At 43.9% G+C, this 1,055,510-nt stretch overlaps 11 protein-coding genes, 1 long non-coding RNA gene and 3 pseudogenes across 44 annotated transcripts in view; 9 read left to right on the plus strand and 6 right to left on the minus strand.

Moving 5' to 3' along the window:
* LOC130361504 (glypican-5-like) overlaps window positions 1-38,112 on the plus strand; it is a 352,385-nt gene extending 314,273 nt beyond the window's left edge. For all 3 annotated transcript variants that reach the window (XM_056564557.1, XM_056564555.1, XM_056564556.1), the window contains one exon: window positions 37,511-38,112. In XM_056564557.1, coding sequence (XP_056420532.1) covers window positions 37,511-37,719 — 209 coding nt within the window. In that variant the 3' untranslated portion in view covers window positions 37,720-38,112. The remainder of the gene's footprint in view (window positions 1-37,510) is intronic.
* A 175,672-nt stretch (window positions 38,113-213,784) lies between these two features.
* Window positions 213,785-317,437, plus strand: GPC1 (glypican 1). Of its 2 annotated transcripts, none has more exons than XM_056564562.1 (9): window positions 213,785-214,702; window positions 285,802-285,960; window positions 288,060-288,454; window positions 292,873-293,041; window positions 298,116-298,246; window positions 298,572-298,691; window positions 311,163-311,296; window positions 311,402-311,577; window positions 316,764-317,437. In XM_056564562.1, the coding sequence occupies exons 1-9, from the start codon at window positions 214,537-214,539 to the stop codon at window positions 316,967-316,969; spliced, it is 1,656 nt and encodes a 551-aa protein (XP_056420537.1). In that variant the 5' UTR covers window positions 213,785-214,536; the 3' UTR covers window positions 316,970-317,437. The 2 variants fall into 2 exon arrangements, with proteins under 2 accessions (XP_056420537.1, XP_056420538.1); XM_056564563.1 differs by having other exon boundaries at window positions 292,876-293,041.
* On the plus strand, window positions 240,325-240,500 carry LOC130363265 (U2 spliceosomal RNA; annotated as a pseudogene).
* On the minus strand, window positions 311,600-391,198 carry ANKMY1 (ankyrin repeat and MYND domain containing 1). Of its 3 annotated transcripts, XM_056564560.1 has the most exons (19): window positions 391,055-391,198; window positions 386,607-386,956; window positions 382,371-382,517; window positions 378,214-378,677; window positions 374,715-374,931; window positions 368,246-368,410; window positions 364,149-364,318; window positions 362,683-362,854; window positions 360,063-360,203; window positions 352,930-353,085; window positions 352,693-352,800; window positions 352,429-352,560; window positions 336,657-336,770; window positions 334,250-334,403; window positions 331,123-331,186; window positions 330,884-331,035; window positions 328,014-328,183; window positions 316,744-316,972; window positions 311,600-311,786 (listed from the first exon to the last, which is right to left on the minus strand). In XM_056564560.1, exons 2-17 carry the CDS (start codon window positions 386,937-386,939, stop codon window positions 328,014-328,016), a joined length of 2,859 nt encoding a protein of 952 aa, XP_056420535.1. In that variant the 5' UTR covers window positions 386,940-386,956; window positions 391,055-391,198; the 3' UTR covers window positions 311,600-311,786; window positions 316,744-316,972. The 3 variants fall into 3 exon arrangements, with proteins under 3 accessions (XP_056420535.1, XP_056420534.1, XP_056420536.1); XM_056564559.1 differs by lacking the exons at window positions 311,600-311,786; window positions 316,744-316,972 and adding an exon at window positions 317,440-317,576; XM_056564561.1 differs by lacking the exons at window positions 311,600-311,786; window positions 316,744-316,972; window positions 382,371-382,517; window positions 386,607-386,956 and adding an exon at window positions 317,440-317,576 and having other exon boundaries at window positions 391,055-391,149.
* A 33-nt stretch (window positions 391,199-391,231) lies between these two features.
* Window positions 391,232-413,598, plus strand: DUSP28 (dual specificity phosphatase 28). The gene is made up of 3 exons (XM_056564567.1): window positions 391,232-391,309; window positions 410,960-411,318; window positions 412,777-413,598. The coding sequence occupies exons 2-3, from the start codon at window positions 410,974-410,976 to the stop codon at window positions 412,867-412,869; spliced, it is 438 nt and encodes a 145-aa protein (XP_056420542.1). The 5' UTR covers window positions 391,232-391,309; window positions 410,960-410,973; the 3' UTR covers window positions 412,870-413,598.
* A 3,133-nt stretch (window positions 413,599-416,731) lies between these two features.
* LOC130361508 (claudin-19-like) lies at window positions 416,732-474,604 on the minus strand. 3 transcript variants are annotated; one of them, XM_056564565.1, is made up of 6 exons: window positions 474,327-474,604; window positions 473,603-473,851; window positions 425,175-425,339; window positions 422,730-422,811; window positions 419,580-419,693; window positions 416,732-417,079 (listed from the first exon to the last, which is right to left on the minus strand). In XM_056564565.1, the coding sequence occupies exons 2-6, from the start codon at window positions 473,823-473,825 to the stop codon at window positions 416,983-416,985; spliced, it is 681 nt and encodes a 226-aa protein (XP_056420540.1). In that variant the 5' UTR covers window positions 473,826-473,851; window positions 474,327-474,604; the 3' UTR covers window positions 416,732-416,982. The 3 variants fall into 3 exon arrangements, with proteins under 3 accessions (XP_056420540.1, XP_056420539.1, XP_056420541.1); XM_056564564.1 differs by lacking the exon at window positions 474,327-474,604 and adding an exon at window positions 474,152-474,203; XM_056564566.1 differs by lacking the exon at window positions 474,327-474,604 and adding an exon at window positions 473,997-474,060.
* On the plus strand, window positions 466,791-466,858 carry LOC130363401 (U6 spliceosomal RNA; annotated as a pseudogene).
* Window positions 474,605-495,894: 21,290 nt separating the features above from the next.
* Window positions 495,895-564,753, minus strand: PLEKHB2 (pleckstrin homology domain containing B2). Of its 2 annotated transcripts, none has more exons than XM_056564570.1 (8): window positions 564,556-564,753; window positions 532,125-532,172; window positions 528,461-528,613; window positions 522,412-522,514; window positions 520,510-520,549; window positions 517,919-517,999; window positions 516,404-516,509; window positions 495,895-496,486 (listed from the first exon to the last, which is right to left on the minus strand). In XM_056564570.1, the coding sequence occupies exons 2-8, from the start codon at window positions 532,159-532,161 to the stop codon at window positions 496,359-496,361; spliced, it is 648 nt and encodes a 215-aa protein (XP_056420545.1). In that variant the 5' UTR covers window positions 532,162-532,172; window positions 564,556-564,753; the 3' UTR covers window positions 495,895-496,358. The 2 variants fall into 2 exon arrangements, with proteins under 2 accessions (XP_056420545.1, XP_056420544.1); XM_056564569.1 differs by lacking the exon at window positions 564,556-564,753 and adding an exon at window positions 546,493-546,566.
* Window positions 564,754-569,360: 4,607 nt separating this feature from the next.
* Window positions 569,361-617,614, plus strand: FAM168B (family with sequence similarity 168 member B). 13 transcript variants are annotated; one of them, XM_056564576.1, is made up of 10 exons: window positions 576,246-576,403; window positions 578,899-578,985; window positions 579,102-579,163; window positions 582,708-582,787; window positions 588,511-588,591; window positions 591,689-591,781; window positions 604,439-604,587; window positions 607,874-608,051; window positions 608,264-608,389; window positions 610,895-617,614. In XM_056564576.1, the coding sequence occupies exons 4-9, from the start codon at window positions 582,718-582,720 to the stop codon at window positions 608,374-608,376; spliced, it is 684 nt and encodes a 227-aa protein (XP_056420551.1). In that variant the 5' UTR covers window positions 576,246-576,403; window positions 578,899-578,985; window positions 579,102-579,163; window positions 582,708-582,717; the 3' UTR covers window positions 608,377-608,389; window positions 610,895-617,614. The 13 variants fall into 13 exon arrangements, with proteins under 13 accessions (XP_056420554.1, XP_056420550.1, XP_056420551.1 ...); XM_056564571.1 differs by having other exon boundaries at window positions 576,247-576,403; window positions 588,508-588,591; XM_056564580.1 differs by having other exon boundaries at window positions 576,247-576,403; window positions 588,508-588,591; window positions 604,439-604,581.
* On the minus strand, window positions 608,876-608,946 carry LOC130363314 (U2 spliceosomal RNA; annotated as a pseudogene).
* Window positions 617,615-627,519: 9,905 nt separating the features above from the next.
* On the minus strand, window positions 627,520-840,295 carry ARHGEF4 (Rho guanine nucleotide exchange factor 4). 10 transcript variants are annotated; one of them, XR_008891034.1, is made up of 15 exons: window positions 840,085-840,295; window positions 746,939-750,250; window positions 742,710-743,012; window positions 738,036-738,171; window positions 684,717-684,847; window positions 660,338-660,517; window positions 656,500-656,691; window positions 655,625-655,804; window positions 652,660-652,892; window positions 649,161-649,290; window positions 647,775-647,906; window positions 644,787-645,030; window positions 636,478-636,555; window positions 631,673-632,910; window positions 627,520-631,606 (listed from the first exon to the last, which is right to left on the minus strand). XR_008891034.1 is itself a non-coding variant. In XM_056564585.1 (14 exons), exons 1-14 carry the CDS (start codon window positions 840,121-840,123, stop codon window positions 632,753-632,755), a joined length of 5,427 nt encoding a protein of 1,808 aa, XP_056420560.1. In that variant the 5' UTR covers window positions 840,124-840,295; the 3' UTR covers window positions 627,520-632,752. The 10 variants fall into 10 exon arrangements, 9 of the variants coding, with proteins under 9 accessions (XP_056420560.1, XP_056420559.1, XP_056420561.1 ...); XM_056564585.1 differs by having other exon boundaries at window positions 627,520-632,910; window positions 742,710-742,991; XM_056564584.1 differs by having other exon boundaries at window positions 627,520-632,910.
* Window positions 689,203-813,934, plus strand: LOC130361515 (uncharacterized). Of its 4 annotated transcripts, none has more exons than XR_008891036.1 (4): window positions 689,203-689,259; window positions 721,071-721,206; window positions 736,992-737,119; window positions 738,039-738,175. It is a non-coding gene; the product is annotated as an uncharacterized LOC130361515 (long non-coding RNA). The 4 variants fall into 4 exon arrangements; XR_008891038.1 differs by lacking the exons at window positions 689,203-689,259; window positions 738,039-738,175 and adding exons at window positions 697,268-697,461; window positions 813,653-813,934; XR_008891035.1 differs by lacking the exon at window positions 689,203-689,259 and adding an exon at window positions 697,273-697,461.
* A 57,924-nt stretch (window positions 840,296-898,219) lies between the features above and the next one.
* Window positions 898,220-899,516, minus strand: LOC130360978 (probable G-protein coupled receptor 148). Its single transcript, XM_056563538.1, has one exon. The coding sequence runs from the start codon at window positions 899,294-899,296 to the stop codon at window positions 898,220-898,222; it is 1,077 nt and encodes a 358-aa protein (XP_056419513.1). The 5' UTR covers window positions 899,297-899,516.
* A 34,950-nt stretch (window positions 899,517-934,466) lies between these two features.
* AMER3 (APC membrane recruitment protein 3) lies at window positions 934,467-979,981 on the plus strand. The gene is made up of 3 exons (XM_056564594.1): window positions 934,467-934,480; window positions 964,459-967,166; window positions 979,346-979,981. The coding sequence occupies exons 2-3, from the start codon at window positions 964,475-964,477 to the stop codon at window positions 979,381-979,383; spliced, it is 2,730 nt and encodes a 909-aa protein (XP_056420569.1). The 5' UTR covers window positions 934,467-934,480; window positions 964,459-964,474; the 3' UTR covers window positions 979,384-979,981.
* A 16,473-nt stretch (window positions 979,982-996,454) lies between these two features.
* Window positions 996,455-998,283, plus strand: LOC130360979 (probable G-protein coupled receptor 148). Its single transcript, XM_056563539.1, has one exon. The coding sequence runs from the start codon at window positions 997,234-997,236 to the stop codon at window positions 998,281-998,283; it is 1,050 nt and encodes a 349-aa protein (XP_056419514.1). The 5' UTR covers window positions 996,455-997,233.
* Window positions 998,284-1,055,510: the final 57,227 nt, after the last annotated feature.

The raw sequence follows: 1,055,510 nt of genomic DNA on the forward strand, positions 1-1,055,510 counted from the left end.
ACAGAAAAAGGTCCAATTGTAAATCAGCGCCTTGGCATACCTGGCGCTGATAGACTTTTTTTTATTATAGATGCCCCTGCCAGTAATAAACCATTCTCACCCCATTCTGTTATAGTAAATCTTTTATGTTACACAATGCATTTTTGAAATATTAGACTTGAAATGCTCAGGTCTCATGCTCAGATATATAAATACAGTTAAATAATGCAATATAGAATTAGTGTGGTCCTAGGGAAAATTGTGGACCTCCTTTATCCCCAACCAGCATGTTGCTTAGATGTTCAGGCCTCTGTGGCGTTACTCAGGCTGATAAAAAGTATATAATGTTTTCCCCCATCCCAAATAATCTAGATTCATCTAGATATCTCTATGTCACAGGCAACATAGCTACAGTGGGGGAAAAAAGTATTTAGTCAGCCACCAATTGTGCAAGTTCTCCCACTTAAAAAGATGAGAGGCCTGTAATTTTTATCATAGGTATAACTCAACTATGAGAGACTTAATGAGAAAAAAATCCATGAAATCACATTGTATGATTTTTAAAGAATTTATTTACAAATTTCGGTGGAAAATAAGTATTTGGTCACCTACAAACAAGCAAGATTTCTGGCTCTCACAGAATTGTAACTTCTTCTTTAAGCGTTTCCTCTGTCCTCTTCTTGTACCAAGTTTGAACTTGTTATCAGTATAAAATACACCTGTCTACAACCTCAAACAGTCACACTCCAAACTCCACTATGGCCAAGACCAAAGAGCTGTCGAAGGACACCAGAAACAAAATTGTAGACCTGCATCAGGCTGGGAAGACTGAATCTGCAATAGGCAAGCAGCTTGGTGTGAAGAAATCCACTGTGGGAGCAATTATTAGAAAATGGAAGACCTACAATACCACTAATAATCTCCCTCCCACTTAAAATAAAAGTTTTTAAGCATCTGACTACACAGAGGTCTTCCTGATGGGGAAAAGCTAGATAAAATATTTTTGGAAGTCCTGTTTTGGTACATCTGTTTATATAAAAAATTACACCTTGGGGAGAAAATTGTCTTTCTGATATGTCTAAGGCTTTAACGTCTGAGACTCTTAAAAGAAATTAGACATAACAAAACCGTTAGTTTAAAAGATAATAAACGTAAGGGAAGAGATGCATTATTGCCCCAAGATTCAATCAACCTTAAAGGGGTAGTCCAGTGGTGAAAAACTTATCCCCTATCCTAAGGATAGGGGATAAGTTTGAGATCGCGGGGGGTCCGACTGCTGGGGCCCCCTGCGATCTCTCTGTACGGGGCCCCGGCTCTCCGCCGAGATAGCGGGTGTCGACCCCCGCACGAGGCGGCGGCCGACACGCCCCCTCAATACATCTCAATGGCAGAGCCGGAGATTGCCGAAGGCAGCACTTCGGCTCTGCCATAGAGTTGTATTGAGGGGGCGTGTCGGCCGCCGCTTCGTGCGGAGGTCGACACGCCCCCTTCCCGCGGGCTGTCGGGGCTCCGTACATGAGATCGCGGGGAGCCCCAGGGGTCTGACCCCCCGTGATCTGCAACTTATCCCCTATCCTTAAGATAGGTGATAAGTTGTAAACCACTGAGTCACCACTGGACTACTCCTTTAAGACAATACTTATATCACAGGAAGATTGATATTTAGGTAGAGGGGGTCTCCTAAATTTGATACCTTTTAATAATTTACAAATTAAAAGGTGTTTGACAACTGACATAGCTTGAATGGGAGCATGGTAGAAAGATATTGCTGATCTGTATACATTGATGGTTCGGTATGCTTTACCCGAATCGTATGAAGCTGAAAGGAAGTTTACAATTTTGGTCACAGATGCATGTACGGGATCCAAATTCCGTTGAGTGCACCAATGACCAAATTTTCCAGGCTGATATGTAAGCTGTTTTGGTGCCTGGAGCCAATGCATCTGAAAGTAATTCTCTAGCTGATTGTAAAATGTCTGATTCAGGGATTGTATGCCGGAAATGGACCAAGCTACTAGAGATAGATTCCCTGACAAAACTAAGGGGTGAGGATTGCCCCGAGGGTCGGTCAGGATGGTTTGAGAAATTGGAATTACCCATGGATAATCTATCGTCATTTCCAAAATTTGTGGAAACCACGATTGAGTCGGCCACCAGGGAGTTATCAGGACTAAAGTGGATATCTGTATTTTGGCATGGAGTAGCATGAATTAGTGTAATATGAAGGCATATTGACCGATTGAGGGCCAAGTCTGTAACAGGGCGTCTGACCCCAAAGCTTCTGGATCCAGACTCCAGCTGAAAAATTGTGGAACCTGGCGGTTCAACCGGACTGCAAAAAGGTCTAGGTGAAAGGGACCCCATAAACTGTTGAAATGTTGGAAAATAGTTGGATTCAGTCTCCAATCGCTGAAGTCAAGAAGATATCGGGAACTCCAATGAATCTAGGATAACGGGGGTAGATTTATCTGAAGTCAGAAAATCATCATCTCCTTCTTCCTGTATATCAGAGGAGACCATTAGAGGATTGGTTAGGGGAAAAATTTCAGGAGTCAGGTTTCATTCTATTGAATGCCTTGATTGCCCGTTTTTTATGTGCCTCCTCTCGAGCTGAGGGTCCGGGATGTTGTAATAAAACGTCAGTAAAGTCGCTTTCTGGGAAAGCAGCAGTAATATCCTGGTCCTTTCTTATTTTAGTTGGTTTTCTAGGGTCAGTGGCAGAAGGACTGGTAGATACAAAATGTTTGTTTTTTAGACTTTTCCCCCTTTTTTGAGGCCTGCGGCCATACTTGTGGTAGAGTCATCCACGGACCGGAAATGATCTGAAGGTGAATGGGGAACAATGTGTGGAGATCCCTGAGGTACTGACTGCATCACTGCACGTGCTACAGATTTTGCTATGGCATCTTGCATGGACGACATAGTGGATTTAACTGCGGTCTGTACTGACCTAGACTCTGACTGGTCCACCATATTTTGAATGACCTCCTAATCAACAATTTCATAAGTTTTAGGGTCATAAATATCTGGTTAAAATGATTTCCTTGACTCCTCATTTGCCATGATAATGGACTATAATAGAAAAGATAATAGAAGTTATTATGTATGAGAATACAGAACATTAAATGTATGTGGGGGAAAGGAAAAAAAATTATATATTATTTGTTTATTACTTGTGGTATACAATGGAGTGGGGAGTATATATGAACTAATGTATACTGACAAAAGGAATGAATACCAGGACAGGTATGTGAGGAACTAAGTGAGGTGATGGCTGACAGGAGCTGTGTCTCTGACAGGAATGAGATGCGCTCCCGCCCGCCGGAGAGTATGCTGACATTACAGCTGAGGACCAGCTGCCTTGGTGATCCCGCGAGAAGACGCTAGTCAGCATCTCCCGCTGCGGGATTGGAGTCTGAGCGGCAGAGAAATGCCGCTGAATACAGAGGTATAACGAGTAAGCAGAGATAGGCAATATAAAGATAATAACAGCATAGAATAAGGGGGGAAACCGAGTTATATTGGAGATATATAAAAGGCACGGAATAGCGGTAATAGGAAATATAATGAAGACACAATAATATATGAATGACAATGCAGAAATAAAACGCTATATATGCTCTTATAAATCTATCAGGTAGTAGCAAAATCGATACTTATCTTCAGTGAAGCAGTAAAGAAAGAGGACTTTGTATGCCTTTTCTCACCTTTTGTATACTGTGCTGCATACTGATTGGCTGTATTTGGACACTTCATTTACATATTCAACTTTTTTGAATCCTGCTCTTGTAATAAAATCTACCTTCTCTTTTTTTCTCCATCTGACCACCATGAATACCACCATGATTAATATGACATCCTGATGCCCTTTAAGACCAGCATATTATGAAGATGATTCCATGTTAATATTAGACCAAACAGCACAAATCTATTGTGTCAGTCTAAAAAATAGCCATATTTTTGAGTTTGCTGTCATCAGTTAAGTGCCCCCTGCCTCTCCTTGACCCCTCCCCACCAATGAGTGACAGCTGGTGACCTGTATACATGATGGCCATGATAGCCTGTGGTGTGTGTTTGGAGGCATTTCTTTATGAGTAAAGTGGGCACATAGCTATGTCTGCATTATTATTTGTTTGGCGCGATTAGCCATAGGGCAGCATATTTTTTGTGCCATTATTGGCTAGTAGTACATCAGACCTTTCCCTATAATATACACAGTATGGCAACATATCCACTTTAAGCAGCCTAGATCTTGGTAAACATACGTTGTTGATAATAATATCTAGTATTTGTTACTCTGGAGGGCACACAAGAAAACTAGGCTACCTTGTTCTCTGGCCAACACAGGAAACAAATATTCACAATTTTTGGTCTTCACTTTTCAGGGATTAGATGTTTCTTCATCATGTCCTCAGCATTGTTCTAGTTACATATTAAATAGGAACTAAATAATAAACCATGAGTTTTGGGTCAGGTTAAAAACATTCTGTTCTTGTTGTAATTTCCTGTCTCAGAGTTTTGAGGAGCTTTACTAGATTATGATATAAAAAGTCCCCATGAGCTATTTACAGTATAATCGGCAGGGGTGCCACCCGCAAAAAAAAAAAAAATGGACTAAACATTATGGGGGAGATTTACTATCTGATATATTTTGGTTCAACATAGTGCATATTTTGTGCAATTTTCAGTGACTATCAGCAGCCAGAACTTACTGTATTTTTCGCCATATAAGACGCACTTTTTCTTCCCCAAAACTGGGGGGGAAAAGTTGGTGCTTCTTAAAAGGCAAATACACACCTATCGCGGCGGTCCCTGCGGCCATTACCGGCCTGGACCCGCGGCCCATACAGGACATCACTGATCACGGTGTATTAACCCTTCAGACGTGGCTATCAAAGCTGACCGCCGCGTCTGAAGCGAAAATAACACTAACCCTGCTGTTCAGTTGGGCTGTTCGGGACCGCCACGGTGAAATCGCGGCGTCCCGAACAGCTTACAGGACACCGGGAGTGACCTTACCTGCCTCCTCGGTGTCTGCTCCGTGCCAGGATCCCCTGCATGGCCGGCGCTCTCCTTCGTAGTCATCAGGTCGTCGCGCACGCCGTCCGATCATCCAATAGGAGCGGCGTGCGGAGCGGCGTGCGGAGCGGCGTGCGGAGCGGCGTGCGGAGCGATGTCATGGCGGCGACGGAGAGCGAGGATACCAGGCAGCAGAGACATTCCGGAGCGACGGGGAAACCCCGGGGACGCGGTGACAGCGATGGAGGGCGACACCCAGGGCAGCGGTGACGAGCAGTGACGGGTCCGGAGCGGCGGGGACACGTGAGTATAACCTCCTATACCAGTGGTCTTCAACCTGCGGACCTCCAGATGTTGCAAAACTACAACTCCCAGCATGCCCGGACAGCCAACGGCTGTTTGGGCATGCTGGGAGTTGTAGTTTTGCAACATCTGAAGGTCCGCAGGTTGAAGATCACTATCCTATACTTTACATTGTATTTGGTTCAGAATCTTTATTTTCTAGATTTTTATCCTATAACATTAGGTGCGTCTTATATGACGAAAAATACGGTACTTTAAGTGATACATTTGTATAAATTCCAGCTATTTGTAGTGCAACATTACTGCGAGCCTGGCATGTATGCTACACTTTCCAATACGATAACTTTGGACCAAAACCAATTAAAATTGGTAAAATGATTTGCCCCTTATGGAAATTGACTACGGGAAGGAGGCCTGGGATGATGTTAAACCCTATAGCTCAAGTTTGGAAGCCACTACACCATCTATGATCTAACCAGTAAAAACATAAAACTTACAGAATCAAGTTGCTGATAAATCCTTCTTTTACCCTCCATTTAGGCTGTGTTCACATGGAGCATTTCGAGCATACCCCGTAATTACACCACTAGTTTCCAAAATTGCACAAGTTTTGCTGCAATGTCAGAAAATAGTGGTAAAATTGTGCCAGTAATTAGTGTAAATACAGCCTCTAGAACTTATCCCCTTTTCTGTGAATGGAGGATAACCCTTTAAAGTAAAGTCTAAAATTAAACCTAAAGTTGCAGATATATTTAATAGTCAATGATAGATAAAGTGGCAGATTATCTTTGTTAACAGAGCATTGCACAGTTAAGTACAGGGGTCAGAGGTGGCATGGGATTTGCACAATTTTTTGCTACTTTTCAAAAGTCGCAGATGATATGTCTGGCGCCAAAACATTTGACATGCAAACCACACCTACTTTGCCCAAAAAACACACCCTCTGGCACAGATGGTGTAAATGACATGTACACCTGCTAAAGGTCACAATATCAATGCAGCAAATGCATATTTTCTGTCTACATTGGCCATATATTTTACAGGCTTAAATCCTTAAGTAAATGTCCCCCTATGTGCAGAGGAAAATAGAAAAGCAGCCACAGTGTCCCGATGGTAATATCTGCAATACCCTTCATTATAAAAGCTTCAATGCTCACATAATAGCAAATACATAATACTACATTGACTTGTAGGAAATGCAGTACTTCCATAATACTACCTGTAGTGCCCCAAAGCTGCCATAGTGCTCTCATAATAGTCACTCAAATGTACTTGGGGATGCAAGGGTAGCATTTAGGGTCTCTTTACTGATTCTCTTGGACCTCTCTGCGGCTTTTGACACTGTGGATCAAAAACTCCTCCTCAGTAGTCTCCGCTCCATCGGTCTCAAGGACTCTGCTCTCGCCTGGTTTTCCTCCTATCTCTCTGGCCGCTTCTTTAGCGTCTCATTTTCTGGCTCTACTTCTTCTCCTCTTCCCCTTGCAGTCGGGGGTTCCCCAGGAATCGGTCCTGGGTCCTCTACTCTTTTCACTCTACACATCCCCCATTGGAAAAAACAATCAGTAGATTTGGTTTCCAGTACCACCTCTATGCTGATGACACCCAACTCTATACCTCTTCCTCCAACATCACCCCTGCACTCCTACAGAATACCAGTGACTGTCTCTCTGCTGTCTCAGACATCATGTCCTCTTTATATCTGAAACTAAATCTTTCGAAAACAAAACTTCTTGTTTTTTCTCCATCAACTGATACTGTACCTAACCCTGACATTTCCATCTCGGTATGTGGTACTACCATAACTCCTGGGAAGCAGGCTCGCTGTCTTGGAGTTATACTTGACTCTGATCTGTCTTTCACTCCCCATATTCAGTCCCTTTCACGTTCTTGTCACCTGCATCTCAAAAACATTTCAAGAATCCGCCCGTTTCTCACTACTGAAACTGCTAAAACTCTCATTATTGCTTTGATTCACTCCCGCCTCGACTATTGTAACTCTTTACTAATAGGCCTTCCTATCTCCAAACTCTCTCCTCTCCAGTCCATCCTTAATGCTGCAGCCAGACTCATCTTCCTCTCCAGCTGCTACACCAACGCCTCCTCCCTGTGCCAGTCACTACACTGGTTACCAATTCAGTCCAGAATACAGTACAAAATCTTCAGTCTCACACACAAAGCCCTCCACAATGCTGCACCTCCCTACATCTCCTCTCTCATCTCCGTCTACCATCCTACACGTTCTCTCCGATCTGCTAATGATCTCACACTAATATCTTCTATAATCTGAACTTCTCACTCCCATCTCCAAGATTTCACTTGTGCTGCACCAATTCTCTGGAATGCTATCCCTCAATCCCTCAGACTCAACAACAACATCCATAGTTTCAAACGTGGCCTGAAAACACATCTTTTCAGACAGGCCTATAACATTCTTTAATTGGCCTCAACATATCCTCAACATATCCCCACACCTCTTGTTTGAATAGTTATTGTGTAATATTATGTCTGATACTTGTCTTTGTTTGTACCCCATAATTGTAAGCGCTGCGGAATCTGTAGGCTCTATATAAATAAATTATTATTATAGCATCTACAGTGACCCCCCGACCTACGATGGCCCTGACATACGATCATTTTAACATACGATGGCCTCTCAGAGGCCATCGCATGTTGAAGGCAGCATCAACATACGATGCTTTTGTTTGTCAGGGCCATCGTATAAACGGCTATCCGGCAGCGCAGACTGCTTCAGCTGCCACTGGATAGCCGTTTACGGTGCCCCATGTGGTCCGCTGAAGATCATTTACCTGTCCTCGGAGCTCCGGCGCGTCCTCTTTGGGATCCCCTGCATCGTCAGTGCTCTCCATCGTCGTCGTCATGTCGCTGCGCACGCCGTCCCATCATCCAATAGGAGCGGCGTATGTAGCGACGTGATGCCGGCGATGTGAGAGCGAGGATGCCGGGGAAGCAATGGCCTTGCCGGACTGTTGGGGACACCCCGGGGACGCGGCGACAGCGATGGAAGGCGACATCCAGGGTAGCGGTGACAAGCGGTGACGGTCCAGAGCGGCGGGGACATGTGAGTACAACCTGCAATACCAGTGGTCTTCAACCTGGTCCACAGGTTGTAGACCACTTTCCTATACTTTACATTTCACGGATCCTTCAACATACGATGGTTTCAACAAACGATGGTCCATTTAAAACGGATTACCATCGTATGTTTAGCGACCACTGTACATTCTAGTCCTGGTGCCTTTAGGGTTTCATGTATCCAAAGCCACATAAGAAGACATTATTATTATTATAAATGACACATGGTAGGTGGGGGCCTGTTACAGATTTTGCATTGGGCCCAGGAACCACGTAACCACAGCATCAGTTACAATGTAACAAAAATAATGCCCAGTTAAATACTTCTCAATAGCGACAATAATGCCACAGTATATTCACGTTCCACGTATCCACGTGAATTAATGGAGTAAAAAGCAATTCATCTAAACCACTTTTCATGAAGACCCCTCAATGTCTATATAATAATGAAGTCCCTGTAATAACCCGCTTAGTAACAACAAAATAGCAAGTATAGTGCATATGAATATAGTGAACCCTGAATAAAGAGCACAGTGTCCCCATCATAACCACAATTTCTAACATAATAGAATAAATTTAAGTATAATAACCAACACTAAAATAGATTTCCCTGAACGTAGTCGGTGCATGTCTAATAGCAGATATAAAAAAAGGAATCTCCAGTCTGGGGAATTCCACATATTCATAACGGAGTAACCTGGGGACTAAAACAGTCGCTCCTTTGAAATTCACAGTTCTTACTTAACTCTTTTGTTATAGCAAACTAAATGTGCCAACAATAAATACACTATGCCTTACTTTGCATGCACCTATCATATAAACCTTTTATGATCTTGTTCTAAAATTATTTTACTTATAAGTCATATCTATCTCATATCTATCTATCTATCTATCTATCTATCTCATATCGATCTATGTCTCATATCTATCTCATATCTATTTCATATCTATCTATTTATCTATCTATTTATCCATCTCATATCTACAGTCATGGCCGTAAATGTTGGCACCCCTGAAATTTTTCAAGAAAATTAAGTATTTCTCACAGAAAAGGATTACAGTAACACATGTTTTGCTATACACATGTTTATTCCTTTGTGTGTATTGGAACTAAAACAAAAAAGGGAGGAAAAAAACCAAATTGGACATAATGTCACACCAAATGATCTGGACAAAATTATTGCCACCCTTAACTTAATATTTGGTTGCACACCCTTTGGAAAACATAACTGAAATCAATCGCTTCCTATAACCATCAATAAGCTTCTTACACCTCTCAGCTGGAATGTTGGACCTCTGTTCCTCTGCAAACTGCTCCAGGTCTCTCTTATTGGAAGGCGCCTTTTCCCTACAGCAATTTTAAGATCTCTCCACAGGTGTTCAATGGGATTTAGATCTGGACTCATGGCGGCCACTTCAGAACTCTCCAGCGCTTTGTTGCCATCCATTTCTTGGTGTTTTTTGATGTATGTTTGGAGTCATTGTCCTGCTGGAAGACCCAAGATCTCAGACGCAAACCCAGCTTTCTGACACTGGGCTCTACAGTGCGACCCAAAATCCATTGGTAATCCTCAGATTTACTGATGCCTTGCACACATTTAAGGCACCCAGTGCCAGAGACAGCAAAACAACCCCAAAACATGATTGAACCTCCTCCATATTTCACTGTAGGTACTGTGTTCTTTTCTTTGTAGGCCTCATTCCATTTTCTATAAACAGTACAATGATGTGCTTTATCAAAAAGCTCTATCTTGGTCTTATCTGTTTGCAAGACTTTTCCCAGAAGCATTTTGGCTTACTCAAGTTCAAGCAATGTAGTCTTGCTTTTTTTTATGTCTCTGTGTCAGCAGTGGGGTCCTCCTGGGTCTCCTGCCATAGCATTTCATTTCATTTAAATGTCGATGGATAGTTCGCACTGACACTGATGCTCCCTGAGCTTGCAGGACAGCTTGAATATCTTTGGAACTTGTTTGGGGCTGCTTATCCACCATCCAGACTAACCTGCGTTCATACCTTTCATCAATTTTTCTCTTCCATCCACGCCCAGGGAGATTAGCTACAGTGCCATGCGTTGCACACTTCTTGATAATGTTGCGCACTGGAGATGGACTTGTTACCTTGAGATTGTTGACATTTGTCCACAATTTTGGTTCTCAAGTCCTCAGACAGTTCTCTTTTCCTCTTTCTGTTGTCCATGCTTAGTGTGGCACACAGACACACAATGCAAAGACTTAGTGAACTTCTCTCCTTTTTATCTGCTTTCAGGTGTGATTTTTATTTTGCCCACACCTGTTACTTGCCCCAAGTGAGATTAAAGGAGCATCACATGCTTGAAACAATCTTATTTTTCCACAATTTTGAAAGGTTGCCAATAATTTTGTCCATTCCCTTTTTGGAGTTTGGTTTGACATTATGTCCAATTTGCTTTTTTTTTCCTCCCTTTTTTTGGTTTAGTTTCAATATACACAAAGGGAATAAGCATGTGTATAGCAAAACATGTGTTACTGCGATCCTTTTCTGTGAGAAATACTTCATTTTCTTGAAAAATTCAGGGGTGTCAACATTTATGGCCATAACTCTATCTATCTATCTATCTATCTCATATCTATCTATCTAGCTATCTATTTATCTATATAGCTATCTATTTATCTATGTCATATCTCTCTATTCATATATCTATCTATCTATCTGACGGATAACTTAATAATTCACTTTCCATATTGTATATCTAATATACATCAATTTGTTTTTGCTGTAAAAGTTTTTTTTTTTTTTTTTTTTTATAATAGAGCACTTTAAGAAATTGAACCCCTTGAATTATTGCAGCATACAGTATAATTTAATAAAGTTATATTAGAAACCCTCTATCTGTGAGAATTACAGCAAAAGAGCTGAGGCCACACATGAGCGCAGTCACGTGTCTGGTCCGCAGTGAGGCATGTGGATGCGCTGGGAAGTGTTTGTTAACGCTCCTAATTTTATTTCACGTCTTCAGTTCCCCAAGAGACATAGAAGGAGCCCTGAGAAGTGAGGCTTCCTGGTGACCTGGAATCAATATCCATCTCTTCTGATCAGCGTACAGAGCTCTCACATACACTCTGGGTTTTGTGGCCTAGACTATATCTTTGATTTACTCATATACTGTAAATAACAGGGAGATGTCTTATTTTTCAGACTACTTGCTTACAATCCATCAGATTGAAGTAATTCCAGTAGCTAAAAATGACAGACTAGATCAACAAAAAAATACAGAACCCAGACCAATGTACAAGAAAATCTACACTTTAGACCAGACCCCTAAAAGTAATAAATAAGTTATACCCCTGATCCCTTGCAGCTGCCGTTCCAACGCCTCCCAATTCCGGCTTGTCACCACTAGTTCCTGGCTCTTGTGACAAGTCGTCTCAGCCAATCACTGGCTGTAAAGGTATTTTATCTTAACTAATCATTGGCTGAGTTACTGCTGAGACAACTCAACACCGGAAACAGGAAGAGGTGATGACGAGCTGGGGCCAGGAGTTGTTTGGATGTCAACTGCGAGGGTTCCGATAGGTGAGTATGACTTTTTTTATTTTTTACCCAGCCATTCAATGAAATAAAATAAAAAATCCTTTTAAGCTATTAAAATAAACACATTTGACTTTTCTATCATTCTCTGTATCCATTGTGGCATGAAGCAATATTGGGGAAGATTTATCAAAACCTGTGCAGAGGAAGATTGGTGCAGTTGCCCATAGCAACCAATCAGATTGCTTCTTTGTTTTTTAAAGAGGCCTGGGAAAAATGAAAGAAGCGATCTGAATGGTTGCTATGGGCAACTGCACCACTCTTCCTCTAGACAGGTTTTGATAAATCTCCCCCATTGTGTTTGCCATTGCCAGGTAAGAAAAATACAGGTACTATTACACAGGGCTAGCAAGGCTGTAATATAAAAAGCAAATTTGTGAATTACTGCAATATATTCTATAAGGGTAAAGTCACATATTCTTCTGCAGAGTTTATGTATTACAGTTAGGTTAAAGTGACTACATTTTGGAGATTCTAATAGCTGAATATGATCTTCTGATGTCTCTATGCTGATGTATAAGTAGATAAATGATTATACATCTGCCAGATCTAACAAAGTCAGCTTCAGAAACCCCTACTCATCCACTGTGATCACCAGGGGAAACTGCTGGCTATATCATGCAATACTAAAGAAATCTATCTCTACAAAGTGGCCATTCAATTAAATGATTGGCCATGAAATACATGGATACATGGCTCGTTTTGGGAGTCCAGGGGCTGATTTGGCTCAAATGTGGGCTCCCTCTGTAAAGTCCTAAAGTCCTAGTATATGTGGAAAAGTTCCCCTTTAGGTCTTTTTTTACACATTCTACAGTAAGTTCCGAGACTAGGAAAAATTAACCCTTTTATCTTTCTAATCTCTATGTATCACACCTACATTTACATATCTTTTTAGCTACAAGGAACGATTAAAGGAGTTACAATTGTTTAGTCTTGAGAAGAGACGTTTAAGGGGGGGATATGATAAATGTATATAAGTATATTGATGGCCTATACAAAAAATATGGAGAAAAACTGTTCCAGGTTAAACCCCCCCCCCAAAGGACGAGGGGGCACACCCTCCGTCTGGAGGAGAAAAAGGTTTAGTCTAAAGGGGCGACACGCCTTCTTTACCGTGAGGATTGTGAATTTATGGAACAGTCTACCTCAGGAACTGGTCACAGCAAGAACAATTAATAGCTTTAAAACAGGGTTAGATACATTCCTGGAACAAAATAACATTAATGCTTATGAAGAAATATAAAACAACTTCCCTTCCCCTTATCCCCTTACATCCCTACCCTTCAATTCCCTGGTTGAACTTGATGGATGTATGTCTTTTTTCAACCATACTAACTATGTAACTATGTAACTGTTATCCATTATGCATTAATTAATTTTTACCATTGCTTTACAACACTTTTTGAATGAAGTCCAACAATTTAACACATTCTAGATAGAAGCAGTAGACAGCAAGTGATGGGGTTCTGTCCCATGTAGGCAGAATGCAAATTGCCTTGGGCACAACATTGGCATGACATACAAAATTGTGACTCATCCCTCCACTGTGGTCACTAAGTGGACTAGAAATGCATAGTCACATTATCAACTTGGCAACAAAGTGCCTTGCGCCAAAGTATGCCAACAATAGAATGTACACAAGGTCACAATTTATAGACTTAGAATCAATCACACAGCTTTAGAGGAGAGTCTGCACCCTTAAAGTTGACCAGTCTCTATATTGCCTAACTAGACTTTTCACCTGGGACCCCCACCAATTCCTAGAGTAAAGGGACATCTCTGACTTCAAAGGAACTATAATTTGCACAACGCAAACCTTGTCTATATATGCTAAATCATCATTGGCTTTGGAAATGGTGGAGATCTCCAAGCCAAAAGCTAAAAGGAAGAATCAGGGACCTCTTAATTCTGAAGAGCTTCCAGTTCATAGAGACCAACCAATGAAAATGTATTCAATGTCATGTATCAAAAACTAAAATAATAACATTTCATAACATACGTTTCCATGTTTACTTCACAATAATGTGCAAAGGTATGATCTTTCCAATTCAGATAAAGATTGTGTAGGAGGCATTGTAGGGAAATTCGTGCACGGGCAAACTACTAAACCCTTTAGTTTTGCTACACATTTACCTAGTGTACTTAGGGGGGATTTATCGTTGTCTGCGCTAGTTTAAAATTTTTGCCCAAGCCTCTGTTTTGGGCAAAAAATTTGCACCTTACGCCTTGCTCACTAAGTGGTCAGAGTTTGGCATAAAGTGGATGTGAAATGAGGTGTGGTGAGAGAGTGGTGGTAACATTGATGGTTGGCAGGGCCGGACTGGGTGTTAAAACCAGCCCTGGAAAAAAATTACATACCAGCCCCATAGTGTTGCGTCATTATACCATCACGTTGTCATTTTCTTGTTCATAAAAGGTAAAATCATGCATTTTAAAGCATACTTGAAGAGTGCCTTATTTATAGATAAGACAAATATAAAGAGCAAAAAAAGTAGTTTACCCACATTAGGTGCAGTATAGTTCCCCCACATTAGGTGCAGTATAGTTTCCACACATTAGGTGCAGTATAGTTCCCCAACATTAGGTGCAGTATAGTCCCCCACATTAGGTGCAGTATAGTTCCCCACATTAGGTGCAGTATAGTTCCCCCACATTAGGTGCAGTATAGTCCCCCACATTAGGTGCAGTATAGCTCTCCACATTAGGTGCAGTATAATTCCCCCACATTATGTGCAGTACGGTGTATGGCTGGAGGCTGTATGCCTGTTTACTGCCCCACTTCAGTGTTCCGATCACTGCTCCGGGGTTACGATCTACTGCTATGGCCTATGGGCCATAGCAGTAGATAGTGACCCGGAGCGGTGGTCAGAACACTGAAGATGACATGCCGCTGGTCACATACCTACCATGCGCGCGTCCTCCTCACCGCTCTGCTCTGCTACTATGGGGGCACGCACGGGACGTCAGTGACGTCCCTGCATGCGCTACATCCTGGCGGCCCCTGCGTTTTTAAAGTTAATGCTTGGCCGGCGGCCGCAGAGAGGTAACCGGGGCATCCTTGTGTCCGGAAAAGATTTTTCGGGACACAGGGATGTTCCTAATGTGACGGGGCCCCCTGCGGGCATGGGGCCCGGATCAGGCGCTCCATGAGCGCCAATGATCCGGCCCTGGCGGCCCCTGGAGGGGAAAAAATGCACGCAGCCACGCTGCCGGTATCCCGGTAGGCCAGTCCGGGCCTGATGGTTGGTAACAGTGTGGTGGACGGCTGTCATGCCTCCTCCCATAGACATGAATGGAGGGAGGTGGTGTGATGTCACATTTTTTCTGGCCGCCCAAACCCAGCATTCTATACTGTGCTACATGGAGATTGCGGGGGGTTCTTTGGATATGGGATAAGATGTCTGTGGGCGGAGTACCCCTTTCAGGGAGATATGCCAGTCTTCATAAATGTCCCCGTTCGTCTCTCTCTACTTTTGTCCTCCACTTTCTATGTTGTCAATATTGCCATGGAGAGGGCTAATTGTAGTCAGGTTCCTTTGGGGGAGGAGGATGGCCCAAGCTGAAGTGAGGACCCCTCTCTGTGGACCCTGTAGCAGCCACAATGATGCATATATGCAATATACTGTAGACTGCCACACAGGCACAGACCTGCAAATGTATGCACAAGGCAGCTCTTATGTGTCGTGACTAGTACAAGTAGGGAAAGAAATAAGGAATAAATCATTCTCACTCTTCTATATTCCTTGGATCCGGTCCGGGCTCCCACACTGTGCCAATTATGCAGAATTAGCAGTATAGAGAAGTAAAATTAAAATTCAGACTCGTGAAGCTTTTGTCCCAGGGAACGGCGTTAACAGCTAGTAGTAAATGACAGGTTCATGTGAATTACATGCCCTTAGCCATCTGGCTGAAAAACTTCACTATTATAGGAACTTTTTTTTTAAATCCCAACGAAATAAGGTAAAAGATCTTAGGCTAAGTTTCCACTTGGATTTTTTTTCTGGCAGTTTTTGGAAAACTGCCACTGCAGTTTTTGAGCCAAAGTCAGAAGTGGATCCATAAGGGAGGAGAAGTGTAAGTCCTTCCTTTATATGTCCTATTCCTTTTGAATACATTTCTGGCTTTGGCTCAAAAACTGCAGTATCAGTTTTCCAAAAACTGCCAGAAAAAAACCAAGTGGAAACTTAGCCTAAGATCTTTTACCTTATTTTATTGGGATTTAAAAAAAAAGTTCCTATAAGGCTAGGATTCCACTTGGTTTTTTTCTTGCAGTTTTTGGAAAACTGCCTCTGCAGTTTTTGAGCCAAAGTCAGAAGTGGATCCATAAGGGAGGAGAAGTATAAGTCCTTCCTTTATATGTCCTATTCCTTATGGATCCACTTCTGACTTTGGCTCAAAAACTGCAGTGGCAGTTTTCCAAAAACTGTCAGAAAAAAAAACAAGTGGAATCCTAGCCTAATAGTGAAGTTTTTCAGCCAGATGGCTAAGGGCATGTAATTCACATGAACCTGTCATTTACTACTAGCTGTGGAAACTTAGCCTTAGGAAGGGAGACAGAAACCATACATATCCTACAGACCCATACACCCTACAGACCCATTAACCTGTTGGGGACGGAACGTACAGGTACGCCCTCACTTCCTGGTACTTAAGTATGGAGAGCGTACCTGTACACCCTCCGTATTTCTGATCACTACTGCTCGCCGGGCAATGATTTGACCGGAATGACTGCTGATATCTATCAGCAGGCATCCCGTGGCAATGCCCAGGGGGTTCCTGAGACCCCCCCATGTCAATTCAGACCGGCAATTTGCGGCGATTCCGGGCCAATCGAGTCACTATCAGAGACAGCTCCGACCATTCTAAAGGATAAGAGTGAGGTGGCAGGGGTGCCACCTCCTCCTATCCTCTGACATTTGTCGATCAGGACTGACCAACCAATGGCAGTTGGGGGCAGGGGGTGTAAAAGTTAATTTCCCCCGCTCTGCCCACCGATTGAAGTCCAGGCAGAGTGGGGGGGTCATGGCTCGCTTACAGCGACGGCATAAGAGCGGCGGAATAGGGGCGTCAGTATTGGCAGAGACATTGGGCGGCAGCAGGAGGAGGCAGGCCGGAAAGTGCGTGGGTGGAGGAGGCTGCAGTGAAGATCGCGATAAGTGATCTTCACTCTGGCCTTCTAAAAGTTGCAAAACTACAACTCCCAACATGCCCAGACAGCCGAAGGCTGTCTGGGCATGCTGAGAGTTGTAGTTTTGCAAAATCTGGAGGGCCACAGTTTGCAGACCACTGTGTAGTGGAGTTGTAGTTTTGCAACATCTGAAGTGGCACAGTTTGGAGACCACTATATTTGGTCTCCAAACTGTAGCCCTCCATATGCTGCAAAACTACAATTCCCAGCATGCCCAGACAGTCAGTGCATGCTGAAAGTTGTAGTTTTGCAACATCTGGAGGACCACAGTTGGAAGACCACTACAGATTGGTCTCCAAACTGTGGCCCTCCAGATGTTGCAAAACTACCACTCCCAGCATGCCCAGACAGTCAGAGCATGCTGAAAGTTGCAGTTTTGCAACATCTGGAGGGCTACAGTTTGGAGACCACTACTTAGTGGTCTCCAAACTGTTCTTCCCCAGTTGTTGCATAACTTCAACTCCTAGCATGCCTTTCGGCTGTCAGTGCATGCTGGGAGTTGTAGTTTTGCAACTGCATGAGGCACACTGGTTGGGAAACACTGAGCTAGAGTCTGTTTCCTAACTCAGTGATTCCAACCTGTGTGCATCCTGCTGTTGCAAAACTATAACTCCAAGAATGCACTGACAGACTGTACATGCTGGGAGTTGCAGTTTTGCAACAGCTGGAGGCCCGCAGGTTGGATTCACTGTGCTAGAGTATGTTTCCTAACTTAGTGGTTCTCCACCAGTGTGCCTACAACTGTGGCAAAACTACATCCACTTTATATCCACATATGAGGTATTTCCATACGCAGATAAAATGGGGTTACAAATTTTTGGGGGCTTTTTTTCCTATTGCCCATTGTGAAAATGAAAAATTTGGGGTAACACCAACATTTTATTGAGAAAAAAAATATTTTTAATTTTTACGTCCCAATTTAAAGAAAGTTTGCAATCACTTATGGGGTGTTAAGGCTCACTTTCCCCATTGTTAAGTTCCTTGAGGGGTGTAGTTTCCAAAATAGTATGCCATGTGTTTTTTTTTTTTTTTTTACTGTTCTTGCTTCATGGGGGCTTCCTAAATGTGACATGCCCCCTAAAAACCATTTCAGCAAAACTTGCTCTCCAAAAGCCCAATGTCACTCCTTCCATTCTAAGCCCTCTAGTGCACCCACAGAGCACTTTACATCCACATATGAGCTATTTCCTTACTCGAGAGAAATGGGGTTACACATTTTGGGGGGCATTTTCTCCTATTACTCCTTGTGAAAATGAAAAGTTTGGGGTAACACCAGCATTTTAGTGTTAAAAATAAAATATTTAATTTTCACGTCCCACTTTAACAAAAGTTCGTCAATCACCTGTGGGGTGTTAAGGCTCACTGTACCCCTTGTTACATTCCTTGAGGGGTCTAGTTTCCAAAATAGTGTGCCATGCGTTTTTTTGCTGTTCTGGCACCATAGGGGCTTCCTAAATGCGACGTGCCCCCCAAAAACCATTTCAGAAAAATTCACTCTCCAAAATCCTATTGTCGCTCCTTCCCTTCTGAGCCCTCAAGTGCACCCACAGAGCACTTTACATCCACTTATGAGGTATTTCCTTACTCAATAGAATATGAATTATACGTTTTGGAGGGACTTTTTACCTTTTACCCCTTGAACAAATGAAATAAAAAATGGGGCTACAATAACATGTTACAGTAAAAAAAAAATTCTCAATTTTTCTGCTATTTCTGTGAAACGCCTAAAGAGTTAACAAACTTTCTGAATGTCATTTTGAATACTTTGAGGGGTTCAGTTTTCATAATGGGGTCCATTATAGGGGATTTCCCACATAAAGACCCTCAAAACTTAACTGGTCCCTGAAAAATTCTGTGAAAAATTGGAAAAATTTTTGCTATCCTTTGAAGCCCTCTGATGTCTTCAAAAAGTAGAAACATGTCAACTTTATGATGCCAATATAAGGAAGACATATTGTATATGTGAATCAATATGTAATTTATTTGGAATATCCCTTTTCCTTACAAGCAGAGAGCTTCAAAGTTAGAAAGATGCTAAATTTTCCATTTTTTTCTGAAATGTTGGAATTTTTCACCAAGAAAGCAAGCAAGTATCGATGAAAATTTACCTCTAACATGAAGTAAAATGTCAAAAAACAATCTCGGAATCAAATTTATAAGTAAAAGCATTGCAGAGTTATTAATGCATAAAGTGATAGAGGTCAGATTTGAAAAAAATGCTCCCGTCCTTAGGGTCATAATGGGCTCGTCCCCAAGGGGTTAAAGTTAATAGAGTTCATCGGGCACTTTTGGTATCCAACATGTACGGGATCTGGTTCCACCACTATTTTCATCATTCTGCTACTATGACGGAGCAGAGCAGTGGAAGTCTATAATGCAGGAGGAGAGACCATATTCTTGCCTTTGGTTGTCTCATTAGCTTTTATGTATAAAGGGGTTCAGCAAAAAAGTCACCATGTTTTTGTGGCTTTTACTGCAGTAAAAAAAATCTGTGGCCAAATGTTAGTTAAAAAACAGGAAAATGCACTAGAAATGATGCTGTTTTCTTTGTGCTGTTTTATGTATGGCTCCTTTCACACTATGAGCATTCATCTGTTATTAAACGTGCGTTTTCTGTGTAAAAACGGATGTATAATAACGGATGAAATAACGGGTGCTAACGACTGAATAAATATTAATCTGTTAAGACCCGTTATAACATCCCTCATGTATGGCCATTTTAACACCACTACCTACAGACTCCCAAATCCGGGACTACTACTACTCCCATCATGGAACAGACTCCGTTCCATGATGGGAGTAGTAGTTCCCTTGCTGCGGGAGTCTGCAGACAGCTGGGGAGGCTACATTAGTGTTTGTACTACTACCCCATCATGGAACAGAGTCTGTTCCATGTTGGGGGTAGTAGTACAGGGGCTGAGGGATTGATTGCACCAGGTCTCACTTCTGATGCGATCCAAAGTTATTAAGCAGGGGAGCGGGCGGCATGGTCCGCAACCCTGCGATGTATCAGTGTGTTTGAACTTTCATTTTTAAATTCCCCGCGGGGAGCCCTGAATGGCCGGTGCTCGGCGGGGGGTATATATATAAATGCGCTGGCTGGGTCATATGTTTATTAATGCGCTGCGGGGTGTATATATATATATATATATATATATATATAAATGCGGTGGCGGGGGTCATATCTTAATTAATGCGCTGCGGGGCTATATATATAAATGCGGTGGCGGGGGTCATATCTTAATTAATGCGCTGCAGGGCTATATATATAAATGCGCTGGCAGGGGTCATATCTTTATTAATGCACTGCGGGGGGTATATATATAAATGCGCTGGCGGGGTCATATCTTTATTAATGCGCTGCGGGGGGTATATATATAAATGCGCTGGCGGGGTCATATCTTTATTAATGCGCTGCGGGGGGTATATATAAATGCACTGGCGGGGGTCATATGTTTATTAATGTACTGTGGGGTGTATATATATATATATATATATATATATATATATATAAATGCGCTGGTGGGGTCATATCTTTATTAATGTCCTGCAGGGGGGGGGGGGTATATATATAAATGCACTAGCGGGGGTCATATCTTTATTAATGCGCCTGCTGGGGGTATATATATAAATGCGCCGGCAGGGTCATATCTTAATTAATGCGCTGCAGGCCTATATATATAAATGCGCTGGCAGGGGTCATATCTTTATTAATGCACTGCGGGGGGTATATATATAAATGCGCTGGCGGGGTCATATCTTTATTAATGCGCTGCGGGGGGTATATATATAAATGCGCTGGCGGGGTCATATCTTTATTAATGCGCTGCGGGGGGTATATATATAAATGCACTGGCGGGGGTCATATGTTTATTAATGTACTGTGGGGTGTATATATATATATATATATATATATATATATATAAATGCGCTGGTGGGGTCATATCTTTATTAATGTCCTGCAGGGGGGGGGGGTATATATATAAATGCACTAGCGGGGGTCATATCTTTATTAATGCGCCTGCTGGGGGTATATATATATAAATGCGCCGGCAGGGTCATATCTTTATTAATGCGCCTGCGGGGGGCATATTATAAATGCGCTGGGGGGGTCATATGTTTATTAATGCGCTCCGGGGGGTATGTATATATATATATATATATATATATATATATATATATATAAATATAAATGCGCTGGCTGGGGTGTATATATAAATGCTCTGGGGGGCTTGATATATAGGCTATATGTCTTCCCCCCCATGCAGTGCTATATATCTTGCCCCCACAGCGCTTTTAATATACATATGGCCCCCTGCTACTCCCAATGTTCCTTTTAAAAACCCTGCAGAGAGCCTTGATTGGCTCCTCAGTACCGACCATTCAGGGCTCCCTGCAGGGGATTTAAAAATGAAAGTTAAATCATGCAATACATCGCAGGGTTGCAGACCATGACGCCCGCTCCCCTGCCTGTTCCATGATGGGAGTAGTAGTAGTAGTCCCTCAGCACTGCAGGAGTCTGCTGATGTCACCTCTTCTGAGCATGCTCAGAAGTAATAACGGATGTTAGAAACCAGGTGCAAACGGATGACATAAAGGCTCATCCGTTTGCCATAGACTTCAACCTTAAAAATAATGGCCGTTAATTTACCCGTTTCTTGTGATGGAAGAAAAATTTGTGCATGTGCCGTTTTTTCTTCCGTCACAAATAACGTCTATAACGGGTCATAAAGGATAATCAAAAAATCCCTTAGACTTGAATTGGATTTAGTAACAGACGTTTAACATCCATTTTTAAGACTCTTCTAACGGATGTTTATAATGGATCTTTTAACGGAACAACTTTATAGTGTGAAAGCAGCCTTACATTGTGTGCAGGTTATTTGAGGGGGAAATGTATCAGTCCTTGCACAAAGGAACAGTGGAGCAGTGAACCTTTAGTTACTATTTTAACCTGTGTGTGTCACCTTGTGTGTTCAACATTGAAGGGTATGTAAACTTTTGATCATAGCCATTTGGGTGATGTCTACATTGTATGATGTCACAAACCAGGGTTAAAGGGGTATTCCGGGTTTATACATCTTATCCCCTATCCAAAGGATAGGGGATAAGATGGATGATCGCAGGGGTCCCGCCATTGGGGACCCCCGTGATCTCGGTGCAGTCCCTGGCATTCTGTGCCGAGCGCTGCTTCGGAGACGGTGATGTGATATCACGGTCGCGGCCCCTCGTGACGTCACGCCACGCCCCCGCTATTCATGACGTCATGAGGGGCCGTGACCGTGATGTCATGTCCCCGTCTCAGAAGCAGTGCCGGACCCCTGCAGCACCCCTGCGATCATACATCTTATACCCTATCCCAAGTATAAGATGTATAAACCCGAAATACCCCTTTAATTAATATTAGTATAAAATATACTGATAAATACAAGGCATGAACGTAAGGGATGATGCACACTGTGATGTCACTGCACAGGGGGGATGGGTATGCTAACCTATGGCAGAGGCAACTATTGTGCCCCTTCATATCAATGCAATTACCCCATCACACTGTTGGAATTCCGGCTATTTATGAGTGTGTACATTCCATCTTTCTATCTTTCTATTGGTAGTTCCCTTCTTTTTAAATTGCTTTATAAGTGTAATTTTAATTTCCACTTAGTTGTATTTTCCAATATTCCATGATAAATAAAGGTGGACATTTTGTGCTTCTAGGTTGGATTTGGTCACGAAAATTTTAGATTTCTGGAAATTGTTCCCTAGCTCCAGTGTTCATGGGAATCTCGAAGTCATTATGTAGATGTAGACCCAAGTGTCCTGGGCCGACCAGCTCAGTGTCAGCTTGGTTGCAGCCCGTTTGGAGCATGTTTGGGTGGAAAACACATGTGTAGGATCCTTTCTCCTGCCAAATGAAGAAATGTTCATGATGTCAGAGCAGAGGGAGTTGTGTGGGGTTTTATTATGAGATGGGTGTTGGATGATCAGTATTTTCTTTCTAAACATGCAGAGTGCAAAGTCCCATCAAAGCCCCTGTCAATAACTGTCGGCTGTGATAGAGCTGCTGTTCTGCCTGACTGAGTGGAGACACTGGTCTGGAAAGCTGGCGATGTGTGCTGAATATTTGCTAAACTAAAGGCAATTACAGGTTGGCAGTGACAGACACACTATGTAATAAAGAGATGTTGGCCCTTGCACGATCAAGCTCTGAGATTCCAGAAAACACCCTCTTATTAACCCCTTAGCTTATGTGTCTTCTGGGAAGCTTTGGTTTCACTAACTTCCACACACACAAGAATACACCTTGGCACTGCCAGCACGTAATACACGGGCAGTCTCTGCAGCTCCTAAAGCTAATCCACACGACCTTCTCGGTGCTCACATTGAAGACATCAGACAAAACTTCAAGTAAGGTGAGAAGAATGGAGCACTCACCCAGTCTGTAGCTTCTAAAAAACTTTCTTTATTGCATCAGAAGGACAAACATGCAGGGGAGCGGATGGGAGCAGGGAAGAGGGTGAGCATTTGGGCGACGGTCCGTATCGCGCACGTAGCGCTTCGTCAGGTCCCTGAGGGGCCTGACGAAGCGCTACGTGCGCGATACGGACTGTCGCCCAGACACTCCCCCTCTTCACCGCTCCCATCTGCTCGCCTGCTTTTTTGTCCTTCTAGGGCCTGACGATGCGCTACGTGTGCAATACGGACCATCGCCCAGACACTCCCCCTCTTCACCGCTCCCATCTTCTCCCCTGTATGTTTGTACTTCTAGGGCCTGACGAAAGCGCTACGTGTGCCATATGGGCCGTCGCCCAGACACTCCCCCTCTTCACCACTCCTATCTGCTCCCCTGCATGTTTGTACTTCTGGGGCATGACAAAGTGCTACGTGTGTGATACGGACCGCCACCCAGACACTCACCCTCTTCACCACTCCTGTCCACTCCCCTGCATGTTTGTCCTTCTGATGCAATAAATAAAGGTTTTTAGAAGCTACAGACCGGGTGAGTGCTCCATTCTTCTCACCTTACTTGAAGTTTTGGTGTTACTAAAATAATAAAATTTGTTGCCTGAGACCTAAGCTTTTATTGAACACCAAGGACCATGGTTCTAGAAAGAGTTCCTTCTATATATGTCAACGTTAAACAAAAAAGGGTTTTTAAAAAGACTCCTGACTCCTTAAAAAAAAAAAAACATTGCTGTAATGATCCATGTGGAGCTGCCACTCTTCTGATATCTGATATTATTTTACCCCATTCCCTAGCTATTGGTGCCTGTAGTTTTGATACCCAGTATCCTAACTTGGACCAAGACTATTAAATGGGTCATCACAGCTCAGTTCTCAACAGGTAAAGTACTAAGGTTCACACCCCATTGACAATTAAATAGTGGTGACCACCCTTCTTGACAGTCTATGGACACTATTGCAGTGCAGGGGCCCTAAAGGTCACCACTGCTCTCAATGGGGCATGAACCTGAGTGCTGACCACCAATAGTGACCACCCTTTTGACAGCCTAGGCTATAATTACCATATTGGGGGCTAATAGCACCAGTAGGTAGGGATCAATAAAACATGAAGAGTGGAATCTACCAATCAATTTAGGACAAGTCCTAGGTGTAAATATTTCCAACATTCTGGCACTAAAGGTTTAATACATATATGGTATTTTATGCCAGAAAGAAGGTCTTCTTGCGACGCTGTTTACAGTTTTCAATTTCCATCAAGAAAGGGGACATGTCGTTGTAGTGTATAGGTTACAGATACATTAATCATCAAATGAAAGCTGGATTCTGTCTTGAATTTTTGTCGCAAAGTAGACCATAATGAAAATGGTCTATAAAGTTTGTACAATTGGACAGATTTCTGACGCAATGAGAATAGCACAGATTTATTATGCTAATGATAAATATGTCTTGTACTAGGAAAGCCTTAAAGGGGTACTCAGCCCCTAGACATGTTATTTGGGAAGGGGATAACATGTCTGATCACGGGGGTCCCGCTGCAGCACCCCAGTCGCCCAGTATACGGAGCGAACTCCGCTCCCTGCCGGATGACTGGCGACCACAGCCGCCTTGCCCCCCTCCATTCATGTCTATGGGAGGAGGTGTGACAGCTGTCACGGCTGTCAGACATGAATGGAGGGGGGGTGGAGTGACGTCATGAACACAGAAGCCCCCAGGCTTTCATGTGTCTGCTCCAGTGTTCCAGTGTTCAATCCAGTGTTATCTCTCTACTGGAGACACCTTTTACTGTACTGTCTGTGCTGATACGGAAGGGATTACATTACTAGGGAAATGATCTGTACAAAACAGGAAGTCTCAGCTTAGTTTTAGACCTAGGTGTCAGAATGGGAACTGTAAGATTTTAGGATCATTTGAAAATATAGATAGTAAAATGCAAAATTAGAAAAAAACATCATGATAAATTCTTTATAAATAGGGTTAACATAAAAACATGATTCAAATAATAGGTCATTTTTTGATAACACATTCCCTTTAAAGAAGAAACAAAAATGTGCAGTAGTATGGAGTCGCTTCTCTCACTCACTGTAACTGCCATCACTTTCCACAGGATATATCATAAATAACTAATAGGCCAGAGTGCATTCAATGAAATCCGATACAGTATTCAATTTTAATGATCAAAACCATAGGTGTAGCTCGATAGGCTCGTGGGGCATGTCCCTTGGGAGCTAGATGCTAATAGGCCACTTTTTCCTGGCCAATGTATTAAAATACAGGTCTAAGGCCACAAAGTAGATGCACAAATTGGAGAGATTTCTTTTGACCCATACATAAAATATGTGGGTGCCACAGTCATCTGATATCTGAGAGGAAAAAGGCATAAGACCATAAGGCCAAAAAGACCAAAAAAACAGGAATCAGAAAATTGTGATTGCGAATTCTGGATTACACTTCTGCCAGTCTTGCCTGGTCTTCCTACCTAAACCTTGTGAGAAAGGAAAAAACAACATGAGAATGCTTTAATTCTCATATCCCAAATTTAAATCCCATCCTCATATCTCGTTCTCATATCCCAACCTCATATCCAATCCTCATATCTCGTTCTCATATCCCAACCTCATATCCCGTCCTCGTATCTCGACCTCATATCCTGACCTCATATCTCAACCTCATATCCTGACCTCTTATCTTGACCTCATATCCCAACCTCAAATCCCATTCCTCATATCTCGGCCTCATATCCTATTCTCATATCTCAACCTCATATCCCAACCTCATATCCCATCCTCATATCTCAACCTCATATCCCAACCTCATATCTCATCCTCATATCTCAACCTCATATCCCAACCTCATATTCCATCCTCATATCTCAACCTCATATCCAACCTCATATCCCATCCTCATATCCCAACCTCACATCCCATCCTCATATCTCGACCTCATATCCCATCCTCATATCCCATCCTCATATCTCAACCTCATATCCTGACCACATATCTCGACCTCATATCCCAACCTCATATCCCATTCCTCATATCTCGGCCTCATATTCTGACCTCATATCTTGACCTCATATCCAAACCTCATATCCTATCCTCATATCTCAACCTCATATCCCAACCTCATATCCCATCCTCATATCTCAACCTCATATCCCAACCTCATATCCCATCCTCATATCTCAACCTCATATCCAAACCTCATATCCCATCCTCATATCTCAACCTCATATCCATCCTCATATCCAACCTCATATCCCATCCTCATATCCCAACCTCACATCCCATCCTCATATCTCGACCTCATATGCCAACCTCATATCCCATCCTCATATCTCGACCTCATATTCAAACCTCATATCCCATCCTCATATCTCGACCTCATATCCCATCCTCATATCTCAACCTCATATCCCATCCTCATATCTCAACCTCATATCCCATGCTCATATCTCGACCTCCTATCCCGATATCATATTCCGATCTCATATCCGACCTCATATCCTGTTCTCATATCCCATCCTCATATTCTGTCTTCATACCCTGTCCTCATACCCCATCCGGCTTGCAAACTGGACTGACACATTCACCTGGAGATGCAAAGCTTGTAGAGTTAGGTGGGGCAGAGCTGTGATGAAGAGATTGTGGTTGAGTGACCTGCGATGTGAGTGTATCAGGCAAAAAAAAGTGTTTTCAGTCTTGAGTTAGCGAGAGGGACGTGGCTTGCAAGCTAGACTGACACACTTACCCCGAGATGCAGAAAGGAACTTGTGAAGTAAGGTACTGAAAGTTCCATAGACTGGAAAGTGCTTCAGACAAAAAAAAAACACCTTCAATAACTGGGGGAGGGTAAAGGTTCATTTAACTCTGCTACATTTGCAATTGACCCACTTGTAAATAACATGGGTACTAAATGTAATTGAAATATCTCCAGATGTATGGAAATGATGCTGGAACACACACACACACATATATATATATGATAGAAAATCGAAGGAATACTGTGTGATGCTTTAGCATGATGGTAATAATCTCTTCTGACAGCGTTTGACACGGTTAGCGTATCTGTCATCACATGTCACCTTGATAAAATCTTAGTGAACTTAAGACTTCTGTAAACCTTTTCCTCATCTACATAAGCAATTCTCCCTGTCCCAGATAACTTTGTCTTCATTGAAGTCAGTGTAATCCCTTCCATTCACTGTCCGGTTACAGTGCTTGCTTCAGTAGACCGGGGACTTTCACGCGCCGTGATGCGTTTTTGGCTCTGAGACATGAGATTTGGCTGGCAGAAGAGTAGCAGAAAGTATTCTTGGAACAGATTATGTCACTCCAGGGCAGATGTGAGCTACATTGTAGCAGGCTCCGTGTGTGGCATGTGGGCAGCGCAGCATACAATATGTTCTGTTATTTCTACTAAGCCTCTTGCTTTAGGATACGTGGGTGGACTTTCACTTTAAAAGACTAAAATACTGAAAATCTGTCCCCCCCCTCCTTTTCCCTTCCACGACATGCCCAGTCCATCTGCCGCCATCATTTAAGTTGTTAAGAACTGAATAATGTAGTTCTGGTGTTTTCTCTTCCTTCTGCCATTATATTGTGTTAATAATCACTGGGCTGTGGTTAAAACACGTACAGCAGTGTTTCCCAACCAGGGTGCCTCCAGCTGTTGCGAAACTACAACTCCCAGCATTCCCGGACAGCCGAAGGCTGTCCGGGAATGCTGGGAGTTGTAGTTTCGCAACAGCTGGTGGCACCCTGGTTGGGAAACACCGCCGTACAGTGTGGGATTTCCCAGTGTCAATACCAAATATTCTGAAGTGTCACAGTAATATAAAAAAAAGTCAATGGAAGTCTCATTCACTTCTTCTGTACTGCTATACCACCATTACAGTACCCAGCTTTACCATACTACCACATTGCAGATGCAACTAGTTAGAACCACTACTTTTATGTTGTCCACCAGCTTTCCCAGGCTCCAAACAGTTCAATCTACAGACAGTATTTAAAGAATTTTGTTGATATAGTGTAGCATAGACTATTTTTAAAGAATAATGTGGAGGTTCTTGTGTATGCCTTTAGCTTACCTGTTTCAGCTGACGTGGCAGGTATGAGTTTGCAGCCATATTGATTGCAATTCCACACTGAAATGATTTTCTAATGTGGGTGTTGTGTCTCATCACTGCAGTTCCCCTAATAATATTGACTGGTGATATATCTATCTAAAGCTAGACTCCAGCAGCCAATACTGCTGAGACTCATAAGTGTGTTGAGGGTCAGGGGCTTTATGTGCATTTATAATGCATTTTCTTATTCAAAGTGAATTTTTGCCATGAGAAGTGTTGAGCGGCATAGGCCATATTAGAATTTCCGATATTTCGCGAATATATGGACGAATATTCCTCATATATTCGCTAAATTCGCATATTCTTAATATTCACGTTTTATATTCGCATATGCGAAAATTCGCATGTGTGAAAATTAGCATATGCGAAAATCCGTATATGCAAAAATTAGCATGTGTGAAAATTCACATATGCAAAAATTAGCATAAGCGACAATTCGCATATGCAAATTTTCGCATATGCGAAAATTCGTACGCCAGTCTCACACAGTAGTATTAGAGCCTTCTTTACACCACACAAGCTGGAAGCAGAGAGGGATGATCACTGTGATGTGTACTGTGAAAAAAAAAAAAAAAAAAACGAATATTCCTAATTGCGAATATATAGTGCTATATTCGCAAATTCACAAATATGCGATACTCGCGAATAAAATTCGCATTGTGAATATTCGCGAGCAACACTAACCATGAGGCCAAAGTAATTTCCCCTACATTTACAACTGAGATGTTTTATGAAGATTTGACATTGATTTGTGCAATTGCAGTAAAATGGCACCATTTCAGTTAAATCACAGCAAAAACATAACATGTGAACACAGCCTCAGAGGAGGTGTAGAACTACTACCGTATTTATCGGGGTATACCACGCACCGGCCTATAACACGCTCCCTCATTTTACCAAGGATATTTGGGTAAAAAAAGGTTTTTATCCAAATATCCTTGGTAAAATGAGGGTGCGTGGGTGTGCGTGTGTATACCCCGATACACTGTTTCTGACCCCGCAGAAGCCCCCAGGAAAGGCAGGGGGATAGAGGCGGTCGTTGCCCACTTCTCTCCCCCCTGCCTTTCCTGGGGTCTAGAGCCCTGCTGCCACCGCTTCTCTTCCCCTGGCTATTGGCGCTGCTGCCCCATTGCCTCCCCCATCCCTGGTTTTATAATTACCTGTTGCCGGGGTCGGGTCCGCGCTGCTTCTGGCTCAGGTGAGGCGTCTATGCGATGTTGCTATGCGCTGCGCTACGCAATGACGAGTGACGTCGCGTCACTCATCATTGCGCCTCGCAGCACATAGCAATGATGCATAGATGCCACAACGGAGCCAGAAGCAGCGCGGACCCGAGCCAGAAGCAGCGCGGACCCGAGCCAGAAGCAGCGCGGACCCGACCCCGGCAACAGGTAATCATAAAACCGGGGATGGGGGAGGCAATGGGGCAGTGGTGCCGGCAATGGGGCAGCGGCGCCGACAGCCAGGGAGAGAGAAGCGGCGGCAGCAGGGCTCTAGACCCCAGGAAAGGCAGGGGGAGAGAAGCGGGCAGCGACGGCCTCTCTCCCCCTGCCTTTCCTGGGGGCTTCTGCGGGGTCAGAAAAACCGGGTGGGATGGGGGAGGTAATGGGGCAGTGGCGCCGGCAGTCTCTGGACCCCAGGATAGGCAGGGGCAGAGAAGCGCGCTGCGACGGCAGGTCTCTGGACCTGCAAAAGCTGCTGCAGTTCATTGATTTAAAGCGCCCGCTTTAAAAAATTGAACTGCAGCGGCTTATCGGCGTATAACACACAGATAGACTTTAGGCTAAAAATTTTAGCCTAAAAAATGCGTGTTATACGTCGATAAATACGGTATATATCCTGATCCCATGTAAATAGCAACAGCGACTTTCCCTTCTTCTTTAACAGACCCAGCCCATTTATACCTTAAGGACCTGGCAATTTTTTGAACATCTAACCACTGTCACTTTAAGCATTAATAACTCTGGGATGCTTTTACTTTTCATTCTGATTCCGAGAATGTTTTTTCTTGACATATTCTACTTTATGTTAGTGGTAAAATTTTGTCGATACTTGTATCATTTCGTGGTGAAAAATTCCAAAATTTGATGAAGAAATTGAAAATTTTTCTTTTTTTTTTCTTTGAAGCTCTCTGCTTATAAGGAAAATGGATATTCCAAATAAATTATGTATTGATTCACATACACAATGGGGGAGATTTATTAAAGGATTTAGACTGTTTTTTCCTGTCTAAATTTGTCGCACAGAAAGTCGCAGTCTAAATATGTGTGACTTTTCTGCGACTTTTGCTGTAGAGGATTTTTAGAACATGATGCATGCAAGTCTATTTTAGACGGAAATGCATTGGAAAATGCATTGGTGCTGAATTTATCAAGTGCGACTTTTGTGCGACAAGTCGCATCTGCCCAAAATACGCTGAAATGTCAGACCAGGTTGGAGCAGGTCTAAATGCAGTTAAAGCTGTAGACCCTGAAGTCTGAGCACAGAATTTATCAAGGGCTGTGAGACCTTTGATAAATTAGGAGCACAATAGACAGGAGACTACCACATACGCTGGTCTATAAGCATACCCAGAATAGACTAGATTAGTAAATGTCCCCCAATATGTCTACTTTATATTTGCATCATAAAGTTGACATGTTCTTACTTTTGGAAGACATCAGAGGGCTTCAAAGTTCAGCAGCAATTTTCCAATTTTTCACAACATTTTCAAAATCTGAATTTTTCAGGGACCAGTTCAGTTTTGAAGTGGATTTGAAGGGCCTTCATATTAGAAATACCCCGCAAATGACCCAATTATAAACACTGCACCCCTCAAAGTATCCAAAATGACATTCAGTAAGTTTGTTAATCCTTTAGGTGTTTCACAGAAATAGCAGGAAAGTGAAGGAGAAAATTCAAAATCTAAATTTTTTACACTGGCATGTTCTTGTAGACCCAGTTTTTGAATTCTTACAAGTGGTAATAGGAGAAAAAGCCAAAGTAACCCAATTTCTCTCGAGTAAGGAAATACTTCATATGTGTATGTCAAGTGTTCGTCGGGCGCACTATAGGGCTCAGAAGGGAAGGAGCAACAACGGGATTTTGGAGAGTGAATTTTGCTGAAATGGTTTTTGGGGGGCATGTCACATTTAGAAAGCCCCTATGGTGCCAGAACAGCAGAAAACCCCACATGGCATACCATTTTGGAAACTACACCCCTCAAGGCATGTAACAAGGGGTCCTGTTAGCCTTAAACCCCACAGGTGTTTGACGACTTTTCGTTAAAATTGGATGTGTAAATGAAAAAAAAATTTTCACTAAAGTGCAGTTTTTCCCCCAAATTTACAATTTTTACAAAGGGTAATGGGAGAAAATGCCCCCCAAAATTTGTAACCCCATCTCTTCTGAGTAAAGAAATACCCCATGTTAGGACGTAAAATGCTCTGCGGGCAAATTACAATACTCAGAAGAGGAGTCACATTTGGCTTTTTGAAAGCAAATTTCGCTGAAATTGCATTTGGGGGGCATGTCACATTTTGAAAGCCCCTGTGGTGCCAGAACAGCAAAAAACACCCACATGGCATACTATTTTGGAAACTACACCCCTCAAGGAACTTAACAAGGGGTACAGTGAGCCTTAACTACCCACAGTGTGTTTCACAAGTTTTTGTTAAAGTTGGATGTGTAAATGAAAAAACATTTTTTTTTTACTAAAATGCAGTTTCTTCCCTGAATTTTACATTTTTACAAGGGGTAATAGGAGAAAATGACCCACAAAATTTGGAACCCCATTTCTTCTGAGTATGGAAATGTGGACGTCAAGTGCTCTGCTGGCGAACTACAATGCTCAGAAGAGAAGGAGCGCCATTGAGCTTTTGGAAAGAGAATTCGTTTGGAATGGTAGTCAGGGGTCATGTGCGTTTACAAAGCCCTCCTTGGTGCCAGAACAGTGGACCCCCCCGACATGTGACCCCATTTTGGAAACTACACCCCTCACAGAATTTAATAAGGGATTCAGTGCGTATTTACACCCCACTAGAGTTTGAAAGATCTTTGGAACAGTGGGCTGTGCAAATGAAAATTTTAATTTTTCATTTTCATGGACCACTGTTCCAAAAATCTGCCAGACACCTGTGGAGTGTAAAGGCTCACTGTACCCCTTATTAAATTCTGTGAGGGGTGTAGTTTCCAAAATGGGGTCACATGTGGGGGGGGGTCCACAGTTCTGGCACTATTGGGGCTTTGTAAACACACATGGCCTTCAATTTTGGACACATTCTCTCTCCAAAATCCCAATGGCACACCTTCTCTTTTGAGCATTGTAGTGCGCCCGCAGAGCACTTTACATCCACATATGGATAAAAAAATTTATGGTGACACCAGCATTTGTGACACATCCAACTTTAACAAATCTTTTTCAAACACCTGTGGGGTGTTAAGGATCACTATACCCCTTGTTACATTCTGTGAAGGGTGTAGTTTCCAAAATGGGGTCACATGTGAGTATTTATTGTTTTGCGTTTATGTCTGAACCACTGTAAATTCAGCCACCCCTGTGCAAATTCCCAATTTAGACCTCAAATGTACTTAGTGCACTCTCACTCCTGAGCCTTGTTGTGCGCCTGCAGATCCCCTTACACCCACCTATGGGGTATTTCCGTACTCAGAAGAAATTGTGTTACAAATTTTGGGGGGCTTTTTTTCCTTTTACCGCTTGTGAAAATAAAAATATCATAAGAGGTAAAAGGAGAAAAATCCCCCCAAAATTTGTAATGCAATTTCTTCCGAGTACGGAAATACCCCATATGTGGCCCTAAACTATTTCCTTTAAATATAACAGGGCTCCAAAGCGAAAGAGCGCCATGCGCATTTGAGGCCTATCTTGGGAATTTGCATCCGCCACCAAAATTCCCTACGGTAGTGTTTCCCAAACAGGGTGTCCCCAGCTGTTTCGAAACTCTCAGCATGCCTTGACAGTCAGTAGCTGTCTGGCAATACTGGGAGGTGTTTTTTTTCAACAACTGGAGGCTCCGTTTTGGAAACAGTGCCTGACAAGACGTTTTTCTTTTATTGGGGGGGGGGGGGGGTCTGCATATGGGATATATATGTATATGTAGTGTTTTACTTTTTATTTTGTGTAGTGTAGTGTATTGTTTTTATGGTACATTTACATTGTCGGGTTCACAGTGAGTTTCTCACTGGGAGTTTGAGCTATGGCGGAAAAATGTGCCGAATCTCAAACTTGTAGCAGAAAACTCGCTGTAAACCCGCCCGTGTGAATGTACCCTCAACATCCACATGGGGGAGCCTCCAGCTGTTGCAAAACTACAACTCCCAGTTTACACTGACAAACCATACATGCTGGGAATTGTAGTTATGCAACAGCTGGAGGCACATTGGTTGCGCAACACTGAGAGTTTGTTACTTAACTCAATGTTTTGCAGCCAGTGTGCCTCCAGCTGTTTCAAAACTAGAACTCCTAGCATGTACAGTCTATCAGTGCATGCTGGGAGTTGTATTTTTGACACAGCTGGAGGCACACTGGTTGCGAAACACTGAGTTAGGATACAAACTCTGTTTCACAACCAATGTGTCTCCAGCTGTTGAAAAACTGCAACACTCAGCATGCATTGACAGTCGAAGGGCATGCTGAGAGTTGTAGTTTTGCAACAGCTAGAGGCACACTGCTACTACTCCCAGTATGCCCTTTGGTAGTCTGTGCATGCTGGGAGTTGTAGTTTTGTAGCAGCTGGATGCACACTTTTTCATAGAAAAAATGTGCCTCCAGCTGTTGCATAACTACAACCCCCAGCATGCACAGACTACCAAATGGCATACTGAGAGTTTTAGTTGGAACTCCAGCTGTTGCAAAACTACAACTCCCAGCATGCCCTTTGGCTGTGCATGCTGAGAGTTGTTGCTAAGCAACAGCAGGAGATGAACAGGCCTCACCTTCTGCTGTATCCTTCTGCCGGGACCACCTCCGCTACTGCCACCGGTACCGCCGCCGCCACTCCTGAGGGGACCCCCGCCGAACCAGGGAAAGTTAGGAGACCCCCACCGGCCCCGATCGCCGTCCTGATCACCGCCCGCAGGACAGTGATTGATCTGTCATTCCAACTGATCAATCACGTGATCATGAGGTGGCACCCGTGCCACCTCACTCCTGCTGGGTAAGGGTGAATGGGGCTGTCTCTGTCACCAGAGACCCAATTACCCCGGAATCGCCGCAAATCTGAATTGACCGGCGATCGCCGACATGGGGGTCTCAGGACCCCCTGGGCATTTGCACGGAATGCCTGCTGATAGATATCGGCGTGCGGCGGGGACCGAAATTCCCACGGGTGTACAAGTACGCCCTTGGTCCTTAAGTACCAGGACGCAAGGGCGTATCCATATGTCCGTGGTCCCCAACAGGTTAAGTACCAGGAAGCCAGGGCGTACCCATACGCCCTGGGTCCTTAAGGGGTTAAGAGTTATGTCATGTGATTGTTACCCAGGAGATATCAGTGACCAGGTGATCCCAAGAGTGACCTATGGGCTCCCTGCTAGTCTCCCCCATATAAGCCCTGGGTGGAGCTAGCTTCTGTCTCTTTGAGATCTGCTCTTCTGCTAAGCTGAGGTCCAGTGCAGTCGTGCCTAGTGTGTGTGTCCAGAGGGTTGGTAACCTCAAAGTCAAGTCCTGCAGCCACCATCAAGTCAAGTAAGCTAAAGTCACAGCTTTATGAGTCAAGTCATGTCAGTCCCTGTCAAGTCAGCATGTTCTGCATTCAATTGTCCAGTCCTACTACAAGTCCTAGCAAGCCCTTAAGGTCTCTGTGTCACTGGTCACCTCCTTGGGCCCTGGCTAAAGTGTATAGACTTTACCAACTGTAAAGCTACCGTTGTCCGTAACTTGGCGTTGAAGTCTTTATTGCCCCCAGTGCCTAGCTCAGGATCCAGCAGTATACCTTCGGGTGGTTATAGGCTAAAGCATGCCCTGGCATCACAAATACAAGGGGTTAATGTCATCTGCCCCTAGGGTAACAATATCTGCCCTGCACCACACAACCCGTCACCACAATTTATAAGTGACTTTCTTGGGAAATGAGGGTTTGGAATAAGGTTGCCATTGTTGCTCCACCCTGCCTTTTACGTGAAAAATAGTAGTAGTCATTTTTGGTCCATATAAGAGATTGTGATAATTCTTAGCAAAAGGAGGTGAACTGATGATTACTGGCGAGATCACAACAGATGAGACTATAAAGGTGTCTACTGTAGAGGGTGACAGTGATGAAGCAGCACATGCAGGTGTCTGTCACCGCTCTGACGCTTTCTCTGGAATTTATTCCTAATTATCCTTAATGGCCGTCTGAAAGGTTTCCATTCCTCTTCCCGGATTTCAGAATGCAAATATTATCCCCAAGATGCGATGTGCATTCTAATTACAGCCAGGCTCTGCAGCTATTACTACAATAAATACATACTTATTTCACTAATATGCCATTTCATTATGTTTTTACCTTTAAGCGAGATGCATTAGCAGACCATTCAACATTCTCACAATCTACATGGGCTAAAGAGGTAGGAGGTAATGTTTCATTATCATTCCCAGTGGGGGCTTTACATAAATGTTCAAAGGGAATTGTGCTACAGCAAGTTATTTTAAGTTAATTCTCCAATCACACTTATTATAAAGGTGTCAGGTGACCACATGCTGAATGCTAGGACAGGGTTCCTCACCATCCTGGTCGGAGATACGGAGGGCAAGGTAAAATTTCATTTAGGCTCCTGTATACAGTATATTCTAGGGTTATTTTACAGGACATACTTAACAAACAGGAATTACATCATTGCCAGAGGCCAGGGGGGTGCCCACAGGGAGGCCTCTGTTCTCAGAGGAGAGCTAGCCCTGCATGTTTGGTTATTTTCCATATTAAAATGAAGGATAATATGCATCTACATCACTGCATATTTTTGTTGTGGAGTTGTGGTGTTATACTTTCCACATTCTTATTTGAATGTTAAATGGGGTTGTCAAAGATTTCAAAACAGGGGTCTACTTCCCCCCCCCCCCCCCAAAAAAAAAAAAAAACACCCTTGTACATGGGCTTTGACTGGTATCTCTATTTTAAAGGGTACTCTGGTTCTACCCACATTACCCCCTATCCAAAGGATAAGATGTCTGATCACTGGGGGTGTGACCGATGGGACCCCCGCAATTTCCAGCCCAGCACCCTGGCGTTCTGGACATTTCTGTTTAGAACACCGGCAGTGCTAGGCTTCAGAGCGGCCTTGGTCATCACGCCCCCCACCATTAATGTCTATGGAAGAGACAGAGCTACAGCATTTGTGTATCTCCATATCTCCCTTAGAGATATATGGAGAAGCTTCAGGCTGTGGTTACCAGTGACCGGAAATCGTTCCGTGCATGGGGATTACCGGGGCTTCAGGCAGTAGATCACGGAGGTCCTAACTGCAATGCACAAAAAAAAATGCATCAAAAAACATTCTTACATGACTTGCGGAAAAAAGGGTATGGAATCTGTAGAACGGTTGAGACTTTGGCAAAAGGGGATTGACCTAAATTCATTAAAAGTGCACTTAAATTTTAGCAGGATTCTGAAGTAAGCCTTAAGTCTAAACTTAAACTTGACAGCCTTCTGATAAATATAGTGCATTTGAAGAATGTCCATCTTACAAGGCTTGATAAGTTCTTCGGTGGGGTAACACAACTGATCTTGCCAAATAATATTTTTATTACTATTATTGTTAAATAATTCAACCATTTCATTTTATTATTTTTTTTTTAGATACAAAGAGACGGATAGAAGACATCGGCATGGACAATGTAACAGCAAATGACCCTGTCCGCCGAAACCCCAGTGCCACCAAGATTCCACCTAAACAAAGGAATTCCTCAAATGCCACCAGCAGGTTACACGGCTCCTTGGCTTTACTTGTGGCTGCCTTATTCATAATATGTCCGTTTCTATCACAGTTTTGCAGTGCTACATTTTAAGAATCTACTCGAAAATCCTTTGAAGCCTTATCCAAGTGAAGTAAAATTGTAGCTTTGTTTAGGACAAACAAGAAGAGAACCAAGTACCGAATGACCTTGGATGAGTCACCCCACTGTTGAAATGGGATGACAAGCTGGCAAGCTAGACGTATGTCTCGGGAACTGTAAGGATCGAGGTGACAGATAATAAACAACTCTCACACCTCAAGCAACATGAAAACAAACTCTCAGTTATTAAGCGGATTGGTTTCCCAAATGTGATTTACGACGTGGAAGTGAAACTTGGACAAAGTCACAGTGGATGAACTCTCGCAGTCCAATACCTAATCTAATAATGTAGAGAAACCTGCCTTTGTTAATAAACGGACAGGATAGAACTGGAATGATACATTTCGATGCTGTGTGTGTCAGATATATGAGTTTCTATGCACTTTAGAAGCCATTAAGCTTCATATATTACAGATACCTCTAGATTTCTCCTCTTTGATATTTATCACTTTTCCTTCACTTTTAAAACCAGCAAATGCCTGTGTACGTCATTCTTTGTTTTATTGTAAATCAGCTGCCTTCTTTTTATTTCCATATGGAACTCACATGTGTGTCCAGATTTCTTTTTTTACGTATGATATCAGCCAACACAGGTCAAAATGCATTCACCAGATCACAAGCAGTATTGTAAGGTCTTAATCTTAAACACTCATTGGATTAGGTGGACTCAGAATTGAAGTAGATCCATTATTGGGTGGGTTAGGACAAGATTTAAAGAGATTATATATATATATATATATATATATATATATATATATAGCAAAGAAAGTCCTGACAGCACTCCTGTAAGTTGCAAAAAGTGGTCAATTTATTAACCCAAGTGGAGGATGCAACATTTCAGCAGCATCACGCCGCCATTGGCGGCGTGATGCTGCTGAAACGTTGCATCCTCCACTTGGGTTAATAAATTGACCACTTTTTGCACCTTACGGGAGTGCTGTCAGGACTTCCTTTGCTTTGGATTTGACTTCATGGTCTGCGATTGAAACTGTGTTTCCTGGCTCACCTGCACCCCACTACATTGTGGACTACCTTGGCTGAGCTGCTTCTGCTTTTCTGTTCAGCGGGGACCTGGTAAGTTCTGAAATGTTAGAGGTAGGAGATGAAAGATGTAAGTAGTCTTTATTTTCCTTTTTTTTTTTTTCTTTAAAAAAAAATGATGTCCTGCCAGAAAACCATTTTAAAGCGGACCTGCCATATCACAGAAAAGAATAATGCTTATACATGTTACTCACTAGGTCATGCAGATGCTTTTCATGTCTTTTTTAATGTGTCTAGCTTCTGTATTTGGCTCACAAATCTCTCTGTTCTGCTGCTTATTAATTTTGACATCCCCTGCTCAGGAAGGGGTGTGTATGAGACAAGCATTGAGGCCGCCCTCACTCACCATGCATTCACTTCCTCCCTAAGTCTGCTGTCTGTGCTGGCTCTCTTCATCCAGTCACTGCAGACTTCTCTGTAATCCCCTCCTCTGTTTTCATGCAGTCTGATAGGACAGGAGTGAGCACAGAGGAGTGCTAGGCCCACCCTCACTTACTGGAATTTGTCCCAGCCTGTGCTTCAATTGGGTCAAAGATGATGCTGCAGCTGGACAGGATTATGCTCTTGATGGAATGGTGACCCCCTAGTGGTATTTGATAAATAGGAAAAGTATATTAGAAAGGTTAATGTTTTGCCAAGATGTACAACACATAAAAAGTTTTTGCTTCTGATAGTGCCCATTTTATTAATATACTACAGGTATGTTTGAAAAAATCAGAATGAAGTTGGGTTTGGATTCATGTATGGTGTTGTATAAATTGTCTTAATATGTGATAGCTGTTTGTTTATAATGTAAAAAGACCACTATTGTTTGTATTGGTTATTAACATTTTAGTGTAACATTCCTTCATCCAACCTCTCGGTGCCACAAAAAGGTTGTGCAAATATGATGGAACCATTTTTCAAAAACTGTGGTGAAACCAGTGGTATATTTTCCACGAGGCCAACAAGGCCCAGGCCTAGGGCTGCACTTTATCAGGGCACTGCGGCTGGTCCACTCTACCCTGCTCCCTCGCTCCCCTGTTCACTCTAGGGCCACTGTCTGAGGAAGGGGGTGATGGCAGCCCCAGACCTGAAGCAGCAGAAAACTGAAATACACCACTGGATGGAACCTTCAAACGGACGCCCAAGTAGAAATTATGACATCAGCTATTGTTCTTCTGGTCTCCAGTGAATTCACATGATCTGTAAGTTATCCAGTAATGATGTAATATTCCCTATGCCGGCAGACAAATTTTCTAAATACTCCCCAAAATATGATACATAATGTTGGTAATTTCCTGTTTATTCTACTAAACAGTATCACAGGTTTGGACATCCACAGTTATGTATTAGTCTCCTGTCTTAAAAAAAAAAAAAAGTATGACTAAGCATAGCAATATCAGCATTTCTGCAACATTTTTGTGTTTATGGCAATCTCCATGTTATGTCCTCTAACTTACAAGCACATCTCCTTTTCCACCATTTCATATTAATACTAGGGCCACATGCTGCACCATTGGGCTAAATTCAGGTAAAAATCTTATTGTCAATCATTCATCTCAATAATATAATGTGCCAGTCTTTACACTTGATTAAAAAAATATGTTCACAATTTCAAAAATGATTCAACTGGATCAGTGCAATTCGGAGGCTAAAGACGCATTTCTGTGACCTGTCATTTCCTATGTGTTTCCCCTTATTTTGCAATGGAGCTGAGCACATGATATTATATAAAGAATTTCAGAGACAGGAAGAAGGTAACCCCAATGAAAAGTTACCAACTAGGCAAGACAAGGTGAATCCGGCACTGCAAATCACAATAGATCCCGTCCTGGATTAGCCAGTCCAGCAAACAAAACCAGTCGGGTTGATCTGAGGGTGAACTCCAAGCCAAGCAAAGGATAGCAAACAGTTCAAAGAATAAATCGGATGCACTCACCCAGGAATTCTTGCCAGATGAAATCTTTATTCAGAGATCCATAAAACGGTGTAGCGGGTAGACGCAGAGGAGCAGCCTAGCAGCAACAGACTGTTTCCTGCGCCCCAAGCGCACTTCCTCAGGCTGCCGATCTAGATCGGCAGCCTGAGGAAGTGCGCTTGGGGCGCAGGAAACAGTCTGTCGCTGCGATTCTGCTCCTCTGCGTCTACCCGCTACACCGTTTTATGGATCACTGGATAAAGATTTCATCTGGCAAGAATTCCTGGATGAGTGCATCCGATTTATTCTTTGAACTGTTTGCTACCCAATGAAAAGTTTCATCCCAGGCAGCTCATGCTGGAAGAAGGCGATACTCACATTTATTGTACACAGGGAACACTGCACTCTAGATCTTTTGTTTGTCCAAATGCTGGTGTGTGCTGCATGGACTTTGTTGGCTAGGGTGTAGTATAGCCTGAATCTGTCACATGACTTAGCATTTCAATAAAGTTAATCCAGCTGTAATGCAACACAACCTCATACCATACAAAATATCTACTGGTTAAGGAAGCCCATTGCATTGAACAATCAAATGTGCAATCATCATGTTACACAGCGGGATAAGATGAGTGGATTGACTGACATACATATTTTTGGGAATAGATTCAGGAGGGCATGTCATTTATTCATAAAAACGTCTATTCACTCTGGACGTAGGAGTCCAATGGGTGGTCCCACTGATTGGCAGCCTTTCCTTTATTAGTCTTTGTACTGAGATAGCTGTCAATCATTGACTAGATGTATATAGAGCATAGTGTTCTTGTGTATACCCAGAAAAAAACTGCCAAAATATGGGGTATTGTCAGCCCGTCAGTCTTTGCACAATTCTATTAAATCCAGAAAACTGTAGATTACTGCAGCATCATGTGGGGGGATAAGATGTCTTATCATGGGGGTCCTGCCGCTGGGGACCTACGCGATCTCCCTGCTGCACCCAGCCTTTGTTTAGAGCGTCGGGTGCAGCGTCAGAGGCTCATGACGGCACGAGCGGAGCGTGACCGTGATGTCACAAGCCTCTGCCCCACATCGCCAGTCATGCGGCACAGAGCAAAGTTCGCTCAGTGTGCCGGACGTCTGGGGTGCTGTAACCGAGATCGTGGGGATCCCCCGCGGTGGAACCCCTGCGATCACACATCTAATCCCCTATCCTTTGGATAGGGGGTAAGATGTCTAGGGACGGAGTACAACTTTAAGCAGCAGATGAGCGAGAGTTTAAATAAATCAACAATTAGTTTTACTGAATCTTTTCTTAAAAAAACATATATATATATATATATATATATATATATATATATATATATCAACTACTCCGCTCTACCTGCTCTATACCATGATGCTTGCAGATTAGACTGCATTTTTAACATGGGTTCACTTTAAATTATCGCTGCCTTTCACATTAAGCTGCTATATTTCAGTTATTCAAGAAAGCTATAGACAATATGGCAAATCTGAGCACAGACATATACAGTACTGGATTCTAATAGTGATGGCCATCTGATACCATGATAATAAAGAAATATATTAAGAATGTGATATAATAAAACAGCTGTCCTTGATTGTCCCAGACTCTTTGCCTATAGCCATACCTGGGCGACCTGCTAGAAATTTCTGCAGGGAGATAGAAACTCCTTCAAGGATTAGGCCCTCGTGCTATATAAATGGACGTGTCTCCGCAATACATTATTTACCAATGAATCCATCAACATCTGAGAACAGTTCATACTGTATCTCTCTTCTATTACATGTTCTATGACAACAAGGCTCCACTTTATTGGCCTTGGTTTGTGTTTTATCATCTAAGTTAAAGTAGTATTCTGGCTTTTTACATCTGATCCCCTATCCAAAGGATAGGGGATTAGATATATGATCCCAGGGGTCCCACCGCTGGGGACCCCCCGCGATCTCGGTGCAGCCCCTGGCATTCTGTGTCGGGCGCTGCCTCCGAGACGGTGACGTAATGTCACGCCACATCCCTAAGTGACACCACACCCCTCCATGCATGTCTATGGTAGGGGGTGTGACGGCCATCACGCCCCCTCCCGTAGCCATAAATGGAGGGGCGTAGAGTGACATCACTAGGTGGCATGGCCGTAATGTCACGTCACCGTCTCGGAGGCAGCACCCTGCACAGAATGCCGGGGCTGCACCGAGATCACAGGGGACCCCTGCAATCATACATCTTACCCCTATCTTTTGGATAGGGGATAAGATGTTTAAAGCCGGAATACACCTTTAATATTTTCATTGTTTTAGCTCAATGTATAGTGTCCCTAAAGCCAATCTCCATAAATATACCCCAATGTACTGCGTGTAAGTAGCAACAGAACATCTTGTCTCTCAATGACACATGGCGACTGATGCAGATGGGAACACTGAGAGACAGTTCTTTTTACTTTACATTATTAGGCCATGCTCCCTCAGGAGCTATTCAGACAGTACACTAAAGTCACTGAAGCCAGACTAAGCACTCATGCCTCTGACTTCATGCCGTTCTAAGACATGGCAGTGAATTTGGAGGAGGAAGCTGGAGTTAAACCAGTATGAAGAACGCTTCTCATTACTACATGCCTCCTCCGGGGGTCTTCTGGAGTTTGACAAGGCATTTGCAGACTATGACATGGAAGCCCCATTGTTTAAAGAAAGTATTTTCTTATTCCATTAAAGTTTTATAGGAGTCATTTCTAATTCGTGACACGCATTATTGAACCTTTCTCACAATATATGTGGTTAAGGTTTTTATGGGTCCATTTTAAAGCTTAAAAAATGGGGTTTATGATGCACAGTATAAGTTGTAGCACTTGTAGATAAGCGGCCTGTGATTCACACTCACTAGGCTGTCAGAACTAAATACATTGTATAATAATGTGCAATAAATCTATATATCATTTTAATGTCTAATGGTATGTCCAGTCCATACTGCCCAGTTATATGTTAATGATAAAACATACCTGTTTTTCAAAAGATTTAAAAGAAAAACGGCATGGTTTAGTTAGATTAACCCTTCATAGTGGTGACAAGTTGATTTTAGTGCTGTTGCTTTTTATAGAGCCCCTGTGAGTTCCTTCCATGGTGCACAGCTATTTTCTATTCTCTTCATTTCAGGGGGGTGGGACCAGAGATGAGCTGTCTTCCAACAGTACACACACAGTTAGGTCCTCCCTTAAAGGGAAGCCTTGATTTACCTTTATGGAACAGAGCAGATCATCTCAAAACAGACACAGCTTTCAGGCACACAGGGGAAGATTTATGAAAACCTGTCCAGAGGAAATGTTGCCCAGTTGCCCATAGCAACCAATCGGATCGCTTCTTCCCTTTTGCAGAGGACTTGTTAAAAATGAAAGAAGCAATCTGATTGGTTGCTATTGGCAACTTTTCCTCTACATGGGTTTTGATGAATCTCCCCCTCAATCTTTCCCTCTCCCCTGCTTATAGCAGTGGCTAAGCCTTTCCCCACTTCCTAAGTTTATCCTGGTCTCTCTGTTACTAGGACAGAATATACCTGACAACAGTCAGTAAACAGCAGATTGCAAGGACGGGAAACACCAAGTGTAGAGCTATTTTTCTGGGGGTAGGGAGTCATTTGTGGTCATTAAAGTCATTTACAGAAATTTTTTAAATCATATAGACTAGAGAGGAAAGTTTTTGAAATGACAGTGCCCATTTAAACAAAGAGGCTCAATCAAGAGTAAGATAATGTAGTAGACCTCTTAATACAATCTATTAATTTCTTGGTAAAAAAATGTACTTAAATGGGGTACAATTGTAAATGCAGGATTAAATAACACATAAGAAGTGCACCTGGACTGTCAAATTTATTTATTGTAGATTTTAGGTGTCCTTAAGTTTTTAAGACACATTATAGCTCTGGATCAATTCCCCCGCTAACTTTGACAATCACCAACAAGGAAAAGGTAATAAAATGCATACTACATATCATAACATCTCCACGTGTCAGGCAGCTGCTTGCAAAAGCATTCTGAATTTAGGTGTTTGTTGGTTAATCCGTTTTCTTTTTTGCCCGGAGGTAGGACTAAGAAAAGACTGCAACTAGAGATGAGAGAGTTTTTGAAAAATTTGATTCGGCCGATTTGCCGAATTTTCCAAAAAACTGTGGTTCGGTCAGAATTTATTTGCGGCAAAACTGTATTAAAAACAGCTATTTCTGGCCTAGAGAGAGCAACACTAGGGGTGCAGAACACTTTGCCTTGCTGTAACATGCACGTGCTGTGTTAGTAAAATAATGATGTTATTCAGTATGACATGCAGATTAGAGGCATCGCTATTAGAATCACTGTCAAAGAGCGGCACAATGACAGAGCCTGGAGGTGGCATCAGTATGAGGACACCATATAGTGGCTGAATGACACAACGGGGAGGTGGCGGCAGCATGAGGATACCATATAGTGGCTGAATGACCCAGTCTGGAGGTGGCAACAGCCTGACGAGACTATAGGGCCTCACAATTGAAAAGATTAAAGATATTTTTTAACATTTAAATTAAAGATTTAAAATAGATGAACCTAAAAAGTTTTATTTAATGTGCAGGCAGCATGAGGAGACCACATGGCGGTACAGTAACACAGCCTGGAGGTGTCGGAAGCATGAGGAGACCATATAGTGGCTGAATGACACAGCCTGTAGTTGGCGGCAGCATAAGGAGACCATATAGTGGCTGAATGACACAGCATGGAGTTGGTGGCAACATGAGGAGACCATATAGTGACTGAATGACACAGCCTGGAGGAGGCGGAAGCATGAGGAGACCATATAGTTGCAAAATGAGACAGCCTGGAGGTTGCAGCAGCATGAGGAGAACATATGGTGGCAGAATGAGACAGCCCGGAGCTGGCATCAGCAAGAGGAGAACATATGGTGGCAGTAAGAGACAGCCTGGAGGTCGTATCAGCAGCATCAGGAGTCCTGAAAGTGACCCGGTGACATAGTGGGATGGTGGGTGGCAATACCAGTACCCGGTGACGAAGGTGGGTGAAAAAAGGAGAACTTGGCATCAGATGTGTGGCATCAGGCAGGTGGCAGGATCAGAATAGTAGCTAAGGCAGGAAGGCAGAAGAAAACGGTAAAAGTGTTGTTGTGCACAAGTAAGTATTGAGGATATGCATTACATAAAACTTAACTTTTAATAATATTATTAGAATAAAATATATGTACCCAGAATTTTTTTTGAAATCAAACAAAAAGGAAATGTGTGCAGAAAACACCATGTGCCACCTACACCACCAAGTATTGATGTGATGCAAAGACCTCTAAAAGGTGGAAGGGAACAATGTATGGTCCAGTGTAACAGGTGGGGGTAAAAACTTCCCCTGTAAGGCCCTACTCATGCATTATTAATTCCCTTCTTGGCAAGTGTTAATCGCCCTAAAAAGGGTGGCCCACACAGGAACTTCTCCCTATTTCCACCTAAAAACACTGCCATTTCCCAGGGTTTTTAGGGGGGGAAAGGGAGAGGTTCCTGTGTGGGGCCACCCTTTTTAAGACAAGTAACACTTTCCTCGAAAAGGTGGAAGGGAACAACGTATTGTCCATTGTAACAGGTGGGGGTAAAAATTCCCCTGTAAGGCCCTACTCTCGCCCTATTAATTCCCTTCTTGGCAAGTGTTACTTGCCCTAAAAAGGGCGACCCCACACAGGAACCTCTCCCTATTTCCACCTAAAAACCCTGGGAAATGGCAGTGTTTGTAGGTGGAAATAGGGAAAGGTTCCTGTGTGGGGCCTATTTTGTGTGAGTAACACTTGCGAGAGTAGGGAATTAATAATGTGAGAGTAGGGCCTTGCAGGGGAAATTTTCACCCTCACCGGTTACAATGGACCAAACGTTGTTCCCTTCCACCTTTTAGAGGTCTTTGCATCACATCAATACTTGGTGGTGTAGTTGGCACATGGTGTTTTTGCACACCTTTCCTTTTGTTTGATTTAAAAAAAAATTTGGGTACATATATTTTATCCTAAAAAAAGTTAAAGTGTACCTGGCATCAACAAAAACTTTTTATATAATGTAGATAATACCATTATAAGTATATTTGTAAAATATGTTGGTTAAATAATATGTATATTCTTGTCCCTGCAGCTATTTATTGCCTGTGTGTCTCTATAAGGGGTCCAAATACAGGAAGTGAGGGTAGACAAGCAGGGCTCTGTGCAGTGAGGCTCTGTGACATGCTATGGGCTCACACATGATGATGATTGACAAGCCAGGAGCCTGCACAGAGCCCTGCTTGTCCTGTTCTCACTTCCTGTGTTTAGACTCCTCACAGAGACACACATGCAAAAGTTGCAGAGACAGCATTTTTTCACCCAAAAATATACACATTGTTTAACCAATGTATAATACAAATATACATAACATTTTATTATCTACAAGTTTTACCTAATGCATATCCTCAATACTTACTAGAGGTCTAATGCCAAAGAATTTCTGTAATTGGGGAGCGGCACCTTAAATATGTTTGGCACTTTTCATATTTGTGAAGTGTTGGTGTGGCACCATGGTCAATCTACTCTGAGGCATCTGGCATTGGTGGGTGGAAATCCTCGCTGATCCATGCCTGATTCATCTTCACAACGGTCAGTCTCTCCACATTTTTTGTGGATAGACGAGTTCTCCTTGAGGTTACTATGGCCCCGGCCACACTAAACACCCGCTCTGATGGCACACTTCTGGCCGGGCAGGACAGCTTTTCCAGGGCAAACTCTGCTAGTTGCAGCCACAAATCAAATTTGGCTGCCCAGAAGTCCAGCGGATCTTCTAGGTGTGTTGGCATGATCATGGCAAGGTATAACACCACCTGCTGCTGATGAGTTGCTTCACTATGTGAGTGAAGAAAGCTACTCATCAGCAACTGTAGACTCAGGCTGATGGAGCTGGTACTGCTCCTTCCACCCCTCCCCAGCAGCCATGGCAGTGGAAGGTGAGCGCAGAGGGCCCCCCGAGTCAGAACTGTGAGAGGATGGACGACGGCGCAGATAGGCATCAGCCAACTGATTACGTAGGATGTCTCTGTAGTAGGTCAGTTTGTATTCCCTCTCAGTGGGTACAAAAAAGGCCCCTATTTTGTGCCGGTAGCGAGGGTCCAATAAGGTGGAGATCCAGAGGTCACCCTGCTTCCGAATGGTGACAATTCGACGGTCACTATGCAAGCAATTGAGCATGCATCGTGCCATTTGTGCAAGTGACTCAGAGGGACTTCCTGCCTCCATCTCCACTGCTTACTGCCACGGTGTGTCTGGATCCTCTGCCTCGCCTCCCTCATAACCCTCTAGCTCCTCTGGCTGATACTGCTCCTCCTATCCGATGACTAGAAAAACCACCCATCTCGTGTAACCTAAACTGTGCTCCACTGTGCCCTCCCCCCTCCTCCTCCTCCTCCTCCTCCAGTTCAGCCCCCACAGGGCTCATGTGGCCATGAGATGTAGGCGCAACGTCTCCATTGCCCTGACCAGCCATCGTTTGCAACACGTGTTGTAGTAAATGAAGCAGTGGAATGACGTTGTTTATCCCATAATCCTGGCGACTTACTAATAATGTGGCTTCCTCAAAGGGACAGAGCAAACGGCAGGTGTCATGTATGAGCTGCCACTGGTTGACATTGCAGATACACAGGGAAGTCCCCCTATAAGCTTGGATCATCAAGAAATCGGTGATGGCTTTTCTTTGTACGTATATTCAGTCCAACATATGGAGGGTGCAATTCCATTGTGGAAACGTTGCAAATCAGACTATGTTGGGGGATACCGTTGTGACACTGCAGCTCAAGGAGAGTGTGCTTTGCGGTGTACGAGTGGCTGAAGTGCATGCAAAGTTTCCTTCCCATTGTTAGGATGTCTTGCAGATGGGGGGGGAAACACTTCAGGAACCACTTGACAACCAGATTAAACACGTGTGCCATGCAGGGCGCATGTCTCAGGCTTCCTTGTCGCAGTGCAGACAAGATGTTCTTCCTGTTGTTGGTCACCATGGTTCCCATTACCAGTTTCATTGGAGTAAGCCATTGTGGTATCAGGGTGTGATGAGGGCAGTTGTTGTTACCCTAAGGGCAGATGGCATTAACCCCTTGCATTCATGATGCCAGGCCATGGTTTATCTTCGATACCACCCGAAGGTATACCGCCAGATCCTGAGCTAGGCACGGGGGAAATAAGGACTCCTACTACCGTTACGGATAATGGTAGCTTTACTGAGGGTAGACAGTTGGTGAAGTCTATACATTTCAGCCAGGGCCCACGGAGGTGACCAGTGACTCAGAGGCCTTAAGGACTTGCTGGGACTTGTAGTAGGACTGGACAATGTAATGCAGGCCACGCTGAGTTGACAGATGACAGGGACTGACTTGACTTGACTGAAGTCTGACAAAGCTATGACTGTAGCTTACTTGAATTGATGGTGGCTGCAGGACTTGACTTTGAGGCCTCCAACACTCTGGACACAGACCAGGCACAACTGACCTAAGCAATGACTTATCTCCAAAGAGAGTGACCTAGCTCCACCCAGGGCTTATATGGTGGAGACTAGCAGGGAGCCCATAGGTCACTCTTGGGGTCACCTGGTCACTGATACCTCTTTGGTAACAATCACATGACATTTCACATGGTACAACTCTTAAAGCAACAAGACATTTTATAATACATTACAATGCAGAACATATGTACAGGGGGGAAACAAGTACAAGGGAGCCCAGGTGACACTGAAGGGAAGCTGCTGAACAGGGCAGCAAGGGTACAGAGTAACACCTCCTGTACTGGGCCACCACAAACTCCCCCTCTTAAATACAGTCATCCTCGATGCCCAGTCCTGGAGGGCGGATGACTGAAGTGGCCACTGGGGCCCTATCACGCCCCCTCCCGTCGGCTTGCATTGAGGGGCGGAGCGTGATGTCACACGGGGGCGGAGGCGTGACATCACATGCCGCCGGCCCTGTAGCCGCCCCTAATCAGACCCGGAGCGAACACGCGCCGGGGACTGATTACAAACGGGGTGCCACGTGCATGATCAGGCATCTTATCACCTATCCTTTGGATAGGGGATAAGATGTGTAAGCACCGGAGAACCCCTTTAACAGGAACAAAATGGTACACCACTTAGATGTACGTACAATACAGACCAAAAGTTTGGACACACCTTCTCATTCAAAGAATTTTCTTTATTTTCATGACTATGATTTGTATTTGAATTGTAGATTCACAATGAAGGCATCAAACCTTAAATTAACACATGTGGAATTATAGACATAACAAAAAAGTGTGAAACTGAAAATATGTCATATTCTAAGTTCTTCAAAGTAGCCACATTTTGCTTTGATTACTGCTTTGCACACTCTTGTCATCCTCTTGATGAGCTTCAAGAGGTAGTCACCTGAAATGGTCTTCCAACAGTCTTGAAGGAGTTCCCAGAGATGCTTAGCACTTGTTGGCCCTTTTGCCTTCATTGGGTTCAGGTCTGGTGACTGTGGAGACCAGGTCATCTGGCGCAGCACCCCATCACTCTCCTTCTTGGTCAAATAGCCCTTACACAGCCTAGAGGTGTGTTTGGGGTCATTGTCCTGTTGAAAAATAAATGATGGTCCAACTAAACGCAAACCGGATGGAATAGCATGCCGCTGCAAGATGCTGTGGTAGCCATGCTGGTTCAGTATGCCTTCAATTTTGAATAAATCCCCAACAGTGTCACCAGCAAAGCACCCCCACACCATCACACCTCCTCCTCCATGCTTCATGGTGGGAATCAGGCATGTAGAGTCCATCCTCTCACTTTTTCTGTGTCGCACAAAGACACGGTGGTTGGAACCAAAGATCTCAAATTTGGACCAAAGCACAGATTTCCACTGGTCTAATGTCCATTCCTTGTGTTCTTTAGCCCAAACAAGTCTTTTCTGCTTGTTGCCTGTCCTTAGCAGTAGTTTCCTAGCAGATATTCTACCATGAAGGCCTGATTCACACAGTCTCCTCTTAACAGTTGTTCTAGAGATGTGTCTGCTGCTAGAACTCTGTGTGGCAATGAACTGGTCTCCACATGTGTTAATTCATAGTTTTGATGCCTTCAGTGTGAAACTACAATTTTCATAGTCATGAAAATAAAGAAAACTCTTTGAATGAAAAGGTGTGTCCAAACTTTTGGTCTGTACTGTATGTGGTATGCACTTATGAGGGGAGGACAATGCGCTCCAGAACACTTAAAACAGTATTTGTCTACAACACCAGCAGGTGTGTACTTTTGGCTGGCCTTTCACAATATCTAGACCATTAAGACTTTAACAGGAACAAAATGGTACACCACTTAGATGTATGTATGTGGTATGCACTTATGAGGGGAGAACAATGCGCTCCAGTACTCTTAAAACAGTATTTGTCTACAACACCAGCAGGTGTGTACTTTTGGCTGGCCTTTCACAATATCTAGACCTTTAAGACTTTAACAGGAACAAAATGGTACACCACTTAGATATATGCACAGGATACACTTAATGGAGGACAATATCCTGTTAGAGTTCTGCTCACCCTTACTGGCTGGCTACTATTAGCTTTTCAGTTGTACACACCAGTGCTGCAGCACACAGTCGCTGTGTACTGCAACCAAAATTGCACTTTCTCTCTCAACCTCACCCTTATCCCTGTCAGTTCCTCTAGGCTGGATTAAGGCTTAAGGTGAATTGCTGCTGTAAAAAAGCTTTTCTGTGCAGCACACACTGCTCTTTGTTCCTCTCTGTAATAGAACGCTGATGTGACTGGAAGGTGAATCGCTCCTGTAAAAATGCTTTTCTGTGCAACACACACTGCTCTCTGTTCCTCTCTGTAATAGAACGCCGATGTGACTGGGAGGTAAATCGCTCCTGTAAAAATGCTTTTCTGTGCAACACACTGCTGTCTGTTCCTCTCTCTCTCTCTCTCTCTCTCTCTCTCTCTCTCTGCAATAAAAGGCTGAAATGACTGGCCACAAGATGGCTGCCGATTATATAGGGCTGTGACATGGGGAGGCTGGCTGCTGATAGGCTTCATGCTGCATGCCCTTGTTCCTGCCTTCCCAGGATTCCTTGCCCCATGTCCTCCCATATGGATCCACCATTTTAGATGCCCGGCCCCTGGAGCCTGACCGCACTACATGGAGTTTAATGAAGCCATTTGCGCGATCGGATCGTGTCGATATTCGCATTCATTACGAATCAAATTTTTCCTGAAATTCGTAACGAATTCTGATTTGTCAGATTCGATTTGCTCATCCCTAACTACATCCATAATTAAATGTTCTTTCAACTCTAATACAGTGAAACCTTTTTGAAACGACCACCAAAAATCACACAGAAAAGGGTCTTCAAGTGTGGTAGTCTTCTCAAAAAGAAAGCTAGTAGGCATATTAAATAGAGGAACTAAAATAATTTGCCTGGTCTGGACAGGGGGGTAGTCTTCTCAAAGAGGTGGTCTTTTGGAGAGGTTTCACTGTATCTGTGATTATAACATAAACCAGAAAGTCATGTGGTGAGAGCCTTCAATGAGTATTGAGCTGCATAGCTTGCATTTTCTTCATCCACTCTGTTTCAGTCCACCTTTCTTTAAAGGGGCATTCCACTGGTTGGTATCGCTACATCACTATATTTATTAACATGATTGACAGCGGCCTTGCAATTTGCTGGCTAAAAAAACATTAATATATCCATATGCTTTAATAGAAGAGCCCCCCCCCCCCCCCCCCCCTTTGTGGTCAGAACATCATAAAAAATCAGTTGTTTAGTTTTATTATGTAATAATGTTTAAATTAAACCTGTTTACAAAAAAAACTTTACATTTGTTATTTCCTGCAAATCCTTATATATCGATAGTTAAATGGAAAAAAAAAAGTCAGAGAAGATTCTAATCTTCCTACGTATGTGCATTGTGCATCGTGATAATTGAAAGTGACAACTGGGTAGCAGAATCTCGAATCCCACACACTTTTTAATATTCAGATTATTTTGTCACTTATCCTTCCGATGCCAATGTACCATCATATTAGTAAGAGAAGTTTCATTAAATAAAACATATCTTTAGTATGTTAAGAAACTTAGCAGGGGCGGCAGAAGAACCATATATCTTATAGGGGTATTCCAGTGTTTGCATAAAAATTACTTCTGTGTTGGGGCCAATAAAAAAAAAAATGATAATAATAATAGAAGATACCTATGCATCGCAAACAAAAATGATATAAAACATATATATGAGTATACGAGTAGACGCATTATAGCTTTAAATGTATCTGGGCATGAGGGGGGGTGGGGGAGGGGTTGCTCTGTTTAGCAGTGGTTATCATCACTGGTAGTTTTGAATGCTAGTATTTCTATACTGAGTCAACTGGCCTGCTCCAGCTTCAGAAAAGAACTGGGTATTCGAGTACTTGTATAGCATTTATTATAGTGCTGAAGGCATAGCTACCTAGCCTTGGTTCTCCACTGATCCCTCACACTCCTATTAGGTTCCATCTGGACTTATTCCTGTTTCTGAGAGGAACACTCAACTTGGCCTATCACAAGCCAAGATGGGACACCGCTGTGGCCAGTGATTGGCCGAGGGGTCAGGTCCTTCATTGAGCGCTCGTCTCGAAAGTAGGATGAAGATAGAAGAGACCAGATAGAGCCTAATGGAAGCTGCCAGGGTCCAGAGGGCTTCTGGGGCTAGGTAAGTATGCTTTTTTTTTTTTTTTCTTACAGGCCCCAGCACCATAGTAACTTTTATGCAAGCACTGGAATACCCCTTTCAGTTCAGAAGCTGGTCCATTGCTGTTGATTTAGTATGGGAATATAGAAAAAAAATTCCTGTGATGCATATGCCTTTATTTTTGTGTAAAACCATAAGAGCAAAGCAATGCTGCACTCACTATAAGCTGTCTTCAAAAGATTTTTATTCAATAATACTCACATATTATTTGCCTTGCATTCACTTCCAGGCAGTGGAAGAGAGGTGGTATCTGGTAACTATAAAAGCAAGTACACTAAGTGAAGGTTTGAGCTAGTGATTGTGTGTTTGTGTACAAGAGTGTGAAGTATTCAAGCGAGTGTAAGTATAAAAGGGAGAGGGACTTAAAATTAAGGGAATACTGTAAGAAGTATTGTGAGCATTGTTGAGTGGATTTCTGTGAGTTTTATTTTTTTCTCTTTTTCTGTCTGGGAGGAATACAAGTGGAGAGTGGGTGAAGTGGTTAAATAATTAGCAGCTGATAAATTGCAGCTGTTGCAGCCAGCTACCCTTTGCATTCACTTCCAGGCAGTGCAAGAGAGGTACATTCTGGTAATTATAAAAGCAAGTACACTAAGCGATTGTTTGAGCTAGTGATTGTATGTCTGTATACAAGAGGGTGAAGTATACAAGTGAGTGTAAGTATAAAAGTGAGAGGGACTTAAAATTAATGGAATGCTGTAAGAAGTATTGTGAGCATTGAGTGCATTTCTGTGTTTTCTTTCTTTCTCTTTCTCTGTCTGGGAGGTATACAGGTGGAGAGGGGGTGGAGTAGTTAAATAATTAGCATCTGATAAATTGCATCTGTTTGCAGCCAGCTAGCCTTGTATTCACTTCCAGGCAGTGGAAGAGATGTGGTATCTGGTAACTATAAAAGCAAGTACACTAAGCGATTATTTGAGCTTGTGTTTGTGTACAAGAGTGTGAAGTATACAAGTGAGTGTAAGTATAAAAGTGATAGGGACTTAAAAGTAAGGGACTTTAAATTCAAGAAGTTTAATTGAAATATTTGATTGTTTTTTGTTTTTTTTACTGTTAATTTTTGCAATCATCAAATCTAGGATGGCCTCTATGTTGGAAAAGGCAGTCTAGTGTGCATCTTGCACCATGTATGCAATCCTTGAACAGCAGTTTGAGGGTGCATATTGTTGTGCGAGATGTGTGCGAGTTGTTCATTTGGAAGCCCACATCCTGGATCTAGAGGAACAGCTGACAACTCTGAGACACATTGACAACTTGGAGAGGAGTCTCCTGCTCACTGAGCAAGTACTCTCGAGGATAGAGGTGGGGGAGGATAGTGGATCGGAGGTGCAGGACAGTCAGGCAGTTATCCGGGTTACAGTTAGAAAATGGGGTAGAGGGAAAAGTGTGGAGGAGGCTAGTCCTGAACTGGCAAACCTTAACAAGTTTGCCCAGTTGGCAGATGAGGGGGATGCCATTTCAGAGCTAGCAGTACTGCAGCAGGACTTTGCCTCTGCAGGGGGGTGTCTGCTCCAGTAAGGAGGGAGGAGTGCAGGGCAGGCCAGACAGTTACTGGTAGTGGGGGACTCAATTATTAGGGGGACAGATAGGGCGATCTGTCAGAAAGACCGGGATTGCCGAACAGTGTGTTGTCCTCCTGGCGCTCGGGTTCGGCACATCGCGGATTGGGTTGACAGGTTGCTGGGTAAGGCTGGAGAGGACTCAGCAGTCATGGTACATATTGGCACCAATGACAAAGTAAGAGGTAGGGGGAGTGTCCTTAAAAACGATTTCAGGGACTTAGGCTGCAAGCTTAAGGCAATGACCTCCAAGGTAATATTTTATTAAATATTACCTGTACCACGAGCCACACCAGAGAGGCAGCGGGAGGTTAGGGAGGTAAACAAGTGGCTCAGAAGTTGGTGTAGGAAGGAGGGGTTTGGGTTCATGGAGAACTGGGCCGACTTTGCTGTCAGCTACCGGCTCTACCATAGGGACGGGCTGCACCTCAATGCATGCACAGACTACCAAAGGGCATGCTGGGAGTTGTAGTTGGAACTCCAGCTGTTGCAAAACTACAACTCCCAGCATGCCCTTTGGCTTTGCATGCCGAGAGTTGTTGCTAAGCAACAGCAAGAGGTGAACAGGCCTCACCTCCTGCTGTATCCTGCCGCTGGGACCGCCGCCGCTGCCGCAAGCGATCCTGCTGCTCCTGTCACCGCCACCATGCAACCTTGTATTTCTTCAATTATCATCCACCTTAGTTCACTAATTCTGTGGTTTTGTTCAATGAAATGTCTGGAAACCCCCGTTTCACCATTTTTATTACTCTCCTCCATTGTTTTTTTTTTTTCGCAAGTGCATTCAAGATTACAGAACAATGTTCGGTAATCCAGTACTTTATACTTTGCATTGTTTGACCAACGTGAATCCTGCCACAAGGGCATTTAAGTAAATATATGACTTGTTTAGTTTCACAACTGTACCATCCCTTAATATAGAACTTAGTTCCATATAATGGATGGACAATGTGATCTCTTCTGATAATGCTAGAACGGGGAAAGGGACAGCATACTAGCATCTGCGGAACTAGCTGGTTTTTCACTTAGCAATCCGAAAGAAAATGTTAAAGTGGATTATGCCAAAAGATTGCTATAATTGAAAAAGAAAGAAGCCAGTTTACTTCTCCATGCTTCAACACTCACAGAGTATTTATTCCCCGGGGCCTGAGAAGTTCATTAACACCTGTACTACTCACAGATGACCATGATTACCAGCAGAAATGGTTTGCACTTTCTAACCGCCACTCCCTAGATTTGATGTACCTGACAGTTCAACATCTTCAAACAGCGATACAAGGAATTCAAAATGAAATGAAAGTCTTAGAGTCTGAGTTTAAGAATTCGGCTACATTGGAAATGATAGAGAAAAAAAACAAAAGATCTGGAAGAAATTGATAGAAGCCAAATGATCCAGACACAGAAGATTTTTTTAGGGAAGCATCAAAAAGGAAAAATGGAAAGAGAATCTCCCCGCTAGAATTAACAGAAAGTCAAAATATATTGATTAATAAAGGATTAGGGTTTGTACGCACTTTTGAACTTGAGAAGTTTGACTTTAAGATAGAATTCTTCACATTTTTTCGAAGTTTAAGACTAAAAATGTTTTTCTATGATGTAAATAGAGCGGGAGGGAATAGAAATGTGGATATGTTTAATGAAATCCCATCTTCATTGAAAAATCTCAGGCAATTCGATCCTAGTGTGAACTGTCAGTTGCTAGATAGCTTTTAAAAAAGCGGTTGTTACTGAAGTATGTGAAAAATGGGGTTATGTGGTCTCAGATCTCCTTCCAATTTAACAATACCAGAAAAAAGTGCCCTTACAGACTTGTTGAAAAAAGATAGGGTTATAATAAAGAAAGCCGATAAAGGCGGGGCAACGGTTCTATGGGATTAACAACTGTATCTTTGTGAAGCAGAGAAACAACTAAATTATGAGAAGGTATTTAGAAAATTGGGAGGAGATCCGACCATTACATTTCAGAAAGAGATACAGGTTCTGTTGGATGAAACATTAGAGTCAGGCATTATAGATGCTAACGTACATCGAGCACTGATTAATAATTTTCCACATACACCCATATTGTACCTATTGCCCAAGGTCCATAAGAGTATGAAGTCACCCCCGGGACGTCCTATTATCTCCGGGGTGGACTCCATACTCTATCCTCTAGCCGTATATGTGGATAGTTTTTTTTACAAAAAAAACGAACGGACACTTGAGAATTGTCTATGTGATACAAACGATTTTTTGGATCGTTAGAGATCAATGAAAATACCTGGCTATGTACGCTTGGTATCAAAAGCTTGTATACTAATATCCCGCACAACAAGGCACTAATAGCTGTCAAGGAGGAATTGTGCAAGGATGCTTCTTTGGACAATTCTGAAATCCAATTTTTTATGGATCTTCTGGAGATTGTATTAACAAAAAATGATTTTCATTTTGGGGAAGATTTTTTTTCTACAATTACAAGGCGTTTGGACGGGATCCCCAGTGGCCCCATCCTTCGCCAATATTTTTATGTCTAAATTTGAAAAGCTGTTTGTTCATTCCCTCCCATGTAGTAGACTCATCTCCACATGGGTCAGGTATGTGGATGACGTGTTTATGCTATGGGACGGATCACATAACAAACTGGATAGTTATGTTGAAGCATTTAATCAGTGTCATGATTTCATACAATTTATGTTAGAGACAAATCTCCAGAGGATCCATTATTTGGATGTGGAAATTTACAAGGAGGGGACAAAACTTCAGTCCACTCTCTATAAAAAAGAAGCTGACAGAAATAATTTACTATCTAGGGATAGCTTTCATGCCCCCCAGACATTCAAGGGAATTCCTAAAAGTCAGTTCGTTAGGGCAAAACGAATATGTAGCACTGAAGAAGAGTATGTGAAAAATAAAGAGATGTTAATTAGAAAATTCGTTGAGAGAGGCTATAGAGAGGAGGAAGTAAGAAAAGTGGGAGAAGAGGTACAAGAGATTCCAAGGCATCAGTTAAGGCAGAGAAAAAGAAAGACAAGAAGAAACAGATTGATGAGTTTGTATATTATTTGGGCACATACAATAAACATGCCCAATTGATTAAAATACTATAAAGAAATATTGGGGTCTCCTTAAAGCGGATAAGAAATTTGGCAAAATGTTTGGCAAAATGCCCCTTTTCACATACAAGAAAGGGAAATCACTAGCAAATAGTCTTGTGAGGGCTGATGTTAAGAAGAAGACAATGTCTAAACAGATGTTTTTACAATCTAAAAATAAAGGTACATTCGCTTGCCTTTCATGCTCCAATTGTTCTTGCATTATCAGATGTGATCACATTGTCCATCCATTATATGGAACTAAGTTCTATATTAAGGGATAGTACAGTTGTGAAACTAAACAAGTCATATATTTACTTAAATGCTCTTGTGGCAGGATTTACATTGGTCAAACATTGCAAAGTATAAAGTACCGGATTACCGAACATCGTTCTGTAATCCGGAATGCACTTGCGAAAAAAACAATGGAGGAGAGTAATAAATAATGTGAAACGGGGGTTGCCAGACATTTCGTTGAACAAAACCACAGATTAGTGAACTAAGGTGGATGATAATTGAAGAAATACAAGGTAGTACGGAAAATGATGTTAAGAAAAGATTGTTGTAACATGAAGTGTTTTGGATTGAGACGTTAAATTCATTGAGCCCTAACAGGCTAAATGAATCATGTAATTTTGCAGTGTACCTGTGAGAAATCATCTTTTATGCTGTTCCTAGTTCCATTTTTAAGTATGTTGTTTTAATTCTATTATTCTCGTTTTTAGAGATATGTTCTCGCGAGAGTAACATGCCTATTTAATGTGGTGATGGTGAGCACGTTAGGGATACTTGAAAAAGGAGGCGTGGTCTCCGAAACGTCGTAAGGTATCGACGCAAGCTCCAGTCTGCTCCCCTTCCTGAGAGGAAGGTCATCTAGCTAAAGGAAGCCCTGATATGGGGCGAAAATCTCCTGCAGTTTGAAGAGTGTCTAGCACGTCCGTAGAAGGTGCACTTTGGGTGAATCATATTTTTTGATATTTTTGTATGGTCAACTTTTTGCAATATTTTGCTAAAGACATTGTGAATTTTTACAAAATATTCACTAAAGCAATTCAAAAGTAAAAAAGTTGTTGGTGGCGTTTATTACTATTGATGCATAGCTTTCTCTAGGGCACAAAGGCAACAAAGATCTGGCAGGGAACAAAGGGAGGAGCTGATACTTAAAGGGGTACTCCCATGGAAATTTTTTTTTTTTTTAAATCAACTGGTGCCAGAAAGTTAAACAGATTTGGAAATCACTTCCATTAAACAATCGTAACCCCTTAAGGACGCAGCCCTTTTTCACCTTAAGGACTGAGCCCTTTTTTTGCAATTCTGACCACCGTCACTTTACAAATTAATAACGCAAAAACACTTTTACCGAATATTCTGATTCTGAGATTGTTTTTTCGTGACATATTCTACTTTATTTTGGTGGTAAATTTTCGGCGTTAATTGCATCCTTTTTTGGTGAAAAATCCCAAAATTTCATGAAAATTTTAAAAATTTAGCATTTTTCTAACTTTGAAGCTCTCTAATTGTAAGGAAAATGAATATTCCAAATACATTTTATTTTTCTTCACAAACACAATATGTCCACTTTATGTTGGCATCATAAAATGGACATACTTTTGCTTTTTGTAAAAATTACAGGGCTTCAAAGTAGAGCAGCAATTTTCAAAAATGTCATGAAAATTGCTAAATCTGAAGGGACAGATGTTACAGAACTACAACTCCCAGCATGCCTGGGCAGTCGAGGCATGCTGAGAGTTGTAGTTTGGCAACATTTGGACGGCTACTGTTTGGGCACCACTGTAACAGTGGTCTCCAAACTGTGATCCTCCAGATGTTGCAAAACTACAACTCCTAGCATGCCCAGACAGACTTTGGCTCTCTGGGCATGCTGGGAGTTGCAGTTTGGCCCCCCTAGTGGTTGCCACAGTAAAGATCGATTTACTTTCACTTTCAATTCCCCCCCCCCCACTGTCAATTCCCTACCTGATCAGGATCCTGCAGGCTCCAGCGAAGATCCCAGGTCCCCAGGCATCTTCTCCTGCAGGTACGGCCTCCATCTTCTTTCCAGAGCCCCTCGACATCCAGGGGCGGGCAGAACGGGGGGTTGCCATGGCAACCCCCTGTCCTGCGCTGCCATTGGTCAGAACTCCGTTCTGAGTAATGGCAGGGGATAGGAGTAGATCGCAGCTTTGCGACCTCACTCCTATCCTTTAGGCTGATCGGGGCTGTTGCTGACAACTCCGAACAGCCCTATTTTCCGGGTGATCGGGTCACCAGAGACCCGATCAGCCCGGAATTGGAGAAAATCGCATGTCCGAATTGACATGCGATTTTCTCCGATCGCCGACATGGGGGGGTCTCAGGACCCCCCTGGGCGATGTGCCAGGGTGCCTGCTGAATGATTTCAGCAGGCATCCGGCTCCGGTCCCCAACGGGCTAGCGGTGGGGACCGGATTTCCCACGGGCGTATGGATACGCCCTCGGTCCTTAAGGACTCGGAATGCAGGGCGTATCCATACGCCCTGTGTTCTGAAGAGGTTAATCCTTCCAGTACTTTCTCGGGGCTGTATACTAACGAGAAATCCAAAAAGAAATGTATTTCCTGTGATGGCCTGGCCATAGTGCTCTCTGCTGACCTCTGCTTTCCATTTTAGTAACTGTCCAGAGAAGCATATGTTTACTATGGGGATTTTCTTCTTCTCTGGACAGTTCCTAAAATGGACAGCAGAGGTCAGCAGAGAGCACTGTGGTCAGGACATCACAGGAAATGCATTTCTTTTTTGGATTTCTCTTTAGTATATAGTCCCTAAAAAGTACTGGAAGGATTAAGATTTTTTTAATAGAAGTGATTTACAAATCTGTTTAACTTTCTGGCACCAGTTGATTTAAAAAAAAAAAAGTTTTCGACGGGAGTACCCCATTAACCCCTTAAGGACACATGACGTTCTCATACGTCTCCATTTCCGAGTCCTTAAGGACACATGACGTATGAGAACGTCATGTGTTTTACCGGCCCCCCGCAACCATCTGGAGCGGAGCCGGTCCCCGATGCCTGCTGAAATCGTTCAGCAGGCATCGGGGCATATCGCCCAGGGGGGTCATTATGACCCCCCATGTCGGCGATGGCCGCAGATCGCTGGACAATTCAGTCCAGCGATCTGCGGCGGATTCCGGGTCAATCGGGTCTCCAGTGACCCGGTGACCCGGAATTATTGGCTGATCAGAGACGGCCCCGATCAGCCAGAGCCAGCAGGGGTGAGGTGGCACTGGTGCCACCTCACGATCGCCCTGATTCGTCGGCCGGATTACCGGCCGACCAATCAGGGCGCCTGCTCCGGGTGTCACTCCCGCAACCCGCTCCGCCCCTCTTCCGGAGGACGTGAGCGGGTGCGGGAAGACGACCCCGGGTGCTGGGGACCCCGATCCCCGGCACCCCTGTTGGGATCGGGGCCCCAGGAGCAGCGGCGGCGGAGACGACGAGGGACTGACCTGTGCTGCTGGATCGTTGGAGGTGAGTGACAGCCTCCTGCCGTTGCTTAGCAACAGCTCCCAGCATGCAAAAAGGGCATGCTGGGAGCTGTAGTTATGCAACAGCAGGAGGCAGACCACCACAACTCCCAGCATGCCCTTATGGGCATGCTGGGACTTGTAGTTTTGCAACAGCTGGAGGCACATTCTTTCTATGGAAAAGTGTACCTTCAGCTGTTGTGTAACTACAACTCCCAGCTTGCACAATCAGCTAAAGTGCATGCTGGGAGTTGTAGTGGTGCATCTGGTGGTTGCATAACTACAACTCCCAGCATGCCCGTTGGCTGTCGGTGACTGCTGAGAGTTGTAGTTTTGCAACAGCTGAAGGCACACTGAGTTAAGTAGCAAACCAGTGTGTCTCCAGCTGTTGCATAACTACAATCCCCAGCATCCCCAGCCAATGTAGTATGCCTCCAGCTGTTGCATAACTACAACACCCAGCATGCCCTTCCGCTGTCCGTACATGCTGGGGGTTGTAGCTTTTGCAACAGCTGAAGGCACACTGGTTGCAAAACACTGAGTTTGTTACCAAACTCGGTGTTTCACAACCAGTGTGCCTCCAGCTGTTGCAAAACTACAACTCCCAGCATGCACTGATAGACCGTACATGCTGGGAGTTGTAGTTTTGCAACAGCTGGATGCTCCCCCCCCCCCCCCAATGTGAATGTACAGGGTACACTCACATGGGCGGAGGATTACAGTAAGTATCCGGCTGCAAGTTTGAGGTGCGGCAAAATTCCTCCCGCAGCTCAAACTGCCAGCGAGAAACTACTGTGAACCCCCCCGCCCGTGTGACTGTACCCTAAAAACACTACACTAACACACAATAAAATAAAAAGTAAAAAACACTACATATCCACATACCCCTACACAGCCCCCTCCCCTCCCCAATAAAAATGAAAAACGCTTGGTACGCCACTGTTTCCAAAATGGAGCCTCCAGCGGTTGCAAAACTACAACTCCCAGCATGCACTGATAGACCATACATGCTGGGAGTTGTAGTTTTGCAGCAGCTGGATTTCCCCCCCCCCCCCCAATGTGAATGTACAGGGTACACTCACATGGGCGGAGGATTACAGTAAGTATCTGGCTGCAAATTTGAGCTGCCGCAAACTTTCTGCTGCAGCTCAAATTGCCAGCGAGAAACTACTGTGAACCCCCGCCTGTGCGACTGTACCCTAAAAACACTACACTACACTAACACAAAATAAAATAAAAAGTAAAAAAACACTACATATACACATACCCCTATACAACCCCCCTCCCCAATAAAAATGAAAAACGTCTGGTACGCCACTGTTTCCAAAACGGAGCCTCCAGCTGTTGCAAAACAACTACTCCCAGTATTGCCAGATAGCCGTTGACTGTCCAGGCATGCTGGGAGTTTTACAACAGCTGGAGGCACCCTGTTTGGGAATCACTGGCGTAGAATACCCCTATGTCCACCCCTATGCAAGTCCCTAATTTAGGCCTCAAATGCGCATGGCGCTCTCACTTTGGAGCCCTGTCGTATTTCAAGGCAACAGTTTAGGGTCACATATGGGGTATCGCCGTACTCGGGAGAAATTGGGCTTCAAATTTTGGGGGGTATTTTCTGCTATTACCCTTTTAAAAAATGTAAAATTTTTGGGAAAACAAGCATTTTAGGTAAAAAAAATATATTTTTTTTTACATATGCAAAAGTCGTGAAACACCTGTAGGGCATTAAGGTTCACGTTACCCCTTGTTACGTTCCCCGAGGGGTCTAGTTTCCAAAATGGTATGCCATGTGTTTTTTTTTTGCTGTTCTGGCACCATAGGGGCTTCCTAAATGCGGCATGCCCCCAGAGCAAAATTTGCTTTCAAAAAGCCAAATGTGACTCCTTCTCTTCTGAGACCTGTAGTGCACCAGCAGAGCACTTTTCACCCCCATGCGAGGTGTTTTCTGTATCGGGAGAAATTGGGCTTCAAATTTTGTGGGGTATTTTCTGCTATTACCCTTTTAAAAAATGTAAAATTTTTGGGAAACCAAGCATTTTAGGTAAAAAAAATATATATTTTTTTTACATATGCAAAAGTCGTGAATCACCTGTAGGGTATTAAGGTTCACTTTACCCCTTGTTACGTTCCCTGAGGGGTCTAGTTTCCAAAATGGTATGCCATGTGTTTTTTTTTTTGCTGTCCTGGCACCGTAGGGGCTTCCTAAATGCGGCATGCCCCCCAAAAACCATTTGTCGCTCGTTCCCTTCTGAGCCCTCTACTGCGCCCGCCGAACAATTAACATAGACATATGAGGTATGTGCTTACTCGAGAGAAATTGGGTTTCAAATACAAGTAAAAATTTTCTCCTTTTTACCACTTGCAAAAATTCAAAAATTGGGTCTACAAGAACATGCGAGTGTAAAAAATGAAGATTTTGAATTTTCTCCTTCACTTTGCTGCTATTCCTGTGAAACACCTAAAGGGTTAATACACTTACTGAATGTTTTTTTGAATACTTTAGGGGGTGTAGTTTTTATAATGGGGTCTTTTATGGGGTATTTCTAATATGAAGACCCTTCAAATCCACTTCAAAACTGAACTGGTCCCTGAAAAATAGTGAGTTTGAAAATTTTGTGAAAAATTTCAAAATTGCTACTGAACTTTGAAGCCCTCTGGTGTCTTCCAAACGTAAAAACTCATAAATTTTATGATGCAAACATAAAGTAGACATATTGTATATGTGAACCCAAAAAATATATATTTTGAATATCCATTTTCCTTACAAGCAGAGAGCTTCAAAGTTAGAAAAATGCAAAATTTTCATTTTTTTCATCAAATTTTGGGATTTTTCACCAAGAAAGGATGCAAGTTACCATAAAATTTTACCACTAAGTTAAAGTAGAATATGTCACGAAAAAACAATCTCGGAATCAGAATGATAACTAAAAGCATTCCAGAGTTATTAATGTTTAAAGTGACAGTGGTCAGAATTGCAAAAAACGCTCCGGTCCTTAAGGTATAAAATGGCCTGGTCCTTAAGGGGTTAAAGACAGGGTGCAGGTGTGAACACTTAATTAAATGAGTATTGGTCCTTTAAATGTAAGAGCTCCAGCGCGCGCACCCTAGGAGGCGGGGGCTGCAAGGACAGGAAGACCATGGAGGTGAGTGACCGGCTGGGATTCGCATATGGGCACGTCCATTGATGCGAATCCCAGCCCCGCCGGCAGCGGGGACAAGACAAGAGAGAGCTCAAGGCCAGCGTGTCTGGCTGGAGTGAAGATGTTACAGCAGTGAAAAACAGAAAATACATTTGCAATGCAGATAATCACATTTACAATACATTTGCATCCAACTAACTTTATTATCTCAGCCACCCGACAATGCTAATGGGTAGCAGCTGGTGCTGATGTGCTGGGACACCACAAGCATCTGACTGCTTTTGTCTCCAAGCCTGTCCATGTTTAACCAAATAACTCGACTATGGGGAGACTGCTAAATATTTTGTCCCCTGCAGCAATGCTTATAGACTAAAGTTAAATGCCTACGTACACCTCCTGATCTGAGGAAATGTGTACAATGCTGAATAAGAAAAGTCTGAAAGTGGAAAAAATGATGCAAGGCTATGTGGTTCTGTTCTATTTTAGTACCCAGTACAGACGTTAGGATTTTTTCTTCTTGTATGGATCAATTCCAATACTTGTAAGAATACATAAATAACACCTAAGTATACATAAAATGGAAAAAGAAATTGTTAAGTCCCTTTTTACAGTGCAGGCTTAGGCTGGGTTCACATTGACGCTGTCTTCCGTCCCGCAGGTTCGAACACAACGGACACTGCCAGGTGACGAAGGACCCTATTAACTTGAATGGGGTCCATCAGGGATCCGTTACTTTAGCAGAGAAAGAAAATAGTGAATGTTCCGGGCGCTGCCTCCGAGACAGGGATGTGACATAATGACCACACCCCCTAGTGACATCATGCCATGCCCCCTCCATTCATATCTATGGGAGGGGGCATGACGGCCGTCATGCCCCCTCCCATAGACATGAATGGAGGTGCGTGGTGTGACGTCACTAGGGGGCATGGCCGTGACATCACATCCCCGTCTCGGAGGCAGCATCTGGCACAGAATGCCAGGGGCTACACCAAGATCGCGGGGGTCCTCAGCAGCGGGACCCCTGTGATAATACATCTTAACCCCCTATTCTTTGGATAGGGGATAAGATGTATAAAGCCGGATTATCCCTTTAACTGATTGTCCCACCTAGACGATCCCTTCATAAGTGGAAGTCAGCTCTGGGTCTGTGCAGCTTCTTGTTCCCCCTGCAGTGGTTGGAATCTATTACATGGTAGGTGGTTAGTTATCTGATAAATGATCATTACTAATCTGCCAGAGCCAGAGCTGCTTTTCACAGTGGTTTTACACTCTTGACTCTGACAAGAGGTTGCTGGAAGAAAGGCTCTTTTTGCGTCAAGGTTGACAACTTTCGACCAGTTCTACCAAATGGCTGACAATGCTAGAATTCGTGTTTGTATATGTGGTAAACGTTCTTTTATCAATGAATTTTTTGCAAGAAAATTCTGTAGGGGCTTATTTCCCTTCAATATCAGTATTATTGTGGAACCTCATTCATGTCCTAGATGTACTGTAACAGTTTCCTATTAAAGGGAGCCTATCAAGAGGATTTAGGTCCACAGACTGCCACCAACCTGTTATCCAGGCAAGTATCAGGCTGACAATGAGCCAGTGCCATATTCAGATTACCTGTAAGGAGCCTCGGGGGTAGTGTGGTAGTGGAACTGGTAAAGAACATGTCATCATAAGTCAAGTCCAGCATCCAAAATATGTGCAGTTTATAGAGGGAGCCGATGTCACCAGAGCTGGCCTGTGATGAGGTATCTTGCCTAAGGGATGTCAATTATGCCAATAAGGGGTTCGACCAGTGTAACATTTGAGTACCACCACCTCGATTGCCACCTCTGCCAATTTTTGTCTAAACTCTTTTCCATATTATGCAACATTAAACAGAATACACAATTATTATTATTATATATTTTTTTCTTTATTGTGTACAAAGGGATGGGAGGAGATAACTGATGGATGAACATTTCTTCCGCCAATAGCCATCCCATGTGTATGGGTACTTAAAATCTTCCTGACAGTTTCTGAAAACTACATTGGAGAACTATGGGGGAGATTTATCATTGCTTTTAGAGCATGTTTAGGCGCAGTTCAGGCGCAAGCAGAATATTTAGTGATTTTTAATGCATCTTTTGATATAGACAGTTTCACTCTTTTTGCCTAACCGTAGAGCTTTTTCTTTTTGACCATGCAGTGGTCACGTATTTATCATTTGCGACTTTTGTCAAAAGTCGCTTTTTTGTGCGCAAAGGTACTTTTATAGGCGCAAAGCTACACCACCTACCAGTAGGCATGAGAATCGCTTCTACCTTGCGCAAGTCAACCTTTAACTTTTAACTACTTGTGGACAACAGCGTCCCTCTCCCCTTCTATGACATGCGCTCAGGAGCTGAGCGCGGGTCATAGCTGGGTGGTCCCGGTGGCTATCTGCCACCAGGACCCATCTCTAATGCCATACATCACCGATCACGGTGATGCCCGGCTTTAACCCCTTAGACACCACAATCAAATTTGATTGTAGCGTCTAAAATGAAAGTAAAAATGTCCCCGCAGCTCTGTGAAAGTAAGTAAAAACATCTAACCTGCTAAATTCAGGACCCGGGAAAGTGTTTACTTCCCTCCCTCACAAGTGTCTAGAAAAAGTGGTAGAGCTTTTCCCACCACAGCAGAGCTGCACAAAATTCATCATCCATAAGAAAAAAGCTCACACACACTGTTTAAACTGCAATAGCTTCATCTTCCTTTATATGAATAATTCTTCTCAAAATATAGCAAGGTAAGAAAAGCAGTAAATAATCACCCAGGTGGATATAGATAGTCCGCAGAATGTATACTGGAGAAATAGCCGGCTTCTTTAAGGCTTCAACATGCAGCACCACTGCTGAGCTTTTCTGGCCGTCTACATGCACACGAAGGACAGGTGAACAAGATTGCTTCTTGTTCACCTGTCCTTCCTGTGAATGGAGACGGCCAGAAAAGCTCAGCAGTGGAGCTGCATGTTAAAGCCTTAAAGAAGTCGGCTATTTCTCCAGTATACATTCTGCGGACTATCTATATCCACCTGGGTGATTATTTACTGCTTTTCTTACCTTGAAGTATTTTGTGAAAAATTAATCATATAAATGAAGACAAAGCTATTGCAGTTTAAACAGTGTGTGTGAGCTTTTTTCTTATGACTGGGAATATACTGGGAATAGAGCACCCAGTCACCACACTGATACACCCTGAGACATATGTCCATTCCCTTTAATACTTGTTTGCAAAATTCATCATCCTGCTGCACCTTCTTGATAAATAAGATGCACGCTAGTCAAACCCACCACCCAAATAAACGTGGGAAAATAGCTCTACCGTAGACATTCTTTGATAAATATTGGCCAATGAGTTTACTCACCAAACTGTATTTGCTTACTGTTGTATCAAATGAATAATGCCTTGGTAATGTGATGCTCCCTAGCACAGAAACTTCTAGAAGGGCGGTGGGAAGAGTCCTTGGTCCAGCCTCCTCTCTGGGCCCAAAACCAGTCTATGTCTGGCTTTTGCGAGAGCAACATCTTCTAGCTCTGCTCCTGCTATGTATACATACACCCAGGCCAGAGTATTACTTCTAGGTGAAATCCTCTTCAGTATAGAAGCTGGTACAAGCAAGTCACCGTCCTGTTCCAGTCCACGCTGTGAGACTTTTTGTACGACATTTAGTGGTGCGCCGGCCTGCACTATTTCTCACTGAACCGATGTTTTACACGAGATCTACACAAAAAACCTACACCAGAACAGACCTGGCTTACAAAACGGCTTTCAAAATGTCACACAAAAGTCTCACAGGTAGAAAAAGTTACACAAAAGCCGCAGAGAAGAGGGTCAAACAAAGTTGCCAAAGGTGTTCTGAAGTGAAATTTCACAAAAATGTGTACTAGCGCCATATTTATCACAGGCCCTGCACTATTTAATACATTTGGTGCATGTACACCCCAACTACACCATCAAAATCTGTGAATAAAATCGGTGCACATACATTGACTCCTTCAGGGCCCCCTGCATTAGTTTCCCCATTTGAAATATTGTACTGTATAAAAGCTGTGTATCACTTTAAGCGTTATACCATGTGATATACCATGTGATTGTTACCCAGGAGGTACCAGTGACCAGATGATCCCAGGGTGACCTATGGGCTCCCTGCTAGTCTCCCCCATATAAGCCCTGGGTAGAGCTAGCACTCTCTTTTTTGCACCAAGTATTTGCTGAGGTCATTTGTGCCTAGTGTGTGTGTCCAGAGGATTGGAGGCCTCAAGTCAAGTCCTGCAGCCACAGTCAAGTGCAAATTGTCGAGCAACATGGCCTGCACCAAATTGCCTAGTCCTACTACGAGTCCCAGCAAGCCCTCAAGGTCTCTGAGTCACTGGTCACCTCCTTGGGCCCTGGCTGAACTGTATAGACTTTACCAACTGTCTACCCTCAGTAAAGCTACAGTTATCTGTAACTTGTCGTCAGAGTCATTATTGCCCCCGTGCCTAACCCAGGATCCAGTGGTATACCTTCGGGTGGTTATAGGCTAAACCATGCCCTGACGTCAAGAATACAAGGGGTGAATGCCAGCTGCCCCTAGGGTAACAACATCTGCCCTGCACCTCACACGCCGCCACCACAACTAGGTTCATGCTTCATATACTTGTTATAGAACCCTATGTCCAGAATACACTTTTTGTGTCAGTGAATGTTTCAGTGAACATGCCATGTGTTTTGCTGCTCTGCACCCTGCACCAGTCCAGAATGTACACTGCTCCTCTCTTACTGTGGTGCCTAAGCAGTTGAGTAGTTCCTGTATCCTGTCCTGCTGATCCATGTTCCTGACCCTATTATCCTTACCTGCTTCTTCCTTCTCTCTTTTACCTACTTGATTCTCCTATGTATGACCTGGACTGACTGACCACGCCTCTGTCTGCTGATCAAGCCTACTCTACCTGGCTGCATCTGAGCTCTGCTGTTCTAACAGCTCCAGCCCAGCTATACACCAAGTCAGCTCTGCTTCATCAGGCTCTGTTTGTAGTGCTAATACCATCTATAACATCAGTTTGCCCAACCCCCCGTCGCCTGTATTCCTAGTGCTTGGCATCGGGGTGTTCTGGCCTGCCTGGCCAGCTGCTGATTGACGGGGATCACTCTTGCGGTAGAGACCATGTATTTCCCCGTCAGCTGAAGTCCAGCTTCAGCATCCCATAGTGGGATAAATGTGAAAAAGCAGGGGAACACTTACACTTTGCTGGAGCTTCTCCGAGTTTCTCCATCTTCCTCCCACCACCACCTTCCCTCTCTTCTCATTCTTTGGATAGCTATAACCGGATATTTCAGGGATGTGAACTCTGGAGACAAACCTGAGCTGTTTTTCCAAATTAAGAGATTAGGACAGAAGTGGGAGTAGGAAAGGAGCCTGAAAAGAAGCATATTTCTCTGATAAAATATATTACAAAGTTTCTTATATTCACATGTACTATTGATTTATGTAGAGGTTGTTAAAGGGTAGTGCCTATTTAAGTGGGGTCAGTGTAAATGGAGAATTGCTGCTATAGAGGTAAGGACATAATCACACACAGTCAAATTAGGTACATAACAGACAATAGAAATCCCAGTACTTATCACTTTCCTGGAGTTTAGCTTTAAGCAATGTTCGATTGCCTTGTTATGTAGTTTTTCTTTTTCCGTAGATTTGTTTATTTATATTTTGCCTGAGGAAAAGTTCTTGCATTTGCATGTTCTAGATCCCTTGATCTCAGCAGAAACATAACTGGTGCCCTATTTCCAGTCCATTTGTGTTCCTTATCAGCAGCTGGCATGTGGGTGTCTCTGGTGAAAACAGTCCTATTAATTAGCCTTTCTGCCCAACTCAACAATGCCAATCATTATGAGCACAGAGTACCAATATCACAGAAGATGCAGACCTACAGACCTACACAGAAGAGGCAGACCCTCCAAGCAACACATGGCTGGGTTGTATTGCCATCATCCGCCTCTCCTAAACCTCATCTTGCCAACCAAAGCAAGGGAAAAGCAGGGCATGCAAATCACACAGCGGTTAAATCATAAATCCACATAAAAATGTAATAGTAGTCGCAGATCAGGTGTGACCAGGATCCCTGGGCATTAAAGGCCAAGAGCCCCTTACCAAACATTATAGCTATGATGCACTGGATTCAGGTTAATACATTGCATGTGTTTTAGTATTTTTTAAAAAGCCTCAAACTCTTAAAATTTTATCCCAGGCTTATTCCGTGTTCAGGTGCCCGTCACCAACAACGTCACGTTACTGCCACAGCCAATCAGTGGCCTTGCCAGTCATGTACCACAGAGATCACTGATTGGCTGCATCAGTCACATGACGTCCACAAGGAATACCGGTGTGCAGACAGGAGCCTGAATGGAGGATGAGTGTGTAAATAACTGCTGTTTTATTTATTTTGCATGTGACATTTTATATCAGGGTCTGTACATTGAGGAGTGCTCTAACAGATCAAGGGGTGGGGGGTTCTTCTGAGCTACAAGCCCTCCAGTGCTGCCCTAATACCTGACTGGTCAGTCATTCCCTCATAGGAGTAAACATAGGAACAGGTTAGTCATAGTAATTATATACATAATATTATCTCAAATCTCTGTTTTCTGCTGCTTTTTATGAGCCTGCTAAGATTTAAAATATGTAAAGGTCACATGAGTCAGTGGCTAAGAGAAGGTATGAAATTACATTATATATCTGAATAGCTTGACATTCAGTGGCTCCTGTAATGATTTGTAGAGGGAACAAATACTTTATCTCTTGCATGTTCAGCAGCCCTTTTGTCTGGCTTCTGTATTTGTCTCATAAAACCCTCTGTTCTGCTGCTCACTTATTCTGACATCCACTGCTCAGGAAGGGGGTTGAACTTGATGGACTCTTGTCTTTTTTCAACCATACTATGTAACTATGTGTACGAGGCAAGCACTGAGCATGCCCTCACTCACTCCGCCTGGCCTGGTTAATATGATATAAAACAAACTGGTTTATCTGGCGATGCTCTTTTGGTGTCTCTGCATCACCACTCCAGTCTTCCGTTGCTGTTTTCTTCCTGGTTGCCCATGATCAATGCATCAAACTGCAGCTCAGCTAACTGCTGGCCTTGGCCAGCGATAGGCTGAGCAGCAGTGTGATGTATTGAGCCCTTGCCCTGGTCTTCATCTTGGTGGTGAAGGAAATGTGTACATACATTACATTACTTATCCTGTACTGATCCTGAGTTATATCCTGTAAATCTTTTATTAAAATTTTAAACATAACAATAAATAATTACAAAACATAAACATTCCATATATGACAGAACATCAACCGCCGCTGGGGCCCCCCCCCCCGTGACAGCTGTCACGCACCCTCCCATAGGCTTGCATTGAGGGGCGGAGGCATGACATCACACTCCGCCTGCCCCGTCGCCGGTAATCAGACCCGGAGCGAACATGCTCCGGGGACTGATTTTAACTGGGGTGCTGCATGCAAGATCACGGTGGTCCCCAGCGGCGTGACCCCCGCGATCAGGCAACTTATCCCCTATCCTTTGGATAGGGGATAAGATGTCTAAGCGTTGGAGTACCCCTTTAATAAGGTAAAGTTCTTGTCCCCTGATGAGGACATCTAAGATCAGGCACCTCCCCATTTCTAACTCGATAACCCGTCGGCATTCTACCACTGCGGTAAAAAAGGACCGCCACTCTATACAGCTCTGCCGCAAGTGACCAGTAGGAGGGCCCATTCCTCCACTCTATTTTAGCCTTATATATAGATGACATGTCTGTAAGCCTGGTCTCCTGCAAAAATAAAATATCAGCAGTAATATGGGCAAAACAATCATAGGCCGCAAATCGAGCCATATCTGACTTAATGCAGGCAACATTAATGGATGACAGAGTCAACAGAGAGGGTGCAGGCATCGAGGGTGATTGAGTTTGACAGCTTTCTTTTTCCCACCATCCTTCCCATTCACCCCACCGCCCTCCTCATCAGATGATGGTTTACCCCTTTTTAGTGAGATGGATGTGACCCTTTTTACCTTTATGTTGGAGAGACCAATCAGAGGGAGGTCAGTTGTACCTTCCTTTGGTATCTGGCGGGTGGGAGATGATCTTAAATCTCCCTTTTTCTTATTCCTCCGAGTACCCCGCTTTGTTTCTGCCCATCTCCCACTGTCCTCGTCCGTTCTCTCACCATGAGAGGACAGCGAGGAGACAGCATCCTCCTCTTTGTGGATCCTCCCAATCGCCTCATCCAGTTCACTATCCCCCAGGGCCTCAGCAGTAAGACTGGCCGCAGGGACAGGATCAGAAGACACCTCAGTTACATAGTTATATAGTTAGTATGGTTTAAAAAAGACATACGTCCATCAAGTTCAACCAGGGAATTGAAGGGAAGGGTGTAAGGGGATAAGGGGAAGGGATGTTGTTTTATAATTCTGCATAAGCATTAATGTTACTTTGTTCCAGGAATGTATCTAACCCTGTTTTAAAGCTATTAATTGTTCCTGCTGTGACCAGTTCCTGAGGTAGACTGTTCCATAGATTCACAGTTCTTATGGTAAAGAAGGCGTGTCGCCCCTTTAGACTAAACCTTTTCTTCTCCAGATGGAGGGAGTGCCCCCTCGTCCTTTGGGGGGGTTTTACCTGGAACAGTTTTTCTCCATATTTTTTATATGGGCCATTTATATACTTATATACGTTTATCATATCCCCCCTTAAACGTCTCTTCTCAAGACTAAACAATTGTAACTCCTTTAATCGTTCCTCGTAGCTAAAATGTTCCATGCCCCATATTAGTTTAGTTGCACGTCTCTGCACCCTTTCCAGCTCCGCAGTGTTCCTTTTATGGACAGGCGACCAAAACTGAACAGCATATTCCAGGTAAGGCCGTACCAATGCTTTATAAAGGGGGAGTATTATGTCCCTGTCCCTTTAGTCCATGCCTCTTTTGATACATGACAATATCCTGCTGACTTTGGAAGCAGCAGCCTGACATTGCATGCTATTCTGTAGTCTGTGATCTACAAGTACACCCAGATCCTTCTCTACCAGTGACTCTGCCAGTTTAATCCCCCCTAAGACATATGACGCATGCATGTTATTTGTACCCAGATGCATAACTTTACATTTATCCACATTGAACCTCATTTGCCAAGTGGATGCCCAGACACTTAGTCTATCCAAGTCATCTTGTAACTTATACACATCCTCTATAGACTGTACCGTGCTACAAAGCTTGGTGTCATCTGCAAAGATAGAAACAGAGCTGTTAATACCATCCTCTATATCATTGATAAATAAATTAAACAACAGCGGGCCCAGTACAGAACCTTGGGGTACACCACTAATAACCGTGGACCAATCAGAGTACGAATTATTGACCACCACTCTCTGGGTACAATCCATGAGCCAGTGTTCAATCCAGTTACAAACTAAAGTTTCCAAGCTCAAAGACCCTAACTTACCTGTCAGACGACTATGAGGGACAGTATCAAACGCTTTAGCAAAATCCAGAAACACTATATCCACAGCCATTCCTCTGTCAAGGCTTCTACTCACCTCTTCATAAAAGCAAATTAGATTGGTTTGCCAACTTCTATCCTTAGTAAACCCATGCTGGTTATCACTTATAATACAATTATCCCCTATGTATTCCTGTATGTAATCCCTTATAAGTCCTTCAAACAATTTACCTACAATGCACGTTAAACTTACCGGTCTATAATTGCCTGGCGAAGACCTAGAGCACTTCTTGAAGATTGGTTCCACATTCGCCTTGCGCCAGTCCCTTGGCACAATACCAGACACCAGAGAATCTCTAAATATCATGAACAGGGGTACAGATATTACTGAACTTACCTCTCTAAGAACTCTTGGGTGTAGTCCATCCGGCCCTGGAGATTTGCTTACATTTACTTTACTTAACTTACCTTGTACCATCTCTACATTAAGCCAGTTCAGTACATTACATGATGTGCTACCAGCACTGACCTGTCCAATGTCAGCTCCTCCTTCTTGCATAGTATATACAGAACTAAAGAACCCATTCAGTAGCTCCGCCTTCTATTGATCGCCCGTGACAACCTCCCCATTAGCATTATTAAGGGGTCCTACATGCTCTGTCCTTGGTTTTTTTGTATTTATATATCTAAAAAAAATATTTAGGATTAGTTTTGTTTCTTTGGCCACCTGTCTCTCAGTTTGAATTTTTGCTGTTTTTATTACATTTTTACAGATTTTATTAAGCTCCTTGTACAGTTGACTGACGCTCCAGTGATTCCGGAATCTCCCTATCCCTTTGATGCTTCTTGAAACGTCTCAGTTAGGCAGGCGTCTTCTGCTCACTTTTGTTCCCTGGCCCCTGCACCCCTTCATCCCACCAACCATCCCCCAGCAGAATCCACCTCATGGCTTACTCCCTTCGGGGCAACAACCGTGTTGACAAAGGAACAAGGGCAGCAACTGAATGGGGGACCTAAGTCACCACACAGGTGACACCTAATCTCCGCACACGATGCAGTGAGACGGCCTATTTCCCCACACAGAGTGTACTTCTGCACAGTGCAACTGGCACTAAAATGTGTGGGGTCGCCACATCTGTGACAGAGCTTCGACTGACCCTGTTACAAGATCTGGAAACGATCTCTTCCGAGGAAGGTTGCAGATGGTTTATGGGTAACGGTGTTTACTGAATGCCTAAGCTTGCCCATAAACGTCCAGGCCCCTGACCAGATGCCATATTCATGTCTGTTGTTTTTTGGGACCTCCACCACCTCTCCATACCGACCTAGCCACGTCATGATGTCAATACAAGAGAGTGATTCGTTACAGGTTAAAATGGTCACTTTCTTGAGATTGTTTTGGCAAGACACAGCCTGAATGGCAAACTCTCGCCAGCCGGACTCTTTTTTTCCCAGTTCATAATTTGACCAGAAGAGCTCAAGCCCCTCCAGACGAACAAAGCTGATATCAAACTCAGGGGTACCATAAGGATGTATCAAGGCGTAGATTTCAGCTGCCTTAAAGACCAATTTCAGCAGAAGCTCAACAACTTTAGATCTGGAAGGACATGTATCACTGCCTCTTCACTTAAGCTGGACCACATTCCTTCGGAGACCATCTGGCCAAGCTGTTGGGAGGGACCACATAGTATCCCCCCTCTTTCCTCTCGGAAGGCTGAAACACTATGTCTCTCTATTCAAAAGGATAGATCAACCACCTTACCCTCTACATTGATTGATCTCTCCCCTCTCCTTACGGCCCCAACGAGATGCTGCTGCATATTGCTCTCCCCAGAGCGCGATGACGAGAAAGGCGACATTTGCGTATCGGCGTACCGGTGCTACCGATGCTGGGGGTGCAACTGGACAAGGCCCTACATCCCCACCACTAATCTGTGCCCCTTCACCACCCTCCTCCACATAATCCATACTCATACCATTTATACCTGTTTTAGCTGATGTGCCCACCATACCTCCACCCGTGCTACAGCCCATACCACCATTCACTCCAACATTCACCTTCTCATTCATACTGGCTGGACCGGTGTGTTCTGGTGCAGATATTGTACCATCAGCATAACTGGGTACCAGAGCTGGAGCCATTGCCACAGGACAGGCGACCGATCCCTTATACAAGGACCGGGAAGCCTGCCTAGCCTGTTTATTAGCAGCCCCAGCCCTGTTTTTACTGGTACCCTCCGCCTCATCAGTACTGGAGTTTCCTGCTCCTGGGCGCCGCTGATCCGAATAAGCGGCGTCAATACAAAATAGGGGTTTAAGTCCAGTCTTTCTTGGAGGTGTAGACATCTTAGCCCCAGAAGCTCCTCCATGATGACACCACTGCTCCAAAGGAACAGCAGTGCCAATGATCAGAGCCACTGGAGCTCCCACACTCGACTCTGGCACAAAGTTGCCCCCCCCCCCCCTCTGCCCAACCCAATGTGCCAGAGTCTTTACTGCCCATTGCTGGGCCAATATCACTGTCCGACCTCACAACCGATACATTGTATGCTCCACCATTGTTAGTGCAAACAGCGACGGAGCTCACCACACTAGACTCCATACTCTCCCCACTCTCCTGCACTGAGTCCACAGCAGAACTCAGGCTGGGCTGAGAAATGGGGTTCACACAGTGAGCTGACCCTGCGGCCAGTCTGGGGGGCTCAGGGAGGGGGGTATATACAAATGTTACCTGCTCCTGGAGCTTGGTCTTCTTTGACTTCTTCTTTTCCTTCCCCCAGGTGCCTCCTCTGGTAACTCATTCCCAAACGTGAAATCCTGGAGGCGACCTGGGGACTCCAGGAGCTGGATCTGGGCCATCAGCGCCCCTCCCTGGTGACTGGTGCTGCTCTCATCCCCCGAACCGCTAGAGCCATGGCCAGATGACATTGCCACTTGCCCTGCAGGGAGCCCGCTGTATGGTGTCAGATGTTGCAGACCCCCGGGGGGATTTGGCTCAACATTATCAGCTTCCGCAACGTCTCCTTCCTCCTCCACCTGTGGCTGAAGCACCCTCAGCTTTCTTTGCTTCTCCCTCTCCTTTTCTGCGAAGCGATCTTCATTCTGAAGCTTTTCTTTAAATGGCCCGCTGTTCTCCAAAATAAACATTTTTCTTTTCTTTAGATTGTTGATGCTGGTTTTTAACTGTTTAATCCGGGCTGACAGCTCAGCCTTCTGGCATTTGGACGCAGTGTCAATTAAGGTTTTTGCCTCCTGTACCTCCTCCTGGAGCCTATACAAGGTGTTTCTTGCTTCTTCATATCCCTGAAGAATGTCTGCCACCGGGGACCCATAGGTGGTTCCAGGCTCCAGGGCCCTTGGCATTGCCCAATCCTCTTCCACACCTCCATGGGCATTTGGCTTTGCTCCAGGAGTAGTATCACAGTTCATAGTACCTGCAGTACCTTTTATAGCTTTGCTGCTTGTTGGAGCAGCCTTGCAGCTACTCTTTGTCTCCATGGGCTCAGGAGGTGCTGGAGATACATCGCTGCATCTCCTGGCAGAGCGCCTTAACCCGGAGACCTCTGGTGCAGTTCCTGACGCTGGTCCCTCTGCAACTGGTCACTGGCTCCCCCTGCCCCCCGTGGACCTACTTCGGGGGGCAGGTGTTGGGGTTCTCTGCTCCTCACTCATACCAGGAAATGAACCCTCCTTCTGGGGAAAGGAAGGTCATTCCTGGAAGACAGATGGATCTCTCTCCAGCCGAGCACACCAAACGCTCACAGCAGACTCAGAGAAAGATGCTCCCTCTAGTGGCCAGACTCCAGAGCTGGACTTACTATTCTGCTGGTGGAGTCACTGTGTACATACATTACATTACTTATGTTGTACTGATCCTGAGTTATATCCTGTATTATACTCCAGGGCTGTACTCACTATTCTGTTGATGAGGTCACTGTGTACATACATTACATTACGGTACTTATTCTGCACTGATCCTGAGTTATATCCTGTATTATACTCCAAAAGCACTTTTTAAAGTTTGTTTATTTATTTTTTATTTTTTTGGGGGGTGCAATTTTCTGGGCTTGCCTTGGGTGCGAAAGGAGCTAGCTACAGCTCTTAGACTTCCTTTCCACCAATTGCTAGAAGGGCATGGTTGCAAAATACACTCTCTGGCTTCCTGCTGTATTTGTCTCATTGCAGGAGTCAGGCTCCAAACACGTACATTGGAGCCAATCTTATCAACCCCTCATTACTGTGCCAGCCAAGGGAATGTGCCAGCCAGAGTTCTGATGGAGGACTCCAGCCACTGTGACCACTGTGAACCAACCCATGACCAGTCTGTGACCTCTAGGGGACTACAATCCTCGTAATTTCAGCAACCTCACTGGGACCGTGGTTCACACACTTACACATCAGTCCAAGGGAAGCAGCATTTAGGAGGAGCCTTATTTAAATGTTTGTTCCAGCAGAACATAGAATTTTGAAATATCCCTAAATCATATACTCCAAAGAGACCGCTCAAAAATAATCTCTAACGGTGGTTTACTCAGAACAGAAATTAACATAGTCCCTCAAACATATTGCAACATTCCAGTCAAGAATGTCCCAGTGAGAGGATTCAAATGTTACAATATGTTTTTGAAACATATTTTTATTAAACATTGTACTACAAACAAAAACAAAATAGCCCAATGTGCAAAATTTGGAAAGATACAGGTAGAAAGCACGACATCACAGAGAATGCAAAAAACATCTCTACCTGTAACAAGAATGCCACCCAATCCTGGTGCCGGAATCAGCGTGCTGCTCGGCATCTAAGCGATCCCCTTTCAGAAAGGACTTCAGTTTGGTTATCAGCAGTGGCAACTCTGGAGTAGTAGCATCTAACCATTTAGCAAAAAGACAACGCAAAGCAGCCAAGAGGACAACATGAACAAACCGTGGAAACATCCCCCCTCCTCCCTCCGGTGGGAGTAATTGGTGAAAGAACAGCGAATGTGGTGTGAAAGGGACCTGCACCCTCCAATGGTCCCATATGTACGACTGTATGAGAAATTAGCAGAGTGGGAGCACTCCCAGATCCCATGATGGATGTTTATGAGTGGGTCTTTAAACTTAGGACAATGAGTGATCCTGCCGGAAAATAAGGATGTTAAAACCCTATAAAGCTGTGTGAGCTACCTTGAAATAAGTCTCCCTCCACTTCTCATTGATAAAAATTTTCCATACAGCATCCCACCCTCTTAAAAATACATCAGTAATGTCAGTGTCCCCGGTCCACCTCTCCCACGTACGGAACACATTTTGAGAAGACGGTTACGGAAGGCTGCATATTAATCAGAGATTGACTATCTCTGGGGTTCACTACCAATAATGTCATCCAAGATGTGGGTCAGGGCTTTCTTTGACAGATCCCACAGTCTAGAGGAGCAAAAGGCATGGACCTGATTGGCATAGAGAGTGTGAGACAGGGGAAGGTCAAACGTACGAAGCATCTCCCCCGGTGTGAGCCACCTACAGTATGAATCACTATGAATCAGTTGCCCCACCATCTGAACACCTTTAGAATGCCACAAGCTCAACTATGGGGAAGACCTACCCTGTGGGAATTCTGGATGATCATGCAAGGGCATCCTTTTGGACAGAAGAAATGGGATGCCAAAGAACTTCTGCACTTCCTTCCAGGCCACTATGGTATGTCGCAGTAGCGCTAGATGTGAAAGGTAATTGGAGGCATGCAGCCAATCAAGCACGTGGCAAAACAAGCAAGCTAAATTATAGCCCCTGACATTTGGGAAGTTAACCCTCCACCCCCACCTTGTAAACCATGAGTTTCTGTAGGGCTATGAGCAGGTGCTTGCCCTGTCATAGGAAGCGTTGAAAGGCAGTGTTGATGCATATATTATCGGTATGCCTAAGTAGGTGCGGGAGCATTTGTAGGGGATACAATAAGCAAGGGAAGCTAATAATTTTAACGAGATGGCATCTACCCAAGAAGGACAGAGGCAAGGTCTCCCAGCGTTTTAATTCAGCAAATATACGCTGGAAGAGTGGCGTATAGTTCAGGGAATAAAGCGTATCAGGGGTCTTCACAATGTGAATGCCCAAATAAGTTATGAAAGAAGGGGCCACAGTTACGCCCAACGCATTTGCATCAATAAGCCACCTGGGAGGAGTCATACCTAAAGGCAATAGCATACCCTTGGCAGCATTAACTCTGTAGCCGGTAAAACTCCCCACATAGGAAAGAAAATTGAGAATTTTAGGGACTGCCTTTGGGATCGTTAAGGTAAAGAAGTACTTTGTCGGCAAACATGGACAATTTGATCTCCTGGGTGCCCACTCCTACACCCCTGTAGATGTCAGAGGATATCAAATAGCAGGCCAGAGGTTCAATCGCCAGATCAAACAAAGGCGACAAGGGGCACCCCTGGCGTGTGCCTTTCGCTAACGTTAGGGGGTGGACAAGATACCCGGCGTATGCACCCTAGCCGTAAGAACATCATGGAGGCTGTCTATAAAGGAGCTAGAGCACCCTACAATCCCAAACTTGGACAGGACCAGTCCCAACGTACATTATCAAAAACTTTTGCAGCATCTAAGGTGAGTAACGCAGGTTGGGTTGCTGCCTGGGACTGGCCCTGAACACTATCCATTACCGCCAGTACCTTCCTAATGTTTGTAACCGCCGAGCGGGTCTTTACAAATCCCACCTGGTGGTCTCCAACAAGGGAGGGCAGAAACCTGGCCAAACGATCATTCAGGATCTTAGATAGCAATTTCACATCCTGGTTGATCAGGGAGATGGGGCGGTAGGAACCAGGCTCTAAGGGGTCCTTGCCAGGCTTGGGTAGCACCTTAATGTAAGCTAGTTTTGCAGCCGGAGAGAGAACGCCCGTGCATAATATGTCGTTAAAATATGCCTGATCCATTAGGGGCTTGAAAAACTCGCCAGGATAGCCATCTGGCCCCGGCGCTTTCCCATTTGCCAGGGCACGGATATCAGCAGCTGATGCTGCTCATCAGATAGGGTTGGTAGGGTCAGTCCCTCCAGAAATCGCGCTCCTTCATCAGTTGCAGCGGGTGGAGAAGACTATAAAGCAGCGTAGTAGGAGCCCAAGACATCATTAATAGAGCGTGGTTCGTGCGTTATGTGCCCCATCGAGTCACAAAGCGCAAGAACATGTGCAGGTGTGTAGGATCCTTTTGATATACGCGCAAGTAACCACCCTCCCTTATTGCCCTGCCTAAACAAATCTGCCTCAAAATGAGATCTGTAGATCCTCTCTTTCCTATCCAACCAAAGTTCATACTTGGATTTTGCTTCCTGACATTGGAGCTTATGGTCGGCGGTGGGGGACTCTAGGAAGTGGGCGTAGGCCTCCGCCAAGGCTACACTTGCCATTGCATGACCCTCCAGGGTTTTCCGTTTAATCACATTGATATAAGACATAATCTTACCCCGAAGCACTACTTTTGCAGTTTCTCAATAAAGGGGGGGATTGTCTACATGAGATGCGTTGTCTGTCTGGAATTCCAGCCAACATCCTTTTGAGAAGACTCAGAAAGGATTCACCTTTTGTTAGATTAGATGGAAACTGCCACAAGAAATCATAACCCTTGGGGCATGATGGCAGGAGCTCCAGAACCACTGGTGCATGGTCCGAAATGACCAGGTCCCGAATGTCCACAGCTCCAAAGCGGGAGCACAGTAAGGAACTAACAAGGAAATGGTCAATGCAAGACCAGGAACCGTGTACATGAGAGAAGTGTGTGTACTCATGACCGTCCGGGTGTAGATGTCGCTAAGAATCTACCAGTCCCATTTGCGTTAAGAAGTGGAGGAGAACTCTGTCACTCTGACGTGGGGCAGCAGATGTAAGGACTGAACATCTAGAGTCCTTTAGCGGGTCGACCACTGTATTCAAGTGTCCTTTTGAGGGGAGGAAAGTCCCTTAATATTCCACGTCATCATCTTACATATAGCAGATGAACAACCCCCTGGGGGTAAGGAGAAGGGGCGGAAAACTAGACCCGACAATGGACAGAGAGAAAATGCAAGAGAGGGTGGACACGAGGATAACATTCTGTACTGCGAGAAAACCACAAGAGGGGGGGGGGGGGGTGAGGAGAACCCAGAAATGGAAACAAACAAAGTCAACCAGAAGGAGTGCAATAACATGGACTCAAAAACCCCTAGACAGACCGATCCCCAGGATAGAATAAGGGAGGCTGTGAAATGGGTAAGGGACTTCACTTTTTTCAGGCATGTGGGCAGCCAGGACACCCACCCTGGACCCCATACATGTTCAACTCAACTAGGCTAGGACTCAGTGTAGGAGCATACAGATAAAGAGAGACCTTTAGGGGAAACATACTATAGAAATAACCAGACAGGTGAAGGCAGAGACAGGAGGGAGAGCCCTTAGAAAACCCTGAGGTAACTGATTGCAGGGGAAGAGCACCCAACCTCTATCGCGAATAGTAAGCTGGTAAAAACTGGGCCAACCATATGGAGGGACAAAAAGGGTGCGGTGGAATACAGTAAAAATTGGTATTAATGTGCATAAAGAAGCCAAGGAAAGATGGAAAAATCTCCAAAAGGCATGAAATTACAGATTAGACATTCTTATAATATGTCAACAAAAGTTAGATTTTATTTCCAACATTTACACTTTCAAAATAACAGAAAACAAAAAAATGGTGTCTGCAAAAGTTTGGGCACCCTGCAGAATGTATAGCATGCACTGCCCTCTTTGCAAAGCTGAGACCTGCCAGTGTCATGGATTGTTCTCAATCATCATCTGGGAAGACCAGGTGATGTAAATCAAAAAGGTTTTAAATGCCCAGACTCATCTGACCTTGCCCCAACAATCTGCAGCATGGGTTCTTCTAAGCAGTTGTCTAGAAATCTAAAACTGAAAATAGTTGATGCTCACAAAGCTGGAGAAGGCTATAAGAAGATAGCAAAACGTTTTCAGATGTCAATATCCTTTGTTCGGAATGTAATTAAGAAATGGCAGTCATCAGAAACAGTGGAAGTTAAAGCAAGATCTGGAAGACCAAGAAAAATATCAGACAGAACAGCTCGCAGGATTGTGAAAAAAACTATTCAAAACCCACGTTTGACTGCACAATCCCTCCAGAAAGATCTGGCAGACACTGGAGTTGTGGTACACTATTCCACTATAAAGAGATACTTGTACAAATATGGTCTTCATGGAAGAGTCATTAGTGTTGAGCGGCATAGGCCATATTCGAATTCGCGATATTTCGCGAATATATGTACGAAAATTTGTCATATAGTCGCTAAATTTGCATATTCGTAATATTCACGTTTTATTTTTGCATATGCGAAAATGCGCATATGCGAAAATTAGCATATGCAAAAATTTAGTATAGGCGAAAATTTGCATATGCGAAAATTAGCATATGCTAATTTTCGCATATGCGTCACTTCGCACGCCAGTCTCATACAGTAGTATTAGAGCCTTCTTTACACCACACCAGCTGGAAGCAGAGAGGGATGATCACTGTGATGTGTACTGTGAAAAAAAAAAACGAATATTCGTAATTGCGAATATATAGTGCTATTCGGGAACATGCGATATTCGCGAATAAAATTCGCATTGCGAATATTCGTGAGCAATACTAAGAGTCATCAGAAGAAAACTGAACTTTGCAAATGAACATATAGACAAGCCTGATGCATTTTGGAAACAAGTTCTGTGGACCGAAGAGGTTAAAAGTGAACTTTTTGGCCGGAATGAGCAAAGGTACGTTTAGAGAAGAAGGGGAACATAATTTGATGAAAGAACCTCTGTCCAACTGTTGGGTGTGGATCAATCATGCTTTGGGGTTGTATTGCAGCCAGTGGCACAGGGAACATCTCACGAGTAGAAGGAAAAATGGATTCAATAAAATTTCTGCAAATTTTGGATGCTAATTTGATGCCATCTGTGAAAAAGCTGAAGTTAAAGAGAGGATGGCTTCTACAAATGGATAATGATCCTAAACACACCTCGAAATCCACAGGGGATTATATCAAGAGGCGCAAACTGAAGGTTTGGCCATGGCCTTCACAATCTCCTGACCTCAACATAATTGAAAATCTATGGATAGACCTTAAAAGAGCAGTGCGTGACAGACAGCCCAGAAATCTCAAAGAACTGGAAGACTTTTGTAAGGAAGAATGGGCAAAGATTCCTCAAACAAGAATTGAAAGACTCTTGGCTGACTACAAAAAGTGTTTACAAGCTGTGATACTTGCCAAAGGGGGCAGTACAAGGTATTAACTTTGCAGGGTGCCCAAACTTTTGCAGACGCCATATTTTTGTTTTCTGTTATTTTGAAAGTGGAAATAATGGAAATAAAATCTAACTTTTATTGACATATTATAAGAATGTCTAATCTGTAATTTGATGCCTTTTGGAGATTTTTCCATCTTTCCTTGGCTTCTTTATGCAAATGAATAATTTTTTTTACCTAGGGTGCCCAAATGTTTGTGCTCCCCACTATACCAGAAAGACAGCCCCTTTTCAGTCCTGGGGCTGCCTGAGATATGGCTTGTTTCAGCTGGCCACTGTCACAATCCCCGTTTTTTACCTGGGGAAGCGGGTGGACGAGCTGAAGCAGCCTCAGCTGCGCTCTTCAGACCGGGAGAAGATGGCGGCCTCTTCAGGAGGGCAGCGCTGAATATATAAAATAAACAATATATGTGTCGTGTCCCGGTACAGAACATGGTTCTGTACAGTCCTAAAGTCCCCTCAGGTAGAATCCGTCAAGTCCACAGGGCTCTCCTGCAGGGTACTCCTAGGTCATTATTATGGCTTCTATTGTACATTAATTATGTTCATTTATTATAAGTATTGTACAGTGAATATAAGATATGTAAAAAGGTTGTTAGGATGTTTAAACTGTATAGGACCTTCCTAAGGTCATGTGATCTGTCATGTGATATGCGATCGCCTGATACCCAGAGTTCCAGAGGCACAGGTAACCAGAGGCAACCAGCTACCAATGGGCTTTTGTCCAGTCCCCTGATATATAAAGGGCTGTAGTCTCCACACTAACTCTCTTGGTTCCTGGACACTAAAGCAAGCACAAGTCCTGTACAAGTCAAGTCCAGAACAGCTAGGCCAAAGCCTATAAACCTACAGCCACATCTAATCAGTAAGTATTCTATGTCTACAAGTCAAGTCTCTACTGTCCCTACCAAAGTAATAACAGTAGCACAGTGGTCATTATTACTACTACAAGTCCAAGCAAGCCTGAGAGGTTCCCTGTGTCCTGGTTACCTCTGTGGAAGTTGAAATCTGTAAAGACTGTTATTCTGCCTTCTTCAGTAACATTCCAATTGCATCAAAACCTGCTTTGGACACTCATTTACTATATAAGCCGTTTTGGGCTGGATGTCGGGGGTACCTTACTATATAAGCCGTTTTGGGCTGGATGTCGGCGGTACCCTACAACAAACAACCACATCCTGGCGTCACGAACACTAGGGGTTAACAACATCTTGCCCCCCAGGATTAATACCATCTGATCCCACCACTTACACAGCTACACCTGTGGTCCCGCCATACCCGGTGGCTCACCACATATGTGGTGGCTGTACCAGCTGTTACAGAACCTAGTTTGTTAAGCTGGGGTTTTGTGAGGTGCTGGACAGAAAAATCTTTGTTTACAGGTTCTAAGGTCTATATGTCTATCTTTCCTTACATTGCAAAAGTATAATATGTGTTTCTGTGGTACTACATGCACACAATCATTTTTTTCTAGCATGCTAGGGGTTAACATTTTCTAAAATGTGCATAATTTCCCTATGCATATCCTGTTATGAGATGCAGTATCTGGTCTAATGTCTACCTTCTAGCCCATTAATGCTGAGGCCATGTCCACACAATGGAATTTCTCTTCAGAATTTTGCATGGACATTCTGCTGCAGCAGAGTCCCATTAATTTCAGTGGGATTCCGCTGCACTGTGCACATGTCGGAATATTCATGGCAGATGAAATCCCGATTCCACAGAAAGAATAGACATTCATTGCCTTTTATGAGATGGAGCATTTCCGAGCAGGCCTATCGCCGGCATGTTCCGCTCCACTGTTGGCGGAATTTCTGCATGGAAATTTTCCATGCGGACATTTCACCATTTTAACATAGTGTACAAATGGTCCTGCTCCACCCCTATTCCCGGGATAGGAGGTGGAAAACTTAGTTTCTAGTCAGTCTAGTATGAGCCCTGGTACAGACAGAAGATCAGCTTCTCATCAGTTTCTCACCTGTAGGTGTAGCTAGAGTCAGGCACACTGAAGTAGGCCACCATATTCTTATTCCTTTAGCTAGTGGGGAAGCATTTTGGAGAAGTTTTGGAGAATTTCTTGGCCCCAGTGCACAAGAAAACTGGAAATCGTTTTGCCTTCAGACCTGGTCCAGTTAGCAACCAGCTAGCAAGTTAGAGAGTTCCTCCTGGATATGCCACGAGAGTTGTTTTACAGCGACTAGTAAAAAAAATACTTCTTGCTCCTGAAGCCACAGCGTATTCCAAAGGACTACAAAATTCTGTCAACATTCCAAAGTTGAAAAAGGCTTTTGTTGGGATCTACAGATAAACACAAGGGTTTCACCAGTCAAGCTACATGACATATATCCATGACTACTATCCTCATCATCAATGCTCAGTATCACATCCAATGCCTCTGAGTAACCACTGCACATTTTTTCTAACGCCATGAACCCAACCATTTGATCCCACATATGTTCTAGATTTCATTTAACTTAAAAAATAAAAAAATCCTGTATTGTACATAGCATGTACAACCTTTTATACAAGTAATATAAGATCTTCAGAAATCAGAAACATCTATACATGGATCATGCAATGAGACACTATAAATGACTCTTCTCTCCTCTATTTTAGAATTCCCTGGTGTTGTGTCACTGGGATTTCCTGCCACTATGACAGTGTAGGTGAAACAAGAGCCAAGCACCTGATCATTGGTTAAATTTAAGTGTGGTCCTTTGTGGTAATAGCAAACAAATAGCTGGCATGATGTAGATGTCATGGAGGTGTAAGAGTTAAACACTGCTTCCTAATTATATGGGCCCCATACAGACAATTGTTTAGGGCTCCTTTCCCACATTGCCCATCATTATTTACTTTTAAAGTATATTTGGGGATCATGATCCTTTTCCAGAGTAAAGATCATTTTATCCCCTTTCTTTCCACCTGTGACTCGTGTACTTAGGGGGAGTCTATATTAAAGGGGTTGTCCGGTGAAAATTAGTCTTATCCTCTATCCACAGGATAGGCCATAAGTATCTGATAGTGGGAGGTCTGACTGCTGGGACCCCTGTGATCTGCAGAACAGGAGAGCGCGCTCCATTCACTTCTATGGGAGTTCCAAAAAATACAGTGACCCCCCCAACCTACGATGGCCCCGACATTTGATCAAATCGACATACGATGGCCTCTTAGAGGCCATCGCATGTCAATGTCAGCATCGACATACGATGCTTTTTTATGTCGGGGCCATCGCATTAAGTGCTATCCGGCAGCGCAAAATGCTTAAGCTGCTGCCAGATAGCAGCTTAATGTTCCCCGTGTGGTGCGGTAAGTATTACTTACCCCTCCACGATGTTCCGGGGTGCCCTCCGGGTCCAGCGCTGGTCTTCCGGTGTCTTCTCGGCCCTCTCCGATGACGTCAATAGGAATGGCGTACGCAGCGGCGTAATGATGTCGCTACTCAGGCCCAGTAAGTCCTTGCGGAAGACAGCGGAGGACCGGAGAAGACAGCAGAGGACCGGAGAAGACAGCGCAGGACCGGAGAAGACAGCGGAGAGCCCAGCGGAGGCCCGGGGTCACCATCGGGAGCGGCGGGGACACCATCGCGAGCGACGGGGACAGGTGAGTACATACTTTACATTGCACGAATCCCTCAACATACGATGGATTCGACAAACGATGGCTGGTTTGAAACGAATTACCATCGTATGTTGAGGGACCACTGTAACCAAGTACAGCACTCAGGCATATCCGCTGCTTTAATACATATGAGATTCTGGAGATCATGGGGGTCCCAACGGTTGGACCTTCTGCGATCAGATACTTATTCCCTATCTACAGAATCATCATTTTCACCGGAAACCCCTTTGTGTATCTGTTGGGATTTTGTACAACAAGGAAACAGAAAACTATTTTGAACTTCTTCGGATTTAGGGTATGTTCACATGGAGGAATTTCCAAGCAGAATTCCGTGGAAGAATTTCCCCAGAAATTCTGCCGGAACTTACTGCCAATTACTTTGAATGAGATTCTGCTGTCCTATTTAGACAGAAATTCCACATTCTGCAGAAATATAAAATCAGTCTTATATTTTGTAGAATTCCGTGGCAGAATCCCATTAAAGTCAATGAGGCTTGACTTTTGGCAAAATTCTGTGTTCTGAAAACATAGAAACTCCTCCACAATTCCGTTCAGCAAGCTTTCCTGAATGGATTTTTTTGCAGAATTGACAGAGCCTTACATAAAATAACTTAGCCCAATATTTTCATATTGAGTTAAAGTTCACATGTACCCTGAGCCATAAAGCCAATTGCTTGAAGCCAAATTTGTTAAGTGCACTGAAGGCAGATTGCTTGCGGTTCCATCGTGGCTGCATCACAGCCTCAGATCAGTCACATTGTAGCCGCTATTGCAACCACTACATTTGATTCCAGGCTAATAATAATAATCAATAATAATGTCATCATGCTGGTAGGATAGAATCAAGTACAGACCATAGAAGCACATCATGCAGCCGCCAAATGGCTCTTGTGGAGAGGGGGCACAACCTTTCTTCCAAAGCCTGTGCTACTGGGTGCTGAAAGCCTATGCAAGATTTGCTGGATAGTAAATTGTTTGTCTAAAGTGCTGAAGGCCTACATAACTGTATGTTCCTCATTGCATATGTATTTTCCTGTATGTCTTTGTTTATGTGTGGTTTCCCAGTATCAGAGTGCGCCCTGTCAGGTAAACATTGCTTCAGGTGCCTACGATAGGCCCTGCTGCTCTGGTGATGCTGTAATATTTGTTATGATCTTTGTCTGTTAATTTGTATTGTGATGCACTGTATCTGTGGTGTCCCAGCACTAAAGGCTGTCCTGTGGGCTGCGGATCTCCCCGTCAGACCTGCAGCACAGGTGTTGGGCCCATTAAGAGACTGTCCGTTCTAGCTAATATGTTTGAGCACGTTGCCAAATGTTATTTATATTTCTAATGTACACTGTCAAATTTGTTATTTGTCTGTGTTGTGACTTTAAGAGAGAGGAGCAATGCAAACCCATGGGATCCTGCCTGGTCAATGGGAACCCCTGAATTTTTAACTATATAGAAGAGATAAACGAATCGAAGCTGAGGAACCAAAATTTGTTACGAATTTCATGAAAAATTCAATTCGCAACAAATGCGAATATCGCCGCGATTCTATTGCGCAAATCGCTTCATTAAACTCCATTTACTGTGTTCCAGGCTCCAGGGCATCTAAAATGGTGGATCCACATGTCAGTACATGGGGCAAGGAATGCTGGGAAGGCAAGGCGGGAAGGCAGGTAGGCGGGATGACCCTGAATCACATGCAGTATGCAGCCTATCAACAGCCAGTCACACCTGTGATGTCAAAGCACTATATATTCGGCAGCCATTTTGCGGCTGCTCATTTCATTCATTACACTGCAGAGAGATAGGACAGACATCGCTGTGTGTGAGTTACACAGAAAATCTTGTTGCAGCAGCGTTTCACTTCCTAGTCACCTCAGTCTTCTGTAGGACACAGAGCACAGCATTTTTGCACAGAAATTAATTCTTATTGCAGTGATTAACCCCTCAGTCACTGTGAACAGCATTGTATTACCGAGAGGGGCAGAGAGCTGTGTGTTGCCTCAGCTGCAGAAACATTTTCACAGGAGGGAGAAATAATTTTTTAGGGCAAATCTGTGTCTTTGTTCCACAACACTTGGTCTGCTGGTTATACTAGTCTGTAGACGGTATAATCAATACCCAGCAGTCCATTCCTAATAGTATTTGAGAGAGAGAGAGTCTTTTTGCAATTTTGGATTTAGTACACAGTGACTGTATGCTCCAGCATACTGTAGCGCATTTTTCTGCCCTAATAAGTGCAAACCACATACCTACATCTAAGTGGTGTACTATTTTGTACCTGTTAATCTGTTAAGGGCTGTGAAACGACAGCCAAAAGTAATCAACAGCTGGTGTTTTACTCAAATAATTTTTTAAGCGTACAGTAGCGCATTTTTCTGCCCTCATAAGTGCATACCACATACCTTCATCTAAGTGGTGTTCTATTTTGGACCTGTTAAACTGTCAAGGGCCTAGATACTGTGAAAGGACAGCCAAAAGTAATCACCAGCTTGTGTTTTACTCAAATAGTTTTTTTAAGCGTACTGTAGCGCATTTTTCTGCCCTGTTTGATCCTAAACAAATAGTCTGCTGGTTACACTAGTCTGTAGACGGTATAATACATACCCAGCAGTCCATTCCTAATATTCTGTGAAAGACTGCAATTTTGTCTTTAGTACACAGCGACTGTGTGCTGCAGCACTGTTGTGTACTGCTGGTGTTGTGCAAAAATTAGTTTTTTAAGCGTACTGTAGCACATTTTCTGCCCTCATAATTGCATACCACATACGTACATCTAAGTAGTGTACTATTTTAAACCTGTTACTCTGTCAAGGGATTCTACATTTTCTGCCCTGTTTATTCCACCACAAATGGTCTGCTGGTTATACTAGTCTTTTAATCTGTCAAGGACCTAGATACTGTGAAAGTCCAGGCTAAAGTACTCACCGGCTGGTATTTTTACTCAGATATTTTTTTAGAGCATTTTTCTGCCCTCATGAGTGCATACCACATACGTACATCTAAGTAGTGCACTATTTTGTACCTGTTAATCTGTCAAGGGCATAGATACTGTGAAAGGACATGCAAAAGTACTCACTGGCTGGTGTTGTACTCAGATACTTTTTTAAGTGTACTGTAGCGCATTTTTCTGCACGATACCACATATGTTTATTTTTATTTACACTGGTTTTTTTAAATGGGAAAAGGGGGGTGATTCAAACTAGTATTAGGGAAGGGGTTAAATGATCTTTATTCTCTTTTTTTCTGCACTTTTTTTTGCAGTGTTGTAGCTCCCATAGGGGGCTATAACACTGCACACACTGATCTTTTACATTGATCAGTGGTTTCTCATAGGATTCTGCCACTTGACTGCTCATGCCTGGATCTCAGGCACTGAGCAGTCATTCGGCGATCGGACAGCATGGAGGCAGGTAGGGACCCTCCAGCTGTCCTGTAAGCCGTTCGGGATGCCGAATCTTTCGAGGGCCTATATACTGTGAAAGGACAGTCAAAAGTATACACCTGCTGCTGTTCTAGACAAATACTGTTTTAAGCATAGTGAAGCGTATTGTACTCCCCTCATATACGCACTAAGTATGTCAGGTAGAGAAGGGCCATGACGTGCATAGAGGAGTGGCAGAGGCCTAAATTCATCAGGTAGAGGTCACAGCAGACTAGGCAGCAGGAGTCGCAGCGAGAGGTCTGAGCTCCAGATATCAGCTAACGGTCGTGTCTCAACCAGCAACCCATCTGCCGTCATCGATTGGTTAACACGGTCATCCACTTCATCACAAGTGACATCTCATACCCCCAGTCAACAGTCGGTGGGTTCCTCAGACACAACCCTAAGTTGGCATGGCCCGAGAGCAGTCCCTGTCCTCCCATTGCCTCTGTCCTATGCAGTTCCCTCACCTAAAGAAGTATCTTATGCTGTGGGTTCAACTCCACTATTCAGTGAGGACGATCTAATAGAGGACAGTCAGCAGCTACTGCCCAGCAAAGAAGTGGAGGAGACATCCGCTTCCCCACTAGGCGGGCAAGTAGTGATGAGGAGAGTGACTTGGGAGGCGTTGTTGCCAGCGTTCAGGGTCCTGAAGCAAAAACTGTTGAGGAACCTGAGGAGGACGTGCAGTGATCAGTGACGTGCAGACACTTGTTGATGATGTTGATGATGATGATGATGATGAAGCCGATCGCAATTGGGAGCTGGGTGCAGAATGGGCTTCATCATCATCAGGAGAAGAGAGTTGCAGGTTGCCCATGAGGCAGCAGTAGAGCCAACAAGGCAGTAGCAAGGTTGGCAGTCAGCGTGGTGACAGAAGTAGAAATTCTGGAGCTAAACATCCATACCCGGGGGAGACCACCTGCTTCGCGGCAGCCTACCTTCCCGGGAGGTAGTGGAACAGGAGTACCTGGAGACAGCGGCAGTAGCAGTGAATTAGTGCGGACTGTTGGTGGGAAAAATCAGCTACTTGGCAATGTGGCAGTTTTTCATCAACAGGAGGTTCACATAGCCACATGCAAGATATATCAGCAGAAGGTGAAGCAAGGCCAGGGTCCCAATGTTGGCACCATGGCCCTGCATCAACATATGCTTCGCCACCATAAAGCGTCCTTCGAGAACCGTGGTTCAGATCTAGTGGTCCAGCCTGCTGCATCACCCAGTGGCACACCGCTCCCTCTTTCAGCCAGCCAAGGCTCCACCACCTCAGCCAAAGGGAGCTGTGTGTCATACCCTCCTTCTGTACCAGCCCTGCACAATTTTCTGGAACAGAAGGTCAGTCCTTGGGCCAGTCCTTGAGCCTGTCGGTGTGTACCAAAGTGCATGGCAGCGCCGACATCTGGAGCTGTAACTATGGTCAAGGACAATACATGTCCTTTATGGCTCACCTGGTGAATGTGGTTCCTGCACAGCCACACCAACTTGGACAAGACACGCCGCTTCCTCCTCCACGCTCTCAGGCCATTGGTCCTGTGACAGTGTGCGACTCTGCCTACTCATCCTCCACTGTGTCCTCAGCCTCCAATGCCCAGACAAGTCTCAGTTGTGTGCAGGGCACGGCGGTGCCATGCTGTTCTTCACATGGTTTGCCTTGCCTTGGAGTCACACAGGGGAGGAACTGCTAAAAGTCATTCATACAGAAGTCGGAGCATGGCTTACTCCACAAAAAATGGAAATGGGAACCATGGTGACTGACAACGGGAAGAACATCTTGCATGCACTGCTACTGGGAAGGCTGAGCCATGTGCCCTGCATGGTACACGTGTTCAACCTGGTTGTGAGGCAGTTCCTGAAGCGTTCCCCCCATTTGCAAGACATCCTTACAATGGAAAGGAAACTTTGCATACACTTCAGCCACTCGTACACCGCAAAGCACACCCTCCTTGAGCTGCAGCGTCAGAACGGTATCCCCCAACATAGTCTGATTTGTGATGTTGCCACACGTTGGAATTCCACCCTCCATGTGTTGGACCAACTGTACGAACAGAGAAAAGCCATCACCGATTTCTTGATGATCCAAGAGGATAAGGGTACTCCCCTGTGTAACTTCCATGTGAACTAGTGGCAGCTCATACATGACACCTGCCGTTTGCTCAGGCCCTTTTGAGGAAGCCACATTATTAGTCAGTCGCCAGGATTATGGGATGAACTACCTCATTCCACTGCTTCATTTCCTACAACACGTGTTGGAAACGATGGCTGGTCAGGGTACTGGAGACGTGGCGCCTACATTTCACGGCCACATGAGCCCTGTGGGGGCTGAACTGGAGGAGAAGGGGGAGGGGCACAGTAGAGCACAGTTTAGGTTTCGCAAGATGGGTGGTTTTTCTAGTAATCTGACAGGAGAGGAGGAGCAGCCAGAGGAGCTAAAGTGTTATGAGGAAGGCAAGACAGAGAACCCAGACACACCATGACCGTATGCAGTGGAGAGGGAGGCAGGGAGTCCCTCCGAGTCACTTGCACAAATGGCACGATGCATATTCATTTGCTTGTGTAGTGACAGCCGAATTGTCACCATTCCGCAGCGGGATGACTTCTGGATCTCCACCTTATTGGACCCTAGCTACCGCCACAGGTCTTTTTTACACCCACTGAGAGGAAGGACAAAGTGACCTACCACAGAGGCATCCCATGTAGTCAGTTGGCCGATGCCTATCGGTGCCATCATCCATTCTCTCACAGGTCTGAATCGGGGGGCCTCCTATGCTCACCTTCCACTGCCATGGCTGCTGGGGCAGGGTGGAGTGGCAGGAGCAGTTTCAGCTTCATCAGCAGCAGCCTGAGTCTACAGTCACTGATCAGTAGCTTTCTTCACCCACATAGTGAAGCAACTCATCATCAGATAGACCTGGAGCAGGACCTGAACCCCCAGGTGATGGCATACCTTGACATGCCCATGCCAGCACACCTTGAAGATCCGCTGGACTTCTGGGCAGCCAAACTTGATTTGTGGCCTAAACTAGCAGAGTTTGCCCTGGAAAAGCTGTTCTGCCTGGCCAGTAGTGTGCCATCATAGTGGGGGTTTAGTGTGGCGAGGGCCATAGTCACCCCCAAGGAGAACTTATCTTTCCACAAAAAATATGGAGAGACTGACCTTTGTGAAGATGAATCAGGCATGGATCAGCCAGGATTTCCAGCCACCAATGCCAGATACCTTAGAGTAGATTGACCATGGTGCCACACCAACACTTCACAAATATGGATAGTGCCAAACAGATTTAAGGCGCTGCTCCCCAGTTACAAACACTCCTCCGCATTAGACTTCTTTTCACCCACCTTCATCACCGGGTACTGGTATTGCCACCCACCACACCACTCTATCACCGGGTCACTTTCAGGACTCTTGATGCTGCTGCTGCCACCTCCAGGCTGTGCCATGCAGCCACTATATGGTCTCTTCATGCTTCACCACCTCCAGTCTGTGCCATTCATACACTATATGGTCTCCTCATGCTTCAGCCAACTCCAGGCTGTGCCATTCAGCCACTATATGGTCTCTTCATGCTGCCACAAACTCCAGGCTGTGCCATTCAGCCACTATATCGTCTCTTCATGCTGCCACAAACTCCAGGCTGTGCCATTTAGCCACTATATGGTCTCTTCATGCTTCAGCCACGTCCAGGCTGTGCCATTCAGCCACTATATGGTCTTTTCTCGGGCTTCAGCCAACTCCAGGCTGTGCCATTCAGCCACTATATGGTCTCCTCATGCTTCAGCCACCTCTAGGCTGTGTCATTCAGCCACTATACTGGTATTGCCACCCACCACACCACTCTATCACCGGGTCACTTTCAGGACTCTTGATGCTGCTGCTGCCACCTCCAGGCTGTGCCATGCAGCCACTATATGGTTTCTTCATGCTTCACCACCTCCAGTCTGTGCCATTCATACACTATATGGTCTCCTCATGCTTCAGCCAACTCCAGGCTGTGCCATTCAGCCACTATATGGTCTCCTCATGCTGCCACAAACTCCAGGCTGGGCCATTCAGCCACTATATGGTCTCTTCTCATGCTTCAGCCAACTCCAGGCTGTGCCATTCAGCCACTACATGGTCTCCTCATGCTTCAGCCACCTCCAGGCTGTGCCATTCAGCCACTATATGGTCTCCTCATGATTCAGCCACCTCCAGGCTGTGTCATTCAGCCACTATATGGTCTCCTCATGATTCAGCCACCTCCAGGCTGTGTCATTCAGCCACTACTATATGGTCTCCTCATACTTATGCCACCTCTAGGCTATGTCATTGTGCCGCCATGTGACATGTGACTCCTTGTTACATTTGGTCCTCAGGGCCGCCATCAGGAGGGTACAGCCAGTACACCAGCAAGGGGCCTGGGCTCCCAGATTTACTCCCCAGAAGCACAGAAGCAGGGGACTGCTGTGTAAACAGTGGTCTTCAGTTTCTGGAAGTACAGTACGCAAATTGCGTACATAATGTACGTACAGGCTATCACATTTAAAGGCTCCTGTATGTACATTCTGGCTGCAAGGGCCTGAGGAGGGCACTTCATCAGGACAAGGTGCTGATGCACCTTGTCCTGATGAAGGGCCCTCTTTGGGCCTGAAACGCGTTGATTTGTGCTTGGAATAAACGCTATTTTTTATACATTTGGTCTACATTGTTGGATTGACCACTCTTAGGGGTCTTGCACTCTGAAAAGTTCAATTTTTGTGCTTTTTCTGCTGCCTATAAATGTGCATGTGTCCACACGGTCAGAAACAGACTCCATGAGGGTGGTATGAGGGCCTGACGTCCACAGGTGGGGGCTGTGCTTAGAGCCCAACACCGTGCAGGACATTTGGCATTTGCCAGAGAACACCAAGATTGGCAAATTCGCCACTGGCGCCCTGTGTCCTTCACAGACAAAAGCAGGTTCACACTTAGCACATGTGACCGATGTGACAGAGTCTGACGACACTGTGGAGAACGTTCTGCTGCCTGCCACATCCTCCAGCATGACCGGTTTGGTGGTGGGTCAGTAATGGTGTGGGGTGGCATTTCTTTGGGGGCCACTCAGCCCTCCATGTGCTTGCCAGAGGTAGCCTGACTGCCATTAGGTACCGAGATGAGATTCTCAGACCCCTTGTGGAACCATATGCTGGTGCGGTTGGCCCTGGGTTCCTCCTAATGCAAGACAATGCTAGACCTCATGTTGCTGGAGTGTGTCAGCAGTTATTGCAAGAGGAAAGCATTGATGCTATTGACTGGCCCGCCCATTCCCCAGACCTTAATCCGATTGAGCACATCTGGGACATCATGTCTCGCTCCATCCAACAACCACAGACTGTTGCACCACAGACTGTCCACGATTTGGCGGATGCTTTTGTCCTGGTCTGGGAGGACATCCCTCAGGAGACCATCCGCCACCTCATCAGGAGCATTCCCAGGCATTGTAGGGAGGTCATATGGGCACGTGGAGGCCACACACACTACTGAGCCTGTTTTTGACTTGTTTTAAGGACATTATATCAAAGTTGGATCAGCCTGTAGTGTGGTTTTCCACTTTGATTTTCAATGTGACTCCATATCCAGACCTCCATGGGTTGAAAAATTTGATTTCCATTGATAATTTTTTGTTTGATTTTGTTAGCACTTTCAACTATGTAAAGACAAAAGTATTTCATACGATTAGTTCATTCATTCAGATCTAGGATGTGTTATGTTAGTGTTCCCTTTATTTTTTTTAAGCAGTGTATTAAATGGGAGAATAGCTCTTTGTTCCCCACACAGCTGAATTTTATAACTGTAATTGTAACGGCCATAAAATTAAGTTCAAGGGCACTTCTTTACATGTCAAAATTTTCCTATAGACTATGTTGACAGTCTGTGTGACAGGTAGGCTGCCGCAATTTCCCCTCTATTAAAGCAACCAGGGCTGCATGGCTGATGCCGCACCCAGCGGCTGAGCTATCAAAAGTCCAGATTGAGAGTCCTGACTGAGTTCAGCACACAGAAATAGCGGTGATCCTGAAGGTTCTCTGGAGGGTAGGCTACCTTAATCTAATAGGACCTATTATGCAATCTCTACATCACTGAGTACACTTTTGGGAGTAGGTTTTCTATTAATGTGGAAGCCACGGTCGGTGAAGGGAAATAGCTTATCACTTCATGACGCCAGGGCACCATTAGCCTATACAGGGTCCGGGGTTTGAGACAGCTTCTCCTGGGCCAGACACGGGGAGTAAATGAACACACCGACATCAGGTTATGGATAACGGTCTTTACTGAGCAGGGTGCAGATGGTATTACACAGACAGTATGGTGCAGAGTGAGAGGATGCAGCGTAACCCTTTGGGAGCCCTGTTGCCTTGCTGACTTGAGAGAATTGAAGAGTGATCCTGGTAGCTATGGTTCTATCAAGGTCCTGTAGCTTCCTCCGCCAGGGCATAAACTTCCACCGTGTGGGCAATCCTTGCAAAATAACCGGATAAAGCAGATTTGTGTTCGGGGCTCCATACGTGTACTACTGACAGGAAAGATTGCCTACATACCTATACAAGATCTTACCCTAGCATAGTGGTCTGAGTTGTGCCATAACCGCGCAATGAGGGCACGCCTATAGAGGGCTTGCACTATAGTGAAGGAATAAGATAACGGAGGGTTGGGAGGGTTCCACAAACGACACGTGCTCCGCCCCTGTAGGAGAGGGGGAAGTTATATACACACGCCTCCACCTGTTCCCAATAAGCCCCACCTGGAAGTGCAGGGAGCGATAATTACTTCCGCCCCTCGCACAAATACAGCCCATCAGGCTTTATACTTAATCTGGGCCTTTCCTTAGAGCACAGAACACGCCTTACACCTTCACCACACTTGTTCAGACTTAGCACTAGGCTCAACTTAACTGGGGCAACTCCTCTACCCACTACACTATATGGGGACGAATTTAGGGGTTCCCATTGACAGGCAGGGTCACATGGGGTACACTGCTCTCTGCTTAAAGGTACAGTAACACATTTAAATAACACATAAGGATAACAACAAAAAATTACTATAAAAATATATTAGTCCTTACTAAAGTGCAAACATGATTAATGTGGTAAGAAGTCTTTCAGTGGGCACAACACCGAGGCTGCAGGTCTGTCCGAAGCAGTCCGAAGCCACAGGACAGCCTTTGGTGCTGGTAAACAATTGAAGAGAGTAAAGAGATTTTTTAAATGTCAATTGAAGATTTTTGATTAACAAATTCAATGTGCCAGCAACAGGAGGAGATCACATGGCGGCACAATGACAGAGCCTGGTAATTGGAATGAGCAAACTTTAAATCCTTTTTTGAGGACCCATTGAAGGGCAAGTCTGGTGCCAGCAGCCACGGTAATTCCAGCTCCAAGTACTGGAAGTGTTAAGATTTTTAAGTAGAAGAATATACCAAATCTGAAAAAAATAAATTTGAAAACAACTGGTGGCAAAACATTATAATCTCAGAGTTCCCCTTGTAAGCCTGCATTCACACCACCATTGCAGCCTACGGTTGCCGGATGTGGCTGCAGGAGGGAAAAACCAGGCTCTCCCGTACCCCAGCTGGAACGGCGCTGAAATCCATTTACTTCAATGAGCCGATCATAGTCAAACAGTAACTCCGGTTGGCTCATTTCTGCCCTGTATCCGGTTTTGTGACCGGATCTAAAACTAAAAGTCCAGGTTAAGAGTCCTGACTGGTTCTTTCCCTAATACAGAATTTTATAAATACTTACAATTGAGACATTTCACTTCATCTCTTCAGTTGGTTACCTTTAGAACAAGATCTATATACAACATTTTTTTTTGTAACCCCCACTTACCAACTGGGGGCCTTTCTAAGGCCTATCATTCCCTTTTGTTGGATGAGACACTTCCTGATTGCTGTAAGAGATGGGAACAGGATTTGGGTAGAAGTTTTTCTAAGGATGAATGGATCTACACTTTTACAATAACTCCTAAAGTATCACATAATGCCTCTCACTTAGAAATCACTAGGAAATGTATTTATCAATGGTACTTAACTCAATATAGACTCTCGAAAATCTCCCCATCAAACTCTGACAGATACTGGCGTTGTAATAAACAGGTAGGCAATATGCTTCTCGTGTGGTGGAAGTGTGAAGGGATATTGCCCCATGGCGAAAAATGTATCTTACTATGTGTGTAGTAGTGGGCTACTCTCTTCCGTGGGGGCCAGAAGTGGCACTGTTACCCATAGGCTTGGACACCATTCCAATTATGGACATTGGAGTGGTATTGCAATTTTTAACGGCATCTTAATCGGCAATAGCATCAAAGTGGAAAAGTGCGGAAGTTCCCGAGATACAGCAAATAATCAATGTAACCCACCATAATTATATAATGGAGCATTCCATTGCATGTGCCTCCAATCAATTATTTCAGTTTAATAGGTCTTGGGCAAAATGGCTTGAATTCATGGCTTTGTAGCTATTTGAATGATTTTATTTTTATTTTTGTGCAATCACTGCCTTGTTCTTGTTTTCTTTTCGTCTTGTTTTGAATTTCCTGTATATATGTACTAAAGATGTATGCAAGATGGAAAAATTGGAAAAAGGACACACCTCATATGTCTATGTAAAGTGTTCGGCGGGCGCAGTAGAGGGCTTAGAAGTGAAGGAGCGACAAGGGGATTTTAGAGAGTACGTTTTTCTGAAATTGTTTTTGGGGGGCATGTCGCATTTAGGAAGCCCCTATGGTGCCAGAACAGCAAAAAAAAAAACACATGGCATACCATTTTGGAAACTAGACCCCTTGAGGAACATAACAAGGAATAAAGTGAGCCTTAATAGCCCACAGGTGTTTCACGACTTTTGCATATGTAAAAAAAAATATATTTTTTTCGCTAAAATGTTGGTTTTCCCCCAAATGTCACATTTTTTAAAGGGTTAATAGCAGAAAAGACCCCCCAAAATTTGTAACCCCATCTCTTCTGAGTATGGAGGTACCCCATAAGTGGACCTGAAGTGCACTGCGGGCGAACTACAATGCTCAGAAGAGAAGGCGTCATATTTGGCTTTTTGAGAGCAAATTTTGCTCAGGGGGCATGTCGCATTTAGGAAGCCCCTATGGTGCCAGAGCAGCAAAATAACCCCCACATGGCATACCATTTTGGAAACTAGACCCCTCACAGAATATAATGAGGGGTACAGTGAGCATTTAGCCCCCCCCCCCCCCCCCCCCCACTGGTGTCTGACAGATCTTTGGAACAGTGGGCTGTGCAAAATTTTTCATTTTCACGGACCACTGTTCCAAAGATCTGTCAGACACCTGTGGGGTGTAAATTCTCGCTGCACCCCTTATTACATTCTGTGAGGGGTGTAGTTTCCAAAATGCGGTCACATGTGGGTGTTTTTTTTTTTTGCGTTTGTCAGAACCGCTGTAACAATCAACCACGCCTGTACAAATCACCTCAAATGTACATGGCGCACTCTCCCTTCTGGGCCTTGTTGTGCGCCCCCAGAGCACTTTGCGCCCAAATATGGGGTATCTTCGTACTCGGGAGAAATTGCATTACAAATTTTGGGGGGCGTTTTTCCCTTTTACCTCTTGTGAAAATGAAAAGTATAGGGCAACACCAGCATGTTAGTGTAAAAATAATTTTTTTACACTAACATGCTGGTGTAGACCCCAACTGTTCCTTTTCATAAGGGGTAAAAGGAGAAAAAGCCCCCCAAAATTTGTTAGGCAATTTCTCCCGAGTACGGCGATACCCCATATGTGACCCTATTATGTTGCCCTGAAATACGACAGGGTTCCAAAGTGAGAGCGCCATGCGCATTTGAGGCCTGAATTAGGGACTTGCATAGGGGTGGACATAGGGGTATTCTATGCCAGTGATTCCCAAACAGGGTGCCTCCAGCTGTTGCTAAACTCCCAGCATGCCTGGACAGTCAATTGCTGTCCAGAAATGCTGGCAGTTTTTGTTTTGCAACAGCTGGAGGCTCCATCTTAGAAACACTGTCATACAATACGTTTTTCATTTTTATTGGGGAAGGGGGGTGGTGGGGGGGGCAGTGTACGTGTGTATATGTAGTGTTTTACTCTTTATTCTACGTTCGTGTAGTGTAGTGTTTTTAGGTTACATTTACACTGGCGGCGGATTACACTGAGTCTCCCGCTAGGAGTTTCGAGCTGCGGCGAAAAATTTCCCGCAGCTCAAATTTGTAGCGGGGAACTCACTGTAATCTGCCACCAGTGTGAATGTAGCCTGTACGGGAGGGGGGTCAAAACTACTACTCCCAGCATGCACTGACAGACCATGCATGCTGGGAGTTGTAGTTTTGCAACAGCTGGAGGCACACTGGCTGGAAAACCTTGAGTTAGGTTCTATGACCTAACTCAGTATTTTCCAACCAGTGTGCCTCCAGCTGTTGCAAAACTACAACTCCCAGCATGTACTGATTGCGGAAGGGCATGCTGGGAGATGTAGTTATGCAATGGCTGGAGGCACGCAAGTAAAACTCCCAGCATGCCAAGACAGCCTTATGCTGTTCCTGAATGCTAGGAGTTGTAGTTTTGCAAGATTTAGAGGGGTTCAAGTTGTAAATCACTGTCCAGTGGTCTCAAAACTGTGGCCCTCCAGATGTTGCAAAACTACAACTCGCAGCATGCCCAGACAGCAAACTGCTGTCTGGACATGCTGAGAGTTGTAGTTTTGCAACATCTGAAGGGCTACAGTTTGAGACCACTTAGTGATCTACAACCTGAACCCCTCTAAATATTGCAAAACTACAAGTCCCAGCATGCCCACACAGCAAACAGCTGTCTGGGCATGCTGGGAGTTGTAGTTTTGCAACATCTGGAGGACCACGGTTTAGAGACCACTGTAAACTGTGGCCCTCCGGATGTTGCTAGGCAACAACTCACCTAGCAGGACCCGGAAGCCGCCGCCGCCGCCGCCGCCGCACGTGGGGGATCCCCGCATGGAGGATCGCGCTCCGGGATCCGGGATCCAGGTAGGGACCTTCGGCGCCGACCATCCCTGGACGGTTCCCCCGTTTTGCCCGGACACCGATAGGTGGGCAAAGCGGGGGAACCGAACTTTAACCCCCCCTCCCCCGGTCTGCTATCGGTCGGTCGCTCGGCCGACCAATAGCAGGGATAGGAGGGGTGGCACCCCTGCCACCAAACTCCTATCCCTTTAGGGGGATCGAGGGTGTCTCGGACACCCCCGATCCCTCTTATTTTCTGGGTCACCGGGTCACCAGTGACCCGTATGACCCGGAATCGCGCAGATCGCAGGTCTGAATTGACCTGCTATTTGCGCGCATCGTGGTTATGGGGGGTCTCAGGATCCCCCTCGGCGATGTGCCGGGATGCCTGCTGTTAGATAACAGCAGTCATCCCGGTCCGATCACCGCTACCGGTGACGCGGCGCTCCCGGAACCCCGCGACGTACATGTATGTCGCCGCGCGACATGTGACACTTTGTGGCGCCGTACATGTACGTCACTCGTCGTGAAGGGGTTAAAGATATTTTATAATTTATGAAAAGTGACTTGTAAATTTAATAATTAGAAAAAATTTTTTGCGGTGAATTGCTATTAAAAACTACTCTTTCTGAGTTACAGAGAGCGTCAATAGGGATGTAAAACAATTTGCCTTGCTGTAACAAGCATATGTTGTGTGCTGGATTAGTGAAATAATACCGTTATTCAGTATGACATGCAGATCAGAGCGGCACAATGACAGAGCCGTGAAGTGGCATAAGTATGAGGATACCATATAGGGGCTGAATGACAAAGCCTGAAGGTGACGGAAGCATGAGGAGACCACATAGTGGCTGAATGACACAGCCTGGAGTTGGCAGCAGCATGTTGTGGCTTAATGACACAGCCTGGAGTTTGTGGCAGCATGAGGAGAACATATAGTGGCTGAATGACACAGCATGGAGGTGGCGGCAGCATGAAGAGAACATATAGTGGCTGAATGACACAGCGTGGAGGTGGCAGAAGCATGAGGAGACCATATAGCCTCAATAGGGGTGTAGAACACTTTTCCTTGTTCTAACACGCATAGAGAGTGTGCTGTGTTAGTAAAATAATACTGTTATTCAGTATGACATGCAGATTAAAGGCATCACTATTCGAATCACAGCCGCAAGGCATCTGGATGTGGCAGCAGGGAGACCATATGGCGTTGAAATTTAAGAGAATAAAGAGATTTTTTATGTAATTTTTATTTTATTTAATTTAAATTTATTAAAAACAATTTACAACCTGTTCCAGCCCCTGCCTCTCTGCGCCCCCTGACTGTGAAAGTGAGAATGTTTAATTTAATCAGTTATGGTTCATTGTTATCGCTCCAAGCTGCTTCATTGGATTCTTGTGATAATTCCACAGGTAATGTATGATGTCGACGACCATAGGGCCTCAGTGTTGAAAAGATTACATAGATTTTTTTAAATTTAAGATTTATGTTAAATTCCCAAGTTTAATGTGACGGCGTTTACTTTGAACTAATACTGTATGGCCACAAAACCCAATCTAACAAGTCGTCACATGGTGGCACAATGACAGAGCCTAGAGGCGGTAGCAGCCCGACGGGACCATAGGGCCTACAATAGAAAAGATTAAAGATATTTTGTCAAATTGAAATTGAAGATTTTAGATACATGAAATTTTTTAAAATTTAATCTAAGGTGCCAACAGCATAAGGAGACCATATGGTGGCACAATGACACAGCCTGGAGGTGGCAGCAGCATGAGGCAACCATAGGGCCTCACAATTCCAAAGATTAAAAGATACGTTTTCAAATTTTAATAGAAGATTTTTGGTAGCTATTGCTACCATAAATTTTTGATGAGACCATGTAGTGGCTGAATGACACAGCGTGGAGATGGCAGCAACATGAGGAGACCATATAGTGCCTGAATGAAACAGCGTGGGGTTGGCGGCAGCATATAGTGGCTGAATGACACAGCCTGGAGTTGGCGGCAGCATGAGGAGACCACATAGCGGCTGAATGACACAGTCTGGAGTTGGCAGAAGCATATAGTGGCTGAATGACACAGCATGGAGGTGGCAGCAGCATAAAGTGGCTGAATGACACAGCCTGGAGTTTGCGGCAGCATGAGGAGATCATATAGTGACTGAATGACACATCCTGGAGGTGGCGGCAGCATGAGGAGACCATATAGTAGCTGAGTGACACAACATGGAGGATGCGGCAGCATGATGAGAACATATAGTAGCTGACTGAAACAGCCTGGAGGTGGTGGAAGCATGTGGAGACCATACAGGGGCTGAATGACCGAGCGTGGAGGTGGCGGCAGCATGAGGAGACCACATAGTGGCGGAATGACACAGCCTGCAGTTGGCGGCAGCATAAAGTGGCTGAATGACACAGCCTGGAGTTTGCGGCAGCATGAGGAGGCCATATAGTGGCTCAATGATACAGCATGGAGGTGGTGGCAGCATGAGGAGAACATATAGTGGCTGAATGACACAGCCTGGCGGTGGCGGAAGCATGAAGAGACCATATGTTGTCTGAATGGCACAGCTTGGAGTTTGCGGCAGCATGAGGAGAACATATAATGGCTGAATGACACAGCCTGGAGTTGGCAGCAGCATATAGTGGCTGAATGACACAGCACGGAGGTGGCAGCAGCATAAAGTGGCTGAATGACACAGCCTGGAGTTTGCGGCAGCATGAGGAGATCATATAGTGACTGAATGACACATCCTGGAGGTGGCAGCAGCATAAGGAGAACATATTGTGGCTGAATGACACAGCCTGGAGTTGGCAGCAGCATATACGGGTTGAATGACACAGCCTGGAGGTGGCGGCAGCATATAGCGGCTGAATGACACAGCCTGGAGTTTGCGGCAGCAAGAGGAGACCATATAGTGGCTGAATGACACAGCCTGGAGGTGGCGGCAGCATGAGGAGAACATATAGTGGCTGAATGACACAGCCTGAAGGTGGCGGAAGCATTTGGAGACCATATAGTGGCTGAATGACACAGCATGGAGGTGGCAGCAGCATGAGGAGAACATACAGTGGCTGAATGACACAACGTGGAGTAGACAGCAGCATGAAGAGAACATATAGTGACTGAATGACACAGCCTGGAGTTTGCTGCAGCATGAGGAGACCATATGGTTGCTAAATGACACAGCGTGGAGGTGGCGGCAGCTAGTGTTTGGCACAAATATTTGCATTTGGAATTTTTATTGCGAATATCGCGAATATTGCAAATTCGTAAATATTGCAAATATATTCGCTATATATTCGAAATTACGAATATTCACTTTTTTCTGCATATTTGCATATGTGAATATTCGCATATTCCTTCTTTTCACTTGTGGGCCAATTAAAATGATGCAAATACACATGTCAGAGGTTATCAACAACATCCCTAGCAACCAATAGTAAAGTTGCCCACCCCCTCACTGTTTTCTTCCTCGAATATGCGAATATTCACATATAAGCATATCAAAATATCAGCATATGCGCAGATAACGAATACGCGAAATTCGGGAATATAGGACAAATAGTCATCTATATATTCGCAAAATACCGCAAATTCGAATATGGGCAATGCCGCTTATCACTAGCGGCAGCATGAGGAGAACATATAGTGGCTGAATGACACAGCCTGGAGTTGGCGACAGCATATAGTGGCTGAATGACACAGCGAGGAGGTGGCAGCAGCATGAGGAGAACTTATGGTGGCACTATGAGACAGCTTGGAGCTGGCATCAGTATGAGGAGAACATTTGGTGGCAGAATGAGACAGCCTGGAGGTGGCAGCAGCATCAGGAGTCCTGAAAGTGACAGAGTGGTGTGGTGGTTGGCAATACCAGTACCCGGTGACGGAGGTGGGTGAAAAAAGAACTTGACATCAGATGTGTGGCATCAGGCGAGTGGCAGGATCAGAATAGTAGCTGAGGCAGGTAGGCAGAAGAAAATGTTCTCTTTTGTAAAAGTGTTAGTGTGCACAAGAAAGTATTGAGGATATGAATTACGTAAAACTTAACTTTTAACAATATGCTTAGGATAAAATATATGACAGCCCCACACAGGAAACTTTATTTCCACCTAAAAACTGGCAATGTTTGTTGAGGGAAATAGTGAGAGGTTCCTGTGTGGGGCGGCCCTTTTTAGGGCGAGTAACACTTGCAAAGAATTTATTATGTGAGTTATTAATGTGAGAGTAGGGCTTTACAGGGGAAGTTTTTACCCCCACCAATTACAATGGACCATACGTTGTTCCCTTCCACCATTTAAAGGTCTTTGCATCACATCAATACTTAGTGGTGTAGGTGGCACATTGTGTTTTTTGCACACCTTTCCTTTTGTTTGATATATAAAAAAAAATTGAGTACATACAGTATATTTTAGCCAAAGAAAAGTTACGTTTTAGCTAATGCATATCCTTAATACTTACTTGATGTCTGATGGCGAGGAATTTCTGTAACTGGGGAGCAGCACCTTAAACATGTTTTGCACTATACATATTTGTGAAGTGTTGGTGTGGCGCCATGGGCAATCTACTCTGATGCATCAGGCATTGGTGGGTGGAAATCCAGGCTGATCCATTCCTGATTTTTCTTCACAAAGGTCACTCTCTCCACATTTCACGTTCTCCTTGGGGTTACTATGGCCCCCGCCGCACTAAACACCCGCTCTGATGGCACACTACTGGCTGGGCAGTACAGCTTTTCCAGGGCAAACTCTGCTAGTTGTGGCCATAAATCACGTTTGGCTGCCCAGAAGTCCAGTGGATCTTCAAGGTGTGTTGGCATGGTCATGTCAAGAAATGCCATCACCTTACCTCTCAGTGGGTGGGAAAAAGGCCCCCATTTTTTGCCAGTACCAAGGGTCCAATAAGCTGGAGAGGCAGAAGTCATCCCGCTGCAGAATGGTGACAATTCTGCAGACACTACACAAGCAAGTGAGCATGCATCGTGCCATTTGTTCAAGTGACTTGGTGAGACTCCCTGCCTAAATCTCCACTGCATACCGCCACGGTGTGTCTGGGTCCTCTGTCTCGCCTTCCTCATAACCCTCTAGCTCCTCTAGCAACTCTTGCTCCTCCTCTCCTGTCAGATGACTATAAAACCGCCCATCTTGCAAAACCTAAACTGCGCTCCACTGTGCCTCTCCCCCTCCTTCTCCTCCAGTTCAGCCCCCACAGGGCTCATGTGGCCGTGAGATACAGGCGCCACGTCTCCAGTGCCCTGACCAGCCATCGTTTCCAACACGTGTTGTAGTAGATGAAGCAGTGGAATGACGTTGTTCATCCCGTAATCCTGGCTACTGACTAATAATGTGGCTTCCTCAAAGGGCCTGAGCAAATGGCAGGTGTCACGTTTGAGCTGCCACTGCTTGACATTGAAGTTACACAGGGGAGTCCCCCTATCCGCTTGGATCATCAAGAAATCTCTGTTCATATAGTTGGTCCAACATATGCAGGGTGGAATTCCAACATGTGGCAATGTCGCAAATCAGACTATGTTGGGGGATACTGTTTTTACACTGCATCTCAAGAAGGGTGTGCTTTGCAGTATACGAGTGGCTGAAGTGAATGAAAAGTTTCCTTCCCATTGTTAGGATCTCTTGCAGATGGGGGGGGGGAACACTTCAGGAACCACTTGACAACCAGATTGAACATGTGTGCCATTCAGGGCGCCTGTCTCACGCTTCCTTGTCGCAGCGCAGACAAGATGTTCTTCCCGTTGTCGGTCCCCATGGTTCCCATTTCCAGTTTTCATGGAGTAAGCCATGCTCCAATTTCTTGAGAAATGACTTTTAGCAGTTCCTCCCCTGTGTGATTCAATTCACCAAGGCAAACCATGCGAAGAACAGCGTGACACCATCGTGCCCTGCACACATGGTATGCTGTAGGGGCACTGAGACTTGTCCGTGCAGTGGAGGCTGAGGACATGGTGGAGGATGAGTAGGCGGAGTCGTACACTGTCACAGGACCACTGCCTGAGAGTGTAGAGGCAGAAGCGGCGTGACCTGTCCAAGTTGCTGTTGTTTTGGCTGTGCAGGAACCACATTCACTCAGTGAGCTGTAAAAGACATGTATTGTCCCTGACCGTAATTACAGCTCCACATATTGGCGCTGCTGTGCACTTTGGTACATACCGACAGGCTCAAGGACTGGCCCACCTTCTGTTCCACAAAATTGTGTAGGGCTGGTACTGCCTTCTTCGCAAAGAAATGACGGCTTGGGACTCTTGACCTCGACTAGGCACCATCAGTTCTCTGAAAGGTGCAGAGTCCACCACTTGAAAAGGGAGGGACTGCAGCCCCAGCAACTTGGACAGGAGCACATTCAGCTTCTGCGCCGTTGTATGAGTGGGCGCATACTGTTGTCTCTTGGACATGGTTTCGCCGATGAATTGCTGGCGGAATGACTGACCCAAAGTAGGAGGAACAGGAGCATCACATAAGATGGGTATGACACACAGCTCCCTTTAGTTGATGTGGTGGAGCCTTGGCTGGCTGGCGTGCCACTGGGTGATGTAGCAGGCTGGACCACCACATCGGAGCCACGTTTCTCCCAGGCCGCTTTATAGTGATGCTGCATATGTTGACGCGGGGCCATGGTGCCAACATTGGGACCCTGGCCACGCTTCACCTTCTGCTGACACATCTTGCATGTGGCCAGGTTAACCTCCTCCAGATGCTTGATGAAAAACTGCCACACCGCCGAGTAGATGATTTTCCCACAGTCCGCACTGATTGACTGCTACTGCCGCCGACTTCAGGAACCCCGGTTCCACTACCTCCCGGGAAGGTAGCCTGCCGCGAAGCAGGTGGTGCACGTTTGGCTCCAGACTTTCCACTTCTGCCACCATGCTGACTGCCAACCATGCTACCACCTTGCTGGCTCAGCTGCTGCCTCACGGGCAACCTGCAACTCTCTTTTCCTGATGATGATGAAGCCCCTTCTGCACCCGGCTCCCAAGTGCGATCAGTTTCATCATCATCATTGAGTTGTGTCTGCACGTCACTGATGTCCTCCTCAGGTTCCTCAACAGTGTCTGCTTCAGGAGCCTGAATGGTCGCAACACCACCTCCCACGCCACTCTCCTCATCACTACTTGTCCGCCTAGCGTAGGAAGCGGCGGATGTCTCCTCCACTTCTTGGCTGGGCAGTAGCTGCTGACAGTCCACTAGATCGCCCTCACTAAATAGTGGAGCTGAACCCACAGCATAAGATATTTCTGTGGGGGAGGGAACAGCATAGGACAGAGGCAATGGGAGGACAGGGATTGCTCACGGGCCATGCCAACTGAGGGTTGTGTCTGAGGAACCCACTGACTGTTGACTGAGGGTGTCAGATGTCACTTGGGATGAAGTGTATGACCGTGTTAACCAATCAATGGCGGCAGATGGGTTGCTGGTCGAGACATGACCGCTAGCTGATAGCAGGAGCTCAGGCCTCTCATTGTGACTCCTGCTGCCACTCACCCCTAGTCTGCTGCGACTTCTGCCTGATGGATTTAGGCCTCTGCCACTCCTCCACTTCTCTGCCTGACATACTTAGTGTGTATATGAGAGGAGTACAATACACAACAGTACGCTTAAAAAAGTATTTGTGTGCAACACCAGCAGTGAGTACTTTTGCCTGGCCTTTCACAGTATCTAGGCCCTTGAGACTTTAACAGGAACAAAATAGTACACCACTTAGATGTGCGTATGTGGTATGCACTTATGAGGGCAGAAAAATGTGCTACAGTACGTTAAAAAAAAGTATTTGTGCACAACACCAAAGGATAGGGGATAAGATGTCAGATCGCGGGGGTCCAGCTACTGGGGACCACCGGGATCTCCGCAGTAGCACCCCCAAAATTTGTAACCCCAAGTGTGGATGTAAAGTGCTCTGCGGGAAAACTACAATGCTCAGAAGAGAAGGAGCGACATTGGGCTTTTGAAGAGAAAATTTGTCCGGAATTGAAGGCCACGTGTGTTTACAAAGCCCTCATAGTGCCAGAACAATGGACCCCCCCCCCCCCCCACATGTGACCCCATTTTGGAAAATACACCCCTCATGTAATGTAATAAGGGGTACAGTGAGCATTTACACACCACAGGTGTCTGACAGATTTTTGGAACAGTGGTCCGTGAAAATGTAAAATTTACCTTGTAAAAAGGTAAAATTTGGGGAAAAAACTGCATTTCAGTGACATTTTTTTTTTTCATTTACACATCCAACTTTAACAAAAAGTCGTAAAACACCTGTGAGGTGTTAAGGCTCACTGTACTCCTTGTTACGTTCCTTGAGGGGTATAGTTTCCAAAATAGTTGGCCATGTGGGTTATTTTTTGCTCTGCTGGCACCATAGGGGCTTCCTAAATGTGACATGCCCACCAAAAACCATTTCAGCAAAATTTGCTTTCCAAAGGCCAAATGTGACTCCTTCTCTTCTGAGCATTGTTGTTCGCCCGAAGAGCATTTTACATCCTAACATGGGGTATTTCCATACTCAGAAGAGATGGGGTTACACATTTTGGGGGGCATTTTCTCCCATTACCTTTTGTAAAAATGGTAAATTTGGGGAAAAATCAGCACTTTAGCGAAAACATTTTCTTTTCATTTACACATCCAAATTTAACGAAAAGTCGTCAAGCACCTGTGGGGTGTTATGGCTCACTGGACCACTTGTAACATGCCTTGAGGGGTCTAGTTTTCAAAATGGTATGTCATGTGGGGGGTTTTCTGCTGTTCTGGCACCATAGGGGCTTCCTAAATGTGACATGCCCCCAAAAACCATTTCATCAAAATTCACTCTCCAAAATCCCATTGTTGCTCCTTCCCTTCTGAGCCCTCTACTGCCCCCGCCGAACACTTTACATACACATATGAGGTATTTCCTTACTCGAGAGAAATTGGGTTATACATTTTTGGGGACTTTTTCTCCTATTACCCCTTGCAAAAATTCAAAAACTTGGTCTACAAGAACATGCGAAAAAAGGAAGATTTTGAATTTTCTCCTTCACTTTGCGGCTATTCCTGTGAAACACCTAAAGGGTTAACACACTTACTGAATGTCATTTTTAATACTTTGAGGAGTGCAGTTTTTATAATGGGGTAATTTTTGGGATATTTCCTATATGAAGGCCCTTCAAATCCACTTCAAAATTGAACTGGTCTCTGAAAAATTTCGATTTTAAAAATGTTGTGAAAAATTGAAAATTTGCTATTGAACTTGGAAGCCCTCTGATGTCTTCCAAAAGTAAAAGTATGTCAACTTTATGATGCAAACATAAAGTAGACATATTGTATATGTGAATAAATATATAATTTATTTGGTATGTCTATTTTCCTTACAAGCAGAGAGCTTCAAAGTAAAAAAAAAATGCTAAATTTTCAATTTTTTTCATAAAATTTTGGAATTTTCACCAAGAAATGATGCAAGTATCGACGGAAATTAACCACTAACATAAAGTAGAATATGTCACGAAAAAACAATCTTGGAATCAGAATGAAAGGTAAAAGCATCCCAGAGTTATTAATGCTTAACCCCTTAAGGTTTTTCAGTTTTTGCACTTTCATTTTTTCCTCCGTACCTTTAATAAATCATAACTCTTTGAATTTTGCTCCTAAAAATTCATATGATGGCTTATTTTTTGCACCACCAATTCTACTTTGTAATGACATCTGTCATTTTAACCACTAAAATCTATGGCAAAATGGAAAAAAAATCATTGTGAGGCAAAATTGAAAAAAAAAACCCGCCATTTTGTAACTTTTGGGGGCTTCTGTTTCTACGCCGTACATTTTTGGTAAAAATGACAAATTCTCTTTATTCTGTAGGTCCATACAATTAAAATGATACCCTACTTATATAGGTTTGATTTTGTCGTACTTCTGAAAAAAATCTAAACTACATGCAGGAAACTTTATGTGTTTAAAATTGTCATCTTCTGACCCATATAACTTTTTTATTTTTCCGCATATGGGGCGGTATGAGGGCTAATTTTTTGCACTGTGATCTGAAGTTTTTATTGGTAACATTGTATTGATCGGACTTATTGATCGTGTTTTATTCATTTTTTCATGAAAGAAAAATGACCAAAAATACGCTATTTTGGACTTTGGAATTTTTTTGACCACACGCCATTGACCGCGTGGTTTAATTAATGATATATTTTTATAAATCGGACATTTCCACACATGGCGATACCACATATGTTTATTTTTATTTACACTGTTTTCTTTTTTTATGGGAAAAGGGGTGTGATTCAAACTTTTTTTAGGGGAGGTGTTAAATGATCTTTATAAAAACAAAAATGTCCCATAGGTGGCTATAACACTGCACACACTGATCTTTTACATTGATCACTGGTTTCTCATAGGAAACCATTGATCAATGGTTCTGCCGCATGACTGCTCATGCCTGGATCTCAGGCACTGAGCAGTCATTCGGCTATCGGACAGCATGGAGGCAGGTAGGGACCCTCCGGCTGTCATGTAAGCTGTTCGAGATGCCACGATTTTGCCGAGGCGATTGTGAATAGCTCCCTGAGCTAATCGGCATTGTTTTACTTTCACTTTAGGGTTAATAGCGCACGGCACCGCGATCAGTGCTGCGTGCTATTAGCCACAGGTCCCGGTCGTGGCCCCACGTTATAGAAAGGGAAAGGGCTCAGGATGTACCGGTACGTCCTTGGTCCTTAACAAGTTAAAGTGACAGTGGTCAGATGTGCAAAAAATGTCCGGCTCCTACACTGAAAATTGTCTGGGTCCTTAAGGGGTTAAGGACTGATCAAATTTTCGTTTTTGCATTTTCATCTTTTCCTCCTTCCCTTCTAAAAATCATAACTTTCACTTTTGCACCTACAGACCCATATAAGGGCTTGTTTTTTGCATCACTAATTGTACTTTGTAATGACATCTCTTATTTTATAATATAACCTGCGGCAAAACAAAAAAAAATATTTGTGGGGTGAAATAAAAAAAAATAAATGCCATTTTGTAACTTATGGGGGCTCTGTTTCTACGCAGTGCACTTTTCGGTAAAAATTTATTCTGCAGGTCCATACAGTTACAAGGATACCCAATTTATGTAGGTTTTATTTTATTTCAAAACTTTAAAAAAATTATAAACTACATGCACCAAAATTAGTATGTAAAAAATTGTCATCTTCTGACCCCTACAACTTTTTATTTTTATAGATTTTATCGGTACCAATTTTGTTTTGATGGGACTTTGGGATCGCTTTTTATTAATATTTTTATGGCATGTGAAGTGAACAAAAATGCACAATTTTGGACTTTGGTATTTTTTTTTTACATGTACACCATTGACTGTGTGGTTTAGCTAACCTTATATTTTAATAGTTCGGACATTTACGCCTGCAACGGTACCACATATGATTATTTTTATTCTTTATTACATTATTTTATTTAAAAAAATGGGAAAAGGGGGTGATTTTATACACAGTTTAATGCTATGCAATTGCATGGCACTGATCAGGCATGGAGCAGTAGATTGCCGATCGGATGACAGAGATACAGGTGAGGACCCTCCTGTCATCTGGTAGGCTGATCGGGACATTGCGATTTTGTCGCGATAGTCCCGATAAGCCCCACTGAGCTGCCAGGATTCTTTTACTTTCGCTTTTGACGCCGCAATAAACTTTGATCGTGGCATCTAAAGGGTTCATGTCGGGCAACAGCCCAATCGGCCGTGCCTGGCATTAGCCATGGGTCCTGGCTGCCCGTAGCAACAGGGACCCCCTAGGTTTAACCTGTTCTCTGCCGGTGAGAATGGTTTAAACCTGTTAAACTTGACCAGGGCGTACAGGTACGCCCTGAGTCCTTAAGGATCGAGGATTTAGGGCATACGCCCTGCATCCCCAAGAGGTTAACATTCTAATAGGCTATAGATAATTAAACACTTATTTACATGAATTTGTGAATGTGGAAGATTCGTAGGATAGCTTGGATATGAAGAGTGCTGTAGAAGTGACACTAATGAAAAGAAATTCTTACAAAAACATCATAGGTGTCCATAGCCATTAAATAATTTAATTAAAGTGCTGATTTGGTAAGGTTTGTGTTTATAATGTGAAAGTGTCCAAAACATTTTCAGACTTCAGTTTTCATGAACTTTGGTTAGAGCCTTTTGTACTTGAAGAGGTGACATTCACAACGTGGGCAAAAATGATCCACATCGTTCGTACTGTTCATACAGAAGGGAATTAAGCAGCATCCAGCCACGAACCCCAAGAACATAATTGCTATACATAATAGCCAGGTAAGAAGTCCAGAATGGAAGGTAACTCATGGCATGGCATAAAGGACATCTTGTGGGTCTTGGAGAATCAACCAGGCACCTACAAATCGGATGTATTCTGGTCTCCACAATGCAAACAGGAGCCATTGGTGATAGATCACTTTAGGCTCACAGAGAGACAATGTGAGGCCTGAGCTCCCGTTATTAGCTAGCGGTTGTGTCTCGACCAGCAACCCATCTGCCATCATTGATTGGTTAACTTGTTCATCCACTTCATCCCAAGTGACTTCTCACACCCCCAGTCAACAGTCTGTGGGTTCCTCAGACTCAATTCTCAGTTGGCATGGCCTCTGTCCTATGGTGTTCCCTCCAAAAAGCCTTGCAATTTACAAGGGTTCCATTTGAGGAACTGAATGTACATGTAAAGTTGATAATGTTAAAAGATGTTTGACCAGAAGATCCCAAGCACAGTTAATATGGATGAGGAGCCTCCAGCCATTGCTCCATACTTGTCTACTCCACAATACTGCCTGCAGCCAGTGCCCACTATGACACATCCACAAGCTATTTCTCACACTGTGACTCCTACTCGCCCCTACTCTGCTGTAACCTCTGCCTGATGAATTTAGGCCTCTGCCACTCCTCTCTGCTCCTGACATATTTGTAGAACTGCAGAGTGCATATATATTTCACTTATTTGCGGATAATACACCCCAAAAAAGGTTGCACCAGAAATAAGCGTAACTATCTAGTGCGTAAGTGTTTTAGTGCTTTCACACTAACTGCCCCCTATGAGCTTTAACCAGAAAACATTTTGAACTGATAAGTTCGTAAAAATTTCACTTATTTGTGGATAATATGCCCCAAAAAAGGTTTCACCAGCAGTTAGTGTACTCTCTTCCACTCAGGATTGTCCCTGCCTGTCTGCTGTGATGCAGGCTTGAGAATAATGGATTCGCTGCTGGGAAGAATAAGATCTGTATTGAGATTGTCAGTAACACACAGTCTGCCGAATATATAGGGCTGTGACATCACAGGGCTTACTGGCTGCTGATAGGCTGCATGCCACCATGTGCTTCAGGGTGTAGCTGCCATTTAAGGTCCCCTGGCCCGCACAAAATTGAGTTGTTGTTTGGGATCAACATGTTTGTAGAAAAAATTTCAAAAATGGGCCAAATGCATAAAAAGGCTAAGAATAAGTCTGAAATTTCAGACTTCATTTGCCTGTAAAACAGACTATGTTCACACACTGTTTTCTAAAGGCTTATTGCCTTTTGAGTTCTTATTGCCACGGACCCCGTCCTCCCAGCCTCTGAGGCACATGCCCATTAGTTCTCCTAAATTTAACCTTGCCGAGCCCTTATGTTAGCAATAGGGTTAAACGATGCATTAACACACATTAGAGCAGCAGAGGTTGTAATCATTGTTATGGCAGACAAAGGGTTACATATGAACCATTTTGGCTTATTTTGCTGTAGTGATTCTACACATCTTGTCAGGGTCCCTGGAGACACCGGAGCTATATATGGTATCAGGTGAGGAGAGGGGAGCTGATGAAATACTTAATGAGGGTGTTTGTCACCTTGGCAAGGACTCCAGCCAGAAATGCCGGGTGATGAGCAGAAGTCGGCTATGACAGGTACAGTGCCATATGTTACCTCTAATCTGTATGATTTATCTGTGACCGCTCTAACAGATCCTGCTTTGATACATACTTGATAGGTTTGTACCATTGACACGTGCAATCCGTCATTTCTCAGCCAAGACACTTCTGCGATGCCATTGTCACAAATACTTATAGCAACAAATTACACCTACTGACAATTCTCCGCTGCCTTGAAGAACTACATGAAGCCTTTACAAAGCCTTGAAAAAAAAAAAATGAATGGCCTTGATCATCTGCTCTACATCGCAACCGATAAACCCCCGCCATAATGGGGAAAGACTTCTACAGAAGCACTATTCTATGGATGTTTCATTTCTTTAAAGATGTTATTTACCTAAAATTCCGAGAAAGCAACACCTGAAAGACGCCATTGTTCAAGTCAATATTAGAAGTAGAGCAGGAAAAAACCCTCAGGTATGGCGCTGCAGACTCTTGTAGACAGATGAGGCGGATGCCAAAGGTAATAGGAAAGTCCTCAGCAGGACATTTTATTTAAAAAAAACAATAAATTGGACAAGATTACGCGTTTCGGGAGGATCCCTCCCTTCCTCAGATCCTGATCGCAGCGAGGGTCGTGAGGTCATGGCCACGCCATTTGTGATGTCACGGCCACGCACCCTCCCATAGACTTGCATTGAGGGGGCGTGGCATGACGTCACTACCCCCTGCTGCCAGCTCCAAGCGTTCGGAACAAAATGTTCCGAACGCTGGGGCAGCGAAGTACCCCTTTAAGAAGTCACAAAATAACAAATCCGGGGCATCTTTTCTTAGGACCTTGCAATGTTCCATTGTTCTATCCTTATTATTCTTTATTACTCCTGTATATAGAAATAAATATTTAGGAAAAGCAAAATACAAAAAAGATGCCTCAAAATTATTTTATGGGTGATACAAGTATTTTCGAAACAGACATGTGAGAAGCGTTGATAGATCTTTTTGCCTCACTACAGTTTTGAAATCTTTTTCATTTTTTTCTTCAAGGCTTCAGGTTTGGGGCAGGCCCAGTAGTTGAAAAATCTAAATTAAAGGCATTGCACCTATGAACATTGCACATATACAGAGTGAAGAGAGTCCCTTAGGGAGTCTGTCACCTTGTTAAGAGAGTTCTCACATGAAAATCTTCATCCCCATAGGGCTTCTGTTCCTGAATGTACTCAGACATCCCTTCGGGCCGAGATTTGTTAAAAGCAGGCGCAGACCTGAATAGTGAGGCTGGACGTGTTTTGCTCACCATTACATTACAGTATTTTTGTTGAAAGTAAGACCAAAAAGCAAAGAGAAGCTGACCGAGATATCCCAATGGAATTGAAATAACGTTGTAATTTACATTAAAAAATAACTTTGCTTCAGTTATACCTTAAAAGTCAGACCATAAGAAATACTAGAAACACCAGGGGAAAAGGGGGGTTCATTTTTTAGGACACAGCCCGTAGATTTCTAGCCCCTAATTCCTGGTTTTCGTATATGCTTAGGTATTCCTCCTACGATTAATCAACAGGGCCCATACTTCCATTAAAGTCTCCAGAGTATATTCATCCAAAACAGCAACAAAAAATATTTGTATAGAGTAAATTCACAGGCCGCAGAGTTTTTACACATCTAGGGGGAGATTTATCAAAACCTGTCCAGAGGAAAAGTTGACCAGTTGCCCATAGCAACCAATCAGATCGCTTCTTTGATTTTTAACAAGGCCTCTGCAAAATGAAAGAAGCGATCTGATTGGTTGCTATGGGCATTACAGCAACTTTTCCTCTGGACAGGTTTTGATAAATCTCCCCCCTACAGTGTATATATTCTGGGGAATTTCTATAACAAATCTGCCATGTGTGAATAATTCCACATAAATATTCAGGGTTGTTAATGGCTTTATAGTAACTTTCCTGGGGCCTTGGGTTAAGAAGCATTTAATGTCTACTATCCTTTTGATCTAGGGCAGTGTAAGGGTTAATCCTTCTTAATTGATGTTCAGGAGGTTACTCACCCCTCCAGGCTCCAGCATTGTCCAGGTCATAATGATCATAGAAATAAGTGCAGAGAAAGGATAGAGAGAACTGTGCAGCTGTAACAGTATGACCAGACAGTTTTCGGTATGATTAGTTTCACGAACATTCTGCCTGAGGGGAGTATTTGTGTAGTCAGCCTGGGAAAAGATTAGCAGGGGGACATTTTTTAAAGGAATTGTCTGGGAATAATAGCAAGCTAATACTCACCTCTACTGAGCCTCTGCAGCTGCCATGCTTCCCCAAGTCTGGTTAGACAGGGTGGAGCCTAGTTAGTGTGAGGGAGTCTAGTGTTGGAGAGTGAGTGGAGGTGAACTCCAGACCTCTTCTGTGGACCTGTACCTCACCACATGATGACAGGCCTAAGGTACCCAAGCACTGCATCAATCTGTTTCTGAGCGACAACACCCTTCACAGTATCCCACCAACTAGGTCGTCCAGCAAGTCCGCAGTGGGGAGAAGAGCCAAGTGAGCCAACGGACCCCATTTGCAAAAGAAGAGGATACTAAAAGAAAGCCTCCGGCAACTCCAATCCAAACCAGTCTACCCTGGTGGTAAGCCCTAACACATAATTCCATAAGTGAAGAGTAGAGTCAGTGTTTGTTAGCTCCAAAGTCTTATTCAAGTTACCAAATCAAGTCACAGTCAGTTACCAAGTCAAGTCACAGTCAGTTCAGTCTGTCCAGTCAAGTTCAGACTAAAGTGTATCTCAGTCAAGCAAGAAGTTAGTCAAGGAGGACTATAAGTCCCATACTGCCTAGAAGCAACTGAATTCCTAAAGCATCCTTCAAGGAACATTGCATTAAATATTTAACTGTTCCTATTTGGAGGTGAGCCCACCGGCTGGATTTGAATATTCATGGGTGCTGGTCACATGAGCACTTGTGCCTACTGAGCGCTCATGTGACCAGTGCCCATGAATATTCAAATCCAGCCGGCGGGTCCAGACTGCAGGTACATATATCAGTCCAAAACCCCACATTGATCTCCTGTTCACTCACACTATAACCCCGTGTATCAGGTTTACTGTAGGTTTCCAAGAGCTTGTTGGCCCCTGTGCACGTCTACACTACCCATAAAGAATAAAATTAGAATAACTTATTTCAGGACCCTTTTCTTTGAGGGGACCTGAGCAGCTGTACCGACCTCCCCTATGATATGTACACTTGGAGCCCACAGTTATTTTTGTGAGGGAGAGCACCCCTTTTGTTATGCATCACTTCCTCTCCTACGCAGATTCTACATTATTCAGAAGATGCAATATATGACACCACTATGCACCATGTAAAGTATGCTGCCTTTTACATTACCGGCAACAAGATATGTGGACCAACATTGAATGCCAAGGTAACAGTCCAACATGATGCATAATGGCCAAATAAAATAGTGGGTTAAACGTTATCTCCCAGTCATTTTCTGGATGCTGATACGCTATGTTGATGAGCAGTGAGAAGACAATGGGACGCTTTCATCACTGAAGACCCAGTAATGCCCTAATGTCCTGCCATTTGCACATGATTAACTGCACAGAGTACACATTATTATTACAGACAGAGAACAAGCGCCCCGGGCCTGGGGTGAGTACATGACACAGGGCACGGAGTGCATCATCAGATATGATGTTTTTGTGGTATGAGTTGTGCTTACCACAGGACCTTGTAGAACGTCTACATTAGACATGGCGACCACAGACAGCTGTGACACATCTGAACTCCACAAGCCTGAAATAGTCTGATAAATAATTACTCAGGGGAAGTATAGCCAGAGAGCGGATGGGATTCAGGACAGCTGTGCACACACATCCCGTATACAGGCTCTGCTTTCATACGTATTCTAATAATACTCTTACTCTGCAAAGTTTACAGGACATATAAAAGAACCTGGCACAGACGGTGAATGACTGTGGGTAACCTATAAGTATAGGGTACAGGGCTAGTCACGTTGTAATTGTTAGTAAAGAAGATCACATAACTGCACAGGCTTCTCTGCACGGTTTAACCCTTTATATTGCATTCAATTAAAGTAGTGTGGATTTTAAATGCATTTTTTAACATATAGGGATACTACAAACTGTGTAAGTCTTGGGTTTCATATATTTACCATGAGAAATGATTTGAGGGCCCATCTTTTATCTATGCACAACATGATTATGTCCAGAGTAGGAGAAAATTCCCATAGCAAACATATGCTGCTCTGGACAGTTCCTAAAATGGACAGAGATGTTAGCAGAGAGCTCTGTGCTTGTGATGTCAGCAGAGAGCACTGTGTTCCAAAAAGAAAATAATTTCCTCTGTAGTTTTTGGCAGCTAATAAGTACTGGAAGGATTAAGATTTTTAATAGAAGTAATTTACAAATCTGTTTAACTTTCTGGCACCAGTTGATTTTAAAAAAAAGTTTTCCACCAGAGTACCCATTTAATGTATCTTTTAATCCTGTTGTTAAGCCCAATGTAACCAAGGAAGGTGTAAGTGACCAGGTGACTTGTTGGTGACCTATGGGATCCCTCCAAACTGCTCCCTTATATAGCAGTAAGGAGCTAGCCTAGCCAGATCTAGCTGAGGTACAGTCAAGGGAAGACCTGAGAGTGTCTGGTGTTCCTGAGGGAGACGAATGCCTAGTCACGCAGCCACCATCCGTGGAACCCCCTACAGGTGAAAGTCAAAGCCTGGTAAGCACGAATACAGGCTTTGACTTTCTGGCACCAGTTGATTTAAAAAAAAAGTTTGCCACATAATGCAATACATTTACTCTGTATGGGCAATGAGTGTTCTGAGAAGTGTGGGGGTCAGGGGACGGAGACTGAGTCAACCTGATAGGACCAATAGTGTACAATAAGGCCACTTCTGTACTGGGCCACCACACACATTAAAGGGGATGGGTTCTTAAATGCTGAATAAACCCTTGAGGCTGTGTTCACACCAATTATTGCTGCAATTTTACAGCTATTTTTAGAAATCTTTGTAAAAATTGTGCAAATTTTACCACAATTACAGAAAATAGCAGTACAATTAACGGAAATTGGTTGCAGTACCGCTGAATTAAATGCCCCATGTGAACACAGCCTTAGGGTATATTCACGCACCGGATCCGTAATTGTGGATCCACACTTGTAAAATCCGCAGTTGAGAATTTTACAAAACAGACAAAAACATATAAGAATTGCCATATAAAATCCACAGTTGTGGATCTGCAATTAAAGATTTAAAGGAAAACTGTCAGCCTGATCACCCACTCCAAATCCAAAACAATGGGTGGCCAGGAGTCCACAGAGGGTCACTTACTAAATTCCGTCCACTGGTGGCCGAGATAGAGGCTACAGAAGTTCCTCATTTGAACTGCACACATGAAGCGGGGCTCAACGGCTGGCCACCCTTGCTTTTGTTCATTATACTGACCCCGCAACTAGCAAATTCATCTTCTTTAACTCCATGTTCTAGTGACGCGGAGTCACGGGTCAAGGGTCTGTCGGCAGAGCGCATGCGCCAGAATATTACATTCAGCTCTCACGTCTTGATGACATGACAGCGCTGCCTGCTCCGAGCGCTCTGCACAGAATCAGTGAGAGCTGTATGTAATCTTCCGGTGCATCAGTATATACTAGACACAAACAATTTCCCAAAATATTTGCACAATGTCACCAAAACACCGCAGACAGTAAATGTCGCCCATTATGTCCTAATTTTTCTGCAGTCACTTGGGAGAAGCCACTCTTAGGGACAATGGTATCTGGTCCTACTTATATTTCCTTGGGTTGTTGTATACCACCAACTCTAGACTACAATTAGTGTGACTTGCGTATACAGTTCACTATTAAAAGCATTTGATTTGCTGTGTCTGCACCAGTTGTATGCCTTTCTCTCCATTCATATACAGCCTTCAAAATTCTAGTGATTGTCCTTGGAAACTTGATATTCATCGATGATTCACTATTCTGCAGTGGACAAGGAGATAATGCATCAAAGCTTTTCTTTAGGGAAGGCATATCAAGACAATGACAATGACGACAAACAGTTCAGATCTCAATCCAATTGAATATTTGTGGTGTAAAGAAAAAAAACATCAATAACTAGGCTCCATGCTGTAATAAAAAAAAAAAAAAAAAGCTGAAAGCAATTTGAAGTAAAACATTTTTATCATTAGCCACATCCGGGTCTGAAAGAAAACATTATAAAATCCGGAGAAAGAGCAACAAAGTAACAATTGTAATAGTGCAATAACATAGGGAAATTAAAGGGGTACTCCGCCCCTAGACATCTTATCCCCTATCCAAAGCTGCACCCACCTGTAACTGCTTCCGGAAACGCTAGAGGCTCTCAGGCTAATTCCTCCCGACCACGGGGACGGAAGATTGTGATGTCACAACGCCACCCCTGTGTGACGTCATGCCCGCCCCCTCAATGCAAGTCTATGGGAGGGGGTGTGACGGCTGTCACTCCCCCTCCCATAGACTTGCATTGAGGGGGCGGGGCGTGACATCACACGGGGGCGGAGTCGTGATGTCACGATCTTCCGTCCCCATGGTCGGGAGGAATTAGCCTGAGAGCCTCCAGCTTTTCCGGAAGTAGTTACAGGGGGGTGCAGCTTGCTATATTGCGGTGGTCCCCAGCGGTGGGACCCCAGCGATCTGACATCTTATCCCCTATCCTTTGGATAGGGGATAAGATGTCTAGGGGCGGAGTACCCCTTTAAAGTTAAACCAAACAAATACTCCTAAGTGTCTCAGGGCAAAACAATGAAAATTACAATTTTAGGGACACGTCCCCAAGGACTGCCCTAAACTAGAGACTACTTAACTAAATTATTAAAACTTAACTTTTATTACAACCACTTAATTATAAATTGTGCTTTTGGTACCATAGTGAAAAAATTTTTAAAAAGTCCGGTCATCCACTGTGTGACTACAAAATAGGTCAAAATTGCCCATATGTCTTGTGATCAGTGTCACAGTGGGAAGGTCTAGTTGATCCAGACAGTGTCGCCACCGCTGACTAGAGAAACTCCCAACCTATTCAAATATTGCTATTGTGTCACTAGGATGCCGTTTTATAAAAACATTATAGCCCCTCCTGCTAACGTTTCGCCAGTGTACCCTGGCTTTTTCAAAGAAGTGAGGACAGGTATACCATGCATCAATCGTCCTTTTATATGGTAGGTAATTAACTTCTGTGCGCATCATTTCCTGTGCGCTCACCATTCGGTTCCACATCATAACTTTGCGTCAATATCACCCAATCATATTGATTGTTTACATAAACCTGCTACTGTTTAGCCAATCCAACTTCGAACTTGCCTGTGATGTCATCCGCCAACGCTCCACTGGCCCTATCAGCGCCCGCTATGTTATCCTTCACGACTTTCATCGTAACCACCCGCAGCCGATCATGTGCCTGATCAGCTAACGGTCAGACATACCCGCTGTCACGGCCGCTATTAGTCTCGCGCGTGCGCGTTGTTAATCCCACAGCGCTTCTTAGTACTGCGCATGTGATGGGACTTAGTCTATGCCGCAGCTTAGTTATACACTGCGCATGTCTAAGGGCACAATCTGATATACTCATAAGTACTGATGATCAGAATGCATCAAGATAAGTATAAAGGACAAACTATTGGCTGCAGCTTGCTATATTGCGGGGGTCCCCAGCGGTGGGACCCCAGCGATCTGACATCTTATCCCCTATCCTTTGGATAGGGGATAAGATGTCTAGGGGCGGAGTACCCCTTTAAAGTTAATCACTCACCCCTGCACTTTGCAAGAAAAGACCCTTAAATTTATAACCCAACGGTGATGTACATAGTGGGGAAGGGAAGATAGGAACAAGAGGTCCGCGGAGCTCGTGGGTACGACGGTCCCGTTTCACAGATGATCCGCCCCATGGAACCAAAATGGGACCCATGAGCTCCGCAGACCACTTGTTCCTTCTTCTCTTCCCTGCTATGTACATCACAGTTGGATTATAAATTAAAGCATCCTTTATTCCACCAGTACAAGGGTGAGTGCTTCACTTCGATTTTCCAATGCTATTGTATTACCACATTGTCTGTTCCAACTAAGAGCACCCCCAGATGCCACCTTATCATCTCTTTCTAATGTGCATCACCAAATAACTCTCTCTTCCTCAAAGTAACAATTGTGATATTTTTGTTGATGCTACAATAATTTTCTCAACCATGGCTCAAATGTACTAAGATTATCAGGTTTCCAAAATATTAGGATTTTCTTTCAGTTTCCATCACATTTACGAACAGCCTGCTTGTTGGTTAGTGTATAGGGTTGGTTTTTGATGTTGGCTTCTCTTTGTTCAGTTATGCCATTTTGGGATAATTTCAATTACTAGGAGGTTTTCTGAGATGCTTTGTCGGTATCGGCTGCAAAATCAAGAAAAACCTGACATCAACAAATATACTACAAAAAGTGTCGGCTTCCTGTTTAGTAAATCTGGGCCAATGAGTGACAAAATTTTCCTCTGCTTCATCTAAGAAAACATATTATTAGTTAGAATAATTTCCTTTCATGTGTTTGAGGGATATTTTATGAGGCCAGAATGTTCTATTAAATACTGTGCTGTGTACTCGTTGTAAAGTAAAAAAAAAAAAAAAACTTACATCCTCTAAATGTGGGGATTCCATCATTTTTTTTCCAGAAATAATACAAGAAGTACAAGTTGCAAAACGACCGCTGCCTGTTCTATGGGACAAATGTGTTGTTTATAGCCCAATGTTGGTGGAATAAAGGTAAGAAATTGAAGTTCAGTGGGTGAGTGCCGCTTCTTTCAACTTTGAGACAATTACCTGTGGTAACACCGTGCTTTTCTAGTAAAGTGTTATTTCAGAAACATAAGGTATGTATTTTTACAATGTTGAGTAGATGATGTTTTCAAATATGGTTGATGTGATGCGTTGTGTGCAAGGTGCATGGTCACACAATTGTGATAGTTTTATTATTCTGGGCACTACATGCATGTGTGCTTGTCCATGGTCTTTTTTCGTGTGGACCTCTTACTTCCAGTATTGGATAGATACAGTATTTCTTATTATGTGCAATTAGCATTGCAGGACACAGGGGAAATTACTAATTATAATACATATATTGTGGTATCCCACAATTGAGTCACCTTTGTCTATTCTGAACACTGTTCTGGTGGCTGTTGCCTCTTAAAGGGGTACTCCACTCCCCAGCATTTGGAAAATTTAGTTCTGAACGCTGGACGCTGCACGCCTTGCCCCTCGTGACATCATTCCCCACCCCCTCAATGCAATTCAATGGGAGGGGGTATGACAGCCGTCACAATTAGGGGCTAAGGGCTGCCCTGTGTCCACCCAAATCCCCAGGGAATAGGGGAAGAGCCAAAAGCATGTTAGGAGTCTAGTCATGGCCTCTCGTCAGTAAACATTGTGGGTTTTCCCATCAAATAACATTATCAGTGCAAAGCAACAATTCTTAAACCTGTCTGGTGTGTCCTGCTACAGGGGTAATGCCCTCACAAGTGAATGCTTTAGGGACAAGAGAAAAGCTGACAGGCCCTCTAGCAAAGAAAGGGTTCGGTTTAGGTATTCTCAGGGCTGGCCTGTCCAAGCGACATCTAATGTCTTAAGACCCCTTCTGGAACTCTCAGAGCAACCCAAGAAAGCATAAGCGAGGGAGAGAATCTTTGCAAGTTTACAGTGGCATACTTCCCAGTGAAAATCCCTAAAATAAGCCTGTTTAAATTGGACTGCAGCTAGTTCAGAGTACATAAAGTTTGTCACAACTCAAGTCCTAGTATTCAGTCCTTGGTCTTCATTTCTTTAGTCTGAAGTTTTGTCCAAAAATAGTGCAGCGGAGAACAAGCCAGGCCAGAAAACTCTTAACGCCTCTGAGTCTCAAACATACCACTAGGGAGAGTTAGTATAAGTTTAAGGAGGAGCACAATATCACAGTCACAAAATAACCACATTTCTCAAGGTCTGTGACAATGACATACTACCAGCCATCTCTACCCATTGTATTTCAAGTATTGTGTCTCAAGTCTGTATGATCTCAAGTGTCTTCTGCTGAATCGGATCTGCATCACCAAGTTAAAAATAAGTTTTTATTTATAAATCCTGCCTTTTGACATGTACAATTTCCGCTCAATGGCCAATGACTGTCGATGCACTTCAATGTGAAGAGGCGTGACAGCTCCGTCATTACTGTCACCCCTCCTCCCATTGACATAAATGGAGGGGACGTGATGTGACATTTCAAATGTCCTAATGCCGCTGCCGGCACGGATGTGGCGGGGGTCCCCTATCCTTTGGATGTCATTACAAAGTAGAATTGGTGGCACAAAAAATAAGCCATGATATGGATTTTTAGGTGCAAAATTTAAAGGGTTATGATTTTTAAAAGGTGAGGAGGAAAAAACTGAAGTGCAAAAACTGAAAAACGCTCGGTCCTTAAGACGTTAAAAAAAGGCTGGCAGTGGCTCACAATAGGAAAATGTCAACAATATATTTACAAATAATGCTTTTTCAAAAATGTTTGCATGCAAGGAAACTGGCAGTGTACTGGTTTACTCCCTCCCCACCCCAGAATGTTTAGTATTATTTATGGAAGTTTCCATAGTATACAAATTTTACTACTAATTTTACAAGACTCTATGCATTAATCTACATCAATCAAGGAGGGGCTGGAGATGAAGTTAGGCAAGGAGATTTACCAGGCGGTGGCACTTGGCTCCACCTCCTTGACAACCTCCTTGAAAAATAAAAAGGCAATGTTTTATGTTTGGCTAATACCATCAGCTGTGGGGAAGGTACAGTTTTCATTTATACCCTTAACCCTATCCAATGGTGTCTGCAGCTCTTACCAGTAAATAGAAATTAAACTATTAAGCAAATACTTTTTGCATGGTGCAGTCCCTTTAAATATCTTGGGCCTCAGCCCCGCTGCAAGCAAGATGACATCTGATTTGCTTTTATTTTTCATCAACATCTTATATAAAATTTATTAACCAAAGAAAAAGCTTCCACAAGTTTCCACATGGATGTAGTTTAAATATACAAATGGAAAGATGGAAAATACACGAAGGGTAAAACCACTTCTCCGGGCTGACTCCTGAAATGAAAGCGCACAGCCCGTGTTTTCCACGCCGGGAACCAATGAAATATTTAAGGTATGAGAGAGCACCACTTACTTAATTCATTTTTTTCTCCAGAACCCTGTAATTTTCTGGTAATTATTGTTTTTACAGGGTGGCATACAGAAATAGATGGGCATGATGAATACAAATTGTCTTTTTTAAAGATTGAGGGTTTCATAAATTCCATAGATTTCAGCAACAATGTCTGCCAAGGAAAAGGGTTGACTTGGTAAAATTAGAAATAGCTGTTGAAGCTTTAAATTACAGAGAGGATCGGCAGATGAGTTGTTTTATGCGAGAAGAGTAGACCAGCCTTTGGGAGAACATGCACTATGTAATTCATATGTTCACAAAAGATGATATGTTATTTTCGATGTGGACACATGGATGGCATCTTAGACAGGATGTGGCTTCGCGTTGTCTGAACCTGCAGCACAGTCTGGACAGCCGCCGAGTGTTGGCATTGTGTCTTATCTGTTCAAATCACAGCTTCAGTAAGAAATGACGCAGTCATTTTCTAAGCTGCTTATTAAGGAGATCGGTAACTATTCACATCCCACAATGAAGGTGAGAATATGTCTATCCTCTACAATAGCATAAGAATGAGTCCTTGACAACTGTAAATAATGTAACCATCTATTTAATGCATCACAACAACAAAAGCTATCAATGTAACTAGTATTTAAAAGATTTATTGCTTTACCTTAAAGGAGAACTCTAGCCAAAATTAACTTATTACCTATCCACAGGCCAGGGTATAGATAGCTGATCGCATGGATGCGACCAAAGGGACCTCCGGCAATCTCCAGAAGGGACCCAGCTCTCAGTAAGGAGCACTTGCAGTAAACAGCACACGCTCCATTCATTTCTAGTGCCAAAGAGACTTGAGTGCAGCGCTTGGTCATTATCGGTGCTCCCATAGAAAAGAATGGAGCACATGCCGTCTACCGGTAGACGACACCGCTCCTCTGGGGTACCGTTCCGGAGATATCGAGGGTTCCCAGTGGTCAGACACACAATCATCTCCTGTGAATAGGAAGATAAGTTAATTTTGGTTGAAGTTCTCCTTTAAATAGGCAATGTAATTTGAAAAAACTTTGCATAAATCAATAGTACAAGTGAATTCAAGAAACTCTGAAATATATCTTACAAGACAAAATGCTTCTTTCTGCCGTTATCAAGCTTCTTTCCTCTACTATGAGACTGTATTCCATTTTAAAAATCTGTGAGGTTGTGTTAGCCTTTATTTATATCCCGCCACCATTTAGGTTAGAGATGTTGCAAAAACTGGCTATCTTAATTAAGGATAAGAACTTTCAGGACCTGTATATTACTGGGGACTTCAATTGCGTGATGGATTATTTAAGAGATAGAAAAGGTTCACAGAAGTAGTAGGTCAAAGGGGCTGGCTAACTATTGTGAGGAGTTCAGACTGAATGATGTGTGGAGATATCCAGAAAGGGAAACTTTTTCATGTTGTAGTAGGACCCATAATACAGCATCCAGAATAGATATGCTGCTTACAAATGATAGTGCACTTACCAAAATTAAGAAAATTCAGTACGTGTCAGGGATGGTTTCAGATCATTCAATCGTGTTCTTCAGGGTTCAGCATAGTGGGAGCAAAAAGACTCAAGGTAGGAAAATTTAATATTAACCCTCATTGGTTGGATATAGAAGAAGTGACAAAGGGAATAAAAGAGGAATTAGTGGAACTTTGGCAAAACAATAAAAACTCGGCTAGTTTATTTACTGTTTGGGATACTCTGAAAGCCTTCTTAAGGGGTTGCCTGTACAGGGATATAAGTAGAGTTAGGAAAAAAGGAAAAGAGAGGGATCTTATTAAGTTAGTGGAAGAGGGTGAGATAGCACACAGTAAGACAAGAGACCCCAATGGAAGAACAAAGCTAGAGGATGCCCAGAAAAAGTATGAAGAATTTTTAAATGAAAAAGGGCAAAACAATTTCACGGAAAGAGGTAAATCAAGTAAATGGCTTGCCGGGATTGTGAGAAATCAACGGGAGAGTAGGAGAATCAAAGGAATATTAGATGATCAGGGCAGGATGGTATCTGGGAAACAGGAGGTGGAGGAAGTAGCAACAACATTTTACAGAAAACTTTATCAGAGTGAGGAAATAGAGGAGGATGCTAAAATTGAGGAATATTTGGGAAAATTAAACATACCCAAAGTGGGGAGGGAGGAGTTGAAAGGACTGAATGAGGAAATCACAATAACAGAAATTCAGGAAGCACTGAGGAAGATGTCAGGGAACTCTGCTCCTGGATAAGATGGGCTGGTACTTGAAGTGTATAGGAGATTGGGTGATCCACTGTTGAGTTTTCTCTTGGAGGTATTTCATGAATCCTTCAAAAGGGGGAAGCTACCCCCATCGATGCTTGATGCAGTAATTATTCTAATACCAAAAAGAGGAAGGGATAGCAGGGACATGGATGCATTCTGGCCAATTTTGTTACTTAATACGGACAGTAAGATTTTCTCAAAAATTTGGGCGATGAGACTTGCTAAGGTAATTAATCGGGTTGTGGGGGAAGAGCAGAAGGGATTTGTTCTGGGTAGGTGTATGTTTGGGAATATTAAGAGACTGTTGGCCTTAAAGATACATAGCACTGCTAGTTTTGAAGGATTTGGTATAAAGAGGCGTGAGGAAAAAATCCTCTTATACCCAGATGATGTGGTGTTGTTTGTGCGTAACCCAAAAGTGTAAGCCTGTTAAGGCTGAGTTTGTGGGAGGGGTGGGAGAGTATATTATGCCCCCCTGCATACAGGTTAGGGCATGTCCGGCGTTCGGCGGCACCAGTTGGTTGTGCAGTAGAGGACGTTTTGATTTTCCCGCCAGTCACATGCACTGGTGCCCACTCTCCATTGGAGCCGCTGTCCATAGCACTGTACGGGTATTACGGTGGGGGGCAGCCCACTGGCTGCCTCAGGGCAGAAGGCTGATGGCCGCGGTAATTTACGTGGGGCTGGCGGTTCCATCTGTGGGTTCCCACTGGCTTTCCTGATTTTGCGGGTGCCGGCCAACTCTCAAGGTATTGGCCTGACGTTGATTTGGGGTATAAGGGCTGGGCCGCAGCGGTGGTCTGTTATAGGTGTCCCCTGAATTTGTATTCCGGCCAGATCTGCTCCGGGTCACATAACCATCAGCGGGAGTACCCGGGCCGGTTCAATACGCTGGGGGGGCTCTCCTGCAGCTAAAGCTGGCGCGCTCAGGCCTGTGTTATGTTTTCCTTTACATGGGTGATTTGCATATTTGTGTCCAGTCTTCTTCAGCATTACATCAAATGAGGGTTTAACGGAAGATGCCACACATTTGGAAATATGTTTTTTAAAATGTATAATTGTTTCCTCTTCCTCAGGGATTACTGAATGTTACACTCAAAGGGGACACTTAGCATTGTAATCACTCGCCACCCATATTGCACCTATTTGATTAGGAGTTCTGAACCACTTATAAGTCACATGGGGGGGGGGTAATAAGCTTTATTTCACACTCTTACCATTGCCCTACTTCTGTTTAGTAGGTGTATTGCAATGGGGACATACGCTCATACTGCACGTACACTCACTGCATTTATACTGCTCATACGCTCATAGAATTCTGCGGCTCTTACGCTCAGTGTTTATACTACATGCACGTTCATAGCATCTATACTGCACCCACGATCATAGCATTTATACGGCACGCACGCGCATAACATTCATACGGTACCCACGCTCATGGCATTTATACAGCACGCATGCTCATAGCATTTATACAGCATATATGCTATGGTATTTATATGGCACGCACTCTAATAGCATTCATGCGGCAAGCACGTTCATAGCATTTATACTGCATACACGATCATAGCATTCATACGGCACACACGCTCATAGCATTCATTCAGCACGCACGCTCATAGCATTCATTCGGCACACACGCTCATAGCATTCATACAGTACGCACGCTTATAGCATTCATTTGGCACACACGCTCCTAGCATTCATTCAGCACGCACGCTCATAGCATTAATACGGTACGTACGCTCATAGCATTCATACGGTATGCACACTCATAGCATTCATATGGCACACACGCTCATAGCATTCATACGGCACACATGCTCATAACATTCATACGGCACGCACGCTCACAGCATTTATATTGCACGCACGCTCAGACTGCATGCACGCTGTTAGCATTTTCTGCTCGTACACTCGTACACTGGTATGCTCATAGTATTTACACTGCACATACGCTCACAGCAGTCACTGTATGTAAGGTCATAGCATTTATACTGCTTGTACACTCACAGCATTTATATGGTACGCACGCTCATGGCATTTATACTGCATTTCGGCTCATAGTATTTATATTGCACTTACGCTTATAGCATTTATACTGCACATACGCTCACTACATTCATACTGCTGGTATATTCATAGTTTTATACTGCACATATGCTCATAGCTGTTATTTTGTTCATACGCACATTGTGTTTATTCTGCATGTACACTCACAGCATTTATTCTGCATATAAGTTATTAACAGTTAGACTGCACTTGGCTCATAGTATTCATAATGCATTTACGCCCATAGTATTATACTACACACATGCTAATAACAGTGATAATACTCTTACGCTCAATGTTCATACTGCACTTACGCACATAGCAGCTTTACTATTCATATACCTATCACGTTCATACTGCATGCACACTAACAGCACTTACACAGCTCGTACACTCTCAGCATTCATCCTGCATGTACACAAATAGCATTTATACTACACATTGCTCATAGTTTTCATACTGCTTTTTCGCCCACAGCATTATACTGCACATACATGCATAGAATTTATACTGCTGTTACACTCATAGCATTTATACTGCACTTACGCTCACAGCATCGGTACTGTACTTACGCTCATAGCATTTATACTGCACTTATGCTCATAGCACTTATACTACATTCACGTTCTTAGCATTTATACGGCACATACTCTCATAGAATTTATATTGCACTTATGCTCTCAGCATAGATACTACACATAGGTTCACAGCTTTTATACTGCACTCACGCTCATAGCATTTATACTGCACACAAGTCTACAGGGGAAGAGGAGGAGCACCCCCAGCTCTGAATGATGAAGCCTGCAAAGCAGAAATCTGCTCAAAATTGCATATACAAGTTATATAATGACCATAAATAGTGCTGCTACACACACACATGGAAGCTTATCCTGAAAAGTCACTTTACCATGACCGGTATGCTTTAAGGAAAGAAGGGCCTATAGCGAAACAGATTTTCTTCCTGGTGCTCATTCCCAACCTCCCCCTCCCACCCACCCCCACCATCTAAATTCAAGAGGATTAATAACAATTCCTCCTTCCTTTTTCCATTTGTTACCTGAATGCTTGTGGTTATTGTACACATGCATATATGGAAACACATTACGGTTGAAGGTGGACAGTGGGTAGAGCAAAACTTCATCCACTTTTGCACAGGTTCTAGTAAAGTTTGTATAATTTGTTCTTGACAGTAGCAGTACTTTTTCTAAAATTGTTCTAATAAATAAATTGACGCTTGCCTTTCGGTTGCACTGAACCTCCAAATATCCTGTTACATAATTGCGGAGTTAAATGACATCATTCTGACTGCAATCAGCCATCAATTGGTAAAGCTTAGGATACAGCTCCCTTTAAAGTCAATAATAAATAAATTAATATTATTTAAAGGGTACCTCCAGAGTTGCTCTCCCGCCTGTTCTGCAAAGTTTGGTGTGGAGACGTAGCCCACACTGGATGGTCAGGTTGCAGAGGCAACTGTACAATGCCCAGCAAGTTTTGTGCACAAGTCCTATTGTGGTGACCACGGGGTGTTGCAGTGAGTGGTGGGGTCGGATGGTATTAACCCCTAGTGTTCGTGATACCAGGATGTGGTTGTTTTGGTATAGGGCACCGTCGACAACCAGTCCAGAAACGGCATGCAGTAAATGAGAGTCCACAGCAAGGATTCGAAACAACTTGAACTTTTACTTGGAAAAGGCAGATAACAGTCTTTACAACTAGCCAACTTCCACAGAGGTGACCGGGACACAGTAAACCTCTCAGGCTTGCTTGGACTTGTAGTTATTGTAGTAATGATGCCGGCCACTGTACTACTGTTGTAACTTTAGCGGGACAATAGTGAACTTGAATTGTAGAGGTAGATTTCACTTAAAGTTTAGTTGTGGCTGCAGGTTCTTAGGCTTTGGCCAAGATAAGCTGAACTTGAATGGTACTGGATTTTGTGCATTCTTTAATGCCAGGTACTAAGAGAGTGCAGGAACAAGAGCAAATATACAGACTACAGCCCCTTATATACTAGGGGCTGGACTATAGCCCATTGGCAGCTGGTTGCCTAGGGTACCTGTGCCCTTGGAACTCTTGGTATATCATGTGATTACAAGACACATGACCAACATTTTATACAATCTGTACAACTTTATACATACTGACACAGACAATAAATGAACATATTGAATACACAAGGCACTTATACCATATAACCTGGGGGGAACCCTGCAGGAGGGTCCTGTGGTCATGAGGGACACTTCCTGAGGGGACTTAAGGACTGTACAGAATCATGTTCTGTACTGGGACCCCACAAACCCCCTTACTCCTTAGGGAGAGGAACGAAACGGCCACTGGGCCGTATGCAGTCCTGAAGCAACGTTGAAATCCAGGCTAATAAAATAAACAAGAAAAATGATAATCTGATGAACTGTTGATAAGTATCTCTGTATACAGTATAATGTCCATACATGCTCTGCAAATTTGATTAATGGTTAAACAGGATAACTTTAGGACTTGCTTGAGATGAGGATTCATATAAGGTTGAGATAAGATAATGCATCCTAGTGAATATGACCATGACTGTAGTGACATGACGTATGTTTTATAACAATATCCTTTTTATTTAAGTAGGTATAACGATATATTATGCACATCTAATGACTATGCAGATATTAGACATAGTTGACTACACATTTCTGACTGACTAGAACATTTTATTACGATTATGACATCACACTTTATGAGTACTATGACATTTGATTAGTACTAGGATATATCTGACTATGACTGACATTTGACTGACTAGTAGAATATTAGACTTGGTATGCATGGTGACGGCAATGCTTATACATACACTTTGACATTACATCTCTGTTTATTATTTGTTTCTGTTAGACATATTACACCACTATTTATTTTTGCTGTTAGACACTGGTTGCGGATTGGGTTGCCTGAGGCTTTCTGGCCAGTGCCTTGGCTGCTAGGGGTCTATCGGCATTACACACTTGCCCCTAGAACACTTTGCTCTAGATATCGTTTGACATTCTGTTACCTTACTTTTGTACGTGCATTTGGTTAGCTACAGGAATACCTTCTGGCCACAAAAGTACCCTGGGCACGCAAAGACAAGAATAAATGACATAAGTTATATGACATTTTAGTTACTAACAGTGCTGTGGACTGGTATAGGAAGGTTACAGTCCCTGATGTACTGAAGTTTGTGACTGATGTACATGACGTGTAATTTATGTGTACTGAATTTATGTGTGTACACTATTTAAGTCAGTCTTGATATCTTGAGGTGTGAGGTGTTTGTGTGAAGGTGGTTTTCTTGTCTCTCCCAGAGGAGCTGGGACAATACCTATGTGGTATCACTAAAACACCTTTATACAATTCTGTACCTGTGTACAGTAAACCATTTACACTTTATTACATTTTATTAAACATCTTTTATTGCCTAGAGACACAAGGTTAAGTACTACCAGCAAGATAACTGAGATGATCAGGTTAGGTCCACCTGGTATTCTGGAGTGCAAAAAGGTGCACAAAATATAGTACTTTTACCACATATACAATAAAGTTCACGTATGGCTCAGTAGTCCCAATACATTATGGAGTCTCTGGTTAGAATCACGGCCGTAGCCGGGCACAAGACTTAATAGAATCTCCTAAGGCAAGGAGTCAAAGTTGAACGCCGCGTCTAAACCGAAAGTGAAAGCTGCCCGGCTGCTCAGCGGGGCAGATCGGGACTACCGCAGTGAAAATGCGGTGTCCCGATCAGCTGGGACACGAGCGGAGGTCCTCTTACCTGCCTCCGGCGTGTCCCCTCGGCGATTGATTGCTCCAAGCCTGAGATTCAGGCTTGAGCAATTGACTGCTGATGACGCTGATCATTACAAAGCTATGGCTGTGCAGTGAACAGTGCTGGCAATCAGTGTGTGCAGTGTTATAGGTCCCTATGGGAGCTATAACACTGCAAAAAAAAAAGTGAATAACTGGGATTTAACCCTTTCCTTAATAAAAGTTCAAATCACCCCCCTTTTCCCATACACCATGTAAATAAAAATAAAAATAAACATATATGGTATCGCCGCGTGCGTAAATGTCCAAATTATAAAAATATATCATTAATTAAAGGGCATGGTCAATGGCGTGCGCGCAAAAAAAAAATTCCAAAGTCCAAAATAACGTATTTTTGGTTGCTTTTTATATAATGAAAAAATGAATAAAAAGCGATTAAAAAGTCTGATCAATCCAAAAATGGTACCGCTAAAAACTTCAGATCACGGCGCAAAAAATGAGTCCTCATACCGCCCCATATGTGGAAAAATAAAAAGTTATAGGGGTCAGAAGATGACAATTTTATACGTATACATTTTTCTGAATGTAGTTATGATTTTTCACAGAAGTACGACAAAATCAAACTTATACAAGTAGGGTATCATTTTAATCGTATTGACCTACAGAATAAAGATAAGGTATCATGTTTACCAAAAAATGTACTGCGTAGAAACGGAAGCCCCCAAAAGTTACAAAATGGCATTTTTTCTTCAATTTCGTCGCACATCGTAGATTTTTGGCTAAAATGACTGATGTCACTGCAAAATAGAATTGGGGGCGCAAACAAAAAATAAGCCATCATATGGATTTTTAGGTGCAAAATTGAAAGGGTTATGATTTTTAAAAGGTGAGGAGGAAAAATCGAAAGTGCAAAAACGGAAAAACCCGTGGTCCTTAAGGGGTTAATTAAGGTAAGTCTTGTGCATGGGACTTCAGCTAAGCTCAATCAATAACCTGCTTTACAGAGCTGCCCACATACATAGAAAACAGAGCCAGAAGAAGGAAGGGTCTTATATGTGTAATAGCTATGCTGAGTTACTATACAATATATGTGCGGTGATCCAGTACAGAATCACGTGTTCTTCTATACTCCTGCCCATCCTGTGTGGCAAATGCTGTTCAATGTCCATCATGGGCCCCCTCTCTAAAATGCACTATATAATGTACGGTATAATGTACGGTTACATAAGAGTTAATGTATTTGTATCATCTTTGCATCTGTTGCCTTAAATCTATTGTTGCTAAGGATCTTGTTGTTAAGGGGAGTATGCAGTGGTGAACAGGTGACTTGGAAAGGCTTTAAATTGTCCCCTCATATTGTGAGGTCAGAGTTCAATTATCTCTTGAGATGAATGAAGTCTTTGCTGAGATACAGTTTGGTGAAGTGTGAAGTTGTCTGTGAGGTGGATCTGAAAGGGGGCCTGAGGCCTAGTCCAGCAACCACGCATCTACTACAAGTTAACCCCACTACCGAGGTGAAAGTCAAAGCCTTGTGGTACGCCTACAGTCTTGGGGATATTATACAAGTCAAGTCCAACAAGTTAGTCAAGTCCAATAGTATATCGTGGGCTGATCATTCATATACAGCACAATCAACTATAAGTCCCAGCAAGCCGATAAGCTTCCCTAAGTTCACCCTGCAACTCCTTCACGCTGATCTGAGCTGTAACGGATTATACCATCTTTCCAACCTCAGTAAAGCAAGCCAGTTAACCGTAACCTTGCGTCGGAGTGATTATTTGCCTCATGCCTTGCACAGGTGAAGCAGGCCTACCTCAGGTAGTGTATAGGTCAACCACACCCTGGCATCACGATAAGGTTAATTACACATTACCCCATCTGACACCACATATGGATCTGTTATGGTTCTCTTCTCTGCATATTCTGGCATCACAGCTCTAACAAACAGCTGATTGGCAGGGAGAAACAGGTGTCGAACACCCACTTATCAGTTATTGATGGCCTATACCTATACTGTGGATAGACTTTAAACAAAAGTCCAGAAAAACCCCTTTAAAGGTCTTTAGGATATAAAGTAGGGACATACCTCTGTTAGTTAATTGACACCTTCAGCACCAAGATATCAGAGTTTAAAAATATATGCAAATTAGGCTTTGGAGCCCACTGGGTGTTCCCCTTACACTCAAGAGTCCAGCTCAGTTTAGCCCTTTAGTTATAACCAGTTATTCACACTACTCTGAACTCTGGTCACCTCCTCAACCCCCCCAACCCAAGGGGAGTGCCTAACTGCTGAAGGGTCAAACTGTGCTGGACTCTAGAGAAGCCGAGGGGAACACCCAGTGGGCCTCATTTGCATAACTTTTAAAACCCTTATTAATACCCTTACCCTAAAAACCTGCTGACAAGTCTGTTTAAAGTTAAGGTTTTCATAACTGTAAGGTCCAGTGAGTCAATTTCATGCCATTGTTGTAAACCAATGGTTCTGTCAAAAAAGTATGCTTTGAAATTAAAGGGGTACTCTGCCCCTAGACATTTTATCCAATATCCAAAGGAAAGGGGATAAGATGTCTGATTGCGGGGATCCTGCAGCCGGGACCCCCGCATCTCTGTGCAGCACCTGGAATTCATTTAAAACGCTGGGTGTGGGCGGCAGGGGGTCGTGACATCATGGCCACCCCCTCTCATGACATCACACCTTGCCCCCTCAATGCAAGTCTATAGGAGGGTAGATTTGCATTGAGGGGGCGTTGTGTGAAGTCACAAGGGTGCGTGGCCGTGACGTCACGACCCCGCCGCCCGCTCCAAGTGTTCGAAACAAAGTGTTCCGAATGCTGGGGCAGCGGAGTACCCCTTTAATCATGGAACATTACATCCATACAAGAGTTTTCCAGTATGAATCCCTTCACGTGGTCTTTAAAAGCAATAAAATTCAACACTAGTCAATGAATTAGAATCCCATAAGGGGCAATGGCCAACAATGACTGGCATTAACCACATGAAGTTGGCATAAAAATCCTTATTTGATACAGTTGTAGGGAATATATATATATTTTTTTTATTTCTCGATGTTCAAGAGTTTTTATTAACTGATCTGTATCATGTATTTTATAGGAGCCTATATAATAGAGGTATTCTTCATCACCAAATACCTGAAATGCTTCATTCCCAAGAAGAATTGCTGACTTTTACTTCTTGCCATCTGGAAACACATGAATTGGCCACATCCACCTCAACAGACAGCCAATTATACAGTAACTTAGATCTACCCACAAGACCAGCTGCCTCAGCTATTTCCAGGCCGCTCATGGGATTCTTACTGTGCTGTTCTCCAATGGGCCAAACACAGACAGTAAATGACAGCCGAGCGGTGTAATGTGTGCGGCTCTGCACAGGAACTGCACATGCTGATGCTGTTAGACAGACTGTGACCTCAACAGTTGGACAGAGAGCAGCAAATAATCAGGAAAGATTAACATTTAGTCATGGTATTATCTCTAAATATATGTGTTAATCTCAGCAACGCTGACAATCTAAAGTGGTCGAATCTTAGCACAGCATGAATAAGCACACAGAAGTGGCTGCAGAGGATGCATTGGCAAATATGGTAGGAATTTACTGTCTAATCCAGCGTTCATCCTAATGGCCGGCATATTGTTATACAGGGTGCACAGACTCTGTTGATTTTCTGTGTTACTGAAATTTTGTTAAAAGATAAATATCTTTGCACTGTGTTAGCCAGTATATAGAAATGAAAAGAAAAAGTCATCAGTATAAAAATTATTGCTTTCTGAGGACTCTTAAAGAGGTTATCCGGGGGGAAAAATATTTTCAGAAAGGGCCTCAGATGCTGCAAAATGAATCATACTACCCTGCCCCACTCCCCCCATCACTGCAGTCCCAGTCCTCAGTCCTCTCGACTTCTTCCTACTTCCTTTGACATGGCAACCATGCTCATTCAGCCTTATAAATTTAGGTGGGTTACAGATGCAGCCAGTTCTTGTGTGGTTGAGATGTCACAGGAAGCAGGAAGAAGCAGAGAGGACCAGGAACCGTGAGCCAGCAGGACTGCAACAAGAGGGAAGCCTTCAGGGTTGGTGAGTATTGCTTTATTTCTTTTTTTTTTTTTTTTGCAGGACCTGGGACCCTTTCTGAAAATATGTTTGGCCCTGGACAACCCCTTTACCTATTTATATCTTTTATGTTACCAGACATACTTGCTTTTCTCTACTAGTATAAGTAGACGTTCACATATGACAGAATTCTTATGTTTCTGCTGCAGAAATACATCTTGTACATCAAAAATACATCTTGTACATCAAACATACATGGGGTTAGTAAACTAAAAATCACATGTAGATTGCAGATGCTGCAGAAAGGGACTCACTTTAATCCCAGAAATTTCTGCAACAAATCTTATGACAGACGTGTATATGTAGAGGTGTGTTTGATAGATGTGTGAATGTATGTTAGATGTGTGTATGTGTGATAGATGTATGTATGAAAGGTGCATGTGTACAATAAATGTGTTTATGTAGGACAGATGTGTGTATTTATGATAGATGTGTATGTATGATAGATATGTGTGTAGACGATAGATGTGTATATGATGCATGTGTGAATGTATGATAGAGGTGTGTGTGACAACTATCATACATACACACATCTATCATACATGCATCTATCATTCACACACACACATCAATTATACATACACACACTTATACATACTAACATCTATCATAGACGCATCTATCATACATACACACAACTATCATGCACGCATCTATCATTTATACACTCACCTATTATACATACACACACCTAACATACACACACACATACTTATCATACATACACACATCTGTCATACACACAACCATCTATCATACACACACTTATCATACATACACACTTGCCATTGGGTATGGGTCAGCCTAGGGCAGCACAAAACTAAAATAAGACTTAGGGGTCTAGGGGAGGGGGACGAAGAACCCTGGAGAGAACTTAGGGGTCTGGGGGAGCCAAGGAGCCTGGAGGAGGAGTACAGTGGAGCCAGTAGGCAGGCTTAAGGGGTACAGTGCAGGGGTGGGATTTAGCCTAACTGAGAAGAACTGTGTAGCAGTATTATTATTACAGATACAGTGTATATTAGGGTTATATTCAGAGGGAACAGTATCTGGCAGTGTTATATTAATTATTTTCTTCATATAGAGGATGAGGATCTGCTGACAAAGTGAAGAACCAATTATGTCAGGGCAACAGACTCTGCAGAGAAGATGTAGCTGAAAGAAGTCCTGGTGCCTAGACCAACAGAGAAGACATCACTCTGACATAATCTGATATCATTGTGTATTCTCCTGACTGTCCCATCAGAGCTGTAGTTTCTTGTAAGTTCTGCAGTGATTATAGGTGAAACTGTACCCCAATCTGCGGCCCTCCAGCTATCACATAACTACAACTCCCATAATGCCTCAGGCCCTCCAGGCATGATGGGAGTTGTAGCTATACAACAACTGGAGAACCACTTGAGCTGAGGTGATCAGTGGGGGTCCCAGCAGTCGGACCCCCACCAAAAAATGAGCTGCTTATGCTAAGATGCTCATGCCTATTTTGGTCCCAGGCCCTGCTAGGGAGTCAGCTTTTTTCGGTTAGGAAAAGAGTTAAATTTAATTACTTTTTTTTTTTTTTTTTTTTTACACAGGAAGCATTGCTTGACCTTTAGTGAGGGGGCAATTCGCACCTAGAATAGTCTTGTGAAGCTGCACACATAGTAGGGCTTTACAATCCTATTCTATCCATACCTGTGCTAAAAAAAAATATGCTGCGGTATACTCAAAAATAATGCCAACAGGTAAAAAAAGACTTTTATATATGCAGAGAATAGTGTTTCTAATAAAGTGCCAGCTGTGTACACATACAGTTGTAGCAGACCATCATGTGTCACCTTCCTCTACAAGTTTGTACCCATGTCTCCCATTGTAAGTATTCATTAAAGGGCTTATCCAGTAAAAACTTTCTTATCCCCTATCCACATGACCCCCACAATCACTTAAACGGGACCCCGGCTTTCAGTGAGGTACATATGCGGTAGACGACAAGCTCTTCATTCATTTCTATAGGAGAGGAGTGCTGTACTCGGGTCTCTTCTGTAAATTTCTACCAGTCCATTACTGACTGCTGTCCTGTCCGATACAACTCCCACCATTTTACCACTACTTGTTGTATGCTGGCTACTACAACCCCCAACAGTCCACCACTGCCTTCTGTCCGTTGGCTATTATACTCCCATCATTTTACCACTGCTTGCTGTATGCTGGATACTACAACTCCCATCAGTCCACTACTGCGTGCTGTCCACTGGTATTACAACACCCACCAGTCCACCACATCCTTCAGTCCGCTGGCTACTACAACTCTCATCAGTTCACCACTGACTGCTGTATACTGGCTATGATAACTCCCACCAATTCACCACTACCTGCTTTCTGCTACAACTCCCACCAGTCCACCACTGCTTGCTGTCTCCTGGCTACAACTACCATCAGTCCACCATCACCATTGCCAATACTGCCAGGCTGGCCTGCACATACACAACTCATGATGTCCAAAAAAGGGATAATTTTTTTTGTTTTTCATACAAAAGCTATTTCTTGTTTAATATTTTGGAAAACCAATCCAAACTCCCAAAAAAGAGAATTTTTGAAACGCTTGAAATCCATTGCATCTTCACTTGCCATATGCAAACCCTATTGCAACTCCCCCAAAAAAATTTAATAATTTTTTTAACATTTAAATATCTACAAAAGCTAGTTCTTCTTCATAATCTACAAGTTCTTTACTGTTTTTCACCAATCCTGTTGCAATTTCCAAAAAAAAAATCCTTTACGCAGCTTTATTTTAATGTTAACAAGCATACAAAATCAGCTAGTGGAGTGTTTAGCATAGATTATGGCATGTCGCCGTTACTTTGACATTGATTTAGCATTAGAAAACACTTTTAGGGTATGTTCACATAGCAGAATGTTCGTGCGGAATTCCACATGAATATTCTGCACAAAGATTGCACAGCAGCAGTGTCCCATTGATTTCAATGGGATTCTGCTGCTCTGTTCACACCACAGAAATTGAACGCAGATGTTGTTGCGGAAATCCTGCATTTTTGTAGCGGTTGAATGTTTTTTGCAGCTTCTGCTCAGCCGTCACGCCCCCTCCCATAGACTTGCATTGTGGGGGCGGGGCGTGACGTCCCACGGGGGCGGAGTTGGATGTCACAATACTCCTGCCCCATAGTCATGACCCGGCAGATTCCGAGGCTGCAGCGCTGCGTGCAGCTCCAAGAGGTGGGTTCTGCATGTGAGATAGCGGGGGTCCCCAGCGACGGGACCCCTGTGATCAGACATCTTATCCAATATGCTTTGGATAGGGGAAAAGATGTCTTAGGGTGGGGTACCCCTTTAAAAGAAGGAGGCAGGCAAGTTCAAACTACAGGGATATTGCATTATATATTCAATTCTTTTCAGCATACCTTTGTAGGCTCTGCTCAGGTTTCACAATCCAAATGAGCTACAATAAATAGCAGAACCTATTGCTGTTTTGTTACATAATTTTATTTCCAACTAGCTGAGTACCCGGCATTGCCTGTTTTTTCCTTCCTAATCCTTGTTGGGGAGGAAAATCAACAAAGAAGGAAGCCCATCCTCATATCCCGTCCTCACATACCGTCTTCCTATCCCGACCTCATATACCGTCCTTATATCCCAACCTCATATTCCGTCCTCATATCCCAACCTTAAATCCCGACCTCATATCCCGTCCTTATGTCCCATCCTCATATCCTGTCCTCAGGTGGGACTGATTTGTGATGAAGATATTGTAAACTGAAAATAGAAGGGGATGTGGCTTTGTGGGACTGGGCATGATTTGCAAGCCAGACTAATGCACAAAAAGGGTAGATAATAAAAGGGGTGGGGCATAAAATGTGGGCATGTCTTTGTGAGATGGGGTGTGGCTTGCAAGCCGGATTGACACATTCCCCAGGAGATGCAGAGCAGAGCTTATCGAGTAAGGTACTGGAAGTCCTTGAAACAAAAACAAAAAACATCTTTTATATAAGGATGTAGGTAAGGGTTAATTTAACTATCATATATATTTATTTGACATATAAGTAATATGTGTACCAGGTATTACTGAAATATCTCCAGCCGTACCAAGTTATGTGGGAACATTAATTTCCCATTGATTTGAATGGGACTTTAAACAAAAACCCCAACCATCATAAATCGGGGTAGTTAAGGGTTGAATTTACTATCCTATATTTTAAATGGACATATAAGTAACATGTGACCAAGTATTATCAAAATATCTCCAGCGGTTTGGAAGTTAAGCAGTAAATAAACAAAGGAAGAAGCTTTTGACTTCATATCCCATCCTCATATATTGTTGCCATATCCTGACCTCCTATCCCGACCTCCTATCCCATCCTCTTATCCCGACCTCCTATCCCGACCTCCTATCCCGTCTTCCTATCCCGTCTTCCTATCCCGTCCTCCTATCCTGACCTCCTACCCGTCCTCCTATCCCTTCCTCATATCCCATCCTCCTATCCCGACCTTATATCCTGACCTCCTATCCCGACCTCCTATCCCAACCTCCTATCCCAACCTCCTATCCCGACCTCCTATCCCATCCTCTTATCCCGACCTCCTATCCCGACCTCCTATCCCGTCTTCCTATCCCGTCCTCCTATCCCGACCCCCTATCCCTTCCTCATATCCCATCCTCCTATCCCGACCTTATATCCTGACCTCCTATCCCGACCTCCTATCCCTTTCTCATATCCCGTCCTCCTATCCCGACCTCCTATCCCGACTTTCTATCCCGACCTCCTATCCCGTCCTCCTATCCCGTCCTCCTATCCCGACCTCCTATCCCGTCCTCCTAACCCATCCTCCTATCTCGACCTCCTATCTCGACCTCCTATCCCGACCTCCTATCCTTTCCTCATATCCCCTCCTCAGATCCCATCCTCCTATCTCGACTTCCCATCCCGACCTCCTGTCCCTTCCTCATATCCCATCCTCCTATCTCGACCTCCTATCCCGACCTCCTATCCCGACCTCCTATCCCTTCCTCATATCCCGTCATCATATCTCGATCTACTATCTCGACCTACTATCTCGACCTCCTATCCCGACCTCCTATCCTGTCCTCCTATCCCATCCTCATATCCCGTTTTCCTTTCTCAACCTCCTATCCCGACCTCCCATCCTGCCCTCGTATCCTGACCTTTAATATGTGTACCAGGTATTGAAATATCTCCAGCCGTACGGAAGTTATGTGGGAACATACATTTCCCATTGATTTGCATGGGACTTTAAACAAAAACCCCGACCCTCACAAATGGGGGTTGTTAAGGGTTATATTAACTATCCTATATTTTAAGTGGACATATAAGTAACATGTGACCAAGTATTATCAAAATATCTCCAGCCGTTTGGAAGTTATGCAGTAACATATATTTCCCATAGACTTGTATGGGACTTTAAACAAAAACCCCGCCCCTGCCAAATGGGGTGAGTAAGGGTTAAATCACCTATCCTATGTTTGTTGTTGAAATATAAGTAACATGTGTGTCAAGTTTCATGTTAATATCTTTAGCTGTTTGGACGTGATGCTGGAACATACACACACACATACACACACACATACACACACACTCACATACACACACACACATACACACACACAGGGCCGGATTAAGAGCATCATGGGTCTGGTGCTGAAGATTGTGATGGGCCTTTAAATCAAAGTATATATATGTTCCCCTCACATACAATGCCCCATGTCCTGCCCCCTCAGGGGGCATTATATGTGAGGGGCACAGGACATGGGGCATTATATGTGAGGGGCACAGGACAGGGGGGCATTATAAGTAAGGGGCAAATGTCAGGGGGGCATTATAGGTGCATAATATGGGCACATGACAGGGGGGGCCTCTGTCCTGTGCCCCACACACATAATGCCCCCCTGTCCTGTGCCCCTCACATATAATGCCCCCTGTCCTGTGCCCCTCACATATAATGCCCCCCTGTTATGTGCCCCTCACATATAATGCCCCCCTGTTATGTGCCCCACACATATAATTTGCCCTTTTCTGTGCATGCACACCCCCCCCCCCCCAAGTTTTAATAATTCCCCTGTGCCATGCAGCGCCCGAGCACCTCTCTCCAGCTGTCACATTTCTCACACGCTGCTCCGTTCTTGCAGTGTGAGAGCTGCGGGGAGGTGATCTCCGGGTGCCAGCGCGATGATGTGACGTCATCGCCCCACCTGCCGTGGATGGCGTCCCCACAGCTCACACTGCAAGAATGCAGCAGCGTGTGGGAAATGTGAGGGAATGGTGGAGCAGGACAGCTGACAGCTCCCGCTCCACCATGCTATAGTACAGGAGGGGCAACAATCTCAGGGGGCAATTTCCCCATTGCCCCCCCTGGATCTGCCACTGGCAGCACGGAGGTGATAGAGCAGGGGTCTCAAACTAAAATTATCTGGGGGCCACTGGAGGTAGCAGCTGGGTGAGGCTGGGTCGCATGCGCCCCTTACATATAATGCCCCCATCATGCGCCCCTTACATATAATGCCCCAATCATGCGCCCCTCATCAGAAGTAGCACCAACATCATCTACCAGCAACACACCCCTCCCCCCCCCCCCATTCCCCCTACCCCTGTTTGGTGATAGCACGAGCTTATGGATGATGGGGGTGCTACTTCTGGAGGGGAGCATTAGGCAGGCAGCAGTTTCCCCACATTAGGAAGGTAGCGGTTTCCCCACATTAGGGAGGTAGCATGTTTCCCACATTAGGTAGGTAGCAGTTTCCCCACATTAGGTAGTAGCAGTTTCCCCACATAAGGTAGTAGCAGGTTCCACACATTAGGTAGTAGCAGGCTCCCCACATTAGGTAGTAGCAGGTTCTCCACATTAGGTAGTAGCAGGCTCCCCACATTAGGTAGTAGCAGGCTCCCCACATTAGGTAGTAGCAGGCTCCCCACATTAGGTAGTAGCAGGCTCCCCACATTAGGTAGTAGCAGGCTCCCCACATTAGGTAGCAGCAGGTTCCCCACATTAGGTAGTAGCAGGCTCCCCACATTAGGTAGTAGCAGGCTCCCCACATTAGGTAGTAGCAGGCTCCCCACATTAGGTAGTAGCAGGCTCCCCACATTAGGTAGCAGCAGGTTCCCCACATTAGGTAGTAGCAGGCTCCCCACATTAGGTAGTAGCAGGCTCCCCACATTAGGTAGTAGCAGGCTCCCCACATTAGGTAGTAGCAGGCTCCCCACATTAGGTAGTAGCAGGCTCCCCACATTAGGTAGCAGCAGGTTCCCCACATTAGGTAGCAGCAGGCTCCCCACATTAGGTAGTAGCAGGCTCCCCACATTAGGTAGCAGCAGGTTCCCCACATTAGGTAGCAGCAGGCTCCCCACATTAGGTAGTAGCAGGCTCCCCACATTAGGTAGTAGCAGGCTCCCCACATTAGGTAGTAGCAGGTTCCCCACATTAGGTAGTGGCAGGTTCCCCACATTAGGTAGTAGCAGGCGCCCCACATTAGGTAGTAGCAGGCTCCCCACATGCACGACATCCCTCATCAGACTCGGGCTGGCCAACCAGAGACCGGGAGGAGGAGGGTGGGGTAAATGAAGTCTTCCAGGCATTTAGCGCTGCTCGCTTGAAGCAGGGTTAAATGCTTGAAGAAGTTACCTGCCCGATGCCCGGAACTGCATGTCCCGGGCGTCGGGCAATACAATTTTCAGATACCGCAAACTTTCGTTCCGCGGTCCGCAAATGGCCCGTGGGCCGGGAGTTTGAGGCTTGATTGTCACGGGCGTCTGTCGGTCTGTGCGGGACGTTTGTGCGAGCCACCAGGCCTATTTTAACGTAGGGGCCTGGAGCTGCCGCTCCATCCGCCCCTACGTTAATCCGGCCCTGCATACACACATTGAGTTTTATATATATATATATATATATATGTATATATATATATATATGTATATATATATATATATATATATATATATATATATATATATATATATAGATTCAGACAGTACAGGAGAAATTGCAGAGATTTTCAGGTGTGACTCATATCCATGGTGAGAACTGATAGAACTAATATGCCAACCATGAAATGATTTCCACTTACAGTATAAGATAGATGAAGTAAGTAAGTGTCAAAATCATTTTAGCCAACATTGCCCTGTCATACTCTCTCTTAATGTCATTCACAGCAGAAGTGGAAAGTGGTTCAGATGGTATTTCCAGCAATTATTGTTACCTGTAATGTAAGTGTACCGTGGCCTTTACTTGACATGACATCGCAAAACCATTCCCATCCTTGCATTCCCAGTACTATTGTATGAATCTGCTAGCCTCTCATATTGTCACCAGGACTTGACATCTACAGAATAGACACTATTGTTCATCACAAATCTAGAATGGGAGCAGTGTTGTAACAAAGGAGATGTTTAAAGGGAACTTGAACCACAGGCAACATGATACAGGGACAGGCTTCTGTGGTAGAGGGTGTGATGAGGGCAGATGGAATTAACCAAGGGGCAGATGGCATTAACCCCTTGTAATCGTGATGCCAGGGCGTGGTTTTTCCTCAATACCATCCAAAGGTACACCGCTGGATCCTGGGCTAGGCACAGGGACAATAATGACTCCAAGTTATGGAACAACAGTATCTTTACTGAGTTAAACAGGTGGAATAGTGTATACAGCTTAGCCAGGCCAACGGAGGTGACCAGTGGCTTCAGAGACCTTAGACCTTACAGTGGACTGGGACAGTTTTGATGCAGGCCACGCTAACTGAAGACAGGTTGACTTTGACTGACTTGACTGAGACTGACTATACCCCGTTTGTTGCTTACCAGGCTCTGACTTGGACCTGGGGGTTGTGGACTTGTAGACTTGTGGCTGCGTGGTTGACTTGAGGCCTCCTCTGGACTCCAGACACACACTTAGGACTTGACTGCAGTGGACCTCAGCAAAGACTTAACTGGAAATCAAGAGAGCAAGCTAGCTCCTCCCAGGGCTTATATGGAGGAGACTATGGAGAGGTCCCATAGGTCACCCTAAGGTCACATATTCACTCATACCTGACTGGTTTACAATCACATGACACTGTCAACGGTTCTTAAAGACATAACACTTTTTTATACAATACACAGCATAAAGATAACTATAAAAGGGGAACAGGTGCCGGGGGTCCAGGTGACACTGCAGGGAGGCTGCCTGACAGGGCAGCTAGGGTACAGGGGTACAACTCCTGTACCGGGCCACCACAAATTCCCCCTTTTAAACACAGCCATCTTTGGTACCCAGTCCTGGATGGCGGACGACTGAAGTGGCCACTGGGGCCTGGTGATGACAACAGTTCATGTGGCATTAATTCCGAATGTTCTTCACAGGTCTGAGTAAGGAATAACAAATAACTGGGGATGAGTCCATGTGGCATTTGTTGACAATGTCCTTACATGCTCCTTGGGTTATGGGATCTTGAACATGTGGGATTTGTAAACCTTGTAACTGCATATGTAAAACATTTTACACACCTGATCGGGATCGGGCTGCCAGAGGCTTTCTACCCAATGCCTTAACTGCTGGGGCCCATTGGCATAAGCTACTTCTCTCCAGAACACTATACATACTTTAGACAATATAACAATATTACCTTTACATGACACCCTATCACTACAAATGTGTTACTTAAGTTGCAGGGGAACCCTCTGGCCAGTAGAGCATCCTGTACATGAAGACAGGAAAAATGGTTAGACGTGAACATTTGACTATTTGTGGACTGGAAATATACAGTTTAGCTAAAGTCCTAACTAGATATTACATTTGACTAGTTTATACACAAAACTCTCTGTACATCACTGAATTAGTTATATATTATTACTAGCACTATTCTCTGTACCTGGCTGGTAACTGTCCCTGTGTTGACCTTTGGGATCTGCGCAGTACCACCTCTGAAGGATCTGGAGCTCTTGGGACTTCTGGAGCTGTAGCCGGCTCTTCAGTGAACTCAGGAGCTGGGATCCATTCAGCACTTGCTGGACTCAGCTGGGATCAATTCAGGACTTGCTGGACTCAGAATAGCTGGCATTTGTGCCAGAGATGTGGGAGACATGGTCAGCACTGGTGTGGGGACAAACATGGGTTGAACTAGTCCTGAAGATGGAGACACACAGAAGATTGCCGGTTGGTTTGGAGAAAACATCGGGAAATCTATAGAAGTGTGGATCCCCTGACCAGGAACGTATTCCCTCGCAGGTCTGACATCTGGAGGAAGCGATGCTGGGAGCACAGGTAGATCATCTTTGAGACAAAGCTTGATAAGATTCCGATGGACGACCTGTGGCTCATACCCAGGTTTCTGTACTTCATATCAGACTCCAGGTAAGGCTGGGTCCACACTACGTTTTGTCCCATACGGGAGCGCATACGGCAGGGGGGAGCTAAAACCTCGCGCTCCCGTATGTGACCGTATGCGCTCCCATATGCCATTCACTTCAATGAGCCGACCGGAGTGAAACGTTCGGTCCGGTCGGCTCATTTTTGCGCCGTATGCGCTTTTACAACCGGACCTAAAACCGTGGTTGACCACAGTTTTAGGTCCGGTTGTAAAAGCGCATACGGCGCAAAAATGAGCCGACCGGACCGAACGTTTCACTCCGGTCGGCTCATTGAAGTGAATGGCATACGGGAGCGCATACGGTCACATACGGGAGCGCGAGGTTTTAGCTCCCCCCTGCCGTATGCGCTCCCGTATGGGACAAAACGTAGTGTGGACCCAGCCTAAGGTATGGCCGTCACTGTATAGGGTTCTGTCTCCCAGATGGAGTCAATTTGTGAGTTCTTGGGAACTTTCGTAGCCAGACTTTATCATCCAATTGAAGGGGTTTGGTGGAGGCATGACGGTTATAATCCTATAGTTGTCTCTGTTTAGCCTTGCCCATTTTCTCTTTGGCTTTTTGGATCCTTCTCTGATGGTCAGAGACCCACTCAAGAGAGGTTTGTGGAGAGTTATTGATCGGGGCCTGTAGTCGAAACGTCTTTAGTCAACTGCCCATGTCGCCCCATCATCAAGTAAAAGGGAGTATACCCCGTAGAACAATGGAATGTGTTATTATAGATCTTCAGCAACTCGGGCAGTAGTCGGGACCACTCTTCCTGTCTTGACACAGAGGCTGCTCGCAGCATGTGAATAAAGACTTGATTGATGCGTTCACAGAGCCCATGGTAGGCGCTGGTCTGGAGTTTCTTGCAGGCATGGAATTGGCATAGCTCTTGGAAGAGTTGAGCCTCAAAGGCCGTTCAACGTTCAGTTGGGACAGACTCCGAACACCCAAGGATTTGCACCCATTTGGAGTAGAACATCTAGGCCGCTGTCTTGGCTGTGAGATCTTTGATGGGTACTACGACAACCCATTTGGAGTAATGATCCACCATGGTGAGAGCATAAGTATACCCGGACCAGGTAGGGGCAGTTTGACATGGTCTAGCGCGACCAACTGGTTGGGCCTTTCACTCAAGATGGAATGGAGGGGTGTGCTCGCGAATATTCGCAATTCGAATATTATTCGCGAATATCGCATATTCGCGAAATCGCGAATTTCGCGAATATAGCACTATATATTCGTAATTACGAATATTCTTTTTTTTTTTTTCTTCACAGTACACATCACAGTGATCACCCCTCTCTGCTTCCAGCTTGTGTGGTATAAAGAAGGCTGTAATACTACTGTGTGAGACTGGCGTGCGAAATTCGCATATGCGAAAATTAGCATATGCAAATCTTCGCATATGCGAATTTTCGCGTGTGTTAATTTTGTATATTCCAATATTCACTTATGTTAATTTTCGCATACGCGAATTTTCGCATATGCGAAAATAAAATGAGAATATAACGAATATGCGAATATTCGCGAATATATGACGAATATTCGTCCATATATTCGCGAATATTCGCGAATTCGAATATGGCCTATGCCGCTCAACACTAATCCTTACGCACATTCTTGGTGACGTTGCAGACTGCACACTCACTGCACCATTTGTCAATGTCTCTCCACATTCCGATCCAATAGTATCTTCGCCTGAAAGTAGCTTCGGTCTCGTGGACTCCAAGGTGTCCCCACTGGTCATGGTATGTATGAGTAAAAAGAAAATGTATAAAAGTTGTGTAGCTCACTCAGGGATAGATTGTACCTGAGGTTAAAGGTGTTACCTTTACCCAAAAAGGCCTATAGTAAAATATGTGAAATTTATATAAAACCAGTCCTCAAGGTACAATTAAGATGGATGAAAAGGATAAAGAGGATAAAAGGAGTAAAAATGAGAAAAGAAAAAAGGGAGAATAGGTCTAGTATAAATTAATTAGTATTTATTGGATTAGATGATAGATACAGTAATTTATTTAAAAAATATATAATAAAGGACAGCCTAAAAGCCCCAGCAGGGCCCTTGCATGGGGATATAGCGGTCCAAAAAATGAGTAAAAGATAATGGTAAAAAATGATGAATAAAATATAATAAAGGGATGAATAAAAAAGGGGATGTGCTGTATATCGGGGCAGTTAATAGTCTCTGATGTAGGTGATGTTATCACCAGATTAGTGGTTCATACAGTAGATTGTGGGTGCATATGATTCATGAATAGCACAGTGGGGTATAGTGCTTGAAAATAGAGTTTATCACAGTTCAGTTGTAATGTTCAGCGGCAATGATTTATCGCAATTTATTCATAAGTGGAAGTAAAGGTTCATTCATAGATAGAGGATACACAGTTGCTGTAGCGATGTTGCACAGTTGCTGTAGAATTAATGTAGCGATGTTGTTACAGTTCATTCATGGGTGGGAGACACAATGGTTGTAGAGATACAATGTAGCAGTTAACCAGGATATCATGCTGTGCCTGGTCGGCTCCTTGTAATAGGGTTTGGTGCACAGCACCACTCACCGGCTCCTGGAGGGGACAGATCAGGCTGGCACAGCTGGGCAGTCGGCACAAGGAGATACCTGTCTGACGGCTGGCTGATTGGGTCCTGGGCTGGCGTCCGGCCTTTTGGGGTAGATGTCCAGGATCCTAGTTTGCAGTGAATCGCTCTGGAGCTGGTTGCGGGAGTGATGAGCTGTGTTGGCATCCACGTGTCTGCGTGTCTGAACAGAGCGCTTGACTGCGCGCGTGATGCGGTGGTCACTAAACGAGGGGCATCCAGCAGTTGCAAGTGTAGGTATGACAAATCAGTTCAAAATGCCAGTATACAGCAGATGGGGGGCCTTTCACTCTAGATGGAATGGAGGGGTGCTCTTGCATCCTTACGCACATTCTTGGTGACGTTGCAGACTGCACACTCACTGCACCATTTCTCAATGTCTCTCCGCATTCCGATCCAATAGAATCTTTGCCTGAAAGTAGCTTCGGTCTCGGTGTCCAAGGTGTCCCCACTGGTCATGGTATGTGTTGAGGACCATCGCCACATCTCTTTGGGGAACCAGAATCTGATGAAGTCGATCACCAGAGACCGGATCCAAAGAATTTCGATACAACAGTCGCTTCCTCTGTCACCACAGACGTTTCAGCTCATAATCACACTGGGCCCGCCATAGACGGGTTGGTGCCTTTTTCTCCAGAAGGTAGTCCAACAGATGCCCCATGACCCGACTTTCGTTCTGAAGAGTCTTCCAAGTGTATAGGTCTTCTTTAACTTTTTTGGACCTGGGTTCACATCCATGAGGGCAGTCACAACATTCTGGTTCACTCGAACAACCATGGGTGTCACGAAGGCGGTCTTCTCCCGATCCTCCACAGCCATGGGCACTTGCCAATATCCACTGGTTAAGTCCACGGTGGAGAAGTAAGCGGCTGTCCTGAGGGCCATGAGTGACTCCTTGATCCTTGGCAAAAGGTAAGTTCCTTCATATGTGACATTGTTCAGTTTCCTGTAATCAATAAAGAAGTTCAATCTTTCTTCTTGACCAGGACAAGTGGCACCGCCCAGGGACTCTGACTTTCTAGGATCATATCTGCTTCTTTCATGTCGGCCAGCATCTTCCTGACAGTCTGGTACATGCCTGGTGCGACCGGGCGGTGTCTTTCCTTGATAAGCGGACTGTCGTCTGTGAGGATTTGGTGCTGGATCGTAGAAGTATGCCCGAAGTCTGTGGGGTGTTTGCTGAAAGCCTCATGGTACTGTGGAGTTGGGAGGATAATGGTGACTGGGGTGTTGCAGTGGTAGTGTAGGGTCTGGAGGTATTAACCCTTAGATGTCGTGACGCCAGGGTACTGTTTCCTCAATAGTAATGTTCCTACTGCCAACCGTCCCACAAACGGCAGGGAGAAATAACGGAATGTCCACAGCAGATTTTATAAAGTAAACTGAACAAACTTTACTTGCAGGATTTATGCAAGGGTATAGAACATAACAGTCTTTTCAAGAGTGAACCGGGATACAGGTTCCTCACAGGTTTGCTGGGACTTGGAAGCAATGAGCTTTTGATGCTAGCCACTGTGCTACTATTTTATAGTATTGGAGCTGATAGTATTCACACAGGATTCAGTAATTTGAGCTTTGGTAACTCACATTTTGTGGCTGCGGAATGTTAGGCTTCAGGCCTAGCTTGAATTGATGCTGATGCTGAGATGTTGTGCTTGCTTGATAGTCCGGAACTAAGAGAGATAATTTAGTGGCTGCAGCCCCCTACACACTAAGAGGGCTGGACCACTAAGGTCCTATACATATATTTTCTACACATCAAATATATATATTAAACAATAGATTTATATGAGGCGACTAGGGGTGAGTCCTACAGGAGAGCCCTATGACATGGAGGGACTCCAGCTGAGGGAACCTCAGACAAGGGACAGGACCAGATCCTGTACTGGGACACCACAGTACCTTTTGGTGACATTGATGACTCCCTTGACTTGGTCCCTTGGGGTAGTGACATCTCCAACTTGGAGTTGCGCCAACCAGGGCTCCTGAGAGCTCGCACTAGATCCTTCGGCCACTTGGGATGCAAGCTGTTGGGCCACCAGACGTTCTGTCACAATGTGCTCCGATTGTAGGAGGTGCAACTGAGCTACAGGAGTATATTTGGGTAAGAGTAGCAGAATCAGACAGGTTCGCTAACCACACCAGGACTCTCCCATTGATGACAGTGACAAGGCTTCTTGCAGCTTGGACAAGAAGATGATCTTCTAATTGCATAGGTTCCAACAGGGCCTGATAGTCCCTATTCTGGACTCCGGGACGTGCACGACACTAGATCATAGTCTCCGTATTGGGTTGTAAAGTCTGACCTGATGTCTTGAACTCGTACTCTGCAGATTTCACCTTGCTTGTTGGCAAACTTCTGCTTTGCCTGCAGAAGTGGTGCTGCACAGCCCGCTGGCCTGAAGGGGACATATGGGGAAGAGAGGCATGCAAGGCATCCAATACTTCAGCGAAACAATTTTTATTAATGTTCATCCCCAATATAAACTCAGCAGACCCCTTATATGTCACATTAGTTGAAATCACTCCCTGCCCAGTAAGTACATGCTCTCACAACTGAATGGTTGGCTCCCGGTATCCATGTCTGCGGACTTGCTGCCCATTACCCGCAACTACTCTGAAATTAACATCTTCAAGCTCACACAATAAACTAGCATCCCAATGCTGATAAAAAAAAACACTTTTAGGTATAGTAGACACTTGTGACCCTGTATCTATAAACCCCTCTAAAGGTACACCTTCTACAATAACTTTTACTAGGGGCAGGAGGAGACATAAAGTGAGAGTCCTGATTTAGGTCGTTGTGGGGTTGGACCTGATGACTGTTTTCATGAGGGCCTGTCCTCGACCTCAGGGGAAATCCGTTTAAATCCCAACACTGCATTTTCCAATGTCCTTACTTGTTACAGTAGGTGCAAAAAGGTCTTTGAGTCCCTGAGTATTTATTGGGTGGAGGATTAGAGTAATTGATATTACGGGGAAAAGGAGCAGAGGTAGGTTTTCTCGGCAGAGGCGGTTCATGGTCAGGTGGAGCAGCCCCGGTGGCAAGCTCCTTCACTCTGTAGATCTGAGGCTGCGGTGACTGGCAAAGTAGATTATACCGGGGTGGGGGCTGGTGACGGTGGTGGTATAGGTCTAGTTACCGCCCCTAATGGCTCTTGAACGGGTTAAGGGGTGTACAAACTTCCTCTAACTCAGTTCCTGACTCAATCACTTGTATAGCCAGTCTTTTGAAAGCGGGGAATGACATGTTGGGTTTTTGGACCGGTAACATTCTCAGCTGGGCTTTGTCCTACTTATTATGAGCCCAATCAATAAATCTGTCCATTAACATCTTGTTGCCCTGCTCGAGGGTTATACCATCTAATTTCTGAACAGTCTCTAGGGCATTCTGTAGAGCTTAAGTGTGGTATGGGGTTTGATGGAAAGGGCAGTTGGAATTACCCAAGGGGCAGATGGCATTAACCCCTTGTATTTGTGATGCCGGGGTGACACTGGCGATGATCAGCGGGAAGAGGCCGGCGTGCCCTCCGCCGGGGTTCCAGGCTAGTCTTCATCATCCTTGGGCAGCGAGACTTGGTAGCAGGCCTCTTCGGCCCCAATGGAGATCTTCTGGAGACGGTCAGCTAATTCTTGCAACATGTGCACCGCTGCTGAGGCAACTTTCCGGGCCTCCGTTGCCATCTTGGGACTCTCTGTACGCTTGCTTGCCTGTTCCGCCATGTTGCTCCACTTGCTGGCTTCCGGCAAACTGGGAGGACCTTGCAGAGCTGCTCCTTTTATGTAGGGCTTCGGGAAAATGGTCGCTAGCCGGAAGTGCATCATCGGTGCAGCGCTGACTTTCGCTCCCCCGACAACAAGGGGCGGATCATTACAATTCCATTTCGGCATCGATACAGCAACACTATTTCCACGCCCAAGGGCGGGACGCTGGCCAGCGCAGGACATGTTCGCACGCTTCTCCGGCACATCTTTAACCCTTGCAGGTACAGGCAATACTTGACACCCCCCTCTATTTCACAAGCGCCTCGGGTAAAACACTTTTCACTTACAAAGTCCTGTACACTTTCTGGTGCATCTTTTATTTGCATCGGCATGCGATTTTCACTGACAATACTGGGCACAGTTCAAACTGGGGGAGGTCTTGTTGCATAAGGTACACACCCACATCCTGTCCGTGATGCCAAAATTTGTAGTATGAGGTGTGATGCAAAGGGCAGATGGAATAACCATAGGGGCAGAGGGCATTAACACCTTGTATTTGTGGTTCCAGGGCGTGGTTTATCCTCAATACCACCCAAAAGGTATACCTCTGGATCCTGGGCTAGGCATGGGGGCAATAATGACTCCGACGCCAAGTTACGGATAACGTTAGCTTTACTGAGGGTAGACAGGTGGAAAAGTCTATACAGTTCAGCCAGGCCCACCGAGGTGACCAGTGACTCAGAGACCTAAAGGGCTTGCTGGGACTTGTCAATTTAATGCAGGCCATGCAGACTGGACTTGAGGCTTCCTATGATTCTGGACACACACTTAGGCCCGTCTTGACTGGACTTCAGCAGGAAGAAAGAGTGTGAGCAGAGGCTCCACCCGGGGCTTTTATGGGGGAGGCTCTGGGGGGATCCCATTGGCCACCCTTAAGTTACCTGGTCACTGATACCTCCTGGGTAAAATCACATGACAACTCACATGGTAAACAGTCTTAAAGTGACAACGCTTTCTTCACACATTACACAGTATAATACATAATAAGCATATTTACATGGCGGGGCAGATGCAAGTGGGGCCCAGGGGACACTGAAGGGAGGCTGCCTGACAAGGAAGCAAGGGTACAGGGTAACACCACCCGTACTGGGCCACCCCAACAGCATACGCTCTCAAGGTCTCACCTGGCTTTTGTAACCTTTCAAATAACCGGAGACATACCTCTGATGGAGAATGACTCTACAGTCGCCTTCTCGGAGGCTGCCAGGTGCGGACTTCCTCTAGCGCCGGTTCCTGGAGTTGTCCTGTGAGCAATTGCACCTGCTGATTAGGAGGGAAAGAGTAAAAAACAAACAAACTCTGGATCCTCTCTTTGAAATCCCTCAAGGTGCAGGGGTTTCCATTGTAGGTAGGGAGGACGTGGTTCCCCATGAATACCGGTGCAGAGGCTGGAACACCTGGACTGTTGATGTTGACTGCAGGCAGGGGGGACAGGGCCCTGGCTACTGGAGCAGGTGACGACCCTGCTGCTGGAGATGAAGGGGCACTGGCGCCCGGTTGATCTGTGGTGCTGGGTTCAGACATTCTATTGATTTTTGAGTGCGCTGTCGCTTTAAGAGAAATAAGGTGCATTCCCCTTCAAGATGTTTGCTGAAGCGCTGCAGAGGCTTTGCCTTGACTAATGGGGGTACTGTAATGGATACTCCCCCTCTATTTTGCAGGAACCCGGTTATGGATAGTCTTGCAACCAGACTTGCAGGCAGTATTGTGGTAATACTGATGGCTACAGGCACCGGTGACTTGATACTGACAATCGTTGGTGTTTGCAGAGTTTGCGTTTTGACAGATGACAGCGGAGACAAGCACAGCAGCTGGAGCCTCCAATATGGCTGCGCCCATATTGGAGCCTCCAATATGGCTGTGTGCAACACAGGGCGGCTCTTCGGTTCCTCCTCGCTGTACTGAAGAGGCGTCACTGCTGGGGACTGACTCGACAGAGCTGCGACCACTCGCTCGCGCGCGCGGGAAAAGCCGGGCGAAGTTAACCCTTTCAGGTACAGGCTCTCTACAGTTCACAATGGCAAACAACAGTCTTTTCTTCACCTCCCCCTCTATTTCACAAGCACCTCTTGACATAAACATTTCACAGACAAAGTCCTGTACACTTTCTGGCACAATATTTGTCGCACTCTGTAACAATGGACACGGTTCATATTGAGGGAGTTCTTTGGACATAAGGAGCACACCCGTATCCTGTTTGTGATGCCAAAAGTTGTGGTAGAGGGTGTTATGAGGGCAGATGGAATTACCCTAGGGGCAGATGGCATTAATCCCTTGTGTTTGTGATGCCAGAGCATGGTTTATCCTCAATACCACCCGAAGGTATTGCACTGGATGGGCTAGGCACAGGGGAAATAATGACTCAGACGCCAAGTTATGGAACAACGGTAGCTTTACTGAATTAGACAGGTAGAATAGTCTATACAGCTTAGCCAGGCACACAGAGGGGACCAGTGACTTCAGAGACCTTAGGGCTTGCCAGGACTTGCAGTGGATAAGGGCAATGTTGATGCAGGCCACGCTGACTGAAGACAGGTTGACTTTGACTGACTTGACTGAGACTGACTATACCCCGTTTGTTCCTTACCAGGCTCTGACTGGGACCTGGGGGTTGTGGACTTGTAGACTTGTGGCTGCGTGGTTGACTTGAGACCTCCTCTGGACTCCAGACACACTCTTAGGACTTGACTGCACTGGACCTCAACAAAGACTTAACTGTAAATCAAGAGAGCAAGCTTGTTCCTTTCAGGGCTTATATGGGGAGACTAGGTGGGATCCCATAGGTCACCCTAAGGTCACATGGTCACTGATACCTCACTGGGTTACAATCACATGACACTGGTTAATCACATGTCAACGGTTCTTAACGACATAACACTTGCATATACAATACACATCATAAAGATAACTATACAAGGGGAACAGGTGCAGGGGGCCCAGGGGACACTGCAGGAAGGCTGCCTGATAGGGCAGCTAGGGTACAGGGGTACAACTCCTGTACCGGGCCACCACACTTCCTTACTACAATGTATAGAATTTACTCTGAAATAGGTTTTACAGAATATATTGTTTAAAAATAAGTCAGGAATAGGTGAAGACTCCTCTAGGAAGTCCGAGCTGCTTCTCCCCACCCTGCCAGGCTTGTTAATAGATCTTGTCCTTTCTGTGTACAGTGCAACTCCTATCAGTAGAGTCTAGCAGGGCAAGGAGAAATTGTCTGGGGCCACCTTAATGACTTTCCACCCTAATTCATTATGTAAGCCATAACTTCTCTTGAAAGGTTGCAGCGTTAACAATCATACATGTGGGGTGTCCCGTTACCGCATCCTATACGGTACCTATGTATGTGTGGGTCCCCATAGCCAGAGTCCCTAGGACGTAGGGATCCCTGTCATTTAGTTTAACCCCTTGTCGCCTCTATTTCTACTAATAGACTAGTGGTCTATATAAGGTTAATGTAAATATAAGGATATATCTGTAAATAAATGGTTGGTTACCTGGACCATAGCATTGCAGGACCTGCGGGTCATGTGACTAGGTGAACTCTATGGTATTAAGCTTAAGGACCTTTGGAGGCCCTGTGACGTAAGCAATCCCATTACTCTCTGTAATGGTGAATGGCAGATGTTCGGACCAATCAGATTCGCCCCACCCCCTGCCCACATAAGGGAGCGGCGGCCATCTTCTCTCGCTCTTGTTCCTGGGTTGCTTAGCAAGCAACAGCTCTCTTACTTCGTGGGCTGTCATGAGAGAAGGATCTGCGCAGCAACTAACGCAGTGAGTTAGGCCCGAGCCTTGCGGCAACGGCTGAACAATTATAAATCTAGAGTGTATCAATTCCCAGACACTCTGCAGCATCCCCGGACCTAATAATACCCCTAAATCCGGACGGATCTGCAAATATCTACCCTAAATTCAGAGACTGCTTAAATATCAAGGTCCGCAACAACTGTCAGTCACTAAGCAAGCTAAAGACTGTTTATATGAGACTGTTACTGTGCCTTGGATACTGCAAGCACTTAAGTAAAGTTGTTCAAGTTCAAGTTACATCTTCTTGTGGACCTTCAGTCATTTCATGCACCTATCGTTACTGGGAAGGGCGTCGATAGGCCGGAACATTGATTCAGCATACCAGCCCTCAGCCTGGCGTCACGAACTATAGGGTTAACATTAACCCCTCATATACCGATACCATACCACCACTACCACACCCCCCAAGGGCTACCACAAAGCCTTTTTGGCGTTGCACGAACAGGATTCGGGTGTGTGCCTACTATTGCCACTAGTGAAAGTGTACTCCCCCCAAGAGGCGAACTTTATTCATGTGTTGCTGTGTACAAGAACGGTGCTTGTGGTGCCCCATACAGGGGGGCCAAGAGAAAATTTAGGGGGGAGGCGAAGATTTGTCTACAGTTGAAATGTGTAAACTGCGTAATGAGCTCATGCTGCAATCCTCTGGTCCAGTCGGCACAGGCGGAGCCGAACTGCTGCCGGAAAAGCGCGCGAAGAAAGCCCGCGCTGCGCCACGCCAAGTTGCTGTATCCCAGCCGAAAGGGAACTCAGAGATGCAGGAGTCGTTTCTGGAGGGACCGGAAGTCGGGGCTGCACCGATAGTGTCCTTCCTGCCCAGTGCCATTTTAGAGATGCCTACTATAAAAGACTCCACACAGAGCAACCTCTCCAGTCTGCAGAGAGAGTCGGAGAGTACAGACATGGCGGAGAGCAGCGTTCCACGTGGTCAAGTTGGAAAAATGGCACTGGAAACACGGAAAGTTGTGGCAGTCGCAGCCCAACTTTTTCAAGAGCTTGCTGACCATCTGCAGTGGTTGTCATTAGACGAAGAGGGGGCCTGCAATCTTCCCCCACTGCCTGATGATGATGACGATTGGCCAGACGCCTCCAGCGAACAGTGCAGGGACACCTGGAGGTGCGTCACCGGTGAGATTGTCCCCTCACCACAGGACCTGGGGCTCGTGGGCCGAGATCCCATTGGAAGAGTCTGCGGTGAGTACCCCACCAGAGGCGGCCTATTCTTCCTCCTCCAGTCCTGAGGTCATTCCTCGATCAAGCTTGCCAAGTGCATGACCGTGCTCACTAAAATTGCCGCAATGGGTGTTCAGAGATGAGCCAGAGCTGATCGAGTACATTCGCAGAGTACTTCAACCGTTACCTGGGAAGACACTCCCACCAATCCCAACTGTAGAAAAGGAGAGGGCCCGTCAAGAAGCCGAGCTGGCCGAATTGATGGAAAAGTTAAAGGCCGGACACAAGGAACTCTAAGCCCCAAAGCATGTACACTTGCCTTATGAAGAAAGAGTGCGGTATCAAGAAAATACCAAAGAAATGGAGGCATTGTACATCCGTAAATGGGATCACCCCCGAGAAGGGGAGGAGCCATTAGAAAGGAGAAGAGCAACTGTGGCCAAGTTCAACAAGGTCAGAGGTTATGGGACACTCCTTGACTGCCACACTGGGCAGACCATCCTCGTAAACCGGCGAGCAGTGCAAAGGCCATATCTCCATAAGAGGTTCAACACCTTGGAGGTGGGTGAAATTGTGGAGTACACCCCCGTCCAGAGCCTTTGTGGAGAATGGGCTGCAGCGGTCACCAGACCAACAGCCCCAACACAGCTTCCTTTCAAATATTTCTCGTCAACGGATTCGGAGTCCGATCCCTTCAACTTAAGGCCGAAAAGGTCTGCTCCTAAAGCCTCCACCAGCGTACCCAAGGAGGAGGAGCTTAAAGAGTCAAGTTCATCATCTTCTATGTACAGCAAAGAGTCAAGTGCATCATCTTCTACGTACAGCAAGGAACCACGTTCTTCATCTTCTTCATACCGTCGAGAGTCAAGTTCTGCACAGGGTGAAGAAAACAGGCCAAAGTTGCCACCCAAGTCGGTACCTAGACCCTCTCGGAGCAGTGAGAGTTTGTCTAACCTTGGGGTACCCACAGATGTACCAAGGCCCTCTCGGAGCAGTGAAAGTTTGCCAATTCCTAAGGTACCAACGAAAGGGTCATGGGTTGCTCCTAATTTGGAGATGTGCTCAAGCCCTATTGCCCCACTGTGATCCCGGCGAGTAAGCCTATAACCCCTTCTCAAGCTAGTTTCCACCACTCTATCCTCACCAATGTGGTGTGGCAAAGCTATGTCAAGTCTGATCCTGCCCCTGATGTTGGCAGATATAGAGGAACTAAGAGAGGCACTACAAGAGTAAAGAAGAACATCTTCTAAAGAGACTCTAAAGTAATGTCATATTGTTTTTCTGTCTAACCATTTTGTCTTACAGTAACCAAGTTCAAGAAAAGTGCCTAGCAGGACTGTGCTAAGTTTGTTTCAGTTTAAAGTTCAGCAACATAACCACTAAGCTTGTGCCTATTAAGTCAAGAGACTCCTAGCCTGTAGGAGATTCATCAAGGACTGTACCCGGCTGAGTTGTGGTTAAGGCCGTGTTTACTTTTCAATTGAACTCCTAGTGTAGGTGGACTGCTGATCCTTACACGCCTGCTTCATGTATATACCACCAGCTTCATAAGAACTCTTATGATAAATGTCACACTTAACGGGTGAATGCACCTGAAATATGTTGGAGTGTTGATAAATGTATAGCGAATTTGTATATGGTTCCGTACACAGAAAAATGTCCTTGTGTCTGTGTACATAAATAGTAGGTACGGTTTGTACATAGAAAATATAGTCAAATATCTATGTACATTAAAATAACTCAGAGTTGTACATGGAAAATATCGACGTACAGCACGTGTACACTCAACACTAAAAACCTAACTAATTCTTGTACATACAAATGCTAATAAACTAAAGGTGTTTAGTAGGTAACTCAGCAGGGGACACCTCGGCTCCTCCGAGGGTAGTATTATTATTGTCGCCCATCGCTAGCACCTGTCTCAACCAAAAATGATAGGGAGGATTCCCTTTCAACTAGTACTTGAACATAGTACCCTAGATTACTCACTTAAATGGTATTACCTCAAAATTTCTCTAGTACAAAAAGTCAAAATAAATATCTCACTTAAGAAAACACTTAAGGAATTGTAGCATATTGATACCCAATTCCTGCCACTGTTAGGTACACTTCTCTTCTTTATTCATTGCATGTGTGAGATGCTCTGCCTGGCCAGTAGGTGCTCTTGCTAATACAGAAATAAACACGTAATTCTAAGAATAACCCAGTAGGTTGTTTTGAAAGCGCTCTAGGGGTAAGTAGCGTGTAGTCGATAGACCCTAGCAGCCACCCTTACTGTGACCTAGCTTCCGGCTAGCCAGTATACCTTTCGTGTACTAACTAACAGGTAACTTATTGTTGGCGCATAGAATGTGTGAGATAATACAAATGTCTAGTCAGCTTGAAGCTAACTGTATAGAGGGCTGTACTAATGTCTAGTTAGCCTTATGTATAGAAGTATGTGCTAATGTTCAGTTTAGCCTCATAAAAATGTGTAGAGAGCTAATAAAAATGTCTTAGGCAGCTATCTAATTGTCTAGGAAGACCTAATTGTCTAGTAAGCTTCAATTGTATAACAAGTTTTATAAAGTTGTATAGGAAGCTAAAAAACTAAAGTATAGATAGCTTCTTTAAATGTCTAGATAGCACTAAATGTCTAGATAGCATTATATGTCTAGATAGATTTCTAATTGCCTAATCCAGATACTAGGAAAAGTATCAAAAGAATGTAAATGTGTTTAGTCTACTTAGGATGTATAGCAAAAGTACATCATCCTGTTCTATAGCATCCTGTTCTAGTCCTAGTCCCTCTGTCTCAGGAAACAGACGTTGAGGCCGACTTATCTTTAGTAAGGGGGTTTGTGGTGTCCCGGTACCGCATCCTATACGGTACCCATGTATGTGTGGGTCCCCATAGCCAGAGTCCCTAGGACGTAGGGATCCCTGTCATTTAGTTTAACCCCTTGTCGCCTCTATTTCTACTAATAGACTAGTGGTCTATATAAGGTTAATGTAAATATAATGATATATCTGTAAATAAATGGTTGGTTACCTGGACCATGGCGTTGCAGGACCTGCGGGTCATGTGACTAGGTGAACTCTATGGTATTAAGCTTAAGGACCTTTGGAGGCCCTGTGACATAAGCAATCCCATTACTCTCTGTAATGGTGAATGGCAGATGTTCGGACCAATCAGATTCGCCCCGCCCACTGCCCATATAAGGAAGCGGCGGCCATCTTCTCTCTCTCTTGTTCCTGGGTTGCTTAGCAAGGAACAGCTCTCTTACTTCGTGGGCTGTCATGAGAGAAGGATCTGCGGAGCAACTAACACAGTGAGTTAGGCCCGAGCCTTGCGGCAATGGCTGAACAATTATAAATCTAGAGTGTGTCAATTCCCAGACACTCTGCAGCATCCCCGGACCTAATAATACCCCTAAATCCCGGACGGATCTGCAAATATCTACCCTAAATTCAGAGACTGCTTAAATATCAAGGTCCGCAACAACTGTCAGTCACTAAGCAAGCTAAAGACTGTTTATATGAGACTTTTACTGTGCCTTGGATACTGCAAGCACTTAAGTAAAGTTGTTCAAGTTCAAGTTACATCTTCTTGTGGACCTTCAGTCATTTCATGCACCTATCGTTACTGGGAAGGGCGGCGATAGGCCGGAACATTGATTCAGCATACCAGCCCTCAGCCTGGAGTCACGAACTATAGGGTTAACACTAACCCCTCATATACCGATACCATACCACCACTACCATACACCCCCCAAGGGCTACCACACATTTGTTTGTATTAATGAAGTCTGTTCTTGTTTTCTGCTGCCTGTGGTTCGGTAAGCTTGAAACTGATGACAGTTAGCAGTTACGAAACCCTTTGTGAGCATGCTTTTCTTGCATTTTGCATGCATCCTGCCCTTACTGTACATGACTAAACTTCCTCCCACACTGTGTGTCTCTGAGCCGTCTGCTGTCCTCCTCATGTAATCTCCTTAATACTGGGCTGGAACACTGTAACAAACACCCTCCCCATCTCCTTACTACTGGGGTACATGTTGCTGTATAAGGCTGAACATGCTGTCACACTTCTGTCCTTCTCCTCTATGCTATGGATAGAGCTGTGCACTGAATCCTTCTCCTCTCATTAGATGCTGCTGGGGAGGTGTGAGGGGGTGTGACCTCCTATCAGCCAATCACAGCAGCTCACACACTGCCAGCTCTTCCCAGCTCTCTGTGTTCGGAGATCCTCACGCAGGGAGCGCGCACAGGTTTGTAAAGCCTCCCCCTCACTTCCTGTATTCCGATGCTGATGTTGCTAACGTCGAAAAGACCATAGAAACAGGTGTGGGGCATTTTATGAGGACCTCTAGTGGCCACTTTTATAGGAGCAGTTTTCTATGGGAAACTGTGGAAAAAATTATGAAATAGTATTTGAAATTTACTTATTTTCTATGGCTACATTGTTTTTAAAAACATAGTTGATAGGTGATAGTGGCCATTTAAGTTTGCTCAATCATTGGATGATTTCTGGGCCTTTTACACAGGACAATAATTGACCCATTCAGCGACAATCCACCCATGTAAAGGTCCTTTAGCCATCTATCCTGTTGTCATATTTTGCTTCTTGTTTATTTTTAAGATATTATTCATGAAAGATGTATAGAAGCGGCGGCTGCTCTTCTATGGTCCCCTGCACTGACGTATATATATACATATTTCCTGCAGAGAGCTGTGATTGGCCAGATGGTTCCAGCCAATCACAACTCGCTGTGGGATATTTGAATATGTGTATATATACCTCAGTGCAGAGGACCATAGAAGAGCGGCCGGCCGCATCTATACATTATACAGGAGGATCACATTGGGTGTCAGGAGTGACATTCACTGTGATCTTTCCTTAACTTCAGGTAATACAGCTCCCAACATGGAGCACACTCTGCACACTCTGCTCAATGCTGGGAGATGTAGTACCTGCATTAATATACAGAACGCAGCGAGTGTCAGAAGTTACACTAGCTGCGATTTGTCTATTAATGCAGGTACTACAGCTCCCAGCAATGGAGAAGAGTGTGCTCCATGTTGGGAGTAGTAGTACCTGCAGGTAAGGACAGATCACAGTGGATGTCACTACTGACACCCAAAGTGATCGTCCTGTCTATTTCAGAGATGGAGAGGCTTTCTCCTGCTCTCACATCTCTGCACTATACTCCGGCCGGCCACTCCCTTATTCATATTTCCCTCAGAGCTGTGATTGGCTGCAATCATCCGGCAATCACCACTCTGGGCGGAAAATATGAATGAATGATGTTCTATTCACATCACTGGCCTGAGTCTAGTGCAGAGATGCGAGAGCTGTATAGAGCCGCATCTCTGCTATATTATGGATGATCGCATCGGGTGTCAGACTGACACCCGGGCGATATGTCTATTAGTACAGGTAATACTACTCCCAGCATGGAACAGTCTGTTCCATGCTGGTAGTAGTAGTACTACCTAAAAACTGTAAAAAAAAAAAAAATAGAGAAAAAAAAGTAAAACACACACTTTATTAATTGGTCCCTTGCTTCTAAATGAAAAGAATTTTAACAAAAAGAAAAAAATAATTCACAATTTCGAGGGCATGTACAATTTGTTTTATTACGAATTTGGATTCATTTGGATGTAAATATTTCGTACATTCGAAATATGAACAATTCAGCCAAAAACTAATTACGTCCAAAATGAATTGCACAAGCCTATTCTTCAGTAGTATAACATTATAGCTTTGTTGTAGCAGACACCAGGGGAAGCTTATATTAGGAATTGGTAAGGGGAAGTCGGTTCAGAAGCTGGCTGAAGCCACAGAGCCAAAGAAGCCTGTTTTATTAAACCTTAGGCTGTAGACCCAGGTAAGCAAGCATAACGTGGAAGCTATGCATGTGATCCCTAAGTATCTAAGGTATCTACTAAACAGAGACCTAGAATTCTAGGAGTGCCATAGAGTTACCATGTAGCAAAGTTGGAGTAGCAGGTGGTTAGCAGATTGGGAACATTTTTTTTCAAATGGGCTGTTCGAGACTTTAGCTATGGAAGGAGGCAGCTCTGAGAGACCGCATGGGATCTCAGTCTTGTAAAGAGCCATAATTGAGATGGAATGAACTACTTCCTGCTTCAAGTTTGAGCTGCGGCAAATTTTTCTACGCAGCGCAAACTCCTAGTGGGAAACTCACCGTAAACCCGCCAGTGCGAATGTACCCTAAAAACACTACACTACACTACACTAACACATAATAAAGGGTAAAACACTACATATACACCCCCTTACACTGTCCTCCCCCCCCCCCAATAAAAATGAAAAATGTATCGTACGGCAGTGTTTCCAAAACGGAGCCTCCAGCTGTTGCAAAACAACAACTCCCAGCATTTCCGGACAGCCACTGACTGTCCAGGCATGCTGGGAGTTTAGCAACAGCTGGAAGCACCCTGTTTGGAAATCACTGGCGTAGAATACCCCCCTATGCAATCCCTAATTTAGTCCTCAAATGCGCATGGCGCTCTCTCACTTTGGAGTCCTGTCGTGTTTCAAGGAAACAGTTTAGGGTCACATATGGGGTATTTCCGTACTCGGGAGAAATTGTGTTACAAATTTTGGGGGGCTTTTTCTCCTTTTACCCCTTATGAAAAGGAAAAGTTGGGGGCTGCACCAGCCTGTTAGTGGAAAAAAAAAGAATTTTTTACACTTACATGCTGGTGTTGCCCCATACTTTTTATTTTTACAAGAGGTAAAAGGAAAAAAGTAACACAATTTCTCCTGAATTCGGAAATACCCCATATGTGGGCGTAAAATACTCTGCGGGCGCACAACAAGGCTCAGGAGTGGGAGCGCACAATGTAAATTTGAGGACTAAATTGGTGATTTACTCAGGGGTGGCTGACATAAACGCAAAAAAATAAATACCCACATGTGACCCCATTTTGGAAACTACATCCCTCACAGAACGTAACAAGGGGCATAGTGAGCCTTAACACACCACAGGTGTTTGACGAATTTTTCATTAAAGTTTTTCCGGAATTGAAGGCCACGTGTGTTTACAAAGCCCCCATAGTGCCAGAACAATGGACCCCCCCACATGTGACCCCATTTTGAAAACAACACCCCTCACAGAATGTAATAAGGGGTGCAGTGAGCATTTACGCCTCACAGGTGTCTGACAGATTTTTGGAAAAGTGGTCTGTGAAAATGAAAAATTTTATTTTTCATTCGCTCAGCCCACTGTTTCAAAGACCTGTCGAATATCAGTGGGGTGTAAATGCTCACTGCACCCCTTATTAAATTCTGTGAGGGGTGTAGTTTCCAAAATGGGGTCACATGGTGGGGGTCCACTGTTTTGGCACCACGGGGGGGGGGGGGGGGGGGGGGGGGTTTGTAAAGGCACAAGGCCCCCGACTTCTATTCAAACCAAATTCACTCTCCAAAAGTTCAATGGCGCTCCTTCCCTTCTGAGCATTGTAGTGCACCAGCAGAGCACTTGATGTTCACACATGGATATTTCCATACTCAGAAGAAATGGGGTTACTAATTTTGGGGGGCATTTTCTCCTATTACCCCTTGTAAAAATGTAAAATGTGGGGAAAAACAGGATTTTAGTGAAAAAAAAAAATCATTTACACATCCAACTTTACCGAAAAGCTCACTGGACCCCTTGTTACGTTCCCTGAGGGGTGTAGTTTCCAAAACAGTATGCCTTTTTTTTTTTTTTTTTTTGCTGTTCTGGCACCATAGGGGCTTCCTAAATGTGACATGCCCCCCAAAAACCATTTCAGAAAAACTCACTCTCCAAAATCCCATTGTTACTTCCCTTCTGAGCCCTCTACTGCGCCCGCCGAACACTTCACATACACATATGAGGTATTTCCTTACTCGAGAGAAATTGGATTACAAATTTTAGGAAGATTTCTCTCCTTTTACCCCTTGTAAAAATTCGAAGACTTGGTCTACAAGAACATGCCAGTGTAAAAAAATGAATTTTGAATTTTCTCCTTCACATTACTGGTATTCCTGTGAAATACCTAAAGGGTTAACACACTTTCTGAATGTCATTTTGAATACTTTGAGGTGTGCAGTTTTTATAATGGGGTATTTCTAATATGAAGGCCCCTCAAATCCACTTCACAACTGAACTGGTCCCTATTAAAATTCAGATCTCGAAAATGTTGTGAAAAATTGGAAAATTGCTGCTGAACTTTGAAGCCCTCTCATGTTTACCAAAAGTAAAAACATGTCAACTTCATGATGCCAACATAAAGTAGATATATTGTATATGTGAATCAATATGTAATTTATTTGGAATGTCCATTTTCCTTATGAGCAGAGAGTTTCAAAGTAAAAAAAAAAATGCAAAATCTTCAAATTTTTTATCAAATTTTAGAATTTTTCACCAAGAAATGATGCAAGTATCGACAACATTTTACCACTATCATAAAGTAGAATATGTCACGAAAAAACTCTCGGAATCAGAATGAAAGGTAAAAGCATCCCATAGTTATTAATGCTTACATAGTTACATAGTTACATAGTTAGTACGGTCGAAAAAAGATATATGTCCATCAAGTTCAACCAGGGAATTAAGGGGTAGGGGTGTGGCGCGATATTGGGGAAGGGATGGGATTTTATATTTCTTCATAAGCATTAATGTTATTTTGTTCCAGGAATGTATCTAATCCTGTTTTAAAGCTGTTAATTGTTCCTGCTGTGACCAGTTCCTGAGGTAGACCGTTCCATAAATTCACAGTCCTCACGGTAAAGAAGGCGTGTCGCCCCTTGAGACTAAACTTTTTCTTCTCCAGACGGAGGGAGTGCCCCCTCGTCCTTTGGGGGGGTTTAACCTGGAACAGTTTTTCTCCATATTTTTTGTATGGGCCATTAATATACTTATATACGTTTATCATATCCCCCCTTAAACGTCTCTTCTCAAGACTAAACAATTGTAACTCCTTTAATCGCTCCTCGTAGCTAAGATGATCCATGCCCCATATTAGTTTAGTCGTGCCTCTCTGCACCCTTTCCAACTCCGCAGTGTCCCTTTTATGGACAGGTGCCCAAAACTGAACAGCATATTCCAGGTGAGGCCGTACCAATGCTTTATAAAGGGGGAGTATTATGTCCCTGTCCCTTGAGTCCATGCCTCTTTTGATACATTACAATATCCTGCCGGCTTTGGAAGCAGCAGCCTGACATTGCATGCTATTCTGTAGTCTGTGATCTACAAGTACACCCAGATCTTTCTCTACCAGTGACTCTGCCAGTTTAATCCCCCCTAAGACCTACGACGCATGCATGTTATTAGTACCCAGATGCATAACTTTACATTTATCCACATTGAACCTCATTTGCCAAGTGGATGCCCAGACACTTAGTCTATCCAAGTCATCTTGTAACTTATGCACATCCTCTATAGACTGTACCGTGCTACAAAGCTTGGTGTCATCTGCAAAGATAGAAACAGAGCTGTTAATACCATCCTCTATATTATTGATAAATAAATTAAACAACAGCGGGCCCAGTACTGAACCTTGGGGTACACCACTAATTACCGGGGACCAATCAGAGTACGAATCATTGACCACCACTCTCTGGGTACGATCCATGAGCCAGTGTTCAATCCAGTTACAAACTAAAATTTCCAAACCCAAAGACCTTAACTTACTTGTCAGACGTCTATGAGGGACAGTATCAAATGCTTTAGCAAAATCCAGAAACACTATATCCACAGCCATTCCTCTGTCAAGGCTTCTACTTACCTCTTCATAAAAGCAAATTAGATTGGTTTGACAACTTCTATCCTTAGTAAACCCATGCTGGCTATCACTTATAATACAATTATCCCCTATGTATTCCTGTATGTAATCCCTTATAAGTCCTTCAAACAATTTACCCACAATGCACGTTAAACTTACCGGTCTATAGTTTCCTGGGGAAGACCTAGAGCCCTTTTTGAAGATTGGCACCACATTCGCCTTGCGCCAGTCCCTTGGCACAATACCAGACACCAGAGAATCTCTAAATATCATGAACAGGGGTACAGCTATTACTGAACTTACCTCTCTAAGAACTCTTGGGTGCAATCCATCTGGCCCTGGAGATTTGCTTACATTTATATTACTTAACTTACCTTGTACCATCTCTACATTAAGCCAGTTCAGTACATTACATGATGTGTTACCAGCACTGACCTGGCCAATGTCAGCTCCTTTTTCCATAGTGTATACAGAACTAAAGAACCCATTCAGTAGCTCCGCCTTCTCTTTATCGCCTGTGACAACCTCCCCATTATCATTATTAAGGGGTCCTACATGCTCTGTCCTTGGTTTTTTTGCATTTATATATCTAAAAAAATATTTAGGATTAGTTTTGCTTTCTTTGGCCACCTGTCTCTCGTTTTTAATTTTTGCTGTTTTTATTACATTTTTACAGATTTTATTAAGCTCTTTGTACTGTTTAAATGTTATCGCTGACCCATCAGATTTGTATTTTTTGAAGGCTATTTTTTTGTTGTTTATTGCTCTTTTAACATCATTTGTCAGCCATGTAGGATTTAGTTTTAATCGTTTATATTTGTTCCCCTTTGGTATATATTTAGCTGTATAGTTATTTAGAGTTGATTTAAAGATGTCCCATTTACCTTCTGTATCAGTATTTGACAACACATCCCCCCAGTCTATGTCCTGTAGTGCAGCTCTCAGCCCAGGGAAGTTTGCCTTTTTAAAGTTATATGTTTTTGCCTTCCCCACCTGTCTTTGTTTACTGCATTTTAAGTCAAAAGTAACTATATTGTGGTCGCTATTACCAAGGTTTTCCCGCACAGTTACATTACCAACCAGCTCTGCGTTGTTGGAAATGATCAGATCCAACAAGGCATCACTTCTTGTTGGGTCCTCCACAAACTGGCCCATAAAATTATCCTGCAATAAATTTAGGAATTGACGCCCCTTTGTAGTTTTAGCCAGCCCCCGACCCCAATCTATATCTGGATAGTTAAAATCTCCCATTATTACCACTGTACCTGCCCGGGCGGCCCTCTCTATTTGTTTATGAAGCCGAACTTCTATCTCTTCAGTGATATTAGGGGGTCTGTAGATTACCTCAAATATTATTTTTTCAGTATTTCCCTCCTTTTGTAATTCTACCCACAGTGATTCCACATCCTCAGAATCATCACACACTATGGCATCGTTCACACTGACTTTCATACCACTTCTTACATACAGACAGACTCCACCACCTTTTCTGTTCATTCTATCCTTGCGAAACAATGTAAACCCCTGCAGATTGACAGCCCAGTCATGCGAGGAGTCCAGCCATGTCTCAGTGACCCCAACTATATCAATATGTTCCTCCAGTATCAAGGCCTCAAGCTCCCCCATTTTATTTGCTAGGCTTCTGGCATTTGTGAACATACACTTTACATTTCCATCCTTTATGTTATTGGGGTTAATGGGATTCAAGGGTGTAAGTTTTATTTTCCTATGAAGCCTATTCCTATTAACTATTCCAACCCCTCCCTCCGCTCCACCCCCAGGTACATTTATAATTCCCACCTCTCTATCTACACTATCTTGCCCCTCTTTGCTGTAGGTTCCCTCCCCCCAAGTCCCTAGTTTAAACACTCCTCCACCCTTCTAGCCATCTTCTCCCCAAGCAAAGCTGCACCCTCCCCATTGAGGTGCAGCCCGTCCCTACGGTAGAGCCGGTAACCGACAGCGAAGTCAGCCCAGTTCTCCATGAACCCAAACCCTTCCTTCCTACACCAGCTTCTGAGCCACTTGTTTACCTCCCTGATCTCCACCAGCTGCCTCTCTGGTGTGGCTCGTGGTACTGGTAGTATTTCAGAAAATACTACCTTGGAGGTCCTTGCCTTAAGCTTGCGGCCTAAGTCCCTGAAATCATTTTTAAGGACACTCCACCTACCTCTTACTTTGTCATTGGTGACAATATGTACCATGACTGCTGGGTCCTCTCCAGACCCGCCCAGCAACCTGTCAACCCGATCCGCGATGTGCCGAACTCGTGCGGCCGGCAGACAACACACTGTTCGGCGATCCCGGTCTTTGTGACAGATTGCCCTGTCTGTCCCCCTAATAATTGAGTCCCCCACCACTAGTACCTGTCTGGCCTGCCCTGTACTCCTCCCTCCCTCCTTACTGGAGCAGACACCCCCCTGGCGGTCAGAGGCGGTATCCTGCTGCAGTTCTGCTAGCTCTGTAATGGCATCCCCCTCATCTGCCAAGCGGGCAAACTTGTTGGGGTGTGCCAGTTCAGGACTAGCCTCCCTGACACTTTTTCCCCTACCCCTCTTTCTAACTGTAACCCAGCTAACTGCCTGACTGTCCTGCAACTCCGTCCCACTGTCCTCCCCCACCTCTATTCCCGAGAGTGCCTGCTCAGTGAGCACAAGACTCCTCTCCATGTTGTTAATGCTTCTCATTGTTGCCAGTCGCCCCTCTAGATGCAGGATCTGGGCTTCCAAATGGACAAATAGCACACATCTCGCACAACAATATGCACCCTCAAACTGTTGTTCAAGGATTGCATACATTGAACAGGATGTACATTGGACTGCATTTCACAAGTGTATAGGAAAAAACAGACAGTCAAAATTACACTTAAAATATTTTGTAGACCTTGTGGGTTCAGAAATTAACACTCACAGCGATCTCAACCTCCTGCTTTCAAACTGCTGTTTTTGTAACTCCTCTTTCACGCCCCCTCTCACACAGCAACACTCAGAAGAGCAGGCTCTCAATAAGAGCCCCAAGCTAAGATTTATACACCTGTGCCCAATCTACTCCTCCTCCCCCTAGAGGTGGAACAGAGAAAAAAAAAATGAAAAAGGGTGTTTAAACTCTAACAGTTATCCCACTATGTTCAAAAGAGAAAGATTTACCCAAAATATGAATGTGGACTATAGGCAGTCGCACCCACTCCACAGATTCACTCCGCACAACAGATAATCACAGTTTTTGTAACTCCTCTTTCACGCCCCCTCTTACACAGCTTAAACTGACAGTGGTCAGATGTGCAAAAAATGGCCGGGTCCTTAAGATGAAAATGGGTCCTTAAGATAAAAAAAGACCCAGAAATGTTGCAGTTTTACCACCGAGCCACACAGAATGCTGTCATTTCTGGTTCTGTGGTGCTTTCCAGCAGTACACCATTATGATTGTATGTTTTGCATAGTAACTTAGAGGGGTACTCCCCCCTAGACATCTTATCCCCTATGCTTTGGATAGGAGTTAAGATGTCTTATCGGGGGGGTCCAGCAGTGGGATCCCCGCAATCTTGGCTGCGAAGGTTGTAGTTTTGCAACAGCAGGAGCCACACTGGTTGGAATACACTGCCCTAACTACTAAATAAGTGTACATCTTTATATACCAGTGCTCTTCAACCTGCGGACCTCCAGATGTTGAAAAACTACAACTCCCAGCATGCCCGGACAGCCGAAGGTTGTAGTTTTACAACAGCTGGAGCCACACTGGTTTGAATACACTGCCCTAACTACTAAATAAGTGTACATCTTTATATACCAGTGGTCTTCAACCTGCGGACCTCCAGATGTTGCAAAACTACAACTCCCAGCATGCCCGGACAGCCGAAGGTTGTAGTTTTGCAACAGCTGGAGCCACACTTGTTGGAATACACTGCCCTAACTACTAAATAAGGGTACATCTTTATATACCAGTGGTCTTCAACCTGCGGACCTCCAGATGTTGCAAAACTACAACTCCCAGCATGCCCGGACAGCCGAAGGTTGTAGTTTTGCAACAGCTGGAGCCACACTGGTTGGAATACACTGCCCTAACCACTAAATAAGGGTACATCTTTATATACCAGTGGTCTTCAACCTGCGGACCTCCAGATGTTGCAAAACTACAACTCCCAGCATGCCCGGACAGCCAACGGCTGTCCGGGCATGCTGGGAGTTGTAGTTTTGCAACATCTGGAGGTCCGCAGGTTGAAGACCACTGATTCTAGGCCTTATCTATGAATCCTTATGGTAATTGTTGAAAGACTTACTTCAGCAGCAGTTTATGCCTCTTTTTATATTATATATAGATACAGGGGGAGATTTATCAAAACCTCTGCAGAGGAAAAGTTGCTGAGTTGCCCATAGCAACCAATCAGATCGCTTCTTTCATTTTTAAAGAGACCTGTGAAAAATGAAAGAAGCGATCTGATTGGTTGCTATGGGCAACTCAGCAACTTTACCTCTGCACAGGTTTTGATAAATCTCCCCCACAATGTATATGTCATTCTGGAAACATGTCCTGACCTTTCCTTTGTTGGGTGATGTAATTAAAACTACATTTATTACAAGTAATGCTCATTATGGCACTGCATTAGCTCCATGGGGGAGATTTATAAAAACCTGTGCAAAGTTGCTGAGTTGCCTATAGCAACCAATCAGATCGCTTCTTTCATTTTGCAGAGGCCTTGTTAAAAATGAAAGAAGTGATCTGATTGGTTGCTATGGGCAACTGGGCAACTTTTACTTTGCACAGGTTTTGATAAATCTCCCCCCATGTACGTAGCAATGTCTGCTGCCAGCCCTTACTGCACCTTCACATGTGGGAAGGTGGTGTCGGTTTTCCACAGATGGAGAGGTAGTGACCACGTCTGCGTCCTCCCCCAGCACACAGACAGCGCTCTCTATTTTTTGCTGATGGATAATCCCACAGAGGCAGCTGACTTCCAGGCACACTAGGACTAGCAGCTGACTAACAGAAGGACTGATGTGAGATAAAATGTAGACTGTAGCACAGCCAGTTCACATTAGGAGAAGGTTTTCAGCTGTCTGACCGATAACATAATCACATTCTGTCCTTTTAACTCATATTAACCCTTTGTGCTTTCATGTAAAGATGCTCCCAACATCCCGGAGAGGAGGGCTGAATAACTGGTGGATACGTAATGTGGCTGACCACCAGGGTCTAGGGTTGTCCCAGCTACACGTTAGATCAGTGGTCTCCAAACTGTGGAATTTAATGGGGTACTCCCGTGGAAATTTGTTTTTGTTTTTTAAATCAACTGGTGCCAGAAAGTTTTAAACAGATTTGTAAATTACTTCTATTAAAAAATCTTAATCCTTCCAGTACTTTTTAGGGGCTATATACTACAGAGGAAATGCTTTCCTTTTTAGATTTCTCTGATGTCACGACCACAGTGCTCTCTGCTGACCTCTGCTGTCCATTTTAGGAACTGTCCAGAGCAGCATATGTTTGCTATGGGGGTTTTCTCCTGCTCTGGACAGTTCCTAAAATGGACAGCAGAGGTCAGCAGAGAGCATTGTGGTCATGACATCAGAGAAATCTAAAAAGAAAAGCATTTCCTCTGTAGTATATAGCCCCTAAAAAGTACTGGAAGGATTAAGATTTTTTTTATAGAAGTAATTTACAATTCCGTTTAACTTTCTGGCACCAGTTGATTTAAAAAAAAAAAAAAGTTTTCCATGGGAGTACCCCTTTAAGGCTATGTTCAGACTGGCATGGAAATTCGTACAGACATTTTCCCCACAGTGGAGCACCGGCAGAACATGCCAGTGCTAGGACCACTTGGAAATGCTTCGTCTCATAGACGGCAATACATTTCTGTGCAGACTCTACAGAAATAACAGACAAGTCTACTCTTTCTGCGGACTCCGGAATGTGCCTCCGAAAAAAAAAAAAGATGAAATATTAAATCTGCAGATAGTACAGGTATGAATTCTGTGAAATTCGTTCTCTAAGTTGCGTAAAAAATTTGGGTATTTAGGAAAGTTGGATGTGTGGTAGGCCTCTGGGGTAGGGGTAGTGTAGTCAGGGTTTTGCTTCAGTATATCAGGGGTTAAGGTTAACCCTATTGTTCGTGACCCCAGGCTGAGGGCTAGTATGCTGAGGTAATTCTCCGGCCTATCACCGCCCTTCCCAGTAACGATAGGTGCATGCATAAAATGACTGAAGGTCCACAAGGTACTTGAACTTGGATAAACTTTACTTAAAGACTTGCGGTACATCCAATGAACAGTAACAGTTTCATCAATACAGTCTCCGTACACCTCAGTGACTGACAGTTGTTGCGGACCTTGACTTTTGATATGTCTCAGAATTTAGGGTTAATTTGCAAAGATCCGTCCGGATTTAGGGGTTAGATATGGTCCGGTGATCTTGCAGAGTGCTTAGGGATTGATTACACTCACAGTTTTGTAAAGATCAGCCGTCGCCGCAAGGCTCGGGCCTAACTCACTGATGACAGCAGCGCAGATCCTTCCCTGTCAACAGCCCACGAGGAAAGAGAGTGAGCAATGGCCGCCGCTCCCTTATATGGGCATGGCCGTTTTGGATTGGTCCAAGTCAGCTGTCACTCACCGTTACATAGCCTGATGGGTAAACACCTGACTTCCTCCAAAGGTCCTTGAACTACAAACCATAGAGTCTTTGGAACGCATCACGTGACCCGCAGGTCCTGCGACGCTAACTAGGTAAGTACACTTACTATATAAATATATAAATTACATTTAAATAATTTTAATTACAAAAGGGGTGACAAGGGGCTAACTAAGGATGAGGACCCCACCTACACCTATGGACTCTGACCTTGCGGACCTCACCACAAGGCAACGGAGGCAATATGTTGCCGGGACACCACAGATGATCTTGTGCTCAGTTCCTTACGGGAAAAATTCTCCTATTCCCATAACTCCCCAGTGTCTCTCTTTTGGTAGGACAGTCTCTACATTTGATTCAAATCCCCATCCCTCTCTGAGTATATTAGGTGTTGAAATTGTTCTGCAGGAATATCGGCCCATGTGCACAGAATAGCTTCTTGCAGAGGCTGCACATTTGATGGAGTTCCTGACATGTGCTTAAAGGGGGACTCCGGCCCTGAGACATCTTATCCCCTATCCAAAGGATAGGGGATAAGATGTCTCACCGTGGGGGTCCCGTCACTGGGGACCCCTGCAATCTTGTATTCGCCACCCACCTGTTTGAGCTGCACGCTGCGGTGCCAGCTCACAAACAGCCGGGTGGCGACCACAGGGCCGGAGTATCGTAACATCACAACTCCGCCCCCATGTGACGTCGCCCCCCGCTTTGCAAGTCTATGGGAGGGGGGGTGACGGCCGTCACGCCCCCTCCCATAGACTTGCATAGCGGGGGCGTGGGGTGACGTCACACAGGGGCGGAGTCCTGATGTCATGATACTCTGGCCCCGTGGTCGCCACCCGACTGTTTGTGAGCTGGCACCGCGGCGTGCAGCTCAAACAGGTGGGTGGCGAATACAAGATTGCGGGGGTCCCCAGCGGCAGGACCCCCACGGTGAGACATCTTATCCCCTATCCTTTGGATAGGGGATAAGATGTCTCAGGGCCAGAGTACCCCTTTAACAGCTAACAGCCATGTTCGGTACCTTGTCCCAGAAATTATCTATAGAATTAAGACCTGGGGACTGTGTAGCCCAGGAAAGCAGGGAAACCCTACTGTCTTGTTATTGGTGCCAATCCATGACTATATAACCATTGTGGCATGGTGCATTGTCCCGTTAAAAGTGTCCTTTGGCCATAGGGTGAACTGCTTCTGTTACGCCGAGCGCTCCGGGTCCCCGCTCCTCCCCGGAGCGCTCGCTTCACTCTCCCCGCGGCAGCGCTCCGGTCACGTCCTCTGACCCGGGGCGCTGCGATTCCGCTGCCAGCCGGGATGCGATTCGCGATGCGGGTAGCGCCCGCTCGCGATGCGCACCCCGGCTCCCCTACCTTACTCGCTCTCCGTCTGTTCTGTCCCGGCGCGCGCGGCCCCGCTCCCTAGGGCGCGCGCGCGCCGGGTCTCTGCGATTTAAAGGGCCACTGCGCCGCTGATTGGCGCAGTGGTTCCAATTAGTGTGTTCACCTGTGCACTTCCCTATATCACCTCACTTCCCCTGCACTCCCTTGCCGGATCTTGTTGCCTTAGTGCCAGTGAAAGCGTTCCTTGTGTGTTCCTTGCCTGTGTTTCCAGACCTTCTGCCGTTGCCCCTGACTACGATCCTTGCTGCCTGCCCCGACCTTCTGCTACGTCCGACCTTGCTTTTGCCTACTCCCTTGTACCGCGCCTATCTTCAGCAGCCAGAGAGGTGAGCCGTTGCTAGTGGATACGACCTGGTCACTACCGCCGCAACAAGACCATCCCGCTTTGCGGCGGGCTCTGGTGAAAACCAGTAGTGGCTTAGAACCGGTCCACTAGCACGGTCCACGCCAATCCCTCTCTGGCACAGAGGATCCACTACCTGCCAGCCGGCATCGTGACAGTAGATCCGGCACTGGATCCCGCTGAAGTTCCTCTGCCAGTTGTCGCTGACCTCACCACGGTGGTCGCCCAGCAGTCACAACAGATAGCGCAACAAGGCCAACAGCTGTCTCAACTGACCGTTATGCTACAACAGTTTCTACCACAGCTTCAGCAGTCATCTCCTCCGCCAGCTCCTGCACCTCCTCCGCAGCGAGTGGCCGCTCCTGGGATACGCTTATCCTTGCCGGATAAATTTGATGGGGACTCTAAGTTTTGCCGTGGCTTTCTTTCCCAATGTTCCCTGCATCTGGAGATGATGTCGGACCTGTTTCCCACTGAAAGGTCTAAGGTGGCTTTCGTAGTCAGCCTTCTGTCCGGAAAAGCCCTGTCATGGGCCACACCGCTCTGGGACCGCAATGACCCCGTCACTGCCTCTGTACACTCCTTCTTCTCGGAAATCCGAAGTGTCTTTGAGGAACCTGCCCGAGCCTCTTCTGCTGAGACTGCCCTGTTGAACCTGGTCCAGGGTAATTCTTCCGTTGGCGAGTATGCCGTACAATTCCGTACTCTTGCTTCAGAATTGTCCTGGAATAATGAGGCCCTCTGCGCGACCTTCAAAAAAGGCCTATCCAGCAACATTAAAGATGTTCTGGCCGCACGAGAAATTCCTGCTAATCTACATGAACTTATTCACCTAGCCACTCGCATTGACATGCGTTTTTCCGAAAGGCGTCAGGAACTCCGCCAAGATATGGACTCTGTTCGCACGAGGCGTTTCTTCTCCTCGGCTCCTCTCTCCTCTGGTCCCCTGCAATCTGTTCCTGTGCCTCCCGCCGTGGAGGCTATGCAGGTCGACCGGTCTCGCCTGACACCTCAAGAGAGGACACAACGCCGTATGGAGAACCTCTGCCTGTACTGTGCTAGTACCGAACACTTCCTGAGAGATTGTCCTATCCGTCCTCCCCGCCTGGAAAGACGTACGCTGACTCCGCACAAAGGTGAGACAGTCCTTGATGTCTACTCTGCTTCTCCACGTCTTACTGTGCCTGTGCGGATGTCTGCCTCTGCCTTCTCCTTCTCTACAGTGGCCTTCTTGGACTCTGGATCTGCAGGAAATTTTATTTTGGCCTCTCTCGTCAACAGGTTCAACATCCCGGTGACCAGTCTCGCCAGACCCCTCTACATCAATTGTGTAAATAATGAAAGATTGGACTGTTCCATACGTTTCCGCACGGAGCCCCTTCTTATGAGCATCGGATCTCATCATGAGAGGATTGAACTTTTGGTCCTCCCCAATTGCACCTCGGAAATTCTCCTTGGACTTCCCTGGCTTCAACTTCATTCCCCTACCCTGGATTGGTCCACTGGGGAGATCAAGAGTTGGGGGTCCTCTTGTTCCAAGAACTGTCTAAAACCGGTTCCCAGTAACCCTTGCCGTAACTCTGTGGTTCCTCCAGTAACCGGTCTCCCTAAGGCCTATATGGACTTCGCGGATGTTTTCTGCAAAAAACAAGCTGAGACTCTACCTCCTCACAGGCCTTATGATTGCCCTATCGACCTCCTCCCGGGCACTACTCCACCCCGGGGCAGAATTTATTCTCTCTCTGCCCCAGAGACTCTTGCCATGTCCGAATACGTCCAGGAGAATCTAAAAAAGGGCTTTATCCGTAAATCCTCCTCTCCTGCCGGAGCCGGATTTTTCTTTGTGTCCAAAAAAGATGGCTCCCTACGTCCTTGCATTGACTACCGCGGTCTTAATAAAATCACGGTTAAGAACCGCTACCCCTTACCCCTCATCTCTGAACTCTTTGATCGCCTCCAAGGTGCCCACATCTTCACTAAATTGGACTTAAGAGGCGCCTATAACCTCATCCGCATCAGAGAGGGGGACGAGTGGAAAACGGCATTTAACACCAGAGATGGACACTTTGAGTATCTGGTCATGCCCTTTGGACTGTGCAATGCCCCTGCCGTCTTCCAAGACTTTGTCAATGAAATTTTTCGTGATCTGTTATACTCCTGTGTTGTTGTATATCTGGACGATATCCTAATTTTTTCTGCCAATCTAGAAGAACACCGCCAGCATGTCCGTATGGTTCTTCAGAGACTTCGTGACAACCAACTCTATGCCAAAATTGAGAAATGTCTGTTTGAATGCCAATCTCTTCCTTTTCTAGGATATTTGGTCTCTGGCCAGGGACTACAGATGGATCCAGACAAACTCTCTGCCGTCTTAGATTGGCCACGCCCCTCCGGACTCCGTGCTATCCAACGCTTTTTGGGGTTCGCCAATTATTACAGGCAATTTATTCCACATTTTTCTACCATTGTGGCTCCTATCGTGGCTTTAACCAAAAAAAATGCTGATCCCAAGTCCTGGCCTCCTCAAGCAGAAGACGCCTTTAAACGACTCAAGTCTGCCTTTTCTTCGGCTCCCGTCCTCTCCAGACCTGACCCTTCCAAACCCTTCCTATTGGAGGTTGATGCCTCCTCAGTGGGAGCTGGAGCTGTTCTTCTACAAAAAAATTCTTCCGGGCATGCTGTCACTTGTGGTTTTTTCTCTAGGACCTTCTCTCCAGCGGAGAGGAACTACTCCATCGGGGATCGAGAGCTTCTAGCCATTAAATTAGCACTTGAGGAATGGAGGCATCTGCTGGAGGGATCAAGTTCTCCTGTTATTATCTACACCGACCACAAGAACCTCTCCTACCTCCAGTCTGCCCAACGGCTGAATCCTCGCCAGGCCCGGTGGTCTCTGTTCTTTGCCCGATTTAATTTTGAGATTCACTTTCGTCCTGCCGATAAGAACATTAGGGCCGATGCTCTCTCTCGTTCCTCGGATGCCTCAGAAGTTGAACTCTCTCCGCAACACATCATTCCACCTGACTGCCTGATCTCCACTTCTCCTGCCTCCATCAGGCAGACTCCTCCAGGAAAGACCTTTGTTTCTCCTCGCCAACGCCTCGGAATCCTCAAATGGGGTCACTCCTCCCATCTCGCAGGTCATGCGGGTATCAAGAAATCTGTGCAACTCATCTCCCGCTTCTATTGGTGGCCGACTCTGGAGACGGATGTTGTGGACTTTGTGCGAGCCTGCACTATCTGTGCCCGGGATAAGACTCCTCGCCAGAAGCCCGCTGGTTTTCTTCATCCTCTGCCTGTCCCCGAACAGCCTTGGTCTCTGATTGGTATGGATTTTATTACTGATTTACCCCCTTCCCGTGGCAACACTGTTATTTGGGTGGTCGTTGATCGATTCTCCAAAATGGCACATTTCATCCCTCTTCCTGGTCTTCCTTCTGCGCCTCAGTTGGCTAAACAATTTTTTGTACACATTTTTCGTCTTCACGGGTTGCCTACGCAGATTGTCTCGGATAGAGGCGTCCAATTCGTGTCTAAATTCTGGAGGGCTCTCTGTAAACAACTCAAGATTAAATTAAATTTTTCTTCTGCATATCATCCCCAGTCCAATGGACAAGTAGAAAGGATTAACCAGATCTTGGGTGATTATTTGCGACATTTTGTTTCCTCCCGCCAGGATGACTGGGCAGATCTCCTCCCATGGGCCGAATTCTCGTATAACTTCAGGGTCTCTGAGTCTTCCTCCAAATCCCCATTTTTCGTGGTGTACGGCCGTCACCCTCTTCCCCCCCTCCCTACTCCCTTGCCCTCTGGTCTGCCCGCTGTGGATGAAATTTCTCGTGACCTTTCCATCATATGGAGAGAGACCCAGGATTCTCTCTTACAGGCTTCATCACGCATGAAGAAGTTTGCGGATAAGAAAAGAAGAGCTCCCCCCGTTTTTTCCCCTGGAGACAAGGTATGGCTCTCCGCTAAATATGTCCGCTTCCGTGTCCCTAGCTACAAGTTGGGACCACGCTATCTTGGTCCTTTCAAAATTTTGTGTCAAATTAATCCTGTCTCTTATAAACTTCTTCTTCCTCCCTCTCTTCGTATCCCTAATGCCTTTCACGTCTCTCTTCTCAAACCACTCATCCTCAACCGTTTTTCTCCCAAATCTGTTCCTCCCTCTCCTGTTTCCGGCTCCTCGGACATCTTCTCGGTCAAAGAAATTTTAGCTGCCAAAAAGGTCAGAGGGAAAAAATTTTTTTTAGTGGACTGGGAGGGTTGTGGTCCTGAAGAGAGATCCTGGGAACCTGAGGACAACATCCTAGACAAAAGTCTGCTCCTCAGGTTCTCAGGCTCTAAGAAGAGGGGGAGACCCAAGGGGGGGGGTACTGTTACGCCGAGCGCTCCGGGTCCCCGCTCCTCCCCGGAGCGCTCGCTTCACTCTCCCCGCGGCAGCGCTCCGGTCACGTCCTCTGACCCGGGGCGCTGCGATTCCGCTGCCAGCCGGGATGCGATTCGCGATGCGGGTAGCGCCCGCTCGCGATGCGCACCCCGGCTCCCCTACCTTACTCGCTCTCCGTCTGTTCTGTCCCGGCGCGCGCGGCCCCGCTCCCTAGGGCGCGCGCGCGCCGGGTCTCTGCGATTTAAAGGGCCACTGCGCCGCTGATTGGCGCAGTGGTTCCAATTAGTGTGTTCACCTGTGCACTTCCCTATATCACCTCACTTCCCCTGCACTCCCTTGCCGGATCTTGTTGCCTTAGTGCCAGTGAAAGCGTTCCTTGTGTGTTCCTTGCCTGTGTTTCCAGACCTTCTGCCGTTGCCCCTGACTACGATCCTTGCTGCCTGCCCCGACCTTCTGCTACGTCCGACCTTGCTTTTGCCTACTCCCTTGTACCGCGCCTATCTTCAGCAGCCAGAGAGGTGAGCCGTTGCTAGTGGATACGACCTGGTCACTACCGCCGCAGCAAGACCATCCCGCTTTGCGGCGGGCTCTGGTGAAAACCAGTAGTGGCTTAGAACCGGTCCACTAGCACGGTCCACGCCAATCCCTCTCTGGCACAGAGGATCCACTACCTGCCAGCCGGCATCGTGACAGCTTCCTTAGCTAGCTAAGAGAGCTAAGTAAAAGCAGTCCAAAACGGAAGGAAACACTCCCATTCCAACCACCAAGTGTTCGAGTGTCTGCTTGATTTCCGCACGGAAATGCTTTTCGTCTCTGGAGATGGCACATTTGCAAGTGGTCCTAGCGCCAGCAGAACATGCAAAAAGTGTGTCACTGGCAGACATTTTGCACATTTTCCGACATAGCCTAACCGACAACTTTTAGGGACTGTTGGTAAAAAAGAGGCATGCCGTCAATATTTAGGGAGTGTCCAGGACAATTTTTCTCCTAGCTTGAACTATTTACTTTAGCCCTGGAAGCCACAGTGCTTTATACCAATGCTTTTCCATTACCATTAGCCTGAAGGGCACTTGAGTTCTGCAGATTAATTTTCACGGTCATAGCAATAAACAAACAGCATTAATCGGTGGATATTACCGCTAGAGACACAGGCTTAATGTTTTATGTCTATGCAAAAGCTCATTTTTCAGAAAATACAATTGCACTGTAAGGAATACATACAGTATTTATTTTCAAGTGATACAACAGTTACAAATGGCACGAGTCTGTAAGCAGCCTCAGCCTTAAAGGAGATTAGAAAAACATGCAAATGTCTTGCAGAAACAGTGCCATGCTAATATGTAACCTGTTTCTGATACTGTGGATCACACATTTTCTCCTGATGCAATCCAGTATAATACATATACTTAAATGTAGCTTTAAAAAAATCCAGTTTTGGTGATACAACCTAACACTCAGGAGAAACAGAATCTAGTCACTGTCCCTTTAAGTAGTACTTATTACACAGATTATGCTTTTGCAGAACTATGACTTTGTCTAAATGCAGATATAGACAAGTGTAATAGCTCTCTTGTGCGCTAGCTTAAAGGAAATCTGTCATCAGTGTCACCTGCAATAATCTGTTGGTAAAGGTGACAGTAGTAGAGGTGACACTGATGACAACGGTACTTACCTTGTCCCATTCCGTGCTGTCGTTCTCCGGCTATCCTCTTCGGGATTTTCAGCTCCGGGCCCTTCTTGGAGTAAGGGTGGAGCTTAGTGATATCACAACTGCTGTTTGCTAGCAGTGGGACTCAGGAGAGAACAGCAGCGGTGACATCACTAAGCTCCGCCTATACTCCAAGTCAGTCAGGCCCGTAGCTGAAGATACTGAAGAGGATAGCCAGAGAACGACAGCCTAGAAAGGGACAAGGTAAGTACCGTTGTCATCAGTGTCACCTGTCTGTATTGACAGGTTAGTGCAGGTGACACTGATGACAGATTTGATTAAAGGGGTAGTCCAGTGGTAAAAAACGTATCCCCTATCCTAAGGATAGGGGATAAGTTTGAGATCGCGGGGGTTCCGACCGCTGGGGCCCCCTGCGATCTCTCTGTACGGGGGCCAGGCTCTCTGGCTAGATAGCGGGTATCGACCCCCGCACGAAGCGGCGGCCAACACGCCCCCTCAATACATCTCAATGGCAGAGCCGGAGATTGCCGAAGGCAGCGCTTTGGCTCTGCCATAGAGTTGTATTGAGGGGGCGTGTCGGCGGAGGTCGACACGCACCCTTCCCGCGGGCTGTCGGGGCTCCGTACAGGAGATCGCAGGGGGCCCCAGCTGTCGGATCCCCCGCAATCTGCAACTTATCCCCTATCCTTAGGATAGGGGATAAGTTGTTCACCACTGGGTCACCACTGGACTACTCCTTTAATGCCCAAGGTAAAAAACTTAGTGAACAAGGATCTCAGAGGAGGCAGACCAAGGGGAAATGCAGATTTGCAGACTTGAATAAAGTCCTGAAGAGTAGAGTTATTCTTGTAGCTGGACTGTAGGCTAGGTTCAGGTACTACCTGCTTGAAAACAGGACTAGTGACAATGTTGCCCACTTGTAGAGGTGTGCCTGACATGAGCTATACCTAGACTTTTAGCCACCTCAGAAAGATGAAATATGACAGAAAATGAGGAACTTACATGTGTTCCTGACCTAAACCAAGGCTGGACTAAGCTAGAAAGATATAAAAAAAAAACACCTCTTTTCACAGTCTAGGGGTGTGGAGTTGGCACTGGCTCCTGCATTCATTGGCTAGGTGTTCTACATGTGACTAGATTCCACTGTACATGCAAAAGGTGACGCAATGTGAAAATGTTAACCCTCGGCACACTGTAGTTAGTGTATGCATTAACCCCTTAAGGACCAGGCCATTTTACACCTTAGGACCAGAGCGTTTTTTGCACATCTGACCACTGTCACTTTAAACATTAATAACTCTGGAATGCTTTTAGTTATCAATCTGATTCCGAGATTGTTTTTTCGTGACATATTATACTTTAATATAGTGGTAAAATTTTGTGGTAACTTGCATCCTTTCTTGGTGAAAAATCCCAAAATTTGATGGAAAATTTGAAAATTTTGCATTTTTCTAAATTTGAAGCTCTCTGCTTGTAAGGAAAATGGATATTCAAAATATTTTTTTATTTTATTCACATTTCCAATATGTCTACTTTATGTTTGCATCATAAAATTTACGTGTTTTTACTTTTGGAAGACACCAGAGGGCTTCAAAGTTCAGCAGCACTTTTCCAATTTTTCACAAAATTTTGAACCTCGCTTTTTTTCAGAGACCAGTTAAGGTTTGAAGTGGATTTGAAGGGTCTTCCCATTAGAAATACCCCACAAATGACCCCATTATAAAAACTACACCCCCCAAAGTATTCAAAATGACAATCAGTAAGTGTTTTAACCCTTTAGGTGTTTCACAGGAATAGCAGCAAAGTGAAGGAGAAAATTCACAATCTTAATTTTTTACACTCGCATGTTCTTGTAAACCCAATTTTAGAATTTTTACAAGGGGTAAAAGGAGAACATGTATACTTATATTTGTAGCCCGATTTCTCTCGAGTAAGCACATACCTCATATGTCTATGTAAAGTGTTCGGCGGGCGCAGTAGAGGGCTCAGAAGCGAAGGAGCGACAAGGGGATTTTGGAGAGTACGTTTTTCAGAAATGGTTTTTGGGGGGCATGTTGCATTTAGGAAGCCCCTATGGTGCCAGAACAGCAAAAATAACCCACATGGCATACCATTTTGGAAACTAGACCCCTTGGGGAACGTAACAAGGAATAAAGTGAGCCTTAATACCCCATAGGTGTTTCACGACTTTTGCATATGTAAAAAAAAAAATTTTTTTTTCACTAAAATGTGTGTTTCCCCCCAAATTTCACATTTTTGCAAGGGTTAATAGCAGAAAATACCCCCCAAAATTTGTAACCCCATCTCTTCTGAGTATGGAGGCACCCCATAAGTTGGCATGAAGTGCATTACGGGCGAACTACAATGCTCCGAAGAGAAGGAGTGATATTTGACTTTTTGAGAGCAAATTTTGCTCGGGGGGGCATGTCGCATTTAGGAAGCCCCTATGGTGCCAGAACAGCAAAAAAAAAACACATGGCATACCATTTTGGAAACTAGACCCCTTGAGGAACGTAACAAGGAATAAAGTGAGCCTTAATACCCCACACGGGTTTCACGACTTTTGCATATGTAAAAAAAAATATTTTTTTTTTCACTAAAATGTGTGTTGGGTTAATAGCAGAAAATACCCCCCAAAATTTGTAACCCCATCTCTTCTGAGTATGGAGGTACCCCATAAGTGGACCTGAAGTGCACTACGGGCAAACTACAATGCTCAGAAGAGGAGGAGCACCATTGAGCTTTTGGAAAGAGAATTCGTTTGGAATGGTAATCAGGGGCCATGTGCATTTACAAAGCCCCCCGTGGTGCCAGAACAGTGGACCCCCCCCCCCACATGTGACCCCATTTTGGAAACTACACCCCTCACAGAATTTAATAAGTGGTGCAGTGAGCATTTACACCCCACTGGTGTTTGACAGATCTTTGGGACAGTGGGCTGTGCAAATGGAAAATTAAATTTTTCATTTTCACGGATCACTGTTCCAAAAATCTGTCAGACACCTGTGGGGCGTAAATGCTCACTGCGCCCCTTATTACATTACATGAGGGGTGTAGTTTCCAAAATGGGGTCACATATGGGGGGGGTCCAGTGTTCTGGTACCATGGGGGCTTTGTAAACACAAGTGGCCTTCAATTCCGGACAAATTTTCTCTTCAAAATCCCAATGGCGCTCCTTCTCTTCTGAGCATTGTAGTGTACCCATAGAGCCCTTTACATCCACATATGCGGTATGCTCTTACTCAGAAGAAATTGGGTTACAAATTTTGGGGGGCTTTTTTTATTTTCCCTTGTGAAAATGAAAAATTTACGGTGACACCAGCATTTTAGGGAAAATTGTTTTTTTTTTTTTCATTTTCCCATCCAACTTTAATGAAAATTTGTCAAACACCTGTGGGGTGTTAAGGCTCACTATACCCCTTGTTACGTTCCGTGAGGGGTGTCGTTTCCAAAATGGGGTCACATGTCTGTATTTATTGTTTTGTGTTTATGTCAGAACCACTGTAAAATCAGCCACCCCTGTGCAAATCACCAATTTAGGCCTCAAATGTACATGGTGCGCTCTCACTCCTGAGCCTTGTTGTGCGTCCGCAGAGCATTTTACGCCCACATATGGGGTATCTCCGTACTCAGGAGAAATTGCGTTACAAATTTTGGGGGTCTTTTTTTCCTTTTACCTCCCGTGAAAATAAAAAGTAAAGGACAACACCAGCATGTTAGTGTAAAAAAAAATTTTTTTTTACACTAACAGGCTGGTGTAGACTCCAACTTTTCTTTTTCATAAGGGGTAAAAGGAAAAAAAGCCCCCAAAATACCCCATATGTGGCACTAAACTGTTTCCTTGAAATACGACAGGGCTCCGAAGTGAGAGAGCGCCATGCGCATTTGAGGACTAAATTAGGGATTGCACAGGGGTGGACATAGGGGTATTCTATGCCAGTGATTCCCAAACAGGGTGCCTCCAGCTGTTGCTCAACTCCCAGCATGCCTGGACAGTCAGTGGCTGTCCGGAAATGCTGGGAGTTGTTGTTTTGCAACAGCTGGAGGCTCTGTTTTGGAAACACTGCCGTACAATACGTTTTTTATTTTTTATTAGGGGGACAGTGTAAGGGGGTGTATATGTTGTGTTTTACTCTTTATTATGTGTAAGTGTAGTGTAGTGTAGTGTTTTTAGGGTACATTCACACTGGCGGGTTTACAGTGAATTTACCGCTAGGAGTTTGCGCTGCGGTGAAAAATTTGCCACAGCCCAAACTTGAAGCAGAAAACTTACTGTAAACCCGCCAGTGTGAATGTACCTTGTACGTTCACATGGGGGGGGGGGGGCAAACCTCCAGCTGTTTCAAAACGACAACTCCCAGCATGTACTGAAAGACCGTGCATGCTGGGAGTTGTACTTTTGCAACAGCTGGAGGCACACTGGTTGGAAAACCTTCAGTTAGGTTCTGTTACCTAACTCAGTATTTTCCAACCAGTGTGCCTCCAGCTGTTGCAAAACTTCAACTCCCAGCATGTACTGATCGCCGAAAGGCATGCTGGGAGATGTAGTTATGCAACAGCTGGAGGGATCGCAACTACAACTCCCAGCATGCAGAGACAGCTGTTTGCTGTTTAGGCTTGCTGGGAGTTGCAGTTTTGCAACATCTGTAGAGCTATAGTTTAGAGACCACTGCATAGTGGTCTCCAAACTGTGGACCTCCAGATGTTGCAAAACTACAACTCCAAGCATGCCCAGACAGCAAACTGCTGTCTGGGCATGCTGGGAGTTGTAGTTTTGCAAGATCTGGAGGTGCACAGTATAGAGATCACTTTGCAGTGGTCTCAAACTGTAGACCTCCAGCTGTTGCAAAACTGCAACTCCCAGCATGCCTAAACAGCTCTCTGGGCATGCTGGGAGTTGTAGTTTTGCAACATCTGGAGGGTTACAGTTTTGAGACCACTATAGTGGTCTCAGACTGTAGCCCTCCAGATGTTGCTAAGTAACTCACCGGCTTCCGTTGGATCCAGGGAGCTGCGTCGCGGTCCTCTTCTTCTGCCGATCGTCGCCCGCTGCCGCCGCTGATCGCCGCTGCCATCGCCGATGGGTAAGTGGATCTTCGGCGCCGGTCCCTGTCGGTTTCCCCGTCCTGCCCCGCCTATTGTGGGAGGGCAGGACGGGGAAACCGAAAGTAAACCCCTCCGCCCCCGATCTGCTATTGGTGGTCACGTCTAGACCACCAATAGCAGAGATAGGAGGGGTGGCAACCCTGCCACCTCACTCCTATCGCTACAGGGGGATCGTGGGTGTCTAGGACACCCGCGATCCCCCTTCTATTCCGGGTCACCGGGTCACCATAGACCCGTATGACCCGGAATCGGCGCAAATCGCAAGTGTGAATTCACTTGCGATTTGCGCCGATCACCGACATGGGGGGGTCTAATGACCCCCCTGGGCATTTGCGCAGGGTGCCTGCTGATAGATATCAGCAGTCACCCCAGCGCGATCCCCGCCCGGCGCGCGGCGGGGACCGAAATTCCCACTGGCGTACAGGTACGCCCTTGGTCCTTAAGTACCAGGGAGCAAAGGCGTACCTGTACGCCCTTGGTCCTTAAGGGGTTAAATAGGAGACATATACAGTGATCCCTCAACATACGATGGTAATTAGTTCCAAATGAACCATCGTTACTTATATCCATTTATGTTGAGGGATCCGTGCAATAGTAATATAGAATGTTATACTCACGTGTCCCCGCCACTCCGGACCGTCACCGCTGCCCTGGATCGTCACTCTCCATCGCCAGCATCATGTCGCTGCGCATGCCGCTCCTATTAGATCACGGGACGGCGTGCGTGGCGATGTGATGACGATGAAGGAGAGCGACGGCTATGCAGCGGAGCCTGAGGAGGATGGTCCAGAGCAGTGGGGACAGGTGAATGACACTCACCGGAGCACACGGGGCACTTTAAATGGCTATCCGGAAGCAGCTGAAGCAGTCTGCACTGCCAGATAGCCGTTTATGCGATGGCCCGACATACAAAAGCATCTTATGTTGATTCTGCCTTCAACATGTTATGGCCCCTGAGAGGCCATCATATGTTGAAATTATCGCATGTCGGGGCCATCGTAGGTCGGGGGGTCACTGTACAAGAAAGTACTGAAAATACAGTTATTTAGGCTTTCATCACCTGAAAAGCACTATCCAGCAAATCTTTTATACTACAGCCATCCCACTACTCTGGAACAGATTGTGCTGGGCCACATCATGACCACGTTTTGCACACAATCCCTTTAGATTTAAAGAACAGCTCCTCCTAATAACAAAAAATGTGTATCCTTGATGTGTCCCCTTGTCATAGTCTTAAAATATTTTTTTCAGTCATACTCAGCTCGGTCTACCAGATGCTGGATTTTAATGCCAGAATGATGTACCACTGAGAAGTAGATTTAATGTTGGGATGTCTGGGAAAACTGAGTGACAAACTCTGTGTGAGTCAGGACTAAGTGTACTTATTCAGTCCCTAACATTTTATAGATTTTTACTCCCTCTAAAGATCTGCTTTAAAGAGGTCGGTGAGGGTGCTTTCACACTACGATTGTAGTGTACGGTTGCTGGATCCGGTTGGGAGGGGCGAAAACCGTCCGCTCCCGTATCCCAGCCGGATCCAGCCTGAACCCCATTCATTTCAATGAGCCGACCGGAGTCAAACGCTGACTCCGGTTGTCTCATTTTTCCCCGAATACGGTTTTCTGACCGGACCTAGAACCGTAGTGTCTCCGGTCGGCTCATTGAAATGAATGGGGTTCAGGCTGGATCCGGCTGGGATACGGGAGCGGCCAGTTTTCGCCCCTCCCAACCTGATCCAGCAACCGTACACTACAATCGTAGTGTGAAAGCACCCTAAGAAAAGAGATCTACTTGTTATCGATGTTTTTAAAGCTATTCTGTTACAACCCCTGGTAAATAATATAGAATCTAATGAATGAATGAATTATCAGCCCAGCACCGCACTGTCACCACTTCGGAGAACTAATCATATGTGACCCGTGATCTCTGTTCTGCCCCCCCCCCCCCCCCCATTAATTTTCAGCCCAGTGCTGCGCTGTCCCCATCGGGGTAAATACTCACATGTCACCTGCAAGCACTGCCCTCCTCGTCCTCCTGTTTGTTGCGGGCCGCTGGGCGCTGACACTCAATACTGTTCGCTGTATCCCTATGCCCAGGCTGCAAAAGATAAACAAAATAAACTTTAACGCACCTCCCCCGTCAGTCCGGACCTGCTTCCTGGGGACGTGAATGTCGGAGAGCCGTCAGCCTATCACCGGCCGGAGCGATTCTCCGCCTCGGCCGGTGATAGGTTGAGTGCACTGTCATGTAAGAAGCCGGCTTCTTACATGACAGTGGGCTCAGCCTATCACCGGCCGAGGCGGAACATCGCTGTGGCCGGTCATAGGCTGACAGCTCTCCGACGTTCCCGTCCCCAGGAAGAGCGTGAGGCCGACGTAGGAAGGTTTATTTTGTTTATCTTTTGCAGCCCGGGCACAGGGATACAGCGTACAGTATAGATTTCCAGCGGTCTGCAACAAACAGGAGGACGAGGAGGGCAGCGCTTGCAGGTGACATGTGAGTATTTACCCCGATGGGGACAGAGCAGCGCTGGGCTGATAATTAATTTGGGGGGGGGGGGGGCAGAACAGCGCTCGCAGGTCACATGATTTTTTTTTTGGGGGGGGGGGGGGAGAAATTCCATTATATACAGTGTGGAACCGCCAAAGGTTACAAAAATACCACGATACCCACATTTGGTCATACTGCCCAGCTCTGAAGCAACCAACATCTTTTGACATTGGATTTCCAATGTTTCAGTTGACACCTGTTTGGGGACATGTTCTCTTCAGTAACATAAGTCGCAGCTCTGTAAGTCAGTAAGCAAATTGCCTTTAACCGCAGAATGATTTACATTTATAGAAATCCAAATTATAAGGTGATGTCATAATTTTATATCTATCTAATCTAGAAAAATCAGTTCACCCTGCTTGTTTAGCACGTTCCATGTGTTTTGTCCTCCTGCATGACTTTTCCTCTGCGTTGCTGGTACGCTGATTACCATGAAGAAGAAATCACCTTCTTCATAAGGTTAAAAACAGTCTTTACTCCATCCAAAAGATTAAAACAGCATGTCCAAAACATACAAACAAGTCAACGCATTTCAGGCCCTGCCCTTGGGATGTCTAAGGATTCATGTACTGATATAGCAAATACAGTACAGTCCATAGTTAGGCAATATACTGTTTTACAGGCTAGTTCCCACTGTTTTAGTAATGGAACCTTATTATATCATTAAAGGTGTATTCCTATCTGGATTATTTATGGCATATCCACATATCCCATATCACATAATGTGAGTCCATCTCTAGAGATTGAGGGCCCCTAGGAATAACCCTTTAAGTTATTTTCTGATTGTGCATCCTGCAAAACATTGTTATTGGTAGTAGATGAGATGCCCTACAATCCAGCCATTCCAACTATTATTTTGGAGCACAGCGATGTATCAGGATATATAAAAAGGAAGCAGAAACTCTTCATATCTAAATATAGAATGCCAAGCAGGGCCATAGGGCACATACAAGAAGATCTAAAAACAAGTTGCCTGCCAAAAAGTAAGCGTGCCCATCAAACAACATCTAATCATACGTGGCAGCTCTTGCCAACATGTATAAAGCACTTGGATAAATGGAAATATTCTGATCACTGCAATGCGCTATGAACTTTTACAGCACGTTTGTTGTCAGGTCTGTAAAAAGAGGTTTTCAGGATAATTTTAAAGGGGTACTCCGCTGCTCAGCATTTTGAACAAACTGTTTCACAACGCTGGAGCCGGCGCCGGGAGCTTGTGACGTCATAACCATGCCACCTCATTGTGCCACGCCCCGCCCCCTCAATGCAAGTCTATGTTAACGATCACTTAAAAATATATCATTACAATAGCTTATTCTCCCATCTTTCCCAGATTCCTAAATAGCATCTGCCTAGATAGTCATAAAATTACTTTACAATTACATTCATATTCTAGAGTCTTAAGGCTGGGTTCACACCAATTTGAAAACCGTACGGAACCGTATTGAAAACCGTATGCATTGACTCTCCATTGAAAACATATGCCAAAAGATGCATTTGGTTGTGTCCGTTTTGCATATTGTAAGGTTATGTCAGTTTTTTTCCCATACCCAAAACCGTAGCCTACCACGGTTTTTGGTCCTGGTGAAAAACCTTATTGAAACGTATACGTTTTTTTTTTTTTTTTACATGGGAGTCAATAGGAACTGTACAGAACTGTATGTGCGTACGGTTCCATACGATTTTCACCATACGGTTTTTGGCTTTTGCACAGTTTTTTTCATGGAATTTCAATCAAGCAAGTAAAACTTTATTCATAATGGCAGTGAAAAGTTAAAAACTTATATGTTTTTTTTCTTAAAAAATGGATGCAACCGGACATCATTTTTCAAACCGTATATGGATTAAAATTTGTACATACGTTTTCATACAGTTTAGTCCGGTTTTGAGGAATCCGTTTTTTATTAAAAACCTGATACGGGAACTGTACTGCAAAAACCTGGTGTGAACCCAGCCTAAGCAAACTGACTCGAAGGAATTGACCGTAATACAATTCTCAGAAACAAATAGAACAACACATGATTTAATATTTGCACTTGTGGTCGGAGGATTTAAACACTTTTCATTGAGTTTTTTTTTTTTTTTTTTTATAATTGAACGTAGCCAAATATTTAAAATATATACATTTATAATCCCAGGAGGAATACCAAGAAGCTCCTCATATCTATCAGTCAATTTCCTCAGTGACACAGTTCAGATACACAGAGCAAATGTGAGAAGCGTGCAGCTGTCAGGGAAAGACGTGTGCTGTCAGTGGATAAAATGCTAAGACAAAAGAACACGTTGTAGAAGTGCGGAGACATAACTTCCATATCTCGTACATTGCTGGCAGCATTACAGTAACTGCAAAGGATCATTTGTCTTTCATGCCAGGCTGTTTTACTGACGAGTCTCTGCATGCATGACTTTTATATTGCAACGGGTCATGTGATCTCTTTTCCAGAAATGTAATTTGTTAATTAAAAATAAATAAAATAAAAGTTTTATAACATCACAAAAGGTTCGGCCTCTTGTGAATGATTGACAGGGTGAGGAGCCAATGGCTATGCACCTTGTCAAGTTCTTACCGGAGGTATGCAGGAACAGGAGACTGCTGTTTAAACGGCGGGGGTCCCTTACTGGGGTACTGGCTGTACCCCCCTGATGGCGGCCCTGACTCCCAGCATGTCTTGATAGCCTTCGGCTTTTTGGGCATGCTGGAAGTTGTAGCTTTGCAACAGCCAGAAGCCCCAGGGTTGGAAAAAAAAACAGATCCAGCAGATAAATATAGCTCATACAAGCCGGTCTTAGTAGAAAAATGTACAATATGACATGAATTAGCGCCTGTAAGCTGTCATAAGCCGGACTTTGAAGTAATGTTTTTTTTTTTTTTTCTTCCCCTAAATCGATCTTGGCCTGGATTCACTTATGTGGCAAAATAGAGAACTGCGTCTTGTTACATGGGCCCAATGGGGGACATTTATCTAAGTCAGTGTAGGTTCACTGATTTTATACACAGGTTTTGATGGTGTAGTTGGGGTGAAATGGTGCAGGGCCTGTGATAAATATGGGGCTGGTACACATTTTTGTGAAACTTCACTGTAGAACAATACATTGTATGCAGGGTTCCAGTCCTGAGAAAAAAAGTAAGGGAACTCATCCAAGATTTCCACTCAAGAGCTGGTCCTGCAGGACTCCTGCTAATGAGAATGGTGATCCTGTGGTGGAAAAAGTGCAGGAACTCAGTTCCCACACATTCCTGCAGGACTTGAGCCCTGATTGTATGACCCCCCTTCTCTGTGACTTTTGTGTGTTTGGTAGCCCTTGGGGCATGTTGGCAGTGGGGGTATTGCTTCAGAAAATGAGGGGTTAATGTTAACCCTATAGTTCGTGATGCCAGGCTGAGGGCTAGTATGCTGAGGTAATTCTCCGGCCTATCGCTGCCCTTCCCAGTAACGACAGGTGCATGTAATAAAATGACTGAAGATCCACAAAGTAGTTGAACTTTAGCTTGAAGAACTTTACTTAGATGCTTGTGGTACATCCAATGAACAATAACAGTCTCAGGCAAACAGTCTCCATATATCTCAATGACTGACAATTGTTGCGGACCCTGAATGAAATTAAAGACTCTGAATTTAGGGTAATTATTGCAGATCTGTCCGGATTTAGGGGATAGATAAGGTCCGGTGATCCTGCAGAGTGCTTAGGGATTGATACACTCACGATCCTGAATATATCAGCCGTTGCCGCAAGGCTCAGGCCTAACTCACTGCGATAGACAGCTGATCCTGCTCGTTTGATCCTGCTCGTTTGACAGCCCGGGAACAAGAGAGAGAACAATGGCCGCCGCTCCCTTATATGGGCAGGGGGCGGGGTGAATCTGATTGGTCCGAACATCCGTCATTCACTGTTACACAGTGTGATGGGATTGACTACGTCACAGGGACCTCCAAAGGTCCTTAAGCAGAAATACCATAGAGTTCACCTGACCACGTGACCAGCAGGTCCCGCTTTGCTATAGACAGGTAATTAACTATTTATAGACATTGATATCATATTTACATGCTTCTTAAATAAACTATTAGCGCAATAACTATCTGGATGAGAGGTGACCAGGGGTGAACTAGACAATGGGGACCCCGACATCCTAGGGACTCTGGTTAAGGGGACCCACACGCAGGTACCGTATAGGATACGGTACCGGGACACCACATGTGTCTTATTGAAAGCCCGTTTTGTATGCCAGGTCTGTTTTGGTATAGGTTTTTTGTGTAATTGAAGTCTGAGTGACAAATATGCAACTTTTTTTCGAAAAGTTGCACGTCGTAAATCACTGACCACTAGGGTTGCCACCTGGCAATATTTTACCTGCATAGCCGGTATTTTGGCCACCCTGCCAGTATTTTTATATCAAAAATACCGGCCATGCAATGGCCGATATTTATCCAACCAATCCTCCAATTCCCGTAATGTTGCACCTTATACTATACCAGTATTTCCCAACCAGAGCACCTCCAGCTGTTGCAAAACTAAAACTCCAACGGCTGTCCGGGCATGCTGGGAGTTGTAGTTTTACAACAGCTGGGGGCACCCCTGGTTGGGAAACACCGATCTATACTTTATACTACTATATAGTCCAACATGCTGGGAGTTGTAGTTTTCATTTTGGACAGCTGCTGAGCCATAGGCTGTATCAGGGCATGCTGGGAGTTGTAGTTAGTAACTAACTGCAACTCCCAAATTTAATTTAGAAAAAGTCACATCAAAAACAGTACTGTTAAATACTACAGATCGGGGTGCAAAAAAAAAAAAAATGAGTCCTCATACAGGCCTTTACAAGGAGAAAAAAAAAAGTTATAGGGGTCAGAATAGGACATTTCCCCCCTGCATATGGGTATCCTATGATGTTATGCATATATAATCAATTATGCAAATTAGTATGGCCGGTATGTTTTTTGCAAGTAAGGTGGCACCCCAAGTAAAAAGCAGATCTTGTGTAAAATATCTCTTCAGTGAGAAATCGTGCAGGATGGCGTACCACTAAAAGTCGCACAAAAAGTCCCACATGCATCATTTTTGCGACAAATATACTAGGGATCGACCGATTATCGGATTGGCCGATATTATCGGCCGATATTCACGATTTTGTAAGTTATCGGTATCGGCATCTAAGCTGCCGATAAAGCCGATAATGCGGGCACTTCAAATCAATGAACTGCAACGGCTTTTGCGGGGCTAAAGACCGCCGCCGCCACCCGCTTCTCTCCCCCTGCCTGTCCTGGAGTCCAACCACCGACGCTGCCCGATTGCCTCCCCCTGCCTATCTTCTGGCCAGAGACCGCCGCCGTCGCTGCCCTATTGCCTTCCCCGTCCCCAGTTTTATAATTACCTGTTCCCAGGGTCCACGCTACTTCTGGCTCCGGCGGCGTCCTTAGCTGTCACTGTGCGCTGCGCAATGACGAGTGACGTCCTCAACGTGACGTCACCTTCAGCAGCCCGGCGCACAATGGCAGTTCAGGACGCTGCCGGAGCCAGAAGTAGCGCGGTTATAAAACCGGGGATGGGGAGGCAATAGGGTGGCATCGGTGGTTGGACTCAGGACCCCAGGATAGACAGGGGGAGAGAAGCGGGCGGCGATCTCTGGCCCCGCAAAAGCCGCTGCAGTTCATTGATGTAAAGCGCCCTCTTTAACCCGATAACGACCAAGGACGAGTATAGACGTCCAGGTTGGCGGGCGTTCCCGCACCTGGACGTCTATACTCGTCCATTCTTCTCGTGGGTGCTGCCCAGTGCACCCACGAGATCGCGGCAGGGACTCGGCTGTATCACACAGCCGGGACCCTGCTGCACTGCCAGGACCGAAGTAAACTTCGGTCCCGGCAGTTTTAACCCTTACAGCCGCGGTCGGAAGTGACCGCGGGCTGTAAGTGTTATGACAGAGGGAATATCGGTATAAGTTATCAGCTAATGGCCTGAAAGTTCACAGGTTATCGGTATCGGCTTTAAAAAATCAATATCGGGCGATCCCTAAAATATACACAAAAAACCTGTCTAAATCCCTTGCTAAATTCCCTCCAATTGGGGGTATTTGCATAAACTCAAACCTTATCCACATCATGTAATTTCAGTCTCCTTCTACTTTCTCTAATCTTTGAGAACTCCGCTTATGATGGACATATGGGAATCACAGCAAGCATGCGTAGCAGGGACAGCAAACCCCAGGACAGCCACCGGCACTGTGTTTCTTCTAGTGTGTCAGCTTATGAAACTTTGTGGCTTCAAAGTGAGGATCACAGACATGTGCACGGATCTTTCATATTGCTGTACAACACAACAGCTGCAAAATTTGCATTCTGTACTGGGGAAACAATACTATTTCCGAACGTCCCTTTTTTTTCTGGGTTAAGGTATTCTCCAGCTGCTGTGTTAGAAGACCCTGAGGGTATGAGCGCTGACTGTCAGGAAATTTACTGACAATCAGAAATGATTCTGTCATAGCGAAAGCAGAATGAAATAAAATCACGACAATATTCACAATTTAAGGAGTTTAGATGGGACTTATGTATTGAGGGCCCAGGGCTCAAGTCCTGCAGAAACGAATGGGAATGGAGTTCCTGCACTTTTTCCACAGCAGGAACACTGGGGCATAAGATATGTGTGATGTAGTTAATTTTTCAGTTTTTATTTTTTTCCTTTTTTTGCGTGTTTTTTTGCGTGACTGTGCCAAATTTATTAAATGGTCGCAGAGCATTTGATAAATGTTGTGCAGGTCACATTTTCAGAAATGTCACTCTTCATGTACATTAAAAAGCTAAGCTAAGTGTGGGCTGGTTTAGGTTTATGACTTTTTGGTGTTTTTTGAGACTTTTCGTGACATTTTTAAAAAGTCACAGTTGATAAATTAATTAACACTGCACAAGACTAACCTTAAAGGGATACTCCACTGCTCAGCATTTGGAACAAACTGTTCTGTGACGTCACAAAAGCTTGTGACAAAAGCTTGTGACGTCACAGCCCCCCCCCCCCTCATGATGTCACGCCCCCTCCCATAGACTTTCATTGAGGGTGCGGGGCGTGAAGTCATGAGGGGGCAGGGCTATGACGTCACGAGCTCCCGGCACCGCCTCTAGCGTTCGGAACAGTTTGTTCCAACCTCTGAGCAGCGGAGTTCCCCTTTAACAGTTGGTCTGTACACTATTTTTTTTTTTTTTAAGTGTAAATCAAAAAGTCACAAAAAATAGCCTGAGGTGCTATGCTGCGCCAAAATAGAGACAAATCTACACACAAAAACAGCTTTCATATGCAACGCATTTCAGCTCTTTGTTATCCTTAGGAAGGCTCTGATTATACACAGCCGAAACGCACTGCATATTAAAGCTAATATACTTAATGGCTGAGTTCACTTATTCTGTTGGCCCAAAGTTTACATTGGATAGTCCATTGTGCCCGGTTACATGGAAGCCTTCTGCTGTGGTTCCTACTGTGGTAGCCCTTGGGGGGTGTATGGTAGTTGGGGTGTTGTGGTAGATGAGGGGTTAATGTTAACCCTATAGTTCGTGATGCCAGGCTGACGGCTAGTATGTTGAGGTAATTCTCCAGCCTATCACCGCCCTTCCCAGTAACGATAGGTGCATGTAATAAAATGACTGAAGATCCACAAGGTAGTTGAACTTTAACTTGAAGAACTTTACTTCTTGCGGTACATCCAATGAACAATAACAGTCTCAGGCAAACAGTCTCTATATATCTCAATGACTGACAATTGTTGCGGACTATGAATAAAATTAAAGTCTCTGAATTTAGGGTAATTATTGCAGATCCGTCCGGATTTAGGGGATAGATAAGGTCCGGTGATCCTGCAGAGTGCTTAGGGATTGATACACTCGCGACCCTGAATATATCAGAGAGAGAACAATGGCCGCCACTCCCTTATATGGGCAGGGTGAATCTGATTGGTCCGAACATCCGTCATTCACTGTTACACAGTGTGATGGGATTGACTATGTCACAGGGACCTCCAAAGGTCCTTAAGCAGAAATACCATAGAGTTGACCTGACCACGTGACCCGCAGGTCCTGCTACGTTATAGACAGGTAATTAACTATTTATAGACATTGATATCATATTTACATGCTTCTTAAATAAACTATTAGTGCAATAACTATCTGAATGAGAGGTGACCAGGGGTGAATGGAAACCCCGACATCCTAGGGACTCTGGCTAAGGGGACTCACACACGCAGGTACCGGATAGGATACGGTACCGGGACACCACACTACCTTCTTTTGAATAATATTTTACATTCCATGAGTGATTCCTTATGGTGTACCAGTGACCTGGTATCTACACATGTTCGTTAGATTTGCACCTTACTCAAGAAGGTGCATTCTAAATCAACTTATTTGGTCTCCATAGCTCTTCACTTCACCTGGTCATAATACACTAGGAAGTGATCCTATTTTTTTCTTTTTGTTTTACAATAATTATTAATGAAGAGCATTTTATACTATACAATATGATACCAAATAAGTAAGTGCAATGTCCCAGTACAGGACATGGTCCTGAACTACCCTTAGGCCCTGTCAGGTTGAGACCCTCAGTGACTTGGGGGCTCCCCTGTACGGTCTCCCCCTGTTGTTTCCAGAATGTTGTGTATACTGCTTTAATGTATAGACAGGATCCTAATGTATATATAGAACAGAGGACCTGTGAGAGGTTGTCTCAAGGACCTGTAAGTCTGTCACATTTTATTATTTACATTTTAAGTTATGCAGTCACATGATTTGTTGTCACATGTTCTCCCAGAGAGCACCAGTTTAACCTATGACCCACAGCTTGACCAATGGGCTTTAGTCCAGCCCCCCCCCCCCCCACTATATATAGGGGCGGCCATTACAATTCACTCTCTTCTCTTAGAACCTGCTACTGAGCACAGCAAACACCAAAGATCTCAGTGCTAGTGATCAGCTACCTTGAAGGTCACAAAGCTACAGTCATTCCAGTAAATCAAAATTCTATGTCTGCTGTCACTACAAGTAGTCAAGTCCTGCACATAGTCCAGCCTCAAGAAAATTTGCTCAAGTATAGTACACGTATTATTGGTCCCAGCAAGCTGCAAGGTCTTCTAAGTTCCTGGCCACCTCTCTGGGAATCTGGCCTAACTGGGAAGATAATTCCATCTGTCTGAACTCAGTAAAGCCTCTGTTGAACCATAACTGGTTGTGGACTCTCCTTTCCTTAACTAGCCATTGGAATAGCTGAGATACCGTTCGTGTGGTTCCGGTATCAAAAACCACTCTGGCGTCACGAACACTAGGGGTTAATAACATCTTGCACCAGGGGTTGATACCATCTGGCCCCACCACCTACACCGCTACACCCGTGGTCCCGCCATACACCAGTGGTCCACCACATCAGCAAGTGCTCAGACTGATAACACTGCTTCCTATTTTCTATAGTTGTGTGGGAAAAACTATTTGTAAACTCATTTATATCTGTCCAATAATCTGGATTATGTTAAATTCCAGCACCTATAGCATTGCAGCACCAGACATATCTGTGGTGCGCAATGGGGGTGCGATGTAAGGTGTTTTGTAGCCCAGGGGCAGATGGTGTTAGCCCCTCAATGTTAGTGACACCAGGGAGTGGTTTTACCACTACCTAGTTAGGCAGAGCAAATAAGAGTCCAAGGCCAGGTCAGGGTTAACGTTAGCTTTACTGAGGTAGACAGATGGTACAGTGTTCACAGCTAGGCCAGGATCCCAGAGAGGTGACCAGCAACACAGGGAATCTCGCAACTTGTTGGGACTTGCAGGGACTTGGACAGACTTTAGCACAGCCACGCTGACTATAATAGACTTGACCTGACTGAAGATAGTGACATTAGACAGAGATGACTTGACTTACTGGCTTGTGTCTGTAATTTAGACTTGAAGCCTCCAGATGTGCTGGACACTGGCTCTGAGACATCTGGACTGGACTTGACCTCAGCAGAAAGTGTGGTGGAAGAGAGAGATTGTATTACCTCCCCCTCCCATAAAGGGGGGCTGAGCAAGGAGCCCATAGGCTAGCTGCGGGTCATCTGGTCACCTGGTGCTCTCTGGGTAACAAAACATGTGACTTTAACATGTGACAAACATTATCATGTGACCATATCAAAGGTCCTTTACACATAATATACAACTATACAGATTATAGGGGTACAGTGCTGGTGAGCCCTGGGGACGTGCAGGGACTCAAGCTGATAGGACTGTGAGATGCATATCCCGTACTGGGACATCACATAGACATGTTCGCCAGAGCTGCGCTGTGTCAGGTACTGCAATGAAGGGGTCACAGTGCAATGCCAAGCCATGTCAACTTAATTCTAGTGATCGGGGGGGTTCCTAGGTCTTGAGTTCTACAGTTACATTGCATTACAGATCCGGAGTACCGATGCTTACATTTAGTGCCACACTGAAATCTCTTTACACCAGGGACTGTTCTGTATGTGATACAGAACAAAGTAATCCTAATGCTGTGTTAATCCCCTAATAATGCAGCTCTTTTGGGCCCTAAAGGAGGCCCTTATGTCAAGCTTGTTTACTGTTTCCAATAGAAAAAGCAGACAAAGGATAAATAATGTTACATGGACTTTGACATGTTACTCAATTTATGACTTTTAAGGCTCTGTTCATATCTGCATTGTGGCTTTTGTTTATAGTGGAGGCCAGGGCCAGCCCTACAATGGGTCCCGCTATGTCAATTGGATCCAGGCAGCACCTTCACAGGACATTTTTGACTCCATTGCGACCTATGAAGGACCTGCTGTGGCAATGTACTTTTTTTTTTCTTTTATATGGTGGGGGGGGGGGGGGGGGGCGCATTTCACTCGTGGACCCAGGCAGCACAATGTCTTGGGCCGGTCCTGATGGAGGCTCTGCCAGATCTGTCCCTTGATGAAAACCACTGGTGCCTGATGGACAGCATTGACTCATAATCTACAACTATAGCCCTGCACGCGACTGTTTTCTTAATCCTGCTCCCGCTGGATTTCTGACCATTACTGTCTGCTCCTGCAAGGTGTGTGTCCAATCCTGCCTGCTCACGCAAACATTTTGTCACAGCTTTTAGAACTAGAACCCCTCCCTTGTGTCATTTTATCAGCCCCATGTGGCAGTCTTGAGGTTTGCAGGACTGTGCAGGATTTTGCGGGACCCACTGTATGTCCTGTGACTGCTTGCTCCAGGATACAACCTCACGACCGCCTGAAAGTTTTTCATTGGGTCCCCCAGGACCCGTGAAATCTCAATCCCTATACAGGGATTTAGCTCCAACCCCAGTCTCCAATGCAGATGTAAATGGTGACTTGATTTTGTCACTCCTATGGGATGCTGGGTGTTCCTATGAAGATGGCAGTCTTGCACGTGTTCTTACTAGTAAAAAAGGCAGTCAGGGCTGGGTTGCTTTTTTCCAATGGCCCCACAGTCTGCCTCTATGGGATGAACATTGTGTATGGAAGTAGTCTTAATTTTTAGGAATCATCTCTAACATGTTTAAATGCTAGCAGAAGACATGACCGTAAATTCTGAAGAACTCCACAAAAATTTGTGTTAACAATGTAGTGCTCACCAGCATACACAGTTATAATAAAATAACAAAACTGTTCATTTAGCACAACGTGCTTCCGGTGGTGCCCTCCTTTCCTCATCAGGTTCTGATGAAGAGAGAAGTGTACCTCTGGAAACATGTCCGAAATTAACAGTTATTTTACTATAATTATTATTGCAAACCCACATTTTTGGAGAGTTCTTCAGAATTTCACAGTCTTCTGCTGTTCCTAACCGCTCCTTTACAGATCTGTAATCAGACGCAAGCTGCTCTTAGCCCAAAAGACCGATATCCTATACATCTAGATGCTCTTAGCAGTGTTGTGCATGTAGTGAAACACAATGAGGTGAGCAGCTTATAACTTGCGTGTTCTCTTATTCCCTACCGGTCTTAGAAAACAGCACTAGATAGTGCCATCTCTCTTGTTCTTTTTGATATATTTATATATATATATATATATATATATATAATGGCTGTATGGTTTTTAATAGTTTTGACCGACAGTGATCCCTAAATTTACAATGGCCTCAACATACAATATTTTCAGCATACAATGGTCTTTTCTGGACCATTGTAACTTGAAACCAGACTCAACATACAATGTACAGACAACCCAGATCTGCGAAACGTGTCAATGGCTGGAAGAACCGACCAATCAGAATGGGCATTCACTGGTAAAACCCCTGTATTACTGAAATGTATGCACTAAATTCCTGTCTGGTAGCGCCCCCTACAGTACAGGTTGGTACTACATGTTCTGTTCTACTCTTTACCTGTGCCAGGTTTAGCTGCACCCTGAAGAAGCTCCTGTCCTCTACATAGACAGTGATTTACATCTTCCAGCAGATCTTTATTACTTTTATATGTAAGGACTTGCTATATCTACAGTATATTAGTTATCTACTTGTTTTTGTTTAATCCTCACTTTTTCCTATTTTTTGGATGACATATTGTTGGCTGCAGAACCAATTACCAGGTTTCCATAGAGTTCTGGTCTCAACATACAATGGTTTCAACATACAATGGTCGTCCTGGACCATTTATTACTATACTGTTTATGGCTGGATGGCCTGGAATCATGTGACTACAGCTAACCTAGCCATACTTTTATTCTCAAATCTCCATTATGGTTGACAGATAGCAGTAAATGCTGGGACTTATTGTTCTGCTTGTCCCCCAAAATTTGCAAACAATATAAATGTACAATCCAAAGCTGCAAATAACACCTCATAAAGCTGTAATAATATGGGAAATGTGATGATTTAGCAGTTTGTGGAATACATTTTAACGCTCCTGACACAGATCTTCATAGATGAATATTCATGGACCTTTAGCTGCTCTTCCACATCCCATAAGCTGTTAACTTACATAGTTATATGTCCAATAATTTGTAATATTTAACCCCCACACAGAAGAGGGGTCAAAGGGCACAGGTCACTGGAGAATTTCACTGGGTCACGGCCAGAGTGGTCAGAGGGCACACTTTTTTTTCTTTCTTACTCGGAGCCTAGTGTCTGCTGGAAATGTCTATGTCTTTATATATTTATATCTCCCCAATAATAGATATTGACTGAGGATGAAGGTCAACAAATTCTTGCTTGCCTGTGACAGCGGTGTTCTTTCATTCTTGCTGCCCTATCAGTTTTGGCGATGCATGTCTCTTAGAACATAGCTAGAAATATTGAGCTGGCATGAAGTGAATGGTTTAGAAAAACAATGATTCCAGTTAGAGATGAGCGAACTTACAGTAAATTCGATTCGTCACAAACTTCTCGGCTCGGCAGTTGATGGCTTATCCTGCATAAATTAGTTCATCTTTCAGGTGCTCCGGTGGGCTGGAAAAGGTGGATACATTCCTAGGAGACTCTTTCCTAGGACTGTATCCACCTTTTCCAGCCCACGGGAGAACCTGAAAGCTGAACTCATTTATGCAGGATAAGTAATCAACTGCTGAGCCGTGAAGTTCGTGACGAATCGAATTTACTGTAAGTTCACTCATCTCTAATTTCAGTCTACAATATCAGCTCTGCTACCTATTACAGCTCTATTAAGGTACTGCAAATGATTTAGGACAGTGGGTCTCAATCAGGGTTCCTCCAGCTGTTGCAAAATTACAACTTCCAGCATGCCCAGACAGCCGAAGGCTGTCCGGGCATGCTGGGAGATGTAGTTTTGCAACAGCTGGAGGCACCCTGTTGGGAAACGCTGAATTAGGTATTTCATAAAATGAATCAGGGAGAAATAATCAAGAGTCACACATAGATAATAGCCTTAAATCAAACATAAGGAGGAAGGGAAAACTTAAAATAAATTAAAAAAGTAATATTTAACCCCTTAAGGATGCAGCCTTTTTTCACCTTAAGGACTGAGCCCTTTTTCGCAATTCTGACCACCGTCGCTTTACGAATTAGTAACGTGAAAACGCTTTTACCGAATATTCTGATTCTGAGATTGTTTTTTGGTGACAAATTCTACTTTATTTTGGTGGTAAATTTTCGGCGTTACTATCATCCTTTTTTGGTGAAAAATCCCAAAATTTCATGAAAATTTATCATTTTTCTGACTTCTGAAGCTCTCTACTTGTAAGGAAAATGGATATTTCCAATACATTTTATTTTTATTCACAAATACAATATGTCCACTTTATGTTGGCATCATAAAATGGACATATTTTTGCTTTTTGAAAAAATAAGAGGGCTTCAAAGTAGAGCAGCAATTTTCAAAAATTTCATGAAAATTGCTAAATCTGAAGGGACAGGTGTTACAGAACTACAACTCCCAGCATGCCTGGGCAGTCCAGGCATGCTGAGAGTTGTAGTTTGGTAACATCTGGAGGGCTACCGTTTGGGCACCACTATAACAGTGGTCTCCAAACTGTGACCCTCCAGATGTTGCAAAACTACAACTCCCAGCATGCCCAGACAGCCTTTGGCTGTCTGGGCATGTTGGGAGTTGCAGTTTGGCCTTCCTAGTGGTTGCCACAGTAAAGATAACTTTACTTTCACTTTCAATTCCCCCCCCCCCCCCCGTAGTTTCCCTACCTGAGCCAGGATCCAGCAGTCTCCAACGAAGATCGGGGGGTCCCCAGGCATCTTCTCCTCCAGGTACCAGGCTCCATCTTCTGTCCATGTTCCCCTCGACATCCAGGGGTGGGCAGAACGGGGGTTGCCATGGCAACCCACTGTCCTGCTCTGCCATTGGTCAGAATCAGTTCTGACCAATGGCAGGGGATAGGAGGAGATCGCAGCACTGCGACCTCACTCCTAGCCCTCAGGATGATCGGGGCTGTCCCTGACAGCTCCGATCATCACTATTTTCCGATCAGCCTATTTTCACCCGATCAGCCCGAAGTAGCAGAAAATCGCATGTCTGAATTGACATGCGATTTTCTGCGATCACCGACATGGGGGGGTACAATTTGAAACTCGACATTCAGAGAGAATTCAGAGATTGTGGGACCTATTCAAAAGCCGAATTTATGTTACACTAATTTTACTCATGCCATATATATTTCAACACATTTTCTTAGCTCATTTGTGTTTCTTCGAAATTATGTGAGGATATGGTTTTGCGCACCTTTTTTTTCTATTAAAATCGGTGTGGCAAAAGCTCCCGTTTTCTCCCATCTGTCCACGGTACAAGCCACAAAGTTTCCATGAGAACGTTCTTTGGACAGATGAGACAGAACCAGAACTTTTTGTCAAGTCACATCAGCTTTATGGGGATCAAATAGTGGATCTGGGGATCTGTTTTTTTTTTTTTTTTTTTTGTGGTCAAATTGTATCGCACGCTTGATGTGCCAAAATTTGCGAGCAAAAAAATCCAAAAACCTGACCAACTCTCCATTTTACTCAGAACACCCGAAAAGGGGGCATGGCCACTGGGAAAAGGCATGTGGCTGCCGGAAAGGGGCATGTCCCTGCAGGGCTGGTGCAAGGATTTTTTCCATCCTAGGTCAAAGCTAATTTTGCCACCCCTTGAGCACGCCCATAGGCTCCACCCTTTCATACGCCTAACCTCCCTACTGGGTTGATACACTGTAACGAACCCCCTCCTCACGCGACGGTGGTTCTGGCAGGGCAGTGCTTCGGATGAGCGGCGGGTGCTCCAGATGCTGACTGGTTACTAGCTTTCTTGCAGCAGGCAGAGCGGTGCCTCAAAAGGGTGCTCTAGGCAACTGCCTATTTTGCCTATAGGCAAAACCGACTCTGTGTCCCTGACAGTTTTGAAAAACAAACAAACATATTTTTGATATAAAATGTGGTGAATTTGAGCTCTGAAACACCCGACAGCTCAGAGCAGGTGTAAAAAAAAAGGGAAAATTTGTAAATACCATGGAAAAATACCTGTCGGGGGGGGGGGGGGGGGGGGGGTCACAAAGAAGACTACACTCCACTCAAAGTAAATGAGAGCCTTTTTCCCAGACAAAAAAAATGAAGCCTACAAAGAAAAGAACACTGGGGAGTATTTATCAATTCTTGTTGTGAAAAGATATTTATGTAGATTGTTTTTTTTTTTTTTTTTGCTGTGTTTTTCTCTTTGTGCTCCAAATTTGCTTTTAGAAAAGTTGCATATAGTAAATAGGTTACCATTGCACTTTACTGACTAAATAATCAGCTATAGACTATAGAAGGCAAAAAGTGACTCTGTGAAATGGATTTTATTTTTAACTTGAGTGTTTTTTTTTCCTGAACCTGTGCGGCCATGTCCAATGCTGGCTCAACAGAGGGTGAAGGTCCCTCAGAGACAACCATGTCGCAGGATAGTATTGAGCAGCCCCGGAGGCGTCGCAGCTTTCACACAAAAAAATGTTCTATGTATTTTGACGCCTTTACATTTTCTGATATTGCTATGTGTGTTTTCCATGTACAACATTTATTGGCGGTGAATTGCGCTAAAAAAAAACTAAAGGCGCAAAATTGTGCCAAAGATCGATTAGAGCAAATGATGAATTACTGACCAAAGTAAAAATCAAACACAGGACTGTGTGATTTTGAGAAAGTATAAAAAATGACAGTGGAGAGAATGCGCCAAACTTTGGCGCAAAAAGACACTGTGCCAAAGAATTGTGCCAAAGTTATGGGGAAAAAAGCACATACATCCTTTGATAAATACCCCCCTATGTCCCTGTATGTTGACCGCCCAGTCATAACTATTGTCCAACCAAGTCTCTGTCATGCCCACTATGTCATAATTCTCCTCAGACATCAACCACTCCAGTTCGTCAGTTTTATTGGTCAGACTTCTGGCATTAGTCACCATGCAATTCAATGGTGTATGTTTTTTTTTCCCTTTGAAGCCTATCCCTATTAACTATTTTAACCCCTCTCTCCGCTCCACCTCCAGGTACATTATTAAGTCCCCCCTCTCTATCTACACTATCTTCCCCCTCTATGTTGTACGTTCCCTCCCCCCAGTCCCTAGTTTAAACACTCCTCCACCCTTCTAGCCAACTTCTCCCCAAGCACCGCTGCACCCTCCCCATTGAGGTGCAGCCCGTCCCTACGGTAGAGCCAGTAACTGACAGCAAAGTCGTCCCAGTTCTCCATGAACCCAAACCACTCCTTCCTACACCAGCTTCTGAGCCACTTGTTTACCTCCCTGATCTCCCGCTGCCTCTCTGAAATAATTTTTAAGGACACTTCACCTACCTCTTACTTTGTCATTGGTGCCAATATGTACCATGACTTCTGGGTCCTCTCCAGCCCCACCCAGCAACCTGTCAACCCGATCCGCGATGTGCTGAATTCAAGCGCCAGGAAGACAACACACTGTCCAGCGATCCCGGTCTTTGTGACAGATCGCCCTGTCTGTCCCCCTAATACTTGAGTACCCCTCTACCAGTACCTGTCTGGCCTGCCCTGCACTCCTCCCTCCCTCCTTACTGGAGCAGACACTCCCCTGGCGGTCAGAGGCAGAGTCCTGCTGCAGTACCGCTAGCTCTGAAATGGCATCCCCCCTCATCTGCCAACCGGGCAAACTTGTTGGGGTGTTCCAGATCAGCACTAGCCTCCCTGACACTTTTCCCTCTACCCCATTTTCTAACTGTAACCCAGCTAACTGTCTGACTGTCCTGCACCTCCGTCTCCTCTCCAAGTTGTCAAAACAGTATCTATAGCGAGACCCAGACGCATTATATTCCATAGCTCTGGGTCTCATGCTAGGTATGGTTTCCTAAATAACAGACATGACAACCAAATATATTAAATGTGATTTATAATAATTATTGTCACGCGCTGTGCCCCGGCCGCAATCTCCGCCCATGAGCGCAGTGTCCCAGGGTCCCCGTGTGTCGGCGGGGCAGGGATTTGCATCGCAGGACACGCCCGCATGCGAATCCCAGCTCATCACTTACCCCGCTCTGCTGCTTCTGTAGCTCAGCTCCGCCGCGATCGTCCCCGTCTCCTAGGGCGCGCGCACGGCAGAGCTCTGAAATTTAAAGGGCCAGTGCGCCCATAATTAGTCTGTGCACCTGACAACACATTATAAGTTCCTGCACCTTCCACACCCCCCTGCCGGATCTTCAGTGCCTATTGCCTGAGAGAAAGCATTCCCTATTGCCTGTTTGCCATACCCGTGTACCCAGACCTTCTTGCTATGTTTTTTGACTACGAACCTTTGCCGTCTGCCTTGACCTTCAGCTAGGTTGACTACGCTAGAGCCTCATCCTTCTGTACCTCGCCTTGCCCAGTTACCTGTGTGGTTGAGCCGTGTCGGGGGTAGCGACCTGGGTGTCGCCTGCCGCAGAAAGCCCATCCTGCCTTGCGGCGGGCTCTGGTGAAGACCAGCGGCACCTTAGACTCTGCTCCCCGATACAGTCCGAGTCATCAGCTACACAGGTAGAGGATCCATTACCTGCTCCGTGACTGCCTACATCCTGGTACGTGACAATTATTCCACTGGAAATAATGCATGTGAACTTAACTGTATGTAGTTCAAATTAATTGAATAATTGATCTATCAGTTGATAGATTTATAAATACTAGATACATAGATACACAAAGAGAAAAAGCCGAAGCACACAGAAATAGGTGCAAAAAAGTGGAGGTAGTTTATACCATCCTAAGCAGGACAATAAGGTGCAATGTTTCAGTGGTCTCACACCACCGTTTTCAAGCAGTGTGAGACCACTGAAATGTTGCCCCTTATTGTCCTGCTTAGGATGGCATTAACTACCTCCAGAGGGGGGGGGGGGGGGGGGGACACAACAGTTCTTATAAATATATCACATAAATAATAAACTCTATCATATACACAACAGTTCTTATAAATATATCACATAAATAATAATAAACTCTATCATATACACAACAGTTCTTATAAATATATCACATAAATAATAATAAACTCTATCATATACACAACAGTTCTTATAAATATATCACATAAATAATAATAAACTCTATCATATACACAACAGTTCTTATAAATATATCACATAAATAATAAACTCTATCATATACACAACAGTTCTTATAAATATATCACATTAATAATAATAAACTCTATCATATACACAACAGTTCTTATAAATATATCACATAAATAATAATAAACTCTATCATATAATACCAAACACTACGTAACAAATAAATAGCAATAAGTCCTCCCCAAGTAGCGTCAGCCATTCCTGTATGCACTATGCAGATAATAGATGTATAATGTGACGCTCCTCACACCCTTCCATTCCCCTCCTCTCACCCGGCGCCCCCGCCCAACCACACCGCCCGGTACATTCCCCGGGGCCGGATGAGCTGCCGCCTGTGATTGGTCGCTCCCCGTCAATGTGCTCGGTGCGGTGTCAGCTGCGGCTCAGTGTGTGGAGGGAGCGGACAGTCAGCAGCAGCATCAGCCGGAGCCAGCATCACCGAGTCCGGGAGAGGCGCCCAGCTCAGCCCTTCACTGAGAACAGACGCCGGGGACACCTTACAAGAGGGACCTACCTGCTGGGTGACACCATGGGGAACGCTCCTGCACCCTCACTGCTATAGGACCCATAGGCTTGGGAAGACTCCTGCATCCTCACTGCTATAGGACCCATAGGCTTGGGAAGACTCCTGCATCCTCACTGCTATAGGACCCATAGGCTGGGGAAGACTCCTGCACCCTCACTGCTGTAGGACCCATAACTGGGGAAGGTTCCTGCATCCTCACTGCTATAGGACCCATAGGCTGGGGAAGACTCCTGCATCCTCACTGCTATAGGACCCATAGGCTGGGGAAGACTCCTGCATCCTCACTGCTATAGGACCCATAGGCTGGGGAAGACTCCTGCATCCTCACTGCTATAGGACCCATAACTGGGAAGACTCCTGCACCATCACTGCTATAGGACCCATAACTGGGGAAGATTCCTGCATCCTCACTGCTATAGGACCCATAGGCTGGGGAAGGTTCCTGCATCCTCACTGCTATAGGACCCATAGGTGGGGAAGACTCCTGCACCCTCACTGCTATAGGACCCATAGGCTGGGGAAGACTCCTGCATCCTCACTGCTATAGGACCCATAGGCTGGGGAAGACTCCTGCATCCTCACTGCTATAGGACCCATAGGCTGGGGAAGACTCCTGCATCCTCACTGCTATAGGACCCATAGGCTGGGGAAGACTCCTGCATCCTCACTGCTATAGGACCCATAGGCTGGGAAGACTCCTGCACCCTCACTGCTGTAGTACCCATAGGCTGGGAAGACTCCTGCATCCTCACTGCTATAGGACCCATAGGCTGGGAAGACTCCTGCATCCTCACTGTGTAGGACCCATAGGCTGGGAAGGTTCCTGCACCCTCACTGCTGTAGGACTCATAGGCTGGGGAAGACTCCTGCATCCTCACTGCTATAGGACCCATAACTGGGGAAGACTCCTGCACCCTCACTGCTGTAGGACTCGTAGGCTGGGGAAGACTCCTGCACCCTCACTGCTGTAGGACTCGTAGGCTGGGGAAGACTCCTGCATCCTCACTGCTATAGGACCCATAACTGGGGAAGACTCCTGCACCCTCACTGCTGTAGTACCCATAGCTGGGGAAGACTCCTGCACCCTCACTGCTCTAGTACCCATAGCTGGGGAAGACTCCTGCACCCTCACTGCTATAGGACCCATAACTGGGGAAGACTCCTGCATCCTCACTGCTGTAGGACCCACAGGCTGCAGTGCCCCAGCCTCTCTATAGGTTATGTGATAGCACTGTGGTCCCTGGAGCTGGATGTCCCTACCCTGGTGCTGCTGTGAGCTCTAGGAATTCTTGACTGCTATATTCCTCCCCATAAAGGACTACACCCCATCATCTCAAGGCTGTAGTGATTGCAGCTGCCTGGCTCCAGTGCTCTGCCACACACAGCCTCACCATCTCCATGTAGAAGCCTCCACATCTTGGACATGCCCAGTATCATTTCTCCTGCCTCCTTCATATCCTGGGGCTCCCCTGTGCCCCTGCTGCCACATGAATGCCCAGCAGCCTCACACATCATGTGCTAGCTGGTGCTTCTTACTGTAAGGTGTCCTCGGCCATACAGAATAAGATCTCCTGGTGAACTGTGCATGGTGCTTCCTTTGCCTGTGGGCAACATTTTTTACTTGCACAAGTTGACATCTTGGCCTTCCTGCGCATCCTATCCTCTGGGGACATGGAGTGGCCATGTGGGTATTCCTGGTGGCATCTTGGAATTGTCTTCTTTGTGCATTGGGCGGCTGGAGAGATGGGGAACAAAGCCAAGAGCTGTGAAGCAGTGAGACAGGTGTATAGTGCCAAAGGCTTCAGCCTAAGCGGAGTCCCCCAGTCAGAGATATCAGGTAAGTACTGCACTGGGGTATATGGGGGCTTCATGGAAGTGTCCATACACCTAGGAAACAATAGAAATATTGTCAGCGCTGATCCCGGTCTTGTGCCAGTAAAATGCCAATGCATGACAGTTCTAGTAGTATGGGAACATAAAGTTGAGATAGGGTTGGCAATTAATATGGATGATATTGTATCTTTAGGGCAAGGTTCCCCAACCAGTGTGCCTCCAGCTGTTGCAAAACTACAACTCCCAGCATGCCCGGACAGCCGAAGGCTGTCCGGGCATGCTGGGAGTTGTAGTTTTAGAACAGCTGGAGGCACCCTGGTTGGGAAACCCTGCTTTAGGGATACTTTAAAGAATAGACCCCATTGTTCTTAGGTGATAATGGATGGAGTTTAGATGTACTTTGCTTTTCTAAAAGAATCTGATCAGTAGAATAAGTCTCCTTGTCTTTGAGGTCAGAATTAGGCTGCATTCACACCACGTTTTTGCAATACAGTCCCGTATCAGGTTTTTGAGGATGAAAAACAAATTCCTCAAAACCGGACTAAACTGTATCAAAACGTGTGTACAAATTTTAACCCTTATATGGTTAAAAACCCTATAGAGTTAGAAAAATGATGTCCGGTTGCATTGATTTTTTAAGAAAAAAACGTATGCGTTTTTAAATTTTCACTCCATTATGAATAAAGTTTCACTTGTTCGATTGAAATTCCATGAAAAAAAAAACCTGTGCAAAGTCAAAAACTGTATGGTGAAAACCTGATGGAACTGTACGCACATACAGTTCTGTACGGTTCCCATTGACTCCCATGTTTTAAAAAAAAAATATATATATATATATATATACGGTTTAATACGGTTTTTCACCCGGACCAAAAAACGTGGTAGACTACGGTTTTGGGTACGGGGAAAAAAAATGGACCAAACCGTACAAGACGCAAAACGGATGCATCGTTTGACATACGGTTTTCAATGGAGAGTCAATGCCTACGGTTTTCAATACGGTTCTGTTCGGTTTTCACATTGAAAACGTATACGGGGACTGTATTGCAAAAACATGGTGTGAATGCAGCCTTACTGATGTAAATATAGATTTGTAGGTTGTTGTAGGAGTAAGGGTTAAGTCAACCAGAGCTCTTAGTCCTTCAGCCTCTTCATAAGGCAGTGTTTCAAAACCAGGGTGCCTCCAGCTGTTGCAAAACTACAACTCTCAGCATGCTCGGACAGCCTTCGGCTGTCCGAGCATGCTGAGAGTTGTAGTTTTGCAACAGCAGGAGGCACCCTGGTTGGGAAACACTGTCATAAGGTCTATTGAAGATAGTGAAGGAATGTTCTTCTCAAGACCCTTCTTTGACTTGTACATTGTTATATATCATCCATCATATGTAACAGGCAATGCCTCTTAGGCTGCGTTCACACCACGTTTTTGCTATACAGTTCCCGTATCAGGTTTTTTGATAAAAAACTGATCCTCAAAACCAGACTAAGGGTGCATGCACACCGCGTTTATGCTATAGAGTTCCCGTATACGTTTTCAAGTTAGGAACCGTATAGAAAACCGTATGCATTGACTTAACATTGTAAACCGTATGTCAAACGCATCATCCGGTTTAGCCCATTTTGCGTCTTATACCTTTTTGTCCGTTTTTTTACCCATACCCAAAACCGTAGTCTACCATGTATTTTGGTCCGGGTGAAAAACCATATTAAACCTTATACGTTTTTTTTTTTTTTTTTTTAACATGGGAGTCAATAGGAATGTATGTGCGTACGGTTCCATACGGGTTTCACCATACGGTTTTTGACTTTGCACAGTTTTTTTCTTGGAATTTCAATCAAACAAGTGAAACTTTATTCAAAATGGAGTGAAATGTTTAAAACGCATACGTTTTTATTTCAAAAAACGGATGCAACCGGACATCATTTTTCAAACCGTTTATGGGTTGAAATTTTTTACACACATTTTGATACTGTTTTAGTCCGGTTTTGAGGAATCCGTTTTTCATCAAAAACCTGATATGGAAACTGTATTGCAACGATGTGGTATGCATGCACCCTACACTGTATCAAAACGTGTGTACAAATTTTGATCCGTATACGGTTTGAAAAGCGATGTCCGGTTGCATCCGTTTTTTAAGAAAAAAAGTATATGTTTTTAACTTTTCACTCCATTTTGAATAAAGTTTCACTTGTTTGATTGAAATTCCAAGAAGAAAAAAACTGTGCAAAGTCAAAAACCGTGATAGTCTACGTGGTAGTCTACGGTTCTGGGTACAGGTAAAAAAAACGGACAAAACTGTATAAGGCTGGGTTCACACCACGTTTTAGGCAATACAGGACTGCATACAGCTGGGGGAAGCTAAAACCGGGCGCTCCCGTATGCGGCCCGTATGTAATGTATTTTAATGATCCGACTGGAGTGAAACGCTGACTCTGGTCGGCTCATTTTTGCCCCGTGGTTTACCACAGTTTTAGGTCCGGTAGGAAGACCGCATACGGGGCAAAAATGAGCCGACCGGAGTCAGTGTTTCACTCCGGTCGGCTCATTGAATTACACTATATACAGGCCGCATATGGCAGGGATACTGTAGCGCCCGGTTTTAGCTCCCCCCAGCTGGATGCGGTCCCGTATTGCCTAAAACGTGGTGTGAACCCAGCCTAAGACGCAAAACGGACTAAACCAGATGATGCGTTTGACATACGGTTTACAATGTTAAGTCAGTGCATACGGTTTTCTATACGGTTCCGTACGGTTTTTAACTTGAAACCGTATATGGGAACTGTATAGCATAAACATGGTGTGCATGCAGCCTTAACGGAGTAATCCAGAATAGAAAAATTGTCCTCCATACTGCCAGCAGTAAAAAATTAAATAGAATACATACCTTCCTTCGTACCTCCGGTAACCCACTCCGGTCTCCGCCGCGATCCTCTTCCTGGTTGCCGGTGGTCGGTGAGTCATACTGCACTCAGCCAATCACCGGCCGCAGTGAAGTCCAGACTCGGCAGGCGATAGGCTGAGCGGCAGTGTGACATTTTCGGCCCCAGCAGCAGGTGTGTGTCTTGAAGCGTTCTCACACTGCCGCTCAGCCTATCGCCTGCCGAGTCGGGACTTCGCTGAGGCCGGTGATTGGCTGAGCGCAGTATGACCCGCCGGCCACTGGCAACCAGGAAGAGGATTGCGGCGGAGACCGTATCCAGTTACCAGAGGCACCGGGGGAGCGAAGGAAGGTATGTATCTATTTATTTTTTTACTGACGGCAGTACAATTTTTCTATTCTGGAGTTCTCCTTTAATAACTTAGATCCAGCCTTACTTTGTTATGGTCTTTGGTGGTTGAGATGTCGTACCAACATCTCAAGGTGGTCACATTCTTCAGTGACATTGCACGGATCCCCTCTGATATTTTGGGGAAGGATCTCACCTGCGTGCCCGGGCTGACATCTCAGGTGTGTTCTCACGGTGTATTTGAAGTCGGGGCCCCTGATTGACATTTTCTAGGTGTGTTCTCTAATAAGATTTCATCTATGTACCAAGCCTGACAGCTTTTTCTCTGCTGAGATTCCAGGTGTGTATAGAATTCTAGTCTTGTAGGGACATGTTGGTGAATGCCTTCCGTTGATCTCAGGCCGCTGTCACATGCCAGTGCTTCAGTAACTTTGGTATTGTACTGGGTATAGGAAAACCAGGCTTCTTTTCTAATGGGCGCTCAGTGAAGACAAATAGTTAAACGTGGGACACAAAGTGATGGCTGGTCACTGTTTAGCATATTACAAGGTTGTTACTGCAGATTATTGTGCCTTTGTGTGCCACGCTGAACTCTGTTAAATGGTTTCTAGACGTGTCAGAAGCTAGAGGTCGGCTCTATGTGGTCCTCGTTGGTTTAATGGGACTGGTTTATAGGGCTGATTTATGGGTCTGAGATGACAGAGGCTTGGTTAGGCTACTGGCTCTGCATCCTCCGCTCCCTAAGAAGCACTAGCACCAGTTTGTTTTGGACATGGGGCTCGGGCTCCACACTACGAGTCTCTTATCAATACTGAACATTTGGCAATGGATATTTTTTTGCACTATGCAGCTTACTTTCATTAGGTTACAATGAGACTGTTAGCCTATGTAGGAAGCAGTGTCCTCAGTGTATTCTCTGCTGCGTCATGTGGAGCAGTGGTCTCCAAACTGCGGCCCTCCAGATGTTGAAAAACCACAACTCCTCGCATGCCTGGACAGCCAATGGCTATTCTGGCATGCTGGGAGGAGTAGTTTAGCAACATCTGGAGGGCCGCAGTTTGGAGACCACTAAATTGTGGAGGGTTTATTCAATTTATAGATGATGGGGCATGAGTGCATCCCTTGTCATGTAGTTACAAAGGGAAATATATTTATATATCTATCATCTATCAATCATCTATGATCTAGATCTATCCATCTATCTATCTATCTATCAATATTCTATCTATCCATCTATCTATCATCTATATCTATCCATCTATCTATCTCATATCTATCTATCTATCTATCTATCTCATATCTATCTATTTATCTATCTATCTATATCTATCTAGAGTGAAAGACGACCATAGCACTCACAAGATGAGGTGAAGGAGTAGCTTTATTCCATCACAACACAGCTGGCGACGTTTCGGCTATGCAGTTGCAGCCATTGTCATGATATGATAATGATATTATGATAATGGCTGCAATTGCGTAGCCGAAACGTCTCCAGCTGTGTTGTGATGGAATAAAGCTACTCCTTCACCTCATCTTGTGAGTGCTATGGTCGTCTTTCACTCTATATCTTATCTGGCCCTCAAACCGCGACCGTGTACCTACAGCACCCGAATGCTGCTTATACCATCTAGAGTGTTACTGCTTCTCCTTCTACAGTGTGTATCTATCTATCTATCTATCTATCTCTATCTCTCATATCTATCAATCTATCTATATCATATCTATATCTATCTATCTATCTCTATCTCTCATATCTATCTACTATATCATATCTATATCTATCTATCTATCTCTCATATCTATCTATCTCTATCTATCATATCTATCTATCTATTTATATCATATCTATCTATCATATCTATCTATCTCTATCTATCATATCTATCTATCATATCATATCTATCTATCTATATCTTGGTAGCTATATACTTGGCAGCTCCTTTAAAGGAGGAATAATCAAGCAATAGATATAGATAGATGCCGTTTCATTGTGTCACTTTTCTCATTGTGGTTAACCATAAAATCTTAAGATCCATTAAACAAGTTTGTGCCACGTCAGACACCTACAGCTTATATAGTGCCAGCATATTCCACGGCGCTGTACAGAGAATGCACTCAATAACATCACTTTGTGCAAATGTTTCCCTTGGTTGGATTTGAAAGCAATACTGCAAGGCAACATCCCTAACCACTAAGCCGCCATACTGCCATACTGTGTAAATGCACCTTAAAGGGGTAATCCGGAGGAATTTTTTTTTTTATTTTTAAATCAACAGGTGCCAGAACGTTAAACAGATTTGTAAATTACTTCTATTAAAAAATCTTAATCCTTCCAGTACTTATTAGCTGCTGAATACTAAATAGCAAATTATTTTCTTTTTGGAACACAGAGCTCTCTGCTGACATCACGAACACAGTGCTCTCTGATGACATCTCTGTCCACTTTAAGAACTGTCCAGAGTAGGAGAAAATTCCCATAGTAAACATATGCTGCTCTGGACAGTTCCTAAAATGGACAGAGATGTCAGCAGAGAGCACTGTGGTCATGATGTCAGCAGAGAGCTCTGTGTTCCAAAAAGAAAATAATTTCCTATTTAGTATTCAGCAGCTAATAATTACTGGAAGGATTAAGATTTTTTAATAGAAGTAATTTACAAATCTGTTTAACTTTCTGGCACCTGTTGATTAAAAAAAAAAAGTTTTCCACCGGAGTACCCCTTTAAGAAGTGGTGTGGTGTCCATTCTTGCTCAGTAAATTTGAATTGCTGAGAAAATATAACTCCTGCATTTGTGATATCAGTAAGATCTGGTCCTTCTTAGGTCTTGTGGACTTGTTTAAGGCTTAGTCCAGTGGTCTGCAAACTGTGGACCTCCAGCTGCTGCAAAACTACCACTCCCAGCATACCCGGACAGCCGTTGGCTGTCCGGGTATGCTGGGAGTGGTAGTTTTGCAACAGCTGGAGGTCCACAGTTTGCAGACCACTGGTTTAGACTGAGATGATAGATTAGTGGCAAATTGTACATCCATTCCATTACTGGTTCTTGATCTTAAGTGTCCAGTTTGCAGTCCTCGAGTCCTTATCAAGGCTGGTTATCCCCATCAGGCAATGATCGAAGTGCCGGAGATCAAAGCTACTGCTGCTGGTAATCCTTTCCCACTTCATGTGTTGCTCCCCAGAGTAGCTTATATTTACAAGGGTGTGTTTTCTCAGTTCACTCCGTTTGCCCATTGCTTTATTATTCGGCATCTAGGAGGAATGGGAGTTCTTTTTCAGTTTTTTTTTTTTACCGTTTTTGGATGGTGCCTACCGTAGCGTTCTCGGAGGCACCTGCATGGTAGAGGACTTTGTCAGAAAGAAGACATAGCTTCAGATTGATTTCTGTGTCTTGAATAATGAAGAAGAATAGCTGTGGGGGGAATATGGAGATGAAACAAGCAAATAAATCTGTAATCGAGGAAGTCATCAAGGGTATGAGATTTCCCCCTGAGGTTATCAGAGGAGTGAGTACATGAGTGGGGAATGTGTGAATCATTGGGCTGTAGAGTGCCTGGGGAATGGAGACAAGAGGTGAAGCTTGTACTGTTTGGAATAAGGTATCAAACACCTAACAAATTCTCAAAGAACAAAGAGCGGTCATATATAAGACTAGATGAAGGTGTATGGAGGGAAGGGGGAGGGGGTCGCTCTTCTATCTTCCATTATCTCAACTCTGATTCAACAGTCATACATCTAAATTTTTAAAGGGGTACTTCGGTGAAAACCTTTTTTCTTTTAAATCAACTGGTGGCAGAAAGTTAAACATATTTGTAAATTACTTCTATTAAAAAATCTTAATCCTTCCAGTACTTACTAGCTGCTGAATGCTACCGAGGAAATTCCTTTCTTTTTGGAACACTGATGACATCACGAGCACAGTGCTCTCTGCTGACATCTCTGTCCATTTTAGCAACCATGCATAGCAGATGCATGCTAAGGGCATCATGGTGGCTCAGTGGTTAGCACTGCTGCCTTGCAATGCTGGAGACTAGGGTTCAAATCCCACTAAGGACAACAATAAATAAAGCATTATTATTATAAGGTCAGCAGAGAGAACTGTGCTTGTAATGTCATCAGAGAGCATTCCAAAAAGAAAAGAATTTCCTCTATAGTATTCAGCAGCTAATAAGTACAGGAAGGATTAAGATTTTTTAATAGAAGTAATTTACAAATATGTTTAACTTTCTGCCACCAGTTGATTTAAAAGAAAAAAGGTTTTCACCGGAGTACCCCTTTTAATGCCGCAAAAGTTGTTAAAAAGTATAACTTTGGAAGTCAGATGGTCCTATATAACAAGTAGAAGAGTCTAAAATTGAATCCTGGTATACAGTGGTTACATAACAGTAACATAAATATAAATACACAACAGTAGTTGTGAAACAAAGCCACGAGTAGAGCCAAAAAGTTCTCCAAAAATCACCATTGTCATCACAGGGGCAAACTGGATCTTGGCCATGTTGTGTTTTAATAGTCTAAATTCTCAAACTGTAGCTGTCTTTGAATGAATAACATGGTGACGTCCAGTGTATCTTATCAAAATGTTTAAAGGGTTTATTGGTTGGGAGCAGTTATCGCCCATTTGCCGGATAGGCGGTAACTGTTAGATCAGTTCGGTTGAGCCATGATGATGGTAAAATTATGGTCACTCCTGTCTCCTTATGTCTCCATGTTGTCTCCTGTTATTGTGAAATAAACTTCTAAGGTGTTTCACAGTGAGTGAATTCTTCTATATTTGAGGTTATCAACACTACGGACTTTGTCTACTTTGCTAATTGCTGACCACTGACCGCTAATTTAGGAATATTGGATGTGGTGTGAGTGCCGGTGCATTGACTTTTGCGGTAAAGTGTATAATTTTGAGAAAATTGCACAAAAAGTAATGACAAGATGGGAAGACTAAAGATGGCCATACATGTTAGATGTGTTTTGACTGAACCCATTGATTTCTTCAGGACAGACTGACCTTCTGAGAATCTAATGTGCATAATGACCTCTGAACTCTCACTCTACAGCTGTTTTGGGAGAGAAGGATCCAGTATGTTGGATTTCCACTTCCCAACCCTTTTGCTCTTAAAGATACAAACCATTGCTAGATGAGTCCCTCCCCCCAGGGCTCTTGTCCCGCAGGAACACATGGAAATGGAGTTCCTGAATTTTTTCCACAGCAGGAACACTGTTGCCATTTGCAGGAGTCCTGCAGGACCAGCCCTTGAGTGGAAATCTTGGCATCTTTTTTCCCTATACTTGACATCTGCCCCCCCTCACCCGTTGTTTAAAACAAATAAATGCATGGCTAAGCCGAATGTTGGGATGTATGGGGACCCAGGGATAGTTGTTGGCCAAATAAGGGTTTGGTGACGGCTGTTTTTATTCATGACTAGTATTTTTGTAGGTAGCAGCGCCTCACCCGTCCACTCTCCAGCCCCTCACCCGGCACAACTAATTTCCTGTGTGTATCATATTTTTCTTTCTTTGGATTCCAGATGGAAAATCCTTCAAAAACATAAACATTTGTAGGTCTATCTTTAGCTTGAAAAATGTATTTTGTCAGAACTGGCTAACTTGCATAGTGTCCTCCCGACTTGACAGATGATGTTGGAGGCAGAAGGATTGGGCATGTTGGATTTCAACTGCCTAATCCTTGTGTTCTGAAAAGTGAACCACTAGCAGGCACCACTGGCAGCAGTTTACCTCCCCGCTTCCTACCACTACCAGGCACCACTGGCAGCAGTTTACCTCCCCGCTTCCTATTCAGAATGCCTGGCTGAGTGTTACTGTGTATGGGGTAACGTGGAGAGAGAGGTGTCCACTGAACATTAAAGGGTACTTTACCCTTATGCTTCTTATCCCCTATCATCTGGGGACCCCGCGATCGCGGCTGCGGCACCCCAGACATTCGCTGCACAGAGCGAACTTCGCTCCATGCCGGATGACTGGCGATGCAGGGTGGAGGCACGTGATGTCACGGCCACGCCCCACTCGTGATGTCACGGCTATGCCCCTCAATGCAAGTCTGTGGGAGGGGGTATGACGGACGTGAGCAGGGAGATTGCGGGGGTCCCCAGCGGCGGGCCCACCGTGATCAGACATCTTATCCCCTTTCCTTTGGATAATGGATAAGATGTCTAGGGGCAGAGTACCCCTTTAAGCTTAGAGCTATTGAAGGCGTGTGGCTAGCTTTAGGGTATGTGCTACGGAATATCAGCCTGGAAAAATTCTGGGCAGAGATTTTGGTGCAGCAGTCTCCCACTGTCTTCAATGGGAATCTGCTGCACTATGCACACCGCTGAAATTCAAAAGTGGAATCTGCTGAAAGATGAACATGGCTATTCTTTCGAAAGAATACAGCGCAAATTATAATGCCGTCAATGGGGACGGCACAGGCCCAAGCAGTGCCTGCTGCACACAAAATGTCAGCCCTGAATTTCTTCGGGCGGATATTGCTCACCTTACACATACCCTTAGAATGGTGGGGCTCAGGCTCCCTCCATATGCTAACTGATGGGTATCCGGGATGGTGGTCCTTCACCAATATATGTTTTAGCCTGTCTTATTAGCAGTACATTTTAAGGATTTATATGGCTCGTCCCCTCAGACCAACCTCTGTCCAACTCCTTTATGAGCCAGATGGCAGAGTTACTAACTAGCCTTGGTGGCTGGCCATGGATTACATAATGGCTTGTAATTCTTCATTTCCCTTACAGCTGTCTGCCCATCCCCCAGCAAAATCAGCTGTTTGTTGTGGGTTTCGGGACCCAGGGCTGTTGTGGTAAGACGTCTCCATTAACCAATCTGATGTTTGCTTCTTATGGCTTATTGCTTCAATACTGATGAGTCCATTTCTGATTGGTTGTTATGGGTTAATGCATTACAGGATAAATCTGCCATACAGGAGTTATATACACACAGGCACGTTGGTTACCAGATCATTCCTGAATCATCAAACTGGAATTTCCGCAGATATATGTGAGCTCAGGATTTATTGAAATGAATGACAAATAGTTGTTGCTGTTTCTTTTCCATTAATGTCAACATTTTCCATTTTATCCCTGACACTCATAAAAAGGGCACGATACGGATTGTTGTAATCCCATACCGGAGTAAGTCAGAATGTAAACTCGCCCGGCCATGGTGTTCCTTATGGTGGCTGGGAACTAAGCCGTGTTAGTAAACAGGGGGCACAGATGCTGCGTATATGTTTAGGAGGCTCCATGTTGTATTCTATCCAACCACAATGTGAATAAACATCCCGACGCTTCAGTCCAAGCAAATTCCATTCAAATGAAATCTCAGCTAAATCCTAAGCGGTGACCTTGGTCTAAACATCTGTACATGGCTACCAGTGGCTGTGTGTCCCATATAACACAATGGGCTATAGACCCTGAGAGCAGTCCCTTCAGGGGGGTTTCACACATTGAGTTTTTAGTGGTGTTTTCTGCAGGATAAATGTATAACGTAGGTCAAAAGGATCTTATGAAATGCACTGCAGACACTGTATTGTTTGTGACTTTTTCCTCACTATTATGCTGATTTTTTGGGTGCATAGTGTTTTTTGCAAAATGCAGCATACTTTAGGGATATGCTGTATGACGAGTATGCGGCCCTTCCCATAGGCATGAATGGAGCAGCGTGTCATGAAGTCATGAACACGGAAGCCCCAAGCTTGTGGGGGATCCCAGCGGCCAGACCCCACGCGATCAGACATGTTATCCCCTATCACATGTCAGGGGCGGAGCACCCCTTTAAAGGCGAACTCTTGCAAAAAGTTACATTTTTCTATTATGCCCAGGTTGCTGCAGCTAAAATAATAAACCCTAACTTACCTCCCACGTCTCCCCTGATGCTGCTGGAGTCGATCTCCCATTCTCTGGCCTCTGTCTTCTTCCGGCTTTTGGTGCCCGACACATCTCGCTGCTCTCAGCTAATTGCCGACCGCAGTGATGTCCCACCTCGGGGAGCGATGTAATGGTGGCAGTGTGATGTAACGGGCCCAGACCCATTATATCACACTTCCACTCACCGACCAAGGCAGTACATTGCTGCGGCCATGGATTAGGTAAGAGCAGTGAGATGTGTTGGGCACCAAAAGCCGGAAGAAAACCGGGTCTGGAGGATGGGAGATCGACTCCAGCGGCATGGGGGCAGAGACAAGTTTATTTAGTGGCGGAAGCCCGGGCATATTGGAAAAAAAAAAATTTGGGCCTGGAGCTCTCCTAGAGTACCTCTGATGATCTTGTTAAATTTTATATTCCTCCCAGTTCACTATAAACCACCCTTCTGCCTTTATTTTTATTATTTTTTAGTTTTCTACCTTGAAATTACTCTGTATTTTCTGCTCAGTCTCAGTCAGGTTCACAGACTGGGAAGGGGCGTTCCCCAGCAGGCGTGACATCATCTGAAGCCATACAGGGGAGAACTTCCTCCCTCACTCTGCTACACACAGCCCAGAGCAGTTCAGCATGACATGAGCTATGATTGGCTAAGGCTGCAACCCCCCCCCCCCCCCCCCCCCTCAGCACTCCAGACTGCATTTCCTGATTTTGGACTTCTGCCGGGCCAGCAGGAGTCCAAAGTCTGTGCAAGAGATGGGGGAAATGTGCTCTGGACAAGTAGGAAATCACCTAGTGGCAGCTTTTTTTTTAACACAAATGAAAAATTTTAAACAAAGTACATTAGAAAGATTTTTTTTATGTACCATAAGGAGAGCAATAGCAAAAATGAGTTTTAATGAGAGTGCCCATTTAAAGAAAAAACATCTTTACATGAAAACATATTATCAGTAAGCATGCAGCAGCTGCAGGCGCTGTCCTGAGGCGATTGTTGGAATACCTCTTTAGGAATGAATCCATCAAGCAGTATCTATTAAGGATATATGGACTATCTCTTTCCTCTAACCTGCCTTACATTATCTAGAGCGGTATACATTATATAAATTGCTCTTGGGATACTTCCAGCATTGTCTGACATCCTGTGAACAGCATCTGGATAAAACATAACTTTGGGAGCAATCTCCATTAACATAAGGCTGATGACCAGGTAAATATGTTTCCGTCTGTTGGCTCTTCCATTGGCTGTCCAGTTGTCATATAACAAGCATTAGCATTATACAGCTGCACATGAATGAATAGGCGGCTTATTCCCCGTATCCTAACAGGTGCACGCGCTGGTTACATATGGCTGTCAGTATTCGTTGACCTATGTTCGTTTTCAATGACCATATTTAATTACATTGTCCATCAAAAACCATATGTCCGTATCATTTCACATTGGTTGTAGAAGAGCTCAGGTTGTGGATGTGGCTGAGGCCACGGCTACAGGTCACTTAACCCCTTAAGGACTCAGGGTTTTTCCGTTTTTGCACTTTCGTTTTTTCCTCCTTACCTTTAAAAAATCATAACCCTTTCAATTTTCCACCTAAAAATCCATATTATGGCTTATTTTTTGCGTCGCCAATTCTACTTTGCAGTGACATTAGCCATTTTACCCAAAAATGCACGGCGAAACGGAAAAAAAAATCATTGTGCGACAAAATCGAAAAAAAAACGCCATTTTGTAATTTTGGCGGCTTCCGTTTCTACGCAGTGCATATTTCGGTAAAAATTACACCTTATCATTATTCTGTAGGTCCATACGGTTAAAATGATCCCCTACTTATATAGGTTTGATTTTGTCGCACTTCTGGAAAAAATCATAACTACATGCAGGAAAATTTATACGTTTAAAAATGTCATCTTCTGACCCCTATAACTTTTTTATTTTTCCACGTACGGGGCGGTATGAGGACTCATTTTTTGCACCGTGATCTGAAGTTTTTATTGGTATGATTTTTGTTTTGATCTGACTTTTTTATCACTTTTTATTCATTTTTTAATGTTATAAAAAGTTACCAAAATACGCTTTTTTGGACTTTGGAATTTTTTTGCGCGTACGCCATTGACCGTACGGCTTAATTAATGATATATTTTTATAGTTCGGACATTTACGCACGCGGCGATACCACATATGTTTATTTTTATTTTTTTTTACACTGTTTTATTTTTCTTATGGGAAAAGGGGGGTGATTCAAACTTTTATTAGGGAAGGGGTTAAATGACCTTTATTAACACTTTTTTTTTACTTTTTTTTTGCAGTGTTATAACACTGCACACACTGATCTCTCATCCTGATCACAGGCGTGTATTAACACGCCTGTGATCAGCATTATCGACGCTTGACTGCTCCTGCCTGGATCTCAGGCACGGAGCAGTCATTCGTCGATCGGACACCGAGGAGGCAGGTAAGGGCCCTCCCGGTGTCCGATCAGCTGTTCGGGACGCCGCGATTTCACCGCGGCGGCCCCGAACAGCCCGACTGAGCAGCCGGGATACTTTCAGTTTCACTTTAGAAGCGGCGGTCAGCTTTGACCGCCGCTTCTAAAGGGTTAATACCGCACATCGCCGCGATCGGCGATGTGTGGTATTAGCCGCGGGTCCCGGCCGTTGATTAGCGCCGGGACCCACGCGATATGATGCGGGATCGCGGCGCGATCCCGCTTCATATCGCGGGAGCCGGCGCAGGACGTAAATATACGTCCTGCGTCGTTAAGGGGTTAAAGGAGTACTCTGGCAGAAAACTTTTTTTTTCCTATCAATTGGTGCCAGAAAGTTAATCAGATTTGTAAATTACTTCTATTAAAAAATCTTAATCCTTCCAGTACTTATGAGCTTCAGTATGCTCCAGAGGAAGTTGTGTAGTTCTTTCCAGTCTGACCACAGTGCCCTCTGCTGACACCTCTGTCCGTGTAAGGAACTGTCCAGAGCAGGAGAGGTTTGCTATGGGGATTTGCTTTTACTCTGGACAGTTCCTGACATGGACAGAGGTGTCAGCAGAGAGCTCTGTGGTCAGACTGGAAAGAACTACACAACTTCCGCTGGAGCATACTGAAGCTCATAAGTACTGGAAGGATTAAGATTTTTTAATAGAAGTAATTTACAAATCTGTTTAACTTTTTTTCCACTGGAGTACCCCTTTAATACAGCTTACAGTGGGGATCAAAAGTTTGGGCACCCCCAGGGAAAAATTTGTATTAATGTGCATAAAGAAGCCAAGGAAAGATGGAAAAATCTCCAAAAGGCATCAAATTACAGATTAGACATTCTTATAATATGTCAACAAAAGTTAGATTTTATTTTCACTTTACACTTTCAAAATAACAGAAAACAAAAAAAATGGCGTCTGCAAAAGTTTGGGCACCCTGCAGAATTTATAGCATGCACTGCCCCCTTTGCAAAGCTGAGACCTGCCAGTGTCATGGATTGTTCTCAATCATCATCTGGGAAGACCAGGTGATGTCAATCTCAAAGGTTTTAAATGCCCAGACTCATCTGACCTTGCCCCAACAATCAGCACCATGGGTTCTTCTAAGCAGTTGTCTAGAAATCTGAAATTGAAAATAGTTGACGCTCACAAAGCTGGAGAAGGCTATAAGAAGATAGCAAAATGTTTTCAGATGTCAATATCCTCTGTTCGGAATGTAATTAAGAAATGGCAGTCATCAGAAACAGTGGAAGTTAAAGCAAGATCTGGAAAACCAAGAAAAATATCAGACAGAACAGCTCGCAGGATTGTGAGAAAACAATTCAAAACCGACGTTTGACTGCACAATCCCTTCAGAAATATCTGGCAGACACTGACGTTGTGGTACACTATTCCACTATAAATATATACTTGTACAAATATGGTCTTCATGCAAGAGTCATCAGAAGAAAACCTCTTCTACGTCCTCACCACAAAAATCAGCATTTGAACTTTGCAAATGAACATATAGACAAGCCTGATGCATTTTGGAAACAAGTTCTGTGGACCGATGAGGTTAAAATTGAACTTTTTGACCGGAATGAGCAAAGGTACGTTTGGAGAAGAAGGGGAATAGAATTTAATGAAAGAACCTCTGTCCAACTGTTAAGCATGGGGGTGGATCAATCATGCTTTGGGGTTGTATTGCAGCCAGTGGCACAGGGAAAATCACACGAGCAGAAGTAAAAATTGATTCAATAAAATTTCAGCAAATTTTGGATGCTAACTTGATGACATCTGTGAAAAAGCTGAAGTTAAAGAGAGGATGACTTCTACAAATGGATAATGATCCTAAACACACCTCGAAATCCACAGGGGATTACATCAAGAGGCGTAAACTGAATGTTTTGCCATGGCCTTCACAATCTCCTGACCTCAACATAATTGAAAACCTATGGATAGACCTTAAAAGAGCAGTGCGTGACAGACAACCCAGAAATCTCAAAGAACTGGAAGACTTTTGTAAAGAAGAATGGGCAAAGATGCCTCAAACAAGAATTGAAAGACTCTTTGCTGGCTACAAAAAGCGTTTACAAGCTGTGATACTTGCCAAAGGGGGCAGTACAAGATATTAACTCTGCAGGGTGCCCAAACTTTTGCAAACTCCCAGCATGCCTGTGAAATTAACTGTAAAATGTAAAATCATGAAATGTGTAAACTGAGAAACAATAAAATGGTGTTAAATTTGGTGAAATATTCTGAATATGCTAAAAATAAAACTATAAAATCCTCAACCAAACACAACTGGTGATTTTACAGTAAGAATCGTATTTAGCTGTAGGATTTAGAGATTACAGTATAGTTTAAGGAAAAAAAATATATATATAATACGAAAAGGCAACACGATTCCATTTAACCCCTTAAGGACTAAGGGTTTTTCCGTTTTTGCACTTTCGTTTTTTCCTCCTTACCTTTTTTAAAATCATAACCCTTTCAATTTTCCACCTGGCTTATTTTTTGCGTCACCAATTCTACTTTGCAGTGACATTAGTCATTTTACCCAAAAATGCACGGTGAAACGGAAAAAAAAATCATTGTGCGACAAAATCGAAAAAAAAACGCCATTTTGTAACTTTTGGGGGCTTCCGTTTCTACGCAGTGCATATTTCGGCAAAAATTACACCTTATCATTATTCTGTAGGTCCATACGGTTAAAATGATACCCTACTTATACAGTTTGATTTTGTCGCACTTCTGGAAAAAATCATAACTACATGCAGGAAAATGGATATGTTTAAAAATTTCATCTTCTGACCCCTATAACTTTTTTATTTTTCCACGTACAGGGCGGTTTGAGGGCTCATTTTTTGCGCCGTGGTCTGAAGTTTTTATCGGTATGATTTTTGTTTTGATCGGACTTTTTGATCACTTTTTATTCATTTTTTTATGGTATAAAAAGTGACCAAAATATGCTTTTTTGGACTTTGGAATTTTTTTGCGCGTACGCCATTGACCGTGCGGTTTAATTAGCGATATATTTTTATAGTTTGGACATTTACACACGGGGCGATACCACATATGTTTATTTTTATTTACACTGTTTTATTTTTTTATGGGAAAAGGGGGGTGATTCAAACTTTTATTAGGGAAGGGGTTAAATTACCTTTATTAAGACTTTTAGGGACCTATAACACTGCACACACTGATCTCCTATGCTGATCACTGGCGTGTATTAACATGCCTGTGATCAGTGTTATCGGCGCTTGACTGCTCCTGCCTGGATCTCAGGCACGGAGCAGTCATTCGTCGATCGGGCACCGAGGAGGCAGGTAAGGGCCCTCCCGGTGTCCTGTAAGCGGTTCGGGACGCCGCCATTTCACCGCGGCAGTCCGGAACAGCACGACTGACTAGCCGGGATACTTTCACTTTCGCTTTAGAAGGGGCGGTCAGCTTGGACCACCGCTTCTAAAGGGTTAATACCGCACATTACCGCGAACGGCGATGTGTGGTATTAGCCGCGGGTCCCGGCCGTTGATGAGCGCCCTGGGACCGACGCGATGTGATCCCGCTTCATATCGCGGGAGCTGGCGCAGGACGTAAATATACGTCCTGCGTCGTTAAGGGGTTAACTAATGTTTTTGTCAGGCTGATACAGAATGAAATTTGATGTTCTTCTTTACAGATAGAGGAGTTTTGATTCTTTGGAATAGAGGGGGCCTCAGAATACATTAGTAAATTGAGAATGGAAAAATAAAACTTAACTTTTGAACTTTTTTTTTTTTTTATAGCTTCATTGAACTCAATGGCTTAGTAGTGAGCGTCAAATCCCACTTAGGACAACATCTCCAAAGGTGTTTGTATGTTCTGCACATGTCTTTGTGTGTTTAGATTGTGAGACCCAATGGGGACAAGGACCAATTTGTTGGATTTACCGGTTTAAAATGTACCGTTTAAGGGTGTATTCACACGTACAGTACCCTCTGCATATTTGATGCACGGGATTTAAAGCTGCATATTTAAAGCTGTGTTGTGACATTTAGCTTACATTGAAATCAGTGTAGTTTTGCAACAACTGGAGGCCCCAGGGTTGGGAAACACTGCTTTATACTGTCTGTCGGGATAGCTATCAGATCCTCATTTAAATTGGCCTTAAAAGTCAGATGCCATCAGGAATCCCATCTGATATAAAAATGCCTGCTGCAGCCAAGCAGAAGTGCCCATTTACCCTGTTACCTACCCCTTATTACTGCCTGTGGTCATTTTGCAGGTTGTATGAAATGGCCATTGACTGTTGTCACATTGCTGACTTCCGCACATTATGATATTGCTCTTTCCAGGAGAACTGAGAGCTTCAGTAATCGTATTCATGAGATAAGACAAGATATTATGGTATGTCAGCCTTACTGCATTATGGCACCTATGGATTGCCTGATGGGAGTGCTGCGCTGGGTGTTGACATTTAGCACCTTGTATTGAGAAGGAGACTCGGCAGCCGAGCCCTGGTGCTCTGCATGGATCCAGTGGCAAGACCCGAGGGACCCGATGTTACCTTAGACACGGGAGCTGTCAGAGGGCATCCGATTATTTCACATGAAACATACCATATGCTCATTCTATTCTTCCAGGGACATTTAGTACTGGTGTGCTCTAGATCAGGTATTTCATAGAAAGCCTTTAACTGGTCTATTCACCCCTGGAGCAGAATGTAAGATTAATGGCACTAAGCCACAAGGAAACAAAGGGAACTGTCAGCTATTGTACTGCGGGCAGACACAAAAAGTAACAATGCCGGGTGGAAACTCAATAGCAAGAGGTATTAGCAGTAGAAAGAGACGAGTGCTGAATGTCAGACAACACAAGCCTTTTAGGAATTGCTTAGAGCAGATACTGAATTTTTCAGCCCCTTGAAGAGAAAAAGGGACAGAGCGGTGACAGGGCAAAAGGAAGTGAGCGGGGAAACTGCAAAGCCCCTCATTGTTTCTTCAATATGGAAGATGAAAATATCGTCACCTTCATTGTATCTCTAAGAAATATCTAGAAACCGCGACTGTCTTGAGATGTGACTGAAGCGTTGGATGTTCCATTGAAAAGACAGCCATCGTTTCAAGGCTTCGTGGTTTGGAATAAATACAAAAGGGTTAAATATTAGCCCAAAACATCTGCCTCTAAATACGCTTCTAAATACGTGTGCCCCCACTTGTCTGACAAATGCCTTTCCAAGGGCGCGCGCTCTTCATGGTCTTTGGAAACACCCCCACAAAAGCATTTTGTGTCATGAGCCACAGAGAAACCTCCATAGAAATGGCAACAATAAAAGTGACACATCAAAAGCCGGCCTCCATTTTAAGCTCCTCACTAGAGTCACTGTATTATGCCCCTATCCTTTTTTTTTCTTCTAAAATACAGATCATTTGTGGCTCAAAGAGATTTACCACCTAAATGCATTCAGCAGAATCTGATTAATATGGCAGAAGGAAAGAATGGTTGTCCCTTATCTTCCCCCTGGATGATGTCTGGGCAGCTTTCAGCTAAAATCGGAATATTCTGAGACAGATTGGTTGCTAGGGAGGTGAGGCCTGGTAACCAATTGACAGCTGTAGCATTTAGGCAGGTATCCATAGCAACCAAACTGTCTTAGATGACCCAGATCTACCGTAAATTAGGTAAACGTGCTCTGTGCTGAGTAACGGAGAAAAAAGATAAGAAGCAATGTAACCGCGGTCAAGTTAGGCCGGACTTGGGCGCAGCTAGGGGGAGGCCATCATGACAGGGTTTGCCAGGGAGTAGAAGGGTTAAGTGGAGGAAAAAGGATACATGGGGGGAAATGGGGGTCAAGGAGGGGAGTAGGGGATGGAGGGGTCAGAGGTGATTGGTGGAGGAGGGGGTAAGGTCTAGGGGGAAAAGGGGGGGGGAAGGGATATATAGAAGAAGTAGGGGTTGGGGAAGATTCAGTGTGACTGAGGGACAGAAGCAGAAAGCTCCCACCCTCCCGCCCTTTGTGTGGGTTGTTTTGGTTGTTGTCTTGCGTGTCGGGGGGGTTGTTTGTTGTGTTTTTTTTTTGGTGGAATGGGATGGTTGGCGTTGAGGGTTGTTTTTACTTGTCACAGCAGTGGTGGCAGGGGGGTCCTCGAAGTCGGTGAGGAAAAAGGTGTGGAAAAACCAAAAGGGAGGGAATCGACTTGGTTCTGGATTCCTTTGTGGAGGTTTGATCTGGGTGGATGGGGGTTCCAGTGGAGGAAGTCAGTAATGGGAGGTTTAGGCCTCTGGGGGTGGGTCCCCGCGTGGGAGTGTCCTGTCTCTGAGCCAGTGGGATCGGCTGGAGGCAAAATAAAGGAGCCCGTGTGGGATCTAGGTGGGGGAACCGCCATGCCGATTTTTGGGCTTCGAGGACCGCCTTGGGATTTGATTGTATTATTTAATGTTATTTGCTGTGGCCAATTCATTCCATTCTGTGTCTGTGTTAATTATTGGTGGGAGGGGTGAGATTGTACGGACTTGGCAATACCTCTGTCATGCCATGTCTGTGACTAGAATGTATGGCCCCCTAGGAGAATCCACAGAAGTATGTGACCAGAAGCTGCCCCATCCCATGATTAGGGTTGCCACCTTTCTTTAAAAAAAAAATAAAAATACCGGCCATGCTAATTTGCATAATTAATTATATATGCGTAACATCACAGGATACATATATGCAGGGAACATTTTGTCCTATTCTGACCCCTATAACCTTTTTATTTCTCCTTATACGGGCCTGTACCATTTTTGTTTTGATGTGACTTTTTGATGGCTTTTTTTTTTTAATTAAATTCTGGAGTTGCAGTTAGTTATTAACTACAACTCCCAGCATGCCCTGAATCAACCTGTGGCTCAGCAGCTGCCCCAAATGAAAACTACAACTCCCAGCATGTTGGACTATATAGTAGTATACAGTATAGGTCAATGTTTCCCAACCAGGGGTGACTCCCGCTGTTGCAAAACTACAACTCCAAGCATGCCCTGAATCAACCTGTGGCTCAGCAGCTTCCCCAAACGAAAACTACAACTCCCAGCTTGTTGGACTATATAGTAGTATATAGTATAGGTCAATGTTTGCCAACCAGGGGTGCCTTCCGCTGTTGCAAAACTACAACTCCCAGCATGCCTGGACAGCCGTTGGCTGTCCAGGCATGCTGGGAGTTGTAGTTTTGCAACAGCTGGAGGCACCCCTGGTTGGCAAACACTGGTATAGTATATGGTGCAACATTCCGGGAGTTGGAGGATTGGTTGGATAAATACCGGCCTTTGCATTGCTGGTTTATTTAATATAAAAATACAGGCAGGGTGGCCAAAATACCGTCTGTGCCTGTAAAATACCGGCCAGTGGCAACCCTACCCATGATATCCTCAGGAGGACCATAACAACTCTCGCTCTAACACCTAGAAAACATATAGAACAGACAACACAGAACCCCTAAAAAAGTCCCATACCCTCATATCACTGTACTTTCCTCAACATTACTTTTCAGCAGCCGCTGTTTGAGCATCATGTGTCCTCCTTGTGTAACCTTGTAAAATTAGACCTCCCAGGAGCCCAATCCAGCCATTACCAAGCCATGAATCCAACGAACGCACCTCCACAGTAATGTCAGGATCAAGCAGGGTGCTGGGACTCTGGACAGGCTAAAAGATTTTATTACCCATAATGCAACGCGTTTCGCGGTAACTCCACTTCATCAGACTTGATGAAGCGGAGTTACCGCGAAACCCTTTGCATTATGGGTAGTAAAATCTTTTAGCCCGTCCAGAGTCCCAGCGCCCTGCTTGATCCTGACATTACTGTGGTGGTGTGTTCGTTGGATTCGTTGTTTGCTTGCCAGGAGCGGCTGCAGGGTCTCGCCTCACCCACCGTTCCATGCTTATACCATAGTTGTACGTGGATAGTACAACCACCGTTGGTGAGCACCAGTTTTATCTGGCTAATTATTGTTCCCTCTACATAAGGAGGGGGTTTGTTATAGTGTGTCAGGTAATTACATAAGGAGGGGGTTTGTTACAGTGTGTCATCCCAGTAGTAAGGAGATTTCATGAGGAGGAGGTTTTGTTACTGTGTGTCACCCCAGTAATAAGGAAATTACATGAGGAAGAGGTTTGCTACAGTGTGTCACCCCAGTAGTAAGCAAATTACATGAGGAGGGGGCTTGTTACAGTGTGTCACCCTAGTAGTAAGGAGATTACATGAGGAGGGGGCTTGTTACAGTGTGTCACCCTAGTAGTAAGGAGATTACATGAGGAGGGGGCTTGTTACAGTGTGTCACCCCAGTAGTAAGGAGATTACATGGGGAGGAGGTTTGTTACAGTGTGTCACCCCAGTAGTAAGGAGATTACATGAGGAGGGGGTTTGTTACAGTGTGTCACCCTAGTAGTAAGGAGATTACATGGGGAGGAGGTTTGTTACAGTGTGTCACCCTAGTAGTAAGGAGATTACATGGGGAGGAGGTTTGTTACAGTGTGTCACCCTAGTAGTAAAGAGATTACATGAGGAGAGGGCTTGTTACAGTGTGTCACCCCAGTAGTAAGGAGATTACATGGGGAGGAGGTTTGTTACAGTGTGTCACCCCAGTAGTAAGGAGATTACATGAGGAGGGGGTTTGTTACAGTGTGTCACCCTAGTAGTAAAGAGATTACATGATTAGGGGGCTTGTTACAGTGTGTCACCCTAGTAGTAAGGAGATTACATGAGGAGGAGGTTTGTTACAGTGTTACATACGCGGGCCAATGGACGGAGTCAAGAGGGCGGCAAAACTCCTAGAATGGCAAAAATCCTTGCACCAGCCCTGATATTAAGAACACTTCATGGGTATCATTTGTGTCACCGGACAGATGATTGACTAAAGGGTATAACTAGATTGGCACTACCATGACAATATGGGGTGCGGTTTAAAAATAAGGGGGTCTATTTGCCTATTTCATGACATCTAACCACAGGTCATACACCCTTATCAAATATCTAGATTTCGGTAAAAAAATCATGAACAAAAACAATTTCAGATACCCTATCCACTTTATTACCATCTGTGGCCTAAAGCAACATATTGCTTTATCTCCAGGAATAAAGAGGTTAATATACATATTTTTTTTTTTTTTGTGAGGTTCTTGTAACCCAAACTGGATCATGTGAGGTTGGTAGGTCCTTAAAAATATCTGCACATCGTGTAAGTTTTAGCCTTTTGGCCCGAAGATAAAAGCTTCATTGTATTCTCGGAGGGATTATTGCGTAATAGCCGACATTTTATGAATAATATATGAGATCACATGTGTTTTGTGCAATAAAGGTCACTAATGGTGCGGTAAAGTGGATGCGAATGGGGCGACGGGATTGGGACCTCGTGATACTTCAGCCTGGCGGGGTGCTATCAGGTACGCTTGCCTACCCTCCAGACGTATGTTTGGATAGACACTCAGATTTTATCTGCGGAATGACGACAGGTTTTCCCCGACACGCACGTAAAGGTAATGATAGAACGCACATGTCCGGAGCCCGGTCGCCAAGTCTGCTTTGATGATCAGAGTGCAAGATTTTTATTAGAACTTGTGCCCTTTTTTTTAATTTTATTTTTTTGCGCAATATTAATGTTTGCAAGCATAAAAAAGCAAAAAACGGATTTGCATTATTTATTTAGTCGCAGAATAAAGGAGTCGCCCTTGGGGACGTCTTCCTTACAGGCGGCTAACGCATCAATAATTCTTCAACAACAAGCATATATAGTAATAGTATACTCACTATGCAAAACATCACCTATACAATAGGGTAGGTTGTGATAATAGTATAATACAACACATAATACTCAATATATCTTGCGGCCTATGTGCAGAGTGGAAGATGTAGATCATAGAGCAGCAGTTTCCAAACTGTGTGCCTCCGGCTGTTGCAAAACTACAACTCCCAGCATGCCCGGACAGCCGTTGGCTGTCCGGGCATGCTGGGAGTTGTAGTTTTGCAACAGCTGGAGGTAGGGTGGGTTCACACCACGTTTTTGCAATACAGTTCCCGTATCAGGTTTTTGATGAAAAAAACGGATTCCTCAAAACCTGTCTAAACTGTATCAAAACGTGTGTACAAATTTTTATCTGTATACGGTTTGAAAAATGATGTTCGGTTGCATCCGTTTTTTAAGAAAAAAACGTATACGTTTTTAACTTTTCACTCCATTATGAATAAAGTTTTATTTTTGATTGAAATTCCAAGAAAAAAAAACTGAGCAAAGCCAAAAACTGTATGGTGAAAAACGGATGGAACCGTACGCACATACGGTCCTGTACGGTTCCCATTGACTCCCATGTAAAAAAAAAAAAAAAAAACGTATACGGTTTAATACAGTTTTTCACCCGGACCAAAAACCGTGGTGGACCATGGTTTTCTGTCCGGAAAAAGAAAAGTAAAAAACCGTATGGTTTGAAAACGGAGACAACCGTATACATTATGGTGCATACGGTTTTGAATGGGAAGTCTATGGGCACGGTTTTCTGTATGGTTGCATACGTTTTTTTTATGAAACCGTATGCTGAAACTGTATAGTAAAATCGTGGTGTGAACACACCCGTACACAGTTTGAAGATCACCGTCCTAGAGGGATTTTATGTTTTTCTATTATTTGCTATACCATGGAAGAGATTACTTTTCGAGCCTTTAAAACCTTATAGAAATAATTCAACATGCACAATGGAACATTAATATCTAGACTTAGGTTGAGTTCACATGTCGCAGGTTTTGTGGTGACACTGGGTGCAAAGAATTCCTATCACATCGTGACGCCAGTGCACCGTTAACCTATACACGGTCTGAGGTAGAGACAGCTTCTCCTGGGCCAGACTGAAAACACATCGACATCAGGTTACAGATAACTGTCTTTTACAGGTGAGATGCTATTACACACTGTATGGAGCAGAGGAGAAGGGATGCAGTGTAACCCTTTGGGAGCCCTGTTGCCTTGCTGGGACTTATGGTACTTTTCACCCACTTGAATAATACTGACCTGAGATTTGAGACTGTAGATTTCCCAGCCAGACTAGGGTTCTGACAAGGTCCCAGTACGATCACCACCAGGGCTTGACTTTCTACTGCATGGGGGAACACTTGCAGAGTGGCGTGGCTGACTTTAGAAGATAGGATGCCAGATGTAAGGCATCCAGCTGGTGGTATCTTGCATTCCCATTCAAGGTGTCTACAGATCACGGGATATATGAGAACCCAGCCTTAGCCTGGCTCCCAGTCACTTGGAATACACCACAAATCCACAATAAACATAAATAGGAATTCAACGCTGGACATTGTGTGTGGGAATGTATAAATATTTTACCATAGTAGTAGAATTACTATTGTAGTGACAAGTGTGGGAAAAGTGTTTGCGCCAATGGCTTTTATAACATAAAAAAGTATTTGATTGCCCAGTGAAATAAAATGCTATATTGTACATCGTTGGACTGTCTTAAAATGTAGCCGTTTGGTAAAAGTTTATATGTAAGAAGAGGCATGATGCTCTTAGTGGTTGCTGGCAGTGTAAAGCATAGCTGTTCAGGTGACTGTTCAGGATAGGCTGCCTGCTCTGTGTGTGTACATGAGAAGCAGCACTATTTCTGGCGATTATATGACTTGTGAATGGTATTTTTCAGCAGATTTCTCCTCTGCAGGCTCCAGCTATAATTTTTTGTTCTCCCAGAGCTGTTGGGTTGAGCCTAATGTCTATGGCGTCTATAGACTTGTATTACTTGTATTGCATACACAGGGCAAAGCTGAGTTGATTTTCAAAGAAGATTTCAGCAGCAGGAAAGGGGGGGTGGGGTGCGAGGGACAAAGTTTCTTATATGAGCTTGTACTATTGATTTATGCAAAGTTTATTCAAATGACATTGGCTATTTATCTGGAATGCAGATTGAGTATCTTGTTAGTTACTCTCACATTTATTGGGCACAGTCTCATGAACAGGAAAATTGGAATTGGCCTTAGGTCAGGTTGCAGCCCAAGATGGTGCATTGGTGCAAACCGTCTGGGCCGCTCTGGGTTCAAATAAGGCTACTGCAGCATTTATCACCTAGGTATTGTCCACTGTGTATTGCTTCTCGGCCTTTTGGCTAAGATCAAGTGTAGTATCTGTTCTTATCAGTGCTTTCGTCTTTTGCCATTGATGTAGGATGGATGCTGCATGGAGGGAGCAGGTGTACCAGGGCGTTCAGGGGCTGGTTCTGAGGAATCAGCTCGACGGCAGTCCTGATGTGACCGGTTTTCTCCAGGTCTCGCCATGAGGTAGAGGGGTGTAGAGCCGAGGTACTTCTGTGCCTCGGGGAGTGGTGACCCTGAGGTGCCGAAACTCACTGGGTGTTATAACTCACTGAGTGAAAGCACTGCACCATTACTCTTCACCTTTGACACTCACCCTTGGTATCCTGGCCTTCTGGCTAGGATCGGGGAAATTTTTATAGATCTGTCCGGATGACTGGGCAGTATATCTGCACTTCATTCACTTATTTATAATTTTTTTTGGTTGTCACTGTGCCACGTTTCGTGTTTTTCTTTGTACACAGGATTGGCAGGATGCGGTAGCCCTTCTGGGTGTCCCTCCTGGCGGTCTAGGAGGTGTGTATGGCCATTAGGTTCCTCACCTCCCTCCAACCCCTGGGCATCTTGGCTTCGGTCAAGATGCCATCAGTATACGGCCCCTTGGCTGATACCTTGGTGAACACCTAGGTTGAAGCCAAGAGCATTTTCGGCCCCTTAGTAGCTTCGACGAAAAGGGGCATCGAACCTGGATCCTTGCAGGTGCCTTTTGGCCCAGAGGTGAAGGGTAGGTTTGTTGGGGGGGCCTCTCTCTTGTTGAAGAAGGGCTTAGCGATAGGCCGCATCCTTTGTGCACGTTTAGTGTGACACGTTTGCACTTTTTCTTGCACTTTGCGTGATAGAGAGCACTTGCCTCGGCTCTTAAAAAATTTAAAATGGACACTGTGTTGCACTAGCTACTTGTATGTTATGTCTTTGTCTGCTAGATCTATTTCCAAAATCTCCCTGACCGGCCTAGTTACCTGCACACAGACACAAGCCCCTCCCTTAGTGCCACCCTCTCCTGCAGGATAGCATGCCTGGAGACAAGCCCCTCCCTTAGTGCCACCCTCTCCTGCAGGATAGCATGCCTGGAGCACTGTTCCTTGCATCATCAAGTACCACAGAAATGGTGACCTTATCGCACGGTGGCTCAGCGGATAGCACTTTTGCCTTGCAGCACTGGAGTCCTGGGTTCAAATCCCACCAAGAGCAACATCTGCAAAGAGTTTGTATGTTCTCTCCATGTTTGCGGGGGGTTTCCTCCCACTCTTCAAAACATACTAATAGGTTTAGATTGTGAGTAGAGATGAACAAAGTTACAGTACTTTGATTCTGCACGAACCTCGCGGCTCAACGGTTGCTGACTTTAGCCTGCATAAATGAGTTCAGATTTTAGGTGCTCCGGTGGGCTGGAGACTCTTTCCTAGGACTGTATGCACCTTTTCCAGCCCACCGGAGCACCTGAAAGCTGAACTGATTTATAGATTTATGGATAGAGGATGCATTATTTTTGACTGTGGTTCCATTATTTTTTATTGTGGCATATATTTTTTCTGGTATCCCAATGGGTAACCACGATGTAGAGGCAAAAATAAATGTGAACAGGGATTTATTCAGCCTCTGGGTATAAAGAAAATGTTTCTATTGACTGGCAGCAAACATACATCTTGAACATGAACTAGAAGAAACTTGCAAAGATTTTCAGTATACAGTCATCATATTTTATATCACACCAGAAGAAAACTTTAAAAGTTAAAAATACTAATACCTTGATAAAAAGTGCAAATGTCATACATAAAAAAAAATGGCAGAAATATTATGTTGGGCTGGCTTATCCTTTCATTTGCCTTAAAGAGTACCTGTCATATTTAACAATTTTTTAAAAAATTTTTTAGTCCCAAATCCTGTTCATGTACATATCATTTTTATGTGTCTTGCACCTATATTTCTCTTACAAATACCTTCCATCTATTGCTCACTTTCATCCTGTGCTTTGGAGGGGCATGTCCTCTCTCTTCATGACTTATCTTCCCCCCTGAGTCTGCTTTGCTGTTCTGGGTCTATTCATCCAATCACAGCAGGCTGCTCTGTAACCCCCTCCTTTCTGTTTTCATGTTCTAGTCTGATAGAACAGGAGTGAGCACAGAGGAGTGCTAGTCCCTGTCTGTGCTTCAGCTTAGACAAAGAAGATGCTGTAGTTGGGCAGGATTGTGTTCTGGATGGTTTGGGGACCCCTAGTGGTCTGATTTTTATACCACGATTTCTATAAAAAGGAGAGAACATTTTTTTATGCAGTACATTAGAAATGTTAAAGGGGTAGTCCAGTGGTGAAAAACTTATCCCCTATCCTAAGGATAGGGGATAAGTTTGAGATTGCGGGGGGTCCGACCTCTGGGGCCCCCTGCGATCTCTCTGTACGGGGCCCCGGCTCTCCGCCGAGATAGCGGGTGTCGACCCCCGCACGAGGCGGCGGCCGACACGCCCCCTCAATACATCTCAATGGCAGAGCCGGAGATTGCCGAAGGCAGCGCTTCGGCTCTGCCATAGAGTTGTTGGGGCTCCGTACAGGAGATCGCGGGGGGCCCCAGGGGTCGGACCCCCCGCGATCTGCAACTTATCCCCTATCCTTAAGATAGGGGATAAGTTGTAAACCACTGAATCACCACTGGACTACTCCTTTAATGTACAGCATATGAGAAGTTTTTGAATCTGACAGTGCCCATTTAAAGGGGTATTCCAGGAAAAAAAAACTTTTTTTTTTAGTATCAACTGGCTCCAGAAAGTTAAACAGATTTGTTAATTACCGAACTCCTATTAAAAAATCTTTCCTTTCAATAATTATCAGCTGCTGAAGTTGAGTTGTTCTTTTCTGTCTGGCTACAGTGCTCTCTGCTGACATCTCTGCTTGTGTCGGGAACTGAACAGAGTAGAAGAGGTTTGCTATGGGGATTTGCTTCTAAACTGGGCGGTTCCCGAGACACGTGTCATCAGAGAGCACTTAGACAGAAAAGAACAACTCAACTTCATCACCTCATAAGTACTGAAAGGATTAAGATTTTTTAATAGAAGTAATTTACAAATCTGTTTAACTTTCTGGAGCCAGTTCAGATATATATATATATATATATATATATATATATATATATATATATATAATGTTTTTTCCTGGAATACCCCTTTAATGAATTGGTATGGTAACTATGCTGGATAGAGATTATGTCAGACACTACAGCCCAGGTCTCCAATCTGTGGGCTTTTAGCTTTTGCAAAACTACAACTCCCAGCATACCCGGACAGCCGTTGGCTGTCCGGGCATGCTGGGAGTTGTAGTTTTGCAACAGCTGGAGGTCCACAGTTTAAAGAGCACTGCATTAGAGGAAATAGTAGTTGGTTGCATGCTAAGTAGACCTACCACTGGACCCCCAGGAACAAAAAGAATTGGTCTCACAATCCTTTTAATGCAGTATTGTGCCGCCAGTCGTGTCTAGTTTATAAGCCCTATAATAAGGCAGTAGTTGGATTGTCACCTAGTATGGTGGCCCTGGTGGGCTGCATTCTCTACATGCTGTTTATATGGGATCAGGACAAAGCACAGTCTACAGTTGCCTTATACACCTGGGCGTGTTCTCCTCGCTACTCTTCACACTTTCATGTCACTTGTTGTCCCTACATAACTTGCCTATGGGCTACAAAGCCGCCTTCCTTTCACTCCTATTTCAAACACTTTTATGACAATTATTCGGCATTTTGAGAACTGTCTGGGAGGGTTTCTTAAAGAATGAAGCGATGAAAGGCTGGCAGAATGGCTTTTGAAGTCCTCCAGTGTGAGCTAATGGTGTCTGCATGGCGGGGAGCTGTGGACCGGCGGATGAGGTCATGGAAATCAATTTCAAATGCAATTTGTGATATAATAGGAAAGCCGAGGGCTGAGTTATGGGCCTTATTTATGGATCTCGGCAGCAGCTAATTATTGGAGCTTCTAGAATTCCTCAGCGTTTTTTTTCTAATGAAATGAAGGTCTAAGTGTTCGATCTATAAGTATGAGGGACAAGCTAGCAGAAAGCTGGCACTCGGTGAAATGCACGACTGGGAATTCCCAGATGAAGTCTTTCAATTTAATGGCCTATAATTTGGTGTCAAACTGCGGAAAAGAGTTCAAGTCTTCACAATGGCTCTTGAGTTCTACAGAATAGTCCAATATAAAAGTGATCGACGAAGAGGTCACCTGACCCATTAGCAGTTAAGTCTGAAATCTGATAGGATGACTTCACCGAGGATTGTGTCTATGAAGAAGCCTTGCAATGTACTTGGCCCTTTTACACAATTTTGGTTCAATATTTTTTAAATTAACGCAGAGTGGCCTTGAAGAAGCAGCCACTTCTCATATGAATATTAATAATAATTCCTTTCTTTATGTAGCACCAGCATATTGTGTAGCACTGTACAGAGCTTGTAGTTTCTTACATTGGCTGCTGCTCACAATCCCAATTCCAAAGTCATTTGTTAGCATGTTTTGGAGTGTGGAAGAAAACAGGAATACCTCCATACAAATATAGGCGTAAAGTGGGTTACGGGTGTCCGTGCAAAGGGACAGACCCAAAATCCGACTTGTGTGCGGCGCTTCATCGGGAGTAAACAGGCAATTTTGGCAGAAATGCTGTGTAAACTTTTTATTTTTCCAATGTACAGTAGTAACACGGGCAATATTAGTTACACAGATTCGGGATGTGCAGGACAACGCTTTCCTAGAGGGGTTTCCTCTTCGTCGTCACCTGAGGAAGAGAGGAATCCCCTCTAGAAACGCGTTGTCCTGCACATCCCGAATCTGTGTAACTAATATTGCCCGTGTTACTACTGTACATTGGAAAAAAAAAAAGTTTACACTGCATTTCTGCTGAAATCACCTGTTTCATCCCGGAGAAGCGCCGCACACAAGTTGGATTTTGGGTCTGTCCCTATGCACGGACACCCGCAACCCACTTTATAGGGGTACTCCGGTGAAAACCTTTTTTCTTTTAAATCAATTGGTGGCAGAAAGTTAAACATATTTGTGAATTACTTCTATTAAAAAATCCTTCCAGTACTTATTAGCTGCTGAATGCTACAGAGGAAATTCCTTTCTTTTTGGAACACTGATGACATCACGAGCACAGTGCTCTCTGCTGACATCTCTGTCCATTTTAGCAACCGTGCATAGCAGATGTATGCTAAGGGCAGCATGGTGGCTCTGTGGATAGCACTGCTGCCTTGCAGTGCTGGGGACTTGGGTTCAAATCCCACTAAGGACAACAATAAATAAAGCGTTATTATTATTATTATAATAATGTCAGCAGAGAGAACTGTGCTCGTGATGTCATCAGAGAGCATTCCAAATAGAAAAGCATTTCCTCTGTAGTATTCAGCAGCTAATAAGTACAGGAAGGATTAAGATTTTTTAATAGAAGTAATTTACAAATATGTTTAACCTTCTGCCACCAGTTGATTTAAAAGAAAAAAGGTTTTCACCGGAGTACCCCTTTAAGCCTATGTTTGTATGGAGGTATTCCTGTTTTCTTCCAAACATGATCCAACCTACGCCTGTACAGTACTGACAAAACTAAAACGGTCCGGGCAGACCATGCAACAAAGACCATGGCTTTTTATCGGAGCGCCCCCTACTGCTCAGTACACACATATAATAATGGGAGTCTCCAACTTCTGCTGCTTGGCTCCAGCATTTTACATAACTTTTTTATTTTTGCACTTGATCTACTTTTGGCTCTTTTATACGCCCGTCCCTGCTGCTGTTTAGCTTTTGTGTGCTCTTCACATTGCCTTGTATCTAAGCGTTCTCTCTGCAAAGATGTAGATCTAAGAGTAGGGAGGACATTCCATCTGTGCAAAACACGTCGCTGCTCGTTCAAACACAAATAGCTCGGGAAAAAAAAAAAAGAGCATTACACAGATTTCTCAAGGCTGTCAGCGCAGATACCAGCCCCATTTGCATTCAAATCAATCTTCCAAATAAGATTCTTAACACTTCAGCTGCCAGGAAAAGAACAGCACGGTAAAGGAACTCCTGATATACTATATCTGTTAGCCTTCAGATCGGTGGTCCCCAAACTGTTGCCCTCCAGATGTTGTAAAACTACAACATTCAGCATGCCCGGACAGCCAATGGCTGTCCGGGCATGCTGAATGTTGTAGTTTTGCAACATCTGGAGGGCCACAGTTTGAAGACCACTGTTTTATATCACACATTCAATATGCGTTCCCCCTTTCGACCGTCACCGAAGGGACACATGGGTCTCTTCTACACTTTCAGTAGCAAAAAAAAGTTTTTAGAGATCTGGATGTGTCACTGATTTGGTGGCACTTACCAATGTTGGTATAGATTTTCAGTAAGTCCTTTTAAAGGGGTACTCCGGTGGAATTTTTTTAAAAAAATCAACTGGTGCCAGAAAGTTAAAGGGGTTCTCCGGCGCTTAGACATCATATTCCCTATGACCCCCGTGATCTTGCACACCGCACCCCGTTTAAAATCAGTCCATAGGCTCGCATCGAGGGGGGCGGATCGTGACGCCACACGGAGCAGAGCCTTGACGTCACAACGCTCTGGCCCCGTGAACGACAGTAATCAGAACCGGAGCGAACACGCTCCAGGGACTGATTTAAATGGGGTGCGGTGTGCAAGATCACGGGGGTCCCCAGCGGCTTTGGTTAGGGGATAAGATGTCTAAGCGCCGGAGTACCCCTTTAAACAGATTTGTAAATTACTTCTCTTTTTAAAATCTTACTCCTTCCAGTACTTATCAGCTGCTGTATACTACAGAGGAAGTTGAATAGTTCTTTTCTGTCTGACCACAGTGCTCTCTGCTGACACCTCTGTCCATGTCAGGAACTGTCCAGAGTAGGAACAAATCCCCATAGCAAACCTATCCTGCTCTGGACAGTTCCTGATATGGACAGAGGTGTCAGACAGAAGAAAAAAAAAAAGAAAATAACTTCCTGTGGATCATACAGCAGCTGATAAGTACTGGAAGGATTTCATATTTTTCAATAGAAATCATTTTCTGCCACTAGTTAATTTGAAAAAAATAATTGTTTTTCACCAGAGTACCCCTTTAAGGCTATGTTCACACGGCGGAACATTTGCGGAATGTCTGCCCAGAAAACACGCCAGTGCCAGGACCGCTCAGGAGTTCTACGTCTCCATAGACAGTAATGTATTTCGGAACGGATTCCGCCGAAAGATTATAAATGCCAGTTCCTTCAGCGGAAGCTGGAATGGAGAAATTCCATTGTGTGAACATGGCCTAGTGAAAAAAAATTGTAAAATGATCAACCCCTCCTCCACTTTTTTCGTTTGCCAGTTCTCTCTGGCCTACAGAAATGTTTTGGGAATTCTGAAAAGTAAAGCGCTATTGTGTGGACATCATCTATCCAAACTGCTAAAGTAGCAAATAATCTCAGGGTTAGACATGGTCTAGGAACAAGGTAGACCATACTCTGCAACATAACTCCTGAAGTGGTCTTCACATACAATCAGGGGTCAAGTTCGGGGAAAAAAGTGTGGGAACCCACCAAAGATTTCCACTGAAGGGCTGGTCCTGCTAATGGGAACGGTGTTCCTGTTGTGGAAAAAGTACAGGAACTCAGTTCCCACACTTTTCTGCTGGACTTGAGCCCTGCATACAATAGTTTGTCCCCTGCTTCCTAAACAATGTTAGAATTGGAAAGGCTCCCATTTATGGTATCTTGTGGTCTACTGGTGGACCAAAAACCAATAAAACATCCTTTGGCCGGTTTCACAAGAGAGTCTCACATGTGCATTTTTGTGTCTTTATTAAGGACTTACAGTATTTTTCGCCCTATAGGACGCACCGGCATATAAGACGCACCCAATTTTAAAGGTGCAAAATCTAGAAAAAAAAAGATTCTGAACCCAACAGTGATCTTCAACCTGCGGACCTCAAGATGTTGCAAAACTACAACTCCCAGCATGCCCGGACAGCCAACGGCTGTCCGGGCATGCTGGGAGTTGTAGTTTTGCAACATTTGGAGGGCCGCAGGTTGAAGACCACTGGATAGGAGGTAATACTCGCGTGTCCCCGCCGCTCCGGACCTGTCACCGCTGCCCTTGATGTCGCTCCATCGCTGTCACCGCGTCCCCGAAGCTCTGGACGTCTTCTTCCCCGGGAACCACGCTCTCCGTCGCCGTCATCACATCACATCGCTACGCACGCCGCTCCTATTGGATGACGGGACGGCGTGCGCGACGACGTGATGACGTAGAAGGGAATCCCGGCACGGAGCAGACACCGAGGAGGCAGGTAAGGTCCCTCCCGGTGTCCTGTAAGCTGTTCGGGACGCCGCGATTTCACCACAGCGGTCCCGAACAGCCCGACTGAGCAGCCGGGTTAGTGTCACTTTCCATTCAGACGCGGCGGTCAGCTTTGATCGCAGCGTCTGAAGGGTTAATACAGGGCATCACCGTGATCGGCGATGTCCTGTATTAGCCGCGGGTCCCGGCCGTTGATGGCCGCAGGGACCGCTGCGATAGGGGTGTGTATTCGCCGTATAAGACGCACCAACTTTCCCCCCCCACAGTTTTGGGGAAGAAAAAGTGCGTCTTATACGGCGAAAAATACGGTAACTCCCAGACAGCTGTTTGTTCAAGTCATGGTTGGGCTAGGACTTGTACCCATAATACAGGCATAAATTCCATTTAACTTGCCCCTGTGAATCCGGCCTTTGTCTACCCATGGGTATAGAGAGTGGATCCCAAGAGGATCTACCTACCACTGGAGCTTTTCCACTGTTGCCCAACCCCAGAATGAATAGTGCCCAATATTTCATATCTGTATGTTGTCCCTATCAGGCCTAGGATTCTGTTTCTATCCACTAATAATCGTAACTTGCATTTGCTAGCCATTATAAAGCTTAATATTCCTCCTTCGGCTTTGTTCACACAGCAGAAAATGTGGAGAATATCTGCCCATTCCGCACATTTGCATGTTCCGCTGGTGCTTGGACCGCTTGGAAATGCAGTCTTCATAGACGGCAATGCATTTCCCAACAGAATCTGCAGAAGCAGTGAACATGTTCATTGTTTCTGTGGATGCCGAAACTGGGATTTCCGAGACAGACGTTTCCTCCGCGGAAATTCTGCTCATGAACATGGCCTAAGTGTGTTGTAACTTACAGCCTTGTGGTAGACCAGTAAATCCACCATGTTAGCATACGTTGTCTACAGAAGTGACTCACCGAGAATGCAATATTGCACTTTTCAAGCCAGAAATGCATAGATTCCATCACGTTATTATGAAGACAATAGGTTGCTTTCCTGCCTTTTAATCCATTAAAGGGGTACTCCGGTGAAAACCTTTTTTCTTTTAAATCAACTGGTGCCAGAAAGTTAAACATATTTGTAAATTACGTCTATTAAAAAATCTTAATCCTTCCAGTACTTATTAGCTGCTGAATGTTATAGAGGAAATTCCTTTCTTTTTGGAACACTGATGACATCACGAACACAGTGCGCTCTGCTGACATCTCTGTCCATTTTAGCAACCGTGCATAGCAGATGTATGCTAAGGGCAGCATGGTGGCTCAGTGGTTAGCACTGCTGCCTTGCAGTGCTGGGGCCTTGGGTTCAAATCCCACCAAGGACAACAATAAATAAAGGCTTATTATTATTATTATAACGACGTCAGCAAAGAGCACTGTGCTCGTGGTGTCATCAGAGAGAATTCCAAAAAGAAAAGAATTTCCTCTAGTATTCAGCAGCTAATAAGTTCAGGAAGGATTAAGATTTTTTAATAGAAGTAATTTACAAATCTGTTTAACTTTCTGGCACCAGTTGATTTAAAAGAAAAAAGGTTTTCACCAGAGTACCCCTTTAAATACACTACTTAAAGGGGTACACCACTGGAAAACTATTTTTTTTTTAAATCAACCGGTGTCAGAGGCTTAAACAGATTTGTAAATGACTTCTGTATAAAAATCTTAACCCTTCCAGTACTTATCAGCTGCTGTATGCTCCAGAGGAAGTTGTATAGTTTTTTTCAGCCTGACCACAGTGCTCTGTGCTGACACCTCTGTCCATGTCAGTAACTGTCCAGAGTAGGAACAAATCCCCATAGCAAACCTCTCCTGCCCCGGACAGTTCCTGACATGGACAGAATGAAAAGAACAACTCAACTTCCTCTGTTTCATACAGCAGCTGATAAGTACTGGAAGGATTAAGATTTTTTTAATGGAAGTAATTTACACATCTGTTTATTTTTCCGGCACCAGTTCCAGGTAGTTCTCCAGCCATTGAAAAAAACGACATCTCCGTGTATGGTAGTCTTGACACTGGTTGAGTAAAACATTGTATTCAGACTTTACAGATGTAATGTTGTGCATCATGGGAAGAAATATCCACATCTTCACATTGACCACTCACCACAAAAGCTGTAAACATCCATGGAAAAAGCCTTATTTTTAGTTAGAAGCTTTTCGTTGCAGTCCCCCCCCCCCCCCCCTTTTCCCGACCATACAATTAGTTTGCTATGCAAGAATGAGGTTCTCTTTGCAAAACCTTATTTCTGTTTTGAATCATATGATAAGATGAACTGTCATAATATCAACTCGTATTCTTTCTCAGTCCGTCTTTGCCATTAGGCTACACAGATGGGAGGAGATGATAACATCAGGTTCCATGCTTGATTCCGAGACGTCACCCTACGCTCTCTATGTCAGCTGGAAGCTTTTTTATTTATTAGAAATTAAAGATACATAACACCGTAGTACAAGCTCAGTTGGGCTTCCTAAGCAGGTGCTTGGTTTAGTTTGTGCTGCCAAAAGCACTTCATAGAATGACTTTATACATCAATAACATCTGAAAAAAATGAGTTTGAATATGTCTAAGGATTTTACTTGGCTTGTGATATGATGTTCTATCTTCTTTATCGGGTAAACCTTGTAAGCTCTTTGACACCAAAGTGGATTTTTTATGTGGGATTATATATATATATATATATATATATATATATATATATATATATATTTTTTTTTTTTTTTTTTTTTTTCCAGAAACAGTTTCACCCTTGTTCAGTGGCTATGATGTGTATTGGAGCTTATTTAAAGCATAGCTCCAAGGATGGTCCCGGCGGTAGGATATCTGTTTAAAATTTGATGCAACTTTTGAACCCAAGACTTGCCTCCAGACTATCGTGGTATGTAGACAGATTTGCCAGGCAGAGTCCCCTAAACTTCCATGGAACTTTCAACAATTACGTTTCCAGATTGGGTTTGTCATGGACTTGCCAGGAATTTTAAACAGATATCCTGCCACCAGGACCATCATTGGAGGTACACTATAAAGGGGTTATCCACCATAAGGTGATTTTAGTAGTAGGTACCTGCCAGAACTGGGTATTTCCTGTTGAATTTTGTTCTCCAAACTATACGTTCCATAGTTTTTAAGTATGAGGTCACTTTCCTCCCTACTACACATCAGCTATTGAAACACCCCTGTGAATCCTTCAATGCAATACACCATTGTTTTCTAATCAGGGTGCCTACAGCTGTTGCAAAATGATCTCTCTCCCACCTAGCGGTCGCTCCACCCATTGAAGTAGGACAGACTCCCTCTGGTCTTGACACACGGCAACCTGGGAAATCCCAAGACATGAGTCATTTTTTATGCTGTTAAAAATAAATATTGGGGCGATAATCACAGAAGATTTGTGAGAAAACCATCACACACAGGTACAGACACTATATTATCAACTACACTAACTTTACAGCCCCTGTAGCATAGTCAAATAAAAAAAATCCTGGAATACCCCTTTAAGGTAATAAGTCTAAACTGTAATACCAGGTATAATCTATGGACAAGAGTGTTCTAGAAAAAAAAAAAAACATTTAGTCTAATCCTGAATCAGATACAAATATCACTTATGGTGACGAAAATGTTTTCCAAGCTGTAGGAAAGTGAAGAGTATCTGTCACATATTACATCAATAGCTGAGTACCCGTCGATGCCCGTTTTTTCCTTCCTAATCCTTGTTGGGGAGGAAAATCAACAAAGGAGGAAGCTTTTGACTTCATATCCCGTCCTCATATATTTTTGTCATTTCCCTTCCTCATATACCTCATATGCCAACCTCATATCCCGACCTCATATCTCAACCTCCTATCCCGACCTCCTATCCCGACCTCCTATCTCGACCTCATATCCCGTCCTCCTATCCCATCCTCATATCCCGTCCTCCTATCTCGACCTCCTATCCCGACCTCCAGATCCCATGAGAGAGCCTTCTATAACAGCTGAGGTTCTTTTTGACCAGGAAATTGAAAGACATTTACCTTTTTTCATACTGGGCACTCATCTATCCCGAAAAGTAAAATGCTTTAGGTTATCTATTGATTTAGATGAAGAGATTAGTTAAAACAAGAGGTCACCCGCCAAGTTCAGCGTGAACGGTAATGAAAAGATGAGAAAGTCAAACATAATTACCAGATAATGGAGATATCAAGGCAGGGTTTTATAAAAGACCCCATGTACAATGTACTTGCCCTGTAGCCATCGGAGTTGAAAAGACTGCAAAGATGAACCGAAGTTGCATAAGTCATCTTTGAGGTTTGGAAGATGGAAAGATGCAGTTTCTTTAGTGGTATCTAGAATGTGTATGAACGCAGAACAGATCAATGATATAATGGAAGTAACAAGGTCACTTGTTTTAGTAGATCTGCATTTGGTTGCATTGGTTTCCTGGACATGTTGGATATCATCTACAACAGAAGTGTTAACCATTTTTACTTTTTCAGGAGCCTGAATAAGCCAATCTACCTTGGATAAGTAAATGTTGTACACATAGGACACTGTAGCAAATTACGTTATATACTGTATAGAAAAACAATCTGGAACGCCTACAAATTTAATCGACAGGAGCTTCTAGGACATCCCATTGTAAACCTGGTCAGATAAGGATTTGGGATGAGAGGACCTGGCTCACAGTCTCGTTCTAGTTTATCCCAAAGATGTTGGATAGGATTGGCTTTGGAGCTTTGCACGGGCTAGCCACGGTATTCCACACCCAAATATTCATGGACCTGCTTGTTGTATCTGGGCACAGTTATCTTGGACAGAAACTGTCCCTACAAAGTTGGAACATATAATTGTCCAAAATGTCCTGGTCCACTGAAGCATTGGGATTTCCCTTCCCTGGATCTAAGGGGTCTAGGCCTATAGCGTTATTCCTCTTCCACCAAACTTTACAGTTGGCACAAAACAGTCAGGCAGGTAATGGTCTCCCAGATAGAAATGATGATAGTATTTCCTTACTCCACATAATCTAGCATTTAGAAAGAGTATTCAATAGTATTAGAACAGAAAGTCTCATTACTAAGAGCCTGTGAACTTTCCCCCTATTATAGTAGGGTATTCGTTTGGGGCAGTGACAAATATATGACCCATTTACTGGTTATTTGCAGTGTCATGTTATACTGGGAAGTTGTCATGTTAGTTAAAGTATTTTTAGGAATAATAACAATTGAATGGATCATTTTAGGGAACCAAGTTGCTGCCTGAAAGGAGCTCTATTGGTCTATGACCATCTCTAAGCTGGATATTGCTTGATTTGGCCACCTTCTGTATAATTCGGAAGGGTTGGGCTGTGCTACCAGTTAATAACAGAGATGGCATTCATTTCTAAGTAAATGTCAGGTTACAGTAGGATGTACTTGTTGACAATGGTTAATTTTAAGGAGTCGTCCATTTTACATTTGTCGACGGAAGCAAAAATAACGCTCTAAATAATAATGTAATGGTGTATGATGGCATGCTGGGATACAGAACAATTCAAAAGTAACTGTTTATAAGAGGAAAGTAAAAAAGAAATAACATTTTGTAGTGTTAGCTCAAAGACCTCATCATTAGGTTTATATTCAAGGTACTTATTATGTATCTCATAAAGTCCAAAATAAAATCTAGGAATATCACAGGGCAATTAACTATATCAAGGTGGACATTTCCCGGAATAGACAGCTTGATAGAGACCATGTTATGGTGAATACGTGATGGGTGGATCAGTGGCCAGAAAGAGTGTCATAGAGGTGGATTTTTACTTGTTGGTGGCTTCAGAAGACAGATGGGTCATAGATGCCCTACACCCGTGATTAAGACATATGTGTTTGTGACTTTGCTGAGAGCTCAATGATAAACGGCTACTGAAGCTAACTTATGGAGGATATCCTATTGGTTAATTTCATTTTCTATGACCATTAGTAAAGTCACTAAAATCACTGATTTTACCAGGCGTAACATGGAGGGGGTTACTTGTCTTTAATACAAATAAGGAATATTTCCACTGCCGGGTCAGAATAGCTCTGACTACTTTAGTCCTACAAATCTGTCCTTTTTCACCTTAACATGGTTATATCTGTATATTTTTAGGACATCTGGAGATAAAAGGTCTAGCTTTGTCTACATTCTCTAGGTGAGATGTGCTGTGGGGTGAGCTGAAGGCAACACAGCTTAAGGGTACATTCACACGGGCAGAGTTATTTGCGAGTTTCCCGCTGTGTATTTGAAAGGGGGCGGGCTCTTTTCGGCTGTCCTCAGCAGATTTTCCACGGTGGAATTTGCGCTGCGGAAAATCCGCCGCAAGCCCCATTGAAGTCAGTAGGGTCTGCGGCGGATTTTCCGCAGGGGAAATTCCACCGCAGAAAATCTGCTGCGGTCAGCCGAGAAGAGCCTGCCCCCTTTCAAATACGCAGCGGGAAACCTGCAAATAAATCCGCCCGTCTTATCTAGCGGATTATTTAATGGAAGCTCAAACAAGAAAAGTCATAAATGACTACAGTACATAAAAATATACATGACATTCTTAGAATGTAGCAATTCCTTATGGTAAAGGTGTAAGAGGAAGCATATAAACACTTGTTGGTCCCCTGACATTAAAGGTGGCCATACACTTTAGATAGAAGTAGCCATTGAATGAATGATCGATGTAATGAACGATTGTTTTACAGCCAAATACATGCACAATTTGGTTCATATTGGCTGTAATAGTTGTTCAACCATACGTACATGATCATTGACACTGAGCAAAGAAGAACAGTCTTTCTGGGACCATTCCGCTTGCCTCCCCAAGAACAAAAGGATCAGGAAGTTAAAATCCAAAATGCTCAATCCATTTCTCCTCCATCATTTGCCCCTGGGGTAGAAATGGAAATCCTATACACATTACGTGGTCGACTGGTCCTCCCCATGAAGGCAGGCTCTGCTGATACTTATCTAATGTGTATGGCCAACTAGGACAAGAACTAATTTCTGTTGATCATTCCAACTACCAGTCCATTTATTCCATTTATTTCATTCGTAAATAAAGTTTTGAGAACCGCGCCTGATCTTTTCAAACATTTGTTAGGGTGCATTCACGCCTCGTTTTTTACATACGGGTGCCGGATCCGGCTGGGGGAGGGAAAACCGGGCGCTCCCGTAACCCCAGCCGGGTCAGCCCGTTGCTACATTTACTTTAATGAGCCGACCGGAGTCAAACGGTGACTCCGTTGGGCTCAGTTTTGACCCGTATTTGGTTTCCTGACCGGATCTAAAACCGTAGTATACTACGGTTTTCGGTCCAGCCCAAAACCGCATATGGGTCAAAACTGAGCCGACCGGAGTCACCGTTTGACTCCGGTCGGCTCATTAAAGTAAATGGAGCATCGGGCTGATCCGGCTGGGGTACGGGAGCGCCCGGTTTTCCCCTCCCCCAGCCGGATCCGGCACCCGTATGTAAAAAACGAGGTGTGAATGCAGCCTTACAAAGCAATACTCTGTTTGCATGAATCTTTTATACCTTTATCTGTGGCTCTCTGCTTGATTTATACACTTAGGGGGAGATTTATTAAAACCAGTGCAGAGGAAAAGTATCCCATGGCAACCAATCAGATTTCTTTTTTCATATTTGACCAGGCCTCTACAAAATGAAAGAAGCGATCTGATTGGTTTCTATGGGCAACTGAGCAACTTTACCTCTGCAAAGGTATTGATAAATCTCCCCCCCCCCCCCCTATATATCATTACCAGCCATTTCAAAAGAGCCAGGTCTTGACCATGTAAGGTGCACATCTGCATCAGCGTCTCCATTCTGGGATTCTGTCACAGATTCCATTCATTAGGAGTAAACCGAGCCGGACATTCCCCTGTATCCATCATGAAATCAATGGGGTCTCTTGGGATCAGTTGGTGTCCACCACACCAACTAATCCCAAGAGACACCATTGATTTTTTTGGGATCCGTCAGGTTACCATTTAGCTGGATTCTGCAGCAGGCAGCATGTTTATGTCCCATTGTTTAAAAGGAATACACAACAGAGGCCCTGAAGAGAGTCTCCAACGAAGACTTATGAAGTTATTCCGAACCTTTAGTAGTTCGAAAACAGCTAATCCTGCACCCAATCCTCATATGTGACAACCAGGTTATCAGACTGTTCTGGAGCTTTAGGCATGTTTCTAACTTTTCAGCACTGAATTTTGTTGTTATTCTCTTTTTTAGCACTGGCCTGTGGGTGGATGTGTGTGATCCTCCTTCCTCTAGGATTTAGCTGCTGTGCATACGATTTTGGGCCATTGATTTGGGGAATGAATAATACTGAATGAAGTGATAGATCTCTACACCCAGGCTCTATACTGACTGCCGGCTAGAGCCTGCACTTCGGGGTCAATCGGCGAGACAGCTTTTCCCCCTTTCTAATTCACCATGGTTAACAATGATTACTTGATTAATTACAGTATACAATGCAAACAGACAACAAGCGTATTGTTCACTACTGCTTTTCATGTGCTCGCTCCTCTTCCCATGTCAATCTGCCTTGATCTGGATTGGCCTCGTTCATTTCTTCTGCCTCATATAAAGAGTCATAAACAGTCTAATTCAAGGATTTTGTGAGTCTCGAGCACACTCCCAGGAGCACATATTATATAAGGTATGGCAGGAAGCCCAGCTCTACTGTCCTTGTTGAGACTACTTAGCAAGTTTTTTTTTTGTTAAACTTTAAGCAGGTTTAATACGTTTTGTAGATCCTTCATTTTTAATTATACTAAAGCTCCTAGAATGCCGGCCAAACCACTAGGAGATATTTTATGAGCAGTGTCAATGGTATAGCCAAGTCCTGATGCCCGAGGGGCCCAGAGGCTCCACTACCACTTAAATGAACAGCAGTCATATAAATAGGCAGAGGTGTGGTGCGTAACATAGTAAAGTAATGTAATACCTCTAGAGAGAACACTCTTATTATACGATAAATACTGCATGCACTGCTGCCATCCATGTCAAGGACAAGAAGTGCAATTGCAGTCTGATCACTTGTTCACTTCTTACTATGTTGAAGCACTAGTGCAGAAATGGTGGTGTGCCCGATCGATGGTCCATGATTGATCTATGGTGAACTTTTCCTTGGCCAATTTAAAATGTATTTTTGTTTTTATGTGGGGGATAGCTTTCCTGGAGCTCTGAGATTTGTGTTTTTCTTAAAGAGTTACGGTCATGTCCTGCAAGAAATTGTTTTTTATATGTTACTCAGTACCGATTCCTGATCAAAAATATATAGTTTTTTTTTTTTTATTGTGTTTGGCACCTATATTTCTCTCACAAATACCTTTTGTTTGTTACTTACTTTGTTTTTCATCCTCTGGGGGGGGGGGGGGGGCATGGCTGTCTCTTGCTGTCACTCTGCATGACTCATCATCCTCCTTGAGTCTGCTGTGCAGTGCCCCATCTCTCCATCTAATCACTGCAGGCTGCTCTGTAACGCCTCTTCTCTGTTTTCATGCTGCGGTCTGATAGGAAAAGAGTGAGCACAGAGGAGTGCTAATCCCGCCGTTACTTACTGGACTTTGTTGCTGTGTGTGATTCAGCTGGGACAAAGATAATGCTGCAACTGGACAGGATTATGTTTTGGATGGTATGGGGACCCCCTAGTGGTCTCTTTTATAAGCCATGATTTCTATAAAAAGGAAATACAATTTTCTCATGGAGTATATTGGAAAGGTTAATGTTTTGCAAAGATGTACAACATATAAAAGGTTTTGAATCACCTGACAATGCCCATTGAATGCGGACCCCTTGCCAACAGCTCATATTACAGATAGCTATACATTTTCCCTGTAACTGCTACTACAAGGTAAATTTTGTATTACATATAGCTATTCAAATGAATGGCCTTCCTTGTAATGACCAGATGGCCCTGTCCACCATATTGAGAGGATATGCATTGTTTAATAGGACAAATGGAAGTAGTTGCAAAGAGGAGACCATAGGGCCCATAAACAATGATGAATCTGTTAGGGAGAAAAAATGGAGAGACCGATACCGGCGCCTCGTGTATTACCCTCAATAACAGGAACTAAGAGTGGTCCAGAGCTGGACAGGAACCATAAAGATGGCCGCTCACCTTACAAAAGAAAATACAGGCATATCACCCCAGCGATAATGGGGTACCAGAGGTGTGGAGTCGCTGCCAGGCCTTCTGGGTAGCAGGAAACAGTAGCACTGTCCTGGATAGACTGCAGAGGAACTTGGAAAAATACCTTTTGTAGATGGCGCTGCGGTTCCTTCAGAATGACGGAATAGGACCAATGCTTGGTTTAAGGTTCACAGTGGAACCATTTTTATTGATAAAATAAAAAACATGCGATGACGCATTTCGGGAGGATCCCTCCCTTCCTCAGATCAGGAATGATGCAATGTCAGACTGGATGACACCATAGAGCAGTGTTTCCCAACCAGGGTGCTTCTAGCTGTTGCAAAACTACAACTCCCAGCATGGGAGTTGTAGTTTTGCAACAGCTGGAGACATCCTGGTTGGGAAACAGTACCATAGAGCACCCATTTTAGCTGCCATTCTACTATCCAATAGTAAGTGGAGAACTCTGGGTAAAATTTGAATTGTTATACTACAAAACAGAGATTAACACAGCATGAGGGGTAGTATTTTTTAGCAGTGCCGCCTTTGTGTGTGAGATTTGTACCAAACCATGCACTAAAGTTCATACGGTCCATCCAGCCATGTCTTATGTCTTGGCCGTCGGTCACTTTATGCTAAGCTCATAATTATAGATGGCAGCCGTTCGGAGCCTGGTATAGACCCGTCTTCTTTTTAATGGCTCCAGTTCGAAGCTTTATGTGGTTGTGAGTTGGTGTTGTAATTGTTTATATATAGTTTAAAAATTCATCGTCTGTGCTCTTCTCAACCACAGATCACATTTCCAATTACATTTTCATCCCTTGGTGGCCAAACACAGAGCCAGTTGGGACTAAATAATACCATGAGCTTGTTCGCAGTTTTGAGACGTTTCCTCCAGACTGTGTTGTTCCAAAACTTCATTAGCCTTCTTGTTCACTGGCAATAGTTCACCTTCGCTGTGTCTGCAAAATGATTGAGCTACATGCAATACCAAGCACAGCCACTACAAAATGTATGGCGCTGTGTCTGGTAATGAAGGTACACTCGCCACTGATTGGTGGAGTGCCAGCAGTCACACCCCCACGGATTGGAAATTGGTTAAAGGCCATCTGCGGCCGAAAACAAGTGTTTGATCGCTTGGGTCAGAATGTTGGGACCCCCCCCCGCAATCTCCTGCACGGGGCCACACCTCTGCCGCAGCTCTCCCGTGCAGGAGGCCTGCCTGCCACAGCGTAACATCGCAGCCAACACGCCTTCTCCATGTTGTTCTATAGGAGAAGCGGGGAGGCAGCGTTTCTTGCCTCCCCGCATCTCCCATAGGGAAGGGGGCAGAGAGGGGGCATAACAGTTGACGCACTGTGTGCTAATACGGGGGCCCTGTTCAGGAGATTGCGGGGGTCCCAGCGTTCGGATCCCCCGTGATCAAACACTTATCTCCTATCCAGTGAATAGGGGATAAGTGTTTTAACGCTGAAGTTGTCCTTTAAACCCTTCAATATACAGTACATTGTCATCTGTAGATATGACTTCTTTGTTTTTTGCATACAGGAACCCCCATATTCTAAGTTGTTTTTTTTTTTTTTTTTAACTGGGGGTTTTCTGGGTATCCTGAAGATAGTCAAAAAAACACAGCAAAGAGGCCAAACTTACTGGTTATTGATACAAGGGCAGGTTAGACATCTATACCCACCATGATGTAGATCGGCTACAATGCTATATAAGGGGAGGTCACACAGGTGCAAAATATTGATGAACAACAACACTCCTTCTATTCATGAGGGGGTAGCTGCTTAGTATTATAGTTGCACGCAGATAAGACATACACATGGTGCCAATTACCTGATAACGTGTAGTGCTCCATGCTGGCTTACAACCTATTGTAACAGTGACGCCCATACTGTTTGATCAAGCTGGATGCCCAGCATCTTATATTATGTACACCCCACAAAGCACTGGTACCCCCGGCTCCCCCAACATAAGACCAGACCACATCATGACAAATTTATCCTGAAGATAGGCCATTAATATTTGATCAGTACGGGTCCGACACCCAGCACCCCCCCCCCCCCCCTCCCTCAGTTAGCTGATTGAAAGTACTACTGTGCTCGTGCTGTGGGCTCTTCGCATCCAACACATCTTCATAAACTGGGTAATGGCTGTACATGGTATTGCAGGCAGCTCATCCTGTTCAATTCAATGGGACAAGCTGCCATAAACAATACTAGGTACAGCCACTACCCAGTGTATAGAGTTGTACCTACTAGGACTGCTCATGAGCACTGTGGTCTCTTCAGTCCGCTGATTCTGGTGCTGGGTGTTGAACCTCCACCCATCAGACTTTAAAGGGCTACTCCACTGGCCAGCGATCGGAACTAAGTGTTCCGAATGCTGTTTTCGCGCTGCGGGGGTCAGCCACCTGAATGCAAGTCTATATGAGGGGCGTCACGCCCCCCCCCAATAGACTTGTATTGAGGGGGCGTAGCCGCAAAATCAGGATGGGTGTGGCCAACCCCACGCAGAGCGAAAACAGTGTACGGAATATATAGTTCCGAACGCTGGCCCCTTGCTTCTTGTGAAGCTATACCTTGAGCTTTGATCGGTCCAGGTTTTTGATTTTCTTGTTTTTTTTCCTCCATTTTACTATTTATTTATTTTTTATCAAATAAATGCATAGGGATTTTGAGTGTTTCTTTATCTTTACTAACAGCGACAGGTAACTGAGCATATCCTTGAAATTGCAGATGAGACTGCAATCATTTAAAGCGGTAAAAGTCTGCATGAAATAACCATGAACACACATGTGGGTTAAATCATTTATACCGTGAGGGGTCAACGTCTGACATTATCTGCGCAGCACTGATAGAAACCTGCTAAAGGGCATCGCAAGGAAACAGATCTCCTCTTTGTGTGCAGAGTGAGGGAACGGTAGGCCTGGGATGAGCGGGCGCTGGTAATGGATCAGGTTGTATGACGACGCACCTTGCTTAATTACAGATAGCACTTTCTTCTTAATTGATTGATGAGCTATTAAAAGCCGTTCTGTTTTCTGTTTATGTTGATAGACTCAAAACAATTGTCTCTGCTCTGTTCCTTGTCCCTTTGGGACTCTGCCTTATTAACAGCTTGTGAACCCTTGGAAATATGCCCAGCAGGTAACTGTGACTTGGTATTGCGTGTGCGTATTATTCATAGAATTAATTACACATAGGTGTCTCTTTATCGAGGTGTTGAGGTTAAGTACAAGGGTTCACATGTGTCGTTTTAGAGGCAACTGAGTCCCAGAGTGGAGAAAAAGCTTCCCAAAGGATAGGCCTCTCTCTTTCTTCTTCTATTCCAGTCTTTGGTAACAAAATAGAATAAAACAGTGCAGGTAAAAACAGCTTCTAAATTGTGACATGTTCGCCAGGTCGAATTTACGTTTCTTGAAATAAGGAAAGCATTTCCGGTTAATTTAGCCTGACAAGGAAAACAGCCTATGTAGACTTTCAAGAAGATATAGATGAGATGAGTCTTTTTATAGCCATCTGTGATAGGGCTGGGCGGTATGACCAAATGTGTGTATCACGGTATTTTTTTTTTTTACTTACGGCGGTTCCACGATACATAATGGTATTTTCATTCCCCCATCCCCCGACCCTAATCATGTGACCCGCGCGCGGTGTTCGGCTCCCCCCCCCCCCATATCATGTGACCTGCCAGCACTGTTCTGCTCCCCCCAATTAATGATCAGCCCAGCGGGGTACTACTCACAGATGTCACCAGCTAATGGCTGTCCGGGCATGCTGGGAGTTGTAGTTTTGCAACAGCTGGAGGTCCGCAGGTTGGAGACCACTGCTGTACGCTGTATCCCTATGCCCGGGCAGCAAAAGATACAGAAAATAAACTTTAACTTACCTATGTCGGCCACACGCTGTTCCTTGGGACTGGAACGTCGGACAGCTGTCAGCCTAACTGAGCGCACTGTCATGTAAGAAGCCGGCCAGAGCTCCTTACATGACAGTGGGCTCAGCCTATCACTGGCCGGGGCGGGACATCGCTGCAGCCGGTGATAGGCTGATGGCTGTCCGATGTTCACGTCCCCAGCGTGTGGCCGACGTAGGTGAGTTACAGTTTATTTTCTTTATAGGGATAGGGATACAGCGTTATAGGCATAGGGATACAGCGTACAGCAGTGGTCTCAAACCTGCGGACCTCCAGCTGTTGCAAAACTACAACTCCCAGCATGCCTGGACAGCCAACGGCTGTCCGGGCATGCTGGGAGTTGTAGTTTTGCAACATCTGGAGGTCTGCAGGTTGGAGACCACTGGCGTACAGTATAGATTTCCAGCGCCGGCGGCCCCCAACAAAGAGGAGGAGGGCAGTGCTTGCGGGTGACATATGTGAGTAGTACCCTGCTGGGCTGATCATTAATTTGGGGGGGGGGGGGGGCAAAACAGCGCTGGCGGGTAAAATAGGATTAGTTCCCCGATGTGGGGACAGCGCTGGGCTGATAATACATTCCCGAGGGGGAGGGGCTCAACCGGTATTGCGGTATAGGGGTAAATTCATATCGTGCAGCCCAAAAAATTTGGTATTCGGTATGAACCGGTATACCGCCCAGTCCTAATCTGTGATAATTGTCATCCAAATCAGCCACTATTGCCCCCAACCCTTCCATTGAATAAATGGGTTGGCATGTTTGCTCACAACAAGAGAAGAGGATAAGCCATCGCCCCTAGCTCCTGGAGAAACAGGATTTAGGCATGAAGAAATCCAGCATGCCCCTTTTTTGTTTGCCAACAGTTGAGTTTCCCGAGGTTCACGACGTGGAGGCCATCCAGATGGCCTGGCGCCTTATGAACTATTTTTTCCCCTGCGCATAAAGAGGATTCTGCTGTAATTTAGTTAATAGCAAAATACAGGAGAGAGAAATTAATACACAAAATACATCGGGGAGAGAAGCATCAGGTGAAAGCAAACGATCCAGCGACTAACAATTCCAGACAACCAAGAGAAATAGGAACAAAAGAAAAAGAATACAAAGCCTCATAACTACATTCAGATCATTTTATCTTTTGAACTGTTTTAAGGACGCTATGTGGCTGGCCAGGAACTGCTTCATCTACAACAGGGAGGACATGTCCATCCAGGACTGCCGCAGGCGGATCCACAGCCTGCTTAGAGACTATTCCATCTTGGATAGTCGGGACGTTGATGAAGAAGAGGACTAACGCCCCTCTGCTTCCCCTACCTCCCCATATGTTTGCCTAATAGTTTGGCCCTGTGATCTGCCCCTCCCTACCCCCATAGATCACACACCCCCAGACTGTAATGTGTTGTTGTTTTTCGACTTTATTTCTTCGATATTGAGTGATGGAGCGGAGTGTTAGTGTAGCATGTGGTATAGTGTAGCTTAGGGATCCTGTGCTGTATAATGTACTGTCATGATTTGTGTGATTGTAATTTATTGTATGACTTGTAATGACGACTGAATGATCAATGAAGCTCTTTCAACAGTTGAGTTACCCCAAAGAAAATTAGATGGTTGATGGGTCATACCAAAATCAGTGGGCTCTGCTGACCCTAAGGTGCAACATAGAAACATAGAATGTGTTGGCAGATAAGAACCATTTGGCCCATCTATTCTGCCCAATAATCTGAATCCTATCAATAGTCCCTGGTCCTAAAGTCATGGCCGTAAATGTTGGCACCCCTGACATTTTTCTAGAAAATGAAGTATTTATCACAGAAAAGGATTGCAGTAACACACATTTTGCTATAGACATGTTTATTCCCTTTGTGTGTATTGGAACTAAACAAAAAAAAAAAGGAAAAAATGCAAATTGGACATAATGTCACACCAAACTCCAAAAATGGTCTGGACAAAATTATTGGCACCCTTTCCAAATTGTTGTTTCAAGCAAGTGATGCTCCTTTAAACTCACCTGGGGCCAGTGACAGGTGTGGGCACTATAAAAATCACACCTGAAAGCAGATAAAAAAGGAGAGAAGTTCACTAAGTATTTGCATTATTTGTCTGTGTGCCAAACTAAGTATGGACAACAGAAAGAGAAGAAGAGAACTGTCTGAGGCTTGAGAACCAAAATTGTGGAAAAATATCAACAATCTTAAGGTTACAAGTCCATCTCCAGAGATCTAGATTTGCCTTTGTCCACAGTGCGCAACATTATCAACAAGTTTGCAACCCATGGCACTGTAGCTAATCTCCCTGGGCGTGGACGGAAGAGAAAAATTGATGAAAGGTGTCAATGCAGGATAGTCTGGATGATGGATAAGCAGCCCCAAACAAGTTCCAAAGATATTAAAGTCCTGTAGGCTCAGGGAGCATCAGTGTCAGTGCGAACTATCCGTCAAAATTTAAATGACATTAAACGCTATGGCAGGAGACCCAGGAGGACCCCACTGCTGACACAGAGACATAAAAAGACAAGACTACATTTTGCCAAAATTAACTTGAGTAAGCCAAAATCCTTCTGGGAAAACATCTTGTGGACAGATGAGACCGAGATAGAGCTTTTTGGTAAAGCACATCATTCTACTGTTTACCAAAAACGGAATGAGGCCTACAAAGAAAAGAACACAGTACCTACAGTGAAATATGGTGGAGGTTCAATGATCTTTTGGGGTTGTTTTGCTGCCTCTGGCACTGGGTGCCTTGAATGTGTACAAGGCATCATGAAATCTGATGTTTACCAATGGATTTTGGGTCGCACTGTACAATCCAGTGTCAGAAAGCTGGGTTTGCGTCTGAGATATTGGGTCTTCCAGCAGGACAATGACCCCAAACATACGTCATAAAGCACCCAGAAATGGATGGCAACAAAGCGCTGGAGAGTTCTGAAGTGGCAGCAATGAGTCCAGATCTAAATCCCATTGAACACCTGTGGAGAGATCGTAAAATTGCTGTAGGGAAAAGGCACCTTCCAATAAGAGACCTGGAGCAGTTTGCAAAGGAAGAGTGGTCCAACATTCCGGCTGAGAGGTGTAAGAAGCTTATTGATGGTTATAGGTAGTGATTGATTTCAGTAAATTTTTCCAAAGGTAGTGCAACCAAATATTAAGATAAGGGTGCCAATAATTTTGTCCAGTCCATTATTGGAGTTTGGTGTGACATTATGTCCAATTTGCTTTTTTTCCTCTCTTTTTTTGGTTTAGTTCCAATACACACAAAGGTAATAAACATGTGTATAGCAAAATGTGTTACTGCAATCCTTTTCTGTGAGAAAATTTCATGTGTGCCAACATTTACGGCCATGACTGTATGTGTATGCCAGCTTCAGTATTGTTCTCTGACTTAAACTCTGTAGGTAAATTCCTTATAAGCCTAATAATGCAGAGATAATAAATCATAGGCTTGTACACCCAACCGTATTAGAGCACCATTAAAGCTATTTGGTATAGAGGCATATACAGAATTTTGTTTCCGTGACATGCTTCTTTAGTTTGTATGCATAGAGGTTTCTTGTTGCTTCTAGAGAAGAATATCTCAGTACACATATTGCAGAACAGACCCTGTACAGCAACGCTTGGAGCCTTTACAGATTCTTACTAAGGAGCCATGTGGGTTTCCAACTCAGGGCTCTGACACATGCATGACTCCCTACAGAGATACTTAGGGTCTATTCACACAGCAGTATTTCTGCATGAGAAATTAAGCCTCAGATTAAAGCCCATAGAGTTAAATGGGATTCCGCACTCCCATTCAGACTCCAGAATTTCCGCTTGCGGAATTCTGTAAGCGGAAATTCAGAAATGTGAATAGACCCTAAGGGTACGTTCACACACGCGGATTTTTTAGCGGGTTTTCCGCTGGATATTTGAAAGTGGGTGGGCTCTTCTCGGCTGTCCGCAGCAGATTTCCGTGGCGGAATTTATGCTGCGGAATATCTGCCGCAAGTCCCATTGAAGTCAGTAGGGACTGCGGCGGAGATTCAGCATGTGTAAATTCCGCTGCGGAAAATCTGCTGCGGACAGCCGAGAAGAGCCCACCCACTTTCAAATACTCAGCGGAAAATCTGCTAAAAAATCTGCACGTTTGAACGTACCCTAAGGCTAGGTTAACACTGTGGAATTTCTGGGCAGAATTTCGGCTGGAGATCGAGCCGGCGGCACTAGGACCGTGCGGACTACATTGCAGTCGCCATAGATGGCAATGCATTTCTGAGCAGATCTCCCAAAAGATCCACCCAGAAATGCAATGCAGTCTATGGGGGCAGCAATGCAGTCTGCTTGGTCCTAGTGCCGCCGGCTCAATCTCCAGCAGAAATTCTGCCCAGAAATTCTGCAGTGTGAACCCAGCCTAACTCACACAGGCTGGGTTTAATAGACTATTATGGCCAATGAAAGGGCCTTCTACAGATGTATGTGACTCGCAAGCAGAAATTCAGAAGGGTGAATGGGAGTGCGGAATCCCATAGAAGTCGATGGGCTTTAATTTGAGGTGGAATTCCACAAGCGGAAATTCTGCTGTGTAAATAGACCCTTGGGCTGGGTTTACACAGTATTTTGGGCCTCAGTTTGGTCTTCAGTGGTCAATATTATTGTCAAAACCAGAAGGGGGTCCCAAACACAAAAATGGCCCATTCTTTTTAGAATAGAGTTTATGGAAACAGAAGATTTCAACTAAAACAATAACTTGCTGGGTGAAATCTAACAAAATTACTCCCAGCACGTAGTGCGGATATTTTGTCTTTGAGCTTGTCTTCTATGCACATTGATTTCTCTATATCCGGATTTTCCCAGCACCATCAAATCTGACGTCTTAAACAGACCCTCCTCCATTTGAGCTGTTTGACTGGACCTTAACCCTGTCATTACTGAATAATCGCAAGTAGTGCTATCCCTTTTTCTCTTATTCACTGGTATATATATATATATATATATATATATATATATAATGCAAATCAGCTCATTACATCACCTTTTCAGGCTGATACCAGGGAACATCGCCTGAAAAGGTGATGTAATGAGCTGATTTGCATATTCCCCTACCCAGAATGCCTAGTGGCTTAGTGGCCCTTGAAAGCTCCGTCACACCAGGAGTGGTGAACTCTCCCTGAGTTAAATACTCATCCTGTATGTGTATATATATATATATATATATATATATATATACACCAGACATCGCTGATGGTGGCGTTTCACCTTGGGTACAAAAGGATCGGGCATGTTGATATAAAACATGCCTGACCCTTCTCTTACCAAACATCTAAAATCAAGGAAAGTCACCAAATACAACAGACCATGTCAGCCAACATTAATGTCCAAGAACAAAGTAACTGTAGCCATACAGAAATAGGTAACTGAACCCCAGTCATTTCACAAACACTGTCATATTGGCCAAAACAGTCATTCAAACTGGCCATATCTGACCAAAGGTACAGGGAAAGGGCAAACAATGCTTTTGGGAATATTCTTCTAAAACTTCAAACACAGTGACCTTTTCCCAATTGTTTTTGTTAGATTTCAGCTTTTTTTATAACCTTCTAGAAAGACAATTTGATGTGCTGGGAGTAATTTTGTTAGATTTCACCCAGCAAGATATTGTTTTAGTTGAAATCTTCTGTTTCCTAAATGTGGACCATGCTGTACGGGCACTCAGGAGTGAGGCCTCACTGCTGAGCGCTCGTACAACATGGTCCCTGTTCCGCTGGTCTAACTACCACATATCTGGAGCCGGTTGCCGTTAACCTAATGGTGAGTGCGGATATTATGTCTTTGAGCTTGTCTTCTATGCATATATATATATATATATATATATATATATATATATATATATGTACAGTTGTCCCTCAAGTTACAATATGAATTGGTTCCAGGACGACCATTGTATGTTGAAACCATTGTATGTTGAGACCATATATGGAAACCTGGTAATTGCTTCTGAAGCCACAAAATGCCATCCAAAAAATAGGAAAAAGTGAGGATTAAACAAAATGAAGTAGATAACTAATATAGATAAAGCAAATCATTACATGTAAAAGTAAGAAAGATCTGCTGGGAGCTGTAAATCACTGTCTGTGTAGAGGACAGGAACTTCTTCGGGGTCCTGTACAGTACACAGTGTCCCAAAAAAGTAATGGAGCCGCCCCTACCTGGTGTCCAAAGGAGTAGCTAACCCTGGCACAGATAAAGAGTAGTACAGAACATGTAGTACCTCCCTGTACTGTAGGGGGCGCTACCAGGCAGCCAGTCAGTGCATACATTTCAGTAATACAGGTGTTTTACCAGTGAATGCCCATTCTGATTGGTCAGTTCTTTCAGCCATTGACAGGTTTTGCAGATCTGGACTGTCTGTACATTGTATGTTGAGTCTGGTTTCGAGTTACAATGGTCCAGAAAAGACCATTGTATGCTGAAAATATTGTATGTTGAGGCCATTGTGTGTATATATATATATATATATATATATATGTGTGTGTGTATATATATATATATATATATATATATATATATATATATACACAGTGGTCCCTCAAGTTACAATATTAATTGGTTCCAGGACGACCATTGTATGTTGAAACCATTGTATGTTGAGACCATAACTCTATGGAAACCTGGTAATTGGTTCTGAAGCCCAAAATGTCATCCAAAAAATAGGAAAAGGTGAAGATTAAAGAAAAATAAGTAGATAACTAATACAGATATAGCAAATCCTTACATATAAAAGTAAGAAAGATCTGCTGGGAGCTGTAAATCACTGTCTATGTCAGTGTTTCCCAACCAGGGTGCCTCCAGCTGTTGCAAAACTACAACTCCTAGCATGCCCGGACAGCCAAAGGCTGTTAAAGACTCCATTGAGAGGGTCGAAACGTAGCACTATGTGTGAATAAAAAGTACCTTTTCTTATCTTGAAACCACTGGAGTGCCGCTTCATGCTTCCTGTTGGACTACATATATATATATATATATATATATATATGTATATATATATACATATACATATATATATATATATATATACATATACATATAACTGCGTATATCTGACAATCTGATGAGTAGTGAGCAATAATTCATGGGGAGACCTCAGTATAGAGCTGATTGATTTTCAGTAGGTGATCAGACGTATGCGGAGTCATTAGCATCGGGATGATTTATCTCTTCATTTGTGGGACTCACTTATTTAGAAATGATCAAGAACATCTCCTTTATCGTTCTTACGAAAAATCATTATACCTATTACCAGCTTAATATCTGCGTTCATACAAAGGATGGATCAATACAGAGCATATTGAAGGGCATCTGTGATCACTTTAATTCAGGTTAAGTGCTGATCGGAAGGGCTAAAAGGTAGAAAACATTTTACTTAAAGGAAACCTACCATAGTGCACATACAGTCATGTATCAGGTTATAGAGCAGGTGGAACTGAGCAGATTGATATAGAAAAAAATCCCAAATTTTTTTAATTCCCTGCTCATTCTGCGCTAAGTAGTCAAGGGGGTGGTCCTAATCAGTCATTTCCAGCTATGGCCATGTTCACACGACGGAATTTCGCTGAAATATTCAGCTCGGAAATTGCGCTGCAGCAGAGTCCCGTTCATTTCAATGGGATTCGGCTGCACTGTGCACATGGCAGAATTTCTGCGGCAGAATTCCAGGGTCCGGAGACACGTTAATTCTTTCTGGGGTACTGCTGGGAAATGCTTTGCCGTCTATAAGACGGCACATTTTATTTAATTTTTTGTCTACCACCCACCTGAACATTTAAATGTGAGGAATGTCCACCCATATTTTTCAGGAGGACAGCCTATCTTTGTATTTGTGCATAAATAGAGCTGTCAATCACTGATTAGCACCTCCCACTTGACTATTTAGGCCAGAATGAGCAGAGGTTTACATACATAATTGACTAGTTATCCTGGAACTTTTCCAACTAAACTATATATTAGAGATGAGCGAACTTACAGTAAATTCGATTCGTCACGAACTTCTCAGCTCGGCAGTTGACCTGCATAAATTAGTTCAGCTTTCCGGTGCTCCGGTGGGCTGGAAAAGGTGGATACATTCCTAGGAAAGAGTCTCCTAGGACTGTATCCACCTTTTCCAGCCCAAGGGAGCACCGGAAAGCTGAACTAATTTATGCAGGAAAAGTCAGCAACCGCCGAGCCGAGAAGTTCGTGACAAATCGAATTTACTGTAAGTTCACTCATCTCTACTATATATCAGTGGTCTCCAACCTGCGGACCTCCAGATGTTGCACAACTACAATTCCCAGCATGCCTGGACAGCCAATGGCTGTCCGGGCATGCTGGGAGTTGTAGTTTTGCAACATCTGGAGGTCCGCAGGTTGAAGACCACTGCTATGTATCAATCTACTCGGCTTCACTTGCTCTATAACACAGTGCCTGCAGATTGCGCTTCATTTTAAACCTGACAAGTTCCCTTCGGCCATCAGGAAGTCTTCAGGTAGCGTGGCTTTTGTAATCCCTTTTAGGTTCATTAAAGGGGTACTCCGGTGGAAAACTTTTTTTTTTTTAAATGAACTGGTGCCAGAAAGTTAAACAGATTTGTACATTACTTCTATTAAAAAATCTTAATCCTTTCAGTACTTTTTAGAAGCTGTATGCTACAGCTTTATTTTTTGAATTTGTTTTTTGTGTTGTCCACAGTGCTCTCTGCTGACACCTGATACCCATATTAGGAACTGTCCAGAGCAGGAGAAAATCCCCTTCAGCAGAGAGCACTGAGGACAACACAAAAAAGAAATTCAAAAAGTAAAGAATTTCCTCTGTAGCATACAGCTACTAAAAAGTACTAAAAGGATTAAGATTAAAAAAAAAAAAAAAGTACTGGACGGTTCCCGAGACAGGTGTCATCAGAGAGGATTTAGACGGAAAAGAACAACCTTAACTTGAGAAGCTCATAAATACTGAAAGGATTAAGATTTTTTAATAGAAGTAATTTACAAATCTGTTTAACTTTCTGGCACCAGTTGATTTAAAAAAAAAAAAAAAGTTTTCCACCGGAGTACCCCTTTAAAGGGGTATTCCAGGAAAAAACTTATATATATATCCTGGAATACCCCTTTAAAGCTTACGTTGACCAAGTCCATGGGGCATTATTATTAAAGGGGTAGTCCAGTGGTGAAAAACCTATCCCCTATCCTAAGGATAGACGATAAGTTTGAGATCGCGGGGGGTCCGACCGCTGGGGCCCCCTGCAATCTCTCTGTACGGGGGGCCAGGCTCTCCGGCCAGATAGCGGGTGTCGACCCCCGCACGAAGCGGCGGCCGACACGCCCCCTCAATACATCTCAATGGCAGAGCCGGAGATTGCCGAAGGCAGCGCTTCGGCTCTGCCATAGTTGTATTGAGGGGGCGTGTCGGCCGCCGCCTCGTGCGGAGGTCGACACGCCCCCTTCCCGCGGGCTGTCGGGGCTCCGTACAGGAGATCGCAGGGGGCCCCAGCGGTCGGACCCCCCGCGATCTCAAACTTATCCCCTATCCTTAGGTTAGGGGATAAGTTGCTCACCACTGAGTCACCACTGGACTACTCCTTTAAGTCCATTATTTAGGGCGTAATTTGTTACAGAAGGAACAGATTATAAGGCTGCAGATAGTTTACACTGAAAACATATATTAAAGAGCCAAGCAACATCTATACCTACTAAATCAGTGGTCTACAAACTGTGGGCCTCCAGATGTTGCAACACTACAACTCCCAGCATACTGGGAGTTGTAGTTTTGCAACAGCTGGAGGTCCAGAATTTGAAGATTTAGTAGGTGTAGATGTTGCTTAGGCCTTTAAAAAATGTTTCTATATACCGTATATACTCGAGTATAAGCCGACCCGAATATAAGCCGAGGCCCCTAATTTCACCCCAAAAACCCAGGAAAAGTTATTGACTCGACTAAAAGCCTAGGGTGGGAAATACATCATCCCCCCATGTCATCATCCACAGACTAGTGACGTTGCCTTGACGACGACGCTCAGGGACGTTCATGCGCGTCCCTGTGCGTCGTCGTCAAGGCAACGTCACTAGTCCGCTGCAAGCCCGGAGTGCGGAGAAGAGGGCCCCCCCGGTGAAAATGGACAGCCCGGAACGACTAACCCTCCCACCGGATGGTCCCTGCAGCATAGATGGCCCGGACCAGCTCACCCTTCCTTCCCACCGAAGGGAGGTGAGTAGAAAACTAAAGGGGGGTCTGGATGATGACGAAGGCCGCAGTGGTCTTCAACCTGCGGACCTCCAGAGGTTTCATAACTACAACTCCCAGCATGCCCGGACAGCCGATGGCTGTCTGGGCATGCTGGGAGTTGTAGTTTTGCAACATCTGGAGGTCCGCAGGTGGAAGACCACTGATAAAGGGATTGCCAGGCAGAGAGTTCACTCGAGTATAAGCCGAGGGGGGCGTTTTCAGCACGAAAAATCATGCTGAAAAACATGGCTTATACTCGAGTATATACAGTAATCTGCAGCCTTATAATCTATTCCTTCTGTAACCGTAATAACTGAATTGCATTACATGGGAATATTAGATTCAAGGGTGAGATTGCAACCTCAGTGACTGAGATATCTTTATTTTCCATTGAACAGTAGAGTCGGGGATGCTGCGGCCTCTTTCCATGGACAGTATACAGTAAATGACCTCTATGGGTTTGTGCCCATTACCTATAAGGCTTTCATTCCTGTACATTACAGAAATAGCCCGGGCGTCCTTGCTCACCCGACTCCAGGATAATAATCTCTTTTAATTGCTCTCTCTCTCTCTCTCTCTCTCCGTTCCACTAGGGCTATGGATTTTCTATAGATGTGGAAAAATCTATATTGAAAGTAAAGTATCTATTGGGCCCTAATGGAGAAATACAGTTTCCTATATCAAAAACATATGCAAATTTTTTTTTTTTTGTTTTAAATGTAAAAAATAAACAAACAGTTACTACTTTTAAGGCGGCTGGACGGAGTGGGCTTCCTTAACAAAACTGGTGGGGGAAAAAAAAAAATCATCTGAAAAAAAAAAAAAAAAAAAAAAAATTCCCAAGTGCTTTGCGATGATATAACCTGGCGTAAATTATTGATTTCTTGGAAGAGCGCACGGTCTGGAGTAAATTGGTACCATTAATGGAGCAAGGACATGATATGTCCTTGTCTTTCTGCTTCCCTAAAGAAGCACAAATGTGTTTTCTAAGGACATTTTTCAGTATCATAGAAAGCTGTCAGTAGTGCGGCGGTGACGGCGTGTACGCTGGGTCGAGCAGCACGCTCAATTTTGTGGGGACGGACGCATGTGTATCTGTAGGTTTGCACTGGTACGTTAACCATTTAAACCTTTGCGATGGGCTATGTTATACAACTATCCCCACCTTGAGTGAGCATAGGCTATTTTGTAATGTTTTGGCCTTTTTAAAGGGGTACTCCGGTGAAAACTTTTTTTCTTTTAAATCAACTGGTGGCAGAAAGTTAAACATATTTGTAAATTACGTCTATTAAAAAATCTTAATCCTTCCAGTACTTATTAGCTGCTGAATGCTACAGAGGAAATTCCTTTCTTTTTGGAACACTGATGACATCACGAGCACAGTGCTCTCTGCTGACATCTCTGTCCCTTTCAGCAACCATGCATAGCAGATGTATGCTAAGGGCAGCATGGTGGCTCAGTGGTTAGCACTGCTGTCTTGCAGTGTTGGCAACTTGGGTTCAAATCCCACTAAGGACAACAATAAATAAAGCGTTATTATTATTATAATAACGTCAGCAGAGAGAACTGTGCTCGTGATGTCATCAGAGAGCATTCCAAAAAGAAAATTTCCTCTGTAGTATTCAGCAGCTAATAAGTACGGGAAGGATTAAGATTTTTTAATAGAAGTAATTTACAAATATGTTGAACTTTCTGCCACCAGTTGATTTAAAAGAAAAAAGGTTTTCACCGGAGTACCCCTTTAAGCTTATGTTGTATTACCGTCTCCTTTCTATGTAGATATAGGTTAGGTACAGTTACCTGAAATGCAACGTATCCTCACCCGGGACCTTTTTTTCAACCAAAGTGCCTCTAGCTGTTGCAAAACCACAACTCCCAGAATGCCCGGACAGCCGCTGGCTGTCCGGGCATGCTGGGAGTTGTAGTTTTGCAACAGCTGCAGGCACACTGGTTGGGAAACACTGGATTAGAAAGTAGCAAAGTTACCCATTTAGCAATCCCTAAATGGGTCACTGTGCTACTTAGGGATACTTATATGGGGAGATTGATCAAAACCTATGCAGTTGACCAGTTGCCCATAGCAACCAATCAGACCTTTTTAAAAATGAAAGAAGTGATTTGATTGGTTGCTATGGGTAACTGCGCCGCTTTCAGACAGGTCTAAGACATTTTTGAAGAAAAAGATGATACCCCCTAAAATGTATAGCTCAGGACTGTAGCCTTACATGAAGGTGAACGTAACCTTTCGCAGGGATTGTGTGCAGTTTTTGTAGAGTTGTTTTCTAGTTTGGCCACGTTCACATGGAGGAATTTCCTAGCGGAATCTGGTGAAAAAATTCAGCTCGGAAATTCCGTTGCAGCGGAGTCCTATTGTTTTTTAATGGGAATGGGATTTTGCTACACCGTGCACATGGCAGAATTTTCCGTAGCGGAAACAACTGCCGCGGAAATTCTGATCTAGGCCTTAGCAGAATTCGTATTTAAATGCATTACTGTCGATGGTGACGACACATTTCCCAGCCATTCTAACACTGCCGGAACATGCGCTGTGTTTTCTGCATATTTGTGCACATTTTACTCGGTATGAACATACAGTTAGGGATCGACCGATTATCGGTTTGGCCGATATTATCGTCCAATATTTATGATTTTGGACGTTATCGGTATCGGCAATTACCTTGACGATAATGCCCCGCTGCCCCGGCCAGAGACCGCCGCCGCCGCTGCCCCATTGCCTCCCCATCCCCGTTTTTATGATTACCTGTTCCCGGGGTCCGCGCTACTTCTGGCTCCTGTGGCGTACTGCGCTATTGCTGTGCGCTGCGCAATGACAAGTGACGTCCTCAGTGCGCACAGTGACAGCTCAGGACGCCGCCTGAGCCAGAAGTAGCGCAGACCCCGGGAACAGGTAATTATAAAACCAGGGATGGGGGAGGCAATGGGGCAGCGGTGGTGGTTGGACTCAGGACCGGCAGGGGGAGAGAAGCGGGCTGTGGCGGTCTCTGGCCAGAGGATAGGCGGGGGGAAGGGCAGTGGCAGAGGTGGTTGAACTCAGGACAGGCAGAAGGTGAGAGAAGCGGGTGGCAGCGGCGGTCTAAGGCCCCGCAAAAGCCGCTGCAGTTGATTGATTTAAAGTGCCTGCTTTCGGTATAAGTTATGGGCTATCGGCCTTAAAGTTCACAGATTATCAGTATCGGCCCTAAAAAATCAATATCTGTCGTTCCCTACATACAGCAGCTTTAAGATTTGCTCACTCCTGTGTTGAATGTTCTTTCCAGTACCAGAGCAGAACAATGAAAAAAGTTGCTATTGGATCCATTACATACTGCACACGAATGGCACCAGACGGACCCGTATGTTCACACATTGTGGATTTGCTGCAGATATCCTGCAGACTAGTTGCAGATCTACTACAGAAAATTTGCAGTGTTTTTGTACCAAAACAAAGTAATGATCTGCACCGTCTGAATGTACCCTAATGGTGTCCATTGGGTGCGAGCGAGCTCTCTGCTGAGGCTAGGTAGCTCTGTATGTTCTCTCGTAGCGGCGGTCACGAGCAGACACACATGTCTACCCAGCCGCAGCAGGGAGCTCGCTCTTGTGACTGCCGTGGGTGCATCTACAGCATAAAATACACTGTGGATGCGCTCTGTGTGACCCTACCCTTGTAAAGATTATCCAGTAAATAAAAATGTATCCTGTATCCACAAGATAGGGGATTAGCAGGGCCGGCTCTGCCTATAGGCAAAATAGGCAGCTGTCTAAAGTGCCCTCTTGATCTCTCTGCCTTCTGCAATAAAGTTAGCCAGCATCTGAAGCACCCGCCCACCCGAAGCACCTGCCCATCAAGCAAAACCCCACCACGCTACCCCCACTAAGGTCAGATCCGCCCAACATCCTGACATCGCATGTGCCTACAAACACCGGGAGGAGCCAATGGGCGGGGCAAGGGGCGGAAAACTTAACTTTTGCCTTGGGTGGCAAAAATGCTTGCACCAGACCCGGGGATTAGTGTTCCATCATGGGGGCTCCAACTGATAGGACCCCCTGCGATCTCCATAGAAGGGCCCAATCTTGCTGAGCACTCTGACGCCTACCTTCTGTGACGTACTGGTCTCAACCAATCACCGGCCACAGTGATGTCCCGCCTTAGCCGGTGATTGCCTGAGCGGGCTGTCACTGTCGACACTATTTCCACTTGCAAGGTGGGGGCCAGAGGTAAGAGATGGGCGCTGTTCTGAAGTTTGCGGGGGTCCCTAAGAGGACTTTGGATTCTTCTGCTTTTTCTGAAAATATAAACCTCAAATAATGTTTCGCAAAGACGTTTTTCATACTTCCTTTATGGTGCAAGTATTTTTTCTTCTTTAATCTTAGCGGCTCTAACATTATATGCGATATTTAAAGAAAGATGCGTCCCTGTGATATTGTCTCCCGGTAGCGATCGCGGATATTTATATAGAAGCGAGCGGACCATGTGAGCCACGCACATTTATCCTGCTGTAAAGTGAGGGTCACGGATCAAATGGAAGCCGAGAGAGAACGGCGAGAAGGAAAATGTCAGACAAGGTGCAGCTTTTGTCTGCAGGAAGATTCTTGGCTCCCAGAATTCATTGTTTCTTCAGCCCCTGACCTCACATTTCATTAGGATTTAATAAAGTTCCCGTGTAATGATATTGTGCTGAGTTCCCGCGCAGCGGCTGACGGAAGGCACAGTATTCCGCTGGATCAAAGGCCACAATGAACCGTCTCATAGATAATTGTCCTTGATAATTTGCTTCAGACAGCGGCCGCCGTGCATGGGATTCTATTAATTGACAAAGAAATATTGTAAAGTCAGAAAAAAAAGAAGCGAACGTCTGGTGATGACAAACTGTCTAAGGGGAAATTAAAATCAACACATCTCTGTGGGTGGATTTAATTAAACAGAGAGATGGAGCGCGGGCCGCCAATAATCTGCGCGTTAACGCTTACTTACCGGCGAAGCCTACTACGCCATCTTTTCACTTGCTCCACACTGCTGTATTCATTCTATTTTCAATCTAACTCAATTGTTTTTGTTTTTTTTCACTGCAGTATTCATTCCTTTTTCTAAATCAGTGTTTTCCAACCAGCGTGCCTCCTGCTGTTGCAAAACTTCTACTCCCAGCATGCCCGGACAGCCTTCGGCTGTCCGGGCATGCTGGGAGTAGAAGTTTTGCAACAGCAGGGGGTACACTACTTGGGAAACACTGACCAAAACAGTACACAAACAGCACATAAGTCCCAGGACCTTTCCCAATTGCTGGAAACGTTTTGTCATTTGAACAAAATTTTGCACATGTTAAAGGAGTACTCCGGTGAAAACCTTTTATCTTTTAAATCAACTGGTGGCAGAAAGTTAAACATATTTGTAAATTACTTCTATTAAAAAATCTTAATCCTTCCAGTACTTATTAGCTGCTGAATGCTACAGAGGAAATTCCTTTCTTTTTGGAACATTGATGACATCACGAGCACAGTGCTCTCTGCTGACATCTCTGTCCATTTTAGCAACTATGCATAGCAGATGTACACTAAGGGCAGCATGGTGGCTCAGTGGTTAGCACTGCTGCCTTGCAGTGCTGGGGACTTGGGTTCAAATCCCACTAAGGACAACAATAAATACAGCGTTATTATTATTATAATAATGTCAGCAGAGAGCACTGTGTTCGTGATGTCATCAGAGAGCATTCCAAAAAGAAAAGAATTTCCTCTGTAGTATTCAGCAGCTAATAAGTACAGGAAGGATTAAGATTTTTTAATAGAAGCAATTTACAAATATACTTTCTGCCACCACTTGATTTAAAAGAAGAAAGATTTTCACCGGAGTACCCCTTTAAAGGAGAACTCCAGCCAAAAGTAACGTGTAAGTAGCTGATCGCGGGGGTTCGACCACTGGGACCTCTGTGATCTCTGGTACGGGACCCCAGCTCTCTCAGTGACGTGTGAGTGTGGTCTACTGGTAGACGCCACACGCTCCATTCGTTTCTATGTGAGCGACGATGATGCCCGAGTGCTGTACTTGGGTCCCTTTGGCGCTCCCATAGAAATGAATGGAGCGCAGTGCAGTCTACCTCACTGAGAGCCGGGTCCCGTTACGGACCCCCCACGATCAGCTACTTTTCTACTATCCTGTAGATTGGGGATAAGTTAATTTTGTCTGGAGTTCTCCTTTAAAGTGTACCTGTCGTCAACAAAAACATTTTATATAATGTAGATAACATTATGTGTATATTTGTAATATACATTGGTTAAAAAATTGTGTATATTTTTGGCTGAAAAAATGCTGTCCCTGCAGCTATTGCCTGTGTGTCTCTGTAAGGAGTCCAAATACAGGAAGTGAGGGCGGGACAAGCAGGGCTCTGTGCAGGCTCCTGGCTTGTCAATCATCCTGCTGTGTGAGCCTAGAGAGTGTCATAGAGCCTCACCGCACAGAGCCCTGCTTTACCGTAGTGCACAGAGCCCTGCTTGTCCATCCTCACTTCCTGTATTTGGACTCCTCATAGAGACACATGGTCAATAGCTGCAGGGACAAAATATACAAATTTTTTAACCAATGTATATTAGAAAAATACATATAACGGTATTATCTACATTTGTATAAAAAGTTTTTGTTGATGACAGGTACACTTTAATAGTACAAACGAATATGAGAAACTGTAATATATCTTATTAGACAAAAATACTAAAACAAACCGATGTAACCTGTAAATTATTAGGATGACTACACTTCATTTAGTAACATGGATCCAGTGGTGGTCACCCAGGCAGGACGAATTTCCTTTGGTAGGCAACCAGTATAGTGTAGCCATACATTTTAGACAGGAGTTCATCAATGGTTTAAAGGGAACCCGTCATAACTTGCATTCTTTCCAAACCACAAGTCATGGGGGCGGTTCCCAGAAGCTTCTCTCCTCCCCCTCCCCCTCCCCCCCCCCCCACCACACCACCAGCCTTAAAGGGGTACTCCGATCCCTAGACATCTTATCCCCTATCCAAAGGATAGGGGATAAGATGTTAGAGCGCCGCGGTCCCGCTGCTGGGGACCCCGGGGATCGCCGCTGCGGCACCGCGCTCTGTGCGTAATGACGGGCGATACAGGGGACGGAGCAGTGTGACGTCATGGCTCCGCCCTTCGTGACATCACGGCCCGTCCCCTTAATGCAAGTCTATGGCAGGGTGCGTGACGACCACCACGCCCCCTCCCATAGACTTGTATTGAAAGGGGCGGGCCGTGACATCACGAGGGGCGGAGCCGTGACGTAACAATGCTCTCGCCCCTGTATTGCACGTCATTACGTGCAGAGCGAACTTGCTCTGTGCTGTAATGATAGCGCAGTGCCGCAGCGGGGATCCCCAGCAACGGAACCGCGGCAATCTGACATCTTATCTCCTATCCTTTGGATAGGGGATAAGATGTCTAGGGGCGGAGTACCCCTTTAAGTGACAGATCTCTCCCTGTTTGGGTATAGGGAGATATCTATCATAGATCCAGTGTTGGTCACCCAGACAGGAAGACTTATTGGCAGGCCACTAGAACATACACTCTTTATGACTTAAAATTACACATTTCCGAGCAGTTCTAGTACCTGCAGAACATGCTAATTTGCTGAATGTCAGCCCGTGTTTTCCGCTCGTGATGTCACAGCCACACACCCTCAATGCAAGTCTATGGGAGGGGGCATGGCTATGACGGCATGAGTGGGGCACATCACCCCGCATCACCAGTCATCCAGCACGGAGTTAAGTTCGCTCTGTGCACTGAATGTATGGGGTGCCACAGCTGAGATCGCGGGGGTGGTCAGCGGCAGGACCCCCGCGATCAGACATCTTATCCCCTATCCTTTGGATAAGGGATAAGATGTCTAGGGGCGGAGTACCCCTTTAAGGTAGCCATACACATTAGACAGACATACATAGGTATAACCACATACTGCATGTGTGTATAGTTGACAATTCTACTGAACAATACTATGCTGAAGTATGACTCCAGTGCTTCCCTATTAAATGGAAATCACTATACATGGATTGTATTTTTTCCAGTAAATTAGATTGGGGTCACGTATAATATTATCGCCCTCATTGCAGTATTCAGAATACTAGAGTGTAACAATATGTAAAGAAGAACTCTGGTCACATGAGCCTCCTCTATATGATGCCACTATTTTGTTAGGTGAACAAATCTCGTCTCCTTGCATCATAGGTAAGATAATGTACGCCATGTTAGCAGAACGCAGTCATGCATTGTGCTGCATTGTTTCCCATCAGATATTCCATGTATATAGCTTATACTGCAATATAGATATTAGGCCCAATGGTCTATGATACAATATTGTCATAACTAAAAGAATTTCTGGACCTCAATAACCCTTGTCTCATACTGACACTGTGACGGTGAACGCCCATTTCTCTTATGATACTAACATAGGCAATTCATCGCAGAATTTACACCTTCATCTCTCTCAATTTATCCACTAGCCACGAACATTACCATCCAAAAACATCCCCCCTCCCCCCCCACACTCCTCTTTCCATTCTTCTTATCTTCACCCGTTTGTCAGTATGTCCCCCAGTCGTTTTATGTCTACGTGTGCGTTCTCTTCATCTGGTTTCTTCGTCATATCTCTTTCCCTGAATCCTCTAGTTGATTTTTCTATACCTGTTAAAGGGGTACTCCTTCCCTAGACATCTTATCCCCTATCCAAAGACAGTACCCAACATTCGTTTAGAACCCTTGGAGTGGGCAGCGGGGGTCATGAAGTCACTGCCATGCCCCCTCAATGCAAGTCTATGGGAGGGGGCGTGGCGGCTGCCACGCCCCCTCCCATAGACTTGCATTGAGGGGGCGTGATGTGATGTCACCAGGGGCATATCTGTGACGTCATGACCCCCGCCACCTGCTCCAAGCGTTCGGAACAAAATGTTCTGAATGCTGGGGCAGCGGAGTACCTCTTTAAAGGGGTACTCCGGTGGATAACTTTTTATTTTTATTTTAAATCAACTGGTGCCAGAAAGTTTAACTGATTTGTAAATTACTTTTATTAAAAAAAATCGTAATCCTTCCAGTACTTATTAGCGTCTGTATACTACAAAGGAAATTATTTTCTTTTTGGGTTTCTTTTCTGTCACAAACACAGTGCTCTCTGCTGACACCTCTGTCCATGTCATGAACTGTCCAGAGCAGGAGAAAATCCCCATACCAAACATATGCTGCTCTGGACAGTTCCTCAAATGGACAGAGGTGTCAGCAGAGAGCACTGTGGTCGTGACAGAAAAGAAATCCAAAAAAGAAAAGAATTTCCTCTGTAGTATACAGCCGCTAATTAGTACTGGAAGGATTAAGATTTTTTAATAGAAGTAATTTACAAATCTGTTTAAATTTCTGGCACAAGTTGATTTAAAAAAACAAAAAACTTTTTCCACTGGAGTACCCCTTTAAGTCAACGGAGATTATCACGCTCATATCCTCTAAACACTTGGCAGTTGACTGATGTATTGATAATACGATAATCAGTTTTGGGGACTTTTCCTGTCTCTTAATGTTTTACTTTATTATGTATTTTTCTTGTTGCTTTGTGTTTGCTCTGAATTGATATTATCTCTGACCGGCAGTTAGTCCAATTCGGATATTACATTGAGCCCGGTCATGTGATGTTCCTGGAAACAGCGTCACACGCCGTATCACACATGCCGGCACTAATGATCAAACACAGTCTTAGAGGTATGTGTATATGTATATTTCACATTTTAAGTTTTCTCTTATGACATGACTAAGGACTCGTGTAGAGTCCGAAACGCGTCGGCGAGTTGCTTTTAACGCACTGTCACCCCCTTTGCACTTTTTGGTTTACATGTTTTAGTCCGGAACAGTAAAAGTTATGTTTTAATTATTTTCCATCGGTGAGCTGGTTCCATCCTATCTTCATTTCTATTTGTACATACGGAATACGGCCCGCTGCCTCCGTGCTCCCGATATCCACTGACCTGCTGATTTTCTGCACATCAATCTGAATGCTGTCATAAGGGTGGTGAGCTGAGAACACAATTTTTCATATTTTTCGTATGTTTGAATGTTTTTAAAAAAATGAAAAATAAAGATTTGAGAAAAAAATAAAATAACTAAAAGAATTGAACTCAATTGAAGATAGCTGTAGAGAAGAATACGTTTTGACACTGAGGAATACTGCGTTCCCTTTAAGACCCAGCTGGAATAAAATACAGGACTTTATATTAGAATAACTATGCAGAGATTTCCGGAATTTTCCGTGGTGACATGTCAGTGGCGTCAGCCTTTGTAAATGGAAGTGATGATTGGCTTCAGGGATCCAGTCTGATTATACACTAGCTGGGGGCAGGTTCTGGCGTTATGTACAAACTCATTCATCTGTCTACAGGAAACTTCTACACTATTGTATGATTAATGTAAGATCATTTTGCTAAAACGAGTTTCCTTTCACCAGGAAAATGACTTTTACACATTTGGAAAATATGCTGCAAAGAAGCCGTAACTACTAAGCATCCCCTTTGCTGCTGATTTGCATATCCTTAAGACTCTCTGGGCGAACTGGTGGTCTTCTTAAAGGGGTACTCCTAGGGGTCAAGTCCTGGGAAGAAAAGTGAGGGAACTCACCCAAGATTTCCACTCAAGGGCTGGTCCTGCAGGATTCCTACTAATGGGAACAGCGTTCCTGCTGTGGAAAAAGTACAGGAACTCAGTTCCTACGTGTTCCTGCAGGACTTGAGCCCTGTTGTACTCCGCTGAAAACATCTTATCCCCCTATCCAAAGGATAGGAGAGAGATAAGTTGTTAGATCGCAGGGGTCCGACCACTCCGGGCCGGCAGCGATGGCGCCTGGAACACGGAAGCTTGGAGCTTCAGTTTTCGTGATTTCACGTCACGCCCCCTCCATTCACGTCTATGGGTGTTGGCGTGACGGCTACTACCTAGATGCCAGTCATTGAGCACGGAGCGGAGTTCGCTCTGTGCAACAAATTACAGGGGTGCCACAGCGAAGGTTGTGGGAGTCACCAGCAGCGGGACCCCCGCAATCTAACATCTTATCCTCTATCCTTTGGATGTTTTCAGCAGAGTACCCCTTTAAGGAGAAACACTACCTCCTCAGATCCACTACTATCTTGTCATTGTGCTTGAAAAAAAAAAATGATACAGCACATCTCACCTGGGTAAAGTGGCTTTACAAAACCAAGGGATGCTCGTGTTTCTGCTACAGGGCAATGGAAAAGAGGGGGCATAGCCTAGGTTGGGTTGGTAAAAACCTGTGCAGGGATCCCCTCCATCTGCCCTGTAAAATCAACAAAAAATATTGGGAATGAGTATTGAATATCTTTATATCCTTATATAAATGGATGTGCAGCAATGTCCTCTAACACCACAATAAGAAGACCTATTGTTGCTATGGGACTCCTTTTCATTATGTACACCCCTAATCTCAGCTGTTTGATCAATATAAGACTACATTGGCAGTCCTCTAGAATGCGATTAAAGGGGAACTCCAGTGGGGGAAAAAAAATGTTTTCAAATCAATTGGTGCCAGAGAGTTAAAGGGGTACTCCAGTGGAAAAACACATTTCTTTAAATCAACTGGTGCCAAAAAGTTAAACAGATTTGTAAATTACTTCAATTTAATAAATCTTAACCATTCCAGTTATCCCTTATCAGCTGCTGTATGCTCCAGAGGAAGTTGTGTAGTTTTTTCCAGTCTGACAACAGTGCTCTCTGCTGACACCTCTGTCCATGTCAGGAACTGTCGAGAGCAGGGTAGGTCGGCTATAGGGGTTTGCTTCTAATCTGGACAGTTCCTGATACGGACAGAGGTGTCAGCAGAGAGCACTGTGGTCAGTCTGGAAAGAACTTCACAATTTTCTCTGTAGCATTCAGCAGCTGATAAGTACTGATAGGATTAAGATTTTTAAATAGAAGTAATTTACAAATCGGTTTAACTTTCTGGCACCAGTTGATTTGAAAACTTTAGTTTCCCACCGGAGTACCCCTTTAATAAGAATGGGTAGGTGACTTCTTCACATTCAAGGCCTGGGTTATTGGGAGCAAACAGAGCGGGAGGAACCCCTGGCATAGTGGCTCCTTGACGGGGGTTTTAGTGGCCCTTCCATATGGAATAGGGGATAATTTGGGTTACAGGATGGATGGCAAGGTAATGGGGTGGTATAAGGGGTTCATTTACTGCTGCCCCTTTAAGGGACGGCAGCAGGTGGCTTGAAAGTGGGGTGACAGGGAGGTCATTCTGGAGGGGAGGGGGGAGTGTATATAAGGGGTTGCTATGGGGGAGGGTACTCACCAGCCGGCGTGTGGAAGCAGGGAGAAGGTCCCGCCCCTTTTTATTGTTGTTTGGTTGGTTGGGTAGCGATAGGTGGTGTGACGTGTGAAAGGGTCTCGGGGGAGGTAGTAGTTTGAAAAATAAATGTTTGAGATTGTTCACTTGGGCCTCCTGGTGGTGGTTCTGGGCCTCAGGAGTTTGAAGGATGGTGCAGAAGGTTATCTGGGTGCCCCTGGGACAGGTGGTCGCGGCCAGGGGTAAGATCATGGTGCACAAGTCTGATTGGGGGAGGGGAGTGCCCTCCAGTGAACTTTGGTTATGTTTATATGTATAACATATTTAACTGTTATTTATTTGTTTGTTAAATAAATGGGCCACCCGGCCCAATTTTTCCACAATTTGTGTCAGTGTCCTTTTTGGGGAAAAATGGGTTATAATCGGTTGGGAGTGGGTTTAGAGGGGAAGGGATGTATCTAAAATCCCATCCAGTCAAGGACTAGTCAGTAACTTCGGCTGCACTTATCTTTATGGACCTACATGAAAAACATCTGCCATTATGGTTTAGTGACGCACGGTCATGTATCTTGTCTTCTAGGTGAACATCTGAGGATTTGTCCACAAGGCTACACCTGCTGCACCTCGGAGATGGAAGAAAACTTCTCCAACATCAGTAAAATGGAGTTTGACAACTCTCTGAGAGAATCCAGCCTGTCCGTCCAGGGCCTGCTCTTCACGCAGAACCGAAACTTTGACCGTAAGAGCCTCATATATGATATTACATCAGACATTAGGGATAATAACCAGTCCATGAGATGGGAACAATAAGGCTAGGTTCAGACTACGGAATTTCCGACTGTCTGCCTGCAAAATTTTCCGCGACTATTTTCCACTTCCAAAGGCGTTTTTCAGTTTCATACGTAATTTTGTCATTTCCGCGAGTAATCCGCCGCCAAATGACGCCACCAAATCCGCCTTGAATTTCTGCTTCAATTACAAGCAGAAAACAGTGGGAGTGCTAAGAGCCAAGTTGAGCCCCTTTTGGACCATGTGATCACATGACCCAAACCAGGTCAGTCAATTTTTTCAATGTGGGCTAGTCCAAGAACCAGTGGGTTGATCATATTTAAATTTAAATCAGTACGGATTTTCCGCATGTAATCCGCTTTCAATCTGCCTACATTCCGCTTTTGAACAAAAATCCGCCAGGAAATGAGAGTCCCATTGAAGTCAATGAGATTCTGCTGCGAAAATCCGTCTGAAGAAAGAGCACCTCCTTTCTTCACGCGGAAATTTTCTAGCGGAAATTAGACACGCAAATTCCGAAGTATGAACAGGTGCACGGAAATCCCATTGACTTACATGTACTTTTTAGCAAGCGGAATTTCGGACAGAAATTTTTAAACGGAATTTCTGTCGGAAATTCCGCAGTCTGAACCTAGCCTAAGACTAGAGCAGTGTTTCCCAACCAGGGTGCCTCCAGCTGTTGCAAAACTACAACTCCCAGCATGCCCGGGACTTGTTATTTCTCCTGAAATTTTCAGATTAAATTGACAACTGGGTGTTTTCCTCTTGGACACTTAAAGGGGTACTCCGCCCCTAGACATCTTATCCCCTATCCAAAGGATAGGGGATAAGATGTTAGATCGCAGCGGTCCCGCTGCTGGGGACCCCGGGGATCGCTGCTGCAGCACCCCGCTATCATTACTGCACAGAGCGAGTTCGCTCTGCACGTAATGACGGGCGATACAGGGGCCGGAGCAGCGTGACGTCATGGCTCCGCCCCTCATGACATCACGGCCCGTCCCCTTAATGCAAGTCTATGGCAGGGGGCGTGATGACCGCCACGCCCCCTCCCATAGACTTGTATTGACGGGGGCGGGTCGTGACATCACGAGGGGCGGAGCCGTGACGTCACGCTGCTCCGACCCCTGTATTGCCCATCATTACGTGCAGAGTGATCTCACTCTGCGCAGTAATGATAGCGGGGTGCTGCAGCAGCGATCCCGGGGGTCCCCAGCAGTGGGACCGCGGCGATCTGACATCTTATCCCCTATCCTTTGGATAGGGGATAAGATGTCTAGGGGCGGAGTACCCCTTTAAATCCATACTGACGGTATCAGGCAACTTGGGGGCACAAACTATTCACTGGATGTAAGGTAAAACCCAGTTGTCAATTTCTTCATATATTTTTGAATGAAAAGTAGTTTTTCCCAACCAGTGTGTCTCCAGCTGTTGCAAAACTACAACGCCCAGCATGCCCGGACAGCCTTCGGCTGTCCGGGCATGCTGGGTGTTGTAGTTTTGCAATATCTGGAGGCACACTGGTTGGGTAATACTGGGGTTGTTACAAAAACACACAACGGAAAACCTGGTGTGTCCTCTTTAGGGTACGTTCACTCTACGGAATTCCCGCAGAATTCCACGGGCAGAATTACGCAAGCGGAATTCCGCTGTGTGAACTTAACATTAGTGTGAACAGGTCTCCGTGAATTTCAGAAGCGGACAATTCCGCCGCTGTAACTGTTCCGCGCAAAGAAAGAACATGTTCATTCTTTGCGCGGATTCCGCGAGCATTGCATAGCCGTCAATGGTGACGGCTCAGTGCCCCGCGGCCCTAGTGCCAAAGTATTTTCGGCGGCCGCCGCCAGACGGAATCTCCGCTCGCTGAATTCCGCAGTGTGAACGCACCCTTATTGTAAAGGCTTAGGCCTGTACAGGTTTTTCAGGTTTTACGCCTTTTCATGTAAACAAAAAAACTTCCGCACACCGACGGCAAGTGGCAAGATATTGTCCCACATGTTGATTTATTACAGTTGTTCCATAGCATTCCTTCTATATCTCTTTCCTTCCCAGGATACTTCCAGGACTTGTTGAACAAATCAGAGCAGATCCTCGTGGACACATTTCCCAGCCAGTATGGGGAACTTTACACCCAAAATGACGGAAATATATTCAGAGACTTGTACGTAGAGCTACGGCGGTATTACCGCGGCAACGGAGTGAATCTGGAGGAGGCACTGACAGAGTTCTGGAGCCACCTACTGGAGAGAGTGTTCAAGACACAGAACTCACAGTTCACCTTTTCTTATGAATACTTAGACTGTCTGGTGAAGCAGTATGACCAGCTGAAGCCATTCGGGGATATTCCACGTGAAATTAAACTAAAAGCGACCAGGGCATTTATTGCTGCCCGATCCTTTGTCCAGGGACTTGGCGCCGCGGCTGATATTGTCAGGAAGGTCACGCAGGTAGGTGGGCACAATAAGTATCCTGCATACTGTGATCAATAGAACACATGACTGTGATCTCATTATACCATTGTTATAATATATATCCCTGATAAGGCTCGGTTCACACTACTATTTTACTCTACCGGACCCGGCCTGTATCTGATTAATTTCAAACGGCTCATTTTTGCCCCGTATCTGGTTTTGTGACGGACCTAAAACCGTGGTCTGCAAAAATGAGCCGACCGGAGTCACCGTTTGACTCCAGTCGGCTCATTGAAATGAATTAGATCCGGCTGGGATACGGGAGCGCCCGGTTTTCGCTACCCCTAGCCGGTTCCCGTCCAGTAAAATCGTAGTGTGAACCCACCCTATAATGTATCCTCTTCTCAGAAAATGGCATATGACGTCACTTTATAATCTGTGGGGGTCTCAGAGGTCATATAGGAGATAGAGGGGGGTTTTACCCTGGTTTTTGGTGAACATTTACCTCACAGTTTGTCTCAGATGCTGTTTCGAGACTTTTCATTGCGACTTTTGCTTTAGAAGGTTTTGCAAAAGGAACATATCAAGTCATAATTTCAGTTGATATCATGCAGTGGTAAGGAATTCATGATAGGCGACTTTTCAGTTTGTCGCATCTTTTCTCGCAACTGTGCTAACTTAGGTGCAAATCTACACCAGCCATTACTTGGCTTACAGAACTGACTGTGGACAGCCTTTTTAAAAAATTCGCAGATTTTGTTGCACGGAATAAAAAGTCTCACAAAAAGTCACAAAGGAATCACCATACAAAGCGGTGAACTGATGTAAGAAATGTGATCAGCACCAGATTTATCACTTGCCCTGCACCGTATTATAAATCTGGTGCAGGAAAATAGTTTCCACCACATGAATGAATGGGGTAAAAAGACGGGGTAAAAAGACATTCACCTACAACACTCTTGATGAATTCCCCCCTAAGTGTTTCTTACGTGTGACACATTTATTATACAGTGGTCCCTCAACATACCATGGTAATCGTTCCAAACGGACCATCGTTTGTTGAAACCATCGTATGTTGAGGGATCCGTGCAATGTAAAGTATAGGACAGTGGTCTACAACCTGCGGACCTCCAGATGTTGCAAAACTACAACATGTAGTTTTGCAACATCTGGAGGTCCGCAGGTTGTAGACCACTGTTAGAGTAAGATGTACTCACCTGTCCCCGTCGCTCCGGACCTTCACCGCTGCCCGGAATGTCGCCATCCATCACTGTTGCCGCGTCCCCCAGGTGTCCCCGACGCTCCGGCAAGGCCTCTTCTTCCCCGGCATCCGCGCTCTACGTCGCCGCCATCACGTCGCTCCGCACGCCGCTCCTATTGGATGATGGGACGGCGTGCACAGCGACGTGATGACGACGATGGAGAGCGCCGATGATGCAAAGGATACCGAAGAGGACGCTCCGGAGCCCCGAGGACAGGTAAGAGACATCACCGGAGCTCACGGGGCACCGTAAACGGCTATCTGATGGCAGCTGAAGTAGTCTGCGCTGCCCGATAGCCGTTTATGCGATGGCCCCGACATACAAAAGCATCGTATGTTGATGCTGCCTCTGAGAGGCCATCGCATGTTGAAATTATCGTATGTTGGGGCCATCGTAGGTCGAGGGGTCACTGTACTATCACAGGGGAGGTAAATAAATTTGGCTCACATAAGCAAAAACCAAGAAATGACTTCAGCACATCACTTTGTAACACCACCTCCTCTCCTCTGTGATTTTTCTGCTCTAAAGCCGCATTTGTGACAAAAATGTGCAATATATATGTATTTATTTCAGTTTTTACCACTTTTTTCCCCTAAATGCACTAACCCATTGTCACCTGCCCGCACCTCACAATTACAACTCCCAGCATGTCCTTACTGTAAGAACATGCTGGGATTTGTAGTAATGCAGCATTTGTAGTAATGCAGCACATGTGACAAGCGCTCTGCTCCCCGGCCGGCTACCATGAATATGAAACTACGGCACTGTAGTTTCATTTTTCCCTCGGCCAATCACAGCTCCGGGCGGGAAATATGAAATTACAATGTTGTAGTATTATAAACATTGTACCAGGCCGACCGGCTCCGCTCCCCACCGCCCACCTGCATATATCACCCGTTGCCCCTCGCATATACCACCTGCCGCCTGCAGTATGCCACCACATCGCCCCCCCATATACCACCCACCACCTGCATATACCACCCGCCGCCCACAGTATGCCACCACATCGCCCCCCCATATACCACCCACCACCTGCATATACCACCCGCCGCCCACAGTATGCCACCACATCGCCCCCCCATATACCACCCACCACCTGCATATACCACCCGCCGCCCACAGTATGCCACCACATCGCCCCCCCATATACCACCCACCACCTGCATATACCACCCGCCGCCCACAGTATGCCACCACATCGCCCCCCCCCCATATACCGCCGGCATATACCACCCACTGCCCGTCCGCATTTAACACCCACCAGCTAGCAAGACTACATCTCCCAGCATGTCCTCACTGTAAGGGGGTGGGTATATGCAGACAGCCACTTGCAACCTTTTAACCCACTTGCAACAGTTAGTAAATCCCTGCCTACAGCTAAGCAAAAAACAGAACTCTTGTAAAACAGCTGGATTGTGAGAAATCACGCAGGCCGGTATACCACTAAAAGTGTGCGACAAATATACATCAAAAATCCAGTGTAAATCCCTTCATGAATTCCCCCCATGTTGGGGTGATCCGGGGGACGGTTCTGGAGGGAAGGGGATTTGAATGATTATCGCAGACCCCGTGCAATCATAGATTGATCCCATATCGTAGTTATATCACATTATATTATTGATATATCCATTATATATTAGTGTGTATCATTTACCTCTCCCGTCATCTTTATTTCTGCCTGGTGCCATCTTACCTTTGCATGCTAATGTACTGTAGTATTAACTTTGCAAAGGCTCACCACAATGAGGATGCCACCCTAGGCTAGGGCCCCTTTGTACTTCATGGGCCACATGGACTACCTCAATGGCGGTCATTTTTTAAGAAAAAGATATCAGGTGATCCCAATGGGAAAGTGAATAAGAGTTTTGATCCATAGACAAACTGGGGCCGGTATCTATCCATTAAATAAAATGATTACATTATATTATGTATTAATGTTTAGTAGGTTACAGTAATGTCTTTCTCTTTGTCATGGAGAGGCGCAGGGACAGATTAAGCAGCTCTCTAGTGTAAGACTCGGTTACCATCACATTTGTGACTCGGAGGCATGGATACGTCAGAATTTTTTTTTTAAATAACGAGATTTATCAAAACCCGTGCAGAGGAAAGGCTGACTAGTTGCCCATAGCAACCAATCAGATTGCTTGTTTTATTTCCAAGAGGCCTTTTCAAAAATGAAAGAAGCGATCTGATTGGTTGCTATGGGCAACTAGTTAGCTTTTCTGTTCTCTCTACTATTGAATATAGTTAGCTTTTCTGTTGCACAGGTTTTGATTAATCTCCCCAAACTTGTTTGACGTATTCATGCTTGGACAGGCACAGGCCCCATTTCTTTTAATAGCTCGAGCATAGCCAGCTAGTGACTACGTTCGGGTTCAGGTTTTTCCAATGTAATACAACTCCATGGCAGAGCCGGAGCCCTGCCTTTGGCAATCTCCGGCTCTGCAATAGCGCTGTATTGAAGGGCGTGTCAGCCGCAGCTTCGTGCGGTGGTCGACACCCGCTATCTGGCCAGCGTACAGGGAGATCGTGGGGGGCCTGAGCAGTCGGACCCTCTGCAATCTGAAACTTATCACGTATCCTTAGGAGTTTTTCAGCACTGGACTAGCCCTTTAACACAGCTGTTTTTCAGTAGTTTTTTTGGGGCCTGTTTTTGGACCATAAAATTGCTGTTTTATGGCCCAGAAAACTGGCAAAAAAATGTGTGTGTGTGTGTGTGTGTGTTTATATATAGTGTAACTGCTCTTTGTTTTGCTTCCTATCCTCCTGTTTGTTTAACATGGGGTAGAAAATGTACACATTCTCAGCAAAACTGGCGTGTATTGTTAGGGCTTGTTCACCCCACGATTTGTGCCTCCGAGGCCCGAATATGTCAGGAAACTGTCAAAATGTCATTTTCACTGACCTGTAGTGACTACATTCAGGTAATTTTCCAAGCATTTCCAAGTTTTGTCTCAGATTGAAAAGTGCTGCGTATGATTTTTCTCAGTCCAGTCTCAGCGTCTCCCATTCAATGTAGAACACTCCGGCACTTGTTGCAGGGTTGTGCTTCAATGTACTTTACTACACGCGTTGTGTTAGGAATGGTGCAGGGCAGTGATATTGAGTTCCTATGTTATGTACCGCCCCCTTATGCCCACACTAGGCATTACACGGTGCAGAATTATGATATCGAACTGTATTTTATCCAAGCAGGTCCCTATGAGTCGAGAATGCACACGTGAAGTCATGAAGCTCATGTATTGTCCGCTCTGTCGTGGTCACGCCAACACAAAGCTGTGTGACAATTATTGCTGGAACGTCATGCGAGGATGTCTCGCCAATCAGGCAGATTTAGACCCTGAGTGGCGGAATCTTATTGGTAAGTGATTATTGGTACTGGTAATTGGTTATTTTATTTTGATGATGATGAAGTGTTACATGGATAAGAAACCTTTAAAAAAAATATCTGAGTATCAGAAAATGTTTGCATTTTGGGCTGCCTGAGACCTTAGATGTCTCACAAAACACCAATGTCAATTAGGCATAGCTCCATGTATTGCCGACTTTAAGGGGTTCCATGTATTTCCGACTTCAAGGGGTTCTCCCCCCCCTGAGCTTTTAGGGACACCCAAACCTAGGTACACACAAAACACACATACTGGGGAAGATTTATCAAAACTTGGGCAGAAGAAATGTTGCCCATAGCAACCAATCAGATCGCTTCTTTCATTTTTGAAAAGGCCTCTGAAAAATGAAAGAAGCAATCTGGTTGCTATGGGCAACTCAGCAACTTTTCCTCTGGACAGGTTTTGATAAATCCCCCCCTAAAAGCCTATGTACATTAGAGGAAACCAGTGGGATCAGGGGAAGTCTGACTTTTAGGACACCTACCATTCAGTACCATAGTTTACATCAGTGTTTCCCAACCAGGGCGCCCCCAGCTGTTGTAAAACTACAACTCCCAACATGCTCGGACAGCCTTTGGCTGTCCGGGCATGCTGGGAGTTGTAGTTTTACAACAGCTGGAGGCACCCTGGTTGGGAAACACTGGTTTACACAGCTACAGCATCTCCCCTGTAGCACCGACTGCACCTGCTACTACAGCTTAGCCTAGGGCTGGGCAGTATACCGGTTCATACCGAATACCAACATTTTTGTGCTGCACGATATGAATTTTTCCCCATACCGCAATACCGGATGGGCCCCTCCCCCTTGGGAATGAATGAATTATCAGCCCAGCGCTGCGCTATCCCCACATCGGGGAACTAATCATATGTGACCTGCGAGCGCTGTTCTGCCCCCCCCCCCCCCCCCCCAATTAATTATAAGCCCAGCGCGGGGTAAATACTCACACATCACCTGCAAACACTGCCCTCCTTGCCCTCCTGTTTGTTGTGGCCGCCGGCGCTGGAACTCTGTACTGTACGCTGTATCCCTATGCCCGGGCTGCAAAAGATAAACAAAATAAACTTTAACGCACCTTCCCCGTCGGTCCGGACCTGCTTTCTGGGGACGGGAACGTCAGAGAGCTGTCAGCCTATCACCGGCCGCAGCGATGTTCCGCCTCGGCAGGTGATAGGCTGAGCCCACTGTCATGTAAGAAGCCGGCTACTTACATGACAGTGGGCTCAACCTATCACCGGCCAAACATCGCTGCGCCCAGTGATAGGCTGACTGCTCTTAGACGTTCCCGTCCCCAGCGTAAGGCCGACGTACGAAGGTGCGTTAAAGTTTATTTTGTTTACCTTTTGCAGCCCGGACATAGGGATACAGCGTACAGTATAGATCTCCAGTGGCCTGCTATATACCGTGGAACCGCCATAAGTTACAAAAATACCGTGATACACATATTTGGTCATACCGCCCAGCCCCCTATAAGCGAATAGAGGCAATCAATGCAAAGAACCCCTTTAAATATTTCCATCTTACTGTACATCAGTTATGCCTTACGATGCCTTTAATGTGCTCACGGGAGCAGCTATTGTTCTGGAATGTTTGTCGATAATCTTATTTAACAACTAGACTAACAGGTTGTTGCTATTGGCCATTGTTGCAATTCTAGTTTGTATACAGTGTCACTCATGTAAGGCCAACAGCATACCGTTAGATATCAGGAATCTAATATTCCCCAATTTTTCAGCTGCTCCATTGTAGCCATGCCAGTCACATAAAACCTCATTATTCTATACTTAGTAGGATTCCCATTGTTAGCCCTGGGTCACGTAGTGTAGAACTGTATTTGCCCTCATTAGGGTTACAATTTCCCTCAATCCCTCTGAATGAAATTGACACATGGATCTTGACCCTCTATATACTGTATGTCAAATACATGGACGTCACTAGATGCGGAGTTGTGGACGGGTGGTCTTGTGAGAGCAGATAATGAATTGACTGTGCAGTCTTGTTCCTGGAGATGTATATATTAATATACATTGTGCTGAGACATTGGGAATTAGATCATTATATTTGGACCTGCAACAACAGAAAACTTCACGGTCAGAATTGATTATACATTACCGAGACCCTTTATCAGCACATTGACCTTTACACATTTGTATCCTTGTTTTTTTACCATTAAAAATCCTAATGATGACCTATGTATTGCAACCGTATGATTCATAAGAATATGTTCAGTACTGAAAACAAAATGTTCCAAAAGAGCAGCTCAAGCTGTGTTATATAAAAATGGAGCCATCGACCTGTTTTCCCTTGTAAAGTGTCTTTCCTATGACACTATTGATCATCGTGACCTTTATGTATATTATACTCAAGGAAGAACCACAGTGCTCAAAGTTATGTCAACATAAAGGGGGAGATCTGCTTTGTGACACGGTGGACATAGTCTGCACACATTTACTATAATCACTATAATGGATACGCATTGGAATCATTTCCAGCTAATTGTATTAATGATTAATGTTTAATTGTCACTGTAAGCGTTTAGCGCACCTCACATTAATGCTTAAAGGGGTAGTCCAGTGGTGAAAAACTTATCCCCTATCCTAAGGATAGGGGATAAGTTTGAGATCGCGGGGGGTCCGACCGCTGGGGCCCCCTGCGATCTCTCTGTACGGGGCCCCGGCTCTCCGCCGAGATAGCGGGTGTCGACCCCCGCACGAGGCGGCGGCCGACACGCCCCCTCAATACATCGCTATGGCAGAGCCGGAGATTGCCGAAGGCAGTGCTTCGGCTCTGCCATAGAGTTGTATTGAGGGGGCGTGTCGGCCGCCGCCTCGTGCGGAGGTCGACACGCCCCCTTCCAGCGGGCTGTCGGGGCTCCGTACAGGAGATCGCGGGGGGCCCCAGGGGTCGGACCCCCCGCGATCTGCAACTTATCCCCTATCCTTAGGATAGGGGATAAGTTGCTCACCACTGAATCACCACTGGACTACTCCTTTAACTTTCCAAAGAGTGGGTAAAAAACAAAATTGGGGAGATTATTTGCCTGTTTTATAGAAAGTGACTATAGATGGAGGGAGGCTTTGGAGACTGTAGATCAGGGGTCTCAAATTATCTGGGGGCCACTGGAGGTAGAGGCTGGGTGTGGTTGGGACGCAGGCGCTTCTCACATATAAAGGCCCCCATCATGCGCCCCTCACATATAATGCCGCCCCCATCATGCGCTTCTCACATATAATGCCCCCATCATGCGCCCCTCACATATAATGCCTCATCATGCGCCCTTCACATATAATGCCCCCATCGTGCGCCCCTCACATATAATGCCCCCATCATGCGCTTCTCACATATAATGCCCCCATCATGCGCCCCTCACATATAATGCCCCCATCATGCGCCCCTCACATATAATGCCCCCATCATGCGCCCCTCACATATAATTCCCCCATCATGCGCCCCTCACATATAATTCCCCCATCATGCGCCCCTCACATATAATGCCCCCATCATGTGCTTCTCACATATAATGCCCCCATCATGCGCCCCTCACATATAATTCCCCCATCATGCGCCCCTCACATATAATGCCCCCATCATGCGCTTCTCACATATAATGCCCCCATCATGTGCCCCTCACATATAATTCCCACATCATGCGCCCCTCACATATAATTCCCCCATCATGCGCCCCTCACATATAATGCCCCCATCATGTGCTTCTCACATATAATTCCCCCATCATGTGCCCCTCACATATAATTCCCCCATCATGCGCCCCTCACATATAATGCCCCCATCATGCGCCCCTCACATATAATGCCCCCATCATGCGCCCCTCACATATAATGCCCCCATCATGTGCCCCTCACATATAATGCCCCCATCATGCGCCCCTCACATATAATGCCCCCATCATGTGCCCCTCACATATAATGCCCCCATCATGTGCCCCTCACATATAATGCCCCCATCATGCGCCCCTCACATATAATGCCCCCATCATGTGCCCCTCACATATAATGCCCCCATCATGTGCCCCTTACATATAATTCCCCCATCATGTGCCCCTCACATATAAAGGCCCCCATCATGCACCCGTCACATATAATGCCCCCATCATGCGCCCCTCACATATAATGCCCCCATCATGCGCCCCTCTCATATAATGCCCCCATCATCCGCCCCTCACATTTAATGCCCCCATCATCCGCCCCTCACATATAATTCCCCCTTCATGCCCCAGACAGGCCCCCATATAGATATTACCCCATCTGGTAGGGCTTCCCAGTAGGTACACAGGTCCCCATATAGATATGACCCCCATCTGGTAGGGCTCCCCAGTAGGTACACAGGCCCCCAGATAGATATGACCCCCATCAGTTAGGACTCCAAAGTAGTTATAGAGGCCCCAGATAGATATGATCCCCATCACAGATGGAGGTAATATCTATCTGGGGGCCTGTCTACCTTCTGGGGAGCCCTACCTGATGATCAGTTAGGGGTTCCCAATAGGTGTACAGGCCCCCAGATAGATATTACCCCCAGCAGGTAGGCCTCCTATTTAAACAATTATGCCCCCGGCCGGAAGAAGCACATGGCTGTGTGAGATAACGGCTGTTAGCCTCTGAGCGCCCGCATCAGAATATCTCCCTGCCGCACAGAATGCTCGTGATGTGACAAGCTATGAGGACGGTGAGTGCAAGCTACTATTTCTACCTACATTATATATATATATATATATATATATATATATATATATATATATGTATATATATATATATATATATATATATATATATATAATACTGATATAATCAATGCTGTGATCAATAAGACTTTATGCTGATTTTGACACAACTTTGAGTGCCGTGATTATACCTTAAATATACAATACTACCCCGGAGCACATATTTCTCACCAGCGTGCAGTACCAGTTCTCTTTACCTTGTGTATTAGTCTGACCTGGTTATAGGTTTAGGACGCAACAAAAAGTAGAGGACGTAAAATGGGGTACGTAATGTTAATAATGGTGGCTGTCGCTGTGATTTCTTTAGAATCCTTATTGCTGGTGGCAGGAAAGTTTAATGGTGTTGCCGGAGTGGAGAACATTGTGGGAACTATCCACACCAAGATCTCAGAAGCCATTACCCATATGCAGGAGAACAAAGAGGTCATAACAAACAAGGTAAGTGCTGAACACTAATGGAGTGTGGATAGAGAGGAGAGTCCAGTTCCGATCGCTGGTCGACATTACTTAACTCCTTCTATCTTCCCCCATGCTAAAGGTTATGGTGGACTAGAGGGGGCATACTGTAGGTCCAGATATAGTTAATACAGGACACAACATTTTATTATCAGATACTGGCTACTACTGCACAGGGATAGGACAGGTCCTTGTTATTGCTTGTTCGCTCGGTTAGCTGGTTGATGGCAGGTGGTTGGTAAGGTTGACTTCTATTATTGTTCTGTACATGTTTCTTTACTATAACAGTCTCTATTATTTTCTACAGGTGTTTAAAACTTGTGGAAATCCCAAAAAGGCCAACAAGGGCTCCAAGACAGAGGAGAGGAAGAGAAAAGGAAAAGCTGTTCCAGAAGATAAATCCACAATCCCCAGTATGGACAACCTGGTAAGTCATTAGACTGAAGGTCCCAGCCTTTGCAGGTATCTGGGCCATGGACGGAAAGACAATTATATTCATACAGACAGATTGTAATGATGGAGATACGATGTAATATGTCCACTGACCATTAGGAACTCAACTTCTACCAGTTTGTAGCACAGGTAGAGTTGTGATTGTGTGTGTATATTATGTGGGAATGTGTATAGTGTGTGTATATGTACTGTGTGTGGATATATGCATAATGAGGGGTATTTATTAAGCATTTTACCCTGGTTTTCTTGGGTAAATTTCTGGCGACTTTTCATGTATCTTTGCTTTGGATTGTTGCTGTGGTAGACGTGTTTTTGGTAGATTTTTTGCAGTGTCCAGGGATCTATTAAATTGAAACTTAAAAAAAAAAGTCGCATACTTTGGTGCAACCCACCAAAAAGGGCGCTAATCACCACCAAATCAAAAAGAGCTTACATACTGTGGACAGCGTTATTAAAAAGTTGCATAATTGTTGCATGGATTAAAACGTTACACAAAAAGTCACAGAAAAACAACATACAAAGTGGAGTACTGATGTAAGAAATGTGATCACCAGATTTAGCACATGCCCTGAACCATGTAATACATTTGGTGTTCGTACATAATTTCCACCACATGAATTAATGGAATAAAAAAAAAAAAGCTCACCTACTCAACTTTTTATGAATACCCCTATTAGGTGTGTCTGCGTCTGCTATTGGGAATGTCCCCTATTCAGAGGGTTTAAATACATTAAGTCTTATGGGACTCTGCCGGGGAATTAAAAACTGTCCCCTATTGGGAGGTGTCCCCTAAGGGAGATTTTACTTTATATATATATATATATATATAAATATAAAATATATATTATGTATAAATCTTAACGTGTATATATGGCTGGAGATATTTCGATGAAACTTGGTACACACATTACTTACATGTCATCTAAAAATATAGTAGAGTTAAATCAACCCTGCACTATGGGGCTTCCTGTCATTTGTGCAAATTAATAAAATGAATTGCGCCAAATTATGAATTTTGCACAGCAACTGGGAAACACTGACTTGTACAGCAGGTTTTGCCTTCTGCATTCATGATAATTCCCCCCCAAAGTATTTTATTCATTAGTTAATGCTAATACGATATTAATATCTGTATTGGTTAATAGTGAGTCTATGTGGTTATTGGTACATCTCCTGATCCTGTTACACTCAGGCTGTTGAGATTGACCAGGAATTTTAACAATCCTGCCAACTGTCTGGCAGGTAGGTGCAGAGAATAAGGCGCAGGTATAAGGTCGGGAAGGTTTAGGTAGGAAGACGAGGCAATGCTGGGTACTCTGCTTGTATAGATAATACATAAATGTACATTTACTGTCTGTGTGTATGTACTTTGCATTGTGCTGTACAAGTCCGTGTTTCCCAGTTGCTGTGCAAAATTCATAATTTGGCGCACTTCATTTTATTAATTTGCATGTAAGCAAATGCATTGTGTATGTAAGACATATGTAAGTGCAACATATGTATTATACTGCCCTCGATGTAAGTTATGTGTGTGTATGCACAGTGGGGGAAGATTTATCAAAACCTGTGCAGAGGAAAAGTTGACTAGTTGCCCATAGCAACCAATCAGTTCATTTCTTTCATTTTTCAGCGGCCTTTTCAAAAATGAAAGAAAAGATCTGATTGGTTACTATGGGCAACATTTCCTCTGCACAAGTTATGATGAATCTCCCCCAGTATGTGTATTTTTGGGGGGGTATTTACGAATAATGGCTGTGGGATGTGTAGGTGAGAGAAAAAGGGGAAAGTGAAGAAAAAAGAGAATGACAAATAATAGAAAAATGAATAAAAATTAATTAAAAATAAAAATAAAAGATTAAAAATTATAAAAAATATTGAAAAAATGAAACAAAAATACAATAAATAAAAAATTATAAATAAAAAATAAATGAAAAAAAAAAAAAATACAAAAATATAATAAATAAATAAAAAATGTTGTATGAGAAATAATAAATAAAAAATAATAAATAAATAATAAAAAATATAAATGAAAAATAATTTAAAAAAGAAGAAACAAAAAAAAAAAAACCATGAGAAAAAGAAAGAAAAGGAGTAAAGAGGAAAAAGAAAAAAAGCAAAGAAAGGAAAATGAGAAGACTGAATACCATTTTTACATGAAAGGTTTCAAGCTGAAATCAACATTCAATCCTTTTGGGTGCATGTTCCCCAACCTATATATCCATTTTAACTCTTTCTGCCGTAGTAGTTTCTCCCTATCGCCTCCTCGACGTAGTGGAGGGACATGGTCGATTATACGAAATCTATCCTGGCTGATGTTATGCCCCATTTATAAATAATGCTTAGGGATAGGTAAATCCCTCCTCCCTGTACGAATGGACGATTTATGTCCATTTAAACGAATTCTACATTTGTTAGTTGTTTCTCCAACGTAGTATAACCCACATGGACATTGTATAAGGTATACCACAAAACTTGATCGGCACATGTAATGGTTTTTGATTTTAAAGTGTTGTCCCGTATAACGATGATGAAAGGTGTCACCTCTCACCATGCTGTTACAATGACTGCATGACCTACAGGGAAAATTTCCATTTTTTAGTTTACTTAACAAAGTTTGACCCGTTTTCAGTTTCAAGCTACCCACATCAGATGCTGTTAAACTGTCTTTAAGTGTCCTCCCTCTCCTATAGGCCATTACTGGAAATTCCTTGATGTTAAGTGTTTTGCTCACTTAAGTGCCCAATTCTTACGTATGATTTTTGCTGTGTGTGTACTGTTCCTGTTAAAAGTAGAAACAAAGGGGATTCTGTCTGATTGTGTTCTAGGTTGTTGTTTTTGTAGCAATACATCCCTATCTATAGAGGCTAATTTGTTTTTATGACTATCAAGGAGTCGTTGTGGGTAACCCCTGTTTCGAAATGTTTTACACATCTCGTTAACCCTAGTCTCAACCTTCACTGGGTCAGAAACAATACGTTTGACCCTAAGTAGCTGACTCCAGGGCAAGGACTTTACTGTAGGGCGTGGGTGAAAACTGTCATGAGTTAGTATACTGTTTCTATCTGTCTCCTTAACAAACAAATCAACAGTCAAAGTAGAATTGTCCAATTCAATCAATGTGTCTAAAAATTGTAAGTTATGGTCCGAAACCACCATTGTGAATTGAAGTTCTGGGTAAATCTCATTTAGTTCTTCAAAAAAATAGGGTCAATTGGGTATGTGTAACTTTCCATAGAACAAACGTATCGTCAATATATCAAAACCACGTCTCGACATATTGAAACCATTGGGAGGTGTAAATAAATCGTTCTTCAAAGTCTGTCATATATATATTTGCGTATGCTGGGGCCACATTGGACCCCATGGTCGTTCCTCTGTTCTGGACATAGAAGTCATCCCCAAGCAGAAAATAATTCCGCCTTAGGATGACTCCCAATAAGTCCAGAACAAAGGAACGGGCTGACCCACTCAGATCTGTGTTAAGAAGACAATTTTCGACAGCTTGCAATCCCTTAGAGTGTTCAATGGATGTGTAAAGATTTACTACATCAAATGATACTAGCAAACATCCACTGGGGCATACCAGTTGTCGGAGTTTGTTGGTGAAATCCTTTGTGTCCTGTATATATGACCTTGCTGATACCGCATGTATTCTCAAGATTTTATCCTAGTAAATGGCAAGTGGAGAGAAAACAGATTCCCTCCCGGGGAGAATAGGTCTACCGGGAGGGTTCCACAAGTCTTTGTGTATTTTAGGCAGACAATACAGTACCAGTGTTTTTGGAAATTTTTGTGTAAGATAAATTTGCAGGTCTTCATCAATAATCCCTTCTATGACTGCCCTCTCAGTGATCCCCTTAATTTCTTCCTGAATGTTACCCAAGGGATTACCACTACGTTTTTGATAAACCTGGGTGTCTGACAGCTGTCTCTTTATCTCACTTAAATAGAGTGAGGTATCCATCACTACCAAGGCTCCACCTTTGTCGGTGGCTTTGTAGTGATGTCCTTATTATCTTGTAATTGACGCAAAATTTGTGATTCTTGTCTACTTAAATTACACCACCTCACACCATCATGTTCAGATTGGTTACATAATTCCTCTATCTCTCGTGTGGCTACCTACACAAAGGCCTCAACCCCATTATGTTTACGTGGTGGCATAAATGTACTTTTATTGTAGAGACCTACAGTTTTAAGTGACAGTTCACACCCACTCTGTACGGGTCTCTCCAACCCAATGTCATCACAAAAATGGCCTTTCAGCCACAGTCTCCTAAAAAACATTTCTAGGTCAACAGTTAATTCAAACCAATTTGTATTCATTGTAGGGCAAAAAGATAGCCCTTTCTGCAAAACTTTATCCTCTAATTCAGATAATTGTATGGAAGAAATATTTACCACTAGTGAGGGTGAGTCCTGGTGTGTGGGCGACCCCGGGGTGGTCTGTTGTTGTTTTGGTGACCGGGTTGATGTTCCTCCTCCGGGACGGGACGGGAATGTCCCGACCTCCGGCTAAAAAAGGCCTTTGAGTAAATCCATCAGAGGAGTCTGTATCTAGTGCCGTAGAGAGGAAGCCCTCTGTATTGGGTTTATTCTGATTGCGTGGACGTTGTCGTCGTCATCGCCGACCCCTCTCAGGATCTGCATATGATTGCCACATGTAGATCTTGCCTTCATTGTAATCTTCTAGGTCACGGTGCCATTTGTTTCTTCAAGATATTGTTGGTGTTTCAATAAGCGGGAGGCTAGTTTCTCCTTTTCCTCCTGATATTGCTGAGGAGGCAATAGAGACTTTAAGCGATTCTTCCACTTCAAGACATTTCTGTTTAGTTTTATCGATTTCTGTCTGGAGAAACTCCATATTTAGCAGCATCACGTCAAATGCATATTTGTTGGATATCTGTATAAATTTCACATGGAATGAATCATTATGTGGGAATAGATTCCCACTCAAGTGAGACTGCATACCACGTGGTATCCGTTGCTCACGGTAATACTCACTCAGAGTCACAAGATGCAGTTCAAGGGTTATCAAGCGTCTTGATTCTGTATCCCACTTTTTACGTAGCAATTCCACGGATGGCGCATTCAGGAAACTTGCTTCTTTCTGTATGGTATTCAGTATTCTGTGACAATCCTATTCAGTATAGGAAAAAGTACTAGGGGTACCATCACCTGGCCCATCTGTTCCGGTCGGTGTCGTCTTCTTTCAAGTAAATCCACTATTCACACCGTGCTAGTCTCCAATGGCAAGTAGGTATGAAAAATGGTATGAGACAGCACCGGGGACCGAGTTCCGTGCATGTGAATACCCAAGCAGCCAGCCCAGGATAATACAAGTAAAGTCCACTAATCACAGCACCGGCAGGCCAAGGATCTTCATAAACTGGTCTCTTTATTCAGCCCCAATAAGATACGTTTCGGCAGTAGTAGCCTTTATCAAGCATAACATGATTATACAAAGTGCATATATATATATATATATATATATATATATATATATATATATATATATATATAACAAATACATTTATACATTTATTCATGTGTTATGGATGTGTAATTATCTAACACCACACCTTCTTTTAAATCCCATTGGGGTTGTGTCTTGTCAATCCTTTCCGCCAAATCAATACTTTCCCGCAACTATAAATTCGCTGGGTTATAAACCCTGAGACTTACTGCGCACGCGCAGCCGGCCGGCTTGATCGCGATACGTCTAGAGTGATGACACGATCGCCGGACCCACCAGCGCAGTCGCAGAAAGACGCTAGTGGTGAGTACGGGTAAGGGCAATCAAGCACCTGATCGGCTCGCATTGTTGTGAGCTGCCAGGAGCGGAAATGACGTACTAATATGTCGGGATGTCTTCCGACACATGCACAAAGGCTTTGTTTACAAACAGACATGTGTATGGATCCAGGCACTGATGGTTGCGATCGGCAGGCAGAGGAAGCGATCATGAGGGATATGTGGCTGAGAGTGAAGGTACCTCTCTAATATTATGTGTGAATATAGGTTGTATGGCACGGATCACTATTTATGTACACTGATTGAGTTGTATATGACAGGTTGCTATGGCAACCGGTCGTCACTATGATTGACAAGACACAACCCCAATGGGATTTAAAAGAAGGTGTGGTGTTAGATAATTACACATCCATAACACATGGATTGTAACCAATGAAATGTATTTGTTGTTTATATATATATATATATATATATATATATATATATATATATATATGCACTTTGTATAATCATGTTATGCTTGATAAAGGCTTCTACTGCCGAAACGTTTTATCTTATTGGGGCTGAATAGAGAAGATCCTTGGCCTGCCGGTGCTGTGATATATTTCAATAACAAGGTGGTCTGCTTATATTAATGAGTAATTTCAACAATTTTTTGTATTGTGTGTTTTCTATGCCACTCTTTTTATGGCGGGGATTTGCGCTTTTTAAAGAGTTTGCTCCAAATTTTGCACCTTTTTAAAAAGTCGCATTTTCATAAATTCCTGACCACTGCAAAAACCCGACTGAAAACAAGGAAAGGAATGTGCGTAAATGAAAAGGCGCAAAAAACGCACTGCAATAAATTTTTGTGCCAAATTAACCCCAGAAAACAAGGGTAAAGGGCTTCCTAAATGCCCCCCTTTGTGTGTACCTAGATTTGGGAGTCTCTAAAAGCCCAGCTCTACTTATATATACATCTTACCTACTTTAAAGGGGTATTCCAGGAAAAAAAACGTTTTTTTTTTTTTTTGTTTTTTTTTTATATCAACTGGCTCCAGATTTGTAAATTACTTCTATTAAAAAATCTTAATCCTTTCAATAATTATCAGCTGCTGAAGTTGAGTTGTTGTTTTCTGTCTGGCTACAGTGCTCTCTGCTGACATCTCTGCTTGTCTCGGGAACTGCACAGAGTAGAAGAGGTTTGCTATGGGGATTTGCTTCTAAACTGGGCGGTTCCTGAGACACGTGTCATCAGAGAGCGCTTAGAGAGAAAAGAACAACTCAAATTCAGAAGCTCATAAGTACTGAAAGGATTAAGATTTTTTAATAGAAGTAATTTACAAATCTAAAAAAGAATGTTGCAGCTCACAACAAAAGGAACGAGGCAATTAAAGCTATAGCCGGACCCCCCCCCCCCCCCCGGAAACAAAATAGCAATAATTTGAAATAATAGCTCATGCCTCTAGGACCTCACCACGTATGGTGCATAATGGTATGGGTGGAAATAATTTAAGATATAACAGCGCTACTAATATGAATTGTTTTAATTAAATATAAAATATACAATAGATTAACACATTTAGCTGGCACTAACTGGTGATATTCCCACTGGGCCCTAGTGGGGTATCATATAGAAATAGAATAAAATTAAATGGAAATAAAAAATGGAAAATAATAAATAATGTCCTGTATGACAGTGTTCAAATAAGTCCGTTTGTCCGCAAACTTAGTAGATCAATAGAAGTCCAATTTTTATGAATGAATGAACTTGTAAAAATAGTCAATAAATGGACTTGTAACAAAAAGATACAAATGATGTTAAAGTATCTCTCACCACGGCTTCTGGCGGCTCGGTGGTTCTTTGTTGTATATCACAGCCTTGTACTTCTCTTGTGCCCCGATGGTGGGGGGGCAGTTGATATTCCGTGCCGCTAGCTCCAATGGCAGGGGAGCGTGGAGCGGTGTTCAGGGCTGCAGACCGTGCTTGCTTCCCGGCTGTCTGTAGATGGAATAGTCCTGACACTCCGGCAAGAGTGTCAGTCAGCACAGGAGCGTTAGGTCTGGCGGCAGTGGAGCGCTTGGGAGCGGTGGACAGTCCGGGGATGGCGTCCCACGTGGAGACCCAAGCCGTGGGAAGTATGGGCTGTGAAGATGATCCAAGTTATGATTGCCGCCAGGCAGGGCGGAATGTGGCTGAATTGACACTTCTATTGCCAAAGTCTGTAGGTTAGCGGACAGGACACTGGTACAGGATGTGTGAACAGTGCCAGACACCTAGACGCGTTTTGGGGTGCTAGGAATTATAGTCCTCCGACCCCTTCCTCAGTAAAAAACACATTTTTACCGAGGAAGGGGTCGGAGGACTATAATTCCTAGCACCCCGAAACGCGTCTAGGTGTCTGGCACTGTTCACACATCCTGTTTGCGGACAAACGGACTTATTTGAACACTGTCATACAGGACATTATTTATTATTTTCCATTTTTTTATTTCCATTTCATTTTATTCTATTTCTATATGATACCCCACTAGGGCCCAGTGGGAATATCACCAGTTAGTGCCAGCTAAATGTGTTAATCTATTGTATATTTTATATTTAATTAAAACAATTGATATTAGTAGCGCTGTTATATCTTAAATTATTTCCACCCATACCATTATGCACCATACGTGGTGAGGTCCTAGAGGCATAAGCTATTATTTCAAATTCATTTACAAATCTGTTTAACTTTCTGGAGCCAGTTGATATATAAAAAAAAAGTTTTTTCCTGGATAACCCCTTTAAGGCTTAAGTACCGGTACTAATCGTAAAAAGGTAAGATTGCAAAGATTTCAGTTTAATTCCGTCTGACAGGCTTCATTTTCTCCAATACATCTAAACCTTAGTGCAGTGTTTCCCAACCAGGGTGCCTCCGGCTGTTGCAAAACCACAACTTCCAGCATGCCCGGACAGCCGAAGGCTGTCCGGGCATGCTGGGAGTTGTAGTTTTGCAACAGCTGGAGGCACCCTGGTTGGGAAACACTGCCCTAGTGTAACAATTTTAGAGCTCCTGTCCTGACCATTAGTATAACACGTAGATGACATCTACTGTAACTCCTGAGAGTCTATTTCTACACTTCCATCCAAGCCATAAGCTGTGCTGAGGACTGGCCAGACTACGCTGTACGCTGCAATGGCTGAACCCTGTTTTGCTTTGGTTCTGAGCCGCAGTCTGTTGTTCTGTTATTTTTGGCCTGTAAGTAGCCGATCTGTGCAGAATACAGCGTGTGGCTTACTGAGAACATATTAATAACCGACAGACTGTGCGTTATATAATAATAATTATTACAAGCTTATTCCCAAGTGTTCCCGGCCAGAGCCAAGATTTAAAGGGCAAATTACTAAGTGCTGAAAAATGGGCAGCAAATACAAAGAAGTGGGATGTATTTTGGGGGCACAATTATTACTGTTGATGGTTACATGGTTCATAGTGATTTGTAAACTGACGTTAAAAATGTCTTATTTCCGACACTTCTTAGAAGCGGTCAGCCAGGCTCTATTCCTGGAACTGTGCGACTCGTCGCTAGGAATGTGTATCTTGTATACAAAATCTGGTTTGTTTCATATTCGTGTTGTTGAACGGGGTTACATGCAGTGGAAATAAACAGCGGAACGTATCAAGGACAATGTGTCACCCCATGTAAGGGCAAGGAAGTAGCACTGTGGCCGCCTTCTCTGCTCACGTGGGGCAATTACAAAAATAATAGTACTTTCCTTTTAAAGGGAACCTCTCATCACATGCTATCTGAACCAATAGTCATTGGTGCGGTCCCAGCGGCTTCTCCGCCCCACCAGTTAAGCAATTAAAGTGTCTAATCACTGGGGGGGGGGGGGGTGTTGGTGACCAGGAGTCCAACGAGGGGTCACTTACTTAAAGGGGTACTCCACTGGAAAACTTTTTTTTTTTTTAAAATAAACTGGTGCCAGAAAGTTAAACAGATTTGTAAATTACTTCAATTAAAAAAAATCTTAATCCTTCCAGTACTTATCAGCTGCTATTATGATCCACAGGAAGTTCTTTACTTTTGAATTTCCTGTCTGCCTGACCACAGTGCTCTCTGCTGACACCTCTGTCCACTTTAGGAACTGTCCAGAGTAGGAGCTAATCCCCATAGCAAACCTATCCTGCTCTGGACAGTTCCTAAAATGGACAGAGGTGTCAGCAGAGAGCACTGTGGTCAGGCAGAAAGGAAATTCAAAAAGTAAAGAACTTCCTGTGGATAATACAGCAGCTGATAATTACAGGAAGGATTAAGATTTTTTAAAATAAGTGATTTACAAATCTGTTAAACTTTCTGGCACCAGCTGATTTAAAAAAATAAATAAAAAAAAAGTGTTCCACCGGATTTCCCCTTTAAATACATCCAGTAGGTCTTGAGGTATGGCCCCCAGAAGATCCTCTGCTAAATGCAGTGAATTGCGCACAGGGGGTGTGGCTTCACCTACCCAATTTACATATTAATTGTCTGTGACTCCACATCCTAGTGAAGTAGAGTTACAGACAATTAATATGTAAATTGAGTGGGCAGAGCTCCTCCCCCCTATATCCTAGTGAAGTGGAGTCACAGACAATGATTATGTAAATTGAGTGGGTGAAGCCCCGCCCCCTGTGTGCGATTCACTGAATTTAGTAGCGGCTCCTCTGGGGGACATATATGTAAGTAATTGACCCCTCGTTGGACTCCTGTTCACCCACAATATAACCCAGTGTATTGGGTTCAGTGTGGATGAACAGGATGACACTTTTCCTTCACATCGTTCTATATTTCTTGCTTTCATGCCATGCACCTAGGGGTCTAGAACAAAGTAAGAAATATCAAGTGCTAGAATAACCAGTAGATAAGGAAAACCAGTCATATAATGGGGCAATATATTCACATAACCAGAAGGACTTAATATAACAATAGTTTCTTGCTAAAAAGAGCAAAAATCGATTTTTGCTGTTCTAGTCTATAGAGCAGTGGTCTTCACCCTGCGGACCTCCAGATGTTGCAAAACTACAACTCCCAGCATGCCCGGACAGCCAACGGCTGTCCGGGCATGCTGGGAGTTGTAGTTTTGCAACATCTGGAGGTCCGCAGGTTGGAGACCACTGCTATAGAGGGTCCGAGAACAGAGGTCTGTATATGAATGTTCACCTTTCCCTTCAATCCTCAGCGGAGAATAAGGTAAAATCCTGCTTTTGTACAGACGGCCTTATAATATTAATATTATAGGGTTATTCCCTTCTAGACATATCAACAGGATAAATGCTGTTCCTACCTCTGAGATCCACACCGATCTCAAGATCTAGGGCCCCCTGGACCCCTTTAGCCTGCTTGCAGCTGCTGAAGGTGATCTGGAAGCTGAAAATCAGCCGAGGCAGCGGATTTAGACCGTCAGCATTACTCCCATCGGCGTTGATAATGTAGCGCTACAAGCTAAGCTGTTTCTATAACTCCCAAGTTACAAAAACAGCATAACTGGCGCGTTATACCGTCTAATTAACATTAACCATTTGGCAAACTGTAAGTGCCTCCTGTAACCACCTCTAGTGGCTGAATCCAGGCTGAAATGGGTCAAGAAGCCCTCAATCTTGAGATAGGTGTGGGTCCCAGAGGTGGAGCCTGCATCTATCAGACATTTATGGCATTTTCTGTGGATTTACTATAAATGTCCAGATGGCAATACCCGTTTAAAGGGGTACTCCGCTGCTCAGCGTTTCTAAAAACAAACTGTTTCGAACGTTGGAGTCGGCACCGGAAACTCGTGACATCATAGCCCTGCCCCCTCATGATATCATAGCCATGCCTCCTCATGCCATCACGCCCCACCCCCCTCAATGCAAGTCTATGGGAGGGGGCATGACGGACTTACTATAAATGTCCAGATGGCAATACCCATTTAAAGGGGGACTCCGCTGCTCAGCGTTTGGAACAAACTGTTCCGAACGCTGGAGTCGGCGCCGGAAACTGGTGACATCATAGCCACGCCTCCTCATGCCATCATGCCCCACCCCCTCAATGCAAGTCTATGGGAGGGGGCATGACAGCCGTCACGCCCCCTCCCATAGACTTGCATTGAGGGGGTGGGGCGTAACGGCATGAGGGGGCGAGGCTATGACTTCACAAGCTCCCGGCTCCAGCATTCGGAAGAGTTCCAAAGGGGCTGGAAAACATATTTTTTTTAATAAATCAACTAATGCCAGAAAGTTAAACAGATTTGTAAATTACTTCTATTTAAAAATCTTAATCCTTCCAGTATTTAGCAGCTGCTGTATGCTCCACAGGAAGTTCTTTTGTTTTTGAATTTCCTTTCTGTCTGACCACAGTGCTCTCTGCTGACACCTCTGTCCATTTTAGAAACTGTCCAGAGTAGGAGCAAATCCCCATAGCAAACCTCTCCCGCTCCGGACAGTTCCTAAAATGGACAGAGGGGTCATCAGAAAGCACTTGTGGTCAGACAGAAAAGAAATTTAAAAAAGAAAAGAACTTCCTTTGTAGTATATACAGCAGCTGATAAGTACTGGAAAGGTTAAGATTTTTTAATAGAAGTAATTTACAAATCTGTTTAACTTTCTGCCACCAGTTGATTTAAAAGAAAATGTTTTCCAGTGGAGTACCCCTTTAAGTCATGTTAATAAAACCTCCAACTCAATGCACAAAAAGTGACTTAAATATTTTTTTTAAGGTTTCAGATGTGAAAGTAATGCTCACCGAAATCCAAGATTATTGGGTATCTCTACCAAACTTATTCTGCAGTGAAAAGGTAATTGCTGGTCCAGGCAATGAAGACAAGTGCTGGAACGGAATGGCAAGAGCAAGGTCAGTCTGCCGGGGTAAAGCCAGGTTATATATAGCTGCTGGTAAAAAGTTTTTATTTTTTGACTTCCTCTAAATTCTTTAACATAGTGAGCTATTTGTCTTCAGGTACATGCCCGAGCGTATGGGCAGTGGACTCGCCAACCAGATAAATAATCCTGAGATTGATGTGGATATTACAAAGCCTGACATGACTATCCGTCAGCAGATCATGCAGCTGAAGATTATGACTAATCGCCTCCGCAATGCTTACAATGGAAACGACGTGGACTTCCAAGACACAAGTAAGTGAACAGTATAGAATGTCATTCTGCAGTTTTATGCTGATCCCTAAGGAACACAGAGGATCAACCTTCTCACGCAGATCGAATCTAAGGCTCCGTGTCTAGGGTGTTTGTGTCCCATGCATATTCTTCCTTCATTGATCTTGAAGTTTGCCGTTTTCTCCAGGGATTCCAGTAAAGTGAGCCTTCATTTATCTGGGCTGAGCCTACTAGAATATATTAGGGAATGGCATAAATACATTATCACTGACATATCTTTTCACAGTAGAATCACTTCCTTTTATGTGGCAAACTAAAAATATAAAAGAGAGCGCTCCATAGCGTAAAACCGACTGGGTAGGTATTGGTAGAAGGATTCTTTTTAAAGCCTCTTACCCCAAGTGGTTGTGTGAGCTCACACGCAACAATGGACAGCGTGTAAGGATTGTTAGAGCCCCGTCTGCAGCCTCCCAACCAAGTAGATAGCGACAAATGGACTTCAAAGGTGTGGTGGGTCTTTTGCGGCGCTGACTCAGAACAGGCACATCAGGTGAGTATAAAAGGTTTATTAAAATGCAACGCGTTTCACCGCACATGGGCGGCTTCATCAGGCATTGATGAAGCCGCCCATGTGCGGTGAAACGCGTTGCATTTTAATAAACCTTTTATACTCACCTGATGTTCCTGTTCCGAGTCAGCGCCGCAAAAGACCCACCACACCTTTGAAGTCCATTTTATGTGGCAAGGCAGTCAGAAAAAGTCTGGTTCTATGCTGCCCTAAACTAAATCTGATTCAAAGTATAGATTCTTGTTAAACAGTCTATAATCTTCTGATTGGGCCCATGCGGCCCAATCAGAAGATTATAGACTGTTTAACAAGAATCTTTACTTTGAATCGGATTTAGTTTATGGTTCACAATATCTTGTCATAGAACTACAATTTCTCAAGAAAATGGTTCATGCAAGTGGGCACTCTACAGAATATTTAGATTGTCTGTGAACCATAGTACAGTATATAACTATAGTATATAACCAACCATAGTTGGCCCCTTCTGAACCTCCATATGAGAATCAATGAGAAGAAAAAAACGCTTGTGGCATGTAACTATATTAGGCAATTATTTTTTTTTTTCCCCAATAACTTGCTGCAGAAAAAGCACCTGTCCTAAATGGTGGAAAATGGATCCTCACAAGCCATATGCCTGTAGTTCTTGACCGTTTTCCACAATTCGGTTCCCATAGAAGATGTTCTTACAAGAACTGTGAGGCTAGGTTTCCACTTTTTTTACAAAAACGCCAGCAAAAAATGCTGCGGTCAGATGTTAGCTGCAGGTCAATAGGGAACTGGAAAATGCCAGATCCACTTGGTGTTTTTCTGTTTGGCGTTTTTTTTTTTTTTTTTAATCCTTTTGAATTTTTCTACTATTTTGGGCTCCTTGGCAGTTTTTCAAAACAACCCCTAGTTGAGACTTTGCGTTTTTTCGTGAAAATCTTAGCGTTTGAAAAAACACCAAGAAAAACGCCATGTAGGTTTTAACTGGCGTTTTTGCCGGCGGTTTTTATTCTTTTTTGGGCATGGATTGATGGAGATACCTTTTTATTAAAATTTCATAGGGTACCATTACCATTAAAAAAATAATAATAAAAAAGATACAATAGTGATGGAAAAAATTGTATTTAATTAAATTTATATTTTTTATAACACTTTAATTAATTTTTAAACAGGGATCAATTTATGTGTGCTGGCAGGGAACTAAGAATGTAGCCAACAATAATAAAAATGTAGTGTGTGTGTGTTTCACTTATTTTAAACATTTTTTAGGTAGTACTACTACTCCCAGCATGGAACACACTGTTTCATGATGGGAGTAGTAGTACCTGTACTAATTGACAGATTGCCTGTGTCACTTCTGACACACAATGTGATCCTCCTGTATAATGTATAGATGCGGGTGGTCGCTCTTCTATGGTCCCCTGTACTGCCGTATATATACACATATTCATATTTCCCGCAGAGAGCTGTGATTGGCTGGAACCATCTGGCCAATCACAGCTCTGCGGGAAATATGAATAGATGTGTATATATACGGCAGTACAGGGGACCATAGAAGAGCGACCACCCGCATCTATACATTATACAGGAGGATCACAACGGGTGTCAGAAGTACAGGTACTACTACTCCCATCATGGAACAGTGTGTTCCATGCTGGGAATAGTAGTACTACCTAAAAAATTAAAAAAATTAAAATAAAAATAAAAAAATGGGAAAAACATACACACACTACATTTTTTATATTGTTTTATATTATATTTTTAGTGTTAGTGCCCTGCCCGCCCCAAATAAATTGATCCCTGCTTAAAAATTAATACAAATTTTGTTATAAAAAATATAAATTTAGTTAAATACAATTTATCACTACTGTATGTTTTTTAATATATATTTTTTAATGGTACCCTAAGAAATTTAATTTAAAAGGTATCTCTATCACTTTTTTGGATCGCTAAAGTCCAAAAAAGAATAAAAACCGCCTGCAAAAACGCCAAAGTTAAAACCCACATGTCGTTTTTCTTGCCATTTTTTTTACTTCCATAGACTTCTATGGGAGAAAAACACAACGATTTCAGGGGAGAAAAACGCCATAGGCTCAACATGCTGTGACTTTGCAAAACTGTTAAGGAGCCAAAAAATATTTAAAAAATTCCAAAAATATTTAAAAAATGCCAAACTGAAAAACGCAAAGTGGAAAAAGAATTTAGCGATTTCTCATTGATTTGCAGCTAACATCTGGCCGCAACGTTTTTTTCAATGAAAAAACGCCATGGGGGCCATTTTTGCGTTTTTGGAGGGAAAAACGCACACAAAAAACCAAGTGGAAACTTAGCCTAAGGGTAGGGGCCACCCATGGTGGATTCACTGAGGATTCACAGTCTTTTTGCACCAGCCTTGTGAGTTCGTCCATGCAGATTGAAAAGAAATGGGTGTATTTGCTGGGCCGTGTTTCTGTCACAATTTGTCAGCAAGTTCCACCTATACATCAGCATTCTGTCCAAATGGGATGCAGATGTATTGATGAACATGGCAAAGGCCCCTTTGACTTCAATGGAGAGAACGCAGTGAGCTTGTGACTACGTTGGGGTCATTTTATGAGAGTATATATGTTTGGGTTTGCACTGTACAGCGCAGAACACCACACATTAGGTATACAATCGAAAAATGACCAGAACATAGTCTCTAAGGCTATATTCACACGAATCTCTGCACAAGCCAGAAACCATCCAAATGAATGCGGACGCGCAATTGGCAGCAATTATGCCGTGTAAATATAGCCATATGTCAGAATGTCTAGACACTGTGGGGGCGCCGGCAAAATATGCCAGCGCTAGGACTGCACAAGAATGCGCCGTCTCATAGACAGCTATTCTTTCCGTGCAAACTCCGCACAAAGAATGAACAAGTTCACTATTGAATTTCCATGCCGGAAACATCTGGCACAGAAATTCCACCGTGTACACAGCGCAGCAGAATCCAGTTGAATTCAACGAATTCCAATGCGAAATCCGGCACGAAAATGGCGACGTGTGAACATGGCCTAATTGATCACATTCTGGTCATTAAAGTCAAAGGGGCCTGTGCTAGTACGTTTACACACAGGATGCCGCCATATAGGTAAAATGTGTCTACAAATCATGATGTGAATTCTTGTCCGCACACTAGGATTTTGCTGTGGATTTACATTGTTTTTAGCAGCAAAATCTGTGGATTTTGACTTCCCCCACTAGAGTTAGTGAAGAAAATCAGCAATATATTTGCCGCATAACTTTGGATTTCTTATCGGTTTCAAAAGTACATTTCTGGGCAAATTCCATGCATATCTAGTCCACGTGGCTGGTACTATAAATACTAATGGGGTAAATGTGTGGTTGTAACTTTAGCAAGGCAGAAAGCACCCTATCCTGTGGTCTCCTGGTGCTTTCCAGTCACAGTAACCCCATATGATACAGCACCATAGCATCATAACTGCGGTGACCTGAAGAGCTATGGAGAAGAGAAGGTTGCGCCAATAGAGAAGCTACCATAGGTTATCAATGATTCATTCCTACCAATGTTTGCAGTGAATTTTCCTTGTATTTTTATTTTTTACAAAAATTTGTTGCACCTTTTTTTTTTTTCTACCATGCATTGGGAACCACCAGGGCTATATTATTATAATTTATTTATACAGAGCCCTTGGTTCCAGGGCACTTTACATATGATAATGGTAACAGTACATAACACTAACGTAGGAACATTAAGCATTATACAGGTTAAAGGGGTACTCTGCCCCTAGACATCTTATGCTCTATCCAAAGGATAGGGCATAAGATGTCTGATTGTGGGGGTCCCGCAGATAGGGCCCCCGCAATCTCTGTGCAGCATTTGGCGTTTGTTTAGAACACTGGGTGCAGGCGGCGGGGGTTGTGACGTCACGGCCATGCTCCCTCGTGACGTCACGCCCCCTCAATGCAAGTCTATGGGAGGGGGCGTAGCCACGCCCCCTCCCATAGACTTGCATTGAGGGGGCGTGGTCATGATGCCACAACCCCCACCGCCGACATGATGCCACAACCCCCACCACCGACATTTTGTTCCAAACGCTGGGTGCAGGCGGTGGGGGTTGTGGCATCATGACCACGCCCCCTCAATGCAAGTCTATGGGAGGGGGCTTGGCGGAGCCATGCCCCCTCCCATAGACTTTCATTGAGGGGGCGTAGTCATGATGCCACAACCCCCACCGCCTGCACCCAGCGTTTGGAACAAAATGTCCCGAATGCTGGGGAACCAGAGTACCCCCTTTAACTTGCCGACCGACACAGAGGAGAAGAGAGCCCTGCCTGCCAGGCCTTACAATCTATAATCTATAAGAGAAGGGAAGGAAACAGTAGGTGATGGGGACCTACTGCTACAAGATGGCTTTATCTAAAAATCCAGACTTCTATTGTAGGATGGATTTGGCTTTGGTAAGGCCTATTAGGTAGTAGATCATATTGAACAGGCTCAATGCAGATCAATTGTTGGGCAGCCATCATTGGGCAGGTCTACCATCATATAGACTCTGCTCATAGCAGAGGATCAGATAAACTTTCCTCCGCAGGTCCGACCAACAGATAGCAGTGTTTAGCTAACCTAAGTGTCATCCAGCACTAACCTCTGTGTTTATCTTGGCAGGTGATGACATCAGCGGCTCGGGGAGCGGAGATGGCTGCACCGATACTGTGTGTGTCAAAACAGTTTCCGGAGACTCCACAGCGATCCACACGCAGACACACGTAATACATAAAGATAAGTCACCGAGGGGAAACGCCAGCTTAAACTCATGGAATCTACTGCTCCTTCTTGCCGCTTTGCTTGTGGCACACTTTGCCAGGTGGTAACCTCTGTGAATTGTCATATAAAGGGAAATGCGGTAACTTTTCTCCCTAAATAAACTTGACCTTCTTCTATATTTGGAAGTAGATGAAAATGGAAAGGAAGCAAGTGCTGGAGATTAGGCCACTATAACACTGTGCTCTTCTGCAGGCTCCGCCTGTCTCCATACCTGTACATTATTTGTAATTGCGTGTATTTTATTTTCCAATACAGATAAATCTTATCTGGCTGTTTTTTTTTTGTTTTGTTTTTTTCCTTTGGTTGATAGGAAAAAAAATTGTTAAAAGTGACATAAAGCTTCACTAATATTGTGTCTCTTTTCTAAAATTAAAAATAAAATGACGAAAAAAATGGTAAAATGTAAAATATTTATTAGTGCAAAGACATACTGTTCTATACATATACGACTGACAAGCACAAAGAAGCAATGTATGCAATTTTCCTCGTTTCTATATAAAGTACATTTTTCTTCATATCCGTCACTGGGAGTTTTATTTTGTTTATTCTCAGATTCAGCAGAATTCATCCATTTCTCAGCATTACCGCAGATTTCTGTTTAGTCAGATAACCACTATCCGCTTCAGTAAGCAGGGAGGTCTCATAGGGTGGGCCCTAGGGATTAGTAATACAATACTGACCATGGGGAAAACTGATGCAGATGCACCAGATTTTTTGGTGCTATTTTTGCACCAAAACAAAAGACATATATACTTACTGTACTTGTATCACATTTTTAGACACATTCACACCCCACTTGACAAGGATGCATGGTCTGGTGAAAAGGGGTAGGTGATCAGGAAAGGGGCATTTCTTGAGTGCGTAAATCTTTGCACAACTTTAAAGTACAAGAGTAAAGTAAGCCAACTCTTTGGTGGTCTAAACTTTCGCTAGACAGTCTAAAGATCTAAAGTCTAAAATTGATCAGCAAGCGTGAGCTATTAGACTGCTTAGTCACAATTTATACTTATATACACTAATACTCTCTTATTTTTAAATAGTACAGTGGGGATCAAAAGTTTGGACACCCCAGGTAAAAAATTGTATTAATGTGCATAAAGAAGCCAAGGAAAGATGGAAAAATCTCCAAAAGGCATCAAATTACAGATTAGACATTCTTATAATATGTCAACAAAAGTTTGATTTTCTTTCCATCATTTACACTTTCAAAATAACAGAAAACCAAAAAATGGCGTCTGCAAAAGTTTGGGCACCCTGCAGAATTTATAGCATGCACTGCCCCCTTTGCAAAGCTGAGACCTGCCAGTGTCATGGATTGTTCTCAATCATCATCTGGGAAGACCAGGTGATGTCAATCTCAAAGGTTTTAAATGCCCAGACTCATCTGACCTTGCCCCAACAATCAGCACCATGGGTTCTTCTAAGGGTGCGTTCCCACAGGGCGTATACGCAGCTGTTACGCCGAGCGCTCCGGGTCCCCGCTCCTCCCCGGAGCGCTCGCTACACTTCCCTCTCTGCAGCGCCCCGGTCGGTTCCACGGACCCGGGGCGCTGCGTTACTACCTCCGGCCGGGATGCGATTCGCGATGCGGGTAGCGCCCGCTCGCGATGCGCACCCCGGCTCCCGTACCTTACTCGCTCCCCGTCAGTTCTGTCCCGGCGCGCGCGGCCCCGCTCCCTAGGGCGCGCGCGCGCCGGGTCTTTGCGATTTAAAGGGCCACTGCACCGCTGATTGGTGCAGTGGTTCCAATTAGTGTTTACACCTGTGCACTTCCCTATATCACCTCACTTCCCCTTCACTCCCTCGCCGGATCTTGTTGCCCTAGTGCCAGTGAAAGCGTTCCTTGTGTGTTCCTTGCCTGTGATTCCAGACCTTCTGCCGTTGCCCCTGACTACGATCCTTGCTGCCTGCCCCGACCTTCTGCTACGTCCGACCTTGCTTCTGTCTACTCCCTTGTACCGCGCCTATCTTCAGCAGCCAGAGAGGTTGAGCCGTTGCTAGGGGATACGACCTGGTCACTACCGCCGCAGCAAGACCATCCCGCTTTGCGGCGGGCTCTGGTGAAAACCAGTAGTGACTTAGAACCGATCCTCTAGCACGGTCCACGCCAATCCCTCTCTGGCACAGAGGATCCACTACCTGCCAGCCGGCATCGTGACAGTAGATCCGGCCATGGATCCCGCTGAAGTTCCTCTGCCAGTTGTCGCTGACCTCACCACGGTGGTCGCCCAGCAGTCACAACAGATTGCGCAACAAGGCCAACAGCTGTCTCAACTGACTGTTATGCTACAACAGTTACTACCACAGCTCCAGCAATCATCTCCTCCGCCAGCTCCTGTACCTCCTCCGCAGCGAGTGGCCGCTTCTGGAATACGACTATCCTTGCCGGATAAATTTGATGGGGACTCTAAGTTTTGCCGTGGCTTTCTTTCCCAATGTTCATTACACTTGGAGATGATGTCGGACCAGTTCCCCACTGAAAGGTCTAAGGTGGCTTTCGTAGTCAGCCTGCTGTCTGGAAAAGCCCTGGCTTGGGCCACACCGCTCTGGGACCGCAATGACCCCGTCACTGCCTCTGTACACTCCTTCTTCTCGGAAATTCGAAGTGTCTTTGAGGAACCTGCCCGAGCCTCTTCTGCTGAGACTGCCCTGTTGAACCTGGTCCAGGGTAATTCTTCCGTTGGCGAGTATGCCGTACAGTTCCGTACCCTTGCTTCAGAATTATCCTGGAATAATGAGGCACTCTGCGCGACCTTTAAAAAAGGCCTATCCAGCAACATTAAAGATGTTCTGGCCGCACGAGAAATCCCTGCTAACCTACATGAACTCATCCATCTTGCCACTCGCATTGACATGCGTTTTTCCGAACGGCGTCAGGAGCTCCGCCAGGATATGGACTCTGTTCGCACGAGGCGTTTCTTCTCCCCGGCTCCTCTCTCCTCTGGTCCCCTGCAATCTGTTCCTGTGCCTTCCGCCGTGGAGGCTATGCAGGTCGACCGGTCTCGCCTGACACCCCAAGAGAGGACACGACGCCGCATGGAGAATCTCTGCCTGTACTGTGCTAGTACCGAACACTTCCTGAAGGATTGTCCTATCCGTCCTCCCCGCCTGGAAAGACGTCCGCTGACTCCGCACAAAGGTGAGACAGTCCTTGATGTCTACTCTGCTTCTCCACGTCTTACTGTGCCTGTGCGGATGTCTGCCTCTGCCTTCTCCTTCTCTGCTGTGGCCTTCCTGGACTCTGGATCTGCAGGAAATTTCATCTTAGCCTCTCTCGTCAACAGGTTCAACATCCCGGTGACCAGTCTCGCCAGACCCCTCTACATCAATTGTGTAAACAATGAAAGATTGGACTGTACTATACGTTTCCGCACGGAGCCCCTTCTAATGTGCATCGGATCTCATCACGAGAGGATTGAACTGTTGGTCCTCCCCAATTGCACTTCTGAAATCCTTCTTGGACTTCCCTGGCTTCAACTCCATTCCCCAATCCTGGATTGGTCCACTGGGGAGATCAAGAGTTGGGGGCCCTCTTGTTCCAAGGACTGCTTAAAACCGGTTCCCAGTAAACCTTGCCGTGTCCCTGTGCTTCCTCATGTAACCGGTCTCCCTAAGGCCTATATGGACTTTGCGGACGTTTTTTGCAAAAAACAAGCTGAGACTCTACCTCCTCACAGGCCTTATGATTGTCCCATTGACCTCCTCCCGGGCACTACTCCACCCCGGGGCAGAATCTATCCTCTGTCCGTCCCAGAGACTCTTGCCATGTCTGAATACGTCCAAGAAAATTTAAAAAAGGGCTTTATCCGTAAATCCTCCTCTCCTGCCGGAGCCGGATTTTTCTTTGTGTCCAAAAAAGATGGCTCTCTACGTCCTTGCATTGACTACCGCGGTCTTAATAAAATCACGGTTAAGAACCGCTACCCCCTACCCCTCATCTCTGAACTCTTTGATCGTCTCCAAGGTGCCCATATTTTTACCAAACTGGACTTAAGAGGTGCTTATAATCTCATCCGCATCAGAGAGGGGGATGAATGGAAAACGGCATTTAACACCAGAGATGGACACTTTGAGTATCTGGTCATGCCCTTTGGTCTATGCAACGCCCCTGCCGTCTTCCAAGACTTTGTTAATGAAATTTTTCGTGATCTACTATACTCCTGTGTTGTTGTATATCTGGACGATATCCTGATTTTTTCTGCCAATCTTGAAGAACACCGCCAGCATGTCCGTATGGTTCTTCAGAGACTTCGTGATAATCAACTCTATGCCAAAATAGAGAAATGTCTGTTTGAATGCCAATCTCTTCCTTTTCTAGGATACTTGGTCTCTGGCCAGGGACTACAAATGGACCCAGATAAACTCTCTGCCGTCTTAGATTGGCCACGCCCCTCCGGACTCCGTGCCATCCAACGTTTTTTGGGGTTCGCCAATTATTACAGGCAATTTATTCCACATTTTTCTACCATTGTGGCTCCTATTGTGGCTTTAACAAAAAAAAATGCCGATCCCAAGTCTTGGCCTCCTCAAGCGGAAGACGCCTTTAAACGACTCAAGTCTGCCTTTTCTTCGGCTCCCGTGCTCTCCAGACCTGACCCATCTAAACCCTTCCTATTGGAGGTTGATGCCTCCTCAGTGGGAGCTGGAGCTGTCCTTCTACAAAAAAACTCTTCCGGGCATGCTGTTACTTGTGGTTTTTTTTCCAGGACCTTCTCTCCGGCGGAGAGGAACTACTCCATCGGGGATCGAGAGCTTCTAGCCATTAAATTAGCACTTGAGGAATGGAGGCATCTGCTGGAGGGATCAAGATTTCCAGTTATTATTTACACCGATCACAAGAACCTCTCCTACCTCCAGTCTGCCCAACGGCTGAATCCTCGTCAGGCCAGGTGGTCTCTGTTCTTTGCCCGATTTAATTTTGAAATTCACTTTCGGCCTGCTGATAAAAACATTAGGGCCGATGCTCTCTCTCGTTCCTCAGATGCCTCTGAAATTGAACTCTCTCCTCAACACATCATTCCTCCTGACTGCCTGATTTCCACTTCTCCAGCCTCCATCAGGCAAACTCCTCCAGGAAAGACCTTTGTTTCTCCACGCCAACGCCTTGGGATCCTCAAATGGGGTCACTCCTCCCATCTCGCAGGTCATGCGGGCATCAAGAAATCTGTGCAACTCATCTCTCGCTTCTATTGGTGGCCGACTCTAGAGACTGATGTGGTGGACTTTGTGCGAGCCTGCACTATCTGTGCCCGGGATAAGACTCCTCGCCAGAAGCCCGCTGGTTTTCTTCATCCTCTACCTGTCCCCGAACAACCTTGGTCTCTGATTGGTATGGATTTTATTACTGACTTACCCCCATCCCATGGCAACACTGTTATTTGGGTGGTTGTTGATCGATTCTCCAAAATGGCACATTTCATCCCTCTTCCTGGTCTTCCTTCAGCGCCTCAGTTGGCTAAACAATTTTTTGTACACATTTTTCGTCTTCACGGGTTGCCTACACAGATCGTCTCGGATAGAGGCGTCCAATTTGTGTCTAAATTCTGGAGGGCTCTCTGTAAACAACTCAAGATTAAATTAAATTTTTCTTCTGCATACCATCCTCAATCCAATGGACAAGTAGAGAGAATTAACCAGATCTTGGGTGACTATTTACGACATTTTGTTTCCTCCCGCCAGGATGACTGGGCAGATCTTCTACCTTGGGCCGAATTCTCGTATAATTTCAGAATCTCTGAATCTTCCTCCAAATCTCCGTTTTTCGTGGTCTACGGCCGTCACCCTCTTCCCCCCCTCCCTACCCCCTTGCCCTCTGGTCTGCCCGCTGTGGATGAAATTTCTCGTGATCTTTCCACCATATGGAAAGAGACCCAAAATTCTCTCTTACAGGCTTCTTCTCGCATGAAGAGATTCGCAGATAAGAAAAGAAGAGCTCCTCCCATTTTTTCCCCTGGAGACAAGGTATGGCTCTCCGCTAAATATGTCCGTTTCCGTGTCCCGAGCTATAAGTTGGGACCACGCTATCTTGGTCCTTTTAAAGTTTTGTGTCAAATTAATCCTGTCTCTTACAAACTTCTTCTTCCTCCTTCTCTTCGTATCCCTAATGCCTTTCACGTCTCTCTTCTTAAACCTCTCATCCTCAACCGTTTTTCTCCTAAATCTGTTCCTCCCACTCCTGTTTCCGGCTCCTCGGACATCTTCTCTGTCAAAGAGATTTTGGCCTCTAAAAAGGTCAGGGGAAGAACTTTTTTTTTAGTGGATTGGGAGGGTTGTGGTCCAGAAGAGAGGTCCTGGGAACCTGAGGACAATATCCTGGACAAAAGTCTGATCCTCAGGTTCTCAGGCCCCAAGAAGAGGGGGAGACCCAAGGGGGGGGGTACTGTTACGCCGAGCGCTCCGGGTCCCCGCTCCTCCCCGGAGCGCTCGCTACACTTCCCTCTCTGCAGCGCCCCGGTCGGTTCCACGGACCCGGGGCGCTGCGTTACTACCTCCGGCCGGGATGCGATTCGCGATGCGGGTAGCGCCCGCTCGCGATGCGCACCCCGGCTCCCGTACCTTACTCGCTCCCCGTCAGTTCTGTCCCGGCGCGCGCGGCCCCGCTCCCTAGGGCGCGCGCGCGCCGGGTCTTTGCGATTTAAAGGGCCACTGCACCGCTGATTGGTGCAGTGGTTCCAATTAGTGTTTACACCTGTGCACTTCCCTATATCACCTCACTTCCCCTTCACTCCCTCGCCGGATCTTGTTGCCCTAGTGCCAGTGAAAGCGTTCCTTGTGTGTTCCTTGCCTGTGATTCCAGACCTTCTGCCGTTGCCCCTGACTACGATCCTTGCTGCCTGCCCCGACCTTCTGCTACGTCCGACCTTGCTTCTGTCTACTCCCTTGTACCGCGCCTATCTTCAGCAGCCAGAGAGGTTGAGCCGTTGCTAGGGGATACGACCTGGTCACTACCGCCGCAGCAAGACCATCCCGCTTTGCGGCGGGCTCTGGTGAAAACCAGTAGTGACTTAGAACCGATCCTCTAGCACGGTCCACGCCAATCCCTCTCTGGCACAGAGGATCCACTACCTGCCAGCCGGCATCGTGACAGCAGCGTATTTCAGGCTGTGCAAAATTTACGCCAGCAGTGGGAAATACGCTGCGTATTCCTTGCTCACTATACACACAGGGCTTTCCGGCGGCAGCCCTATGTGTGTAGTGAGTTTTTGAGGCGGAGCCGTGTGCCGGCATGACTGTGACGCGTGGCTCCGCCTCCAAAACTCACTACACGCATAGGGCTGCCGCCGGAAAGCCCTGTGTGTATAGTGAGCAAGGAATACGCAGCGTATTTCTCAAAGAACTGGAAGACTTTTGTAAGGAAGAATGGGCAAAGATACCTCAAACAAGAATTGAAAGATTCTTGGCTGGCTACAAAAAGCGTCTACAAGCTGTGATACTGGCCAAAGGGGGCAGTACAAGATATTAACTCTGCAGGGTGCCCAAACTTTTGCAGACGCCATTGTTTTGTTTTCTGTTATTTTGAAAGTGTAAATGATGGAAATAAAATCTAACTTTTGTTTACATATTATAAGAATGTCTAATCTGTAATTTTATGCCTTTTGGAGATTTTTCCATCTTTCCTTGACTTCTTTATGCACATTAATACAAATTTTTACCTGGGGTGCCCAAACTTTTGATCCCCACTGTACAAAGACCAGAGAGTTATTGCAGTGGCTCAGGCTATTTGATAAATCTGCTCCATCTTTAGACTATCTAGTCTAAGTTTACACCAATTATTAGTTGACTTACTTTACACTAAAATGTTATGCCACAATGTTGGTGCAAGCTGTTAGCACACTGGGTTGCACGCAGACCACGCCCACAGTCTAACATAGACACACCTATGTTCTGCCAAGCCACACCCCTTGTCAAGCAAGCCACAAAAGTTTCTAAACAGTGTTCATAACTACTAAGGTAAGCCAGTTTTGGCGCAAATTGTACCACAATTCTGGTGCATCCGCCTCAGTTCGTTTAAAGTTTTCTGTGTAGACTATGTATCCACAGAAAGGGTGTGGATTTTATGCAGCAGGTATCGACTGGGTGATGGACCCCCCTTCCTATTCTGTCTAACCACCTAGGTGCCACAGTCCCTTTTGACTGCAGCATCTAGGGGGTTAAACATCCAGGACCAGAGATCTTTCCAAACCAAGCCACTGCTGGCAGGTGTCAGCTGTAATACACAGCCGGCACTGACCACATATGTAGTGCGTACAGTTCCTGAGCCTGCACCATGTTTCCCAGCACATGTGGATTGCATTAAAGGGAATCTGACAGCAGCATCTCTGGCACTAACATGAATATACAGGGTAATAGTGGGGGTGATGCAGATTCAAATGCAGTTTACCTTCTAAAAATCTGCTATGCCGTTCCATTGCAAATCGGTCTTTCTGTGCAATGAGGTGTTCTTTATGCTGTCCTAGTAATGCTTCTGCGGCCTTATTCAATATTAATCCCTTCTTATGCTGCATGTCCATGAAAGGGGTGGGGTTATTGACTGAAGGGGTGGAGTTATAGGCCGGTGAGAGCTGGAGAAGCATTGCTAGGACTGCATAAAGATCAGCATCGCCGACACTATTACCCTATATATATATATATATATATATATATATATATATAAGCTAGTTCAGGTGATGCTGCCATCACATTCCCTTTAAAGGGGTTCTCCGGTGCTTACACATCTTATCCCCTATCCAAAGTATAGGGGATAAGATGCCTGATCGCGGGAGTCCCGCCGATGGGGACGCCCGTGATCAACTGTGGCCCTCCAGATGTTGTAAAACTACAATTCCCAGCATGCTGGGAGTTGTAGTTTTGCAACATCTGGAGGGTCACAGTTTGGAGACAATTGCTTTAAGGGGTAAATAAGGAACACATATGATAGGATCATATGATGTTATCTGAAGTCATCAGCTCATTACCTCATCTAGTCATCCAGCCCCAGATATCATTTTTCAATAGCTTCTTTATTTCTTATGGTGGCTTGCATCCCTGTTCCCCTTGCATCTCACTGCACTAGATGTATTCTTTCCTTATTAAGGTTATGTTCACACAGCGGAATGTCCGCATGGAAAATGCCGGCACTAGGACCACTCAGAATTGGGACCACCCATAGACGGTTAGGCATTCCCAAGCAGATTCTGCAGAAAGAATTGGCACATCAATTCTTTCTGCTGAGGAAGGAACTGGAGTTTCACGACAGAAACATGGCAGAAATTCAGGACACTCCTGGGGTAATACTGCAGGTTCTACAGCCGTAGCTGCATTCACACTATTTAAAGGAGAACTCCAACCAAATGAAATTGGCTACATATAGCTGCACATGATAAAGCTATATAACTTTCCAATGTAAAGTGTAATCTTTGCTGAGCAAATACCCTGTTTCTCTCAGCTTTTATTCCAGACAGGAAGTCCAGGAGATCTTATCACACTGATGACTAGCGTCTACCGTAGACAACACTTCACACTCCCTTCTCCCCAGCTCAGAGAGCTGACAGCTTTAGTGTGCCGTGTTTGAGTGTCCCTAATTGGCTGGAGGGTAACAACCCCCCCCCCCCCCTCCCTGCTCACTCTCACAGCAGCCCCTCCCTGCAGCTCACACAGGAAACAAGCCCAGTTGGGGAAATTTATCAAAACCTGTGCAGAGAAAAAGCTGACTAGTTGCCCATAGCAACCATTCAGCTCGCTTCTCTCATTTTTTAAAAGGCCTCTGAAAACTAAAACAAGCCATCTGATTGGTTGCTATGGGCAACCAGTCAGCTTTTCCTTTGCACAAGTTTTGATAAATCTCCCCAAGTATGTGTAGTTTTTTGCTGAATCAGGATTTTCAAAGGCTGTTTATAGGGGCTTTGGAGGTCTGATTTTGTAACAAATCAACTGAGATGCCTTGAGGAGTCATGTGAGTTTATAAATAACTTATTTAAGTTGTTTTTTTTTACCAATTTTGGCTGGATATCTCCTTTTATTGCTTTATTTATAACCTTATTTTTTTTTCTTTCTGTTTTTACAGTTTTCTCTCAGCCGTTTTCTGCTTTTGTACCATATTATTTTTCTGCCATTTACTGCTCAAAACAAGGTTAAAAAAAAACCAATTGTGAACATATAGCCTTGAAGGGGTTATCCAGGGATAGATAAACAGTTTGCTTCCAAAAATAGTGCCACACTTGTCTGTAGGTTATGTGTAGTACAACAACTTGGCTCCGCTCTGAGCTGCAATACCACGCACAACCTGAGGGCAGCTTTGTCTTCCATATTCTGGATAACTCCCTCAGGGTAGGGTCACACCTTTTCCCACAGTTGAAATTTTGCATGTGGAATTCCGCATGCAGAATAAATAGCTTTTACGGGTAGCAACATAATGCGCTGGCAGATTTTCTGCTGCTGAAATTAAGCAGCGTAAAATCTGCAAGCGGAATTTCAGATCTTGGAAACACTCTAAGAATGTGCTATGTGTGACCCTCTCCTTAAGGGCTCGTTCACACAGCGTATTTTACGCTGTGGATCCGCCGACGATGGATCCAGTGTGCTTCAGATACAGTGTGCTTCAGATGTGCATGCTCGGAGCAGCAATTTGCCGCTACGAGCAGACACACTGTGATGTGCGAGTCGCCGCGCGCATGCGCAGTATACTCGCACACACTGCGGCTGCTCTCGGCCTAGCTCAGGGAGCAGGGGGAGCGGCCCCGATGTGTGCAAGTACACCGTGCATGAGCGGCGACTCGCATTTCGTAGCGGTGTGTCTGCTCGTAGCGGCGGATTGCTACTCCAAGCAGGCACATCTGGAGGCACCCTTTAGGGGTCCATATTCGTGAGAACGAGCCCTAAAGCTATATTCTGGCTGCAGTTCTATGTGGAAAAGGGACGCAGTGCCATACCAACATTGCCACCCTTTCATTCTGAACTTCAATGGGATACCAGAGGTCAGACCCCCTCTGATCATAAAGGGATAGAACAGAATTACATGAATCCGGAAAATCTTACTGCACCAAATAAAAGAAACACAGATAAAACGTTGAATGCAGCAAATAATAGTGAAGTGCGGTCACATGGAATCTCTACCTAATTGTAACTGTAGTTCTCGCTGGTACTCGGCATGCGGTCACCATAAGCCTCGTGTCCCGATGACTCCTCAGCATGCAGATGCTTGGCTGGGCTGTTCTTTCTTCCTTTGGCTGAATGCATCTTAATACTTGCCCTTCCTATCGCTGACATCTTACCACTGAGTTTCCCTACAAAAAAAAAGGAATAACCGTGCTATAAACCATCATCCTGCAGTGCTTTTTCTTCCTGTCTCCAGCAGTAGTCCTACAGTGTACTCACTCCTAGAAGACATGTGTACTTGCCAGGGGCCACAATCACATACGGCACCCTCACACACTTTTTTACAGTGGTATTGTGGTACACTTTCTTACAAAAGGTAATGGCCTTTACTAAGGCCTTTACTAAGGCAGTGTTTCCCAAGCAGGGTGCCTCCAGCTGTTGCAAAACTACAACTCCCAGCATGCCCGGACAGCCATTGGCTGTCCGGGCATGCTGGGAGTTGTAGTTTTGCAACAGCTGGAGGCATCCTGCTTGAGAAACACTGTACTAAGGTTGTCCCCTGTTAAAATAAGCCCATTTAAAACCCGTTTGAGAATTTTTCAAACGGGTTGCAAACGGCTATAAAAAAAATCCAATTAATGTCAATGGGATTTTTTTTTTACAATCCTTTATCACCCGTTTGCTTCCTGTCCCGTTTTTTTTTTTACGGGAAAAGAAGGTGCATGCAGTATTTTTTTATCCCGTCAAAAATAACGGTATAGAAACAGATATTATAAATTTAACATTGAAGTCTATGGGGTAACGGATTGAAAGTGGATGAGTCTTTTCAATCCGCGCTTGATCCGCTATTACTTCTGAGCATGCTCAGAAGAGGTGTGAGGAACCAGGAAGTAGCCAGACAATAATAAAAACGGAAAATAAACGGATTAAAAACTGATGCAACCGGATCCCACTTAAGGGTATGTTCACAAGTACGTAGATTTGATGCGCAGGATTTTCTGCTGCAGATTTTCTGCTGCAGATTTCAATGTAAACTAAATGGGTACTCCATTCAACTGATGGCAGAAAGATAAGGGGTACTCCACCCTTAGACATCTTATTCCCTATCCAAAGGATAGGGGATAAGATGTCAGATCACCGCGGTCCCGCTGCTGGGGAGCCCTGGGATCCCCGCTGCGGCACCCCGCTATCATTACAGCACAGAGCGAGTTCGCTCTGTGCGTAATGATGGGCGATACAGGGGCCGGAGCAGCGTGACGTCATGGCTCCGCCCCTCGTGACATCACGGCCCGTCCCCTTAATGCAAGTCTATGGCAGAGGGCGTGATGACCGCCACGCCCCCTCCCATAGACTTGTATTGAAAGGGGTGGGCCGTGACGTCACGAGGGGCGGAGCCGTGACGTAACGATGCTCCGGCCCCTGTACTGCCCGTCATTACGTGCAGAGCGAACTCGCTCTGTGCTGTAATGATAGCGGGGTGCTGCAGCGGGGATCCCGGGGATCCCCAGCAGCGGGACCACGGCGATCTGACATCTTATCCCCTATCCTTTGGATAGGGGATAAGATGTCTAGGGGCGGAGTACCCCTTTAAACAGATTTCTAAATTACTTCTATTGAAAAATCTTAATCCTTCCAGTACTTATCAGCTGCTGTATGATCCACAGAAAGTTCTTTTCTTTTTGAGTTTCCTTTCTGTCTGACCACAGTGCTCTCTGCTGACACATCTGTCCATTTTAGGAACTGTCCAGAGCAGGAGAAAATCCCCATAGAAAACCTATCCTGCTCTGGACAGTTCCTGACATGGACAGAGGTGTCAGCAGAGAGCACTGTGGTCAGACAGAAAGGAAATTCAAAAAGAAAAGAACTTCCAGTGGAGCATACAGCAGTTGATAAGTACTGGAAGGATTAAGATTTATTTATAGAAGTAATTTACAAACCTGTTTAACTTTCTGTTTAGAAGCAATGATGGGGTAAAAGCGGGACGGGGGACAACGGCCGTGTGAACGAAGCCTTAGATTGTTGTGTAGTTTTCTTTGTGGGTTTTAATTCCCTACCATTTTTTCCCCACAGTATTTACTAAGGTTTCCCTACATTTTGCACTTTTCCCTACACATTGCTTTTTTTTTTTTTACACATGCTCTGATCTGTCGGGGTTTTCTTCAGCTCAAACCCACCACAATTTCTGTGAAAACCTTAATAAATATGTTGGATTTTGGTGAAAATGTCGGAGACACGCCCCATTTTCCCGACAGCCACACCCCCTTTTTTGGGTTCTCTCAGTAAAACGGAGAGTTGGTCGGGTTTTTCTCAATTCTGGCACAAATTCTGGTGAAGACAGAATCTGGCGCACCACCCAATATAACAGGTCGGGTTTACATTAGTAAATCAGGGTCAATGGGGGAGATTTATCAAAACCTGTCCAGAGGAAAAGTTGCCCAGTCGGCCATAGCAACCAATCAGATCACTTCTTTCATTTTTACAAGGCCTCTGCAAAATGAAAGAAGTAATCTGATTGGTTGCTATGGGCAACTTCTCCTTTGCACAGGTTTTGATATATCTCCCCCCCATGTGTATAAATATTAAACCATTATAAAGGATATATTCACGTTTGCAACCACTTCTTTATTGCTCCAATGTATATCAAATAAAAAAAGAGGCAACTTTCTAAACCAGTGTTTTCCACACGGTGTGTCTCCAGCTGTTGCAAAACTACAACTTCCAGCATGCCCGGACAGACATTGGCTGTTCAGGCATGCTGGTAGTTTTGCAACAGCTGGTGACACATTGTTTGGAAAACACTTGGCTAAGTGCCACATAAAAAGCTAATATTTGATTATCCATTTGAAGTTTGTCAGTAAGGCATGTGCCACTGTCTTGTTGGTGTTTACCTGTAAGCTGCTGACATTCATCTTTGTGTATTTCATCCCATGATCTCTTTTTGCACTGTTTGCTACATGTATATACACTGTAACAGCGCAGGCATGGGGTCAGCTTGACGCCGATGGAACGGCCACAATGGTAACAGTACTTGAAGAAGGTTCTGATAAACAGAAGCACAAAAGATGTCAGCAGAGAATGCATAAAAACAGCTGCATGTAAGATGGCGGCAGAAGATAATAAGCCTCACCGGGTTGGTGGCACGCTCCCTTCTCCAGCTGTTGCCTTCACGTTTTCCTTGGCGTTTGCTTCTCCTATATGGTAAGATATAAAATTAACCCAGATACTGTATTTTGTAGAATATTAGGCTGTTCAGTGATTGTACTCAATGGTGAGGCCATGGATTGATAAAGATTTACTGGGAATTTTGCGGGTACTTATAGGGTTATTCCCATCATATAAAGCTATGGCTACGGCATGGCATCACTTTTTGATCAGTATTCATCTGACCTCGGGGATTTCTGACAATGAAGGAGCTGCAGCGTTGATTTAGATTACTCAATATATTAAAAGGGTATTCCGGGCAAAAACATCTTATCCCCTATCGAAAGGATAGGGGATCAGATGTCTGATCACAGGGGGGCCCGCCGCTGGGACCCCCCGCGATCTTCCTGCAGCAGCCCGCATTCTATGCGTAGCTGCGTCTGAAGTTTCGGAAACCTCCGGGCTTCCGAGACCGGGACGTGACGTCACACCACGCCCCCTCTATTTATTTCTATGGGAGGGGAGTAACGGCTGCAACGCCCCCTCCCATAGACATGAATGGAGGGGGCGTGGTGTGACGTCACGTCCCCGTCTCGGAAGCCCGGAGGTTTCCGAAACTTCAGACACAGCTACGCATAGAATGCGGGCTGCTGCAGGGAGATCGCGTGTGGCCCCAGCAGCGGGCCCCCCTCAGACATCTTACCCTTTATCCTTTCAATAGGGGATAAGATGTTTTTGCCCGGAATACCCCTTTAATTATATTGGCTTACTCAGTATATATTAGCATTAGAACACTATGCTATAGTAATAAACTAGGGATTGAGCCTGGACATATATCAAAGGACATAACAGAGAACCCATCTTGTTAGCATCTGCACTTAAAGGGGTACTCCACTGGTCAGCCTTCGGAAGAAAATGTTCCGAACGCTGTTTTCGTGCTGCGGTGGTCAGCCACGCCCCTCCTGACGTCACGACAACGCCCCCTCAATGCAAGTCTATGGGAGGGGGCGTAATGACCGCCACGCCCCCTCCCATAGACTTGCATTGAGGGGGCGTGACCGTGACATCAGGAGGGGCGTGGCCGACCACAGGAGTGCAAAAACAGCATTCGAGATAATTACTTCCAAACGGTGGCCAGTGGAGTACCCCTTTAATAAACAAAAGCCATAACCCAATGAAATCTACTATCTTGTGTTGATAAATGATGTTATTTCTTACTTATAGTGCTTTGTGTCACTTTCTTCACTATTCATACCTAAAGTGAAAGTACAAATTCTGCAGCATCCATACAGGAATCTTTACTAGAGGACTGCAATGGGATTGGGACCTGATAGAAAAAAACTTGCAGGAGCGACCGGTCACAGAACATACAGCGGGTCGTGCTAAATCCTGCAAACCTCTGAAATGCCACACGGGGGTGATGAAACAGCACAGAGGCTAATGACATTGCACAGGGAGGTTATCTCTAAAAGCTGTGACAAAATGTTTGTGGGATCAGGGGGGACGTTACGGGAGCGGAACACACACCTAATCTGTACATGGCTTATCTGCACTGCACTGGCAGCCCTGTGACCTTATAGCTGAACCCTAAGGGTAGATTCACTTTACCAAAAGAGTGCCCTTTAGGACTCTTTTCTGTTGGTATAAAATAGACATTATATATAATATACATATATAATATATATATATATATATATATATATATATATATATATATATATACGTATATACATACATACAGAGTATAAAATAGTTGGTGATGCTATTCTATCTTGACAAAAATGACAAACTGTGTAGTAAAGTACACATTTTTTAGACATGGGAGCCTATAAGTGATGGATGCCTCTATGTACTGTAGCTATACAGAGGCATCAGTCAGAGTATACATCGGAAAACCTCCTGGCATATCTACAATATACCCTTACTGCGTAAGGGTGTGTTCCCACAGGGCATATACGCAGCGTATTTGACGCTGCACAAAATTTACGGCAGCAGCGGGAAATACACTGCGTATTCCTTGCTCACTATACACACAGGGCTTTCCGGCAGCAGCCCTACGTGTGTAGTGAGTTTTGGAGGCGGAGCCGCGCGTCACAGACACGCCGGCACACGGCCCCGCCTCCAAAACTCACTACACACATAGGGCTGCCGCCGGAAAGCCCTGTGTGTATAGTGAGCAAGGAATACGCAGTGTATTTCCCGCTGCTGCCGTAAATTTTGTGCAGCGTCAAATACGCTGCGTATACGCCCTGTGGGAACGCACCCTAAATGTCATTAGAACTCCCACAATGCACTGGGACCAGCGATCAGCTATAATCTGTTGAAAAAACAGGCAGTAAGTTTTCTCTTGCCGCCAAAGGGCAAATAAATCATTACACATGGTCCCTTGACATGAATAGTCTGTCTGTATAATGCAGGACAGCACAGATCAGCCAAAGGGATACTGGGGGAGATTTATCAAAACCTGTGCAAAGGAAAAATTGCCCAGTTGCCCATAGCAACCAATCAGATCGCTTCTTTCATTTTGCAGAGGCCTCGTTAAAAATGAAAGAAGGGATTTGATTGGTTGCTATGGGCAACTGGGCAACATTTCCTCTGGACGGGTTTTGATAAATCTTCCCCACTGTTTGTAACTAGAGATGAGCGAACTTACAGTAAATTCGATTCGTCACGAACTTCTCCGCTCGGCAGTTGATGTCTTTTCCTGCATAAATTAGTTCAGCTTTCCGGTGCTCCGGTGGGCTGGAAAAGGTGGATACAGTCCTAGGAGACTCTTTCCTAGGACTGTATCCACCTTTTCCAGCCCACCGGAGCACCTGAAGGCTGAACTCATTTACGCAGAAAAAGTCATCAACTGCCGAGCCGAGAAGTTTGTGACGAATCGAATTTACTGTAAGTTCGCTCATCTCTATTTGTAACCATTACTCCACTCTGGCCAAGAGATGAGGATCCTGAACAAAGGACTCTTTATATTTACCCAGAATTCCCTTATGAATTCACATTTACCATATAATACCTGATACAGAACAATAAGATAAATAGTCTGTAGTGGTTCAGTGCTGGATAACTTGTATTATTTTCATCACCAAGTATTGTATAAAGGTGCAGCTTACGGGCGGTGCCATCTTTTGTCCACTCCAGTTCCTTTGCTAGCGCTGCCTCCCGAGTGAGTTTTCCCAAGTGCTCTAGTAGTTGCTTGCGAGCGTTGAAGGTGTCCCGCTCCTCTGGTAATAAGGCATGGTAAGGTGTGTGTGCAATCCTCTTATCCTACAATACACAAGCCATCAATACACTATGAACACTGTTGTATGTAGGTATTTGAAGGCGTTGTCACATCTCAACACAGATAAACTTGTAGGGAACATCAAGTTAAATATTTTTGCAAATACATTCATTTTGGAAATTTGTCTCCTTCTCCTGATATTTCTTCTCATTTCCTCCACTTGTTAAAGGGGTTATCCGGGAAAAAACTTTTTTTTTTATATATATCTACTGGCTCCAGAAAGTTAAACAGATTTGTATATTACTTCTATTAAAAAATCTTAATCTTTTCAGTACTTATGAGCTGCTGAAGTTGAGTTGTTCTTTTCTGTCTAAGTGCTCTCTGATGACACGTGTCTCGAGGACCGCCCAGTTTAGAGGCAAATCCCCATAGCAAACCTCTTCTACTCTGTGCAGTTCCCGAGAAAAGCAGAGATGTCAGCAGAGAGCACTGTTGTCAGACAGAAAACAACAACTCAACTTCAGCAGCTGATAATTCTTGAAAGGATTAAGATTTTTTTTAATAGAAGTAGTTTACAAATCTGTTTAACTTTCTGGAGCCAGTTGATATCAGAAAAAAAGTTTTCTTCCTGGAATACCCCTTTAACAGCTCATTGGTTAGGTTACAGACCACTACTCCACTCTAGTAGAGCTTCTAGAGCAGTGGTCTTCAACCTGCGGACCTCCAGATGTTGCAAAACTACAACTTCCAGCATGCCCGGACAGCCAACGGCTGTCCGGGCATGCTGGGAGTTGTAGTTTTGCAACATCTGGGAGGTCTGCAGGTTGAAGACCACTGTTCTAGAGCATAATGGTTGTCTGTAACCTGGGCAATGAGCTGTCAGCAATGGGGAGAAGAAGAGCAGAAATATCAGAAGGAAACATTTCTTAATGGTCTATTCACACGTACAGTATTCTGCGCAGATTTGATGGGCAGGATTTTCTGCTGCAGATCTCAATGTAAACTGAATGACTGAACAAAGCTTCAAATCCTGCGCATCAAATCTGCGCAGAATACAGTACGTGTGAATAGACCCTAAATGAGTGTATTTGCAAAAAGATTTTACTTGATGTGCCCTACAAGTTTAACTATCTTAGATGACATGACAATACCCCATTAACACTTAAAGGGGTATTCCAGGAAAAAACTTTTTTATATATATCAACTGGCTCCAGAAAGTTAAACAGATTAGTAAATTACTTCTATTAAAAAATCTTAATCCTTTCAAGAATTATCAGCTGCTGAAGTTGAGTTGTTGTTTTCTGTCTGACAACAGTGCTCTCTGCTGACATCTCTGCTTGTCTCAGGAACTGCACAGAGTAGAAGAGGTTTGTTATGGGGATTTGCTTCTAAACTGGGGGGTTCCCGAGACACGTGTCATCAGAGAGCACTTAGACAGAAAAGAACAACTCAACTTCATCAGCTCATAAGTACTGAAAGGATTAAGATTTTTTAATAGAAGTCATTTACAAATCTGTTTAACTTTCTGGAGCCAGTTGATATATTAAAAAAAGTTTTTTCCTGGATAACCCCTTTAAATGGGCACTGTCATGAAAACAAAAAATTGATATGTTGTAGTACTTAAGTACTACAACATATCTCTAATATAGTTTAATTAAAAAAAAAGTGATTTTAAAACAGTTTAAAATCACTTTTAAATTCGGCCACTAGGGGTCGCCCTCCTAGTGGCCGAATGCATTCAGCAGTGACGTCACCACTGAATTTCGACTCGTTGAAGCCTGGCAACAAGTCGAAATTCAATCACTGCTGTGCTCGCTCCCGCCTGTCAATCAGACAGACGGGAGCGAGCGCTTTGAAGGAAGAGGACGCGCGCAGGCTCGGGGACAAGGTAAAATATTATGTATACATGTATTATGTATATGTTCAAGTATTATGTATACTGTTCACCTATACAGTATGCCTCCAGTTTCCCGACTACAACTCCCAGCATGCCCTGACAGCCAATAGATGTCAGGGCAAGCTGGGAGTTGCAGTGGGGAAACAGCTGGAGGCACCCTGTATAGGTGAACTACGGGCGGAAGTGCCAGCCCCAGCAGGCATCAGTGACGTGATGCCTGCTGGGTAAGTCTGCCTGGTAGTGAGCACACTACCAGGCAGACAAAAAAGCATTTTTAATATGTAAAAAAAAAAAAAAATTAAAGGCAGGGAGGGGGTTAGGGATAGATGGGTAATAGGCAGGGACAGAAAAAAAAAAGTGATGGTGGAAGCTACCCTTTAATATAACCAAGATAAATTACCTGGAAGTACTTGAAATAGGCATAGTCAGTGGCTGTGCCCAGCACAGTCCTTTTTCCATTTTCAATAATGATCGGCATCAGAATATTTGCGCCAGCTTTTATAAGCCTGTCCACCTGTGAATGACAATAAGGCGTCTTTATGACTTCAAGAATCAAAAGGTAGGATCCCAAAAAGGGGTGCATTGACTTGTTGGCACTGAGTGCGCTATGTCTGTTACCACAACTTTTAAATACAGTTTTCCCCACAAAGTAATCACAGGTAAAACACACTAAAACCATGTGCTTCATCTTTGACTACCAAGTAGACAGAAATTTGATGTAAAAAAAAGGCACACAGTATCGTTAATAGGCACATCACTGTTGAATTCACACTAAGGCTACCCATAATTCATGTACAGGGATCAGTGCTGAAAGTCAAGCAGGGAGGGGTGGGGGAGGGAGGAGCAATGCATGCAGGCGCTCAGCTTGGCTATCTGCAGCTCTAAGCATGATATAGAGCTGACAGATTCCCTTCAAATGAGACTTGATCTCTTAACAATATAATGTATATAGATAGAGAAATGTCTCATAACAAGTAGGCAAGGCTTCAGGGTCGCCCCAGCAGTGACTCGTTCATGGACTCTTTGTGTTTTGCTTTCTTCTTAACAAGCAGCGATTGTCTGAAACAGAGAACCCACTTAAAGGTTTAAGGTTGTGTTTGCGCAAAATTAAAACACGTAACTATATGGCCCTTGTTGTGAAGCGTGATGTTGAATGCTGAACATACCAGCTTGTAGCTTCATTCGGTTTTGCTTAGTGAGGGCCCCGCAGACAATGTATTAATTACACGACTGTCTCCGATACAATTACTGACTCAATTAAATAAATGAACACAGGGAATTCTGTAAATTAAAACTATAAATCAAAACAGACGCAACTCTATTGTGAGGAAACTGTATGGTTAAAGTTTTCCTATCACAGTGTGTGTGTTCTCTGGCTGCACAATCTACCGGCTGTCACAGTGTGTAGCATCAAGCGCCTGTTATTTCCAGGACAATATTTCTCCCAGAAGAAACATGTCGGCATTGATAATTACCTAGTTATAGGACAGGGCACGAGTGTACAGAATCTCTGGTTAACCCCACAAGGAGCTTCAGCCTTTGTATCATCATAATAATGCCCAGGCTACTGTAGGCAGAATAGTTTTCAAGATCCAGAGACTGTAACCAGGACATCCCAACCAATTACAAACCAAAAGATAAAACCGGCATTAGGTAACCAAAAACAGCAGATATAAGTATATCTACCAAGATATGGACACTGTGGGGGTTATTTATCATTGTGTTCTATTGCTTTTTTTGGTCTACATTTGGGGGTTTTTTGCATTTTTTTTTCAACGTTCTAAAATCTGTCATTTTGACCTTTTGGTGTTGCTAGACCATTTTTTAACCCCTTAAAGACCGGGGTTTTTTCCGTTTTTGCATTTTCGTTTTTTCCTCCTCACCTTTAAAAAATCATAACTCTTTCAATTTTGCACCTAAAAATCCACATGATGGCTTATTTTTTGCGCCACTGTCACGATGCTGGCTGGCAGGAGGTGGATCCTCTGTGCCAGAGAGGGATTGGCGAGGACCGCGCTAGTGGACCGGTTCTAAGCCACTACAGGTTTTCACCAGAGCCCGCCGCAAAGCGGGATGGTCTTGCTGCGGCGGTAGTGACCAGGTCGTATCCACTAGCAACGGCTCACCTCTCTGGCTGCTGAAGATACTGAAGAAAGGCGAGGTACAAGGGAGTAGGCAGTAGCAAGGTCGGACGTAGCAGAAGGTCGGGGGCAGGCGGCAAGGTTCGTAGTCAGGGGAGATAGCAAAGGTACTGGTACACAGGCTATTAAACACACAAGGAACGCTTTCACTGGCACTAAGGCAACAAGATCCGGCAAGGGAGTGCAAGGGAGGAGACTAGATATAGCCAGGGAACAGGTGGGAACCAATTAAGCTAATTGGGCCAGGCACCAATCATTGGTGCACTGGCCCTTTAAGTCTCAGGGAGCTGGCGCGCGCGCGCCCTAGAGAGCGGAGCCGCGCGCGCCAGCACATGACTGCAGGAGACGGGAACGGGTAAGTGACCTGGGATGCGATTCGCGAGCGGGCGCGTCCCGCTGTGCGAATCGCATCCCCAACGGCCATGGCAGAGCAGCGCTCCCGGTCAGCGCTGACCGGGGAGCTGCAGGGAGAAAGACGCCGTGAGCGCTCCGGGGAGGAGCGGGGACCCGGAGCGCTAGGCGTAACAGTACCCCCCCCCTTAGGTCTCCCCTTCTCTTTATCGGGTAACTGCCTCCCCTGGGATGAGGACACCGGGAAAGGATGGAGGGATTCCTCAACGGCAGGCAGAACCGCAGGAGTAGGAATGGGGAGAGAGGGCAGAGGGCGAGACCTGGCACGGGGCAGTGTGACACCAGGACGAGGGCCATGAGGGGACACAGAAGCTTGCCTGATGGAACTGGGAGGGGGGGAAGGGCATTTCCTGTGGCAGGCAGAGTCCTTAATGACCTTAGGGGGACCGGATACAGGAGGAACCACAGAGTTACGGCAAGGGTTACTGGGAACCGGTTTTAGACAGTTCATGGAACAAGAGGACCCCCAACTCTTGATCTCCCCAGTGGACCAATCCAGGGTTGGGGAATGAAGTTGAAGCCAGGGAAGTCCAAGGAGAATCTCCGAGGTGCAATTGGGGAGGACCAAAAGTTCAATCCTCTCGTGATGAGATCCGATGCTCATAAGAAGGGGCTCCGTGCGGAAACGTATGGTACAGTCCAACCTGGCTCCGTTGACCGCGGAAATGCGGAGTGGCTTGACAAGACGGGTCACCGGAATACGGAATTTATTCACAAAGGAGTCCCGAATAAAATTCCCAGAAGCTCCAGAGTCCAGGCAGGCCACGGCTGAGAGGGGAGAGCTGGCTGAAGTGGAAATCCGAACAGGTACCGTGAGACGTGGAGAAGCCGACTTGGCATCAAGAGACGCCACACCCACGAGAGCAGAGTGCGAGCGTGCGTTTCCCAGACGTGGAGGACGGATTGGGCAATCCACCAGAAAATGTTCAGTACTGGCACAGTACAGACAAAGATTCTCTTCCTTACGGCGATTCCTCTCTTCCAGGGTCAGGCGAGACCGATCCACTTGCATGGCCTCCTCGGCGGGAGGCCTAGGCGCAGATTGCAGTGGAGACTGTGGGAGAGGTGTCCAGAGATCTAAGTCTTTTTCCTGGCGGAGCTCTTGATGCCTCTCAGAAAAACGCATGTCAATGCGAGTGGCTAGATGAATGAGTTCATGCAGGCTAGCAGGAGTCTCTCGTGCGGCCAGAACATCTTTAATGTTGCTGGATAGGCCTTTTTTAAAGGTCGCGCAGAGAGCCTCATTATTCCAGGATAGTTCAGAAGCAAGAGTACGGAATTGTATGGCGTACTCGCCAACGGAGGAATTACCCTGGACCAGGTTCAGCAGGGCAGTCTCAGCAGAAGAGGCTCGGGCAGGTTCCTCAAAGACACTTCGAATTTCCGAGAAGAAGGAGTGAACAGAGGCAGTGACGGGGTCATTGCGGTCCCAGAGCGGTGTGGCCCATGACAGGGCTTTTCCAGAGAGAAGGCTGACTACGAAAGCCACCTTAGACCTTTCAGTAGGAAACAGGTCCGACATCATCTCCAAGTGCAGAGAACATTGCGAAAGGAAGCCACGGCAAAACTTAGAGTCCCCATTAAATTTGTCTGGCAAAGACAGGCGGAGGCTAGGAGTGGCCAGTCGCTGCGGAAGGGGTGCAGGAGCTGGCGGAGGAGATGGTTGTTGCTGCTGTAGCTGAGACTGAACTTGCTGTAGCTGTGACTGTTGCTGCTGTTGCTGTGACTGGAGCTGCTGTAGCATGGTGGTCAAGTACGACAGCTGGTGCTCTTGTCGGGCGACCAATGTAGGGAGGTCGGCGGCAGCTGGCAGAGGAACTTCAGCGGGATCCATGGCCGGATCTACTGTCACGATGCCGGCTGGCAGGAGGTGGATCCTCTGTGCCAGAGAGGGATTGGCGAGGACCGCGCTAGTGGACCGGTTCTAAGCCACTACAGGTTTTCACCAGAGCCCGCCGCAAAGCGGGATGGTCTTGCTGCGGCGGTAGTGACCAGGTCGTATCCACTAGCAACGGCTCACCTCTCTGGCTGCTGAAGATACTGAAGAAAGGCGAGGTACAAGGGAGTAGGCAGTAGCAAGGTCGGACGTAGCAGAAGGTCGGGGGCAGGCGGCAAGGTTCGTAGTCAGGGGAGATAGCAAAGGTACTGGTACACAGGCTATTAAACACACAAGGAACGCTTTCACTGGCACTAAGGCAACAAGATCCGGCAAGGGAGTGCAAGGGAGGAGACTAGATATAGCCAGGGAACAGGTGGGAACCAATTAAGCTAATTGGGCCAGGCACCAATCATTGGTGCACTGGCCCTTTAAGTCTCAGGGAGCTGGCGCGCGCGCGCCCTAGAGAGCGGAGCCGCGCGCGCCAGCACATGACTGCAGGAGACGGGAACGGGTAAGTGACCTGGGATGCGATTCGCGAGCGGGCGCGTCCCGCTGTGCGAATCGCATCCCCAACGGCCATGGCAGAGCAGCGCTCCCGGTCAGCGCTGACCGGGGAGCTGCAGGGAGAAAGACGCCGTGAGCGCTCCGGGGAGGAGCGGGGACCCGGAGCGCTAGGCGTAACAGCCACCAATTCTACTTTGTAATGACGTCAGTCATTTTACCCATAAATCTACAGCGAAACGAAAAAAAAAAATCTTCTCTTTACACCTTCTCTTTATTCTGTTGGTCCATATGGTTAAAATGATACCCTACTTATACAGATTTGATTTTGTCGTACTTCTGGAAAAAATCATAACTACATGCAGGAAAATTTATACTTTTAAAATTGTCATCTTCTGACTCCTATAACTTTTTTATTTTTCCGCGTATGGGGCGGTATGAGGGCTAATTTTTTTGCGTCGTGATCTGAAGTTTTTAGCGGTACCATTTTTGCATTGATAGGACTTATTAATCACTTTTTATTCATTTTTTCATGATATAAAGAGTGACCAAAAATACGCTATTGTAGACTTTGGAATTTTTTTGCGCGTACGTCATTGACCATGCAGTTTAATTAACCATATATTTTTATAATTCAGACATTTCTGCACGCGGCGATACCACATATGTTTATTTTTATTTACACAGTTTTTTGTTTTTTTTTATGGGAAAAGGGGGGTGATTCAAACTTTTATTAGGGAAGGGGTGAAATGATCTTTATTCACTATTTTTCTACACTTTTTTTTTGCAGTGTTATAGGTCCCATAGGGACCTATAACACTGCACACACTGATCTTTATCATTGATCACTGGTTTCTCATAGGAAACCAGTGATCAATGATTCTGCCGCTTGACTGCATCCACCATCCAACATGTCATCCACCATCCAACAATGTTATCCACCATCCAACAATGTTATCCACCATCCAACATGTCATCCACCATCCAACAATGTTATCCACCATCCAACAATGTTATCCACCATCCAACATGTCATCCACCATCCAACAATGTTATCCACCATCCAACAATGTTATCCACCATCCAACAATGTTATCCACCATCCAACAAGGTTACTGAATAATAAGGCCCTGAAGCCATTACAAATAGGTTTAAAAAAATGATAAATGAAAAATGATCTCAAATTACCAATTTCAGCTGGACCAGCCACCAATCTTATGGTTATCTTGACTTTCACTAATCCAAACTTCTGACTTGTCACTATGATGTCAAAAGTTTTTAACACTTTAGACACCATTGAACTGTCTTATGATACCTCTTTTCTTGTTTAGTTTAGACAAGAACTTGGCATAAAACATATAGGTTACAGATTTATATAGGATAAAGACCCCCATACACATTAGGCAAAAGTCATTAGAATGTGCCAATTAATGTATGTGGAGGCCTCCCAACAATCCTCCCACAGGTGATGATGGGCAAGAACACTGAATTTCCACATCTGATCCTCTCCGTCACTAGAGCTGCCTGACAGCAACTTTCTCCCCTTTCCCCTGTAACAAAACATGCATGCTCAATTGATCCGAGAATGGATGTGTAAGGGGGAATCTAGACAAATAGCTGTCAGCCAAATGATCATTAGGGCAACAACTTTTAAAGGTGTATGGGACCTTAAGACTTAAAGGGGTACTCTGCCTCTAGACATCTTATCCCCTATCCAAAGGATATCCAAAGGATAGGGGATAAGATGTCAGATCGCTGGAAGATCGCGACGTCACGACTCCGCCCCCCATGTGATGTCATGCCCCGCCCCCTCAAAGCAAGTCTATGGGAGGGGGCGTGACAGCCGTCAGGCCCCCTCCCAGAGACTTGCATTGAGGGGGTGGTGCATGACGTCACACGGGGGCAGAGTCGTGACGTCACGATCTTCCGTCCCCGTGGTCAGGAGGAATTAGCCAGAGAACCTCCAGCGCTTCCAGACGCAGTTACAGGTGGGTTCTGCTTGCTATATTGCGGGGGTCCCCAGCGGCGGGACCCCGGTGATCTGACATCTTATCCCCTATCCTTTGGATAGGGGATAAGATGTCTAGGGGCTGAGTAAGTGTTTTGGCTTTTCAGAGTTTCCTAAGCAGCAGGTATTCCCATGTAACAACATATGACTGGGTCCTTGAACTTCAGCCTCTGGGCTCCATCAATCCAGAGGATGAATGGATCAAGGTTGCTGGGTAAGACTAAAAAGGGGCTGCTGCACTGCATTCTCTCTGCTCTGAGGTTTAGTGGGAGTCTTGCCAGACTTACATAGATAAGAAAGTGATGGTATATGACTATATATGAGAGGATGCAGATCTCATTCATGTGAAATATGTACAGTGGGGAGAACAAGTATTTCATACACTGCTGATTTTGCAGGTTTGAAGAGATCTGTAATTTTTATCATAAGTACTCCTTAACTGTGAGAGACAGAACCTAAAACAAAAATCCAGAAAATCACATCGTATGATTTTAAATTGTATTTGTATTTTATTGCATGACAAGTATTTGATACATCAGAAAAGCATAACTTAATGGCCCTCATTTACTAAGAGTTGAGTGTGGATTTCTTTGTGGGTTTTAATTCCCTACAATTTATTTTCCATGGTATTTACTAAGGTTTCCCTACATTTTCCACTTTCCCTACATTTTGCTTTTTTTACACATGCTCTGATCTGTCTGGTTTTCCTCAGCTCAAATCCACCACATTTTAGGTGGAAACCTTAGTAAATATGTTTATTTGTGAGTTTTTGTGAAAATGTCGGGAACACGCCCATTTTCGGAGACCACGTCCCCTTTTCCCGGCAGCTATGCCCCTTTTTCGGGTTTTCTTAGCAAAATGGAGACTTAGTCTGGGTTTTTTAAATTCTGGCGCAAAATCTGGCGCAGACAGAATTTTTGGTGCAATTCGACAGAATCTGGCGGACAACCCGACAAAATATGTCGATTTGCAATAGTAAATGAGGGCAAATATGTGGTACAGAAACCTTTGTTTGCTATTACAGAGATCAAACATTCCCTGTAGTTCTTGACCAGGTTTGCACACACTGCAGCAGGGATTCTGGCCCACTCCTCCATAACCTTCAGGTTCTGGGGCTGTCGCTGGGCAATATGGACTTTTAGCTCCCTCCAAAGATTTTCTATTGGGTTCAGGTCTGTAGACTGTCTAGGCCACTCCAGGACCTTGAGATGCTTCTTACAGAGCCACTTCGGGTCGTTGTCATGCTGGAAAACCCAGCCACAACCCATCTTCAATACTCTAACTGAGGGAAGGAGGTTGTTGTCCAAGATCTCGGGATACATGGCTCCATCCTCCCCTCAATACTGTACAGTCATCCTGTCCCCTTTGCAGAAAAGCAGCCCCAAAGAATGATGTTTCCACCTCCATGCTTCATAGTTGGGATGGTGTTCTTGTAGTTGCTCTCATCCTTCTTCCTCCAAACAGGGCGAGTGGAGTTTAGACTAAAAAGCTCTATTTTTGTCTCATCAGACCACATGACCTTCCCCCATTCCTCCTCTGGATCATCCAGATGGTCACAGGCAAACTTCAGACAGGCCTGAACATGCGCTGGCTTAAGCAAGGGGACCTTGAGTATGCTGTAGTATTTTATTCCATGATGGCATAGTGTGTTACTAATGGTTTTCTTGGACACTGTGATCCCAGCTCTCTTCAGGTCATTGACCAGGTCCTGCCGTGTAGTTCTGGGCTCATCCCTCACCTTTCTCATGATCAATGATGCCCCACGAGGTGAGATCTTGCATGGAGCCCCTGACTGAGGGAGATTGACCGTCATCTTGAACTTCTTACATTTTCTAATAACAGTTCCAACAGTTCTTGCCTTCTCACCAAGCTGCTTGCCTCTTGTCCTGTAGCCCATCCCAGCCTTGTGCAGGTCTACAATTTTATCACTGATGTTTTTACACATCTCTCTGGTCTTGGCCATTGTGGAGAGGTAGAAGCCTGTTTGAGTGTGTGGACAGGTGTCTTTTATACAGATAACAAGTTCAAACAGGTGCAGTTAATATAAGTAATGAGTGGAGAATAGGAGGGCTTCTTAACTGGTTAACGACCATAGGCGTGTATACTCTTCCATGTGCCTTTAACCATTGTATGACGCGGGCACCCGCACCGGGTGACACCAACCTAATGGGGTGACACCAAGACGCTCCGCAGCACCCCCCCCCCCCCCCAGCTACACCAACACCCCCCATCTGTGCCCGACCGGCCTCCCTTCCGTCAGCAGACCCCCCCCCCCCCGCCTTCATCTGCGCTGTGTGTGCGGTGCACCCGTCCGTCAGCAACTCCCCCCTTTCACCTGCACTGTGCGCCCATCCGTTTTCACCCCCCCCCCCCCCTCACCTTCACCAGCACTGTGCCCGGCCTCCGCTCCCACGTCTGCGCCGGCCTGACGTCACACCGCATGGCCGCGCAGGAGGACATCAGTTACAGGGCACCCGGTGAGAAGGAGCGCTGCGCTGGATGGGTGAGTGTGTGTGTCTGTGTCTCTGTCTGTCTATGTTTGTGTGTGTGACTGTGTGTATGTGACTGTGTGTGTGTGTGTGTGTATGTGACTGTGTGTGTGTGTGTATGTGACTCTGTGTGTGTGTGACTGTGTGTGTGTGTGACTGTGTGTGTTTGTGTGACTCTCTGAGTGTGTGTGACTGTGTGTGTTTGTGCGACTCTGTGTGTTTTTGTGACTGTGTGTGTGTGACTGTGTGACTCTGTGTGTGTGTGACTCTGTGTGTGTATGTGTCTGTCTGTGAGTGTGTGTCTCTCTGACTGTGTGTGTGTTTGTGTGTGTGTCTCTCTGTGTTGTATATGTTTTTTTTGTGTGTGTGTGGGGGGGGGGCGGGGTTTTGGGGGGGGTTGAACCAGCGATCTAATGTGGGGAGACTTTGACCCATTGTGGGGAACCTGCAAGGGAACCTGCGGCCTAATGTGGGGAAACTACTACCAAATGTGTGGAGTCTATGCTACCTAATGTGGGGAGTCTATGCTACCTAATGTGGGGAATCTGTGCTACCAAATGTGGGGAGTCTATGCTACCTTATGTGGGGAATCTGTGCTACCTAATGTGGGGAATCTGTGCTACCTAATGTGGGGAAATTGCTACCTAATGTGGGGAATCTGTGCTACCTAATGTGGGGAAATTGCTACCTAATGTGGGGAAACTGGTACCTACCTAATGTGGGGGAACTGGTACCAAATGTGGGGAATCTATGCTGCCTAATGTGGGGAAAAGATGCTACCTAATGTGGGGAAACTGCTGCCTACCTAATGTGGGGGAACTGCTGCCTACCTAATGCTCCCCCCCCTGGCAGTAGCACCCTCATCATCCCCCAGCAAACCCCCCCCCCCCCCCAGCAGCACCTCCATCAGCAGATCCTGATGGTGGATGATGGCGGTGCTCCTGCCAGGAGGATGATCCTGCTGATGGATGATGGGGGTGATACTGCCAGGGGGGATGGCCAGTAGCACCCTCATCATCCTCCAGCAACACCCCCCAGTAGTAGCACCCCCATCATCCACTAGTAACACCACCAATACCCCCCTCCCGTGGTAATAGCATCAGCTAACGGATGTTGAGGGGTGTTACTGCGGTTGTGGTATTATATTCAGAGGGTGCACTGTATGGCAACGTTATATTCAGAGGGCGCAGTTTGTGGTAGTATTATATTCAGAGGGCGCAGTTTGTGGTAGTATTATTAGAGATGAGGGAACTTACAGTAAATTCGATTCGTCACGAACTTCTCGGCTTGGCAGTTGATGACTTATCCTGCGTAAATTAGTTCAGCTTTCAGGTGCTCCGTTGGGCTGGAAAAGGTGGATACAGTCCTAGGAAAGAGTCTCCTAGGACTGTATCCACCTTTTCCAGCCCACGGGAGCACCTGAAGGCTGAACTAATTTATGCATACTAAAGTCATCAACTGCCGAGCCGAGAAGTTTGTGACGAGTTGAATTTACTGTAGTTCGCTCATCTCTAAGTATTATATTCAGAGGGCGCAGTGGGTGGTAGTATTATATTCAGAGGGTACAGTATGTGGCGGTATTATATTCAGGGGTACAGTATGTGGCAGATTTATATTCAGGGGTACAGTATGTGGCAGATTTATATTCAGAGGGCGCAGTTTGTGGTAGTATTATATTCAGAGGGCGCAGTGGGTGGTAGTATTATATTCAGAGGGTACAGTATGTGATAGTATTATATTCAGTGGGTACAGTGTGTGGCGGTATTATATTCAGGGGTACAGTATGTGGCAGATTTATATTCAGGGGTACAGTATGTGGCAGATTTATATTCAGAGGGTACAATATGTGGCAGATTTATGTTCAGAGGGCACAGTGTGTGGTAGTATTATATTCAGAGGGCACAGTGTGTGGTAGTATTATATTCAGAGGGCGCAGTGGGTGGTAGTATTATATTCAGAGGGTACAGTACGTAGCAGTATTATATTCAGTGGGTACAGTGTGTAGCGGTATTATATTCAGGGGTACAGTATGTGTTGGTATTCAGAATGTACAGTGTGTGGTAGTATTATATTCAGTGGGTATGGTGTATGGAAGATTTATAATCAAAGAGTATAGTGTATAGTAGTATTATATTTAGAGGATACAGTGTCTGGCAGGTTTATAATAATTATTGTTTTCATATAGAGGATGAGAATGCGCTGACATAGTGAGGAGACGTCTGGGCGTTACATTCTGCGGAGAGAAGAAGATTTAGCTGGAACAGGTGGTATGTTACATCTGAATTAGATAAGGGAAGACTATAGAGAAGACGTCACCTGTAGTCACTGATATCATTATGTATTCTCCTCACTATAGAGAAGACGTCACCTGTAATCACTGATATCATTGTGTATTCTCTTCACTATAGAGAAGACGTCACCTGTAATCACTGATATCATTGTGTGTTCTCCTCACTATAGAGAAGACGTCACCTGTAGTCACTGATATCATTATGTATTTTCCTCACTATAGAGAAGACGTCACCTGTAATCACTGATATCATTGTACATTCTCCTCACTATAGAGAAGACGTCACCTGTAGTCACTGATATCATTGTACATTCTCCTCTCTATGTCCTATCAGAGCTGTAGTCGCTTGTCAGTTCTACAGATAGGTGAGTGAAACTACAACTCCCAGCATAACCTCACCACTGCTCAAAGGGGTACTCTACTGGAAAAAAAATTTTTAATCAACTGGTGCTACAAAGTTAAACAGATTTGTAAATTACTTCTATTTAAACATCTCAATCCTTCCAGTACTTATTAGCTGCTGTATAAGCGATTCACAGGAAGTTATTTTCTTTTTTAATTTCTTTTCTGTCTGACCCCAGTGCTCTGTGCTGACATCTCTGTCGATGTCAAGAGCTGTCCATAGTAGGAGCAAATCCCCATAGCAAACCTATCCTGCTCTGGACAGTTCCTGACATGGACAGAGGTGTCAGCAAATAGCACTGTGGTCAGACTGGAAAGAACTACACAACTTCCTGTGGAGCATACACCAGCTTATAAGTACGGTAAGTATTAAGATTTTAAATAGAAGTAATTTAAAAATCTGTTTAACTTTCTGGCACCAGTTGATATAAAAGTAAATGTTTTCCAGTGGAGTACCCCTTTAAGTAATTCTAGGAGCTGTATATTTAAATGGTGAAAACTTCTTTAACACTTTCTCATTCTGTGGCAACTGGTATATTTGATTATTATACTGGAATTTCTCACAATGCGCTACAACAGTGGTGTCTGTGACAACAGGCTAAAAACTTACTGGGGGGAGGAGGGAGGTATGGGGGTGACACCATTTTCTACCGCACCGGGTGACACCAAACCTAGCAACGCCACTGCCGGCCGGCTGCCAGCTTATTCTTGTAGCTGGGGGCTGGTGTTAATAGCCGACATGCAGCGATTGCTGCGGCCGGCTATTAACCCTTTAGATCGCCACTGTCAAAGTTGACAGTGGCGTCTAAAGGAAGCTGTGAACACTCCCTGGTGGTCCAGTGGGGTGTATCACCCCCCCCAGCAGCGCAATCACAGGGGGGCGATCCACTGTGGAGGTAGCCGGGGGGCTTACCTCTGCTGCTGCGGCTATCCCAGCTCTCCCATTGATAAAGCCTGGCAGGACCAGGCTTTATCAATGGAGTGCAGATCACACAGATCAATGTGGTTCTATGAACCACATTGATCTGTATGAGAAATCTAATGACTCCTCCTAAAAGCCCCCTAAGGGGACTAACAAAGTGTAAAAAATTTTTTTAACAAAAGTAAAAAAAATAAAAATTAAAAAAACACATTAACCCTTTCCTAATTAAAAGTTAAAATCACCCCCTTTTCCCAAATTCCATATAAAAAATATAAAAACATAATAAAAATAAACACATGTGGTATCGCCGCGTGCGTAAATGTCTGAACTATAAAAATATAATGTTAATTAAACTGCACAGTCAATGGCGTATATGTAAAAAAATACCAAAGACCAAAATTGAACTTTGTATACTAGTAGGAAAGATGAAGATATCCGGCGCAGCAAGAGCTCAAATGCAAAAATGTTTATTCCGAACAGCAACACACAGGAACGAACAGCAGTGACGCGTATCAATCGTCCAAGCGATTTTAATCATACTGGCACAATGATCACAATGTTGGAAGGTCTATATAGGGGAGGTGCGATCCCTCCCCACATGGGAAACTCCATTACAGAAATACATTTGTTTTTAAGACTTGAACAAGCATAAATACTATGACACAAAGTAAAACAAAATCCAAAAAATCAATACATAAATAATAATAAACTTCAGTGCTATTAAAAACTTGTAACAGAAAAAGAGTTGTATACTCCATATCACATGAAGGCAAATATTTATAATAGTATAATAAAACATATATTTACTGTTGCCATGTCATGTGGAAGGGAGAACACAAGTTTGATTACAACCTGAGGGAAAAGATCAAATATGAAAAAAAAATAAAAAAAAATAAAGTAAATAGAAATAACAATATATGTATGTCACATGGGAAAAAGTAATAATTTCATCCATGTTTATAGGGAGAACAGGTGATTATAAACTGATAGATAGAGGTCATCACAGCTTGATGGTCTGAAAAAATATAGCTCAAAAATACTATGGATGACTAATAGTGTAAAATTACATCCTGCCGTTTATTTAACCCCTTCAGCAGGATGTAATTTTACATTATTAGTCATCCATAGTATTTTTTAGCTATATTTTTTTAGACCATCAAGCTGTGATGACCTCTATCTATCAGTTTATAATCACCTGTTCTCTCTATAAACATGGATGAAATTATTACTTTTTCCCATGTGACATACGTATATTGTTATTTCTAATTACTTTATTTATATATATTTTTATTTATTTTTCATATTTGATCTTTTCCCTCAGGTTGTAATCAAACTTGTGTTCTCCCTTCCACATGACATGGCAACAGTAAATACCGTATATGTTTTATTATACTATTATAAATATTTGCCTTCATGTGATATGGAGTATACAACTCTTTTTCTGTTACAAGTTTTATAGACCTTCCAACATTGTGATCATTGTGCCAGTATGATTAAAATCGCTTAGACGATTGAAACGCGTCACTGCTGTTCGTTCCTGTGTGTTGATGTATCGGAATAAACATTCTTGCATTTGAGCTCTTGCTGCGCCGGATATCTTCATCTTTCCTACTAATTGTCTGCCAGCATTGTCCGGGCTGGATCAGCGACGCGGCAACTGCCGGCTAAGGGGTGAGCTGGAAATACCTTTGAACTGTTCTAACAATTTTTAAAAACCAATCAAAAAGTCCCATCAAAACAAAAATGGTACCGATGAAAACTTCAGATCACAGCACAAAAAATGAGCCCTCATAAATCACTGGATACGGAAAAATAAAAAAAGTTATAGGGGTAAGAAAAGGACAATTTTAAACATACTAATTTTGGTGCATGTAGTTATAATTTTTTTAAAGTAGTGAAATAAAGAAAAACCTATATACATTGGTTATCATTGTAACCATATGGACCTACAGAATAAATATATGGTGACATTTTTACTTAAAAACTGAACTGCGTAAAAGACCCCAAAAGTTACAAAATGACTTTTTTTTCCCCAATTTTGCTACACAAATATTTTTTTTCTGGGTTCGCCGTAAATTTAGTGGTGAGATGATTGATGTCATTACAAAGTACAATTGGTGGCGCAAAAAATAAGCCCTCATATGAGTCTGTAGGTGCACAATTGAAAGTGTTATGATTTTTAGAAGGTGATGAGGAAAAACCCGTGGTCCTTAAAGGGTTAAAAAACAAAACAAAAACACAGGTCTGTGAGAGCCGGAATTCTTACTGGTTGGTAGGGGATCAAATACTTATGTCATGCAATAAAATTCTAATTATTTTTTTAAAATCATACATGCTTCGTAAGTAAGAAAACCTGCTAAATCGTCAGTGTATCAAATACTTGTTCTCCTCACTGTATGTGGTTGATCATTTATTTGAATGCCCACCATGTACTACATTACCACAGCAGCAGCCGCTCTGGAGTCTGTTCCATGTGAGTGGTGTTAATGGGGTTATCCAGGAAAAAACTTATATATATATATATATATATATATATATATATATATATCTCAACTGGCTCCAGAAAGTTAAACAGATTTGTAAATTACTTCTATTAAAAAAATCTTAATCCTTTCAGTACTTATGAGCTTCTGAAGTTAAGTTGTTCTTTTCTGTCTAAGTGCTCTCTGATGACATGTGTCTCGTGAACCGCCCAGTTTAGAAGAGGTTTGCTATGGGGATTTGCTTCTAAACTGGGCGGTTCCCAAGACACGTGTCACCAGAGAGGACTTAGACAGAAAAGAACAACTCAACTTCAGAAGCTCATAAGTACTGAAATGATTAAGATTTTTTAATAGAAGTCATTTACAAATCTGTTTAACTTTCTGGAGCCAGTTGATATATATAAAAAAAAAAAAGTTTTTTTTCCTGGGTAACCCCTTTAATACTGTTCATTACATCTCCTATGAAATATTTAGATCAGTGGTCTCCAACCTGCTGACCTCCATATGTTGCAAAACTACAACTCCCAGCATGCCCGGACAGCCAACGGCTGTCCGGGCATGCTGGGAGTTGTAGTTTTGCAACATCTGGAGGTCCGCAGGTTGGAGATCACTGCTCTAGATGGATATCCTAAAAATGTATTCTTACCAAAGCTATTCTAGCCGCTAGAGTTCTTTTCTTCTCATAAGCAATATTTACAGCGGTGCATAAAGCACTGCCAACTCCTCTGCTGAGGGCCAGGTTAGGGTCTGCTCCATTAGCCAACAGTTCTTTTACAGCCTGGAAAACAGCAAAGAATGTATGAACTGAATAGGTGTTATAGAACAAGATACCAAAATCTTTACTTATGAACAAAGCACCACAATAAGATAATCTGGAATGATCCAGGGATGTAAAGAAGCCAAATCTCACCAAGTCATTTCCACTGGCAATGGCCAAGGACAGAGGAGAGTGACCGCTCCATAGGGTGTTGACCTTGGCATTGTGGGCAAGAAGTAAAGAAATGGTTTCCCTGGCAAACTGCAAAATAAAAAAAGACATATTATAGCTTTAATTTAGGATACAGACACTGATCAGCAATTCCAAACTTCACATCCCCTCTAAATGCAATAACTATATTTTTTTAATAAATGTTTGCTGTTAACCTACCTTGTAGTTGTCCTCACGTTCACATGCAACATGCAGGGGGGTACGACCTCCTTCTTCTGGGACACCGGGGGTCTTGTCAAAGTAGTTATAAAGAGGAAGACCTGATTCAAAACCGCCTTTCATAGAAAACCCAAGGATCACACCACGAGTCTCCCCCTGAAGAAACATTTTACATATAGTTAAACTATAATGCCAATTTTTCTGCTATTATTTTTGTTGCCTACCAACCTATCAGTGCATTGCATTACTACTTTATCTGGGCGACCACATTTGAAGTACATGTAACTACTGACGTTAAAGGGCATTTTAGCAAACAACGTAATGGAAACAGAGTGTAAGTTGAGGGAAAATGCCTGCGTCTATCCTACATAACGTCTTTGTGAAGCTGCTAGATTTGCATCCATTTATAAAGACAAAGGGGGGGATTTATGAAGCCTTTTACTCTGGTACTGATGTAAGAAATGTGATCAGAACCAGATTCATAACATGCCCTTCACCATGTAATCAATTTGGGGCAGGAACACAGTTCCCACCACATTAATTAATAGAGTAAAAAGACGTTCAACTACTCCACTTTTTCTAGATAAGTCTTTAATGTAATTCATAAATAAATATATATATATATATATATATATATATACCTACAGTCATGGGCGTAAATCTTGGCACACCTGAAATTGAAATGAAGTATTTCGAACAGAAAAGGATTGCAGTAACACGTTTTGCTATACACATGTTTATTGGAACTAAACAAAAAAAGGCAGAAAAAAAGCAAATTGGACATAATGTCACACCAAACTCCAAAAATGGGGTGGACAAAATTATTGGTACCCTTAACCCCTTAAGGACCCAGCCATTTTACACCTCAGGACCCGGCCATTTTTTGCACATCTGACCACTGTCACTTTAAACATTAATAACTCTGGAATGCTTTTAGTTATCATTCTGATTCCGAGATTGTTTTTTCGTGACATATTCTACTTTAACATAGTGGTAAAATTTTGTGGTATCTTGCATCCTTTCTTGGTGAAAAATCCCAAAATTTTATGAAAAATTTGAAAATTTAGCATTTTTCTAACTTTGAAGCTCTCTGCTTGTAAGGAAAATGGATATTCCAAATAATTTTTTTTTTTATTCACATATACAATATGTCTACTTTATGTTTGCATCATAAAATTTACGTGTTTTTACTTTTGGAAGACACCAGAGGGCTTCAAAGTTCAGCAGCAATTTTCCAATTTTTCACAAAATTTCCAAACTCACAATTTTTCATGGACCAGTTCAGGTTGGAAGTGGATTTGAAGGGTCTTCATATTAGAAATACCCCACAAATGACCCCATTATAAAACCTGCACCCCCCAAAGTATTCAAAATGACATTCAGTCCGCGTTTTAACCCTTTAGGTGTTTCACAGGAATAACAGCAAAGTGAAGGAGCAAATTCACAGTCTCCATTTTTTACACTCGCATGTTCTTGTAGACCCAATTTTTGAATTTTTACAAGGGGAAAAAGGAGAAAATGTATACTTATATTTGTAGCCCAATTTCTCTCGAGTAAGCACATACCTCATATGTCTATGTAAAGTGTTCGGCGGGCGCAGTAGAGGGCTCAGAAGCGAAGGAGCGACAAGGGGATTTTGTAGAGTACGTTTTTTTTAAATGGTTTTTGGGGGGCATGTTGCATTTAGGAAGCCCCTATGGTGCCAGAACAGCAAAAATCCCCCACATGGCATACCATTTTGGAAACTAGACCCCTTGAGGAATGTAACAAGGAATAAAGTGAGCCTTAATACCCCACAGAAGTTTCACGACTTTTGCATATGTAAAAAAATAAAAATAAAATTTCACTAAAATGTGTGTTTCCCCCCAAATTTCACATTTTTGCAAGGGTTAATAGCAGAAAATACCCCCCAAACATTGTAACCCCATCTCTTCTGAGTATGAAGGTACCCCATAAGTTGACCTGAGGTGTACTATGGGTGAACTACAATGCTCAGAAGAGAAGGAGTCATATTTGGCTTTTTGAGAGCAAATTTTGCTCGGGGGGCATGTCGCATTTAGGAAGCCCCTATGGTGCCAGGACAGCAAAAAAAAAACAAATGGCATACCATTTTGGAAACTAGACCCCTTGTGGAACGTAACAAGAAATAAAGTGAGCCTTAATACCCCACAGGGGTTTCACGACTTTTGCATACGTAAAAAAAAAATCACTAAAAGGTGTGTTTCCCCCCCAAATTTCACATTTTTGCAAGGGTTAATAGCAGAAAATACCCCCCAAAATTTGTAACCACATCTCTTCTGAGTATGGAGGTACCCCATAAGTTGACCTGAAGTGCACTACGGGCGAACTACAATGCTCAGAAGAGAAGGAGTCATATTTGGCTTTTTGAGAGCAAATTTTGCTCGGGGGGCATGTCGCATTTAGGAAGCCCATATGGTGCCAGGACAGCAAAATAACCCCCACATGGCATACCATTTTGGAAACTAGACCCCTTGCGGAATGTAAGAAGGCGTAAAGTGAGCATTTACCCCCCACTGGTGTCTGTCATATCTTTGGAACAGTGGGCTGTACAACATTTTTAATTTGCACAGCCCACTGTTCCAAAGATCTGTCAGACACCAGTGGGGTGTAAATTCTCACTGCACCCCTCATTACATTCCGTGAGGGGTGTAGTTTCCGAAATGGGGTCACATGTGGGGTTTTTTTTTTTTTGCGTTTGTCAAAACCGCTGTAACAATCAGCCACCCCTGTGCAAATCACCTCAAATGTACATGGCGCACTCTCCCTTCTGGGCCTTGTTGTGCGCCCCCAGAGCAGTTTGCACCCACATATGGGGTATCTCCGTACTCGGGAGAAATTGCGTTACAAATTTTGGGGGGCTTTTTTCCCCTTTACCTCTTGTCAAAATGAAAAGTATAGGGCAACACCAGCATGTTAGTGTAAAAAGTTTATTTTTTTACACTAACATGCTGGTGTAGACCCCAACTTCACCTTTTCATAAGGGGTTAAAGGAGAAAAAGACCCCCAAGATTTGTTAGTCAATTTCTCCCGAGTACGGTGATACCCCATATGTGGCCCTAAACTGTTGCCTTGAAATACGACAGGGCTCCAAAGTGAGAGCGCCATGTGCATTTGAGGCCTGAATTGGGGATTTGCATAGGGGTGGACATAGGGGTATTCTACGCCAGTGATTGCCAAACAGGGTGCCTCCAGCTGTTGCAAAACTCCCAGCATGCCTAGACAGTCAACGGCTGTCCGGCAATACTGGGAGTTGTTTTGCAACAGCTGGAGGCTCCATTTTGGAAAGAGTGGCGTACCAGGCGTTTTTCATTTTTATTGGGGAGGGAGGGGGGCTGTGTAGGGGTATGTGTATATGTAGTGTTTTTTACTTTTTATTTTATTTTGTGTTTTTAGGGTACAGTCACACGGGCGGGGGATTACAGCGAGTTTGAGCTGCCGCGCAAAATTTGCTGCATTGCAAACTTGCAGCCCGATACTCACTGTAAGCCCCCTGCCCATGTGAATGTACCCTGTACATTCACAGGGGGGGGACCTCCAGCTGTTGCAAAACTACTACTCCCAGCATGCCTGAGAATGTTTGGGAGTTGTGGTTTTGCAACAGCTGGAGGCACACGGGTTGGGAAACACTGAGTTAGGAAACAATGTTTCCCAACCAGTGTGCCTCCAGCTGTTGCAAAACCACAACTCCCAAACATTCTCAGGCATGCTGGGAGTAGTAGTTCGGCAACATCTTTAGAGCCAGATGTTGCCGAACTACAACTCCCAGCATGCTTGGAGTTGTAGTTTTGCAACATCTGGAGGACTACAGTTTGCAGACCACTAATACAGTGGTTCCCAATCTGTGCCCTTCCAGATGTTGCAAAACTACAACCCCCAGTATGCCAAAACTGTCCAGGCATGCTGGGAGTTGTAGTTCTGCAACATCTGAAGGGCCAGATGTTACAGCACTACAACTCCCAGCATGCCTGGACAGTAAGGGCATGCTGAGGATGTGTAGTTTTGCAACATCTGGAAGGGCACAGTGGTCCAAAAACTGTGGACCTCCAGATGTTGCAAAACTGCAACTCCCAGCATGCCCAGACGCCAAGGGCTGTCTGGGCATGCTGGGAGTTGTAGTTTACAGGGTCCTATTACAGCAATGCATGTCGCTTTACGGCGACGTGCATTGCTGTAAAGGGCCCGACCACGGCTGAAGATATACTCACCTGTCGCCGCCGCCGCCGCCATCTTCATCGTCTGGATCCGGGTCTTCAGGGACGAGGTAAGTACCGGGGCCGGTCCCCAGCACTCCCCCGTCCCCCGCCGCGTCCTCCGGTCTTCCTCCCGTCCTCTCCGGACTTTCAGGGGCAGGGCAGGACGGGAGGAAGTAACCGTCCCCCCTCCTGCGATTGGTCGGTTAACTAACCGACAGATCGCAGGGTATAGGAGGAGGTGGCAGGCTTGTCACCTCACTCCTATACGTTAGCATGGTCCTGGCTGTCTGTGACAGCCGGGATCATGCAAAATTACCGGGCGGTCGGGTTCCAGAGACCCGATCAGCCCGGTATCGCCGCAGATCGCAAGGGCGATTTCCCTTGCGATTTGCGGCGATCGCCGACATGGGGGGCCTACATGGCCCCCCTCGGCGTTTGCCCTGGATGCCTGCTGAAGGATTTCAGCAGGCATCCGGTTCCGATCTCTGCCCGGCGAGCGGCAGAGACCGGAAAACGCCAGGACGTACGGGGACGTCCTGGGTCCTTAAGGCCCAGGGTGCGGGGACGTCCCCGTACGTCCTGGGTCCTTAAGAGGTTAAAGGAGTATTCCAGGCAAAACCTTTTTTTTATATATATATCAACTGGCTCCGGAAAGTTTTACAGATTTGTAAATTAATTCTATAAAAAAATCTTAATCCTTCCAATAGTTATCAGCTGCTGAAGTTTTCTGTCTAACTGCTCAATGATGATGTCACGTCCCGGGAGCTGTGCATGATGGGAGAATATCCCCATAGGAGCTGCACAGCTCCCGGGACGTGAGTCATCAGAAAGCAGTTAGACAGAAAACAACAACTCAACTTCAGAAGCTAATAACTATTGGAAGGATTAAGATTTTATAATAGAAGTAATTTACAAATCTGTTTAACTTTCCGGAGCCAGTTGATATATAAAAAAAAGTTTTGGCCTGGAATACCCCTTTAACTTAATATTTGGTTGCACACCCTTTGGAAAAAATAACTGAAATCAGTTGCTTCCTATAACCATCAATAAGCTTCTTACACCTCTCAGCTGGAATGTTGGACCACTCTTCATTTGCAAACTGCTCCAGGTCTCTCTTATTGGAAGGGCGGCTTTTCCCAACAGCAATTTTAAGATCTCTCCACAGGTGTTCAATGGGATTTAGATCTGGACTCATTGCTGGCCACTTCAAAACTCTCCAGCGCTTTGTTGCCATCCATTTCTGGTGCTTTTTGACATATGTTTGGGGTCATTGTCCTGCTGGAAGACTCAAAATCTGCAAACCCAGCTTTCTGACACTGGGCTGTACAGTGCGACCCAAAATCCATTGGTAATCATCAGATTTCATGATGCCTTGCACACATTCAAGGCACCCAGTGCCAGAGGCAGCAAAACAACCCCAAAACATCATTGAACCTCCACCATATTTCACTGTAGGTACTGTGTTCTTTTGTTTGTAAGCCTCATTCTTTTTTCGGTAAACAGTCGAATGATGTACTTTACCAAAAAGCTCTTATCTTGGTCTAATCTGTCCACAAGACGTTTTCCCAGAAGGATTTTTGCTTCTGGTTCATTTTGGCAAAATGTAGTTTGTTTTTTTATGTCTCTGTGTCAGTAGTGAGGTCCTGCTGGGTCTCCATAGCATTTCATTTCATTTAAATGTCGACGGACAGTTCGCGCTGCCACTGATGCTCCCTGAGCCTGCAGGAAAGCTTGAATATCTTTGGAACTTGTTTGGGGCTGCTTATCCACTATCCGAACTATCCTGCGTTGACATCTTCATCAATTTTTCTCTTCAGTCCACACCCAGGGAGATTAGCTACAGTGTCATGGGTTGCAAACTTCTTGATGATGTTGCACACTGTGGACTAAGGCAAATCTAGATCTCTGGAGATGAAATTTTTCCCCAATTTTGGTTCTCAAGTCCTCAGACAGTTCTCTTCTCCTCTTTCTGTTGTCCATCCTTAGTGTGGCACATACAGACACACGATGCAAAGGCTAAGTGAACTTCTCTCCTTTTTTATCTGCTTTCAGGTGAGATTTTTATATTGCCCACACCTGTCACTTGCCCCAGGTGAGTTTAAAAGAACATCACATGCTTGAAACAATCTTATTTGTCCACAATTTTGGAGTTTGGTGTGACATTATGTCCAATTAGCTTTTTTTCCTCCCTTTTTGGTCTAGTTCCAATACACGCAAAGGGAATAAACATGTGTATAGCAAAACGTGTGTTACTGCGATCCTTTTCTGTGAGAAACAATTCATTGTCTTGAAAAATGTCTGGGGGTGCCAACATTTATGGCCATGACTGTATATATGTATGTAATATATTCTGTACCTGTCATTGTTACCGACTAACAACTTCATTGCCTTTTACTAATACTGAATAGCGATTAAAGAATTGAAATGCCTTTTATTATTTTAGCAAATAAAAAGGAAACTTAAATACAAGCAATGATGGTATAACCCAATGTAGAAGATTTCACAATATTCCACAGTACTGTATTAAAATAGTAGTGCCATCCATCAAGAGGAAGGGGTCACATTTGGCGGCCTGACAGGCTCCAGATCTACACAGGGATTAGTTTTGAGTAGACATGACACCTTAAAAAAGAATCAAATACCCATGGAGCCTAAAAGCTGTGCAAAACACTGTTCTCTGGGAGTTTTGTCTGCTGATAAACATTGGGTTTACTTGACACTGATCTGTGTTCATTGACGGAGACTATCCCTGGCTACCACAGATCTTCTACGTATAAACACAAGAGAATCTCCAAGGAACATCTGAGCTGCGTGCTCCATCTTCATGTGACAGACAAGTCTATACGCTGTATGCTATATTTATCTCCTGCACTCTAATGAGATGTCCCCAAGAGGATAAGCAGAGCAGATATACCGTACCCTGTCATGATCACACACGTAGTCATCATCCTCAGCGCCTGCATTCGGATCTGAAGCAACATGCAGCAGAACCTCTGTGATCCGGATGCCTTCAGCCACAGGCAAGGCTGCTGCTATGTGTAGGGGGGTAAGGGAGCCATGCTGTGAAATAAAATATATTGTTACATTATCTCCAAGACATTAATGTTTCATCCACTCAGCTAAATTACATCTACAGTAATAGTCATCCGCCAATGATGATCCGCACCGAGATGAGACATTTAATGATTGAGAACTGGGACAGGAGAAGAAAAGCAGGTGATTTAAGGAATGAATTTATCACCATCAGAATTGTCTTTATAGGACGAGCGATGCCCGGCCACTAATGAACAGGAGAACCCATTGATCAAAAATATGTTGAGCTGGCAGCAAAGTCTATACAGCGTAATGGGAAAAGGGGACGGCAATCTGTCCTTACAAGTAATTATGCTGAACAGTCCAATAATTCCCATCACGGCACTTAATATTTTCTAATGATGGGATTTAGCGGCCAACCATATTACACCGGAGTCAGGCCTTCATACATTACATGCTAAAAACTAATGGCCATCCTGTGCCTTTCTGACAAGCCAATTTTAAATAGGTCAATAACTGAGCAAGAATTGTACCGTAGAATAGGAACGGAAGATAGAGACATAGCAAGACAGAAAAGGTTCAAAAATAAAAGAAGCTCTATTTATTGGTAGTGGGGCCAATCTATTCCCCGATCCCACAGCTATATAGGTGAGGCGGCTAACAGATTCTACACATCTATGTTGCCGATCTATGTGAAAAGCAAAACTAGAAAATGACCTTTTTACCTAAGCACAACTAAATTAATAAATTTTTATCCATAAAACGCTGAATGCTTATAAGATTGTAATTTGGCATTAATCGGATTTGATCCAAAATTCACAACAAATTAGGATTTGTTAGAATTAAAACATTTTGTGATTACTTTCAGATCCCTGGAAAAAAAGGGGCTTAGAACCCAGCCCACTAATATGTACCTCTTCTAAGCGCCCTATAGAGGAGCAGGGACTCCTGTTTTTGAAAGGAGTCCCTGGAAATGAACATAGTTTGCATTAGAATTGAAAGACAATCAGGGCACTTCCAAATCCAAATTGGCATCTAAATCCTAAACAAATCTGACATTCAGACTAGCTGAATCCAGCTAGAAACATGTCTCAGGAGATTCACTCATCTCTTGTCCTTGTCTTTAGCAGAACCTCTTTGCTTTTCACTGACGGCTCTAGAGGTCCCCTCTTTCATACGATGTGTATGATGTAGGGGACTACCAGAGGGATTGGGGTGGGGCCACAGCTGAGAGTCCTGGTATCTTGGATTGAAATCTTTCACAGTCATCCTTCTACTTAGATTGACAATATTGATGTTTCATCTAAACAGCGACTAAAAGGGTATCTTTTTAGCGTTTGCTTGGCCAGGGCACACGAACAATGGAATATTGTAGTGGGGTACACGATTCCCTCCAACAGCATTCTGTTAATAAAGTAAACTATTATGTATTGGCTTATGGACACTATCACCGTGAAGGAGAAGTTGGGTTCTCGGTGCCAACAATGCATGCCACCATATGCCTATACAATGGGATACATTGCAACATTCTATTGGAGGTATACATTGGGAGTTCCCCTGATGTATACCCCTGACGCAAGGCTATAAACATAGTAAAAGATTTTTCATACTGTATTTAATGTAAGTAAGAATGTCCATGGAGTAGGTATCTAATAAAACTTAAAGGGAATCGATCAGGAGGTTAGGGAATGTTAAAGAATGTTCCATAGTATGTTTAATATGATTCTCTTGTGCGCTGTTTATCTGAAACATCTGTATTACTGGTATGCAAATTAGGCCGTTTGGTCCCTGTTTTTTTTTCCCTTTACTCTTGTACTATAATCCTTACTGTAAGTCCCCTATTAGCCTATACTAGCAGGATAGGAGACCCTAACCTATTAATAGATTCCCTTTAAAGGGGGTTATCCAAAAACAGCACCACGCCTGTCCTCAGGTTGTGGGTGGTATTACAAGTTTGCTTCATTCACTTTAAAGGGGTACTCCGCTGCTCAGTGTTTGGAACAAACGGTTCAGAGCGCTGGGAGCTTGTGACGTCATAGCCCGGCCCCCTTGTGACATAATGCACCGTCCCCTCAATGCAAGTCTATGGGAGGGGGGGTGGCAGCCATTACGCCCCCTCCAATAGACTTGCATTGAGGGGGTGGGGCGTGACATCACAAGGAGGCAGGGCTATGACATCAAGAGCTCCCAGTGCCGACTACAGCGTTCGGAAAAGTTTTTTCCAAACACTGAGTAGCGGAGCACCCCTTTAATGGAACTGAGCTGCAATACCACACACAACCTGAGGACAAGTGTGGTGATGTAGTGTACAGTGCATCTCTGCCCTGTAAGTGGACAACAGTGCTATAAATAGTATTTACTTGATTTGCTACTGATTTTGTATTTCGATCTAAAAGCTTTCATTTACTGTATACCATCTGTAATATGTAACTGGATCAACCCATATGGCTATATTTGGTCGGGGTGAACCAGCCCTAAAAATGTCTTCACATATTGATGGAGTTACCTTTGTCTTCAATCGGACATCAGTCCGGGCTCCACATTCCAGCAATAGCTGAACAGTATTGATGTCAGCGGCTTTAATGGCTATGAAAAGGGCATTCATAGGAATACTGGATACATTAGGATCAGCGCCTCGTAGAAGAAGAAGCTCCATGGTCGATCTTAAGTTTTTATTCCTAGATCAATAAATACTAATATTACCAAAACACCTTATGTAAGAGTCCATCATGACATATCTGACTCACTAAGGGCCCATTCACATTACGGAATCTCCGCCTGGGGGGAGAATTCATGGGCAGCAGGTGGCAGCAGAACTAGCCAGGGCTGGGACTGCCTGAACTTGCGCAATTCTTATTGACGGTAAAGCAGTCCGGGCGGAAATCTTCCAAGAGTTTGGAATCAAAGCCACCAAAATTCTGCAGTGTAAAATGTGCAGCAGAATCCTATTAAAAACAAAAGGAGGTTTCTGAACAAGAATTTCTATGCGGAATTACAATCAGAATATCTGTAGTGTGAATGGGCCCTAATACATTATTTTATTTACTTTGGGGTAACACAAAGACTGTAGTTAACCTACCTGTCATAAGACTGGGCAAGGTATGTTTGGACCTCTTCTCCAATTCTCTCTTCTTGTACAAGAAGTTATGATTTGTAAGAACCCAGCAGATAAGCAGTAGGTGCTTGGACTGAATTCCTTTCAGTATGGTCAGTGGGAGATCCCATTAATAGAGTTACTTGGTATACATACCATTAAAAAGCTGACAAATTGAACTATAATGTGATGATATGAAAACTGTCAGCGGGAAATATCTGTAGATGTCCATATTTAGTGGTGAGCACAGTGTGGCAGTACAGATCAGAAAAGCTGCTAGTAGACAGTAGGCGTTAGGACCGGAGCTCCGGGCACCCCACGTGATCTTCTGCTGGGCAGGCGCTCCGCCCGGCTCATCAATATACATGGCCTCCTTCCCTGCTCTTGCGGCAGGTTTTTCGTCATGGCTCATGCACCACTTCGAAAGTACACCCGGAAGCGGTGTCAGTTTCAGCCTCATTCCTGCGGCAAGCAGTGAAGTGTGAGGAAGCATGAAGGCATGAGGGTGAATGGGGCTAAAACGGATACCGCTTCCGGGTGTACTCTGGAAGTGGCGCACGAGCCATGACGAAAACCTGCCGTGAGAGCAGGGAGGGAGGCCATGCATATTGATGAGCCAAGCGGAGTGCCCGCCCGGCAGAAGATCACGTGGGGTGTGCGGAGCTCCGGTCCTAACGCCGCCCGTGCTGAGGGACCTCATTTACATAAAAAGAAAAACAGCGATAACGGTGCAACGGCTGGGCCATTCAGGACATTGTAAGTATCATTTTGATCAGTATCACCCGCACTACAAGCCTGTATGACGGGTGATACTGATGACAGATTTCCTTTAAATATACATCCCACTCCTAAGCCAGGTTTCAGACTGCCTCTCATACCTATGAGGATCAATGGCGTCATCAGCTTCCTCACTTGCACCAGTCTTGTTACTAACAGATGTTTGCAAGGATTCACCAGATATTTCACTGCTCTTCTCCATTACTTTCTCATTCACAGCAGAGCAGCTTTCATTTTCCACACTGTCCAATCCAAAGTAATTTTTTTCTTCCTATAATTGTAAATAAGATATCAGAATAAGATTAGACACCTGCTGAACTAAAGATGGTCATAACTGGGATAAGAATAATCTGACTGTGGATACCAACCATTAATGATAACAGTGATATATACAGACAGTTATATGTTCTGGAAATGACTACAAGTCGTACCAGGACTTTATTTTCATATTTTATACTATAATTTATTATATAAAGATTAAACTGTAGTGGTCACAGACTACAGATACATAAGCAGCAACACACAAGTCATATGAGCAACAGCGAGAATGTTTATTGACATAAAAACCTTCCCTTTTTCTAGCAGATATCTTGTAATGTATGCACCTTTAATGACTTGTATGTGTATCTTCATAGTTAAAATTACCAGAACGCTGGCCGAACCATCTTTTCAAAAATCACATGTACCGTGATATCTATTAGGGTTTTATCTGGATGCCATATGATCAGTGCTACCGGTGCTGCCATGTACTACACAGTCACCCCTTCACTAACTTTCTCTCATGGCATAAGCTGATCCCTGACAAGACAACCCTTATAAAATGAAGATTCTGCTTACAGGAATATTAAAGGGGTACTCCTGTGGAAAAAAAAAATTTCTAATCAACTGGTGCCAGAAAGTTAAAACAGATTTGTAAATTACTTCTATTAAAAAATCTTAATCCTTCCAGTACTTATAAGCTGCGGTATACTACAGAGGAAGTTGTATAATTATTTTCTGTCTGACCACAGTGCTCTCTGCTGACACCTCTGTCCATGTCAGGAATTCTCCAGAGCAGGAGAGGTTTGCTATGGGGATTTGCTCCTATTCTGGACAGTTCCTGACACGGACAGAGGTGGCAGCAGAGAGCACTGTTTCTAGACAGAAAAGAACAACTCAACTTTCTGTGGAGCATACAGCAGCTGATGAGTACGGGAAGATTAAGTACAGGATTAAGATTTTTAAATAGAAGTAATTTATAAATCTGTTTAAGTTTCTGGAACCAGTTGGCTGTGACATCACGACCCCCGCCGCCCGCTCCAAGCATTTGGAACAAAATGTTCCAAATACTGAGGAAGCGGAGTACCCCTTTAACTGCAGATCAAAGCATCCATGGGAATCTCTGTCCACTACGGAATACAAACAAGGTCAAGTGAGTACCAGAACTGGACCAGAGAGTAATGGAAGAAGGCAGCCTGATATGATGGATCATGTTTTCATTTACATCATGCGGATCCTGACATTTATGTGGATCTTAATCTGACAAGTACGACCACCTACATAAACATTACTGTAAACCATGTACACCCATCATTCTTCCCTTATAGTAGAGACCCCTTTCAGCAGGACATTGTCCCAGCCACAAAAGTATTCAGAAATGGTTTGAGGAAAATGACAAAGAATTCAAGGTGTTTTATTGGCCTCCGAATTCCTCAGATCCCAATCCACATGTGGGACGTGCTGGATAAGCAAGTCTGATCCACAAGCAGGCCGCACCTCACAATTTACAGGACTTAAAGGGGTACTCCATCTCTCAGCATTTGGAACAAACTGTTCCAAGTGCTGGAGCCGGCATCGGGAGCATGTGACATCATAGCCCCGCCCCCTCATAACATCATGCTCCATCCCCTCAATGCAAGTCTATGGGAGGGGGCGTGACGGCTGTCACGCCCCCTCCCATAGACTTGTATTGAGGGGGCGGGGCATCATGAGGGGGTTGGGCTATGACGTTACAAGCTCCTGTCGCTGGCTCCAGCGTTCGGAACAGTTTGTTCCAAACGCTGAGCAGCGGAGTATCCCTTTAAAGGGTCTGCTGCAAATGCCTTGGTGCCAGAGACCACAGGGCAACTTCAGGGGTCTTATGGGTTCCATGCCAATTCAGAGATGAACTAGTGACACCAAAGCAATATTAGGTAGAACATTATAGATGGCCGATGTTGTGGTATAAACTTATTCTTAAAGGGGTTATCCAGGATTAGAAAAACAGAGATGATTTCTTCCAAAAACCAGCACCACCCCAGTCATCTGGTTGTGTGTGGTATTGCAGCTCAGTTCCACTGAAGGAAATGGAGCCAAGTTGTAATTCCACACATAACTTGAGGACAGGGGTGGCGCTGTTTTTGGAAGAAATTAGCATTGTTCTACTATTCCTGGATAAACCTTTAAAGTCAACGCTGTGCCCTGTAATACTTTGTTAAAAAGCATTCCACTTCAATGAACATTATGCAGAATATAGTTTATCCGTATCACAACTTTATATTAAAGGGGTACCCCGGTGGAAATGTTTATTTATAAAAAAAAAATAATAATTAAATCAACTGGTGCCAGAAAGTTAAACAGATTTGTAAATTACTTTTATTTAAAAATCTTAATCCTTCCAGTACTTATCAGCTGCTGTATGCTCCACAGGAAGTTGTATTTCTTTCTGGAGTTCTTTTCAGTCTGACCACAGTGCTCTCTGCTGACACCTCTGTCCATGTCAGGAACTGTCCAGAGCAGGATAGGTTTGCTATGGGGATTTGTTCCTACTCTGGACCGTTCCTGACATGGACAGAGGTGTCAGCAGAGAGCACTGTGGTCAGACTGAAAAGAACTCCAGAAAGAAATTCAACTTCCTGTGGAGCATACAGCAGCTGATAAGTACTGGAAGGATTAAGATTTTTAAATAGAAGTAATTTACAAATCTGTTTAACTTTCTGGCACCAGTTGATTTGAAAAAAGAAAAAGAAAAAATAAATAAAATAGTTTTCCGCTGGAGTACCCCTTTAGGGTATGTTCACATGGACAGGATCCTGCGCAGATTTGATGCTGCAGATTTCAATGTAAAATAAAGCACAGCTTCTAATCTACAGTTACAAATCCTGCGCATCAAATCTGTACATGTGAATAGACCCTTAAGAAGAAAATCCCCATGACAGATTCATCATTACAGCAGGGGCAATATATGTTCTAGTAATAATAAATAATAATAATCCATTTTTGTGTATTGGGAAGTAATGGCTTCCTTTGCCAAAACTATACACGCATTGAAATTTCTTGTACAAGATATGTAGCAATACACTCTAGGTCAGTGGTCTTCAACCTGCAGACCTCCAGATGTTGCAAAACTACAACTCCCAGCATGCCCGGACAGCCAACGGCTGTCTGGGCATGCTGGGAATTGTAGTTTTGCAACATCTGGAGGTCCGCAGGTTGAAGACCACTGGTATATAAAGATGTACCCTTATTTAGTAGTTAGGGCAGTGTATTCCAACCAGTGTGGCTCCAGCTGTTGCAAAACTACAACCTTCGGCTGTCCGGGCATGCTGGGAGTTGTAGTTTTGCAACATCTGGAGGTCCGCAGGTTGAAGACCACTGGTATATAAAGATGTACCCTTATTTAGTAGTTAGGGCAGTGTATTCCAACCAGTGTGGCTCCAGCTGTTGCAAAACTACAACCTTCGGCTGTCCGGGCATGCTGGGAGTTGTAGTTTTGCAACATCTGGAGGTCCGCAGGTTGAAGACCACTGGTATATAAAGATGCACCCTTATTTAGTAGTTAGGGCAGTGTATTCCAACCAGTGGGGCTCCAGCTGTTGCAAAACTACAACTTTCCGCTGTCCGAGCATGCTGGGAGTTGTAGTTTTGCAACATCTGGAGGTCCGCAGGTTGAAGACCACTGGTATATAAAGATGTACCCTTATTTAGTAGTTAGGGCAGTGTATTCCAACCAGTGGGGCTCCAGCTGTTGCAAAACTACAACCTTCGGCTGTCCAGGCATGCTGGGAATTGTAGTTTTGCAACATCTGGAGGTCCGCAGGTTGAAGACCACTGCTCTAGGTAATAAAGAGTGTTCTGACTTGATAAATGCACGGTTCTTATTCTGTGCAGTCATGCTGACAGAACGGATTGCTGTGCATTACACTGGATCCTATATAGAGGTATGGCAAATGATACTGACCTTGTTCTCCGGGAGATTCTGCTCAGCCACAATAAGCCAAAATGACTTTGTGCTGTATAAAAGCATCAGGCACAAGGACAAAGCTGATAGTCCCTCATCATTAATCTTGTTAACGTCCGCTCCATTGTCAAGAAGAAGGTTAATGATGTTATTATGGCCATTTACCTGGAAAAGGACATGTTAGCACGCTATATCACAATTCACAAGTCAGGAATTATTGATAGCAACAGTGGACCCAATAGACAAACCGCACTGTTGTGAACATATGTTTACCGTAATCACTGCTCTGCTATAATAGTCAAAGGTAAGAAGTGCTACCGTATGGGGAACTAGTAAAACTATCCCTGGCTGACCCTCCATAGCTCTTACTGGCACACTTGTGTTGAAACTGCTCTGCTTCCTGGGACATATGTGTGCAGAGACCCCTAAAATATCTGAATATAGCAATACAGGAGGAACGTTGATACTGACCCTTCCCTGCTCTAATAGTGATGAGTCTATGGGATATAAACGTCCCTGGAAACCATTTTCTAGCAGTACCCTTGGGCATAAGTCATTCCCTTAATGTTTTTTTCATCATAATGCCAGTTATCCCTTAAAGGGGTACTCCGCCCCTAGACATCTTATCCCCTATTCAAAGGATAAAATGTCTGATCACAGGGGTCCCGCGGCTGAGAACCCACGATCTCTCCTGCAGCACCCCTGTCATCTGGTGCACAGAGCAAACTTCGCTCTCTGCTTGATGATGGGCGATACAGGGGACGAAGTATTGTGACACCATGGCACCTCCCCCTCATGATGTCACACCCCGCCCCCCCCTCAATGCAATCTATGGGAGTGGGCGTGACAGCCACCATGCCCGCTCTCAAAGACTTATATTGAGGGGCGGGGGCGTGACGTCACAATACTCCGGCCCCTGTATCACCTGTCAGCAGGCAGGGAGTGAAGTTCGCTCTGTGCACCAGATGACAGGGGTGCTGCAGGAGAGATCGTGGGGGTTCCCAGCAGCGGGACCCCCACGATCAGACATCTTATCCCCTATCCTTTGGATAAGGGATAAGATGTCTAGGGGTGGAGTACCCCTTTAAGCCTAGTTTGGCACACACAGAAAAATAGACAACTGGGGGTTTCCAGCTAGGTCCATACATTGTCTGAGACTATCCAATTAGAGCAGAGAATGCCTTGACAAAGCTGACAGCGAAATGTGTGTCTGGTTTTTCGAGACATTTTTCTGATTGGTATTAGGCAAAATTGTCATGAAAAATGCCCATTCTGCCATTTTTATTTTTGTGTGAAAAAAACACTGCAGCCAGATGTTAGCTGCAAGTCAATAGGAACTGCAAAATGCCATATCCACTTGGTGTTTTTCAGTTTGGCGTTTTTTAATCCTTTTGGCGTTTTTCAGCTATTTTTGGCTCCTGGGCAATTTTTCAAAGATGACCTCTTGTTGAGACTTTGGCATTTTTTTAAAGGAAAATCTTGGTAGTTTCGTCCCATAGAAGTCTATGGGATGGGAGTGAAAAAAAACACCAAGAAAAACGCCATGTGCGTTTTTGCCGGCGATTTTTATTCTTTTTTGGACGATACAAAAAAGTGATGGAGATATATTTTTTAATAAAATTTCGTAGGGTACCATAAAAAAATAAAAATAAATAAAATATATATATATATATATATATATATATATATATATATATATATATAAAAGATACAGTAGTGATGGAAAAAATTGTATTTAACGAAATTTATCTTTTTTATAATGAAATTTTTATTCATTTTTAAACAGCGATCAATTTATGTGTCCGGGCAGGAACTAAAAATTTTGCCAACAAAGAGACCATTTAAATGTAAAAATAATATATTTGATATAATTAATTTAGTTAAACTTTTTATTAATAATGTGTTGAATAAAGTTTGTGTGTGTTTTTCACTTTTTTTCACTTTATTTTTTAGGTAGTACTACTACTCCCAGCATGGAACACACTGTTTCATTATGGGAGTAGTAGTACATGTACTAATTGACAGATCGCCCCGGGTGTCACTTCTGACACCCGTTGCGATCCTATTCATATTTCCTGCAGAGAGCTTTGATTAGCCAGATGGTTCCAGCCAATCACAACTCTCTGTGGGAAATATGAATAGGTGTATATATATATATATATATATATATGTGCAGGGGACCATAGAAGAGTGTTTGGCCGCATCTATACATTATACAGGAGGATCACAGTGGGTGTCAGGAGTGATACCCGCAGTGATCTTTCCTTAACTGCAGGTACTACTGCTCCCAACATGGAGAACACTCTGCTCCATGCTGGGAGATGTAGTACCTGCATTAATAGACAGATAGCAACAGGTGTCAGAAGTGACACTTGCTGCGATCTGTCTATTAACGCAGGTACTACAGCTCACAGCATGGAACTGAGTGTGCTCCATGTTAGGAGCAGTAGTACCTGCTGGACAGATCACAGCGGGTGTCACTCCTGACACCCACTATGATAGTCCTTCATCCCTCAACCCTGAGATGCGTAGCGGCTTTTTCCTGCGCTCCGCATCTCTGCTCTGTACTCGGCCATTGATGTGAATATAAATTCACATCACTGATTCATATTTACAGCTGAGAGTGGGGATTGGCTGCAACCATCCGGCCGATCCCCACTTTGGGTGGAAAATATGAATTAGTGAATTTATATTCACATCACCGGAGTATAGTGCAGAGATGTGAGCGCTGTAAAGAGCCGCTCCGAATCTCTGCTATATAGGATGACCACATCAGGTATCAGGAGTGACACGGGGGCGATCTGTCTATTAGTACGGGAACTACTACTCCCATCATGGAAAAGTGTGTTGCATGCTGGGAGTAGTAGTACTACCTAAAAAAAGTAAAAAAAAATAAAGAAAAAAAGTTAAAAACACACACTTTATTAAATCCATTATTAAAATACATTACTAATAAAAAATTAACAAATAACAAAGTGAATCATAAAAAATATATTATTTTTACATTTAAATGGCCCCTTTCTACATTTTTATTATTGTCGGCTACATTTTTAGGTCCCTCTGTCGGGTACACCTTTTTCCATCCCTACTGCATCCTTTTTTTTTTTTTTTTTTTGGTACCCAACAAATTTAGAAAAAAATGCAAGAGGGGCCAAAAATGCAATTTTCACTCAAAGGCAGAAACGCCAGAAAAAAACACAAAAAACTGTCAAAACGTAGGACAAAGCTGTGGCAGTTTTTCTGGCATTTTTGCTGGCGTTATGTTAGGTGTAAAAAAAAAAGTGGAAACCTTGCGTTACTGAATACACTATGGAATGGTATACTTGGCTTAACTGGTCTTACATGTAGCATTAGGCCGTGTTCATAATTTGCTGATGTTGCACATATATGTCTGCTTCCCGTCAAAAAGGAATGCTGATGTATAAGTGCATGGACAAGCGCTGGCCTCATTGATTTCAAGGGCCATGTGTAGTTAGCTACTGACTACGTTCAGGGCTCTTCCCCTACAGCACAACAAACAAACCACACCTTAGACTATGTTCACACAGCGGAAATTCTGTCATTCCACTCAAATTCCATTCTGCAAAGCTTCCTGCAGATTTTTGGCAGTTTTGCATAATTTGGACAGAATTCCGGCAGAATGTCTGTGCGCTCAAAACACAGAATTCCATTGAAATTCAAAGCCCCATTGACTTCAATGGGATTCCGCTGCAGAATTCAGCAAAGTTAAAGACAAGTCTAATATTTTAGTGTAATCCGGAATCCACCTGAATTTCCACAGCAGAAAATGTGTGAATGTGTGAATGAGACAGCGGAATCCTCATTGAATACAATGGCCGTGATTTACCTATTTTGACAGATTGTGCGCCACAAATTGTGTCTGCGCCAGAATTTGCGCCACAAATTTTAAAACCTGACCTCTCCATTTTACTCAGAAAACCCGAAAAAGGAGCATGGCTGGCCGGAAAAGGGGTGTGGCCACCGAAAAGGGAGCGTATCCCCGACATTTTCCAAAAATCCCGACATATTTACTAAGGTTTCCATAGAAAATGTGGTGAATTTGAGCTGAGGAAAAGCCCACAGCTCAGAGCAGGTGTAAAAAAAAGCAAAATGTAGCAAAAACTACAAAATATAGGGAAACATTAGTAAATGCCGTGGAAAAGTACTTGTAGGGAAATAAAACCCACAAAGAAAACTACACAACACTCTTAGTAAATCAGGGCCAATGTGCAGTGAATTTCAGCTGAATTTCCGTCACAAATTTTGTCGTGTGAGCCTAGCCTTAGGGTCCTAGTCAAAACCCATGAAAATCATCCAAACTAGTCACTTGCTGGCTACATTTGGGCTATTAAAGTCAATGGAGCAGATGCCTGTCTGTGCATGTAAATGTGCACTTTGTCAACAAATCATGATGTGACTGCAGCCTTAGGACAAAATCGCAAGAGACTTTGGGGGGTATGTATGAAGGATTTTACACAGTTTTAGGATAGGGGATACGTTTTTCACCACTGGACTACCCCTTTAAACAGTGCCCAACCAGAAAGTGGAAAAAGGACCCTGAACAATAAAATAAGCAACCTGATTGGTTGCTGGGGAAAATGCTAAACTTTTCCAAGGCAGAGGTCTGGATGAATATCCCCCCCTAATGCAAAAATTTAAAACAGCAAAAAAGGCCCTGGCTGTGCGAGCTTTACCTCTGTAAATACAATACAGGAATATGGGTGCACTACTGTGGTAGATGTATACAATGACATTGGCTATCCCTCAACACTGATGTTAAAATTGAGACATTCGCCAGTGTACCCTTATATGAAGGACATACCAGAGCCCGCACACCAACGCCAAGGTTTCTCAAAATGGCGCGGGACCTAACGTTAATCCTACCTGTGCGTGATAAGCAAAACAGGGGACAGTGGGCAATTACGGCAGCATTCGGTCGATACTGGGAGGAGGCTGTGAGTCGACCGAATGCTGCCGTAATTGCCCACTGTCCCCTGTTTTGCTTATCACGCACAGGTAGGATTAACGTTAGGTCCCGCGCCATTTTGAGAAACCTTGGCGTTGGTGTGCGGGCTCTGGTATGTCCTTCATATAAGGGTACACTGGCGAATGTCTCAATTTTAACATCAGTGTTGAGGGATAGCCAATGTCATTGTATACATCTACCACAGTAGTGCATCCATATTCCTGTATTGTATTATTCTAATTGTTACACATCCACACCGTTTATCTGGTGTAGGATTCTATTGTGGTACTTGTAGTCCGCTGCAGGCATCCTCCATTGTATGCATTGTTATGCTAGGGATCGCCCCTAGCAACAGACTACAAGGGCAGAATCTGCTCCCCCAGTATAAATGCACAACCGCATCTGGGGTTGAGCACCTCCAGCCATTTGAGACCACGTTTTTCGTTGTTTGTTTACCTCTGTAAACCAGCCAAAGTCCCAAGGTCAGATTTGAATGGGTACTCCGCTGCTCAGCATTTTTGGAACAAATTGTTGCGAACGCTGGAGCTGGCGCCGGCGCCGGGAGCTTGTGACGTCATAGCCTCACTCCCTCATGACTTCACGTCCCGCCCCCTCAATGCAAGTCTATGGGAGGGGGCGTGACGTGGTTGTCACGCCCCCTCCTATAGACTTGCATTGAGGGTGTGGGGCTTGATGTCAAGAGGGGGCGGGGCTATGATGTCACAAGCTCCCGGCGCCAGCTCCAGCATTCGAAACAGTATGTTACAAACACTGAGCAGCGGAGTACCCCTTTAACAGCCACACAGTCAGAAAGTTCTGCCTGGAATTCTTGGGCAGGAGTCTGCGCCTTTTAAAGGGCTGCATTTGTGCCAAAATTACAAACTTGCGTGCAACAATTGATCATTTTGGCGCAACTACGCTCCATTTGACGCAAAAAAAATACATACAATAACACATTGCAACACCATTATTGATACATACTCCCCTTTGTCTTCCACCTTAGCAACTACTGCACTTTATGTACAGCTGGTTTAGTCTGAATTCCTCTCATAGGGAGGGGGTGTGGCCTCACTGTGCAGGTCTCCGCCCCCTCCCTCAGTATGCTGTCTGCTCACATCTCCCCTAGCATTAGCAAAACTACAACTCCCAGCTTGTCCTCACTGACAGTAGCGGGACACAAGCTGACAGTGAGAGGATTTTTCCTCCAGCTGTGAACCCTGCGCTCACAGCTGTCAATCAAGGAAGTGTGTCCATGACATAGGTGATGACACATGGACACAGCAGGACTAGTATGTGTCCAAGCAGGCAGGGGGGGGCAGTTGTTTGACTGGCCTTTTCAGTATGAAATACTGAAAATTTTCTAATGAAAGCAATTGCAAAACCTTTTGGTTTTGCCTGCTTTACGACATATCAAACGTTTTTGTATCTGATAGTGCCCATTTAAACAGTAAAAGTGAACAGTTGTTTAAATGTGGGAACATATAAACTCATATGGCTACTCACAGTTGCAGCGTGTAGAGCAGTCTGTCCGCTCTGATCAGACACATCTACATGGGCTAGATCATGTCTTAAGATTGTAGAAACAGTCTCCAAATCTCCCAATCCAGACAACTCTATAAGCCGCTCTGCAGAACCCTCACGGGGACCTTTTGGACCAAATTTTTCCCGCTCATTCATCATGATTGAACACATCTTCCAGTCAAAATATTCAGGATTCTTCCTACCGGAATAAGAATGTGAAGAACTGGTGAGCTATCCTTCCTTTCCATATAGTCAGGTAAGGCATGTCTATGTCAATCTATGTTGAATATCTTTGTATATATTGAGCTTTACTTACATTGTACTGTGTTTTAAATATACAATGCTTAAAGGGGTACTCCAGTGGAAAACATATTTTTTTTTTTAAATCAACTGGTGCCAGAAAGTTAAACAGATTAGTAAATTACTTCTATTTAAGAATCTTAATCCTTCCAGTACTTATCAGCTGCTATAAACTACAGAGGAAATAATTTTTTTTAAATTTCTTTTCTGTCTGACCACAGTACTCTCTGCTGACACCTCTGTCCATGTCAGGAACTGTCCAGAGCAGGAGAGGTTTGTTATGGGGGATTTTCTCCTGCTCTGGACAGTTCCCGACATGGACAGATTTGTCACTGTGGTCAGACAGAAAAGAAATTCAAAAAGAAAATAATTTCCTCTGTAGTATACAGCAGCTGATAAGTACTGGAAGGATTAAGATTTTTAAATAGAAGTAATTTACAAATCTGTTTAAGGGCTTGTTCACACGAGCATTTTGCGGGTTACCTGCTACGTGTTAAAAAGGGTCGGGATCTCTGCGGCTGTCCGCAGTTTTCCACAGTGGAATTTCTGCTGTGGAAAATCCGCCGCAGACCCTATTGACTCAATGGGGCTCGCGGCAGATTTTCCATATCGGAAATTCTGCAGCCGAAAATCTCCTGCGGACAGCAGCAGAGAGCCTGCCCCCTTTCTAACCTGCAGGGGGAAACCTGCAAATAAATCCACTTGTGAGAACAAGCCCTTAGTCTCCATTTACAATGAAAGAAACACTTTTAGGGCTCAGATATTAGGTCACATGTTTGCAGTGTGGATAAGGCATAGTTCACATCTCCATTCAGGCTTCCATTATTCTGTTCCATCATAGTAGCAGCACGAGGTATCTGATACGGTGCAGGATCCACTGTCTGCAGATGACAGCATCAGACAGACCCCATTGAATAGACGGGGGGTCCATCAATTTCCAGCATGGTGTCCAGCCAATTCCCGGACATAATAACAGTGCATGCAGTACTAATATGTCTGGGATTTTTTGCTGAAGTCTGTATTGATGGCTCCTTATAAAACCACTGTTGCCTAAACTGTATACATATTCAGAAAAGGAACCAACAGAGTTCTTATTTTCCTCTTGGTGAGATGTTTAATAGTGTGTGTGGAGGGGGGGGTTCTTTCTGGACAGATCATTTATTTCACTATGGTCAGAATGTCACCACAATGTATATTTTGGCAGGTTTTCTTCAACTGCTGCTTTTCTTTACTTCCACCACTTATGGGTTTTACTCTGAGCAGGCTTTGTTCAGTCCTATTGGCAAACCTTCACCTTACTGTACACTAAAGAAGTATTCCGGTGGAAAAATATGTTTTTATATCAACTGGTGCCAGAAAGTTATACAGATTTGTAAATTACTTTTATTTAAAAATCTTAATCCTTCCAGTACTTATCAGCTGATGTATACCCCAGAGGAGGTTGTGTAGCTCTTGTCTGTCTGACCACAGTGCTCTCTGCTGCCACATGTGTCCGTGTCAGGAACTGTATGGAGCAGGAGTAAATCCCCATAGCAAACCTATCCTGCTCCAGACAGATCCTGACACAGACAGAGCACTGTGGTCAGACTGGAAAAATTTACACAGCTGGAGCATACAGCAGCTGATAAGTACTGGAAGGGTAAAGATATTTAAATAGAAGTAATTTACAAATCTGTTTAACTTTTTGGCACCAATTGATGCAAATTATTATTTTTAGACTTAGTCTCTGCACAGAGACAAAGAAGGGCAGGATTTCCTCCTATGTACAATGTATGGCAGACACCATGGACATTAGGCTCAGCTCAACAGCTCTGCAAGAACTGAAAATTATAGAGGGAGCCTGCAGAGCAGAAATCTGCTAAATGCTATATACACGTTATATAATGTCCAGATATAGTGCTGCTCCTCATGTACACACACAGAGCAGCTTATCTTGAAAAGTCACCTGAAACTACAGGTACGCTTTATGGCCCAGATTTATCAATCTGTGTGAGAGAAAAAATAAGAATGATTAACCCACAGCAACCAATCACAGCTCAGCTTTCACTTTAACAGAGCTCGTTATCTGAGCTGTGATTGGTTGGTGTGTAAAAATCACTCTACTTTTTTCTCTCACAGTTTGATAAATATGGGCCATAGTGTTTGGTTAAAAGAATGCAATAGCAGTCATAAAACAAGGCAAGACAATTCTGTTGACTTTAAGAGGTTTAACAGACCAAAACATTAATGGCCTATCCATATTTAATGGTGCAGCAACTACCAGGTGCAGAACTGTGCCCAGAAATAATGGAGATATCCCTTCAGTCAGCTGATCAGCAGGGGCGCTAACAGTCTGCCTCTCACCAAACACCAAACAGGCCATCAATTTTACAGTCCAGGAAAACTCCTGTAATTTGCAGTTGAGTTGAGTTGTTCTTTCCAGTCTGACCACAGTGCTGGACAGTGCTGACACCTCTGTCTGTGTCAGGAACTGTCCAGAGTAGGAACAAATCCCCATAGCAAACCTCTCCTGCTCAAGACAGTTCCTGATATGGACAGAGGTGTCAGCAGAGAGCACTGTGGTCAGACAGAAAAGAACTACTCAACTTACTCTGTAGTATACAGCAGCTGATGAGTACTGGAAGGATTATTATTTTTTATATAGAAGTCATTTACAAACTGTTTAACTTTCTGGCACCAGTTGATTTAAAAAACATTGTTTTCTACAGGAGTACTCATTTAACCCTTTCAATGTATAAGGTGAAATCTAAGGTGAATCAGCACCAAAATCAGCACAATATATATATACAAACGTATATATGTTCTTTATGAACAGTACAAAACTATGTTTGTTTATTTGTTTTTTCAAAATCTAAACAGTCATGTAGAACTCTTTTAGCATTTATATCTAGCTCCTTTTCACATATATATCTATAACTCCTAGCTTCTCCATAAACAGGCACACTATAAGCTCAGCCAAATATGTCTTTGTATTATTAGACAGTGTTGGCGCCGCTTATATCCTGATAACAAAAAAATGATCAGATGGGTTAAAGTCCATCCTGTTTTCCTGCTTCCCTGGGACAAAGAGATTAGAGACAGTCATCGGACACAATTATTGGTCAAAATTAGCAAAATCCACCAACAAATATCCAATATGTACACTCACCTGTTCTATAGCCTCAACCTGCAGGGTACATACCTGTATTTATTGACATGTAGATAGATGTCCTTCATGTCCCTGGCCCCATTTATACGATCAAACGTGTAGTCTCTGGACTCTTCTTGTTTGTTACTGTCTCTATAAAAGTGGCTGTCGAACTCTCTGTGCTGAGAGCGAGTGATGGGAAGGTGGTCTGTATCCAATGAGTAGGAGTAGATCTTCTCTGGGAGTGTGAAGCTGTCTTCTTGAAGTAGGATCTTGTATCTAAAGTCAAATGGATCCTCTGTTTGTCCTATAGGCAGCTCAGGAGAATTATATTCAGTATTACCTACATTCTGATTTATATGAGGACAAAAGTCTGGGAAAGAAGACATAGCGACAGATCCAGGTAGCAGAGTACATAATCTGAACAAGTGGTGTCCCATCCAGATGCCAACATCTTGACAGCCGTCACTGTAACTTTCAACACCAGGGCCAAAGCGTACATCTGCCTTGTAGAGGCCCTGCGAAAAGAAGGGAGAGAAAGGTGACATGTTTATACACCTGGACTATTCACAATGAAGAAGAATATGCGCCGCACAGTATACTCCATAGTTACACGAGTAGTGTCATTTACAAAAAACATATAGCGCTAAAAGAGATGTTGGACTCAAATGAACTTTATATGTGTGAATGTAATTATGATATATAGAAGTGTTTACAGTATTAGAGAGACAGGAGAAGTTTATTGGGGTAAACTGAACAACTGAAAGGACGCTCTAGTACCGTTGGGCCGTCTCTAGCCTGGATACAAGATGAGATACGGTTGGGCATGGAGCATACAGGTTCCATATGGCATCCTGCAGCACATTTGCCCACAGATGTTGCAAGCTGGTCCTATAGATCCTGCACACCTGTAGGTTGTCAAAGCTGGTGTGCCAGCTGGTCCCAGGAGGTGTTACAATCTGGTGAAAACATTCTTGGGAAACCCTTGCTGTCTTTGGGTGAACACTGTCCTGCCAGTGTGAAGTCCTGCTATGATAGATAACACATTTGGCTGCAGGATGTCCTGCACAAACCAATGAGCGGTTACTGTCCCTCATATCACTACTAGAGGTGACTGACATAGGTGATGGCTCCTCAGATGGTCACACCAGCAGTTGGGGCACAGTGCAGCTCTAATGAAAGGACAGGGTTGAAGCGCTCACCACAAGGCCTCCATACTGGAATCCAACCATCTACAGTCTACCATCTAAGTCAGGTAATTGTCTGGGCCATTGTAGCAGCTTTATTTTCTCTCTTTGAAACCACTGGCTGTGTGTTTGGGATCTTTGTCTTGATGAAATGTCTGCCCTGGTTTCATCTTCATCGCCCTGGTAGATGGCAGCAGAATGTTGTCAAGAATGTCTCTGTAAATTTACCCATTCATCCTTCCTTCAAGTTTGCCAGTCCAATTTGCAGAAAATCTGCCCCACCAGCCCCAACTTACTGAACCAGCTGATATTAATTTGCACTGACAAGTGGCTGGATTGCTTTTTAATTACCGATAGATTTCAGCTGTATCACTACCTCTGCAGCAGGACCACTACCTCCGCCTTTGTGCAAGGAGGAGCACTGCCAGAGCCCTGCAAAACAACCTACAGCAGGCCACAAATATGCATGTGTCCAAACAATCAGAAACAGACTCCATGAGGGTGGTATTAGGGCCCGAAGTCCACAGGATAGGGTTTTGCTTACAGCCCAACACCGTGCAGGACGTTTGGCATTTGCCAGAGAACACCAAGATTGGCAAATTCGCCATGGCAACCTGTACTCTTCACAGATGAAAGCAGGTTCACAATGAGCACATGTGACAGACGTGACAGAGTCTGGAGATGCCGTGGAGAATGTTATGCTGCCTGCAACATCCTCCAGTATGACATGTTTGGCGGTGGGTCAGTAATGGTGTGGGGTGGCATTTCTTTGGGGGGCCGCACAACCCTCCAGATGCTTGCCAGAGGTAGCCTGACTATCAATAGGTACTAAGATGAGATCCTCAGACCCCTTGTGAGACCATATGCTGGTGCGGTTGGCCCTGGGTTCCTCCTGATGCAAGACAATGCTAGACCTCATATGGCTGGAGTGTGTCAGCAGTTCCTGCAAGAGGAAGGCATTGATGCTATGGACTGGCCCACCCGTTCCCCAGACCTGAATCCGATTGAGCACATCTGGGACATCATGTCTCTCTCCATCCACCAACACCACGTTGCACCACAGACTGTCCAGGAGTTGGCGGATACTTTAGTCCAGGTCTAGGAGGACATTCCTCAGGAGACCATCCACCACCTCATCAGGAGCATGCCCAGGCGTTGTAGGGAGGGCATATGGGCACGTGGAGGCCACACACACTACTGAGCCTCATTTTGACTTGTTTTAAGGACATTACATCAAAGTTGGATCAGCCTGTAGTGTGGTTTTCCACTTTGATTTTGAGTGTGACTCCATATCCAGACCTCCATGGGTTGATAAATTTGCATTGATAATTTTTGTGCGATTTCGTTGTCAGCACATTCAACTATGTAAAGACGAAAGTATTTCCTACGATTAGTTCATTCATTCAGATCTACACTGCTTAAAAAAATAAAGGGAACATTAAGATAACACATCCTAGATCTGAATGAATGAATGAACTAATCGTATGAAATACTTTCGTCTTAACATAGTTGAATGTGCTGACAACGAAATCACACAAAAATTATCAATGGAAATCAAATTTATCAACCCATGGAAGTCTGGATATGGAGTCACACTCAAAATCTAAGTGAAAACCACACTACAGGCTGATCCAACTTTGCTGCCATCCATTAATGACCCACCACCAAATCGGTCATTCTGGAGGATGTTGCAGGCAGCAGAATGTTCTCCACGGCGTCTCCAGACTTTGTCACATCTGTCACATGTGCTCAGTGTGAACCTGCTTTCATCTGTGAAAAGCACAGGGCGCCAGTAGCGAATTTGCCAATCTTGGTGTTTTCTGGAAAATGCCGAACATCCTGCACAGTGTTTGGCTGTAAGCGCAACCCCCACTTGTGGACGTTGGGCCCTCATACCACCCTCATAGAGTCTGTTTTTGCCCATTTGAGTGGACACATGCAGATGTGGCCTGCTGGAGGTCCTTTTGCAGGGCTCTGGCAGTGCTCCTCCTTGCACAAAGGCGGAGGTAGCAGTCCTGCTGCTGGGTTGTTGCCCTTCTACGGCCTTCCTCCATGTCTCCTGATGTACCGGCCTGTCTCCTGGTAGCGCCTCCATGCTCTGGACACTACGCTGACAGACACAGCAAACCTTCTTGCCAAAGCTCGCATTGATGTGCCATTTTGGATGAGCTGCACTACCTGAGCCACGTGTGTGGGTTGTAGACTCCGTCTCATTCTACCACTAGAGTGAAGGCACTGCCAGCATTTAAAAGTGACCAAAACATCAGCCAGGAAGCATAGGAACTGAGAAGTGGTCTGTGGTAACCACCTGCAGAACCACAGACCACTTTATTGGGGATGTCTTGCTAATTGCCTATAATTTCCACGTGTTGTCTGTTCCATTTGCACAACAGCATTGTCAATCAATGATTGTCAATCAGTGTTGCTTCCTGAGTGGACTGTGTGATTGACTTGGAGTTACATTGTGTTGTTTAAGTGTTCCCTTTATTTTTTTGAGCAGTGTATGTTTAGTGAGAAAAACCCTTATTTCTTCCGCTCTCTCTATCTCAAGTTTTTATCTGGGTTAATTTTTTTAGTCTATGAATATATCAGATCAAAAATAAATGCCTTGGCATATAAATATAACACTTCAAATGTAAATTATTCTAAAATGTACATTAAAATCTCTGAGGTGGGTGTCTGCATTTTTAACAGTAATGGAAATCTGGGATGACTTCTCATATAATTTACAGTAGAGAAATATATTTAACGCTATAGTTCTCCCTGGATAGGGAATCTTACAGGCAAGGTATGCAAATTAAAGGGGTACTCCGCTCTAAACCTCTTATCCCCTATCCAAAGGATCTCCAGGCCGGCGGGGCGGCATTCCAGAACACAGACGCTTGCAGCTTTCACGTTCGTGACGTCGTGCCACACCCCCTCCAAAAAGAGGTGGAGATGCAGTTTCCTTATAGGAGAACACTGCAAAGGATGACACAATAAAATTAGTTATGTCTCAGTTTTGCATTAGTACTACATTAGTACCTGGTATTTTCTGCCATCTGTAAACGTCATGGTCCCATAACCTTCTTTGCGGCTAAGATAAAATGAGCCTGTGAACTTGGAACCATCAGGCCAAGTGTAAATTCCCTGTCCATGGTGATGGTCCTTGTAAAATTCACCGACATAGGTCTACAATTTGAGAAAATATAAAGCGTTACCATATTATGTTGAGGACTAACCCTATCATACTCAATACAAAAAAAGGAGATTTTTTTTTAACACTTACCGTAAAATCTCTTTCCAGAAGGATCCATTGGGGGACACAGACCGTGGGTGTATGCTGCTGTCTCTAGGAGGTGTGACACTATGGCAATAAAAAAAGTCGGCTCCTCCCAGCAGGATATACCCGCCTTCAGGCTCTGAGCTAGTCAGTTTAAGTTCCAGAGCAATAGGAGGAGACCAACAGGTCAAAGAAAATCCCAAAACTGTCCGAGAACCAGAAGAAAAAACATAACTGGACAGAGAACCGAAGGAAAATCCCAAAAAGGGGCAGGAGCTGTGTCCCCCAATGGATCCTTCAAGAAAGAGATTTTACGGTAAGTGTTAAAAAAAAAATCTCCTTTTCTCTATCAGCTCCATTGGGGGACACAGACCGTGGGACGTACCAAAGCCGTCCCTTGGGTGGGCAGATAAGCAGTCAGGCAGACGGCCGTTCCACTGCCGCCTGCAACACTTTACGGCCCAGACTAGCATCAGCCGATGCGAAAGTATGAACTCGGTAGAACCTCGAGAAAGTGTGCAAAGACGACCAGGTAGCCGCCTTGCAAATCTGCGAGGCCGAGGCTCTATTCTGGAGAGCCCAGGATGCCCCAACAGAACGGGTAGAATGAGCCACAACCCTGAAAGGAGGAATCTTCCCCTTACAGCGATAGGCTTCAGAAATGGTGGACCAAATCCACCGAGAGATGGTGGCCTTGGAAGCAGGTTGTCCTCTGCGATGACCTTCCGTAAGGACGAAAAAGGAATCACACTGACGAAACGAAGAAGTGATGGAGAGCTAAGACCGAACAGCCCGAACTACATCCAGCTTGTGTAGTAAGCACTCCTTAGGATGAGAAGGAGCGGGACAAAAAGACAGGAGGACAATGTCCTCATTGAGATGAAAGGCCAAAATCACCTTCGGCAAAAAGGAAGGATCTGGCCGGAAAACAACCTTGTCCTGGTGGATCACCAGAAACGAAGAACGGCAGGAGAGAGCTGCCAATTCAGACACCCTCCGGATGGAGGTGATAGCAACAAGAAATGCCACTTTCCAAGAAAGGAGGCGGAGAGACACCTCTCTAAGGGGCTCAAAGGGTGCACCCTGAAGGGCACTCAGAATCAAATAAAAGTCCCAAGGGGGAGAGGGTGACCGATAAGGAGGAACAGCATGCGTCACTCCTTGAAGGAAGTTCCGGACATGAGAATTAGAAGCCAAGGGCCGCTGGAAAAGAACAGCAAGGGCCGAAACCTGACCTTTAAGTGAACTGAGAGACAACCCCAGTTCCAACCCCGACTGCAAAAAGGAGAGAAGAAGGCGAACCGAGAAGGTTACCGGGGAGAAGTCCTGAGCTTCACACCAACGAAAATAAAAACCTGCGGGCCCTCAAAACCGCGGTCTCAAACGCCACGCCGTCATATGCAGCGACTGTAAATTGGGGTGGCAAAGAGGACCCTGAGAGAGCAGGTCCAGGCGGAGCAGAAGGCACAGTGGAGCGTCGTCCAGGAGCCTGACTACGTCGGCGTACCACGACCTTCGGGGCCAATCTGGAGCTACCAGAATGGCAGGAACGTCCTCCGCCTTGAGCTTCCTCAGCACCCTGGGAAGGAGCGGAAGAGGAGGGAACAGATAGGGTAGGGCAAACCCCGCCCAAGGAATCACTAGGGCGTCCACGGCCAGGGCCTGAGGGTCCCGGGACTTGGACACAAAAGGAAGGATCTTCCGATTGTGCTGGGACACGAAGAGGTCCACGTCCGGAATGCCCCAGAGGTTGCGGAGTTGCGCAAAGACCTCCGGATGAAGAGACCACTCGCCGGGGTCGGGTGAGGACCGACTGAGGAAGTCCGCTTCCCAGTTGAGCACCCCCGGAATATGAATCGCCGAAATGGCCGGAACCTTGCTCTCCGCCCAGGTGAGAATCTTGGTCACCTCGGCCATGGCTGACGTGCTGCGAGGGCCGCCCTGCTGATTTATGTACGCCACGGCCGTGGCGTTGTCCGACTGAACGCGGACAGGATGGGACTGAAGACAGAACTCCCAATGAAGAAGACAAAGAAGAATCGCCCATAATTCCAATATGTTTATCGGAAGAAGGGCCTCCTGGGGGGACCAGAGTCCCTGAACCGTCCAATCCCTGAACACGCCGCGCCAGCCCGACAGGCTGGCATCCGTTGTAACAACCTGCCAGTGAAGGGGAAGAAACGACCGCCCTTGGAGAAGAAGGGGGGAGCAGAGCCACCAGAGCAGAGACTGACTGATCCTGCGAGGGAGAACAATCTGACAATCGAGGGACAGAATCGCCATCGGGAGAGAATCGCCAGTTGAAGGGGTCGGTAATGAAACTGGGCAAACGGTACCGCCTCCATAGTTGCCACCATCCGACCTAGTACCTCCATACAAGTGCGGATGGAGACTAATACCTGGGTCCGAAGGGAGCGGACCCCCAACCGGAGCGCCAGACGTTTGTCCAGCGGAAGACAAATTTGGGCAGAGGCCGTGTCGAATCGAAGTCCCAGGAAGGTTAGAGACTGGGTAGGACGGAGGACTGACTTGTCCTGGTTGACCATCCACCCGAAGCGAGTCAGAGTGTGAAGAGTGACGTCCAGATTCTCCAGAGTCTGGGCTCTGGTTGGAGCCTTGATGAGAAGGTCGTCCAGATAGGGTATCACTGAGATTCCCCTCGACCATAACAGGCCCATCACTGGCACAAGGATCTTTGTAAAGACCCGAGGAGCCGTGGCTAGACCAAAGGGGAGGGCTACGGATTGAAAGTGCCCCTCCGGAACCGCAAAGCGGAGGTACCGATGATGGCCTGGGAATATCGGCACATGGAGTTAGGCGTCCTTAATGTCCACCGATGAAAGGAACTCCCCTTGTTCCAGGGATGCCACCACCGAACGGGGAGATTCCATTCGGAAGTGGCGGATGAGAAGGTGACGGTTAAGACGCTTGAGGTCTAAGATTGGTCGCACAGAACCGTCCTTCTTGGGGACCACAAAAAGATTTGAATAGAAACCCCGAAACCGTTCCCCTGGAGGAACGGGAACAATAACCCCCTGGAGAAGCAGAGACTGGAGAGCCGCTCGAAATTGCTTCGCCAGAGGAGGAGTCCGGGGGGCCCGGGAGCCAAAAAAGCGATCCCTCAGAAGGGAGGCGAATTCGATTCGGTAACCGCTGGACACCACGTCCCTGACCCAGGAGTCCTGAACGTGTGAAGTCCAGATGTCTCGAAAAAAGCAAGAGACGACCTCCCACCTGAAAAGAAACCGCGGGTGCGGGCCTCACTTCATGCAGAAGTGGGTTTGCAGTTGCCTGATTTGGGCGCAAAACGGCCAGACCGGTTGGAGCCCGACTCCAAGACGGGCGTGCCCGGAACGAGGGAGCCTTTTTGTCCCGCAAGGGCACCTGCCCGGACCCTCTGCTGGAGCCAGAGGGCCGAAAGAAAAAGGACTTCCTTTTGGAAGTAGGGCAAGCCTCATTTTGAGGTAACAAGGAACTCTTACCTCCCGTTGCCTCAGAGATAATCTCATCAAGGCATTTTGCCAAAAAGGCGGCCACCCGTAAAGGGAAGCTCAGTGAGAGACCTCTTGGAAGCGGCATCCGCATTCCAAGCTTTAAGCTACATAGAGCGGCGGAGAGCCGCTAGGTGACCCACAGCAAAGGCAGAACAACGGGCTGACTGCATGGAAGCTGTGCACAGAAAGTCCGCAGCTTTAGAGCATTGGAGAGCCAGAGCAGATAGATCCTCTGGGGGGGATCCCGATAAGATATCCTGGTGGAGCTCTTGGCACCACTCCGACAGGGCCTTGGACACCCATGTCGATGGACACCCATAGTGTCACACCTCCTAGAGACAGCAGCATACACCCACGGTCTGTGTCCCCCAATAGAGCTGGTAGAGAAATTGTAATTGTATTATTATGATTTTTATTATAATAATTCATGTTAAAATTCTTTACATATTATCTCTCTTTACCAAAACTATTGGTAGCTGTTTTGCTTTTAATACTTATACCAACCTCTCCATCGGCCCACTTAAACTCCCCGAAGCCTCTCTTCAGATTCATGGCCATTTGTCCTTTGTAGCTGGATCCGTCAGACCATTGCTGAATTTCCAAATCTTCTTCTAAACTCCAGTGGAATTCTAGCTCATCCAAGCCCTGGTGACCATCTGATACCACGGAGGCTTCTTTCCCAATAGGTTCTTCAGGTGTATTATGACCATCTGGTTCCTCCTTACTATGTTCTCGGTTTAGATCTTCCTTGCATATCTCTACAGTTCCTTCAACCAATTCTACTTCTTGACTGTTATCTTCCTTCTGTGACTTAGCATCACTATGGGTTTCTGACATGTCTTCTCTACAGGGATCTGTGTTTGAGCGAAGAAGAGAAGTATTATAAAGATCAAAGACCCTACAGCAGTGTTTCCTAACCAGTGTGCCTCAAGTTGTTGCAAATCTACAGCCTTTGGCTGTCCAGGCATGCTAGGAGTTGCAGTTTTGCAACAGCTGGAGGCCCTCTGGTCAGGAAACACTACCCTACAGATACTTGTTTAGAAATTTACTGTGGACTTTTAATGTATTATAGAGGCAGCCATGTCTCATGTAAAGTTACAGGGCCACTAGAAAGCTGATCAGCTTTTATGAGGAGGTGAGCTCCAGACTGGACCAGGGGCAATCGCTGGATGTCGTATATCTGGATTTTTCCAAAGCATTTGATACGGTTCCACATAAAAGGTTGGTGCATAAAATGAGAAGGATGGAGCTGGGGGAGAATGTGTGTAAGTGGGTAAGTAACTGGCTCAGTGATAGGAAACAGAGGGTGGTTATTAATGGTACTTATTCTGATTGGGTGACTGTTACTAGTGGGGTACCTCAGAGGTCAGTCTTGGGTCCTGTTCTATTTAATATATTAATTAATGACCTTGTAGAGGGGTTGAATAGTAAAGTAGCAATCTTTTCAGATGATTCTAAAACTCTGTAAAGCGGTAAACACTATAGAGGACAGTGCACTGTTACAAATGGATCTGGATAGGTTGGAGGCTTGGGCTGGGAAGTCGCAGATGAGGTTCAACACTGATAAATGTAAGGTAATGCACATGGGGAGGAAAAATCCGGGCTGGGATTATGTATTAAATGGGATAACACTTGGGACAACTGACATGGAAAAGGGCTTGGGAGTTTTAGTTAACAGTAAATTTAGCTGTAGTGACCAGTGTCGGGCAGCTGCTGCCAAGGCAAATAAAATCATGGGGTGCATCAATAGGGGCATAGATGCCCATGACATGGAAATAATTCTACCGCTGTACAAATCACTAGTCAGACCACACATAGAATACTGTGTACAGTACTGGGCACCAGTGTACAAGAAAGATATAGTGGAGCTGGAGAGGGTTCAAAGACGGGCAACCAGGTAAATACGGGGAATGGGAGGACTACAGTACCCAGAAAGATTATCAGAATTAGGGTTATTTAGTTTAGAAAAAAGAAGGTTTAGGGGAGACCTAATAACTATGTATAAATATATCAGGGGACAGTACAGAGATCTCTCCCATGATCTATTTATACCCAGGACTGCGTTTAGAGGAAAGAAGGTTTCTACACCAGCACAGATGATTCTTTACTGTAAGAGCAGTGAGACTGTGGAATTCTCTGCCTGAGGAGGTGGTCATGGTGAACTCTGTAAAAGAGTTCAAAAGGGGTCTGGATGCATTTTGGGAGAATAATAACATTGCTGGTTATGGAAACTAGATATATAGGGACAGAACATTGATCCAGGGATTTATTCTGATGCCATATTTGGAGTCGGGAAGGAATTTTTACCTCTAGTATGAGGGTTTTTTGCCTTCCTTTGGATCAATTCAGTAGGGACTCATTAGGGATATAGGTTGAACTTGATGAACCTTATGAACTATGTTACTATGTTTCATATATGCAGTAAAATAAGTGCAGTGGGAGAACACAGAGCAGTACAGCGGGATTGATACCGCAGTCCTGCTGTGTCCTCCCCCTGCATTTATTTTACTGCATATATGAAATAAAGTAAGAAGTGACCCCCGTATAGGTGAGTGACACTATTTCTTCTTTTATTATAATATTTAAATGTGTGGACTGTACAATACATACAGCACCCTCATGGGATGAAGCAGAGGTTAGTGCTTGAGTAGTTATGGATATGTGCGGATTGGAAGCATAGAGGTGCAGCAGTGGTATCTTTCTAAAAAAAAATATTCTTCCTCCAGAGCATCCCTTTAAAGCCCTTAAAGGGGTGCTACCGTGGAAAACATTTATTTATTTATTTTTAAATCAACTGGTGCCAGAAAGTTAAACAGATTTGTAAATTACTCCTATTAAAAAATCTTTACCCTTCGAGTATTTTTTAGCAGCTGTATGCTACAGAGGAAATTATTTTCTTTTTTAATTTCTTTTTTGTCTTGTCCACAGTGCTCTCTGCTGACACCTGATGCCCGTATCAGGAACCGTCTAGAAAAGGAGAAAATCCCCATTGCAAACCTATGCTGCTCTGGACAGTTCCCGACACGAACAGAGGTGTCAGCAGGGAGCACTGTGGACAAGACAAAAAAGAAATTCAAAAAGAGAAGAATTTCCTCTGTAGCATACAGCCGCTAAAAAGTACTGGAAGGGTAAAGATTTTTTAATAGAAATAATTTACAAATCTAAACAAAAAGAAAAATAGCCAGCACAACTACCTAATACACGGGTGCACGCTGCTGTGGCAAATACAGAGTATACAAAAAAAAAGAAGGTTGCAGCAGCACTCTTGGCCAAAAAAAAATGGAGGCTCTTAGCGCACTTTTTGATTAAAATTTTTCCCCCCATCCACCACGCGGATGTGGTCTCATTTCGGATGGAACCCTAACACACATTTATTTTTATTTTTTTTTTTACAACTCAGGGCGAATGGCACCCTCTTTAGCTGTGCACCCCTCCCCCTTTTTCACAGGAGGTATTTTAAAATGATAATGGATCCAGCATGTCACCCAGTCTGAGGCTATATGCCCAGCAGAGGTGAGTGTTATGAGTGTTAGGCTCAGAATGTGTGTTAGGGTCCCATTCGAAATGAGGCCACCTCCGCGTGGTGGATGGGGGAGCACGTTTTGATCAAAAAGTGCACTAAGTGCCTCCATTGTTTTGGCCAAGAGTGCTGCTGCAACCTTCTTTTTTTGTATACTAATTTACAAATCTGTTTAACTTTCTGACACCAGTTGATTTAAATATACATATATATATATATATATATATATATATATATATATGTGTGTGTGTGTTTTCCACTGGAGTGCCCCTTTAAAGGGGTAGTCCAGTGGTGAAAAACTTATCCCCTATCCTATGGATAGGGGATAAGTTTGAGATTGCGGGGGGTCCGACTGCTGGGGCCCCCTGCAATCTCTCTGTACGGGGGCCAGGCTCTCCGGCCAGATAGCGGGTGTCGACCTCCGCACGAATCGGCGGCCGACACGCCCCCTCAATACATCTCTATGGCAGAGCCAGAGATTGCCGAAGGCAGCGCTTCGGCTCTGCCATAGAGTTGTATTGAGGGGGCGTGTCGGCCACCGCTTTGTGCGGAGGTCGACACGCCCCCTTCCCGCGGGCTGTCGGGGCTCCGTACAGGAGATCGCAGGGGGCCCCAGCGGTCGGACCCCCCGCGATCTGCAACTTATCTCCTATCCTTAGGATAGGGGATAAGTTGTTCACCACTGGGTCACCACTGGACTACTCCTTTAATAGTGTCAGTCTGGTTTCCATCTGGTGTCCATTTACTTAGCAGCATCTGACAGGACAAAAAAAAAATGGCAGCTCTTTATTTAGCCCCTCTTGGTCCCGCTGTTTGAAACAGAATCTACGATGAAGCCCCCAGAGCAGCGCTCCGATGCACGATGAGACGATATACTGCCATGAGGTAAAATTAAATATTAAAGTAGATCTCAATATAAAAGCAGAGTAAAACACAAAAAACTAATGCATATTAATATGCACATATGCAAATTAGGTAATACCGAATATAAATCAATATACCATTATATGGAATACAAAAAGAAACCATATATATATATATATATATATATACACACACACACACCAGTGTTTCCCAACCAGTGTGGCTGTCCAGGCATGCTGGGAGTTGTAGTTTTGAAACAGCTGGAGGCACCCAGTGCATAGGACAGTGTTTTACAAGCAGTGTGTCTCCAGCTGTTGCAAAACTACAACTCCCTGCATGCCCGGACAGCCAAAGGCTGTCCGGGCATGCTGGAAGTTGTAGTTTCGCAACAGACACACTGTTTGTAAAACACTGGCACAGGATGTCGTTACTTTCCAGCAGTTGCAAAACTACAACTCCCAGCATGCCCTGACAGGTTGGAGAGCACTGCCATATATAAGTATGTAGATAATAGGAGTCATCCCGTCTTCTCCATCTATCGCTCTAGAGTCTATGGCAGATCAGTTACCTCTTCATCTATAAGCTGGTAACATCTTGGCCATTCACCATGCGCTTAAATAGTTGTATCGTTGGTTGCCATAGATACCCGAGACGTCACATGTGCGCCGGGCTGGCTGTAGGCGTAGAGGACAGACACGTCTCCATGGATGCGGACGCGAGGCAGTGACGTATGGGGTCGCGGCGCGGCCATGTTTGTTCAGGTCACGGCGTCCGGTCTTTTGAGGCGGCTTTTGTATCATTGTGCTGGTTTCAGCGATTATTAGTGCGTTTACTAAGCCGAGCTCAGCCACTGGTGTCATTGTGTTTGCCAATAAACCTGGTTGCCATGACTGCCAAGTGCTTGGACATTATGTCGTGTCCCTTGTGATGAGGGGGTTAAAATACGTCAGGTTTATTTATAGGTGCCGCCTATATGTAAAATGGAGACTTTCTGAAAGACACTCCATCTTTGGTCTCTAAAGAAAGAAAATACCATGTACCGGACCTATTTATGTATTACTGCACCGTTTAGCCAGTGTATCTAAGCCTATCATTAGTGATACTATCCGCTCTGCCAGTGTATCTAAGCCTATCATCAGTGATACTATCCGCTCTGCCAGTGTATATAAGCCTATCATTAGTGATACTATCTCCTCTGCCAGTGTATCTCAGCCTATCATCAGTGATGCTATCCGTTCTGCCATTGTATCTAAGCCTATCATTAGTGATACTATCTCCTCTGCCAGTGTATCTAAGCCTATCATCAGTGATACTATCCGCTCTGTCAGTGTATCTAAGCCTATCATTAGTGATACTATCCGCTCTGCCAGTGTAACTAAGCCTATCATTAGTGATACTATCTGCTCTGTCAGTGTATCTAAGCCTATCATTAGTGATACTATCCGCTCTGCCAGTGTAACTAAGCCTATAATTAGTGATACTATCCGCTCTGCCAGTGTATCTAAGCCTATCATTAGTGATACTATCCGCTCTGCCAGTGTATCTAAGCCTATCATGAGTATACACTGTATATAAGCCAGCATGAGTAATACTATATGCTTAGCCAATGTATCTAAGCCTATTATAAGTGATACTATCTACTAAGCTAGTGTATCTAAGCCTATCATGATGGAAACTATGCGCTCTGCCAGTGTATCTAAGACTATTGGTAATACTATCTGCTTAGCCAGTGTATCTGTCACGATCACACCCTATCGGTCCAGCCAAGACGCTAGAGAGAGTGTGATGGTGCAAGGGTTAAAGCCGCCAGACCTCTGGGTATCCACTACTAGTCCCAGCAAGTCACCAAATTAACCCTTAGATAAACGTGTTTTACCAGAGCTGCCTTCAGAAAGGTGAGCTCATATATTTAGGGATAAAAGACCAGGCTGATTAATTAAACATTGAATCTGATAAAAGGTATCACGGTGCTAAATATATAAAAATACAGAAACAAATGACATACAGGTACAAAAATATATAAAAGAGTTTTGCAAGGCAAGTTTAGAAAACAAAAGATGAAGTTCTTACAGTCCATGAGAGTGAGTTCCAGCTGTTCTTAGGATGGTCTTGTCAGCTTGTGGCACAGCCTTGAACACACTGAGTCTAGCATTGTTAAATATTATATATCTGCCTTTTTGGTAGGGAGACTCCATTCCCCCCCTCTGATCCCACCAGGGGGTCTTCTCTCTTCCTGGCCCCTTATCTGTTTGATTATATGATGGGACCAGAGTGCATGACTTCAAAAAAACCTTTGACTTCAAAGGAGATGTAAACAAACAGCCAGACCCCCAATAAAATGCAATACACAAACCCACAGTCTGAATGACCTCTCACCCATGTCTTGGATAATACATCACACAGTTATAATTATAATACACATATAGGATTTTAATAATCAGGCCTTGGGCCTGACACCTTCCCCTTAAGATGGGGACAGAGAAATCTTGCCTCTCCAGGCTGATAGCTCTGTCTCCCTTAACCATCTATTTTTTTTTTCTTGACACCACAGGCCCTGCATTCCCAGGCAAAGGTGGCACTGAAGGGGCCTAGTACCTGATTAAGCTGCCTCCTCCTTTCCTCTGAGAGCTGTGGATTGATCTCTACATCCTGAAGGTATCCCTGGCTCTTAGCTTCCTCCACTAGGTCCAGTAGGGGATCACTACCCAGCCCTTCCTCTGGTGCACTACATACACTGGGTACCACCTTCTAAGGGTCATAGTATGGCATATTAATGTGGTACTGTCTCTGCCTCTGACCTTTCTCATCAAGGGCTACTACATACGTGGTAGGTTCTAGGCGCTGCAGAATGGTAAAGGGACCCTCCCAGGCAGCCTGCAACTTATTCTGTCTGATGGGATTCAGAACCATTTCCTTCTGTCCCACTTCATAGACCAGGTCCCTTGCATTGCGATCGTACCAGTACTTCTGCCTGGACTATGCTGCTATGAGGTTGTCATGTACCAGCCCAGTCAATGTCTGCATCCTGTCCCTGAATCTCAGAACATACTCTACCACAGAAGTCTCAGGGGCAGGTAGCCCCCCTTCCCATTCTTCCCTTACTAAATCTCGGGGTCCCCGCACTTTGTTACCATACAATAACTGAAAGGGCGAGAAAACTGTAGGCTCTTGGGGTACCTCCCTGTAAGCAAATAACAGATGGGGTACCGTATTTTTCGCCGTATAAGACGCACTTTTTCTTCCCCAAAACGTGGGGGGGAAAGTTGGTGCTTCTTATACGGCGAATATACGCCCGAGGCTGCTGCGGGCGAGAGCGGGAAGTCAGCGGTAAGTACAGAGGCTGCGGTACAGCGCTGACTACCCGCTCCCCACCCGCAGCAGCCTCATGACCGCCGGTGAATTTTTCCCCTCACACCGGCTATGTTTATTGCCCTACGCCTGGAACATACAGTTCCGGGCGCCGGGCAGGTTAATTACTAATAACTGTATACTAAAAACCAGGGTGCCTTCAGCTGTTCTGAAACTACAACTCCCAGCATGCCCGGACCGGCAAAGGCTGTCTAGGCATGCTGGTAGTTGTAGTTTCACAACAGCTGGAGGCCCCCTGGTTTTTAGTATACAGTATTAGTTTTTACCTGCTCTGGCTGGCCCCCGCCTGCAGCCACACACAGGAGCCGGCCCGGGCAGATAAAATCATAGGTTTTCCTATGCCGGACATCCCTATGTCCTGAAAAATCTTTTCGGGACATAAGGATGTCCTCGGGTCACTTACCATTCCCCGGCCGATGCGCGCCCTCCTCCGGTCCTCCTGCGGTCTTCCTGCGATCCTCCGCCACTCTATGGTTGTACGCACGGGACGTCAGTGACATCCCAACGTGCGTACAACCATAGAGGCACAGGAGGACCGGAGGAAGACGCGCGCCGACCGGGGCCTGGTGAGTGACCGGCGGCGCGCAATCTTCAGTGTTCCAGGCACCGCTCCTCCGGTCCCGGCACCTACTGCTATGGTCCATAGGCCATAGCAGTAGATTGTGACACCGGGCCAGAGGAGTGGTGACCGGAACACTGTGGGGGCAGCACACAGACATACAGCCTCCAGCCATACACTGTATATGGCTGGAAGCTGTATATCTGTGGGGGGGAGCTGCTTACCATTGTGGGGGAACTATACTGCCAACTATTGTGGGCGAGGGGGAGCTGCCTAGCATTATGGGGGAACTATACTGCCAACCATTGTGGGGGAACTATACTGCCAACCATTGTGGGGGAACTATACTGCCAACCATTGTGGGGGAACTATACTGCCAACCATTGTGGGGGAACTATACTGCCAACTATTGTGGGGGGGAGCTGCCAGTGCCTACCATTGTGGGGGAACTATACTGCCAACCATTGTGGGGGAACTATACTGCCAACCATTGTGGGGGAACTATACTGCCAACTATTGTGGGGGGGAGCTGCCAGTGCCTACCATTGTGGGGGAACTATACTGCCAACCATTGTGGGGGAACTATACTGCCAACCATTGTGGGGGAACTATACTGCCAACCACTGTGGGGGAACTATACTGCCAACTATTGTGGGGGAACTATACTGCCAACTATTGTGGGGGAACTATACTGCCAACCATTGGGGGGGGGAGCTGCCTATCATTGTGGAGGAACTATACTGCCAACTATTGTGGGGGAACTATACTGCCAACCATTGGGGGGGGGGGGAGCTGCCTACGATTGTGGGGGAACTATACTGCCAACTATTGTGGGGGAACTATACTGCCAACCATTGTGGGGGGGAGGGGGGAGGAGCTGCCTACCATTGTGGGGGAACTATACTGCCAACTATTGTGGGGGAACTATACTGCCAACTATTGGGAGGGAACTATACTGATATAAAATATTTTACTACAGTATTTGGTTCAGAATCTTTTTTTTCTAGATTTTCCTCCTTTAAAATCCGGAGCGTCTTATATGGCGAAAAATACGGTAATTACTTTTCCCAGTCTCCGCCCTCCAATTCTACAAATGTTTTTAGCATTTGTTTCAAGGTGCCATTGTTACCGGACACTCTGTCCAACCAATGTAGAGGGTTGTGATCAGTTATGACAGTAAAATCCCTGCCATACAGGTATGGCTGTAATTTTTGCAAAGCCCAGACCACAGCTAGACATTCCTTCTCTATGTCCGCATAGGCCACTCCCAAATGTCCTGCCAGGGGGATCTCATGGGCCAACCTCAGCAGCTCTTTCCTGTACTGCCTAGGAACCACTAACTGCCTTTCTCTCTCCAGGGCCCCTAGCATGCCTTTGGAAAGGGACTCCCAGTACAAGATATCATTTTCCCAATATACCCGATGCCCATCTGTGTCAACACCTGTATGTTCAGCACATTGTCTCAGCCCTTCAAGGGAAGGGTCACTGCGCAGAGCTTCCCGGAAATGCTCATTTCCCTCACCCCATCTTGTGGCATCAGGGAGCACATTTCCCCCAGGTGAACTAGCATCTCCACCTTCCTCTGCTTTGGCTTGCATGTCACACAGCTTGCCCCTTGCATCACCATTGTTACGCCGAGCGCTCCGGGTCCCCGCTCCTCCCCGGAGCGCTCGCTACACTCTCCCCACTGCAGCGCTCCGGTCAGATCCACTGACCCGGGGCGCTGCGATTCCGCTTCCAGCCGGGATGCGATTCGCGATGCGGGTAGCGCCCGCTCGCGATGCGCACCCCGGCTCCCGTACCTGACTCGCTCTCCCTCGGTCCTGTCCCGGCGCGCGCGGCCCCGCTCCCTAGGGCGCGCGCGCGCCGGGTCTTTGCGATTTAAAGGGCCACTGCGCCGCTGATTGGCGCAGTGATTCCAATTAGTGTGTTCACCTGTGCACTTCCCTATATCACCTCACTTCCCCTGCACTCCCTTGCCGGATCTTGTTGCCATCGTGCCAGTGAAAGCGTTTCCTTGTGTGTTCCTAGCCTGTGTTCCAGACCTCCTGCCGTTGCCCCTGACTACGATCCTTGCTGCCTGCCCCGACCTTCTGCTACGTCCGACCTTGCTTCTGTCTACTCCCTTGTACCGCGCCTATCTTCAGCAGCCAGAGAGGTGAGCCGTTGCTAGTGGATACGACCTGGTCACTACCGCCGCAGCAAGACCATCCCGCTTTGCGGCGGGCTCTGGTGAAAACCAGTAGTGACTTAGAACCGATCCACTAGCACGGTCCACGCCAATCCCTCTCTGGCACAGAGGATCCACTACCTGCCAGCCGGCATCGTGACAGTAGATCCGGCCATGGATCCCGCTGAAGTTCCTCTGCCAGTTGTCGCTGACCTCACCACGGTGGTCGCCCAGCAGTCACAACAGATAGCGCAACAAGGCCAACAGCTGTCTCAACTGACCGTTATGCTACAGCAGTTACTACCACAGCTTCAGCAGTCATCTCCTCCGCCAGCTCCTGCACCTCCTCCGCAGCGAGTGGCCGCTCCTGGTCTACGCCTATCCTTGCCGGATAAATTTGATGGGGACTCTAAGTTTTGCCGTGGCTTTCTTTCCCAATGTTCCCTGCATCTGGAGATGATGTCGGACCAGTTTCCCACTGAAAGGTCTAAGGTGGCTTTCGTAGTCAGCCTTCTGTCTGGAAAAGCCCTGTCTTGGGCCACACCGCTCTGGGACCGCAATGACCCCGTCACTGCCTCTGTACACTCCTTCTTCTCGGAAATCCGAAGTGTCTTTGAGGAACCTGCCCGAGCCTCTTCTGCTGAGACTGCCCTGTTGAACCTGGTCCAGGGTAATTCTTCCGTTGGCGAGTATGCCGTACAATTCCGTACTCTTGCTTCAGAATTATCCTGGAATAATGAGGCCCTCTGCGCGACCTTTAAAAAAGGCCTATCCAGCAACATTAAAGATGTTCTGGCCGCACGAGAAATTCCTGCTAATCTACATGAACTCATTCACCTAGCCACTCGCATTGACATGCGTTTTTCCGAAAGGCGTCAGGAGCTCCGCCAAGATATGGACTCTGTTCGCACGAGGCGTTTCTTCTCCTCGGCTCCTCTCTCCTCTGGTCCCCTGCAATCCGTTCCTGTGCCTCCCGCCGTGGAGGCTATGCAGGTCGACCGGTCTCGCCTGACACCTCAAGAGAGGACACGACGCCGCATGGAGAACCTCTGCCTGTACTGTGCTAGTACCGAACACTTCCTGAGGGATTGTCCTATCCGTCCTCCCCGCCTGGAAAGACGTACGCTGACTCCGCACAAGGGTGAGACAGTCCTTGATGTCTACTCTGCTTCTCCACGTCTTACTGTGCCTGTGCGGATGTCTGCCTCTGCCTTCTCCTTCTCTACTGTGGCCTTCTTGGACTCTGGATCTGCAGGAAATTTTATTTTGGCCTCTCTCGTCAACAGGTTCAACATCCCAGTGACCAGTCTCGCCAGACCCCTTTACATCAATTGTGTAAACAATGAAAGATTGGACTGTACCATACGTTTCCGCACGGAGCCCCTTCTAATGAGCATCGGACCTCATCACGAGAGGATTGAACTTTTGGTCCTCCCCAATTGCACTTCGGAAATTCTCCTTGGACTTCCCTGGCTTCAACTTCATTCCCCAACCCTGGATTGGTCCACTGGGGAGATCAAGAGTTGGGGGCCCTCTTGTTCCAAGGACTGTCTAAAACCGGTTCCCAGTAACCCTTGCCGTGACTCTGTGGTTCCTCCAGTAACCGGTCTCCCTAAGGCCTATATGGACTTCGCGGATGTTTTCTGCAAAAAACAAGCTGAGACTCTACCTCCTCACAGGCCTTATGATTGTCCTATCGACCTCCTCCCGGGCACTACTCCACCCCGGGGCAGAATTTATCCTCTCTCTGCCCCAGAGACTCTTGCCATGTCTGAATACGTCCAGGAAAATTTAAAAAAGGGCTTTATCCGTAAATCCTCCTCTCCTGCCGGAGCCGGATTTTTCTTTGTGTCCAAAAAAGATGGCTCCCTACGTCCTTGCATTGACTACCGCGGTCTTAATAAAATCACGGTTAAGAACCGCTACCCCCTACCCCTCATCTCTGAACTCTTTGATCGCCTCCAAGGTGCCCACATCTTTACTAAACTGGACTTAAGAGGTGCTTATAACCTCATCCGCATCAGAGAGGGGGATGAGTGGAAAACGGCATTTAACACCAGAGATGGACACTTTGAGTATCTGGTCATGCCCTTTGGCCTGTGCAACGCCCCTGCTGTCTTCCAAGACTTTGTTAATGAAATTTTTCGTGATCTTTTATACTCCTGTGTTGTTGTATATCTGGACGATATCCTAATTTTTTCTGCCAATCTAGAAGAACACCGCCAGCATGTCCGTATGGTTCTTCAGAGACTTCGTGACAATCAACTCTATGCCAAAATTGAGAAATGTCTGTTTGAATGCCAATCTCTTCCTTTTCTAGGATACTTGGTCTCTGGCCAGGGACTACAAATGGATCCAGACAAACTCTCTGCCGTCTTAGATTGGCCACGCCCCTCCGGACTCCGTGCTATCCAATGCTTTTTGGGGTTCGCCAATTATTACAGGCAATTTATTCCACATTTTTCTACCGTTGTGGCTCCTATCGTGGCTTTAACCAAAAAAAATGCCGATCCCAAGTCTTGGCCTCCTCAAGCGGAAGACGCCTTTAAACGACTCAAGTCTGCCTTTTCTTCGGCTCCCGTGCTCTCCAGACCTGACCCTTCCAAACCCTTCCTATTGGAGGTTGATGCCTCCTCAGTGGGAGCTGGAGCTGTTCTTCTACAAAAAAATTCTTCCGGGCATGCTGTCACTTGTGGTTTTTTTTCTAGGACCTTCTCTCCGGCGGAGAGGAACTACTCCATCGGGGATCGAGAGCTTCTAGCCATCAAATTAGCACTTGAGGAATGGAGGCATCTGCTGGAGGGATCAAGATTTCCAGTTATTATTTACACCGATCACAAGAACCTCTCCTACCTCCAGTCTGCCCAACGGCTGAATCCTCGCCAGGCCCGGTGGTCTCTGTTCTTTGCCCGATTTAATTTTGAAATTCACTTTCGGCCTGCCGATAAGAACATTAGGGCCGATGCTCTCTCTCGTTCCTCGGATGCCTCAGAAGTTGAACTCTCTCCGCAACACATCATTCCACCTGACTGCCTGATCTTCACTTCTCCAGCCTCCATCAGGCAAACTCCTCCAGGAAAGACCTTTGTTTCTCCACGCCAACGCCTCGGAATCCTCAAATGGGGTCACTCCTCCCATCTCGCAGGTCATGTGGGCATCAAGAAATCTGTGCAACTCATCTCCCGCTTCTATTGGTGGCCGACTCTGGAGACGGATGTTGTGGACTTTGTGCGAGCCTGCACTATCTGTGCCCGGGATAAGACTCCTCGCCAGAAGCCCGCTGGTTTTCTTCATCCCCTGCCTGTCCCCGAACAGCCTTGGTCTCTGATTGGTATGGATTTTATTACTGATTTACCCCCTTCCCGTGGCAACACTGTTATTTGGGTGGTCGTTGATCGATTCTCCAAAATGGCACATTTCATCCCTCTTCCTGGTCTTCCTTCAGCGCCTCAGTTGGCTAAACAATTTTTTGTACACATTTTTCGTCTTCACGGGTTGCCTACGCAGATCGTCTCGGATAGAGGCGTCCAATTCGTGTCTAAATTCTGGAGGGCTCTCTGTAAACAACTCAAGATTAAATTAAATTTTTCTTCTGCATATCATCCCCAATCCAATGGACAAGTAGAAAGAATTAACCAGGTCTTGGGTGATTATTTACAACATTTTGTTTCCTCCCGCCAGGATGACTGGGCAGATCTCCTTCCATGGGCCGAATTCTCGTATAACTTCAGAGTCTCTGAATCTTCCTCCAAATCCCCATTTTTCGTGGTGTACGGCCGTCACCCTCTTCCCCCCCTCCCTACCCCCTTGCCCTCTGGTCTGCCCGCTGTGGATGAAATTTCTCGTGACCTTTCCATCATATGGAGAGAGACCCAAAATTCTCTCTTACAGGCTTCATCACGCATGAAGAAGTTCGCGGATAAGAAAAGAAGAGCTCCTCCCATTTTTTCCCCTGGAGACAAGGTATGGCTCTCCGCTAAATATGTCCGCTTCCGTGTCCCTAGCTACAAGTTGGGACCACGCTATCTTGGTCCTTTCAAAATTTTGTGTCAGATTAATCCTGTCTCTTACAAACTTCTTCTTCCTCCTTCTCTTCGTATCCCTAATGCCTTTCACGTTTCTCTTCTTAAACCACTCATCATCAACCGTTTCTCTCCCAAATCTGTTCCTCCCACTCCTGTTTCCGGCTCCTCGGACATCTTCTCCGTCAAAGAGATCCTAGCTTCTAAAAAGGTCAGAGGGAAAACCTTTTTTTTAGTGGATTGGGAGGGTTGTGGTCCAGAAGAGAGATCCTGGGAACCTGAGGACAACATCCTAGACAAAAGTCTGCTCCTCAGGTTCTCAGGCTCTAAGAAGAGGGGGAGACCCAAGGGGGGGGGTACTGTTACGCCGAGCGCTCCGGGTCCCCGCTCCTCCCCGGAGCGCTCGCTACACTCTCCCCACTGCAGCGCTCCGGTCAGATCCACTGACCCGGGGCGCTGCGATTCCGCTTCCAGCCGGGATGCGATTCGCGATGCGGGTAGCGCCCGCTCGCGATGCGCACCCCGGCTCCCGTACCTGACTCGCTCTCCCTCGGTCCTGTCCCGGCGCGCGCGGCCCCGCTCCCTAGGGCGCGCGCGCGCCGGGTCTTTGCGATTTAAAGGGCCACTGCGACGCTGATTGGCGCAGTGATTCCAATTAGTGTGTTCACCTGTGCACTTCCCTATATCACCTCACTTCCCCTGCACTCCCTTGCCGGATCTTGTTGCCATCGTGCCAGTGAAAGCGTTTCCTTGTGTGTTCCTAGCCTGTGTTCCAGACCTCCTGCCGTTGCCCCTGACTACGATCCTTGCTGCCTGCCCCGACCTTCTGCTACGTCCGACCTTGCTTCTGTCTACTCCCTTGTACCGCGCCTATCTTCAGCAGCCAGAGAGGTGAGCCGTTGCTAGTGGATACGACCTGGTCACTACCGCCGCAGCAAGACCATCCCGCTTTGCGGCGGGCTCTGGTGAAAACCAGTAGTGACTTAGAACCGATCCACTAGCACGGTCCACGCCAATCCCTCTCTGGCACAGAGGATCCACTACCTGCCAGCCGGCATCGTGACAACCATCCTCCCTTCTTTTTAAAGCTGCAGCCCTGGCACGCTGCTGACGCGTCACCACTGCCACCATTGGTATGCCTCCCTGGGGTTTACCTTCCTCTCTCTCAGTTCCAGACATAATAGAGGCATCATACACAGGGCTATCACTCCTTCCCTCCTCCTCCTTAGGCTCACAGGATTGGGACATATCACTCACTGCTGGTCCCTTACATGTCACCAGGGGCACACCAACCCCTCCCCCTAGTCCATCTCCACTAGGTTTTGGCATTGGCAATGCATTGTCACCACATTTTACAATACACCCCATTTCACTTTTGGAAAACATTACTGGTTCAGTCACAGGTAAACATTTATCAATCCCCTGCACTTCCTCCCAGTTACCACATCTTGCAGTGTCTCCCAAAGTCTCGCACAGTACCTCAGAATGAACAGGGCTCTCTCCTAGCCCATCCGGTGTCCTCTGGAGCATAATGACAGAGCATCCGACCCAAATCATTCCCCAGCAGAACATTAACAGGGATGTCCTCAGAGACCCCCACCTCCCGCAAACCTTTGCCTGTACCCCAATCCAGGTACACACGGGCTATGGGCACAGCAGGCCTCACACCTCCAATTCCTTTTAAAGCCATGATTCTTCCAGGGATGATGTCCTCTGTATCCACCACTTCAGGCCGCACCAAAGTAAAGGGGGCTCCAGAATCTCGCAAACCCACTGTCACCCGGTCACCCACAGTTACACTCTGCAGGTTATCCGCTCTTTTCTCCCCCGCTCCGGACACCAGAAGAACGTCTGTGTGTCCTCCAGCTACTGGTGGAGAATTCTTTTTGTTGGGGCAAGTGGCACTCAGGTGCCCAATATTGTTGCATCTGTAACATCGGCGGGTGTCCCCCTGACCCAATGTGGCTCCTGTTGCTTTTGGGAATGATGGCAAGAATTTCCCGGCTGATCTGGTGGTGCTTTGTGGTTGTGTGGCACCCCTCCAGGTACTTGCTCCAGCTTGTTCAGATCCACGCTTTGCTGCTGGCTCCCGGTTGTTGGCAAAGTCATCTCCTAGTTCTGCTGCTTCCATGGCTGTCTTGGGCTTGCGGTCAAAAATCCACTCTCTGGCTTCAAAGCTCCGTGTTTGGAGAAACTGATCCAGGACCATCAAGTCCTCCAGGGCCTCATAGGTAGTGACTTGTAGGCCCCCAGTCCATAGCCTGAATGCAGTCCTTAGCTGACCTGCATGTTGAGTGCAGCTTTCTGTGGTGCTTTGTTGCAAAGTCCGAAACTTTTTCCAATAAGTCTCTGGAGTCAGATTAAAACTTTTGAGCAGGGCAGATTTTATTGCCTCATAGTTCTGGTCACTCTCAGAGGGAAGCGAAGCAAACACATCCAGAGCTTTCCCTCGCAACCGTGGGGTTAGATATCATCCGCACTGTTCCTGAGGTAGATGGAACTGCCGGCAAACCTTTTCAAATCCCCTCAGGAACACATCCAGATCACCAGCTTTCTCCAACATGGGGAAATGTTCCAAGCGGGGTTTGTGGTCTCCTTGATCCTGCACATCACTCTGTGCAGATGAAGCATACCCTCTCAGCCTCAGAACCTCCAGTTCATGCCTTTGCTGGGCCTCTCTTTCTGCCGCCTCTCTTTCTGCAGCTTGTGTCTTGGCCTCTCTTTCTGCGGCTCGTGCCTGGGCCTCTCTTTCTGCCACTTGTGCCTGGGCCTCTCTTTCTGCCGCTTGTGCCTGGGCCTCTCTCTCTGCCGCTTGTGCCTCTCTCTCAGGATTTTGGTACTGGAGAAGCAGTTGGAGTTTCATATTGGCATCCACATTCCCAAGGTGTTGTAAGGCAGTCCGCATATAAGAGTCCAAGGCCTCATGTGGAGTACTGTCCTGATGGGGAGTAATGTTGTATTCCCCAGGAGATATCAGTCCTTGGATGGCAGTTCCAGCTGTAGGACTTTGTCTCATGTCACTCAGCTCTTCTGCACGGGCATCATACTCCACAAGATCAGCAATAAGTTGTTCCTTGTTCTTTCCTGCAGTAGGGATGTCCTTTTCTTGAGACATTAGCTCCAGTGCAAAAAAATCTCTAAATATATCCCGACACTGCCACCAGTTGTCACGATCACACCCTATCGGTCCAGCCAAGACGCTAGAGAGAGTGTGATGGTGCAAGGGTTAAAGCTGCCAGACCTCTGGGTATCCACTACTAGTCCCAGCAAGTCACCAAATTAACCCTTAGATAAACGTGTTTTACCAGAGCTGCCTTCAGAAAGGTGAGCTCATATATTTAGAGATCAAAGACTAGAGCTGATTGATTAAACATTTAATCTGATAAAAGGTATCACGGTGCTAAATATATAAAAATACAGAAACAAATGACATACAGGTACAAAAATATATAAAAGAGTTTAGCAAGGCAAGTTCAGAAAACAAAAGAGGAAGTTTTTACAGCATGATGATATAGCAGTCCATGAGAGTGAGTTCCAGCTGTTCTTAGGATGGTCTTGTCAGCTTGTTGCACAGCATTGAACACCCTGAGTCTAGCATTGTTAAATATTATATATCTGCCCTTTTGGAAGGGAGACTCCATTTCTCCCTCCCCTCTGATCCCACCAGGGGGTTTTCTCTCTTCCTGGCCCCCTTATCTGTTTGATTATATGATGGGACCAGAGTGCATGACTTCAAAAAAGCCTTTGACTTCAAAGGAGATGCAAACAAACAGCTAGACCCCCAATAAAATGCAATACACAAAAACACAGTCTGAATGACCTCTCACCCATGGCTTGGATAATACATCACACAGTTATAATTATAATACACATATAGGATTTTAATAATCAGGCCTTGGGCCTGACAGTATCTAAGCCTATTATGAGTGATACTATCTACTAAGCTAGTGTATCTAAGCCTATCATGACGGAAACTATATGCTCTGCCAGTGTATCTAAGCTTATTATGAGTGATACTATACTAAGCTGGTGTATCCAACCCTATCATGATGGAAACTATACACTCTGCTAGTGTAGCTAAGACTATTAGTAATACTATCTGATTAACCAGTGTATCTAAGCCTATTATGAGAGATACTATCTACTAAGCTAGTGTATCTAAGCCTATCATGATGGAAACTATACGCTCTGCCAGTGTATCTAAGACTATTAGTAATACTATCTGGTTAGCCAGTGTATCTAAAGCTGGGTTCACACTACTGTTAGGAGTACTTTATAGATCCGTTATTATGCAATAATGGATCATGCAAAAACAGATTACAAAACTGTTCATAACGGATCACAACGATTGATAGATGTCTGGTATTTTAACGGACATATTGCATCCATTACTGTCAGTTATTTCATCCGTTAATAACCGATATTGTCCATTAAATTTAACCCCCCGGTTGTGAGACTTTACTGAGCATGCTCAGTAGCAATAACGGATCATAACAAAATATGAAAGTAACAGAGCATAATGGGTTACATTTTTAATTGCCGTTATTCGTCCGTTATTTTTGATGGGGAAAAAATTAGTGCAAGCACCGTCTTTTCTCCCGTCACAATGACGGACAAAACCAGTAACTGACAGTTACTGATAAAATGAACCCAAGGAACCCACTGAAATGAATGGGATCCTTTAGGACCCGTTATCAGGAGTTCATGATGGGAAAAGCATAACGGGCATAATTAACGGTAGTGTGAACGAGCCCTAAGGCTATCATGAGTGATACTACTTTCTCAGCCTGTGTATGTAAGCCTATTATGAGTGATACTATCTGCTTATCTTTAGAATCTAAGCCTATTATCAGTAAAACTATTTACTTGGCTAGTGTATCTAAGGCTACTTTCACACTACTGTTGTCACACGGTAATGTGACAGCCATCAGGAACCCAGGGAGAATAGCGGGAGAAAAAATACTGCAAGCGCCATCTTTTTCTCCCGCTACAAAGCAACGGCCGCCCAAAGGACCCCATTGATTATAATGGGCTCCATCGGGTACCCGTTGTGCCCTGTCCAGATAACGGCCGACAAAAGCCCTCACTTTCCCCAAGATTTAACCTCATCTTAATACTGCATGTCACAGTTTCCTCTCTATTAACTATTACTTTCATCATATACATTGACATGCTGGTTTTTTTAACCCCTTGGGGACGGAGCCCATTATGACCCTAAGGATGCTCTCTGCTTGTAAGGAAAATTGACATTCCAAATAAATGATATATTGATTCACATATACAATATGTCTACTTTATGTTTCCATCATAAAGTTGGCAAGTTTTTACTTTTGGAAGACATCAGAGGGCTTCAAAGTTCAGCAGCAATTTTCCAATTTTTCGCAAAATTTTCAAAATCTGAATTTTTCAGGGACCAGTTCAGGTTTGAAGTGGATTTGAAGGGTCTTCTGCACCCCTCAAAGTATTCAAAATGACATTCAGTAAGCGTGTTAACCCTTTAGGTGTTTCACAGGAATAGCAGCAAAGTGAAGGAGAAAATTCAAAATCTTCATTTTTTACACACTCGCATGTTCTCGTAGACCCAGTTTCAGAATTTTTACAAGGGGTAAAAGGAAAAAAATCCTCTCAAAATTTGTAACCAAATTTCTCTCGAGTAAGAAAATACCTCATATGTGTATGTCAAGTGTTCGGCAGGCGCAGTAGAGGGCTCAGAAGGGAAGGAGCAACAATGGGACTTTGGAGAGTGGGTTTTTCTGAAATGGTTTTTGGGGGGCATGTCACATTTAGGAAGCCCCTATGGTGCCAGGACAGCAACCCCCCCCCCACATCGCACCCTATTATGGAAACTACACCCCTCAAGGAACGTAACAAGGGGTACGGTGAGCCTTAACACCCCACAGGTGTTTGAAAACTTTTTGTTAAAGTCGGATGTGTAAATGAAAAAAAATATTTTTTCACTAAAATGCTGGTTTTTCCCCAAATTTTACTTTTTTACAAGGGGTAATAGGAGAAAATGCCCCCCAAAATTTGTAACCCCATTTTTTCTGAGTGTGGAAATACCCCATGTTTGGACGTCAAGTGCACTGCGAGCGAACTACAATGCTCAGAAGAGAAGGAGCACCATTGAGCTTTTAGAGAGATAATTTGTTTGGAATGGAAGTCGGGGGCCATGTGCATTTACAAAGCCCCCCGTGGTGCCAGAACAGTGGACCCCCCCCCCCCACGTGTGACCCCATTTTGAAAACTACACCCCTCACGGAATGTAATAAGGGGTACAGTGAGCATTTACACCCTACTGGCGTTTGACAGATCTTTGGAACAGTGGGCTGTGCAAACAAAAAAATTTAATTTTTCATTTTCACTGACCACTGTTCCAAAAATCTGTCAGACACCTGTGGGGCGTAAATGCTCACTGTAACCCTTGTTACATTCCGTGAGGGGTATAGTTTCCAAAATGGGGTCACATGTGGGTATTTATTTTTTTGGGTTTATGTCAGAACCGCTGTAAAATCAGCCACCCCTGTGCAAATCACCAATTTAGGCCTCAATAAACATAGTGCGCTCTCACTCTTGAGCCTTGTTATGCGCCCACAGATCCTTTTGCGCCCACATATGGGGTATTTCCGTACTCAGGAGAAATTGCGTTACAAATTTTGGGGGTCTTTTTTTCCTTTTACCTCTTGTGAAAATAAAAAGTAAAGGGCAACACCAGCATGTTAGTGTAAAAAAATTTTTTTTTTACACCAACAGGCTGGTGTAGACCCCAACTTTTACTTTTCATAAGGGGTAAAAGGAGAAAAAGCCCCCCCAAAATTTGTAGTGTAATTTCTCCCGAGTACGGAGATACCCCATATGTGGCCCTAAACGGTTTCCTTGAAATACGACAGGGCTCCGAAGTGAGAGAGCGCCATGCGCATTTCAGGACTAAATTAGGGATTGCATAGGGGTGGACATAGGGGTATTCTACACCAGTGATTCCCAAACAGGGTGCCTCCAGCTGTTGCTAAACTCCCAGCATGCCTGGACAGTCAGTGGCTGTCCAGAAATGCGTGGAGTTGTTGTTTTGCAACAGGTGGAGGCTCCGTTTTGGAAACACTGCCGTACAATACGTTTTTCATTTTTATTGGGGGGACAGTGTAAGGGGGTGTATATGTAGTGTTTTACTCTTTATTAGGTGTTAGTGTAGTGTAGTGTTTTTAGTGTACATTCACACTGGCGGGTTACAGTGAGTTTCCCGCTAGGAATTTGCGCTGCGGCGAAAAATTTGCCGCAGCTCATACTTGAAGCAGGAAACTTACTGTAAACCCGCCTATGTGAATGTACCCTGTACATTCACATTGGGGGGGGGGGGGGGCAAACCTCCAGCTGTTTCAAAACTACAACTCCCAGCATGTACTGACAGACCATGCATGCTGGGAGTTGTAGTTTTGCAACAGCTGGAGGCACATTGGTTGGAAAACCTTCAGTTAGGTTCTGTTACCTAATGCAGTATTTTCCAACCAGTGTGCCTCCAGCTGTTGCAAAACTACAACTCCCAGCATGTACTGACAGATCGTGCATGCTGGGAGTTGTAGTTTTGCAACAGCTGGAGGCACACTGGTTGGAAAACCTTCTGTTAGGTTCTGTTACCTAACTCAGTATTTTCCAACCAGTGTGCCTCCAGCTGTTGCAAAACTACAACTCCCAGCATGTACTGACAGACCGTGCATGCTGGGAGTTATAGTTTTACAACAGCTGGAGGCACACTGATTGGAAAACCTTCAGTTAGAACCTAACTGAAGGTTTTCCAACCAGTGTGCCTCCAGCTGTTGCAAAACTACAATTCCCAGCATGTACTGATCGCCGAAGGGCATGCTGGGAGATGTAGTTATGCAACAGCTGGAGGTACGCAACTACAACTCCCAGCATGCCGAGACAGCTGTTTGCTGTGTGGGCATGCTGCGATTTGCAGTTTTGCAACATCTGGAGTGCTACAATTTAGAGACCACTGAACAGTGATCTCAAAACTGTGGACCTCCAGATGTTGCAAAACTACAACTCCCTGCATGCCCAGACAGCAAACAGCTGAGGGCAAGCTAGGATTTGTAGTTTTGCATGATCTAGAGGGCAGTATAGAGATCACTGTGCAGTGGTCTCTAAACTGTAGACCTCCAGCTGTTGCAAAACTACAAATCCCAGCATGCCCACACAGCAAACAGCTGTCTGGGCATGCTGGGAGTTGTAGTTTTGCAATATCTGGAGGGCTACAGTCTAGAGACCACTATAGTGGTCTCAGACTGTAGCCCTCTAGATGTTGCTAGGCAACTCACTGGCTTCCGTCGCATCCAGGGAGCCGTCCTCTTCTGCCGCACGCCGATCACCGTCGCCCGCAGCCTCCGGACGGGTAAGTGGACATCGGCGCCCGGTCCTCTTCGTTTTCCCCGTTCTGGCCCGCCTATTGTGGGTGGGCAGGACGGGGAAAACGAAAGTAAAGCCCCCTGCCCCCGATCTGCTATTGGTGGTCGCGTCTAGACCACCAATAGCAGGGATAGGAGGGGTGGCACCCCTGCCACCTCACTCCTATCGCTTCAGGGGGATCGTGGGTGTCTTAGACAACCGCGATCCCCCTTATATACCGGGTCACCATAGGCCCGTAATGACCCGGAATCAACGCAAATCGCAAGTGTGAATTCACTTGCGATTTGCGCCGATCGCCGACATGGGGGGGGTCTAATGACCCCCCTGGGCATTTGCACAGGGTGCCTAATGATAGATATCAGCAGTCACCCCGGTCCGGTCCCCGCCTGGCGCGCGGCGGGGACCGAAATTCCCACGGGCGTATGGATACGCCCTTCGTCCTTAAGTACCAGTACCCCAACAGGTTAAGTAACAAGATATATGCAATAATCCTGTTGTATTAAAGTTTTATAATGTGAAGGTTAAAACGTGAGGTCCACCCTGGTCCAGTCCACCTGGAGTGGGCTGACCCTACGTTATTATATATGTGTACTGTTTAATGATTTATTTTATGTATGATTAAGGGTGCAGATTGGCACTTTAAACGCATCACTTTTCTTCCTGTAATGCTGGCTTTTTACTAATAAAGATGAAGATTTTTGCACATCCCTACTGTGGTGTCCCGGTACCGTATCCTATCCGGTACCTTGTGTGTGGGTCCCCTTAGCCAGAGTCCCTAGGACGTCGGGGTCCCCATTGTCTAGTTCACCCCTGGTCACCTCTCATCTAGATAGTTATTGAGCTAATAGTTTATTTAGGATGCATGTAAATATGATTGTATAAATGTCTATAAATAGTTAATTACCTGTATACAGCGTAGTAGGCCCTGCGGGTCACGTGATCGGAAAAACTATGGTTTTCGCTTTAGGACCTTTGGAGGTCCCTGTGACGTATGCTAACCATCACTCCTTGTAACGGTGATTGACAGTTACTGGGACCAATCCAAAACGGCCCTGCCCCTGCCCATATAAGGGAGCGGCGGCCATTGCTCTTCCTCTTTGCTCCTGCGCTCCTGACGAGGAAGGATCTATACAGCAATCTCCCGCAGTGAGTTAGGCCTGAGCCTTGCGGCAACAGCTGATTGATTCTAAATTGAGAGTGTATCAATCCCTAAGCACTCTGCAGGATCACCGGACCTTATCTATCCCCTAAATCTGGACGGATCTGCAATAATTACCCTAAATTCAGAGACTGTATCTAAAAGTCAAAGTCCGCAACAACGGTCAGTCATTACACTATATAGAGACTGTATTCCTGAGACTGGTCATTATTGTGCATTGGATATACCGCAAGCCTTTCAGTAAAGTTTGTTCAAGTTCAAGTATCTTGTGGACCTTCGGTCATTTTGTTTATGCACCTATCGTTACTGGGAAGGGTGGCGATAGGCCGGAGAATTACCTCAGCATACTAGCCCTCAGCCTGGCGTCACAAACTATAGGGTTAACATTAACCCCTCGTTTACTGCAACAACACCCCAACTACCATACACCCCCCAAGGGCTACCACACTACTATCTTCTAACATTCTGTATCAAATCATGTGAATTTACAATTCAGATTTCTAGACGATTGTGTTAACACCAACTTGAGAGTGTCCTGTAGTGCTGGCACTATGTTACTTGTGTGTAGACTAGGGTTTCTTATTGAAGTGATGTCCTGCTGTCTATTTTTATCAAGTAGCTTCTGTTCCATAGCAGAGGTCAGGAACTTAAAATATCCCATGAAAACTCGCCCAGGAGATAGCCAAGTCAGTGGTGCATTTGCAGGACCAAGGAGAAATTTTCTTTTGATATTCTTGTAACTGCATATTTAAAAAAAAATTATTTTAATCTATCGTTCTTTCTGTGACCTGCACCAGACAATCCTCGGGACATGTCAGAACTTTTTAAAGTGACAGATTCCTTGCTGATCAGCAATGCTAGAACTGCCTGCAAGAAGGATCTTCTTTTAGCAGAAGGAGTGACTTGCTGCATCAACGTTTCCAGAAGACAGCCATTCCCAGACTTTAATGTCCAGACCTTGCGTATCCCTGTGTTTGACCATCCGCTGCAGGACCTCTCCAAGTATTTTGAACAGTGTGTGGAGCTGATAGACGGGACTATAAAAAGTGGTGGAAAGTGCCTGGTCTACTGCAAACATGGACGAAGTCGATCTGCCACAATCTGTATTGCCTACCTGATAAAACACTGGAATATGTCCCTTAAGGAAGCCTTTCAGGTAGGGCTGGGCGGTATACCGGTTCATACCGAATACCGGCATTTTTGTGCTGCACGATATGAATTTTAACCCATACCGCAATACTGGTTGGGCCCCTCCCCCTCAGGAATGAATGAGCGCAGCGCTGCGCTGTCCCCACATCGGGGAACTAATCACAAGTCACCGCGAGCGCTGTTCTGCCCCCCAATTAATTATCAGCCCAGCGCTGTCCCCATGGGGGTAAATACTGATATGTCACCCGCATGCGCTGCCCTCCTCATCCTCATGTCTGTTGCGGCCGCCGGCGCTGACACTCTATACCAGTGGTCTTCAACCTGCCGACCTCCAGATGTTGCAAAACTACAACTCTCAGCATGCCCGGACAGCCGTTGGCTGTCCGGGCATGCTGGGAGTTGTAGTTTTGCAACATCTGGAGGTCGGCAGGTTGAGGACCACTGCTCTCTATTGTGTGGTATCCCTATGCCCGGGCTGCAAAAAATAAACAAAATAAACTTTAATCCACCTCCCGTTGGTCCGGTACCGGCCTCACCTGCTTCCGCCCAGAGCTTCTTACATGACAGTGAGCTCAGCCTATCAGCAGCCGAGGCGGAACATCGCTGCGGCTGGTGATAGGCTGACGGCTGTCCAACGTTCCCGTCCCTAGCGTAAGGCCAACGTCGGAACATGCATGAGTTTATTTTGTTTACCTTGTGTCTGCGCCGGCGGTGGCAACAAACAGCACAAGGAGGGCAGCGGGTGACATGTGAGTATTTACCCCGATGGGGGCAGCGCTGGGATGATAATTATTTTTTGTTGGGGGGGGGGCAGAATAGCGCAGCGCTGGGCTGATAATTAATTTGGGGGGGGGGGAAATACCGTGGAACCGACGAAAGTTACAAAAATACCGTGATACGCAGATTTGGTCATACCGCCCAGCCCTACTTTCAGGCATAGCAGTCTCATTTTTATCTGTGAAGAGATGAGAGGCCATTGCTGTGAGTAGACTCCGTGGTTGCATCACATAATATCTATCTGACCTGATTCAAGATCAATGTTATCTGATTCTGGACTTAGCACGACTCTTCTTTTACAATAATGGCTTAAAGGAGTACTCCGCTGCTCAGCATTTGGCGCCGGGAGCTTGTGACATGATAGCCCCGCCCCCCCCCCAATGCTAGTCTATGGGAGGGGGCGTCAGCTCCAGCGTTCAGAACTGTTTTTTTTTTTCCAAACGCTGAGCAGTGGAGTACCCCTTTAACTTGAAACCCATTGAAATCTAAAACTAGGGATTTGTCTGCATAAATAGTAATACCCTTGTATAATAATATATGGGTTGTCCATGATTCTAGTTTAGTTTAAGGAATATTCAAAAACATTTGAATATTCAGAATCATTATAGTCTTATAATAGTATTTATATGACAAGTGTGTAGTACACTCCTAGGAATCTAATGTTAATGTACTATATTTTCTCTTGCAGATGGTTAAAGCAGTACGGCCATCTATAGAACCAAATGAAGGGTTCTGGTCTCAGTTGGAGTCATATGAAAAATCTTTACAGCCGATTCATTGAATCCACAACTGCCTTTCGTCATGAACCAGAAAAAATCCTACATTAAAGGGTCTAAACCATTCATTGTAAGAAGAGGTAAAGGGCCACAGGCATAGCTGAGAAAAGATTCCTTACAAGAACATCTTGGGAATTACTCAGTTTTTGTTTACCAGATATGAGCAGTAGCTTTCAAAAAGTGTTACAGTGATTTCCTATCAATACTGGCTCTTGGTTAGGTGAAAAAGGCCAGTTCAACAGTGTAGCCATGACAGTGGCATCCAATCACTGCTGCCTGATGATCCCAATGGCTTCTCTAAATTATGGGAGGACCATAAATGGGAAATGTGGGGTGGGACCAATGATACAGGTTTTGCATTAGGGCCCAGAAGCTCTAAGTGACACCTCTGGGTCTGTGGCTAGGGCACAGCCATGTTGGAAGTGCCACACAAGTGCCGCAATCCGGCAAACCTCCTGCCTCGCCCTCACCTCATAGTCCCTCCTTGACTTATGTACAAAACTTTGTTAATCACTAAGGAAAGGTTAAAAGGCTTACTAGGCTGTGGCACTTGAGTACCTCAGCCCCCTCTTCTTGGCTCAGAAAAAAACCAGCAATTTTATAACTCTGGCAACCACCATCAGCTCCTGGAAAGGTACAATTTGCTTTAATAACAGCTATCTGCAGCTCATACCTGCAAAAACAGATGGCAAATTCTCTATTGAAAGTCCTTCAAACACCTGTAATAAGCTTATTTAAACACATATTTTATGCTTGTTATGTGGACATGGTTACAGTCATGGCCGTAAATGTTGGCACCCCAGAAATTTTTCAAGAAAATTATGTATTTCTCACAGAAAAGGTTTGCAGTAACACGTTTTGTTATACACATGTTTATTCCCTTTGTATTTATCGGAACTAAACCAAAACAGGGAGGTAAAAAAGCAAATTAGACATAATGTCACACCAAACTCCAAAAATGGGCTGGACAAAATTATTGGCACCCACAACTTAATATTTGGTTGCACAACCTTTGGAAAAAATAACTGAAATCAGTCGCTTCCTATAATCATCAATAAGCTTCTTACACCTCTCAGCCGGAATGTTGGACCACTCTTCCTTTGCAAACTGTTCCAGGTCTCTCTTATTGGAAGGGCGCCTTTTCCCAACAGCAATTGTAAGATCTCTCCTCGATTTAGATCTGGGCTCATTGCTGGCCACTTCAGAACTCTCCAGCTTTTTGTTGTCATCCATTTCTGGGTGCTTTTTGACGTATGTTTGGGGTCATTGTCCTGCTGGAAGACCCAAGATTTCGGACGCAAACCCAACTTTCTGACACTGGGCTGTAAAGTGCGACCCAAAATCTGTTGGTAATCCTCAGATTTCATGAGGCCTTGCACACAATCAAGGCCCCCAGTACCAGAGGCAGCAAAACAACCCCAAAACATCATTGAACCTCCACCATATTTCACTGTTGGTACTGTGTTCTTTTCTTTGTAGGCCTCATTCCGTTTTCGGTAAACAGTAGAATGATGTGCTTTACCAAAAAGCTCTATCTTGGTCTCATCTGTCCACAAGAAGTTTTCCCAGAAGGATTTTGGCTTACTTAAGTTCATTTTGGCAAAATGTAGTCTTGCTTTTTTATGTCTTTGTGTCAGAAGTGGGGTCCTCCTGGGTCTCCTGCCATAGCTTTTCATTTCATTTAAATGTCGATGGATAGTTTGCCCTGACACTGATGCTCCCTGAGCCTGTAGGACAGCTTGAATATCTTTGGAACTTGTTTGGGGTTGCTTATCCACCATCCGGTCTATCCTGCATTGACACCTTTCATAAATTTTTCTCTTCCGTCCACACCCAGGGAGATTAGCTACAGTGCCATGGGTTGCAAACTTCTTGATAATGTTGCGCACTGTGGACAAAGGCAAATCTAGATCTCTGGAGATGGACTTGTAACCTTGAGATTGTTGATATTTTTCCACAATTTTGGTTCTCAACTCCTCAGACAGTTCTCTTCTCCTCTTTCTGTTGTTCATGCTTAGTGTGGCACACAGACACACAATGCAAAGACTAAGTGAACTTCTCTCCTTTTAAATCTGCTTTCAGGTGTAATTTTTATATTGCCCATACTTGTTACTTGCCCAAATGAGTTTAAAGGAGCATCACTGCTTGAAACAATCTTATTTTTCCACTATTTTTAAAGGGTGCCAATAATTTTGTCCAGACCATTTTTGGAGTTTGGTGTGACATTATGTCCAATTTGCTTTTTTTCCTCTCTTCTTTTGGTTTAGTTCCAATACACATAAAGGGAATAAACATGTGTATAGCAAAACATGTGTTACTGCAATCCTTTTCTGTGAGAAATACTTCATTTTCTTAAAAAATTGAAGGGGTGCCAACATTTATGGCCATGACTGTATATACTGTAGGCCACTGTGCGGTAAGGTATTATAGTACCATAATAATGCACCAACAGTTTGTATTACGGTGTATGATTGTTTCTACCTTGAGTCACTCTTTAAAGAGTACCTGTCACCAAACTAAACTTTTAATATAATGTTCCTTATGTAATTATAAGACCCTTTGCTATTAACATGTGAATGTTAAAATTCTCAACCTTTATATGTTTTTAATGTGATTGAAAAAACAGCCACTAGATGGCTCTGCTCTGTTCCCTGCCACAAGCCAAACAGTTAATTTAGTCTCCTCCCAGCCTGGCATGAGACAAAACTCAGGAAATGCGTGTGGGGCATGGTGAGGCACAGCTTTCGCAGGCTTCAGTGATGTTGCGTCTGCTGTGGAACGCCCACTTTCTCCTGCCGGGAGCTCTCACAATGTGAGCAAGGGGAAAGGTATGGTACAGAGCTTTTTAAAGCTCAGAATTTTTTTTAAGGGCAGGAGGGGTGTTAGGGAATATAATCTGAGTTAGTTTAGAAAATATGGTTTGATGACAGGTACTCTTTAACTCTGTCAGTGATTTCCATATAACACCAGTATGCCTGTATAGAATATATAGAATATGCCATAATTTGAACTCTGAATATATGGATAGAATGATATGTGTATACATGTACTTATTAGGGGGGAGATTTATCAAAACCTATCCAGAAGAAAAGTTACTGAGTTGCCCCTAGCAACCAATCAGATTGCTTCTTTCATTTTTAAGAGGCCTTTTCAAAAATGAAAGAAGCGATCTGATTGGTTGCTATGGGCAACTCAGCAGCTTTTCCTCTGTATAGGATTTGATAAATCACATTGTGATTGTTTTTGGCATTATAAGGAAGTATGATTTGATAAAGACTACATGGTAAGCCTAGACGGTTTTTAAAGATAGCAATCTACCATGTATGTTATCTATGATTAAGTCTTTATAGCCGAAGCACGTCAGACCTATTTTCTGTGTCCTATGCATTTTAATCAATTTGCAATAAAGAAGAAGTTTTCACTGGGGAATCCTATTGTGCCGAACTTCCTTTACAGATCTCTGCGCTGTGCTGTGGCTTCTAAGTGTCTGTGATCTTAACTACACCACACCTATTTGAACAATGGTTTCGTAGCATGAAGCTGTAGGGACTCTACTTGTCATTGTAAAGCAAACATTTGCTGCGACCCCAGAACAAAGATTGAATTGCCCCCTACTATAGTTTTGCCACCCAAGATAGAAATGCCCAATGTCTGTTTCCCCATCCGTATTCCTCCCATTTGCCTTACGGTTTATAAATGAGACACAGGTCTGCAACACCATTGGTCAACTCATAAACTGAGAAGTGTTAACCACAAGTAAAAGGAAAGGCCGGATGATCTCTGCTTCAAACTCACCATTTAAAATAGAAATCCTATATAAAGTCAATGATTTGTGCCACATGATCAAACCGACATCATTTACCTGGATTATGACTTTTACTGGTTCTCAATATGCACAATGTCATGTAAATACAGAAACATTCAATGTGTACAAAACAAAATGCTAACACATACTGATATATCTTCTAAATGTGTTCTTATTTCTCTCTTTAGTGTATAGAAACGTACCCTTGTATGTAATGATGTGCACTTAAAAAACATAGATCTACATATTAATTAGAAAAAGGCTCAGTACAAAATATTTAAATGTGACTTCTTCATGTGCTCCTCAACATGGGCTAGACATAGGCTCTAGAATTTGAGGGAGGTTCTCGCATCTCCTTGAACTGCGTGAAATCGCTTTCAGGTGGCTTGTTGTAGATGTATGCATTGGCTCTGTGAGAAAGAAAAAAAATGCTTCTTTGTTTACATGTGTTGTCAGGTTGGAGAAACACAGAGATAGATTCTTAGAAGAAGGTATCACACACACAGATATATTATGGAGTAGGAATCGACCGACTATCGGTTTGGCCGATATTATCGTCCGATATTCACGATTTTGGATGTTATCGGTATCGGCAATTACCTTGCCGATAATGCCCCACCCCCCCGGCCAGAGACCGCCGCTGCCCCATTGCCTCCCCATTGCCTCCCCCATCCCCGGTTTTATATTTACCTGTTCCCGGGGGCCACGCTAATGCTGGCTCCTGCGGCGTCCGGCGCTAATGCTGGGCGCTGCGCAATGATGAGTGACGTCCTCAATGCGACGTCACCGTCAGTGCGCACAGTGACAGCTCAGGACCCCGCCAGAGCCAGAAGTAGCACGGACCCCGGGAACAGGTCATTTTAAACCGGGGATGGGTGAGGCAATGGGGCAGCGGCGGTGGTTAGACTCAGGACCGGCATGGGGAGAGAATCGGGCGGTGGCGGTCTCTGGCCAGCGGATAGGCGGGGGGGCAGCGGCAGTGGTGATTGGACTCAGGAGGACCCAAGGACAGACAGGGGGAGAGAAGCGGGCGGCGGTCTCTGGCCCCTCAAAAACCGCTGCAGTTCATTGATTTAAATCACCCACTTTAAATCATAGATCTGCAGTGGCCTCTGCGAGGCGGGGGGGGGGGGGGGGTTGGTCGTGAATAGCCAATAATTTATACCGGAATATCGGTATAAATTATCGGCTAGCGGCCTGAAAGTTCACAGATTATCGGTATCGGCCCTAAAAAATCAATATCGGTCGATCCCTGGTACAGAGTCTTAATAGTGCTTCCACTTATATGCATAGGGCCTATACTGTATCTCCGTTTATGTCTGATTTCACACAGTGGCACACAGAGGATTTTTCTGACAGATTCATATAGAAAGAAATGTAGTATGCCCAACTGCATGCCATATGTTCAGCTGGGTGAATAGAAGAATCCAGGGCTTGTTCAGTGCATATAAAACTGATCTTTATTGTGGTCAACTTATAGCACAGGTCACACAGGGTACCTAACACAAACGCGGTGGTATAAGCTGCCTCGTGTGACCTGCAGTTTAAGTTGACCACAATAGAGATCAGATTTAATTGCACTGGGTTCTTCCTCATGTTTGTAATGCATTGATGCCGTCCATTTCCGATCACTCTCCCTGGCCTAAAATGGTACTCCGCTGCTCAGCATTTGGAACAAACTGTTCTGAATGCTGGAGCCGGCGCCGGGAGCCTGTGACGTCATAGCCCTATCCCCTCATGACGTCACATCCCGCCCCCTCAATGCAAGTCTATGGGAGGGGGCGTGACGCCCCCTCCCATAGACTTGCATTGAGGGGGCTATGATGTAACTAGCTCCCGACACTGGCTCCAGTGTTCGGAAGAGTTTGTTCCAAATGCTCAGCAGCGGAGTACTCCTTTAATGCCATAAGGCATTGTGCATATGATTAAGGGTGCCCAGGTGCCAGAAACATGTCAGTGTTTGGCTGCTATGCGATTTTCTCTGTAATGCATGGACACTTTAAATAAATTAAGAAGTTTTTAACTGAAATGCTTGATCCAAATGTTGTTTGTTCTGGAGGTCAACTGGTGTCCTGGATTGAGAACATGATATCTGTGCTGGAGTCAGCAAAGAGCGGGGTGGACTGGACAAACACTTACCTTCGTTTGCTTATAGTACACATGTACATGGAGCCTTAGGCAGGGTTCAGACATTAGTTTTTTTTAGAGTAGAGTCCCAACACAAAAGTGTTTTTTTTATGTGTTTTTTGTTTTACTTTAATGCTTGTGTCCGCTAATTTACCCCCAAAAGAGCTTAGTGTAGGTGGCCGGACAGGACTGACTGTTCAAACACTGACTGATTGTTCAAGGCCAGGAGTGAGCCCATGGCCTGCTGTCCAGGATGTGCACACAGACTATATGTATGCCAAATTTGGAATAATAGCAGGATGGATTGTTTTCTACTCCACTGTCAGCTGCTCCTAAACTGCTAACAGGCCGTCCTGGTTGTCAGCTGCTCTGTGCACATATGTCATTGCAGTGACTTGTGATATCATTAGGACCAAATGCAGGAGACTGGTCACAAGACACTACTAGACTGGGACATGCACAGGTTGACTAGAAAGGGGGCTCCTAAAAGTTCCCTGGGCAGACTGGCATTATTAAGTGGACATTTATATAAATAATTATGGGAAGTGCCCTTTTTTCAGTTCATAATCCAAATAAGAACCAATATATGGAGGGTTGCTTAAACCAATTACCAAAAGATCACCAATAAGGTGATCCACTGATCCACTAGATTTCCCAAATGTCTGTGCGCATCCCTGCTACTAGATGCCAAGGAGATAACCATCTGCACCCAGTCTGCCAATCTCCCTACTGGCCCTCCTACATAACCAGTCATTGCATTTACCCACCAGTCATTGTATTTACCCTTTTTTAGCTGTTTTTTTCTTTTTCTTGAAGGAACAGCAAAGTAAAGAACCACCAAGAATGTCCAGTAGAGATCCAGCCCATCCTATATAGAGCGCAGAACCAAATTCAAACCTGATAAGGAAATATAGTATTAACACACAGAAACAGATTGTGGATAGAAAAAAAACATCTTGTCCAACAAGTCTGCCCTTATATTATTCCCTTTATTTATTTTTTTATCTTAAAAAGGATATATGTTTATTCTAGACATGTTTAAAGTCATTATGAACACCACATCTGTAAATAGATTTCTATCTGTCCGTCTATTCTATCTCATATCTATCTATCTGTGACATTCATGGCACCTGGATATGGATTATTATAATAAGCAATACTCCCTTTCAACGTACCGTATTTATCGGGGTATACCACGCACCGGCCTATAACACGCACCCTCATTTTACCAAGGATATTTGGGTAAAAAAAAGTTTTTTGCCCAAATATCCATGATAAAATGAGGGTGCGTGTGTGCGCGTGTATACCCCGATATACCCCCAGGAAAGGCAGGGGGAGAGAGGCCGTCGCTGCCCGCTTCTCTCCCCCTGCCTTTCCTGGGGTCTAGAGCGCTGCTGTCGGCCCTTTTCACCCCCTGGTTATTGGCGCCGATGCCCGTTCTGTCCCCCTGACTATCGGTGCCGGCGCCGATAGCCAGGGGGAGAGAAGCGGCGCCGACAGCCAGGGGGAGAGAAGGGGCAGCGGCACCCATTGCCGGCGCCGCTGCCCCGTTGCCTCCCCCCATCCCCGGTGGCATAATTACATGAGTCCGGTCCGCGCTGCTCCAGGCCTCCGTCGTGCGTCCCCAGCGTCGTTGCTATGCACAGCGCGGCGCTCTGACGTCATGCGCCGCGCCGTTCAGCGCATAGCAATGACGCCGGGGACACACGACGGAGGCCTGGAGCAGCGCGGACCGGACTCAGGTAATTATGCCACCGGGGATGGGGGGAGGCAACGGGGCAGCGGCGCCGGCAATGGGTGCCGCTGCCCCTTCTCTCCCCCTGGCTGTCGGCGCCGCTTCTCTCTCCCTGGCAATAACCAGGGGGTGAAAAGGGCCGACAGCAGCGCTCTAGACCCCAGGAAAGGCAGGGGGAGAGAAGCGGGCAGCGACGGCCTCTCTCCCCCTGCCTTTCCTGGGGGTGTATCGGCGTATAACTCGCACACAGACTTTAGGCTAAAAATTTTAGCCTAAAAAGTGCGTGTTATATGCCGATAAATACGGTATTTTTTTTTTTTGTAAAAACGCCCCAAAAAACGCCCATGCTGCAGCACAACGTTTTTTCATTGAAAAAAAAACGCTGCGGACAAATGTTAGCTGCAAGTTAATAGGCAACTGCAAAATGCCATATCCACTTATTTTTTTTATTTATTTTTTATTTTATTTTTTATTTTTTTATCCTTTTGGCGTTTTCTCTGCTATTATGGGCTCAATGGGCAAGATTTTAAAACCACCTCATGTTGAGACTTTGATGTTTTTTGTTTTTTTTTTTGGGGGGGGGGGGAATCTTGGTGTTTCTCTCCCATAAAAGTCTATGGGAGTGAAAAAACACCACAAAAAATCCATGTGGGTTTTAACATTGATGTTTGTGCAGGAGGTTCTTATTATTATTTTTGACTTGCGATCTAAAAAAGGGATGGAGCTAGCTTTTTTTTTATTAAATTTCACGGGTTACCATTAAAAAAAAAAAAAGATACAGTAGGGATGGGAAAAATTGTGGGGAACTAATTTTATATATTTTTTATTTTCTAGAGAACTTCACCACAGTGATTCATATTTGCCTCTCAGAGCCGTAATTGGCCGGCACCACATGGTCAATCATGGCTCTGAGCAGCAAATATGAATCAGTGTAGTTCTACTCACATCATTGGACGGCCTGAGTAAAGAGTAGAGATGGGGAGAGGTGCAGCGTGCCGCCCGCATCTCAAGTGCCGATTGCAACAGGTCTCAAGAGTGTGACTCGTGGTGATCTGTCCCTTACTGCATTTACTACTACTCCCAACATGGAGCACACTCATTAATCCATGTGATTACTGGAGGGAGGAAACAAGAAGTTTAGTTTACTCATGAAATTCAGCTTTCCGTTACAGGCTGCGGCTGTCTGTGAAGGGAACATTCTGTGAGAAGCAGGCATAAGTAGTTTGGGAGAGAGAGTAAAAAGGCAAAAGGGTGGTGCATCATCAACAGTCTTAAAAGGGGTACTCCACTGGAAAACATTTTGGTGCCAGAAACCTCAACAGATTTGTAAATTACTTCTATTAAAAAATCTTAATCCTTCTAGTACTTATCAGCTGCTGTATACTACAGAGGAAGTTCTTTTCTTTTTGAATTTATTTTCTGTCTGACCACAGTGCTCTCTGCTGACACCTCTGTCCATCTCAGGAACTGTCCAGAGCAGGATAGGTTTGCTATGGGGATTTGCTTCTACTATGTCAGCAGAGAGCACTATGGTCAGACAAAAAATAAATTAAAAAATAAAAGAACTTCCTCTGTAGTATACAGCAGCTGATAAGTACCGGAAGAATTAAGATTTTTTTAATAGAAGTAATTTACCAATCTGTTTAACTTTCTGGCACCACTTGATTTAAAAAAGAATGTTTTCCAGCGGACCACCCCTTTCAAAGGGGGGCATAGAAAGCAGTCTGTTAGAGTGGGGGGTTGTCTGTCCATTCTAGCCTCAGCCTTCCTGCTACTGGGACCACTCTGAAGCCTGGAGAGATGTGTAAGTGTCTGTTCAAGCGGAATTTCAGAAGTGAGAATGGGAGGGTGGAATCCTATAGAAGTCTATGGTCTTTAATTTGAAACGGAAATTCTGCAGTGTCTATAGACACTTTTTTCTGCTCTAGACTACCATATATATAGTGGCATTAATCCATTTGTCCCTAATGTACCAGCGATACTGTCATTAACCCTCTTCACTGCCTTCAACCCCCTAGACCCCCAGAGATGATGCTCATTTGGATTGCCCATTTAGAGAAAACAGCATCCAAAGAACAAAGGAACACTAGTATTGAGATAAACTGTTTAATCCTTGAATAAGTTAAATATGTTAATGTACTTGTCTTAGAAATAAAGCATTTTTTTCTTCATTAAATTAGATTATAAAGCACACTCACTTTGTTGAAGTATATCTGGAATCAAAAAACTGCTGAGTGGTGATGGCTGCATACCAGGAAACCGGCACCAGACAACAGATTCCTGTATAGAATAATAAAGAATTACACGGTGTCAGATTATAGCATTGTATTTGTGTTGTAAAGAAAAACTGTCACCCTTATCACCCACACTAAACCCAATATACAGGGTTATAGTGTGGGTGACCAGGAGTGCAAAGAGGTGTCACTTACCAAATTCCATCCAGTGACTCCTGTGATATTGCGTGAGGAAAGTCCCCTGCTCGATTCGGTTACCTGCGTGCAGGAGGCGAGACCCCGATGGCTGTCCGTCCCCTGCTTCTTTCTGCCTCCTGAAACAATCTGCCTCTATTAGCATATTCAAGTGTATGCACTCTGGCACAGTAGCAGAGCACTCTGTAAACTAGTAGAGAGCTGTCTGTAAACTAACTGTGGTTGCGCTTCTGCCTCAGAGCGCCCAGCGCAGAATTTGAATATGCTAATAGAGGCAGTCTGTTCCAGGAGGCAGAAAGAAGCAGGGAGCAGACAGTCATCGGGGGGGGGGGGGGGGGGGGGGGCGCCTCCAGCATGTAGGTAACCGAACTGAGCATGGGACTTTCTTCAGGCAATATCACAAGGGCCACTGGATGGAATTTGGTAAGTGACACCTCTTTGCACTCCTGGTCACCCAAACTATAACCCTGAGCATTGGATTTAGTGTGGGTGATCAGTTTTCCTTTAATGTTTTTATATAACCTTGTTTCTCTATGCTCTATTTACACATACAGTATCCTGCGCATATTTGTTGCACAGGATTTGAAGTTTTGTTCAGTCATTTAGTTTACACTAAAATCAGCATAAAGTCTGAAGCTTCAAATCCTGCACATCAAATATGCACAGGATACTTGTATGTGTGAATGCAGCCATATACTGTACTTATAACCCACCTTCCTTCATTCCCCCATTGCGCCGCTATAACTGTTCGTTCCTCCGGTCTGGTCTTCTTCCTTCTTCTTCCGTGTGCACAGATCATCACACTGTGGTCAGCCTGTCACTGGTCGCAGTGATGTCCCTCCTCGGTCAGTGATAGGCTGAGTGCAGTGGACCCTGCCTTCTCCCTACTGCCCGGGCGCCTTACATGACGCTGCACTCACCCTATGACCAGCCGAGACGGGACATCGCTGTGGCTGCCATACACTGACCGCAGTGTGACGATCCTTGCACACAGAAGAAGGAAGAAGACTGGAACGGAGGACCGAACAGCTATAGCGGGAGAACGGAGGAAGGTGAGTTAATGTTTGTTTTCTTTTTCTTTTTGCAGCCCGGGCACAATAGGATGAAGATAATTTTGACTATACTACTCCTTTAAAGCAGTTACTGTATATTATAGAAATCCCATTATATCACATATTTATTTCCTTGAGTCCTATGTACAGAACAGAATAAAAACAGAAGCCGGTTCTATGCAGACATTGAACAAGCAAGGAATACTGAATGATTGTAGCTCTGCAGCCAGTAGAATTGTGAATGCAGCTCTGGACTAAATCTAATTCAGGATTGATACAAAATAAGTTAACAGATCTGTTTAAAGTAGAGAATACAAGAATGTGTGGGCCCAACTGGGTGCATGACTAATTCAATTCTGTTATTTAAAATAAAATAGAAAAAAAAATTGTTTTGTTGTTTAAATTGCATCTTCACTAGAACAAGATTTTAAACTAAAATTCTAAGTTTTAACAGATACAGACTTGAAGGAACCCATAATCCTTTGTACATTGTTTACACTAAAGTGCTGTTCTTTTTCCGATTTAATATCTATCGAACATTGTTCAGCCCAGTTTACCTGGCACAGGCCGCATCAAGCACTTAAATCACTCACAAAGTCACTCATGTATGTGCTCTTGTCTTACTTGGGTATAATCTGTAATTTATAGCATTGTCACATGGCTCGAACCGAAAATAATTCCTAAAGCATTCCTAAACCGAGAGCTTTCCCAGGAGCCGGCGGGGGATGATAGACAGACTACAGCGCACATAAATTATCTCCTCTCTACTTTTATATAAAAAAAATAGAAGCTTCTTGAAAGTTTTCTGTTTGTTCTAAAGTAAAAAGAAAAATTGGAAACGTGAGCACTATTAGTGTGAATTCGCACTACAAAATACCTTCCATGCGGAAATTGCGGCTTCCGTTCACGCCTAAAGAATGAACATTAATAAACACCAACAGCATCCACAATGGAGTCCATTTGTTCTTGTCATGGTGTTTGTCATTTTATTGTGCTGCATTTTTTTCCACCAAATGTGATCAAATCTGCAACTTTGGCTCCAATTCTGAGCCTTCAACGCAGATATGAACAGAGGCTGAGCCTTACATGGATTACATATAGTAAATCTCTTCCAATCTGTTGCTTCTGTTCCATTATTACTATGATAACTCATATACAGTACCTGCTAAAATGAAGACCAGTCCTCCAGAAAGAGCTATCTTCCCTTTGGCGTATTCATCATTTTTTCCATATTTTGTGCACTTCAGTCCAAATATGGAGATGATACAAGCAAAGAGACCCAGGATGAGCGAGATTATCATCAGGGCACGGCCTCCTTGGATATGAGCTGTGGGAGACACAAGACAGAAGTCCATAAATAAGAGTGAGTAGAGTCAATAGAGTGAGTCTTCTCTCATAGACATGCATTTATAAAGGAAATGTGTCATGATTATGTGTCACCACATTGTGCAAATCAAATTTTAACATTAAACATATTTTTTGTGAATTTTTGGTAATTTTTTTCTCATTTTCTATGTTACTATCTATGTTATAAAATACTCCTTACATCTTGAAGTTTTCATTCTAATAATAAACAGACACCTGTTCTGTACTGATCACTTTACAGAAGTGTTCTCCTTATCATCATAGACAAGATTACACTGGAAGGTGACACCAGTATAAAGATAAGACAGGATAAGGCCATTTTAAAGAGAGCTCAGCCTCCCCTGCCTTCACAATGACCTACAAGCCTTGCCCATACAAATAAATGGGGTCAGCTTTAGACATCTTATCTCCTATTCAAAATATCTTTGGCCCGGAACCCCGGTGTTCTTAAAATTTATGTTCAGAACGCCGATTGTGCTCGGCTTCGGGTTTTCACACCCCCTCCATAAATGTCTATGAGTGGGGGCATGACGGCTGTGGTCACTTGTAATACAGCATGTGTGAAATACGAACGTGTGGAGAAAAAAAATCAAGCAGGAATGTAAGCATGAAGGTATACAGTGACTACTGACATAGCAGAAGTAGGAGCTGGTCAGTAGAGTTAAACAACCATAATATATGAACAACAACAAAAAACGTGGTCTCAAATGGCTGGAGGTGCTGAACCCCAAATGCAGTTGTGCATATATACTGGGGGAGCAGATCCTGCCCTTGTAGTCCGTTGCTAGGGGCGATCCCCAGCATAAAAATGCATACAATGGAGGATGCCTGCAGTGGACTACAAGTGCCACAATAGAATCCTACACCAGGTAAACAGTGTGGATGTGTAACAATTAGAATACAATACAGAAATGTAGGTGCACTACTGTGGTAGATGTATACAATGACATTGGCTAATCCCTCAACACTGATGTTAAAATTGAGACATTCGCCAGTGTATCCTTATATTAAGGACACACCAGAGCCCGCACACCAACGCCAAAGTTTCTCAGATGGCATGGGACCTAACGCTAACCTACCTGTGCGTAATAAGCAAAAACCAGGGGCCAGTGGGCAATTACAGCAGCACTAGGTCGACATGTAGCCTGCTCCCAGTTCCCTCCAGCGTGACTAAGCACACATACAATGGAAGGGGGGAGAGAGGCTACAAGCCCCACCCAAGTTGGCTGATATAGGTGCATGGCCTCACAGGTGCCATAACCATAATATATGCTTTACCCAATGAGAGGCTAAATAGAAACGGCAAGCCAAACTACATCCTGAGGCTGTAAAATGACAAAGGTCAACCAAGCAGTACAGTATATCATATCTAATCTTCAAAGTTTTATACTTTTCAGGACCCCCCTGAGGTTCTCCTTTAAAGTCTACATATATGAGTTGTATAAGCACAAATCTTCTATTGAATTATATCTTTGCATACACCAAAGTCTTATGGATGTGTAAGGGTTAACATCTGCACTCTTTACTGCCACCATGGGGGGATTACATTTATACAGGATGAGTTATTGATCACATAACACCTCTAAGGCTGGGTTCACACTTCGTTTTCTCCCATACGGGAGTGCATACGGCAGGGGGGAGCTAAAACCTCGCGCTCCCGTATGTGACCGTATGCGCTCCCGTATGTCATTCATTTCAATGAGCCGGCCAGAGTGAAACGTTCGGTCCGGTCGGCTCATTTTTGCGCCGTATGCGCTTTTACAACCGGACCTAAAACCGTGGTTGACCACAGTTTTAGGTCCGGTTGTAAAAGCGCATACGGCGCAAAAATGAGCCGACCGGACCGAACGTTTCACTCCGGCCGGCTCATTGAAATGAATGACATACGGGAGCGCATACGGTGACATACGGGAGCGCAAGGTTTTAGCTCCCCCCTGCCGTATGCGCTCCCGTATGGGAGAAAACGTAGTGTGAACCCACCCTAAGTCAGTTTCTATGTAAAAACTCCTTGAAAGGCTAAGGGAGGAGTTTCCTTGTCCAACCCTCCCCCCTTTGTCTCCTCTATCCATGCCGTTTCCTGCACCAAGAAGGAGAATTAACTAGTCAGAAGTGGAGAACAAGTTGAGCAAGAACTTATTCCACTTACATTAATCTCTTTGGACTTCTAGATGGAAGTAGTGCTGCATAGCTGTCAGGTCACAACTGTCTTAAGCATGTGTCCCTGCAATAGTCATTTGTGTTGCAAACTGCGAGTAAAGGCCTGAGCTACTCCACCTATCCTCATCATGGGCACCACACAACATGTGTTAATACCAATCAATATACACTCATCGACAAGAAAATATTGTCCCCATAAATGTCGGATGCGGCAACACTCGGCATGCAGTGAAGCCTAAATTAGACAATGGGTCTTCCAACAAAAGGGCTTAAAATTGCTTCTCCCACTGACCTTTAGAAAAAAAAAAGTCACACACAAACGCCTCCCTTTTTTTCGGTATTCATTGTGTTTCACACTAGGAATATCAGGATCTCTGTCTCCCCCTGTATCCTGATTTATTATTATTATTTATTATTATGTACTTTTATGTTAAGAAGAACTTTTTTAGTATCTATTGATATATATTTATGCTATTCCATCTATTATGTACATTTTTAGATTTATGTATTTTTATTAATAAAAATATATATTTCATATACTGATTTGTATTCTCATTTAGTGTTGGGGTTACATTTTGGCACGCCTTTGGCGTTTGTAGGTTTATATATTGGTTCTTTTGTGGTTCCTACTACTATTCCCACTTTTATTTGGAGCCATATATTTTAGGACTTTATAGGTGTATGCTTTAAAAATCTGTAATATCTACATGTAACAGCAGGATAAAGAGTAGGAGCAAGGGTGAGTGTTAGTTAACTAGAACGTATTCAACCCTGGTTTTGAAAGAAGAAAAGTAGAGCCGAGGAGTAATGAGTGATGAGATGCACTGAGAGTGAGAGTAGAGCAGCAAGCGAGGGTACGAGCATGAGGAACCTTTGAGGAGTTAGTTGTCGAGGCCTGCCCTTGAGACTAAGCTGGCTCCCGCGAGGGACCACAATTAATATGCTATTCACTTTGTCCTTACCTGAGGGACATTTCCTGTGGCCTTCAAGAAAAAGACCAGCATCAAGTTTCCTAGGATTTCTTAGACTGACCGGGGGGACAGGGAGAGAGAGCCCTAAACTGACCCTAAAAACACTCTCCCTACCTACTTGCCCATACATCCTAAACGATGGATCGACAACTGTGCGCCGGTCCCTTCCTGCGCTAAAGTGCAGTGGCGTAAAAACACATAATAATACAATTGGTCACGAGCCAGAAACATTACAGGAAACAAAAAACACTATAAATACTGGACTAAGATAACTACCGTATTTTCCGGCGTATAAGACGATGGGCGTATAAGACGACTCCCAACTTTTACAGTTAAAACACAGAGTTTGGGATACCGTATTTTTTAGCCTAAAGTCTATGTGCGTGTTATACGCCGATACACCCCCAGGAAAGGCAGGGGGAGAGAGGCCGTCGCTGCCCGCTTCTCTCCCCCTGCCTTTCCTGGGGTCTAGAGCCCTGCTGCCGGCCCTTCTCTCCTCCTGGCTATCGGCGCCGCTGCCCGTTCTGTCCCCTTGACTATCGGTGCCTGCGCCCCATTGCCGGCGCCGATAGCCAGGGGGAGAGAAGCGGCGCCGACAGCCAGGGGGAGAGAAGGGGCAGCGGCACCCATTGCCGGCGCCGCTGCGCCGTTGCCTCCCCCCATCCCCGGTGGCATAATTACCTGTTGTAATTATGTCGGGTCCGCGCTACTGCAGGCCTCCGGCGTGCGTCCCCTGCGTCTTTGCTATGCGCTGCACGGCGCGGCGCATGACTTCAGTGCGCCGCGCCGTGCATAGCAACGACGCAGGGGACGCACGCTGAAGGCCTGCAGCAGCGCTTCTCAGCGCCGGCACCGATAGTCAGGGGGACAGAACGGGCAGCGGTGCCGATAGCCAGGAGGAGAGAAGGGCCGGCAGCAGGGCTCTAGACCCCAGGAAAGGCAGGGGGAGAGAAGCGGGCAGCGACGGCCTCTCTCCCCCTGCCTTTCCTCGGGGTGTATCGGGGTATACACGCGCACACACGCACCTTCATTTTACCATGGATATTTGGGTAAAAAACTTTTTTTACCCAAATATCCTTGGTAAAATGAGGGTGCATGTTATAGGCCGGTGCGTGGTATACCCCGATAAATACGGTACTTGCCGTATAAGACTACCCCTCTACCGCGATGTACAGTACCTTACCAGTGATTGGCTGATTGTTGTATACAAAGCCTGATTGGATTGGTCAGCTCTCCCTGCCTGCCCAGCCCTCCCTTTCTCCAAGACTATCAGAGCGGTACATGCCTCTTTTACCCGTCTGGCCCGCCCTTGTATCCCATTACCGTACCTCCCTCTCGGCCTCTCTGATTTCGCAAAGGCAGACTAAGACCAAGTGTTTTTCTGTTTTTGCACTTTTGTTTTTTCCTCCTTACCTTTCAAAAATCATAACCCTTTCCATTTAACACCTAAAAAAAAAAACCATATGAGGGCTTTTTTTTTGCGCCACCAATTCTATTTTGTAATGACATCAGTATTTACCCAAAAATCAATGGCGAAATGGAAGAAAAAATCATTGTACAACAAAATTGAAGAGAAAACGCCATTTTGTAACTTTTGGGGCTTCCGTTTCTACACAGTACATTTTTCGGTAAACATTACACCTTCCCTTTATTCTTTAGGTCCATACGATTAAATTGATACCCTACTTATATAGGTTTGATTTTGTCGTACGTCTGGAAAAAAAATCATAACTACATGCACGAAAATGTATACATTTAAAATTGCCCTCTTCTGACACCTATAACTTTTTTATTTTTTCACGTACGGGGCGGTATGAGAGCTCATATTTTGTGCCATGACCTGAAGTTTTTATCAGTACCATTGTTTTGACCAGACTTTTTGATCGCTTTTCATTAATTTTTTTAGGGTATAAAAAGTGACCAAATAAAGGCACCTTTAGACTCCGCTGTCAGCTTTGACTCTGGTGATCTAAAGGGTTAATAGCCAACCACGGCGATCGCCGCATGTCGGCTTTTAATGCCGGCCCCCAGCTACAGAAATCAGCTGGGGGCCGGCCGGTATGACGCGGGCTCGAGTCGGTAGCCCGTGCCATATCTGGACTTGCAAATCAGCGCTAGGCAGCGCTGTAGTTGCATAATCTGGAGCCCACTGCGGAGCTCCGGCATTGCTAGGGGGAAGGAGTCACTACTAGAAGTGTACGCTGCAGCCCCCACCCTACACGCGGCGTATAAGACTACCCCCCACTTTGGAGAAGATGTTCCTGGGTTTAAAAGTCATCTTATACGCTGGAAAATACGGTAACATAAACAGATAAAGTTCAGAGGACACAGATCAGAGAGTTAGGACACTATAGACCAATGGTAAAGCACAGAGGAAACACTAATTCAGTGATCATGAACTCTATGATCAGTGCATGTACTAACAAACTCTAAAGATCAGATCAACCAAACAGGATATAAATATAGGACACTGTTCACACTGGACACAAATTACATGTAAAATTACATTTTACAATGTACGGTACAACCAAATATTATTTGTGGTGGGAAACTGCAAACTTTTGGGGGGTTTGTTTTTTGCCCAGTGCAAAAAACATGTTCTCAATAATCTGTGGGTCAATACGATTGAAATGATACAATTTTTTACACGCTTTTCTATTACTGTACTACATTTATAAAAAAAAGTCAAACTTTTTAAACTAAAAGTATATGTTTAAAATTGTCCTATTTTGACCCTTATAACTTTCTTTTTTTTTCCATATACGTGGCCGTATGAGGGCTCACTTTTTGTGTGCCATTATCTGTAGGTTTTATTGGTACCACCTTTGCGTATATGCCACTTTGTGATTACATATTCCTTTTTTTACAGGATGTGATATGAATAAAAATAAGCATTTAAAAAAAAAAAATGTTAACACCATTTACCGTATGGAATCGTTAACATTATATTTTAATAGTTTGGACATTTCCACACATGGTGATACCAAATAAGTTTATTTATATTATTTTTTTTTATTTTTTTTATTATTTGTAAAATGAGAAAACAGGGTGAATACATTTTTTTTATTGGGAGATGAGCTTATTTACATATAAATATTGGTCTCATCCTGTGAATCACTGCTTACAGGATAACTCTAATACAACATTAAAAGGAGGATGCAACTTTCTTTTTTGGAGTCATACTTAACACTACTACCATGATATTGAATATTGAAAGTTCAAAAAACCCTTTCCTCATACATTACATTAACAAAGTAAGCATAATTGATAATGTAAAAGCTTGGACTAAGCCTGGACTAACAAAATATCACTTTGTTTAACCCTTTAGTGACTGCCTATATGTTTTTTATGGCGATCACTAGATGGCTTTGGGCCAGGCTGGGGCTTTTATGGTGGCCTAGCTAAGACCCGTGTTCGGACAGCTGGGCCCCAGCGGTATGTACCAGGACTGGAGAAACCTGTCAGTTTAGCGCCTTACACACCGCAGTCAAATCTCAGCTCTTGCATACAAGGAATCTGTGGGGCTTTTTTAACCCCATAGACAGCTCGGGGCCAGGTGATGATGGGTTTTCATGGCAGCCTGGGGCTCAGCCCCCCCACTTGCCATGTATGTGTCTGTTTCCTAGAGGGACTTAGAAAAGGGTAAAAAAGAAATAAAATAATGTTTATGAAAATAAAAAAAGCCTTTCCCCTAATAAAATATCAAATCACCACAAAATTAAAAAAAAATTAAGAAAAAAATGAAGATATTTGCCATTGCCAGGTGCGTAAACGTGGAAATGTTTAAACTATTAACATATAATGTTCCCGCACGATTACATTGTAAAAAGAATAAACACACACCAAAATTGATGATTTTTGTTCACGTAATGTATAATGTCCCATATACTACAAAACTGTACCGACAAAAGTATACAGACCTGTAGATTTTTTAACTGTAGTAAAATCAAATATATATTAGGTATCACTTTGATTGTACTGACTAATAGAAGATAATCGTCAGTTTTACTGTAAACTATACTGTGTGAAAACGAAAGCCCCCCAAATTCCCCCCCCCCCCCAAAAAAAATGCCTGTTTGGAGGAAGTCTATAGTTTGGTGACCCTCATATGTTCAGTTGAATTTGGATTTGGCCCCACTGGCTGGCTTTTCGTGACATCTCTGAGGAGGACACACCATTTGAGGCCTATTCTATACCTCGCCCACCACTCCCCTCACTTTTCTTATCTTTCATTGTTATATTCCATTCATATCTTTCACTTTTTCCATTTGTCCTTTCATCTCTTCTTGGTTGGGCTTTGTTGAATATTATATTCAGTACTATGTTTTAATATTTCTATGTAATTCTTATATCTTTATATGCAACAATGGTGATTTTGACTAGTTGTGTTCTCTTTTTGAAGTATTAATAAAAACAAAATTAATAAAAAAAAACAAATAAGTCTTTTTCTCGTACCAAGATTACAATCCAATGGAGGCCATAAAATGGTGGCTCTAGAGCTGACACTCCCTAAAGATCTATGGGATAGCAGAGCTTCCAACTGGGAATAGTTCTGTCCTTACTGGGAATAATCAAACAGTTTACTTCATTTAAGTATAATATAAATAATTATAGTAATTCTGGAAAAAAATATTATTACTGTATTTATATAAGCATGCCTCTTATATGTAAAAAAAATAAATAAAAAATACTTACTGATTTTTGCTTAAAAGAACAATTCAGCCGGTTTGGCCCAATCACTGTGTTGGGAGATTTCATGTACATCATGTGCCCTCTTGGGCTTTAAGAGGTTGTTCACCATATCTGCTTGAGCATCTCTGTTTTTGCTCAAAGGTCCCATGTGGGAAACTCACTCAATGACACCGACAGTCGGGGCCAAATGATTTGAGACTGACACAAATTTTTCTTTTTAAAAAGTTTGCTGCTTCAGTGTTTTTTTTTTTTTTTTTTAGCTTTTAGTCAAATGTGTATAAGGTTACAAGTACAATTATAGGCATTTCTGACTCATATAGGGGCTTTTCTCCTACAATGAGTTGGATTGAGCACCAAGCTAGGGAGTGAAGTGCATAGCCTGTGCTTCTCCTGGCTATATCTAGCGATTATGGTGGTCTGAGCACCAAGACATATGTAAAGTTTTTCTTAAGGGACAGTAATGATTTAAAGGGGTTGACCAACAATAAAAAAAAATATCTATTTATTTCTATAGGAGCACCAGAGATACCTGAGCGCTGTACTCTGTATCTCTGGAGCTCCCTTAGAAATGAATGGATGACATGGAGTCTGTAGCTCTAGGACATGCAGAGAGCTAGAGTCCCATTTTGGGCATCTTAGGAGGTCCCAGCAGTCCAAGCTCAAGCCATCAGACACATATACCCTCCCCTATGGAAAGGGGATACATATTTTTTGGCTGACCAAATCTAAAAGGGCCGAAATCTCAAAAGTAATGTGAAGTATACAAGGCACTCTAACTATATTATTGGGTGAGAATATATAACAGTGAACTCACTAGGCAGATCCAGCAGACTATCATACTTCTTGCAGTTGGAGATTCCAGTACTATCCGACGCACAGCTCTTCCACAAGTTCTCATAATAGAAGGACGTGACGATCACATTGCCACTTGCACTGGATGTTCTCCACCTCTCGCCAGACAAGGCCGCTCCACATATTATACTCCCAATCAAGCCCATCAAAAATCCAACCAATTCCAAAGCACTAGACATGGTGACAAATACTAAAAGATGACCCCGAAATGAAAATCTTGAGTAAACGTATAAGTTATGATGTTCTGAAATGAAAGAGACGACTTCCCATCACGGATTTCCCAGTTAGATAAAACGGCCGTACCTTTGCTCTTTGGTCTGACACTACAATGTGTGATAAGGAGTTTCAAGCCCATTATTAGTATGACACATCCCCACACATCCTTCCTTATCTATCTGCAATGTTCTCACATACTGAAGTTTATTGTTCTTGCAACCGTCACTTTTCTGGGGATGTAACTGGCTCTAATAAGATAATTTCTGTCCAAATATACAGGACAGAACATAGAGATTCTGATTATATTTACAGTTTTCAACAATGGTTTCTGATCTATAAGCAAATGTTATATTAAAAAACTTGTGCATGTTTTTTTTACTGCATTTGTGTAAAAGGGCTTTTCAAGATTCAGTTGGACCTTAAAATATGATTTAATGTATTAAAGCCACAGTCCATTTTGGCCTTAAAGGGGTATTCCAGGATTTTTTTTTTTTATTTGACTATGCTGCAGGGGCTGTAGAGTTGGTGTATTTTATAATATAGTGTCTGTACCTGTGTGTGATGGTTTTCTCACAATTCTTATGTGATTTTCACTCCAATATTTATTTTTAACAGCATACAAAATGACTGTTGTCTGAGATTTTTCCCAGGTTGCAATGCGGCCGAGACCTGACTCACTAGTCAGCTGATGACAGGGAGCCTGTCTGCTTCAATGGGTGGAGGGATCGCTTGGTGGGAGAGGGATCAATCTGCAACTAATGCAACAGCTGTAGGCACCCTGATTTAAAACCACAGGTCTTTTGAATGGATGCAGCTCATTTATGTATCAATGGGTGGGGTGGCTGATGTGTGAGAGGGAGGAAAATGGAATTCTGGGATTTGTAGGCAAAAGAAGAAAACTCAAACAGGAAATACCAGTTCACAAAAAGCTAGCCACAGTGTTATGGTAATCTGACAACATAGCCATTTAGCCCCAAGACAAGCACAGATCCTTCCTAAGCATGTCCATTACTGTCTGCCAGGTACTAAAATCACCTTATGGTGGATAACCTTTTTAAGATCCATAACTCATATTTTTCTATCCACAGACCCATATAAAGGCTTTTTTTTTTTTTTTTGCACAACCAGTTCTACTTTGTAATAAGACCTTTCATTTTACCATACAATGAACAGCATGTATCAGGTGTTTCCATGGGTACTGAAGTACAAATATAAGAATTTCATAAGTTTCTAAGCTTTTATTGACAAATACATCAAGTTCATGCAATGTTTTGTTTACCGAGCCGAGCTAAGTTATTACTTTTTGCCTTATGACACGGGGCTCAGTTATGCTAGAAAGAGAATTGTTCATCATTAAATTGCTCCTGGGTTGTTGGGAGAAGTTGCTTTTGGAGGATGTTTAAATGCCCTTCTTTATTACTAGTGTTATTAGGTTAAATTGTAAGTGAGCCCATTCCTTTGGATGAAAAGAAACCCCACATATAAATGGTCTCAGGATGTTTTACTTTTGGCATTACACAGGATTCATAGTAGCACTCACCTTTTCTTCTCTGGACAATCATTCTTCCAGATGTACCAAATAGTCTGAAGGAGGCTTCATCAGAGAAAAAAAAACTTTATCCCAGGGTCTACAGTTTGGTCTTGTACTTCCATGTCAGTCTGTCCTCGATGTTTTTCTTGGAGAGCAGTGGCTTCTTTGCTCCTCTTCTTTACACCAGTCGCCTCCAAAAGCCTCTGCCTTACTATGTGCGCATTGACGCCTGCCTGCTTCCTTTCCTGAACAAGCGCTGTACTGGTGTTGAAATGATCCCATAGCTAAATGTTCTTTTGGAGACCATCCTGGCACTTGCTGGTATCTAAACATGGTCCAAGAGACACTTTTCCCAATGACTCAGGAACAAATTGGTGGTGAACAATACTCCAACGTTATGGAGCACCATGTTACAAGGCAAAAGTGATAACTAAGTAAACATTGAACTTTTGGGTCCATGGCCAGGAAACTCGTCAATTCCATTGAGAACCTGTGGTCACTTCTCAGAAAGCAGGTGGACAAACCAAAACACCAAAAGTGTGATAAACTCAAAGCACTGAATAGGCAAGAATGAGTTGCCACCCGTCAGGATTTGGCCCAGGAGCTATCATCCACCATGCCTGGGTGAATTGCAAATATTGAGTCTTTGCATAAACTTGATGTATTTTCCAAAAAAGTTTAAAAACCTATGAAATGCTTATAACTGTACGTTAGTAACCATAGAAACATCTGACTTAATCTTAAGATCTAAATAAAACCCAGAAGCATAAAACTTTGTTTAAAAAAAAAATTATGTCAATCTCAAAACGCTTGGCCCCAACTGTACATGCCCTAATAAGACATACTGACGGGGAATCCCAGCTGTTTGCCCTGCAGCCAATCCTCAGTGAAGTGATGTCATGTCCTTGTCCATGTCAAACTGCCAAAGTTCCCTACATCCTTAAGAAGCAAAGGGGCCTGTAATGTAGAACGATGAAGTGAATGGCCTGTAGGCTTTACCTCTCAGACATGCACAGCTCAATAGAGAGGCGTGGAGTATAACAAGTCAGTAAGTGTCTCACCAGGAGAGAATTTCTTCTTGCTGTTGATCATTAACCCTATTCTATATATTTATCCCAATGGTTGAAATTATATTTCATTTGTTACACGAGCAGTAGAAAGTGTGGAGCACTCATCCAGTTACTTGCTTGAATCACTTGTTTCTTTATTTCATATTCCGAAACATTTGTGCAGGGGAGCGGACAGGAGTGCTGGAGTGGGGGATGGGTGGGCAACGGACCATATCGCGCGGCATGGCGCCGCGCGATTTGGTCCGTTGCCCACCCATCCCCCACTCCACCGCTCCTGTCCACTCTCCTGTACAAATGTATCCGCATATGAAATAAAGAAACAAGTGATTCAAGCAAGTAACCTTGTGAGTGCTCGCTTTCTACTGTTCGTGTTGCTGATATTACCTGTAATTCACCTGAGAACCTAAGAAGGTTCTGCATTATTGGATGCGTAGCCATAGAGGAGGTGTAGGTTAGAGATTTGTAGCTGCAACGGTGCCGAGGTATCTGACTGGGGAAGATATTTTATTTGTTACTTCCTCCCCGCTTTATGCCAGCTTGGCCCTCTAAGTCTCATATCAATGCAAAATTTTAGTTCTTTCTTTTTAATACATAAAAAAAATCTAACATTCTGCTATCACTTTGTCATGATGGGTATTGCATGCATACTTGTTATTGCTCGCAAAGAAATTACATAGTATACATTACAGTCACGTAATGTTTGTACCCATGAATAGAGATCTAAAGGCAGCTGACTGTGATACATGAATAACATATCATGTGAGTAGTGCATTATGCATCAATGAACACTTTAAAAGAAACATAGTGAGCCAGATAACATTAAAGGGGAACACTAGTGGAAAAAAAGAATTTCATATCATCTGGCTCCAGAAAGTTAAACGGATTTATAAATGACTTCTAATAAAAGATCGTAATCCTTCCAGTACTTATCAACTGCTGTATACTACAGAGGAAGTTGAATTGTTTTTTTCTTTCTGACCACAGTGCTCTCTGCTGACACCTCTGTCCATGTCAGGAACTGTCCATTGTGAACCTCTCCTGCTCCGGACAGTTCCTCTCCAGGACAGAGGTGACAGCAAAGAGCACTGTGGTCAGACAGAAAAGAACTAGACTTCCTCTGTAGTATACAGCAGCTGACAAGTACCGGAAGGATTAAGATTTTTTAATTGAAGTAATTAAAAAATCTGTTTAATTTGCTGGCATCAGATGATTTGAAAAAAAAAATTAATAAAAATGTTTTTGACTGGATTACCCCTTTAACCATGGACAAGAAATACACAAAGTCTCCTAGAAATTGGAAAATACATTGAGGAACAGTACCACTCAGGCAGCATAGGGGTGCACAGAAATCCGTCTGGATGTGTGCAGGCCTGGCATGAGTCGTGGGTGGCGGCAGGTTATGTGAGGAACCTGGCGCTCTTGGAACTCTTCCCTATTTTAGTGGCGGTGGAGATTTGGGGGGAGAGGCTCAGGGACCAGAAAGTTTCCTTCCATTGTGACAACCTGGGTGTCATGCAGGCTATTAATGCGCAGACAGCGACTTCGCCACCGGTTGTGCGTTTGTTAAGCCAATTGGTGTTGCGGGGTTTACCCTTTAATGCTCAGTTTGTAGCATTGCATGTGGCCGGGGTGCAAAATGAGATTGCTGGCTCTCTCATTTATAGTGGGACAGATTTCGAGAGTTGGCGCCCAAAGCGGAAGTCTGCGGGATTCCCTGCCCAGAGGAGCTGTGGAGCATGGTTTAGCCTCCAGCGATCCACAAGGCCTCCGCTCAGCAGACTCCCTCCTGGGTGAAGAATCTTGACCCGAAGACCCAAAAGCCCTTGCCACGGCAGGCGGCTCCACCTCACCACGAGCCACAGACTGCAGGCGCCTGTCACCACTTCTGCCTCTGCTGGATCCAGACAGCCCCGGGACAGAAGAAACATCTTCCCCATCCTCCCCGTCACTAGACTCTGCAGAGCTCAGTTCAGCACCAGGGGCAGGCCCCGCCTCCACCCCCCGTATTTCAGCCTGTCTCTCTCTCCAGGCCTAGTCCCGGCACTCAGGTGAGAGGACCGCTGACCCCCTTGTATATGCGGGGCTGCTGCACCTGGAAATGATTCATGCTGTAGCAGATGAATGCCATGCACCCCCTTGGGCCACCGAAGAGGCGCTCCGCCTCCGTCTAGACCGCCGGGCTCCAGCTGCGCCTGGAGCATCGGCACAGGGCCAGGCCGCATGTTCCTGACTCCGGCCACTCCTCCCCGACTGGGGCCGGCCTCTGGAGAGTTGGAGGAGAAAGAACTGCTGCACAGAACGCCCACCTGGTGTCCCGGCAGTACAGGAGACAGAGAGGAGGCAACCTCCTGCCACTTTGAGGGAATACACGCTGCTGGAGCTGGAGGGAGAGGTCCTGTGTAGGAGAGGAGAGGAGGAGGAGACCGCAGCTGGCCTTAAGGCCACTGTGGCAACCTTCTTAGAAGTCAACCTGGAGGCTGCACCAGATGACGACATGTGAAAGAACCTGCTGATGCCCAGCATAATGGGGGCTAAATGGGTGACAGGACAAGCTGATGGGACAAGCTGATGAGTTTTGCACTGCCCTGTGGCATCAATGTATTACTTTAAGAACAGTATGGGTGGGTAAGCTAGGCAATACAACACAGGCTGACACTGAGATCCCTGAAACAGCATCTTCACAGCTCAATGACTAAGCCAGGCCCCCCTAATATATTCATTTTGCTCATTAAACCCCTTTAATTCCATTATAATAAGGATAAAGATACAGATATTGCTGGAGCCATGTCATAGACATAGATGTGATGGAAGAAAGAAAAAATGATATTTCAGCACTCATGGTGTTAAACTTAGACCCTCCCACTGTTAGTGTTTTCTAACATGAGCAATGGGATATGGTTATTGACTACAGTAGTTTGGGAAGAGTCACCATGTTAACTGTAGGCGATATACGTCTGCAAGCAGAATTGGTTTGTCTGACCCATAATCTCCTTTTATCCCCCCACAGGCCTCTTGTCAGTGGTATTGATATACAATATTCTTGACACATGAACTTCAGGGTGCAGATTATAGTCAGATGACATTGTTGAAATTATGTGTCTTGCTTCTGGCAAATGACTGGCCTGGGCATGATACAGAATCGCACTTTATAATGGTCCAACCTTCACATCACGCTATATGATTGTAATGATTTCCCAGGAAGAACTCTCTTTACCATGCTCCTCAACTACTGTCATTTCTACAATTATTGATTTGTTTCACAATTTTTGTCTTTCAAGAGATCCAGGGTGCATAAAAAAATTTTACATTACTGAAACATTACTGCTTGAATTATTTCCGGGCTGCAGATTATCAGGGCCGGTTTTAGTGTGGCCCTGGGCAAAATTTTAAGTGGGGCCCCAAAAGTTGAAATAGTGCACTAACTAGATTTGCTAATTTTTAGTCACTTCAAATACCATTAAAAAATATATAAAAAGCAATTGAAAAGCCCCATCAAATCAAAAATGGTACCGATAAAAACTACAGATCATGGTGCAAAAAATGACCCTCAAACATCCCCATATACAAAAAGATTAAAGATTTATAGGAATCAGAATATGACAATTTTAAACATACTAAATTTTGTACAAAAAGTAACGTAGTAAAAAAATTAATAAAACCTACATAAATTGGGTTTTGTTGTAACTGTATGGACCTACAAAATGAAGATAGTGTGTTGTTTTTACTGAAAAATGCACTGCGTATAAACGTTAGCCCCCAAATTTTACAAAATGGCATTGTAATATTGAGGTTCTGAATCAGTGCATGGCATGTCTGCTACCTATCTCCACTACAAGCAGTCACTGCTCTTTGTGGCAGAGGCACCACCACCATCGCGCCTGATGTTAGGTGGTGGTGTTATGGAGTTCCAAGTGCCCCAGACAAAGGGTTGTTAAGGGAGCCCGGCCTCTCCTTGCCAGCACTATGTGAATGGTCTCTGCTGAGAGCCTTTAAGAAGCAGTGAGGCTCAATTCTAAATGGTGCTGGCTGCACTCCCACACTCATTCCCCCAGCCACTAACACTTTAGCAGCCACAGGGGGCCCCTGGAGGATGGGGGCCCTGGCAAGTTGCCCTGTTTGCCCCCCCCCCCCCCCCCATAACGCTGGCCCTGCAGATTTTACATGAACTGTGACACAAATGTATTACGTGCAGTGTTCTTAAAATGTGACTTATATGTTTCTTCCCAATGGGTCTTATGCCTGCAATGTGACATAAATTTGTGGGCCATCCCTGTATTGTGACATCTCATTGTGCATTATACCTGCACTATGACATCACTTCACATTATATTTGTGCTCGATTTCTGTACTGTGACACCACAATCCCATAAAAAGAGGGACTCTTGGGAGGTAGGTCTCTGGCCCATAACATAACTGTGTGCATTAACTCTGTACTCCATGAAGTTTGTATTTGACTAGTACACAGGGTAATATGGGGAATGGGAGGATTACAGTACCCAGAAAGATTATCAGAATTACGGTTATTTAGTTTAGAAAAAAGAAGGCTTAGGGGAGACCTAATAACTATGTATAAATATATCAGGGGACAGTACAGAGATCTCTCCCATGATCTATTTATACCCAGGACTGTATCAATAACAAGGGGGCATCCTCTACGTTTAGAGGAAAGAAGGTTTCTACACCAGCACAGACAGGAGGTTCTTTACTGTAAGAGCAGTGAGACTGTGGAATTCTCTCCCAGAGGAGGTGGTCATGGTGAACTCTGTAAAAGAATTTAAAAGGGGTCTGGATGCATTTTTGGAGAATAATAACATCGCTGGTTATGTATACTAGATCTATAGGGACAGAAGGTTGATCCAGGGATTTATTCTGATGCCATATTTGGAGTCGGGAAGGAATTTTTACCTTGAGCATGAGGGTCTTTTGCCTTCCTCTGGATCAACTCAGTAGGGACTCATTAGGGTTATAGGTTGAACTTGATGGACTCTGGTCTTTTTTCAACCTTATGAACTATGTTACTATGTTACTATGTTACACAGACGAGACAGCTTTATACATCAAAACAGCTCATCTGCCAACATTACATACATCAGTGAGAGTCACTTTCACACCCCATGTAGCCTAACAAATGACTGCGCATGCACTTCTATTCCAGTTACCCACCACTAAGCTAACTGCCTGAAACCCTGCCACAACCAGCTCCATTACAGCGCATGCTGGCTGAGTGTGCCCACTCAATGCTAGGACGAATCACTAGAAATCCCCATGTTAAAGATATCTAAACATATTTCGGTCAAATGAACCTCATCAGAATGAAACAATTGCTTGGCCCCGTCCTTAACAACATGTGATGCAAATTCCACATAAAAAAGAAGCCATCTCCAGGAAAGTGAGGTGCTACATACCTGTCATCCCACCAGATCAGCTGTGGAATCATCTTTGACTATACTACACTGAGACAAGGCAGAAGCTCTAGTAATTGAACTAGATCACGTTCAACTACAGTAGGTCACACTGTACAGACGCAGAACAGTAAGTGTTAATGGAGTTCTAAGATGATCACTCATAACCATTTATAACAAAATTAACCCCTTAAGCAAGCCATTCACTGCCTGCCAGATCCAAAACCCTGTAGTCACATCTGAACAGTTCTCCCTTTTGAAGTAGAATGGCAAACCATCCAGATGGTTCTCTGTCCACAATAAGTCATTGAAACATCCTAGAGATATGATGATCAGCGATTCCCAATCTCTTTAAAGGGGTACTTTGGTGGAAAACATTTTTTTTTTTTTTTAAATCAACTGGCTCCAGAAAGTTTAAAAAAAATTAAAAATCTTAATCCTTCCAGTACTTATCAGCTGTTGTATACCTTGAGAAAGTCGTATTGTTCTTTTCTGCTTGACCACAGTGCTCTCTGCTGACACCTCTGTCCATGTCAGGAACTGTCCAGAGCAGGAGTAAATCCCCATAGCAAACATATCCTGCTCTGGACAGTTCCTGACATGGACAGAGGTGTCAGCAGAGAGCACTGTGGTCAGACTGGAAAGAACTAATCAACTTCCTCTGTAGTATACAGCAGCTGATAAGTACTGGAAGATTAAGATTTTTTAATACATGTAGTTTACAAATCTGTTTAACTTTCTGGCACCAGTTGATTTAAAAAAATTGTTTTCCACCGGAGTACCCCTTTAAGAAACCTGTTCTCCCCTCTTGGGATATGTTCCGTGTTAAAAGACAGATCTAACTGCAGGCATTTGAAGACCTGTCTGCAGCAGTGCCAAGATCAGACCTGAATCTGAAGGAAAAAAACATATTGGCAAAGCCAAATGTGGTGGACCACCGATGTATGGCGGGACCACGGTGTAGCAGTGTGAGTGGGAGGATCAGATGGTATTAACCCCCGGGGGCAAGATGGTATTAACACCTAGTGTTCGTGACGCCAGTGTGGTTTTTGGGTTCCGGAACACCACACACCCGGCTTCTCCACTATCCCAGTTGCTAGTAGTGAAATGAGAGTCCACAACCAGTTATGGTCAAACGGAGGCTTTACTGAGTATAAGACAGATGGGATTATCTTCACATCTAAGGCCACATTTCCCAGAGAGGTGGCCAGGACCCAGAAGAACCTCACAGCTTGCTAGACCAATATACTTGTAATTAACTTGACTCGAGATTGGACTTGACTTGACTATATGCAGGACTAGTTTCAGTGACAGCAGACATAGACTTGAGACTTACTGAAATGACTCTAGCTTTTGGGATCTTCCAGATGCTGATCACTTGCACTAAGATCTCTGATCACTTGCAATAAGATCTCTTGCTGGTTCTCAGTAAAAGAAGAGAAGAGAGTGAATTGTAGTGGCCGCCCCTTTATATAGTGGGGGGCTGACTAAAGCCCATTGGTCAAGCTGCGGATCATAGGTTAAGCTGGTGCTCTCTCGGAGAACATGTGACAACAAATCATGTGACTGCATAACATAACATGTGACAATCTCACAGGTCCTTGAGACCTCCCACAGCATCTCTGCTCTATCTATACATTAGGAGACTGTCTAACCATTAAAGTGACCTACACAACTTTATGGAACCAACAGGAGGAGACCTTGCAGGGGAGCCCCCAGGTCACTGAGGGTCTCAACCTGACAGGGCCTAAGGGTAGTACAGGACCATGTCCTGTATTGGGACATCACACAAACAAAACAAAATAACCTGCAGTCACAAAACTGTCCATCTTAGAGGTGGTAAACCAATCACTTTTATAAAATAGTGGGGCTCCGAAATTCCATCTGAAGTCTGTACAATGCTCTATTGAGATTACCCTGTGGGTGAAATTGAGCTTACTCAGCAAAGACCACAAGTCCTCTAAGGTGGTCTTCATAGCAAAGTATGGACGTCTACAAAGAGGTATCCCAATGTGTCTGTCAACAATCTACTGATGGTTTGAACTGAATGAATCTTCTAGAATGTTACACTAATGGATGATTATGTCTGTACTCCCTCATCACTATGTAAGCTATGTGTGTGTTGTGTATACAGTGCATTATGCCATTACTGTGCACTTAATATACTGTGACATCACTGGGTACTTTATCCATATTGTGACATCACTTTATACATTATCTTCATTGTAATATCACCACATGAAATACCACCATACTCCTATCCTATCAGACTACGGGGGTTAGAGAGCAGCCTGCACTGATTGGATAAAGTGACCTAGCACAGCAAGCAGAATTAGGGAGGAAGTGAATGCATGGTGAGTGAGGACGGGCTCAGTGCTTGCCTTCGACACAACCCTTCCCGAGCAATGGATGTCAGAACGAGGGAGCAGAAGAAAATAGACATCTGTGATCCAAATACAGAAGCTAGACACATAAAAATGACATGTAAAACATCTACATGACCTAATACGTGACATATATAAGCATTATGTTTCTTTCTGTGACAGATGCACTTTAAGTTTAAGCTATTTACATGACATTTTTGGGTGACAATTTTATTCCTGAGCCTGACCTTTTATTTTTCTCCTCAAAAACAATTGAGAAGAAAGTATTCAACAGGTAATTGTTTTTCTTCCTCCTCCACATTTTTAATGTTAAAATTCTGTATATTGAAGTTATGAACAGAAAGTAACACATAATAGCATAATAATCAGTATAACATCCAAATTATAGGTCATAGGCATCAGTTCTGCATGACTAATATTTCCTTACAGACGCCCCAGCAAAACCAAATCTTTTAGATGCTTGCTTATGAGTCCTATTCTGTTACCATGAATTTTATCCCGCTCACAAACTCTATCCTGAAGGATTTCCAATGTTTGGGGGAGACAAACATTAAAGGGGTATTCCAGGAATTTTTTTAATTTGACTATGCTACAGGGGCTGTGAAGTTAGTGTAGTTCATAATATAGTGTCTGTACCTGTGTGTGACGGTTTTCTCACAATTCTTCTGTGATTTTCACTCCAATATTTATTTTTACCAGCATACAAAATGACTGTTGTCTCGGATTTTTCCTAGGTTGAAATGCGGCAGAGACCTGACTCACTAGTCAGCTGATGACAGGGAGCCTGTCTGCTTCAATGGGTGGAGGGATCAATCTGCAACTAATGCAACAGCTGTAGGCACCCTGATTGAAAACCACAGGTCTTTTGTGTTTCACAGCTCATTTATGTTTCAATGGGTGGGGTGGCTGATGTGTGGGAGGGAGGAAAATGTAATTGTGGGATTTGTAGTGAAAAAAGGAAAGTCAAACAGGAAATACAAGTTCACAAAAAGCTAGCCACAATGTTATGGTAATCTCACTTTAGCCATTTAGCCCCAAGACAAGCACAGATCCTTCCTAAGCATGTCCATTACTGTCTGCAAGGTACGTACTAAAATCACCTTATGGTGGAGAACCCCTTTAATGATGTTTCCACCCCCATGCTTCACAGTAGGTATAGTGTTCTTTGGATGCAACTCAGCATTCTTTCTCCTCCAAACACGACAAGTTGAATTTTTACCAAAAAGTTCTACTTTGGATTATCTGACCATATGACATTCTCGCAAGATTCCTCTGGATCATCCAAATGCTCTCTAGCAAACTTCAGACGGGCCCGAACATGTACTGGCGCAGGGGGACACGTCTGGCACTGCATGATTTGAGTCCCTGGCGGCGTAGTGCGTTACTGATGGTAGCCTTTGTTCCTTTGGTCTAAGCTCTCTGCAGGTCATTCACTAGGTCCCTCCCATGTGGTTCTGGGATTTTTGCTCACCATCCTTGTGATCATTTTGACACCACAAGATGAGATCTTGCATGGAGCCCAAGATCGAGGGAGATTATCAGTGGTCTTGTATTTCTTCCATTTTCTTATAATTGCCCCCACAGTTGATTTCTTCACACCAAGCTGCTTGCCTAGTGCAGATTCAGTCTTCCCAGCCTCGGGCAGGTCTCTTTTGTTTCTGGTGTCCTCCAACAGCTATTTTGTCTTGGCCATAGTGGAGTTTGGAGTGTAAATGTTTGAGGTTGTGGACAGGTGTCTTTTATACTGATAAGTTCAAACAGGAGCCATTAATACAGGTAACAAGTGGAGGACAGAAGAGACTCTTAAAGAAGAAGTTACAGGTCTGTGAGAGCCAGAAATCTTGCTTGTTTGTAGGTGACCAAATACTTATTTTCCACCATAATTTGCAAATAAATTATTTTAAAATCAGACAATGTGATTTCATGGATTTTTTTTTCTCATTATGTCTCTCATAGTTGAGGTATACCTATGATGAAAATTACAGGCCTCTCTCATCTTTTTTAAATGGGAGAACTTGCACAAATGGTGGCTGACTAAATCTTTTTTTGCCCCACTGTATATAGATGTTGGGGGGAATATTGAAAGCATTTTACATTTTACTTTGAATTCTTTTTTAACCCTCTTCTTCCACACTTATATGAGGCTTGTTTTTTGTGGGGGAAAAAACTGTATGTATCAATAGCACCCTTAATTTTACCATATGATGTATTTGATAACTCACACAAAAATGTTTGTAGGGTAAAATTAGAAATTTTTTAATTTTTTCTACTTTTTTTTCCCCGATGTCATTGTGTGGTAAAAGTGGCATGTTAAAGGGAACCTGTTATCAATTTCATGCTGCATGCAGCACAAGTTCTTGGGGTGCTTTTTGGTTGCTTCTCCCCACCTTACCATCCTTAATTGATAGATATAGTAACAGTAACATAGTTTTTAAGGTTGAAAAAAGACAAAGTCAATCGAGTTCAACCTAAGACCCTACTGTGTTGATCCAGAGGAAGGCAAAAAAAACCCTGAGGCTGATGCCAATTGCCCCATGACAGAGGAAAAATTCCTTCCCGACCCCAATATGGCAATCAGAATAAATCCCTGGATCAACGTTCTATCCACATAAATCTAGACCCATGTTGGTGCCGTGTTATTAGGTTATTTTCATTAAGATATTCCAGAATAACATCTCTCAGAATACCCTCAAAAAATCTTATTCACTACAAATGTTAAACTTACAAGCCTATAGTTCCCAGGATCCCTTTTTGACCCTTTTTTCAAATATTGGTACCACATTTGCTAAACGCCAGTCCTGTGGAACAATCCCTGTCATTATAGAATCTTTAAATATAAGGAATAGGGGTCTGTCTAGCACGGTATTTAATTCTTGCAACACCCTGGGATGGATGCCATCTGGGCCCGGTGATATGTGTGTTTTTATGTTACTAAGACGGCACATCGCCTTTTCTTGGTTAAAAAGTATCTACCAATACCCAAACAAGGAGGGCTCTATCAAGACTGGTGGAGTGGGCAGAAGCCACCGGGGACCTCTCCAATGACTCATGGTTCAGGCAGCATAAAAGTGATTCCCTTTAACTTTATTCTCTTGGTCAGAATGACTACAACAATAGCAAATTGATATAGCTTTCCACAAGGGCAGGATCTGCTCCCCCAGCATAAATGCACAACTGCATTTGGGGTTGAGCACCTCCTGCCATTTGAGACCATGTCTTTGTTGTTGATTAAATCTTATACTTGGAGGTGTATAAACTCCACATTTAATGCGCCTTGATCACTATTATAGGCAGCATTATGGTTCACCTGTTAGGCCGACAACATATCAGCCAACTTGGGTGGGGCCTATAGTCTGCCTCCCTCCCCCCATTGTATGTGTGCCCAGCCACACTGGAGGTTACCTGGGAGCAGGCTGTGAGTCAGACCTAATGCTGCTGTAAGTGCCCACTGGCCCCTGGTTTTGCCCATACAGCACAGGTAGGTTAGTGTTAGGTCCCGTGCCACTTGAGAAACCTTGGCATTGGTGTGCGGGCTCAGGTATGTCCTTCATATAAGGTAAACTGGCTAATGTCTCAATTTTAACATCAGTGTTGAGGGATAGCCAATGTCATTGTTTACATCTACCACAGTAGTGCACCTAAATTCCTGTATTGTATTATTCTAATTGTTACACATCCACACCGTTTATCTGGTGTAGGATTCTATTGTGGCACTTGTAGTCCACTGCAGGCATCCTCCATTGTATGCATTTTTATGCTGGGGATCGCCCCTAGCAACAGACCACAAGGGCAGGATCTGCTCCCCCAGTATAAATGCATAACTGCATTTGGGGTTGAGCACCTCCAGCCATTTGAGACCACGTCTTTGTTGTTGATTAAAGCTTTCCAGTTTTTAGTTTCAAATCAACTGGTGTCAGACCGTAAAATTACATATTTGTAAAACATTCTAGTACCAGTTGATTCAGTAGTGCAATGGGCAGGGTTGATATCAGCACCAGGCTATCCTGGGCAGATCACTGGACTTGGAGTGAAACCAAGTTTGAAGTAGAACACTGGGTCACATACATCTGTAGCAGGCCCTTTCATTGGCCATAATAGTCTATTAGGACCAGACTGTGTGAGTAAGGCTAGGTTCAGACTATGGAATCTCCGGGCAGAAAATTTCCGCCCGGAGATTCTGAGTTCCGCCTGCGCCGACTGAATAAGTCGGCGCTAGGACCGCGCGGACACTGCAGTCTCCCATAGACTGCAATATGTTCCGCGAGGAATTCCGCCTGAAGAAAGGGCACCGCCTTTCTTCAGGCGGAAATTTCTAAGCGGATTTACTAAGTGGATTTTCCGCTTCACAAATTCCGAAGTGTGAATTTGTGAACGGAAAACCATTCACTACACTAGACATTTTAGCAAGCGGAATTTCTGACGGAAATTCCGTAGTTTGAACATAGCCTTAGGGTCTATTCACATGTCAGAATTTCTGTTTGCAAATTCTGCCTCAAATTAAAGCCCATAGACTTCAATGGGATTCTGCACTCCCATTCATACTTCTGAATTTTCACTTGCAGAATTCCGCAAGCGGAAATTTAGAAATGTGAATGGGAGGGCGGAATCCCATAGAAGTCTATGGGCTTTAATTTGAGGCAGAATTTGCAAGTGGAATTCCGCAAGCGGAAATTATGCCTTGTGAATAGACCCTAACGCTAGGTTCACACTACGGAATTTCTACCTGCAATTCCCCTTTGAAGTTGCAGGCAGAAATTCCGCTTACTAAAATGTACTGTATAGTGAATGGGTTTCCATTCACAAATTCTCACGTCGGAATTTGTGAATGGAAAATCCATTTGAAAATTTCCGCCTGAAGAATGGCGTTGCTCATTCTTCAGGCGGAAATACTCGTGGAACACATTGCAGTCTATTGGAGACTGAAGTGTCCGTGCGGTCCTAGCGCCGACTGATTCAGTCAGCGCTGGCCGCACTCTGCGGGTTGAATATTTTCTGCCCGGAGATTCCGTAGTGTGAACCTAGCCTAAAGGTCCATAAAACCCATCGATTAGCCCAGATAAAGCTATTGTATATATAAGGGTAGTGTTAGGCTATGTTCATATTTTGATTCTTGGACAGTTTTTTTTAGGCATAAAACAACTATTTTATGGGTGAAGAAATACCCCCCTAATGGTAGTTTGTTGATACACACATTCAAGCAGCGAGAAGTTATTTTTGCCTGTTTTCAACTGTATACTGACGCCTGTTATGGGCTGGATATGTGAAAAGTGTTTCACATATGGAAATGGTAATATCAAGAACAGCAATAATAATAATAATAATTATACAAGTAATAAAAAATGTAACATGAGTATTGCATAATGATCTATCTAGTACATATAACCGCCGATACAGCTTAGTTTACCACTGAGAACTGATCCCATTCAAATGAGACAGATGGATAGGGGATGTGCAGAAATAACTGAGTGCCGGACACATAGACAACTGATGCACTTTGCCCTCAGTTGTGCAGGATGACCAGGTATATGTGAGCGGTTGATACATTTCTGGCGGCTGTATACATGCACTGCTGTAAAAGGAAAGTGGTGTTCGATGCAACTGTGAATTTATTCTTTGCTTTGTCAAAAAAAAATGAAATAACAGGGTGCGCCAATCACGCCACACTGCAATTGCCATCTGAATATGCATACGCCTGCCTCTAGAACCGAACATCATCCTGCTCCTAATCTCTTAGAACAAACAGCACCAAATGTAATTAATGTTTGACAGAATATTGATAGTGAGCGGGCTGATCTAATCCCTCAGTACACAGTGTCTGTCATAGTTTATGTTATCGCAGGGTCACATGACTCATATTGCCTGGAGATTGACCAAAGGTTGAGAAGGAGGATTCATTTTTTCCCTTATCGACAGCAGAGACAGTGACACACTGAGACTCTAATATGTCTATTATACAAATGTGTCATTCCTACTCCAAACTAATCCATATCCCTGCAGAGTCTACTGCTGAAAGTTTATGCATAGCTCAGTTATGCAATTTGGTGCAGGGGCATGTGTGGTTAGGAAAGATGGATCCGGACGTTTGCATTCATTTCCTGCTTTATACTTAAAAGTAACAATCTCCCTCCTTTTCCCATAAAAAAAAATAAAAATGCGTGAATAAAAATATATGTGGTATTGCCGCGTGTGGAAATGTCAGAAATATAAAAATATATCGTTAATAAAACCGCACGGTCAATGGCCTATGCGCAAAAAAATTCCAAAATAGCATATTTTTGGTCACTTTTTATATCATGAAAAAATGAAGAAAAAAATAAGCAATCAAAAAGTCAGATCTATTTAAAAATGGTACCGATAAAAAACAGATCATGGCGCAAAAAATTAGCCCTCATACTGGCCCGTACGCGGAAAAATAAAAAAGTTATAGGGTCAGAAGGTGACAATTTTAAACCTACCGTATATTCCGGCCTATAAGACGACTTTTTAACCCTGACTTTTTTTTCGGAAAAGTCGGGGGTCGTCTTATACGCCGGGTATTGGGGTCCGGGATAGGAAAACTTATGACTATCTGCCCGGCAGAGCAGATAAAAACTAATTACTGATACTAAAAACCAGGGTGTCTCCAGCTGTTGTGAAACTACAACTCCCAGCATGCCCGGACAGCCTTTGCCGGTCCGGGCATGCTGGTAGTTGTAGTTACACAACAGCTGGAGGCACCCTGGTTTTTAGTATCACGGGAGCAGATAATCATAGCTTTTCCTATGCCGGACATCCCTGTGTCCTAAAAGATCTTTTCGGGACATAGGGATGTCTGCCGGTCACTCACCATTCCCCGACCGGCGCGCGTCCTCCTGCGGTCCTCCTCCGCTTCTCCGCCTCTATGGTTGTACGCACGAGACGTCAGTGACGTCCTCCTGCGACCATAGAGACGCAGGAGGATCGCAGGACCATCGCAGGAGGACGCACACCGTGGCCTGGTGAGTGACCGGCGGCGTGTCATCTTCTTCAGTGATCCGGTCACCGCTCCTACAGGCCCGGGACTGCTGCTATGGTCCATAGCAGTAGATGGTGACCCCGGGCCGGAGGAGCGGTAATCAGAACACTGTGGGGGCAGTACAGACATACAGCCTCCAGCCATACATTGTATATGGCTGGAGGCTGTATGTCTGTGGGGGGGGGGAGACTGTCTACTAATGTGGGGGAAGCTGCCTACTATTGTGGGGGAACTGCTGACCTAATGTGGGGGGAGCTGCCTACTATTGTGGGGAAACTGATGACCTAATGTGGGGGGGGGAACTGCTGACCTAATGTGGGGGGAACTGCTGACCTAATGTGTAGAGAACTGCCTACTATTGTGGGGGAACTGCTGACCTAATGTGGGGGCTCTGCCTACTATTGTGGGGGAACTGCGGACCTAATGTGGGGGAACTGCAACCTAATGTGGGGGAACTGCAACCTAATGTGGGGGAACTGCCTACTAATGTGAGGGAGTTGGCAACCTAATGTGGGGGAACTGCCAACCTAATATGGGGGAACTGCCAACCTAATATGGGGGAACTGCAACCTAATGTGGGGGAACATGCTGCCTACCTAATGTGGGGGGAACTATACTGCCTACCTGATGTGGGGAGAACTACAAGGTACTTTACATGGCGGTAGAAGGGGTAGTCTTATAAGGCGAGTATATCCCAAACTCTATATTTTAACTGTAAAAGTTGGGGGTCGTCTTATACGCCGTCATATACGGTATAAATTTTCCTGCATGTAGTTATGATTTTTTTTTTTTTAGAAGTAATACAAAATCAAACCTATATAAGTAGGGAATCATTTTAACTTTATGGACCTACAGAATAAAGATAAAATGTCATTTTTACAAAAAAAAAAAAAAAAAGCACTACGTAGAAACGGAAGCCCCCAAAAGTTACAAAATGGCCTTTTTTCTTCAATTTTGTTGCACAATGAATTTTTTTCTGCTTCACCATTGATATTTTGGTAAAATGACTAATGTCACTGCAAAGTAGAATTGGTGGCGCAAAAAATAAGCCATAATATGGAATTTTAGGTGCAAAACTGAAAGCGTTATGATTTTTAGAAGGTGATGAGGAAAAAAATGAAAATGCAAAAACAGAAAAACCCTGCGTCCTTAAGGCTAGGTTCAGACTACGGAATTTTACATTTTAGAAAGCGAAATTTGCAGGCGGAAATTTCGCTTTCTAAAATGCATAGTGTAGTGAATGATTTTCCGTTCACAAATTCACACTTCGGAATTTGTCAAGCGGAATTTGTGAACGGACAATCCGCTTGGAAATTTCTGCCTGAAGAAAGGCGTTGCTCTTTCTTCAGGCGGAAATCCGCGCGGAACCCATTGCAGTCTATTGGAGACTGCAGTGTCCACGCGGTCCTAGCGCCGACTGATTCAGTCAGCGCTGGCCACACTCGGAATCTCCGGGTGGAAATTTTATTCCTGGAGATTCCGTAGTCTGAACCTAGCCTTAGGGGTTGATTTCTGTAATTTATAAGTAAAACAATGATAACTATGTAAGCCAACATATACCAAAGTGTAGTAGACATATTCCTACATCTCCTTATTAAAGAAGATATATTACACTGGAAAGCGTATCCCCTATCCCATACGGCATAAGTTTTATCTCACGGGGGGTCCAACCGCTGGGACCTCTGGAATCTCCTGTACTGGGCCCTGTCTCTCCCTAAAAACAGATCGTCACGACCCCGCACATGCCCCCTCCATAGACTCTACCTCTATGGGAGAGCCGAAGATAGCCAAACTACTCTCCAATAGAGATATATGGAGGGGGCATGTTGGCAGCTGCATCAATCAGGGGTCCACATTCCCTGCTCACGGAGAGAGCCGGGGCCCAGTGCAGGAGATTGCCGGGGTCCCAGCAGTCGCAACCCTGGAAGAATTAAGATTTTTAAATAGAAGTAATTTACAAATCTGTTTAACTTTCTGGCACCAGTTGATTTAAAAAAAAAAATAGTTTTCCACCGGAGTACCCCTTTAACTTCCATTATGAAAAAATAGGTGTTGCATATACAATTATTCTTCTGCAGCACTTATTCCCAGCAAAATATTGTGTTTGCTAGAAGAAAACAACTTGGTAAAATGGGGTAAAACATAAAGAACATAAATGTAAATGTCATCATGTGCAGAAGAAAAAAAAACAATGTTAAAACGACTCACTATGGCTCTTTTCATGCTACAATGGTGATGCATGTTCAGTGTAAATGCTGGAGACAATCTCCTGACATTTACACTAAGTATATGCCCTACAGCTGCACGTCACTCACTGACTGCCATACACTGAGCAGTATACAGCTTTTGTTTTATGGAAGCCTATTTATAAACAAAAAATAAAAAAAAAGCTCAGTTAAAGGGGTACGCCAACATCAGGTAAAAAAATGATGCTGCAAAAGCATATAGCATTGTTTACCTGTCTGCCCCAATTTTGAACCCACCAAAAATACATTTGTTTTAGGCATCCTAGTCCTTTCTGGTTCAGCAGTTGCTCAGAACTACAATTCCCAAAATACATTGCTTTACCTCAGTTCTTCATCACAGCCCTCCCACCTTACCTACTCCCTTCCTACAGAACATCTGCCAAGTCCCTGCCCAGAGCTGCTACATAACAAATCAGTACACAGCAGACTTTTTTTCTCTGCAGTCAGTCAATCTGCAGCACCTGCGGCATTCATTCCCTGTCTGCTCCTCAGCCTGTTGCATTGCACAGCAAAAGGCAGCACAATATAAACACACCACATTCTCCCTAAATATCCCAATAAAGATAAATATGTGTATGTGTAAATGGCAGGGAGATGATGGTGTAGGCTGTAGGGCAGTGGTCTTCAACCTGCGGACCACCAGATGTTGCAAAACTACAACTCCCAGCATGCCCGGACAGCCAACGGCTGTCCGGGCATGCTGGGAGTTGTAGTTTTGCAACATCTGGAGGTCCGCAGGTTGAAGACCACTGCTGTAGGGGCTGGTTACAGATGGTGACATCACTCAGGGCGGGGTTTGAGCTCAGAGACAAGATTCAGCCACACCTCCTCAGACAGGATGATGTCTCGTCTCGGGAAAGAAGGAGGAGCTGGAGACAATATCTCTGAAATTGAAAGGACTACACAACTTTCTGTCTGGGGTATTTTAAGAAAAAAACATGCAGAGGCCAGTACAATTTGTCACTGACGTGAAACAGTTCTGTCATTTCTGTAGTACGCCCCTGCATGCGGCTTGGAGTCTCTTCCCCTCACCAGGGGGGAGATTTATCAAAACCTGTGCAGAGGAAAAGTGGACCAGTTGCCCATAGCAACCAATCAGATCGCTTCTTTCATTTTTCACAGTCCTTCATGAAAATGAAAGAAGCGATCTGATTGGTTGCTATGGGCAACTGGGCAAGTTTTTCTCTGCACAGGTTTTGATAAATTTCCCCCCAGGTGATTGCTCATTTGCTTGTGATCAAGGTTTTATAACTTGGGGAGATAATCTTGTTTCAATAATTTCTGAAACCGGAATACTCCTTTTAACTATGATTTTCAATAGTTAAATATGATTTATAAACATATATCAACAGGCCACTCTTTTAGCATACTTAGATACGTTTAGTGGTCTAGTACAGGCTGTGGACATGTTTAACAAATATATAAGGTAGAAAACATTGGGATATAAAACCTGTTTTGATTTAATTTGAAGGTTTCCATTTATCACCACCTAGTGGTCATTAGTAATAATACAACTGGCACACCATTGTTGAGCAAAAATGTGCAACTTATCTTCGCACTTGCTCGTTGCAAAAAAAAGTCAGTGAGGGAGATTTATCAAAACCTGTGTGCCCATAGCAACCAATCAGATCGCGTCTTTCATTTTGCAGAGGCCTTGTTAAAAAAGAAAGAAGAGCTCTGATTGGTTGCTATGGGCAACTGGGCAACTTTTCCTCTACACAGGTTTTGATAAATCTCCCCTAGTGTGTTTTACTGGGGGGAGAGGGTGGGTTATCAAATTTTAGACAGATTTAATAATACTAAAGTTGTAACATGGCGAAAACAAAGATACGCCGGCTCATGGCAGATGTTTAGGATAGTAGGAAATTTATATAAAATTTATTAAAAGGGGAATGCCTTCTAATGAATTTACTGCAATCACTCTAAGGGTGCGTTCACAAGCGGATTTATGCAGCGGATTTCGCTGTGGATCCGCTGGTGAAGGCCCGCTCTATGCTGTCTCTACATGTGCCTGCTCGTAATGGCAATATGCCGCTACGAGCAGAAACACTGCGATGTGCGAGTAGCAGTATACTCGCACATGGCGGGAGCTCTCTGCCTAGCTCATAGGAGGGAGAGTGGCCACGATGTGTGAGTACTCCGCGCACATCGCTGCAGTGTGTCTGCTCGTCGCAGCGTATTGCCGCTATGAGCAGGCACATCTAAAGACAGCATAGAGCGGGCCTTCACCGGCGGATCCACAGCTAAATACGCTGTAAATCCGCTCGTGTGAACGTACCCTAACATACTTTTAGGCTAGGTTCACACTACGGAATTGCTGCCTGCAATTCCGCTTTGAAATTGCAGGCAGAAATTATGCTTACTAAAATGTATAGTGTAGTGAATGGGTTTCCGTTCACAAATTCACACTTTGGAATTTGTGAACGGAAAATCCACTTGAAAATTTCCGCCTGAAGAATGGCGTTGGTCACTCTTCAAGCGGAAATACTCGTGGCACACATTGCAGTCTATTGGAGACTGAAGTGTCCGCCCCGTCCTAGCATTGACTGATTCAGTCGGCGCTGGCCGCACTTGGAATCTCCGGAATGAAATTTTCTGCCCAGAGATTCCACAATGTGAACCGAGCCTTAGACTAGTGTACACAGCTCCAGTCTTAATAAATGTGGCTCACTGAGTATTTTACAAGCTTATAGAAACCCTGGGACATGTTCACACTGTTGATTTTCATGTTGAAAAATAAGAGGCTGAATCCACGCGAAATCCCCATCTATAATTAGCCCCATTTATTTTTACACATTTTTAAAAAAAAAATCAGTTGGATTTTGATGCAAAATTTATGAATTCATGTGCATTTCGATGTGAATTTTTAAACTCCCATTCATTTATAATTGGACAAAACCACAGAAAAATGTGCCAAAACTCGAAGCCCCATTCTCATTAAATTTTTGCACCTAGTCCATGTCTCAATCGGCTTCCCATTCATTTCATGACTCTTCTTTTTCCTCTCACTGTTTTGAAAAAAAGCTATGCTGAATTATCAGACGCTGGAAGACATGAACAGGGCTCTTTTACTATTAAAATCAATTGGAGTTAAAATCCATGTGAATTCTGCATTAAATCTGTGCCTAATTTTGTAAAACATGTTAAAATCAGTTGCGGTTTCCAGGTGTGGATTCTGCATGGATTTTTTGCCTTATTTTTCAGTGTGAAAATCAGCCATGTGAAGATGCTCTCACATTATTTATTTATTGTGGAAAAATCATCTGTGTACACTGTCAAACTGTTTCCCCATTGGAGGGGGTTTGCAGGCAGGAAAAGGTATGTATACAGAAGAGGCATGGGTGGTCCAAATCAGTGCTGAATTTTGCGGTGTGAATAGGACCTTAAATTGGTTATCCAGCTTTTGAAAGTTGATGACCTATCTAGCTGAAGCTCTGCCAAACATCTGATGGAGCCGTGGAACTCAGGCAAGTGCGGCAGGATCTTCAATGTTTCAATGTGCTTCATTCCTGCACTTGCTGTACTTTCAGTAAGGGTTAGTGTGGTAGAGGGTGGGATGCAAAGGGCAGATGGAATTACCCCTTGTATTCGTGACGCCAGAGCGTGGTTTATCCTCAATACCATCCGAAGGTATACTGCTGGATTCTGGGTCCGGCACGCGGACAATAATGACTCCGACGACAAGTTACAGACAACGGTAGCTTTACTGAGGTTAGACAGGTGGAAAAAGCAATACAGTTCAGCCAGGACCCACGGAGGTGACCAGTGACTTCAGAGACCTTAAGGGCTTGCTGGGACTTTTAGTAGAGGTGGACAATTTAGTGCAGGCCACGTATGACTCCACATCAGCATGACTTTATGAGGAATCGGTCCTGTCAAACTAATCTGATCAGCTTTTATGAGGAGGTGAGCTCCAGACTGGACCAGGGGAATCACTGGATGTCGTATATCTGGATTTTTCCAAAGCATTTCATACGGTGCCACATAAAAGGTTGGTGCATAAAATGAGAAGGATTGGGCTGGGTTAGAATGTGTGTAAGTGCGTAAGTAACTGGCTCAGTGATAGGAAACAGAGGGTGATTATTAATGGTACTTATTCTGGTTATTAGTGGGGTACCACATGGATCAGTCTTGGGTCCTGTTCTATTTAATATATTCATTAATGACCTTGTAGAGGGGTTGAATAGTAAAGTAGCAATCTTTGCAGATGATACTAAACTCTGTAAAGCGGTAAATACTATAGAGGACAGTGCACTGTTACAAATGGATCTGGATAGGTTGGAGGTTTGGGCTGGGAAGTGGCAGATGAGGTTCAACACTGAAAAATGTAAGGTAATGCACAAGGGCTGGGATTATGTATTAAATGGGAGCACACTTGGGACGACTGACATGGAAAAGGATTGAGGAGTCTTAGTTAATAGTAAATTTAGCTGTAGTGACCAGTGTCAGGCAGCTGCTGCCAAGGCAAATAAAATCATGGGGTGCATCAATAGGGGCATAGATGCCCACGACAAGGAAATAATTCTACCGTTGTACAAATCACTAGTCAGACCACACATGGAATACTGTGTACAGTACTGGACCCCAGTATACAAGAAAGATATAGTGGAGCTAGAGAGGGTTCAAAGACAGGCAACCAGAGTTATACGGCGAATGGGAGGACTACAGTACCCAGAAAGATTATCAGAATTAGGGTTATTTAGTTTCAAAAAAGGAAGGCTTAGGGGAGACCTAATAACTATGTATAAATATATCAGGGGACCGTACAGAGATCTCTCCCATGATCTATTCATACCCAGGCATACCCAGCCATGCATTTTCGGAGAATAATAACATCGCTGGTTATGTATATTAGATTTATAGGGACAGAACGTTGATCCAGGGATCTATTCTGATGCCATATTTGGATTCGGGAAGGAATTTTTACCTCTAGTATGAGTCTTTTTTTTTTGCCTTCCTTTGGATCAACTCAGTAGGGACTCATTAGTTGAACTTGATGGACTCTGGTCTTTTTTCAACCTTATGAGCTATGTTACTATGTTACTAGATGACTGTGACTTGACTGACTTGTGACTGACAGGACGGTGACTGTGGCTTACTTTCAGGTTTGTAGCTTGTAGCTGCAGACTGGACTTGAGGCCTCCTATGACTCTGGACACACACTTAGACATGACTTGACTGGACCTCAGCAAAGACTAAGAGAGTGTGCAGAGGCTCCACCCAGGGTTTATATGGGGGAGGTTCTGGTGGGGTCCCATTAGTCACCCATAGGTCCCCTGATCACTGATATCTCCTGGGTAACAATCACATGGTAAACAGTCTTAAAGATATAACATTCTTACATATATAACATAGGGATTATATGCAATTACAATAAACAGATGCGGGGGGGGGGGGGCACAGGGGTCACTGCAGGAGGCTGCCTGACAGGGCAGCAAGGGTACAGGGTAACCTCTCCCATACTGGGCCACCACAGTAGTGTAAAGAATTGCAGCTTTGTCCTGTTCACTTAAATGAGAACTGTCATTAAAACTAATTTTTGCTATTGCAATCCTTATGGTAAATTAAAAAAAAAATCTTTCTAATGTACTTTGTTAAAAAAAATGTTTTATTTGTGTTTACAAAAAGCTGCCACTAGGTGTCTCCCTACTTGTCCAGGGCACATTTCCCCCTATATCTTGCACAGACTTTGGACTCCTGCTGGCCTGGCAGAAGTCCAAAATCAGGAAATGCTGAGGAGTGTGTGTGCAGCCTTATCCAATCAGAGCTCATCTCACACACTAAACTGCTCTGGGCTGTGTGTAGCAGAGTGAGGGGGAAGTTCTCCCCTGTATGGCTTCAGATGATGTCACGCCTGCTGGGGAACACCCCTCCCAGTCTGTGAATCTGACTGAGACTGAGCAGAAAATACAGAGCAATATCAAGGTAGAAAACTAACAAATATAAAAACTTAAGGCAGGGGGTGATTTATCAGGATGGGGGCAGTGAACTGGGAGGATTATAAAATGTAATAACGTCATGACAGGTACTCTTTAAATGAGAGGACCCTGCTAACAAATGTATGGTAAGTGCAGGCACCTGAATTGGACAACCCTGCAGTTCTCTGCACCGCCATTAGTGGTATGGTGAGTGCAGGAGTTAGACCCCTGACTAATATAATATTGATGACCAATGCAGAGAATAGGCGATCAGTTTTGAAACGCTGGATGACTACTTTAGGTTTCTAAGTTGTTGTTGTTTGATGAACTTTTTCAGCTTGTTATAAGATTCACAAATAAGATGTAACTTTCATTTTTTTTTCTCAACAATTTTCTGCTTTTTTTATTACCATAAATGCAAATACCATGCATGTCTCCGTTACCATGAGCCATGTCTAATCTCCCCCTAATGTCTCCTCCACCCCCTCTTACTGTTTATGAAGCATTTCTATTCCCCATCAGACAGGCCATGTAATGTACACTTGTCATCCGTATACACTTACCTGCATATTCCGATCCTTCCTGAGATACGTGCGGCAGAAATGGACGATAAATCTGTAATATTAAGTGAACTTCCTCTACCTGTGTTCGTCTCTGGCATCTTTAAGATGTGTGAAATTTATTCATAGCTTTTGATAAATATTTTAGGTGCGTTAATAAAACATCTGCTGATAAATATTTCACCTTTATTAGGTGTGAAATTCTAAACAGAACATTAATGATTCTACCGTGTGAGGCAAAACATTCACAGTTTTAGCAACTTGTCTTTACAAGTTTTCCTGCCTGGAGACTTTATTTAAAGGGGCATTTCACTTATATGAAGGTGGTTGTAAAGTAGTATACCTGTATTTTTATGCTTATTTAGGCTATGTTCCCACAGCGGAATGTTCATGCAGAATTCCGCCGGAAAATTCTGCTCAGAAATTCCGCTGCAGCAAATTCTCATTGATTTCAATGGGATCCTGCCGCCCTGTCCACAAGGTGGAATGACTGCGGTAATCTTGATTCTGACATCTGCAGAAAAAATAGACATGTCTATTCTTTGCAGATTTTACTCAGAAATGCGTTGCCGTCTATGAGACAGTGGATTTCCAAGAGCTGGCCAGAATATTCAATTACTGTGTGAACATACCCTGAGGGTGCATTTATACTTGTGCTACTGCTGAAGAAATCCAGACGGGGAAAAAAACTGGGGTCGCTAGTGGCAAGGACCACAGGCACCGTGGATTGTAGTTAAATGGGCACTGTCGCCAACTTTATTTTTTGATATGTTGTAGTACTTATGTACTACAACATATCTCTAATATACTTTTATTATTGTTTTTTCATTAAAAAGGTTTAATTTACATTTAAAAACCGGCCACTGAAAAAGGACTGATTTTGGAGTGGCAATCAGTCCTTTTTCAGTTAGGCTGCACTCGCTCCCTGCCTGTCAATCAGGTAACGGACTAGCAAAAAAAAAAAAATAGGATGGTGGGAGCTACCCTTTAAGTATCTTTATTTCTCATGGACAATGCGTTTCGAGAGCTAATCCGCTCTCTTAAGTCTATTACAGAAGTGGAAAAAAGTGGTGTTTTAGACATAAAATATTTGAAAGAGCCCGGAAGTTACCTGACCGGATGACGCAAGTAAGACATGACATCCTGTTCACACAGGCAAGTGCGTCCTGCCAATCAGAACATGCTACTTATAGATAAAAAAATATATATAATAACACGAGTTTGTATAAGTCAATCTAGAAAATCATTTAGACATTCCTATAGGATAAAATACAGTATTATAAAACTCCAATGCAAAATATAAAAATGACAATCCTTGTAAAACTTTAAAAAAGATGGTTCCAAATAATAGACTGCACAATGATTAGATGGGAAAGAGAAAAGGATATTCTCCGCTGATGATGTCATAAGGAGCATTATGTTAAAACTTTATAAGGTAAACTAGTATTTTTTTTATTTTATTATAGTATAAGTGTCTGAAGGGTAGCTTTTTGAAAAGGGTCCATGTTGCTACTGTTAGGAAAGTGCTTTTTGGTGATCGGAGTCCCCAAAAGGTCCCAGGTTCATAACCCCCGATGGGTTACAATTTTTTTTATTTTCTATTCTTTTTTTTTTTTTTTTAAATCAAAGGAAGAGTGAATACTAGTAAAAGTTCCAGAAAACGTGTTTTAAACACAGAGCCTGTGTCACTGTAGACAGAGGGTTGATTTTTTTTGTATTTTGTATTCCCAGAGAGGCTGCGGTTCGAGACATCCTGTGGAATAATAAAATAAAAAAATATATATATAAAAAAAAATTATAATTTTTCTCAATTTTCGTTTTGGCCAATTATTTCTTATTATTAATAGTTGTGTGAATACATTTCCACTAGCATTTACTTGAACCTTATTGTTTATAGGTAAAATTATTATTTTTTACAGGTTACCTTTGAGGGAATGGTATATATAGAATTGAATGGGATGTAAAAATATGGTTAGCAAATTTGTTTTTTGGCCCACTAGACCCCATTAGATTTATATTTATATTTGTAGGCCGTATCAGAATGGATAGGGTGACAGGAGGATACTCATTTGAAAATAAGCATTGATCTGAATAATGAATGACGACCAAAAGTACTGATCTGGTATTTTTTATTACCGTATAACCTCAGTTGCTTCGTTGAGGCCTCTCGGTTGTAATGTACGTAGCTTATAGATCCAGTATATTTCTTTATTATTGAGGGTTTGAATTCTGTTTGGTATATCCTCTGGAATGTATTCAGTTGGATATATTCTGATAGGTTGAGGCACTTATGGGTGTTCTGACTGGCACTGTCTAGATAGACTGTGTAACTGGTACCCTTTTCGAATATTGGCTCTATGTTGATTAAGTCGCAAGTGTAATTCTTGCGTGGTATGTCCCATGTACTGTTTATGACATACATATTCGATTATGTAAATAACAAATCTCGAATGGCAATTCATGTGGGATGTTATTGGGAAAGTTTCCCCGGTCTGATTGCTTTTAAAATTAGTTTTATTGTTTATAATGCATGAACAACACTTGGCAACATGATTTTCGGCATTTATATACGCCAGTCTGCCCGGTCTGGTATTGACTTTTACCTTCCCTTTTGTTTTTGTTTTTATGCCTCCATAGCTGGCTTGGGGCTAAAATGTTTTAATAATATACAGCGGAAATTCTTTTCTTTTTGGAACACAGAGCTCTATGCTGACATCACGAGCACAGTGCTCTCTGCTGACATCTCTGTCCATTTTAAGAACTGTCCGGAGTAGGAGAAAATCCCCATAGCAAACATATGCTGCTCTGGACAGTTCCTAAAATGGACAGAGAGCACTGTGGTCATGATGTCAGCAGACAGCTCTGTGTTCCAAAAAGAAAATAATTTCCTCTGTAGTATTCAGCAGCTAAAAAGTACTAGAAGGATTAAGATTTTTTAATAGAAGTAATTTACAAATCTGTTTAACTTTCTGGCACCAGTTGATTTAGAGAAAAAAAAGTTTTCCACCGGAGTACCACTTTAACTCTCAGCGGATTTCCGGCAGTGGGAAAGCCACTTCACGTTACAGTGTGTAAATGTACCCTCCTCAGGATAGGCCATCAATCACTGATTTGGGGGGGTGCCAACACCCGTCCCCTCTCTGATTAGCTGTTCAGTGTCCACACTACACCATGAATAGGCTGGATGCTCTGTGCTGTTCATTGTATAGTGCTTGTGCTGGGTAACCACAACTCATCTCCTATTTACATCAATCGGAGCTGAGCTGCAGTTACTGTAGTACGCCACCACTATGAATGGCGCAGAGCTTCTTATCCTATTTCATGTGGACTGTGGGTGCTGAACAGCTCCACCATTTGGCGCCACCATTATGAACAGCGCAGGGCTTCCAATCCCATTCAATGTGGATTGTGGGTGCTGGTTAGCCGGAGCGCCGGGTGTGGGCCAAACCTGAGAAAATCGATCATATAGTACCCCAAATAAATAGTAAATGCTGTTTAGAAATCCTTGGATATATATAGTATGTAAGAAGCTGGGCTGCACATATTGGAAGCTTGCTATACTACTACAGCAGAGATTTCAGTGTGACTAATGAAAATGTAGGGGCAAGCTGTGCATAACTAGCTTGCCCCCTGACTGGTGAGCAGTAAGGGGTTAATAAATATACAGGCAAGGTTTTTAGCCCCCTCCCCCACCTGTAAAACTTGTTGGTAACTATAGTGGTATGTCCCATGGGTGGGGGGGAAGGAGTGCACCAATCAGGGGTTTAATAGTTTCCCGGGCTTTCAGGGGCCCTCCGCTGGGTATTTATAGCTGTGGTGCCTCCCTTCCCCCCTCAATCTGCCCAGGACCCGGAGTTTTGACTGCTGGTTGGTATGTGTCTGCCCCTTAGTTATGGCCCGGATGGAGCAGGAGGGTGAGGGCTGGCATGCTCGCTTGTGGCTGAGCTGGCCTCCCCTCCTGTTGTGCCCGCGGCGGGTTCTGGAGGCTGGCGGACCCCTCACAGTCCCGCCCTCCTTTCCCCTTTAGTCCCTGTGAGCCCTGTCCTGCCCGTTTCCTTGTCCCCTCTCCCCTGCCTGTGGCCCAAGCCCTCTCCCCTGCCTGTACCTTCAGCCTCTCCCTGGGCGGGCGGGCTCCTTATGAGCGCACTCCGTCTCCTTTTCCCCCCTGTTGCGGTCCCCTCCTTCTCTGAGGTGGCGGCCCCTCAATGGCTGCTGCTGTTTATCTTCCTTAGCGCAAATGGACGTTTATTAACGTCCATTTGCAAGTCTCTGGCTGTAGCGCGCGCTCACAAGGTGAGCGCGCATCGTAGCCGGCGAGTCCCGGTTGCTATTAGCAACCAGGACCCATGCGAATGTCGGACATCGCCGATCGGGCAGATGTCCGGCATTACCACTTTAGACGCGGCGATCAAAGTTGATCGCCGCGTCTGAAAGTATTAGTGCAAGCATCCCGGCTGCTCAGTCGGGCTGATCGGGACCATCGCGATTAAATCGCGATGTCCCGATCAGCTGGAACGCAGCAGGAGGGTCACTCGTCCATTGATTGCTCCAAGCCTGAAATTCAGGCTTGAGCAATCAATCGCCGATAACACAGATCATTGCCATGTGTGATCTGTGTAAGGATCAGTGTTTGCAGTGTCACACGGAGCTTCAGCCTATCACTGGCCGAGGCGGGACATCGCTGCGGCCGGTGATAGGTTGAAGCTCTGTTTGACGTGCCGGGCTAACAGGAAGTAAGAAGAATACAGCCCGGGGACCGAACATCGGTACTGAAGCACCGGGGGAGCCTAGGCAGGTAAGAGAAAATTTGTTTTCTTTTATTTTTCAGCCCGGAACGGATAAAATAAGAAAAGTGAGCACCGGACATCTCCTTTAATAAAGATCATTAACCCTTTCCATATTAAATGTTTGGATCACCCCCCCTTTTACCCCATACATAAAAAGCATTAAAAAAACAAAAAACTGTATATTACACCGATCATAAACACACATATTGTATCGCCACGTGCGTACATGTCCGTACTATATAAATATATCTTCCATTGATGCGCTCCGTCAATGGCGTACACACACACACACAAAAAAAAAAAAAAAAAGAGAAAATGTAAAAATTCTAATAATAAATTAAATAAATTCCAATGTCAGAAATAGCCTATTTTGATCCCTTTTTATAACCAAAAATATGAATACACGGCAAAAAAAAAAAAAAAACCTGATCGCAACGACACTGGTACCGCGGACAACTTTGGATCACGGCGCAAAATGAATGAGCCCTCATACCGTCCCCACTCATTTACCCAGCTCCTCACACCCACCACACTAGCACCCCCCCCCCCCCTTATCTCCCCCTGCTGCCGTGGCTGCTGTTGCCCCCCTTTTTCCTCATGCTTTTCCAGTGCTCCCCATGTTCTTGCAGCCACCGCCTCCCAATCATATCTCCGCCCCAAGTTCCCAACCCCCCCCCCTGCTGCCGCTGCTGTCCTTCTTCCTCCTGCCTCTCCAGTGCCCCCCGTGGAGGGGTAGGGAGTGCTCCCCTGATTTCATGTTGCTCTTCCCCCTCTGGGGCCGAATGGGAGCATAGACTTATTCTCGCTCTGGTAGGCGGTACAGGCAGTGTTTTTTGGACCTTCTGCTCACCTGCAGGGAGTAGGTGTTTCGGTTCTTCCCGCAGGGGTTCTCCCTCCTCCTCTGCCTCATACAGTGCCTCGGAGTCCTCTACTCCTGGTTTCCCGGCATGGTTTCCAGCACGCCTTGTCCCACGCCTGCGGCAGTGGTGAAGTGGTCCCTCCAGCTGTTGTGCTTCTCCATCTTCTGGAATTGGTGAGTGTTCTGCTGCGGGGCTTGGCCACTTCCCCGGTGTGTGCTTAAGGCTGCGTTCTGTGTAGTGTTAGTCCTTTTGTTCCCGTGTGTTTGCTGAGTTTGGGTCTCGGGTATGGGTGTCTGTCTGTGTTGGTCTCTGGTTGTGAGTTGGGTACGTCTCTTCTTGACTGGTGCTTTGGTAGGGTTTCATCTTGCGCGGTGCGCGCTTGGGTGAGTGGTCTTTTGGCTTTAAACTCTGGGTGGCCGGGGTTTGGCGGACTTAGCTCCCGAGGCTTGTTCCTCATCCTGGATCGGTGGCTGCCACCCAATTACGGTTTTGTTTGTTTGGTTTTCTCCCTCTTTGTTTGGTTTTTCTCTCCATCTTAGTTGTAGTCTCTCTCCGCTGCTCCATTTGTCCTAGTGTATTTGTCTGATGTTTTTTCCTGTTTTGCTCCCAATCTCTGGTAGGCATGGGACTCCTGTATGTCGTGCTGGGTGCTTTAGCTGATGTGGCAGTGGGTAGGTTTCGCTTGAGTCTCTGGTTGGTAAAAAGGTTTCGCTCGAGTATCCGTTTGTCTTGCCTTATGGTGACATGCAACTTTGTGAAGCATTCCATATTTTGTGCTCGCTTCGGCAGCACATATGTTAAAATTGGAACGATACAGTAAAGATTAGCATGGCTTCCGCATGCTGCGTTGGCGTTGGTCTGCTGCTTTCCTGTGGTCAGGGAGTGATTGCATTTTCTCTGTTTTGGTTTCCTCGGGGCTCACTAGATGCCCTGGTTCTGGTCCTTGCTAGTTTACTGAATGTTCCACGGGGAATATGGTTCTGGGCAGAGTTTTTTCCTGCAGGTTGTCTCTGGCTGAGGATGTGTGGTAACTGTGCCCCTGCATTTGTGCCCCGGGTGCTCTAAGGGCTGACGTTTCGGTTGGTTGGGGTTTTTCATGAGTCGTGCAGTGGACAGGCCTGCTTTCAGTCCCCCGTTGCGGCTCATGGGGAGCTCGCTCTGTTCTCAGATGTGGCTGGTTTGGTGGGTTGTTGGTGTGGTGTTTGGTTTTCCAGGGGTGCTGCGGGGTGGTTTACCCCTGGGTCTAGGTAGTCGGTGGGTTTCTGCCATGCTTGGGTTGTTTGCGCTTTTCCCTTGGTGTTGGTTGTGGGACTATGGGTGCTTGCTTTGGCATCTCATGTTCTAGAATTGTAACGATACTGTGTGGGTTGGCGTGGACCCTGCGCTTGGTTGCACTCTAATTTGGTGATACTTTTCTTCTTTTCTAGGGTGTGATTTGAGTGATCGTGGCGTGTTGTCGGTCTGACATTCTGGGCGTTGTCACTGCTATTATCTCTTTTGGCTTTCTTCCTGTGCTCGGCTTGTTGCACCTAGTTCTTCGCTGTTTGGAATTACGATTTATTTTGGGGCTATGCTCCCTGGGGTCGGTATTGGGTGTTGACGCTTTGTCCCATTTTTCTCTGGCAGTGGTTCCGGAGGTTGCTCCCCCGGGTGGAGTCGGAAGGTTTGCTCGTGTGGCTGGCCCGTGGTTCATTGTGCAGAGTGATGTATTTCTTGGTCCGCTTTGGTGGCTCCTGCGACTTGGTCGCACTCACGGTAAGGCGCTGGCGAGTGGTTGGTGTTGGTGTGGAGGCCGGGATGTCTACAGTCGAGGAGGGTCCCAGAGTCTTCCAAATGTGTCTGTGGATAGGGGATTTGTTTTTCATACCTGGAATGCCCCTTATAGTAACCTTACGAGGCTCTGATGTTTGATTTCCTATTTTGTTTTAATAGGATGTGATAACGGAAGTTAACTGCTGTGTCACCTCTCCAAGGAGGTTCAAGATTTGGGCTGTGTTCTCCGTGCATCCAAATAACATTCTTAGTATGTGACGCTGGGTACTCTCCACCTGTTCATGTGACTCACCTACTAGAAAAAAATATATATATATTTCCCTCTGTGCTGCGATCCAGTGGGGTGCGGTTGCTGCACGGAGCATGACGGGGGTGGGGGGGTGATTTTTCTTTTCTGCTCTGTGGTTGGTGGGATGTTGGTGTATACCTAGGGGCTGGGCCCGCGAGTGGGTGGCCTTGCTGTCGGCGACCGTTTTTTCTTGAGTTTTTGGGTCGCTTGGTGGGTCGGATTTTGGTTGTCGCTCTTGCGTCGTTTTTCTGATCCGAGGTTTTGCGCTGGCTTTTTTCTGGGCTATTTGGATGGAGCACTTCCTTTCTCCTTGTCTCCGTCTAAGGGACTTGGGTGTCTGATGTGTTTTTGAGTGCCTATTTCGTGCGCTTGCAGGCCGTCGGTCCGAGACTGCTTAGGCGATCCGGGACACGCAGCTTACTGTTTTTTTCCGGTTGTCGTCCTATTGATGACTGGGCGGGGGTAGGGCCCCCCCTTTTTTAATTTTTGCTCCCCGCCCCCGATTATTCAATTTCAGATTTTTTGTCTGTTTTGCGTTTTTTTGCTTTTCTTTGATAGGATGGAGTGTTGTGAGTTCGGGATTCGCTCTCTTTTTTTGTGTCGGGGCCGGCGGAGGTGGCTGGGTTTACGGAGAGGGTAGTGCAGCGTGTGGGGCGCTGGCGATCTGCATGTTGTGTTGCTATTTTTGCCCAGTTTGTTTTTCCCATATGTGTTTTGTTTTGCGAGCGGCTTTCCGCAAGGTGGTGTGAGTGCTGTGGCACTCTTCGGTGTATGGGCGAGTCTGAGAGAGGAGTTCACACAAAAAAAAAATTTGATCCTGGTGGCAGGTACCTCAGATGGAATTGTGTTGGGCGGATTTCCTGGAAAGGAAATGTGTTGAGCGGATTTCCTGGAGAGGAAATGTGTTGAGCGGATTTCCTGGAGAGGAAATGTGTTGAGCGGATTTCCTGAAGAGGAAGTGTGTTGAGCGGATTTCCTGGAGAGGAAATGTGTTGAGCGGATTTCCTGGAGAGGAAATGTGTTAGGTGTGTCCGGGGGGCTGAGGTGGCCCCAGGTGTTGGCTATCCAGTATATCTTGGGTGGGGGTCGGAGCCCAGTGTAGGGCTAACTGGTCTCCTCCGTGGCGGTAAGAAGACGGTGAAAGCGGGGTCAACCCGGGGTAGACCTCCACACAGGACGGTGTGGCAGCACCTCTCGGGTTGGTAAGAAGCCAATCAGTGTCTTTGTTACAGTTAAATTGTTATTTATATAAGTAATTTTATAAATAAAGCTGTGGCCGATTCCCACCCACGGAAAAGTTAAATTGTTGTTGTGTCAGTTATTATTTAATTATTTATTGTAGTAAGGGGAGGGGTAGTTATAGCCTGCTAGGAGCTAATTGGGTCTCAACAGTCTGGAGGGGCAAGCTGTGCATAACTAGCTTGCCCCCTGACTGGTGAGCAATAAGGGGCTAAGAAATATACAGGCAAGGTTTTTAGCCCCCTCCCCCGCCTGTAAAACTTGTCGGTAACTATAGTGGTATGTCCCAAGGGTGGGGGGGGGGAGGAGTGCACCAATCAGGGGTTTAATAGTTTCCCGGGCTTTCAGGGGCCCTCCCCTGGGTATTTATAGCTGTGGTGCCTCCCTTCCCCCCTCAATCTGCCCAGGACCCGGAGTTTTGCCCTCCCTCCCTTTTTTTTTATCTCTGTTTATTGTAAGTCACAGCTTGGCGGTAAAAAGACAGTGAAAGCGGGGTCAACCCGGGCTAGACCTCCACACAGGACGGTGTGGCAGCACCTCTCGGGTTGGTAAGAAGCCTCAAGGGTCTCAACAGTCGGAGATTTAGAGGAGGAGATAAGAGAGTGGCTTGGATGGTGAGGCCAAAGTAAGAGGGATAAATAGGTGAAAGGAGATGAAAGAAAGGTTGAAGCAAGAGATGAAGAGAGAGAGGAAGAGAGCTGAAAGGGTAGGCAGGAGGGTGGTTGAGAGTACTAGAGCGAGAATAGGTAGTGTGAGACAAAAAGGGTAGGTTCACACTGTAATATCCGACTGGCTAGGACCGTGCATACATCGTCATCCCCATAGATGGCAATGTATTCCATTGCAGAAATTCCACAATGTGCACTGTGCTGCAGAAGCCAATTGACACTAATAGAATTCTGCACCGGAAATTCCGAGTGTCATTTCTAAGCGGAATTACACTTGGAAATTCAGTAGTGTGAACCCAGACTAAAAGATAGGGTACAAAAAAGAAAGAAACAGAGGCAAAGTGGAAGAAAGAGATGGTAAGTTGAAGAGATGTAAATAGAAAGAAAACAGTGGAGAAAATTTGCTATTTAAATGCACCAGAATTTTGGCTTAACCTGCCCCAAATAACTGTCAGTATGTCTTGCACCACATTTTTTATGTATTTTAGTTTCAGAGGCTATTATTGCGTATTAGCACGCATGGATTAGTAGCACAATATGCTGTAACAAGACCCCATGCAGGGGGGAGGCGGAAATAATATCATACAGATCATTCACCCACAAACAGGATGAAAAAAAAGTAAAAAAATAAAAATTGTACATAAAGATTCTTTTTTTAAAGTATCTTAGATGCTTTTTGCATTATGACCAACAAGAAGGCCTGTATGTGTGGTGAAGGGGTGTGGCCCTAGTTAAAAACAGACATGGCTTGAGATGGGATCTAGACAGTAGACCCAGCTAGACAGAAAGTTCATATGATCCTGATAACCAAATAAACAGAGGGCAGAGATCCCACATAGGTACGAGAGGGGAGATGAGGCACTGCCAGGCTCTTTTGGTGGCGGCTTCAAAAGGTCAATGAAAATCCAACTTGGCCGATCCTTCTCTCCCCTGACATCACTTGTTGGGAGAGAGTTGGGAGGCCTTTATACACATTACACCAGTGTTTCCTAACCAGTGTGTCTCCAGCGGTTGCAAAACTACAACTACCAGCATGCCCGGACAGCCAAAGGCTGTCCGGTCCTTCTGGGAGTTGTAGTTTTGCAACAGCTGGAGGCACACTGTTTTGGAAACACTGCATTAGACAGCCAGTCCGGCTTAAAATGGCAGGTTTGGATGACTATTCATTAATAGGGAAAGCTGGCATTAAATGGGCACTGTCAGATATAAAAACTTTTTATATGTTGTACATCTTGGAAAAACAATAGTTTTTCTAATATACTTCTTTAAAACATTTTCACATTTTATTAAAGAAAACTGCCTTTGAAAATCCCACCACTAGGGGTCCCCATAGCTCCTGGGATACTGATGAGTCCCACAGCAGCATGAATGTGTCCAAGGTTCATGGACACAAGATGGCTGATTGACAAGGCTGAAGGGGGAACACAGCCTGCAGCAACACTGCTGTAAAACAGAGTTTTACCAAACATGTGCCTCCAGCTGTTGCAAAACTACAACTCCAAGCATGCCTGGACAGTCAAAGGATGTCTGGGTATGCTGGGCATTGTAGTTTTGCAAAAGCTGTAGGCACACAGCTGAAGGCAGCACTGCTACAAAAAAGAGATATCCAAACACTGCACCTCCAAATATTCCAAAACTACAAGTCCCAGCATTACAGTACTGCCTAAGGATGATACACATTAATGACATAGGAAGATGTAAGTTATACACTCACCATATTGTCTTTGGTGGTAGAGTACAGGCAATTTCCAATAATCATTGTGTGTGTGTGTGTGTGTGAGTGTGTGCAGCATGGAACAGGAGAGGAAAGGGTTACAGAGCAGGGCTTCCTGGCTCCGGCGTGAATCAGCAGAGTGAGGGAGGGGGAGGAGTCATCACAGTGCAGGCAAGAGAGGACACGCCCCCCTCCCTTTGAGACAATTGAAAAGACATTGAGCAGCTGTAATATGCTATTTTTAGTAAAAATACATGTACATGATCATGATGAGATACAGAGTAACATGTAACAAGCTTTTTTGTTTTTTGTGGGATCTGACAGGTACGTTTAAGCCAGCAAAATATTATGATACAGTATAAAGTACTATATACTAAAGACACTATCATCATCATGAATACAGTGGTCCCTCAACATACGATGGTAATTCGTTCCAAACGAGCCATCGTTTGTCGAATCCATCGTATGTTGAGGGATTCGTGCAATGTAAAGTATAGGAAGCTGTACTCACTTGTCCCCGCCGCTCCCGATGGTGACCCCGGGCCTCCGCTGGGCTCTCCTGGTCATCTCCATTCCTCCGCTGTCTTCTCCGGTCCTCTGCTGTCTTCTCCGGTCCTCTGCTATCTTCCGCAAGGCCTTACTGGGCCTGTGTAGCGACGTCATTACGCCGCTGCGTACGCCATTCCTATTGGATGACGTGCGCAGCAGCGTATTGACGTCATCGGAGAGGGCCGAGAAGACACCGGAGGAGACCAGCGCTGGACCTGGAGGGCACCCCGGAGCATCGTGGAGGGGTAAATAATACTTACCGCACCACACGGGGAACATTAAGCTGCTATCCGGCAGCAGCTTAAGCATTTTGCGCTGTCAGATAGCACTTAATGCGATGGCCCTGACATAAAAATGCATCGTATGTTGATGCTGACATCGACATGGGATGGCCTCTGAGAGACCATCGTATGTCGATTTGATCATATGTCGGGGCTATCGTAGGTCGGGGGGTCACTGTACTCCCTTCATTGAAATGGTAAGTACTAGAATTCTGCATTTCTATACTGTATTATGAAGGCTATGAGTATAATACACTATGACTTATGTGGTGGCCCAGTACTGGATGGTATGTCCCCCGCTACTCCTGTCCTGTCAGGCAGAGTCTCTCCATGTCCCCAGGGCCCCCTTTATGTGTTATCCCCTATGTACATAAGTTGTATAATAAAATGTACTGTTTATTTAATAGCTGTTACCATGTGATTGTTACCCAGGAGGCACTAGTGACCAGGTGCCCCCCCCCAAGTGACCTATGGGCTCCTTGCACAGCCCCCCTATAAAAGCAGGGGAGGGGCTGCAATCTCTCTCTTAACTCATTACTATCCTTGCTGAGGTCCAGTGCAGTTGCCTCAGAAAGTGTCCAGAGCATTGGAGGCCTCAAGCCTAAAGTCTGTAGCCACAGTCAGCTCAAGTAAGCTCAAAGTCATCTTCATGTCAATTGTCAAGTCAGTCAAGTCAAGTCTTCTATATAGTCACCGTGGCCTGCACTAAAGTGTCTCTACATACTGCAAGTCCCAGCAAGCCTGCGAGGTCCCCCTGTGTCACTGGTCACCTCCTTGGGATATTGGCTGTACTGGATAGACTGTATCACCTGTCTACCCTCAGTAAAGCTACCATTGTCCGTAACTTGGCGTCGGTGTCTTCATTGCCCCCATGCCTAGCCCAGGAACAGCGGTATTACCTTCGGGTGGTTAAGGCTAAACCATGCGTCACGACAAGAAGATCTGCCCCTAGGGTTATAACATCTTCCCCTAGGGTTATAACAGCTACCCTGCATTTCACCCCGCTGACACCACAACTTACATAGTATAGGTATTACAGTAATAATAGGCAGGAACGTCAAAAAGTACTTACTTGGCAGGCTGAAAAGCGACGCGAACCTCTTGCATTGCACCGAGCCCACAGCGGTGCCCACACATTGCATCCATAGCCCTTCAAATATGGAGGTTGAGGTAATGAGAGTACCGCTGCTACTGGACGTTCTCCATCTGAGGGACACAGTGGACACAAGGGTACAAGTCATCCCCGCGGCAGCTAGTAAAATAGCGAAGACTTGGAGAGGAGTACTACTGCTCATGGTGTCGAAGTTCGTATCCTGGGGTCCTAGACATACATAAACCATAAACCACTTAACCCCTATGGTTCTAAATGAGAGAAATCTTCCTTACATAATACTAATAATAATGGAGAAGAGAAGCAACTGAGGCTCTATTCACACTATTGGGTCAAGGTTCCCATTAGTTCTCACCATCAAAAAATACCAGAACCTGACAGACCTCCTGATACGTCAATAGGATTTGGTAATATATCCAGTGTAGCTGTCATGGCTGGTGGTTAGGAGACCTCTAAATATAACTATAATTGAGATTGGCTATAATATACAGGTTATTTAATGTGAAGAACCTCTTTCCAAACTGTGGACCTCCAGTTGTTGCAAAACTACAGCTTCCAGCATGCCCGGACAGCCGTTGGCTGTCCGGGCATGCTGGAAGTTGTAGTTTTGCAACAGCTGGAGGTCCATATTTTGGAGACCACTGGTCTAGACAACCACTTTATAGTGTAATACTGTAAAACTCACCTTTTCGATTGCTGTTTCTCGTCCACTATCGTCTTTACTGCTCTCCACCTGCTCCAGAGAATCTGCTGTGTTCACAATTTGTTTTGCATCAGAGCTCGACCCGGGGTTAAACATCAGAGACCTCAATGTCAGTTTACTTTACAGTTAGACTTTACATGTTAACTAGGAAGCATAGATCAAAAGCCACTTCAAGATATATAGTGGAAATGCAGCATGCATAATATACTGTACAGAGATACATATTGGCAAGGACGTGCACAGGTTGACTAGAAAGGGGGTTTTAGCCCCTGCCCTTTTGATGTTCCTATTATAATTGTCCTGGGCAGTCATGTGGCATCATCATGTGGGCATTTATATAAATAATTATAAGAAGTGGCCTTTTTTTTTTTTTTCTTGGTTCAGCCCTGCCCCCCAAAATGTCAGGCTTCCTAAATTCTCAAAGCAGAAGTGATTTGCTCCATGGCGAGCCTTACATGTGCATATAGGTTTTTGGTGGCCCAAGTAACATTCAGTATTCTAGTAGCTGAATGTCAATGGTAAAGTCTTTGGTGTTGTGCAGTCAGTATCTACGGCAGGTGAAATAAGTATTGAACACGTCCCCATTTTTATCACTAAATATATTCCAACAACCTTATACAGTGACCCCCCGACCTACGATGGCCCCGAAATACAATAATTTCAACATGCGATGGCCTCTCAGAGGCCATCGCATGTTGAAGGCAGCATCAACATACGATGCTTTTGTATGTCAAAGCCATCGCATAAATGGCTATCCGGCAGCGCAGACTGCTTCAGCTGCCGCCGGTGCCCCGTGTGCTCCGGTGATGGTCTACTACCTGTCCTTGGGGCTCCGGAGCGTCATCTTCACGATCCCCTCCATCGCCGGCGCAGTTTCAACAAACGATGGTTCATTTTGAAAGGATTACCATCGTATGTTGAGGGACCACTGTATATATTTCATACTAGCTGAGTACCCAGCGTTGCCAAGTTTTTCCTACCTAATCCTTGTGAGGGAGGAAGTACTTGTCCTCATATCCCGTCCTCATTTCTAATTCTCATATTCCCTCCTCATATCCCGACCTCATATCCCGCCCTCATATCCTTTCCTCATATCCCGACTTCATATCCCATCCTCATATCTAATCCTCATATCCCATCCCCATATCTCGTCCCCATATCCTGTCCTCATATCCCGTCCCCATATACTGTCCTCATTTCTTATCCTCATTTCTAATCCTCATATCCCATCCTCATATCCCAACCTCATATCCCGTCCCCATATCCCGTCCTCATATCCCAACCTCATATCCAGTCCTCATATCCCGACTTAATATCCTGTCCTCATATCTAATCCTCATTTCTAATCCTCATATTCCCTCCTCATATCCCGACCTCATATCCCGCCCTCATATCCTGTCCTCATATCCCGACTTCATATCCCATCCTCATATCTAATCCTCATTTCTAATCCTCATATCCCATCCCCATATCTCGTCCCCATATCCTGTCCTCATATCCCGTCCCCATATCCTGTCCTCATATCCTGTCCCCATATCCAATCCTCATATCCCGACCTCATATCCCTTCCTCATAGCTTGTCCTCATAGCTAATCCTCATTTCTAATCCTCATATCCCATCCTCAGGTGTGGCTGAGTTGTGGTAAAGATATTGTAAGCTGAAAATAAAAGGGGTGTGGCTTAAATGGTGGGCGTGTCTTTGCAAGATGGGGTATGGCATGCGGGGAGGGTGTGGCTTGCCAGTGACTGACGCATTCACCAGGAGATGCAGAGCGGAGTTTGTGAAGTAAGGCACCAGAAGTCCTATATACTTGTATGGGACTTGAAACAAAAACCCCATCCTTCACATATAGGGGCAGGTTAGGGGTTAATTTAACTATTATATATTTTTATTTCACATATAAGTAACATGTGACCAAGTATTATCGAAATTTCTCCAGCCGTACTAAAGTTATGCTGGAACATACATTCCCCATAGATTTGCATTGGACTTTAACCCCTTCCTTCTTTGGCGATTTTTCATTTTTGCACTTTAGTTTTTTCCTCCTCAACTTCTAAAAATCATAACACTTAAAATTTTCCACCTAAAAATCCATATGAGGGCTTGTTCCTTGGGTCAACAATTTTACTTTGTAATACCATTAATAATTTCACTGGAAAATCTACGGCGAAACCAGAAAAAAAAAGAAAAAAAAAGCCATTTTGTAATTTTTAGCGACTTCCGTTTCTACGCAGTGCAGTTTTTGGTAAAAATTGCACCTTATATTTATTCTGTAGGTCCATATGGTCGCAAGGATATCCAATTCATGTAGGTTTGATTTTTATTTTACTACAAAAAAAAGAATTATAACTACATGCACCAAAATTTAAACGTTGAAAAACTTCCTTTTCTAACCCCTATAACTTTTTTATTTTTCTGTATAAGCGGCTAATTTTTTTGTGCTGTGATCTGAAGTTTTTATCGGTACCATTTTTGTTTTGATCGGACTTTTTGATCACTTTTATAGATTTTTTAATTATATAAAAAGTTACCAAAAATACGCTATTTTGGACCTTGGAATTTTTTTTACGTGATTTTTAACGATATATTTTTATAGTTCAGACATTTATACATGCGGTGACACCACATATGTTTATTTTTATTTACATGACAAAAGGGGGGTGATTCAACCTTTCATTAGGGAAGGGGTTAAATCACATTTATTAACACTTTATTTTCACTTTTTTTTTTTTGCAATGTTATAGCCCCCACAGGGGGAACTGATCACTGCCATGCAATATCATGGCAATGATCAGTGTTATTGCCGCTTGACTGCTCCTGCCTGGATCTCAGGCATGGAGCAGTCATTTGGCGATCGAACAGCGAGGAGGCAGGTAGGGATCTTCCTTGTTTCCTGCAAGCTGTTCAGGATGCCGCGATTTCACCACGGCGGTCCCGAACAGCACCACTGAGCTAACCGACAATGTTTATTTTTGTTTTAGACGCTGCGATCAAGTTTGATTGCCGCGTCTAAAGGGTTAATGCCGGACATCAGCCCGATCGGTGATGTCCGGCATTAGCCGTGGGTCCCTACATCGGGAGCTGCAGATTACTGAATGTCCATTTGCAGCAAGGGGTTAAACAGGGTATCCTGAGGGTAGGTTAGGGTTAAATTAACTTTCCTACATTTTTAGTGGACATATAAGTAACATGTATTATGGAAATATCTCCAGCCGTTTGGAAGTTATGCAGTAACATATATTTCCCATAGACTTGTATGGAACTTTAAACAAAAACCCCGACCCTGGCAAATGGGGGTGGGTAAGGGTTAAATCACCTATCCTATGTTTGTTGTTGTATAAGTAACATGTGTGCCAAGTTTCATGTTAATATCTATAGCTGTTTGGACGTGATGCTGGAACATGCACACATACACACACGCACACATACACACACATAGGCTGGCATTTATCATTGTAGGTGTAAGTGAAGCATTTATCATTGTAGGTGTAAGTGAAGTATTTTTTTACACCTTTTTTTGTGTGCTGGTGATGTGTAGGAGCACCACATTTATTAAATGGTCACAGAGCATTTGATAAATTTTGTGCAGGTCACATTTTCTGAAATTTCTCTCTTCACATACACCAAAAAGCTAAGCTAAGTCTGGGCTGGTGTAGTTTAGAGACTGTTTAGTGGCTTTGCGCCTTTTTTGCGCCTTTTCACAAAAAGGCGCAGTTCATAAAACCCGTCCATATCACGTGTATTGCCAAAATCAGTGGATTACAAATCAGCAGAAATGTGTAAACCAAAAGGCACAAAAAAAGGAGCAAATAAACCCTGCTTGCACCTTTTGTGCGCCTTTTCTAGACACAAAAAACAGTCTAAAGACAAAAGCTGAGAGCTGAGCTAATTTATGCAGGCTAAAGTCAGCAACTGCCGAGCCGAGAAGTTCGTGACGAATCGAATCACTGTAACTTCGCTCATCTCTAATATGTATGTATGTGTGTGTGTGTGTGTGTGTGTGTGTGTGTGTGTATATATATATATATATATAGCTGTGTGTATGTATGTGTGTATGTTCAAGCATCACGTCCAAACGGCTAAAGATATTAACATGAAACTTGGCAGACATGTTACTTATATGTCAACAACAAACATAGGATAGGTGATTTAACCCTTACTCACCCCCATTTGCCAGGGTTGGGGTTTTTGTTCAAAGTCCCATACAAGTCTATGGGAAATATATGTTACTGCATAACTTCCAAACGGCTGGAGATATTTCAATAATACTTGGTCACATGTTACTTATATGTCCACTTAAAAATATAGGATAGTTAATATAACCCTTAACTACCCCCATTTGTGAGGGTCGGGGTTTTTGTTTAAAGTCCAATGTAAATCTATGGGAAATGTATTTTCCCGCATAACTTCCATACGGCTGGAGATATTTCAATAATACCTAGTACACATATTACTTATATGTCAAATAAATATATATGATAGTTAAATTAACCCTTACCTACACCCTTATATAAAAGATGGGTTTTTATTTTAAGTCCCATGCAAGTATATGGGACTTCCAGTACCTTACTCCACAAGCTCTGCTCTGCATCTCCTGGTGAATGCAAGCCACACCCCATCTCAAAGAGAAACGCCTACTGTTTAAGTCCCACACCTTTTATTCTCTACCCTTTTTGTGCATCAGTCTGGCTTTCAAATCACGCCTAGTCTCACAAAGCCACGTCCCCTTCTATTTTCAGCTTATATTATCTTCATCACAAATCAGTCCCACCTGAGGACAGGATATGAGGATGGGACATAAGGACGGGATATGAGGACGGGATATGAGGTCGGGATATGAGGACAGGATATGAGGACAGCATATGAGGTCGGGATATGAGGACAAGATATGAGGTCAGGATATGAGGACGGGACAGGAGGTCGGGATAAAAGGACGGGATATGAGGTTGGGATATGAGGATGGGATATGAGGACAGGATATGAGGTCGGGATATGAGATCGGGATATGAGGATGGGATATGAGGTCGAGATAGGAGGACGGGATATGAGGTCGGGATATGGGGACAGTATATGAAATTGGGCTATAAGGACGGCATATGAGGTTGGGATATGAGGACAGGATAAGAGGTCAGGATATGAGGTCGGGATATGAGGTCAAGATAGGAGTACGGCATATGGGGTCGGGATAGTAGGTCGGGATATGAGGTCTAGAGAGGACGGGATAAGAGGTCGAGATAGGAGGACGGGATATGAGGTCGAGATAGGAGGACGGGATAGGAGGTCGGGATATGAGGACGGGATATAAGGTCGAGATATGAGGACGGGATATGAGGTCGGGATAGGAGGTCGGGATATGAGGTTCGAGATATGAGGTCAAGATAGGAGGACGGGATAGGATGCCAAGATAGGAGGACGGGATAGGAGGTTGAGATATGGGGACGAGATATGAGGTCGAAATAAGAGGTCGGGATAGGAGGTCATGATCTGAGGTTGAGACATGAGGACGGGATATGGGGTTGGGATATGGCAACAATATATGAGGATGGGATATGAAGTCAAAAGCTTCCGCCTTTGTTGATTTTCCTCCCCAACAAGGATTAAGAAGGAAAAACTGGGCAACGCTGGGTACTCAGCTAGTTTACATATGCAACAGCATATGAGGATGGGATATGAGGTCGGGATATGAGGACAGGATATGAAAACAGTATATGAGGAAGGGATATGAGGATGGGACATGAGGTTGGGATATGAGGACGGGACATGAGGTTGGGATATGAGTACGGGATATGAGGTCGGGATATGAGGACAGAATATGAGGTCAGGATATGAGGACGGGATATGAGGTTGGGATAGGAGGTCAAGATAGGAGGACGGGATATGAGGACAGTATGTGAGGATGGGATATGAGGACAAGATAAGAGGTCGCAATATGAGGTCGAGATAGGAGTACGGCATGTGGGGTCGGGATAGCAGGTCGGGATATGAGGTCGAGATATGAGAATGGGATATGAGGTCGAGATAGGAGGACGGGATATGAGGTCGAGATAGGAGAACGGGATAGGAGGTCGGGATATGAGGATGGGATATGAGGTCGAGATATTAGGATGGGATATGAGGTCGGGATAAGAGGTCGGGACATGAGGTCGAGATAGGAGGTCGGGATAGGAGGTCAAGATATGAGGACGGGATAGGATGTCGAGATATGAGGATGGGATATAAGGACTGGATATGAGGTCGGGATATGAGGACGGGATATGAGGACGAGATATGAGGACGGGATATGAGGACGGGATATAAGGTCGAGATATGAGGACGGGATATGAGGTCGGGATAGGAGGTCGGGATATGAGGTTCGAGATATGAGGTCAAGATAGGAGGACGGGATAGGATGCCAAGATAGGAGGACGGGATAGGAGGTTGAGATATGGGGACGAGATATGAGGTCGAAATAAGAGGTCGGGATAGGAGGTCATGATCTGAGGTTGAGACATGAGGACGGGATATGGGGTTGGGATATGGCAACAATATATGAGGATGGGATATGAAGTCAAAAGCTTCCGCCTTTGTTGATTTTCCTCCCCAACAAGGATTAAGAAGGAAAAACTGGGCAACGCTGGGTACTCAGCTAGTTTACATATGCAACAGCATATGAGGATGGGATATGAGGTCGGGATATGAGGACAGGATATGAAAACAGTATATGAGGAAGGGATATGAGGATGGGACATGAGGTTGGGATATGAGGACGGGACATGAGGTTGGGATATGAGTACGGGATATGAGGTCGGGATATGAGGACAGAATATGAGGTCAGGATATGAGGACGGGATATGAGGTTGGGATAGGAGGTCAAGATAGGAGGACGGGATATGAGGACAGTATGTGAGGATGGGATATGAGGACAAGATAAGAGGTCGCAATATGAGGTCGAGATAGGAGTACGGCATGTGGGGTCGGGATAGCAGGTCGGGATATGAGGTCGAGATATGAGAATGGGATATGAGGTCGAGATAGGAGGACGGGATATGAGGTCGAGATAGGAGAACGGGATAGGAGGTCGGGATATGAGGATGGGATATGAGGTCGAGATATTAGGATGGGATATGAGGTCGGGATAAGAGGTCGGGACATGAGGTCGAGATAGGAGGTCGGGATAGGAGGTCAAGATATGAGGACGGGATAGGATGTCGAGATATGAGGATGGGATATAAGGACTGGATATGAGGTCGGGATATGAGGACGGGATATGAGGACGAGATATGAGGACGGGATATGAGGACGAGATATGAGGACGGGATAGGAAGTCAAGATAGGAGAACGGGATATGAGAATGGGATATGATGTTGAGATATGAGGACGGGATATGAGGTCGAGATAGGAGGACGGGATATGAGGTCGAGATAGGAGGACGGGATAGGAGGTTGGGATATGAGGACGGGATATAAGGTCGAGATATGACGACGGGATATGAGGTCAGGATAGGAGGTCGAGATATGAGGTCGAGATGTGAGGTCGAGATAGGAGGACGGGATAGGAGGTCAAGATATGAGGACGAGATAGGAGGACGGGATAGGAGGTCGAGATATGAGGACGGGATATGAGATTGAAATAGTAGGTCGGGATAGGAGGTCATGATATGAGGATGGGATATAAGGACGGGATATGAGGTCGGGATATGAGGACGGGATATGAGGTTGAGACATGAGGACGGGATATGGGGTTGGGATATGGCAACAATATATGAGGATGGGATATGAAGTCAAAAGCTTCCTCCTTTGTTGATTTTCCTCCCCAACAAGGATTAGGAAGGAAAAACTGGGCAACGCTGGGTACTCAGCTAGTTTACATATGCAACAGCATATGAGGACGGGATATGAGGTCGGGATATGAGGACAGGATATGACAACAGCATATGAGGAAGGGATATGAGGTCGGAATATGAGGACGGGATATGAGGACGGGACATGAGGTTGGGATATGAGGACCGGACATGAGGTTGGGATGTGAGGTCGGGATATGAGTACAGGATATGAGGTCGGGATAGGAGGTCGAGATAGGAGGACGGGATATGAGGACGGTATGTGAGGATGGGATATGAGAACAAGATAAGAGGTCACAATATGAGGTCGAGATAGGAGTACGGCATGTGGGGTCGGGATAGTAGGTCGAGATGTGAGGATGGGATATGAGGTTGAGATAGGAGGGGGGGATATGAGGTCGAGATAGGAGGACGGGAGGTCGGGATAGGAGGTCGGGATAGGAGGTCGGGATATGAGGACGGGATATGAGGTCGAGATATGAGGACGGGATATGAGGACAGGATATGGACTAAATGGTTCTTATCTGCCAACACATTCTATGGAAACCAAGTAATCCATACATACTAAAAGACCAAATCAAGCTCAGAAATTATGATTAAAAGTTAAATAATGTGAAATGACACAGGGAAAAAGTACTGAACACATAAAGAATGGGAAGTGTAAAAAGGCATGGAAAGCCAAGACAACAGCTATAATCTATCGGTAATTAAAAAGCAATCCAGCCCCTTGTCAGTGCAAATTAATATCAGCTGGTTTAGTCCCATGGCTGCAAGAAGGTCTCATTGCCAATGTGTCACACAAGAAGACACATAAGTCAACAAGAAAAAGAAGCACACCATAACATTCTACAAAACCTAACAATGGCATTGCTTACGGGAACATTTCTAAGCTTCTAAATGTTTCAATAGTCACTATTGCGGCCATAATATGGAAGAGGAAAGACAATCATTTCACCACCCATGCTCTAAGACCAGCATTTGCATATTCATATTTGTCACATTTTTTCAGGAATGGTGCAACAGGATACAGGAAGGTAAACAGTATTTGAGCATCACAAGTATATTGAGTATATAGATTTCTGAATGTCCTCCAGGAAGATGAAACATTCAGGTTGACCACCCTTACGTTATGGATAAAATGACATTATTTATTTGGTAAGACTTGATATGCTCTCGTTGCTTTTACATCTTGTAGGGATAAACGGGAAGGGGCTACATCATCAAAGGATTATTCTACCAACCTTTAGGTTTACACAGTGCGGATTATCAGTTCCTTTCATTAGGATCCAATAATGCTGACCTTTGTGGTTATTGATGTTTCTATATATCCAGTACTTAGGTCAACTAAGATTTAATATCCTGTATAGTATTCCCTGTCAATAGACCATGCTCTGATCAATACTTTACAATTTTAATTATACAGGTTATCCCCTATGTGACTAAGCATAATGCAGAGAATATGGAGAAGAAAAGGAGCTAGTGAGCTGTAATAGATGAGACATCTATATAGAGGAGTGAATACAAATGCTTAAATGGGCACTGCCAGTTACAATAACTTTTGATCTGTTATAAAGCATGAAAAAACAATATGTTCTGCAATTTCTTTCATCAGAAAATCTTCAGTATTTCATTCTGGAAAAAGCCAGTCAAAAAACTGGCCACTAGGGGTCCCCCTGCCTCCTGGGACACATACCAGTCCTGCAGTGTCCAGTGGTCATCAACACGTCATGGACACCATGTGATTGACAGGGCTGCAGGCAGGTCCAGAGCACTATGTGAGTCAGAGCAGAGCGAGGGAGGGGGAGGAGTCAACACAGTGAGGAGAAGAGAGGGATATGCCCCATGCCTCTGCATGGACAGAAACCTCACTGAGCAATAACTACAAGTAAATAAAGGTAATTCTGAGATAAATATAGGTCATAGACACATAAAAATTAGATGTGCATGATCAGGATGAGGTACTGAGCAACATATAACAGTTGTTTTTTTTTTTTGAGGGGGGGAAGGGGTTGATCTGACAGGTATGCTTTAATATGGACCTAGGCATAGGCAGTGATATCTTCCATTGAATAGAGTCATAAATATGGTATGACAGTATGCAAAAGAATATATACCATAAAGCAGTGGTCTCCAGTGGTTGCAAGACTACAACTCCCAGCATGCCCGAACAGCCATTGGCTGTCCGGGCATGCTGGAAGTTGTAGTTTTGCAACATCCAGAGGTCCACAGTTTAGAGACCATAGAGGCAGACCATGTAGCTGCCATGAGGCCCATGTAAAAGGGGTGCCCCAGCACAGGTAGTTCTTATCCCTGTTCCTCATGGGCGGGCCATACTACAGGACTCTTCTCTAGAGGGTCCACAACAATACCAAGATAAAAGGAGGAGAAATCCAGTCAGAGAGTTTTAGGATGTTACCCTCAAATAGAAAGCTACACGTGTCTGAAATACTGCAGATTTTCCGCATGGAATCTGAGTGCAGAAAATCTGCAGCATTTACAGTACAAGCAAAGTGGATGAGAGTCAGACATTTTAGCATATACCATGAATTTTTTTATACCATGAAAAAAAAAATCATTCTAGGAAAACTGTTAAACGATCATGTTCTCTTTATCAGATGATCTTACTTTACGTGACAAGATCAAAAGTTATCTAGCTTAACAAATAAAGATTAGATAACATTTTAGGAAGAGGGTGACATAGATATATATAGACATCTACACATATATATATATATATTTGTGAACACAGGGAATATTTACTCTGATCTCTGCATGAGGTTTCAAAGCAGTACTGGTTTTGTAATATGTACTTATGCCTGCCACCTTGTGGTAACTTAAAGATAATGCAGGGACCTCACCATTATGCTGTCATTATAAACAGAACCTCTATAATACATCAGTGATAAGTGGGTTTAAAAAAAGTGGAAAGAGTTCACTTACTAGGATGGTGGTTCCTAGACACTGACCTTAAAAGGATACTCTGCTCCCCAGCGTCCGGAACTCAATGTTCCGACCGCTGGGTGCGGGCTTCCATGTTCATGCCCACTCCCTTGTGACGTCACGCCCCACCCCCTCAATGAAAGTATATGGGATTGGGGCATGCGTGAACACGGAAGCCCGCACCCAGCGTTCGGCACACTGAGTTCCGGATGCTGGGGAGCAGAGTAACCCTTTAATGCGTCCTACAGGGATACTTTAACATGTCAAACCCTTATTAAACTTCTAAACAAGTGAAATGAATGAATCCTATACTTTTTTTTTTTTTTTACTTAAAGGGGTACTCCATTGGAAAACAAATGTTTTCTAATCAACTAGTGGCAGAAAGTTAAACAGATTTGTAAATTACTTCTATATAAAATGCTTAATCCTTCCATTACTTATCAGCTGCTCTATGCTCCAGAGGAAGTTACACAGTAACATAGTTCATGAGGTTGAAAAAAGACCAGAATCCATCAAGTTCAACCTATAACCCTAATGAGTCCCTACTGAGTTGATCCAGAGGAAGGCAAAAAACCCTCATACTACTGAAGTTGTGTAGTTCTTTCCAGTCTGATCACAGTGCTCTCTGCTGATACCTCTGTCCATGCCAGGAACTGTCTGGAGCAGGATAGATTTGCTATGGGGATTTGCTCCTACTCTGGACAGTTCCTGACATGGACAGAAGTGTCAGCAGAGAGCACTGTGGTCAGACAGAAAAGAAATTCAAAAAGAAAAGAACTTCCTCTGTATTATAGAGCAGCTGATAAGTACTGGAAGGATTAAGATTTTTAAATAGAAGTAATTTACAAATCTGTATGACTTTCTGGAACCAGTTTATTTGAAAGCATTTTCTTTCCACCGGAGTACCCCTTTAAACTAGGATGTATATGATGCATAAAATATGTTAGCAATCCGATCTCAACATACAGCCACAATAGAGATTAGATTGCCTAATATAAGGGTATGAATCTGAATATCTGTAACCATTTCAGGCCTATTTACCTATAACTATTAATTTCTTTTTTATGAGAAAACCCACCAAAGATTCCGACCTGTATTCTTAGGGTACGTTCACACTACAGAATTCCCACGGTGTGAACTTAACATTAGTGTGAATGGGTCTCCGGGAGACCCGTTCTCACTGCGGAATTTCAGCGGCGGACAATTCCCCCACTGAAATTGTTCCGCGCAAAGAGAGAACATGTTCATTCTTTGCGCAGATTCCGCGAGCATTGCATAGTGTCTATGGTGACGGCTCAGTGCCCCGCGGCCCTAGCGCCGAAGTACTTTCGTCGGCGGCCGCCAGACGGATTCCACAGTGTGAATGCATCCTTATTAAGACCCAAAAACGTATTTACTCCACTAATATAAAATGTGAACCCTAATATTAATAAGACCCCAAACCAGATCCTAACATTTAGACCCAGACCAGTCCCTTTAAAAGGGGTTGTTCAGCAAAAAGCTGTTGTTTTTTATAACCCTCTTAAAAGTCTATGTTATCAGGCGCCCAATCTCTGCTAAACCTTACTTCCTGATGCTGGAGTTGGCATAACACATTGCCGCTCAGCCAATCACTAGCCGCAGGAGTGTCCCGCACAGACCAGTGATGGACTGAGAGGTAATGTGACATGTTCATCCCCCAGTACCAGGAAGTGAAGTTCAGCGGAGACCATGCGCCATGATAACGGAGGCTGCGGAGAAGCGTGTGAGGTAAGTACAGGTTTTTTTATTTTTTATTTTAACAGACAGCCTGTAACATGAATTGCTCAACAACCTTTTTAAATCAATCAGACCCCAGGCCAGACCCCTAAAGTTAAGTCAGTCACATGAATCAACCCTGAAATGAATTAGATCTCAGACCAGACAAAAATATAACTGTTCTAAAGTTAAAGGGGCACTTCGGTGTAAAACAATTCTTTTCAAATCAACTGGTTCTAGAAAGTGAAACAGATTTGTAAATTACTTCTATAAAAAAAATCTTAATCCTGCCAGAGCTGCTGTATACTACAGAGGAAGTTGTGAATTTCTTTCCAGTTTGACCACAGTGCTCTCTGCTGACACCTCTGTCCATGTCAGGAACTGTCCAGTGTAGGAGCAAATCCCCATAGCAAACCTCTTCTGCCTGGACAGTTCCTGGCATGGACAGAGGTATCAGCAGAGAGCACTGTGGTCAGACTGGAAAGAACTACACAACTTCCTCTGTAGTATACAGCAGCCGATAAGTTCTGGAAGGATTAAGATTTTAAAATCTGTTTAACTTTGTGGCACCAGTTGATTTGAAGGCTGAGGACACCTTTAAAATGCTTTTTTTTTTACTTATTAAATCCTATCCTATCCTAAGTAGCAGCTAAATGGTAGGAAATTTCGGTTTGAGATTATTTATGAATTTGTATTATTTTGCATTCAGGAAACCACTCAATATACAAAAAAATATGTGCTGAAGTGTCCGTAGCTTCTTCTAACAATAAAGTTCTGGCTATCAGCAGCCACCCCCAGGGGGATTCAGAAGTACTGAATGATCATTGAAACATATAAAAATAGATATAATTAGATACCTGTAAGTCTGTTATATTTTACTTAGTCTTGTGGCTTTGTCAGATCACAGATTATCATGCATTATATGTAATGTAGTGGCCCAGTGCGAGCTGTCCCAGCTGCTACTCATCATACAAGTCAGGGGGCTGAAGTATTATAAGGTTTGCAGGACAGTAAGTTGTATTTCAAGTGCTAAAGACCTAAGTAACTTTGTTTTCTATATTGCATATACGTCTTTCTAGATTTTCTGTCTTAACATGCAAACACTTCACTCCATCATGCAAAGTTCTCCAGAGTGCAAAGGATTAACTCTTGCAAAAACCCTTGTCTCAGATTGCATTGCATTTTTGTACAGCAAAAGCAAGAATCTAGTCATGTCAGACTCCTAGCCAATAAAAGCAGGAGTTGTGCCAACTCCACCAGCCCCCCTAGCCTGGGAAAAGAGGTGGTTCCTCATCTCTCTAGTTCAGTTCTGCCTGGGCCAGAGCAAGGTGTACATGTTAGTATTAGGTATCCTGTAATCCCTGAGAGTTGTTTAACACAGTCCAGTGTATTCCTTTGCAGCCATGGAGGATTTGGTCAGTGGTGTTATCCCAGAGGTGCCTGAGCTACCGCAGTTATAGAGGTGCAGTAGAGGATTAAACGCCAGACTAAGTGCAGTAGTTAGACAGACTGAAGTCTGTACAGTAGAGAAGTTCTGCTGCCATCAGGGGAATAGTCCGCACAGACGCTAAGTATAGTTGCCTGTGTGAAAGAGTGAGGCAGCATCAGGAAACATCCCAGGATAACAGCCCAGTTACTGCTGCTGTGCGTGTAGAGGTCCCTGGAGAGGTTGTGCTGACATGGCTGTGTAGTCTATACATAGAGAAACTGCTGCAGGCCTATATCTCTCTCTCTAGACTGCAATATTCAAGAGAAATCAGAATTTGGTTACAAAATAAAGTTACGGATCCAGAAGACAGATCAGGAACGTTGCAACTTAAAGGGTTACTCCAAAGTATAGAGGATAAGATGTCTGATCGTGGGGGTCCCGTCATCGGGGATCCCCACGATATCAGCTGCACCACAGACATCCGGTGCACGGAGCGAACTTCGCTCCGTGCCAGGTGATGGTCGATGCGGGGCAGAGGCTCATGACGTCACAGTCAAGCCTGCTTGTGACATTATGGCCATGCCCCCTCAATGCAATTCTATGGGAGGCGGCGTGGCAGCCGTCATGCCCCTGCCATACACTTGCATTGAGGGGGCGTGGTTGTGATGTCACGAGCCTCCAGCGCTGCACCCGACATGCTAAACGAATGCCAGGTGCAGCAGGGAGATCACGGGCTCCCCTTTTGGATAGAGGACCCCCTTTGAATAGGGGATAAGATGTCTAGGGGTGGAGTACCCCTTTAAGAATCGTGGGGATGATGGAAGGTTTTGAAAAGGGGACTCAGTCTCTTTTATACAGGATTGGCTTATCGAGACGGTAAGGAAAGACCCTCGAAAAACCCCAGAATTATGATCACACTCCTCAGCTATAAGGATAGAGACATTGGGGGAGATTTATCATTGCTTTTAGAGCATTTTTTTTTGTCTATGTTTTGGCGCAGTTGAGGCGCAAGCAGAATATTTTGCGACTTTTATGCGCCTTTTGATATAGACAGTTTCACTCGTTTTGCCTACCCATAGAACTTTTTCTTATTGACCATGCAGTGGTCACGTATTTATCATTTGCGACTTTTGTCAAAAGTCGCTATTTTGTGCGTAAAGGTACTTTTTTAGGCGTAAAGCTACACCACCTACCAGTAGGCGTGATAATCACTTCTACCTTCCGAAATTCAACCTTTAACCTCTTGTGGACAACAGCGTCCCACTCCCCTTCTATGACATGCGCTCAGGAGCTGAGCGCGGGTCATAGCTGGGTGGTCCTGGTGGCTATCTCCCCCATCTCTAATGCCATACATCACCGATCACGGTGATGCCCGGCTTTAACCCCTTAGACACCGCAATCAAATTTGATTGTAGCGTCTAAAATGCAAGTAAAAATGTCCCCGCAGCTCTGTGAAAGTAAAAACACCTAACCTGCCAAATTCAGGACCCGGGAAAGTGTCTACTTCCCTCCCTCACAAGCGTCTAGATAAAGTGTATGTGGTAGAGCTTTTCCCACCACAGCAGAGCTGCGCAAAATTCATCATCCTGCTGCACCTTCATGATAAATAAGATAAATAAGAAGTCAAACTCACCACCCAAATAAACGTGGGAAAATAGCTCTACTGTAGACATTCATTAATAAATCTGGGCCATTGTTCTGTATGTTTTTTTATTTTTGTTTTTTCCCCTTAAAAATAAAGCTAGCTCAGAGGCATGTTCCAGAACAGGGGATGGCAATATGGAATATCAGGGGGTTAGGTGCAAGAATTAAAAGGGTAACTGTTATGAGATGTTTGAAGATTGTTCTTCCATGTATAGTGTGTCTGTTAGGGATACACCTTATTAAAAATACATCACATGTGATGTATAAAAATCAGAACCGTTCATTTAATTCCTCCATTTCTAGAGGTGTTACAGTTTTGATTTACAAAAGAGTAAAATGGGAACAGATAGGAGAAAAAATTGATTTGGGAGGGAGATATATATTTTTTTTACGTTAAACTAGAGGATGGTATATTCATATTAGCATTTAACCCACCCTCATTTTAGTATGTAACCCGCCTCCATTTACATCCACTGTTTGTGGAAGAATGTACCATTTTTTTTTTAAGATAGGGCTGCATATCGTGTACTGGTAGTAGATGACCTCCACTGAGTTATGGACGCGGATATTGACAGGTTCCGGACAGATAGAACAGTCGGCAGATATATGGAGATTGAGAAACCCAGTTGAGAAAAGATATTCATGTTTTATTAAATCTTGTCTAGTACTGTCAAGGGTTGACATTGTGTTAGGCTCAGGGGGATGGAGCATAGAGTTTCGCTTATTAAGTATTTAAGCCACAGAGTCTTAGATCACTCTCCGCTATTGACTAAAGCATATATTAGGGGTGAGTTGTTTAGTATTATTAAATAAAAGAAGAAAAAGTTTGTCCTGGCAGAGAAATCTGGAAGAAAAATTAAAATTAGTGAAAGAAGCCTCCGTATGTGTTCCAGTAGAGGGGGAAAATGGTAGACAAGATAAGGGGAGTTTACTAACTTTCGTAAAGCATTACGGTCATTTAAAAAGCTTGTGACCTGTCGATCGGGAGGGATGGTAAGTGGGTCAAATGGGTTGTTAAAATGATAATAACCTTTGTTGGCTACATTCACACCACCGTTGTGCCCAGTCAAGAACGCCCGTCAAACTCTCTTTTTTTGGGGGGGGGGGGGGAGTTTGCCGGCCGTCATTTTGACGAGGCGCAATGGGCAACAGCGGGTCCCGATGGACCTCATTATAGTCAATGGGGTCCATTGGGTGCTGCTGTTTTTCAGCGAGAATAGTGGGAGAACGGTGCAAGCAGTATTTTTCTCCCGCTATTCTCCTTGGAGGTCCCGACGCCCGTCACACTACCATGTCATAACGGTAGTGTGAAAGGGGCTTTAGAAGAACATATGTTCTGTTTTGCATGGTATTATATTTGAAATTTTTTTTACAGATTTAAAAAAAATAAAAAATAATAATTTATGTATTCTTCACACTGGATCCCGTTTTGCCTCTGGTCAAACCAGTGCCCATCTGTTAAGTCTGGGGAACTTCACCTAGATGTAGAGTGTCAAATCACAGTCTGCAACAGAAGTAAGCAGAGTGGAGTCTCTTTAGCCACAATTTACCCCTGTGAGGATTCTGGTTAGTTAGCTCGATTAACTAGAACATAAACCTAGTACATGAGAAAGTTGTCTACACTGACATTAGACACATTCAAGTTCATGTGCAAAAGCACCAAGGTCATATTTCTGCTAAAAAGCATTGGGGGGTATGTATGAAGCTTTTTACCCTATTTTTTTTGTCTGTGATTTGTCGCAATTTTTCCTTTATGTAATTTTTTGCTCCAAATGTTTGCACCAAATGGTTTAGAACAAAATCACTGATTTCACTTTGTTAGTCGTGATTTCAGTTACAATCATGCCTTGGTATGAAATTCATCATTTGTGACTTTTGTTTTGGCGCATTTTCGGGCGCAATCATGCCCATTAGGTCACAAACTTACACGAAGAAAAAAGTGACACAGAAAGTAGCTAAACAACATTACAAGGTAGAACACAGGCCAAACAAAGTGGCTTACCAATGTCTTAGTACGTGGCTGTTTCAAGTTCACAAACAAAACAAAAACCTTAACCCATGTAAAGAAAAAAAGAAAAGAGCTTGTTTAAAAGGACCACAAAGCAAAAAACCCAAAAAAATGATGTTTAGCGAAGGTAAAAAGAAACATTTATCCCAGTCAAACATTTATCAACCATAGGAACAGATTTTTGGAACAGTTGGAAAAAGGAACTAACTGGGTTAGATTTAAGTTTGTGAAGCTAGCTAGTTGAAAAAGCAACATTTAGCCATGGCTGAACTAAAACATTATCAAGCCTAGGAACAGAATTTTAAAGGGGTACTCCGCCCCTAGACATCTTATCCCCTATCCAAAGGATAGGGGATAAGATGTCAGATCGCCGCGGTCCCGCTGCTGGGGAGCCCCGGGATCCCCGCTGTGGCACTGCGCTATCATTACAGCACAGAGCGAGTTCTCTCTGTGCGTAATGACGGGCGATACAGGGGCCGGAGCAGCGTGACGTCATGGCTCCGCCCCTCGTGACATCGCGGCCCGTCCCCTTAATGCAAGTCTATGGCAGGGGGCGTGACGACCGCCACACCTCCTCCCATAGACTTGTATTGAAAGGGGTGGGCCGTGATGTCACGAGGGGCGGAGCCATGACGTAACGATGCTCCGGCCCCTGTATTGCCCGTCATTACGTGCAGAGCGAACTCGCTCTGTGTTGTAATGATAGCGGGGTGCTGCAGCGGGGATCCCGGGGCTCCCCAGCAGCGGGACCGCGGCGTACTGACATCTTATACCCTATCTTTTGGATAAGATGTCTAGGGGCGGAGTACCCCTTTAAGGTAGAAAAAGGAACTACCTGTGTTAGGTTTACCTTCTGCGCATTTTATAGGTGCATCAATTGCGCCAAATTTAACAAGTGGTTTGCAACAAATGATAAATCTGGCGCAAAAACGCACCATTTGTCGCAAAAAAACATACATAAAATCACACTTTGCTACACCATTATTGATAAATGTCCCTCATAGTCTGTGAAAGTTGCATCAACTGAAATGGAAAGTGACTAGATTCTGTTTCTCGAGTCTAGAGTTGTACTTTTCTAAGCTATATTCAAGTATATGGGCTGTACTGAATTGCATCAGTAGTTAAAGGGGTACTCCACCCCTAGACATCTTATCCCCTATCCAAAGGATAGATGATAATATGTCTGATCGCTGTGGTCCCGCCGCTGGGGACCCCCGCAATCCCCCTCCTGCACCCGGTGTTCGTTTAGAGCATCGGGGACAGCGCCGGTGGCTCGTGATATCAGGGTTGCGCCCAGCTTGTGACATCTCAGCCACGCTCCCTTAATGCAAGTCTATGGGAGGGGGTATGACTACCGTAACACCCTTTCCCATAGACTTGCATTGAAGGGGCATAGCCGTGACGTCACGAGCGGGGTGTGAACATGATTTCACAAGCCTCCACCCGCATTGCCAGTCTGGATGTCTGGGGTGCTGCAGTCGAGCTCATGGGGGTCCCCAGCGGTGGGACATCCTTTGTATAGGGGATACGATGTCTAGGGGCGGAGTACCCCTTTAAGTAAAGTTACAGTGCATCCAAACCCTGGCTGTCAGAAGTCTCACTCCTCGGCTTTGTGTAAGGGAACAGCTACCTTAGAACAGAATATTGTGGAGGTCATGGAGGAACGCTGGGTTGCTCACTCATCACTCCCGTAGACACCACATATGTGCTGGAGAAAACTGCTGTTATATCAGAATTTCGGGATTATTGGATACTGGCTAAACTGAATTCTCCTGGATTACGGAAAATAATAAAAAAAACTGTACTGATACATGATTATTTTCCTAGGAGGTGATAATAAGACACAGTCCAATATGAATCAGGCTCAGACTGCTTTATAACTCTTACACAACTTGAAACTGTCTAGTTTACATTTACACCAATTTTAGACTTAATTTTACACCATAAATGCATCTTTGGCATATAGAAACCATGCTTCTTTTGAATGAAGCCATGCCCTTTTTTGGCACAAATGGCGCCAAAATTTAGGTGTAGGCAATATTGATAACGTGTTCCAAGACAAATTTAGATGGTTTGTACGTTACACAAACAATAATTCATGTCAAAGCAATATATATATATATAATTAAATATACTCAGAGGCAGTATACAGTGAATGGTATTTATTGAATGTAATATCATAATATGGAGCCAAGCAAGAAAAGCATAATATGTGATCATTTCTATGCAAGACAGGCTTCTAAAAATGCTCACATTCTGGATGGGATCAGCTCTGATGAGGCGACCCCTCTAATCTGCATTCTACCCCCCCCCCCCCCCCCCCCCCCCATGTCTATACATGAAGCACAATATATTCCTGTTACCTGTAAATGACCACATTGTGCATTTTTTACCTATTTATAGTAGTCTGTGAGTAGAAATAGCCAAGATGTAATGTAATGTAAGATGTAAGGAAACATAAGGGAGGAACTAGAGTTCTCAAGAATAGGGGGTGAGGGGGCTTAGTGGGGGTATGGCCAGAGGCAGTAATTAGTGGGGCAAATGGCTGGAGGCTTTAAGTAGGGGCTGTTTTTGTTGGAAGACAGGTGAGAAAAGATACTAGGAAAGGGATCGGAGATGGAGATGAGTTGGGGGAATTAACAGAGGAGAAAGTAAAGGAATAACAGATTGTTTTCATACTTATAGGATTAAGCATTTCTCTATTATTAAATATATTATGGCCCCTGGACTAGATACATGAAGGGTTAAATATATATTTTATTCTATAGTAGTACTTGAATCCATACCCCACAGACGGTAGAGACTGCAGATGACATGGCTGTGTTTTCTTACATGTTTGTGACCATAGCTGTCAGGGGGAGCTGTCTCTTTACTTTAGGAGTAGATTAAAGCAGCCTGAGATTTTTGCATTGGGGCCCAGTATTAAAAGTTCTGCCACTGCTCCCAAACGTCCCTCTTGTAGACCTTAAAAATAGATGTGTATTAACACACTTACTTTATTACCCCAGAACCATTTAAAGCAATTTGGATAAGAAAAAAGAAAAACGATTTTTTGGGGTGAATTTGGACTAATATTTGTATTAAAATTAATAAAAATTTGTAGATATCCCAGAAAAAAAAAAAAAAAAAAAAGAATAATTCAATAAAGGAACCAGTAGTGACCCTCTCTGACTGTGCAAACATTTGGGAGGCATGGTTGTGAGTATAGAAGTCAGGGTATGTGTATTGTCCTCCTAGTACTATACACAGAATAATAAGGGTACCGTATTTTTCGCCATATGAGACGCACTTTTTCTTCCCCAAAACTGAGGGGTGGGGGGGGGGGAAAGTTGGTGCGTCTTATATGGCAAATACACATTCAAACCCTGTCCTATCGCGGCGGTCCCTGCGGCCATCAACGGCCGGGACCCGCGGCTAAAACAGGACATCACCATGCAGTGATGCCCTGTATTAACCCTTCAGATGCGGCGATCAAAGCTGACCGCTGCATCTGAAGCGACACTAACCCGGCTGCTCAGTCGGGCTCTTCGGGACCGCGAAATCGCGGTGTCCCGAAAAGATTACGGGACACTGGGAGGGACCTTACCTGCCTCCTCAGTGTCTGCTCCGTGCCGGAATCCCCTGCATGGCCGGCGCTCTCCTTCGTCGTCATCACTTCGTTGCGCACGCCACCCCCGTCATCCAATAGGAGCGGCATGCGTAACAACATGATGGCGGCGACAGAGAGCGAGGATACCGGGCAGCAGAGACATTCCGGAGCGATGGGGACACCCTGGGGATGCGGCGATAGCGATGGAGGGCAACATCCAGGGCAGCGGTGACGGGTCCGGAGTGGCGGGGACACGTGAGTACTACCTCCTATACCAGTGGTATTCAACCTGCGGACCTCCAGATGTTGCAAAACTACAACTCCCAGCATGCCCGGACAGCCAACGGCTGTCCGGGCATGCTGGGAGTTGTAGTTTTGCAACATCTGAAGGTCCGCAGGTTGAAGATCACTGTCCTATACTTTACATTGTATTTGGTTCAGAATCTTTATTTTCTGGATTTTTATCCTCTAAAATTGGGTGCGTCTTATATGCCGGAGCGTCTTATATGACGAAAAATCCGGGTAAGTCATCATTGCTATATATTCATCTGACGTTCTAGATAGGAGGGACCTAATTTTAGCCTTTCAATCTACTGTGCCTGAAGTAATAAAAGTATCATTTATAAAGCAATAAGTCACAATACAAGCTACAATGATCTCCATGATACAAAACAATCCCTTCCTGTAATTCTACCGCATTGTCTGCCTGAATATTGATCATTTGTAAAGCTGTCACAACATATTATTACCAGCGCTAGTACATTAGTCTTTCTGTCTAAACACCTAGATTAGCAAGCAATACAATTGTAAAATTCAATAAATTAAAGTTTTGAGATGAATATTGTATCTAAAATCCCCAGAAGAGGGACCCGAGAGCCATCCCTGTAGCTGCTCCAGCCAACATTCCCATAGCCATGTCTCCGTCATTGTCGTAGTATCTCTCTCTGATGATGATGTGGTTAGTAGTTCCTGGTCCTGGGGGGAAAACATAGAAAATGGGGGATTTATTAAAACATGCGCAGAGAACATTAGAGGCAGGTGCCCACAAGTTTTGATAATTCTCCCCCAACGTGGGGGAATAAAAATGGCGTGCAGGGTGTCAGAAGTAGGAAACTTCAACTCATTTTAGTCTAGCCGGGAAATTAAATCAGAGGATTATAAACTTCCAGGTAGTAGCATTTTAAAGGGGTACTCTGCCCATAGACATCTTTCCTCTATACTAAGGATAGGGAATAAGATGTCTGATCGTGAGGGTCCAGCTGCTGGGACCCCCCGTTATCTCTGTGCAGACACTATGATCTGAATATAAAAGCCAGGTGCTGCAAAGAGATCGCGGGGGTCCTAGAGGCCGGACCCCTGCGATTAGACATCTTATCCCCTATCCTTTGGATGAGGGATAAGATGTCTAGGGGCGGAGAACCACTTTAAAAAATTAGTCCAGGAACCTTTTAGACACTAATCCCCTATCCAAGAATAGGGGATAAGTGTATGATCATGGGGGATTCAACCACTGTGACCCCCTGCGATCTCCTGTACCAATCCCCGGCTATTTACGCATCCCCATAGAGGAGATCGCAGAGGGTCCCAGCGGTCAAACCCCCCGCAATCAGACACTTATCCCCTTTCTTGTGATAGTGTGAGACTCCAAATCAGCATTGAAATGAATAACCAATAAAGAATTATGCCCATGGTCATCACTTGCACCACTGATCCTCCATTGTCTGCAAAAGTGTTCGTTTAACCCATTCACGACAATGGACATCTATACTCGTCCATGTGCCGTTAACTGGGTATGACGCGGGCTCCCGACTCGAGCCCGCGTCATACCGACCGGCCCCAGTTGATCCTTGTAGCTGGGGGCCGCCGTTAATAGCCGAAATGTGGCGAACCCTTTAGATTAATAGCGGGGGGGCCATCCACCCCACTGAACTACCAGGGATGGGATAAAGGCACCTTTAGATGCCGCCGCAGCACGATCATGGGGGGCGATCCACTGTGGAGGTAGCCAGAGGGCTTACCTCTGCTCCTGTACCGGTTCTGGTGCCCAGAATGATAAAGCCTGGCAGAACCAGGCTTTATCAATTGAGCACAGAGCACACAGATCAATGTGGTTCTATGGAACCACATTGATCTGTATGTGGAATCAAATGATTCCTCCTAAAAGTCTCCTAAGGGGACTAAAAGGGTTAAAAATAAAAAATAAAAAACAATTTCAAAAACACACACATTAACCCCTTCCTTATTAAAAGTTTAAATCACCCCCCTTTTCCAAAATTCCATATAAAAATATATAAACATAATAAAAACAAACATATGTGGTATCAGCGCATGCGCAAATGTCTGAACTAAAAAAATATATCATTAATTAAACCACACGGTCAATGGCGTACGCGCAAAAAAATTCCAAAATAGGTTATTTTTGGTCACTTTTTATACCATAAAAAAGGAACAAAAAGTAATCAAAAAGTCCCATCAAAACAAAAATGGTACTGATTAAAACTTCAATTTTCATGCATTAATTTTCGTGCATGTAGTTATGATTTTTTCCAAAAGTATGACAAAATCAAACCTATATAAATAGGATATAATTTTAAACTTATGGACCTACAGAATAAAGATAAAGTGTCATTTTTACCGAAAAATTTGTAGAAACGGAAGCCCCCAAAATTTACAAAATGGTGTTTTTTCTTCAATTTTGTCGCACAATGAGTTTTTTTCCGTTTTGCCGTAGATTTTTCGGTAAAATGACTGATGTCATTACAAAGTAGAATTGCTGGCGCAAAAAATAAGCCCTCATATGGAATTGAAAGGGTTATGATTTTGAAAAAAAGGAGGAAAAAACGAAAGTGCAAAAACAGAAAAACGCTTGGTCCTTAGGGGGTTAACGCAATGAGGAGGTTTTAACCCCTTAAGGACCCATGACGTACGCGTACGTCATGAGTCCCGGTCCTGCGATATAATGCGGGGTCACACGGCGACCCCGAATTATATCGCGGCGGGCCCGGCGTCATAGTGAAGCTGGGACCCGCCGCTAATAGCGCACGGCACTGAATGCGGTGCCGCGCTATTAACCCTTTAGCCGCGCACTCAAAGCTGAGCCGCGCGGCAAAAAACAAAAGTGAAAGTGCCCGGCTAGCGCAGGGAGCTGTTCGGGATCGCCGCGGCATAATCATCCCAAACAGCTGTAGCACAGGGGGAGGTCTTCTTACCTTCTCCTGTGCTGTCCGATCGCCGAATGAATGCCTGAGATCCAGGCTTGAGCAATCACTGAAAACACTGATTGATCCATTCCTATGGAGATGCATCAATCAGTGTTAAAGATCAGTTAATGCAATGTTATAGCCCCCTATAGGAGCTATAATATTGCATAAGAAAAGTGTAAAAAAAATCATTAACCCTTTGAATTATCCCTTCCCCTAATAAAAGTTTGAATCACCCGGCATTTCCAAGAATAAAAAAAAAAACTGTGTAAATAATAATAAACATATGTGGTATCGCCGCGTGCAGAAATGTCCGAATTATAAAAATATACCGCTTTTTAAACTGCACATTTAATGGCGTACACGTAAAAAAATTACAAAGTCCAAAATAGTGCATTTTTGATCACTTTTTATACCACAAAAAAGTGAATAAAAAGTGATCAAAAAGTCTGATCAGAACAAAAATGGTAATTTCAGATCATGGTGCAAAAAAATGAGCCCTCAAAGCGCCCGGAACACAGAAAAATAAAAAAGTTATAGGGGTCAGAAGATGACAATTTTAAACATATAAATTTTTCTGTATTCATGATTTTTTTCTGAAGTGATACAAAATCAAACCTATACAAGTAGGGTATCATTTTAACCGTATGGACCTACAGAATAAAGATAAGGTGTCATTTTTACCGAAAAATGTACTGCGTAAAAACGGAAGCCCCCAAAACTTACAAAATAGTGTTTTTTCATCAATTTTGTCGCACATTGATTTTTTTTCCCGTTTCACTGTAGATTTTGGGGTAAAATGACTAATGTCATTACAAAGTAGAATTAGTGACGCAAAAAATAAGCCATCATATAGAATTTTAGGTGAAAATTTTAAAGAGTTATGATTTTTTAAAGTTAAGGAGGAAGAATTAAAAATGAAAAAAACGGAAAAAGCCCGGGTCCTTAAGGGGTTAAGGACAAGGTTTCACTCTTTACTTTAACTCAGTTCCTTCCCCCAGTGACGACAAGAATATTTCCTTTATTCGCCATCATTTGCTCCTGGGACACTGTGCTCCTCAGTGTTTCTTGATGTGGTTCTCAAGATGTGAAAGATGAAGTCAGTAGGATTTTGGAGGACAGCCCCCTCACATTCTATGTGACAGTCTGATTGGTTGCTGTGGGTTGATAAATCTCCCCCAGAGTGTTTCGCTTGTGAGAAAATATTAATCCCCTCAATGGTTTCTATTTTATAGGTGTAGTAGCATCTCCTGCCATTTTATCTTGAGCAGACTTAGGCCAGGTTCACACTACAAAGAGGGTAAAATGCGGATGGATGGGTTTTCCGTTAACCTTTTCACACTGATTGGTACACACACCCCTCAGCACTCCAGAATGCATTTCCTGATTTTGGTCTCTGCCAGGTCAGCAGGAGTCCAAAGTCTGTGCAAGAGATGGCACCTAGTGGCAGTATTTTTAAACACAAAAAAAACATATAAAACATAATTGTAACATTTTTTTAAACAAAGTACATTAGAAAGTTTTTTTTATTTACCATAAGGAGTGCAATAGCAAAAATTTGTTGTAATGACAGTGCCCATTTAACCCCTTAACCCCTTAAGGACACATGACGTACTGGAACGTCATGTGTCCACTCCCGATCTATAACGCGGGGCCACGGCGTGGCCCCGCGTCATAGCGGTTCGGGCCCGGCCTCTAACAACGGCCGGGACCCGTGGCTAATAGGGCGCGGCATTGATCGCTGTGCCGCGCGCTATTAACCCTTTAGACGCGGCGTTCAAAGTTGAACGCCGCGTCTAAAGTGAAACCGAAAGCATGCCGGCTAGCTCAGTGGGCTGTTCGGGATAGCCGCGGTGAAATCGCGGCATCCCGAACAGCTGACAGGACAGCGGGAGGGCCCCTACCTGCCTCCTCGCTGTCCGATCGCCGAATGACTGCTCAGTGCCTGAGATCCAGGCATGAGCAGTCATGCGGCAGAATCATTGATCACTGGTTTCTTATGAGAAACCAGTGATCAATGTAAAAGATCAGTGTGTGCAGTGTTATAGGTCCCTATGGGACCTATAACACTGCAAAAAAAAAGTGCAAAAAAAAAGTGAATAAACATCATTTAACCCCTTCCCTATTAAAAGTTTGAATCACCCCCCTTTTCCCATAAAAGAAAAAACACAGTGTAAATAAAAATAAAAATAAACATAAATGGTATCGCCGCGTGCGGAAATGTCCGAATTATAAAAATATATCGTTAATTAAACCACACGGTCAATGGCGTGCGCGCAAAAAAATTCCAAAGTCCAAAATAGTGCATTTTTGGTCACTTTTTATATCATGAAAAAATGAATAAAAAGCGATCAATAAGTCCTATCAATGCAAAAATGATACCGTTAAAAACTTCAGATCACGGCGCAAAAAATGAGCCCTCATACCGCCCCATACACGGAAAAATAAAAAAGTTATAGGGTTCAGAAGATGACAATTTTAAACATATAAATTTTTCTGCATGAAGTTATGATTTTTTCCAGAAGTGCGACAAATTCAAACCTGTATAAGTAGGGTATCATTTTAATCATATGGACCTACAGAATAAAGGTAAGGTGTCATTTTTACCGAAAAATGTACTACGTAGAAACGGAAGCCCCCAAAAGTTACAAAATGGCGTTTTTTTTTTCAATTTTGTCTCACAATGATTTTTTTTCCCGTTTCACCGTAGATTTTTGGGCACAATGACTGACGTCATTACAAAGTAGAATTGGTGGTGCAAAAAATAAGCCATCATATGGATTTTTAGGTGCAAAATTGAAAGAGTTATGATTTTTTAAAGGCAAGGAGCAAAAAACGAAAATGCAAAAACGGAAAAACCCCCGGTCCTTAAGGGGTTAAGGACTCAGCCCATTTTGGCCTTAAGGACTCAGACAATTTAATTTTTACGTTTTCATTTTTTCCTCCTCGCCTTCTAAAAATCATGACTCTTTTATATTTTCATCCACAGACTAGTATGAGGGCTTGTTTTTTGCGCGACCAGTTGTCCTTTGTAATGACATCACTCATTATATCATAAAATGTATGGCGCAACCAAAAAACACTATTTTTGTGGGGAAATTAAAACGAAAAACGCAATTTTGCTAATTTTGGAAGGTTTCGTTTTGACGCCGTACAATTTATGGTAAAAATGACGTGTGTTCTTTATTTTGAGGGTCAATACGATTAAAATGATACCCATTATTATATACTTTTATATTATTGTTGCGCTTAAAAAAAATCACAAACTTTTTAACCAAATTAGTACGTTTATAATCCCTTTATTTTGATGACCTATAACTTTTTTATTTTTCCGTATAAGCGGCGGTATGGGGGCTCATTTTTTGCGCCATGATCTGTACTTTTTTTTTATACCACATTTGCATATAAAAAACTTTTAATACATTTTTTATAATTTTTTTTTAATAAAATGCATTAAAAAAGTAGGAATTTTGGACTTTTTAAATTTTTTTTCGTTCACGCCGTTCACCGTACGGGATCATTAACATTTTATTTTAATAGTTCGGACATTTACGCACGCGGCGATACCAAATATGTCTATAAAAAATGTTTTTTACGCTTTTTGGGGGTAAAATAGGAAAAAACGGACGTTTTACTTTTTTATTGGGGGAGGGGATTTTTCACTTTTTTTTTACTTTTACTTTTACATTTTTTTACATTTTTTTTACACTTGAATAGTCCCCATAGGGGACTATTCATAGCAATACCATGATTGCTAATACTGATCTGTTCTATGTATAGGACATAGAACAGATCAGTATTATCGGTCATCTCCTGCTCTGGTCTGCTCGATCACAGACCAGAGCAGGGGACGCCGGGAGCCGCACGGAGGAAGGTGAGGGGACCTCCGTGCGGCGTTATGAATGATCGGATCCCCGCAGCAGCGCTGCGGGCGATCCGATCGTTCATTTTAATCGCGAACTGCCGCAGATGCCGGGATCTGTATTGATCCCGGCACCTGAGGGGTTAATGGCGGACGCCCGCGAGATCGCGGGCGTCGGCCATTGCCGGCGGGTCCCTGGCTGCGATCAGCAGCCGGGATCAGCCGCGCATGACACGGGCATCGCTCCGATGCCCGCGGTTATGCTTAGGACGTAAATGTACGTCCTGGTGCGTTAAGTACCACCTCACCAGGACGTACATTTACGTCCTGCGTCCTTAAGGGGTTAAAGGGTACCTCTCATCAAAAAAACTTTTGATATATTATAGATTAATGTATGCAGAATAACTTTACAATTGCATGTTATTAAAAAATATGCTTCTTTCTATTTAATGTTCCACTTTGAAGAAATGACCACTAGGGGTCTCCCTACCAGTCCTGGCAGCAAGCATTTCAGACTCATGCTGGAGTCCTAAACACTACGAGCTGCCAGTCTGCTTTGTTCACAAAGGAGAACACTCAGAGCTGCCAGCCTGCTTTGTTCACAGCCTGTTTGGCTGTGAACAAAGCAGGCTGGCAGCTCTGAGTGTTTAGGACTCCAGCATGAGTCAGAAATGCTTGCTGACAGGACTGATCGGGAAAAATACAATAGAAAGATGCATATTTTTCATTAACATGCTATTGGAAAGTTATTCAACATTCATTAATCTAAAATATATCAAAAGTTTATTTGATGAGAGGTACCCTTTAAAGGACATTAAAGGGGTTATCCAGGAATAAAAAAAAACAGAGATAATTTCTTTTAATGACTACTCCCTGTCTGTCTCCAGGTTGGGTGTGGTTCTGCAGCTCAGTTCCATTGAAGTGAATGGAGCCACGTTTTATACCATACACAACCTGGGGACAGACATTAAGCTGTTTTTGAAAGAAATTAGCTCTGTTTTTCTATTACTGGATAACCCCTTTAACAAGTATAGCTTGGAAGAAAGACAAGACAGAGGGAATATGATAGAAACCTTTATATACATAAAAGGAATCAACAAAGTAAAGGAGGAGAGTATATTTAACCCCTTAAGGACCAGGTAAATTTTTCTTTGTGAGGGCTTTGCTTTTTCCTCTTTGCCTTCTAATAGCCATAACACTTTACATTTTCCACCTATAGACCCATATGTTTTGTGTGCCACCAATTGTACTTTGTAGTGACATCACTCATTTTACCACGGCTAAACGAAAATAAAACTGTAATTTAGCAACTTTCTGGGGCTTCCAGTGCACTTTTTGGTAAAAATTACAAATTGTTTTTTTTCTGAGGGTCCATATGATTACAGTGATACCCAATTTGTATAGGTTTTGTTTTACTTTAATACTTTAAAAAAATTATTAAACTTTTTGTACAAAAAGCAGTATGCTTAAAATTGTCCTCCTCTGACCCTATAACTTTTTATTTTTCCATATATAGTGATGTATGAGGGCTTATTTTTTGCTCTGTGATCTGTATATTTATTGGTACCATTTTTGTTTTCATTAAAGGGTTACTCCGCTCCCCAGCGTCTGGAACATTGAGCTCCTTAACGCTGTGTGCGGGCTTCCGTGTTCACGCCCGCCCCCTTGTGACATCATGGTCTGCCCCCTCAATGAAAGTCTATGGGAAGTGGGCGGGATGGCCGCCACGACCCCTCCCATAGACTTGCATTGAGGGGGCAGGACGTGACGTCACATGACGGGGCGTGATGTCACAAGGGGGGGTGAAAACACGGAAGCCCGCACACAGCTTTAAGGAACTCAATGTTCTGGACGCTGGGGAGCTGAGTAAACCTTCAAACTTTTTGATAGCTTTTTAATAATTTTTTTATGGTTTATGAAGTGACCAAAAATACGCAATTCTGGACTTTGGTATTTTTTTTATACGTACGTCATTGACTGTGAGGTTTATTTAACATTATATTTTAATAGTTCAGACATTTACGCACACATGTTTATGTTTACTTTTGTTTACTTTTTTATTTACAAAATGGGAAAAGGGGATTATTCAAACTTTTATTAGGGAATTAGTTAATTCACATTTTTTATTAATTAAAAAAAAAAATCGAAATTTTTACTATTCACCATGTGAACATTGAACAATGCTGTTTCATAGCATAGCATTGATCAGTGTTATCGGCGCTCCATTGCTCCAGCCTGCCATAGCTGACTGCATTTTTCTGCAGGTGTTCTAATAGATTTTTGACATTTTAGATACTGCAATAAACTTTGACTGCAGTGTCTAAAGGGTTGATGCTGGACATCAGCCTGATTACCGATGTCCGACATTAGCCAAGGGTCCCGGCTGCTATCAAATGGATATGAAGCAAGCTACTGAGCTCGCTTCGATGACCTGCCGCACGACTGCGCCGTATATACAGAGGTAGTCGTTAACGGGGTTAAAAGAAGAAAAACTACCACTAGAGGACATACTCTTATATTAGAGGGGCAAAGGTTTCTATATAATATCAGGAAGTATTACTTGACCTACCAATAGGGAGGCCAATTCAGATACATGCACAAATATGTAATAACAATCTCATCTTTAAAGGGGTACTCTGGAAGAAAAGTTTTTTTTTTTTTTTTTAAATCAACTGGTGCCAGGAAGTTAAACAGATTTGTAAATTACTTCTATTAAAAAAAATCTTAATCCTTCCAGTACTTATTAGCTGCTGAAAACTACAGAGGAAATTATTTTCTTTTTGGAACACAGTGCTCTCTGCTGAATCACAATCACAGTGCTCTCTGCTGACATATCTGTCCATTTTATGAACTGTCCAGAGCAGCATATGTTTGCTATGGAGATTTGCTTCTACTCTGGACAGTTCTTAAAATGGACAGAGATGTCAGCAGAGAGCACTGTGCTTGTGATGTCAGCAGAGAGCACTGTGTTCCAAAAAGAAAATAATTTCCTCTGTAGTATTAAGCAGCTAATAAGTACTGGAAGGATTAAGATTTTTTTAATAGAAGTAATTTACAAATCTGTTTAACTTTCTGGCACCAGTTGATTAAAAAAAAAAAAGTTTTCCACCGGAGTACCGCTTTAAGCAGAGATTCTACATGTGCTGGTGCTTTTACACTCAGTTCAGGCTGCAATCTTGGGTTCTCCAGAATATTTGGCCATGTGACAATGACATCATTGTACAAAGCAGAATGTGGTTTTGCAAACAATACAAATATTATTCTCAGTGCCGCGTCCTTGGATCACCAATGAGTTTCACAGATTACATAAGGCCTTTGATGGTGAAGGTCATGTGACATTTAGCCACGTATTCATGTGTTGATAGGACTCTCAAATATACACAACTACCTCATTCAGTAAAGGGAATCTGTCACCAGGGTTATACTGCGCTGAGTGCAACTTAAACCTCGTGAAAAGGGCTATAAGGACTAACGTGGTGACCCAGTACAGAATATTCACAGAATACAGCATCCTGCCCATCCTGTGTGGCAGATGTTGCCTTCAGTGTCCATCTTGGGCCCACACTACTCAGGACTCTATATATCATAATGTTATGCTATGGTTAATGTATTGGCATTTTCTGTTTACCTGTTGCTTTAAGCCTGTTAAATCTTAGGAACCTGGTTGTTAGGGGAGTGTGCATGAAGTGAACCATGTAACTTATCTGCCCAATGGGAGTCTCCAAATCTGCCCCTTAAATAGTGTGGTAGGAGTTCAGAGTTCAGTTTATGCTGAGGTACAGTTTGGATAAGTCTGAAGTGAGTCTGTGAGGTGATTCTGAGGAGGCCTCAAGTCTAATCCTGCAACCACTCATCTGCTAAAGAATATCCCTTGTGCTTAGGTGAAAGTCAAAGCCTAGCGGTAAGCACTAAAGTCCCGGGGATCCAAGTCAGTCATTCAAGTCACTAAAGTTGCCATACAGCAAGTCAGTCATACACAGCACAATCAACTACAAGTCCCAGCAAGCCGATAAGCTTCCAAGTTTCACCCTGCACCTCCCTTTATACCAATCTCAGCTGTAACAGATTTTACCATCTATCCGGCCTCAGTAAAGCCAGTTATCTGTAACCTTGTGTCGGAGTATTTATTGGCCCGTGCCTGGCACAGGACAATCTGGCTCAACCACGGACAGTGTATAGGCTAACTGTGCACTGGTGTCACGAAAAGGTTCATTGCACATTACCCTCACCCGACACCACACAAATTTATATTTTTTTGGTGTGACCGCAAGGTGTATTAGTTGGAACAATTGGTAGTAAGCAAATTCATGAGCTGCCACTCCAGGCCACCTTTGAATCACAAATTGACAGCTTTCCATCCATACACCGAAATGCACAACCTTTGGTTTCTTCCAGCATTAAAGAAATGCAGTCTGGGATTTTAGATTTTATTTATTTTTTATTTCTTTTGCTTTTATAGTGCAGCATTATTAGAGAATAATGTAAAGGTTCTTGTGTATGCTTTGTGCTTACCTATTCTATTTTCGCTAATGTGACAATCATCGGATAGGCTTCATGTTGGTTTGCAAATCCACAACGAAGTGGTTCTGTAAAGCTGCCTTCATTTCAAATAAATCCTCTTGCTTTCAGTGGGGCGTTTGATCATTGCATCTGGTTATCTAATCAAGCTGTTGGTGCTGGAGTTCACCCAGATTAACTCATTAGGCTCATAAGTGAGTTGAGGTTAGTTCACATCATGTTCAGTTTTAATATGTTTATTTAGAGAAGTACAGTGGTCCCTCAACATACGATGGTAATTTGTTCCAAACGACCCATCGTTTGTCGAATCCATCGTATGTTGAGGGATTCGTGCAATGTAAAGTATAGGAAGTTATACTCACCTGTCCCCGCCGCTCCGGACCAGGTCCTCACTGCTTCCGATGCTGTCCCAGGGGCTACTGATGCTGTCCCGCTGCTCTGGTGTCTTCTTCGGGATCCTCCGGCTTTTTCGGCATCTTCTCCGGTGTCCGGGCCTCGCTTTCTGGTGACGTTATTACGTTGCTGCGCCGGGACGGCGTGCACATGATGTAATAACGACGCCGGAAAGCGAGGCCCGGACCCCGGAGAAGATGCAGAAAACACCGGAGGATCGCGAAGTGGACCCGGAGCAGCGGGGATAGGTAAGTGAACCTGTCCGGGATGCTGAAACTGCTATCCGACAGCAGCTTAAGCATTTTGCGCTGTCGGATAGCAGTTAATGCGATGGCCTCGACATATAAAAGCATCGTATGTCGATGCTGACATCGACATGCGATGGCCTCTGAGAAGCCATCGTATGTCGATTTGATCATATGTCGGGGCCATTGCATGTTGGGGAGGTTACTGTATTGCCATGATATCAAAGAGATCTCACCTATCTCACTTGTAATCCCAAATGAGCTGTTTTATGAACATTAGAAGTCTTTAAACTGTGTTCACATGTTGAATTTTTACAGCATTTTCACAAGTTTTTTCTTCATTTAGGCAATTTTTGCTTGGATTTTCCAAAATCACAGTAAAAGGACACATCTGCACAATTTATGGTAAAAAAAAAAAGCACAATTTGTGCCATCATTTTGGAAAAAATGTAATGTGTGAACACAGCCTTAGCCAAGGTGTATGTCTGCTATATATCCTGGTCCCATACAGATAAAGATGGAGCTGGAAGTGGAGGGGTCTGAGAGATAGTAGGAGGGATCTTATAGGTGATGAGGATGATGTCATCCTGTAGTTCACAGGGAGTCAGAAACCAGAACTGACATCCTGTTCTGACACAATAAGCACTGTAGGGTTTGGAGAGTCAGGCTAGTGATCACATGACCAAGCTAATGAAATGTATAGAATAAAACAAATGGAGCTGTATGACTAGAGATAGCATGATATGGCTAAAAATACAACAACCTGGAGTTCTTTAAATTCAGTACTTCAGCATAACAGCAGACATGGATTTGGCCTGCTGACAACCATGCAGAGGAGCCCCTGTGGTGTCCCGGTACCGTATTGCATACCGTACCTTGTATGGTGGTCCCCAAAGTCAGAGTAACTACGTTCAGGTAGGGTCCCCCAGGTGGGACAGCCCCTAGTCGCCTCTCTTCTATTCTAATTCTATAATGTTTCTATGTACATATTTAATAATGTGTATATTTAATATAATGTATATTAGTGTACTTACCTTGTTGGCGTCACAGGACCTTTGGTCATGTGACTATGTTAATTCCTCTATGGTATGTTGGAGGACCTTTGGAGGTCCTTGGGTCACATGTTTACCCATAATTCTATCAGGATAGGAGGGAAAAAAACTCTGGATCCTCGGTGCCACCCGTTGCAATAAACCTCAGAAGTCACTGGTACAGTTAAAAGTTTTTTTATTCACCTATGTCAGACGCGTTTCGAGGTTTAGGATACCACTTTCTCAATGACCTTGCACGGCGTGCGCACTGACGTAATAACGATGCCGGAAAGCAAGGCCCGGACCATGGAGAAGATACAGAAGACGCCGGAGGATCGCGAAGTGGACCCGGAGCAGCGGGGATAGGTAAGTGAACCTGTCCGGGATGCTTAAACTGCTATCCGACAGCTGCTTAAGCATTTTGCGATGTCGGATAGCAGTTAATGCGATGGCCCCGACGTATAAAAGCATCGTATGCCAATGCTGACATCGACATGCAATGGCCTCTGAGAGGCCTTCGTATGTCGATTTTATCATATGTCGGGGCCATCGCATTTCGGGGGGTTACTCTACTGTGAAAATTTTGATTTGATTTCCGGCCTCTGGCCAATCAAAATCTGCTTGGAAATGGATTTTCTATGGAGAGAGCAGATGTTCCGCTGGCGGCCGCTGTCTGCTCAATATCTGGCCGAAAATTTTTTGGCCGTGTGAACCTAAAACGGTCATTACACTGTTTTGTCTCCGCACGAGTGAAGAACTTGCATTAGCAAGTGTAGCATGTTTTCCCCGGCTGAAAATCTATGACAGCAAATATCTCCTCATGAATGCGTAAATTGAATCTCCTTTTCCTGCGTAAATTAGTTCAGCTTTCCGGTGCTCCGGTGGGCTGGAAAAGGTGGATACAGTCCTAGGAAAGAGTCTCCTAGGACTGTATCCACCTTTTCCAGCCCACCGGAGCACCGGAAAGCTGAACTAATTTACGCAGGAAAATCCATCAACTGCCGAGCCGAGAAGTTTGTGACGAATCGAATTTACTTTAAGTTCGCTCATCTCTAGTTGAGACCATGGGGGAGATTTATCAAAATCTGTACAGAAGATAAGTTGCTGAGTTGCCCATAGCAACCAATCAGATCGCTTCTTTCATTTTGCAGAGGCCTTTTCAAAAATGAAAGAAGCGATCTGATTGGTTGCTATGGGCAACTCAGCAACTTTTTCACTGGACAGGTTTTGATAAATCTCCCCTCATGACTCTATGGAAACCTGGTAATTGGTTCTGAAGCCCCAAAATGTCATCCAAAAATAGGAAAAGGTGAGGATTAAAGAAAAATAAGTTGATAACTAATACAGATAAAGCAAATCCTTACATATAAAAGTAAGAAAGATCTGCTGGGAGCTGTAATCACTGTCTATGTCAGTGTTTCCCAACCGGGGTGCCTCCAGCTGTTGCAAAACTACAACTCCCAGCATGCCCGGACAGCCAACGGCTGTCCGGGCATGCTGGGAGTTGTAGTTTTGCAACAGCTGGAGGCACCCTGGTGGGGAAACAATGGTTTATGTAGAGGACAGGAGCTTCTTCAGGGTCCTATACAGTACACACAGTGTCCCAAATGGAGCCACCCTTACTTGGTGTCCAAAGGAGCAGGTAACCCTGGCACAGGTAAGGAGTAGTACAGAACTTGTAGTTCCTCCCTGTACTGTAGGGGGCGCTACCAGACAGCCAGTCAGTGCATGCACTTCAGTAATACAGTTGATTTACCAGTAAGATGCCCATTCTGATTGGTCAGTTCCTCCAGTTGTGACATGCTTCACAGATCTGGACTGTCTGTACATTGTATGTTGAGTCTGGTTTCAAGTTACAATTGTCCAGAAAAGACCATTGTATGTTGAAACTATTGTATGTTGAGGCCATTGTAAGTTGAGGGATCACTGTATCTGTTTGGTATTTATTTATTTTTTTATATATATTTTTATTTATTAACATTTTTTTTTTTTTTGTTATTCAGTCCCTTTCGTGGACTTGCAAAGATTGTACTTGGTAAGAAACTGAAAAACAAACATACAATGTTCTATTATCTGACATCTTTTCCTGGCTCGTCCTCCATGTACAGACGCTTGGTTACAGAGCAGTAAATTATTATTATTTGCACTGCCGGCCATCAGAAAATGAGCCTGAGCTCAGGATCCGTGCTGGAGACTTTTTTTTATGTTCTTTGATTCCTTGATGAATATGTCTCCTGCCTGTCAGTCCTTCAATAAATGGAATTGTTGAAGGACCCTTAGAAAACGCCAGACGGACTGAACATAATACAGCGGTTCAGATTTTTTTGCTTTTACTTGATCACTGATACAAATGACTTGTATTAGGAAGAGAAAAGTCATTAAATGCAGACTGAGACTACACGCAGAACTACACGTTTTGTTACACTCCTGTGCTCAATAAAATGTTCTTCCAGGCCGACACTTACATGATCATCTACCGTAGTAAAAGCCTCAGTTTGGTGCTGACTTATGGTTTTCTTGTTTCTTTACATCAGATTTCTCCAAACTGCGGCCGTCCAGATGTTTCAAAACTACAACTCCCAGCATGCCTACAACTATATAAAGTGGGGATCAAACATTTGGGCGCCCCAGGTAAAAATTTGTATTAATGTGCCTAAAGAAGCCAAGGAAAGGTGGAAAAATCTCCAAAAGGCATCAAATTACAGATTTGACATTCTTATAATATGTCAACAAAAGTTAGATTTTATTTCTATCATTTACACTTTCAAAATAACAGAAAACAAAAAAATGGCGTCTGCAAAAGTTTGGGCACCCTGCAGAGTTAACATATTGTACTGCCCCCTTTGGCAAGTATCACAGCTTGTAAACGCTTTTTGTAGCCAGCCAAGAGTCTTTCAATTCTTTTTTGAGGTATCTTTGCCCATTCTTCCTTACAAAAGTCTTCCAGTTCTTTGAGATTTCTGGGCTGTCTGTCATGCATTGCTCTTTTAAGGTCTATCCATAGATTATCAATTATGTTTAGGTCAGGAGATTGTGAAGGCCATGGCAAAACATTCAGTTTACGTCTCTTGATGTAATCCCCCGTGGATTTCAAGGTGTGTTTAGGATCATTGTCCATTTGTAGAAGCCATCCTCTCTTTAACTCCTTGGGGACGGAGCCCATTATAACCCTAAGTATGGGAGCATTTTTTGCAATTTTGACCACTGTCACTTTAAGCATTAATAACTCTGGGATGCTTTTACTTTTCATTCTGATTCCGAGATTGTTTTTTCGTGACATATTCTACTTTATGTTAGTGGTAAATTTTTGTCGATACTTGCATAATTTCTTGGTGGATAATTCCGAAATTTGATGAAAAAATTGAAAATTTTGCATTTTTCGAACTTTGAAGCTCTCTGCTTGTAAGGAAAATAAACATTCTAAATAAATAATATTTTGATTCACATATACAATATGTCTACTTTATATTTGCATCATAAAGTTGACATGTTTTTACTTTTGGAAGACATCAGAGGGCTTCAAAGTTCAGAAGCAATTTTCCAATTTTTCACAAAATTTTCAAAATCTGAATTTTTTAGGGGCCAGTTCAGTTTTGAAGTGGATTTGAAGGGCCTTCATATTAGAAATACCCCATAAATTACCCCATTATAAAAACTGCACCCCTCAAAGTATTCAAAATGACATTCAGTAAGTTTGTTAACCCTTTAGGTGTTTCACAGGAATAGCAGCAAAGTGAAGGAGAAAATTCAAAATCTTAATTTTTTACACTCGCATGTTCTTGTAGACCCAGTTTTTGAAATTTTTCAAGGGGTAAAAGGAGAAAAAAAATTTGTAACCCAATTTCTCTCGAGTATGGAAATACCTCATATGTGTATGTCAAGTGTTTGGCGGGCGCAGTAGAGGGCTCAGAAGGGAAGGAGCGACAATGGGATTTTGAAGAGTGAGTTTTGCTGAAATGGTTTTTGGGGGCATGTCGCATTTAGGAAGCCCCTATGGTGCCAGAACAGCAAAAAAAAAAAACACATGGCATACTATTTTGGAAACTACACCCCTCAAGGCACGTAACAAGGGGTCCGGTGAGCCTTAACACCCCACAGGTGTTAGACGACTTTTCATTATATTCGGAAGTGTAAATGAAAAAAAAAAATTTCACTAAAGTGCAGTTTTTTTCCCCAAATTTACCATTTCTACAAAGGGTAATGGGAGAAAAATCCCCCCAAACCTTGTAACGCAATTTCTCCCGAGTACGGAGATACCCCATATGTGGCCCTAAACTGTTGCCTTGAAATACGACAGGGCACTGAAGTGAGAGAGCGCCATGCGCATTTGAGGCCTGCATAAGGAATTTGCAGTAGGGGTGGACCCGGTTACAAGGATGGGGCTGGTCTCCACCAAAACCCTACAGCAGTGTCTCCCACAGGGTGCCTCCAACTGTTGCAAGACTCCCAACGTGCCAGGACAGTCTATGGCTTTCCGGCAACACTGGGAGTTGTGGTTTTGCCACAGCTGGAGGCGCCGTTTAGGAAACACTGCCGTATGAGACGTTTTTCATTTTTATTGGGGGGGGGGGGGGGGCGGTCGACGTGTAAGGGGGTGTATGTGTAGTGTTTTACTTTTTATTATTTGTTAGTGTAGTTTTTAGGGTACATTCACACAGGCAGGGGTTCACTGTAAGTTTCCTTGAAGGAAACCCACTGTAAACCCGCCTGTGTGAATGTACCCTGTACATTCACATGGGGGGGGGGGGGCGCCCCAAACCTTCAGCTGTGGCAAAATGACAACTTCCAGAAAGCACTGACAGACCGTACATGCTGGGAGTTGTAGTTTTACAACAGCTGTAGGCACACTGGGGGGGGAACCACTGAGTTAGAAAACAGACTCTAGCTCAGTGATTCCAACCCATGTGCCTCCAGCTGTTGCAAGACTACAACTCCCAGCATGTACGGTCTGTCAGTGCACTCTGGGAGTTGTAGTTTTGCAACAGCTGGAGGCACACAGCTGCCTACAGCTGTTGCAAAACTACAATTCCCAGCACGGCCAGACAGTCAGGGATGCTGGGCGTGTAGTTCTGCAATATCTGGCCCTTCAGATGTTGCAGAACTACAACTCCCAGCATGCCTGGACAGTCTGGGCATGCTAGGAGTTGCAGTTATGCAACAACTGGGGAAGAGTGGGGAACAGTGGCCTCCAAACTGTAGCCCTCCAGATGTTGCAAAACTACAACTCCAAGCATGCCCAGACTGTCCAGGCATGCTGGGAGTTGTAGTTCTGCAACATCTGAAGGGCCAGATATTGCAGAACTACACGCCCAGCATCCCTGATTGTCTGGGCATGCTGGGAGTTGTAGTTTTGCAACATCTGGAGGGCTACAGTTTGGAGACCACCATATAGTGGTCTCCAAACTGTGCCACTTCAGATGTTGCAAAACTACAACTCCCAGCATGCCCAGACAGTCAGTGCATGCTGGGAGTTGTAGTTTTGCAACATCTGGAGGACCACAGTTTAGAGACCACTACACAGTGGTCTCCAAACTGTGACCCTCCAGATGTTGCAAGACTACAACTCCCAGCATGCCCAGACAGCCTTTGGCTGTGTGGGCATGCTGGGAATTGTAGTTTTGCAGCTTTTAGAAGGCCACAGTGAAGATCACTTATCGCGATCTTCACTGCAGCCTTCTCAGCCGCACTTTCCGGCCGCCGCTCCTCCTGCTCGCGCCGCTTGTTCCTGCTGCCGCCGATGCCGCCGATGCTGGTCCGGGTAAGCCGGGTCATGTCCCATCCTCGCCGCCAGTGTTCCCCCCGCTCTGTACCGACTTCGATCGGTGTGCGCAGAGTGGGGGGAAATGAACTCTAACCCCCCGCCCCCCTCCTGCCATTGGTGGTCAGCCTGACTGACCAATGGCAGGGGATTGGAGGGGGTGGCAACACTGCCACCTCGCTCCTATGCTTTAGGCTGGTCGGAGCTGTCTCTAACAGCTCCTATCAGTCTTATTTTCCGGGAGATCGGGTCACCAGTGACCCGATTTGCCCGGATCGTGGCAAATCGCAGGTCTGAATTGACCTGCGATTTGCTGCGATCGCCGATATGGGGGGGTCTCAGGACCCCCCTAGGCATTGCCACGGGATGCCTGCTGATAGATATCAGCAGGCCTCCCGGTCCGATCATCGCCCGGCGAGCGGCAGTGATCGGAAATACGGAGGGCGTAAGGATACGCCCTCCGTCCTTAAGTGACGGGATGCGAGGGCGTATGCATACTCCCTCCGTCCCCAATAGTTAACTTCAGCTTTTTCACAGATGGCATCAAGTTAGCATCCAAAATTTGCTGAAATGTTATTGAATCAATTTTTTCTTCTACTCGTGAGATGTTCCCTGTGCCACTGGCTGCAATACAACCCCAAAGCATGATTGATCCACCCCCATGCTTAACAGTTGGACAGAGGTTCTTTTCATTAAATTCTGTTCCCCTTCTTCTCCAAACGTACCTTTGCTCATTCTGGACAAAAAGTTAAATTTTAACCTCATCGGTCCACAGAACTTGTTTCCAAAATGCATCAGGCTTGTCTATATGTTCATTTGCAAAGTTCAAACACTGATTTTTGTGGTGAGGACGTAGAAGAGGTTTTCTTCTGAGGACTCTTCCATGAAGACCATATTTGTACAAGTATCTCTTTATAGTGGAATAGTGTACCACAACTCCAGTGTCTGACAGATCTTTCTGGAGGGATTGTGCAGTCAAACGTGGGTTTTGCATTGTTTTTCTCACAATCCTGCGAGCTGTTCTGTCTGATATTTTTCTTGGTCTTCCAGATCTTGCTTTAACTTCCACTGTTCCTGATGACTGCCATTTCTTAATTACATTCTGAACAGAGGATATTGACATCTGAAAACATTTTGCTATCTCTTATAGCCTTCTCCAGCTTTGTGAGCGTCAACTATTTTCAGTTTCAGATTTCTAGACAACTGCTTAGAAGAACCCATGGTGCTGATTGTTGGGGCAAGGTCAGATGAGTCTGGGCATTTAAAACCTTTGAGATTGACATCACCTGGTCTTCCCAGATGATGATTGAGAACAATCCATGACACTGGCAGGTCTCAGCTTTGCAAAGGGGGCAGTGCATGCTATAAATTCTGCAGGGTGGCCAAACTTTTGCAGACGCTATTTTTTTGTTTTCTGTTATTTTGAAAGTGTAAATGATGGAAATAATATCTAACTTTTGTTGACATATTATAAGAATGTCTAATTTGTAATTTGATGCCTTTTGGAGATTTTTCCATCTTTACTTGGCTTCTTTATGTACATTAATACAGATTTTTACCTGGGGTGCCCAAACTTTTGATCCCCACTGTATGGGGCAGTATCGGGGCCTACAACTATATATGGGGGCAGTATCGGGGCCTGCGACTTTATATGGGACAGTATTGGGACGTTCGACTATTTCTGGGGACATTATAGGGGCCTACAACTATATATTGGGACAGTATATGGGCCTACAACTATATGTAACCCTTTCCTGTTTTTGCTATCCCAATGTCCTGTTTTGGTCTCGATGAAATAGCCTATTTTTCCACATCTGCGTTGCCAAAAGTGATTGGGAAGTCCTGGCATAATATGGACCAAAAACAAAACAGAATTTCCACTTACCTTGTGGGGGATACGGGTAAGAAGTATATGTCTGTCCGTCTCTTGTATACACAACTTGGGATCCCTGAACTGGATAGCCCCCAGGATACTGCTCATATCCGTATGGCTGGTAATAACAATATAATATTTTATAAGCCCACAACTTGGCTATGAAAAGGTTTTCAAGTTTTCTATAAATTCCAAAGCATTATTTTTACATTGTGCACATACAATTTCATGTAATATTGCAAATCATTTTTCTATTTAGCGTCCTTTAAATAATATGCAATAAAGTCAGGGACTATTGATATTATTCAGAAATATTGGGCAGAATAGATGTGCCAAATGGTATCTGCCAAGACATTCTATATTACGTTATTACTATTTTAAGCATTATCACGACAAAACATCTGATTCTGTTGTTATCTATAAGATGAACGTAAAGCGGTTATCCAGGAAAAAACTTTTTTTTATATATCAACTGGCTCCAATTAAACAGATTTGTAAATGGCTTTCAGTGCTTATGAGCTGCTGAAGTTGAGTTGTTCTTTTCTGTCTAAGTGCTCTCTGATGACACATGTCTCGGGAACTGTCCAGAGTAGAAGCAAATCCCCATAGCAAACCTCTTCTACTCTGTGCAGAAGTGTCAGCAGAGAGCACTGTTGCCAGACAGAAAATAACAACTGATCTTCAGCAGCTGATAATTATTGGAAGGATTAATATTTTTTAATAGAAGTAATTACAAATCTGTTTAACTTTCTGGAGCCAGTTAACTTTCAAGAGCCAATCACTTCTTCATTCACGGGGGAGAGACGTGTTAGAAGGGAAGCTGCCGGAGAGTTGGAGCAGAGCATTTAAAGGACATGGAGGCACGGGGACTACACATAGGATGGGAGCAGATGGAAAGCGCAAGAAGCTTTGGGTCAGGACTGCACGGAGCCTCAGCAGTGTAGCCACTTCTGCCATTTGTGCCCTCCTTTTATAGCTGTCACCATGTGTCATTCAGCTTTTCAAGACTCCTGAATAGCAGAAAAGATGATCAGCCATTCAGGAGTGTGAGAAATCTGGATGACAATCAATATGGCGTCACTCACCATGTATGTCATTCAGCTTTTGCAGACTCCTGAATGACAGAAAAGCTAATCAGCCATTCAGGAGTTGGAGAAAGCTGAATAACAACTATGGTGACAGCCATATTGGTTGTCATCCAGCTTTTTCAGACTCTTGAATGGCTGATCAGCTCTCCCATTCAGAATTCTGGGAAAGCTGAATGACACACATGGTGACCGTTTTCCAAGAAACAGATAGAGCCAATAGATCTTTTATAAGGACACTAATGACTAACACAGGGGGAGATGAGGGGACACTGATGACTGTGCCACATTAAATGATGAGAGGACACCAATAACTGACTATATAACGTCACATTACGTGGAGTGCCGCATCCTAATTTTTTTGCTGGATTCATTAAAAAAAAGTCCTGATGGAATAGATGATAAAACAGTCAAAGTAATGTTCAAGTTTTTGGTAACTTACTGGAGGGGCATCAAACTGGCTGTATGGAGGAGCAGGACCAAGAACACCTTCATCGTAGAGTAGAGGTGGAGGCAGAATGTGCTGGTAAGAAAAGAAAGGCCATTGTGGTTAGTATATAGTATATCACTGGTTTATTTTTGATGAAGTGCTACAAATTCTGACATATTAATTCCGTGCCTCAGGGCGGGTTCACATCACCGTTTTTTCTCTCTGTTTATGCGCTCCTCCAATGCTTTTTTAAACAATGTAGCACTGTTCCCTTTAAGCATTTATGCCAGAAAAGGCTTGTGACATATCTGTGACATACATAAACAGAGGCTGGGACAGATGCCATACAGATGCCATTTGTCAAGCATAGTTTAACATGGGAGACAGAGGACAGCCAGAAAGGGGCCAAAAGACACCCCTTTGGCCTCTACTTGACAATGTATATAGATACCATATAGAGACATTTAGTGTGTACATTAGAAGCTTTCAGGAAAACATGATGTGAATCCACAATTAAGATTCTACTGTAGATTCTATAATAGATGTATGGAAAAAATGACACATAGTTGTAATTCCACTTGCTTACTGTAATTGTGATGTCCCAGTACGGGATATAGTTCCATACAGTACTTAGGCCCTGTCAGGTTGAGTCCCTCTGTGTCCTAGGGGCTCTCCTGCAGTGTTACCCCCATAATAATATATATAGTGTATAGTGTTATGTGTGTTATGTATAAAGGACCTTTAAGGACCTTTGAGTTGTCACATGATAATGTGTTCACATGATGAGTTTGTTACCCAGAGAGCACCAGCTAACCAGGTGACCTGCAGCTTGACCTATGGGCTTCTGGCTTAGCCCACCCTTTATAAGAGGGGCAGCCATTACAATCTCTCTCTTTTGCTCTTCTACCTCACCTCCTGATGAGGAACAATAAAGACCGGATGTCTCAAAGCTAGTGTAACGAATATCTGGAGGCCTCAAGCCACTTACAGCCACATTCCAGTAAGTCAAGTCTATGTCTGCAGTCACTACCTACAGTCCAGTCAAGTCTAAAGTCAAGTCTATTTTAGTCTGCGTGGCTGAACTAAAGTCTATCAAAGTCACTACAAGTCCCAGCAAGCTGTGAGGTCCTTCTGTGTTACTGGCCACCTCTCTGGGATCCTGGCCTAGCTGTAAAGACGATTTCAATCTGTCTACCTCAGTAAAGCTACCATTATCCCTTACCTAGCCTTGGACTATTATTGCCCTGCCTAACATTGGCACAGCGGTACTAACGTTCGGGTGGTTACCGGGAAAACCATGCCCTGGCGTCACAAACATTTAGGGGTTGATAACACCTTGCCCCTGGGCTACAACATCTGCCCCATCCACTTCACCTTCGCACCTCGAGACACCCTGTGGTTTCACCACATAACTAGGGATATTAATTTGTCATTACATAGAGAATAACAGGTGAAAATGAAAGAGGCCCTGTGAATATTTCTTTGGCCTTTTTGACAAGCCCAACCTTCAACTTTTTGAAAAATGTCTCCCTAAAGAAGCCTGGAACAGTTTAAGGTTCTCTTTGATCCACCTACATTTCAGGACAAAGACTTCAGAGAGTTATTGACAGAGCCGCACAGATTGTATTGTCCAACATCAGTTCTTATCCCCAGTGAGGCACAAACTTTCATTTTCCTATCTCACACACAATGGGATCCATTTTATTGTAGGCCCTCTAACATATCAGGAAAGCTCTCAGTCTGGAAGAGGAAACCTAAAATTCAGAAAAGCACCAGAGGAACAGCAAAAAAGTGTCCTCATCATAAGAAAGTATAACAGCTGATTTTTTAGTACATAACATAATAAATGTTACAAATCCAGTACAGGGATTATACCAATAATGCTGCCCCCTACTTGGCATAGTGAATATCAGTATTGATACTCAAGAATGTAAACAGCCCGACCTAAGAACTTGGAAGGGAACAAACAACATCATTAGGTGAAGACCAAGTCCTGGCACCACACGGCCTACAGCAGAAATGGCTACACCAGATCCAGGCTTTCTAACAGTTTAAAAGTGTGACTCTACCCTTAAAGGGGTACTCAGGTGGAAATCTTTTTCATTTTTTTCAACTGGTGCCAAAAAGTTAAACATATTTGTAAATTACTTCTATTTAAAAATCTTAATCCTTCCAGTACTTATTAGCTGCTGTATACTACAGAGGAAGTTATTTTCTTTTTCAATTTCTTTTCTGTCTGACCACAGTGCTCTCTGCTGACACCTCTGTCCATGTCAGGAACTGTCTAGAGCAGGAGAAGTTTGCTGTGGGAATTTGTTCCTGCTCTGGACAGTTCCTAACATGGACAGAGGTTTCAGCAGAGAGAGCACTGTGGTCAGGCAGAAATTCAAGAATAAAAGAACTTCCTGTGGAGCATACAGCTACCCCTTTAAGCATGGTCCTGTTCTTCTGTTCCTCTACTTTTCTGCCTCCCCACGCCACTAGTCACTTTTGCAATTTCTGCACAACTAGAGCAGATTGCAGCTCTCTTTTAGCTTCGGACTCTCTGTGACTAGCTCCACACCTGCCATTCATATTATTAAAGCTATAGTAACAATACATACTGTTTTAGTTTTGGCATCCTGGAGAGCGGTTTCCCAGGCCCTGAAAAAAAATACAAAAAATAAATAAAATAAAAACTTGCTTTTTCCCTTGTTAGGCTAAGTCTCCACTTGTTTTTTTTTTTCTTGCAAAACGCAAAGAAAAACGCCAGTTGTGCCGCATGGCGTTTTTTTGGGTCAAAAAATGCTGCGGCCAGATGTTAGCTGTAAGTCAATGAGAAATTGCAAATTTCGAATTCCACTTTGCGTTTTTTCACTTTGGCTTTTTTTTTTTTTATCCTTTTGGCGTTTTTTCACTTTTTCAGTTTTTTTTCCGCTCTTTGGCGTTTTGAAAAAAACGCTGTAGTTCCCTCAAACCGGCGTTTTTATGTCAAAGTCGTGGCGTTTTGCTCCAATAGAAGTCTATGGGAGTGAGAAAATGCCAAGAAAAACGCTATGTGGATTTTAACTTTGGCGTTTTTGCAGGCGGTTTTTAATCTTTTTTGGACTTTAGCGATCCAAAAAAGTGATGTAGATAGCTGTTTTTAATAAAATGTCGTAGGGTACCATTAACATTTTTTGTTCAAAAATATACAGTAGTGAAGGAAAAAATTGTATCTAACGAAATGTATATTATTGAAAAAAAAACAAAAAATGTAGCCGACAATTATAAAAATTTCACTTTTTTGCTTTATTTTTTACATTTTTTTTAGTTAGTTTTACTACTCCCAGCATGGAACACACTGTTCCATGATGGGAGTAGTACTACCTGTACTAATAGACAGATCGCCCGCTGTGATCTTTCTGTATAATGTATAGATGCGGCGGCCGCTCTTCTATGGTCCCCTGCACTCACGTATATATACACATATTCATATTTCCCGCAGAGCTGTGATTGGCCAGATGGTTTCAGCCAATCACAGCTCTCTGTGAGAAATAGGAATATGTGTATATATACGGCCGTGCAGGCGACCATAGGAGAGCGGCCGCTTCTATACATTATACAGGAGGATCGCAGCGGGTGTCAGGAGTGATACCCGCAGTGATCTTTCCATAACTGCAGGTAATACTACTCCCAACATGGAGCACACTCTGCCTCATGCTGGGAGCTGTAGTACCTGCATTAACAGACAGATCGCAGCGGGTGTCAGAATTTACACTCACTGCGATCTGTCTAATAATACAGGTACTACAGCTCCCAGCATGGAGCAGAATGTGCTCCATGTTGGGAGTAGTAGTGCCTGCTTAAGGACACATCACAGTGGATGTCACTACTGACACCCGATGTGATCGTCCTGTCTATAGCAGAGATGGAGCGGCTGTATACATCAGTCACATCCCTGCTCTGCCCTATACTCCGGGCCGGCCGCTCATTCATTCATCTTTTCCTCAGAGCTGTGATTGGCTGCAACCATCCGGCCAATCACAGCTCTGGGTGGGAAATATGAATTTCTGTTGACATCAGTGGCCGGAGTATAGTGCAGAGAGGCGAGTGATGTATAGACCCGCTCGCTTCTCTGCTATATTATGGACGATATATGTCTATAGTACAGGTACTATCACTCCCAGCATGGAACAGTCTGTTCCATGCTGGGAGTAGTAGTACTACATAAAAATGTAAAAAAATAAATAAATAAATAAATAAAGTGAAACACACCCTTTATTAAAAAATAATAAATATTTGGTTATAAAATATATACATTGCGTTTAATAAAAAAATTTCCATCAAAACTGCAGCAAAATCCCATTAAGAACAATAAGAATATTTTCCAATCTGAATTCTTGAGTGGAATGCCGCTCATAAGATCTGTACTGTCAGTGGGCCCTTTAAGTTTGGGTGGGGGGGGGATTGCTTGGTGGGGATGGTGGTTTACACAGGAACCTTTCTGCCTGGCACAAATGATTGCCATTAAATCAGATACATACACGCAGTCATCCACACTTTCTGCAATGAGATTTATGACTTTTCCTTCATGGCAAATAATCTGCAGACAACAGTCCTTGGACTTTCCCTCTGGTAAATGCACGTCTAGAGGATACAAGAAAGGATTAAACTGGATTAAAACAAGGAGAATTCAGATTATACTACACAAATGATTGAACCTGACGTGCTAAACCCATGCGGTGTCTATCATATTGTACTTGTTTACTGTATGTTACTTGGCTTGGAAGAAAATATTCAGAATGTGGTTTAGCACTGAACAAGTACAGTGATCCCTCAACTTACAATGGCCTCAACATACAATAGGTTCAACATACAATGTTTTTTTCTGGACTATTGTAACTTGAAACCAGACTCAACATACAATGTACAGACAGTCCAGATCTGTGAAATGTGTCACAAGTGGAGGAACTGACCAATCAGAATGGGCATTTTACTGGTAAATCACCTCTATTACTTAAGTGCATGCATTGGCTGGCTGTCTGGTAGCGCCCCCTACAGTACAGGGAGGAACTACAAGTTCTGTACTACTCCTTACCTGTGCCAGGGATAGCTGCTCCCTTGGACACCAAGTAAGGGAGGCTCCATTTGGGACACTGTGTGTACTGTACAGGACCCTGAAGAAGCTCCTGTCCTCTACATAAACCATTGTTTCCCCACCAGGGTGCCTCCAGCTGCTGCAAAACTACATCTCCCAGCATGCCCGGACAGCCAACTTCTTAGACCACTGTTTCCCAAGCAGGGTGCCTTCAGCTGTTTCAAAACTACAACTCCCAGCCAAACGGCTGTCCGGGCATGCTGGTAGTTGTAGTTTTGCAACAGCTAAAAGCACCCTGGTTGAAAAACACTGCATCAGACTTGTGAGTTGAGGTCTGCAACGACATAACTTGACATGCTACATATGGCGTTTGATCACTGCACCTCATCATCTCATTAACCCCTTAAGGACTCAGCCCATTTTGGCCTTAAGGACTCAGACAATTTAATTTTTACGTTTTCATTTTTTCCTCCTCGCCTTCTAAAAATCATAACTCTTTTATATTTTCATCCACAGACTAGTATGAGGGCTTGTTTTTTGCGTGACCAGTTGTCCTTTGTAATGACATCACTCATTATATCATAAAATGTATGGCGCAACCAAAAAACACTATTTTTGTGGGGAAATTAAAACGAAAAACGCAATTTTGCTAATTTTGGAAGGTTTTGTTTTCACGCCGTACAATTTATGGTAAAAATGACATGTGTTCTTTATTCTGAGGGTCAATACGATTAAAATGATACCCATTATTATATACTTTTATATTATTGTTGCGCTTAAAAAAAATCACAAACTTTTAAACCAAATTAGTACGTTTATAATCCCTTTATTTTGATGACCTCTAACTTTTTTATTTTTCCGTATAAGTGGCGGTATGGGGGCTAATTTTTTGCGCCATGATCTGTACTTTTTTTTTTATCTCACATTTGCATATAAAAAACTTTTACTACATTTTTTATAATTTTTTTTTAAATAAAATGTATTAAAAAAGTAGGAATTTTGGACTTTTTACATTTTTTTTCGTTCACGCCGTTCACCGTACGGGATCATTAACATTTTATTTTAATAGTTCGGACATTTACGCATGCGGCGATACCAAATATGTCTATAAAAAATGTTTTTTACGCTTTTTGGGGGTAAAATAGGAAAAAACGGACGTTTTACTTTTTTATTGGGGGAGGGGATTTTTCACTTTTTTTTTACTTTTACTTTTACATTTTTTTACATTTTTTTTTACACTTGAATAGTCCCCATAGGGGACTATTCATAGCAATACCATGATTGCTAATACTGATCTGTTCTATGTATAGGACATAGAACAGATCAGTATTATCGGTCATCTCCTGCTCTGGTCAGCTCGATCACAGACCAGAGCAGGAGACGCCGGGAGCCGCACGGAGGAAGGAGAGGGGACCTCCATGCGGCGTTATGAATGATCGGATCCCCGCAGCAGCGCTGCGGGTGATCTGATCGTTCATTTAAATCGCGAACTGCCGCAGATGCCGGGATCTGTATTGATCCCGGCACCTGAGGGGTTAATGGCGGACGCCCGCGAGATCGCGGGCGTCGGCCATTGCCGGCGGGTCCCTGGCTGCGATCAGCAGCCGGGATCAGCCGCGCATGACACGGGCATCGCTCCGATGCCCGCAGTTATGCTTAGGACGTAAATGTACGTCCTGGTGCGTTAAGTACCACCTCACCAGGACGTACATTTACGTCCTGCGTCCTTAAGGGGTTAAAGGGCTGCTCGGGTGGAAAACTTTATTTTTTTTTTTTATTTAAATCAACTGATGCTACACATTGTAACATCTGCGCTGCAGGTCAATTCTAGTCAGGAAAATTTCTGGAGTGTGTAGAAGAGATCTGAAAAATCATATGTACTTTGCTTGTTTTTGTATGCTGTACTAATTGGCAAAACACTGACCTTTCTAATATACAGGGTGGGCCATTTATATGGATACACCTTAATAAAATGGGAATGGTTGGTGATATTAACTTCCTGTTTATGGCACATTAGTATATGTGAGGGGGGAAACTTTTCAACATGGGTGGTGACCATGGTGGCCATTTTGAAGTCGGCCATTTTTAATCCAACTTTTGCTTTTTCAATAGGAAGAGGGTCATGTGACACATCAAACTTATTGGGAATTTCACAAGAAAAACAATGATGTGCTTGGTTTTAAAGTAACTTTATTCTTTCATGAGTTATTTACAAGTTTCTGACCACTTATAAAATGTGTTCAATGTGCTGCCCATTGTGTTGGATTGTCAATGCAACCCTCTTCTCCCACTCTTCACACACTGATAGCAACACCGCAAGAGAAATGCTAGCACAGGCTTCCAGTATCCGTATACACTGCTATATACTACTATATACACCGCAGGAGAAATGCTAGCACAGGCTTCCAGTATCCCTAGTTTCAGGTGCTGCAGAATGGGCAAAACAAAAATTGGAACAGGACCCTCAGTTTACGCAGAAGATTTTGTTCAGTGACGAGGCAAACTTTTATGTGAATGGTGAAGTTACCAAACAAAATCACCGCTATTGGTCTGACACTAACCCACATTGGATGGATCCCTCCAAGACTGTTGGAACACAAAAATTGATGGTATGGTGTGGTATATGGGTTCAAAGATAGTGGGGCCATTCTCCATCAATGGAAGCCTCAAGGCCACTGGATATGCGAAATTGCTACATGATGATGTGTTTCCCTCTTTATGCACTGAAGCTGGCACGTTCCCTGAGTTTTTCCAGCAAGATGGTGACCACCACATTATGGGTGTCAGGTCCGAGCATTACTAGATGAACAGTTTCCTGGAAAGTGGATTGGTCGTTGTGGGCCAGTTGAATGGCCCCCAAGGTCTTCCGATCTGACCCCCTTAGACTTTTATCTTTGGGGTCATCTGAAGGCAATTGTCTAGGCTGTGAAGATACGAGATGTGCCGCACCTGAAACTACGGATACTGGAAGCCTGTGCTAGCATTTCTCCTGCGGTGTATATAGTAGTATATAGCAGTGTATACGGATACTGGAGGCCTGTGCTAGCATTTCTCCTGCGGTGTTGCTATCAGTGTGTGAAGAGTCGGAGAAGAGGGTTGCATTGACAATCCAACACAATGGGCAACACATTAAACACATTTTATAAGTGGTCAGAAACTTGTAAATAACTTATGAAAGAATAAAGTTACCTTAAAACCAAGCACATCATTGTTTTTCTTGTGAAATTCCCAATAAGTTTGATGTGTCACATGACCCTCTTCCTATTGAAAAAAGAAAAGTTGGATTCAAAATGGCCGACTTCAAAATGGCCGCCATGGTCACCACCCATCTTGAAAAGTTTCCCCCCCTCACATATACTAATGTGCCCCAAACAGGAAGTTAATATCACCAACCATTCTCATTTTATTAAGGTGTATCCATAGAAATGGCCCACCCTGTACTTTATAAGAAAATGTATCTCCTCTTTATAGAAATCATAGCTTATAAAAATAAAAAACACCACTAGGGGTTCTCATGTCATCCAGAACATAATCCGGTCTGGCTGCAGCATCATCTTTGTCACATCTGAAGCACAGGCAGGGACAAAGTCCAGCAAGTGAGGGCGGGACTAGCATTCCTCTGTGCTCACTTCTGTCCTATCAGATTGCAGCATGAAAACAGAGAGGAGGGGATTACAGAGCAGCCTGCAGTGATTGGATGAAGAGACCCAGCATAGCGGACTCAAGGAGGAAGTGAATGCATGGTGAGTGAGGGCGGTGTCATTGCTTGCCTTGGACACCCCCCTTCCTGAGCAGTAGGTGTCAGAATAAGTGAGCAGCAGAACAGAGAGATTTGTAAGACAAATACAGAAGCTTGACACATAAAAAAGGCATGGAAGGCCACTCCATGACCTAGTAAGTAACATATAGAAGCATTATTTATTTTCTGGGATATAACAAATACTCTTTCAAGGGGTACGCCACTGAAAAACTGGTGCCAGAAAGTGAAACAGATTTGTACATTACTTCTATTTAAAAAATCTTAATCCTTCCAGTACTTATCAGCTGCTGTATACTACAGAGGAAGTTCTTTTCTTTTTGAATTTTCTTTCTGTCTGACCACAGTGCTCTCTGCTGACACCTCTGTCCATGTCAGGAACTGTCCAGAGCAGGAGAGGTTTGCTATGGGGATTTGCTACTGATCTGGACAGTTCCTGACATGGACAGAGGTGTCAGCAGAGAGCACTGTGGTCAGACAAAAAAGAAATTCAAAAAGAAAAAGAACTTCCTGTGGAGCATACAGCAGCTGATAAGTACTCGAAGGATTAAGATTTTTAATGGAAGTAATGTACAAATCTGTTTAACTTTCTGGCACCAGTTGATTTAAAAAAAATATGTTTTCCAGTGGAGTACCCCTTTAAGGAGAAAAGGTGTGCAGAATGTCAGTCAAGGAGACTAGAGCATCCAGGAGACCAACATGCTGCTAGGGGATCTCAGATAATATAGAAAAAGCAGATAGAGTAGATGGGAGGGGATTCAAGAAATGATATAGCGTTCAGAATATGCGACTATAACCTTCAGCAAGATTGTGAAACTACTGAAATGTACCGTATTTATCGGGGTATACCACGCACCGGCCTATAACACGCACCCTCATTTTACCAAGGATATTTGGGTAAAAAAAGTTTTTTACCCAAATATCCATGGTAAAATGAGGGTGCGTGTGTGCGCGTGTATACCCCGATATACCCCCAGGAAAGGCAGGGGGAGAGAGGCCGTCGCTGCCGGCTTCTCTCCCCCTGCCTTTCCTGGGGTCTAGATTCCTGCGGCCGGCCCTTCTCTCCCCCTGGCTATCGGCGCTGCCGCCTGTTCTGTCCCCCTGACTATCGGTGCTGGCAGCCAGGGGGAGAGAAGGGGCAGCGGCACCCATTGCCGGCGCCGCTGCCCCGTTGCCTCCCCCCATCCCCGGTTGCATAATTACCTGTTGGCGGGGTCGGGTCCGCGCTGCTTCAGGCCTCCGGTGTGTGTCCCCTGCGTTGTTGCTATGCACTGCACGGTGCGGTGCCAAAGGCCTGAAGCAGCGCGGACCCGACCCCGGCAACAGGTAATTATGCAACCGGGGATGGGGGGAGGCAATGGGGCAGCGGCGCCGGCAATGGGTGCCGCTGCCCCTTCTCTCCCCCTGGCTATCGGCGCTGGCAATGGGGCGCCGGCACCAATAGTCAGGGGGACAGAACGGGCAGCGGCGCCGATAGCCAGGGGGAGAGAAGGGCCGGCAGCAGGGCTCTAGACCCCAGGAAAGGCAGGGGGAGAGAAGCGGGCAGCGACGGCCTCTCTCCCCCTGCCTTTCCTGGGGGTGTTTCAGCGTATAACACGCACATAGACTTTAGGCTAAAAATTTTAGCCTAAAAAGTGCGTGTTATACGCCGATAAATACGGTAATATGATTACCAAATGCACTAGATGAATGTGTACAGAAAGCTACTATACGTCATAGACAAAAGTAATCCTTGTACCTTTGCAGTCATTTCCCGTGCGGATAGCGATGCAGTCTAACTGCATGAGGATTCTATCTTCCATGTCTTCTCGGTCCTCACCGCTATAATATACCAAGTATCCATTCGACCATAAGTCAAACCAGTTCTTCTTCCATCTTTTCAAAATGCTACCTGGAGCGACAATGGAGTCAATGGAGTATAGTGACAGGAACATGCTGCTAATGGTTATAGTGCTACATCCATTCTCTAATGCTAACACTGGGGGGGGGGGGGGGGTATGTATGAAGGATTTTACCCAGTTTTTTTTACTGTGATTTGTCTCAAATTTCCTTTTATGTCACTTTTTGCGACAAACAATTGCGTCAAATGGTTTAGAACAAAATCACTGATTTCACTCTGTTAGTCGTGATTTCAGTTACAATCATTCTTTGGTCTGGAATTCACTCATTGCGACTTTTCGATTTGGCGCAAGTGTAGGTGCAAATACCTTCATTTAGGCGCAAATCTACACCATGAATAAAGTGACAGAGAAAATAGCTACAACAATAGAATGTCCCAAAGTCAGATTTACTGCCTGGAATTCTGGGGTCTGCGCCTTTTGTAGGGCTACATTTGTGCCAAAATGACAAACTTGCCTACGACAATTGATAATTTTGGCACAAATATGCTCTATTTGACGCAAAAAAAACATACATAAAATCACACATTGCTACACCATTATTGATACATGTGCCCCAATGTCTTGTGACACAGCGATCACCACTAGCTAGGTAGATATAAGGTGTACCTGCCCAGGTATTATGAACATTTTACGTGCCCATCTCTATCTTAAAGGGGTACCCCACCCCTAAACAACTTCTAAGATGTCTGATCACGTAGGACCCCGCCCCCCCTCAAACTCGGCTGCGGCACCCCAGTCATTCGGTGCACAGAGCAAACTTTGCTCCATGCAGGATGACTAGCGATGGCCACATTCCCCCCCCCCCCCCCCCACGACATGACTCCCCCCTCTGAAATCAACTCTATGGGGGGTATTTATCAATTTTGCCAGTTGACCGTTTCTTTTTACCCTTTTTTTTTTTTCAATTTGGTTTTCGTGGACATGCACCAAATTTATCATTTGGTGCAAGTTGTTAGTAATTTTGGCTCAAATGTTGAAATCGGCCGTTCACAGCGCCTTTTACACAGAACTTACCCCCACAGAGGACGCGTATTTTACCCTGTAGAGCAGCCATTTCGGAGTCCCTCCTGCAGTATATCAGCAAGCGACATGAGTTATTCTCTATTGTGGGGTTTATAGCCACCATGTGAAATGGATTTTATTTTCAGCTTGGGTAGTTTTTTTTTTTTTTACTTTAGTGCAGTGGTCTTCAACCTGCGGACCTCCAGATGTTGCAAAACTACAACTCCCAGCATGCCCGGACAGCCGTTGGCTGTCCGGGCATGCTGGGAGTTGTAGTTTTGCAGCATCTGGAGGTCCGCAGGTTGGAGACCGCTGCTTTAGTGCTTACCTTTCCTGAACCTGTGCGGCCATGTCCAATGCTGGCTCAACGGAGGGTGAAGGTTCCTCAGAGACAACTATGTCGCAGTATAGTATTGGGCAGCCCCGGAGGCGTCGCTGCTTTCACAATAAAAAAATTTTTTAATGTATTTTGACGCCTTTACATTTTCTGACATTGCTAAGTGTGTTTTCCATGTGCAAAATTCAAATGATGAATTACTGACTAAAGTTGAAATCTCACACAGGACCGTGTGATTTTGAGAAAGTTGTAAAAATGACAGTGGAGAAGATGCGCCAAACTTTGGTGCAAAAAGACACTGTGCCAAAGTATTGCGCCAAAGTTACGTGAAAAAAAACACATAAATCCTTTGATAAATACCCCCCTATGGGAATGGGCGTGATGTCCGCCATGTCCCCTCCCATAGAATTGTATTGATGGGCTTAACGTCATGTCATGAGGGGGCGTGGCCTCCAACACCACAGGGGGGGGGGCAGCAGTGGGACTCCTTTAAGTATCATCTTGGTAATTGTGGTGGTGTGTATTACATATGTAAGAAACACCCTTCTCACTTCTGTTGTGGGGAGGGGGTTTGCACAGTATAAGAGCTTGTCCCCACTGAAGACTTTCCATTTGTGGAATTCCGCTTGAAGCAGAATCTTCTTCCCTATACACACTCCCGAATCGCTGGAGCAGAATTCTGGTGGAGGAGTGGACGCCTGCCTAAACAATTAAAGGGGTACTCCGCCCCTAGACATCTTATCTCCTTTCCAAAGGATAGAGGATAAGATGTCAGATCGCCGCGGTCCCGCTGCTGGGGACCCCGGGGATCGCTGCTGCAGAACCGCACCATCATTACTGCGCAGAGCGAGATCGCTCTGCACGTAATGACGGGCAATACATGGGCCGGAGCATCGTTACGTCACGGCTCCGCCCCTCGTGACGTCACGGCCCGCCCCCGTCAATACAAGTCTATGGGAAGGGGGCGTGGCGGTCGTCACGCCCCCTGCCATAGACTTGCATTAAGGGGACGGGCCGTGATGTCATGAGGGGCGGAGCCATGACGTCACGCTGCTCCGGGCCCTGTATCGCCCGTCATTACGCACAGAGCGAATTAGCTCTGTGCAGTAATGACAGCGGCGATCCCCGGGGTCCCCAGCAGCGGGACCGCGGCGATCTAACATCTTATCCCCTATCCTTTGGATAGGGGATAAGATGCCAGGGGCGGAGTACCCCTTTAACATGTTCATTCTTTGGGCAGAATTTCGCCTGACTGCATTGTCTTCTATGAGCGCACGCTCGTACCGCCAATGATTTCGGGGGCGCCTGCTTCAAGTGGACATTCAGCTGGTGGAATTCTGCGGCTGAATGTCTGCAGTGTGAACAAGCCCCTAGGAAGCTTAGTTCATTATACTAGGTGATATAATATGGAAGAAACACTAATGATCCTACCTGGGGGAACAGCTTTTATTGCCAGTATGGCTATATCTCAGGTGGGGGAAACCCCTTTTGTAGGGAGTGTTTTGTACAATTGTTTTATTTGTGTTTGTGAAGACACAAAATAATTGTTTAAATGTATCTGATTTTACAAAAAAATGAATAAAAAATAAGATGTGAGTCACAACCATTACCCCCTATGGGGGCATTCACACGGGCGTATTTGTCGGTGGATCCGCTGACAAAGGCCCCTAAAGTGCTGCCGCTACCAGCAGACACACTGCGATGTGCGAGTTACCCTGCAGTGTACTCGCACACATCGCGGCCGCTTTCTGTGGAGCTCAGGGAGCCGGGGGAGCGGCCGCGATGTGCGGGATGTGCGGATACACTGCGACTCGCACTTCACAGTGTGTCTGCTGGTAGCGGCGGATTTCCGCTATTAGCAGACACAAAGAGGGCAGCACTTTAGGGGCCTTTTGCAGCTGCGGATCCGCTGACAAATACGCCCGTGTGATTGCACCCTAAGGGTACATTCACACATTGATAACGCACAGAGGGTTTCTCATGCAGGAGATTGGCTGCTAGTTTCACTACTAGTCAATGGATCCACATGCAATTTGCCAGTGGAACTTGACGTGAGTGATAACAAAATTTGCAGCGGATTTTCTGCAGCGGAAAATCTGTTGCGAGTTTACCAACATGTAACTTGTACAGATACCACAATGTCCTCATAGCACATTACTCACTTTGCCGTAGAAGCCAGCCACTTTTTACATAAGCCATATCTTCAACCTCTGGGAAAAGATAAGATCTTGTCAATTAGATGGAGAATAAGTGATTTATGATTAAATTGAGCTCAATATGGATCAGGTGATTGTACCTCACTGCTCGATCTAGATAAACCATAAGCTATATGAATTTATTCTGAACAAAGCTTTTGCTATTTTAAAGAGGTGATCATTAAAAAATAGAATCTCCTAATGTTCGAATGTTCATTTTCATTTCTTATTAGAGCACATACATAGGAGAGCCACTAACATGCAAACGCGCTCTCTCTGGCAGATTTGGGACATTTGCGTACAGTATCTAACATAAGTCCGTGCCTCACATTTTTGTAAATAACACTGAATAACATTAAATTGGCACTCTCATTAAAAAAAAAGAAGTTTTCTATGTTTTGTTTGTGTTTAAAAGAAAAAAAAAAGAAAAAGCTGCCACTAGGTGTCTCCCTACCTATCCAGAGCACACTCCCCCCATCTCTTGCACACACTTTAGACTCCTGCTGGCCTGGCAAAAGTCCAAAATCAGGAAATGCTGAGGGGGGTGTGTGCAGCCTTATCCAATCAGAGCTCATCTCACACACTGAAACTCTTTTAATATGAAAATATAAAACCTTAGAAAAATACAAACATTATCATAAACATAAATACAAACTTTCCGTTTCTGAAGAGCAAACTCAAAAATCCTGAGGAAGCCACCTTTGCCAGTGGCAGAACGCGTGGAGTCTGCTTTTCCCTATACCCAGGTGATGGAGTCCTGGTTCTACTATAGATAGGACACATGGCTAGTTTCCTATCCACTTGTGATCCACAGTTTCACTTTGTGACTAGACAGTCCGAAACGCGTCGGCGCGGGGGTTTTTAACCACACAGGGTATTTTCCTTTTTGGTTTTAATATGGACTAAATCAATTTTGGACTTTTAGAATTCAATATAATTTTTTCGGGAGCTGGAACCCTTTCTTCTATGGTATATTTTTTTCACACAATATCCATTTGTCACATTGTGTTATATAGTTTTTACCCTAACTTTTGCACTCCTTTTTTTTTTTTTTTGCTCATTGCACTAATTAAGCAGTTTTGCACAGGATTTCGCACTTTATCATTTATTCTTTCTTTTGTATCAGTGTTATAAACTCTTAGTACTCTCATCTATACCCCCTTGCACTAGCACTTTATATTACAGGTTAAGCTCTATTGGGGAGATTTATCAAAACCTGTGCAGAGGAAGAGTGGTCCAGTTGCCCATAGCAACCAATCAGATTGCTTCTTTCATTTTCCACAGGCCTCTTTAGAGGCCTGTGGAAAATGAAAGAAGCAATCTGATTGGTTGCTATGGGCAACTGGACCACTCTTCCTCTGCACAGGTTTTGATAAATCTCCCCCTCTGTATTTACTTTTCCACACTGCATATGGTATTATTATAAACTTTTAGCTATACAGGACTCTATATCCCAGCCCCCCCCCCCCCCACCTTACTTATATCACATATCAATTTTTTATGCCCACATGAATTAATTCTGTATCTACTATTTTTATGTGTAATAAAGAATATTTTTAACCATGAATTTTTAGTGTATTATACTTTTATTCTCATTTTATTGTATCTATCTATATTTGGGGTTATCACATATTTTGGTGAGGTGTGTTTTCTCGGTGTGTGTAGTTTCCTATACCTCACAGACATTCAGCCTACATCCCACATATGGAGAGTTTGATAAGACATCTATGGTATCGTGCACTTCGAGACTGTGTGTATAGAGTAACAGATGCACTGTGCATTTTATTATATTGGATTTGATTATGTTGATACATTACCTTTTTTATTTCTTGTCTGGAGGTTTAATAGCTTTGGCAGCCATGGTACGGGGCTAATGTTTGAGAATTACACTCCTCCACTTGTTTTCATACATTTTTAAGTGATTTTAAATCTTTGTGCACTTCTTTTTGTGTCCAATAAAACATATTTTTCTTAAAGGGGTATTCCAGGAAAAAACTTTTTTTTATATATATATATATATATATATATATATATATATATATCAACTGGCTACAGAAAGTTAAACAGATTTGTAAATTACTTCTATTAAAAAAATCTTAATCCTTTCAGTACTTTTGAGCTTCTGAAGCTAAGGTTGTTCTTTTCTGTCTAAATCCTCTCTGATGACACCTGTCTCGGGAAACGCCCAGTTTAGAAGCAAATCCCCATAGCAAACCTCTTCTAAACTGGGCGTTTCCCGAGACAGGTGTCATCAGAGAGGATTTGGACAGAAAAGAACAACCTTAACTTCAGAAGCTCATAAGTACTGAACGGATTAAGATTTTTTAATAGAAGTAATTTAAAAATCTGTTTAACTTTCTGGAGCCAGTTGATATACATTAAAAAGTTTTTTCCTGGAATACCCCTTTAATCATTATATAGTTCATTTGGTGTTTATCATTGGTATATAATTGTCACCTTTTCTTTCCCTCTGTTACACATGCTCAAAAATATTTGACTTGTTTCACCTAGCTTTGAGTTATTCATGCATCCTGTGCCCATCATTCCCCTTTTTGTCGTCAAACTCAAAAATAAGCGATACCAGCTAAAACTAAAACACAAAACCATCTCTAACATAAATCCTTCCTAAACAGCCAGCCCAGCTGTTCTTAAACAAAATCATACCTATAATAATATATACACTAGTTAATTTTTTTTTAATAAACAAAATAAATAAATATAGCTTACTATGCTACAACAAAAATTAACTCCGACTTGGAACAAAAATTAAACTACACACACATCTTACCTAACTTTAGTACACAAACACTCATATTATACTAAATTTTTTATTTATATATTTTTTTTATTTAGTATAAATAACATAAATTTAACTTACTTCGCTATAATTTTAATTAATTTTGACTTGGACAAATTTTTTTTTTATTATTATATAAAATTTAAAGAAAACAAAGAGCGCTAACTTTGCTATGCTACAACAAAAATAAACCCTGATTTCCAAAATTCTTTTACCACACCACGCTACACACAACTTACCTAACTTTAGTATACACACCAACACTATACACTCATACCATTTAATTTTTTTTAAACACATAAAAATAAACATAGCTTACTTTGCTATAACTGAAAAATAACGTCAACTTGAGATATATATATATATATATATTCTATTCTAACTTAAGTAAACTGGTCCGACTGCCATAGCTATACAACCAAAGATTATACATACAATATGTATAATGTACACATACTTAAATTATAAGCAAATATACAAATAATTAGTGACAAACCTAATATACTAAATTAAGTCTAACTATACCCATCACCCACACCACCCCACCTGGACGAGGATCATAGTCCAAACAATACAGTCTTGTCCTATAACTGACCCACTCCAGGCCACCCAAAAAGAACATGAAGTCCGCACATGAGTTCTTTCTTGCTCCACCCAAAATCCCTCACCCAACCAAACTAAAATCGAACCACCTACCTATACAAAACAACAACAAATCACATAAAAATAATACAAACCTTTTATAGGCCCAAGTTGAGTGCCTGTAAGCCCTTTATCAATATTCACGTTCTATAAACAAAACAAAAAGCTAAGGTGTCCATGCAGTATCGAAGGATGGCAATCCTGATATGAATAAATTTGAACTCTCTCCCTAACTCTACCTTACCTCTCACTCTATCGCTATCCATTCATAAAACTAACCCTACACTTACCCTATCCCTGTCCCTATGTCACTGCCCCTAACCAAAATAAGGGTACTTGGCCCAAAAAGCCTAATACCTAGGGCACATCAAAAGAAAAACCTCTCCATAGGAGAGAGGCCCTACTGGTACCAAGACTGCCATACTCCAAAGGCCTGATCTTCCCAAGGTCACCGGTGATATTCCTACAGACCACCACCTCAGAGAGGATTTTCTGTTGGGTCAACACTAAACAGCGTGCGTTCCACGTATAGTGCCTAACCACTAAACTAACTAAGAATAAATTGCCCCGGTCTTGGTCACACAGGGTCCTGAATGCCCCATAAGCCCACTCCTGATAGGTAAGGCCGGCAAGTTGACTCCAGCAGATGGAAGCACCCACCCTGTTGTAAACCCCTATATTAAAGGGACAATGAAGCAGGAAGTGGTCCATGCTTTCCAGCATGTCCCCGCACTCTTCTGGGGACATCCCCGGTTATCAGAGTTCCTGTACTTCAGGTTGTCCCTTCCATATAGCTTCCCCTGAAAGCAGTGCCAGGCCAAGTCCCAAAACTTCTGGGGGATTCTTTTCATGTTTAAAAGATACAACCCCACCCTCAGATTCCGACCTGGGCAGTCCCTGAGCGCCAGAGGCTTCTGGAAGTGGGCCAACAGAACCTGTTTGTCAAGAAACTGCCTTGACTGGGTCCTGATCTACCACACTCCCAGACCCCACCGACGTATCGCCTTCAGAGTTGGAGTAGCGTAAGCCGGAAGATATACATGGGGCGTACGGAGGTCCTTCATGCGCCCTTCTCTGTCCCATTCCTGGAAGAAAGGCCAAAACCATTCCCTACAGGAGATTACTCACGGAGGAGCCCTCTCTTTCCAGAGGTTTGAGATGTTAGCCTTCAAGAAGGTGTTCTTAGATAGATAAACCCCCTAGTCTCCTCGTGCGGAACGTAACCTCCCTCTTGACTAGGTTCAACCTGTTCCCCCATAACAGTTGGAAGAACAGACTGTAGATCCTACTGTAGTAAGCCTCTGGCAAAATACATACGCTTCCCAGATAGATAAACAAGGGGAGTGGGTACGATTTGATCAGGTGTACCCTTCCCCTGAGGGTCAAAGACCAACCCTTAGTGACATCGTCAGCATACGCCACAACTCTCTGGATGGCCTCCGACTCCGCCAGAATCATCCTGACTCCCGCCAATGGTCTACAACTCACCCTCCTAAGAAAGGGATCAATCGCAAACACATATACGAGCGGGCTCAAAGGACAACCCTGACGGACTCCGGACCCCACCTCAAAAGAGTGGCCAGACCACCCATTCACCAGCGGAAAACTCTCTGCCCCTGCATACAAGATATTAAGCCAATTAACAAAAGTGCTTGGTAAGCCATATTTCAGGAGGACGGACCAGACCTATTAGTCGTTCACCCTATCAAATGCTTTGGCATGATCGAAGGATAGCAAGTACCCCTTCCAGAAACCTGCACTACTCGGCTCCACTGCCTCCCTGACACTAAGGAAAGAACTTAAGGTGCTTCGGCCTGGAACAGTGCAGTGCTGGGCCTCCGAAAGGAGACGGGGTGCAAACCTCACCAACTGATTAAACAGTATCTTAGCCAGAAGCTTCCTGTCCAGATTGAGAAGAGCTATGGGTCTTTAATTCTCAATACGGCTGACCTCCTCATTGACTTCGGCAGAGTGTCCGAGGAGAGACACTCATTGAATCAAGAGGGGAGCTAAAGACTCCTTAAAGGAGTACTCTGGCGCGCACTTTTTTCCTTTTATCCCGTCTGGGCTGCAAAATAAAAGAAAACACACTTTCTCTTACCTGTCAACGAGCCCCCGGAGCTTCGGTACACTCCGGTACAGGTGTTCGGTCCCCGGGCTGTATTCTTCTTACTTCCTGCTAGGCCGGCACGTCACACGGAGCTTCAGCCTATCACCGGCCGAGGCGGGACATCGCTGCGGCCGGTGATAGGCTGAAGCTCCGTGTGACGTGCCGGGCTAAAAGGAAGTAAGAAGAATACAGCCCGGGGACCGAACACCTGTACCGGAGTGTACCGGAGCTCTGGGGGCTCGTTGACAGGTAAGAGAAAGTGTGTTTTCTTTTATTTTGAAGCCCGGACGGGATAAAAGGAAAAAAGTGCACGACGGAGTACTCCTTTAAAGGTCCTGTACCACTCGGATGTTAAGCCATCCGGACCTGGCGACTTCTTAGGGGCAAGCCCCTCGATCGCCAGTCTCACACCCGAGCTCCCACACTTTCTGACACGCAGGGAATCCCCGCAGTGCCAGCTTTGCCCATTAGTGTTGAGTGGCATAGGCCATATTCGAATTCGCGAATATGTGGACGAATATATTCGCTAAATTTGCATATTCGTAATATTTGCGTTTTATTTTCGCATATGCGAAAATTTGAATATATGAAAATTCACATATGCGAAAATTAGCATATGCGAAAATTTGTATATACGAAAATTCGCACATGTGAAAATTTGCATATGCGAAAATTTGCATATGCGAAAATTCGCCCGGCGGTCTCACACAGTAGTATTAGAGCCTTCTTTACACCACACAAGCTGGAAGCAGAGAGGGATGATCACTGTGATGTGTACTGTGAAAAAAAAAAATTAATATTCGTAATTGCGAATATATAGTGCTATATTCGTGAGCAACACTATTGCCCATCTGCAAGGGCTCTGCTGCGGATCCCAGCACCCGGACACTCCCCCACCCCCAAAGAGGAGTGCCCCGCAGTGCCCGCAGAACATATAGTACTCAGAGGACCACCCCCCAAGCACACAGACCAACCGCTCTCCGCCGCCCAGACACTCCCCCCCCCCTCTCACAGGGGAGTGCCCTGCAGCACCAGTAATGCCCACAGCACTCGGGGAACCGCCCCCCGAGCACACGGACATGCCGCTCTCCTTCACCAGCACCTGGACATTCCCCTCCCCCCCACAGAGGAGTGCCCCCCCAGTGCCAGTAACCTGAAGTTGGCAGCTGAAGACAATGTCTTCCCCCCCCCCCCCCCCCCCCGCTAGCTGGGAACAAGAGGTAGAAGCCCCAGGGCTTCATGCAGAATAACCATTCCCAGGAGGCTGCCACACTCCTGGGAAGGGCTGATGGAACACCTGCTTCTCCCTGCTCTGTGTGGAAGTCTGGAAGAGCTCAAAAGGGACACACCCAAACACACTGCACACACTGAACTGCTCTGGGCTGTGTTTAGCAGAGTGAGGGGGGAAGTTCTCCCCTGTATGGCTTCAGATGATGTCACTGCTGGGGAACGCCCCTTCCTGAATTTTTTTTTTTAATCTGCCAAAAATACAGAGCAATATCAAGGTAAAAAACTAAAAAATAATAAAAAATAAAGGTAGGGGTGGTTTATCATGATGGGGGCAGTGAACTGGGAGGATTATAAAAATTTAACAAGACCATGAGAGGTACTTTTTAAAGAATTGACCCTCTGCTACAGTGTAATGTAGTGGGTGCACTGTGGGTGTTGTGTCCCCCTCAAAATAACTCAACACATAGGCATTAATGTCTAAACCTTGGCAACAAAAGTGAATACACAAGTGGAAATGTCCGAATTTGTGTTAATATTTTGTAAGGCCACCATTATTTTCCAGCCCTGCCTTAAGCCTCTTGGGCATGGAGTTCACCAGAGCTTCACAGGTTGTCACTGAAGTCCTTTTCCACTCCCACTTCTCCATGACAACATCCCAGAGCTGGTGGATGGTAAAGAGCTTGCGCTCCCCCACCTTCCATTTGAGGCTCAATAGGGTTTAGATCTGGAAACATTATTGGCCAGTCAATCGCCTTTACCCTCAGCTTCTTTACAAGGCAGTGGTCATCTTGGAGGTGTGTTTATGGTCAGTATCATCTTGGACTACTGCCCTGTGTCCAGTCTCCGAGAGGGGATCAACTGTAGGCAAGACACACTTGCCTTTGTCCTCCTCACCTGGTTGCCGTCATGCATGCTGATACCATCTGAACCAAATAAGTTTATCTTGGTCTCATTGGACCACAGGACATGGTTTAGGTAATCCATGTTCTTAATCTGCTTGTCTTCAGCAAACTGTTTTAGGCCTTTCTTGTTCGTCATCTTTATAAGAGGCTTCCTTCTAGGATCACAGCCATACTGACCAATGCAGTGTGCAGGGTATGGTCTGAGTACTGACAGTCTTACCCCCTCACACCCCTTTAACCTCTGCAGCAATGCTGGCAGCATTCATATGTCTATTTCCCAAAGACAACCTCTGGATATGCCGCTAAGCATGTGCACTCATTTTCTTTGGTTAACCATGATGAGGCCTGTTATGAGTGAATTATTTTGAGGGGACACAATATTAAACACTATTATACAGGCTGTGCACTCACTACTTTACATTGTAGCAGAGGGTAATTTCTTCAGTATTGTCACATGATAAGATATAATAAAATATTTACAAATACGTGAGAGTTGGACTCACTTATATGAAATACGGTATGGCTGTGTTTCCCAACAAGGGAGTCTCCAGCTGTTGCAAAACTGCAACAGCCTTTGGCTGTCCGGGCATGCTAGGAGTTGTAGTTTTGCAACCCTGGTTAAGAAATACTGACTCAGGCCCAGAGAGCAGCTGTGAGTTTCATATTAAAGGGGTACTCTGCCCCTAGACATCTTATCCCCTATCCAAAGGATAGGGGATAAGATGTCTGAACGCGGGGGTCCTGCCGCTGGGAACCCCCGCAATTTCTGCAGCGGCACCCCAGTAATCCGGTGCATGGATCAAACTTCTAGCGATGTGGCACTGGAGGCTTGTGACGTCACGGCCATGCCCCCCTCGTGACAGCCGCCAAACACCCTTCCATATACTTGCATTGAGGGGGCGTGGCGTGATGTCATGAGCCTCCGGTAACACAGCCAGAGATCACAGGGGGTCCCAGCGGCTTGGTCTGCAACAATGTTTAGGTAGGTGATACATGCCAAAGTGTAGAATCGCAGTACCAATGGTCCAGCTTTTCTTCACAAGTTGTGTGGCTAAAAAGAAAAAGTTTTGCATATTGCCTTAATGTGTATGAGGTACCAGAAATACTGTTCCTCAAGTACTATATATCCAATAAGGAGTTTTCTTTGTCTTTGTTAAAAAAAAATGTATTAACTGGTGCCAAAAAGTTAAACGGATTTGTAAATTACTTTTATTTAAAAATCTTAATCCTTCCAGTACTCATCAGCTGCTGGATGCTCCACAGGAAGTTATTTTATTTTTGAATTTCTTTTCTTTCTGACCACAGTGCTCTCTGCTGACACCTCTGTCCATGCCAGGAACTGTCCAGAGCAGGAGCAAATCCTCATAGCAAACCTCTTCTGCTCTGGACAGTTCCTAACATGGACAGAGGTGTCAGCAGAGAGCACTGTGGTCAGATATGAAAGAAATTCAAAAAGAAAAGAACTTCCTGTGGAGCATTCAGCAGCTGATAAGTACTGGAAGGGTTATGATTTTTTTTTATAGAATTAACTTTCTGGCACCAGTTGATTTAAAACAAATTATTTTCCACTGGTATACCCTTTTGTGAGAAAAAGGTTGAACAAGTGTCCCTCTGCAACACATCTCTTTAACGGCATTTGTGCTTTTTGACTTTTTGTCACGTCATGAGAAGTTTTCCTACCATGTCCTTCTGAGTATCATTACGCATAGCCAGAGTTAAATGGCCCTGTACATAAACTAATGTAGCCTTTATACCATAGCACATACAATAGCTATAAACTGCATCATCACAAATCCTGATTTTGTAAAAAAAAAAAAAAAAACAACGTACCCCCTTTAAAAAACTTGTATGACAAAAATTATAACAGCAAAGCTTTGAAAAACATAGAAAACCTCAGAGATTTGAGGTGCCTACTGGGGCACAAAGACTGTTGCTACGTATGACATATCTTTCACGCCTAAGCTGTTTAACACTAAGGATCCAAATAATACAAATTACGAGCTTTCTTATAGTTATACAGAAACATTTCAGATGTCTGGTGTGTGTCTATGTTTCTGGATACCGCTAACCTCCTTTTTAATAATTGTGCTGCACATAGTATTTCTGTATATTTTATATTTGTATTTCGCTAAGCTGTGGATCGTCATATAAGGGATGTGTTTGTATATTATTTTGTATTTTATTCCCCCCCCCCCCTTCTTTTTTACTGTTCTGTTCCCCCATTTCTTTTGTTATGAAAAAAAAAATCCTTGAATAGGAAAAAATACAAATACCCAAAGGAGATTCCGAGTGTGGCCAGCGCTGACTGAATCAGTTGGCGCTAGGACCGCGCGGAACACATTGTAGTCTATTGAAGACTGCAGTGTCCGCGTGGTCCTAGCACCGACTGATTCAGCAACGCCATTCTTCAGGAGGAAATTTCCAAGCGGATTTTCCGTTCACAAATTCTGCTTCACAAATTCCGAAGAGTGAATTTGTGAACGGAAACCCATTCACTACACTATACATTTTAACAAGCGGAATTTCCGCCTGCAATTTCAAAGCGGAATTGCAGACGGAAATTCCCTAGTCTGAACCTAGCCTAAGTGACAATTTTAGTAGATTACTATATTTGTGTTTTTATGGCTGCAGGACTCCTCTAGTAGATATTAAACTATAGCATTTTTACACATAGCAACACATGGCTGGTACAGCTGTCTTGCAGCCCACCTTGATATACGTATGGCTGTGTGCATGCTGGAATTAACAAAATTAAGTTATTTCTATCCTACCAAAATCTTGCATCAGATCCCTGTGGTACATTTTTCTTACATGCCAGCAAAAGAATTGTAAAATGAACAACATATTTTATTTTTTTTAGCTTGCCTCTTTTTGTAGTTCCAAAAAGATGTTCTACTATACCATATATACTACTGGTGCCTTCTTATCTAGCAGCTGTTGGGCTCCCTAAGACATCAGCATTGGGGTCTGACTGGTATGTCTGCACCTCATATAGTTTTGCCCCTTGTTATCTCTGTGAATATACCATTCTTCTTATCTATTCTTAGTGCTTGCTTGTAACATGTATGATAATGTGCGGCAGTACTGCAGCTCACATACCTTGTTTATAACATGTATGATAATGTGCGGAAGTACTGCAGCTCACATACCTTGTTTATAACATGTATGATAATGTGCGGTAGTACTGCAGCTCACATACCTTGTTTATAACATGTATGACAATGTGCAGTAGTACTGCAGGTCACATACCTTGTTTATAACATGTATGATAATGTGCGGTAGTGCTGCAGCTCACATACCTTGTTTATAACATGTATGATAATGTGCGGTAGTACTGCAGCTCACATACCTTGTTTATAACATGTATGATAATGTGCGGTAGTGCTGCAGCTCACATACCTTGTTTATAACATGTATGATAATGTGCGGTAGTACTGCAGCTCACATACCTTGTTTATAACATGTATGATAATGTGCGGTAGTGCTGCAGCTCACATACCTTGTTTATAACATTTATGATAATGTGCGGTAGTACTGCAGGTCACATACCTTGTTTATAACATTTATGATAATGTGCGGTAGTACTGCAGGTCACATACCTTGTTTTATAACATGTATGATAATGTGCGGTAGTGCTGCAGCTCACATACCTTGTTTATAACATGTATGACAATGTGCAGTAGTACTGCAGCTCACATACCTTGTTTATAACATGTATGATAATGTGCGGTAGTACTGCAGCTCACATACCTTGTTTATAACATGTATGATAATGTGCGGTAGTACTGCAGCTCACATACCTTGTTTATAACATGTATGATAATGTGCGGTAGTACTGCAGGTCACATACCTTGTTTATAACATGTATGATAATGTGCGGTAGTACTGCAGCTCACATACCTTGTTTATAACATGTATGATAATGTGCAGTGGTACTGCAGCTCACATACCCTGTTTTATAACATGTATGGTAATGTGCGGTAGTACTGCAGCTCACATACCTCGTTTCTGTTTCTGACTCAGCGCAAAATCAATGTCTTCTGGTGCTGGCTTGCTGTTCATATTGAAAATGCTTCCTTATGACAATATATTCAAGAAAAGCTGAAATTTGACTGCAGGAATGAACGTCTGCAGGAAAATAACTAAATGCCAAGCAAATAATAACTTGGAAGCCAGGGAGATATTCCTGTTGTTGGGCTGGGTGTTTACATGACATAGTTGGCACCCATGGGTATCTCTCTCTCTCATCAGCTACTATTGCATAGTTATGTAACTCAACAACTTAAAAGAGCTGTTTTTAGCATAAGAAACTATGGTCATTGTTATTTGCTGCTGTACTTGTGATTGGTTGGGGACCTGCACGTTATCTGAAATGGTTGGGGATATCCATAACTTCCAGCTGTTATTTTTTTGTAGGATAATACCCACCCTCACACAGCAAGGGTTTCCCAGGAAAGTCTCCACCACAATGTAACACTTCCTTGGCCTGCTTGATCACTAGACCTAATGAAGAGGGGTGCCATCCCCCCCCCCCCCCCCCAAATGTTCTGCCTGTGTACCTCATTGGCAATATAAGCCCTTTTCTTTATTATTTTATTGTCCGTATTCGGTTATTTCTAACTACCGTACCAGGGTGAGCACCAACACTGCATCTTATCTTTCTTCTACTGAAAGAAGAGCCTTCCTCCACTCCTTGTTATGACCGATCCAAAAGTCAGGGGATACTGTATTGATGCTGGCCGCTTCCCACCAGAGCCTTGGATCTATACTTAAAGGGGTACTCGGCCCTTAGACATCTTATCCCCTATACAAAGGATAGGGAAAAAAGATGTCTGATCATGGGGGTCCTGCCGCTGGGGGCCTCCTTGATCTCGGCTGCGGCACCTTAGACATCCGGTGCAAGAAGTGTTCAAAATGAACACAAGGTGCAGCGGCGGGACCCCTGCGATCAGGCATCTTATGCCCTAATCTTTGAAGAGGGGATAAGATGTCTAGGGACAGAGTACCCTTTTAGAGCATTCTTCAGTGTTGTGCTCGTAATACAACACCTAGAGGTGAGCATGACACAGTGGCTAGATGGGCCCAACACGGTACTAGAGCCTCCTTTCAATTGTACCGTTTTCTCCAATAAACTTCTCCTTCCGCTCTTATTGTAATCACTTACATATATCATTACATTTCAGTAGATTCCAACCACTCCTTTTTGGTGCGTAATTTTTTTTTTTTACACATTATATTCAGCAAATTAACATTGTTACAGAGCACTTAGAACTTGCACAATGAAGGGTAGGGTCACATGGAGCAAACTCGAAGCGTATTTTACGCTGCGTATGCCGACGGCAGTAACAACAGCGACCTCCCTGCTGCGCCTGAGTAGCTCTTGTAGTGCCGGGTTTTCTTGCTACACATCAGCTACTAGCAGGCACTGTGACTACAGATGGAAATCTGACGCTACAAGCAGCCACACAGAGCTAACCGGCGCAGCAGGAAGCTCGCTCTCGTGACTGCCATCAGCGCATCCACAGCGTGAAATTCACTGCGGATGTGCTCCGTGTGACCCTAACCTAAATGGTTAGTCCCACTTTGGAGTTTCTGGTTATACTTAGGATAAGCCATAAATGTCCAATAGATAATTTTCCTACCTCTGGAACTGGCACCTAATGTATGTGAGAAACAAAGGTCCTCAAACCTGCCTGTGGATTTGCCATAAATGTCCAAGGTGGGGATACCCCTATCGTTCAATCTATATCTTGATCATGCCCTGATGATCAGGGTGATTGATGACATAATAACCAGGGACCTTCTATAGAAAGAGAAGTAATCATTGTGTAAGGGTGGTAATGCATAGAACTGGTGCAAGGATTTTTGCCACCCTAGGCTCCGCCCTTTGACACACACCACCTTACTACTGGGGTGACACACTGTAACAAACCTCCTCCTCATGTAATCTTACTCCTGGGGTGACACACTGTAACAAACCCCCTCCTCACACGACGATGGTTCTGGCTGGGCGGTTGGTTCGGATGAGCGGCAGGTGCTTCAGATGCTGGCTGGTTACTAACTTTCTTGCAGCGGGCAGAGAAGCGCCCCCATCAAGAGGGCACTCTAGACAGCTGCCTATTTTGCCTATAGGCAGAACCAGCCCTGGTCATGCACATTATATAAAAGCCAGCTAATTCCTGACTATCTAATGTGTATGGGAGCCTCCTGACTGTCACCTGATAGCAGGTGTTGGGGAAAGAAGGATCAGACATGTCAAATTTTAGCTTGCCCGATCCTCCATTCCTTTGCTGTTAGAGGGTTCCTATCCCCAATTTAAAAAAAAAAAGAAGCATGCATATTACATTCATTTCTGAATGGCATCAGTTCTAGAGGTGGGGCCCCTAACTTATCAGGAGTACAGGGTCCCATGGCCACCTTTTAGCAGGCAAGGAGGCCGTGAGCTGTCCCTGATTTTCCTATAGACTTACATACAGTCATGGCTGTAAATGTTGGCACACCTGAAAATTTTCAAGAAAATTAAGTATTTCTCACAGAAAAGGATTGCAGTAACACATGTTTTGCTATACACAGATTTATTCCCTTTGTGTGTATTGGAACTAAACCAAAAAAGGAAGGAAAAAAAGCAAATTGAACATAATGTCTATCACGTACCTGGATGTGATGTCACGGAGCAGGTAGTGGATCCTCTACCTGTGTGGCTGATGACTCGGACCATATCAGGGAGCGGAGTCTAAGGTGCCGCTGGTCTTCACCAGAGCCCACCGCAAGGCAGGATGGATTTGCTCCGGCAGGCGACACCCAGGTCGCTACCCCGGATACGGCTTGACCACACAGGTACTGGGCAAGGCGAGGAACAAGAGGATGAGACAGAGGCGTAGTCAACGTAGCAGAAGGTCAAGGCAGGCGGCAAAGGTTTAAAGTAAAAAAACGCAGCAAGTAAGTCTGGTAACACGGGTAGGCAAAACAGGCAATGGGAACGCTTTCTCTTAGGCAAAGTGCACTGAAGATCCAGCAGGGAAGTGTGGGAGGTGCAGGAACTTTATTAGTTAGTGTCAGGTGCATACCGTAATTAAGGGCGTACTGGCCCTTTAAATCTCAGAGCTCCGTCGCGCGCGCCCTAGGAGACGGGGGCGCGGGCGACGGGGCCGAGACACAGGAGCGGAAGCGGCAGCAGTACAGGGTGAGTGACGGGCCGGGATCCGCATGTGGGCGCGTCCCGCGATGCGCATCCCGGCCCCGCTGGGAGACGGGACAATGCGCTCACGGCCAACGGAGCGCAGGCAGTAACAATGTCACACCAAACTTCAAAAATGGGCTGGACAAAATTATTGGCACCCTTAACTAAATATTTGGTTGCACACCCTTTGGAAAAAATAACTAAAATCAGTCGCTTCCTATAACCATCAATAAGTTTCTAACACCTCTCAGTCGGAATGTTGGACCACTCTTCCTTTGCAAACTTCTCCAGGTCTCTCTTATTGGAAGGGCGACTTTTCCCAACAGCAATTTTAAGATCTCTTCACAGGTGTTCAATGGGATTTGGACTCATTGCTGGCCACTTCAGAACCCTCTAGCACTTTGTTGCCATCCATTTCTGGGTGCTTTTTGATGTATGTTTGGGTCATTGTCCTGCTGGAAGACCCAAGATCTCGTACGCAAACCCAGCTTTCTGACACTGGGCTGTACAGTGCGACCCAAAATCCATTGGTAATCCTCAGATTTCATGATGCCTTGTACACATTCAAGGCACCCAGTGCCAGAGGCAGCAAAACATAATTGAACCTCCACCATATTTCACTGTATTTAGTTTTGGGTAAACAGTAGAATGATGTGCTTCTCCGTCCACGCCCAGGGAGATTAGCTACAGTGCCATGGGTTGCAAACTTCTTGATAATGTTGCGCACTGTGGACAAAGGCAAATCTAGATCTCTGGAGATGGACTTGTAACCTTGAGATTGTTGATGTTTTTCCACAATTTTGGTTCTCAAGTCCTCAGACAGTTCTCTTCTCCTCTTTCTGTTGTCCATGCTTAGTGTGGCACACACAGGCACACAAAGCAAAGACTAAGTGAACTTCTCTCCTTTTTATCGGCTTTCAGGTGTGATTTTTATATTGCCCACACCTGTTACTTGCCCCAGGTGAGTTTAAAGGAGCATCACATGCTTGAAACAATCTTATATTTCCACAATTTTGAAAGGGTGCCAATAATTTTGTCCAGCCCATTTTTGGAGTTTGGTGTGACATTATGTCCAATTAGCTTTTTTTCCTCCTTTTTTGGTTTAGTTCCAATACACAAAGTGAATAAACTTGTGTATAGCAAAACATGTGTTACTGCAATCCTTTTCTGTGAGAAATACTTCATTTACTTGAAAAATTTAAGGCCATGACTGTAGAATGTAGACAACAGTGCACATGGGTGCTCCCCTCTTCATTCATTCTCTAATTGGCTGCTTTGCAGGGGACTTAATACATTTAGTGCATTTCTGGTGCATATTGTGGAAGCTCCATAAATGTCTAAGATGAAAAAAGCCCTTTCCAAAGCAACAACCAATAAAGTGTAGAATCCTAAGTGATAGCAATGGAACAGAATCTATATCCCTGATTAACCCCTTCCTGACCCAGGACGTACCCGTATGTCCTGGGTCCTTTCCCTTTACATAACGAGGGGCCACAACCCGTGGCTAATAGCGCGAGGCACAGCTGTGAACCCTTTAGATGCTGCGAAATTGCGCTTCCCGAACAGCTGGAGGACACAAAGAGGGTCCCTTACCTTCCTCCTCCGTGTCTGATCGCCAAATGACTGCTCTGTGCCTGAGATCCAGGCATGAGCAGCCAAGCGGCAGAAACACTGATCAATTCTATGCTATGGCATAGTATTGAACAGTATGAGAGATCAATGTACTGCATGTTATCGTCCCTACAAGGGATATAACATTGCAAAAAGAAGATAAAAGTTAATAAAGATAATTTAAACCCTTCCCTAATAAAAGTTTGAATCACCTTTTTCCCATAAAAAAAAACTGTGTAAATAAACATATGTGATATTACCGCGTGTGGAAATGTCCGAATTATAACAATATATCTTTAACTAAACCGCACGGTCAATGGCGTACGCACAAAAAAATCCAAAGTCCAAAATAGCGTATTTTGGTCTCTTTTTATAACATGAAAAAATTCATTAAAAGCGATCAAAAAGTCCGATCAATACAAAAATGGTACCGCTAAAAACTTCAGATCACGGTGCAAAAAATGAGCCGTCATATAGCCCATACGCGGAAAAATAAAAAAAAGTTATAGAGGTGATGAGAAGAGAAGATGAAGATGACAATTTTAAACATGTACATTTTCTTGCATGTAGTTATGATTTTTTCCAGAAGTACGACAAAATCAAATCTATACAAATAGGGTATCATATGGACCTAGAGAATAAAAATAAGGTGTCATTTTTACCGAAAAAATGTACTACAGTGGTCCCTCAACATACGATGGTAATTCGTTCCAAACGAGCCATCGTTTGTCAAATCCATCATATGTTGAGGGATTCGTGCAATGTAAAGTATAGGAAGCTGTACTCACCTGTCCCCGCCGCTCCCGATGGTGACCCCGGCCTGCGCTGGGCTCTCCGCTGTCTTCTCCGGTCCTCTTCTGTCTTCTCCGGTCCTCTTCTGTCTTCCGCAAGGCCTTACTGGGACTGCGTAGCGACGTCATTACGCCACTGCGTACGCCATTCCTATTGGATGACGTGCGCAGCAGCGTATTGATGTCATCAGAGAGGGCCGAGAAGACACCGGAAGAGCAGCGCTGGACCCGGAGGGCACCCCGGAGCATCGTGGAGGGGTAAGTAATACTTACCGCACCACACGGGGAACATTAAGCTTCTATCCGGCAGCAGCTTAAGCATTTGGCGCTGCCGGATAGCACTTAATGCTATGTCGATTTCATCATATGTCGGGGCCATCGTAGGTCGGGGGGTCACTGTACGTAGAAACGGAAGCCCCAAATTGACAAAATTGTGTTTTTTCTTCAATTTTGTCGCACAATGATTTTTTTTTCGGTTTCGCCGTAGATTTTTGGGTAAAATGACTAATGTCACTTCAAAGTAGAATGGGTGGCGCAAAAAATAAGCCATAAATATGGATTTTTAGGTTCAAAATTTAAAGAGTTATGATTTTTTAAAGGTAAGGAGGAAAAAACTAAAGTGCAAAAACAGAAAAACCCCGGGTCATGAAGGGGTTAAAAATAAAAATAATCATTCATTGGTTAATATGTGTGCATAAGGTATATGGACAAAAATTGTCAGATATTACCACCGACCCAAAAGTGCACTTCCTTTTACTATGATATTGAATCCAGAGGGCCACTAGGGGGCAGCTACTTGCAAATACATCATCTGATTTTCCATATACATACGGGTTCACGTGGATCCTTTTAGCACAGTTTTTTTTTTTTCTTCAAACAGTGTTTCTCCAGTTATTGCAAAACTACAACTCCCAGCATGCCCGGACAGCCAAAGGCTGTCCGGGCATGCTGGGAGTTGTAGTTTTGCAACAACAGGCGAAACACTATGTGGAAAAGACTGTTCTAGCAGAGCTGATAAATAATTATTTATTACTTGTGCACAATTTTTGTCTCCCCGTTATATCCCTAAGAGATTCTTGTATCTATGCAAAGGCTGGCAGTGAATGTTCCCAAGTAACTTGCTTTTCTCGCCTTCAGAATATGCAAAACTTAAATCCATGTCTCTGTGTGGGCTCCTTGTATTTATGCCAAGGAAATAACAAAGAGAGCAAGCACAGCATGCCCCCCACCCCCTCTAACATACTGATCAATGATGTACACAATGACACGTCCATCTTTGTCTTTCTAAAACAGAAGATGAACATATCTGCAAATGGAGATAACCGCATTAAAGGGGTATTCCATGAAAAAAAAAAAACATTTTTCATATCAACTGGCTCCAGAAAGTTAAACAGATTTGTAAATTACTTCTTTTTTTTTAAAGTATTTATTTAAGTTTTGTAGTTATTCATAACAAACACCTCCAACATGGCGAGATAAAAGTAACAGAGAACAGCAATCCCAAGAGGTCCCAGAGACCCGCAGTAGACGGTAGTAAGGAGGCAGAAAACCAAAAGGATCACCAATGTACAAAGAGGGCAACTCTGAGACCAACTTGAGGAGGCCCAACACGGACAGACAACCAGACACACAAGCAGACACACTCCCCCCCCCCCCCCACACTCCAGCCCCAACACTAACCGAATAGTAACACCCCATATTGACCTACTGAGTCAGACCAACCGGCGGGTCAGTCGAAACCGCCAACAACAGCCAGGGGGTCCACACCTTATCGAATTTCTTAGTGCACTTACGACTCACATAGACAGCCTGGTACAACGGAACATGTTTAGTTACCATGGTTATCCATCGAGACAGCGGTGGGGTGGATGTATCGTTCCAAGTCATAACAACCACTTTACGGGCACAAAACAACAAGAAACGAATCAACAAACATCTATGAATACTAGAAATTAAGTCATTAATGACCCCCAATACTCGCACCATAGGGCTAAACACATAAGGAAAGTTCAAGTGATCAGCCAAAAATCCCATCGCCTCCCTCCAGAAGGCCACAATAACCGGACACTCCCATACTGCATGCACAAAGGTACCAACTTCCAAGGAGCATCTAAAGCACAGGTCAGACAGAGACAATCCAAAACGCTCAAGCTTAGCAGGGGTATAATACAACCTCAATACATATCCAGATTGGATCAGCATATTTCTGCTGCTAACCTCAGTTGCACAATAGGAGCCCTCCACTGACTCTCGGACAGACCCGGGATAGCATCCACCCATTTAGGAAAGACTAGGGAGAAAGGACAAGGCCCCAGTGACTGGAGAAGGGCATAGGATTGGGTAAGAGGTTTAGAGAGATCCGTGGTGCCCAGGAGAAGCTCCACCTCAGAAAACACTGGGGTAAACGTCAGGGAGCCAAACTGCGCCTGAACCGGCATTCCCAGGGATGCCATATAGCATTCCCTCATTTCCACAAGGGATAGCAAAACCTAATCCTCCCGGAACAAGTAGATCACACAAACCCCAAAAACTGGCCTCCTGTAACCCATGCAGGTGAGGCAAATGAACATTCCCCCACAAGGGTGCCCTAGGAGATACCAGAGGCTGCAGAAAATTTACTCAACACCACGGACCACACTTTAGCTACAGTGAACAGAGGAATAGGAAAGGAAGAGCTAGAGTGATACCTGTAGAGTGTATTGGTCAGAACTTCATAAGACCCCATAAGCGCACCAGCCAGGGCTGTCGCCAAGTTCGACAAATCCAGATCGATCCCCCACGCTGCATAGACCAATAGGGAGGCAAGAAAATAATTATAAACATCAGGGGCAGCTAAGCCACCATGCCTTTTGGGAGCCTGGAGAAAGGCCCGACAGAGTCTGGGAGGCTTTCCCTGTCAATAGAAGGATCCCAGAGCACCACACAGCACAGTAAAATACTTCCTGGGGGAATGACAGGGGACAAGTGAAAAAGATATAGAAATTTGGGGAGGTAAATCATTTTAAAGATATTGATCCTGCCAGCTAGGGAGAGAGGGAGTGCGGACAACGCGTGCAGTCGCACCACAGTGGAGTGCAGTAGTGGCTCCAAGTTAAGAGGCATATAGTCTAACAGGGACGGAGTTAGTGAGGATACGGGCCCTAGGATTATCATACAGCAGGCGAAGCCATGCACAGAATTGGGACCAAACCCAAACATCCCCAGCACCTCCCAAAGATAAGGCCACAAAACAGAATTAAAAGCTTTATAAATATCTAGGCTAACTACCACACCCGTAGGAAAGCCCTACTCTTCTGCCACTATATTGAGCTGCAGACGCTTCACATTCACATCGGTAGCTCTACCCGGCATAAACCCTGTTTGGTCAGGATGTATAACAGCACCGACAACCCCATACAAACGAGTAGCCAGGACTCTAGCCAGGATTTTAATATCAACATTCAGAAGGGAAATAGGTTTATAGGAGCCAGGGAGCACTGGGTCCTTCCCAGGTTTGGGAAGTACAACAATGAGCGCTTCCCTCATAGAATCCGGAAGGGCATCAGCAATAGCAAAGGAGTTAAACAATTTACAAAGAATAGGGGCCAGTCGCTCCTCATTCATCCCGTACCAATCACCTACCATCCCATCTAAACCCAGAGTCTTCCCACTAGGAAGATCCCTTATAGCCTGAGCCACCTCCTCAACTGTAAAGGAGGCATCCAATGCCCCCGTCTGAGCACAACCAAGCGAGAGGAGAGACAAATCTTGCAGGTAGGAGAAAATCTCCCCTTGACAGGGCATAGAGGGGGCAACATATAGGGAGGAGTGAAATGCCCTTAAAAAAAGCATTTATCCCCTGAGGATCTGTCACTACCACCCCATCAATACCCATAATGCAAGGGATAGAGGCTGTCGGGCGAGTAGCCCTAGTTAAATACGCTAACTGTAAATTACTTCTTTTAAAAAATCTTAATCCTTCCAGTACTTATCAGCTGCTGGAGTTGTTCTTTTCTGTCTGACAACTGTGCTCTTTGCTGACACCTCTCTCCGTCTCAGGAACTGTCCAGAGTAGCAGCAAATCCCTATAGCAAACCTCTCCTGCTCTGTACAGTTTCTGAGACAGAGTCTCTCCAATAGGGCTATATAGAGGGGGCATGGCAGCCCCCGCTTCAGGTGGCGGTCGTGACATGCCGCTGTGAAGGAGAGCCGGGGCTCCAGTGCTCAGACCCCCCGCAATCTAAAACTTTTCCACTAATCTTTGGATAGGGGATACGTTTTTTTACATGATACTTCTTCTTTAACCCCTTAAGGACACAGCCCATTTTGGCCTTAAGGACGCAGCCAATTTTATTTTTGCCTTCTCGTTTTTCCTCCTCACCTTCTAAAAATCATAACTCTTATATTTCCATCCACAGACTAGTATGGGGCTTGTTTTTTGCGCGACCAGTTGTCCTTTGTAATGACATCACTCATTTTACCATAAAATGTATGGTGAAATAAAAAAAATACTATTTGTGTGGGGAAATTGAAAAGAAAACCACAATTTAGCAAATTTTGGAAGGTTTGGTTTTCACGCCGTACAATTTACGGTAAAAATGACATATTTTCTTTATTCTGTGGGTCAATATGATATAAAAATCTCAAACCTTTTAACCAAATTAGTGCGTTTAAAATCCCTCTATTTTGATGACCTATAACTTTTTGATTTTTCCGTATAAGCGGCGGTATGAGGGCTAATTTTTTGCACCGTGATCTTTTTATTGATACTTCATCTGCATATATGAATCTTTTCATGAATTTTTTTAGTTTATTTGGAATATTATGAGACAAAAAAGCAGCAATTTTGGAATTTTGGACATTATATTTTGATAGTTTGGACATTTACGCACACGGCGATACCAAATATGTTTATTAATTAATTGTTTCTACACTTTCTGGGGGTAAAATGGTAAAAAAAGGGATGATTTAAATTTTTATTAGGGGAGGGGATTTTACTTTTTTTTTTTTTAACACTTTAATAGTCCCCTGCTACAGTTATGCCCTGTCTCTAATGATAACCTCACTAGAGGCAGAGCTACAGCAAGAAGCCGGGTGATAAGTATGGCTTTGTTCACATTGTACATTCTTAGCATGCCTTTTTTTTTTTTTTTTTAAAGGCATGCTAAAAATGTATACAGACTATTTCTGGCAGTGCCCTTCCAAACCGGGAGCCTCCCAGTTTGGGAACACACTACCTTATGTACACTCTCCCCTGGGAGACCGCCCTAAATGTACTAACCCATTTTTTTTGTTTTTCTTTATGTATGCAGTGGAGTGTTTTTTGATATTTAAATAAAATGGTTAACAAGGGTTTGTGGCGGAGTGACTTGTTTTCCATGTGTCATTTTTTTTTTTATTTACTTTTCAGCAGGGGTCAAATCTTGGGAAAATAAGTGTGGGAACTCACAACTAATGTAAGACAGAAGTGAGGGTCGGGGATCGCTATATTTGCCCAAGGTACCTGTCGTATGTAGCTACCGGGTTTTAGAAAGCACATTTTTCATCCAGTGAAAGCTGGATGGGATATGGAAAATCCAGAAATAGTTAAAGAGTACCTGTCACCAACAAAAACTTTTAATATAGTGTTCCTTGTGTAATTAGCAGACACTTTCCTATTCACTTGCTTTTAAAATTATCAACATAAATATGTTTAAAATGTAATAGAATGAACGTTTACTAGGTGGCTCTGTTCTGTTCCCTGCCACAATTAATACAGTGAGTTTGGTCTCCGCCCGGCCTGGCAGGAGACCAAACTCAGGAAGTGCTTCTCTGCATTGAGCTTGATTGACAGCTGCACAGAGCCTCATTGAAAGCTGCAAAGAGCCTCCCTTAAACATAAACAGAGCCTCACTGAAAGCTGCACAGAGCTTGAGGTCTTCTATTAATCACAGCACTGCAACCATGTGAGGACAGAAGTGGTCCCCCAGCAGGCTTCAGTGATGTCATGCCTGCTGGGAAACACCCACTTTCTCCTGCTGGGAGATTGCACTTTGTGAGCAAGAGCAAAGGTAAGATACAGAGCTTTTTGGAGCTCTGAATTTTTTTTTAAGGGTGGGAGGAGTGTTATGAGTAGTTGGGGGACATAACCTGAGTTAGTTTAGAAATGTTTATTTGGAGATAGGTACTTTTTAAAAATCCCTGGCAAGACTTAGCTTGCTAGGGACTGTCCAGTTTTCGGTCCAGGATTTTTATGGGATAAAAGGCAGGTTGGTAGTGGGACTTTTCATCCCCTTCCTGGGCCAGATCTGGTTTTGAGTGGGGCACAGATCAGCAGAGGTGCAGAACACAGCTTGTTACTGGGCTTCAACAACAGGTGTACCTCAATCTGCAGGCTGAGTCTGTAGGGAATTTGAATCCGGTGGTTTGCAGCCTCAAAAGGGGACATTGTGACCTGTGTGAGTAACACCTTTCTTGTCTACTCTGTTGGGAGGCTGGTAGTAAGCCATCTGTATGAACAGTGAAGTTTTCTGTACAGTTAGCACTTGACAAGCAGGATTTATTTTACGTCTTTATGTATTTATTGTTAAGGTTGTTGTTTTTTTTTTTTGTCTGCTGAAAAATAAAAACAGGATAAGCTCTGTTTAAACTTCACTTACGTGTCCCTGTCTGTTACTGCTATTTGCCTGGTTCTATTCAGCTAATCTCCCACATTACATAAAACCCCTTAACCACTGTTTAGTCAAGGAATCCTATGGGTTTAGAGGGGATTCAACATCTAATGTTTCCGGATGCTATAAGCGCCCATTAGTTTCCCATTCTTAGGACAGAAGAGGATCTGTCACACTTCCTCTCTACATAGACATCATATGCATGTGAGGATGAGATGTATATGTATTATACATGTTATATACAGTGTGTATGTTAGATTATTAGATTGTTGAAATGAAATGAATAACATTAAAGGGGTATTCTGGGACTATATGATTGACGGTCTATCCAGCTATTCAGTGCCCTGCACTATATCCATACCCCACTAATTAGTGATTAGTGGCCTATCCTATTAATAATATAGACCTGAAAAACACTTTTTAGTGATAAGATCCAATTGACCCTCTTGCCATTTATTGGTTTTGTTGCAGTGAAACTTTACAGAAGTAACAGAATACGGTTTTATACCAAAACAAGTTTGTAATGTGAAAAAAAAACACAAAAATAGCACATGATCGAGAGAATTCCTGATATCGCAAGGAAAGCGTCCTGATATGTTTACACAGCATATCTGTACCAAGCAGTGTCTGGAAATTTTTTAAAGACGTTTGTAAGATATAACCCATGAGCAAGCAAAACATGAACACTATAGAGAAATTCTTATTTCAAATATTAACTGCCTTTGTATACCTTCTTCATAACATAAAGGTATGTGTTTCATCAATATCCCATGCTGTGTGTACAGTGTACAGTATATGCAGTGTCCCAATACCTGTGTCCTAACTACAAATTTGAGAAGTTGTTGTGCAGCTGAAAAAAATCAGTTCACTTGGATTACTGTCCTTTTGCATTGCTATTACAGCATACACTGAGGTATCAAAGACATGTAAGGGTTAATATTTGCATATTCTGTATAAGATGGGTGAATCATGGGTGGGTGACATGACCTAGCTTGTTTATATTCAGAAACTTCTAGAAAGGCTGAGTGAGGAGTTCTAGTCCTTCCTCTTCTCCTCAGGGGGCTGGACCACCATAAAAACTATTTAGTTTGGCTAAAGCCAGCAAAGTGTGAACATTTAGTCAGATTCTGGCTGTAGTCAGAAATAGTAAACAACTTTCCCAGCTCAGCTCCTGCTAGGTAGAACAGTCAGTCACAGACAAGTGCATACACCTAGTAAGAGTGTACCTCCTAGGTTCAGTTCAGGCCTGACCTGTGTCCTATTCAAGACAAAGAGCAAAAAACAAGGAAAAATCCAAGGTCCGGGAGCTGGATTTTTCCTTGTTTGTGTCATGACCGACTGGGGGACGGACAGGGAGAGTGAGCCCTAAGGTATCCCTAATAACACTCTCCTGCCTATTTACCTATTGCCCTAAACGGCAGATCGACAACCACGGTGCCGGTCCCTTCCTGCGCTAAAGTGCAATGGGCATAAAACAAAAAAATTAATATACATAGTCAGTCACAGACCAGAAACAGAACAGGGAAAGATACCAAACAAACAGATATACCAGACAGAAAATAAACTCACAAACAGGGCAGGATATAGTGTACTAACATACTGTTTAAAAACCGGAACCAAGATAAACAGCAGATATGAATAAATGAACTAGACAAGATATAGAATGATTATACAGCAGAAACCAGGAAATGCAGGGGACGAACATAAGAGCTGAATGCTAAACAACAAACTTATCAGGAACTTAGAACACTGTTCACACTGGACTAAAATAACTACCACAGACAGATTAAGTTCAGAGGACAAAGATCAGTGAGTAAGCACAAAGGACACTATAGACCAATGGTAAAGCACAAAAGAAACACTAGATCAGTGATCATGTACTCTAGGATCGGTACATGTACAAAAAACTCCAAAGATCAGATATAATATACTCTCGAGAACCCCCACTCCATACAGGGAGGGACATTAATACTAAAGCCAAATAGACTACTAGCCAGCGGGACACACTCCACCATGTGTTCAGGATACTGGCCTAGTAGGAAACAGAAATATAATACACGGAACACTAAATACAGGGTACGGTACAAACAAGACTCACAGTGTGAACACAGACTAAGATACAAGGCTAAAGAAGAACAGACATACAATAATCCTAAAAATCGACAAATGTAACACGGACTAAAATCTATAATAAACAGGACTATTAACCATGGTTAAAAACTCAGAAATATTACAAGATAAATACAAGGTGCATGACTAAGCAGACATGGTCAGCATTGAACAATAGCTAAACTGCATAATAAAACATAGTCAGAGTAGATCAGAATTGCACAAATTACCCGCACAGAGTGTAACAGAACTCGGGTTTAAATAGCCACACCTGAGCTGTCATTGGCTAACAGCTTTAACTATTCCCTAGCCAGGGAAAACAGCAAAGAAAACTGCCCAGCCACAACCCAGTGTCTGAACAGACACCAAAACAGAAAAATTAAAAAACACAAAAACAGACATTATAGTTTGCTCATGGTTTCTACAAGGGAGACAGTTTCTACGAGGGAGACTGCTGTGTTATGACACTTATTCATTAAAAAAGAGTTGTAATATATTAATAGAACTACAAGCCTAAACAGAGCAGCTTATAAGAGTCTAAGCTGAGGCTCTAAGGGGATCCTTATAAATAGAATGCAAGAAAACAGAGTGAAAAGGATATGAGAGTCCTGTACATACAAACTGAATGTCCTCATATCAAATAGATGTTAGGAAACTTAAAGCGGTTGTCCAGAATAGAAAAACGTTGCTTTTTTCTTAGAAAAAAACAGCACCACTCCTGTCCACAGGTAGTGTCTGGTATTGCAGCTCAGCTCCATGAAAGTGAATGGGACTAAGCTTCAGAACTACGCAACGTGTGTGCTTTTTTTGTAGAAAAAAAAAAAAAGAAGCAATGTTTTTTTTTATCCTGAACAATTTCTTTAACCCCTTAAGGACCAAGGGCGTACAGGTACGCCTTTGCTCCCTGGTACTTAAGGACCGGGCCGGGGTGACTGCTGATATCTATCAGCAGGCACCCCGCGCAAATGCCCAGGGGGGTCATCAGACCCCCCCCCATGTTGGCGATCGGTGCAAATCGCAAGTGAATTCACACTTGCGATTTGCGCCGATTCCAGGTCATTACGGGTCTATGGTGACCCGGAAAATAAAGGGGATCGCGGATGTCCTAGACACCCACGATCCCCCTGTAGCGATAGGAGTGAGGTGGCAGAGGTGCCACCCCTCCTATCTCTGCTATTGGTGGTCTAGACGCGACCACCAATAGCAGATCGGGGGCGGAGGGGTTTACTTTCGGTTTCCCCGTTCTGCCCTCCCACAATAGGCGGGGCAGGACGGGGAAATCGACAGGGACTGGCGCGGAAGATCCACTTACCCATCGGCGACGGCAGCGGGCGACGATCAGCGGCGGCAGCAGGCGACGATCGGCGGAAGAAGAGGACGGCGACGCAGCTTCCTGGATCCGACAGAAGCCGGTGAGTTACTTAGCAACATCTGGAGGGCTACAGTCTGAGACCACTATAGTGGTCTCTAAACTGTAACCCTCCAGATGTTGCAAAACTACAACTCCCAGCATGCCCAGAGAGCTGTTTAGGCTTGTTGGGAGTTGCAGTTTTGCAACAGCTGGAGGTCTACAGTTTGAGACCACTGCAAAGTGATCTCTATACTGTGCACCTCCAGATCTTGCAAAACTACAACTCCCAGCATGCCCACACAGCAGTTTGCTGTCTGGGCATGCTGGGAGTTGTAGTTTTGCAACATCTGGAGGTCCACAGTTTGGAGACCACTGTGCAGTGGTCTCTAAACTATAGCTCTCCAGATGTTGCAAAACTGCAACTCCCAGCATGCCTAAACAGCAAACAGCTGTCTCTGCATGCTCGGAGTTGTAGTTGCGATCCCTCCAGGTGTTGCATAACTACATCTCCCAGCATGCCTTTCGGCGATCAGTACATGCTGGGAGTTGAAGTTTTGCAACAGCTGGAGGCACACTGGATGGAAAATACTGAGTTAGGTAACAGAACCTAACTGAAGGTTTTCCAACCAGTGTGCCTCCAGCTGTTGCAAAAGTACAACTCCCAGCATGCGCGGTCTGTCAGTACATGCTGGGAGTTGTAGTTTTTAAACAGCTGGAGATTTGCCCCCCCCCCCCATGTGAACGTACAGGGTATATTCACACTGGCGGCTTTACAGTAAGTTTTCTGCTTCAAGTATGAGCTGCGGCAAATATTTTGCCGCAGCGCAAACTCCTAGCGGTAAATTCACTGTAAACCTCCGCCAGTGTGAACGTACCCTAAAAACACTACACTACACTTACACATAATAAAGGGTAAAACACTACATTTACACCCCCTTACACTGTCCCCCCAATAAAAATAAAAAATGTATTGTACGGCAGTGTTTCCAAAACAGAGCCTCCAGCTGTTGCAAAACAACAACTCACAGCATTTCCAGACAGCCACTGACTGTCCAGGCTTGCTGGGAGTTTAGCAACAGCTGGAGGCACCCTGTTTGGGAATCACTGGCGTAGAATACCCCTATGTCCACCCCTGTGCAAGAAAAAAAGACCCCCAAAATTTGTAACGCAATTTCTCCGGAGTACGGAAATACCCCATATGTGGGCGTAAAATGCTCTGCGGATGCACAACAAGGCTCAGGAGTGAGAGCGCACCATGTACATTTGAGGCCTAAATTGGTGATTTGCACAGGGGTGGCTGATTTTACAGCGGTTCTGACATAAACCCAAAAAAATAAATAACCACATGTGACCCCATTTTGGAAACGACACCCCTCATGGAACGTAACAAGGGGTATAGTGAGCCTTAACACCCCACAGGTGTTTGACAAATTTTCATTAAAGTTGGATGGGAAAATGAAAAATAAAAAATGTTTTCACTAAAATGCTGGTGTCACCCTAAATTTTTCATTTTCACAAGGGAAAATAAAAAAAAGCCCCCCAAAATTTGTAACCCAATTTCTTCTGAGTAAGAACATACCCCATATGTGGATGTAAAGTGCTCTATGGGTGCACTACAATGCTCAGAAGAGAAGGAGCGCCATTGGGATTTTGAAGAGAAAATTTGTCCGGAATTGAAGGCCACTTGTGTTTACAAAGCCCCCATGGTACCAGAACAATGGACCCCGCCATATGTGACCTCATTTTGGAAACTACACCCCTCATGTAATGTAATAAGGGGTACAGTGAGCATTTACGCCCCACAGGTGTCTGACAGATTTTTGGAAGAGTAATCCGTGAAAATGAAAAATTTTATTTTCCATTTGCACAGCCCACTGTTCCAAAGATCTGTCAAACGCCAGTGGGATGTAAATGCTCATTGCACCACTTATTAAATTCTGTGAGGGGTGTAGTTTCCAAAATAGGGTCACATGTGGGGGGGTCCACTGTTCTAGCACCACGGGGGGCTTTGTAAATGCACATGGCCCATGACTACCATTCCAAACGAATTCTCTTTCCAAAAGCTCAATGGTGCTCCTCCTCTTCTGAGCATTGTAGTTCGTCCGTAGTGCACTTCAGGTCAACTTATGGGGTACCTCCATACGCAGAAGAGATGGGGTTACAAATTTTGGGGGTATTTTCTGCTATTAACCCTTGCAAAAATGTGAAATTTGGGGGGAAACACACATTTTAGTGAAAATTTTTTTTTTTTTTTTTACAAATGCAAAAGTCGTGAAACCCCTGTGGGGTATTAAGGCTCACTTTATTCCTTGTTATGTTCCTCAAGGGGTCTAGTTTCCAAAATGGTATGCCATTTTTTTTTTTTTTTTTTTTTTTTGCTGTTCTGGCACCATAGGGGCTTCCTAAATGCGACATGCCCCCCGAGCAAAATTTGCTCTCAAAAAGCCAAATATCACTCCTTCTCTTCTGAGCATTGTAGTTCGCCTGTAGTGCACTTCAGGCCAACTTATGGGGTACCTCCATACTCAGAAGAGATGGGGTTACAAATTTTGGGGGGTATTTTCTGCTATTAACCCTTGCAAAAATGTGAAATTTTGGGGGGAAACACATTTTAGTGAAAAAAAAAATTTTGTTTTTTACATATGCAAAAGTCGGGAAACACCTGTGGGGTATTAAGGCTCACTTTATTCCTTGTTACATTCCCCAAGGGGTCTAGTTTCCAAAATGGTATGCCATGTGTTTTTTTTTTTTTTTTTGCTGTTCTGGCACCATAGGGGCTTCCTAAATGCAACATGCCCCCCCAATAAAGCCTCACTGCACAGAGCTCTGCTTGTCCTCAGTGCACAGAGCCCTGCTTGTCCTCAGTGCACAGAGCCCTGCTTGTCCTCAGTGCACAGAGCCCTGCTTGTCCTCAGTGCACAGAGCCCTGCTTGTCCTCAGTGCACAGAGCCCTGCTTGTCCTCAGTGCACAGAGCCCTGCTTGTCCTCAGTGCACAGAGCCCTGCTTGACCTCAGTGCACAGAGCCCTACTTGTCCTCAGTGCACAGAGCCCTGCTTGTCCTCAGTGCACAGAGCCCTGCTTGTCCTCAGTGCACAGAGCCCTGCTTATAATGGTATTATCTACATCATATAAAAAGTTTTTGTTAATTACACTTTTAAGAGGGTCTTGTCCTCAGTGTACAGAGCCCTGCTTGTCTTCAGTGGACAGAGCCCTGCTTGCCCTCAGTGGACAGAGCCATGTTTGCCCTCAGTGTGCAGAGCCATGTTTGTCCTCAGTGTAATCATATAAAAAGTTTTTGTTAATGACACTTTTAAGAGGGTCTTGTAACAATGTAATCACATCTGGTATCTGGTGGAATTGCATTGAAAAAAATATGGTCCCAAATTAAATGGCAAATTTTGGCACAGGCCTAAGGCAGCCGTTTAAGGTGGCGGCAGATTTCACCACTGCCTGCACTGTTGCTCAGAGGGAGAGGAGGCAGCTGAGTCAGCAGCCTGAAGTCACCAAGTCCCTGGTCATGTCCGCACATGGCTTTTGGTAAAGTATACAATGTTTATTTCAAAATAGCGCTTACATGTGGCATAGCCTATTGCTTTACAAATAAACAATAAAATGGCATAAAAAAATGTGAGTACACGAAAATATCAAATTACTGGGTGATGTTCAAAGCAAAAATAATGAAAGAACAAATGAAAAAAGGAAAACTAATAACTTAATAGAAAAGGGGGGGGGGTATAATATAAAGCTTAAAGGGGTAGGGTACTCTGGTGAAAACATTTTTTTTTTAAATCAACTGGTGCCAGAACGTTAAACAAATTTGTAAAGTTCTTCTATATAAAAATCTTAATCTTTCCTGTACTTATCAGCTGCTGTATACTACAGAGGAAATTCTTTTGTTTTTAAATTTATTTTCTGTCTTACCACAGTGCTCTCTGCTGACACCTCTGTCCATGTCAGGAACTGTCCAGAGCAGGATAGGTTTGCTATGGGGATTTGCTCCTGCTCCTGAGAGTTCTTGAGACAGACGGAGGTGTCAGCAGAGAGCACTGTGGTAAGACAGAAAAGAAATTTGAAAAGAAAAGAACTTTCTGTGGAGTATACATCAGCTGATAAGTACTGAAAGGATTAAGATTTTTAAATAGAAATAATTTACAAATCTGTTTAACTTTCTGGCACCAGTTGAAAAAAAAAATAGTTTTTCACCAGAGTACCCCTTTAATATAAAGGATAGTTCCCATATCACGTCATGTGACTATCACGTCACTGAATTAGAGGAAAATAGGCTATGCTGCGTTACGTGTTTTGGTAGTAGCGTAAAAATGTATCAAATGTAATATATGGGGAAAACAAAAAGTACAGTAATAGGTAAACGATAAAAAACATAAAATATCTAAATATAAAACTGATATACATGTGTACTTTAGCTATGTAAAAGGATAAATAAACATATACGGAAATGCGATTGTGACATGACCGATTCAGAATGGCTGCATTACGTTAACATGTTAGAAGCAAATGCAAAAATGCATAAGCCACAATAACCTAAAAGCCTGAAATAACATAAAAATGAATAGAGTAGTGCAAAAGGGTAAAAACGTGAGAATGTAAAACATACATTAGAGCGGAAATAATAGGAATAATGAGCACATAGAATAGATAGAATTCAATTAATTAAATTAATCGATAACAAAGGATAGAGAATTTGGCACAAGCTTAACAAATAAATAAATACAAATAATAATAAAAGAAATAAAATAAATAATGTACACACTTTCCTTTAAACTGTACAAAGCAATAGTAAGAATCTACACGTACAGTCGTTTCGATGTATTATCTAGATTAGTGGACTCCGAACTGCAAAACTACAACTCCCGGCATGCCCGGACAGCCGAAGGCTGGGATTTGTAGTTTTGCAGCAGCTAGAGGCACCCTGGTTAGGAATCACTGATCTATTTCAAATGTAAGAATTGTACAGAACAGTTCCAGAAGTTCTGTATCTGGTGTTGCATATGTTGGTTATGCCAGGCTCCCATGATGCTACCTACTTGTCAGATCTGGCACTGCCTGGTCTTCATGTAGCTATGTCTATACAGCTCTCTCCTTCTTGCCGTCGCCTCACAGCTTCAAGCTGGCAAGTGTCAGTTCCTGTCCGGCACCACCTTCAGTGACTTCACTACGGTCTTATGACTGCTGACTGTTTACTTGCAGCTGCTCCCATGTGTTCTCGCTGCCCAAGGCTGTTGAGATTTTAGTTTTTCACACTATTCTTACTGCACAGTGCCTAAAATGCAAGACTGACACTTTAATATGTTTGTCATCCTTTTTCATTTCTAGGGACTGGCACATCTCATTCAATCATTTTTTAAGACAGTTTTGTGAAAAAGTATTGAACACATGAAGGGAGGTACAAAAAGGCATGGAAAGCCAAGACAACAGCTGAAATCTATCAGAAATTATATTTAAAAAAAAAGTACCTTACCAGTGATTGGCTGGTTGTTGTATACAAAGCCTGCTTGGATTGGTCAGCTCTCCCTGCCTGCCCAGCCCTCCCTGTCTCCAAGACTATCAGAGTGGTACATGCCTCTTTCACCTGTCTCGCCCGCCCTTTTATCCTATTACCGTACCTCCTTCTCTGCCTCTCTCAGATCTCGCAAATGCACACCAGCACCGCCCGTCAGATTTTGTACATGCGCACCTGCTCCGCCTCTCAGATGTCGCACATGCGCGCCTGCACCGCTTCACTGTAATCCTCAGGAGCGAGATCTGAGAAGCAGAGAAAGAGGTACGGTAATAGGAAACATACAAGGGCGGGCTGGACGGGTGAAAGATGCATGCTTTTCTGGGCACAGCACCGCTCTCTCAGGGGCGGATCCAGAGCCTAGTCTCGGGAGGGGCACTACCAGAGTATCGTGTGGTGGTCAACACACCCCCTCCCATAGACTTGCATTGAGGGGGAGTGGCATGATGTCACAAGGGGCATGGCTGCGTTGTCACAACCCCCGCATCCCGCACCCAGAGTTCGGAACAAAATGTTCCAAACGCTGGGGCAGTGGAGTACCCCTTTAAGTATGCAGCATAGTTCCCCCACACTAGGTAGGCAGCATAGTTCCCCCACACTAGGTTGTCAGCATAGTTCCCCTCACATTAGGTTGTCAGCATAGTTCCCCCCCACAGTAGGTTGTCAGCATAGTTCCCCCCACATTAGGTTGTCAGCATAGTTCCCCCCACATAAGGTTGTCAGAATAGTTCCCCCACATTAGGTTGTCAGCAGAGTTCCCCCACATAAAATTTCCAGCATAGTTCCCCCCACATTAGGTTGTCAGCATAGTTCCCCCCACATTAGGTTGTCAGCACAGTTCCCCCCACATTAGGTGGTCAACATAGTTCCCCCACATTAGGTTGTCAGCATAGTTCCCCCTACATTAGGTTGTCAGCATAGTCCCCCCTACATTTGGTTGTCAGCATAGTTCCCCCCACATTAGGTTGTCAGCATATTTCCCCCCCCCCCACATTAGTTTGTAGTTTCCCCTCATTAGGTTGGAAGTGTATTTCCCCCCCACATAGGTTGTAGTTCCCCCACATTAGGTTGTAGTTCCCCCACATTAGGTTGGCAGTATAGTTCACTCACATTAGGTTGTAGTTCCCCCCACATTAGGTTGTCAGCATAGTTCCCCCACATTAGGTTGTCAGCATAGTCCCCCCCACATTAGGTTGTCAGCATAGTTCCTCCACATTAGGTTGGCAGTATAGTTCCCCCCACATTAGGTTGTAGTTCCCCCACATTAAGGTTGGCAGTATAGCTCCCCCCACATTAGACTGGCAGTATAATTCCCCGACATTAGGTTGCAGTTCCCCCCACATTTGGTAGGCAATGGCCCCACAGACATACAGCCTTTAGCCATATACAGTGTATGGCTGGAGGCTGTATGTCTGTGTACTGCGCCACTTTAGTGCTCCGAACACCACTCCTCCGGTCAGGGGTCATGATCTACTGCTATGGCATATAGGCCATAACAGTAGGTCCTGGGACTGGAGGAGCGGTGGTCGGAGCACCAAAGATGACGTGCCACTGGTAACTTACCATGCGAGTGTCCTCCTCCTAGCTGCTCTGCTCCGTTTCTGAGTGCATGTCCCTGTGTGCGCTACCACCCGGCGGCCCCCGGCGTTTTTAAAGGTAAAGCGGGGCCGCAGAAAGGTAACCGGGACATCCTTGTGTCCCGAAAAGATCTTTCGGGACACAGGGATGTCCCAAATGTGACGGGGGAAATTAATCTCGGGGGCGGGAAATAGGGCGTTTGCTGCAGTCAGCGCCCCGGCCGACTGCAGCACCCACCTTATAAGACGGCACCTGCCGTATAAGACGACCCCCAACTTTTGAGAACATTTTACCTGGGTTAAAAAAATGTCTTATTATACACCGGAAAATACGGTAGCTTCTTTGAAAAAATAGTGACGTGTTCAATACTTATTTCACCTGCTGTATAGAAAATAGCAAAACAAAAACTTCATTTATTGGGCACATAATTGAAATGTCACAGCTTACAATCTTGTGTGCAAAATTTCTACATAAAAACCTTTTAGTATGTACAATAGCTCAGAACTGTCTTCACCCTGAAGATGTCTAGAAAATAATAATTGTGATTTAATGGGGCACTCCAGTTAAAAATAATTTTTTTTCATATCAACTTTCACCAGAAAGTTAAACAGATTTGTAAATTACTTCTATTAAATAATCTTAATCCTATCAGTACTTATTAGCTTCTGAAGTTAAGTTGTTCTTTTCCGTCTGACCACAGTGCTCTCTGCTGACACCTTTGTCTGTCTCAGGTACTGTCCAGAGTAGGAGCAAATCCCCATAGCAAACCTCTCCAGGGATGTGGAATTCCTATCGCCCGACGCCCGGGACATGCAGTTCCGGTTGCCGGGCAGGTGAATTTTTCAGGTGCTTAGCCCGACTTCTGGCAAGCAGGTCCGGACCTGAAAGCCCCCGACAAGCAGGGCGGCACTCAGAGGGGTGTATAGAGCGGGCTCCTGACCGCTGCCCGCTCCATACTCTGCAGCCCCCGGCTGCTTTCAGTAGCTGGGGGCCGCCGCTAATAGCCAGCATGCGGCGATCACCCCGGCTGGCTATTAATCCTTTAGATCGCCGATGTCAAAGCTGACAGCGGAGTCTAAAGGGACATGTGAATGCTCCCTGGTGGGCTAGTGGGTGGATCAATCCCCCTGCAGCGTGATCGCAGGGGGGCGATCCACTATAGAGGTATCCGAAGGGCTTACCTCTGATTCCCTGGCGTCCGTGGCTCTGTCATTGATAGACTCTATCAATGGATCGCAGAGCACACAGATCAATGGAGTTCAATAGAACTCTATTGATCTGTATGAGGAATCCTAATGATTCCTCCTAAAAGTCTCCTAAGGGACTAATAAAGTGTATAAAAAAATAAAATAAAAAAAAGTTTAAAAAAAAGACTAAAATGAATAAAAGTTTAAAAGACACACATTAACCCCTTCCACATTAAAAGTTCAAATCACCCCCTTTTCCTATATAAAAACATGTAAACATGATAAAAATAAATATATTTGGTATTGCTGCGTGCGCAATTGTACGAAATATTAAAATATAGCATTATGTATTCTTTATGGAAAATGACGTAAATGTAAAAAAAAAAAAATACCAAACCACAAAATTGCAATTTTTATAATATCCCAGAAAAAAAGTTAAAAGCGATTAAAAAGTCAGATCAATACCAAAATGGTACCGATACAAAAAATAGATTATGGCACCAAAAAATTGCCCTCATACGGCCTCGTATGTGAAAAAAAAAAAAGCCGCAGGGGTCCGAAAATGGCAATTAAAAAAAATTCTAAAAAGTTCAGAGTTTTTTCTTTAAATTAGTAAAACATGACGGAAACTATACAAATCTGGTATTGCTGTAATCAGGCGGCCTAAAGTATCAAAATAACATGTTATCTCAACCACAAGGTAAATGGCGTAGAAAAGAAAACTTGCAAATTTGCAAAATGATCTTTTACTATTTCAATTTAATTTCCCCCCAATTTTTTGGTTTTTGATTCGGAGCATATGTTATGGAACAATCAAGTTAGTTATGACTGTTATAGGGCAAGGAAGAAAAAATGAGAGTGTAAAAACGAAAATTGCCCAGGACAAGTGGATCGTCATGAAGTAGAAGTTCCATTTTAGTCCTGTGGACAAGTAGTTTTTTTATAAAATTTCCACACTCTTGCTCTCATGCTCTGGACAGTTCCTGAGACAGACTGAGGTGTCAGCAGAGAGCACTGTGGTCAGACAGAAAAGAACTCAACTTTAGCAGCTGATAAGTACTGGAAGGATTAAGATTTTTAATAGAAGTCATTTACAAATCTGTTTAACTTTGTGGACCCAGCTGATATGAAAAAAAAAAAGGTTTTAACTCGAATACCCCCTTGAACAGATTTGATGCGCAGGATTTTCTGCTGTAGATTTCAATGTAAACTAAATGACTGAGCACAGCTTCTATTCTGCAGTTACAAATCCTGCGCATCAAATCTGCACAGGATACTGTACGTGTGACTAGACCCTTAAAGGAGTTCTCCAGAATAGAAAAATTGTACTCCATACTGCCAGCAGTAAAAAAATAAAGAGGTACATATCTTCCTTTGTTCCCCCGGTAACCCGCTCCGGTCTCTGCCGCGATCCTTTTCCTGGTTGCCGGTGGTCGGCGAGTCATGCTGTACTCAGCCAATCACCGGCCGCAGCCAAGTCCCCACTCGGCCGGCGATAGGCTGAGCGGCAGTGTGATGTTTTCGGCTCCGGTAGCAGGTGCCGGGGAGGAAAACCTCACACTGCCGCTCAGCCTATCGCCGGCCGAGTGGGGACTTTGCTGCGGCCGGTGATTGGCTGAACGCAGTATGGCTCGCTGACCACCGGCAACCAGGAAGCCGATCGCGGCGGAGACCGAAGTGGGTTACTGGAGGCACCGTGGGAAGGAAGGAAAGTATGTACATCTTTTTTTTTTTTTTTTACTGCTGGCAGTATGGGGTACAATTTTCCTATTCTGGAGTCCTCCTTTAATGATTTGTTATATGGGGGAGGGGTTATCAATTGTTAAGAGCAGTTTTTTTTTTGTTTTTTCTTTTGCGCATTGACTTGTGCCGAAATTATCATATAATTTTGCTCTATTTTTATGTTGTCATTTCTCTTGTTTTGCACTTCCAGGGGGGTGTAGCTATCAGTGGTCGACCATGGTTTTATGTCCAGTGGAAAACCGCGTACGGGGAAAAAATGAGCCGACCGGAGTCAGCGTTTCACTTCGGTCGGCTCATTCAAATGAATTACATACAGGTGGCAAACGGCAGGGATACAGGATCGCCCGGTTTTAGCTCCCCCCAGCTGTATGCGGTCCTGTATGGCTGAAAACGTGATGTGAACCCAGCCTTAGTTATATATCTTGGGGGATAGTCTTTTTTTAAACTGAATATTCTAAAATCAGAATACCCCTTTAACCTTATGGCAGTAATGGCAAACATATTGGGGGAGATTTATCAAAACCTGTCCAGAGGTAAAATGGCTGAGTTGCCCATAGCAACCAATCAGATCGCTTCTTTCATTTTTAACAAGGCCTCTGCAAAATGAAAGAAGCGATCTGATTGGTTGCTATGGGCAACTGGTCGACTTTTTCTCTGCACAGGTTTTGATAAATCTCCCTCATAGCCTTAGCATATTTCTGTGCCACTTGTCATGACACATAGGATATGAACATACAGCAGAAAACCTAAGGGGAGAATCAATGGTGTCCCCCCCTGCCTGTGAACAAGTCTGCTTTAGGATCTCATATATAAATAGACATATAAATGTTTCCATTACATTTTTTCTCTGTTTAAGAACTGCTCCTGGTTTCGTGAAAGTTTCTGATCAGAAAAGAAAGTGTTAAAGGGGTACTCCGGTGAAAACCTTTTTTCTTTTAAATCAACTGGTGGCAGAAAGTTAAACATATTTGTAAATTACTTCTATTAAAAAATCTTAATCCTTCCTGTACTTATTAGCTGCTGAATACTACAGAGGAAATTCTTTTCTTTTTGGAATGCTCTCTGATGACATCACGAGCACAGTTCTCTCTGCTGACGTTATTATAATAATAATAACGCTTTATTTATTGTTGTCCTTAGTAGGATTTGAACCCAAGTCCCCAGCACTGCAAGGCAGCAGTGCTAACCAGTGAGCCAGCATGCTGCCCTTAGCATACATCTGCTAGAGATGGACAGAGATGTCAGCAGAGAGCACTGTGCTCGTGATGTCATCAGTGTTCCAAAAAGAAAGGAATTTCCTCTGTAGCATTCAGCAGCTAATAAGTACTGGAACGATTAAGATTTTTTTAATAGAAGTAATTTACAAATAGGGTATGTTTAACTTTCTGCCACCAGTTGATTTAAAAGAAAAAAGGTTTTCACCGGAGTACCCCTTTAATAATAATGCGAAGAGACAGCATTCATCCAAACCCTATGTAAACTTTTAGGCCAGTTACAGTTAACATATATATTTACTAAACTAAGTAACATAATACACAATACAGTGGTCCCTCAACATACGATGGTAATCCGTTCCAAATGAACCATCATTTGGTGAAACCATCGTATGTTGAGGGATCCGTGCAATGTAAAGTATAGGACAGTGGTCTCCAACCTGCGGACCTCCAGATGTTGCAAAACTACAACTCCCAGCATGCCCGGACAGCCGTTGGGAGTTGTAATTTTGCAACATCTGGAGGTCCGCAGGTTGAAGACCACTGGTATTGGAGGTTATACTCACGTGTCCCCGCCGCTCCGGACCGTCACCTCTGCCCTGGATATCGCCCTCCATCGCTGTCCCCAGGGTGTCCCCGCCGCTCCGGGAAGGTCTCTGCTGCCTAGGAACATCGCTCTCCGTCGCTGCCATCACGTCACTACGCACGCCGCTCCTATTGGATGATGGGACGGCGTGCGCGGCGACGTGATGATGACAATGGAGAGCGCCGGCGATGCAGGGGATCCCGAGGAGTACGCTACGGAGACCCGAGGACAGGTGAGTGATCGTCAGAGGTCCACACGGGGCACCGTAAACGGCTATCTGGTGGTAGCTTAAGCAGCGCTGCCGGATAGCCGTTTATGCGATGGCCCCGACATACAAAAGCATCGTATGTTGATGCTGCCTTCAACATGCGATGGCATCTGAGAGGCCATCGTATGTTGAAATGATCGTATGTCGGGGCCATCGTAGGTCGGGGGGTCACTGTACAGCAGTTGCCAGGACCACCGATGGTAAGCCCTCCTCATACAAAAACCCAAAGTTTTGAAGTGCAGTTAAACTGTAAAGTTTATTCGAAATATAAATAAAATTCTGCAAGGACATTCCACTGCAGCAGGATCCCATTTATTTCAATGGGATTCTGCTGCTCTGTGCACACGGTGGAATTTCCACGACAGATGTTTCTGCCACGGAAATCCTGATTCCGCCATCCACAGAAAGAATAGGCTTGTCTAATTTTTCAGCGGATTCCCCTTGGAAATGCATTGCCATCTATGAGACGGCACATTTCCAAGCAGTCCTAGTGCCCACCGGATTATTTTAATGCGCGGAATGGCTGCCCGTGTTTTCCAGATGGCTCACCAATAATGGCGGACATAATCCATCGTGCTGATGTGCTCCATTAACTCTATAGATGCTATAATCAATGCTCATGGAGGTGCCAGTGGGTTCATCAGACCTCGGCAGTGCGAATGCAGGGGTTCAATGAGTGCAAAGGCGGCCCTATGTAGACCTAAAAGTGTGCAACATATATATAACATATATAATGATAATAAGGCTAGGTTCAGACTATGGAATTTCCGACAGAAATTCCGCTTGCTAAAATATATAGTGTAGTGAATGGGCTTCCGTTCACAAATTCACACTTCGGAATTTGTGAAGTGGAAAATCCGCTTTGAAAATCCGCTTAGAAATTTTCCGCCTGAAGAAAGGCGGTGCTCTTTCTTCAGGCGGAAATCCACGCGGAACACATTGCAGTCTATTGGAGACTGCAGTGTCCGTGCGGTCCTAGCACCGACTGATTCAGCCGGCGCTGGCCGCACTCGGAATCTCCGGGCGGAAATTTACTGCCTGGAGATTCCGTAGTCTGAACCTGGCCTAACTCTTTATTTACATAGCACACACAGATTCCTCAGTGTTGTACACTCAAATTGGTCCCTGTCCCCATTGGGGCTCCCAATTAGAAATGAGCGAACTTACAGTAAATTCGATTTGTCACAAACTTCTCGGCTCGACAGTTGATGACTTATCCTGCATGAATTAGTTCAGCTTTCAGGTGCTCCCGTGGGCTGGAAAAGGTGGATACAGTCCTAGGAGACTCTTTCCTAGGACTGTATCCACCTTTTCCAGCCCACCGGAGCACCTGAAAGCTGAACTCATTTATGCAGGATAAGTCATCAACTGTCGAGCCGAGAAGTTTGTGACGAATCGAATTTACTGTAAGTTCGCTCATCTCTACTATCTCCACTGTTCAGTATGTTTTGAACTGTGGGAGGAAACCGGAGTACATGGAGAAAACCCATGCAGACATGGAGAGAAAAATGTTAAAATGTTTTAAAAAATATATAGACAATATATTGACAAGACATTGACATTGATATGGGAGAATTCTGTCTGAGCGCCCTAGGCGGCGGATGGCTATTAGATTAGAGAAAGCAGATGAAATGCCCTGGGGGCCTGGTTGCCCCTTTTCAGAGCAAGGGACCATTCAGAATAATTGAGACAAAGAACTCCCTATTGAAGATTCTCCTCCTTTTTCTTTGTTTTGTCCCAGTGGGGAGCAGAAAACCCTGGAGAGGTCTTGAATGTTCCCAATAATTGGAGATAAAAAAGACGTGAGGAGACGCATCATGGATGTAAAGAATCTGTAGAATGATTGGCATTTTCTGTAGTTATTACTGGACAAAAGAGATCACCTGGATCCCCAAACCAATGTGAAGTATGACCTGCCTCAGACAAAAAAACAACTAGACACACGTTGGGTAAAAATGGCTCCCAGATCCTTCTTCTAGGGCAGTGGTCTCCAAACTGTGGACCTCCAGCTGTTGCAAGACCAGCTGGTGGTCCACAGTTGGGAGACCACTGAACCAGGTTATACCTATAAGGATGTGGCCTCTCCTGACCATCAGGTCAGATTTAATTGCTTGGGTGACTTTTAGCTGAGACCTAGAAGGGGAAGATTTATGAAAACTTGCGCAAAAGGAAAAGTGAAACAGTTGCCCATAGCAACCAATCAGATTGCTTCTTATTTTTAAGAGGCCTTTTAAAAAAATAAAAGAAGCAATCTGATTGGTTGCTATGGTATAACTTTACTTATGGTTAAGCTATGGTAGTACTGAGCAGTGTAGTAGTGTGTAGGTGGTATGATGTAGGGGGCACAGTGTGAATTATACACTTTAACCACTTAAGGACAAAAAAAATAAAAAATACAGAGGGGGTATACATACAACACGCATTGAGGGTATACATTCATAACACATACACCATCCGTAGAGTATATATACATACATCATATATAGAGGGTATACAAACATCATATACATAGTTAGTATACATATATGATGAATACACCACACATAGGAGGTATACATACATTATGCATAGTGGGTTTAACGACATCATACATAGAGTGTAAACATAGTAGGACTACATAAATCATACTTAATGGGTATAAAACATAATATATTGAGGGTATACATAGTGGGGTTAAATACATGGGTATAATACATCATGCATAGTGGGTAAAAACACATAATACATACATAATGGGTATACATACATAAAAGATACACATACATAATGCATAGTGGGTACACATACATCATATATAGGGGTATACACACATCATATACAGAGGGTATACACACATCATATATAGAGGGTATACACACATTATACATAGAGGGTATACACACATTATACATAGAGGGTATACACACATCATACATAGAGGGTATACACACATTATACATAGAGGGTATACACACATCATACATAGAGGGTATACACACATCATACATAGAGGGTATACACACATCATACATAGAGGGTATACACACATCATACATAGAGGGTATACACACATTATACATAGAGGGTATACACACATCATACATAGAGGGTATACACACATCATACATAGAGGGTATACACACATCATACATAGAGGGTATACACACATCATACATAGAGGGTATACACACATCATACATAGAGGGTATACACACATTATATATAGAGGGTATACACACATCATATATAGAGGGTATACACACATCATATATAGAGGGTATACACACATCATATATAGAGGGTATACACACATCATATATAGAGGGTACACACACATCATATATAGAGGGTACACACACATTATATATAGAGGGTATACACACATTACATATAGAGGGTACACATACATCATACATAGAGGGTAAACACACATCATACATAGAGGGTATACATACATCATATATAGAGGGTATACACACATCATATATAGAGGGTATACACACATTACATATAGAGGGTATACACACATTACATATAGAGGGTATACACACATCATATATAGAGGGTGTACACACATCATATATAGAGGGAATACACACATTACATATAGAGGGTATACACACATCATATATAGAGGGTATACACACATCATATATAGAGGGTATACACACATCATATATAGAGGGTATACACACATTATATATAGAGGGTATACATACATCATATATAGAGGGTATACACACATCATATATAGAGGGTATACACACATCATATATAGAGGGTATACACACATCATATATAGAGAGGGTATACACACATCATATATATAGAGGGTATACACACATTACATATAGAGGGTATACACACATTACATATAGAGGGTATACACACATTACATATAGAGGGTATACACACATTATATATAGAGGGTATACACACATCATATATATAGAGGGTATACACACATCATATATATAGAGGGTATACACACATCATATATAGAGGGTATACACACATTACATATAGAGGGTATACACACATCATATATAGAGGGTATACACACATCATATATATAGAGGGTATACACATCATATATAGAGGGTATACACACATTACATATAGAGGGTATACACACATTACATATAGAGGGTATACACACATCATATATATAGAGGGTATACACACATCATATATATAGAGGGTATACACACATCATATATAGAGGGTATACACACATTACATATAGAGGGTATACACACATTACATATAGAGGGTATACACACATCATATATAGAGGGTATACACACATCATATATAGAGGGTATACACACATCATACATAGAGGGTATACACACATTACATATAGAGGGTATACACACATCATATATAGAGGGTATACACACATCATATATAAAGGACACACATCATATATAGAGGGTATACACACATCATATATAGAGGGTATACACACATCATATATATATAGAGGGTATACACACATCATATATAGAGGGTATACACACATCATATATAAAGGACACACATCATATATGTAGAGGTTAAACACACATGAACCACGTTCACATTACATAGTTTCAGAAATGTGTGACGTGTGACCGCGCAGCCTGCACGCATCACGTGACCACTCCACTTCTAGCCCCGCCCCCTCAAAGCTAGCCTGCGGGGCGGGAGACGCAAAGCCCCTTATCCGGAAGTGACGTCAGGCCTCGTAGGTTGTTGCTGCGCAGTATCCCCAAAGAAAGGAAAAATCCCGACACAGATCGTGAGGAGCCCGCGGAGAGCTGAGGAGACTGCAGGAGGTGAGGGGCGGTGTGCGGCCCGGGTGGTACCGGGGGTAGTCTCCGCTCAGTGCCCGCACCTGTATCCTAGTGTGAGGTGTCCCCCGGCTGCGGCCTAGCCCCTTCTGTTGTGTGTATGAGCCCGGTGCAGAGCGCCTGCTGTACGGACCGGCCCGGTACCTGTGTGGAGGGGACATCACCCGCCGGTGCCCTGTCACCCGCCTGTCCTCCGGGGCCGCCCGGTGTCTATACCAGGATGAGCCCCCTGCTGTAACACAGCACTGCCCGTAGCCCCCCAGTCATAGGTCATGTGACCCCTCCCAGCCATTCTCCTCAGACAGTGTGACCCCCCTATAATGTGTAGGTTATGGGGCGCACTGTTTCTAGGCATTCCCATTAGCTGCGGGACAGATCCATGTGGGACAGACTGGTTGCTTAGCTGGCTGTCACAGATTGCTGAGATGGCTGAGCTCGTATTGTCACTGTCTTCATGGTGACCTGTGACCTCCCTGCAGTTGGGTCTCACATGTCATGAGGGTAGCTGAATAGTGCAGTCTGGCTCTCCATGTGATGACCCATTGCTAACATCTACCATCACTAGTGAGGGTCCAACCCCAGGGACATCCCCCCCCCCCACTGGCGGTGAGATGAAGGAGCACAGCACTGGTGCTGCACAGCTTCCCCTTTATTGATTTCCCAGCTTCCTCTAAAGGGGCTGATGCATCTGGGGGCTGCAATGTAGTGGATGCCCCCTATACCAGCACTGCAGCCCCTTCATCCCCATGATCTGTGTCCTATAGGTTGAATGACACATCATAGTGATATCATTGGGCTGAATGGATCTATGATGCTAAGTATCCAGCAAGGTTTTATTCACATGTCTATGCTGATCCCAGAGATGGAAATGCTGGATCTTCTTGTGTCCCATCCACTAGCCCCATAAACTGACATGGGGTACAGCACCAAATCTATAGGGCATCCAGCATAGTTGCCCTCCTGCATGGTCAGCTGTGGGGTTTGCACATCAGATCGCTTCTATGCTGTATTGCCAGACATAAATGAACCCAGGCTATTTCATTTGTTTGTTAGTGTCTATGAAGCTTCTTTTTCAGCTGCCTAGCTCTTAAGTCAGTGTTTTTTTAACCAAGGTGCCTGCAGCTGTTGCAAAACTACAACTTGTAGTTTTGCAACAGCTTCAGGCTTGCTGGTTTGGAAACACTGTCGTCAGTCTTAGGGTGCGTTCACACTAAAGGTATCATCCTGTAAAAACCTCAGTTTTTACTCCCGGCAAAAAGTCCTGAAAACAGCCGTCAAAAAATCCCATTCATGTCAATGGGATTTTTTGACCATCCTTTTGCCTCAGGTATGTCGTTTTTTTTTTTTACTAATATCCTTTATTTTTGTCATGCACAAATTTTTGGTCCGGCAAAAATAATGGGGAAAAAATGTCTATGAAGTCTATGGGAAATGGATGTTTAACGAAAAACATCTGTTATTGTCCGTTTTTTAACATCTGTGTTTTTTGTACTGAGCATGCTCAGTACAGCTTTACAAAAAAAGGTTAAAAACCTGATTTAAAAAAAACGATGTAACTGGTAATAACGGATGACCAACATCAGGTTTTTTTAAGAAAAAAAAAAGCATTAAAAAATAACGGCTGATGGTCATCGGTTATCATCCGTTATTATCAGTTATTGCATCAGTTTCTTTTCATCAGTTATTGTAAAATAACGGCTGTAAATAAGCAGGATGATACCTGTAGTGTGTAAGGGGTCTTAGGCTGTGTTCACACGGTTGTCTAGACCCATCCCGTTCTTCTCACTAGAGATGAGCGAACTTACAGTAAATTTGATTCGTCACGAATTTCTCGGCTCGGCAGTTGATGACTTTTCCTGCATAAATTAGTTCAGCTTTCAGGTGCTCCCGTGGGCTGGAAAAGGTGGATACAGTCCTAGGAGACTCTTTCCTAAGAATGTATCCACCTTTTCCAGCCCACCAGAGCACCAGAAAGCTGAACTAATTTATGCAGGAAAAGTCATCAACTGCCGAGCAGAGAAGTTCGTGACAAATCGAATTTACTGTGTTCGCTCATCTCTACTTCTCACGTTAAAAATAAAAACAGACTTTAAAAAAAATGGACAATAACGGATGTTAACCGTTTGTATCTGTTATTGTTCAGTTAATTAAAAAAAAAAAATTTTTTGTTCTGAGCATGCTCAGAAGTAAAAACGGATGACATTAAAGGCTCATCCTTTTTCCATAGACTTCAATGTTAAATTTACTGTATCCGTTTTTTTTCTTAATTTTTTATTTTTTTTTGATGGAAGAAAAAATACAGCATGTGCCGTTTTTTTCTGCTGTCAAAAAAAAAAACCATGTAAATGAGTTCAGACGGGTACAAATAGATGTAAACGGATTGTAAAAAAAAAAATTCCATTGACATGAATGGGATTTTTAAAAAAACGGGGATTTTTGGGGGATTTGGGATTTTTAAAACGTTTTTAATCCGTTTACAGCCTGCAAGAACAGAACCGAAACGTGGATAAAAAAACGGGGACAGACGGCCGTGTGAAAGCACCCCTACCAAGACCCAAATCTGTAAAGTATGTTATATGGCTCTTTGGAAAATCTGGGCCCAACCAAGAGCCAATGTACCTGACAATATTCTCTTGGTATTCAAGGTTTTTAATTTTTTTTGTCTTTTTTTATTTTTTTATAGCTGATTTCTGGAAACTCCCGACTGTTCCACTTCAAGTTGACAATTTCCCAAGCCTCATAAGTGTAATATAACTCTTCACTTCTCTATACACTATCTAGTTTATTGTGCGGCACCCTCATATGTTTAAGGATGCGTTCACACCACGCTCTTGTGTTCTGTCTAAAATCATACATTTTATAGGAATAAACTGTAATTTTCTTTTTAAGGTCATGCATCATATTCGGTTTCCCAATGATTTGCATTATACCAAAAATGATTGTAACAGATCAGTGTTTTTGTGTACAGAGTAGTGTGGTTGACCGTGTTTTTGCCAAATGAAACGGATAGTAAAGAAAACAAAGAAATGGAGATTAAAAACGCGGCGCTAACAAAGCTGGTGCATCCATTCTGAGTCAGTGAACATAATATGGAAAATATGCTTTAAACAGACGCTGGTATGCCAGCAGAGCCGTGACCGATCACTACAGATCCACTAACTTATAATTGGCTCTGCCATCCTTGACAGTAAGGATAGACGGCAGACAGGGCAGGTTTTATAGACAGCGTACAGTCATCTGTTAAACATGAAATGTACCACATAAAATGGCTGTGGTGTCCTATGTGGTGGTGACACAAGTGTCAGATACTTTTTTGGGGGTACATTGTGCACAGCTGACACAGATGTCATTTTTGACATCATGTAATCATCCAGCCCCCCTTCATCATCCACCCCCCCCCCCCCCCCCCCCCTCATCATCACCGCCTGTCAATTCATTCATCAGTGGTCTCCAACCTGCGGACCTCCAGATGTTGCAAAACTACAACTCCCAGTATGCCTGGACAGCCATCGGCTGTCCGGACATGCTGGGTGTTGTAGTTTTGAAAACTCTGGAGGTCCGCAGGTTGAAGACCACTGCGGCCTTAGTCATCATCCAGCCCCCCTTATTGTTTTGTACTCACCTTCCCTAGGGGGGAAGTTAGGGTGAGCTGGTCCAGGCCATCTATGCTGCAGGGACCATCCTGTGGGCACGGTTAGTCGTTCCGGGCTGTCCATTTTCACTGGGAGGGGGGCTCTTCTCCATGCTCGGCCCCGGACTAGTGACGTTGCGTTGATGACGACGCACAGGGACGTTGCGCATGAACGTCCCTGTGCGTCGTCGTCAAGGCAACGTCGCTAGTCTGGCGCAGGCGCGGAGAAGAGGGCCCCCCCGGTGAAAATGGACAGCCCGGAACGACTAACCCTCCCCACCGGACGGTCCCTGCAGCACAGATGGTCCGGACCAGCTCACCCTAACTTCCCGCCGAGGGGAGGTGAGTACAAAACAAAAGGGGGGGGGGGGGGGGCTGGATGATGACGAAGGCCGCAGTGGTCTTCAGCCTGCGGACCTCCAGAGGTTTCAAAACGACAACACCCAGCATGCTGGGAGTTGTAGTTTTGCAGCATCTGGAGGTCCGCAGGTTGAAGACCATTGATGAAGGGATTGACAGGCGGAGAGTTCACTCGAGTATAAGCCTCGGGGGCGTTTTCAGCACAAAGAATCGTGCTGAAAAACTCGGCTTATACTCGAGTATATACGGTGTAAGGCTACTTTCACACTGCTGTTAGCACATGGCAGTGGTGACGCCTGTCGTGGGAGCCCGGGGAAATAGCGGGAGAAAAATTACTGCTTGCGCCATTAGTTACACCCTAAAAAATAATCTTTTGTGGCTGTTCTGGACGGGGTGCAACCACAGTGTGTAAGGGGCCTTGGGGTGCATTCACATCACTGTTTGTGTATACAGTTTAGGGAAATGAATGCTGCATAAGCTAAAATCCTATGAAACTGCATACTCACATGGTTTAATGTTTCTCACTGACTACAATACCATGTTTGTTTTTTTAAATAGGATACAGTGAATATGCGGATTTAAAATGTTAGAGAAAACTGTGATAGGACGCTCTTCTTCGTTCGACAAAGAAACAGGACTGACTTACAGCCGCGCCAAACTATTTAAAATCAGATTCACTTTTTTTAGTATGGTTTTTCAGTGGCAGTCTATGGATACGGTAAAAAAAAAGGGTGGTATACGGTTTTATAAATGGTGTTCTTTTACTACGTCCAGTGTTTATAGCAGGATGGTTTTCACTGCTGACATATGAATGTAGTTTAGGACGTTACTATGGGTGGTAATTACATGTTAATGTTCATTCCTTTGACCTTGGAGGAATGACATTCTGGTTGTAATTCCAGCAAGTTTCAAAAGAGTTTAATACAGCTGAAGCGCATGTCTAGTGTACCAGACTACCAGCATCACAGAGCCCTATGATTCTATGGCCGGCATTCAGCATTGTGTTTACCCTTTTTTTTCTTCATCTATATTTGGCGCTATTTTGGTGCAAGTGTCCTTTATATGCGCCTTTTTTTTGCCCCTTTTTGTTTACACATTTCTGCAGATTTTGAGTTGTAATCCACTGATTTTGGCAACACACATGATATAAAAGGGTTTTATGAACTGCACCTTTTTGTAAAACGGCGCAAAACCACCAAAAAGTCTCTAAACTTCACCAGCCCTGACTTAGCTTAGCTTTTTGGTGTATGTGAAGAGAGAAATTTCAGAAAATGTGACCTGCACAAAATTTATCAAATGCTCTGTGACCATTTAATAAATGTGGTGCTCCTACACATCACCAGCACACAAAAAAAGGGGTAGAAAAATGCTTCACTTACACCTACAATAATAAATGCCTCTGAGTTTGTGTCATGAACTCTCCAGTTGGGCCTGGGACTTGTGGCCTTAAAAGGGGTACTCAAGTGGAAAACTTTCATTTAAAAAATTTATTTATTTTATTTTTATTTTTAAACCAACTCATGCAAAAAAGTTAAACAGATTTGTAAATTGTTTCTATAAAAAATTCTTAATCCTTCCAGTACTTATTAGTGGCTGTATACTACAGGGGAAGTTATTTTCTTTTGGGATTTCTCTTCTGTCTGCCCACAGTGCTCAGACATTTTAGGAACTGTCCAGAGCAGCATTTGTTTGCTATGGGGATTTTCGGAGGTGTCAGCTGAGAGCACTGTGGTCATGACAGAAAAGAAATCCAAAAAGAAAAGAATTTCCTCTGTAGTATACAACCGCTAATAAGTACTGTAAGGATTAAGATTTTTTTTTTTATTATTAATTTACAAATCTTTTTACCGTTCTGGCACCAGTTGCTTTAAAAAAAAAAAAAAAGTACCCCTTTAATATAGGTGCAAAAATGGCAGATGGAGATGGGGTGGGAAAATGAAACATGTAAGTATATAGAAGTGGTTTGGTACATTGCTTATATTGTACTACAGTGTTTTTTTTTTTTTAACGTGTGGCTGTCCAGATATATTGCAAAACTAAAATTTCCATCATACGTTTGACTGTGCGAACAAGATGAAAGTTGTAGATTTGCAATAGCCATAGGTTGTGCAGCATTGTGGTAGGGTAAGGTTGGTCATCAGCACCGTTGTCTCCTTTTCCTCATTCCCCATAATATAAACATCCCTCACATTACTGTCACAACCCATCCCATTCTTTTCTATATGAGGTGCTGGTCAGATGTGAGGCCACGGTCAGAAACTATTCACTTGTTTTCATCTACCTGTTCTGTTCTTTTAGGTCTACAACCATGAACCCAGTTTATAGCCCTGGTTCTTCAGGGGTTCCTTATGCAAACGCTAAAGGTATTGGCTACACTGGTAAGTATAGCATCTGAATTGTATACCCCACTCCATATTTATAACCAGAGTTTCTCTTCTCTTCATGTATGTCTCTATTTTTTGTAAAATGTAATCCATACAAAATATAAGGGGCTGTTATATAGTCACAATCTGTTAGGCATAGAGGCATGATGTTTTCTGGGCTTATCAAGGCTTATCACACAGTTCTTTTTAACACATTTCTCACAGTTTTTTTTTTTTTCTTTCTGTGGCCAAATTTACTTTTAAGGACACAGCCCTTTTTAACCTGAAGAACATGGCCAGCTTTAATTTTTGCATTTTCCTATATGCCTTTTAACCCCTTAAGGATGCAGCCCTTTTTCACCTTAAAGGGGTTATCCAGGAAAAAACAATTTTTTTTTTTTTTTTATAACTGGCTCCAGAAAGTTAAACAGATTTGTAAATTACTTCTATTAAAAAATCTTAATCCTTTCAGTACTTATGAGCTTCTGAAGTTAAGGTTGTTCTTTTCTGTCTAAATCCTCTCTGACACCTGTCTCGGGAACCGCCCAGTTTAGAAGCAAATCCCCATAGCAAACCTCTTCTAAACTGGGCGTTTCCCGAGACACGTGTCATCAGAGAGGATTTAGACAGAAAAGAACAACCTTAATTTTAGAAGCTCATAAGTACTGAAAGGATTAGGATTTTTTATTAGAAGTAATTTACAAATGTGTTTAACTTTCTGGAGCCAGTTGATATATATTAAAGTTTTTTCCTGGAATACCCCTTTAAGGACTGAGCCCTTTTTTGCAATTCTGACCACTGTCACTTTATGCATTAATAACTCTAAAACGCTTTTACCAAATATTCTGATTCTGAGATTGTTTTTTCGTGACATATTCTACTTTATTTTGATGGTAAATTTTCGTCGTTACTTGCATCCTTTTTGGTGAAAAATCCCAAAATTCCATGACAATTTTGAAAGTTTTGCATTTGAAGCTCTCTGCTTTTAAGGAAAATGGATATTCCAAAGAAATTTTATTTTTATTCACAAATACAATATGTCCACTTTATGTTGGCATCATAAAATGGACATATTTTCACTTTTTGAAAAAATTTGAGGGCTTCAAAGTAGAGCAGCAATTTTCAAAAATTTCATGAAAATTTCAAAATCTGAAGGGACACATGTTACAGAACTACAACTCCCAGCATGCCTGGGCAGTCTATACATGCTGGGAGTTGTAGTTTTGCAACATCTGGAGGGCCACCGTTTGGGTACCGCTGTAATAATGCTCTCCAAACTGTGATCCTCCAGGTGTTTCAAAACTACAACTCCCAGCATGCCCAGACAGCATTTTTGGAAACAAAAATGCAATTTTGCTAATTTTTTGGGGTTTTGTTTTTATGTAGTGCGCTTTACGGTAAAACTTGCATGTTCATTTTATTCTATGGGTCAGTACAATTAAAATGACACCCATGGTGGGTATGAGGGCTCATTTGTTGTGCTGTATCCTGTAGTTTTTATTGGTACCACTTTTGCAAATATGTGACTTTTTAGTCACTTTTTATAAAAAAAATTTTGGGGATGTAATGTGACCAAAAAGTCACCCATTTTTGACTTTGGTATTGTTTTTACATTATGACCGTTCATCGAATAGGATCATGAACCCCTTTAAAGGGGTTATCCACCATAAGGTGATTTTAGTACGTACCTGGCAGACAGTAATGGACGTGCTTAGGAAGGATCTGCGCTTGTCTTGGGGCTAAATGGCTATGTTGGGAGATTACCATAAAACTGATATTTCCTGTTTCAGTTTTCTTTTTTTGATTACAAATCCCATAATTCCATTTTCCTCCCTCCCACTTATCAGCCACCCCACCCATTGAAACATAAATGAGCTGCATCCATTCATAAGACCTGTGGTTTTCAATCAGGGTGCCTATAGCTGTTGCATTAGTTGCAGATTGATCTCTCTCCCACCAAGCGATCGCTCCACCCATTGAAGCAGACAGGCTCCCTGTCATCAGCTGTATAGTGAGTCAGGTCTCGGGTACATTGCAACCTGGGGAAAAAAATCTGAGACAGTCATTTTGCTGTTAAAAATAAATATTGGGGTGAAATCACATAAGAATTGTGAGAAAACCGTCACACACAGGTACAGACACTATAGTATGAACAAACTAACTTTACAGCCCCTGTAGCATAGTCAAATAAAAAAAAATCCTGGAATACCTCTTACGTAAATTTGCGTCCTGTGGCTGGCTCCCAATCTGTGAAACGCGCTCAGCTTCGTATCTGCGGGGTCCCGGTTGCTATCAGCAACCAGGACCCGCGGCTAATACCGGACATCGCACATCGGGATGTGATGTCTGGAATTAACCCTTTAGACGCCGCGGTCAAAGTTGATTGCAGAATCTAAAATGGGAGAATACACTGCCGGTTAGCTCAGCAGAGCTGTTCGGGATCGTTGCAGTGAAATCGTGGCATCCCGAACAGCTGAGAGGACAGCGGGAGGTGTTTTGCCTTACCTCCTAGCTGTCCGATCAGCGTTTGATTGCTTCAAGCCTGAAATCCAGGCTTGAGCAATCAAGCGCAGAAAACACTGATCAATGCATTCCTGTGGCAATGCATTGAACAGTGTAAGAGATCAGTGCATGCAGTTTTATAGCCACTAGAGGGGGCTATAACACTGCATAAAAAAGTAAGGAAAAAAAAGTTTATAAATGTGATTTAACCCCTCCCTAATAAAAATCTGAATCACTTCCCTTTTCCCATAAAAAAAAGTTTGTAAATAAACACATGTGATATCGCCGGGTGCGTTAATGCCCGAACTGTAAAAATATATTGTTGAACCGCACGGTCAATGTCGTACGCACAAAATAATTCAAAGTCAAAAATAGCGTATTTTTGGTCACTTTTTATACCATAATAAAAATGAATAAAAAGCGATCAAAAAGTCAGATCAGAACAAAAATGGTGCCAATAAAAACTTCAGATCATGGCGCAAAAAATGAGTCCTCATATCGGCCCGTTCATAGAAAAATAAAAAAGTTATATGGGTCAGAAGAGGACAATTTTAAAGGTATAAATTTAAATGTAGTTATGATTTTTTCCAGAAGTACGACAAAATCAAACCTATATAAGTAGAGTATCATTTTAATCATATGGACCTACAGAATAAATATCAGGTGTCATTTTTACCGAAAAATCTACTGTGTAAAAACGGAAGCCCCCAAAATTTACAAAATGGCTTTTTTTTTCTTTAATTTTGTTGCACAATGATTTTTTTTTTCCGTTTCGCTGTAGATTTTTGGGTAAAGTGACTGATGTCATTACAAAGTAGAATTGGTGGCGCAAAAAATAAGCCATCATATGGATTTTTAGGTGCAAAATTGAAAAGGTCATTTTTAAAATGTAAGGAGGAAAAAATGAAAGTACAAGAACTGAAAAATGCTTGGCCCTTAAGGGGTTAAGGGCGGACCCATTTTTTACGTTAGTGACTAGGTTCTTTTCATTTTTTTTTATTTTACTTATGTCTCTTTAAATGGTAATAACTTTAGAATGCTTTTTCTGAGAGTTTTTTCGAGACATATTGTACTTCATATAAGTGGAGCATTTTTGTTGACACATGAAGCATTTTTTGTTAAACTCCAAAATATTGTGAAATACCCATTTTATATAGCTTTCTATGTTCTTTTTTCTCTGAGCAAAATTATTTTTCTGGCATTCGTTTTCCAACAGTCGTAACTTTATTTTTCGTCTGACGCCATTAAGGGCTTATTTTTTTGTGGGATGAGCTGTACTTTTCATTGGTATCATTTTTGCAGTATGTGCTACCTTTTGATCTTTTTATTCCGCTATTTGTAAAAAAAAAAAAAATTGGAAAACTGTTTACTGTATGGGATAATTTACATTATAGTTTTATAGTACATGTCATTATGGACGTGGCAATACCTATTATGTATATGATTTGAGTTTTTGATATTTTTTAGGGGTATTACAGGGCTTTTATTGGGAAAGGGGCATTTATTTCTTTATTTTTACACATAATACTTTTTAAGAACTTTTTTTTTTAATAAACTTTTTTTTACAGGTTATACTATGCTGCAATACATTTGTACTGCAGCACAGTATGACCCGATCAGCTGCACACAGTAAACCCTGTGCTATCCAGCCTGTGGCTGGATCTCACAGGCTTCCGTAGCAGGCAGACAGGAGGTCATGATCTGACCTCCTGCTGCCATAGCAACAAACGACGACCCGTGAGCGCGCTTCCCCTGTCAACACCATAGATGCCGTGATCAGGATTGATGATGGCATCTATGGGGTTAATGCTGCTGAAACCGGCACGATCGCGGCCCCGGCAGCTGCAGCGAGACTCCGGTTGTGATTGACAGCTGGGTCCTGCCGCTGATTTCCTGCGCTGCCGTGGCAATGTAGGCGATCGCTAGGACGTATGCATACGTCCCAGCACGCGAACGTGTCAGGTGCTGGGATGTATGCATACGTCCTATAGCGGGATGGGGTTAAAGGGGTACTCCGGTGGAAAACTTTTTATTTTTTTTAAATGAACTGGTGCCAGAAAGTTAAACAGACTTGTAAATTACTTCTATTAAAAAACAAACAAAATCTTTTTTGTACTTTTTAGCAGCTGTATGCTACAGAGAAAATTCTTAACCCTTTGAATTTCTTTTTTGTGTTGTCATCAGTGCTCTCTGCTGACACCTCTGTCCTTGTCAGGAACTGTCCAGAGTAGCATAGGTTTACTATGGGGATTTTCTCCTGCTCTGGACAGTTCCTGATTTAGGTATCAGGTGTCAGCAGAGAGCACTGTGGACAACACAAAAAAGAAATTAAAAAATAATTTCCTCTGTAGCAAACAGCTGCGAAAAAGTACTGAAAGGATTAAGATTTTTTTAATATAAGTAATTTACAAATCTGTTTAACTTTCTGGCACCAGTTCATGTAATAAAAAAAAATAAAAATAAAAAGTTTTCCACCGAAGTACCCCTTTAACATTGTGTTGTATTAGCTTGGACATTTTTGCACGCAAACATACCAAATATGTTTATTTTGTTTTTAGTTTTATTTGTAAAATGGGAAAAGAGGGTCATTTACTTTTTATAATTGGGGAAGGGTGTTATTCACATTTCTTAAAACTTTTTTTACTTGCACTGTCCCCATATCCTGTCCTGATATCCTTTCCCCCGCACTAACTATTCTCTGCACCTACCTGCCTGACAGTTGTTCCCGGCAATCTCTGCAGCCTGAGAGTAATGTAATCAGGAAAAGTCCCATAGACACATGAGACTTCAAATTAACCTTCTACCCTTACAAATGGAGGTTGTGGTTTGTGTTGATTTAACTCTGCTATATTTTTAGTTGACATATAAGTAGGGATGTCCTTGTGCAAATGTCCCTGACACTTAATCTGATACTTGCCGGTGGGACCCCCGCCGGCAGGTATCAAGGAGCCGAACTATGCAGCGTGCCCAGCCGCTGAGCGTGCATCCTAGCCGGGACCTGTGGCTAATGGAATAAAGTATCAGTACTCATACTCTGTGTTAAAAAAAATAGTATCGGGACATCCTTACATGTAAGTAACATGTATACCATGTTTTATCGAAATATCTCCAACCATTTGAAAGTTATGCTAGAACTTTCATATATACATGTACACATATGTTGAGTTTTATTTAGACCCAAACATTTTTTATTTTTTTTTTTCCTTTAAACACAATCTCCTCTTCCTTTTTAGCAGGCTTTCCAATGGGATATGCTGCTGCTGCTCCTGCCTATTCCCCTAATATGTACGCTGGTGCAAATCCTGCCTTCCCATCAGGTAAGCATGTCTGTCTTGCATGAAAGAGCTATGTAATCTCTAGAAACCTGCGGCAGGTTGTTTTTGTAGGACTTTCATCCATTACTGTCAGAACACTGACAGACGACCCCTTTGTCAGGGACTGATCCTTAAGAACATGTTCACACTACTGAATTCAGCAAGAAAAATGTTATTGCCTAATTCTGTGCCTTTTCTGCTCAATAGTAAAGAGCAGAAATTAGGTTGAGTCCGCTCTTATTTTGTGTGGAATAAGCATTGGACATCAAAGTTCCATTCAGATGTTTGTTGGAAGTTCCATCATGGAACTTCTGCGCTGTGCACCTAGCAGAGGAAAACCCATTGTTGTCAATGTGCATGTGATGCACGAGGGAATCCACACACAATTCTGTGTGGATTCCACCTTAAAAATCTGTAGTGTGAACATACCCTGATAATTATTTGTTCGCTAGGCTTCTTACAGGTGCTGTGGACAGTCCTATCATATCGAGGGTCCTGGGCTGTAGATTTTGGGCAGTTACATTATGACTGCAATGGGATTAGCAGGCATGCAAAACGGTTTTAAGACAGTGGGCCTCGTTTACTAAGAGTGTCGGGTTTTTACTAATGGGAAATGTTGTTTCAGACTTGCAGGATTTCTCTCTATATACTATGGGGAAAAGTTGTGAAAGATTTCTGACCACCTTTTTCTTAGGTGGAAATTTCCAGCCATTTATCCACAGGATTTTCTGTGAATTCAATAGTAAATAGGTCAGGTTGTGAAATTACGCCCCCTTTGCGGCTTTTTACAGTGCGATATCTGGTTTGGTGGATATTCCTGGCGCACACTGTCACACATTGGCGCAGACACTGCGCCAAAATAATCCGACAAAAACTGGTTGGTGTCAGCTTAGTAAATGAGGCCCAGTGTGTAGCTTTTGCTCTATAGGTGGAATATGTATTGCTGAAAGGCTGATAGCCCAGCTCTATGTTCTTTTTGATGTAAATGAGTATTTTTAGCGCATTGCACATAAAGCAATTGTGATGCATATTCTTCAGATGGATACAAATCCCTCAAGAAGCTCCAACTTGTAAGAAATGGTAAAATAAAAGAAGATTAAACTGTCTTATATACTCACCATTAAAATCTGCTCCTGTCCCTATCGGACCTGTGTATTCGCTAGGCCTTAGTGCCGATGCCTTTATGCAGATGTAACATCATGTGGTAATGTCATACAGTTGTTGCCTTGATATTGCATTACAATGGATCCACTGGCATGGAGCAGCACTTTACTGTAAGTATTTTGGATTTTAATTTTTTTTCCATTTTACTATTTTTAAAATCTGCTGTAACTGGGATTTCAACTAATAGTGGCTTCCTACTTGTTGCTTTGGTGACAGGACTATGGTATATCACATTTCCTTTAGCTTAAAATCAGAGTTTTCTTCCTCATCAACTACTTGTGGCTGCTGAACAACTTAACATGTTTGTCCGGTCATCAAGTAATTCTGCAGAGATGTTCAGGATCATCCCTGTAAAGTTTGTAGCTGCACCAAAATTGTCCAGTTACAGGGGTGAGAGCCGCCATCAGTGTGAGAACACGGACATGATTGGGTGCAGGGGCTACTTTTTGAAAAACACATTTCTTAAATTGCTATTTCCTCAATATTGCAAAAAAATTGTAAAAAATATTAAATGCTTCTAAAAGTGATGGGGGCAGTCTAGAAGTGGCAGATGATTGTCTTAAAGGGGTACTCCGGTGAAAACCTTTTTTCTTTTAAATCAACTGGTGGCAGAAAGTTAAACATATTTGTAAATTACTTCTATTAAAAAATCTTAATCCTCCCAGTACTTTTTAGCTGCTGAATGCTACAGAGGAAATTCCTTTCTTTTTGGAACACTGATGACATCATGAGCACAGTGCTCTCTGCTGACATCTCTGTCCATTTTAGCAACCATGCATAGCAGATGTATGCTAAGGGAAGCATGGTGGCTCAGTGGTTAGCACTGCTGCCCTGCAGTGCAGGGGCCTTGGGTTCAAATCCCACTAAGGACAACAAAAAATAGTTATTATTATAATAACATCAGCAGAGAGAACTGTGCTCGTGATGTCATCAGAGAGCATTCCAAAAAGAAAATAATTTCCTCTGTAGTATTCAGCAGCTAATAAATACAGGAAGGATCAAAACATTTTTAATAGAAGTAATTTACAAATATGTTTAACTTTCTGCCACCAGGTGATTTAAAAGGTTAAAGGTTTTCACCGAAGTACCCCTTTAAATCATGGCATTTAAAAAGGAAAGAGCTGAGAGGCATTACCCCACACGTGTTATGTTAGATTGCTATGTCTTAACTGTATGCAAAAAAGTATAATACCATATAGTGTATGTAATGTGAATCCAGCAGTTGCCATAGGTGACAATAATCTGTACTAAACAAGATCACATTTCTTCCTTTCATATCCATGAGAGGTAATACTGCTATTGTGATAGGTGTAATAGTTGGTCGACTTCATTGTTCGAAAACAACAAACATTGCGGGAAATTTATCAAAACCTGTGTAGAGGAAGAGCGGTGCAGTTGCCCATTGCAACCAATCGGATCATTTCTTTCATTTTTAAAGAGGCCTGTGAAAAATGAAAAAAGCGATCTGATTGGTTTCTCTGGGCATCTGCACCAATATTCCTCTACACAGGTTTTGATAAGTCTCCCCCTTTGTGTTTTTGTGGAAACTGTTGTCACCTTTTAACTACATGCTGCAATGGAGGAATTTGTCAAGCAGCAAATAATATCTTTGAATCAATCATTTTGGAGAACCTGTAAGTTGGAGCTAAAACTTGCTTCAACTTGGAGCTGGTGTAGATTTCAAAGTGCGGCTTGTGTAAATTGCCTCCAGTGTACCGGATCTCAACATTTTGTAAGTGATCAGGTATTTGTAGACCAGTTATTTAGTTATTCTAAAATTAACAAAACAAAAACATGGAATATTTGTGTGATCCTACGTGGGGGTTACTTATGCTAAATCTTTGCCCTTTTGCGTCTTTGTTGGGGGTTACCATAAAGTTTATAAATGTGTTGACATTAAAGCCAAACTGAACTAAAATGCAACTTTTATTTTCAGAGGTAGAACAACCATCATATGCGAGTTCCGGTGTGCAAATGTACATGTTCGGGCACACGTTCTCTGCTGCGAGAAACGGTGCATTAAATTCAGGTACCTGCTTTGCTTTTCTTTAACGCTAGTTACTCTTCTCTCTTCCTTTTACATAAGGCACTAAAAAGCAAAATAAGTACCTGAAAATGCATTTCTAAGGTAAAACAGTTACGTGTGTGTGTTGGGTGCCTGCAGCCATCTTGCACCCAATAAAGAATCTTATGTCTAGAAACAGCAGCACTTTATGTCATCGTGTGATGCAATTCTCAGCACTTTGATTACTCAACCCAACAGGGTGTAAATTGGGGGCAATTGCAGGGAGACAGACGGTGCTGCTGCTTTGTCTGTGGGAGTCTCTCGCATTCACCGAAGTAGCATGAAGGACATTATAGAGCGTCAATAAGCAGTGCTGCTATGAATCCAGCACTGTGGGACAGAAGAACACTTACTACAAACAGAAGCCAAAGGCTATTATTTTGTCTCCAGTGTGAATGATCAATTTAGGAGTTGGGTTCAGAAGGGTCTAAGAGAGAGAGTTTGGGCGAGATTTATTAAAACCTGTGCAGAGAAAATGTGCTCTTTTGGTCTCATTTTTAAAGAGACCCCTGAAAAATGAAAGAAGCAATCCAATTGGTTGCTATTGACAACTGGGCAATTTTTTCCTCTGCTCAGGTTTTGATAAGTCTCCCCCTTTGTCTTTTTCCTAGCAGAAAATCTCTTCATGATTTTACTTTGAGCTTCCAGTGAGAGTTTAAAGAAGTTATTACTATGAAGAAAAACAAGTCTAAACTGATAAATTATTAAAGGGAATCTGTCATCAGTATCACCCACACTATCTTGTTGGTACAGGCTTGTATTTCAGGTGATACTGATGAAAAAGATACTTACCCCCACCAGATCCATGGCTCTCTTTGTACTGTGTGCATGCACAGTGACCCCAGATAGGAGCAAGCTTTATGAAAATTCATTAGCCGGGCAGATGGAGCATGAAGCAGTGATGACATCACCACACCCCCTGCGCACAAAGTCTGTTGATAAGCATATACCAGAAAAGGAGGGTAACAGATGAACAAGGCCACGGACCTGGGGATGGTAAGTACACTGCTCAAAAAAATAAGGGGAACACTTAAACAACACAATGTAACTCCAAAACAATCACACTTCTGTGAAATCACATTGTCCACTCAGGAACTGGAAATTATAGGCAATTAGCAAGACACCCCCAATAAAGGAGGGGTTCTGCAGGTGGTGACCACAGACCACTTCTCAGTTTCTATACTTCCTGGCTGATGTTTTGGTCACTTGAATGCTGGCGGTGCTTTCACTCTAGTGCTAGCATTAGATGGAGTCTACAACCCACCCAAGTGGCTCAGGTAGTACAGCTCATCCAGGATGGCACATCAATGCGAGCTGTGGAAAGAAGGTTTGCTGTGTCTTTCAGCGTAGTGTCCAGAGCATGGAGGTGCTACCAGGAGACAGGTCAGTACATCAGGAGATGTGGAAGAGGCCGTAGGAGGGCAACAACCCAGCAGCAGGACCGCTATCTCCACCTTTGTGCAAGGAGGAGCACTGCCAGAGCCATGCAAAATGACCTCCAGCAGGCCACAAATGCGCATTTGTCCACTCAAATGGTCAGAAACAGACTCCATGAGCATGGTATGAGGGCCCGACTTCCACAGGTGGGAGTTGTGCTTACAGCCCAACACCGTATAGGACGTTTGGCATTTGCTAGAGAACACAAACATTGGCAAATTCGCCGCACTCTTCAGAGATAAAAGCAGGTTCACTCTGAGCACATGTGACAGACATGACAGTCTGGAGACGCCGTGGAGACCGTTCTGCTGCCTGCAACATCCTCCAGCATCATCAGTTTTGCGGTGGGTCAGTAATGGTGTGGGGTGGCATTTCTTTGGGGGCCACACAGCCATTAGGTACTGAGATGAGATCCTCAGACCCCTTGTGAGACCATATGCTGGTGCGGTTGGCCTTGGGTTCCTCCTAATGCAAGACAATGCTAGACCTCATGTGGCTGGTGTGTCTATGGACTGGCCTGCCCGTTCCCCAGACCTGAATTCGATTGAGCACATCTGGGACATCATGCCTCGCTCCATCCACCAATGCCACATTGCACCACAGACTGTCCATCCGCCACCTCATCAGGAGCATGCCCAAACGTTGTAGAGAGGTCATCCGGGCACGTGGAGGCCACACACACTACTGAGCCTCATTTTGACTTGTTTTAAGGACATTACATCAAAGTTGGATCAGCCTGTAGTGTGGTTTTCCACTTTGATTTTGAGTGTGACTCCACATCCAGACCTCCATGGGTTGATAAATTTGATTTCCATTGATAATTTCTGTGTGATTTCGTTGTCAGCACATTCAACTATGTAAAGACGAAAGTATTTCATACGATTAGTTCATTCATTCAGATCTAGGATGTGTTATCTTAGTGTTCCCTTAATTTTTTTTGAGCAGTGTATTATTTTCCTTAGTATCAGCACACTTGCCTCTACCAACAGATTAGTACAGGTGATACTGATGACGGCTTCCGTTTTAAAGGGGTACTCCGGTGGAAAACTTTTTATTTTTATTTATTTATTTATTTTTTTAATCAACTGGTGCCAGAAAGTTAAACAGATTTGTAAATTACTTCTAGAAAAAATTCTTAATCCTTCCAGTACTTATTAGCTGCTGAATACTACAGAGGAAATTCTTTACTTTTTGGAACACAGTGCTCTCTGCTGACATCTCTGTCCATTTTAAGAACTGTCCAGAGTAGAAGAAAATCCCCATAGCAAACATATGCTGCTCTGGACAGTTCCTAAAATGGACAGAGATGTCAGCAGAGAGCACTGTGGTCATGATGTCAGCAGACAGCTCTGTGTTCCAAAAAGAAAATAATTTCCTACGTAGTATTCAGCAGCTAATATATACTGGAAGGATTAAGATTTTTAATAGAAGTCAGTTACATATCTGTTTAATTTTCTGGCACCAGTTGATTTAAAAAAAAAAAATAAAAAAAATCCACCAGAGTATCCCTTTAAACGTATTTCCAACCTATAAGTATTTCTAAAAATGTTGTTTGAGAGATGGACGTCTTAGGATAGCCACTGAAATGCTCAGTTCTAACTGCATAGTGCTTGTTAGTCTCTACTGTGTTTGCAAACCGGGGGGCTTATGGGAAAGTTTGGGCTCTGTTGCCTGGGGGCAGGGGTGTGGAAATGTAAAAAAAAAAAAACTACTTGTCCAAGGGACTAAAGTGGAACACAATCTACTTGTCCCTCAAGAAAATCCACTTGTCCTGGTAGATAAAATAATTTCAACCAAAATAGTACGATCCCCCCCCCCCCCCCCCCCCCACTAGACCACCAGGGATGGATATAAGATCCTTTAGAGACTGCTGTCAACTTTGACAGCAGTGATCTAATGGTTTAATAGCCGGCCACGACGATCGTAGCATGCCAGGCTATAAGGGCCGGGGGAGCTGTAGCTAGCTCCTTTTACACCCGAGACAAGCCCAGAAAATTGCGCCCCGCCCCCCCCCCCCCCCCTCTCCCCCCCCCCCAATTTTTCCATATACAGGGATGTATGAGGGTAATCTTATGTGCCGTGATCTGTAGTTTTTATCGGAACCATTTATTATCAGAACTTTTATTAGGAAAGGGCTTTTTCACATATATACGCACTTTTTAAAATATTTGAATCACTATTTTTCAGTCTTCATAGGGACTTATATATGAAGTCTTTTGACTGGAAAACACTGAACAGCGCTGTGTTACTGGGGGGGGGGGGGGATGTCGGGGGTCTTCTGCTTCTCCAGTTTGTGTTGCATTTTATTTACTCTAATTTATGTGTCATTATGTTGCATTTAGTTAGTAGATGACTACAACACCCAGCATTCCCTGATACAGCCTATGGTTGTGTGGGTGTTGCAGCATGTTGCACTGTATAGTACAGTTAAGGTTATTGTGTAACATGCTGGGAGTTGTAGTTTTGGCTCATGTCAGCTGCAGAGCCATAGGCTGTGTCAGGGAATACAGGGAATTGCAGTTAGTAACTACAACACCCAGCATGCCCTGATGCAGCCTATGGCTCTGCAGCTGACCCGAACCAAAACTACAACTCCCAGCATGTTACACTTTATAGTTCTACAGTTCAGGTTCTGGTGTAACATGCTGGGAGTTGCAGTTTTGGTTTGGGTGTGTTTGCGTGCATCCGTGGGGCTCTTGGTCGGCGGGTGAGTATGAAGGGGGCGGGATTCTGGGGGTGCAATTCAGTGCGGGGGGACCAGAAGCCACTAAAAATAAATTTAAAAAATGAGATAGCACAACTGGCAGCAGCACTTGTCAGTCCGCAACTGTACAAAGCATACATGCATACACATATCATACATACACCGGCCACTGCCCCCTATATCATACATTACATACATACATCATACATAGACACATCATACATACACCCGCCGCTGCCCCCCCCCACATCATACAACACATACAACACATACACACATCACACATACACTCACACCATACATATGCACACATCATACATACACCCGCCGCTGCCCCCCCACATCATACATTGCATACACACATCATACATATACCTGCTGCTGCCCCCCCACATCATACATTACATTCACACATACACCGGGCTGCTGCCCCCTATATCATACATTACATACACACATCACACATATCATATATACACACATCATATATACACATCACACATACACTCACACCATACATATACACCATACATATGCACACATCATACATACACCTGCTGCTGCCCTTCCCACATCATACATTACATACACACATCACACATACACCGGGCTGCTGTTCCCTATATCATACATTACATACACAATACACACACATATACACACACACACACACACACACTACACACATACACACATGCCGGTGTGAGGTGAAATCCCCAGCCTGTGCAGTTCAGTATTTCTCCTCACACACTTCCTCTCCCCTCCCCCCGCTCTGTGTTTTCCCCCGTGAAAACGTGAAACCTCCCCGTGATGAATGAGGTCCTGTGTAGACAGGGGAGGAGAGGGGCTGTGTACGTCCTCATTCTCCCCCTGTCTTCTCGTATTCAGAGCTGCACTCTCCATCCTCCGGGAGGGTGATGAGGGGGTGTGGCATAATCATCTCCTGCAGACCGTCCTCGGGCTCTGCCCTCGCTCCTCCCCGCTCTAGCTGCGGCAGACTTCGGAGGGGAGGTGAGATCCCTTCACACCGGCTGGAGTTGGCTCTGAGCAGCGGCCCCCGGCTACTGAAATCAGCTGGGGCAGCTGGGAGGTGAGATGGGGTCGGAAAGCTCACCGCACACCGGCATTAAAGAAAAATAAGCAGGAAGTCGATCTGTCCCTGCTCGCCCGATACAGGGCTAAATCTATAAAAAAAATTCACCTGCCCGGCGCCCAAAACTACTTGTCCCGGGCGATAGGATTTCCACATCCCTGCTGGGGGAGAACAGTACAGGCATGTAGGTCATTTTAACTATTTCCTTCTACTTGAATGAAAAATGTGTGTATGTGGTATTTATCTGATTTATCTGATCCAACTTTGTTTTGTGGGAAAACCCCTTTTAAAGGCAGATGATCATAATTTTCATGCTGCCTGAACCATGAGTCGTGGGTTTGGGTATAGGAATTGTACAATTATTGTAAAACGCCAGAAAAAAATGCTATTAAAAAGGATTTCATCAAGGGTTATTGATGGACAGTAAACTAAACTTAAAGGACATCTGCAGTGCTGGGCAAAAAAACTTTTTTTTACCTCATTTAATAGGTCTTTGAAAGACCTTTCCAACGATGTCTCCCCCATCAAAATTGGCCCAGTCGTTCTCCCGTTATCAGCACATGAATTACTGAGGACAAGTGAAAGAAAAACTACATCTCCCATCATGCCTTGTACTTACTTCCTGTAAGCTGCTGCCCTCCCCCTGTTCTATCCCCCCGAGCAAATTATTATATTGTAACGCCCACATCTCCCTTCCCTATGCATACACCCTCCCCTTCTGCTCATCTCCCCCTCCCCATGCTGGCTCCTGTCCAGTGATGAAGCAGGCTGCCTCCGTGCTCACTGTAGTGTGGGCACTGGAGAGTGAAAGGAAAAATGGTTAAAAAAAAAACATAATTGTTTGTCTATAAAACTGTCCTGATATTGGTCCCTCCATCTTTTTCACAACTACAACTCCAAGCATGCCCAGTTATTTTATATGCTGTTCGGGCATGCTGGGAATTCCAGTGGTGCCTCCAGCTGTTGCAAAACTACAAATCCCAGCATGCCCTGTCAGCTTTCTGCTGTATGTGCATGCTTGGAGTTGCAGAGGTGACTCCAGCTGTTGTAAGACTATACATCCAAGCATGCCGTGTCAGCTTTCTGCTGTTTGAGTGTATAAAGGAGTTGTAGTTCACCAACACCTCTACTGTATCAGGAGACTCCTGGGAGTTGTAGTTCACCAACACCTCTATTGTATCTCTGTAGTCTCCTGGGGGTTGTAGTTCACCAACACCTCTATTGTATCTCTGTAGTCTCCTGGGAGTTGTAGTTCACCAACACCTATATTGTATCTCTGTAGTCTCCTGGGAGTTGTAGTTCACCAACACCTCTATTGTATCTCTGTAGTCTCCTGGGGGTTGTAGTTCACCAACACCTCTATTGTATCTCTGTAGTCTCCTGGGAGTTGTAGTTCACCAACACCTATATTGTATCTCTGTAGTCTCCTGGGAGTTGTAGTTCACCAACACCTATATTGTATCTCTGTAGTCTCCTGGGGGTTGTAGTTCTCCAACACCTCTATTGTATCTCTGTAGTCTCCTGGGAGTTGTAGTTCACCAACACCTCTATTGTACCTCTGTAGTCTCCTGGGAGTTGTAGTTCACCAACACCTCTATTGTACCTCTGTAGTCTCCTGGGGGTTGTAGTTCACCAACACCTCTATTGTATCAGGAGTCTCCTGGGAGTTGTAGTTCACCAACACCTATATTGTATCTCTGTAATCTCCTGGGAGTTGTAGTTCACCAACACCTATATTGTATCTCTGTAATCTCCTGGGAGTTGTAGTTCATACACCAGTGTTTCCCAACCAGGGTGCCTCCAGATGTTGCAAAACTACTACTCCCAGCATTCCCTGGTTGGGAAACACTGGCATACACACATAACAGGGACTACAACTCCCAGCATGTGTCATTCAGTAGTCCCCCTCCCCCCCCCCCATCTCACACACAGAATCAGTATGATATTTATTCCCTGTATACACCACCAGCCCGTGCAGTGTAATATGTCTCCTTCACACACACGTCCTCCCCTCCCTGCTCTGTGGTTTGCTCTGTGTTTTCCCCCATGAAAACTTGAAACCTCCCCGTGATAAGTGAGGTCCTATGTAGACAGAGCAGGGGAGGGGGGAGGAGCTGTGGACGTCCTCATTCTCCCCCTGCTTGAATCTTACAGATAGGGGCGTTTCTGAGGATGAGCCTATGGCTGCCTCAGAAAGCACCCGCTCATGCATATGCATAAGCAGGGAGGACCCGACAGAGGCTAGGGGGAGCACAAACACTGCTGGGAGGAAGAGATCTCCGTCCCCAAGATGGCGGCTGCAATGTAATGAATAGGGGACGGACGCAGGACTACTGGGCTATGCTGGCAACTCTAATATCTCAGAAACGGCTGCATATAGGTAAATAGGACTAATTGACTGAATTGTATAACTTTTGTTTGGGAACATTTGGGCAGGGATTTTTGACCACTACAGTTGTCCTTTAAATTAGTGATCAGTGCCAGGCAGCTGCTGCCAAGGCTAATAGTCATGGCATAGAGCAAAAAAATGCATATAGGCTCAAGACAGAAACATAGGTTTACATAGGCTTCCATGGCTGCACTGGAGAGGGTGCAGAGGAGGGTGACAGATAATTAATGGTACGGGAGGATTACAGGACCACAACAGGTTATTAAGCTTGGGGTTATTTAGTGTAGAGAAGACATCTTGGGGGCGATCTAATTACAATGCACAAATATATGAATGGACAGTGAAGAGATCTTTCTAGAGATCTATTAATACCTAGGCCGATAACCATGACAAGGGGGCATCGTCTACGTCTAGAGGAAAGAAGGATTTACCATCATAATAGACAGAGATTCTTTACTGTATGAGCAGTGAGACTATGGAACGCTCAAGGGGGTCTGGATGTTTTTTCTGGAAAACTATAATATTACAGGTCATGGATAGTAAATTAATGGGGATAGAACATTCATCCATAGATTTATTTTGATACCAAAAGGAATTTTTCCTTTTATGGGGGATTTGGCACCAGCCTCACAAGGATTTTTTTCCTTCCTCTGGATCAACACGATAGGATTATAGGTTGAACTTAGTGGACTCTTGTCTTTGTTGTAACTGAGTATAGAGCATGTTCACATCACTCAGGACCAGTGCGGGGCACTTGAGGTGAAGGGGGGTAAATCTTTTTTTATTTTATTTATTTTTTGCAGCAGAACTTATAAGAATTTAAGAAATGTATTTTTGGCGATAGGGCCTATGGGGGCATTTACAAAGAGTGGTGTGAATTCTTAACTGTGGATGTGCGACTTGTGTGAAAAGTCGCGTATACACTGACTCAAAAGTCGCACAGAAAATGTAGGGCTGGGCTGAATTTACCTGACATTCGCACTTAGTAAATAAGTGACCACTGCAAAAATCGCTCTAGATGGGTAAAAATCATGGAAACATTTCTAAAGTAATTTTCACAATAAAAGTAGCACGGACCCATTGTGCGACAGAGAAAAAAGCTGTTTAAAAAAGCTTTTCAAATGTCTAGATAAATCCCCCTCTTATGTCTCTAGTTTTTGCTGGCTTCATACTGAAAAAGCCAGTCAAACAACTGCCCCCCCTGCCTGCTTGGACACATGCTAGTCCTTCTGTGTCCATGTGTCATCGCCTATGTCATGGACACACTTCCTTCATTGACAACTGTAAGCGCAGGGCTCACAGCTGTTGGAAATATCCTCCCACTGTCAGCTTGTGTCCCGCTAATGTCGGTGAGGACAAGCTGGGAGTTGTAGTTTTGCTAATGCTAGGGGAGATGTGAGCAGACAGCATACTGAGGGAGGGGCGGAGACCTGCCCTTTGATAGGAGTTCAGACTAGTGAGCTAAATCAAAAATCTAATAAAAAAAAAATAAAGGTGCTAGGCACATAAAAATTTGATTTACATGATAAGGATTGGATACTGAGTGATATATTTAAAAAAAATGTTTTTTTGTTGGATCTGATGGGTACGCTTTAAGGACGCAGGGCGTATGGGTAAGACCCCGTTCCAAGTCCTTAAGGACATTAACCCTTTAGACGCCGATATCAAAGTTGATTGCGGCATCTAAACAAAGTAAAACTATCCCGGAAGCTCAGCGGAGCTGATCAGGACTATCGCGACAGAATCGCGATGTGTCTATCAGCTTACTGGACAACGGGAGGGTCCTCGCCTGCCTCCTCGTCATCCGATCTGCGATCTACTGCTCCATGCCCGAGAATCAGAGTGCCGGTAAAACTGATCAATGCTATGGCATAGCATTGATCAGCATAAGCAATCAGAAGATTGCATGGTATAGCCTCCTAAGGGGCTAAAAAAAGGAGAATAAATCTGAATAAACCCCCCCCCCCACCCCTAATAAAAATTTAAATCACCCCCTTTTTCAATTTTTTTTTTTTTTTTTTTTTTAAATAAAAGTGTCATTAAAAAAATTATCATGTGGTACCACCGTGTGCGTAAATGTCCAAACTATTAAAATATAAAGTTAGCTAAACCACACGGCTGATGGCGTACACGTAATAAAATACCAAAGTCCAAAAAATATTAATCAAAAGGGATCAAAAAGTCCCATCAAAACAAAAATGGTACCGATAAAAACTACAGACTACTGCGCAAAATAAGCCCTCATAGCCCCATACGTGGAAAAATAAAAAATGTTATAGGGTCAGAAGATGACTATTTTAAACATACTAATTTTGGTGCATGTAGTCATAATTTTAAAGTAGTCAAATAAATAAAACCTACATAAATTGGGTATCCCTGTAACTGTATGGACCTACAGAATAAAGATAATGTGTCATTTTTACCAAAAAGTTCACTGCGTAGAAGTGGAAGCCCTAAGAATTTGCAAAATGGCGTGTGTTTTTTTTTTTTTTTCACTTCACGCCACAAATCAAAAATTTTATTTTTTGTTTTGCCGCAGATTGTTATAAAATAAGTGATGTCATTAAAAAGTACAATTGGTGATGCAAAAAACAAGCCCTTATATGGGTCTGTAGGTGCAAAAATGTTACACGTTATGATTTTTTAGAAGATGAGGAGGAAAAAACGAAAGTGCAAAAATGAAGATTGTTTTTGAGTCCTTAAGGGGTTGAAAAATTATATTTGAGTTGTCAATTTTTTTTTCTTTTGTGACATTTTTTAAATATTACATATTACATGACACTTAAAGGGATACTCCACTGGAAAGCATTTTATTTATTTATTTTTATCAACTGGTGCCAGAAAGTTAAACAATTTTGTAAATTATTTCTATTAAAAAAATCTTAATCCTTCCAGTACTTATTAGCTGCTATATGCTCCACAGAAAGTTCTTTTCTTTTTGAATTTCCTTTCTGTCTGACCACAGTGCTCTCTGCTGACACCTCTGTCCATTTTAGGAACTCTCCAGAGCAGCATATGTTTGCTATGGGGATTTTCTCCTGCTCTGGACAGTTCCTTAAATGGACAGCAGAGGTCAGCAGAGAGCACTGTGGTCTTGACATAAGAGAAATCCAAAAAGATAAACATTTCCTCTGTAGTATACAGCCCCTAAAAAGTACTGGAAGGATTAAGATTTTTAATAGAAGTAATTTACAAATCTATTTAACTTTCTGGCACCAGTTGATCTAAAAAAATAAAATAAAATTTCCACTGGAGTACCCCTGTAAGGGGTTGATGCAGTCAACTGGGTCCACCTGGCACCATTAATGACTGCCATGGAATGGATCCATCACCACCATCATTTTCGTTTGGCTGTTATGGCGAAGCCCTTAAAGGGGTTCTCCCTTGTTTATACAGTTTTTTGTTATGGTTGTGTGTATGTGTGGTTTTTTTATTTTTTATTTTTTTTATGTGTGTTGTGATTATGTATTTTCTTATCTTTTGTGAAGATCCGGGCCCCTTTTTCTTCCAGCGGCTTGCTATGCACCTCGGCCTCTGCCATGTTGTGTTCAGTAAGTGGGATGTCGGGGGGGTGTGTTCTTGCTTCTGTCCTTCCTATCTTCTGACGTCCGAGGTGAATCTTTTCTTCCTGTTTCTTCCGTGGCTCAGCGACAAATCTGCGGCCTCTTCCGGCGCATGCGCAGGTATTTTTTTTTATTTTTTTTAACAAATAGTTTTTTTTGTCTAATTGACAAACTGTCTGCACATGCGCGAGTACGCAAGTGCTACGCTAACAGCGTAGCGTACGTTAGGTCTACGCTAATAGCGTAGCTTCGCGCACGCGCAGACAGTTTGTCAATTAGACAGACAAAAAAACTTTATTGGTAAAAAAAAAAAAAACTACCTGTGCATGCGCCGGAAGAGGCCGCAGATTCGTCGCTGAGCCACGGAAGAAATGGGAAGAAAAGATTTGCCTCGGACGTCAGAAGATGGGAAGGACAGAAGCAAGAACACACCCCCCGACATCCCACTTACCGAACACAACATGGCGGAGGCCGAGGTTACACAGCAAGCCGCTGGAAGAAAAAGGGGCCAGCTTCCGGATCTTCACAAAAGGTAAGAAAATACATATACACATAATCACAACACATAAAAAAAACACATACTTATACACATGACACACAAACATAATAACAACAAACAGTATAAACAAGGGAGAACCCCTTTAACTGAGCTAAAAATGCCAGATGCTGTGTAAATCAGGTGTACGTGTTTGCAGTGTTTGGTTTTACAGCTGCTCCAAAGGGGTTTGGCCATTTTTATTTTTATTTATTTTTTCTGGAAAACTAGATTCTTTATTATAATACATTTTTTAGTGGCAATGTTTGCAGTGGGTGACACTTATCTGGTGGTGGCACATATGCTAATGGTTGGGGGGGGATTGTTACAATCTCAGCTCTGGTGTTTGGGTGGTTAGGTAGTTCTCTTTTTATTTTATTGTGGTGTTGTGAAAGGCGGCTATTGTGGGCAGCTCGCTGTCTCCCTGGTTCTTGACATACAATCTCTCTTGTTTCTGAACTTATTACTCTTGATCCTGCATCTTATTACTAGTCTTATGATTCCACCTTTTCAACCATACAGCGAAATTTAAGTGTGATAACCTATGATATACATTTATCTATATCATTAGAACAGTGTTCCCCCAACCAGGGTGCCTCCAGCTGTTGCAAAACTACAACTCCCAGCATGCCCGGACAGCCGAAGGCTGTCCGGGCATGCTGGGAGTTGTAGTTTTGCAACAGCTGGAGGCACCCTGGTTGGGGGAACACTGCATTAGAACATTGTTTTCCAACGAGTGTGCGACCATCTGTTGCAATACTACAGCTCCCAGCATGCCTGGACTGCCAAAGGCTTTCCAGGCATGCTGGGAGTTGTAATTTTGCAACAACGTGAGACACACTGGGTGGAAAATACTGCATTAGAATATGTCTCCTTACCCATTATTCTGCTCTCTTACAGGTTATACGCCAGGTACACCATACAAAGTGTCATGTTCTCCCACCAGTGGGACTGTTCCACCTTATTCTTCTTCCCCTAACCCCTACCAGACTGCAGTATACCCTGTAAGAAGTGCCTACCCCCAGCAAAATCCATATGCACAGGTAAAGGTTGGTTGGATTAAATTTTATATTTATATATGTAAAGGTGAACAAAAAAATGAGATGCTAGGTATAAAGTATTATTAACGTGATCATTGTCTTAAAATGGTCAACTAATTTCTCAGCTGAGCCTGAAAGTGAAGCGCGCTGGTATGCGTGTTACCTGGCTATATCTAGAGAGTCCTGAGGACCCCACTATCTCTCAAAGGGTACGTTCACACGTAGTGGATCCTGCACAGATTTGATGCGCAGGATTTGTAACTGCAGATTATACGCTGTGCTCAGTCATGTGGTTGACATTGAAATCATCAGCAGAAAATCCTGCGCATCAAATCCGAACCGGATCCTGTACTCCAACCGATCAAACTTGTCTGCAAGAGATGCCGTATGAAAGTAACTCCTTTATTACAATTGGTTTGAACCTGCAGGTAGGTGGACAGCAAGGCAGGATGGGAAGAAGAAAAAGTGCCCCTCTATACCTGGTCTGCCCATTGATTTGAATAGAAACTGCTTGTCCACCAAACCATCTAATGTGTATGAAACGCTTATTGGTTTTCAAGTGCCCGATCCTTTTCTTCTCAGGGAAATAAGCCACTACCAGAAGTGTCTGACATTGGCTTACTTTCTTTTTCTATTGAAAACACATACATGATCAGGAGCAAGAGCTCTTTCAGCTGATAACTAGAGATGAGCGAACTTACAGTAAATTCGATTCGTCACGAACTTCTCGGCTCGGCAGTTGATGACTTTTCCTGCATAAATGAGTTCAGCTTTCCGGTGCTCCCGTTGGCTGGAAAAGGTGGATACAGTCCTAGGAAAGAGTCTCCTAGGATTGTATCCACCTTTTCCAGCCCACCGGAGCACCTGAAAGCTGAACTAATTTATGCAGGATAAGTTATCAACTGCCGAGCCGAGAAGTTTGTGACTAATCGAATTTACTGTAAGTTCGCTCATCTCTACTGATAACTATCTGTCAGTAAAGGTGTTATAGGAATAGCTTTGTGGTAGGTTACAATGCTCCCTCTTGATCTTCTGCTAGCTTAAAGGGGTATGTATTCTGGCATTAAAAAAAAAACATAGGGCTTGGGCCATTTATTTAAAAATAAAAAAATAATAAATTTTTATCTACTCACAACTCTGATTTCCACTGCTTTTGGTTCCCCACTGCAATTTTTTTTTGTGCCAGCTTCCAAGACCAGAGCTAGGAGCAGGGCCGAGACAGGACAATGCTGCAGTCAGTGATTGGCTGAGAGGGCAGATCCTGCTTCTTGCTCTGTCTGGGAAGCAGGCAGAGGACTGGAAGTGGAGGAATTGGAGCTGTAGTAGGACCTGCAGGGGACCTGGGGTTAGGGCTGGGCGGTATACCGGTTCATACCGAATACCGAATTTTTTGGGCTGCAAGATATGAATTTCCCCCCATACCGCAATACCGGTTGGGCCCCTCCCCCTCGGGAATGTATGATCAGCCCAGCGCTGTGCTGTCCCCACATCGGGGGAACTAATCCTATGTGACCTGCCAGCACTGTTCTGCCCGTTCCGGCCGGCTACTTACATGACAGGGGGCTCAGCCTATCACTGGCAGGGGCGGGACATCGCTCCGGCCGGTGATAGGCTGACTGCTATCCAGTGTTCCAGTCCCCAGCGTGTGGCCCTGACGTAGGCGAGTTTAAAGTTTTTCTTTATGTTTTGCAGCCCGGGCATAGGGATACAGCAGACAGCAGTGGTCTCCAACCTGCGGACCTCCATCTGTTGCAAAACTACAACTCCCAGCTTGCCCGGACAGCCAACGGCTGCTGGGAGTTTGTTTTGCAACAACTGGAGGTCCGCAGGTTGGAGACCACTGGCGTACATTGAGTTCCAGCACCCAGCGGCCCCCAACAAAGAGGAGGAGGGCAGTGCTTGAACGGGACATCTGTGAGTAGTGCCCCGCTGAGCTGATCATTAATTGGGGGGGGGGGGGGCAGAACAGTGCTGGCGGGTCACATGATTTGAGGGGGGGGGGGTGAAAATACTGTTATATACCGTGGAACCGCCGTAAGTTAAAAAAATACCGTTATACACACATTTGGTCATACCACCCAGCCCTACTTGGGGTGTAGTCTTTCCTTTAAAGGGGTACTCCGCCCGTAGACATCTTATCCCCTATCCAAATGATAGGGGATAAGATGTCTGATTGCAGGGATGGGGACCCCCGCAATCTTGTCTGCAGCATTCCAGACATCCGGTGCACGGAGCGAACTTTGCTCCGTGCTGGATGACTGGCGATACAGGGCGGAGGCTCGTGATGTCACGGCCGCGCCCTGTTTGTGATGTCACCACCACGCCCCCTCCCAAAGACTTGCATTGAGGGAGCGGGTTACGGCTGTGACGTCACGAGCCTCCGCGCTGCACCTGACGCTCTAAACGTACGCCGGTGCAGCAGGGAGATCGCGGGGGTCCCCAGCAGCAAGACCCCCCATGATCAGACATCCACTATCCTTTAGATAGGGGATAAGATGTCTAGAGGCGGAGTACCCCTTTTAAACCCCATTAAACAGCAGGGTTTATTACAAGAGAGTTGTAATACACATGATGACTTGGGAAGGTATGTGAGCGCCAGCATGTCAAATTAGGTTATCAACCTCGGAATTTAACCAAGAAGGTCTTTATTCAGTAAAAGCTATTGAAGATCTTGAAAATTGCGTGAAATTGAAAAATGAAGTGTTAAAGGGGTACTCCAATGGTAATTTTTTTTATTTTTTTTAAATCAACTGGGGTTAGAAAGTTATAGATTTGTGAATTCCTTCTATATAAAAATCTTAATCCTTCCAGTACTTATCAGCTGCTGTATGTTCCACTGGAAGTTCCTTTCTTTTTTAATGTCTTTCCAGTCTGACCACAGTGCTCTCTACTGACACATCTGTCCATGTCTGGAACTGTCTAGAGCAGGAGAGGTTTGCTAAGAGGATTTTCTCCTACTCTGGACAGTTCCTGACATGGACAGAGGTGTCAGCAGAGAGCACTGTGGTCAGACAGAAAAGAAATTTAAAAAAAGAAAATAACTTCCCCTGTAGTATACAGCAGCTAAGTAGTGGAAGGGTTAAGATTTTTAAATAGAAGTAATTTATAAATCTGTTTAACTTTCTGGCACCAGTTGATTAAAATGTTTTTTTTCCCACCGGAGTACCCCTTTAAGGATAGAGTAGGTTATCTCTTTTAGTCTTCCATATTCTCCTCCTTTCAGGAAACAGAAGCTGATTTTGAGAACAATTGAGTGCAATCCCCTAGAAGTAATAACATTTTTTCTATATTACAGCAGGGAGCCTACTATACTCAGCCCCTTTACGCAGCCCCTCCACATGTCATCCATCACACTACAGTTGTGCAGCCCAATGGAATGCCAGCAGCAATGTACCCCGCACCAATCCCGCCTCCTAGAGGCAGTGGTGTAGCTATGGGGATGGTAGCTGGGACCACAATGGCAATGTCAGCAGGTATGAGTATTGATTTATTACAAACTCTAACTATATAACTTGTGTGTTATGAATACAAAGTGTCTCTGGATGCTCTTGCATATTCTAGACTTCTATTATCTGTATTTGTTTCCTATTTTGCTGCATGTTGTACCAATTATTAGATTTTCAGGCAAAGTTGTGTTTGTACTATATTAAAGTGTAGTGTAAAGCTGTGTAAATCTGTTTTCTAGGTACATTGTTGACCACCCATTCTCCAACCCAAGTAGCTCCTCACCAAGTTACAATGCCTGCATATCGGCCTCCAGGGACCCCAACTTATAGTTATGTCCCCACTCAATGGTGATTAGCTTACCAGTGTAAGTATGTTTGTTTTTATTTATTTTTTTATTTTTATTTTGTTTTGTCACTTATTCAGCACTTTTCTGTAGCAATGATTAGATTTTGACCTCCAGTAGTTATCAATGGTTGTAGTCTTGGTACAAAATTAAAAGTAATCCTAGCCAACTTATGTTGGACCTTTTTAAAGGTTTCCTCCAGGGGCAGAAGGATTTTTGAAAGGGCACTGGCTGCTGCCAAAATAAAAAATAAAGCCTAAATATATCCACCTGCACCAAATATATTCACCTGCCACAAGGTGAAGAGATCATGGTGCCAGTGCTTCCACTCAGTGAGCCAATACTCCCAGTGAGTTTCGTCACCTCAGGGTCACCACTCCCCGAGGCACTAAAGTACCTCCGCTCTAGACCCTCATAGCGAGACCCGGAGGGAACAGGTCACATCAGGGCAGCCGTCAAGCTGATTCCTCAGAACCAACCCCGGAACACCCTGGTACACCTGTCCACTTCGGGTCAACGGCTGGAACTCCTAAGAACAGATACTACACTTGATCTTAGCCAATAGGCCGAGAAGCAATTCCCCCATTGGTATTCTTATGCATTGTGAGAGCCCAGCAATATAATGGAAAGACTCCTGTCTACAGCAGAGGAATATGCAGGTAAGTAGGAGAGAGAAAAACGGCATCTCTTAAAGGAAAACTGTCAGCCTGTTCACCCACACTAAACCCAATACACTGGAGTCCAACAAGGGGGGGGGGGGGGGGGTCACTTACTTACACATGTCCCGTAGGTCCTGAGATATGTCCCCCAGAAGATCCTCTGCTGAATTTAGGTAATCATGTGCAGGGGTCAGGGCTTTACCTGCTTAATTTACATATTCATTGTCTGTGACTCCACATCCTAGTGAAGTGGAGTTATGAAGCCCTGCCCCCTGTGCATAATTCACTGAATGTAGCAGAGGATCTTCTGGGGGACATACTTAAGTAAGCAGACCCTCATTGGACTCATGTTCTCCCACAATATAACCCAGTGTATAAGGTTTAGTGTGGGTGAACAGGCTGACAGTTTTCCTTTAACCCATTTATTTGTTTCTATAGTTTAGGTGGGTTTTGAGAGCAAAGTCATCAACATGAACTTGAATGAAGCTAAAGTGGATGTCTGTCTTTTTAATTGGAGGTTTTACATTGTTTTAAGTCTCTTCCTCTTACTTTTTAGCCTCGGTTTGGTACCCTGGGGGCCTTTTAGTGGATGCGGTGACCCTCTCACTAGTCTAGCTTTATTTGGTCATCACAATAACACTAAGAATCAAACAGGTCCGCCATAGTAAAATTTTTTATTTTTTATTTTTGGAACTTGGTCTATCCTTCGAATAAGCCATCAATGTTGTTGGTGGGGTTCAACCTTCCTCATTTGGAGGTGACTAAAGAGAGATTACTGGCCCCATTCATTGGTGAACTAAACTTAGCAGCACTCCACATCTCTGTCTTGTAATGCAATAGGAAATGGTGCACTCATGTGTCTGTCTGAAAAGTATCTGTAACACTTGCCAGTGCAATACAGACCCTTCGCTGTTGTTCCAGACCAGTGTTTCCCAACCAGGGTGCTGCCAGATGTTGTCCAGGCATGCTGGGAGTTGTAGTTTTGCAACACCTGGAGGCACCCTGGTTGGGAAACACTGGTCTGGAACAACAGTTAAGGGTCTGTATTGCACTGGCAAGTGTTACAGCCTTTTTTGTCTCTACTAATTGTGTGGGTCTTGGATCGGACCAGCACCAATGACTCAATGATGGCTTGATCAAAACACATTAGAAGTCACATTCACGAGAAGTACAAGATATCTAAAGGCCACTGACTGGTGGTCACAGATGAGGAATAATCAGGAGCTGAATACAGTGGTCCCTCAACATACGATGGTAATTTGTTCCAAACGACCCATCGTTTGTCGAATCCATCGTATGTTGAGGGATTCGTGCAATGTAAAGTATAGGAAGTTATACTCACCTGTCCCCCACCGCTCCGGAACGCGTCCTCACTGCTCCCGATGCTGTCCCAGGGGCTCCCGATGCTGTCCTGCTGCTCCGGCATCATCTTCGGGATCCTCCGGCTTTTTCCGCATCTTCTCCAGTGTCCGGGCCTCGCTTTCTGGTGACGTTATTACGTTGCGGCGCTGGGACAGCGTGTGCAGCGATGTAATAACGGCACCAGAAAGCGAGGCCCGGACCCCGGAGAAGATGCAGAAAACGCCGGAGGATCGCGAAGTGGACCCGGAGCAGCGGGGATAGGTAAGTGAACCTGTCTGGGATGCTTAAGCATTTTGCGCTGTCGGATAGCAGCTAATGCGATGGCCCCGACATATAAAAGCATCGTATGTCGATGCTGACATAGACATGCGATGGCCTCTAAGAGCCCATCGTATGTCGATTTTGATCATATGTCGGGGCCATCGCATGTCGGGGGGTTACTGTACATCGAAGTTCTTTCATTTACAAATCTGCTGACAGATACTATGGTTCATGTTTTTTTCAGGTTAAAAGATGGAAGATATGCAAAGCAAGTAAGATGCTTATTAGATGGTGCTGAAGTGTTTTACCTCCAGCGAGAAGTTTCTTCCTTCTGAATTCTCTCAACACTTTGCCTAACACTAATTCAGGATCTGAAGATTTCCATTATTGCATATCTTAACATCTTGGGACTCTAGTGGTTGTCTTTAATATGAAATCCTGTTTTGTGGACAGTCTTGCAATTTTTTTTTAGCTAATTCTAATGATAAAAAGGGAGTATAAAGTTGTTTCAATGATCCATATCTAGTTGAATGCATGTTTTAAACACAAAATGATGCTTGCTCAGTTTATTGCAGTGACATATGCAAACTAAAAAAAAAAAATGGAGACATCATATGGAAAATCCAAAGGAGTCAAAAAGAAATTTTCGAGGCTTTTTGCTCATAGTAAGGCCTTAGAAACTTGAGGCAAGACTACTCACCCCAGTGTGTTCTTTGAGTGTTGCTCTACCATTTTTTTGAAGGTTGTTGCTAGTAAAATGGTGCCATGTGATCTGCGACATCATATGAAGTAAATAGTGCATTTCAGATTATACCCAATTTTTTACTAGGAATAAGTTTTTTTTTTTTTAATAATTTTTTTCATTCCTCTTAAGTTTGTTTTTCTTCATTATGTTAAATAGGAATAGCTGATTCAGGTGATGTGTGCATGGCTGTGACTAAGGAAGATTACTCAGCACATAGAATACAGGTTAGAACTTACAACACTATCAGTATATCTCCTTCTTGGGTACAGATCTCGCCATGTAGAAGGTGGCTGCCTCCAAGTATTTGCTCTGCACTTGTTGCAGGTTAGAGGATTGACACTTCAGGTATTCCACAGAAATGTAAGGGTTCGGCTTTTTTTTATGCTCCTGATATTTGACTTGATGGAAGTTTAGAGAGAAAACAAACAAATCCTATGCATCACAAAATGTGAGGAAAAAATGGAGATAATAGTTCTTAACTCCAACAATACAGCGACCACACTGTTTCTTATCATTTTTTTTATTTGCTTTTTTGTATTTTTTTTATACATTTTTTTTTATTATTGCTCACTTTGTGCAGAGGTTTTGTGACATTCCACAATAAAACAATATGATAAACATTCTCTTCTCCAATGTATATACATGTTCCAAAATGAAAGGGTTTTTGGTTTTTGTTTAGAAGATGATAAACAATAAAATGTCTTGTTACATAAACCCGCTAAATGACTGATAATTCTCATGGTTGTCTCTAGGCTGGTGTCAATCTACCAATTAAGCAAATTTCTGCTAAACACATTTAAGCTATCAATGTGTGAACGGTATTAGCGCCCCGCTCGGATCAGTTGTGCAAAATTTTATTAAAATTGGAGTAATCAGTCCAGTTACTTTTTCTTTGCAACAGCTTTAATAAATCCCCCTTTGTAGCATGCAAAAGAAACGGCTCACCGGCACTACTAATAACGTAAGTGCTATGAGAAGTAGGCAAGACTCCCTAGTTGGGGCACACACTGCTGCAGCGGCAATACAACTGTCCCAAAATAGATGGTGCTCAGTGCAGGAGATGAAAGGGTCCAGATATGTATACACGAAGAGACAAGATGGCACTCGCCAAAAAAACGTGGGGTACTTTATTCTTCAATTGTAAGAGTAAAACAGCAGGTCAGGGATGCAGCGGGAGACGCCAAGGGACGACCATTTCGTGGGTGATGACTCACTTCCTCTACACGCACAAAACTGTCGTCCTGTACCCCACGTTTTTCCGGTGAGTGCTGTCTTGTCTCTTCGTGTATACAAATCCCCTTTGGGTCTGTGTAGTCACTTTCTAGATCAAAGCAATGTGGCAACTGTGGTCAGTATTTATAGCCAAAACCAGGATTGGAAGGCCGGATTCAAACGGCAGATTTTGTTTCAGAATATCCACATGGAAAACACATGCAGACATTCCACACATTTGCCCGATCCGGCAGGCACTAGGACCACTTGGGAATGTGCCGTCTCATAAACTTAAATGCATTTCCGATTGAAATCCACAAAAAGAATACACGTCTGTTCTTTTTGTCGATATCGGGATTTCCGTGGCAGAAAAATCTGGTGCTGAAATTCTGTGAGCAAAATTTGGAGCCACAAATCATGACCAAAATATTTAATGTAAACTTGACCTCAGTCTATGTGCATACAGTGTTTTGGGCCTTATTTTTGACAGAAAAACTTTAATGGAAAGACTTGCACCTTTTCCTGTGGTTTGGACCCACTTCTGGTTCTGGTAATAATACTGACCAAAATAAGGCTTAAAATACTGTTTGCTGCGCAGTCCTAGGGTGAATTCACTTGCAGCAAATCAATTCCATTTATCTGAATGTGGTCGTGTCTGGAGTACCCCTTTTATGGTACTTTCTGTACATAAAGATTTATGTTCCTGTTATATTCACAGTTAATATGGATTTAATGTAACACTGCGCTTCCTGCCAGAGGGATATATAGTATTTAGAGAATATTTACAATGGTAGTGGTTAGAGATGAGCGAATCCAATCGGACAAAGTCAAATTCATTCCGAATTTCATGAAAAAATAGTTTCGGACCGAATCCGAACTTCGACTCGATTCGAAATAACGAATTTCCTAGCGACACCCCTGCGATCATCCTGTATAATGTATAGATGCGAACGGCTTTCTCCTGCACTCACATCTCTGCAATAGATAGGACGATTGCAGCAGGTGTCAGGAGTGACACCTGCTGTGATCTGTCCTCAAATGCAGGTACTACTGCTCCCAACATGGAGCACACTCTGCTCCATGCTGGGAACTGTAGTACCTGCATTAATAGACAGATCGCAGAGTCACTTCTGATGCCTGATGCGATCGTCCTGTATAATGTATAGATGCGGCTGGCCGCTCTTCTCTGGTCCCACTGTAGGATGAGTATACGCCGTATATATACCTATTATTCATATTTCCCGCAGAGAGCTGTGATTGGCTGGAACCATCTGGCCAATCACAGCTCTTTGCAGAAAATATGAATAAGTGATATGAATTCTATAATAGACGCATCGGAAAGCAGGGGTGATACCTGCTGTGATCTGTCTATTAGTACAGGTACTACAGCTCCCATCATGGAACAGTCTGTTTCATGCTGGGAGTAGTAGTACTACCTAAAAAAAAAATAGAAGGAAAAAAACTCAAACACACACACAATATTAAAATACATTACTAATAAAAAAATATTTTAAATAATTATAAAAAATATATTTTTACATTTAAATGGCCCCTTACTTCATTTTTATTATTGTCGGCTACATTTTTATGTCCCTGCCCTGCCTGGCCACATAATTGCTCCCTGTTTAAAAAATAATTTTTTTTTTTTTTGTCTTTCAATTTTCGGGAGCGGGCAGGGACCAGAAAATTCAGCGTTCAATATTAAAAATGGGGCTAAAAAAGTAAAGCGAAAATAAATAAAAAAATTTATGATTTAGAACAAAAACTAGAAGAAAAATTATGAAATGCACTCCTCATTCATTTTTAAGATTGAGCGCTGAATTTTCTGGTCCCTGCGCGCTCCCGAATATTGAAAGACGAAAAAAAGTTAATTTTTAAACTGGGATCAATTTATGTGGGTGGGCACGGACCTAAAAATGTAGCAGACAATAATAAAAAAATGTAGAAAGGGGCATTTAAATGTAAAAATATATTTTTTAATTTTTTATTAATGTATTTTAATATTGTGTTTTAATACGGGTGTGTGTATGTGTTTCACTTTTTTCTTTTTTTACATATTTTTTTAGGTAGGTTGCTCGCATCTCTGCACTATACTCTGATGGCCAGTGATGTGAATAGAATTCCAATCACTTATTCATATTTCCTGCAGAGTGCTGTGATTGGCCAGATGGTTCCAGCCACTCACAGCTCTCTGCGGGAAATATGAACTATAGGTATATATACGGTATATACTCATACTACAGTGGGACCAGTGAAGAGCATCCGGCCGCCCGCATCTATACATTATACAGGACGATCGCATAGGGTGGCAGAAGTTACACTTGCTGCGATCTATTAATGCAGGTACTACAGCTCCCAGCATGGAGCAGAGTGTGCTACATGTTGGGAGCAGTAGTACCTCCAGTTAAGGAAAGATCACAGCAGGTATCACTCCTGACACCTGATGCGATTGTCCTATCTAGATGCGAGAAAGCTGCCCACATCTATACATTATTCAGGACGATCGCAGAGGGTGTCAGGAGTGACACCCGGGGCTATCTGTCTATTAGCATAGGTACTATTACTCCCATCATGGATCAGTCTGTTCCACGTTGGGAATAGTAGTACTACATAAAAAATGTAGAAAAAAAATAGAGGGGAAAAAGTGAAACACACACTTTATTAAAAACATTATTAAAATACGATTATTCGGATCTAAACGATTTTTTATTTTTTTTTCCTTCTGCCGAATCAAATTTTTGAAACATTTGCTCATCTCTAGTAGTGGTAGTGGTCTACTAGCAGCAGTATAAAGCGCCCTCATTTAGCTTCATCTGAACATTGCACAGTCTAGCTCAGTGTTTCCGAACTGGGGTGCCTCCAGCTGTTGCAAAACTGACTACCAGCATGCTGGAAATTGTAGTTTTGCAACAGCTGAATGCACCCTGATTGAGAAACACTGGTCTTGCTCTCCAATTTAACAAGCTCATACCTTGTAAGCTAACGTGAAGGAGTTGTAGAGACAGCTGATCCCTTATCATTCTGCTGAATGTTTGTGTATTAACTATAGGGAACAGACCTGTCTAATTATGGAGATAAACATGGTTCTTATAGTTTTATGAAGACCTGTATTTATTATTTTCTTGTATTTTCTTAATCTGGATCAGTGCAGCAGTACTTACTGGTTACGATGACAAGTGTTATTCCAGGGAATGAAGGACTATGTAAACAGGGAACATAGAGATTTGCCCCACCACCACCTATCCACATTGCCCTACTGCATTACAGTATTGAGTATTTATATAATTTGTGTATAGCTGTCTACAGTGTTTAAACAAAAATACCCTCATTTAGATATGGAGAAAATATTAACGTCCTTGTTCACATTCACCATTGGGCATCTCGTTCTAGAATCCACTGTCTTGTAGTTTGCCACATAGAAGCAGTAGGGGGCATTAACCAGAAATGTACAGGAGAGTAGACTGGGTGTGAAGGGGACTTTAGGGCCTTTTTATACCAGTTATCCTAAAAAAAATATTTAGAAAACAAATGGTGCCAGAAAGTTATGCAGATTTGTAAATTACGTCAATTTAAAAATCTTAATCCTTCCAGTACCTATCAGCTGCTTTATACTGCAGAGGAAGTTGTGTAGTTATTTCCAGTCTGACCACAATGCTCCCTGCTGACAGGAACTGTCCAGAGCAGGAGAGGTTTGCTATTGGGATTTGCTCCTGCTGTGGACAGTTCCTGACAGGGACAGAGGTGTCAGCAGAGAGCACTGTGGTCAGACTGGAAAGAACTACACAACTTCCTCTGTAGTAAACAAGCTGATAAGTACTGGAAGGATTAAGATGTTTAAATAGAAGTCATTAACAATTCTGTATGACTTTCTGGTGCTAGTTGATTGACTTCCCCCCCCCCCCCCCCCTCTCCGGAGTACACTTTTTTTTAAAGGGTTAGTCCAGTGGTGAAAAACGTATCCCCTATCCTAAGCAGTCGGGCCCCCCGCAATCTCCTGTACGGGGCACTGGCTTGCTGGCCAGATAACGCGTATTGACTGCTGCAGGTAGCTGTGTCAGCCGCCGCTTCGTGCGGTCGTCAACACGCCCCCTTCCCATGAGCTGTCGGGGCCCCGTACAGGAGATCGTGGGGGCCCCCAGCAGTCGGACCCCCCGCGATCTGAAACTTATCCCCTATCCTTAGCATAGGGGATAAGATTTTCACCACTGGACTACTCCTTTAAGGACCATTTTACTGTCCTGGATTGGTACTTAAAGGCAGCCATGGCTGAATAAGATCTACAGTGAATTGGACACCATAATAAGGCACAGTCCATAGGTTTCAATCTTGTTTTCATTTTGTAGACTACCCTTTTAACATCTGCCGATCTAGCACCAGGTGGGAAGGCTTTTTTTTAAGGGAAACCTGAAGCAAGTGCCGTCATTAGGGTGGTCCCTTCCCTGGCAGCGTCTCCTTGCCCCACCAGTCTTAATAGTTTTCTTCTGATACTCAAACAGGAAGAGATCTATCAATCAGGACTGGTGTAATGGGGAGAAGCTGCCAGGGACTACCCCAATGACTTGTGGTTCGGGCAGCATGAAAGTGATGACAGGTTCCCTTTATGAAATTGAATCAAACACTTGTATCTAGAAATACATACATCCAATGTCTTAACATTTCACTGTATGTGAACAATCTGTCAATCCCATCAGAAAAGTTACAGCAATGAAAGTCATGTTTAGGTTTTGAATAATTTTTTTTTTAGAAGCTGATTCCATTTATTTTTTTATTTTCCTTTTTTTATTTTTCTTATATTAAATGTTGTCTTCCAAAAACAACCAGTTTACCATTCTTACAGTCTTCATAGTGAATGAACAACGTGACCATTCTGAGCCAGTTATGTATTTTTTTTTTTGTATAATGTGATTAGATCTGCTCCGATTTTGACTCGCTTAAAGCACGTTTATTGTAACAAGGATTGTTGTGTATTAATACTGTTTTGAATAAAGATTGACTTTTGTGTTGCTACCTTGCCTCTTTTGCATTCTTTTCCTCCATGCTAGGCAGGCAGTGCTGCAGATAAGGCTCTTTGCTGAAATATCCTCCATGGAACATAATTGGGAGCCTACGGGTGCATAGAGATTCACCCCCTCAATGCAAGTCAATGGGAGGGGGGCGTAATGGCCGTAACGCCTCCTCCCATGGACTTGCATTGAGGGGGCGTGGCTGTGATGTCATGAGGGGCGTGGTCAACCACCGCCGTGTGAAAACCGTGTTCGGAACATTTAGCTCCGAATTCTGGCCAGTGGAGTACCCCTTTAAGAGGTGCAGACCTGTTATCAGTTTTTTAGGATATATAGGGCATGGGGCTTTTGACCCTGAATCCATATCTACCTCTCATTAAAGAGAATCTATCAATCAGCATCACCCGTGCCAACTTCATGCCGTTCACCACGTCCAGGTGTAGCCTTGCAGCGGAGCGTGCGCAATTATCGCTGACGGGAGAAATTAAGTGAAATCTTTCTGCATGTAAAACATTTCATAAGTGACGAAGATCAATGGAGATTTATCAAAACCTGTGCAGAGGAAAAGTTGCCCATAGCAACCAATCAGATTACTTTTATTTAAAAAGAAAAATGAAACACTTATCCCCTATCCTGTGGATAGGGGATAAGTTATTTTTTGCTCTAGTATTCCTTTAAAAACCTGCATACTAGGCTTTGGAGCACAGTGGGTGTTTCCCTCAGCTGTTAGCACCCAGCACAGTTCTGTGCCCCATCAACAATTAGTCACTCCCCTTTGTGTGCTGATAACCTCCTCTAACCCCCTGATTAACAGTCTCTAGGCTGCACTGCACCTCTCCCCAGGTCTGCTTTAATGAATTTGGCCCTACAGCGGCTGGCCCTTGCACCACACTTTAAAATCTATGCTAGCTTGAGCAAGAGTACATTTCAGCTACAATATACACTAGCTCTCTAGCATATATTGTAAATTCAGCATGTGATTAGGCCCCACCTTCTTTTACACCATGCCCTGCCCACTTAGCGTAAGGGTAAAAAATTGCACAATTTTTGCCCAAACTGAGAGCTTATGTAAAGATTTGCTACTTTTCTTTGCCAAATCACCAGCGTAGAACCTTAGCAAGTTCCCTTCAGTGCTATTATAGAGATTCTAGGGCTGTTTACTTAAAGGGGTACTCCGCTGCTCAGCGCTCGGAAGAAAATCTTCCGAACGCTTAGAGGCGGCACCAGGGGCTCGTGACATCACGGGCCCGTCCCCTCATGATGTCACACCCTGCCCCTCAATGCAAGTCTATGGGATTTGCATTGAGGGGGCGGGGCCGTGATGTCACGAGCCCCTGGTGCCGGCTCTAAGCATTCAGAACATTTTCTTCCGAGCGCTGAGCAGTGGAGTAACCCTTTGTCAGGCCCAAGGCCTGATTATTAAAATCCTATATGTGTATTATAAATTATAACTGTGTGATGGATTATCCAAGACATGGGTGAGAGGTCATTCAGACGGTGAATCCTTTTGTGTATTGCATTTTATTGGGGGTCTGGCTGTTTGTTTGTATCTCCTTTGAAGTCAGAGGCTTTTTTGAAGCAGCAGGATGTAAGGGCACTCTGGTCCCATCATATAATCAACCAGATAAGAGGGCCAGGAACAGAGATGCCCCCCCTGGTGGGATCAGAGGGGAGGGGGGAATGGAGTCTCCCTCCAAAAAGGCAGATATATAATATTTTAACAATGCTAGACTCAGGGTGTTCAATGCTGTGCAACAAGCTGACAAGACCATCCTAAGAACAGCTGGACTCTCACTAAGAAGGACTGCTATATCATCATGCTGTAAGAACTTCATCTTTTGTTTTCTGAACTTGCCTTGCTAAACTCTTTCATATTTTTGTAACTGTATGTCATTTGTTTATTTTTATGCATAGCAATGGGAAACCTTTTATCAGATTAAATGTTTAATTAATCAGCTCTGGTCTTTGATCTCTAAATATATGAGCTCACCTTTCTGAAGGCAGCTCTGGTGGAAACACGTTTATCTAAGGGTTAATTTGGTGACTTGCTGGGACTAGTAGTGGATACCCACAGGTCTGGCGGCTTTAACCCTTGCACCATCACACTCTCTCTAATGTTTTGGCTGGACCGATAGGGTGTGATTGTGACAACTGGTGGCAGCATCGAGATATATTTAGAGATTTTTAGTGCTTGCTGGATTTTACCTGTAAGGAAATCTTAGCACTAAAAAGAAATTGCATACATATTTTTGTGTGTAAATTCCAAAGACAGAGCTCAGTGCTGGTTTAAAAGACATACAAAAAGAGTGCAAGACAGTTCTGTCCTTCCCATCTCCTGTTTTACCTCCTCTGTCCCATCTTTGAAATATGGAGGCATATCGCAAGCAGTCCAAGCCTGCACTGGAGCTAATGTGCCAAGAAAAGGACATCCCTACTGCAAGAAAGAACAAGGAACAACTTATTGCTGATCTTGTGGAGTATGATGCCCGTGCAGAAGAGCTGAGTGACATGAGACAAAGTCCTACAGCTGGAACTGCCATCCAAGGACTGATATCTCCGAGGGAATATAACATTACTCCCCATCAGGACAGTACTCCACGTGAGGCCTTGGACTCTTATATGTGGACTGCCTTACAACACCATGGGAATGTGGATGCCAATATGAAACTCCAACTGCTTCTCCAGTACCAAACTGCTGACAGGCTCAGGCACGAGCTGCAGAAAGAGAGGCCCAGGCACAAGCCGCAGAAAGAGAGGCCCAGCGAAGGCATGAACTGGAGGTTCTGAGGCTGAGAGAGGATGCTTCATCTGCACGGAGTGATGTGCAGGATCAAGGAGACCACAAACCCCGCTTGGAACATTTCCCCATGTTGGAGAAAGATGGTGATCTGAATGTGTTCCTGAGGGGATTTGAAAAGGTTTGCCGGCAGTTCCATCTACCTAAGGAACAGTGGGGACGATATCTAACCCCATGGCTGCGAGGGAAAGCTCTTGATGTGTTTGCATCGCTTCCCTCTGAGAGGGACCAGGACTATGAGGCAATAAAATCTGCCCTGCTAAAAAGTTTTAATCTGACTCCAGAGACTTATCGGAAAAAGTTTCAGACTTTGCAACAAAGTGCCACAGAAAGCTGCACTCAACATGCAGGTCAGCTAAGGACTGCATTCAGGCTATGGACTGGGGGCCTACAAGTCACTACCTATGAGGCCCTGGAAGACTTGATGGTCCTGGATCAGTTTCTCCAAACACGTATCTTTGAAGCCAGAGAGTGGATTTTGGACCGCAAGCCAAGACCTGGAAGCAGCAGAACTAGGAGATGACTTTGCCAACAACTGGGCGCCAGCAGCAAAGCGTGGATCTGCACAAGCTGGAGTAAGTACCTGGAGGGGAGCTTCACAACCACAAAGCACCACCAGGTCAGCCAGGAAATTCTTGCCATCATTACCAAAAGCAACAGGAGCAACATTGGGTCAGGGGGACACCCGCCGATGTTACAGATGCAACAATATTGGGCACCTGAGTTCCACTTGCCCCAACAAAAAGAATTCTCCACTAGTAGCTGGAGGACACACAGCCGTTCTTCTGGTGTCCAGAGCGGTGGAGAAAAGAGCGGATAACCTGCAGAGTGTAACTGTGGGTGACCGGGTGACAGAGGGTTTGCGAGATTCTGGAGCCTCCTTTACCTTGGTGTGGCCTGAAGTGGTGGATACAGAGGACATCATCCCTGGAAGAACCATGGCTTTAAAAGGAATTGGAGGTGTGCGGCCTGCTGTGCCCATGGCCCGTGTGTACCTGGATTGGGGATACAGGCAAGGGTTTGCGGGAGGTGGGGGTCTCTGAGGACATCCCTGTTAATGTTCTGCTGGGGAATGATTTGGGTCGGATGCTCTGTCATTATGCTCCAGAGGACACTACCTGCACAGCGGCAGGGCTAGGAGAGAGCCCTGTTCATTCTGAGGTACTGTGCGAGACTTTGGGAGACACTGCGAAATGAGGTAACTGGGAGGGAGTGCAGGGGATTGATAATTGTTTACCTGTGACTGAACCAGTAATGTTTTCCTAAAGTGAAATGGGGTGTATTGTAAAATGTGGTGACAATGCATTGCCAATGCCAAAACCTAGTGGAGATGGGCTAGGGGGAGGGGTTGGTGTGCCCCTGGTGACATGTAAGGATGAGGGACCAGCAGTGAGTGATATGTCCCAATCCTGTGAGCCTAAGGAGGAGGAGGGAAGGAGTGATAGCCTTGTGTATGATGCCTGTAACATTGTTATGTCTGGAACTGAGGGAGAGGAAGGTGGAGATGCTAGTTCACCTGGTGGAAATGTGCTCCCTGATGCCCCAAGATGGGGGGAGGGAAATGAGCATTTCCAGGAAGCTCTGCGCAGTGCCCCTTCCCTTGAAGGGCCGAGACAACGTGCTGAGCATACAGATGTTGACACAGAGGGGCATTGGGTATATTGGGAAAATTATATCTTGTACTGGGAGTCCGTTTCCAAAGGCATGCTAGGGGCCCAGGAGGGAGAAAGGCAGTTAGTGGTTCCTAGGCAGTACAGGAAAGAGCTGCTGAGGTTGGCCCATGAGACCCCCCTGGCAGGACATTTGGGAGTGGCCTATGCGGTCATAGAGAAGGAATGTCTAGCTGTGGTCTGGGCTTTGCAAAAATTACAGCCATACCTGTATGGCAGGGATTTTACTGTCATAACTGATCACAACCCTCTACATTGGTTGGACAGAGTGTCCGGTAACAATGGCACCTTGAAACAAATGCTAAAAACATTTGTAGAATCGGAGGGCAGAGACTGGGAAAAGTATTTACCCCATCTGTTATTTGCTTACAGGGAGGTACCCCAAGTGCCTACAGGTTTCTCGCCATTTGAGTTATTATATGGTCACAAAGTGCAGGGACCCCGAGATTTAGTTAGGGAAGAATCTGTGGTGGAGTATGTTCTGAAATTCAGGGACAGAATGCAGACATTGACTGGGCTGGTACATGACAACCTCACAGCAGCACAGTCCAGGCAGAAGTACTGGTACGATCGCAATGCAAGGGATCGGGTCTATGAAGTGGGACAGAAGGTAATGGTTCTGAACCCCATTAGGCAGAATAAGTTGCAGGCGGCCTGGGAGGGTCCCTTTACCATTTTACTGTGCCTAGAACCCACCACGTATGTAGTAGCCCTTGATGAGAAAGGGCAGAGACAGTACCACATTAATATGGCATACTATGACCCTGAGGAGGTGGTACTCAGTGTATGTAGTGCACCAGAGGAAGGGCTGGGTAGTGATCCCTTACTTGATCTAGTGGAGTAAGCTAAGAGCCAGGGATCCCTTCAGGATGTGGAGATCAATCCACAGCTCTTAGCTGCAAAGAAGAGGCAGCTAAATGAGGAAATAGGCCCCTTCAGTGCCATCTTTACCTGGGAATGCAGGGCCTGTGGTGTCAAGAAAAGAAATAGATGGTTAAGGGAGACCAATCTATCAGCCTGGAGAGGCAAGATCTCTCTGTCCCCATCTTAAGGGGGAGGTGTCAGGCCCAAGGCCTGATTATTAAAATCCTATATGTGTATTAGAAATTATAACTGTGTGTGATGGATTATCCAAGACATGGGTGAGAGGTCATTCAGACGGTGTATCCTTTTGTGTATTGCATTTTATTGGGGGTCTGGCTGTTTGTTTGTATCTCCTTTGAAGTCAGAGGCTTTTTTGAAGCAACAGGATATAAGGGCACTCTGGTCCCATCATATAATCAACCAGATAAGAGGACCAGGAAGAGAGATGCCCAAAAAGGCTGATATATAATATTTTAGCAATGCTAGACTCACTGTCTTCAATTCTGTGCAACAAGCTGACAAGACCATCCTAAGAACAGCTGGAACTCACTGACAAGGACTGCTATATCATCATGCTGTAAGAACTTCATCTTTTGTTTTCTGAACTTGCCTTGCTAAACTCTTTCATATTTTTGTCATTTGTTTATTTTTATGCATAGCACTGTGATACCTTTTATCAGATTAAATGTTTTATTAATCAGCTCTGTTCTTTGATCTCTAAATATATGAGCTCACCTTTCTGAAGGCAGCTCTGGTGGAAACACGTTTATCTAAGGGTTAATTTGGTGACTTGCTGGGACTAGTAGTGGATACCCAGAGGTCTGGCGGCTTTAACCCTTGCACCATCACACTCTCTCTAGCGTCTTAGCTGGACCGATAGGGTGTGATCGTGACACCCTTTAAAAATCTAGAATTATGTAGACTAATAAGCTTAAAAAATAGTGTGATGTCTGACATAGGCTGGGGTTCTCTAGCTTTTACGTACTCCAGAAACTCCTTGGATATATATATATAAACTCATATGTTTGATACAAAATAATCACAAGGCAAAAAATAAAAACTCGGCAGGAAAAAGGATACAGAATTGTAAACAATGCCAGGACATGATTAATGGTCCATGTTCACTTTGAAACAAAAGACATAATCAAACTAACCTGTCCCAACCTTGTCTCTGATCACATGACTTTCATTAGCCTATGCATGGCCACTTTGATGCTTAAAGAGGTACTCCAGTGGGGAAAAAAAAAACTATTATTTCATATCAGCTGGTGCCAGAAAATTATGCAGAGCTGTAATTATACAGTTATGTCTATTTAAAAATCTCAAGCCTTCTAGAACTGATCAGCTGCTGTATGCTCCAGAGGATGTTGTGTAGTTCTTTCCACTCTGACCACAGTACTTTCTGCTGACACCTCTGTTTGTTTCAGGAACTGTCCAGAGCAGAAGGAAATCCAAACAGTAAACCTCTCCTCAGACAGTTCCTGATACGGACAGAGGTGGCAGCAGAGAGCACTGTGGTCAGACTGAAAATAACTACACAACTTCCTCTGGAGCATACAGCAGCTGATTTTTAAATAGAAGCAATTTACAAATCTGTTTAACTTTCTGGCACCAGTTTATTTAAAGAAGTTTTTTTCCTCCAGAGTACCCCTTTAAAAAGCCTAGTTTTATTCCCTGTTTCTTGTTCACAAAAGGAGATGAGAGAACTGTATGAGCATACTACAAATGCTACAACACAGCGGAGGAAGAGGAAGCCGGCACGTACGAGACTAAGTGTGGAAGATAGCACGAGGCAACACAGACACTGACTCTCAGGGACCTGCAACGGTGGAGCACAAAGCACATGGATCCAACGAAGAGGAAAGACAAGTAGGCGGCACTCACCAAGCAGGGTAGGTTTATTGCAGTCCTTCAGACGGGATACAGGTCTCAGGCGGGGGAGTAGCGGTGGAGGACGGGGCTTGACCGGAAGTTGTTTCGTGCGGCTCGCGCACTTCCTCTAGCCGGAACAGCGTCTGCGTGCGTGACCTCCACTTACATAGGAGGTACGCTATGCAGTTGCTCCCGGTCAAGCCCCGTCCTCCACCGCTACTCCCCCGCCTGAGACCTGTATCCCGTCTGAAGGACTGCAATAAACCTACCCTGCTGGTGAGTGCCACCTACTTGTCTTTCTTCTTCGTTGGATACTACAAATGCTATTTTCACCAAGTACGAGCAGTCTAAAGGCTACAAGACTATGTTCAGTGACCTTGGCACTCTGGTTTGAAATGTTGTCAAGTTTGCTACTTTTAAGAACATTTCAGAACATAGTGGAAAGAGGAACATTGATAAGAGAGCATTGTGAAAATTAGTTCAAAATGTAGTAAAGAAAGCTTGTACAACAAGAGCTTCAGGCTTTAGACACCCCAAGAGCTTCAGGTTTTAGACACCCAAAGAGCTTCAGACTTTAGACACCCAAAAATCTTTGACTTGACACCCAACGAGCTTTAGGCTCCAGACACCCAACGAGCTTCAGGGTCTAGACACCCAAAATGCTTTGGCTTTAGACACGTAAAGAGCTTCAGGTTTTAGACACCCAAAGAGCTTCAGGCTTTGGACACCCAAAGAGCTTCAGGCTTTGGACACCCAAAGAGCTTCAGGCTTTGGACACCCAAAGAGCTTCAGGCTTTAGACACCCAAAAAGCTTCAAGCTATAGACACCCAAAGAGCTTTAGGCTTTAGACATCCAAAGAGCTTTGGCTTTAGACACGCAAAGAGCTTCAGGCTTTAGACAGGCAAAAAGCTTCAGGCTTTAGGCACGCAAAGAGCTTCAGGCTTTTTAGACACCCAAAGAGCTTCAGGCTTTAGACACCCAAAGAGCTTCTGGCTTTAGACACCCAAAGAGCTTCGGGCTTTAGACACGCAAAGAGCTTCAGGCCTTAGACACCCAAAGAGCTTCAGGCTGTAGACACCCAAAGAGCTTCAGGTTTTAGACACCCAAAGAGCTTTAGGCTTTGGACACCCGAAGAGCTTCAGGCTTTAGACACCCAAAAAGCTTCAGGCTTTAGGGTGCGTTCACACGTGCGTATTTTCTGCTGCAGATTTGCTTCAGCAGATTTATCTACCCATTAAAGTCAATGGGCAGCAAAATCTGCAGCAGCAAATCTGCAGCAGATCTGCAGCAAAAATATGCACGTGTGAACGCACCCTTAAACACCCAAAGAGTTTGCTTTTCCTTACTCTGTGTACGTACTACAGGGGCTGGTCCCATAGGCTTTCTCATATTCATGAGCAGAAAGAAAAAGCCGGCCACTCACCAAGGTCCATCTTCACACTTTTATTCCAGAAAGATTCTCACATGTACAAAGGGGGGAGAGGGAGCTGGGATTACAAAGGCAACAAGCTCCATTTTGCACTTAAAGGGGTATTCCAGGCCAAAACTTTTTTTTATATATCAACTGGCTCCGGAAAGTTAAACAGATTTGTAAATTACTTCTATTAAAATCTTAATCCTTCCAATAGTTATTAGCTTCTGAAGTTGAGTTGTTGTTTTCTGTCTAACTGCTCTCTTATGACTCACGTCCCAGGAGCTGTCCAGCTCCTATGGGGATATTCTCCCATCATGCACTGCTCCCGGGAAGTGACATCATCATTGAGCAGTTAGACAGAAAACTTCAGAAGCTAATAACTATTGGAAGGATTAAGATTTTTCAATAGAAGTAATTTACAAATCTGTTTAACTTTCCGGAGCCAGTTTATATATATATTAAAAAGGTTTTGCCTGGAATACCCCTTTAACAAGTGCTTCTTCCAGCCATACCAATGGCCCCCCTTTGTACATGTGAGTATCTAGCTGGAATAAAAGCGTGAAGATGGACCTTGGTGAGTGGCCGGCTTTTTATTTCTTCTCATGAATATGCCTACTATTGCCCATTATAGTTAGCCAGAGCACCGCCATCATCTGATTGCAAGAACCATCTAAGCCCATACATTAGATCTCCTGGATCAGCGCAGTGCCATACGAGCTTTCCTATTGCTTTGTCCCATAGACTTTCTATAGACGTCTGTCTCTGTTGCATGGACAGAGCTGGGAGAGAACCCACTTGGCGCACACTTTTACTGGCTATATCTAGTCATCAGTAGGGCACTGAGACCCCAACCAATCAAAACTTTTGGCACGTCTCTACAACGTGTCAAAAGTTTTTTTGAAGTGAATGTCCCCATTTAAAACGGCCACTAGTGATGTAAGTTCATTGACCTTGGCACAAATGTGTATAACCTCCCACCTTGGTGACAACCCCACTTTGTTTTAGTTTTTTCATTGTATTAGTCAAGACAGATTCAATGCAGTGAATGGGAATGATGAAGGCCCTAGGGCAGTGGTCTTTAAACTGTGGACCTCCAGCTATTGCAAAACTACAACTCCTAGCATGTCCGGACAGCCGTTGGCTGTCCGGACATGCTAGGAGTTGTAGTTTTGCAACACTCGGCGGTCCACAGTTTGGAGCCCACTAATCTAAGGTGAATGCCCCATGTACCTTCGTTACACAGGTTTAGACAATGAGTGACGCAGACCAGTACGGCTTTGTTGTGTATGGCTTTGAAGGTTCGTACTATGTAAGGCAATTTATTTAATTTACGTAAAGAACAAATATACAGTTTCCAAAAAAAAAACAAGCATGAAATTATACAATCCATCTAGGTAAGATTACAGACATTGTTAAAAATACACTATACGTATTATTTCTCATAAATAAAGTCAGTGTTAATAGGTAGAAAAGATGGCAATGAATTTCATAAAGGAGAGAGTTTTTAACACCTTTGCCGCTGTACAGAGATGGCGGCATTCCGTTGAGGATGAGAACGTCACTCGAGCAGCAGCTTTAGATTTAGGCACATACATTTAGACTCGGATGTGATAGAAAAAATGCCTTGTGTATGTCTGCATAGACATGTATGTAAACACACGCCAATGAGCCGGTTAGTGCATGGTAAGTCCACTGAATTACATACATACAGAGGCGTAACTTGTAGCTTCTGGGCCCCAATGCAAAATCTGCAACAGGGCCCTATGTCCTAATTATAAAACTGGTCTCTTATGGGGCAAATGTGTTTTGAGGCCAAGACACCCCAGTGTGACTGCACCCCATATGAGAGGCGTAGCTTGTAACTTTGGGGCCCCGATGCAAAATCTGCAACAGGGCCCCATATGCCCACTATTGTGCTGCTCTTTTATGGGGCAGATGTGCTTTGGGGCACCAGGGCCCCGATGCGACTGCTACCTCTATAGCTACACCCCTGCCCCCTATAGCTATGCCCCTGCATTCATGCACAATCCATGTTTATTCCTTTGCCTTCATGTATTCTCTAGGTTGCTTCTCTTCAATTCTTTCTTTCTTGATCTCCATGTATTGGAATTTACACAGAAAATTGTATTTGCTAAAAGAGAATGCCTCCTTGTGCTACACAAGCTTTCCCCGTAGCTTATGTAAAGGATGGGACCCGGGGATAAGAACAAGGCCCGTTAAGAGACTGCTTAAAACTAAAGGTGCCTATTCCATTAAAGTTAATAAAAAATTTACTAATTCAACCAAAACAATTATTTATTTGGTGGAATGAAACAAGGGACCATCATGTTGGCCTAAAAAGGAGCCGTCTGTGTTTGAAATTATTGAAAAATGTAAAATATTTTCAGAACACCACCAAAATATTACAGAAGGATTGTTTTTATTGATGTATTGGCCGATATGGACCAGACGATTGTTTGTTCAACAGTTAGTGAGCATCAACCTACTTCTAAGGGTATGTTTACACTATGGAATTCCACTTTAGAGGTAAAATCAGGTGAATTCTCCTAGGACATTGAACTTGCCTAATGTTCTGGCGGAATCCACGCCGCATACATTGCAGTCTATTGGATTCCGTGCGTTCCTGGCACCAACCGATTTAGTTTTCTCTGGCCGCACACAGAATCTCCGGCTGAAACATTTCTGGTTGTGGATTCTGTAGTGTGAACCTGTCCTAAGTGTATGGCCTCCTTAAATCTGTACTCCAGTTATGAATAACATAACCTATAAACACAGGATACGTGTCTAATCATGCTGGGACACCGCATGATCTTCAGATTACTGCTGAGTGATCCAGCCCCCACCTTCCGAGACTACCTGGCCAATGACCAGCTGAGGTGGGACAGTTCTACGACCGGTGATTGCTTGAGCAGTATCCCCCATGATCAGATGTTTTTGATAACTGGAGTAACCCTTTAAAACACTCCTAACCACCCAGGAATAGATGTTTGTAGTGGTCTTGTATGTTATCATTGCATCACCACATTCCTGTACAGGTCATGATCACCCATCAAAACAGAGACAAGTCCAGCCTGGAATGGGCACCCTCCCACACCCCACATGGACTTTCCTGCTAATAGGTTCAATAAATCCTGAGAAGGCTACACAAGAAACTGTGCATTCCACGAACAGCAAAAAGCAACTTGAAAATTTAAAGAAAGAAAGGGTCGAGGAACATGAAAGATTGAAAGTTATATGCGCTGTATAATTGCTGAGTATGAGACTTGGAATGGACATTGTCTATGAGAGAAAGGTTTTCAATTCTCATTAGTGAGTTATGATGTCATCAATTGGGTGTTTATTAGGAGCACTTGTGCATTGTAGGGCGGATCATACCACTCCACTGTAATATTGACAGTAGATGCCACCTCAGATTCCCGCCATTTTATTAAAAGGCCTTCAATTACCACTAGGGCCACCACCATACCCTGAACGTAATGTAACAAACCCTTGTGTGTCATGGCTTTGATAAAGCAGCTATATACTACCTCAGTGGTGAGGGCAGAAGAAGTTGAAAGTATATACAGTAACTTTTTTATTTTGGTGTTAGGAGTAAGCGTTATAGACACCAACATTTCGAGAGAAGTCAATGTTTTCTTAGTCAATACGTACTTTACTGCACCATACAGCTGCTATTGTAAACAATTAGGCTCTGATCACTGATATATACTGTGAGTTGTAATTCGGCAACACCTGGAGGTCCTGATATGTATTAAAAAGTGTCAAATCTTTGAAGGAATGGTGTATAGTGCTTACCCTCTGACATACACAAGGCATTACATTTGGAATGGGAGGGGAGAAAACAGGAGGTAAAATGGGCATGGATGCTCATGGTAGCCACATCCTTGTCTGCAGCTACCACGAGGTGCTTAAATATATACAAATATGATGAAATTATGCATTTTTTTCTACCTCTCTGTCTGCCATTGATCCCTCTACAAATTTGTTAGGCTTGGTTTACATACGTCCAGTGATCTGGCACCATCCTGCATGGAATTAAATGGACACTCAACAAGCTGGATCTTTTGCACCCAATGTCTCATCTGTTGCACCATTAGCTAAAATGGATTATGGGGCTGGACTTATGAACCATGTGGTATAATTGCCATCTTATGTGGGTTTGCTGGATAAAATAAAACTGCATGCAATGTCTTTTTAGATGAAGAAAATGTATGCCGGATGGCAAATATGCCAGATGCTGGATGAATGGGAAAAGAGCTCTAATTCTTTAAAACCTCTTTAGAAGCTTCTTAAAGGGTTTTACCCCTTTTTCTGAAGGTGAAGGTAAGACCGGGGTGAGGCAGGTGAGGGGGTGGGGCTTGCTGACCATAATGTTCTGGTGTATACCAAGGAAATACACCTTTAAAGCCACTTTATGGATCACTGTACATGCTGGGACAGCGCTATTGGTCGTGAAACTAGAATTGTGCTCATACTTTGTAATATAAGGCCCTTAGAACAGATCTCAGGGGGACCAAAATAGTGCAGGACCCAGAGAACTCTTTTCATAAATTCTAGCAACCTGAGTAAAACTGGTCTTAGTATGATATGTATATATATTTTTAAATTTGGGGGGGGGGGCTTGTCAGAAAAAGAGCCATAAAACAACATTTGCAATGATTGCTGTATAAACAATACTGGCCTACAAACTTTTTAAAGCAAGTGCTGTAAATGTTGTGTAACCATAGGGGGCGATCTGTAGAGCACAGGCCCAGATTTACCAAAACCATCTAATTCTTAGGCAGCGCAAACTAAGACAGATAAATGCACTAGATTTCTCATAGTGTGATCAGGCTGATCGATAAAGCTGGCGTATCAATAGGAGAGAAGTAATCAGTACACCTGTCTGCCGCGCTCGGAACGGCAAACCTCCAACATCCAAACAAATCGGAAAAAATTCTGTTACAGTGACCCCTCGACCTACGATGGCCACGACATACGATCATTTCAACATGCGATGGCCTCATCAACATACGATGCTTTTTTATGTCGGGGCCATTGCATAAACGGCTATCCGGCAGCAATGACTGCTTCAGCTGCCGCCGGATAGCCGTTTACGGTGCTTCGTGTGCTCCGGTGATGGTCACTCACCTGTCCGCGGGGCTCCTGCGCGTCCTCTTCGGGATCCTCTGCATTGTCGGCGCTCTCCATCAGCACGGCGACGGAGAGCGCAATTGACGGGGAAGCAGAGGCCTTGCCGGAGTGTCAGGAACACCTCGGTAACGCGGCGACAGCGATGGACGGCGACATCCCGGACAGCGGTGACGAGCGGTGACGGTCCGGAGCGGCGGGGACAGGTGAGTACAACTTTCTCTAACAGTGGTCTACAACCTGCGGACCTCCAGATGTTGCAAAACACTGGGTGTTGTAGTTTTGCAACATCTGGAGGTCTGCAGGTTGTAGACCACTGTCCTATACTTTACATTGCACGGATCCGTCAACATACGATGGTTTCAACAAACGATGGTTGGTTTGGAACGGATTACCATCGTATGTTGAGGGACCACTGTATTTGGTAAATGCTTCAAGTCTATTAGAAACTTAAAACACCATACAGGTAGAGGTGCACAGCAAAGGTGCAAAGTTGTAAAAAGTGAACGATCCTTGTGTTTCTGTCTGTTCTCCCTTAGTCATGATCTGTTGAGTTAAGATCATGATGACTAAGGGCTAAGAGCCAGAAACGCGTTGTTTGTTTACTTGCCTACAACTTTGCTCCTTTGCGGTGCACTTGTACCTGTATGGTGTTTTATGAGTTTCAAATGAAGTTTTGCAGAATTTACCCAAGTGCCAATTTTTTTTCCTATTTGTATCCCAGTGTGAAGTCTAAGTTTAGACCAACTGTTAGTCGTCTTCCTTCAAGTCAGCATCGTGCACTAAAATTTAGCTAAATTTTTTGGAGCACCAAAGCCATGCCTCTTTGTTAGACCCAGCAGAAACTATGTAAATGGGGCACACATCACGTAAGACAGTGTTTTTGGTGCAAACTGCACGAGTCAGATTCAGATATAGTCTATCAATATATAGAGAAAATATAGGCCTCATCTCGAATAGTGCTCCTTAACATAGCATTCTCTTCACCTTAAAATAAGGTTTAATATCCTGTTAGGTTATATATACATTTTTTAACTCATTGTCAACTATCGTGACTCCGTTCTGAGTATTCAATGTATAGATTCAGTGTAAGTTCATAAAATAGTCATCTGGTAAACATTATAAAAACAAAAGAACAGTTCATTACATTACAGAACAAAAAATAAAAAATAAAACCCTGGAGAAAAACTACAACACTTCCCGGACGATCAGAGGCAGCAACAGAGAACATGTAAAATATGTCCAATTCTTTCTAAAAAATAAATATGGAGCAATGTACCAGCTAGCGCCATGCCCTGTAGAAGGATAGGGGTCCCAGGCACGGGCACTTTGTCAACTGTGGGTAAAGTGCTTTCTATGCACAGGATGCAAGAGCAGATCGCAAAAAAGGTCCTTTATTTTCGGAAGGGAGTCAGACGGCTGATGTTCTGCCAGAAATTGGAGGGTTTGCGCTTGGGTTCAGCAAGCATGAAGACTTGTTGCTGTGGGAGGTTGGCAGGCAACGTGGGATGCTTCTGTCTCATCCAGAAATCATAGTACGTCCTATTAACGGCTGGAAAGTGAAAAGAAACAGGTTCTGTGAGAATTGTATCTAGCCGCCGGTTATAACATATGAATCAGCTCCACACATGGCCGGCTCTGCCTATAGGCAAAATAGGCAGCCTCCTAGGGCGCCCTCTTGATGGGGGCGCTGCTCTGCCTCCCGCAAGAAAGTTAGACAACCTGCATCCAAACCACTCGCTCAGCCAGCAGCGTGAGGAGGAGGTTTGTTACAGTGTGTCACCACAGTAGGAAGCTAATTACATGAGGAGGGGGCACGTGACACCCCAGTTGGAAGGTTGGGCATGTTAAAGGTCAGGCCAATGGGTCGGGTCAAGGGGGTGGAAAAATTAGCTTTTGCCTAGGGTGGCAAAAATCTTTGCACCAGCCTTGGCTCCGGCGAATTTCTCCACTAGGGTTGCCACCTTTCTTGCAAAAAATTAAAAATAAAAATAAAATACCAGTGATGCAAATTTGCATAATAAATGATATATGCGTAATAGCACAGGATACACATTAGCCGGGGGGGGGGGGGGGGGGGGGTTATTTTGTCCTTTTCTGACCCCTATAACTTTTTGTTATTTCTCCTTATATGGGCCTGTTTATGTGCCCCAATCTGTAGTTTTTAAGGCTAGATTCACACTATGGAATTTCCGTCTGCAAATCCGCTTTGAAATTGCAGGCAGAAATTCCACTCACTAAAATGTACTGTATAGTGAATGGGTTTACGTTCACAAATTCACTCTTCAGAATTTGTGAAGCGGAATTTGTGAACGGAAAATCCGTTTGGAAATTTCCACCTGAAGAATGGTGTTGCTCATTCTTCAGGCGGATATACTCGCAGAACACACTGCAGTCTATTGGAGACTGCAGTGTCCGCACGGTCCTAGCACCGACTGATTCAGTTGGCGCTGGCCGCACTTGGAATCTCCGGGTGGAAACTTTCTACCTGGAGATTCCACAGCAGAATTTCCACCTCAAATAAAAGCCCAATAGACTTCTATGGGATTCTGCACTCCAATTCACACTTCTGAAATTCACGCAAGCCAGAAACCACCCAAATGAACGCGGAAGCGGAATTGGTGCGGATGTACGGAAATTTTGCCGTGTGAATAGACGCTTAGAGCAACAATTTGTCAAGTTTTCATGCACAGGTCCCTCACCTGGAAGTGCTGTAGTGCAAGTCTTTTTATTTTACTGATGTCTGTGACCTTTCCCAGCATTCCATGCAGCCAGAGACTTAGGGGATACTTAACAAAACCTGTCCAGAGGAAAAACTGCTGAGTTGCCCATAGCAACCAATCAGATCGCTTCTTTAATTTTTCAGAGGAATCTTTAAGGGTGCATTCACACGCTATTTGTTCTTGCAGGTTTTCCGCTGCATACTTGAAAGTGGGCGGGCTCTTCTCGGCTGTCCGTAGCAGATTTTCCGCCGCGGAAAATCTGCCACAATCCCTACTGACTTCAATGAGGCTTGCGGCGGATTTTCCGCAGCGTAAATTCCTCCGTGGAAAATCTGCTACGGACAGCCAAGAAGAGCCCGCCCCCTTTCAAATATGCAGCAGAAAACCCGCAAAAACAAATAGAGTGTGAACGCACCCTAAATATGAAAGAAGTAATCTGATTGGTTGCTGAAAGAGTGTGACTTTTCCTCTGGACAGGTTTTGATAAATCTCCCCTTATAGTGTTCTGCGCAAATTTAATGTAAACTAATTGACTGAACAGAGCTTCAAATGATGCGCATCAAATATGCGCAGAATACTGTACGTGTGAATACACCCTTGGAGTGAACATCCACATTTAATAAAAAAAAAAAAGAGAAAAGCAACATTCCATAGATTACAAGTAAAATTGCCAGGGTGGACATTCTGCAGTGTGAACATGCCCATATTCTATGTCTATGCAGGGAGTCTGAGCTGTGCCCTCTATACAAATATATTGATCATTATTTAGTACAGAATTTTGGAATCTATGTTTAAAAAAAAAAAAAAAAAAAAAAAAAGAGGTTTTGGGTGGATATTTGCTTTATAAGGAAACTGCATAAATAGCATTTCCTTATATCATAGTATTAGAAGACTCGCTCAATGTCAGCTCCACAGCAGACACACTGTGACAAAAAGCCTGTAATCTGCTGAATAAAAGACTTGCGTCGTCAGTGGAGGGAATGGGAAATGTCTCACGGTCTCGCATGATATTTCCAGAACGTTCTAGAGAATTATTAAAAACTATGTGTTTTAAAAGGGATTTGCTATTTATGCAATTCCAAAATATATTCTAGGACTTCCTGATAGCAATGAGGATCCAATAGTTTAAAGGGGTACTCCTATAGAAAACATTTTTTTTTTTTTTTTTTTATCAACTGGTGCCAGAAAGCTAAACAGATTTGTAAATGACTTCTATTAAAAAATCTTTACCCTTCCAGTACTTATTAGCAGATGTATGCTACAGAGGAAATTCACTTCTTTTTCATTTCTTTTTTTGTCTTGTCTACAGTGCTCTCTGCTGACACCTGATGCCCGTATCAGGAACTGTCCAGAGCAGGAGAAAATCCCCTTACAAACCTATGCTGCTCTGGACAGTTCCTGAGACGGACAGAGGTGTCAGCAGAGAGCAATGTGGACAAGATAAAAAAGAAATTCCCCAAAAAAATAGAATTTCCTCGGTAGCATACAGCTGCTAATAAAGATTTTTTTAATACAAGTAGTTTACAAATCTTTTTAACTTTCTGGCACCAGTTCATTAAAAAAAAAAAAAAAAAATTCCACCGGAGTACCCCTTTAATTTATGTAAAGGGAATATTCAGAATTAGAAATGCATAGGTGCTGTCTTCCAAAAACAGCACCACACCTGTCCTCAGGCTGGTGTTACAACTCGGCTCCATTTACTTAAAGGGGTTATCCAGGAAAAAACTTTTTTTTATATATCAACTGGCTCCAGAAAGTTAAACAGATTTGTAAATTACTTCTATTAAAAAAATCTTAATCCTTTCAGTACTTATGAGCTCCTGAAGTTTAGGTTGTTCTTTTCTGTCTAAGTAATCTCTGATGACACGTGTTTCGGGAACAGCCCAGTTTAGAAGAGGTTTGCTATGGGGATTTGCTTCTAAACTGGGCGTTTCCCGAGACAGGTGTCATCAGAGAGCACTTAGACAGAAAAGAACAACCTTAAATTCAGAAGCTCATAAGGACTGAAAGGATTAACATTTTTTAATAGAAGTAATTTACAAATCTGTTTAACTTTCTGGAACCAGTTGATATATAAAAAAAAGTTTTTTCCTGGAATACCCCTTTAAATGGAACTGAGCTGCAATACCACACCCAAACAAGAGTGGCACTGTTTTTGGAAGAAAGTAGCTTTTACTAATCCTGGTTAACCCTTTTAATTCTTAATTTTTTCTACATAGATAGGAGGTGTCAGGCTACTGCTAACCTACCTGCTGTATTAAAATGTTGGTCTGTCGGCCATTGCCAACGTAATGTATTTCGATGTAGTTTCTCCATTCTTGATTTTACAATGATTGATCTGATGATATGATGTCCCCAGTACTATATGATCACCCCACCTCTACACCAACACTCACCTTTTGGCTTCCCGGCAGGACGCGGTTTATTGGCGTTCATCATCGCCTGCTTCCTTTGTATTTCACTGATGCTGAAACCTGGAAACAAATGCAAGTTAACTTTGTATTATGGATTTGTGAATCATATAGGCTCAAAGCTGAAAAAAAACAAAAAAAAAGTACATTGATTTTTATCAATATTATTTACTTTCCGACGATTACAGGTCTGAATGTTATCCAATGTTTAGTTATGGAGCAGCACAACACTGAATGTATGACACTTTAACCTATTCCATCCCCTGCTTCAGTAATTCTACCACTTTCTGAGTTTATAAGCTTTCTGCATACTGTTTATACATTAAGCCAGTGTTTCCCAACCAGTGTGCCTCCAGCTGTTGCAAAACTACAATGGCCGGTATTTATCCAACCAATCCTCCAACTCCCGGAATGTTGCACCATATGCTATGCCAGTGTTTCCCAATCAGAGCGCCTCCAGCTGTTGCAAAACTACAAATCCCAGCATGCCCGGACAGCCGTTGGCTGTCCGGGCATGCTGGGAGTTGTAGTTTTGCAACAGCTGGAGGCACCCCTAATTGGAAAACACTGACCTATACTTTATACTACTCAATAGTCCAATAGTCCAATACTCAATAGTCCAACATGCTGGGGCAGCTACTGAGCCAGAGGCTGTATCAGGGCATGCTGGGAGTTGTAGTTAGTAACTAGCTGCAACTCCTGAATTTTATTTTTTAAAAACGCAATCAAAAAGTCAAATCAAACCTAGAGAGTAGATACTATTGTATTGCCCCTTTTCTTGTATAGTGTATTGTATGCAGTTCACACCTGCTTGCACCTAAATTGTGGGTCCGCTGGTGTCAGTTGTGTTTTACACAATCTTATCCGATCCCTTTAATGCCCTAGATGCCACGGTTAGTAGCAACTGCAGCATCTAGGTGGTTAGACAAAGAGGCAGACCGCCCCTTTAACACCCTATCCCCCCCCCCCCCCCCATGGTGTGATGTGATCGCAGCTAGGGGTCTAGTGAAGGTCTATAGACCCTTGTACTCCTTTTACAACAGAAAATTGATAAAATGATCAGTACATTGCAATACACTAGTATGACAAAGTATTGTGCAAACCATTAAAGGTGTTATCCCACAATTAAATGTAATATCCTGTCCATAGGATAGTTGATCAATGGGTGTCCTACCACTAGCCCCCCTGCCGATCACAAAAACCTAGGTGAAATGTGCCGTGGAATGTGGTCAGTGCTCCATTCATTCTCTATGGGGCTTCTAAACATCGCCAAGGCCTGTGCTGATCATGGGGGTCCCAGTGGTCATGCACCCACCAATCAGCTGGTTATCCACTATCCTATGGTTAACTTTTCATTGTGGGATGACCCTTTAATTGATCACACATTGAAGTCCCATAGGGTGAGTATATGGATTAAAAAGGAAAAAGTCCTCCTGTACTCCAAAATGGTACAAATAAAAGCTACATCTTACCCCGCAAAAAACAAGCCCCTCCTTTTTTTTTTAGCAGTCAAATAAAAAAAAATCTATATCAATGTGTGTTACGCCGAGCGCTCCGGGTCCCCGCTCCTCCCCGGAGCGCTCGCTACACTCTCCTCACTGCAGCGCTCCGGTCAGATCCACTGACCCGGGGCGCTGCGATACCGCCTCCAGCCGGGATGCGATTCGCGATGCGGGTAGCGCCCGCTCGCGATGCGCACCCCGGCTCCCGTACCTGACTCGCTCTCCGTCGGTCCTGTCCCGGCGCGCGCGGCCCCGCTCCTTAGGGCGCGCGCGCGCCGGGTCTTTGCGATTTAAAGGGCCACTGCGCCGCTGATTGGCGCAGTGGTTCCAATTAGTCTGATCACCTGTGCACTTCCCTATATCACCTCACTTCCCCTGCACTTCCTTGCCGGATCTTGTTGCCATCGTGCCAGTGAAAGCGTTTCCTTGTGTGTTCCTAGCCTGTGTTCCAGACCTTCTGCCGTTGCCCCTGACTACGATCCTTGCTGCCTGCCCCGACCTTCTGCTACGTCCGACCTTGCTTCTGTCTACTCCCTTGTACCGCGCCTATCTTCAGCAGCCAGAGAGGTGAGCCGTTGCTAGTGGATACGACCTGGTCACTACCGCCACAGCAAGACCATCCCGCTTTGCGGCGGGCTCTGGTGAAAACCAGTAGTGACTTAGAACCGATCCACTAGCACGGTCCACGCCAATCCCTCTCCGGCACAGAGGATCCACTACCTGCCAGCCGGCATCGTGACAGTAGATCCGGCCATGGATCCCGCTGAAGTTCCTCTGCCAGTTGTCGCTGACCTCACCACGGTGGTCGCCCAGCAGTCACAACAGATAGCGCAACAAGGCCAACAGCTGTCTCAACTGACCGTTATGCTACAGCAGTTACTACCACAGCTTCAGCAATCATCTCCTCCGCCAGCTCCTGCACCTCCTCCGCAGCAAATGGCCGCTTCTGGTCTACGCCTATCCTTGCCGGATAAATTTGATGGGGACTCTAAGTTTTGCCGTGGCTTTCTTTCCCAATGTTCCCTGCACTTGGAGATGATGTCGGACCAGTTTCCCACTGAAAGGTCTAAGGTGGCTTTCGTAGTCAGCCTTCTGTCTGGAAAAGCCCTGTCTTGGGCCACACCGCTCTGGGACCGCAATGACCCCGTCACTGCCTCTGTACACTCCTTCTTCTCGGAAATCCGAAGTGTCTTTGAGGAACCTGCCCGAGCCTCTTCTGCTGAGACTGCCCTGTTGAACCTGGTCCAGGGTAATTCTTCCGTTGGCGAGTATGCCGTACAATTCCGTACTCTTGCTTCAGAATTATCCTGGAATAATGAGGCCCTCTGCGCGACCTTTAAAAAAGGCCTATCCAGCAACATTAAAGATGTTCTGGCCGCACGAGAAATCCCTGCTAATCTACATGAACTCATTCACCTAGCCACTCGCATTGACATGCGTTTTTCCGAAAGGCGTCAGGAGCTCCGCCAGGATATGGACTCTGTTCGCACGAGGCGTTTCTTCTCCTCGGCTCCTCTCTCCTCTGGTCCCCTGCAATCCGTTCCTGTGCCTCCCGCCGTGGAGGCTATGCAGGTCGACCGGTCTCGCCTGACACCTCAAGAGAGGACACGACGCCGCATGGAGAATCTCTGCCTGTACTGTGCTAGTACCGAACACTTCCTGAGGGATTGTCCTATCCGTCCTCCCCGCCTGGAAAGACGTACGCTGACTCCGCACAAAGGTGAGACAGTCCTTGATGTCTACTCTGCTTCTCCACGTCTTACTGTGCCTGTGCGGATGTCTGCCTCTGCCTTCTCCTTCTCTACTATGGCCTTCTTGGACTCTGGATCTGCAGGAAATTTTATTTTGGCCTCTCTCGTCAACAGGTTCAACATCCCAGTGACCAGTCTCGCCAGACCCCTCTACATCAATTGTGTAAACAATGAAAGATTGGACTGTACCATACGTTTCCGCACGGAGCCCCTTCTAATGTGCATCGGATCTCATCACGAGAGGATTGAACTTTTGGTCCTCCCCAATTGCACTTCTGAAATTCTCCTTGGACTTCCCTGGCTTCAACTTCATTCCCCAACCCTGGATTGGTCCACTGGGGAGATCAAGAGTTGGGGGCCCTCTTGTTCCAAGGACTGTCTAAAACCGGTTCCCAGTAACCCTTGCCGTGACTCTGTGGTTCCTCCAGTAACCGGTCTCCCTAAGGCCTATATGGACTTTGCGGATGTTTTTTGCAAAAAACAAGCTGAGACTCTACCTCCTCACAGGCCTTATGATTGTCCTATCGACCTCCTCCCGGGCACTACTCCACCCCGGGGCAGAATTTATCCTCTGTCCGCCCCAGAGACTCTTGCCATGTCTGAATACGTCCAGGAAAATTTAAAAAAGGGCTTTATCCGTAAATCCTCCTCTCCTGCCGGAGCCGGATTTTTCTTTGTGTCCAAAAAAGATGGCTCCCTACGTCCTTGCATTGACTACCGCGGTCTTAATAAAATCACGGTTAAGAACCGCTACCCCCTACCCCTCATCTCTGAACTCTTTGATCGCCTCCAAGGTGCCCACATCTTTACCAAACTGGACTTAAGAGGTGCTTATAATCTCATCCGCATCAGAGAGGGGGATGAATGGAAAACGGCATTTAACACCAGAGATGGACACTTTGAGTATCTGGTCATGCCCTTTGGCCTGTGCAACGCCCCTGCCGTCTTCCAAGACTTTGTTAATGAAATTTTTCGTGATCTTTTATACTCCTGTGTTGTTGTATATCTGGACGATATCCTGATTTTTTCTGCCAATCTAGAAGAACACCGCCAGCATGTCCGTATGGTTCTTCAGAGACTTCGTGACAATCAACTCTATGCCAAAATTGAGAAATGTCTGTTTGAATGCCAATCTCTTCCTTTCCTAGGATACTTGGTCTCTGGCCAGGGACTACAAATGGATCCAGACAAACTCTCTGCCGTCTTAGATTGGCCACGCCCCTCCGGACTCCGTGCTATCCAACGCTTTTTGGGGTTCGCCAATTATTACAGGCAATTTATTCCACATTTTTCTACCGTTGTGGCTCCTATCGTGGCTTTAACCAAAAAAAATGCCGATCCCAAGTCTTGGCCTCCTCAAGCGGAAGACGCCTTTAAACGGCTCAAGTCTGCCTTTTCTTCGGCTCCCGTGCTCTCCAGACCTGACCCTTCCAAACCCTTCCTATTGGAGGTTGATGCCTCCTCAGTGGGAGCTGGAGCTGTTCTTCTACAAAAAAATTCTTCCGGGCATGCTGTCACTTGTGGGTTTTTTTCTAGGACCTTCTCTCCGGCGGAGAGGAACTACTCCATCGGGGATCGAGAGCTTCTAGCCATCAAATTAGCACTTGAGGAATGGAGGCATCTGCTGGAGGGATCAAGATTTCCAGTTATTATTTACACCGATCACAAGAACCTCTCCTACCTCCAGTCTGCCCAACGGCTGAATCCTCGCCAGGCCCGGTGGTCTCTGTTCTTTGCCCGATTTAATTTTGAAATTCACTTTCGGCCTGCCGATAAGAACATTAGGGCCGATGCTCTCTCTCGTTCCTCGGATGCTTCGGAAGTTGAACTCTCTCCGCAACACATCATTCCTCCTGACTGCCTGATTTCCACTTCTCCAGCCTCCATCAGGCAAACTCCTCCAGGAAAGACCTTTGTTTCTCCACGCCAACGCCTCGGAATCCTCAAATGGGGTCACTCCTCCCATCTCGCAGGTCATGTGGGCATCAAGAAATCTGTGCAACTCATCTCTCGCTTCTATTGGTGGCCGACTCTGGAGACGGATGTTGTGGACTTTGTGCGAGCCTGCACTATCTGTGCCCGGGATAAGACTCCTCGCCAGAAGCCCGCTGGTTTTCTTCATCCCCTGCCTGTCCCCGAACAGCCTTGGTCTCTGATTGGTATGGATTTTATTACTGATTTACCCCCTTCCCGTGGCAACACTGTTATTTGGGTGGTCGTTGATCGATTCTCCAAAATGGCACATTTCATCCCTCTTCCTGGTCTTCCTTCAGCGCCTCAGTTGGCTAAACAATTTTTTGTACACATTTTTCGTCTTCACGGGTTGCCTACGCAGATCGTCTCGGATAGAGGCGTCCAATTCGTGTCTAAATTCTGGAGGGCTCTCTGTAAACAACTCAAGATTAAATTAAATTTTTCTTCTGCATATCATCCTCAATCCAATGGACAAGTAGAAAGAATTAACCAGGTCTTGGGTGATTATTTACGACATTTTGTTTCCTCCCGCCAGGATGACTGGGCAGATCTCCTTCCATGGGCCGAATTCTCGTATAACTTCAGAGTCTCTGAATCTTCCTCCAAATCCCCATTTTTCGTGGTGTACGGCCGTCACCCTCTTCCCCCCCTCCCTACCCCCTTGCCCTCTGGTCTGCCCGCTGTGGATGAAATTTCTCGTGACCTTTCCATCATATGGAGAGAGACCCAAAATTCTCTCTTACAGGCTTCATCACGCATGAAGAAGTTCGCGGATAAGAAAAGAAGAGCTCCTCCCATTTTTTCCCCTGGAGACAAGGTATGGCTCTCCGCTAAATATGTCCGCTTCCGTGTCCCTAGCTACAAGTTGGGACCACGCTATCTTGGTCCTTTCAAAATTTTGTGCCAGATTAATCCTGTCTCTTACAAACTTCTTCTTCCTCCTTCTCTTCGTATTCCTAATGCCTTTCACGTTTCTCTTCTTAAACCACTCATCATCAACCGTTTCTCTCCCAAATCTGTTCCTCCCACTCCTGTTTCCGGCTCCTCGGACATCTTCTCCGTCAAAGAGATTCTGGCATCCAAAAAGGTCAGAGGGAAAACCTTTTTTTTAGTGGATTGGGAGGGTTGTGGTCCAGAAGAGAGATCCTGGGAACCTGAGGACAATATCCTAGACAAAAGTCTGCTCCTCAGGTTCTCAGGCTCTAAGAAGAGGGGGAGACCCAAGGGGGGGGGTACTGTTACGCCGAGCGCTCCGGGTCCCCGCTCCTCCCCGGAGCGCTCGCTACACTCTCCTCACTGCAGCGCTCCGGTCAGATCCACTGACCCGGGGCGCTGCGATACCGCCTCCAGCCGGGATGCGATTCGCGATGCGGGTAGCGCCCGCTCGCGATGCGCACCCCGGCTCCCGTACCTGACTCGCTCTCCGTCGGTCCTGTCCCGGCGCGCGCGGCCCCGCTCCTTAGGGCGCGCGCGCGCCGGGTCTTTGCGATTTAAAGGGCCACTGCGCCGCTGATTGGCGCAGTGGTTCCAATTAGTCTGATCACCTGTGCACTTCCCTATATCACCTCACTTCCCCTGCACTTCCTTGCCGGATCTTGTTGCCATCGTGCCAGTGAAAGCGTTTCCTTGTGTGTTCCTAGCCTGTGTTCCAGACCTTCTGCCGTTGCCCCTGACTACGATCCTTGCTGCCTGCCCCGACCTTCTGCTACGTCCGACCTTGCTTCTGTCTACTCCCTTGTACCGCGCCTATCTTCAGCAGCCAGAGAGGTGAGCCGTTGCTAGTGGATACGACCTGGTCACTACCGCCGCAGCAAGACCATCCCGCTTTGCGGCGGGCTCTGGTGAAAACCAGTAGTGACTTAGAACCGATCCACTAGCACGGTCCACGCCAATCCCTCTCCGGCACAGAGGATCCACTACCTGCCAGCCGGCATCGTGACAATGTGGTATCACTGTAATCATACTGACCCCTAAATAACCTTATTATTTCATTCTTATTGCAAAATAAATGCTGTACAAACTTAACTTAACGTGTTTTTTAAGGGTGCCAATAATAAATGAAACCCCCCAAAATGGCAGAATTTTTTTTTTTTACAAAGGATGCTATTTAAAAAAAGAACATTCATTAATTTCTGTTATAGAAAAATAAAAAAGTTATGGCTAAGAGGGGATGATAAAAAAATTTAATCAAATTGAAATCGGTCTATAAGGGGTCGTAGTCATGAATACCGTATACAGTGAGTTCCTGAGCTCCCTCTAGTGGCACCTGACTGCACTCAGAATGTCACATAGTAAATCTAATTCTATGAAAGCGATTTGAAAAAACCTGAACAACTGAGCTTCTTAAAGGGGTACTACCGTGCTGACAACTTATCCCCTATCTAAAGGATAGGGGATAAGGTGCCTGATCGCGTGGGGTCCCGCCGCTGGGGACCCCCACGATCTCACATGCAGCACCCCACTCTCATCAGGCCCCGGAGCCACATCGCTCCAGGTCTGATGACTACCGATCACGGGGCCGGAGTAATCAGACCCTGAGTGGATGTTCGCTTCGGGGCCTGATGAGAGCGGGGTGCTGCGTGCGAGATCACGGTGGTCCCCAGCGGCGGGACCCCGCGCGATCAGGCAACTTGTTCCCTTCCTTTAGATAGGGGATAAGTTGTCAGCACGGTAGTACCCCTTTAAAATATCAACTCTGAACACTTAGAGCCGGCGCCAGGGACTCGTGACATCACGCACCCGCCCCTTGTGACGTTATGCACCACCCCCTCAATGCAAATCTATTGGAGGGTGCGTCACGCCCCTCCCATAGATTTGCATTGAGGGGGTGGGTCGTGACAAACCCCCAGCATCGTCTCTAAGCGTTTGGAACATTTAACATTTACCCCTTTAAATTGAGAAACAAATTAGCACGCAATTTTGCACACAACAATGACATGGCGGTAGAAGGTGGAGATTCACTGTGGGATATCCCTGTGACCTATGGCTCCGACAGTCACACACAAACATAAATACTTGGAATAAATAAATGCTTTCTACCTGTATTGATGTGATCCGCTATTATTACCTGTTTGTTCGTCTTGTAGCACCTGTCTTCTCTCTTCCTCAAATGCTTGTAACCAGCGCTGTTTCTGCTCCGGCTTCTTGGCAAGGAACAGATGAACCTCCTCAGAGACTTTACTCTGCAGCTTGAAGGCATTCTTCACAGTAATGTTAAAGTCCTTGTCTTTGCCGTCCTCCAAGTTGATGACTTCCATCTCATCCATGTTGATCTTGCCTTTGTAATACAACATGTCCCGGCGTAGAATATCCTAAGAATTACAGAAGAGTATATAACCCATAGTACAGTGGTCCCTCAAGTTACAATATTAATCAGTTCCAGGATGACCATTGTAAGTTGAAACCATCGTATGTTGAGACCAGAACTCTATGGAAACCTGGTAATTGGTTCTAAAGGCCCAAAATGTCATCCAAAAATAGGAAAAAGTGAGGATTAAAGAAAAATAAGTAGATAACTAATATAGATAAAGCAAATCCTTACATATAAAAGTAAGAAAGAGCTGCTGGGAGCTGTAATCACTGTCTATGTCAGTGTTTCCCAAGCAGGGAGCCTCCAGCTGTTGCAAAACTACAACTCCCAGCATGCCCGGACAGCCAAAGGCTGTCCGGGCATGCTGGGAGTTGTAGTTTTGCAACAGCTGGGGTCACCCTGCTTGGGAAACACTGGTCTATGTAGAGGACAGGAGCTTCTTCAGGGTCCTGTACAGTACACAGTGTCCTAAAAAACTAACATGTAGCTGCCCCCACCTGGTGTCCAAAGGAGCAGGTAACCCTGGTACAGGTAAAGTGTACAGAACATGTAATACCTCCCTGTACTGTAGGGGGCGCTACCAGAAACCAATCAGTGCATACGCTTCAATAATGCAGGTGTTTTACCAGTGAATGTCCATTCTGATAGGTCAGTTTTTGCAGCTATTGACATGTTTCACAGATCTGGACTGTCTGTACATTGTATGTTGAGTCTGGTTTCAACTAACAATGGTCCAGAAAAGACCATTGTATGTTGAAACTATTGTATGTTGAGGCCATTGTAAGTTGAGGGATCACTGTATATAACCTATAGCTATAAAAAATACATTTTAATAATATCCCTGTCAGATTAAAGGGGTACTCTTCCCCCCCCCCCTTTTTTTTTCTCCTCTTATGGTCGGTAATGTGGGGGAGGGAAGGGAATAAAATGTAAAAAAAATAAAAATAAAGTAATGTATTACTTGAATACTGTAATGGATAAAAGGATTATATGCATATGAATATATATTTTTTCTGTACTGATGTCATTTTATGAAACTTTTCAATAAAGAAATTATAAATAAAAAAAATAAAGGGCTACTCTGGTGGAAAACAATTGTTTTCATATCAACTGGCTCCAGACAGTTAAACAGATTTGTAAATGACTTCTATTAAAAAAATCTTAATCCTTTCAGTACTTATCAGCTGCTGTATATTACAGAGGAAGTTGTGTTGTCTGATAACAGAGCTCTCTGCTGACACCTCTGTCCATGTCAGGAACTGTCCAGAGCAGGAGAGGTTTGCTATGAGGATTTGCTCCTGCTCTGGACAGGTCCTGACATGGACAGAGGTGTCAGCAGAGAGCATTGTGGTCAGACTGGAAAGAACTTCACAACCTCCTCTGTAGTATACAGCAGCTGATAAATCTGGAAGGATTAAGATTTTTAATAGAAGTAATTTACAAAGCTGTATAACTTTTTGGCACCAGTTGATATAAAAAAAAAAATTGTTTTCCACTGTGTATCCCTTTAAGTATCATTTAATGGCCAGGTTTACACCCCAAGCCATAGCCAAAACTAAAATCTTGTCCCCTATGACCAAAAATTACTTTCGGCCCATCGAAAATTGTATTTAAGTGGCACAAAAAAATTTGAGTAAAATGTCAAAAACTTATATTTTCTTTTAGTATTTACTACAAAAAAAAAATACTAATATATCATTGTAATTAAAATAAGATGAAGAAAAGGAAATTTAAGAACTATCAAACCAGAATGAACATAAAATAAAAGTGAAATTGGGCCCAGTTATTATCAGTGGAAGTGGCCCGAGAGCTGGGTAAAGCGGATCTGTCAGCCATAACTGTTTTAGTAAATGCTTGTATTTTACATGAAAAACAATGCTGGGGAATCTGTGCTGGAAACTCTACTTTGTGCAGCTCCTAATAATAATAATAATTTAATAATAATTTAAATAGGGCTCATGTATGCTTGTTGTGCCGTTTTTATAGGGACTTTTGGGTTGTTTTTTTTCTTGGTAACCAGCACATTTATCGAACATTTTTCCTGTTTTGTGCCCAGCTTGCTGTTTTTTTTTGTGTGTGTGTGTATTTTTTAAGGTGCTAAATTCTTGGGCAACAGCATTACAAGGATGGGGTGAAGTAGACTCAAAAAGACAAATCTATTGATAAATCTGTTGTCATACACTTAAAGGGGTACTCCAGTGGAAATGTTTTTTTCTAAATCAACTGGTGCCAGAAAGTTAAACAGATATGTAAATCACTTCTATTAAAAAATCTTAATCATTCCAGTACTTATCAGTTGCTGTATACTGCAGAGGAAGTTCTTTTCTTTTTTAATTTCTTTTCTGTCTGACCACATTGCTCTCTGCTGACACCTCTGTCCATGTCAGGAACTGTCCAGAGCAGGAGAGGTTTGTTATGGGGATTTGCTCCTGCTCTGGACAGTTCCTGACATGGACAGAGGTTTCAGCAGAGAGCACTGTGGTCAGACAGAAAAGAAATTAAAAAAGAAAAGAACTTCCTGTGGAACATACAGAAGCTGATAAGTCCTGGAAGGATTAAGATTTTTTAATAGAAGTAATTTACTAATCTGTTTAACTTTCTGGCACCAGTTGATAAATAAAAATATTTAAAAAATCTTTTCCACCAGAGAATCCCTTTAAATTTGCTGCATAATTTACTACAAACATGTACAAATAAGTTAAAAAATGATAAATTTGAAAAATACATAGATGATGACTGAAATACCTTTTTACAGTACACAATTTGATGATCGAAGAGAAACACTATCCGCTGTTGGCCCTTGGATTGAAGCTGTGAGAATTTCGTTAATTCACCTGAATAGATAAGTTCTGAGCTTCTTGTCAGGATATCTTCACCCTGTTAACAAATAACATTTATGACATGATTCTAAGAGGGTATCCCAGCGTTAGAAATCTATCCGCTATCCTCAGCGTACAAACTCAATATCTCCAGCAATCCCATAGACAATGTATAGACCATGTGGGAGATTTGGGGCCCCGTTCTTGAGATCAAGACAGGTCCCAGGGTTCGGACCCCCTGAGATCAGACACTTATCCCCCTGAGATCAGACACTTATCCCCCTGAGATCAGACACTTATCCCCCTGAGATCAGACACTTATCCCCCTGAGATCAGACACTTATCCCCCTGAGATCAGACACTTATCCCCCTGAGATCAGACACTTATCCCCCTGAGATCAGACACTTATCCCCCTGAGATCAGACACTTATCCCCCTGAGATCAGACACTTATCTGCTATGGACAGCCGAGAAGAGCCCGCCCACTTTCAAATACGCAGCAGAAAACCCGCAAAAACAAATAGCGTGTGAGCGCACCCTCAGGGTCCTGTACAGTAAACGCAATGTCCTAAAAAAGTAACATGGAGCCGCCCTCACTTGATGTCCAAAGGAGCAGCTAACCCTGGCACAGGTAAAGAGTAGTTTACCAGTAAAATGCCCATTCTGATTGGTCAGTTCTTCCAGCCATTGACACGTGTCACAGATCTGAACTGTCTGTACATTGTATGCTGAGTCTGGTTTCAAGTTACAATGGTCCAGGAAAGACCATTGCATGCTAAAAATATTGTATGTTGAGGCCATTGTAAGTTGAGGAATCACTGTATATAATGTGGAAAGGTAGGCAAAGACCGGCACTTGGGTCTATGACGTGAATAAGTCTCTACCAGGCTCTGGCTCTCCGCCAACCACTGAGCGCTGCAGCAAAGCAATTACCTGACTGTGACCAAACAAGGTGCTCAATCCTCCAGAGCAAAAATGTACAAGATCCAAAAGACAGGAAAAGAAAGTGAGGAGGCACTCAAGGTTTCAAGGTGCAGCAGTTTTCTTTATTTTTGGTGTGAGGTTGGAGCAGTGTAGAATCCGCAGGACGCTGTAGCAAAAGCACAGGTGTCCTGCCATCCTGCGGGTGCTACACTGCTCCAACCGAAAATAAAGAAAACTGCTGCACCTAGAAACCGTGAGTGCCTCCTCACTTTTGGATACTGTATATAATGTCATTGCCACTGAAGTAACTGTTCCAAATATTTACTCTGAAAAGTGAAGCTACACGGCATAAGAGTGAAATGGTGATGAGAACAGTCAGGGCTCCTACCTCCCAGTCCTCTATAGAGCTCTGCCAGTGGGCTATCTTGTCAATGTTCTCCAATCTCCTCTTCCGCTCATTGATCAGCTTAGCAACATTTTTCATGGCGTTTAATGCAGCTTCAACATCCGCAAAATCCCTGGATGGAGACAAAAGTGTCAGACAGCTATATGGCTGGGAATAGACAGCTGTGCACAAAGACCAATGTTATCCACACAACCAAATAGGCTGCACTCCTTCATACACAACTCTGCAGCTTCTTATACACATTCATGGTATAGAGCAGTGGGCTCCAAACCGCGGACCTCTAGTTGTTGCAGAACTACAACTCCCAGCTGTTGGCTGTCCAGGCATGCTAGAAGTTGTAGTTTTGCAACAGCTGGAGGTCCACAGTTTGGCGACCTAGGGTATAGATCATGGTTTTTAGGCCCTGCTTTGTTTTTGTTACCTGTGGCAAGTCTTATCCACAGTATTATCCTTACTATTATGCCTCTGACTTCACTGCCCAAGCTGTTCTGACTTTGCCCAGGTTCCTGCTGATCTTTAATTTCTGGTCCTAGTCTCAATACAAAAAAATGCCAATAGTATATCATGGGTCTAAAGACCCAAACTGAAGGCATCCGGGTCCTGAGCAGATTAAGGGGGGGAGGGAGACACCCCAGCTATAAATACCCAGGGGAGGGCCCCTGAAAACCCAAGAAACTATTAAACCCCTGATTGGTGCACTCCTTCCCCCCCACCCATGGGACATACCACTACAGTTACCAACAAATTTTACAGGAGGGGGCTAAAAACCTTGCCTATATTTTTCTTGACCCCTTAACTGCTCACCAGTCAGGCTAGTTATGCACAGCTTGCCCCTCCAGATCTAGACCACGGTTGGGTTGGGTCTTGAGTCTGTATTACACACATGTAAAAATGTCTTAAAGGGGAACTCAGCTGCTCAGCGTTTAGAACAAACTGTTCAGAACTAGAGAGGAGCGAACTTACAGTAAATTCGATTCGTCACGAACTTCTCGGCTCGGCAGTTGATGACTTTTCCTGCATAAATTAGTTCAGCTTTCAGGTGCTCCTGTGGGCTGGAAAAGGTGGATACATTCCTAGGAAAGAGTCTCCAGCCGACCGGAGCACCTGAAAGCTGAACTCATTTATGCAGGAAAAGTTATCAACTGCCGAGCCGAGAAGTTCGTGACGAATCGAATTTACTGTAAGTTCGCTCATCTCTATTCAGAACGCTGGAGCCGGCAACGGGAGCTCGTGATGCCATACCCCGCCCCCTCATGACATCATGCCCCGCCCCCTCGGGGGTGGGGCGTGATGTCTTGAGGGGGCGGGGATATGACATCACGAGCTCCCAGCGCCAGCGTTCTGAACAGTTTGTTCCAAATGCTGAGCACCGGAGTACCCCTTTAACCCATACATGTTTTCTGCACAGAAGTGCAATACAATACAGAATATACGATATTCTGGTTCATATCAGGTCTCTTTGATGCAGGAAATTTGCTGTACAACCTTATGTATTTAAAAACAGAAAAGCTTTGGTGGACAACATTTATTTATTTATTTATTTTTTATCAACTGGTGCCAGAAAGATAAACAGATTTGTAAATTACTTCTATTAAAAAATCTTAATCCTTCCAGTACTTACCAGCTGCTTTATGCTTCACAGGAAGTTCTTTTCTTTTTGAATGTATTTTCTGTCTGACCACAGTGCTCTCTGCTGACACCTCTGTCCATGCCAGGAACTGTCCAGAGCAGGAACAAATCCTGCTGTGGACAGTTCCTGATATGGGCAGAGGTGTCAGCAGAGAGCACTGTGGTCAGACAGAAAAGAAATTCAAAAAGAAAAGAACTTCCTCTGGAGCATACAACAGCTGACAAGTACTGGAAGGATTAAGATTTTGTAATAGAAGTCATTTACAAATCTATTTAACTTTCTGGCACCAGTTGATTGGTTTTCCACCGGAGTACCCATTTAATGCTTGGGCTACTGCAGTGTGATTTAACTGATTTATATATGTATAAATAAGATTTAGCAATTGTACAGTGAGGCTAGGTTCACAGACAGTATTTTGGGCCCCATTTGTTTCCTTATTTTGGTCAGCATTTTAACCAAAACCAGGAGTGGAACCAACACAGAGAAACTATGATGCAAAGATTAGCACGTCTTTCTGTTTTATGGACCCACCTCTGGTTTCGGTAAAAATAATGACCAAAATAACTTGTATGCTTTAACAAATTAAATAATCTTTCAGGACAGTACGGTATGTTTTTGAGAAAGAGACCATGACTAGTGCAAAAATATCCATTCAAAGAAAGTCACCAGGGGTAGAATGTGTACGGAGGGGTTTATTCGACACTTTGATTTGTGACTCATAATATTTCAGGCTTTTCTTATTTAGTTTTGATGATAGACACAAGGACTATTCGGTTACTTTCACACAGTGCCCGGTACGGTGGGCACCAAGTTAACGTTCCTTACTCCTTTGTTCATCTTGTTCATCAACCCATAGAGATGTATGAAGCTCATGAAATGAAAGCTGAATGCATGTAAGCCTCAGGGAGCCCGGGGAATATTGCAATATAACTTTATTCGGACCTTTATGTTACTCTCGATTCTGGTTTTTGAAAAACAGTCAGTGCCGTCAGATTGTAAGCTATCTTGTTGCTTTACCTTTGTATCTTGTTGCTTTATATTTGTCTTTATGAATTAGGTAAACTATATAATTCCACTTAGCCATTGTTTGTGAGCCTATTTATTTTCACGATCTTTAAATCCACAGTAAACCAACAATTTAACCCCTTAATGAACGCCGATACGCCTTTTTATGGCAGCATGGTGGTTAAATGGGCACAAATCCAAAAACTTTTTATATGATGTAACTGATGAAAATTAAAGACCTTTGTAATATGGTTGTTTCAAACATTTTGAATATTTAATAAACAAAACGCATCCTGAAAATCCCACCACTAGGGGTCCCCATACCTACTGGGACACCAACCAGTCCTGCAGCAGCATCAGCTTGTCCATGAGTCATAGACAAGAGAAGACTCATGGTCAAGGCTGCATGAGCAGACACACTAATCACCTTCCACCACCACAAGGAGGGACACTCCACTTCCCCTGAGATAGATTGGTCCTAGTGGTCAGGCTTAGGTACTGAGTAATATATTATTAAGATTTATGTTTTTTTGTGGGATCTGACAGGTACGCTTTAAGGATTTTAGACCAAGTTCAGAAGTTGAGCCTGCTCCATACACAGTGGGTGCTGATCACTCCAATGTCCATCATTTAACCCCTTAAGTGCCATGGACAATAGCGACTTGCTTTGCAAACCCGTCCAGGTACTGTGACACAGAGAAAACTTGATAAGCATGTACTTTACGCGTCTCTTTCTTGTGAATAGTTGGGGTCTCTGTGACATATCAAAAGTCTCTCTAAATGACAATTACCATTTAAGGGACAAGAGTTTGGGTCCATAAGCTCCATTAAGAACCTTGTTCCTACCTGTGCTGGGGGTTGGTATATTTCAGCAGCTCGGCAAGCTGCAGAGGATATTTGCAGATTTTCTGAACTGGTGTTAGCAGGAAACCATCAAGAGAGATGTCAATCATCTTCTGTACCAGGCGGCAAGTCTCAAAGAAGTAGCCATACTTCTTGACCTTGCTCAGTCTGGAGAGTTCAGTGCAGGCATTTGGGTGGTTGTTGCAGTATTCAGAATAGATCTGAAAGTCATTTTGCTAGCGGAGAAAAAGAGAAGTGTGGAAAATAAGATATGACCAATACATAGACATTGGAAGCTGCTGTGATAAATGTATGGCAATATGATATATGCCTACAAAAAGATAGAAGCCCTAAACAAGTCATGTCAGCCATAGAATCAGACAATAGGCCTCATGCACTTGATCAAACTGTGGCTCCATGCATGTACAGAACCATAATAGAGCACATATAGAAGACTGTGGGTCACTGTAGTAACTCTTTATATTTCCGTAATAAAGTGCTTTAGGGAATGTTTAAACAAAAAGAAGCCCCAAAAAGGTCAGAAAAGGCAGCAAAAAAAACTCCCATGGACTTCAATAGGAATGTTTAAAAAAAATGCCATGTCACACAAGTGATGGGTCAGCGCCGTTTCTTTTCAACACAGTTTTTTTAACATTCCCTTTTAAGTCAGCAGAAGTTGGAAAGCACGCTTCTTTTTCCCATGTGAACATGACCCTATGGAGGTGCTAAATCACGCCACATGATATATGTGGGCATTAGAGGAGGACTCCAGCCAAAATGAACTTATCCCCTATCCACAGCAGAGGGCATAAGTAGCTTATCGCGGGGGGTGCGATCAGTGAGGAGCACATACGGTAGAAAGCACGCACTCCATTCATCTCTATGGGAGTGCCGAAGAGACCCGAGTACGGCACACGGGCATTATCAGCACTCCCATAGAAATTAATGGAGTGCATGTCGTCTACCGAATCTCACAGAGAGTTGAGGTCCTGTTTTGAATATCGCGGAGGTTCCAGGGGTCGGACCCCCCCGCAATCAACTACTTATCCCCTCTGCTGTGGATAAGGGATAGGTTAATCTTGGCTGGAGTTTTCCTTTAACCCCTTAAGGACTCAGCCCATTTTGGCCTTAAGGACTCAGACAATTTAATTTTTACGTTTTCATTTTTTCCTCTTCGCCTTCTAAAAATCATAACTCTTTTATATTTTCATCCACAGACTAGTATGAGGGCTTGTTTTTTGCGCGACCAGTTGTCATTTGTAATGACATCACTCATTATATCATAAAATGTATGGCGCAACCAAAAAACACTATTTTTGTGGGGAAATTAAAACGAAAAATGCAATTTTGCTAATTTTGGAAGGTTTTGTTTTCACGCCGTACAATTTATGGAAAAAATTACATGTGTTCTTTATTCTTAGGGTCAATACGATTAAAATGATACCCATTATTATATACTTTTATATTATTGTTGCGCTTAAAAAAAATCACAAACTTTTTAACCAAATTAGTACGTTTATAATCCCTTTATTTTGATGACCTCTAACTTTTTTATTTTTCCGTATAAGCGGCGGTATGGGGGCTCATTTTTTGCGCCATGATCTGTACTTTTTTTTGATACCACATTTGCATATAAAAAACTTTTAATACACTTTTTATAATTTTTTTTTTAATAAAATGTATTAAAAAAGTAGGAATTTTGGACTTTTTTTATTTTTTTTTCGTTCACGCCGTTCACCGTACGGGATCATTAACATTTTATTTTAATAGTTCGGACATTTACGCACGCGGCGATACCAAATATGTCTATAAAAAATGTTTTTTACGCTTTTTGGGGGTAAAATAGGAAAAAACGGACGTTTTACTTTTTTATTGGGGGAGGGGATTTTTCACTTTTTTTTTACTTTTACTTTTACATTTTTTTTTACACTTGAATAGTCCCCATAGGGGACTATTCATAGCAATACCATGATTGCCAATACTGATCTGTTCTATGTATAGGACATAGAACAGATCAGTGTTTTCGGTCATCTCCTGCTCTGGTCTGCTCGATCACAGACCAGAGCAGGAGACGCCGGGAGCCGCACGGAGGAAGGTGAGAGGACCTCCGTGCGGCGTTATGAATGATCGGATCCCCGCAGCAGCGCTGCGGGCGATCCGATCGTTCATTTAAATCGCGAACTCCCGCAGATGCCGGGATCTGTATTGATCCCGGCACCTGAGGGGTTAATGGCGGAACGCCTGCGAGATCGCGGGCGTCGGCCATTGCCGGCGGGTCCCTGGCTGCGATTAGCAGCCGGGATCAGCCGCGCATGACATGGGCATCGCTCCGATGCCCGCAGTTATGCTTAGGACGTAAATGTACGTCCTGGTGCGTTAAGTACCACCTCACCAGGACGTACATTTACGTCCTGCGTCCTTAAGGGGTTAAAGAGCACCTGTCACCAAACTAAACTTTTAATATATTGTTCCTTATGTAATTATAAGACACTTTGCTATTTACTTGCTGTTAAAATTCTCAACCTTTATATGTTTTTAATGTGATTGAAAAAACAGCCACTAGGTGGCTCTGTTCTGTTCCTGCACAAGTCAAACAGTTAATCTGGTCTCCTCCTGGCCTGGCAGGAGACCAAACTCAGGAAGTGCGTGTGGGGCATGGCATGGCACAGCACTCGCAGGCTTCAGTGATGTCATGTCTGCTGGGGAACGCCCACTTTCTCCTGCCGGGAGCTCACACAATGTGAGCAAGGGGAAAGGTATGATACAGAGCTTTTTAAAGCTTGGAAAAAATGTTTAATGGCAGGAGGGGTGTTAGGAGTAGTTAGGGAATATAATCTGAGTTAGTTTAGAAAATATGGTTTGATGACAGCAGGTACTCTTTAACCCATAGAAGACAACATTCTATTATCAACCCAAGCTACTGGTAAAAGGACAAATCCTACCTTGATGGTCATTATTGACAACTTACATATTGAAGGAAGCAGGCGCCGATCTCGCTCAGATGGGGAGCGTCTTTGATGATCCTCTTTTCTAACGTTTTCAGGAATTTCTTCTGAAATTTGTAGATGTCTTCGATGTTGCCGAAAATTGTCCAAAGCTGTTCCTCTGTGAACATGTCGGCCCTTTTACGACATTGCTTGATGTATCCCTTAAGAGGAATAATCGGTAGGGAAACCATAGTTTAGTAAGGTTGGTTTCACATGGCAATATTTTGCATCAGTATTTGTAAGTCAATTTGCAATATGGACCTCTTGGTCAGTGTTTTCGAACAAGTGCGGCTCCAGCTGTTGCAAAACTACAACTCCCAGCATGCCCAGACAGCCGTGGGCTGTCTGGGCATGCTGGGAGTTGTAGTTTTGCAACAGCTGGAGGCCCTCGGGTTGTGAAACACTCCTTTCAAGAGTAGATAATATTTTATTGCCCCTTTTCTTGTATAGTTTACTATATTTAGTTCACATGAGATGGCAAGCAGGAGGGCTACTGCCAGGGCCCTCCAAATAATACAAAGCCTGTAATGTAGAAATTTATCACCTATTTTAAGAATATATAACTGTAATAAGAAATTTTTTTTTGATGTTTAAATCTAAACTCATATATCAACTAGGAACATTCCTCAGAGTAGCGAAGGGGGCGCTATAGCATTAGTGTCTATGGAGAGTTTTTGTTTTATTCAGTGGTGGAAATTGGTATTGCAAGTAAATATTTAGTGACTTGATTCATCATTGTGGATCGATATTTATCAGATAATGGAGTCTTTGCTTTTTCTGCAAGAAAGTCCTAAACATATTATATTATTTTTCCTCCAAAACTTCTAAAGACGTTTTGTCTGTAGAATTTATATACCTCACATATATCCTTTAGATGTTTGATGTAATCCTTCTCTGTATTTAAGATCTCATTGATGACGTTGGTCCTCATTTGATCCTTGTTAGTTTGCCCGAAACCGTGACGCCTCAAGAGATTCTTGGCATCAAGGTCTTTGTCTCCAGGCCTACCGGTGTAGTCTTCTAAGGGCTCGTCCTGGTTCACACGGAGCTGCGTGGATAAGAGTATGGTAATAAATGCATTCCGGTGAAATATAGCCGGATTGCCATAAATATCAACGACATGCCATCATTTTATATCATTATTTCTATGCGTTACTATGTAGAGATACAATTAGCAATGTAGTATACCACCCCTAAAGACAATGAGACAACTGGTCACTAGAGGGGGTGTTATACCAGAGTTTGCTTTATTGCTTTCACATTGGACACAGGAGGGAAAATTAGGTCGACTTCTAAAGTATGACCACATATAAAGAATTAAAGGGGTTATCCAGGAAAACCTTTTTTTTTAATATATATATATATATATATATATATATATATCAACTGGCTCCACAAAGTTAAACAGATTTGTAAATTACTTCTATTTAAAAATCTTAATCCTTTCAGTACTTATGAGCTTCTGAAGTTAAGGTTGTTCTTTTCTGTCTAAGTGCTCTCTGATGACACGTGTCTCGGGAACCGCCCAGTTTAGAAGTAAATCCCCATAGCAAACCTCTTCTAAACTGGGCGGTTCCAGAGACACGTCTCATCAGAGAGCACTTAGATAGAAAAGAACAACCTTAACTCCAGAAGCTCATAAGTACTGAAAGGATTTAGATTTTTTAATAGAAGTAATTTACAAATCTGTTTAACTTTCTGGAGCCAGTTGATATATATAAAAAAGTGTTTTCCTGAAATACCCCTTTAAATATATGGTTGTGAAACAGAACATGGCTAATGGACTGATGGATGTGGATCAGCTGTGTACATTATCGATGAGTCACGTATAAATATATAAACGGCGGAAAACCTGGATCACTATTAAAGTGGTACTGGTGCCAGAAGGTTTAACAGAAAAATGACCTCTATTTAAAAATCTTACTTTTCTGCTGCTGTATACTACAGAAGACGTTGTGTAGTTCTTTCCAGTCTGACCACAGTGCTCTCTGCTGCCACCTCTGTCCGTGCCAGGAACTGTCCAGAGTAGAAGAGATTTGCTCCTGCTCTGGACAGTTCCTGACATGGACAGAGGTGGCAGCTGAGAGCACTGTGGTCAAAATGGAAAGAACTACACAACTTCCTCTATAGTATACAGCACCGGATAAGTACTGAAAGGATTAAGATTTTCAAATAGCATTAATTTATAAATCTTTATAGCTTTTATCTGTATACTCCTCTGGGGTACCACTTATAACGCACCAGAAGACCAGAGGATTCCGTGTTCAGCTTAGTCTTTAACATGATATCGGAGTCCAGGAACCATAGTAGGATACTGATTATAGTAATTTATGGGGATAGTACATGGGGTTCACCCTATGCATAGTAATGCATTATACATATATTACACATTCACTTTTTTTTTAATTAACTGGTGCCTGAAAGTTAAACAGATTTGTAAATTACTTCTATTAAAAAATCTTTACCCTTCCAGTATTTTTTAGCAGCTGTATGCTACAGAGGAAATTCTTTTCTTTTTGAATTTCTTTTTTGTCTTGTCCACAGTGCTCTCTGCTGACACCTGATGCCCATGTCAGGAACTGTCCAGAGCAGGAGAAAATCCCCATTGCAAACCTATGCTGCTCTGGACAGTTCCTGACACGGACAGAGGTGTCAGCAGAGAGCACTGTGGACAAGACAAAAAAGAAATTCTAAAAGAAAAGAATTTCCTCTGTAGCATAAAGCTGCTAAAAAGTACTGGAAGGGTAAAGATTTTTTAATAGAAATAATTTACAAATCTGTTTAACTTTCTGTCACCAGTTCATTTGAGAAAAAAAAAATGTTTTCCACTGAAGTATCCCTTTAAACATACAGAGAAGCTGTTGTTACACATGGCGGATGGACATCTGTAGCACACAGACAAGTGCAGTCCAACATCCAGGGCAGTTTAGTAGAAAAACAGCAGGAAGAATCGCTCTACAGAAATCTCCATATTTATTAGGAGAGCGCTTGAAACATGTAACTTTTTTCTGTGACCGGATTTTATGTATCCTGCACTTTCCTAATAAATACAGAGCAATTCTCCCAGCGCTGGTCATACTGTTTTTTGACTATTCAGTTCTATATGGTTTTTGGGATGGCTTGTCCCTTTTAAAGGTGTTTTAAGGAGCCATTATACACTGAGCACCTGCTGGTGGTGTTGAGTTTAGTGTCTCAGAGCTCTCAGTTCTGTTTGTACGTTTAGCCAGCACCTAGTTTGTTCCTGTTGTTCTGCTCTTAGATAACATTAGTCTGTGTCTTTTCTGTGTGTTTTCTTTATAGTTGTGTTGGATACCATATGTGGTCCTGCCTGTTTGTGACTTGCATTAATCATTTACCATCTTCCCAAGGGAATATTTGCTTACTCATCCAGAAAGTCCCTGCTTATGTCTGCTGCAGCATCCCTTTGTAAATGGCTGCTCAATTGTCTTATACGAACTACTACTCCCATTCTGCTACAAAAATCCTAGTGAGTAGTTAAGGGTCTATTCACACGGCTGACTTTCTGCTTGCAGGATTCTGCCTCAAATTAAAGCCCATAGACTTCTATGGGATTCCGCACTCCCATTCAAACTTCTGAATTTCTGCTTGCGGAATTCCACATTTTAATTTGAGGCAAAATTCCACAATTCTGCCGTGTAAAAAGACCCCTACTCATTATTTCTGACCTGATAGCTTGTATGTACCTTTTTGTGTGAATATTGGTGGTCTCCCCATCCTGCTTTACTTAAAGGGGTACTCGGCCCCTAGACATCTTATCCCCTATCCAAAGTAAAAGGGATAAGATGCCTTATCACGGGGGTCCTGCCGCTGGGGACCCCCGCAATCTCTCCTGCAGCACCCACTTGTCATCAGGTGCACAGAGCGAAGATCGCTTTGTGCTGATGACTCACGATACAGGGGCCGGAGTATTGTGACGTCACGGCCCCGCCCCTCATGGCGACCATCACCCATAGGCTTGCATTGATGGGATGGGGCGTGTCATCATGAGGGGCGGGGACGTGACGTCACGATACTCCGGCCCCTGTATTGTGAATCGTGCAGCTGATGATAAGTGGGTGCTGCAGGAGAGATTCTGCAGCCGCAGGACCCCCGCAATCAGACATCTTATCCCCTATCCTTTAGATAGAGGATAAGATAGAGGATAAGATAAGGGGCGGAGTACCCCTTTTAAGACATGGGGGCAATTGAGTATGAGACATTATTAGGACCCTGAGAAGGGGGCTTAATAGCATAAAGACTAGGTCTGCAGCCTAGCGACCCTCCTATATCATTACAGTTAGTCAAAGAGGTCACCAAGACAACCTATTTTCACAGTAGGTAGCATTTCAAATTACAGATGATTTCCTGGAAGATGGAGGCTATAATAGATAAAATTGTTGGCAACAATCAAGTTACTCATTTTTTTCAATAGTGGATGCACCACACATCCATCCATTATTGTGTTTGTATTCTTAGTTGTCCACTTGTACCCTTCTTCTTTCACCTAAGGTCATATTAAACATAACAGTGTGGAGTAGGTACTTCTGGTTGGATTGACTGTTGTCTGCTCCTTGCTCCAAGCTACCACCTGCTGGATGTATTATACCGGGAGCTGCTTAGTGTCATATATTGGTGGTGAAGAATAAAAGCGCCCAGGACACTGAACCTTTTATTCAATAGGACTTGATACTCACTCTTACGAAACTTGCTGGAAACCATCCTTCACTGTCCACGATGCGCCCCCACCACCATTCTTTATTGGTGGCATCCATAACTTCTATGACACTGCCAGCCTTGAAGCCCAGTTCTTGATCGTCCATGGTGACATGGTCCCAGAGAGCTTCTGCATACACCACACTGCCATCGCTTATGAGCTGTGGAGAAATAGATTCACTCAATGTAGAAGTTGTATTTTTACATACATCACAATGTGTAAGATGCAGCTGTTCCTTTATGTACCAGTATGCTCCGGAAACTTTTGAAATGTATTATAGTAAGTAAGTTATGGTCTTGTTGTAAGGGGTGTAGATATATATGTATAGTTGGTGACTGCATACTGTGTGAGAACCATGTGCGGAATATTGTCTAATACTGTCTAAGAACCTCTGTGTCTAGAAACATAATGTGGATCATACACGGTATTCGATAGGGATCGACCGATTATTGATTTGGCCGATATTATCGGCCGATATTCACGATTTTGGATGTTATCGGTATCGGCATTACCTTGCCGATAATCCGATAATGCCCCCTGCACCGCACCCCCCACCGCCCCGGCCAGAGACCGCCACCGCTGCCCCATTGCCTCCCCCATTTCCTGTTTTATAATTACCTGTTCCCGGGGCCTGCGCTACTTCTGGCTCCTGTGGCGTCCTGCGTTACGCTCTGCACAATGACATGTGACGTCCTCAACGCGACGTCACCATAAGTGCGCACAGTGACAGCTCAGGACACCGCTTGAGCCAGAAGTAGCGCGGACCCCGGGACCCGGGAACAGGTAATTATAAAACCGGGGATGGGGGAGGCAATGGGACAGCGGCGGCGGCGGGGTGTGTGTGCTGAAATAGCCGATAATTTATACCAGAATATCGGTATAAGCTATCGGCCTTAAAGTCCACAGATTATCGGTATCGGCCCTAAAAAAATCGATATCGGTCAATCCCTAGTATTCGAGTTACTAGAACTTCTCCAGTGCATACACCATCTTAATGTCAGGAAGATGACCTTGTCAGGAAGGGAACATATTATAAAATAGGAATGATGATGATCATAACAATATATAACTGTATGATAAGGTACATTGTTAGGGTGGCCATACACATGAGATAGTAGTCGTCACATGCTGGTTTGGGCAACAGCTATCTCTCTAGACTCTGCCACAAACAAACAGGCTTATGGACTCCATACATGTTAGACATGTGTCTGACCAACTAGTGCGTATGGTGACCTCATTGAGATAATGGTAGGGGGAATAATCCTTTAGTTCTCACAACAATAGACTGCTCTCAGGGGAGTGCTGCTGCCGCCATATTCTCAATCCTTTCCTCCTTGGACCTCACCATCTAGAATTCTGGGATGTCTGGGTCTCACCTCCAGTGGTCAAAGTCCATTCCAAAATGAAAGATATTGCTCAAATTACCCTTTTTCATCTCATGATGAATAATAATAAAATAAGCACACAAAGATATCAGCAGAAGGCACGGACTGCACTCACCATCCAACGGCGTTTATTCCATGTGACCAGACCCCCGCCTCCATCCCCACCTAAGCCTGTCATGTCTGGTCACATGGAATAAACGCAGTTGGATGGTGAGTGCAGTCCGTGTCTTTCTTTCTGCTGATATCCATATACACTATTGGATTGTGCACCTAACGCTACATATCAGGAACTCCAGAGCTACCTATGCCACACCAGTCGCCGCATACCTTAGTTGAGCAGTGCTGGACCATTTCTTTCTTCCTTCTTAACCATTTAAGCACACAAAGAGCCAACTGTGTTTCTTGGGCTCTGTTCACACCACGTTTGACCAAACACCAGTTGTATATGCCAAAAAATAAAAAAATGTCAAGCGTAACTAATTTATGTAGCATTGTGATGATGGATTTATGCCTAAATATTTTCCCTTTGGATTATGTAAGGATGCTTACGTTGGATTTATGTTTTTGGAATGCAGTTTTTTTTATGTAAGTCAATAGAAAATGTTTGCTAGCATATAGAATGCTGCAGTCAAGGAAAGGTACAGTATGTGCAGCAGGAAATCATTTTTGTTAGATCCTCCCTAGCTGGGCTTCACAATGGAATGGTACTAAAGGTAGCTATTTCTTCTCCTCCTTCTTAGGCTTTTTTTCAAATGGAGAAATTTTCAAACGAAAACTGGCGGAAAAATTCTGATAGGAATTCTGCTGCACTGCGATCACGGCTGAATTTCCGTGGCAGAAACATCTAGCCTCCACAGAAAGAATTGACTTGTCAATGATTGCTGCAGATTTTTCTGCCCATTTAAAGGGGTACTCCACCCCTAGACATCTTATCCCCTATCCAAAGGATAGGGGATAAGATGTCTGATCGTGGGGGTCCCGCCGCTGGGGACCCCCGCATTCTACCATGCAGCACCCACCTGTAACGGCTTCCGGAATGGGGGCCCAAAGCAGCAGGTTTATAATATTATTATTATAAACCTGCCAGACACTGTATCCTCTGAATATAATACTACCACACACACTGTCCCCACTGAATATACTACCACACACTGTACATTCTGAATATACTACCACACACTGCACTCTGAATATAAACCTGCCACACACCATATCCTCTAAATACAATACTACCATACACCCATACACAGCTCTTTCTGATTAATGATGTTGCTGGTGGATGATGAGGGTGCTACTGCCCCCCCTGGAAGTACCTCCCCCATCATCCACCAGCAGGATCATCCTCCTGGCAGTAGCACCCCAATCATCCACCAGAAGGATCTTCTGCTGTGGGTTCTACTGCTGGGGAGGGGGGGGGGGATGATTGGGGTGCTACTGCCAGGAGGATGATGGGGTGCTACTGCCAGGGGTGGCCATCATCCATCAGAAAGGGCAGTGTATGGTAGTATTGTAGTTAGAGGTTATGGTGTGTGGCAGGTTTATATTCAGAGAGTGCAGTGTGTGGTAGTAAAATCAGAATGTACAGTGTGTGGTAGTATATTCAGAATGTACAGTGTGTGGTAGTATATTCAGAGGGTACAGTGTGTGGTAGTATATTCAGAATGTACAGTGTGTGGTAGTATACTCAGAGGGTACAGTGTGTGGTTGTATATTAAGAATGTACAGTGTGTGGTAGTATATTCAGAGGGTACAGTGTGTGGTAGTATTTTATTCAGAGGACACAGTGTCTGGCAGGTTTATAATAATTATTGTTTTTATATAGAGGATCAGAGTCCACTGACATAGTGAGGAGCCATCTGGGCGTCAATTTCTGCAGAGAGAAGATTTAGCTGGAACAAGTCCTGGCGGTATATACCATCTGAATTAGATAAGGAAAGACTATAGAGAAGAAGTCACCTGTTGTCACTGATATTATTGTGTATTCTCCTCACTATGTCCTATTAGAGCTGTAGTCACTGGTAAGTACTGCAGTTATGATGAGTGAAACTACAACTCCCAGCATAAACTTACCACTGCTTTAAGGGGTATTCCACTGGCAAAAAAAATAAAATTTTATCAACTGGTGCCAGAAAGTTAAACAGATTTCTAAAAAAATCAACTGGTGCCAGAAAGTTAAACAGATTTAAAAAAAAATTGAATCCTTCCAGTACTTATCAGATGCTGTATGCTCCACAGGAAGTTCTTTTATTTTTGAATATCTTTTCTGTCTCACCACAGTGCTCTCTGCTGACACCTCTGTCCATTTTAGGAGCTGTCCATAGTGGGAGCAAATCCCTATAGCAAACCTAATCTGCTTCGGACAGTTCCTGATATGGACAGAGGTGCCAGCAGAGAGCACTGTGGTCAGAAAGAAAGTAAATTCAAAAAGAAAAGAACTTCCTGTGGAGCATACAGAAGCTGATAAGTACTGGAAGGATTAAGATTTTTAAATAGAAGTCATTTACAAATCTGTTTAACTTTCTGGCACCAGTTGATTTAAAAGAAAATGTTTTCTAGTGGAGTACTCCTTTAAGTCATTCTGGGAGCTGTAGTTTTAAATGATGCAAACTTCTTTAGTGCTTTCGCATTCTGTGGCAATTGGTATATTTGATTATTCTACTGGAATTTTTCACAATGTGCTACACCAGAGGTGTCTTGGGGGGGGAGCGTGCTGTCTACCTTATGTGGGGAAACTATGCTGTCTACCGATTGTGGAGGAATACTGCTGCATACCTAATGTGGGGGAACTATGCTGTCTACCTAATGTGGGGGTACTATGCTGTCTACCTAATGTGGGGGAACTATGCTGTTTACCTAATGTGGGGGAACTATGCTGTCTACCTAATATGGGGGAACACTGCAGCATACCTAATGTGAGGGAACTATGCTGTCTACCTTATGTAGGGGTACTATGCTGTCTACCTAATGTGGGGGTACTATGCTGTCTACCTAATGTGGGGGTACTATGCTGTCTACATAATGTGGGGGAATACTGCTGCATACTTAATGTGGGGGAACTATGCTGACCTAATGTGGGGGTACTATGCTGTCTACCTAATGTGGGGGTACTATGCTGTCTGCATAATGTGGGGGAATACTGCTGCATACCTAATGTGAGTGAACTATGCTGTCTACCTAATGTAGGGGTACTATACTGTCTACCTAATGTAGGGGTACTATGCTGTCTACCTAATGTGGGGGAAATATGCTGTCTACCTAATGAGGGGGAATACTGCAGCATACCTAATGTGGGGGAACTATGCTGTCTACCTAATGTGGGGGTACTATGCTGTCTACCTAATATGGGGGAACTATGCTGTCTACCTAATGTAGGGGTACTATGCTGTCTACCTAATGTGGGGGTACTATGCTGGCTACCTAATGTGGGGGTACTATGCTGTCTACCTAATGTGGGGGAATACTGCTGCATACCTAATGTGAGGGAACTATGCTGTCTACCTAATGTAAGGGTACTATGCTGTCTACCTAATGTGGGGAAACTATGCTGTCTACCTAATGTGGGGGAACTATGCTCAGACTGCTTCTCCGGTAAGGACTTTAAGACAGCATGGGGCATTCAGAGGCGACTGCCGGCGTTTTCACGCATAGGAATGCGCTTCATCCGGCCTTCATCCGGCCTCCTAATCAGCCCCCTCGCAAGAGGACAGGCAAACCAAGCAATTGCCGGTCTCTGCCTGTCCTCCTGCGCTATACTGTTCTGCTGGCAGCTCACCCTGTCGGCCTGACGGGCCAGCAGTGCGAGACCCTGCCTGGAGCAGGAAACAAAGACTGAAGTCCCTGCCTCCGGCTCCTTTTTGTGCCCTGCTCCGGCTCACCTTCACTCAATCAGTCCAGGATGCGTAATTTCGCGCGTCACCGTCATGACTTCACCGCGCTGAGTCCCACAATTCAAGGGCCGGCATCCTTACACCGGCCCTAGAGCGTGACGTGTCACGTGATGGTGCGCGGTGCGCGAACTCACAGCCTCGTCACAGGATTACCGCGCGTGGCGTTTAGTGCTGCGATAGTGACAGTGAGTAAATGCAATGTTCTAAACTACGTGCCTGGGTCTGGAGGGAGGAGGGGGTTAATCTGGGGGGTACTACCTTCCTACAAGGGAGGGGGTTAATCTACGGGGTACTAATTTCCTCCAAGGGAGGGGGGTTAATCTGGGGGGTACTACCTTCCTACAAGGGAGGGGGGGGAATCTGGGGGGTGCTACCTTCTTACAATGGGGGGTAATCTGGGGGGTACTACCTTCCTACAAGGGATGGGGGGGGGTTAATCTGCAGGTTACTACCTTCCTACAAGGGAGGGGGGGTTAATCTGCGGGGTACTACCTTCCTACAAGGGAGGGGGGGTTATTATGGGGGGGTACTACCTTCCTACAAGGGGGGGGGGTTAATCTTGGGGGGTACAACCTTCCCACAAGGGGGGGTTAATCTGGGGGGTACTACCTTCCCACAAGGGATGGGGGGGTTAATCTGGGGGGTACTACCTTCCTACAAGGGGGGGTTAATCTTGGGGGTACTACCTTCCCACAAGGGAGGGGGGGTAATCTGGGGGGTACTGCCTTCCTACAAGGGAAGGGGGGTTAATCTTGGGGCACTACCTTCCTACAAGGGAGGGGGGGGGTAAACTGGGGGGTACTACCTTCCTACAAGGGAGGGGGGTTAATCTTGGGGTACTACCTTCCTACAAAGGAGGGGGGGGTAATCTGGGGGTATTACCTTCCTACAAGGGAGGGGGATTAATCTGGGGGGTACTACCTTCCTACAAGGGATGGGGGGGGGTGAATCTGGGGGGGTACTACCTTCCTACAAGGGAGGGGGGGGGGTTAATCTGCGGGGTACTACCTTCCTACAAGGAGGGGGGTTATCTGGGGGGTACTACCTTCCTACAAGGGGGGGGGGGTTAATCTTGGGGAGTACTACCTTCCCACAAGGGAGGGGGGGGGGGTTAATCTGGGGGGTACTACCTTCCTACAAGGGAGGGGGGGGTTAATCTGGGGGGTACTACCTTCCTACAAGGGGGGGGGTTAATCTTGGGGAGTACTATCTTCCCACAAGGGAGGGGGGGTTAATCTGGGGGGTACTACCTTCCTACAAGGGAGGGGGGGGGTTAATCTGGGGGGTACTGCCTTCCTACAAGGGAGGGGGGTTAATCTGGGGGGTACTACCTTCCTACAAGGCAGGGGGTTAATTTACGGGGTACTAACTTCCTCCAAGGGAGGAGGGTTAATCTGGGGGGTACTACCTTCCAACAAGGGAGGGGGGGGTTCATCTGGGGGGTACTAACTTTCTACAAGGGGGGGGGTAATCTGGGGGGGGGTACTACCTTCCTACAAAAGGGGGGGGGGGTTAATCTGGGGGGGTACTACCTTCCTACAAGGGATGGGGGGGGGTTAATCTGCGGGTTACTACCTTCCTACAAGGGAGAGGGGGGTTAATCTTGGGGGGTACTACCTTCCCACAAGGGGGGGGGGGTTAATCTGGGGGGTACTGCCTTCCCACAAGGGATGGGGGTGGGGGTTAATCTGGGGGGGTACTACCTTCCTACAAGGGGGGGGTTAATCTTGGGGGTACTACCTTCCCAAAAGGGGGGGGGGGGGTAATCTGGGGGTTGCTACCTTCCCACAAGGGAGGGGGGGTAATCTGGGGGGTACTGCCTTCCTACAAGGCAGGGGGGTTAATCTGGGGGGTACTACCTTCCTACAAGGGAGGGGGGGGGGGTAATCTGGGGGGTACTGCCTTCCTACAAGGGAGGGGGGTAATCTTGGGGTACTACCTTCCTACAAGGGAGGGGGGGGTAATCTGGGGGTACTACCTTCCTACAAGGGAGTGGGGTTAATCTGGGGGGTACTACCTTCCTACAAGGGATGGGGGGGTTAATCTGGGGTGTACTACCTTCCTTCAAGGGAGGGGGGGTTAATCTGCGGGGTACTACCTTCCTACAAGGGGGAGGGGGTAATCTGGGGGGTACTACCTTCCTACAAGGGGGGGGGTTAATCTTGGGGGGTACTACCTTCCTACAAGGGAGGGGGGGGGTTAATCTGGGGGGTACTACCTTCCTACAAGGGAGGGGGGGGTTAATCTGGGGGGTACTACCTTCCTACAAGGGGGGGGGTTAATCTTGGGGAGTACTATCTTCCCACAAGGGAGGGGGGGTTAATCTGGGGGGTACTACCTTCCTACAAGGGAGGGGGGGGGGTTAATCTGGGGGGTACTGCCTTCCTACAAGGGAGGGGGGTTAATCTGGGGGGTACTACCTTCCTACAAGGCAGGGGGTTAATTCACGGGGTACTAACTTCCTCCAAGGGAGGAGGGTTAATCTGGGGGGTACTACCTTCCTACAAGGGAGGGGGGGGTTCATCTGGGGGGTACTAACTTCCTACAAGGGGGGGGTAATCTGGGGGGGGGGTACTACCTTCCTACAAAAGGGGGGGGGGGGGGTTAATCTGGGGGGGTACTACCTTCCTACAAGGGATGGGGGGGGGGTTAATCTGCGGGTTACTACCTTCCTACAAGGGAGAGGGGGGTTAATCTTGGGGGGTACTACCTTCCCACAAGGGGGGGGGGTTAATCTGGGGGGTACTACATTCCCACAAGGGATGGGGGTGGGGGTTAATCTGGGGGGTACTACCTTCCTACAAGGGGGGGGTTAATCTTGGGGGTACTACCTTCCCAAAAGGGGTGGGGGTAATCTGGGGGTTGCTACCTTCCCACAAGGGAGGGGGGGTAATCTGGGGGGTACTGCCTTCCTACAAGGGAGGGGGGTTAATCTGGGGGGTACTACCTTCCTACAAGGGAGGGGGGGGTAATCTGGGGGGTACTGCCTTCCTACAAGGGAGGGGGGGTAATCTTGGGGTACTACCTTCCTACAAGGGAGGGGGGGGGGTAATCTGGGGGTACTACCTTCCTACAAGGGAGTGGGGTTAATCTGGGGGGTACTACCTTCCTACAAGGGATGGGGGGGTTAATCTGGGGGGTACTACCTTCCTTCAAGGGAGGGGGGGTTAATCTGCGGGGTACTACCTTCCTACAAGGGGGAGGGGGTAATCTGGGGGGTACTACCTTCCTACAAGGGGGGGGGTTAATCTTGGGGGGTACTACCTTCCCACAAGGGAGGGGGGGGGGTTAATCTGGGGGGTACTACCTTCCTACAAGGGAGGGGGGGGGGTAATCTGGGGGGTACTACCTTCCTACAACAGAGGGGGGGTGGTTAATCTGGGGCGTACTGCCTTCCTACAAGGGAGGGGGGGTTAATCTGGGGGGTACTACCTTCCTACAAGGGAGGGGGTGGGGGTTGATCTGGGGGGGGGGTAATACCTTCCTACAAGGGAGGGGGGGTTAATCTTGGGGTACTACCTTCCTACAAGGGAGGGGGGGGGGGTAATCTGGGGGTACTACCTTCCAAAAAGGGAGGGGGGTTTATCTGGGGGGGGGGGTGGTACTAACTTCCTACAAGGGATGGGGGGGGTTAATCTGCGGGGCACTACCTTCCTACAAGGAGGGGGGTTATCTGGGGGTACTACCTTCCTACAAGGGGGGGGGGTTAATCTTGGGGAGTACTATCTTCCCACAAGGGAGGGGGGGGTTAATCTGGGGGGTACTACCTTCCTACAAGGGAGGGGGGGTTAATCTGGGGGGTACTACCTTCCTACAAGGGAGGGGGGGTTAATCTGGGGGGTACTGCCTTCCTACAAGGGAGGGGGGGTGTTAATCTGGGGGGTACTTCCTTCCTACAAGAGAGGGGGTTAATTTACGGGGTACTAACTTCCTCCAGGGGAGGAGGGTTAATCTGGGGGGTACTACCTTCCTACAAGGGGGGGGGGTAATCTGGGGGGTACTAACTTTCTACAAGGGGGGGGGGTAATCTGGGGGGGGTACTAACTTCCTACAAGGGAGGGGGAGTTTAATCTGGGGGGGTACTACCTTCCTACAAGGGATGGGGGGGTTAATCTGCTGGTTACTACCTTCCTACAAGGGAGGGGGGGTTAATCTTCTGGGTACAACCTTCCTACAAGGGAGGGGGGGGGATTAATCTTGGGGGGGTACTACCTTCCCACAAGGGGGGAGGGGTTAATCTGGGGGGTACTACCTTCCCACAAGGGATGGGGGTGGGGGTTAATCTGGGGGGTACTACCTTCCTACAAGGGGGGGGGGTTAATCTTGTGGGTACTACCTTCCCACAAGGGGGGGGGGGGGTAATCTGGGTGGTACTACCTTCCCACAAGGGAGGTGGGGTAATCTGGGGGGTACTACCTTCCTACAAGGGAGGGGGTGAATCTGGGGGGTACTACCTTCCTACAAGGGAGGGGGTGAATCTGGGGGGGTACTACCTTCCTACAAGGGATGGGAGGGGGGTTAATCTGGGGGGGTACTACCTTCCTACAAGGGATGGGGGGGTTAATCTGGGGGGTACTACCTTCCTACAAGGGATGGGGGGGGGGTTAATCTGGGGGATACTACCTTCCTACAAGGGAGGGGGGGGGTTAATCTGGGGGGTACTACCTTCCTACAACGGAGGGGGGGGGTTAATCTGGGGCGTACTGCCTTCCTACAAGGGAGGGGGGGGGTTAATCTGGGGGGTAATACCTTCCTACAAGGGAGGGGGGTAATCTGGGGGGTACTACCTTCCTACAAGGGAGGGGGTGAATCTGGGGGGGTACTACCTTCCTACAAGGGATGGGAGGGGGGTGACTGGTGTCTGGTAGCGCCTCCTACAGTAAGGGTAGGTATTACATGTTCTGTACTCTTTACCTGTATTACTGAAGTGTATGTACTGACTGGTGTCTGGTAGCGCCCCCTACAGTACAGGGAGGTATTACATGTTCTGTACTCTTTACCTGTATTACTGAAGTGTATGTACTGACTGGTGTCTGGTAGCGCCCCCTACAGTACAGGGAGGTATTACATGTTCTGTACTCTTTACCTGTATTACTGAAGTGTATACATTGACTGGTGTCTGGTAGTGCCCCCTACAGTACAGGGAGGTATTACATGTTCTGCACTACTCTTTACCTGTATTACTGAAGTGTATGCACTGACTGGTGTCTGGTAGCGCCCCCTACAGTACAGGGAGGTATTACATGTTCTTTACTCTTTACCTGTATTACTGAAGTGTATGTACTGACTGGTGTCTGGTAGCGCTCCCTAAAGAACAGGGAGATATTACATGCTCTGTACTCTTCACCTGTATTACTGAAGTGTATGCACTGACTGGTGTCTGGTAGCGCCCCCTACAGTACAGGGAGGTATTACATGTTCTGTACTCTTTACCTGTATTACTGAAGTGTATGCACTGACTGGTGTCTGCTAGCGCCCCCTACTGTGCAGGGAGGTATTACATGTTCTGTATGCTTTACCAGTATTACTGAAGTGTATGCACTGACTGGTGTCTGGTAGCGCCCCATAGAGTAAAGGGAGGTATTACATGTTCTACACTCTACCTGTGCCAGGGTTAGCTGCTCCTTTTGGACACCAGGTGAGGGCGGCTACATTTTGTGTGTACTGTACAGGACCCTGAAGAAGCTCCTGTCCTCTATATAGACCAGTCTGTCCAAACCAGGGTCCCTCCAGCTGTTGCAAACCTACAACTCCCAGCATGCCTGGACAAGCCTTTGGCTGTCCAGTCATGCTGGGAGTTGTAGTTTTGCAACAGCTGGAGGCACTCTGGATGGGAAATAACTGACAGACAGTGATTTACAGCTCCCAGCAGCTCTTTCTTACTTTTATATGTAAGGATTTGCTTCATCTATATTAGTTATCTACTTATTTTTCTTTAATCCTCACCTTTTCCTATTTTGGATGACATTTTGGGGCTTCAGAACCAATTATCAGGTTTCCATAGATTTATGGTCCCAACATACAATGGTTTCAACATACAATGATCGTCCTAGAACCAATTAATATTGTAACTTGAGGGACCACTGTATATTGGGTTGTATCCAATATACATTAAACATTTGCAAAAAACACCACTGTACCATACAATTTGTATGGTACAGTGGTGTTTTTTGCAAATGTTCATTTGTTCAAAATGTTCAAATTTCATGCACATTAAATGCTTGGGGCCCCCAAATTCCTTCAAACGGCCCTGCTCCTAATGTGAGGGAACACTGCAGCATACCTAATGTGAGGGAACTATGCTGTCCACCTAATTTAGGGGTACTATGCTGGCTATCAAATGTGGGGGTACTATGCTGTCTACCTAATGTGGGGGTACTATGCTGTCTACCTAATGTGGGGGAATACTGCTGCATACCTAATGTGGAGGAACTATGCTGTCTACCTAATGTGGGGGAACTATGCTCAGGCTGCTTCTCCAGTAGGGACTTTAAGACAGCGTGGGGCACTCAGAGGCGACTGCCGGTATTTTCACGCATAGGAATGCGCTTCATCCGGCCTTCATCCGGCCTCCTAATGTGGGGGAACACTGCAGCATACCTAATGTGAGGGAACTATGCTGTCTACCTAATGTAGGGGTACTATGCTGTCTACCTAATGTGGGGGTACTATGCTGTCTACCTAATGTGGGGGTACTATGCCGTCTACCTAATTTGGGGAAACTATGCTGTCTACCTAATGTGGGGAAACACTGCTGCATTCCTAATGTGAGGGAACTATGCTGTCTACCTAATGTAGGGGTACTATACTGTCTACCTAATGTGGGGCTACTATGCTGTCTACCTAATGTGGGGGTACTATGCCATCTACCTAATTTGGGGAAACTATGCTGTCTACCTAATGTGGGGAAACACTGTTGCATACCTAATGTGAGGGAACTATGCTGTCTACCTAATGTGGAAGAACAGTTAGGGGGGCAAAAAAATTGCTTGCCCACGGTCCAATCAAAATTAAAGATGGCCCTGTACTAATGACTTACTAAACAATCCATATCCAGCTGTGCAGGAACCTTCTGTGGGCCATACCATGTAAAGGGTAAGGAGGAGCTTTTGTTTGTCCATATTTATTTAATAAGGCCTTTATACCATAGTTTTGTTTATTTAGGCCTTTATACCACCAGAATTTTTGTATGAATAACACCATTGGGTCTGATTGTCTACAACAAGACTCAATGGCACATGTCCATGCAAAGCCATGTCTCCCCCATCTATTCTCAGTGAACCTGTCACCCGGGTTGATCCTTATCTGAGGACTTTGTACAAGGTTTAGTAAAATCTAAACAACTTGAGGTAGTTGGGACCATTGGGGAAGAGTTATCAAAACCTGTGCAAAGGAAAAGTTGCCCATAGCAACCAATCCGATTGCTTCTTTCATTTTGCAGAGGCCCTGTTAAAAATGAAAGAAGCGAGCTGATTGGTTGCTATGGGAAACTAGGCAACTTTTCCTCTGTACAGGTTTTAATAAATCTCCCCCATTAAGTTGCCCCTAAGGTCATGTTCACATGGCGGAATTTCTGAGCGGAATTCCGCGGGAATATTCCACTTGGAATCTTATTGATTTCAGTGGGATTCCGCTGCACTGTGCACATGGCGGAATTTCCGCAACAAATGTTTCTGCCACGTTAATCACGATTTCGGTGTCCGCAGAGTGAATAGACTTGTCTATTCTTTCTGAGGATTCCGCTTGGAAATGCATTGCCGTCTATGAGATGATGCATTTCCGAGCAGTCCTAGCACCTGCCAGAACATTCAAATCTGCAGAATGTCCGCCCGTATTTTCCGTGCGGACATTCCGCCCATTTTCATTCATGTGTTCATGTGGTGCAGTTTTCCACAGTTTTTATGCATTTTCCTGTAATTTTGCTGAAATTTTGCTCAGTAAAATAGTAATTTTTTAAAATTTTACCAAAATTATAGAAAAATTATCAGAAAAACCTGAAAAAAAAACCCAGTGTAAAGGCCCGAAAAAAGGAGCCAGAAAGTAAGCTCCTCCTCCTAACCAATGTGACTTCCTGTTTATAACTAGATTAGCTCTGCTGATTGGCTGACAGACTAACAGAGGGGAGGGGCTTATAGGGACAGCAGAACCAACCAGTGTGTCTCGGGCTGTTGCAAAACTACAACTTCCAGCAGAACCAACCAGTGTGTCTCGGGTTGTTGCAAAACTACAACTCCCAACATGCCCGGACAGCCAAAGGCTGTCCGGGCATGCTGGGAGTTGTAGTTTTGCAACAGCTAGAGGCGCCCTGGTTGGGAAACGCTGATATATAGTGAGTGCAATTAAACCGTTCAGATTAGTACTATTAGGGCACGAATCGTTCTGCGTATAACCAAGCATTCCAGCCGTACCACCATATAAGTCCCATATACTGTAAAATAATACAAAAATCAATTAAGAAAAAAAAGATATTTATTTTTGAAAGTGCATACTGAAATCTTTAGCTACATAACAAAACGCCAAAAATGAAAAAAAAAAAAAAAAACCATAGAGGTTTGCACAGGAAAAACATAAACATACTAGGCTATACACTGGACTTCTACATGGTCTACACTCTTCTAATATCACAGAGATTTCATTTAGTGCTCACTGGGGCCTCCATGTGATCCACACAGCCCCAAATTTGAAGGCAATTTTGGTATTAAAATGATGCTAGAAAAAAACATTTTAATACAAGATCATTTGAGGCATCCTATGGCATGTATCAAATTTGGCTCGCTTTGTCTTAACCTCTGTAAGGTTACGGAGGATTGAATTAATACTGACATTTTTCTATCCGAATAACATAAGAAAATATATAAATGAATGAATAAATAAATCGGATTTCCATGAATTCATACATCCACATAGCTGTATAATGACAAATGTATGATAAAATGCCTCCTCTAGCATCAGTCTAAGAACAAATCTACCAGTATACGCCTTGCTACAAAGATTCCCCCAAATACCTGGTTTATATCCCCTGAGAGCCTGACCTCTATGTGTTACCTACCGAACACTACAAACATCATGCTCCCAGTAATATACAACACAGAGATAAGGCTTCTTGGCTGTAATCCTACACTCGATTACGTGGAATATTACTCACAAGATTTTCCTGACTGCATTTTTTTTTTCTTTCTTATAAATATGGATGTGCGCGGTACACAGTGAACAGTGTAGGAAGCAATGACATGAAAATACAGGTATATTTCTCTATCAGGGCATTCCATGGAATCCAGAAAAAAAGGCGATAACAGGAGGAATGTGTGTTTCCCATAGTCATGTGTCACCATGCAGAACATAGCAGTGTATCATGGTCGCCATACAAGAACGAAGAGAGGATGACTGATAATAAGGGCTCTCCATAAACATGGGTTCCCGTCCTCCATATGCATGTCATAATACCTGAAGAGAATCTATGGCTGACGTTCCATAACCCACCATAGCTAAGTCCAGAGAAGCAATACTGTAAAATAATCCAAGGCAAAGGGGGGGAAAATTGGTTGCAATTAGCTGAATATTTTTGTTTAGTTTTTTAGTTTTTTTTTTTCTTTAAACCCTCATAATAAGGTATACTAGCATGTCAGTGTAAAGAAGGGACTGGAGTCTTATGTAATGAAGTCTCTCCATCTTGTGATCGGTAAGTCTTCAAGGCACAAGTGTTGGCTGTAAATATTTGGGTCCGGACACATCATCAAGATGACCAAGAGAGGTTTCGAGGAGTTAGACATTGGCAAGCTGACCTCACGTTCCGGGAGAGACAACCCCCGGGTGGACTCAGGAGAAGGCCAGCAGAAACATTAACACAACGTTGATAAAGATGAGAAAGAGCAAGATGACGAAGACTACGATGCGTTGGGTTTCAGGGTTCATGTTGCAGCGGAGGATGGTTTGAAGTGTGCTCCATTTCTGCCTGGCTCGGTCGGATCCTCTTGCCATTTCTTGGCCTCAGCCAAACGAGATGGTACAGCTCCTCTCGACGCTTCGTAGCCACAAACAAAAGGTCTGTGCTGCAGCTGTCAGCAGGAGGATCTATCTGCTGTGCATAGTGTACAGAGAGGCACGGCGCATGCAGCACAATGATCACCTTCCTGCAGGATTCAGCACGTAATCCCACAGCTTTCCATCCATTCAAATCTACCAGGTGGAAACGGCAATCTGTTTTAATAGAAGCAGCCGAGACGTTTCCCCCCGGTCTTAGCAGAGGGTGATGGAGGTATTTAATTCCCTGTACCAGGAAAGCCTTACATTCTGTAACAGCAGTCGTCGCTGAGTTATTGGCTTTTTCCTCAGCCTATCGTCTCTTTGCAGACTACGGTCGCTAGGAAACGCACGATCGGGGGAAGGCGAGGAAGGTAGACACGGACATATTGAAAGCACCTCACAAATGGCTCTGATGGATTTTGGGAAGCATTAGCTTGGCTTTGAGAGTGCATTAGGAATTACTACTAGGACAGGCGGCATGGGGGGGGGTTCAGCTTTCAGCGAGGCTTAAACAATACGAAAAGGGCTTAGTGGGAACTTCTGAGACAGATTTACAAAAAGTACCAGGCAGAACAAGCCATAGGCCGAGTTCACACAGGCCAGCTGAAAATGCAAGTTTTTTTTGTTTTTACCAAAGCCATAAAAATACAAAAGTACAAAAACAAAGCAATGATAATCAATCTAGGACATTATAGGGGCCACAGATGGGGCCCTTGACTTAATCAGAGGTCTGCACATTTACTGTTATCCTTAGCCTGCACCTGGAAGGGGAACACACTTCATATGGTCACCCTCTATAGCACTGTTTCCAAAGCAGGGTGCCTCCAGCTGTTGTAAAACAACAACTTCCAGCATGCCCAGACAGCCTTTGGCTGTCTGGGCATGCTGGGAGTTGTAGTTTTGCAACAGCTGAAGGCACCCTGGTTGGGAAACAATGCTCTATAGTCTATTGTAGTGTTTTAAACAGTGTGCCTTCATCTGTTGAAAAACTACAACCCCCTACAACATGCATGCTCAGTCTCATTGAAATAGGGGGAACTGAACCCCCATTCTTGTGATCTGTGAGTGTCCCAGAAATGAGACTTTCAAAGATCAATGTGGTGATCTGTAATGTCCCAGTACAGAACATGGTTCTGTACTACCCTTAGACCCTGTCAGGCTGATTCCCTCAGTGACCTGGGGGCTGTCCTGTAGTGTCTCCCCTGCTGTTACTGTACTGTTATCTATTTTATTTTATGGATAGTCAGTGTCCTAATGTATAGTCAGTATAAAGGAGGACTTTGGAGGACTCCAGCAGTTGTCTAAAGGACCTGTGAAGTGTCACATGTTATGTCTATGTTGTCATATGTTACCCAGAGGGCACCAGCTTAACCTATGACCAGCAGCTTGACCAATGGGCTTTGGCTCAGCTCCCCCTCTATATAAGGGGGCGGCCATTACAATTCTCTCAAACTCTTCTTTACTGAGACCAGCAACCACCAGAGATCTCAGTGCTAGTGACCAGCCCCTGGAAGGCTACAAAGCTACAGTCATTCCAGTAAGTCAAAAGTCTATGTCTGCTGTCACTACTACCCATAGTCAAGTCCAGTCTTAAGTCAAGCCTCAAAATAATTATCTAAAGTCTATTGCAAGTCTAATTGGTCCCAGCAAGCTGCAAGGTCCTTCTGTGTTCCTGGCCACCTCTCTGGGATTCTGGCCGATCTGTGAAGATAATACCATCTATCTAAACTCAGTAAAGCCTCCGCTAAACCATAACAGGTTGTGGACTCTCCTTTTACAACCTAGCCTTTGGAATAGCGTAGATGCTATTCGTGTGGTTCCGGTAACCAAAAACCACTCTGGCGTCACGAACATTATGGGTTAACAACACCTTGCCCCTCCACCTACAACGCTACACCATGTGGTCCCGCCATACACCGTGGGTCACCACAGATCACTATAGGACATTACAGGGGCCACAGATGGGGCCCTTGACTTAATTAGAGGTCCGCACATTGCATTTGCTGCTATCCTTAGCTTGCACCGGAAAGGTGGATACACTTTAGGCTATGTTCAGACATCGCGGACATTCTGCAGACTGCAGGCGCCGGCATGTAATGTTAGGGCTGCATGGGAATGCGGCGTCTCATAGATGGCAAAGCATTCAATGTGGAATCCACAGTGGACACCGTAATCAGAATTAATGCACTGGAAACATCTGGCGCAGAAATTCCGCCGTGTGCACAGTGTAGCAGTATCCTATTGAAATCAATGGGGCTCTGCTGTTGCGGAATCTCTGTGCGGAATTCCGCACAGAAATTCTGACATGTGAACATAGACTTAATGTGGTCACCCTCTATAGTCTATTGTGTTTTCCAACCAGTGTACTTTCAGCTGTTGCAAAACTACAACACCCAGCCTTTGGCTGTCCGGGCCCGCTGGTGGTTGTAGTTTTGCAACAGCTGGAGGCACACTGGTGGGAGCCTAATGATATCCCATTTTATTGATAATGCTAAAGGAATTATCCAGGAATAGAGCTAATTTCTACCAAAAACAGCACCACCACTGTCTTCAGGTCTGGTGTGGCATGGCAGCTCAGTTCCATTGAAGTAAATGGAGTCAAGGTGTAATACCACACACAACCTGAGGACAGGTGTGGTGCCCTTTTTGTAAAAATAAATAAATAAATACCCCTGTTATTCTATTTCTGCATAACCCATTGGAATGGATTTCCAGCAAGACCTCTGAAGAAAATGTACTTGAATTCCTAATTTTATACATGGAGTATGAGCCATTATTAGGATGCAACAATGTGACACTCTTTTCCTATAATGCTTTTTCCCCATTCAGTGAACAAATGGATTAGAAATCCACAACAAACATAGAATTTGTCGGCAGATAAGAACGGTTCGACCCATCTAGTCTGCCCAAAATCCTGAATACTATGAATAGCCCCTGGGCCTATCTTATATGCCTATCCCATGCATGCGTATACTCTGTATTTGCAGCTACCACGTCTACAGGAAGGCTATGCCATGCAGCCCCCAAATAAATAATTTAGCTATTGATTGAAGATTCCTGCTAAAATGACAGGTTACCATCTAACTCAAAGGTCACAACCACAGGATATAAGTTCTCATCCCTACTATCCTATGTCCCCCATTTGAATGGATTGGTGGTTGAGCCAAAAGACAAATATAGCAGAGTACAGAGCTTGGCTTTGAATGTAGCTGCATGAAACAGGGGGACACAGGACCTCCAAAGGTTTGTCATGTCCAGCAGCTGCAAAAACCCATGTGAAGCATATAAGAAAGCCTATTACTCCTTAGTAAGGATATGGCCTCTATACAAAAGATAACAACACAAGTTTCACAGAAATTAAAATGGGCATGTTCTGCAGAGCTATTGGGCAGCCCTGCCAAATAAATCCCTCTAGTGGATGTATGGTCGCCTAGTCCAACGATAGATAGTCATGTAGGCGCCTCATAAGTTGCATGAACAGGTTGCAGGAAACTTCACATGTAGTACATATAAAAGCAGTAAAATAAAGAAGAAAACAATGTGGTATGCGCCAATACATGGTGCATTGTTGTTTACATCCAATCTGTGTTTTCCATCAGATGTTTATGTCTTCCATCAGATGTATATGAGTATTCCCCAAAGTACAATTCTGACAGAATGTTCCGACTCTATGCCACGCCATATGTTTTTAGTGGTGCCCTGGTTTAGGAAAGTTCAGTCTTTGCTATACAGTAAAAAAAAAAAAAAGGTATGCCCAAGCATAATAGCCTGACAGAGGCCAAAAGGACACTCTCATGAGGACCTATAGATATGTTGGGTGTATTCCCTGGAGCCTTGGTGTGGCCTAAGCCTATTAGAGGTTGAATGGGAGTGCGGAATCCCATAGAAGTCTATGGGCTTTAATTTGAGGCGGAATTCCGTAAGCGTAATTCTGCCGTGTCATTAGACCCTAACTGTCCTTTGGATAGGGAATACGATATTTTTGCCCAGAATACCCCTTTAATGATTGTCAGCTCAACATTTGTTCTATCATTCTGTTTGTGCACCAGATTTATCACAGTGGCTCACGCTGTTTGATTAATCTACTCCATATTTAGACTGTATATTCTAAGTTTAGGTCTACTGTTATTAATTTACTCCAAAAGGTTATGCCAAATCTCTAGGCTTACCGTACATCTCTAGGTCTGGCTTAAAGCCTTGAAGAGTCCTAGATGAGCTATGGAGCTCCTATAGAGTAGGGATCGACCGATATCGATTTTTTAGGGCCGATACCGATAATCTGTCACCTTTCGGTATTTCACCTTTCGATATTTCGGTATAAGTTATTGGCTATTTCTAACCCCCCCGGTGGGGCAGAAGCCATTGCAGATCAATGATTTAAAGCGGGCGCTTTAAATCATTGAACTGCAGCGGCTTTTGCGGTGCCAGAGACCGCTGCCGCTGCCCGCTTCTCTCCCCCTGCCTGTCCTGAGTCTAACCACCACAGTTGCCCCATCGCCTCCCCCCCCCCATCCTCTTCCCACATGCCGCCGCTGCCCCATCACCTCCCCCCATCCTCTGCCCACATACCGCCGCTGCCCCATCGCCTCTTCCCATCCCCGGTGTTATAATTACCTGTTCCCAGGGGTCCGCGATCCTTCTGGCTCCATCGGCATCCTGCGCTGTCACTGTGCGTACTGACGGTGTAGACGTCACTCGTCATTACGCAACACACAGGAACAGCGCAGGAGCCAGAAGGATCGCGGACGCCCGGGAACAGGTAATTATAACACCGGGGATGGTGGGAGGCAATGGGGGGACAGCGGCGGTGATGGGCGGGGGGCGGGGCATTATCGGCATATCGGCAAGGTAATTGTCGATACCGATAATGTCCAAAATCGCGATTATCGGACGATAATATTGGCAAAACCTATAATCGGTCAATCCCTTCTATAGAGCTAGTCTTTAGTCTAGGGATGTGGTTTATTAATATAGAATCCTTTCTTCACTATACTCCAGGCGGTCCCAGGCAAAGCTTTATAATGCTGGTCCTGTCCAGTATGGCGAGGGCCGCAAGTGACGTTGGTCCTCTGTGGTACAGAGGTGGCAAATGATGCTGGTCTTCTCCCTTATGGATAAAGCCTCATAACAATAACGGATTCTGCCCTCTCCCTCGCGGAGGAATAACAAAAGCAGGCCCTAAACCTGAAAGGCTGGGTAGACTTCACAGCAGACACAGACAATCTCTCCTTAAAGAAGATCTGTGGCCAACCCTTAAGGGGGTACTCCGGCTGAGACATCTTATCCCCTATCCAAAGGATAGGGGATAAGAGGTCTCACCGCGGGGGTCCCGCCGCTGGGGACCCCCACAATCTTGTATTCGCCACCCACCTGTTTGAGCTGCATGACATGGTGTGTCACGACTCTGCCCCCGTGTGACATCAACCCCCGCTATGCAAGTCTATGGGAGGGGGTGTGACGGCAGTCACGCCCCCTCCCATAGACTTGCATAGTGGGGGAGGGGGTGATGTCACACGGGGGCGGAGTCATGACATCACGATACTCCGGCCCCGTGGTCGCCACCCGGCTGTTTGTGAGCTGGGCGTGCAGCTCAAACAGGTGGGTGGCGAATACTAGATCTCGGGGGGCCCCAGCGGCGGAACCCCTGTGATGAGACATCTTATCCCCTATCCTTTGGATAGAGGATAAGATGTCTCAGGGCCGGAGTACCCCTTTAAAATATTAGATAGCAATATCATTAAATAGCTTAGGGTTACCTGATCACACACCTTTTTACGGTTTCTTCTATTCTAGAGATGTGAGAGTTTATAGTTTGTCTACAATTCAGGGAATCAGTCAGATGGGTGTGAACTTAATTTTACTATTAGGGTACAGTCACGCATGCCGTATTTTGCTGTGTATTTGCTGCGGCATATTTTCCTACCCATTGAAGTCAATAGGTAGGAAAATACGTAGCAGCAAATATACAGCAAAATATGCAACGTGTGGCCCCACCTGAGTGAATATCAGGTGATGGGTGGGATTATACAGTCGGGGGGAAATGTTGTAGAATGTATGCCCAATACACACCCCCTGTCTGCCACCCATCACCTGATAGCCACTCCCATTATTAAAATTAAGTTCACACCCATCTGACTGATTCCGTGAATTGTCAGACAGATTATAAACCCTCATATCTCAGGAACAGAAGGATATTTCAGGAAAATGTAAAAAGGTGTGTGATCAGGGGGACCCTGTGCTATTTAACCAGAGTAAACTATAATTATTTTATTTAGGTCCTCTTTAAGGGATGCTTTCCCTTCCTCAACTAGTGTCCATTAGTTTCTCCTCTCTCTGAGGACATGGAGGCGGAGTTAGAGAAGGGCCCCACCCACTATCTGGAATATTGCTCAATCTAATGTAATATACTAATGCAAGTAAAAGGGCTCTCTTACCCATAGCCAGCACAATCATAAGTTACAGAGTGCAACAGTAGGGGGCAGCATTACACAATGCAGTTACGTGAAAACAGTCCAGCAAAATTATTATGCAGAAATACCATAAAACATCAGAAAATATCCAGCAACAAACATTTCCTTCTTACAGAAAAAAATAAAAATAAAAAATAATAATAATAATTCAGTGGGACACTGCAATATGATAAAAGTATAATAATATACATAAGATAAGACAAGAGCAAGTATAATAAAGAAGAACCAAAATCCTGGCAGACATTCACCTTTGAGTACAGGGCTATTTATTAGAATGTAATACATAAAGAAAAGATCTCCAGCACAGCTGTCTTGTAGGGCGGGGCGGCAGGGTGGTGGAGGCAGGGGAAGAAGACTGAACGCCGGGGCGATGTCGCCCTAGAGTTCAGTCTTCTTCCCCTGCCTCCACCACCCTGCCGCCCTGCACTTTGGCTCCCTCCATGAATGAAGACCCTTGAATAAATATTTGAAGATTCCTTTTGCACATTGACGTGGTGAGTGCTATCATTTATACTTCGTCTGACATCTATTTATTATAATAAGCATGCAGCCTTGTAAGTCATCATCAGTACAAGGATGTACAAAAACAGGTAAAACATAAAACAAATTTACCATTACTGCAACACAGAAAATTGTGAAAAAGATATAAAAAAGATATTGTGGTCACATTTTTATATAAATGGTTATAAAGTGGATCTGCCATAGTCTTCTTTAGCAGGTGATGTAGATGTGTTATGCATGGATGCAGCTAATTAAAGGGGTATTCTGGCCAAATCCAAAGAATGGTGGATTAGATGTCTGATTGCAGGGGGCACGCCGCTGGGACCCCCCACTATCTCCATGCAGCACCCACATTCTATGCAGGGCTGCTTCTCCAGTCTCAGAAACCTCTTTGTTTCCTGGACTGGAGACGTGATGTTGGATAGGGGATAAGATGTATTTGGCTGGAACACCCCTTTAAATGTATGGGACTTGAAGGTTAAAACACACCAATATAAAACACACCAAGAACTGATTCTTCTGTTTTTATCCCTTTCTATTATAAACATAAATAGAAAACTACAGACATAGCACAACATCTCAGTTCTAAAATCAGCACTTGCTGAACCTCATTTTTACAGTAAGACGCTTCTCCCCGTGTGCTGCTCTACTGTACAGTGCTATAAGAACAACTGTATCTTTCATAGCCCCAGAACTAGGGATCGATCGATATAGTTTTTTTTTTAGGGCCGATACCGATAATCTGTGGCCTTTCAGGCCGATAGCCGATAACTTATACCGATATTCCGGTATAAGTTATCGGCTATTTCCTCGAAGAAGTGGCTGCAGATCATTCATTTAAAACGGGCGCTTTAAATCAATGAACTGCAGCGGCTTTTGCGGGGCCAGAGACCGCCACCGCCAACCGCTTCTCTTCCCCTGCCTGTCCTGGGGTCCTCCTGAGTCCAACCCCCCCCCCCCCCCATCCTCTGGCCAGAGACCACCGCCGCTCGCTTCTCTCCCCCTGCTGGTCCTTAGTCCAACCACCGCCACTGCCCCATTGCTTCCCCATCCCCGGTTTCATAATTACCTGTTCCCGGGGTCCGCGCTACTTCTGGCTCCGGCGGCGTCCTGAGCTGTCACTGTGCGCGGTGACGTTGTGTTGAGGACATCACTCTTCATTGCGCAGCGCACAGCGTAATGCAGGACGCCGCAGGAGCCCAAAGTAGCGTGGACCCCGGGAACAGGTAATTATAAAACCGGGGATGGGGGAGGCAATGAGGCAGCGGCGGTCTCTGGCCTTCGGTGCGGTGTTGGGGGGGGGGGCGGTGCGGGGATGCGGGGCATTATCGGATTATCAGCAAGGTAATTGCCGATACCGACAACGTCCAAAATCGTGAATATCGGCCGATAATATCGGCCAAACCGATAATCGGTCGATCCCTACCCAGAACCACTTCCACTCTCATTCCGGGTGTGTTTAGGAGGTTCAATAAACTTATGGGCTGGTCGTAGCAGCCATCAATGGCCGTATTGGTATGCCTGGATCAGGAAAAGGTTCACCTTTGTTTTTATGGGCCTCTCACTCCCAGGTGTAAGAAAAAGAGTATGTCAAAAATATTGTGTTACATCACTGCCCGGTTTCTGTCAAGATGTTTGTAGGTCGCCAGAGGGAATCACAGTTGTCTAAATGTTATTTACTTTGTGTGAATTTCTTTCACAACCCAACTGGGTGCTATGTTAATCCAAACATAGAGCTCCCCTGATAGCCCAGTTTGAGAGTTACAGACACAGGTTCCACTACAAAACACACACTGCTACACCTTCATGCAAGGCATCTGCTATTGGTCCATTGGTCTTAGGGGACCTATGGTAATCTTGGCAAATATACACAGCTTGTCATGCTGCAGCTGGAATTGCTGGGGGTGTCCTTGAACCGTGTAGGTTAACGGAGCCCTGGCACCACGAAGTGATACATCTAATCACCCTGAGTCACGTACAACTATCTGTCTAACTCCCCGTGGCTGCCAAAAGTAGACTTCCATTATGTGAAAGGGGATTGAAAAATGATGTTCGATAACTATTTCAGCAGCATAGTAATAGGCTTGAGGTACCTCATTTATGGCTAGCTGTTCTCCTCCTCCTCCATAGCGATGACTGGATACATGCAGGTCATCGTACATGTCCTCATCACTTCCCATGTCATCAGTGAGAGATGGTCTGTCAAGGGAGCCATCTGTAATAACTGGAAGGATAGATAGATATATTTAGTGTAAACTGGAACTAAATCAGAGACGTGCCACATACTTTGCTGAAAGTATAATAATAATTATAAAAGGTAATAATGTGAAAACAGATGAATGACATTTGCACATTTGGAGACATTGTAAACTGTATAAAATCATTCTATTATGAGAAATTCTTTCATTAGCTAAACAATGCACCATGTTTTATACATAATAAAACCTTTATTATTGTTAGAATTGTGATTTTTGTGTTTTTACTTGATTTTTTTTTTACACCTAATAAAAAAAAACAGTATATGAATTATTACCAAATAGGGACTTATATATGCAATCCTTCAATTGCATATACAGTAATACTCATGTTCATTGCAATTCTTATTTTGTATATGCTGCGTAAAAGGGTTAAAATGAATATTTTTCTTGTTTTTTGTGTTTTTTAACTCTTCCCAGGATTTGATTCTCTGTATCACAAAGATGTAACAAAAATATAAGAAAATTAAAGAGAACATTGTTTTCTTACCTAAAATCACCTTACAATGTTACAATTGTTGACAGCACGTTAGTTGTACTGGTGATTATCAGCCCAACCTGTAATGTTTGTGGGTAGCCTGCTTTGTCATTGCCTTGTGTCTTTAGGATACCCAGCATGGTATTTGTACCTATAACACTGCTGGCAAAGCATTCACTATGCTAAAATATTAGGGAAGGAGAGGGAAGGGAGAGAAGGAGGCTGTATATCCACCATATGGGACACAGGCAACTGACACGGGGAGAGGCCTGAATGCCCACCATATACCGTATTTTTCGCTATATAAGACGTACTTTTTCTTCCCCAAAACTGGGGGGGGGGGGGGGGGGGGGGAGGAGTTGGTGCGTCTTATACGGCAAAAACACACCTATCGCGGTGGTCCATCAACGGCCGGGACCCGCGGCTAATACAGGACATCACCGATCGTGGTGATGCCCTGTATTAACCCTTCAGATGCGGCGATCAAAGCTGACCGCCGCATCTGAAGTGAAAGTGACACTAACCCGGCTGCACCGGGAGGGACCTTACCTGCCTCCTCGGTGTCTGCTCCGTGCCGGTATCCCCTGCATGGCCGGCGCTTTCCTTCATCGTCATCACGTCGCGCACGCCGCCCCGTCATCCAATAGGAGCGGCGTGCGTATCGACGTGATGGCATCGACGGAGAGCGAGGATACCGGGCAGCAGAGACGTTCCGGAGCAACGGGGACACCCAGGGGACAGCGATGGAGGGCGACATCCAGGGCAGCGCTGACGAGCGGTGACGGGTCCGGAGCGGCGGGGACACATGAGTATTACCTCCTATACCAGTGGTCTTCAACCTGCGGACCTCCAGATGTTGCAAAACTACAACTCCTGGCATGCCGGGAGTTGTAGTTTTGCAACATCTGGAGGTCCGCTGGTTGAAGATCACTGTGACCTATACTTTACATTGTATTCTAGATTTTCCTAATTTAAAATTGGGTGCGTCTTATATGCCGGAGCGTCCTATAGGGCGAAAAATACGGTAATCCTGGAGCAGCATTACCTTGCAAACCATGTAAAGTTTCAAGAGTCATCCATAGAACCCTACTTATTCCCAGAGAAGAGTCCTGTCTCCTACAAAACCAGTTCTCACTTGAGTCTTTGTCTGCATGGATGACCCGGAGTAATGGTTCATCAGGACTTTGACTGTAGACCTGATCCAAGCCTGTCTGTACCATGTGGATATGGTTTTATTATTGTTATTATTTACTATTATTAAAACTTTAATAAACAAGAGTCTATAGGATTTGTTCTGCTAGATTCTTTATTGTGTTGGGGCTAATTCCTGCCTTCTACTCCCCTTGCACCAGAATGCTGCATTACCTAAGCGCTTTCCCAGTGTAACATTAGTGTTGAGCGCAAATATTCTAAATTGCAAATATTTTACCGCGAATATCAGCAATTCGCAATTTTCCGAATATTTTGAATATAGTGATATATTTGTAATGACGAATGTTCGTTTTTTTCCTTTCGCATGGAAAAAAACCCAAACATAGCTGATATGCGAATTTCGCCAACATAGGACGAATATTTGTCCATATATTTGCGAAATATCGCAAATTCGAATATGGCCCCGTCTGTTCATCACTATGTAACGCCAGAGTTACTAGGACCAGCTGTCCTACTTTTTAGTATTGTGGGAGATTAGCTTTGTAGAGCCAGGCAAATAATGGAAAACGACAGTCAGACATATTTGCACACGTAGAGTAAATCCAGCTCACCCCTCCAATATCCGCCAGCCGCGCACAGACTCAGCCCGAACAAAGCTGGTTGCAATCCAATAAAATGAAGAAAAGATGTCCAGCGCAGCCAATACTCGTATGCTAGTGGTTTATTGTGGACACAGCAACACACATGGAGACAGCAGTGCGTCTCCAGCAGCAGTCAGACATATTGACATAGAAGTATAGTTTAAAGGGTACCTCTCATCAAATAAACTTTTGATATATTTTAGATTAATGAATGTTGAATAACTTTCCAATAGCATGTTAATGAAAAATATGCTTCTTTCTATTGTATTTTTCCCGATCAGTCCTGTCAGCAAGCATTTCTGACTCATGCTGGAGTCCTAAACACTCAGAGCTGCCAGCCTGCTTTGTTCACAGCCAAACAGGCTGTGAACAAAGCAGGCTGGCAGCTCTGAGTGTTCTCCTTTGTGAACAAAGCAGACTGGCAGCTCGTAGTGTTTAGGACTCCAGCATGAGTCTGAAATGCTTGCTGCCAGGACTGGTAGGGAGACCCCTAGTGGTCATTTCTTCAAAGTGGAAAATTAAATAGAAAGAAGGATATTTTTTAATAACATGCAATTGTAAAGTTATTCTGCATACATTAATCTATAATATATCAAAAGTTTTTTTGATGAGAGGTACCCTTTAAGCAGGGCTTCTCCTGTCTTTATTTTTACATCAGAATTAACATACAGCCATTTCCTTCCTTCAATAAATCCTGTTCAGGTTGGCACTAACTATACTATACATTAACTGCGTCCCTAGCCATCTGCGTGAGCCTAGCGTCCAATGCTGTACACATCACATACTCATTCTAAGAATCGGTGGGGGTTCCAGCGGACCCCCACTGATTAGCTTGTTATCCCCTATCCTATGGATAAGAAGCTGAGATGGGAAGTCCCCTTTAATGGTGTATCCTCTGCAGTTATTTAGATGGTGAGGTATTATCTGTCACTTGAAACAATGGAGTTTTTATGATAACTGTGGGTCACAGTTATGTGTGTGGTAAAAATAGTTTTGCATCTATATGTTGTATCTGGGGGCCTTTTGCATATTGTTACCCCAGCAGGACTGGTGTATGGCCCATTCCTTACCAATAGGGGTGTAGTCCTACGTACTTTTGTTGCACTGTGCTATGATATGTGTTGCACAATACCCTATATGTACAGTGATCCCTCAACTTACAATGGCCTCAACATACAATAGTTTCAACATACAATTGTCTTTTCTGGACCATTGTAACTTGAAACCAGACTCAATATACAATGTACAGACAGTCCAGATCTGTGAAATGTGTCACAACTGGAAGAATTGACCAATCAGAATGGGCATTTTACTGGTAAAACACCTGTATTACTGAAGTGCATGCACTGACTGGCTGTCTGGTAGCGCCCCCCACAGTACAGGGAGGAACTACAAGTTCTGTACTACTCCTTACCTGTGCCAGGGTTAGCTGCTCCTTTGGACACCAAGTAAGGGCGGCTCCATTTGGGACACTGTGTGTACTGTATAGGACCCTGAAGAAGCTCCTGTCCTCTACATAAACCATTGTTTCCCAACCAGGGTGCCTCCAGCTGTTGCAAAACTACAACTCCCAACATGCTCGGACAGCCAACGGCTGTCCGGGCATGCTGGGAGTTGTAGTTTTGCAACAGCTGGAGGCACCCTGGTTTGGAAACACTGACATAGACAATGATTTACAGCTCCCAGCAGCTCTTTCTTACTTTTATATGTAAGAATTTGCTTTATCTGTATTAGTTATCTACTTATTTTTCTTTAATCCTCACTTTTTTTCTTATTTTTGGATGACATTTTGGTGGCTTCAGAACCAATTACCAGGTTTCCATAGAGTTCTGGTCTCAACATACAATGGTTTCAACATACAATGGTCGTCCTGGAACCAATTCATATTGTAACTTGAGGGACCACTGTATATAACCCGTCTTCACCCAACCCCCTAAAAAGAATTTGTTCTTACTTCTTGTGAGTGTGTACTCAGCTTAGGTAGGATTTCCACAGTTGACCACTGGCAGAAGAGGAAGAAGACCCCCCTGCTTTCCTACAGAGCTCACAACAAGATTTGGGAGGCACTGCTCATAGCGAGGAGAGAACAATAAGACACCCTGGCACAGAGGTTGGCATAATGGGGTTTAAATATATCATTGTCATTTTCTTAAAGGGGTTATCCAGGGATAGAAACGCGGTGCAAATTTCTTCCAAAAACAGCATCACCCTTGTCCTAAGGTTGTGTGTGGTATTGCAGCTCAGTTCCATTGAGCTAAATGGGTGAATGGAGCCAAGTTGTAATACCACACACATCCTGAGGACAGAAGTGGTGCTGTTTTTGGAATGAATTAGCTCTGTGTTTCTATCCCTGAATAAATGTACATTGGGGGAGATTTATCAAAACCTGTGCAAAGGAAAGGTTGTCCAGTTGCCCATGGCAACCAATCAGATCCCTTCTTTCATTTTGCAGAGGCCTTGTTAAAAATGAAAGAAGCAATCTGATTGGTTGCCATGGGCAACTGGACAACCTTTCCTTTGCACAGGTTTTGATAAATCTCCCCCATTGTGCTTCAGCTCAAGAAACCTGTCCAGTCAGATGCAATGTAAAGCTGTGATAACTCTATTAGTCAGTACAAGTGATAATACACTTGTCTATCCCTATAGTAATAAATTAGAGCAATAAAATATGTACAAGAGCAGAAAATGCAACTAGCATTTATGAAATGCGACAAACAAGGTTCAGCGTGGCACATAATAGCAGATTATACACGATTGTGTTAACAATTGTATCTGGGGAGATTGTAACCATGGTGACCGTCAATTGGTTTAATCCTCCAGCATTACCTGTCTAAGGCAAATGATCGCTATGTTTAGGACTGGCCGGATCCATGCGTTTCCTTCCATCGCTAGCCTTCTTATACGTCTCCATCTCTCCCTCGCCCCCCCTTACAGGAACAACGCACGAGGATTATGTGGACGTGTTCGCAGGTGTGTGATACATGGATTGTCTGGAGCTTTAGGTTCTTTCAGTCATTACACTTACAAAATGGTAATTAAAGCGCAGGAACAAAGCGCGGCGATGCGGGAAGCTTCCTCCGAGGAGAATTGATTCTGAGAGAGTCCAATTTGTTCCAAATAAAGGCCTCCCCTGTGGTCAAATATCCTCTTCCCCGAACTAATTTCCTAAGCTGTAGGTAGAACGCTGCACAATGTAAATTACTATTGCGGCCCACGCTGTATAAAAAAAAACCTTCTGCAAACATAAAGCATGCTTCCACTGAATGGCTGAATTTCTTTTATTTTCTGCTCTTTATTTAACACCAACATATTCTGCAGCGCTGTATAGAAATCAGTTCATGTCCCTAATGGAAGCTTACTATTAAATTCTCCCGAGAGTGTATACCTATATTCAGTTTTTTTATGCATTTTTTTAAGTCAAAACCAAGAATGGATTTAAAAAAAAGTTTAGTCTTTACTTAATACCGTAAATACTCGAGTATAAGCCGAGTTTTTCAGCACGGTTTTTCGTGCTGAAAACGCCCCCCTCGGCTTATACTTGAGTGAATACTCCGCCTGTCAAGTGGTCTTCAACCTGCGGACCTCCAGATGTTTCAAAACTGCAACTCCCAGCATGCCCGGACAGCCATCGGCTGTCGGGGCATGCTGGGAGTTGTAGTTTTGAAACATCTGGAGGTCCGCAGGTTGTAGACCACTGCGGCCTTCGTCATCATCCAGACCCCTTTAGTTTTCTATTCACCTCCCCTCGGTGGGAAGGAAGGGTGAGCTGGTCCGGGCCATTTATGCTGCAGGGACCCTCCGGTGGGGAGGGTTAGTCGTTCCGGGCTGTCCATTTTCACCGGGAGGCCTCTTCTCCACTCTGGGCATGCTGGGAGTTGTAGTTTTGCAACATCTGGAGGTCCGCAGGTTGAAGACCACTGATGAAGGGATTGACAGGTGGTGATGATGAAGGGGGAATGATGAGGGGGTGTTAATGACGGGGTCTGGATGATGACAGGGGGGGGATGATGACATGGGGGGATGATGTATTTCCCACCCTAGGCTTATAGTCGAGTCAATAACTTTTCCTGGGTTTTTTGGGGTGAAATTAGGGGCCTCGGCTTATATTCAGGTTGGCTTATACTCGAGTATATACGGTACATGTCCTCAAGGTTTATGCTCCATTCCTGGCTTTGGCTTCAAAAGGGGCATCAAAAACCTGAACATGGGAACACATCCTAACTCTCACACACCAGGACCATGTTTATAGGAAGCCAAATGAGCTTTTAGTATGTTGGTTTTTTTTTAACACTTTTTATTGAAAATTTTTTCCACACATAGCATATAAAAATAGAAACATGAGTACAGTCATACAGGTAATATACAGCGATGTGTGTTCCAGGAGATCAGGCATATACTTTTGAGGTAATACTGTACAATTCAGATAACTAAAAAAGGCAAAACAAATCGATGTATATGTTGAAGACAATAATTGACGGAGGGAGAGCTACTGGTGATCACATATGGAACTACGGTGGTAATTGTAAAGTTCTCAGTGTGTTCCCTATCGCCTCCTGACAGTACCATTCAGAGGAACTAAAGGGCCTCATTTAATCAGCGATTTCACTGTCAGTGTAATGAGAATAAACACCTTCCATTTATCAAAGAACTTCTCGGTGTAAGTGGTCTTTTGTCTTTCTGAGTCAATTCTGTGTATCCCACAACGTTTTTTAAGCTGTGTTATCAACATAGGCAAGGTAGGGGTAGAGGGCATGAGCCAGGAGGCAAAGATACAACGTAAGGCTACTAAAAGGACAATATTTACCATTTGGGGAACTTTAGAGGGAGTCTGCTGGTCTGGTTCTGGTGGTCGGAATTGGTGAAAGAGCAGAGCCCTTGGGTAAATGGTAAGGTCACACCTCACGTGTCCTTAACATATGTCAAGATCAGTTGCCAATAAGCAGCAGTATGAGAGCAAGTCCACACACCGTGTCATAGATTAGTCAGGGGGGTGGAACATTTAGGGCTGGCAGTGATTCCGTCAGGGAAATCTGGGGATGGGAGAATATTAAAGCCATTAAGGGCCTTATGGGCCAGTAAGTTTCCCTCCACCTCATATTTATGATACACCTGCGTATCATATTCCATCCCCGTAACACACAGTCAGATATCATCACCCGGCACCCAGGTGGGGCACGAGGCGAAGAGGGTAGCAGGGTCAACTTTCAGAAGGACTCTCTTGATGGTGGAGGAAATGGTGGAAATTTAGAGCTTACGGTGCCCAGAACCTATTAGATAGTCTAGCCCATTGTTACGCCGAGCGCTCCGGGTCCCTGCTCCTCCCCGAAGCGCTCGCGGCGTTTCTCTCCCTGCAGCGCCCCGGTCAGATCCGCTAACCGGGAGCGCTGCACTGACATTGCCGGCGGGGATGCGATTCGCATAGCGGGACGCGCCCGCCCGCGAATCGCATCCCAAGTCACTTACCTGTCCCGGTCCCCGGCTGTCATGCTCTGGCACGCGCGGCTCCGCTCTCTAGGGCGCGCGCGCGCCAGCTCTCTGAGATTTAAAGGGCCAGTGCACCAATGATGGTGCCTGGCCCAATCACCCTGATTAGCTTGCACCTGTTCCTTGCCCATATAACCTCACTTCCTCTGCACTTCCTTGCCGGATCTTGTTGCCTTGTGAAAGCTTTTACTGTGTTACCCATACTGTGTTCCTGACCTCCTGCTATTTCACCATTGACTACGAACCTAGCCGCCTGCCCCGACCTTCTGCTACGTCTGACCTTGCTCTTGTCTACTCCCTTGTACCGCGCTTATCTCAGCAGTCAGAGAGGTTGAGCCATTGCCAGTGGATACGACCTGGTTGCTACCGCCGCTGTAAGACCATCCCGCTTTGCGGCGGGCTCTGGTGAATACCAGTAGCAACTTAGAACCGGTCCACCGACATGGTCCACGCCAATCCCTCTCTGGCACAGAGGATCCACCTCCAGCCTGCCGAATCGTGACAGTAGATCCGGCCATGGATCCCGCTGAGGTTCCCCTGCCAGTTGTTGCTGACCTCACCACGGTGGTCGCCCAGCAATCCTGACAGATCGCCCATCTAAGTCACCAGCTGTCGCAAGTGTCCACCATGGTACAGCAATTTCAGTCGCAGCTACAGCAACTGCAACAGCAGCTATCATCTCCTCCGCCAGCTCCTGCACCTCCTCCGCAGCGAGTGGCTGCTCCTAACCTCCGCTTGTCCCTGCCGGACAAATTTGATGGGGACTCTAGACTCTGCCGTGGTTTTCTGTCACAATGTTCCCTACATTTGGAGATGTTGTCGGACCAATTTCCTACAGAACGGTCGAAGGTGGCTTTCGTGGTCAGTCTCCTGTCTGGGAAGGCTTTGTCTTGGGCCACACCGCTCTGGGATTGCGATGACCCTGTCACCGCCACTGTACACTCCTTCTTCTCTGAGGTTCGCAGTGTCTTCGAGGAACCAGCCCGAGCTTCTTCTGCCGAGACTGCCCTGCTGAACCTGGTCCAGGGTAATTCTTCAGTAGGCGAGTACGCCATCTGATTTCGTACTCTCGCTTCCGAATTATCTTGGAACAACGAGGCCCCCCTCGCGACCTTTAAAAAAGGCCTATCCAGTAACATCAAAGATGTGCTGGCCGCACGAGAGATCCCTGCCAACCTGCATGAACTTATCCATTTGGCCACCCGCATTGACATGCGTTTTTTGGAAAGACACCAGGAACTCCACCAGGAAAAAGACCTTAATCCCTGGGCACCTCTCTCACGGTATCCCTTGCAATCTACCCCTGTGCCTCCCGCCGAGGAGCCTATGCAAGTAGATCGGTCTCGCCTGACTCTTGAAGAGAGGTCTCGCCGTAGGGATAAAAATCTATGTCTGTACTGCGCTAGTACCGAACATTTCTTGGTGGATTGCCCTATTCGTCCTCCACGTCTGGAAAATGCACGCACGCAACCTGCTCACGTGGGCCTGGCGTCTCTGGGTACGGAGTCTGCTTCTCCATGTCTCACTGTGCCAGTACAGATTTCTCCTTCTGCCAACTCCTCCTTCTCTGCCGTGGCCGTCTTGGACTCTGTTTCTTCTGGAAATTTTATTCTGGCCTCTTTGCTTGATAGGTACTGCATCCCGGTGACCCGTCTCATCAAGCCGCTCTACATTTCTTCAGTCAACGGAGTCAAGTTGCACTGCACTGTGCATTATCGCACAGTGCCCCTGCTGATGAACATTGGACCACATCTCGAGAAGATTGAATTTTTGGTTTTGCCCGGCTGCACCTCTGAAGTCCTCCTCGGTCTGCCATGGCTCCAGCATCATTCTCCCACCCTTGACTGGACCACCGGGGAGATCAAGAATTGGGGTCCTGCTTGCCTCAAGAAATGCCTCACTTCTGCTCCCAGCCCCACCTGTCGAGCCTCAGTGTCTCCTCCTGTGCCTGATCTCCCAAAGGCTTATCAGGACTGTGCCGTGCCTCCTCATAGCCCCCGTCCTGGTGACACTCTGCCCCGTGCCAAGCCTCACCCTCTGCCCCCCCTCCCCATTCCCACTCCTTCTGGACTGTCTGCCGTGCATGGGCATACCCAGGACTTCGCTGTCCCCTGGAGGGAGACTCTACAGTCGCTCCCGATGTCCTCGTCCTGTGTGGAGCGACATCCTGACAAAAAGAGGGGGAGACCTAAGGGGGGGGGGGGGGTACTGTTACGCCGAGCGCTCCGGGTCCCTGCTCCTCCCCGAAGCGCTCGCAGCGTTTCTCTCCCTGCAGCGCCCCGGTCACACCCGCTGACCATGAGCGCTGCACTGACATTGCCGGCGGGGATGCGATTCGCATAGCGGGACGCGCCCGCCCGCGAATCACATCCCAAGTCACTTACCTGTCCCGGTCCCCGGCTGTCATGCTCTGGCGCGCGCGGCTCTGCTCTCTAGGGCGCGCGCGCGCCAGCTCTCTGAGATTTAAAGGGCCAGTGCACCAATGATGGTGCCTGGCCCAATCACCCTGATTAGCTTGCACCTGTTCCTTGCCCATATAACCTCACTTCCTCTGCACTTCCTTGCCGGATCTTGTTGCCTTGTGCCTTGAGAAAGCTTTTACTGTGTTACCCATACTGTGTTCCTGACCTCCTGCTATTTCACCATTGACTACGAACCTAGCCGCCTGCCCCGACCTTTTGCTACGTCTGACCTTGCTCTTGTCTACTCCCTTGTACCGCGCTTATCTCAGCAGTCAGAGAGGTTGAGCCATTGCCAGTGGATACGACCTGGTTGCTACCGCCGCTGTAAGACCATCCCGCTTTGCGGCGGGCTCTGGTGAATACCAGTAGCAACTTAGAACCGGTCCACCGACACGGTCCACGCCAATCCCTCTCTGGCACAGAGGATCCACCTCCAGCCTGCCGAATCGTGACACCCATGATCCTGTGATTCATTATCGAGATTTCTCAGATTAGTACTAAAAAAGGAGTATAATTGGTTCAGAGGGAACATATGGGAGGGCAGTAGATCAAATGTGGAACACAGGGACGCCGGAGAGAGCCAACATTTATTAGGTTTATCAATAAAATATCTAGCCATGGTCAGTCCCTTGGCTGCTCATACTGTGTATACCTGAGAAGGAACACCTGTCAGGAGTTATAGATGATTTGTCTAGGGGTGGTGTTTAGAAACCAGAAAAGGGAGTTGGAATAGTTTGCAAACCTCCTTCCATGTCGCCACAGTGTCTCTCAATAGTGCAGATCACTTCACCAAGGGTGGTAATTTAGAGTAGGAAGTGTGAAGAAGAGCCGAGAGATTCCAGGGTTCAGCCAAAGCCGTTTCCAGGTCATGGACGGCATAGAAGGAGGTACCATGGATCCAGTCCACCACAAACCAAAATAGGCAGGATAAGTTATAACCTCTTAAATTTGGGAAGTTCAGACCCCCATCCTGTTTATCCAGCATGAGTTTAGAAAGGGCTATTCTAGGTCTTTAACTCGCCCAAATGAATTTTGTAAAAGCCGAGTTTGTAAAAGCCCGTTCACACTGCAGAATTTCAGCGGCGGACAATTCCGCTGCTGAAATTGTTCCGCGCAAAGAAAGAACATGTTCATTCTTTGCGCGGAAGTCCGCGAGTACTGCATAGCCATCAATGGTGACAGCGCAGTGCCGCGTGGTCCTACCTCCGCCATTGGCTGCCAGGCTGAATCTCCGCTCACGGAATTCTGCGAGCGGAGATTCCGTTCACACTCCGTAGTGTGAACATACCCTAAGCCTGTAGAATTTCCACCCTATTCTTCAGTAGCTTCATTATGACCTGGCGAGGACGATGGGCTAGGGCTGCAGGTGCATCTGGCAAGGAGGCAGGAGGCGGCGGACCGATTCTGCGGGCCTGTTCCACTCGGCAAGGGTAAGAGAGTCCAAGGTTCTTGGGTAGGTCCCATTCACAAAAGTGCTGTAAGTCAGGGGAGGTGATTGACTCTTTAACAACCACAATGTGCAAATTGTTGTTTTCCAGGTCCTCAAGCTTGTAATTTACTCTGGCCAGTTCAAGTTCTGTAGCTTTCAGGTGCCTTCCTGTAAGGACGTCTCCATCCTCAATATGAGACACCCTCTGTTCCACCTCAGTGAGACCCCCAGTATTTTCCTTCACCTTCAACTGCAAATTCTGTAATATTGCTTTAAGGACTTCCTCCACTATATGCTGGACATTAGGGGTTATTCTGAGCGCCACTTCTGCGGCTAATTTTTGATAATCAATATGCACCAAAGGCTCAGTAGGTGCAGGGTTAAGCAGGGTCTGAGAGGCTGTGGGGCCCAGTATCTGAGGTGACAGGCTGGGATGAGCTGTCAGCAGACAGGTGGACTTCCATGTCCATCTGCTGCATAGAGAAGGACAGTGGTGGCAGTGGCTGGGGTCCCGGCGCTGCTGGGTACTTCCAGCCGCTGCCGTATTGCTGGGGCCGCATGGTGGTTGCGCTGGAAGCACGGGCGGTGGTGAGGCAGACTGGCCGCTGCGCTGAACATACCGGTCCATGCCCGGGAGCTTGAGGAGGCACCAAGGACTGTCGGGGCACCGGAGAGGCGGCACGGAGCCAGTAGGCAGCTGGTAACAGTCGGGCAGGAGCGGGAGCTCACCTCGCTAGCCTCCTACATCGGCTGCGCAGGAACCAGAAGTTTCAGGGGTAAACCAAGGAACTGAACTTTTTATACACTTATCGTGTGTCTGATCGCGGGGGTCCGACTGCTGGGACCCACCATGCAATGTCCTATATGGCTTCCTAGATACTTATACATCTCCACCTTCCTGGACAAACATAAGTGAGGCGAGACTTCACTGCGGGAGGTAAATGGCTGAGTGTTTGTAAAGAAATGTGGTGGCTGTTCTGCTCTGAGGATGTGTAGGTAACCAGGGCCCCGTGAAGGAGCTGCGCATGCGCAGCGAAACGCGTTGCATTCTGGTCAATAAACTTACCTTGAATTTACCAACCTATCTGGTCGTTCAGCGCCGAGAACCGGGTCCTTTTGCTATATCATCCCGGAGGGCAGCAGACGATCTACCACACATGCTTCTTTGCATTGTTGTGTATGTACCCACACAACCACCCAGGGTGAGCAATACATTTATATTCTATACTCTCCCCGTGTATAGAATTGCACAAAATTGAAGCAAGCGTGTATAAAAATCTGATGCACTACTTGTTGGTGAATTTACACAGTAAAAGAACAGCACATAGCACGGCTTGCATGGTCAACCAGCTTGCTATATCACATCTCTACTATTCATCTGCCGGGTATCTGGGAAAGGAACAATTTTAGGGAAGGAAATTCTAATAAGTTCTAATATTGTTCTATTGGCTTTCCAACTGAGGTCAATGGAGTCGGAAACATAGATGCTGATTACTTAACAGTAGCTTAATATAAGTTCCCTAGAACAAGATGGAACTAACATGGACACTAAATACACAATAATGTGAAATACCATATTTTAAATCAGCCATCACTTATTTGCACATCAACCTAGAAGCGGTATCATTGCCACATTTGTCAGCCATCAAGCAGCTCATCCCTAGACACCACTTTGTCTCTAAGCTAGCTATATACTTAGACAGCAATCAATTAATCATTCTGCTGTCGGCTATCACCCACGACTAGAGATGAGCAAATAAACCAAGATTCATTTCAGGTCTGATTCGTCAAATCCTGCAATTGCCCATGCAAAGTATATGCAGGAGCAAGGACTCCTATCAACGGCAGGAGTCCCTGCTCCTGTACAGTACACTGTACTCCTGGCATAGCGAATGTAGTGAATAGAAGCTGCGATCCATACAGTATCGGCACTTATCTCTGGGCCACTAAGTGTACAGGAGCAGTGGGGAAACAAACCTGAAATGATTTACAACAAGATGGATTCCAAGAAATCCAATCTTTTTCTGAAATATGGACTGAATCCAATTTATGCAGAACCAATTCGCTCATCTCTACTCATCACCTTTAGCTCATGTTCACACGCTGTGGATCTGCTGTAGTTCAAAAAAGCAGAACAGATCAATGTATTTAAAATTCGTTGCAGAAAATCTGCAGCGTGTGAACATGCAGAAGAACTGAACCTGAACAATGTGTGGAGCTAAGCGGCTGCCAAACAACTCAGGTTTTACTTGTTTGCTGCAGAAACAGAGTGACGTATGTAGTCCAGCATGCATTGCACATGTTTGTCCTAACTGCAAATATTTCTTATAAATATTAGAACCAACTATTTCTATGTGGTCCTATATACTGTATCATATTTTTATATAAATGAGAAGAGTCGCATAGGTAGCAGTATAGACCAAGCAAGTGTCATATACCTTAGTACAGTCTTTCCCAAGCAGGGTGCCTCCAGCTGTTGCAAACCTACAACTCCCAGCATGCCCAGACAGCCGCTGTCCGGGCATGCTGGGAGTTGTAGTTTTGCAACAGCCGGAGGCACCCCGGTTGGAAAACACTGCCTTAGGCTGCATTCACATCTTGTTTTTGCAATACGGTTCCCGTATCAGTTTTTTTGTAAAAAAAAAAACGTATGTCTCAAAACCGGACCGAACCGTATACAACTGTGTACAACCGTATATACATCTGCAGGGTTTTAAACCTTATTCGGTTTGAAAACGGATGTTCGGTTGCATACGGTTTTAGTAAGATTTAAAAAAAAAAAAAACGTATACGGTTTTGTGTTTGTCCTTAATTAAATAAAGTTCTTCTTGTTCTATTTGTGGAAAGAACTTTCGGCGTGCACTGTGCATGTGCAAACTTCAAAACCGCATTGTGCAAACCAGATGGAACCGTACGCACATACGGTTCTGTACAGTTCCCATTGATTACCATAAAAAAAAATATATATATATATATTTATACGGCTTGTATCCGGTTTTTCACCCAGACATAAAACCGTAGTAGAATACGATTTTGTGTACGGGAAAAAACAGATAAAACCATAAATGGTGCAAAACGTACACAACCGGATGCTACGTTTGGCATACGGTTTTCAATGACATGTCTACACCACGTTTTTGCAATACAGTTCCCGTATACGTTTTCTATGTAAAAACCGTACAGAACCGTATTGAAAACCGTAGGCATTGACTCTCCATTGAAAACATATGCCAAACGATGCATCAGGTTGTGTCCGTTTTGCATCCTGCAAGGTTTTGTCAGTTTTTTTCCCGTACCCAAAACCGTAGCCTACCACGGTTTTTGGTCCGGGTGAAAAACTGTATTAAAACGTGTACATTTGTTTTTTTTTAACATGGGAGTCAATGGGAACCGTACAGAACTATATGTGCGCACGGTTCCATCCGGTTTTCACTGTACAGTTTTTGATTTTGCACAGGTTTTTTTTCTTGGAATTTCAATCAAACAAGTGAAACTTTATCCATAAGGGAGTGAAAAGTTAAAAACTTATACTTTTTTTCCTTAAAAAACGGATGCAACCGGACATCATTTTTTAAACCGTATACGGTTTTTAACTGTATACGGGTTAAAATTTGTACTCACGTTTTCATACAGTTTAGTCCGATTTTGAGGAATCCGTTTTTCAACAAAAAACTGATACGGGAACTGTATTGAAAAACGTGGTGTGAATGCAGCCTTAGTAGTATTATATCACATGACATTGTCACTGTCAGCCCTCAGCACATTACAGGAGGGGGCGCTGCTCTAGGATATCTGGACTATGCTCATTATTCTTTTGGAACAGAAAGCAGATCTGATGTCTTCCGGCTGTAGTAAATGTGAAAATGAGATCTAAGTGTATGTAAACAGGCACTTGAAGAAAAAGGTCATGCAAAAGGCACCAAATGAGACGTATTTATGCAGCCTTCAGTGATGGGAAATCAATGTGCCCATTATAGAGCCTGTGACAAAAGGACAATACACAAGTGGCCTCCATACCAAGCTGGGAATGTGGGAGCCCCCATTAGCATGTATTGTAAGCACACACTGCAGAGTGTATACTCCAGATCTCATCACAATACACAGCACCGCGGCTGCATATTTTCTATCATTTGATAATTCCGCCTCACACAGACATCTCCACAGCGTACATACTCTAATAGGAGCCTTCATTCCTCACTTCCATCTACCGCCGCTGACCCAATAATGTCAAAACATGACACGCTACAAGAAATCTCACATTAATACCTGGCAGACACACTGGCATCACGAATAATACTCCCGGGCTACAACTTTCCTCTCTGAAATGACATTAGGAATACTTCTCTTTTTTATGTTCCTTTGCTATAGTTATTTAGTCAGGACATTGGTTTAGCGAAAATGTGCAAAAGGCCATGGCCGGAATTTATCATTGTAGGTGTAAGTGAAGCATTTATTATTGTAGGTGTAAGTGAAGCATTTTTCTACCCCTTTTTTTGTGTGCTGGTGATGTGTAGGAGCGCCACATTTATTAAATGGTCACAGAGCATTTGATACATTTTGTGCAGGTAACATTTTCAGAAATTTCTCTCTTCACCAAAAAGCTAAGCTAAGTCAGGGCTGGTGTAGTTTTAGAGACTTTTCAGTGGCTTTGCGCCTTTTTTGCACCTTTTCACAAAAAGGTGCAGTTCATAAAACCCTTCCATATCACGTGTATTGCCAAAATCAGTGGATTACAACTCATAATCAGCAGAAATGTGTGGTGAGCCACGGGGTATGAAGGTGAGGTGTATGGGGCAGATGTTATAGCCCAGGGGCAGATGGTATTAACCCCTAAATATTCATGACGCAAGGGCGTGGTTTTCCCGATAACCACCCGAATGGTAGCACCGCTACCTAGTTAGGCAGGGCAAATAAGAGTCCAAGGCCAGGTCAGGGTTAACGGTAGCTTTACTGAGGTAGACAGATGGTACAGTCTTTACAGCTAGGCCAGGATCCCAGAGAGGTGACCAGTAACACGGAGGGGACCTTGCAGCTTGCTGGGACCTGCAGTGACTTGGACAGACTTTAAAGCAGCCACGCTGTCTATAATAGACTTGACTGAAGATAGTGACATTAGACAGAGATGACTTGACTTACTGGCTTGTGTCTGTAATTTAGACTTGAGGCCTCCAGATGTGTGGACACTGGCTCTGAGATGTCTGGACTGGACTTGACCTCAGCACAAAGTGTGGTGGAAGAGAGAGATTGTAGAACCTCCCCCTCTTATAAAGGGGGGCTGAGCAAGGAGCCTATAGGTCAAGCTGCAGGTCACCTGGTTAGCTGGTACTCTCTGGGTAACAAACATGTGACTTTACCATGTGACCACATTATCATGTGACTAACTCAAAGGTCCTCAAAGGTCCATTATACATAATACAGATAACACTATGGGGGAGACACTGCAGGAGAGCCCCTAGGACACAGAGGGGCTCAACCTGACAGGGCCTAAGTATTGTTCGGGACTATATCCCGTACTGGGACATCTCAAATGTGTTAAACAAAAGGCGCAAAAAAGGCGCAAATAAACCCTGCTTCCGCCTTTTTTGTGCTTTTTCTAGACACAAAAAAAAATTCTAAAGGCAATGATAAATGTCGGCCTATATGCTAACTAGACTGGCACTAGGAATTTACTTCATACTTAACAACGAATGAGAAAAGGGAGATTATGAAGCGGGGAAAAATTATTACATAGAACATGTCCTAATAATGTCTGCAATGGTGTCCAGGAGCAGAAGAAATCACACGAAGGAGCTAGATAAGTATGTTGGGCTCTAGAGAAAACCCTTTAGAGAGTCTCCTAGACATTTCCAGGAAAGACATAGGGGGAAATGTATCAAAACCTGTGTAGAGGAAAAGCAGTGTAGTTGCCCATAGCAACCAATCAGATCACTTCTTTCATTTTTTGATAAGGCCTGTGCAAAATGAAAGAAGAGATCTGATTGGTTGCTATGGGACACTGCACTGCTTTTTCTCTACACAGGTTTTGATAAATCTCCCTCATAATTGATGTGTGAATAGAAGAGTTTACCACAGACTATCTCCACACTGAAGTCACATGGTACCTACACTATTATGCCACCTTGCCAATATTGCTCTCTGTTGGGCCTTTGCAGTAGTAAAACACAAACAGTGTAATAAAAGTAACTGTATAATACCTATACCTATATAATAATAAAAGGAAACACTCTATCACACCTTTACATGGAAAAAGCAGCCATAGTGCATGCATGTAAGACATGAAGAAAGGATTCAGAACAGATACCAAACAAATCCCTATCATTCTAATTTTTAGATTTGAGTTCATCTAAGCCAGTGTTTCCCAACCAGGGTGCCTCCAGCTGTTGCAAAACTACAACTCCCAGCATGCCCGGACAGCCTCTGGTTGGGAAATGCTGATCTAAGTTTGTAATCCCCCCCCCCCCTTTCTGCAAACAGGACACTTCACAAATTGTGCAACCTGGTAAAAAAAACTTATATATATATGGATCAACTGGCTCCAGAAAGTTAAACAGATTTGTGAATTACTGCTATATATTTTTTTTTTTACTCCTTTCAGTACTTATGAGCTGCTGAAGTTAAGTTATTCTTTTCTGTATCTCTGATGACACGTGTCTCGGGAACTGTCCAGAATAGAAGCAAATCCCTATAGCAAACCTCTTCTACTCTTTGCAGTTCCTGAGACAAGCAGAGATGTCAGCAGAGAGCACTGTTGTGAGACAGAAAAGAACAACTCAACTTCAGCAGCTCATAATTATTGGAAGCCAGATATAAACTATACACGTAAAAGTGTACCTGTTTTTAACAAAATCTTTTTATATAATGTAGTTAATACCATTATATGTATATTTGTTTACAATGGTTAAAAAAATGTGTATATTTTTGTCCCTACAGCTATTGACTGTGTGTCTGTGAGAAGTCCAAATAGAGGAAGCGTGGGGTTGACAAGCAGGGCTCTGAACACTGAAGACAAGCAGAGTTCTGTACACTGAGGACAAGCAGGGCTCTGTACACTGATGACAAGCAGGGTTCTGTACACTCAGGACAAGCAGGGCTCTGTACACTGAGGACAAGCAGGGCTCTGTACACTGATGACAAGCAGGGTTCTGTACACTCAGGACAAGCAGGGCTCTGTACACTGAGGACAAGCAGGGCTCTGTACACTGAGGACAAGCAGGGCTCTGTACACTGAGGACAAGCAGGTCTCTGTACACTGAGGACAAGCAGGTCTCTGTACACTGTGGACAAGAAGGGCTCTGTGCACTAAGGACAAGCAGGTCTCTGTACACTGATGACAAGCAGGGTTCTGTACACTCAGGACAAGCAGGTCTCTGTACACTGAGGACAAGCAGGGCTCTGTACATTGAGGACAAGCAGGGCTCTGTGCACTAAGTACAAGCAGGGCTCTGTACACTGAGGACAAGCAGGGCTCTGTACACTGAGGACAAGCAGGGCTCTGTACACTGAGGACAAGCAGGGCTCTGTACACTGAGGACAAGCAGGACTCTGTACACTTAGGACAAGCAGGGCTCTGTGCATTGAGGACAAGCAGGGCTCTGTGCAGTGAGGACAAGCAGGGCTCTGTGCACTGAGGACAAGCAGGGCTCTGTGCACTGAGGACAAGCAGGGCTCTGTACACTAAGGACAAGCAGGGCTCTGTACACTGAGGACAAGCAGGGCTCTATACACTGAGGACAAGCAGGGCTCTATACACTGAGGACAAGCAGGGCTCTATACCGTGAGGACAAGCAGGGCTCTATACCGTGAGGACAAGCAGGGCTCTATACCGTAAGGACAAGCAGGGCTCTGTACACTGAGGACAAGAAGGGCTCTGTGCACTGAGGACAAGCAGGGCTCTGTACACTGAGGACGAGCAGGGCTCAGTGCAGTGAGGATAAGCAGGGCTCTGTACACTGAGGACAAGCAGGGCTCTATACACTGAGGACAAGCAGGGCTCTGTACACTGAGGACAAGCAGGGCTCTGTACACTGAGGACAAGCAGGGCTCTGTACACTGAGGACAAGCAGGGCTCTATACCGTGAGGACAAGCAGGGCTCTATACCATGAGGACAAGCAGGGCTCTATACCGTAAGGACAAGCAGGGCTCTGTGCACTAAGGACAAGAAGGGCTCTGTGCACTGAGGACAAGCAGGGCTCTGTACACTGAGGACGAGCAGGGCTCAGTGCAGTGAGGATAAGCAGGGCTCTGCACACTGAGGACAAGCAGGGCTCTGTAGACTGTGGACAAGCAGGGCTCTGTAGACTGAAGACAAGCAGGGCTCTGTACACTGAAGACAAGCAGGGCTCTATACCGTGAGGACAAGCAGAGCTCTATACCGTGAGGACAAGCAGGGCTCTGTACACTGAGGACAAGCAGGGCTCTGTGCACTGAGGACAAGCAGGGCTCTGTACACTGAGGACGAGCAGGGCTCAGTGCAGTGAGGATAAGCAGGGCTCTGTACACTGAGGACAAGCAGGGCTCTGTACACTGAGGACAAGCAGGGCTCTGTACACTGAGGACAAGCAGGGCTCTGTGCACTGAGGACAAGCAGGGCTCTGTGCACTGAGGACAAGCAGGGCTTTGTGCACTGAGGACAAGCAGGGCTCTGTGCGCTGAGGACAAGCAAGGCTCTGTACACTGAGGGCAAGCAGGTCTCTGTGCACTAAGGCTCTGTGACATGCTCCTGGCTCACACAGCAGGATTATGACAAGCCAGGAGCATGTACAGAGTCCTGCTTGTCCTGCCCTCTCTTCCTGTATTTGGACTCCCCATAGAGACACACAGGCAATAGCTGCAAGGACAGCATTTTTTCACCCAAAAAATATACACATTTTTTAATCAATGTATATTACAAATATACATATAATAGTATTATCTACGTTATATCAAAAGTTTTCTTTTATTAACGACAGGTACACTTTAACAATCCAGCACCAAATCGATTTAAAACCAGGTTTCTTTATTTATTTTCCCTATGAAAAGCAATTGACCAATACACATGGAGTCGCTATGATTCTATATTACAGTCTGTATAACTAGACTCTGTGCCCCAATATGGTGTCTCCATAGGGCATCACTTTCATCCCATTACTTTCTGTTAAAAAAAATTACTCCAGAATACAACATGTGATGGAACCTGACATAATTTACCACATTAGAACCTTGGTTTGTCCCTGTTTGTATTTGTACAGTATACAGTTTACAGACCGATACAAAACAGATCCATAATCCATGTACATTAAGTCGTAATAAGAATGACGTTTCAGTAAACAGTTCTCTTCGTTTACATTGAATATGAAATGTACCGTATATAAAGGGAGAATTACATATTTTAGAAAAATTTACCAAAATCATAGTTATTAGAATGAAACCGGTTTAAAGATTAAAGGGGTATTCCGGGCAAAAACATTTTATCCCCTATCCAAAGGATAGGGGATAAGGTATCTGATTGCGGGAGAGCCCGCTGCTGAGACCCCCCGCGATCTCCCTGCAGCACCCGCATTATATGCAGCTGCTGAATCTCCAGTTTCGAAACCTCTGGGTTTCCGGCACTGGGGGTGTGACGTCACGCCACGCCCCCTCCATTCATGTCTAGGGGAGGGGGCGTGACGGTCATCACACCCCCTCCCATAGACATGAATGGAGGGGATGTGGCGTGACGTCTTGTCCCCAGTCACGGAAACCCGGAGGTTTCTGAAACTAGAAAGCAGTCCCCGCATAGAATACGGGTGCTGCAGGGAGATCGCGGGGGGTCTCAGCAGTGGTCTCAGCAGGGGGTCTCAGACATCTTATTCCCTATCCTTTGGATAGGGGATAAAATGTTTTTGCCTGGAATACCCCTTTATGACTGGGTTCAGTATTTCGGCCAGTATTTTGACTGGGTTTAGAATCAAAGATTTGCGCGTTCGAGAGATTTGCACCCACTCCTAGTTTTGTCTAAACATCCTGACCAATCTACTGGGTGTGAATCTAGCCCAAATGTGCAGAGTCAAATACTTCTGTGACTAAGACAGTGATTGAGCCAAGAACGCTCGAGAATGTAACAGGACAACAAGTCATTCTCGGCGCCTGACAACATTATAACATTTTGTAAATATTTCCAACAATGCCAACAATCCCAGCTTTCTAAAGTGTCACATGATGGGTTTAAAAAAGTAAAGATGTTGGGTCAGGAGTAAAACATCATTTACCAGATACTTTTTTTTAAATTCTAAATAATAAAACCATTGCCGATGAAATAGGAGGAAAGATTACACATTAGTTTTGCCTTGGCATGTGCTTTATCCCCCATGCTCCTTGTCCCCCCCCCCCCCCCCTACTGAATAACGTCTTTTTGGGTTATTTAACAACTCTACTGAAAACCAATATAACAAATATAAGTTCCAAAAATTAGTTGTCACTCCAAGCTCCTTCCCTGCCTGGTCCAGCAGGCCATCTTAGCCTAAGGAGGCTTCCTAAATATTTATATGACATCTATGAGCCCCAACAACCTCTAGTCCCCATTTTATTAGCTTGAGGGACAGCTAAAGGTACCCTTGTATGGTCTCTCCCTGGAGGTTAATAGACCAACCAGTACACTATTTGCTTTCATTGACAGGATCAAGGAAACTTGGGGTAGAAAGAGTCATCAGTCAATTCCATTTAACATTAGATTGTAGGTGAAACTTGGTTAAAGTGTCCACCTCAAAAAACTAATATCTACACCCGGCCTTAGCCCTTTGGTCTGTGGTGCAATGATAATAGCAGATGCAATAAAACTTGGTTATGTGCTTGGTCTTTATATCTGGAGGACAGGTTCTCAGAATAATTTCCCTGGTGGTCCTGTGGTTGGAACATTTTCTATTTGTAAATAGCTTTGCACAGTTAAATGACCACTTTATGGATAAAACAGTCAATGAGAACCTTTACACGGATCCTATGGTATTATTCCTATCAATTCTCCTCACACCATTATATGTGCAGTATACGGTAGTTAATGAAGGGATTGCATGGAGAAAGTAGAGCTGGCACTACCTCCTAAAGATCCTATAGATACACTGTATCCCCCAATGATGCACTGCTACCACCGCTCCTCTGTAGTACATGACAGCGGTGCTCCGTCCCGCAGCAGGTATTGACAAATCCAAACGTAAGGAATAGAATGGACGGCTACTCACTATGATCCACGATAGCTTTATTCAACGAGGATGGGTGCAGAAGACAAACAGGCACAGCAAATGGAGCGACGTTTCGCGTTACACGCTTCTTCCGGCTCACTCTGTGAGCCGGAAGAAGCGTATAACGCGAAACGTCACTCCATTTGCTGTGCCTGTTTGTCTTCTGCACCCATCCTCGTTGAATAAAGCTATGGTGGATCACAGTGAGTTGCCGTCCATTCTATTCCTTACGTTTTAGTTAATAAAGGGATGTTTGGGGACGAATCAATATGTAATACCTACCCTGCCCTCTCCATAAACATCTTGGACAGCATAGCTCCATGGTGCTTATTTCTCCAGCGTCTTCTTCATCGGCCTGTTTGCTCAGCGAAAATCCATTTGCGGAAACTTCTCCATTCACAAATCAAAGTGTTCTGCTTACCCACAGCAAATACACTTCTTACTTTGTCAGCTTCTTTTATGTCTTGGAGGACAGGCCTGTCACATATGTTCTCTACATAGCAGATGAAGGCACAACAATGGTGCCGTTCACTTGTGACTGCCAGCAAGGGCACAAAAGCTGGTTTTGTGTTCTTTTTACTCACACTTTAGCCTACAGTATGCATCACGTTTATATGAGCCAAGAGAAAGATACTGTGTGTTATGGGCTTAGTTAAAAAGCTGAACTACTCGAGAAATGCTGTAGGAGTGAGAGATCTGCATAAGTGTCATGCCACCATACGGATTCTATTAGGGCGGGTAACATACATTTATAGTACACGCACATGTATTCTACAAGACCTTACAATGAACTTACTTACAGATATCACTGTTTAATCCCTAGTGCTTGAACTCCCTTCCACTACTTACTGTATAGAAATGGAGAGAATAATCTGCAAGTACTTACATGGCAGCTGCATAACGCTTCTGGCATGTCAGACCCCCACAAATTGCTGGAATGAATGAATACAAGCACTCCGCTCAGCACTGTGCCCCTTTGCCTCTTCAGCTCCCAGTGGCATTTGTTGGCTCTCCACAGGGCTCTTTCACTGTTCTGTATTTTCCATATTGTATGTGCAGCTTTCCAGGGTAAGCAGTCATACAATGATGACAGTCAGGGGGTCACAGTGCTAAGAAAAACATGTTTCCTTGTTTGCTCTACCAGTAGTGAGCCCTGCGCCAACAAGCCTGAAGTTTTATGAAAAGACAGTGACCCTTTAATGTAAAATATAAAGAGAGCACATCAATTTATGGTAGGTAATAAATGGTAGTCTGTACACAGTACAGACCAAAATTTGGAAACACCTTCTCATTCAGAGTTTTCTTTATCTTCATGACTCTGAAAATTGTAGATTCACACTGAAGGCATTAAAACTATGAATTAACACGTGGAATTATAGACATAACAAAAAAGTGTGAAAATATGTCATATTCTAGGTTCTAGCCACCTTTTGCTTTGATTCCTGCTTTGCACACTCATTCTCTTGATGAGCTTCAAGAGGTAGTCACCTGAAATGGTCTTCCAACAGTCTTGAAGGAGTTCCCAGAGATGCTTAGCACTTGTTGGCCCTTTTTGCCTTCACTCTGAAGTCCAGCTCACCCCAAACCTTCTCGATTGGGTTCAGGTTCGGTGACTGTGGAGGCCAGGTAATCTGGCGCAGCACCCCATCACTATCCTTCTTGGTCAAATAGCCCTTACACAGCCTGGAGGTGTGTTTGGGGTCATTGTCCTGTTGAAAAATAAATGATGGTCCAACTAAACGCAAACCGGATGGAATAGCATGCCGCTGCAAGATGCTGTGGTAGCCATGCTGGTTCAGTATGCCTTCAATTTTGAATAAATCCCCAACAGTGTCACCAGCAAAGCACCCCCACACCATCACACCTCCTCCTCCACACCAGCACACCTGTGAAGTGAAAACCATTTCAGGTGACTACCTCTTGAATCTCAACAAGAGAATGCCAAGAGTGTGCAAAGCAGTAATCAAAGCAAAAGGTGGCTACTTTGAAGAACCTAGAATATGACATATTTTCAGTTGTTTCAGACTTTTTTGTTATGTATATAATTCCACATGTGTTAATTCATAGTTTTGATGCCTTCAGTGTGAATCTACAATTTTCATAGTCATGAAAATAAAGAAAACTCTGAATGAGAAGGTAGGTCCAAACTTTTGGTCTGTACTGTATATACTAGCAGAGTACCCGGTTTGGCTCAGTCTTCCCAACTAAACCTTGAGGGAGAGTCAAAGCAACAATGACGCTCTTGTCCTCATATCCCCTCCTTAATCCCATTCTCAAATCTGTCATCATATCCCTTTCTGATATCCCAAACTCATATCCCGTCCTCAATCCCATCCTCAATTTCATCATCATATCCCAACCTCATATCCCGTCCTCAATTCTGTCATGATATCCCAACCTCATATCCCGTCCTCAATCCCATCCTCAGTACCGTTATCATATCCCGTCCGCAATCCCATCCTCAGTTCCGTTATCATATCCCGTCCTCAATCCCATCCTCAGTTCCGTTATCATATCCCAACCGCATATCCCATCCTCAATTCTGTCATTATATCCCCACTTCATTTCTTATCCTCATATTCCAACCTCATATAATATAAAGGGCCAGAAAGATTGTACTTGCCCCTTCACTCTTGGCCCTGTAGCCCCTGTCACAAATACGAGGTGACAGAGCCCAAATACAACTGGGCGTTGACATTTTTATATGATTGTGAAGCGTGTGACCTTCTACACTCCATCCAAATTCATTTCAATCTAGCTGAGCTGCAATACCAGACACAACCTGCGGACAGGTGTGGCACTGTTTTTCGAAGAACTAAACCATTTAAAATTTTTTCTAAAATGTGGACAACCCCTTTAGGCTAAGTACACACTTTTTTTCTCTGCTCAACAACCGTCCTTCTGACAGACTGACCAACCAAGCTCCCTTTACTGGAGCACGACGGTCATGTGAACGAGTCCATAAGTGTTAGACAGGATCACATGCATCGTAAACACAGAAATGATTGCATATCTGGTTACATGTGATACCTGCCACCAGTGATCTTCGACTGTCTATTAAACATACTGATCAACCTGCCAAATCTATCTATTGTTACATCTTAGGATCCTGCGCATTTTAAAGTAGTAAAAAAAAAAAAAATGTTTTCAATTTTATTTTTATATTGAGCCAAAATATCTCAAATAAAAATGAGCTGTTGTACAAATAGTTTTTATTTTATTTATTAGTTTTGTGTCTACTGCGCTCATGCAGACCAGTTTGTCTCCATGGTTATAGACTACAAACTCCATGTATTCTGTGCCCTAGAACAGTGTTTCCCAACCAGCTGTTGCAAAACTACAACTCCTAGCATGCCCGGACAGCCAAAGGCTGTCTGGGCATGCTGGGAGTTGTAGTTTTGCAACAGCTGGAGGCACCCTGGTTGGGAAATACTGCCCTAGTAGTAAGAGACCAATGGAAATTGTATGACTGCAGGAGCAGACTACACAGGGTTTGTTTGTAGTCTGTAACCATGGAGACAAGTGCTGCAGATGAAAAAAAAAACAATAGATTTTTTATGAAGAGTGTTTGTAACATTTGCTTCAACATTTGTACTGTAGATACATGAAACAATAAATAAAATCGCTGCAAATGTCATTATTCATCAATTTATTTCTACGTAAGTTGCATGAGACACTGTATTATTGGGCAGTCTCATGAAGGTTATGCATTACACGTGTCTTGTGCATTTTGTTTCCTTGCTACGGTTTTCACAAACAAGTCAAAAAGTATTTTAAGATTCTCATTCGGAGCCATATAGTACAGGACATGAAATGACCTAAATGTAAGGAGTGTATTATTCTAAAGCGTGAGAGATAATGGGCTGTGACATTGTAAAGAAGGATGTACTATTAAATCTGTTCAGAACCTTTCTTACTGAACACAGTGGAAATAATGTCATATTTCCTTGCTGTTCTTTATTTATCTCCCGTTGATTATATACACTGCTTAGTGAAAGTATTCGGCCCCCATGAACTTTTTGACCTTTTGCCACATTTTATTCTTCTAACATAAAGATATAAAACTGTAATGTTTTGTGAAGAATCAACAACAAGTTGGACACAATCATGAAGTGGAACAAAATTTATTGGATGTTTCAAACTTTGTTAACAAATTAAAAACAGAAAAATTGGGCGTGCAAAATTATTCAGCCCCTTTACTTGCAGTGCAGCAAATTCTCTCCAGAAGTTCAGTGAGGATCTCTGAATGATCCAATGTTGACCGAAATGACTAATGATGATAAATAGAATACATCTGTGTGTAATCAAGTCTCCGTATAAATGCACCTGCACTGTGATAGTCTCAGAGGTCCATTTAAAACGCAGAGAGCATCATGATGAACAAGGAACACACCAGGCAGGTCCGAGATACTGTTGTGGAGAAGTTTAAAGCCGGATTTGGACACAAAAAGATTTCCCAAGCTTTAAACATCCCAAAGAGCACTGTGCTAGCAAAAATATTGAAATGGAAGGAGTATCAGACCACTGCAAATCTACGAAGACCTGGCCGTCCCTCTAAAGTTTCAGCTCATACAAGGAGAAGACTGATCAGAAATGCAGCCAAGGAGCCCATGATCACTCTGGATGAACTGCAGATATCTACAGCTGAGGTGGGAGACTCTGTCAATAGGACAACAATCAGTCGTATACTGCACAAATCTGGACTTTATGGAAGAGTGGCAAGAAGAAAGCCATTTCTTAAAGATAGCCATAAAAAGTGTTGTTTAAAGTTTGCCACAAGCCACCTGGGAGACACCAAACATGTGGAAGAAGGTGCTCTGGTCAGATGAAACCAAAATCAAACTTTTTGGCAACAATGCAAAACGTTATGTTTGGCGTAAAAGAAACACAGCTCATCACCCTGAACACACCATCCCCACTGTCAAACATGGTGGTGGCAGCATCATGGTTTGGGCTTTTCTTCAGCAGGGACAGGGAAGATGGTTAAAATTGATGAGAAGATGGAGCCAAGATGGAGCCAAATACAGGACCATTCTGGAAGAAAACCTGATGGAGTCTGCAAAAGACCTGAGACTGGGACGGAGATTTGTCTTCCAACAAGACAATGATCCAAAACATGAAGCAAAATCTACAATGGAATGGTTCACAAATAAACATATCCAGGTGTTAGAATGGCCAAGTCAAAGTCCAGACCTGAATCCAATCGAGAATCTGTGGAAAGAACTGAAAACTGCTGTTCACAAACGCTCTCCATCCAACCTCACTGAGCTCCAGCTGTTCACAAACGCTCTCCATCCAACCTCACTGAGCTCCAGCTGTTCACAAACGCTCTCCATCCAACCTCACTGAGCTCCAGCTGTTCACAAACGCTCTCCATCCAACCTCACTGAGCTCCAGCTGTTCACAAACGCTCTCCATCCAACCTCACTGAGCTCCATCTGTTCACAAACGCTCTCCATCCAACCTCACTGAGCTCCAGCTGTTCACAACCGCTCTCCATCCAACCTCACTGAGCTCCAGCTGTTTTGCAAGGAGGAATGGGCAAAAATTTTTCAGTCTCTCGATGTGCAAAACTGATAGAGACATACCCCAAGCGACTTATAGCTGTAATCGCAGCAAAAGGTGGCGCTACAAAGTATTAACTTAAAGGAGTACTCTAAACTAAATCTTTTTAACACCATTAGCTCTGATTTACAAAGCTATATAATACTCCCAATTACCTCCATTGCCTTCTGTGTAAGCATCGTTGTTTTACAGCGAATCCGGAAGTGCAGCCTCCCTCACAGCATTATGACTGTCGTTCCTCAGTATGTGCGTGTCAGCAGCCATGTCTGCAACGAAACGTCATAGTTTCTCCGTTCCTCTCCTCTGTTAGCCCTCCCCAGACAGTGCGTCCATGTCACGCCCCAAGTTGAATATTCATAACGCTGTTCGTTTACTCAGCCGGCATTCGCTGGGCTGAGTAAACTCCTCTCTAACCTCCCTCCTATCATCCGGCGAGTCGCGCGCATGCGCACTCGCCAGCATACAAGGACCGGACATGTGATCTTGTTCCACCAGTAATATAACAGATAGTTACTACTAGTAACTATCTGTTATATTCACAAAGCAACCTACGCCAATGTGCAGCGTGATCTCAGCATGATTGGAGGACGCAGGGGGGGAGGAGATGGCGTAGAGGCTCTGGGTGGTGGCTAGAGACAGGGGGAGGCAAATACGAGGCAGTGAGGGGCGTTGTGAAGAATAATATTAGGGGTGGGGAGAAAGACTGAGGGAGGGCTTGTGACCGGAATCATATGCGCTAGGAATGATGGGTAACGTCAATTATGACGTCAGTTTCAGACGTACAGTACCCGGAAGTATGCAAAATTACCGGGGGCTGTAGTGGGAGAACCACTGGACCGATCCTGGAGATCACCACCTCTATTTAAAGGTATTTACGAACCCTATTCTAAGGTGATATGTATTTGCTTATCATTGTACTCCTTTAAGGGGGCTGAATAATTTTGCACGCCCAATTTTTCAGTTTTTTATTTTTTTTTAAAGTTTGAAATATCCAATAAATTTCGTTCCACTTCATGATTGTGTCCCACTTGTTGTTGATTCTTCCCAAAAAATTACAGTTTTATATCTTTATGTTTGAAGCCTGAAATGTGGCAAAAGGTTGAAAAGTTCAAGGGGGCCGAATACTTTCACTATGCACTGTAGCTTCAATATATTCTCTACTGCACTGTACACAGACTATCACCGTTCACATCAGTCTCTGTCCCATTGGGGCCCAGAATGTAATTTCCTTATCTCAGACACACGCACCATTTCAAAGAACTCCAGATAACTTATCAATATAAATTCTGGAGCCCGAGAGAAAACCAGCAGGAAGTCTAAGCAAATTTTAGGAGAACTTTTGGTGTTTATCCATGTTGGTGTGGATGAACTCTTTTTTTCCCGCCTTTTTAGTTGTGTGGTAATAATGTGTATGTGCACCAAATTCATTAAATAGTTGCAAAGTGCTCCCATCTAGAAGTAGACCTCCGATTCTCTGCCCCACCCGTCACAATCCCTGGCACTATGGGATAGCTCCGGTATCTTGAAATACAAATTTCCCTCCGTACATGGTACCCTCAGCATTCTCGAGGTGGACCATCCGACCAACAAGGGTTTCCTTTGCATAGATGACTTAATTGATAAATTTGGCCATTAAATCACTTGATCATCTTTGTACCTTTCATGCCCTCCAAGACTTGGAAATGTCTCGATTTCAACAAATCTCACATTTTATTGCTGGTCTTAAGAATTCTGATGTTGATGTTACTTGCCGCACTCAATACGAGTCATTATGCCTCAACTCTTTTGGAGTAATGGATTAATCTCCACCATCTATAGCATTCTCATTGATTAGCTTAGAACTCTGACTTGGGCTGTTCTTATGAGCTGAAAGAATTGGCCCAATTGTCTGTTACCAGCTCTAAACTCTACATTAATGTGAACTTGCAGGAACCGGTCTGGACTGTCTTAATCAGATGGTACTTAGTCCCCACTAGGATAGCTAGGATGTTTCCCTTGGCCTCCGTATCTGTCAAAATAGAGGCTGAGGGAAACATCTTAGCTATACTAGTGGGCACTAAGTACCATCTAACAAGACAGTCCAACTCAAAATCTTGACAGACCTAAACTATAATCAGAAAATCATCTACTTAAGAAAGTCGCGATAAAGTAACTGCAAAAAATATAGTCTACATACAATGATAAATTCTGGAGGTGGTTTATGTTCCTACTTACATAAATTTGGATGCTAGGCCAATCCATATGAGCATGTTTATCAAATTGCAAAGACAAACATTCAGTGCAGCACCGGTTGCCATAAAACCAAGTTATTTTATTATCTGGTTTTGGTGGTTCAGTAATTGTTTGGCTATCCTCCCACACAATGAAGCAGGGGTGAGAGTATTTCTTCAGGGTGTTAAACTCAAATTGCCTACACAGCCATGTTCTTCCTGTTTCTCATCTGTTAACCAAATTCCCTCTCTCAGCGCTATCAGGCTACATTTCAACACCTCCTGATGCCTGGTACTTGTGTGATGTCATCTAAAAACTATTTCTTCATTCCATTGGCTTTCTCTTTTATATGGTCTGCAGCATATTTACCTAAACACATTCCCTGGAGAAGACATCCTTATATTTCCACAGACGTTCACAAATTATTTTCTAGACAAATGCAAGTGACACTTTTGCCACCCATACGTTTCAATGACACCAGGCATGTCAAAGCATTACTGAGACTTGGTGCCAGTGTCAGAATGATGTCATTGGTCACTAAGGTCGGAACCCTATATCACTGACACTTTGCTCCTGGGTTATTATCACACCGGTGTCACTGACACTTGTTATTTTTAACCGGTGCACTTTTCGGCTTGGATGCTTCTTGAATGTTTAATTATTACTAAGAAATTTTACATTAAAAGGGTTTTCCTTGGGATATGTCTGTTTGTTCTTGTAAATAATGTGCTGTTTGTCGCAGCACGGAAAGTATGAATTGACTTGCAGCAACATTGCCTAGAGGACCACAGAGGCCTCTTCAAACAGCTGGACCCCCGGTGGACCCCCGCCTGCAGGGCTATAAATATAACTATTGCTACAAGAGTTAATAGGGACTGGCTTGAGTATAGGATGAAAGGAATGAAAATAAATTCATCTATAAATACAAACCTGAATGTGTGTGTGTGTGTGTGTATATGTGTGTAAGTGTATATGTGTTTATGTGTGTATGTGTGTGTTTCAGCATCATTTACATATGGTTGGAAATATTTTGGTGAAACTTGGTACACGTTACTTACAACTAAAAATATAGGATAGTTAAAGGGGTACTCCGGTGGAAAACATTTTTATTTTTTAAATTAACTGGTGCCAGAAAGGTAAACAGATTTGTAAATTACTTCTATTAAAAAATATTTACCCTTCCTGTACTTTTTAGCAGCTGTATGCTACAGAGGAAATTATTTTCTTTTTGAATTTCTTTTTTGTCTTGTCCACAAAGCTCTCTGCTGACACCTCTGTCCGTGTCAGGAACTGTCCAGAGTAGGAAAAACATCCTCATAGCAAACCTATGCTTCTTTGGACACTTCCCGACATGCACAGAGGTGTCAGCAGAGAGCACTGTGGACAAGACAAAAAAGAAATTCAAAAAGCAAATAATTTCCTCTGTAGCATACAGCTGCTAATAAGTACTGGAAGGATAAAGATTTTTTAATAGAAGTAATTTACAAATCTGTTTAACTTTCTGGCACCAGTTCATTTAAAAAAAAGTTTTCCAGCGGAGTTCCCCTTTAAATTAACCCTAACTCACCCTCATTCACAAAAATCTGGGTTTTAGTCTAAAGTCCTATACAAGTTTATGGAACTTCCGGTACCTTACTGCACAAGCTTTACTCTGATCTCCTGGTGAGTGTGTAGGGCCAGTTTGCAAGCCACGCCCCTCCCATAAGCCACTCCTTTCCTCAAGCCACACCTCTTCAATTTTAGCCCTTTTTTTGTTTAAATTTAAGGGACTAAAACACCACTTTCGACCGATACACCCATATCCCAGGTCCTTCAACCAAAATCTCTTCATCACAGCTCAGCCCCACCCTACTTCACAAGTTTCGCATTTGCAGGTCAATGTGTGGGTCCGGACGGCAAGTCAGGCCCTCTCCCACTAGCCATGTGCCCACAAAGGCTGACTACAATCCTTCACCACTGATCAACCCCGGAGGACAGAATATGAGGACATTATATGAGGACATGATATGAGGATGAGATATGAGGACAGGATATGAGGTTGGTATATGAGGTTGGTTTATGAGGACAGGATATGAGGACAAGATATAAGGTCGGGATATGAGGACAGTATATGAGGTTGGTTTATGAGGAAAGGATATGAGGACAAGATGTAAGGTCGGCATATGAGGACAGTATATGAGGTTGGTTTATGAGGAAAGGATATGAGGACAAGATGTAAGGTCGGCATATGAGGACAGTATATGAGGTTGGTTTATGAGGAAAGGATATGAGGACAAGATGTAAGGTCGGCATATGAGGACAGTATATGAGGTTGGTTTATGAGGACAGGATATGAGGACGGATATGAGGTTGGTATATGAGGATGGGATATAAGGTGGAGATATGAGGACGAAATATAAGGACGGGATATGAGGACAAGAGCATAATTAGTGCTTCTTCTTTCCAAAAAATTTAAGGTAGGAAGACCAGGCAACGCGGGGTGCACTGCTACTGCAAATATAAAATCACTTGTACTTGCTACATTCGATTATTTTATAGAAGACTATATAAAAATATATAAAAGGACTTGATCATGTGTGTATATTTGCCATGGGAATAGATCTGCTGATGCATGACCAGCTCCTTACAGTAAAATGAGGTGCCAAATAATTTCCATGACAACGTGTATTTTTCCAGATATAGACATGTATTTTATTAAATAGGACAAACCTGAGACCCATCTTCCCAGAAGAGCTCCCACTTCTATGAGTCACTTCCATTATCTCTTAAGTCATTCTAATTGTAATCATATAAAACATAGAGCAGCAAATACAGGATTTCTCTGTACAGAACTCAAGCTAATGCCGTTCACTAGTCACAAGAAAGGTTCAGTGGAAACCAATTTGTAGTCAGCATCCAGGATAAATCAGGAATGGCGAGAAAGCTAAAGAAAAGGACCTGAAATACCTAACTTTAAAATTCTGAAGATTATTATTATTATTATTTATTTTAAAGTGTAAAATTGTAACATCTCAGTCTGGAAGGGGGTGGGGGGAGGCATGATCTTAAAAAGGGCTATAACAGCCACCCTTGTCCACAGGTCATGTGTGGTATTGCAGTTCTTTTCCATTGAAGTGAATAAGGCCAAGTTGTAATACTTGTTTCCTTTTTGGAAGAAATCAGTTCTGTTTTTCGATTCCTGGATAACCCCTTTAAGGTGCCTTTGTCATTTAAAATAACTTCTGACATGTTAACAGTTTTGATCGGTCAGGGTCTGAATGCTGAAACCCCCACCAATCAGGAGAATGAGGGGGGGGGGGGGGGGGGATGTGCCGTAGGGCACTTAACTCCTTGGCTTGTAGCAACCTTTGTCTCACTGCCCAATGGACATGTAATGGAGCAGCCATACAAAGATCGATACGTGCCCGGAAGTAAATCGTCACCACAGACATGTCAGAAGTTTTTTTTTTAAATGATACTTTAAAGAAACACCCTTAGAATTTTGTGTTTGCTTATGTGGAGCAGCATAGACTTTAATTAGAGAATAATGTAGAGGATCTTGTGTATGCCTATTATAGTTGATGTAGTTTGTCTGCTATCTTTCCTATTATTCCTACTACTAACTACGTTGATGACTCTGACTTTGCAGAAACAAAAGCAGCAAAAGAGTCTCATCACTGCACTTGCTCTGATCCCCATAACCTAACATAACATACTTTACTGTGTAGACAGTTGGTTTCTCCTGTGTTGCAGATTTCCTGCTCAGCCTCCCCCTCCCTGTGGAATGACCTCTTCAAGGTCACAGAGTACACTCAGATACTTTCCCCGTTCATGTGAATGGGACAGCTCCTATCCAAAGTTGCCTATGTCCATGGCGCTTGCTGTAAAGCATATGACTAAATGCTGTTTAAAACAGCTCAGGCAAGAGGACCGCCCCCGTAATAATATACAAAAAATGAATTAAAAAAATGACAATCAGAAAATAGAAACTGATTAGAAAAAATTTACATGTTTCAATATCTGGATCAAATCAGTTAAATAAGAAGCCAGGGTGACACATTCCCTTTAAAGGGGTACTCCGGTAGAAAACTTTTTTTTTTTTTTTTAAATAAACTGATGCCAGAAAGTTAAACAGATTTGCAAATTACTTCTATTAAAAAAATCTTAATCCTTCCAGGATCTATTAGCTGCTGACTACTACAGAAGAAATTATTTTCTTTTTGGAACACAGAGCTCTCTGCTGACATCACGAGTACAGTGCTCTCTGCTGACACCTCTGTCCCATTTTAGGAACTGTCCAGAGCAGCATATGTTTGTTATGGGGATTTTCTCCTACTCTGGACAGTTCTTAAAATGGACAGAGATGTCAGCAGAGAGCACTGTGCTCATGATTCAGTAGAGAGCTCTGTGTTCCAAAAAGAAAATAATTTCTTCTGTAGTATTCAGCAGCTAATGAGTCCTGGAAGGATTAAGATTTTTTAATGAAGTAATTTACCAATCTGTTTTACTTTTTGGCACCAGTTGATTTAAAAAAAAAAAAGAAAAGTTTTCCACCGGTGTACCCCTTTAAGCTCCTTCTTATGATGGCTGAATATTTAGTTTTCCATCTATGTCTCTGCAGGGAATTTGGAGCAGTGTATCAGAAAAATTAAGCTACAACTACTGTAACATATATTGACAAATAATCTGAGGATATAGAACATATTTGGACAAATATTGTTGTTCTACTCTATAGTTTCATTTATACTGTAACATATTGGGTTATCCTTAAGCATCAATAACAACAAACCCCAGGGGGTTATAGGGCAATGGCTAATACTAACAACAACTTTAGGGGAAGCCCCCAAAAGGGTACCCTAAACTAGTAACCCTTGGGAGGGTTACTAGTTTAGGGTACCCCTTTGGGGGGCTTCCCCTAAAGTTGTTAGTATTATCCTTAAAGGGGCACACCGCACCCCTAGACATCTTATCCCCTATCCAAAGGATAGGGGATAAGATGTCAGATCGCCGGGGTCCCGCTGTTGGGGACCCGCTGCTGGGGACCCCCGGGATCTCTGCTGCTGCACCCACCTGTGCGGCTTCCATCTCACACCGGCAACGCTGGAGGCTTTTGATCCCGACCACAATGGAGGACGAGTGTGACATCATGACTCCGCCCCGTGTGACGTCACACCCCACCCCCTCAATGCAAGTCTATGGGAGGGGGCGTGACGGACCTCCCATAGACTTGCATTGAGGGGGCGGTGCGTGACATCACACGGGGCGGAGTCGTGATGTCACGCTCGTCCGCCATTGTGGTCGGGATCCGAAGCCTCCAGCATTGCCGGTGTGAGCTGGAAGCCCTACAGGTGGGTGCAGCCGAGATCCCGGGGGTCCCCAGCAGCGGGCCCCCGGCGATCTGACATCTTGTCTAGGGGTGTGGAGTACCCCTTTAAGCATCAGCTCGGCTTATCTCCGCTATCTCCAAACAAGACATATTCTTCTCTTCTGATAAAATATTTCCTAGGTGAGACCATTAGAGAACATTTCTCCTTTCTCCGTACCCTACAGAAGAACGACCTTCTTCATCCACACACTTCTTATTTCATTGCTCTCTAGGTTCCAGGCTGTGCCCACTCATCAATCCTTGATCTGCGTATAATTCAAGATGACAAGATTTCCATATCTAGCTTTCTGTTCTTCAGGGTTCATACACTTCAAGGAGACTTCTTCAACCGAAACGGCCCGGTGTATGGTTGGTGGTTTCTAAACTGACAGCTTTAAACTGTTTATTATTTATTTCCTACTTCTTACATAGCACTGACATGTTCTGTAGTGCTGTACAGTAGTGGTCTTAAACGGCGACCCTCCAGATATTGTAAAACTTCAACTCCCAGTATGCCCGGACAGCCGTTGGCTGTCCGGGCATGCTGGGAGTTGAAGTTTTGCAACATCTGGAGAGCCACCGTTTGAGACCACTGCTGTACAGAGATTGTCGCCAGTCACATCACTTAATTTACTACCCTAGTTATGGTACCTCTCAGGACAACTATGTTCTCTAACAGTTTAAAGGGGTACTCCGGTGGAAAACTTTTTCCTTTTTAAATGAACTGGTGCCAGAAAGTTAAACAGATTTGTAAATTACTTCTATTAAAAAATATTACCCTTCCAGTACTTTTAAGCAGCTGTATGCTACAGAAGAAATTATTTTCTTTTTGAATTTCTTTTTTTGTCTTGTCCACAGTCCTCTCTGCTGACACCTGATGCCCGTATCAGGAACTGTCCAGAGCAGCATAGGTTACCTATGGGGTTTTTCTCCTGCTCTGGACATTTCCTGATATGGGCATCAGGTGTCAGCAGAGAGGACTGTGGACAAGACAAAAAATAGATTAAAAAAGAAAAGAGTTTCCTCTCTAGCATACAGCTGCCAAAAATTACTGGAAGGGTAAAGATTTTTTTAATAGAAGTAATTTACAAATCTGTTTTACTTTCTGGCACCAGTTGATTAAAAAAAAAAAAAAAAAGTTTTCCACCTGAGTACCCCTTTAAGCTCCGACTTATGATGGCTGAATATTTAGTTTTCCATCTATGTCTCTGCAGGGAATTTGGAGCAGAGTACCCCTTTAAGTCTGGAAAAATTGCCCACCTAATTGAGTTTACCATGAGTTAAAGGGGCTGTCCAGTTATATAAAACCTGTGCCATATGCACAGGATAGGGGATAAATGTCTGATCATGGGGGTCCGACATCTGAAACTTCCCCCCATAATCTCCAGAAGGGGGTCCATCTCTTACCTGGGAGTGCTCCGGCCTTCACCTTCTGAGATGAACTGGTCTGGGGAGTGATGGCCTGCTCAGCCAATCACTGTCTGGGGAGGGAGATTGCTGTGGCCAGTGGTGGAGAAGGCTATCACTCCTAAAACCAGTTAGTCTTAGATGGGGGCGTGGACGCTCCGAAGTAAGAATTGGGCTTTGTTTTGGATTTTGTGGGGGTCCCCATGATCAGATACTTATCCCCTTTACCTAACCAGAGTACTCATTTAACAAAAATTTCCTGGAGCGCTGGCCGTGTTATTATACCGTGATCCATTCATGTGGGGGTAACATTTTTCTCCATTTTCTTAAAGAGGTACTCCGGGGGAATTTTATTTTATTTTTTTAAATCAACTGGTGCCAGAAAGTTAAACAGATTTGTAAATTACTTCTATTAGAAAAAATCTTTACCCTTCAAGTACTTTTTAGCAGCTGTATGCTTCAGAGGAAATTCTTTTCTTTTGGAGTTTCTTTTATCTCTTGTCTACAGTGCTCTCTGCTGACACCTTATGCCTGTATCAGGAACTGTCCAGAGCAGGAGAAAATCCCCATAGCAAACCTATGCTGCTCTGGACAGTTCCTGACACAGACAGAGGTGTCAGCAGAGAGCACTGTGGACAAAACAAAAAAGAAATTCAAAAAGAAAATAATTTCCTCTGTAGCATACAGCTGCTAAAAAGTACTGGAAGGGTAAAAAATGTTTTAATAGAAGTACTATACAAATCTGTTTAACTTTCTGGCACCAGTTCAATAAAAAAAAAAAAGTTTTCATCCGGAGTTCCACTTTAATCTATGTGGATCCCCACAAACTGACCTCAACTGATCAGCTTGTTATTCCCTATCCTGTGAGCAGGGAATAACTTTTAAAGGGGTACTCCGGTGGAAAACATTATTATTATTTTTTTTTAAATCAAGTGGTGTCAGGAACTGTCCAGAGCAGAAGCAAATCCCCATAACAAAGCTATCCTACTCTGGACAGTTCCTGAGACAGACAGAGGTGTCAGCAGAGAGCACTGTGGACAGACAGAAAAGAAATTCAAAAAGAAAAGAACTTCCTCTATATAGCAGTTGATAAGTATTGGAAGGATTAAGATTTTTTTTTTAATAGACGTAATTTACAAATCGAATATTCAAACGAAAGAAATGTCTCCACCATGATACCTGCTTGACACTGCACTTTTGTTCACTGCAACTACGAAAATAAAGACATGAAGCTACGACCTTGGTGAGTGCCGTCTGACATTTCCTTCTTTTGAATATTGGATTTATCTCATCCTCTCTGGACTGAGCACCCCTCGATCAGCGCGCTGTTGTCTCCATTTCACCTGTACTCAGTTACACTATTCCCGACTATCAGCAGTGTCGGTTCTTTTTCTCTTCACTACTAATTTACAAATCTGTTTAACTTTCTGGCACCAGTTGATTTCAAAAAGTTTTTTTTTTCCACCAGAGTACCCCTTTAAAGATTGGAACACCTCTTTAATCATAGTAAATCATCTTATTTGGCATATTCATCACTCCAAGGCCTCATACACATTGCTGTGCGGTAACACACACATGCTCTAATGCATCTTTACAATACTCTGTGGATGCCGTATGTACAGGACTATTCTTCACAATGTTCATACAGTCAGCATCCAATGGAGATTGCTAATAATTACAGGTCTCTGTAGAGAATTAGAGGCATATAGTGCACTTCAATGCATGTCTAATTATAGGGCACTACAAAATAGAGCTGTAATATAAGCATGTACATAAAGTCTAAATGGGAAATTTTTCTTGAAGTGTAGACTAAATGCCACGAGACTAGAGCCAAAAAGCTTAGTGTCACATACATAAGAAATATTAAAGGGGTACTCCGGTGAAAACCTTTTTTCTTTTAAATCAACTGGTGGCAGAAAGTTAAACATATTTGTATATTACTTCTATTAAAAAATCTTAATCCTTCCAGTACTTATTAGCTGCTGAATGCTACAGAGGAAATTCCTTTCTTTTTGGAACACTGATGACATCACGAGCACAGTGCTCTCTGCTGACATCTCTGTCCATTTTAGAAACCATGCATAGCAGATGTATGCTAAGGGCAGCATGGTGGCTCAGTGGTTAGCACTGCTGCCTTTCAGTGCTGGGGACTTGGGTTCAAATCCCACTAAGGACAACAATAAATAAAGTGTTATTATTATAATAACGTCAGCAGAGAGAACTGTGCTCGTGATGTCATCAGAGAGCATTTCAAAAAGAAAAGTATTCAGCAGCTAATAAGTACAGGAAGGATTAAGATTTTTTAATAGAAGTAATTTACAAATATGTTTAACTTTCTGCCAACAGTTGATTTAAAAGAAAAAAGGTTTTAACCGGAGTACCCCTTTAAGGGGGAAACTTATAAAACTTGTATGTCAGTTTTCTGGAAACAAAAAGTCGCACACTTTTGTACCAACCCCCTATTTTGCCCCCAAAAATTGCAACTTTCATGGTCCTCGCTACTTTTAAGAAAGATTGACTGAATTTACCATAAAAAGGAGGGGGGGGGGGGGCTGTGCCTGTTAGTTTAACTAAAACTAAGGGCCCTTTTACACGGCTGCTATAAAATCACCTGTTTACACATTGTCATGTGTGGCCGGTGAGTGATCATTTATATGGTCACACAAAAAGAACTGTAGCTCCAGTGTGTAGCTTTTACTCCAGCTCACTTAGATGACAGAAGTCCTAGATTTGTCCCCCATTCTTGTAATTTGTGGTGGTCCAAACGATGGACATGTCATGAACAGAAAACCCCCTTGAAAGTGGTTGTGAAGATTTCCATGAATGTCACCCAATTATTTGAAAGCTATATGTATTTTTCGAGGATATATTATGGTAAAATTGTATTACATTCCCCTCATGTATTGTAATCAAGGTGTCTTCGGGCTAAAAGCTCCTATGCGCCTCTGCTATCAAAGCTGTGAGGCAGCTTTATTATTCCCATCTAATTTCTAGACACTATCCATTTGTGGTGAGGGGTGGGATCCAGGGCAGATGGAATTACCCTAGGGTCAGATGGCATTAACCCCTTGTATTCGTGACGCCAGGGCGTGGTTTATCCTCAATACCACCTGAAGGTATACCGCTGGATCCTGGGCTAGGCACGGGGGTAATAAAGACTCCAACGCCAAGTTACGGACAACGGTAGCTTTACTGAGTGACAGATGGTAAAGTCTATACAGCGTAGTGTGAGGTGACCAGTGACTTCAGAGGTGACCAGTGATTTCAGAGACCTTAAGGGCTTGCTGAGACTTGACTGAATTGTGACTGACAAGACTGTGACTGTGGCTTACTTGCAGGTTTGTTGCTTGTGGCTGCAGACTGGACTTGAGGCCTCCTATGACTCTGGACACACACTTAGGCACGACTTGACTGGACCTCAGCAAAGACTAAGAGAGTGTGCAGAGGCTCCACCCAGGGCTTATATGGGGGAGGCTCTGGTGGGGTCCCATTGGTCACCCCTAGGTCACCTGATCACTGATATCTCCTGGGTAATAATCGCATGACAAATCACATGGTAAATAGTCTTAAAGGTATAACACTCTTACATATATAACATAGGGATTATATACAATTACAATAAACAGATGCAGGGGGTGGGGGCCAGGGGACACTGCGGGAGGCTGCCTGACAGGGCAGCAAGGGTACGGGGTAACACCTCCCATACTGGGCCACCACACATTTTTCAGAGAGAATCATGCTGTTTTGGCGCACTTATCTATCTTTTTATACCGACTATTGGTTAGCTTTCACCAATTTTTCCCTAATATTTTTAAGACAAATTTGGATGCAATTTGGTCACATTCAGGCCACACCCTTCCTATGACGCTGCACCTCTTTCTCTTTAAGCCACTTCCCCTTGTTGCATGAATTGCACACAGTGCAACTGTTTCCAAAACAAGACATGTCATCAAAAAAGTACTTAGTGTATTGTTTATGTTTAAAGACCTTTTGATGATATTTTGTTTTCTAATTTTCCATTACACACTATTTCGTTACACTATTCTCTTATTAAAATAATCCTGCATTCTTGCAGTTTCCATTCTGTCCACTAGGCCTTATAATAAGCTGAGACTTCCTGCTCTATACAGATTGCTCTCCAGTAGCCTCCCCCTTAACCTCACAGACAGTATTACAATGAAAGGGGGAAACTAGTATATAGATAAGATGTAATCCGGTCATTCACAATAGGTGATTGCCACAGTTTCCATCTCTCCCTCCCTGCACAAGTCACAGAGCATGCCTAGAAAGCTCTCCCATAGAAGTCAATAGGGTCCCCTCCAGTCTATTTCATACTATGTCAATGAGGCTGTTGTGAAGTTTATCTCTTAATGCTGTCTTTTAATAAATAATGTCCATACAAAATGACCTAGCTCTTGTTATTAGTCAATCTGTATCTATGGGTCCATCGATAGCCCTACCGACACAGGGTCTATGCTTTCCGAGGGGCAGCACAATGCTTCTTTGCCCATGTCTGGATGAAATGTATTTATTCTAATTTACTTCCCAAAACTCAAATGGCACAAAATCTACATTTCATGTCTAAATTCCTATTCCTAGCCGCTTGTGGGACAAAAGGTCTCCGTGTCTCACAAGTGTCCGCCATGTCAGCTTTAATCGCCTTAATTACATTTTTTCTCAAGTGCACACCAGGCATTTTATTTGTGCCCCAAGCCTCAGACTGACTGAGATTTTTAGTTCACTCGTCTTCGCCGCTGCCGCCATAGTCTTAAGCAAATGTCTCCATGTTTAGTGAGGAGCTTCTCCTTTTTCAAAAACACTTTTTACACCCTACTCCAGTGTTTTCCAAACAGTGTGTCTCCAGCTGCTGGGAGTCCGGGTATGTTGGGAGTTACAGTTTTGCAACAGCTGGAGGAACGCTGTTTTGGAACGCACAGCCCTACACAACCTTAGCGCTTTCAAAAATGCTACCAAACGAAGCAAGAATTACAGAAATAAAATTTCACATTAAAACAAGTCTGTAATAATATATAATAATAATAAAAAATATAATAATAATAATAATATATTAATATTATATTACATATCGTACTATTCTTCACCTATTTTATTATTACAGACAGTTGCCTAAATAGCAATTCCTTTATATACAATTTGTTATTTTGTTATTTGACATCTGGCTGCAGCCATTTGAACCCAGGAACAAACCCAATGCTGCCATTTACTGCAGCCTGCAAAGCACTGCCATTTACTGCAGCCAACAAAGCACTGCCATTTACTGCAGCCTACAAAGCACTGCCATTTACTGCAGCCTACAAAGCACTGCCATTTACTGCAGCCTACAAAGCACTGCCATTTACTGCAGCCTACTAAGCACTGCCATTTACTGCAGCCTACTAAGCACTGCCATTTACTGCAGCCTACAAAGCCCTGCCATATACTGCAGCCTACAAAGCACTGCCATTTACTGCAGCCTACAAAGCACTGCCATTTACTGCAGCCCTACAAAGCACTGCCATTTACTGCAGCCCTACAAAGCACTGCCATTTACTGCAGCCTACAAAGCACTGCCATTTACTGCAGCCTACAAAGCACTGCCATTTACTGCAGCCTACAAAGCACTGCCATTTACTGCAGCCTACAAAGCACTGCCATTTACTGCAGCCTACAAAGCACTGCCATTTACTGCAGCCTACTAAGCACTGCCATTTACTGCAGCCTACTAAGCACTGCCATTTACTGCAGCCTACAAAGCCCTGCCATATACTGCAGCCTACAAAGCACTGCCATTTACTGCAGCCTACAAAGCACTGCCATTTACTGCAGCCTACAAAGCACTGCCATTTACTGCAGCCTACAAAGCACTGCCATTTACTGCAGCCTACAAAGCACTGCCATTTACTGCAGCCTACAAAGCACTGCCATTTACTGCAGCCTACAAAGCACTTATGAATGTTCAGGACTATGGTTGGGAGAACTACTAAAAAGCAGTGTTTTTTAAACTGTGTGCCTCCAGCTGTTGCAACACTATAACTCCCAGCATGCTCGGACAGCCTCCGGCTGTCCGGGCTTGCTGGGAGTTGTAGTTTTGCAACAGCTGGAGGCACACGGTTTGGAAAACACTGTGCTAAAGGCTAGCCATATGTGTGATGGCTAGTTTAGCAATTCCCTATCAGCTCATGTAATGCATGTAAAACATAATGGGAGTTAAAATAAGGAACCTAAAGTTATAGTTATATATACATGCTTTAATAGTAGTTCAATTATATAAATAATATTATATATATATATATATATATATATATATATATATAATTCTCAGCATTATAAAATAAATAAATAAATATATATATATATATATATATATATATATATATATATATATAATGTCTTATAATGATGAAAATTTAGTCAAGGCTCGAGGCCATAACACTGACTATAGAACTGCGTGATACTGTCACATTGCACTTGCTGCTAAACCCGAGAGACTCTAACAATAACTATGCAGAATAGAAAGGAACTGTTACTTTGTGCACGCAAACACTTGTTCACTCCTTTTCGCCTTAATATTAGGGGAACTGATGGAGAAAAGCTAAATCCTGTCCATATAACATTATACTGATGACTACTACTGTAACCTCAATAGTCCAGGGAATATTCATAGCATTTAGTGCCTTTTTTCACGTAATTTCTGCGCCAAATGTGCCTAAAATGTGGCATACATTATTAGCGCCAAATTTTCAGACAGTTTATGATTTTAACTTTGCTTGCACCATGCGTGCCACTTTTGTAAATTAAGGGGCGTGGTCTCTGTAAATGGATGGGGCTTAAAGAGTGCAAAAAAAAAAAGTGATAAATGCGCAAAAAAATGATTGGTATTAACTAATCCAGATTATATGTGGTGCAGACATAGAGTAGACAGTGTAAAATGTTCAAACGGAGCCTGAGCCATTGTTAAAAATCTGGTGCAAGTTTTTTTTTTTTTTTAAATATCTCTCCCAAAATGTCATGGCAGCTTCATGTTATAGAGCAGAATGAGCTGAGCAGATTGATATATAGTTTTGTAGGGGGAAAATTTTTTTAGACTCAGTCCTATGCTCAAGAGTCCAGTGGGTGGTCTTATCAGCAATTGACATCCTTCTCTGTTTGAACTTACATACAAACATAGCTGTCGGTCACAGATAAGGTCCGCCCACTGGACTCCTAAGGCTAAAAAGAGCAAGCATATACATAACAAAAATACAAGTTCTACTGAATTTTTTTTATTACAAAAACTACATATCAATCTGCTCAGCTCCTCTTGCTCTATAGCCTGATACCAGCAGATCAGACTACATTTTCAACATGACAGGTTCCCTTTAGGCAACTACAAAAATGATACATTTTGCATTACACATGAGACTTAATAGGCAGAAAAAAAGTTATTTACATAATTGAAAAAAAAAAAAAAGGTTTATTATAAAGAATTGATTTTGGAAGCAGCACAAATACATTCCAAAATGACTAGGAATCTACTTATATAGTGCAAATAATAATATTACTCTATCTATGACAGTGTTTTTCAACCAGGGTACCTCCAGGTGTTGCAAAACTGCAACTCCCAGTATACTGATGCAAAACTACAACTCCCAGCATGCCCGGACAGCCTTCGGCTGTCTGGGCATGCTGGGAGTTGTAGTTTTGCAACAGCTGGAGGCGTCCTGGTTGGGAAACACTCATCTATACTCTGAGTCCATTGCCGTAAGTGCTGGTTGTAACATGTAAAGTTCCCTAAGAAGCAGGCAAAAGTCTTCCCCCAGAGATATAATCTTGTACAAATCTGGAAACTTTAAAAAAAAGAAATATATATATATATATATATATATATATATATATATATTTAGGATGGTCACATCCCTGGCATCTAGTCTGTTCTGACGCCTACATTATTCTATACCGCCATACCATGGTACGCAGCACTATATGTTCAATTTCGTATAAGTAAAATTTCTGACACCTGTTAACAGGTGCCTATTGTGCAATATACCTATCTATATATGTATTAATCGTACGATGCCCTAGTCTATGCCCTGCCAACATACCCAGATAGATATAGAAGGAATTCTCCTTACCAGAAGCAGACTGCAGGCTTTCCAGGCTCCAGTATCTGGACAGCAGCCCTCTCATGCCAGCACCACCCCAACCCAGGCAGCTACTGCTATCCGAATCAGAGCCAGAGGAAAGCCCAGAGCTCCCACCACTACTGTATGGGTTCATTGGGTCGCTGGGAGTCCTCATCCGGACACACAGGCTACAACAGGAGCCTCTTGTTGCTTCTTACAGGCTCTTGTACCTGGCAGTGCTGGCTCAATGCTGAGCAGCCTGGCTTCCCTTGCAGAATGCAACCTGACATCATAGGGGGCCTCTAGGGGGGCTCTTGCAAGCACAAGATTCATCCCACTCCCTAGTTATCCCCGGCTTAGTCACATACGGGTCTCTTAGCAACTGCTACTAATATCAAGGACTTGGAAGGGTTGAACTTTGAGAACATACATGCGAATATATTCTTTTCAATGGAATCCTCTTTTAATGGTCTATTCACACGCGCAGATTTGATGCACAGGATTTTCTGCTGAAGATCTCAATGTAAACTGAATGACTAAGCACAGCTTCAAATCCTGCGCATCAAATCTGCTCATCAAATCTGCGCAGAATACTGTACATGTGAATAGACCCTTAGAAGACCCAGTAGGGTTCCCTTCCTGCGTCCCATTGATGGAACCAGCAGGGATGTCACAGGATTTGTCTTGTGATTCATCTAGTAAACTGACTGGGGGAGATTTATAGGATGGGACTAGAGATGAGCGAACTTACAGTAAATTCGATTCGTCACAAACTTCTCGGCTCGGCAGTTGATGACTTATCCTGCGTAAATTAGTTCAGCCTTCAGATGCTCCGGTGGGCTGGAAAAGGTGGATACATTCCTAGGAAAGAGTCTCCTAGGAATGTATCCACCTTTTCCAGCCCACCGGAGCATCTGAAGGCTGAACTCATTTACGCAGGATAAGTCATCAACTGCCGAGCCGAGAAGTTCGTGATGAATCAAATTTACTGTAAGTTCGCTCATCTCTAGATGGGACCCCACTGACAAATCGATTACAGTCTCATTATTTTATGTTTATTGACTCACCAAGCGCTTGTTCATACTTTTCGTTTTGTTTTTTTTGTCGTCAAAACTAGGATAAATCTGGAGTTTTTGGTGCAGTTTTTCTTTAAAGAGGTACTCTAGTGGAAAACTTTTAAAAATCAACTGGTGCCAGAAAGTTAAACAGATTTGTGAATTACTTCTGTTAAAAAAAAACCTTAATCCTTCCAGTACTTATCAGCTGCTGTATGCTCCACAGGAAGTTCTTTTCTTTCTGTCTGATCACAGTGCTCTCTGTTGACACCTGGCCGTGTAAGGAACTGTCCAGAACTGGAGAGGTTTGCTATGGGGAGTTGCTCCTACTCTGGACAGTTGCTGACATGGACAGAGAAAGCAGAAAGCACTATGGTCAGACAGAAAAGAAATCCAAAAAGAAAAGAACTTCCTGTAGAGCATGCAGCAGCTGACAAGTACTGGAAGGATTAAAGGGTACCTCTCATCAAATAAACTTTTGATATATTTTAGATTAATAAATGTTGATTAACTTTCCAATAGCATGTTAATGAAAAATATGCTTCTTTCTATTGTATTTTTCCCGATCAGTCCTGTCAGCAAGCATTTCTGACTCATGCTGGAGTCCTAGACACTCAGAGCTGCCAGCCTGCTTTGTTCACAGCTAAACAGGCTGTGAACAAAGCAGGCTGGCAGCTCTGAGTGTTCTCCTTTGTGAACAAAGCAGACTGGCAGCTCTGAGTGTTCTCCTTTGTGAACAAAGCAGACTGGCAGCTCGTAGTGTTTAGGACTCCAGCATGAGTCTGAAATGCTTGCTGCCAGGACTAGTAGGGAGACCCCTAGTGGTCATTTCTTCAAAGTGGAAAATTAAATAGAAAGAAGCATATTTTTTAATAACATGCAATTGTAAAGTTATTCTGCACACATTAATCTATAATATATCTAAAGTTTTTTTTGATGAGAGGTACCCTTTAAGATTTTTTAATAGAAGTAATTTACAAATCTGTTTAACTTTCTGACACCAGTTGATAAAAAAAATTGTTTTCCACTGGAGTACCCCTTTACGTGAAGCAGATTCAGTATTTAGGCCTTATTCTGGAGTTCGTTTTGATCAGGATTTTTAGCTAAAAGAGCAGAACCGTCACAGAAATTTTTTTTTTTATTATGGACAAAGGGGAGATCAAAACCTGAGGAGAGGAAAAGTTGACCAGTTGCCCATAGCAACCAATCAGATCACTTCTTTTATTTTTCAGAAGCCTTCTTAAGAATGAAAGAATCAATTTGATTGGTTGCTATGGGCAACTGTTCAACTTTTCCTCTACACAAGTTTTAATAAATGTCCCCCAAAAATCTCGAGCGGACTAATTCAGCACGTACATTTCCAGTCCCTATAGCCGGCAATGCATTCCACTCGGTATTCCACTGACATAATGAACATGTAAATTTTTCTGACAGGTGAATATCAGAGGCGGAAAACTCCATTAGGCTAGAATTCCACTGAGGTTTTCATGCAAAAATGCCGATAAAAACGCCCATTTTGCCGCAAGGCGTTTTTTTCTGTGAAAAAACGCTGTGGCCAGTTGTTAGCTGCATTTTTCATTTTGGTGTTTTTTTTAATCCTTTGGGCATTTTTCAGCTCTTTTGGGCTCAGAGGCTGGTTTTCAAAACCGTCCTCAAATTCAGAGTATGGAGTTTCTTTGGGGAAAATCTTGGCTTATTCCTCCCATAGAAGTCCATGGGAGTGAAAAAATACCAAGAAGAATGCCATGTGGGTTTTAATTTTGGCATTTTGTCAGGCGGTTTTTATTCTTTTTTTGGACTTTAGCGATCCAAAAAAAAGCGATAAGTGATGGAGATTGTTAAAGGGAACCATTAAAAAAAAGAAAAAATAAATACAGTAGTTATGAAAAAAATTGTATTTAACAAAATTTTTATTTTTTAGAACAAAATTTTTATAAATTTTTAAACAGGGATCAATTTATATGGGCGGGCAGAGAATTAAAAATCTAGTCGGCAATATAAAAAATGTAGAAAGGGGCCATGTAATTATAAAAATAACATATTTTTTATATTTAATTTTGTAAAACGTTTTATTAGTAATGTATTTTAATTATGTGTTTAATAAAATGTGTGTTTTTGAACTTTTTTTATTTTTTTATTTTATTTTTTAGGTAGTACTACAACTCCCAGCATGGAACAGACTGTTCCATGATGGAAGTAGTAGTACCTGTACTAATAGACAGATCGCAGCTGGTGTCACTTCTGTCACCCACTGCGATCCTCTGGTATAAGCTACAGATGTGGGCAGCACGCCGCACTTCTCCGCTCCACTGCCCGTCACTATATTCCGCTGTGATGTGAGGTTCTCTTCACTTCACAGATTCATATATCCCACTGAGAGCTGTGATTGGCTGGATGGTGTTGGCCAATCACAGCTCTTAGCAGCATATACGAATCTGTGATGTGAAGAGAACCTCACATCACAGCGGAATATAGTGCAGACAGGGGACCAGTGCGGCTGCTGTCCATTTCTATAGCTTATACCGAAGGGTCGCAGCGGGTGTCAGGAGTGACACCCGCTGTGATCTGACCTTAACTGCAGGTACTACTACTCCCAACATGGAATACACTCTGCTCCATGCTGGGAGCTGTAGTACCTGCATTAATAGACAGATCTCAATGGTTGTCAGAAGTGACACCCGGGCCATCTGTCTATTAGAACAGATACTACAGCAACCAGCATGGAGCAGAGTGTGCTCCATGTTGGGAACAGTAGTACCTGCAGTAAGGGACAGATCACAGCAAGTGCCACTCCTGACACCTGTTGCAATAGTCCTGATGTGAATTTCGGGACTCAGCTGTGCTCACGGCTACAGAGCCTGGGCCGAAAACATCACACTGCCGCTCAGCCTATCTCCGGCCGAGGTGGGACTTCACTGCGGCCGGTGATTGGCTGAGTGCAGTATGACTCTCCGACCAGGAGGAGGCACCGGGGGAGCGACGAAAGGTATGTACCGCTTAATTTTTTTTTACTGCTGGCAGTATGACGGGCAATTTTCCCATCCTGGAGTACTCCTTTAAGAATTCTTTTTTTTTTTTTTGCTTCCTGAACATTTTTTAAGGTGTTTTTTTTCATACCCTTATATTTAAACTATTTAAACTTATTTTAAACCTTCTAAACTGAATTGAACATAAATTTGAACTGAATGTAATGTCAATTAACAGTCAAAATATTAATCTATGGATACAGAAGCAAACAGGTTTTTCTATCTGATCCTGAATATAATTGAAATGGATAAATAAAAATCGCACTATGCTTAAAGAGTACCTCTCATGATCTTGTAAAATTTTATAATCCTCCCAGTTCACTGCCCCCATCATGATAAACCCCCTGCCTTTATTTCTTTTATTTTTTAGATTTCTACCTTGAGATTGCTCTGTATTTTCTGCTCAGTCTCAAACTGGGAAGGGGCATTCCCCAGCAGGCATGACATCATCTGAAGCCATACAGGGGAGGACTTCCTCCCTCACTCTACTACACACAGCCCAGAGCAGTTCAGTGTGAGATGAGCTATGATTGTATAGGACTGCACACACTCCTCAGCACTACAGACCGCATTTCCTGATTTTGGACTTCTGTCAGGCCAGCAGGAGTCCAAAGTCTGTGCAAGAGATGGGGGGAAATGTGCTCTGGACAAGTAGGGAGACACCTAGTGGCAGCTTTTTTAAACACAAATAAGACATAGAAAACTAAAAAAAATGTTTTAAACAAAGTACATTAGATTGTTTATTTACCATAAGTAGTGCAATAGCAACGATTAGTTTTAATGAGAGTGCCCATTAAATCTTGTTTTGAGGTACATTCACATGTACAGGATCTGCTGCATATTTTCTGCAGCTGATTTTGCTACCCATTGAAGTTAATAGGTAGCAAAATCAGCTGCACAAAACATGCAGCAAAAATATGCAGCAGATCCTGTACATGTGAATGCACCTTTATAGAGATGATAATTCTACGGTAGAATGTATTTGACAAAACAAAATAGGGGGTCTCTGCAGATTTATAGCATGGCTCCGCCATGTGCAGGAAGGCTCCACTCTTACCTTCAGTCCACTGAAGCCTCTACTTTTTCCTTGAGATAAAAATGTGAATTCATTTGTACAGTGTGAAAACAGTCCAAAGGCCTCATTCACTGGTGATAGCACCAAAATCCCCCAATACTGTAAATATTAAAGAGGCCAAAATGGTTGAGCGAGTGCTGTGACCTCTTTAAGCAGCTGGTCAGTGGGGGCAGCAGGATTCAGACCTCCTGAGGATAGGCCATCATTTTTTCAAGGAGGGTTAATTGGCTTACAAAATTAGTTTTTGGGCGAATTCACACATACAGTATCTTGGGCAGGATTTAAAGCTGCAGTTTTGATGCTGTGTTCAGTCAATTAGTTTACACTGAAATCTGCAGCTTCAAATCCTGCAAAGGATGCTGTACGTCTGAATATACCCTTAAAAAGTATTGTTGGTGCCTTGTTGTTCACATTTAAAAATTTTGGTACAGGTTTCAGAAAGAACTAGAGGTGCCACACTACTATTCTATAAGGGTTCTGTTAGGGTTTCCTGTAGAACAGTGTGTCTCCAGCTGTTGCAAAACTACAACTCCCAGCATGCCCGGACAGCCTTCGGCTGTCCAGGCATGCTGGAAGTTGTAGTTTTGCAACAGCTGGAGGCACGCCATTTGGAAAACACTGCTATAGAAGACTAGGCTGACAGACTATTACTACTGTCAGAATTAGAAATTCCAGAAGTGCAGTGGCCCCCCCATTATAAGGCAAGGGCTTCTAACAGGGTTCATTGAAAATATTCTGTAAGCTTATTCGTAGTTGTCATGGCTATAGTGTGAATGTATGAATGGAAGCCATGATGCGAGTCTTGGCTCTTTGTGTAAATATTCTTATTCTTGTTGGCTTGAAAAAAATAAAAAATATAATAATAATAATAATTATAATACATATATATATATATATATATATATATATATATATATATATAGAAAACAATGGCGCAGCACTCCAAAATTGCAAAAAAGTGTAAAAATGTATTCCTTCATGTCAAAATTCAAAGCGACGTTTCAGCTCCCCACTGGAGCTTTTTCCAAGCTTGCTTGAAAAAAGCTCCAGTGGGGAGCTGAAACGTCGCTTTGAATTTTGACATGAAGGAATACATTTTTACACTTTTTTGCAATTTTGGAGTGCTGCGCCATTGTTTTCTATTACATGGACTTTGATCGAGTCAGGGCGCTGGCACCGGGCATCTAATGGTGAAGTAGTGCTGCATTGTTTTTGAATATATATATATATATATATATATATATATACACACACACACACACACACACACACACATATTTCTCTATAAATAAATATTCTTATTCTTGTTGGCTTGAAAAAAATAAAAAATATAATAATAGTAATTATAATAATTATTATACACATTATATATATATATATATATATATATATATATATATATATATATATACACACACACACACACACACACATATTTCTCTATAAATAAATATTCTTATTTTGTTGTATTTTTTTTTTTTCTACATAGACAACAGAATTGCCAGTGCTCATCCTCGGGCCGTGCGGGATGAGTGTCCTTGATGAGATCTCCTCCCACCATGCAGTTTATCTTCCACATGCCAAAGGGCTGTGACTGAGATGAATGTCTGCAATGTGGTATGTAAAGTGTTTCTCCTTAAAAAACAGCTTTCTATTCTCACTAGCAAGCAATAAACAGAAGCAATGCACTAATCTCCCCCACCCCCAGCCACCATGTAATGCTAACAGGGGGCTATGATTTCAGTCGTCTTACAAGTGGTTTGAACAGAGTATAAAATAAGTGATAAAGAAAAATGGTGTTGGTGCAAATACAATTTAAAATAAAGCAGTTAAAGGGTTATCCAGGGATAGAAAAACACGGCTAATTTCTTTCAAAAACAGCTCCACGTCCGTCTCCAAGTTGGGTGTGGTTTTACAACTTGGCTCCATTCAATGGAATTGAGCTGCAGAACCACACCCAAGCTGGAGACAGACAAGGAGTGGTTTTTAAAAGAAAGTAGCTCTGTTTTTCTATTCCTGGTTAACCCCTTTAATATTACTCCTAGTTACTATCAATTTAAATAGAAAGACACATTGATATATAACATCTCACGATTTAATAACTAACATCAGGTAGTTAGTATAGATTTAAATGTATAAGACCCCTTTCCCATTGGGCCCAGGTGTTTTTTGGGAGACCAAAAAAAGGTTTGTGCCTGACTTCTCCAAGTCTGCAGACAGAAACCACATGGAGGGGTCAGCTTGGTGACCTGTTCACACTGGTGTGGTGCCATGTGGCAGCCGTTGCCGTGGAGCTGTGTCTGTAATGTGTCATGGCCCAGAGCCAGAAGGCCAGGTTTGGCAGTAGTGGAGCTGCTGTGTCACATCCCTATGGGCACTGGCATTATGGTGATGGTGGTCCCTGCTCCCAAAGTACTACCAGAGTGTCGCAATAAACAACACTAGCAGCAGGGTGTGTCTAATAAAACAATGCACAATAGTACAAGTAGTAACATAATTACCATGTAATAATAATCATAGCAATAATACCTACCAGGAAATGTGATGCGCCTCACACAACCCACAAGATCAAGCCTAGAAGGAGTGCTTTGGGAAAACGAGTGTATCTTCATTGGTCGAATTCGAAATATGTCATAGGGTGCAGCAGATCCGCTCCTACTCGTTCTCGCCTGGACAGAAGAAAAACAATGTCATCTTTATCAATGTTGAATGGTATGTCCATCAAGGATGCACTTCTTTAGGTCATTTGATGCTAACAGTGATAAAGGGAACGTGCAAAAGAAGTTAGTGAGTTAGTTACAACTGAGGTTAGACAAACACTTGGACAAAAAAAGAGAAAACACAAAGGTTATGAGTATTGTAGTGGTTATAACATGGCTCATTGTTACAGGGATAGGCATCGTGCCCAAATCTGTAGAGAGAAATGTGGACACTGGGCCAAGTTGAGATGGCCATCGAGAGGATGATAATTGTCCTGACCAGTAGTGACTCATCAGAGTAATAAGTGATTTTCTTCTAAGACTATGGAAGCGTTAAATAAAGAAGACTTTGACTACACTTGAAAAACATATCCATAGAAGAAATTGCTCCATTTAAAGGGGTACTCCACTGGCCAGCATTTGGAACAAAATGCTCCGAACGCTGTTTTCCCACTGCGGTGGGGGGACACATTTTGATCAGAAAGTGTGCTAAGAGCCTCCATTTTTTGACCGAGTGCTGTTGCAACTTTCTTTTTTATGCCCCTTGTGGCGTCACGGCCACGCCCCTCAATGCAAGTCTATGGGCGGGGGCGTGACGCCCCCTCCCATAGACTTGCATTGAGGGGGCGTGGTTGTGATGACACGAGGGGCATGGCCGACCACCGCAGCGCGAAAACAGCGTTTGGAACATTTAGTTCCAAATGCTGGCCAGTGGAGTACCCCTTTAAGGCTGTATTTTTTTATATGCATGTAGATTAAAGACCAATGTCTTTGGGGCTATAGTCTAGTTTTTGAGGGTGGCTAAGCCTTATTTCACACTGGGAAAAAATTAAATGCCAGCTAACCCCCCCCCCCCCCCAGATACAAATCTGTTGCCTCTATACTTTGTTGAGGTGTTTTGTGTTTGGCATCTTCATTAACATCAAAACTCCTCTAGAAGCCATATTGGGAGCTCATCAAGAGGGCAACCCAACAAGGAATATCTGAGATATCATCTTATGGCATATAACAACCTATTCAGTCATAAACTTTGTGATTTCGAATATCATCACGAGTTGTCTTAGAGACACACGGTGTATTCTGAGCTATCATGTTGACTGTGTATAACAGTGGTATGTGTCAATATGGAACACGGACAATACAAGGTGAGGCATCTCTTTCAACTGGCCATAAGTACTAGGCTTGAATGACAGCCTTAGTGCAGGGAGAAGCCTTATTGAGTAGGGCACAGGGACTTGATAGGTTCTCATAAAGACATGTTGGTTGAGTATGGGCACAAGATGACCACATATCAGCTATGGAGGCCTCAGCTTTCATCTCATGACTGCAGACTCCAGGGGTTACTCAGCCTAAACAGGAAACAGTCGAATTTAATCTAATTTGGTGACATGTCACACAGGGTTCTGTATACATCAGGCCGTTCCTTTTATTTGTCAGGATTCATTGATGCTTTTCTGCTTACAATCATTTCTACATGACCTCACTTCTGTCATCCATACTAGGACATCTCATTCAGTAACTAAAGCATTTCCTAATTCATAGAAAATTATAGGAAAAATGTTTCCGCTGCAATTGTAATTGTCAATACTGATGGTATGTATGTGTCTTATAGGACTGTCACTGTCAAATTGGGCAAAGATGTAAGATTTAAACCGACATATCATCTGTTTATACTTTAAGCCAATAGCAATAAAATAATAAGAAAACCAATAAATCTTTTATAAAGTCTGGTTGGCTAAAAAATAGATCACAATGTTGGTGACTGTATCTGCTGACTGCGCAACAGAAAGTAGCCAAATAATGGAGGAAAAAGTCAAAATTACTGGAGGAAAAAGTCAAAATTAGCCACTTAGTTAAATGTTGGTCACAAAGCATACCCAAATTTCTGCCATTTGGTGCTTCTATAAAGAGGTATTCTTGTCTAAAAGGGATACCTCTATGGCATACGATGGAGCATATTACAGCCCCAAATTATTCTATGAGGGCTGTGCTTGGGATTTGTGTCACATAAATCCCAAATACTGCCATGTAAATGACACCTTGGATGTGTGAACTGTTGGACTGGCATTGCTATAGAACATTTCTTGGACTGTGAATGATGAGCTCATCTTTTCTGCCTATATCTGCATTAGAACTGACAATAGACAGTCATTTGTACATCATCTGGTCAGTGAGATCTGGGCAATTGTAATTTTAGGGTACCACAGTTTGAATACCCAAACCAATTGTTAGACTGAAGGGGATGTTGTCACTATGACATTTTTCTATCTTTAAGCTGAAAACACTTAAAGGGGTATTACGGTCAAATACATCTTATCCCCTATCCTTTGGATAGGGCATAAGATGTATCCCCTTCCAAAGGATAGGGGATAAGATGTCTGATCGCCAGGGGCCCGCCACTGAGACCCCCCACGATCTCCGTGCAGTATCCGCATTCTATGCAGGGCTGCGTTTCAAGTCTCGGAAACCTCTTTGTTTCCGGGACTGGAGATGTGACATCACGTCATGCCCCCTCGTGACATCACCCCATGCCCCCTCCATTCATGTCTATGGAAGGGGGAGGGACAGCCATCACGCCCCCTCCTATAGACATGAATGGAGGGGGCATGGTGTGACTTCATGAGAGGGCGTGGCTTGACCGGAATTCTCCTTTCGGCCACTAATATGTTAAATAATATGTTGTATGTTTTATTGACAGATGTTTGAACAGATGCATAGGTGCACATACTCTAGAAATAGTATTGGTTCCTTTTTTACATAAGCGAATGTAACCCACCATAAGTTTCAGTAAGCTGGACTGTTGGAAAGTTGAGCTGGTAGTATATTGAGAGCCTGGTAATCTTAGGTTCGCTATTGAAATGTATTTGTGAGGTCATGATGGCTTTTGTTGGAACGTTTCATGCCTTCATGCTATAGAACTTTTCAACACAATCCTAGAAACTGCAGCTTTTTCTTCGAGATTAGTTTGAACTTAATACTAACTAAGAGTAAAATCCATCCTTGAGTTGGACAAAGACACAAGTATGTGTAGAGAACATGAGCCGTATTGCTATGTTATCCATGGGAAGAGAGGACAAGCGGCAGCTTTATGGTTACCATTAAGCATTATTACACCACCACCTATTTAAGAAGCTTCTATTAAAGGGGTGACTTTTTCATCCTCAGGATAGGCCATCAATATCTGAAAGGTGGGAGACCGACAATTGGCACCCCTTTGTATGAGCTGTTTGACACCCACATACACAGGGAAGTACAGTGGCCATTCTGAATTACTCAGCTCCCAGTCACTTCAATAACAGCTAATGTGCAGTAACCCAGCATAGCCACTTTATAGTGTACAGAGCTGTCTGCTTCTAGCCCTATTCACTGTGTATATGGGCATCACAGCTCTAGTGGCTCCCTACCTGGGTCACTCCACCAATCAGATATTTATGACCTATCCTGAAGATAGCCCACCAATTCAAAAGTCTCAGAAAGCCCCTTTAATGGTTCAACCTTAAGATAAGATGTAACTTGATGTATGGCTGTTAAGCGCAAAAATAGTCTTATCTTAATACCTAAGAAAGAAGAAATGAATCAGTGAGATATCGTATGTGATATTTCACTAGAATACAGCAAAAATGAATAGCTTAAAGTAGAGGTGATAAACAGGCAATTGCTCTCAGCATTGGGAGTTCAAACCCTGTATAATTCCAAAGGATAGGGGATGAGATGTCTGATCGTGGGGGTCACGCTGATGGGGACACTCGGCTGCGGTACCCCAGACATCCGGTGCACTGGCGAAGTGGGACAGAGGCTCGTGACGTCACGGCCACGCCCCCTCAATGCAAGCCTATGGGAGGGGGCGTGACGTCCGTCACGCCCCCTCCCATAGACTTGCATTGAGGGGACGTGGCCGTGATGTCACGAGCAGGGCATGCCCGTGATGTCACGAGTTTCCGGCGCTGCACCCGACGCTCTAAACGAATGCATCAGGGAGATCAGTGGCAGGACCCCCGTGATCAGACATCTTATCCCCTATCCCTTGAATAGAATAAGATGTCTAGGGGTGGAGTACCCCTTTAATAGCCTAATTTGAGTCTCCTATCTCTGGATGCAGCCCTATTGTCTATTTTGTGAATGCCCAGATGTAACACACAGGAAATACCTATCAAATACATCTATTGATGTTAGACATTGGTATTGGTACTGATATCTAATGCAATGAGTAGGTATCAATACCAAGTAATCACTGTGAGACCAGAAGACATGTTGCCATCTGGTACTGCAATAATAATATGGTACAATGGAACTCAAAACATGGTTGATGTATTTGCATGCATTCCCAACCCCATTAGCTTTACAAGGTGTCTAGAAAAGGGACATGTCCATGAAATGTTTTAGCATACTACTAAATCCATTTTAACTCCTGCATCCATAGCAAAGAACCATGTGAAAGATTAGAATGGAAGGAAAGATTGCACATAAAAAAGCAGAGGATAGAGCGAGCGGATGGATGTCATTCTTACTTGTGACCGATTGTTCATGTGACTCTCTCCTTGAATTGTGCTTTCTGTCTTGTCTAGTTGCATCTCCTGCTTTCTCTGATTTACCCATAGGTCATCACTGCTGAGGCTCCTGAACAGCGATTTAGTGTTCCTTTTCTCAGAGTCTTTTGCGTGTTCCCCTGATGTCCTCATGGGCAATGTGGAGGTTTTGCTTGTCTCCATGTTGGGGAATGTGAACACCAGAAACTCAGAGGTCTTCTTCTTTTGAAGGACTTTCTCCCTCTGTACCTTTATACTTGGTGTCTGGTTTTGGGGTATAGTATCCTGTTTGTATCAGTTTTAAGTGAAAGGTACATAAGATAATACCATCCTTAAACCTTCCATATCTAAATAAGTGATAGCTACCAAAACAACAGAGGAAATACCCTTAAAGGGGTACTCTGCCCCTAGACATCTTATCCCCTAACCAAAGGATAGGGGATAAAATGTCTGATCGTGGGAGACCTGCCACTGGGACCCCACCATCTCGGCTGTGGCATCCCATATATCTGGTGCACGAAGCAAGCCGGATGACTGGCGATGCAGGGTGGAGGCTCGTGACATGCCCCCTCAATGCAAGTCTATGGGAGGAGGTGTGACGGCTGTCATGCCTCCTCCCATAGACTTGCATTAAGGGGGCATGGCTGTGACATCACAAGCGGGGCACAGCTGTGACATTACGAGTCTCTGGCGCTGCAACCGATGCTCTAAACAAACGTCGGGTGCAGCAGGGAGATTGCCGAGTCCCCAGCGGCAGGACCCCTGGGATCAGACATCTTATCCCCTATCCTTTGGATAGGGGATAAGATGTCTAGGAGCGGAGTACCCCTTTATAGAGCTTTATGTCCCCAGATATTCATATAGAAAACAGAGCATTTCTTGTGACAGTATATGGAGCAGATAAAGCCTTTTAAGCTGTGGCTTTTTAATATTTAAATGGGATTTTACAGTGTAGAAAACCCCTTTTCATATACCATTATATCTGAGAATTATGGTCCTCTGTTCAGGATCCTCTTTTTTTTTTTTTTTGGCCAGAATGGAGAGAAGGTACATAGAATGTCTCTCCTTCTGAAGGATCAATGCATTGATTTCATTGGCAACTGTGTAATGCTCAATTCTCCCTGTGGTGGCGCTGCTGGTAATTAAGACAATGCCAGGTTTCCCCACAGATTACAACTGATCACTGTAGTTCTCAGCAGGCAGATACTGTGATCAGCTTAATGTCATGGGACACTTCTAATACATTAAAATATTCCAGGTGGGAAAGATCAGGATCCTAAATTATCATCCAGAAAAGAGAGATGGTGGTAACACAGAGCATCTCTCACCCTGGAGGATCTGGCACTTCCATTGATTTTAATGTATTCAAAGAAAAGCTTCGTTATAACCAGGATTCGTGGCGCTGAGGGGAGCAAGGAGTCACAGAGCCAGGATACAATCCATCCGATTTAATTCCAATAATGCAATGTGTTTCGCTGTGCATGCAGATAGCTGGGGGTCCGACCGCTGGGGCCCCCTGCAATCTCTTGTACGGGACCCCAACAGCCCGCGGGAAGGGGGCGTGTCGACCACCGCACGAAGTGGCGGACGACACGCCCCCTCAATACAACTCTATGGCAGAGCCACAGCGCTGCCTTCGGCAATCTCCGGCTCTGCCATAGCGATGTATTGAGGGGGCGTGTCGGCCGCCGCTTCATGCGGTGGTCGACACCTGCTATCTGGCCGGAGAGCCTGGCCCCCATACAGAGAGATCGCAGGGGGCCCCAGCGGTCGGAGCCCCCCGCGATCTCAAACTTATCCCCTATCCTTAGGATAGGGGATACGTTTTTCACCACTAGACTACCCCTTTAAGTAATAGGTATTTATAAAAATGTAACAGAAATGTGATTTATATATTCACTTTTCCCCTGATAGAAACAATTGTACATGAAACGGTGTTGTTTCAAGGTGCACCAAGTGTGCATTATCTTCAACACTTCAGGCCAGAACCGCTGAGTAGTGTTGGGCGGCATAGGACATATTCGAATTTGCGATATTTTGCGAATATATGGACGAATATTCGTCATATATTCGCTAAATTCGCATATTCATAATATTCGCGTTATATTTTCGCATATGCGAAAATTCGCGTATGCGGAAATTAATGTATGCAAAAATTTGCATATCCCAAAATTAGCATATGGGAAAATTCGCATATGCGAAAATTAGCATATGAGAAATTTCACACGCCAGTCTCACACAGTAGTATTAGAGCCTTCTTTACACCACACAAGCTGGAAGCAGAGAGGGATGATCACTGTGATGTGTACTGTGAAAAAAAAAATACGACTATTCGTAATTACAAATATATAGTGCTATATTCACGAATATTCGCGAATATGCGATATTCGCAAATAAAATTCGCATTGCGAATATTCGCGAGCAACACTACTGCTGAGGACCCTACATTGGAAGGAAAGCAGTGATCAGGAACAATAGCTTTTTCATCACAATGTTTCGATTTTTAATAATAAGGGGTAACAGATTCTGAGACATCTGTACTCACAGATTGTACCCGAAATAATACATTATGGCCTATAATAAGAAGTGGTTTCACATGTGATGCCAGCTGAGTGTAAGTGCGATACCACACAGGCCTCAATTGGCTCGTACATTCCGCTACCGCAAGCAACTAAAACTTTTGGACTCTTACGCCATCTGCTGGCACCAAAAGTGCTAACCCTAAAATTACCGACTATTTCTACTAGAAATACATTGCCCAAGCATCTTGGTGGGAAGGGGGATACTGATTCTCATTGAAGAGACCCAGTGGAGATGAATGTATTTTCAGGCATTGCACTATGGGAAAAAGTATGCAAATCATCTCTCCTCCAGAAGAGGGTAACTCCTTGATATGGTTTTCTTTTAGAGGAGAGCTTACTTGTATCCCTGAAGCATGTATGGGTACATTTCTGAATGACCGAGAGGGAAGACATTATAACTGATCAGTGCCAAATACATATTACAACATAGGAAGAAATGGAACAGTTGCACTCACCCGATATCTTGAATAAATGGATTTAGTTCATGGAGATCAGGATGGATAGTGAAGCCAAAAATCCTCGCGGGGAGCAAGGAGCTGCAGATCGCAGCTACAGGTGCTCCCGCACCTGTAGCTGCGATCTGCAGCTCCTTGCTCCCCTTGAGGAACTTTGTTGGAGATTTATCAAAACCTGTCCAGGGGAAAAGTTGCCCTGTCGCACATAGCAACCAATCAGACAGCTTCTTTTAACAAGGCCTCTAAAAAAAATGAAAGAAGCGATCTGATTGGTTGCTATGGGTGACTGGGCAACTTTTCCTCTGCACTGGTTTTGATGAATCTCGCCCTTTGTCTTCACTGTCCGTCCTGATCTCGATGAAATAGATCCATTTATGCAAGATATCGAGTCAGAGCAACTGTTCCATTTTTTTCCTATGTTGTATATGCTACTAGTATCCCTTCATTATCAGTTAGCACCCCCGACAGAGACTTCAGACCTTAGAGCTCCCAAAGTACGAGCACTCCAGCGGTTGTGAATGTAAAAGTGTTAAGCAGTGCCTGGCTGTCTTTCCACGTACTCTTGTCCAAATAAATACTACCCTGAACAGTGCTTGATTCTTTATTTTCAGAGGTGCAACACATCAATTGGCAGGACATCCCACAAGAGCTTCAGCATGAAAAATGGGTGACAGCTGTTGCGCGTGCATGCGCACGCGCAACAGCTGTCACCCATTTTTCATGCTGAAGCTCTTGTGAGATGTCCTGCCAATTGATGTGATGCACCTCTGAATATAAAAAATCAAGCACTGTTTGCACTTTTAAGCTGACGAGTGCGGCCCATTATTTCTGCTTTGTTGGATTTGTATGGACTTCGTCCTATTCCTGGGCTTTTCGCACCGCAGCAGGTGTTTCACAGTTCCCCGGGAGGAAACCTGCATTGTGCTAACCCAGTGTCCAAGTGGAATATAGCTTAAGAAGGGGGTTGAAGTGCCGACTGCTGTATCTTGTCTACTAAGTAAATACTACTCCGAACTGACAAATGTCCTCAGGTACCTGTGTGCACTAGATCCTTATCATACTGTTCATTCTTTTATTAAGACCTGAAATAACTGAATGCACAGAAGTATATTGTGTAATATTAGATTATTCAATGAACAATGTAGGAATACACAAATTGATAGAATGTACTTACATCTTCCCTCAGTATGTCACTAGTTGAAGAAGCTGTGTATATGCTGGCTTGGGACTGGCTGCTGACCCCACTGTCCTCCTTTAGGGCCTCATTCTCTGAGGAATTTGTCATCCATGGTTTAAATAACATGGATGCCTCTGTTGAGTCCAAATAACCATCCAGCGGAGAACAGTTCCCTAAGGAAGTCATGGAAGTGGCACTGGCCCTGGAATTTCGAAGGCTTTTCCGTTGATGACTAGGCCATTGACTTTGTGGTTTTGGACTCATGGGTCGACAAGGCATTGAGTGAAGGTCAGAATTGGAGAAGATGTTCGCAAAGGGCGTACTTGATGATTGTCTTATATAGGAAAGATCATTAGGATTAAATGTTGTACAGTTCATAGGCTGATCAAATGAATTCCTTGCACATGTAGTGGCACCACACTTGAGAGAACTTTGTATATCGATATCCTCAGAGGCAGATACTGGTGAAGTGGGCACGGCATGGTTGTAATTGATTTCCTTGTAGCTACTATCTTTTATTTCGGCAGGAGAACTGCTGAGTAAGTCCGGGACCACTGATAACTGATTCTCACAATACGGATCAATCTTTTCTTTAGAGTTCTTCCTTGGCTTGTTAGGGCTAATAACATGTGTGGATAATGTCAGTACACTGAGCCTTTTGAATGAGTCTCTTTCCTTGTTCTTACGTAAGGCTCGCCATGACATTTGATGGGGTCTGATCTTTTTCCTTTCATCTTTGCTGACAGACTCCAAGCTTTGAGCTGTGGTTTCTTTTTCTATATTTTTAAAATCAAAAAGGCTTGAGAATGACTTATGGGCCCAAGATAGCCTTTCTTTTAACCGTTTGTTTTCTGGACTCTTATTACTGTTTTTATTATCATTACTGTCTACTTGGGGTTTGGGAAGCTCTTGGTCGTAGGAGGGTTCAGCTGGCTCAGGCATCGTAACATTTGAAACGTTATTTCTGAATCGGGTAAAGTTGTCTAGGTCAATCCGTCCTGAACCTGACGCTTTTCTCATACTCCTGTTATAGAGGAAGCTACTTTCATAAAGGTCATCGTCCGAGAGATCTGAAGATTGCTCATCTCGACTTAGATTGGTTATCTGTCTGCTTATTAGAGGAGGTTGAAGACAGTGGGATTGTTTGTCTTCTACATTATTGTCGTCTATGTTTGTGTCCTTTTCTGACTGGGCTGGTTTATTACTTTCTGGAGAAACCTCTAATATTGGTGGCAGCCCTAAAGATCTGTCACTTGAATCCAAGTTTGCACTTTCTTCCATCTCATTATTAGTACCATTAACTTCTGTACATTCTTCCCAGTCTTTATTTTCAGAGCAAGTATTGCTTCTACTTTTATTATCTGCATCCAATACACCCATGTCCATGTTTTTTGTGTCTTCCGTGTGACCTAGCATGTCCTCCTTTTTGCCTCCTAGATGTTGTAAACTGTCACACTCTATGTCATCATCCTCATCATCATCATCTGAGAAACTGAATGCCTCATGCCCGGAGCTATCCGTACTGTCTTCACTCTGGTCATCATCATCTGCCATCATGTTGGCAGAATTTGACAAACTGATTTGTTTCACATTAGATTCATCATTAAAATCATATAAATTGGCAGACTCCATGTTGTTCCTTTCTGGAACCATATTATTACTTTCTTCTTGATATGTTCTTTCAGGGTTGTCTAGTACTTCAATCAACATTTGAGGACACTGCTTAACTTGGCTTGTTCCGATTACCATATAATCAGTATTCATTTCATCTGAGGCGTTCATACCTAGGTATGATTCTGTAGAGTTGTTCTCCTTGGCATCATTACTACTATCTACATTGAATACATCTTTATTGGTAGGGGTTTCTTTGTCTAAATCCTCAGAAGAGAGCTCCCCAGTAAATATTTGACTAGTTTTAGATGAATTGTGTGATTGACAAGGACCAGACTGTATACTTTGTTCTTCTATGAAATGGACATCATTGGGTTTGTTCCTTGTTGCCTGAGCATCTGTTCGTTGTATGGATATTATAATAAGATTTGGCTTGTTGGAAGAATCAATGGTAGTATCTGACTTCCTACGTGAAGACTCTTTTTCTGTCACATGGTTCGGTGTAGTGTCATCATCAACCACTTCATCATTTTTTGCCTCATCTATGTTGTATTCAGGCACATTTGGCTTCCGATATGGATTTGTTGTATAATTGCTCTTATTTGCTTTTGTGGAGTTTAAGATAACTAAAAATCTACTTTCTCTTTCTTTACATTTGTCAGGTTCTGAAGATCCACATCCTATGTCAGTGCTATAATCATCATGAGAATTATTATGTTGGTTCCCAGACGGTTCATACCAATTAAGTTCTCCAGTCGGTTCCCATTGTTGATGGGAACTGTCACTCCAGTCTTCTTGATAAAGACTAGACTTATCAGCTATAGATGGTTTTTCTAATGGAGTCCTCATCAAATCTCCATTGGAATGATCTGTACAGGCAAAAGCTGTGTCAAGATTGGGACTTTCTTTAGAGAATGGCTTTCCTTCTGTACTTAACTCTCCCTGATTTGCACCATTTTTGCTATACTCGATTGCAGCATCATTATGGTTAGAGAATCTAAAATGAATATTAGGCAAACTTTGGTGAGAGGCAACGATAGTTGTGTCTGACCTGGAACAAGTCAGACAAACTTCTGACTGGGAATTGACACCAATTCTCCGTTTTGTATTTGTCCTGATTTCTGTGGAAAACAGCAAACCTCTGGGGCTTTCCTTGATCACTGTCACATTGTGCTGCAACCCATTGAAAGTCACATTATTATTCTCTGTATCTTCCCTTAAAATGACATTAGAAGTTGAGAGGCCCTTCTTGTTTTTATCCACGGTATGCTCTGGCCTCAGCTCAGATGGGAGGCTTTTATTAGGAGATGGGGGTTGTGTTTGTAAACAGGAAGAGGCCTCTGTCTGATCTTCTTGGCCGCATACGATTCCTTTAGAGAAGTGTGTGTTGTGGGAATAATTGCCGCTTTGGAGTTTCGTAAAATGTGAGTACACAGATTCCTCCTTGTCTAATAAAATACAATCTCTCCTTCTGTTCAGTTCATCTGTCGCATCACTAGAAATTGAGTCAACGTCGGAGATACTTTCAAATACTTCACTTTTCAGTTCAGAGGGACTGTCGCTGAAATATGAGCGGGTTTCAAAGTAATCCTCATCTTGGTCCTGGCTGAAAGACCTAAACTCAAGCGTACACTGGTCAGCACTGGTGTCTTCATTAAATTCTACTTTATTTTCAGTGTCTTCATTTAGTACTGGGGTCTGTAACAATAAATAGATGTAAGAAAAGGAACAAAATATAATTTAAATCTTAAGAAAACAACAAAGATATGTTATCTAAAGTATCCCTTCTCTTTCAAAATGTGTAAAGCGTACCTGTCACATCACAGAAAACAATAATGCTTATATATGTTACTCACTAGGTCATGCAGATGCACTACATGTCAAATTCCCCTGTTTTGCTGCTCACTCATTCTGACATCCACTGCTCAGTAAGGCGTATGTCCGAGGCAAGCACTGAGCCCTCCCTCCCTCACCATGCATTAACTTCCTCCCTGAGCCTGCCATGCTTTTGCTGGGTCTCTTCATCCAATCACAGTGGTTTGTACTGGTAGCAAGAGAATTGAGAATTGGCCCAAGGGTCATGCAATGGGCGTATATAAGCACAGGGCTCTTCTGCCTCGAGGGACAAAGCAGAGGAGTGGTGTGCCTATTTTGATCTTTGCTATGGGGTTCCCTCTTTTTTGGTACAGCAGCACTGTTTTCCAATGATCTACACTTACAGAATTATAGAGATTATCTGATCTACCCAATAACAATGGTTAAAGGCGTACCTGTCATTAGCAAAAACTTTTTATATAATGTAGTAAATAACATTATGTGTATATTTGTATTAGAAAATGTGTGTATTTTTGTCCCTCTAGCTATTGCCAGTGTGTCTCTGTGAGGAGACCAAATACAGGAAGTGTAGGTGGACAAGCAGGGCTCTCTGCAGTGAGGACCAGCAGGGCACTGTCCACTGAGCACAAGCAGGGCTGTGTACACTGAGGACAAGTAGGGCTCTGTGCACTGAGGACAAGCAGGACACTGTGCACTGAGGACAAGCAGGGCTCTGTGCACTGAGGACAAGCAGGGCTCTGTGCACTGAGGACAAGCAGGGCTCTGTGTACTGAGGACAAGCAGGGCTCTGTACACTGAGGACAAGCAGGGCTCTGTACACTGAGGACAGGCAGGGCTCTGTGCATTGAGGACAAGTAGGGTTTGGTACACTGAGGACAACAGGACTCTTTACACTGAGGACAAGCAGGGCTCTGTGCAGTGATGACAAACAGGGCTCTGCACAGTGAGGACAAGCAGGGCTCTGTATACTGAGGACAAGCATGGCTCTGTACACTCTGGACAAGAAGGGCTTTGTACAGCGAGGACATGCAGGGCTCTGTACACTGATGACAAGAAGGGCTCTGTACACTGAAGACATGCAGGGCTCTGTACACTAAGGACAAGCAGGGCTCTGTGCACTGAGGACAAGCAGGGCTCTGTACACTGAGGATAAGCAGGGCTCTGTGCACTGAGGACAAGCAGGGCTCTGTACACTGATGACAAGCAGGGCTCTGTACACTGAGGATAAGCAGAGCTCTGTACACTGGGGACAAGCAGGACTCTGTGCAGTGAGGACACGCAGGGCTCTGTACACTGAGGACAAGCAGGGCTCTGTACACTGAGGACAAGCAGGGCTCTGTGCACTGAGGACAAGCAGGGCTCTGTGCACTGAGGCTCTATGACACGCTCCCAGTTCACACAGCAGGATGATTGACAAGACTGCACAGAGCCCTGCTTGTCCTGCCCTCACTTCCTGTATTTGGCCTCCCCACAGAGACACACAGGTAATAGCTGCAGGGACAGTATTTTTCCACACAAAATATACACTTTTTTTTAATTTTATTTTACCAATGTTACAAATATATCTGGTGGCCCAGTACAGGAGTTGTATCCCTGTACCCTTGCTGTCTTGTCAGGCGGACTCAATTTTGGTGTCCCCCTGAGTCCCTCTTTAACCCCTTAACGACAATGGACGTAAATGTACTTCATGGTGCCATGGTATATTTACGCTCCGCCATGACCACGAGCACCGGACCGGTGTTCGCGTCATGCATGGTAGGGCCCGACTGCTATCAGCAGCCAGGGACCCGCTGGTAATGGCAAACATCCGCGATTGGGTGGATGTCCGCCATTAACCCCTCAAATGCCTTGATCAATACAGATCACGGCATCTCCCGCAGCGCTGCTGCGGGGATCCGATCATCCATAATGGTGGACGGATGTCTCCTCCCCTGCCTCCATCCATCTTCAGGGGTCTTCTGCTCTGGTCTGAGATCGAGCAGACCAGAGCAGAAGATCACTGATAACACTGGTCAGTGCTATGCCCTGTTCATAGCACTGAACAGTATTAGCAATCAAATGATTGTTATAAATAGCCCCCTATGGGGACTATTAAAGTGTAAAAAAAAAAAAGTAAAAAGTAAAAAAATGTCAAAAAATCCCCTCCCCCAATAAAACGTAAATGATAAATTTTTCCCATTTTACCCCCAAAAAAGCATAAAAAATTTGTATAAACATATTCTGTATTGCAGCATGCATAAAAGTCGGAACTGTCAAAATATATTGCTAATTATCCCGTACGATGAACGGCGTAAACGTAAAAAAAGAAAAAAGTCCAAAATTGCTGCATTTTTGTCACATTTTATTCCCCAAAAAATTAATAAAAAATTTATTAAAAGTAAAACCTAAGCAAAAGTGGTACCAATAAAAATTACAGATCATGGCGCAAAAAATGAGCCCTCATACCATCCCAAATATGGAAAAATTTGAAAGTTATAGGTGGGGAAAATAGGGCAATTTCAAACATACTAATTTTGTTAAAACAGTTTGAGATTTTTTTTTTAAGCGCTACAATTATAGAAAAGCATACAACATGGGTATCATTTTAATCGAATTAACCCACAGATTAAATAAAACATGTCATTTTTACCATAAAGTGTACACCGTGTAAAAAAAACTTTCCAAAACTTGCTAAATTGAGGTTTTCTTTTCAATTTTCCCACATAAATAATATTTTTTGGGATGCGCCGTACATTTTATGGTAAAGTAAGTGATGTCATTACAAAGTAAAATTGGTGACACAAAAAACAAGCCCACATATGGGTCTGTGGATGGAAACATAAGAGAGTTATGATTTTTAGAAGGCGAGGAGAAAAAAAACAAAAATGCTAAAAAAAATGGGCCTGGTCCCTAAGGGGTTAATGTATGTCATACAAATGGTTAATTATACATTGTGTTGTCATTATAATGTCATTATACTGTTATAGGCCTTTAAATACTGTTACTAAGTGCTGTAACAAAGGAAGGTACCAGTAATCACATGACTTATAGGGTGACCTATGGGACCCCTCCAGAATCTCCCCCATATAAACCCTGGGAGGAGCTGGTTCAGTCTCTTGTGTAGTTGCTGCTGAGGAACAGTGAGGTCAAGTCCTGAGAGAGTGTCTGGTATCCTGAGGAGGCCTAAGGCCTACCACGCAGTCCCGCTTCCACTAATCCAGTGCCCACAGGTCAAAGTCAAAACCTGGTAAGCTACATACGGGGTAAAGTCAGTCTAGTCAAGTCAGTCAAGATCAGTCTGTATACAGTCAGCGTGGGCCTGCAGCAAATTGTCCAAATCCACAGTAAGTCCCAGTGAGCCCGAGAGTCTCTGAAGTCACTGGTCACCTTCTTGGAAGTAACTGAGCTGTCAAGACTATTACATCTGGTGTCAGAGTCATTACTTGCCCCGTGCCTAGCCCAGGATTCAGCGGTCATACCTTCGGCTGGTGCAGAAGTTAAACCACACCCTGGCATCACGAATAGAAGAGGTTAATGCCATCTGCCTCTAGGGTAATAACATCTGCCCTCATCACACCCTCACCACATATACATATAATGTTATTTTCTTCATTGTATAAAATGTTTTTGCAAACGACAGGTCCACTTTAATATTGTCATGAAAATGTTTAGTAGACACAGATGAAATATGAATAGGACAGTAATATATCAAAGACCTAATGCATTTCAGGAGTCTGTAACCACTTATAGCTATGTAATAGGCCTAATTGTTCTTGAGATGTTACAATCTAAACACTTTCAATAGTTTTCTCCTCTTCCTACCAGTCATTAGGACACAATAAGTCAGGTCTTAGGAAAGTAAGTTGTTGTAAGTGGGCAAATAGCTCAGCACCTGGTCTCTCAATTCATCAACCTCTACATAGCCCATTTCTTAAGAAAACAATACTATACTATAGATATGACATTTACCTCCAAACAAAAGAAACACCTCCAGAGATTTGAGTCAACTGAAGTTTTAACAATTTCCATTCAGATCTTTTCTTTGTACCTGTGTTCCTCCTCTTTGTGGAATATGTCTTGTTATGTTGTTATACATACCATTCTTTTATACACTGCTCAAAAAAATAAAGGGAACACTTAACCCCTTAAGGACTGAGCCCTTTTTCACCTTAAGGACTCGGCCATTTTTTGCAAATCTGACCACTGTCACTTTAAACATTAATAACTCTGGAATGGTTTTAGTTATCATTCTGATTCCGAGATTGTTTTTTCGTGACATATTCTACTTTAACGTAGTGGTAAAATTTTTTGGTAACTTGCATCCTTTCTTGGTGAAAAATCCCACAATTTGATGAAAAATTTGAAAATTTTGCATTTTTCTAACTTTGAAGCTCTCTGCTTGTAAGGAAAATGGATATTTCAAATAATTTATTTTTTTATTCACATATACAATATGTCTACTTTATATTTGCATCATAAAATTGATGAGTTTTTACTTTTGGAAGACACCAGAGGGCTTCAAAGTTCCGCAGCAATTTTCCAATTTTTCACAAAATTTTGAAACTCGCTTTTTTTCAGGGACCAGTTCAGGTTTGAAGTGGATTTGAAGGGTCTTCATATTATAAATACCCCATAAATGACCCCATTATAAAAACTGAACCCCCGAAAGTATTCAAAATGACATTCAGTAAGCGTTTTAACCCTTTACGGGTTTCACAGGAATAGCAGCAAAGTGAAGGAGAAAATTCACAATCTTCATTTTTTACACTCGCATGTTCTTGTAGACCCAATTTTTGAATTTTTGCAAGGGGTAAAAAGGAGAAAATTTTTACTTGTATTTGAAACCCAATTTCTCTCGAGTAAGCACATACCTCATATGTCTATGTTAATTGTTCGGCGGGCGCAGTAGAGGGCTCAGAAGGGAAGGAGCGACAAATGGTTTTTGGGGGGCATGTCACCTTTAGGAAGCCCCTATGGTGCCAGAACAGCAAAAACCCCCACATGGCATACCATTTTGGAAACTAGACCCCTTGGGGAACGTAAAAAGGGGTAATGTGAACCTTAATACCCCACAGGTGATTCACGACCTTTGCATATGTAAAAAAAACAAAACATTTTTTTACCTAAAATGCTTGGTTTCCCTAAAGTTTTACATTTTTAAAAAGGGTAATAGCAGAAAATACCTCCCAAAATTTGAAGCCCAATTTCTCCCGATTCAGAAAACACCCCATATGGGGGTGAAAAGTGCTCTGCTGGCGCACTACAGGTCTCAGAAGAGAAGGAGTCACATTTGGCTTTTTTGAAGGAAATTTTGCTCTGGGGGCATGCCGCATTTAGGAAGCCCCTATGGTGCCAGGACAGCAAAAAAAACCCACATGGCATACCATTTTGGAAACTAGACCCCTCAGGGAACGTAACAAGGGGTAAAGTGAACCTTAATACCCTACAGGTGTTTCACGACTTTTGCATATGTAAAAAAAAATAAAAAAATGTACCTAAAATGCTTGGTTTCCCAAAAAATTTACATTTATACAAAGGGTTAAAGCAGAAAATACCCCCCAAAATTTGAAGCCCAATTTCTCCCGATTAAGAAAACACCCCATATGGGGGTGAAAAGTGCTCTGCTGGCGCACTACAGGTCTCAGAAGAGAAGGAGTCACATTTGGCTTTTTGAAAGCAAATTTTGCTCTGGGGGCATGCCGCATTTAGGAAGCCCCTATGGTGCCAGGACCGCAAAAAAAGCCCACATGGCATACCATTTTGGAAACTAGAGCCCTCGGGGAATGTAACAAGGGGTTAAGTGAACCTTAATACCCCACAGGCGTTTCACGACTATTGCATATGTAAAAAAAATAAAAAAATTTTACCTAAAATGCTTCTTTTCCCAAAAACTTTACATTTTTAAAAAGGGTAAAAGCAGAAAATACCCCCTAAAATTTGAAGCCCAATTTCTCCTGAGTACGGCGATACCCCATATGTGACCATTAACTGTTGCCTTGAAATACGACAGGGCTCCAAAGTGAGAGCGCCATGCGCATTTGAGGCCTAAATTAGGGATTGCATAGGGGTGGACATAGAGGTATTCTACGCCAGTGATTCCCAAACAGGGTGCCTACAGCTGTTGCAAAACTCCCAGCATGCCTGGACAGTCAACGGCTGTCCGACAATACTGGGAGTTGTTGTTTTGCAACAGCTGGAGGCTCCGTTTTGGAAACAGTGGCGTACCAGACGCTTTAATTTTTATTGGGGAGGGGGGCTGTGTAGGGGTATGTGTATATGTAGTGTTTTTTTTACTTTTTATTTTATTTTTTGTGTTAGTGTAGTGTAGTGTTTTTAGGGTACAGTCGCACGGGCGGGGGTTCACAGTAGTTTCTCGCTGGCAGTTTGAGCTGTTGCAGAAAATTTGCTGCAGCTCAAACTTGCAGCCCGATACTTACTGTAATCCTCCGCCCATGTGAGTGTACCCTGTACATTCACATTGGGGGGGACATCCAGCTGTTGCAAAACTACAACTCCCAGCATGCGCTGACAGACTGTACATGCTGAGAGTTTTAGTTTTGCAACAGCTGTAGGCACACTGGTTATGTATCACGGAATTTGTGACCTTACTCAGTGTTTCAAAACCAGTGTGCCTCCAGCTGTTGCAAAACTACAACTCCCAGCATGTACGGTGCATGGTGTAAGGTGACTGCTGGGAGTTGTAGTTTGCAACAGCTGGAGGCACACCGGTCGTGAAACACTGAGTTAGGTAAAAAAAAAACTCTAAGTTTCACAACCAGTGTGCCTTCAGCTGTTGCAAAACTACAACTCTCAGCAGTCACCGACAGCCAACGGGCATGCTGGGAGTTGTAGCTATGCAACCAGCAGATGCACCACTACAACTCCCAGCATGCACTTTAGCTGTTTGTGCAAGCTGGGAGTTGTAGTTATACAACAGCTGAAGGTACACTTTTCCATAGAAAAAATGTGCCTGCAGCTGTTGCAAAACCATAAGTCCCAGCATGCCCATAAGGGAATGCTGGGAGTTGTGGTGGTCTGCATCCTGCTGTTGCATAACTACAGCTCCCAGCATGCCCTTTTTGCATGCTGGGAGCTGTTGCTAAGCAACAGCAGGAGGCTGTAACTCACCTCCTGCTGCTGCTTCATCACAGGACTGTCCCTCGCCGCCGCCGTCGCTCCTGGGGCCCCGATCCCAACATTGACGCCGGGGATCGGGGTCCCCAGCACCCGGGGTCGTTTTCCCGCACCCGCTCACGCCCTCCGGAAGAGGGCGGAGCGGGTGCGGGAGTGACACCCGCAGCAGGCGCCCTGATTGGTCGGCCGGTAATCCGGCCGACGAATCAGGGCGATCGTGAGGTGGCACCAGTGCCACCTCACCCCTGCAGGCTTTGGCTGTTCGGGGCCGTCAGAGACGGCCCCGAACAGCCAGTAATTCCGGGTCACCGGGTCACTGGAGACCCGATTGACCCGGAATCGCCGCAGATCACTGGACTGAATTGTCCAGCGATCTGCGGCGATCGCCGACATGGGGGGGCATAATGACCCCCCTGGGCGATATGCCGGGATGCCTGCTGAACGATTTCAGCAGGCATCCGGCTCCGGTCCCCAACCGGCTAGCGGTGGGGGCCGGAATTCCCACGGGCGTATGGATACGCCCTGCGTCCTTAAGGACTCGGGATGCAGGGCGTATCCATACGCCCTGCGTCCTTAAGAGGTTAAACAACACAATGTAACTCCAAGTCAATGACACTGTCCACTCAGGAAGCTACACTGATTGACAATCAATTTCACATGCTGTTGTGCAAATGGAACAGACAACAAGTGGAAATTATAGGCAATTAGCAAGACACCCCAATAAAGGAGTGGTTCCGCAGGTGGTGACCACAGACCACTTCTCAGTTCCTATGCTTCCTGGCTGATGTTTTGGTCACTTTTAAATGCTGGCGGTGCTTTCACTCTAGTGGTAGCATGAGACTGAGTCTACAACCCACACAAGTGGCTCAGGTAGTGCAGCTCATCCAGAATGGCACATCAATGCAAGCTGTGGCAAGAAGGTTTGCTGTGTCTGTCAGCGTAGTGTCCAGAGCATGGAGGTGCTACCAGGAGACAGGCCAGTACATCAGGAGACGTGGAGGAGGCCGTAGAAGGGCAACAACCTAGCAGCAGGACCGCTTGCTCCGCCTTTGTGCAAGGAGCACTGCCAGAGCCCTGCAAAATTACCTCCAGCAGGCCACAAATGTACATGTGTCCACTCAAATGGTCAGAAACAGACTCCATGAGGGTGGTATGAGGGCCCAACATCCACAGGTGGGGGTTGTGCTTAGAGCCCAACACCGTGCAGGACGTTTGGCATTTGCCAGAGAACACCAAGATTGGCAAATTCACTACTGACGCCCTGTGCTCTTCACAGATGAAAGCAGGTTCACACTGAGCACATGCACCATGGAGAATGTTCTGCTGCCTGCCACATCCTCCAGCATGACCGGTTTGGCGGCAGGTCTGTAATGGTGTGGGGTGGCATTTCTTTTGGGGCCGCACAGCCCTCCATGTGCTTGCCAGAGGTATCCTGACTGCCATTAGGTACCAAGATGAGATCCTCAGACCCCTTGTGAGACCATATGCTGGTGCGGTTGGCCCTGGGTTCCTCCTAATGCAAGACAATGCTAGAGCTCATGTGGCTGGAGTGTGTCAGCAGTTCCTGCAAGAGGAAGGCATTGATGCTATGGACTGGCCCGCCTGTTCCCGAGACCTGAATCCGATTGAGCACATCTGGGACATCATGTCCCGCTCCATCCATCAATGCCACATTGCACCACAGACTGTCCAGGAGTTGGCGGATGCTTTAGTCCAGGTCTGGGAGGACATCCCTCAGGAGACCATCCGCCACCTCATCAGGAGCATGCCCAGGCATTGTAGGGAGGTCATAAGGGCACGTGGAGGCCACACACACTACTGAGTCTCATTGTGACTTGTTTTAAGGACATTACATCAAAGTTGGATCAGCCTGTAGTGTGGTTTTCCACTTTGATTTTGAGTGTGACTCCATATCCAGACCTCCATGGGTTGATAAATTTGATTTCCATTGATAATTTCTGTGTGATTTCGTTGTCAGCACATACAACTATGTAAAGACGAAAGTATTTCATATGATTAGTTCATTCATTCAGATCTAGGATGTGTTATCTTAGTGTTCCCTTTATTTTTTTGAGCAGTGTATTAGTACCTAGGGGTGTAAGAATGCTGGATGACATTAGTTGCCACCCTGCATCCCAAAAAATAAAGACATAAATGAGAAATTGCTGAATAGCAGACAACAGCTCAAGGACTAATATACCATTTTCAAATTTATTAGAGTTTTAAGTGTTATTTAAAACATTATATAATAGTATTCCCCATTATATGGCCTTGTAGGGTGCAGAAAAGGATGTCTCTGGAAGACTGTGTGCATCCATTTGTTACACAGGTAACCTATAGATGTTGGTGAGTTTGTATTGGTGAATGTGCTTTAAAGGGGTACTCCGGTGGAAAACAATTGTTTTCAAATCAACTGGTGCCAGAAAAGGTAAACAGATTTTTACATTACTCCTATTTATAAAATCTTAATCCTTCCAGTACTTATCAGCTCCTGTATGCTCCGGAAGTAGTTGTATAGTTCTTTTCAGTCTGACCACCGTGCTCTCTGCTGACACCTCTGTCCATGTCAGGAACTGTCCCGAGCAGGAGAGGTTTGCTGTGGGGATTTGCTCCTACTCTGGACAGTTCCTGACACAGACAGAGGTGTCAGCAGAGAGCACTGTGGTCAGACAGAAAAGAACAACTCAACTTCCTCTGTAGTATACAGCAGCTGATAAGTACTGGAAGGATTAAGATTTTTTTAATAGAAGTATGTAAAAATCTGTTTAACTTTCTAGAGCCAGTTGATTTGTATATATATATATATATATATATATATATATATATATATATATATATATAACCTTTAAAGGGGTTTACAGTACATTTTATTGATGGCCTGTCCTCAGTATAGGCCATTGCCTTAAATATCTGATTGGTTGGTTGCCGACACCCAGAACATCACTGATCAGCTAGATACACAGTGAATGGAGCTAGAACAGACAGCTGCATCTCCTCTCCAATGAGGTGCAGTGACCTAGCACAGCCACTAGACCATGTACGGCGCTGTCTTCTCCGCCTCTATTTACAGTATATTGAGGGAAAAATGTACATAATACTAATGCACAAAATGCTCATGTGGAAAAAGGCCAAGGCTCTGATTACATTATCATTGATCCTTCCATTGGAGATAAACATTGGGAGTTCTATATTGTCAGAAAAGCAAATTATTTGAGCATTTGTGGTGATATCTATTTTCACTGCTGTGCAATGATGAATAACAATATATATATATATATTTTTTACAGGGTGCATGGTTACAGGGCGCTGTATATATGGTGAGGGTTCAAAATACAAATTATAAACACAAACATGGGTACAATGAACGGGACACAATAAGTGACAGACTAATATAGATGGAGAGAGGGCGCTTCCCACAAAGGCTTACAATCTACAAAGGGATGTGAAGGAAACAATAGGTGAGGAAGCCAGATGGTCATCTGTATCCAGTTAAAGGGGTACTCCGGCAAAAATGTTTATTCTCTCCATACGCCTGGGCTGCCTTGACTTATCTCCTGCCGCTTCCCTGGTGCCACCAGTATCACTGTCCCATCCTCTTGTGTGGCCTTACTCCTGAAGTATTGATCCCCAGTCTTCTTCCTGGTGCCAACACTCAACACTACAGCTCAGCTAATTGCCGGCCACATTGCAGTACTGCTTCAGCAAATGATAGGTTGAGTGGCAGTGGGACGTATTGGGCCTTGGCACTAGGAAGAAGGCTGGGACTCAATTCTTTACACTGCCACTTATCACTGGCCGAGGCAAGACACCAATGTGGCCAGTGATTGCTGAGCTGCAGTGTTGTGTGTTGGTCTCCAGAAGCAGGAAGAAGGCCACACCAAAGGACAGGACAGCGATACTGGTAAGCCCAGGCATATGGAGAGAATAAAAAGCTTTGCTGGAGTACTCCTTTAAATATGCAGACATTCATAGAGCAATACTATGGCAGCAAGGTTATGGTAGGCTGTAGGCTTTCCTGAATTGATGGGTTTTCGGGAAGGGAGCAGAAGGAAGACATAGCTGGAATCTTGGGTAGCAGAGATGTGGCATCCGGACTAGAAAGGTAGATTTGAGCATCACCAGCATAGAACTTGAAGCCATGAGATATTATGATTTGTTAAAGGCCAAAAGCATAGATAGAGAAAAGTAGGGGCTCCAGGAAAGAGCCTTGGGGGACTCCAACATGGAGAGGGTGAGGTGAGGAGGTGGTATGTGAGTGCGAGACTCTGAATGTATGGTTGGTGAGGTGTGAAAGCCATAATTGTGATGCTAAGAGATGAGAGAGTTTGTAGCAGAAGGGAATAGTCTACTGTGTCAAAGGCAGAAGAAAGCCTGAGGCTTTGGTGGTCAGCAGATCTTTCAAGGTAGACTATGATATAAAATGACATCAATCCAGGATGGCACTGCTGTGTGCATGCTGTCAGTACTTCTGAGCTGGCCATAGCGTCATAGAGATAAATACCAATAAAGGCAATAGAAATTGTTCACTTGCTGCTTTTGTAACTAATAGTCCAAGCAGTACTGAAGTTGTCTCTTATCATATAATCTCCAGCTTATTGTGGTTTCCTAAGTATTTAGACTTATCCTGTCAGATTCTTCAGTGAGGAATCCCGGAGTCTCTGTCTGAACTTGTACCAAGAACATGCCAGCCCACATCCTATATAATGACACCTTTCTTGTTAAGCTGCATTTCTGTGTACACTAATTTAGGAGAGTCAACACAACCTTTTTTAGTACAACACTTTATGAGTGTACAATGCACTATAAATTATGTTATCTTGTAATTGTAGGGAATCTGCGGCTGAGCAGCTGATCTGGAAGTCTTAAGGCATCTATAAACATAAAGATTGTTGCACACTACAACACTAAGTCCTAATACAGTAAAGCATTACACCATTGATACCAAAATCATGAGAAACAATCTAACAAAATATGTTTAATCATCAGAAATTTTTTTTTTAAATGTTGGTTGATTTATCATAATAATGAATGGTGGACAATAATGAGAAAAAAATATGGTCATATGTGGATATGGAAAAGCTTGTTGTTTAAAGCAGAAACCAATTATTCCCTTGTTCAGTGTCCAGGACTAAAGCAGTGAATATTAATGAAGCTACAATGATGGGTCTGGTCTGTTCTTTGTAAGGGTACGTTCACACTGAGTAATGTGAACGGAATCTCCGCTCACAGAATTCCGCGAGTGGAGATTCCATCTGGTGGCCACTGCCGAAATACTTTGGCAGTAGGACCGCGTGGCCCTGCGGGTCCCCATTGACGGCTATGCAGTGCTCGCGGACTTCTACGCAACGAATGAATGTGTTCTTTCTTTGCGCAGATCAATTTCAGCAGCAAAATTGTCCACGGTTGAACTTCCTCAGTGTAAGCGGGTCTCACAGAAGACCCATTCTCACTGATGTTAATGTTCACTGCGCGTAATTCTCCTCACGGAGTTCCACAGGAATTACGCAGTGGGAACATACCCTAAGAAAATGACTTTCCAGTTATGAGAAATGGACCCACAAAAATCAAATAGATGATATGGACTTTTCCAAAATATCTGCCTTCAATTGGTGACTGTCACCAATCGAAGGCAGATATATGGTGACTTTCAGGCTCAGGAGTTGAGCCCCCTCTAAATGGTGTGGATGCTGGCTACCATTGACAGCTGACACCCACCATCAGCAGCTAGGGTTGGACATCATTTTGATCCCACTGTTCAACCCCCTAGATGCTGTGATCAAAAACGACTATGGCATCTAGGAGGTTAAATGCTGGGTACTGCACCTGATAGGCCTCCGATTGCTTTCTCTCCTAAGACACAACCACAGGGTTCCATCATCTAAAAAACATCTAAACTACAATAAAAGTTAATTGCTTAATTCATTTCCACAAGCTTTTAAAATATAAAGTTATTTATCCCTAATCATGAATGCTGTAAATAAAAGAAACAACAGTACTGTAATTAAAAAGTCCCATTTGTGCCAAAATGATAACAATAAAAGATCTCTGTGCAAAAAATTACATTTTGCAGGATTTCGACAATATGGTAATGCAGAGGAATATCCACGCAAAAAGGTTTTGATGTTTCAAATTTAATAAAACATTAAAAAAATTATATGAATTGGTTATCCTTGAAATTGTATAAACTCCCTGAATAAACAGCTTAAAAAACAAAGCCTCCAGAAAAGCTGCAGATTTGTTTATTATTTTTACTTTCACCTCACAAATATTCATTTCTTGTTTCACATGACATTGTATAGTAAAATAAAGGATGCCATTCAAACTAGTGGCCCCCAAAACCAGCCCATATACAGCTCATTCGAAGGATAAATAAAACAGATATAACATTTGGATGCGGGGAGTTCAAAACTAATATTAAAAAAAGGGATATTTGGCTACATCTTGAAGGGGTTAAAAAGGGTGGCAAAGTATGTAATTAGCATATAATTCATATATGTATATACGTGGAACATTTCTCCATCTCATTGTGACTCACGGTACCATTTATCACCTTGATGTTACCAAACAGAGACAAACAGGGTGATGATTTCTTAACCCTACATTAGGTATCATTCACAGAGGAGAAGGAAATAGCCTCAATTTCTTTTATACCATATATAGGGTTCAAATGTGTAGCAATACTGATTATTTATTTGAGCATTTTAAAGGTGTCCGACAGGTACATAATAATTCTACAACCAAATCCATGTAATACACTCATACCATTCTGCTATCTGTCTGCAATTGTACTTGCATCTTGTCTATATGTCTTATCATTGTTAGCCTTCTATGTGACATAAGGTGTACATATAGCTGCCTATAGGGATAGTACCATATTTTTCGCCGTATAAGACGCACTTTTTCTTCCCAAAAACTGGGGGGGAAAAGGTGGTGCGTCTTATATGGCAAATACACATTAAAACCCTGTCATATCGCAGCGGTCCCTGCGGCCATCAACGGCCGGGACCCGCGGCTAATACAGGACATCACCGATCGCGGTGATGCCCTGTATTAACCCTTCAGACGCAGCGATCAAAGCTGACCGCCGCGTCTGAAGCGATATTGAAATTAATCCGGCTGCTCAGTCGGGCTGTTCGGGACCGCCACGGTGAAATCGCGGCATCCCGAACAGCTTACAGGACACCGGGAGGGACCTTACCTGCCTCCTCTGTGTCCGATCGGTGAATGACTGCTCCGTGCCGGGATCCCCTGCATGGCTGGCGCTCTCCTTTGTCGCCATCACGTCGTCGCGCATGCTGTCCCGTCATCCAATAGGAGCGGCGTGCGTAGCGACATGATGGCGGCGATGGAGAGCGAAGATCCCGGGCAGCAGAGATGTCCCGGAGTGACGGGGACACCCCGGGGACAGCGAAAGAGGGCGACATCCCGGGCAGCAGTGACGGGTCTGGAGCGGCTGGGACACGTGAGTATTACCTCCTATACTAGTGGTCTTCAACCTGCGGACCTCCAGATGTTGCAAAACTACAACTCCTGGCATGACCGGACAGCCAACGGCTGTCCGGGCCTGCTTGGAGTTGTAGTTTTGTAACATCTGGAGGTCCGCAGGTTCAAGATCACTGTCCTACACTTTACATTGTATTTGGTTCAGAATCTTTTTTTTTCTAGATTGTCCTCCTTTAAAATTGGGTGCGTCTTATATGCCGGAGCGTCTTATACGGCGAAAAATACGGTAACTTACTTCATAGGGATAAAAAAAAGACCAAAAAAGACCATCAAGTTCAACCTATAACCCTAATGAGTCCCTACTGAGTTGATCCAGAGGAAGGCAAAATACCCCTCATAAACCCTCATAGATGTATATGCAAACACCTCAATCCCCTTCCCCTCCTAAGTTCGGGACTTGAAGACTGTCCTAGAGTCTTGAGAAGTCCCATTGGGTCATGGTGAACTTTTGGCTGGAATACCCTGAAAGAACAAGTGATCTGAGTTGTCCCATCCACATTACAGCATCCTTATACACAACCAGCCTATAGACCTCTATAGTCACTGCGGAGCTCAAGCCTTTGTACTTCGTCCTGTAAACCTACGCTACATACACACCTCCAGCCCCTTCATCATTGTTATCAGTCAACCACCATAGAGTAAACAGCACCTTATAGATCTAAAGAATAGCAGATCTAAGTTAGTCTTTCATGCTCATCTGAGACCCGTTATTCTTTAATATGTCGTTTCTAGATCCCTGTACAAATATAGACATTTTAGAATAACCCCAACATAATCGCACTACAAATACTACTACACATATCTAATACCGCAATGAAAGATGACGATACAGCAGGTATTTACATTGCCCGGTATGTGGGCAGCATCCAAGTTATTATGGCCAATGCAGAGTATATAAATATATACAGATAGCAATGTTTTACCTGAAAGTTCTGCGTTCCCTGTTGCCTCTTATACCGGAGCAGACAGAAGTGTTTTACTCTCTAAATGTATGGAGAAACACGAGACAGCTATTGTGCACGGCGCTGTACTCTGTCATTACGGAGACGTCTACACTACCGGTTTGACAAGTTTTAGCACAGTTATAACTGGCTGTTTAAATACTGCTAAAAACATACTTGTAACACCCACATTTTGTATACATGCATTGGAACTTGTTATAAATAGTAAAATCCCACTGTTGTGTCTCTACATCGAGATTCCTATACAAACTGTCCACAATATACATCGCATTTCCTACAACGCTAGACAAATAGCCCCTGAGAATCGCGCAGGTTTAGGAATATTTACTGTGGCGTTTTCGGTATTTTTTTCCCCCCTTGTATGCAAACACGCACATTCCTGCTGCATGGAATGACTACAACAGAGAGAGGATGGAGTCTGAAAATTACTAGTTGTAAATAAGGGAAACTTAGAAGAGACAATGGCACCTCCTGTTGGTGTGATATTGCTTTATGCCACTACATGATTTCATTCTAAAAGGTTCCAACTTGTAGCCCCCCCACACTAAATACTAGAGCTGGGCAATGTTTCCCTTCTAAGTTTCTTCTACTTCGATGGAGTTCTTTGTGGTGCTTTAAAGGATTACTCCGCTACCCAGCGTCCGGAACATTGAGTTCCGAACGCTGTGTGCGGGCTTCTGTGTTCACGCCCGCCCCCTCGTGATTTCACGCCCCGTCATGTGATGTCACGTCCCACCCCGTCATGTGACATCATGTCCCGCCCCTTCAATGCAAGTCTATGGGAGGGGGCGTGACAGCCGTGGCACCCCCTTCCCAAAGACTTTCATTGAGGGGGCGGGACATGACATCACGAGGGTCGGGCATGAACACGGAAGCGTTCGGACGTTGGCGAGCGGAGTAACCCTTTAAGGTCCCAATACACTTTAATACAGTGGTCTCCAAACTGTGGCCCTCCAGATGTTTCAAAACTACAACTCCCAGCATGCCCAGACAGCCGTTGGCTGTCTGGGCATGCTGGGAGTTTTAGTTTTGAAACATCTGAAGGGCCAAAGTTTGGAGACCACTGCTTTAGTAGAAAGCAAACTTGTGCATGGATTTCAACTGCATGAATTTTTAGCTGTCTGGCAGCAGCTTACCTCACCTGTACTTATTCACGACACATGAACATACAGCTGACCCAAACTTTCACGTGTATGGGGTGAACAGGGGAGATAGCTGTCGGCCGAATGAATGTTCATCCCACAGCTATTAAAGGTGTATGGGTACCTAAAGTAGATTGAGCCTGAGGCCGATTGTGTGGCTCCATAGCAGTCAGAAGGTCTTTATGGAAGGTATCCCTGTATATATTGCCAAATTATACTTTAAGTGTACTTGTCACTAGATAAAAAAAAAAATATGCTCCAGGTTTACTGTTTAACTGGTTTTAATCCTGCCCGTGTATTTTAATCCTGGTTTTTATCCTTTTATGGCCCCAAATTCCCTTGTTTATGTTGTTCACACTGCATGCAGTTCACTGAGGAGGAGGGGGCATTCCCTTGCTTGCCCTCACATGTCATGTGGAAACTTCCTCCCTCACTCTGCTGACAACTGTCTGCTCTGTGCACTGTGGCTCTGTGACACCCCAACCTCCCCCGCCCCCACCCCACATATGTTATTTCTAGCACAAAAAACATTTGTGTGGTATCCCAGTACCGGAGTGCGTCCTATCAGGTAAACATTGCTTCAGGTGATGCTTTAATATTTGTTATGAACTTTGCCTGTTAATTTATATGGTGTATGGTTAGTGTATGGTTTAGGAAATGTTGAGGACATTTGTTAGAAGGCATGATGCAGAGCACCCATGTAACCCTGGTTTCCCAATGGGAGGCCCCCTAGCTAAGCCATATATTGTGTAGGGGGAAGGAGCTATTCGTTTTATCCTGGCTCTAGGCTAGAGACTAGTGCAGAGCTCAGTGTGAGCTTTAGTGTGGAGAAGAGACAGCAGGAGTTTGAGGTGATTTAAGGGAAGCCTAAAACAAATTTATAAGTAAGCGACTGCACTATTCTGCAAGTGTTCCCCGCCAAGGAGGATTCAGACATTCCGAATTATGAGCATAATACCCAGTGAGTCGACGGGCCACACAGAGATAGTTCATACCCTGGTGACATAGCATTAATTGGACATTAGCATTAGCATTATTCCCTCGCCTGGCCCTTTGGATAGGGGATAAGATGTATTAGGGCCGGAGTACCCTTTAAGAACACAGACAATTTCATTTATGCATTTTTGTTTTTTCCTTTTTAATTTTTTTTTTATCGTCAGACACATGATTTTATTTATTTTTTTACACATTTATAGTTCCCACAGGGGACTATTTATTGCAAAGGCATAGCACTGATCAGTGTTTTCTGCTAGAAGGCACACCAGGGAAGAAGAGCGCAGCAGCCGGCCAGAGCAGGTGAGTGGAGCTCCACTGACCATCTAAAAACACATCGGACCCCTGCGATTGCACTGCGGGTGGTCTGATGTGTGTCTGTATTAGGGAATTGACCGATTATTATCGGCCGATGATCACGATTTTGGGCATTATCGGTATCGGCAATTACCTCGGTATCGGCCCTAAAAAAACGATATCGGTCGATCCCTAGTCTGTATGCCCCCCGTACACTTCATATGCCATGATCAGTATTGATAACAGATTCTGAAGAGTTAATATCAGACATCAGCAGGATCAGGCAGACATCAGCATTACAGGTGACGCGGTGATCGCAGAACCGGGCACAGCGACGTACATCTATGTTGTGTGTTCTCTAGGGGTTAAATAGCCTTACTAAACATCATTAATATTGCAGTGGTTCTGATTAGCTCCCCGCAATGCAATCGTGGAGAGTTGATCTGATGTCATGACAGCCTGAGGCCTATGTGGCTGCCAGGACTCTGATATTGATACATAGGGGGATATTTATCAAAGTTGTCTATGTCCCGCATCAATTTAGACCAAACTACAGAGGGTTAGGCCGGTCTATTGTGCGCCTAATTTATCAAAAGTCGCACGGCTCTTGATAAATTCTGTGCACGGTCTTCGGGATCTATGCTTTAGACTGTATTTAAACCTGCTCCAACATGGTCTGACATTTCGGCGTACTTTCAGCCGATGCGACTTGTCGCTGAAAAGTCGCTTTTGATAAATTCAGCACCAATGCATTTTCCAATGTATTTATGTCTAAAATAGACTAGAATGCATCATGTTCTAAAAATCCTCTAGAGCAAAAGTCGCAAAAAAGTCGCACATATTTAGACTGCGACTTCTTGTGCGACAAATTTAGACAGGAAAAACCAGTCTAAATCCTTTGATAAATATCCCCCATAGAGTGCAGATCTAATAGCTTATTGCACTACATATATATATATATATATATATATATATATATATATAATGCATTAATCTGTATGAGCTATTGAATAAACAGATGCCAAAATAGTTTTTTTTTTGTCACATCAAATCCCAGAAAAAATCTATCTCAAAATGGCAATGATAAAATCTAAAGGTCATGCATACCAATGAAAACTAAAGACAGAAAACTAAAAAAAAAAAAAGGTATAGGGGTCAGAATTTATAAAAAAAAAAAAAAAAAAAAAGTAAAATTAAATAAAAAATAAATAAAAAATAAATAAATAAATAAAATAAAATAAAAAAATGGTGTAAAATTTTCACCACACAAACAATTCTTTTTCTGATTTACAGTGTATGTTGTGGTAAAATGAAGGGTGTTACAAAGAACCCACTGTCCTGCAAAAAACAGGTTTCCATATGACTCTGTAGATAAAAAATAAGAGTTATGGCTCTTGGAAGGAAATAAGGAAAAAATAAAAATCCTGTCATTACAGTTAGTTAATAGTAGTTATACCGTATTTTTCGTTATATAAGACGCACCCAATTTTTAAGCATAAAAATCTAGAAAATAAAGATTCGGAACCAAATACAATGTACAGTATAGGACAGTGATCTTCAACCTGCGGACCTTCAGATGTTGCAAAACTACAACTCCCAGCATGCCCGGACAGCCGTTGGCTGTCCGGGCATGCTGGGAGTTGTAGTTTTGCAACATCTGGAGGTCCGCAGGTTGAAGACCACTGGTATAGGAGGTAGTACTCGCGTGTCCCCGCCGCTCCGGACCCGTCACTGCTCGTTACCACTGCCCTGGATGTCGCCCTCCATCGCTGTCGCCGCGTCCTCGGGGTGTCCCTGTTGCTCCAAACGTCTCTGCTGCCCGGTATCCTCGCTCTCCGTGATGACGACGAAGGAGAGCGCAGGCCATTCAGGGGATCCCGGCACAGAGCAGACACAGAGGAGGCAGGTAAGGTCCCTCCCGGTGTCCTGTAAGCTGTTCGGGATGCAGCGATTTCACGCGGCGGTCCCGAACAGCCCGACTGAGCAGCCGGGTTAGTGTCACTTTCACTTCAGACGCGGCGGTCAGCTTTCATTGCCGCGTCTGAAGGGTTAATATAGGGCATCACCGCGATCGGTGATGTCCTGTATTAGCCGCGGGTTTTGGGGAAGAAAAAGTGCGTCTTATACGGCGAAAAATACGGTAACTAAAATCGCTATAAAAAAATAGAATTCTGTGTTGTAAAAAATGAGACACGCGAGTGCCCTAGACACAGGCATATGGTATAAAATGCAGAACATTGTGAAGAATCATCTTTTAGCTACCAGCGCAGTGTTGGCAGTCATAGCTTAGGCCGTCCATGGCTCGAGCAGATGGAAAGGACCAACTGCTTCAAATGCTTCCGACTCCAGGCATAAACACTAACGTGGTATTGTTTTCACCACACTAAACAAAAAGGTCTATTTTATCACTCACAAAATGTAGTTATATAAGCAAATGACCTCAAAATGAACCTGCATTTTGAGGCTAAGTTTATCCACAGTACAGAGCTAGGTATATATTGTGATTGTCAGTGGTCTATTTTTAGAGGATGTAGTGGATACACCTAGATCCTGCAATCCATTTGGTCTCATATATGTGCTATCCCAGTGCGGAACAAACCTGCAATACCTGTCCTGTCAGGGGGATGTCACTCTCCCGTGTCTGCTCTGGGGCCCAAAGCTCAGGCTACATGTTATGTGTACTATATTTTATTTCAGTGTTTTGTCATTTATTTGCTGTCTATGTATTTGTTTCAGCTATGCAAGGGTTAACTTGTCTGTGCAGGAGGATGCTTAAGGGATCACATGACTCATTCAGCCAATCAGGGCTTCACCCAGGTCTGACTAGATGGGGAGGAGTCAGTTTTAGTAAATTAGTTCAAGGGGTACTCCCCTGCCCCAGCTTTTGGAATATTTTGTTACGAACGCTGTGGCAGTGGAGTACCACTTTAAGCAGCTTTACCACCGACCAGACCATGCGCTGTCCAAGTCAAGATCAAGTTACAGTCAGTTCATTCTATCCAGTCAAGTTCAGACCAGTCTAAAGTATATCTAAGTCAAGTAACAGGGTAGTCTCGAAGGACTACAAGTCCCATAGTGCCTAGAAGCATCTGTGATTCCCAAATACATCCCCCAGCGAACATTGCATTAAAAATTGAACTGTTGCAAGTTCCTTAAAGTAAAGTTAAATTGGTTACCGTAACCTGGCATTTGAGGCGTTTCTTCGCCCGGCGCCTGTCACAGGTAACTTCTTATCCATGGTAGTGTGGTGGTTAACACTCCTGGTGTCAAGAACTCTATCTCAGTCAGGGCTGGTGCAAGGATTTTTGTCACCCTAGGCAAAAGCTAATTTTGTCACCCCCCTTGACTCCATTGGCCTGCCCTTTGACACGCCCCAACTTACTACTGTGGTGACACACTGTAACAAGCCCCCTCCTCATGTAATTAGCTTACTACTGGAGTGACACACTGTAACAAACCTCCTTCTCTTGCGGCTGGTTTAGTGAGTGGTTTGGATGCTGCTTGTCTAACTTTCTTGTCGCAGGCAGAGTGGCGCTCCTCATCAAGAAGGCTCTCTAGGCGGCTGCCTATTTTGCCTATAGGCAGAGCCGGCCCTGATCTCAGTCCCAACACCCCAAAAGTACATCATAAACATCGCCCTTAGTCACCACATATATCCATATAAGACATTTGCAGCTATTGAACGTCTTCTAAGTTCCCCCATGAGGTTGCCATGGATCAGACTTGAATTCCCAGCATGTCCTACAGATGCTTATACAGACCGAGATCTGACGAACTTAGAGGCCAAGTCAATACTTAGAATTCTTAGTTGTTTTTCTCAAACAATGTTGTGGCAGAGGCTACTGCCATTAGAAAAGGCTGTTGTCATGAAGGTGTTTACTTGGTCTAAAACAGTGTTTAGTAGTGTTGCTCGCGAATATTCGCAATTCGAATTTTATTCGCGAATATCGCATATTCGCAAATTCGCGAATATTCGTGAATATAGCGCTATATATTTGTAATTACGAATATTCGTATTTTTTTTTTTTTTTTCACAGTACACATCACAGTGATCATCCCTCTCTGCTTCCAGCTTATGTGGTGTAAGAAGGCTCTAATACTACTGTGTAAGACTGGTGTGCGAATTTTCGCATATGCGAAAATTTGCATACGCTAATTTTCGCATATGCGGATTTCCGCTTATGTTGATTTTTTGTATATGCGAATTTTCGCATATGGTAATTTTCGCACATGCGAATATTCGCATATGCGAAAATAAAACGAGGGTATTACGAATATGCGAATATTCGCGAATATTACGAATATTCGTCCATATATTCGCGAATATTCACGAATTCGAATATGGCCTATGCCGCTCAACACTAGTGTTTAGCTGGTATGTATAGCATGTGAAACATCCACATGAATACCACAATAGAAGGTTCCTTAGCAGAACATTTGGGGGCATTTATCATTGTGTTTTGAGCGTTTTTAGCGTTGATTTGTCGCTATTTAGGCGCAGCACCTCAGCCTTTTCGATTTACACCTTTTTTTTTACAAGAGCAGACAGGCCAGATGTTAAGGGTTAGTCTTGTGCAGTGGTAATGAATTTATCAACTGTGAAAAAAGTTGCAAAACCCACCATTAAGGCGCAATTCTACACCAGCCCAGACCTAGCGTAGCTATTTGGTGTATGTGAAGAGTGAAATTTCAGAAAATGTGTATCCTCCACAAAATGTATCAAATGCCCTGTGACTATTTAATAAACTTGACGGAGTCACGCAAAAAAATTAAAAAAAGAACTAAAAACTGAACTAAATCACACACATCTTAGTAAATGCCCCCCATTGTCTGGAGAATCAAGCTGCCTCTTCTGACTTTCCTTCTTCCCATAGTCCAAAATGGTACTATCTCTTTATTGGGTAAGCAATACACATGTGGAAGGAAAAGAAAACACAATTCATCAGACAAGGCCACCTTCTTCCAGTTCTGCCCAGTTCTGATCCATGTGTCCATAGTAGGCACTTTAAAGGGGTACTCCACTGCTCAGTGTTTGGAGCAAACTGTTTCGAACGATGGAGCTGGCGCCGGGAGCTCGTGACGTCATAACCCCGCACCTCATGACATCACGCCCGCCCCCCTCAATGCAAGTCTATGGGAGGGGGCGTGACATCATGGGGGGCCGGGCTATGACGTCACAAGCTCCCGACGCCGGCTCCAGTGTTTGGAACAGTTTGTTCCAAACGCTGAGCAGCGGAGTACCCCTTTAAGCCATGGGCTGGCACTCTGACCAGTCTGCAGAAATGAAGCAGGGTGCGGTGCACTACTCTGTGTTCTGACATTTTTCTATCATTGAGGGTCTTCTGTTTTTCAACAACTTGTGCTATAGTAGTTCACATGAAGTTCTCAATCTTTGGACCACATTTGGAAGGTAGGAACTACTGCATACCAGGAAGACCCATAATGTTGGTGTGGGTGAACTCTTTTTTTTTTCACGCCTTTTTAATGTATTAAATGGTCACATGGCATGTGATAAAAATTGTGCTTATACTCATTTCTTTGAAATAATAAAAGGACACCATAACTGTATTGTAAGCCAGGCCAGAGCTGGTGTAGATTTACAACAAATTGAGGGTTTTGTGCCAAAATGTGCAACTTTTCCCCAAAAGTCGCACATGATAAATTCATTGCAGAAAAACAACTTGACATACCTAAAATCGTCTACATGAAAAGTTGGACAAATAAGTCGCAAGAAAGTACATTCCACTTTTTAAGAAAAAATATAGTCTACATGCAATGATATATTTCTCTTATTATTTTGGTAGAAAACAGAAGAAAGATAAAAAAAACGGGGCGCTCTCTCGTATGCTGTCGTTGGGTGGAAAAGGGGAGTGGACCCACCACCTCACCTAGTGTGCTGTACCGATCTGCTGAGGGGATGCAACAGTGTAAGCCCAACACTGTTGGGAGGTGTGGGTAGAGATCAGTGGATGCAGTGTGAAGCTCTATATCCCCTATCCGTGTCCCTTAGGGTACGGAATGATAGACGAAGAGTGGGTAGATAAAGGTGGGGAATTTTGTAGAGCGTTCCTGCTGTCAAATGACGGACTCAAAACGCCACGGTTGCACAGGACAATTTATTGAAATATTTTTTTGGACAACGCGTTTCGGCGATCACATGCACTCAAGCACAGCCGACACCTCAGTTTGCATTGTTTTTATCCTCTTGTGGACCTGATGAAGGCGCATGTGAGCGTTGAAACGCGCTGTCCCAAAAAAATATTTCAATAAATTGTCCTGTGCAACCGTGGCGTTTTGAGTCCGTCATTTGACAACAGGAGCGCTCTACAAAATTCCCCACCTTTATCTACCCACTCTTCTATTGTTTTGGTTATGCTCTGACCCAGTCGTCCAGCCATCACAATCTGGAGAGTGTCATTATCAATGTGATTCAATTAACCCGTCAGTGGTTATAATGTTATGGCTGTGTGGTTGTATGGATATGGCTAACACATAAGATTATTATCAATATAAATACAGTGCCACGAAGGTGTGTAGCTTTATAGGGGGAGCTGATATTATACTATGGTGTCTTCTCTTGTCAGTAAACCCTTCACTTGTTTCTATGGCCAAGGAATTCACAAAATAAAAATTATGATGTGACTCAGATGGGTTGCCCTTATGACTACAAACATAACAATGGCATTTTATATACATACCTGACCTATATATAGCGAATAGACGTAGTCACAATGCATACAGACATCATAGATAGATAGGTAGATAGATAGACAGACCCAGATATGTTGATCTTTAGGTCTAGATTAATATAGGATTCGTCTACATTAGATGACAATGCTTTAAAACGTCAGACATCCTCTTTAGAAACATGTAATATTTGAATCTGATTTTATTCTATGTGTCACACTGTCAGCTTCACTGCTCTGACTATTCTCTGACCTGACATATAAAATGCACATTCTTGTATCCGAACAACTGTAAGGAAAGTACAGATGACTTTATATTACAATTGTGAGCCGCACCTGAAAAAGGCTTGTCAGCAAGTGACATGTTTTCCTTAAAGGGGTACTCCGCTCCTAGACATCTTATGCCCTATCCAAAGGATAGGGGATAAGATGTCTGATCGCGGTGGTCCCGCCACTGGGGACTCCCGCGATCTCGGCTGTGGCACCCCAGACATCCGATGCATGGTGTGAACTTTGCTCCATGCCAAATGACTGGCGATGTGGGGCGGAGGCTCGTGACCTCACGCCCACGCCCGCTCTTGACATCACAGCCACGCCCCCTCAATGCAAGTCTATGGGAGGGGGCGTGGCGTCCGTCACGCCCCCTCCCATAGACTTGCATTGAGGGGGCGTGGTCATGACGTCACGAGTATCCAGCGCTGCACCTGACACTCTAAACGAACGCTGGGTGCAGCAGAGAGATTGTGGGGGTCCCCATCGGTGGGACCCCCGCGATCAGACATTTTATCCCCTATTCTTTGGATAGGGGATAAGATGCCTAGGGGTGGGGTACCCCTTTAAGATCAAAAGCTTTTTGGTTTTAAAGTGCTTTAATATGCTGAAATCATGAGTCAGATCTATGATGCTTGTGTGATGTTTCCTATTCCAAAAAGTTGCAAGGTCAGTCTGGTCATACATTAGGGAATGGTATTTCTAAATGTTACAAGAGAAGCATTTGATTTATAACCACCACCAGTAAGTGTAACTTCTGCGTGTGCAGTGACGGACATCACGCCCCCTCCCATAGACTTGCATTGAGGGGGCATGGTCGTGACGTCATGAGCCTCCGGCGCTGCACCTGATACTCAAAACGAACGCCGGGTGCAGAAGAACGCCGTGTGCACCAAAAAGTTGCGAGGTCAGTCCGTTCATACATTAGGGAATGGTATTTCTAAATGTTACAAGAGAAGCATTTGATTTATAACCACCACCAGTCGTGTAACTTCTGCGTTCAGCGACTGACATCACACCCCTTCCCATAGACTTGCATTGAGGGGGCGTGGTCGTGATGTCACAAGCCTCCGGCGCTGCACCTGTTACAAGAGAAGCATTTGATTTATAACCACCACCAGTACGTGTAACTTCAGCGTTCAGCGACGGACGTCACGCCCCCTCCCATAGACTTGCATTGAGGGGGCTTGGCCGTTTCTAAATGTTACAAGGGAAGCATTTGACCACCACCAGTACGTGTAACTTCAGCATTCAGCGACGGACGTCACACCCCCTCCCGTAGACTTACATTGAGGGGGCTTGGCCATTTCTAAATGTTACAAGGGAAGCATTTGATTTATAACCACCACCAGTACGTGTAACGTCAGCGTTGGTTCTTTTTTTTTTTTTTTTTTTTTTTAAGTTGTCAATTTGTGTACATTTGTATGTTTAATGGGTAAAATAGGAACAAGTAAAGCCAAATCCTGTAATCTGAGAAGTGGAATGTAAAGCTGCAGAGACAGAACACACCTCTGATATGAACATCATCCAAACAATGCAGCTGAAGTGCAGGCAGGTTAATGCTTTTACATGGCTGGTGGCTATGTCATCTTGAAGTAAATTTATTGTATGTGACAGTGGTGCTGACAGGTATTTTCTAATGTGCGCCCTCACCTGCTGCTTGAAAAGACATTACAGGAGCAGAAAAACTAATGTGTATGAGACGCTCAAATCAGAAGCCTCATGGAGAATCTAATCTATTGTAAACGTCTATTGATCTGTGATCTAGGAATAATAAGGACAGTCCTGAACCTTGACTTAAGTCCTGACCCTGACTCCTGAACAGGGAAGGTGATTTACAACTATGGAAAGTGGTTTACAACTATTGGATGACCTCAAAAGATAATCACAAATTACACATGGATTGGCCATTCCAAGGACTATCGTAAATAACTTATTCCAGCTGATGGACTTGTGTGAATGTTGGGTTGATTCCTCTCCCTTACCTCTACCGGGTGGGTAAGGGAGGGATGATGGGCTGTTTGAATTTGTTACCGTAAAACTGGTAAACAAATTGAATAGCCACTTCCCAACTTAGTATACACTAGATTAGGAGTCAACCTACAGAATGGGGCTTTACTCTCGGCAGTGATGGACGTGTGATAGCCTGGGGGATGTAGGGAATGGGAAGTGTAGCTGTGCGGTTATTAAAAGGGTGATTGTTAACCCTTGCTATTCATGACGCCAGGGTGAGGGCTCCTCAGTAATGCTTGTCCTACCATCTACCTTCCCAAGAGCGATAGGGAGGTAGATAATAATAGATTGTCCACAACTGGAGAGTTTTCTGAAACAGTACTAACTTTTACTGAAGGTTTTCTGCAAGCTTCAATAACATAACAGTCTCTAAGCATGACAACAGCTTTCCTTGGAGATTGATAAAGGTTGGGACTTTAGCATTTAGAGACTTTTAGTACTGTGCGTTGTTCCACTGGATTTAGGGGTTAGTTGCGGTCCAGTAGTCACGCTAGCATTAGCGGGGATTTAGATTCAAACTCACGGCTTTGGTTCAGCTGAGGCCGGCAGGTTTTTGAGGCCTAGCGTGTCTTTGAAAGTTGCGTAGCACCGTCCTGTTAGTCTGGCATCCACAAGAGCAGCAACCCAAGAGAGCGATAATTGGACGCAGCTCCCTTATATGGGCTGGGCAGGGGCTGGACTAACGCTAATATGTCCATACTGATGTCAATCACCATTACAGAGATTTGTGGGTAACACGTGACCCAAGGACCTCCTCAGGTCCTACAACATACCATAGAGGTTACTAGCATGGTTACATGACCGAAGGTCCTGCGACGCTGAACAAGGTAAGTACTATACATTACTATAGAATATATATAATTATTAAATATATACATTTATTATTAGTAAACATAGACTTTAGGAGAGGCGACTAGGGGCTGTCCCACCTGAGGAACCCTACCTGAACCTAGTTACTCTGACTTTGGGGACCTCTACACTAGGTACGGTATGCAATACAGTACCGGGACACCACAGCCGGCTTAGCCAATTGGCTGAGAGGGCTGTCACTGTCGAGACAAGTGTGTCTTCACATCTTGGCAGGTGGGTGCTGCAGTGTTCAGAAGGGAGAGTATGGCCCCTTTCTGGCCCTATAAGACTTCGGTGTCCTGCTCCAGTCCCCTGATGCGATCGTATATTTCTAAGCTGCAGTGTGACTACTGTCGTGCCCAGGAAGAACCCGTGCACAATGTGTCATACTGCCACTCAGTGAATAGTTGGCCAAGACAGGACCCCAGTGGGGACCTGACAGTAACACTGCAGCTTAGAAAGACAATTGCTTCACGGAACTGAAGAAGAAGACCAGATGCAACACCTGGAGCGCTGGAGGTAAGTAGAGGTTTTTTTTTTCTGTCCCCCGCTTGATAACACTTTTAACACTATTACTCAAAAATATCTTGGAACACAATGAAGTCTAATAACAACATCATTGCCAAACAAACATCATTGACTAAGAAACAGATTTAAATGCTCTTTAGAGTAGGTCCTGGAGGAGGAATGGGGAACACCCTTGGTGAATAAGTGAAATGATTCCCAAGGAACTTGTAATTAAAATAAATGACGAGTGCTTAATGTTGAAAAAAAGTTGTCAGAAACATGAATAAAACAGATAGCATATACCTACGCATAGATATTGAGAAATATTGGAAATTAATTTCATGTTTCAGAGCAGAGATATCTATGTTGGAGTTGCCTTTGAATACATTAATGTCACAGAGCACCAGGAAGAGATGTGGGTGATCTAGTGGAAGGATTATTCAACACAGGTCACACTAGTACATAGAGATTTTTAAAAGTTTGGTTCTGCCGGTTCACCAAACTCTGGCAAAAAGTTCTGGTTCTCAGAGCCAGACTGGGAGTAAAAAGCAGCCCTGGACCACAAACCCCACAAAACTCTACTACATATCACAAAATAATCGCATTCTGGTGTCACAACAATTCTCCTTGTTGGCCTGGCCTTAGTCTTACTAGAAGGAATTAAAAAGGAAGAGCAAAAGACAGAGTTGTAACAAAGGCTACATGCACATCCGCATTTGGCAGCTGCATGTCACAACTGACACCAATGGGTGCAGATAGATTTCATTGACTGTAATGGCATCCGTCTGGTTGTTGCAGAATTTTTTCTCCACTTAGGCCCTGCTGTTTCAACTCACTCGGCAAATGGAGCTAATGTGCACTAAAAATATTCCAGAATTATTATCTCATGAGTAAAATCCAGTGACTCACAGGTGACATCTTCTCTTTACTGTTTACCTTTCCCAGACCTCATGGTAGTGATGGGCTGCTCCTCCTCTCTTTGCCTCTGCTCTTACTGATTCCCTGCACTAACTACTCGACCCTTTTCTCACTGGGACATGGAGTGCCTAAGCCAGGGGGTATACCGGTAGGCCAGTCCAGCACTGGCTATAAGTAAATAGATGATACCTGTGGTAACTAACAGGTTGAATAAAACACACAGAAAAGCAGATATTTTATGCTTTTTAAAATTATTGTCCAAAAATGATCCCTTTTTGGGGCAGATGCCTACGAACATTCCTCGTATATGCACACAGAGGTATCAAAAGAAGTAATGGCTTTTTCCAAGTGGTCTAAAATATCTCTTTTTGGGAGTAGCAATGGGTTTTGTGTCTGAAAAGTAAAGAAGCAATGTCTTCTTACAAGCTGTAAAAAAATATTCCCATTTTGGGGCATAGCAAACTGCGAAAGTACTTAAAACTGACCCAAAACCCTATTGTGCACGGCTATTTCACAATTAGTGTGAAACTGGTGCATTTAATTAAAACAGATTTTGCACTAACATAACAGATAGAGAATGCTCTTTGCTGCTTTACTACAATTATTATATACGTGTGGTCCTACTCCTATCTGTGTTGTTCACTGCTTTGTGCCCCTCACAGAGATCTTCACCTAACACCTGCTATCTCTAAAATGGTTGCTGAAGCTATGTGCATAGTCAGCAGTTTCTGCCAAACTGAACTGACTGAAGTTTAAGTTCCAGAACTTTTAGCGAAGTTCGGTCTGAACTCAAGTTTTACGGATTTGGTTTGCTCATCTTTACTAGTAAGTAATCCACAGCATTCCACAAAAAGTTATTTGAAGCCAAGCTTTAGCAACTTTTAGGTTCAGAACTTGTAAGTGCAGAACAGTGGTGTAGTAGGGCAATAAAGGCCCCTGGGAGGTACATACCCAATACACTTGCCTCCTTTTTTATTAGTAGGGTATAACAATGGAAAGAAAAATACAAATAGAGGCTCAACAGGACTAAATAATGTAAATAGTTGTTGTTTTTTTGTGCTAAATGTGAAAGGAATTAACTGAAACACACAAGGAACCCAGTAAAATTACAGAATGTGAATTGTGTGCTCACATGACTACTTATATACACACACCGATGTGACTTCCCCTCACCTGTAACAGCACAGCATGACTGTGCTTTGCTTTCCGTGCACAGAGAAAAATATATAAAATAACCAGACTATTGGAAATGTATAAAAATATTCAAAACATTTACAGTGCATTAACAGCAAAATAAACACAGTTGTCCAAAAAAAGAGCAAGGACTGGGAGTTTTCAGACATAGAAGGATGAGGTATGCAGATTTAATCCCCCGGATTAGACCTACAATTTAAAGCAATTCCTCACCAAATAGATTACGTGAAGCAGAAAATAAATATGTAATCTGAGCAGGAAAAAGAATGTAAAACACCAAAGACCTTTACTTGTGGGATACATGAGTGAGAGTTACAGAGAGTGTCTGTAGGAGGCAATGTTCACCTACAACATTACCGACTATTGTTACAGACAAAATCTCTGCAAATATAGCTTTTCCAGGGTAAAATACAGTTTGACATCTTAATACTAGGATCTGCTGAGGGTAAGTATATGTTTATGACAGGCCCCTATTCCAGCCCTTGCCCCTCATTTACACCCCTTGGATTCTCAGGCTAGACATTAAATAATTTGGTTTGATGCAGCTTGTTGGTGGTAAATGCCACTCCATGAAAAGGAAGGGGTAGTATGACCTTCTGGGCAGATTCTTCCTTGCTTGTTTTTACTAAACTTGGTATATATGTTGAGAGGCAGCAGACATTTTACCTAAAATTGGAGGAGGATGTTATAGGGTCTGATATACATCTAAGGTATATATTGTTTATAGGATAAAAGTTGGCAAATGTTACATTGTAGGTAAAGCAAATCTGAGAGGCCAAAGATGGGGGTTTCCGAGTACACACAGAGGGGGTGAGTGCCTTGATAATGTGGGCAAGGGGTATAATTGGTTACTAAGGAGGTTGCAAAGCACTAGATTCATCTTTGCAGAGAAAGGAAAGGCATCTTCCATTTTGTTTAGCTAGAACTGTGTGTATTTGACGTGAGAATGTAATATTCTTGTACTTTTATCGCAATCTTTACTTAAAGGGAACCTGTCACATCATAGATGTAGTCTGTTCCCCCAACATCATGTTATACAGCAGGAGGAGCTGACCAAATTCAAGGAATAGCTTTCAGATCTCAGTCAAGGGCTTGATTTTATTTATTTATTTATATAGCGCCTACAGATTCTGCAGCACTTACAATAATGGATTTACAGTTTAGACTGCTCAGTACTAATCTATTATGTCCTCCATACTGCTGCTTCTGAGGATGTACTGTAGAGATATAAGGGGAGCATGGCTGCCTTTTCTGTGTTTGCAGAGTATGAGAGAAATTATAGAGCCATACATGTGATGACAAATGCCATATACAAGTGAAATAATGGCCAGAAATAGTGCTACTCCTCATAAACGACAGGCATGATTTATTTTTTACTTATCATTTGATACTGTATAAATCCACTCACATGTTTATTATCAGTGTAATATCAAGTTTTAAGTACAGTGGGGCAAAAAAGTATTTAGTCAGCCACCAATTGTGCAAGTTCTCCCACTTGCACAATTGGTGGGAGAACTTGTAATTTTTATCATAGGTATACCTCAACTATGAGAGACATAATGAGAAAAAAAAATCCATAATCCTGATCTTTAAAGAATTTATTTGCAAATTATGGTGGGAATTAAGTATTTGGTAAATAACAAAAGTTAATCTCAATACTTTGTTATATACCCTTTGTTGGCAATGACAGAGGTCAAACGTTTTCTGTAAGTCTTCACAAGGTTTTCACGCACTGTTGCTGGTATTTTAGCCCATTCCTCCATGCAGATTTCCTCTAGAGCAGTGATGTTTTGGGGCTGTCGCTGGGCAACACAGACTTTCAACTACCTCCAAATGTTTTCTATGGGGTTGAGATCTGGAGACTGGCTAGTCCACTCCAGGACCTTGAAATGCTTCTTACGAAGCCACTCCTTTGTTGCCCGGGCTGTGTGTTTGGGATCATTGTCATGCAAAAAGACCCTGCCACATTTCATCCTCAAAGCCCTTGCTGATGGAAGGAGGTTTTCACTCAAAATCTCACGATACATTAATTCTTTCCTTCACACGGATCAGTTGTCCTGGTCCCTTAGCAAAAAAAACACAGCCCCAAAGCATGATGTGTCCACCCCCATGTCTTTTATACTGATAGCAAGTTCACACAGAAGCAATTAATACAGGTAACAAGTGGAGGACAGAGGAGACTCTTAACCCTTTAAGGACCCAGGCTTTTTCCGTTTTTTTCATTTAAAATTTTTCCTCCTTAACTTTAAAAAATCATAACTCATAAATCATAACATAAAAATAAATTTTCACCTAAAATTCTATATGATGGCTTATTTTTTGCGTCACTAATTCTAATTTGCAATGACATTAGTCATTTTACCCAAAAATCTATGGTGAAACGGGAAAAAAAATCACTGTGCGACAAAATTGTTCAGGTATGGTTTTCTGTGTTCAGGGTTCAGGTATGGTGTTCTTTGGATGCAACTCAGCATTCTTTCTCCTCCAAACATAACGAGTTGAGTTTTTACCAAAAAGTTCTAATTTGGTTTATCTGACCATATGACATTCTCCCAATACTCTTCCGGATCATCCAAATGCTCTCTAGAAAACTTCACATGGGCCCGGACATGTACTAGCTTAAGCAGGGGGACACATCTGGCATTGCATGATTTTAGTCCCTGGCGGCGTAGTGTGTTACTGATGGTAGCCTTTGTTACTTTGGTCCCAGCGCACGTCATTCACTAGGTCCCCCCATGTGGTTCTGGGATTTTTGCTCACTGTTCTTATGTTCTCACAGGGTGAGATCTTGCATGGAGCCCCAGATGGAGCGAGATTATCAGTGGTCTTGTATGTCTTCCATTTTCTAATAATTGCTCCCACAGTTGATTTCTTCACACCAAGCTGCTTGCCTATTGCAGAGTCAGTCTTCCCAGCCTGGTGCAGATCTACAATTTTGTTTCTGGTGTCCTTCAACAGCTCTTTGGTCTTGGCCATAGTGTAGTTTGGAGTGTGACTGATTGAGGTTGTGGACAGGTGTCTTTTATACTGATAGCAAGTTCAAACAGGAGCCATTAATACAGGTAACAAGTGGAGGACAGAGGAGACTCTTAACCCTTTAAGGACCCAGGCTTTTTCCGTTTTTTTCATTTTACATTTTTCCTCCTTAACTTTAAAAAATCATAACTCTTTAAAATTTTCACCTAAAATTCTATATGATGGCTTATTTTTTGTGTCACTAATTCTAATTTGCAATGACATTAGTCATTTTACCCAAAAATCTACGGTGAAACGGGAAAAAAAATCACTGTGCGACAAAATTTATGAAAAAACACTATTTTACAAGTTTTGAAGGCTTCCGTTTTTAAGCAGTACATTTTTTTGCAAAAATGACACCTTATCTTTATTCTATAGGTCCATTCGGTTAAAGTGATACCTACTTGTATAGGTTTGATTTTGTATAACTTCTGAAAAAAAATCATGAATACATGCAGGAAAATGTATACGTTTAAAATTGTCATTTTCTGAGCCCTATAACTTTTTTATTTTTCTGTGTTCAGGGCGCCGTGATCTGAAGTTTTTTGCGGTACTATTTTTGTTCTGATCAGACTTTTTGATCACTTTTTATTCAAATTTTATTTAAAAATGCGCTATTTTGGACTTTGGAATTTTTTTGCGCGTACGCCATTGAACGTGCGGTTTAAAAAGCGGTATATTTTCATAATTCACACATTTCTGCACGCGGCGATACCACATATGTTTATTTTTATTTACACTGTTTTTTTTTTTATTCTTCTAAATGCCGGGTGATTCAAACTTTTATTAGGGGAAGGGATAATTGAAAGGGTTAATGATTTTTTTTTACACTTTTCTTATGCTATATTATAGCTCCCATAAGGGGCTATAACTTTGCATTAACTGATCTTTTACACTGATTGATGCATCTCCATAGGAATGGATCAATCAGTGTTTTCGGCGATTGCTCAAGCCTGGATCTCAGGCTTGAAGCATTCATTCGGCGATCGGACTGCAGGAAGGAAGGTAAGAGACCTTCCTCCTGTGCTAGAGCTGTTCGGGATGCCGCGATTATACCGCGGTGATCCCGAACAGCTCCCTGAGCTAGCCAGGCACTTTTACTTTCGTTTTTTGTCGTTTTCAGCTTTGAGCGCGCGGCTAAAGGGTTAATAGCGCGCGGCACCGCGATCAGTGCCGCACGCTATTAGCGGCGGGTCCCGGCTTCACTATGACGCTGGGCCCGCCGCGATATGATGCGGGTCACCGTGTGACCCCGCGTTATATCGCAGGACCGGGACTCAGGGCGTATGTTTACGCCCTGGGTCCTTAACAGGTTAAAGAAGAAGTCACAGGTCTGTGAGAGCCAGACATCTTGCTTGTTTGTAGGTGACCAAATACTTATTTTCCACCATAATTTGCAAATAAATTCTTTAAAAATCAGACAATGTGATTTTATGGATTTGTTTTCTCATTATGTCTCTCATAGATGAGGTATACCTATGATGAAAATAACAGGCCTCTTTCTTTTTTTTTAAGGGTCTATTCACACGTACAGTATTCTGCATAGATTTGATGCGCAGGATTTCAAGCTTTGTTCAGTCATTGAGTTTACATTGAAATCTGCAGCAGAAAATCCTGCGCATCAAATCTGTGCAGACTACTGTACGTGTGAATAGAGAACTTGCACAATTGGTGGCTGACTAAATACTTTTTTGCCCCATTGTATCCCATGATAGAGGGGTTGTTTTTTTTGCATTTATGCACAAGGTCTAGAAGTAGTAGTAATTCTACCACCATATGCCAGCCTTATACCCACAGAAACAATGCATGGAATGCAGACATTGCTTTAATAACTCATATAAGCACAATACAATGTCATTCTTCAAACAAATAAAGATAGTCAAACAGTGTAGTATTTCTTACAAAACATGGCTTTTGTGACAGCACATTGTCACTTTACTGACCTCACAATGCTGTCTTTGACATGTGTCACAATTAAATGTTTAGCACGGTCTGTGATTTCTCTTTTATGGCATAACAATTAGAAATATTTCTCTAAAATGAGAACAAACTGGTCCCACCAGTTATTACTTAACAAATGTCCTTCTGCATTATGAGCTGAATCATTCTACAAGGATATGCCATTTATCCTTCAAATAAGAGTCAGGGATTCTTACAGTTTAGGTCATACCCCCATAAAGGGATCTCCGTGTACTGTATGACCTGTCCCTAAATAATTCCACTATTAAAAAACATCTTATTACCTGTATTTCCTCCCTTTTTAGAAAATAGGATGCATATTGCAGCAAATGTCCGCCCCTGAGAATGCTGGACAAATGCTAGAGGTTTCCACAGATTATGGGGCACCGTAAGCCTCTCTGTAGCTGGAAATGGAACAGATCTCACTTCGATTCACCATCATGAAGCTCCAACAAAGGGGAGAACACCATGTCTGCTCATGGCTGCTAAGTAAATGGTAATGCTATCCCCATGTAGTGGCTGAGAAGCAACAAACTCAGTCCCAGCCTCAGTCTCAGTCCTAAAAAAGGGCACATCAGGCTATACAAGGTGGCCCACATTTTGTTAAAAAGGGCATAAAGGTGAGTCAGATGTTGGGTCTAGAAATGTGGGGCAGACAATGGTCTCACTGTGTTGCCAAAGGTCCATGTAAACCAGGAGCCAATCTAAGCAGTTGTACCTGATGGCTTAGCGTGTAGCCTTCAATAGCATTTATCTTTGACCAATTATAACATACATCTTATTTAATCAACCTAACAAGGGCTTAGGCGTTTATGGCATATCCACATGAGATGCCATAAATGTTTGATAGATGCAAGTCCCACCTGTTTCTAGAATGGCCCTCCAACTTTGTCCAGCCTCATTGCAGTGGCCAGTATTACGAGAATGGCTGTCATTGTGACCCCCATAGAAGTGAAGAGGAGCTGCAGAAACAGCGAAGCACCATGGGCCAAACTGCTTCCGTAACTCAGAAGTTACATAAATGTCTCAGATGGGAATACCCCTTTAAGATTCTAAACCATGTAGATAATTTCCCGTGATAGCAGTAAGGAAGATTCATCTTGTCTGGCTTGCATTTTCCCTGATGGCAGCCTATGGGCCCCACAAACATTAGACTAGGACAGGACTCCGCTGAAATTTGTGGATTTTGCTGCCGTAAATCTGTCTCTGGGAAGCATTACAAATCGAGACCGCAGGGAACTATCCCATGTGACCCCTCTCAGCTCTGGATTATTAATTGTCCATTCTCTATCTGTCATAGAATGTCTTGATATATTATTTAATTTGAAATATGTTATAATATCATAAAAGCAATTCATACGGTTAATGTGATTTTATGACTGTCAATTATTATCCTGTAATATATTAGGAGGATACAGTCCCCTGTAAATGTATCTGGGTACTTAGACATGGCTAGAAGTATTTAATTCCTTCAATCAAACCACAAATGAAGCCAGGATTAGCTCAGGGGTCATCGCTTTTCACTGTCTGTCTATTGAGCAGATGAAATGTAAATGACAAGTGATGTAATGGTGCTGATCTAACCGATGAAACCAGCTATTCAATTTCTAGAAAGTTTCTTTGACCAATTCACAGCCATTAAAATTTGTGTTTCCAGGGTAATGTGCAATAGTTCCTAGAGCTATGCTACGCCAGTATCAAAGTGTGCCAAAATGTATCTAAAGATTTTATTGATTGTCTTCTGAGACTCAATAGCGGCAGCCATTAAAAACACACAATGAAACGGTTTAGAGCCTTACTGACGGCTCGGTTTTATGGAATCAGCTACAAGTACCAACATCTTGTCATGGCCACAAATACATTTACATAAGGTGATTAACCAATTCAGCAACAAGCAACGCTCACCGTCCATCACATGGTACTCAAAGACATATTCTACTTTCGGCAGACAAATGTTGTTCAATAGGAACCTTTGTTGTTTACTCCAAGGGCCAAGTTGGCCTTTGTTACGTTTGCTCTTATTTTATATTGAAATATGTTAATTATTAAGGGGACTTGTTCTTGTAATTGCCAGTAATATGGTGGTGGTACATGTAGGATCCCCTCCCTATGTACCACTTCCTATGTCTTCTATAGTTAGGTGGAGGAGCTCTAGTCTATAAGTCGGACTGGATAAAGTAAGAGCAGTGGTTTGGGACAGCTTGCCCTCAAGTGCATGGCACTCACACCTCTACTGCTAGGGCAGTCTCATCTAGAGCCCTACTAGTTATTGGTACTAGTGTTGAGCGGCATAGGCCATATTCGAATTCGCGAATATTCGCGAATATATGGACGAATATTCGTCATATATTCGCGAATATTCGCATATTCGTAATATTCTCCTTTTATTTTCGCATATGCGAACATTCGCATATGCGAAAATTAACATATACGAAAATTAGCATATACGAAAATTAGCATAAGCGAAAATTCGCATATGCGGAAATTAGCATAATGCTAATTTTCGCATATGCGAACATTCGCACACCAGTCTCACACAGTAGTATTAGAGCCTTCTTTACACCACACAAGCTGGAAGCAGAGAGGGATGATCACTGTTATGTGTACTGTGAAAAAAAAAAAATGAATATTCGTAATTACGAATATATAGTGCTATATTCGCGAATATTCGCGAATATGCGATATTCGCGAATAAAATTCGCATTGCGAATATTCGCGAGCAACACTAATTGGTACTGGTTTTTTTTGTGGCTCTTTTTCACATTCTATATGAGAAATTTTTGAATCGCATGATCATGTGACTTCGAATAGGAAAAATGTAACAGAAGTATATGCAACCAAAAAAGGCAAATTAGTTTAGAGAAACACTGTGTGAACTGCATAAAAAAACAAAATACACGCATAATAACATACTGCAGTTTTTTATTCCCCAAAAAATGCAAAAAAAAAAGTACGTCATGGCTGCAAAATAAACAAAAAACGTGGTAAGAAATACGGGTTCCACGTAGACCCAGATATATGATGTTCTACATCCAGCATAAATAATATACAAAAAACACTTAGGAAAGGTAAGTGCGAGGGATTTGCGCTAAAACCTAACTTTTATTAGATATCAATGATAAAAAAGATTTTTTTGAAAAACAACACAGTGTCCAAGTGTAATAAAGTATCACTAAAGTATCAGACGCCGATTCCTCGCTGCACCAAGTGAGTGAGGGTGAACATCTCCGGCTCCCTGCACACTAGCAGGCATGCGTTGTTAGCCTGAAGCATTGCAGCTAAACATAGTTCTTGCTGCATACACTGATTGCAGGTGTTGCATGAATATATATCTACCCTGCTTCATTACAGTTGCTCTTTATTTTCTTAAGTTGGTCTTGATAATGTTCATTATACTTACCCCCTGATGAAACCAACATAGTTGGCAGAAACACGTTGGTGGTGTAATATACTATTTTTCAACCAGAGTGGCTTAGTATATATATTGGGCCCCTGGTGTGAGGCTCCTCTGGGCTGGCTGGGCCCTGCAAAACCCAGAGTGTGATGAGTTATTGATAAATCTTTGGACCGAGATTGTGGCGTGATACTTTATTACACTTAAACACTGTGTTGTTTTTCAAAAAAATCTTTTTTTTTATCATTGATATCTAATAAAAGTTAGGTTTTAGCGCACATCCCTAGCACTTACCTTTCCTTAGTGTTTTTTGTATATGTCATGGTTGCCCAATGGTATAACAGACGCTTCTCTAGTAGTGTTGAGCGGCATAGGCCATATTCGAATTCGCGAATATTCGCGAATATATGGACGAATATTCGTCATATATTCGCGAATATTCGCATATTCGTTATATTCTCGTTTTATTTTCGCATATGCGAAATTTAGCATATGTGAATATTAGCATATACAAAATTAGCATACGCTAAAATTCGCATATGCGAAAATTAGTATATGCTTATTTTCGCATATGCGAAGTTTCGCGCGCCAGTCTCACACAGTAGTATTAGAGCCTTCTTTACACCACACAAGCTGGAAGCAGAGAGGGGTGATCACTGTGATGTGTACTTTGAAGAAAAAAAAAACGAATATTTGTAATTACGAATATATAGCGCTATATTCGTGAAATTCGCGAATTCGCGAATATGCGATATTCGCGAATAATATTCGAATTGCAAATATTCGCGAGCAACACTATTCTCTAGTTTTTTATTTTATTTTTTTATTAAAAAGGTTGTGTATAACATCAGCATGCAACTATCACCATAGAGTCTGATACACCATGAATTATTTCCTACATGACCAATCCATTGACACAGCGGCATTTAGGGCCTTATAAATGGCTAGTAAAATGATGGGGTGGGGGCCTGGGGGCATATAATACCCCGATTAAAAATGACTCAGGAGGGCAGTAGTGAGCACTATTACATAGGTTTGTAGGTAAACATTCTAATCTATCTTGCAAATAGTGTTATTATGCTGCATATTTATAGTGTGCACAACTCCCTTTATAAATCATGGAAATCAGGGACCCAACCCAACACAGCTTACTAGATAAATAGCAGAATTACACTAATCCTTGACTCCTGTTTTGGAGAGCAGATGGGAACATCGTCATTTCATTTATGGGAATACGAATATGATATTGAGACAATAACATAAGAAAAACTTCCGCTGAGCAATGCCTATCTACTTAAATATAGTGTATTCTCTGATTTATTCTTCCTACACAGGCATTACAATTCAGTTCAGTGTAAATTCCTTGGCCATTGCTGAGCCAATCAAATATTTCTGTATTAAAGGGGTACTCCAGTGGAAAACATTTTTTTTTCATATCAACTGGCTCTAGAAAGTCATACAGATTTTTGAAATTACTTCTATTAAAACACCTTAATCCTTCTAGTACTTATCAGCTGCTTTATGCTACACAGGAAGTGGTTTACTTTTTGAATTTCTTTTCTGTCTGACCACAGTGCTCTCTGCTGACACCTCTGTCTGTATCAGGATCTGTCCAGGGCAGGAACAAATCCCTATAGCAAATCTATCCTGCTCTGAACAGTTCCTGATATTGACAGAGGTGTCAGCAGAGAACACTGTGGTCAGACAGAAAAGAAATTAAAAAAGAAAATAACTTCCTGTGGAGCATACCGCAGCTGATAAGTACTGGACGGGTTAATATTTTTTAATAGAAGTCATTTACAAATCTGTCTAACTTTCTGGCACCAGTTGATTTGAAAAAATAAATAAATAAATAAAATGGTACCAGAGTACCGCTTTTAAAGAAAAGCTTAATGGGGTACTCCGCTGGAAAACTTTTTTTTTTTTTTTTATTCAACTGGTGCCAGAAAGTTGAACAGATTTGTTAATTACTTCTTATTAGAAAATCATAATCCTTCTAGTATTTATTAGCTGCTGAATACTACAGAGTAAATTCTTTTCTTTTTGGAGCACAGTGCACTCTGCTGACATCTCTGTCCAAAGTAGGAGTAAATCCCCATAGCAAACATATGCTGCTCTGGACAGTTCTTAAAATGGACAGAGATGTCAGCAGAGAGCACTGTGGTCATGATTTCAGCAGAGAGCTCTGTGTTCCAAAAAGAAAATAATTTCCTCTGTAGTATTCAGCAGCTAATAAGTACTAGAAGGATTAAGATTTTTTAATAGAAGTAATTTACAAATCTGTTTAACTTTCTGTCACCAGTTGATTTAAAAAACAAAAAAAACAAAAACGTTTTCCACCGGAGTAGCCCTTTAAGCTTAAACTGCTTCAGGGTGTATTCACACTTACAGTATGTTGCACATTTTTGATGCTGCATATTTATATGCAGCATATAAGATGTGCAGGATACTGTACATGTGAATACACTTTTTTAAGAGCACTTATACAGTAGATATGCTTTACACAAGCCCCATGTATATAATCACAATAGACTGGAAGAAGCCCTATTAACTAGAATGAGAAAGATTTCTGGCCATGTTCTGTGACCTGTGCAGAGGTTGCTCCTCAGGGAAGAAGCTAAGCTGTGGGCATCGGCAATTTTGAATGATGTGTTATAGATCTACTGTTTTCACTTTTCACTGTACTTCTGTCTGTGATGATAAAGAGGACACTCTTGGGAAATGATCTGTACAGAACAGGAAGGCTTGGTTTAAAGGGGTACTCCACTGAAAACATGTCATCCCCTATCCAAAGAATATGAGATTAGATGTCTAATCGTGGGGGTCCCGCCGCTGGGGACCCCCGCAATCTCCGCTGTGGCACCCCTGTCATTCGGTGCACAGAGCAAACTCTGCTCCGTGCCCGATGACTTGCTATGCCAGCTGCCATGCCCCCTCCATTCACGTCTATGGGAGGAGGTGTGACGGCTATGTACTAGCCATCACACCGCCTCCTATAGATATGAATGGAGGGGGCGTGACGTCACGAACATGGAAGCTGTAAGCTTTCGTGTTCCGGATGTCACTGCTGCTGGCCCGGAGATTGCGGGGGTCCCTTTGGATAGGGGATAAGATGTTTTCAACAGAGTACCCCTTTAAGGGAGCATTCACACAGACATATTGCCTGCAAGTTTCCCATTGAGATCACAGTAATCTGTTGCAGAGAATCTACTAGGGAGCATCTGTTGTTGCTCAAACCAGAAGCAGGACCAGAACATACCCTTAGATTTTTTCCAGTAAAATGGAAAATGAGAAAAAATACCAAAATTATATTTAAAAAAAAATGTTAAACATAAAAAATGGATTCAATCAATAGGCTTTTTTCTGACAACATACGGTATTCTTTTTAAATCAAGAATAACTTATAAGTTATAATGTACGGATGATAACAGATATTAGCACAAGATATTTCAAAAAGTGATTACCCATAAGGACAAAGCCGATTTAATTTTTGTCTTCTAAAAATCATAACTCTTTTATATTTCCATCCATAGACCCATATGAGGGCTTGTTTTTTGCGTGACCAAATGTACTTTGTGATGACTTCACTCATTTTACCATAAAATGTATGGCAAAACCAAAAAAGTTGTTATTTTGCAGGGAAATTGAAAAGAAAAATGCAATTTTGCATATTTAGGAAAGTTTTGTTTCCACATTGTACCCTTTACTGTAAAAATGACATGTTTTCTTTATTCTCTGGTTAATATGATACCCATATCTAGATACTTTTCTATTAAGGTACTGCTTTTAAAAACTTTAACTTTTTTTTTTACAAAATAAGTGTTACGCCGAGCGCTCCGGGTCCCCGCTCCTCCCCGGAGCGCTCGCTACACTCTCGTTACTGCAGCGCCCCGGTCACATCCACTGACCGGGTGCGCTGCGATACTGCCTCCAGCCGGGATGCGATTCGCGATGCGGGTGGCGCCCGCTCGCGATGCGCACCCCGGCTCCCGTACCTGACTCGCTCTCCGTCGGTCCTGTCCCGGCGCGCGCGGCCCCGCTCCCTAGGGCGCGCGCGCGCCGGGTCTCTGCGATTTAAAGGGCCACTGCGCCGCTGATTGGCGCAGTGGTTCTAATCAGTGTGTTCACCTGTGCACTCCCTCGCCGGATCTTGTTGCCCTTGTGCCTAGTGAAAGCGTTCCCTTGTGTGTTCCTAGCCTGTGTTCCAGACCTCCTGCCGTTGCCCCTGACTACGATCCTTGCTGCCTGCCCCGACCTTCTGCTACGTCCGACCTTGCTTCTGTCTACTCCCTTGTACCGCGCCTATCTTCAGCAGTCAGAGAGGTTGAGCCGTTGCTAGTGGATACGACCTGGTCACTACCGCCGCAGCAAGACCATCCCGCTTTGCGGCGGGCTCTGGTGAATACCAGTAGTGACTTAGAACCGGTCCACTAGCACGGTCCACGCCAATCCCTCTCTGGCACAGAGGATCCACCTCCTGCCAGCCGGCATCGTGACAGTAGATCCGGCCATGGATCCCGCTGAAGTACCTCTGCCAGATGTCGCAGACCTCACCACGGTGGTCGCCCAGCAGTCACAACAGATAGCGCAACAAGGCCACCAGCTGTCTCAACTGACCGTGATGCTACAGCAGCTACTACCACAGCTTCAGCAATCATCTCCTCCGCCAGCTCCTGCACCTCCTCCGCAGCGAGTGGCCGCTTCAGGCCTACGACTATCCTTGCCGGATAAATTTGATGGGGACTCTAAGTTTTGCCGTGGCTTTCTTTCACAATGTTCCCTGCACTTGGAGATGATGTCGGACCAATTTCCTACTGAAAGGTCTAAGGTGGCTTTCGTAGTCAGCCTTCTGTCTGGAAAAGCTCTGTCATGGGCCACACCGCTCTGGGACCGCAATGACCCCGTCACTGCCTCTGTACACTCCTTCTTCTCGGAAATTCGTAGTGTCTTTGAGGAACCTGCCCGAGCCTCCTCTGCTGAGACTGCCCTGCTGAACCTGGTCCAGGGTAATTCTTCCGTTGGCGAGTACGCCATACAATTCCGTACTCTTGCTTCTGAACTATCCTGGAATAATGAGGCCCTCTGCGCGACCTTTAAAAAAGGCCTATCCAGCAACATTAAAGATGTTCTGGCCGCACGAGAAATTCCTGCTAATCTACATGAACTCATTCATCTTGCCACTCGCATTGACATGCGTTTTTCCGAAAGGCGTCAGGAGCTCCGCCAGGATATGGACTTTGTTCGCACGAGGCGTTTTTTCTCCCCGGCTCCTCTCTCCTCTGGTCCTCTGCAATCCGTTCCTGTGCCTCCCGCCGTGGAGGCTATGCAAGTTGACCGGTCTCGCCTGACACCTCAAGAGAGGACACGACGCCGCATGGAGAATCTCTGCCTGTACTGTGCCGGTACCGAACACTTCCTGAAGGATTGTCCTATCCGTCCTCCCCGCCTGGAAAGACGCACGCAGACTCCGCACAAAAGTGAGACAGTCCTTGACGTCAACTCTGCTTCTCCACGTCTTATTGTGCCTGTGCGGATATCTGCATCTACCTTCTCCTTCTCTACTATGGCCTTCTTGGATTCCGGATCTGCAGGAAACTTTATTTTGGCCTCTCTCATCAACAGGTTCAACATCCCGGTAACCAGTCTCGCCAGGCCCCTCTACATCAATTGTGTTAACAATGAAAGATTGGACTGTACCATACGTTACCGCACGGAGCCCCTTCTAATGTGCATCGGACCTCATCAAGAAAAAATTGAGTTCTTGGTCCTCCCCAATTGCACTTCCGAAATCCTCCTTGGACTACCGTGGCTCCAACGCCATTCCCCAACCCTGGATTGGTCCACGGGGGAGATCAAGAGCTGGGGTATCTCTTGTTTCAAGGACTGCCTTAAACCGGTTCCCAGTACTCCCTGCCGTGACCCTGTGGTTCCCCCTGTAACCGGTCTCCCTAAGGCCTATATGGACTTTGCTGATGTGTTTTGCAAAAAACAAGCTGAGACTCTACCTCCTCACAGGCCTTATGACTGTCCTATTGACCTCCTCCCGGGCACTACTCCACCCCGGGGCAGAATTTATCCTCTGTCCGCCCCAGAGACTCTTGCTATGTCGGAGTACATCCAGGAAAATTTAAAAAAGGGGTTTATCCGCAAATCCTCCTCTCCTGCCGGAGCTGGATTTTTCTTTGTGTCCAAAAAAGATGGCTCCCTACGTCCTTGCATTGACTATCGCGGTCTTAATAAAATCACGGTAAAGAACCGCTACCCTCTACCTCTTATCTCTGAACTCTTTGATCGCCTCCAAGGTGCCCTCATCTTTACCAAACTGGACTTAAGAGGTGCTTATAATCTCATCCGCATCAGGGAGGGGGATGAATGGAAAACGACATTTAACACTAGAGATGGACACTTTGAGTATCTGGTCATGCCCTTTGGCCTGTGCAACGCCCCTGCCGTCTTCCAAGACTTTGTTAATGAAATTTTTCGTGATCTCTTATATTCCTGTGTTGTTGTGTATCTGGACGATATTCTGATTTTTTCTGCCAACCTAGAAGAACACCGCCAGCATGTCCGCATGGTTCTTCAGAGACTTCGTGACAATCAACTTTATGCCAAAATGGAGAAATGTCTGTTTGAATGTCAATCTCTTCCTTTCCTAGGATACTTGGTCTCTGGCCAGGGACTACAAATGGATCCAGACAAACTCTCTGCCGTCTTAGATTGGCCACGCCCCTCCGGACTCCGTGCTATCCAACGTTTTTTGAGGTTCGCCAATTATTACAGACAATTTATTCCACATTTTTCCACCATTGTGGCTCCTATCGTGGCTTTAACCAAGAAGAATGCCAATCCTAAGTCCTGGCCTCCTCAAGCGGAAGACGCCTTTAAACGGCTCAAGTCGGCCTTTTCTTCTGCTCCCGTGCTCTCCAGACCTGACCCATCTAAACCCTTCCTATTGGAGGTTGATGCCTCCTCAGTAGGAGCTGGAGCGGTTCTTCTACAAAAAAATTCTTCCGGGCATGCTGTTACCTGTGGTTTTTTTTCTAGGACCTTCTCTCCGGCGGAGAGGAACTACTCCATCGGGGATCGAGAGCTACTGGCCATTAAATTAGCACTTGAGGAATGGAGGCATCTGCTGGAGGGATCTAAATTTCCAGTTATTATTTACACCGATCACAAGAATCTCTCCTATCTCCAGTCTGCCCAACGGCTGAATCCTCGCCAGGCCAGGTGGTCTCTGTTCTTTGCCCGGTTTAATTTTGAAATTCACTTTCGCCCTGCCGATAAGAACATCAGGGCCGATGCCCTCTCTCGTTCCTCGGATGCCTCGGAAGTAGAGCTCTCTCCGCAACACATCATTCCTCCTGACTGCCTGATCTCCACTTCTCCAGCCTCCATCAGGCAAACTCCTCCAGGGAAGACCTTCGTCTCTCCACGCCAACGCCTCGGAATCCTCAAATGGGGTCACTCCTCCCATCTCGCAGGCCATGCGGGCATCAAGAAATCCGTGCAACTCATCTCTCGTTTCTATTGGTGGCCGACTCTGGAGACGGATGTTGTTGATTTTGTGCGGGCCTGCACTGTCTGTGCCCGGGACAAGACTCCTCGCCAGAAGCCTGCTGGTCTCCTTCACCCTCTGCCTGTCCCCGAACAGCCTTGGTCTCTGATTGGTATGGACTTTATTACAGACTTACCCCCATCCCGTGGCAACACTGTTGTTTGGGTGGTCGTTGATCGATTTTCCAAGATGGCACATTTTATTCCTCTTCCTGGTCTTCCTTCAGCGCCTCAGTTGGCAAAACAATTTTTTGTACACATTTTTCGTCTTCACGGGTTGCCCACGCAGATCGTCTCGGATAGAGGCGTCCAATTCGTGTCAAAATTCTGGAGGGCTCTCTGTAAACAACTCAAGATTAAATTAAACTTTTCTTCTGCTTATCATCCTCAATCCAATGGGCAAGTAGAAAGAATTAACCAGGTCCTGGGTGATTATTTACGGCATTTTGTTTCCTCCCGCCAGGATGACTGGGCAGATCTTCTACCATGGGCCGAATTCTCGTATAACTTCAGAGTCTCTGAATCTTCTTCCAAATCCCCATTTTTCGTGGTGTACGGCCGTCACCCTCTTCCCCCCCTCCCTACTCCCTTGCCCTCTGGCTTGCCCGCTGTGGATGAAATAACTCGTGATCTTTCCACCATATGGAAAGAGACCCAAAATTCTCTCTTACAGGCTTCATCACGCATGAAGAAGTTTGCTGATAAGAAAAGAAGAGCTCCCCCCATTTTTTCTCCCGGAGACAAGGTATGGCTCTCCGCTAAATATGTCCGCTTCCGTGTTCCCAGCTACAAATTGGGACCACGCTATCTTGGTCCTTTCAAAGTTTTGTGCCAGATTAACCCTGTCTCTTACAAACTTCTTCTTCCTCCTTCTCTTCGTATTCCTAATGCCTTTCATGTCTCTCTTCTTAAACCACTCATCCTCAACCGTTTCTCTCCTAAACTTATTTCTCCCACTCCTGTCTCCGGTTCTTCGGACATCTTTTCTGTAAAGGAGATACTGGCCTCCAAAAAGGTCAGAGGGAAAACCTTTTTTTTGGTTGACTGGGAGGGCTGTGGTCCTGAAGAGAGATCCTGGGAACCTGAGGACAATATCCTAGATAAAAGTCTGGTCCTCAGGTTCTCAGGCTCTAAGAAGAGGGGGAGACCCAAGGGGGGGGTACTGTTACGCCGAGCGCTCCGGGTCCCCGCTCCTCCCCGGAGCGCTCGCTACACTCTCGTTACTGCAGCGCCCCGGTCACATCCACTGACCGGGTGCGCTGCGATACTGCCTCCAGCCGGGATGCGATTCGCGATGCGGGTGGCGCCCGCTCGCGATGCGCACCCTGGCTCCCGTACCTGACTCGCTCTCCGTCGGTCCTGTCCCGGCACGCGCGGCCCCGCTCCCTAGGGCGCGCGCGCGCCGGGTCTCTGCGATTTAAAGGGCCACTGCACTGCTGATTGGCGCAGTGGTTCTAATCAGTGTGTTCACCTGTGCACTCCCTCGCCGGATCTTGTTGCCCTTGTGCCTAGTGAAAGCGTTCCCTTGTGTGTTCCTAGCCTGTGTTCCAGACCTCCTGCCGTTGCCCCTGACTACGATCCTTGCTGCCTGCCCCGACCTTCTGCTACGTCCGACCTTGCTTCTGTCTACTCCCTTGTACCGCGCCTATCTTCAGCAGTCAGAGAGGTTGAGCCGTTGCTAGTGGATACGACCTGGTCACTACCGCCGCAGCAAGACCATCCCGCTTTGCGGCGGGCTCTGGTGAATACCAGTAGTGACTTAGAACCGGTCCACTAGCACGGTCCACGCCAATCCCTCTCTGGCACAGAGGATCCACCTCCTGCCAGCCGGCATCGTGACAATAAGTTTGTTTCCAAATTGGCCTATTTTGACCACCTAATATAAACCATATACATGTACAAGAAATAAACATGTAAATTCTTGCAGAAATTCCAATATGGACCCCACCTAGATAAATATCAGAAATACAATATACTGGTGAATAGTGGACCAAAATACTAAAACCTAACATTTATTAGTCAGTTTAAATATACTAGAAAAATAGCCTAATAGAACAACATCTAATGTGCATAAATCAAAATATATAGATAAAGATATTTAGGTGAAATTTGTCATTTTTGCACTACTAACACCAATAGACCTATAAGTGGGTACAGCTAACCTAGCGACAATGGTTGCTGATGGAATGAAAAAACAGAGCCCCATAGCAATTCTACCTCACCCTTAAGGGCAACATTTGTGATTAGGCGTACTCCCTGTACACTCTCACCCTATAGCTCCAACGTCCCTTACTAGAAAGGGAATTTATGCCACAAGTCATACCCCTTGATCACAGTGCGATCAAGGGGTGTGACTTGTTGCATAAATTCGGAGCGGTGAAACATAATGTTGCCATTGCCGGATTGTCTACTGACAACTAAACTACTATTATAAGCCATCCTGATGATTCACTTCGGTGATGAAACGCAGCGTTGATATGTTTCTGAACTTATATTTTAATCACACCTTATTTTCTGTTCATTTGATATGATTTGTACACTTTTTGCACATTTTGATATTTATCTCTAACACCACTCTTTATTGCCCTTACACATCTTTACTATTTTCTCATTCCCCGTAATTTTGGGGATTAGTATAGTGTAGGAGCCAGGTTCCCGAGATACGGGGGTCACCCGTTCTAGGGCGGGTACCCAAGCTACGTATCAAACAGTAAGGGACGTTGGAGCTATAGGGTGAGAGTGTACAGGGCGTAAGTGTTGCCCTTAAGGTTGAGGTAGAATTGCTATGGGGCTCTGTTTTTTCATCCCATCAGCAACCATTGTCGCTAGGTTAGCTGTACCAACTTATAGGTCTAATGGTGTTAGTAGTGCATCAATTACACATTTCTCCTTAATATCTTTATCTATATATTTGGATTTATGCACATTAGATGTTGTTCTATTAGGCTATTTTTCTAATTTTTTTAACTGACTAATAAACGTTAGGTTTTAGTATTTTGGTACACTATTCCCCAGTATATTGTATTTCTGATATTTTGACCACCTATAACACTCTCATTTTCCGCTGTGATCTGTAGTTTTTATTGGTACCAATTTTGCCTATATGTGACTTTTTCTTATTTTTTTTTTTTTTTATATATATATTTTTTTTGGACTATGATGTGACAACAAAGCAGCAACTTTGGATTTTTTTTTTTTTTTTTTTTCATTTACACTGTTCACCACACATGATCATTAACATTATATTTTGATAGATCTGACATTTACGCACGCGCTGATACCAAATATGTTTATTCATTTTTTTCATGCATTTTGGGGTAAAATGGGAAAAGGGGCCATTTAAATTTTTATTGGGGAGGGGCTTTTTCACATTTTTAAAATGTTTTAAAATTTTGGAAGATCAGATGCTGTGGGCAATCCATTCAAAGTGCCGCATTGCCGCAGATGCCATGATCTGTATGGATCACGGAATCCAAGGGGTTAATGGCGGACATCAGCGCTATTGTAGCAGCCAGGACCTGCCGTGCATGATGCGAGCACCACTCCGGTGCTCACATCATGTATAGGAAGTAAATGTATGTCCTGGTGTGTTAAGTACCAGTGCACCAGGATGAACATTTATGTCCTATGTCATTAAAGGGTTAAAGGTGTACCCTGGAGGAAAAAAAGGTTTGAAATCAACTGGTGGCAGAAAGTTATACAGATTTGTTAAATACTTCTATTTAAAAATCATAAACTTTCCAGTACTTAATAGCTGACCACAGTGCTCTCTGCTGCCACCTCTGTCCATGTCAGGAACCCATAGCAAACCTCTCCGGCTTCGAACTGTTCCTGACATAGACAGAGGTGTCAGCAGAGAGCACTGTGGTCAGACTGGAAAAAACTACACAACTTCCTCTGAAGTATACAGCAGCTGAAAGGATTACATTTTTTTTTATAGAATTATTTTACAAATCTGTTTAACTTTCTGGCAGTACCCCTTTAAAGAAGTAGCAGTCCTCGGTATAAAGCCAGCCGTCCACACATACAGATGCCTGTTTGTTTACTCACATGATGTATGTTCTTTTTTAGGGGACAGTCATACATGATGGACAGATCCTGCCAGAGCAGCTGGCCAGTGAGTAAAGAATGCTGCCATGCACATCACAGGGTTATAACTCGTGATCACAGTGGGTCTAAGGACTGAGACCCGGCATGATATCAGTGTTTCCCAACCAGCATGCCTCCAGCTGTTACTAAACTACATCTCCCCGCATGCCAGGACAGCCGAAGGCGGAGGCCGGAGCAGGTTACCAGAGGCACCGGGGGAGCAGCAACAGGTATGTATCTCCTTTTTTTTTTTTACTGCCGGCAGTCTGAAACAACATTTTTACATCCCGGAATACTCCTTTATGGTCTATTCACACGTACAGTATTCTGCGCAGATTTGATGCGCAGGATTTTCTGCTGCAGATTACAATGTAAACTGAATGACTGAACACCGCTTCAAATCAGCGCAGAATACTGTACGTGTGAATAGACCCTTAATGGCTTAACAGAGACCATCAAATAAGATAACAGAGACCATCAAATAAGATAACAGAGACCATCAAATAGGACAACATTAAACTGTAATGGATTAGTTGTAAAAATGGCGACTGATGGATCCCATTGACTCATGATGCAATGTGTTGGGATTCCATTAAAGGGGTATTTGGCTTTATACATCTTATCCCCAATCCAAAGTATAGGGGATAAGATGTATGAACACAGGGGTCCCTAGTGATGTCACGCCACGCCCCTCCATTCATGTCTATGGGAGGGGCATGATGGCCATCATGCCCCCTCCCATAACATAAATGGAGGGGGTGTGGCATGACATTACTAGGGGCGTGGCTGTGACATCACGTCCCCATCTCGGAGGCAGTGCACGGCACAGAATGCTGGGGCCTGCACCGAGATTGCGGTCATACATCTAATCCCCTATCCTTTGGATGGGGGATCAGATGTATAAAGCCGGAATACCCCTTTAAGTTTCTCACTAGAAAACCTGACAGTAAATCCTAATGCATGTATTTACCACACATTTCCTCAGGTAAAAGTGTGTGGGTAAACACCTGCCTCATATTTGATATACTTCTGCTTTACTCTTGACACCCTCGTGCTAATTGTCGCACTTCAAAGTGATACCTGCTAAGTCGCTGTAAATGAAGATTATGTTGTCTCCTGCAGTAAGAGCCCATAAACCCTTTCATTATAACACATCGAGTCATTTTTCACTAAGTAGCTTTCTCTTTGCCCATAAATACTGGTGGCCATGGTCTGTCGGAGGAGTTAAGTGGATGTGACGGTTTTCACCTGCTAAGTCTCACTGCTGTCAATGGGACTTACCACCAGGCCATAGCAGGAGAGCTGATTATCTGCTCCTATGGAACAACGCCATCTTCTCCTTCATTACCTCCGACTGCTTTGATTTGTTGAGCTCTTGAGCTCCATTCGAAATAGTGACCTTTGCACAGATATCTGAGCCCACGGTGGGCACCGAACCCAATTAAACATGTAAAAGTGACGTGTACACAACACAAATGTTGTCTTTTATGTCCGCATGGAAGAAAATAATTGTGATGTAGAGGAGGAGAGGATATTTCCGCACAGGACAATAGTAGCATAGCAACAAAGTAAAGCTGCCCCCGGTGTGAGCGGATTTACAAGGACAGGCTCAGCCTTCATGTTGGGCTTTGTGATTAACCAGAAAAGCTGCTCATTCAAAATAATAAACACAAAGAATTGTTTCACTAAAAGGAAAGATATGAGATGAAATGCTGCCATTTTCCTCCGGCATTTACCCCTTCATCTTCAGGAATCTCTAAAGCAAAACAACATCTAGATGAAAAGGCAGCATTCATGGTTCTGTTCGGGGGTTTCCTTGGTGTCATGTCAATCTTAACTTTAGTATTTGCATATATTTTTGGTAATCCCTGGGCTAAGTGTCTACGTTAAAAAAAAAGTGAGTCTTTCCGGTTTGGGATTGAGTGTTTGAGAATCCTTACAGAATGGCAAAAAAAACATAAAAAAATAATAATAATAAAAACAAATCCACAATTAGACAAGAAAGGGTCAAGTTTAAAAATGTTCTCTGAATGCAGATTACGGTATTTGCCAATTTATTATCAGTTTTGCAACAGTTTTGCATGTTTGTCTTTAAATTTGTCCCACTCACTCTGCTTAAAAAATAGTGGGTGGGACTAAGTGGGGAGGGGGCTGGGCCATAGACTGATGCATTTACTATGATTTACAACAGCAATTGTAGCATCTTACAGCTACTGTGGATTTGTGTGTAAAGTGTACATGTACTGTATGGTAAAATCTGATGACAAGTTCCCTTTAAGAGATGTGCTTGTTTTGATAAATTTGACACATCTTACTTTAGTGAATTTTTGCCTAGTGTCTTATAATTACATAAGGAACAATATATTAACCCCTTAAGGATGCAGGGTTTTTCCGTTTTTGCATTTTCATTTTTTTCCTCATCACCTTCTAAAAATCATAACGCTTTCATTTTTGCATATAAAATTCCATATGATGGCTTATTTTTTGCACCACCAATTCTACTTTGCAGTGACTTTAGTCATTTTACCCAAAAATCCATGGCAAAAAGGAAAAAAAATTCATTGTGTGACAAAATTTAAGAAAAAATTTCATTTTGTAACTTTTGGGGGCTTCCGTTTCTACGCAGTGCATTTTTTCGGTAAAAATAACACCTTATCATTATTCTGTAGGTCCATACAGTTAAAATTTTATCCTACATAGATATTGTCATACTTCGTAAAAAAAATCATAACTACATGCAGGAAAATTTATATGTTAAAAATTCTCATCTTCTAACCCCTATATCTTTTTTATATGGTATGAGGACTCATTTTTTGCGCCGTGTTCTGAAGTTTTTATCGGTACCATTTTTGTATTGATCTGACTTTTTGTCGCTTTTTATTCATTTTTTCATGATATAAAAAGTGACCAAAAATACACTATTTTGGACTTTGGAATTTGGACGTGCAATTTAATTAATGATATATTTTTATAGTTCGGACATTTCCGCATGCGGCAATACCACATATGTTTATTTTAATTTTTATTTACACAGTTTAATTTTTTTTTGCAGTGTTATAGCTCCCATAGGGACCTATAACACTGCACACACTGATCTATTATGCTGATCCCTGAAAAGCCATAGCTTTGCATGGATCAGCGAGATAGGGTCTCGATTGCTCAAGCCTGTAGCTCAGGCTTGGAGCAATCAAACCCAGATCGGACGCGGCGGAGACAGGTAAGGGGACCTTCGCTCGCGTCTTAGCTGATCGGGACATCGCGATTTTATCGCGATGTCCGGATCAGCCCGACTGAGCTGCCAGGAAGCATTTACTTACACTTTCAAACACGGAGGTTAACTTTTATCGCCACGTCTGAAGGGTTAATAGCACGTGGCACAGCGATCGGTGCTGCGCGCTGTTAGCCCAGGGTCCCGGCTATGAATAGCAGCAGGGACCGACCCGGTGTGATGCGGTGTGACCCCGTTTTAAACACTGGGACCGGGTGTAGGGCGTACAGGTACGCCCTACGTCCTTAAGAGGTTAAAAGTTTAGCTTGGTGACAGGTACTCTTTAAATCTGGATCAATTTACAAAAGAGATAGTAAAGCAAAGAAAAAAACATCACAAAAATACATAAAACTCCTAATTTAAACAAGAGATCATTTTTACGATGACACATTCCCTTTAAATGACACATTCCAAAAATGTGTTTTGAGGAGAGCTCATTTGGACTCTAAGGGTACGTTCACACTACGCGAGCGTAATTCCGCGGTGTGAACTTAACATTAGTGTGAATGGGTCTCCGCGAGACCCATTCACACTGCGGAATTTCAGCGGCGGACAATTCATGAACATTCCCCTTAAGGGGGAAATTTATCAAAACCTGCCTAGAGGAAAAGTTGCTGAGTAACCCATAACAACCAATCAGATCGCTTCTTACATTTTGCAAACCTGGGCTCTTCTACCTGCCTCCTCACCCGCCTGTGTCACATGATCAAGACACTGTTATAGACTTACATGGCGAGTTTGTCTTGATCATGTGACACTTAACCTGGAGAGAACATGCTGAGCACCTCCTAGCTCGTTCTCCTGATTGGTGGAAGTCTGAACACTCAGACCCCCGCCAATCAAAACCTTTCACATATGGTTAGGACATGTCAAAAGTTTTTTCTAAAGACCGTGCCCATTTAAGATCTTGTAGAGTGCGGACTCTTCATAGCCAATGTATATCATCAATCAGAGAATTGCTAGCCAAGAAGACCATATAACGGAAATTTTACACAATTGTGCGTCAAATTGTATATTACTTTGTCACACCTCTTGCAACTCTCTTAAAAATGGAAACCTCACCATAAACAAAAGGAAGAAAATAAAAGTAGTACATAGAAACAACTGATCACAAGGTCAGAGACAGGCGCACACTCATTTTTTCAGTCGGGGACACTGAATATAATAGTACCATGCTCTTTGCCCATGAAGGTAATAATGCCACTCAATGTACCCTCTGAATGTAATAGTGCCACAATCTTTACCCCCTGAATGTAATAGTGCCACAAACTTTACCCCTGAATATAAAAATGCCAAACACTGTGCCAATGAATGAAATAGTGTCACACACTGTACCCCTGAATGTATTAGTGCCAGCCACTGTGTCCATGAATTTAATAGTGCCACAATGTTTCCATGAATTTTATAGTGCCACAATGTTTCCATGAATTTTATAGTGCCACACTGTGTCCATAAATTTAATAGTGCTAGACCCTGTGTCCATGATTGTAATAGTGCCACACACTGTACCCCCTAAATGTAATAATGTCATACTATGCCCATGAATTTGATAGCGCCAGACACTGTGTCCATGAATTTAATGGTTTCAGACACTGTGCCCATGAATGTAATAGTACCACACACTATATCCCTGAATGTAATAGTGTCACACACTTTGACCATAAATGTAATAGTACCAGACACTGTGCCCATGAATAAAACAGTACCACACACTCTACTCTTGAAGGTAATAGTGCTACACACTTTTTCCATAAATGCCACACTGCCACACAGGGAAAATGTTTGTTTTGCATGGTAAAAAGGATAAGTGAAAGGGCAGAAAACAGGGGAATTGTAAAAATAGACCATTTGACCACAAATTTTAACGCAAATACTGCAATCTTACCGCGATTATGTGATTTCTCAAAATAGCGGTAATTTGCAGCAGTACCACTTATTAAACACCCAGCACTGTATATCCCAGTGGACCCCCCGAAATAATTTGAAATTCAGCAGTGTGAATGTTGCAGAAAAACCCCATTGAAGACAATGGGATTCTGCTGCACGGGATTTTTAAAGCAGAATTTCTTCGCTCAAAAATTGCATAGTGTGAATGAATCCCTATTGTGCTGCTCTTACAGGAAAACTGTCACATATTTTCTCCCGCACTATCCACAGGTATTAGAAAGACTCGATGTCCAGCGAGGTAGGATGCAAAACAGGATTTCTTTATTTTGGACACATGGTCAGCACATAAAACCAACGCATTTCGGGTCAGGCAGGACCCTTAATAGGAATATCTATGGTCACATGTAGAGTGACGTCATTACAATAAAATGGTAACATAAAAAATCTGGACCGGAGTAGACTGCACCAACCTGAGTAAGTCCAGAGAACACACAGAAAAACTGGAAAAAGACTCCATACATATGTGTATATAACTGCTGAGATGGGAGATTTTAAAACATAGCTGTCTAATGTGCAACTGATAACACCAAAAGGAAATTCAGAAGAGGAAGAAAAAAAAAAAAAAAAAAATAAATAAAAAAAATTAATAAATAAAAAAAAAAGTTAAAGGAAAATTGTCACATATTTTCTCCCGCACTATCCACAGGTATTGGTGGATAGTGCGGGAGACGCTGATTAAAACGAGCCCTACCTTAGTCTGATCCGCGCCGCCGTTCGCCCACAATTGTAGTTTTAATCTCTGTGTATATCCTGCTTTAACTGGCAAAGGCGGGGCTTCTGCGGGCTAACGGACACTGGCGTCAGCGCCGCTCATGAAGATTAAAACTACAATTGCGGGCGAACGGTGGCGCGGATCAGACCAAGGTAGGGCTCGTTTTAATCAGCGTCTCCCGCACTATCCACCAATACCTGTGGATAGTGCGGGAGAAAATATGTGACAATTTTCCTTTAATTCTGTCTCAGAGTTAGGGCCTGAGTGTGTTGTGTTTGGTGTTTGTGGCATTCATATAGCTGGATATAGGAAGGTGTTTGTCCTTATGAAACAACACCTTTAATGGGTATCTGTCGCTTAAAAAAAAAAAAAAAAAACTTCTGACACGCTAAGGCGAGCTCAGGGAGGACAGAAACCTCCCGGATCAGTGGGGGTCTGGGTGCTGACTTTCTCTGTATATCTGTACATCGTTCATGCCCATCTCAGAGCAGAGCCGAGCGGTGCCAAACAGAAATGAGCAGAGCGCTGCTGCCTGATTAGTTTAGAGATTGTGGGGCGTTTAGCACCCAGACTCCCACCGAAGAACACTTTGACATATTGCTATGACATGTCAGACGTTTTTTTTAGACAGACAGGTGTTCTTTAATTAAATAGAAGGATTTTATTACCCAGTTCCTGACAATCTACACAGCAGTAACTATACCATCTACACAGCATGCATACTTATTATGTTCTATTTTTATTCTGATTATTTGTGGTAAGATGTTACAAGATAGTACAAGCTACATAGTAATACATTCACGTGGGCAGCGGAAATCCTTTTTGGCAACAGTTAAACTCCTTGCATTAAATTACATATAATCATTGCCAGATAGTTTGCAATTCCCATTGGGTGTCGTCTAATAAATGATAGGTTTCACTGCAGTATGAGATTAATCTTCATATAGACATAGAGACATTTATTCTATTTACGTAAGAAATCTCCCTGCTCACGTGCTCATGTTCACTTATCTGGTGAAAGTCTCCTTTCACATATATAGACAATTGCCCAATACAAGCATCGATGGTGGTCAAGGAAAAAAACATTGGCACAGTCCACTTATTGGGAGTGAAGAGCCAGATAAACTATAGCTGGATTGCTAAATGGTCATTGTTGTTTCATGCAACTTTTCTCCATTTGATAGCCTATGTAATTCATAACAGGCTGTCCACTGACTGTTGTTAGGGAAAATCTGGAGAAAGAGAAAGCCTGTGCTGTGCACCTGCAATCTGTGAGCCTGTTAGCTTCTTAAACAAGGAATAAAAGAAGGATTAAAGCCTTTCCAGAAAGGTGAATGAAAGTTTCCCTCATATCTTTGCAACAGCAGTAGTCCGGTGCTTAGTATAATCCCTTCCTTGCTGTGCTGCTGCTTCTTTCATTTTTGCTCACATATTACCTTGCATAACCATCAGTAACCCCTTCTCCCTCCCTATGCTATTTATAGTAATATACTGTAAATCACCCCCAGCACAGTGCAGACTGTTCATTTCAGTGCACTTTCACCAGCATTGGGCATGACATAGACCAAAAGGATACATTTTCAGTTGTTCTGTAAGTAGCCAGACAAGTAAGAGAAGTAGTATCTGTTTGTTTACTGCTGGCAAACAGCACAGCACTCATCCCACCCCCTGAAATGGAGAGAATGAGAGATAGTTGTGCCCCATGGAGTGGACTCTTAGGGGCTCATTATCAGATGTGACAGCACTAAAATCACCTTTTCACAACTCTGAAGAGTTAATCTAACAAAATCATGTAGTTTTATCTTTAACGGTAATGGAAAAGAGAAATCACCTATGTAAATGGTGAATATTCTTCAGCATGGACGCAGTTGCCAATCGAACTCCGGTATGAAAAAAAACAAGAGGTGATCCAGCGAGGTAATTCACTAAAATGAGTATTGATTATTCCATCGCAATTGAAAATTAAACTGTTTGATTTCCAATTGTGATGGAATAAACAATACTCATTTTAGTGTTGTTATCTTTAAGGCTGAGCTCACACTACAGAATCCTTTATATCTGGGCTTGTAGACAATGTAAAAGTGTTCTACTTGTAAGAGGTTCCAAGGAGATTCCTGAGTTCGGGGAATGTCTATTATATAGGACGCTATATAGGTCACTCAGATTTCTTGTACGAGGGGCTGCGGCTGCTCTCATTGTTTAAATAGCTTTTGCTTAAATATTTTGAATATGTTTTGTTTACTATTGATGTCAATGAGTGACTTAACATTAACATCATTGGTAAAAAAAGAAACCTTCCTGATACAATGCCACTATTTTGCCCATGGAAAAGCCATATTTACATGTGTACAGCCTGAACGTCAGTCTGACAGCATTTCCTATTTTGGTTCATCTCTTAGGCTACATTCACACTACTGTTGCGCCCCATGAATAACATCCATCAAACTCTCTTTTTTCTTTTTTTGGGAGTTTGACGGACGTCATTTTGACGGGGCGCAACGGACAATAACAAGTCCCAATGGACCCCATTATAGTCAATGTGGTACGTCGGGCGCTGCTATTTTCATAGAGAATAGGGGGAGGAAAAGACGGTTCAATCACTATCTTTTCTCCCTCTATTCTCCCCAGTGGTCCTGATGGCCGCCACACTACCGGGTCATAATGGTAATGTGAAAGGGGCCTTATTCATATATGTTTGAGGATCACCATTCATATCTGTGCACACATATAGACATCATATAGGGCAAGATTGTCACCCCTAAAATAATTCAAGTTAGAAAAAAGTGAAGTTTATTTATCTCTCCAGAAATTTGTGAATGGGTGAAAAAAAAAATTTCAGTTTATTTTTTATGGAGGGTCATTTTCCATTTAGCTCTACCACAATGAATTACCGGTATTTAAGACCAGTGTTTTCCAAACAGTGTTTCTCCAGCTGTTGCAAAACTACAACTCCATACACCATTCACTATACCCCATATATCATTATTTTACAGCCAATTCGGATATAAAATTGGGCAGGAATTTGGTACCAAACTATCTCTCTGTTACAATGCTGGACCTTAAAAGAGGATTCTGGGATAGATGTCGCTGTCGAATCTGTGAAAAATAGATGATACTTATCTACCCTGATCCTTCGCAGTTCCCATTCTAGTGCCTCCCGGTCCCTGCTGTTACCCCATTGTCAGTGCTTCCAAGATGACACATCTGAAGCACTTTCAGAAGTGGATACATGCAGGGAGGAACAGGGGACTGGAAGACACCAAGAGCTGCAGAAGACCAGGGGAAAAAACTATTGTTTAATAAAAAAAAAAGGTTAAATCCCGGAATACCCCTTTAATAAAACTCAGCTAGTCACGAGGTTGCTACTTTTAGGCTAAGGCTGGGTTCACTTGTAATATGTTGCTTAGTATTTTTAGCCAAAACCAGGAGAGGGACCAAAACTATAATGGAAAGGTTTGAAACGTGCAACAATGTGAACCAAATACTGTGTTTTAACCCAAGAACTCCATTCCAATGCAGTAAAACTTAGCATTAGGGGATAAGTTTGAGATCGCGGGAGGTCCAACCCCTGGGACTCCCCCCCCCCCCCCCCCACAATCTCCTGGTACCTTGGCACCCTGGCAGTCCCCAGGAAGGGGGCATGTCGACTCCTGCATGAAGCGGCAGCAAACACGCCCCCTCCATGTATCTCTAAGGGAGAGCCGCAGATACAGCATTCCGGTATATCCGTCTCTCCCATAGAGATACATGGAGGGGGCATGTCGTCAGCTGCTTCATGCTGGGGTCGACACGCTCCCTTCCTGGGGGCTGCCAGGGTGCTGTGCAGGAAAACGCAGGGAATCCCAGAGGGATAGGGGATATGTTTTACAGCACTGAAGTACTCCTTTAATGATTTATAAGGGTAGGGTCACAAGTGCTGTATTTTGCTACACATTTTCCTATCCATTGAGTTAATGGGTAGCAAAATATGCAGTTGATTATGCTACTCATTGGTTTTAATGGATAGGCAGATACACAGCAAAATACAGAACATGTGACCCTACCCTAAAGGGAAAATTTTACAATTTACTATTTTACTTCAAATGTCCTGAGACCAAAATTCCCTTTGTAGCCCAAGCTATAGTGTATACTAAAACCATTCTTAAAAATATCAATTTATTCCTTCCCGTCAACCTATAAACATCATAAAACCAGTCTTCTCGATACATATTATATTGAATAATATTATACTATTAGAATAAAATGCATTATCATTACTGTAATAAATATTAGCACAAACAAGAAATAATACATAATAAACGAAATACAGTAGATGATAAAAAAACTTCAAAAGGTTAATAAACAAAACACTAATAAAGAAGTGCAGCAGAAGCAGATGCTTCATGAATGCTCCAAGGACCCCAATAGTAGAGTTTTATAGAACCATAGTAACTATTTATAAAAGTCAAATAACCAAAATCATCCAGTTATTACAATCAGTGGTCGATATACTATATAAGCTCCTTATTGCTTTGCCTTGTGACTAAAATTTGCTTTGTATCAAACCATAAAAAACCTAATATAATAATTCCTGAAGAAGAATAAACATTCTATCACATATAGGATAGAGGTATTTCACATTCGCACACAGTGAATAGGGATAGAAAAGGCAAGAAAAGGCAAGAAAAGTTACATTACCATATTCTTCTGCAGGAAATTAGGAGGGTCCACAAAATTCCCCTGAATTAACAAACAAAAAAAGTTTTCTCCTATAAAGTGTACGGCATTTCTTATAACTAAACCGAAATGTCATGACAAAAATGATTTTCTTTTCTGTATAGTTATCATCAGGTCTCCACCTTCATTGAGGGAGTAAATGAAACATGACTGGGCGGATGGTTTTGGGAGACACCCCAGTGACTTGGGAGAGCTGGTTTGCCGAGCCCTTACAAATACTCTATTAGCATTTACTAATGTGGAAACGTGTATACGGCGGGAATTAAACAAAGGAGACTGTGGAAGGTGGAGAGGGAGTCGACCGGAATATAGGAGACAATCAAGTTGTTACCAAGAATAAAGATTACTCATATGGAGTAGGAGAAATACAATGGGGCCAAGCATGTCATGAAAACAGGTGGATGGATAGAAAGTATCAAATCAATACTGATACTCTTACTACATGGAAAGGAGTACGGGGAAAGTGAAGGGAGGTACAAAAGTGGTGATGAAATAGTGAAGCAACATCACAGGAGAGTAAGAAGATGCATAAGGGTCTAATAACACGGCAGAATTTCCGCATGTGGATTCCGCAAGGATTCTGCACCAATTCCGCACAAAATCCACACAAGCCAGAAGCCACCCAAATGAATGTGGAAGCGGAATTGGTGCATATGTGTGGAAATTCAGCCGTGTGAATAGACTCTTAGGGGCACCCTTATGATATATTGGGGCAGTAGTAGAGAACATTGTGGAGGATTTTGTGGATCCTCTCGGAGTTAGGATGCGTTGAATGGTTCTAACCACTGCTTGCTGGACTGGATTTATTTAAAAGAAAAAAAGTTTATTGTGGACAACATGTATCAAGAAGTCCTCCTGTCTTCATCAGGACCTGACAGAGAGAGAGGGACCTCTCAGAACGTGTTGTCCATAACAAACTTTTTTTCTTGGTTAGCTCCATTTAACACATCCTTACTCCAAGAGATTCCCCACTTTGGATACTCTCTGCTTCTTTACACCTGCAAAGTATTAGAGCTAACTATATATATATATATATATATATATATATATATATATATATATATACACACACACATATATATAGTTTGGTGTAATCGTATTAGTTTGATCAAAAAATGTATACTAACAACCTGTTAGTTTTTGATATTATGCTGAGAAGCAATCAGATCATTATACAAGATTGTAGATGTGCGCCATGTCTGTTTTCTACCCGAATTCACACTGTGATTTCTATCTTTCCTTTTTTTTTTTTTGAACATGTGCTGCACTCTTCCCCACCCCCTCAGCCCAACCCTATATAGGTGGTAATTAGCCACACAAGGGCCATTTCATTCCTTGCAGCCTCCCAGTCTGACTGGGAGAGCATGGTAAGTGAGCCATTACACCTTGTTCACACTGGTGTGGTGCGGGGCGGTATCCGTTGCTGCCGTGGCGCTGTGTCTGCGGGCGGGTGCGGCCCATAGACTGGTTTGAGTGGCATTGGGGCCGCTCTGCCAGTGGGTCACTCCCCCCCCGTGGGCACTGGTGTCGCGGCGGCGGTGGTCGCCGCCCAGTGCTACGCCATTTTATGCTAGGGATGTTAGGGACCCACTCTAAATAGGTGGCCTTGACGTGGCGAGTGGGCTTGTACTTTTTGATCAAAAATGTATACTAACAACCTGTTAGTTTTTGATATTATGCTGAGAAGCAATCAGATCATTATACAAGATTGTAGATGTGCGACCATGTCTGTTTTCTACCCGAATTCGTATTAGTTTATTAGTTCAGTGATACAGATGCAAAATCATAGAATATTTCAAAATATTGTAAAAATCTTCTACAAAATACTGTTAGTCCAATAAAAAGGGTATTACAAGATTCTGCAATAATTTTACATACAGTATTTATATATATATATATATATATATATATATATATATATATATATATATATAAATGCCTTTTTCAGTGATGTGCCTCCAGGTGCATCAGGTGAGTGCACAACCTTTATGGTTATCCACCTCTATATGTCTATAAGATAACAGCCCTTGGATAGGGCCATTGTTCTGTACTTTTTCTCTATATTCTTCTAATTCATGGGGATTTAATAAGTACAATTGGGAGGTATAGAGGATTAGTTGTACAGTGTTTTCCCTATTTCCATATCTGATGATATTTTCACAGAACACCAGTGGAATCAACAGATGACATAAGTCAAGTCAGAGCAAAGAGAAAGCACAAAGGAGATTTACAAAGACTGGAGGAAGACAACCATATGACACAGCTGAAAAAACTTCATGAACCATTTCCTAAACAACTGTGTGCACATAGTCTGGGAGTTCACATGGGGTGTTTTAATGTCTGCAATTATTACAACCATAAAAAGTGCATGGTACTTATCGTACTTTTAACGTCTGTTTTATGTGCGAAATAATGTGTATTCGTTTTCTTGCACGTTTTTGGTACATAAACTCTTCAAAACACTTTAAAATTAAAAGTAAAGACCTAATTTGCATAAAACACACTGAAAAACACTCGGTAAAAATCATGTCTAACAACACTTAATAGGCAAAAAAAAACTAAACGTGCAAACACAAAAAAAAAAAAAAAACTTGAAAATGTGAGGCTTATTTTGTTGTCTTGGAATACACTGTGTGAACACTGGGGCGCCCTGCCCATGTAGTCTATCAATATAAATATGTTGTTGACATCTGTAAGTGTCTGGACAAAATCCATGTGAACACGAGGTGAACCTGCAAACTCTGCCAGCTGCCAGCCCTACTGTGAACCAAATCTGAAGTCATATTATGGAATAGAAGGAGATATCAGTTCCACATCTAGTGATAGAATGTGAAATAGCTTGGTGACTAAATGGATGAGCCACATACTTAGAATTAACTAGAGGCATAAGTCAGGAATAAGCAGAAAAGTGCAATAAGTGAGTCAGATCGGACATGGCTGACGATGAGACAACCGTGGAGTGGGTCATCTGCATTAACCATTAAGTGAAAACAGACGTGCTGGCGAACAGACTCATTCATGGGGATGGAGATTTTTGGAATACCACCAGCACATTAGAAATTATGATAAGGGATACAGGTGATACACTTCATCCTGCCATCAACATGGTATCTAGGATATTCACTAAGTGTGCTATCTCATACAGATAATACATTCAAAGTGGTTCAAAAGCATAACTACAGTAACAAACCTTTGTGTCATGTATACAGATTTAAGAATTTAACCTAGTTCCCTTCCAGAACACACAAGCTTCTGGGAAATAGTATGGTGCTCACAAATACTCAAGGTCAAACTTGAGTTATCACCTTCTTTAACTCCTTCTGTTTCACCAATGTACAATGATGTGTGCTATAGCAAGATTGCTAGAATGGCCTTAAGAAATAAACAATATAGAGTAAAAAACATGTAGACATCCCTCATTATTTAGTTTAAGTTTTATAGCTACATGCCTTGCAAATAGGTGAATAAAACCAAGTAGACAATCATACAACCTCCATAGACCAATATTTGTAGTTGTATGTCACCGTTGCCACGGGATGGGCTAGATCTGCCCGGTCAGCAATACGTGCTATTGTAAAATGGGGTAAAAACCAACTCAACCAATGAGACAGCCATGACTGGAGGTACGTTAGACCCGCCCCCTTCCCTTTAAACTCCTAACCAAACATTTCCCTTTCCACCACCCACCATTGTTCCCACAGAAAACTTGACACACGTTGTGGTGAAAATGGGCCGGTCAGGCCCGTTTATTAACATTCTTTACATAAGTAACAGTTTACATAACCAAACATTCCTTTTAAACCTTCTCATCAACCACTTAGGCACTAACCATTTACCCCTTGCCGCATTCACCTGACCCAGGGGCACCCACCAGCGTTGTTGCCTGCTCCCAACAACTGCTGGAGCCCCGACACACCACCAGAAGGCCCATTCAGCTGTATCCCCAACAGCTGCCACACCATTTCTGTATAACAAACACTGTAATTGTCCTCAATTACTCCCAACAAAGATCCCCTATTACCTGCCAACCCCATTTCCCCAACCAGAACTCCACAAAACTAAGGGTGGGTGGGCGGGACCTCTGTTACTCCATGATCCTCTGGCTGGAATGAGATCTCCTCATCTTCCGGCACCACGTTCACCCTCCTGACTCCTCCCCTTGCCCTCTCCCTAACCTCTTTCCCCGAGTCTTCATGTCCCATTCCCCTCCCCTTAACCCCTTAACAACGCAGGACGTATATTTACGTCCTGCGCCGGCTCCCGCGATATGAAGCGGGATCGCGCCGCGATCCTGCATCATATCACGTCGGTCCCGGCGCTCATCAACGGCCGGGACCCGCGGCTAATACCACACATTGCCGATCGCAGCGATGTGCGGTATTAACCCTTTAGAAGCGGCGGTCAAAGCTGACTGCCGCTTCTAAAGTGAAACTGAAAGTGACCCGGCTGCTCAGTCGGGCTGTTCGGGACCGCCGCGGTGAAATCGCGGCGTCCCGAACAGCTGACCGGACACCGGGAGGGCCCTTACCTGCCTCCTCGGTGTCCGATCGACGAATGACTGCTCCGTGCCTGAGATCCAGGCAGGAGCAGTCAAGCGCCGATAATGCTGATCACAGGCATGTTAATACACGCCAGTGATCAGCATAGGAGATCAGTGTGTGCAGTGTTATAGGTCCCTATGGGACCTATAGCACTGCAAAAAAAAAGTTAAAAAAAAGTGTTAATAAAGGTCATTTAACCCCTTCCCTAATAAAAGTTTGAATCACCGCCCTTTTCCCATAAAAAAAATAAAACAGTGTAAAGAATAAATAAATAAACATATGTGGTATCGCCGCGTGTGTAAATGTCCGAACTATAAAAATATATAATTAATTAAACTGCACGGTCAATGGCGTACGCGCAAAAAAATTCCAAAGTCCAAAAAAGCGTATTTTGGCCACTTTTTATACCATTAAAAAAAATGAATAAAAAGTGATCAAAAAGTCCGATCAAAACAAAAATCATACCGATAAAAACTTCAGATCACGGCGCAAAAAAATGAGTCCTCATACCGCCCTGTACATGGAAAAATAAAAAAGTTATAGGGGTCAGAAGATGACATTTTTAAACGTATAAATTTTCCTGCATGTAGTTATGATTTTTTCCAGAAGTGCGACAAAATCAAACCTATATAAGTAGGGCATCATTTTAACCGTATGGACCTACAGAATAATGATAAGGTGTAATTTTTACCGAAATATGCACTGCGTAGAAACGGAAGCCCCCAAAAGTTACGTTTTTTTTCCGATTTTGTCAGACAATGATTTTTTTTTCCATTTTGCCGTGCATTTTTGGGTAAAATGACTAATGTCACTGCAAAGTAGAATTGGCGATGCAAAAAATAAGCCATAATATGGATTTTTAGGTGGAAAATTGAAAGGGTTATGATTTTTAAAAGGTAAGGAGGAAAAAACGAAAGTGCAAAAACGGAAAAACCTTGAGTCCTTAAGGGGTTAAAGGGCCAGCTCCCTAAAACTTTAACCCCTACAGTACCACCTCTAAATTAGTGAAGGGGACTCTAATGCCCCCATCACGCCACCATTGCACTTCAGGGTGCCCCCTCCGCTCCATTTGCTCCCAAAAGCAGAAGTGCATTGAGCATAAAAATATCCCTCACTACAGAGTACTAGACTGTATCTGGAAGTGGCATAAGCACAAAAACTGTGTATCTGGAGCTGCTTAAAGTGTGATTTTTATGGTCGACCTGCCTAAGATCACCATGCACAATGCCAAGCGTAGGCTGTAGGAGCGTAGCTTGTGAAGTGCAAGAAGGGATACAAAAATCTTAGGGGTACAAAATCTGACAGATCTTATTCACCTAAGCTCCTGCACTGTCAATGACGGGTAAGTTCAGGTCTGACTACAAGTGCCTCTTCTCCAAGACTGCAGGGGGCAGCAATTTAGCTATCAGCCCTGTAGTCCTGCATATCTCCAAACATGGCTCGTTGGCTGATTGTGCATTGCAGGGTAACATAGTTCATAAGGTTAAAAAAAGACCAGAGTCCATCAAGTCTAATCTATATCCCTAATGAGTCCCTACTGAGTTGATCCAGAGGAAGGCAAAAAAAAACCTCATACTAGAGGTAGAAATTCCTTCCCAACTCCAAATATCACATCAGAATAAATCCCTGGATCAACATCCTGTCCCTATAAATCTAGTATACATAACGAGCGATGTTATTATTCTCCAAAAATGCATCCAGACCCCTTTTGAACTCTTTTACAGAGTTCACCATGACCACCTCCTCTTTCTTGTACACTGGTTCCCAGTACTGTACACAGTATTCTATGTGTGGTCTGACTAGTGCTTTGCACAGCAGTAGAATTATTTCCTTGTTGTGGGCATCTATGACACCATTGATGCACCCCATGATTTTATTTGCCTTGACAGCAACTGCCGGACACTCATCACTACAGTTAAATTTCCTGTTAACTAAGACCCCTAAGTCCTTTTCCATGTCAGTCGTCCCAAGTGTTCTCCCATTTAATAAATAATCCCAGACCGTATTTTTCCTCCCCATGTGCATAACCTCATATTTATCAGTGTTGAACCTCATCTGCCACATCCCAGCCCAAACCTCCAACCTATCCAGATCCATTTGTAACAGTGCACTGTCCTCTCTTGTTTTAACCACTTTTCATAGTTTAGTATCATCTGCAAAGATTGCTACTTTACTATTCATCCCCTCTACAAAATCATTAATGAATATATTAAATAGAATAGGACCCAAGACTGACCCCTGTGGTACCCCACTAGTAACAGTCACCCAATAAGAATAAGTACCATTAATAACCACCCTTTGTTTCCTATCACTGAGCCAGTTACTTAACCACTTACACACATTCTCCCCCAGCCCAATCCTTCAAATTTTATGTGCCAATCTTTTATGTGGCACCGTATAAAATGCTTTGGAAAAATCTAGATATATGTCATCCAGCGATTCCCCCTGGTCCAGTCTGGAGCTCACCTCCTCATAAAAGCTGATCAGGTTAGTTTGACAGGACCGATCCCTCATAAAGCCATGCTGCTATTGGGTCATACATTTATTTTTATCAAGATACTCCAAAATAGGATCTCTTAGAAAACCCTTAGAAAAACTAACAGGTCTATAATTCCCAGCGCCAACTTTTGGCACCACATTTGCCATGCGCCAGTCCTGGGGAACAGTCTCTGTCACTATAGAGTTCCTGAATATTCAATAGGGGTCTGTCTATTACATTACTTAATTCCTTTAGAACATGAGGGCTGAATGCCATCTGGACCAGGTGATTTGCCTATTTTGATTTTCTGTAAGTGGCACTGTACTTCTTCCTGGGTTAGGCAGGTGACCTGTACTGTGGAGTTTACCTTATCTCGCTGTATTTCACCTGGCATTATCTTTTCCTTGGTGAATACAGTGGAGAAGAATTTGTTTAATAAATTAGCTTTTTCCTCATCCCCATCTATAATTTCTTCCTCATCATTTTTTAAAGGGCCTACACTTTTGCTATTTATATAGTTAAAAAATATTTTGGGGTTAGTTTTACTCTCTTTGGCAATTAGTCTTTCTGTCTCTATTTTTGCAGCGTTTATCTGCTTTTTTACATATTTTACATTTTTCTCTATAGCTTTTTAATGCTTCCTCACAGCCATACTTTTTTAGTAGTTCAAATGCTTTATTTTTATCATTTTGTTGTTTTTAACATTTTAAAAATAGTTTTTTCTTTTATTTCTGACCCTTTTATTCCCATAAGGTCTTACAGTGAGAATTCAAAATATTTTTAAAAGTCTCCCATTTAGTGTCAGTATTTTTGTTTCTGATTACATTATCCCATTTTATATTGTTAATGGCTTCTCTGAGTTGATCAAACTTTGCCTTCCGAAAGTTCATTGTTTTTGTGGCCCCTCAAGAGATTCCCTTATTGCAGAACAAGTTATAATGTATTATATTGTGATCACTATTCCCTAGGTATCCTTCTACCTGCATATTAGTTACTCTGTCAGGTCTGTTGGTTAATATTAAGTCTAGTACGGCGTCCCTTCTGGTCAGGCCCTGCACCATTTGGGACAGATAATTGTCTTTAGCTATAGTCAGAAACCTGTTTCCTTTATGACATATACAGGTCTCAGTCTCCCAGTTTATATCAGGATAGTTAAAGTCCCCCATTATTATCACATCATTCTGATTTTCTGCCTTGTTTATTTGCCTCAGTAATTGATCTTCCGCCTCTTCCATTATGTTTGGTGGCTTATAGCAAACCCCTATCAGAATTTTTTAAATTTTTATCTCCATATATTTCTACCCATAATGACTCCACATTATCATTTCCCTCCCATATATCCTCCCGCAGTGCGGCCTTCAGACTAGACTTTACATAAAGACAAACTCCTCTCCCTTTCCGTTTTGTCCGATCCTTCCTGAATAGACTATATCCCTGTATGTTGACCGCCCAGTTGCAGCTATCGTCCAACCAAGTCTCTGTCATGCCCACTATGTCATAATTCTCCTCAGACCTCAACCACTCCAGTTCGTCAGTTTTATTGGTCAGACTTTTGGCATTAGTCAACATGCAATTCAAAGGTGTATGTCTTTTTTTCCCTTTGAAGCCTATCCCTATTAACTATTCTAACCCCTCCCTCCGCTCCACCCCCAAGTGCATTAATAAGTCCCATCTTTATATCTACACTATCTTCCCCATCTATGTTGTAGGTTCCCTCCCCCAGTCCCTAGTTTAAACACTCCTCCACCCTTCTATCCATCTTCTCCCCAAGCACCGCTGCACCCTCCCCATTGAGGTGCAGCCCGTCCCTACGGTAGAGCCAGTAACCGACAGTAAAGTCGTCCCAGTTCTCCATGAACCCAAACCGCTCCTTCCTACACCAGCTTCTGAGCAACTTGTTTACCTCCCTAATCTCCCGCTGCCTCTCTGATGTGGCTCCTGGTACAGGTAATATTTCAGAAAAAATTACCTTGTAGGTCCTTGCCTTAAGCTTGTGGCCTAAGTCCCTGGAATCCTTTTTTAGGACACTCCACCTACCTCTTACTTTGTCATTGGTGCTGATATGTACCTTGACCGCTGGGTCTACTCAAGCCCCACTCAGCAACCCGTCAACCTGATCCGCAATGTGCCGAACTCGAGTGCCAGGTAGACAACAGGTGACAGATGCCAGGTGAGAGATTGCCCTGTCTGTCTCCCTAATAATAGAGTCCCCCTCTACCTGTACCTGTCTGGCCTGCCCTGCACTCCTCCTTCCATCCTTACTGGAGCAGACACCCTCCTGGCAGTCTGAGGCAGAGTCCTGCTGCAGTACTGCTAGCTCTGAAATGGCATCCCCCTCATCTGCCAACCGGGAAAACTTGTTGGGGTGTGCCAGTTTAGGACTAGCCTCCCTGACACTTTTTCCTATACCCCATTTTCTAACTGTAACCCAGCAAACTGCCTCACTGTCCTGCACTTCCGTCCCACTATCCTCCCCCACCTTTACCCCAGAGAGTACTTGCTCAGTGAGCAGGAGACACCTCTCCAGGTTGTCAATGCATCTCAGTGTTGCCAGTTGCTCCTCTAGATCAAGGATCTGGGCTTCCAAATGAACAACTCGCACACATCTCGCACAACAATATGCACCCTCAAACTGCTGTTCAAGGATGGCATACATTGCGCAAGATGTACACCAGACTGAATTTTCCAACATGGAGGCCATCTAGTTATGGGGATTTCACATATTAACAGCCAAAAATAGACAGTAAATATTACAAATAAATTCTCTGTAGACCTTGTGAGTTTAAAGTCCCTACAGTGTAAGGAAAGTAACACCAAACTCCTGCTTTCAAACTCCTGTTTTTAAAACTCTCTTTCAGCAGCCTCTCTTCCAAAGCAGCACTCAGACAGAGCACGCTCAGAACTGAGTACCAAACTAAGATTTATGCCCCTGTGACCATTCTACCCCTCCCCCTAGAGGCAGAGTAGAGAAAAAAAAGTGAAAAGGCTGTTTAAAATTCAGTGATTTTAATCAGTGATCCCACTATGTGCAAATGTAAGTACTCACACAAATATGTTCTTGCTCTATAGGCAGTCACTCCAACTCCACAGATTCACTCCACACAGCAGGTATCTCCTGTTTTTAAAACTGTTTTTAAAACTCTTTTTCAGCAGCCTCTATTCCAAAGCAACACTCAGACAGAGCACGCCAGGGTACAATCATCCCTGCCAACAGATCTATACATAAGAGAGTGCTCAAGGATCCACCAGTGAAGTCATATGACTGCTCGGCAGGTCCTTAACCACTTACGGACCCAGGGCATGCAGGTACGCCTTTGCTCCCTTGTACTTAGGGACCCCTTGTAATTTTGGTCCCCGCCGCGCGCCAGGCGAGGACTGGACCAGAATGACTGCTGATATCTATCAGCAGGCATCCCATGCAAATGCCCTGGGGGGTCCCGAGACCCCCCCATGTCGGCGATCGCCACAAATCGCCGGTGAATTCACACTGGCGATTTGCAGCGATTCCGGGTCATAAGGGAAATAAGGGGGAACGGGGTTGTCCAAAACACCCACGATCCCCCTGAAGGGATAGGAGTGAGGTGGCAGGGGTGCTACCCCTCCTATCCCTGCTATTGGTCGTTCAAAAGCGATGACCAATAGCAGATCGGGGGCGGGGGGTTAACGTTGGGTTCCCCCGCTCTGCCCACCCACTGTAATCCAGACAGAGCGGGGGGATCGACGGTGAACTGCACCGAAGGTCCACTTACCATCGGCGGCGACGATCGGTGGCAGTGATCGGCGTGCATCAATGACGTGTGGCTGCCTCCCTGGTGCGGTGTGCTGCAGACTACGGAAGCCGCTGAGTTACCTAGCAACATCTGGAGGGCTACAGTTTGGAGACCACTATAAAGTGGTCTCTAAACGGTAACCCTACAGGTGTTGCAAAACTACAACTCTCAGCATGCCCAGACCGCTGTATTCTGTGTGGGCATGCTGGGATTTGTAGTTTTGCAACAGCTGGAGGGCTACAGTTTGGAGATCACTGTGCAGTGATCTCTATACTGTGGCCCTCTAGATCTTGCAAAACTACAACTCCCAGCATGCCCACACAGCAGTTTGCTCCCTGTGCATGATGGGATTTGTAGTTTTGGAACATCTGGAGGACCACAGGTTGGAGATCACTGTGCGGTGGTATCTAAACCGTGGCCCTCTAAATTTAGCAAAACTCGCCAGGCTGGGAGTTGTAGTTGTGTACCTCCAGCTGTTGCATAACTACATCTCCCAGCATGCCCTTTGGCGATCAGTACATTCTGGGAGTTGTAGTTTTACAACATCTGGAGGCACACTGGTTGGAAAATACTGAGTTAGGTAACAGAACTTAACTGAAGGTTTCCTAACCAGTGTGCCTCCAGTTGTTGCAAAAGTACAACTCCCATCATGCACAGTCTGTCAGTGCATGTTGGGAGTTGTAGTTTTGCAACAGCTGGAGGTTTGCCCCCAATGTGCATGTACAGGGTACATTCACAAAGGCGGGTTTACAGTGAGTTTTCTGCTTCAATTTTGAGCTGCGGCTAATTTTCCGCCGCAGCGCAAACTCCGTTAACCCCCTGTGTGAATGTACCCTAAAAACACTACACTACACTACACAAATAATAAAGGGTAAAACACTACATATATACACTGTCCCCTCAATAAAAATGAAAAACGTATCGTATCAAAGTGTTTCCAAAACGGAGCCTCCAGCTGTTGCAAAATAACAACTCCCAGCATTTCCGGACAGCCACTGACTGTCCAGGCATGCTAGGAGTTTAGCAACAGCTGGAGGCACCCTGTTTGGGAATCACTGGCGTAGAATACCCTTATGTCCACCCCTATGCAATTCCTAATTTAGTCCTCAAATGCGCATGATGGTCTCTCACTTCGGAGCCCTGTCGTATTTCAAGGAAACAGTTTAGGGCCACATATGGGGTATTTCCGTACTCGGGAGAAATTGTGTTACAAATTTTGGGTGGCTTTTTCTCCTTTTACCCTTTATGAAAAGGAAAAGTTGGGGTCTACACCAGCCTGTTAGTGTAAAAAAATAAAATGTTGCCCCATACTTTATTTTCACAAGAGGTAAAAGGAAAAAAGACCCCCAAAATCGATAACACAATTTCTCCTGAGTACGGAAATACCCCATATGTGGGCGTAAAATGCTCTGAGGGCGCACAACAAGGCTCAGGTGTGAGAGCGCACTATGTACATTTGAGGACTAAATTGGTGATTTGCACACGGGTGGCTGATTTTACAGTTCTGACATAAACGCACAAAATAAAATACCCACATTTGACCCCATTTTGGAAACTACACCCCTCATGGAACGTGACAAGGGGTATAGTGAGCCTTAACACCCCACAGGTGTTTGACAAATTTTCATTAAAGTTGGATGGGAAAACAAAAAAAAAAATTTAAACTAAAATGCTGGTGTTACCCTAAATGTTTCTTTTTCACAAGGGAAAATAGGAAAAAAAAAGCCCCCCAAAATTTGAGTAAGAACATATCCCATATGTGAATGTAAAGTGCTCAGAAGAGATTGAGCGCCATTGGGCTTTTGGTGAGAAAATTTGTCCGAAATTGAAGGCCACGTGTGTTTACAAAGCCCCCATAGTGCCAGAGCAATGGATCCCCCCACATGTGACCCCATTTTGGTAACTACACCCCTCACGGAATGTTATAAGGGGTACAGTGAGCATATACGCCCCACAGGTGTCTGACAGATTTTTGGAACAGTGGTCTGTGAAAATGAAAAATTTAATTTTTCATTTGCTCAGCCCACTGTTCCAAAGACCTGTCAAACGCCAGTGGAGTGTAAATTCTCACTGCACCTCTTATTAAATTCTGTGAGGGGAGTAGTTTCCAAAATGGGGTCACATGTGGGAGGGGTCAACTGTTTTGGCACCATAGGGGGCTTTGTAAATGCGCAAGGGCCCCGACTTCTATTCCAACCAAATTCTCTCTCCTTCCATTCTGAGCATTGTAGTGCGCCAGCAGAACACTTGATGTCCACACATGGGATATTTCCATACTCAGAAGAAATGGGGTCACACATTTTGGAGGGCATTTTATCCTATTACCCCTTGTAAAAATTAAAAATTTGGGGAAAAAACAGCATTTTAGTGAAAAAAAAAAAAAGTATTTACACATCCAACTTTAACAAAAGGTTGTCAAACACCTGTGGGGTGTTAAGGCTCACTGGACCCCTTATTACGTTCCTTGAGGGGTATAGTATCCAAAATAGTATGCCATGTGTTTGTTTGTTTTTTTGCTGTTCTGGCACCATAGGGGCTTCCTAAATGTGACATGCCCCCCAAAAACCATTTTAGAAAAACTCACTCTCCAAAATCCCATTGTCGCTCCTTTCCTTCTGAGCCCTCTAGTGCACCCACAGAGCACTTGACATCCCCATATAAGATATTTCCTTACTCAAGAGAAATTGGGTTACAAAGTTTAGGATGATTTTTCTCCTTTTACCCCTTGAAAAAATTCTAAAACTGGTTCTACAAGAACATGCGAGTGTAAAAAAAGGAAGATTTTGAATTTTCTCCTTCACTTTGCTGCTATTCCTGTAAAACACCTAAAGGGTTCACACACTTTCTGAATGTCATTTTGAATACTTTGAGGGGTGCAGTTTTTATAATGGGCTCATTTATGGGGTATTTATAATATGAAGGTCCCTCAAATCCTCTTCAAACTGAACCGGTCCCTGAAAAATTCTGTGAAAAATTGGAAAATTGCTGCTGAACTTTGAAGCCCTCTGATGTCTTCCAAAAGTAAAAACATGTCAACTTTATGATGCAAACATAAAATAGACATATTGTATATGTAAATCAATATATAATTTATTTGGGATGTCCATTTTCCTTATAAGCAGAGAGTTTCAAAGTAAAAAAAAAATGATGCAAGTATCGACGGAATTTTACCACCAACATAAAGTAGAATATGTCACAAAAAACAATCTCGGAATCAGAATGAAAGGTAAAAGCATCCCAGAGTTATTAATGCTTAAAGTGACAGTGGTCAGATGTGCAAAAAATGGCTGGGTCCTTAATGTGAAAATGGGCTTGGTCCTTAAGGGGTTAAATGGGCACTGTCAGATTAAAAAAACTTTTTAGATATTGTAAATCTGGGCAAAACATTAACCTTTCTAATATACTTCATAATAAAATTTTATTTCCATTTTATAGAAATTATGGCTTATAAAATTATGGCTTTGTCCAAGCTGAAGCACAGGTATGGACAAAGTCCAGTAAGTGAGGGTGGGCTAGCACTCCTCTGTGCTCTCTCCTGTCTTATAGCACTCCTCGGTGCTCTCTCCTGTCTGATAGTGCTTCTCTGTGCTCTCTCCTGTCTGATAGTACTCCTCTGTACTCTCCCCTGTCTGATATCACTCCTCTGTGCGCTCTCCTGTCTGATAGGACTTCTCTGTGCTCTCTCCTGTCTGATAGAACTCCTCTATGCTCTCTCCTGTCTGATAGAACTCCTCTGTGCTCTCTCCTATCTTATAGTACTACTCTGTGCTCTCGCCTGTCTGATAGCACTCCTCTCTGCTGTCTCCTATCTGGTAGCATTTTCTATTATCTGATAACACTTCTCTGTGCTCTCTCCTATCTGATAACACTCATTTTTGCTCTCTCCTGTCTGTACTCCTCTGTACTCTCTGCTGTCTGATAGTACTCCTCTGTGCTCGTCCGTGTCTGATAGCACTCCTCTATGCTCTCTCCTATCTGATAATCTCCTCTATGCTCTCTCCTGTCTGATAGTACTCCTCTGTGCTCTCCCCTGTCTGAAAGCACTCCTCTATGCTCTCTCCTGTCTGATAGTACTCCTATGTGCTCTTTTCTGTCTGATAGTACTCCTCTGTGCTCTCTCCTGTCTGATAGCACTTCTCTGTGTGCTATCCTGTCTGATAGCACTCCTCTGTGCTCTCTCTTGTCTGATAGGACTCCTCTGTGCTCTCTCCTGTCTGATAGTACTCCTCTGTGCCGTGTCCTGTCTTATAGTACCCCTCTGTGCACTTTCCTGTCTGATAGTGCTCCTCTGTGCTCTCTCCTGTCTGATAGTACTCCGCTGTGCTCTCTCCTGTCTGATGGTACTCCGTTGTGCTCTCTTCTGTCTGATAGTACTCCACTGTGCTCTCTCCTGTCAGATAGTACTCCTCTGTGCTCTCTCCTGTCTTATAGTACTCCTCTGTGCTCTCCCCTGTCTGATAGCACTCTTCTGTGCTCTCTCCTGTCAGATAGTACTCCTCTGTGCTCTCTCCTGTCTGAGAGCACTCATCTGTGCTCTCACCTGTCTAATAGTACTCCTCTGTGCTCTCTCCTGTCTGATAGCACTCTCTGATAGCACCCTCACTTTCTCGACTTTGTCCATGCTTATGTTTTAGCTCGGAGGACAAAAAGGAAATACAATTTTCTTATGAAATATATTAGAAAGGTTAAAGTGTTACTTTCATTAGAAACAACTTCATAATAAAATTCTATTTCCTTTTTATAGAAATTATGGCTTATAAAATTATGGCTTTGTCCAAGCTGAAGCACAGGTATGGACGAAGTCCAGTAAGAGAGGCTAGCACTCCTCTGTGCTCTCTCCTGTCTGATAGCACTCCCCAGTGCTCTCTCCTGTCTGATAGTACTCCTATGTGCTCTCTTCTGTCTGATAGTACTCCTTTGTGCTCTCTCCTGTCTGATAGCACTTCTCTGTGTGCTATCCTGTCTGATAGCACTCCTCTGTGCTCTCTCTTGTCTGATAGGACTCCTCTGTGCTCTCTCCTGTCTGATAGTACTCCTCTGTGCTCTCTCCTGTCTGATAGTACTCCTCTGTGCTCTCCCCTGTCTGATAACACTCTTCTGTGCTCTCTCTGGTTTGATAGTACTCTTCTGTGCTCTCTCCTGTCTGATAGTACTCCTCTGTGCTCTCTCCTGTCTGATAGTTCTCCTCTGTGCTCTCTCCTGTCTGATGCGAGTCATCTTTGCTCTCTCCTGTCTGATAGCACTCCTATGTGCTCTCTCCTGTCTGATAGTACTCCTCTGTGCTCTCCCCTGTCTGAAAGCACTCCTCTGTGCTCTCCCCTGTCTGATAGCACTCCTCTATGCTCTCTCCTGTCTGACAGTACTAGTCTGTGCTCTCTCCTGTCTGATAGCACTGCTCTGTTCTCTCTTCTGTCTGATAGTACTCCTCTGTCCTCTCTCCTGTTTGATAGGACTCCTTTGTGCTCTCTCCTGTCTGATAGTACTCCTCTGTGCTCTCTCCTGTCTGATAGTACTCCTCTGTGCTCTCTCCTGTCTGATAGTACTCCTCTGTGCTCTCTCCTGTCTGATATGACTCCTCTGTGCTCTCTCCTGTCTGATAGTACTCCTCTGTGCTCTCTCCTGTCTGATAGGACTACTCTGTGCTCTCTCCTGTCTGAGAGCACTCCTCTGTGCTCTCTCCTGTCTAATAGTATTTCCTCTGTGCTCTCTCCTGTCTGATAGTACTCTCTGATAGCACCCTCACTTTCTCGACTTTGTCCATGCTTATGTTTTAGCTCGGACAAAAAGGAAATACAATATTCTTATGAAATATATTAGAAAGGTTAAAGTGTTACTGTCATTAGAAAAAACTTTTTTCAATTTAATACTTCCTTACAAACAGTCATGAAGCATTTTCCTAATATACTTCATAAAAAAATGTGATTGCTAAAGATGTGAAAACAGACTTAAAAAATGGCCATTAGGGGAACTTTTCTGCAAACAAACCCAGAAAATTCAGCCTTTTTGTTCATTTAAAAAAAAAAAAAAAAAGACTAAAATCTCTGAGGGGAGGGGGGGAGGGAGGTGTGGTTATCTCCATGCTGTTCCTCAGAGCACAGACAAGATGCAGACAGCTTATAGCCTCTCCAGGAGAAGCATTCACATGCACAGTTACAAGCAATACAAGGTGTTAAACTATTATTTATATGCAAAATGGTTTCTCTTTGGTCATTTTATGAACTTATTTCTTGTGTATGTGCACCATATAGGTTCCACATGGCTGCTTTAGGGTAATAAAAAGCATGCACTTTGGTTATAAAGCTGTGAGAATGCAAAAATATTAGTTTTTTTTTTGTCATGTTTCTCTTCTGTCCTGGCACCATATAGTTTCACATGGCTGCATTAGTTATATAGAGCATGCGTGGCTGCATTAGAGTTATATACAGCATGCATTTGGCAAATATGAGGGGTGGATTGAGGGGTGGAGTGTGACATCACACGGGGGCGGGGGCGTGACGTCACATGCCGCCTGCCCTGTAGTCGCCGGTAATCAGTCATGGAGCGAACACGCTCCGGGGACTGATTACAAACGGGGTGCCGCGTGCAAGATCACGGGGGTCCCAAGCGGTGGGACTCCCGAGATCAGGCATCTTATCCCCTATCCTTTGGATAGGGGATAAGATGTCTAAGCACCGGAGTACCCCTTTAAGCATTAAAAAAAAAAATCTTACTAATGATAGTAACGCTTTATTGTTTTGCCAAGATGTACAACAAAGTTTTTGTTTCTGACAGTGCCCATTTAAGTATAGATAGTATTTTTACTCAACAAAATTGCTGCTTAAATATATATTATTTTAGTACAATGTCAGTTTCAGCACAATGTTAGGACTCACCAGGAGAGTTTGAAACAATTCTGTTATGAACACTACATATTTGGAATGTAAAAGTATGCCATTAAAGGGGTACTCCGGTGGAAAACTTTTTAAAAATCAGCTGCTGAATACTACAGAGGAAATTCTTTTCATTTTGCAACACAGTGCTCTCTGCTGACATCATGACCACAGTGCTCTCTGCTGACATCTCTGTCCATTTTAGGAACTGTCCAGAGCAGCATATGTTTGCTATGGGGATTTTCTTCTACTCTGGACAGTTCTTAAAATGGACAGAGATGTCAGCAGAGAACACTGTGCTCGTGATGTCAGCAGAGAGCACTGTGTTCCAAAAAGAAAATAATTCCCTCTGTAGTATTCAGCAGCTAATAAGTACTGGAAGGATTAAGATTTTTAAATAGAAGTAATTTACAAATCTGTTTAACTTTCTGGCATCAGTTGATTTACAAAAAAAAAAAAAAGTCTTCCACTGGAGTACCCCTTTAAATTGAAAAAACTTGTTGACCAAGCAACCTGACTGTGGTGGGACCAAAACACTTTAGACACTTATTAGCAAAAGAACATGATCCTAGAAGGTTTAAGGATTAGGAAAATTCCCACTGCGATATTTAGTGAAGAATTTGTGTCAGAGTGGAATCTGAGTGTTCCATAAAGCTTATGGGGATCATGACATTTTATAAGAGTCAAAAAATAGACCAACTCAAACGGGAAATACAGGATACTAGATCTGGTTTGCAAAATTACCAGGATTTATCGGATTATGAGGAGCTTTCCAATAGTATAAAATAAAAAAATTGCTAATTTGGAGGAATTCATTGCAGTGGTTAAAGAAAGCGAAGTTTAGCATGATACTTTTGACAATGTAAGTTAATTTGAAATAAATTGTTTTCCACTGGAATACCCCTTTAAGGGTGTCGAAGTAGCATTTGCACCCAGGGACCCCAACAGTTCCTCTGCTATACAAGAAATGACACATTTTTTATAACACATTTGTGCTATTATACGCTGCAACCTATGACAAAGATAGATAAATCAAAAAGATAGTGCCCAAAATGTGACGATGAAGGAATGTTTTTTATTTCCATATGTATTTTGATTGTCCAAAACTTAAGGGATTCTGGTCCGAGATAATAAGGATGACGGAGAGAAGGTTAGAGTTAGAGGAGGGAGATACTTTAATTACCTGGTTATTAGGAGGAGGGAGAACGGAAGGAAGAAGGATGGATAAGGTTTTAAGAAGTAAAGTGCAATTTGTATCCAGACTGTTAGTAGTGAGAAAATGGATGTTGAAAGAAGTCCCAAATATTGATGAATTTAATGCTACAGTATGTAAAATAATACATTTCAAGTTTGGGTGGGCAGTTAAAGAGGTACTCCGCCCCTAGACATCTTATCCCCTATCCAAAGGATGTCAGATCGGCGGGGTCCCGCTGCTGGGGACCCCCGGTATCGCCGCTGCAGCACCGCGCTATCATTACGTAATGATGGGCAATACAGGGGCCGGAGCATCATTACGTCAGTGCTCCGCCCTTCGTGATGTCACAGCCCACCCCATCAATACAAGTCTATGGGAGGGGGCATGGCGGTCGACATGCCTCCCGCCATAGACTTGCATTAAGGGGCACGGGCCGTGATGTCACGAGGGGCGGAGCAATGACATCACGTTGCTCCGTCCCCTGTATCGCCCGTCATTACACAAAGAGCGAACTCGCTCTGTGGAATAATGATAGTGGGGTGTCACAGCTGTGATCCCAGGGGTCCCCAGCAGCGGGACCCCGGCGATCTGACATCTTATCCCCTATCCTTTGGATAGGGGACAAGATGTCTAGGGGCGGAGTACCCCTTTAAGACCGGATGTTAGTCAAAATTCCACACAATCTGGGATAAATATATTAAAGGTATAACGGAGAGAGAGAGAGATTATGTTCAGTAGAAAATCTTATAATAGGAGAGTGGTGTTTTTTTTCCCCCTCTCTCTCCCTTCTGCTAAGGGGTGTTTTTTTTTTTTTGGAAGGGTAGAGGGAGGGGTGGGTAGATGACTATTGTTTTTAAGGGGAGGTGCTCTGTCCGGCCAAAGGTGACCCTAAAGATAGATTATTCTTATTACTATCTAATTAATTATTGTATGGTTTCTTTTTTTTCCTCCCTCCTTTACCTCATTGGATTGTGTGTTGTGGGGTGGCGGGCCCTCCCAATTTGTTTAATGAAGGGATGAATGAAGATCTGCCTCCTCAAAAAAATTGAGAAAGCTGTATAATTGTTTGCATAAAAGGAAAGATTGAATAAGTAGTTTCTCTTCGAGCTTACACATCATCAGTAGATCACGAGTGAATCAGGAAAGATGGTGGTACGGAAGGGTACCATCTCTTTCTGGAAAGAGGAGTAAACTAAATATGATGTAAAATAAGTGATGGGATATATTTTGGAAAATAATTAGCAGCTATGAAGAGGAGAAAGAGGAAAGTTGTGAAAACAAAAGGAGTTGGTGAGGAATGGTGTGGTAGGGCCCAAACTGGAAATTGGAAAATGAGTGGAATTGAGGGGGGGGAGTTGTGTGAAGGGTTTTGTTTTTTTGTTTTTTTTGCTTTTTGTTTGTTAATTAAGGGAAGGGGAAGGAAAAAGAGGGAAGAGAAATGGGGGAGCATACATACATTCAGTACATATGAAAGTGGGTGATACGGGTTGGACAGTGCACGTGACCCAAAAATGGAAATTGGGAAGGAGGGTGGTTTTAAGTTCTTTAATAACGTGTGAAGACATTAATGGTAATACTGGTTGTGATTAAATGATGAAGTAAAAATGATTGTAATTGAGATATAAAGGAATAACAACAATTCCCATTTTGCTAATGTTTATTATATAATACTTATATAATATAAACTCGAGTCAATTACACATAAATATCAGATAACTGGGGCATACACATCCATGTTACCAACACATCACACAACGTAGGTACAATCACAAAAACAACATATACAAGTATGAATAGGTACAGTAGCTAACATAGGAATATAGACAAGAGGACAAGTGTAAAAGACTAATGCCACCTAGTGGATAAAACCATCAATCCATGTAGAGTAATGAAATGTACTTTCTATTTCCTTTGAGCAACAGTATCATATTCTTGAACATCCCCGGTGAAGGGCACCATTTTTATGGGAATAACTATAGGGGGGTGCAGGGCCTGCTACCTGAGAATGTCCAGTGGTCACTCTCTTACATAAGAAGACAGCAGTGTTGATGGGCATTTCCTTCAAGCTCCTGAAGCCTGAAGGAACATTTTGCATATATTTTATTTTTACCAGGGCACTGCTATTTATTGAACTGCACTGAAATTCCAAATATAATATTGATTGGAAAAGTAAAATTCAAGTTCTCAGGCGCTGATCAGCTGTAGTAGATAAGTAAGGACTCAACTCAAAGTTATTGTCCAAGAAACTAATTTATTAGCACAAACGTAACGCGTTTGCGGTCCGGAATGGACCCTTCGTCAGACAGGTGCATACAGGAAGATAACAGAGCACACAATAAATACCCTCATGGTGTCCTTGCAAAGGGCATGTCAATTAGGGGATTCACAAAAAAGAAGTGTAAAAAGAATGTGTTATGCAACACAAATTTTTACACTTCTTTTTTGTGAATCCCCTAATTGACGTGCCCTTTGCAAGGACACCATGAGGGTATTTATTGTTTGCTCTGTTATCTTCCTGTATGCACCTGTCTGATGAAGGGTCCATTCCGGACTGGAAACGCGTTACGTTTGTGCTAATAAATTAGTCTCTTGGACAATAACTTTGAGGCACTGGAAATAAAGCAAATTAGACATAATGTCACACCAAACTCCAAAAATGGGCCGGACTAAATTATTGGCACCCTTAACTTAATATTTGGTTGCACACCCTTTAGAAAAAATAACAAATCAGTTGCTTCCTATAACCATCAATAAGCTTCTTACACCTCTCAGTCGGAATGTTGGACCACTCTTCCGTTGAAAACTGCTCCAGGTCACTCTTATTGGAAGGGCGCCTTTTCCCAACAGCAATTTTAAGATCTCTCCACAGGTGTTTAATGGGATTTAGATCTGGACTCTTCAGAACTCTCCAGCACTTTGTTTTGACGTATGCTTGGGGTCATTGTCCTACTGGAAGACCCAAGATCTCAGATGCAAACCCAGCTTTCTGACGCTGGACTGTACAGTGCGACCCAAAATCTGTTGGTAATCCTCAGATTTCATGATGCCTTGCACACATTCAAGGCACCCAGCGCCAGAGGCAGCAATACAACCCCAAAAGATCATTGAACCTCCACCATATTTCACTGTAGGTACTGTGCTCTTTTCTTTGTAGGCCTCATTCCGTTTTCGGTAAACAGTAGAATGATGTGCTTTACCAAAAAGCTCTATCTTGGTCTCATCTGTCCACAAGACATTTTCCCAGAAGGATTTTGGCTTACTCAAGTTCATTTTGGCAAAAATGTAGTCTTGCTTTTTTATGTCTCTGTGTCAGCAGTGGGGTCCTCCTGGGTCTCCTGCCATAGTGTTTAATTTCATTTAAATGTCAACGGACAGTCTGCGCTGACACTGATGCTCTCTGAGCCTGCAGCTTGAATATCTTTGGAACTTGTTTGGGGCTGCTTATCCACCATCCAGACTATCCTGTATTTACACCTTTCATAATTTTTTCTCTTCCGTCCACACCCAGGGAGATTAGCTACAGGGCCATAGGTTGCAAACTTCTTGATAATGTTGCACACTGTGGACAAAGGCAAATCTAGATCTCTGGAGATGGACTTTTAACCTTGAGATTGTTGATATTTTTCCACAGTTTTGGTTCTCAAGTCCTCAGACAGTTCTCTTCTTCTCTTTCTGTTGTCCATGCTTAGTGTGGCACACACAGACACACAATGCAAAGACTAAGTGAACTTAACTCCTTGTTATCTGGTTTCAGGTTTCATTTTCATATTGCCCACACCTGTTACTTGCCCCAGGTGGGTTTAAAGGAGCATCACATGCTTGAAACAATCTTATTTGTCCACAATTTTGAAAGGGTGCCAATAATTTTATCCAGACCATTTTTGGAGTTCGGTGTGACATTATGTCCAATTTGCTTTTTTTTCTCCCTTTTTGGTTTAGTTCCAATACACACAAAGGGAGTAAACATGTGGGGTGCGATGTGAGGTGTAGGGGCAGATGGTGTTGCCCAGGAGTAGATGGTGTTAACCGCTTAGCGTTTGTGATGCCAGGGCGTGGTTTGCCTATGTAACCACCCGAAGGTAATCCTGTTACTCCTAGGTTAGGCAGGGGTAAATAATAGTCCAAGGCCAGGTTAAGGTTAACGGTAGCTTTGCTGAAGTTGAACAGGTCTAACAGTCTTTACAGGGTAGTTCCCAGAGAGGTGTCCTGTAACGCGAGGGACCTCACAGCTTGCTTGGACTTGCAGTGACTTGACAGACTCTAGCACAGCCACGCTGACTGTAACTGACTTGACTGAAGATAGTGACAGCAGACAGAGATAACGTGACTTACTGACTTGTGGCTATAATTTAGGCTTGAGGCCTCCAGATGTGCTGAACACTGGCTCTGAGGCGTCTGGACTGGACTTGACCTCGGGATTTAAGAGAGTGATTGTAGTACCTCCCCCTCTTATAAAGGGGACTGAGCAAGGAGCCCATAGGCTAGCTGCAGGTCATCTGGTCACCCGGTGCTCTCTGGGTAACAAAACATATGACTTTAACATGTAACACCCATTATCATGTGACTAATAACCACGTGACCATATCAAAGGTTCTTTACATTTAATGTACAACTAATTACATTATGGTGGAACACTGCAGGTGAGCCCTGAGAAGGTACAGGGACTCAAGCTGATGGGACTGTGAGATGCATATCCTGTACTGGGAAATCACACATGTGTGTAGCAAAACGTGTTACTGCAATCTTTTTCTAGAAAAATTTCAGAGGTGCCAACATTTCCTGCCATGACTGTATGTATTACACTGCCCCATATTGTATTCGATCCCTCTGTGTCCCTGTATAGTACTAGGCCCCCTCACATTGCCCCCATACAGCATTAGGCCCCCTTGTATTACTCCCATAAAGCTCTCTCAGATCGCCCCCAGAGTAGCAGGCCCCCTCACATTACTACCATAAAGTAGCAGGTCAGAAACATTATCCCCATAAAGTATTAGGGCCCAAACACTGCCAGCATAGAGTATTAGGCCCCAAACATTGCCCCCACAGATTCTTATGATCCCTTGCATTGCCAACATAGATTAATATGCCCCCTTACTTTTCCACTATAGATTATTATACCCCCTTACATTGCCCCATAGATCATTATGCCCCCTTACATTGCCTCATAGATCATATGCCCCCTTACGGTAGATCCTTATGCCCCCTTACATTGCCCCATAGATCATATGCCCCCTTACATTGCCCCATAGAACATTATGCCCCCTTACATTGCCCCATAGATTATTATGCCCCCTTACATTGCCCCATAGATCATTATGCCCCTTACATTGCCCCATAGATCATTATGCCCCTTACATTGCCTCATAGATCATATGCCCCCTTACGGTAGATCATTATGCCCCCTTACATTGCCCCATAGATCATATGCCCCCTTACATTGCCCCATAGATCATATGCCCCCTTACGGTAGATCATTATGCCCCCTTACATTGCCCCATAGATCATTATGCCCCTTACATTGCCCCATAGATCATTATGCCCCCTTACATTGCCTCATAGATCATATTCCCCCTTACGGTAGATCATTATGCCCCCTTACATTGCCCCATAGATCATATGCCCCCTTACATTGCCCCATAGAACATTATGCCCCCTTACATTGCCCCATAGATTATTATGCCCCCTTACATTGCCCCATAGATCATTATGCCCCTTACATTGCCCCATAGATCATTATGCCCCCTTAGATTGAATAGAATAGAAAAAAAACACCACTCACCTCTCCTTCTTCGTTCCCCCGCAGCTCCTGTCCTTCTTCCTCTTCTGTCTCAGCTTCCTGCGCAGACAGCATCATTAGGAGTCCTTGCCGCACAAGAAGCCCGGGCTACAGTGACAGGACGGAGCAGCTGGCTCCTTCTTGTAACGTGAGCCGCCGCTGCGCGTGTTCAACACTGTGTGCATCTTAAAGGCTCACTCAGTATTGGAAGTTGCGGCCGTTCGGGGATTCGGGACCCGGATCCCCTGGCGGCCTCTCCTTCACCTGTGGGCCCGGTCGCGACCCCACTGCAGGGACCATGTCACCACGGTTCCTAGTAAGGGAGTTACAGGCCGCAGGGTGGAGCCATAGGGCTCCGAACCCCTTACTGGGGTACCGGCTGTACCCCCCTGATGGTGGCCCTGACTTTGCATTAGACGCACTTGGCACTTTATATGTGGACTATGCACATTGCACTTGTGTTTACTTTTTTTTGTGCACCCTCTATATTAATATCTGCCACATTGCTTTTAATTTTTAATTGTATTCCAGTTGTAATTTTGTTCATACATTTCCATGAGGAATAACAGTGGGGCAGCACAACACAGTGTTCTAAATAGAGTTGTTCCAGCAATTGTATTTTATGAAGAATGAAATTATTTACTGAAACAGACATGTCAGGAGTAGTGATGAGCGGCATTGGCCATATTCGAATTCCCGATATTTCGCAAATATATAGACGAATATTCGTCCTATATTCGGAATTTCGCATATTCGTTATATACACATATGTGAATATTCGCGTATTTAAGGAAGAAAACAGTGAGAGGGTGGACAACTTTACTATTGGTTGCTAGGGATGTTGTTGATAACCTCTGACAAGTGTATTTGCATCATTCTAATTGGCCCACAAGTTAAAAGAAGGAATATGCGAATATGCAGAAAAAAAGTGAATATTTGTAATTTCGAATATATTTGCGAATTCGTGAATTTGCGATATTCGCGATAAAAATTTGAAATGCGAATATTCGCGCCCAACACTAGTCAGGAGCAGTGATCGATTCATTATGGTCAGTTATAACACATTTTAGCTGTGTAGGAAGGGGTAAACTGTATACATCTCCTCCATATTAATGGAATATAAATATAAACTATACTTTGCATAACCAAACAGCAGGTTATCTAGTCTTATAAAATGGTGGTCTATCCTCAGGATAGGCTGTCAATATTAAATATCAGGGAAGGGGGTCTGACTCTCAGCTGTCTGAAAGGGTCATGGGAAGTGTGAGAACTGTATCTTCCTATACAGTGACATACGATGGCCCCGACATACGATCATTTCAACATACGATGGCCTCTCAGAGGCCATCGCATGTTGAAGGCAGCATCAACATACGATGCTTTTGTATGTCGGGGCCATCGCATAAACAGCTATCCGGCAGCGCTGACTGCTTCAGCTGCCGCCGAATAGCCGTTTACGGTGCCCCGTGTGGTTCGCTGACGATCACTTACCTGTCCTCGGGGCTCTGGCGCATCCTCTTCGGGATCCCCTGCATCGACGGCGCTCTCCATCGTCGTCATCACGTCGCTGCGCACGCCGTCCCGTCATCCAATCGGAGCGCCATGCGTAGCGAAGTAATGGCGGCGACGGAGAGCGAGGATGCCGGGGAAGCAGAGGCCTTGCCGGAGCATCGGGGGCACCTCGGGGACGCGGCAACAGCGATGGAAGGCGACATCCAGGGCAGCGGTGACGAGCGGTGACGGTCCGGAGCGGCGGGGACACGTGAGTACAACCTCCAATACCAGTGGTCTTCAACCTGAGGACCTCCAGATGTTGCAAAACTACAACTCCCAGCATGCCCGGACAGCCGTTGGCTGTCCGGGCATGCTGGGTGTTGTAGTTTTGCAACATCTGGAGGTCCGCAGGTTGTAGACTACTGTCCTATACTTTACATTGCACGGATCCCTCAACATACGATGGTTTCAACAGACGATGGTCCATTTGGAACGTATGTTGAGGGACCACTGTATATTTATTTCTTTTCGTTCTTGCATTGCTGTACTGTTAGTAGCAGTCCAGGGTGCTGGGGTATTACCCTGTTAACGTGAAAGGATCAGCGTTACAGTACCCCACTGCTACTAGGACCAGCTGAGGTAAACTTAGAAGAGGCTTCAGCACTCACTCGCGCTCCATGGCCCCTTCAGACAGTTGTCAGTGGGGTTGCTGGGCGTTTGACCACTTACCGATCTAATATTGATGACCTATCCTGAGGACAGACCTTAACATAACTCCTTTAAAACACATTTATGCTATCTATTAAAACAAGAGGCAAAGAAACAAAAAGCATGAATGTTTAGGTGTATCTGGATCTCTAACAAAAACACAAACAAATTGGGAGTTGTAGTTCCAGTCTCTCATATCCATGTCCCTTAATGTTCAGTAAATGAGACATTGTAGCAGCTCAGACCAACCCTATCATTACACTTCAGGGAGATGTAATACGACTTCTCTGTTTACATTGTCTCCACTGGTATTTTGTTGTGTTTTACTACTTTTGCTCATAAACTGAACTGAACCTATACACATTATTACACATGATCACCGCACAATGCATTAAAGGCCTGTCCAGAGTCACCGCCGAGGACTCATGAATCACATTGCATTTACTGTTTTATTACTCAGCTTATTACAGGTGAACACAAGGGACCTAACACATAAACTATCTTTATATTAGCAACATCCCACTGCATCCACCACTATTTATCAGCCCCTTCCTGTGGAATGACTTCTGAAAAGGTCACAGTGATTGCTCAGTAGCATCTCTGTCATCTGAATAGGACAGATCCTGTCTATAGTTCTTTCCAGGCTGACCACAGTGCTCTCTGCTGCCACCTCTGTCCTTGTCAGGAACAGGAGCAAATCACCTATAGAAAACCTCTCCTGCTCCATGCAGTTCTTGACATGGACAAAGGTGTCAGCAGAGAGCACTGTAGTCAGACTGGAAAGAACTATTACACAACTTCCTCTGTAGTATACAGCAGCTGATAAGTACTGGAAGGATTAAGATGTTTAAATAAAAGTAATTTACAAACTTTCTGGCACCAGTTGGTTTCAAAACATTTTTTTCCCTCCAGAAAACCCTATAAATCTAAGCCGGATATCTCTGAAAGAACTGTACATTCTCTCTGTACTTGTGTCCACTCTGGTCTCCTCCCCCACTCCAAATGTATGCTGATAAGTCAGGTGTCTTCCTACAAGATGGGATGTGAAATAGGGAAAACAGATTGTAAACCCCACTAGCGACGGAGACTCATGCGATTGAATATGAAAATGAAAACGCCCCGTTGGCACTACTGTTGCATTCATAGAGACGCTTCCATTATGTATAATTTTAGCTGTAAATGAGACATTCCTGCCAATAATATTACGACACTATATTCCAGTAATACTACCCTATACACTGCAGCCCTACGCCCCAGTCAACAATCCGTCCTATTACCTTCCACCTCTCTCTCTCTTTAATTCTAGGTGCAGTTAAATATATCGGACTATTTTTAGATTTAGGCTAAAATTACATCTACACATTGTTCTACTCCTCCCTGCAAATAAATGATGACATGTGATAGTGTGTAACTGAGGTCGTGCCAGGGGCGATATAGCGTCCCGCACGTTACCTACACAGTATCCATCTATAGGCACATCATAAAATCTATACCATTCTATCACAACTGAGTTAACAAACTAAGGGGAAATAAGTAAACACAACCCATGAAACACAACTCACGAAAAGAGGGATCTTTTGAGACACGGATGAAACTTTTCTAGCACAAAAAAAACAAAAACAAAAGCCCCAGTGAGTGGATTACTCCAATTATTAAGCATTAGTCCCCGCAGAAGATTTTTCGGCATTCCATCAGACAGAACCTTGACATTCACTTGCTAGGAAGAAACATTCTTTACATAACTAGAAGTGGATAAGGCTTACCTTGAAGAAGCTCCGAAGAAAGTATATTACACTGAACATTTCTGAAACTTTATAAAATTGTCCCAGGGTCCAGATTAAAAGATGCAATTATTCTCGTCCCCCCGCTGGGTCTTAGGTTGCATTCATTCTTGTTGCTATTTTAGACAGTCTTAGCGCCGGCGAAGACTGTAAGCTACGCCAGAAGCTTATGCTAAGGAGCTGAATAACAATTAGGGTTTATCTGTGCGCTGCTCGACTGTACGACAGTACAAACAGGTTTGTTCACAGTCTACACAGGCTGGGGGAATGTCTACTAGGCATGCTCCAAGATGTACCATTGTCTACGCTGAATGAAGTAAGAGTGCTTGGCCAGTTCACTGGCAACTATTGAGGCTAGACTGAAATTTACATCTCCTTTCTCACTCCCATCATGAATTGTGCTACTTGGAAACAAAAACTAGGGGAAGATTACATCATTTACATACTGAATACCCAACCCATGATGAGCATTGATCATAAAGAATACATCTGTAAATTCATCTATGATTTATTGTCTGTTGCTGGTGATTGGTTTCCAGGTGGGTATTAACTCTTGTACAAAATAATTTTATTCATTCTTTATTTTATTTATTTTTTATTTATTTTTTTCCCCCTTTAAATGTCTTTGATGTTTCAAAGCCGAATACATCCATTCACCCATAACAGATGATGTAATTGAAGGGCCATTGTAATTGGCTTTCATGAGAAATCTGTTTTACAATACTTTACTTGAAAAAAAAAATTAAGAGGTAAAGTTAGATGAACACTGTATTCTAAAAAAAGAGGGTTAAAAAAGACACCAACCGCACATGGTTTATACAACAATCTATTGCTTTTATGAAAAAATAAATAAAATAAATAAATTGAGTTTCTTAGTATAAATTTTAATCAAACTGTAAAAGACCACTTACCACTTCACAGTGACCTCTTTATGCTTTAACCCCTTAAGGACCGGGGTTTTTTCCGTTTTTGCATTTTCGTTTTTTGCTCCTTGCCTTTAAAAAATCATAACTCTTTCAATTTTGCACCTAAAAATCCATATGATGGCTTATTTTTTGCACCACCAATTCTACTTTGTAATGACGTCAGTCATTGTGCCCAAAAATCTACGGTGAAACGGGAAAAAAAATCATTGTGAGACAAAATTGAAAAAAAAAACGTCATTTTGTAACTTTTGGGGGCTTCCGTTTCTACGTAGTACATTTTTCGGTAAAAATGACACCTTACCTTTATTCTGTAGGTCCATATGATTAAAATGATACCCTATTTATACAGGTTTGAATTTGTCGCACTTCTGGAAAAAATCATAACTTCATGCAGAAAAATTTATACGTTTAAAATTGTCATCTTCTGACCCCTATAACTTTTTTATTTTTCCGTCTATGGGGCGGTATGAGGGCTCATTTTTTGCGCCGTGATCTGAAGTTTTTAACTGTACCATTTTTGCATTGATAGGACTTATTGATCGCTTTTTATTCATTTTTTCATGATATAAAAAGTGACCAAAAATGCACTATTTTGGACTTTGGAATTTTTTTGCGCGCACGCCATTGACCGTGCGGTTTAATTAACGATATATTTTTATAATTCGGACATTTCCGCACGCGGCGATACCATTTATGTTTATTTTTATTTTTATTTACACTGTGTTTTTTCTTTTATGGGAAAAGGGGGGTGATTCAAACTTTTAATAGGGAAGGGGTTAAATGATGTTTATTCACTTTTTTTTTGCACTTTTTTTTTGCAGTGTTATAGGTCCCATAGGGACCTATAACACTGCACACACTGATCTTTTACATTGATCACTGGTTTCTCATAAGAAACCAGTGATCGATGATTCTGCCGCATGACTGCTCATGCCTGGATCTCAGGCACTGAGCTGTCATTCGGCGATCGGACAGCGAGGAGGCAGGTAGGGGCCCTCCCGCTGTCCTGTCAGCTGTTCGGGATGCCGCGATTTCACCGCGGCTATCCCGAACAGCCCACTGAGCTAGCCGGCATGCTTTCGGTTTCACTTTAGACGCGGCGTTCAACTTTGAACGCCGCGTCTAAAGGGTTAATAGCGCGCGGCACAGCGATCAATGCCGCGCGCTATTAGCCACGGGTCCCGGCCGTTGTTAGAGGCCGGGCCCGAACCGCTATGACGCGGGGCCACGCCGTGGCCCCGCGTTATAGATCGGGAGTGGACACATGACGTTCCAGTACGTCATGTGTCCTTAAGGGGTTAACCCCCTCCCAGCCCTGGCAAGGGTTAGGTAGGGGGAAAGTGTGGCCGGACTTAAGCAGAGCTAGGGGGAGGCCATAATGACAGGGTTAACCAGGGAGGGAAGGGTTAATGAGAATATAGTAGGTGAAAATGGTTGGGGATGCTGGGGTGTCAGGTTACAGAGAGATAGAAGGAGAGAGGGGAGAAGGGGGGCCAAAGGGCTATTGGGGTACAGGGATAGTGATTGGCACAGTGAGGGGTATGGCATGGAGGGGAGCAGAAGGGGAGGGGGGTATATATATATAGTAAGAAGTGGGGGGCTGGGGCACCATTGGTGAAGTGACAGTTGAGAGGAGGCAAAAACTCCCACCCACTGTTTGTTTATGATGTTTTTATGTATGTGTGTCTTGTGTGGTTTGTTTGGTTTGTGATGTGGTGTTGGGTCAGTGTTAGGGATGGAGGAGTTGGCAAGCAGTGGGGGTTTTTCCTTCGTCGCAGCAGTTGGGGGCAGGGGGGTCCTCGAAGTTGGTGAAATAAAAATGTGGAAAAACGGAAATGGAGGGAACCGACTCGGTTCTGGACTCCTTTTCGGGAGAGGTGGTCAAATATTGGGGGCTGGCGGTTCCGGTCAGGTTATGGGGAGATGGGAGGCTTAGGCCTCTGGGGAGCTACGCAGGCCAGGTTTTGGCAGATGCCCAATTCTATCAGCAGCTGACATCTGCTGATAATGACGGACATCAGAGATCGAATAGATCAATCTAATGCAATACCATCATATTGATCTATGTAAACCATCTACTAATGGCTTATAATTGGCCCCCAGAGGGGGCAAAAAAATGTGTAATAAAATGTAAAAAAAAAAAACTCTTTTTTAAATATAAAAAAAAAACAACCTTATTATAATTTTCCCATGTTAACCCCTTAAGGACCTAGGGCGTATGGATACGCCCTGGCTTTCTGGTACTTAAGGACCCAGGACGTATCCATACGCCCGTGGGAATTTCGGTCCCTGCCGCGCGCCGGGCAGGGACCGGGATGCCTGCTGATATCATTCAGCAGGCATCCCATGCAAATGCCGAGGGGGGGGTCATCAGACCCCCCGTGTCGGCGATCGCGGCAGATCGTTAGTGAATTCACACTAACGATCTGCCGGGATTCGGGTCATATGGGTCACGTGTGACCCGATGACCCGGAGATACAAGGTGATCGGGGGTGTACAATACACCCCCTATCACCCACTGTATCTATGGGGAGGTGGCGATTTCGTCACCCCCCCCCCCCCAGGAGCGCTGCTATTGGCATGACCATCTGGATCGTCCAGCCAATAGCAGCCAGTAGGGGAGGGGTTAACTGCATCTTCTTGCAGCTCTGCCCGTTAACTGAGTTCAGTCAGCGGGCAAAGCTGCTCGAAGGTGCCAGGTCAGAGCCCCCTCAGGGAAGAAGATCTGCAGGGACAGAGCAGGGAAAGAATACACTCCAGGGCAAGGTAGGAGTGAGTGTAAAAAAGTAAAAAAATAAAATAAAAATCCACCATAAATTTTTCAGTATGACCCGGGATGACCAGAGGTTCAGGGCGCTGCATTTGCCCCCCCCCCCCCATTATTTTTTTGACCGCAATTTTTTTCCCTCCCTTATATAACGGTGTGATTTCTAATCACACACCGTTATATCTAATAGTTACACCAAGCACTCACTACATGCATCCCTGCCCCCCCCCCACACACATACCCTCCCCCCCGCCAACGCCCCCCCCCCTGCCACCGTAGAAAAAGGCGATGGCTTGCCAGGCATTTTCGGCAGCGGAGGCATACGCTTTTCTTGCCTCCGACTCCTAATCTGTCAGTGAGGACGATGAAGATCCAACATTCCTGTGTTCTTCATCGTCCTCCTCATCATCTAGCAGTGATGATGAGCCCCCTGCACGGCGGTGGAGACGCCAGCAGGCGAGGCCACGCACCCCCATGAAAGTGGCCCAGTGGCCGGCACTAGTACGAGCGACAATGCCTCTCGTACTAGGAGTCTGACCCCCCAGGTGATTTTACCGGAGCCCCCTTCCGGTGAACCTGTCTGGAGACCCCCAGAGGGTTATCAGCCACGGGTTCCGGAGTTTGTTGGCGACTCCGGAATCCGGATTGACACGGCTGGATTCACTGAATTTGACTTTTTCAGTTATTTTTTCAGTGACAGCCTGGTCAATCTAATGGTGGAGCAGACGAATCTGTACACCAGGCAGTTCATCGCCCACCACTCTGATTATTTTTTGGCCAGGTCCAATGAATGGTACGCCGTCAGTGCAGCCGAAATGAGGACATTTTGTGGCCTTGTGCTGCACATGGGCCTGGTCAAAAAGCAAGTGTCAGGCAGTACTGGAGTGGCGACGTCCTATACCAGACCCCGCTGTACAGTATGGCCATGGCACGGAAGCGGTTCAAGGCCATTTGGAAATGCCTTCATTATGCAGATAATAAGGCATGCCCACCCCAAGGTGATCACGCCTGTGACCGGCTTTACAAAGTGAGGCCGATCATCGTTTACTTTGGGGCCAAATTTTTGGAGGCCTACGTACCGCTTAGGGAGCTCTCTGCAGATGAGTCTCTCATCAGTTTTAAGGGGAGACTCATATTCCGCCAGTATATTCCCTCGAAGCGGGCGCGGTATGGCGTGAAGCTTTATAAACTTTGTGAGAGTACCTCCGGGTACACTTACAAGATTAGGGTGTATGAGGGACGAGATTCCCGTATTGAACCCCCAGATTGTTCCCCCACTTTGGGTGGTAGCGGGAAAATCGTTTGGGACCTTATGTATCCATTGCTGGATAAGGGTTACCACGTATACGTGGACAACTTTTATACCAGCATCCCTCTCTTCACATTCCTTGCCGCCAGATACACGTCCGCTTGTGGGACCGTGCGGAAGAATCAGAGAGGCCTCCCTCTAAATTTTCTGCAGACACCTATGCCCAAGGGTGAGTCCCGTGCACTTGCCCATGAAAACCTGTTGCTGGTCAGGTATAAATATAAGAAGGATGTCCTTATGCTGACCACTATTCATGGCAACGGCAGCTCACCTGTCCCTGTGCGAGGTACAACAGCAACGGTCCTCAAGCCCGATTGTATTCTGGACTACAATCGGTATATGGGGGGAGTTGATCTTTCTGATCAAATCCTGAAGCCATATAACGCCATGCAGAAAACATGTGTATGGTACAAGAAAGTTGCGGTCTACTTGGTACAGGTTGCCATGTACAACTCTTTTGTACTGTACCAGAACGCTGGCAGCACAGGGACATTCCTCCAGTTCCAAGAAGAAGTCCTAAAGGCCCTGATCTTTGCTGACTGGGAAAGAGCAGGCCGGAGTTCAGAAGGAACTGAAGTAATAGGTGCCAGGATCGTCCCAGGCCAACACTTTTCAGGTGAGATCCCCCACACTGGAAAGAAGGGACGAAGCCAGAAAAAATGCAGAGTGTGTCACAGGAGGGGGATACGGAAGGATACCACCTATCAATGTGACACTTGCCCCGATCATCCGGGCCTCTGCATTAAAAACTGCTTCAGGGAGTATCACACTTCCATGTGGTAGTACATTTTCCCTTTTCATTTTCATTTTCCATAATTTGACCCCAATGTACCAAGTCCAGAGTACATTCCAAATTTTAACCCCATAAAACCACTAAATTGCCCCAAAAAAAAATTCTGCAAAAAAATAAAAAATAAACTGATAAGACCTCTGGGGGTATTTTAAAAAAAAACGGGTCATGGGTCACTGAGTCACTATCATCGTGGACTTTTTATGTTCCCTCAAATGCGCAACGCTCTATCTCCACCTGAGCGGGGTGCGCATTTGAGGCAACAGGTTAGGGACGGCCACACACATCACATTCCCAGAATGATGATTCAGAGCATAGGGTTTGGGGTAGGCATATTCTTTAGTTTTGGCTATGCTCTGGGTCATCATTCTGGGAACATAACCTGTTTTATAATTCTATGTCCCACTGTACCCCATTTTAGTAACTTACCCCATGTAACGTTTATTAATTACCCCTTGTAATGCCCCTTGAGGGGGGGGGTCCCACTGCACAGCGTAACGTAGGACGCCAGAAGTAGCGTGGACCCCGGGCCCCGGGAACAGGTAATTATGAAACCGGGGATGGGGGATGCAATGGGGCCGGGGCGGTGCGGTGGGGGGTGCGACGCGGTGGGTCGGGGGGAGCGGCCGATAATATCGGCCAAACAGATTATCGGTCGATCCCTAGTCCACACATGGGGTATTACCATACTCAGAAGAGATGGGGTTACACATTTTGGGGGGCATTTTCTCCTATTACCCCTTCTAAAAATCTAAAATTTGGGGAAAAAAAATGCATTTTAGTAAAAAAAAAACAACAAAAAAATCATTTACACATCCAAAGTAGTCAAACACCTGTGGGGTGGTAAGGCTCAGTGGACCCCTTGTTGCGTTCCTTGAGGGGTGTAGTTTCCAAAATGGTATGCCATATGTTTTTTTTTGCTGTCCTGGCACCATAGGGGCTTCCTAAATGCGACATGCCCCCCAAAAACCAATTCAGCAAAATGTGCTTTCCAAAAGCCAAATGTGACTCCTTCTCTTCTGAGCATTGTAGTGCGCCCGCAGTGCACTTGACAACCACACATGGGGTATTTCCATACTCAGAAGAGATGGGGTTACATATTTTGGGGGGCATTTTCTCCTATTACCCCTTGTAAAAATGTAAAATTTGAGAGAAACCAGGATTTTAGTGAAATTTTCTTTTTCCTCATTTTCACATCCAACTTTAATGAAAAGTCGTCAAACACCTGTGGGGTGATAAGGCTCACTGTACCCCTTGTTACGTTCCTTGAGGGGTGTAGTTTCCAAAATAGTATGCCATGTGTTCTTTTTTTTACTGTTCTGGCACCATAGGGGCTTCCTGAATGCGACATGCCCTAGAAAAACCATTTCAGCAAAATGTGCTTTCCAAAAGCCAAATGTGACTCCTTCTCTTCTGAGCATTGTAGTGCGTCCGCAGTGCACTTGACGTCCACACATGGGGTATTACCATACTCAGAAGAGATGGGGTTCCAAATTTTGGGCGGGGGGGGGGCATTTTCTCCTATTACTCCTTGTCAAAATTTAAAATTTGGGGGAAAACTAGCATTTTAATGAAAAAAAATAATAATAATTTACACATCCAACTTTGACATAAAGTTGTGAAACACCTGTGGGGTGTGAAGGCTCACTGTACCCCTTGTTACGTTCCTTGAGGGGTGTAGTTTCCAAAATAGTTTGCCATGTGTTTTTTTTGCTGTTCTGGCACCATAGGGGCTTCTTAAATGGGACATGCCCCCCAAAAACCATTTCAGAAAAACTCACTCTCCAAAATCCCATTGTCGCTACTTCCCTTCTGAGCCCTCTACTGCGCCCGCCGAACACTTGACATACACATATGAGGTATTTCCTTACTCGAGAGAAATTGGGGGTACATATTTTAGGAAGATTTCTCTCCTTTTACCCCTTGTAAAAATTCAAAAACTGGGTTTCCAAGAACATGCCAATGTAAAAAATGAAGATTTTGAATTTTCTCACTTTGCTGCTATTCCTGTGAAACACTTAAAGGGTTAACACACTTACTGAATGTCATTTCGGATACTTTAGGGGGTGCAGTTTTTATAATTGGGTCATTTGTGGGGTATTTCTAATATGAAGGCCCTTCAAATCCACTTCAAAACTGAACTGGTCCCTGAAAAATTCCGATTTTGAAATTTTTAAAAAAAATTGGAAAATTGCTGCAGAACTTTGAAGCCCTCTGATGTCTTCCAAAAGTAAAAACATGTCAACTTCATGATGCGAACATAAAGTAGATATATTGTGTATGTGGATCAATGTATAATTTATTTGGAATGTATATTTTCCTTATACGCAGAGAGCTTCAAAGTAACAAAAATGCAAAATTTTCAATTTTTTCATCAAATTTTGGAATTTTTCACCAGGAAATGAAACGACAAAATATTACCACTAACATACAGTAGAATATGTCACGAAAAAACAATCTCGGAATCAGAATGAAAGGTAAAAGCATCCCAGAGTTATTAATGCTTGAAGTGACAGTGGTCAGATGTTCAAAAAATGGCCGGGTCCTTAAGGTATATTTGGGCTGGGTCCTTAAGGGGTTAAAGGGGTACACCCGTGGAAAACTTTTTTTAAATCAACTGGTGCCAGAAGGTTAAACAGATTTGTAAATCACTTCTATTAAAAAATCCTAATCCTTCCAGTACTTTTTAGGGGCTGTATACTAGTTACATAGTTACATAGTTAGTATGGTTGAAAAAAGACATACGTCCATCAAGTCCAACCAGGGAATTGAAGGGAAGGGTGTAAGGGGATAAGGGAAAGGGATGTAGTTTTATAATTCTGCATAAGCATTAATGTTATTTTGTTCCAGGAATGTATCTAACCCTGTTTTTTTTTTGGGGGGGGGGGGGGGGGATGGATTTTGTCCTATTCTGACCCCTATAACTTTTTTTATTTCTCCTATACGGGCCTGCATGATGTCTCATTTTATTTTGCCCCAATCTGTACGTTTTAACAGTACCCTTTGTGTTTTGATGTGAAAGATATACTTGTCATTTCTTGATTCCAGGGCACTGTTAGCCTATACATGGTCGATCCGAGGTGGAGACAGCTTCTCCTGGGCCAGAAATGGGGGCAAGCAACACATTGATGCCAGGTTGCAGATAACTGTCTTTTATTGAGGCAGGTGTAGATGGTACAACACACAGTATGGAGCAGAGTAGAAGGGATGTAGTGTAACCCTTGGGAGCCCTTTTGGATTGCTGTGACTTATTGTGCTTTTCACCCAGTTGGATAATATAGACTGTAGACTTGTAGATTAAGAGATATCACACGCTGACTAGGGTTCTGTTAAGGTCTAATTTTACTGACACTGCCAGAGTATGACTCACCAGCTCCTGAATGGGGCACACTTGCAGAATGGCGGGGCTGACTTGATTTAGAATTTTTACTTCAGGCTTCCCTCTGGATCACCTCACACTCTTCTTCCTCCTACTTTCCACACTGCAGCTTTCATGTAGCTCTGCACAGGAGCTTAGCTCACTCTTAACTGGGGCAACTCCCCCCCCCTACACTACATACAGGACAATTTGGGGGTTCCCATTGGGTAACAGGGATCACCTGATTATTCTGCATCTCTTTCTTAAAGGTACAGTGCATATGTGGGGAGGGTGTTGGAAGGGCAGATGTTGTCAACCCTTAGGGCAGATGATATTAACTCTATGTGTTCGTGATGCCAGGTCGTGGTTATCCTCTATGCCACCCGAGGTATGGCCGCTGGTTCTTGGGCCAGGTGTGGGGCAAAAAAATCACTCCAATGCAAGGCTATGGAACAACGGCACTTTACTGAAGCAGACAGGTGTTCTAGTCTTTACAGCTCAGTTAGGCCCAAGGAGATGACCAGTGACTTTAGGAGACTTGTTGGCTCTCTGGGACTTGTAGTGGACTTGGACTCAATGATGCAACCCACGCCGACTTTAGAGACTTGACAGACTTGACTATGCTGACTATACTTCTCCCATGTATTTGTGCTTACCAGGCTTTGACTTTCACCTGTAGGGGTTATTGGCAGTCGATGCGTGACTGCGTGTCTAGGCCTTGGTCTCCCTCAGGAACCCCAGACACTCTCAGGTCTTTACTTGACTGTAAGAGCACTCAGAAGTTATCTCAGAACTCGACTGACTAGGCTAGCTCCTCCCTGTTATATAAGGGAGCAATTTGGAGGGGTCCCATAGGTCACCAACAAGTCACCTGGTCACTTACACCTTCCTTGATTATACAGGGCTTAACAACAAGATTTAAAGGCACACATGACTGAAAAAAATAACCAGCATATAACATAAGACATTATTAACACTTGACAGTCCATGAGAGGGGCATAGACCCAGGGGATACTGACAGGGAATCCATTGCTGTACAACCACAACTCCTGTACTGGGCCACCACACATATACAATACAAGAATACAGTGAACACAGTAAAGTGCACAAACATGGTAAACAGTAAAACAGTGACGGTCCTACTCACAAGAGCTTACAATCTATGTGTAAATAAGAATTTTGCTAGAGGTGCTTGTTTCATACTATGATTCAGCCTTCTTTTATGAAAAATGTCATAATACATAGTGCTGCATGAGGCAGTCACCCAGAAAATATCCTTTTACATACATATGTAAAGTGCATAAAGGTGCAAGAAGTGTGGGTCATACTATAGAGGCGATGAGGTTTCATGGTATAATGGTAATGACACATACAGAAAGCTGCATTCTACATATTGAATTCATCATTACATAATGCAGATTGCCAGTGGCTGAAATGTTTTGTTTGGGGCTGGTGCGCTGGAGGATACTGCTGCTAATCCACAGATCTTATTCAATGACTGGTCCACATAATAGCTACTAAGTTAATAATGGAAAAATTAAGGAATATATAATTGATATCTTTTTAGATTATATGGCATGAATACATGACACATGTCATCAGAGAGCACTTAGACAGAAAAGAACAACCTTAACTTCAGAAGCTCATAAGTACTGAAAGGATTAAGATTTTATTTTAATAGAAGTAATTTAAAAATCTGTTTAACTTTCTGGAGCCAGTTAATATATAAAAAAAAGTTTTTTTTCCTGGATAACCCCTTTAAACGAAAGTGAAGATTTTTTTTTTCAATTAGAGACAGATACTAAAACAAGTTTTGCTTTTTCTAATCAGCTTTTTTTTATTGTAATTTTTTTTTAATAGTTTGTGCATTTTTATGGGGGCTGCCATCTTGCCTGAACTTAGCTGAGCTGTTTTTACTGGAATTTATTCATATTCCTTATGGCAGGAATCATGGACAGGACCTGAAGGTCCCATTCAGATATATAGTGACCTTCTCAGAGATCATTATACAGGGAGGGGGAGGGGGGGGGGGGGGCTGTTCTGTGAGAAAATGAAGAGTGGTGCAGTTTCCCATAGCAATCAATCACAGTGCTTCTTTCATTTTTCAGAGGCCTTTTTTTTTACCTCTTAAGGACGCAGTGCGTACATGTACTCCCCTTCTATGAAGCAGGCCAGACATCACCGATTGCGGTGATGCCCAGCATTAACCCCTTAGACGCTGCGATCAAAATTGATTGCGGCATGTAAAATAAAAATTAAAAAAACAATCCCGGAAGCTCAGCGAAGGTGATCGGGACCATTGCAGTGAAATGTTAATATGTTATGTTAATTAAACTGCACAGAATAATGGCGTATATGTAAATAAAATTCCAAATTCCAGAATTGCGTATTTTTGGTCACTATATACACTTAAAGGGGTACTCCACCCCTAGACATCTTATCCCCTATCCTAAGGATAAGGGATAAGATGTCTGATCGCGGGAGTCCTGCCGCTGGGGACCCATGCAGTATAGCATGCGGCACCCACCTGTTTCTTGACCAGAAGCGACTTGCATTGAGGGGACGAGGGCGTGACGTCACACGGGGGGGGAGTCATGACGTCATGGACTTCCGTTCCCGTGGTCGCGACCCAGACCCAGAGCTTCCGGACAAGAAACAGGTGGGTGCCGCATGCTATACTGCGGCGGTCCCCAGCGGCGGGACCCCTGCGATCAGACATCTTATCCCCTATCCTTTTGCTAGGGGATAAGATGTCTAGGGGTGGAGTACCCCTTTAAAAAAAAGATGTCTAGGGTTGGAGTGCCCCCTATAAAAAATGATCAAAAAGTCCCATCAAAATAAAAATTGTACTAATAAAAACAAGATATCACAGCGCAAAAAAAGAGTCCTCACACATCTCAGGTGTGAAGGTGTCTTCTCCAGGCTGCAGGTATCTTGGTCCACTTCTCATAATATCCTGCTCCAGCTGTCTCAGGTGTGAAGGTGTCTTCTCCAAACTGCAGGTATCTTAAAAAACTCCTCATAAGATCCTGCTACAGATGTCTCAGGGTGAAGGTGTATTCTCCAGACTGCAGGTATCTTGGCCCACTCCTCATAAGATCCTGTTCCAGCTGTCTCATGTGTGAAGGTGTCTTCTCCAGACTGCAGGTATCTTGGCCCACTCCTCATAAGATCCTGTTCCAGCTGTCTCATGTGTGAAGGTGTCTTCTCCAGACTGCAGGTACCTTAGTTCACTCTTCATAAGATACTGCTCCAGCTGTCTCAGGTGTGAAGGTGTCTTCTCCAGACTGCAGGTATCTTGGCCCACTCCTCATTAGATACTGCTCCAGCTGTCTCAGGTGTGAAGGTGTCTTCTCCAGACTGCAGGTATCTTGGCCCACTCCTCAAAAGATACTGCTCCAGCTGTCTCAGGTGTGAAGGTGTCTTCTAGAGACTGTAGGTATCTTGGCCCACTCCTCATAAGATACTACTCCAGCTGTCTCAGGTGTGAAGGTGTCTTCTCCAGACTGCAGGTATCATGGCCCACTTCTCATAAGATTAGGCTCCAGCTGTCTCAGGTGTGAAGGTGTCTTCTCCAGACTGTAGGTATCTTGGCCCACTCCTCATAAGATCCTGCTACAGATGTCTCAGGTATGAAGGTGTCTTCTCCAGGCTGCAGGTATCTTGGTCCACTCCATATAAGATCCTGCTGTCTCAGGTGTGAAGGTGTCTTCTCCAGACTGCAGGTATCTTGGCCCACTCCTCATAAGATCCTGTTTCAGCTGTCTCATGTGTGAAGGTGTCTTCTCCAGGCTGCAGGTATCTCGGTCCACTCCATATAAGATCCTGCTGTCTCAGGTGTGAAGGTGTCTTCTCCAGACTGCAGGTATCTGGGCCCACTTCTCATAAGATTAGGCTCCAGCTGTCTCAGGTGTTAAGGTGTCTTCTCCAGACTGCAGGTATCTTAGTTCACTCCTCATAAGATACTGCTCCAGCTGTCTCAGGTGTGAAGGTGTCTTCTCCAGACTGCAGGTATCTTGGCCCACTCCTCGTAAGATACTGCTCCAGCTGTCTCAGGTGTGAAGGTGTCTTCTCCAAACTGCAGGTATCTTGCCCCACTCCTCATAAGATACTGCTCCAGCTGTCTCAGGTGTGAAGGTGTCTTCTCCAGACTGCAGGTATCTTGGCCCACTTCTCATAAGATTAGGCTCCAGCTGTCTCAGGTGTGAAGGTGTCTTCTCCAGACTGCAGGTATCTTGGCCCACTCCTCATAAGATCCTGTTTCAGCTGTCTCAGGTGTGAAGGTGTCTTCTCCAGGCTGCAGGTATCTTGGTCCACTCCATATAAGATCCTGCTGTCTCAGGTGTGAAGGTGTCTTCTCCAGACTGCAGGTATCTGGGCCCACTTCTCATAAGATTAGGCTCCAGCTGTCTCAGGTGTGAAGGTGTCTTCTCCAGACTGCAGGTATCTTGCCCCACTCCTCATTAGATACTGCTCCAGCTGTCTCAGGTGTGAAGGTGTCTTCTCCAGACTGCAGGTATCTTGGCCCACTCCTCATAAGATACTGCTCCAGCTGTCTCAGGTGTGAAGGTGTCTTCTAGAGACTGTAGGTATCTTGGCCCACTCCTCATAAGATACTACTCCAGCTGTCTCAGGTGGGAAGGTGTCTTCTCCAGACTGTAGGTATCTTGGCCCACTTCTCATAAGATTAGGCTCCAGCTGTCTCAGGTGTGAAGGTGTCTTCTCCAGACTGCAGGTATCTTGGTCCACTCCTCATAAGATACTGCTCCAGCTGTCTCAGGTGTGAAGGTGTCTTCTCCAGACTGTAGGTATCTTGGCCCACTCCTCATAAGATCCTGCTACAGATGTCTCAGGTGTGAAGGTGTCTTCTCCAGGCTGCAGGTATCTTGGTCCACTCCATATAAGATCCTGCTGTCTCAGGTGTGAAGGTGTCTTCTCCAGACTGCAGGTATCTTGGCCCACTCCTCATAAGATCCTGTTTCAGCTGTCTCAGGTGTGAAGGTGTCTTCTCCAGGCTGCAGGTATCTTGGTCCACTCCATATAAGATCCTGCTGTCTCAGGTGTGAAGGTGTCTTCTCCAGACTGCAGGTATCTGGGCCCACTTCTCATAAGATTAGGCTCCAGCTGTCTCAGGTGTGAAGGTGTCTTCTCCAGACTGCAGGTATCTTAGTTCACTCCTCATAAGATACTGCTCCAGCTGTCTCAGGTGTGAAGGTGTCTTCTCCAGACTGCAGGTATCTTGGCCCACTCCTCGTAAGATACTGCTCCAGCTGTCTCAGGTGTGAAGGTGTCTTCTCCAGACTGCAGGTATCTTGCCCCACTCCTCATAAGATACTGCTCCAGCTGTCTCAGGTGTGAAGGTGTCTTCTCCAGACTGCAGGTATCTTGGCCCACTTCTCATAAGATTAGGCTACAGCTGTCTCAGGTGTGCAGGTGTCTTCTCCAGACTGCAGGTATCTTGGCCCACTCCTCATAAGATCCTGTTTCAGCTGTCTCAGGTGTGAAGGTGTCTTCTCCAGGCTGCAGGTATCTTGGTCCACTCCATATAAGATCCTGCTGTCTCAGGTGTGAAGGTGTCTTCTCCAGACTGCAGGTATCTGGGCCCACTTCTCATAAGATTAGGCTCCAGCTGTCTCAGGTGTGAAGGTGTCTTCTCCAGACTGCAGGTATCTTAGTTCACTCCTCATAAGATACTGCTCCAGCTGTCTCAGGTGTGAAGGTGTCTTCTCCAGACTGCAGGTATCTTGGCCCACTCCTCGTAAGATACTGCTCCAGCTGTCTCAGGTGTGAAGGTGTCTTCTCCAGACTGCAGGTATCTTGCCCCACTCCTCATAAGATACTGCTCCAGCTGTCTCAGGTGTGAAGGTGTCTTCTCCAGACTGTAGGTATCTTGGCCCACTCCTCATAAGATACTGCTCCAGCTGTCTCAGGTGTGAAGGTGTCTTCTCCAGACTGCAGGTATCTTGGCCCACTTCTCATAAGATTAGGCTCCAGCTGTCTCAGGTGTGAAGGTGTCTTCTCCAGACTGCAGGTATCTTGGTCCACTCCTCATAAGATACTGCTCCAGCTGTCTTAGGTGTGAAGGTGTCTTCTCCAGACTGTAGGTATCTTGGCCCACTCCTCATAAGATCCTGTTTCAGCTGTCTCAGGTGTGAAGGTGTCTTCTCCAGGCTGCAGGTATCTTGGTCCACTCCATATAAGATCCTGCTGTCTCAGGTGTGAAGGTGTCTTCTCCAGACTGCAGGTATCTTGGCCCACTTCTCATAAGATTAGGCTCCAGCTGTCTCAGGTGTGAAGGTGTCTTCTCCAGACTGCAGGTATCTTGGTCCACTCCTCATAAGATACTGCTCCAGCTGTCTCAGGTGTGAAGGTGTCTTCTCCAGACTGTAGGTATCTTGGCCCACTCCTCATAAGATCCTGTTTCAGCTGTCTCAGGTGTGAAGGTGTCTTCTCCAGGCTGCAGGTATCTTGGTCCACTCCATATAAGATCCTGCTGTCTCATGTGTGAAGGTGTCTTCTCCAGACTGCAGGTATCTTGGCCCACTCCTCATACGATCCTGCTCCAGCTATCTCAGGTGTGAAGTGTCTTCTCCAAACTGCAGGCATCTTTGCCCACTCCTAAAGGATCCTGCTCAAGCTGTCTCAGGCGTGAAGGTGTTTTCTCCAGACTGCAGGTATCTTGGCCCACTCCTTGCAAGATACTGCTCCAGCTGTCTCAGGTGTGAGGGTGTCTTCTCCAGACTGCAGGTATCTTGGCCCACTCCTCAAAAGACAATGCTCCAGCTGTCTCAGGTGTGAAGGTGTCTTCTCCAGACTGCAGGTATCTTGGGGTACTCCTCATAAGATCCTCAATAAAATTTGCATTGCGAATATTCGCGAGCAACACTACTGCCTATCCCCCACTGATGTCATGCCATGCCCCCTCCATTGATCTCTATGGGAGGGGGTGTGATGGCTGTCAGGCCCCCTCCCATAGACATGAATGGAGGGTGTGTGATGTCACAAGGGGGCATGGCCATGACGTCACGTCTCGGAGGCAGCGCCCGGCACAGAATACCGGGGGCTGCTCCGAGATTGTGGGGGTCCCAGCGGGACCCCTGTGATCATACATCTTATCCCCTATCCTTTGGATGGGGAATAAGATGTATAAGTCCGGAATAACCCATTTAACTGTAATTTAGTCTAGAAGCCTGTAGAAGTGAGGAATGATCTGCTCACAGATAAGACAGCAATGAGGCTGGAGCACAAAGCTACTGTGAGGCATCAAAGGGCAGGGTTCAAGCTCTCAATGTGTTAATGTGTGCACACCCCTGGGAGAGAATTTCAAGGAAATAGTTTCTAAAAAGCAGCAGCTCTTGTTCTGGATTACTAAGGCCATCTATTACACAGATATGTATGTTAAAGGGGGCTTCCAGGCACTATTTGTTATGTGTAAATTTGGCTAGGTTGGATTAACAGAATATATTGCCTTGTATAAATATTCACTCCTTGGACGGTTTGCCTGTTTTGCAAATGTTACAAACTGGAATTTGAATAGACTTTAATAGACTTTTACCATTTTATTAACACAACAGGCATAGTAGTTAGTAAGTGTAAAACCATCTTATTGTGACTAGGGATGAGCAAATTGAATCCGACGAATCCGATACGAATTTCAGGAAAAATTCACTTTGAAACAAATCCGAATATCGCCGCGATTCGATCGCACAAATCGCTTCATTAAACTCCATTTAGTGTGGTCCAGGCTCCAGGGCATCTAGAATGGTGGATCCACATGTGAGGACATGGGGCAAGGAACGCTGGGAAGGCGGGAAGGCGGGATGACCCACAGAAAAACAGCTTTACAGCAGCGATTCACCACAAGCCCAAATCACTGCATACAGTGGGGATCAAAAGTTTGTGCACCCCAGGTAAACATTTGTATTAATGTGCATAAAGAAGCCAAGGAAAGATGGAAAAATCTCCAAAAGGCATCAAATTACAGATCAGACATTCTTATAATATGTCAACAAAAGTTAGATTTTATTTCCACTTTACACTTTCAAAATAACAGAAAACAAAAAAAATGGCGTCTGCAAAAGTTTGGGCACCCTGCAGAATTTATAGCATGCACTGCCCCCTTTGCAAAGCTGAGACCTGCCAGTGTCATGGATTGTTCTCAATCATCTGGGAAGACCAGGTGATGTCAATCTCAAAGGTTTTAACCCCTTAAGGACCAACGCCATTTTGTAATTTTTGGGGGCTTCCGTTTCTACGCAGTAAATGTTTTGGTAAAAATGACACTTTCTCTTTATACTGTAGGTCCATACGATTAAAATGATACCCTAATTATGTAGGTTTGATTTTGTCGGACTTCTGGAAAAAATCATAACTACATGCAGGAAAATGTATACATTTAAAATTGTCATCTTCTGACAACTATAACTTTTTTTTATTTTTCCGCGTATGGGGTGGTATGAGGGCTAATTTTTTGCTCTGTGATCTGAAGTTTTTAGCGGTACCATTTTTGCATTGACTTTTTATAAATTTTTGACATGATATAAAAAGGGACCAAAAATGCACTATTTTGGACTTTGGAATTTTTTTGCGCGTACGCCATTGACCATGCGGTTTAATTAACAATATATTTTTATAACTCGGACATTTCCACACGTGGCGATACCACATATGTTTATTTTTATTTACATAGTTTTTTTTTTATTTATGGGAAAGTGATTCAAACTTTTATTAGGGAAGATGTTAAATGATCTTTATTCACTTTTTTCCCCCTTTTTTTTGCAATGTTATAGCTCCCATAGGGGGCTATAACACTGCACACACTGATCTTTTACATTGATCAGTGGTTTTTCATAAGAAACCACTGATCAATGATTCTGCCGCTTGACTGCTCATGCCTGGATCTCATGCACTGAGCAGTCATTCGGCGATCGGACAGCATGGAGGCAGGTAGGGACCCTCCGGCTGTCATGTAAGCTGTTCGGGATGCCGCGATTTCGCCGCGGCGATCCCAAACAGCTCCCTGAGCTAACCGGCATGGTTTTACTTTTACTTTAAATGCGGTGTTCAACTTTGAACGCTGCGTCTAAAGGGTTGATATCGCGCGGCACCGCGTGCGTCACGCTATTAGCCACGTGTCCCGGCCGTTGTTAGAGGTCGGGCCCGACCCGCTGTGCCCCCGCGTTATAAATCGGGAGCGGACTCATGACGTACCGGTACGTCATGGGTCCTTAAGAGGTTAAATGCCCAGACAGGTTCTGTGGACCGATGAGGTTAAAATGTAACTTTTTTGGCGGAATGAGCAAAGGTACGTTTGTTGAAGAAGGGGAACAGAATTTAATGAAAAGAACCTCTGTCCAACTGTTAAGCATGGGGGTGGATCAATCATGCTTTGGGGTTGTATTGCAGCCAGTGGCACAGGGAACATGTCACGAGTAGAAGGAAAAATGGATTCAATAAAATTTCAGCAAATTTTGGATGCTAACTTGATGCCATCTGTGAAAAAGCTGAAGTTAAGGAGAGGATGGCTTCCACAAATGGATAATGATCCTAAACACACCTCGAAATCCACGGGGGATTGCATCAAGAGGCATAAACTGAAGGTTTTACCATGGCCTTCACAATCTCCTGACCTCAACATAATTGAAAATCTATGGATAGACCTTAAAAGAGCAGTGCATGACAGACAGCCCAGAAATCTCAAAGAACTGGAAGACTTTTGTAAGGAAGAATGGGCAAAGATACCTCAAACAAGAATTGAAAGACTCTTGGCTGGCTACAAAAAGTGTTTACAAGCTGTGATACTTGCCAATGGGGGCAGTACAAGATATTAACTCTGCAGGGTGCCCAAACTTTTGCAGACGCCATTTTTATGTTTTCTGTTATTTTGAAAGTGTAAATGATGGAAATAAAATCTAACTTTTGTTGACATATTATAAGAATGTCTAATCTGTAATTTGATGCCTTTTGGAGATTTTTCCATCTTTCCTTGGCTTCTTTATGCACATTAATACAAATTTTTGCCTGGGGTGCCCAAACTTTTGATCCCCACTGTAACTATGTATAAATATATCAGGGGACAGTACAGAGATCTCTCCCATGATCTGTTTATACTCAGGACTGTATCTATAACAAGGGGACATCCTCTACATCTTGAGGAAAGAAGGTTTCTACACCAGCACAGATGGGGGTTCTTTACTGTAAGAGCAGTGAGACTGTGGAATTCTCTGCTTGAGGAGGTGGTCATGGTGACCTCTGTAAAAGAGTTCAAAAGGGGTCAGGATGCATTTTTGGAGAGTAATAACATTGCTGGTTATGTATACTAGATTTATAAGGACAGAACGTTGATCAAGGGATTTATTCTGATGCCATATTTGGAAGGAATTTTTACCTCTAGTATGATTTTTTTTTTGCCTTCCTCTGGATCAACTCAACTCAGTAGGAACTTATTAGGGATATAGGTTGAACTTGATGGACTCTGGTCTTTTTTAAACCTTATGAACTATGTTACTATGTATGTTAGAAATCTTTTAAACCCTTTTAGTGGTTTCTATTCTTTGCGTTTCTGCCGTGCGCACGGTCTGTGATAAATTATGTGGAAACATAGATTGTGGTCGAGGCTACAACATGACCAGCTGCCTGCGACTAATCACTGCAATAACACATAATAACGGTAATAACAATGAACCGTAATAACAATACAGTGAGAATGAGAATGGTTATAATCATAACTAGAGATGAGCGAACTTACAGTAAATTCGATTCGTCACTAACGGCTCGGCAGTTGATGGCTTATCCTGCATAAATTAGCTCAGCTTTCAGGTGCTTCCATGGGCTGGAAAAGATGGATACAGTCCTAGGAGACTCTTTCCTAGGACTGTATCCACCTTTTCCAGCCCACCGGAGCACCTGAAAGCTGAACTAATTTATGCAGGATAAGTCAGCAACTGCCGAGCCGAGAAGTTCGTGACGAATCTAATTTACTGTAAGTTCGCTCATCTCTAATCATAACCACAGTAATGATAACCGTAATAACGGCAACCACAATAATGATGGCAGTAATAAGAATGACCGTAATAATGATAACAGTAATAATGATAACAGTAATGACCATAATAATACTCATAACAGTAACACTACAAATGACACCAATAATAATACCAATACCATTGAATATAACAATAATAACAGGAATAATGATAACATACTTACAGCGGTCAGACGTGTGCTCGAAACCGCAACCGTGGGCACGCCTATAAAAACCTGGCAGTAATCAGAAAACCAATTATCACTTACCTCGTCCAAACACTCGACATTTAAGAATAGTACAGAATACCAAGAACCACAAATTAAAACACCCTCCACATTGAGGTGTAGGGCCTTCAAAAACCTGTGTAACATCTGTTCGACAGGCTGTAAATGTTGTATCTGTACCTGTACAATTGATAATACTTGATAGCTAGTAGTGAGCTATAACTTCATGCAGGGCCCCGCCCATAAAGGGCCAAAAAAAAAAATGTCTTTTGACACCCTACCATCACCTACCCTTGATAATATTGCTCTGAAAATGTTTCAGTAGCAAATATGTAAATGCATCTCCCTGCAGATGTAGCTGGCATAGTACCGCATACAGGACGCTATATTATTGCTCTGAAACGTGTCAGTAACAATAATTGCATGGTACATCCCCCTGCAGACAAGGCAGACACAACAGGTATACTACCGCATAAAATTCGTAATATTATTGCTCTGAAGAGGTGTCAGTAACAACAATGCATAGTGCATCCCCCTGCAGGCGTGGCAGGCATAAGGGGTATACTACTGCCTATGGGTCTTGACATTATGCTCTGAATGTGTCATTAACAATAATTACGCAGTGCATCCCCTGCAGACGTGGCAGGCATAACAAGTATACTACTGCACACAGGTCGTGGTATTATTGCTCTGAAAACGTGTCAGTAACAATAATTGTGCGGTGCATCCCCCTGGCATAATGGGTATACTACCGCCTATGGGTTGTGATATTATGCTCTGAAAGTGTCATTAATAGTGATGTCGCGAACATAAAATTTTCGGTTCCACCATTGACGTTAATGGGCAGGCGAATTTTAAAACCAACAGGGACTCTTTCTGGCCACAATAGTGATGGAAAAGTTGTTTCAAGGGGACTAACACCTGGACTGTGGCGTGCCGGAGGGGGATCCATGGCAAAACTGCCATGGAAAATTACATAGTTGATGCAGAGTCTGGTTTTAATCCAGAAAGGGCATAAATCACCTATTATTCCCAAATGGTTTGGAATAACGTGCTTTAGCCCCCTTTAGGCTGCACATAGAGCCCCCCTTTAGGCATCACATAGTTAGATCCCCCCTTTGGGCAGCACATAGATTCCCCCATATTACGCAGCACATAGTTAGAGCCCCCCTTTAGGCAGCACATAGTTAGAACCTCCCTTTAGGCCGCACATAGTTAGATCCCCCCTTAAGCCATCACATAGTTAGATCCCCCTCTTTAGGCAGCACATAGATTCCCTCATGTTAGGCAGCACATAGTTAGAGCCAGGGCCGGACTGGACTAACGGGATACCAGGAAAATTTCCGGTAGGCCGCCGGCCCCGTGAGCTGGCAGTGGCTGGCCCGTGCTTGGCTGCCCAATTGCAGCAGCAGTGCGGGCTGGCCGCCGCCTCACACTAGCATACAAGGTCCTGACACTTGTATCAGGACCTTGTATGCATAATGCAGCGGCCGGTGAAAGTTTTTTAGGGGGGGGGGGGGGGGCGGGAGGAGCCGGCATCCCTGTCATAGGCCACTCTTGTAAACTCAATTTGCAGTGCAGTGCGAGCCTGTGACAGGGACAGTAGGAGGTCTGTGCAGGAAAGAGATATCGCAGGGGACTTACCCTCCTCTTCCCCCTCTGCTGATTGGCAGTTTCCCCTGCTTTGCTTGGGTCATGTGACACCAAAGCATCACATGACCCCAGAAAGCAGGAAGTGCTTGGAGAATACAGGGGCCCAGCAGTGCAGAACGGCTTCTGAGGAAGGTAAACTGGGGGGCACTCTGTGTCCCCCAAATTCCCCCCCCCACACACCTTCCCTGTCCAACCTTTTCCAGCATCATCCCTCCCCCCTTCCCAGCACGATCCCTGCTCACCACCCCCCCCCCCCTTTTCTCACCAGGGGTGCCTCCAGCTGTTGCAAAACTACAACTCGTAGCATGCTGGCAGTTGTAGTTTTGCAACAGCTGGAGGTATCTTGGTTGGGAAACACTAAAATAGGACATAGATCAGTGTTTCCTTAACAGGGTGCCTCCAGCTGTTGCAAAACTACAACTCTCAGCATGCTGGGAGTTGTAGTTTTGCAACAGCTGGAGTCACCCTGGTTAGGAAACATTGATCTATGTCCTATATCAGGGGTACTCAACTGGCGGATCGCGGTATAGATAAGGACTGCGTCCACCAGTCATTCGGACCATCCTCTGGATCTCACCTTATTCATTTGTAGCTGTGTCCCTGCCCGGCGCTTCTCCTATGATGCAGGTAGCACCATTAGCTGCCTGCATCATCTGGTCTGGCCAGGCCTGACTAGATGAGGCCAGAGCAGCGGAGCAGTGCGGGACCTGAGGCGGCGATCCTAAGCTCTCAGGTAAAAGTTTGTGTTCCCCCATCTGCTGTAGAACTACATCTGCTGTAGAACTACAGCTACCATCATGACCTTCTGTCTATGCATGATGGGAGTTGTAGTTTGCAACAGATGAAGAGTTACAGTGGCAAAGTTCATGTAGGGGCACAGTTTATATGGGGGCACAGTGGCATCATTAATTCCGTGGGCACAGTAGCATCATTAATTCTGTGGGCACAGCGGCGTCCTTAATTCTGTAGGTACAGTGGCATCCTTAATTCTGGGGGCAAGGCGACATAATTCATTTTGGGGGCACAGTAGCATTATTAATTCTTGGGGCACAGTGGCATTCTTAATTCTGTAGGTACAGTGGCATCCTTAATTCTGGGGGCAAGGTGGCATCATTAATTTTGGGGGCACAGTAGCATCATTAATTCTGGGGCACAGTGGCATCCTTATTTCTGTTGGCACAGTGGCATTCTTAATTCTGTGATCACAGTAGCATCCTAAATTTTGTGGGGCAAAGTGGCATATTTAATTCTGTGGGCAAAGTGGCTTTCTTAATTCTGTAGGTACAGTAGCATCCTTAATTTTGTGGGGCACAGTGGCATCCTTAATTCTGTAGGCACAGGGGCATTTTTAATTCTGTGGGCACAGAAGCATCCTTAATTTTGTGGGGCATAGTGGCATCCTGAATTCTGGGGGCACAGTGGCATAATTAATTCTGTGGGTAAAGTGGCATAATTAATCCTAGGGGCAAGTGGCATTATTAATCCTGGGGGCACAGTGACATCATTTAATTTGCGGGCACAGGGTCTTCATTTATTGTGGGGGCACAGTGGCGCCATTAATTGTTTTTAGAGACACAGAGGTAAAATTAGTCGGCATTAGGGCATAGCATGTGCCAGTAATATTGCAGGGGAATAGTGTGTGGCAGTATTATATTCAGGGTGTACAGTGTGTGGCAGTATTATATTCAGGGGTACAGTGTGTGGCAGTATTATATTTAGAGGATACAGTGTGTGGCAGTATTATATTTAGGGTACAGTGTGTGGCATTATTATATTCAGAGGATACAGTGTGTGGCAGTATTATATTTAGGGTACAGTGTGTGGCAGTATTATATTCAGGGATACAGTGTGTGACAGCATTATATTCAGGGGTACAGTGTGTAGCAGTATTATATTCAGGGTGTACAGTGTGTGGCAGTATTATATTCAGGGGTACAGTGTGTGGCAGTATTGTATTCAGGGATAAAGTGTGTGGCAGTATTATATTCAGCCGTACAGTGTGCAGCAGTATTATATTCAGGGGTACAGTGTGCAGCAGTATTATATTCAGGGGTACAGTGTGTAGCAGTATTATATTCAGGGGCTCAGTGTGTAGCAGTATTATATTCAAAGGATACAGTGTGTGTCAGTATTATATTCAGGGGCCCAGTGTGTGGCAGTATTATATTCAGAGGTACAGTGTGTGGCAGTATTATATTTAGAGGTACAGTGTGTGTCAGTATTATATTCAGGGGTACAGTGTGTGGCAGTATTATATTCAGGGGCCCAGTGTGTGTCAGTATTATATTCAGAGGTACAGTGTGTGGCAGTATTATATTCAGAGGCACAGTGTGTGGCAGTATTATATTCAGGGGCACAGTGTGTGGCAGTATTATATTCAGGGGTACAGTGTGTGGCAGTATTATATTCAGGAGCACAGTGTATGGCAGTATTATATTCAGGGGCACAGTGTGTGTCAGTATTATATTCAGGGGTACAGTGTGTGGCAGTATTATATTCAGAGGTACAGTGTGTGGGCAGTATTATATTCAGGGTACAGTGTGTGTCAGTATTATATTCAGGGGTACAGTGTGTGGCAGTATTATATTCAGAGGTACAGAGTGTGGGCAGTATTATATTCAGGGGTACAGTTTGTGGCATTATTATATTCAGAGGTACAGTGTGTGGGCAGTATTATATTCAGGGGAACAGTGTGTGTCAGTATTATATTCAGGGGTACAGTGTGTGGCAGTATTATATTCAGAGGTACAGTGTGTGGGCAGTATTATATTCAGGGGTACAGTGTGTGGCAGTATTATATTCAGAGGTACAGTGTGTGGGCAGTATTATATTCAGGGGTACAGTGTGTGGCAGTATTATATTCAGGGGTACAGTGTGTGGCATTATTATATTCAGGGGTACAGTGTGTGGTAGTATTATATTCAGGGGTACAGTGTGTGGCAGTATTATATTCAGTGGTACAGTGTGTGGCAGTATTATATTTAGAGGTACAGTGTGTGTCAGTATTATATTCAGGGGTACAGTGTGTGGCAGTATTATATTCAGGGGCCCAGTGTGTGGCAGTATTATATTCAGAGGCACAGTGTGTGGCAGTATTATATTCAGAGGCATTATTAATCTTGGGGGCACAGTGACATCATTTAATTTGCGGGCACAGGGTCTTCATTTATTGTGGGGGCACAGTGGCGCCATTAATTGTTTTTAGAGACACAGAGGTACAATTAGTCGGCATTAGGGCATAGCATGTGCCAGTAATATTGCAGGGGAATAGTGTGTGGCAGTATTATATTCAGGGTGTACAGTGTGTGGCAGTATTATATTTAGGGGCCCAGTGTGTGGCATTATTATATTCAGAGAATACAGTGTGTGGCAGTATTATATTTAGGGTACAGTGTGTGGCAGTATTATATTCAGGGATACAGTGTGTGACAGCATTATATTCAGGGGTACAGTGTGTAGCAGTATTATATTCAGGGTGTACAGTGTGTGGCAGTATTATATTCAGGGGTACAGTGTGTGGCAGTATTGTATTCAGGGATAAAGTGTGTGGCAGTATTATATTCAGCGGTACAGTGTGCAGCAGTATTATATTCAGGGGTACAGTGTGCAGCAGTATTATATTCAGGGGTACAGTGTGTAGCAGTATTATATTCAGGGGCTCAGTGTGTAGCAGTATTATATTCAAAGGATACAGTGTGTCAGTATTATATTCAGGGGCACAGTGGGTGGCAGTATTATATTCAGGGGAACAGTGTGTGGCATTATTATATTCAGAGGTACAGTGTGTGAGCAGTATTATATTCAGGGGAACAGTGTGTGACAGTATTATATTCAGGGGTACAGTGTGTGGCAGTATTATATTCAGAAGTACAGTGTGTGGGCAGTATTATATTCAGGGGTACAGTGTGTGCCAGTATTATATTCAGGGGTACAGTGTGTGGCATTATTATATTCAGGGGTACAGTGTGTGGTAGTATTATATTCAGGGGTACAGTGTGTGGCAGTATTATATTCAGTGGGTGCAGTGTGTGGCAGTATTATATTCAGGGTACAGTGTGTGGCAGGATTATATTCAGGGTACAGTGTGTGGCAGGATTATATTCAGAGGTACAGTGTGTGGCAGTATTATATTCAGGGGTACAGTGTGTGTGGCAGTATTATATTCAGGGGCCCAGTGTGTGTCAGTATTATATTCAGGGGCCCAGTGTGTGGCAGTAACAGTATGACGGTAATATGTATGCTGGTAATATTCCTACTTGTATACTGGTATTATGGGTAATATTACTCTTAGTATACAGAATTTGGTCAGTATAAGCATGATGGTAATAGGTATGGTGATAGTATTCCTCCTTGTATACTGGTATTATTGGTAATATTGACCTCAGTATACAGGATTTGGTTAGTAACATTATGATAGTGATATGCATGGTCATAATCTTCCTTTTATACTGGTATTATGGGTAATATTGGTCTCAGTATACAGGATTTGGTCAGTAACATTATGATAGTGATATGTATGGTGATAATATTCCTCCTTGTATACTGGTATTATTAGTAATATTGGTCTCAGAATACAGGATTTTCACATCTTTCTCTTGCATCTTTCTTTCTTTCGCAATTTTTCACTATAAGAGAGGGTTGTGGCACTTTACTTTTTGAATTTGTGGTGAACTGTGATTAGATCTTGAACACTGACACCATTCATTGTAACATTTGGCAAAGTAGGGGTGTACTCCTTACATAATTTCCAGGGCTGGTTTTCATCCCCAGTCCAGCCCTGGTTAGAGCCCCCCTTTAGGCAGCACATAGTTAGAGCCCCCCTTTAGGCAGCACATAGTTAGAGCCCCCCTTTAGGCAGCACATAGTTAGAGCCTCCCTTTAGGCAGCACATAGAGCCCCCTTTAGGCAGCACATAGTTAGATCCCCCCCTTTAGGCATAACATAGTTAGATCCCCCCTTTGGGCAGAACATAGATTCCCCCATGTTAGGCAGCACATAGTTAGAGCCCCCCTTTAGGCAGCACATAGTTAGAGCCTCCCTTTAGGCAGCACATAGTTAGATCCCCCCTTTAGGCATCACATAGTTAGACCCCCCTTTAGGCAGCACATAGATTCCCCCATGTTAGGCAGCACATAGTTAGAGCCCCCCCTTTAGGCAGCACATAGAGCCCCCCTTTAGGCAGCACATAGATTCCCCCATATTAGGCAGCACATAGTTAGATCCCCCCTTTAGGCAGCACATAGATTCCCCCATATTAGGCAGCACATAATGCAGGACGGTGAACCACCAAAAGAAATTATTTTCTAAATAAAATTTTTAATGAAATAAAGAAGCAGAGTTTATCCCTCTTTTTTAAATTTTACTTAAAAAATCACACGCAAGAAGCGTTCCATGGTGTAATGGTTAGTACTCTGGAAAATTCAAGTTTAAATGATCAGAAAGTCCAGAAGACTCTATAATGCAGGACGGAGAAACACACAAAGAAATCCTTTTCAAAATAAAAATTTTCATCAAATAAAGATGAAAGCAGCTGCCAGAAAAATTGCAGCACCAGAAAAAGTGCTGCACAAGAGGCCAGAAAAATTAGGCATGTACACATGGCTGGAAAATTTTTGTATTGTCGCAGCCGCTGCTGTAGCTGTAGTTGCTGGACTGAAAAAAAGTTTGCCAGCGGAGTTCCCCTTTTAAACAGTGGTTACCCAACTAGGGTGCCTCCAGCTGTTGCAAAACACACGGACTGATGTTTGAGCCCTTTTAATACTGTAGTTGCTGGACTGAAAAAAAGTTTGCCAGCGGAGTACCCCTTTTAAACAGTGGTTACCCAAGCAGGGTGCCTCCAGCTGCTGCAAAACACACGGACTGATGTTTGAGCCCTTTTAATACTGTAGTTGCTGGACTGAAAATGTTTGCCAGCGGAGTACCCTTAACCAGAGGTTACCCAACCAGGGTGCCTCCAGCTGTTGCAAAACACACGGACTGATCTTTGAGCCCTTCTAATACTGTAGCTGCTTGAAAGAAATCAAGTTTTCAACCGGAGTACCCCTTTTAACCTGTGGTTCCCTTCCAACCAGGGTGCCTCCAGCTGTTGCAAGACACACAGACTGATATTTGAGTCTTAAAAAGGGCTTTTTTTGGGTGCTGTCCTTAAAGCAGATGCTATATTAGTGGTTTAGGGGTGTAGTGGACCCTGAATGAACCACCTAGCTATTGCTTTCCCTATTACAGCAAGAGCAGCTTCACTTTCCCTCCTCTCTCTAAGCCTACAGCATGCCGAATGAAAGTAAAATGGTGTCCGTGCAGGAGGTAGGAGGGTCTGGAAGGGAGGGTCTGCTAGTGATCGGCTGTAATATGTCTGCTGACTGTGACACACAGGGTCAAAGTTTACCGCAATGTTAATGAATAGGGGGTGGATCGAACTTCACATATGTTCGCCCGGCGAGGCGAACTCGAACAAGCAGAGTTCGCCGGGAACCGTTCGCCGGCGAACAATTTGCGACAACTCTAGTCATTAACATTAATTATGCAGTGCATCCCCCTGCAGATATGGCAGGTATAACAAGTATACTACCTCATACAGGTTGTGATATTATTGCTCTGAAAAACGTGTCAGTAACAATAATTGTACGGTGCATCCCTCTGCAGACGTGGCAGGTATAACAGTTATACTACCGCATAAAACATTGTGATATTATTGCTCTGAAAAGGTGTTAGTAATAACAATGCATAGTGCATCTCCTGCAGGCATGGCAGGCATAACTGGTATACTACCAATGTATCAGTAACAATGACCCCCCTGTGGGGCCTGACGAAGCACTGATTGCACGATATGGACCGTTTTTCTCACGTCAAGACCGGGTGAGTGCTCCATTCTTTCATACCTCTGTGTTGGATATATTGTCTGTCTCATATGTAACCACCTGAATGGTCATGCAGCTATAGGAGAATAGTTACGTTCCTGTGTGTGAAGAAGCAGTGGCAGGTAAATTCTTCTGTAGACTGGTCAAGCTATGAATGTATTTGCAAGAGCGTATGTGCCATATAAAACTATGAGCATCCATGCAGCATAGTGCTATGAGCGTACATGCAGTATAATGCAACGAGCATACATACAGTTCAAATGTTATGGGCGTACGTGCCTTACAAATGCTATGAACTTGTGTGCAGAAAAATGCTATGGGCGTATGTGCAGTATAAATGCTATGAACAATAAGTGCAGTATAAATGCTATGAGCGTGAGTGGAGTATAAAAGCTGTGAACATATGTGCAGTATACATGCTGAAGGCGTAAGTGCAATATAATTTCTATGAGAGTATGTGCCATATAAATGCTACGAACGTAAATGCAGTATAAGTGTTATGAGCATAAGTGCAGTATAAATGCTATGAGCATAAGTACAGTACCGATGCTGTGAACGTAAGTGCAGTATAAATACTATGAATGTAAGAGCAGTATAAATTCTATGCGCATATGTGCAGTATAATGCTGTGGGTGAAAAATGCAGTATGAATACTATAAGCAATGTGTAGTATACAGTAAATACTATAAGTACATGCAGAATGAATGCTGAGAGCTTAGGAGCAGTGTAAGTGCTCTGAGTGTACGTGCAGCATAAATGTGATAGGTATACAAACAGTATAACTGCTATGTACGTAAGTGCAGTATAAATACTATGAGCGTAAGAGCAGTACAAATGCTATTAGCATATGTGCAGTATCATGCGATGGGCTTAAATGCAGTATGAATACTATTAGCCAAGTGCAGTCTAACTGCTAATAACTTATATGCAGAATAAATGCTGTGAGTGTACGTGCAGAATAAATGTGATGTGCGTACGAACGGAATAACAGCTATGAGCGTATGTGCAGTATAAAACTATGAACATACGAGCATTATGAATGCAGTGAGCGTATGTGCAGTATAAATTCTATAAGCGTAAGTGAAATATAAATACTATGATCAAAAGTGTAGTATAAATGCCATGAGTGTGCGTACCGGTTAAATGCTGTGAGTGTACAAGCAGTACAGTGTGACTGCTATGTGCAGTATAAATACTATGAGCATACCAGCAGTATAAATGCAGTGAGTGTACGAGCAGAAAAATGCTAAGAGCGTGCATGCAGTCTGAGCGTGCGTGCAGTATAAATGCTATAAGCGTGCATGCCGTATAAATGCTGTAAGCGTGCATGCCGTATAAATGCTGTAAGCGTGCATGCCGTATGAACGATATGAGTGTGCGTGCCTTATAAATGCTATGAGGGTGCGTGCCATATGAATGATATAAGTGTGTGCATGCTGTATGAATGCTATGAGAGTGCATGCTGTATGAATGCTATGAGGGTGCATGCCGTATGAATGCTATGAGCGTGCGCGCCGTATAAATGCTATGAGCGTGTGTGCCGTATAAATGCTATAAGTGTGCATGCCGTATAACTGCTATAAGCGTGCATGCCGTATAAACATTATGAGCATGCGTGCCGTATAAATGCTATGAGTGTGCATGCCGTATAAATGCAATAGGAGTTGCAAATAAAGATACTCTGTTAACCCTACATGGACTGCTGCCTATGTATGTCCTAGGAGGAGAAGCGCCCGATGGTAATTCCTATTTTTCCTGGATTATATCCACCACTGCTCATCAATTATCCAGCCGACCAAGAGGGACCTGGAAAGGAAACCGTGGCTGCTGACCTCCACTTCATTTGCGATTCTATATGCCTGCAGAGGTGCTCTAAGCACAACATTATCCGGTAAGCCTCCCATTTTTTGCGCACATTGAAGCCTAAATGATAAAACTGTCTGCACTAGGAGCGCACCTGTCTTTTTATATAAATGCAATAAGCGTGCATGAATTATAAACACTATGAGCGTGCGTGGTGTATAAACATTATGAGCATGTGTGCCGTATAAATGCTATGAGCGTGTGTGCCGTATGAATGCAATAAGCGTGCATGAATTATAAACACTATGAGCGTGCGTGGTGTATAAATGCTATGAGCGTGTGTGTCGTATAAATGCTATAAGCGTGCATGCCGTATGAACGATATGAGTGTGCCTGCCTTATAAATGCTATGAGGGTGCGTGCCAAATGAATGATATGAGGGTGCATGCCGTATGAATGCTATGAGCGTGCGCGCCGTATAAATGCTATGAGAGTGCGTGCTGTATAAATGCTATAAGTGTGCATGCCGTATAAATGCTATAAGTGTGCATGCCGTATAAACATTATGAGCATGCGTGTCGTATAAATGCTATGAGCGTGCGTGCCGTTTAAATGCTATGAGCGTGTTTGCCACATAAATGCTATAAGCGTGCGTGCCGTATTAACGTCATAAGCGTACGTGCCGTATAAATGTATATTGTATAAATGCTATAAGCGTGTGTGCCGAATATAAACGCTATGAGCGTGCATGGTGTATAAATGCTATGAGCGTGTTTGCCAAATAAATGCTATAAGCGTGCGTGCCGTATAAACGTCATAAGCGTACGTGCCGTATAAATGCCATGAGCGTATGTGCTTTATAAATGTTATGATCGTGGGTGCAGTATAGATGCTATAAATGTGCATGTAGTATAAACAGGGAGCGTATGAGCCGCAGAATGCTCTGAGCGTATGAGCAGTATAAATGCAGTCAGTGTATGTGCAGCATAAATGCTATGAGCATACGTGCAGTATGAAACAAATGAATCAAAACCGACAAAGAAAACTACCCTCCACTTTTAGTAAATTACCAATACAGACTCATTTTTACAGCGCTATAAACAAGTGACATGTTTACCTATCACACTGCAATTCGAACATGGCAGTGTAACGCACGTCAGGGAAACAGGGGAGAATAGTGGGAGAAAAAAAAACATGATGCAACTTCTTTTTCTCCTGCTACTCCTGTTAAAAAACAACGGTGCCCGACGGACTCCATAATAGTAAATGGGATCTGTCGGGAACCGTTGTTGCCCGTTGTGCCCCGTCCGTTTTCGGATGGGGCACAACCCTGTATATTTAGGTTGGTGCGGGTGATGCTGCTGTCAGTTTCCCTTTAATAGCTGTAATGCTATGAGTCATCATGCAACAGCAACTTTTTTTGGGAGCCAGATCCATGGTGATCAACTGACATATGCAATGGCGACTTTTATATTTTAAAGGGTAATCTGGGCAGCAATATTTTGTATTCAGCTCAGGTAAGTGGCACACACATACTTATTTCTCTCACTCCCCTGCCGCCATGGGTATCATAGAGCTTCGATCCCTGGTGCGCAGAGTTTTCAGGTTTAAGGGTGTGATGTCATAGGCCTGCTCAGCCAATCAGTGATCAGTGGAGAGGAGGCGAGGAAGGCAAAATCACCACCACCAAATAATTTTGCTTGTGAGTGAAATTTGATCCAATAAACACAAGCTGACAGACCTACAGGTACAGTATGTGTTATATTTAATCCTGAGCTGACTCCAGAGCCCATGCCATGTTCTTGAATGTTTGGACTCATCTAGGAAGTATAAAGGAAAAATGAAATTAAAGGGGTACTCCATTGGAAAAAAAAAATGTTTAAAATCAACTGGTGCCAGAAAGTTAAACAGATTTGTAGATTACTTTTATAAAAAAATCTTAATCCTTCCAGTAATTATCAGCTACTGTATTATCCACAGGAAGTTCTTTTCTTTTTAAATTTCCTTTCTGTCTGACCACAGTGCTCTCTGCTGACACCTCTGTCCATTTTAGGAACTGTCCAGAGTAGGAGCAAATCCGCATAGAAAACCTCTCCTGCTCTGAACAGTTCCTGACATGGACAGAGGTGTCAGCAGAGAGCCCTGTGGTCAGCCAGAAAGGAAATTAAAATAGAAAAGAACTTCGTCTGTAGTACACAGCAGCTCATAAGTACTGGAAGGATTAAGATTTTTTAATAGAAGTAATTTACAAATCTGTTTAACTTTCTGGCACCAGTTGATTTAATTTTTTTTTCCCAGTGGAGTACCCCTTTAAAACCATTCAGCTCATAATCCCTTGGCCTATATTCTGGATATTTCTTATTCATGCTTAGTATGCCCACACTAGTGAAAATAATAAAATTTATAAGAGGGCTATTATTCTTTATATTTTTTTCTTTTTATTTCTATTTCAGTTTTGTCTGTTATTATTTGGATTTATTATTAAATTATCTTGTAACCTTTTTAAGCACTGTAGTTTGATATATTAAACCTTATAATTAATAATATGGTTGTCCTAAACATACCCGAAACCTTAAAGGGGTACTCCGGTGCTAAGACATCTTATATAAGATGCCTGATCGTGGGAGTCCCGCCACTGGGGACCCCCGGGATCTTGCACGCGGCACCCAGTTTGTAATCAGTCCCCGAAGCGTGTTCGCTCCGGGTCTGATTACTGGCGACCACACAGCCGGCGGCGTGTGATGTCACGCCTCCGCCTCCATGTGACGTCACGCTCCGCCCCTCAATGCAAGCCTAGCTATCGTGCCCCCTCCCGTAGGCTTGCATTGAGGGGCAGAGCGTGACGTCACACGGGGGCGGAGGAGTGACATCACACGCCGCCGGCTGTGTGGTCGCCGGTAATCAGACCCGGAGCGAACACGCACCGGGGACTGATTACATACGGGGTGCCGCGTGCCAGATCCCGGGGGTCGACTCCCCAATGGCAGGACTCCCGCGATCAGGCATCTTTTCCCCTATCCTTTGTATCCTACCGGTATGTCATGAGTCCACTCCCGATCATAGCGGGTCGGGGACGGCCTCTAACAATGGCCGGGACCCGTGGCTAATAGCGCGCAGCATTGATCGTGGTGCCGCACACTATTAACCCTTTAGATTCAGCGTTCAAAGTTGAACGCCACGTCTAAAGTGAAAGTGAAAGCATGCCGGTTAGCTCAGGGAGCTGTTCACGATAGCCGCGGCTAAATCGCGGCATCCCGAACAGGTTACAAGACAGCTGGAGGATCCCTACCTGCCTCCTCGCTGTCCGATCGCCGAATGACTGCTCAGTGCCTGAGATCCAGGCATGAGCAGTTAAGCGGCAGAATCATCGATCAGTGGTTTCCTATGAGAAACCAGTGATCAATGTAAAAGATCAGTGTGTGCAATGTTATAGTCCCCTATGGGAGCTATAACACTGCAAAAAAAAAAGTGCAAAAAAAAGTGAATAAAGATCATTTAACCCCTCCCCTATTAAAAGTTTGAATCACCCCCCTTTTCCCATAAAAAAAAAACACAGTGTAAATAAAAATAAACATATATGGCATCGCCGCGTGCGGAAATGTCCGATTTATAAAATATATTGTTAATTAAACCGCAAGGTCAATGGCGTACGCGCAAAAAAATTCAAAAGTCCAAAATAGTGCATTTTTGGTAACTTTTCATATCATGAAAAGATCAATAAGTCCTATCAATGCAAAAATGGTACCGCTAAAAACTTCAGATCACGGCGCAAAAAATGAGCCCTCATACCGCGTGGAAAAATAAAAAAGTTATAGGGGTCAGAAGATGACAATTTTAAACATATTAATTTTCCTGCATGTAGTTATAATTTTTTCCAGAAGTACGACAAAATCAAACCTATATAAGTAGGGTATGATTTTAATCATATGGACCTACAGAATAAACACAAGGTATCATTTTTACCGAAAAATGCACTACGTATAAACGGAAGCCCCCAGAAGTTGCAAAACGGCGTTTTTTTTTTCAATTTTGTCTCACAATGATTTTTTTTTCCGTTTCGCCGTCGATTTTTGGTGCAAAATTGAAAGAGTTCTGATTTATTAAAGGCAAGGAGGAAAAAACGAAAATGCAAAAACGGAAAAACCCTCGGTCCTTAAGGGGTTAAAGAGAAAAAGTATAACCTAACTGTGTTAACCTGATAAAGGGAATCTGACGGCTCTACATCAGAGCTGCAGACATGGGCAGATAGCTCATAGGGAAATAAATTCCAGCACAATGTACCTTGTCACATATCTGGGTACACTGCCCAGAATTAGACACCTTCTGGAAGCAGGTTCTAGATTATGTGCTCCGCTTAACATCTGCGACCTTTCCCCGAGATCCTTGTCCGCATCTCCTTAACATTCACTCGGGTCCGATCTCCCGTTGGTCAAAATCCCTGCTCCGTTTTCTTTTATTAGCCTGCAAGAACGGTCATACCCAGACTCTGGAAATCTCCTACCCCGCCCACTTTTTTGTCTTGGCTTCAGTAAGTGGCTCACCTCCATAGGATGGAGGAATTCATGGCGGACCCCTATGGGAAAATGATCAAACATGTGGCTCTTTGGCACCCATGGACAGAATTCACCTCTTCACCTGAGTTCAGGAACCTCCACTCCTCTTCCCAGTCGTAGGTACAGTACCTGCTACGTGTATTTAGGCTCCCATACCATACACATTCCCTCCACGTCTCATCCCTTTTCTCCGCCTCTCTATCCTGGTCTTGTCGGTTTGGAAGATGGACGTGTCTAGCAAGGTAAGCAGTTCCGTTCAGGATTTATCCTGCCTTCCTCTTCTTCCTCCGTTCTGTCTCCCCCTCTTCTTCCCCTGCCCTTGGCCCCACCACCTTTGCCTTATACCCCTCCTCCTCCCTCCCCTTAGTGAGGCTCTCCTCTTTTTTCTTACTTTTCTTCCCAGTTCCTAATGTTTATGAGTTATTTGTGGATTTTGTAGTCAAAGTTGTTGCGATCTACAGATTTATGCCAATAGGGCTCTGACTTGCTGCCTCTTAGGAGGCCTCACTCCCGTTCTTACATTATGTATATCTGCCATCTTTTAAATGGGTTTGTATATGTATACTCTTGCTTTTGAAAATTTAATAAAAATTTGTACTTAAAAAAATAATTCCAGCACAATGGCATTTAAAGAGAATCTGTCAGCTCCATATCATGCTCAGAGCTGCAGATATGGGCAGATGGGGAGATAAAATAAATAATACCTTTCTCTTAGCTGATGGCTGTTTGTACAGTTAGAAAATCATGTTTTGCTTTCAAGCTCAAGTGTTATGGAGATCAGGCTAAGCTGCGCTGCAAGACTTAGCCCTTTTTCACCTTAAGGACTCGGACGTTTTTTGCAATTCTGACCACTGTCACTTTAAACATTAATAACTCTGGAATGCTTTTAGTTATCATTCTGATTCCGAGATAGTTTTTTCGTGACATATTCTACTTTAACTTAGTGGTAAAATTTTGTGGTAACTTGCATCCTTTCTTGGTGAAAAATCCCAAAATTTGATGAAAAATTTGAAAATTTTGCATTTTTCTAACTTTGAAGCTCTCTGCTTGTAAGGCAAATGGATATTCCAAATATTTTTTTTTATTCACATTTCCAATATGTCTACTTCATGTTTGCAGCAAAAAATTGACGTGTTTTTACTTTTGGAAGACACCAGAGTGCTTCAAATTTCAGCAGCAATTTTCCAATTTTTCGCAAAATTTTGAAACTCGCTTTTTTTCAGGGACCAGTTCAGGTTTGAAGTGGATTTGAAGGGTCTTCATATTAGAAATACCCCACAAATTGCCCCATTATAAAAACTAAACCCCCCAAAGTATTCAAAATGACATTCAGTCAGCGTTTTAACCCTTTAGGTGTTTCACAGGAATAGCAGCAAAGTGAAGGAGAAAATTCACAATCTTCATTTTTTACACTCGCATGTTCTTGTAGACCCAATTTTTAAATTTTTACAAGGGGTAAAAGGAGAAAATTTATACTTATATTTGTAGCCCAATTTCTCTCGAGCAAGGACATACCTCATATGTCTATGTAAAGTGTTCGGCGGGCGCAGTAGAGGGCTCAGAAGTGAAGGAGCGACAAGGGGATTTTGGAGAGTATGTTTTTCTGAAATGGTTTTTGGGGGGCATGTTGCATTTAGGAAGCCCCTATGGTGCCAGAACAGCAAAAAAAAAAAACACATGGCCTACCATTTTGGAAACTAGACCCCTTGAGGAATGTAACAAGGAATAAAGTGAGCCTTAATACCCCACAGGTGTTTCACGAGTTTTGCATACGTAAAAAAATAAATAAAAAAATTTCACAAAAATGTGTTTCCCCCCAAATTTCACATTTTTGCAAGGGTTAATAGCAGAAAATACCCCCCAAAATTTGTAACCCCATCTCTTCTGAGTATGGAGGTACCCCATAAGTTGTCCTGAAGTGCACTACGGGCGAACTACAATGCTCAGAAAAGAAGGAGTCATATTTGGCTTTTTGAGACCAAATTTTGCTCGGGGGGCATGTCGCACTTAGGAAGCCCCTATGGTGCCAGGACAGCAAAAAAAAAACACATGGCATACCATTTTGGAAACTAGACCCCTCGGTGAACGTAACAAGGGTTTAAGTGAACCTTTATACCCCACAGGTGTTTCACGACTTTTGCATATGTAAAAAAAATAAAAAATGTTTTACCTAAAATGTGTGTTTTCCCCAAAATTGTACAATTTTAAAAAGGGTAAAAGCAGAAAATACCCCCCAAAATTTGTAACACAATTTCTCCAAGTACGGCGATACCCCATATGTGACCCTAAACTGTTGCCTTGAAATACGACAGGGCTCCAAAGTGAGAGCGCCATGCGCATTTGAGACCTAAATTAGGGATTGCTTAGATGTGGACATAGGGGTATTCTACGCCAGTGATTCCCAAACAGGGTGCCTCCAGCTGTTGTAAAACTCCCAGCATGCTTGGACAGTCAACGGCTGTCCGTCAATACTGGGAGTAGTTGTTTTGCAACAGCTGGAGGCTCCATTTTGGAAACAGTGGCGTACCAGACATTTGTCGTTTTTATTGGGGAGGGGAGGCGAGGGGGGCTGTGTAGGGGTATGTGTATATGTAGTGTTTTTTACTTTCTATTTTATTTTGTGGTAGTGTAGTGTAGTGTTTTTAGGGTACAGTCGCACGGGCGGGGGTTCACAGTAGTTTCTCGCTGGCAGTTTGAGCTGCGGCAGAAAATTTGCCGCAGCTCAAACTTGCAGCCGGATACTTACTGTAAACCTCCGCCCATGTGAGTGTAACCTGTACATTCACATTGGGGGGAACATCCAGCTGTTGCAAAACTACAACTCCCAGCATGCGCTGACAGACTGTACATGCTGAGAGTTTTAGTTTTGCAACAGCTGCAGGCACACTGGTTATGTATCACTGAGTTTGTGACCTTACTCAGTGTTTCACAACCAGTGTGCCTCCAGCTGTTGCAAAACTACAACTCCCAGCATATACGGTGCATGCTGGGAGTTGTAGTTTGCAACAGCTGGAGGAACACCGGTCGTGAAACACTGAGTTAGGTAAGAAAAACTCTGAGTTTCACAACCAGTGTGCCTTCAGCTGTTGCAAAACTACAACTCTCAGCAGTCACCGACAGCCAATGGGCATGCTGGGAGTTGTAGTTATGCAACCAGCAGATGCACCACTACAACTCCCAGCATGCACTTTAGCTGTTTGTGCAAGCTGGGAGTTGTAGTTAGACAACAGCTGAAGGTACACTTTTCCATAGAAAAAATGTGCCTCCAGCTGTTGCAAAACTATAAGTCCCAGCATGTCCATAAGGGAATGCTGGGAGTTGTGGTGGTCTGCCTCCTGCTGTTGCATAACTACAGCTGCCCTTTTTGCATGCTGGGAGCTGTTGCTAAGTCCCTCGCCGCGGCCGTCGCTCCTGGGGCCTCGATCCCAACAGGGACACCGGGGATCGGGGTCCCCAGCACCCGGGGTCTTCTTCCCGCACCCGCTCACGTCCTCCGGAAGAGGAGCGGAGCAGGTTGCGGGAGTGACACCCGCAGCAGGCGCCCTGATTGGTCGACCGGTAAACCGGCCGACGAATCAGGGCGATCGTGAGGTGGCACCAGTGCCACCTCACCCCTGCAGGCTCTGGCTGTTCGGGGCCATCAGAGACGGCCCCTATCAGCCAGTAATTCCGGGTCACCGGGTCACTGGAGACCCGATTGACCCAGAATCGCCGCAGATCGCTGGACTGAATTGTCCAGCGATCTGCGGCCATCGCCGACAAGGGGGGGCATAATGACCCCCCTGGGTGATATGCCGGGATGCCTGCCGAACGATTTCAGCAGGCATCCGGCTCCGGTCCCCAACCGGCTAGCGGTGGGGACCGGAATTCCCACGGGTGTATGGATATGCCCTGCGTCCTTAAGGACTCGGAATGCAGGGCGTATCCATATGCCCTGCGTCCTGAAGAGGTTAATGTACAAGGCTCAGTGCTGGAAGTCAAGCATGGAGGGATGGGGGAGGGAGGAGGCATGCATGCTGAAGCTCAGCACCACTATTGCATATTAGCTTATAAGAAAAATATATAACTTTGCAAATAGCCATTAGCCAAGAGATAGGTATCATTTGTTTCATCTCCCTTTAAGCTATCTGCCCATATCTACAGCTCTGGGCATGATTCAGAGCTGACAGATTCCTTTTAAATGCCAGTGTGCTGGAATTTAATCTGTATGGTGCTGTAGAGCTCAGGGTACACCTGTCTGTACTGGTGAGTTTAAAAACAATATGGCAACATTCCCACATGCCTGTGAATGCCTGGGCTGAAACCCTGCCCCCCAATAGCCACGCAATATTGCTGATAATCCTGGCAACATTGTGCACCCATTGGTGAACGCATGGGGGCATTATTTATGATCCATATGCATTTACCAGCATGTGACAAAGCAGCCTAAGGCATCTTGTTGCCTGTGACAATGAATGGTGGCAGCCTGAAGTTTTGTATAGATATGTGAACTGGCTTTGGAATGATCTGACGGTTAATATAGAAAGGTAATTAACCCTTTACAGTCCCATCCTAGTCACGTGTTCAGTGAGTGCTGACCATGACACCTAACAATGGGTATCTTACCAGCACAGGAATCTTACAAATCTGTATATAAAACCGGGATTGCATAACTGTCTCAACCGACAATGGTCGCTTATGTACGCTGATCTCCAAGATGTGATCCCTTCTGGTCTGACTAAGAGGTGCAGACGTTTCCATAAAGCAGTTTAGAATAAATGATTTCATGTTCTAGCTTGTTCTGCTGAAATCTGTGAATCATAGCATGGTGGTGGTGGTGCTGGTGCGTAGGTGATGCTGGCGCGCTGCTGGCTCACACTTATCTTTTGCAAAATAGCATTCACTGTCAGCAGACTTTCTTTTCCTCCCCTGTTATCTTAAAGTCTGGGTATACATATATACACAACAATGAAAGAAATGCTCTGTCTGCACCATAAATACTTGTGTATTGTACAGACGAATTGTAGCTGTGAAGGATCTTTTTAGTTCAAAGAGAAAATTCTGAAATGTTTGCAAGTGATGTGTTGTGCTAGCACAAGGGCAGTGTTTTCCAACCAGTGTGCCTCCAGCTGCTGCAAAACTACAACTCCCAGCATGCCCGGACAGCCAAAGGCTGTCCGGGCATGCTGGGAGTTGTAGTTTTGCAACAGCTGGAGGCACCCTAGTTGGGGAGCACTGCACTAGGGTATACACAGGTATCAAAGGCAAAGGTATTCTTGAAAGTGTGGCTCTACTTGTATGGTTAATTTAATGAAAAATCGAGCAGTAATTTTATTTTATTTTTTAAATACAATGCATTTCAAATTTGGCTCCTAAATTTCTCAACTGGGCACTGTATATTTATATGCGCTTTATAGGGGTACTCCCGTGGAAAACTTTTTTTTTAAATCAACTGGTGCCAGAAAGTTAAATAGATTTGTAAATTATAGTGTTCAAAGGAAAAGTGTTATGTCCGGCACTGCTGCTGATATTCACACGGACTTGGACTATGGGACGTGTAGGAGTGTTCCCCGAGGTGTCAGTGGTGCTCTGACTAGTGATAGCAAATCACATATCTTGATGCAGAAGAAAAAGTGAAAAAAGTCGGTAAACTCACCTTGGACTTCTTTTTCAGGGTTGTTTCTTTATTGCATACTCGCATATAAAAACTGGTGCAAAAGGAGGGAGAGAGGGATCACAGTGGGGGGTATTCACTGTCTGGCGACAGAATCTGTTTCGCTCGGTGCTCGAGCTTCTTCTGGCCTTGAAGGGGATCCAGCTGCATCTGCTGCCCCCAGGTGGAGAACCTCAGTCAATGTTATACTGAGTAGAAAGGAATCAAAGCTTATATATATCCCTGTATTTAGCAACACCAACATACTACAACAGTTAAAAACATATACAAGTGTTAAGCCTATCAGGCTGTATTTGTGCAAGGGGCATGGATATCTTCTGCCGCCCTGCTCTTCTAGACAGGCCATTAAGGAGTGGTTTGTAGGGGGCAGGGTATATAAAGCCCCTGCACCTACTGGCGGGGGGTTATGTACCATTTTGCGGAAGGGGAGTGCTGTCCTGGTGAATCCAGCTGAATTTTCCAAACATAGAAATAAATTCGGCACATAGAAATAAATTTGTGATTTATTCCGCAATTGTTGCAATCTAACAGATTATTTAAATGACGTTTCGATCCGAACAATGGATCTTCATCAGATATTTGTAATCAATAAATACAGGGTCATGAGAACAAGACCAAAAAATAATACTAAAATAAAGTAATGCATGCCTCTACGCCAGGGTAAGATCAGGATTAAGAAACCATCTGAAAGAAAGGATTATACAGTATAATCATTAGTATATATTGTAATAAGTATAAGTGGAACAAGTTCAATCTGTACTAGAATAATTGTGCCAAGTGACTGAATAGAGTCATAGTAATACCGGCTATACATTTATTCAATGACATGAAAATACATAGCGCAATCATTATATGAGACCACAGTGTGCAAATATGGCAAATGGAATGAATTAATGGACGGAACTGGTAGAGGAATGATATCCATATGTGTATCGTCAGTGGTCTCATATATTATAGCGCATAGTACTTGGCACAAAAATTTATAGACATGAGAAAACAATGAGAATCAGGAACATGACTATCCAAGGAGAACCAGCCACAGATGGAATATAATGTAACAAAATGGAGGCATCTGTAGTACAAGGAGAATAGCATCTGAGGGAAAGGAGAATAGCAGGAACACGAGGTCATAGTAGAATATACATATAACAGTACTCACCTATAGATTGCTGTGGGGGCAGGTGTAATATGGCCTATAGCCAGGAGAATAGGAAGCTGGTGTTGCGATCAGATAATCGCGTGGTGTGAGGCAGGAGACACAAGGTCCGGCTTAAATGAGCTTCCCGGCCGAATGTGACCGGGACCCATTTCTGGTATGCCTGCGCTCTGCATTTGGAGAGGGCTGGAGAAAAAAATGCGCATTTCCCACAGCTGAATTTCCCTCCATCTCGGAGCTCCCATGGCCGCTCCATCGGCGCATCCCTGGCGGCATCTCGTGGCCTGCTCCTCACTCTTTCTTGCAGGCTTGTTTGTGCTGCTGCTCCCGCTGCCCCCTGGCCCGCTCGGTTGTCCTGACTTGGGGACTCCCGATGGGCGCCCAGGTCATTTGTCACCGTTCCTGCCGACACCGGCGTTGCTGCTTCTTCTTCTTCTCCTCCTCTCAGGCCTGTCAGGGCCCCTGCCTGATGCTTTAGCAATGGAGCAGTCTGCTGCTTGGCTGCTTCCACGCACCGGCAGCACACCCACACACACCGCGGTCTGCACTGAGAGCACGCTGGGACAGGGGAGGAGAGGCTGCGGTAAGCTGTGGAGCAGCGGATACACCAAGGCGCTGGTTGATTCAGGTGTAGGAGAGGAATTTGGCGTCAGCCTCACACTCATTCTCGGCTTGACCTCGTGTAATGGCCGGCAATTGAGTGACCAGCCTCGGCCACAGCAGCTCTCATCACTACACACAGCCCAGCGGGTTCTCGGCTTACCACTCTGGCAGCCTCTAGTGGTCACTGTAGTTACTGCTTCACTGACGGTGATCCCCATACTCCCACTCTGTGTGCACAAACATGACAAGTTTCTGACTTATTAATATGGTTCAAGTGAAAGCGTTATGGTCCTAGTAGTCTTACCTAATGCATACGGTCTGGTAGTTATAGGGCACATGGGCTTGATAGTTGTGCAATGTACATACGGTCGGTAGTTAGTTACAGTACATACGGTCATGGTATTTGTTCACAGGGCATATGGTTGTATTCGTGCATATGGTACGTGTGGTTATAACATTTACTCGTACGTAGGTTTTAGCACCTGCTGCACTTTTGTTCATGGCAGTGATATTATAAGTATGTTTGTTTCAGGTTAGCATACCATGTTCATGTTGTTAGTATTTATAGCACTCTTACATAGCTTTTCGTTATTACTTTCGTTATTACTTTGTCATAGTTTTCATCCTGTGTTCACATCAAATCATGTTGAACTTACATTCATGGTAGTCATATATTGTATGTTTTGAGCAAAAAAAAAATAATAGTCTAATGTACGGTTGTGGTGTCATGAGGTGTACACGTTCAATGGCATCTATAATGTTCTGTACAGTTGTCAGGATCCGGGCTGGAAAGCAGGGAGGACACTGGAGGTGGATCCTGGAGGTGGTTTCACCAGAACCCGCCGCAAAGCGGGATGAACTTGCAGCGGCAGGTAACCCCCAGGTCGTTCCACCCGATAGCGACTCAACCTCACTGACAGCTGAGTCAGGCGCGGTACACAAGGACAAGGCAAGAGCAAGGTCGGACGTAGCAGAAGATCAGGGCAGGCAGCAACGGTTCATAGTCAGGGGCAACGGCAAGGGTCTGGATACACAGGCAATGGAACACACAGAAACGCTTTCTCAGGGCACAAGGCAACAAGATCCGGCAAGGACAGGAAGGGGAAGTGGGTTTATAAAGTGTAGGGAGTGCTTCGGACTAATTGGGCCAGGCACCAATTAATGGTGCACTGGCCCTTTAAATCTGAGAGACCCGGCATGCGCGCCCCCTAGAGAGCAGGAGGACGGGGCAGGTGAGAGACACGGGCCGCGATCTGAGAGCGGGCACGTCCCGTAACTCGGATTGCGTCCCCACCGGAGACATGGAAGCAGCGCTGCGGTGCCGACCGGAGCGCTGCATACACGGGCACGCCGCGAGCGCTCCGGGGAAGCAGCGGGACCCGGAGCGCTCGGCGTGACAACAGTCCTAGTGTTCAACTTGGGTATGGTCATAACGATACATATATGGTTGTAGCATGTATATTGTTATACAGTGTATACATTTATAGTGTTTATAGTGTCCAGGGGTATAGTGAGTATACAGTCATAGCGTCTATACAGTACTATGTTTGGACCATTTTTATTGTGTAGAGTTTGTCGTTTACAATGTATGGCATTTTACATTGTATACGGTCACCATACAGCATGCACGTTTATTATATTACACATGCCATGCATTTATTGTCATGCTATCGGTATGCTTACATGTACCAGCACAGACAGATGCTCTGCAGTACATGGCTTCATGGTCACTTCCAGCTAGTGTACTATTAGTACACATGCCGCATGGTAGCGTATCTGGCATGTATCAGTTCTGTGTAACGGACATGCCACCGTAGCAGGTATACATTATCAGGTATAGGGAGTTTAACGTACATTGAGGGTATAACAAGCTGTATGTAATTGTAGTGTCATTATGATGATAAAAAAAATGCTCATAGAAGTTATACGGTACAGACATTAGTCTGATTTTTACTTTGCATCCGCTCCTGGTTTTCTGTACATACGCTCGTAGCTTTATATGCTCATAACTTTCATACTGTACATACGTTAGTAGTTATACTGTACTGGCATCGGTACCATTCAGACTGTACATACACTAGTGGTTGTCGTATTGTACATGCACTTGTACTATATATTCTGTACATAAGCTAGTATCTGTACATATGCTCGTAGCTTCTTATGATTCATATGCTTGTAGCTTACTGTTCAAATGTTCATTGCTTTTACTGTTCATAGAGTCATGGCTTCTTACTGTCCGTACGTTCATTGCTTTTACTGTTCATTCGCTCGTAGCGTTTTACTGCATATATACTTGCGGCTTTTTTACTGTATTTACTATACATACACTCGTAGTTTTCTTGTATATTGGCTCGTAGCTTGCATACTGTACATTCGCTCGTTGCTTTATTTTACATTCGCTCGTAGCTTTCATATTGTACACATTCTCGTAGCTTTCATACTGCACATACGCTAAAAGTTATACTATACTTACGCTTGTACCATTTATACAGTACATATACTCGGAAAATTTGTACCGTATACATGCTTGTGTCAGTTTTCTGGACATAAGCTTGTAGCTTTCACTGTAGTATTTTCTGTTATACATGGCATTCCTCTAAGTAACACTTCACTGTACATATTTTGTACTGGATATTCGCTTTTTGCATTTATATGGTACATACATAGCATTCTTACTGCAAACTGCATATTTTTATAGCACTTATACTGTATATTGTATGCGTTAATTCTTAGCGTTGTTATGATGCACACGGTTGTAGTTTACTCAATTCATCATAGATTTACTTTGCACATATGTGTGTAGCTTCACAACTTGTTATGTCCATTGCGTTCATTCATACCTAGCATATGTTTCATAGTGCTTACATGTTCATAGCATGCATTTTATGCAGACAGTCATACCTTCATATCGTGTATGATCGTGGCTTTTATTCTGTGTGTAGGTTTGTATACATATATACAGCATATACGGCCATAGCATCTATTCCGGGCATTTACTCATAGGATAATACTGGGAATACATTTCATAGCTTACATTCTGTGTGTACATTCATCTTAATTATTTCATGTTTTTAATAGATTTACCATTCTTATTTTACAACGTATTTCATGTGCATGTTCATAGCAGTTTATCGGGTTTTGGGCCATAGCATGGCACTATGCTCATGCTTACAGTGCTCATATCATTTGCACAGTCATAGTATTTGTGATATGCACGGTTAGGATTTAGGTCAGGTATACAGTTGCGGCCCCATGTCATGTAGGCGGTCATAGCTTCACACCCATGTATACTTCGATAGAAGTTATCATGTATAGGTTATTAGCAGTTTCTATATGAATTTGTTCGTGTTATTTACCCAGACACGATCATAGCATTTACATTGTGTATACATCCATAGCAGTTATCGTTATGTTCAAAGCATTGATATTGTGTATTCGTTCTCAGCATTCACAGTGTGCATATGCTCATAGCGTCTATAACGCATAGTATTTGGTGTGTATAGGGTTGTTATTGTGTATATGGTTCGTTGCATTTGTAGTGTCTGTTTGGTTCATAGCTTTGGTAGTGACTATACAGTTCGTAACATTTAGCATTTATATGGTTTATAGTATTTTAATGTGGACACAGTTTTTAGAGTACACGTCTGCAAGGAAATACACTGTTTTGTTGTTGTTACTGACATGTCTTCAGAGCAACAATATAACAACACATAGGCGGTTGTTTATCCTTCATACCTGCCATGCCTGCAGGGGGATACACTGCATACTTGTTGTTACTGACATGTCTTCAGAGCAACAACATCACAACACATAGGTCACTACGCTGTGATACGGGCCATTCCTTCCTGCAGCTGATATGCCACACATAAGTTACTATAGTCTTTGTACCACATTTTAGTCACTAAGTCAGTATTACGGTAATATGTTAGCATCTGTATCTTGATATGTTATATTCAGCCTCTACCTTTTACACTTTTTGTCCAAGGGCATGCACTAAATTACTGTTGCAGACACGTCTACAGCACGATAACATCATGACACATAAGCGGTTGTTTTCCATCATACCTGCCACGCCTGCAGGGGGTTGCACTGCATAGTTGTTGTTACTGACAAGCCTTCAAAGCAACAACATCACGACACATAAGGGTTGTTTACCCTCCATACCTGCCACGTCTGCAGGAGGATACACTGCATAGTCATTGGCACGTCTTCAGAGCAACAACATCATGACACATAGGTGGTTGTATATCTTTCATACCTGCCACATCTGTGGGCCCAAGAGTTACCCAAAGACCTGTCACATCTGCAGGCTCAATGGTTACGCAAGACCTGTCACGTTTACAGGCACAATGGTTACTCAAAACCTGTCACAGGCATGATGGTTATGAAAAGACTTGTTACATCTTCAGGCACAATGGTTGCAGAAAGACCTGTCATGTCTACAAGCACGATGGTTGCGGAGAAACTGTTCATGTCTACAGGCATGATGGCTATGAAGGGATCGGTCATCCGCAGCGGGACATTACTCCTGAGATCAGTTTCAGTCGGAAGCTTGGCAGTTAAGATATCGTTAGCCTTCAGGTAAGTTGTTTATTCGAGTGTAGTTGATTTCAAGCGACATGGCGCTACAAGGTTATGGTCTGTCATGTAGTTTTGTTATTGTGTATTTTGGGCTAACAGTTTATTTTTGGCCTCTTAATAGCAGAGTTTTGGATAAGTCTCATGTCATGCCTGACAGGTATCTATCGGTTTTATTCTTGCCATGGGGTCATAGGAAAGTATGTGAAAGATGTGTATGTTAGCTAGTACGTCAGCCTGTTCCTGTTCCAGTGCCGGCATGTTTCTTCTAGAATGGGCATGACCCATAGCTCCGCAGTACTAGGCATCAATCAATAGGACAGTTAGTTTGCAGATTCTACTTCTGTTTCTCAAGCCGCAGTGTAAATATGGGTTTGTGTTAGTGGTTATGTATTCAATGATTTATCCTGCATGTTGAATTTTTGCCCTCTAAAGGCTTGCCCTCCGTTCGCAGTTATGGGCACAAATCTGACCGTTTTGTTAAGCTTAAGGTTTTTTCATATAGGTATGCATGTATCGTTGTAATCATGAGCACGAATGTGAAACCCTGAGCACAAGTGTTAAGTCTATCAGGCTGTATTTGTGTGAGAGGCGTGGATATCTTCCGCCACCCTGCACTTCTAGGCAGGGCATTAAGGAGTGGTGTGTAGGGGGCAGGGGTATATAACGCCCCTGCACTTACTGGTGGGATGTTATGTACTGTTTTGCGGCCCCATCCCAACCCTCCCTTTTCAATTTATCAATTACAGGGGATGCCCTCTGCATGTATCGTTGTAATCACGAGCATGAATGTGAAGTCCTGAGAACAAATAAAACTATTCATTAAATTATTTTTATGCAAGCCTGGGAGCAATGGGAAATGACAGAAGCTACCAGCTAAAATGTAGGGCAAGGCTGTTACCATCTTTAGCTATATTCTATATGATAGCAGAGTTTTTTTTTTTGAGTGATGTTTTTAAATATGAAAATGCATAAAAGCATGTAAGGTACCGTATATACTCGAGTATAAGCCGACCCGAGTATAAGCCGAGACCCCTAATTTCAACCCAAAATCCCAGGAAAAGTTATTGACTCGAGTATAAGCCTAGGGTGGGAAATACCTCATCCCCCCCTGTCATCATCCAGACCCGTCATTAACATCCTCATCATCCCCTTGTCATCATCCCACACATCCCCCCTTCATCATCCCCTTGTCATCATCCCACACATCCCCTTATCATCCCACACATCCCCCCTTCATCATCCCCTTGTCATCATCCCACACATCCCCCCTTCATCATCCCCTTGTCATCATCCCACACATCCCCTTATCCCACACATCCCCCCTTCATCATCCCCTTGTCATCATCCCACACATCCCCTTGTCATCATCCCACACATCCCCCCTTCATCATCCCCTTGTCATCATCCCACACATCCCCTTATCATCCCACACATCCCCCCTTCATCATCCCCTTGTCATCATCCCACACCCCCCCCTTCATCATCCCCACCCCCCTTCATCATCCCCACACCCCCCCCCCCCCTTCATCATCCTCTTCTCATCATTCGCCCTCAGTGGTCTTCAACCTGCGGACCTCCAGAGGTTTCAAAACTACAACTCCCAGCAAGCCCGGGCAGCCATCGGCTGTCCGGGCTTGCTGGGAGTTGTAGTTTTGAAACCTCCGGAGGTCCGCAGGTTGAAGACCACTGCGGCCTTCAACATGCGGACCTCCAGAGGTTTCAAAACTACAACTCCCAGCAAGCCCGGGCAGCCATCGGCTGTCCGGGCTTGCTGGGAGTTGTAGTTTTGAAACCTCCGGAGGTCCGCAGGTTGAAGACCACTGCGGCCTTCAACATCATCCAGCCCCCTCTCACCCCCTTTAGTTCTGAGTACTCACCTCCGCTCGGCGCTGGTCCGGTCCTGCAGGGCTGTCCGGTAAGGAGGTGGTCCGGTGAGGAGGTGGTCCGGGCTGCTATCTTCACCGGGGGCGCCTCTTCTCCGCGCTTCCGGCCCGGAATAGAGCCGTTGCCTAGACAACGACGCATCTGCGTCGTTGTCAAGGCAACGTGACTATTCTGAGGCCGGGCCCGAAGCGCTTAGAAGAGGCCTCCCCGGTGAAGATAGCAGCCCGGACCACCTCCTCACCGGACGACCTCCTCACCGGACAGTCCTGCAGGACCGGACCAGCGCCGAGCGGAGGTGAGTACTCAGAACTAAAGGGGGTGAGAGGGGCTGGATGATGTTGAAGGCCGCAGTGGTCTTCAACCTGCGGACCTCCGGAGGTTTCAAAACTACAACTCCCAGCAAGCCCGGACAGCCGATGGCTGCCCTGGCTTGCTGGGAGTTGTAGTTTTGAAACCTCTGGAGGTCCGCATGTTGAAGACCACTGCGGGTGGGGGAGTTCACTCGAGTATAAGCCGAGGGGGGTGTTTTCAGCACCAAAAATCGTGCTGAAAAACTCGGCTTATACTCGAGTATATACGGTAATATAAAAGGTAGTAGATGAGCCTGTTTGTATACTACCTATTATTGGCGGAATTTATGTGAAATATTCATAGATAGGGTGGGGTTGGTTGAACTAAATAGAGCATAGGGCTATGTTCACACAATGGAATTTCCAAGCAGAATTCCACGTGAATATTCTGCTCTGAAATTCCGCTGCAGCAGAGTCTTATTGATTTCCATGGGATTCTGCAGCGCTGTGCACATGGCAAAATTTCCGCAGCAGATGTTTCTGCTGTGGAAATCCTGATTCCGGTATCTGCAGAAAGAATAGACATGTGTGCTCTTTTTGTGAGTTCTGTTTCGAAATACATTGTTGTTAATGAGGAGGCACATCTACGAGCGCCCACCAGAACATTTAAATGTGTGGACATTCCATCCATTTTTGGCCTTGTGGACATGGCTTAGAAGGAATATTGGATGTCCTTTCAGGAAAGCTTTTCAAAATACATTGCTTAATAGGGCTGCTTATTTGTAGCTCCCATGTTACTGATTACATAACAAATATGTCTAATTTCTACATGTGGGTGTGATAATACTTGACGTGGCTTTTATGTGAAATAAAAAGTACATACTGCGCCCATTAAATACTATGAGTGGGTGTGATGCAGCATATATACATATATATATATATATATATATATATATATATATATACATACAGAAATAAAATAAATCTATATATAAAATATAGCTCTTTTTCAACTATACAGTTACATAAATACAGGCTATACAGCACCAGACTGGGGCTATCAGGCAGTTTAAACCCACAATTCATACCAAATTTTAAACAATATACACACCATAACATTAAGTTCACCTACCTAACATTGTATAGCTCATCCTCCTGCTGCCAGAATAGATCTCACTGTTCACATGATGGGAAAAACTGGGATGTATAAAACCAAGCCTTCTTTGTCCATGGTTCAGCTCAGATGCCCATGTGCCAATAGGCATTTTCAATGTTAAAGCACTCTGCCCAGTCTGCAGCTACATAGCCCCCATACACAGCAACCTGCATTGCTATTTTCATTATGATCCTTTTCTATTATAGGCAGCATTAACTTTTTTAGCTATAGTAGCTTTTCTGAGAGACTGGACCAGATTAATTAGACTTTGCTGAATGAGGCCTGAACATCCATAACCCTGTTGCTGGTTCACCAGTCATCCTTTGTTTAACCCCTTAAGGACGCAGCTCATTTTCACCTTAAGGACGGTGCCATTTTTTGCAGTTCTGACCACTGTCAATTTAAGCATTAATAACTCTAAGATGCTTTTACCGATTATTCTGAGATTGTTTTTTCGTGACATATTCTACTTTATGTTAGTGGTAAATTTTTGTCGTTACTTGCATCCTTTCTTGGTGAAAAATCCCCAAATTTCATGAAAATTTTGAAAATTTAGCATTTTTCTAACTTTGAAACTCTCGGCTTGTAAGGAAAATTGATATTCCACATAAATTTTATATTGATTCACAAATACAATATGTCTACTTTATGTTGACATTATAAAATTGACATGTTTTTACTTTCGGAAGACATCAGAGGGCTTCAAAGTATAGCAGCGAATTTCAAAATTTTCATGAAAATTTCAAAATCTGAATTTTTTAGGGACCAGTTAAGTTTGAAGTGGATTTGAGGGGCCTTTCTGTGAGAAATACCCCCTAAATGACCCCATTATAGAAACTACACCCCTCAAAATATTCAAAATGACATTCAGAAAGTTTGTTAACCCTTTAGGAGTTTCACAAGAATAGAAGCAAAGTGGAGGAGAAAAATCAAAATCTGCATTTTTTACATTAACATGCTCTTGTAGACCCATTTTTTTCATTTTTAAAAGTGGTATTAGGTGAAAAAAAATTGTAGCCCAATTTCTCTCGAGTACGGAAATACCTCATATGTTGGCATAAAGTGCTCTGTGGGCTCACAACATGACTCAAGAGGGAAAGAGCAACTGTGAGATTTTTGAAAACTAATTTTGCTGTCATGGTTTTTGGGGGCCATGTTGCATTTAGGAAGCCCCCATGGTGCCAGAACAGCAAAAAAAAAATAAATAAAAAAAAAACACATGGCATACTATTTTGGAAACTACACCCCTCAAGGAATGTAACAAGGGGTATAGTGAGCCTTAACACCTCACAGGTGTTTGACGACTTTGCATTGAAGTTGGACGTGAAAATGGAAAATGGCTAAATTGGCTAAATTGATGGTGTTACCCCCAAATACAATCTGGCTTGAGGACCAGTCCCACGGTACCTCACACAGGGACAGGGGTGCTGCCATTCCCATGAATAGTGGGGAGCATATGGACATCCCTCTTGTCCTTATACCTGACCAGCAACAGGTTTTCATGGGAAAAGGCACGGTACTCACCAGGGGGATAGGAGTCTGCAGGGGATAGGAAGGAAGGTCTCTTTGATTCTTCCGTACTGTCCCACAAGCGAGTGTGGATCTGGCGGCGAGGGATGTGAAGAGAGGGATACTAGTATAAAAGTTATCCATGTAAAGGTGGTAACCTTTATCTAGCAAGGGGTGCAAAAGGCCCCAAACGATTTTCCCGTTAACACCCAGAGTGGGGGAACAATCTGGGGTTTCAATACGGAAATCTCGTCCCTCATACACCATAAACTTGCAAGTGTACCCTGAGGTACTCTCGCAAAGTTTATACATCTTCACGCTATACCACGCTCGCTTGGTAGGGATGTATTGCCGGAAGCTGAGTCTCCCCTTAAAGCTGATGAGAGACTCATCAATAGCGACCACCCTTCCAGGGACATAGGCCTCCCAAAATTTGGCCCCGAAGTGATTGATGACCGGCCTCATTTTATACAGGCGGTCATACGCGGGATCAGTTCGGGCGGGGACATGCCGCATTATCAGCATAATGTAAACATTTCCGAATGGCCTCGAACCGAGGACGTGCCATGGCCATATTGTAGAGGGGGGTCTGGTAAAGGATGTCCCCACTCCAATATTGCCGGACACTTGGTTTCTTGACCAGGCCCATATGCAGCACAAGGCCCCAAAATGTCCTCATTTCGGCTGCATCGACTGGGAACGGGGCACCAGTGAACTTGGCCGGGGAGGCTTGGCTGGTATGAGCGCCAGGGGGACTCATACTAGCATGGGGCACAGGGTCAGGAGCAGAGGAGGTTTGCGGACCCGCTTAGCGGCGTCTCCGCCGCCTTGGTGGCTCATCATCAGAAGATGATGAGGAGGACGAGGAAATAAGGAAGGTGGGGTCTTCCTCGTCCTCTGAGGCGCTTTCAGTGTCGGAGGCAAGTATGGCATATGCCTCCTCTGCTGAAAACGCCCTGCAGGCCATTTCCCTACTCTAATGGGGGTGAAGTGTATATATGTGGGTGAAAAACCTTATTCGTGTGTGTGCTGTGTGTGGTGTGGTGCGATAATACCTCCCTAATCCGCCATAACCTAACCTAACTAACTAAACCCGCCCATCAGAAAAAATATAAAGTAAAAAGGGGAAAAAAAGCTAAAAAAAAAAAAAAAAGGACATCTAGTGCAAAAAAAAGCCCTGCGCTAAAACAAAGCATGTACCTAAACAGTGGTGTGCGCACTGATTAGCGCTTGGTGGCGACCGGGAGCGCAGACGTCAGTGAGGGGTCCAGCTACTCAGCTCAGAACAGTGGCTGGTGGCACAGACACAGACCCCCACACAAAATACCCAAAAAATAAAATAATAAAACTCTTAACCCCGAAAAAATGCACCCGCCTGAACCCAAAAAAACGCTGATCAGTGATAAATCACTGACAGCAGTGGGGCAGGCCGCACACAGAGGTACGGTCCATCCACACAGCACTGGCCTGCTACTGGTGGCACGGGCCGACTATAGGTGCAAAAATAACAATGCCGCTATAACCCGAAAAAGTGCCTGCACCTCAAAAAAAAAAACGCTGATCAGTACTATGGGACTGATCAGCGGCAATTGGGCTGTAGCTAACGGTAGCGACAGCTCTTTTATAGCTAAGAGGGTCGAGCCACACGTTAAGCAAAAAAAAAAAAAAGGTCTGCGCCAAAAAAAAAACACTGGCGGCAGACCACAGCGACCCAGTAGGGCCGGGGTAACGCAGCTAAAGGTGCTACGGACCCACAGACACCTACGGATTGTACGTTGCAAAAAAAAAATATATATATTTTTTTTAACTCCTAACTGTCCCTACCTAATCTAAAGCTAACCCTTACTGCTTTCTGTGCCAAGGGGCCACAGAAACGGGGCAAGGGGGCACTTTTTAACACTTTTTTGTGTATGAGGGGGGAGATGGAGGAACAGAGCTCCGTCCTGCACACCAGATGAGAAGAAAATGGTGGGCAGAACGAAGCATCATGCTCCTGATGCCACCTCCCCCCCCCAAACTGCAGTGATTGGTGCAGTCACTGCGGCCACCCAATCACTGCTGTATTGGGGGATAGCAACAGTGCCGCCCCCCAGTACGTTATGGATGATGTTTGGTGGTGTCTGTTACACCACCGATCATCACCCTTATCCGGGTCATGTGGTCACATGTGACCCACGTGACCCGGAAGCGCCGCAGACGGCCGGTGAGTTTTTACCGGTGTACTGTGGTGATCGCCTTTATGAGGGGATCTCAGGATCCCCTCCAGCGATGAGAGGGGATGCTTGCTGAATGATTTCAGCAGGCATCCCGGTCCGGTCCCCGCCCGGTGAGTGGCGGGAACTGGAATCGCAGAAAATCGCATGTCTGAAGTGACATGCGATTTTCTGCGATCGCCAACATGGGGGGTCTCAGGACCCCCCTCGGCGATGTCCCGGGATGCCTGCTGAATGATTCCAGCAGGCATCCCGGTCCGATCCCCAACCGGCTAGCGGCGGGGACCGGAATTCCCACGGGCGTATGCATACGCCCCACGTCCTTAAGGACTCGGGATGCAGGGCGTATGCCTACGCCCTATGTCCTTAAGAGGTTAATCACTTTTAAAGATTGCTCTGACCCAGTCATTCATTTTTAATACAACTTGATCTGTACTGCTTTCCAACAATACCTGTTAATGTTGCCCATAGCAACCAATTAGATCATTTCTGATTGGTTACAATGGGACATAGGGACAATTTTTGTTCAGTTTTTTTAATCTATAGAATTAATAGAACTACTAAATATAGAGGAGCAAAGGACAAAAATTTATGGTATACACCCAAAGTAAAGTAACAAATAGTAAATCTTTATTAAATCAATAATATATACAAAACACATATTTTAAATCCACTTTAAAAGCTCATATGAGCATACTGCAGACAGAGGAGGCAAGACACTCTCCCTCAAAGGATATAAAGTCAGTGTACACTACAGACCAAAAGTTTGGACACACCTTCTCATTCAGTTTTCTTTATTTTCACGACTATAAAAATTGTAGATTCACACTGAGGCATCAAAACTATGAATTAACACGTGGAATTATATACATAACAAAAAAGTGGGAAACAACTGAAAATATGTCATATTCTAGGTTCTTCAAAGTAGCCACGTTTTGCTTTGATTACTGCTTTGCACACTCATTCTCTTGATGAGCTTCAAGAGGTAGTCACCTGAAATGGTCTTCCAACAGTCTTGAATGAGTTCCCAGAGATGCTTAGCACCTGTTGGCCCTTTTGCCTTTACTCTGCGGTCCAGCTCACCCCAAACCATCTCGATTGGGTTCAGGTCCGGTGACTGTGGAGGTCAGGTCATCTGGCGCAGCACCCCATCACTCTCCTTCTTGGTCAAATAGCCCTTACACAGCCTGGAGGTGTGTTTGGGGTCATTTTCCTGTTGAAAAATAAATGATGGTCCAACTAAACGCAAACCGGATGGAATAGCATGCCGCTGCAAGGTGCTGTGTTAGCCATACTGGTTCAGTATGCCTTCCCAGCAAAGCACCCCCACACCTCCTCCTCCACACCAGCACACCTGTGAACCATTTCAGGTGACTACCTCTTGAATCTCAACAAGAGAATGCCAGGAGTGTGCAAAACAGTAATCAAAGCAAAAGGTGGCTACTTTGAAGAACCTACAATATGACATATTTTCAGTTGTTTCACACTTTTTTGTTATGTATATAATTCCACATGTGTTAATTCATAGTTTTGATGCCTTCAGTGTGAATCTACAGTTTTCATAGTCATGAAAATAAAGAAAACTCTGAATGAGAAGGTGTTTCCAAACTTTTGGTCTGTACTGTATGTACATAAAGGCTGAAACTGAATAAATACAGACTACAATGCATCACTTGTAATGCACAATACCCCTAGACTTGGGGTAAATTTTAACCCAGGCCCCCAAAATTGCACACATAGTAAAAAATGACTTAGAGTACACCGGAAATGAGAGACTCAATTGCAGGTTATAAATAACTTCAACAGCAGAGATGTGAGAAATATGAGTTACCAAAGCTATGGGCAAGAACTACTGGTCAAAGGGTCAAAACTGGTCCTGCCATTAGTAGTAAAATATACTTAGCATGCATCCCCCAGAGGCCCGACATGTTCTTTTGCTTAAGACAACTTCCTCAGGGGTTCCCTTTGGCACAGAGAAGATGCATAGAGAGCTTTATCTGTCCATAGTGTTAAAATCCTGCCATGTCTGGACCTCTAATGATAATGAGATGACTCAGCTCCGTCAGTCCCAATTTACATAGAAAAGCTGAAATGTTTTCTACAGACAACAGGAAGCGTGAACCTACTGTGCCTCCTCTACTGCTATAATATAATAATAACATGTTACTTTACCACTTTTCAGTCTTGATTTTTTCTCTATCTATTTTACTAGTACTAGTAATATTGCAGAAATTGCTATAAACCTGGCACATATGAACATGCCCTTTTTTTTTTTTTTTTTACTTTTTGATTGACGAAATGTACTGCAGGGGATCAGTTTTTAAATAGCTACAGTAAGTAATTTAGGTGCTAAGTAATTTATTTAATTGCATAACTTCAATTTGATTGTGAATTACTATGGTTAGCATCGTCAAAGAATTAAAAAAAGCAAAATTTATATTTTACATATGTATGTATCTCTTATACACAGCATATTGCTAATATTCTACTAACCCCCTTTTTTTTTAAATAACATTCAGATTCTCAATAGGTGGCCGGCACATGTTCTTACTTAAAGCTGTGTACACAACCTTTTTTTTTTTTTTTTTTGCAATGAAACTAAAATGAAAACTGAAGCATCTGGTCAATAGGTCTTGTTTAAAATTTCTATCATTTTGATTCTAAAGCTCCTATGAAGACTTATATATTTCTAAGGTAACAGGCTACGAAAAACGCAGTGTGGACTCTGATCCTGTAGTCATACACTCTTCCATCTCACAACTATTGACTGATAACATAGACCGGTAGGTTGGCCAGAATTATGGAACCAATGGAAGAGAGAATATTTGCAGGGCTACATGTTTTTTTTTTTTTTTTTTTGTAGTCTGTTACCATGGAATACACACATCTAGGAGATGGAGACACTAAAAAAAAATAAAAAAATAAAACATTTTTCATAAATAGAACTGGGTGTTCAAGTCTATAAACATGGAATAAAATATGTTCGTATTTTTATTCTAATAATGTGCACAAGAAATGTCAGTGGCTGTCAGTGCACGAGCTGTGAAACAGTGTGTGCACTTTTCCATTGACTTTTATTGTGCACATTATAAGATTAGAAGTATGGTTGTATTTTGCTATTCCTTTTACTATGTGTGAACATAGCCTAATAATATAGTTTAGTCGCCATACAATAGGTTGACAAACAAAGCACTGAAAAAAATATGTTTGATTTGGTTTATTCACTCTAAATTCAGCCTTATTTCTGCAGTCATATCATTTTTTATTTGTAGATTTTATTTGTAGACTCCAATAAATCCATCAATATAATATTAGGTTTTTTTTTCTTCTATTTTATGTTAAAATTACCTCTTAAGGATAATTTGATCAAAAGAGTTTGTTCATTATCTTCACTACAACTTGAAGCTTTATTAAAAAACACAGATCAGATATATTTTTGAAACAAGACCAAACAACTTGTGAATGCAGATATTATCACAAAATGATATATTGCCCCTTTGACCAAAACCTATACAACACCCATGCCCCATCTGGCCATATGTATAGAGGATAATGTTACTTTTGGTCCCTCAACACTAAGACCATGAAGCTAGATAGCTCCATAGTATAGATATCATATTTATTAACAGACTCAAAAATGGTCATCCTTGGTGCTCCTCAGGCTGTTTGTGCTTCACATATTAAGATAATGATCCAGCTTTTTTATATTACCTGCAAAAATGTAGAAAAGGTTCAAACATGAATCATTGGTCGCATGAGAAGGGATTTGTTCCAGAAAACGTCTGCAGTCTTATTTGCCCAATATCTTACCGATCTGATATAACCGGTGCAACATGTCTGTGTTTTCTCAATCTTAAAAAGAGCTTTAGTGACTTATATATTTCCCTATAGCGAAGTCCATACAAACAAGGTGATGCAGCTTTTGGAAGGACAAGTAATACATTGCAGAGTGTCTGTGTTATCCATAATCCTGTTCTTAAACCGATGACCTTCCCCATATAGAGCAATGATTCTGACAACAGAAGGAGAAGTGGGCTCAAATAAAAGAACAATATGGTGTGATGCAAAAAGAAAGTTACACTGGCTCTTGAAGACACACTTTTCCAGATTCCAGTTTCCCTTGTTTTATAGTATATGACTATATAACAGCAGAAGATTAAAGAGAACAATAGCAGGAAAATGATAACAAACAAGATATAGCACAGTTTAAGTGCATCATCTGCATGTAATGCCATGAGTAGGATCACTGGTAAGGAACATAGTTCCAAAGGGCATGGTGCCGGTTTTTGGGTAAAATACAAAGCCAAAAAGACAATAGCAGGGAAGAAAAAGGACGAGATCCACAGCAGTATTAACAATTTCTCAGTTCTTCGTGCAGAAAGTAATGACATATAGTGTAGTGGCCATAGAACTGCCAAATAAGTGTCCACCACCATTGAAGCTGTACTGAGGACTCCTCCCCAGTAGGTAACAGCCAACAAAAAGAGAATCAGTATACATATATGTTTCGACATCTTCAAGTTCATTACGTTACATATGGCGATAACTGAATACAGGATGAGGTATATCAAGTCGTAGAGCACTATATTTCCCAATAGTAAGAACCTTGTTTCCCGGCGCATGCTGATGTTGGAGTAAATAGAGAATAATATAGAAGGAGTAAAAATGAGTGCTATCACACAGCAAAAGATCACTGGTATAAGAAACAAGTTCATTCCTGAATAGGATGGGTAAATTATCCACTCCCGTATCATGTAATGCGTTGGTGGGTCAATTTCCATGGTGTCATTGACATACATCTCCCGTTGCAGCATAATCGAAGCATTGACTAACTTTGTCAGACTGCATTCATGTGCGTGTGACATGTTCATGGTTCTCCTCATGGTCCTTTTAGGTCAAATTCTGCTCATTGTTGAGTTTCTTCCTTCCTCCCACACATACTTCTGGATATGAGGTTGGTCTTCCAAGGCAGCTTCATTATGAAGTTTTCGTTTCTTTAATAAATGTCTCAAAAGGATGTGGTACCTTCTAGGGCTATGAGATGAAACAAGACGAGTCGTGAGTCTCAAGCATTACTTGGTTGCCTCTGCTCTTAAAGTTAAGTGTCCAGCCTCTCCACTATAATAACAAAGAAACAGATGGAACGGCTCCCTGATTACACAGATATGTCCAATAAAACACCACATTCCATGTGCACTAGGCCACTGAGCCATCATATCACACCTCTTAACTGGAACAGAGAGCGGCAAATATCGACTTCATTCTGTATAATCAATAATACATTTAGCCTTTTTTTTTTTAAACTAAGGTATAACTATAATAGATTATAATAGATTTTGCCATGCAGTACTAGGCACATAATATTTGTATTTAGGTCTGATATCATGGCGCCTCTAAACGAACATTCAATAAATAGCCTTCTGTGTACTTGTGTGAGCAAACCAATAAGAAAGATATATTCGTCATTTAGAAAAAATATATAGAAAAAATATTTACTTAAAACATGTATCAAGCACGCTACTTGTGACATGTCTGCACTAAGGCTGTGCCAGAGTGTGACATATTCTGTCAGAAAAATCCACAAAATGAACCAAAATCAAATAAAACCCTACAAAAGGGGCGTGGCAAACATTTGCATAAGAAACCTTGATATTTATAACAGATACTTAAAAAAGAGAATTCTGTGGGGAAAATTTCTGACCACAAAATAGATGGTCTAAAAAATAACCCACTTTACCCAATTCCTTCACTTGACCCTGAATTTTTTTTTTCTAAGTAATTTTGCTTCATACTAGGTTACCTAGTTATCATGTGTGTACAATAATTCATTTAGGATGCGATTTAGAATTAAAACATTTTATACGTGTCAAAAAATCCATTTGATTCCGAGATTGTTTTTTCGTGACATATTCTACTTTAACATAATGGTAAATTTGTGTCGATACTTGCATCCTTTCTTGATGAAAAATTCTAAAATTTCATGAAAAATTAGAAAATTTAGCATTTTTATAACTTTGAAGCTCTCTGCTTGTAAAGAAAATAGACATTCCAAATAAATGTTACATTGATTCACATATACAATAATTCTACTTTATGTTGACATGTTTTTACTTTTGGAAGACATCAGAGTTCAGCAGCAATTTTCAAATTTTTCACGAAATTTTCTAAATCTGAATTTTTGAGGGACCAGTTCAGTTTTGGAGTGGATTTGAAGAGCCTTCATATTAGAAATATCCCATAAATGACCCCATTATAGAAACTGCACTCCTCAAAGTATTCAAAATGACATTCACAAAGTTTGTTAACTCTTTAGGTGTTTCACAGGAATAGCAGCAAAGCAAAGGAGAAAAACCAAAATCTTCATTTTTTACACACGCATGTTCTTGTAGACCCAGTTTTATTAATTTCTACAAATACCTCAAGTAAGGAATTTCAAGTAAGGAAATACCTCATATGTGGATGTAAAGTGCTCTGTGGGTGCACTAGAGGGCTGAGAAGGGAAGGAGCGACAATGGGATTTTGGAGAGTGAATTTTGCTGAAATGGTTTTTGGGGGACATGTGTTGCATTTAGAGGAAGCCCCTATGGTGCCATACCAGCAAAAAAAAAAAAGTGGCATACGATTTTGGAAACTACACCCCTCAAGGCACATAACAAGGGGTCCAGTAAGCCTTAACACCCCACAGGTGTTTGACGACTTTTCCTTAAATTCGTATGTGTAACTGAAATTTTTTCTCACTAGAGTGCTGCTTTTTTCCCCAAATTTACCATTTAATGGGAGAAAATGCCCCCCAAAATTTGTATGGAAATACCCCATGTTAGGATGTAAAATGCTCTGCGGGTGTGCTACAATGCTCAGAAGAGAAGGAGTCATATTTGTCTGTTGGAAAGCAAATTTTGCTGAAATGGTTTTTTGGGGGCATGTCGCATCTAGGAAACCCCTATGATGCCAGAACAGCAAAAAAAAAAAAAAAAAAAAGGCACATGGCATAGTAGTTTGGAAACTACACCCCTCAAGGAACGTAACAAGGGGTACAGTGAGCCTTAACACCCCACAGTTGTTTGATAACTTTTCGTTAAAATCGGATGTGTAAAGGAACATTTTTTATTCTTTCACTAAAAGCTGTTTTCCCCCCAAATTTTACATTTTTACAAGGGGTAATAGGAGAAAAAGCTCCCAAAATTTGAAACCCCATTTCTTCTGAATATGAAAATACCCCAATTGTGGACATCAAGTGCTCTGCTGGCGCATTACAACGCTCAGAAGAGGAGTGCCATTGAGAGAGAATTTGGTTGGAATAGAAGTCGAGGAACTTGTGCATTTACAAAGCCCCCCGTGGTGCCAGAAACCCCCCACATGTGACCCAAGTTTGGAAACTACACCCCTCACAGAGTTTAGGGGTGCAGTGAGCATTTACCCCCTACTGGCGCTTGACAGATCTTTGGAACAGTGGGCTGTGCAAATGTAAAATTAAATTTTTCATTTTCACGAACCACTGTTCCAAAAATGTGTCAGACGCCTGTGGAGTTCAAATGCTCATTACAATGCTTATTACACCCCTCACGTAATGTAATAAGGGGTACAGTACCCCTTATTACATTACGTGAGGGGTGTAGTTTCCAAAATGGGGTCACATGTGGGGGTCCATTCTTCTGGCACTATGGGGGCCTTGTAAACACACGTGGCCTTCAATTCCTAACAAATGTTCTCTCCAAAAGAAAGATGACGCTCCCTCTTTTCTGAGCATTGTAGTTCACCCGCAGAGCACTTTACATCCACATATGGGGTATGTTTGGGGGTCTTTCTTTTTCCTATTTTCCCTTGTGAAAATTTAAAATTTAGGGTAACACCAGCATTTTAGTTAAAAAACATATTTTTTCATTTTCTTAACCAATTTTAACGAAAATTCGTCAAACACCTGTGGGGTGTTAAAGCTCACTATACCCCTTGTTACGTTCCGTGAGGGGTGTAGTTTCTAAAATGGGGTCACATGGGGGTATTCATTTTTTTTCCGTTTATGTCAGAATTACTGTAAAATCAGCCACCCCTGTGCAAATCACCAATTTAGACCTTAAATGTACATAGTGCTCTCTCACTCCTGAGCCTTGTTGTGCGTCCACAGAGCATTTTACGCCAACATATGGGTAATTTCCGTACTCAGGAGAAATTGTGTGTTTCTTTTTTTCCTTTTACCCCTTATAAAAGTAAAAAGAGTATGGGGCAACACCAGAATGTTAGTGTAAAAATATATATATATTTTTTTTACACTAACAGGCTGGTGTAGACCCCAACTTTTCCTTTTTATAAGCAGTAAAAGGAGAAAAAGCCCCTCAAAATTTGTAACACAATTGCTCCCAAGTTCGTAAATACCCCATATGTGGCCCTAAACTGTTTCCTTGAAATACAATAGGGCTCCGATGTGAGAGAGCGCCATGCGCATTTGGGGACTAAATTAGGGATTTGCATAGGGGTGAACATAGGGGTATTCTACGCCAGTGATTCCCAAACAGGCTGCCTCCAGCTGTTGCTAAACTCCCAGCATGCCCGGACAGTCAGTGGATGTCCACAAATGCTGGGAGTTGTTGTTTTACAACAGCTGGAGGCTCCGTTTTGGAAACAATGCCATACGATAAGTTTTTCATTTTTATTGGGGAGGGGGACAGTGTAAGGGGGTGTATATGGTGTATATAGGTTTTACCCTTTATTTTGTGTTAGTGTAGTGTAGTGATTTTAGGGTACATTCACACGGGGGTTTATGGTGAGTTTCCAACTAGGAGTTTGCGCTGCAGCGGAAAAATTGCAGCAGCTCAAACTTGAAGCAGGAAACTCACTGTAAACCCGCCCGTGTGAATGTACCCTGTAGTTAGGTTCTGTTACCTAATTCAGTATTTTCCAACCAGTGTGTCTCCAGCTGTTGCAAAACTACAACTTCCAAAAATGTTCACCAGCTTCCGTAGTCTGCACAAGGGAGTCACACCAGGCCGATCGCTGCTGGTAAGTGACCACCGGTTACAGCACAGTTCCCCTGTTCTGCCCGGACTACTGTGCTTGGGCAGAGCAGGGGAACTGAACTTTAACCCCCCCGCTACCGATCTGCTATTGGTTGGTCGCTTCTGACCAACCAATAGCAGGGATAGGAGGGGTGGCACCCCTGCCACCTCACTCCTATCCCTTCAAGGGGATCCGGGGGATCTTGGACAGTCCCGATCTGCCTTAATTTACAGGGTCACTGGAGACCCATATGACTCAGAATCGCTGCAGATCGCAGGTCTGAATTGACATGGGGTGGTGAGCGGCGGGGACTGGAATTCCCATGGGCATACAGGTACTACCTGGGTCCTTAAGTAACAGGGAGCCAGGGCGTACCTGTACGCCCTGGGTCCCTAAGTGGTTAAAACAAGTCAAAATGAGGCTCAGTTGTGTGTGTGGCCTCCACGTGCCCGTATGACCTCCCTACAATGCCTGGGCATGCTCCTGATGGGGGATGGTCTCCTGAGGGATGTCCTCCCAGACCTGGACTAAAGCATCTGCTAACTCTTGGACATTCTGTGGTGCAACATGGAGTGAGACATGATATCCCAGATGGGCTCAATTAAATTCAGATCTGGGGAACGGGCGGGCAAGTCCATAGCATCAATGCCTTCCTCTTGCAGGAACTGCTGACACACTCCAGCCACATGAGGTCTAGCATTGTCTTGCATTAGGAGGAACCCAGGGCCAACTGCACCAGCATATGGTCTCACAAGGGGTATGAGGATCTCATCCCGGTTCCTAATGGCAGTCAGGCTACCTCTGTTAAGCACATGGAGGGCTGTGCGACCCCCCCAAAGAAATGCCATCCCACACCATTACTGACCCACCGCCAAACTGGTCATGCTGGAGGATGTTGCAGGCAGCAGAACTTCTCCACGGCATCTCCAGACTCTGTCACATCTTTCATATGTGCTCAGTGTGAACCTGTTTTCATCTGTGAAGAGCACAGGGCACCAGTGGCGAATTTGCCAATCTTTGTGTTCTCTGGCAAATGCCAAACTTTCTGCACAGTGTTGGGCTGTAAGCACAACCCCCATCTGTGGATGCCAGACCCTCATACCACCTTCATGGAGTCTGTTTCTGACCATTTGAGTGGACACATGCACATTTGTGGCCTGCTGGAGACAATTTTGCAGGGCTCTGGCAGTTCTCCTCCTGCTCCTCCTTGCACAAAGGTGGAGGTAGCAATCTTGCTGCTGGGTTGTTGCCCTCCTATGGCCTCCTCCACATCTCCTGACGTACTGGCCTGTCTCCTGGTAGCACCAACATGCTCTGAGCACTACGTTGACAGACACAGCAAACCTTCTTGCCACAGCTTGCATTGATGTGCCATCCTGGATGAGCTGCACTACCTGAGCCACTTGTGTGGGTTGTAGACTCTGTCTTATGCTACCACTAGAGTGAAAGCACCCCATCATTCAAAAGTGACCAAAACATCAGGCAGGAAGCATAGGAACTGAGAAATGATCTGTGGTCACCACTTGCAGAACCATTCCTTTATTGAACTCCTTTGTGCTTTCTCTTTCTCTCTCCGGTCTCAGAACACTCCTCTGTGCTTTCTCCTGTCTGATAGCACTCCTCTGTGCTCTCTTCTGTCTGAGAGGACTCCTCTGTGCTCTCTTCTGTCTGATAGCACTCCTCTGTGCTCTCTCCTGTCTGATGGTACTCCACTTTGCTCCCTCCTGTCTGATAGCACTCCTCTATGCTCTCTCCTGTCTTATAGTACTCCACTGTGCCCTCTCCTGTCTTATAGTACTCCTCTGTGCTCTCTCCTGTCTGATAATACTCCTCTATGCTCTCTCCTGTCTGATAGTACTCCACTGTGCTCTCTCCTGTCTGATAGCACTCCTCTGTGCTCTTTCCTGTCTGACCAGGCCAATGTTCATTTTTGTGTTTTTGTTTCTTCCTCCTCTTATTTTAACCCCTTCAGGACCAAGCCCATTTTGGCCTTAAGGACCAGAGCGTTTTTTGCACATCTGACCATTGTCACTTTAAACATTAATAACTCTGGAATGCTTTTAGTTATCATTCTGATTCCGAGATTGTTTTTTCGTGACATATTCTACTTTAACATGGTGGTAAATTTTTGTGGTAACTTGCATCCTTTCCTTGTGAAAAATCCTAAAATTTGATGAAAAATGTGAAAATTTTGCATTTTTCTAACTTTGAAGCTCTCTGCTTGTAAGGAAAATGTATATTACAAATTAAAAAAAAATTTACTCACATAAACAATATGTCTACTTTATGTCTGCATCATAAAAGTGACGAGTTTTTACTTTTGGAAGACACCAGAGGGCTTCAAAGTTCAGCAGCAATTTTCCAATTTTTCACAAAATTTTCAAACTCACTATTTTTCAGAGACCAATTCAGGTTTGAAGTGGATTTGAAGGGTCTTCATATTAGAAATACCCCACAAAAGACCCCATTATAAAAACTGCACCCCCCAAAGTATTCAAAATGACATTCAGTCATCATTTTAACTCTTTAGGTGTTTCACAGGAATAGAAGCAAAGTGAAGGAGAAAATTCACAATCTTCATTTTTTACACTCGCATGTTCTTGTAGACCCAATTTTTTAATTTTTACAAGGGGTAAAAGGAGAAAATGTATACTTATATTTGTAGCCCGATTTCTCTCGAGTAAGTACATGCCTCATATGTCTATGTAAAGTGTTCGGCGGGCGCAGTAGAGGGCTCAGAAGGGAAAGAGCGATAAGGGAATTTTGGAGAGTACGTTTTTCTGAAATGGTTTTTGGGGGGCATGTTGCATTTAGGAAGCCCCTATGGTATCAGAACAGCAAAGAACCCTCACATGGCATACCATTTTGGAAACTAGACCCCTTGAGGAACATAACAAGGAATAAAGTGAGCCTTAATACCCCACAGGTGTTTCACGACTTTTGCATATGTAAAAAAAAATTTTTTTTTCCACTAAAATGTGTGTTTCCCCCCAAATTTCACATATTTCCAAGGGTTAATAGCAGGAAATACCCCCCAATATTTGTAACCCCTTCTCTTCTGAGTATGGAGGTATCCCATAAGTTGACCTGAAGTGCACTATGGGCGAACTACAATGCTCAGAAGAGAAGGAGTCATATTTGGCTTTTTGAGAGCAAATTTTGCTCGGGGGGCATGTCGCATTTAGGAAGCCCCTATGGTGCCAGGACAGCAAAAAATACCCACATGCCATACCATTTTGGAAACTAGACCCCTTGAGGAATGTAAAAAGGAATAAAGTGAGCCTTATTACCCCACAGGTGTTTCACGACTTTTGCATATGTAAAAAAAAATAAAAAAATTTCCACTAAAATGTGTGTTTCCCCCCAAATTTCACATTTTTGCAAGGGTTAATAGCAGGAAATACCCCCCAATATTTGTAACCCCTTCTCTTCTGAGTATGGAGGTACCCCATAAGTTGACCTGAAGTGCACTATGAGCGAACTACAATGCTCAGAAGAGAAGGAGTCATATTTGGCTTTTTGAGAGCAAATTTTGCTCGGGGGGCATATCGCATTTAGGAAGCCCCTCTGGTGCCAGAACAGCAAAAAAAAACCACATGGCATACCATTTTGGAAACGAGACCCCTTGAGGAACGTCACAAGGGGGTACAGTGAGCATTTGCCCCCCACTGGTGTCTGACAGATCTTTGGAACAGTGGGCTGTACAAGTTTTCATTTTCACGGACCACTGTTCCAAAGATCCGTCAGACACCTGTGGGGGGTAAATTCTCACTGCACCCATCATTACATTCCGTGAGGGGTGTCGTTTCCAAAATGGGGTCACATGTGGGGTTTTGTTTTTTTAGCGTTTGTCAAAACCGCTGTAACAATCAGCCACCCCTGTGCAAATCACCTCAAATGTACATGGTGCGCTCTCCCTTCTGGGCCTTGTTGTGCGCCCCCAGAGCACTTTGCGCTCACATATGGGGTATCTCCGTAGTCGGGAGAAATAGCGTTATAAATTTTGGGGGGCTTTTTTCCCTTTTACCTCTTGTGAAAATGAAAAGTATAGGGCAACATCAGCATGTTAGTGTAAAAAATTTAATTTTTTTACACTAACATTCTGGTGTAGACCCCAACATTTTCTTTTCATGAAGGGTTAAAGAAGAAAAAGCCCCCTAAACCTTGTAACGCAATTTCTCCCGAGTACGGCGATACCCCATATGTCGCCCTAAACTGTTGCCTTGAAATACGACAGGGCTCCAAAGTGAGAGCTCTGTGCGCATTTGAGGCCTAAATTAGGGATTTGCATAGGGGTGGACATAGGGGTATTCTACGCCAGTGATTCCCAAACAGGGTGCCTCCAGCTGTTGCAAAACTCCCAGCATGCGTGGACAGTCAACGGCTGTCTGGCAATCCTGGGAGTTGTTGTTTTTCAACAGCTGGAGGCTCTGCTTTGGAAACAGTGGTGTACCGGACGTTCTTATTGGGGGAGGGGGGCTGTGTAGGGGTATGTGTATATGTAGTGTTTTTAACTTTTTATTTTATTTTGTGTTAGTGTAGTGTAGTGTAGTGTTTTTAGGGTACAGTCACATGGGCGGGGGATTACAGCGAGTTTCCCGGCGCAAAATTTGCTGCATCTCAAGATTCGAGAAACCCACTGTAAAAGCCTCGCCCATGTGAATGTACCCTGTACATTCACAGGGGGGGGGGGGGGGGGTGCACCAGCTGTTGCAAAACCACAACTCCCAGCATGCATGGTCTGTTAGTGCATGCTGGGAGTTATAGTTTTGCAACAGCTGGAGGCACACAGGTTAGGAAACACTGAGTTAGAAACAGACAATGTTTCCCAACCAGTGTGTCTCCAGTTGTTGCAAAACTACAACTCCCAGCATGCCCAGACAGCTGAAGGGCATGCTGGGAGTTGTAGTTCGGCAACATCTGAAGGACCAGATGTTGCTGAACTAAAACTCCCAGCATGCCTGGACAGTCAGTGCATACTGGGAGTTGTAGTTTTGCAACAGCTGGAAGAGCACAGATTGGAGACCATTATACAATGGTCTCCAAACTGGGGCCCTCCAGATGTTGCAAAACCACAACTCCCAGCATGCATGGTCTGTTAGTGCATGCTGGGAGTTATAGTTTTGCAACAGCTGGAGGCACACAGGTTAGGAAACACTGAGTTAGAAACAATGTTTCCCAACCAGTGTGTCTCCAGTTATACAATGGTCTCCAAACTGGGGCCCTCCAGATGTTGCAAAACTACAACTCCCAGCATGCCCAGACAGCCAAAGGCTGTCTAGGCATGCTGGGAGTTGTAGTTTTCAGACTCCTAGAAGCAGCAGTGAAGATCTTCACTGCTGCTTCTGAGGACCATATACTTACCTGCCGGTCCCGTCGCTGCTCCTCCACGTGGCCGGTTCGCGCTGCTCCTCGGTCCCGCCAGGTAAGTCCGCCGGTCCCCTCGTGTTCCCCCCCTATGCCGCAGGTCCCCGCAGCCATCGTCCCCCATTCTGCCCGACTTCCAGGGGCGGGCAGTGCGGGGGATCTGAACTTTCACCCCAGATCACTGTGATTGGTCCACAGGGACCAATCACAGTGATCGCTGACCAGGACCATCAATGGATGGTCCTGGGGGGTGAAGCAGAAGTTGTCCGCTGCTGGAAACAGCGGGACTTCTGCCAGTTAACCCGTGCAATGTCATTTATAAACGCCGGGATGCGCGAACGCACTGCACAACCCGGCGTTTATATATGACATTCTGCGGGAAGGGGTTAAAATCATTACTCTTTTATTTTTCCACCTACAGACCCATATGAGGGCTTGTTTTTTGCAAGACCAATTATACTTTGTAATGACACGTTTAATTTTAGCATAAGATGTATCATGAAACTTTATATTTGTGGGCAAAATATAGAAGAAAACTTCAATTTTGCAAGGGTTTGGTTTTTACGCAGTGCACTTTATGGTAAAAATTATACATTCTCTTTATTCTGTAGGTCAATGCAATGAAAACGATACACAATTTATATAGTTTTTCTATTATTGTACTACTTAAAAAATGCTAACTTTTTTTAAACAAAACTCATATGCATAAAATTGTACTTTTATGACCCCAATAACCTTTTTATTTTTCCGTATACAGGGATGTATGAGGGCTCATTTTTTGCGCTGTGATCTGTACTTTTTATTGGTACCATTTGCTTTGATGGGACTTTTTGATTGCTTTTTATAATTTTTTTCTGATAGATAATGTGATAAAAAGTCTGTATTTTTGGTGTTTGATTTCTCTTACATTTACTCAATTAACCGTGCGGGATCATAATCATTATAATTTAAAAGTTTGGACATGTACGCATGCGGCAACAGCAGATATGTTATTTTTTTTTGTTTGTACAATAGAAAAATAAGGGTAATTTATTTTTATTTTTTTTTATCAGGGGAGGAGGTTTTATATAATTTTAGAAAGTATTTAAATTTTTTTATTTTTTTTTTACACTTTTTAAGTCCCCAAAAGGAGACTTTGATATGCAATCATTAGATTGCATTTACTGTATAATGCTATGCCTATGGCATAGCATTATACATTGTGATCGGCTATCCACTGATCTAGCCTGGCTAAGCCAGGCTACATGAGTTAGATCGGTATCGTTGGCAGGGACGCAGGTGAGGGGATGCTCCTCTGCCATTGTAGCTCACAGAACCCCAACAATCAGGTTGTGAGGGTTCTGTGAGACCCTCTGTGTTACAGAAGATCTTTCACTTTCGACTAAAGGGTTAATGACTGGCAGCAGCAGGTTTGCTGCTGCTTGTCGTTAGCAGTGAGTGTCTGGCTACTGATAGTAGCCAACACTCATTGTTCTGAAGTGAGTGCAGCTCCTGCACTCGCTTCTGCTTAAGCATTCAGGGCATACAGGTAAAAGGGTTTTTTATCTGGCTGATTACCTCTCTCTGATGCTGCTGTCTGCTCACACTTCCAGGATTGCTGGTGGACAAGATGGGGAGCTGTTTTGTGTCGGACAGCTCACAAACTAACGTACTATGCCTTCAACTGTCAGACATGATGACTGGGCTGAGATAAGCTGAGCAGGGAGCCTGATGTGTGCTCAGGATCTCCAGCCACTCTACACCAGGAGTGATATCACCACTGATTCTAAAACAGAGCTGGTGAACGAGATCCCAGGCAACCAGTTGTCAACAAGAAAAGTCTTTGGAATCATATTAATTGCAGACTATTCCTTTAAATTAAAATTTTCAAAGCATAGAAGATAAAAGGAAAAAAAAGTGAAAGATTGCATTGTGTGAGGAAAGGTTTTATATTAGTCATTCCAAGCATATTCTGCACACTAATGAAAACCACTTTGTAAAATCAGGAGTGTAATATGTCTTCTATAGTCTTTCTTCTAGAAAGCCACAAGGACTGTGTGTACTGTACATAATGTCCCTGACCATTGTCTGACATAATCTCATAGGGACCATTTGACTCTTCAGATGTCAATAGTTACTTGGACACAAACAATACCTATGAACACTACATAGAAGGCAATCAGATGTATAATCATTGTACCTAAAAGCTTTTAGCATCTCTTCATATTGTTCTGTTGTTTATCTGCTTAGTCATTACATATAGCACACATTCATTGAACACACATAATGCTTTCACATCACTGCCAGAATTTAATTGCAGTTCACTGTAATGACAAATAAAATACATTTTAAATATAAATGTTGATAAGGAAAACAGCAGAGATCTTTACCATATGGGCTCTTTTCCAGTCAGTCTAATAAAAATTAGGATAAATAAAAGTGATATTTAATATGGTGGTTGGAGACAGAGTCATTTGTCCAATAGAAAAGTGTCCATCTGTTGAACAGAACAAATATCAGAAAAAGGTGTTAATACTCCATGTCAAGTCGAGCTCCTGAAACTCCGGAAAATGGATCAAATTGTCCCAAACAATCAGAACCCAATAGAGACACTTTACCACTGGATACACCTCTTACTCTAGACCCTAAGGAAAAAAGGCAACCTAAAACTTCCCTTAATCATGCTAAACATACTCTGTCTGCTTCTTCCAACTGGAATACGGATCCTGCAGAAGCTTCCTTCTCACTGCTAAGTAAACAACAAGAACACTCTCCTTGGCCCCCAGGGTCACCGAGTTCAGACATGGAGGACTCTAATGCTTTGGAGGACAAATCAGTAAAGGAATACTTGCACCACCTTCCAACTAAAGAGGACTTTAGGAGCCTCCTAAGTGAGGTAAAAAGTGCCTTTAAAATGGAAATTGGTACAGTCTGACAGGATATTAGAGAGGTCAATCATAGAGTTGACACCTTAGAAAATGTCCATGATCATACCCAGTTATACATCTCCTCACTTCAATCGACAGTTGCTGCCCAACACAACACTCTCTGTGATTATCAGAGGCACCTGGAGGATATAGATAACAGTGGCCGTAGGCACAACATTAGAGTTAGGGGCTTACCTGAGACTACACATGAAGAAGATCTAAAAATTACCTTAGAGGCAATATTTGATATGGTCTTAAAAGCCCCTCCTAACAACAAGATCAAAATGGACCGAGCCCACAGAGGACTTAAGCCAAAAGGGATCTTCATCCTTCCCCAGAGATCTGATCTGTTGTATATCAGATTTCACAATCAAAGAGGAAATTATGTACAACACACACGAAACTTGCGCACTATTGAAATCAAATCTGGAGAAGAACAGAGACCAACGAGCCTGTTGGAGATTGAGACGATGGGACGACTGGAGATAGAGCAATTTCTTGTGGTCTGAATAGATAGTTAGCAGATGTACATAGCCTTCCAAGAGGTGACGCCATTTTTCTAAGGCCAACCTTATGGCCAAGAGCTCACGATCTCCGATAGTAGAATTTCTCTCCACAGGGGAGACCGATCCACCTACATAGTCTCCACAGCGGGAGGCATCGTAGAAGATTGCGGTGGTTGCTAGAAGACGGGCGCCAGACGAGGGAAGCGCCGAGGTCGTGAAGACTCCCTTTCTTGGCGAAGTTCCTCACGTCGTTCAGAGAAACGGATATCAATCCGAGACGTCAACTGTATGAGTTCATTCAGGGTAGTGGGCAATTCCCGGGTGGCAAGGACATCCTTGATATGGATAGAAAGTCCTCTCTGGAAAGTGGCGCAAAGGGCTTCATCATTCTAAGCTAACTCCGATGCCAGGGTACGAAACAGAATGGCATACTCGTCCACAGAGGAGTTGCCCTGAGTAAGACTCAGCAATGCCATCTCAGCGGAGGAAGCTCGAGCAGGTTCTTCGAAGACACTCCGAAAGTACTCACCGGCTGGTGTTTTTACTCAGATACTTTTTTAAGTGTATTGTAGCGCATTTTTCTGCCCTCATAAGTGCATACCACATAACTACATCTAAGTAGTATACTATTTTGTAGCTGGTAATCTGTCAAGGGCTTTGATACTGTGAAAGGACAGCCAAAAGTACACACCTGCTGCTGTTCTAGACAAATACTTTTTTAAGCATAGTGAAGCTCATTGTACTCCCCTCATATATGCACCAAGTATGTCAGATATAGAAGTGCCAGAATGTGCACAGAGAAGTGGCAGAGGCCTAAATTCATCAGGCAGAGGTCGCAGCAGACTAGGGTCAAGTGGCAGCAGGAGTCGCAATGAGAGGCCTGAGCTCTCAGTATCAGCTAGTGGTTGCGTCTCGACCAGCAACCCATCTGCCGTCATCGATTTGTTAACACGGTCATCCACTTCATCTCAAGTGACATCTGATACCGTTGGCACAACCCTCAGTTGGCATGGCCCAGGAGCAGTCCCTATCCTCCCATTGCCTCTGTATTATGCTGTTCCCTCCCCTAAAGTAGTATCTCATGCTGTGGGTTCAGCTCCACTATTCAGTGAGAGCGATCTAATAGAGGACAGTCAGCAGCTACTGCGCAGCCAAGAACTGGAGGAGACATCCGCCGCTATCTCTGCTAGACAGGCAAGTAGTGATGAGGAGAGTGATGTGGGAGGCAGTGTTGGCAACGTTCAGGGTCCGGAAGCAGACACTGTTGAGGAACCTGAGGAGGACATCAGTGATGTGCAGACACTTGTTGATGTTGATGAAACCAATCGCATTTGGGAGCTGGGTGCAGAAGGGGCTTCATCATCATCAGGAGAAGAGTGTTGCAGGCTGCCTGTTAGGCAGCAGCTGAGCCAGCAAGGTGGTAGCATGGATGGCAGTCAGCATGGTGGCAGAAGTGGAAATTCTGGAGCCAAACTTGCCTGGGGGAGATCACCTGCTTCACGGCAGCCTACCTTCCCGGAAGATAGTTGAACAGGGATTCCTGGAGACAGCGGCAGTAGCAGTCAATTAGTGCGGACTGTTGGTGGGAAAATCAGCTACTTGACAGTGTGACAGTTTTTCATCAAGCATCCGGAGGAGGTTAACATAGCCACATGCAAGATATGTCGGCAGAAGGTGAAGCATGGCCAGGGTCCCAATGTTGGCACCATGGCCCAGTGTCAACATATGCTGCGCCACCATAAAGCGGCCTGGGAGAACCGAGGCTCCGATGTAGTGGTCCAGCCTGCTGCACCACCCAGTGGCACGCCGCTCCCTCTTTCAGCCAGCCAAGGCACCACCACCTCAGCCGAAGGGAGCTGTGTGTCATACCCTCCTTCTGTCACTCCACCAACAATCCATAGGCGAAGCCTTGTCCAAGAGACAACAGTATGCGCCCACTCATCCAACAGCGCAGAAGCTGAATGTGCTCCTGTCTAAGTTGCTGGTGCTGCAGTCCCTCCCCTTTCAAGTGGTGGACTCTGCACCTTTCAGAGAACTGATGGTTTGTGCCGAGCCAAGGTGGAGAGTGCCAAGCCGTCATTTCTTTGCGAAGAAGGCATTACCAGCCCAGCACAATTTTGTGGAACAGAAGGTTGGCCAGTCCTTGAGCCAGTCAGTGTGTACCACAATGCACAGCAGCACCAAGGTCTGGAGCTGTAACTATGGTCAGGGACAATACATGTCCTTTATGGCTCACTGGGTGAATGTGGTTCCTGCACAGCCACAACACCAATATGGACAGGTCACGCCGTTTCCTCCTCCACGCTTTCAGGCCGTTGGTCCTGTTACAGTGTGCGACTCCACCTCCTCATCCTCAACCGTGTCCTCAGCCTCCACTGCCCAGACAAGTCTCAGTGGCCCTTCAGCATACCATGTGTGCAGGGCACAGCGGTGTCACGCTGTTCTTCACATGTTTTGCCTTGGCGAACGGAGTCACAAAGGGGAGGAATTGCTAAAAGTTTTTTGTAAAGAAATCGGAGCATGGCTTACTCCATGAAAACTGGAATTTGTAACCATGGAGACTAACAACGGGAAGAACATCTTGCATGCGCCGTGACTCGGAGTGCTGAGCCATGCACCCTGCATGGGACGTGTGTTCAATCTGGTTGTGAAGCAGTCCCTGAAGTGTTCCCCCCATTTGCAAGACACCCTAACAATGGGAAGGAAACTTTGCATGCACTTCAGCCACTCGTACACCGCAAAGCACACCTTCCTTGAGCTGCAGCAGTGTTATACCTTGACCTGCCCATGCCAACACACCTTGAAGATCCGCTGGACTTCTAGGCAGCCAAACTTGATTTGTGGCCGCAACTAGCAGAGTGTGCCCTGGAAAAGCTGCCGAGCCAGTATTGTGCCATAAGAACAAGTGTTTAGTGTGGCGGGGGCCGTAGTCACCCTAAGGAGAACTAATTTCTCCACGAAAAATGTGGAGAAACTGACCTTTGTGAAGATGAATCAGTCATGGATCAGCCAGGATTTCTACCCACCAATGCCTGATGCATCAGAGTAGATTGACCATGGTGGCACACCAATACTTCACAAATATGGATAGTGCCAAACCGATTCATGGTGCTGCTCCCCAGTTGCAAACATTCCTCCGTATCTGACCTTTTTTCACCCACCTTCGTCCCTGGGTACTGGTATTGCCTCCCACCACACCACTCTATCACCGGGTCACTTTCAGGACACCTAATGCTTCTGCTGCCACCTCCAGGCTGTGCCATTCAGCCACAATATGGTCTCCTCATGCTTCCACAAACTCCAGGCTATGCTATTCAGCCACTATATGGTCTCCTCATGCTTCAGCCACCTCCAGGCTGTGCAATTCAGCCACTATATGGTCACCTCATGCTTCAGCCACCTCCAGGTTGTGCCATTCAGACACAATGTTGTCTCCTCATGCTTCAGCCACCTCCAGGCTGTGCAATTCAGCCACTATATGGTCACCTCATGCTTCAGCCACCTCTAGGTTATGCCATTCAGACACAATGTGGTCTCCTCATGCTTCAGCCACCTCCAGGCTGTGCAATTCAGCCACTATATGGTCACCTCATGCTTCAGCAACCTCCAGGTTGTGCCATTCAGACACAATGTGGTCTCCTCATGCTTCAGCCACCTCCAGGCTGTGCAATTCAGCCACTATATGGTCACCTCATGCTTCAGCCACCTCCAGGTTGTGCCATTCAGACACAATGTGGTCTCCTCATGCTTCAGCCACCTCCAGGCTGTGCCATTCAGCCAAAATATGGTTTCCTCATGCTGCCACAAACTCCAGGCTGTGCCATTCCGCCATTATATGGTCTCTCCTCATGCTTCAGCCAGCTCCAGACTGTGCCATTCAGACACTATATGCTCTCCTCATGCTGCCACAAACTCCAGGCGGTCATTCAGCCACTATATGGTCTCCTCATACTGATGCCACCTCCAGGCTCTGTCATTGTGCCGCCATGTGACTCCTTGTTAGATTTGGTCCTTTGTAACCACACACCGGGGCCCAGGACACTAAAACTTGGAAGTCTTAGCTTAGTTTGGAAGTCTTAGCTAAAATTTAAATTTCAAAATCTTAAATTTCAATGGTCTCTCAATGTTTTTGTCAGCTCCAGGCTGTGCCATTCAACCACTATATGTTCTACTCATGCTTCAGCTACCTCCATGCTGTGCCATTCAGCCACTATATGGTATCCTCATGCTTCAGCCAACTCAAGGCTGTGCCATTCAGCCATCATATGGTCTTCTCATGCTTCAGCCAACTCGAGGCTGTGCCCTTCAGCCACTATATGGTCTCCTGATACTGATGCCACTGTCACGATGCCGGCTGGCAGGTAGTGGACCCTCTGTGCCAGAGAGGGATTGGCGTGGACCGTGCTAGTGGACCGGTTCTAAGCCACTACTGGTTTTCACCAGAGCCCGCCGCAAAGCGGGATGGTCTTGCTGCGGCGGTAGTGACCAGGTCGTATCCACTAGCAACGGCTCACCTCTCTGGCTGCTGAAGATAGGCGCGGTACAAGGGAGTAGGCAGAAGCAAGGTCGGACGTAGCAGAAGGTCGGGGCAGGCAGCAAGGATCGTAGTCAGGGGCAACGGCAGAAGGTCTGGAAACACTGGCAAGGGACACACAAGGAACGCTTTCACTGGCACTAAGGCAACAAGATCCGGCAAGGGAGTGCAAGGGAAGTGAGGTAATATAGGGAGTGCACAGGTGATAACTCTAATTGGAACCACTGCGCCAATCAGCGGCGCAGTGGCCCTTTAAATCGCAGAGACCCGGCGCGCGCGCGCCCTAGGGAGCGGGGCCGCGCGCGCCGGGACAGAACAGACGGGGAGCGAGTCAGGTAGGAGAGCCGGGGTGCGCATCGCGAGCGGGCGCTACCCGCATCGCGAATCGCATCCCGGCTAGCAGCAGGATCGCAGCGCCCCGGGTCAGAGGACGTGACCGGGGCGCTGCAGCGGAGGGGGTGAAGCGAGCGCTCCGGGGAGGAGCGGGGACCCGGAGCGCTCGGCGTAACAGTACCCCCCCCCTTGGGTCTCCCCCTCTTCTTGGAGCCTGAGAACCTGAGGAGCAGACTTTTGTCAAGGATGTTGTCCTCAGGTTCCCAGGATCTCTCTTCAGGACCACAACCCTCCCAGTCTACTAAAAAAAAATTTTTTCCTCTGACCTTTTTGGCAGCCAAAATCTCCTTGACCGAGAAGACGTCCGAGGAGCCGGAAACAGGAGTGGGAGGAACAGATTTGGGAGAAAAACGGTTGAGGATGAGTGGTTTGAGAAGAGAGACGTGAAAGGCATTAGGGATACGAAGAGAAGGAGGAAGAAGAAGTTTATAAGAGACAGGATTAATTTGACACAGAATTTTGAAAGGACCAAGATAGCGTGGTCCCAACTTGTAGCTAGGGACACGGAAGCGGACATATTTAGCGGAGAGCCATACCTTGTCTCCAGGGGAAAAAACGGGGGGAGCTCTTCTTTTCTTATCCGCGAACCTCTTCATGCGTGAAGAAGCCTGTAAGAGAGAATTTTGGGTCTCTCTCCATATAATGGAAAGGTCACGAGAAATTTCATCCACAGCGGGCAGACCAGAGGGCAAGGGGGTAGGGAGGGGGGGAAGAGGGTGACGGCCGTACACCACGAAAAATGGGGATTTGGAGGAAGATTCAGAGACCCTGAAGTTATACGAGAATTCGGCCCATGGAAGGAGATCTGCCCAGTCATCCTGGCGGGAGGAAACAAAATGTCGCAAATAATCACCCAGGATCTGGTTAATTCTTTCTACTTGTCCATTGGACTGGGGATGATATGCAGAGGAAAAATTTAATTTAATCTTGAGTTGTTTACAGAGAGCTCTCCAGAATTTAGACACGAATTGGACCCCTCTATCCGAGACAATCTGCGTAGGCAACCCGTGAAGACGAAAAATGTGTACAAAAAATTGTTTAGCCAACTGAGGCGCAGAAGGAAGACCAGGAAGAGGAATGAAATGTGCCATTTTGGAGAATCGATCAACGACCACCCAAATAACGGTGTTGCCACGGGAAGGGGGTAAATCAGTAATAAAATCCATACCAATCAGAGACCAAGGCTGTTCGGGGACAGGCAGAGGATGAAGAAAACCAGCGGGCTTCTGGCGAGGAGTCTTATCCCGGGCACAGATAGTGCAGGCTCGCACAAAGTCCCCAACATCCGTCTCCAGAGTTGGCCACCAATAGAAGCGGGAGATGAGTTGCACAGATTTCTTGATGCCCGCATGACCTGCGAGATGGGAGGAGTGACCCCATTTGAGGATTCCGAGGCGTTGGCGTGGAGAAACAAAGGTCTTTCCTGGAGGAGTCTGTCTGATGGAGGCAGGAGAAGTGGAGATCAGGCAGTCAGGTGGAATGATGTGTTGCGGAGGGAGATCAACTTCTGAGGCATCCGAGGAACGAGAGAGAGCATCGGCTCTAATGTTCTTATCGGCAGGACGAAAGTGAATCTCAAAATTAAATCGGGCAAAGAACAGAGACCACCGGGCCTGGCGAGGATTCAGCCGTTGGGCCGACTGGAGGTAGGAGAGGTTCTTGTGGTCGGTGTAGATAATAACAGGAAATCTTGATCCCTCCAGCAGATGCCTCCATTCCTCAAGTGCTAATTTAATGGCTAGAAGTTCTCGATCCCCGATGGAGTAGTTCCTCTCCGCTGGAGAGAAGGTCCTAGAGAAAAAACCACAAGTGACAGCATGCCCGGAAGGATTTTTTTGTAGAAGAACAGCTCCAGCTCCTACTGAGGAGGCATCAACCTCCAATAGGAAGGGTTTGGAAGGGTCAGGTCTGGAGAGCACGGGAGCCGAAGAAAAGGCAGACTTGAGTTGTTTAAAGGAGTCTTCTGCTTGAGGAGGCCAGGACTTGGGATCAGCATTTTTCTTGGTTAAAGCCACGATAGGAGCCACAATGGTAGAAAAATGTGGAATAAATTGCCTGTAATAATTGGCGAACCCCAAAAAGCGTTGGATAGCACGGAGTCCGGAGGGGCGTGGCCAATTTAAGACGGCAGAGAGTTTGTCTGGATCCATCTGTAGTCCCTGGCCAGAGACCAAATATCCTAGAAAAGGAAGAGATTGGCATTCAAACAGACATTTCTCAATTTTGGCATAGAGTTGGTTGTCACGAAGTCTCTGAAGAACCATACGGACATGCCGGCGGTGTTCCTCTAGATTGGCAGAAAAAATTAGGATATCGTCCAGATATACCACAACACAGGAGTATAATAGATCACGAAAAATTTCATTGACAAAGTCTTGGAAGACGGCAGGGGCATTGCACAGTCCAAAGGGCATGACCAGATACTCAAAGTGTCCATCTCTGGTGTTAAATGCCGTTTTCCACTCGTCCCCCTCTCTGATGCGGATGAGGTTATAGGCGCCTCTTAAGTCCAATTTAGTGAAGATGTGGGCACCTTGGAGGCGATCAAAGAGTTCAGAGATGAGGGGTAAGGGGTAGCGGTTCTTAACCGTGATTTTATTAAGACCGCGGTAGTCAATGCAAGGACGTAGGGAGCCATCTTTTTTGGAGACAAAGAAAAATCCGGCTCCGGCAGGAGAGGAGGATTTACGGATAAAGCCCCTTTTTAGATTCTCCTGGACGTATTCGGACATGGCAAGAGTCTCTGGGGCAGAGAGAGGATAAATTCTGCCCCGGGGTGGAGTAGTACCCGGGAGGAGGTCGATAGGGCAATCATAAGGCCTGTGAGGAGGTAGAGTCTCAGCTTGTTTTTTGCAGAAAACATCCGCGAAGTCCATATAGGCCTTGGGGAGACCGGTTACTGGAGGAACCACAGAGTTACGGCAAGGGTTACTGGGAACCGGTTTTAGACAGTTCTTGGAACAAGAGGACCCCCAACTCTTGATCTCCCCAGTGGACCAATCCAGGGTTGGGGAATGAAGTTGAAGCCAGGGAAGTCCAAGGAGAATCTCCGAGGTGCAATTGGGGAGGACCAAAAGTTCAATCCTCTCATGATGAGATCCGACGCTCATAAGAAGGGGCTCCGTGCGGAAACGTATGGTACAGTCCAATCTTTCATTATTTACACAATTGATGTAGAGGGGTCTGGCGAGACTGGTCACTGGGATGTTGAACCTGTTGACGAGAGAGGCCAAAATAAAATTTCCTGCAGAACCAGAGTCCAAGAAGGCCACTGTAGAGAAGGAGAAGGCAGAAGCAGACATCCGCACAGGCACAGTAAGACGTGGAGAAGCGGAGTAGACATCAAGGACTGTCTCACCTTTGTGCGGAGTCAGCGTACGTCTTTCCAGGCGGGGAGGACGGATAGGACAATCCCTCAGGAAGTGTTCGGTACTAGCACAGTACAGGCAGAGGTTCTCCATACGACGTCGTGTCCTCTCTTGAGGTGTCAGGCGAGACCGGTCGACCTGCATAGCCTCCACGGCGGGAGGCACAGGAACAGATTGCAGGGGACCAGAGGAGAGAGGAGCCGAGGAGACGAAACGCCTCGTGCGAACAGAGTCCATATCTTGGCGGAGTTCCTGACGCCTTTCAGAAAAACGCATGTCAATGCGAGTGGCTAGGTGAATAAGTTCATGTAGATTAGCAGGAATTTCTCGTGCGGCCAGAACATCTTTAATGTTGCTGGATAGGCCTTTTTTGAAGGTCGCGCAGAGGGCCTCATTATTCCAGGACAATTCTGAAGCAAGTGTACGGAATTGTACGGCATACTCGCCAACGGAAGAATTACCCTGGACCAGGTTCAACAGGGCAGTCTCAGCAGAAGAGGCTCGGGCAGGTTCCTCAAAGACACTTCGGATTTCCGAGAAGAAGGAGTGTACTGAGGCAGTGACGGGGTCATTGCGGTCCCAGAGCGGTGTGGCCCATGACAGGGCTTTTCCGGACAGAAGACTGACTACGAAAGCCACCTTAGACCTTTCAGTGGGAAACAGGTCCGACATCATCTCCAGATGCAGGGAACATTGGGAAAGGAAGCCACGGCAAAACTTAGAGTCCCCATCAAACTTATCCGGCAAGGATAAGCGTATCCCAGGAGCGGCCACTCGCTGCGGAGGAGGTGCAGGAGCTGGCGGAGGAGATGACTGCTGAAGCTGTGGTAGCAACTGTTGTAGCATAACGGTCAGTTGAGACAGCTGTTGGCCTTGTTGCGCAATCTGTTGTGACTGCTGGGCGACCACCGTGGTGAGGTCAGCGACAACTGGCAGAGGAACTTCAGCGGGATCCATGGCCGGATCTACTGTCACGATGCCGGCTGGCAGGTAGTGGACCCTCTGTGCCAGAGAGGGATTGGCGTGGACCGTGCTAGTGGACCGGTTCTAAGCCACTACTGGTTTTCACCAGAGCCCGCCGCAAAGCGGGATGGTCTTGCTGCGGCGGTAGTGACCAGGTCGTATCCACTAGCAACGGCTCACCTCTCTGGCTGCTGAAGATAGGCGCGGTACAAGGGAGTAGGCAGAAGCAAGGTCGGACGTAGCAGAAGGTCGGGGCAGGCAGCAAGGATCGTAGTCAGGGGCAACGGCAGAAGGTCTGGAAACACTGGCAAGGGACACACAAGGAACGCTTTCACTGGCACTAAGGCAACAAGATCCGGCAAGGGAGTGCAAGGGAAGTGAGGTAATATAGGGAGTGCACAGGTGATAACTCTAATTGGAACCACTGCGCCAATCAGCGGCGCAGTGGCCCTTTAAATCGCAGAGACCCGGCGCGCGCGCGCCCTAGGGAGCGGGGCCGCGCGCGCCGGGACAGAACAGACGGGGAGCGAGTCAGGTAGGAGAGCCGGGGTGCGCATCGCGAGCGGGCGCTACCCGCATCGCGAATCGCATCCCGGCTAGCAGCAGGATCGCAGCGCCCCGGGTCAGAGGACGTGACCGGGGCGCTGCAGCGGAGGGGGTGAAGCGAGCGCTCCGGGGAGGAGCGGGGACCCGGAGCGCTCGGCGTAACAGCCACCTCCAGGCTCTGTCATTGTGCCGCCATGTGACATGTGACTCCTTGTTAAATTTGGTCCTTTGTACCCACACGCCAGGCCCAGGACACTAAAACTTTGGAGTGTTAGCTAAAATTTCAATTTCAAAATCCTAAATTTCAATGTCAAAATTTTAAATGTTAAAATCTTAAATTTCAATGGTCTCCTCATGCTTCTGCCAACTCCAAGCTGTACCATTCAGACACTATATGGTCTCCTCATGCTTCAGACAACTCCAAGCTGTGCCATTCAGACACTATATGGTCTCCTTATGCTTCAGCCAACTCCAGGCTGTGCCATTCAGACACTATAGGGTCCCCTCATGCTTCAGCCACCTCCAGGCTGTGTCATTCAGCCAATATATGGTTTACTGATGCTGCTGGGCCTAGGACATTATCAACAAATATTTTATGGTAGCACTAGCTAACATAATTCTTCAATTTCAATTTTAAAATTCATCTTTTAATCTTAGGGATTGTGAAGCCCTAGTGTCTACTCATGCTGCCGCCTGCTGCAGGCTGTGTCATTCAGCAACTATATGTTTTAGTGATGCTACTGGGCCTGGGACATTACCTTAAATTCCAATTCCAGGCTGCGTCATTCTGCCAGATTATGGTCTCCTCATGCTTCTGCCACCTTTAGGCTCTGTCATACAGTATTAGTTCAAAGTAAACACTGGGGCATTAAACTTTGGAATCTAATATAAATCTTAAATTGAAATAAATAAAAAAAATCGATGTAATCTTTTCAAGAAAAGGCCCTATGGTAGTCGACGTTATATTACCTGTGGAATTATCCCAAGAATTCAATGAAACAGATAACAATGAACCATAACTGATTAAATGAAACATTCGCACTTTCATAGTCAGGAGGGCGCTAAGAGGCAGGGGGTATCTCGCCTGGCGGAGGACTGCCTACTCGATGCTCACCAGAATTTTGAAACCATATGGTCGCCCTGCTGCCACATCGACGCTCTGCAGCAGTGATTCTAATAGCAATGCCTGTAATCTGCAAGTCATACTGAATAACAGTATTATTTCACTAACACAGCACACTCCCTATACGTGTTAGAACAAAGCAAACTGTTCTACACCCGTATTGAGGCTCTCTGTAGGCTAGAAATAGCCATTTTTAATACGGATTTGCCACGAATAAATTCTAGCCGAAACAATTTTTTCGGGAAATTCGGTGAATCGTCCAAATCGAATTTCTCAAAAGTTCGCTCATCTCTAGTCTCCTCATGCTACCACCTCCAGGCTCTGTCATTGTGCCGCCATATGATCTCCTCATGCTGATGCTGCCACCTCCAGGCTCTCTAATTGTGCTGCTCTTTGGTCTCCTAATGCTGATGCTGCAACCCACCTATGAGTCGTGATATTATTGCTCTGAAGATATCTCAGTCACAATAATTATGCAATGCATCCCCCTGCAGACGTGGCAGGCACATCGGGAATACTGCCACCTAAGAGTCTTGATATTATTGCTCTGAAAAATGTGTCAGTAGCAAAAAACGCAATGCATCTCCCTGCAGAATTGGCAGGTATAACCGGTATTCTAAAGCATATAGGACATGTTATTATTGCTCTGAATATGTGTCAGTAACAATAATTGCGTAGTGCATCCCCCTGCAGATGTGGCAGACATAACAGGTATAATACTGCATATGAATCGGGATATTATTGCTCTGAAGAGGTATCAGTAACAACAATTGCAGTGCATCCCGCTGCAGGCGTGGCAGGCATACTACCCACTATGGTTCATAATATAATGCATTGAATGTGTCAATAACAATAATTATGCAGTGCATCCCCCTGCAGATTTGACAACGGGTATACCACCACCTGTAAGTCATGATATTATTGCTCTGAAGACCTGTCATTAACAATAATTACGCAGTGCATAACCTTGCAGACGTGGCAGGCATAACGGGTATACTACCGCCGATGAGTCATGATATTATTGCCCTGAAAACGTGGCCTGACATGTATGCTATTGTCTATGACAAACCTCTGAGTATGGCTTAAAGTTCTGGAAGGCTTTGAATAACAATTATACCAACCTGATGCAGCAACTCTCTTTAATAACCTAAACACCAAAATCGTCTATGTCAAACAGTATAAATTTATGAACATACCCACATTCTATGCTATAACACAACCCTGTATGATACTATAAACAAGAACATGCTATAAATGCTAATGCAGTGTATAGGTACTATAGATGTAATGAAGGTATACACACTGTGAATGTTATGAACATATGTCACTGTGATTCTATGAGCGTTTGCATCCCATACATGTTACCAAGAACATTTCACACTAACAATACAATGAACTATGTACACATTCTAATGGCATACAATACTACATGCTGATATAACCATGAACATTGGAAATGCTATGTATGTATTAAGATTATTATTTTTTTTTATATTAAATGCTATGTATGAATGCAATGAACTAATCTGCAGTACAAATGCTAATAAACGTATGTATAGTATGAATACTACGAACGTATGTACCACATAGATGCTATGAGTGTATGAACCGTATGAACCTTTCAAACGCATGTACAGTGTTTACCGTATGCTACTCGCGTATGACCAATAAGAATGTTATGAGCGAATGAATAGAATGAACTGCTATGGGCAAATGTACCATATGAAAGCAATGAATGTACGCCAGACATAAATGCTATGCACTGGGCACAGCACAAACGCTATGAGATCATGAACAGTGTAAAGCTGTGCACTATTTACCGTACCACACTATACGCATAAAACAGCACAAATGCTGTGGGCGTATGTGCGATATACAAGCTATAAGCTTATGTGCAGTACAAAGGCTAAGAGCATACATGCAGTATGGGGCTATGAGCGTATGTGCAGTATAAAAGCTATGAGAGTGCCTGCAGTATGAGTGTAATGTGCGTATGTGCAGTATAAATGCTATGAACGTACGTGCAGTATGAATTCTATAAGCATATGTGCAGTAAAATGCTATGAGCGTGTGTGGAGTATAAATGCTATGAGCGTACGTGCCGTATAAAAATATGAGCGTACGAGTAGTATGATTCTACGAGCGTGTGTGCAGTATAAATGCTATTAGCGTATGTGCAGTGAAATACTATGAGCGTATGTGTTGTATAAATGCTATGGGCATAAGTGCAGTATAAATGCAACAAGCAAATGTGCAGTATAAATGCTATGAGCGTACGTGCAGTATAGTGCAAAAAACATACTATGAGCATGTACAGTGTAAATGCTATGAACAAAGTGCCTTATAAATTGTATGAGCGTACATGCTGTAAAATTCTGTGACCGTACGAGCAATATAAATGCTGTGAGCGTACGTACAGTGTAACTGCTTAGAGCGTATCTGCAGTATAAATGCCATGAGCATACATGCAGTATCAATGCTAAGAATGTGCGAGCAGTATCAACTATATGAGCGTATATGAGGCATAAATGCCATAAGCGTAGTGCAATAAACATACTATGAACATGTACAGTATAAATGCTATAAGCAATGTGCAGCATCAATTCTACAAGCGTACATGCCGTAAATTCTGTGAGCAATATAATGTTTTTTAGCATGCATACGTACAGTGTAACTGCTATGAGTGTGTATGCAGTACAATTGCTATGAGCGTTCGAGCAGTATAAATGAGTGTATGTGCAGCATAGGTGCTAAGAGCGTACTTCCAGTGTGAAAGTTATGAGCGCACGAGCAGTATGAATGCTATGAGCGTGTGTGCAGTATAAATGCTATGAGCCTATGTGCAGTATAAATGCTAAGAGCGTGTGTGCAGTATAAATACAATTAGCATGCGAGCAGTTTAATGTTATGAGCGCGCGTGCGGTATAAATGCTATGAGTGTGTGTTCAGTATAAATGTAATGAGCGTGCGTGCAGTATAAATGCAATGAGCGTGCGTGCAGTATAAATGTAATGAGCGTGCGTGCAGTATAAATGTAATGAGCGTGCGTGTAGTATAAATGTAGTGAGCGTGCAGAATAAATGTAGTGAGCGTGCGTGCAGAAGAAATGTAGTGAGTGTGCGTGCAGAATAAATGTAGTGAGCGTACGTGCAGTATAAATGTAATGAGCGTGTGTGCAGTATAAATGTAATGAGCGTGCAGTATAAATGTCATGAATGAGCATACAGTATAAACGTAATGAGCGTGCATGCACTATAAACGTAATGAGCGTGCATGCAGTATAAATGTAATGAGCATGCATGCAGTTTTGTTTTTTTAACTCTCCTGACAGCGAACTACATGTAGTTTGCAACAAGCCCATAATGCTTCTGCTGGGGCACCCGTGACCTCTCACGGGACCCAGCGAAGGTCAGAGGTCACCAACGCTGCCGGACAAGGTAGGATACACAGAGGTGGCCCCACAGAAAAATGATTATAACAATTTTAATAATAATAGCGAGAGCCTGGGCAGTGACTTCAGCCCCCCAATGGGAACCTTAAACAACAATACCCCAGCTCATGGCCTTACCTGACCGTGACCTCCACTTGCTTTATCAGATCCTGCCACTACTACGGGCAGAGCCAGTGCACCTGTGGCTTGCGAAAGCAAGGGCACTCCATCTGGGCAGCAAAATACCGGAACCATCCTCCCCATGTAGCTCATAGATAGAGGCAGGCTCCGGGACTCCAAACAGCCGCCCAAGCTTCATAAACTGGCGGGAGATTCGAATGTCTGCCACCAGCCACCGGATACAGGAACAAGCTTCCGCACCCCTTGTTGCCAAAGGCCCAGCATGCCCTGACCTGTATGCATGGGGGTATTAAATACTCCCACACCCCTCCCACAAATACAGCCTAACAGGCTTACACAAAATAGTTAATGAGGGCTTGTAGGAAAGTGTTTTTTAAAATAATTTTTTTTAAACGTGTATTTTTTTTTAAAATTTACTTTTACAGGATTAGTAGTGGAAGCTATCTTATAGACAGAGTCCATTACTAAGCCAGGCTTAGCGCTAGCACTAACCCCCAATTATTACACAGGGGTGCAGGGAAGAGCCAGTACCAACAGGCCTGGAGCATCAAAAATGGCGCTTCTGGGCCTAGGCGGTAACAGGCTGACATTATTTAGACTGGGAAGGGCCAGTAACAATGGTCCTTGTCCGCCCTGGTAACATCAGGCTGTTGCTGCTTGGTTGGTATCCGGCTGAGAATTAAAATAGGTGGAACCCTCCCTGTGCATTTTTTATTTTTTTATTTAATTATTTATACCAAAAATGTGTGGGGTTCCCCCTATTTTCATTCTCAGCCAGATACCAACAAAGCAGCAACAGCCTGACGTTACCAGGGTGGGTGAGGACCATTGTTAGTGGCCCTCTCCAGCCTAAATAATGCACTTTTTTTTTTCCTGAAGTAATTTTTTGGTTTTTGCTTATGTGTGCTAAAATAAATAGTATTCTTAATCGTTTTATTGCTTTTTGATTATGTGTTTTTTGCTTACCAAAGCAACGATGATAAATGTCCTTTTTAACTTTACTACTTCAGAGGTGGCATAGACTGAGCACACCGTGTTAACTGCACCAGATTTTTAAACAGCCTGATTGACTTTTAGAAAGTCTTGCACAGTGAAACTAAACAAGTTTTTAAATCATAACCCTTAAAGGGGTACTAGGGTGAAAAAAAAATTTCTTTTAAATCAACTGGTGCCAGAAAGTTAAACATATTTGTAAATTACTTCTATTAAAAAATCTTAATCCTTCCAGTACTTATTAGCTGCTGAATGCTACAGAGGAAATTCCTTTCTTTTTGGAACACTGATGACATCACAAGCACATTGCTCTCTGCTGACATATCTGTCAATTTTAGCAACCGTGCATAGCAGATGGATGCTAAGGGCAGCATGGTGGCTTAGTGGTTAGCACTGCTGCCTTGCAGTGATGGGGCCTTGGGTTTAAATCCCACTAAGGACAACAATAAATAAAGCATTATTATTATAATAATGTCAGCAGAGAGCACTGTGCTCGTGATGTCATCAGAGAGCATTCCAAAAAGAAAATAAGTTCCTCTGTAGTATTCAGCAGCTAATAAGTACAGGAAGGATTACATTTTTTTAATAGAAATAATGTAAAAATCTGTTTAACTTTCTGGAGCCAGTTGATTTAAAAGAAAAAGGTTTTCACCGGAGTACCCCTTTAACTTTTGTTTTTGCTACATAATAAAAGAAAATATCCTTTAAGTGTAAGGATTACATCATTTTTGCCAGGGGTTATACCTATAAGAAAAACTGAGAAAGCAAGTGCACTTTATGAGGCATAATAATAGTATAATCTCCACCTACACATCCAGATGAATAATTGTACTGTATAAAAAAGTATTAAACCTCATAAATCTGTTTATGTTGGTATATCAAGGTTTTTACTAGGTTATTTTAAGAATTTTTAGTCACCAAGATCAGCTGTGTGCACATGTGCTATAACCCAATATTATATATGACTTCATTCTAAAAATAGGACTTGTATTTCACAGACCTAATAACAATATATTACTTAGAGATGAGCGAGCTGAGTCTGGTGGACTCAGTATAGCTCAGAATAAGGAGAGATTTATCAAAACCTTTGCAAAGGAAAAGTTGCCTAATTGCCCATAACAAGCAATCAGATTAAGAAGCGAGCTGATTGGTTGCTATGGGCTACTTTTCCTCTGGACAGGTTTTGATAAATCTCCCCCATGGTGTTTTGCCATCTGAATGAATGGAGGAAGTGCTAGGAACACTGATAGGATGTCAGGGTAGCCCAGCATACCTGGCAGCTAGCAGCAAGATCACATGACCCAAGGTTATCTAATCATTGCTTGTATTATGTGACAAACAGCTCCCAGGCCAATCAGGGGACAGCTTAGGGGTAGGTTTAAGAGGCTGATAAAACCCTATACACTGCATTCCAGCCACCATCTTGAAGGGAAATCAAAGAGACAGGGAGCTATGTACGGAGCAACTACTGATCCTAGAATGCCTTTACAAATCTAAATGGAAAGCAAGCAGAACAAAGCAGCGATTAGTGGGCTTACCTCAGACTGTAACATCCTGTCACCTCCCTACATTACTGTGTCCAGTTGGTGCACTACAGATCCCAGAATTGTCACTGCAGAACGAGCCCATAAAAGCTATCACATTACAATACAAAGCAAGCTGAGCAAAGCAGTGGGTTGGCCTGTATTTTAACATAAATACTCATTAAGGGTAGGGTCCCACGTGCCGTATTTGCTCCATATTTTCTGCAGCTGATTTTGCTACCGATTGATTTCAATGTGTATGAAAATATGCAGCAGGAAATACACAGTAAAATAAACAGCAAAATACATCACGTGTGACCCTACCCCAAAAGCATTTATAGTGAATGTGGAATAAGCATTGGAGGCCAAGTTACGTGTATTTTCTGGGTTTAATCAAACATAGTATTTCTACCAATGTTCTACATAAATATGCATAAATGTGTTTAGAGTAAACATGGAATACGCATTTTAGGCCAAGTTGGCAAAAAGAGTGCTAGATCACCCCAAAACATAAGCTTAAAATCTTTAAAATAAAAATGTCTGGTAAATAAAATTGTTGGACCAGATCAAGGTAAAGTACAGGGACCCCTGTCATGTCCTCTGTTACTAAGCATGTTGGTGACAGCACTAGTACCAGTTCAGGTAGCAGTGGCAGCAGGAGCTTGGTGATAGCAGTAGCAGCATCACCAAACAGAAGTTGTCACTGTCTTCCAGGGGTTGTGTGGTTTCATAGGATAGTATGGCCCTCTAAGGAGGAGGAAAAAGAGTTAAATGATATGATGTTAAGCCACTGTAATACACACGGCACTGAAATGCACTTTGACAGGGCATACAGGTAGAACTACACAGGGCCACTGGGTGCAGGTGCTTCTACTGCGTGTGCACCATTAAAGTACATTAAAGCGCCATGTATATTACAAGAAGAGTATCTGTGAGGTAAGTGAAGAGTGGCATTGCAGCCGTACCCAAGGTCAAGCATCACTAACTGTCCTGGAAAGCTTACAAAAGCTTATTTTATGCATATAAAGAACCCTAAAGTCCCACTAAAGGTATGATCAGATTATACATGTAAAGCCCAACTGCAATGTGTGGTAGCTTCACATGTGTTTTCTGTGACAAAAGACTGGTCTATATAAGTCTGGGAATACCAGTGTAGTGAAGGTGGAATTCCCCAATACTGTTAATGAATATTGGATAATATAGACCTCACTGTTGACAAGGCCAGAAATGGCCATCCAGGTGTGCAACCATTGTCCCCGGACATCTCAAAACATATAAGAAGAGCATCTAAAGAACAGCAACCTCTCTAAAATTTTAAACAATAAGGCACAGATTGGGCGAAATGGGATTTATAGGACAGTTATTAAATAAGGAGTGTTGCTGGTGGAGTGTCCCACTGGGATCTCTACGAGGCCTTTGATTGAGTGTCTTTTAGCCAGTGCATTGCTACTCATATTACCCATGCATATTTGCACTACTTCATCATGTTTTTCTATGTTTTGAACTGTTTATATAATTGAAAATGCGTTGTACTAGGTATAACTGTGAGAAGTGAAGAATTAACACATACACACATACACAGTGCTTGCCCTGCTCCAGACTCTCTACTGAGAGGAAGGAAGTTAGAGGAGGTGTTGAGATAGCCTCTTTGCTGAGAGACCTGCAGGTTAGCCTCTCTGAGTGAGAATTAGGAGTGTTTCAGAGAAGTTCAAGCAACCACAACATACTTTAGTGCCTGAACCCAGACTGTGACTGCTGTCAGAGCCATATCAAGGAGATCAATAATTTTTTTTGATGAGCAGATAAGTAAACAACATAAATGTTCCCAACTGGATAAACCAGAGAGAAACAGTCACCTCCTTTTATAAAAGGAGGAAATTCATTTTTCTTCAAGATGACCGGACAGCTTTAAATAATGACTTGCCAGGCTGCTGGCATAACCTGCCACTGGGCATCTGAGTTGAGTATATCTCCATAAGAGGACCACGTGTGTGTGTGTGTGGGGGGGGGGGGGGGGGGGGCTGCAGCTGTCACCTGGTTTACTTCTTCACCATCTGTGACTAACATTCAAGCAGAGGAAAACATAGAGATAGACTCTTTACTGCAGCACCCTCCTGACCTTTGTACAAACTCCCCATCACAGTTCTAAAATTATAATGATGGTCCTCCTTGGTGCCCTGCAAAGAAAAAGTAGGTAGTACAAAACTGACCTTCAGGAAATTCTGGGATGATCAAAACATTCCTAGCTGTTCCTAGCTGTTCAACAGCTACTCCCAAAAGCCTGTGATTTGGGTCTCTACAACAATGGTGGCTACCAAATGAGTGTACACAAAGAGGGGGAGCTTTTAGTGAGAGAAGAATTACAAACTCCAGCAAACAAGACTTGGGGTGAGCTGTCTGTTCATATGGACTGTGCCCTTGTGACTTCCATTGCAGAACATTTCCCTACCATTAGCATGCAGTTAAGCTCAAACAAAAAAAGTGTTTAGGGCATCAATTCCTTAATGCTGTAAAAGAGTCACTATGTTGGAGTGTTGGGTGTTATAATTGCATGCTGGGTAATGCTGTGTAATGACAGTTTAAACACAATAAGTCCTGCAGCCTTATAAGATTATAAGACACAGTTCACATTTGAACATAAAGTCCCATTCGTACAGCCACCTGCTATATGTTACAGGAGCCGCGTCTCTCACTCCGGGAGTCCACGCTTGTGTCCTCAGCAGCCCTTGCTGTGCCCGCCTGGCACTGGACACGGGCTCTAACAGCCACTTCTGTCTAGGGGAGAGCCCAGATTATTCTGTTTCTCTTGCTTTTAAGGACCCTTCCCCTTTCTGCTGCCTCATTGATTAGTCCACAGGTGGACATTTCTGCAGGATCAGTGTGGGCAATGCACCCTTTCCTTGCCATACTGTCACAATATATATATATATATAAAGCATGTGTTTACTTTGTACACTGCTCAAAAAAATAGAATCACACAAACATTATCAATGGAAATCAAATTTATCAACCCATGGAGGTCTGGATATGGAGTCACACTCAAAATCAAAGTGGAAAACCACACTACAGGCTGATCCAACTTTGATGTAATGTCCTTAAAACAAGTCAGAATGAGGCTCAGTAGTGTGTGTGGCCTCCACTTGCCCGTATGACCTCCCTACAATGCCTGGGCATGATTCTGATGAGGTGGCGGATGGTCTCCTGAGGGATGTCCTCCCAGACCTGGACTAAAGCATCCACCAACTCCTGGACAGTCTGCGGTGCAACGTGGCATTGGTGGATGGAGCGAGACATGATGTCCCAGATGTGCTCAATCGGATTCAGGTCTCGGGAACGGGCAGACCAGTCCATAGCATCAATGCCTTCCTCTTACAGGAACTGCTGACACACCCCAGCCACATGAGGTCTAGCATTGTCTTGCATTAGGAGGAACCCAGGACCAACTGCATCCTCAAATGGTCTCACAAGGGTTCTGAGGATCTCATCTTGGTACCTAATGGCAGTCAGGCTACCTCTGGCAAGCACATGGAGGGCTGTGCGGTCCCCCAAAGAAATGCCACCCCACACCATTACAGACCCACTGCCAAACCGGTCATGCTGGAGGATGTTGCAGGCAGCAGAACATTCTCCACAGCGTCTCCAGACTCTGTCACCTCTGTCACATGTGCTCAGTGGGAACCCGCTTTCATCTGTGAAGAGCAAGGGCGCCAGTGGCGAATTTGCAAATCTTGGGGTTCTCTGGCAATTGCCAAACATCCTGCACGGTGTTTGGCTGAAAGCACAACCCCCAACTGTGGACTTCGGGCCCTCATACCACCCTCATGTAGTCTGTTTCTGATCATTTGAGTGGACACATGCACATTTGTGGCCTGCTGGAGGTAATTTTGCAGGGCTCTGGCAGTGCTCCTTGCACAAAGGTGGAGGTAGCGGTCCTGCTGCTGGGTGGTTGCCCTCCTATGGCCTCCTCCACATCTCCTGATGTACTGGCCTGTCTCCTGGTAGCGCCTCCATGCTCTGGACACTACGCTGACAAACACAGCAAACCTTCTTGCCACAACTCGCATTGATGTGCCATCCTGGATGAGCTGCACTACCTGAGCCACTTGCGTGGGTTGTAGACTCTGCCTTATTCCACCACTAGAGTAAAAAGCACCCCAGCATTCAAACGTGACCAAGACATCATCCAGGGAGCATAGGAACTGAGAAGTGGTCTGTGGTCACCACCTGCAGAACCACTCCTTTATTGGGGGTGTCTTGCTAATTGCCTATAATTTCTACCTGTTGTCTGTTCCATTTGCACAACAGCATGTGAAATTCAGGCAGAAAACAGACATGGTGCACATCTACAATCTTGCACAATGATCTAATTGCTTCTCAGCATAATTTCAAAAACTAACAGGTTGTTAGTATATACGTTTTGATCAAAAAGTACAAAGCCCACTCGCCACATTAAGGCCACCTATTTAGAGTGGGTCCCTAGCATAAAATGGCGTAGCACTGGGTGGCGACCACCACTGCCGCGACACCAGTGCCCACAGGGGGAACGACCCACTGGCAGAGCGGCCCCAATGCCACTCAAACCAGTCCATGGGTCGCACCTCCCCGCAGACACTGCGCCACGGCAGCAACGGACGCCGCACAGCACCACACCAGTGTGAACAGGATGTTACAGCCCACCTACCATGCTCTCCCAGTCAGACTGGGAGGCTGCCAGGGAAGAAATTGATTGTCAATCAGTGTTTCTTCCTGAGTGGACAGTGTGATTTCACAGAAGTGTGAGTGACTTGGAGTTACATTGTGTTGTTTAAGTGTTCCTTTTATTTTTTTGAGCAGTGTATTTAGCTTCATTACAAATGAAGCCAGCGATGAGCTAAGCTCGAGTGATACTGTACCATTAATGGGGGCTGACTATTGGATGAGACAGCCGTGCATCTTTTGCAGCGCAGATCACATTGCTGAGACAGTATCAGATGTGAGTGGGGTGGGTACCAGATTTTCACAAGAAAAGCAGCCTCCACATCTGAAGCACTTGTTTCCTACATCATCACCTCTCCGGAGAAATCGCAGTAATCCATAAATGAAAAAAATGCTTTAAACCGAGAGGATCCAGCTATTGAATGGTGAGTACAGCGTCTCTCTCCTCTCTCTCTCTCTCTCTCTCTCTCTCTCTCTCTCTCTCTCTCTCTCTCTCTCTCTAGCTCTCTTTAATTTATAAGGCAGATTTTGCTGCTGGATGGGGAGAGGGTTCTATCTATAATACACAGTGTTATCAGACTCTTCCAGGTAAACAACATTTTCTGTGCCAGAGGCCATGTAATATATTAACCTATTAATCCGAGCATGACTTTGTATTTCATAGATGTTTGCAGAAACCAATACAAATCAAATGACATGATATGTTTTTTTCCATCTTATTATGTGTACTTGTTTTGCAATGAATGTTTTACTAATGCATAATTCTATGGTCTTTTCACGCCAATAGCTAATACATTGACAGCCCGCATTCCTGTATGCAGCCTGCATCTCCTTCCCTTCCACACAGCAGTAGGAGTCTATAATTATCCATACAGTTCACATGAGTAACCATGCACACAGCAGAGCTGCGGAGGGAGGCTTTTCCTGCTGAACGTCTCCTGTTTTCAGCAGCTACCAATGATGCTGTGGTAGATTCTGTGGTGGGAGATGGGATTCTCATCTCCCTTCTCTGTAGCCTCCAAGGAGGACAATCCTTTGTTGCTGATGCACAGTGCTCTAGTGTGCTACAGGCTGACTATTCTCTTACTCATATTATGCATTTGTTGTCGGGGAGCATGATGTATTTAACCATTGTTTTATATTGTTTGGTGGGAAAGATGTTGGTCAGTGTCAGCATTGATCACTGGAGATATTTCTGTACTGAAGGAAATAATGTGCATGGTACTATAGACCACAGTGTCTTGAAATGTCTTTACTGTGTAATGCTAGGTTCACAAATGTCCGGCATCCAACATAGGGGAACTCAGCCTAAAACTTGACGTAACTGATGTCACAACTGATGACAAGTTGTCATCAGTTGTATGGCATCCGATGTCCAATGTTTCTTGACGGCAGACAGGAGAACGCAGCAAGTAGAGATAAGCAAATTTTTGAAAAATTCGATTCACCTGAGTCGCCGAATTTTCCCCCAAAATTTAGTTCGGTACAAATTTATTTGCAGGGAATCGCTATTAAAACAGCAATTTCTGGCCTACAGAGAGCCTCAATAGGGGTGTAGAACACTTTGCCTTGCTGTAACATGCATATGGAGTGTGCTGGGTTTGGGAAATAATACTGTTATTCAGTATGGCATGCAGATCAGAGGCATCGCTATTAGAATCACTGTCACAGAGTGGCACAATGACGGATCCTGGCGGTGGCATCAGTATGAGGAAACCATATAGTGGCTGAATGACACAGCGTGGAGGTGGCGGCAGCATGAGGAGACCATAAAGTGGCTGAATGACACAGCGTGGAGTTAGCGGCAGCATGAGGAGACCATATAGTGCCTGAATGACACAGCGTGGAGTTGGTGGGAGCATATAGGGCTGAATGAAACAGCGTGGAGGTGGCGGCAGCATGAGGAGACCATATAGTGGCTGAATGGCACAGCGTGGAGGTGTTGGCAGCATGAGGACACCATATAGTGGCTGAATGACACAGCGTGGAGGTGGCAGCAGCATGAGGAGACCATATAGTGGCTGAATGGCACAGCGTGGAGGTGTTGGCAGCATGAGGACACCATATAGTGGCTGAATGACACAGCGTGGAGTTGGCGGCAGCATAAGGAGACCATATAGTGCCTTAATGACACAGCGTGAAGTTGTTGGCAGCATATAGGGCTGAATGAAACCATTCGGAGTTGGCGGCAGCCTGAGGGGACTATATAGTGGCTGAAAGAGACAGCCTGGAGTTGGAGGAAGCATGAGAGAACATATAGAGGCTGAATGACACAGCCTGGAGGTGGCGGAAGCATGAGGAAAATATATGGTGGCAGTATGAGACAGCTTAGAGCTGGCATCAGCATGAGGAGAACATATAGTGGCAGAATGAGACAGCCTGGAGCTGGCATCAGCATGAGGATAACATATGGTGGCAGAATGAGACAGCCTGGAGGTGGCAAAAGACACATCAGGAGTCCTGAAAGTGACCTGGTGACAGAGTGGTGTGGTGGGTGGCAATACCAGTACCTGGTGACAAAGGTGGGTGAAAAAAGGAGAACTTGGCATCAGATGTGTGGCATCAGGTGGGTGGCAGGATCAGAATAGCAGCTGAGGCAGGTAGGCAGAAGAAAATGGTCTCTTTTGTAAAAGTGTTATTGTACACAAGTAAGTATTGAGGATATGCATTACCTAAAACTTAACTTTTAATAATATTCTTAGGATAAAATATATGACCCCAACATTTTTTTTTATAAATCAAACAAAAGGAAAGGTGTGCAAAAAACACCATGTGCCACCTACACCACCAAATATTGATGACCTCTAAAAGGTGGAAGGGAACAACGTATGGTCCATTGTAACTGGTGGGGGTGAAAACTTCCCTTGTAAGGCCCTACTCTATCATAATTAATTCCCTTTTTGACAAATGTTGCTGACCCTAAAAAGGGTGGCCCCACACAGGAACCTCTTCATATTTCCACCTACAAACAACTGCCATTTCCCAGGGTTTTTATGTGGAAATAGGGAGAGGTTCCTGTGTGGGGCCACCCTTTTTAAGACAAGCAACACTTTTCTTGAACAGGTGGAAGGCACCAATGTATTGTCCATTATAGCAGGTGGGGGTAAAAAATTCTACTGTAAGGCCCTACTCTCGCCCTATTAATTCCCTTCTTGGCAAGTGTTACTCACCCTAAATAGGGCGGCCCCACAAAGGAAACTCTCCCTATTTCCACCAAAATGGCAGTGTTTGTAAGGGGAAATAAGGAGAGGTTCCTGTGTGAGGCCACTCTTTTTAGGGGAGTAACACTTAAGGGAATTAAGAATGCGAGAGTTGGGCCTTGCAGGGGAAGTTTTTACCCCCACCGGTTACAATGGACCATACGTTGTTTCCCTCCACCTTTTAGAGGTCTCTGCATCACATCAATACTTGGTGGTGTAGGTGGCACATGGTATTTTTTGCACACCTTTCCTTTTGTTTGATTTAAAAAAAAATTGGGGTACATATATTTTATCCTAAGAATATTATTAAAAGTAAAGTTTTAGCTAATGCATATCCTCAATACTTACTTGTGGTCTGATACAGAGGAATGTCTTTCACTGGGGAGCAGCGCCTTAAATATGTTTAGCCCTATCCATATTTGTGAAGTATTGGTGTGGCACCATGGTCAATCAACTCTGATGCATCAGGCATTGGTGGGTGGAAATCCTGGCTGATCCATGCCTGATTCATCTTCACAAAGGTCAGTCTCTCCACATTTTTCATGGATAGATGAGTTCTCCTTGGGGTTACTATGGCTTTGCGGTGTACGAGTGGCTAAAGTGCATGCAAAGTTTCCTTCCCATTGTTAGGATGTCTTGCAGATGGGGGGGAACACTTCAGGAACGGCTTGACAACCAGATTGAACACGTGTGCCATGCAGGGCGCATGTCTCAGGCTTCCTTGTCGCACCGCAGACAAGATGTTCTTCCCGTTGTCGGTCACCATGGTCCCCATTTCCAGTTTTCGTGGAGTAAGCCATTATTTGATTTCTTGATGAATGACTTTTAGCAGTTCGTCCCCATGTGACTCTGTTCGCCAAGGCAAACCATGTGAAGAACAGTGTGACACCGCCATTCCCTGCACACATTGTATGCTGGAGGAGCACTGAGACTTGTCTGTGCAGTGGTGGCTGAGAACACGGTGGAGGATGTGGAGGCATAGCCACACACTGTCACAGGACTAACGCCCTGAGAGTGGGGAGGCGGAAGTGGCGTGACCTGTCCAAGTTGCTGTTGCGGCTGTGCAGGAACCACATTCACCCAGTGAGATGTAAAGGACATGTATTGTCCCTGACCGTAGTTACAGCTCCACACGTCAGCGCTGCCGTGCACTTTGGTGCACACCGACAGGTTCAAGGACTGGCCCACCTTCTGTTCCACAAAACTGTGCAGGGCTGGTACTGCCTTCTTTGCAAAGAAATGACAGCTTGGGACTCTCCACCTCTTCTCGGCACAAGCCATCAGTTCTCTGAAAGGTGCAGAGTCCACCGCTTGAAAAGGGAAGGACTGCAGCACCAGCAACTTGGACAGGAGCACATTCAGCTTCTGTGCCATTGGATGAGTGGGCGCATACTGTTGTCTCTTGGACATGGCTTCGCCGATGGATTGCTGGCGAAATGACTGACTCGAAGTAGGAGGAGCAGTAGCCTCTGGAGTGACACAAGATGGGTATGACACACAGCTCCCTTCGGCTGAGGTTATGGAGCCTTGGCTGGCTAAAAGAGGGAGCGGCGTGCCACTGGGTGATGCATTTTAGTGCTCTGCTCACCCTAACTGGCTGGCTACTATTAGCTTTTCAGTTGTTGTACACAGCAGTGCTGCAGAACACAGTGCTGCAGAACACAGTCGCTGTGTGTGTACTACACCCAAAATTGCACTTTCTCTCTCAATCCCCTTTCCTTCCCTATCAGTGCTTCTAAGCTGGATTTGGGGTAGAGGTGAATCGCTGCTGAAAAAAGTTCTTCTGTGTCACACACATTGCTCTCTTTTCCTCTCTGCAATAGAACGCGGATGTGACTGGGAGGTGAATCATTGCTGTAAAAATGATTTTCTGTGCAACACACACTGCTCTCTGTCCTTCTCTTTCTCTCTGCAATAAAAGGCTGAAGTGACTGGCCGCAAATTGGCTGCCGATTATATTGGGCTGTGACATCACAGGGGTGGCTTGCTGCTGATAGTCTGCATGCTGCATAGGATTTAAGTGTACTTCTCATCAACAAAAACTTTTTATATAACGTAGATAATACCATTATATGTATATTTATAATATACATTGGTTAAAAATATGTATATTTTTGTCCCTGCAGCTACTGTCTGGATGTCTCTATGAGGAGTCCAAATACAGGAAGTGAGGGTGGACAAGCGGGGCTATATGCAGTGAGGACCAGCAGGGCTCTGTGCAGTGAGACTCTGTGACATGCTATGGGCTCACACAGCAGGATGATTGACAAGCCAGGAGCCTGCACAGAGCTCTTCTTGTCCTGTCCTCACTTCCTGTATTTGGACTCCTCACAGGCAATAGCTGCAGGGACAGCACCTTTTCATGCATAAATATACACATTTTTTAACCAATGTACCGTATTTATCGGCGTATATCCTTGCCCCATATCCTTACATGTGGATCCGCCATTTTAGATGCCCTGGAGCCTGGACTGCACTATATAGAGTTTTATGAAGAGATTTGCGCAATCGAATGCGATATTCGCATTCATTGCGAATCAAATTTTTCCTGAAATTCATAACGAATTTAGATTCGTCACATTCAATTCACTCATCCTTAGCAGCAAGCTGTGTTCCCCTGTCCGGTGGCCTCCGGCACATCAAAATTGAGACACTGGATGATTGTGAACTGTCCCATTCAAATTAATGGGATCAGTACTAGCATCAGTTTCCCTCCAATGCAAAATTAGGCTGGGTTCATGTATCAGGTGTCTGGCACAGTTTTCCTCTGGTGTGCACCAGAGGGAAACTGATGCTAGAACTGATCCCATTCATTTGAATGGGACAGTCCACAATCATCCAGCGTCTCAATTTTGACGCCGGACAGTTGGACATGCCGGAGGGCATCAGACACAGGGACTCAGCTTGCTGCGTTCCCCTGTCCGCTGTGCAAAAGCAATGGACGCCGGATGCAATACAAATGATGACAACTTGTCATCAGTTTTGGTATCAGTTGCGTCTAGATTTAGGCTGAGTTCATCTATGCCGGATGCATATGTGAACCCAGCCTTAATTTCCCTCCGGTGGAAACTATGGCAGACACCTAAAATATGTGAACCCAGCCTAACACCACAGCCTGCTGTTGTGTCTTGTGTGTTAAGAAAATCTGGATATGTTTGACATGACTTATCCTGGTTCTGAATGCCACTTGAAATGTTGCTGTTTTACAGAATCCGCTGTCGCATTGTGTTTTATGTTTTGTAAATGTGTGTAATTTTGATTCCTGTATGGTTTCTACTAGAGGTATAGCTTGACGGTGCTATGTCTGAATGCTAAATATTTTACAGGCCCCCCCAACATGCACTTTTTAATACTATTATGGTAGAGCAGTGGTCTTAAACTGTAGCCCTTCAGATGTTGCAAAACTTCAACTCTCAGCATGCCCGGACAGCCGTTGGCTGTCCGGGCATGCTGGTAGTTGAAGTTTTGCAACATCTGAAGGGCCACAGTTTGAGACAACTGTGGTAGAGGGACCATTGGGCAGCCTCAGATGCACCACATCCCAGGTAGAACTGTTATTTGTGCACCTCATATTCGTGTACCCTAAGGGCCTACTCACACTAAGGAATCTCAATGGTATTCTGCTGCTCAGTTCACTCTACAGAAGTTCCCTACTAGAACTTTCAACCTGGAATTGGATTAAGCTAGGGAAGTCCTATCTCTGCACTATAGGGAACAGGATGGCACTTATTGTCTGCAGCAATCAGGTGGACGCTGGTGTTAGCAGGTGTAACTTCCTTGTGGGAATTCTGCAGTGTGGATGAGCCCTTAAAATGGTACTCCAGTGGAAAACTATTTTTTTTTTTAAATCAACTGGTGCCAGAAAGTTGAATAGATTTGTAAATTACTTCTATTTAAAAATCGTAATCCTTCCAGTACATATCAGCTGCTGTATGCTCCACAGGAAGTTGTATTTATTTCTGGAGTTCTTTTCAATCTGACCACAGTGCTCTCTGCTAACACCTCTGTCCGTGTCAGGAACTGCCCAGAGCAGGAGCAAATCCCCATAGCAAACCTCTCCAGCTCAGGTCAGTTCCTGACATGGACAGAGGTGTCAGCAGAGAGCACTGTGGTCAGACAGAGAAGTAACTTCCTGTGGAGCATATAGCAGCTGATAAGTACTGGAAGGATTAAGATTTTTAAATAGAATCAATTTACAAATCTGTTTAACTTTCTGGCACCAGTTGATTTAAAAAAATAAAAAAATAAAAAAAATAATACCCCTTTAACGACGCAGGACGTATATTTACGTCCTGCGCCGGCTCCCGCGAAATGAAGCGGGATCGCGCCGCGATCCTGCATCATATCACGTCGGTCCCGGCGCTCATCAACGGCCGGGACCCGCGGCTAATACCACACATCGCCGATTGCGGCAATGTGCGATATTAACCCTTTAGAAGCGGCGGTCAAAGCTGACCGCCGCTTCTAAAGTGAAACTGAAAGTGACCCGGCCGCTTAGTCGGGCTGTTCGGGACCGCCGCGGTGAAATCGCGGCGTCCCGAACAGCTGACCGGTCACCGGGAGGGCCTGCCTCCTCGGTGTCCGATCGACGAATGACTGCTCCGTGCCTGAGATCCAGGCAGGAGCAGTCAAGCGCCGATAATGCTGATCACAGGCGTGTTAATACACGCCAGTGATCAGCATAGGAGATCAGTGTGTGCAGTGTTATAGGTCCCTATGGGACCTATAACACTGCAAAAAAATTTTTAAAAAAAAGTGTTAATAAAGGTCATTTAACACCTTCCCTAATAAAAGTTTGAATCACCCCCCTTTTCCCATAAAAAAATAAAACAGTGTAAAAAAATAAATAAATAAACATATGTGGTATCGCCGCGTGCGTAAATGTCCGAACTATAAAAATATATCATTAATTAAACCGCACTGTCAATGGCGTACGCGCAAAAAAATTCCAAAGTCCAAAAAAGCGTATTTTGGTCACTTTTTATACCATTAAAAAAATGAAAAAAAAGTGATCAAAAAGTCCGATCAAAATAAACATCATACCGATAAAAACTTCAGATCATGTACGTGGAAAAATAAAAAAGTTATAGGGGTCAGAAGATGACATTTTTAAACGTATAAATTTTCCTGCATGTAGTTATGATTTTTTCCAGAAGTGCGACAAAATCAAACCTATATAGATAGGGTATCATTTTAACCGTATGGACCTACAGAATAATGATAAGGTATAATTTTTACCGAAATATGCACTGCGTAGAAACGGCAGCCCCCAAAAGTTACAAAATGGCATTTTTTTTTCGATTTTGTCGCACAATGATTTTTTTTCCGTTTCGCCATGCATTTTTGGGTAAAATGACTAATGTCACTGAAAAGTAGAATTGGCGACGCAAAAAATAAGCCATAATATGGATTTTTAGGTGGAACATTGAAAGGGTTATGATTTTTAAAAGGTAAGGAGGAAAAAACGAAAGTGCAAAAACGGAAAAACCCTGAGTCCTTAAGGGGTTAACCTCTTCAGAACGCAATGCGTATGCATACACCCTGCATCCTGAGTCCTTAAGGACGGCGGAGACCGTGGGAATTCCGGTCCCCGCCGCTAGCCGGTCAGGGACCTGGATGCCTGCTGAAGTCATTCAGCAGGCATCCCGGCACATCGCTGAGGGGGGCAATTGAGACAGAGATCTTCGGCCATTCTGGGTCATACGGGTCTCCAGTGACCCGGTGACCCTCAAAATAAGGGGGATTTTTGCTATCTTTGCTATTGGTCGGTCAGAAGCGATCGACCAATAGCAGATTGGGGGCGGGGGGGGGGGGGGGGGGTTAAAGTCCACGGTAGTCAGGGCAGAACGGGGGAACTATAGTGTGACCGGCAGCGGCGGCAGGGGAGGTCCCTGACCGGCGGCGATCGGCGATCCTCTCCCTGGTGCTGCGTGCGGCATGCGGCGATCCTGCTGACTACGAAAGCCGGTGAGTACGGAAGCCAGTGGTCTCTAAACTGTAGCCCTCCAGATGTTGCAAAACTACAACTCCCAGCATGCTCAGACAGCTGTTTGCTGTTTAGGCAAGCTGGGATTTCTAGCTTTGCAACAGCTGGAAGGCTACAGTTTGGAGATCACTATGCAGTGATCTCTAAACTGTGGCCCTCTAGATCTTGCAAAACTACAACTCCCAGCATGCCCACACAGCAGTTTGCTGTCTGGGCATGCTGGGATTTATAGTTTTGCAATATCTGTAGGGCCAGAGTTTGGAGATCACTGTGCGATGGTTTCTAAACCGTGTTCCCCTAAATCTTGCAAAACTACAACTCCCAGCATGCACGAACAGCAAACGGCTGTCTCGCCATGCTGGGAGTGGTAGTTGCATACCTCCAGCTATTGTATAACTATATCTCCCAGCATGTACATGCTGGGAGTTGTAGTTTTGCAACAGCTGGAGGCACACTGGTTTGAAAATTTTGAGTTAGGTAACAGAACCTAACTGAAGGTTTTCCAACCAGTGTGCCTCCAGCTGTTGCAAAAGTACAACTCCCAGCATGCACGGTCTGTCATTGCATGCTGGCAGTTGTAGTTTTGCAACAGCTGGAGGTTTGCCCCCCACAATTCAAAAACTGGGTCTACAAAAACATGCGAGTGTAAAAAATTTAGATTTGCTTTGCTGCTATTCCTGTGAAACACCTAAACACTTACTGAATGTCATTTTGAATACTTTGAGGGGTGCAATTTTGTATATTGAGGTGATTTATGATGTATTTCTAGTATGAAGGCCCTTCATTCCACTTCAAAATTGAACTGGTCCCTGAAAAATTCCGATTTTTTAACTTTTGTAAACAATTGGAAAATTGCTGCTGAACTCTGATGTCTTCCAAAAGTAATAACAGGTCAACTTTATGATGCAAACATAAAGTAGACATATTGTATATGTGAATCAATATATCATTTATTTGGGATGCCCATTTTCCTTATAAGCAGAGAGTTTCAAAATAAAATAAAAAATGCTACATTTTCAAAATGTTCATCAAATTTGGGAATTTTTCACCAAGAAATCTTTAAAATCTCTAAACTGTAGTTTAGAGTAGAATATGTCTTGAAAAAAACAATATTGGAATCAGAATGAAAAATAAAAACCTCCCAGAGTTATTAATGCTTAAAGTGACAGTGGTCAGATTTGCAAAACAGTGCATGCGTCCTTAACCCCTTAAAGAGTACCTGTCATCATCTAAACTTTCCCTGATCCCCCCTTCCCATCTGTCCCCTTCTCTAACTATGCCTATCCCTGTGTTTATTGAGGTTTAAAACACTGTGGAAATACCTTTTTTCATCCCTCTTCATTAGCTCAGGAACACTGTCTTTCTGAGGGGTGGAAGGAGGCGGGTCCTGGCAGGCATGATGTCACATGAAGCCTGGCTGGGGCTCTGCTTCTGCCAGTCTTCCTGTATGCTACTCTACCTCTGCAGCAGTGTTTACCAACCAGGGCACCTCCAGCTGTTGCAAAACTACAACTCCCAGCATGCCCAGACAGCCAACAGCTGTCGTGACATGCTGGGAGTTGTAGTTTTGCAACAGCTGGAGGCACCCTGGTTGGGAAACCCTGCTCTGCAGTGTGCATACAGACTAAGTACAGGGGAGGGACGGCAGCCTCTGTCTCTCTCTCTCCTGTGTCTCTCTGCACTAAAAAGTCAATGCTGAGAACCAGGGGCTGAGGGATCAATTACAGAGGCAGTAATTAAGATGGATGTGGGGGGGGGGGGCACAGAGCAGGGAGTGCAGTGAGATAATGCAATGTATAAGATAACGTGTGGTGAGGGGCAGGGAGAACACAGAGCAGGGGGGAGGGGGAGGTGACTGTGACTGGCTGTTATATGAGAGGCATGTGTAGGCTTGTAGCTCACAGTACTGAACTTCCGGTGGAAGGACCAGAGCCCTTCAGCATTAGTCCTAAAAGCTGTATACTTACTATGAAAAGCATAGGATGCTGCTTGCAGACCAGGCATAGAAGAGTGACCCCTAGTGGCCAAAAGTATAAAATGAAAAAACTGGTATAAATATTAATATTTTTTAATGAAGATATATTACAATATCTCTTCATTAATGATTATGAACAACATATTAAAAGTTTTTGTTGATGACAGGAACTCTTTAAGGACCAGGCCATTTTACACCTTACAGAGCGTTTTTTGCACATCTGACCACTGTCACTTTAAACATTAATAACTCTGGAATGCTTTTAGTTATCAATCTGATTCCGAGATTGTTTTTTCGTGACATATTCTACTTTAACATAGTGGTAAAATTTTGTGGTAACTTGCATCCTTTCTTGGTGAAAAATCCCAAAATTTTATGAAAAATTTGAAAATTTTGCATTTTTCTAACTTTGAAGCTTTCTGCTTGTAAGGAAAATGGATATTCAAAATATAATTTTTTTTTATTCACATTTCCAATATGTTTACTTTATGTTTGCATCATAAAATTGACGTGTTTTTACTTTTGGAAGACATCAGAGGGCTTCAAATTTCAGCAGCACTTTTCAAATTTTTCACAAAATTTTGAACCTCGCTTTTTTTCAGAGACCAGTTCAGGTTTGAAGTGGATTTGAAGGGTCTTCCCATTAGAAATACCCCACAAATGACCCCATTATAAAAACTACACCCCCCAAAGTATTCCAAATGACAATCAGTAAGTGTTTTAACCCTTTAGGTGTTTCACAGGAATAGCAGCAAAGTGAAGGAGAAAATTCACAATCTTTATTTTTTACACTCGCATGTTCTTGTAAACCCAATTTTTGAATTTTTACGAGGGGTAAAAGGAGAAAATGTATACTTATATTTGTAGCCCAATTTCTCTCGAGTAAGTACATACCTCATATGTCTATGCAAAGTGTTCGGCGGGCACAGTAGAGGGCTCAGAAGCGAAGGAGCGACAAGGGGATTTTGGAGAGTACGTTTTTCAGAAATGGTTTTTGGGGGGCATGTTGCATTTAGGAAGCCCCTATGGTGCCAGAACAGCAAAAATAACCCACATGGCATACCATTTTGGAAACTAGACCCCTTGGGGAATGTAACAAGGAGTAAAGTGAGCCTTAATACCCCACAGGTGTTTCACGACTTTTGCATATGTAAAAAAAATAATTTTTTTTTTCACTAAAATGTGTGTTTCCCCCCAAATTTCACATTTTTGCAAGCGTTAATAGCAGAAAATACCCCCCAAAATTTGTAACCCCATCTCTTCTGAGTATGGAGGCCCCCCATAAGTTGGCATGAAGTGCATTACGGGCAAACTACAATGCTCCGAAGAGAAGGAGTGATATTTGACTTTTTGAGAGCAAATTTAGCTCGGGGGGCATGTCGCATTTAGAAAGCCCCTATGGTGCAAGAACAGCAAAAAAAACAAAAAACACATGGCATACCATTTTGGAAACTAGACCCCTTGAGGAACGTAACAAGGAATAAAGTGAGCCTAAATACACCACACGGGTTTCACGACTTTTGCATATGTAAAAAAAAATATATATTTTTTTCACTAAAATGTGTGTTTCCCCACAAATTTCACATTTTTGCAAGGATTAATAGCAGAAAATACCCCCCAAAATTTGTAACCCCATCTCTTCTGAGTATGGAGGTACCCCATAAGTGGACCTGAAGTGCACTACGGGCGAACTACAATGCTCAGAAGAGGAGGAGCACCATTGAGCTTTTGGAAAGAAGAATTCGTTTGGAATGGTAGTCAGGGGCCATGTGCATTTACAAAGCCCCCCGTGGTGCCAGAACAGTGGACCCCCCCACATGTGACCCCATTTTGGAAACTACACCCCTCACAGAATTTAATAAGTGGTGCAGTGAGCATTTACACCCCACTGGCGTTTGACAGATCTTTGGAACAGTGGGCTGTGCAAATGGAAAATTTAATTTTTCATTTTCACGGATCACTGTTCCAAAAATCTGTCAGACACCTGTGGGGCGTAAATGCTCACTGCGCCCCTTATTACATTACATGAGGGGTGTAGTTTCCAAAATGGGGTCACATATGGGGGGGTCCATTGTTCTGGTACCATGGGGGCTTTGTAAACACAAGTGGCCTTCAATTCCGGACAAATTTTCTCTTCAAAATCCCAATGGCGCTCCTTCTCTTCTGAGCATTGTAGTGTACCCATAGAGCACTTTACATCCACATATGGGGTATGCTCTTACTCAGAAGAAATTGGGTTACAAATTTTGGGGGGCTTTTTTTTTATTTTCCCTTGTGAAAATGAAAAATTTAGGGTGACACCAGCATTTTAGTGAAAACATTTTTTTTTTCATTTTCCCATCCAACTTTAATGAAAATTTGTCAAACACCTGTGGGGTGTTCAGGCTCACTATACCCCTTTTTACGTTCCGTGAGGGGTGTCGTTTCCAAAATGGGGTCACATGTGGGTATTTATTGTTTTATGTTTATGTCAGAACCACTGTAAAATCAGCCACCCCTGTGCAAATCACCAATTTAGGCCTCAAATGTACATGGTGCGCTCTCACTCCTGAGCCTTGTTGTGCGTCCGCAGAGCATTTTACGTCCACATCTGGGGTATTTCCGTACTCAGGAGAAATTGCGTTACAAATTTTGGGGGTCTTTTTTTTCCTTTTACCTCCCGTGAAAATAAAAAGTAAAGGACAACACCAGCATGTTAGTGTAAAAAAAATTTTTTTTTTACACTAACAGGCTGGTGTAGACCCCAACTTTTCTTTTTCATAAGGGGTAAAAGGAAAAAAAAGCCCCCAAAATTTGTAGTGCAACTTCTCCCGAGTACGGCGATACTCCATATGTGTCCCTAAACTGTTTCCTTGAAATACGACAGGGCTCTGAAGTGAGAGAGCGCCATGCGCATTTGAGGACTAAATTAGGGATTGCACAGGGATGGACATAGTGGTATTCTACGCCAGTGATTCACAAACAGGGTGCCTCCAGCTGTTGCTAAACTCCCAGCATGCCTGGACAGTTAGTGGCTGTCTGGAAATGCTGGGAGTTGTTGTTTTGCAATAGCTGGAGGCTCCGTTTTGGAAACACTGCCGTACAATACGTTTTTTATTTTTTATTAGGGGGACAGTGTAAGGGGGTGTATATGTAGTGTTTTACTCTTTATTATGTGTAAGTGTACTGTTTTTAGGGTACATTCACACTGGCGGGTTTACAGTGAATTTACCGCTAGGAGTTTGCGCTGCGGTGAAAAATTTGCCACAGCTCAAACTTGAAGCAGAAAACTTACTGTAAACCCGCCAGTGTGAATGTACCCTGTACGTTCACATGGGGGGGCAAACCTCCAGCTGTTTCAAAACTACAACTCCCAGCATGTACTGACAGACCGTGCATGCTGGGAGTTGTACTTTTGCAACAGCTGGAGGCACACTGGTTGGAAAACCTTCAGTTAGGTTCTGTTACCTAACTCAGTATTTTCCAACCAGTGTGCCTCCAGCTGTTGCAAAACTTCAACTTCCAGCATGTACTGATCGCCGAAAGGCATGCTGGGAGATGTAGTTATGCAACAGCTGGAGGGATCGCAACTACAACTCCCAGCATGCAGAGACAGCTGTTTGCTGTTTAGGCTTGCTGGGAGTTGCAGTTTTGCAACATCTGGAGAGCTATAGTTTAGAGACCACTGCACAGTGGTCTCCAAACTGTGGACCTCCAGATGTTGCAAAACTACAACTCCCAGCATGCCCAGACAGCAAACTGCTGTCTGGGCATGCTGGGAGTTGTAGTTTTGCAAGATCTGGAGGTGCACAGTATAGAGATCACTTTGCAGTGGTCTCAAACTGTAGACCTCCAGCTGTTGCAAAACTGCAACTCCCAGCAAGCCTAAACAGCTCTCTGGGCATGCTGGGAGTTGTAGTTTTGCAACATCTGGAGGGTTACAGTTTAGAGACCACTATAGTGGTCTCAGACTGTAGCCCTCCAGGTGTTGCTAAGTAACTCACCGGCTTCCGTTGGATCCAGGGAGCTGCGTCGCGGTCCTCTTCTTCCGCCGATCGTCGCCCGCTGCCACCGCTGATCGTCGCTCCGCTGCTATCGCCGATGGGTGGGTGGATCTTCGGCGCCGGTCCCTGTCGGTTTCCCCGTTCTGCCCCGCCTATTGTGGGAGGGCAGGACGGGGAAACCGAATGTAAACCCCTCCGCCCCCGATCTGCTATTGGTGGTCGCGTCTAGACCACCAATAGCAGAGATAGCAACCCTGCCCCCTCACTCCTATTGCTACAGGGGGATCGTGGGTGTCTAGGACACCCGCGATCCCCCTTCTATTCCAGACCTATTCCAGTCTATTCTATAGACCCGTATGACCCGGAATCGGCGCAAATCGCAAGTGTGAATTCACTTGCGATTTGCGCCGATCGCCGACATGGGGGGGGTCTAATGACCCCCCTGGGCATTTGCGCGGGGTGCCTGCTGATAGATATCAGCAGTCACCCCGGCGCGATCCCCGCCCTGCGCGCGGCGGGGACCAAAATTCTCACGGGCGTACAGGTACGCCCTTGGTCCTTAAGTACCAGGGAGCAAAGGCGTACCTGTACGCCCTTGGTCCTTAAGAGGTTAAAGGGGTATTCCGGGCAAAAACATCTTAAGATAAGGGATAACATGAAAGGATAGGGGATAAGATGTCTGATCACGGGGGGCCCGCCGCTGGGACCCCCGCAATCTCCCTGCAGCAACCCCTGCTTGCACCTTTTTTGTGCCTTTTCTAGACACAAAAAACAGTCTAAAGATAATGATAAATGTCGGCCATAGTGCAGAGATTAGGCACTCTATGGGGGACATTTATCATTGTTGCTTTGGTAAGCAAGTTCTGTAGGCATTTTTTTATTTTTTTTGCTTTAGTTTTGCTTATGTATGATAACATTTATTATACTATGACAGGAGGTTGATAAATTTGGCTCACGTAAGCAAAAAAACAATAAATCCCTTTTGAATACCATTTTTTTAAGCTCACATAAGCAAAAACCAATAAATGACTTCAGAACACCAATTTGCAGCTTTGAAAAAAAAATGTGTGATTTTGTGTTTTTTTATTTTATTTACTTAACAGGCTTAGTAGTGGAAGCCGTCTTATAGAGGGAGTACATTACTAAGCTGGGCTAAGTGTTAGCCACAAAAACAGCTAGCGCTAACCCCCAATTATTACCCCTGAACCCACCGCCACAGGGGTGCCAGGAAGATCCGGTACCAACAGGCCTGGTGCATCAAAAATGGTGCTCCTGGGCCTAGGTGGTAACAGGCTGGTGTTATTTAGGCTGGGGAGGGCCAGTAACAATGGTCCTCGCCCACCCTGGTTGCATCAGGCTGTTGCTGCTTGGTTTGTATTTGATAATAAATATTTAAAAAAATAAAATAAAAACGCATAGGGTTCCCCCTATTTTTATTTTCAGCCAAATACCAACCAAGCAGCAACAGCCTGATGTTACCAGGGTGGGTGAGGACCATTGTTATTGGCCTTCCGCAGCCTAAATAGCGCCAGCCTGTTACCGCCTAGGTCCAGGAGCACCATTTTTGATGCTCCGGGCCTGTTGGTACCGGCTCTTCCCGACACCCCTGTGGCAGTGGGTACTGGGGTAATAATTGGGGGTTAGCGCTAGCTGTTTTTGTGACTAACGCTAACCTCGGCTTAGTAATGGACTCCGTCTATAAGACAGCTTCCATTACTAAGCCTATCAAGTAAATAAAAAAATAACACAACACGTTTAAGAAAATGCATTCCAAAAAAACACTCCCCCATAAGCCTGCGTTAACCATTTCATTAACATTAAACAGAAAGAAAAAAAATTGCTGATCATCGATGCAGTCCACCGGATCCGAAGTAGTCCAAAGGATACACGGATCTGAAATGAGAAAAAAAAAAAAGAAATATAGGTTAATACATTTATTGTCACCGTGCATTTCCTGTGCTGCACGACTACAACTCCCAGCATGCCCTTACAGTAAGGACATGCTGGCAGTTGTAGTCATGTGGTGCGGGAGATGTGCAAGCGAGTGACAAGCTTGTCACCCCCCCACAGTAAGGACTTGCTGGGAGTTGTAGTTATGCTTGGCACCCGCTCCACAACTACAACTCCCAGCAAGTCCTTACTGTAAGGACATACTGGGAGTTGTAGTTGTGCAAGCCATGGAAGCAGGCGGTAATGGGCTCCGCTCCCTGGCCGGCAGTGATCAGAAAATCACTGTAATTTCATATTTCTAGAGAAATTTGAAATAACAGTAAACTCTGCAGCGCCACAGCAAAGGGAGCCCGGGTTGACAAAACACTACAGCCGCCCGGGACTCCAGCAGCCGGGCCAGGAGATGTGCAGGAGTTGTCCCTGCCATTCCTCAGCGTCTACCGCAGTGCTGAGGGATGGCAGGCATGGCTCCTGCACATCTCTCAGCCCATCTGCAGCTGCAGAGTGATACCAGCCCGGGGTCCTTTTAACATATAATGGAGCCGTAGAGTTTAAGTCCCTACTGTAATATCAAATTTCCTGCCGGGTCTTGTGATTGGCTGCTCGGTCCCGGCCAATCACAGGACCCAGCGGGAAATGTGAAATTGCATTAGGGACTCCAAAAACTCCACGGTGCCGAGGTATGTTAAAGAAGCCCAGGCTGGCATCACTCTGCGCTACCCTCACTTAACTCCTTGGGGACGAAGGGCGTATGCATACGACCTCGCGTCCCGTCACTTAAGGACGGAGGGCGTATCCATACGCCCTCCGTATTTCCGATCACTGCCGCTCGCCGGGCGGTGATCGGACCGGGATGCCTGCTGATATCTATCAGCAGGCATCCCGTGGCAATGCCTAGGGGGGTCCTGAGACCCCCCATATCGGCGATCGCAGCAAATCGCAGGTCAATGCAGACCTGCGATTTGCCGCAATCTGGGCAAATCGGGTCACTGGTGACCTGATCTCCCGGAAAATAAGACTGATCGGAGCTGTCAGAGACAGCTCCGACCAGCCTAAAGCATAGGAGCGAGGTGGCAATGTTGCCACCCCCTCCAATCCCCTGCCATTGGTCGGTCAGGCTGACCACCAATGGCAGGAGGGGGCGGGGGGTTAGGGTTAATTTCCCCCCACTCTGCGCACCGATCGAAGTCGGTACAGAGCGGGGGGAACACTGGCGGCGAGGGGGGGGACATGGCCCGGCTTACCCGGACCGGCATCGGCAACAAGCGGTGCGAGGAGGAGGAGCGGCGGCCGGAAAGTGCGGCTGAGAAGGCTGCAGTGAAGATCGCGGTAAGTGGCCTTCTAAAAGCTGCAAAACTACAACTCCCAGCATGCCCACACAGCCAAAGGCTGTCTTGGCATGCTGGGAGTTGTAGTTTTGCAACATCTGGAGGGTCACAGTTTGGAGACCACTGTGTAGTGGTCTCTAAACTGTGGTCCTGCAGGTGTTGCAAAACTACAACTCCCAGCATGCACTTACTGTCTGGGCATGCTGGGAGTTGTAGTTTTGCTACATCTGAAGTGGCACAGTTTGGAGACCACTATATGGTGGTCTCCAAACTGTAGCCCTCCAGATGTTGCAAAACTACAACTCCCAGCATGCCCAGACAGTCAGGGATGCTGGGCATGTAGTTCTGCAATATCTGGCCCTTCAGATGTTCCCCAAGGTGGGGATGGAAATCAGTGTGATCCGTGATCAGGTAGTCAGAAAAGCAGAAACATAAGAAAAGTTCAAGCTGGTGTAGATTCCTGGAGCTTCTTAATCAGATGCGCCTAGATCTGCGACAGTCACAGTTGATAACTCAGGATGCACTGGAAAGTGAAAAAACGTCTACGTGAGCAAGATGTCAAGATGAGCGGTGGGATGTAAACAAAAAGAAAGTCGCAAATAAGTGGAGTTGCGCCAAACATACGGAAAAATAAGCTCTACAAACTTTGATAAATCTGGGCCTATAACTCTATACATGGATAATGTACATACCATTTAATGTCACAAAACTTGATAGGGAGGTCAGGGAAATATTGTAAGGTCACTGGAGGTATTAAACACAGGGATGTCACTGGATGGAAATAATGTGCATAGTAAAGTCATAAGGTAAACGCTGAGGATCACAATGATATCACAGCACAGGGACGATAAACAGTATCATAATGCATAGATCTTAAACACTGTATATGGGTTCTAAAGGGGGTGTTACCATGAAGAAAAGTAGATCTTAACAGAGGCACCATGTAAAATTAAATATATTTCCACAAGCATTTCTGAAAATATGTGGAAACATGTCTGCTCTGTTGCCTAGCAACAGCAGAGTCAGAGTCAATGGAGGAAACCAGGAAGGGAACAAATCCATGGGGAGAAGAACAGTACAGGGATGTAGGGCATTTTACCCATAAAACAGCACGTTTGCTCTCCTTAACATATACATATACGGTACATATGTGATTTTACTAACTTGCTATGTGTAAAAACCCTTGGCAATGAGGTTGGAGCACAATAGTAATTAACCTGATAATGAGGCTAATGGATAATAAACACAGTAATGTCATAATATCAGGAAATGCACAGTGATAGCACAGTACAGATACACATACTGGTATTCCTTTACTGGGTACATTCACATGTGCATGCAGAGCATTTTAACGGGGTACTCCGCCCCTAGACATCTTATCTCCTATCCAAAGAATAGGGGATAAGATGCCTGATCGCGGGGGGTCCTGCCGCTGGGAACCCTTGCGATCTCCCTGCAGCACCCGGCATTTGTTTAGAGCATTGTAGGCTCGTGACATCACGGCCGCACCCCGTTCGTGCAGTCACAGCCAAGCCCCCTCAATGTAAGTCTATGGGAGGGGGTGTCATGACACCTCCAATAGACCTGCATTGAGAGGACGTGGCCATGATGTCATGAGCAGGGCGTGACTGTGATGTCATGAGTCTCCGCCCTGCATTGCCAGTCATCCAGCACAAAGCGAAGTTCGCTCTGTGCACCGGATGTCTGGGGTGCTGCAGCCGAGATCACAGGGTTCACAGCAACAGGACCCCCACGATCAAACTAGTGTTGGGCGCGAATATTCGCATTTCAAATTTTTATTGCGAATATAGCAAATTCGTGAATTCGTGAATATTGCGAATATATTCGCTATATATTTGAATTTATGAATATTCACTTTTTCCACATATGCGCATATTCGCATATTCCTTCTTTTCACTTGTGGGCCAACTAAAATTATGCAAATACACTTGTCAGAGGTTATCAACAACATCCCTAGCAACCAATAGTAAAGTTGCCGACCCCCCTCATTGTTTTGTTCCTCGAATATGTGAATATTCGCATATGCGAATATAACGAATACACAAAATTTGCGAATATAGGACGAATATTCGTCTATATATTCGCGACATATCGCAAATTTGAATATGGGCATTGCCCCATAAAATGTGAACAGTCTGCCTCGAATATGTCATCTTTTAGAGGCCGATTGGTTGCGATGGACAAGTTCTCCACTGCTCATTTGCACAAGGTTTAGTGACATAGTTCATAAGGTTGAAAAAAGACCAGAGTCCATCAAGTTCAACCTATAACCCTATTGAGTCCCTACTGAGTTGATCCAGAGGAAGGTAAGAAACCATCATCCTAGAGGTGAAAATTCCTTCCCAACTCCAAATATGAATAAATCCCTGGATCAACATTCTGTCCATATAAATCTAGTATACATAACCAGCGATGTTATTATTCTCCAAAAAATACATCCAGACCCTTTTTGAACTCTTTTACAGAGAACCCCCGTCTGTGCTGGTGTAGAAACCTTCTTTCTTCTAAACGTAGAGGATGCCCCCTTGTTATAGATACAGTCCTGGGTATAAATAGATCATGGGAAAGATCTCTGTACTGTCCCCTGATATACTTATACATAGTTATTAGGTCTTTCCCCTAAGCCTTCTTTTTTCATAACTAAATAACCCTAATTCTGATAATCTTTCTGGGTACTGTAATCCTCTCATTACCCTGGTTGCCCATCTTTGAACCCTCTCCAGCTCCACTATATCTTTCTTGTACACTGGTGACAAGTGATTTGTACAGCGGTAGAATTATTTCCTTGTCGTGGGCCTCTGTGTCCCTATTGATGCACCCCATGGTTTTATTTGCCTTGGCAGCAGCTGCCCGACACTAATAACTACAGCTAAATTTACTGTTAAATAAGACTCCTAAATCCTTTTACAGGTCAGTCGTCTCAAGTGTGCTCCCATTTAATACATAATACCATTTTTTCTTCCCCATGTGCATTACCTTACATTTATCAGTGTTGAACCTCATCTGCCACTTCTCAGCCCAAACCTCCAACCTATCCAGATCCATTTGTAACAGTGCACTGTCCTCTATAGTGTTTACCACTTTACAGAGTTTAGTATCATCTGCAAAGATTGCTACTTTACTATTCAACCCCTCTACAAGGTCATTAATAAATATATTAAATAGGACAGGACTCAAGACGGACCCCTGTGGTACCCCACTAGTAACAGTCACCCAATCAGAATAAGTACCATTAATAACAACCCTTTGTTTCCTATCACTGAGCCAGTTACTTACCCACTTACACACATTCTCCCCCAGCCCAATCCTTCTCATTTTATGCACCAACCTTTTATGTGGAACCGTATCAAATGCTTTGAAAAAATCCAGATATATGACATCCAGCGATTGCCCCATGTCCAGTCTGGAGCTCACCTCCTCATAAAAGCTGATCAGGTTAGTTTGACAGGACCGATCCCTCATAAAGCCATGCTGATACAGTTACTTTTATCAATATACTCCAAAATAGCATCCCTTAGAAAACCCTCAAACAATTTACATACAACAGAGGTTAAACTTACAGGTCTATCATTCCTGGGGTCACCTTTTGACTCCTTTTTAAATATTGGCACCACATTTGCCATGCGCAAGTCCTGGGGAACAGTCCCTGTCACTATAGAGTCCCTGAATAAAATAGGGGTCTGTCTATTACATTACTTAATTCCTATAAAACATGGGGGTGAATGCCATCTGGGCCTGGTGATTTTTCTATTTTGATTTTTTGTAGGAGGCACTGTACTTCTTCCTGGGTTAGACAGGTGACCTGTACTGGGGAGTTTACCTTATCTCACTGTATTTCACCTGGCATTTCATTTTCCTCAGTGAATACAGTGGGGAAGAATTTGTTTAATATATTTGTTTTTTCCTGATCCCCGTTTATAATTTCTTCCTCATCATTTCTTAAAGGGCCTACACTTTCATTTTCGACTTGTTGGGTATTTATATAGTTAAAGAACATTTCGGGGTTAGTTTTACTCTCTTTGGCAATGAGTCTTTCTGTCTCTATTTTTGCGGCTTTTATCTGTTTTTTTTTTTTTTACATATTTTACATTTTTCTCTATAGCTTTTTAATGCTTCTTCACTGCCATCTCTTTTAGTAGTTTAAATGCTTTATTTTTGTAATTTATTGCCCCCTTAAAGAGTACCTGTCATCAACAAAAACTTTTAATATGTTGTTCATAATCATTAATGAAGACATATTGTAATATATCTTCATTAAAAAATATTAATATTTATACCAGTTTTTTCATTTTATACTTTTGGCCACTATTGGTCTCTCTTCTATGCCTGGTCTGCAGGCAGCTTCCTATACTTTTCATAGTAAGTGTACAGCTTTTAGGACTAATGCTGAAAGGGCTCTGGTCCTTCCACAGGAAGTTCAGTACTCTCAGCTCAGGACTCGCTCCTAGCCTGGAGCAGCACTGTGAGCTACAAGCCTGCACATGCCTCTCCTATAACAGAGGCCAGTCACCTCCCCCCCCCCCCCCCTGCTCTGTGTTCTCCTTGCCCCTCATCACACGTTATCTTATACATTGTATTATCTCACTGCACTCCCTGCTCTGTGCCCCCCCCTTGACATTCATCTTAATTACTGCCTCTGTAATTGCTCCCACCGCCCCTGGTTCTCAGCATTGACTTTTTAGTGCAGAGAGACACAGGAGAGAGAGAGACAGAGGCTGCCGTCCCTCCCCTGTACTTAGTCTGTATGCACACTGCAGAGCAGTGTTTCCCAACCAGGGTGCCTCCAGCTGTTGCAAAACTACAACTCCCAGCATGCCCGAACAGCTGTTGGCTGTCTGGGCATTCTGGGAGTTGTAGTTTTGCAACAGCTGGAGGTACCCTGGTTGAGAAACACTGCTGCAGAGGGAGAGCAGCATACAGGAAGACTGGCAGAAGCAGAGTACCGGCCAGGCTTCATGTGACATCATGCCTGCCGGGACCCGCCTCCTTCCACCCCTCAGAAAGACAGTTCTCCTGAGCTAATGAAGAGGGATAAAAAAAAGGTATTTCCACAGCGTTTTAAACCTCAATAAACACAGGGATAGGCATAGTTAGAGTAAGGGACAGATGGGAGGGGGATCAGGGAAAGTTTAGTTGATGACAAGTACTCTTTAACGTTCTTATTTATCCATGTTGGTTTTCTTTTATTTCTGACCCTTTTATTTCCATAAGGTATATACATCTTATAGTGACAATTTAAGATATTTTTAAAAGTCTCCCATTTAGTGTCAGTATTCTTGTTTTTGAGGACACTATCCTATTTTATTTTGTTAAGGGCTTCTCTGAGTTGATCGAACTTTTCCTTCCTAAAGTTGTTTTTGTGGCCCCTCGAGAGATTCCATAATTGAAGAACAAGTTATAATGTATTATATTATGATCACTATTTAATAGGTATCCTTCTGCTTGCACATTAGTTACTCTGTCAGGTCTGTTGGTTAAAGGGGTACTCCGGTGAAAACCTTTTTTCTTTTAAATCAACTGGTGGCAGAAAGTTAAAGGGTAGCTCCCACCATCCAATTTTTTTTTTTTTGCTAGCCCGTTCCCCCCCCCCCTCTATGGCACTAGCCCGTTCCCTCCCCCCCCCCCCCCGCCCCGCATACCCCGTTCCCTGATTACACTTGCAGTTATTGCAGAGTCCGGCAGTGGGCGTGCAGGGACAGCGGCGGCATAGAGGCGGCGTCGGCGATGTGCGGGAGGAGTGGCCTCCCAGCCAGTGGCCGGGGAGCCAATGCTCTCGCTCCCGCCTGTCTGATTGACAGGCAGGGAGCGAGTGCAGCCTAACTGAAAAAGGACTGATTGCCACTCCAAAATCAGTCCTTTTTCAGTAGCCGGTTTTTAAATATAAATTAAACCTTTTTAATGAAAAAAAATAATAATAAAAGTATATTAGAGATATGTTGTAGTACATAAGTACTACAACATATCAAAAAATGAAGTTAGTGACAGTGCCCATTTAAACATATTTGTAAATTACTTCTATTAAAAAATCTTAATCCTTCCAGTACTTATTAGCTGCTGAATGCTATAGAGGAAATTCCTTTCTTTTTGGAACACTGATGACATCACGAGCACAGTGCTCTCTGCTGACATCTCTGTCAATTTTACCAACCATGCTTAGCAGATGTATGCTAAGGGCAGCATGGTGGCTCAGTGCTCAGTGCTGGGGACTTAGGTTCAAATCCCACTAAGGACAACAATAAATGAAGCATTATTATAATAACATCAGCAGAGAGAACTGTGCTTGTGATGTCATCAGAGAGCATTCCAAAAAGAAAAGAATTTACTCTGTAGTATTCAGCAGCTAATAAGTACAGGAAGGATTAAAATTTTTTAATAGAAGTAATTTACAAATATGTTTAACTTTCTGCCACCAGTTGATTTAAAAGAAAAAAGGTTTTCACCGGAGTACCACTTTAACCTCTTAAGGACCAATGACGTTGTGGAACGTCATGGCACCCTGGGCTTTAAGGACCAATGACGTTCCACAACGTCATGGCATTTTCCGGTCTCTGCCGCTCGCCGGGCAGAGATCGGAACTGGATGCCTGCTGAAATCCTTCAGCAGGCATCCAGGGCAAACGCCGAGGGGGGCCATGTAGGCCCCCCATGTCGGCGATCGCCGCAAATCGCAAGGGAAATCGCCCTTGCGATCTGCGGCGATACCGGGCTGATCGGGTCTCTGGGACCCGACCGCCCGGTAATTTCGCATGATCCCGGCTGTCACACACAGCCAGGACCATGCTGGAGCCTAGGAGCGAGGTGGCAAGCCTGCCACCTCCTCCGATCCCCTGCGATCTGTCGGTTAGTTAACCGACCAATCGCAGGAGGGGGGGCGGTTACTTCCTCCCGTCCTGCCCGGCCCCTTGAAGTCCGGAGAGGACGGGAGGAAGACCGGAGGACGCGGCGGGGGACGGGGGAGTGCTGGGGACCGGCCCCGGTACTTACCTCGTCCCTGAAGACCCGGATCCAGACGATGAAGATGGCGGCGGCGGAGACAGGTGAGTAGATCTTCAGCCGCGGTCGGGCCCTTTACAGCAATGCACGTCGCCGTAAAGCGACATGCATTGCTGTAAAGGGACCCTGTAAACTACAACTCCCAGCATGCCCAGACAGCCCTTGGCGTCTGGGCATGCTGGGAGTTGCAGTTTTGCGACATCTGGAGGTCCACAGTTTGGAGACCACTGTGCCCTTCCAGATGTTGCAAAACTACACATCCTCAGCATGCCCTTACTGTCCAGGCATGCTGGGAGTTGTAGTGCTGTAACATCTGGCCCTTCAGATGTTGCAGAACTACAACTCCCAGCATGCCTGGACAGTTTTGGCATACTGCGAGTTGTAGTTTTGCAACATCTGGAAGGGCACAGATTGGGAACCACTGTATTAGTGGTCTGCAAACTGTAGTCCTCCAGATGTTGCAAAACTACAACTCCAAGCATGCTGGGAGTTGTAGTTCGGCAACATCTAGCTCTAAAGATGTTGCCGAACTACTACTCCCAGCATGCCTGAGAATGCTGGGAGTTGTGGTTTTGCAACAACAGGAGGCACACTGGTTGGGAAACATTGTCTGTTTCCTAACTCAGTGTTTCCCAACCCGTGTGCCTCCAGCTGTTGCAAAACTATAACTACCAGCATGCACTGATGGACTGTGCATGCTGGGAGTTGTAGTTTTGCAACAGCTGGAGGTCCCCCACCCCCCCCCCCCCCCCCCACTGTGAATGTACAGGGTACATTCACATGGGCAGGGGGCTTACAGTGAGTATCAGGCTGCAAGTTTGCGATGCAGCAAATTTTGCGCGGCAGCTCAAACTCGCTGTAATCCCCCGCCCATGTGACTGTACCCTAAAAACACTACACTACCACAAAATAAAATAAAAAGTAAAAAACACTACATATACACATACCCCTACACAGCCCCCCTCCCCTCCCCAATAAAAATGAAAAACGTCTGGTACGCCACTGTTTCCAAAATGGAGCCTCCAGCTGTTGCAAAACAACAACTCCCAGTATTGCCGGACAGCCGTTGACTGTCCAGGCATGCTGGGAGTTTTGCAACAGCTGGAGGCACCCTGTTTGGGAATCACTGGCGTAGAATACCCCAATGTCCACCCCTATGCAAGTCCCTAATTTAGGCCTCAAATGCGCATGGCGCTCTCACTTTGGAGCCCTGTCGTATTTCAAGGCAACAGTTTAGGGTCACATATGGGGTATCGCCGTACTCGGGAGAAATTTCTTAACAAATTTTGGGGGGCTTTTTCTCCTTTCACCCCTCATGAAAAGGTGAAGTTGGGGTCTACACCAGCATGTTAGTGTAAAAAAAAAAATTTTTTACACCAACATGCTGGTGTTGCCCCATACTTTTCATTTTGACAAGAGGTAAAAGGGAAAAACACCCCCCAAAATTTGTAATGCAATTTCTCCCGACTACGGAGATACCCCATATGTGGGCGCAAAGTGCTCTTGGGGCGCACAACAAGGCCCAGAAGGGAGAGTGCACCATGTACATTTGAGGCGATTTGCACAGGGCTGGCTGATTGTTACAGCGGTTTTGACAAACGCAAAAAAAAAAAACCTCACATGTGACCCCATTTCGGAAACTACACCCCTCACGGAATGTAATGAGGGGTGCAGTGAGAATTTACACCCCACTGGTGTCTGACAGATCTTTGGAACAGTGGGCTGCGCAAATTAAAAATTTTGTACAGCCCACTGTTCCAAAGATCTGACAGACACCAGTGGGGGGTAAATGCTCACTGTACCCCTTGTTACGTTCCTCAAGGGGTTTAGTTTCCAAAATGGTATGCCATGTGGGGGTTATTTTGCTGTCCTGGCACCATAGGGGCTTCCTAAATGCGACATGCCCCCCGAGCAAAATTTGCTCTCAAAAAGCCAAATATGACTCCCTCTCTTATGAGCATTGTAGTTCGCCCGTAGTGCACTTCAGGTCAATTTATGGGGTACCTTCATACTCAGAAGAGATGGGGTTACAAATTTTGGGGGGTATTTTCTGCTATTAACCCTTGCAAAAATGTGAAATTTGGGGGGGAAACACACATTTTAGTGAAATTTTTTTTTTTTTTTTTTACGTATGCAAAAGGCGTGAAACCCCTGTGGGGTATTAAGGCTCACTTTATTTCTTGTTACGTTCCTCAAGGGGTCTAGTTTCCAAAATGGTATGCCATGTGGGTATTTTTTGCTGTCCTGGCACCATAGGGGCTTCCTAAATGCGACATGCCCCCGAGCAAAATTTGCTCTCAAAAAGCCAAATATGACTCCTTCTCTTCTGAGCATTGTAGTTCGTCCGTAGTACACTTCAGGTCAACTTATGGGGTACCCCCATACTCAGAAGAGATGGGGTTACAAATTTTGGGGGGTATTTTCTGCTATTAACCCTTGCATACATGTGAAATTTGGGTGGAAACACACATTTTAGTGACATTTTTAAAACATTTTTTTACATATGCAAAAGTCGTGAAACACCTGTGGGGTATTAAGGCTCACTTTATTCCTTGTTACGTTCCTCAAGGGGTCTAGTTTCCAAAATGGTATGCCATGTGGGTATTTGTTCCTGTTCTGGCACCATAGGGGCTTCCTAAATGCAACATGCCCCCCAAAAACCATTTCAGAAAAACGTACTCTCCAAAATCCCCTCGTCGCTCCTTCGCTTCTGAGCCCTCTACTGTGCCCGCCGAACACTTTACATAGACATATGAGGTATGTGCTTACTCGAGAGAAATTGGGCTACAAATATAAGTATACATTTTCTCCTTTTACCCCTTGTAAAAATTCAAAAATTGGGTCTACAAGAACATGCAAGTGTAAAAAATGAAGATTGTGAATTTTCTCCTTCACTTTGCTGCTATTCCTGTGAAACACCTAAAGGGTTAAAACGCTGACTGAATGTCATTTTGAATACTTTGGGGGGTGCAGTTTTTATAATTGGGTAATTTATGGGGTATTTCTAATATGAAGACCCTTCAAATCCACTTCAAACCTGAACTGGTCCCTGAAAAATTGTGATTTTGGAAATTTTGTGAAAAATTGGAAAATTGCTGCTGAACTTTGAAGCCCTCTGGTGTCTTCCAAAAGTAAAAAATCGTAAATTTTATGATGCAAACATAAAGTGGACATATTGTATATGTGAATAAAAAAAATAATTATTTGGAATATCCATTTTCCTTACAAGCAGAGAGCTTCAAAGTTAGAAAAATGCAAAATTTTCAATTTTTTCATCAAATTTTGGAATTTTTCACTAAGAAACGATGCAAGTATCGACAAAATTTTACCAATAACATAAAGTAGAATATGTCACGAAAAAACAATCTTGGAATCAGAATGATAGGTAAAAGCGTCTTAGAGTTATTAATGCTTAAAGTGACAGTGGTCAGATGTTCAAAAAACGCTCTGGTCCTAAGGTGTAAAATGGCCTGGTCCTTAAGGGGTTAATATTAAGTCTAGTAGGGCGCCCCCTCTGGTCGGGCCCTGCACCTTTTGGGACAGATAATTGTCTTTAGTTATAGTCAGAAACCTGTTTCCTTTATGACATTCACAGGTCTCAGTCTCCCAGTTTATATCAGGATAGTTAAAGTCCCCCATTATTATCACATCATTCTGATTTGCTGCCTTGTTTATTTGCCTCAGTAATTGATCTTCTGACTCTTCCATTATGCTTTGTGGCTTATAGCAAACCCCTATCAGAATTTTTTTTATTCTTATCTCCATATATTTCTACCCATAATGACTCCACATTATCGTTTCCCTCCACAAATATCCTCCCCTAGTGCGGCCTTCAGACTGGACTTTACATAAAGACAAACTCCTCCCCCTTTCCGTTTTGTCCAATCCTTCCTGAATAGACTATAACCCTGTATGTTGACCGCCCAGTTGCAGCTATCGTCCAACCAAGTCTCTGTTTACCCACTATGTTATAATTCTCCTCAGACATTTTAAACTCCAGTTTGTCAGTTTTATTGGTCAGACTTCTGGCATTAGTCAACAGGCAATTCAATGGTGTATGTTTTTTTTTTCTATGATGCCTATCCCTATTAACTATTCTAACCCTTCCACCCCCAGGTACATTAAAAAGTCCCCCCTTTCTATCTACAAAGTCGGCCCAGTTCTCCATGAACCCAAACCCCTCCTCCTTTAATACATTCCAAATCTTCCTAAAAATCCTGGCACTGCCAAAAGCCAAGCAGAAATGAAGTGACACATAGCTTAGCTGAGTACTTTAACCCTTTCATTTTTGCAAGTGATAGAAGTGTGGCCAACATGAACCCACCAATTAAAACTTCTGACATACTTCAAACAAGTCAAAAGTTTGTTCTAATGATTGGTATCTCTTAAAGGGGTTTTACTATGAAGGATCATCTATTTACAGGATATCGGTGGGTGCCTGACAACTGTTATCCCGACTGATCACAATATCGTGGGTCCTATGTCCTTCCAGTTGAATGGAGTATAGGTGGGACATTTATGCTGTCACTATTCATTGGGCCTGATGAAGTTTGTTAGATATAGTGATTGGTTTTGCTTATAAGGTCCATTGAGTTGAATCCAGCAGCAGCACACATGTCTGACTGCCACAGTGACACAGTGAAACTAGGTGACATAATACCCCTATTATCCTGTCCAAGCAATTGGACTCCCACTAATCAGACACATCCTGTGGATAGGTGGTGGTGTCCTTGGTGGGCAAAACCCTATTGGAAGTAGTGCTCAAAAACTATGTATAAACCCAACTAAAAGTATTCTAACAATGATATCTGACAAAGGTCTCTTGACCTTTCTTGCCTAAGGTAAAACTACCTTTAGTCCCTACCTGCTTCTTAAGTTGGCCATACAAATGAGTCTATTTTTCTTTTTTTTTAATCCATCATTCCCAACCCATATTTCTACCAAGCTCTTCTAATAGAGAAGGATCAGGCGGCCCATGCACACATAAGTATAAAGCATTAGCAAACTTTTATCTTTTGTATCTTTAGCAAGTTGTACATTTTACCAATTCATGCATATTAAAATCTATTGTATGTCATAAATATAAACAAATTGTCAAAATGTAACCTCAATTGTTTATTTTTCTCTTCAGAAATACATTTTTCAACATGGAACTAATTCGTGGCAAGACCTTTATAAAAAGTTATGCTCACCACCCACCAGAAAAGGTACCAACTGTTGTATACAAAGGAAAAAAGAATGTAGAGTTTGGAAAGAATTTCAATGACTGTGATATTCGTGGCAAGACCTTTATAAAGAATTACACTCAAAACCCTCCAGAAAAAGTACCAACATTTGAAAACAAAGAAAAAAAGAATGTACAACCTGAAAAGAGCCTTAATGAATGTGACAGCAAAAAGAATGCTGCGCTGACACACAGAATGTCTAATGGAATTTTTCCAAAGGAAGATGATAATGTCCGCGGTCCAAGGTTTATAAGAAAAAGTAAAACACATGACTGTGTTATAAGAAACGACAAGCCAGAGAAAATGACTTCTCAATCACCACAAGGTCAAATAACAAATAGTCTTAGTTCCCCAGGCCTTGTGGATGCTCAAGGTGGAAAAAGAAATGAAATAGAGGCCACCAAACAAGCATCATGTAAACAAAACATAATAGACTATAGAAACTTTGTGCCTCAGATGCCTTTTGTACCGTCTGTTGCAAAATCACTGCCAAGAAAAAGAATTTCTCTTCGAAAGTCCAAGAAAAGTTTAAAGAACATATTTAATTTAAGGAAGAATAAGCAACAAGATATAATATCAGAAGATGAGAGCCAACCAATAGTGTTTAAGATGAAACAAACTAAAACAGGTGAAAAACAACATCAACTATCTATCGGTGAGATGGCTTCGGATGAGTTCCTTCTTTACAATTGCTCAGACTGTGACATGTACATAGATTCTGTGGATTCATTGAAGGCATTGTGTGAAGATGTTGCGTCTCTAAAAAGTTTTGACTCTCTTACTGGTTGTGGAGAAATCTTTGCAGATGAAAGTGCCTCTTTTATTGATATTGAAAACAGCCGAGTAACATTTATATCTAAGACAAGTTCTATAGCTACAAGCTTTCAAGGAGGAGTAGAGCGCCTTGCCTCCCCTGCCAAATCTGAGTCTATTGACTTCTCTAGACTTTGTAGTCAGAAAAATTCATCTGCAAGAAGTCTATATACAAATGTACTTCCTGAAACCAAGATGTTGCCGGTTTGTCAAGACATAAATGAAGTAGAAACTAATAGCAGCTTCTCAAGAGATCAAGTCTCCAACTTATCCTTCAGTGATCTAACATCTTCTAATGAGAATATCCACGATGCTGAATCTCCAATGTCCACCAGTGATGAGGGGTATTATGACTCATATTCTCCAGGATTGGAAGAAGACAAAAATGTGGTTGGCAACGGTAGACCATTTCCAAGGGACAGTTATAGTGGAGATGCCCTTTATGAGTTAATTTCTGATACATGTGAAAAGAAGCCCTGGCCTAGTCAGGACTGTGACTTGCCTGCAGCTGGTCATAGTAATGATAATCCTACCTCCATATACAGCTTTTGTGTGGGATCTGAGGAAAATATGACTTCTCAACCAGTATTAGGATTTGATGGAGAAGATAGTAATGAGACCACATTGAAAGGAAGAGAATGTTTATTAAAACTGTGTGAAACTGAGCTGTCTTTAACTATTGGAATGGTTAATTGGTTAAAAAAGACAGGACAAATAACAGAAACTGATCTTAGTGATCAAAATGTCACTTGTAAACCTAAGGAACCTAAGGACATGAAGGATGGGGCAAGCAACAAAGTTGAAGAAACTGTGGAGATGTTTAAAGACAGCAAAGAAGAGAAATATTCCCATTGGGAGTTTGTTAGAACAGAACATACTGAGCATGTCAATAGCATGAAGATGGCAACAAATAAAGACTCTGTAACCAGCACATTGGCTGAAGTACCCAAATCTACAACAGATTCAGATGAGAGGGACAGTGAAAATAACTCTCCATCCATAACCCAGTTGGTCTTGTATGACCTGTCACCAAAGCAAAATATTTTAAATAACATTATTAAATATAAAAAACAATTGGAATATTCCAAACCATATGCCAATGCATTAGCTCCAATGGTTTTACTGAAAAAGTCTGATGTCAGGGATGGCTCTCTTTTTGTAAATCATCTAGATTCCTTGCAGCCCGTGGATTTTCAATGTCTTATATACGCTATTTATAAAAATAATAGCTGGTTAGCAGACTTTCTGGAGAAGTGCACTGCCAACATTCCACCACTGCAAGTATTTTTTGGCAACGAGTGGGTATTTCATTGTACACGACCTTATGAAATTGGTCAAAATATCAAGAACATGGTAGAAAATCCTAGGCCTTTTCAACACATTTTAGGTTGCACAACTGATAACAGAGTAAATAAGAAAAACCTGATAACATATACCAATGAATCACAACAGACAAACTCCATATGTAGGAAAAGAATAGACCATGATCAACAATGCATAATAAAAACATCAAGGCTGCTTCCAAAGGACACTCAAGACTCCAAGGATATGAGTAAACCTGGATTCCTACCTCTTTTTAAATCAACCTGTTCATCAGTCATCTCTCGTTGTTCATCAGTATTATACAAAGTTCACAACTCTGAAGATGCAATAATATTTATTAATACAAGAAAGTACAACCCGTTACCTAATAGTACTGAAGAGCTTACACAAGATTCAACAGCGTCATCGCTAGACTACTCTAAATACACAGAGGATGGTTTTCTGTCTATCACTTCTACATCATTTACTAGGGAAAATGGTGAGTATACTTAAGAGCAGCGTTTTTTTTAATGCTGTGCATCAGTAAATTAGTATGCCACGTATTACTAGGGGTGCCACAGAAGCTATGGCACTGGAGGCATGCGACCGCCACTATCCCTGGGTCCCTGCTACATGCAAAGAGTTATGCCCTGGAACGTCCGGCTGTTTGACAGCCATCTCCTATGTAGGGATGGAGGGAGGCTAATGTATACATTTTTGTTGGGGGAAGGGGTGGTAATGTTGGTAATCAGTACAGTACACATTGCTATTAAGGGTCTTGTAATCAGTGTAAATAGCTATCCATGGTGTGTGTGGAATCAATGCACATTGCTATTGTGGGGGTGGCAGGGGAGAGGGTTGTGGAATCAGTGAATGTTGCGATCCATGGGGGACTGGGGGGGCATGAAAAATCAGTGTGTATTACTATCCCCAGGAAGGGGGTGTGCCTCGTGGTAAAAAAAATTAGAGACTGCAATGAACCTCTGGATCTCTATTGGGCTTGACCTAGAGGGAACCTGTCACCATAAAAATACTGTCCAATCTACAGGCACCATGTTATACAGAAAGAGGAGCAATTTGATATATAGTTTAGTATAAAGATATTTAGTATAACTAATTGATTTAAATCACTACTAAGGAGGCAAGAGGATGGTCTCCAAGACTTCAAAATGGGCTGTTAATCATTTATTACGACCACCTGGACTGGTAAGGCCCCACTGAGAAGAGATTTAAAGGAACACATGATTAGTTCTATTAAATCTTTTCCCAGAAAACTATATATCAATCCGCTCTTCCTTTTCTATAACATGACAGAGAAACAGGTGACAGAGAAATCAGAGGACCAGTACAGAATCTGCAGGTACAAACAGTTCTGGGGAGGCAGTGTCACACACAGTTGATGGGACCCGATTGAAACATATACTGTAGCAACACAAGGTCAAGACAGGGTGGGTCAGGGAGGGTTTTCCGGGACTATATGGTTGATGGCCTATCCAGAGAATGAAGTAAATGGGAGCTGAGTTGTGGTTAGCCTTTGTCACCACTATACAATGAATGGCACAGGGCCCTATCCCTTTTCATGTGCGGCATCGAATACCTAATTGGCTGGGTACCAACACCCAGCACCCCCATCAATCAGTGACTGATGGCCTATCATGGCCATCAACCATATGGTCTCAGAAAATACCTTTATTGAGTAGACAGGGCATCAAGTAAAAACACACCTTTGCAATAAACAGAAGTCAGACAACTTATTTCTCATGCAACAGGCAGGTGCAACTTATCTACCTCTAACAAACCATACATCCGGTTTTTACATCTGGTATTCCCCCCCCGACATGAATTGTCACCAAATGGATGCACACCACCACCTGAGCAACCAGGTTCATGCATACTTAAGCTGTACCCTTTCCCTGAAATACACCATGAGCTCAGATCCCATGGACTTATGGGTCACTAGATTAGACCATTGGCCTGCACTTGCCCAGTTTGCCATGGGTGTTTTTGTCCTCCTTCCAGTGTAACATCAGAGAGAGTGACCAGCACAGCAGGCTTCATAGTCACTCCAGTCAACAAAGCTACTCTGCCAATCCACTTAACCATAAAATCACTTTACAATTTGCAATGTTATACAGAGCTTTAAATCTGTTAGGCAGTGTTATACACATGTTTTAAGTAAAATTTGTTTTCTGCAAACCAAACATTTTCGAAAAGTTCTGTGAGCCCAGCGAACTGCAGTTTTGAAAAGCTTGCTCAACTCTAGAGGTTAGAATAAAAATAAATAGCGCCTCACAATATCACCTGCTGACCACGCGAATCGGTTCTATCTTCCCCTTCTTCAAGGCACATGTATATGCTTAAAGGGGTGCTCTGGGGAAGTAAAAAAAAAAAATAGAAATGGCCCAAAGACACCACAATACCTTTTCTGTGTCCTCTATAGTTATCCTTGTGATTTTTCCAGCTCTTGTGGCCTCTGTTGTCTCCTGAATATTATTTTTCCTTGCTTGCCCCAGATTACAACTTCCAGCGGTCAGTGAAGCTCTGTGTAATGGCTGCCAGCCAATTGCTTTTACTATCTGTGTGCAAGCTGTGTTGTTGTTAACACAGTCAACAGCACAAACTGTACAAGTCTTTTCTTTCAAACTATCCTCCCCCCCAGCAATATGTCATGGTATGCTCTGACTGGCAGCAGTCAGTGATTAGATCTACAGCAGGTTGAAGAGCAGTGTTATGAGTTGTGACTGAGAATCTTCACATGAGACACTGGGTTTCTCTGCCAACAAGTTACTCACACAGTGAGGGGAGGTATGGCTGTGAAGCTGGACCCCTAGACAAGACAAAAATCATGTGGTGTTTGTCTTCCAGGGGGGTGGGGGCTGCTCTCAGTGAGGGCTTTGCACAAAGACAAGGTGGATCTGATAATGATGTCTTTCTCTCACTCCCTGCATGTAAGTGACAGCTGAAAGAGGGAAACTGCTCTATATAGCTAATGAATGATATTTAGACAAATAAATTGGTTGGTGAGAGAGAAAGGATGGGCTGTGGTTTTAGTTCCCCGGAGTACCCCTTTAATAGGTCTGATATGCATGGCATTCGGGTAATATTGTGAACCACTATACGTTGTTATGCTGACCACATGTTAATTGTTTATTTGATAAAGGACACATTTTTATGGGAGAAGTAATGGATTAACTGTCAGTCTTGAGCACTAATGAGGATCTCTGTGTACCTCTACATATTTTGGTACACTATAGATATATAGTACATAGTACTTTATATGGAAGAGTAACAGTTATCTGGTCCATCTTCCATAAAGACCTTCCATCTCTACAGTAGTATTCTGGAGCTCAGAGTGACCATTGAGATCTTAGCCTTGTCTGTCTCCCCAAATGCTGTTCCTCAACGCAATCGCTTCTCAGACATCTACAAACAACCCCATTGACTTTAAAGCTTTGAAGTGTTAGGGGAGTGCCTTCCAAATCATATCCAGTTTTTCAGATAAACACATGTGGCTTCAAATAAAATTTTAGAATAATCTTAAATAAATGGAAACAGGATGAATCTGAACTAATCTTTAAGTTTCATAGCATACTTATGATGTTATGTAAATGTTATATTTCAGTTTGCTATTTTTTATAAATTAGCATACTTTTCTATAAACATATCACTTATAGATTATTATCCATTTTAGAATAAGGTTTCTTGATCTTCGTGTTCACATTCCTCAAGGGACATTATACCATCATCCAATAGAGTCAATAAAACTTATAAACCTGTACTGGGTTAAATGTGGAGTAACCAGGGGCACCTCTAGCATGAAGCCAGTTGAAGGACTTGTCTCAGGTGGCACCAAGTAGTGTAAGATTAGGGGAGCACTGAAGATTACATAAAAAAACCTGTTCCAGGACTTGCAGGCTTGACTCTTCTCAAGATTGGCAAGCATAACACATCCTGTGCTGCTTTGCTCACAAACTTAAAATTCCAGATAAATGCTATGGATGTAGGCTTCAGATTTTGGTCTAATTAGTTGGGGATATACCTGCCTGCTGGGGGAGTTACCTACCTAATAGGGGACATACAGTCCTACTAGGGAAAACTGCCATGCTAATGGGAGACATACCGGCCTAATAGGAAACATACCTGCATAAAGTAGGAACTACCTGACTACTGGGGGACATACCAGCCTACAGGGGAAACTATCTACCTAGTAGGGGACATACCTGCCTACTGGAAGGGCTACCTGTCTAATAGGACATACCTGCCTATGGGGGAAACTACCTACGTAATAGGGGATTTACATGCCTATGTGGGGAAGCAACACACCTACTGGGGGAACTACCTACCTGATAGGGGACACACCTGCCTCCTGAGGAAACTACCTACCTAATAGATGACACACCTGTCTACTTTGGGAACTACCTGAGTGATAGCAGACATCCATGCTTACTGGGAAAAATTGCTGCCTAAAAGAGACATACCTTCCTACCGGGGACATACCTGCCTAATAGGGTAATAAATCCTATGGAAGAAGCGGGATTCCACATATCCAATAGTATGAAAAAAAAGTGATGCATTTATTCTCACACTATTGGATTTGTGGAGTGGTGCTTCTTCCATAGGATGTATTGCTTAACTCTGGATCATAGGTCAGATCCCAAAACTGTGCACCCACTGTGGATTATTAAAGGAGATCTGCAGGAGTATATAACTTATCCCCTATCCGGAGTATAGGGGATAAGTGTTTGATCGCGGAGGGTCCAACCGCTGGGACCCCCGTGATCTCCCATACCGGGACCGGGCACTGCCGGAGCTCTGTGTGGCTAGTTCGACAGACATGCTCTATGGGAGAGGCCGGGATGCACGAACACTGCATCACCGCCTGTTCTATAGACATACATGGAGGGGGCGTGTCGGCGGCGGCATCATACTGCGTCCAACATCCCTCCTGCACGGGCAGAACCACAACAGAGCCAGTGCATCACACAGGAGATTGTGGGGGGTCCCAACGGTTGGACCCCCCCATGATCAAACATTTATCCACTATCCCCCTTAAGTACTCAGCGTTTTTCAGTTTTAGAATTTTCGCTGTTCTTTCCTTACCTTTTAAAAATCATTAACCTTTCTATTTTCCACCTAAAAATCCATGTGAGGGATAATTTTTTGCGCCACCAATTCTACTTTGTAATGACATCAGTCCTTTTACCCAAAAAATGTACATTGAAACAAAAAAAATCATTGTGCAACAAAATTTAAGAAAAAACGCCATTTCGTAACTTTTGGGGGCTTCCGTTTATACGCAATACATTTTTCGGTAAAAATGACACCGTATCTTTATTCTGTAGGTCCATACGAATAAAATGATGAGCTACTTATATAGGTTTGATTTTGTCGTACTTCTGGAAAAAATCATAACTACATGCACGAAAATGTATACATTTAAAAATGTCCTCTTCTGACTCCTATAATTTTTTTATTCTTCCACATACGGGGATGTTCGAGGGCTAATGTTTTGTGCTGTGATCTGAAGTTTTTATTGGTACAAATTTTTTTTTTGACCGGACTTATTGATAAATTTTTTTATGGTAAAAAAAGTTACCAAAAATACGCTATTTTGGACTTTTGAATTTTTTTACGTGTATGCCATTGACCGTGCAGTTTAATTAATTACATATTTTTATAGTTTGTAGTTTGGACATTTACGCACGTGACAATACCACTTATGTTTATATTAATCTTTATTTACATAGTTGTTTTTTAAATGGGAAAAGGGGGGTGATTCAAACTTTTATTAGGCAATGGGTTAAATCACATTTATTTAAAAAAAAATGTAACTTTTTTTTGCAATGTTATAGCTCCCATAGGGAAGTATAACATGCAGTATATTGATTGCCAGCACTGATCAATGCTATGCCATAGCATTGAATTGATCAGTGTTATCGGCGGTTGATTGCTCAAGCCTGGATCTCAGGCTTGGAGCAATTAATCACCGATCAGATGCACAGGAGGCAGGTAAGGGACCCTCCTGATGTGTCCTAGCTAATCGGGACACCGTGGTTTCACTGCGGTGGTCCCGATCAGCCTGACTGAGAAGCCAGGAAAGCATTTTTTTTACTTTAGACACGGCGATCAACTTTGATCGCCACGTCTAAAGGGTTAATAGCGCACGTCACCGTGATCTGTATACTATAGTTGTAATATTACAGTGATAATATTTGCTTCTTGCATAATGGTATTATTGGCGATTGTCATATTATCTATCTCCAAAACAGTATAGCTATAGGACAATTATACTGTATACCTCTAAATAATAGTCAATCAGTATGTATGCTTTTTTTTAAATGTATTTATTTAGTTTTTTTGTTTACCCAAAGCTGCATTTATCATCTCCTGAGGTTATAATACCTACTGTATACATTCAGCAGCAGGGACGTGAACAGACATTTTGGAGGGCAGGGGCTCAAATCAAAAAAGGGCACTATGAAAAATAGCGTATTTTTTATACCAGAATTTTTTTTATAAAAAGCGATCAAAACAAGAATGGTACCGATAAAAACTTCAGATCACGGTGCAAAAAATTAGCTCTCATACCGCCCTGTATGCAGAAAAATAAAGTTATAGGTGTCAGAAGATGACAATTTTAAACATAAATTTTGGTGCATGTAGATATATTTTTTTCAAAGTAGAAAAATAAAATAAAACCTATATAAATTAGGTTTCCTTGTAACCGTATGGACCTACAGAATAAAAATAAAGTGTAATTTTTACTGAAAAGTGCACTGTGTAGAATCAGAAGCCCCCAAAAGTTACAAAATTGCTGTTTTGTTGTTTAAATTTTGCCCCACAAATATTTTTCTGGTTTTGCCATAGAGTTTGTATTGAAATAATTGAAGTCATTACAAAGTACGATTTCTGATGCAAAAAACAAGCCCTTATATGGGTATATAGGTGGAAAATTGAAAACGTTATGATTTTTCGAATGTGAGGAGGAAAACACGAACTAGTGCTGGGCGGTAAACCGGTATGAACCGGATACCGTTTTTTTTTCTCCCATGGTATGGATTTTTGCCCATACCGCTATACCGGTCGGGCCCGTCCCCCACCCTCCGGATGAATTGTAGAGCCCAGCGCGGTGCCCTCACTTGTCCCGGTGTGCTTCTGTGTCCCCCCGTTGCACCTGTCAGCCAGTGTCCCCGCGAGCATGATCAATCCCCACCGCTAGCGGGATCCATGTGCCCACTAGCGGTGTCACAAGAATGCCTCCCGCGAACGCTACCATCACCGCTAGCGGGGTCCCAGTGCCCACTAGCGGTGTCACAAGAATGCCTCCCGCGATCGCTACCATCACCGCTAGCGGGGTCCCTGTGCCCACTAGCGGTGTCACAAGAATGCCGAGCGCGAGCGCGGCTCTGTTCCCCGTCCCTGTCAGCTCTCAGGGTACAGGAACAGATTTAAAAGCCTTGCGCGCAGCTAACGTAGTACTGCGCATGCGCAGTACTACGCATATAGCGTAGGGCTAACGCTAGGCTCCTAGCGCTGCCTACGTTAGCCCTACACTATCTGCGTAGTGCTGCGCCTGCGCAGTACTACGTTAGCTGCGCGCGAGGCTTTTAAATCTGTTCCCTTACCCTGAGAGCTGACAGGGACAGGGAACAGAGCCGCGCTCGCTCTCGGCATTCTTGTGACACCGCTAGTGGGCACAGGGACCCCGGTATCGGTGATGGTAGCGATCGCGCTCGGCATTCTTGTGACACCGCTAGTGGGCACAGTGACCCCGCTAGCGGTGATGGTAGCGATCGTGCTCAAGGGAGGCATTCTTGTGACACCGCTAGTGGGCACAGGGACCCCGCCAGCAGTGATTGTAGCGATCGTGCTCTCGGGGGCCACATTTGACACCGCTAGTGGGCACAGGGACCCCGCTAGCGATGATGGTAGCGATCGCGGGAGGCATTCTTGTGACACTGCTAGTGGGCACAGGGACCCCTCTAGCAGTAATGGTAGCGATTGCGCTCGCAGGGGGCACATTTGACACCGCTAGTGGGCACAGGGACCCCGCTAGCGGTGATGGTAGCGATCACGCTCAAGGGAGGCATTCTTGTGACACCGCTAGTGGGCACAGGGACCCCGCTAGCAGTGATGGTAGCGATTGTGCTCACGGAAGGCATTCTTGTGACACTGCTAGTGGGCACAGGGACCCCGCTAGCAGTGATGGTAGCGATCGTGCTTGCGGGGGCCACATTTGACACCGCTAGTGGGCACAGGGACCCCGCTAGCGATGATGGTAGCGATCGCGGGAGGCATTCTTGTGACACTGCTAGTGGGCACAGGGACCCCTCTAGCAGTAATGGTAGCGATTGCGCTCGCAGGGGGCACATTTGACACCGCTAGTGGGCACAGGGACCCCGCTAGCGGTGATGGTAGCGATCACGCTCAAGGGAGGCATTCTTGTGACACCGCTAGTGGGCACAGGGACCCCGCTAGCAGTGATGGTAGCGATTGTGCTCACGGAAGGCATTCTTGTGACACTGCTAGTGGGCACAGGGACCCCGCTAGCAGTGATGGTAGCGATCGTGCTCGCGGGGGCCACATTTGACACCGCTAGTGGGCACAGGGACCCCGCTAGCGATGATGGTAGTGATCGCGCTCACGGGAGGCATTCTTGTGACACCGCTAGTGGGCACAGGGACCCCGCTAACAGTGATGGTAGTGATCGCGCTCACGGGAGGCATTCTTGTGACACCGCTAGTGGGCACAGGGACCCCTCTAGCAGTGATGGTAGCGATTGCGCTCGCAGGGGGCACATGTGACACCGCTAGTGGGGGGGGGGGGGATGGGACAGGGGGGGGGGGATGGGACAGGCGGTAATACTGTGATGCCGCGATAATAAAAAAAATACCGTGATATTCATTTTACATTTTAGGCCATACCGCCCAGCACTAACACGAACGAGAAAATAATTACTTCTGTAGTTCTATTTTTATTTTATTTTCTTCTGGGAATGTTTGATTCAGAGTTTCCCAACCAGGGTGCCTTCAGCTGTTGCAAAACTCCCAGCATGCCTGAACAGCCAATGGTAGTCTGGGCATGCTGGGAGTTGTAGTTTTGCAACAGCTGGAGAAACCCTGGTTGGGAAACACTGGTTTGGTTATAGGCCATTATATGCTTGATCTCCTCAAAATCAACCCCCTCCCCGGCTCCACCCAAAAATAGCTCAACTACAACCACCAGTATGTAAAGGAAAATAGCACTACTACAACCACTAGTATGTAAAGGAATATAGCTCTACTACAACCACCAGTATGTAAAGGAACATATCACTACTACAACCACCAGTATGTAAAGGAACATAGCACTACTACAACCACCAGTATGTACAGGAACATAGCTCTACTACAACCACCAGTATGTAAAGGAACATAGCTCTACTACAACCACCAGAATGTAAAGGAACATAGCTCTACTACAACCACCAGTATGTAAAGGAACATAGCCCTACTACAACCACCAGTATGTAAAGGAACATAGCTCTACTACAACCACCAGTATGTAAAGGAACATAGCATGACTACAACCACAAGTATGTAAAGGAACATAGCACTACTACAACCACCAGTATGTAAAGGAACATAGCTCTACTACAACCACCAGTATGTAAAGGAACATAGAACTACTACAGCCACCAGTATGTAAAGAAACATAGCACTACTACAACCACCAGTATGTAAAGGAACATAGCTCTACTACAACCAGCAATATGTAAAGGAACATAGCACTACTACAACCAGTAGTATGTAAAGGAACATAGAACTACTACAACCACCAGTATGTAAAGGAACATAGCACTACTACAACCACCAGTATGTAAAGGAACATAGAACTACTACAACCACCAGTATGTAAAGGAACATAGCACTACTACAACCACCAGTATGTAAAGGAACATAGCTCTACTACAACCAGCAGTATGTAAAGGAACATAGCACTACTACAACCAGCAGTATGTAAAGAAACATAGAACTACTACAACCACCAGTATGTAAAGGAACATAGCACTACTACAACCACCAGTATGTAAAGGAACATAGCACTACTACAACCACCAGTATGTAAAGGAACATAGCTCTACTACAACCACCAGTATGTAAAGGAACATAGCTCTACTACAACGACCAGTATGTAAAGGAACATAGCTCTACTACAACCACCAGTATGTAAAGGAACATAGCATGACTACAACCACAAGTATGTAAAGGAACATAGCACTACTACAACCACCAGTATGTAAAGGAACATAGCTCTACTACAACCACCAGTATGTAAAGGAACATAGAACTACTACAGCCACCAGTATGTAAAGAAACATAGCTCTACTACAACCACCAGTATGTAAAGGAACATAGCTCTACTACAACCAGCAGTATGTAAAGGAACATAGCACTACTACAACCAGCAGTATGTAAAGAAACATAGAACTACTACAACCACCAGTATGTAAAGGAACATAGCACTACTACAACCACCAGTATGTAAAGGAACATAGAACTACTACAACCACCAGTATGTAAAGGAACATAGCACTACTACAACCACCAGTATGTAAAGGAACATAGCACTACTACAACCACCAGTATGTAAAGGAACATAGCTCTACTACAACCACCAGTATGTAAAGGAACATAGCTCTACTACAACGACCAGTATGTAAAGGAACATAGCTCTACTACAACCACCAGTATGTAAAGGAACATAGCTCTACTACAACCACCAGTATGAAAAGGAACATAGCTCTACTACAACCACCAGTTTGTAAAGGAACATAGAACTACTACAACCACCAGTAGTATGTCCCGGGTGTCGGGTGATAGGAGTCCCACATCACTGAATATAAATATGTATGTGTGTGTGTGTGTGTTTCCCAACCAGAGTGCTTTCAGTAGTTGCAACAGCTGGAGGCACTCTGGTTGTGAGACAATGATAAATACACACACATGCATAAATCAGTGTTTCACAACCAGGGTGACTCTAGCTGTTGCAAAACTACAACTCCCAGCATGCCCGGACAGCCTATACAGCTGGCCGCACCCTGGTTGGGAAACACTGATTACAGACAAATATAAAAACTTAGATACAAACATAAGTGTACTTCAGGGGCGCCATGCGATTTGCAACCACCACTGCGATAAGTACTGTATCAATCCTGAATATCAATTCCTATAGATCACCTGGGTGACCAAAAAAAAAATATATATATTTCCCATATATCCCAAAGTTTTATTATTAATTATTAACATTATGTGTGTTAATAATTAATAATAAAGCTTTGGGATATATGGGAAATTGTTTTTTTTTTTGATCACCCAGGTGATCTATAGGAATTGATATTGAGCATTAACCCGCCATATATTGGTCTTTGTTTGGCTGTATCAATCCTGGGCCTTGTTGGCCTAGTGACAGATACAGCACTGCATATAACATACATAAAATACTATACATATACACACTTACATACACATACTCACACATATACCACACATGTGTATATACATGCAGTACATACACACCACACTATACACAAAGGCTAATAAGTAACAGACATTACACACACATGTTCACACAATACATCTGCATACACATTACACACACATGTTCACACAATACATCTGCATACACATTACACACACATGTTCACACAATACATCTGCATACACATTACACACACATGTTCACACAATACATTTGCATACACATTACACACACATGTTCACACAATACATCTGCATACACATTACACACATGTTCACACAATACATCTGCACTCACTTTTATAGGAAGCTGGCTGGGCGCAGGGAATACTTCAGTAAATGGATGTTCAGGCAGGACTCAGCAACAGGAGGAGGAAGATGGAGGAGCTGGGGAGGTGGGGGGGGGGGTTGTTAAAGGAACCAAGCATCTCCAAGAGTGCCAGCGCTATACCAGTGACCCCTGCAGAGAGGCTCACTTCTAAATGAAGGGCAGGGAGATGCTCAGCTAAAGGGCAGGGGCTGGGCAGGGCAGGGGCTGAAGCCCCCTTTGAACCCTATGTGTGCACGTCCCTGTTCAGCAGTGGGTCTTTGTGTACAACTTATTTAGCCCTAAGGCTACATAAGCATGGTCTGTTAATCATAGTCCATAAATAAGTTGCCAACAAAAAAATTTCTGGGCACAAACCAAATAAAATTTGAATAGGTTTTTACTTGGAATTCCATTAAAAATTTAGGCATACAGTCCATAAATTTGGTACACAAAATGGCGCCAATCTATTTCAAGCAAGTAGTTGCTTTCACTCATTAATCAGGGCCTACTCATTACTCAGTAGATTACTGACGGAGAAGGCTAATATTGCCCTGTGTTATAGGTCCAAAGATCAAATGACGAACGATTAAATACTTCTTTGTTGCCCGATCAATCTTGTTGTATATGCAGATTTAAAAATCATTGCTAGACGGCATCCCGTTGGCTAGTGTAAGCATGGGCCGAGTGGCCCTGTCCATAGAATAACTGAGCTGTGTACAGGCTCCTTAAACATGCGCTGATAGATATATATAGAGAGCGCCTTTCTATCATTCACCACAGGCAGCAGAGAGGATCGATTCACCTCTAAGACTAACAAAAAATAATTAAATCCTTTTTTTTTTCTTACAGGATTATTAATAACCAAAAACAAGAAGTGGAGTATTTGAAAACCCTCAAGCAGAGAAGCCAACCTCTGTGGGATGTACATATTTCATGATTATGCTGAGTGATTCTGCGGTGCAAAAAATATTATAAGTGTACCTGTCGTCAACAAAATCTTTTTAAATAATGTAGATAATATTATTAAATGTATATTTGTGATATACATTGGTTAAAAAAATGTGTATATTTCTTGGTGAAAAAATACTGAGGGACATTTATCAATGTTTGCTTATGTATTCTTTTTGTTTAGTAATTTTTTCCTTACTTTTTTTTTTGCTTATGTGTGACTTATTTATCAACTGCTTTCAGCCTGTTGATAATTTTCTTTCACGTAAGCAATTTTTCCTTTTTTACTTTGGTAGTATCTTTTTCTGCTCCATGTTTGAGCTGGAGTAAATGTAGTCAATTTTTAACCCTGTTGTGACTTTCTTTTGCGCAGTTGCGACAAAAATGTTGCACGAAAAATTGCGTAGTCGCAGTTGCGACAATTTTGCGACAATTATAGTAAAGAAAACCTGACTAAACCCGTTGATAAATGTCCATAACTGTCCCTGCAGTTATTGCCTGTGTGTCTCTATGAGGAGACCAAATACAGGAAGTAAGGGCAGGACAAGCAGGGATCTGTGCACTGAGGACAAGCAGGGCTCTGTGCACTGAGGACAAGCAGGGCTCTGTACACTGAGGACAAGCAGGGCTCTGCACACTGAGGACAAGCAGGGCTCTTTACACTGAGGACAAGCAGGGCTCTGTACACTGAGGAAAAGCAGGGCTCTGTACACCGAGGACAAGCAGGGCTCTGTACACCGAGGACAAGCAGGGCTCTGTGCAGGCTCCTGGCTTGTCAATCATCCTGATGTGTGAGCCGGGAGTGTGTCACAGGGCCTCTGTGCACACAGTTCTGCTTGTCCTAAGTGCACAGAGCCCCGGTTGTCCTCAGTGTCCAGAGCCCTGCTTGTCCTCAGTGCACTGAGCACTGCTTGTCCTCAGTGTACAGAGCCCTGCTTGTCCTCAGTGTGCAGAGCCCTGCTTGTCCTCAGTGCACAAAGCCCTGCTTGCCCTCAGTGGACAGAGCCCTGCTTGTCCTCAGTGTACAGAGCCCTGCTTGTCCTCAGTGTACAGAGCCCTGCTTGTCCTCAGTGTACAAAGCCCTGCTTGTCCTCAGTGTACAGAGCCCTGCTTGTCCTCAGTGTACGGATCCCTGCTTGTCCACCCTCACTTCCTGTATTTAGACTCCTCACAGAGACACACAGGCAATAGCTGCAGGGACAAAAATATACACATTTGTCAGCCAATGTATATTACAAATATACATATAGGCCCTGTTTTACTATTGTAAACCCAACATGTTTTGTTGGGTTGTGCGCCAGGAATTCTGTTTGCACCAGAATTGAAAAAACCCAACAAACTCTCCATTTTACGAACAAAACCCAAAAAGGGGGCGTGGTCATCGGGAAAAGGGGTGTGGGTACTGAAAAGGGGCATGTCTCCGACTTTTTCACAAAAACCCAACATATTTACCAATGTTTTCACAGAAAATGTGGTGGATTTGAGCTGAGGAAAACCCGACAAATCAGAACATGTTTAAAAAAAAGCAAAACGTAGGGGAAAGTGCAAAATGTAAGGAAACCTTAGTAAATATAGTGGGAACAAAATTGTAGGGAATTAAAACGCCCAAAGAAACCTACACTCCACTATTAGTAAATCAGAGACATAATGTTATCATCTACACATAATATAAAAAGTTTTGGTTGATGACAGGTAGACTTTAAAATACAACTATTACATGGAGTAGAGATGTCCAACCCAGCCCTAAAATCTTATTGGTATGGTCTCCACACATTTCAGTCACTACCTATACAAGCTCTCTGACTAGTGCTATGCCCCAATTAGACCCACGATTACCAGAGCAGCCAAAAACTTCTCCCTTCTTCTGGTGCTTATTTACCACTCAGGTACAGTTCACATATATACTCTAGTGGTATGCGTTCCTGCTTCTTCATGAACTTACCTCATTAATCCGTTCCGTGATTTGTGGCTTTGTGTAGCCGGGATCTAGCTTGCATACGTCACACCCACGTTGCTTCTGGCCAACTCTGGTGTTGGACAGGATCATTTGAGGTTGTCACTATATAAGGGGCAGATGCCAGAGAATGCATTGCCATGACTCAGAGCCACACTGGGCTCGAAACGCATCAGTGTTTCTTGTTTTATCACTATGTTGGATATCCTATTGTTTTTAACACATATGGAATAAAAGTGAAGTTTTAATTGTCCACCGCTTTGGAGCAGCTGGAGGCCCCTGCTTTTTTGCCTTCTTTTCTAGTCGTGCCCGGAATACGGCCCGCTGTTTGCCTGCCCTGCTCTCCGAACATAGATTCATCCTTCAGTCATGCTGTAGATTGGAGTGGTGAGCTGAATCTACATTAATTTTCCCCAGTTCACATATGCAGTTCATTACAAATATCCATCAGTAGAGAAAATGTAGCGGCACCCCTCAGGTAAAGCAAGCTCGGCATCTACTCTAGTTTACATGGCCAAGTAAAGCTGACAAAAGCCCATGAATCGCTTCATTGGCAGGTAACAAATATGTAATACTTTGAGGCTGGGATTGGCACCAGGACTCCTTGCAATAGCTGTTTTTTTTTTTTTTTTAACCTGAGTATGACTTTAAAGGGGTATTTCGGGCAAAAACATTTTATCCCCTATCTATCCAAAGGATAGGGGATAAGATGTCTGATCGTCATCTCCCTGCAGCACCCGCATTCTATGTGGGTGTTGAATCTCCAGTTTTGGAAACCTCCGGGTTTCCGGGACTGGGGACGTGACGTCACGCCACGCCATGCCCCCTCCATTCATGTCTATGGGAGGGGGCGTGACAGCCATCACGCCCCCTCCCATAGACATGAATGGAGGGGGCGTGGCGTGACGTCACGTCCCCAGTCCCGGAAACCCGGAGGTTTCCGAAACTGGAGATTCAGCACCCACATCTTATCCCCTATCCTTTGGACAGGGGATAAAAGGTTTTTTCCCGGAATACCCCTTTAATATAATGTTTGTTTTTTTTTACTTACAAAAGACATAGACACAGATTTATCTATCTGTTGGAAACAAACACTGGAGAGATTTTCCCATAACACCCAACTTATTAAGATATGAAAGCTGAGCTGTGATTGGTTGTTATGGGAATCTCTACTATAAATATAGAAAAATCTTGATAAGTCTGTGCCACAGTATTTACTAAACCCAGAGTTTGGAATATTATATATATATATATATATATATATATATATATATATATATATATATATATATAAACTGTGCCAACATTTAAATGGTTCCCATCACTGAAATTATTTATATTTGTATATTTTTTTATATATTGTGAAGTGATGCCTTCTATAATTCATATTTTTAATAGACTTTATCTGAACAGTCTTTACTATCTGTTGTTCCTAAATTTTTCTTTAAATTGACTTCTTACACTTTTTCTACATTTTATTTAAACACTTGGCAAACTGATTTTTTCTTTTTCTTTTTTTATATGACAGTTTACTATGTTTAAATATATATTAGTGATTGGAGATGAAGGGTTGAAGTCGGTAGTTTCTAAAACCAATTGAGATGAAATTGGATGTAGACATCTACCCATTCTTCCTCTGGTGAGCCTCCCAAATCTACTGATATGTTTACATGAAGTTTGTAGTGATTTCTAAAAATTGTATAAAGCACTGTATTAGAATTTATAATGTCCTTTGATGTTGCAAGACCTAGATTCAGTGGTCACTTTATTAGGGCCCTTTTACACAGGTAAAGGGCACAGCGCTCCACCAACAAACAAGTAAATGCTCATTGATCGCCTGAGGACATTGACTGTGCACCCCTACGAATCATCATATTTCAGGGTTATATTAGTCCATGGTGACAGGAACAACCACCATGAAGACATAATGGGGAAGATTTATCAAAACCTGTGTAGAGGAAAAATGGACAAGTTGCCTATAGCAACCAGATTACATTTTTAACAAGGCCTCTGCAAAATGAAAGAAGCAATCGAATTGGTTGCTATGGGCAGTTGTATGCTAAAGCCTTGTAACCAGTCATCTGGGCCAACACCTTCAGAGAACTAGTTTCGGTCTCGCAGCTGTATTCACGCTTACTGAGACCTGACTTAGAAGCCAGTGAGCGTCCTACATCATCCACTGCCTTTCCCCAGAGCTATGAGCATGCGCAGTGAATGACACAGGCCCCTCTGGCTTGTCAGTCACATGACAAGAGTCACATGATTACAGCTGCCACACCCTGACTAGTTGTCAGATGCTGCCCATCCTAATGACTAGTTACAGAACATTAGCATACAGTGCAGGACAGTTCAAAGTTAATTTTATGAACATTGCAGGATCGGGTTGAGCTTTATGGGACAGTCAGATGCAGTATTATAAGGCTGCTTTCACACTATGAAAAGTACCCATTATATAATGCCCATTATAAAATAGCGGGTGATCTCGGGGTTCAACTGCCATTAGTAAATCACTAACGAACATTAGAAAATCCCATTATAGTCTATGGGATTTTTCTAATAGCCGTTTTAACCCGTAATAGCCCGTTATTAATAACGGACGTTATTTTGTGACAGGCGAATGAACGGAAGAAATAGTGCATGCACAAATTCTCCCGCTACTATCGCCCGTCACAAAATAATGTCCGTTATTAATAACAGGCGATAACAGGTTAAAACGGCTATTAGAAAAATCCCATAGACTATAATGGGATTTTCTAACATACGATAGTGATTTACTAATGGCAGTTTAACCCCGCGCCTGCTATTTTATAACGGGTGTTATATAACGGGTACTTTTCATAGTGTGAAAGCAGCCTAAGATGTATTATGTCTTCCTGTTGTTTTAATAACATGTTATCTAATGACTGGTTTCCTTTAGTAACCTCATTTAATAACCTCATTGCCAAAGAGTGTGTTTGTTTTTGAATACTCATACTCAATACTGAATGAATTTTAAATATCCAATTTTTCATCATTTGCATATCAGTTCTGTAATTCCATGACTTTTCCATCTTGGTCTTGTATGGGAAATGTTTACTTGGGTCCACTAATACCAGTTCAGCACTCTAGAGGACATACTGGCGCTGGTATTGTTGTTGACCATGTACATACCTTTATAGTCACAGTCTACCCAACAAATGGGTACTGCCAGGATTAGTGCCTTGCCACACAGCAGAAGTCATCTCCAATGTAAAGACAAAGAATTTAGTCAAATTTAAAGGGGTACTCCACCCCTAGACATCTTATCCCCTAACTAAAGGCACCCCAGATATCCGGTGCAGAGAGCGAACTTTGCTCCATGCCGGAAGACTGGTAATGTAAAGGCTCGTGATGTCCCGGCCAGGCCCTCCTCAATGCAAGTCTATAGGAGGAGACATGGTGTCTGTCAAGCCCCCTCCCGTAGACTTTCATTGAGGGGGCGTGGTTATAATGTCACAAATAGGGCGTGGCCAGGACACCACGAGCCTCCCCCACCATTAATCAGACATCTTATCCCTTATCCTGTGGAGTACACCTTTAATGGCCGATCCATTAATATCCATTGTACTGTATAATCCTGAAACCTTGGACTATAGAATGTTTGCACCACCTATAGGACTCTCTGCTCGGATGACATAGGCAGAGCACTCTGCTAAAAAACTTTTCCTGATATAGTGGCCACTGAATGCATATACATATAGGTGCAGTATTTCTGAAATGCGACAAAAGGCAAAATCGCAATGGATGTTGCCGCTATCATACCACAATAATGGATACGTACAGTACATCAAATATCTAGTGCCCTTGATTTTCAGTATTCTTTAACATGCTTGCTAAGTGCTTGCTCATTTGTACCATATAGTGTACATGTACTGTATATGTTCTCACTTTAGAGTTTATGCTTAGGTTGAAAATAATAGCATTTTCCTATATTTGTACAATTTATTTGTTAATAGCAATGCAGATTGAAGTTACATTATTCAGCCAGTAGTAGTAATGTCAACAAAAGTCATTTACCAAAGTGCATGAACGATAAGCTTAAGTATGTCAAGTAGCTCTTCTTTATTTAGGCAGATCAGAATGTTCTTAAGTCTATACTTTCTGTATATAAAAACTAAATATATTAAGTATCTGTAAATGTGCGGCTTTATCTAGCTTTTTTTGATCTTGAGTCGCAGCCTGAATGACATTCACTTCACATTCTTTCATTCCAAATTTGACTGGTTGCTGCTTGTACTAAACTGACAGTGTAAAGCAAACCTTCTGGAGACCTTCTGTTTTCTTACAGTCATATGAAAAGGTGAGGACACCAAATGTGAAGTTTTAATATGTATTTGTTTTTAATATTTATGGATAAATCAGTATTATAGAAACAATATATAAATGTGATGTAAATAAACAAAAACAAACTGACTTTCTACTCATTTAAAAGAGAACTCCAGCCAAATGAAATGACTCTTATATAGCTGCACATTAGATAAAGTTATATAATTTTGTAATGTACAAGTGTAATCCTTGCTGAGCACAAACCCTGTTTCTCAGCTTTTACTCCAGGCAGAAAGTCCAGAAGTTCTTAGTACCCATCTAGTAGTTCTTAGTACCCATCTAGTAGTTCTTAGTTCTTAGTACTCATCGGGGGAGATTTATCAAAATGTGTCCACAGGAAAAGTTGCACAGTTGCCCATAGCAACCAATCACATCGCTTCTTTCATTTTTAACAAAGCCTCTGCAAAATGAAAGAAGCGATCTGATTGGTTGCTATGGGCAACTGAGCAACTTTTCCTTTGCACAGGTTTTGATAAATCTCCCCCGATAACTTTTGGCCACCAGTTTGCTGGGCCTGACATATCACTTTGTAGCATCACACTTCCTTCTACTCAGCTCAGAGTAGCTGTGCTTCAGTGTGCATTGTGTGATTGTCCCTGATTGGCTCACACCTCCCTTATCTATATTCACTGCTCTCTAACCATATGACCTGTACAGCTCCCTCAAGGCAGCCCCTCCCAGCAGCTTACATACATAGTAAACAAGCACAGGGGCTGATGGTTTGTGTAGTTTTCTGAAGCGTTCAGATGGATTTTCTAAGACTGTTTATGGGGGCTATGAGGGACCGATTTTGAAAAAATCAGCCTGGGTTCTTTGTGGAGTCATATAAATAACTTATTTAAGTTTTTATTGTTACCCCTTTTGGCACTTTTACCACTTTGTTTCCTCCCCTTTTAAAAGAAATGTTATTTTTACATCCAAAGGGCAATATGAGGGCTTGTTTTTTGTGGGACCAATTGTACTTTTTCAATTTACCATAAGATGCATGGCACAACCAAAAAGAAAATATATGGGGGAGAAATTTTTAAAAAGAAAGCAATTTAGCAAATTTTAGAGAGTTTCAATTATATGTAGTGCACTTTATGGTAAAATATCTTTATTCTATGGGTCAATACGGTCTAAAAATACACATATTTACATAGTTTTTCTTTTATTGTACAACTTTTTTAAAAAGTTTATCTTTTTATACGAAATTTAATATACATAAAATTGCCTAATAATTCCCCATAAACCTTTATTTTTTTTGTATAATACTTGCCAATTTTTTTGCTTTGTGATTTGTATTTTTTATTGGTACCATTTTGTTTTGATGGAGCTTTTTGATCACTTTTTATTTCTTTTTTCTGATATATGATGTGAACAATAATTAGCACTTGTAAAATAGGAAAAGGGGTGATTTAAATTTTTATTAGGGGAAGGGATTTTTAGATAATTTTAAAAAACATTTTTATTATTTATTTTACTCTTTTTAAGTCCCCATAAGGCTTTATTATATACAATTTGGATTGCATTCATTGTACAATGCTATGCTATTGCATGTACAGTGAAATGATCCCTTTTCTACTACAGTCTGCCAGAGGTAGACTATATTAGAGAAGCAGCAATTAGCCAGCGCCAAGTGCGAAGGTGAGTAGGAGTCTTCCGGCATCCGCATTCGCATTGTGAGGGCGGGGGGTTGATGAGCACCCTGACCCCACCGAAAACTAAGGGTGGGTTCACATCACGATTTGAGTTTCCACTGCACAGATACGATTTTGGAACCTTAAATTGTATCTGTGCACGGACATACAAACCCATTACCTTTTATGGGGCTGCGGACCCATAGCATAGTTAAAGGGGTTCTCCACCATAAGGTGATTTTAGTGCTTACCTGCCAGACAGTAATGGACATGCATAGGAAGGATCTGCGCTTGTCTTGGGGCTATGGCTATGTTGTGAGATTACCATAACACTGTGGCTATCTTTTTGTAGTTCCCTCCCTCCACAAGTCCCACGATTCCTTGTTTGTAAGTGTAAGGTCATATTTCTCCCTTCCACACATTAACCACCCCACCCATTTAAATACACCTGTGCTCCCTTCAATGCAATAGACCAGTGTTTTCTAACCAGAGTGCCTACAGCTGTTGCAAAAATACAATCCACTGCAGAATGAAATCCTTCCCACCCAGCGGTCACTCCACCCATTGAAGCAGACAGGCTCCCTCTGACTAGTGCTGTAATGTCTTGGGCCGCACTTCAACATAGGAAAACCTGAGACCTGAGTCATTTTGTATGCTGATAATATATATATATATATATATATATAGAGAGAGAGAGAGAGAGAGAGAGAGAGAGAGAGAGAGAGAGAGAGAGAGAGAGAGAGAGAGAGAGAGAGAGAGAGAGACAGAGAGACTTTTTACCAATTTAGTTTGCTGTCCGCTCATGCTGGGAGAAGTAGTTTCACAACAGCTGGAGGCACGTGGTTAGGAAACACTGTAATAAACACTTGCAGCATTTTAAGGCACTCAATATTTTAAAGAGCTAGAAAGTCATTTGGTGAGCAAACATCCCATATTTATTACATAATAGTGTCATAAAGTGGAATGAAATTCTGAGTATGCCATAGTAGAGCTGTCATTCAGTGAATGTATTAAAGAACAGAATGTAACATTTTAACATAATAATAAACAACCGTATGTTTTAACTTTTTATATTAATTGTATACTTGAATGCTTTGAAATCGATGACTTGTACATCTGTGCTCATTGTATGACCATAAACCAATAAAAGCTTTTACTAATTAGTTTTTGTATCTTTTTTTTTCATTACAGTAGGAATTGTTGGCTACTATGGTTACATGTGTCTTTAGCCATGTTAGGAATAATAGTTCTGCAAACACAGCTACCTGTAGGACACCACTGTCCATTTCATATGCTCATAAAAAGTACATAGAAAGACAAAGGTTTTCATAGGAATAGAGTGCATTTCTTCAAAAATGATTTTTAATGTCACTGAAAAGTTACTTAAAGGGGTACTCCGCCCCCAGACATCTAATCCCCTATCCAAAGGATAAGGTATAAGCTGTCTGATTGAGGGGGGTACGCTGTGGTCGCTCCATTAATGTCTATGGGAGATATATGGAGGGGACAAGATGGCTGTGGTCACTCATAATCTGGCACGGAGTAGTTTGCTCTGTGCATGCAGATTGTTGGGGTGCCAGGCTGGATCGCGGAGGGTCCCATAGCCCGGATAGGGGATAAGATGTCTAGGGGCGGACTTTGGTCATAAAATGTGACATATGGGCATGTATAAATAGTTGAGGGGGAGAACCAATCACATGCCATTTTATAGAATAGTATTAACCCCCTTCTGACACCCCCAAAAAACCCTTTCCCCGGGTTCAGGGGGTATAGTGCTCGGTATCCTCTCAGGCTGTCTGTCTACCCAGAAGCGTGGGACAGCATTACCGCGCTTGCCGCACTTCCCATGATGGTCTTGTGAAATGCAAAATCCTGTCTACTGTTAACTGGAGCTGAATACATGCCCCAGCCATTAAGTATGCACACAAAGTTGTGTCACATATATTAAGTAATGTGTATCTGAAATGTGAATATGAATTTCCAGCCCATTCAGCATGCATAGATGACCTTTAATAGTATAACATACTGCACTTAATTCTGCATCAACAATTTTATTTAGTAAATAATGCATTTTTAAAAATATCCACTAGGTGGCACCATAATGCCTGTTTGAAAATTGAAAGTCATTTGCTCTACCCATTATACTGTAAATGCATTATTTGACGTTTGCTAAATCCATGATATGTAAAAAGTGTAATAGTTCATTTAATTAATCATTTAATATGTTAATTTAGTATAGTTGTTTGACATATTCAAAATGATGTGATGTCATCATTTGGGGGCTTTCAGATTATTATGATTTATTTCTATGAGGAATAGATCATTGTTGCTATGACAGAGTGTGCTCCTGTTTAGTTAGTAAAAAAGGATTCCTTATTTCCTTAGAAGCACAAGAGGGCCACATGCTGTTCTAATGATTAAATGGTTACATAGACCTTGAATGTATAAAAGGGGCTGTGAGAAAAATGTTTTGAAAATTTCTGCTACTTTCTCATTGTCTGGTTTTTAAATAGTCACTAGCTGCAAGATCGCTGTTTGCTGTCAGTGAGCGAAACAATCTTTTAATTCAGGGGCTAAAACTATGCCTACTATCACTAGATGTGCTTTGTTACAGTGTAACAGTGCAGACAATCTTCGGTGCACTCACATAATACTATGTTCACAATCCCTTCCATTTATAAGTGAGGCCATGGTGCAGTGACGGATCTGTCATCTGTTCCAAACAGTCACTAAACTGACTACAAAAACTAAACCAAAATGACTTCATGCAGCATTATTGACAGAAACCCCGATTGAGCCCGAGTATGATAGTCTTGGTTCCCCCAAGGCATTCCCAGGTTTAAGAGTCAGGAGTGATTCTGAGGCTTGGGTGTCCTGATGTTCCTGTGAAAGTAAAGATAAGATACACAGGGTTAACAAAAACAGAATCCACTCTTCTTTACTTGGTTGAGATCAACAAGAGCGAATACACCCCAAAGGCCGGCCCTGTACACCACACATAACAGCAGATGGCTGAAGCAGGGGAGCACTCCTGAATTGATGTAGTAGCAGATAGTGGGGTCTCTCTCTTCACTGCTCAACCTGTGCTAGACCCCAGTTATAACAGGCTCAGTTCCATTCTCCACCAAACTATTCTGCACCAAAGGGAAATGTCTAACTGGTTGACTATCGGTGGGTTTCTGATACGCAATGCGTAAATCTGTGGAGTGCAGGCCACAAGAGATGCAGCTCTCTCAGCTACAAGGATCAATAGACATGGTCTGTAGCCAAGCGGTCCTGGCGTGCTAGCTATTAGATGGTTAAAATGATGAGGGTGGTAATCCCTTGTAGATATCTCACTTGACTGAGTAGTGCAACTAAGAGTTCCTTGTTAAACCTTACAATATTATTTTTTATGTAAAGCTGTTCCCTTACACAAATCCCAGGAATAAGACCTCTGAAGTCAGGGTTTTGTGAAACTATTGTAACTTTACATAACTCCTTTTCAATGTCCAGAATAACAACAGTCACTTTTGTACAAAACTTTGGTGGTACAGCCTAAGGGTAGGCTCCGCAGCGTATTTTGCACTGCGGATCCGCCGGTGACCCGACCCATATTGTTCCTCCAGCTGTTGCCGAACCCACTGAACCCCACCCCCTGGCCTGCAATCTGCAGCTCAGATCAGCCACACTGGGGGCATGCAAGAAGCCGAGTGTACTCAGACATGTGCATGCGCAGTGTACTCAGACATGTGCATGCGCAGTGTACTCAGACATGTGCATGCGCAGTGTACTCAGACGTCGCGGCTGCTCCGCGATGTCTGAGTGCACTCGGCGTCCCGTCTGCCCCCAGTGTAAGGTGAGGCGGGCAGGTGGGTTTGTCAGCATCTGAAGGCACAATAAGGTGGATCCGCAGCATAAAACATGCTGCGGATCCGTTACGTGTGGCCCTACCCTTAAGGAGTTGTAGTTGAATGATGAGTCTGATAGCTATCCATTAAAATGAAGCTGCTTTCGCAGACTTACTTTAGGGAGAATATTACTTTGGTGCTTCTTGCATGTGTAGGGGAATATGTCTGATGCAAATGTAGATAGCTATGAGAACTTGCTGATGCACTAGCACTGGGATTTTTTATTTTTTTTGACTATGCTACAGGGGCTGTAAAATTAGTGTAGTACATAATATTGTGTCTGTACCTGTGGTTGGTGGCTGGTCTCACAATTCTTATTTGAGCTTTGCCCTGATATTTATTTTTAACAGCATACAAAATGAGGGTCGTCTCAGGTCCGAGACATTACATCACTAGTCAGGTGATCAGAGGGAGCCTGTCTTTGTTTCAGTGGGTGGAGCAACCGCTGGGTGGGAGAGAGATCATTCTGTTTTTGCCTCAGCAAAGACTTGTTCTCAGATTAGATGATAAGATCCAAGAGAGAGCTAATTAAAGATTGTGCTCTCTGGGAGTACATGTTACAACAAATCATGTAACTGCATAACATAACATGTGACAGGCTTACTCACAGGTCCTTTAGACCTCCACAGGTCCTTGAGACTATCTATACATATGGATCCTGTCTATGCATTAAAGGAACATACACACATTTATTAAACCAACAGGGAGACAACAGGGGGAGACTCTGCAAGGAGCCCCCAGGTCACTGAGGGACTCAACCTGACAGGGACTACAGCAGGTAGTATAGGACCATGTACCTGACAGTACAGAAGTACCCATTTGGCTTGGGGGTGGGGGGGCCGAGATTTATCAAAACCTGTCCAGAGGAAAGTTGCTTTCATTTTTTTAAAAGGCCTCTGAAAAATTAAAGACGCAATCTGATCGGTTGCTATAGGCAACCCGGCAACTTTTCTTCTAGACAGATTTTGATAAATCTCCCCCCGGGTCTTGGGGTGGGGGGTTGAGGCCTGACTTCATCTGTTGACTTGGCCTTCTGACTTTCCCAAACAGATGAGGTCAGGGGAAGAGAAGGGTTGGGCATGTTGGGTTTCCTACATGATAATTTTATTCTCAGGGAGATAACACACTTTGTAGGAGTATGGCAATGGCTTATTATTGTTGCCACATTTGTAATTCCTCATCTTCTAAGAGCCATATTTTTCCTCATACAGAGCCATATGAGGGCTTGTTTTTTGCGGGATCAATTGTACGTTGTAAAGACACCCTTCATTTTACCATTATTTTTGGCTTGAAATTGAACAATACTTGCAATTTTGCAACTTTTGCAACGAAGGATTTCGTTTTTACATCAGTCACTTTGCAGTAAAAAATTCTATTTTATATTAAGTCTGCAGGGCAGTATGAATACAGTAATCAATAAATACAGTAGAGGAGTCTGGCACCACTAACCTGAAGTAGCATATATTGCTAGCATGTGTGGAAGGACGTCTCTTACTACAGGGCTTCAGATGCACAAATCTTCCTATGGTGGTGCTCGGTATATAACAGCATTTGAAGACAATATTGGAAGAAAAAAAACACGGCAACTCACCGCTCCATGAAGATTGATAAAGGTTTTATTTCCAGTGTGCATACAAACAGATAAGGCAGGAAGGAAAGATTACAGATGCAGAGGCGTGAGATCGGGACAGCTCGGTTTCGTGCTGACTAGCACTTCCTCTTGCCGAGATACCCGATTACATTTAATACCCAAATTAATGTAATTTTTGTTATATTTTATGATGTAAAAACATTTTTTTTAATGCTTTGAGTCGCCATATTCTAACCCCTATAACTTTTTTTACTTTTATATCTACGGACATGTATGAGGGCTGTTACAGCGATCGCTCTGGTCCCCGCCTCCGGATCGGAGTGCACGCTGCCTGCTTCTGTTGCCCCCGATCCCCGGCTTCTCCCGGTCAGAAACACTGAACGGGAGCGCGGGTCCTATTGTCCCAGGGACGCGGCTTGCGTGGCGGCTGGCCACCGCTCACGCGCCGCGCCCAACCTCCTTCTTACCTGCGCTCTTGCACGCTGCTGCTCCGTCCTCGGCATCCCGGCTCGCGCGGCCCCGCTCCCCAGGGTGCACGGGCGCGCCGTCTATGGTAAATTTAAAGGGCCAGCGCACCAATAATTGATGCGCCGGTTCCTGATTCCCCACTGTGTCCCTGCCTATTTAAGTGTCCATCCCCTTCCTGCCCTTGCCGGATCTTTGTGCCTAGTGCCATTTTGAAAGCGTTCCTTACTGTTGTATTTTGCCTTGCCCGTTGCCGAACCCGTTGCTATTGTCCTCTCGCCTGTGAACCCTTGTCGCCTGCCCTGACCTCTGCTACGTCCGTCCACGATCCTGCCTTCTCCTTTTGTACTACGCCTGTCTCAGCAGTCAGTGAGGTTGAGCCACTACCGGAGGACACGACCTGGTTGCTACCGCCGCAGCAAGACCATCCCGCTTTGCGGCGGGCTCTGGTGAAAACCAGTAGCAACTTAGAACCGGTCCTCCGGTACGGTCCACGCCAGTCCCTCACTGACACAGAGGATCCACCACCAGCCTGCCGAATCCTGACAAGGGCTTTTTAGTATTTAGTGTTTTCTTATTGTGTGTGTATATATATATATACAATACAGGAATATGGGTGCACTACTATTGTAGTCCGCTGCAGGCATCCTCCATTGTATGCATTTTTATGCTGGGGATCGCCCTTAGCAACGGACTACAAGGGCAGGATCTGCTCCCCCAGTATAAATGCACAACCGCATCTGGGGTTGAGCACCTCCAGCCATTTGAGACCAGATTAACCCCCCCCCCCAGTAGGCTGGTAGTATCCCAGATTAACCCCCTCCCCCCAGCAGGCAGGTAGTACCCCAGATTAACCCTCTCCCCTCAGCAGTCAGGTAGTAACCCCCAGATTAACCCCCTCCCTCCAGCAGGCATGTAGTACCCCCAGATTAACCCAAGAGGGGGGTTCATCTGGGGGTGCTACCGTCCTACTGGGAGGGGGGTAAATCTGGGGGTACTATATGCCTGTTGGAGGGAGGGGGTTAATCTAGGGGTACTACCTGCCTACTGGGGGGGGCAAGTTAACCCCCTCCCCCCCATTAGGCAGGTAGTACCCCCAGATTACCCCCCCCCCCGTAGGATGGTAGTACCCCCAGTTTAACCCCCCTGTAGGAAGGTAGTACCCCCCAGATTAACCCCCTCTCCCCCCCCCCGTAGGAATGCAGTACCCCCCAGATTAACCCCCTCCCCCCCCACCCTGTTAGAAGGTAGTACCCCCCTGATTTACCCCCCCCCCTGTAGGAAGATAGTACGGTGCCACAGATTAACCCCCTCCCCCCAGACCCAGTAGGCAAGTTGAAATAACATTCACTCACTCAGCGCAGTAATCCTGTGAGCCGCGTATTGTCACGTAACACGTCACGCTCTGGGGCCAGCGTCCTTGAATTCAGCGTGACGTCATGATGGTCATGTGACGGCAGTGACGCGCGGAAATACAAATCCCGGACCAACTGAAGGTGAGCCAGAGCGGAGCGGGGCGGGGCACAAAAAGGAGCAGGAGGCAGCGACTTCGGGGGCACAAAAAGGAGCAGGAGGCAGCGCTGTGCGCCTGATGGAGCAGGTGAAGGCGAGGGGGGGGGGGTGCTGAAGGACGGGAGGCCGGTCGGGCACAGATGGGGGGGGGGTGCTGCGGAGCTTCTTGGTGTCATCCCATTTGGTTGGTGTCACCCGGTGCAGGCCTCACCCCCCCGCACCCGGGTCGCAACGCCACTGCCCCTGCTGTTAGTACAATGTTATTTATTGTAATAGGTATATAGTCAGTATGCTAATGTATAGACAGTATAAAGGACCTTTGGAGGACTAATGTAATTGTCTAAAGGACCTTTGAGATGTCACATGTTATGTTTATGTTACCCAGAGAGTAACCAGCTTAACACATAACCCGGAGCTTGACCTATGGGCTTCTAGTTCAGCCCCCTTTATAAGGAACAGAGGTGCTGCAATCTCTCTCTTTTGCCTCTTTTTTCTACTGTGATACAGTCAAGACCAGATGTCTCAGTGCTAGTGTCCAGCTACCAGGAAGGCCTCAAACCTAACATCACTTCCAGTAAGTCAAGTCTATGTCTGCTGTCGCTACCTACAGTCCAGTTAAGTCTAAAGTCCATTACAAGTATAATTGGTCCCAGCAAGCTGCGAGGTCCTTCTGTGTTCCTGACCACCTCTCTTGGATTCTGGCCGAGCTGTAGAGACTATAATAACTGTCTGACCTCAGTAAAGCCCCCGTTAAACCATAACCTGGTCATGGACTCTCATTTCACTGCCTAGCCATTGGGATAGCGGAGATATCGTTTGGGTGGTTCCCGATACCCAAAAAACACTATGGTGTCACAAACATTAGGGGTTAATACCATCTGCCTCATCCACCTACACCGCTACACCCCCTGGTCTCGCCATTTACCATGGCTCACCACATATATATATAACTTTTTTCTTTTTTCAGCACTTTTTTTAAAGCAATCATTTGATTGCTTTTTACAGTTCACTGCCATAGTATTATGTGGCAGGAAACTGTCAAATCGGTGATCCTCTAGTACAGTCTGTTTGAGGCAGACTTTACAGACTTTACAAGGTCTTTAGAGGGACAAGTGTGAACCATTGTAGTACTGTTTTACAAAGTTATTAGCCATATTTTTATTAGTCTTTAATTACATTTGAGACTTAGGACTCTATTAGGCAACATGATGCTCACTGTAAACAAGCTAACATTTCATGAATTGGTAATGATATAGAGAGCCTGTTACAAGACTTGAACATCATGCATAGAGGGCCACACAGACAATTGCTATATTGTTCATGTGGCCCTTTGCTGCCATCACTTGTTGGCCACACATCCTTTTTTGCATGGGAGATATGTGGCTGATGGCTGATGATTTTTTGATCAGCCCTGTTACACAAGACCATATTGGCCTTTTTGATCGATAATGTCGCCCTGTCTCATGGGGCCCTTATTGGTGTTTCTACATCTTTGATATGTTGAATTTTTGCTTTCTGAAAAAGTTGTGTCAAAATGTATAATCTCTTGAGAAAGATTTTTTTTGACCTAGTGTCCTTATATGAAAAAAGGTTACTCTTGTTTCTGTGAAATTTCTCTTATTCGGGAATGACAGAAGAATGCAAAGTATTAAAAGTGGTATTAAAGTCCAAAGTAAAGGTAAAGCATGGGAAATAATAAAATGTTTGTGGTTTGGTGTTGTATATTGATCTGCTTAAATCTGTTTGTTATAAAAAGAAAAAAATTGAGAAATGATTTTCAAGACTTTATGGGGTATAAATAAGCATGATAGCAGGTTTATGGTCAGCAGGAAGAACAGATGTGTTTTCCTCTATTTACTCTCTACATAAAGCCATTTAACACTGATGAATGCAGAGAATGGAAAGATAATACAGACTTGAAATTTTGCATTATCTTGCGTAAAAGGGCACGCTTCATTTCAGTTGTTGCTATAGATGTTTATGTAGGTACAAAGTACAGGCATCTCTATCATAAGCAGTCAGCTTCTTCAGTTCTATATGTTTCTTCTTATCATCAGATATTATGATGACAGGTGCAGGAGATACAATCGATACGCCATGACCAGAAACTGCTAAAAGTTTAGGTTAAGTCTGGTTTATGGCTGAGCATGAACATCTTGTTCTATATGCACTCAGTGATGTGCTTGGTCAAGCAGATATCCCATCTGTTGCTTCAATGTGAGAGTGGATGGAACAGACAGAGACGGGAAGCAACAGGCAGACACGCTGCTGTGGGATTCCTACCTTTGTGAATATGTATTAAACCATTTTCAACGCTAACAGGATGTTTGTGCCTCGAATCTGGGTTTTTGGACATGAGCATTAATCCAAATGACATTGTTCTTCTGGGGGACCCCTGGATCTAAGGAACGGACATGAACTCTTCGGGCTGTGCTGTATCACTGATATCTCAAAGAGATGTGGACAATTTCTCCCAAAATGTGGCCAGCCTATATCACAGTTGGCATCCAGAATCAGCGTTCCTTCCCTTTCACCTAGAAATGAAGATGTTTCTGCTTCCAACCACCATCTGCTTTGTGGCTGCCATTCTAGTGACACCTCTTATTCTGTTCTCTATCTTTTCCAACTTTAGTCTGCGTAAGGAAACTCGCTTCCTTCTCCTTGGAAATGCCCTGGTTTCAGATTTAATATATCTGTTTTTGTACACTATCAGCACAATATGTAACATGATCAACATACATATCCCTAAGCATGTGTGTGCACTGCTTCTATTTTTACTGGCTGCAACCTACGGCGGTGGAGTTCTAACGGCAGGAGGAATGGTGGTGGACACGTACCTGGCCATTCTGTGGCCTCTACATTACTTGATCCTCGTCCCTCCATCAAGAACTAAAAAAATGATTGTCTTGCTATGGTTCTCCTCGTACCTCTTTGCTGGCATCTTGTTTTTAGGCTTGTACTTTACTCAAGAACCTATTCCATGCCAATATGATTTGTGTTCTCTTCCAGTCATACTTATTATGACCTTACATGGTGACCAAACAATAAGGCTGTTCCATATTCTTTTTATTGTATGTTTTCTATTATTCTTTTCAATGATTTTGTGCTGCTACATATTCCTGTGTTACAAAACCAGAGAAAGTGGTTTGTGGAAAGGTGTTTCTTCCAGGGCCAGCGTCACGTTCTTGATGCATCATGTCATCCTAGGGTTCTACTTTTGTCCTCTTCTTCTTCTGTTGGCAGAATCCTTATTATACATGAATCACGTTATAGGTCTAAAGATTGGAATACTGATCACATTGACCATTTGTAATGTTCTAATTGTCTTGCCAAAGGGTATTTCTCCATATCTATATGGGCTCAGATATAGGGAGATATATAAATCTCTCAGGCTGTTTTGCAAATTTAAGTGGCACAGTTTTGTAACATTAGCTACAGATAGACTTGGGGGTAATACAAAGTGAGATGTCACTACAAAATGTATACTGTACATACCAATAGCATTCCAACAGCATGTTCACACTAGAGATTACATCCTGCTCCTTTCTTTTATATATAGAATAATTACTATACTCCATGGTTTGATCCACAGTATGTATTATTGAGTATGTTTAGGACACTCTGTACAGGGAGACCTGGGTTTTGTAGGAACCTCAGTTTATCGCTCCATAAACAAGTCATTAGAGTGTGTATATTCTGAATGTTTCACAAATGGTAGAAAAGCTTTTATTTGTGGATAGTTATCTGGCTGAAAGTGTAAATTTTGTGTAATATATATATATATATATATATATACAGTATATATTGCACAAGGAATATCATAATGAACAAATTGTATGGTAAACTGTATTTCAGTCCACTAGTGCAATGGATTTGGGTATTGTTATTATGTTATGTTTACACAGACAAAAGATGCACTGTTTTGAAAACGTGTTGATTTCTGTGTCAAAAACAGCTCAGAATCATCTAAAAAACCCTTGCACTATTTACTTCCATTGGTGCCATGGAATCTCTTAAAAAAGAAGTGACAAGCTTTAGGGCACCCTTTTCCCACACTGCCTGCAGCTCGAAAAAAGCTGCTGTGTAGCACTTCACATGGGTGCATCTTTTGTCTGTGTGAACATACCCTTACTTATATTTTTCTGTTAGAAAAACACCAATTAACATACAATCTGCTTAAAAATTGAGTAAATTAGCATTTGGTGTAGCTAAAAGCATAAAAGGATACTTATGGTTACATAGTTACATAGTTAGTATGGTTGAAAAAAGACATACCTCTATCAAGTCCAACCAGGGAATTGAAGGGAAGGGTGTAAGGGGATAAGGGGAAGGGATGTAGTTTTATAATTCTGCAAAAGCATTAATGTTATTTTGTCCCAGGAATGTATCTAACCCTGTTTTAAAGCTATTAATTGTTCCTGCTGTGACCAGTACCTGAGGTAGACTGTTCCATACATTCACAGTTCTTATGGTAAAGAAGGCGTGTCGCCCCTTTAGACTAAACCTTTTCTTCTCCAGACGGAGGGAGTGCCCCCTCGTCCTTTGGGGGGTTTTAACCTGGAACAGTTTTTCTCCATATTTTTTGTATGGGCCATTAATATACTTATATACGTTTATCATATCCCCCCTTAAACGTCTCTTCTCAAGACTAAACAATTGTAACTCCTTTAACCGTTCCTCATAGCTAAAATGTTCCATGCCCCATATTAGTTTAGTCGCACGTCTCTGCACCCTTTCCAACTCCGCAGTGTCCCTTTTATGAACATGTGCCCAAAACTGAACAGCATATTCCAGGTGAGGCCGTACCAATGCTTTATAAAGGGGGAGTATTATGTCCCTGTCCCTTGAGTCCATGCCTCTTTTGATACATGACAATATCCTGCTGGCTTTGGAAGCAGCAGCCTGACATTGCATGCTATTCTGTAGTCTGTGATCTACAAGTACACCCAGATCCTTCTCTACCAGTGACTCTGCTAGTTTAATCCCCCCTAAGACATTACGATGCATGCAGGTTATTAGTACCCAGATGCATAACTTTACATTTATCCACATTGAACCTCATTTGCCAAGTGGATGCCCAGACACTTAGTCTATCCAAGTCATCTTGTAACTTATGCACATCCTCTATAGACTGTACCATGCTACAAAGCTTGGTGTCATCTGCAAAGATAGAAACAGAGCTGTTAATACCATCCTCTATATCATTGATAAATAAATTAAACAACAGCGGGCCCAGTACTGAACCTTGGGGTACACCACTAATTACCGGGGACCAATCAGAGTACGAATCATTGACCACCACTCTCTGGGTACGATCCATGAGCCAGTGTTTAATCCAGTTACAAACTAAAGTTTCCAAGCCCAAGGACCTTAACTTACCTGTCAGACGTCTGTGAGGGACAGTATCAAACGCTTTGGCAAAATCCAGAAACACTATATCCACAGCCATTCCTCTGTCAAGGCTTCTACTCACCTCTTCACAAAAGCAAATTAGATTGGTTTGACAACTTCTATCCTTAGTAAACCCATGCTGGCTATCACTTATAATACTATTATCCCCTATGTATTCCTGTATGTAATCCCGTATAAGTCCTTCAAACTATTTACCCACAATGCACGTTAAACTTACCGGTCTATAATTGTGTCTCTTATTGAAGATATATATATGTATATATATATACACACTTAAATAAATATAATATATATATATATATATATATATATATATACAGACAAAGGCATATTCACAGTGTAGGGTCCGTCCCAGGAGGCTACCTTATCGCGGTGGGACGGTCCAAGCTATTTGACCGCCGGCGGAGACAAATTTGCGAGCTAAGTGCCTCACTATTTCATAGTTTCACATTTGCATCTATTACACCATAGCTGTATAGCTCTCCATGTTTTAACTGCATATTCATGTTGCACCTATATCCTTGTGCTGGCAGTGTGCTGCTGCATTCTTCTGTTGCTGTATATATATATATATATATATATATATATATATATATATATATATATACAATGCAAATAAAAACGGCACAACCAATATCCAGAAGAAAAGTGAAGTTAGGGGTGCCCGCATAGCTGGAACCTGGGTCCGTCGGTTCCTCAATCCAATCAATAGTAAATATGATGCAGCACTCCACAAGTTGCAAAGAAAGGGTGGTTTTATTCCATCATGTGCATAGACAACGTTTCACCAGTCTCACACTTGAAAAAGCCAGTGTGAGACTGGTGAAACGTTGTCTATGCACATGATGGAATAAAACCACCCTTTCTTTGCAACTTGTGGAGTGCTGCATCATATTTACTATGATATATATATATATATATATATATATATATATATATATATATATGTAATATTGTTTTACAGTTTCATGTCTAAAAATTGTGCTAGTTGTTGGAGCATCACTATTATATTTGGTCATATTAAAGGGGTACTCTACATTTAGTTCTGAATGCTGTGTGCATGCTGCAGGGGTTGGCCACGCCCCCTCATGCCATCACTCAAATCTATGGGAGGGAGCGTGATTCCCATAGACTTGCATTGAGGGGCGTGGCCTGACATCATGATGAGGGCGTGGCCCACCCCCTCAGCGTGCACACAGCGTTCAGAACTAAATGTTCCAAATGCTGGCCAGTGGAATCCCCTTTAAGTTAAGGCCTCATGCTTGCTAGTGTGTTTCGCAACATACAACCTCTGCTTAAAGAGCCATAAAAAAGTACTGTACATACAGAAGTAAGAAAACATAGGGCCCTACCATACCTATGATATTATACAGAGTCATATTCAGGTTGTATACTGATTTATTTTCCATAAAATCATATTATGTTCTACTGGATGCCATATTATAGAGATCTTTTTTGGGGGCAAGCATTGTTATATGGGAGAGTGTCCCCATAACATAGCGGCATATGGAGCTTATAACATTACTTTAAAGCTGCCAAGTGCCTGTCTGTTGGTTCTGTGCACACAGCTCTTCAGCCCTGCAATGTTGTGCCAAAAAAGGTTTTTGTCAAAGTCAAATGAAGCCCCAACCGCAGGGACCCCCACTATCCACACAATGAGAGCAGTCAGATTCTTCTTTTATCGTGGTGTATCCACATGACATAATATCTACATTTGTCATTTGAGATTATATAAAACATATTATAGACTTACAATGTATTTCTGTAATATATAGATTTGTTTGTAAAATAAATGTTATACTGGTGTGCCATCTGACATTTTTCATGTACATTTTTCATTATTCCTTCTTTGTATTCATATTTTACATTGTTTTGCTATGGCAACACAGAACTCGCATTCATTCTGGCATTTGACTCAATTTTGTTACATTGATGACTAGTACACGGACAATGGGGGAGGCTTATCAAAACCTGTCCAGAGGAAAAGTTGCTGAGTAACCCATAGCAACCAATCAGATCGCTTCTTTCATTTTTGCAGAGGCCTTTTCAAAAATGAAAGAAGCCATCTGATTGGTTGCTATGGGCAACTCAGCAACTTTTCCTCTGGACAGGTTTTGATAAATCTCCCCTCAATAACTTTAACCTCAGTATGTTTATCAGTCCTTATGGTGTATGTCCGTCCCTTTTTTATGGCCACAGAGGTGATCCCCAGATGATCTGCTACGCCATGTAAATGTCAGGAAATCTACTTTCCCATCTGCAGCACAGAGGTTTATATGACTATTTTGCAGTATTCAGTAAAGAAAACAGGCGTCGAGTTCTGGGGAAAAAAAGGGTGGGAACTCATTCAAGATTTTCTATTAAGGGCTGGTCCTGCTAATGGGAACAGTGTTCCTGCTGTGAAAAAAAGTGCAGGAACTAAGTTCCTACGCGTTCCTGCAGGACTTGAGCCCTGAAAGAGAACATTTGCAATGCAGCCTACCAGCCATTAGCTAGTTTCTTCAACCAACAGGGGGCCATTGTGTACAAGGTAGGCTGCTCTGTGCATGGCAGTGGTGGCATGAAAAATATTGATTGGCTAGCTTAGTGCCTCTCCCTCCCTGCCCTAAATCCTAACTGCACCAGGGCACATGCCCCACTTTCCCCTCCACAGTGACTGGCAAAAGTACTCGGCTCACTCTGACCATTTGTGGGTTTAGGAACACAATCTAAGGGCTGGTTCACATCACGTTTTCTCCCATACGGGAGCGCATACGGCAGGGGGGAGCTAAAACCAAGCTCTCCCGTATGCCTTCGTATGTGCTCCCATATGTAATTCATTTCAATGAGCCGGCCGGAGTGAAATGTTCGGTACGGTCGGCTCATTTTTGCGCTGTATGCGCTTTTCCCCCGGACCTAAAACTGTGGTCAACCACGGTTTTAGGTCCGGTTGTAAAAGCGCATACGGCACAAAAATGAGCCGACCGGACCGAACATTTCACTCCGGCCGGCTCATTGAAATGAATTACATATGGGAGCACATACGAAGGCATATGGGAGAGCGTGGTTTTAGCTCCCCCCTGCCGTATGTGCTCCCGTATGAGAGAAAACGTGATGTGAACCCAGCCTTACAGAAGGTTTGCAAAAGCATTGACATCCCTAACCTCAGTAGACTGTCCTACCCTGTTCATAAAGAATTTGTCATATTGTGTTTTTAAAAAATATAAAATTAATTTTGATAAGGTTCCTGTGTGACCTTCATGCCATCCCAGGCCATCGTTTCATACCAATTTTGTTGTATACTAAAGCATAGTGGACTAGTCGCACATGTGTGATGCTGCTTTATGCATTGTCTGTGCCACTGCAAAAGATAGCCAAGCACCTGTGGATCAGGAACAAGTGGTCAAAAATGGAATACCCCTTTAATATCTAAAGACTTTATAGCAGGTACAGGATAAACTGTCTAAAATGACAAGTACAGATGCTGGCTACCTTGCCAGTTGTCCAGGACCAGCATTTCACAGGAGGTACACAGCCCCTTCATTCTAATGGTTTGCACAGTATTTTGATACAGATTCAACACATCAAATCCAAGTCCCATTGATTTCACTGGGAAATCCTTGACCTTGTGCACATTTTTATGCAGAACTTTTTGACGCAAATTCCTCATCTGCTTCAAGAATTTCCACACAGATTTGTCTCTTTTAACATCTAATAACAACTCAAAAAAAAAAAAAAAGAATTTTAATCACACTTAACTTTCCTCAAATCCCATGCTGGTGCTGACCCCTTTCTCAGTGCTCTGTCACCCAGAGGAGCTCAGGACCATCTCCTGCAGACTGCACATAATGTCATCACTAGTGTTGCTCGCGAATATTCGCAATGCAAATTTTATTCACGAATACTGCATATTCGCGAATTCACGAATATTCGCGAATATAGCACTATATATTCATAATTACGAATATTCATTTTTTTTTTCACAGTACACATCACAGTGATCATCCCTCTCTGCTTCATGCTTGTGTGGTGTAAAAAAGGCCCTAATACTACTGTATGAGACTGGTGTACGAATTTTCGCATATGTGAAAAAATTGCATATGCAAATTTTTGCATATGCTAATTTTCGCACATGTGAATTTTCCTTTATGCTAGTTTTTGCATATGCAAATTGAACGTGAATATTACGAATATGCAAATTTTGTGAATATATGACGAATATTCGGCGTATATTCGCAAAATATCGCGAATTCGAATAAAGCCTATGCCACTCAACACTAGTCATCACACGTAGCCTGAAGCATAAGCCTGTGCACCGCTGTGCTACAGTACACAAAGTGTACTGTTTACAGCTGGACTCCCTGCTTCTGTACAATGCTGAGTGGGGATGCATACATTGTATGCATCGCTTATCATTTAACAATGTTAGGGGGGAAGTTAAATGGCCACTGTGCCACCTGGCAGCTGCACTCGTCACACCCTAGCTACAGCCCTGCCATGACAACTTACATAGATGCACTTATACATGCATTCACCACCTACCTAGACAACCCATACACACTGTAACCACTCACATAGACACACATATGCATGTTTATGACACACATGGACACACGTTTGCACACAATCACACATAGTCACTCATACAACACACAATCACCACATAGTTACACGTGCAACACACAATCACTTAATAGTTACAAGTACACATACACTATGACATGCATACAGAGAGTCACATATATAGAGCATAATATTCTCACAGAAATTAATGGCTACTTATTAATGGCTGCTGATGAGGCCTAAAAAAGGAAAACACATGAAGTGGCATGACAGAGGGCAGCTGGACTTCATCTTCATGTCAGGGACCCATGCCTGTCCCAGTGTAGAACATGGCACTGCAGGGGGATGCAGGACAGTATTGGGTAACAGGGAAACTAACAGCTGGTTCATCCGCACTCAACCCTAATCACAGGCTTATAGTGCGGTTTAACCGGATTAAAATCATGTATTACTCACACGGAAGGAGGCAAAGCCCGTCATACCCAGGATACCTGCTTTCGCCCCCTCTACTACTATATGGCTGTCCACCTCATAAACATTAGTGAGACCCCTGTGAGTGTGAGGGGGGTGGGCATATGGGAACAGAGGTGGCGGAAGCAGGGATGCTGGGTACTTAGCAAAGGACAAAATTTACATATTAGTAATGGAGGCTAATACATTTTATATCTCCAAATAGGTGGCACGTATGTGAGTGAGTAATAATTTTTTTAATATTCTTTATTATATATTTTTTTTCACATACAAAATCTTTAAAAACACATCAAAATCAGAGGATTCCATTCTAATGTCCATTCACATAATTTCACATATTCTTCTTACAACATAAGCTCTATTCTTACCATATCCCCTATCCCCTTGTTATTATTAATCCCCCCTGGGCATCCCCCCTGGGCATCCCCCCCTGGGCCTGGGCATGAGAAAAAAAAAAAGACTCAATACTCCTCTACCAATTACTCCATATTTTTTATCCAATTTTGTTATCCTTTTTTCCCCCTTTATACATAGTTGTTCTTTACTTTTCACCAACTTCATCTCCTTTCGCAATTCCTCTATACTGTAGAGCAGGGGTCCTCAAACTACGGCCCGCGGGCCACATGCGGCCCGCCGAACACATTTTTCCGGCTTGTCTGTCCGGCCGCTGTCTGGGACATCCCTGTGTCCCGAAAGATGTTTTCGGGACACATGGATGCGCTTTTGGAGACCCCGCGTTTACTTTAAAAACGCAGGGGCCGTCGGGAAGGTGGCGCACGCAGGGACATCTCTGACGCCGTGCGTGCGCCCATAGCAACGGGGCACGGAGGAGCGGGGCAGCGATGAGGACGTGCGCTGGCCAGCTAGGTAAGTGTTACCAGCGGCACGTCGGCTTCAGTGCTCCGACCACCCCGCTCCTTCGGTCCCGGGGCTTACTGCTATGTCCGGACCGGAGGAGCGGTGGTCGGAGCACTGAAGTGGGGCAGAACACAGGCATACAGCCTCCAGCCATACACTGGCTGGAGGCTGTATGTCTGTGGGGGAACATACTGCGCCTAATGTGGGGGGAAATACTGCACCTAATGTGGGGAGCTATACTGCACCTAATGTGGGGGAAAATACTGCACCTAATGTGGGGGAACTATACTGCACCTAATGTGGGGGAAAATACTGCACCTAATGTGGGGGAAAATACTGCACCTAATGTGGGGGAACTATACTGCACCTAATGTGGGGGAAAATACTGCACCTAATGTGGGGGAACTATACTGCACCTAATGTGGGGGAAAATACTGCACCTAATGTGGGGGAAAATACTGCACCTAATGTGGGGGAACTATACTGCACCTAATGTGGGGAACTATACTGCACCTAATGTGGGGGAAAATACTGCACCTAATGTGGGGGAAAATACTGCACCTAATGTGGGGGAAAATACTGCACCTAATGTGGGGGAAAATACTGCACCTAATGTGGGGGAGCTATACTGCACCTAATTTGGGGGAGCTATACTACACCTAATTTGGGGGATCTATACTGCACCTAATGTGGGAGATCTCTACCGCACCTAATGTGGGGGAAGATGCTGCACCTAATGTGGGGATCTATACTGCACCTAATGTGGGGGAACTATACTGCAACTAATGTGGGGAGAACTATACTGCACCTAATGTGGGGAGAACTATACGGCACCTAATGTGGGGAGAACTATACTGCACCTAATGTGGGGAGAACTATACTGCACCTAATGTGGGGAGAACTATACTGCACCTAATGTGGGGAGAACTATACTGCACCTAATGTGGGGAGAACTATACTGCACCTAATGTGGGGAGAACTATACTGCACCTAATGTGGGGAGAACTATACTGCCCCTAATGTGGGAAGAACTATACTGCACCTAATGTGGGGAGAACTGTACTGCACCTAATGTGGGGAGAACTGTACTGCACCTAATGTGGGGGGAACTGTACTGCACCTATTGTGGGGGAACTGTACTGCCAACCCTAATGTGTGGGAATTACAACCTAATGTGGGGGGAACTGTGCTGCGTACTTAAAGTAGTAGTCCACTAATAAGATATATGTGTGCATCGGAATTTGTTCATGTTTTATCTATAGTCCGGCCCTCCAACGGTCTGAGGGACCGTGAACTGGCCCCCCTTTTAAAAAGTTTGAGGACCCCTGCTGTAGAGGGTCAAATCGGGTTAACCCAATTGCACAATATCAGCAGCCTGGCATTAAAAAGGGCTCTACCTACAATTTCTTTGCTTCTCCCCAGGCCCCCCGTATCCCCCAATAGTACGGCTGGGACAGTCCCCGGGATTCTCTACCCTATTTTACCTTCTTTCTCTACAATTACTTCCTCCCAATATCTAGCTACGTGGTTACATGCCCAGAAATTGTGTAAAAGATCTGCATTTTCTAAACTACATTTCAAACATTTTGATAAGTTCTTAGCTCCTATTTTCTGAAGAAATGATGGTGAATAGTAAGTCCTATGTAAAATTCTAAATTGTGTAATTTTATGCTGCATATTACATGATAACATGATACATTTTCAATATTTTTGCCAATTCTTTCCCAAGCTTCCTCCTGGAGGGGGTCTATAACCTTTGCCGATTTTTTTTTTATATTCATCATTCCATTTGTACCTGTATTTTCATTTAAATTTTTATATAATATTGATGCTCCCTTTTTTTGAGACTATCCATTTTAATCAGTGCATCTATAAACTTATGGTGATTAATTTTAAATATATTCTTATCCACAGTGTTATTGACTGTATGCTGAATCTGTGTGTGCATAATACAACCAATCTTCCTCTCCTAATCCATATAGATCTTTAAAGTGTTGCAACGTGTGCACCTTCCCATTATCAAACATCTGTCCTATTCTACTCACCCCCTTCCTTTTCCAAAAAATTTGATGACACATTAATAATTCAGCTAATTCCTATTATTCCACAAAGGTGAAAATTCTATACTCTCTACTAGGTGACACATTTCTTTTAACTCCTTCCAAGTTTTATCAAATGTTATCAATTGTAAATTTCTATTCATCTCATGATCCCCTAGTGCCCCCATCTCTAATAATTCAAATACATTCAAATAATTTTGTTTTCTTTAACTAATCTATCTAGATACTCAGACTCCCACCAGTTTAGCAGTCTTACTAATTGTATGGCCATAAAATATAATTTCAGGTTGGGCAAAGCAATCCCTCCATTTCCCCATGTTGCTGTAAAGTTAAAGGGTAACTCTCATTAAAACAAATTTTTGCTATTGCACTCCTTATGGTAAATAAAAAAAAATTCTAATATACTTTGTTTAAAAAAAATGTTTTAGTAAAGTTTTCTATGTTTTATTTGTGCTTAAAAAAGCTTAAGAGCACATTTTCCCCCATCTCATACACAGACTTTGGACCGAAGTCCAAACACAGAAAATGCAGCCTGTGTTACTTAAATTTGTTTTGAAAGGTCGAATATAATTTTTCACAAACTGCTCCACTCCGGCTGATTTTGTAACCCCTAAGTAAGTAAAGCTCTCGAATTTCCCCAAAATCTTCAATCTTCCTTCCATCGTGTATAACTATTCATCCAAATGAAGCAGAGTAGACTTGATCCAGTTTATTTCAAGCCCTGAGGCAGAAGAATATTTTTCAAACACCTCCATGATCTGAGGGATTTTTTCCTTGGGCTGAGTGACAAACAAGAGTATATTGTCTGCATATAATAGAATCTTATTGCTTCCTCCCCTGCTCCTGTATCCCTCGAATAAATTGTTCTCACAAATCCATACTGCCAATTGCTCTATATACTGTACAGTCATGGCCGTAAATGTTGGCACCCCTGTGATTTTTCTAGAAAATGAAGTATTTCTCACAGAAAAGGATTGCAGTAACACATGTTTTGCTAAGCACATGTTTATTCCCTTTGTATGTATTGGAACTAAACCAAAAAAGGGAAGAAAAAATAAGCAAATTGGACACAATGTCACACCAAACTCCAATAATGGGCTGGACAAAATTATTGCCCCCTTAACTTAATATTTGGTTGCACACCCTTTGGAAAAAAATAACTGAAATCAGTCGCTTCCTATAACCATCAATAAGCTTCTTACACCTCTCAGCCGGAATGTTGGACCACTCTTCATTCGCAAACTGCTCCAGGTCTCTCTTATTGGAATATAAAACAAAGGGATTGGAGTCATTTAATATAAAAATATGCACTTTATTGTTTTACACTTAAAAAGATATCAAAAATACATGGGGAGAAAAGGGCACAGGGGGGGAATAGGACAAAAAAGGCATTACTAATTGCCAGCACAAGTAGGAATAATGGCATCAAATACAAAGGGGTACAAATGTGCAATGCATTAATGTTAAACAGACAATGGTCTTGTAATACATACATAGCAGCATAATACCGACCTATGACAAGTAGATGGTGCAAAAGTGCAGCAGGAATGACGGCACCCCAACGTACGTTTCGGCAATATCCTTCGTCCAGATATCCCCCAGGACGAAGGATATTGCCGAAACGTACGTTGGAGTGGCATCACTCCTGCTGCACTTTTTACTTGTCATAGGTCGGTATTATGCTGCTATGTATGTATTGCAAGACCAATGTCTGTTTAACATTAATGCATTGCACATTTGTACCCCTTTTTATTTGATGTCATTATTCCTACTTGTGCTGGCAGTTAGTAACACCTTTTTTGTCATATTCCCCCCTGTGCCCTTTTCTTCCCATGTATTTTTGATATCTGTTTTTAAATGTAAAACAATAAAATGCATATTTTTTATATTGAATTATTACTCCAATGCCTTTGTGTTATATACCTTAGAAGGAGGGCATATATGAAGCCCTAGTGTGCTAAGTGGTATGTTCTCATATGTTTAGGGTTGCACTAATCGCCCCCTTTCATATATTTATTACCTTTTTTCTAGTAGAACTCCTTAGCCACCTGTGCTATTTTCTAATTACTCTCTCTTATTGGAAGGGCGCCTTTTCCCAACAGCAATTTTAAGATCTCTCCACAGGTGTTCAATGGGATTTAGATCTGGACTCATTGCTGCCACTTCAGAACTCTCCAGCGCTTTGTTGCCATCCATTTCTGGGTGCTTTTTGACGTATGTTGGGGGTCATTGTTCTGCTAGAAGACCCAAGATCTCAGACGCAAACCCAGCTTTCTGACACTGGGCTGTACAGTGCGACCCAAAATCCATTGGTATTCCTCAGATTTCATGATGCCTTGAACACATTCAAGGCACCCAGTGCCAGAGGCAGCAAAACCACCCCAAAACATAATTGAACCTCCACCCTATTTCACTGTAGGTACTGTGGTCTTTTCTTTTTAGGCCTCATTCCGTTTTCGGTAAACAGTAGAATAATGTGCTTTACCAAAATGCTCTATCTTGGTCTCATCTGTCCACAAGACATTTTTCCCAGAAAGATTTTGGCTTACTCAAGTTCATTTTGGCAAAATGTAGTCTTGTCTTTTTATATCTCTGTGTCAGCAGTGGGGTCCTCCTGGGTCTCCTGCCATAGTGTTTAATTTCATTTAAATATTGACGGATAGTTCGCGCTAACACTGATGCTCCCTGAGCCTGCAGGACAGCTTGAATATCTTTGGAACTTGTTTGGGGCTGCTTATCCACCATCCGGACTATCCTGCGTTGACACCTTTCATAAATTTTTCTCTTCTGTCCACGCCCAGGGAGATTAGCTACAGAGCCATGGGTTGCAAACTTCTTGATAATGTTGCGCACTGTGGACAAAGGCAAATCTAGATCTCTGGAGATGGACTTGTAACCTCGAGATTGTTGATATTTTTCCACAATTTTGGTTCTCAAATCCTCAGACAGTTCTCTTCTCCTCTTTCTGTTGTCCATGCTTAGTGTGACACACACAGACACACAATGCAAAGGCTAAGTGAACTTCTCTCCTTTTTATTTGCTTTCAGGTGTTATTTTTATATAGCCCACACCTGTTACTTGCCCCAGGGGAGTTTAAAGGAGCATCAAATGCTTCAAACCATTTTATATTTCCACAATTTTGAAAGGGTGTCAATAATTTTGTCCAGTACATTTTTTTGGAGTTTAGTGTGACATTATGGCCAATTTGCCTTTTTTCCTCACTTTTTTGGTTTACTTCCAATACACACAAAGGGAATAAACATGTGTATAGCAAAATATGCGTTACTGCAATCCTTTTCTGTGAGAATTACTTCATTTTCCAGAAAAATTTCAGGGGTGCCAATATTTACGGTCATGACTGTATAATGCAAATAATAATGGTGAGAGTAGGCACCCTTGCCTAGTCCCCGGCTTAATTTAAACCTCCCGGAGGGAATACCATCCATCACAACACTTCCTTCCAAATTATTGTAGAGTAATTGAACATAACGCACAAATCTGGAGCCCAGCCCAAATTTACCCAGAACCTTCCACAGGTATCCCCACTCTACCCTGTCGAATGCCTTCGTAGCATCTAGCGAAAGGATAAAGCGGGGACCAGTGCCCTTACATTGAATAGATTCAAATACCTGCTTAATGTTGTCATGTACTGTCCGGCCTGGCATAAACCCTCCCTGTTCAGGTCCTATAATTGTAGTTACCACCTGATTTAGCCTCCTTGCCAAGACTTTCACTACTAATTTTACATCTGTGCTTAACAAAGATATAGGTGGATATGACCCCACATCTAATGGATCTTTCCCTACATTTTTTATCAGAATGATATTCGCCTCACACATGGATCTGGAAAGAATGACCACCCTACAGGATTCATTAATAGTTGCTAACAATCTAGGGAGTAGGAACGCTGCACATTTCCTAAATATCTGGAAGGGCAATCCGTGTATTACCTATAGTGGCACGTAGCGCTTCTTCCAATTCTTGAAGAGAGATTTGTTCATCCAATGCTTTACTCATATCTTCCGATACACAGGGGGTTTGGATTCCACAATTTCTTCCTCACTAACTCTACTCTCCGTACTATATAAACCAGAATAGAAGGAGGTTAATAAGGTCTCAATCTCCTATCTTCCTCTCTCTTTTTTTTTTTTTTTTTTTTTTTACACTCTGTGAATATACTCTTATACTGAGTGAAAATAGCCTATAATTTTCCTTGTTGGTTCCACTACTGGTTTGGGTAAAAAAAAAAATTATCAAAATGAGTACCAAAAATACAATGTGTGAAACCAACCTAAAAGTAAAATAAACAACAGAATTGACACACATGAGCTAAAGAATGTGAGAATTCAACAAAATCGCAGGATGGTGTAAAATTGGCTCAAACCTAAACAATAATTTAACAAAAAACATCATCTTTAATTTATTACCTTACATATAAATAAAGTACAAGTGCAAATAAATGTAAAAATTTCGAGTTATTATGGCTTGATGTGTCATCTAGATGAATGTGAGCTCACTCTCTTTCGAGAAAACCACTGTTTTAATGTGGCAGATATCTCTCGATATCGAAGACCGTAAAGGAGTGGTGACAAGGCTCTTGGCATCATCATGATCAGTCCATTATTACAAGCTGATATCCACATTCTTACTTCCATGCTTATGACACTGTTTTTGAACATAATGACTTCAGCTGTCAGAATAAAAGCAGGGACAATATACAGACACAGTAGAATGGAGTGCATCAGGAGAGTAATTCGAGCTCTGGAGAAGCGACTTACCCAGATTCCTGACTTTCGTGTCATTGCATATAACTTTGCATAGAAATATGTGATCATAGCAGCGCAAATCATCAAGAAGAATATTGAAATAGCACATACTACAGTCACCAGATTATTTTTCCTTTGGTCAGGGCCATAGTATAGCAAGAGGCAGACATTTTGGGCTTGGAGAGGGTCTCCATCAGATGTTTCAGATGCTAAAAATACCAATAAGGGAAACAATGCAGAAAAAATCCATACTCCCAATATTATCTTCTTTGTCCGTTGCATTGAAAGAAGAGTGTGATAATGAAGGGGGAAGCAGATGGCTATATAAGTGTCAATCACCATGACGGTGAAAGTCAAAACACAACTAGAGTAGCCCATAAATGTGAAGAGAATCATTGAAAAACAAAAAACCCTGTGCATATACCACTGGGCTACATTACATGTAGAAATGATGGAGTTGAACAAAAGAAAAATTAAGTCTGAAACCATCACATTGGCCAGTAGAATGTACCTGGTCTCTTTCCGTAGCTTGTCCTTCTTTAGAATGCTTGCAAGAATCATTGGGTTGACCAGTAATGTGACTATGCTGAAGATGAACGCTGGAATTAAAAATGTCCAAAAGAGAGAAAATTGAGAGAAACATTCTGATACTACTGTTGTGCTCCAGTTGAAGGAACCATTGGATGTGATCAATGATGATAAGTTGGAGAAATATGATGTGCAGTTTTCATAATTTGTAACCATCTTTCTCTCATCATTTAGAAAAGTTTCTTAGCCATATAGATAAGACCTTTTGTAACTGGCCATAGTCTTTAAGATCAGTTGATAAAAATAAAAAATAAAATAAAAAAAACCTGTAAAGAAAAGAGAAGTGGTAAAATAGCATATGCATTGGGTGAAGTTTTACTTTAGATTGAGTGTTTACACTATTGCCGCTCGGGTAGCTCCTTATTGACAAGAACATAGTTTTGCCTCTCTACAAATCACTAGACCATAAATGAAATATTGAGGGGGGGGGGGGGGGGATATTCAAAGAATTTAGCGCCACTTTTTTTTGCTTTAGCTGCGTCACATTTGCTTAAAATGTGGCGCACACTATTAGCACCACGTATTCAGATATTTAGCACTCGATTTAGCACCAATTTTTTAAAAGGGGCAAGGTTAGGCTTTGTGGTGCACCCTATTTTCAAAGGTTTAGCACCACTCTCTGGCACACAAAGTGTCGCAGCTAATGCCAAGTATACCTGGTATTAAAAGATTTGCTATTTGTGCTATTTGCCCCAAATTTTCAAAAGACCAAACATACTTCTGAAAATGAGGCAAAGTTAACACTCTTTGAGGCACAAAATAAAGAGCCCTAATAACACAATTCTTTGAATATTCCCCCCATTGTGTACAATTCTGGGCATAAGAAGGACATGGCTCAACTGAAGAAAGTGGCTTGGATGCTTATCTTGAAAAATATAATATTACATGTTAAGGATACTAGATTTCTGTCAGCGAGATACATTCTAATTGCCTGAGTTAAGAAGGAATTTGAAAAATATGCAGGATCTGTAGTTTATGGTTATATGTAGGGGTGAGCGAATCGAATCTGAATTCGTTACGAATTTCAGGAAAGATTTGACTCGCAACGAATGCGAATATCGCGATTCGATCGTGCAAATCGCTTCATTAAACTCCATTTATTGCGGTCCAGGCTCCTGGGCATCTAAAATGGCGGATCCACATGTGAGGACATGGGGCAAGAAATCCTGGGAAGACAGGGACAAGGGTAGACAGGATGACCCTGAATCACATGCAGCAGGCAGCTTATCAGCAGCCAGTCACATCTGTGATGTCACAGCAGTATATAATCTGCAGCCATGTTGCCATATTGTGTTGGCCAGAAAAGCATTTTTCCAGCAGCGATTCACCTCCTAGTCATGTCAGCGTTCTGTTGCACAGAGAGAAGGACAGAGCAGTGTGTGTTGCACAGAAAAGCATTCTTACAGCAGCAATTCACTTCCCAGTCACTACAGTGTTCTATTACAGAGAGGGACAGAGAGCAGTATGTTGCTCAGTGTGTTGCACAGAAAAGAAGTGATTCAGCTCAAGTCCAAATCCTGCCTAGAAGCACTGATAGGGAAGGGAATGAGATTGAGAGAGACAGTGAAATTTTGGGTGTAGTACACAGCAACTGCTGGTGTTGTACACAAATAATTTTTTAAGCATATTGGAGCGCATTGTCGTCCCCTCATAAGTGCATACCACATATGTACATCTAAGTGGTGTACTATTTTGTTTCTGTTAAAGTCTCAGGGGCCTAGATATTGTAAAGGCCAAGCAAAAGTACACACCGGCTGATGTACACAAATACTTTTTTGAGGGTACTGGAGCGCATTGTCTTCCCCTCATAAGTGCATACCACATACGTACATGTAAGTGGTGTACTTTTTTCTTCCTGTTAAAGTCTCAAGGGCCTAGACACTGTGAAAGTCAAGGCAAAAACACACCAGCTGGTGTTGTACACAAATACTTTTTTAAAGGGGTACTCCGGTGGAAAACTTTTTTTTTTTTTTTTAAATCAACTGGTGCCAGAAAGTTAAACAGATTTGTAAACTACTTCTATTAAAACATATTAATCCTTCCAGTACTTATTAGCTACTGAATACTACAGAGGAAATTATTTTCTTTTTGGAACACAGGGCTCTCTGCTGACATCACAAACACAGTGCTCTCTGCTGACATCTCTGTCCATTTTAAGAACTGTCCAGAGTAGAAGAAAATCCCCATAGCAAACATATGCTGCTCTGGACAGTTCCTAAAATGGACAGAGATTGTGCAATGTGCAATTTCATCTGTGGGTTATTCATTGGTTAGTATCTAACCAATGAATAACCCACAGACGAAATTGCACATAGGTGCTTTTATTTTTTATTTTATTTAAAACTTTGGCATGTTTTTATTCATTAATACTTGTGATTTTTTATAATTGAGGATATCAGAATATTTTAATAGGCAAACTGATTTTAAGTTCTGTATGTAATTTCCGCGGTCTTTTTACCTGTATAAATGACTGTATCTCTTTTGTGTATAACTATTGAACCTGACGAAGAGGGGATCACGAAATGCGTAGTCCCACCTCCTTTGATACGCCTTTTTTTTATTTTTTCATGTACAATAAAATCCACTTATTTATATCATCCCTTATCCGGGTTTGATTTATGTCCCACTCTGGACTGACCAGCAACTTTAAGGAGAGCGCCTTAATACACTGATGCTTTCTGCTGCAATGCAGACCACAGTTCTTTCCATTGCTTACATCTCGAGGCCACATGAGGGGGCCTATGGGGGCTGAACTGGAGGAGGAGGGGGAGGGGGATAGTGGAACACAGTCAAGGTTTTGCGAAATGGGTGGTTTTTATAGTCATCTGAAAGGAGAGGAGGAGCAGGCTGTGGAGCTACAGGGTTATGAGGAAGACGAGACAGAGGACCCAGACACACTGTGGGCATGTGGTCTCCTCATGCACTTGGCACATTAAATGAAAATTAATCATAATCTATTTTAAATCTTCAATTAAAATGTTCCAAAATATCTTTAATCCTTTCAATTGTGAGGCTCTATGGTCTTGTCATGCTGTTGCCACCTCCAGGCTGGGTCATTCTGCCACTATATGGTCTCTTCTTGCTGCTGCCAACTCCAGGCTGTGTTAGAGCTGGGCGGTATGACCAAATATGTGTATCACGGTATTTTTGTAACTTATGGCGGTTCCACGGTATATAACGGTATTTCTTTCACCCCCACCCCAAATCATGTGACCCGTGAGTGCTCTTCTGCTCCCCCCAAATCATGTTACCCGCCAGCGCTGCTCTCCCCCCACCAAATCATGTTATCCACCAGCGCTTTTCTGCTCCTCTCCAATAAATAATTATCAGCCCAGTGGAATACTACTCACATATGTCACCCGCAAGCACTGCCCTCCTCCTCTTTGTTAGGGGCCGCCGGCGCTGGAACTCACTGCACGCCAGTGGTCTCCAACCTGCGGACCTCCAGATGTTGCAAAACTACAACTCCCAGCATGCCTGGACAGCCAACGGCTGTCCGGGCATGCTGGGAGTTGTAGTTTTGCAACAGCTGGAGGTCCGCAGGTTGGAGACCACTGCTGTACGCTGTATGCCTGTACAGCAGTGGTCTCAAACCTGCGGACCTCCAGCTGTTGCAAAAATGTTTTGCAACATCTGGAGGTCCGCAGGTTGGAGACCACTGGCATGCAGTGAGTTCCAGCGCCGCGGCCCCTAACAAAAAGGAGGAGGGCAGTGCTTGCGGGTGACATATGTGAGTAGTACCCCACTGGGCTGATAATTAATTAGGGGGGGGGAGCAGAACAGCGCTCGCAGGTAACATGATTTGGCGGGGGGGAGCAGAACAGTGTTGGCGGGTCACGTATGATTAGTTCCCCGATGTGGGGATAGCGCAGCGCTGGGCTGATAATTCATTCCCAACGGGGAGGGGCCAAACTGGTTTTGCGGTATTGGAAAAAATTCATATCGTGCAGCCCAAAAATTATGGTATTCGGTATGAACCGGTATACCTCCCAGCCCTAGGCTGTGTCATTCTGACAGACTATGATCTCCTCATGTTGCTGCTACCTCCAGGCTGTGTCATTGTGCCACCATATGGTCTCCTTATGCTGTTGGCACCTTAGATTCAACTTTTAAAATTTTCATGTATTTAAAATCTTCAATTTAAATTTTACAAAGTATCTTTAATCTTTTCTATTGTGAGTCCCTATGGTCTCATCGGGATGCTGCCACCTCTAGGCTCTGTCATTGTGCCATCATGTGACTCTTTTTTAGATTGGGTTTTGTGGTCATATAGTATTAGTTCAAAGTAAACGCCAGGACATTAAACTTGGGAATCAAATTCAAATTTTAAATTTAAATTAAAAAAAAATCGCTGTAATCTTTTCAAGTTTGAGGCCCTATGGTTGTTGACGTCATATATTACCTGTGGAATTACAACAAGAATCCAATGAAACAGGTTGGAGCGATAACAATGAACCATAACTGATTAAATTAAACATTCTCACTTTCACAGTCAAGGGGGCGCTAAGAGGCAGGGGCTGGAACAGGTGGTATCTCCCCTGGCGGTGGACCACCAGCTTGATTGTAAGATACAAGTACGAGCCTTTTCACTGCAGCCACTTCTAGCTTTATGCACCCGCTTATCCAATGGCGCAGAAGCTGAATGTGCTCCTGTCCAAGTTGCTGGTACTGCAGTCCCTCCCTTTTCAAGTGGACACTCAGAGTATGGGGGTGCGCTGAGAGGCAGGGGCTGGGACAGGCAGAAGCTGGCCCTTGCGGCGGACCGCCAGCTCAATGCATAAAAAAATCACTTTATTCTCTTCAATTTTGACACCATATGGTCTTCCTGCTGCTACATCCAGACGCTCTGCGACAGTGATTCTAATAGCGATGCCTGTAATCTGCATGTCATACTGAATAACAGTATTATTTCACTAACACAGCACTCTCCCTACGCGTGTTATGACACGGCAAGTGTTCTACACCCCTATTGAGGCTCTCTGTAGCCCGGAAATAGCCGTTTTTAATAGTGATTGGCCGCAAATAAATTTCGATCAAACCAAATTTTTCAGGAAAATTCGGCGAATTGGCTTAATCAAATTTTTCAAAAATTCACCCATCTATAGTTATATGATTTAGGCTCCTGAATCATTATTGCGACAGTTATCCACGATCCAATGCCACAGACCCCATCATTGTAGAATTATATTATATTTGCTACCAGTAAATTGCAAGTGCTGAAGACAGTGGCGGATATGACGGTCAATGATTTTTAATATCAATTACTTAAAAATACGGAATGTCTCAAATGTAAAGAAACATGTAAATAGTTTGTTGTTGAATGAAGCTCAAGCAGTGGATGTATTCTTACATCTGTAGTGGTTTTGGTCATCAAGATTTCGGGTTAATGAATAAATCACTATCTGCCATACAGTTTTCACTGTATGTGGTGGCTTCCTTTCTTTTGAGACACCCTGTATATTTTTTATTCTTTTATTTTTGGAATGGTTAATATAGCAGAACAATCCTTCACAACATCAGTGAAAATTATTTACAACATGTTTGACATGTAATCTCTAGTTTTCATGACTGCAAAGTCCAAATGTGCATTGTTGTTACTCCCACATATTTATAGACTGTGTCATGTTCTCACGTTTATTGAAGAGTTTCAAAATATAAACATTTTGTAACAATATCCCCTCCCCTATGAGTTATAGCAGAGCCACAAAGTGGGAGATTGGATAGGAGAAAAAGAGACTGATGTAAAGACACTTTGCTTTTACTTCTAGTCCTACTTGTCATCATTTCTAGTCATAGTGTTTGGAGGTTACAAGGATCTATTCTGGACCCTGCCAACAATACCAGATGGACCTATTTTTTATTTATTTATTTATTTATTTATTTAAATAAATATATAAAACACATCTCTACTCTCACAACTCTTCTTTTAAGTGTTTGTTGAAATTAATGTTAAAGGGGTTATCCAGGAAAACTTTATTTATATATATCAACTGGCTCCAGAAAGCTAAACAGATTTGTAAATTACTTCTATTAAAAAAATCTTTATCCTTTCAGTACTTATGATCTGCTGAAGTTGAGTTGTTCTTTTCTGTCAACGTGCTCTCTGATGACACCTGTCTTGGGAACTGTCCAGAGTAGAAGCAAATCCCCATAGTAAACCTATTCTACTCTGTGCAGTTCCTGAGACAGACTGAGATGTCAGCAGAGAGCACTGTTGTCAGACAGAAAAACTCAACTTCAACAGCTGATTATAAGGATTAAGATTTTTTAATAGAAGTAATTTACAAATCTGTTTAACTTTCTGGAGCCAGTTGATATATAATATATTTTTTTTTCCTGGAATACCCCTTTAAAGGGGTATTCTGCTGGAAAAGAATTTTTTTTTTTTTAAATCAACTGGTGCCAGAAAGTTAAACAGATTTGTAAATTACTTCTATTTCAAAATCTTCCAGTACTTATCAGCTGCTGTATGCTAAAGAGGAAGTTCTTTTATTTTTGAATGTCTTTTCTGTCTGACCACAGTGCTCTCTGCTGACACCTCTGTCCATATCAGGAACTTTCCAGAGCAGGAGAGGTTTGCAATGGGGATTTGCTTCTACTCTGGACAGTTACTAAAATGGACAGAGGTGTCAGCAGAGAGCACTGTCGTCAGACAGAAAAGAAATTAAAAAAGAAAAGAACTTCCTCTGTAGTATACAGCAGCTGATAAGTACTGAGAGGATTAAGATTTTTTTTTATAAAAAGTAATTCACAAATCTGTTTAACTTTCTGGCACCAGTTTATTAAAAAAAAAAAAAAAAATCCAGTGGAGTACCCCTTTAATGCTGAGAAAAAAATATAGAGGGGTTCCTCGACTTCTTTGACCCAATCTCTCCCTCTTGAAGAGAAGGAGGACCAGTTGTGAGTACAAAAAATATTGAGTTTTTACATTATTTTGTAGCCTTGATTCTACGTTGCCCTGATTCTAAAATCATTTTTTTTAAAGCAGGAATCAGGACACCTTAGGCTATAAACTACACATACTATACAATAACTTTACATACATTACGTTTTTTCGGGTGACCTCACATCCTCTTTAAACAAAAAAAATATGTTTTTATCAATTGCAGTCCATTAGACATATGTTTTCCCTGATGAATCAGCTCTTTGTAGTATACAAGCCAACATTTAGGACACACATTTAGGACACAGGACAAGATGTGAATTGTTTCAGGTACAAATGGATTTGGAAGCTCCAAACCAGGGGTACACATAGACACAATCTAAAATCAATATATATCAGGAACTACACACTTTCTGATTTCGCATCTATGGTTCAGAGAAACTATTATACACTAAATAGTCATTGTGCTATAGGGGGTTCCTACCTTGAACACCCCTATTATTTGCTGTAACCAGCTATGCCTGGTAATCTGGAACCCGGCTGGTTCAGTAACATCCACTTCTATGTACATTGGATTTGCGTTATTCCAAGCGTTATTCCAAGCTGTTGGTAAATAAAGCACGTGGAACAGTTCGTTTCTAAGACACCAAGTCCAAAGACCATGTCAGGTTATTGAAGTAGACAAAATGCACCTTGAGACTGGATTAAGTTTAAGAGCAGATAAGATAAATAAGATCAATGCAACATTAACTCTTATTGACTAAAATGACCCATTTACCGTCATTCATGACCTCATATCTCAGTTTTAGGACTTTTCTCTCTAGCACAAGCTGAAGTTTACATTTTTTTTCCCCATAACCTTTTAAGTCATTATCTCAGGTACCTAAAGGGACTTATTTAACACAGAGCTGCTCATAACATAAACAAGTAAAAGAAGGTGTTTCCTATCTATAAGTATACAGCACTGGTGAGGAAACATATACACCATCACCTAAACAAATAGTTATCATATGAATTATACAAGTAGGCATTATGTATACTATTAATAAACAGTGCTACACATGAAGTAGGTACTTTATGCTAATTTACACTTACCTATATTTTTATATTTTATATCCTTGGTAAATGTTAAAGAATAGAATATAGAATGCTCACTTAGAATCCTTTATGAGAAGAGAGCCTCTTAAAGATAGCATTCTTCCTTACAGAGTACTGCACTCACCTGCCGCACTGCATGGGAAATCATTTTCCCTCGTGCGTTTCAGTATGTAATGAATTGGTTATCAGCAGATAACACTCTGTTGACTCATTTAGTTGACTAATGCACTTATTGCTGAGATCTATGTAGCACCATGGGGACATTGTCCCTGGTTACTTTCTAATCGTCACATGTGTGCAAGTGGTCAATGCATTAATACACTGCGAGATAACCAGTTCCAATTATGCTCAATGAATGAGAATATGGAGATGTAAAATCTGGATTTTACTTTCATAATTTATTTTTGGGTTTTCTCCTCCTTAGGCTTCTTCCCACACTTCTCCACACAGCAATGACTTGGCTGTACTGCCCCCCACTCTCTAACTGACTAGATCCAGACTCAGACCCAGACTGAATGGATCCTGCCCCCTACACTACATAAAGGCCAATGTTGTGGGGCTCCCATTGGGGCCTCAGGGTCACCTGGTCCCCTGGTCACTCTGCAGCATTCTCTTAAAGGTACAATAACATAATTTACCACAACACAACACAGTGCAATATAACAAGATATAAGATGGAGTAGTGGGTCCAACACAGTAGCAGCAAGGATGCCCAAGGCTATCTTTAGCCCATAGGATGACATCCTGTGCTGGGACACCACAAAAGTATATTGTATTATGGAGGGAGGACCCATCCTAGCCCAGCCTTCCTTTGCTCAGAGAGAGGAAATCCTGTTTACACCAAACAGTCCAATCCAGCAGTTAGCTACAGTCTAGCTTAGCTAGGCCTCTCCACCTTCTCCGGGTAGCATCCATACTCATGCAAAGATAAGCCTATATATATACTGCATCCACACCCAGTCCAATCTGTGGAAGTTAAAGAGTTAGCATCTCTTAACATCGCTACTATTTACAGCCAGGGCAACACCCTTTCCTGCTATCAGACATACTGTAGGGTGTGCGCTAAAAGAAAATATCTTTACCATTATCACCTGTGCAACAACATCACTGTGCACCCTATGAGACATTGGAGGATACGTTGGAAACCCTTGTGCCCACCAACATTATAAATGGCAAAATTGGTGCTCCCTTCAGTTGGTCATGCCTGGCCTAACCATCTAGGGAAAACAGGTTTTACATTTGTACTGGAAAGTACAAATGTGCTCAGATATTTTAACTAAATATTATTTATATTTATTTGTAAAAAAAAATGCAAATATCCTTAACTTAAAGGGGTACTCTCATTAAGATTAATATTTGCTATTGCACTCCTTATGGTAAATAAAAATATTTCTAATATACTTTGTTTAAAAAAAAAAATTACATTTTCTATGTTTTATTTGTGCTTAAAAAAGCTCAAGAGCACATTTTCTCCCATCTCATACACAGACTTTGGACTGAAGCCCAAACACAGGAAGTGCTGCCTGGAGTGCTGAGGGGGGGGGGGGGGGGGGGTTGTCCAGCCTCATCCAATCATAGCTCCTCTCACACTTAACTGCCATATACTGTTGATTGGACACATCCCCCTCAGCACTCCAGGCTGCACTTCCTGTGTTTGGGCTTCGGTCCAAAGTCTGTGTGTGAGATGGGGGGAAATGTGCTCTTGAGCTTTCTTTAAGCACAAATAAAACATAGAAAACTTAATGTTTTAAAATAAAGTATATTAGAAATATTTTTTATTTACCATAAGGAGTGCAATAGCAAAAAGTAGTTTTAATGAGAGTGCACATTTAACATGAAGCCAGATCTTTTTTTTATTTTTTATTTTTTTTGGCGCAACCCCTGACCCTGAGATTTAGAGTCTCATGCTTACAAATTGTAGCATTCATTTTTGTGCAAAAACATTTTTTATAATAACCCAAATACAATAATAATTCTCAAACCATTCTCTTCCCTTTCCCTTACCATTTTGCAATAAAATTACAGGGCTAAAAAATGAATTGAACCTGCATTGTGGCAAGCTGGCTACAAAATGGGATTATTGGATAAGGATCAGTGTGCACTATGTGCTTAAGCTTTGCCTGAATGCCTCAGGTTTACAGGGAAGTAATAGGAAGTAAGCTTTCCTGATATGAATCCTGTTATCTCTCTCATTTCAGAGCCCAACAACATCTACAAAGGTACAAAACTGGGCGCAAACATGATTTACAAAGTTACAGATGAATTAGTAAGTTTAGGTAGTATTTTATAGTTCGGACATTTCTGCACGCGGTGATACCACATATGTTTATTTTTATTTACAATGTTTTTTTTTATGGGAAAAGGGGGGTGATTCAAACTTTTATTAGGGAAGGGGTTAAATGACCTTTATTAACTTTTTTTTTCACTTTTTTTTTTTGCAGTGTTATAGCTCCCATAGGGGGCTATAACACTGCACACACTGATCCTTTACACTGATCCCTGCAAAGCCATAGCTTTGCATGGATCAGCGTTATAGGGGGTTGATTGCTCAAGCCTGTAGCTCAGACTTGGAGAAATCAAACACCGATCGGACGCAATGGAGCAAGGTAAGGGGACCTCCACTCGCGTCCAAGCTGATCGGGACATCGCGATTTTATTGCGATAGTCCCGATCAGCCCGACTCAGCTGCCGGGAAGCTTTTACTTTCCTTTTAGACGCGGCGATCAACTTTAATCGCCGCGTCTAAAGGGTTAATAGCGCGTGGCACAACGATCGGTGCCTCGCACTATTAGTCCAGGGTCCCGGCTATCATAAGCCCTCGGGACCGACCCGGTATGATGCGGGGTCACGGCATCCTTAAGAGGTTAAGAACAAAGACAATGTACACTTTACAGTGTACCCCTTTAAGAACAAAGATGCTGTACACTTTACAGTAAAACTGCCATGTTCTCTTTATTCTGTGGGTCAATACGATTGAAATGATCCCCATCTTAAAACGCTTTTCTATTATTATACGACTTAAAAAAAAACTAAATTAGTATGTTTAACTACTTAAGGACCTAGGGCGTATGGATATGCCTTGACGTCCTGGTACGTAAGGACCCAGGGCGTATCCATACGCCTTTGGGAATTTCGTTCCCTGCCGTGCGCCGGGCGGGGATCGGACTGGGGTGACTGCTGTTCAGCAGGCACCCCGCGCAAATGCCCAGTGGGGTCATCAGACCCCCCCATGTCGGTGATCGCGGCAGATCGTTGGTGAATTCACACCAACGATCTGCCGTGATTCGGGTCATACGGATCACGTGTGACCCGCTGACTCGAAGATACAAGGTGATCGGGGGTGTACAATACACCCCCTATCACCCACTGTATCTATGGGGAGGTGGCGATTTCGTCACCCCCCCAGGAGCGCTGCTATTGGCTGGACTATGGTCCAGCCAATAGCAACCGGCGAGGGAGGGGTTAACTGCATCTTCTCGCAGCCCTGCCCGTTAGCTGAGTTCAGTCAGCGGGCAGAGCTGCTCGAGGTTGCCAGGGACCCCCCCCCCCCTGTGAAGATCGGAGCCCCCTCAGGACCAACGATCCCCCATAGAGCAGGGACAGAAAAACCCCCAGGGAAAGGTAGGAAAAAATTGTGTAAAAAAGTAAAAAAAAGAGTAAAAAAAATATTCCCACCCCTCACCCCCTAATAGGTCCCCAAGGGTCTGCCAGACATTTTTCAGCTTGACCCGGGCCCTATTAGGGGTTCAGGGAGCTGCATTTGCCCCCCCCATTTTTTTTTGCCCGCAGCTTTTTATTCTTGTTCATATAACGGTGTGTGATTTCTAATCACACACCGTTATATATAATATACACCAAGCACACACACTACATACATCCCCGACATCCCCACACACTGTTGGCGACTCCGGAATCCGTATTGACACGGCTGGGTTCACTGAATTTGACTTTTTCAGTTATTTTTTCAGTGACAGCTTTGTCAATCACATGGTGGAGCAGACGAATCTGTACGCCAGGCAGTTCATCGCCCACCACCCTGATTATTTTTTGGCCAGGTCCAATGAATGGTACGCCGTCAGTGCAGCCGAAATGAGGACATTTTGGGGCCTCGTGCTGCACATGGGCCTGGTCAAAAAGCCAAGTGTCAGGCAGTACTGGAGCAGGGACGTCCTATACCAGACCCCGCTGTACAGTATGGCCATGGCACGGAAGCGGTTTGAGGCTATTCGGAAATGCCTGCATTATGCAGATAATGAGGCATGTCCACCCCGAAGTGATCCCACCTATGACTGGCTTTACAAAGTGAGGCCGGTCATTGATCACTTTGGGGCCAAATTTTTGGAGGCCTATGTACCGCTTAGGGAGCTCTCTGTAGATGAGTCTCTCATCAGTTTTAAGGGGAGACTCATCTTTCGCCAATATATTCCCTCTAAGCGGGCGCGATATGGCGTGAAGCTTTATAAACTTTGTGAGAGTACCTCCGGGTACACTTACAAGATTAGGGTGTATGAGGGACAAGATTCCCGTATTGAACCCCCAGATTGTTCCCCCACTCTGGGTGTTAGCGGGAAAATCGTTTTGGGACCTTATGTACCCATTGCTGGATAAGGGTTACCACGTGTACGTGGACAACTTTTATACCAGCATCCCTCTGTTCACATCCCTTAATTTTGTTAAGATACCTATTCCCAAGGGTGAGTCCCGTGCCCTTACCCATGAAAACCTGTTGCTGGTCAAGTATAAGGATAAGAGAGATGTCCTTATGCTGACCACTATTCATGGTAACGGCAGCTCACCTGTCCCTGTGCGAGGTACCACAACAACGGTCCTCAAGCCCGATTGTATTCTGGACTACAATCGGTATATGGGGGGAGTTGATCTTTCCGATCAAATCCTGAAGCCATGAAACGCCATGCGGAAAACACGTGTATGGTACAAGTAAGTTGCAGTCTACTGGGTACAGGTTGCCATGTACAACTCTTTTGTACTGTACCAGAACGCTGGCAACACAGGGACATACCTTCAGTTCCAAGAAGAAGTCCTAAAGGTCCTTTGCTGACCGGGAAAGAGCAGGCCGGAGTTCGGAAGGAACTGAAGTAATAGGTGCCAGGATCGTCCCAGGCCAACACTTTCCAGTAGAAGTCCCCCACACTGGAAAGAAGGGACGAACGCAGAAAAAATGCAGAGTGTGTAACAGGAGGGGGATTCGGAAGGACACAACCTATGAATGTGACACTTGCCCCGATCATCCGGGCCTCTGCATTAAAAACTGCTTCAGGGAGTATCACACTTCCATGCAGTACTAAATTTTCCCTTTTCATTTTAATTTTCCATAATTTGACCCCAATGTACCAAGTCCAGAGTACATTCCAAATTTTAACCCCATAAAACCACCAAATTGGCCAAAAAACTCTCATTAAAAAAATACTGATAAGACCTCTGGGGGTATTTTTTTTTCTCTGGATCATGGGTCACTGAGTCACTATCATCGGGAACTTTTTTTATGTTGCCTCAAATGCGCAGCGCTCTCTCTTCACCTGAGCGGGGTGCGCATTTGAGGCAACAGGTTAGGGACGGCCACACACATCACATTCCCAGAATGATGATTCAGAGCAAAGGGTTTGGGGGGGCATATTTTTTAGTTTTGGCTATGCTCTGGGTCATCATTCTGGGAACATAACCTGTTTGATGATTTTATGTCCCACTGTACCCCTTGTTAGTAATTAGTGTACCCCATGTAATGCCCCTTGATGGGGGGGTCCCACTGTTCTGGCTCCATAGGCAGAAGCTCAAGGCCCCTGACTGCCCTCCTGTTCCTCCGTGACCAGTGTGCACCCGGAGATCCGTTTTACGTCCAGAGATGAGGTATGTCCTTTCTCCAAAGAAATGCATTAACAAATAAAAAATTTTTTTTTGCTGTTCTGGCAGTAAATGCGACATGACCCCCAACCCCCCCCCCCCCCCCAATTTCAGCAAAATTAGCAAATGTGACTCCTTCTCTTCTGAGCATTGTAGTGCGCCTGTAGTGCACTCGACATCCACCCATGGGGTATTTCCATACTCAGAGGGGTTACACATTTTGGGGGGCATTTTCTCCTATTACCCCATGTAAAAATGTAAAATTTGGGGGGAAAACTGCATTTTAGTTAAAAAAAAAGAAAAAATTCATTTACGCATCCAACTTTTTTTTGCTGTCCTGGCACCATAGAGGCTTCCTAAATGCAACATGCCCCCGAAAAACCATTTCAGAAAAGTTTGCTTTGCAAAATCCAAAAGTGACTCCTTCTCTTCTGAGCATTGTAGTTCGCCCACAGAGCACTTGACGTCCACACATGGGGTATTTCCATACTCAGAAGAGATGGGGTTACAAATTTTGGGGGGCATTTTCTCCTATTACCCCTTGTAAAAAAGTAAAATTTGGGGAAAAACAACATTTTAGTAAAAAAAAAAAAATCATTTACACATCCAACTTTAACAAAAAGTCGTCAAACACCTGTGGGGTGTTAAGGCTCACTGTACCCTTTGTTACGTTCCTTGAGGGGTGTAGTTTCCAAAATAGTATGCCATGTGGTGTTTTTTTTTTACTGTCCTGGCACGATAGGAGCTTCCTATATGCAACATTCCCCCGAAAAACCATTTCAGAAAAATTTGCATTGCAAAATCCAAATGTGACTCTTTCTCTTCTGAGCATTGTAGTATGCCAGTAGTGCACTTGACGTCCACACATGGGGTATTTCCATACTCAGAATAGATAAGGTTACAAATTTTGGGGGGCATTTTCTCCTATTACTCCTTGTAAAAATTAAAAATTTGGGGGAAAACTAGCGTTTTAGTGAAAAACTAAATTTACACATCCAACTTTAACGTAAAGTCGTCAAACACCTGTGGGGTGTTAAGGCTCACTGGACCCCTTGTTACGTTCCTTGAGGGTTGTAGTTTCCAAAATAGTATGTCATTTTTTTCTTTGCTGTCCTGGCGCCATAGGGGCTTCCTAAATGTGACATGCCCCCCAAAAACCATTTCAGAAAAACTCACTCTCCAAAATCCCACTGTCGCTCCTTCCCTTCTGAGCCCTCTACTGCGCCCGCCGAAAACTTTACATACACATATGAGGTATTTCCTTTCTCGAGAGAAATTGGGTTACAAATTTTAAGAAAATGTCTCTCTTTTTATCCCTTGTAAAAATGCAAAAACTGGGTTTACAAGAACATGCGTAAAAAATTTAAATTTTGAATTTTCTCCTTCAATTTGCTGCTGAATGTCATTTTGAATACTTTGAGGGGTGCAGTTTTTATAATGGGGTCATTTATGGGGTATTTCTAATAAGAAGACCCTTCAAATCCACTTCAAATCCTAACTGGTCCATGAAAAAATCCGCTTTTGAAAATTTTGTGAAAAATTGGAAAATTGCTGCTGAACTTTGAAGCCCTCTGATGTCTTCCAAAAGTAAAAACATGTCAACTTTATGATGCAAACATAAAGTAGACATATTGTATATGTGAATCAATATATAATTTATTTGGAATATTCATTTTCCTAACAAGCAGAGAGCTTAAATTTTTTCATAAAATTTTGGAATTTTTAACCAAGAAATGATACAAATATCTACAAAATTTACCACTATCATAAAGTAGAATATGTCACGAAAAAACAATCTCGGAATCAGAATGAAAGGTAAAAGCATCCCAGAGTTATTAATGCTTAAAGTGACAGTGGTCAAATGTAAAAAAAATGGCCGGGTCCTTAAGGTATATTTGGGCTGGGTCCTTAAGGGGTTAAAATTGCTATATTCTGACCCCTCTAATGCTCTCTTTACGGGGCTGTATGAGGGTACGTTTTTGCGCTGTGATCGGTAGATTTTATTGGTACCATTTTTGCGTATATGTGAATTCTTGATCACCAAAAAGCTGCAACTTTGGACTTTTATTTTATTTTTTATATTTATGCCGTACACTGAATAGGATAACTACCATTATATTTTAATAGTTTGGATTTGTTTAATGTGTTTATTTTATTTATCTTTTTAAACTTTTTATTTTTGGGGGAAAATGGGAAAAGGGGAATTTTCATTTTTATTGGGGAAGGGGGCTTATTCACATTTTGAAAAAAAAACGTTGACTTTTTATGTCCCCATAGGGCAACGTTTCCCAACCAGGGTGCCTTTGGCTGTCCGGGCATGCTGGGGGTTGTAGTTTTAAAACAGCTGGAGGCACCCTGGTTGGGAAACACTGCCATAGGGGTTAAAAATGGATTAAGAGGCTTACACATTTTCACACAATACACCAGTGGTCTCCAAACTACCATATGTTACTCCTGCTGTTGCAAAACTACAACTACCAGCATGCCTGGAGAGCCAAAGGCTTTCTAGGAATGCTGGGTGTTGTAGTCTGCAACAGCAGGAGGTCCATAGTTTGGAGACCACTGTAATACTCCTGCATCTGGGAGGAGAGCAGCAGAGGTGATGAAGAGAAGGGCACAGATCAAGTGGCACAGGCAGCCTCCTGGCTTTGATAGCCTTTGACCTTTCCAGGCTGCCGTGCTGCTTCCACCCCTCCCCCTCCTGATACTCCCTCCATGAAGACTAAAGTGCATGGCATAGAAGTACGTGTAAGTATCGGCTGTATGTACATCCCATCGGTCTGGTGTCACCTGGTGCGGCCTGTGCCCCCCGCACCCTGGTTGCTACGCCACTGAGTGAGACTATGGAACTCTCCGTCGCATGATGTTGTGATGTGACTCAATAAATAAGTTAAACCAATGCAGATTTTTCCCTGATGAAGAAAGGCGTTTCTCTTTCCAAAATACGATGGAATATTTTGGCCAGCTCAGGCCCCCAAAGTGACGTCACTCGTGCATATGAACTATATACTTCTGGACACACTAGTTGAGGATGCCACCAGCCGGGGCAGTTCCTCCCGGTGGTAGAAATATAGCAGCGGGAAAACCTTGACCCACGGAAGGAGCATTATTCTATTTCTGGAACAGAAAATACAAACGTGGAGAAACAGATATTTTTGAGTTATATGTTAACCCTAACCTTGCTATTTGAGCACCATTATCCTCAAAATTGGAGTATCTATCTTGTGGGCTGTTGGTACTGTGCCAGTACTCCGCTGCATATAGCAAGTAACTTTTCTTATTTTACTGAAGGAAATATACCCTTGTGTTACAACATCACTACCATTAAGGATTTAAGATTTAGTTTACATGGCTTATTTATCTCAAAATTAGGGTGCATTCACACGATATTACTAGCAGCGAGTTCCCCGTTATTCTACCATTGATTTAAATGGTTCCACATACAGTCTGCAATAGTGTCAGATTTGCGGACTGTCTGCGGACCCATTCAAATCAATGGTAGCGTAACTCGCAGCGGGATTCCCGCTGCTAGTTGCTAGCATGTGAATGCACCCTTAAGGTATAAGAGGACTATAAGTCCCAGCAAGCAGTTAGGTAAACTTTAGTTTTTCATAAGTTTAAGGGGGGCTTAGAAGTTTTTCAAGAAAACTATTGTGGTGTCCCGATACCGTATCCTATCCGGTACCTTTTATTGTGGGTCCCCATAGCCAGAGTCCCTAGGACGTCGGGGTCCCAATTGTCTAGTTCACCCCTAGTCACCTCTCATCCAGTTGGTAATTGTCCAGTAACCACTTAGGATTAGGATGCATAAGATTGTATAAATTTAACCTACAGGTCACGTGGTCAGGTGAACTCTATGGTATTTCTGCTTGAGGACCTTTGGAGGTCCCTGTGACGTAGTCAATCCCATCAAACTGTGTAACAGTGAGTGACAGATGTTCGGATCAATCAGATTATCCCCGCCCCCTGCCCATATAAGGGAGCGGCGGCCATGTTCTCTCTCTCTCTCTTGTTCCTGTGCAAGCAAGCAAGAAGCATCTGCGCTGCTGAGATCAGTGAGTCTAGGCCTGAACCTTGCGGAGATGGCCAATAACTTCTAATTTCTGAGTCTATCAATCCCCACGCACTCTGCAGGATCACCGGACCTTATCTATCCCCTAAATCTGGACGGATCTGCAATAACTACCCTAAATGCAGAGACTTTTAATATCATTCAAGGTCTGCAACAATTGTCAGTCATTGAGATATATAGAGACTGTTTGCCTGAGACTGTCATTGTTCATTGGATGTACTGCAAACACTTAAGTAAAGTTTGTTCAAGTTCAAATACCTTGTGGATCTTCAGTCATTTTATTACATGCACCTATCGTTTCTGGGAAGGGCGGCGATAGGCCGAAGAATTACCTCAGCATACTAGCCCTCAGCCTAGTCACGAACTATAGGGTTAACATTAACCCCTTATCTACTACAACATCCCAACTACCCTACACCCCCCAAGGCATACCACAAAGCCTTTTTGGCATCACGAACAGGATACGGGTGTGCGCCTACTACAATCTCCATTAGTGAAAGTGTACTCTCCCCCAGAAAAAGAACTTTATTCATGTGCTGTAAACCGTGTTGCTGTGTACAGCTGGTGCACCATACAAGGGGGCCAAGAGAAAAGTAAGGGGGGAGGCGAAAATTCTGTACGACTAAGATGTGTAAACTGCGCAATGAGTTCATGCTGCGATCCGTTGGTCCGGTCGGCACAGACGGAGCCGAACTGCTGCCGGAAAAGCGCGCGAAGAAAGCCCGCGCTGCGACACGCCCCGCCCCTGGGCGTGGCCACCAAGTTGCTGTGTCGCAGCCAAAAGGGAACTCAGAGATACAGGAGTCATTTCTGGAGGGATTGGAAGTGACACTGCACTGACAGTGTCCTTCCTGCCCAGCACCATTTTGAAGAAGCCCACTATAAAAGACACCAAGCAGAGCAACCTCTTCAGTCTGCACGGAGAGCCGGAGAGTACAGACATGGCGGAGAGCAGCGTTCCACGTGGTGAAGTTGGCAAAATGGCGCCGGAAACACGGAAAGTTGTGGCAGTCGCAGCCCAACTTTTTCAAGAGCTTGCTGACCGTCTGCAGCGGTTGTTATTAGACGAAGAGGGGGCCTGCAATCTTCCCCCACTGCCTCATGATGACGACGATTGGCCAGAGACACCTCCAGCGGACAGCGCAGGGACACCTGGAGGTGCATCACTGATGAGATTGTCCCCTCACCACAGGACCTGGGGCTCGTGGGCCGAGATCCCGTCGGAGGAGTCTGCTGTGAGTACCCCACCAGAGGCGGCATATTCTTCCTCCTCCAGCCCTGAGGTCATTCCTCGGTCAAGCTTGCCAAGTACCCGACCGTGCTCACCAAAATTGCCGCAATGGGTGTTCGGAGATGAGCTGGAGCTGATCGAGTACATGCACAGAGTACTTCAACCTTTACTTGGGAAGCCACTCCCACCAATCCCAACTGCAGATAAAGGGCCCGTCAAGAAGCCGAGCTGGCCGAATTGATGGAAAAGTTAAAGGCCCGACACAAAGAACTCTATGCCCCCAAGCACGTGCATTTGCCTTATGAAGAAAAAGTGCGGTATCAAGAAAATACCAAAGAAATGGAGGCATTGTACATACGTAAATGGGATCACCCCCAAGAAGGGGAGGAGCCATTAGAAAGAAGAAGAGCAACTGTGGCCAAGTTCGACAAGGTCAGAGTTTATGGGACACTCCTTGACTGCCACATTGGGCAGACCATCCTCGTAAACCGGCAAGCAGTGCAAAGGCCATATCTCAATAAGAAGTTCTAAACCTTGGAGGTGGGTGAAATTGTGGAGTACACCCCCGTCCAGAGCCTCCGTGGAAAATGGGCTGCCGCGGTCACCAGACCAACAGCCCCAACACAGCTTCCTTTCAAATATTTCCCGTCAACGGATTGGGAGTCCGATCCCTTCAACTTGAGGCCGAAAAGGTCTGCTCCTAAAGCCTCCACCAGCGTACCCAAGGAGGAGGAGCTTCAACAGTCAAGTTCATCAACCTCTATGTACAGCAAAGAGTCAAGTTCATCATCTTCTATGTACAGCAAAGAGCCAAGTTCTTAATTTTCTACAGATCGTCGAGAGTCAAGTCCTGCTCAAGTTCAAGAAAGTAAGCCCAAATTGCGGGCACCAAAGACCGTACCTAGGCCCTCTCGGAGCAATGAGAGTTTGCCTCCTGCACAGGTACCAACGTATGTACTAAGGTCCTCTTCTGACATGGAGAGTTTGCCTGCTTCCAGGTTACCAATGAAAGGGTCATGGGTCGCTCCTAATTTGGAGATGGTACTCAAGCCCTATTGCCCCACTTTGATCCCGGCTAGTAAGCCTATAACCCCTTCTCAAGCTGCCTTCCACAAATCCATCCTCACCAATGTGGTGTGGCAAAGCTATGTCAATTCTCATCCTGCCCCTGATGTTGGCAGATATAGAGGAACCAAGAGAGGCACTACAAGAGTAAAGAAGAACATCTTCTAAAGAGACTCTACAGTAATGTCATATTGTTTTCCTGTCTAACCATTTTTGTTTTACAGCAACCAAGTTCAAGAATAGTGCCTAGCAGGACTGTGCTAAGTTGTTCCAGTTCAAAGTTCAGCAACTTAACCATTAAGCTTGTGCCTGACTATTAAGTCAAGAGACTAATAGCCTGTAGGAGATTCACTAAGGACTGTACCTGGCTGAGTTGTGGTTAAAGCTGTGTTTACCTTTCCCTTCCTATGAACTCTTAGTGTAGGTGGACTGCTGATCCTTACACGTCAATTTGTATATTTGCCTTGGACTCTTAGTGTACGTGGACTGCTGATCCTTACACGTCTGCTTTATGTATATACCAGCAGCTTCATAAGAACTCTTATGCTAAATGTTGCACTTATCGGGTGAATGCACCTGAAACATGTTGGAGTGTTGATAAATGTATAGTAAATATGTATATGGTTCTGTACACAGGAAGGTGTTCTCATGTCTGTGTACATAAAAAATAGGTAAGGTTTGTACATAGAAAAAAATAGTTTGATGTCTATGTACATAAAAAGTAAGTTAGAGCTGTACACAGAAAATATTGATGTACTGCACGTGTACACTCAACAAGGATATATATATAATACTTGTACATACAAATGTATAAAATGCTAAAGGTGTTTAGTAGGTAGCTCAACAGGGGACACCTCGGCTCCTCCGAGGGTAATATTATTGCTGTCGACCATCGCTAGCACCTGTCTCAACAATAATAGTAGGGAGGATTCCCCTTAAAATAGTACTTGCACACATAGTACCCTAGATTACTAACTTAAATGTACTACCTCAAGTTTCTTTAGTACATACACCAAAATAAATATCTCACTTAAGAAAACACTTAGGAATTGTAGCATATTGATACCCAATGCCTGCCACTGTTCTCCTTCATTGCGTGTGTGAGATGCCTGGCCAGTAGGTGCCCCTGCTTATACAGAATTAAACACGTAATTCTAAGAATAACCTAGTTAGGTTGTTTCTGAAAGTGCTCTAGGGATAAGTAGTGTGTAGCCGATAGACCCTAACAGTCACCCTTACTGTGACCTAGCTTCCGGCTAGCCAGTATAACCTTACTGTGTACTTACAGGTAACTTATTGTTGGCAAAGAAATAAAATGTGTGAGATAATAAAAATGTCTAAGTCGGCTTGAAACTAAAGGTAAATAGAGCTGTACTAGTGTCTAGATAGTCTCATGTATAGAGAGTTATACTAATGTTCAGTTTAGCCTCATAGAATGTGTAGAGAGCTAATATGATGTCTTAGGAGCTAGCAACTACAGGTCAGATAGCTGCCTAATTGTCTAATAAGCTTTGGAATGTATAATAAGTTTAATAAAGTTGTCTAGGAAGCAAGAAATTAAAGGATAGATAGCTTCTTCAAATGTCTAGATAGCATTCTTGTCTAGATAGCACCATTGCCTAGATAGATTCTAATTGTCTAGCCCAGATACTAGTAAGCGTATCAAAAGAATGTAAATGTGTTCAATGTTTGTTTAGGATGTATAGTGAATTTATAGATCATCCTGTCCTTGTCCTAGTCCCTCTGTCTTAGTGGACAGACGTCGAGGTTGACTTATCTTAAGTAAGGGGGTTTGTGGTGTCCCGGTACCGTATCCTATCTGGTACCTTTTATTGTGGGTCCCCATAGCCAGAGTAGTCAATCCCATCACACTGTGTAACAGTGAGTGACAGATGTTCTGACCAAACAGATAAACCCCGCCCCCTGCCCATATAAGGGAGCGGCGGCCATTTTCTCTCTCTCTTGTTCCTGTGCAAGCAAGCAAGAATCATCTGCGCTGCTGAGATCAGTGAGTCTAGGCCTGAACCTTGCGGCGACGGCCAATAACTTCTAATTTCTGAGTGTATCAATCCCCACGCACTCTGCAGGATCACCGGACCTTATCTATCCCCTAAATCCGGATGGATCTGCAATAACTACCCTAAATTCAGAGACTTTTAATATCATTCAAGGTCCGCAAAAATTGTCAGTCATTGAGATATGTAGAGACTGTTTGCTTGAGACTGTCATTGTTCATTGGATGTACTGCAAGCACTTAAGTAAAGTTTGTTCAAGTTCAAGTTCAAGTACCTTATGGACCTTCAGTCATTTTATTACATGCACCTATCGTTTCTGGGAAGGGCGGTGATAGGCCGGAGAATTACCTCAGCATACTAGCCCTCAGCCTGGCGTCACGAACTATAGGGTTAACATTAACCCCTTATCTACTACAACATCCCAACTACCCTACACCCCCCAAGGCATACCACACTATAATATTATAGGTTATGAATTCTAGATTTATGGGGACAGAACGTTGATCCAGGGATTTATTCTGATGCCATATTGGAGTCGGGAAGGAATTTTTTTCTCTCATGGGGCAATTGGTATAAGCCTCATGGGGAGGTATTGCCTTCCTTGGGATTTACACAGTAGGGCTTTAGGTTGAACTTGATGGGCTTTTGTCTTTTTTCAACCTTGTGTACTATGAAACTATGTAACTATGTAAGATGCGTTGGAGGAAAACGGATGATTAAACTGATGCTATTGATTTCAATGGGACAGTCCAGAATTTCCAGCACCTCTACAGGGATGCTGAATTGCAGGTACGGGGAGTGCATCTTGCAGTGTACCCCTGTCCAGCCAGGGCACCAGACACATATACAACTGATGCACTTTGCCAACAGTTGTGGCATCAGTTGATGAATCAGTAATGCCCAGTTTACTGTGCCGGATCACTTTGACGGCACTCTTTGAGAAATTCTAACAAACAGGTAAAGCTGTGTTCGAATAAGTAAGTAGCCTACATTCTGGAATGTTTCAGCATTCTGGCAGAATAGTATGCCTACCAATACTATCCATTCCAAATCCATTGATTTTAATCAACCAAACATAGTGTACTAGAGATAATGGCCGGCATTTATCATGGCGTTTACCCTTTTTTTGCCATCTATATTTGGCGCTATTTTGGAGCAAGTTTCCTTTTTTTTGCGCCTTTCGATTTACACATTTCTGCTAATTTTGAGTTGTAATCCACTGATTTTGGCAATGCGCATGATATTGACAGGTTTTAATGAACTACGCCTTTTTGTGAAAAGATGCAAGAAAAAGCGCAAAACCATCGAAAAGTCTCTAAACTACACGTGCCAAGACTTAGCTTAGCTTTTTGTTATACTGTATGTGAAATGGGAAATTTCAGAAAATGTGTCCCTGCACAAAATTTATCAAATGCTCTGCGACTACTTAACTCCTTAACGATGCAGAACGTATATTTGCATCCTGCACTGGCTCCCGCAATATAACGTGGGGTCACGCGGTGACCACGCATCATATAGGGTTGGTCCCGGCGGCCTTCAACGGCCAGGACCCGAGGCTAATACAGGACATCACTGATCGCAGTGATGCCCTGTATTAACCCTTCAGACGCAGTGATCAAAGTTGACCGCCGTGTCCGAAGTGAAACTGAAAGTATCCCGGCAGCTCAGTCGGGCTGTTCGGGACACCGGGAGGATCCCTACCTGCCTCCTCGGTGTCTGATCGGCAAATGACTGCTCCGTGCCTGAGATCCAGGCCGGAGCAGTCAAGCACCGATAACACTGATCAGTGGCATGTTAATACATGCCAGTGATCAGTGTAAAAGATCAGTGTGTCCAGTGTTATAGCCCCCTATGGCTATAACACTGTAAAAAAAAAAGTGATGTGATTTAACCCCTTCCATAATAAAATATTGAATCACCCCCCTTTTCCCATAAAAAAAAAACAGTGTAAATAAAAATAAACATATGTGGTATTGCCGCGTGCGTAAATGTCCGAACTATAAAAATATATCTTTAATTAAACTGCACAGTCAATGGCGTACACGTAAAAATAGCGTATTTTTGGTCACATTTTATGCCATTAAAAAATTTATAAGATGGTACTGATAAAAACTTCCGATCGTGGCGCAAAAAATGAGCCCTAAAACCACTCCGTGGATTTTTAGGTGGAAAATTGAAAGGGTTATGATTTTTAACAGGTAAGGAGGAAAAAACGAAAATGCAAAGACTGAAAAACGCTGAGTCCTTAAGGGGGTTAATAAATTTGGTTCTACTACACATTACCAGCACACAAAAAAAGGTGTGAAAAATGCTTCCCTTACACCTACAATGATGAATGCCCCTATTGTTTTTATCCATGAATAAGTAGTACAGCTTCTTGTGCGTTCAAGCATTTTCTCTTAAAGGGAAACTTACAGCAGGGTCACCAGCACTAACCTGAATATACAGATAGATAGTGCGGTTGATCCTGTTTCTAACGCTTCTTACCGGATGAAAATCGATGGAGCTGTTCAGGAGATATTTATCTTGTTGCTAATATGGTATGTATATGATTTCCCTGCCCCCTTCATACCCATGCCTCCTACATAAATTTTTCCCCTTCTTCTCAGCTTGTCCCAAGCAGAGTTTGAATTGGCATCAACTACACTATCTACCTGTATATTTAGGTTAGTGAGGGTGACTTTGTTGTCAGTTACCTTTAAAAGAAATCTGTCATCAACATCACCCACACTAACCTCTCATACAGGCTTGTATTGTGGGTGATACTGATCAAAATGATTAGAGATGAGCAAATTTGTAAAAAAAATTCGATTTGGCCAATTCGCCAAAAAAAGATCGATTCGGTCCAAATAAATTCTTGGCAAATTTTTCTTAATAATGTTTTTTAATAATGTGTTTAATAAAGTGTTTGTGTGTTTCACTTTTTTTCTCTATTTTTTTAAAAACATTTTTTAGGTAGTACTACTACTCCCAGCATGGAACAGACTGTTCCATGATGAGAGTAGTAGTACCCATGCTAATAAACAGATCGCCCCGGGTGTCACTCCTGACACCCACTGTGATCATCCTGTATAACATATATTTGTTTATATATGTAATATAATATAATATATGTATGTTTGGATACTGCTGTTGATATTGCTGAGGCTTTGTCTAGGGTCTCACCATTTACAAGTGATCTTACATAATATAGCAATACAAGGTTTAATTCAAAGAAGTATATTTTTAGTTTTCCTAGAGAACAGCTTGCTCAGCAATGAAAGGTGTGCAGTTCTGTCATCTATGGTTTCCTCACACCATGAATATGAGCACTAATAATCCCAGAAGAATAAAGGATCTGCCATGGGACCAATTACGATTTACTATCATAAGCTTTCCTGCTTGTGTGAGGTGACATGCCAATAAACTGTAAAATTGTGTATGGCTGCACTCCTTCCTTATCTTTACTTTTTATAGTGCGCGTGACAGCAGGAATTTAAATATAGAGGTTAGAAGTAAGACATAAACTGGTGGGAGACTATTGATAAGACAGGGGAGAAAATAGCCAGCATGGAAAATGCAGAAAATCCCTTTATTGCATAAAATCCGAAAAACAGGACAGGGTAACCATGATGACGCGTTTCAGGCATGGACCGCTCTTAGTCATACCCTTTTGATAAGACACAATTGACTTCCTTATCTGAATTTTATCTTTCCTTAAAGGAGTACTCCAGTATTGAAAAACGTATCCCCTATCCTAAGGATCGGGGATATGTTTCAGATTGAGGGGGGTCCGACCGCTGGGACCCCTTATGATAGGGGATAAGTTTTCCAATACTGGAGTACTCCCTTAACTGGCTTGAATAAAATGAAACTAGAACAGAGATAGATAGATACAGTGCATGAAAGCTTGCGTACCCTTTGCAATTTCCTATTTCTGCATACATTTGACCTAAAACTGCATTAGTCCTAAAAATAGATGAAGAACTAAACGAAACAGATGAAATTATTAGACTTAGGGTGGGTTCACACTACGTTTTGTCCCATACGGGAGCGCATACGGCAGGAGGGAGCTAAAAGCTCGCGCTCCCGTATGTAACCGTATGCGCTCCCGTATGCCATTCACTTCAATGAGCCGACCGGAGTGAAACGTTCGGTCCGGTCGGCTCATTTTTGCGCCGTATGCGCTTTTACAACCGGACCTAAAACCGTGGTTGACCACGGTTTTAGGTCCGGTTGTAAAAGCGCATACGGCGCAAAAATGAGCCGACCGGACCGAACGTTTCACTCCGGTCGGCTCATTGAAGTGAATGGCATACGGGAGCGCATACGGTCACATACGGGAGCGCGAGGTTTTAGCTCCCTCCTGCCGTATGCGCTCCCGTATGGGACAAAACGTAGTGTGAACCCAGCCTTAGTCATTTGTTTATTGAGGTAGGTGATCCAATATCTCATATCTGTGAGTGGCAAAAGCATGTGAACCTATGCTTTCAGTATATGTTATGACCCTCCTTTTTTCCAAATAACACACTGACCACCATACTGGGTTCTAATACTTGTACAGTGACCCCCCCGACCTACGATGGCCCGGACATACGATCATTTCAACATACGATGGTCTCTCAGAGGTCATCGCATGTTGAAGGCAGCATCAACATACGATGCTTTTGTATGTCGGGGCCATCGCATAAACGGCTATCCGGCAGTGCAGACTGCTTCAGCTACCACCGGATAGCCATTTACAGTGCCCCGTGTGGTCCGCTGATGATCACTTACCTGTACTCGGGGCTCCGGCGCGTCCTCTTTGGGATCCTCTGCATCGTCAGCGCTCTCCATCGTTGTCGTCACTGCACACGCCGTCCCGTCATCCAATAGGAGCGGCGTGCGTAGCAATGTGATGGCGGCGACGGAGAGCGAGGATGCCGGGGATGCAGAGGCCTTGCGGGAGCATTGGGGGACACCACGGGGACGCGGCGACAGCGATGGACGGCGACATCCCGGGCAGCGGTGACAATCGGTGACGGTCCGGAGAGGCGGGGACAGGTGAGTACAACTTCCTATACCAGTGGTCTTCAACCTGCGGACCTCCAGATGTTGCAAAACTACAACTCCCAGCATGCCCGGACAGCCGTTGGCTGTCCGGGCATGCTGGGTGTTGTAGTTTTGCAACATCTGGAGGTCCGCAGGTTGTAGACCACTGTCCTATACTTTACATTGCACGGATCCCTCAACATGCGATGGTTTCTACAAACGATGGTCCATTTGGAACGGATTACCATCGTATGTTGAGGGACCACTGTAACACTGTTTATTAGTGACATTAATATAATATCATAAACAATCAAAATACACAGGAATTGTATAATCATGACATGTGGAGCTACGAACAGTGTTGTTTTTGATGTTTAACATGCTAGGAAAGCAGCTAATATGACCACTTTCCTATACTTTATCTATCTCATATTATTTATCTATTTTTCTATGCGTGTGATTTCATATATTAACCAAGATAAATGTCTGCTGTAAATATCTCAAAGGTCCTCCTTACTTTCTCTTCTTCAGCTCTTCTTTCTCCACATTACATTTTACATTATCTTGATTGTGTCATCTCTACCTGTTGTTCTTCCCTTCATTTATGTTGTATGTGAAGTCAACTTCTTGCTAATTCCCATCCTGGTTTATCGCATTATTGTCTGTATGTTCTAGCAATAAGTATGTTTCATTTAAAGGGGTATTCCGCCCACAGACATCTCATCCCCTATACAAAGGATAGGGGATAAGATGTCTGATCACGGGGGTCCAGCCGCTGGAACCCCCGCAATCTCTATGCAGCACCCGTCATTCTAAACAGTATGTTTAGAACACCGGGTTTCCACGGCCGGAGACAGTAGTGTTGAGCGCGAATATTCAAAATTAGAATTTTTACCACAAATATCGTCACTTTGTGATTTTGCGAATATTTAGAAAATAGCGCTATATATTTGTAATGACAAATATTCTTTTTTTTTTTTTCTGCACTGTACACATCACAACAATGATGTGTACTGTGTAAAAAAACAAAAAAAAGGATCATCCCTCCCTGCTTCCAGCTTGTGGTCCAAAGAAGGCTCCAATATTATTTACTGTGTGAGTCGTTGTGGAGCGCGAATATTTCGTACATGCAAATATGCAAATATTCACAAATATCGGCACTTCCTGAGGACACTGATCCCTCCCTTCTTTTAGCTTTAGATTAGGTTCTAGTGTAGGGTATAGTGTTAGTTAGGTGAAAGATATAATTGCGCATGCACACTATACGAATTTTATTACGATTTACTCATGGAGAAAAGTGAACGAACATAGCGAATATGCGAATTTCGTGAACAGAGGAAGAATATTCGGCCATATATTCATGAGATATCGCGAATTCGAACATGGCCCCTGCTGCTCATCACTAGACATCACGCCACGTCACCCCTCTCATAGACATGAATAGACCTGAACATCTTCAACCGCAGAAACCCAGCATTCTAAACAAACTGTCTAGAATGCCGGGTACTGCACAGAGATCATGCGGGGTCCCAGCGGCGGGACCCCCACGATCAGACATCTTATCCCCTATCCTTTGGATTTACCAGACTTCTGTAGGAAGACTCTGTGCCTTGACAAGGGGAAAGTGCCCAGCCATGGTGCAGTGCAAGAAAAGCCGGGCAATTGCCAGGCTTCTGTATAAAAAAAAAAAAACAATGTGCAGCCCAAGCCCTGAGGTCAAAGGGTCGAGCTAGAACCCACAATGGAAGCCTGGGCCGCGGCCGGCACATAGTTCTTTGACAGACACTGCAGACAGCTTCAGTCTATTGTCGCCTATGTCCATGAGGTTTTAAATGTTGTTAAATGTTGGCAAAATGACAGCCCCCTCCCCCCCCCCCCCCCCCCATAATAATGTACAACATAAAAATAAATTCTATGTAAACAGGCACAGATTATTAAAAAAAAGAACATGTTTCAGTATCTGCATCTAATCAGTAAAATAAAGATTAGGTGATAAATTTACTTTAGGTGTATCTGACAATGAAGGAACTTTTTACAAAGTAACATAGGAAATGTACATTTTATTTTTTTTTAGCTTGAAGTATATCCTTCTCATATGTAAATCCTCGCCCCAACTGAACACAGACATTGTACACATATAGAAGGAATCAAGTGTAAACAGTGTTATCAGCCAACATGGTATAATACCAGGAAGATATAGGCTACATGCTGCAGTAAGCCGGGCCTGGCTGCCAGATAACAGGCGTCTCATTAAAACCTATATTTACCTGGCAGATATAGCAGATATAGCTAGCTGCACCATCAGGTTAATAAGTTATAAGGTGTTTATGGCATACTCTGATTTTTCTAATATACATGCAATCACGATAAGGCATAATAAGACTTATGAAACCTAATAATATTAGTCTAATAAATGATGCCTGGGTACATGTGGCTTTCTGATATTTATAAAAGACTAGCAGAGTATCCGGCATTGCCTGGTCTTCATGCCTAAACCTTTTGGGAAAGGAAAAGCAACAATAACACTATCGTCCTTACATCTCTTCCTCTTATCCAGACCCCATATCTCAATCTTATATCCAGATCTCGTGTCCCTCCCCTCATATTCTGACCTCATATCCCAACCTCATATGCCATTCTTTTATCCTGTCCCATATAAAGTCCCTGCCCTGTGAGTCCATGCCTCATTTAATACATGACAATATTGGGCTGGCCTTAGAAGCTGATGACATTGCCTGCTATTCTGTAGTTTATGATCTTCAAGTGTGGTGGCAAACAGGGTGGTATATATAGAGAATTGACAGGGTTTTGTAACTGGAATAGAGTTTGTGATGCCAGGGTAGTGTTAACTTCCACACTCTAAAGATAAGCAGCAATGAAGACCACAGATGCAGGGTTATGGAAACGACTTTACTTTCAGTAACTTACAGGGCAAACAGGAACAGGTCAATATTTAATGCAATGTTCGCTGAAGGATGTTTTAGCAATCACAGCTGTTTCTAGGCAGAATGGGACTTCGTAGTCCTCCTTGACCAACTTCTTGCTCGACTGAGATATGCTTTAGACTGGTCTGAACTTGACTGGACTGACTGAACTGACTGTGACTTGACTTAGTAACTTGCATAAGACTTTGGAGCTAATAAACACAGACTCTGCTCTTCAATCCAGGGTGGGCTGGTTTGGACCAGAGTTGCTGGAGGCTTTCTCTCTTTTATTCTCTTCTTTTGCAAATGGGGCCCATAGGCTCACTTGGCTCTTCTCCCCACTGCAGACTCAGGTCTGAACTTGAATAGACAGACTTGTTGGATGACCTGGTTGGCTGGATCCTGTGAATAGTGATGAGCGGCATTGCCCATATACGAATTTGCGATATTTTGCAAATATATAGACGAATATTCATCCTATATTCACGAATTTCGTTATATTCGTTATATTCGCATATGTAAATATTCACGTATTCAAGGAAGAAAACAGTAAGGGGTGGGCAACTTTACTAGTGGTTGCTAGGGATGTTGTTGATAACCTCTGACAAGTGTATTTGCATCATTCTAATTGGCCAACAAGTGAAAAGAAGGAATATGTGAATATTCACATATGCGAATATGCAGAAAAAAGTGAATATTCGTAATTTTGAATATATATAGCGAATATATTCGCAAATTCGCAAATTTGCGATATTCCTGATAAAAATTCAAAATGCGAATATTTGTGCCCAACACTACCTGTGAAGGGTTTTGTCGCTCAGGAACAGATTGATGCAGCAACTGGGTATCTTAGGCCTGTCATCATGTGGTGAGGTCTGGAGTTCACCGCCACTCACTCTACTTTCCAACACTCAACTCCCTACTGACTAGTTCCTCCCCATCTAGCCAGACTTGGGGGAGCAAGGCAGAAGCCCTAGATTGGCTGTCATGTGAAGCCATAAGCATCCTCCTGTACAGGATTAAGGATATAATTAGAACATACAAGTGCACTTGACAATCAATATTAATATACAAGAAATTATAAGGCATAACACATTTTAACCTGAGTAGTGGGCCCGAAGCAGACACATTGGCCCTGATTTACTATTGCAAACCCAACCCGTTTTGTTGGGTTGTACCCCTGAATTTGATGCATTGCGCCACAAATTGTGTCTGCACCAGAATTTGCACCAAAAAATTAAAAAATCAGACCAACTCTCCATTTTACTCAGAAAACCCGAAAATGGGGTGTGACTGATTTTTCAAAAAATCCCAACATATTTACTAAGTTTTCCACAGAAAATGTAGTGGATTTTAGCTCTGGAAAACCCCACAGCTCAGAGCAGGTGTAAAAAAAAAAAAGCAAAATGTAGGGAAAAGTGCAAAACTTATGGAAAGCTTAGTAAATACCATGGAAAAAACTTGTAGGGAATTAAAACCCACAAAGAAAACTACACTCTGCTATTAGTAAATCAGGGCCATTAGGTGACATCCACCTGACAGGTAAGGTAGAAAGGTGTGCTCCACACCTGGAAACCACACAGGTACACCCAGATCCTTCTCTACTGGAGACTCTCATAGGTTTTCGTTGTAAAGTTGAAAAAAGAGTCCATCAAGTTCAACCTATAAGGCGGAAACGTCACATTTATGCCTAAAACTTATTACCTTAACCTCTTCAGGACGAAGGGCGTATGCATACGCCCTGCATCCTGAGTCCTTAAGGACGCAGGGTGTATGGGTACGCCCGTGGGAATTCTGGCCCCTGCCGCTAGCTGGTCGGGGACCGGACCGAGCAGGCATCCCGTGCATATGCCCAGGGGGGTCCTGAGACCCCCCTGTGCCATTAAGACCGACGATTGTCAGCTGATCCGGATCATATCGGTGTCTGGTGACCCAGAAAATCAGGGGGATCGGGGGTGTCCAAGACACCTTCACCCCTGAAGGGATAGGAGTTAGGTGGCAGGGGTGCCACCCCTCCTGTCCCTGCTATTGGTTGTCAAGAAGCGATGACCAATAGCAGATCAGGGGCTGGGGATTAAAGTTTGGTTCCCCAGTCCTGCCCACCGACGGTACTCCGAGCAGAACAGGGGAACTGTAGCGTTACCAGCGGCAGCGGTGGAGGTCCCTTACCTGACAGGTGGCGGCAGGCGGCGATGACGTGCGGCTCCCTCGTGGCTCCCTGGTGAAGACTACGGAAGTCGGTGAGTAGTTGCCTAGCAACATCTGGGGGGGGGCTAAAGTTTGGAGACTATACAGTGCTCTCTAAACTTTAGCCCCCCCCCCAGATGTTGCAAAATTACAACTCCCAGCATGCCCAGACAGCTGTTTGGGCATGCCGGGATTTGTAGTTTTGCAAGATTTAGAGGGCTGCAGTTTGGAGATCACTTTGCAGTGATCTATAAACTGTAGTCCTCCAGATCTTGCAAAACTACAACTCCCAGCATGCCCGCACAGCAGTTTGCTGTCTGGGCATGCTGTGATTTGTAGTTTTGCAACATCTGGAAGGTCACAGTTTGGAGATCACTGTGCAGTGGTCTCTGAACTGTAGTCCTCCAGATGTTGCAAAACTGCAAATCCCAGCATGCCCAAACAGCAAACAGCTGTCTCACCATGCTGGGAGTTGTAGTTGCCTACCTCGAACTGTTGCGTAACTACATCTCCCAGCATGCACTTCGGTGATCAGTACATGCTGGGAGTTGTAGTTTTGCAACAGCTGGTGGCACCCTGGTTGGAAAATACTGAGTTAGGTAACAGAACCTAACTGAAGGTTTTCCAACCAGTGTGCCTCCAGCTGTTGCAAAAGTAGTTTTGCAACCGCTGGAGCTTTGCCCCCCCCCCCCCCCCCCATGTGAATGTACAGGGTACATTCATTCACACTGGAGCAGGTTTACAGTAAGTTTCCTGCTTCAAGTTTGAGCTGCAGCAAATTTTCTGCCGCAGCGCAAACTCTTAGCGGGAAACTCACTGTAAACCTGCGCCAGTGTGAATGTACCCTAAGAACACTACACTACACTAACACATAATAAAGGGTAAAACACTACATATACAGCCCTTACACTGTCCCCCCCAATAAAAATAAAAAACATCGTACGGCAGTGTTTCCAAAACGGAGCCGCCAGCTGTTGCAAAACAACAACTCCCAGCATTTCTGGACAGCCACTGACTGGAGGCACCCTTTTTTGGGAATCACTGGCATAGAATACCCCTATGCAATCCCTATTCCAGTCCTCAAATGCGCATGGCGCTCTCTCACTTCGGAGCCCTGTCATATTTCAAGGAAACAGTTTAGGGCCACATATGGGGTATTTCCATACTCGGGAGAAATTGCACTACAAATTTTGGTTGGCTTTTTCTCCTTTTACCCCTTATGAAAAGGAAAAGTTGGGGTCTACATAGTGTAAAAAAAAAAAAGTTAGTTTTTTACACTAACATGCTGGTGTTGCCCCATACTTTTTATTTTCACAAGAGGTAAAAGGAAAAAAAGACCCCCAAAATTTGTAACACAATTTCTCCAGAGTACGGAAATACCCCATATTTGGACGTAAAATGCTCTGCGGACGCACAACAAGACTCAGGAATGAGAGCGCACTATGTACATTTGAGGCCTAAATTGGTGATTTGCACAGGGGTGGCTGATTCTGACATAAACACAAAAAAATAAATACCCACATGTGGCCCCATTTTGGAAACTACACCCCTCAAGGAATGTAAAAAGGGGTATAGTGAGCCTTAACACTTCACAGGTGTTTGACGAATTTTCGTTAAATTTGGATGGGAAAATGAAAAAAAAAAATTTTTTTTTACTAAAATGCTGGTGTTTTTCATATTCACAAGGGAAAATAGGAAAAAAAGCCCCCCAAAATTTGTAACCCCATTTCTTCTGAGTATATAAATACCTCAAATGTGGATGTAAAGTGCTCTGCGGGCGAACTACAATGCTCAGAAGAGAAGGAGCGCCATTGGGATTTTGAAGAGAAAATTTGTCCGGAATTGAAGGCCACGTGTGTTTACAAAGCCCCCATAGTGCCAGAACAATGGACCCCCCCCCCCCACATGTGACCCCATTTTGGAAACTACACACCTCACGGAATGTAATAAGGGGTGCAGTGAGCATTTACACCCTACAGGTGTCTGACAGATTTTTGGAACTGTGGTCCATGAAAATGAAAAATTTAATTTTTCATTTGCACAGCCCACTGTTTCAAAGATCTGTCAAATGCCAGTGGGATGTAAATACTCACTGCACCCATTATTTAATTCTGTGGGGGCGTAGTTTCCAAAATGGGGTCACATGTGGGGGGTCCACTGTTCTGGCACCACGGGGGGCTTTGTAAATGCACAAGGCCCCCGACTTCTATTCCAACCAAATTCTCTCTCCATAATCTCAACGGCGCTCCTCCTCTTCTGAGCATTGTAGTGCGCCAGCAGAGCACTTGACGTCCACACATGGGGTATTTCCATACTCAGAAGAAATGGGGTTACACATTTTGGGGGGCATTTTCTCCTATTACCCCTTGTAGAAATGTAAAATTTGGGGAAAAACCAGCATTTTAGTGGGAAAATTTTTTTTCATTTACACGTCCAACTTTAGCTAAAAGTCGTTAAACACCTGTGGGGTGGTAAGGCTCACTGTATCCCTTGTTACGTTCCTTGAGGGGTGTAGTTTCCAAAATATTATGCCATGTATTTTTTTTGCTGTTCAGGCACCATAGGGGCTTCCTAAATGTGACGCCCCCAAAAACCATTTCAGCAAAATTTGCTTTCCAAAAGCCAAATTTGACTTCTCTACTGAGCATTGTAGTGCGCCCGCAGTGCACTTGACATCCACACATGGGGTATTTCTATACTCAGAAGGGATGGGGTTACAAATTTGGGGGACATTTTCTCCTATTACTCCTTGAAAAAATGTAAAGTTTTAGAAAAAAAACTGTATTTTAGTGAAAAAAAAAATCAATTTACACGTCCAACTTTAACGAAAAGTCGTCAAACACCTGTGGGGTGTTAAGGCTCACTGTTCCCCTTGTTACGTTCCCTGAGGGGTACCCCTTGCTGTTCTGGCACCATAGTGTCTCCAAAATCCCATTGTCGCTCCTTCCCTTCTGAGCCCTCTAGTGCACCCACAGAACACCCACACATATGAGGCATTTCCTTACTCAAGAGAAATTGGGTTACAAATTTTAGGAAAATTTTTCTCCTTTTACCCCTTGTAAAAATTCATAAGCTGGGTCTACAAGAACATTTGAGTGTAAAAAATTAAGATTTTGAATTTTCTCCTTCATTTTGCTGCTATTCCTGTGAAACACCTAAAGGGTTAACACACTTACTGAATGTCATTTTGAATACTTTGGGAGGTGCAGTTTTTATAATGGGGTCATTTGTGGGATATTTATAATATGAAGGCCCCTCAAATCCACTTCAAAACTAAACTGGTCCCTGAAATATTCTGATTTTGAAAATTTTGTGAAAAATTAGAAAATTGCTGCTATACTTTGAAGCCCTCTGATGTCTTCCATAAGTAAAAACATGTCAACTTTATGATGCCAACATAAAGTAGACATATTGTATACGTGAATCAATATACAATTTATTTGGAATGTCCATTTTCCCTATAAGCAGAGAGTTTCAAAGTAAAAAAAATGCAAAATTTTCTAATTTTTCATCAAATTTTGGAATTTTTCACCAAGAAATGATGCAAGTATCGACAAAATTTTTCCACTAACATAAAGTAGAATAGCAAAAAAGTCCCGAGAGACCGCACTCGACCACTCGGCTGTGCCCGTACCTATCCGGAGGGCCAATCCAGAGTCACAACAATCCAAGAAGAGATGTACAGCACAAGCCGGAGACTCCAATAGCAAAGGAAAGTGACTTTAATTGGTTGCTACCCAGATGCAACGTTTCGGCAAACAAACTGCCTTTTTCAAGCATAACAAACAAAGTGACTAAGTGCATATTTATAGGAGAGCAAGAAGCATACAGATTGGTTAACACACAACTTTTTGACGCGTGGGCACTGTGCAGGCGCCGGCAGCCGGCGCTCGCGCACACCGTCATAGCTATACTGGTTATGGGCTTACCGCTGATTGGTTATTCCCAGCGGAAGTGATGTGGTGATTGAGACATGCGCAGTAGGTTTATTTACAAACCGGACGGCGCAAGTTAATATTAGAATTATGTACAATCGGTACAGGATGGCCTGGATCGGAAGCATGGAGACATGTAAGTGAAGTATAAGGATGCCCATCTTCTGTATGGTTTTATATACAACACATTGGAAATATGATTTCACTATGTAACAGCTTTGTATATATAACAGTTACCATGACAACATGATTTGACCAATGGGTGCTGTATCACTAATTAATGTATGATATGTTACACTTGTGTGTTAACCAATCTGTATGCTTCTTGCTCTCCTATAAATATGCACTTAGAGGGGCATTTACTAATCTTTTACTATGTAGTCTGGTTTTTACCCTGTTTTTTTCTACTTCATTTTTGACTATGTGCGACAAATGTACTAAATTGTTGCACGGCATTAATAAATTTGGCACACGTAGGCAAAAGTGGGAAATGTACTTTATGTAGTAGAAAAAATAGTCTGTTCCTTTTTCCTGCTGTCTGAATAGGTTTGGCTGCTAGGTTTCCTTCTGGATCTTTTGTTTTTGAGTTTTTTTTTTTTTTAGCTTTTTCACCACATCTAAATAATTCAATAACTAAATTGTAGTCATGGCTCAGAATAGTGGTAAACGGCGTTTAGTGTGTGTGTGTGTGTGTGTGTGTGTGTGTTTATTACATTTTTTTAACACAGTTTTTTTCTCCCTAAACGTACTTACACTTTTTTTTTTTTTTTGTTACTTCTTCTACAGATACGTGTATCCTGTGGACTCCTTCGGATTCGGTTGACTACTTCGACGACCAGAGTTTTTTTTTGCTTGATGTTAATAAAATGGTTAACGAGGGCTTGTGGGGGAGTGTTTTACTAAGCTGGGCTTAGCGTTAGCCACAAAAACAGCTAGCGCTAACCCCAAATTATTACTCCGGTACCCAACACCACAGGGGTGCCGGGAAGAGCCGGTACCAACAGGCCCAGAGCGTCAAAAATGGCGCTCCTGGGCCTAGGCGGTAACAGGCTGGCGTTATTTAGGCTGGGGAGGGCCAGTAACAATGGTCCTCGCCCACCCTGGTAACGTCAGGCTGTTACTGTTTGGTTGGTATTTGGCTGAGAATAAAAATAGGGGGGACCCTATGTGTTTTTTTTTATATTTAATTATTTATTTAAAAAAAAAAACGCATATGGTCCCCCCTATTTCCACCCCTGTGGCGTTGGGTACCGGGGTAATAATAGGGGGTTAGCGCTAGCTGTTTATGTGGCTAACGCGAAGCCCAGCTTAGTAATGGACTCCGTCTATAAGACAGCTTCCACTACTAAGCCTGTCTAGTAAAGTAAGGAAAAAACACAACAGGTTTGAAAAATTTTTTATTACAAAAAACACTCCCCCACAAGCCCTCGTTAACCATTTTATTAAAATCAAACAAAGAAAAACGCTAGTCATCGAAGTAGTCCACCGAATCCGAAGGAGTCCATAGGATACAGGGATCTGAAATGAGAAGAAAAAAAAATGGGTTAGTACATTTATTATCACCTGCTCACACATCTCCCGCCCCGCACGACTACAACTGCCAGCATGCCCTTACAGTAAGGACATGCTGGGAGTTGTAGTTGTGCGGTGCAGGAGATGTGTTGGCAAGTGACAAGCTTGTCCCCTGCCCCCAGCTGCAGAACTACAACTCCCAGCATGCCCTTACAGTAAGGTGGGGCGGAGGCCGGGCACAGTGTTTCCCAACCTGGGACTTGTAGTTTTGCAACAACAGGAGGCACCCTGGTTGGGAAAAACTGTTTTAGGCCAATGTTTCCCAACCAGTGTGCCTCCAGCTGTTGCAAAACTACAACACCCAGCATGCCCTGACAGCCAAAGCTTTTGGCTCTCAGGGCAGGAGCCCGGGCTGACATTACAGTGCAGCCGCCTGGGCTCCTCATACGGCCTCCCCGCTACCCCCCCCCCCCTTGTCTCCCGCCCGCGCCGCTCAGCTCCAGCTGCTACAAGACTACAACTCCCAGCGTGTCCTCACTGTAAGGGCATGCTGGGACTTGTAGTCTTGCAACAGCAGACAGATGGGAGTTGTGTGGCGCTGGCAGGTGAGAGGGGGGGGGGGTGATGTAAATCACTGTAGTGTCCCGGTAGCGCAGTGAGGGTAGCGGGGAGAAAGTATGTCGGAGCCCGGGCGGTAGTAGCTTTGCCTGCTCCATGTAGGAGCTGGAGTAAATTTAGTCAATTTTTACGGCCGTTGCGACAGTTTATTGCGCAACTGCGACTGTCTCAGTTAATAAATACGTGACCACTGCAAGTAAAAACTGAAAACTTGCGTAAATTAAGCGTGAAAAAAAAATTTGACTTTCTAGCTCTTGCTAGAGAAAGTCGCACAAAAAATAGGGTAGGCGCAATTGCGACAATTTTGCGCCAAAAATAGTCAGAAAAAAATGACTAAACCCCTTAGTAAATGCCCCTCTTAGTCACTTTGTTTGTTATGCTTGAAAGAGGCAGTTTGTTTGCTGAAATGTTGCATCTGCGTAGCAACCAATAAAAGTCACTTTCCTTTGCTATTGGAGTCTCCGGCTTGTGCTGTACATCTCTTCTTGGATAAAGTAGAATATGTCACGAAAAAACAATCTCGGAATCAGAATGAAAAGGTAAAAGCATCCCAGATTTATTAATGCAAAAAAGGCCTGCGTCCTTGAGGTGAAAATGAGCTGTGGCCTTAAGGGGTTAAAGAAGCTATGCGACAATTATCAGATTCAAGGACCTATGTGTTATTGCAAGGTAAGTTGGTGGAGAAAACAAAGTCTTCACTTCAGACGTTACTTAGAAGATTTGTAGAATTGGGTGTGATCGCAAAACAGAAGGCAGAAAAGTTGATCACTCAGTGTCCGTCCTTTCCTAGGTGGGACTTCCTGCCAAAGATGCACAAAACACTGATCTCCCCCACCCCCTCCCCCAATTGGCTTTTGCACCAATTTGCAGAAGTGCCAATTAGTTGCAGAAGTGCCATCTTTGTTTTAGGACACTAATGAATTGACCATGGGCACCCCCGTAGCTTGCACTTTAGCAAATCTTTCTGCAGCAGCTTTTAAAAAGAAATATGTCCTTTCTGATTTCAACCCTTTCCTCAGATTGGTTCGGTGCTCTCTCAGGTTCGTGGATGACGTGTTCATAGCCTGGGATGGCACTCAAACGGATTTTGAGGAATTTGTGAAGTTCCTGAATTCCACAAATGATATGAATTTGAGATCCACTTATTAAATAGATGATTTCCAATTAGAATTTCTGGATGTTCTTATACAACTCAAAGATGGACAGGTGTCCACGACAGGATTTAGAAAGTCCACTGCCTGTAACACGCGCCCCCACTTCGAAAGCTACCATCCCGATTATATTAAAACTCCTGTACCTTACAGGCAGTTTTTACTTCATAGACGCTTTAATAGTTCTGATAAAAGTTTTTTAAGTCAAGCTGAGGAGTTGGAGAAGAGATTAAGAGATAGGGGCTACCCCAAAGGAGTTTTGAAAAAGGCTCTAGATAGAGCCTTTAGACTAGACAGGAGAAATCTCCTTTTTAAAAACAAAAATAAAACTAATAACCAGAAAAAAACTACTAATTTCGCTATGTCATTTAAATACAGCCACATAGTGAATGTAATTTAAAAAAAGCTGTTACAAAAACTGGTTATGGAAGTTAAAAACTATCCCATTTTGGGACAATAGCCAAGAATCCCTTTCAGATGTTGCAAAAATCTCAGCTATAGATATATATTTTTTGTATCCTTGTGATACAATAGAAGGTGTTATCTGCTCGCTATATATACAGTTTGTTGGCACTAGATAATTTATATTAGTGAGTGTGTATGAAGATGTGCACTCTTGTGGATACATGTTCAATTTACATACTCCAATATGCGATTAGCTATATTAATAGGTTTTGTTACTGTAATGTACACATATTTAAAGGAGATATCCAGTGGTGAAAAACGTATCCCCTAAGGATAGGGGAAAAGTTTCATATTGTGGGGGGTCTGACCGCTGGGGCCTCCCGCGATCTCCTGTATGGGGCCCCAACAGCCCGTGAGAAGGGGGCGTGTTGATCACTGCACGAAGCGGCAGCTGACACGCCCACTCAATTCAACTCTATGGCAGAGCCGGAGAGCTGCCTTCGCCAATCTCCGGCTCTGCCATAGCGATGTATTGAGGGGGCGTGCCAGCCGCCGCTTCGTGCTGTGGTCAACATGATCTGAAACTTATCCCCTATCCTTAGCATAGGGGATACGTTTTTCACCACTGGACTACCCCTTTAAGGATGTCTTCATTTTTGGAATTTATATGTAAGAATAAGCTAAAAATGTGTGTGGAAACGTGAACAATAATGAATACACATATATATTTTTTATTTTGTGAAGTTCACAATGGTGCACTTATAAAATGGATCTATGGATCACTATCAACTAATTAACTTTTTTCTTCCTTTTTCCTGGTGCTGATGTTTATGATTTTTGTATATTGTAGTGGAATACCACTATTAAAATTTGGCTTGTTATAAATTGCTACCTGAGTTATTTAACATACATACATCTGCAGTATATATATATAGTCTGTAAAATATATTTAGTTGTGGTGGCTATTAGGACATTGTATGCACCTTGGGTAGGATTTAAGCGCTAGATGTACGTACCTGTGGTGACTAACACATAGTAACAATAGAATTAGGCTGGAAGAGCACGGGGGCGTGTCACTGAGCTGGTGATGCGCATCACCGGATCATGTGCGCGTTCCACTGATCAGGTGGTGCGCATTGCTGGATCATGTGTGCGCTCCACTTCGTGCTTACTATCCTGGTGCATGCCCCATGTCATTGTGCCATCAAATGCGTGAATTTACTGTGTGGCGTCAACGGGATGTGATGTAAACTTGGAGTACGGAAGTGACTCCAGTGTCTCATCGCCGCCAGCCTGTGTAGCCACTAGGCTTCCATCTGTTGGGTTGATTATGGAGTGTATATAAATTCTGGAGGTTCAATAATGAGCACAACACCCCTGAGGAAGTTACCAGGTGGCGACGGAACGCGTAGGGTCAACTGTGGCGACGTCCTTAGTTTGACAACAACTATGACGGATTCCTCCAGTGTGGGACACTTGACTCTTGCAGGGTTTAGTATTTGCCAGAACCATGTGGATCGAGTGATAACTTTTCAGACACTGCACTTGCCTACTGTCAGGAATGCACAGGGAAGGAGTGCCCACTATTCTCGCCCACAACCCCTGTCCCTGCCTACTTGCGTACCTGTTCTAAATAACAGGTCCATCACCACGGAGACAGTCCCTACCTAAATAAGTGAGGGACAGCAAAAAAAAAGTTAAAACTATAAACTACAATAATACAGACTCAGGTCAGGGTTCAGTAGGAAAACAGAGACTACCAAAGCAAAACTAACACACTCACACAACAAGTCAAAGTCTACTATCCATGTCAAGCCAGGAGTTGTCAGAGTACCAAATCGCTAATACCAGAGAGAACAGTCAGAGAGCAAAGCCAAAGGGTAAAAATGCCAGAAATAACAGATTAAGTAGAAGGCTAGCTAGAGTACAAACCTGAGCTCTTTAGCAGGCACTGACTGGAAGTAGACTGCCAGCTTATATAGAGCCAGAGCAGGTGCTCCAATCAAGGTCAGCTGACCAGTCCAGACAG

Source organism: Hyla sarda, chromosome 3, assembly GCF_029499605.1.
Source record: "Hyla sarda isolate aHylSar1 chromosome 3, aHylSar1.hap1, whole genome shotgun sequence".
In the NCBI taxonomy this organism is placed as follows: domain Eukaryota; kingdom Metazoa; phylum Chordata; class Amphibia; order Anura; family Hylidae; genus Hyla; species Hyla sarda.

What these genes read in the sequence shown, in the direction of transcription:
- GPC1 (XM_056564562.1), top strand. Translation starts at nt 214,537, where the DNA reads ATGGAGTGGCCATGTGGGTATTCCTGGTGGCATCTTGGAATTGTCTTC. An exon ending in CCCCCAGTCAGAGATATCAG is followed by an intron (nt 214,703 to 285,801) that starts GTAAGTACTGCA and finishes CTTGTCTTCTAG; the next exon opens with GTGAACATCTGAGGATTTGT. An exon ending in TCCCCAGTATGGACAACCTG is followed by an intron (nt 298,692 to 311,162) that starts GTAAGTCATTAG and finishes ATTTTTTTTAAG; the next exon opens with GTTTCAGATGTGAAAGTAAT.
- ANKMY1 (XM_056564560.1), bottom strand. Translation starts at nt 386,939, where the DNA reads ATGTCAGAAACCCATAGTGATGCTAAGTCACAGAAGGAAGATAACAGT. An exon ending in ACGTGTGTGATCATGACAGG is followed by an intron (nt 353,086 to 360,062) that starts GTACGGTATATC and finishes ATGTTTCTTCAG; the next exon opens with GGGGAGACTCGTGGTGTGAT. An exon ending in TGAATGTCAGCAGCTTACAG is followed by an intron (nt 328,184 to 330,883) that starts GTAAACACCAAC and finishes TTTTTTTTGTAG; the next exon opens with GGAAACTCAGTGGTAAGATG.
- DUSP28 (XM_056564567.1), top strand. Translation starts at nt 410,974, where the DNA reads ATGTCAGAACTTTTTAAAGTGACAGATTCCTTGCTGATCAGCAATGCT. An exon ending in CCCTTAAGGAAGCCTTTCAG is followed by an intron (nt 411,319 to 412,776) that starts GTAGGGCTGGGC and finishes TTTCTCTTGCAG; the next exon opens with ATGGTTAAAGCAGTACGGCC.
- LOC130361508 (XM_056564564.1), bottom strand. Translation starts at nt 474,203, where the DNA reads ATGCTGGAAGCTGTAGTTTTGCAACAACTGGAGGTCCACAGTTTGGAA. An exon ending in ACTGGTCTTCATTTTAGCAG is followed by an intron (nt 422,812 to 425,174) that starts GTACTGTATATG and finishes TATTCTATACAG; the next exon opens with GAATCTGTTGTCTGGTGCCG. An exon ending in AAAAAAACAGCTAAAAAAGG is followed by an intron (nt 417,080 to 419,579) that starts GTAAATACAATG and finishes TCTTTCTCACAG; the next exon opens with AGCCAATGCATACATCTACA.
- PLEKHB2 (XM_056564569.1), bottom strand. Translation starts at nt 546,556, where the DNA reads ATGGTCCGAGTCATCAGCCACACAGGTAGAGGATCCACTACCTGCTCC. An exon ending in GAAAGTGTGGATGACTGCGT is followed by an intron (nt 520,550 to 522,411) that starts GTATGTATCTGA and finishes ATTTTTTTTCAG; the next exon opens with GGCCTGGGAAACCGCTCTCC. An exon ending in AGGATGCCAAAACTAAAACA is followed by an intron (nt 518,000 to 520,509) that starts GTATGTATTGTT and finishes TTTTCTTACCAG; the next exon opens with CACATTCTGCCTCCACCTCT.
- FAM168B (XM_056564575.1), top strand. Translation starts at nt 582,718, where the DNA reads ATGAACCCAGTTTATAGCCCTGGTTCTTCAGGGGTTCCTTATGCAAAC. An exon ending in TAAAGGTATTGGCTACACTG is followed by an intron (nt 582,788 to 588,507) that starts GTAAGTATAGCA and finishes CTTCCTTTTTAG; the next exon opens with CAGGCTTTCCAATGGGATAT. An exon ending in ATCCATATGCACAGGTAAAG is followed by an intron (nt 604,588 to 607,873) that starts GTTGGTTGGATT and finishes TCTATATTACAG; the next exon opens with CAGGGAGCCTACTATACTCA.
- ARHGEF4 (XM_056564584.1), bottom strand. Translation starts at nt 840,123, where the DNA reads ATGTTCAGTGTAATATACTTTCTTCGGAGCTTCTTCAAG. An exon ending in ACATGAACAATCGGTCACAA is followed by an intron (nt 738,172 to 742,709) that starts GTAAGAATGACA and finishes TCTTCTGTCCAG; the next exon opens with GCGAGAACGAGTAGGAGCGG. An exon ending in TCCTGCCGGGAAGCCAAAAG is followed by an intron (nt 632,911 to 636,477) that starts GTGAGTGTTGGT and finishes TTCACTTTCCAG; the next exon opens with CCGTTAATAGGACGTACTAT.
- LOC130360978 (XM_056563538.1), bottom strand. Translation starts at nt 899,296, where the DNA reads ATGAGGAGAACCATGAACATGTCACACGCACATGAATGCAGTCTGACA.
- AMER3 (XM_056564594.1), top strand. Translation starts at nt 964,475, where the DNA reads ATGGAACTAATTCGTGGCAAGACCTTTATAAAAAGTTATGCTCACCAC. An exon ending in ATCATTTACTAGGGAAAATG is followed by an intron (nt 967,167 to 979,345) that starts GTGAGTATACTT and finishes TTTTTCTTACAG; the next exon opens with GATTATTAATAACCAAAAAC.
- LOC130360979 (XM_056563539.1), top strand. Translation starts at nt 997,234, where the DNA reads ATGAACTCTTCGGGCTGTGCTGTATCACTGATATCTCAAAGAGATGTG.